This window comes from Choloepus didactylus, chromosome 7 (genome assembly GCF_015220235.1).
Source record: "Choloepus didactylus isolate mChoDid1 chromosome 7, mChoDid1.pri, whole genome shotgun sequence".
NCBI lineage: Eukaryota > Metazoa > Chordata > Mammalia > Pilosa > Megalonychidae > Choloepus > Choloepus didactylus.
The window spans coordinates 80448884-81431414 of NC_051313.1; the positions used below are offsets into that span (position 1 = coordinate 80448884).

The 982531-nt window shown below is 37.7% G+C and overlaps 2 protein-coding genes and 2 pseudogenes across 7 annotated transcripts; 2 read left to right on the forward strand and 2 right to left on the reverse strand.

The window, feature by feature from the left end:
• Nucleotides 1–125442: 125442 nt before the first annotated feature.
• Nucleotides 125443–133715, forward strand: KHDC1L (KH domain containing 1 like). 5 transcript variants are annotated; one of them, XM_037844187.1, is made up of 4 exons: nucleotides 125443–125555; nucleotides 132597–132711; nucleotides 132873–133055; nucleotides 133346–133715. In XM_037844187.1, the coding sequence occupies exons 2-4, from the start codon at nucleotides 132615–132617 to the stop codon at nucleotides 133510–133512; spliced, it is 447 nt and encodes a 148-aa protein (XP_037700115.1). In that variant the 5' UTR covers nucleotides 125443–125555; nucleotides 132597–132614; the 3' UTR covers nucleotides 133513–133715. The 5 variants fall into 5 exon arrangements, with proteins under 5 accessions (XP_037700115.1, XP_037700114.1, XP_037700117.1 ...); XM_037844186.1 differs by lacking the exon at nucleotides 125443–125555 and adding an exon at nucleotides 125776–126127; XM_037844189.1 differs by lacking the exon at nucleotides 125443–125555 and adding an exon at nucleotides 125776–126118.
• A 2642-nt stretch (nucleotides 133716–136357) lies between these two features.
• On the reverse strand, nucleotides 136358–733037 carry KCNQ5 (potassium voltage-gated channel subfamily Q member 5). 2 transcript variants are annotated; one of them, XM_037844184.1, is made up of 14 exons: nucleotides 731334–733037; nucleotides 373636–373726; nucleotides 324688–324814; nucleotides 258797–258972; nucleotides 258398–258523; nucleotides 232538–232648; nucleotides 226861–226956; nucleotides 218887–218981; nucleotides 214332–214358; nucleotides 205076–205296; nucleotides 160601–160709; nucleotides 143303–143434; nucleotides 141590–141716; nucleotides 136358–140665 (listed from the first exon to the last, which is right to left on the reverse strand). In XM_037844184.1, exons 1-14 carry the CDS (start codon nucleotides 731723–731725, stop codon nucleotides 139703–139705), a joined length of 2793 nt encoding a protein of 930 aa, XP_037700112.1. In that variant the 5' UTR covers nucleotides 731726–733037; the 3' UTR covers nucleotides 136358–139702. The 2 variants fall into 2 exon arrangements, with proteins under 2 accessions (XP_037700112.1, XP_037700113.1); XM_037844185.1 differs by lacking the exon at nucleotides 214332–214358 and having other exon boundaries at nucleotides 731334–733036.
• Nucleotides 201030–202762, reverse strand: LOC119540137 (annotated as a pseudogene).
• On the forward strand, nucleotides 529027–529717 carry LOC119540138 (annotated as a pseudogene).
• Nucleotides 733038–982531: the final 249494 nt, after the last annotated feature.

Consider the following 982531-nt stretch of genomic DNA (forward strand, 5'->3'; position numbering starts at 1 on the left):
AGCAGCCCACATGCATGGAAAGGGTGAGTTTGCCCTGGAGGTCGAGGGCAGGCCTTCTGCCTCGACGCTCAGGAAATGTTCTGCCACCCCAGGCCCCAAAGAGGGTGGAACACATTTCCAGGGAATTGGAGACAGCCTGGCTGCCACACCACTGTTCTGAAAGGGTTAAGCATGTGCCCTGGAGATCAAAGGGAATTCAGGTGCTGCCCCGATGTTTGAGGAGGGTGGGGCTGAGAAGGTGGTCTCCCTGATGTGTGGATATGTTGAAGCACTCACCCAAATGTTTGGAGAGGAAAGGGCTGCCACAAAGGCCCTTAGGAAGAGTTAGACTCCCACTCTCTCAGGCCCCAAGAATGCAATGTCATTCTGTAAATGACCCTCAGACTTTGAAATCTAATGGAGTTTGTCTTGCAGGTTTTAGGAACTGTTTTGGTCCTGTTAACCCTGTTTTCCTCACTGTTTCTCCTATGGCAATGGGAATGTTTATCCTATGAATGTCCCTCTTTTGTATATTGGAACCACATAACTTGTTCTAAGTTCACAGATCCACAGCTAATGGAAAATTATGCCTTAGGACTAACCATGCCTATAATTGATTTTGATGGGATCTTGTACTTAACTATTGTTACTGGAATGATTTAAGTTTCTGTGATATTGTTGTGGGATGAATGTATTTTGTATATGGAAAGATAATGTCATTTTGGGGTTCAGGGGGTGGAATGTGCCAGTTTGAAAGTATTATGTCCCCCCCCCAATGCCATTATCTTTGATGTAATCTTGTGTAGGCAGATCTATCAGTGTTAATTAGATTGTAATTCTTTGAGTGTTTCCATGGAGATGCACACCACCCAACTGTGGGTGATGACTCTGATTGGATAATTTCCATGGAGGTGTTGGCCCGCCCATTCAGGGTGGGTCTAAATTAAATTACTGGAGCACTATATAAGATCAGACAGAAGGAGCAAGCTGCTACAGCCAAGAGGGACACTTGGAAGAAAGCACAGGAGCTGCAGATGAGAGACAGTTTGAAGACGGCCATTGAAAGCAGATTCTTGCTCCAGAGAAGCTAAGAGAGGAGAAATACCCCAAGTGCAACTACAAGTGACATTTTTCAGTAACTGCAGCCTAGAGAGGAACGTCCTGGGAGAAAGCCATTTTGAAACCAGAACTTGGAGCAGACACTGGCCATATGCCTTCCCAGCTAACAGAGGTTTTCTGGACACCATTGGCCATCCTCCAGTGAAGGTACCCGATTGTTGATGCATTACCTTGGACACTTTATGGCCTTAAGACTGTAACTGTGTAACCAAATAACCCCCCTTTTATAAAAGCCAGTCCATTTCTGGTGTTCTGCATTCTGGCAGCATTAGCAAACTAGAACATCTATTGAGATTATTTTATTTTTCCCTTTGGTTTGTTAATGTGTTGTATTACATTGATTGATTTTCTTATGTTGAACTACACCTGCATGCCTGGAATGAACTCCACTTGGTCATGGGTATGATTCTTTTATTGTGTCTCTGGATTCAATTTGCAAGTATTTTGTTGAGAATTTTTGCATCTGTATTCATTAGGGAGATTGGCCTGTAGTTTTCCTATCTTATAGTATCTTTATCTGGTTTTGGTATTAGAGTGATGTTAGCTTCATAAAATGAGTTATGTAGTGTTTTTTCTTCAATTTTTAAAATGAGTTTCAGCAGTAATGGTGTCAGTTCATTCTGGAAAGTTTGGTGAAATTCCCCTGTGAAGCCATCTGGCCTTGAGCTTTTATTTGTAGGAAGTTTTTTGATGACTGATTTGATCTCTTTACTTGTGATTGGTTTATTGAGGTCCTCTGTTTCTTCTCAGGTCAGTCTAGGATGTTCATGTGTTTCCAGGAAATTATCCATTTCCTTTAAATTGTCTGGTTTGTGGCATACAGTTGTTCATAATATCCTCTTATGATTTTTTAAATTTCTTTGGGTTTTACAGTAATGTCCCCCTTCTCATTTCTGGTTTTTATTTGGGTCTTCTCCCTTTTTGACTCTTTGTCTAGCTAAGGGCCAGTCAATCTTGTTGATCTTCTCAAAGGTCCAACTTTTAGTTTTACTTATTCTGTTGTGTGTGTGTATGTGTGTGTGTGTTCTCCATATCATTATTTCTGTTTTAATCCTTGTTATTTCTTTTCTTCTAGTGTTAGTTTGTGGACTATGGTCTAGCTTCTTCAGTTGATCCATTAGGTGTTTAATTTTAGCTCTTTCTTCCTTTTTATTTTTATTTTTTTCCACTTTAAATGGAAAGTTTATTACATGTCAATAATATTCCTTAAAACTCCTCTACTGAGCCACTGTCAACCTCTTTTCAACAAAGGCCCCTCTATCAAAATCAGAGATAAAGAAGTGCCAAAACATGCATATATAAAAGAGTCTTGTACTCAGCAAGCACAGGTTTTTGAGACCTGTGAGTTTTCTGTGGAGGGAGACACATCAGGTGAACACGGTGAGAGTGTGGAGAACAGCAGGTCTGGTTGGTGTGTCTAAGGAAAAGGCTTAACTCCTTATCCTTGAGCTTAGTTTCCTCATCTATAAAGGACTGAGTTGCACAGGTTAATCTTCAATATTCGAGGCTCCACATGAGGTGGAAATACCTGGTGATTTTCCAGCAGACAAATCTGCTGTGATCATTGGCCTGTGTGAACCTGAGGGTTCTCAGTGTCAACACAGGGAGATTAATCCCTCAAAGAGCTGTGGTGGGCATGTGGTTTATTGATGTTGAAGAGTACCTGGCAGACAGTGGGCCTTGAACATGTGCTTTTCTGCCTTTTTCTTATTACAGTAGGTCTGAACCTCAGTCCACCAATGCAGGTAAGCAAGAAATAGAGTTACTCCTTTACTTTTCTGATACGGCACTTAATTTCTACTTTGAGCAGTCAATCCACTGGAGAGTAGAACTCAATCAATTTCTTGATGCCATTCCTCAGAGTAACTTTTAAGCTCAGGAAGGATGGGTGGGAAGTGGGTGGTCTGGGCATCAGTGCTCAATATCTCATCATTGCTGGGGTCTGCTGAGATGCCCATGTTTCTGACTGACCTTTGGTGGATGAGCCCTATCTTGTGCCCGTTTCAGGTCCAGCTCTCTCCAGCTTCTCCAGTGTCCCATCCAGAGAGGCAGACTGGCACAGAAGATAAAGGCATGGGCTCTGGAGCAAACTGCTCAGATGGGAAGCCTGGTTCTGCTGTTTCCTAGCTAGGGTGGAAACTTAAGTCTGTCTTTGGAAAGATCAGGGTTCAGCAGAGAGCAGAATCAGCTCCAATTCCATTTTCCTTTGGGGATGGATGGTGTGTTCTAAGGGCAGGTTGATGGGTATCTCAAGATATCTTTTTTTTTTTTTTTTTTTTTTTACATTATAAACCATTTATTTTACATTTTCCAATGTTCACATTAATGGTAGCATATGGTATTTCTCTTTTTGTGCCTGGCTTATTTCACTCAGCATTATGTCTTCAAGGTTCATCCATGTTGTCATATGTTTCACGACATTGTTCCTTCTTACTGCTGCGTAGTATTCCATTGTGTGTATATACCACATTTTATTTATCCACTCATCTGTTGAAGGACATTTGGGTTGTTTCCATCTTTTGGAAATTGTGAATAACACTGCTATGAACTTTGGCGTGCAGATATCTGTTCATGTCACTGCTTTCAGATCTTCTGGGTGTATACCGAGAAGTGCAATTGCTGGATTGAAGGGTAACCGAGAAGTGCAATTGCTGGATTGAAGGGTAACTCTATATTTAATTTTCTAAGGAAGTGCCAGACTGTCTTCCAGGGTGGCTGAACGATTATACAGTCCCACCAAAAATGAATGAGTCCTCATTTCTCCACATCATCTCCAGCATTTGTAGTTTCCTGTTTGTTTGATGACAGCCATTCTAATAGGTCTGAGATGGTATCTCATTGTGGTCTTAATTTGCATCTCTCTAATAGCTAGTGAAGCTGAACATTTTTTTCATGTTTTTTTTTTTCTTTGCCATTTGTTTTTCCTCTTCAGAGAACTGTCTTTTCATATCTTTTGCCCATTTTATAATTGGGCTGTCTGTATTGTTGTCATTGAGTTGTAGGATTTCTTCATATATGCAAGATATCAGTCTTTTGTCAGATACATGTTTCCCCAAAAGTTTTTCCCATTGAGTTGGCTGCCTGTTTACCTTTTTGACAAATTCCTTTGAGGTACAGAAACTTCTAAGTTTGAGGAGTTCCCGTATATGTATTCTTTCTTTTGTTGCTTGTACTTTGGGTGTAAGGTCTAGGAAGTGACCGCCTAATACAAGGTTTTGAAGATGTTTCCCTACATTATCTTCTAGGAAATTTATGGTACTGTCTCTTTTATTGAGATCTTTGATCCACTTTGAGTTAATTTTTGTGTAGGGTGTGAAGTAGGGGTCTTCTTTTATTATTTTGGAAATGGATATCCAACTCCTGAAGCCCCATTTGTTGAAAAGACCGTTAGGTCCCAGTTCAGTGGCTTTGGGGGCCTTATCAAAGATCAGTCAGCCATAGATCTGGGGGTCTATCTCTGAATTCTCAATTTGATTCTGTTGACTAATATGTCTATCTTTGTGCCAGTATCATGCTGTTTTGACTATGTAGCTGTATAATAAGCATCACAGTCAGGGAGTGTAAGTCTTCCCATTTTGTTTTTCTTTTTTAGGGTGTTTTTACCAATTCAAGGCATTTTCCCTTTCCAAATAAATTTGATAACTAGCTTTTCCAAGTCTGCAAAGTAGGTTGTTGGAATTTTGATTGGGTTTGCATTGAATCTGTAGATGAGTTTGGGTAGAATTGACATCTTAATGACATTTAGCCATCCTATCCGTGAGCATGGAATAGTTTTCCATCTTTTAAGGTCCCTTTCTATTTCTTTTAGTAGAGTTATGTAGTTTTCTTTGTATAGGTCTTTTACACCTTTGGTTAAGTTTATTCCTAGGTGCTTGATTTTTTTAGTTGCTAATGAAAATGGTATCTTTTTCTTGAGTGTCTCTTCACTTTGTTCATTTCTAGTACATAGAAACATTACTGACTTATGTGCATTAATCTTGTATCCCAGTACTTTGCTAAATTTGTTTATTAGCTCTAGTAGCTGTATCATCAATTTCTCAGGGTTTTCCAGATATAAGATCATATCATTTGCAAATAATGAGTTTTACTTCTTTCTTTCCAATTTGGATGCCTTTTATTTCTTTGTCTTGCTGAATTGCGCTGGCTAGCACTTCTAGCAAAATGTTGAATAAGAGTGGTGAGAGCAGGCATCCTTGTCTAATTCCTGGTCTTAGAGGGAAGACTTTCAGCCTCTTGCCATTGAGTACTATGCAGGCTGTGGGTTTTTCATATATGATATTTATCATATTGAGGAAGTTTCCTTCAATTCCTACCTTTCAAAGTGTTTTTATCAAAAACGGACGTTGGATTTTGTCAAATCCTTCTTCAGCATCTATTGAGAGGATCATTTGATTTTTCTCTTTTGATTTGTTAATGTGTTGTAATACATAAATTGATTTCTTATGTTTAACCATCCTTGCCCGCCTGGAATGAACCCCACTTGGTCATGGTGTATGATTTTTTTTAATGTGTCTTTGGATTCAATTTGCAAGTATTTTGTTAACATTTTTTGCATCTGTATTCATTAGGGAGATTGGCCTGCAGTTTTCCTTTTTCTGTAGCATCTTTGCCTGGTTTTGGTATTAGATTGATGTTAGCTTCATAAAATGTCTTAGGTAGTGTTCCATTTTCTTCGGTGTTTTGGAAAGAGTTTAAGTAAGATTGGTGTCAGTTCTTTTTGGAAAGTTTGGTAGAATTCCCCTGTGAGGCCATCTGGCCCTGGGCATTTATTTGTGGGAAGTTTTTTGATGACATATTGGATCTCTTTGCTTGTGATTGGTTGGTTGAGGTCTCCTATTTCTTCTCTGGTCAGTCTAGGTTGTTCATATGTTCCCAGGAAATTGTCCATTTCCTCTACATTATCCAGTTTGTTGGCATACAGTTGTTCATAGTATCCTCTTATATATTTTTTTAAATATCTTCAGGATCTGCAGTAATGTTGCCTTTCTCATTCATTATTTTGTTTATTTGGGTCTTCTCTCTCTTTGATTTTGTCAGTCTAGCTAGGGGCTTGTTAATCTTGTTGATATTCTCAAAGAACCAACTTTTGGTGTTATTTATCCTCTCTCTTTTTTTCCTTCTCTGTGTCATTTATTTTTGCTTTAATCCTTGTTATTTTTCTTTTACTTGCTTTAGAATTAGTTTGCTGCTCATATTCTAGCTTCTGCAGTTGCTCCATTAATTTTTTTATTTTAGCTTTCTTCCTGCTTGATGTATGCATTTAGCACTATAAATTCCCCCCCCCAGTACCACTTTTCCTGCATCCCATAGGTTTTAATATGTTGTGTTCTCATTTTCATTCATCTGTATATATTTAGCAATTTCTCTTGGTATTTCTTCTTTAATCCACTGATTGATTACGAGTGTGTTGTTTAACCTACAGGTATTTGTGAATTTTCTAAGTCTCTGATGGTTACTGACTTCTAATTGTATTCCATTGTGGTCAGAGAATGTGCTTTGAATAATTTTAATTTTTTAAAAATTTTTGAGGCTTGTTTTATGTCCCAGCATATGATCTATTCTGGAGAAAGTTCTATGAGCACTAGAGAAGAATGTGTATCCTGGTGATTTGGGATGTAATGTTCTATATATGTTAGATCAAATTCATTTATCAGGTTTTTAGGTTTTCAGTTTCCTCATTGGTCCTCTGGTTGATCTATCTATAGGAAAGAGTGATGTGTTGAAGTCTCCCAATTATTGTGGAAACATCTGTTGCTTCCTTTAGTTTTGCCAGTGTTTGTCTCATGTATTTTGTGGCACATTGATTGGGTGCATAAACATTTATGATTGTTATTTCTTCTTGTTGAATTGCCCCTTTTATTAGTATGTAGTGGCCTTCTTTGTCTCTCATAATATCCTTGCATTTAAAGTCTATTTTATCTGAGATTAATATTGCTACTCCTGCTTTCTTTTGGCTGTAGCTTGCATGGAATATTTTTTTCCATCCTTTCACTTTCAATCCTTTGTGTTGCTGGGTCTAAGATGAGTCTCTTGGAAACAGCATATTGTTGGATCATACTTTTCAAATCTATTCTACCAGTCTGTATCTTTGGATTGAAGAGTTTAATCCATTCACATTCAATGTTATTACTCTGAAGGCAATTCTTGAGTCAACCATTTTATCCCTTGGTATTTTTTTTAAATTGTATTTTATTGAGGTATATTCACATACTGTACAATCATCCACAGCGTACAATCAGTTGTTCACAGTACCATTATATAGTTGTGCTTTCATGACTACAATTTTTGAACATTTCCATTACCACACACAAAAAAGAATCAAAGCTAAAGTAAAAAAGAACATCCAAAACATCCCATACCCCCCATCTCTCCCTATTATTAATTTACTTTTTGTCTTCATTTTTCTATTCATCTGTCCATGCACAGTGTAAAGGGAGCAGGAGCCCAAAGCTTTCAAAATCACATGGCCACACAGTGTAAGCTCTATAGTTACAGAGTCATCCTCAAGAATAGAGGCTACTGGTTTGCAGTTCAACAGTTCCAGGTATTTCCCTCTAGAGCTATTCCAATACACTGAAAACTGAAAAGGGGCAGCTATATAATGCATAAGAATAACCTCCAGTATCTTAAGTATATCATACCTCTGCCTTCTCACCTCTATGGTTTCCTCTGAGAAATCCATATATAGTCTTAGCAAGCTTCCCTTTTATGTGATGGATCACTCTTCTCTTGCAGCTTTCAGAATTATTCCTTTGTCTTTGACATTTGATAATCTGATTATTAAGTATCTTGGTGTAGGTCTATTTGGATCTGTTCTGTTTGGGGTATGCTGTGCTTCTTGGTTATGCAATTTTATGTCTTTCATAAGAAATGGGAAATTATTAGTGATTATTTCCTCCATTATTGTTTCTGCCCCTGTTCTAGTTTTCTAATGCTGCCCGTCATGCAAAATACCAGAACTGGATTGGCTTTTATAAAGGGGTTTTATTTGGTTACAAAGTTACAGTCTTAAGGCTATAAAATGTCCAAGGTAAGGCATCAACAAAGGGTACCTTCACTGGAGAAAGGTCATTGGCATCCAGAAAACCTCTGTTAGCTGGGAAGGCATGTGGCTGGTGTCTGCTTGCTCCCGGGTTGTGTTTCAAAATGGCATTCTCTGAAGTGTTACTCTTGGAGCGTTTTGTCCTCTCATAGCTGAAGCTCCTGTTCAGAGTGTCAGTGTCAGCTTCCAATGGCTGTCTTCAAAATGTGTCTCTCAGTTGCTTTCCAAAATGTCACTCACAGCTGCTCTGAGTTCCTTCTGTTTGTCAGCTTTTTATATGGCTGCAGTGATTTAATTCAGACCCACACTGAACGGGTGGGGTAACACCTCCATGAAAATTATCCAAAAAAAGATTTTGCCCACAGTTGATTGAGTCTTATCTCCATGGAAACAATCAATAGGTTCCAACCTAATCAACATACTCTTGTCTGCCCCCACAAGATTGCATCAAAGAGCATGGTGTTTTGGGGGACATAATACACCCAAACTGGCAAATTTCATCCCCTGGAACCCAAAATGACTTGATCTTTCCATATACAAAACACATTCATCCCATCACAATATCACAGAAACTTAAATCATTTCAGTAACAAGAGGTAAGTGCAAGATCTTATCAAAATGAGTTACAGGCATGGTCTGTCCTAATACAAAATTCCCCTCTGGCTGTGGACCTTTGAAACTTAGAACAAGTTATCTGCTGCCAATATTACAAAGGAGGGACAGTCACAGTATAAACATTCCCATTGCCACAAAGAGAAACTGAAAGAAAAACAGGATTTAAGGAACCAAAACAATTCCTAAAACCCACAGGGCAAACTCCATTAGAGCTCAAAGTCTGAGAGTCAGTTACCAAACATTGTATCCTTGGGGCTTGAGAGAGCAGGAGTCCAACCCTTTCCAAGGGCCTGTGTGGCAGCCCTTTTCTCTCCAAATGCTGGGGTGAGTGCTCCAACATATCCACACACTGGGGAGACCACCTTCTTGGTCACACCTTCCTCAAATATTGATGTGCCACCTGGACTCCGCCTCTCTGGGGCAAAGGCTCTCCCCTCTCTGAACAGTGGGGTGGCAGCCAGGCTCTCCCCAATCCCCAGGGAATGTGCTCCACTCTCTCTGTCATCTGGGGTGGAATGACTCTTCCAGAGCATCAAGGTGGATGGCCCACCCTCAACCTCTGGGGCAAACTGACCTTTCCGTGTGCATGGGTTGCTCCGCTCTGCTTGCCCAAGATTTCTTGACAACAGACTTCAACCTCCATGGTTCTGTCTTTGAAGAAATTTTTCCTTTACTTTGTTCCTCTGTCCCCTCCAGTCTGGACTGGCCATGGCTCTGGCTACTTAGTTCTTTCAAAAATCTCGTTGGCTTGGCATGAAACACACAGGGGTCAAAACCATCAGAATAGGACTTTCCAGATACCCTTTCTGGATAACTCCATCTCCAATCCAGGCTTGTACTGAAATGGCAGCCAGGTTCCATGTTTGGTTAAATCCTCACATGGGGCTGTAGCCTCTTTGGTCTTACTTTTTAGAAGCCTGGAATTTTCCAACCTATCAGTTTCTGGTTTCTTTGAATCCAAGAGTTCATTTCTCAGCTTATCTCTGTCCTGTCACATTTTACTATAAGCTGCAAGGAGAAGCCACACTGCCATTTGCTATATTTACCTTGGAGATCTCTTGAGCTAAGTATTCCAGCTCATCACTTTCAAATTCTGCCTTCTATCTGACACCAGGACTCAGTTTTGTCAAATTATCTGCCATTTTAAAACAAGGATTGCTTTTCTTCCAGTTTGCAGTGATGTATTCATCATTGCTGTTGAAGACCTCATCAGAAGTATCATTAGAGCCCATATTTCTACCAACAATCTCTTCAAAGCAGTTGAGGCCTTTTCTATCAAGCTCCTCAGAATTCTTCTGGAATTTTCCCCTATCCATTTAAAAAGCTGTTCCAACATGTTTGGTATTTGCAAATCAGCAGCACCAGCACCCCACTTCTCTGGTACCAAAATCTGTTCCAGTTTGCTAATGCTTCACTGAAGGATGGCCAATGGCATCCAGAAAACCTCTGTTAGCTGGGAAGGCATGTGGCTGGCATCTGCTTGCTCCCAGGTTGCATTTCAAAATGGCATGCTCTGAAGTGTTACTCTTGGGGAGTTTTGTTCTCTCATAGCTGCAGCTCCTGTTCAAAATGTCAGTGTCAGCTTCCAATGGCTGTCTTCAAAATGTGTCTCAGTTGCTTTCCAAAATGTCACTCACAGCTGCTCCGAGTTCCTTCTGTTTGTCAGCTTTTTATATGGCTGCAGTGATTTAATTCAGACCCACACTGAATGAGTGGGGTATCACCTCCATGGACATTATCTAATCAAAGATTTTGTCCACAGTTGATTGAGTCTTATCTCCATGGAAACAATCAATAGGTTCCAACCTAATCAACATACTCTTGTCTGCCCCCACAAGATTTCATCAAAGAATATGGCATTTTAGGGGACATAAGACATCCAAACTGGCGCAGACCCTTTTCCCTTGTCTTCTCCTTCTTGGACACCCATGACATGAACATTTATGTACTTCATGTCATCATTCAGTTCTCTGAGATGCTGCTCATATTTTTTCATTGTTTTCCCTATCCGTTCTTTTGTGTGTGGGATTTCAGTTGGTCTGTCTTCCAGTTCATGAATCTCTTCTTCCGCCACTTCAAATCTGCTGTTGTAGAACTCCATTGTGTTTTTCATCTCTTGTGTGTGCCTTTCATTCCCATAAGTTCTGCCAATTGTTTTTTCAAACTTTCAAGTTCTTCCTTATGTTCATCCAAGGTCTCCTTTATATCCCTCATCTCTTTTGCCATATCTTCCCTCAACTTTTTGATTTGATTTTGGATTGATTTAGGAGATTTGTTTGATTAATAATTACTTTGATTTCCTGTATCTTAGTTGAAGTGTAAGTTTGTTCCTTTGACTGGGCCATATCTTCATTTTTCCTAATGTGACTCATAATGTTGTCTAGGCATCTGGTTTCCTTGATTACCCCAGATTTTCCCAGACCAGACAAGCCCAGGAGGAAGGTGTAATCAAAATCAAATTTCCTGCAGGAACAGGTTGTCAGGCTTTCCTGTGAGGCCTCTAGACTCTATGCCTTTCCTATCCTTTCCAACAGGTGGTGCTTGTCAGCCCACAGCTCCCCACTGGTGTAAAGAGATGCAGTCCCTTTAATTCTCAGTGGACCCTGTCCTGGCCAGTGGCTGAGTGTGTCAGAAGGCAAGCTTAAGTTGTTCTGTTTTTTTTTTCCACCCTCCACCCCCCAGGTCCTGGGGTCTCAATTCTCTGAGGGATGGCAGCCACTTCAGGTAGGCCCCATCCCCCTTATCTTAGGGAAGATACCCCTTTAGGGAGTTATCTTCTACTCTTGAATTCCTCCTTTGTCTCTCTGACTCTATTAACTCCACCCTTGCCTAGGTGAGGGCTGAGGATTGAAAATTCCAGGGTTTTCTCAATAAGCTACTTAAAATGAGAGAAGAAAAGGAAAAAGAGCAAAAACCCCTTTTCACAGCCAGTCCCCAGCCCCCCAGGTTCACCAGTTGACTGGTGTTGGTATCCGTTCTCTGTGCCCCTTTTTGTGGGACACAGCCATTTTCAAGTATTCTGAGCTCTGCCATCTCCAAAACTCTGTTCTTATTTACATGTGTAGTTTTTCCTGTTGTCAGCCTTACCTCCTACTGGGAGGAACCTCAGGTTCCTTTCTTGTTTGCTCTGTTTATCTGTGCTTGTAGCTTATATTCAATAGTCCAAGTTTGTTAATTAAAACTGTAGTTGGTGCTTGAGTTACTTTCCCTTGTTCCAGGTAATCAGCTTCTTTTTTCCAGAGGAAAGTTTTCCAACCCAGCCTGCCATGCCTGTAGGGGAGGGGCACCAGAGCCACAGTTTGGGGAGGTTTACTTACAGTTCTATGCTGTGATCTCAGCCTTGCCTCCCATTCCAGGCTGGTGTATGTTGTGTGTCCAGTCATGGATGTACCCCAACAGTTGTTCCAGACTATTTACTAGTTGTTTCTGGCTATTCACTAGTTGCTCTAAAGGACTAACTAAATTCCACACCTATCTATGCCACCATCTTGCACCACCTATCTCATCCTTTGGTTTTTATTTGTTGGCTCTGTTTCATGCCCACATCTTTTTTTCCTTTAAGTTATCTTTACTAATAATCTTCATTTCTTTGCCCTTCTTTGCTTTCTTTTGACTTTAGCTTGTGTAGAATATTTTTTTGCCATCCTTTCACTTTCAATCCCTTTTTGTCACTGAGTCTAAGATGAGCCTTTTGTAAACAGCATATTGATGATTCTTACCTTTTAATCTTTTCTGCCAATCTGTATCTTTTAATTAGGGAGTTTATTCCATTCATATGCAGTGTTATTACTGTGAAGGCAGTTCTTGAATCAACCATCTTATCCTTTGGTTGTTATTTTTCAGATCTGTCCCCATTCCCCTTTTTTTCCCCTTTAGGTTACCCTTAGTAATACTCTTCAGTTCTGTACTCTTCTCTGGAGCTCTCTCTCTTTTTCTCTCAGCTGATAGAATTCACGTTAATATTTCTTGCTGAGCAGGTCTCTCATTCACAGATTCTTTCAGCATTTGAGAGAATTTTCAGCTCTCCCTCAGTTTTGAAGGAGAGCTTTGCTGGAAAAGGATTCCTGGCTGGCAATTTTTCTCTTTTAGAATCTTAAATATATCATAACACTACCTTTTCACCTCCATGGTGCCTGCTGAATAGTCAGTAATTAGTCTTATGTCGATTCCCTTGTATGTGGTGAACTGCTTCTCTCTTGCTGTTTCAGGAGTTTGTTCTTTTCAGCATTTGACACTCTGAGTAGTATATGGTTCAGAGTGGCTTTATTTGGATTTATTCTATTTGGAGTTTGTTGGGCATCTTTAATTTGCATATTTATGTTGTTTAAAAGGGTTAGGGAAGTTTTCTCCAACTATGTCTTCAAATACTCTTCCTAGCCCTTTACTCTTCTCTTCACCTTCTGGGACACCAGTGATTCCTATAATTGTATGCTTCATGTTTTCATCATTTCTCTGAGACCCATTTCAATTTTTAAAATTTTTTTCACTATTTGTTCTTTTGTACATTTGTATTCAATTGCTATGTCTTCTAGTTCACTTATTGTTTCTTTTGCCTCTTCAAATCTGTCATTAGTGTCTAGTACATTTTAATTTTGATCCACAGTATATTTTATTTCCATAAGATCTGCTATTTATAAAATTTACTTTCATATTCTTCTTTATGTTCTTCTAGTCTGCCTTTTTAAAAATTCAATTTTATTGAGATATATTCACATACCATACAATCATCCACTGTGTACAACTGTTCACAGCACCATTATATAGTTGTGTATTCATCACCACAGTCAATTGTTGAACATTTTCATTACCACACACAAAAAAGAATATCAATTAAAGTAAAAAGAGTACCCAAAACATCCCACCCCGCCCCTCTCTATTATACATTTACTTTTTGTCCTCATTTTTCTATTCATCTGTCCATACACTATATAAAGGGAGTGGGAGCCACAAAGTGTTTACAATCACACACACAGTTTAAGCTATATAGTTATACAGTCATCTTCAATAATGGTTACTTGGTTGCAGTTGGACAGTTTCAGATATTTCCCTCCAGCTATTCCAATACATTAAAAAGTACAAAGGGATATCTGTATAATGCAAGAGAATAACCTCCAGAATTACCTCTAGACTCTGAGATCTCTCAGCCACTGAAGCTTTATGTTGTTTCATTTCTCTTTCCTCTTTTGGTCCAGAAGGCTTTCTCAATCCTACAATGCCAGGGCTAAGCTCATTCCCACAAATCATATCCCATATTGCCAAGGAGACCTAAGCACCTGGGAGTCATGTTCCATGTAGGGGGAAAGGCAGTGGGTTTACCTGCAGAGTTGGCTTAGAGAGGACACATCTGGGTCAAAAAAAAAAAAAAAAAAAAAAAAGATTCTCTGGGGTGACTCTTAGGCACCATTTTAAGTAGGCTTAGCCTCTCCTTTGCAGCAACAGAGTTCATCTGGGCAAGCCCCAAGATCAAGGGCTCGGTCTTCTAAATTGGTAGTCCCCAATACTTGTGAGAATATCATTAATTCCTCAGGGGAGAAATTTAATATTTCTACATTTTCCCCCAGTCCCTCAAGGGGGCTTTGCAAATACATCTTTATTCTCTGCCCAAATTACTCTGGGATGTATTGGGGCTTCATACTAACCTGTACAAACCAACCAGATTTCACTCCCTATTCAATGTTCCATGTAATTATGTTGTTTGAATAAACTGACCATACAAGTTAAATCATATAATGTGTTACAAACAATACAGATTTTGCACCTAACAAACATCTCCTTTGGTCCCACACCAAAACTGAAGTTTTCAAAACACTGTCAATATCATCCTCTACCCTTTAGTCTGACTTACCTTAGTCCTAACCAAGTCTATTTCATTCATATCTCTAATGGAAGTCCGATCTCTTTTTTCAGCCTCCTCAACATTTGCTGTATGGGGTAATGCTGACATTCATAGCTGCCAGACTCTGGCTCTGAATGTCAGGTGTCACAGATACCCAATGTTCCAGGTTATACACAAAGAGCTCAGCATCTCAGAATTTAGAAATAACCATTACAACTCAGGAATAAATGTAACTGCTATAAGAGGTTACAGTCTAGGAACCTTTATAGTAAGCCTTCCCTGATACCTATGCTCTCAGTCTCGGGTCTCAGAGTTTGCACATTATAGATAGTCCATATTAATGAGGCATTATAATGTTTTTCTTTTCATTTCTGGTTTATTTCACCCAACACACTATCCTCAGTGTCCATTCACCTCAAAACATTACTCCTTTTTGTAGCAGCTTGATACTCCATTGTATGTTTACACCACAGTTCGCCATTCTGTTCATCAGCCAATGTACTCTAAGGCCACCTCCATTCACTGCAAATTGTGAATACTGACACCATAAACCCCACTGTGCAAATGTCCATTCAAGACTTTCTTTTCTGTTCTTCCAAGTAAATACCCAGTAACCAAGTTGCAGGATGATATGGAAAACCCATGCTTAGCTTCCTGTGGAACTACCACACTGCCCTCCACGTGGGCTGTACCATTCTACTTCCCCATCAATGGTGATCAGTTGCATCCCTTTCTCTACATTTTCTCCAGCACTTATATCCTTCTGTTTATTTTTTAGATGGTTTTATGCATGCACCATACATTCCATCCTAAGTAATACAATCAGTGGTTCCCTGTATAATCACGTAGTTATGCATTCACCGCCACTATCTATATAAGAACATTTCCATTTCTTCCACAAAGAAAGAGGAAGAGGTGAAAAAAGTAAAAACAAAAAAGAAAAAGAAAGAGCTAAAAAGCAACAAAAGGTAAAATTAAAATAAAATATAATAAATAGACAACACCACCAATGCCAAGAATCCCATACTTCTTCCTTATATCACCCTCTTATAGGCATTTAGCTTTGATATATTGCCTTTGTTACATCAAAGCAAGCATAATACAATGTTATTAACTATAGACTCTAGTTTGCATTGAACATATTTTTCCCCAATACCACCCCATTTTTAACACCTTGCAATGTTGACATTCATTTGTTCTCCCTCATGTCAAAACATACTTATACATTTATCACAATTATTGATCACTCTAGGTTTCACTAAGTTACTCAGTCCCAGTCTTTGTCTTCTATCTTTCCTTTTGGTTTCCCATGTGCCCCAACCTTCCTCTTTCAACCATACTCACAGTCATCTTTGTTCAGTGTACTTATATTTTTGTGCTACCATCACCCAAAATTGTGCTTGCAATCTCTCACTCCTGTCTTTTTCTGTCTGTCTGTAGTGGTCCCTTTAGTATTTCCTGTAGAGCAGGTATCTTGTTCACAAACTCTGTCATTGTTTGTGTGAGAACACTTTAAATTCTCCCTCATATTTGAAGGAGAATTTTGCCAGATATAAAATTCTTGGTTGGCGGTTTTTCTCTTTCAGTATTTTAAATATATTCTACTACTGCCTTCTCGCCTCCATGATTACTACTGAGAAAACTGCCAGTAGTCTTATCAAGCTTCCCTTGTATTTGAGGGATCACTTTTCTCTTGCTGCTTTTGGGATTCTGTTTGTTTTTGACATTTGATAATCTGAATATTAAGTGTCTTACTGTAGGTCTATTTAGATCTATGCTGTTTGTGGTACTCTGCGCTTCTTGGATGTGCAATTTTGTCTTTCGTAAGAGATGGGAAATTTTCAGTGATTATTTCCTCTATTACTTTTTCTGCCTTTTTTCCTTCTCTTCTCCTCCTGGGACACCTATGACATGTACATTCATGCACTTCATGTTGTCATTCACTTCCCTTAGATATTTTTCCATTCCTTTCCCTATTTTTTCTTTAGTGTGTAGGATTTCAGATGTTCTCTCCTTCAGTTCATGAATATTTTCTTCTGCATATTCAAATCTGTTGTATGTCTCCATTGTGTTTTTCATCTCTTGTATTGTGCCTTTCATTCCCATCAATTCTGCCAATTGTGTTTTCAAACTTTCACGTTCTTCCTTATGTTTGCTCAATGTCTTCTTTATATCCTTCATCTCTTTTGCCATATCTTCCTCCAACTTGTTGATTTGATTTTTGGATAGACTTAGATTTGTGTGATTAATAATTAGTTTGAATTCCTGTGTCTTAGTTGAAGTGTAAGTTTGTTCCTTTGACTAGGCCATATCTTCATTTTTCTTAATGTGACTTGTAATAATATTTTGTTGTCTAGGCATCTGGTTTCCCTGATTTCCCCAGTCAGATTTTCCCACACCTGATGTGCCCATGTGTCAGGAGAAGGGTGTAATCAGTATCATATTTTCCTGAGGATGACATGCAGCAGGTTGTCCGACTTTCCTGTGAGGCCTGTAGACTTGGTTTCTTTCCTATCCTTTCCAGCAGGTGGCATTTGTCAGCCTGCAGCTCCATATTGGTGTAAAGAGTTGTGGTCCCTTTAATTCTCAGTGTACCTTGTCCTGCCCAGGGGCCGAGGGTGTCAGAAGCCAAGCTTAAGTTGTTCCTGGTTTTTTTTTTTTCCTCCCAGGCCCTGGGATCTGAATTCTCTGATGAAGGGCCTCCACTTGAGCTGGGCCCCACTCCCCTTTTCTTTGGGAAGATACACCCTTTACGGAGGTATCTACTACACTTCAATTCCTCCTTTGTCTCTCTGACTTTAACTCCTCCCTTGCCTGGGTCAGTGCTGAGAATTGAAAATGCCTGCGGCTTTCTCTAATCAGCTGCTTAGATTGAGAGGAAAAAAAAAGGAGAAAGAAAGCCCTTTTTCAGAACCAGTCCCAGCCCCCCAGTTTTGCCAGAGAACCAGAGTTAGTACCCCATCATCTGTGCTCCTTTTCTTGGGACACAGCCATTTTCCAGTATTCTAAGCTCAGCCATCTCCAAAATCCTCTGCATTTTTTCCCATCAGCCCCACCTCCTCTCTGCTAGGAGCAACCTCAGGGTATTTTCTTGCTTCTTATGGGTTTATCTGTGCTTGTAGCTTGTATTCAGCAGTCCAAATTTGTTAATTAAAATTACAATTGTAGCTTGGTTGAGCTACATTCCCATGCTCCTGGCAGGGACTGCTTCTTTCTCCCACAGCAAAGTTTTTCAGCCCAGCCTGCCTTGCTGGTGGGGGATGGGTGCCAACCACAGTTTGTGGAGCTTTACTTACAGGTTTTATGCTGCAATCTCAGCCATTCCACCCATTCCAGGCTGGTGTATGATGTGTGAACAGTCACGGATATCCCCCAATAGTTGTTCCAGACTGTTTATTAGTTGTTTCTATTTACTAGTTGCTCTAAAGGACTAACTAAATTCCACACCTCTCTATGCAGCCATCTTCCTCTGCTGCCTCTAGAGTCTTCTTGATGTCCTTTATGTCTTTAGCAAACTCACTGAAGTTGTTTTTGTCTCATGTATTTTGATGTTGTTGTGTGTTGTCTCTTCCGGCTTCCATGTCTTCTCATTTCTTCATGTGCTTTATGATTTTCTGTTGTGCTCAGGGCATTTGCTTTTCTTGATAAGGTTATTTCAGGATATGCAGGATTATTTGAACATTGATCTATAAGTTGGCAGAGCTATAGCTTGATGGAGTGCACTTTTCCTTTCTTACCAGCTGATGGTACCACTGTATGGTGTAATGCTGACTTTCATAGCTCCAGAACTCCAGTTCAGAGTCTCAGGTGTCACACAGATACCCAAAGTTCCAGAGAACAACCAGATTATACACAAAAAACTCAGCATCTCAGAATTTAGAAATAACCATAACAATTCAGCAACAGATGTGACTGCTGTTAAGAACTTACAATCTAGGAACCTTTACAATAAGCCTTTCCCTGGTAACCTATGCTCTCGAATTCAGTTCTCAGACTTTGCACATATTTAGTCCGTATTAGTGAAGTGTTACAGTATTTGTCTGTTCATTTCTGACATTTCATTCAACATACTGTCCTCAAGGTTCATTCACCTAGTTAAATGCCTCACAATTTCATTTCTTCTTGCAGCCACTCAATATTCCATTGTATGTATACACTACAGTTCACCTTCTGTTCATCTGAGGATGTACCCTTAGGCTACCTCATCCATTGCAAATCATGAATACTGCCGCCATAAACACCAGAGTGCAAATGTCCATTTGTGTCCCTGCTTTTAGTCCTTCCAAGTATTTACTTAATACAGTTTCCCTCATTTTTGAAGGACAGTTTTGCTAGATGTAGAATTCTTGGTTGGCAGTTTTTCTCTTTCAGTATTTTAAATGTTGTATCATTATATTCTTGCTTCCATGGTTCCTGATGAGAAATTGGCACTTAAGTCTTATTGAGGCTCCCTTGTGTGTGATGAGTCTTTTCCCTTGCCATTTTCAGAGTTATCTCTTTATTTTGGGCATTTGACATTTTGATTAGTATGTTTTGGAGTAGGTTTATTAGGGGTTGGATTACATTGCATTTCTTGGACATGTATATTCATGTTTTCTGTCAGGTTTGGGAAGTTTTTGGAGTTTTCCTGAGAATATTCCTGAAATATTCTTTCTGTACCTTTTTTCCTTCTTTCCTTCTGGGATTCCCATAATGTGTAGTTTTGTACTCTTCATGTTGTCACACAGGTCCCTTAGGCTGCTTAATTTTTTTTCATTCTTTTCTCTGTCTGCTTTTCAGACTATATGATTTCTAGTTTGCTGATTCTTTCGTCGCCTGTTCAAACCTGCTGTTGAATGTCCATAGTGTACTTTTAATCTCCATGATTTTTCATCCCCATAAATTTTTTTTAAGTAATTTTGTTGAAATATATTCACATACCATACAATCATCCAAAGCGTACAACTGTTCAGTTTCATCATATGGCTGTGCATTCAACACCACAATCAATTTTTGAACATTTTCATCATTCCAAAAAATAAAAATGAAAAGAATAAAAATAAAAGAGAACACTCAAAGCATCCCATACCCCTCCTCTTCCCCATTTTTTAATTTGAAATATATTTGCATACCATACAATCATCCAAAGTTTAAAACAATTGTTCACAGTATCATCATATAGTTGAGAATTCATCACAATTTCTGAACATTTTCATTACTCCAAAAAATAAAAATAAGAATAAAAGTAAAAAGAACATTCTAAACATCCCATATCCCCCTCATCCATATTATTCCTTTACTTTTTGTCCCCATTTTTTCTAGTCATTTGTCCATACACTGGGTAAAGGGAGTGTGATCCATAAGGTTTGCATAATCACACGGTCACACCATATAAGCTATATAGTTATATGGTTGCCTTCAAGAATCAAGGATACTGGGTTGCAATTCAGAATTTCAGATATTTGCATCTAACAACTCTAATAAACTAAAAACTAATAAGAGTTACCTCCAGAATGACCTCTCGACTCCGTTTGAAATCTCTCAGCCATTGAAACTCTGTTTCAATTCTCCTCCCCCTTTTGGTCCAAAAGGCTTTCTCAATTGCATGATGCAGGGTCCAGGCTCCAACTGGGAGTCATGTTCCACATTGCCAGGGAGAATTTATATTCCTGGGAGTCATGTCCCACTTATGGAGGAGGGCGCTAAGTTTACCTGCCAGGTTGACTTAGAGAGAGGCTACATCTGAGCAACAAAAGAGGCTCTCGCGGGGTGACCCCTAGCTGCAATTATGAGTAGGATTAGCCTCTCCTTTTCAGTATCAAGCTTTGTGAGGGCAAGCCCCACAATTGAGGACTTGGCCTACTAAGCTTGTGGTCCCCAATGCTTGTGAGAATATCAGGAATTCCCCAGCTGGGGAAGTTTAATATTTCTACGTTTTTCCACAGTCCCTCAAGGGAGTTTTGTAAATACTTTTTCTTCTCAGCCCAAATTACTCTGGGTTGTACTGGGGCTTCATGCTAACCCATACAAACAACAAAGTCTCACTCCCTAGTCAAGGTTCCATGTAATTATGGCATTTGAATAAACTGACCATACAAGTTAAATTATATAGTATGCTACAGAAAATACAGACTTTGCACCATGTAACCATCTCTCCCTTTGGTCCCACAAATAAGTCAAAGTTTTAAAACACGGCTATTATCATCCTGTACCCTCTAGTTGGATCTACTCCCATCTCAACCAAGTCCATTTTGTTTATATCTCCAATCAACGTCTGACTTCCTCTTCAGCCTCTTGAGCAGTTGGTTCATGGGGCAATGCCAACACTCACAGCTGCCAAACTCTGGCTCTGAGTCCCAGGTGCCACACAGACACCCAAAGTTCCAGGGACTGACAACATCACAAAGAGCTCAGAATCTCAAAATTTAGAAATAATTTACAACTAACTCATGAATAAATGAGTACTGTAAGAGCTTACAGTCTAGGAACCTTTATATAAGCCTTCCCTTTATAGCCTATGCTCCCAGATTCAATTACCAGGGTTTACACATTGTTATTAGTCATTATTAGTGAGGTATTATAATGTTTGTCTTTGCATTTCTGATTTATTTCACTCAGCCTACTGTCCTCATGGTCCATTCTTTTTGTTGCATACCTCATAACTTTATTGTTTCTTGCTGTTCCCTCATGCAAAAACATTCTTATATTTGTACATTTAGTCACACACATTGATCACTCAAAATGTCACTAAGTTATACAGTCCTGGTCTTTATCTTCTATCTTTCCTTCTGGTGTCATACAGACCCCAACCTTCCTCTTTCAACCGTATTCACAGTCATCTTTTTTCAGTGTATTTACAATATTGTGCTACCATCACACAGTATTATGCTATCCATTTCTAGAGCTACACAATCAGTCCTCTAGAACATTCTATACTCCTTCAACATCAAATGCCTGATCCCTACTCTCTATCTCCTGATATCTTCATTTCTACACTCTTCTCCAATCCTCTCTCTCCTGTCTTTTCCTATCTGTAGCACTCCCTTTAGTATTTCCTGTAGAGGAGGTCTCCTGTTCACAAACTCTCTCAGTGTCTGTTTATCTGTAAATATTTTAAACTCTCCCTTATTTCTGAAGGACAGTTTTACTGGATATAGTATTCTTGGTTGGCAGTTTTTCTCCTTCAGTATCTTGAATATGTCATACCACTACCTTCTTGCCTCCATGGTTTCTGCTGAGAGATCCACACTTAGTCTTATCAAGCTTCCCTTGTAGGTGATGTATTGCTTTTCTCTTGCTGCTTTCAGAATTCTTTGTCTTTGATATTTGAAAATCTGATTAGTGTCTTGGAGTAGGTCTATTAGGATCAATTCTGTTGGGGATATGCTGTGCTTCTTGGATGTGTAATTTTATGTCTTTCATAAGAGTTGGGAAATTTACATTGATTATTTCCTCTATCATTCCTTCTGCTGCTTTTTCCTTCTCCTTCTGGGACACCTGTAACATGTATATTCATGCACTTCATGTTGTCCTTCAGTTCTCTGAGACCCTGCTCATTTTTTTCCCCATTCTTCTCCCTATCTGTTGCTTTGTGTGCAGGATTTCAGATGTCCTGTCCTCCATTTCACTGATCTTTTCTTCTGCCTCTCCAAGCCTGCTGTTGTATGTCTCCATTGTGTTTTTCATCTCTTCAATTGTGCCTTTCATTCCCATTAAGTTCTGCCATTTTTTTTTTTAACCTAACAGATTTTTCCTTATGGTCACCAAGTGTCTTCTTTATGTCCTTTATCTCTTTCGTCACATTCTCTCTTACCTTATTGGTTTGTTTGAAAATATTCTTTGAACATCTATAATTGTTTCAGCTCCTGAATCTCAGTTGAAATATTAGTTTCTTCCTTTGACTGGGCCATATCTTGCCATCTCCTGATGAGGCTCCTGATTTTGTGCTGTCTTGGCATGTGGTTTTCTTGATTGGTTTGCTCTGGAGGTTGTTTTCTCTCTTTTGCATAAGGTTTTCTTGTTGGTTGACTTCGATCTCTATCTTTTCTTTGTTTTTCTCCCTTGCCAGTTGTCAGATTGGCTCTGACCCCAGTCTTCTCCCCCAAATCAGGTGCCCACCATGGCCTGCCACAGTGGATGGGAGGTAGGCCTGGGCACCCTAGCAAGTTCACTGTGTGTTGTAATACAAATCTGCTGGCTTCCAGTGGTGCTGTTTTCCACCGGCTAGAGACCAACTTCTGTGTTCCTAAGAAAGGGTCCTTGCAGTTTCTGGACTGTCCAGCAGATGGTGCTGTTTGGTAACTTAATTGTCCTTGGAGGTTGTTTTGTTTCAGAGCAAAGCCAGGCCCAAACTACAGGATTCCTATGCCCTCACTCTGCTGGCCAAAATCCGGCTTGAAGTGAAACTCAAGTGGCACAGCACTTCCCCCTAGCTGAGCCAGCACTCCAGCTGTCCCCAAGGAACTGGTCAGTGCCTGCTGTCTCTCTGTGGCAAAGTATGCCTTTAGCTGCTCCAGCACTCCAGCTGTCTCCAAGGCAAGGTAATGGCCACCAGCTCTGCTTCCCTCAAGGGTGCTGGTAGGGCTTTCAGACCTAGAGCTGGAAACGCATCTCTGTCCACGTTTTCTCAGACTCTTTGTCCCTCACTGATCTGGGCCTTGAAATGTCCTCCCCTGTCCACTGAATCTTCAAACAATGAGGGAGTTTTTCACTGTTGTGAGATTTTAAAATCTGTGCACCTGGAGAGAGGGTTCCTGTCTGTTGTTTCTGAGCCTTTCCCACATGGAGACTGAGTGAGGGGGAGGGGAGACAACCAGCTGGTCTGGGATGGAAAATTCCTACCTGATTATTTTTTCTCTTTATTTGGCATTTGCAGGGTTTTACACCAGTCTGTATCCTCCTGCAGAGTTTCAAACAGTTCAGAATTGTCCTTTTTTTGTTGAATTGCTGGAGAGAAGTTTTCAGTAGCTGTTTACATTGCCAAGTTGATGATGTCAACTCTGTCATGTTCTTTTGAAAACTTTCTAATTTTTTTTTCACATGTGGTCTTGATACCATTTAGTTCTATATCCATGTTTGCCTTTAGCTCATTGAACTAGTTCAGGAGATTTGACTGAACATCTTTGATTACTTGTTCCAATGTCTGTGCCTCTGTTGTTTCAGTTTGTTCCCTTGAATAGGCAATCTTTTCCTCTTTTTTTTTTTTTTTTGTATGACTTGTGATCATTTTGACATGCTAACTCTGGAAGTTTCTCTCTTTAGTGTAGATTGGCTGTGTGTCAAGACTCTTCTTCAGTGCTCAGTCTAGTTTATACTCAATCATTAGAGAAGCCTGTGGTTATCACCTCAGTTTTACTCTTACTGTGCCTGCATTTTCCCCTGGGCATGTGCAGTTACTTGCTAGATTATCCTAGTATGTGCAACTACTTCCCTTCCAGGAGAGGATTTCCTTTCTTCTGTTCTTCCTCTGGGAGTGCTAGGCTATTCTCCTTGTTTTTATAGAAATCTTCCTCCCTGGTGTCTGTGATTTGCTCAATTCCTTTCCCCTGTACTCTGGACTGCCCTGTCACATCAACTTTCGGCACTGGTTCTGCATTGTTGTACAGTGGCCCACCTTCCCCTTTCCCTGTGGCTTTTCTTCCTCCAGTGACTCCTGGGTTAGAGAATCCTATCCCATGAAGCCAGATGAGATCAATGTTCAGAGACACCCATGAAAATGTGTTCTTAAACTTAACCCATTCCTGTGGGTAAGAGGACCTTTTAATGAGGTTACTTCAGTTAAACTGTGGCCCAACTCAGGATGGGTCTTAACCTTATTACTGGAGTCCTTTATAAGCAGAATGAAATTCAGATACAGAAATCCATGGGAAGCAAGAAGCTGAAGGTCAACATAACCTGGAAGAGAAGGGAGAGGCTGCCATGTGCATTGCCATGTGACAGAGGAGCCAAAGACCAAAGATTGTCAGCAGCCAGCCCCAGAATGCCAGTCTTGGGGAAGAAAGTACCTTCTTGAGGAGGACTTGATTTGAACTTCTCCTACTCTCAAAATCATAAGCTGATAAATCCCCATTGTTTAAGCCAACCCCTTGTATTTACTTGAGCTTCCAAGGAAACTAAAACACATGGCATCCCAATTCCCAGCAGAATTCTACCTTTGCTTTACTCTCCCCAGAGACTAAACTTCCAGTCTTCTGCCAGGGTGAAAAAGGGGCAGTTGCCTAGTGGCATGGAGTTGGAGTGGGGATCTAGAGATATTAACTACTCTCAAACGTCTTTCCCCAACTCTCCATCTAGCTCACTAGTACCTCCGTCCCACCAGTAACCTCCAGTTTCAGAGGTCTCTGGGGCATTTAGGATTCTGAGAATTCTGCAGCACAAGTTGGACTGGCTTAACTATCTGAGAAAGTGAAGTCCTAAATCAGTTCCCCAGCTTTCAAAATGTTATAGTTTTCTTCTATCCTATTCTCACTGCTTCTTGGTTTTTAATTTTTAAAAATTTTCTAGTGGGATTTTGAGATGGAATGCAGATACATCTGTACAATCTGGCATTTTCCCTGGAACCCCCCCACTTCTAGTATCATTTTTCTTCTTCCTAAAGTATATCCTTTAAAGTTCCATTCATCAAGATGGTGGCAAAAAGACATCCCCTGGGAACATTTCTCCTTAGAAACAGCTAAATGGTATTCAACTCTTTTGGAATTCTGGAGGACAAATGAGTTTGGAGAATGACTTTACATCCTGAACTGAGAAGTCTTTTAGTTTCCTTGTTGTTAAAGCAAATACCATGCAGTGGGTTGGATTAAACAATGGGAATTTATTGGCTTATCGTTTTGAGGCTAGAAATTCAAATCAAGCCCTCATCAAGGTGGTGCTCCAAACCACCACATCCTGTAAATAAAAGGATTAAGTGATCAAATGCCCACTGAATGTTTAAAGTTGCGATACCTAGCCATCTTCTCCTATTTGGCTCTCAGAATACTGGAGCCAAACCTTTATGGTCCAGGAAGGAAAGTGTAAGGGTCCTCTCCAGGGAATCTAATCACCTCAGAATACTGACATCAGGGTTCCTAATCCCCAGGACCACTCTGCAGTGGAGCGCAATGTTAACAAAAGCTGTACTCATGGGCTAATAGCTTCCAATCATCTTTTTAGTCTCCCACTGTTAATCATGACTGAAGTGGTATTAATGTAAAAAACTTAAAAGGTAACTGTAATTCACAAATAGGAAACATAATAAGGTATCTAAAGCCTTTACTAATTTTAGAGAGTACTCTCTAAGTATAGGTTTGTTATCAAGTGTTTCTCATTAACCTATTCTATATAAGTAGGGAAGGGTGGATTTAGTAAACTGTAAATAGGCCAAAGAAATCTGGAAAAACTGGTAACTATACCAAGAACAGGAAGGACTGAGAAACAATGAGGATGACAGGTCAATCAAATGCACTGAGAAAATAGCCACCATGCAAATTTGATCCCTCATCTTCTGGGGGCAATCTTTAGTTGACCTTTCTGGCTTAAATAAAATGCAAATAAGACATTTTAGAAGTTTTCAATTATGATTATAGACCAGGCCAACACATACAATGACACAGACAATATAATGACAAGAATGCTGATCAAGCAAAACTTAAGTTTTTAATGAGAAAGACAAGAAATCCAAAATCCCATGGATGAAATGTGAATATTGACTATGAAAGGGCTCTTTCCAGGGTCTCTGATGCCTGCCCCCTCTCCCTACCTCCCCCCACCCCCGAGCACTCCCTGAGTCTGGGATCCAGGAAATCCTGAAGCAGGCTCGCAGCTATAGCAAGAGATGAAGTGCTGTCACTCCAAGTGCCAGTGGGGCTAGGTCTCTGGGGTGGTCACTGCAGGCCACACTGTGGAGCAGAAAGAACACCCCCTGTGGCAGGGGCCTGTCCCAGAGGCCCGAAGTTTCTGCGAAGTGAGGTCCACAAGCATTCCATTGCTGCTCTGGACAGAGAGAAACCTCAAGTCAGAATTCCTATGAGAAACCACTCTGATCATGTCCAGTGTGAATGATGTGAAAGATTATAAAGATGTTCTCTTCACTGATGCCAAATGACAGGGTGAGCTGCAATGGCTCACTGCTGAGTGTCCATCCCACCTCCATCTTGCACTGAGGGCTTTCTCCCCTTGGAGGAGTTCTCCATGTCACCTGAGTTGGACCCTGTGGAGCTTCCCTCTAGCTCATTTACCCTGTGCTGTTCTCTGGTGACTAATATCAGTAACTCCCCACACGTTCACCCAGATAGGCTCAGACACACACTATCTGAAGTAATTTCAAGCCTAGCAGCATTTATTTTCTCAGAGCTTTAGTTCTTCAGCCTGAAGGGTCTGGGGCCCCATCTCATCACTGAGAGAAATGAAGGAAAAACATTTCATAAGTTTTCTTTATAATTATATACAAGGAAGTGGAGGAACATATGGTCAAATGCCATGTGATCCACCAAGTTTTAATTCATCTGCATTAATTAAGGCTGATTCACATACATGGCAATCATCGTAACAGCCAATCATCCAATATTTATGTGCCTAAAGCTTGGGTGGATATAATCTCTACTGCCATAAAATGATTTATAATCTAGTGAGAAAATGTATTCACATGAAAAGAAAAATGACAGAGGACACTAATTTGTTCTCACACTGTTGGCTCATCTATAAAAAGGGCAATAGTCACATCTGCTTCATAGGATTATTATAAAGTCAGATAATGAAAGTGTGCCAGTTTGAATGTATTATGTCTCCCAAAATGCCATTATCTTTGATGCAGTCTTGTGTGGGCAGACTTATTAGTGTTGATTAGATTGTAATTCTTTGAGTATGTCCATGGAGCTGCGACCTACCCAACTGTAGGTGATAACTGTGATTAGATAATTTCCATGGAGGTGTGGCCCCGTCCATTCAGCTGAGCACTATATAAGCTCTACAGAAGGAGCAAGCTTGCTACAGCCAAGAGGTACATTTTGAAGAATGCACAGGAGCTGAGAGAGGAGCTGCAGCTTACAGAGACATTTTGGAGTAAGCCTTTGAAAGCAGACTTCTGCTCTGGAGAAGCTAAGAGAGGACAAATACCCCAAGAGCAACTAAGAGTGACATTTTTGAGGAGCTGCAGCCTAGAGAGGAACATCTTGGGAGAAAGCCATTTTGAAACCAGAACTCTGAAGCATATATCAGCCATGTGCCTTCACAGTTAACAGAGGTTTTCTGGATGTCACTGGCCAGCCTTCAGTGAAGGTACCCCCTTACCTTGGACACTTTATGGCCTTAAGACTGTAACTTTGTAACCAAATAAACCCCCTTTATAGAAGCCAATCCATCTCTGGTATTTTGCATTCTGGCAGCATTAGCAAACTGGAACAGTAAGTTAAAGCACTTAACCCAGAATATAAAACAGAATATAAAACCTCCATTGGTCTGAGATGGAATCCTTAAAGTGTGGAAATAACTACTAAAGCCATGTAATCCAGGAAAGCTATTCTTTATAGAATAATTATAGAAATAATGAAGAAACACATACTGATGCTTTTGCTATAGTTGTCTAATACGGTTTTTACTCCCTGATAGCTTAAATGGCAAAACGCAGGCTATTAAAAAGGACATGCTGAGGAGGATGGAATCGGTGCTTGGCATTTCTGATGTCAAGAATTTAACTTATAAAAACTTGTTTAGTATCACTGAAAACAATTTTTCTAAATTAGCATTGATGAAAGAATAAACAAGAATTTTCTCCTCACCCACAAATGACCCCCCCCCCGATATTAAAGATCCTAGCCACACCAGCCTAGTAAAAGAAAAACAAAAATTATGAAAAGTAGAAGAACCAACCTTTTGTAATTCTTAGGTTTTTTTTTTTTTATTTTGGAGCAAGCAAGGAAGCATTTCTAGCCAATCCATAATAATATGTTTGAATCTTTAAAGGAGAAGGGAAGGAAGGTAGAACACCGAAAACACATCCTCAGCCATAGGAGCAAAACCGCATTCAGACAAGGCCTCTAAAGCTAAGGCTCCTGCTACAGCCCCAATCCCCCAGCACTAAGATCCTTATTGTTAACAGGGTCCTGTACAGTTTCTCAGCCTATTTCCAGTGACTGTAGGGCTTCCTCCAGTCTGTGCATCACTGTGGCACTGGACTGAACAGCCTTTGTTTCAAGCAACTTCATAGTTTCCAAGTTGAGCATCACTGTACCTGGAAGGAACACATGGAATTTGATTATCCTGTATGTTCTCCTGGCACTGGAGGTATACAGGTAATGTGACTGCATAGAAAACACTGCTAAGGCTACCCTATTGGTCACCCTATAGCACATCCCTACATTAGAATCACCTAGGACACTCAATAAAATTATGATAGAGAACATAAATAGATTAGCTAACTTAATCCTTGGCAAAAACCTATTAACAAGTTAGCTGTCATTAGCCCCATTTTACAGATGAGGAAATGGAGGAACAGAGAGGTTAGTTTGCCAGTAAGAAGGTTGTGCTGGACAATCTGCATTTTTACGGAGCTCCCTTGTTTATTCTAAGTCAGGCCAATACCAAGTACAGGATGTCCAAGTTTGCAGTTGTATCCCAGAAAGCAGGATCCAGTTAAGACTCTTTTTGGGCAGACAGATGGAGAAGGGGCTGAGAGTCAGGAGTTCCTCAAATCTTTTCCTTCCTTGGATTTCCCAGCTGCCTCCCATAGTGCCTCAGTCCTGGGTTTCCATTATTACTCTGGATCTGGAAACCCAGGAATTCTAGCATCCCAGGATCTGAAAGAGTCCCTGTTCTTGTGGGAGGGGAGTGCAAGAGAGTGAAAGAGGATTCCTTGCCATGGTCTAGGTTTGCACTGCCTAGAGCCGAAGCACATGAGATTCCATACCTTCAAGACTGTTTCCTTTGGGACCTCCTTGCCAAGATGTAAATTAGCTGTTTTGCCTGCTGCTGGTACTAGTGCCTTCCAGAGATGAGGATCTCAACCTTTCCCTCAGAATCAGTCTCTCCCACATGGAGCTGGACTTGGAACCCCTGCTTAAGCCCCGGAAGGAGGACTCTGCTTGGACCTGTGTAGAAAGGAGAGTTCCTGTGGGATTAGCAATACTAGAGAAGGGGGATAGGAAGGTCACGGGAATCTTGGGAGTGTGCCCCGGAATACCATGGTGGGGAGGGGTGGTAAAGACACCAAGTAACTTCCCAACAGACATTCCTCAATGTGAAACACGGATGGTTTTAGAAAATGCTTAAACCTTTGCTGGTGAGCAAAGGAAGGCCCTCCCAGGAATGGAAACATTTGCCATTAGGCCAAGCACCACTGCTCTGACCCAGGATGAGATCTGGAAGTGAAGCCCCCATGAGGCCTAGAGACCGCCACAAGACTGCACATTAGACCTACACAGTTCCTTTCCTAAGCCCCTTCCACACAAGGGGTGCCTGCTCATTAGCTCCCAGAGACCCACGCCAGCTAATGAAGGGTTTTAGCAGCACCTAGCACCAACCTCCAGCCAGCCCCGTTGGTGCATATAAAAGTAAGGATGGCAGAACATGAATTGGAATACAGGCCTATCTTGAGCGCCACTGTTTACCCAATAATAAATGTTACAACATTATAGTCAGTCCAGAGATTCATATCTCCAAGTGCTGGATGCACTAGTATGAGTATCATTTATAAGAGCTAACATTTGTTGTGGGTCAAGTGCTTTATAACAGCTCTGTGAAGAAGACAATTATTTCCATTGTTACAGGTTAAGAAGTAGAAGTGGTAGAACTGAGATGAGAATCCAGGAAGTAGGCTACCAAGCTGATGCTACCAGAGCTTAGCTTTCCCACAAAGTATCAATTACCAAACAAAATTCGCAGTGATTGCAAACCCCTTTCTGTTATTATGGAATCCAAAACCTAATATCTACTTCAATGGCCATGCCTTTATAATGCACATTGATTATAAGCCTCTTTTCTAAAGATATCATTTCTGGAGTAGTTTTAGTATTACTCAGAACTTATTATTTCATAATCATTTAGCTCATGCTCTGATACATCAGTTCTTAAAGTGTGTGGTCTAAGGGACCCATGTGAGTCTCTAAAAACTTTGCAGGGGGTCTGTGAAGTCAAAACTATTTTTATAACAATATTAAGACTTTATTTCTTGAACGTAAAGGGCAAATCTAAGAATTGTACAAGTGAATCTTCTGGCCATTTCACTCAATGAATGTGAAATGGGGAGCAGACTCAGTTGTTCTCTTGGTCAATCTTGGTTTCTGAGGCCACTCAGTGTGTGAACATCTCAGTATGATGAGAGTGACTATAATAGTTCAACGTATCAATTCACCTCTTGCTTAACCACAAAACTTTCAAGGGTTCACCTTAGAATGGCATCTTTTGTGGGGCATTAGGTTCTATCTTTTACTTTATACAATAGCAGCACACAGTAGCATTATTAAACAGCAATCAAGGTTAGAAATTTTTTCTCCATTTTGAGCCAGAATTTAACTCTCAAAATTCTGACCATCTTGAAAACAAGAAGATAAGTGGCTGGAGAATCACAATTAAGAAAGAAGAAAATGAAACCTCCCCATTTTATAGTTATTTCTTAATTATTGTTTCAGGTGTGCTGTTTTAATAATGAAAAAGTCTGCAATTTTTTCTTTCAAGAATAAACATTTGCATGAAAGAACTAAATATTCTGCCTTGTCAAGGATGGTCAGTATAATCAATCCATCATGCAAGCCCAGGAGTGGGCAGAGACTTCTGACCACATATCTGAGTTCTTAGCAAAGTGGTATTAAGGTTTTGACCTGGGAAACCCAAGTTCCAGGTATCAAAGTATTCAGCATCAGAGCAGCATAGGTATTAGGCCCACAAATCAAAGATTCCTGGGATAAGGCTCCAGACTGCTAACTCTTGAGGTGATGGGAAAATGGGAGGAGTGGGAAGAATGGTGGAGCAGAAATGCAATCAAATAGGATTCACACCAAAGAGGCCAGACAAAAGGGGCTGAACATGCCTTTTTTTCTAATCTTCTCTTGAGAGTTTGCAGGAAAGCCTAAGAAAATGGAGTCAAAGCCAAGTGCCTGATGAAGGAGCAGAATATTAAGTAGAGCCTGGAGCCAGAGGGGGTCTCTGATGTTCAAGATGGCAATCTGATGATGGTGGACGAAGGAGGCTTACACCTAGTTGTGGGGCTGCTCAACAAGACACTCTTTCCAGTTATTTCCTAAATATTAGTTATTTAGGATAAGTTAATCAATTCCTCCCTAGATTTCTCTGATAAAACAAAACCTTGGGAGAAGAAACAGATGAAATGAAATTTCTGTATTTGGAGGTGGCTGTGGTTGAAAGCTGCACTGAAGGGAAGAAAATCTTTGTATTATACAAACATTTAAAAAATAATGTGGTCCCTGACTTTAAAGAGCTCATAGTCTGGGAAATGAAGTGCAGAAATCAAAACAGGCAATTAAAATAGAGCTAAGGGTTATGATAGCATGACATAAAGAGATTAAACTCAACCATTCTTTGCTTCAAAAGAATCCAATAGTGGCTTAGGGAAATTGAGCAGGAATAGAGATGAAACAAGACCTGGCCATGTGTTAATTGTTGAAGGTGAATGATAGGAATGAAGGAGTTTATTATACTCTTCTACTTTTTAAAATGTTTAAAATGTTTAAAATGTTTATTTCCAAAATAAAAAGTTAAATAGTCATCCCAATCCATTTTCTCCAGAGTTGCATCTATATATCTGAGCCCAAGATAAAGCAACCGTAGAGACAAGTTCAAGTTACCAACCTCAAAGGGTGGGGGGGACCTTAGCCCAGCTAGGTTTTCAAGTGTGCTTGCTCACTCATTCTTTCTCCAGTCTCTTCACACCAGCCAATGACTGCTTCATCCTTACTGTGGGAAAAAAAGAAAGAAAAGAAAGAAGCCCTCAGACAGGCATGTCTGGATTACCCTATAATAAAATATAAAAATTTCCTGACTGCACAGATCTTTACCCCACTTCTTACTGCATTGAAGAAAGTATTCCTCACCCTATAAATGCTAATGATTTCACCTGTAGATCCCATCTCCTCTCTCCTTTTTAAGGGCTTTTAGGGCCCACCCTAAATAATCATCCAACGAAATGAACAGGAAACCCTGATACTTAACAGATGTTGAAATCACCATCATCGGAAACTCTGTACACAATCACGACACATGAAAGAGCAGTACAGATCTGAAATGAGCATGTCTCCCAGTTTATCCTCCAGCTTAGGCTAAATAATGACAAAAAGAGGGTTTTAAAAATTGAAACACTATTAGATTCTTTTGAATCAACTGTCCTGTTGCTATGCTGAACAATACTAGGTCCAGACATATTCAATTAGCTATTTGCTCCAAATTAACAGCTTGCCAGGTAAGACTGGTTTCAAGAGTCCCACTTTGCTGGGCCTTTCAATCCAAAGATATTATGTTATAAATTCTGCCCAGTCTCAACCAGTTCTCCATTATGCATGCAAGACCCAACTTAAAAGCAGCCAGTTCATGCCATAAAATCTTATAAAGATTTTTGCCTGGCTTTCCCCTTTTGAGACCGTACTAAGATTCTGTCAAGGTAGTGTGGGAATTACAATAAACTTAGCTTTGCATGATCAGAGGTTTTTCTGGTAGACTGTTTGGGAGTTGAAAGTCAACACTACATATAAAAAAGCATATTCTGTAACTGCTTTTTCTTTTTAATGGGATCATACTATAAAGACTGTAGTGCTACTTGCTTTTGTCCGTCCACATGTATCCCCACGTCAGTACATAACAGATCTACTTCAGTCTTAATTGTTGCTTCTTATTACAAGGTATGAATGTCCCATACATGTTTCTTAAGCTTGTATGACTTGGACTCACAGAAAAAAAAAAAATACATTTTACATCACAAGTGTGTATCTGAAAAAAACTAATATACTTTTTTCCATGCTATTTCATGTTATCAAGGATACTGTGACCAACTAAATTGATTTCACCACCCTCTAAGGGTCGTAACCTGCAGTTTGAAAAATACTATCATTATTTGTTAACTGGCTGTTTCCCTATTGTTTTCCTCATTTCAATTGCAAATAATATTACTTCATTATTGCAAACTGATCCTTCTGTAAATATTTTAATGGGACAGACTCTACAGGATGCTGAGAGTGGTCACTATAGTGCAAGATCCTTTAGGGCCTAGGAGAGAACAGGGGCAGTCTTTGGTTCCATTCCAAGTGGTCAGGTTCCCTGGGCTCCTGTCCCTTTTCTTTCCACCTGATTCCGGGAAAAGGAGCACAAGAAGATGGGAATTCCTAGGAATGCCCAGCTCCTCTGGCTCCAGGCTGGAGTCCTGCCTTTGAGATCCCATGCTGGGGAGTGATTCATGGTAACCAGCAAAAGCTGGGGGCTGGAGACCATGAAATGAAGGCTCACAATTTCTAGCCCAAGTGGGCTTAAACCCGAGCTCCCCAGTGAAGCCCCTCTGCTGTAAGCATTTGAACACTATGATCACTAAGGTTATGCACCCACTCTTGAACTACCAGGCTACAGATTTAGTTAAGACTTCTTACCTGCTGCTAAACGAGTATTTTAAAACCTATAAGCTATACTGGGGCTTTAGCAGTATAATTGTGCTTAATATTGGTTATGTTCTTTTACTTCCTTAGGTTTTTACTGTTTTATTATGCAAGTCAGGCAGGCTTTCCTGGTATTGTTCTCTAATTACATCTTGTTTTTAAATCTCCTCAGCCACATATCTGATTGTTTCTTAAGGAGCTCACATCTCCCTGATACTACAAAGTATTTTTCATAATAACTGCAGCCTATGCTCTATGCAGAAAATGTGGTAAATCTTTCCATTGCAAAATAGAAAAATCACTTGGTTCCAACATCAGAATACTACCATTCTTAACCTAATGACATACTTCTTACCAGTATATTTATATATATAAATATACCTAAGAATATAGATACTTATTTTTACTATTTAATGGTTGTGGTGGTGAGCTAAGTACCCCAGAAAAAAAGTGCTCTTAAACTTAATCCATTCCTGTGGGTGTGAAACCACTGTAAATAGGACCTTTTGATGAGATTACTTCAGTTAAGGTGTGGCCCAGCTGAATCAGGATGGGTCTTAATCCTATTACTGGAGTCCTTATAGGGAAGGCCACAGGGAGAGAAACCTGAGAGAACAGCCAAAAGCTGGAAGTCAAAGGAGCCTGAAAGAGAATGGAGAAGCCAGGAGACTGCCAAGCGTACATAGACCCAGACCCCAAACTTGGAAACCAGGAACAAGCAGGCCCAGATGCTAATCAAGGCAGGAACTCTCAGTGGCAGGGCCCCTTTCCACCCAGGATGGATAAATACCACTCAGTAGAGATTTGTCTCTCTTCTCCTATGCAAAGTTGGAGTGTGTGGAACTGCCATATACCAACCCCAAACTGAGCAGTTTTGGCCAGCCTGGGAGATAGGCCATGGTGGGATTTCTTCCTCTGTTCTTTTGGACCATTTGTGCTGGGCAGTAAAGTGGTCATTTGCTGAAAGTTTTGGTTGTGCTCAGAGCCTGTGTTCCAATGAGGCTTGCTCCCAATTTTGGAGTGGGTTGATTTCTTGGTGGCTTCTTTTTATTGCTCTTACATTTCTTTTGTGCAGGAAATGTCATGGGCAACACAGGATTCATGGCTTTGTAAGGCTAAATTGAGGGTTGCCCCTACTATACCAGCCGGAGTAGAGGCACTGACTCACTGCTGAAAAACCTAGGGCATGCTGTCTCTGCTCTCTGGGGGAGAGGTGGTGATAAATGGAACTCTGAAAATCACCCCATGAATGGCAGGGAGTTGGCAAGCTGGTTCTATGCTGGATCAGTGAGGTTAGGGCTTTCACCACCTGGGGTACACTTCTCTGGCTCATGGCTTCTTATATTTGTTCTCACTCTGGAACCAGGCACAAACAGTGCATTCAGACTGATCACGCCACCCAGACTAATCTTGAGGTTAGTATGAAGCCAGTTATTATTCAGGAGACTAGTAAAACTGAAGAAGGGGAACTGGAGATGAAAACAAAAGTGTGAGCTTTTATGGAGGAGGGAGGAGATACAGGAGATGAAAGGTAGATATGGGCAGAAGCCAGGAGAGGATTTCCTTTTGTGGCTGTCCTGACTTTACAGAATGGAAAAATCTTGAATGCCTTGTATCCAATCCTGTAACCCCAACAGATTCTCAATCAAAGCTTGGAGAGGAGGAAGGAGCCACAGTGTGCTACGACCTTTGTTTGACTGGGTCCTAAAGTGAGTCAGGCAAGTATATACCACTTTAGGTGACCTCCCCAAATTCCAACTGAGCCTTAGAGTAAGGAGCAGGAAGCCATGGTCATGCTGCAACAGTTGTGTGTTGGTGCCTGGATATTCTAGCCCTGCTGGAGGGATTCAGCACTCATCCGATTCCCATGTCCCAACAGGACATTGATGATTTTATTAGAAAGTGTCCCTCCTTGGTGAAGGACAAGCTGATTTTCCTCCTTCCCCTGGGTGATACAATTGAGTAGGTTTAATGTAGCTTCCTTGATTGGTGGAAGGCTCTCATGCTAGGGGTGTGGCCACCCTAGTAGCTTGCAGGGGAGCCAGGCCTGCTAGGCATATGCCTACTAACCAGGTGGCCTATAGGGCCCAGGGGTTGGGCTGGTGGCTGCCCATTCCTCCCAGGGGCCTAACTCGCTAAGCTATTGTGGTTACCATAGTAAGAGGTCCCAAAGGACACCACAGACAGGATCTCCACTGGAGAACTTTGGGAAAAACAAACCAGAAGGAGGCCATGGGCTCAACAGACATTTGCCCATGCCTGACCACTTTCCTATAATCTGCAGATCTCCTGCCTGTCCCTTCAGCCCTGACTGAGGAGGCCTGAGGAGGCCTGCCTGGGAAGGGCCTCTTGGCCCAGACTTCACTGAATTAAAAATGACCTACAGGTAGGGCCAAAGGCCAGTCCACTACCCACCCCACCCACCCCTGGCACAGGAGGCCTTCTGCCCCAGTGTGATTTGGGGATAGTGAGCAATATTTTATAGTGCTTTTAGATACAGGCACCCAGGCTACCATTATTCCAGGAAACACAGAGAGGAGGGGACAGCATATAGTGTTGGGAGGTTCTGAGCATTCCACACAGGTATGGGGATGGGACGTTACTGCTACACTGTGGGGTTGGTCCCCATGGCCCTCTGGCTATCTCTTTACTTGTGTTTCCCTCTGGGAAAAGCATTGTAGTAACTGATATCCTGAACAGCTGTACCTCCCAGCGGATATGAGGATATGCTCCCCTATTTCAACAAATTCAGGCCATCAAGATTGGATGAGTGACAGACTGGGCACTGCTAGTGCTCCTGTCTCCTTGCTGCATTGTCCAGCAGCAGCAATATAGCCTCCCTGGTTGAGAGGAGGACATCACTGAACTCATAAAGGACCTTCTATCTGCAGGTATCCTCTGCTCCACTATCTCTGCCTGTAATAGCCCCACTGTAGCCAGTGAAAAAGGAGAGTGGAGTGTGGCAGCTGAAGATACACTATTGGGCTTGAAAGCAGAAGAGCCCCTTTGGCATACCCCCTGTCCCAGACATTGTGACTCTTAACAGAAGCCATTATGGTCTCCATTCATTTTTGGTATATAATTATTGACTTGCCCAATGTCTTTGTCATGATCCCACTCTGGGAGCAGGACAAGGATCATTTTGCCTTTCAGTGGCAAGGCCTACACTATACCTCCACTGTACTGCTGCAGGGTTATTTAAACTCCCCTAACATCTGCCACCAGTGAATAGGAAAGGATTTGAGTAAGCTACCCTTGCCCAAGGGACACTAAGTGTTCCATTATATTGCTGACATCATGCTGGTGGGCCAGAGTGAGGAACAAACTGTCTAGGGATTGCACATGTTGGTAACTGGCTTCAACAATCTGGCTATGTTGTAAATTTGACAAAACATAAGGCCAAGGAGACATGGCAATGCAGGACATCTACTGAAACCTTTCCCCAGAAATTCAGCAAAAGAAAGAACTCTCACTTGCTCAGAACTCTGGGGAAAAGGCACGACGAACTAAAGGATCCAACAAACACTGATTCGAAGAAAGAGAAAAATACCAGCTGGGAAGCTTTTGCCCCAGACCAGCTGTCCCCACCCCCCCCCACTCCTCCTCACTCAGTTCCACACAGCTTAGGAAGCACCCAGGGGCAGTGGTTAAGATCCCTCCCACATCCCACTGGGGACACAGTGAGTTAGATCCCCAGGCATATCCAGACACAGATGCAAGTCTGATGCCCACGGCAGCTCACAAGCTGCAGAGGAGGACTGATTACAAAAGGGTACCAAAGAGGAGCTTCCAAAATGGAGGATTAGGGAGGGAATGGCAGAACCTACTTCTAGCCCCAAAGCAGCAAGTAGCCAGACAGAAACTGTTTGAATCAACTTTTTGGGTACCTGGGGCACAGGGGAGGACATCTTAATAGCCAGATCAGTGTGAGATAAAGAGACTGAGATAATGTGGACAGAGACTGGTGTCCATCCCCCACCACTGAAGGAAGCAGCAGGAGGAACCCTGATCCTTGCCCAGGAGAAGGCTGCAGACTGGGGTGGCTGTGGGAGTCCTCTGCCCCAAGTACGGGGGGGGGGGGGGCAGGGATACAGCCCAACACTGAGCTAGATACTAGCTAGCAAGGTGAGAAAATGGTATCTCTGGAGTTACAGCCCTGCCTGGTTAGACACTGATGGGCACCATGATTTAAACATTTTGAGGACAAATAGGAAACTGAAGAGTGCCATCTGCTGGGCAGGCTGTAAAGTGCAGGGGAAAAAAGCAGGGGTTTTTGGAACTTCCCCAAACCCTACCTATCCCAGGCTCATCAGAGCTGTCTACACTTCCTTCTCAGATACCAGCACTGTTTTGCCTGGAAATACAATCCAACTGTCAAAGCAATGCCCCTGATACAAACTGAAGCAACAACCAAATTACAGGCAAGAGAGAGAAACCAACTGTGCCGGTTTGAATGAATTATGTCCCCCAAAATGCCAGGTTCTTTTTTCTGGTATTTTGCAAAATGGCAGCGTTATCAAACCAGAACACCAACCTTCAGAATAGACCCATCAAGATAATCATATGACCAGATATCAGCAAAAAGAGCAGTGTCTCATGGAAATGACCGACAGCATGAAGCACACAAACATATACATCCTGGATGTCCTGAAAGGAAAAAAGGGAAAAGAACCATGAAAGATATTTGAGCGAAGCCTGTGGGGTACACAGCCCAAGAGGCAGGGGAACTGCATGGAAGTGACAGAACCCATGTCAAGCCCAGGGACTTGTGGGTACATGGCTGAGAGGGACTGAGGGGAGTCTGAGCTGAAGGAGTGGACACTTGCCACAGCCCCAGCGTATCATAAACAACCCCAGGAATGGCTAGGAATATTGTGTCTTAAAGCCCCCTTCCCTGCCAAACAGCACAGGGCACAACCCTCACCCACAGGCAGGGTTGGCAGTCCACAGTGCACATGGAAAATTGGTGCACTGATTGGACATCCACATGGTTTGGACCCCCACCTGATGTATAAATGAAGTTGGAGAGAACTGGATTGAGGATAAGAGGTGGCTCAGGAGTGCCATCTGCTGGTATGTCAGGGAGACTGCACTGCATCAAGCTGTAGCTCTTGTCAAAGTACAGATAATTTTTAAAATAATCTTGCATATTCTAAAAGGACCCTATCAAGATAGACAAATGCCAAGAAGCCCTAAACAACAGAAAATTCTAAAGCATATGAAGAAACCAGAAGATATGGATAACCCAAATGCCCAAATTAAAAAAATCAGAGGAGATACAGAACTTGGAGAAATTACAGAAGTAAACACAAACAACAATACCGTGGCTCAGGATATAATGGACATCAAGAAGACCCTAGAAGAGCATAAAGAAGAATTTGCAAGAGTAAATAAAAAAATAGAGGATCTTATGGAAAAAAAGAAACTGTTGCTCAAAATAAAAAGATCCTTGATACACATAGTACTAGATTAGAGGGAGCTAAGGAAAGAATAAGTGAACTAGAAGAGTCTAGATTGGAAAGTGAAAGCACAAAAGGAAGAATGGTGAAAAATATTGGAAAACTCAATGGATCTCAGGGATATGAAGGAGAACATAAAGCGCACAAATATAAGAATCACTGGTGTTCCAGAAGGGGAAGAGAAGGGTAAAGGACTAGGAAGAGTTTTCAAAGACATTGTTTGAGAGAACTTCCCAACCCTTCCAAATGACATGAGTACACAAATCATAGATGCCTAACAAACTCCAAACAGAATAAATCCAAATAAACCCACTCAGAGACATTCTTTTCAGATTGTCAAATGCTGAAGAGAAGGAACAAGTTCTGAAAGCAGCAAGAGAGAAGTAATTCACCACATACAAGGGAAATAGTATAAAACTAAGTAGTGACTACTCAGCAGCAATCATGGAGGCAAGAAGGCAGTGGAATGACATATTTAAAATTCTGAAAGAGAAAAATTGCAAACCAAGAATTCTTTGTCCAGCAAAGCTCTCCTTCAAATTGGAGGGAGAGCTTAAAATCTTCACAAACAAATGCTGAGAGAATTTGCTAACAAAATACCTGCCCTACAAGAAATACTAAAGGGAGCCCTACTAGCTGAGAAAAAAAGAAAGACGAGAAAGGTCTGGAGAGGACACAGAACTAAAGGGTTTTAGTAAGGGTACATTAAAGGAAATAAAGAGAGAAGGGAAAAAAATATATCTGACAAACAAAAACCAAGGATATGATGGCTGATTCAAGAACTGCCTTCAGAGTAATAAAATTGAATGTGAATGGATTAAACTCCCCAATTGTTCTAGTTTGCTAATGCTGCCAGAATGCGAAACACCAGACATGGATTGGCTTTTATAAAAGGGGGTTTATTTGGTTACACAGTTACAGTCTTAAGGCCATAAAGTGTCCATCAACAAATGGTACCTACACTGGAGAAAGGCCATTGGCATCCCTGGGAAGGCATGTGGCTGGTGTCTGCTTGCTTCCAGATTGTGTTTCAAAGTGGTGTTCTCCAAAATGTCTGCATCAGCTTCCAACAGCTGTCTTCAAAATGTCTCTCAGCTCCAGCTCCTCTCTCAGATTCCCTGCATTCTTCAAAGCATCCCTCTTTGAAGCAGGCTCGTTCCTTCTGTCTGAGCCTACATAGTGCTCCAGTAAACTAATGAAGGCCCAGGCTGAATGGGCAGGGCCACACCTCCATGGAAATTATCCAATCAGAGTTATCACCCAAAGTTAGGTGGGGCACATTTCCATGCAAACATCCTAATCCAAACATTCCAACTTAATCCCTGCTAACTTGTCTGCCCCCACAAGACAGCATCAAAGAACATGGCTTTATCTGGGGGACATAATATATACAAACCAGTACACAAATTAAAATATATAGGTTGGCAGAATGGATTAAAAAATATGAACCATCAATACATTGCTTCTAAGAAACTCATCTTAGACCCAGAGACAAAAAGAAATTGAAAGTGAAAGGATGGAAAAAAATATTCCATGCAAGCTACAGCCAAAAAGCAGGAATAGCAATATTAATCTCAGATAAAATAGACTTTAAACGTAAGGATGTCATAAGAGAAAAAGGACACTATATAGTAATAAAAGGGACAAATCAACAAGAAGAAATAACAATCATAAATGCCTATGTGCCCAAAGTACCCCAAAGTACATGGGACAAACACTGGCAAAACTGAAGGAAGCAATAGATGTTTCCAAAATTGTGGGAGACTTTAATACATCACTCTCTCCTATAGACAGACCAACCAGAGAGAGGAACAGTAAGGAAACTGAAAAACTAAACAATGTGATAAATGATTTTAACTTAAAAGACATATATAGAGCATTACATCCCAAATCACCAGGATACACATTCTTCTCTAGTGCCCACGGAACTTTTTCCAGAAAAGATCATATACTGGGCCACAAAACAAGCCTAACTAAATTTAAAAAGATTGAAATTATACAAAGCACATTCTTTCTTCACAATGGAATACAACTAAAAGTCAATAGCCATCAAAGATTTAGAACATTCACAAACATCTGGAGGATAAAACAACACAGTCCTAAACAATCAGTGGGTTAAAGAAGACAGCAAGAGAAATTGCTAAATATCTAGAGATGAATGAAAATGAGAGCAAAACATATCAAAACTTAAGGGAAGCAGCGAAGGCAGTATTGAGAGGGAAATTAATAGCTCTAAATACATACACTAAAAGGGAAGAAAGAGCTAAAACCAAAGAACTAATGGAACAACTGAAGAAGCTAGAAAATGAACAAACTAATCCTAAACCAAGAAGAAAATAACAAGGATTAAAGCAGAAATAAATGACACGGAGAACAAAGCAAGAGAGAGAATAAATACACCAAAAGTCAGTTCTCTGATCAGATCAACAAGATTGACGAGCCCCTAGCTAGACTAACAAAATCAGAAAGAAGGAATACCCAAATAAACAAAATAATGAATGAGAGAGGGGACGTTACCATGGATCCTGAAGAAATTAAAAAGATCATATGAAGATACCATGAACTGTATGCCAACAAACTAGATAATGCAGAGGAAATGGACAAGTTCCTGGAAACACATGAACAACGTAGACTGTTCAGAGAAGAAACAGAAGACCTCAACAACCAATCACAAGCAAAGAAATCCAATCAGTCATCAAAAAGCTTCCCACAAATAAATGCCCAGGGCCAGATGGCTTCACAGAGGAATTCTACCGATCTTACTTAAACGCTTTCAAAACATTGAAGAAAATGGAACACTACCTAACTCATTTTATGAAGCTAACATTAATCTAATACCACAACCAGGTAAAGATGCTACAAGAAAGGAAAACTACAGTCCAATCTCCCTCATGAATATACATGCAAAATTTCTCAACAAAACACATGGAAATCTAACCCAAAGTCACATGAAAAAAATCATACACCATAACCAAGTGGGGTTCATTCCAGGCATGCAAGGATGGTTCAACATAATACCAATTGATGTAATTGATGTAATACAACACCAATGAACTGGAACAGAACAGTGTATTCCATGAGCAGGGCTTGCAGAACTCCTAGAAAATTATCTAGGAATCATCTTCAAGACCTTGTATTAGGAAGTCACTTCTTAGACCTTACACTCAAAACACAAGCAACAAAAGAAAAAACAGATAAATGGGAACTCCTCAAACTTAAAATCTTCTGTACCTCAAAGGAATTTGTCAGAAAAATGAAGAGACAGCCAACTCAATGGGAAAAACTATTTGGAAACTATGTATCTGACAAGAGCCTGGTATCTTGCATATATAAAGAAATCCTACAACTCAATGACAACAGTACAGACAGCCCAATTATAAAATGGGCAAAAGATATGAGAAGACACTTCTCTGAAGAGGAAATACAAATGCCTAAAAAAACACATGAAAAAACGTCCATCTTCACTAACTATTAAGGGGATGCAAATTAAGGCCACGAGATACCATCTGACACCAATTAGAATGGCTGCCATTAAACAATGAGGAAACAACAAATGCTGGAGAGGATGTAGAGAAGCTAGAATTCTTATTCATCGTTGGTGGGACTGTATAATGGTACAGCTACTGTGGAAGATAGTTTGGTGGTTCGTTAGAAAACTAGATATCGAGTTACCCTTCGAACCAGCAATTTCACTTCTCAGTATATACTCAGAAGATCTGAAAGCAGTGACACGAACATGTATTTGTACACAGATGTTCACAGCAGCATTATTCACAAATGCCAAGAAATGGAAACAATCCAAATGCCCTTTAACAGATAAGTGGATAAACAAAATGTGGCGTATACACACGATGGAATACTACGTGGCAATAAGAAGGAATGAGGTCATGAAACATATGACAATGTGGATGAAACCTGAAGACATAATGCCAACTGAAATAAGCCAGGCTTGACACAAAAAGATACTGTATGTTACCACTAATGTGAACTCTGAAAAATGTAAAATATTTTATACTGTAGAATGTAGGAGACCTACATGGGGCAGCACCTGCAGGTCTAAATCAGGGAGGGGGTGTCCTGTCCATCCTGGCCTCGTGAGATGGGTTTCTGTCTACCTTGCTGTGAATAGCACAATGCACACAGTAACCTCGTTTCACACTCACCTTAGGAAGCACACAGGGTCAAAGACACTTGCTTTGGAACTATCCCTGACAGCTGAGGCCTCTAGTATACTTCGAACGACTCACTTCTTAATGGCCTCATCCTTGGGCACACAGCGGGTACAGTTCCTGCAGCGAAGAGGCTGCACGTGGCGGCCCTTTCTGTCACCACTGTTGTTCCTTTTTTTGTCATCTTAGAAGTGAGCACCCAAGAGAGTATGCTGTTTTTATCATCATTCAGTTGGAAACATTTTATAATTTTGTTCATGTTTTCTTTCTTGATTCCTTAGTGTGCCGGTTTGAATGTATTATGTCCCCCAGAAAAAGCCATATTCTTTGATGCAATCTTGTGGGGCAGACAGAATAGTGGGGATTAAGTTGGAATGTTTGAATTAGGTTGTTTGCATGGAGATGCGCCCCACCCAACTGTAGATGATAGGATATTTCCATTGAGGCATGGCCCCACCCATTCAGGGTGGGCCTTGATCAGTGGAGCCATATAAATGTGCTGACTCAAAGAGATGGAACTCAGTGCAGCTGTGAGTGACGTTTTGAAGAAGAGCAAGCTTGCTAGAGAGGAACGTCCTGGGAGGAAGCCATTTTGAAACCAGAACTTTGGAGCAGATGCCAGCCACGTGCCTTCCCAGCTAACAGAGGTTTTCCGGACGCCATTAGCCATCCTCCAGTGAAGGTACCTGATTACTGATGTGTTATCTTGGACACTTTATAGCCTTAAGACTGTAACTGTATAGCCAAATAAACCCCCTTTTTATAAAAGCCAGTCCATCTCTGGTGTTTTGCATTCTGCAGCATTAGCAAACTAGGACACTTAGTTATTTAGAAATATATTTTTAATTTCCAAATATTTAGGGATTTTCAAGTTATTTATTTCTAATTTAAATCCATAGTGATTATAGAGCATGCTCTGTAAGATTTTAATCTTTTGAAGTATATTATTTTATGCCCCAGGATATATTCTAACTTGGTGAGTGTTCTATGTGTGTTTGGAAAAAAAAAAAAAAAAAAGAGCATTCTGTAGTTATTTGGTAGAGTTTCTTTAATGTCAATTATATCAAATTGGTTGATAGTATTGTTAATTAAAAAAAGAAAAAAAAAGAATGTAAGGGACCTAGAGATAGACAGCAAGTAGAGAAGGGGGAAGGGTGAATAATCTAATAAGAACAGATAAGCTATTGAGGGTAATCTCAACTTTATGGGAATGCTCAGGAATGATTATGGCTTGCAGACTTTCTTGGGTATGGTAGGATCATGTTGAAAGCAATGTAGTTGTTATAGGTATTTTTCTTAATACTTTGTTTGAATTGTTTTTTAATCTGATACAGTAAAACAAAAGCTATTGCATTAAAAAATTAGCTTCAATGCAGTTATTTTAGGTTATTTGGTTTTTCTTATGCCTTTGTTTGATTATGGTTTGTTAATTTGCTTGTAGGAACACGTTGGAAGGAAAGTAGTTTTTTTAGGTTATTTGTTTTTCTTAATTCTTGGTTTTGTTTGAAATGTTATGGTTTTTTTGGTCTTTTTAATTTTTTGATAAAGTTAAAAAAATATTTGAGGAAAAAATGGCTGAAATTTTCCCAACCCTTATGAAAGACATGCATAGACAAATTCAAGAGGCCAGATACACTCCAAAGAGAATAAATCCTAACAGACCCATTCCAAGACACATACTAATCAGACTGTCAAATGCCAAACAGAAGGAGAAAATTCTGAAAGGAGCAAGAGAAAAGCAATTCACCACAAACAAAGGAAGACAAATAAGACTAAGGGCTGATTTGTCATCAGACACCATGGAGGTGAGAAAGTAATGGTATGATATATTTAAGATACTGAAAGAGAAAAACCACCAGACTAGGATTCTCTACCCAGCATAGCTGTCCTTTAAAAAATAAGGCAGAGTTTAAAATATTCACAGATAAACAGAAGTTGAAAGAGTCTGTTAACAAGAGACCCGCCTTACAAGAAATACTAAAGGGAATTCTGTTGGCTGAAAAGGAAAAACGGGACAGAGAGGATTAGAGGACAGTACAGAAATGAAGATTATTAGTAAGGGTAACTAAAAGGATAAAAAGAGAAAATAGATCTGACAAACAAAAACCAAGAGATAAAATGGTTGAGGTAATTACTGCCTTTAAATAATAACATTGAATGTTAATGGATAATCTTTCCAATCAAAAGACAGACTGGCAGAATGGCTAAAAAATACAGTACATCAATATGCAGTTAAAAGACTCATTTTACACCCACAGATACAAATAAGGGGAAAGTGAAAGAATAGAAAAAGATATATTCCACGCAAGCATTAACCAAAAAACCAAAAACCAAAAACCTGGGGTAGCTATACCAATATCAGACAAAATAGCCCTTAAAAGCAAAAATGGTACCAGAGAAAAAGGACATGTTATATTAATAAAAGGGACAATTCACCAAGAAGAAATAACAAGCATAAATATTTATGCATCCCATCAAGGTGCCCCAAAGTACATGAGGCATACACTGGCTAAATTGAAGGGAATAACAGACATCTCTAAAATAAAATTGGGCGACATAAACACACCACTCTCTTCAACAGAACACCTAAACAAAGGATCAGTGAGGAAACAGAGAACCTAAGTAATATGGTAAATGAACTAGATCTAACAGACATGTATATATAGAACACTGTACCCCAAAATAGCAGGATATGCATTCTTCTCAAGTGCCCATGGGACATTCTCCAGTATAGACCACATGCTGGGGCACAAAACAGGTCTTTTAGTAAAGTTTAAAGATTGAAATTATACAAAATACTTTCGCAGATCATAATGGAATGAAGTTGAAAATCAAGAACAACCAGAGAATTGGAAATTTCACAAGTATATGAAGGTTAATGACATGCTCTTACACAATCAGTGGATCAAGGATGAAACTGCAAGAGAAATCAGTAAATATCTTGAGATGAATGAAAATGAGAACATTAAATAGCAAAACTTATGGGAAACAACAGCAGCAATGTGGAGAAGGAAATTCATAGCCCTAAATGCTTACATTAAAAAGGTTTCTGGGAGAAACTAGAGAAAGAACAGCAAACTAATCCTAAATCAAGCAGAAGGAAAGAAATAACAAAGATTAGAGTGAAAATAAGGGAAATTGAGAACAACAACAAAATAGAATCAATTAAACCAAAAGTTGGTGCTGCAAGGACAATAAAGTTGACAAACCTTTAGCTAGACTGACAAAAACAAAGAAAAAAGTGAGGATGCAAATAAAATCAGAAATGAGAGGATGGTCATTGCCATGGACCCCAAAGAAATAAAAAGATCATAAGACGATACTATGAACAACTGTATGCCAACAAACTATACAACTCAGATATGTTTCTAGATTTTCTAGAAACACACAGCCCACACTGATGTGGGAAAAAAACAGAAGACCCCAACAAACTAATCACAAATAAACAGATTTAATCAGTCATCAAAACCTTCCCAACAAAGTAAAGCCCAGGACCAGATGGCTTCAAGGGCAAATTTTACCAAGCATTCCAAGAATTAATACCAATTCTGCTCAAGCTCTTCCAAAAATTGAAATGGGAACCCTACCTAGAGATTCTTTGAAGCCAACATCACCCTAATGCCAAAACCTGACAGACACTATAAGAAAAGAAAACTATAGACCAATATCTCTAATGAATATAGATGTAAAAATCCTCAAGAAAATACTTGCAAATTTAATCCAAAAAGCACATAAAAGAATTATAGACCATGACCAAGTGGGTTTTATCCCAGGTAGGCAAGGCTGGTTCAACATTAGAAAAATTGATTAATGTAATACACCACATGAACAAATTGAAAGGGAAATACCACATGATCATCTCGATTGATGAAGAAGAGGCAATTTGACAAAATCCAGCATGCATTCTTGATAAAAACACTTTGAAAGGTAGGAATTGAAGGAAACTTCCTCAACATGATAAAGGGCATATGTAAAAAACCTACAGGTAACATTGTACTCAATGGTGAAAGACTGAAAGCTTTCCCTCTAAGACCAAGAATAAGATAAGGATGCCCACTTTCACTACTGTTATTCAACATTGTGCCAGAAGTTCTAGCTAGAGCCATTAGGCAACAAAAAGAAATGAAGGGCCTCAAATTGGAAAGAAGTAAAACACTCACCATCTGCAGACGACATGATCCCATATTAGGAAAGTCCCCAAAAAATCTACGACAGGGAGAAACTAAGATGGTGGCTAGGTGAGACAGGGCAAAAAAACATCTCTGTGAAAAACACTAGATAAAAACCAGAAAGTGATGCAGAATACCAGTTACAGCGATGCGCCAGCTGGACGAGGTCTGCTAGTATCACAGGGGCCGTATACTTGGTGAAACCGAGAGTCTGCATTCTGAAGTGAGTGACTAAGCTGGCTGGAAGACCCACAGCCGCGCAGCGGTGAGGGGAAGCCAGTGCTTGGCATTTGGAGACCGACTGGCTCTTTAAAAAAAAAAATGGAAAAACCCAGGAGCAGCTGCAGTTGCAGGAGTGGGACTCCTGCGGTGGCCTTGGATCTCCGGGAACCTGGGGGATTTGAATATTAAAGCTGCCCTTCCTCCCTGGCCACCTGTACACATGCTCCACATTCAGGGCGGACAGCTCTAGCAACAGACCCAATCTGAGTTCTCCAGCTGAACCCCACAAGAATCATTTCCCCACACACTGCGGGAACAAGGTTGAGAACCGACTTGAGGGGTATAGGTGACTCACAGACGCCATCTGCTGGTTAAAGTGTACGTCACCAAACTGTGTTTCTGAAAAATCAGATTGGTATCTTCTTTTTTACAACTTGAAAGAACCCTATCAAGCAAACCAAATGCCAAGAGGCCAAAAACAACAGAAAATCTTAATGCATATGATAAAACCAGATGATATGGAGAATCCAACTCCAAACACACAAATCAAGATGTCAGAAGAGACTCAGTACTTGGCAGAATTAATCAAAGAACTACAATTGAGGAATGAAAACATGGCAAAGGATTTAAAGGACATCAAGAAGACCATGGCCCAGGATATAAGCGACATAAAGAAGACCATAGAAGAGCATAAAGACGACGTTGCAAGAGTAAATAAAAAAATAGAAGATCTTATGGAAATAAAAGAAACTGTTGGCTAAATTAAAAGGACTCTGGATATTCACAATACAAGATTAGAGGAAGTTGAACAACGACTCAGTGTCCTAGAAGTCCACAGAACAGAAAATGAAAGAACAAAAGAAAGAATGGAGAAAAAAATCGAAATGGATCTCAGGGATATGATAGATAAAATAAAACGTCCAAACTTAAGATTCATTGGTGTCCCAGAAGGGGAAGAGAAGGGTAAAGGTCTAGAAAGAGTATTCAAAGAAATTGTTGGGGAAAACTTCCCAAACCTTCTACACAATATAAATACACAAAGCATAAATGCCCAGCGAACTCCAAATAGAATAAATCCAAATAAACCCACTCCGAGACATATTCTGATCAGACTGTCAAATACTGAAGAGAAGGAGCAAGTTCTGAAAGCAGCAAGAGAAAAGCAATTCACTACATACAAAGGAAACAACGTAAGACTAAGTTGTGACTACTCGGCGGCCACCATGGAGGCGAGAAGGCAGTGGAATGACATATTTAAAATTCTGAGAGAGAAAAATTTCCAACCAAGAATTCTTTATCCAGCAAAACTCTCCTTCAAATTTGAGGGACAGCTTAAATTTTTCACAAACAAATGCTGAGAGACTTTGCTAATAAAAGACCTGCCCTACTTCAGATTCTAAAGGGAGCCCTACAAACAGAGAAACAAAAGAGAACGAGATATAGAGAATTTTAAGAGACATATATAGTACCTTACATCCCAAATCACCACGACACTCATTTTTCTCTAGTGATCACAGATCTTTCTCCAGAAGGGACCATAAGCTGGGACATAAAACAAGCCTCAATAAATTAAAAAAAAAATTGAATATACTCAAAGCACATTCTCCAACCACAATGGAATACAAATAGAAGTCAATAAGTTTTGAACTGTAATGCCACTATTTACTTCCTACACGATATAAAATACACAAACTCTAATGACAAATCAGTGGTTTTGAACTCAATGTAAAATATGTAATTTTAGAGAACTATATAAAGGTGGGGGAATGGAGGAGTATAGGAACATAGTTTATGTGTCCTATTGAAATGAAGGTGGTATCAAAGAAAAACAAGATTGTTATGGATTTAAGGGGTTAATTTTAAGCCCCACAGTAAACACAAAGAAATTATCAGAGAATATAACCATAGAGATGAAAAGTAGAGTATGGGTTAAGAGAAATGGGGGAAGGGGCAGTGGGGAGTTAAGAAATGAGTGTAGGGTTGCTGTTTGAAGTGAAGGGAAATTTCTAGTAATGGATGGTGGGAAAGAGCATTACAACATTCTAAATGTGATTAATCCCACTAATGGAAGGCTAGGGAGGGGGTGGAATGGGAAGATTTAGGCTGTATATATGTTTCCACAATTGAAAAAAAAAGACAGTCTAAATAGATGACAACTGAATGCCAAGGATGAGCCTGGATGGGACTGGAGGATGGAGGACAGGAGGCTCAAAGGGACACAGTTGAGACATGAGGAAAAGGAAATATAGAATGTAAGCTGTGTATCATTGTTGAATCTCTTGTACTTCTTTCCATTCTGTCATCTTCCAGGTCACTGATTCGTTGTTCAACTTCCTCTAGTCTTGTACTATGAGTGTCCAGAATCTTTTTAATTTGGTCAACAGTTTCTTTAATTTCCATAAGATCATCCATTTTTTTATTTAGTCTTGCAATGTCTTCTTTGTGCTCTTCTAGGGTCTTCTTGATTTCCTTCATATCCCGTACTAGGGTCTCATTGTTCATCTTTAGTTCTTTGAGTAGCTGCTCTAGGTGTGTCTCTTCTGGTCTTTTGATTTGGGTGCTTGGGCTTGGGTTATCCATATCGTCTGGTTTTTTCATATGCTTTATAATTTTCTGTTGTTTTTGGCCTCGTGGCATTTGCTGACCTTGATAGGGTTCTTTTAGGGTTTGTAGACCAGTTGAAGTCCTTATCTCTAATTTATCAGATCTACAGCTTCGTGGAGTACACTTTCTCTAACTAACCAGCAGGTGGCGTCCACGAGCCACCTGTTCTCCACAAGCCAGATCTCCCCTGCTTAGCCTTTTTGGTGAGTGGGGGAGTGAGTCTTGTGGGGCCCAATTGGTGTCCCAAGCTTGCGTGTGTAGTTGGTGTTGCCTGCCCTGTATGTGGGGCGTGTTTCTGGGCAGTCGGGGAGGGGGGGTGGCCCTAACAATCAAATCTCCCTGATGATCCTAGAGTTTTAAAGCTACTGCAATAGTCTAATCCTTCAGTTCAGTCCTGCCACAGTTTGTCTCTGCCACTGACCCACAAGTCTTTGGTATTGGCGTATGGCTCCTGAGACTTGCAAGTGGGCCCCTCTTCCAGGCTGTGCACCCCGGGTCCTCTGTTGAGGGATGACTGTGCTATGTCGCAGGTGAGTGCCGTCCCCCCAGGGCAGTTCTGGGCTGCTGGGCTGTGTTGGGAGGCTCCCAGTCTGCTCAAATGATGGCTGAATGGGGCTCTGTTAATTCACACTGCTCCCCCTTCCCAGCTCTGGGACATTCAGCTGAGGTTGCAGGGAAGGCTAATGTCCACGCCCAGTTTTGTGGTGTGTGCCTGTTATTTGAAGCACTTCCGTCACACTGGGTTGTCTGGGGCAGCTCTGGGCTATGTGGCTGGCGATGGGCAGGAGTGTTCCCTGTCCACCAGGATGGTGGCTGTGAGCGGACACCCCCCTTTTCTTGGGAAGTTGTGTTGTTTAGTGAATTTTCTCAGCCACTGGATTATTGCCTTTTGTCTCAGAGCTCTCTTAGTTCTGCTCTTGACTTGACGTGCCCAAATTTCAATTCTTTGAAGCTTTCTGTATTGAGCTTCTTAGAGTAATTGTTTTAGAAAAAGCAAAAAGGATTAAAAAAAAAAAAAAAAAAAACGGCCCTCCTCAGAGATCTAATGGGTTATTGAAATGCTAATAGACAAAGCAACCAGGGCCATTAAGGAAAAGTGCCCAGGGCAGAGAGATCAGCCTTGCTTCGGGATTTGCATATGCGCCTCAAGGCCTGATCTCCGCCCTTCCCCTTTCTGTGTTCACCAGAACTCCAAAAATCCTCTGCTTTTATTTTGGAGTTTTTGTGTTGTTTTTTTTCTATGCCTGTCTCCTCTCTGCTGGGCTGGCTGCTCTCAGAGTCTCTGGTGTCTGGCCTCAGTCTATCTATGGTTGGAGTTTGAATCAGTAGAATGAGTTTCCGGTAAGAGCAGCCACTGCAATTCTCCCTTCTCCTTCCTGGAGCTGACAGCCCCTCCTCCCCCGGGACTGAGCCTGGCAGGGAGGGGCGCGGGTCCCCTGGCCGCAAAAACTTACAGATTTCGCTGATCTCAGCAGTTCCACGTTTTCATGAGTGTTGTATGAAGTATGCCCAGACAGATTGCTCTGTGGTGTCCAGTCCACGCAGTTCCTGCCTTTTTACCTACTTTCCTGGAGGAGTAACTAAAACATACAGCTCACCAGTCTGCCATCTTGCCCCGCCTCCCTCTTGTACTTCTTAGCTGCGCTTAATGGAATTGCATAAAAGAATGTTCTTATTGATAGGAAGCGTATATGTGAATTATAGTGTTTGTTCAAGGGTGTGTGCAGCTAGCTGTCATATGTTCAGAAGACAGCAACAGATGATGGATGATAGGGAGTGAGGGAGGGAGGGAAAGAAATAGTGATGTGACAGCATGTTAAAGTTGGTGGATTGGGCTATTGGGGGAGGGGGTTCAGGGTATGATGGAATTCTGTGTATGGGGTTAGTATTGTTTTTGCAACCATTCCTATAACTTTGAATTTATTTCAAAATAAAAAAAAACCTACAAGAAAGCTACTAGAGCTAATAAATGAGTTCAGCAAAGTGGAGGGATACAAGATCAACATGCAAAAATCAGTGGTGTTTCTATACACTAGTGTTCTGGTTTGCTAATGCTGCCGTTACGCAAAGCACCAGAAATGGATTGGCTTTAATAAAAGGGGTTTATTTGGTTGCAAAGTTATAGGCCTAAGGCCATAAAAGTGTCCAAACAAAGGCATCAACAATAGGCTACCTTCACTGAAGAACACTGATGGCATCCGGAAAACCTATATTAGCTGGGAAGGCATAGGCAGGTGGCTAGCATCTGTTCCAGGGTTCTGGTTTCAAAGTGACTTTCTCCCTGGATGTTTCTCTCTAGGCATCTGGGGGTATTCTCTTGGTTTTTTCCAGGCAAACTCCAGACTAGCAAAAGTCTACTTTCAATGGCCATCTCCAAAATAACTCTCTTGGCTGCAAGCAGCACTGAGTTCCTTCTGTCTGAGCTCCTGTAGGGCTCAGGTAAACTAATCAAGACCCACGCTGAATGGGCGGGGCCACACCTCCATGGAAATAATCTACTCAAGAGTTATCACCCACAGTTGGGTGGGTCACTTCTCCATGGAAACAACCTGATCCAAAGATTCCAACCTAATCAACACTGATACATCTGCCTTTCAACATTGCATTAAAGAACATGGTGTTTTGGGGGACTTAATACATCCAAACCAGCACAACTAGTAAGGAGTTATCCAAGGAGGTAATCAAGAAAAAGCTCCATTTACAACAGCAACTAAAAGACTCAAGTATCTAAGAATAAACCTAACCAAGAAACCAAGGAAGTGAAGAACTTGTACACAGAAAACTACCAAAACATTGTTAAAAGAAATCATAGAAGACTTAAATAAATGGAAAGACATTCCATGTTCATGGATTGAAAGGCTGAATTTTGTTAAGATGTCAATCCACCCAAATTGATCTACAGATTCAATGCAATACCAACAAAATTCCAAAAGCCTACTTTGCAGAAATGGAAAAGCTAATTATCAAATATATTTGGAAGGGTAAGAGGCCCTTGAATAGCCAAAAACACCTTGAAAAAGAAGAATGAAATGGAAGACAGACACTTCCAGACTTTAAAGCGTATTATAAAGCCACAGTGGTCAAAACAGCATTGTATTGGCATAAACATAGACATATTAATCAATGGAATTGAACTGAGAGTCCAGAAATAGATCCTCAGATCTATGTTCAATTGATTTTTGACAAATTCCCAAGCCCACTCATCTGGACAGAAAGTCTATTCCATAAATGGTGTGGGGGAGAACTAGATATCAATATCCAAAAGAATGAGAGAGGACTCCTATTACACACCCCATACAAAAATTATCAAAGACTTAAATATAAGACAGTACCAAAAATTCTTAAAAGAAAATGTAGGAAAGCATCTTCAAGATCGAGTGATATGTGTAATTTCTTAGACCTTACACCGAAAGCACAAAGAAAGAAAAAATTAGATAAATGGACTGACTCGAAATTGAAACTGTGCTTCAAAGGACTTTGTCAAAAGGGTGAAAAGGCAGCCAACTCAATGGGAGAAAATATCTGGAAACTGCACATATTACAGGGATTTGATATTCCAAATATATAAAGAATCCTACAACTAAACAGTAAAAAGACTAACAACCCAATTTAAAAATGGGCAAAAGACATGAATAGACATTTTCCCAAAGAGAAAATACAAATGGCTATAAAGTACATGAAAAGATGTTCATCTTCACTAGCTATTAGGTAAATGCAAATCAAAACCACAATGTGATACCATTTCATACCTACTAGAATGACCACTGTTACAAGGAAACTACAAGCGTTGGAGAGGATGTTGAGACACAGGAAAACTTATTCACTGTTGGGAATGTAAAATGGTACAGCTGCTATGGAGGATGGTTTGGTGGTTCCTCAGATAGCTTAGTATAGAGTTGCCTTATGATCTGGCAATCTCGCGACATGGTATATACCCAGAACTGAAAGTAGGGACGTGAATCAAAATTTGCATACTGATGTTCACAGCAACATTAGTCACAATTGCCAAAAGTGTCCATCCACTGAAGAATGGATAAATAAAATGTGATATGTATACAATGGAGTATTACTTCAGCAGTCAGAAGGAATAAAGTCCTGAGGCATGTGATAACATGGACAAACCTTGAGGACATTATATGGAGTGAAATAAGTCAGACAAAAAGGACAAATATTGTATGCTCTCAATAATATGAACAAATTATAATATGTAAACTCATAGACATAAAATCTAGAATATAGGTAACCAGGAGCCAGAAGGAGGCTAGCAAATGGGGAGTTGTTGCTTAATATGTGCAGAATATTTAACTAGGCTGAATTTAAATGGATAGAGGTGATGTGCTAGCATGTTATTTTGAGTATAATTAACAGTGTTTAATGGTGTATGAATGTGGCTGAAAGGGGAAGTTTAGAGTCATGTATGTCACCAGAAGGAAAGCTGGAGGTTAAAACATGGGAATGTATAACACAGTGAACCCTGTGGTGGACGATAACTGAAATTAACGGTACAAATATAAAAAGGTTCTTTAATCAACTAGAACAAATGTATGATATTATTACAAGGACTTAGTAATAGAGTAGTATATGGGAAACAATGTACCTACTGCAAATTATGGATCATCGTTAACAGTAATACCTTAATATCTTGCATCAATAGTAACTAATGCATCACACCAGTAGTAGGGGCCAATAACAGGGGAAGTGGGGTATGCAATGTTTTGGGTTTTCTTTTTTATTATTATTTTTTTTTTGGAGTAATGAAAATGTTCAAAATTGATTGTGGAGATGAATGTACAACTATGTGATCCTGTGATTATATACTTTGGATGGACAGTATGGTTTTTGAATATATCTCAACAAATGTGCATTAAAAGAAAAAAAAGATACAGGCTCAGCCAGCAGGTCACCTTCTTGGGTAGCATGTGGGCCAGAGCTCAGTGCTGGATTCTGACCTGATATGGGACAATATTGTCCCCAAAGTTACCCTCTCCCAAAAAAGGAGGCCAAGTGGTTGATCAGACGTATTGGCGCCAGCATATTCCTCATCTTGGTATCCTCCTGGCACCCCTATATCAGGTGACATGGCATCTAGGTACTTTCCACTGGGGAGCAGAGGAGGAGCAGGCCCTTCAGGAGGTAAAAGTGGCTGTTGCAGCCATTCTGCCTCTTGGACCTTTAGAGCCTGAATCTCTATTTGAGTTATACCTTTCTGCCACCTGGGCTCACAATGACTGGTTTCTGGCAGAAGGAAGGAGGAACAGGAATTCTCAGATCCTTGGGCTCCTAGACCAAGAAGTTTCCAGATGTATTCCCAACACTTCTCTTTCTTCAAGAGGCAACTTTTGGTATGCTATTGGACTTTGGTAGAAACAGAAAGGATCACCGAAAGCTCTCAGGTCCTCCTACGGCCAGAACTCACCATCATATCCTGGATCTTGGTAATCAGAACACTCACCCAAGCAGTGCCCAACAATAGAGCATCATCAAATGGAAGTGGTATATTCAGGATTGTGTCCTGCCCATGCCCCCAGGGAGTGACACTTTTGCATGAGCAGGTAGCAGGTACCAAAAGCCCCCCTCAACAGTGAACCTGTTCCAACACCAGATTAGGGCCCTTCTCTGCCTTATTGGCATCTTGGGGACCCTGAGTCAAGGGAAGCCCCACCAGAGGCTCAGTGCTTGTTCACTGATCCCATCAGCAAAGGTGATGCCATCTGGCATCCACTGGGCAGCGCTTTTTCTCTTGCCTCAGGCAGACTATATACCACCTCTGGCATTGGAAAAGTGCCTAATGGGCTAAACTGTGAGCAGTCCTCTTAGCCCTGGAACACTTGGACCCAAGCACCCCATGTACCTGTTTACTGACTCATGGGCCATTGCCAATGGCTTAGCAGTCTGGATAGGTTCACGGAGGGAGCACAATGGGAGAATTCAAGGCTCCCCAATGTGGTGAAGAGACCTTTGGAAACATTTGGTGGCTTGGAAAGGCACCATCTGTATTACCCATGTTGATGCACATAGCAAGGGCTGTATCATGATGAATATCATTGGAATGACCTAGCTAATAAAGGGTGCACTGAATTGCTTTCTGCATCTGACAAGGCTGAAGATCCTCCTGGGAAAGAGGCAGAGGATGATCCCTGTCCAGGGGATGGGGACAAGGAACTTTCCCTTGGTAACATCTATGAAATAGCTGAATTTCCCAAGGACGTTTCCACCAAACCGGACATGGAAACTCTGATACCATGAAATTATGGGCGTAGGAACATGGAGTACCTCTTTCATTAAAGAAGGCCCAATCCTCCATTTACTGATGTGAGAGATGTCAACTACAAGACAGAGCCCAAAAAGGGCATTCAATAAAGCTATTCCCAGAGAGGTAACATTGGGCTGCTTATAGCAAGTGGACTACATTGGCCCTTTCCCATCATTTCAAGGTATGTCCTATGCCTTGGTTGCAGTAGACACCTACTCAGGGTATGGCCTTGCCTTTCTAGTTCACCATGCAGGTGCAGTACACACATGGGATACTTCGCAAAAGCAGCTTCGCCACCCCTTCAGGTACCCAGATGACATCTCTGACCAAGGACCCCACTTTATTGTACAATCCACTCAATGATGGGCCCAGACACAGAATTAGATGGATCTTCCATGTCACCACCACCCACAGGCAGCTGGCATTGTAAAGAACTTTAATGGCAGTCTGAAAAAGGAGCTTCAATGTCTATGCTCTGACAACTCTCTTACTGGATGGACTGTTGAACTCAGCAGTTCCATGGAATGGAAAAATGGCCTTATCCTGCTTCCTAGCCTGGGGAGGGGTTGAGGATGGGGCAAGAACACAGGCTTTGCTGTGTGTCCACCCTTAAACCCATCAAAAACACACCATTGGGGACTCTATTTTCCAGCCACTTGTCATGGGATCATCCTGCTTTTTACCCCATTATACCCTCCACACATTTCTCATGATGGTGGGAAGTTAAGTGCCAGATGGAGGGGTGGGATAGCAGAAGCAGGTCTATAAGTCCTTAACCTATTAGGGGTGACAATCCACTTGGCAGGACCCATGGGACCTGACTCTCACATATTGGAGGTTAGTGGGTGGCACCTATCCCTGGTTGATCCACCAGTACCCTTGGGAACAGTCATGGGATACCTTCAAGGAGTCCTGACAATTCCCATCTATGAGGAAGGGGTGGAAGGGGCCAGAAGATATGGATAAAGCACTCAGATCAATGGGAAAGGGGTGAAGTTACAGCTCAGGGAAAGGAACAGACAGACTGGGTGACTAGAAGGAACAAAGAAGTTACTGCAAATAAGCCAAGTGAAGTATCTCACACAGGAAGTTGTTGCATGACTACCCTATCAGTTCTGGTTATTGTTCCCTTCTCCTATATCCTACAGATGTGACCCAGTGGCAACCTGGAAGGAAGACACCTTTGTCCAGCTGATCTCAGCCATCGGTGGCAGCAGAGAACCTGACTGATGGCTGGGATTTGCCATCTGACCTCTTTCTCCTCTTTCCCAAGTCTGGCTGACAATCCAGGAGGTGATCTTCCTTGCTTCGCATTTAAACTAACACTAGGAAGTTTTTCATTTATGCTCTGTAACAAAGATAATGACACAACTACTCTTCTTCACACCCCTGGACAACCTGTCGGGATGCAAGAGTTCTGATGCAATGAAACTGGCAAATGGCTCAGCCATCTTTCCAATTTATTAACCAATGAATACTGATACACAATCTGTCAGCCACCTTGGCTGACATTAATGAGTTCATAGCATGAACCCTTCAGGTTCAGCAGAAATCATTAGACTCCCTAATCAAAGTAATCTCTGATAATCACATTGCCTTAGACTTCCTCTGAGCCCAACAATGAGGCCTATGTGCTATTGCTAACACCTCCTGCTATATACATGGGTTAATACAGAGGAGGTGGAAAAGGAGACTAAAATCCAAGGGCAAGGCCACTGGCTACAAAATGTACAAAAAGATTCTCTGTGAAAACACTTTAGCTCTCTGGGTTGGGTTGGGGTGGGGTTGGGGGTGGGGGCAGGAAAGTATGAGTGCTAACATTACTTTAGTTAGGCTTGATCACACTGGATTGAGTAAAGGTATGCATAGATGAAGCCCTCCTTATGTGCTAAAGCTGCTAGTGTTTTCAAACCTTTACTGCCAAAATTGTTGAGAGCTATGGGCTGGCAGGCCCCAACTTTCTCTGCCTTTGTGTCTGAGTGGGAGGTGAGCTTATATTGTGTAAGAAATAGGGAGGAATAGGCTAGGCCTGGTTGAGAGGCTGAAGGGTGGACTGCTGGGGAAGTCAAAGACACATGCTAAGCAGCCACTGCCTGGTCCTTGCCTACCCCTGCCTCCTCTCCTATTGTACTGTTTCCATTCCACAACTTGGGATAGATGTTAAGTCTAATAAAAAGTCCTGACCAGACCCTAAACTTGGAAACTGGGAACAAGCAGCTCCAGATGCTGATAAAGGCAAGTATTCTCAGTGGCAGGACCCCTCCACACAGCATGGATAAATACCACATTGAAACAGTATGGATTTGTCTCTCTTCTCCAATGCAAAGTGGGGCATGTGGAGCTGCCATCTACTGACCCCAACCTGAGAAGCAGTTTTGGTCACCCTGGGAGGCCGGCCATGGTAGGATTTCTTCTCCTGCTCTTATGGACCCTTTGTGCTGTGTATGGAATAAAGCGGTCATTTGCTGCAAGTTTCTGTTTTGCCCTGAGCCTGTGTTCCCATGACACACAGTGTAGCAACTCCCTCCACACCATGGACTGCCAGCAGCCAGCTCCAGACCACCACAGTCTTCTGGGAGAAAGCACTGCTTTGATTTAGGACTTCTTGTCTCAAAACCATGAGCCAATAAATTCCTGTTATTGAAGCCAACCTACCGCATGGTACTTGTTTTAGCAGCTCAGAAAACAAAAACAATGGTTTAATTATGTTTAATCCAATGGATTTTAGTCAATATCTAATTTTTTTATAAATAGAACAGAGATGAATATCTTTGCCCCTAAAACTGTTTTCCTCCTCTAGGATCATTTCCTTTAGGATACAAAGTGAAGAAATTCTTGATACATATTGTCAAACTGGGATTCAAAAACCTTCCAAGTTACAATCTGAACAAGAATCAGTCATTTGAGTCTGATTTTTCCTGAGTTCACTCTCAGAAGGCATTCGTCTCTTAATTTTGAGGGTACAACACTACTGGCTGCTAGAGTGGAGATAAGTGTGAAAGCAAGAAGGTGAGACACCTGGAAACATGCTGATTCAACCAACTCCTAGGAACAAGAACATAATCCAAGCACATGGCTCCCTAACACCAGCCTGTTTTGCCTCACTTTGAACAACTGCTGCCTTTCAGACTTCCAATCCTCCTACAATTATCTCACCCCCTCTCCAGTCTGATGCCTCATTAAAGGCTCATCAGTCTTCTCTGATTTTGCCCAATGACAGTTGTTTAAGGTCCCATTCCCCCAGGAAGAACAGGGTCTCTAAAGTAAGGTTTGCCATTCTTAGCTGGATGCTGAGAACAAGGATGCCTTTTCCAGGGTCAAGTCCAACTACAGGGGGACTTTTAAATCAACTTGATTTTTTGGGTTATGTCTCCCTCAATAAATGGCACTTATATTCATGCAATGGTATTTATTATTTGATAAGGCAAGGATTGAGTTACTGATAGTTAAGAGCTTAGAAGAGTAGCTGGCACATATGTAGTAAGTGCTCAATAAATGTTGGTTATTTCATCATTGTAAGTGACATTCAGATACAATGTTTGACTTAATGTTTAGTAGGGTCTTTTATGTAAGCAAATCAGGCTTTTTAGTTCATGATCACAGCTGATCTTTAAATTTTTCCTAGGGCAGATCCTTAGATCCTTTCCCTTCCTTCAAAGTTTATTTTTCTTCCCATAACAAGGGTTGCACCCAACACCTGATCCTAACATAGGCATACTGTTTATCACTACTTTTTCTATGGATTCTTCAGAAGGCTGATTAATAGTCCAAAGGAGATGAGTATCAACTTTGATCAAGATGGCAGAGTAAGAAGCTTCAGGGCTCTGTCCCTCCACAAAAACTTTGAACAACCAGCAAGAACTGGCAGAAACATTCCAAAAACTCCAGAAAACAGTTAAAGGATTGCAGTAACAGGACGAGTGCCAAATCAAGAAAAAGCTAACTTAAAAGCAACAGATAGGCAATGCACTGGCTGCCCTGTGGCTTGTGTGGAAGCCAGCACTCTAGCCTGCAGGGTTGGCCAGCTCTTCTCCCAGGAAAGATACCAAACCAGTTGGTGCCAATGTGGGCTGGGAAGGCTGGTAGCTTAGGCTCACTTGCTGCCGAAACAGGAGATGTGCACAGGAGGAGGGCTTGAGTTATTTATGCCTAGATCCTGGAACAGGATAGAAAGGACCTGAATGGTGAGGTGGGTTTTAAAAAAAACCCTCTTTTAATAAATTTTTCATCCCCTTAACAACCCTCGACCACCTGCCCATCATGAACCTTACCAAGACCTTCCAGTCTGCTTTCAGTAGGACCTAGATTTCTGCCCAGACTACCGCTAGGTTCTACCTCTGCCTGGGACACAGGATACTGTCATCTGTACTCACTATGGCTTCTCCATCAACGTGCAGGGCTTCAAAGGGAAGTTTGTGAAGACCTCACTTGTGTTCCACAAACCAGGAACAGCCGTGCTGAAGTCGGTGGAAGAAGGACCAGAGTTCCAGGGGCCTGTGGCTGACAGATGCTGCTCTCGATGTGGTCATGAAAGAATGGCATACCACACCAGACAGATGCGTTCAGCCGATACAGGGCAGACTGTCTCCTACACCTGTACCAACTGCAAGTTCCAAGAGAAGGAAGACTCTTGATTTTCTTTTTTGAGCTACTCAGCAGTGCCTCCCTCTTCTCTTCCTTGGAAGGTGAAGGATACTGGGTCTTTAGATCCCCTGTCCATCCCCTATACTTTTAATGGCTTGCTTCCAGAAGGATTATCAGATCCTCCTATGGAGATTGCCATTGTCCTCAGAGCGCTCCTATGCCTAGTTGAGTTTCCTTATTAAAGTTATATTTCTCTGTAAGTATGTTATTTAAAATCTGCTTTGCTGCCACAGGAATTTAAATGAGCTAATAGAGATATAGTTTTCCTTTCAGTAAATATATCAACTGTAAAAGATAATATAAATTAGTAGTACATGAGAAAGAAAAAGGGGGAGAAAAAATTGGAGCCAGAAATGATGCCGATATAAAAAAGCCATCAGACAGCATAATATTGTGTGATGGCAGCACAATATTCTAAGTATACTGAACAAAGATGTTCATGAGTAAAGCTGAAAGAGGTGGGCTAGAGACATGTATGACACCTGAGGTAAAGATAGAAGATAAAGACTGGGACTGTTTAACTTATCAAAAACTGGAGTAGTCAATGACTGTGATTAAAATGTATAAATATAAAAATGTTCTTGAATGTGGGAGAACAAATGAATGTCAACCATGTGGAGTGTTGGAAAGGGGATGTTATTGGGGAAAACATATAATCAAAGTAAACTGGAGTCTATGGTCAACAGTGACATTGTTTGACATTGTAAGATGCTTCCATTAAATGTAACACAGGCAATATACCAAAGCTAAATGTGTATGAGAGGGGGATATAAGGGAGGGATATGGGATTTTTGGTAGTGGTGTTGTTGTCTGACCCTACTATTACATTGTATTGTATGATATCTTATTTTTCTTTTTATTATATTATTCGTTAAAAAAAAAACAAAACTTTTTCTCATAGTAATCAATATGTTCAAGTGCTGACTGTGGTGATAAATGCACAACTATATGATGATACCATGAATGATGGATTATATACTGTGGATAATTATATGGTATGTGAATATAGCTCTATAAAATTGTAGGGAAAAATATGAACAAGGATAAAAGTGCTGGAGAAAACATGGAGGGGGGATGTATGTATTTACTGTAGGTTAGGAGGCAGAATGGTGTAGCCTTCCTGGAGGACAATGTGGTGGTTCCACAAGAAGCTAAGTATGTGGGTGCCATAAAGTCCTGCAACCTCATTAGGGGGCATCTACTTGGAGGATCTGAGAGCAGGGACATGAATGGACATTTGCACACAGGTGTTTATGGAGGCAGTATGCCTGATCTGCAACGGGTGGAGATGGCCTAAGGGCACACTGACTGAGGAACAGAATGGTGAACTGTTGTGTGTGCATATAATGGAATATTGAGCAACTGCGAGGAGTAAAGCTGTGAGACACACAACGAGGTGAACAGATCCCGTAGACAGCATTTTTAGTGAACTATGCCAGAAACAAACACTATGTGTCACCAATATGGACTAACTACAATGTGTAAATTCAGAATTGAATCTTAGAGCACAGCTCTAAGGGGAACACTTATTGTAATGGTCCCTAGATTATAAGCTCTTACAGCAGCCACATCTATTCCTGAATTGTAATGCCTATCTCCAGATTCTGAGATGCTGATTCCTTTGTGTATAACCTGATCTATCCCTGGAACTGTGTGACACCTGAATCTCAGAGCTAGAACTCAGCAGATATGAATGTCAGTATTAGTGCATACAGCAACTGTTAAAAAAGCTGAAAAAGTGTCCAGACTTCAATTAGAGATATTAATGAAGCAGATCTGGTTAGGACTAGGGCAAATCGGGTCAAAGGGTAAAGAACCATACTGACTGTGTTTTAAAACTTCAACTTCCATGTGAGACCAAAGGAAGAGATGCCCATTTGGAGCAGGATCTGTATTTCCTAAACAATTTAACTCATACAGTTTGTTCATATATCATAATTACATGGAACATTGAACAGGAAGCGAGACCTGGTAGATTTATATAGGTTATAGCGACACACCCCAAAATAATTTGGGAAGAGAACAAAAATACATATGCAGGGTCCCCCTGAGGAGCTGGGGAAAATGCGGAGGTATTGGGCTTCCTCACCTGGATTGTTGCTGATGTTCTCACAAACATTGAGGATTGGTGGTTTGGTATGCCGAACCGTCTATTTTGGGGCCTGCCCTTATGAAGCTCTTTACTGCAAAAGAGAGGCTAAACCTGCCTATAATTGTGCCTAAGAGTCTCCCCCTGAGTATCTCTTTGTTGCTCAGATGTGGCCCTCTCTCTCTAGCTAACCCAACTTGGCAGGTGAAATCACTGCCCTCCCCCCTACATGGGATCTGACTCCCAGGGGTGTAAATTTCCCTGGCAACACAAGATATGACTCCTGAGGATGAATCTAGACCTGATATTGTGGGATTGAGAACATCTTCCTGACCAAAAGGGGGATGAGGAAAGAAACGAAATAAAGTTTCAGTGGTGGAGAGATTCCAAACAGAGTGGAGAGGTCATTCTGGTGGGCATTCGTATGCACTGTATAGATAACACTTTTTAGGTTTTAATGCACTGGAATAGCTAGAAGTAAATACCTGAAACCATCAAACTGCAACCCAGTAGCCTTGACTCTTGAAGATGACTGTATAGCAGTGTAGCTTACAAGGGGTGACAGTGTGATTGTGAAAGCCTTGTGGATCACACTCTCTTCCTCCAGTGTATGGATGGATGAGTAGAAAAATGGGGAGAAAAACTAAATGAAAAATAGGGTGGGGGGATGATTTGGGTCTTCTTTTTTACTTTTATTTTTTATTCTTTTCCTTTTTCTGGTATAAGAAAAATGTTCAAAAAATAGATTGGGGTTACAAAACCACAACTGTATGAAGGTACTGTGAAAAGCTGATTGTACACCATGGATGACTGTATGGTATATGAATATCTCAATAAAACTGAATTTAAAAAAAGTTATTATAAGAATCCTTACTTTCCAAATTTATTTTATTACTGAGTTTAGAAAAACAAAAAGTAGTTTGGATAGTGAGAACTCAACTGAAAATCTAACCAAATCTGTTTGGTGTATAAGTTTGGACAACAAAAACTTCTGATACCAAATAACACCAGCGCGTACAACAGGTGAACAAGAAATTACTTAAATGGTAATTGTAGTCTTTCAATTGCTCTTGAGGTAAATGTAATATATATATTTTTTGTAATAGATTCACAGATAGAAAGGTAGAAAGAAAAAAGTAAAAAGCATGGGGAATCCCAAAGATACCCAAATGAGATATATATATATATATATATATATATATATATATATATGTGTGTGTGTGCGCGCGTGTGTGTGCGTGTGTGTGTGTGTGTGTGAAAATATATATATTTAACAGGTCTTACTATACATGCTGAACTGTATCCTGCTTTTTCAGTCTGAACCAAAAATTTGCAAGGGAAATAAATAGTCCAGAAACAATAAGCATATTAAAAAAAAAAAAAAAAGCAATAGGATCTCGTGGTGCCTTGGCTGGCCCCTCTCCCATCCCTTTACCAATTTTGCCCTGGAGCTGGCCTTTACCCAGTGTGGGTCCCTGGTCCTAGTTCCGGAGGGAGCAGAATAACCCTTGTGCACATACTGGGAGCATGAATTTCTGACCCAATCTGCCCCAAAAGACTGAACCAGGACACCTCTCACAGGCTTGCCATCCCAGAACTCTCCCTGTATGTAGAAGGCAGCTCACAGAGCTCTCCTACAGAATACTGTGGGAGAATAGTCAAGTCATGGCTGTACGGGGTAAGGAATTTTTGGCTATAAAACATAAAGTGCAGTGCCAGGAACCGTGAGGAAACTGTTGCCTGGGGAAGAAGGGACATTAGTCTGCATGTAATTGGGGGAAATCCTAGGACAACATGCATATGCCTAAAACAAGACATGTGTACAGAAAGAATCAGGGAGGTCCCTATGCTTTGACCTGGAGCTATTGTCTAAACTCATGATATGAATAAACTCTGAAGGAGAGTACTCCCACAGGTCAAAATTCTTCAAACACTAGAAAAGGTGTTTTCTTTTTTCCCTTCTTTTTATTTTTTTGTTAGCTCCTGGCATTCATAACATTACTTTAATAAAACCTTAAGGAACAGATATCTCAACATCTAAATTACAGTGATAATACATTAAAATATCAAAATGTCCAGGTTCTAGCACAAGGTAATAAAACATACAAATAATCCGGAAACAATGGCCCATCCAAATGAAAAGATTAAAGCATTAGAAACCACTCATGAGGAGGATCAGACCAAAGATATTCCAGATACGACTTGTAAAAAATGGTCCTAAAGATTCTCAAAGAGCTAAAGGAAAACATGGACAAGGAACTAAAGGAAATCAGGAAAATGATAAATGAACACAAAGAGAATATCAATAGAGAGATGGAAATTATGAAAACAAACTGATAGCGCTACAGATCACAGTAACAGAAATTAAAAATTCTCTAGAGGAGTCAATGGCAGATTGGGACTGGTGGAAGAAAGAATCAGTGAACCGGAAGATAAGACCACTGAAACCATCCAGCCTGAGATGTAGAAAGGGGGAAAGAATGAAAGAAAATGAACAAAGCAAAAGGAACCTGTGGGACACCATCAAGTGTACCACTATACCCACTGTGGGAGTCCCAAAAGGAGGAGAGAGAAAGAAAGGTGTAAAGGGAATATTCAAAGAAATAATGGCCGAAAACTTGCCAAATTTTAATGAAAGACATGAATGTAATCCAAGATACTCAAACTCCAAGAAGCATAAATTGAAATAGACCCACACCATAGTATATTAGAATTAAACTGTTAAATGGCAAAGATAAAGAGATTTCTGAAAGCTGCGAAAGAGAAACAATGTGTCACAAACAAGGGCACCTCAATAAAATTAAGTGCCAATTTTTAACTGGAAACCATGGTGGCAAGAAGGCAGTGGGAACACATAATTAAAGTGCTGAAAGCAAAAAACTGCCGACCAAGAATTCTGTATCTGGTAAAATTCACTTTTAAAAATGAAGGAGGAATTAAGACATTCCCAGATTAACAAAAGCTGAGGGACCTGTCACCACCAGACCAGCCCTACAAAACATGCTAAAAAGAGTTCCATATGCCAAGCAGGATGAACTCAAACAGATGTACTCTAAGACACATTATGATCAAACTGTCATATGCCAAGGACAAAGACAAAAATCTTAAAACCCTGGAGGAGACATAATTAAAGTGCTGAAAGAGAAAAAAAACTATTATCCAAGAAAAATATACCTAACAAAGGCATCCTTCAAAATTGAGGGAGACACGAAGACATTTCTGGAGAAACAAAAAGTGAATGAGTTCATTATCATTAGGTGTGCTAAGGGAGTCTTCCAAGTTGAAAGGAAAGGACAGCAGAAAGTATCTTGATGTACGATGAAGAAATAAAGGTGTCCAGTTTAAGTAACAAAATATAAATACCATCATTATTTCATTTTTCATTTGTAATGCTGTCTTTTCCTTTTTTTAAGGCTGAAAATGCAAATGCACAAACAAGTATAAATCTCTGTTACTGGAAACACAATACATGAAAATAACAATAACATAAAAGAGAAGAATAAAGAGATAGAGGTATGGTGTATGTGTATGCTATTGAAGTAAAGTTGGAATCAACACAAACTAAATTGTAATAGATTCAGAATGCTAAATGTAATCATCATGATAACCATAAAGAAAATGGTTATCTATACATAAGGAAAAAATTCTATACATAAGGAAAGAGTAAGTGACTGAAAACGGCACATTTAATCTAGACAAAAAGTCAGGCAATAATGAAGGAAAGGAGGGACAAAAAAGGTCTAAGACTTACAAAAAACAATTAGCCCAAAGCAACTGGGACAGAGAAGCCTCTTCAATAAATGGTGTTTGGCGAACTGGATATCCATTTCCGAAAGAATGAAAGAGGACTCCTATCTCACACCTTATACAAAAATTAACTTGAAATTGATCAAAGACCTGAACATTAATGCTAAGACCACAAGATTCTTAGAAGAAAATGTAGGGCAATATCTTAAAGATGTTGTGATTGGAGGTGGTTTTCTAGACCTCACACCCAAGGTGTGAGCAACCAAAGAACAAACAGACAAATGGGATCTCAAAATTAAACACTTTGGTACATCAAAGGACTTTGTCAGAAAAGTAAAAAGACAGCCTATGCAATGGGAGATGGTATTTGGAAATCACATATCAGATAAGGGTTTAATATCCTGAATATATAAAGGGATTCTACAACTCAACAACAGAAAGACAAACAATCCAATTAAGGAATGGGCAAAAGACATGGACAGACAGTTTTCTGAAGAGGAAATACAAACGGCTCAAAAACATATGAAAAAATGATCAACTTCACTGGCTACTAGGGAAATGCAAATCAAAACCACAATGAGATATCTCACACCTACTAGAATGGCCATTATCCAAAAAAACAAAAAACAAAAAACAAAAACAAAAACAAAAAACAAAACAGAAAATTACAAGTGCTGGAGAGGATGTGGAGAAAGAGACACACTTATTCATTGTTGGTGGGAATGTAGAATGGTGCAACCAGTCTGGACAACAGCGTGGAGGTTCCTCAGGAAGCTAAGTACAGATTTGCCATATGACCCAGCTATTCCACTGCTAGGGATATACTCAGAGGAACTGAAAGTTAAGACACCAAAAAACATTTGTAAACACATGTTTACTGTGGAATTATTCACGATTGCCAAGAGATGGTAACAGCCCAAATGTCCATCAATGGACAAGTGGATAAACTGTGGTATATATACAGGATGGAATATTATGCAGCTGTAAGACAAAACAAAGACATGGAACATATAATAATGTGGATGAACCTTGAGAACATTATGTTGAGTGAAGTTAGCCAGAACCAAAAGGACAAATACTGTATAGTCTCACTAATATGAACTAACATTAATGAGCAAACTTTGAAAGTTAAAAGCTGATAACAGGCTACCAGGAGATAGAGGGTAGAGATCGGGTATTTGATGCTGAAGGACTACAGAATGCTCACCAGGATTGACTGTATATTTCCAGAAGTAGATAGCATAATACTGTGTGATGGTAGCACAATATTGTAAGTACACTGAACAAAGATGTCTGTGAGTAAAGCTGAGGTGGGATAGGGGAATGTATGACACCAGAGGTAAAGAGAGATGATAAAGAATGGGACTGTATAGCTTGGCAAAAACTGGAGTGGCCAATGACTGTTACTAAATGTATAAATAGGAAAATGTTTTTTTTTTTTTTTTTTCATTTTTATTGAGATTGTTCAGATACCATACAATTATCCAAAGATCCAAAGTGTACAGTCACTTGCCCCTGGGTACCCTCATACAGCTGTGCATCCATCACACTGAATTTTTGTTCAATTTTTAGAAACTTTTCATTACTCCAGACAAGAAATAAAGTGAAAGATGAAAAAAGAAAAAAAGAAAAGGAAACTCTAATCCTCCCCTATCCCTAACCAATCCCCCTCAACTGTTGACTCGTAGTAGTGATATAGTACGTTTGTTACTGTTTATGAAAAAATGTTGAAATACTACTAACTGTAGTATATAGTTTGTAATAGGTATATAGTTCTTCCCTATATGCCCCTCTATTATTAACTTCTAATTGTATTGTCATACATTTGTTCTGGTTCATGAAGTGATTTCTAGTATTTGTACAGTTGATCATGGACATTGCCCACCATAGGATTCAGTTTTATACATTTCCATCTTTTGACCTCCAGCTTTCCTTCTGGTGACATATATGACTCTGAGCTTCCCCTTTCCACCTCATTCACACACCATTCGGCACTGTTAGTTATTCTCACATCTTGCTACCAACACCCCTGTTCATTTCCAAACATTTAAGTTCATCCTAATTGAACATTCTGCTCATACTAAGCAAGAGCATCTACATTTCTTCCACAAGGCAGGAGGGAGAGTCAAAGAAGGTAGAGAGGCAAAGGAAAGAGGAAACAAAAAAATGACAGCTAGGAAGCAGCAAAAGGAAAAATAACCTTAAATCAAAGTAGAATACAGAATCAGACAATACCACCAATGTCAAGTGTCTAACATGCCTCCCCTATCCCTCCCTCTTGCCTGCATTAACCTTGGTATATCACCTTTGTTACATTAAAGGAAGCATAATACAATGATTCTATTAGTTACAGTCTCTAGTTTATGCTGATTGCATCCCTCCCCCAATGCCTCCCCATTTTTAACACCTGGCAAAGTTGACATTTGCTTGCTCTCCCTCGTAAAAGAACATATTTGTACATTTTATCACAATTGTTGAATACTCTAGATTTCACCAAGTTACACAGTCCCAGTCGTTATCTTTCCTCCTTTCTTGTGGTGTCTCACATGCTCCCCATCTTCCTCTCTCAACCATATTCATAGTTACCTTTGTTCAGCGTACTTACATTGTTGTGCTACCATCTCCCAAAATTGTGTTCCAAACCACACACTCCTGTCTTCTATCACCCTTTAGTGCTCCCTTTAGTATTTCCTGTAGGGCAGGTGTCTTGTTCACAAAGTCTCTCATTGTCTGTTTGTCAGAAAATATTTTGAGCTCTCCCTTATATTTGAAGGACAGCTTTGCTGGATACAGGATTCTTGGTTGGTGGTTTTTCTCTTTCAGTATCTTAAATATATCACACCACTTCCTTCTTGCCTCCATGGTTTCTGCTGAGAGATCCGCACAAAGTCTTATTAAGCTTCCTTTGTATGTAATGGATTGCTTTTCTCTTGCTGCTTTCAGGATTCTCTCTTTGTCTTTGACATCTGATAATCTGATTATGAAGTGTCTTGGCGTAGGCCTCTTCATATCTCTTCTGTTTGGAGTACGCTGCGCTTCTTGGATCTGTAATTTTATGTCTTTCATAAGAGATGGGAAATTTTCATTAATTATTTCCTCTATTATTGCTTCTGCCCCCTTTCCCTTCTCTTCTCCTTCTGGGACACCAATGATACGTACATTATTGTACTTTGTTTCATCCTTGAGTTCCTGGAGACGTTGCTCATATTTTTTCATTCTTTTCTCCATCTGCTCTTTTGCGTGTAGGCTTTCAGGTGTTTTGTTCTCCAGTTCCTGAGTGTTTTCTTCTGCCTCTTGAGATCTGCTGTTGTATGTTTCCATTGTGTCTTTCATCTCTTGTGTTGTGCCTTTCATTTCCATAGATTCTACTAGTAGGTTTTTTGAACTTTTGATTTCTGCCGTATACATGTCCAGTGCTTCCTTTACAGCCTCTATCTCTTTTGCAATAGCTTCTCTAAACTTTGTGAATTGATTTAGCATTAGTTGTTTAAATTCCTGTATCTCAGTTGAAGTGTACGTTTGTTCCTTTGACTGGGCCATAACTTTGTTTTTCTTAGTGTAGGCTGTAATTTTCTGTTGTCTAGGCATGGTTTCCTTGGTTATCCAAATCAGGTTTTCCCAGACCAGAACAGGCTCAGGTCCCAGAGGGAAGAAATATTCAGTATCTGGTTTCCCTGAGGGTGTGTCTTAGAAAATTGCTCCACCCTTTGATGCCTCGGGTCACTGTGCTTTTCTGCCCAGCAGGTGACGCCTGTTAGCCTATAATTCTTGACTGGTATGAGGAGGTGTGGCCATGTTCCCCCAGGCTCTGGGTCTGGTTCTGAATGGAAAGGGCCCTACCCCTTTCCTCCTAGAGAAGACAGACCCCTCAGGTGGAGGTCGTTAGCATTTCAATGGTCTTGCTCTCTGCTTGTGGTGTCTCCACCCTTCCCAGAGTCACAGCCCTGGAAACTGAAAACAACTGGGGCTTTCTCCACTGAGTCAAAAAAGAAACAGATAGTCCCCTTCAGACCCAGTCCAAGGCGACCCTCCGGCTCTCCCAGGTCAGTTGTCACCCAAAGCCTCTGTCTGTTTTTTGGGGCTGCGTACCTGTAGTGAGCAGTTCACACTCGCTACTTAAACCCCAGCTGGAGCTCAGCTGAGCTGTATTCGCTTGCTGGGAGAGAGCTTCTCTGTGGCACCATGTGGCTCTGCAGCTCGGGCTATGGGGGAGGGGGTCTCCTGACCTGGTTCCGCAGGTTTTACTTACGGATTTTATGCTGTGTTCTCGGGCATTCCTCCCAATTCAGGTTGGTGTATGATGAATGGATGGTCTCGTTTGTCTCCCTGCAGTTATTCTGGATTATTTACTAGTTGTTTCTGTTTTTTTGTAGTCGTTCCAGGGGGACTACTTAGCTTCCACTCCTCTCTATGCCGCCATCTTGCCCGAGTCAATAGGAAAATGTTTGTAAATGTGGGAGAACAAATGAATGTCAACCATGCAGAGTGGTGAAAAATGGATGGTATTTGGGAAAAAACATAATCAAAGCAAACTAGAGTCTATGGTCAACAGTAACACTGTAATGTGCTTCCATTAAATTTAACAAAGTCAATATACCAAAGCTAAATGTGTATGAGAGGGAGATATAAGGGAGGGATATGGGATTCTTGGTAGTGGTGGTGTTTTATGTCCTTACTATTATATTGTATTTATGACATTTTATTTTTCTTTCTATTATTTTTATTCACTAAAAAAACAAAAAAAACAAAAAAACTTTTTTGTAGTAATCAATATGTTCAAGCGCTGATTGTGATGATAAATGCATAACTTTATGATGATAAACTGACTGACTACTGACTGCACACTGACTGCACACTGTGGATAAATGAATGGTATGTGAATATATATCTATAAAATTGTAGGGAAAAATATAAATGGGGTAAAAGTGCTGGAGAAAACATGGAGAGAGGGATGTACCTATCTACTGTTGATGATGAGGCAGAATGGTATAGCCTTTCTGGAGGTCAGTGTGGTGGTTCCACAAGAAGCTAAGTATGTGGGTGCCATAAGGTCCTGCAACCTCATTATGGGGTATGTACTTGGAAGATCTGAGAGCACAGACATGAATGGACATTTACACACTGTTATTTATAGATGCAGTATTCATGATTTACAATGGTTGTTAAGTGGCCTAAGGGTACACTGAGTGAGAAACAGAATGGTGCACTGTGATGTATGCATACAACAGAATATTGAGCAACTATAAAGAGTGAAGCTGTGAGAAATGCAATGAGGTGAATGGATCCTATAGACAGCATTTTGAGTGAAGTACACCAGAAACAAAGGCAAACACTATAAAGCCTCACAATATGGACTAACTACAATGTGTAAACTCAGAATTGAATCTTAGGGCACAGCCTAAAAGGGGAGTGATTATTGTAATGGTCCCTAGATTGTGAGCTCTTACAGCAGTCAAATTTATTCCTGAATTGTAATGGCTATCTCCAGATTCTGAGATGCTGATCCCTTTATGTATAACCTGATTGGTCTGTGGAACATTGGATATCTGTGTGAAACCTGATACTCAGAGCTAGAGCTCAGCAGATATGAATGTCAGTATTAGTGCATACAGCAACTGTTGAAAAAAAAAAAAAAAAGAAAAGCTGAAAGAGTCTAGACTTCAATTAGAGATATGAATGAAGCAGATCTGGTTAAGACTAGGGCAAATTGGGCCAAAGGGTGAAGGTTGAAACTAACTGTGGTTAAAACTTCAACTTCCATGTGAGACCAAGGGAAGAGATGTTCATTTGGTGCAGGATCTATATTTTCTAAACAGTATAACTTCTACAGTCAGCTTGTTCAAACACCACCGTTACATGGAACTTTGAATAGGAAGTGAGATATGGTAGGTTTTTATAGGTTAGAGTGAAATAGCGACATATCCCAAAGTAATTTGGGCAGAGAATAAATATACATACGCAGGATCCCCTGAGGAGCTGGGGGAAAATGCAGAGGTGTTGGGCTTCCTCACCTAGATTGTTGCTGATGTTCTCACAAACATTGAGGACTGGTGATTTGATGTGCCAAGCCCTCTATCATGGGACTTGCCCCTATGAAGCTCATTACTACAGCAGAGAGTCTAAACCTGCACATAATTGTGCCCAAGAGTCTCTCCCCGAGTATCTCTTTGTTGCTCAGATGTGGCCCTCTCTCACTAGCTAAGCCAACTCAGCAAGTGAAGTCACTGCCCACCCCCTACATGGGACCTGACTCCCATGGGTATAAATCTCCCTGGCAATGCAGGATATGACTCCTGGGGATGAATCCGGACCTGGCATCATGGGATTGAGAACATCTTCTTGACCAAAAGGGGGACGTGAAATGAAATGAAATAAAGTTTCAGTGACTGAGAGATTTCAAATGGAGTCGAGAAGTCACTCTGGTTGACATTCTTATGCACTATATGGATGACACTTTTTAGGTTTTAATGTATTGGAATAGCTAGAAGTAAATACCTGAAACTATCCAACTCCAACCCAGTAGCCTGCAGTCTTGAAGACGATTGCATAACAATGTAGCTTAGTGTGACTGTGAAAACCTTGTGGATCACACTCCCTTTATCCAGTGTATGGATGGATGAGTAGAAAACTGGGGACAAAAACTAAATGAAAAAATAGAGTGGGATCAGGGGAATGATTTGGGAGTTCTTTTTTACTTTTATTTTTAATTCTTATTCCGATTCTTTCTGGTGTAAGGAAAATGTTCAAAAATAGGTTGGGGTGATGAATGCATAACTTTATGATGGTACTGTGAACAGGTGATTGTACACCATGGATGACTGTAGGTGTGTGAATTATTTCAATAAAACTGAATTTAAAAACAAAACAAAACAAAACAGTTAGCAAAGTGGCAGATATCTTGCCATATCAGTAATTTCCCTAAATGTAGACAGATTAAATTCTCCAATCAAATGGCAGAGATTTGCAGAATGGATAGAGAAACGTGCTACTAACAAGGGACTCAACTTAGATCCATAAATAACAAAAGTCTGAAAGTAAAAGGAAGGAAAAAAATATTTTATGCAATTAGTAATTAAAAGTGAGTGAGGGTGGCTATATTAGTATCAGACAAAATAGACTAAAAAAAAACAGTTATAGGAGACATAGAAGGGCATTATATCTCCCTGGCAACGTGGAATATGACTCCCAGGGAGGAATGTAGACCTGGCATCGTGGGATGGAGAACATCTTCTTGACCAAAAGGGGGATGTGAAAGGAAATGAAATAAGCTTCAGTGGCAGAGAGACTCCAAAAGGAGCCGAGAGGTCACTCTGGTGGGCACTCTTATGCACACTTTAGACAACCCTTTTTAGGTTCTAATGAATTGGGGTAGCTGGTGGTGGATACCTGAAACTATCAAACTACAACCCAGAACCCATGAATCTCGAAGACAATTGTATAAAAATGTAGCTTATGAGGGGTGACAGTGGGATTGGGAAAGCCATAAGGACCACACTTCCCTTTGTCTAGTTTATGGATGGATGAGTAGAAAAATAGGGGAAGGAAACAGACAGACAAACAGACAAAGGTACCCAGTGTTCTTTTTTACTTTAATTGCTCTTTTTCACTTTAATTATTATTCTTGTTATTTTTGTGTGTGTGCTAATGAAGGTGTCAGGGATTGATTTAGGTGATGAATATACAACTATGTAATGGTACTGTGAACAATCGAATGTACGATTTGTTTTGTATGACTGCGTGGTATGTGAATATATCTCAATAAAATGAAGATTTAATTAAAAAAAATGAAAAAAAAGGGCATTATATATCGATAAAAGTATCAGTCAATTCAATAAAAAGATTCAACAATTATGGCTACATATGCATCTAACAGCAGAGTGCCAAATTTATATAATGCAAACATTAATGGAACTGAAGAAATACATGGTTCCACAATCATGGTTGGGGATTTCAATGCACAACTTTCAATACTGGACTGAACATCTAAACAGAAGATTAATAAGGAAACACAGACCTGAGCAACACTATAAACCAACTAGATCTAAATGACATATATAGAACACTTTATCCAACAACAGCAGAATAAACATTCTTTTTGACTTGAGGCCTGCTCTTCTGAAATTTATGGTTGTAAATAGAAGGCTGAGCCGTCCTATAATTTTGCCTAAGAGGCTCCCGCAGGGAACCTCTTTTGTTGCTCAGATGTGCCCTTCCTCTCTCTAAGCCCAAACTCGGCAAATAAATTCATGAACCTCCTCTGCCACGAGGGACATGACTCCCAGAAGTGAGCCTGGCCCTGGCAACGAGGGATTGAAAATACCTACTTGACCAAAAAGGGGAAAAAAGAAAGGTAATAAGCTAAAGTCACAGTGGTTGAGAGATTCCAAATTGAGTCGAGAGGCTATGCTGGATGTTTCTCATATGCAAGCTCCAGCTAGCCACTCCAAATGGCCACAGTATGCCATGCTTTTACCAAAAGCAGTCCCCAAATACCTAGGTCCCTACCTGAGATTCTATACAAGATTCACTCACTAAGTTTTGTCTTTCAGAAACTTAAATCCACCAGTGTTCCTATATCAGACAAGTCCTAAAACCCAGAGGCAATAGGCTCTTTAAGATCAACAATCAGATGCAGCCCCCTACCCCATACTGTTGACACCCTCTTTAATATGAACAAGTTAGGGAATGCACTGCCTAGACACCCCTGAAGATGGAGAAAGATTAAGTGAGAGGAAGGGTAGCAAAAAACAAGATAAGATTTAACAAAAGTCTATGAATACTGAAACTTTATATAATTATATATATATATATATATTTTTGGATGCTGGGGTGCTGGAATGACTAGAAGGAGGTAAAGGACATGGTGGTACTGAAGCCAATGGCATCCTTTGGGATATTCTCTATAGCTGCTAGCTGAGTTGTGCCCTGAAGGTCTTCATCTTTCTGCATATACCTTGTATTGCACAAGGGAAGGGACTGAGACTGTGGAACTGTAACCCATAACAATTTTTGAAATTACCTATATAACTGCTTGTTGAGCTGTACATCAAGACTGACACCTTTCAGTATGTATGTTATATTTTACAATAATGGAAATGGCTGAAGTTGTGGAACTGTGACCTATGACATTCTTTGAAACTTGCTCTCTACAACTGTGAAATCGTACTTTGAAAGTAACCTCCCTGACCATAATGGAATAAAATTACAAATCAATAACAGGAGAATGAAAATTTACAGATATGGAAATTAAATGGCATGCTCTTAAACAACCAATGGCTTAAAGAAGAAATTACAAGGGGAATCAGAAATACTTACAACAAATGAAAACAAAGACAATACCAAAATTAATGGGATACAGTGAAGGCGGTGCTTAGAGGGAAATTTATAGTTATGAATGCCTATATTAAAAAAGAAGAAAGCTCTTGTACAAGTTTGGATACATTATGTCCCCCAGTAAAGCCATGTTCTTTGATGGAATCTTGTGGCTGCAGACTGATTAGTCTGTTGATTATGGTGGAAACGTTTGGTTGGGTTGTTTCCATGGAGATGTGGATTCTGCCCATTTGGGGTGGCTCTTAACTGGATCACTGGAGTTTCTGTAAGAGAGCTCACAGACAGAAGGAGCTCAGAGCAGATGAGAGAGACATTTTTGGAGAGAAGTTAAGAGCTGACACTGATGCTGACCTTGCAGATGCCTGGAGACATTTGGAGATGCTAACCCATAGTTTGCTCTGGAGAAGCCAAGACAGACAAGCCCAGAGGCATTTTGGAGAAAGGCATTTTGAAACCAGGACCCAGGAGCAAAGTATCTGCAGATGCCAGCCATGCGCCTTCCCAGCTAACAGAGGTTTTCCAGACGCCATCTGTATTAGTTAGGGTTCTCTAGGGAAACAATCAATGAGAAGTATCTGACTATAAAATTTATAAAGGTGACTCATGCAACTGTGGGTATGCATGAGTCCAAATTCTGCAGGGCAGTCAGTAAACCATCAACTCCAAGGAAGATGTCCGATGAACTCCTCAGGAAACGAACCTGCAACTTCAACAAACTCCTCAGGAAATGAACTGGGATCTTCGACGAACATGTTCGGTGAACTCCTCAGGAAATGAACCGGCAACTTCGATGAACTCCTGAGGAAACGCTTTGCTGGGCAGCCGAAGAAGTGAAGGTCCTCTATCTGTCTCGCTTATAAATCTTCAACTGATTAATTGAATTAAATCCAGCCAATTGCATTCTCTCATTGTGGAAGACAAGCCCTTAGGTGAGTCATCAGTCACAGCTGCAGTCAATTGAGTGCTGATTTAATAAACCAGCCTGTTGGTTTATTAACCAGCCACAAATGTCCTCACAGCAATTGTTAGGCCAGTGCTTGCTTGACCAGACAGCTGGGTACTATCACCTGGCCAAGTTGACACATAAACCTAACCATCACACCATCGGCCTTTCTTCAGTGAAGGTATTCTTGTTGATGCCTTAGTTTGGACACTTTTATGGCCACAGAACTGTAAATTTGGAGCCTAATAAACCCCCTTTGTAAAAGCCAATCCATTTCTGGTATTTTGCGTAACGGCAGCATTAGCCACCCAGAACAGATCTCAATTTAGTAATCCAACTTTACATCTTGAGGAACTAGAAAAAGAGCAAAGTACATTCAAAGTTAGCAGAAGAAAAGTAATTAAGATTAGAATGGAGATAAGTGAAATAGAGAACAGAAAAACAATTGTGAGAAAAAAAAGTTGGTTCTTAGAAAAAAAAATCAGTAAAATTAACAAAGCTTTAGCTACGCTGATAAAAGGTGCAAGTAAAATGAAATCAGACAGGAAAATGGTGATCTCACCACTGACCTTACAGAAACAAAAGGATGATAAGAGAGTATTATGAACAACTGTACACCCAACTAGATAATCTAGAAAAAATGGCTACAATTCCTAAAAATAAACCAATACCCAAACTGACTCAAAAAGAAATTGAGGACTTTCTGAAAATGGCAGTTAGGAGAGGGCAAAAAAACACCTCTGTGAAAAATACTAGATAAAAGCCAGAAAGGGACCCAAAACACCAGTTCCAGCGATGCATCAGCTGGACAAGTCTGCTAAATCCACAGGGACCGTGCACTTGGTGAAACCGGGAGTCTGCGTTCTGAAACAAGTGAGTAAGCCTCCTGAATATCTGGCAGCTATGCTGTGGTGTGAGGAAACCATGGGCTGCCATTTGGAATTGGACTAGTCCTTTTTTGAAAAAAAACAAAAACCGGCTGCAGATATGGCAGCGAGAACCACACAGCGAAGCGCGGCAGGAACGGGCTGTTGGTACACCTCAATATCTGGCATGGACGACAGCCTTTCATGCACTCGATGATAATTATCTCGAAGTGAGGCAGGCAGAGGTTAGCCAAAAGGGGAAAATAACCACGGCCCTTGCAGCCATCTTATCGGTGGGCTGGGAACGCTCCGTCCTGGTGCTGGCGCCACAGCCCAGAGCTGTGCCAAAAAACTCACTGTGATGTGATGTGTTTCCAGCATCACGTGCACACACCACAACATCAGGCATGGACAAAAGCATTTTGCACACCCACAGCTAATTGTCCCGGAGCTAGGACGGCAGAGCTGTGCGAAAAGAGGGAAATTAACGCACCCCATACAGCCATCCTTTTAGCAGACTAGGAATGCCCCTACAAGGCCTGGCGGCCCAGAACTTCCCATGAGGGACAGCACGCACTTGTGACCCAGCACAACCTTCCCTCAGCAGAGGCCCTGGGAGGGCACAGCTTGGAAGAGGGACCCCTCGGAAAGCCCAGGGACAATACACCAACACCAAGGACTTGTGGGTCAGCGGCAGAGACAATCCGTGGCAAGGGTGAACTGAAGGTTTAGACTCTTGAAACAGCCTTAAATCTCCAGGAACACCTGGGAGGTTTGATTATTAAAGCTGCTATCCCTCCCTAACCACTCAGACACACACCCCACATTCACAGCGGACAGCACCAACAACATACCCAAACTTGGTGCACCAATTGGACCCCATAAGAATCAGACCCCCACACACCACAAAGACAAAGCTGGGGAGAACTGGCTTCAGGGGAATAGGTGGCTCACGGATGCTACCTGCTGGTTAGTTAGAGAAAGTGTACGCCACCAAGCTGTAGATCTGACAAATTAGAGATTAGACTTTGAATTAGCCTACATATCCTAAAAGAACCCTATCAAGTTAAAAAAATGCAAAGAGGCCAAAAACAGAAAATTTTAAAGCATATGAAAAAACCAGACGATATGAATAAACCCAAACCCAAACAGCCAAATCAAAAGATCAGAGGAGACACAGTAATTGGAGCAATTAATCAAAGAACTAAAGACAAACAATGAGAACATGGCACAGGATATAAAGGACATGAAGAACACCCTAGAGGAGCATAAAGAAGAAACTGCAAGAGTAAATAAGAAAATAGATGATCTTATGGAAATAAAAGAAACTGCTGACCAAATTGAAAACACTCTGGATACTCATAGTACAAGACTAGAGGAAGGTGAACAACGAATCAGCGACATAGAGGATGACAAAATGAAAATGAAAGAACAAAAGAAAAAATGGGGAAAAAATAAAAAAAAATTGAAACAGACCACAGGGATATAATAGATAAAATAAAATGTCCAAATATAAGATTCATTAGTCTTGGCATCTTCAAGTACTTGTATTAGGCAGTCACTTACTAGACTTTACAGCCAAAGTACAAGCAACAAAAGAAAAAATAGATAAATGGGAACTCCTCAAGTTTAGAAGTTTCTCTACCTCAAAAGAATTTGTCAAAAAGGTGAAGAGGCAGCCAACTCAATGGGAAAAATTTTTGGAAACCATGTAGCTCACAAAAGACTGATATCTTGCATATATAAAGAAATCCTACAACTCAATGACAATACTACAGACAGCCCAATTATAAAATGGGCAAAAGATGTGAAAAGACAGTTCTCTAAAGAGGAAATATAAATAGCCAAGAAACACATGAAAATATGTTCAGCTTCACTAGCTATTAGAGAGATGTAAATTAAGACCACAATGATACCATCTCACACCAATTAGAATGGCTGCCATTAAACAAACAGGAAACTACAAATGCTGGAGAGCATGTGGAGTAACTGGAACTCTTATTCATTGTTGGTGGGACTGTATAATGGTTCAGCCACTATGGAAGACAGTCTGGCAGTTGCTCAGAAAACTAGATATAGAGTTACCCTTCGATCCAGCGACTGCACTTCTTGGTATATACCAGGAAGATCTGAAAGCAGTGACACAAACAGATATCTGCACAACAATGTTCATAGCAGCATTATTCACAATTGCCAAGAGATGGAAACAACCCAAATGTCTTTCAACAGATGAGTGGATAAATATAGTATATACACATGATGGAATACTACACAGCTGTGAGAAGGAACAATGTCGTAAAACATATGACAACATGGATGAACCTGGAAGACATAATGCTGAGTGAAATAAGCCAGGAACAAAAAGAGAAGTATTCTATGCTACTACTAATGTGAACACTGAAAAATGTAGAACAAATGGTTTATAATTTAGAATGTAGGGGAACTAATGATAGAGAGCAATTAAGGAAGGGGGAATGATAACCCAATAAGAATGTATATAAGCTATCATGGGTAAATGTAACATTCTGGGAATGCCCAGGAATGACTATAGTCTGTTAATTTCTGATGGGTATGGTAGGAACAAGTTCACAAAAATGTTGTTGTATTAGATTATTTTCTTGGGGTAAAGAAGGAACATGTTGGAAGTAAAGTAGTTATCTTAGGTTAGTTGTCTTTTTCTTACTCCCCTGTTATGGTTTGTTTGAAATTGTTTGTTTGAAATGTTTTTTTTTTAATTGTAGGTTTTCTTTAATTTTATTTTTGATACAGTTGATTTAAAAAGTTACTTGAAAAAAAATTAAAAAAATATATGCAAAGCCCCCTTGAGGAGCTGGTGGAGAATGCAAGGGTATTGGGCTAACCCACCTCAAGGGTTGCTGATGTGCTCACAGACATAGGGGACTGGTGGTTTGATGGGTTGAGCCCTCTACCACAGGACTTGCCCTTGGGAAGACTGTTGCTGCAAAGGAGAGACTAGGCCTCCATAGAATTGTGCCTAACAGCCTCCTCCCAAATGCCTCTTTGTTGCTCAGATATGGCCTTCTCTCTCTAGCTAAGCAGGTGAAATCACTGCTCTCCCCCCATGTGGGATCTGACACCCAGGGGAGTGAATCTCCCTGGCAACGTGGAATACGACTACTGGGGAGGAATCTAGACCGGGCATTGTGGGATGGAGAACATCTTCTTGACCAAAAAGGGGATGTGAATGGAAATGAAATAAGCTTCAGTGGCAGAGAGATTCCAAAAGGAGCTGAGAGGACACTCTGGTGGGCATTCTTATGCACAATATAGACAACCCTTTTTAGGTTCTAATGAATTGGAATAGCTAGCAGTAAATACCTGAAACTATCAAACTACAACCCAGAACCCCTGCATGTTGAAGACGATTGTATAAAAATGTAGCTTATGAGGGGTGACAATGTGACTGGGAAAGCCATATGGACCATACTCCCCTTTGTCTAGTTTATGGATGGACAAGTAGAAAAATGGGGGAAGGAAAAAAACAAAACAAAACAAAAAAAGCACCCAGTTTTCTTTTTTTACTTTAGTTGCTCTTTTTCACTTTAATTTTTATTCTTATTATTTTGTGTGTGTGTAGTAATGAAAATGTCAAAAACTAATTCTGGTGATGAACGCACAACTATATAATGGTACTGTAAACAACTGAATGTATGCTTTGTTTTGCATGACTGCATGGTATGTGAATATATCTCAATAAAATGGAAAAAAAAAAAAATAAAGACTCATTGGTGTCCCAGAAGGGGAAGACAGGGGTAAAGGTCTAGAAAGCATATTCAAAGAAGTTGTTGAGGAAAGTGTCCCAAACCTTCTACACAACATAAATACACAAAGCATAAATGCCCAGCGAACTCCAAGAAGAATAAATCCAAATAAACCAACTCCAAGACATATTCTGATCACACTGTCAAATACTGAAGAGAAGGAGCAAGTTCTGAAAGCAGTAAGAGAAAACAACTCACCACATGCAAAGGAAACAACAGAAGACTAAGCAGTGACTATTCAGCAGCCACCATGGAGGCAAGAAGGCAGTGGCACGACAGTTAAAATTCTGAGAGAGAAAAACTGCCAACCAAGAATTCTTTATCCAGCAAAGCTCTCCTTCAAATTTGAGGGAGAGCTTAAATTTTTCACAGACAAACAAACATTGAGAGATTTTACTAATGAAAGACCTGCCCTACTTCAGATACTAAAGGAAGCCCTACCAAAAAAGAAACAAAGAAAGGAGAGAGAGATATGGAGAAAGGTTCAATACTAAAAGATTCAATATTGGTTCATTAAAGCACAATAGCAGAGAGAGGGAAAAAATATATCTGACAAACATAAACCAAAGGATAGGGTAGCTGATTCAAGAAATGACTTCACAGTAATAATGCTGAATGTAAATGGATTAAACTACCCAATTAAAAGATATAGATTGGCAGAATGGATCAAACAATATGAACCATCAATATGTTGCATACAAGAGACTCACCTTAGACACAGGGACACAAAGAAATTGAAAGGATGGAAAAAAATATTTCATGCAAGCTACAGCCAAAAGAAACCAGGAGTAGTAATCTTAATCCCAGATAAAATAGCCTTTAAATGCAAGGATGTTATGAGAGATAAAAAAGGTCACTACATACTAATAAAAGGGGCAATTCAACAAGAAGAAATAATAATCATAAATGTTTATGCACCCAATCAACGTGCCACAAAATACATGAGACAAACACTGGCAAAACTAAAGGAAGCAATAGATGTTTCTTTCTAAAATAATTGTGGGAGATTTCAACACATCACTCTCTCCTATAGATAGATCAACCAGACAGAAGACCAGAAAGGAAACTGAAAACCTAAACAATCTGATAAATGAATTGGATTTAACAGACATATATAGAACATTACATCCCAAAACACCAGGATACATATTCTTCTCCAGTGCTCATGGAACATTCTCCAGAATAGACCATTGCTGGGACATAAAACAAGCCTCAAAAAATTAAAAAAAATGAAATTATTCAAGGCACATTCTCTGACCACAATGGAATGCAATTAGAAGTCAATAACCATCAGAGACTTAGAAAATTCACAAATACCTGGAGGTTAAACAACATACTCCTAAACAATCAGTGAGTTAAAGAAGAAATAGCAAGAGAAATTGCTAAATATATAGAAACAAATGAAAATGAGAGCACAACATATCAAAACCTATGGGATGCTGAAAAAGCTGTACTGAGGGGGAAATTTATAGTGCTAAATGCATACATCAAGAAGGAAGAAAGAGCTAAAATCAAAGAACTAATGAAGCAACTGAAGAAGCTAGAAAATGAACAGCAAACTAATCCTAAACCAAGTAGAAGAAAAGAAATAACAAGGATTAAAACAGAAATAAATGACATAGAGAACAAAAAAACAACAGGGAGAAAAATAACACCAAAAGTTGGTTCTTTGATAAGATCAACAAGATTGACAAGCCCTAGCTAGACTGACAAAATCAAAAGGAGATAAGACCCATATAAACAAAATAATGAATGAGAAAGGTGACATTACTGCGGATCCCGAAGAAATTAAAAATATTATAAGAGGATACTATGAACAACTGTATGCCAACAAACTAGATAATATAGAGGAAACGGACAATTTCCTGGAAACATATGAACAACCTACACTGACCAGACAAAAAAACAGAAGACTTCAGCCAACCAATCACAAGCAAAGATATCTAATCAGTCATCAAAAAGCTTCCTATGAATAAATGCCCAGGGCCAGATGGCTTCACGGGAATTCTACCAAACTTTCCAAAAAGAACTTACACCAATCTTACTTATAAACTCTTTCAAAACATTGAAGAAAATGGGACACTACTTAACACATTTTATGAAGCTAATATCACTCTGATACCAAAACTAGGCAAAGATGCCACAAAAAAGAAAAAGTACAGGCCAATCTCCCTAATGAATAAAGATGCAAAAATTCTCGAAAAAATACTTGCAAATCGAATCCGAAGACACATTAAAAAAATCATACACCATGACCAAGTGGGGTTCATTCCAGGCATGCAGGGATGGTTCAACATAAGAAAATCAATCAATGTATTACAACACATTAACAAATCAAGAGAAAAATCAAATGATCATCTCAATAGATGCTGAAAAAGCGTTCGACAAAATCCAACATCCTTTTTGATAAAAATACTTCAAAAGGCAGGAATTGAAGGCAACTTCCTCAATATGATAAAGAGCATATATGAAAAACCTACAGCCAGCATAGTACTCAATGGTGAGACTGAAAGCCTTCCCTCTAAAATCAGGAACAAGACCAGGATGCCCACTGTCACCACTGTTATTCAACATTGTGCTGGAAGTGCAAGCCAGGGCAGTCCAGCAAGACAAAAGAAATAAAAGGCATCCAAATTGGAAAGGAAGAAGTAAAACTGTCATTGTTTGCAGATGATATGATCTTATATCTGGAAAACCCTGAGAAATCAACAATACAGCTACTAGAGCTAATAAATTTAGCAAAGTAGCGGGATACAAGATTAATGCACATAAGTCAGTAATGTTTCTATATGCTAGAAATGAACAAACTGAAGAGAAACTCAAGAAAAAGACACCATTTTCAACAGCAACTAAAAAAATCAAGTACCTAGGAATAAACTTAACCAAAGATGTAAAAGACCTATACAAAGAAAACTACATAACTCTACTAAAAGAAATAGAAAAGGATCTTAAAAGATGGAAAAATATTCCATGTTATGGATAGGAAGCCTAAATGTCATTAAGATGTCAATTCTACCCAAACTCATCTACAGATTCAATGCAATCCCAATCAAAATTCCAACAACCTCCTTTTCAGACTTGGAAAAGCTAGTAACCAAATTTATTTGGAAAGGGAAGATGCCTTGGATTGCTAAAAACACTCTAAAAAAGAAAAAGTGGGAGGACTTCCATTCCCTGACTTTGAAGCTTACTATAAAGCCACAGTAGTCAAAACAGCATGGTACTGGCACAAAGATAGATATATCAATCAATGGAATAGAATTAAGAATTCAGAGATAGACCCGCAGATCTACAGCCGACTGATCTTCGATAAGGCCCCCAAAGCCACTCAACTGGGACATAACAGTCTTCAACAAATGGGGCTGGGAGAGTTGGATACCCATATCCAAAAGAATGCAAGAGGACCCCTACCTCACACCCTAAACAAAAATTAACCTCAAAGTGGACCAAAGACGTCAATATAAAAGACAGTACCATAAAACTCCTAGAAGATAATGTAGGGAAACATCTTCAAGACCTTGTATTAGGAGGTCACTTCCTAGACCTTACACCCAAAGTGTAAGCAACAAAGGAAAAAATAGAGAAATGAGAACTCCTCAAGCTTAGAAGTTTCTGTACCTCAAAGGAATTTGTCAAAAAGGTGAAGAGGCAGCCAACTCAATGGGAAAAAAATTTTGGAAACCATGTAGCTCACAAAAGACTGATATCTTGCATATATAAAGAAATCCTACAACTCAATGACAATAGTACAGACAGCCCAGTTATCAAATGGGCAAAAGATATGAAAAGACAGTTCTCTGAAGGGGAAATATGAATGGCCAAGAAACACATGAAAAAATGTTCAGCTTCAGTAGCTATTACAGAGATGCAAATTAAGACCACAATGAGGTACCATCACACATCAATTAGAATGGCTGCCATTAAACAAACAGGAAACTACAAATGTTGGAGAGGATGTGGAGAAACTAGGAACTCTTATTCATTGTTGGCAGGACTGTATAATGATACAGCCACTCGGGAAGATAATCTGGCGGTTCGTCAGAAAACTAGATATTAAGTTACCCTTTGATACAGTGATGTCACTTCTTAGTATATACCCAGAAGATCTGTTAGCACTGACACGAACAGGTATTTGCACACCGATGTTCATAGTGGCATTACTCACAATTGCCAAGAAATGGAAACAATCCAAACGCCCTTCAACAGACGAGTGGATAAACAAATTGTGGCATATATTCACAATGGAATACTACATGGCAGTAAGAAGGAACGAGGTTGGGAAACATATAACATGGATGAACCCTGAAGAGATAATGCTGAGTGAAATAAGGCAGGCACAAAAAGAGACATTGTATGTTACCACTAATATGATCTCTGTGAAAAATGTAAAATGAATATTTTATATTGTAGAATGTAGGGGACCTAGAGATGGACAGCAAGTAGTGAAGGGGTAACATTAATTTAGTAAGAACAGATAAGATATTGAGTGTAATCTCAATGTTATGGGAATGCTCAGGAATGGTTATTAAGGTTTGCAAACTTTCTTTTGTAAGGTAGGATCATGTTGGAAGAAATGTAGTTATTTTAGGTTATTTGTTTTTCTTATTCCTTTGTTTTGTTAGGGTTTGTTAATTTTCTTGGGATAAGGTAGGGACATGTTGGAAGCAATACAGTTATTTTAGGTTATTTGTTTTTCTTATTCCTTTGTTTTGTTAGGGTTTGTTAATTTTCTTGGCATATGGTAGGGACATGTTAGAAGCAATACAGTCATTTTAGGTTATTTGTTTTTCTTATTCCTTTGTTTTGTTTTGTGTGAGTTGTTTTTTTAAATTTTTTGATAAAGTAAAAAAGGTTATTGCATTAAAAATTAGCTTCAATGTAGTTATTTTAGGTTATTTGTTTTTTCTTAAACCTTTGATTATGGTTTGTTAATTTTCTTGGGGTATGGGAGGAACATGTTGGAAGCAAAGTAGTTACTTTAGGTTATTTGTTTTTCTTATTCCTTTGGTTATGGATTATTAATTTTCTTGGGGTATAGGAGGAAGATGTTGGAAGCTAAGTAGTTATTTTAGGTTATTTGTTTTTCTTATTCCTTTGGTTATAGTTTATTAATTTTCTTGGGGTATGGGAGGAACATGTTGGAAGCAAAGTAGTTATTTTAGGTTATTTGTTTTTCTTAATCTTTTGCTTTGTTTTGTCTGAAATGTATTTTTTTGGTTTAATTTTTTGAAAAATAAAGCTAAAAAATTAAAAAAAGCTATTTTTAATTTAATTTTTTTGCATTAGCAAAGTGTCAGGGTACAAGATCAATACATAAAAAATAATTATATTCCTATACACTAGTAATGAACAACTTAAAGAGGAAATTAAGAAAACAATTCTATTTATAGTAAAAACTAAAAGAATAAAATACCTAGGAATAAATTTAACTAAAGATACAAAAGACCTGTACACTGACAACTACAAAATAGTGCTGAAATATTAAAGAAGACCCAAATAAATGGCAAGACATCCCAAGTTCACAGAGTGGAAAAGTTAACATTGTTAATATTTCAATATTACTCACAGCAACAAAAAACTCAACACAATTAGTATTAAAATCCCAGCAGCCTTTTTTTGCAGAAGTGGAAAAACTGAGCCTCAAACTTATATGAAACAGAGTGGTGATGAGTATCCAAACAATCTCGAAAAAAGAACAGAATTTGAGGACTTACACTTTCCGACTGCAAAGTGTATTACAGTATGGTATTGGTACAAAGACAGATAAATAGATAAGTGGAACAGAACTGAAGATCCAGAAACAGATCCATACATCTAGGGCCAACTGATGTTTTACAAAGTTGCTAAGTACATGCAGTGGGGAAAGAAAAGTCTCTTCAACAAATGGTGTTGGAAAAACTGGATATTCACATGCAGAAGAATTAAATTAGACACCTATCTCACACCATATACAAAACTCAACTCAAAATGGATCAAGGACCTAAATACAAAAGCTAAAATAATAAAACTCTTAAAATATAACATAGGGGAGAGTAACTAGCAAGGGGCCAGAGGACACCAGGGACTGCAGTTCTGGGCTGTGACCAGACAGCCATAGAGGGTCCTCCACAGTACGTAGAGAGGACACCTAACAAAAACGAGGGGGGTGGGAGACTGTGGCTGGAGGGGCACGGTGAGTGTGTTCCTGGTTGGACTGCCCCCCCTGACCCCCCCACATCCTCCCCACCCCAGGCCGGCAGTGGCAGGCTGCTGCTGGACAAGGGAGTGAGCAGCAGCTCTTCACTCCTATCCACCTAACTTGATGGTTTGCTGGGGGGTAATCCTTCACAGCATGAAAGTGGGGAGCTCCCGTGATGGAACCCTGAGGGTGGAGATTGCTCCCCCTACAACGGAATTGGGGGAGGTTGCAACAGTGAGAAGTGGGGAAGGGAGAGGCACCATACCAGTGATTGGGAGCCCATCCCACACCCCAGAGACTCACAGGTACCAGGCAGGCAGAGAACCGGCAGGCAGGGCCCATCCCACGTGTGGGATGCCCTTGATCAGGCTCCCTGCCTATCTGCTTGGGGCCTATCTTGCAGCCCTAGGGCAAGGATTCCCCAGAGCACATGGAGATCCAATGCACTGAATGGTTCCCCACTAGGTTTGGACTCTGCCCAATGCAAACGAAAAGTCTGGGGAAGACCTACTTGAGAGCGCTACCTGCTGGTAGGTTAGGGAAACCACACTTCAGCAAGGTGTACATCAAGAATGTCACCTTCTGGTAAGTTAGGGAATCTACACTTCAGCAAGCCATGCTGCAAGAGCGCCACCTGCTGGTAGGATTGGGAAACCACTCCAGCAAGCCAAATTATAAATCAATGCTCAATCAATTCTGCACTTCCCAAAATAACCCTATCAAGACAAACAATGCCCCAAAGCCAGCAAAAATTACAAAGCACTTGACAGATACAGAAGATATAGACAAGCCAAATGAACATTAAAAAGCCAGAAGAGAAGTCTCCTTTCTCTGGAGTTGCTGATAGGATGGGACACAAGACTTCTCTGCCTGGCTCCAATTCAACAGCTCAGCTCCGAGCCCCATTTGTGTCACCTGCCTGTCCTTGAAGCACTCTCTGTGGCCAGAGAAATGGACTGATTGGGCAGGAGTGGACGGGGAGGTCTGGGGTCAGTTCCCCGGGAAGCACCGGGGTAAGGGAAAAAAAAAAAAAAACTTCAAGTACAGCAAAATAGAACAGAAAAGCCACTGTGTGTTTTTGTTGACAAAATTAAAAGAAATATAATAAATAAATAAATAAATAAAGCCAGAAGACACACAAAACACGGAGCAATTAATCAGAGAAGTAAACACAAATATCAGTATTATGGCTCATGATATAAAGGACATGAAGACGACCCTAGAAGAGCATAAAGAAGAATTTGCAAGAGTAATTAAAAAAATAGCAGATATTATGGAAATAAAAGATACTGTTGATAAAATTAAAAAGATTCTTGAGACACATTAACACCAGATTTGAAGAAGCAGAGGAACAATTTAGCGACTTGAAGTTGGGTGATGGAAAGTGAAAGTACAAAAGAACAAATGGTGAAAAAATTGAAATCTGAAATGGATCTCAGGGAAGTGATGGACAACATGAAGTACACAAATATAAGAAATATTGGTGCTCCAGAATGGGAAGAGATGAGTAAAGGGCTAGGAAGAGTACCTGAAGAAATTGTTGGGGAAAACTTCCCAACCCTTCTAAATGACATAAATATGAAACTAAAGATGCCTGAAAAACTCCAAAAACAAAAATATCCAAATAAACCTACTCCAAGACAGATACTGATTAGATTGTCAAATGCTGAAGAGTAAGAGAGACTTCTGAAAGCAGCAAGAGAGAAGCGATTCATCACATATGAGGGAAACAACTTAAGTCTAAGCACTGACTACTCAGTAGGCACCACAGAAGCAAGAAGGCAGTGGTATGACATATTTCAGATTCTGAAAGAGAAAAACTGCCAGCCAAGAATTCTTTATCTGGCAAAGCTCTCCTTCAAAACTGAGGGAAAGTCTAAAATTTCCACAAACAAACAATGAGAGTATTTGTTAACAAGAGACCTGCCCTGGAACAAACACTAATGGGAGCACTACCAGATGAGAAAAAAAGAAGAGAGAGGTCTGGAGAAGAGCACAGAACTGAAGACTTATTAGTAAGGGTAACTTAAAGGAAGAAAAGAGAGAGGGAAGAAAAACTAGATCTAACAACTAAAAACCAAAGGATAAGATGGCTGGTTCAAGAACTCCCTTCACAGTAATAATCTTTAATGTTAAAGGATTAAACTCTCCAATTAAAAAATACAGACTAGAAGAATAGATTAAAAAATATAACCCATCAATATGCTGTTTACAAGAGACTCATGTTAGACCCCACGACACGCAGAAAGACTGAAAGTGAAAGGATGGAAAAAAATATTTCACGCAAACTGCAATCAAAAGAAAGCTGGGGTAGTGTTCTAGTTTGCCAATGCTGCCAGGATGCAAAACAACAGAAATGGATTGGCTTTTATAAAGGGGGTTTATTTGGTTACACAGTTACAGTTTTAAGGCCATAAAATGCCCAAGGTAATGCATCAACAATTGGGTACCTTCACGGGAGGATGGCCAATGGCATCCAGAAAACCTCAGTTAGCTGGGAAGGCGGGCATCTGCTCCAAGTTTTGATTTCAAAATGGCTTTCTCCCAGGATGTTCCTCTCTAGGCCGCAGCTCCTCTTCAAAATGTCACTCTCAGTTGCTCCTGGGGTGTTTGTCCTCTCTTAGCTTCTCTGGAGCAACAGTGTCTTAACGGCTGTCTTCAAAATGTGTCTCATCTGCAGCCACTCTCTCAGCTTCTGTGCGTTCTTCAAAGTGTCCCTCTTGGCTATAGCAAGCTCACTCCCTCTGTCTGAGTTTATATTGTGCTCTACTAAACGAATCGAGGCCCATACTGGATGGGCGGGGCCACAACTCCATGGAAAACATCCAATCAGAGTTATCAACTATAGTTGGGTGGGGCGCCTGTCCATGGAAACAACCTAATCCAAATGTTCCAACTTAATCAACACTAATATGTCTGCCCCCACAAGACTGCATCAAAGAACACGGCTTTTTCTGGGGGACATAATACATATAAACCGGCACAGGTAGCTATACAAATACTGCACGAAGTACTTTAAATGCAAAGACATCATAAGAGATAAAGAGGGAAACTATGTATTAATAAAAGGGACAATACACCAAGAAGAAATAACAATTATAAATGTTTATGCACCTGTGCCAGTTTGAATGTATTATGTCCCCCCAAAACGCCATTATCTTTGATGTGATCTTGTGTGGGCAGACGTATCAGTTGCCCACAGTTGATTAGATTGTAATTCTTTGAGTGTTTCCATGGAGATGCGCCTCACTCAGCTGTGGGTGATGACTCTGACTGGACAGTTTCCGTGGAGGTGTGGCCCTGCCCATTCAGCATGGACACTGATTAGCTTACTGGAGCACTATATAAGCTCTGACAGACAGAGCAAGCTTGCCACAACCAGGAGGGACACTTTGAAGAATGTACCAGAGCTGAGAGAGTAGCTGCGGATGAGAGACAGTTTGAAGACAGCCACTGAAAGCAGACTCTTGCTCCGGAGAAGCCAAGAGAGGACAAACACCTCAAGAGCAACTAAGAGTGACATTTTTGAAGAACTGCAGTCTAGAGAGGAATGTCCTGGGAGAAAGCCATTTTGAGACCAGAACTTTGGAGTAGACTCCAGCCACGAGCCTTCCAAGCTAACAGAGGTTTTAAGGATGCCATTGGCCATCCTCCAGTGAAGGTTTCCAATTGTTGATGATTTACCTTGGACACTTTATGGCCTTAAGACTGTAACTTTGTAACCAAATAAACCCCCTTTTATAAAAGCCAATCCATTTCTCATGTTTTGCATTCTGGCAGCACTGGCAAACACCCAATCAAGGAGCTCCCAAATATGTGAGACAAACATTGGCTAAACTGAAGGGAGCAATAGACATGTCTACAATAATACTAAGAGACTTCAATACACCTCTCTCTTCTGTAGATAGAACAACCAGACAGAGGACCAATAAGGAAACTGAGAACCTAAACAATATGATAAATGAATTAGACTTAATAAATGTATATAGATCATTACATCCCAAAGTACCAGGATATACACTCTTCTCTATTGCCCATGGAACGTTTTCCAGGACAGATCATATGCCGAGGCACAAAACAAGTCTTAATAAAATTAAAAAGATTGAAATTATTCAAAGCACATTCCCTGACCACAATGGAGTGCAACTAGAAATCAACAAACACCAAACATCCAGATCTTTCACAAATATATGGAGGTTAAACAACACATTCCTAAACAACCAGTGGGTCAAAGAAGAAATTGCAAGAGAAATTGGTAAATATCTAGAGACGAAAGAAAATGATAATACAACATATCAAAACCTATGTGGAAAATGAGAAGTGCTGGAGAGGATTTGGAGAAAGAGACACACTTATTCATTGTTGGTGGGAATGTAGAATAGTGCAACTACTCTGGAAAACAGTATGGAGGTTCCTCAGGAAGCTAAGTATAGATTTGCCATAGGACCCCAGCTATTCCATTGCTAGGTATATACTCAGAGGAACTGAAAGCTAAGACACAAATGGACATTTGTAAACTGATGTTTACTGAAGCATTATTCAGGATTGCCAAGAGATGGAAGCAGCCCACATGTCCGACAACAGACCAGTGGATAAACAAACTGTGGTATATACACATGATGGAATAGTATGCAGCTGTAAGACAAAGCAAAGACATGGAACATATAATAACGTGGATGAACCCTGAGGACATTATGTTGAGTGATGTTAGCCAGAAACAAAAGGATAAATACTGTATGGTCTCACTAATATGAACTAACATTAATGAGAAAACTTTGAGTTAAAAGCTGATAACACAGGCTACCAGGAGATAGAAAGAGGGTAGAGATCAGGCATTTGATGCTTAAGAACTAAAGAAATGTTCAGCAGGATTGATTGTATAGATCCAGAAATAGGTAGAATACTGTGTAATAGTAGCACAATATTTTAAGTACATGGAACAAAGATGTCTGTGAGTAAAGCTGAAAGAGGTGGGACAGAGGAATGTATGACACCAGAGATAAAGATAGATGATTAAGACTGGGACTGTATAACTTGGCAAAAACTGTAGTGGCCAATGACTGTTGCTAAATGTACAAAAAATGTCTTTACATGTGGGAGAACAAACGAATGTCAACCATGCAAAGTGTTAAAAAAGGGATGGTATTTGGGAAAAAAAACACAATCAAAGCAAACTGGAGTCTACAGTAAACAGTAACATTGTAATATGCTTCCATTAAATGTAATAAAAGCAATATACCAAAGTTAAATGTGTATAAGAGGGGATGTAAGGGAGGGATATGGGATTCTTGGTAGCGGCATTGTTTTTTGTCCTTACTATTATGTTGTATTGTATGACATTTTTATTTTTCTTTTTATTATCTTTTTTATTATCCACCAAAAAAAAAAAAAAACACTTTTTCATAATCAATATGTTCAAGTGCTGACTGTGGTGATAAATGTACCACTATGTGATGATGCCATAAACAACTGATTGTGATTGTACACTGAGGATGGCTGTATGTTATGTGAATATATCTCTATAAGACTGTAGGAAAAAATATAAATAGAGGTAAAAGTGCTGGAGAAAACATGGAGAGAGGGATGTACCTATCTACTGTTGATGAGGAGGCAGAATGGTGTAACCTTCCTGGAGGTCACTGTGGTGGCTCCACAAGAAGCTAAGTATGTGGGACCATTAGGTCCTACAACCTCACTATGGGGTATGTATTTGGAAGATCCAAGAGCAGAGATATGAATGGAGACTTGCACACTGGTGTTCATGGAGGCAATATTCATGGTTTGCAATGGGTGGAGGTGGCCTAAGGGTACACTGACTGAGGAACAGAATGGTGAACTGTGGTGTATGCATACAATGGAATATTGTAAAACTACAAGGAGTGAAGCTGTGAGACATGAAGCAAGGTGAACGGATCCTGTAGACAGCATGTTGAGTGAAGTATGCCAGAAACCAAGGCAAACACTATAATGCTCACCAATATGGACTAACCACAATGTGTAAACTCAGAATTGAATCTTAGAGCACAGCTCTAAGGGGAACACTCATTGTAATGGTCCCTAGATTATATGCTCTTACAGAAGCCACATCTATTCCTGAATTGTAATGCCTATCTCCAAACTCTGAGATGTTGATCCCTTAATGTATAATCTGATTAGTCTCTGGAACATTGGTTATCTGTGTTACACCTGAAACTCAGAGCTAGAGCTTGGCAGGTATAAATATCAATATTAATGCATACAGCAACTGTTTACAAAAAAAAAACAAAACAAAACGCTGAAATAGAGCCCAGACTTCAATTAGAGATATGAATAAAGTAGATCTGGTTAAGACTAGAGCAAATCGGGCCAAAGGGTAAAGGCTGAAACTGACTGTGTTCAAACTTCAACTTCCTTGTGAGACCAAGGGAAGAGATGTTTATTTGGTGTAGGATCTACATTTTCTAAACAATATAACTACTGCAGTCAGTTTGTTCAAACACTACAATTACATGGAACTTTGAGTAAGAAGTGAGCTACAGTAGGTCTGTATAGATTAGAATGAAATAGCAACACATCCTAAAGTAATCTGGGTAGAGAATAAAAATATATATTCGGGGCCTCCCTGAAGAGCTGGGGGAGAATGCAGAGGTGTTGGATTTCCTCACCTGGATTCTTGCTGATGTTCTCACAAACACTGGGGACTGACGCCTTGATGTTCTGGGCCGTCTGCCTCGGGGCTGGCCCCTATGAAGCTTGTTGCTGCAAAGGAGAGGCTAAACCTGCTTATAATTGTGCTGAAGAGTCTTCCCCGAGCACCTCTTTGTTGCTCAAATGTGGCCCTCTCTCCCTAACTAAGCCACCTTGGCAGGTGATCTCACTGCCCTCCCCACTACATGGGATCTGACTCCCAGGGGTGTAAATCTCCCTGGCAATGCAGGATATGACCCCCAGGGATGAATCTGGAGCTGCCATCATGGGATTGAGAACATATTCTTGACCAAAAGGGGGATGTGAAATGAAACGAAATAAAGCTTCAGTGGCTGAGAGATTTCAAATGGAGTCAAGAGGTTACTCTGGTGGACATTCTTACGCATTATATAGATAACACTTTTAAGGTTTTAATATATTGGAATAGCTAGAAGTAAATACCTGAAACTATCAAACTCCAACCCAGTAGCCTTGACTCTTGAAGAGGATTGTATAACAATGTAGCTTACAAGGGGTGACAGTGTGATTGTGAAAACCTGTGGATCTCACTCCCTTTATCCAGTGTATGGATGGACAAGTAGAATAATGGGGACAAAAACTAAATGAAAAATAGGGTGGGATGGGGGAGGGGTGATTTGGGTGTCTTTTTTTATTTTTATTTTTTATTCTGATTCTGATTCTTTCTGCTATAAGGAAAATGTTCAAAAATAGATTGGGGTGATGAATGCACAACTATAGGATGGTACTGTGAACAGATGATTGTACACCATAGATGACTGTATGGTATGTGAATGTATCTCAGTAAAACTGAACTAAAAAAAAAAAAGCCTGTGTGATGCAGCGAAGGCAGTGTTGAGAGGAAAATTTATAGCTCTAAATGCATATGTAAAAAAGGAAGAAAGAGCTAAAATCTGAACAACTGAAGAGACTACAGAGAATGATCAACAAACTAATACTAAAGCAAGTAGACAAAACAAAGATTAAAGCAGAAGTAAATGAGCTGGAGAACAAAAGGAAAAAAAAAAACAAAACAATAAATAAAACCAAAAGTTGTTTGTTTGAGAAGATCAACAATTTTGACAGACCCTTAGCTAGACTGACAAAATAAAAGAGAGAGAAGATTCAAATAAACAGAATCAGAAATGAGAAGGGGATAATAATTATTACAGATCCCAAAGAAATTAAAAAAAAAATTATAAGCGGATTCTATGAACGACTGTATGCCAACAAGCCAGACAACTTAGAGGAAATGGACAATTTCCTGGAAACACATGAACAACCTAGACTGAACCAAGAAGAAATAGAAAACATCAACAAACCAATCACAAGCAAAGAGATCCCATGAGTCATCAAAAACATACCTAGAAATAAAAGCCCAGGGCCAGATGATGTCATAGGGGAATTTTACCAAACTTTCCAAAAAGAATTGACACCATTCCTGCTCAAACCCTTTCAAAAAAACGGAAAAAAAAGGAACACTACCTAACTTACTTTATGAAGCTAATATCACTCTGATACCAAAACCAGATAAAGACACTACAAAAAAGGAAAACTATAGACCAATCTCCCTAATGAATATAGATGCAAAAATCCTAAACAAAATACTTGCATATCAAATCCAAAGGCACATCAAAAGAATTATACACCACCAGCCAAGTGGGGTTCATTCCTGGCATGCAAGGGTGGTTCGTCATAAGAAAGTCAATTAGTGTAATTCAATACATTAACAAATCAAAAGGGAAAAATCAAATGACCATCTCCATAGATGCTGAAAAAGCTTTTGACAAAATTCAACATCCCTTTTTGATAAAAATACTTCAAAAGGTAGGAACTGAAGGAAAGTTCCTCAACATGATAAAGGGCATATATGAAAAACCCACAGCCAGCATAGTACTCAACGATGAGTACTACAAAAGCCTTCCTGAAAAGATAGGGAATGAGACAAGGATGCCCACTGTCACCTCTATTATTCAGCATTGTGCTACAAGTTCTAGCCAGAGCAATTCACCAAGATAAAGATATAAAAGGTATCCAGATTGGAAAGGAAGAAGTAAAACTGTCAGTATTCACAAATGATATGATCTTATATTTGAAAAATCCTCAGAATTTGAGCACAGAGCTACCTGAGCTAATAAATATATTCAGTCGAGTGGTGGGATATAAGAATACTGCACTTAAGTCAGTAACTGTTTCTATATACTAGCAATGACCTAACTGAAGAGGAAATTATAAAAAAAATTCCATTCACAAAAGAATTAAAAAAATCAAGTACCTAGGAATAAACTTAACCAAGGATGTAAAAGACCTCCACACAGACAATTACAAAATTTTACTAAAAGGAAAAGGACCTAAATAGATGGGAAAATATCCCCTGCTCATGGATAGGAAGACTAACCGTTGTTAAGACGTCAGTTTTACCCAAACTGATCTAGAGTCAATGCAATTCCAATAAAAATTCCAACAACCTACTTTGCAGACTTCGAAAAGCTAGTTATCAAATTTATTTGGAAGGGAAAGGGGCCTCGATTTGCCAAAAACATATTAGAAATGAAGAACACAGTGGGAGGACTTAACACTTCCAACTTTGAAGACTACTATAAAGTTACAGTGGTCAAAACAGCATGGTACTGGCATACAGATAGACATATTGATCAATAGAACTGAATTGAGAGTTCAGAAAAAGACCCCTAGATATATGGCTAACTGATTTTTGATAATGCCCCCAAATCCACTGAACTGGGTTAGAACAGTCTCTTCAACAAATGGGGCTGGGAGAACTGGATAGCCATAACAAAAAGAATGCAAGAGGACCCCTACCTCATACACTATAAAAAAATTAATTCAAAGTGGATCAAACACCTCAATATAAGAGACAGTACCATAAAACTCCTGGAAGATAATGTAGAGAAACATCTTCAAGACCTAGTATTAGGAGGTTGCTTCTTAGATCTTAACACCCAAAGCACAAGCAATGAAAGAAAAAACAGATAAATGGGAACTCCTGAAAATCAAAAGCTTCTATACCCCAAAGCAGTTTGTCAAAAAGGTGAAGAGGCAGCCAATGAAATGGGAGAAAATATTTGGAAACCATGTATCTGAAAAGAGACTAATCATCTTGCATGCATAAAGAAATCCTACAACTCAATGACAATAGTACAAACAGCCCAATTATAAAATGAGCAAAAGGTATGAAAAGACATTTCTCTGAAGAGGAAATACAAACGGCTAAAAAACACATGAAAAAATGTTCATCTTCACTTGCTATTAGGGAAATGCAAATCAAGACCACAATGAGATATCATTTCACACCAGTAAGAATGGATGCCATCAAAGTAACAGGAAACTACTCTGTAGATCAGTTTGGGTAAAATTGACGTCTTAACAACGGTTAGTCTTCCTATCCATGAGCAGGGGATATTTTCCCACCTATTTAGGAAAACGTAGGAGAGGATGTGGAGAAATTTTAACTCGTGTTCATTGCTGGTGGGACTGTATAATGGTACAGCCACTGTGGAAGACAGTTTGGTAGTTTCTCAGAAAACTTGATACTGAATTACCTTATGACCTGGCAATTTTACTTCTCGGTATATACCCAGAAGATTTGAAAGCTGTGACATGAACAGACATTTGTACACCAATGTTCACAGCAGCAGTGTTCACAATTGCCAAGAGATGGAAACAATCCAAGTGTTCTTTAACAGATGAGTGGATAAACAAAATATGGTATATACATACGATGGAATACCGTGCAGCAGTAAGAAGCAACAAGGTCTTGAAACATACGGCAATATGATGAATCCTGAAGATATAATTTTGAGTGAAATAACTCAGACACAAAAGGAGAGACATTGTATGTTACCACTTCTATGAACTATCTGAACAATGTAAAATCAATGTCTTATAATGTAAGAATGTTGGAGACCTAGTGATAGACAGTAGCTAGTGAGGGAGAATGATAATCTAGTAAGTTCAGATATGTTAATGATGGTAAATTCAAAGGTATGGTAATAGATAGGTGTGATGATTGTTAATGGCACTATAAGCATCAGAGCTATACTGAAGGTGAATAAGAATGAAAGAGGTTGTTTAAAGGCACATTTCTCAAAGATCAGCACCATAAATACAGATAGATGCTTGCATGATATACTTCTAAGGTATGACACTAGCACAGAGTTGACAACAGAAGAGTACAGGTGAAAAATCTACACATTGCATACTGGGGACTATAATTAATAGGAATACCATACTAGTATTACACAAATACTAGGGACAAATAATTAAGGGCTGATAAGAGCAACGAGATGTTTTGGGTCATGAGAATTGCTTAAAATGGAGAGTGACAAGCATTGCACAACGAAGTGATGATAATGTGAGATATGGATGGAGGATCGTGGATACAACATATTCTATGTGAATTTAGGAACTTTCTACCTTATACATCAAGCCCTTGATATTGAGGCTTGCTCAGGTGAAACTTATGACTGTAAAGAGGCGGCTGACCCCACCTGTAATGAAGGCTAGGCTTCACCTCCAGAGAACCTCTTATGTTGCTCAAATGTGGACTTTCTCTAAGCCAAACTCAGCAAATAAATTCATCACCTTCCCCCCTGGCATGGGACAGGACCCTCAAGATGAATGAGCCTTCTTGGCAACATGGGGCATGGATTCTGGGAATGAGCCTGACCCTGGCATCAAGGGACTGAGAATGACTTCTTGACTAAAAGGGGGAAAGGAAAGGCAACAAAATAAGGTTTTAGTCACTAAGAGAATTCAAATAGAGTCAAGAGGTGTCCTTGAGGTTACTCCCATGCAAACTTCACCTCGATATGCCAAATGACCACAATATAGTAAGCCCAAGACAACAGTAGTCCCGAGAACCTTAAAGAATACCTGGATTCTATCTGAGACTCTATACAAGTTTCACTTACTAAGTTTATTCATCAGTTGCTGGTTTGGATGTATTATGTCTCCCAAAATGCCATTACCTTTGATACAGTCTTGTGTGGGCAGGAAACGTATTGGTGTTGATTGGGCTGGAGACTTTTGATTGGATGTTTCCATGGAGATGTTATCACTCAACTGAGGGCGAGATCTTTCATTGGATAATTTCCACAGAGGTGTGGCCCCACCGATTCAGCATGGGCCTTGACTGGTTTACTGGAGCACTATATAAGCTCAGACAGAAGGAATGAGATTGCTACAGCCAAGAGAGACACTTTGAAGAATGTACAGGAGATGAGAGAGGAACTGCAGTTTATGAGACATTTTGGAGATGGCTTTTGAAAGCAGACTTTTGCTCCGGAGAAGCTAAGAGAGGACAAACACCCCAAGAGCAACTGAGAGTGACATTTTGGACAGAAGCTGAAGCCTAGAGAGGAACATCCTGGGAGAAAGCCATTTTGAAACCAGAACTCTAGAGCCAACTCCAGCCACATGCCTTCCCAGCTAACAGAGGTTTTCCAGACACTATTGGCCATCCTCCAGCGAAGGTACCCGATTGTTGATGCATCACCTTGGACACTTTATGGCCTTAAGACTGTAACTGTGTAACCAAATAAACCCCCTTTTACAAAAGCCAATCCATTTCTGGTGTTTTGCATTCTGGCAGCATTAGCAAAAGAGAACAATCAGTAACTTAAATCCTTTACAGTGCTCCTATGCTAGCTAAGTCCCAAAACTCAGAGACAATAGCCTCTTCAAGAACATCAACTACATGTGTTTCCTTTTCTCATAAAGTTGACACCCCTTTTCAACATGAATAGGTTAGGGTGGTCACCGCCTAGATATCCCTGAAGATCAGAAAAGTGATTAAACTAGAGAAGGGTTAGCAACAAACAAGATGGAATTTAACTAAGAATTATGAATACTGAATCTTTCTGTAATTTCCTTTTTCTTTGTTGCTAGGGTATTAGAATAGTTAGAATGAAAGAATTGAAATGGTAGAACTATAATCCGCAGCATCCTTTGAAATTTGTTCTATAGCTATGTTAAATTTTAACCTGAAAGCTATACCTTTTTGTATATATATTTCACAAAAAGGAAATAAATGAAACTATGGTACTACAACTCATAACAACATTGGAAATTTCCTATGTATCTACTTGTTAAATCATACTTTGAAAGATACTACCTTTTTGTATACATGTTATATTTCATAATAAGAAAATAGCTGAAACTGGAATTGTAACCTATAATAATCTTTGAAATTTGCTCTCTACTTGTTAAATTGCACTTGGAAAGTTATTACTTTTTTTGTAAATATGTTATATTCTACAATAAAAAATAAGATATATATATATACACATACACATACATACATACACACACAAGGGCAAATCTTCATGACACCAAAAGGATATGATACCAAAAGCACAACTAACAAAAGAAACAACAGACAAATGTAATTTCATCAAAATTAAAAACTCATATGCATGAAGGAAACTATCACAAAAGTGAAGACAACCTACAGAATGGAATAAAATAGTTTTAAACCACATATTTTGAAATAAAACATGGAAAAAAAAAAGACATCAGCTATCACAGTATATGATACAGAGACTGACAATATTTAGTTAACTATTCCTCATCGGACAACAAGACTATGGGGTTACACCAGTTATTCAACTCTGGCTTAACCAAAAAAGAAAAAATAAGATAAGCTAGTAAGTTTTTCTCCATGCCAACTAGCCTTTTAGTGCAGTATCTGAAGAACAGGACACAAAATTGGATAAAGACGAAAGATCATATAGGGTATCAACTAAAATTAAATAGTCTCTAAATCAATCCCATGAGAGAAAAGTTAAAGGGGTTAGGGATTTTTAATCTAGGAAAAAAAAAAAAAAGATGACAACTGAGCAGCAACCTCATTTCTTTCTTTACATGAAGGAGGAAGAGGATTACTTTACATGCCAAGGGACACTGACCACCTGTTTAAAATAAATAAATAAATAAATGAAGAGTTAGGTAAACCCAAAAAGTCATTAGGAAAGCTACCAAGGGGGTGTCAAACTATGAGAAACAGGGAAATTAGCAAAAAGGAACTCTCCATGGTACCAGTATGAGTAAAAAACTGGATAAGGGCAAAGGCAGGGAGAATCTCAGGATATGATGCCAGAAGCAATCTAACATTTAATCTTATGCCACCCTTGTGCTACAATAAAACAAACAACCAAACAAAAACTTGACAGTTTCTTTCATGGAAACTAACAAGCTGATTCTAAAATTTAAATGGAGATATAAAAGGTCAAGAATCACTAAGATACTTCTGTAGAAGGAAAGGCTTTTTTTTTTTTAAACAAAAACAAAAACAAAAACAAAACTAGGTATCAAGACTCTTTTCAAAGCCGCAACAATTAAGGCACTGTGGTGTTGGCATAGGAACAGACAAGTAGAACAACCAAACAAAAAACAGAGAACCCAGAAATAGACTCAAGAATATAAGGAGATGGATTTACAAAGGTGATACTTTGGAGAAGGGGAAAAAAGAAGGTCTTTTCAATAAATGGTGCCAGGCAACTGAGTACATATAATTTTTAAAAAAGAAAGACGTGACCCTACCTCATACCATATACAAAACTCAATTGGTTATGTGAATACATTGCAATAAAATTGCATTAAAAAATAAAACAAAACTCAATTGGGGATGGGAGGAGGTGGGTGTGGTTATAAAAGGGCAAAACAAGGGATCCTTGTGGTATTGGAACTGTTCAATATCTTGACTGGGGTGGTGGATATAAGAACCTACCAGATGATGTATCTGCACAGAGCTTACACACACACACACACACACACACACGAGTACCAGTAAAATGCAGGAAAGCTAAATAATATCAATATCCTGGTTGTAACACATCATAAGTTTTAAAAATGTACCCATTGGATGAAATGGGAAAAAGTGTACAAGGGATCTCTCTGTATTCTTTCTTACAACTGCATGTGATTTGGCAATTTCTCAACAAAATTTTCAATTAAAAATAAATTCCAGGCTTCCGAAAGATGGCAGTTAGGAGAGACAGGGCAAAAAACAACTCCATGAAAAATACTAGATAAAAGACAGAAAGTGACCCAGAACACCAGTTCCAGGGATGCACCAGCTAGACAAGGTCTGCTAAATCCACAGGGACCCTGCACCTGATGAAACTGGGAGCCCGTGTTCTGAAATGAGTGAGTGAGTCTGCTGAATAACCGGCAGCCACACTGCGGTCTGAAGAAACCGTGGGTTGGCGTTTGGTGTCGGACTAGCTTAAAAAAACCCAAAAGCGGCTGCGGATATGGCAGCGAGAACCTCACAGTGAGGCGTGGTGGGAACTGCGTCCCCACAACATATGAGCACACCTCAATATCTGGTGTGGACAACAGCCTTTAGCGCACCTGCTGCTAACTGTCTTGGAGCTGGGAAGGCAGAGGTTTGCCAAAACGGGAAAATAACCATACCCCATAAAGCAATCTTCCCAGCGGACTGGGAACGCTCCTGCCCAGCACCCGTGCTGCAGCCCAGAGCTGCGCCAAACAACCCAGTGCAACAGGAAGTGCTTCTAGCAACACACGCACACGCCCAATATCTGATGGGGATGACAGCCTTTCGCACACCTGCAGCTAAATGTCCCAAAGCTAGGAAGGTGGAGAGGTGTGAAAAAAGGGGTGAATTAACATGCCCTATTCAGCCATCCTTTCAGCAGGCTGGGAATGCCCCAACTTGTCCCTGCAGCCCAGAATTTCCCTTGGGGGATGGTGCTCACTTGTGACATAGCAGTCTTCCCTCAGCAGAGGCCCTAGGAGGGCATGGCTTGGAAGAGGGACCCACATGGAAGTCCCAGGGACCATACACCAACACCAAGGACTTGTGGGTCAGCGGCAGAGACAATCTGTGGCGAGGCTGAACTGAAGGTTTAGACTCTTGCAACAACTTTAAATCTCCAGGAACACCTGGGAGGTTTGATTATTAGAGCCACCCTCCCTCCCTAACCAGGTGCTCAGACACATGCCTCACATTCAGGGCGGGCAGTACCAACTACACGTGCAAACTTGGTACATCAATTGGACCCACACAAGATTCAAACCCCCACTCACCACAAAGACAAAGCTGGGGAGAACTGGCTTAAAGGAAACAGGTGGCTCACGGACACCACATGCTGGTTACTTAGAGAAAGTGTACTCCACCAAGCTGTAGATCTGACAAATTAGAGATAAGTGTTTGAATAAGCCTACATATCCTAAAAGAACCCTATCAAGTTAAGCAAATGCCAAGAGGCCAAAAACAACAGAAAATTTTAAAGCATATGAAGAAACCAGATGATATGACTCCCCCAAACCCAAACACACAAATCACAAGATCACAGGAGGCACAGTACTTGGAGCAATTAGTCAAAGAACTAAAGACAAACAATGAGAGCACGGCACAGGATATAAAGGACAGGAACAAGACTCTAGAAGAGCATAAAGAAGAAACTGCAAGAGTAAATAAAAAAATAGACAATCTTATGGAAATAAAAGAAACTGTCGGCCAAATTAAAAAGATTATGGGTATTCACAGTACAAGACCAGAGGAAGCTGAACAGCAAATCAGTGACCTCAAAGATGACAGAACAGAAAATGAAAGAACAAAAGAAGGAATGGGGGAAAAAATTAAAAAAATCAAAACGGACCTCAGGGATATGATAGATAATGTGAAACACCCAAATATAAGAGTAATTGGTGTTCCAAAAGGGGAAGAGAAGGGTGTTCTAGTTTGCTAATGCTCCTGGAATGCAAAACACCAGAAACGGATTGGCTTTTATAAAAGGGGGTTTATTTGGTTACACGGTTACAGTTTTAAGGCCATAAAGTGTCCAAGGTGACGCATCAACAATCGGGAACCTTCACTGGAAGATGGCCACTGGCGTCTGGAAAACCTCTGTTAGCTGGGAAGACATGTGGCTGGCGTCTGCTCCAAGTTCTGGTTTCAAAATGGCTTTCTCCCAGGATGTTCCTCCCTAGGCTTCAGCTCCTCAAAAATGTCACTCTTAGTTGCTGTTGGAGCATTTGTCCTCTTTTAGCTTCTCCAGAGCAAGAGTCTACTTTCAACGGCAGTCTTCAAACTGTCTCTCATCTGCTCTCTCATCTTCTGTGTATTCTTCAAAGTGTCCCTCTTGGCTGTAGCTCCTCTTCAAAATGTCACTCTCAGCTTCACTGAGTTCCTTCTGTTTGGCAGCTCATTCATATGGCTCCAGTGATTTAATTGAGACCCACCCTGAATGGCTGGGGTAACACCTCCATGGAAATTATCCAATGAAAGTCATCACCCACAGTTGGGTGGGGTGCATCTCCATGGAAACACTTAAATTACAATCTAATCAACACTGATCCTTCTGCCCACACAAGATGGCATCAAAGATAATGGCATTTTGGGGGACATAATACATTCAAACCGGCACAAAGGGTAAAGGTCTAGCAAGAGTATTCAAAGAAATTCTTGGGGAAAACTTCCCAAACCTTCTAACAACATAAATACACAAATCATAAATGGCCAGTGAACTCCAAATAGAATAAATCCAAATAAACCCACTCCAAGACATATTTTGATCAGACTGCCAAACACTGAAGAGAAGGAGTAAGTTCTGAAAGCAGCAAGAGAAAACAATTCACCACTTCCAAAGGGAACAGCGTAAGACTAAGTAGAGACCACTCAGCGGTCACCATGGAGGCACGAAGGCAGTGGCATGACATATTTAAATTCTGAGAGAGAAAAATTGCCAACCAAGAATTCTTTATTCAGCAAAGCTCTCCTTCAAATTTGAGGGAGAGCTGAAATTTTTCATAGACAAATGCTGAGAGACTCTGCTAACAAGAAACCTGCCCTACTTGAGATACTAAAGGAGGCCTACCGACAGAGAAACAAAGAAAGGAGAGAGAGATATGGAGAAAGGTTCAGTACTAAAGAGATTCAGTATGGGTACATTAAAGGACATTGAGAGAAGGAAAAAATATATCTGACAAACATAAACCAAAGGATAGGATAGCTGATTCAAGAAATGCCTTCACAGCAATAATGCTGAATGTAAATAGATTAAACTCTCAAAAGATACAGATTGGCAGAATGGATCAAACAATATGAACCATCAATATGTTGCACACAAGAGACTCATCTTAGACACAAGGACACAAAGAAATTGAAAGTGAAAGATGGGAAAATATTTCATGCAAGCTACAGCCAAAAGAAAGCAGGAGTAGCAATATTAATCTCAGATAAAATAGACTTTAAATGCAAGGATGTTATGAGAGACATAGAAGGCCACTACATACTAACAAAAGGGACAATTCAACAAGAAGAAGTAACAATCCTACATGTTTATGCACCCAATCAAGGTGCCCCAAAATACATGAGACAAACTTGAAGCAATAGATGTTTCCACAGTAATTGTGGAAGACTTCAATATATTACTCTCTCCTATAGAGAGATCAACCAGACAGAAGACCAATAAGGAAACTGAAAACCTAAACAATCTGATAAATGAATTTGAATTAACAGACATATATAGACCATTACGTCCCAAGTCAGCAGGATACACATTCTTCTCTAGTGCCTATGGAACTTTCTCCAAAATAGATCATATGCTGGGCCATAAAATAAGTCTCAATAAATTAAAAAAAACTGAAATTATTCAAAGCACATTCTCTGACCACAATGGAATACCGTTGGAAGTCAATAACCACCAGAGACTTAGAAAATTCACAAATACCTGGAGGTTAAACAACACGCTCCTAAACAATCAGTGGGTTAAAGAAGAAATAGCAAGAGAAATTGCTAAATATATAAAGATGAATGAAAATGAGAACACAACATATCAAAACCCATGGAATGCAGCAAAAGTGGTAAGAGGGGAAAATGTATAGTGCTAAATGCATACATCAAAAAGGAAGAAAGAGCAAAAATCAAAGAACTAATGAAGCAACTGAAGAAGCTAGAAACTGAACAGCAAACTAATCCTAAACCAAGTAGAAGAAAAGAAATAGCAAGGATTAAAGCAGAAGTAAATGACACAGAGAACAAAAAAATCAATGGGGAGAATAAATAACATCAAAAGTTGGTTCTTTGAGAAGATCAACAAGATTGACAAAGCCCTAGCTAGACTGACAAAATCAAGAAAAGAGAAGACCCATATAAACAAAATAATGAATGAGAAAGGCGAGATTACTGCGGATCCCGAAGAAATTAAAAAAAAATTATAAGAGGATACTATGAACAACTGTATGCCAACAAACTGGATAATGTAGAGGAAATGGACAATTTCCTGGAAACATATGAACAACCTAGACTGACCAGAGAAGAAACAGAAGACCTCAACCAACCAATCACAAGCAAAGAGATCCAAGCAGTCATCAAAAAACTTCCCACAAATAAATGCCAGCTGGCTTCATAGAGAATTTTACCAAACTTTCCAAAAAGAACTGACACCAATCTTAAACGCTTTCAAAACACTGAAGAAAATGGAACACTACCTAACACATTTTATGAAGCTAACATCAATCTAATACCAAACCCAGGAAAGATGTCACAAGAAAGGAAAAGTACAGGCCAATCTCCCTAATGAATATAGATGCAAAAATTCTCAACAAAATGTTTGCAAATCAAATCCAAAGACACATTAAAAAAATCATACACCATGACCAAGTGGGGTTCATTCCAGGCATGCAAGGATGGTTCAACATAAGAAAATCAATCAATGTAATACAACATAGTAACAAATCAAAAGAGAAAAATCAAATGATCTCAATAGATGCTGAAAAAGCATTCGACAAAATCCAACATCCCTTTTTGATAAAAACACTTCAAAAGATAGGAATTGAAGGAAATTTCCTCAATATGACAAAGAGCATATCTCAAAAACCCACAGCTAGCACAGTATTCAATGGTGAGAGACTGAAAGCCTTCCCTCTATGATCAGGAAATAGACAAGGAGCCCGCGCTCACCACTGTTACTCAACATTGTGCTGGAAGTGCTAATCAGGGCAGTCCGGCAAGACAGAGAAACAAAAGGCAACCAAATTGGAAAGGAAGAAGTAAAACTGTCATTACTTGCAGATGATATGATCCTATATCTGGAAAACCCTGAGAAATTGACAATACAGCTACTAGAGCTAATAAACAAATTTAGCAAAGTAGCAGGATACAAGATTAATGCACTTAAGTCAGTAATGTTTCTATATGCTAGAAATGAACAAACTGAAGAGACACTCGAGAGAAAGGTACCATTTTCAACAGCAACTAAAAAAATCAAGTACCTAGGAATAAACTTAACCAAAGATGTAAAAGACCTATACAAAGAAAACTATATAACTCTACTAAAAGAAATAGAAAGGGACCTTAAAAGATGAAAAACTATTCCACGTTCATGGATAGGAAGGCTAAATGTCATTAAGATGTCAATTCTACCCAAACTCATCTACAGATTCAATGCAATCCCTATTAAAATGCCAACAACCTACTTTGCAGTCTTGGAAAAGCTAGTTATCAAATTCATTTGGAAAGGGAAGATGCCTCAAATTGCTAAAAACACTCTAAAAGGAAAAACGAAGTGGGAGGTCTTACACTCCCTGACTTTGAAGCTTATTATAAAGCCACAGTATTCAAAACACCATGGTACTGGCACAAAGACAGACATACTGACCAACGGAATCAAACTGAGAATTCAGAGATAAACCCCCAGATCTAGGGCTGACTGATCTTTGATAAGGCCCCCAAAGCCACTGAACTGGGACATAACAGTCTTTTCAACAAATGGGGCTGGGAGAGTTGGATATCTATATCCAAAAGAATGAAAGAGGACCCCTACCTCACACCCCACACAAAAATTAACTCAAAGTGGATCAAAGACCTCAATATAAAAGACTACCATAGGGAGTATCTAAGATGGCGGCATAGAGAGGAGTGGAAGCTAAGTAATCCCCTTGAACTACTAAAAAAAAAAAACAGAAACAACTAGTGAATAATCCAGGGTAACTGCAGGGGGACAAACGTGACCGTCCACTCACCATACACCAACCTGAATTGGGAGGAATGCCCAGGATCACAGCATAAAATCTGTAAGTAAAAACTGCAGATCCAAATCAGGAGACCCCACCCCCACAGCCCGAGCTACAAAGCCTTGTGGTGCCAGAGAGAAGCTTTCTCCCAGCAAGCGAATATAGCTCAGCTGAGCTCCAACTGGGGTTTCAATTAGCGAGTATGAACTGCTCACTATGAGGTACAAATCCCCAACAAGCAGATAGAGGCTTTGGGTGATGACTGACCTTGGAGAGCTGGAGGGTCATCTCAGACTAGCTCTGTTCCTTTTTCGACTCAGTGGAGAAATCCTCAGCCATTTTCAGTTCCCAGTTCTGTGACCCAGACAAGGGTATAGCACAGGTAGAGAGAGACCATTGAAATGCTAATAACCTCTCCTCAGGGCATTTATCTTCTCTAAGAGGAAAGGGGTGGGGCCTAGCTCTACTACCTGCCTTTCATTCAGAACTTACACCAGTCAAGAATTATAGGTTAACAGGCGCCACCTGCTGGGCAGAAAAACACAGTGACCAGAGGCATCAGAGGGTGTACCAATTTTCTAAGACACACCCTCAGGGAAACCAGAAACTGAATATTTCTTCCTTCTGGGACCTTAGCCCATTCTGGTCTGGGGAGGCCTGATTGGGGTAACCAAGGAAACCACGCCTAGACAACAGAAAACTACAACCTACACCAAGAAAAATGAGGTTATGGCCCGGTCATGGGAACAAACTTGCACTTCAACTGTGATGCAGGAATTGAAACAACTAATAATAAGTGAATTCAAAAAGTTTAGGGAATATATGGCAAAAGAGATGAACTGTATAATGAAAACACAGACGTACATAAGGTAGAAATTGAAAGTTCAAAAAACCAACTGGCGGAATCTATGGAAATGAAAGGCACAACACAAGAGATGAAAGACACAATGGAAACATACAACAGCAGATCTCAAGAGGTAGAAGAAAACACTCAGGAACTGGAGAACAAGGCACCTGAAAGCCTACACACAAAGAACAGATAGAGAAAAGAATGGAAAAATAGAGCAACGTCTCTGGGAACTTAAAACGCAAAGCAGGAATTTACATGTCATTGTTGTCCCAGAAGGGAAAAAGAGAAGCAATAGAGGAAATAATCAATGAAAATTTTCCATCTCTTATGAAAGACATAAAATTATGCATCCAAGAAGTGCAGCATACCCCAAACAGAATAGATCTGAATAGGCCTATGACAAGACACTTAACAATCAGATTATCAAACATCAAAGATAGAGAGAGAATCCTGAAAGCAGCAAGAGAGAAACGATCTATCACATACAAAGGAAGCTTGATAAGACTATGTGTGGATTTCTTAATAGAAACCATGGAGGCAAGAAGTAAGTGGGGTGATATATTTAAGATACTGAAAGAGAAAAACCACCAACCAAGAATCCTATATCCGGCAAAACTATCCTTCAGATATGAGGGAAAGCTTAAAATATTCTCTGACAAATAGACAATGACCGAGTTTGTGAGCAAGAAACCTGCTCTACAGGAAACACTAAAGGAAGCACTGCAGTCAGAAAGGAAAAGACAGGAGTGAGGGGTTTGGAAAACAATTTTGGGAGAGTAGCACAGCAATGAAGTACCCTGAACAAAGATAACTGTGAATATGGTTGAAAGAGGAAGGCAGGGATCATGTGGGACACCAGAACAAAAGACGAATGATAAAGAGTGGGACTGTGTAACTCAGGGAACCTAGGATGCTCAACAATTATAATAAAAGGTACAAATATGTTTTTACATGAGGAAGAACAAATGAATGTCAACATTGCAATGTGTTAAAAATAGGGTGGGATTGGGGGGAAAATACAATCAATGCAAACTAGAAGCTAGAATTAACAGAAACACTGTATTATGCTTCCTTTAAGGTAACAAAAGCAATATACCAAAGCTAAATGGGGGGGTGGGGAATAGGAAGAAGGGTATGGGACTCCAGGCATTGGTGATGTTGTCTGACTCTATTCTACTTTAAGTTAATGCTATCTTTCCTTTTGTCACCTTCTAGCTATCAAGTTTTTTTGTTTGTTTCTCTCTCTCTCTCTCTCTCTCGCCTTTTTTTTTTTTTTTTTTTTGCCTCTCTGCCTTCTTTGACTCTTCCTCTGTCTTTGTGGAAGAAATGTCCTTATATAGAGAGTGGCAATGGTGCTCAATACATAAATACGTGACTATACAGGGAACCAACGAGTGTTTACTTAGGACGGAATGTATGGTGTTTGAACAAAACCATCTTAAAAGAAAAGGGTTGATGAAGAAACCTTGAGGGCACTATATTGAATGAAATAAGACACATAAAGGCAAACATTGCAGGGTCTCACTGATATGAACTAATTATAATATGTAAACTCATAGACATGGAATATAAGTTACCAGAATATAGAATGAGGCTAAAGAATGGGGAGTGGTTGCTTATTATGAGCAGAATGTTCAACTAGGGTGAACTTTAATATTTGGAAATGGGCAGGGGTGATGGTAGTATGCAATGAGAACAACTAACAGTGCTAAAAGGTGTATGAAGGTGGTGGAAAGGGTAAGCTCAGAGTCAAGCATGTCACCAGAAGGAAAGTTGGAGGTTAAAAGATGGAAATGTATAAAACAGTGAATCTTGTGGTGGACAATGTCCATGATTAACTATACAAATATCAGAAATCTCTCTCAGGAACTAGAAGAAATGTATGTCACTATAACTAGAGGTTACTAATAGAGAGGTATATAGGGAAAAATACATACCTATTGCAAACTATATACTACAGTTAGTAGTATGTTAACATTCTTTCATCAACAGTAACAAATATACTACACGAAAACTATGACCCAATAATGGAGGGGGGGTGGGGCATGGTTAGGGGAATGGGAGGATGTGAGTTTCCTTTTTTTTGTCTTTGTTTCTTTTCTGGAGTAGTGAAAATGTTCTAAAAACTGAAAAAAAAAAAATAACTGTGTTGATGGATGCACAGCTGTATGGTGGTGCCATGGGCAATTCATTGTACACTTTGGATCTCTGGATAGTTGTATAGTATCTGAACAATCTCAATTAAAAAAAAAATGTACCATAAAACTCCTAGAAGATAATTTAGGGAAACATCTTCAAGACCTTGTATTAGGAGGTCACTTCCTAGACCTTACACCCAAAGCATAAGCAACAACAAAAAAATAGATAAATGGGAACTCCTCAAGCTTAGAAGTTTCTCTACCTCAAAGGAATTTGTCAAAAAGGTGAAGAGGCAGCCAACTCAATGGGAAAAAATTTTTGGAAACCATGTAGCTCACAAAAGACTGATATCTTGCATATGTAAAGAAATCCTACAACTCAATGACAATAGTACAGACAGCCCAATTATCAAATGGGCAAAAGATATGAGCAGACATTTCTCTAAAGAGGAAATACAAATGGCCAAAAAGCACATGAAAAAATGTTCAGCTTCACTAGCTATTAGAGAGATGCAAATTAAGACCACAATGAGATACTATCTCAGACCTATTAGAATGGCTGCCATTAAACAAACAGGAAATTACAAATGCTGGAGAGGATGTGGAGAAATGGGAACTCTTATTCATTGTTGGTGGGACTGTATAATCATTCAGCCACCCTGGAAGACAGTCTGGAACTTCCTTAGAAAATTAAATATAGAGTTACCCTTCGATCCAGCAATCGCACTTCTCGGTATACACCCGGGAGATCTGAAAGCAGTGGCATGAACAGATATCTGCACGCCAATGTTCACAGCAGCATTCTTCACAATTGCCAAGAAATGTCCTTCAACAGATGAGTGGATAAATAAAATGTGGTATATATACATGATGAAATACTACGTGGTAGTAAGAAGGTACAATGTCGTGAAACATGTGACATATGAAACATATGGATGAACCCTGAAGACATAATACTGAGTGAAATAAGCCAGACACAAAAAAGAGAAATATATGCTTCCACTTATGTGAACACTGAAAAATATAAATGGCTTATAATGTAGAATGTAGGGGACCTAGCATTAGAGAGCAATTAATGAAGGGGAAACGATAACCTAATAAGAACAGATAAGCTATCAAAGATAAATTTAATGTTCTGGGAATTCCAAGGAATGACTATAAGGTTTGTTAATTTCTGGTGGGTATGGTAGAAACAATTTCACAGAAATGTTGCTATATCAGGCTTATTTTCTTGGGGTAGAGCAGGAATACGTTGGAAGTAAAGTAGTTACTTCAGGCTACTTGTCTTTTTCTTATTCCATTGTTCTGGTTTGTTTGAAATTTTTTTTTAAGGTTAGGTTTTTTTTTTTTTTTAATAATTAAAAAAAAAAAAAAGCAATAAAAAATATGCTGAGCCCCGCTGAGGAGACGGGGGAGAATGCAGGGGTGTTGGGCTTCCCCATCTCGATGCTTGCTGAGGTGCTCTCAGACATAGGGGACTGGCGGTTTGATGGGCTGAGCTCTCTATCATGGGACTTGCCCTTGGGAAGACTGTTACTGCAAAGGAGAGGCTAGGCCTGCTTATAATTGTGCCTAAATGTCTCCTCCTGAGTGCCTCTTCATTGCTCAGATGTGGCCCTCTCTCTCTAGCTAAGCCAACTTAGCAGGTGAAATCACTGCCCTCCCCCCTATGTGGGATCTGACATCCAAGGGTGTAAATCTCCCTGGAAAGGTGGATTATGACTCCCGGGGAGGAATCTACACCAGGCATCGTGGGATAGAGAACATCTTCTTGACCAAAAGAGGGATGTAAAAGGAAACGAAATAAGTTTCAGTGGTTGAGAGACTCCAAAAGGAGCCAAGAAGTCTCTCTGGTGAGCACTCTTACACACAGTATAGATAACCCTTTTTAGGCTCTGATGAATTGGAATAGCTAGCAGTAAATACCTGAAACTATCAAACTACAACCCAGAACCCTTGAATCTTGAAGACAATTTTATAACAATGTAGCTTATGAGGGGTTACAATGTGATTGGAAAAGCCATGTGGATCACACTCCCCTTTGTCCAGTGTATGGATGGATGAGTAGAAAAACCAGGGCAACAAGCAAACAAACAACCAAAAACCTAAGGGAAGAATGGGGGGGGGGGGGATGACAATTTGGGTGTTCTGTTTTTACTCTTTTTTTTTTAATTCTTGCTTTCACTTTTTCTGGTACAAGGAAAATTAAAAAAAAATTGATCGGGGTGATGAGTGAACAACTATATGATGGTAATGTGATCAAAGGATTACATACTTTGGATGATTGTGTGGTATGTGAATAAATCTTAATTAAAAATAAATAAATAAATAAATAAATTCCAGATAAATTATGGATTTAAATGCAAAACAATAAAATTTCTAAAAGACAAATTGGACCTTAAGACTCAAGAAAAGTGAAAATTTTATTAGGCCAGTAGAAGCACCAATCAAAGGAAAAGATTAATAAATTGAAACACTTTAAATTTAAAAATATCTTCAAAGGATACTATTAAGAAAATAAACAGGCAAGCTACAGAGCAGAGATTTTTTATAACACATGATGAACAAAGGGCTCATATTCAGAATATATAAAAGAGCTCCAATAAATCAGTAAGAAAAAGATAGACAACAACCCAACTGAAAAGTGGGCAAGAGACAAATAGGCAGTTCACAAAAGAATAAAAAACATGAAATGGTGTTTGATTTTATCAAAAACAAACAAACAAAAAATACACACAAAAAAAATTTAAACCACTGTGAGATATTATTACTTGTTAACTAGAACAGCTGAATATAAGACCAAGTTTTTGGAAGGATGTTGACAATAGGAACTCTTATAAACTGTGTCAGAAAAACTGTAAATGGCAAATTAAATTTAGAAAATACTTTGGCATCATCCTTTAAGTTTGAAAAAAATATGTATACTCTATGGCTAAGCAATTCTACTCCTAGGAATATACTTCTAAATAATATGTACTTTACTCCTTGCAAATATATACCTCCAGCTCCCAAGAGATATGCACGTGCATGTACGCTAGTAGACATGTACAAGAATGTTCACTATGGCATTAGTTGTATTAGTCAAAAGCCCGTAAGTATTACAATGCATAGATGAATTGAGGTATATTTATACCATGGAATACTATATGAGGAAAACGAACAAAAATATAGTTACAGGCAACAAAATGAGTGAATCTCACAAACCATACCGAATGAATAAACTAGGCATGAAATATATAAAGTACGCATTATTTTACTTATAAAGCTCATGACTAAGGAAAGAAAATGTAACTATCCTGTTTAGGAATGTATATTTTTATGATAAAATTACAAAGAAAAGAAAGTGAGTACCATAAAAGAACTTTTGTCAAGGAAAGAAATGAAGTGACTAGCAAGACGTAAAGAGGGATTTCTGGGTTGTTTGTTAACAATGGTCTACTTTTGAAACCTAGATGGTTGTTACATGGGTGGTTGCAGTGTGCTAATTCATTGAGGGATACATTCACATTTTATGCACTTTCCAACCTGTGTATATTTCACAATAAATGTCTTAAATATATCATTTCTAAGAATGATCAAATATCAAAAAACAATCATTTGGTGTGAATTCATCCTACAAATTTCCTTTCATATGCATTATTTATAATAGCAAAAGATTAAAAATTACCTAAGTGCTCATCAATTGAGATCAGTAAAACAAGTCATACAACAGCTATACTAGAATACTATTTATAAAAAATGGTTCAGTTATATATGCACTAACATGTTGGAAACAATGTAGTTATTTTAGGCTATTTGTTTTTCTTATTTGTTTATTGTTTGAGAAGTTTTTTAAATTTTTTGATACAGTTAAAAAAATAAAAAATACATTAAAATATGCAGAACAATGTATAAAATATATTGCCACATATTAAAACAAATATATATATGCAGATACAAAATATGCATATACAGACACAGAATATCTCTGGATATTTTGGTATCTTGTGGTGCCAAAAGATAAGGAAGTACTTTAAAAAAAGAGAGAAAGAAAACAAAACATATTAAAAACACAAAAGCCAACCTGAAAGGGCTGTGTACCATTTTGTATATATTATGTCCCCCAGAAAATGCCATGTTCATTGATGCAATCTTGTGGGGGCAGATGTATTAGTGTTGATTAGATTGGAATTCTTTGATTTTCCATGGAGATGTGACTCTATCAACTGTGAGTGAAACGTTTGACTGGATAATTTCCATGGAGGTATTACCCCACCCATTCAGGGTGGGTGTTAATTAGACCACTGGAGTCTATTTATAAAGGAGTTCACAGACAGAAGGCCCTCACAGCAGCTCTGAGTGACATTCTGAAAAGGAGCTGCAGCTGAGAGAGGACAAAATGCCCCAAGAGCAACACTTTGGAGAACTCCGTTTTGAAACGCAACCTGGTAGCAAGCGGATGCCAGCCACGTGACTTCCGAGTTAACAGAGATTTTCTGGATGCCAGTGGCCTTTCTCCAGCGAAGGTACCTGTTGTTGACGCCCTACCTTGGACACTTTATGGCCTTACGACTGTAACTCTGTAACTAAATAAACCCCCTTTATAAAAGCCAATCCATTTCTGGTGTTTTGCATAACAGCAGCATGAGCAAATGGGAACAGGCTGCAAATCGGAAAGAAATGGCCAAAGTTGGAACAACTTTGAGCAAAAAAATGACAGTATTGGGTAATACCCCTCAGATTAAAAAAAAACAAAAACATACATATATATCCATGAGACCACAGTTGTATAAATAACTGAATAAATTTATATCTGTGCAGAAGTATTCCAATTAATAAACACCAAAGGAATATCAGAAATAGAAAAAAATCACTAGAACAATCACTGCTGCAAACGAGATTCACTAATTAACATAAAAATTAGTGGGTGAAGGCTTAAGCAGAAACAAGATATTTGCAGTCTCCGATTTCTCTCTCCCAAAATATTTAGTAATTCCTAATGGAAAAATAGTATGTTTACAGTGGGGAGTCCATGAAAGTGGTATATTAGCTATGTGACCAAGGTTAACATCACCAGTAGCAGATACTGGCATCATGTATCCCCTGAGATGATGCACTGAAAGGGCACATGATCATGTCATGTCTGTGGCATCCTTCCCAATAACTCAAAGCCTCATCTACTCATCAGAAAACATCTGACAAACCCAAACTGAGGGACACTTCAAAAGAACCTTCAGAAGCATCAAGGAAAGACTGAGGAACTGTCAGAGATGGAAGAGACTAAATAGATAAGACAACTAAATACGTGGGACCGCAAACTGGATCCTGGAACAGAAAAACTACATTAGTGGAAAATTTGTTGAAATCTAAATAATTTTCTAGTTTTGAGAAATGTTCTGTGGTTCTATAAGATGTTAACATAAATGGAAACTGAGTGAATGGTATGCTGGAACTCTTGTATTTATGCAATTCCTTTGATAAATCCAAATTACATAAAAATAACTACAAAAAATTACATAATTTATGAAATAGCCTGTCACATACTAAAATGCATACTTACAACTATATATAAAAGATATATATGCACATGTGTATCTCCCACATGCATATGTTATCCATTTAGAAAAATTTTAAGTAAAATCCATGTGAATGTTGAGAGAAACATAATGTGTGGGTCATTAGACTTTAAACCTGAAGTTGATCTAAAGATGACTAGCTCAAGTTTCACAGACCTGTACTGTGAAACCAGGTCTCATTTCCCTCTAGAATCCATAAGCTACCAATGTAGCTTAGTCTGGAATGTTTTTATTCTTTGGGGTCTTTTAAAATTATTGCAACCCAAAGAAAGTACAAAAATATTTCCTAATAATATTATTGCAACTCTGGGAACATATATATAACATATTGCAATGCATTCAGATACTCAAATAACCAAAAAGATAATGAAGCAACAAATTTAAAATCATGATATTCTCTCATTGGTTTCAATGGAAGTGTAATAGTCAGTTTTTTATTCAATACAAGAGACAAGACAGCATAAAAGTCCAGACTCCAATTCCAAATTTGCCACTCACTCACTAGCTATGTGACCATGATCAAGTCACTTAGCTTCTTTGTGTCTGAGTTTCAAGGGTATAATCAGAGGAACAATTCTTGGGGTTGTTTTGAATACTCAATAAAGCAATATATCTAAGCAGAACAGGACCTGGCACTTCAGTCAACTCGCAAAAGTTAGCAAATATTATCTTTTTAAGATGTTCTAGCTACTCTGGAAAGATTTTAGCATTTAAAGACTCCAATATAATAGATTTGTGAGTTAAACTTTAGGAGGTTCATTAAATATATCCAATGTTATTTAAATTTTTGAGCAAATTACATTTGTTAAATTCATAAGTTTTGGTTTATTAGTTCTGAAAGTATCAAGTACTTCCTTTTTTTTTTTGAGTATATGGTTTTTTTTTTAATTTTGGGAATGTTAGTCATAGATTAAGAAATTGGAGACTAACCATAAGGTATAGATAAGCGTGAGTACTCTTTCTCTACAGGCAGAATGAATCGCTCCACAAAGCTCCCTGTTACATATGCCCCTCCTCCTGGGCTCTGATTTATATCCTGTCTTGCTTTCACAAGGGCTTAAAGGGCTTAATTATCCTCATATGCCTCTAGATTGTCAGCCCCTCCCTCCCACTGCACTATACCTGCCCCAACCCAACATCATTCCCTTGTATGCAACAGTTAATAAGCTTGCTCCTGACTCACAGCCCCCTCTACTCTCAGCTATTTCTTTGTTGCCCATCTCAACAATAATTATTCAGGATTCTCCATCCAGGAGCATCAGTTCTGCTCACCTAAAAAAAAAAAAAAAAGCCCACTTAAGCATACTCACATTCACTTAAATTCTTTAATTCCTTTCAACCTGGCTTCCATAAACCTCACAGCAGCTGATGAACTGCTAAGCCTAACTGTGAGCCTGGGGTACAAAACCAAGGAGCTCTTTTTTTTTCCACTTCATCCAACTGGACTGCTGGGCACCTCCCCTACAACAGATAATTCCCTCCTTGAAAAGCTATGCTCTTGCTGATAGGAGCCCAGGCAACAAAATAGAGTGTAAATCTAGGGCAGGGGGAATTGTGAAAATGTTTTTTCTCTTCTAACCTTAACCCTGGAAGGAACGGTGATCAACACAAAACCAATAAAAATCATTTATTATAAAACCACTAATCCTTCCTTTAAATGCTGGAGATTACAATAATTTTCAACCATGACTGAATTAAGAACACTTCCTCCACCACATCCAATAGCATCCCCAACTTTCAGGGCATCAACAGAACTGGAGCCTCCTGATTCCCAGGTCAGCACTCACTTCCTTCCGCAAGCTATGCCATCCCCGTCCTGAGGTTCCACCAAACTGTCTGGATAACGGATTCCTGACCACGTCCCAGCCCTAAACCGAGCACCCTGAGAAGCATCCAGAGGCTCGTGCTGTGGCTAAAAAGAAAGCAGCTGGTTGGGCGCATGCTTCGCGGAGGTGGCACTAAACAGGTGTTTTTTTTCAAACTTAGGCACCCATTAGAATTACCTGGGGGACTGGCTGAAACACAGATCTCTGTGCCCCATCCCCAGAGTTTCCCATTCTGTGGGTCTGGAGAGGGCGTGAAAATTTGCATTTCTAACAAGTTCCCAGCTGAAACTGATTCTGCTCATCCAGAGACTACGCTTTGAGATCCACTATCCAGTGTAAGTCATGGAACAGGCCCACAAATATGGCCCCGGAGAGTTGCCCTAGCGTTTCCTGGGGACTTCTAAACCTGGAGAGCACAGATATGCTAGATTTTCACATTCAGGTGTAGTAACAGGTTCCCTTTCCACCCTCATCTCTCTCTTCCTATCAGGGGCCAGAACCCATGCCCAAGAAATTCTGGTTTAGTGATTTTTTTCAAAACCGTCCAAGGCTCTAAGATTAATGAGCTAGCAGAATGAAACAGAAAGAGGCGTGGAGGGAAACTTACCTTCCCAGATCCCTGGCGAATGAAGTTTTCTCTACTAGAGCCTCTGAATCCACTCACCTTGATTTTGGCAGCTCCGAAGCTGGAAAGACATTGTTATGATCAGAACCATCGCAAGATTACAGCACCGCCTCTAGGGCCGGCCACTAACACCACTAATCTCACTTGGCACTACCTCTGGACAATCAGGGGCATTTCACTAAAGCAACGAGCGAGAGCAGCTCCTAGGTTCTGCAGGGACGGCGGGAAGGAAAGGACCCGATAAGATGGGAGAACCGAGGCTCAGGTCGCGAAGGTAAGAAGCAAGGCACAGGATTCCAGGAAATGTCGAGGGGCACTGAATTTAACTCCTCCACCCTGCCACGAGAGGCAGGCACGAGAGAAGGCGGCCACGAGCTCTAAGCTCCCTCACCAAACAAGGCTGATACCATCTACACCCGGACGTAAACGATCACGGGTCGCGGATGGTTCTGCAATCAGAGAGGGAGATCCCTGCGCGGTGCGTGGACCCCAAGGCAGGTTTGTACGCCGCAGCACGAAGGGGGATTGCGTTCGGATTTCTCCCTAAGCCGTGTCGGACCCCGCTCCTTCCGCGGCTGGCTTTTTGGATCTGGGTTGGAAGGTTCTATCTGGCCGGCAACTGCCTCTCCATTTTTCCTAGTCCCAGAATCCGTAATAGTTTCAAACCATATTATCAGATAATAATTGAATACCCAGAATATATAAAAGAACTTTTACAACGCCAAAACAAAATGAGAATCCATTTTAAATATGGGCAAAGATCTTAGACATTTCTCCAAAGAAGATATACAAATGGCCAATAAACACATGAAAAGATTGTCAACACCCATAACCATTAGGGAAATGCAAATTTAAACCCCGACATACCACTTCATGCCCACAAGGGTGGTTATTATTAAAAACATGGAAAATAACAAGTGTTGGAGAGGATGAGTGACCTGGTGGTGGGACTGTGAAACGGTGCGGCCACTGTGGAAAGCAATATGCAGTTCCTCAAAAAGTAAATACAGAATTAACATTTGACCTGGCAATCCTACTTCTAGGTATTTACACAGAGAGAGTGAAAACAGGAGCACTAAAATAGATACTTGTACACCAATGTTTATAGCAGCAATATTTTCAATAGTCAAAAGCTGCAAACAACCTAAGGGTCCATTAACAAATGACTGGATAAACAAAATGTGGTACAAATACATGGTGGAATATTATCTGGCCATAAGAATAAATTGTGATATATGCTGCAACATGGAAGAATCTTGAAAACATCATGTTCAAAGAAATAAACCAGACACATAAGGACAAAAATTGTACGATATCCCTTTTAAGAGATAACTAGAAATAGCAAATTCACAGAGACAGAAAGCAGATTAGAGGTTACTGGGGGAAGGGGGTTAGAGGGGGGAGATGGAGAAGTGTTTGGGAGATTGTTGATGAGATATCCTTAAATCACACCACTATAAACTGCAATCTTCTAAAACCAGACTTTGCTTTGTTGCCTTTCTTTCAGGGTGGCAAAACTAAGTACCAAAAAATGGACCAATGAATCCTAAATTCATTTGGATGGATGGATGGCCTACAAATGGGTGTCAAGCAAGTTTATAAATGCAGTATTTGAATGCTGTTCTTTCTCCTTAGAAAATATTCTTCCCCACTTCTTTATTTGACTCATACTTAAGCTTCAAGACTTCTGTCTACCTTTTCACTACACTAAGGAAGCCTTCCCTTTTCTTCTCAGGAAGCATTCCTTGTTCATTGTCATATCACACACTGGGAGAGGTCACTTTCATTGTAATCACACCTGTGCCTTTACACTCCTATCCCTGCTGATGCACATGGTCCCACGCCCCACCCCCCTCCCCGGCTGTCTTCTACTCATCCTTCTACCCACTTCTTCAATGACCTAACCTCCTCCCCACACTGGCTGAATTCTCCTCATCAGTGCTCTGGTAACGTCCTGCACATATCACTTTCAGAATGTTCAACAGACTATATTAAACGATGTGAAAATTGGCTGCTTCAATCACTACATGATCTGAGAATAAAGGGGCCATATTTTATTCATCTTTTTATCCTCAAACCTAGATACACTGGTTGGAACAGAACAGGTAATCAAATATATTGGATAAACTGAACTTAAATGGCGATTCAATGCAGACAGAGCCTTACCTCATCCTAAAGAGAAGGCAGACATATCTTACATCTTGTTTGAGATCTTAAAACTAGATGATATACAAAGAAGCAACCCTTATACCTAACAAATATATGAGCACTGATAATGTTTCTATTAACTGTAAGTTATTTCTCATGAAGATGGATTTATTTTATGATACAAAACTAAAAGGGTTATAGATAAATCTCACTTGTAAATTAACTTTTTAAAATAAAAGTTTATTCAAACAGGAATTAGCATAGTATGCTGGCTGTTAAACCTTTCTCATTGGCGCTAAGGAAAAGAAAAGAGAATTCTGCAGGTTAAAACTAAAGGATGATTAGACAATAGATCAAAGCAGCATGAAGAAATAAAGATCTCTGGTAAGGTAACGACTGGGGTAAATAAAAATGCTGGTACTACTGTAATTTTCGTTTGTAACTCCATTTTTTACCTCCTACAGAATTAAAAAGCAAATACACAAAATGTAATGATAAATCAGTAGTTCCAGACTCATAGTGTATAAACCTGAAATTTGTGACAAGAACTACATAAATTGGGGGCGTAGAGGAGTATAGTATAGGAAAACAATTTGTGTATACTATTGAAGTTAAGTTGGCATCAAAGCAAATGAGATTGTTACAGATTTAAGGTTAAATTTAGGCCCAATGGCAATTACAATGAAAACACTGGAGAATATGCTAGCTCATAGAGCAGAAATTAGAGTACAGTGGCCAGGGATGGGGAGCAGGAGTAATAGGGAGTTAATGCATAATCTCTATCGGGTTTCTGGCTGGATACAAGGGCAAGTTTTAGTAATTGAAGTTGGTGAGGATACTGCAATATTGTAAATGTGATTAATCCCACTAAATGGTATCTATGTGAGTAGTTGAGATGGGGAAGTTTATGTTTTATATATATTCCCACAATTGAAAAAAAAAAAGAAAGCAACTAAAAAAACAGTGACAATTAAATGCAGTAAGAGATCCGGGGGATCTATTAAGGGAGGAGAAAAAGTTCAAAAGGACATCACTGGGACACATGGAAAAACTAGAATATAGACTCTAAGCTTTCTATCAGTGTTACATTTCTTGAACTTGATAACTACACATACATACATGAATATTCTTGTTCTTAGGAAATGTACCTGGCAGTATTAAGTGTTCAAGGAGCATGATGTACACAACCTGAACTCAACAGTTTAGAAAATGGACTGATAAATAGATAAGACAGATAGACAGATATATAGATTGATACGGCAAATGCAGAAAAATGTTAAAATTTGGTGGATCTGGGTATCTGGGAGGTTAGGGGTATGTTGGAGTTCTCTGTACGGGGTTTGTATTGTATTTGTAACTGTCCTGTAATTTTGAAAGTATTTCAAAATAAAAAGTTAAAAACAAAAAGAGAGAAATGAGTATCACTGTCCACAAAACTTCTACATTTATAAGTATTTTTCTTAGGACAAATATATTACTAGGTACTGAAGGCAAAATATTTTTAAATGCTCAATTCACATAGTGGCATTGCAGTAACAGATCTTCAATTTACATACTCTTCTACAAAGTATCATCCATTTTAGACTGATTCCCCAAGTGTACTCTTAGAGGATAACCAGTGCCTTTTAGTTGTGGCAGTGCCAATTGCCAGTTTACCTACTAAGTCCAGGAATTAAGCGCTAAAGACATGTGATACCTGCATAAAGCTTATTCAGTCAAATTCCTCTCAGCCCAACCCCTATTCTCCATTCCTACCTCTCCCAATCCCAGCTCCCAGTGACAATTACTTCTTTTCTGCCCACCCAACTACTTCTTTGGTGTGGCCAAAGTTCCTACTTCATTGCTTCTCAACATTATAATTGTTTTGGAGTTTCTAGGAAGGACTTATTTCTTTCTATAGCTTAAGGGCATTCAATACAGGGACCTAAACAGGCACTGATTAACAATATACTATTAGACAAATCTTAATACCTGCTCTGTCTTCAGGGGCTCAGAAATTTGTTTTGAGCCATTTTATTCAGTGTACACTGGAGTCCTGTACACACCCACCAACAGTAAAGGCTGAATGGGTCCTCTTGCCCCTTGTGTGGACCAGTCTCTGGAGTGCACAGAGATTCCCCCAACAGTTCTCAGAGGATGTGGCCTTAAGAGCAGAAGAAGCTAGAGGTAATCAAATTTTGATCTAGTTGAGGTGGTGAAGTCATTCGAAAATCCACCCTGCTTACTAGAGGCCAGAAACCACTGATATCTAGACTAGTAAACAGCTTTCAGTCTCTGAAAGGAACCATCACAATTTCTGACTCTGTTTCCCTGTCAATGTCAGCCAAGGAAGCTCTTCTCCCTGTTCTGGCCCTGGCTAGTCCTAGTTCCACTCTGGCTTATTTGCTTCCACCCCTGGATGTAGGAAACCTCCTGTTTAATCCCTTCCCACATGGTTCTGACTTGGGTTTGCCAAGGAAATGCCCCTAGGGTTGTCCTAGAGAATCCCTCAGGTCTTTGATTAAGCCCCAGCATCGCACACATCTATTCCACTGAATCTTCACACCTTTATTTAGGTCTCAGTCTATTCACAGGTCTTCGGTTTCTGCAGGAACTTTTTACCAGGATGGGAGCAGATTTGCCCCAAGAGGCCAATCTACCTCCTTGCACCTGCTCTGGCTTAAGACTATTAGGCTTTTGTCTGGACTGGCTCATAGTCAGAAGCCCTAGGTTGAAAAGAATAATACTAGAAAAGTCCCCGAAGTTTGAACTTTTGGAAATGCCTGTGTCCCCTCACTCTTGGCACCTATCTTGAGCCCTCCCCACTTACAAGTTATCTCACTGAACAAGACACAAAACTAGAAGCGGCTGCAGGGCCCCATGCCTTGGAGGCGGTAGTACTGACCTTTTGTAAATACTCCTAATTCACTGACCACCAGGGGCTGAATAAAAGTATCTTTTCCAATACTGACAAGGACGGGTGGGGGGGCAAGGGGGAGGCGGCGGAGCGAAGACAACTACACCTCCCCAACTCCCCCTTTCTCCAAATTCCTGTTTGAGACTATAAACCAAGAGGGATAAAATGGGGCCCAGAAGGAGGAATGGCAGAGGCTGGAGGACACGTATTTTCCCCTAGCCGGAGCCGCATTTGCGGTAGGTAGGACCCTACATACTCCGTGGTGTGATGCGTGAGAGGCTGTTCACTGGGAATGTGAAGTATTTCAAGTGCCCCCCTGGGGTGGGGGGTGGAGGTGGGGGTTTGGATCACTAACCCTTCGGAATGGGTTACACTCCCCCTCTGCAGGAGACATAGTGGGGGGCGCGGACCCGTTGGAGGCTCGACTTCCGAGTCTTGGAGTCCCCACAGAGCTCTGAGCGGGGGTGAGGGTGCCGGCGACTGGGCCTGGTCCCAGGACAAGACGCCGCCCGGAGGCCACTCACCGCGGGGTTCTGTCAGCTCGGCTTGAGGATCATCATCGCCGGCCCCTCCCTCGGCGCGTGCGGCCCTGGTCGCGAGCAGACAATCCGGCTTCCCAGGCTCAGGTGGGGCCGGACCCGCGGCGCGCAGGTGTGGGCCGCCCAGGATCGCCGGCAGAGGCCTTCGCCGAAATCGCGCTTCTGCGAAACCACCCATGTAAGACGCCGGAGAAGGGCAGAGGCTGCTCCCCGCGCCGTCCTCGTGCGTTTCCGGCGCGGTCACCGATACTTCCGCCCGGGTGCGCCGAGTGAGTCGGTACCGGTGTGAAGGGCCCGGCGGGTGGGTGGCACGCGAGCGGCGCCACCGCCGCCGAGACCCCGCTTAGAGGGCGGCGGGGGAAAAGCCCTCCACGTGCCGTCCTCAGTTCCTTCTTTCCTGCCCGCCGAGGCCGATCTTGGCGACCAGACCCGATGTGGTCTCGCAATGAGCCCGGTGATGGGGCGGAGAAGCCTGGTTCTCCGAAGGCATCATTGAGATGCTCGGTCCTGAATTCTGCCCTCAATTGGACTTCCTGCTTTGGGGATAATTTCCTTATTGGTTAAGTCAGTTTGAGTTACGGCTCCTGTTACTTTACTGTAGGAAGCATCCTATTTGGTGGGTCTTCATCTAGACCTCGCAGATTTCTTTTTAAATTCATTCTAAGGCTATCTTACAGATCCAAAGAGGTGAAGAAACAATTGAAATAAGAAAGAAAATAAGAAAGAAACAGAAGCATGGGTTTCTATTGACACATCGCAAAATAAAAGGGACCTAACACTTTTAAAATCTAAACCACTATGCTTGAATTATGATGACATTTAAAATAATGTCATGAAAGAAATGTTGGTGTCAAACCAACGGTTTAAGGTCCAATATTCAAGTAAAGGCATAGTGTACAGTAAGGAAAAAAGGGAGAATGAATAACAGGAGAAAGGGGAAAGGAGGAGCGGATGAATAGGGCAGTACGAATTACCAATTACATAGGATTTATGTACCAGCCAGTGCTCTAAGCTCTTTAAATGTATTAACTTATCTAATCCTCACCAACACCCTATAAAGTGGGTGTATTGTTACCACCCTTATTTTACAAAAAAGGCAAGTGAGGCTCAGAGAGGTTAAGCATTGGGCCCAAGTTTACACAGTAAGTGGCAAAACATTTTGCTTGAACACAAGCAATCTGGCTCCGGAGTCTATGCTTCTAATTACCACACTTTGTTGCCTCTGAAAGAGAGGTTAAACCTTGAATCAATTGGATTTGATCATTCTCAATGGGAGTATAAAAGAGAGGGTAGAAGAGTCATTATTTTCCCATCTCCATGCAGACATTGTGAAGGCATAGGGCAGGACATTGCGTCGGAACAAGGTACCATGAATACAGTTAAAAGAAGGACAAAGCATATATAATGGACAAAGGATTAACATCCAGAATAGACAGTGAAAGAATATAATGTATAAGACAAATAACCCCACAGAAAAATGGGTGAGTGTATAAAAAGGCAATACACAGATGAAGAAGTAAGAATGAAGGAAGACAGACCAACTAAAAATGACACTTGCGTGCACTAGTGATTGAAAGCAAACAAAACAAAACAAAGAGATGCCATTTTTCACCACACTGACCAAAAGTAAAGTTTGAAAATACCAATTTTGTGGTCAAGTGGATATTCTTGGTAAAATGTAAATCAGGATAACTACTTAGGGGGCAATTTGGCAGTATGAATTCAAGTTAAAAATATTAAAATGAATCTTTAAATATTATTGATTACAGTTAAAACCATTGCTTTAGACATTCTAATTTCACTTTTTGGTATCTACAGATAAAGAGGTGTTCCAAAAGGTATGCAAAATATTTAACTAGCTGCATTTTTTGCATAATAGTTTAAAATAGAAAAAACTTAAATGTTAACAGGAAATATTAGATAAACTATGGCAATCATTTACTCATTCACTAAAAAAAATATTGCTCGACTGCTTTCTAGTGTTACGTATTATCTTGACCATTGAGGAAAAATTGATAATTGTCTTTGTAAACGACAGGAAGATGAAACAGTGAGTCAAGGACTGACCATCCTCTCCCTAGTCCAGACCCTACCCTAGTTTTTCCCTAGATCTTTGCCAAAATCATTTAGACCTGTTCTGTAAATCACATTGGACTCCCTTATAATCACTACTGAAACACTTTGTGGATATGGAAGTTAAAGGCGTGAAGATTACAATGGCCTCAATTTGAAGGTTTCATTCTTGGGAATGCCTTTCCCATTCTGTGACTATAAAATATTGTCTTATGGCTTCTTCCGGTATAGTTTAGGCTTTATTTTTTACATTCAAATATTTGATCTGCCTGGGATGTAATTTGATTTAAGTTGTGAGGTATGGTTCAAATAGATTTTTTAACGGCTTACCTGGTTATCCCAAAATCACTGATTTAATCTAATTTACCATACCAATCTGAAATGCCTCCTTTATTAAATACAAAATATAAATATATGTTTGAGTATATTTTTTATTTTTGTTTAATCCATTGATATGTCTTCCTATTTATGCACCAACAAACACACACTTTTATTTATTAAAGGCTTGTAATATTTAATACCTGGATAGGACTAATCCCTTTGCACGTCAGATTTTACATTTATAAATGATTAAAAAAAAATAAAAAGACTAATAGTGCATTACATGTGAAAATTATACTTACTTCAATTTCAGTGTTTATAAATAAAGCTTTATCAGAACAGGGCCATATCCATTCATTTATGTATTGTCTTTGGCTGCTTTCAGAGCTGTGTTGAGCATTTTTGACAGAGATTGCATGGACACACAAAGCCTAAAGTGTTTACTACCTGGTCTTTTATAGACTATTTCTCTGAATCGTCAAGAAAAGCTAAGTTAGTTTGAATAAATCTGACATCTGTAAAAATTTTCCAACAAATTAATTACTTAAGAATATAACTTAATTTAAAAATGTTTGTCATTGAACTATGTGGTTCTTTGAATGCATCCTTCTATGGGACTTAAATATCTGAATCTATGGCTTCAATATAGTTATAATTGATTAAAAGTGAGTTTTGTCATGTTTACAATAGGATGAAAGGACACTGAAACATTTCTCATTGATTATGTTTATATAGCATTTCTCCAGTCTATATTCAGTGACTCTAATAAATTGAGATGGGACTAAAATCTTTCCCATGATTATACTTAAAGGATTTTTTTCTGGTACATATTTAGGTCAGAGAACAACAATTGGCTTTCCATATTGATTACCTATAGTATTTTTTTTCCACTCTAGGTTCTCTGATTAAACAATAAGTATAGTGTGATTGAGAAAGAATTTTTCATTTTAGGTGCACTTATTAGACTTATCCCCCAGGTATTTTCTCAGGTGTGATAGATATATCACTGCATACTTTCTCATATTTGTTGCATTAATAGGGTTTCTTGCCAGCAAGATGCATAGTTAAGGGATTCTAACTTTATAAGGGCTTTTGATAATTAATGTATAAAGAGGATTGATCCTTTTTTTTCGATACTCAATAGGATTAGAGTATCCTTGTATATACAGTTCTGGTTATAGCTCCTCTGATCCTTAATATTATATTATTTGAAAATGGCTCATAAATGAAATATAATCAAGAAATAATTTGGACTTTGCATTAAGATATGATGTGATAAAGTATTGGTTATTTCTAGCTTATTTTCCTTCCCCCAAGAGCAGAACACTGGTGAGCCCAATCAGTCAAAATCACATAGGATACATTGCATTGCAAGTCAGGAAACCTTGGTCAAGTTGGATGTCAAGAAAATATTATTGCCAACAAGAGGAAGTCTAGTATGTCAGGGCTCAGATTCAGTTTCTCTGTGATTCCTCCCTCCAACTTTAGGTGGGCTTCATCCTCAGGCTGGAAGCAAGATTGTTGTAGCTGTTCCCAAAATTATACCAGCAGTAGCAGAAGAGGAGGGATTAGCTCTTGTTTTGTGTCTCTTTACAGAAGTGATGCAACCTATCTTAGAAGCCACATTTAGGCTTTACCTCACTTCAAAACTGGGACATCTGCCAGCTCCTAAACCAATCAAAGGCTAAGAGAATGGGATTATCATGACTAGACTAAATTAATCATCGGAGGTTGAATTGGTATTAAGAGTTACTTGCCATCACCACTACAGGATTCTATTTTTTCTATATTTTGAAGTCGTCTAGGAGTTGAAATTTTCTGTTTTCAGCCAGAGATTGACAGACTGATAGAGATTCTGAGTAAGAAGTGGACTTCCCTGAATGACCTGGTAACCTGAGAAGGCATATTAAATGAAACATACAAATTTAAAGCTATCTAATCTCACAGATTGCTCAAAGTATAAGGAACCCCCAGAATCTCACATGAGATGTGATAGAAACTATATTTCAACTGAATGCATGTTTAACATATTTTCCTGTTTTTAAAAAGTCTTTGCAATCAGAAAAATATTGACATTTCTGGTTTCTGAGGTGGCTGCCTTGCTGTAAATCCACATCCATCAGCAGATAGATAAACCCAAGAGCATTAGGGATCCTGTCCTTCTCATGTGTTCATGCTCACACAAATACGCTAAATACAAAAGTTGACTTATTCCATATGTTATACTTGCAATCCTTGCCTTTTTTATTATTCTAAAATATGAGGTTGACAAAGATTGTGCATATTTAGCATGAGATATTCCATTCCATACTGTTTCTGACTCTGTTTCTTTTTTACAATTTTTTTTTTATTTTGGTAACATATATACAACGTAATATTTCCCATTTTAAGCATTTTCAAGTATACAATTCAGTGGTATTAATTACATTCACAATGTGGTGCTACCATCACCATCATCCATTGCCAAAACACTTCCATCACTCCAAACAGAAACTATGTACCCATTAAGTATTAACTCCTCCCTCCCCCCTTTCCTTGTAACCTATAATCTATTTTTGTCTTTATGAATTTGCATATTCTGGGTATTTCATGTAAGTGAAGTCATACAACATTTGTCCTTGTGTGTCTGGTTTATTTCACTCAAACTGATGTCTTCAAGTTTCATTCATATTGTTGCAAGTATCAGAACTTCATTCCTTTTTGCAACCGAGTAGTATTCCACTATCTGTGTATACCACATTTTGTTTATTCATTCATCTGTTGATGGACACTTGGGTTGCTCTCACCTTTTGGCTATTGTGAATATTGCATGTGTGAATATATTATATATACTGGTGTATAAATATCTGTTCCAGTCCCTATTTTCAATTCTGTGGGATATACCTAGAAGTTGAATTGCTGGGTCATATAGAAATTCTATATTAACTGTATGTGCCATTCCACTTAAGGAATTTTTACATCTAAAGGGACAAATAATTGTCCTGTTTTCATTGTGATAAATAATACTTATACTGTCCATATAGTGTGTGCAATTCTAAGGTTCTACTTTTTATGTAGACCTCAGGCTTTCACCTGATTATTGCACAAACCTACCTTCTGCATATGGAATAACTTTTAGAGACTTTCTAATATTTCTAACATTTAAAACACCTACTCCTACAGGGAGTTATGTTTCTCTGAGAATTATACTCATAATCCAGAATGAGGCAAGCATGGACTATTCATGAGAGCTCCTGGGAGAGTAAATTACTCCCTGTACATATGAACCCTGAGAACTCCAATCCTAATATTAGGAATAATACAACTAGAAAAGTGGTCCAAAATTTGTCTCTGCCCCTAGCAAATGTCATAAATGGTATTACATTTGCTCTAGAGGTGCAATACACTAAATTGGTGGTTTGCTTTTGGCTAGTTAAGAAGAACTTTATTTTATAGGAAGCACTATATATGGCACCTATAAAAATCACTATTGCTCAGGTATAACATAGTGGATAGGTTAAAAGAGAAGACTAACTGGGTCTCTAGAAAAGATTCAGATGCATTTTGGGACTTGATTTTGTGCCAGTGTTTGAAATCTAGGTCCTTGCCTTTTTAGCCTATTATTAGGACTAATAATCATTTTTTTTTTTTTTTTTGGTAATTACCTGCATTGCAGTTGACCATTGCATCCTGTCCAATTTTAAATGCTACTGTGCAGTTATTGTCATTTCAGATGATTGAACAGCTCATCTTACAATGAAAGGAACATGAAAGACTAACTGTAGTGTAGATGCACACAGTGTTTTCTGAATCACCTCTGATCAATGAATTCTGACAATGGTTTGATATGAATCCCACAGATTAATGTTCTGGGGGGTGACTTGTCTGCCTCTGGTCAAAAGGGAAGGCTGAGAAAGTGAAAAAAACAGACCCAGGTGCTTGCATTTAGAAGCTGACAGGTAGATTATACTGTTCGCTACCAAGCATAAATACCTCTTGCAAAATTATTTAATCAGTCAAGACCACTCAGTGACTGTGATAGAATAAGATATAGAAAAGGCCACTCAGTAAATGTGTTTGAGACCAGACAGAGACAAGGACACTGCAATCAAGGCAACATTAATCTCCCCACCTCCTAGATAAAAATTGCCAAGATAATCATCAAACGTCCCACTATGGAGAACGGGACTCTGCTTCCCTAAACACTACTTAGAATCACCCAGCACAATCAAACTCTTTAGTAAATTCCCTACATCTCCCTCCTATAAAGGGGCTCTATGGTTTCTTTGTTGTTTGCTCTCCCAAGTCCCTTTTACGTAGATTGCTCTGGGTTTGGGGCTTGAATTTGCCCCTATTCTTATTCAGGTGGAAGCAGTGCACAAAATGGCAACGACAGAGAAGACGTGGTGGACTGTGCCTGAAAACTTTAAGGCTCCATTGGTATTTTACATGGAAGAGGACCAGGAGGAACGCATCTTCGGTGGGTGTCCTTGCCCATGCCCTCTCCCCCTGCCTCTCTCTTACTTTCCAGCCTTGCACCCTGTTTGTCCCAGGTCCTTATTCCCCGGAGCCTCCCTTCTCCACTACCCAGAGATGCTCAGGGTTTATGCACGTCCCTCCTCTCACCTCTTGTGTGCACAGGCCTCTCGGATGCTGACCTCCACCTCATCGAGGTAAACAGCTGCACCCTCATTCAGCTGGAAGGGTGGTTCACTGCCACTGGCCAGACACGCGTCACCTTAGTCGGGCCGCCCAAGGCAAGGCGGTGGTTGATGCAGATGGTCCGGAATGTGGAGAGCCAGGACTATCATCGTCAGGCCCAAGGTAGGTGTCCGTGGCTGAGCTGTGGGTTGAGGGCTTAATGGCGGGTCCTGGGCTGAGTTGCGTGGCATCTCGGTACTCCCAGGAGCTCGGGAGCTCTCTGCTGAGGGAGGCGCCTGAGCCAGAGGCATTTTGACGACCTGTCGCAAAACGGACAGGGAGGTAGCAGGGAGGTGTGGATTGTGCACTCCCATCCCCACCCCCACCTTGCAGAGCACTCTTTGGGGTCCTGGCTTGTCCTGGGGCAGTCTTGGGGGTCCCTTTTTGCCAGCTGTGTACCCTCTTCTCTGCAGGCCTCCAAATGCTGCGACTTGTCCGGAGCCAGCCCCTGACGGAGGAAGACCTGGGCGTCTTCCCCGACCTGCAGATGGACTTTGGAGACATAGCATTGGCGGCCAGGATCTGTGGGAACCTCTCTCTTGGGGGGTTCTCCCTTCTGCCATTCGGTTGGTTCTTCTAGAATCCTTGGATGGGTAATAAAGGACTGATCTTTATTACTACATGGTCAAGAAGGGGAAGGAAAATCTTGACAGCCTTCCTTGGAGAAGATGTGAAGGACATCAAGGGAAGTTTGGATTCGTGCCTTCCAATTCTGTCTCAGGCCTTCTGGGCTCGCGTCTGGGGATGGGGGTGGGGGAGGTCTTCTAAATGTGAGAAAGTATTTTACCGGCAGAGATAACAATAAAATAAGAGATTTTAATGTGCTATGCGAGTGTTGCCCTCTTTCTTTTGGAAGAGCTTATGCATCCCAGGTGGTACTCCTGGGCAAGCGGTCACTAAGGTCTGGGGATGCAGCCATGGAAGCCCCTGTTCAGTGAAGGAGCCCAGGAGAGACTGCTTTTTCAAGCCCTGCTTCTCTCAGAAAGAGAGTCTGGTCAGGTTGCTCTCGGTTGAGTAAAAAACAGGAGCTTCCAGAAAAGAGGGGATCTTTCCAGGAGCCCCAGAATCCTCCTGGACCTTAAAATGCAGGCAAGTAGGGAGGGAAGATAGAGTTGGGGAGTGCAAATGGGGTCAGAAAATGGTTCAAGGCCTTTGTGATGGTTTGAAGGTATCTGTACCTCAGAAAAATGTTCTTAAACCTAACCCATTTTTGTGGGTTTAAACCCATTGTAAGACCTTTTGATGAGGCTAACATAATTTAAAGACTAAAGGCTTGTAGAATAAAACTAACTTTTTTTTTTTTTGGTAAAAGATACTTGCAAAAGGAGTTTCTCCCTTAATTCATTTTCAAACCCAGGAATTATCAACTTAACATTCTGTTTTCTCAAGGCTGTAATCCTGATTTCTATATTCCTGACACAAAATATTTCTGCATGGGCACAGCTCAGGAAAAATAACGTAATAATGTAATGTATAAGTGAAACTACATGCATTTGAATCCTTCCTCTACCACTCTAACATAGCTTTATGATTTTAGGCAAGTTACTAATTCTCTGTTCCTTGGCTATCTCATCCATAAAAGATGACTACCTTAGGTGGATAATGTGGTCCCCGTGCCGCATTGATTCTTTGCCTTCTAACAGGTGAATCTGACTTGTCAAAGCCCATCAGGATGTACATATCCATGGTAACTGGTACTGATCTAGGAAAGAGCATTTGACCTGTGTTAGTCTAATCAAAAGGCAGAAAGGATTTATGTTCCACACTTGTGGCTCTGTTGCTCTTTATTCCTTTAAATAATTCCACTAGAATTAGTCATGGACACAGCACAATTTGCTGGTGCATACCCAATTGCCTATTAAATGTAATCAAAATGGTGTGTGGCATCAAGTGGTGTTTGATCTCCAGTGTGCTACATAAATCTATAGTTTACACATAATGTATCTGAAAACTGTGCTCTTTAGAAGTCTTGTTGAAATTAGTGAAAATTTTGAATTTTCTTAAACAGTTTTTATTGTTTCAGAATCTTGAAGAGTTGAAAGCTGGCTCATTAAAGTTGCCCATTCAAGGTTATCAATGGTTAGGGCAGCATAATTGTTGTACATATATTTATTATTGGCTTTTAAATGGGGTTGGGGAGGTTCCAAAAGTGTTTTGGAAGCAGTTTATAAGTTGGTCAAGTAAGCATTTTTATTTTCACTCATCTTTAAAAGTTGACAGATGAGGCAAATATTAGATACCTGTTTGATCTCATTAGAACCGTGGTAGGAAGCCCCCTTGTAACTGAGAAGTTAGGATTTAGCAAAGATTATGATTATTGAATCATTATATAGATATTTCTTTTTTACTTTCTATTAGAACATCCAGAGGGAAATACCTGAAATTACTATACTGTAACCCAGCTGCCTTGATCTTTGATAACGATTGTTTAACTGTATAGTCTTTAACATGTGACTATAAAACCCTTGTGACTTGCCCTCATTTGTACCCCTTAATCCTGTTTTTCAGCTTTAGAGTCTAAAGACACCCCCTAAAGTTTATTAATGAAGGAACTTGTCAGCCCAGAACTAACCCATCCCAATTCCTAAACTGTCTTGGCTAAGCATGTAATCTATCTGTGCATGAACAATAATTAGATCACCTACAAATTACATTAGAGTCATTGTACTCCTTATCCTAAAACCTGCCTATCTTTTGATACTATAAAACTATCAGTTACTGCAGTTTGGGGAGACAGATTTTTCTGTCAATAGGCTGTCTGATCTGCTTCGTGCTTGACAATCAACTGTCTGTCTTTGAAACCCAGGTGTCTCAGGAATTGGTCATTTGAGTGCATCAGGCAGAGACCTCAACACTTTTGACTGATATCACCCTTCTCCCACTGGGATAACACTTCCTCATTCTTCCCCTCCTCTTAAATGCCTGTTTGGGCTTTGTTGCTCTGTACTCCAGAGTTCTAATATTCTGACCTTCCTTTAAATAATTCCACTAGAATTAGTCATGGACACAGCACAATTTTCTGGTGCTGTGGAAGGAATGGGATTTTTTTAGGAAAGATGGGGAAAAGATTTCTTTCGGAGAAGTCCTCCCCTGGTAAGGCAGAGCTGGGTAGAGGCTAAAAATGGTAGCCAGGGGCACAGCACTTTTTATCACTTGTTTAGCAAATGCTTTTATTATATTTAACACAAACTTCACATGAGCTGGGATGAGTTATGATCAATATTGAATTAATCTCTTATGATAGCCTTAATTATTTGCAAATCCTTCCACTACCCAGATTTCCAATGATTTCTTCAGCAATGCTGCAAAAAAAAGATAATTTTTATATTTCAGACCCAAATCTGTATACAGTCAGTTTGGTTGACTTGGACCAATCAGTTCAGAAATAAACAGTTAGTTCCAGATAAAAATAGCCACACTAGCTGTTTATAGACATCTTTTTAATGTTTTACTTTAAAACAAATAATCCCAGTAAAAGAGAGCAAAGGAAATTACATTTTAATGGTAGCTTGAAATGGATATAATCCTGATTCATTTGTTTTCAGGAAATGGACAATTGCATTGTCATACATGACTTTTATAACTGCTCACTTAAATGCATATAATTATATTAAATTTCTCTTACAAAAACACAACCAGGTCTTCTAAGACAAAAAAAAAAAAATCAACTTCTGGGGAGATGTTAATTATATTTTCTCAGTTTGATTGAATTATGTGATCCCTTAATTTAATTGCCCAGGTTTCAGCATTCCTTATAGCTTTGCTTTACAAATGGACATGAGAATTAGTCACTTTGTGCCCGATTTCCTCCCCTCTCAAGCTTGTTTTACTTGCAAATGAAGAATTTTCAGATTCACTGAGTCAATGGGAGGTGAGAAAGGCACCTTAGAACAGGAGATAGACTTAAAAACTTAGTAAAGTGGCTTCCTTTAAACAAAACTTGCAATCTATAGATACTGATTCAGTTGAACAAAATGCAAACATTTAGATTAGATATAGCATTTTTTTTTTTTAGTTAACCTCATACAATGGATTTTTCAATTAAACATTAGCTTCATCAACCCTACATATTGAAGAAGGCAGACAAACTTGAACTGAGAAAGCATATGGCTACTCAGTGATCAACTAAATTGTGCTTCAAGACAACCATTTGGGATTGACTGACAGGATTTTGCCAAGTGTAAACAGGAGACCCTTCTCATCTCCATAGACGGTAACACGTAGACAGAACCCTCAGTTTGCACACAATACAACTACCTCTTAATATCCAAGAATTTCTGTGCTAGAGAAAGATAAGACACAAAATGGTCATGGCTTCAATATATTAAAGTTTTTCACAACATGGTTTATCACATTTTGCTATGATTAAGACTGCAGTGATGTGTTTAGGTTTTTTCTGAATCTTTAGTCCTCAGCTTGCTAGATGAATTGTACTGTGTGTGAAGTCTACTGAGGCCTAAGGAGGGGTCCCTAATACATTCAGAATTCCTGCTGCCAGTGGGGTTTGACCCATCCAAGAGTCAGTGCTACCCGAAAGGTACCTCCTCATCCTCCATTAATATTTCAAAAGAGCCTGCTCAGTGCATGGCAGATATCTGGTTTTAGTGTGTGTGTTTATGTATGCAACCTCCTTGGGAGGGTGTATCTCACTTCAGAGTGAGTAGAGATATGGGTAGATAAAGAATTGTGTTTAATAATTTACTAAAATGATATACTTGGAAAATGAAAATCATTGTTTTAAAAGCTTGAAGAAATCTTTTTAACTGGAGTGTAAAATTTAGATTTTATCTCCTGTGTCTCTCCAGCAGCCAAGAAGATTCTGAATGACACATTCCAGGAGAGTGTGTTAGAATCCAGGTAGGGTGAGGAAAGGAAGCTTTTAAAATTTCAGTGTTTATCAAAAGGGGCAAGGAGGTTAAAAGGTTAAGAAGCACATTTTGGTAGAATGGAGAAGTGGTTTTACTTGGGAATGGAGGCTGGTTAAGGCCTGGTGAAGTTCAGAAGCAAAATTGTGGCAGAAAATCAATAAAGTAGTTACTGAAGAAGAAAAGTAGGGGGCGAGTCAATGATGGAAAAGATTTGGATTTCAGGGCCTCCTTCCTTCTTTGGACAGTTTATCCCTGCTCCATTCTCCCTGGCTGTTGAAGTGTTTTTCGAGGCAGCACTAATGTCTGCCAAGGAAACGTTTCTTCTTGGAGTCCTCCTATGGCTGGAGTTTGGATGAATTGAGATGATCTCTTTTCTCTTTGCCTTTGAATGCCATTACTTTGGCTGAAGTTCTGGTGGTCTGATATAGCTATATTGGTTTCCGACAAGCAGTTAGCAGCACTCCTTGCTTTCTGGTAAATACAATTTTCATTCTGTTTTCCCTAGTTTTTTTTTGGTGCCCTGCTATATTAAATATTTTGATTTGCAGACCCTGCCAGTGTTACCTGACTTATGAATGCTTATAGGAGGCAAATGAACCAGTGATTTCAGCTTTGGGGCAACATTCTTGAGGAAAATAGGAAATATTCACTATAGTATGAAAAGTAAAGAAAATCCGTTTTAGCCTTTCATATGGAAAATGCAATACATAATAGCAAAAGACATTTGGGGCATATTAAAAATACCTTTCAAAATTCTGTTTATATATGAGAATAGGGGGTGTTTTAGGTAGTTGAATTTCCTAGCAATACTCATTTAAAAAAAAAAAAAACCTAGTTTCTTTATTTGGTTTGTTTCTCTCCCTCTCATTGCTCTTTGAGAAGGAAGTCATTTTCTTTAACTTCGCGTACTTCCCAGTGTTGTTTCTTGGATTCTTTTCAAGCCTTTTCCCATTTCAGTCCCCACTCAAATGTCCCATTCCCCAACATCCTGCCTCTATGTGAGCTTACCGAGACTAGTGTCTCACACTTCCCCTTTACATGGGCAGCATCAGCAAGTCTGGGGTTGGTGCCACTGCAGAGAGATGAGCCCAGTCACACTGGCTGTTCTACCTGTCAGTGGTTCATCGGTTTGTGTAGCAGCTGACCACTTACAAAGTTGATCCAGCCATCACGGAATATGTCTCCACAAAGTCAGATATGTCAAATAGTTTATTTGCCCCCCTGGCCCTGAATTTTGTTATTTGCACATTTTCTAATTGAACATTCTTATCATAAAGAACAACATGAAAATGATGTGCAAAATTGCTTGCCACAGCGCTAAATCACCAAAAGCACACAAATTGACATTCAAATTACATTAATAATAAAATGACTGAATAGGAATGGATTGGCAAATATATCTTGAAATAAGCATCCATTTCTATTATTCCCGAATTCTGTTGTACTTGATACCTTGCTAGCAGCTGTTGGTAGCCATTGTGTTTAAATATACATTACCACCTAATTTTGAAATGTATTTTGTATTTAATCACGAAGCAGAAATGCCTGAAATTTGAAGGTGTTTACTTCCATAATTTCAAAACATAGTGTTAAATCTTCTAAATGACCGAATCTTGGCATTCATAAACACTCCATAGCATTGGCAGTGTTCGGTTTCTCAGAATTTTTAACTCAAGGTACGTAACTAAATGAATGGGTTAATGCTGATGTACCTTGGAGTTTCAACCATCCCTAAACATGCATTTTCATGCAATGAAAATTAACAGGCTTATAAACTGCCTTTCATATGTTCTTCCTGATTTTTTGCAATTTTGACTTTTTAGAAGGGCTTTCAAAATAGTTCATGCAATGACATGTATGTATGGCTAAAGGAATTGCTATGCCTAGAAAGAAATGAAGAACCTATTTCAGTTTGACATGAGGCAAGCTGAGGGCATCTGTACTTTCTCCCGCCTTACAAATGCTCTGAGATGATCGTGATCTTCCAGTCCTTAGAGATTCTGATGCAAAAGCAGCTTCCTTGGCAGGTGGTGGCATAGCATCAAAAGTGTCTGTCTCTGTCTCTTCAGGGCCTACCTCTTCATCAGTTATAAACAATTTGGATTCCCTCCATTTGGGGTAGAAATCTTGGCTGCCTCTGGAGCCACTTGACTCACTCCCTGAAAGCTGTATACTCAGTTCCTCTGTTGACCTGATCAGGTTTTGTACAGACAAAGATTTGCCCAAGTCCTTCGGCAACATGGGGCGCACAGATAATAGAGTTTCTCCTCCCATGTCAAAGCTTTTCCTCAGGGAATGGTCCTTGGTCAGAATTGATTGTGCAACCTGAACATTTTCCTTGGAGGCAACAAGGCAGGTGGTGACATCAGAAATACTTTCCTGTAAGCCTGCGGGGTTTGACTGCAGGGTCTCTGGCCTGGGCAGATGTTTGATGGCTGGGAGAGGAGGTGGGATCTGTAAAGTTGTTGGGGCTGCTGGCTTGGGTGCCACATTTATATGGTTTGCAATGTTGTTGGTGGCCGCCAATGTGGAGCCATCGCTTTGACTCATTGGCACCTGTGTTGCTTGACTGTGCATAGTGGGGCTAAGCGCGTAGAAAGTCTGAGTGCTGAACTCATTTGGCGTCAGAATAAACTGCAGGCCTCGCGAGATGTTGGCACTAGCTGATCTGGATAAGCAGCCACTGTTTTGTGCCGAAGTGGACAGGTCTTTGCTATCCACGGGGCTTTGATAGTCAGATGTCTGTTCACATTCAAAAGGTGGGATCTGGAAAGAAGCCAAAGTGAGGGCTGAGGCAGAGCCTTTCCGGAGGACCTGTTGATAGATGTCTAGTAGGCAGTCCAGTTTGGACTCGATGGACTGTACCTGAAAGTGGGGAAAAGGGTTACATGTGGGTATACTCTGTTAATAAGAATGAGCTTCACTTCTGGAATTAAAAAAATGAAACCAGAATATGTTAATACAGTTAAATAAATATTGAGAGTATAAAGTACAATGCCGTTGTGACCCTCTGTGAATGTACAATCTAGCCGTGTGGGGCCAAAGGAGGATTTACGGGGTAGGGATACTTTGCCTCCTACATATTCTCCATCAGAATTCCCTTTCCCTATTTCTTTAAAACAGATAATTGATATTATAAAAAAATCATATAAGCACTATACTAATGCAACTTCAAGACTCCCCTTCACAATCTGATTGCCTTTCCTAAACCTCTTCAATGAAGATACTCTGGAACTTTACTGCAATCAAGTAAAGAACTTATTCTATAATGAAATTAAGATGTTAAAATCAACCTAGGTGTTTCTGAATTTCAAAACAAAAGGTTCAAAATGCTTCAGAATTACTATGTAGAATATTTATGATTAAATTGGGGGAGAAATTTGATTTCTAGAAATTTTCTTTGTGAAGATATAGCTTCAGGGTTAACAAACATCAAATGTGTAATCATAATTACAATGAGGTTTTGTTTTATTTTAAAAAAGAGAGATAATGAAAATAACCAAAACACAAATGAAAATCTACAGTTGCTTCCAGTTCAAGTTTTAATTGATGAGATGAGATTTTCTATCATCTATATGGAAATTGAAAAATATTTTAGAGAATACTGTCTACACACAAAGAAAATTTAAAATTTAATTTCATTAAGTCTTTTTGATCTTATTCCTTTAAAAATATACTTATCGCTATAATACATACAATTGCCTATAATTTTGATTTTCAAAAAATCTGGCTAAAAAGTAACCAATATAAAAAAACAAAAAACAGTTAACCTTTATAGTTGAGTTGTACCTGTTTTTCAACTTTGACTACCCGGCCGAGCATACTGAGGTCATCAGTGGTCTCATGTTCGGCCGTTATTTTCTCTCGGCTCTTCTTATCTGATGTGATTTGCCCTTTTCCAAGAATTTGATCAACGCTATCAGAGAAAGAGGAGATCTGATTATGAGTGCTGAAGATGGAGATTGCTGTAGGCCAGATATTTGTCTGTTTCCACCTCTGATCAGGCAGTTCTTGAATTCAACCACTTCAAAATATGAGAAAATCATAATTATGCTTATTTTGTGGTTTTCACAGAACAGTTTATGCAATGAGCATTTACTGCACATCTGACATTTTGGAGATAAGCAGATAAGAAACTTATAGTCTCCATGTTTTGGAATTTACAATCTAGTTGGAGAATATATACTACATGAGCTAGAAAGTCAAGATTAGTTCTACAAATTCTGTAACAGTTCAACTTTATAAAAACCCTGGGCACCATACATAGTACTCTATTAAAGAACTTGGAAGATGGTAGCCACCTAGGCAGAGGCTGTAAAATAATCTCCAAGCAGACTTGATCAGCCTAAAGGTGAATTACTTTATTTTTTGTGTGTTTTTGAGTTTAAAAATTATCAGGATTATTGACCCAACTTTCTAGTCCATTTTGTTTGCATAGAAATATAGGAAGTGTCTATTATCTGTCATGACTTCCGATTTATTAAACGGCAAGCTCTATGGGGAATGGCACACACATTGGGCTTAATAATTACTTGTTGAATGAAAGAATGAGTAAATGAATGAAAGAACAAATGGTGATTTCTAAAAGCGAACCACAGATGTTTTATTAAATGCCTACCCAGGCCATGTTTCACATGGGACTAAGTGACCTGTAGTGAAATAAATTGTTTTAAGATTCGATTCTTACCTTTTAAGAACTATTCAATCACAAATGCAAGGGCCTTTTAAGAGACTCTTAAAAAACGGAATTGACTAAATATCTTGGCTTTGAGATAACACATATTGTTGGGGTTAACATACTGAGCTTATTTCTTCTAATCACTCACTAAGATGCTTATGGAAGGAAGTGTATATCTAGCACTGCATTGGATATGAATGAAGAGCAGGGCCTTGTCTTAGACAAGATGAAGATCACATTTGAAACCAGGAAATAATACAAAATCCAATGACTTGTTCTTGAGCCTGGACTCTTTGGTTTAGCATACCAAGATTATGAGTGGTTTCATGTTCTATAGTAGACTCAAAATGCTGTAGGAGGCCGGAGAAGGAAAACGTATATCTTGTGGGTAGGATAGTTCAGTAAAGTCTAATGAAGGAGAAAGACTAGCTTATTCCTGAAGAATGGTTAAAATTTAGATAATAACAAAAACAACAGCAACACCAATAATTCAAATGACATTAGCAACAACCGTTAACATTATTGCACAAGCAGTGCCAGATACATCATGTATTATGAATTAGGCATATTTAGTCATTTAATCCTCATGACAACCCTGTGAGGCAAGCACCAACATTACCACCATTTTTACAGATGAGGAAACCAGAGGCTTTCAAAGACTGATTTACATCCATATATAAAATCTGTGTTAAAACCAAAGTCTGGTTGTCCTCTAAGAATGAATTTGAAATATGGAATTTAGAAGTTTTCTCTACTAGAGAGAAGTTCTTCCTGGATAGTTTCCATGCCCATCTTTTACAAAGAATAGCATGTTTATTGCTTACCGTGTTTGAAGACTTTTGATTCTACACAACATGTCCAGGTGACCAGCAGAATATTGTTCAATGACATCTTTTACATCATATGGGCGTAATGTTTCTTTAAACTTTCGTTTTGCAACATGAAATTTCATAATTCTGTAGAGCAACACATTACACATTAATCTTCATAACTTTTGCTATAAGGAGTCACCTAAATAGTGTATCAGTGAATAGAAGAAACTGGTGGGGGGCGGGGGAGGCATCTGTCCAACTGTTTTATGCTCTTATAGAAATGCAACATAAAAACCTGAGATTACAGTGGACGATTTAAGAACATCTCATATGAGGCACACTTTGAGAGTAGAAAAACACACACAAAAAAAACACTAAATGCTGTACCTTTTTAAAGGAATTAAACTTGAAGTCAAAATTCAATTTTGCCTTTCCATGTGATCCCCAGAAGTACAAGATATAACTTCTAGTGATTGCATCCCTTAAAAAATACGTTGTTAAAATGATCTTTTATGTAACTACATATATTGCAGAGATGCAGATGTGTCTGAGAAACTCTATTATTCTCTACTGAGAAATATACCCTTGTATAGAAATGCATGAATTTTTTTTCATAAATTATTTCCGCAGAATACTGCTTGCTTAAGCTAGCCAAGTTCCTTTTTGTTTTAAACATAACACACTGAGCTAAGCTTGGGTGTCCTATCTTCTCAGAATCAGAGCTCTTTTTTTATTACAATACCTCCCTCAACATGGATCTCATGTTTTAAAACAGTATTTCACTAACAAATTCCATGATGTCATTGATAGTCAGTCTGCCTGAGATAAACCATATGCTGCAATAACTTGATATAATTCTTGATGAAAGCAAAAAAAAAACATAACATTTTAATTAGTCTGTGCAGCTTTATTGCAGGTAAATGCTAAACCTGTTGTTTTTTCAGTGATTAAATGGCACATAAACTCCTATTGCTACACTCATGGATCCAGGCTGGGAATCAGTCACTGGGGCTCTGGATACCAAGATTTATCGTCCCTTGGTGTAATAGGGAATATTGGGAACAACTGCAGAGTTTAAAAAGAAAATACCCATTACCCACCCTAAGTGATAGCCAATTACAAGGAATCCAAATTACTTCATTGGTAAAAAAAGCCTCAAACACCATCTCCTAATTATATTATTTACTTCAAATAATTGTATCCCAATCATTCCTGAATAACTTTTATCAATAATTTTTTACTTCTACTCTCTACCACTTTTTCCCACCAATCTCTTCTTGAATCAGGATACTTTTTTCCCCCTTCTTTTTTGTTTGCAAAGACAGTTAAGCAAAGCTATTCAGCAAAAGCTAAAGGAAACTAATGTTTCCGTTTAACCTCTTACTATCTGCCTTTGGTTCCAAAGTTGTTTACCAGCATTTAGGCTTGGCTAGAGCTCAGTCTCCCACAAGGAAAAACTGAGAATAATAGTGAAATATATTTTCTGTGAAATTTCTGGTCCTGAGTGATTATTATTATTTTTTTTATTAAATTCAGTTTTATTGAAATACATTCACACACCATACAATCATCCATGATATACAATCCACTGTCCACAGTATGATAACATAGTTATGCGTTCATCACCACAATCTATCTCTGAACATTTTCCTTACATCAGAAAGAACCAGAACAAGAATAAAAAATAAAAGTGAAAAAAGAACACCCAAATCATCCCCCTATCCCACCCCATTTGTCCTTTAGTTTTTATCCCCATTCCTCCACTCATCCATACACTAGATAAAGGGGGTGTGATCCACAAGGTCTTCACAATCACACTGTCACCCCTTGTAATCTACATTATATAATTGTCTTCAGGAGTTCAGACTGCTGGGTTGGAGTTTGGTAGTTTCAGGTATTTACTTCTAGTTATTCCAATACATTAAAGCCTAAGAGGTGTTATCTATATAGTGCATAAGAATGTCCACCAGAGTGACCTCTCGACTCCATTTGGAATCTCTCAGCCACTGAAACTATTTCGTCTCATTTTGCATCCCCCTTTTGGTCAAGAAGATACTCTCAGTCCCATGATGCCGGGTCCACATTCATCCCCGGGAGTCATACTCTGCGTTGCCAGGGAGATTTACACCCCTGGGATTCAGGTCCCACGTAGGGGGGAGGGCAGCGAGTTCACCTGTCGAGATGGCTCAGTTAGAGAGAGAGAGGGCCACATCTGAGCAACGAAGAGGTACTCAGGGGGAGACTCTTAGGCACCATTACATACAACTTTAGACTCTCCTTTGTGGTAATGAGCTTCATAAGGGCAAGTCCCATGCTTGAGGGCTCAGGACATCAAACCGCCAGTCCCAATGTTTGTGACAACATCAACACCAGTCATTATGTGAAATACTTTATTTGCCTTATCTCTAATCCCCTCCCACCCCCAACAGCTCTTGATGAGCTATTATTCTCTCCTTTTTATATTTAGGGAAACTGAGGTTCAGAGAAGTGACTTGTCCCAAGGCAAGCAACAGGTATGAAGCAAAGCCAGGATCTCACCCAGCTCTATCTGGTTCTCACCCCACACCACCTCTTGGTTTCTAGTGGTGTTGAGAAGGCTGACTGGCATCTTTGGCAGTTCTTTCTTGCCCCTGGTGATAGAAGCCACCCTACATGAGAGGGAAGCTTCAGCATAAGTGATTGTGGTCCCACTGGTTGTAGCTCGGGCATTTGGGGATCCTACCATGTCTGAGCAGGGTGGACCCACATACCTCCAAACTGAATTATCTTTACTGCCCTAATAAAGGCCTGCCCTTTTTCCTTGTTAGGGAGTTCTCTTTTCCTTTCATAAATTTTCTAACGGAAGGTACAGTTTGAAGCATTCAACAGACAATACTGGCACTCTAGTCTTCACTCAGTTATCATATTGTATGTAGAACTTCCTTAAGTAATTTCATTTTTACTTACATAATTTACTACTTATGAGCTAGTCAAATTAAAGAAAATCCATATTTTATAATTTTGATAAATGTTTAAGGAAACTGATCATTGTCTTCTATGTTTTTTCAGTTTGATCATATGATAGGTAAGCAAAGTTGATTTTGAAATTCTTAATATTTTTACACATCATACCACTCCTCAGGTGGAATTGCGTTTTTGCTAGTGCTTCACTTACCGATTTTTCCACTTTCATGCACCAGATGTAAGCATTGAATATTGGATTAATAAATATTATTTAGATTATTTAGAAAAGAGAAGTATAGGCTGTGGTAGGCTGGCACCAGCTTACACTGACTCCTGAGGGCCAACGCTTAAATGTTTTGGAGTTTTGCTGGTTATTAAGCACATCGATTATTAAAAATTAAGTTAATGCACAATCAAATAAATTATATTTTAAAAAGTAATACATACTCAAAATTCATCTCCTAATTATTTTACTACATTACTCTCTATGCTCTTGCTTTCTCATATCAATTTTATCTGTATGTTCAAAATACTATGTAATGATATACTACTGCACATCTCTTCCTGTCTTCTTGTTCAGTGACATCATGTGATAGCTTGTAATCAGCTATGGTAGGAGTATTTGCACCGCAGAAATTGACAGATGCTACAGATAAGGCAGTCTTTTCCTGGAGAGCTGGTTAAACAGTTATTTACCAGTGTACTACAGAGTGCACGAAACCATCTTACTTACTAAGGACTAACTTTTTTAAGATGGAGATCAAATACATTTACCTAATGGGTTTTGTTGTGGGTTGAAAAAGAAAACATTAAAAAGGTCTGAGGGGAGGTATGAAAATTCTAAATCAGGTAATATATTTTATGAATGTCAAGGAAATGTTCAAAAGCTTAAGCATTTTGAAATCAATTTATAGAAAGGATGGTAAGCAGTCATTTTATATGGGCAGACCAAGCATGTCCTAACAGCTCTCAAAGCTCCTTTCCATTTGTGCTGCTATACCCTTAAGAAGAATAAACCTTTCAAAATGCAAATAAGACCATTATTATCCCATTGGCTTTCCATGGCCTATCAGGTAAACATTAAACTCCTTAGCACATTCTATAAAGCTGTTAATGGGCTGGCCTCTGTGTACCTCTCTTGCCTCATCCCCTTTTACTTACTCCTTGGAATTTTAGGCAAAAATAAATATTTGCAGGTCCACAAAAATGCAAATCAAAGCCTATGCTGTTTCCTCTTCCTGAAATACTACTAAATCTTCAAGACTCACCTCTAAAGTCAGTTCTTTTATGGAAATGTCTATGATTCCTCCAAAGCAGTTAATCACTTTCTATTAACTTCTATTTTAATACCTAACACCTTACATTGTCATTATTTGCTTATATATCAGCTTCCTCTGCCAGACTGTGTGAGGAGGTCCTTGGGCAGGGTCTCTTTTCCTCTTGATATTCCAACACCGGGCACAGAGTTGAATGAATGAGAGAAGTTTGTTTGTTCAGAAGTTCAACCAGGGAGACTGGGGTTGGTAACTGGAGAGAGAAAAATGTGATGGATGGGCAGAGCTTCTGCCCTTCTTCCTCCAAATGTGCATCTCCATTCATTGCTCTGCATGCAGCCCACACTCTCTTCTCTGGATTTTCTTGGTACCAAAGTGCTCATTCCACAGGATTCTGCCTTTGCACTCTACTAAAATGTTAACTGTTCCAGATTCAGTTCAAACATCAACTTCTCTAGGAAATCATCCCTGACCACCTCCATGGAAGTAGATGTAATTTCTCTGTGCTCTTAACTGTTGTCACATAACCATACCTGTGGCAGTGTATCTCACTCACTGGGATTTATTGGCATTAGGGGTCATGGTTTTTACCCTAGCATCTCACTCAAACTCTGGCAAGTATTAGGGGTTCAATAAATGCTAGTTGAAGAAATGAATAGGATTGGCTGCTCTATACTTATTCAAAGTTGTTTGTGTTTTTTGTGATAAAGTAGGCTCTTGTAGAGATCTTCTTAAAAGAATGCCTTAGAATAGGTCCACATTCTCTAGGCACATTTCAGGGAGAGTATAAGCCTTTGACTCTGCTCCATGAATACAAAATAACTTTTTAAAATCAAAGAAATGTTCATTCATTAATAGTCAGGGTCCAGCCTGGTTCAGAAAAGAGTCATTTAAATAGAACTGCTTCTGAAAATCATGAAAATATATGTAATTGGGACCTCACAAAGCAACTGAATCACCAACAATAAGGTTTCAGTATGAGGAAGTAAGAGGAAAGGTAAATACATTGCAAGTGGAAGGAATAAATGCTACTCTAACTTAGTAAGTACCAAATGGGGAGAGAGAGAGAGAGAGAAAGAAGAAGGAGCAGGAGGGGGGGAGGAGGAAGAAGAGAGTGCAAAAGGAAATCGCAGAGAGGAGGGAGAAGAAAGAGTTCATTGTAATGGTAATTATGTTGACTGAATGACTTTTAGACTACTATAGGGCCATCAAAGAAAATATGTGGTTAAAGTCTGAAATAATGAAACCTTGGTTTTCTGCTTCTAGGGGACTGCTGGAAGTGCTTCCAAAACCATGCATACCAGGCTTGCTCTGGGGAAGGTTGGGTGTGAGGGCTGCTCCCTGGGATCCTGACTTGTAGCCATCACACAACGACCTTTGTGACTGAAGATCCCTGGTCATTAGGATCAAGTGATTCGAGATGTCTGTATCATTAAATTCTCCCAGCCTCCCTCCTCCTACTCCAGCCCCTCTCTGCCCCTCTCACTTCTCCAGAGAATGGACATGATTGTCAAGGTCAAAATCAGAAGGCAGAAAATGGTAAACTTGACAGGCTAAACTAAATATCTAGCCCTGTCATCCTTGTCCCTGGCAGCATTTCATCATTTCTCTGCTTGTCGCTGGGATGTCAAACTGCCTTAGGTCTCTACAAGTCAGTGAACTTGACCTGAGCACCGAGTATCTACCTGCTAGATGCAGAGCTGGAGGCTGGGGATATAAACATGAGCGAGACAGAGAACCTGCCTTCCTCAACTTCCTGTTGAGTAGGCCTCCAGTAGTGGTGTCCTTGCTGGATGGCTGGTGTTATGCAGAGCACTTTATCTGCATTATGTCACTTAACTACAAGAATTTTCTACATTTGATTTGGATCCAATGAAAGCTCAGAAGGTTGAGTAACTTGTCCAGGGTTACACAGCTAGTAAGAGGCAGGTCATTGTAGATGCCAAGGCCCCCCCTTTTTTTAAAAAAAAAACCACGCCACTAAGCTAGCATCACAGAGTGAATCACAGGCAGGAAGCCTTGTAGACTGACAAGAGAATGTCTAGGCTGTCTTATGGTCTCACCAACACCTGCTCCCTGTACGCTCTGACACACTCACACTTTCTAATCTTCCCAAAGGATCCCATGCTTTTAATGTACTCCTCCCTTTAACCTGGCCAGGCTCCTTTCATTATCTCCAAGAGTCTTTTTCAGGAATCAGTCCAAGTCTTATGTGGGTTTCCCACCCTTAGGAATCAGAATGTTCGTTTTCTCTCTCTTTCTCTCTCTCTCTCTCTCCCCAGATTCTCAGGGCCCGCTTACTTTTCCCCAGTAGTAGGATATGCACATTAGTCTCATTGTATTTAGTAGTAGTAGTATATATTAGGATATACACAGATAGTCTCATTGCCAGTTTTGCTTTAAATGCATTTTTCCCAGATAATATCCGGAGCAAAAAACTACAAAATTAGCTTTCTAGAACAGGGGAGAGTAGACCATCTTCTGATTATTTTGGGGGGGGAGAAACTAAGTAAAATAATTTTATATTTCGGGAGAGATATAAAGATACGAGGGTGCTGAAAATTTAGGAAAATGGCTAAAAGTAGCTGTCAGACTATGATTTTGAAAGGTCCTTCGCTTTTTCACTTTTTTTTTCCTCTCCAACACCATTGCATTTCAGATACTAAATCTTTTAACTACAAGGTGAAGGAGAGGAGAGCTGGGGCTTAGCAGAGTCCTGGGTTGGTAGGTGAAAGAGTGGAAGCTGATTTCACATCTTAGTTCTCACATAGGCTAGCCTGAAATTTATGTGTCTCAACTGTCTAAACACAGCTGGGCATAGATCCAGTGTGACCCAAAGTCTAAACAAGGGTTGGCAAATTTTTTCTGTAAAGGGCCAGATAGTAAATATTTTGTTTTGCGGGTCATATGGTCTCTGCTGAAGCCACTCAGCTCTGCTGTTGTAGCATGAAAGAAGTCATAGACAATATGCAAACAAATAAGCATAGAGATGTGCCAATAAACCTTTATTTACAAAAACAGGCACTGAGTTGGATTTTGACCCCTGGGTAATAGTTTCTTGACTAGATTAGATGGATGAGGCACTGCTCTGAGCCCAGAAATAAATGAAAGTCTACGAGCTGGCCTGGGGAAGAGAGGCAGAAGGCTTTGGTGACCTCTAATCTGTTTACAAAAGAAGTTTAGTATAATCTAACATATTGCCTGGTAGAAAGGATGTTTGAGCAAGTCATTCTGGAATTAAATTAGAAACTTTAAAATACATTTAATGATTACGATGATAACACTAGGCAACGCTTTATAATATAACCCCATTAGAAGGGTATAGTTATCATCCCCATTTTGCAGATGAGGAAACCAAGGCCCTGAGAGTTTAAGCAACTTGCCTGAGGTTAAAGATCCAGGAAGTGTGGAACTGGGATTTGAACCAGCCTGGTTGCAGTGCTGGGCTCTTAATCACAACGTTCTACCATTGTCTTAATATTTTAACACAACATGATGACAAAAAAAGATACTTTGATATGATATGGCTTTTTTCACTCACACGTGCTTGGCACATAGTAGGTATTCGATAAAAATTTGCTAAGTGAATGACATGTTCTTACTGGCATGGTTGGACAGTCCTTCAAAAGTCCAGAGGAGTAAGTTTTACTCTCATTGGTTTCTTAACTTTTTGAGGGTAAATTATACCACTGAGGGCAAGTATAGCAGCAAAGAGTAAAAGACCGCTAAAACCAGTCTTTGATGTGGTTGGTAACTCAGAGGCAGAGAGCCTAAGGGAAGTAAATCTACTGCACAAAACTGACATGCCCCAGAAGTACCACTAGAGGGTGGAAGAGACTCATTATTATAAACCTAAATTGGAGCCTTGCCTTGAAACTGAAGATGTCTGCACTCCAATTTTCTAAGCATGAAGAAATAACCAATGCAAAGTTAAACTATGGGTAGAATATATCTATATATACACACAAACACATATGCACTTAAAAGGAAATGTAGGTGCATTTGTTGTGCTGCCATGAGTTATAAAATCTTGCAAAAGTCTTGTTCCAGTCCTCTAAATCAGGGTAAAAACATTGCATATGAATATGCAGAGATAAGAACGATTAGAAAACAGAAGCTGCAGTGGCTGCTGCTGCCACCAAACAGATGGATGGAGCCGGCCAGCAGCCAAACTGTGTGCAGGGTGGAAAGGGCTCAGCAGACTGTGAACTGAAGAGGCAGTTTGATTGACTGTAGAGACAGCAGTGCTTCTCAAGCTTGGCTGCTTACTGCAATCACCTTGGGAGCTTTAAAAAATACTGATGCCTGAGGTCCCAACTCCAGAAAGTCTGATTTAATTGGTCCAGGGCATGGTCCAGAGATTTCATAAAATTCTTCAGGCGATTCTGACATGCATCCAAAGTCGAGAACCGTTGAAACAGAGGTGGGAGTGCAGTGCTGGTGGTGGTGGGAGGGGTGGTAGTGGAGGAAAATCTCCATCCTCCCTTGTTTCCAACTGAAGAAATGATGGTGGGGTTTGCATAAATCTTCTGATTCACACATGTCATACCCATAAGGCGGACTGTTAGTGCACCTGGTGTTAAGCCTCCAGTCAGACTCCAAATGTTTCATGCCTCCCCTTCCCTGGTGAGACCCGACATTTCATACAAGTAGTAGTTAAGAAGTTCCATTATTTTTTCAAAGGACTACCATGGAAGCGAAAGGGAGTGGTAGGTTGATTGACTCATTTGTTCTTTCAATAAATATTCACTGGACACTCCCACATTGTGCTGGGCACTTTGCTAGGCTCCAAGGAGCACTAACTCTTCCGGAAGAGAGGCTGGCAGAGTTGAAAGCCTACTACATGATGACAATGATTACTAGGTCTCCAATGTCTTCCCTCTGCAGTCATGGTGGAAGACAACAGTTGCTGGGACCATGAGCTCTGACAGGATTCAAGAGCCTCAGGTACCCAGTGCTGGGAACTCTCTAGATTAGGTCAATCTGGCTACTCCCCAAGTGATGCTACAGACATGCCTGATGAATGGGGCTAGAGTCCGTCCATTCATTCATTCACTCACCCATCAGGCATTTATTGAGTGCCTCATGTGCCAGGCTCTGTGCTAGATGCCAGGGATACAACAATAAAGAGATATCCTGTTGCTGGAGTGTTTCCAGATAAGTAGGTAGGTAAAGTTATAATCCACTTTGTTAAGTATAAGATGCTGAGAAGCACAGTTGATAGGGGAGTGAGAGTGAGAAGAGAGGTGTTTAACCTCGACCAGTAGAGGTGATAGGAAGTGATTTCTGGAGATAACAGCTCCTTATCCACCCTGCACCCCCATCTCTGGGCATATTACTAAGTTCCTCAAGGCTGCTGAAATGGCCCCCTTATGTTCTCAGACATGTTTCTCCCCTTGACCCCTCTCCTTACTTTAGGTGGTTAGTTGGGTTGATTTACTCTAGTGATACGCATTTCTTGTCTCCTTATTCCTGGTTTGGAAAATTCTATTCCCTGGTTTCTGACTCTCTGAAGAAACACAGCATCTATGTGGCTTAAAAGCAAGGGTCCTAATGCTCATCCTTGAGGTGACCCAGAGCCTTTTGATCACTGAGTCTCCCCCCAAGGCAGCCTTCCCATGCCTTTTAGAGATTGGTCAGGATTAATTGGCTCACTATTAAAAGTGTTTATGTTACTTGTTTGGAAGTTTTATGAATGTTATTTTCCTGTTAATACATAAACCTGATTCAATAATATAGATTGGCCTTTGTGTATACTTTATTTAGACTCTGAAAGCTTTGCAAAGTAAATTATAGAATTAAATATCTAAGAGTTCTCCACTCTTCTTTCATCTCAGTTTGGGCTACTAGCCAAGGGCTAAGGACCCCCAGGAGTTCCTGGATACACTGACCAGTCTCACTTTCTTGCCTTCAAGTCCTGATCGGGTTGTTAATCAGCTCCGCTTGTATACAGTCTGTCTGGAGATGTCCTCACCGCAGGGGCAAGCAGATGCCCACCCAGGCTGACTTAAGGCATCAGGACAGGTTCTGTGGCCTCACTGATCCACCACTAGGAGTGGTGGTTTTGTCTTCATACTCAGGATCTGGTAGTTTCACTTACAGATGGTGAGGGGTTTTCTTTTAAGGGGATAAGAGTAGTAAAGCCCAAACAAGAACTTCTGGATAAGAGCAAGTCTGTAAATGGTTAACTCCCTTCCTAGGATTTTGTGAGCCCTGATATGGTAACTTTAAATTTGGGAAGTTTGTCTTCCTGGGAGTAAAAAATCTTGCATAAACTTTAAAGTTTGAAACGAATAACTATACAAAGTGTCAATAAATGTTGACTGCTCTTGAGCACTTTTTAGTCATGGCAATGAATAGGAGATTTAGTTTAAATGATAATCCAATAAAAGGTTAAAAATCAGATGCTGCAAAGTAAGTGCGTCTTCAGTGCAACTGCTTGTTTAAAGCAGCCTCAGGGTAAAATGTGACCATTTTATTTATTTGAAGTAATTTGTCTTCAAAACAAAAATAAACAAGAAGATTATTGCAGGGAATATATTAGCTGATTTGTAAAATATGTGATAAATGATCCATAAAATGTTCTTCTAGCAGCGTCCTTTACTTTAACATGTCATAGACTTGGCTGTCAAGAATGTCTTTAGTGACTTGTAAACAAAGACTCATCACCTCTTCTAAAATAGCAGAGATGCCATCAGCAAATTTAAGAACTGGCGATGATTAAACAGCTTGTAGTTTTAACAAAAGCCCACAATGGCAAACATGTGCCTCTTCTTCTCTATTTGTGGAGTGTTCTTCTCTGAAGTATGAAGTGAGATTTAAGAAAGATTCAGAGTTGAAATTGCATTTTAGGTGACGGTTGAGTATGGTCTCATGCTTACCTTTTCAGAATAGGAAGAACCCAAGGGCAAGAAAATTGTAAAACCTTATCCCCTAGTCCAGGGTTACAGTAAGGTCTGATCTGCATATCCATCTCAAGAACTATGAAATGTCATGAGTGGTTCTTTACTTTCCTGATCAGAGCTGAGCTATTTTAGAAGAGTTGATGAGCCTTTGCCAGTCATAAAGAAATTCTTGACACCTCATCTATGCTCATATTAGAGTGAAAGATTTTGATAATTTAAAAGTGTTCTCTTTACAATTCGGCTTCAAATTCTTTCCCCTCTACTGGATTTCTCCCTAAAGTCACTGATGATTTCCTTGTTCTCACATTCAAAGGACCTTTTTAAAATCAGGTTCTCCTGGTTCTCCTTCTGTCTAGCTGCTCTGAATCTGTCTTATTCAGAGCCTTCTTCCATTTCTGTGTTGGCCATCTTCTCTTTTTACTCCCACATTCCATCTTGGGAGGGACTTCTGTAAACCAATTATATATATGCTGATGACTACCAAAAGTTTTGTCCCCATTCCAGATTATTCTCCAGGGCTTCAGAGCAAGTGAATCCTCCTGCTTACTGGGCTGCACTGTGACCCCTCAAATTCAACACTCCCAACAACATACGATCTCGCCCCAAGCTGGCTCCTGACTGCCTAGGCACCCAGATGTATCATCCCTGACTGATTCCTCTTGATCTTTGACTCTATCCTCTCCAACCAGTAAATATCCAAATCCTATCAGTTTTTATGTACCAAGATCTCTGAAATCCATCCTTCATGACTCCATCAAGACTCTGTATTCAGGCCCCCAGCAGATTCTGTAATTATAACAATAGTAGTCTCCTCTTTCCAATCCATTCTTCACACTGCAATCAGAATCATCTTTCTAGATTTCGGAATCTAAAGCACCAATCTGATAAATTTACTTCTGTGTTTAAAATCCTTCAGGTTCTCACTCCTCTCTCTAGCCTAACCTCTACTCCCTTCATCCTCCATCCACTACCAATAGACATGCTTTCTTATTCTACCTTCACCTCTGATTCTCTGCAATTGCAGTTGCCTCTGCCTAAACATCCTAACCCCCACCCCACCTTAACACCTACTTATCTACCAGATCTGAGCTTGGCTACTCCTTCTTCCAGGAAGCCTTCCTGAATGCTGCTTCCCAAGTAAGTGCTGATCTTGTGTCTGCCCAAACCATCCTGGACTTCTGTTATTTAAGATGCACTGCTCTGCACTGCAATTGACTTTTTACTTTTCTGAAAGCCCTTCATTAAGGATCCATCTTTCTTGTTAACTTTTATCCCTGTGTCTGGTGCAGAGAAGAAGCTCAATAAATATTTTCTGAGTGCATGAGCTGATCCCTTGGGAGGAACTTTTAAAGAGTCTGTGATCAGGCTTCTGCACTGCATGGGGGTGGGGAGGGAGAGAAGAGAGAGGAGAGGTAACTCTGCTTCTCACTGTCCTCTAACTTCATGAGAAGATGCCTGGGAAGGCAGCAAGCTCACTCCAAGGAGGAAGGGAGAGATCTACTTTGAGTACTGCCTCTTGGTTGGAGGAAAATACTGCCGTTCCAGCCCCACGTGGTGCTACCCTAAGTAATTTCTTTGCCTGGGTGGTGAGGAAGTAACTTCAAGAGATAACATCATGTGCTTTTTGGGGAGGGGTACAGGCAGGAAAGGTTGCAAAGATTTGGAAGTTGGGAGCACCCCTCAGAAGAAGGAAAGGAGTGTTCCTCTCACATCACTTGCCACGGCAGCCGGTGAAGCAAAAAGAGGAGAGGATCTAACCTGAGCAGAGGATGGGCAGTGGAGGGCATTACAGAGCCTGGACTACTTGAGGGTAATAATAGCTAGCATTTTATAGCCTCACCACAACTCTATGAGGTAAATACTATTACTATCCCCACTTCACCAATGAGGAAACAGACACAAAGAGGTTACACGAGCTGCCCAAGGACACACAGAGGTGGTCATGTTTCTTGGACCTACCTTTCCTGAGCTGCTCTGGGGAAAGTGGGAGTTGGGGGTAGATTTAGTCAATGGTCCAGGGTAAAGTTGGGCCACAGCTTCAACTAAAGAATTCTTTGGGTTTTAACCTCAGATCTTATTTATTTATTTGCTTTTCTAGAAGGCTGGTTTGGTCTGGGAAATAAAAAGTTGTATACAGTGAAACATAGAAGGCATGATGATTATTACATGGAGCTATTAAGAGAAGTTAAGAACATGATATAATCAATAGTTTCTCAATTACTTCTCTTCCAAATAATAAGTAATCTCCATTGAGTAATGTTTTGGTTATCTTCACAAGAAGAATATGTTGTATGGTATTCTGATTCATGTCTTGATGACTGATAGAAAACATGGTTGCATAAAACAACCTGATGAAAGAACAATTGTTGAACATCTTGTTAAGAGTAGCCTTGATCCTGGACATAGTAGTTCCATAAAAAAAAAAAAATACTGGTAAGAAGCACGTAAGCTTCACATTGCACTGTCTTAATAGACAAAGCTCTTTCCTGAAAGACTCATCTTTTATACAGTACTTATACATTGCCTTGATGTGCATATCTGAGAAATTAGGCATTTCAGTAAGGAAAATAAATTACAAACTTTCTTTTGTATTTTTAAAAAATTTTATTCTGAGACCCTTTTCTAAATATATGGTTGTTTTCCAAAAATTCATTTATTTCAAATAAATAAACATATACTAATTTTTGCATGAAATTTTGCCCAAGATTCATATTCATGTAGTGGCTGCATGATGTCAAGTAGTAGGATGAAGGGTAGCAGTCAGTAAACCCCTTCAGATATTCCCAAATATCCATATGCTTGATATTTTGAAGGAAATTATTCCAGGTAATTGATGGCTTATTTTTAATCTGAACATTTTGATGTTGTGCCTGAGAAAACATTTTTTCAAATCATAATAGGAAAATTGACTTATTACCATGATATAGGGAAAAGTAAACATGTAGAATGTTCTAGAGTTTATCAATTTGTTTATCAATCAGTTTATTTCCCTGCTAATTTCATCCTTCCATTTAGAAACTAATTTCTGTCAGACCAAAGAGAGATAAAAGTTATTTTGATTGAACCATTAAGAAGATACAGAGTTTTTGTTAAAAATAAGTGCAGTCTCCACTCCCAGAGAGGAGTTTTGAAAACACATTTCCAGCAGCTTTGTGCATTCCCACAAAATGATATTTTGAGAGAAATTTGTGGTAATCCTTGAGGAAATATACAAAATTTAGTTTTCTTTTGAGTAAAAGACATATTTTGGAATCAGTCCAAGAACAGTCATTGGACTATACTATAAAAAGTGACATCAGTCACTTTAAAAAAAATGTTTCAAAGTGCATTTGGCTAATAAAATCCAGACAAGTTTGGAGAGTGGCCTAAATTGTCTCATTGTTTGAGAGATCTTTACCCTCAAAAGTAACTTGAAAATCTCAGCAGCTTCATAAATATTAATAACTGAAAATAAGACGGTCTACTTTGTTCCTTGTGAATGTAATATTATTATTTTCCATACTGTCATCCTTGCAATGGAATACATATTTTCTAGGATGCATTTTAATTTTAATTTGGCTCCTAGGAAAAACTATTACTGTAAGAGCTGCTGGAATACCTAAGGCATATTCAAGTATTCATGTTAAATAATCAAACAATAAAAAAATATGTAAAATGCTAAAATTAAGCTGCTGTTTCAGAGATGAATAATAGATGGTTCATACTTGCAATCAGCAATAGACATATAAAATACTATTTCAGGAGCACTGCAAGAGGTGGGCATGTTCTGGCAAAAATATTCCAGTCAACTGATGTTGAACTTACTTATATAATTAAATTCCTGAGGGAAAGGACACTTTTGCATAAAATTTAAGGACTTACTATACCCGTAAACTCCTTTTCAGATGTGCTAATTCTATCAGTTGGTCTTTTAATCCTGTTTCTTTAGAAATTAAGTACTATCAATAGTCAAAGATTTCCAATTAAGTTATTAAACGATTGAGTGTAGTTATTATGTTCTATAGTAGCCATTAGTTTTTAGTGGAACTTGAAAAAAAACACTAAACAAATTCAGGATATGGGGGGAGATAAACATCCTCCTTAAGTGTCATAAGGCTGCAAGCAGAAAGCTTCAGAAATCCACAGAAAGGATAGACATGTAAATAATAAATGTCATTTAAAAATCAGAACCAAGAAAGGATTCTGAGAAGCAAAGGCATTCTGCAAAAGACTTTACAAAAATCAGTCAAGTTTCAAGAGGAACATATAAAAAGTAAATCTTAAACTGCTGCTAAAGCGCTTAGCTAGCGGAATAAACCTATTTCATTTTATTTCTTGCAACTCAAAATTCTTTTTATAAGTTATGAAGCCAAAGCCAAAAGCTTCAGAAGGTATTGGGAAATGACATACAACTGGGTTAAATATGACTTTTAGGAAACCTAATCTGCTCCCACTAGATAATATTTTACAGAATTTGTTGCATGTCAGACTAATCTGTGGTCTGAATTGCCCACCTTCACTTTAGGGTCTTTGATGGATATAATTAATATATGTAAAGAACTTCAAGGTGACTTCTAGACCAGCAATGTCCAGGAAATTTTCTGTGATGATGGAAATGTTCTATATCTTCCCTGTCCAATATTGCAGCCACTAATCACTTGTAGCTATTAAGCACACTTGAAAGTGGATAGTGTGACTGATGAACTGAATTTTAAATTTTACTTAATTTTAATGAATTCAAATCTAAATAGCCTCATGTGCAGTTCTAGTTCCTTTCTCTCCTTTTAACTGAGGGCTTCAGGTTTCATTTTACTACGTATCTTTTGGTTTTCTAACCTTAAATATTACTCAAGGTTTCTAGGTTTCCCAGGGGTGGAGTGACCATATAATTTGTTGTCCAAATAGGAACACTTTGAGAAAGACAAGGAGTGTCATTAAAAATTATGATGGGATAAGAGGCATAATTGGGACTTGTCCAGGGAAAATAGGAAGGTGTGGTCTCCCCACTGATAGGGTTGGTTGCTTGAGGATTCCAGTGGCAACTAACTGCAATATATATATATATATATATATATATATATATATATATATATATATGTAATGGAGAAATTATAGATTTACAGAAAAATCAGGCAGAAAACCAGAGTCTCCATACTTTCTGCTCCCCCCCCCCAGTTTACCTTATTTTTAATACTTTCCATTAGTGTGGTACCTTTGTTACAATCGATGAAACAATATATTGTAATTACACTATTAACTATAGTTCACAGTTTACATTAGAGTTCACTGTATTGTCTAATCTTGTGGTTTTTTTAAACTTTTATTCTATAACATATATGCAACCTAAAATTTCCCCTTTTACAGATAATTTTTAAGCATCTTCTGGAGTACTCATATTTTCATCATACTTTGATTTTCTTTGCCCTCACAAACATTTGCCAAAATCTTTGTAACTCCTGCTATTCTACTGACTCCCAATCATAGAGTAAAGCAAAAGAGCCAAAAGGATTAGTTATTTCTAAGCAATAGTCACTCAGCATTTACTGACAGATACAATTTCTCCTGAAGGATTAAACTGGGCAGGCTGAGGATGCAGCAGTTTATTTAGTCTAGATCCTGAATTTTTTTTTTTTTTGGGGGGGGGGGGCTGTCCCGGGAATATAAATGTAAGCTACTTTGGGTGACTCTCTTAGTCCTTTGTCTCAGTAGAGGAAGCATATCAAGATCAGCCTTTAACAATTACATTTCAGTAAGATAGAAGCAAATCACTTCAAAGTACTTGAGGTTTCTCATTTCAGAACTCAACCTGTTTTAAAATATCCTAGAAGGTTTTCTTTTCTTTTTGATACACAATACAGACACGGATTGGCACATCAAGATATAAAAATAATAAAAGAAGAAAATCCAATTGCATCTCTAAACTAAATGTCCTTAAAGCAACAAATTCACATGACAAGCCAATTCTCATGTAAGCTCTCTTGCAGGGCTTGCCTTTTCAAATCCCACACACCTTTTATAACATACTTTGTGTTGAACAGAGTAGAGCTTTGTATTAAGGAAATCAGAATTTAATAGGCATGTGGATGAATAAGAAAAGGGAAAGTTATTATTTCAGGAGATTTACCGGCAGGAAAAAGAACTTAGCAACACAGTAATTCAAATAATCAGTAGTAGGTCTCTGAATCACTTTGTCAAAAGTTTTCACCAACCTGATGGCTCGAATGACAGTTTTAAGTGGTGGAGTGAGATCTTCTACTGAAACATCACACTGGCATCCTTTCTCATCATATACATCATCAGTACCAAGAGCTGTGTCAGCTGCAAGAGAAAATTGCCAGTTAAGTAAGAGCAATGCTAACAATTGTAAACATGTTGCTGCATTCGTCTCATGTAGGAATTGTCAAGACCTGATGGATCAAGCTTACAAACCAAGAGATATATAAGGTCTGAGTCCAGCCAATTGTTTTTATCAATATTATTCTTTCTCTCTTTTCTACAATCTCCAAATATTATGTTGTTTGACATGAATACTTTTCTGAGCTGTTTTCCATGGGGAAGGTGGAGCTGTTGACACGCTGTCTTCCCAGTAGTGGTGATGGATTGTGTTGATCCACCCATGCTCTTTTGCCCAGTTCTTTTGAAACTAACAGCGAGTGTTTAAATGACAGCTTTTTGGAGTTAGCGAACCAGTCTTTGGACCCTTAAGTAACTGGCCTGAATATATGAAGATGGAATCCCATGACCGTGGCCCCATTAGCCTGATGCTCTGAAAAAGTGAGCTAAGCAACTAGATCCAAGAAAGCTGACTAATTTTCAGTTACTGGATACTGGAGGCCCAGGAGAGAGCTTGCTTAAGATAAAGCCAAAGATGAGAGCAGAGTTTCAGACTGGGTACGAAAATAATTTCCTTATAAACCAAGTAAATTTACTTTTGGGTTAATTGCAAAGTTTGGGAAAGGAGGCAGGGTTACAATAAATACCAAATTATTAAGGGTTTATAAAATTAATAAGGAATAAACTCATATTACTGCAGCTTTGTTCTCAATAACAAAAATACTGAACACAAGTTGAGATTCCTGTAATAGGGGATGGGTTAAATAAATATTGGTAGGTCTATATAATGGAATAGTGGGAAGTTGTTAAAATGATGTTGAAGGCTAATGACTGGAAAATGTCACAACACAGTGTGGGATTAAGAATGACTCCCGGGGAGGAATGTAGACCCGGCATCATGGGACGGAGAACATCTTCTTGACCAAAAGGGGGATGTGAAAGGAAATGAAATAAGCTTCAGTGGCAGAGAGATTCCAAAACGAGCCGAGAGGTCACTCTGGTGGGCACTCTTACGCACACTTTAGACAACCCTTTTTAGGTTCTAAAGAATTGGGGTAGCTGGTGGTGGATACCTGAAACTATCAAACTACAACCCAGAACCCATGAATCTCGAAGACAGTTGTATAAAAATGTAGCTTATGAGGGGTGTCAATGGCATTGGGAAAGCCATAAGGACCACACTCCACTTTGTCTAGTTTATGGATGGATGAGTAGAAAAATAGGGGAAGGAAACAAACAGACAAAGGTACCCAGTGTTCTTTTTTACTTCAATTGCTCTTTTTCACTCTAATTATTATTCTTGTTATTTTTGTGTGTGTGCTAATGAAGGTGTCAGGGATTGATTTAGGTGATGAATGTACAACTATGTAATGTAAACAATCGAAAGTACGATTTGTTTTGTATGACTGCGTGGTATGTGAATATATCTCAATAAAAAAAAATTTCAATAAAGTACATTACCCTTTTGGAAAAAAAAAAAAAAAGAATGATTTAATTGTTTTTGCTTAGCTGCATTTTCTAAAATTTCTACAATGAACATAGACTACTTTTATAATAGAAGAGTCAATAAAGTAACAAAAACACACCCCTGACAGATGAGTTATTTGGTCTCCAAGTATTTTTTTTTTTATTTTAAATTCAGTTTTATTGCGATATATTCACATACCATACAATCATCCATAGTGTATAATCAGCTGTTCACAGTGCCATCATATAATTGTGCATCATCACCCCAATCTATTTTTGAACATTTTCCTTATACCAGAAAGAATCAGAATAAGAATAAAAAATAAAAATAAAAAAGAACACCCAAATCATCCCCCTCCATCTCACCCTATTTTTCATTTAGTTTTTGGCCTCATTTATCTACTCATCCATCCATACACTGGATAAAGGGAGTGTGATCCACAAGGTTTTCACAATCACACTGTCACCCCTTGTAAGCTACATCGTTATACAATCGTCTTCAAAAGTCAAGGCTACTGGGTTGGAGTTTGGTAGTTTCAGGTATTTACTTCTAGCTATTCTAATACAATAAAACCTAAAAAGTGTTATCTATATAGTGCATAAGAATGTCCACCAGAGTGACCTCTTGACTCCATTTGAAATCTCTCAGCCACTGAAGCTTTATTTTGTTTCGTTTTGCATCCCCCTTTTGGTCAAGAAGATGTTCTCAATCCCATGATGCCAGGTCCAGATTCCTCTCCGGGAGTCAAATCCTGCATTGCCAGGGAGATTTACACCCCTGGGAGTCAGGTCCCATGTAGGGGGGAGGGCAGTGAGATCACCTGCTAAGGTGGCTTAGTTAGAGAGAGAGGACCACATCTGAGCAACAAAGAGGCACTCAGGAGGAGACCCTTAGGCACAATTATAAGCAGGTTTAGCCTCTTCTTGCAGCAAAAAGCTTCATAGGGGCCAGCCCCAAGACAGAGGGCTCAGCACATCAAGGCATCAGTCCCCAGTGTTTGTGAGAACATCAGCAACAATCCAGGTGAGGAAGTCCAACACCTCCGCATCCTCCCCCAGCTCCTCAGGTGGCCTCCATGTATTTTTATATGGCCTAAGTCTCTTTAAATGCTGACATACACTAAAGGATTAATACTGCTTTGTATTGCCCTTGTCCCCCACTCACCCCCTAGTGTTCATTCGCTAAGTCACAAAAAAGAGAGACTTTGCCACGGGTTGTCCTGGTTGGGTCAAAATCCTGAACGGCCACTGGAGGTCCATCCATTGAGGTAGTGCTTATATTTTGAATGCAGTTGGTACATCATTTAATTAAACTAATATTTACTGAGCATTTAGTTTACTCTGTGCTGGGAATGGAGGTGGTGGTGGTGCAGGTAAGAGATGATGGGTTACATGTGGATGCATCTTCATGGCTCTTCTTCATGGTCCCTCTTGTCTTCTTGTCTTCTAGCTTAGTTAGGATAAGAGATATAACCATGGCCTCACAAAAAATGATAATAATAGCAGCCACTCATTGAAATTTATCCCAGGTACTTAGGTGAAGCTCCTGCATATAATAGTTTTCATACTTAAGAGTAACTTTACAATGTAGGTGATGATATTATGCCTGGTTTTCAGACATGGTAACTGAGGCTCAGAGAGAGCAAGTAGTTTGACCAAGGCCACAGAGCTGGTAAGTGGAGCTGGTAAGTCATAGAGCCTGCTTTTCAAATCCAGTTCTCTGAGGCTCCAAAGTCCTTTACACTGCATTACCCAGTGTCAGAAAGAGTTCAGGTTTGAGTTAAATAGTGGCACACAATGTGTCAGGAAAGAGCAGAGGAAAGAGCTCACCAATCACGTTGCCTGATGGGTACAGTCTGACCCTGCTGGCTACTTCAACTTTTCTCCAGAGAAGTTGGCCATGGTTTAAATAAGAGTGAACTGATTAACTCTTGACAACTGGTTCTGACTCAGTGATGACCTCCACAGTAGCTGGACCATTTAGCTTGATTGGCCACCCACATAACATAGCCTGTTAGCCCATATACATTGTGCCCAAGGTTATTCCAGGAATTGTTCATGTTTTCTTCCTCCCATTTGATCCCAACTTACCTTCAGTTGGGAAAACTTTTCTTCATGGTTTCTAGTTCTTCTAACAGGGATAATGATGATGATGATGATAACAGTAATGAGAGATTTTCAGGGACATCTAATTCTGTGTAAGGACTCCAAATAATTGTTAAAAAATCCCCATGAAGTATGTATTATTATTACCCCCTGTTTACAGATTATGAAAGGGAGGCACAGAGAGGCTAAGTAACTTGCTCAAGGACACACAGAGAATAAGTGACAGATCTAGAATTCAAACCCAGGCAGTCGGGTTTGGGACCTCACTGTTGAACATTACCTGACCCACAGCCTCACCTCCATCACTTCTAAATTTGCCCTTCTTGCTTCTCTGGGCATCTGAAATCCCTTTTCTTGCATAACATTTTCCTTCACTTGGCTGTCTGCCCCTGGCACATCATGGGTCTCAGGTGAAGTGACCTCACATCACTGAGAGAGGATCAGATTCAGAGCAGTGTGAGTACTACAGCCATGGCTAAGCCAGTCTACACCCCAAAGGAGCCCTGGAAATACACATACTCCTAAATAGAGAGAAGGGTCTGTACATGGGGGAGGAGGACAGCAGGCAGGTGGGAGGGCTCACCTACAGGCTGAGCTGCTGACAGAGCCTGAGGTCACTGACCACCATTAAGGAGTTCTGTGAGATGCCCAGATGTTAGCTCCCCAAAAGAAACATCGAATAATGCACATTATCTGGATTCTCAGAACAGAGTTCCTAAGAGTTTATGTCACCCTTCAAAACAGAAGCACATAACTCTTTACCTCATATGAGTTCTAGTGAGAGATGATTCTAACATGGTCCCATCTTATACACCACAGAACACTGGCGAACACTGGAGAGGTTATGGGGAAGGCAGTCTCTGCAATCCCTGAATTTAAATATTACAAGCCATAACACGATGATGCAGGTCCAAACAATTAAACAGCACCAAGTACAGAGTCCTGTCATTGTGATGTTAATGGGAAAGTGTTTTTCAGCAGGTCTTATACTGTCATGATTAGCACAGAAGTAAACATAGTGAAACTATAATGTTCACAACTGACTGTAAAAGGAACTGGGAAAGCCCCAAATGATTACAAGACAGTTACCTCCCAGCCTAATCCTGCACCACTCCACCCCCAGTCCCTCATTCCAATAAGAGCTTTAGTCCATCCACCCTTTTCAGGAACAGGGCTAGGCAGAGACTGGCAGTCACTCATTTATTGCATTATAGCCTACGCATCTTATTGTGGAATTTTATGGTACCATTTTATAACGACTGTTCAAGGCATAAATTAAACAACTCCTCAGTCCTGCTGTTTTTTTTTATTTTTTTATTTTTGTGAGGGGACATTTGGGTCAAAGCAAATGAATAGGAAATATCCTTGCTGGCATGTGCTGAGGCAAAGGCTGAGCTAGGGAATTTCTTTCCTTATTCCAAAGCAATGAAAATGGGGAAAATGCCATCTTTCCACTTCATAAGTACCTTGGGAAGTCAGTTTTCTTTCTAGTGAGTTTAATAACACATTAAATTTCCTTTTCATGATTTCTAGGGGATTAAGACTGTCAGTGAACTCTAAGACATTTGTCTTCTCCAACCTTCTTCTATTTCCTATTAATTAGCAGTATTCAGTTTTTTTTTTTTTGGAGGGGGGATAGAACAAAGTTTATTTACTGAACGCAAGAAAAGTAAGAAATACATGTGAACGTAGAAAGAAGAATTGGAGAAGGGGTTGTTTTTGAACATGAATTTATCTGCATCTTTCAAAATTAAGTGATTAATACCTTCTATTAATATAATCGAGATTTGTTTTCAAGTACTTTTCCTGCTACACTTTGTAAAATCTAATCAGAATTGTGAAAAACCAGGAGTTAAAATTATTACTTTTCATAGTGATTGAAAAGGACCACATGGGCCTTGACCTTAAATGTTGAAGAAAGAGGGAGTGAAGAACATTCTGGAAACTTCTGCTATGTCCAAAGACCACTTGTTTCCAGTATGAAACTTTGCCAACAAGATCCAGATATTTATGAAAGAAGGACAGGAAGTTTCTAGTTCTTTCTCTTAGCCATCTCCTCTTTCAGATTCGATTCCTTTTTATATTTGTTGATGAAATTATTACAGTGGTTTTCAACCTTAGCTATACATTGGAATCACCTGAGGAATTTTTAAAAATCCCAGTTCCCAGGATACACCCAACATTAGAAACTTGAGTTTTTTTTTTGTTTGTTTGTTTGTTTTTTAAAGAGGAATCCAATGTGCAGCCAAGAGCAAGGATCACTGATTGTGTGATTGTGGATGAAATGTGATATCCCCTGGTTCACCTCAGCCAGAGCTGAAGAGTGTGTTTGACTAACCCACCTTTCTCCATGTTTCCCCTGGCTTATTTTCCACAGGAACTCTTTCTCTTTAAAGGAGTCACTACTGTTTTTACACACAACAAGCTTACATCTTCCTAAAATCAAATAATTTAAAACCCAGCAGAAAACACTGTAGTCTGAAGAGGAATAATAATGTTCCCAGGTTTGGGGCAAGTGAAGAAATTATAAAAGAACAAGCTGACAGCTTTGACCATGAAGACAGAAAACACTGCTACCTGAAATGACAAATTACAAAGAAAGAAAATACTTGATAGGTAAAAAATTGTAACATAGAAACAAGTTTGATATTTATAATATATAAGGAGCTTATTTGAATGGATCACAATCCAAAATAAAAATGTACAAATAAATTGGCCAGGAAAGACTAGTAGTAGCAAATAATCCTGAGAAGTATTCAACTTTACTAGAAATAAATATAAGTTAAAATTATATGAAATTATGGACTCATTACTAATTAGCAAAATAAAAATAACTAATTTGGACAAAATTTGGGTGAATCTAGTCTATTTTGACATTGCAGGTGGCAATGTAGACTGGCACAAATTTTTTATGCCAGTGAAAAATTAAAAATACATTTTTAATCCATAACCTTCAATCTTACTCCAGGAAAGTTTTCTTTGGGAAATAATTTCAAAACTAAAAGAAAGAATGCTTAATGCAATAATGTTTATTGCACTATTGTGCAATAACTTACATAACTAGAGAAATAGTTGTATAAATTTCAATGCCCTATAGGAGACTGTAAATTATAGAAGATTATAATATTTGACCATGATGGTGTACTTCACAGCTATGAAAAAGATAACTATGAATAGCATGTAATATTATGAAAGTATTTAAAAATGTTAAATACAATTAAAATATGAAACTACTCATGTTGATTACAACTACGTACAATGATACGTGAAAAGAAAAAGCAGCTGGAAAGAATATGTAAAAATGAAATTAGCTCTACAGGGGCATGAAATTATAAGTGATTTGTATTTCTTTAAAAATTCCTTAAGAAATTTAAGGATGCTTTTTCAATACAAAAATAATATATGCTTTTAGAAATAGAATAATTGAAAACTAGGAAGATAATTAGAATGAAAAAAAAACCTTCCCAAGTTCTACAACTTAATGGCAACCACTGTAATATGCTCTTACAGTTCAAGTGTGAGGGCCAGAAGTCCACAATACATTTTTTATTTTATGAATTTATATGATCCATGTAATGACTATTCTATTATAATTTGGGGAACACATGTAAGAATGGCCATTATTAATAGTGGTGACAATTAATTGATTACATCATGTTATGAATTATACTTTATTTTCCAAAGTTTTCTTCCCTCTGCTACTGGTTGTGTTTCAATTACCTTTCCTCTGCTATCATTTCCTAACGCTTTAAATATCATCATAAATTTAGAGATTGCATTTTAGCCATGTGCTAGTCTGAAGGCAATTCCTTTAATCCAACTAGAGCTTAGACTAACTGCTTGGACCCTGATGCAGGAGCACAATTTCATTTCACCATGTCCTTAGCTAAGGCTTTTTTTTCTGTTGCATGCTAGATGCTGCGAAGTCACCGACAGACTTACTGGGTCTCCAAATCACTAATAAGAAACTAACAAGAAACCCAGATAATATATTTTTTTTCTAGAGTTTTCTCCTTTCAAATATTTTTTATTTTAACTTTTCTCTCATTATAATAGTAATATGTGCTCATTGTAGGAGCTTTGAAAATTAAATCGTAAATAAGAAAAATATTGCCTGCGGTTCTAATACCTGAGGCAAATATGATTAAATTTTGGCATATTCCCTGCCAGTCTCTTTTCCTTTGCATCAAATGATGTTTAATGTCAAAGTCAATTTCTCAACAAAGACTGGAAGTTTCAAAACTCTGATTCCCAAGTGAGAGAACTTTATTCTGATAGCTTGGACAACCTAGTTCAGCCTCATCTTAATATGCCCTTTATATCCCATGCTCCAGTAACACTGAACCTCTTGACGGTTTCTTGAGATTCTGTTTAAGTATCATCACCCTAGTTTTGGATAGTCTTCCAAGGAGTTTTGTCTGCATACCCCCATCCACTCTCCTTTCTTTTCCTTTTTGTTTGGCTGGCAATCTCTGGGTGCTGAATTTGCAATGGACAGATTCTGATATGCACAGGACATCAGCATGGCAAGGGGCACCGCAAAATGGGGAGAAAATCAGAATATCTGGAACAAATCATTTAAGTTTCACCATACATGTAACTTCTGTGTCATTTCAAAAACTGTAATTTTATTTTGCAGTTTAGAAATTACTTTTGATTTATCCAAAGGAAAGAGGATGCAAGGTATGGGGCAGCATGACAGGAGGGTTTAGTGCCTCAGATCCAGCATGGAAATTGTTTACAATCCTTTCAAGAATCTACCACCTCCATGCAACAATTTCCGATCCTTCATGACAGACTCAGAGCTTCCTTTACTGTGAATATGTATCTAATATAACAGTTATCATCCAGTATTATATTAGATCTGTTTACAAGCCCATTTCCTTGCTAGACAGTAAGCTCTATGAGTAAGACCATGTCTTCTTATCCATGTATCTTCTGCACCTAGAACAGCGTGTAGTGCAAAGATGCACCAATGCACGTTTGCTTAATGGATGTTGACGCATTCTCGTGGCACCATGACAGAGTTCCCTCGACTTCAATAATGCCTTGAGTTGGGATTTTAAAAGTATTTTAACTTTAAGTTTGGGAAGAAGATGCTTCATTATGTTCCTGTTCACTTAGCAAATCATACAACTTGTTCACTGAAGAAGTTGTTGGCTGAGAGGTCACGATAGTTCCAGTTTCTCAACTTCCCATGCAAGTTTGGCAGAATTCAAGACCTTTGCCTTGAGCACTTTGCAGGATGAAGGCCCTTTATTTTATTAACGATGCTACAACTTATTTAGCTGTCATATGTAAGATGGTTTACAAATATGAACTGTAATTTAAATTATAATTCTGCCAGACTGAAAATATTATGATCATTTTAGAGACGAAGAAACTGCAGTTCAGCAAGGTTAAATGGTCTGCCCAAGGCTATGGAGCTATTAAGGACAAAGCATCATTTTAAAGCTGAGATTATGTCCCTCTGATCACAATCCCCCAATGGCTCCCCATTTCTTCCAGATTAAAAGCCCAGCTCCTTAAAAAGGTCTTCAAAATCCTGCATGTCTCCCCTCTTCCACTTACCTGTCTGACCTCATCTCCTGCCACTTGCTCCCTTACTCTTTTCCAGCTACCCAGCCATCCACGTCAGCTTTTCCCAACCATGCAGTCCTCCTAGTTGCTCCTTGAAAGGGCCAGTCGCTCCTCTCCTTAGGGCTTCTTCTCTGGAATGCTCCTCTTTGGAGAGCATCAAGGCTACTTCCTTAGTGCCTTTAAGTCTCTGCTCAATATCAGCTCTCTAGGAGGGACAATTTGGATCACCTTATTTCAGGTTGCAACAGTCCCCCAAACCACACCCTTCACACACTTATCTCTTTACCCTGATCTCCTTTTCCTTTTTTTCCATAGCACTTACCACCTTCTAACTAAGTCACTTGTTTGTTGCTTATTATTAGTTTTCCCTACCAGAATGTAAGCTCCACAAAGGCCAAAATCTTGGTCTGTGTTTCTTCTCTGACATACCTTGAACATCTAGAACAGTATGCCTGGCACATGGTAAGCAAGCTAAAATTTACTGAGGGAACCAGTCCAGGATGAGATGATACTTCACCATTTTACCCTATATTATTGACTACAAAGTACAGCTGACTAATGAACCTCCAGATTTTGGCTGCATTGCTTTTTCTTGTACTGTGACATTTCTTTTTCTTTTTTTAGGGTGATCATTCACTACTGGATATAGTTTGAAATCCTACTGTGAAAAAGAAAGCATTGTTTCTCATAAGGTTTAATTTTTATATGATTTTTAAAAGGATTCCCCTCTGCCTCACCCATGTCACATTAAAGTATTTAAGCGGCAAAAGAAGATTAAAGTAAAAGAAGGAATAACTTCTACAGTACAGCCCAGGAAATATTTGTTGAATTGTGACAAATATTGTACTCCACACTTTTCTTTCATTACATTGAAATGTAATCCACAGGCTCACTTTAAATTCTTGAGTCATAAGTTTATAATCAGTAAATAATAGAAGAATTTAAACATCTGTGCAACATGCAAGAGGGCTCTCTCCTCTTTCCATATAGACATATATGTATCTATCATCCATATTAATATATCAAAGAAGGTAATAAAAACTTATTTTTCCCCTCAGAAACAACATAATATTAATGGAAATATAAGTATTACAGTGAGATACAGTGTCACTGTTGTGGACTGAATCATATCCCACACAAAGACATGTTCAAGTCCTAACCCCAGATCTGTGAACATGAACTCATTTACAAGTAGGATCTTTGAAGATCCTGTGAAGATGAGGCCAAATGAATCAGGGCGGTCCTTAATACAATGCAAATGGTGCCTTGTAAGTAGTAGGAGTGAGGATGAGACAGAAGGCAGACATTGAGTTATGGATGGTCAGTAAGCCACCACCAGAATGTTACAGACTGGAGAAAACATGGTCTGCCAATACATTGATTGGTCAGACAATAAATTCCCATTGTTTAAGCTAACCAGTCTGTGGTATTTGTTACAGCATTCCTGACAAATTAAGACAATAACTTTTGAATTTTTCACTCCTGTGTACTTTTCAAATGTGATAAAGATCCCAGTAGCATATATTGCTGATACTACAGGCATGCATTGTGGAATTTGAGTCATGTGACTATTATTTCCTCCATTCTAACTCTTAGGAGATTTGGAGTAAACAGCTTATAAACAAATTCTTATTAGGAATTAAGAAATAATATCAATGAATTCCCATAAAAATAAAATATAATGCTATAAGGAAATGATTGATGCATTTGTGAATACATTCCCGTTTAATTTTCTCTAGTCTGTAGAATTAAAGTGATACAGTATTTGAAAAAAAATTCTGAAAAATAGAAAAAACTTATTTTAAAAAGTCTCAATATTTATATCTACAACATATATTGGTTTCAAAGTAAAATATCCTTTTGTACTTTTAAACCAGTATTCTAATTAAAGAGCTAATTCTAATATTTTTAACAGGTAATTTCATTTTCCTGCATCTTTTTGCCAAAGTAGTTGCAATTTATATAGCAAATATTGTTATCACAATTGAGGTTTACAGAAGATAGAAAGGGAATGTGTAATTTAGCTGGGATTACTTCTTATTTTAATATTTAGTATTATAATATCTTTGACATGAAAGAGAAAATTTGGGATCAGAATAAATAGTCCTAGCACCCCAAACTGACATAAAAAGGCACACTGAAATACACTATCAGAGGAAATTCAGTTTATCTTTTTTCCCAGAAAGAGATCTAGGGCTTCCTATGAATTCTGGAAAAAAAAAAAAGGCTCCATATACCTTTAAAACTCTCTGAGCTTTAAGGGAGTCTTTCAGAGTAGAGAGAAAATATAATTAGCCTTTCATTGGACTTGACTAGTTTGCTGTTGGCATGGCCTTGCAATGTTTTTCAAACTTTTTTGACTTCCATCCACAATTAGAAATGTATTTTATATTGTGACCCAGCTCACAAACACACAAGAATGCAAACACACATACAACTAAAACATATAATTGCTTTTAGGTTAAGATGGTAGATTGAACATACATATCTGATTCTGTTCCCTCTGAAAAATCTGCTAAAACTGTAGTATTAAGACACTTTTAAACAAGACATAAACCCGCAAGGAAGGAGAGAACAGTAGAGGAGGCAGCATCAACATAATTTTGGAAATAAGAAAACAGATGGACAAGTTGGGTAACTGACTGGTTAATACCAGAGAGAAAACCCGATGCCAAGAAGAGGAAAGCTGAGAAACAGGAAGATTCATACTTCAGAAAACTACAAAGTTTCAAGAACTGGAAACTTGGGTCCTTTTCGATCCAGGATGAGGGGGGATAATCAAGACAATGAAGATTGTGTGCAATCTGCCCACACACTTGAGAATAAGCCCATCCTTCTTTCCAGAAGAAGACTGGAAATCTTTGGACTAGGGCTTATCAGGCAAACTTGAAGGATGAGTATAGTCTTTAAAATTGGGGGATTAAGTGACTGCTAGAGTTAGGCCAACTGTGAAGTTAGAGGGAGCACAGTTTCTACCCAAGACCACTCTCACTTCTGACACCAACTGCAAATTTGGGGGTTCCCCAAGCCATCCTCAGTTTTGATAATTTGGAAGCAAGACTCACAGAACTCACTGAAAGGTGTTATCCTCTCAGTTAGAGTTTATCACAGGAAAGGATACAGATTAAAATCAGCCAAAGGAAGCAGCCTATGGACAGGAGTCCAGGGTGGTACCAACAAAGAGCTTCTGTTGTCCTCTTTCATAGAGTCAGGATGTTTTCCTTTTCTGGTATCAATGTGTGACAATACACATGGAGTACTGCCATCCAGGGAAGCTTACCTGAGCCTTGGTGTTCAGAGTTTTTACTGGCTTCATCATATAAGCATGATTAATTGATGGCCCCACGGTTAATCTCAGTTTCCAGGTCCGCTGATACTGCATGACACAAAAACCCCACCCTAAATCACATTGTTGATCTTTCTGGCATGGCCAGGGTGGTAGTTTAAAGCTGTATGTATCCCAGAAAAATGTGTTCTTACATCTGATCAATTTCTGTGGGTGTGAAGTAGGACCTTTTGATGAGGTTGCTTCAGTAAAGGTGTGGTTCAGCCCAATCAGGATGGGTCTTAATCCTATTACTGGAGTCCTTTGTAAATGGAATGAAATCAAACATACCAAGAGAAAGTCAGAGGGAGTAGCTAAAAGCTGAAATGAAGGGAACCTGGAAGGAAAGGGAGAGATTAGGAGATGCTGCCATGTGCCTTGCCTTGTGACAAACTAAGGACCAAATACAGCTTGCAGCCAGCCCCAGAATGCCACAGTCTTTGGGCAGAAAGCATTGCCTTGATGATGCTTTGATTTGGATGTTCTCTTAGCCTCAAAACTGTGAGCAAATAAATTCCCACTGTTTAAGCTGAACCACTGCATTGGTATTTGCTTGAGCATCCAAGAAAACTAAAACAGCCAGCCCCCACAATCATATTGTGAGACTTTCCAGTATGACCAAAAACCCTAAGCAAACAAAGACATTCCTATCAGGTATTACATTACAAGGGCTTAGAGATGACCTCTCAGAAGGCAAGGTCAAGCACCAGATTCTTTTTGGGTTAGATTAAAAACTTTACTACACAATGATCACATACAGCCTGAACATTGAGAACCCACTGCCACCTCCTCACCATCCTAACAATGGCAGCAAGACCTTTACCCCCCCCCCCCCCCCCCCAGGTAGGAGTTTGGATAAATACTCTCTGGGGAATCTGATCAGCCCAAGAAAATAACCTAAAGGTACTGACACCAGGATGCCCCCAACAAATGGCTGACCCACAGCAGCCTTTGATAAAGATCAAAGTAGATCAGTCCTAACCCTAAACAAAGATTCATCTCTGTAGTCTGTGCCGGTTTGGATATATTATGTCCTCCCACCCCCCACCCCCCCAAAAAAAGCCATGTTCTTTTAATCCAATCTTGTAGGGGCAGACTTAGTAATTTTTTTATTAGGGTGTGACCTCTTGATTGAATGTTTCCATGGAGATTTGACCTCGTCTATTCAGAGTAAGTCTTGATTAGTTCACTGGAGTATTTAAGAGAGAAGTTAAGTGCCGACACAGACCCAGATGCTTGCTGATGCTTAAAAAGGCCTGGAGATGCGGACAGAAGGACATTCAGAGATACTAAGCTGAGATATGTAGCCCAGAGTTTGCCCTGGAGAAGCTAAGAGAGGACTCCCAGACATGTAGGGAGAAAGCCACTGAAGTCAGAAGCTGAAAGCAATGCAACCTGGGGGCAAACGACCAGCAGATGCTTGCCACGTGCCTTCCCAAATAACAGAGGTGCTTGGGATGCCACCAGCCATTCTTCAGTGAAGGTATCCTCTTGTTGATGCCTTAGTTTGGACACTTTTATGGCCATTGGACTGTAAATCTGTAACCAAATAAACCCCCTTTATAAAAGCCAATCCATTTCTGGTATTTTGCATAACAGCTGCATTAGCAAACTGGAACAACAGTCTTCAACACTTAATTATGAAGTGACAGTCAAGGTTTACTAAATATCTGAGTAAATCTTGTAATATAAAGATAAGAGATCAAACGCAACTAAAAGGAAACAGAAATTGTGCAAGGAAAAGAAAATTTTAAAAAACTGTCACTACAATGGGATTGGGAAAGCCATAAGGACCACACTCCACTTTGTCTAGTTTATGGATGGATGAGTAGAAAAATAGGGGAAGGAAACAAACAGACAAAGGTACCCAGTGTTCTTTTTTACTTCAATTGCTCTTTTTCACTCTAATTATTATTCTTGTTATTTTTGTGTGTGTGCTAATGAAGGTGTCAGGGATCGATTAAGGTGATGAATGTACAACTATGTAATGGTACTGTGAACAATCGAAAGTGCGATTTGTTTTGTATGACTGCGTGGTATGTGAATATATCTCAATAAAAGGAAGATAAAAAAAACTGTCACTAATATCTTCACAGAGATAGGGTAAGATACTATAATCATGAAACAAAAAATAGGTTGCTAAAATAAAGGAACATTTAAGAATATATAGCAACAATAAAAAAAAACCCTTAGAAATGATAGCAGAAATGAAAATCTCAATGAGAGTTGGAAGATAAAGAAAAAAAAAAAGAGGTGGAAAATGGGAAAGAAAATCTGAGAGCCAGTCTAAGGAGTCCAAATAACAGATTTCCATAAAGAGAGAACATAGAAATTGAAGGGAGGAAATCATTCAAAACAAATCAATAAAATGTTCCACAACTGAAGGTCATGAATTACCAGTTTGAAACAGCCCATAGAGTATCTAGTACAATGGATAAAAATACATCCATGTGAAGGAATATCATTACGAAATTTCAGAACCCTGGGGACAAAGAGAACCCTGGCCACAAGCAAAGACAGGGAAGGCTTTGGACTTCTCAGCAGTTATACTAAAAATAAGGAAATAAGGGTGCAATGTATTCAAAACTCTGAAGACACATTTAAATCCAGCTTAAAATTCTATACCAAGTCAACCTATCCATCAGTGTGAAGAGGGAGTAAAGCCATTTTCAGACCTGCAAGGTCTCAAAAATTTTGCTTTCTATGCACTGTTTCTCAGGTATGTACTAGAGGATGTACTTTACCAAAATGGGAAAGTAAACCAAGAGTGAGCAAGACACAGGTACAGATATCAGGAGAGACACAACGGAAATCACCAGGACGGTGGTGCAGGAAAATCCCTGTGTGGCCGTAGTGCACCAGGAAAGAGTCCTATGGTTCAGAGAGGATGGGTGTGAATCCAAGGGACAGGCACTGGACAGCTGCCATCATCATGCCTCTGTCATCATACCATCCTTTTACCTAAAGAAAATACTTGATTTTACTCCCTGAAATAAGAAGAAAATCAAGAAAGAAAAAAAGATGATATCCAGGAAACTGGGAATCCACTTTAGAAGAAAATCAAAAGGAATTCAGAGGATAATGGCTGTGTAGCAGGTTTAGAGAGCAGCCAGCTTTCATTAAAGGAGAATTGAGGCTTCTAGGATGAATCCTCCAAGAAAAACTGCAATGGAACTGATTACCTGATGCAATTGACCTTGTAGAAAATTTTAATGGGAAGATGTTGGAAGATGTGGGAAGAATCGCAAACCAAGAGCAATAAGACAATTATTTACTATAGGAAAATAAGTAAGAAACAATCATGGTACAACATAATAAGCAGGTATAATATAGACACTGCATTTTGACTTATCACAGAATTATAACAACATGTATAGGAAGGACAGAGGAGGGTATGCAGAAAAGAAGACAGTGAAAAAGAACTAAATCCTTATTTATCAGAATAAGAAGTAGTAGATAATGTCCCAAACTGACCAATGAGCAGTTAGCAGTACATATATATTATTTTAAAATATGGAGATATGTAAATATCAGAAGAAAGGGCTAAAAAAATAGAAAGGGGTTCATTCTGGAAAGGAAATGGGTTGGGGTGAGCAAAGTTGAGGCAGGGAACCATCATATTCTGTTTCTTTTTAATTTTTATTGGGATTGTTCAGATACCATACAATTATCCCAAGATCCAAAGTGTACAATCAGTTGCCCCTGGTACCCTCATACTGCTGTGCATCCATCATCACACTTAATTTTTGTTCAATTTTTAGAATGTTTTCATTACTTCAGACAAGAAATAAAGTGAAAGATGAAGAAAACAAACAAACAAAAAAAAAAAAAAAAAGAAAAGGAAACTTGAATCCTCCCATATCCCTAACCAACCCCCCTCAATTGTTGACTCGTAGTGTTGGTATAGAACATTTGTTACTGTTTATGAAAGAATGTTGAAATACTAACTGTAGTATATAGTTTGCAACAAGTATATATTTCTTCCCTATATGCCCCTCTATTATTAACTTTTAGTTGTATTGTCATACATTTATTCTGGTTCATGGAAGAGTTTTCTAATATTTGTACAGTTAATCATGGACATTGCCCACCAAAGGATTCAGTTTTATACATTCCCATCTTTTGACCTCCAACTTTCCTTCTGGTGACATATATGATTCTGAGCTTCCCCTTTCTACCTCATTCACACACCATTCAGCACTGTTAGTTATTCTCACATCTTGCTACCAACACCCCTGTTCATTTCCAAACATTTAAGTTCATCCTAATTGAATATTCTGTTCATACTAAGCAACCACTCCCCATTCTTAAGCCTCGTCCTATATCTTGGTACCTTATATTTCATGTCTATAAGTTTACATATTATAATTAATTCCTATCAGTGAGACCCTGCAATAATTGTCCTTATGTGTCTGGCTTATTTCACTCAGTATATTGCCCTCAAGGTTTTGTCATCAACTCATTTTTTTTTAATATGGTTTTGTTCACTCACCATACATTCCATCCCAAGTAAATAATCGATGGTTCTCTGCATGGTCATACATTTATGTGTTCACCACCTTCACCACTATCTATATAAGGGCATCTACATTTCTTCCACAAGGCAGAAGGGAGAGTCAAAGAAGGCAGAGAGGCAAAACAAAGAGGAAAAAAAAATGACAGCTAGGAAGCAGCAAAAGGAAAAATAACCTTAAATCAAAGTAGAATAAAGAATCAGACAATACCACCAATGTCAAGTGTCTAACAAGCCTCCCCTATCCCCCCCTCTTATCTGCATTTACCTTGGTATATCACCTTTGTTACATTAAAGGAAGCATAATACAATGATTCTATTAGTTACAGTCTCTAGTTTATGTTGATTGCATCCCTCCCCCAATGCCTCCCCATTTTTAACACCTTGCAAGGTTGACATTTGCTTGTTCTCCCTCGTAAAAGAACATATTTGTACATTTTATCACAATTGTTGAATACTCTAGATTTCACCAAGTTACACGGTCCCAGTCTTTATCTTTCCTCCTTTCTTGTGGTGTCTCACATGCTCCCCATCTTCCTCTCTCAACCGTATTCATAGTTACCTTTGTTCAGTGTACTTACATTGTTGTGCTACCATCTCCCAAAATTGTGTTCCAAACCACACACTCCTGTCTTCTATCACCCTGTAGTGCTCCCTTTAGTATTTCCTGTAGGGCAGGTGTCTTGTTCATAAAGTCTCTCATTGTCTGTTTGTCAGAAAATATTTTGAGCTCTCCCTCATACTTGAAGGACAGCTTTGCTGGATATAGGATTCTTGGTTGGTGGTTTTTCTCTTTCAGTATCTTAAATATATCACACCACTTCCTTCTTGCCTCCATGGTTTCTGCTGAGAGATCCGCACATAGTCTTATTAAGCTTCCTTTGTATGTGATGGATCGCTTTTCTCTTGCTGCTTTCAGGATTCTCTCTTTGTCTTTGACATTTCATAATCTGATTATTAAGTGTCTTGGTGTACGCCTATTCACATCTATTCTGTTTGGAGTATGCTGCGCTTCTTGGATCTGTAATTTTATGTCTTTCATAAGAGATGGGAAATTTTCATTGATTATTTCCTCTATTATTGCCTCTGCCCCTTTTCCCTTCTCTTCTGCTTCTGGGACACCAATGATACGTACATTATTGTACTCTGTTTCATCCTTGAGTTCCCGGAGACGTTGCTCATATTTTTTCATTCTTTTCTCCGTCTGCTCCTTTGCGTGTAGGCTTTCAGGTGTTTTGTTCTCCAGTTCCTGAGTGTTTTCTTCTGCCTCTCGAGATCTGCTGTTGCATGTTTCCATTGTGTCTTTCATCTCTTGTGTTGTGCCTTTCATTTCCATAGATTCTACTAGTTGTTTTTTTGAACTTTTGATTTCTGCCTTACATATGCCCAGTGTTTTCTTTATAGCCTTTATCTCTTTTGCCATATCTTCTCTAAACTTTTTGAATTGATTTAGCATTAGTTGTTTAAATTCCTGTATCTCAGTTGAAGTGTACATTTGTTCCTTTGACTGGGTCATAGCTTCGTTTTTCTTACTGTAGGTTGTAGTTGCCTGTTGTGTAGGCATCTGACCTCCTAGGCCACCCCAGTCAGGTTTTCCCAGACGAGAAAAGGCTCAAGTCACAGAAGGAGGAAATATTCAGTATGTGGTTTCCCTGATTGGTGTTCTTAGAGGATTGATACACCTGTGCTTTTCTGCCCAGCAGGTGCACCTGTCAGCCTGTCACTGGCTGGTGTAAGAGGGTATGGCCTGTGGCTCTCCTCCCCAAGGCTTTGGGGTCTGGTTCTGGAAAGGCAGACAGTAGAGCTGGGCCCCTCCCTTTCCTCTTGGGAAGCTGTGCCCCCTCCAGAGAGGTCATCTGCATATCAATAAGTTCTTTGTTTCTCTGAGTCTGCTGATCAAAGTGTTTTGATTTTAAAATGGCTGAGGCTTTCTTTACTGCAAAGTGCTGCAGGCTGAAAACGGCTGAGGTTTTCTCCACAGAGAGAAAAAGGGACAGAAAAGCTCCCAGGTTCACCTGTCAGCCAGAGATAGCATCCGATCCTCTGGGCTCCCCGTCCTGAGACAGATATGTCCCCCAACTCTCTCAAGGTCAGTTGTCACCAAAAGCCTCTGTCTGCTTGTTGAGGATTTGCTGTCTGTATTGAACAGTTAACATTAAAACCCTAGTTGGAGCTGGGCTGAGAGAGTGCTGCTCTCTAGCACCGCGAGGCTTCCGTGAGGGAGGGGCTCTTGGCTCTCGGCTCTCAGCGCGGGTCCACAGTTTACTTACAGATTTTATGCTGCAATCTCGGGCTGCGATCTCAGGTTGGTGGATGATGAGTAGACAGTCACGTTTGTCTCCCTGCAGTTATTCCAGGTTATTTACTAGTTTTTTTGTCATTTATGAATTGTTCTGGGGGGGACTAATGGTCTACCACTCCTCTCTATGCCGCCATCTTAGCTCCTCTATATTCTGTTTTAAAGGGCTTATATGATTTGATGTTTAATTTTTATACTATTTTATTTTCAAAAATTAAACATTCAACTTTGAGATAATTGTAGATTCAGGTGCAGTTGTAAGAAATAATACAGAGAGTACATGTATCCTTTACCTGGTTTCCTCTAATGATTAAATCTTGCAAAACTATAGCACAATATGACAACCGGTTTCCTCTAACAGTTACATCTTACACAACTATAGTACAATATGACAACCAGGATACAGTCAAGCTACAGAGCATTTTCTTCATGACATGGAGTCCTCATGTGGCCCTTTCCCTCCCTCCTATCTCTTACTCCCACCCCTGCTTCTGACTCCTGGCAACCACTAATCTGATCTCCATTTCTATAATTTTGTAATTTCAAGAATGTTACATAAATGGATTCATATAGTATGTGACCTTTTGGGGTTGACATTTTCCCCCCACTCAGCATAATTTCCTTAAGATTCATTCAAGTTGTGTATATGTATCAATAGTTCATTCCTCTTTAATGTTGAACAGCATTCCTTGGTGCATTTGTACCACAGTTTAATTACTCACCTGTGGAAGCACATCTGGGTTGTTTCTAGTTTTTGGTTATTACTATTGTGGATAAAGCTGCTACATATATTCATGTTCAAGTTTTTGTTTGAGCATTAAGTTTTCATTTCTCTGGAAAAATGCCCAAGAGTACAATTACTGGCTTGTATGGTAGTTGCATGTTTAGTTTTATAAGAAACTGCTAGAGTGTTTTCCAGAGTGGCTGTACCATTTTATATTTCCACCAGCAATGTATGAGTAATTCAGTTTCTTTGCATCCTCACCAGCACTTTATATTGTCACTATTTTTTATTTTAGCCATTCTGATAGGAATGTAGTGATATCTTGTGGTTTTAATTTGCATTTCGCTGATGGCTAATGATGTTAAACATCTTTTCATGTGCTTCTCTGCCTACTGTATATCCTCCTTGGTGAAATATGTGTTCATGTCTTTTGCACATTTTCCAATTGAATTGTTTGTTTTTTATTGTTGAGTTTTGAGTTACTAGTCTTTTGTCAAATACATGGTTTGCAAATATTTTGTCCTAGTCTGTACCTTGCTTTTATCCTCTTAACAAGGTCTTTCATAGAGCGTAAGTTTTAAGTTTTGATGAAGTCCAATTTCTCAATATTCCTTTTATGGATTGTGATATTAGATCAAGTCTTTGCTTAGTTCTAGATCTTGAAGATTTTCTCTTACGTTTTTTCCTAAAAACTTTATAGTTTTAAGTTTTACATTTAAGTCCAAGACCCATTTTGAGTTATGTTTTTATTATTTGAATTTAACAACTAGGTATATGTATTACTTTGGTAAAATAAATTATTGGGAAAAAAATTCTAAACAGTTCATGATATAATACTGGCTCTTACTACTTGTGACACTTCTATTTCCTATCCTTACCTACCCCATCCTATTTCATTTCATTAAAAATATGCTTATCATAACCCATTATTTTGATTTCATGAAATTTTAACATAATTTGAAAAGCATCTCAGGCACAGTCTTCTCTGACTGGTTCACATCCCTCAGTTTTACTTCTCTCGAATCTTTCTTATTTTCTATCTTCTCTATCACCAAAGATAAATTTTTTTTTTTTCTTTTTGTGCTGAAATTTCTTACCTGAAGCCTTCTCACATGCTTCCCTAGAAGGTGACCAGAAATGCACAAAATCTGCATTTAAAGCCTGGGAAAATGAGAGGTACTTAGGTCACTTTTTCCTTCTTAAAATTCTGTACCTTTCTACAATCACCTTAGAAATAGAATATCATTTCCTTATTCTTCACAAAACCACATTCTTGGGTAACCTACTAAAATCTTGTGATTAATCTCACCTTTCAGTATGAACTTTTAGTACATGGTTAATTATTTCTATGACTGGTAAAGATAGTGTCCATAGTGACTGCCAAGCACAGCAAACTAGGTTGCTGGAGGACTCAATCAAAAACTCTAAATGTGTTAACCTAAGGTATTAACCCGTACTCTTCTGTGACTTGTCAAGCTTGGTTTTTATTGTGTTTGTTCTCGGTCTTGCTAATTAGCATCATTCAGAAATACTAATTCACTCTAATCAGGGGATCTATTATGTAAGATATTACTGCACTAGAGCATTTTCTCTTTAAGATCAAAGACCCCATTTACATTGATTGAGTAGATAATTCATGCATTATCAGCATCTGAATTTATGTTAATTATGATATGAATTTCTCTAAGATTCTCTATTAAGAATTGCCTATGAACCTTACTGGCCAGCAGAAATGCTGACAAAATTTCAGGGACTAGTTCCTGGCACTTAATTAAAAGAGTCTTTCCATTTTGAGTGATGATATGAAGCACTAGGGAGTTTTCAAAAACAATTAATTTGGTTCCTACTGCTAAAATTGCTGATCACACCATAATAATGATTTAGTAACTGCTCATAAGATAAAAAGGAAAAATATGAAAGAAATTTGTTTCTTTTTTGTTCTTTTTAATTGCATATGTTGCTTTATTCACTATATTTATTCCAATGGGAATACTAGGGTATGTTTTCATATGTTCTTTCTAAATTATTGCAGCTATAAAGCAATACAGGGGTTTCGTTATCTTCTTAAAAATCACTCAAATACCAATGTTATTGAATACCTAGGATTCAGTAATTCAGCAATAACATTTTAAATAATATCACACCCTGTGCCTCACTGATGCATCTCATTTGCGTGGGAGCCTTTTACAATCCCTAAGAAATTTTTATCAATAAGGTTTAATTAATTGACTCTTGAATAACTACACATTAAATCACTGACTTTTTAATTATCCTTTCATTATTCATTCATTTATAATAAATATTTTCTAAGCAACTAGTATCTGTCACATATGTGCCATCAATACTACACTGATGCCCACTCTCCCATCTCTAATAAAGTCTGTGATCCCTGATAAATAGAAGTAGCATGGAGTATAATAAAAATAACTTCATTTTTCTATGAGTGTATGAATTATTCCACATGGAGACTCCTAAAACTCACCCTAAGGAATAATGGAGTAAAATTTGTATAAGCATATAACTTATAATCTGTTAATATTGAGCTTCCATTTACTCTAGATAGGAATTGTCATGAAGTCCTGGAAGAAGGGAAGATGAAAACATGCACATTAATCAGGTCAAAGGCTTCAATCAATTAAAATTAAGATGGAAATTAGCATTAATTAATCAATAATAAATCCAATTTATTGAGCACCTATTCTGTGCTGGGCATTGTACAAGCATTTTGCACATATTACATTTCATTATTACTCACACAACCCTATTTGGTAGGTATTACTCCTGCTACTTCAAAGAGAGACAGCGAGAGCGAGAGAGAGAGAGAAAGGGAGAGAGAAAGAGAAAGGAAGAGAGAAAGATTAAGAGAGAGAGTGAGGTTAAGTCACTTGTCCTCTCTTATGCAGTCAGTAAGTGGGGGGACTAGGATTTGTACCAAAGTCTGTTTTACTCCCAAACTATGTTCCTCAACATTGTTTCTAATTATTCAAATTTCATAAAAAATCACTGAGAACTCAACATATTCAAGGCACTGAGAGTCTTCCCAAATGAAAACAGACATAAAACTCATAGCTCTGTGAAAACATTTTTTGTTTACTCACACACACACAATTCATTTTTTGTAGATTTTTATAGTCCCAGTAGTAAATCATCTAGGTGTTTGCAATAAAAGAAAGATAAATTCATAGTCTGAAAAGGCTGCCTTTATTAGAACAAATGTTTGAGTAATCCTAGCAGAGCAAAGAGGCTTTCACATTGAAATACTTGAGATAGTCCTTGCTTCACACATGATAGCTTCATCTCAGACAGCCTCTGCACTATACTATAATGAAGTAGGTCAAAATAGAAGAAATTGATGGAGTTTCTCTTACCATTCCAAGGTAAGACAGACAGTGCTTCACCTCGAGAAGAAACATTTTGAATCAAAGGCAAAATGACTTGGAGTTATTTAACCATATCTGTACAAGAATGAGATCTGTTTTCTATACAAGAATGATATCTGTTTCCTCTGAACCATATTCAAAAGCATCCAACTCCAATTGAAGCAGCTATGGCTTGCAAAGGCCTGACAAACTGCAGAATCACAAATCTGCATTATTCATTAATCACATCTGTTGGGAATTATAAATAGATCTTGTAAATTTTTTCTCAACTTTCACCTCTTATTAAGCTAGCAGTGATACTGCCAGGAAATGCTACGCCAAAATGTCACCCCAGAGACAGTTTGGACTGATTTTGCCAGAGATGGCAACACAAGCGTTGTGTTAAAAAAATAATGGGGACAAACTAGAAAAAGAAAAGCAAACTAAACTGAAAGCAAGCAGAAGGAAAGGAATAACAAAGATTAGAGCAGAGACAAATAGAAAACAACAACAAAAAAAACAATAGAATCAACCAAAAGTTTGTTCTTCGAAAAAACAAAACTTTAGTTAGACTGATGAAGAAAGAAAGAGTATACAAATAACTAAAATCAGAAATGAAAAGGGGGACAGGACTATTGACCCTTTGAAATAAAAAGGACTGTAAGAGGATACTATGAGCAACTGTATGCCAATAAATTAGATAATCTATACGAAATGGACAAATTCTTAGAAACACACAAACTACCTATATTGACTCAAGAAGAAACAGAAGATCTCAACACACCAATTACTAGTAAAGAGATTGAATCAGTTACCAAAAATCTTCTCAATAAAGAAAAGCCCAGGACCAGATGGCTTCACATAGGAATTCTACAAAAACATTCTAAGAAGACTTAACTCCAATTGTGCTCAAACTCTTCCAAAAAATTGAAGAGGAGAGAACACTAATTCATTCTATAAGGCCATCGTCACCCTCATACCAAAGCCAGATAAAGACACAAGAAAAGAGAACTACAGACAAATTTCTCTTATGAATATAGATGAAAATATCCTCAACAAAATATTAGCAAACTGAATCCAACAGCATATTACAAGAATTATACACCACAACTAAGTGGGATTTATCCTTGGTATGCAAGGTTGGCTCAACATAAAAACTATTAATGTAATACACCATATTAACACAGTGAATGAAAAAAAAAACACGTGATCATCTCAATTGATGCAAAAATGGCACTTGACAAAATCCAGTACCACTTCTTGATAAAAACACTTAGAACACTAGTGATAGAAAGAAACTTCTTCCTCAATATGATAAAGAGCATATATGAAAAGACTACAGCTAACATCCTATTTAACGGTGTAGGACTGAACACTTTCCCTCTAAGATCGGGAAAAGGCAGGGATGCCCACTGTCATCACTGTTACTCATCACTGTACTAGAAGTTCTTGTGAGAGCAATTAGTCAAGAAAAAGAAATAAAAGGCATTCAAATTGGAAAGGAAGAATTAAAATTTCCCGTTTGCAGATTATATGATCCTATATACAGAAAATCCTGAAAAATTCAAAACAAAGCTCCTAGAGATAATGAATGAATTAAGCAAAGTGGTGGGGTGCAAGATCAACACCTCTAAATCAGTGGTATTTCTATACACAAGCAATGGACAATCAGAAGAAATCAAGAAAAAACATTCCATTCACAACAGCAACTAAAAGAATCAAGTATCTAGGAATAAATCTAACCAAGAACATAAAGGACTTGTATATAGAAAACTAAAAAACATTGCTAAAAGGAATCAAAGAAGGCCTAAATGAAAGGACATTTCATGTTCAATGACTGGAAGATGAAATATTATTAAGATGTCAATACTAAATACCAAATACCAAAGCAATTTATAGATTTAATGCAATCCCAAATCAAAATGCTGACAACTTTCTTTCCAGAAATGGAAAAGGCAATCATTAAATTTATCTGGAAGGATAAGAGGCCCTGAAGAGCTAAAGCCATCTTGAAACAGAAGTATGAAATTGGAAGACTCCCACTTCCCAATATTAAAACTTATTACAAAGCCACAGTAATCAAAACAGCATGGTATGGGCAAAAGGACAGACATATAGGCCAAAAGAATCAAATTGAAATAAACCCTCACATTTATGGCTAACTGATTTTTGACAAGGTGGCAAAGACCACTCAATTGTTCTCTTCAACAAATGGCGTTGGGGAAATTGGAACTCCATTCACAAAAAAACAAAACAAAACAAAACAAACAAATAAAAAACCAACAACAAAAAAACCCCCACAAAACCCCTACCTCACACCATATGCAAAAATCAACTCAAAATGGATCAAGGACCTAAATATAATAGCTAGATCTATAAAACTCCTAGAAGAAAATGTAGGGAAGCAACTTCAGGTCTTTATGTTAGGCAATGGTTTCTTAAATTTCACACCAAAACACAAACAATGAAAGAAAAAAAACAGATAAGTGGGACCTCCTCAAAACTAAAAATGTTTTTTTCTTCAAAGGACTTGGTCAAGAAAGTGAAAAGGCAACCTACTCAACAGAAAATATTTGGAAACCACATACCTGATAAGGGTTTAATATCCAGAATATATAAAGAAATCCTACAACTCAACAATAAAAAGACAATCAACCTAATTAGAAAATGGGCAAAAGACTTGAATAGACATTTCTACAAAGGGCCAATGAGCACATGAAAAGATGCTCATCATAATTAGTCATAAGGGAAATACAAATCAAAACCACAATGAGATACCATTTCACACCCATTAGAATGGCTGCTATTAAAAAAATGGCAAATAATAAGTTAGAGGATGTAGAGAAATAGGAACATTCATTCATTGCTGGTGGCAATGTGAAATGGTACAGCTTCTGTGGAAGACAGTTGGGCAGTTCCTCAGGAAGGTAAGTATGGAACTACCACATGACCTGGGAAACCCACTACTCCATATATGCCCTGAAAAATTGAAAGCCGGAACTCGAACAAATATTTGCACACTGATGTTCACAGCAGCATTATCCACAACTGCCAAAAGATGGAAGCAACTCAAGTGTCCATCATCCAGTGAATGGATAAACAAAATGTGGTATATACATACAATGGCATATTATTCAGCCATAAAAAGGAATGAAATCCTGATACATGTGACAATATTGATGAACCTTGATGACACCATGTTGAGTGAAATAAGGCAGACACAAAAGGAAAAATATTGTATGAACTCACAGATTTGAAACAATTAGAATAAACAAACTTGTAAGTCAGAATCTAGAATATAGGTTACCAGCAGATGGGGTGGGTTTGAAAATGGGAAGTCGAGGCTTAAAATGTACAGCGTTCCTATTTTGAATGATGTGAATGTTTTGGTGATGGATGGTGGTAATGGTAGCACAACATTGTGAACATAATTAACTACACTGAAATATATATCTGAATGTGATTAAAAGGGAAATGTTAGATTGTATACATGGTAATAGAATTAAAATTTTTAAAAAAATCCATGGAACTCCACTACACAAACAGTGAACCCTAAGTTAAAACATGGACTCTAGTTAATAGTACAATTATAAAACGTGCAATCATCAATTGCAACAAATGTTCCACACTAACGCAATATGTTAATAATAGGGGGGTATATGGGAATCCTGTATTTTATGCATGATTGTTCTGTAAATCCAGAACTTCTCTAATAAAGAAAAAAAACAGGGAGGATTACTGGTGCACTACCTTAATTGACACTTGAAGAGGCAGGGGGAGAATATCTATAATGTATACCATGACAAGAGGCCACGGACTGAGTGGGTTTGCCATTTCAATTGACAAAGAAGACAACAGACCGCTGAACATACGTAACATATGTAACACTAAATGTATAACTCATTTACATCAAGTTTCATTTAATCATTCATTAGTGATGTGAATTATAAAAAAGAAAACATGTTTTGTATGGTAGAGCTAAAAGAGTTTTGAGTTAGCTCTACATGAATTTCAAACCCCAACTCCAGCATTTAGATTGAGCTACATGGGCAAGTTCTTTACATTTTTTGGTTCTCAATTTCCTCACTTGCAAAACAACTATGTTTTGATGTAGACATAGAAATAAAATGCCTAATCAATGCCTGCCATGTATTAGTTGCCAAAAATGCTGTATTTCTTCCCTTTCATTCTTAGGCTCTGGAAGTGTAGAAAGGTTTACGGAGGTATACAAAATGAATCCTACACTAAACCCTGCCTTCATGGCACCAGTAAGATGTTGAAAACAATAAAAGTGAGTAAGTTACAAATGACTGTGGTGGTAGACTGTGATAATGGCCCCAATACTTGCAGCTCCTTACATTCAGAAGTGAAGTCTCTTTTCCCGCCCCTTGCACCTGGTTTGTCCTTGTGTTTTGCTTTGACGAACAGAATTCAGTGGATGTGACACTGTGACAGTACGAGCCTAGGCTTCAAGAGGCCTTGCAGGTTCCACTCTTACTGCTCTTTGGAACCCAGCTGCCACTGTGTAAAGGAGCCCACTGTGTAAAGGAGCAGAATTGTGGGCTAAATAAATGGTTTCTATTTTAAGCCACTAAATTTAGGGGGTAGGGTTAGTTATGCAGCAACAGATAACTGACACAAATTCAAGAAGACATGGGGCCATGATATTTTTTAATCAAAACACAAAATCATGGCAACACATGCTCAAAACAATCTTGGGAATAATTAGTCACCAACTCTGACAGAATGATGTGGTACACCAGTTGCTACTGTATTAGACTAATGAAAATGCAAATCACTCACCAGTGGGAATTAAGGGTTTCATATGCAAATGAGTATTTGTAACTGAAGTACAGAGATTAATCTTCCCGAAGCAATGTTCTTCTGAGGTTTATATAGTTTTGCAGTCCAGGAACTGTTATTATGCATTGTACATAGCAATGGAGAAAAAAGATGTCAAGAGAAGAAAAGGTGGAAAAATTAGATGATGAAAATGAAATAAAAAGAATTAGGGACAATGTAAGTGAGTTTCATAGAGCAGAAATCAGAAATCAAAGCCTGGGTAGCTTGTATTTTTCCTGTGTCAGCCGTGCATTGCAGAAAAAGGATCCTGGTCTTGACCAACCATTTTTTCTTCTTTACCAAGTATAGTACACCATGAAAGTGATTAAATATAATTTTAAAAGTGTGTCATATTGGTTTCTCTTTGTGACGCAGACAACTAAGTGTGCCTTTGGAAGAAAAAATTTGCCATGTATGAATGAAAAATCACCTTGCAACTGGAAAGTGCTGCTTTTAAATATGGGCTAAATTCTGTGATTTGTGTAATGGGTAACTTTGTGCTTATTTGGTATGAAATTCGGAAGTCACCCATGGATTATTTCTGAAAAGCTTGAAGTCTGAAGGTTGAGGAAGATATTTTTTGTTCCCCCCAGTGCCATTCAATACTGTGAATGGGGTGAGGGTGAGAGTGGGGCAGTAAAACTTACCAACAAATTGTGGCAGCCCTTATGTCTACTCACTGTGCCCTCTTCGTGCTCAGGAACATTCTAGTCCTGATCAGTTGCCCCCAAACCCTCGCTGATTTGAATTGAAATCCGCCAGTTGAGGACTTATACAAATTCCATGTGTGCTCCACTATGGAGCATACACATATACCTACTGATAGATGGAACACAATGCACATCTCAGGAAATTAAGGGCTGTATCTAACAGTGTAAAGGGAAGAGAATGAGTGCGCCAGTGAGAGGTAGGAAACAATGGAAAGCACTTTTCTTTGAGTCAGCTAGTTGTGAGGCCAGGGTCATGACAGAAAACTTGCCCTTGGCACTCCTCAACCATTCCTTCCTTCCCTCTTCCATTCTTCATTTTGGAATTGCAAGGGAGAAGAAGAGGAAATGGCTAAGGAAGTTAATTCCCATCAGGACAAATAAGCAGGTTACAGAAACTCAGGTTTGGAAGGAAATTTCTTAGGGGTTGTCTAGTGTGGTCTCCAGAGGATCCAGAAATCCCTGACTGTTGATCATCCAATTTTGGTTTGAATACTTCGAACGATGAAATCCGTTCTTCTGGTGTGTGTGTGTGTGTGTGGTCTCTGCTAGACTGACATTATATTGAGCTAAAAATTGGTATTATGCAACTTTTGGTTCTGTTCTGGTTCTGCCCTTTAAAGTGACCAAGAACATAACTTCAACCTCTAGAAATAGCTGATGATGGGCCACACATTGTGAAAGGAAGAATGCTGGATTAGAGGTAAGAACACTTTGGTTTTGCCACGATAAGGCTGTTTCCTGTTCCCTCTTTTTTTTTTTCCTCACACTGATCATATGCTCACTACTTTGTTAATATTTCTTCTGAAAGGCTGCACCAAGAATGGAATATAATAGTTTAGCCATAATATAATTAAAGTTGAAGGCCAGGATGTGATTCTCTTCTTCAAATGTTATAAATAGGATGCTGGACATGAAATGGCTAGAGAGGTTACAAAGGGGCAGGGAGGTAATGCGAATGTTCGAAAGGGATGGATAAATTAGTGTTTGGGTTCCTGCAACTACAATAGGGAATGGTGGAAATCTGTCTACTTGAGAAACATACCCAATTTAAAGGTATTTGTGGTAGCCAAGCTCTAAGATGGTTTCCAATGATACTCACCCCACCCCCTTATGTAGTCCCCTCCTATGTTGTTCCAGGATTGGTCTATGTGGCCATTAAGATATGGATGACATGTCACTTCTGAGGTTAGGTTATAAAAGAATGTGGTGACTGTCTTGGGTGCTTTCTCCCTCTCTCATGTGTGCACTCTCTCTTTCTTGAGTTGCTAGTTCTGGGGAAAGCAGGTTCTAAGGATGTTCAGGCAAGCTATGGGGAAGTCCATGTGGTGAAGAATTGAGGTCTACCAGCAACTGTATGAGTGAGTTTAGAAGCCAGTCCTCCCCAGTTGGCCTTGAGATGACTGCAGCCCATGCTGACAGCTTGACTGCAACCTCATGTGAGACTTTGAGCCAACTCACTCCTGGATTCCTGACCACAGAAACTGTGAGATTATGTGTCTGTTGTTTTAAGCTATTAAACTTGGAGTAATATATTATGCAGCAATTGATAGCTAATATAGCATTTTAGTGCATTTTCAAACACTATTGTACACATGTACACATACTTCGCTGGTGAAATAAAATTCACAGCTTCAGTTTACAACCCTGCGTTACTCACTAAAACCTTGATCTGTAGAAGCCAGAGAGGTATGATATTAGTTTGTATTCATAGGACATGTGGCAGCCTAGTTTTTGCTGGAAGGGAGAGGGTGGAATCCTTTCATAGTTCATATCTCAACCAGGAACCTATTTTTCCTTCCAAAAGGAACAGTATAATCTTCCCTGGCTCTCTAGGGTGACCACAAATGTTGGGTCAGAATCTAGAGACATCCAAACAGAAATCCTGTTCTATAATATGAAGATCACTTGGATTAGAGTAGAGATCCAGGAGGAACTCCAGTCCAATCAAAATAGAAGTCATTTCCCCAGTAATTAAAAACTAGGAGCAGGTGTTTCAAAAAAGTATTGGAAGAAGCAACCCTTCTCAGAAATATACAATAAATACTTAGTCACTCAGAGTCTATAATCAGGGATTGAGAGGTTATCCTCCCTTACCCACCCCCTCCCCACCCCCATAGTAATAAAAACCTTGGAACACAGAGGCAGATCTCAGGGAGACAGAACAGCATAGGACACACAAGAGAAGATGAGAATACATCTTTGAATGAAGAAATGAAAGAAAGAATGAATGAAGAAACTGGACAACTAAAGAATCTATGGATCAGAATCAAGAGGATTCCTTCAAATAAGGGTTTTCACCAATTCCTTAATGATGAAGAACTGCAAGTGTGCTTCAGAATCCTACTGAATAGCCTTTATAGGCTTTTGCATAGAAATAATGTTAACAATTAAGTTGAATATTGAGTGAAAAGTGGAGTGTAAATTTCCGAAGTTTAGATTCAGTCAGTCTCAATAAATCTGTTTGTACTCATCATTAAAGAAGGCCCTCATATTTTGTTACAGATAGAGCTGACAGGAATGGGTGTACTCTTCAGCCAGGAATCCCAGGCCAGGAATGTGTAGAAGCAGATTAAGTAGAAGCCCTAATAGAAAACTGCTTTAACAAGAATTATTCCTGTCAGCACAATGCGGAATCACTACCACACAATTTCAGAAAGTGCCAGCAAGCTTCTAATACAGTGGAAAATTATAATCAAGGACTGTTTGGAGCTAGGTGATCAATATGGAATGTCAGGAAAAATTTTAAGTCCAGTACAACTGCTTGGCATTCTGTGGAAACACCAGAAAATCAACAAAGGATACTGAGAAAAACATGAGGGAAGAAGATGCCATTGAAAAATATGTGTAAAGGAGGATTAGTATAAGATAAAAGGTTCATGTGCATAAGTTAATCAAATATAAAATACTGACAGCTTATGATTTAGCCTGCTTGGAAGAAAATATCCCACTGTTGATATAGGAGATTATTCAGGACAGTCATCAAAATCACTTCATTAAAATGCTATCTCTTTGTCAGTGTTTTCAATAATCTTAAATTGATGGTCTCAAACAAGGATTTTAGACTGGTGGGCCTGTGATCTATAAAACAGAGATTAAATAAGAGAGGAAGGGATGAACCAGCTATCTTCTAGAGAAGTCTAGATTTCTTGCCACATCCACACACTGTGCATCTCTATAATCTTTTGCACTTTTTAGGTGAGAGGGGTTAAAGTTATCATTAGCCCCAAAGAGAAGGCATCACCAAAGGAAACAGCTTGAAGAGTGGGGCTGATGATGAGGTGGAGAGGAAGACAACTGTACAGTTTTCCTTGGTGGTAGTGATGACAGGAAATGTAGGGGTTGATTGTATGTGAGGTGGGGTTATATTATTGAAATACTAGTATATTTTTTTCCTCCAGTTTTTCCTTTGTTCCTTTTTTTTTTTTTGCCATTTAAAAAGTTAGGCCTTATTTTATGCCTGATTGTTCTGTAAACCCACAAGTTCTCTAATAAAAATATAAATAAATGGAATGGATGCCCCACCCTGGCCCCCCACCCAATTAGAACACAGTCTGTGTTCAATGCCTCATTGTCCCATGGGAGTGATTTGACAAAAGAAAGCAGAAAAAAAGTTCTAAAGTTGGTTTTTGTTTAACAAGTCTAGACACTTAGAGGAACAGAAATGACATGTAGACAAAATATTTGGGAGAAGACATCATGTTTAAGGCCATGCATCTGCCTCACTGCCACCCCCAAAATAGAAAAGATTTCCTGGCTGTATCAAACAGTACTAGAGGCTGCTTTCCTGATATCTCATCCCTGGACCCTCATCCTCAAATTTATCCACGTATCTCTCCCCACACTTGATCTGTGCACTTCATGGGACTCTGGTACCAGCTCTAGGCGCTGGGTCCTAACTGTGACTTCCAATGTTGATGGTCCCCTTCTCTTTGCTAGTGATCATTTCAGGAATGGGCATGAAACCAATTCTAGAAAAACAGATGGGAACAGACAGGTTTCTTCACTTTTAAGAAGAGATACAAGACTAAGATGACTCATTTTCTGCCTCTGGAAATGTGGTATCTGGATAAGATGCTTGGAACTGCTGCAGCCATTTTGCTCTCAGCCTAAGGAGGAGGCGGACACACAGATGGGGTAGAGTCAAGAGAAGAGCCAAGAGAATCGTATAGAAGCAAGCCAGAGCCCTGATGTTCCTTGCACAGTGGCTGTCCTATTTCTGAACTTCTTTACATGTGGTATTACACATTCCATTGTTTAAGATTATTTGAATCTGCTGCTTTCCTGCCCTGCTGCCAAAGGCAGCATCCTGATATACTGGCTGAGGGGAGAGAGAAGCACAGAAGAGAACTGAAGAAAGAAGAGATATCAGTGGTGCCTGGAACACGAGGACTGGCCTTAACAGACCCCCAAGACTGGAAGGCATTCAGGGTCTTCAGCTCATTCAGTCTCCACACATCCACTGCATCCAGGGCTGTGCCACTCTTTCCCATAAAGATCTGGTGAGGATGTACCTTCTCCAGCAGCCAGCAAGAGACCTGGGGATGGCTCAGTAGGCACGATACCTTCCCTCTAGGCAGAAACAATGTTAAATGTTAAAATATGCACAGTTACACATGTGTGTGATACACAGATTTTAAGTACTGAGGATGGTGCTACCTTGAGTTCCTTCTTGTCCTTTCCTGTCAACATTATTGTACTCTCTGAGTGTGATTCTGAAAGGCAATCCTAAGTGCATTAGGGTACAGGAAGCACAGCCCTGCTTGAAAGCAAACTAGTTACTGGAAACCTGACGGCTTCTCCTGCTCTACCTTACTTTTATTCTTGTGGATTTTGGCTGCTTCGTATTCCTCTTACTTGCCATGTGTCACCTTCCATTTCTGTCTGTTGTTGACAGTTGTCCATCTCCCGACACTACCTTTTTCCTTCTTGAAACAGGCCCCAAATGACCCCACCACCTGCCTCCCTCCCTGTGTAAACAGGCACGAACCAGCACTGCCACCATCGAGTCTCTTCCCAGATACATGATCAAAACAAAGAAGGGCTGTCTAAAGGCCATTTCCCCAATTTGCTTGATCTTCTAGCTCTGGCAGCCTTTGAAGACAATGTAATTGAAAGGCTTGGCAGCTGAGGCTGGGAGGAATACGGGATGGTATAGTGGCCAGGTCAAACAGTTTGTATCTGACAGATGCAGGATGGAAGAGCAGATGCTGGGAGAGAAGAAATGAAAGACGCTTAAAAGGAAATTGAAATGGCATCTAGGAACACATCTTAGAGTGTGCCCTGGAGGCGGATTGCCACGGTGTGCAGCGTGACTCCCTTACTTATATCTGTTAGACCTTGGGTAAGCCACGTTGCTTCAAGACTCAGTTTTCTCATCTATAAAATGGGGGATAATAATGTACCTACTTCACAGGGGGATTGGGAGAATTGAATGAGATACAAGAGGTAAAGCATTTAGAATGATGTTTGCCACAGAATAGGATTCAACAAATGTTATTATTATTAAGTCTTATATACTTGAAATAAAATGTCATTTCTATCCTATCTAATTTCTAAAATTATATGAAGAGGCTTAAATACTACTTAATTGGCGAATGGAACATTTCTGTCTCTTAATATAGGGTTTATATACCATAAATATTATTCATATCCTATCAGTCAAAATAAATTTCCTATGACAATAACACATCTGCCCCTTACAGTTCACTTTTTTCCCTCTGCCAACTGTAAATTTCTGGCTTCCACATCTGCCTGTTACTTTCCACTTCCTGGAATACCTAAGTATGGAATATCAGGAGACAACTGTGACCTCTAAGTGTGACATGTTAATTTCATTAAAAAATTACAGTCAAGACAAACAATATAAGATACTTAACATTTTGTAAAAGTCATTATATTATAAAAACAATGCCATCTGTAGCAAAGGGGATGAGATTTGGAAGCAATTAATGGAATTTACAGATTAACCCTAAATTTCTTCTGTTTTTCTACAGTCTCCTGGTAACAAGTCCATTTTTTTCCAAATGTGATTTTTAATTATTAACCAAAAGATTGATCTGAATTTCCCTTTTTTCTTTCTGCTACTCCCTGGGCATGCTAATGGGCAATGAAATGCCTAAAATATGTAAAGGAAAGAGAGGAGAAGAAAAGAGACCCAGAAGTGAACAAGCAAATAGATCTGGAACAATTGGGAGTTGGCTATAATGTTATACATTATTTTTTATGGGTGGTAAAGTGGTTTTTAGAAACACTTAAGACCTGGAGAGGCACTTTAAATAAAAGCGTATAACTGAAGTCTACATTTATTTTACAGCTACTTCAGTTTTTTTTTCCTATAAAAATAGAACTTCCATTTTCCCAAGACCTAACATCACGTTAAATCAGAGGTAAAGACTCTAGACTATGTCATGCAATGAGGAGTCAGGAGCCGTGATGTCCTGTGGGTGGGCAGCCACCAAAGCAGCTTAAGCAGAACAGCAATCAGGCCTCCTGTCACTTGGGGAGCTCCAAATCAGGTGAGACGGCATCAACCAGGGAAGCAGCTCCCTTCTAAACAAACAGAATCATGCTTATATGAAATAATGTAGAAAATGGATGATGGGTGACATTTCCAATTTGCGATTTGGTAGAGGACAGGACTTCGGTTTCTAGTCATCTGACCCTTACCAAAGGGTACCCTTGCAGGTACCAAAAATACTGTGATGCATAGGGCCAACTCCAGTGAGTCTTTGACAAACTCTCTCCTTCTGGCCGAACAGTACAAGTACAATTCGTTTTCTGTATTCTGAATCCAGAATCTATGAATTTTATAATTAGAAGTGTTCCGTCAACCCCAAGGACCTCCCAGCATGAAGTTGAATGCCTTCTGTAGCCCACTTTAGATTAGAACCCACTGTCGTGTAATGTATGCCTTTCTAGTACAGGGGGAAGACAAGGATCCCACCCCAGCTTTCCCGGAAATGCTGTGATGTGGGTGAGCAGCGCTATTTGTAGTAGAAGTAAACGTCATTAGAGAGTTGACGTCTACACGCACTTCCCAGCACTAAAACTAGGTTCTTTTCCAGCGGCTAGAGGAAATTAGCTTAAGTAGAGAGGTTTGGCAAGTACAAGTTATGTCAAGGGCTCCTAAAGTGGGGAGGGCACAAAGGGGAGAGTGTGAAAGGAAGGGTTAATTTTTTTGATAAAAAATTCTCTTTTGCATTCTTATTACAAAAACATTATATATTCTTTGTAGAAATATTAGGAAATGTGGATGAACAAAATGAAGAAACAAAATCTACCTATCCTACCAGTGGAGGAAGCAGTTAATGTATTTTTTTAAATCTTTTCAGACCCTTTCTACACAGAATTTTTTTTAATACACACACACACACACACACACACACATTAAAAAAAACCACACAAATAGAATGTGTTATTTTTTTTGTGATCCTCTTTCCATGTCAATAGTTTTTTTTTTTTAAGAAAATGGTTTTATTCCTAAGTTTTAGTTCCCAGTTTACAAATACACTTTTATTCTGATAACAAAGCTTTGCAACTAGCAAAGCAGTTGAACTAACACCCATAAATACAACAGGTGGGGAGACAACTAACATCCACTAGTGTTTCTCCACATAAACTATTCTTTTAATGTCATTTTTTAAAAACAACCATAAATAGACTACATAATATATGTGGGCAAAGAGGCAATTAAGTGAATCTCTTGCAAACTAAATGTATAATAAATAGTGCATATTATCAACATTTACCTGATTCACATCAAAATGATGGCATCCTAAAATGTATTCCTTTTAAAGGATAGATTCATCAATAAAATATTACATATCTTTTAAAACTCTGGTACAATACTTCTTCACATACTGCAGGAAAAGTAAAGGTAGGCCTAGTAATCAGCTTAGGATTCTTGTTCATTAACTTTTATTAATAAAAGAATCACAACTAGGTCATAAATAAAGAAGCAAATTATTAATTACATGCTTTGAGGTTTAAAAGGAAAACTTGTCAGAATTAGTTCTGATATATAGCAAAGTTATACAACATACTAAAACCAACTATTTCTATTTTTGCCTTATTTGAACTGCCAGTGGTGAAAAAGGAACAAACTTTTTAGTGATGGAAGATAATAAACTATATTTTGGAACCCATTACTCAAGAGGAAGAGGGAAAAAGATTTCATCAAAATTAATCAAGGGATTACAGATCCTAATAAATAGGTATCTTGAAGTCAGGGAAGCCAGTGCTTGCTATAAAAAACTTTATTTCCCCTACAACATTCAGAAAACAAAAACCACATCAGGTTTGTACTAATTCTACAGTCCAAGTTTCCCTTATGAATTAATAATCTACAACAAAACACTCCACAACTACATCCCTTTCCACATTCCCCCGAACTAGAAATAACCTAGTAAAATTCTCAGCAAAATAACCTCTAAGAATAATCTTAACAATTTTCTTGGCTGAACCAAAGCAACTGAACCCTGTAGGAATGCAGAGACACCAAGAGAGTCACATATTTATTTTCTCATTCCCAATTAGTCACAATTGAAGTCATTGATTTCAGTGGGAGAGATGACCATAATTTTCAAGAGGGCCATACATTAGATATGAGGTATCTTTTTATTTTCTTTAAAAAAATCTTATCAGATCATTTCCTCACCAAATACTTAGCCAGCTATGGGATACTGTGCAAATGTAGAGTCTGCCAAAAGCCCAGAGGTGCTCCCTGGCTGCAAACTGCATTCATTTATCTATTACACTTATTTTCCAGGTAACCTGTTTTGCCTATTACTGACTGCTCTGGCTCTGGACCCTTTTACTTCCTCATAAATCACCTCCTTAGAACTTTCATTTTCATGATTTTTTAAAATCCTTCCCTGGAGCCACCCCCTTCCCCATTATCACAGCCCCTCTGTCTAATCCCTTCTCATGCAAAGTCACCTCATCTGACTTGCAATCACCTTTACCAAACATACTGGACAAACTTTAGAAAACTGGGGATTATTATAAATCCTGTTTTGGCATAAGTTTACATAACAACATGATCATTTGCTTACTTAGTGGAGGGAACTCTAAATTATATCAATGGCCTATAATAAACAAAGTTCGCTAAGATAAGGCATTTGAGTTGTAAGTGCAAAAACAGCTGACCTTAAGCTACAGGGCAGAGATGTTAATGCAGCAGATATATCTGTACAATCAAACCCTTCCATGCTGGTGAAAGACTTTGCCCTCAAAGTCTAGAGTCCAAACTTTACAAAAATCAAGGCAAAGTGGAGAACTACTCAATGCGACAATGCAATAAAAAGAACAGGATTTCACAAGACCCTTGTTGCAAACACTGAAGTGGAATCTCTATACAAGTTTGACAAGAAGACAGTAGTCGTTTACATTCCCTCAAGTCACACCTGGGTTCCAAAGCAACTCTAAATTCAGCGGATGTTGGTGGTGTGCGGATGGAAAGAAGAGATCAATGTACATTTTGTCTGTGAAAATGGCAGCCATGGCTCTGCCCAAACTATTTCAGGGTTTCAAGAGAGTTCAGGAAGGAATTACTATACTATCAGGGCTGGACCGAGTCCTTCCTTTCAGGAGTGGAAGCAAGAAGAATCAGAGTAAGGAGACCATGACTTAAGGGCAAAGTTGCCATAGCATTTTATTATCTTTACAAAGAAAACCAATAATACTTTAATTGAAATACACTCACTGAATGATGACTCAACTCACAAGGCAAAGAGAGATGTCTTTGGGAAGGGCACTTAAGGTAGAATGTTAGCAGATATGACTGCTTGTTTAAAACAAAAATGAGCTACTGTTAATTAAAGGTTAGAGGCTTTGTTAGGACTGCTGCTTTTCATCCTTTCCACTCCAGCCTACTGGAAATCAGTGGCAATTAAGAAACCATCACATTCACCACACTCATCAGATGCCACAGCAACGGGGTAGTTCCATTTTCAAATGTTCTGTCCCCCTAAAACATCCATCCTTATGACACCAGTTTTCCCAAGCAAAGGTTCAGAAAATATGTTAAGAGCTGGCATAACTGATTCAGGAAACTTCTTAAAAGCCCTCATTTCTCAGTCTGACTTCCAGCTTACACCAGCTTACTTGAGCTTCCCAACGTCACCAGCAGCTTCTACTTCTGCTAATGATAGGTGTTTTTCCATGATACTGGTTGTGGCAGTCCCAAATGAGCTATGCCTCCCGATACTCATGCCTATGTGTAATGTCCTTCTTGAACCTGGGCTGGGTCTGTGACTTCCTTTCGTCAGTAGAGTGAAGCAAAAGTGATGTGACAGTTCTGAGCCTAAGTCTTAAGAAGGCCTAGCCACTTCTGCTTTTGTGTTCTTGGGAGCTCTGAGCTGCCAGGTAACAGGTGCAGCTCCCTTGCTGGAGAAGCCACTTGGAAAGCCCACATGTAGGACAGACCCTGAGTACTACTGAGAGAGAGACAAGCCTAGCCATCCTAAGGTCTCAGTCGACTAGCCAACTCCATGAGTGACTATCAGCAAGACAAGCAGAAGACCAACTCAGTTGAGCCCAGCCCAGAATGAAGAATAATGAGCAAAAAAAGAGATGTTGTTTTAAGCTACTATTTTTTGGGGTGATTTTCCAGCAACAACTGACAACCAAAACACTGGTCATCTATAGATGCCGTTTTTCAAAATGCAAGACAATTACTCCAATGCAAAGAAAATGTGACCCATTTTCCCACCACAACATTTTCAGTGAAAAGTCTGAATGGTAATTGGTTATCTGCTAAGAAGAAAAAAACACCTCTTATCCTAATTCATAAATTTCCATGATTTTTTACAATGTCATCTTCTGACATCTGGGGCACTGGCTTAATTATCTTTTAGCTAAAAAAAGGCCATCAAAATGAATTATCCACTGCTAGATAAGTGATGATAAATGAAATTGTTTTCCCTTCTATAGATATTGTTACTTATTTTTCCCAAATCATTTCTCGTCTTACAAGTGCTCTATCATCTCCTACAAAGATAAAAAAAACTTGTTAAGGTTATATAAAGAATAAAAAACAACTGCTGATAACTAGAATTTGAGTTACCATCTTCTGCAAAATATGGAGGACAATTTAAATGCTTCCTCAATTTAAAACAAAATTCTATAAAATATTACATTGTCTGCATTGTAGAGATGATTTCTCTTATCTGAGAAAATGAGTAACTGGAAATCAGGTTCTGTTGAGTTAGTATGCAGTGGTTTTTAAATGGTTTCAAATTTTGCTCATCAAAAGGTAGTCATCCACAATTCAAACCTTTCAAATCGAAATTTATTCTTCACATAACCTTCCTTGCATCTTTTCTTGATCTTTCCAGGGAAAGGGTGAAAAGTCCATATCTAATTCTGTGCTGAAGTTTTGGTGAGTCTTCTCATCTGAAATTTTTCTGCTGCTGCATCAGCCCCACATTTCCATAGACTCAAGCATTACCTTCTCTCATTTCTGCACAGGATGGTGTTGGGGTACAAGGTGGGAGGGGACTCTGATCTTCACTTCTCTGGTTCACTAGAGAATACTTAATATTTGTATATTCATGCCCTTTCCTCTTACTTTTCTGCTCTTTTTCATCCTGTACTGTTGTGTTTCAATGTAATGCTGGATGGCCATATAGATAAATTGGTGCTGTGCTTCTGTCTGAGCCATCACTGACTTCTGAGACTGCACCATCTGAATGGTCTTGGGCACATCAATGTCACAGTCGACACCTTTTTCTCTGATGATGTCAATAAGGATATCAGTCACAATGAATGCTCCCATCTGGCCAGTTCCACCACTGCAGTGAACCACCACAGGCCCAGCAACCACTTCGCTGCTCTCTTGTGTATGGTGCACTTTCTCCAAGAAGCCAGCTCGACCCAAGGTCACTGGGCACTCCATGGTGCAGCCAGGTCTGAAAATGGTATTGCCAGACCCTTCTCTCTGTATTCCCCTGGAGTAAAGCTTGCCCAACCTTTGAGAGTTCAAGTTCTCTTAACGTATAGTCATGAGCAGCTCTTTCTTTGATATTCCTAACATGCATGATGCCATATTCTTTTAGAGCATTCTTTTCTTCAGGTCAGTAGTTGACACATTTACTCTTTTCTCTTTCCACTTCTTTCGTTGTCATGACAATCACTCACGAGTTCTCCTGGAACACTATCCGCCAGAAGTTGTTCACTGTGTTTAGCAGGCAGCCTTGGGTGGCAATGCAACTCTTTTTGGATGCTGAATTGTTGCGCTTGGTTTCAAATTCAGGCATTACAATATTTGCATTGATATAATCTGAAACAGGCTCACTGGGATCACCATTGTGAAGATCAACCCTGGTATGATCAAAGGGCAGGATGTTTTTATATTTATTTTTGTTTTTATTTTCTTGCCTCCTACCCTCTTTTTGACTGTAGAACCGAAAGCCTTGTTTGACTTCATATGTGTTTCCAGCTATTTGCTTAAGTCTTGACACCAACTTTCTAGTTCAGCAGCATTGATACGAATTGTGTTGAGGGGCTGCCTGAACTGTAGTCCTTTGCCCAGCACTTTCACTGCAGGATTCTTCTTGTAGTACTCATGAGACCTGTCAAAGAATAAAACCGTTCTCTTCCACCAACATCATATATTTCAGTTCCTGGCAGTGAATCATGACGTAGATTACTTCTCCCCTCTGTCATCACCAGCGTGGACAGAGAGAACAAACTCTCCAGGGAGGCTCTGGTTCTCTCGTACAAGAAAACTACTATGTTTCCTTTCTCAGTTAATAATTTCTCTGCTTCTTTCTCAGAAGGGTGTTCATGAAACACCTTTCAGAGATAGGATCTGCACAGTTCCGAGAATATTTGAGCTCAATAATGTCTCCATTCTTCTCTTTTAACTGCCTGTGATGTTCCATGTAACACTGGACTAACTCAGCCAAAGTGGCAAACTTCTCCCCTCCACACGGCATAGTGATCACCAGTGTTCTGAATCTTGATGTATGTGATGGCTCCATTTAAGGAAAGCATTAAGTCTCCAGGGTTACTTTTACTGGGCCTTGCCAAAAAACTGCCATCAACTCCTCTTGTCAACAGTAGGTTTTCTGCTTCCACGCCAGTGAGATGAAACCATCTCCAAGATGTCATGTTCCTTCCATCCTCTGGTTCCGGATGGACCTGCTCCTGCTCAGGCTTCGCTAGACCCAATCACATTGGGGTGGCCCAAGAGAGGCCTGCTTGGGACTAGACAAGGAGGGGCAAAGCCAGCTGCTGTGCGCAGACCCCATGCAGGCCTGGGGATCCTGAAGACAGTGCCAATACTTTGTGAGGGTTTTTTTTTTTTTTTAGAGAAGTTGTGGGTTTACAGAACAATCAAGCATCAAATACAGGATTCCCATACATCACCCCACCCCCAACACCTTGCATTGAACTGGAACATTTGTCACAATGTTAGCAATTTTAATAATTGTACTATGAATTAAAGTCCATGGTTTGATTTAGGGTTCCCTGTTTGTGTAGTGTTAATTCTATGGATTTTAAAAAAAATTTGTATTCTGTTACCGTGTATACAATCTAATATTTCCCCTTTTAATCACATTCAGATATATATTTCAGTGCTATTAATTGTTTACAATGTTGTACTACCTTCACCATCATCTATTATATAAACATTTCCCTCATTCAAAATAGGAACCCTGTAGATTTTAAGCCTTAACTTCCTATTTCCTATCCCCATCTGGTCTCCTGGAAACCTATATTCTAGATTCTGCCATGTCAATAGTTTTTAATTTATAATATCAATTCTAATGGTTTAATATATTTCATTGTTTTAATGCACTCTTATTTGTTTAGCCAAATCTCCACTGATTATACAACTTTCCAAAACTCTATTGGAAATTCAAGTTATTCACTATTTTTCACTAATAAACACAACATTTGGATTAATTTCCTTGCAATTAAGTCCTTTGTTATTTCATTAAGATAAATTCCTAGAAATGGAATTGGTGGGTGATATGTGTCCAAGCATAGGCATATTTAAAAACTTTTGATATATATTGCCAAATTACCCTCCAAAAAAGGATGTACCCATTTACATGCAGAGAGTCTATTTCGAGTGCAACAGAAAGCTCTGGGACTGGTAACTCTCGACTCAGCTGCTCATGGGCTTTCAGCCAAATTCCTAGGGAGAAGAGTGTGGAAACCAGAGTACACTGAAAAGCTGTGCTGCTAGTGACTCAGGACACTGCGAGTGGCTTGGTGGGGGAAGTTCCAGTGCTGGAGGAGGAAGCATCTCCCACCTTAGCAGAGCAATAGGTGGGGGGGACGTGTGGCAGGAGCAGCAGGTCCTGAGTCTGAGATGGGAGCAGCAAGCTCCCCCAAGAGGGGCCACACCAGTCTACATGAGAGTATCACCTGGTTTTTGGAAAATGAAGAGATGTGAAGAGGGGGCTCTTGTTGATTACTTGAGAGTGGGAGAGATATCCCCAAGGATCCCTGAATGAGTTGGGAGGGACCTGTGGGCTGGGGTTCCAGGGATTTCATTGGAGGGAGCCTGAGATCACTATGATTATGACCCATGCTTGTGAATTATCTCCCTCAGGCTTTCAGGGCCTGGGAAAATACAGGTTATGCTAGGGAATGAGAACAGAAGGACTGATAGCCTTTGCAAATTTTATGCACTAATAGAAGATGCTATTTGATTTTGGTTCTTTGCCCAGTATAAGAGATCCCAGGAGGCATACTTAAAAGGAAAGCTAGGCTGATCTTCAATGAAAAATAAAATTATTTATTTTATAAACATGAAAGTTATGGGACACTCAATAATATGTGTTGGCAAGTGAACTTCTGCAATGTAATATGATAAATAAAAGAAGTTAATTCGTCTCGGGGGAAGAACCTGAATTTCACTTATCATTGGAAGACTTTGAAAGAACTTTCAGCAGGAATCTTTCTAAGGAAGATAAGCAGTGGTCTCTGATTTAGTGGTGGATCAGGCATCTCTGAAAGGGGAATAGCACTTCACTGTGGATCAGACAGACAGTTGCTGTTACTGTGCTTATTTGTATTTCAAGATATTCACAGAGCACTTGGTCGTCTTTGGGCCTTGGGCTTTGCTGGTCAGACACAACCCATAGGATCAAGAGATTCAAATGATCTTGATATGGACCTCATGTGAGAAATAAATAATGTCTTGTAGATACAAAGTGAAGAATAAACAAAATTTTGTTTGGCTTCTTTGAAATGTAGATTTAGCTGCCAAAGTTGCTTCCAATGGTAAACGTATGTTCTGTACATTTGCCCAGGGCAATGAATAAATTTCCAATAAAACAAATGAAACAATTCTTTCCCTGGGGTTGTTTCCTCCTATCTTCAAGTGGTATCCGTGAGAATTAATTACTTCATAAAGTCTCTCATTCTAGCCTAACAAATTAAAAATGGTCATGGAAAAACAAGGCTTACCGTCCATCACCGGTTTGGGCTGAGAACTTTTGAGGCGCAGCGAGGGCCGGAAGCGGGTGCGGTCGTTGAAGCTCCAGCTCTTCTGCACTTTGGTGGGGCTGCCCTCGGCGGTGATGTCAGTGCTCGGGGACCTCCGGTCACCCACCGAGGCTTGTCTGCTCTTAATACTCTGGCCCCTCGGGCTAGCCATGCGCACTCGCTCCTTAAAACTTAGCTTCTGACTGTGGAGAACAGAGGCATGATTATTCCATTTCAAGCAAATTCTTCCACTCCACTTGAGTAAATAATTTGATGAAATAATTTGATGTATATGGTTATCTATTTTGACAGAGAAATGTTTTCAGCAAGTAGGAGCACAGCAATGCATTTTTCCCTTATTGAAAATTTGAGATCCATTTAATTTCTAAATTTGTTTTCATTTGAAATCAGTCTCATTCTATAGGTATACACATTCATTCTTGGATTCATCATAGAAAGGGTTGAGACAAAATAAAGCGGTTTGTACACAATTACACTGGAAATAACCAAGAACTGGCTGGGTAATTACTTTAGAAATAGTTGGAAGATTTTAGTTTAAATGTTAACTTTAGAGATGAAAAAGAAAATTCTTTCTTATTTGGGAGCATATCTCTTTGTCATTTCTAACATTTTTACAGGAAAACAGGGATGACAGTTACATACATATCTACATTCTGCATGCATTTTATATTCCAGGCACGATTATGATATCCATAAATTCATGCAGTTTCATAGCAGTTGGTATCACTGCATACATAATATAAAGCACACAACATTTAACATCACATTTCTTTTATGCTTATAGTCATTCTGTGAGACAAAAAACAGGCAGGGTAGAACAGCCCCAACACATAATGAATGCAATGACTGATTAGCGGAATGAGATGTTATGTTCACTAACATGATTACCTGCTATTAAACAGGTTATTGATTTGCTGTGGCAGCTACTGGTAAATTATATTTGTCCAGACATTCAGCTCTCAGATGCCAGCTTGGATTGAATTGTAGGCTGATAAAGGAAGTAGTAAGAACAACAACAAAATCCAAAGTGCATCTCCACGCTTTCCTGATCAAGAGATGTGGTGCAATGTGGTGGGAAGAGCACAGCCCGTGGGAGTCAGACAGACTTGGATTAATCCCTGCCTTATCAGCCAGTGACATCACCTCTCTGGGGTTGGAGTTCTCATCTGTCACAGGGGGATGAAAATAGCAACACGGCCAAGGGACTTTGTGGGAATCAAATGAACTGTAGTGTGTATGGGAAGTACCTGGTGCATCATAGATGGTTTGATATAATATTCGGTTCCCTGTATACGCTGTTAAGACTAACCCCACAGTTCGCTTATGCATGGGGATTACTTTCTTTTCCACAGGAATGTTGTCATGCATGAGAAGCTTTGTGAACCCATTTTCATTTTTTTTTTTTTTATCCATCAGCTACCTGTGTTATTCATTAGAAGGGGACATTGTTATTGATGGGAGAGGCCCGAACTCTGTGGAACCTGAAGAAATGATGTTGTTTTGGGCCTGAGTATGTGCACTGGGTACTCTGACTCTGAGATGCCGAGACCCGCAGTCCTGCTGCAGTGCTGCAGCCTTTGGAGGGCATGAAGGCAGGGTTCTCATGGACAAGGATTATCTGATACCAAGTGGAGGCCTTTTCTTTTCCACTTACCGCAGTGTCCACTGTCCCAAACTGCAGCATGCCAACAGCAAATTTGTTTAGTGGATATGTGTTTCATAGCTAACAAGAAACAGTAACATTTATTTTTTCCATGCCTAGTTGCTTAACAAATGATATTCTAAAAGACACCACATTTTATGTGTTTACATGAAAACAAATCAAATCATGAACTATGGTGGTCAGAGAGTCCTGGGAACAATAAACAAATTGACCATGCAACTGACAGCTCCTCCTCTGAAATGCAAACACAGCTAAGTCTAGCAGGACTAGCTGAAGGCAACATGCAAAGAACAGGCAAGGCAGTTTTGTGATGGGGTCAGGTGGCTTCAAGAATTCTTTAAAACCAGCCCACTGGTTAAAGGATTTATCTGCACTTGACAAATGTGTGATTAAGTGATAGATTATATTAAACAACAGCAACATTAACATCATAAAACTGCATCTTTTTATTCTCAGGCTAGGTTCTCCATGTCATCCAAAAGTCTTCAATTATTTAAACAAATCATCAAAGGGATAGTGCCCAAAATGTCTACTTTTCCTGAGCCATTTTTTTTTAATTGTAAAAATTTCAAACATCATCTTAGTTTCAGCACATCTGTTCCATCATTTAAATTTATGATGATCTGGTTCAGGAAGCATATCCTCATTCCTGCACCTTTAATTAGATTAATGAAAGGCTCAAGTCAACATAGCTATCATTACAAGTATTCTCACTGTACTTTAGCCAATCCTATTACCATTTCTGCAAATAACAGATGATAATTACTATGAGAGGTTGAGTTTAGTTAATATCACATTATTGTCTCAAGATATTTTCAAGATATGTCTCTTTTCTGTACCAACTAAATGCACAGGGAACTGATAAAAGCATCATGACACCATCTAATATGAACCTTATTTTTTCCTTTCTTAAAATATCAGCTACTGAAAAGAAAAAAATCTAAAATGAAAATATCAGCATCAAATTCACCATGATTTATATACAACTACAAAATATTAAAACATTGCTCTTTTGAAAATGCTTTAAAAAATTTCCTCTATGAAACATTTTGATATTAACTCTAAGCATTAATGAAAAGTGGGGGTAATATTATTTGCTGAAGCCAAGTAGCATTTAAAGCATTGAAAAGATGTAATGCTTTTGTACTAAACTACATGATATATTGCCAATGTTTAATATTAAAAATAATTTTTATGGACAATTTAAAAATGAACTCAATATTTTACACACTAAATTAGAAAACAATGGAATGGGTTTTTTTTTTAGCCATAACTGTATGAAAATTAAGAGTAAGCCTCTAGTTCAGAATTTTTCAACCAGGTAATATTTTCATTCCAAGACAAAGATCTGTTCTTGCGTCTTCTTGCAAAAAGTTCTTTTTTATTAGGTTTTCTACTTCATTTCCCTTTGGAAATCAACAGAGCATCTTGATTAGATGGCTATTAAACTGATTAGGTGGCTGTTACTAAAAACACACACTGATGAAAAATATAGACTCTCCACTGGTACATAAAAGTTTTCATTGTTTCATTATTTCCTTGTTTTTTTGTGACCTCCGTACAGATTATTTTGGAGGAAGATTTAGGAAGAAAGCCAGGGATAACCTCCAGGAGTCCAGCAAGGTCTCTCTTTGGAGGATGTAACCAAAAGGTCAATGATTGCAGCATCTTTCTTACCATGCAGTCCCACAGTCCCAGCTGAGGACCATATTCAGAGGAGCCTGCATAAAAACTGCTCTGCTCTGCGAGGTAATTCTTCCCTCTCTAGGAACCAGATGTACAAGTTCAAATGGCCCAGCATGCAGTCTGCTACTGGATATTTCCTGCCAACAAACTTTGTGGCATCTTCATAACCCCACAGAAATCCTCTTGGACTTAGAATGCTGTAGTAATTGTTAAATTTTATTAGGGGCTTTAGCCCTTCATAGGATAAGCAGTCTACTAATTCTCGCCTCAGGCACAATATGGCAACGGAGCCATAACAATCCAGTGCGTGCAGCAGCTCAGCAGTTGTCCAACCACGAGGAGTAGCCAAGGGGCTAGCTGCCAGTCCTATGCCCGACCCTGCCTAGTGCTCCTGTGGTTTCCAAGCAGGCAACAGGCAACAAGAAAAATTACAAGCAGTTGAAAACCTCATTCAAGAAGTCCCTAGGAAAAGTGAGTCTCTGGACAGGGCTCAGGTGGGGGTGGCGGTGTAACCATGCACCTGAGATTAGTTGGCATTCTCAAATCTCATGTCAATAGCCAGGATGCTGGGTACCTCTGCTTCCATGAGGTGTACACTCTGGAGAACTTCTGCTTATTACTACAGAACTTACTAGAGTGAGGGAAATAGAGCAGCACATTACTAAGCATTTCACCACCAGGAAAGCACTTGGGGATTTCTTTTTTCCTTTTCCAAAAACAAAGCCATTTGGCTTCATTGCTTTACATATATTAGCAAATGGATTATGTATGCAGTAAGCACTAACTAGTTTACTTGTGCTGCTCAAAATATATCCAAAGGTTAGACTGAAATAATTAGATTTGAAATAGGCATTACAAATAATGGTAGTCTATGTCAGCATCAGTTTCATATGAACGTAAGGATATAAATATTTTAGAATATATCAATGTGTAATAAATATCACTACAGCATAGCATACATGATTGAGGAATAAAATATTTCAGAACTTTAAAAAATAAATATTTATAGAAATCAGTGTAGTAGATAACATTAATTGCTTTGAAATAAAAAAGTTCTTGATTTTTATGAAACACCTGAAATTACAGTTAATAGAGGTAATCAATTGTCAGATAGAATATAGATAGAAAAAAAGGTAGGTTTCTTATTTTAAGTCCTATGATATGTTTCTGAAAGATGAAATCCTCTATCAATTTATGTGAACAGAAGGAGAGACTATTTTGAAAATATTGTTTTTGAAACAATCTAACACTCTGCCAATAAGGACACGAGCTGACTATGCTAAAAAAAATCAAATCTAGTTTTACTGACTTTAGTTTAACAACACATGCAGATCATTCACTGCACACAGAAGAAAGAAATATAAATGCTAGAAAATAAATGCAGGAGAAATTGAAAAAGAATGCACAGCCTTTCCCACAAGTGTTCTAGAGTTCTTTCCCAAGAACCACACACCTTATCAGAACCTAATAAAACCAACTACGAAGGAGAGTTCAGATTAAGCACTCAGTGACTCAAAGCACAAGCAAGTAATGCAATAAAAGAATATAATTTTGGCTTTAACCCTTAAGACATGCACCTTTTTAACAGTCTCACAGGTAACTGTTAAAGCATCTTTAGGTAGTCTTTTGTCTAAGAAGTCTGAAAAGTTCTAGTAATGCCTTATAAACTGTGATTAAGAGCCAAAGTACAAAGGAGGCATACAGCCAACCATTGTTGATTAAGGAGACAGTGAGACTTATCAGTATCTCTAAACCTCATATCTATTCTTATAGCAGGAAGAAGTAAAATTCTTCTTGTGCCAAACTAGCTATTGTGACAAACTAGCTATTTGATTACTAACTGACCTTGTGGAAAAGCCAGGAAGAAGGGAGGAGGACATAGGACCTCAAGGTGAGGATACTGGGTTATTTGCCCAAATGTGTTTATAAGGAAATTCTATTTCTTGCACATGACAATTTGTACCAAAATAGCGAAAAATTGTCCAATTTAAAAAATGAGTTGGAAAAATTACTTAATGGGATGATTAATAAAAGTAAAATCAATAAACACACTCACTACCACTTTCATGAGTTTAGAACAGTTTTAGAGGGAAGACAGAGGAAAACAAATGAGTAACTGTCACTCAAGTATTTGTGGTCTCAGTAGGGGAAGAACAGAGCAAGCTCTGTTGAGACTAACAGCAATTTGTACCTGACCCTGTACCAAAGAGAGCCAAGGAACCACTATTTTCATTTTTCAATTGAGCTATATTAAAAGCTATTCTTGAGACTGATGGTTTGCATTTTTAAAGAAAATTTTTGGACTTGTCATAAACAGTGGAAAATTGTCATGGAATTGGATGTCCTTTCTTACCCATGACATTGTAGATGAATTTTGTTTAAACATACCCTGACCTCAGTGCAAAAAACAGCATAGTTTCTTCTTTTCAACAACAATATTTGAAAGCAGGGAACATATTTAACTAAGGGTACATATGAATGTGTGTGATGCCTCAGTCCATTCTGCAGAGAGAAAAGCCTCTGTGTATGGCCCAGTGTATAAGGCCCTCTCATTCTGTTCAATGCAGTTGCTGTAAGATGAATTTTTCAGTACTTGGGTTGATATGATAAAAACTTTGAGGAAGGACTTAGGAAATTCCAGGCTCCTAAGTATCTGAAAGATAACAGGGTTGGCTCCTACTTGGGCTGAAGCTTGTCTATTCTGTTTATCTGAATTGCCATCAATACCTAATTGCTCCAAACACAGTATAAGGTTCTCCACTTGGGTGGTTGTTAAATAGCTCATTTTCAACTGCAGTAGGCATTTATCAACAATATTCTGGACCTTGATCTGCTCTCACTTAAGAAGGCACCCTCAGCATAAATGCATTTGCTTTTGTGCATGCTTTGTTTGGGTAAGGACAAATTTGTTATTTCCTCACATGGTATTGTTGCTATTATTATCAAGATAGTCATTTCTGCATTCATTATACAGTATTATAAATTCCCTTGTATATGGAACACAACAAGGTAATATTAAAATGGGACCTTCAGCTTATTGTAACAATTTTAATTTTTCATTTTCTCCCTTTTTATATTTCTCCTCTTTTCCCATTTTGTTTGTGTTTTATCTCTCATTACACTGTAAACTATTTGAGGTTAGGGACATTTTATTAGTCTATCCAAGAATTATTTATTGAATACATTCTTTATCAATAGCTTTACACAGGGTGATGTGACAGAGAGTTGAAAGATAAAAGACTTCAGTGTATGAAGCATTAAGTAAGGCATATGGACTAAGCAATAATACAGGAAGTGTTCCAAGGTCCCCCCTCCCCCAAATGTCCAGTGACCACAGAGAAGCAAGAAATCTCTGTGTGTGATTCTCTAAATAACTAACCTAGTTCATTGGCTCTGTGCATATTCAAAACTACAGGTGAGTTACCACTGACCACCCCAGTCATGAGCATGCAGAATAGATTTTAATGTTTTAGATATAATATGAACATCGTGAAATTCAGAAAACTTGGTTGGTATTCTTTTGCATTGGGACAGGTGACTATGAGGCTCATTTTTGGACTGCGGAGCAAAAGCTTGATGATTACACTTCAATTTTGTCTTTGTCTTCTGACTTGCTAACATTTAAAAAGATGCAACATCACTGTGTTGACACAGGCTGACCCCTCACTCAGAATTGCTATAGAAACTATGCTTATCCAATCACCTCTCCATGACTTAGAAACTTCTCATTTAGATGTTCACAGCCTCATTTTGATGTTGTTTTCAGGTAGCTATGGAGCTCATGACAAAGGTGGCCTCTGCCCTTAGAATTTGGAGACAAATCATCCTTTGAGATAATTTCTGAATGGGTAGCTCATTATAATAGGAAGCTGTACAAATATCAAAGAGACCAAATCATAGGTAATAATGATTACGATTTATTCTGTAGTAACTTTTTTTTCAGGTAAAGTCACAACAGAAAGATAGTGGGGTCTGCATAGAGTCTAGATAAAGAATGACTAAAGGGGCAGAATCCAGTATTAATGCAAAGAATGTCCCAAGTCTAATGACCAGAGCCTCTCTTTGGGCAAAAATATCTCTGAAGTAAAGAAGAGAAACTCTTCAGGATACTAAAACTTTCAGGAAATATCACCCAGAAACATCTAATGTCATCTGCTGTAACCCTGTAACCCAGTGCCTAACAGATGAGAGACTACCCAGCAGTGGTGCCTGACTACTAGCATGTCCCACCATATCTATCTCCCATCATAAATGAAGACATTTATGTTTAGGTTTGTGAATCTTACTAACAGAAATGAAATACACAAAGCCTCATCATGTCAAATGAGCTTTCAAAAGTAGTTTCAGAATGGTGTGCTACCATCATCACCATCCATTACCAAAACATTTCCATCATGCCAAATAGGAAACCGGAACATTTTAAGCCTTACCTTCCCATTCCCTATCCCCACCCCATGCCCTAGTAATTTGTATTCTAGATCCTGAGTCTATGAGTTTGCTTATTCTTGAAATATATCTGAATGAGTTTAAAAGGGGGGAAGTTAGATTGTATATATGGTAACAGAATAAAATTTTTAAAAAAATCCATGGAAATACACTACACAAACAGTGAACCCTAAGTTAAATCATGAACTACAGTTAATAATACAATTATAAAAATATGCTTTCATCAATTGTAATAAATGTTCCATTCAAATGCAAGGTGTTAATTATTGGGTGGTATATGGGAATCCTGTATTTTATGCATGATTATTCTGTAAACCCACAAATTCTCTAATAAAGGGGAAAAGAAAGAAATAAGGTAAGATAATCAGGATCAAGAGATATCCACCCAAACCATTACTATGATAGATAAAGTACTTTATTAAAAAAGGTCATTTCAGTACTGTATAATTGTATTATTAATGTCATTATTACAACAGTACAAATATAAGGGACCAATTTTTGACCAACATTGACCTCCACCCAGGGGCCAACTCAGGGTAGGGTGGTGCCTTCATTTCCTCTTTACTGAAACAAGTGACAGTAACAGGAAAAACATGTCCCTTCTTCTCTTCCAGGTGCGTGGGATTCTCCCGCTGGTTCTGCCTCCACCATTCCTTACACAGTCATTGCTGGGATCCGTCTGGCACTTTCCTATAGGGCTTTGCTCCCATATTCAGACCCTTCTTGATACTCCCTAATACAGATCAAAATTTTTTATTTCACCTCCTATTTCACCTCTCTGCTATTTCATCTGATAAACTATCCCCTTCGCAGTCATTAAAGAGTGACAAAGTTAAGTTTCTGGGAAGACTATCTTCTTCCTAAAAGATGGGGATTCTTCTTTTGAATCAGATCACCTGAGCAAACCTTAGCACTCAGTGGGCTGGAGATTTAACAGCCAGATCGTTCTCATTTCCTGGATGCAGTGTTCCTCTTGCCAGAAAAACAATTTCTCACCCCAGAAAAAGGACACTAATGAAGGGGAATATATCTTATACTGCTGCCTGGGTCCATACATCCAGGAAAAAATTCCTTTCTTTACTCCTTAGACTATTGTATTTGAACACTGAGATAAGACTTCTGTCCGCGAAAAGGGCAGAAAGGAAAAAGCAAAGACAATCTCTCCCAGCTCCCAACCCCCAAAGAATGTTCCTTGCCCTGTAGATTGTAAAGAGCAGTGAGTGAGTTAGAAGAAGACACTTCTCTCCCCAAGTAAAAAAAATAAAAAAACCAATAAAATAGCAACCTTTACAGGCAATCTTGTGAAAGGTCATTGCTAATCATCTTGTATTTGTTGATCGATTTTACTTACATGAGACATTTAAAACATCTGTTAGGCATCAGATTTACAAACAAACATGTAGCAGAAGAGAAATCACAAACCTGCTTGATGTTTCCCCTTGTTCTTTCCTTGAGGTGCGTGCAGACAGAAGAGAAATGACGATAAACCGGTGAATACATTTACAGCATTCGGTAATGGGCAAGTTGGAGGTTGGGTAATCAAGTACCTTAAACAACCTTTTTCAAGCAAGAGCCACAGAAGCAATACTCTGCATAATAAATGTACCCAACTTTCTAACACATTCTTTGAGGCACAGACTTGAGACAGCACGTTTACTTTGCAAAGCCAGCACTGCCCACGTGTAGCTCCAAATCATAGACTCTTTTTTAAAAAAATCATTGCACCAATTCATAGACTCTACATTAGACAAAGTTATCTGTGGTTAAGAAGTGGTTTCAGATTATTAACTTTTCAGGAATTTATGTAAATGATATTAAAAACAAAAGTAATAAATACTTACAATTCACCTCTCTAAGCATTACTATGTTTTACTATTACATATGCCCTTGGGTTACTTAAGTGTATTTTATGCATATGGTGGGAATACAACATAATGGTGTGCTACTGCTAGTGCTGAAGTGGAAAGGGGTTTCACGTGAATAGAATTTGAATGAAGGTAAGAAACAGTTTAACAGGAGACCACATTCCATAGTTAATACAAAAATTTATAGAGAAAAGAGTTAGTGAATTGGTATGCAACTCCATTTATCAAGTCAGGTTGAATTGCAACCATAGGTTTGCTATGGATACAAGAATTTACCAAAATTTAATGAAAGCTTTCTGTAAAAAATCAATTGGATATATGAAATTTATAAGACAGAGTATTGTACATTGCGTTATCATTTTAAAATTCTGTGCTACACATCCTTGATATCAATAAAATTTATATGTTTGTATTTTTAAAAAAGGAAAATGTGGTTCTGATCTAGCAGGCATTTAGCAAAGGCACTGAGAACACTGCTGGTTACACTATAGCTGTAGTCCCTGTGCTTTTGGTTGACTTTTGGGTTTCTTAATCTGGACTTAATCTGGTGGCCTTGTTTCTCTAGTCGCCAGTTGAGGCATATATTTTTTTTTCGTATTGTATAAAGTATGAATCCCTTTGGAGTAAATCAGGCACACAGAAAATCTATCAAAACTCTTCCAGCCTACTGTTAGGTGGCATTTTTAATAACTCACTTTAGCAAATTCAGGTCCAGGCAACATGATATAGCAGGAACATCTGAGTCCCTACTTTTAGTAAATGAGTTGTGTATGCTTGGACAGGCACTTCACTTTCTGTGGGTCTTGGTTTTCTCATGAACAAATTGAGGGCATTGGACTATATAAGCTCCCCTTTTTTAAGGTACTTTTTAAGGTACCATGTGGTATACTTGGAGCTTGTTTCCCACAGCTTCATAAAATATCTGATGCATTCCCTGAAATAGGACATTTACCTGTGTTTCAACTTTGGCACAGCCTTCACTCCCTTGGTGAAGAAAATCAAGAAAAATATTTCCTTCTATAAATCCTCCTGTTATTAAAACAAAACTTCAGAGCTGAAACTGCAAAGATCTCAAAAGTGTTTGTAAGAGACAAGCCAGACCAGAAAAGAGACAGGACAGTTGGGTCCTGTCCCTGGCAGGTCTGAATGGGTAGGACAAGCCCTTGGCCGTCCTCCTTCTCTCCACATAGAGAAGTTTCTCAGACCTCTTTCCCATCCTACTCCCTGGGATGAAGAAGTGGAATCAAAGAAACCCACTGCATCTTTAATACTGTGGAAGGCGAGACCACGGGATTGGTGTTTTTTAATAATAGTATTAACCATAATGATGATGCTAGTATGATCACTTCCCTGGTCACTTATTTAAAATTGCAGCTTCTGGTGTTCTCTAAATTCCTTCAGTACTTTACTTTATTGTTAGCACTTACCACCAACTAACATATTCATATATCTTACTTATTGATTTAGGATTTATTGTGTATTCCAAGTACCCATTGAATATCCCACATGAGGGCTGAGATTTTAGTCTGTCTGTTTTTATCCCCCCACTACTGCATTCCTACTGCCTGGAAAGTACCTGGCACGTCACAGGTGCTCAGTGAGTACCTGTTGAATGAATGCATGCAGGAATGAATGATCTTTCTTTCCAGAAGTTCTTTTTCCTTAGCACTTATCCAAATGTTAAAGAGAAATACAACTATGCACATAAAAAGAAGTTTTGATCTCTTTCTTATGGCATCACTCTGCACTCAGTAAGCCAGTTAGTTAAAAATGTAAAAATATCCCTCTAAGTGATGTAAATTATTCTTCTCACAAACCCACAGACTTGATTAAAGCAGTTTGCTTTCTAAAGCAAAGGTTCTGAACTTGGCTTCAGGGAATCTGTGAATACATTAAAATTGCATGCAAGGTTTTGATTTTTTGTGCATTGAATATTTTTCTTGGGAAAGAGTTACAGAATTTCTATCATATTCTCAATGGCTTAACAAGGAAAAACAACAATAACAACAAAGATTAAGAACCACTGCAATTTGAAACAATGAAGTATTGCTGGAGGGAGAGATGCTAGGACATCCAGGTTCACACGAACATTGCCAGTAACTGCTGTGTCATTCTCGAGAAATAACTGGTATTAAGTAAATGGGGCTGAGTCTCAGAGGTTAATGAGAGGTGCAAGGAAAGGAGAGTGAGGGGAATGGTTGACAGTGATTGTGGAACAGGATGTGTGCAGGTATTTGCATAAATCCTCCCAATCCCGACCCCACTTAAAGCTGGGAAAATATCATAGGAAAAGAGAGAAATTATGTGCATAAATATAGTTTATGTACTTGGAGAGTCTGACTCACTGTGTAAATAGTTTTTTCCAGGCTTCAGAATGACTTTTAACCCAAAAACTGCATTAAGTGGGAAGCCGAATAATCACATATGGTAATAGACCACTGTCTTCTGTCACTTGAAAACATGTCGATTTTCCAACTAACATTCTTCTTTTACATTTATCTAGCAATCTTCATGAAGGCAACAAATACAGTATCTACATAATTCCCATTTTTGATTCACACCGCCAAGGAATAAATAGCACAAGAGTTATGTTCCATTTTTTAAAATACTGCAACTTTGAAAGGGTCAAATACTCAATAAAAGAAATTCAACTAAATTTTCAGATCTAAATAAACAGGATTCTCATCCATACATTCACTCAACAAACATCCACACTTCTATCCTTGCTAAGGTTCCATCCAGCTCTAAAATCCAGAGGTTCCATGCATAGCTCTGTCCCAGGTGCTGATAAGGTTTTTGATGCCAACCTCTAGGAGACATTCCCATAAGTGCTCAGAGATTTCCTTGCCCAGTCCTTTGCCTCACTTTGTGGATGGGAAAACTGAGGTGCAAGGCAGTGCAAGGAAACAACACAATAAATCCCTAGTCAATGACAGATCTGCTGCTTTTCAAGCCCTAGTGTGTGTTCTGTTGCACCACAAATTTCCTGAAAGACCATGATTCCATCAAACAAGTAATGTGGGTTTTCCCAGACAATTGCTCTTCCAGATCAGCAAGAAAGAGGAAGTTTTCTTGACTGAGTCACCATAGTTAGGTGCCTTGAATCCCATGAAGCCAGTAGGACTAAGGTTTTGTTGGGCTATGAAGGGAAGCAACAGGTACTCTAAAACACTAAATCAGATAAGCAATTAAAAAACTTTGGAAGAATCCAAGGAACTGACTATTCCAACCAAGCTTGGTGACTCACAGAAAGCCTTTCCCTTCACTTGCTTTGGTAGTTTCAACTGTGGGTTTCTTTAATTATGTGGTGATTATGATTTGACAGGTGCTCTGCTACTTGAACTGGATTCTAGAATTCCATTACTAAAGATTTTTTTAAAATTTAAGGTCATTCTAATAATCATCTGCACTGTTCATAATTTTCTGGTTCTCCTCTCCTTCCAGGCACATGACAGGATTTCACTTTCTATCTGCTTTGAGCTCAGGCATGGCCATGAGTTTAGGATTTGCTTTGGCCAATGAAATAGGAAAGGAAGTAATCATACTACTTTTAAATTTTGAAGACTAATTCCAACTTCTAATCTTATTAGTACCATTGTCTCACTGTAAACTATAACCTTAAAAAGACCCCAATTCTTCTCTTCTCTTGCCACAGGTATCTTTGCTGTGCAACTGAAAACTTAAGGACCATATTAAAAGGGAATCAAGGTGAGAAATGACTTAAGAGACCTAAATGTGCAAAGATATATTGCTCTGAAAGCACTCACCACTTGGGGTGGAGGATAATCTTTTTTTTTTTTTTTTTCAAGAGCCATGGTGCTTACCTTTAGAATTCTGTTGGGCTTTATGAGACAAGATATTAGAAAATAAGCATGAAATAGCAGAAATAAATCTCTATAAAATCTTGAGTTGCCTTAATCTTTAAGATCAGTCTGTGGATGGTGAGGAATGGAAGTGATTCCATTTAGTTTTGTGTCTAAGTTGCTCCTAGACATGCTTAAATCTCCAACAGTGAATAAGACAAGCCAAAAATCGACACCTTTTTTTGTGTGGTTTGTTTTACAAACTTGAAAAGACTTGACTATAGCACAAGCTGTCACACTGATACCTACTTGGTAGGGCTGCAGGTGTGCAAGGCCTTCAAGTGTGGCTTCCAGGTTGCAATGGAAACAGATTTCTCATCAGCTGCATAACTACGCCAAACGCACTGCATGCAGCAAACATGGCAACATTAAAAGGAAAACAAAAGAGAGCAGGTGATAAGATGAAAATGAAAAAGGAGATTATCAAGTTCCTACACAATGAAAATCTTTTCCTTCTCATACTAAGCCCTGATACATGCCCAAGGGATGAAGGAGACTATTCAAGATATCTTTGGCTGGCTGTTAAACATTTTCTACTACATCGGTCAAGCTGCTTTTCAAAACAACTCATATCAAAAAGCAAGAGTACCAAAAAGTATATCTTAAAGTAGCTCATGAATTGGTTAGCAAAAGGTATGATATTATCTGAAACAAAAAAGTAGTGAACGACTTTTTCAAAAATATTGATATCCAAAATACTAGTTAAATAAACTACTTGAGCCTCAGCAGGCATTCCAGCAACCAACTGCATATCCTAAATCAATATTTGATAACACAGAGGCAAAAGACTATTGAAAATCCCCAGTGCAACTGGTAAACTAACTAGTAAACTAATGAACAGTTGGGTATGTTACTGGTTTAATTAGGGAAATTCTCTGAAGTTGAGCCATGCAATACTTCCAGTGCTAAAAAATGAAGATAAATAGCGATGACAAGAAGCAGAGCTAAAACAATATAGGGGAATATTTTTCTCTAGGAAATATAACTGGAAAATCCTTAAGAATTTAGGGTCAGGATCTAAGAATATGATTATAGTGCTTTAATATAAAACAAGCTCTTTCTACTTCATGTAATTATACTGGACATACATAATGCAAAGTATTTTCATTTGATCCTCACAATCTAGGTGGAGATCAAGACCCCTATTTTGTAGACAAGATTATAAAGGCTCAGATAAATTAAGGGGTTTACACAAGGTTGATAGAATTGAGACAGTATCTCAGATTGCCTGGATCTCTGTCCGTGAATTCCTCCATTGTCTTTTGCTGACTGCTTGATGACTGTTGTTAAAAATGCTTTCAAGTGAACTTGAGAGCTGCTGGAAATTACTTTCCCTTATAGATTTTGATTGACTTCTTCCTTTGTAATGAGTCTACAAAGATTTCTAATGGCTATGTGTTTACCCCAATCTCTTGAGAGAAAACTTCTCTTATAATTCATGAATCATAGCATTCTACTTTATAGGTCACATTCATTTAAATGAGTCAATCTTCATTATATAACCATCAGCCATGATTTTGAAACCTACAGAAGAAAAAAGTGATCTGATAATATTCCTTCTCCTAGGAATATCACTGAATAAATGTGTGTGGAATAAAAGAGTAAAAAATTGGTACAATTACTTTGGAGAACTGTTTGGCAGTATCTATTAAAGCTGAACATATACGTATCCTATGATACAGCCACATAGTTCTAGGTATAGAGTCAACATAAATGCATGTATATATCTATACAGTACTATTACAAAACAGTACTATCATTAATAAGCCAAAACAGAAAATGCCCAAACATGTATTAATAGTAGGATTGATAGATAAATTGTGGTACATTCACATAATGGAAGATACACAGCAATAGTACGCTAGTTATCTACTAGTACTACAACTATTATCGACAATATGAATGAATGTCACACAAATAATGATGAGTGCGAGAAGCCAGACACAAGAGAATACAAACTGCTTAATTTCATTTCCATAAAGTACAAAAATCAAGGAAAATAAATCTATGCTGTTGGAAGGCAGCATAGTGGTTACTCTTGGGGGGTAGTGATTGAGAAAGGGCACTTAGGAGGCTTCTGGGGTGCTGACCATGTTCTTTTTTAATCAGTGTGCTGATTACACAGGGATGCTCGGGTCTCTTAGGATATGTGCTTGTCTTCTCTATATACATTATATTTCAATAAAATGTTCAAGGAAAAAATTGGAAAAATATATTGTAGGACTTGAGGGATTTTTTTTGCTTATTAAGGAAGGTTTAAATAATTGAAACAGGGAATTGTGCCTGGACCCTTGCTCACAGGGCTACTGTTGATTTAACTCACAAATCTGTGAAAACTTAGGCTAAGCATCTTGGCATCTTACAGAGAATAATGTAATCATTGTATTATCTCTAAAATGCTGGTTTTCGCAAATTATTACACACACGCAATTTACGGAGCAATACAGAGTAACTGTTAAAATACAGGGACTTATTATTGTGGCTTCGTCTGTGGCGAGGCCCAGAGATCTTCTAGTGCTCTAATGGCTTAGAGAGCTGCTTAAGGAAACACTTTCCATAGCCATCATTATATATATGTGAACTCAGATACTTTGAAAGACTCATGTGAAATGGATGCATATAGCAGGTCTGTATATTATTATTAGCTATCAGCAAAAAAATCCCAAACAACAATTCAACAACAAAAAAATGGCACCAAGACATTACATTCCCATATTAAAAAGAATTGAGGGCAAAAGAGGTCACTCTGAGAAAATTGAAAAATTTCTTTACAATGAGACTTGCTTCTTGCTCTTTTTCTATCAGATTGATTTCAACAACTACACTCTATTCCTTTTATAACTATTCTCCTAAAAAATGTCTTCTAAATGACAGGTTACAGAAGGGGCAAGTGGCATGTATCTTAGGGCTGATAACAGTTAACAGTCAAAATGGAAGTAGAATGTGTAAGTCCATTACTCTTATACACTTATAACTTTGTCCCATCTTTAGCTCCTTCTCAGCTAATTGCTTCTAGAAGTTGAACCTCAAACCTACAATCATATGATCTAGTAGCTGATGTTCCTCTACTTAAAGCTAAGGTCACATAATGGTTGGAAAGAAAATTCTAACACTCTGGAGGGATTTCTAACAGTTAATTTACATGTCATATATATTCCAAAACATAAGTCAACAAGGTAAGTCAAATTTGAAAGCCAAATTTACCATTTATTCAGTGAACCTGGATGGTCTAAGCAGCCAAATTAATTCAAACTTTGGTCTATAATTATACGTACAATGGCAGCATAATTAAGTTTTTAGGGAGCTTTTAGTTTGTCTAGATTATTATAGCTACTGGCCCCACATTCAACTGGTCCAACCTCTCCAGACTACTTCTAAAATGGGACTTTTGAAGTATCTTCAAATGCTGATCTGAAAGCTTCAATTCTGTGTCTATGGGGATGTGATCATTGTTTAGTGAAAGGAGTAATGGAGCCAGATTCAGACAACAGGGATTGAGCCCTAGCTCTGTCACATTTTAGTTGCATAAACTCAAGTCAGTAACTTTTCTAGGCTTCAGCTTTCTCTCAATATGGGTAATACAACCCTCTCAGGCTTGCCCTGAGGATTGAGTGACATAATGTATTAGTAGCACTCTGCAAACTGAAAAGCACTTCATATGTCTTAGGCATTATTAATAAATTTTTGACATTTGGGCAGGTCTTCAAAATGTTATAGAGAGCTGCCTTCTTTTTCCTGACTGCTCTACTTGAAATGAAAAGTTAATTTAAATGATTCATACAAACATATTGACACAGCTAAATTTGCTGCAAGCTCCTGGGATTTAAACCTTTTCCCTAAAACCTGGAGTGTTGGTTAATTTAGTTGTCTTGCTAACTGAATCAGAGAGTGATTTGGGCATCTCAGTTGCCCTTTCAGAAAGAGCACTTTTTGGTGTTCATACTTTGTGTGTTCAGCAAACTGAGGCAAGTTTATTGGGTAAGAAAATGAATGGATCAGTAAATGAGGCTTGCTTTTCACCTTAGTGCATCCTTAAAAATAAATTTATACATAAAAAAAATCTAGACTTAAAACAATTCTGGTTAAAGGCTATAGCAAGAAAGAACAATGAACAAATTCAATTTTATATTATTATTTTTAGGTCTAGTAAATAAATTAACTGCATTTGGATGGGGGAGCAATTGCTTTTTAAATTAGTAGATTCTACTTTGATAATTAAACAGTAATTAGATTCAAAGGTGCTCCTCAATTTTTAAAGCCTTGTATCTCATACTTTGTTTCTTAAGAATATTTAAGTTGGAGTTTTAAGTACAAGAAAAATTCATGGTTTTACTTCCCTGTTAGCTACATATGTACAAGTTCAACTACTCATCACAATAGATGTTGCAAAACCCAGTGCCATAAGATAAAATTCTTGACCTCCAAGCAAAACTGTTCAATCAGCCTTGAATCCACTTCTTATGGGTTACCTGTGAGGGAGGCCTAGCCTTGCTTTGTCCCTGGACATATAAATGCCTCTGCTCCAGTGATCTGCTGCAGGAGGAGCTATTTATTTTCAAGTTTGATTGGAAATTTTGTGTGTGCAATTCAGTAGTTGGGCAGGATAAGTCAGAAAAGAAAATTTCCTTCCATTATTCACTATAACTGTCTTGTGCAATATGGTAGCCAGTAGCCACATGTGGCTATTGAACAATTGAAATGAGGCTAGTGCCACTGAGGTAATGAATTCTCTTTTTTTCTTTTTTTTGAATTCTTACTTTTATTTAATTTTAATTAATTAAAATTTAAATAGCTATATGTGACTAATGGCTATTGTACTGGACAGTGCAATTCTACAGTGTCACAACTAACACATGCACAAGAAATTCCTCAAAGGGATAATTTTAGAACAGATGATATTCTAGGATGTTGTTTGATATAAGTTCTTCTTTTCAATGTTTAGAAGTATCAAGGATCTGTATATAGAAGTGGTGTTTTGAGCATGTGTTGATAGAAAAAAATGCACAATAAAAAAGCTAATAAATATTACTAAGAATTTTTAAAAAGTTTGAACTTTATTAATTACAAGAGTTATCTCCATTCTCTTGAAAGCAAATAGCCTAGATATGTGTAAGATGTATTACCTGTTCCATATATACTCAGGGCTTCATGCATAGATGGATGCAAGGAACCTTTGTCATAATTTCTGCCCTGACAGGTTGGGGAGCACTGCCCTGGAGGGAAGTGAAATTAAAGGATAAAAATAGGAAGGAGAATAATTCACTAAAAATCTGGAAACACCTCATGGCCACTTAAGAAGTTCCAAAGGATGAATAGCCTCAGGGATTTTGGAAACACACCTTTGGAAGTGTGTAATTCCTCTTTTCATTTTGCCAATTGTAGTTTGGCTTCAGAAAAATAGAGACTCTCAGTGGTTTGCCACGGAAGTCATGTCCAATGGTCCATTTCCTTTCAAAAGTTACAGAACGGCTTGATTTAAAAATCAATATCTTCATTTAGTCATTAGCCACGAACATAGCTTCTTCATGATATATGGAATCCCCAACCCCCTTTCTTTCCCTATCTCTGTTTCTTTTGGAGGTACTGCACAGTGCAGCCATGGGTAAAGGCTAGGGTTAGGGTGGTATGTTGGTCATCATTCCAAACTACCCATATAAACCGGCAATCTAAATTAAAACAATGTGCTTGTTACTACAGCCTGAGGACAAGTCTACTACCCCTCAATTTCTACCCCAAGACCCTTCTGTTTACAAGTTTTGAAGCTTTCACTGGCTGGCAGGAAAGGGAGACTCTTTAGATTATATAATCATCTTGCCCATAATAAATACTGACTTCACATTATGGATCTCGAGAAAAATATGTTTTGTGATTCTTAGACAATCTGGTTCTAGGATGACTCTAAACTTCAGAGATATGGATGGCAAAAGGGGAAGTGTTCCTTTTATTGCTGAAGCAAACCCTGAGTTACTGAAAAGAAAATGAGATGATAAACAAAAAATAATGTTAAGAAAATAAAAAAGTATTTGCAAGGCCCCCTTGAGGGACTGGAGAAAAATGTGGAAATATTAAACTTCCCCACCTGGGGAATTCCTGACATTCTTGCAAGCATTATGGACTCCCAATTTAATATGTCAAGCCCTCGATATTGGGGCTTGCCCTTATGAAACTTATTCTTGCAAAAGAGAAGCCAAGCCTACTTATAATTATGCCTGAGAGTCACCCCCAGAGAACCTCTTGTGTTGCTCAGATGTGGTCTCTTTCTCTCTGCCAACTCCACAATGTGGGACATGACTCCCAGGGGTGTAAGTCTCCCTGGCAATGTGGGATATGACTCCCAGGGATGAGCCTGGGCCTCACATCATGGGATTGAGAATGCCTTCTTGACCAAAAGGTGAAAAGAAAGGAAACAAAATAAAGTTTCAGTAGCTAAGAGATTTCAAATAGAATTGAGAAATCATTCTGGAGGTTATTCTTATGTATTACATAGATATCCCTTTTTAGTTTTTAGTGTATTAGAATAGCTAGAAGGAAATACCTGAATTTGTTGAACTGTAATTCAGTAGACTTGATTCTTGATGATAACTGTATAATAACTTTACAGATTTTATTGTATGACCTTTTCACAAGATTGTGAAAACCTTGTGACTGACACTCCCTTTACCCAGTATATGGCAGATGAGTAATAAAATAATGACTACATATATACATATACATATGTGTGTGTGTGTGTAGTAGGGGGGATAAGGGGTATGGGATGATTTGAGTGTTCTTTTTATTTTTACTTTTTTTCTTTATTTTGGAGTAATGGAAATATTTTAAAATTGATTGTGGTGATGAATGCACAACTATATGATGATACTGGGAGTCACTGATTATATATTGTAGATGGATTATCTGGTGTGTGAATATATCTCAATAAAATTGCATTAAAAACTAATGCTAAACCTATATATTATGAGCTAACTTCAAATAACATGCTGATTTCTTCATATTCTCAAGCACTGATGTATGCAATAATCCTACTGTGCTGGTTTGAATGTATTATGCCCCCCATTCTTTGATGTAATCTTGTGGGGCAGAAATATTCGTGGGAATTAAGTTTGAAAGTTTGGAAAGTTTGGAAAGGGTTGTCTGCATGGAAATGTGCCCCACCCAACTGTAGGTGATAACTCTGATGAGATATTTCCATGGAAGCATGGCCCCACCCATTCAGGATGGGCCTTGATCAGTGGAGCCATATAAATGAGCTGACAAACAGAAAGAACTCAGTGCAGCTGTGAGTGACATTTTGAAGAAGAGCTACAGCCAAGAGGGACACTTTGAAGAAAGCAGAGGAGCTGCAGATGAGAGACAGTTTGAAGATGGCCATTGAAAGCAGACTCTTGCTCCGGAGAAGCTAAGAGAGGACAAATATCCCAAGTGCAACTAAGAGTAACATTTTTGAAGAACTGCAGCTTAGAGAGGAATGTCTTGGGAGAAAGCCATTTTGAAACCAGAACTTTGGAGCAGACACCAGCCATGTGCCTTCCCAGCTAACAGAGGTTTTCCGGACACCATTGGCCACCCTCCAGTGAAGGTACCTGATTGCTGATGTGTTACCTTGGATACTTTATGGCCTTAAGACTGTAACTGTGTAAACAAATAAACCCCCTTTTATAAAAGCCAATCCATCTCTGGTGTTTTGCATTCCAGCAGCATTAGCAAACTATAATACCTACCAATTCTTAAAATAGGACAACTATTTCAACTTATTGCCCCAGGGGACTTAAAAGCAATTCCCTCAAGTACTAAACTTTGACATTCTAAACAAATATGTTGCTCTTCACAACAGTGTCATATATCTGGCTGGAGAATGTATTTGTAACACAGGAAACAGTGCTGTGCTCTGCTCCATCACTTAATAATCAATTATGTTTCACCCAGTGATTCATAAGACATATTAGATCACTTCAGAAGCCAGACAACTGCTAACCTGTGCTTGGCTTTGCTGGCACTATTAATTAATTCAATCAATGCATGGATCATTTGCTGAAAATTTATATTTTTCTGTCTTGGTGGAGAACTCTTGCCCAAGTCCAAGATGAACATTTAGTTCTGGCTTCATTTTTTTTTTTAAAAAAAAACAGTAGTTCTACAAAGCAATGAAGCACAGACCTTGGAAAATAACCCAGCAAGCATTTATGGAGACAAATGTTGCCATCTACTTATCACATTGACATTTACCTGAATGAGGTTGGCAGCTGGGTTCCTTCTTTTCTCAAAGTGTTTCTGGCGGTGCTGTTCTTGTACTTTTAATGCAAAACCTGAGCCAAGAATGCCCTGGAACAAAATACAAAAATTGTACTTTAAAAAATTCTCAAAAGCATTGTTAAATAGTATGAATATTAAAAAAAAACCTTAAAATGAGATAACACTAGCAGTACGCAATCTGGCCACGAACATGTTACTTATGAAAATGAATGCTATTTTTCTCTTTTATAATGCAATCGGTCAATGGCAATTTATTGGACAATACTGCCAAGAAATCTAACAATTTCTACTCTTCATTAAATCAACTAGGCATTGTAACTTATTTTCTTTTCTGGTGTATTAAGAGTCACCATGATCACAAATAAGAATTACAATATTTTAAATGCTTTTGTGTGTGCGTGTGTGTGTGTGCTTTTCTGTGACATTTCTTTATATCTAAGTTAGAATGAATGGTCTTATCCACTGATTGAATGTAGAGGACACAAATTCTGGTTTTGGACAGAGCTGAATTTTAAATATGGGACAGTTAAAGCCTGGCTGCTATGGATATAGGAGTATTTGGAGTATTTCTAGCACTTTGATGACACTGAAATTTTATATTCTCCATCTATGAAATTGGAAGGGGGGATGTTTGGAACCTTCCATGATGCTATAATTCTGTACCTACCAAAGTAAAGTTAAAGGGAGAGTAGCAGGCAGTTATCCAGAAGAGACAAATAGACACTCAGTTTAGAATTTTGCATTTTGCCTGCTTACACAAAAAAGATAAGAGCATGGGTTATTGTAAAGCACATTCCTATTTTTTCTCACTTTTACGCTCATATCCTCCGCATACCTTAACCTTTTGGTTTTGGTTTACCTATTCAGATTTTAGGGTTAGTAAAATTAGTCTTTCCCTCCTGTGTCTACATTAGGTGCTTTTGTGTGTGTGTGTGGTTGATTTGCTTTCCTTCTGCTTATCATCTTGCTCTGCCCAAATTCTGCTTCTCTGATATTCCTAACTCTTTTCAGTTTTCTTTGGTCCAATGTTTGTGAAACCTAGATGCTTCATTCCAGCCTTGTGTTGTCTTTCAGAGCCTGCTAGATTCAGTCTCTGGGCTTTGTCTATAACTTTCTATTTTATTGTTGTGGGACTTGGAGTTCTACTGCTTTTGAGCTTTACTGGAATTTACTTGCTAGCTACAAATTATTAGCTTTTTATTAAACTTCAAGGAGTCTAACCCATAAGTTAGAGATGGGTGCCTTATAAGCACTAATGCAGTACTTGCCATAGGTAAGAAATGGTTGTTTTCTTTTCTTGTCCTTATTTTTTTTTTTCAGTAGTAGCTCAGAGATAGTACAGGCTGCTGGGGATGTGGTGGGCTTCTCATTTCTAGGGGGTGTTAAGATGTGGCTGGATATAAACTTTGCTGATATATTTTAGGGATCTAGATGACCTTTAAGTTTCTTCTTATCTTGCAAGCTCAAAGTTTTAAGTATATATGTGCCAATAACCAGAAAATAATAATGCAATCCTGTTTGAAATACAGAATTACACATTAATACTATTTGCTATTAATGAGCAATAATCTATTCCATTATTAATTAGGACATATAACAGTACCTTGAAATTAGAAATTACATCATAGGTTCTGTTTTCCATCTCTCTTTTTCAATGACTGACTCATACTGTCTTAGATCTTCACTGCATGCAGATAGTGATTGTACAAACTAAGGTTCATAAAAACCAGGTCTCTATGATTTTGTTTGTAGACTTAAACATTTATCTCCATTTCAAGGTTATAAAAATGGTACTCCATTTCCAAATCAAGATCAAACCTAGTCAGTCATAACTTCTAACTTTTTTTTTGTTATAAAGATCATTTAGGAAAAATTGATCTATTTTCATTTTAATGTCATTTTTCATGAAGTATAAACATGACAGAATAGAAAACATCAGAATTTATATATTTTATAATATGCATTATATGCATATACATCACATATATATTATCTACCCATATGGAATATTATTCAGATCTTGGACAAATTGAATTAACAGCAATACCTACCATCTTTGAGCACTTACTATGTGGATATGAGGTTCAGAGTTAAACCTCTTTTGGAAAATGAAGACAGGCCCTACATAGCACAAATCTAGCATCTGCCTAACAAATTAAAATGTGCTGAAAATCACATTGGCATTGCTTAGAAACATATATTAGTAGATGGCAAATGTTTGCAACATATCACTTGCACCAGACTGTACATTACAACAGTTTTTAAACCAGGTCTGCTTATCATCTCATTATGGCTTCATTCCAATTTTCTTCCACCACTCTTAGTACTCAGTTCAGTGCACCTAAATAGAAGTCTGTTAAAAAAAAATGAAGTCTATTATACACACACACACACACACATGCACGCACACACACACACAGAATATGGCTTAATCTTGCAACATACGTGCTGTGCTATCCCATCAAATATCAACACCAACAGACAAGATTCTTAGAAATTGAATTTAGTTTTAATTCATATTCTAGGATAACAAGACTTAAGTTTTGAGATTTTAAGTTTTAGTGCTATGGTAACCAGTTTTACATAAACACCAAGTTGAAAGAGACATTTTGGTAAACATTTGAAATACTTACCCCTCCGTTATCTTCCAGATTAAATGACCTAATTTGTACCCCACATATGGAGAACAGGCCTTGCTGAAAGGCAGTCTTCCTTGCAGCAGGAGGGTAGGGAGCATCTTAAAGTGGAGAAAGACCTGCTCTCCAGGGCAACGCGGAGGAGCTGGAGCTACCTGTTCAAGCTCACTGGCCCCGGGATGGAGCCGCCTTGGGGGAAGTAAACCCCTACCAGTGGTGCGCCGGAAGAGAAGCCCATATGGCTCTAAGATGTCCAGAAGAGACCTTTTGCTTTGAGGGAAAGATGGGGAAAGCCTCTTCCTGTGTTCTCAAGCTTTCTGTGTGGGAGGAAACCCACTTCTAACTTTCTTAAAAGGCCAATGTGCTTTGTGACTTCTCAATCAGACAACACTGTGGGTTGATGGGGCCCACAGGGCACAATGGCAATTCCAGCCACCTTGTTTTTTTTTTTTTATTGTTGTTGTTGGTTTGTTTGTTTTTAAGATACATATAGACCATTCAGTCTTCCATTCAATAAATAAGAACTCAGCACTTATTGTGAGGCTGCAGTCAAAAAGATCCGTAGTAAAAACTACTTTCCCTGGGATTGTCAGGGAATGTTCTTTGCAAGCAAAATTTTCAGATTTCCAATATGTGTTAATTTAATTCACATATTAAGAAAATATAATCCCTTTGTTGAAAATTTTTCCAGGATTTCCTATTTAGTCTCTGACCTTTAACCCAATATTAGGATCCAGTTTAACCTCCTTGTGATGGCCCAGAGTTTCATTATGGTTGTGGGTAGTTTGCAGTGCCGGCTGCAGCCAGGCTTTCAGAGGTTGGTTTATCCTTACACATTTGAGCACTATTGTCTGCTTGTTTTTTAAAGCTTTTCTTTTCTTTTCCTTGCTGTTGGTCTTTCATCATCTCTGGCTGCTCCTGTTGCAATGATTGTTCTAATAGCCTCCCTCTACATTTGCTGTTTCTAAACTTCAGAGAATTGTGACTCTATGTAACCCAGCTTATCAGAATGTTCTCTAAATTAAGAATACCCTACAGATTCGTTTTCAAGAGGCTCTCCTACGAGGATAGCACATACACCGTTATCTATTTTAATGGCTCAGAGGTTGCCAATTCCCTTGTTTTAAATTTTTCTCTGGATCACTGTGGCCTCAGGAAAAGTATTTTGTGCCATTAGTTTTGGGGGTAAAAACCTCAGGACTGCATTTTATTGCTTCTAAAGATACTTTACTGCAGGGAATCTGATTATTGATTGAGTCTCTGCTCTGTTCTAGATTGTTGAGAATGCTAGAGAGTTGACTCTGAATAAGTGAGGTGCTTTCATTATTCTCCTTGATTTTGTCACTGCAGCAGGAAACACATTTGCAGCCTCAGACAGGTAAAGGGCTGTTTTAGTTTGCCAGACTGCTGAAAGCAGATGCCATAAAATGGGTTGTAGTTTAACAGTGGGAATTTGTTAGCCCACAGTTTTGAGGCTGAGTAAAATGTCCAAATCAAGTCATCATCAAGGTGGTGCTTTCTTCCTGAAGATTGGCTGTCAGTGATTCTCGAGTTCTCTGCCACATGAGAAGGAAGGCACATGGTGGCATCTGCTGGTCTCTCCCTTCTCTTCTGGGTTTCGTTGATGTCAGCTTCTGGTTTCCATGCCTTTCTCTCTCTGTATTCATCCCATTTATAAAGGACTCCAGTAAGAAGATTAAGGCTCACCCTGGGCCATGCCTTAACTGAAGTAATTTCAGGCAAACCTACTTCCAATAGGTTTACACTCACAGAACGGATTAGCTTTAAGAACATGATCTTCTGGGGTACATACAGTTCTAAACCACCACAAGGGAAGTCGCATTTTTTGAAAGTTTACTTCATGACAGGCAAATGACTTATATTATCACACTGGTCTTCACAAAATTTCCCGGGGCTCAATATTTCTTCATTTTATTGATGAAAAAATGTACCCAAGGTAACATAGGTAATACATGACAAAGAATTCAAACTGAGGTTGAATGTTCAAGCTTTTGCAGGGTGTTTTCAGTCTCTTCTCTGCAATTTTGTGTGGTCTGGGGTGGAACCAGCTAGCCAATCCAGAGTTGGTTGTTGGCCATGGGAAGGACAAAAGCCTCCTCTGTGTTCATTAACAGGGCAGAGGAGAAGCCTTGTGAGCTAAAGCCTGTAGTGTTAAAAATCTCCATCTGACCTCCCCACTCCCCTGGCTTCCTTCTGAGGGGTGCCCTTGGATCTCTGCTTGGCAGAGGCTGTGCTATAGCTTGTGTTTGGGACAAAAGAGGGACCACTGTTCATTAAGCATGCCAGCTGTCACTGCCTGAGCATTCCTTTTTGTTGGCTCTCATCTTCTTGGTGGAATGAACAAGAGTGAGAGCTTGAGGATGGGAGCAAATCTTAATATTTTGACCAACTGAACAAGAAATAAGAGAATAAAACGATCAGAAAGACAAGCTACATCCATTAAGGAGAAAATAATCAGAAGCTTGGGGGAAGATAAATGTGCTCTTCATTCTGATAAGATGCAGAAACTGCTCGTTAAGAAAAGTCAATGATGATGATGACACAAAGAATAAATCAAACGCCACCTTAAAAACACTTTAAGGTCATATGCTTTTCACTCAAATGAATCTGAAGAGGTAAATATTCCACTTGTGCACATCCATCTCCTTAGCAGTACAAGTTATAAACCAAATTGGAGCTATTAGTTTAAGAAGAAAATATCTTTAAAGCTTTACAAATATTTTAAGTGTATTAGTAGCATGCTAGGAGGTGATGCCATCTGAATTATTATTTGGTCATAAAGACCTGGTTGGTATTAAAAGCTCAGGCTGTCTCCAAGAAAAGTCAAATATTTTATAAATTATCCACCATGTATTATTTAGAAAAGTCAACATCATAACAGAAAAATTATATTTGTAAATGATATAGATATGTTCACAGGATACCAATTTATGGAGAGCTATTAAGCCTTTAAGACCTAATTTAAATGGCTATATTTTTACAAAGATACTCACGGCAGGTAGTGCAAAGAAAGAAATGCCAAGGAGTGCAAAGCCTGCAGAAAGCAATCTTCCCAGCCAAGTTAGGGGAGTTTTGTCTCCATAGCCAATTGTTGTCAATGTAATCTAAAAACAAAACAAATAGAACGTGCAACTGAATTACTTGAGAGGAAAGTCAGGACCTATGAACAGGAGGTAAAGCAATGTTTCCAATAAATCATCTTTCAACAACCCTTGTTGGTGCATTTTATTACTGTGTTTTAATTTTCCATGACGCATAACAGAACTTCTCTTTGTTTAAGGAAGGGAATAACTGACATACTTTTTCCTCTCTTTTAACACAATTTTCCATCTTTTCTAAGTGTAGTCAAAGAAAGGTTATCTAAGTGGATAACTATCAGTGATACAGAAATGATAGCACCATGGATTTAGGATCGGATCAGTACACAAAACAATAATTTATGTTAATTAAAGCTGTCCATTTATTACTTTGTCAGGCATTTCCTGAAAAGTCTGGTGTGTGAAAGTATGTGTTATGATTTGGGTTGGAATAAAAATGAGAGGTACATAGTTCCTTCCTGTCCTATGATATTTACAGCATGGTAGGGTAGACATGCCAAACACAAATAATTAAAAAATAAAATAGGGTGAGACAGGTAGTATGATGGATGCATAAACAATCTGCTAAGAAAATTCAAGAAAGAGACTGATTATTACCAAGATTTATAGGGGAAGATGTCATCTTAACTGGGTTCTGGAGGAGGGGTGATATTTTGAGAGGCAGAAATGATTAAGAGGGTGATCTAGGGAGGGGAAACAGTGGGACCAACTGCACAGCAGTAGGAACAAATAGGGTAGGTTCTGGAAAGCATAAGTTGTTCGGTTGGGCTGGAGCTTACTGGGCTTGACGGGCACTTGCGGAAGAAGAAGCTGAACAGATGTGCTAACAGTAGATCAGAGAGCGTCTTTGAAAAATGATAATGGTATCAGGTCATTCCCATGCTCAACTATCTCCAGGGGCTTCCCTCCCACTTAGACTGAGGTCCTAGCTCCTCTCCATGGCCCATGTGGTTCTACATAACCAGGACTTCGTCTATTCTTCTGATATTGTCTTCTGCCACTCTCTGTCTCATTTTCTTCCAGCACATCTGCCTTGTTGTTCATCAGTGTATCAAGCTCTTTCTCACCTCAGGTCTTGGCATTTGCTGTTCTTTCTTCCTGGATTTCACTTACCTCCCAGATTTCCATTCAGTTACTTGCATATTTGATCATCTTATTTTAGCTAGTTCCCTGCCAACTGCTCTATAAACCCTCCCTGTTCATTTTTATTCATGGAAGTTATCAATATTTGAAATAATATTATAGATTTATTACATTACTTGTTTATTGTTTGACTTCCCCACTAGCACAGTGCTTGGGATACAATAGTCACTCAATAAATATGTACTGAATAAATGAATGAAAGCCTTATTTGTCTGGATTTGAATTTTGCTTTCTGTTTTGAAGCCAGAAATACTTAAGAAAGATTATTTTGAGCAGCATTCATTATGTGATGAGAGTGGTGCTTTTAGAAGCTGAAATATATCAGATGGATTGGAAGAGGGAGAAATGAGAGGTGGGAGACCAGCTAAGGGTATATGGAATTGGAACAGTTGCAGTGGGAGTATATGGAAGTGGAGAGTAAAGAGAGATCTTTAGGAAGTTCAATAGAAGTAAATTTATTAGGGTGAAGGGAAAGACTGATGATTTGAAAATTTCAAGTAGGAAGATGGTTGTACCATAAATAAAAACAGGATAATGAGATAGAGAAGATTTTGGAACAGAGACGAAGAGTTTGGTTTTGCAAATATTGTTTTTTAAATAGCAGTTTGACAATGATGTAGAAATGTCCAGCAGGAAATTGAGAACAAGAGTTTGAGTCTTGAGAGAGAGAAACTGGGGTATGAGATTTGGAGTTCAGAATCACAGGCACAACGTGATTGCTGACAATTTTTGAATGAATGAAAGTGCAAGGGATGAAAAGACAGGGCTCAAGGTCACTTCAGGGGACAAAGACATTTAGGAGAAGGAAGAGAAAGGAAAGTCAGAGAAGAGTAAATATTTTTAAGAAATAGGAGATCTAAGGAAGGGCTATATAAATGAAAACCAGTGGAGAGGTGTTTCACAAAGGACCAGGTTAATAAAGAGAAAACAAGGAGAGTGAGGCTTGAGAAAAGACATTGCTTACGGAAATAAGCGGTCACTGGTAATCCTGATTACATGGTTTAAGTAGAGTTGGAGATCGGTAGAAGCTCTATTGCAAGAGGATAGGGAACAAGACAGATGGTAAGTAAATGGATTCAGCAAATGTGGCCTTACTTAGCTAAAGCTTTCAAAATAACCATCTGCACATGCTGTGTCGTCTTTACCTTATTCATGAATTTAACCCAGGAACCCATGCCCCTGAGTCTGCTCTGATCAAAGCCACCAATAAGCTCTATGATCCCAGACCTTTCAGAAGCTTCCAGCTCAGCTGACCACCACTGCCTAGAAGCACCCTTCTCTCTCTAATTCCATGATTTTCCATTTACATCTCTGGCTGCTCCTTTTATGTCTATTTTGCTGGCTCCTCCTTTTCTAGTCAACCTTTGAAAATTGGGTTCTGGGTCTGCTTGGGTTCTGGGTCTTATTATCTTTTTTTAAAAAAATTATTCTTCTCTGAGTTTCCTTTCTCTTTTAATTTCCTCTTTTTCTTCTCTCCCTAGGTGGTCTCAAAGGTTCTCATGGATTTAAATGCCATTTTTATGCTGAACACACCAAATTTATACTTCCAGGCCAGACCACTCTTCTGATCTCAGTCAAGCTCACCAACATCCAGCCAGTTGCTTGTGCCAAAAGTCTCTGGGTCACCCTAGATTACTCCCCTTCTCTCACTGCCCACAGTAGCAAGTCCTACTGATTCTGTCTCTCCAAAATATATCAAATGCATCCCCTTCTCTCTGTCTTCACTGCTACTATCGTAGAACAGGCTGCTATGACAGCCTCTTAATTGCTCTCTCTGCTTTTGTTCTTGCTTCCCTCCAGTTCCTTCTCTACACACCAGCAAGTGGGTATCATTTTTAAATCTCCTTTAAAAATCCTTCAATGGTTACTCATTGGATTCAGAATGAATTCTAAACTAATGACAGCCTACACAATCTGGTCTCTGCCTGTCACTTCAAGATCACCCCGAGTTCCCCTCACTCACTGCACTTTAACCACTGTGGCCCTTCAGTGTCTCAGACAAGCCAACATTGCTCTTGCTTCAGGGACTTGTACATCCTGTTTCCTCTGCTGGGATTGCTCCTTTCCCCATTCTTCCCAGGGCTCCTTCTCATCCTTCAGTCTTAGCATCATCAGAGAGACCTCTCTTCAGAGAGGTCATCAGAGAAACCTTTCCTACCCAGTTTGTCTACACTAGAGCTTCTGCTCATTCCATTTCAGCCCTTTGTTTTTAAAAAAAGCACTTATAGTAAGTGGCAATTTGCTGTATATTTCTTTGGGGGCAGGGAGTCTCTGTTACCTTTAGTTGAAAAGGAACCATGTCTTATTCTAGCTCACTAATATCCAGTCTGATGCTTGCCACAAAGTAGGATGAGCTCAATAAATATTTAGTAAATCAATAATAAATCTTTCCAAGGTTGGCAGCAAATGGAGTGACAAATATAGGACAGGAACTCCCAGAAATCTCTGGCTTGAAGGGAGGCTTTCTAGGATGTATGTGTGCATGTTCGCAGGGAGGGTAGCAATGAAGAAGCAAGGGGTGGTGGCTTTAACTGATGGGGTAAGGCATTCAAGGAAGCAAAGGAATAGGGTCAAGGGCAAAGCTGAAGTTTTATCCTTGCCACTGGAAAAGATATCCCTTCCTGTTAGGGGAAGTGTCAGATGGAGGGGAGGATTGGGAATACTTGTGTCAATTCCCTTCAATTCTCTTTTTTTTTTTTTTTTTTTTTTTAACTTTTTATAACCTTTAATTAAGAGCCAACAAAAATCTGCATTATTTTAACAGAGAGAAAACTAAACTCCAGTTTTGTTTGAATACACAGTTTGACACAAAAAGCTCTTACAAAATATTATCAACAAGCATATCAAAATTTTTTTGTCAGCATTGACTATGACAAACAATTCACTTTCACAAACTTTCACAACTTTCCATATTCACCCAGGCTTTGCCCTGGGTGTATAGAATGACACTCGAGTATAGAATAACATTCTGAAGTAGAGAATAACACTCCTTTCTTTAACAAAGCACATCCTGTACATTTTACATGCCTGCACACCTTAAGTTACCAAAAAGATCTTCAGTACGGTCTTTAAACCTGCTACAAAGCATAATTATTTTTAAAATAGTTTGTCAAACTAATAATTTCATTAAACACAAACTTACATTTTTCACCATCTTAAAGATCTAATAGATATAATGCTCCTTTTTCTATTGGATGTTAAAAAAATCTCCTTGTTTTCATAATATTTCAAAATTATGAATAACTTCAAAAGCGTCAAACTCTGGAAAATATACGATTGTTTAATTTGTCCCAAGCATAAATCCACAAAAACTTTTCCATAGCTCTCAAGAACATTTTCTCTTACTTACTGAAATTTGGCAATAAGATCTTATTCAATTACCGCATCCCAAAGCTATTTATATTTTAATAATGATTTGTTTATTGCAGTTACCCTGGCAAAGATACGAGAAAAAAATTTTTTTAATTGGGGAATTCTCTCAGAACAAACATGGCCTATTCTACAACATTTCCTCTGTGCCCACTGTTTCTGATCTCCAGACCCAGTAGAAAGAGTTCTAAACCAAGCTCACTCCCCACCCCTTCATCTTGCTACACCCAACCCTTCTCCCATGGCTGCCTTAGCTGGTTAGGCCCTGGGGGCAGGGATAGGTAAGACAGAAAGAGTGAGGCCTGGTTTTTTTTTTTGTTTGTTTTTTTTTTTAATCATCATTTTATTGAGATATATTCACATACCACGCAGTCATACAAAACAAATTGTACTTTCGATTGTTTACAGTACCATTACATAGTTGTACATTCATCACCTAAATCAATCCCTGACACCTTCATTAGCACACACACAAAAATAACAAGAATAATAATTAGAGTGAAAAAGAGCAATTGAAGTAAAAAAGAACACTAGGTACCTTTGTCTGTTTGTTTGCTTCCCCTACTTTTCTACACATCCATCCATAAACTAGACAAAGTGGAGTTTGGTCCTTATGGCATTCCCAATCCCACTGTCACCCCTCATAAGCTACATTTTTATACAACTGTCTTCGAGATTCATGGGTTCTGGGTTGTAGTTTGATAGTTTCAGGTATCCACCACCAGCTACCCCAATTCTTTAGAACCTAAAAAAGGTTGCCTAAAGTGTGTGTAAGAGTGCCCACCAGAGTGATCTCTCGGCTCGTTTTGGAATCTCTCTGCCACTGAAGCTTATTTCATTTCCTTTCACATCCCCCTTTTGGTCAAGAAGATGTTCTCCATCCCACGATGCCGGGTCTACATTCCTCCCCGGGAGTCATATTCCACGTTGCCAGGGAGATTCACTTCCCTGGTTGTCTGATCCCACGTAGGGGGGAGGGCAGTGATTTCACCTTTCAAGTTGGCTTAGCCAGAGAGAGAGGGCCACATCTGAGCAACAAAGAGGCATTCAGGAGGAGACTCTTAGGCACAAATACAGGGAGGCCTAGCCTCTCCTTTGCAGCAACCGTCTTCCCAAGGGTAAAACTTATGGTAGAGGGCTCAACCCATCAAACCACCAGTCCCCTATGTCTGTGGTCATGTTAGCAACTATGGAGGTGGGGTAGGCGAATACCCCTGCATTCTCCACAGAGGCCTGGTTTTAAAAATGTTAAACGAGGGTGTGGGATTTAATACCCCTAAGAAGTCCTTAGTGTTGATGAGAGTTCCTATTCCCTTCTTTTTTTTTTAAATTAAATTCAGTTTTATTGAGATATACTCACATACCATACAATCATCCATGGTGTACAATCAACTGTTCACAGTGCCATCTTATAGTTGTGCATTCATCACCACAATCTTGCCCTTCTTTTTTTTTTTATATATATATATTTTTATCTTCATTTTATTGAGATATATTCACATACCACGCAGTCATAGAAAACAAATCGTACTTTCGATTGTTTACAGTACCATTACATAGTTGTACATTCATCACCTAAATCAATCCCTGACACCTTCATTAGCACACACACAAAAATAACAAGAATAATAATTAGAGTGAAAAAGAGCAATTGAAGTAAAAAAGAACACTGGGTACCTTTGTCTGTTTGTTTCCTTCCCCTATTTTTCTACTCATCCATCCATAAACTAGACAAAGTGGAGTGTGGTCCTTATTGCTTTCCCAATCCCATTGTCACCCCTCATAAGCTACATTTTTATACAACTGTCTTCAAGATTCATGGGTTCTGGGTTGTAGTTTGATAGTTTCAGTTATCCACCACCATCTACCCCAATTCTTTAGAACCTAAAAAGGGTTATCTAAAGTGTGCGTAAGAGTGCCCACCAGAGTGACCTCTCGGCTCCTTTTGGAATCTCTCTGCCACTGAAGCTTATTTCATTTCCTTTCACATCCCCCTTTTGGTCAAGAAGATGTTCTCCGTCCCACGATGCCGGGTCTACATTCCTCCCCGGGAGTCATATTCCACATTGCCAGGGAGATTCACTCCCCTGGGTGTCTGATCCCACGTAGGGGGGAGGGCAGTGATTTCACCTTTCAAGTTGGCTTAGCCAGAGAGAGAGGGCCACATCTGAGCAACAAAGAGGCATTCAGGAGGAGGCTCTTAGGCACAACCATAGGGAGGCCTAGCCTCTCCTTTGCAGCAACCGTCTTCCCAAGGGTAAAACTTATGGTAGGGGGCTCAACCCATCAAACCACCAGTCCCCTATGTCTGTGGTCATGTCAGCAACCATGGAGGTGGGGTAGGCCAATACCTCTACATTCTCCACAGGCTCCTCAAGGGGGCACTACATCTTTTTTTTTCCTTGTTTTTCTTTTTTTTTTTTTTTAACTTTCCCCTCTTTTTTTTTTTTTTTTTTTTAATCATCATTTTATTGAGATATATTCACATACCACGCAGTCATACAAAACAAATTGTACTTTCGATTGTTTACAGTACCATTACATAGTTGTACATTCATCACCTAAATCAATCCCTGACACCTTCATTAGCACACACACAAAAATAACAAGAATAATAATTAGAGTGAAAAAGAGCAATTGAAGTAAAAAAGAACACTGGGTACCTTTGTCTGTTTGTTTCCTTCCCCTACTTTTCTACACATCCATCCATAAACTAGACAAAGTGGTGTTTGGTCCTTATGGCTTTCCCAATCCCATTGTCACCCCTCATAAGCTACATTTTTATACAACTGTCTTCGAGATTCATGGGTTCTGGGTTGTAGTTTGATAGTTTCAGGTATCCACCACCAGCTACCCCAATTCTTTAGAACCTAAAAAGGGTTGTCTAAAGTGTGCATAAGAGTGCCCACCAGAGTGACCTCTCGGCTCCTTTTGGAATCTCTCTGCCACTGAAGCTTATTTCATTTCATTTCACATCCCCCTTTTGGTCAAGAAGATGTTCTCCGTCCCACGGTGCCAGGTCTACATTCCTCCCTGGGAGTCATATTCCACGTTGCCAGGGAGATTCACTTCCCTGGGTGTCTGATCCCACGTAGGGGGGAGGGCAGTGATTTCACCTTTCAAGTTGGCTTAGCCAGAGAGAGAGGGCCACATCTGAGCAACAAAGAGGCATTCAGGAGGAGACTCTTAGGCACAAATACAGGGAGGCCTAGCCTCTCCTTTGCAGCAACCGTCTTCCCAAGGGTAAAACTTATGGTAGAGGGCTCAAGCCATCAAACCACCAGTCCCCTATGTCTGTGGTCATGTTAGCAACCATGGAGGTGGGGTAGGCGAATACCCCTGCATTCTCCACAGGCTCCTCAAGGGGGCACTACATCTTTTTTTTTTTTTTTTTTTTCCCTTGTTTGTCTTTTTTCTTTTTTCTTTTTTTTTTTTTTTTTAACTTTCCCTTCTTTTTTCAAATCACCTGTATGAAAAAAAAAGTTAAAAAGAAAACAAACATACAATAAAAGAGCATTTCAAAGAGACCATAGCAAGGGAGTAAGAAAAAGACAACTAACCTAAGATAACTGCTTAACTTCCAACCTGTTCCTACTTTACCCCAAGAAAGTTACATAATATAGCAACATTTCTGTGAACTTGTTCCTACTATATCCATCAGAAATTAACAGACCATAGTCATTCCTGGGCATCCCCAGAACGTTAAATAGCTTATCTGTTCTTCTTGGATTATTGTTCCCCCTTCCTTAATTGCTCTCTACTGCTAGTTCCCCTACATTCTACATTATAAACCATTTGTTTTACATTTTTCAAAGTTCACATTAGTGGTAGCATATAATATTTCTCTTTTTGTGCCTGGCTTATTTCGCTCAGCATTATGTCTTCAAGGTTCATCCATGTTGTCATATGTTTCACGAGATCGTTCCTTCTTACTGCCGCGTAGTATTCCATCGTGTGTATATACCACATTTTACTTATCCACTCATCTGTTGAAGGACACTTGGGTTGTTTCCATCTCTTGGCAATTGTGAATAATGCTGCTATGAACATTGGCGTGCAGATATCTGTTCGTGTCACTGCTTTCCGATCTTCCGGGTTTATACCGAGAAGTGCAATCGCTGGATCGAATGGTAACTCTATATCTAGTTTTCTAAGGAACTGCAAGACTGACTTCCAGAGTGGCTGAACCATTATACAGTCCCACCAACAATGAATAAGAGTTCCAATTTCTCCACATCCCCTCCAGCATTTGTAGTTTCCTGTTTGTTTAATGGCAGCCATTCTAACCGGTGTTAGATGGTATCTCATTGTGGTTTTAATTTGCATCTCTCTAATAGCTAGTGAAGCTGAACATTTTTTCATGTGTTTCTTGGCCATTTGTATTTCATCTTCAGAGAACTGTCTTTTCATATCTTTTGCCCATTTTATAATTGGGCTGGCTGTACTAATGTCATTGAGTTGTAGGATTTCTTTGTATATGCAAGATATCAGTCTTTTGTCAGATACATGGTTTCCAAAAATTTTTTCCCATTGAGTTGGCTGCCTCTTTACCTTTTTGAGAAATTCCTTTGAGGTGCAGAAACTTCTAAGCTTGAGGAGTTCCCAATTATCTATTTTTTCTTTTGTTGCTTGTGCTTTGGGTGTTAAGTCTAGGAAGTGGCCGCATAATACAAGGTCTTGAAGATGTTTTCCTACATTATCTTCTAGGAGTTTTATGGTACTTTCTTTTATATTGAGATCTTTGGTCCATTTTGAGTTAATTTTTGTGTAGGGGGTGAGGTAGGGGTCCTCTTTCATTCTTTTGGATATGGATATCCAACTCTCCCAGCCCCATTTGTTGAAAAGACCATTATGACTCAGTTCAGTGACTTTGGGGGCCTTATCAAAGATCAGTCGGCCATAGATCTGAGGGTCTATCTCTGAATTCTCAATTCAATTCCATTGATCTATATGTCTATCTCTGTGCCAGTACCATGCTGTTTTGGCAACTGTGGCTTTATAATAAGCTTCAAAGTCAGGGAGTGTAAGTCCTCCCACTTCGTTTTTCTTTTTTAGAGTGTCTTTAGCAATTCGAGGCATCTTCCCTTTCCAAATAAATTTGATAACTAGCTTTTCCAAGTCCGCAAAGTAGGTTGTTGGAATTTTGATTGGGATTGCATTGAATCTGTAGATGAGTTTGGGTAGAACTGACATCTTAATGACATTTAGCCTTCCTATCCATGAACATGGAATATTTTTCCATCTTTTAAGGTCCCCTTCTATTTCTTTTAGTAGAGTTATGTAGTTTTCTTTGTATAGGTCTTTTACATCTTTGGTTAAGTTGATTCCTAGGTACTTGATTTTTTTAGTTGCTATTGAAAATGGTATCTTTTTCTTGAGTGTCTCTTCAGTTTGTTCATTTCTAGCATATAGAAACATTACTGACTTATGTGCATTAATCTTGTATCCCGCTACTTTGCTAAATTTGTTTATTAGCTCTAGTAGCTGTATCGTCGATTTCTCAGGGTTTTCTAGATATAAGATCATATCATCTGCAAACAATGACAGTTTTACTTCTTCATTTCCAATTTGGATGCCTTTTATTTCTTTGTCTTGCCGGATTGCCCTGGCTAGCACTTCCAGCACAATGTTGAATAACAGTGGTGACAGCGGGCATCCTTGTCTTGTTCCTGATCTTAGAGGGAAGGCTTTCAGTCTCTCACCATTGAGTACTATGCTAACTGTAGGTTTTTCATATATGCTCTTTATCATGTTGAGGAAGTTTCCTTCAATTCCTACCTTTTGAAGTGTTTTTATCAAAAACGGATGTTGGATTTTGTCAAATGCTTTTTCAGCATCTATTGAGATGATGAATTGATTTTTCCCTTTTGACTTGTTAACGTGTTGTAATACATTGATTGATTTTCTTATGTTGAACCATCCTTGCATGCCTGGAATGAACCCCACTTGGTCATGGTGTATGATTTTTTTAATGTGTCTTTGGATTCGATTTGCAAGTATTTTGTTGAGGATTTTTGCATCTATATTCATTAGGGAGATTGGCCGGTAGTTTTCCTTTTTTGTAGCATCTTTGCCTGGTTTTGGTATTAGATTGATGTTAGCTTCATAAAATGAGTTAGGTAGTGTTCCATTTTCTTCAATGTTTTGAAAGAGTTTGAGTAAGATTGGTGTCAGTTCTTTCTGGAAAGTTTGGTAGAATTTCCCTGTGAAGCCATCTGGCCCTGGGCATTTATTTGTGGGAAGATTTTTGATGACTGATTGGATCTCTTTGCTTGTGATGGCTTGGTTGAAGTCTTCTATTTCTTCTCTGGTCAGTCTAGGTTGTTCATATGTTTCCAGGAAATTGTCCATTTCCTCTACATTATCCAGTTTGTTGCCATACAGTTGTTCATAGTATCCTCTTATAATTTTTTTAATTTCTTCAGGATCTGCAGTTATGTCACCTTTTTCATTCATTATTTTGTTTATATGGGTCTTCTCTCTTTTTGATTTTGTCAGTGTAGCTAGGGGCTTGTCAATCTTGTTGATCTTCTCAAAGAACCAACTTTTGGTGATATTTATCCTCTCTATTGTTTTTTGTTCTCTATGTCATTTATTTCTGCTTTAATCCTTGTTATTTCTTTTCTTGTACTTGGTTTAGGATTGGTTTGCTGTTCATTTTCTAGCTTCTTCAGTTGATCCATTAGTTCTTTGATTTTGGCTCTTTCTTCCTTTTTAACATATGCGTTTAGTGCTATAAATTTCCCCCTTAGCACTGCTTTTGCTGCATCCCATAGGTTTTGGTATGTTGTGTTCTCATTTTCATTCGTCTCTATATATTTAGCAATTTCTCTTGCTATTTCTTCTTTAACCCACTGATTGTTTAGGAGTGTGTTGTTTAACCTTCAGGTATTTTTGAATTTTCTAAGTCTCTGATGGTTATTGACTTCTAATTGTATTCCATTGTGGTCAGAGAATGTGCTTTGAATAATTTCAATCTTTTTACATTTATTGAGGCTTGTTTTATGTCCCAGCATATGATCTATTCTGGAGAAAGTTCCGTGAGCACTAGAAAAGTATGTGTATCCTGGTGATTTGGGATGTAATTATCAGATTGTTTAGGTTTTCAATTTCCTTATTGGTCTTCTGTCTGGTTGATCTATGTATAGGAGAAAGTGATGTGTTGAAGTCTCCCACAATTATTGTGGAAATATCAATTGCTTCCTTTAGTTTTGCCAGTGTTTCTCTCATGTATTTTGTGGCACCTTGATTGGGTGCATAGACATTTACGATTGTTATTTCTTCTTGCTGAATTGCTCCTTTTATTAGTATGTAGTGGCCTTCTTTGTCTCTCAAAACATCCCTGCATTTGAAGTCTATTTTATCTGAAATTAATATTGCTACACCTGCTTTCTTTTGGCTGTAGCTTGCATGAAATATTTTTTTCCATCCTTTCACTTTCAGTTTCTTTGTGGCCCTGTGTCTAAGATGAGTGTCTTGTAGGCAACATATTGATGGTTCATTTGTTTTGATCCATTCTGTGAATCTATATCTTTTAATTGGGGAGTTTAATCCATTTACATTCAACGTTATAACCGTGAAGGCATTTCTTGAATCAGCCATCTTATCCTTTGGTTTATGTTTGTCATATTTTTCCCCTCTCTATTAATATCCTTAATTGTACCCATACCGAATCTCTTTAGTACTGAACCTTTCTCCAAGTCTCTCTGTCCTTTCTTTGTTTCTCTGTCTGTAGGGCTCCCTTTAGTATCTCCAGTAGGGCAGGTCTCTTGTTAGCAAATTCTCTCAGCATTTGTTTGTCTGTGAAAAATTTAAGCTCTCCCTCAAATTTGAAGGAGAGCTTTGCTGCATAAAGTATTCTTGGCTGGAAATTTTTCTCCCTCAGAATTTTAAATATATCGTGCCACTGCCTTCTCGCCTCCATGGTGGCTGCTGAGTAGTCACTACTTAGTCTTATGCTGTTTCCTTTGTATGTGGTGAATTGCTTTTCTCTTGCTGCTTTCAGAACTTGCTCCTTCTCTTCTGTGTTTGACAGTGTGATCAGCATATGTCTCGGAGTGGGTTTATTTGGATTTATTCTATTTGGAGTTCGCTAAGCATTTATGATTTGTGCATTTATGGTGTTTAGAAGATTTGGGAAGTTTTCCCCAACAATTTCTTTGAATACTCTTCCTAGACCTTTACCCTTCTCTTCCCCTTCTGGGACACCAATGAGTCTTATATTCGGATGTTTCATATTATCTATCATATCCCTGAGGTCCATTTCGATTTTTTCAATTTTTTTCCCCATTCTTTCTTTTATGCTTTCATTTTCCATTCTGTCATCTTCCAGGTCACTGATTCGTTGTTCAGCTTCCTCTAGTCTTGTACTATGAGGGTTCAGAATCTTTTTAATTTGGTCAACAGTTTCTTTAATTTCCATAAGATCATCCATTTTTTTATTTAGTCTTGCAATGTCTTCTTTATGCTCTTCTATGGTCTTCTTGATTTCCTTTGTATCCCATACTATGGTCTCATTGTTCATCTTTAGTTCTTTGAGTAGCTGCTCTAGGTGCTGTGTCTGTTCTGATCTTTTGATTTGGGTGCTTGGGCTTGGGTTATCCATATCGTCTGGTTTTTTCATATGCTTTATAATTTTCTGTTGTTTTTGGCCTCATGGCATTTGCTGAACTTGATAGGGTTCTTTTAGGATTTGTAGACCAATTGAAGTCCTTATCTCTAATTTATCAGATCTACAGCTTCGTGGAGTACACTTTCTCTAACTAACCGGCAGGTGGCGTCCACTAGCCACCTGTTCTCCAGAAGCCGGTTCTCCCCTGCTTAGCCTTTTTGGTGAGTGGGGGAGTGAGTCTTGTGGGGCCCAATTGGTGTACAAAGCTTGCGTGTGTAGTTGGTGTTGCCTGCCCTGTATGTGGGGCGTGTTTCTGGGCAGTCGGGGAGGGGGAGTGGCTCTAACAATCAAATCTCCCTGATGATCCTAGAGTTTTAAAGCTGCTGAAATAGTCTAATCCTTCAGTTCAGTCCTGCCACAGTTTGTCTCTGCCACTGACCCACAAGTCCTTGGTATTGGCGTATGGCTCCTGAGACTTGCAAGTGGGCCCCTCTTCCAGGCTGTGCACCCCGGGTCCTCTGTTGAGGGATGACTGTGCTATGTCACAGGTGAGTGCCGTCCCCCCAGGGCAGTTCTGGGCTGCTGGGCTGTGTAGGGAGGCATCCAGTCTGCTGAAATGATGGCTGAATGGGGCTTTGTTAATTCACACTGCTCCACCTTCCCAACTCTGGGACAATCAGCTGAGGTTGCAGGGAAGGCTAATGTCCACGCCCAGTTTTGTGGTGTGTGCCTGTTATTTGAAGCACTTCCGTCACACTGGGTTGTCTGGGACAGCTCTGGGCTATGGGGCTAGCGATGGGCAGGAGTGTTTCCTGTCCACCAGGATGATGGCTGTGAGCAGACACCCCCCTTTTCTTGGGAGGTTGTGGTGTTTAGTGAATTTTCTCAGCCACTGGATTATTGCCTTTTGTCTCAGAGCTCTCTTAGTTCTGCTCTTGTCTTGACCTGCCCAAATTGCAAGTCTTTGAAGCTTTCTGTATTGGGCTTCTTAGAGTAATTGTTTTAGAAATAGAAAAAAGGATTAAAAAAAAAAAAAAAAAGGGCCCTCCTCAGAGATCTAATGGGTTATGGAAATGCTAAGAGACAAAGCAACCAGGGCCATTAAGGAAAGGTCCACAGGGAAGAGAGATCAGCTTTTCTAAAGGATTTGCATATGCACCTCAGGGCCTGAGCTCTGCCATTCCCCTTTCTATGTTCACCAGAACTCCAAAAATCCTCTGCTTTTATTTTGGAGTTTTTCGTGTTTTTTTTTTTCTATGCCTGTCTCCTCTCTGCTGGGCTGGCTGCTCTCAGATTCTCTGGTGTCTGGTCTCAGTCTATCTATGGTTAGAGTTTGGATCAGTAGAATGAGTTTCCAATAAGGGCTGCCACTGCAGTTCTCCCTTCTCCTTCCTGGAGCTGACAGCCCCTCCTCCCACGGGACTGCGCCTGGCAGGGAGGGGCGCGGGTCCCCTGGCCGCAAAACCTTACAGATTTCTCTGTTCTCAGCAGTTCCACGTTTTCATGAGTGTTGTATGAAGTATGCCCAAAGTCAGATTGCTCTGTGGTGTCCAGTCCACACAGTTCCTGGCTTTCTACCTACTTTCCTGGAGGAGTAACTAAAACATACAGCTCAGCAGTCCGCCATCTTGCCCCGCCTCCCCTTCAATTCTCTTTTGAAGAAAGTGGAATCATCTGTGGGGAATGAGGGAAAAGGTTTGGTGCTGTGAAGGTGGGAGAGGGTGTCAAGCAGATGACAACCAAAAGCCTACTGAGCAGATGAGGCTCTCCAAGGTCAGAGGGTAGGAATTTGCAGGAGAACATAGCAGCCAAGTTATTCAAATGCCACTAGTAGCATCAGTACCAGACTCACAAAGGAAATCCTTGAGAATGCAGAAAGAATTTCAGGTTCAATGTTATTACAGGTTCATAATCTTAAATATGTGGGGGAAATTTTAACTACAATACTTTTTCTGCCAAATAGCTTAATCCTTTTATTAATAAAAATAAACCAAAGGAGAAATTGCATGGTTTGGTCACAGCAAAAATGTTACATTTCATGGTTTGCTTTATCTTCCAACAATGCATTAGAGTTATTCTACTTGGCACAGTTCCTAGAGAGTGGATTTTGAGCCATTGCCTCTGATTCTGAAGAAAGAGACACGAAGTGCTGACGTGCTCAGTGCTTTACCCTCAACAAAAAAGACTGCCTGCTTCCTTTCCTTCTGAATTTAAAGATGCCCCTTTCTCTTATGGTGTGTCACGTGGACTCTTGTCACCCTCTCTCTGCATTCCGGTTCAGAGTTCTGTGACGTCTACATTTTGCAGAGTGCAGGAGACATGACTAACCAGTAACTGAGGCCCTGGCCAACAACTTTCTGCATTCTGATTTCAAAGGTGCTCTGGGGAGTTGCTTCCCACAAAGCTGAGGAGTCTTCTGTTGACAGGGTAGGCCTGCGATGGATCTCCCAAAAGGGTGACAGTTTCATCTCCCTCCATGTCCGGGAGAGGGTGGGTGGAGTTTCTTTCTCTGCATTCCTTGGAGGAGGTTGGTGAGGTCTCCCTTTGCCTCATGCCTGGAGGGTGCATCATTTTATTTCTTGTGGATGTAAGGGGGCAACTGGGCTTCATGGATCTGAACATGGGAGACGGCCCCTGAGATGAAATTATTAAGTCTATAAGATGCACCTAAAATAAAAAGATGAGAATCTTCTCCAGGAATTCTCACCAACCCATCTGCTTGTTCTAGCTGTTGCCTTTCTAAGGCAATGACCAGATGCATTCCACAAAATCATGAGGTGACTTCTCCTTATGTAGATGAACCATATGTAAATATTCACTGAATTTTGGACTTTTCAAGCCTCCTTGATGCACCTGGGATTCTCCTTGGAACTGTACAACTACATTAAGTTTCTTTTCTTTTCCTAGCATGTGGAAGGTCCTGCTAGTGTTCATCAGCTGCTTCTTTGCAACTGAATGGAGTAGCAGAAGCCCTCTTGACATTTATTCTCTCACTCTTGTGCTAAACAATGAATTCATTTCTGTCTTCCAGAAATCTGGTGAATCTTTCAGTGCCTGAACCTAGTAACGGTTAGTTTCATTTGGGTTGAGAATCAGAGAAAGGCAGGATCACATGGAATCCCATGAAACCAACTCTCCAGGAATCCTTGGGGAGCTCTGGGAACAGCAGCTTGTTTTGGAGAACTTTGAGAGTTTGCATATATGGTCTTCAGGGGATTGTAGGAAATTACACCTGGACTTCAGTGTTGGATTGTTTGATAGGGCAATTGATTTGTTTTCTGGAAAAACTCTTCACAGATCTCCAAATGTCAGTAGCACTCTGATAGCACAGCATGGCAAGATGGCTTATTCTATTGTATGTTGTCATATCTGTATTGCCTTCAGAGTATAAAGTAAGATTGTGAGCTGGGCCTGTGTCTAGTGAAGCAATACTGCATGCAACAAATACTTGGGAACAGGTATGATTCTTCCCTGGAGAACTCCTGGGAACACTTTGTCACTGGAGCTGAAATGAGTGGTGGCAGCTGCTTCTACACTGAGTGCCTCAGTAACACCTAATCAGAAGGTCAGGTGAATTATAGTACACAGTTAACATAGTGTCGTCAGCTGGCATGAACCTAAAGAGCCAGAGTGGATTTTGGAAAAATTAACTGTAGCAATTGTACCAGTTTGGACATATTATGTCCCCCAAAACGCCATTATCTTTGATGCAATCTTGTGGGGCAGATATATTGGTATTGATTAGGTTGGAACCTTGTAATTGAGTGTTTCCATTGAGATGTGAACCACCCAACTGTGAGTGACACTTTTGATTAAGTCAAGGGTGACCTCTTGATTGAATGTTTCATGGAGTTGTGGCTCCACCCATTCAATGCGTATCATTATTGGATCACTGGAGTACTTTAAAAAGAGCCACACAGGCCCAGATGCTGCTGCAGCCTAGAGAGCATCCTGGGAGAAAGCCATTTTAAGACCAGAACTTCTGCACAGATGCCAGCCTGTGCCTTCCCAGCTAAGAGAGGTTTTCTAGATGCCACTGGCCATCCTCCAGTGAAGGTACCCGATTGTTGATAACTTACCTTGGACACTTGGTGGCCTTAAGACTGTAAATGTGTAACTAAATAAACCCCCTTTTATAAAAGCCAATCCATTTCTGGTATTTTGCATGATGGCAGCATTAGCAAACCAGAACAGCAATGGAGTATTGTTATAGGGAAACCAAGTAAACAGATAATGAACCTCCCCTGAAATACCAATCTCCTTAGATTCAGGAATCCAACATTAAATAAATAATTATAAATAATATATACATAATATATTCTTCCTTTGATGAAACCTCCATCATACCTGTGTTTTGTAACCCCTTGCCAGTTCTATATGTGCACATGGCATTAGGGTGCAAGGGGTGAATCCAGTGGGTGATAGTGCTGCAATGAAACCCACTGATTCTTTTTATCTTGCATGAGCTCTGATGATGCTTCATGACCTCATGCAGGCCAGGGGTGGGGATACTGGGGGTGGGAGGTGTGTGTTCAGGATGACACAAAGAACTGAAGTGTGTTGCTTAATGGGTTCTGCTCATACAAATACATTTTTGATAATTTCTGAGACACAGCATTTAATTCTCTTCTAATATACATAGTGTTAAAAGTGAATCACATGTATACAACCTACTCTCAAAGGTTTAGATAATAGATAAACAAATAGAAATAATGATTTAATAAATGTTGCAAAACGCTAAAAGTTGGTAAGTCTGGGTGAGGGGGTACATTGCAGTTCTATGTATCATTTTTGTATTAGTTTTGCAACTTTCCTGTATGTTTGAATTATTTAAAAAAAAGTTAAAAAAATAAAATATACATTGGACTTTTATTCTGTATATAGCAAATATATTTCAAGGGAATGTGTTGAAGCATGCTATAGCTGAATTAATGTAAAAATTAATAATAGGGAGTCTTATTCTTAGTAAGAGAGATGATTTTCTGGTATCATATTAATGCATGGGAATATACAAAGAAGGCTTCTTAATTGAAAATACTGTGATGGCTTTTTGGTTGGTTAGAAAATTTGATTAAAGCAGATAATCACAAAAGATATATATTTAAAATACGTAATTTTAACCTAAATAGATAAATGTACATTCATTTCCTAATACAGGATAATCTTGCAATTGGGGTTCTGCTTCATTATTCTTGGGGTTCTGCTTCATCTTTTCTCCATATTGTATTATTCATTATTCTTAATTTCAGTGCATTTAAATTAATTTTTTTTTAGTAGAGCATGAACTTGACTTTTGTAAAGCTGAGTACAGAATCTTATATATTTGGAATTTTCCCTCCACAGAGTTGTGTGGCCTCCCTGCACCCAATTCTATGGCAACAATTTTTAAATATTTTTCATTTATTGAGTTTTTCTAAAGCAGTCAATTCCATTTTCTTAAACTATCCATTATTATTTCTGCAATATATTTCATCAATTTACACAATAATATTAAATTAAACCATGCCATTATAATTTCAAATACAATTGGGTTAAGAAGGCTTGAGAACAAACACACTGGCTCTTTGCAGCTTAAAAAAAACTGATGGGAGCAGAATTCTGAGGATACTAATGAGCATTCCTTGTGCCACAGGTCTTAACTGGTAAGGAATGGAATGGGGAGTGTTGGTCTTTCTGTCCAGTCAGTAAAGAGGAAGTAAGTCATGAGATCCTCTCTATTATTCTAAAACAAATAACTAACACATTCAACTAGTGAATAAATTAAGAGTATACTGTAGTTTTCCACAGCACATGATTTCCCCATAAGGAGTCCTTTAAGGGAAGATTATTCCTTTTGGTACTTTGTGAAAAATTTTTCTATTTTTTTTCTTTTCTTGTCTTCTCTTTTGTTCTATCCTAGAGGTGATGGTTCAAAATCCACTCTCTGAGCACTGGACTAAGTATCTAATGTAATGTTAGAAAGTAAAGTAAACCAAAAAATGCAACATTCTGAAGAATGAGACACAAAAGTGATGCCGTGATCAGAAGGTAGCCTAGAGAGAACAGGATAGAACCGTGATGGTTGCATCATGTAATTTGGGTTCTGCTGTGGGAGGTGGCTCAGGGCATTTAGCATTCCATATTGTTTTTCCATGCTTGTGGTCACACAACAATCCTGTACTTGGGTAATATCATCTTCATTTTACAGAGATGTTAAGTGATTGTTTGATTCCACACTTCACTAAATCATTAGGTTGGGGCTGGAATCCAGATCTCCTGACTTTAATTCTTCTGTTCTTTTCAATTTAGCATGTGATCAGTGCTTACGAAATAATACTCAGTGAATAAAAGTGTCCACAGCTGCATGTGAGACGACATTATTAAAGGAACAGACTTCTCCTTAGGAAAGAATTCTCCAGAGAGGCTTAGGACCAATATACTAAATAAAGGCATGCCATCAAAGTAGGTATGTGACTTACAGAGATTCACAGCAGCTAGGATTTTTGGTGAGTAGGGCTGGAGTATGTAGGTGTCAATTTTTGCTTGGTAGCTGATAATGTTCTTGAATAGTTAGGAACTGGTGTGTAGACCATCTATGGCCAGGTAAAGTTTTGATAGCATCAGCTAATGCATTGGTGGTGAGAAACAATTTTTAACTTTCATCTAATGTATCAGCACAAAGCTGGAAAACTAAAGCTTATAAGATATTGCAGAAAACATTTTGTAGTGGTGAGCCCAACAGAAGAAGAGTACATTCTATGAACAGTAACTGATATTATCAAGGACAAGGGTATCCTCTTCCGGCAAATTGACATAATTTCTTATTTAGTTGTTTGCATGGTGATGAGAGTCATGGCATAAATTTAGGCTGCACAACTTGAGTATAGAACACTACCTTCAGAGCCTTCATATTGTTTGCTCTGAGAAAGACTGCAAGATGTTCAGCATAAATTCCAGGACTAACTCTGGCTGATATTAAATTCTTCCACATCTGAAGTAATCATTGCAAACACATGGTTTCAGGTGGATTCCACATTGCGATGCTTCCTCAAGAGATTTATACCATCTGCTGTTGTATGCATCTTTTAAAAAACCCATAACACTATCTTCATCTTAGGAATATCAGTAAATAGAGAGAGGACAAGCCGTCTTTCCAGAACAGGTCATTATCAGAACAAATTACTTCAGGAAAACTTGATCTTAAGTTATTTCAGTGTAAGTCTAAAGAAAATCAAAAGGAGAAAATAATAACAGAAGAGGAGATGATAGAAAATAACTCTAAGGAAACCCAATCTTAAGTCATTTCAGAATAAATGTAAAGCAACTCAAAAGGAGGAAAATAAGAATTAGAAATAACATTAAAAGGAGTTCTGTCTGACAATCAGATCTCCTTTTCCAGCTGTCAGTGACTCAGCTGTTACTGCCTTGTTTCCTTCTTCCATTTGCTTTCTCACCAACACCTCTTTAGCTGCTACTTCAGAACCCAGAACCTCTTTTCATCATAACCCTCAATTCCCAAGACCCTTCTGTGCTTGAGCTGTGGGTCTGCCAGGAAGTATATTGCTCCTTATAAAGGGGCTTCTAGCCAATGCCTACAACAGCGATAGCTATACAAACAATAGCCACCATCTTTGATTGGGTACTTTCTATGATCTTACTATATTTTTTTTTTTTTTAAATCTACTATTTCACATACCCAAATGAGCTCAGTATTGTTATTAAGTATTAATAGTATTGTTTCCAGGGATCACAGTTTTTTGAATTGTTATTGTCTTTGAATAGTGCTGGTCACACCACCGTACCCCTTCAAAAATTGGTGTTGGGCAAAAATTAACTCAAAATGGATCAAAGATCTCAATATAAAAGAAAGTACCATAAAACTCCTAGAAGATAACATAGGGAAACATCTTCAAGACCTTGTATTAGGCAGCCACTTCCTAGACTTTACACCCAAAGTACAAGCAACAAAAGAAAAAATAGATAAACGGGAACCCCTCAAGCTTAGAAGTTTCTGTACCTCAAAGGAATTTGTCAAAAAGGTAAAGAAGCAGCCAACTCAATGGGAAAAAATTTTGGGGAACCATGTATCTGACAAAAGACTGATATCTTGCATATATAAAGAAATCCTACAACTCAATGACGATAGTACAGACAGCCCAATTATAAAACGGGCAAAAGACATGAAAAGACAGTTCTCTGAAGAGGAAATACAAATGGCCAAGAAACACATGAAAAAATGTTCAGCTTCACTAGCTATTAGAGAGATGCAAATTAAGACCACAATGAGATACTATCTCACACCAATTAGAATGGCTGCCATTAAACAAGCAGGAAACTACAAATGCTGGAGGGAAGGTAGAGAAATTGGAACTCTTATTCATTGTTGGTGGGGCTGTATAATGGTTCAGCCACTCTGGAAGTCAGTCTGGCAGTTCCTTAGAAAACTAGATATATAGTCACCCTTCGATCCAGTGATTGCACTTCTCAGTATATACCCGAAGATCTGAAAGCAGTGACATGAACAGATATCTGCACGCCAATGTTAATAGCAGCATTATTTACAATTACCAAGAGATGGAAACAACCCAAATGTCCTTCAACAGATGAGTGGATAAATAAAATGTGGTATATACACATGATGGAATACTACATGGCAGTAAGAAGGAACGATCTCGTGAAACATATGACAACATGGATGAACCTTGAAGACATAATGCCGAGCAAAATAAGCCAGGAACAAAAAGAGAAATATTATATGCTACCACTCATGTGAACTTTGAAAAATGTAAAACAAAGGGTTTATAATGCAGAATGTAGGGGAACTAGCAATAGAGAGCAATTAAGGAAGGGGGAATGATAATCCAATAAGAACAGATAAGCTATCGTGGGTAAATTTAATGTTCTGGGGATGCCCAGGAATGACTATGGTCTGTTAATTTCTGATGGGTATAGTAGGAACAAGTTCATAGAAATGTTGCTATATTAGGTTACTTTCTTGGGGTAGAGTAGGAACATGCTGGAAGTAAAGTAGTTATCTTAGGTTAGTTGTCTTTAGGAACATGCTGGAAGTAAAGTAGTGATCTTAGGTTAGTTGTCTTTTTCTTACTCCCTGGTTATGGTCTGTTTGAAATGTACTTTTATTGTATGTTTTTTTTAAGTTTGTTTAATTTTTTTATTTTTTACACAGTTGATTTAAAAAAAAAAGTTAATTTAAAAAAAAAAAAAACAAGGAAAAAAATATGCAGAGCCCCCTTGAGGAGCTGGTGGAGAACACAGGGGTATTGGCCTGCCCCACCTCGATGGTTGCTAATGTGCTCACAGACATAGGGACTGGTGGTTTGATGGGTTGAGCCCTCTACCACAGGACTTGCCCTTGGGAAGACTGTTGCTGCAAAGGAGAGGCTAGGTCTCCCTATAATTGTGCCTAAGAGCCTCCTCCTGAATGGCTCTTTGTTGCTCAGATGTGGCCCTCTTTCTCTAGCTAAGCCAACTTGGCAGGTGAAATCACTGCCCTCCCCACTATGTGGGATCAGACACCCAGGGGAGTGAATCTCCCTGGCAACGTGGAATATGACTCCCGGGGAGGAATGTAGACCTGGCATCGTAGGACGGAGAACATCTTCTTGACCAAAAGGGGGAAATGAAAGGAAATGAAATAAGCTTCAGTGGCAGAGAGATTCCAAAGGGAGCCAAGAGGTCACTCTGGTGGGCACTCTTACGCACAATATAGACAACCCTTTTTAGGTTCTAATGAACTGGTGTAGCTGGCGGTAGATACCTGAAACTATCAAACTACAACCCAGAACCCATGAATCTTGAAGACGATTGTATAAAAATGTAGCTTATGAGGGGTGACAATGGGATTGGGAAAGCCATAAGGACCACACTCCACTTTGTCTAGTTTATGGATGGATGAGTAGAAAAATGGGGGAAGGAAGAAAACAAACAAACAAAGGCACCCAGTGTTCTTTTTTACTTTAGTTGCTCTTTTTCACTTTAATTATTATTCTTGTTATTTTTGTGTGTGTGATAATGAAGGTGGCGGGGATTGATTTTGGTGATGAATGTACAACTATGTAATGGTACTGTGAACAATCGAATGTACGATTTGTTTTGTATGACTGCGTGGTATGTGAATATATCTCAGTAAAATGAATATTAAAAAAAAGTTGGTGTTGGGGACAGCAAGCAGCATCTTCTTAATGGAAGGAATTGAGGGTTTATTATCTGGAACTTACTGGGATACTGTAACCATAGGACACAAATTGTATTTTGATATTTAGGGCTTTTACAATAAAGGGTATTTCTTTTTTTTACCAAAGCCTAGCAGAATGCTTTCATTTCGCTATTTATTATGGGCACTTTCATAGTTATTAAGGCTTCCAGTATGTGCAACCTGGACAATTTTAACCCAAAAATATCCAGCTGCATAATCATTAAGGTTTTGATTAATGTATAATAAAACGTATAATGTTTTAAATTTATTACACACTGGAGACTTACTATATGCTCTTCATATAATTAATTGTAGTACTAAGCCCTCTTGTTTGCTTTTTGTGTCTTTTTTAGGCTTCCAGTAGTTTCATTAATGAGTCAGTTAATATAAACAAACACACTGTGGACCAACAAGACCTTTTTTATTCCTAGAAGCTTGACATATCAGAATATTTTTACTTTCATATTGAATTTTTTTTAAATAGAGGCCTCATCAGGCCATTCAGGAACCTGTTAAGCACAGGTTAAATCAGTTAAAATAGCACTACTGAAATAAAGAAATCAATGAAAATATGTTGCTTCCCCCTGAAAATCACAGATATGACCTTTGAAAACCTGCTACGTGGGTTATTCTGGCAAAAGAAACAAGCTTGTGACTAAGTGAGAGGTATATTAAGAGTTTCCCACACACTGTTTAACACACAATACAGCAATTCCTATTAGTAACAAGAAGAAAAGGAAGAGAAATGGAAAGAAGGACAAAGACCTGCCAGGCTGAACCAAGCAACTGCACTCCAATGGGAAAAGGAGCACCGGAGTGCCTCATTAATTTAAATATGCTAGAATAATCCAAAAGTGGGGGGCGGGGAACTAAACTTGAATTCAAATGTTGCTTTCAAGGCTAGGATGAAAAATGGTCTTCCCCTTGCTGACAAGAAAAGCCACCTGTTTTCTCAGTTAACACAACTGATCCAACCCAGAGTCACAGATCTTCATTTGCCCTACATATACAAAAAGTATTTTAAGAATGTCAGATGACTGCTCTCTTTCAGATTTTCCACTTTCCTCCTTTAAAATACCCATTAATGCTTATGGGTGGGGAAGAGGAGTTGGAAACCAAATTATTAAACCAACAAAAGGCTTTTTTCCTAATAGAACAATCTTGACATTTACTCTGATGGTTAACAAAAACAAAGAAACAAACAAAAACCCACATCAATCTTTCGATGAACATATTTCCTATTCTTCACTTTATTATTGCTGTGCAATCAACAAATATACCAAGGTCTTCTTTGTCAAGCCCTGACAAATTTCCCTTCTCCCTAACAAGAGTTCTAGTCCTCACTGATGATGAGTGGCAGGCCAATGCAAGTTAACAATTAATAACGTAAATATGGGCTCCACAAAATGAAAAAAAACAAAACCAAAAAAAAAATCTATGTAATTTTTAATCACAGTTAAAAAAAAAGATATATTTTTACTTTTTTGCAAGAATCTAGCAATCAAGAAATAGTACTGATGATTTACAAGAGAACTTTGTTGGACCAAAGAGATGTGGAAACTCTTCAGTCAATTATAAATGTATATTTTTGCATAAATCCCTTTTGGAATGTCTTAAAGCAATAAAAAATATATTTTATAAATTGCATAAAGCTTTTCCATATCCTGTGATATTCTTATTAGGCACATGTTCCACTGATTGTTTTGTAAATATTTTACAAAGTCGGGAATAATTTGTGCTTCAGTGAAAACTATGCATTGATTAGAGCATACCCATCATTCCAGTTATTGCATTCTGATTTTATGAGGTTCTATACCTTTCATGGTCTTTGAGCTATTTTACAACTCTGTAAGTTGTAGACAACTGTTAGCAACGCAAAGGAATTGTTTACAGACAAGCAAATAAATTCTGGCTGGTGAAGGTTCAGTTGACTTCCCACCTACACAGTTAAAGAAGCCAGTTTTATCTCTATTTTGCGGATTTATTTCAATATTCCTGACGTTTAAATAGTCCTTTGAATTGGTTGAAACATCTTACCAATTCCCTCATTATAACGACTTAAAAAAAGGTAAAAATAAAATCTTTAGTATACGTTTATTTTACATCTGTAAAAAAGTTATGATTTTACCTTTTTTTTTGAAAATTATCCTTTAACAACAATAGAATGGAAAAGTAGGTTTCTGAGCAGAGAGTTTTAATGTTAGGTCTCTATATCTCTGATCTCACAGATGGTTATCAGTCTTCTTTATTTCACTTTTTGTGCAGTGATTTTGCTCTTCTACTTATTTTCATTCAGCTACCATTCCTTTTTTACCGCAGATAAACTTGCTACTCTAAAGTTATTTTTATTGAGATCCATTCATAGGAACCATTACATTGTATTCAAAGGAAACATTTCACAATATCAAATTAAGAAACAATGGATTTTTATACTTACTGTGCCCCACCAGAGAGCATCTGCATATGTAGAAAACTCTTTATTGGCATCCTTTTCCACCAGATAGACAAGGAAAGATGAAAAAATAAGAACCAGAAATCCTATGTACCAAGCTGTGATTAATTCCTAGATATAAAAAGAATGAAAGATTTTTAGAGGTGAAAAATCTTCAAAAACAAACAAACAAACAAACAAAATCTATACAGATTCCACTCATTCTCCTACCTCTAGGATGTTTACAATGAGTTTTAAATAAACCATTACACACCATGTCCCCAAACTGCTGTAACCAACTTCTGAAATGACCAAGTTGGCCTGGGATAGGTTTATTAAATACTACAGAAATCAATGAAAAATTTTAAAAAATTCACATTCTATACCTCGGAAAGGAACTCTTACCTTGCTATGAGCATAAACCACAGAGCCTAGCAATTTCCATGTGCCTCCCCTTCGGTCCATGCGCACCATACGGAGGATCTGTAGGAAACGGAGACTTCTCAGTGCAGATGTGGCAAAAATATTACCCTGAGTTTTTGCAGAAACAACTGCTATTGAAGCGATAAGAACAATGGTATCTGGAAGAAACAGGGTAAAACAGCCATTAAGTAGCATGACTAGGGATTTTTGTTTCCCAAAACAATACTTCAGAAAGGTTCACTTTGGCCTATTTGAAGCACAAAATAAACAGAATCTGAACCCCAGCTCAGAGCAGGGCTACTTGGGCCTATGATGTGCAAAGGCAGAGAACAGGGCCTACCTATGGCCTTCCCTCTGACCCTTTGGCCATTGTGAGCTTCATATGCAATCGTGAACCATTTAATTTTTAACCTCAGTGAACTGGACAATGATCTTCAGGAAGTGCAGCGTTCAAGGAGCCTTAGGGCTGAGGACAGCCTTCCATAAATGTTTCCGGTTTCGTTAGAACTCCTGTCCAAGGACCTCCTGCCTCAGTGCCAGCAGCAGGGCTTCTGGGATGATCCGACAGAATCACTGGGGCAGGTCTGGCTGTGACGGGGCCACTTGGTATAATCATGTCTCCTGCTTTCTCTCCAAACAAGCTGCAGCTGCTTTCTGCAAAAAATTCCCTTTTGTTGTGGAGTCTCCAACTTCACATACAATTTAACAAAGGTGTCAACTATGACGAATGCTCCATGCTCTCTGCATAGGGTACTCTTTATACCAGATCAGTTAACTATGTGTAAGTTTACTGCACAAATTGAATAATATTACTTTTTTTACAACAGAGTATGTAGTTATACACACTATGCATTGCATGAAAATGGATATTTAATATTTAAATATTGATATTTTGGTTTATAAAACTGTTCTTTTGTAAGCAAAAAAGAGAAAAAGGGCAGGTAATGGAAACATTGAAAAGATAAAAGAGGACTAAGGGTAAAAATTTTAGTGAAGGAAAGTAGTTTTGAAGTAGAAGAAGTGAAATGGAGATGAATGGCCTCCCATGGAAATTTTAGCATGTTAGCTTGACCTTAACACCCTCAAATAAAATTTCCTCTGTATTCCAAGTGGACTGTGCATGACTGGGCTTCCATACTCCAAAGAGGTGTTACACTTCAATGATGTTACATTTATAGTGTTTCTGTGGTCCTCACATTTATCTATTACATGAATGTGTTTTCCTCATTCAGTTTAGCCCTCCTCCTCACCCTGAGAAAGGTCTCCTCGTGTGGACTGAGAAGGTCACATTCCTGGTGGTTTTTTTGAGTCAATGCTCGGAGAGGGCCAGTGGTTCATAGGGCAAAGGTCAGCTTTAGGGGTATTTCAGATCTGAAAGCTGTGTGGGTTTGTGAGTAGGTACAGAGAGAGCCTCAAATGCATCCTTTAGTTTCAGCTCTCTGCGATGGTTGGAAATGAGAAATAACTAAATGTACTGACATGGGCACCTAATATATATTTTAAGTGAAAACAAAGCAAGTTGCAAACAGTCTGTAAAATGTGATCTTATTTAATAAAAAATGGATATTAGTAAATGTGCTGGTTTGAATCTATTATGTCCCCCACAAAAGCCATGCTCTTTAATGCAATCTTCTGGGGACAAATTTATTAGTCTTTTGATTAGGGTGAGGCGTTTTGATTAGGTTGTTTCTCCCATCTGTAGGTGAGACTTTGATTCGATCATTTCCATGAATGTGTGACCGTCCCCATTCTGGGTGTGTCTTAATTAGATCACTGGAGTCCTTTAAGAGAGCTTACGGAGAGAAGAAGCTCAGAGAAGCTGAGAGGGACATTTTGGAGAGAAGCTAAAATATGTAATCCAGAGTTTGCCCCTGGGAGAAGCTAAGAGCCAACACAGACCCAGATGCTTGGAGATGCAGACAGGAAGATGTTTGGAGATGCTAAGTTAAGAGATGAAGCCCAAAGTTTGCCCTCGAGAAACAAAGAGAGGATCCCCAGATAATTAGAAAGAAACACCCTGGGAGAACAAGCAAGGATGCACAGGAGCTGAGAGAGAGAAGCTATGAGAGATAGAACCCCAAATTTTGGAGAAATCCCATTTTGAAACCAGAACCTGGAAGCAAAGGACCACCAGATGCCAGCCATGTGCCTTCCCAGCTGACAGACGTGTTCCCTGATGCCACTGGCCTTTCTTCAGTGAAGGTATCCTCTTGTTAATGCCTTAGTTTGGACACGTCTATGACCTTAAAACTGTAAATTTGTAACCTAATAAATCCCCTGTATAAAAGCCAATCCATTTCTGGTATTTTGCATAATGACAGCTTTAGCAAACCAGAAAAGTAAATGAATAAGAAAAACACATAAGAATATACACAGATTCTAAGCATTAATTATCTCTAGGGTCAGAGAGTTGGATTGGTATGTAAATAAAGAGGCTTCTCAGTTTCTAAGTTATTCATTCCTGTAATGTTTGAATTATTTTTTAAAAGCAGTTTTTTTGAGATATCTCCACAGGCAATATAATCCATCCAAAGTGTACAATCAACGGCTTTTAGTACAATCACAGAGTTGTGCATTCGTTACCACAATCAATTCTAGAACATTTTCATTAATCCAAAAAGAAAAACCTCATACCACTTAGCAGTCACTTCTCAATCCCTCTATCCTTCCCTAGCCTTACATAACCACCAATCTAATACTGTCTGTATAGATTTATTTATATTTACATTTTATATAAAAGGAACAATACAATATGCAGCACTTGTATCTGGTTTCTTTCATTCAACATTAACATTTAAAAAAAATTTTGTTTTAATTAGAGAAGTTTTAGGTTTATAGAAAAGTAATGTAAAAAATACAACGTTCCCATAAACCCCCTATTGTTGACATTTTGCATTGGCGTGGTACCTTTGTTACAATTGATGAAAGAATATTAAAATAATACTGTTAAATATAGTCCATAGTTTACATTAGGTAAACTATACACCACATATACCACACTATTCTTAACACTTTGTAATAATGTTGCAATTTATTATAATTCATGAAAATAACATTCTTATATTTGTGTTATTAACCACATTCCATTGCCCACAACCGGGTTCACTGTGTTTGTTATACAGTCCCGTGTTTTAGCTTCTAAATTTCCTTCTGGTAACATACATGACCCAAAACTTCCCCCATAACCACATTCACAAACATAATTCTGCGCTGTTAATTATACACACAATAATGTGCCACCATCACCACTATCTGCTTCCATTTACAATCAACCTAAATAGAAATTCTGCACAAATTAAGCAGCAGCTCCCTATTCTCTACTTCATTCTTTTCCCTTGTAACTTATATTCTAGATGCTAACTCTGTGAGTTTGCCTAATTAGTTCATACCAGTAAGATCATATAATATTAGTCCTTTTGTGTCTCATTTATTTTACTTAACATAATGTCCTCAAGTTTCATCCATGTTGTCGCATGCATCAGGACTACATTCCTTCTTACAGCTGAATAATATACCTGTGTGTGTGTGTGTGTGTGTGTGTGTGTGTGTGTATACACACACACATACATACATTTTGTTTATCCATTCATCAATTGATTGGACACTTGGGTTGCTTCCATTTTTGGCAATTGTGAATAATGCCACCATGAATATCGGTGTGTAAATGTTCCCTGCTTTCAGTTCTTCTGGGTATATACCTAGCAGTGGGATTGCTGGATCATATGGCAATTACATACTTAGCTTCCTGAGGAGCCACCAAACTGTCTTCCACAGAGGCCGCCACACCATTTTACATTCTCACCAGCAGTGAATGAGTATTCTTATTTCTCCACATTCTCTCCAACACTTGTGGTTTTCTGTTTGGTTAACAGTGTCCATTCTTGTAGGTGTGAAATGGTTACCTCGTAGTTTTGATTTGCATTTCCCTAATAGTTAGTGATGTTGAGCATCTTTTCATGTGCATTTTAGCCATTTGTATTTCCTCTTTTTAAAAATGTCTATTCAAGTCTTTTGTCCATTGTTGAGTTGTAGGGCTTCTTTATATATATTCTGGACATTAAACCCTTATCGGATACGTGATTTCCAAATATTTTCTCCAAGTAGGTTGCCTTTTCACTTTCTTGACAAAGTCTTTTGAAGAAAAAATGTTTTAGTTTTGAGGAGGTCCCATTTATCTATTTTTTCTTTTGTTGCTTGAGCTTTGGGTGTAAAGTTTAAGAAAACATTCTCTACCACTAGATCCTGAAGATGCATCCCTACATTTTCTATCAGAGTTTTATAGTTTTTGATCCATTTTGAGTAGAGTTTTATAGTTTTTGATCCATTTTGAGTAGAGTTTTATAGTTTTTGATCCATTTTGAGTTAACTTTTGTATAAGGTGTGAGGTATGGGTCCTCATTCATTCTTTTGCATGTGGATATCCAGTTTTCCCAGCACCATTTGTTGAATAGACTATTCTGTTGCAGTTGAGTGGGCTTGGCAGCCTCGTCAATTATTGTTAATTGACCATAGATGTGAGGGTGCATTTCTGAACTCTCAATTTGATTCCATTGGTCAATATATCAATCTTTATGCCAGTACCATGATGTTTTGACCAATGTAGCTTTTTAATGTGATTAAAGTCAGGAAGTGTGAGTCTTCCAATTTCGTTCTTCTTTTTCAAGATGTTTTTCACTATTTGGGGCCCCTGAGCCTTCCAAATAAATTTGATAATTAGCTTTTCCATTTCTGCAAAGTAGGCTGTTGGAATTTTGATTTGGAGTGCTTTGAATCTGTAAATCATTTTGCATATAACAGACACCTTAATGATATTTAGTCATTCCATAAACATGGAATGTCCATCCATTTATTTAGGTCTTCTTTGATTTCTTTTAGCAATGTTTTGTAGTTTTCTATGTATGGGTCCTCTGCATCCTTGGTTAAGTTTATTCCTAGATATTTAATTCTTTTAGTTCTATTGTAAATGGCATAATTTTCTTGATTTCCTCCTCAGAGTGCACATTACTCTGCACTCTGTTTCCAGTAGTGGAAACACTACTGATTTTTGCTTGTTGATTCTGTATCCTGCCTCTTTGCTGAGCTTATTTATTAGCTCTAGTAGTTTCGTTGTAGATTTTCTGGAACTTTTCTATATACAGGAACATGTCATCTACACATAGTGAAAGTTTTACTTCTTCCTTTGCAATTTAGATGCCTTTTATTTCTTTTTGGTGCCCAACTGTTCTAGCTAAAACTTCTAGTACACTGTTGAATAACAGTGTTTTCATATATGCCCTTTATCATGTTGAGGAAGTTTCCTTCTACTCTTATCTTTCGAAGCGTTTGTACCAAAAAAAGATGCTAAATTTTGGCAAATGCCTTTTCTGCATTAATTGAGATGATCATGTGTGTTTTTTCCTTTTGTTTTGTAAATGTGGTGTATTACATTAGTTGATTTTCTTGTGTTGAACCACCCTTGCATACCTGGGATAAAACCCACTTGATCATGGCTTATAATTCTATTAATGTGTTGTTGGATTCAATCTGCTGGTCTTTTGTTGAGGATTTTTACATCTGTATTCATTAGAGAGATTGGTTTGTACTTTTCTTGTGATATCTTTATCTGGCTTTGGTATTAGGGTGATGTTGGCCTTGTAGAATGAATTAGGGAGTGTTCCCTCCTCTTAAATTTTTTGGAAGATTTTGAGCAGGATTGGTACTATTCTTCTTGGAATGATTGGTAGAATTCACCTGTGAAGCCATCTGGTCATGGGTTTTTCTTTTAAGGGAGGTTTCTGATGACTGATTCAATCTCTTTACTTGTAATTGGTCTTTTGAGGTCTTCTGTTTCTTCTGGAGTCAGTGTAGGTTGTTTGCATGTTTCTAGGAATTTGTCCATTTCATCTAAGTTGTCTAATTTGTTGGCATACAGATGTTCATAGTATCCTGTTATGATTCTTTTTATTTCTGTAGGGTCATTAGTAATGCCCCCCCCCATTATGATTTTATTTATTTAATTCTCTCTGTCTTTGTCAGTCTGGCTAAGGGTTTGTCAGTTTTGTTGATCTCAAAGAAACTACTTTTGGTTTTGTTGATTCTCATTATTACTTTTTATTCTCAATTTCATTTATTTCTGTGCTAATCCTTGTTATTTCTTTCCTTCTGCTTGCTTTGGGATTAGTCTGCTGTTCTTTTGCTAGTTCCTCCAGGTGTGCAGTTTGGACATTGATTTTAGTTCTTCTTTTTTAATGTAGGAATTAGGGCTATAAATTTCCCTCTCAGCACTGCCTTTGTTGCATCCCAGAAATTTTGATATGTTGTGTTCTCATTTTCATTTATCTAAAGATACTTACTGATTTCTCTTGCAAATTCTTCATTGACCCACTGAATGTTTAGGAGTTTGTTGTATACCTTCCAAATATTTTGTGAATTTCTACTCCTCCATCTGTTACTGACTTGCATATTCATTCCATTATGGTCAGAGAAACTGCCTTGTATAATTTCAATATTTTTAAATTTATTGAGACTTTTTTTTATGACCCAATGTGTGTTCTATCCTGGAGGATGATCATGAGCACTTGAGAAGAACCTATATCCTGCTGTTTTGGGGTACAATGTTCTGTATATGTCTGTTGGGTCTAGTTCATTTATCATACTATTCATGTTCTCTGTTTCCTTATCGATCCTCTGTCTAGATGTTTTATCTGTTGATGGGAGTGGTGTATTGAAATCTCCAACAATTATTGTAGAGATGTCTCCTATCAGTTTTTCCAGTGTATTTTGGGGCACCATAGTTGGGTGCATCAATATTTATGATTGTTATTTCTTCTTGGTGGATTGCCACTTTTAATAATATATAGGGTCCTTTTTGGTCTCTTATAACAGTTTTACATTTAAAGTCTATTTTGTCTCACATTAGTATAGCTATCCCAGCCCTTTTTTGGCTACTGTTACCATGGAATATGTTTTTCCAACTTTTCACTTTCAACCTATTTGTGTTCTTGTGTTTAAGGCAGATCTCTGATAAACAGTATATACATGGAGCATACTTTTTTATCCATTCTCCCAATCTGTGTCTTTTGGTTGGGGAGTTTAATCCACTAACATTCTATGATTTTATTTTATAGGCAGTACTTACTTCAACCATTTTATTCTTTAGTTTTTTATGTCATATCTTATTTTTGTCTCCCTTTTTACACTTTTTGTTACCTTTATTGATAATCTTCATTTTTACACTCTTCTCCAAATCTCTCTTCCTGTCTTTCCCTTTCCGCCTGCAGAATTCTCTTTAGTATTTCTTGTAGGGCAGATCTCGTTCACGAACTCTCTCACTTTCTGTTTATCTGAATATTTAAAACTGTCATTTTTGAAGGACCGTTTTGCTGGATAAAGAATTTTTAGCTGGCAGTTTTTCTCTTTCAGGACTTTAAATATGTCATACCACTGCATTCTAGCCCCTGTGGTATCTGATGAGAAATCAGATGTATGTGACACATCACTTCTTGCTGCTTTCAGGATTCTCTCTTCATCTATGGCATTTGACATTCTGATTAGGGGGTGTGTTGGAGCAGGAATATCAGGATTTATTCTGTTTGGTGTATGCTGCACTTCTCAGATGTGTGTATTTACGTCTGTCACAAGAGTTGAGGAATTTTGAGCCATTAATTCTTCAAATATCCTTTCTGCCCCTTTTCCCTTCTCTTCTTTTCTGGGACTCCTATGATGCATATGTTTGTGCACTTCTTGCTGTTATTCAAATCCTTGCTACCCTGCTCATTTTTTCCCATTCTTTTCCCTATCTGTTCTTCTGTCTGTAAGATTTCAGTTGTCCTGTCTTCTAGTTCACTGATTCTTTCTTCTGCCTATTCCAATGCTCTATTGCATGCCTCTAGTATATTTTTAATCTCTTCTATTTTGCCTTTCATCCCCATCATTTCTGTTATGTTTCTTGTGTTCTAAATGCAATTTTATTGGGATATATTCACACACCATACAATCCATCCAAAGTATACAATCAATGGCTCCCAGTAACATCACATAGCTGTGCAATCATCATTGCAATCAATTTTAGTATATTTTCTTTGCTCCAAAAAAAAAGATAAAATAAAAATATAAAATAAAACCCAAAATATCCCATACTTCTTATTCCCCCCTATTTGTGACCCCTAGTATTGGTGTGGTACATTTGTTGATGAAAGAATACTAAGATATTGTTAATTATAGTCCATGGTGTGCAATAGGTACATTTCCTCCCATACACCATTCTATTATTAACTCCTTGTAGTAGTGCTGTACATTCATTCTAGTTCATGAAAGAACTTTTTTTTATATTTTTACTGTTAATCACAGCCATCCGTGTCTGGGGTGGGCTGAAACTGCAGCTTGGCACTGGAACCTAGAAATCTGAATTCTCCAATCAGAAGTCATAATTATTGCTTTCCACTCCCTCCCCCATTCTTGGGGAAGAGGACTTTCATATTCCTCTCTGTCCACAGGAGCCAACTAGGGACTGGACCCCTAGATGGTTGCCTCCAGAGTGGGGCATGGGTGCTGAAAGCCACTGCAGAGTGAACTACTCTCTGTTCTTTACCACAGTTTCTCAGCGTCTTCCTCCCCTTGTCTCTGGATGCTCTAAGTGTTCCCCTGCCCCCAGAGCCCCAAAAGAGTTGTTTTAGACAGTTTCTGCCTGTCCACTAGCTGTCTTGGAGGAGGAGTGAGTCCTGGAGCTCCTTACTTCATCATCTTCCCCAGAAGTCACTCCTGTAATGTTTGAATTTTATCACAGGGAGTATATCCTTTGTAATCAAAAAAGCTGTTAAATAAAAAGTTATGTGTAGACAGATCTGTTAGTTTTTATCTTTTGGAAGGATTTACTCCTGAAATTAGTGAAATGGCCCTACTGGATATTTCTTATTTCTCATTGTAAGCCTCCTGCTTCTTCCCAAGTATATAAAGGAAAGAAAAAGATATAATAACTGTGCCAGTTTGAATACATTGTGTCCCCCAAATGCCATTATCTTTTATGTAATCTTGTGTGGGCAGATGTTATCAGTGTTGATTAGACTGTAATTCTTTGAGCGTTTCTTTGGAATGCACCCCACCCAGCTGTGGGTGATGACTCTGACTGGATAATTTCCATGGAGGTGTTGCTCCGTCCATTCGGGGTGGGTCTAAATTGATCAGTAGAGCCATATAAATGAGCTGACATAACAGAAGGAACTCAGTGCAGCTGTGAGTGATGTTTTGAAGAGGAGCTATAGCCAAGAGGGACACTTTGAAGAAAGCACAGGAGCTACAGATGAGAGACATTTTGAAGATGGCCACTGAAAGCAGACTCTTGCTCCGGAGCAGGTAAGAGAGGACAAATACCCCAAGTGCAACTAAGAGTAACATTTTTGAGGAACTGCAGCCTAGAGACTAATGTCCTGGAGGAAAGCCATTTTGAAACCAGAACTTTGGAGCAGACGCCAACCACGTGCCTTTCTAGCTAACAGAGGTTTTCCGGACGCCATTGGCCATCCTCCAGTGAAGGTACCCGATTGCTGATGTGTTACCTTGGACACTTTATGGCTTTAAGACTGTAACTATGTAACCAAATAAACCCCCTTTTATAAAAGCCAATCCATCTCTGGTGTTTTGCAATCTGGCAGCATTAGCAAACAAGAACAATACCCCATTTACTATGTTAACCTATTAGAAATAACAGAAATAAGTAAATGGCTAGTAGGGGCTTAGAAACTCTAGAAAGAAGGCTAAGTACAGCACTAAAAATTTACTATGCACCTGGAACCTTTCTTAGTCCTAAATCTTTTACAAAAATTATCTTATTTGATCTTCATAACAACCTTAAGAATTAGGTGCAGTATAGATTTCATTTTAAAGGTGAGAAATGTGAGGTGAAAAAAGATTGTACTAGTAAAAAAAATAAGCTATAGATTCGTTAGACTATAGCACAAAAAGTATGCTATGAAGTTAGCTCATTACAGAAAACTTAGAAAAGTAAAAGGAATACTGTTGGTTTGAGACAATTTTAAACATTATGCAAACAGTGACTCATAATCTAAATGTTTGAAATGACAAAATATGCAAAGGTAACCCCTGATTTAATTTAATACCCTCATTGTAATTCAGATTAGTTGAGAAAGGCAGAGTTCAGTAAAATGAAATCACAGTTGAGCAACGAAATGGCAAAGAGCAAATGCAGTCACAAAAATTTTTCTGGTTAGGGTACAGTGATCCACTGGAATTTTCCTGTCAGTACTACCTAGAATATTTTCAAGGTTAATATTTTAGAAGTTATAAGTAATCTTTACTTTTATTCTTATTTAAGTATTTATTATTTTTGTGGTCCATTACTTACTACTTCATGAGCACTTTAGCAGTCTCAGTGGTGTGGCTTCAATTTCAATATCCTTGTTTTTCAGGGACTATAACACTAGAACAGAGGTTCACAGGGTTGGATCTTTGTTTTGTTCTCTAACGTAACCCAACTACTTAGAACAGTGGCTGAAACATGATAGGCACTCAACAAATATTTATAAAATGAACTCAGAACAAACACTTAAAAGTAACTTGTACTTCATTCTCTTACCACGTCAATGACTTAATAACTGCGATAATAATCTAAAATACTCCAAAAGTTAAGCAGAGTCACTTTGATATTCAGCACTAAATTCTACTGCAACATAATAGTTCATTGCTACCATCCATTAAAGTTTAGAAAAATAAATCTCACTGAGATTTGGAATATCTATCTACATCTATCTATAATTGGGAGGGTAGTTTAATCTGTGCAATTTGATAATCATTTAAAATTTTTTTTCAAACCAAGGATCCTTGCCTTAAGTGAAGATAAGACATTTTGGTAAAAGGAAACCAGACAGCCTTTGAAGCTCACTGGTTTCAGAATCATTTGTTTATTCACCCATTCATTAAGCAGTTATTTCATTGTTGACCTTATATTAGACACTTGGATGAAAAATGAATATTCATTCATTCATTTTATCATCCAACCACCATCCATCCATCCATTCATTCCACAAATATATATCAATTATCTACTATGCACCAGACACTGTACTAAATGCCTTATGTACATCAGTGGTTTTCAATGGGGGCGATTTTGCCTCTCAGGGGACAATTGGCCATGTCTGGAGACATATTTGCTTGTTACAACTGGTGTGTGAATGTATGGGAAGTGGTGTGCCACTGGCATGTAGTGAGTCGAGGCCAGGGTTGCTGTTAAACTTTCTACAATATACAGGACAGCCCCCCACAAGAAAGAATGATCTGGTCAAAAATGGCAATAGTGCTGAGGTTGAGAAACCTTGATACACATTATTTTATTTAACCTCTAAACAACCCTATGAGGCAGATAGTATTATTACCATCTCCTTATAAATGAAGAAAACCGAGGCTTATTTTCGTCAAAGAAGCACTTAAGATCCAACATTCAAAATGGCAGAGCTGGCCCTTATTTGACTCTAAAGCTGTGTCCTTCACAGTTATGAAACACCAATCCTTGGTTAAAGAAAATCCGGGGTGAAGACTGGTGAGGGGTGGCGGTGTGGGAGCAAGGAGGAGAAGGGAGAAGACTGTGAAAGCTGGGGGTGAGGTAATAAAGCAAGAATAAATTGTTGTCACGTAAAGCATTTGGGGAAGAGAGAAGCACAGGGAGGATAAAGCAGAAATATGATGCTAAAAACAGATGGTACTTTTATGGATGCAACAAGAGAAAATGGGGCTGGAGAAAGAAACAGAACAGCTAATATACAAGGAGGCACTCTAAATTTCATGAAAAAGAGTAAATAATCCTGAGTCTTAAAATCTACCTCTCCCAAAGGAAACAGATGTAAGTTGGGAAATAAGTAAAGAAATTATTATTGATTAAAAGCAGCCCAGTAGGAGTAATATGGGATTCTTGGTAGTGGTGTTATTTGTTGTCCTTAGTAGTATATTGTATTGTATGACATGTTATTTTTCTTTTTATCATTTTTTCTTATTGCTAAAAAAACAAAACAAAACAAAACAATTTTTCTTGTAGTAATCAGTATGTTCAAGTGCTGATTGTGGTGATAAATGTACAACTTTATGGTAATACCATGAACAACTGATTGTACGCTGTGGATAAATGTATGGTATGTGAACATAACTCTATAAAATTGTAGGAAAATATATATATAGGAGTAAAAGTGTTGGAGAAAACATGGTGAGAGGGATGATGCCTCACCAATATGGACTAAATACAATGTGTAAACTCAGAACTGAATCTTAGAACATAGCCTAACGTGGACACAATAATTGTAATAGTCCCTAGATTGTAAGCTCTTACAGCAGTTAACTCTATCCCTGAATTGTAAGGCCTATCTCTAAACTTTGAGATGCTGATCCCCTAGCGTATAACCTGATTGGTCTCTGGAACAATGCATATCTCTGAGACACCTGAAACTCAGAGCTAGAGCTCGGCAGATATGAATGTCAGTATTAGTGCATACAGCCACTGTCAAAAAAAAAAAAAAAAAAAAAAAAAAGCTGAAAAAGAGCCCAGACTTCAATTAGTGATATGAATGAAGCAGGTCTGGTTAAGACCAGGGCAAGCCAGGCCAAAGGGTAAAGGTTGAAACTGATTGTGTTTTAAAACTTCAACTTTCATATGAGACCAAGGGAATAGACATCTATTTGGTACAGGATCTAAATTTTCTAAACGGTACAAATCTACAGTTGATTTGTTCAAACACCACAACTGCATGGAACTTTGAATAGGAAGTGAGATACGGTAGGTTAGTATAGGCTGGAGTGAAATAGTGACACATCCTAGAGTAATTTGGGCAGACAATTAAAAATATATTTACAGCCTCCCCCTCCCCAGCCTCAAGGATCTGGGGGAAGGTGCAGATGTGTTGGACATCCTCACCTGGACTGGTGTTGATGTTGTCACAAACATTGAGACTGGCGGTTTGATGTGCTGAGCCCTCAAGCATGGGACTTGCCCTTATGAAGCTCATTACCACAAAGGAGAGTCTAAAGTTGTATGTAATGGTGCCTAAGAGTCTCCCCCTGAGTACCTCTTCATTGCTCAGATGTGGCCCTCTCTCTCTCTAACTGAGCCATCTCGACAGGTGAACTCGCTGCCCTCCCCCCTACGTGGGACCCGACTCCCAGGGTGTAAATCTCCCTGGCAGCGCAGAGTATGACTCCCGGGGATGAATGTGGACCCGGCATCGTGGGACTGAGAGTATCTTCTTGACCAAAAGGGGGATGCAAAATGAGACGAAATAGTTTCAGTGGCTGAGAGATTCCAAATGGAGTCGAGAGGTCACTCTGGTGGACATTCTTATGCACTATATAGATAACACCTCTTAGGCTTTAATGTATTGGAATAGCTAGAAGCAAATACCTGAAACTACCAAACTCCAACCCAGCAGTCTGGACTCCTGAAGACAATTATATAATAATGTAGATTACAAGGGGTGACAGTGTGATTGTGAAGACCTTGTGGATCACACCCCCTTTATCTAGTGTATGGATGAGTGGAGGAATGGGGATAAAAACTAAAGGACTAATGGGGTGGGATGGGGGGATGATTTGGATGTTCTTTTTTCACTTTTATTTTTTATTCTTGTTCTGGTTCTTTCTGATGTAAGGAAAATGTTCAGAGATAGATTGTGGTGATGAACGCATAACTATGTTATCATACTGTGGACAGTGGATTGTATATCATGGATGATTGTATGGTGTGTGAATGTATTTCAATAAAACTGAATTTAATAAAAAAAAAAAGCAGCCCAGTAGAAATGAGAAATATAGCTTATAAGATATTAGGAACTAGGCTCATATACTTACTGAATCACTTACAATGATTTATGGACAAATTCTTGAGATTTGAGGGGACTGCAAAAATTTGAATGAAGTAAATACTATACAATGATATTTAAGATATCTAGTGACTATAAATGAGTTTATTATTAGACTCCACTGGAATTTTGCTTCAGTATCATTTGATCATCAAAATCAATATGTATTGATCACCAAGGACCCTGTCTAAAAGGGATTAGTACCTGAAATACTAAAACACCCTTGTTATAAGGTAGATACACATCCAAGGCTTCCCTATCACCGACCTAAGGCCTGGGTTAAAGCAAAGCCATTTGTACATCGGAACTTGAAAGGCTGTGTTGTGTTACTACTGTTATATGGCATAATTCATCTATCAGAAAGGTAATTTTAATACACTTGGCTCAATTTAAATCACAGTGGGGGAAACAAAGTCATATAGATTTAAAAACTCATGGTTGAATGCTTTTAAATTTGGAGTTGTATGGAGAGATAAATTCTTTAGAGGTAAACCACAGAGAGGGTACATCTTGACTCCTAGAAGCTGTCTAGAGATCAGGTTTTATAAATTTTTATAAATTATTCTAGAGTCTTAGAAAGTTTCCCTAAAGTCTAAAATAAACTTCCCTCTTGCCCTTTAAACTCATTGCGTCTTGTCCTTCCTGGGAAAAACAGAAATGTGACAAACACAGCATGCCTAAGGATTATAGCCTTCTTCCTTACCACCCCTGACCTTTTTGTTCCAATTCCTTGAGCTATCTTCAGGGGCTTCATTATAAGATAAACTTTGGGTAATTTTAATGAAATACATGTTTTAAAACTATATAAGTAATAGCTACTTGTTATAAAATATCAAAACAATACAAATGTGTATGAGGTACAAAATGGATTTAATTAACCAATTACTTGTTAATGGATTTTTAGGTTACTTTCATTTTTGCTGTTTAAATGGTACTGAAATGAAGAGCCCTGTACATCTATTTGTAGGTATTATTTTTTAAGGTATAAATTCTTGGAGGTTGGATTGCTGAATTGTTATATCAAAACACCCTCCAAATGATGGTACCAATTCTCACTAACAGTAATTAAAGTACCTATTTCTCCTCCTTGCTAATAAAAAAATGATAATAATGATAGGAACATGAATAGTAACAGCTAAAATTTACTATTTACTATGTGATAAACACTGTTCTAAGCATTTTCATGTATTACATGGAATATTATAAGTTTTTCATCTTTGCCAACATGATATGCATAAACATCACACTTTTCTTATTTTATTTTTAATTTTATTTATTTTGTTTCTTTACAGATTTTGGATTTCATATCCTGTAGCACTAAGAAGTCAATTCACTCCCCAAAACAAAAGTCCAGAACCAGATGGCTTCACATGTGAATTCTACCAAGCATTCAAGAAAAAATTAATACCAATCTTCCTCAAACTCTTCGAAAAACTTGAAGAGGAGGGAAAGTGACCTAACTCATTCTATGAAGCCAACATCACCCTAACACCAAAGCCAGACAAAGATACCACAAGAAAAGAAAATTACAGACCAATCTCTTTAATGAATATAGATGCAAAAATCCTCAACAAAATACTTGCAAATCAAATTCAGCAGCACATTAAAGAATTATACACCATGACCATGTGGGTTTTATTCCAGGTATGCAACCCTGCTTCAACACAAGAAAATCAATTAATGTAATAGACCATCTCAATAAATCAAAGTGGAAAAGCCACATGTTCATCTTGATTGATGCAGAAAAGACTTTTGACAAAATTCAATATTCTTTCTTGATGAAAACACTTCAAAAGATAAGAATAGAAGGGAACTTCCACAACATGATAAAAGGATATATGAAAAACCAGCAGCTGGCAACATACTCAATGGGGAAAGGCTGAAAGATTTCAGTCTTTCCCTCTAAGATCAGGAACAAGATAAGGATGCCCACTGTCTCCATTGTTATTCAACATTGTGCTGAAAGTTCTAGATAGAGCAATTAGGCAAGACAAAGAAATAAAAAGCATCCAAATTGGAAAGGAAGAAGTAAAATCTATACTGTTTGCAGATGACATGATTCTATAAACAGAAAATCCCCAAAAATCTACAGCAAAGCTACTAGAGCTAATAAATGAATAAAGCAAAGTGGGAGGGTACAAGATCAATGCACAAAAATCAGTAGTGTTTCTATACACTAGTAAGGAGCAATCTGAGGAGGAAATCAAGAAAAAAATTCCATTTACAATAGCAACCAAAAGGATCAAATATTTAGGAATAAATTCAACCAAGGCCACAAAAGACCTATAAGCAGAAAACTACAAAAAATTGAAAAAAGAAATTGAAGAAGATCTAAATAAATGGAAGGACATACTGTGTTCATGGACTGGAGACTAAATATAGTTAAATGGTAATTCTACCCAAATTGATTTATAGATTCAATGCAATACCAATTAAAATCTCAACAACTTACTTTGCAGAAATAGAAACACCAATAACCAAATTTATTTGGAAGGGCAGGGTGATAGGACTAGCTAAAAATTTCATGAGAAAGAGGAATGAAGTGGGAAGTCTCCTGCTACCTGACTTTAAAGCATATTACTAAGCTACAGTGGTGAAAACAGCATGGTACTGCCATAAAGATAGATACACTGACCAATGAAATTGAATTGAGTGTTCAGAAATAGGCCCTCTCATATATGGACAACTGATATTTGACAAAGTGGTGATGTTGTCTCAACTGGGACAGAGCAGCCTCTTCAATAAATGGTACTTTGAGAACTGGAAATCCATATCCAAAAGAATGAAAGAGGACCCCTATCTCACACCTTATACAAAAATTAACTCAAAGTGGATCAAAAACCTAAACATCAGAGCTAAGACCATAAAACTTTTAGAAGAAAATGTAGGGAACTATCTTAGAGATCTTATGATAGAAGGTGGTTTCCCAGACCTTAAACCCAAAGAACAAGCAATGAAAGAAGAAAAAAATAAAGAGGATTTTCTCAAATTAGAATACTTTCCCACATCAAAGGACTTTGTCAGGAAAGTAGAATGGCAGCTTATGCAATAGGGACAATATTTGGAAAACACATATCAGATGAGGGTTTAAAATCCAGAATATATAAAGAGATATTACAACTCAACAACAAAAAGACAAACAACCCAATTAAAAAATGGGCAAAAGAGACTGACAGACACTTTGCTGAAGAGGAAATACAAATGTCTCAAAAACATATGAAAAGATGCTCAACTTCACTGGCTATTAGGGAAATGCAGATCAAAACCACAATGAGATATCATCTCACAGCTACTAGAGTGGCCATTATCAAAGACAAAACAAAGCAAAAGAGAAAACTACAAGTTCTGGAGAGGATGTGGAGAAAGAGGCACACTTATTCACTGTTGGAGGGAAGGTAGAATGGTGCAACCACTTTGAAAGGCAGTGTGGCGGTTCCTCAAGAAGCTAAGTATAGAATTGCCTTATGAACCAGCAACCCCATTGTTAGGTATATATTTGGAGGAAGTGAAGGCAGGGACACAAAAGGATATTTGCACACTGATGTTTATAGCAGCATTATTCATAATTGTAAAGAGATGGAAAGAGCTCAAATGTCCATCAACAGATAAATGGATAAAAAACTGTGGTATATACATACGATGGAATATTACATACCTGTAAGACAGAATAAAGTCATGAAGCATATAACAATGTGGATGAACCTTGAGGATAGTATGTTGAGTGAAATTAGCCTGAAAAAAGGACAAATACCATATGTTCTCACTAATATAAACTAACTACAATGAGCAAACTTTGAGAGTTAAAGTTGAGAACACAGGTTATCAGGAGATAGAGAGTAGAAATTGAGCATTTCATGCTGAAGGAGTATAGAATGTTCAACAGGATTGATTGTAAAGATCCAGAAATGGATAGCACAACACTACCTTATTGTAAGTACACTAATATTGTAAGTACACTGAACAAAGCTGAGTGTGAGTATGGTTGAAAGAAGTTTAAGGGCATGTATGACAACAGAAGGAAAGATGAAAGATAAGGACTAGGACTGTATAACATACTGAAACCTAGAGTGGACAATGGTGATGATTAAATGTACAAATATAGGAATGTTTTTATATGAAGGAGAAAAAAAGACTGTCAACATTGCAAGGTGTTGAAAAGGGGAGGGTATATGGAAAAATAAAATCAATGCAAATTAGAAACTATAGTTAATGGTGACTTTGTAATATACCTACAAGAAATGTAACAAAGGCAATATATAAAAGCTAAATATCAATAAATGGGGGATATAAGGGAGGGGTATGGGATTCTTGGTGGTGATGTAGTTTCTCCTTTTTATTTTATTTTTATTCTTCATTTTTTCCCCTCTCTTCTTTCTTTGCAGAAGAAATGGAAATGTCCTCATATAGATTGTGGTGGTAAATGCATAACTATGTGATCATACCAGGGAACCACTGATTATTTACTTAGTATTGATTGTATGGTATGTTAATAAAACTGTTTAAAAAATAAACAGAAAGATACAAGTGCTGGAGAATATGTGGAGAGAGATATACCTATTCACTGTTGGTGGTGAAGCAGAATGGTGCAGCCCCTCTAGGGGGCAGTGTGATGGTTCTACAGGAGGCTAAGTATAGGATTGCGATAGATCCTGCAACCCCATTATTAGATATATATGTGGAGGAACTGAAAGCAGGGACATGAATGGACATTTGCACACTGGTGTTTATGGCAGCAGTATCTCCATTTGCAATGGATGGAGGTGGGGCACATCAATTGATGACTGGAAGGGCAAACTGTGGTGAATACATACAATGGAATATTGAGTGGCTGCAAGAAGGAATGAAGTTGTGAGGCACGTAACTAGGTAAGTGAACCTAGAGGACATTATGAGAAATGAATAGATAAATATTATAACGTCTCACTAATATGAACTAAGTATAATGTGCAAACTCTGAGAACTGAATTTGAGAGTGTGTATTATCAGGAGAAGGCTTATTGTAAAGGTTCCTAGAGTGTAAGCTCTTACAGCACTCACATCTATTCCTGTGTTGTTACAGTGATTTCTAAATTTTGAGATGCTGAGTTCTTTGTTTATAACCTGGTCCCTCCCTGGAACTTTGGGTATCTGTATGACACCTGAGACTCAGAGGAAGAGTTCTGCAAATATGAAAGTCAGCATTACCCCATACAGCAACTGTTAAAACAGCTGAAAAAGAAACCAGAATTTAATTAGAGATATGAATGAAACTGATCTGGTTAGGACTAAGGCAAACTAGACTAAAGGGTAAAGGATGATATTGACTGTGTTTTAAAACTTCGACTTCTATGTGAGACCAAAGGACTAGATGTTTATTTGGTGCAAAATTTATATTTTCTGTAGCACACTACCTAATTTAATTTGTATGGTCGGTTTATTCAAACACCATAATTCCATGGATACTTGAGTAGGGAGTGTGATCTTGTTGGTTTGTACAGATTAATGTGGAGCCCTGATACATCCCAGAGTAATCTGGGCAGAGAATAAAAAAGTATGTGCAAAGCCCCCTTGAGGGACTGCAGAAAAATATGGAAATATTAAACTGCCCCACCTGGGGAATTCCTGATATTCTCACAAGCATTGGGGACTACCAATTTAATGAGTCAAGCCCTTGATCTTGGGGCTTGCCCTTATGAAACATATTCCTGCAAAGGAGAAGCCAAGCCTACTTATAATTATGCCTAAGAGTCACCCCTAGAGAACCTCTTTGGTTGCTCAGATGTGGCCTCTCTCTCTCTAAGCCAACTCTGCAGGTAAACTCACTGCCCTCCCCCCATGTGGGACATGACTCCCAAGGGGAATAAATCTCCTGACAACAAGGGACATGACCTCCGGGGATAAGCCTGGCCCTGGCATTGTGGGAGTGAGAAAGCCTTCTTGGGGAAGATAAATGAAACAAAATAAAGTTTCAGTGGCTGAGAGATTTCAAATGGAGTTGGGGGTCATTCTCGAGGTTATTCTTATGCATTATATAGATATCCCTTTTTAGTTTTTAGTGTATTAGAATAGCTAGAAGGAAATACCTGAATCTGTTGAACTGTAATCCAGTAGCCTTAATTCTTGAAGATGAGTGTATAACTATATAGCTTACATGGTGTGACTGTGTGATTGTGAAAACCTTGTGGCTCTTACTCCCCTTATCCAGTGTGTGGACAGTTGAGTAAGAAAGTAAAGACAAAAAAGAAATAATAGGGGGGTGATAAGGGGTATGGAATGTTTTGAGAGTTCTTTTTAATTTTATTTTTATTTTTAATTTTTTTGGAGTAATGAGAATGTTCAAAAATTGTGGTGCTGAATGTACAACTATATGATGATACTGTGAATCACTGTACACTTTGGATGATTATCTAGTATTTGAATATATCTCAATAAATTGCATTAAAAAAGAAGTCAAATCAGTAGAAAAACTTTTCCCATCCCATGATTATAAAAATATAAAAATATAATTTTATAAGTAAAATATTAATTTTGCTTATGTGCATATTAGTTCATGTATATATTTTTACCATTTCAAATGCTCTTTGTAGCAATGGTAGCTAACTATCAACCACAGATACATGTTTCCTTTCCAAGTTGTAGAACTCTCCCTTGGATGTGACTGCCCATCTAGAGACTTCTTTTCCCTGATCCATTTGACTCTGACTGGGGTGATGTGACAATTTCTGGCTAATAGAAGGTGAATGGAAATGACGTATGTCACTTCCAGCCTGAGGGGAAGCACATGTGCCTTATCACTCTCTCTTTTCCTATCTACCAGCTGGAGGTTGGTACTAAGGATGTCCTTAAAAGTCATACACTAAAGATGGCAGTGTCTCTGTTAGTCTGGGTACCAGAATGACTGCACGGAGCAGAGCCTTCACCACACACCCCAACCCTCAACAAGGAATACCTTCATTGGACTTTTATATAAGTAAGAAACTTTTAAGTTACTAGAATTTAGGGGTTTGTACCTTGTAACAATTGGCATTATCCTAAGTTATACAATCTTTAGCTTTATGGACTTTATTTTTCTTTTTGTGGTAGAGAACTATCCTCATTTTTTACCCCATATGATAGCCAATTTTTCTAATAGAATTTCAATAGAGTCTTTTTCCAAATGTTTCCATATATTAACATTCCCTAGAGGCCTGTTTCTGGATTGTATTCTATTCATTGTCTATGACACTAGACAATAATAGGGTAAGATCCCCTTCAATATTATTCTTTTTCAAAAAATTTCTTGATTATTCTAAACCATGTGTTTTATAATAAACTTATAAAGTTAGAGAACATAATTTTGATAGATTTTGGCATATGAGATTTATAGACATCTTCTTTATTGTCTCTCTCTTCTCCTACTCACTGAGTTGTTAAGTTCTGTTGCTTATGTCTCCATATCTGTCACATCTATTTTCCTCTTTCCACTTATCCTGTCTCTTCCTTAGTTCAGGCCTATGTCACCTCTCTCTCAGCTACCTCTACAACTTGGTCTCCACTCTCCTGCTTTTCCTTTCTCCAAACCATACTATAGCCAGAATAAAATGTTAAACTGATTATATTACTTTTCTGATCAAAAAAAGCTTTTAGTATCGAGAACAAGGATGAAATTCTGATGCCAGGCATTCAAAGTACTCTACAAAACTCAGTTTTGTAAATTTACAGAAAGTAAAGAAATTTACTTTCAAGCTCTGCCTGAAAAGCCCTTCCTCCTTAACTTCCTGGCTAATACCTATTTGCTTTTAGACTCCAGCACAGGCATCAACTTGTTGAAGAACCCTACCTACACACCGCTAGCATCCCAGGGCTCTGAGGCAACTCAGATGTTGATAACTAATACCCCCTATTATAGTATTCTGTTTACTTGCTGGTCTTTCTCAGATGACTATAGAATATTGAAGACATTGAGTTCCTAGCTCAGGATCTGCCACACTATAGAAGTTCAATACTTATTTGATGGATGAGTGACTAGTGATAGCAAGGGAAATAGAATAAAATTTTAAATTTTAAATTTCAAGGCTCTTAAAAATGATAGAGTTAAATCTCTCTCACTTTGCAGTTGAGAAACTGAGGCACTAATATAAAAAAATTAAATATTCTATTTTTGGATATGAGATATTTGTGCTGTTTGAATCAGTTATGTTCCTCAGAAAAGACTATGTTCTTTTGATCCATTCTTGTGGGGGCAGACTTATTGTTGGGTGGGACTTTTTGATTAGGTTGTTTCCATGGAGATGTGATCCAGCTTACTCAAGGTGGGTCTTAATCCCCTTGCTGGAGTCTTTTATGAGGGGAGAAAAGGCAGAACATCTTGGAGACAGCTCAGAGATGCTTAGAGAGAAATGGCCAGGGACATTTTGGAGACAGCCATTGAAACCAGAACCCAGGACAGAAGGACCAGCAGACATCACCATGCGCCTTCCTGTGTGACAGAGAAACCCTGGATGCCAGCAGCCTTTCCTCAGAGAAGGTTTCTGCTTCTTGATGCCTTAATTTGGACATTTTCATGGCCTTAGAACTGTAAATTTACAAACTGAAAAATCCTCACTGGAAAAGCCACCTATTTGGCTTCAGCAAACTGAAACAACATCCCCTGAAAAAGTCTCCACTCAGAATCAACTAATAAAAGGACAGATTCCATTTGCCTGGAACTCTGGAGGCCAACAGAGTCTGGAGAAGGACTCCACAAATGCTGAATCAAAGATAAAGAAAATAATCGGCAACATCAGGTAGGAGAATTTTGAGCAGAACCTGCCAGTCTGGACTTCTCCCCATCATTCTGTCCCACACAACATAGGAGTTACACAATCTACACTGACTCCAGAAGAAATAGAAGACCTCAAAAAACCAATAACAAGTAAAGAGATTGAATCAGTCATCACAAAACTCTTAACAAAAAAAAAGCCTAGGACCAGGTTGCTTCACAGGTGAATTCCACCAATCATTCCAAGAAGAATGAATACCAATTCTGTTAAAAAAAAATTGGAGAGGAGGAAACACCACCTAACTCATTCCGTGAGACTACATCGCCTTAATACCAAAGCCAGATAAAGATATCACAAGAAAAGGAAATTAAGGGTCCATTTCTCTAATCAACATAGATGCAAAAATCCTCTACAAAATACTAGGAAACCAAATCCAACAGCATATTAAGAGAATTATACACCCTGATTAAGTGGGTTTTATCCCAGATATGCAGGGGTGTTTCAACATAAGGAAATCAATTAATGTAATATACCACATTAACAAAATGAAGGGAAAAAAACACATGATCCTCTCAATTGATGCAGAAAAGACATTTGACAAAATCTAGCATCCTTCCTTTATATAAACATTTAGAAAAATAGAAATAGAAGGAAACATCCTCAACATGATAAATGGCATTTATGAAAAACCCAAAGCTAACATCATACTCAATGAAGAAAGACGAAAAGTTTTCCCTCTAAGGTCAAGAACAAGACAAGGATCCCCACTGTCACCACTGTTATTCAACGTTGTATTGAAAGTTCTAGCTAGAGCAGTTACACAAGAAAAAGAAATAAAAGGCATCCAAAGCAGAAAGAATGAAGTAAAACTTTCACTTTTTTGCAGATGACATAATCGTATATTAAAGAAAGTCCTGAAAAATCTACAGCAAAGCTGCTAGAGCTAATAAACGAATTCAGCAAGGTGGCAGGGTACAAGATCAACATACAAACATCAGTATTTCTTTTTTTAAAAAATTAAATGCAATTTTACTGAGATATATTCACAAAACATACAGTCAGTTTTTCATAGTGTCATCGTATAAGTATTTCTTAACACTAGTAGTGAACAATCTGAGGAGGAAATCAAGAAAAATTTATTCATTTACAATAGCAACTAAAAGAACAAAATGTCTAGGAATAAATTTAACCAAGGATGTAAAGAACTTACACACAGAAAGCAACAAAACTTTGTTAAATGAAAGCAAAGAAGATCTGTATAAATGGAAGGATATTCCACGTTCATGGATTTGGAAGACTAAATATTAAGATGTCAATTCTTCCCAAAATGATTTACTAAGTCAATGCAATCTCAATCAGAATTCTAAAACCTACTTTGCAGAAATGGAAAAGCCTGTTATCAAGTTTATTTGGAAGGGTAAGGGCCCCAAACAGTCAAAATGATCTTGAAAAAGAATAATGAATTTGGAGGACTCACGCTTCCTAACTCAAAAGCTTATTATAAAGCTACCGTGGTCAAAACAGAATGGTACCGGCACAAAGATGGATATATTGACCAATGGATCGAACTGAGAGTTCAGAAATAGACCCTCACATCTATGGTCAACTGGTTTCTGACAAGGCTGCCAAGTCCACTCAATTGGAAAAGAATAGTTTCTTCAACAAATGGTGCTGGGAAAACTGGATATCCATATGCAAATAATGAAGGAGGGCTCTATACCACACTGTACACAAAAATTAACTCAAAATGGGTCAAAGACCTAATATAAGATTCAGAAATAGAAAACTCCTACAAGAAAATAAAAGGAAGAATCCTCAGAACTTGTGTTAGGTAATGATTACATCCAAAGCAAAAGTAATAAAAGAAAAAAAAAATGATTAATGGGAACTCATCAAAATTAAAAATTTTTGTGCATCAAAGGACTTTAGCATGATAGTAAAATGATAACCTATACAAAAGGAGAAAATATTTGGAAACCACATATCTGATAAGGGTTTAATATCCAGAGTATATAAAGAAATCCTTCAACTCAACAACAAGGAGTCAAACAACCAAATTAAAAAGTGGGCAAATGATTTGAATAGACTTTTCTCCAAAGGAGACATACAAATGGTTAATGAACATGTGAAAAGATGCTCAACATCATTAGCCATCAGGGAAATGCAAATAAAAACCATAATGAGATACCATGTCACAACTATTAGAATGGCTACTATGAAAAAACAGAAAATTACAAGTGTTGGAGAGGACATGGAGAAATAGGAACACTCATTTGTTGCTAGTGGGAATTCAAAATGCGGCAGCCACTGTGTAAGACAGTTTGGCAGCTCCTCAGAAAATTAAGTATAGGATTACCACATGACCCATCAATTCCATTGTTAGGTATATACTGCAAAGAATTGAAAGCTGGGACTCAAACAGGCATTTATATACCAATGTTCATTGCAGCATTATTCATAATTGCCAAAAGATGGAAGCAACCCAAGTGCCCATCAACCAATGAATTGATAAACAGAATGTGGCATACAAACACAAGGAATATTATTCATCCGTAAAAAGGAATAAAGTTCTGATACATGTGACAATATGGATGAACCTTGAAGGTATCATGTTGAGTAAAATAACTCGGACACAAAAGGACAAATATCATATCTATCACTGATATGAATTAGAATAAGGAAATTTATAGTGTCAGAAACTAGAATAATGTTTTAGGGGCCGAGGTGAGGGTAGGGAATGGGCTGTTATTGCATCATTAGTACGAAATATCTGTTTGGGGTGATAAAAATGCTTTGACAATGGATGATGGTGATTGTAGCACAAAATTGTGCATGTAATTAGCAGCCCTGGGTTATAGATTTGAATGTAATCAACAGGAGAAATTTTAGGTTGTATATATGTTACTATAAAGAAAATGAAAGAAAAAATCCATAGACTGCACAACAAAAACAGTGAACCCTAAGTTAAATCATGGACCACAGTTAACAGTATAATTATAAAAATGTGCTTTCATCAATTTTAACAACTGCACCACACCAATGCAAGATGTTAATAATAGGCAGGTATATGGGAACTCTGTATTTTATACATGACTGTTCTGTAAATCCACAGCTTCTCTAATAAAAAAATATTTAGCCTAGGAAGAAGTAGAAACAGTCAAAAAATATACAGAGAGATGTTCCTCTTTATAATTTCTATTTTTGAAATTTAAAATAGCAATGAGGTACCATTTTAATGTATCAAACTGACAAAGTAAAAAATTTGAAAAACCAATATTGGCAAGGAGACAGAGAAAAGGTTCTTTCATGAAGATTTCATGTAAGGATAAAGTGGTATAATTTGGTGGTGGTGGTGTTGCAATCTGGCATTATTTACTGAAAGCATTAAACTGAGAATGCTTTTTATTTCAGTAGTTTTCCTTCTAGGAATTTATGCTAAAGAAAAAATTGGAGATGTCCACAAAGGTTTATATAAGAGTGCTTATTACATGATTACTAATAATATAAAAAATTAGAAACAAACCAAATAAATAACAAAAATGAATTGATCAAATACAGCATGGCATATCCATTCTAATGCATAGACTCAGGAGCCCATGTGCTGAGATCCAAACCTGGCTCTGCCTCTGATTATCTGGATTCCATCTCTATGCCTTAATTTCTTCATTTGTAAAATGAAGATAGTTATGTACCTATGTCATAGGGCTGTTTTGAGTATTAAATAAATTGACATATGTGAAAATTCTCAGAACAAGTGCCAACATATATTAAATTTTAGCTAATTCATTATTATTACTATTATTACAATGGATAACCATGCAACTATAAAGCATCATGTCTTAGAAGAATACTGATGACATAAGAAAATGTTTCTAATATTTCATTATGTAAAGAACTGATTACATAGTAGGATTCAAGGGATGTTTACAATTTTGTCCCCAAAAGGAGTATGTATTCTTACAGTTTATATAAAAATAAATACCAGCATGTTAACAGTGATTATCTCTCGGTGGTGGGATTATGGATAACCTTTAGTTTCTTTATACATAGCTCTTTTGTCAAAATGATCTATAATAAGCATGCATTCCTTTTGTAATGAAAAAAAATGGAGAACTATCATTTATTTAAGATAAGAAGTTATGGCCCAGGAAAGGTTTTATATATAGGCCAAGGTCATTTATCTAGTCTGTGGTGAGGAAAAGTGTATTGAGTGCCTCTATATGCAGGTTTATCCAAGGGGTTCAGTTCACAGATTTTATTTCATTATTTCCCTCTGTAACGGCCCTCCGAGGAGGCACAGTGGTTTGCGGAATTCATGTGAGACAGCCTAGGGATCAATTCCTAGTTCTGCCCTTAGTTGTTGTTTCAGGTCTATTAATCTTGTTGACCCTTGGAGTCCTTACCTGTAAAAGGGGATAGATCCATTTTTCTCCCAGGCCTGTTGTGAAGATTAAATGAGACGATACACACAAAGCCCTGAGTCTGCTTTAGTGTGCCTGGAACCAAATTAATGTCTTAATTAAAAAAAATTATTGTGTACACTTTCTCTCTCACACATATACATACTCAACTTTTATAGATCAGTAAATGGACACTAGAGTTCAAGAATCTTGTCCCAGGTCATTCAGCCAGTAACTGGAGCCAAGAATCAAACTCACATCTGTCCAATTCTAAAGCCCTTACTTTTTATTCTGTGCTTCTGTTTTGATAACTTTTATCTAGTAAAAGACCTGGTAAACCAAGATGTGGGTAGTCAGTGAAGCCTTAAATGGAAACTCCAAGCAGTAAAGTATTATTTAAGAATTGAGAATATAATTACTTGCAAATGGTTGGCATTCAGATAAAATTTAGCAAAAATCTTATAATTAACAAATTTTTATATTTTATATTGTCCCAATGGGACAGCAGAATGTAGCAGACTGGTCAGCCTATCCTGTCTATATGGAACCATTTCTGCATGATTTTGCAGTTTTTTAGTTTCCCACATATATCATGTGCCTGATGTTTTAATGCTGACAGAGTAGCAAAACAAGAAGGAATTGAAAATTTTTTAGTTCCATTATATTTTCCTATGCATACAAAATTCTAACTTCTCAAAAGGAACAATGATGTAACCTAAGGAAGTATAAAGAACATTGAACTATGCCTGATTTAACTATCAATTCTGCCGTTAACTAGCTTTGCCACCACTTATCTCTCAGAACCTGTTTCCTTAACTGTAAAATGAGGTGAATTGGAGTAGAAAGTGTGTAGGATGTTTTCTAACTCCTCTGAAGGTCTAGAATTCTAAGCGGTATGTTCTTTTTTTTTTTTTTTTGGACACTAAATGTTTGAATTACATAGCATCAGCAGGAGGTTTTGTGAAACTGTTTTTCTCAAATTAAGTGATAAGGCAGTTGATCCATTCATTCACTAGTTCATTCAACAACTAGTTTCTATTGCATGACTGCTATTAGCCAAACACTGGGGATAGAGCAGTGAATAAAACAGAAAATTTTTCTGCCCCCCTGGAGCGTATGTTCTGTTGGGGTAGGTTGACATTAAACAAATAAATAAATACAGAATATAATATCAGGTAGTGATAAGGGCCCTGGAGAAATAAAAAGCAGGGTGAGGGGTGGAGTCAGAGAGGAGCACGGGATGCCTAAATGGATGGTCAGGAAAAGCATCTCTAAAACATTTGAGCTAAGACTTGATGAGGTGAAGGAGGGGCCTTGACCATCTCTAGGGGGGATGTTCCAGGCAGAAAATCAGAAGCATGATCAGTGTATTCATGGGGAGGCAAGGAGGTGAATTTAGCTTGAGAGGAGTGAGAAGGGGAAAGTGGGTTTCATCAGGATCCTGCAGAGCCCTGGAGGCTCTGGTAATGGCCTTAGATGCCATTCTAAGAGTGATGGGCAGCAATGGAAGGGTTTTAGGTAGCGGAGTGCAGGATCAGATTGACATTTTACAAGATTATTTTGGTTTCTTTGTGGGCAACACTGGGAGGGAGCTGAATGGTGAAACAGGAAGACCAGTTAAGGAAGCCACTGCCTTGGTTAGAAGAGCCAGTTTCAAGTGAGAGACCTGAGAAGGGGCTGGATTTGGGACATGTGAACAAAGAGCAGTAACATTTGATGAAGGATTAGTTGTGGAGTGTGAGACAAAGAAAGGAAGAAAGGGTAACTTCAATGTTTTTGGCCTGAGCAATTGTGTGAATGAAATGCTATTTGCTGAGATGGGGGAACACTGTGGACACAGGGAGAGGGCTATTTGAGGAGCAAAATCAGGAGCTGGATTTGGCTGTGTTAATTTTCAGATGCCTACTAGATATCCAGTAGACAGTGGGCAAGGCTGCGTTTTGGGGTGACGTTAGGGCTCAGGCAATAGTTTTTTTGTTGTTTTGTTTTGCTTTTCTTTAATGTTACAGGACTAGATGGGTTTAAATACCAAGTTAGTTAGATCATCTCCAGTTACCACCAGTATCTAGAGAAATTATTGCTTCAAATGTGATCACAAACATTTAATTTCAGATGTGAGTTACAGATTGGAGGATATAAGGAAGCTGTGTTTCTGATTTATAAAATGGGAAAGAAGCATTTGTCCCCCAAGTGTCATTGTGAATGAGTAGGAGGCAAACACATCCTATTTAAGGCACACTACGGTATCTTGAGTAAATTATCTAGGTGTCATTCCAACAATCCTTAACAAATCAAGGGGATGGAAAGTCACATGCATTTTAGATGAATCAGAACATGATTTAGGCCAATGACATGGCAGCTGTATGTTATTTTCTTTTATATAGAAAAGTACATAAATGTAAATTGGAGAGGCAAAAAAGAAGTCCCTTAGTTTTTTTGAAACTTGTAGAATGTGGTATTGTTCAAGACAGGCTTTTAGAAGCAGCAATTTTGTACTCTGAGGTTCTCAGATGTTTACACTGATCTTCTAACACCTATTTTCATACATACTAAATGGCAAAACTGCAGTCAGTTTCATTTCCTAAACAGAGCCACATAGCAGTATTTGACTACAGATCTAAAAAAAGATTTGGATTCCCACCAATGAATGATCAGAGTTGAAACTTCTACAGGAAATCCCTGAATATCCTATGATGAAATCCAATGCTTAGATATGTCATTCAGGATCATGATCTGAATGTTTAAAGTACTTTACAGGTCTAAGTTTACAGAAGAGAAACAAAATACCTAACTTTCAGTATTCCCTTTTTGCACTTCCTCTAAGTGGTTGAATGGGTAACTATGAATCCTGGCAGCCAGTTTTGTTTACTAGTACTAGGATGCGTAATTTTTCTCTGAGAAACTTGATACTTCTTTTCAGATGTCAAACAGGTTATGGTTAATCATTACCTACTTCTAAAAATTTTTGAAAGGATATCTTCAGGAAGTTCCTGTGCTATTTGGATTTTGCAGATGGAGGTGTCTGCCACTTCAGCTAAAATGTCTCCAAGCAAAGGACACCTATGGATGTTGTCCAAGTGTTATCTGGGGAAATTGAGAATTACCCTGGTTCACTTGGCTCTCAATCTTTTTCCCTGCACAATTTCTTATATTTAGAAATAAGAAATGGATATAATTTAGGCTCCCTGATAATCCTTAGGGATGAACACTGGGGTGTGAAAAAGGACTTGTTCTTCAATGAAGAATGAAAAGATAGTGCTTTAAAGGAGCGAATTTGAGTAAATACAAGCCACAAATAAATATCTGAGAGTCTAATTTTGAAAATCCTACTTGCTTCCATGTATAGATCTATTGTATCTATTTGTATTTTTGGGGGGAGGTGGTGGTGGTTATCATCAAAATAGGCCATATTTAATTACATATGAAGTCCCATCTTTACCTATAAATCCCCTGCCAAAATTTGCCCTCATTGAACTAGATAGATGGCAGCTCTCAGAACTTTGTAATTTCCTACTTGCTTTTATGTGTTACTATTTATGATCCCTACAAAGTGTACTGCTGTTCTTATCTGTGCTTAAATGGAAATAAATAGTGTCCCAGAGAGGTTTGCAGAAGATAATGCAATAAGTTACTTCCAGAGACAGGATTAGAATTCACGTTAACTGGCTCCTGAAGCTGCAGTTCAGACTGTGAAACATATTGTCTTACAACAAATCCTAAAGCTACAGGGAAAAATCCGGCTTTGGACTCACTTTTCTTTTCAGTATCAATTCCTTTCCTACTGTTAGGAGCTTTTTGAATAAGACACGCTCTGTTTAAGGGAGAACAAAAAACAAGGTTTATTGAAAACATGTGATGATACAACCTAGGGATCCCTTATAAAGAGGCTGGAGATGGCCTGGTGGATGGAGTTCACTATCATTCAGGAGCTGGATATTTTCCCATAAACTAAATACGGAAAAATATCAAGACAACATAATTCAAAAATAGTTTCAGATGTGCACATTTTAACATTATGACCAGTAAATACTGAAGAAAACCACAGAAACTTGATAAGAAATGGATTTTTGAATCACACTATGGCAAATGTCCTAAGGATTAGTTACAGTACTTTGATCTCCAAATTCCAAACACAGATTTGGAGTCTGTGGTAGAGGCTAAAATCAAATATTTAGAACAGTTTGTCAAAACCAGAAGTAAAAAATAAATGCAGTCTGGAAGTAGAAGAGCCTCCTTTCTGTAAGGGAGCCATAAATTCCTTAAAATTACAAGTATGCAAACTAGGCACTTTATCAAAAAATATAATCCTATTCATACGATCAGGCTAGAGAATTGTAGCAATTAGACAAATAATGCAGGCAGAAATTATTTTTCTGAAAACTTTTGATAACTGAGGTAAAGGTGCTATTTTTTTTGTCTTATATTGCTTGGATAATTGCCTCAATATTTTTCTTCATTTGCTCGTGTCGAATGTGTTGTTTTTACAGTGTATGTGTAGGGGGTGCTGTTGGGGGAGGTGATCACCATGTGAATGTTTACTCGCTTGCAATTTTCTGAATTTTTATTCATTCGAAACATACTTATTATGGCCAGACATTGTGGTAGAATTGGGTACACACTGGTAAAGGGCTTGGCTGGGGCATGTATGGGGTGGACAAGACAGATGCCCTCTGCCCTCACAGGGGTGACAGGACAGTGGGCATAGAAGACACTGCATCAATAACCATAATAACGGGTGGTGAATGTTATGATAGGAAAAATACAAGGAGCATATTGCAGGGACCACTAACCTAGTAAGAAGCCAGAAAAGTCCTCCTAGGGAAAATGTATGTTAAGTCATAATTAAAGACCAGTCAAAACCAAGGCAACAAAATAAACTCTAATTAATCCAACAATCATTAGGTACCTTAACACAACCATTCCTGAAATTATTTATTACTTAAAAAGAACTCTAGACTCATAAAGTGCCTTGCTTTATTCATTCCCCCTTGCACCCCTGACTTTTAAAACAAATTTTATTCTTATTAAGATACATATATACTCTCAAATTCCAGGAATGCAGTATTGAAAAGTTATTTTGAGGAAAAATTATTTTTAAAAATATACAGAGATCTTACTAACTTGGTAATTTTTTTTCTGATTGTATTTACTATTCTAGTGTTGATCAGAGATGACACTGAACCCATCCACTTTTACGATTCAGTTTACTATTACCAAGAGTTATGAAGTATTTATTATATTCCAGGCCCTGAGCTAAGCACTTTACATGCATTATCTTGTTTAATCTTCTTGGGTAATCATTTGAGAAGGTACGACTAAAATTCCAAGTTTAAAATTCAAGAAATATCTGGAGGGTAAATTAAGGCAAATCAGAAAATACATTTTAGTATTTTAGAACAGGGTTTTGTTAAGAGTTAAAAATGCTATTCTGTGTTACTTTATCACAGAACTGAGAGCATTCATATGAAAATCCTATGGTAAGTTACCTTTGGCATTGTCTTTCTTTGCAAGGACAAAGATGTCTTGAGATTCTGCACAATGTACATCATGTTTTTATGACTAGGAATGAACTGATCAACCTATCCCAATATTAAATATGCCAAGATAATAAGACAATACTTAAACTGTACTTACTTTTTGCCAGTCAGCAGTTCTTTTTATTTAGATTTTGAATAGCTGATATATTTATATGGTGCAAATATCAAAATGATATAAAAACGTAAATGGTGAGAAGGCTTGCTCTCTCCACTTTCCCCAATCACTTTGTCCCCAACTCACCATCTTCAGGTGAACATATTTATTCATTTCTCTTTTTTATCCTTCCAATGTTTTTTTATACAAATACAAGCAATATGGATATAAACTCTTATTTTTTCCTTTCTTACACAAAAACACAAAAAGTAGCCCACTATATACACAGCATACAACTTAGGGCTTTTTAAAATACTCGCTATATCTTGGGATCCCTCTATAGCTATACAGAGGGATTTTTTTTTTTTTTTTTGCATTTTTTTTTTATTTTATTAATTTTAAAAAAGTTTTATTCAGACACCATACAATCCATCTTAAGTGTACAATCAATGGCTCTTATTATAATCTCATAGTTAGACATTAACCACCACAGTCAATATGAGAACATTCTCATTTCTTCCGGAAAAAAAAGTCCTAGATCCCGTATGTCCCCCCTATGGGTTGACATTTAACTTTGGTATGGTGCCTTTGTTACAATTAATGCAAGAATATTACACTGTTACTTTTAACCATACACTTTATTTTGCATTAATTGTATTTTTTCCCCATATGCCACCATATTAACACCTTGTAATAGTGACATACGTTTGTTGTAGTTCATGTAAGAACTTTCTTATATTTGTACAATTAACCACCATCATTGTTCAGTCTAGGTTTCACTAAGTTATACAGTTCCGGTTTTTATCCTCTAGCTTTCTTTTTGCACAGAGAGATCTTCCCCATTCTATGTGACTGTTTGGATGTGCCTTAGATTATTCAGCTATTCTGAATACTTATAAATTTATGGAAGTATTAGGAAGTAGAATTTCTGGGTTAAAGAGTAAATACCAGAAACTGGAAAATCCGTTTAAGGACACAGCACTTCAGCGATGCACTTGGGAGCCATTAGACAGCAAAATCACAACAGAGGAGGCGGGGCAAGATGGCAGAGTGGTGAGGAGCAGAATTTCGTCTCTCCCCTAGAGCAGCTGGCAGTTACCCAAGAACTATATGAAACAGCGTTTTCGGGGTCTCCAGTAACCAGTCACACATTGGACTCAAGTTTGGAATTGGAGGAAAAGCTGAGATCGCAGCGAACATTGTAAGTTCCCCGGACCAGGGGTCTGGCGCCCCTCCCCACCCAGACCTCACAGACTGTCTTGCTGCTGGCTTCCTGAAAGGGGGGGAAAAAAGAACCAAAAAACAGCAATCTGCTGAGGGCAAGAAGGGAGGCTCAACCCAGCCTCAACTGCAGAATTAACAAATTAATTAACTAACTTTGGGAGCTGGGGTGCTAAAGAAGGGCTGGGCTCCAAGAAGTGGGGGCACGTAAAAGCGGGCACCCATTCCCAGACTCCAAAAAAGCCATTTTTTTTTTCCCTTACATTTTGTCCCTTCTGGCTTCTCACTGATCCCTTATCTCTTTGCATTTCAATAGCCCCTGGCAGGGGTGGAACTGAAGCGGTTGGAGAGTAATTATCAGACAATAGCCCAAAGCTTATCTTTAAATGCTCTATACTGACACTGACAAAACTTCCAGGCTGGGAAAAGACGTTTAAAAGAGACTCTTATTTTTTCCTTTTTTTCTTTTTCTTGATTTCTTTTCTACTTTTTTTTTTTTTTTTTTTTTTTAATCTAAAAGTAATATATGTGGTTATTTTCTATCAGAAAGCCCAGGTTGAGGGACTAGGCTGGGCTTGAGGGGAGACAGAGTACCCACAGTGTCTTTGAATTCCGTATTCACTACTGAAGGCCTCCAGCCCCATCTTTAATTGGTAACTCAGGCTGACCAAGGAATCTACCTTGAGAGGCCCCAAAGAGGAGAGAGGAGAAGGGAATAGTGCCCCTGAGAGACAACTGGAGGTCTGCGGATTGGGAGAGTGGAGGGAGGCCCAGCTCAACTGGCAGTCCTCCTTCTGGGAATTCAGACCCCAGGGGCTGGAATTCAGATTCCAGCTTCAGTCAGCCACGCCCCTGACAGGCTCAGAGTCACCAGGAGAACTAAAGGCTCCATACCTCCTTACACTGGTGGGGGAGCTGCGGGCTGGCCAGCGCCACCTGCTGGACAGGAGAGGAAAAGCACCAATTCTAAAGGCCTCATAGGAGGGTCTCATTCTCAGAAAAACTCCATACCCTCCCAATGATACCTGGGCCTCACTAGACTGGGAAAATCTGACTAGGGTCGACCATATCCGAGGAGACCCACTCACAAAAAGGTTACATAGAGGCAGAGCAAGAAACAGAAAAAACAAGAGGGGAAAAATTCTGATCAACTAAATAGAACCTAAGTTAGAGGTCTAGAATAAGTTGAACTGAATAACAGAGGCCAGAGAACAAAGCCAACCAACAAGAAAACCACTAGGTAAAAGACAGAAAACAAGCTCCAAAATAAACTAATCAAGAGAATCAGATGCCTAGACAACTTAAGATAACAAGCCATACCAGGAAACACGAAAACATGTACCAGCCAAAGGAACAAACTAATAGCTCAGCTGAGACACAGGAGTGGAGGCAACTAATGCTAAATAAATTTGATGAAATGAAGGAAGATATAGCAAAAGAGCTGAAGGATATAAAGAAGACACTGGCTGACTATAAAGAAGAATTCATAAATTTAAAAAAACAAATGGCAGAACTCATGGGAATGAAGGCCACAATGGAGGAGATGAAAAACACAATGGAGGGACACAACAGTAGATTTGAACAGGCAGAAGAAAGGATCAGTGAACTGGAAGACAGGTCATTCGAATTCATACACACAAAAGAACAGCTGGTGAAAAAAATGGAAAAATATGAGCAGGGTCTTAGGGAGCTGAGTGACAACATGAAACGCACGAATATACGTGTTATGGGTATCCCAGAAGGAGAAGAGAAGGGAAAAGGGGCAGAAAGAGTAATAGAAGATATATTCACTGAAAATTTCCCAACTCTTATAAAAGACAGAAAATTAGAGATTCAAGAAGTACAACGTACCCCAAATAGAATAGATCCCAATAGACCTACTCCAAGACACTTACTGGTCAGATTGTCCAATGTCAAAGACAAAGAGAGGATTCTGAAAGCAGCAAGAGAAAAGCAATCCATCACATACAAGGGAAGGTCAATAAGACTATGTACAGATTTCTCTGCAGAAACCATGGAGGCAAGAAGACAGTGGCATGATATATTTAAGATACTGAAAGAGAAAAACTGCCAACCAAGAATTCTATATCCAGCAAAACTTTCCTTCAAAAATGAGGGAGAGATTAAAACATTTTCAGACAAACAGACACTGAGAGAGTTTGTGAATAAGAGACCGGCACTACAAGAAATACTAAAGGGAGTGCTACAGGCTGATAGGAAAAGACAGGAGAGAGAGAGTTGGAGAAGAGTGCAGAAATGAAGATTATCAGGAAAGGTAAAAGGAGAGGGGAAAAAATAAGATATGACATATAAATTCCAAAAAACAAAATGGTAGTACAAAGTACTGCCCTTACAGTAATAACACTAAATGTAAATGGATTAAACTCCCCAATAAAAAGACACAGACTGGCAGAATGGATTAAAAAACAGGACCCATCTATATGCTGTCTACAAGAAACTCACTTTAGACACAAGGACAAACATAGACTGAAAGTGAAAGGTTGGAAAAAGATATTTCATGCAAACAACAACCAGAAAAAAGCGGGAGTAGCCATATTAATATCAGACAAGTTAGACTTCAAAAGTGAAACAATTAAAAGAGACAAAGAAGGATACTATATATTAATAAAAGGGTCAATTCATCAAGAAAACATAACAGTCATAAATATTTATGCACCAAACCAGAATGCCCCAAAATTCATGAGGCAAACACTGCGATCACTGAAAGGAGAAATAGATAGCTCTACAATAATAGTTGGAGACTTCAATACACCACTCTCATCAATGGATAGAACATCTAGACAGAGGATCACTAAAGAAACAGAGATGTTGAATTGTATGATAAATGAACTAGACTTGACAGACATTTATAGAACACTACATCCAACAACAGCAGGATACACTTTTTTCTCAAGTGCTCATGGAACATTCTCTAGGATAGACCACATGTTGGGTCACAAAGCAAGTCTCAACAAATTTAAAAATATTGATATTATACAAAACACTTTCTCAGACCACAATGGAATGAAGTTGGAAATAAATAAAAGGCAGAAGGTCATAAAATTCACAAACATATGGAGGCTAAACAACACCCTCTTAGAAAACCAGTGGGTAAAGGAAGAAATTACAAGAGAAATTAGTAAATACCTCGAGGCAAATGACAATGAAAACACAACTTATCAAAACTTATGGGATGCAGCAAAGGCGGTGCTGAGAGGGAAATTTATTGCCCTAAATGCCTATATTAAAAGAGAAGAGAGAGCAAAAATTGAAGAGTTAACTGCTCACCTGGAGGAATTAGAGAAAGAACAGCAAACTAAACCCAAAGCAAGCAGAAGGGAAGAAATAACAAAGATTAGAGCAGAAATAATGCAATTGAGAACAGGAAAACAATAGAGAGAATCAACAAAACCAGAAGTTGGTTCTTTGAGAAAATCAATAAAATCGATGGACCACTGGCTAGGCTAACAAAAAAAAAGAGAGAGCAGATGCAAATAAATGCAATCAGAAATGGGAAAGGAAATATAACTACCGACCCTGCAGAAATTAAGGAGATAATGAGAAGATACTATGAGCAACTATATGCTAATAAACTAGACAACTTAGATGAAATGGACAACTTCCTAGAAAAGCATAAACAACCAACATTAACTCAAGAAGAAATAGATGACCTCAACAAACCAATCACAAGTAAAGAGATTGAGTCAGTCATCAAAAAGCTCCCAAAAAGGAAAAGCCCAGGACCAGATGGTTTCACATGTGAATTCTACCAAGCATTCAAGAACGAATTAGTACCAATCCTGCTCAATCTCTTCAAAAAAATTGAAGAAGAGGGAAAGCTACCTAACTCTTTCTATGAAGCCAACATCACCCTAATACCAAAACCAGGCAAAGATACTACAAAAAAAGAAAATTATAGACCAATTTCTTTAATGAATATAGATGCAAAAATCCTCAACAAAATACTCGCAAATCGAATCCAGCAGCACATTAAAAGAATTATACACCACGACCAGGTGGGATTTATTCCAGGTATGCAAGGCTGGTTCAACACAAGAAAATCAATTAATGTAATACACCACATCAATAAATCAAAGCAGAAGAACCACATGATCATCTCGATTGATGCAGAAAAGGCATTTGACAAAATTCAACATCCTTTCCTGATGAAAACACTTCAAAGGATAGGAATAGAAGGGAACTTTTTCAACATGATAAAGGCAATATATGAAAAACCCACAGCTAACATCACACTCAATGGGGAGAGACTGAAAGCTTTTCCTCTAAGAACAGGAACAAGACAGGGATGCCCACTATCACCATTGCTATTCAACATTGTGCTGGAAGTTCTAGCTAGAGCAATTAGGCAAGAAAAAGAAATAAAAGGCATCCAAATTGGAGAGGAAGAAGTAAAACTTTCACTATTTGCAGATGACATGATTCTATATGTAGGAAATCCGGAAAAATCTACAGCAAAGCTACTACAACTAGTCAATGAATACAGCAAAGTAGCAGGCTACAAGATCAACACGCAAAAATCTGTAGTGTTCCTATACACAAGTAATGTGCAACAAGAGGAGGAAATCAAGAAAAAAATCCCATTTACAATAGCAACCAAAAGAATCAAGTATTTAGGAATAAACTTAACCAAGGACACAAAAGACCTTTACATCGAAAACTATAAGAAACTGCTAAAAAGAAATTGAACAAGACCTGAAAAAATGGAAGAACATACCATGTTCATGGATTGGAAGACTAAATATAGTTAAGATGGCAATTTTACCTAAACTGATTTACAGATTCAATGCAATACCAATTCAAATCCCAACAACTTACTTTACAGAAATAGAAAAACCAGTAACTAAATTTATTTGGAAGGGTAAGGTGCCCCGAATAGCCAAAAATGTCTTGAGAAAGAGGAGTGAAATGGGAGGTCTCACACTACCTGACTTTGAAGCATATTACAAAGCTACAGTGCTCAAAACAGCATGGTACTGGCATAAGGACAGATATACTGATCAATGGAATCGAATTGAGTGTTCAGAAGTAGACCCTCACATCTATGGACAACTGATCTTTGATAAGGCAGTGAAGCCGAAGCAACTGGGAAAGAGCAGCCTGTTCAATAAATGGTGTTTGGAGAACTGGATATCCATTTCCAAAAGAATGAAAGAGGATGTCCATCTCACACCTTATTCCAAAATTAACTCAAAGTGGATCAAAGACCTAAACATTAGCACCAAGACCATAAAACTCTTAGAAGAAAATGTAGGGCAGTATCTTAGAGATCTTGTGAAAGGAGGTGGTTTCTTAGACCTCACACCCAAGGCACGAGCAACCAAAGAACAAATAGACAAATGGGATCTCCTCAAAATTAAACACTTTTGTACATCAAAGGACTTTGTCAGAAAAGTCAAAAGGCAACCTACACAATGGGAGATGATATTTGGAAACCACATATCAGATAAGGGTTTAATATCCCGAATATATAAAGCAATCCTGCATCTCAATAACAGAAAAGCAAACAATCCAATTAAAAAATGGGCAAAAGACATGAACAGACATTTTTCTGAAGAGGAAATACAAATGGCTCAAAAGCATATGAAAAAATGCTCAACTTCACTGGCTATTAAGGAAATGCAAATCAAAACCACAATGAGATATCATCTCACACCTACCAGAATGGCCATTATCCAAAAAACAGAAAATGACAAGTGCTGGAGAGGATGTGGAGAAAGAGGCACACTTATTCATTGTTGGTGGGAATGTAGAATGGTGCAACCACTCTGGAAGACAGTATGGAGGTTCCTCAGGAAGCTAAATATAGATTTGCCATATGACCCAGCTATTCCATTGCTGGGTATATATTCAGAGGAACTGAAACTTAAGACACAGACAGACATTTGTAAACCAATGTTTATTGCAGCATTATTCACAATTGCCAAGAGATGGAAACAGCCCAAATGTCCATCAAAGGACGAGTGGATAAACAAACTGTGGTATATACACATGATGGAATATTATGCAGCTGTAAGACAGAACAAAGACATGGATCAAGTAATAATGTGGCTGAACCTTGAGGACATTATGTTGAGTGAAGTTAGCCAGAAACAAAAGGACAGATTCTGTATGGTCTCACTAATATGAACAGATATTAATGAACAAACTTTGGGAGTTAAAAGCTGACAAACAGGCGACCAGGAGATAGAAAGAGGGCAGAGATCAGCCATTTGATGCTGAAGGACTACAGAATGTTTAGGATTGATCGCATAGATCCAGAAATAGATAGCATAATGCTGTGTGATGGTAGCACGGTATTGTAAGTACACTGAACAAAGATGTCTGTGAGTAAAGCTGAAAGAGGTGGAATAGGAGAATGTATGACACCAGAGGTAACGATAGATGATAAAGACTGGGGCTGTATAACGTGGCAAAAACTGGAGTGGCCAATGACTGTTACTAAATATACAAATATAAAAATGTTTTTGCATGTGGGAAAGCAAATGAATGTCAACCATGTAGAAATTTGAAAAAGGGATGGTATTCAGGAAAAAACATAATCAAAGCAAACTGGAGTCTATGGTCAACAGTAACATTGTAATATACCTCCATTAAATGTAACAAAGGCAATATGCCATTGCTAAATTTATATGAGAAAGGGATATAGGGGAGTAATATGGGGTTCTTGGTAGTGGTGTTATTTGCTGTCCTTAGTAGTATATTGTATTGTATGACACGTACTTTTTTTTTTTTAACATTTTTTCTTATTGCTAAAAAAAAAAAAAAGAAACAATTTTTCTTGTAGTAATCAGTATGTTCAAATGCTGATTGTAGTGATAAATGTACAACTTTATGATAATACCATGAACAACTGATTGTACACTGTGGATAAATGTATGGTATGTGAATATAAGTCTATAAAATTGTAGGAAAATATATATATAGGAGTAAAAGTGTTGGAGAAAACATGGTGAGAGCAATGATGCCTCACCAATATGGACTAACTACAATGTGTAAACTCAGAATTGAATCTTAGAACATAGCCTAACGTGGACACAATAATTGTAATAGTACCTAGATTGTAAGCTCTTACAGCAGTTAACTGTATCCCTGAATTGTAAGGCCTATCTCTAAACTTTGAGATGCTGATCCCCTAGCGTATGTTGTCACAAACATTGGGACTGGTGGTTTGATGTGCTGAGCCCTTGAGCATGGGACCTTGCCCTTATGAAGCTCATTACCACAAAGGAGAGTCTAAAGTTGTATGTAATGGTGCCTAAGAGTCTCCCCGAGTACCTCTTTGTTGCTCAGATGTGGCCCTCTCTCTCTATAACTGAGCCATCTCGACAGGTGAACTCGCTGCCCTCCCCCCTACGTGGGACCCGACTCCCAGGGGTGTAAATCTCCCTGGCAACGCAGAGTATGACTCCCGGGGATGAATGTAGACCCGGCATCGTGGGACTGAGAGTATCTTCTTGACCAAAAGGGGGATGCAAAATGAGACAAAATGGTTTCAGTGGCTGAGAGATTCCAAATGGAGTCGAGAGGTCACTCTGGTGGACATTCTTATGCACTATATAGATAACACCTCTTAGGCTTTAATGTATTGGAATAGCTAGAAGTAAATACCTGACACTACCAAACTCCAACCCAGCAGCCTGGACTCCTGAAGACAATTATATAATAATGTAGATTACAAGGGGTGACAGTGTGATTTTGAGGACCTTGTGGATCACACCCCCTTTATCTAGTGTATGGATGAATGGAGGAATGGGGATAAAAACTAAAGGACAAATGGGGTGGGATGGGGGGATGATTTGGGTGTTTTTTTTTTCACTTTTATTTTTTATTCTTGTTCTGGTTCTTTCTGATGTAAGGAAAATGTTCAGAGATAGATTGTGGTGATGAACGCATAACTATGTTATCATACTGTGGACAGTGGATTGCATATCATGGATGATTGTATGATGTGTGAATGTATTTCAATAAAACTGAATTAAAAAAAAAAAAAAAAAAAAAAAAAAAAAAAAGAGTAAATACCCATGTCATTTTGGTAGATATTGACAAATTCTCTCCCGTAAAGTCTTACTACTTTGCAATCCTGCCGGCAGAGTATTAATGTCTGTTTCCTCATAGTCTCACTGAAAGAGTATGTGGTCACATTTTGGATTTTTGCCAGTCTTATAGGTGAGAAAATGCTAACATTTGCATTTCTTTTTTATGAGTGAGGTTGAGTATGTTTAAGAGGTATATAATAGATATCTTTTACCATGAGCTGTTCATAACCGTTTCCCATCTTTTATTTTCTTTTGTTGTTAAGACTTTTCTTTTTTACTTCTAGAGCTCTTTAAATTATAAGGTAATTTGCTCTTTGTCTCTCATATTAGTTCCAAATATTCTTCCACATTTGGTCTTTTGACTTTGTTTTGTTTTGTCATGCAGTACTCCGATTTTCTGTAGCCTAATTTATCAATATTTTCTTCTATGGCTTCTACATATTAAGTTATAGCTAGGAAGCCTTCCTAATTCCAGGGTTACAAGAGAATTTACACATCTCTGCCTCCCAGTATTTCATGTTTTCATTTAATTTAAATCTTTGACTTATTTGGAGTTTATCCTGGAATATGGTAAGGGATGTGGATCCAACTTGACCTTTTTCCAAATGTGTAATTAGTTGTTCCATTACTGCTTATAACCAGAGTGAGGATGAAGCTGAAACTCATGAATTTGGCCACGCAAAGTTATTACTGTTGAGAAAATGACTTTTCTGTTAGTTATGAATGGAAGACACACTGGGAGATAGTAAGGAGAGTTCTGGAGGAAAAGCAGAGTCTTAGAGAATAGCTTTGCAAATAGGAAGATTGCTGAGAGGTGTGGGATTGGAGAGAACAAATGATCTCTCTCTTTTTAATTTACTGTGGTGACACATATAACACAAAATGCACCATTTTAACCACTTTCATATGTACAATTCAGTAATATTAATTACATTTGTAATACTGTGCTACCATCACCATCATCTGATAATCAAACTTTTTTTTTATCACCTCAAACAGCGATAATTCCCCCATTTCTTCTCACCCCCTTCCAGTCCCTGGTAACCTGTGTTCTACTTTTTGTCTCTATGAATTTGCTTAGTCTAGGTCCTTCATGTAAGTAAAATTATAAAATATTTGTTCTTTTGCATCCGGCTTACTTCACTCAACATGGTATCTCTAAGGTTCATCCATGTTGTAGCCTATATCAGATCTTCAATCGTTTTTTTTGCTGAATGATACTCCACTGTATGTAAATACCACATTTTGCTTATCCATTTATCTACTGAGGGACACTCAGGTTGTTTCCATCTTTTGGCTATTGTGAATAATGCTGCTATGAACATGGGTTTGATTCTCTGTTTTCTATTCTTTCAGATATACACCTTGAGCAAACCACCTCTTTTTAGTCATACTAGAACCATGATGGTAAATGTTGGGTCCAACTTGTTATAACCATTGGGCCTTGGTGGCGATTTTAAACATTTTATTCTGTTGAAATTGTGCTTTGAGGTTCTAACTAAACTAATTATATGTATTCATCATCAGTCAAGCATCATTAATATTGGTCTCAGTAAAGTTTGCTTGAATAAGGACTTTCTACAAAGTAAAGTTAGATTTAAGTAATGGTCCTTCAGGAATTTGTACAATATGGGTTTTTTACATTAATTGGTCTCTAAACACTTCATTGACGTAAACATCAAATTTACATTCATTAGAGCATGAAGAACTGCTCCTTAATGTGATACTTTTTAATTTCTTGACCTAAGTGGTGAAATATGGATTTCAGCAACTTCAGCTTATTAAAATAGTTTTCATGGAAAATCAGAGAAAGCAGTAACATACATTTTCTTTGAAAATAAAAAAATGTCATTTAAATCGGCATAGTTGTAATTTATTACCATGAAATAGTCTAGCTATTTTTATATTTTAGAAAGAATGGCCACATTCTGGAAAACAGTTTGGCAGTTTCTTATAAAGGTAAACCAACAATTACCATATGACCCAGTAATCTCACTCCTGGAGAAATAAAAACTTAACGTTCATAAAAAAGCCTGAAAACAAATGTTCATAGTAGCTTTATTTGTAATAGGCAAAGTCTAGAAACAACCCCAAAGACTTTTAAAAGGTTAATGGCTAAACAAACTGCAGTGCATGTATACCATCAAATACTATTCAGCAATGAAAAGGAATGAACTATTGATAAACAATGGCTTGGATGGATCTCAAAAGCATGATGCAGAGTAACAAAAAGTCAATCTCAAAAGGTTACCTACTATATGATTCTATTTGTTTTACATTATCAAAACGACAAGTTATAGTCAGGGAGATTAGTGGTTCCCAAGAATTAAGGTTGTGGGAAGGTGACTATAAAGAGATAACATGAGGAAGTTTCTTTAAGGTGAAGGAAAGTACCGTATCCTGATTGTGGTGGTGGGTAAATAAATCTGTACATGTGAAAAAATTTCATAGATTTTTATATAACAAAATTGAGTGGATGTAAAAACTGGTGAAATCCAAATAAGGTCTGTAGTTAGTTAATAGTATCGCATACACGTCACTCCCCTAGTTTTGATAATTGCACTATGGCCATGTAAGAGTTTATCTTTGGTGGAAGCTGGATGAAGGGTACATGTGTACTCTCTGTCCTGTTTTTTTGTAATTTCTAAGTCTAAAGTTGTTTCAAAATATACAGCTAAAAAAATAAGTGAGATCTTAGATCTAATGGATAAGAAAGATAACTTTGGAAAAGGAATTGCATTGTACCTTTTATGATATTGACATCTCTTTTATTGTAGACTTCACATTAAATGCTTCATGCCAAGATAAGAGTTTGAGGATAGGAATCAAACCTCATAGTATAGCTTATTAATTTGTTCCTGTAACATTCATAATGGTACAGAGGAGATAATGTGGCATGATGGAAGGAACTAAGGACTTGAAGTGAACAAACCTCTTTTTGTGTGTTCTAGCTCTTGATTATCTGCTATGCGACCCTTGACAAGACTCTTTTACAAAGTCTCAGTTTTTAATTTATCAAGTGAAGATCATAACCTCTTCCAACTTCAAGAAGATTATTATGAAGGTATATAAATATGGTTTACAATTTAAACTATGAAATGTATAACCATTGATGCTGTAACACCAGGTAGCCCAACTCCTGACCTCCTATTTTTCTCTACATCAAAAGATTTCCTACCTAAATTGAGTTCTTATATTCTTGTCCCTTTTCTAATATGTATGTAGGAGACAGACAATGGACAAGTGAGCATGTACATGGCTACTGTGAATTACTGAAAAAGTAATGAAAAGCTAAAATATGAAGCACACTCATTGTTTCAGGGAAGTCTGTAAACTGAGCATTTAACCCAACATGGTTCTTTAATTTTTTCATCTCCAAAGGGGTGTGGAGGGGAATTGTGCACTCTTTTCTCTCATAGATTTTTTTTTTTAATTGGTAAATTTTATCCTTGACCAAAAAAAAGATGGTCCTGCAGCTCTTCCAACTGGAAATTTTCCTTATGTTCCAAAGTGAGAAAAATCAAGAATGCTTTACCAATTGTGGACAGGAGAATTACGGTAATCTCTATCACAGTATCAGACACCACTTAGAACATGTGAAATCTGAATCCTCAGAAGAAAGTTTCTCATCTACTTTACATGGTCTCCTAACCACTTGTTAATAAATTCATTTTTTCCCTGCCTCCCTCATTATTCTTCCACATGAAGATTAAATGGATTACACTGTAATTAAATTTGATTGTAACAAGAGGCAGTGCTTCAGAGCAACGAGCTATCGGGAGGCTGGCATTCTATTCCTAGCTTTGCTGCTGATTTATGGGCTGATGACAAAGCATCCCTACTTCATCGTGCCTCAGTTCTTCTGTCTATAGAGTGAGATAATGTCTCAGAGGGGATAGTGCTGCTTTATGAGCTCTGTATTCTAATTATGCTCCAAATTCCTTTATAGAATGGTACTCTTCGAAGAATTAAAGATGTATTTATATTGTTGTGACTTTTAATAGTGAGGAAACTTTAAAAAATCTGATTTTAAAAGCCTCCTATTGCACATTAACCATGTTCTTAAATACTGCAATCAGCTGTGCACTGAGTTGCTCTGTGATATTTACTGAAAATAATAATTAAAAAAAAGCACCACCAGGACATACTGTAGAATATTTTCAAAGCCACATGTGCAGTGGTTTAACTGCAGGACTTCCACTGAAGTTAATGGGACTCATACTGACAAATTCCAAGCACCACTTTGAAAATTTATCTCATAGTGACAGTTAATGCTTCTTATTGATCATAAGTCTTCAGATAACATCTCAAGGCAAAAAGGGACAATTTCTCAAAGGAAATAAATAACCTTCAATGAAATAAATCTGCACTGCAACCGTCATAACTAAGAGCATGGAGAAGAGCTCTTTGGTAAGAAGGCGTTTGGGAATCGCCTATTGGGGAAAGCTACCAATGGGGTTGTAAAAGAGTTCCCATATTTCTAATTTCAGTTGCTCTTAGAAAATAGCACATTTTCTTTTTTTTTTTTTAATAAATTTTATTTTGAAATAAATTCAATCTTACAGGAACAGTTGCAAAAACAGTACAACCCCATACATAGAACTCCATCATACTCCAAACCCCCTCCCCCGACACCCCAATCCACCACCTTTAACATCCTGTCACGCCACCGTTTCTTTCTTTCCCTCCCTCTCTCCCTCCCTCCCTCCCATCTATCATCCATCATCTATTGCTCTGTCCTCTGAACATACGAGAGCAAGCTGCACATATCTTTGAATAAACAATATAATTCACATGTACCTTTCCCATGGACAAGAACATTCTTTTATGCAATCTCATTAAGTGCAGCTAAGAAGTTCAAGAAATTCAACATTGATATAAAGCTTACATTCTATATTTCCTTTTTTTTTCCTTGTGTCCCATCTGTGTCCCTTTGAGCCTCCTCTCCTCCATCCTCAGATCCCATCCAGGATCATCCTTGGCATTTAATTGTCATCTATTTAGACTTTTTTTTTTTTTTCCCCAATTGTGGAAACATATGCATAGCCTGAATCTTCCCATTCCACGCCCTCCCTAGCATTACATTACTGGGATTAATCACATTTAGAATGTTGCAATTGCTATCACCTTCCCACCATCCATTTCTAGAAGTTTCCCTTCACCCCAAACAGAAACCCTACTCTCATTTCTTAACTCCCCATTGCCCCTTCCCCCACTTCTCAGAACCCTTGCTCTACTTTTCATCTCTATGGTCATATTCTCTGATACTGACTTTGTGTTTACCATGGGGCTTAAATTTAACATCTTAAATCTATAACAATCTTGTTTTTCTTTGATACCAACTTAACTTCAATAGGGCACATAAACTATGTTCCTATACTCCATCGTTCCCCCACCTTTATGTAGTTCTTGTCAAAAATTACATATTTTACATTGAGTCCAAAACCACTGATTTATCATTACAGTTTATGTATTTTAGATCCTGTAGGAAGTAAACAGTGGAATTATAAGTAAAAAATACAGTAGTATTGGTATTTATATTTACCATGTGATCTTTAATGGAAATCTTTATTTCTTCATTTAGTTTAAGTCAATTGTTTAGTGTCCCTTCCTTTCAGCCTGCTCAACTCCCTTTAGCATTTCTTATAGGACTGATTACTGGTGATGAAGTCCCTCAGCTTTTGATTATCCATGAATGTTTTCATCTCCCCCTCATTTTTATCCTTCAGGTGTTTGTGAATTCTCCAAGTCTCTGATGGTTATTGACTTCTATTTGTATTCCACTGTGGTCAGAGAATGTGCTTTGAACAATTCATTTTTTTTTTTAATTTTATTGAGGTTTGTTTTTATGTCCCAGCATATGGTCCATTCTGGAGAAAGATCCATGATCACTAGAGAAGAATGTGTGTCCCGGTGACATATATATTATATTATTCTATATATGTCTGTTAAAATTCTCTCTCTCGTGAGCGTGCCTTTCTTTGTTTCTCTGTCAGTAGGGCTCCCTTTAGTATCTGAAGTAGGGCAGGTCTTTTATTAGCAAAATCTCTCAGCATTTGTTTGTCTGTGAAAAATTTAAACTCTCCCTCAAATTTGAGGGAGAGTTTTGCTGGATAAAGTATTCTTGGTAGGAAATTTTTCTCTCTCAAGAGTTTTAAATATGTCATGCCACTGCCTTCTCGCCTCCATGGTGGCCACTGAGTAGTCACTACTTAGTCTTATGTTGTTTCCTTTGTATGTGGTGAATTGCTTTTCTCTTGCTGCTTTCAGAACTTGCTCCTTCTCTTCAGTATTTGAGAGTCTGATCAGAATATGTCTCAGAGTGGGTTTATTTGGATTTATTCTATTTGGAGTTCGCTGGGCATTTATGCTTTGTGTAGTTATACTGTGTATAAGGTTTGGGAAGTTTTCCCCAACAATTTCTTTGAATACTCTTTCTAGACCTTTACCCTTCTCTTCCCCTTCTGGGGCACAAATGAGTCTTAAATTTGGATGTTTTATTTATCTATCATATCCCTGAGATCCATTTTGATTTTTTCAATTTTTTCCCCATTCTTTCTTTTGTTCTTTCATTTTCTGCTCTGTGGTCCTCAAGGAGGGTGAGTTGTTGTTCACTTTCCTCTAATCTTGTATTATGAGTATCCAGAGTCTTTTTAATTTAGCCAACAGTTTCTTTAATTTCCATAAGATCTTCTATTTTTTTATTTACTCTTGCAATATCTTCTTTATGCTCTTCTAGGGTCTTCTTTATGTCTTTTATATCCTGTGCCATGCTCTACTTCATGTCCTTTATATCCTGTGCCATGCTCTCATTGCCTGTCTGTAGTTCTCTGATTGACTGCACCAAGTACTGTGTGTCTTCTGATCTTTTGATTTGGGTGTTTGGGTTTGGGTTCTCCATATCATCTGGTTTTATCATATGCTTTAAGATTTTCTATTGTTTTTGGCCTCTTGGCATTTGCTTTACTTGATCTTTAATTTGTCAGAACTGCAGCTTGGTGGCGTACACTTTCTCTAACTAACTAGCAGATGGCATCCATGAGTCACCTATTCCCCTCAAGTCAGTTCTCCCCAACTTTGTCTTTGTGGTGTGTGGGGATCTGATTCTTGTGGGGTCCAACTGGTGCACTTAATTTGGGTGTGTTGTTGGTGCTGTCCTCCCTGAATGAGGGGCATGTGTCTGAATGGTTAGGGAGGAAGGGCAGCTTTAATAATCAAACCTAACAGGTGTTCCCAGAGATTTAAGGCTGTTCTCTGCCACTGATCCAAAAGTCCTTGGTATTGGCGTATGTTCCCTGGGATTTCCGAGTGTTTCCCCCTTCCCTGCTGTGCTCTTCCAGGACCTCTGCTGCAGGGGGACTGTGCCATGTCACAAGTGTGCGCCGGCCTCCAGGGAAGCCCTGGGACACCGGGCTGTGCAGGGGCATTCCCAGCCCGCTTCAAAGATGGTTGAATGGGACATGTTAACTTCCCCCTTCCTGCACAGCTCCGCCCTCCCAGCTCTGGGACAATCAGCCATGGGTGTATTATAGGCCACTGTCCACAGCGGATATTGTGGCGTGTGTGTGGTGCTGCAGGAAAGACTCCCTATCACACTGGGTTTCTTGGTGCGGCTGTGTGCTGTGGGTTCAGCCCCGGGCAGGAGTGCCCCCACCCACCAGGGAGATGGCTGCAAGGAATGCAACCCTGTCTCCTTTTGGCTCCCCTTTGCTCCCCTGGTCTTGAGACAATCAGCAGTGGGTGTGGGAAGGGGTATCCCTCCATCCTCCAAGCCAGTCACCAAGGCTAGCCCAGCCTACTCCCGTCATATCTGCAGCTGCTCCCAGACATTTTTTTTTTTTTAAAGAACTAGTCCATCTCCAAATGCCAACCCACCATTTCCCCACACCGCAGCATGGCTGAGGGACTTTCAGCCAACTCACTCACTCGTTTTCAGAATTCAAACTCCTGGTTTCACCAAATGGACGGTCTCTGTAGATTTAGCAGACCTTGTCTGGCTGGTGCTACTCTGGAAGTGGTGTTCTGGGTCACTTTCTGGTTTCTATCCAGTATTTTTCATGGAGGTGTTTTTTTTGCTCTGTCTCACCTAGCTGCCATCTTAGGTTCTCTCTCTAGCACATCTTCTTTTTAGTCTTAAATTTCATGTTTCCAAGGGCAGAAACATAGTTATGTGGAAAAGTCAGAAGAATAATTTCATATTCTTCTGAGTGGGTAATAATTTCTATACTGCTGATATAAAGTTGAAACAGGCCTATATATGACCAAAAAATCCCATACTTTGTGTTGCCTCATCAAATTGTTGTTTTTTTAAACCAAATATTCAGGCCTGCCAGCAACCAAGTGGACCTTCACTAGGTGGCCCTTCTTTGAAAGCTGCCTTGTATCAGGGTAACCTGTATGCCGTGCCATGGTCTACAAGGCCCTCAGAGTGTGACTTCAGCCTGCCTCCCCCATCACTTCCTACTACTCTCCCCACTGCTCAATGAGTTCCAGTCAGAATGATCTTAGGTCTCCTTCTTGTAGAAGTTAGGCTCATCACATCTGAAGAACCTTCACAATTACTATTCCCCTGGTCTGGAAAGATCTGTGCCTAAATCTTTTTCATGGTTGGTGCCTTTTAAATATTCAGATCAACTCAAGTGTCCACTATTTAGAAAGACTCTTTTTGACCCCACCTCCCCCAATCTAAGGTAGTCTCCAACTCTTTGTTTGATCTTCCTCATTGCACTTATTTCTAGTTGAAATTATTTTGTTTTTTAAAAATACGTCTGTATATTGTCTTTCTCTGCTGGAATATTCCAGGTGAAGGAGGATCTTGTCCATCTGGTGAAACAGAGCCTTCTCAGCTTCTGGAACCACACTTGGTCAGGGTGGACACCATATAAATATTTGTTGAATGACTAAACTCAAAACTTGGTGTGATGGTTGGGTTCATGTGTCAACTTGGCCAGGTAATGATGCCCAGTTGTCTGGTCAAGCAAGCACTGGCCTGTTACTGGGAGGACTTCAATCATGACTAAGTTGATTGCATCTGTGACTGATTACATCTACAATCAACTAAGGAGAGTGTCTTCAGCAATGAGAGACATTTAATCCAATCAGTTGAAGGCTTTAAAAGGATAAGTGATGACTTCAGCAGTCAGAAGAGTGAATTTTCATCTCTACTTCAGCCAGCCAGCTCCTTCTGGGGGAATTCATCAAAAACCTTCATTGGAGTTGCCAGCTTGTAGCCTCCTCTACAGAATTTGGAGTTGTGTGTCTCCAAAATTGTGTGAGACACTTTTATAAAATCTCAGGTTTACAGATTATCTCCTGTTGGATCGGTTTCCCTAGAGAAACCTGACTAATACACTTGGGATTGATCTTTCATTCTTTTGCCTCATCTAATCAGTAAAAAAAAAAATATTCTGTAATCTTCTTTCTACGACTACTACCTCCATCACCTTTTCTTGGTATCAACCTAATTATTCTACCCCCTTCCAGGTTTGCCTTTCTCTAAGCCAATCTTCATATTGCTGTGCCAGCAACCTCTATAAAAGACAAACCAGATAAAATCATTCAGGGATTTATTGTAGTTCACAATAAATCCAATCTCCTATGTGGTTAAAAAGGGAAATTTTTGGTTGTAAGTATGTCACTAAAATAAAAGTTAATTAAAAAAACATTAGACTGTATAACATGGTGAACCCTAATATAAACTATGGATTATAGTTAATAGTGTAATTATAATAATATTGCTTCATCAATTCCAACAAAGGTACCATACTAATGCAAAGTGTTAATAAAAAATTTCAATCTTCTCACATTTGCAAGATCTCTTTGTGATCTGATCCCTGCCTGTTCTCATAGCTTCAATTTTTAGCTATTTTCCTCCAGCCACCATCAATACTTGCAGATGACTTAATACACCATGCCTTCTCTTGTCTCCAAGCTTCTCCACATACTGCCCTCTCTGCCTGGAACGCCTTGCCTCTCCTCATCTCTCCATCTCTCACTGACTGACTAATTCCTACTTGTGCCGGTTTGAATGTATTGTGTCCCCCAAATGCCATTATCTTTGTGGTCTTGTGGGACAGACGTTTTGGTGCTGGTTAGATTTGCTTGGAATGTGCCCCACCCAGCTGTGGGTGGTGACTTTGGTGGGATACTCCCATGGAGGTGTGACCCCACCCATTCAGGGTGGGCCTTGATCAGTGGAGCCATATAAAACATGCTGACTCAAAGAGACTGAACGGAGTGCAGCTGTGAGTCACGTTTTGAAGAGGAGCAAGCTTGCTAGAGAGGAACATCCCGGGAGAAAGCCATTTTGAAACCAGAACTCTGGAGCAGACACCAGCCATGTGCCTTCCCAGCTAACAGAGGTTTTCTGGACGCCATTGGCCATCCTCCAGTGAAGGTACTCGATTACTGATGTGTTACCTTGGACACTTTATGGCCTTATGACTGTAACTGTATAGCCAAATAAACCCCCTTTCTATAAAAGCCAATCCATCTCTGGTGTTTTGCATTCTGCAGCATTAGCAAACTAGAACACTACTCATTCTTCAAGGAAGCTCATTCAAGTGTAATGTCTTCTGGGAAGCCCTCTCAGCCTCCCCATATCTATCTCTATCATAGCAATCACCATACTGCTCTGTTGATGCTTTACAGTTCACCTCTTAGTCTCTATCATGAGGCTGTACACTCTTATGGGCAGGGACCATGCTTTATTTCTCTTCATATACTCTGCCCCTAGGATCATGTTTGGTACATAGTAATTCCTCTATGAATAAATATTCTTATATAATACATGATACTACAGAACGTTAGTACAACATATTATGGTAATGTACGGAAATTTATAGAAAGAATAAGACATAATCTTTAGTTACTCACTTCCCTCTAAGGGCATTCTCTATATGGTCAAGTCATATCAGCTAAACAAGCTACTTCATAAGTTCGAGTTGATGAACTAGGTCAACAATTACCTAAAAATGTCTACCAATAGACGTTTTATCACTTATCCAGAAGATATTTCCAATTGGGAAAATCCAGGGACCCTCATGGTAACATTATTCAAGAGTGTATACAATTTGATAAAAGGCAAGTAAGTTTGTTCTAGATCCCAGCTTCTCCTACAGTTTAGAGAGCAGCAATAGATAACCTGATTTAGGAGATAAACTTAAGGCTGATTCTGCAATTAATGTTCTGTAAAGTCTGGCTTCTTATTTAAATATCTTGAATTACTGATGATGAACACAAACATAATACAATTTTTGTTTCTAAGTTAAGGGCAATGAAAAAAGTTCAATTACATTTAATTGAGAATACTAATTAACAATAAGGACTTTTTTTCATAGTTGGGTAGTTTTATTTTTCTAGCACGAAATCATCTAGTGGTAAATCCTGGTTTTTCCACCTTCCATCTTTCTTACCTAGGGTAAGTTTCTTAAATTCTGTCTTATTTACTCACCTATAAAATAGTATATTACAGTACTTATACAAGACTAACTAAGATGATATTTATCAAGTGCTTAGAGCAGTACCTAGAGCACACAGTAGGTCTCAATACGTATTAGCTATTATTAATTTAAGGTACTGAAATAGTTTTAATATTCTATGACCAATCAATTACACAGGGTATAATTGTCCTCAGGTGACCAAGCTAATTATATGGAAGGAATCTATATGAACTGAAGGAGTGTGAACACTTAGAAGTAAAGAGAAGTAGCACAAGAGTGTATGGCTAACAGGAAATAACTTGAGAAAATATTACTGCTCCTAAAAGAGAGAATTGATTAGAAGGAGTAGTAGTTGATATAATTTGAGGGAGGGTATGTCTCTTAGAACAAAAGATAGAGAAGGCAGAGAAGCAGAAAAATGATGTCTCAAATCACTAGTTCAGAAGTCAGTGGCAGTTCTGGGAACCTCTGATCTACCTTTTGAACACATTAGCAGTGTAAGTTGCCTTTTAATAAGATGAACTCACAGATCTATGTGAGTAGCCTCAGCCATGTGGCTGATATTAACACAGATTTCAATTTTGTTTTAGCCAAGTAAGAAACTGGTTATATTTTTCTCTCATATAAAATACACTTGTTGTTTTCCTGAGGCATTGTTATCTAATGTCAAAGGTGTATATGCTAGATTCCTGGGGGAAATATCTGTGCTGTGGTTTGCCTCCTATTTCTCTTATGGAAATATTACATTGAAGGAAAACTGTTAAAATATTGATAAGAAATCAACTTATATTTAGCACCAAATACAGACCCAAGATTAATATCAGGCTGGTACTTTCTCCTCTGATATCACTGCAAGACTGAAAAATATGGCCCTATTACAACTGTCTTTGGAAGGAGTCACCAAGGAATCCAAAAAAGACACTATTTGAAGTAATTTGTTGGCTTCCTGATACATCAGGCTCATTACTGCAATCTAAGTACCAGTCTTTGGTACTATTTGCAATATTCAGATAGGTCATTAATGAAAGCTAGAAAAAGGAATGGCTAGGAAACTTGTCTTGAGGTTATTTCACACATTCTCAATGTGAGCCCATTGGGTGAGTGATCTGTGTTTCAATGCAGATAATTCATAAAGCACTGGCAGTGCAGTGAAGCAGCCAGCCCAGGTAAATGAAGGACAGTTCAGGTATATCCCAAGACATACTTGACTCTATATTGGTATTACAGTGATTATTGTCTACAGCTGTAGAAATGTGATTATTACAGAGTTTTAGGGCAGAGATATAAATTGAACACACACACACACACAAATATATATGGAAGAGATTTTTGTAACTCAAGATAAGAGCTTACCAAATTTAAAAAAAACTCCCAAAGTCAAGCAGACATAAATTATATAAGTAATGAAAAGAAGCACCTAATTAAAAAATTAAATAGATTCATTCTTCTCTTGATTATCTCGTTTACAATACGTTTTCCAAGCACAAGTATACAATGATTTTATGATTTCTTAAATCAATGGGTTTTTGAAGTGTTCCTGGTTCTGGCTAGAGTACAGGGGTAAGGAAGGTGGGCAGTTTGTGAGGGGGAGGTCCTAAAGTCTTTGGGTATTTGCCCTTGGTTCTTCTCTCAAACTGTGTCCGAATACTGCCAATTGTTCCATAGGGCTCAATAATATATGAGGTTTACTAGCTGACCACTCTAGCAACATAAGTCTGTTGCCAATCGGAAAGAGTAAGGTTGGTGGGTTTACAGAATGCATTTCCATGTTGAAGGCATAGCCAGGCTACCACAATCTTTGCTGTACTCTTCTGTTGAATGCTAGAGACTTTTAAAAATATTTGGGTGTGTATTTGGCATGTTCAGTGTGCCAGTGTGGATGTATTATGTTCCCCAGAAAAAGCCATGTTCTTTAATGCAATCTTGTGGTGGCAGATGTATTAGTGTTGATTAGGTTGGAATCTTTGGATTAGGTTGTTTCCATGGAGATGTGACCCACCCAACTGTGGATAATACATTTGATTAGATTATTTCCATGGAGGTGTGACCCTGCCCATTCAGTGTGGGTCTTAATTAGTTTACTGGAGCCCTATAAGAGCTCAGACAGAAGGAGCTCAGTGCTGCAGCTAAGAGAGGAGAAAGCCACTTTGAAACCAGAACCCCAGAGCAGACACCAGCCATGTGCCTGTGCTTTGCCAGCTAACAGCAGTTTTCCGGACATCAACAATAGGTATCCTATTGTGGATGCCTTAGTTTGGACAGTTTTATGGCCTTAAGACTGTAACTTTGTAACCAAATAAACCCCCTTTATAAAAGCCAATCCATTTCTGGTATTTTGTATAATGGCAGCATTAGCAAACTGAAACACTCAGATTGAACAAATCTTATAAATTCATGGAGTCTTGAGAGGTCTTAGCTACATTTCCAAACTCCCACTCAAAACAGTTATCATGGGCAGAAGACAGAGATGTTATTCCTTTTTTCATTTTGCCACAGTAAATAAGGTTGAACAAAGGAATTACAGGGTTCACTTTGCACTTCACTTTATCATTTTACCTGTGACATGAACCATTTTCATGAACCTATTAAACAGGCCTAGAAGTCATGTGGTACAGCTTGCTGCCTTCAGACAAGTGATGTCTGGCTCCTTTGTGTAGGTTAAATTTTACTGACCTCATACTGAAAAGCCACATTTGAACACATTTCATTATTACATTAGTTCAGCTGGACCATGGACCAAATTGTTACATGTACTTAAATAAAAGACTAAAAGAAAATACATGGTTGTCCTAAATGTAAGTACAAATTTTGTCCTTGTTCTAATGGGGATTCACTATATAATTATACTTCTTCCAAAGCAATTTACTAGAGGTAAAATATCCAAATGAAGAAAAGGCTTGAAGAGTTGACTAAACTCCAATTATGTCTGAACCATGTGCTACTACATTTGTCAGTTCACTGTCAATAGGTCTAAAGGCAAGTAAGATTACAGACAACATAATATCATTTTTAGAACCACATGTCATTATTGTCATGACCTGGAAGGATCTGAGACAGGAAGAGAAAGATTAAAGCACCAAAACTGGCTGATGTACAGATAGTTGAAAACAGCTATCAAAAGGCACCAGGCATCTAGGAAAGAACTTTCTTTTCAGATGGAGTTCAGGATTATGTTGGCATTGCTTCTTAAATTGGAATAAAACCAACTTTTAATTGGTTTTAAAATCTGGAATGGAACATTCCTGCAGTCATCCATGAACCAGCCTTATTCTGCAGAAGCTGAGTGACTCTTGGCTAACCATCTACTTGTAAATTGTTTTGTTTGGGCCCCTTAAGGGGCAGAAAGTACCTCCTGTACAATAGTCTCACATCAAGTTAGAGACCTTCACAATATTGCTTTGGCAGATAATTCAGAGAGAAAAGAAAATCTCCAAGGAATAAAATCAATTGCCTTCCCTAATATGCTTTGGGGATGGATGGCCCTTAAGGATGGCAGTTTAGCAGCTACCTTCCTCTGTACCTCAGCATAATGGCTTCCAAAAGGAAGTCAAACCTATTCTTGGAGAAAAGAGGTATCCAGACAAATAGATTGTATTAGTGAAGGCCAGATAAGGTAGTTTAGGATTGAATTAACTTAGATTTTTCACTGGCTTCATTATTGTAAATCCAGTGCCGCACACACAACCAAATTCCCATACATTTTTGTGGAATGAATGGTGACCCTTTTCAGGTGTGCATTCCATGAAACTACCTCCTGGCAGAGAGAATGTGGGGAGCCCACAAATTCTTCCATTCCCCAGGATTGGGCTCCCTGCTCGGCAAGTATGGAAAAAAGGATTCTCCTTAATAGTGCCCAAGTCTAGAGAACATTCCAGTTACTCCTTAAACCACTCTTCCCCACCACCACAGGGAACGGGGTAAAGGGAGAAAATAAGAGGACCAGTCAACAATTCCTGGCTCCTCAAACAAAAGGGAAAACCTGTTGCAGACTAAGAAGATAGTCTAAACTACCTTATTAATTATAAAACACCCATTCTCAGCTGAGACATAGTTGAAATAAGTAAGCCTCCACTAAGAACTTTCAGCATTTGGGCTTTAATGGCTTCCTGAGAACTGAAAAGGAAAAAAAAATCTCTAAAGAATCAAATTTAGCTAATAATAATATTAATAACAGCTTATATACATGATTTTCAATTTTATGATGTGCTTTTTTTTATTCTTCATTTTATTGAGATATATTCACATACCACGCAGTCATACAAAACAAATCGTACATTCAATTGCTCACAGTACCATTACATAGTTGTACATTCATCACCTAAATCAATCCCTGACACTTTCATTAGCACACACACAAAAATAACAAGAATAATAATTAAAGTGAAAAAGAGCAATTGAAGTAAAAAAGAACACTGGTTACCTTTGTCTGTTTGTTTGTTTGTTTCCTTCCCCTATTTTTCTACTCATCCATCCATAAACTAGACAAAGTGGAGTGTGGTCCTTAAGGCTTTCCCAATCTCATTGTCACCCCTCATAAGCTACATTTCTATACAATTGTCTTCGAGATTCATGGGTTCTGCGTTGTAGTTTGATAGTTTCAGGTATCCAACCAGCTACCCCAATTCTTTACAACCTAAAAAGGGTTGTCTAAAGTGTGTGTAAGAGTGCCCACCAGAGTGACCTCTCGGCTCCTTTTGGAATCTCTCTGCCACTGAAGCTTATTTCATTTCCTTTCACATCCCCCTTTTGGTCAAGAAGATGTTCTCCGACCCACGATGCCAGGTCTACATTCTTCCCTGGGAGTCTTATTTCACATTGCCAGGGAGATTCACTCCCCTGGGTGTCACATCCCACGTAGGGGGGAGGGCAGTGATTTCACCTTTCAAGTTGGCTTAGCTAGAGAGAGAGGGCCACATCTGAGCAACAAAGAGGCATTCGGGAGGAGGCTCTTAGGCACAATTCTAGGGAGGCCTAGCCTCTCCTTTGCAGCAACCGTCTTCCCAAGGGTAAAACCTATGGTAGAGGGCTCAACCCATCAAACCACTAGTCCCCTATGTCTGTGGTCATGTTAGCAACCATCGACGTGGGGTAGGCCAATACCCCTGCATTCTCCACAGGCCCCTCAAGGAGGCACTACATATTTTTTTCCTTGTTTTTCTTTTTTTTTTTTTTAACTTTCCTTTCTTTTTTAAATCAACTGTATGAAAAAAAAATTAAAAAAAAAAACCAAACATACAATAAAAGAACATTTCAAAGAGACCATAACAAGGGAGTAAGAAAAAGACAACTAACCTAAGATAACTGCTTTCCTTACAACCTGTTCCTACTTTACCCCAAGAAAGTTACCTAATATAGCAACATTTCTGTGAACTTGTTCCTACTATATCCATCAGAAATTAACAGACCATAGTCATTCCTGGGCATCCCCAGAACGTTAAATAGCTTATCTGTTCTTCTTGGATTATTGTTCCCCCTTCCTTAATTGCTCTCTATTGCTAGTTCCCCTACATTCTACATTATAAACCATTCGTTTTATATTTTTCAAAGTTCACATTAGTGGTAGCATATAATATTTCTCTTTTTGTGCCTGGCTTATTTCGCTCAGCATTATGTCTTCAAGGTTCATCCATGTTGTCATATGTTTCACGAGATCGTTCCTTCTTACTGCCATGTAGTATTCCATCGTGTGTATATACCACATTTTATTTATCCACTCATCTGTTGAAGGACATTTCGGTTGTTTCCATTTCTTGGCAATTGTGAATAATGCTGCTATGAACAATGGTTTGCAGACATCTGTTCGTGTCACTGCTTTCTGATCTTCTGGGTATATACCGAGAAGTGCAATCGCTGGATCGAACGGTAACTTTATATCCAGGTTTCTAAGGAACTGCCAGACGGACTTCCAGAGTGGCTGAACCATTATACAGTCCCACCAACAATGAATAAGAGTTCCAATTTCTCCACATCCCCTCCAGCATTTGTAGTTTCCTGTTTGTTTAATCGCAGCCATTCTAATCGGTGTTAGATGGTATCTCATTGTGGTCTTAATTTGCATCTCTCTAATAGCTAGTGAAGCTGAACATTTTTTCATGTGTTTCTTGGCCATTTGTATTTCCTCTTCAGAGAACTGTCTGCTCATATCTTTTGCCCATTTTATAATTGGGCTGTCTGTACTATTGTCATTGAGTTGTAGGATTTCTTTATATATGCAAGATATCAGTCTTTTGTCAGATACACGGTTTCCAAAAATTTTTTCCCATTGAGTTGGCTGCCTCTTTACCTTTTTGAGAAATTCCTTTGAGGTGCAGAAACTTCTAAGCTTGAGGAGTCCCCATCTATCTATTTTTTCTTTTGTTGCTTGTGCTTTGGGTGTAAAGTCTAGGAAGTAGCCGCCTAATACAAGGTCTTGAAGATGTTTTCCTACATTATCTTCTAGGAGTTTTATGGTACTTTCTTTTATATTGAGATCTTTGGTCCATTTTGAGTTAATTTTTGTGTAGGGTGCGAGGTAGGGGTCCTCTTTCATTCTTTTGGATATGGATATCCAACTCTCCCAGCCCCATTTGTTGAAAAGACCATTATGATTCAGTTCAGTGACTTTGGGGGCCTTATCAAAGATCAGTCAGCCATAGATCTGAGGGTCTATCTCTGAATTCTCAATTCGATTCCACTGATCTATATGTCTATCTTTGTGCCAGTACCATGCTGTTTTGACAACTGTGGCTTTATAATAATCTTCAAAGTCAGGGAGTGTAAGTCCTCCCACTTCGTTTTTCTTTTTTAGAGTGTCTTTAGCCATTCGAGTCATCTTCCCTTTCCAAATAAATTTGATAACTAGCTTTTCCAAGTCTGCAAAGTAGGTTGCTGGAATTTTGATTGGGATTGCATTGAATGTGTAGATGAGTTTGGGTAGAATTGACATCTTAATGACATTTAGCCTTCCTATCCATGAACATGGAATATTTTTCCATCTTTTAAGATCCCCTTCTATTTCTTTTAGTAGAGTTGTGTAGTTTTCTTTGTATAGGTCTTTTTTTTTTTTTTTTTTTTAATCATTTCATTGAGATATATTCACATACCACGCAGTCATACAAAACAAATCGTACTTTCGATTGTTTACAGTACCATTACATAGTTGTACATTCATCACCTAAATCAATCCCTGACACCTTCATTAGCACACACACAAAAATAACAAGAATAATAATTAGAGTGAAAAAGAGCAATTGAAGTAAAAAAGAACACTGGGTAGCTTTGTCTGTTTGTTTCCTTCCCCTATTTTTCTACTCATCCATCCATAAACTAGACAAAGTGGAGTGTGGTCCTTATGGCTTTCCCAATCCCACTGTCACCCCTCATAAGCTACATTTTTATACATCTGTCTTCGAGATTCATGGGTTCTGGGTTGTAGTTTGATAGTTTCAGGTATCCACCACCAGCTACCCCAATTCTTTAGAACCTAAAAAGGGTTGTCTAAAGTGTGCGTAAGAGTGCCCACCAGAGTGACCTCTCGGCTCGTTTTGGAATCTCTCTGCCACTGAAGCTTATTTCATTTCTTTTCACATCCCCCTTTTGGTCAAGAAGATGTTCTCCGTCCCACGATGCCGGGTCTACATTCCTCCCCGGGAGTCATATTCCACGTTGCCAGGGAGATTCACTCCCCTGGGTGTCTGATCCCACGTAGGGGGGAGGGCAGTGATTTCACCTTTCAAGTTGGCTTAGCCAGAGAGAGAGGGCCACATCTGAGCAACAAAGAGGCATTCAGGAGGAGACTCTTAGGCACAAATATAGGGAGGCCTAGCCTCTCCTTTGCAGCAACCGTCTTCCCAAGGGTAAAACTTATGGTAGAGGGCTTATAGGTCTTTTACATCTCTGGTTAAGTTTATTCCTAGGTAACTTGATTTTTTTAGTTGCTATTGAAAATGGTATCTTTTTCTTGAGTGTCTCTTCAGTTTGTTCATTTCTAGCATATAGAAACATTACTGACTTATGTGCATTAATCTTGTATCCCGCTACTTGGCTAAATTTGTTTATTAGCTCTAGTAGCTGTATCGTCGATTTCTCAGGGTTTTCCAGATATAAGATCATATCATCTGCAAACAATGACAGTTTTACTTCTTCTTTTCCAATCTGGATGCCTTTTATTTCTTTGTCTTGCCGGATTGCCCTGGCTAGCACTTCCAGCACAATGTTGAATAACAGTGGTGACAGCGGGCATCCTTGTCTTGTTCCTGATCTTAGAGGGAAGGCTTTCAGTCTCTCACCATTGAGTACTATGCTGGCTGTGGGTTTTTCATATATGCTCTTTATCATATTGAGGAAGTTTCCTTCAATTCCTACCTTTTGAAGTGTTTTTATCAAAAACGGATGTTGGATTTTGTCAAATGCTTTTTCAGCATCTATTGAGATGATCATTTGATTTTTCCCTTTCTAATTTTTAATGTGTTGTAATACATTGATTGATTTTCTTATGTTGAACCATCCTTGCATGCGTTGAATGAACCCCACTTGGTCATGGTGTATGATTTTTTTAATGTGTCTTTGGATTCGATTTGCAAGTATTTTGTTAAGGATTTTTGCATCTATATTCATTAGGGAGATTGGCTGGTAGTTTTCCTTTTTTGTAGCATCTTTGCCTGGTTTTGGTATTAGATTGATGTTAGCGTCATAAAATGAGTTAGGTAGTGTTCCATGTTCTTCAGTGTTTTGAAAGAGTTTGAGTAAGATTGGTGTCAGTTCTTTCTGGAAAGTTTGGTAGAATTCCCCTGTGAAGCCATCTGGCCCTGGGCATTTATTTGTGGGAAGATTTTTGATGACTGGATCTCTTTGCTTGTGATGGGTTGGTTGAGGTCTTCTATTTGTTCTCTGGTCAGTCTAGGTTGTTCATATGTTTCCAGGAAATTGTCCATTTCCTCTACATTATCCAGTTTGTTGCCATACAGTTGTTCATAGTATCCTCTTATAATTTTTTTAATTTCTTCAGGATCTGCAGTTATGTCACCTTTTTCATTCATTATTTTGTTTATATGGGTCTTATCTCTTTTTGATTTTGTCAGTCTAGCTAGAGGCTTGTCAAGCTTGTTGATCTTCTCAAAGAACCAACTTTTGATGATATTTATCCTCTCTATTGTTTTTTTGTTCTCTATGTCATTTATTTCTGCTTTAATCCTTGTTATTTCTTTTCTTCTACTTGGTTTAGGATTGGTTTGCTGTTCATTTTCTAGCTTCTTCAGTTGATCCATTAGTTCTTTGATTTTGGCTCTTTCTTCCTTTTTAATATATGCGTTCAGTGCTATAAATTTCCCCCTTAGGACTGCTTTTGCTGCATCCCATAGGTTTTGGTATGTTGTGTTCTCATTTTCATTCGTCTCTATATATTTAGCAATTTCTCTTGCTATTTCTTCTTTAACCCACTGATTGTTTAGGAGTGCGTTGTTTAACCTCCAGGTATTTGTGAATTTTTAAAGTCTCTGATGGTTATTGACTTCTAATTGTATTCCATTGTGGTCAGAGAATGTGCTTTGAATAATTTCAATCTTTTTAAATATATTGAGGCTTGTTTTATGTCCCAGCATATGATCTATTCTGGAGAAAGTTCCGTGAGCACTAGAAAAGTATGTGTATCCTGGTGATTTGGGATGTAATGTCCTGTATATGTCTGTTAAATCTAATTCATTTATCAGATTGTTTAGGTTTTCAATTTCCTTATTGGTCTTCTGTCTGGTTGATCTATCTATAGGAGAGAGTGATGTGTTGAAGTCTCCCACAATTATTGTGGAAACATCAATTGCTTCCTTTAGTTTTGCCAGTGTTTCTCTCATGTATTTTGTGGCACCTTGATTGGGTGCATAGACATTTACGATTGTTATTTCTTCTTGCTGAATTGCCCCTTTTATTAGTACGTAGTGGCCTTCTTTGTCTCTCAAAACATCCCTGTATTTGAAGTCTATTTTATCTGAGATTAATATTGCTACACCTGCTTTCTTTTGGCTGTAGCTTGCATGAAATATTTTTTTCCATCCTTTCACTTTCAGTTTCTTTGTGTCCCTGTGTCTAAGATGAGTCTCTTGTATGCAACATATTGATGGTTCATTTTTTTTGATCCATTCTGCGAATCTATATCTTTTAATTGGGGAGTTTAATCCATTTACATTCAACGTTATAACCGTGAAGGCATTTCTTGAATCAGCCATCTTATCCTTTGGTTTATGTTTGTCATACTTTTCCCCTCTCTATCAATATCCTTAATTGTACCCATACTGAATCTCTTTAGTACTGAACCTTTCTCCAAGTCTCTCTGTCCTTTCTTTGTTTCTCTGTCTGTAGGGCTCCCTTTAGTATCTCCAGTAGGGCAGGTCTCTTGTTAGCAAATTCTCTCAGCATTTGTTTGTCTGTGAAAAATTTAAGCTCTCCCTCAAATTTGAAGGAGAGCTTTGCTGGATAAAGTATTCTTGGCTGGAAATTTTTCTCACTCAGAATTTTAAATATATCTTGCCACTGCCTTCTAGCCTCCATGGTGGCTGCTGAGTAGTCACTACTTAGTCTTATGCTGTTTCCTTTGTATGTGGTGAATTGCTTTTCTCTTGCTGCTTTCAGAACTTGCTCCTTCTCTTCCGTGTTTGACAGTGTGATCAGAATATGTCTCGGAGTGGGTTTATTTGGATTTATTCTATTTGGAGTTTGCTGAGCATTTATGATTTGTGTATTTATGTTGTTTAGAAGATTTGGGAAGTTTTTCCCAACAATTTCTTTGAATACTCTTCCTAGACCTTTACCCTTTTCTTCCCCTTCTGGAACACCAATGAGTCTTATATTCGGACGTTTCATATTATCTATCATATCCCTGAGGTCCATTTCGATTTTTTCAATTTTTTCCCCATTCTTTCTTTGATGCTTTCATTTTCCATTCTGTCATCTTCCAGGTCACTGATTCGTTGTTCAACTTCCTCTAGTCTTGTACTATGAGTGTCCAGAATCTTTTTAATTTGGTCAACAGTTTCTTTAATTTCCATAAGATCATCTATTTTTTTATTTAGTCTTGCAATGTCTTCTTTATGCTCTTCTAGGGTCTTCTTGATATCCTTTGTATCCCATACTATGGTCTCATTGTTCATCTTTACTTCTTTGAGTAGCTGCTCTAGGTGCTGTGTCTCTTCTGATCTTTTGATTTGGGTGCTTGGGCTTGGGTTGTCCATATCGTCTGGTTTTTTCATATGCTTTATAATTTTCTGTTGTTTTTGGCCTCGTGGCATTTGCTGAACTTGACAGGGTTCTTTTAGGATTTGTAGACCAATTGAAGTCCTTATGTCTAATTTATCAGATCTACAGCTTTGTGGAGTACACTTTCTCTAACTAACCAGCAGGTGGCGTCCACAAGCCACCTGTTCTCCACAAGCCAGTTCTCCCCTGCTTTGCCTTTGTGGTGAGTGGGGGAGTGAGTCTTGTGGGGTCCAATTGGTGTACCAAGGTTGCGTGTGTAGTTGGTGTTGCCTGCCCTGTATATGGGGCGTGTTTCTGGGCAGTCAGGGAGGGGGTGTGGCTCTAACAATCAAATCTCCCTGGTGACCCTGGAGTTTTAAAGCTGCTGCAATAGTCTAATCCTTCAGTTCAGTTCTGCCACAGTTTGTCTCTGCCACTGACCCACAAGTCCTTGGTATTGGCGTATGGCTCCTGAGACTTGCAAGTGGGCCCCTCTTCCAGGCTGTGCACCCCCTGGTCCTCTGTTGAGGGATGACTGTGCTATGTCACAGGTGAGTACTGTCCCCCCAGCGCAGTTCTGGGCTGCTGGGCTGTGTAGGGTGGCTCCCAGTCTCTATGATGTGCTTTTAAATATATTACTGGAAGATACCAGATCTGAACTCCAGACTGTTGTATGGTACCTTCATGAAGAAGTGCCATTTCAAGCTTGTACCCAGGTGAATGGGGTCCCTCTGAAACCACAGCAGGCAGAGGTTTGCTATTTATTTGGGGGATATGGGGGTGGGGGGGTGTTCATATTTCAGAGTGCAAACACTTCACCAAGTCCAAAGTTACTATTGGATAAAGTAAACTACACATGTAACAATTATCGAAGCATGCTAATTGACGTGTGATACCAAGACTAATGTGTTGCTATCCTTTCCAGCGGATCAAGAGTATACCCTGGTGTCATATCATAGAGCAAAAAGGGGATTTTATTCTTCCTGAAATTAATGTTTTCCTACTTCAGGGCAACACTGAAGAGCCATATATTTCAGTATAACTTAATTCATACAAGTGGATGTTCTAGAGTCAGATTACTTGAGTTCAAATCCCAGCTACACCACTTAATACCTGTATGACTTTTAGCAACTTCACCTCTCTTTGCCTCAGTTTCTTCATCTGTAAATGGGGATTATAAAAACACCTGCCTCATAATGCTATGAGGGGATTAAATGAGTCACAACTTTTAAAACAAAAGACTGCCTGGCTTATGATAAGTACCCAATGAATGTTAGCTTTTAATGTTAATCAAATGTCTCAATATAGGAGACAGAAGAAAAGGATGTGGTACTGCAAATCCAGGTCTATCCTGGGATTTTGATACTCACCTATAACACAGAAGGGCTTTCGGGCAAACCTCAGTCTTCCCTGCCATCCTCTATATCGACAGCAGCAACCTGCAGACCAGATTCGAATGATGAACTCCAAACCAAAGACGACAATCATCACGAACTCCTAAGATATCAAATAAGACACTTCAGAGGGAAGCATTATGGAGTAAACCACAGCAAGAAGATCTACCAGATATTTCTGGACATTTATGTACTTCGTCTAAAATGTCTATTTGTTAATGACTAAGAACACGTCTTCTCCAAATCAAACTAAACCCGAAGAACATCAGAAATCCGTATCATCTGCATCATTTCCTATCATGGAATACTATTGCTTTTCAATCCTCTAACACTTTGCAAATTCAGGAGTTTCAATACTAAATGTGTAGGCTGACTAACCTGTCTATCTTGTCTGGAACATACAGTGTAGCTGACTTTAGCTATCTGGTAACATATGAAATGTCTGAAATGAAAGAGAGGGCCCTGAAAAATAATGGCATGTTTTACAGAAAAAAGAGCCTCATTTTGCTGCAAGGAGTGACATAATCCCTGAGCCCCTAAGAGTTGCTCTCAGAGAAGAAGTAAATATTTAGAAGTATACTGAGTTCTTTTGTTACAGTGTCAAAATCTTCATATAAAATCGCAGATTTCAAAAGCTAACCCGTGTGTGTGGCATAGATATCCTTTGCCACAATGAGACCCTGAGTCCTCAGGATCTGAAACTTGTTAATTATTATGCAGCCCTTTGGCAAGAGTTGCCTAGAAAATAACACCTGCTCTGGTAAAAAGCCTATAAGATTATTTAGGAAGAGTTGTGAGTTCACCCTGGGGAAAGGCCAACTAAAGTGGTTCATTAAGCAGTCAGTCACAGAAGGAAAAACCAAATGGAGTTTGAAAGAGGAAAGCATCTCTGGGGCAACCTTAGTATAGTTACCTTGTGGGCCTTATGAGGAGAGGTACTGAGTTTATAAAAATTGGTTTACCTTTTAAAAATAATTTCTTCTCTTGTTTTTAAACAGGGTTGATTAAAATGTGATAACCTGGTCTTCACTCAAATGTTCAAACATTACCCAAATACACAGCATAGAAAGTAAAGGTCCTAATTCACTCTCTAGTGTCCCACCCCGCATTTCAAGATAAAGACTCTTAACAAATTTAGAAAAATGGCATTTCGCTTCAAGTTTTAGGCAAATGTCTGCTTCTTTAGTTAGAGCATGTAATGATGTGCTGCTCTTTTGAAATGCCTGGTAGAGATATATCGTTCTATCCTTCTGTTATTTGACACTATAGTAAACTACAAATATTATCATGATGAGAAATAAATCTCTGATATGGTCAATGATTACTTACAGTGACTTAAAGCTACTTACAGGATAAATCTCTGAAATGACTTTATGGACAGATAACCAGAACTATAGTCAATACATACACATTGACGAGATGATGGTATTGTTTTGTTTTGACTTTGTTTTGGTTTTGAGTGCATAGCTTGCTAGCTGATTCTGTTCATTCATTAAGATGTCTAAAGTGCCAGATCATTTACTTTTAACCCAGCACATTTTTCCACATATAGAAGGCATGCCAAGGCCCAAGATGGCCGTGTACCTTTATGTTTAGTCCTTGTCATGGTGGCTTTGGCTGTGACTGTGCACCAATCTAGGTTTAATTGTAGGCCCATCATTTTGGTGCCTGTCCCTACCTCCTACTTGTATCAGGAATTTTGGCTCTTTAGGGTGAGAGGTCATATTATGGGGTATAACCAAGAAAAATCTCAAATGTGGCTTGAGTCCCTCATCACCAGCATATGACAATTCTTCTTTTCATGGGAACAGATATCACTAATGAATGTATGATCATTGTTCCCAAGTAAGGTAGGCCAAGGCCACTGCATTATTTCTATGTGCACACTGAGGCAGGATAAATTACATTTACAAATCACTTCTCAGAGGCCATTGTTCAGGTATACTGCTTGCTTAGGAAAAAACAAGGCTTCTTTGACTTCCAAATAAAATAAGAGGAAGTTGTAAGGGGGACACAATTTCTGCCTTGGAGAGAAATAATACCAGGATTAGAATATATCTCTCCTTACTAGAGTATTAATTACTTGGTATTCCCTATGAGGGCCTGGTTTTAGACTGTGTGAAAAATAATCTCAGAAATCTCTAGTTACTGAGTAATCAGTAATGAGAGACGAGAACTAGGTAGATGATTGTCAGTCTTTGCCTTCAAAAGGCCAAGAGCGACAAGCTGTGGGAATGTTCTCTCTATAGGATGTTTTATCTCCCTTAATTAAAAAAATTATGTATTTATAATTTATTTATGTGGTAATAATAATGTAAGAATAATAATAACTTGTGAGGGAGCAAGTGTGCGAAATCCATTTTGACTAGATTCTATCTCTTGGTTCCTGAAATTTAAATCTTATTTCAATTAAAAGGAATAAAGTGGTTATTGAGCCAGAGAAAGGCAAGCACCCCCAATTTGAGTAACCTTAAAACAGACAGGTAATAGAAATGTGAGAAGACCCCTTTTTTACAATTTCATTTTTTACTGATTTTATTTCACTCATATGAGGCCTAAAAGCATCTTCAGGACCTTGTATTAGGCTATGGTTTCTTAGACCTCATCAGAATTAAAACTTTTGTGCATCAAAGAACTTCATCATAAAAGTAAAAAGACAACCTACAGAAAGGAGAAAATATTTGGAAATCACATATTCAGTAAGGGTTTAATACCTAACATATAAATATATCCTACAACTCAACAACAAAAATACAAACAACTCAATTAAAAAATTGGGAAAAGACTTTATAAGCACATAAAAAGATGCATAACATCATTGGCCATTAGGGAAATGCAAATCGAAACCACAAAGGGATAGCATTTTACACCCATTAGAATGACTACTACTTTAAAAATGAACAGTAAGTGTTAGAGAGGATGTGAAGAAATAGGAACACTCATTCATTGTTGGTGGGAATGTAAAATGGTGCAGCCACTGTGGAAGACAGTTTGGTGGTTCCTCAGGAAGTTAAGTATAGAATTACCATATGACCTGCCAATCCCATTACTAGGTATATACCCAAAAGGATTGAAAGCAGGGATTTGAACAGATATTCACATTCACACACAGATGTTCATAGTAACATCATTCACAATTGCCAAAAAGTGGAAGCAACCCAGTGTCCATCAACAGATGAATGGATAAACAAAATGTATATACACATGAAGCAATATTATTCATCTGTAAAAAAGAATGAAATTCTGATAGATGAGACAACATGGATGAACCTTGAGGACATCATGTTGAGTGAAATAAGCCAGACACAAGAGGACAAATATTGTATGATCTCATTTATTTGAAATAACTAGAGTATGCAAATTTATAGAGATGAAAAGTAGAGAACAATTGCCGGTGGTGGGGGAGGAGGGGGCAAGGAATGGGGAGTTAATACATAATGGGTGCAGGGTTTCTGTTTGGGAAGACGGAAAAATTTTGGTAATGGATGGTAATGAGGGTAGCACAACATTGTGAATGTGATTAGTGCCACCAAATTGTATGCTTGAGAGTGGTTGTGATGGGAAGATTTATTTTGTATATATGTTTCCACAATTAAAAAAAAGAGAGAGACTAAAGAGACAGCAACAATTAAATGTGCTATACAATTCTGGACTGGATTTAAAAATGGAGGATAAAATTTCCAAAAGCATATTATTGGGACAAATGAAAAAATTGGAATGCAGAATTTATGCTTTCCTTGTTCTTAGGAAATGTACATGGAATTAACAAGTGTTCAAGTGGAATGTTGTATACACTTATTCTCAAATAGAATATAAAGATAGATAGATAGTAATGATATAACAAATGTGGCAAAATTTTAAAAGTTGGTAAATTTGGGTATGTGGATAGGGGGTATATTGGAGTTCTCTGTATTGGTTTTGTTTTATTTTACCAACTGTCCTGTAAGTTTTAAATTATTTCAAAATAAAAAGTTAAAAAAAGAAACTAGGAAAAGAATAGTAAAATGAACCCAAAGAAATCAGAAAAAGAAAATGATAGAGATAAGAACAGAAATCAAAGAAATTGAAAATGAAATAGGAGAACAATAGAGAAAATCAGTAAGAAAAAAAATTTGTTCCTTGAACAAATAAACAAAATTGATAAACCTCCTTCAAGGCTGACAAAAACAGAGAAGACAAAAATCACCAATATCAGGAATGAAATAGGGAATATCACCACTGATTCTGCTGCCCTAAAAAAGATAATAAAGGTATACTATGGATAAGTTCAAGCTCATAAATCTGAAAACTGAGAAGAAAAGGAACAAATCTTCAAAACCACAAACTACCCAAACTCAACCAAGAATAAATAGGCAATTTGAATAGCTCCACAACATCAAAGAAACTGAATTCATAATTTAAAAACCTCCCCAAAAAGAAATCTCCAGACTCCGGCAGTTTCACTGGAGAAGTCTACTGAACATTCAAATTAGAATCAATACCAATTTTACAGTTTCTTACAGAAAACAGAAGAGGAGAGAGCCTTTTCTGACTCATTTTGAGGCTGGTATTACCCTGATATCAAAATGAGACAAAGAACAGTACAAAATTAAAACAAAACAAACAACAAATCAGTATCTCTCGTGAATAAAGATGCAAAAATCCTCAACAAAATACTGGCAAATTGAATCCAACAATGTATAAAAAGAATTTTACACCATGACAGGGTAGAATTTATTCAGGTATTCAAGGCTGGTTCAACATGTGAACATTAATTAATTTAATATATGAACAAGGTAAGGAAGAAAAATCATATAATCCTATTAGCACAGAAAGAGTGTGTGACAAAAATCCAATACCGATTCATGATAAAATGGCAACAGAGGGGAATTACTATCTTGACTCACTAAAGAGTATCTACAAAAAACCTCAGCTAACATCATACCTAATGGTGAGAGGCTGAATATTTCCCCTTAAGATCAAGAACAAGATGAGAGCTGAACTTTAATCACTCTTACTCAACAGAGAATTGGAAGTTCTGGCCACTGCACTAAGGCAAGTAAGAGAAAAAAGTCATACAGATTGGAAATAAATAAATAAAACCATACCTATTTGCAAATGACATGACTGTCTACAGAGAAAATCCCAAGGAATCCACAAAAAAAATCCGTTAGAACTAATTAATGAGTTCAACAAGGCTACAGGATATAGGACCAACAAACGAAAATCAATCACATTTCTGTATACCAACAATGCACATGAAGAAAATGAAACTAAAAGACAAATCTATTCCAGAGAAAATGAAATACTTAGCACATACTTAACAAAACATGTATGTTCAAAAGTACAGAATTCTGAAAAAATCAGAGAACTAAATAAATGGAGAGAAAGACCATGTTCATGAACTGGTAAACCCAACACAGTAAATATGTCATTTCTTCTCAAATTAGTCTACAGTTTTAATGAAATTCCTCACAGAATCTCAGCTATTTTTTTTTTAGACATAAACAAACTTACTCTAAATTTATATGGAAAGACACAGGTCCTAGAATAGCTAAAACAATTGTAACAAGGAAGAATAAAGTGGGAGGAATCACTGTACCTGATATTAAGGCTTACTCTGTTGTTTCAGTAATCAAGTTAACAAGGTATTGGCAGATGGATAGGCACATAGATCAATGGAATAGAACAGAGAAATAGATCCAAACAAACATGCTCAACTGATTTTGATAAAGGTGCGAAAGCAATTCAATGAAGAAAGAATGGTCTTTTCAACAAATGATGCTGGAGCAACTGGATATTCACAACTCACACCTTATGCAAAAATTAATTAAAAATGGATCATGGGCTTAAGTGTAAACATAAAATTATAAAACTTTTAGGAAAAAAAAGAAGAAAATCTTTGGGAACTATGCCTAAGTAAAGAGTTCTTGGTCTTGACACCAAAATCAGAACTTAGAAAAGGAAAATTTATAGACTTCATTTCATCAAAATGAAAAACTTCTGCTCTGTGAAAGCCCATGTAGAGAAGATGAAAAGACAAACAATAGACAGGGAGATAATATTTTCAGATCACATATCTGACAAAGAACTGGTATCTAGAATACACAAAGAACTCTCAAAACTCAACAGTAAAAAAATCAATTCAATTAGCAAAAGGGCAAAACTCATGTACAGATATTTCACTGAAGAGGATATACTGATGGCAAATAACCACATGAAAAGATATTCAACATCATTAGCCATCAGGGAAATACAAATTGAAACCCCAAGATACCACCACACATCTTATCAGAAAAGCTAAGATAAAAAAGTCACATCCCCAAATCCTGAAGAATACCCTGGTCCCTATCTGATACTCTATAAAAGTTTCACTCACTAAGTTTATTTTTCTAAAACTTAAATCCTCCATAGTGCTCCTATGCCAGATAAGTCCCCAAACCCAGAGGCAACAGCATCTGCAAGAACATCAACCAGATGCGTTCCCCTTTCCCATAAAGTCGACACCTCTTTTCAACATGAACAAGTTAGGGTGGTCGCTGCCTGGACATCCCCTGAATATTGGGAAAGTGATTAAACTAGAGGAAGGGATAGCAACAGATAAGATAGAATTTAACGAAGGATTACAAATACTGAATAGTTATATAATATATTTTTTCCTAGTTGCTAGGGCATTAGAATAGGAAGGAAAGAACTAAAGTGATGGGACTGTAACCCATAACATTCTTTGAAATTTGCTCTATAACTACTTGTTAAATTGTACTTTGAAAGCTATCACCTTTCTGCAAATATATATTTCACAATCAGAAAACAACTGAAACTGTGTAACTGTAACCCATAACATTTTTTGAAATTTGCTCTATAGCTACCCATTAAATTGTATGTTGAAAGTTATCCCCTCTCTGTATATGTTATATTTAATAATAAGGGAATAACTGAAACTGTGGAACTGTAACTCATAACAATCTTTGAAATCTGATCTCTAACTACTTGCTAAATCACACTTTCAAAGTTACCACTTTTATGTATATGTTATGTTCCACAATAAAAAAATGATAAGAAAAAAATAGCAACAACAACAAATGTTGGCAAGGATATGGAGGAACTGGATCATTCACACATTGTTGGTGGAAATGTAAATGGTACAGCTACTCTGGAAAATTTGGCAGTTTCTTATAAAACTAAACATGCAGTTACCATATAATTCAGCAATTGTGCTCTTGGGGATTTATCCCAGAGGCTAAAAGTTTATGTTTATATAAAAACCTGTACACAAATGTTTCTCGTAGATTTATTTGCAATAGTCCAAAACCAGAAACAGCCCAGATACCCTTCAACATGTGAATGGTTCAACTGTGGTACATCCATACTATGGGATACCAGTTAGCAATAGAGTTGCAAACTATTGACAAGTGCGAACAATTTGGAAGAATCTCTAGGGAATTATGCTAAGTCAAAAAAGCCAATCCCAAAAGTTTAGCACTGTATTTATTTCATTTACATAACACTTTTGAATGACAAAGTTTAAGAAAAGGAGAAAAGATAAGTGGTTTCTAGCAGTTAGGGATGTGGGGGTAGATGGGCAGGTGGGAGGAAGGAGTGGGTGTGGTTAAGGACAACCTAAGAGATCCTTGCAGTGATGGAACTGTTCAGTATCTTTACTGTTGTGCCAGATACTTGATTATATAGAACTAAATATGCACTCACACAAATGTATGCAGTAATTCTGCATAACATCTGTCAATTTTATAAATATTATTTTCCTGGTTGTGATACTAAACTGGAGTTTTACAAATGTTATCATTTGTGGGAAACAGGTGAAGTGTACCCAGGATCTTTCTGCATTATTTCTTTACATGAGAATCTACAATTATCTCAATAAAAATTTCAATTAAAAAAACGAAGTCATTGCCAGCATTATAGCCAATGGGTTAGACTTATAAGAGGAAATGCGTTCCTCTTCAAGTCCAGATGCTAGATCTGATCTCATGCTTTGGGTTAATAATGCTCTCTAAATCACTCTTTGGATAGGGTCTACTTATTTTGCTTTCCAAAGGAGACAGCAATATCATGAGATTTATTATAGGAATTGTTCACATGACTGTAGGGATGGGCAAGTCCGAATTCCATAGGGCAGGTTGATGAAGGTTTTGACAAATTCCCCGTCTTTTTGACTGCTGAAATCATCAGTTCTCCCTTCAAGACTTTCAACCGATTGGATGAGACTTCTCTCATTGCTGAAGGCAATCTCCGCTGTAGATTGTAGATGTAATCGGCCATAAATCCAATCAACTGACTAATGATTTAAATTCATGAAATCTCTTTGCAGTAACAATCAGGCCAAGGCTTGCTTGATCAAACAACTAGAAACCACAAGCTGAGTCGACACATGAACTTAACCATTATATTTGTCTTCACAGAATTTTGGAAAAAGAGAGAGCACCTTTCCTACTCTTCTTAAAGACTAAGGAAATGCATAAAGAAATTTAAAAACTTGAGAGGCATTGGTAGAGCTATTCCTAGAGTCTATCTAGGATATCTATCTAGAATACTAACTTAGCATTTACCTCCTTTTCTAGAAATCTTCATATGTCACATCAGAGAGCAGTGATATTATTTCATTGATGTACAGGGCTTTGCTGTATAACTTGAGATTTTAAAATCTGTTATTATAGTTTTGTTTTTGAGTTGCTTAAAGTGGTTTCATGCAAAGATTGATTTTTTTTGTACAAATCCTCAATGCCTAACAGCTCATGTTCTAGTTATTTTCTCATTTTTAACAGCACTGTTCATTAAAACAGAGTGACCTTTGTCTAATCTACGTTTTTTTTCCTCCTGGTTTTATGCCATCAAATAGCACTTTTGTGAAGATGGAATGCCAACATTATAAACCCTGTGACATTTGCACCAATTGTTGAAGAATTATGGCTAATTAGACATACAAAATTGGAGCTATTGCTTCTATTCAGAATATTAACCTAACCAATTTCCAGCTATTTTTTGCCCCTTTTTGTTGAATGTGTACACTTAAAGTAACCTAGGGCTAGCAGGACAGCATGTCTCCTCACATAATCGCTTCAGGGAAAGAATTTGTGACGTAAACTGCGTCTTAAATCACAAAGAAAGGCATTGGTCAGAAGACCTGCAGTTATAATTCTTTGTAATTTGGAAAATTATGCTAGTACAAATAAAGACTAAGGAAATGAAATTAAGATCTAGAGATGGCTCTCACTTAAATCAGAATGTGGAAATAAATATACAAAAGTAAATCATCTTTTGGAATTTTGTCTCTTTGAAGAAGAGAAAAAATATCCTGAACACATGCTTACTAGTCATTATATATAGGAATTCCTGTGCCATCATCAGTCTGGCTATCTTTCAAACTTCTCCTTACTTTTTGGAAGGTATATACATTAATAGTTATACATTAATGCAGACACAAATGCATGATTAATATATTGGAAAAGAACTTGATGGAATGAGTGTTTTTATCCAAAGGCACTCTCTATTTTACCCCTGGAATAGAAGATATATTAATGCTTTAAGAATCATACCTGCAATGGGGAGTGGTGATGGTAAAAGTATGACAGAACTTTACAGTTCTAAGCTGCTTAGTAGACACTAAGTAGAGGTACAGGGAGAAGGGGACATTGAATGGTATGTGATGTCGGGGACAGGGGAGATCAGAACAGGTGTGAAGGGCAACCATGCATCATAGCTTGGGGACAAGAGACTGAGACAGTTCTGGAAAACCGAGGTAACAGGGGTTGCCCTCATTGGCAGGAAGGCTTAGGAAGACATTGACAGAAGAGTTCATTTTAGGAGTTCCAGGAAAATCCAGTACCTCCATAGGGTCTCTCCCTTCTTTGGTTGTTGGTTGATCCCTGAGATTTCTCTAGAAATGATTTATCCCTTTGTATTAAGTTTTTCACATCTGTGAAATCTCCCTCTGAAAAGTAATTCACTAAACCACACTTATATGGCAATGTTCCTTTATTCTTTAGGTTCTTCAGAGGGACCCAGGGAAGGGAACAGTTTGAAAATGCCCTGCTTCAAATGACTGATTTACACTTCGTACCAGAGAAGGGTCAAGGATAGGTTTTCATCAGGTGTCAGAGTCACAGGTTGAGAGCATCATGGGTTGGGGGCATGGAGAGGGTATCTTCTTACTGGGGAGAACAGCAGCACTAAAGCAGTCAGATATAGCGGGAGATTATTGGTGTATTTCATAGTTCAGCCTAGGAGTGGTCCAATGCATTCTAGTTGTCAGTTTGCATACTGGGATGAGGACTTCTGCCTTCTTGTACTGATTTTAGACCCTTAGGCATGTGTTGGCTGCTGTAGGGTACTGTAATGCCCACCAAGTATGACCCAAGTGACCTATTCTGTGTTCATGTTTGTGTTCTTTGAGTTATATCTGTATCAAGGCAAAGGATGTCTGAAGCCCCGCCCCCCACCTGCCATAGGACAGGACTTCAGTTGTGCCTTTGCTGAGGAGCTTGTGCTAACAACACAATGGGAATTCACTCAGATTCTCCTCTCCCCTCCACATGGCACAGCAAACAGCTTAATGAGTTCTTTCCAGTTGTCTCCCTCCCCCACTTCAAGCCTAATTATAGCTTCATCTTTTTGAGGTTTATATATGTGAATGTCTGCAGGCAGTCACATGTGCATATAGCAGGGATCAGAATTAAACCTCTGAATCATGAACTCCAAGCTAGAAGGACTGTAAACACTTTGCTGCACCTGGAACTGAACCCAGATATTCATTCTGCTACAATTTTGCCAAATAATCTCAAATGAATCAGTTTAATTTGCAGTTGAGGTGAAAATCTCAAATCTGATCAAAATGGGAACATCAAGATTGTTTCCAAAATTAATTAAATCAAACCAATTTTTCACTGGATTCAAATAGCTAATGTGTCATTTTCTCATCAACCTATAGGCTTTGCTTTGTTTTAAGAATTTTATTTTCAGAACTCATCCCTGGCCTGAAGAAATTGGTACACTCCAGCCAAGTTAACTACAAAGAAAATTTTATATTGTCAGTGATATTTATCATAAGTGGGAAAAGCTCAGTGGATTGAGGTGGACATCTGTGACAAGTCAAGATTAGGATGGTTTCTGAGTATTGAGTCAGGCCAGGATTAGTTCTTGGAGAACTTTCTGAATTTTTAACTATTTTTTACTTGTGAGTTATGTCTCTACCCTAATAGTTGTCCTTCTCCCCCTGACCAACAAAACCGCTCTTACATTGGAAGATCCCTTGACTTCCAGAAAATTTGCCCCTTCCTTCTTCCTTTCATAGGATGTGCTGGCCTGAATGTATTATGCCCCCCAAAATGCCATTTTCTTTGATGTAATCTTGTGTGGGCAGATGTATCAGTATTAATCAGATTGTAATTCTTTGAGTGTTTCCATGGAGATGCGCCCCCCCCAACTGTGGGTGATGACTTTGGTTGAATAATTTCCATGGAGGTGTTGCCCCACCCATTCAGGGTGGGTCTGAATTAAGTTACTGGAGCACTGTATAAGCTCAGACAGAAGGAGCAAGCTTGCTACAGCCAAGAGGGACACTTTGAAGAATGCACAGAAGCTACAGATGAGAGACAGTTTGAAGACAGGTGTTGAAAGCAGAGTCTTCTTTCAGAGAAGCTAAGAGAGGACAAATGCCCCAAAAGCAACTGAGAGTGACATTTTGAAGAGGAGCTGTGGCCTAGAGAGGAACGTCCTGAGAGAAAGCTATTTGAAACCAGAACTTGGAGCAGACGCCAGCCACACGCCTTCCCAGCTAACAGGTTTTCTGGATGCCATTGGCCATCCTCCAGTGAAGGTACCCGACTGTTGATGCCTTACCTTGGACACTTTATGGCCTTAAGACTGTAACTGTGTAACCAAATAAACCCCCTTTATAAAAGTAGATACATTTCTGGTGTTTTGCATTCCAGCGGCATCAGCAAACTAGAACATAGGGCATTTACAATATGTAGTCAATCTAACTGCTCTGCAATGTTTACTTCATTTACAGGTGCTCTGCTTTTCATGAATTCACTTTACAGATGTATACTGAATACCACAGACATGCAAGATAAAAAGATGAACAATGTCTTCTCTACCACCCTTAAGGAGTTTATAATCTATTTGGAGAAGATAAGACACACACACACACTAGAAATCACACAAAATAGTGTGCTGTCTGGGTGGTAGTTCCTCGAGAAATGACTTATACATTGTAGTAACTCCTCCACTTAGGGCAGGCCCTCACTAAATGCTGGTTGAAGATTCCCTCAGTTCAAGGCTTCAGGTTCAGTAAAAAACAATTAACGTATTGTTTTATCAAGGCATTAGATCAAAATTCTGAAAAAGAGTTATGTAAAGGAGAAAACATTGGAGTAAGTTAGTTGGCCTATAATTTTTTTTTTTTTTAACTAATCTGCCTATTCAGCTTTGTTGACACTAAGTGCAATGAGAGGAAGAATGTCTTCCTACCATATCTTCTTGTCAGTATGGGCTTGTTTTGATTAATCTAAGCTATAGAGTAGTAACAGTAATTATCTAACTTCACTCCCAAGATTTACAGTACAAGCAATTTTGTTTTCATTTTGTGCCATCTGATGATATTGTTTCTCTTTTTACTTTCTTACTAGAACCATAAGACATTTTGCCATAGGTTAAGAAAGGGTCTTAGTATTTTAGGCAGAATCCCCAAATATCTTGGTTTTGGGGGGAAATGGAACTTCAGGATGGAGGCAAAGAGGCTTTTGAAGTCTAAAAGGAAAGCAGCAAGTGTTTTATTTACTTAGTAATGAGAAAGGCAGAGGTTGTGTTGGTGGAGGGATCAAGCCTCCAGAAATTCAACTGGTGAGCTATCCAACAAAACGTTCCACTTAGTGGTAGAATGTGTAGCACAAACTCGTGTCAAAATGGTGGACATAACCTGAAGAAACAGAAACCTTTGCAACCATAGCTTTCAGAGGAGAAGAACTATGGTCAGGGTGGTGTTGAAGTCCAGCAGAAATCAAATACTATCTTGCTTTCTTTTCATGCTCATAAACTATAAGCTAAACTGCAGATCTCCATATGCCACCGGGAGAAATCGCTGATCTTCCTTGGGTCATCTGATCCACCTCCATTCTAGACCTCCTGGCAGAACAGGAGCCAATTTGATTCAAAATTTAGTCTTGGTTTCCTCATCTCTGACCCATGATGACTGTCTTCTCTCATAAACACCAAAGGGCATTCTTTGCGCAATATTGTGTACTTTCCTCATTACAACAGTAGGTGTTATTGGTGTCAAGGTACTCTGTGGCAAAATATGCAATATCCTTTGGTGAGCTTCAAGAGGTAGAAAAACATATATTCCTCATGTATGTTGTACACATACTAGCACATACATTTGTATGCACACTAGCACATACACTTATATACACACTAGCACATGCACTTGCACTCAAACTTTTATGCATACTTACACTGGTGTTGGGGCTCAGTCAACTAGACTCATGGAGAAGAAAAGGAGAAGTTTAAATCGAAGAATGAAAATCTATGAGAGATTATTAATAGAATATAATACCATAAACAAAAAGTGCATATCAGCTCTCAGTGCAATCTCTGATAAACATTTAAAAAATTAAGTATCCCCAAAGCATGTAAATCAATGGAATTGTAACACTATTCCATTAATAACACTTTCTAAATTGAAGGAAAATTAGAAGTTTTCTGCCTTTTTGAACATCCAGATCACAAAGAAAAATCAAATATATGCAAGATAATTTATTTTAATAGATTCAACTTTATTAACCATGTGAGTCTTCACAGAGTATCCTTTATGAAATCTGTCATGATTCTGGGACATTTATTTATGTCTCTAATTGTTTCTAGTCATCTGTCAAAATCATTCAAGACCAGTCTTGCCATAAATCAAATATACTCTTAAATTGAGTAAGATGGAGGACCTGTTTATAGATAACATTTAACTAATTTAATAAGCTTCTCTGCCTGTTGTTCATTTTGAGTCATTAGAAAAATACATTAAGAACTAATATGTTTTCTATGCCTACTGGCTTAAGAAAAACTAAGATGAAGATTAAAAAAAAGAAAACTACCTGGGAAATTTCCAAGTGTTTTAGAACACTAATTTTTATGATCCCTATATAGTCAGAGGTCTCAAGGAAACAGAAACAACAGAATATAGATATAGATATAGATATAGATAGATAATATAAATATGAGATTTTTTTAAATGGGAATTGGCTCATGTGATTGTGGGGATGGGCAAGTCCAAATTCCATAGTATAGGTGGCAAGCTGGGAACTCCAATAAAAGTTTTCCATGAATTCTTTAGGAGAAGCTAGCTGGCTGAAGTGGAAATGGAAATTCTATCTTCTGACTGCTGAAATCAGCACTTCTTTTAAAGCCTTTAATTGATTGGATGAGACTTCTCTCATTGTTGAAGGCAATCTCCTCATTTGATTGTAACTGTAATCAGCCATAGATGCAATCAAGTTACCGATGATTTAAATCCACTAAATAGCCTTACAGTAGCAACCAACCAGTGCTTGCTTCAAACGACTGAACACTATAACCTGGCCAAGTTGACACATGAACCTAAACATCACAGTCCACACCCTGTCAACTTGGTACCCATATACATCTCCTTAAACCATACTTAATTGCTAAAAAAAAAACAGTAACAGTCATAATTTCACCTAACAATACTCAATTGTCCTGCATATGAATGGAAATGCACCAACTTTTCCAAGAACAGGGTACAAATCTGTGCCGGTATGGATGTATTATGTCCCTTAAAACGCCATGTTCTGTAATGCAATCTTGTGGGGGCAGACATACTAGTGCTGATTAGGTTGGAATTCTTTGATTGAGTGTTTCCATGGAGATGTGCCTCAATCAACTGAGAGTGAAATGTTTACTGGATTATTTTCACAGAGATATGGATCCCGCTCATTCACAGCGGGTCTTGATTTAATCACTGGAGTTCTATAAAAGAGCTCACAAGCAGAAGGACTCAGAGTAGCTGAGAGTGACATGTTGGAAAGCAGCTGAGAGAGGAGCTGGAATACAACCTGGGATCAGCAGACACCATCCATGTGCCTTCCCAGCTAAAAGAGGTTTTCTGGACGTCATTGGCCTTCCTTCGGTGAAGGTAAACTCGTGTTGATGCCTTAATTTGGACATTTTGATGGCCTTCAGACTGTAAATTTGTAAGCAAATAAACCCCCTTTAAAAAAGCCAATCCATTTCTGGTATTTTGCACAATGGCAGCGTTAGCAAACCGGAACAAAATCCTTGGGTAATATTCATTCTTAAACTTCATATCTTATAACTTAAATACTATGAAATGAAGTTAATATGACTTATGTCATATGGTAAGGGGATAAAATAGGGAAGAAAATAAAGATATTTGCTTTATGTATTTATACAAACATACTCAAAACAAGAAAGAAATATTCATAACCACTACAGCCCTCATTTCTGTAACTGCTCACATGGTTGTAGCTCATATTTTTAACTACCTTCTTCCACTACCCATTTCATATTCCCTTTACCTGCAGAAGCATGTCAGCTGGCTGTGTTCTTTGCCTGGTGGGGTGACCCAAACCTTCATTCCTGAAGTTTCTGGGCCATTTATAGTCCTGTCTGGATTGGGTTGCTGAATTTTCCATTGATTTTAATCACAGTGCATGGTAGTACTAAGAGCTGCCCTAGGGGATCTCCTGTATTCCAGGAAAACTCTTCTTTACCTCCATTGTGTAGTTGCAGGCCTATTTGCCATTGATAGTCGGGATCAATCACTCCAGCCAGTCCAGTAATTTCCTTCTTTGCCTGTTGATTCAGAGGCATGAAGAGCCCAAAGTGGCTGGGTGGCAGTCTTAACTTCCAGTTCAATGGAATTGTTGTGTGTCCTGGCAGAAGCACTCCTCCTTTTGGAACTTAGACCTGCAGACCAGCAGAGGTTAAGGTTGCAGGGTCAGGAAGCAAACATTTTTCTAGTGGGTCACTAAGAGTAATAGTGAGTGGTGCCACTCTCATTTCCACCTCTTGCTTTCTGGATCCATGAATCCTGTCTATTGGAGAAACAGCACCATGGAGTGCACGTCAACTTAGAGCATATATAGCTTCCTGGAGAACACTGCCCCAGCCTTGCATGGTATTGCCATTCAGGTGGCAATTAACTGAGTCTTCAAAAGGCCACTCCAGCTTTTTATCAATTCAGCTGCTTCAGCAACATGGGAAGACCAGTGAGTTCCATGAGTACATGCCAATTCTCACACTTCATTTGCTGCTAAGTGAGTTTCTTGATCAGAAGCAGTGCTGTGTGGAATACCATGATGGTGGATAAGGCATTCTGTAAGTCCAGAGATGGTATTTTTGGCAGAAGCAATGCATGCAGGGAAGGCAAACCCATATCCGGAATGTGTCTGTTCCAGTTAGAACAAATCACTGCCCCTTCCATGATGGAAGTGGTCAAATGTAATCAGCCTGCCATCATGTAGCAGGCTGATCACCTTGGTGAATGGTGCCATATCAGGAACAGAGTGTTGGTCTCTGCTACTGACAGATTGGGCATTCAGCAGTGGCTGTGGCCAGGTTAGCCTTGGTGAGTGGAAGTCCATGTTGCTGAGACCAAACATAACCTCCATCCCTACCACCATGGCCACTTTGTTCATAAGCCCATTGGTCAATGACAGGAGTGGCTGGGGAAACAGGCTGACTGTTGTCCACAGAATAGGTATCTTATCTACTTTATTATTAAAATCTCCCTCTGCTGCAGTTACCCTCCGGTGAGCATTCACATGGGACACAAATATCTTAATGTTTTTTGCCCACTCAGAAAGGTCTACCCACATACCTATCCCCCAGACCTTTTTTGTCACTAATTTTCCAATCATATTCCTTTCAAGCCCCTGACCATCCAGCCAAACCAATGGTGATAGCCTACGAATCAGTATACCAATGCACCGCTGGCCATTTCTTCTTCAAAGCAACATAAACAACTAGGTGCACTAATCAAAATTTTGCCACTGGGAGGATTTCCCTTCACCATGGACATTCAGGGATGTCCCAGAAAGGGGCTGTAGTGCTACAGCTGTCCATTTTTAGGTGATACTTATATATCATGCAAACCCATCTGCCAACCAGGCCTGAGTTTTCTCGTCCTCAGTCAACTGATCATAAAGAACTTCCCAGGAGGCCATAGCAATGACCCAGGAGAGAGAATGTATTGTGGCAGGAGTGGTGGTCATGGGCATTTAGGCCATTCTATCATACCTGTGCCTTCAGGACCTACTTGAATCCTACCTTGTATATAATACTTCCATTTTTTGATGGCTTGCTGCTGCACACACCCAACTTTTTAGCTTGGTGGGTCAGACAATACCCAGTTCATGATGGGCAACTCAGGTCTCATGGTAACTTGGTGGCCCATGGTTAAGCTTTTGGTCTCTACTAAGGCCCAGTAGCAGGCCAAAGCTGTTTCTCGAAAGGAGAGTAGTTTTCTGCGTAGGATGGCATGGCTTTGCTCCAAAGTCCTAAGGGTCTGCACTGTGACTCTCCTACAGGGGCCTGCCAAAGGCTCTAAACAGCATCTCTATTTGTACCATTGGATCTGCTGGATTATATGATCCAAGTGGCAAAGAAGCTTGTGCAGCGGCCTGGACCTGTTTCAGAGCCTCTTCTTGTTCCAGCCTTCACCCAAACTAGTAGTTTTTCTGGTCACTCAGTAAACGGGCAGAATAGCACACCCAAATGAGGAATATATTGTCTACAAAATCCAAAGAGGCCAACTATGTGTTGTGCCTCTATTTTGACTATAAGTGGGGACAGATGCAACAACTTATCGTTCACCTTCAAAGGGATATCTTGACATACCCCATACCTCTGGACTCCAAGAAATTTCACTAAGGTGAAAGGACCCTGATTTTTTTTTTTTTTATTTATCTTTCACCCTCTGACATGCAAATGCCTTACCAATAAGCTAGAGTAGATGGTATTTCTTGCTCATTAGGTCCAACCATCATGGTATCATCAGTATAATGAGCCAGTCTTATGGGCGGGAGAGATGATCAAGGGCCCTGCGTATTAAATAATGACATAAGGCACTGAGGTAGGATGGTGAAGTTGTATTGCTGGGCTTACCAGCTGAAAGCAAACTGTTTTGCGTGGTCCTTACTAACAGGAATTGAGAAAAAGTATTTGCCAGATCAATAGTTGCATACCACATACGAGGGGATGTGTTGATTTGCTCAAGCAATGATCCTGCATCTGAAACAGCAGCTACAATTGGAGTCACCTTCTGGTTAAGTTTATGATAATCCATTGTCATCCTTCAAGATCCATCTGTTTTCTGCCCAGGCCAAATAGGAGAGTTGAATGAGTATGTGGTGAGAATTACCATTCCTGCATCCTTCAAGTTCTTGATAGCACTAATCTCTGCAATCCCTCCAGGAATGACGTATTGCTTTTGATTTCCTATTTTGCTGCATAGAGGCAGTTATAGTGGCTTCCACTTGCCCTTTCCTACCATAATAGACCTCACTACACAGTCAGGAACCAATATGGGAATTCTGCCAGTTGCTGAGTATATCTATTCCAATTATGCATTCTGGACCTAGGGAAATAACCACAGAATGTTTCCTGTTACCCACTGGACCCACTGTGAAATGGACTGAGCTAAAACTCTATTGATCACTTAACCTCCATAAGCCCCTACTCTGACTGGTGGGCCACCGTGATGTTTCGGTTTCCCTGGAATTAATGTCACTTCTGAGCCAGTATCTAAAAATCCCTGAAATGTCTGATCATTTCCTTTACCCCAATTCACCATTACTCTGTTGAAAGGCTGGTCTTTGGGGAAGGCTGGGAGGAAGAATAACAGCATAATTTTTTGGCAGTGTAGCAGGATCCTTTCCCGAGGGGACCCAGCCTTCCCTGCATTCAAGGGCTCTGGGCCTGCAAACTGTCTCAAGTTAGGGAATTGATTAAAGGGCCATAACTCTCTGTTTATGTAATTCAAATTGGACTTCTGTTCAGTTGATCTAGAACTCTTCTGTTTATACAGATCAAGTAAGTATTTAGTAAACTGCCCATCTATTTTACTTCTAGGTACCCCATGATCTACTAGCCAATGCCATAGGTCTCTTCAAGTCAGACCATTTTGAATACTGCTTTGAGTCTGCTGTCCATTATGGAAGCCATGCCCACCTTGTCTTTGGCAGTTAAGTGCTGCCAGTTGGACCTGATCATCCCCATTGTGTTTAAGGGTTCAAGTTCAGTGACAGCTCTTCCCATGGTAATATCTGACCTAAGAGAAGAGGAACCACAGAGCTCTTCAGGATGATAGATTTAGTCTCCCAAACTTATTCCTCACAGTCCTGGTAAAAGATGTATTCTATGAACATTCCTGGGATGGGTGAGCAGGTCTTATGTGATATATCCACTCTAACATTCCAATCTCTCTAAACTTTTGGATACCCTAATCTAAATTATAGCAGGGAAGTTCTGGCATTTTGACCTTGGGCAATGTAGGCCATCTTTTGGTTCATGCTTTAGTCAACCACCCAAACAAATGGTTAGAGCCCTTTCTAACCCCTTGAGCTACAACACTAAATCCAGAATCTCTGCTTAGTAGGTCCATATCAATAAATTTAGCCCAATCCAATTTTATGTTTCTTCCGCCATTATCCCACACCCTTAATATCCTTTCCAACACATATCCCCTGATTTCCATCCACATAAACTGGAAAAATCATGCAGTTCTTAGAGTGTAGCCGACCTTCTCATGGCTCATACTTTGTACCTTAGCTTTTGGGTCCTTTTCTGGTTTGCTAAAGCTGATGGAATGCAAAATACCAGTAACAGATTGGCTTTTATAAAGGGGGTTTATTTGGTTACACAGTTACAGTCTTAAGGCCATAAAGTGTCCAAGATAAGTCATCAACAATCAGGTACCCTCACTGGAGGATGGTCAATGGCATCCGGAAAACCTCTGTTCACTGGGAAGGCACATGGCTGGCATCTACTCTGGAGTTCTGATTTCAAAATGGCTTTCTCCCAGGATGTTCCTCTCTAGGCTGCAGCTCCTCTTCAAAATGTCACTCTCAGCTGCTCTTGGGGTGCTTGTCCTCTCTTAGCTACTCAGGAGCAAAAGACTGCTTTCAAAGGCCGCCTCCAAAATGTCTCTGTAAGCTGCAGCTCCTCTCTCAGCTCCTGTGCGTTCTTCAAAATGTCCCTCTTAGCTCTAGCAAGCTCACTCCTTCTGTCTGAGCTTGTATGGTGCTTTAGTAAACTAATTAAGGCCCAAGCTAAATGGGCAGGGCCGCACCTCCATGGAAATTATCTAATCAGTGTTATCACCTACAGTTGGGTGGGTCACATCTCCACAGAAACACTCAACCAAAGAATTACAATCTAATGAACATTAATATGTCTGCCCACACAAGATTGCATCAAAGATAATGGTGTTTGGGGGTGTCCCGGCCCACGGGACGATCAACCGAGGCTCTGACTCCTGCGAGGGAAGAATGGTATGGGACAAGAGACATGAGGAATGACAGCAAGACAGGTTTCTGATCAAGCTGCAAAACTTTATTGAAGAGGCAGGGTATATATGCTCTGGAGGGAGAGGGGGTGGCTAATAAGGACAGGTAGCGGTCTGGGATTGGTGATTGCTGTTGCTAGGGTGGATGGCCAATGGGTGGCTACTGTTTAGGCGCGAACTAGCTACTGCTTAGGCGGGAACTACTGTTACTTCCTTGAAGAAGGCTAATTATAGCTTAAGCTGTTCTTGCATCAGCCCTGGCGGCCATGTTGCATGTTACCGGTATCGCTGAAGGTGAATATTATATATGCTACCTTAATTGTCCCCAACATGGGGGAACATAATCCATTTAAACTGACACAGGTCCTATTGGAATTTCACTTCAGTTATAGGTCAGGAAGAAAAGAGGTACTGTGGCGGTGGGTCATGAAAAGAATTAGAAGTGTCTTGCAAGCCAACTCCTCAGGACAGACCACTGCAGTTTCATCTGGTGTAAAAGGATTAATCTCTTCAGACAGAGGTGTCAGGGCTTTTCTTCAAGGGAGGTGGTTAAAGGTTTATCAGACACAGTAGGGTTAATTTCTTCAGGTGGAGGCTGGATGGCAGATTCCTCAGGGCAGGCTGGAGGTCTGGGGGCTGTTTCCTTGGGGCAGACCATTACAAGTTTATCTAGCAAGAGTCAGCAGAATCTAGGGTTTCAGTGTTCCCACCATCATCATTATCAACCAATATGTCCCCATTCTAATTTTTCAGGATCCTAATTCTTTTCCAGTCAATGCCCTCACTTTAATAGCCCATACCCTGCAAGGTTGGGAATTCAGTTTACATTGTAATTCATCCACTCACACAATGATAGTCTGGGTCTAGTTTTCAGAAATTTCAAGTCTGTGGCTACATGAAATAAGATTTTCACATAGAAACTTTCATGTCCTTCATGTGGCACTTAAGTTGGGAATTTGAAGCCTTGAGCTCATCCTTTTCTTTTACAACTGTATCCACCATATTTAGGAACAACCAGTCAACATCATTATACTTTTTAACTCCAAAAAACTCTGTTAAGGGATGAAGAACACTTTCACCCAGAGTCTTGAGTCTTATAAGCATTTGAGTAGTCATATCCAGCGGTGATATTTTATTTTGTGCATATCTATTGCCAACTCATGCCATGGACTATCAGTGCCACCTTGATTGTTGGAAACAGAGTCATTAATGCCTTTGAATCTAATCAGACTGGAGAAACAATTTCAAAAACCCAGAACTAATTCAGAAATCACATCCTTAAGACTCTGTTTTTCAAGAACCACTCCTCATACAAAATCTGTTTTAGGGTTCTCTAGAGAAACAGAACCAACAGGAATTATATGAATTTTTTTTGGGAATTGGCTCATGTGATTGTGAAAATCAGCAAGTCCAAATTCCAAGGGCAGGCTGCAAGCTGGGGACCTGATAAAGTTTTGATGAATTCCCCAGGAGAAGCTGGCTCACTGAAGTAGAGATGGAAAGTTTCCTTTCTGACTGCTGAAATCATCACTTCTCCTTTTAAGTCCCTTAACTGATTGGATGAGACTTCTTTTATTGTTGAAGGCAAGCTCCTCAGTTGATTGTAACCATGGACGCAATCAACTTACTGATGATTTAAATCCACAGAATCTCCTCAGGGTAACAATATGGATACCATAACATGGCCAAGTTGACAGATGAACTTAACCATCACCATCCCTAAGCATAAGACATAGCACATAGTAAATATTTACAGATCTGATATAATGGCAAAATTTCCTGACAGTTGAATCCAAGGGATGGGGTGTCCCCAGTATTTATCACAAGCCATTTTTCTGTTGTGTTACTAATCAACTCAGGTTCTGATACCAGTTGATCTTCTGAAGTCCTCCCACTGGAGACAAAATGCCCTATCTTGCTAAGTCTAGCCTTTCAGAAAGAGATGACTCCTATTGAACATGAATTATCACCCTTACTTGCCCATAATAGTATTTGGAATGTTATCGCGGACAAACACCTCTACTGAAATCATCAACCTATCTTAATTAATACACACTGCCTGTTTGTCATCCATTATGCATACGTGTCAAACAACCTCTGATTGGGCAAGGGCTCCATTAGCAGGGTGCGTTGCCATTCTTGGACTGATTTGGAAAAATCACTTAGTGTAGGAGGGAACTCATCTGTCACAGTAACTAGAAACCATGCTCTGCCCTCCTGCTCTTTTATTTGGTTGTAGGTTTTTCCTAACCAGGCAACTTGACACTTGATTTGGAGACCATGGTAGAGGTAAAACTATATATATAAGAGGATTGATTCACAATTTTAACTAATAAAAGCTTCCTGTGCACAATTAGCAACAAAAGCCAAGGAAATATAGACCCATGCACTGACTTCACAGGACATTAACAAGAAGTACACTAGAAGCAAAAATAACTGTTCAGAAACAAGGCTCTGATCCAGAGAAGAATGCATTTGAGAGGAGAAGTATACTCCTAACCATTTCCTATGCAGCATGATGCAGATGTAAAGCGATACAGAAGTGTCAAGTTGACCTTTTATAAAACCTAGACAAAAAAAGTCTTGGAGCAAGGTACACTGAAAAGCAGGTGTAGTGCCTGGCTCAGGGTGAACAAGGGTGTCTGAGCTGGAAGAAAAAGGAACAAGGAACTCACAGAAGTGGGCTCTCTTCTTGAAACAAGGAGGGCCCTGGGAAAGTTTCCTTGGCTGGAAGGAAACAGCTCTCTCCTCTCCTCTCCCTTGTCTACTTCCTTCCTTTTTCATCATTTCCTACCTTGCAGGCCAGTCTATGAAGCCTCCAGGGAGGAAATGGGCTTGACTGTGCGGCCACATCCATCACAGCCTCTTTTCTTGTCTGAAGTTCCTTCCGTAAGTCTCCATGTAGGTGCGGGAGTGGGGGAGACTTGTCCCTGTTGATCCCCACCCCAGCCTTATGTCTTGGCAGGTAGGGAACAGAACTGTATTAAAGCAAGAATTTGTTGTTGTTTCATAATAGAGAGTATCTAAGTCACTGAAGGTTAACTTTTCAAAGACTAGCTGTATATATCTGAGGCGTGCATCTTATCAGAAAGTGTACATTGTTTATATTGTTGAAAATTCCCAGTTTTACCATCTCTTCCATTATTTTACTCTGTTTGCTTGCATAATAAATGTAGGCTCAGTGGCATCTTATCTTTTTCAAGAGCACAAATACAATTCATCATATCCATTCAGCCTCCACTAATTCAGAATTTGTGATAATTCCACTAGAGTTTGGTTGGTCCTTATTTTTATACCATTTATTAAAAGAGGATTTACTAGGCAAATTCAGAATAGAAAGGAGAGGACAAGGGGGAAGGTTTAACCTATTTAAGAGGAAACACTTTTCAAGATCCTTAATAGCACACATTTGCATTTAAACAATTAATTAAAGCACACCCAACAGGATCCTTATTTGGCAACAGTTAGCAGAGATCCCCTAAGTATGGACTCAATGGAAAACTGGTAAGAAATATGCGTCCTCCAAAATTCTAATTACCCCTTTCAAACATTTCAATCATTTCAAATGTTTCCCAAACACAGAGCTAGCTGTATAAATTAGTATGCAAACATGTGTCAGCCTCTCCCACAGTAGCCCTAGGCCTGGTGATGCTGGGGGGCAGCCTCCAGCCTAGTAGAAGCATGACAAACTGGACCTGAGGAAAAGTCTATAGTTGATCCAACCAGCTTGAAATCCATTTCCATGGCTCTGTCTTTACTAGTCCCTTGCTCTAAATCAGCAGGTTTTAATTTTGATCCTCTTTGTATCTCTCTTGTGACCTGCCTACTTGCCTCTTTCTCCCTGATACTGCTCCAGAGGGCTGGCCCCTGGACACCTAATACACGACGAGTTCCCCTCCTAGGGAAAGCAGCACAGTCACTTGATTAGGTCAGTGTCAAACACTTGGATCATTAATTTGGTCATAGTGGGACGCTCAGGACAAAATACACAAAACAGAGATTCCACTTTGGAGATTTACTCACTGGGCAGATTGTAGAGGGGCTTTCTCATCAGTTGTGTGACTTCAGGCAATTTATGCTAACCTTTCTGTGTCTTGGTTTTCTTTTCTATAAAATGGGGATAATAACTTCTTCTTTATATGGTTGCACCAGGGTTTAAATGAGTTAATATTTGTAAAGTGCTTAGAACAGAGCCTGATACATAGAAATCACTTTATTACTGTTAAGTAAGATGAATCCATTCATTCAATATTTATCGAATGCTCACTATGTGCCAGGTACACTTCTAGATGCTCAGGCTACAGAAGTGAACAGAGTCAAAATTCCCTGCCCTCTTGATGCTTCTAGCAGAGGGAGGCAGACAATAAACATGATTGCTAAGTACATTTTAGAGAACAGAAGATGAGTGCAACAAATAATGACAAAGGAAGGTAAAGTGACTGGGAGAGCTGGCAGGTTTACAGGAGTCAGTGTAGGTTTTTTTGAGCAGAGCCAAAGGAGTCAAGAGAGTGAGTGCAAGCAGATATCTGATGCAAGAACCATCCAGGCAGAGGGATCAGTTGGTGCCAAGCCCTGAGGTGTGAATGAGGAAGAAGAGAGCAGGGTGGCTGAGGTAGACTGAGTGGAGGGTGGGTGGGTGGATGGACAGCTATTGTGGTAGGAAGTATGGCCAGATGGGAATGGACGACCAGACTGTGTAGGGTCTTTTGTGTGTAAGGACTTTGGCTTTTATTCTGAGAGAAATGGGAGTGGCTTGGATTCTGTCTCCTCACCACAGCTGCTCTGGTAGTTCACCAGGTTTTGGAAAAGTGAGAGGAGCTGGGCACTCACAGATGATGCAATGAGCAGGGCATGGAATCTGGGCAGGACTCACCTCTATGTCTATTCTAGGCAAAGGAATAAGAATGGGAATCTAAGCCAAGAACAAGCCCTGACATATGCTAAAGCCAGGAGCTTGAAAATGCGAAGGTAACATGATGTATCTTCGTTAGACAGTTTATCATTATTATCAGAACATTCCAGCAGGTGCTAGTCTGTTCATTGCCAAGTGCCAACCCACAGTTCCCAACTCCTAGGACTGCCCTGAACTGACAAGCTTCCAAGAGTGGCTTTGAGGAGAGGGGAAACAATGTTAGGTTTGATGTCATTTATCTGCAGTAAAGGAAACAAGAGATCAGCAGATATGGAACAAGAGAGCAGGTCTCTTTCTATACTTTCCAAGATAAATTTAGAACACTTAGGATGTTTTTATTTATAAGTTTGTAGGATATAAAACCCTGCAATGCTTGCTTATCTAGTTCTTCTGCTCAAATTTTTCTTGCTGATAATCGAGAGTACTAATTATGCTGCAAAAGTTTTAGTAAAATTATCCTGTTTTTCTTGAAATTTGATAAATGTTTGGCTCAGAAGTATCTGGAATAGTATGAAGACAGTGAGAATCAGATCACTTTCACTTTTTCCTGGCAGTTAAGCCAAAGTTGGGGAGAAGAGACTTCAAATTTCTCTTTGCCTTTTTCTGAGTTTTGGACTGCGTGTAAAGGAGTGACTGTAAAGTGAGGGACAAAAGAATACTATCTTCCCCTGTCTTTCAACCAAATGTTGAGTGTTCAAGATGTTAAGACAAGCATATGGCTTATAACTGATACTGTTACTTAAATGTCAAAATCCTTGAGTGTTAGGGAGAGAGGCTGAAACAGTGGTGCTGAGCTATGGGAAGGAAAGTGGTAGGGATGGCTGTTATGCATACAACGTGCACCTAGAATCTTAGACTAGGACCTGATTCATAGAAGTTAAGTGTGGCTATTTGCTTTGGTGAATTTTTTCACCAAAAAATGTTGGAAAGAGATCTACTCGAGTAAAATTTTTGTTCATCTGAAATGTCAGCCTCCTAAAAAGTGGCTAGTCACCACGGTTGTTAGCAATTTCCATCTCATAATTAAAAAAAAGTTGTTGGCAGTCGACAGAAACATAAAAATGAAGTCTGGCTTTGGCTAGGGTCAAATTATGTTGAGATTTTATTTCATCTCTCTATATTTCTGAATATTATGAGTCAAGAGAAAGAGCAATCCCTCATTTCCGAGGGATTTTTTCTTGGAGATTTTCCTGAGCAATGAACTCCCCTCTTCTTTTGCCTTCCTGCCCTCATTTCGTGCAAATACCAGACTTTGATATTTTTGTCTCCAGCTATCATTTGATAATATCTCAAGGTAAGTTCACATGTGTAGTTCACCTAAAGCTTTTTATTTTTTAAAATAGTACCTGTCCTTTTGAATGATGTAGACGTTTATGCCAGTGATTGAACACCCATATTGATATTTGCAGCTCAGGTAACTGACCAGGATTATTTAAACTGGGTTTAAGCCTAAGGAGTGACTGCTTATGGCACACAAGAGTGAGCTTATGTCAGTGGTTCTCTAGGGGTCAGACAATCCCTAGGATTCCTGGGAGACAATTTTGACTGACCCAATAATTGTTGGAAAGAGAACTAACATTTTGGGGGAGGGTATGCTAGACATTCTGCAAAGCTCTGATCCCACTCAACATTGGACATTTATGAAGAATGAAAGAAACTAAGTTCTTCTTGATGCTCCATTGTTTTGGAGAACTCTATCCCTCTGTCCTGCATGAACATGAGCAGCAGCAGGTGACTATAATCACCCTAAAGCTTCTTGGCTTTTTGCCATAGACTTAGGATTAAGAATGGTCCTTAGTGAACCTTTTTCTAAAATCTTGATTTTTTTTATACTAATTAACTGTGCTGTGTCTGTTATGGGTTGAATTATGTTCCCCAAAAGACATATTCAAGTTCTAATCCCCAGCTCCATTAATGTGACCTTATTTGGAAATAGGGTCTTTGAAGATGTGATTAGTTATGATGAAACCAAAGAGAACTAGCTAGGAGTAGGGTGGGTCCTAATCTGACTGATGACCTTGTAAGGAGAGAATTGGACACAGACAGACACTAGGGAGAAGGCTATATGAAAACAGAGGGGCAGAGTGATGCATCTACAAGCCAAGGAATAGCTGACAAACACCAGAAGCTTCGAAGAGGCAAGAAAGGATTCTCTTCTACAGTTTTCAGATGGAGCCTGGTCCTGGTGACACCTTGATTTTGGACTTCTAGTCTCCAGAATTGTAAGACAAAAAAAATATTTTGTTGTTCAAGGCCATCCAGTTTGTGATACCTTGTTAAAACAGTCCTCGGAAACTAAGACAGGGTCCTTAGTCCTTTGATCTATATCTCCTTCAAAGGAAGAAGACTCCATCCCCAATTTTGCTTCCATACACCCAGGACCACTAAGACCTTGGATGAAGATTGCTGTAAGGTCATACTCTAACCAGTTCAATGCCAGGGTTGAGGATGATGCAGGTGGACATGCCCTGTGAAGGCACCTAATGAAATGCCTCAATTCTACATTTTCATATAGGCATGCTTGATATTAAGTTTTCTTCAGCCACAACACAAAAGAGAAGAGTGTTAATATTGAGCTTGTTCTCAGAGGGATCTGCTCACATGACGGTGGCTACTATTTCCTTGTATGGTTTTCTCACTCTCCATTATATCTCAGGGTTATTTCATTTCTCCTATATACCTGTGATCCCCAAATTGAGACTCCCACATTTACTGGACTACAGATAAATATTTTCAATATCCCCTGAGGGGTATGAATCAACTGTCGTATCTTTAAATCCAGTCAGTCATTACTCTGGACCTGTTGAACATCCTGTCTTCTGACTTGGCTGAAGGCATCACCATCTGACCAGCCCCAAAGCCAGAAAGCATCAGCATCCTCACCTCTAGTCTCAATCACCCTTTGTTGGGTTGGCCTCAGAAACTGCCCCTGAGTTCAGCCTTTCTTCTCTATTCCCAATGCTTCTGCTCTGGTCCAGATGCTCACTGTCACCTTGGCAATGCAGCAGCCTCTGTTCTGACCTGTCCTCCACCACTCCATCTCCATTCCAGTTGTTCTCCAAAGAATAGCCACAATTATCTTTCTCAAATAGTCCTACTTAAAGATATCCTTTCGACATCCATCACTTACAGAATAAAATCCAAATGATTTTACTTAGAAAACTAGGTCCCTCTGTCTGGTTCCAATTTTCCTTTAAGCTTCTGCTCATCTACCCCTAAATTCCAGCCAGGCTGAACCCAGACCTTTGTGATGCTAGACCCAGTTCAAATATCCCCACCTCTGGAAGCCCTCCTCAACAACCAGCGAAGAATTAGGCATTCTCTCTGTTGTAACCAATTGTGCATTTTACACATTTCTATTTTACCATCATATTTATGAATCACATAACACTCTAACTCTATACTTTTGTTTCTCTCATTTAAGTGTGAATGAGATCAGGAATTAGGTCATATAATAGAGCCTAGAACATATTAGGTACTCAATAAATGTTCATTTAATGCACATAAAAAGCAAAATATGAGTTGAAAATAAAATATAAATAAAGTATTATATGAGATCTGAGGAGGAAGTGACAAACATGTCTTAGTTTGACTAGACTCAGTTGATCTAAAATGTTATCATAGGAAGCTGGAGACAGTTTCTATTTCTTTTGCCTCTAGAGATCATTAGTGAATGACTCAGTCACTACTAAATGACTTTTTAATTAAAATATGTTAGTGTTGAATAACTGGCTAGGCCATAGCAGTAATTCTCCCTTATTATATGATCCTATTCATTTTTAAAAATTTTTAATTTTTTATTGAGATTGTTCACATACCATACAACTATCCAAACATCCAAAGTGTACAATCAATTGCCCATGGTACCATCATACATCTGTGCATCCATCACCACAATTTTTTTTTTCAATTTTTGGAACATTTTCATTACTCCAGAAAAGAAATAAAGACAAAAAAAGGACACTCCAATCCTCCCATACCCCTAACCAACCCCAACATCCCATTACTGATTCATAGTTTTGGTAGAGTACATTTGTTACTATTGATGAAAGAATGTTAAAATACTACTAACTGTAGTATATAGTTTGCAATAGCTATATATAATTTTTCCTATATGTCCCTCTATTATTAACTTCTTGTTATAGTGTCATACATTTGTTCTGGTTTATGAGAGAGATTTCTAATATTTGTACAGTTAATCATGGACATTGTCTACCACAAGAGTCACTGTTTTATACATTCCCATCTTTTAACCTCCAACTTTCCTTCTGGTGGCATATGTGACTCTGAGCTTACCCTTTCCACCACCTTCACACACCATTCAGCACTGTTAGTTATTCTCACAACGTGCCACCATCACCTTTGTCCATTTCCAAACATTTAAGTTCACCCTAGTTGAATATTCTGCCAGAATAAGCAACTGCTCCCCATTCTTTAGCCTTGTTCTATATCCTGGTAACTTATATTTCATGTCTATAAGTTTACATATTATAATTAGTTCATATCAGTGAGACCCTGCAACATTTGTCCTTATGTGTCTGTCTTATTTCATTCAATATAGTGCCCTCAAGGTTTCTTAATCAACCCATTTTCTTGAGACAGTTTTGGTCACACACCATACTTTCCATCCTAAGTAAACAATTGTTGGTTTCCTGTATAGTCATGTATTTATGTATTCAGCACCATCGCCACTATCTATATAAGGACATTTACATTTCTTCCACAAAGGAGGAGGAAGAGTAAAAGAAGGGAGACAAAAGAAAAAGGAAAAAGAAAGAGAGAAAAAAAAATGACAGCTAGAAAGCAACAAAAGGAAAGACAACATTGAACTAAAGTAGAATAAAGAGTCAGACAACATCACCAATGCCAGGAGTCCCATACCCTTCCCCTGCATCCCACACCCTCGCCCCATATGCATTTAGCTTTGGGATATTGCCTTTGTTATATTAAAGGAAGCATAATGCAATGTTTCTGTTAATTATAGTCTCTAGTTGGCATTGATGGTATTTTCCCCCCAATCCCACCCTATTTTTAACAACTTGCAATGTTGACATTCATTTGTTCTACCTCAATGAAAAACATATTTGTACCTTTTATTACAATCATTGAGCACCCTAGGTTTCACTGAGTTATATGGTCCCAGTCTTTATCTTTCATCTTTTGTTCTGGTGTCCCACATGATCCTAACCTTCCTCTTTCAACCATGCTCACAGTCATCTTTCTTCAGTGTACTTACATTGCTGTGCTACTATCACCCAAAATTGTTTTCCAAACCTCTCACTCCTGTCTTTTCCTTTCTGTCTGCAGTGCTTCCTTTAGTGTTTCCTGTAGAGCAGGTTCTCTGCTTCACAAACTCTGTCATTGTCTGTTTGTCAGCAAATATTTTAAGGTCTTCCTCATATTTGAAGGACAGTTTTGCCAGATATAGGATTATTGGTTGGTGGTTTTTCTTTTTCAGTACCTTAAATATATCACACCACTTCCTTCTTGCCTCTATGGTTTCTATTGAGAAATCCACACATAGTCTTATCAAGCTTCCTTTGTATGTGATGGATCACTTTTCTCTTGCTGCTTTCAGGAATCTCTCTTTATCTTTGATATTTGATAATCTGATTATTATGTGTCTTGGCATAGGCCTATTCAGATCTGTTTGGGGTATGCTGCACTTCTTGGATCCATAATTTTATGTCTATCAGAAGAGATGGGAAATTTTCATTGATTATTTCCTCTATTATTGCTTCTGCCCCTTTTCCCTTCTCTTCTCCTTCTGGGACATCAGTGACACATACATTCCTTCATTTTATTTTGTCCTTAAGTTCCTGGAGACGTTGCTCATATTTTTCCATTCTTTTCTCTATCTGTTCTTTTGTGTGTAGGCTTTCAGGTGCATTGTTCTCTAGTTACTGAGTGTTTTCTTCTGCCTCTTGAGATCTGCTGTTGTATGTTTCCATTGTGTCTTTTATCTCTTGTGCTGTGCCTTTCATTGCATAGATTCTACCAGTTGTTTTTTTGAACTTCCAATTTGTACCTTATGTACGCCCAGTGTTTTCATCACACACTTCATCTCTTTCACCATATCTTCCCTAAACTTTTTTAATTGATTTAGTATTAGTTGTTTAAATTCCTGTATCTCAGTTGAAGTGTAAGTCTGTTCCTCTGACTGGACCATAACTTCATTTTTCTTAGCGTCGGTTGTAGTTTTCTGTTTTTTAGGCATCTGATTTCCTTGGTTACCCCAATCAGGTTTTCCCAGACCAGAATGGGCTCAGGTCTCAGAAGGAGACAATAGTATCACGTCTCCTGGAAGGTGTGTCTTAGAAGATTGATACACCCTGTAAGGCCTCAAGCCACTTTGCTTTTCCACCCAGCAGGTGGTGTTTGTCAGACTGGTGTAAGGAGGTGTGGCCCATGGCTGTTTTCCCCCAGGTTCTGGGGTCTGGTTCTGAATGGAAGGTGACTAGTAGAGCTTGGCACCACCTTCTTCCTCTTAGAGTAAATACACCCCCTAGGGAAAGGTCATTAGCATTTGAATAGATGCTCTGCCTGTGCTATCCCCACCCTTGTCTGGGTCAGAGTGCTGGGAACTGAAAATGGGTGAGGCTTTCTCCACTGAGCTGAAAAAGGGACAGAAAGCCCCCTTCAAGGCCAGTCTGTGGCAACCCTCCGGGTCTCCAAGGTCAGTCATCAACAAATCTGTCTGCTTGTTGGGGATTCATATCTTATATTGAGCAGTCCACATTTGTTAATTAAAACCCCATTTGGAGCTCAGCTGAGCTATATTTGCTTGCTTGGAGAGTGCTGCTCTGTAGCACTACGAGGCTTTGCACTTTGGATCATGGAGGGGGGGAGGGGGCTCCTGGCTCGGATCCACAGTTTTTACTTACAGATTTTATGCTGCAATCTTGGGCATTCCTCCCAATTCAGGCTTGTGTATGATGAGTGGTCAGTCATGTTTGTCCCCTGCAGTTATTCCAGATTATTTACTAGTTGTTCCTGGTTGTTTGTTAGTTGTTCCAGGGGGACAAACTAGCTATCACGCCTCTCTATGCCACCATCTTCTTCCATCTCCCATCCTATCCATTTTTTTTTTTAACCGTCCTATTCATTTTTAATGTTGGCTACAGACTCATGTTATTCTACTATTCTTTAATGTTAATGAGCAATCTGCTGTGATACTAGTTAGGTAAGAGTATTTGCTTTAATAACATAAATACTTGATTAGCCCAGATTCAGAAGGGTAAATGAAACTCTGCAGAAAATGAGAATAAGAAGAAAAAAGTACCTAAAATTTAGCAACAATCACCTCATTTTAGATTTTGAAACGTGTGTTCCACATTATTTAGACTTGCCTTTATAGTTCTTCCAAATGAGTGAAAAATTGTTTTTGGAATTTAATACTGCTAAAATTAAAAGATGATTTGAAAGCAGAGTGTTTTAATACCTCCCTGGAGGCCCTAGGCCTATACACTAATTTATTAAAAAGCTTGCTATTACTAGAGCAGAACCAAATCTGGTTCTGGTCTTCATTTACTTCACTTGATATTTTTACCAGGGACTTGTTTCCTTCTAGTCATTAAGGCTAGAGTGAAGAATAGGACAACAAGAGCCCAATTCTTAGGGAGCTCACATTCTGGTGACAGAGATCAGTAATGAAAAACAACAAGTAATAAGCAAGAAAATATCAAATAGTGATAGATGCTATGAAGGCAAAAAAAAGGGTTACATGATGGAAAATTACTGGTAGCCTCTTTAGATTGGATGGTTAGATCATTTCATTTTCACACATTTATCGAGCACCTCCTGCATGCTAGGAACTGTGACAGATCCTAGGGACTACAAAGATTGATAAGATGTTGTCCCTACTCTTACATAGTTTTCAGTCTAGCGGAGATCAAAACACAAGTATGGAAATCAACAACTATACCACAGCGTGATGAATGCTGTTAAAGACCATCGGCTATTACAGACAATTCCCTCCAAGCTGTGCTGGCTGCAAGAACACAGAGGGAGGGAATCTAATAACTTCTAGAGAGTCAGGGAAAGCTCTGGGGAAGAGGAGACATGAGCTGAAGCTTAAAAAATGGGATTTTCAAATGGGAGGAACTTCATTTGTAAAGGCACGGAGGCAACATGCATGGAAAACATAAATGGTTCAGTATTGCTGGGGTGATCATGGATATATGTGTGTGCGTGCCTGTATGTGCCTGCATGTATGCACTGGTGCATGGGTGGGCACTTGTCAGGGAAGTTAGTGCACAAATTAACCTAAAGCTGTAGGAAAGAACAGGATGTGAGAAGCTATAGGTGGCAAGGTAAGAAGTTGGATCTTTGAATTTTTAGATCTGGAAATTATTTAAAATTTTATATAGGGTTAAAAACAGAGAAAGATAGAATAATTCAAATACTACAGGTTTATATATAGAGAAGATGTCAAAATACTAAGAGTTAAATAAGTGATAAATGAAGTTTATAATTATTAAATCAAATTATCTTATCTTTCAATAAAAATATTCTCAATTTGCTCTGTTGTTATAGTCTTAACATCAGCAACTTATAATATATTTTCTCAATCTTAAAAAAAGTTGATTGGATGAAAGTCTTCTTTCTTAAAGTTTAGGCTAATTTAAAAAAAACTGAACTTCTGATGAATATGTTTGTAAAGCTTAAAGATTTAACATAGCTTGATAAAGAGTAGTGTAGAATAGAAGCTTAGAACCATGATCTGGTATAGTTTTTTATCCCTTTGATGTATTTGACCTAAAGATAACACCCTCCCAGCTTTGTTTGCATTGCTGATGTTCACTTGAAAAGAACATATTATCAAGCAGAATGCAATGTGCTTTTAATAGGTAGAATGGGTAAATAAATAAAATAATGGCTTTCCTGTCACAACGCAATATATGAATTGCTGGAAACCTGGCTTTAGGTAAGAGTGCAGTCTTAAAAGAACAGGGATTATGGAAAAATAGAGTTAAGGCAAACCACTCTAAACCTAAGATACTTTATAAACAGAGTACTAACAAAAATAACAATCTCTATAAATTATTAGTACACTTAAAAAGATATGTCAAATTCTAATAAGGAAATATTGCAGTAATACTAGCCTTCACTTAAAAAAAGGTAAAGACAGCTTGATGAAAGGGGACGTAGGAAAGGTGTGTGGGCTACTGAGTTATGGGGACAAGGAAACCATATCACATGTGATAGGTACAGGGAGATTTGCAGGCTTTGCACAAAAATGTAGTGATGCTAGATATAGTTCAGTATGGTTTATCATTTTACATTTGTGTCTTTTACACAGAGATACGGAGAATTGCTTTAGAAGCTCTTCCGAGACAGCAAGTAACCAAAAAGAAGTGGGCATGGGCTGAATTACTCTTTTTCAAGCTTGCTGTTGACAGCTAGGCCAATGTGCTTTACACCTGCCTGCTGTTATTTGGGAAGAATCATCTCTAACTTCCATGTTAGCTGACATCATTATCCTATTTATAATTGTGTCCAAGGTCATTCACATTATAGATACATGTGAAACAACAGAAGAGACTGTATGTACAAAACTCCCCCAATTTTTCCACCTGATTTAACTAGAAAAACAGTTTTGAAGAACTATCATAGACAGGGATTGGGACCATATCTCAGTGAACATGAATATCTCAGTGAACAGCTGGTGTATAAAGTGTGGTGCCTCTGACTCACAGCAAAACTGGTAGGTACTTAGTGGATATTTAATGAATGAATAAATAAATGGACAAATGAATAATCAGCTCAGGATAGAAAAAAATACCCTTCAGTTTCTGGAGGTGACTCAAGGAAGTGCTTCCTCACTGTGTTGGGCTCTGAAGGACCTGGCTGGATGTTTCCTAGGAACTCCTGCCAGGTTGCCCATCTCTGATTTCCAGGCTGGAACTCTCTGTAGCTCTTTACTGGAGTCTACAAACAGACAAGCTTTCCCATGTGGTCACACGTCCCACTTGCCTGAGCCTATCTCTTACCAAGCCTTGCCCAACTACTGTGACCTTGAGCATCCAACCCCCGACTGCTGTGGACTGCAAGTCACGACCAGAAAGTGACTCAGGAAGGAGCTTGCTGGGGAGAAGTAGATGGGTTGATCAACTGGGGCAAAAAAATCTCCAGATTCCTATACTCAGCTCACAAATTTCCCAGTCATTATATCATTAAGACAAAGAAGAAGGGAAGCTCTCCCTGCCTCTCTCCTTTCTGCATAACACCTCTCCATTTTATTGGGATTTCTCTTTATTTTAAGACCGCATTTGCTGTTGACTTGTACTTGATTTCACCTGAATTAAAAAATGATGTTTGGGAGAGTAAGTGGGGGTGGGGTGGGGAGTGAAAAAACAGTGAGTCCTATATTGCACGCCTAGGGGTGGTGCCCCTTCATTCTCCATCCACCTGGTCTAGAGTTTTCATTTCTTTGTTAAGGCTGTTCTGCAGTGTTCATCTATGAGGACTTTTCAGGTTTTCCCATGATGTGGAGATCTTGCAACATTGAATCTTCCTCAATCAGTCCTCAGTGAGCCAAGGCCGGAGGCCCTGAAACCTTCACACAGTCTCTTTTCTGTTCTCCATTCTCCAGTAACGGTCTGTGGATTCACTGTGATTTATAGCCCTGGAGAAAGCCAGGTCTGCAGCATTTTTGTTAAATCTAGCCTGAAACGTTGTTTGTCAAGCTGCCATTTACAGCTTGGAAGATTTTTCTCTACTTTGCAGAAATATGATGCGTCTCTTCACCTTAATTGTGACCCCAGACGTATACCTGCATGGGGAACAGAGCGACCCACCCCACTGCTTCCAGATTTTGCCTTTGTACAGCACCAAATCAATAACAGATGAACACGATTAGTAGTAACCTATTCTTTTTTTTTTTAATTGCTTTTTTTTTCATTTTTATTGAGATTGTTCAGATACCATACAATTATCCAAAGATCCAAAGTGTACAATCACTTGCCCCTGGGTACCCTTATACAGCTGTGCATCCATCACACTTAATTTTTGTTCAATTTTTAGAAACTTTTCATTACTCCAGACAAGAAATTAAGTGAAAGATAAAAAAAAAAAAAGGAAACTCTAATCCTCCCCTATCCCTAACCAACCCCCCTCCATTGTTGACTCGTAGTATTGATATAGTACATTTGTTACTGTTCATGAAAAAATGTTGAAATACTACTAACTGTAGTATATAGTTTGTAATAGGTATATAGTTCTTCCCTATATGCCCCTCTATTATTAACTTCTAATTGTATTGTCATACATTTGTTCTGGTTCATGGAAGTGATTTCTAGTATTTGTACAGTTGATCATGGACATTGCCCACCATAGGATTCAGTTTTATACATTCCCGTCTTTTGACCTCCAACTTTCCTTCTGGTGACATATATGACTCTGAGCTTCCCCTTTCCACCTCATTCACACACCATTCGGCGCTGTTAGTTATTCTCACATCTTGCTACCAACACCCCTGTTCATTTCCAAACATTTAAGTTCATCCTAATTGAACATTCTGCTCATACTAAGCAACCACTCCCCATTCTTAAGCCTCGTCCTATATCTTGGTACCTTATATTTCATGTCTATGAGTTTACATATTATAATTAGTTCCTATCAGTGAGACCCTGCAATAATTGTCCTAATGTGTCTGGCTTATTTCACTCAGTATTTTGCCCTCGAGGCTTTGTCATCAACCCATTTTTTTTTTTTAATATGGTTTTGTTCATTCACCATACATTCTATCCCAAGTAAATAATCGACGGTTTTCAGCATGGTCATACATTTATGTGTTCACCACCTTCACCATTATCTATATAAGAGCATCTACATTTCTTCCACAAGGCAGGAAGGAGAGTCAAAGAAGGTAGAGAGGCAAAAGAAAGAGAAAAAAAAAGACAGCTAGGAAGCAGCAAAAGGAAATATAACCTTAAATCAAAGTAGAATAAAGAATCAGACAATACCACCAATGTCAAGTGTCTAACAAGCCTCCCCTATCCCCCCCTCTTATCTGCATTCACCTTGGTATATCACCTTTGTTACATTAAAGGAAGCATAATACAATGATTCTATTAGTTACAGTCTCTAGTTCATGCTGATTGCATCCCTCCCCCAATGCCTCCCCATTTTTAACACCTTGCAAGGTTGACATTTGCTTGTTCTCCCTCGTAAAAGAACATATTTGTACATTTTATCACAATTGTTGAATACTCTAGATTTCACCAAGTTACACGGTCCCAGTCTTTATCTTTCCTCCTTTCTTGTGGTGTCTCACATGCTCCCCACCTTCCTCTCTCAACCGTATTCATAGTTACCTTTGTTCAGTGTACTTACATTGTTGTGCTACCATCTCCCAAAATTGTGTTCCAAACCACGCACTCCTGTCTTCTATCACCCTGTAGTGCTCCCTTTAGTATTTCCTGTAGGACAGGTGTCTTGTTCACAAAGTCTCTCATTGTCTGTTTGTCAGAAAATATTTTGCGCTCTCCCTCATATTTGTAGGACAGCTTTGCTGGATACAGGATTCTTGGTTGGCGGTTTTTCTCTTTCAGTATCTTAAATATATCACACCACTTCCTTCTTGCCTCCATGGTTTCTGCTGAGAGATCCGCACATAGTCTTATTAAGCTTCCTTTGTATGTAATGGATTGCTTTTCTCTTGCTGCTTTCAGGATTCTCTCTTTGTCTTTGACATTTGATAATCTGATTATTAAGTGTCTTGGCGTAGGTCTATTCATATCTCTTCTGTTTGGAGTACGCTGTGCTTCTTGGATCTGTAATTTTATGTCTTTCATAAGAGATGGGAAATTTTCATTAATTATTTCCTCTATTATTGCTTCTGCCCCCTTTCCCTTCTCTTCTCCTTCTGGGACACCAATGATACGTACATTATTGTACTTTGTTTCATCCTTGAGTTCCCGGAGACGTTGCTCATATTTTTTCATTCTTTTCTCCATCTGCTCCTTTGCGTGTAGGCTTTCGGGTGTTTTGTTCTCCAGTTCCTGAGTGTTTTCTTCTGCCTCTTGAGATCTGCTGTTGTATGTTTCCATTGTGTCTTTCATCTCTTGTGTTGTGTCTTTCATTTCCATAGATTCTACTAGCTGTTTTTTTGAACTTTTGATTTCTGCTGTATACATGCCCAGTGCTTCCTTTACAGCCTCTATCTCTTTTGCAATATCTTCTCTAAACTTTTTGAATTGATTTAGCATTAGTTGTTTAAATTCCTGTATCTCAGTTGAAGTGTATGTTTGTTCCGTTGACTGGACCATAACTTTGTTTTTCTTAGTGTAGGTTGTAATTTTCTGTTGTCTAGGAATGGTTTCCTTGGTTATCCAAATCAGGTTTTCCCAGACCAGAACAGGCTCAGGTCCCAGAGGGAAGAAATATTCAGTATCTGGTTTCCCTGCAGGTGTGTCTTAGAAAATTGCTCCACCCTTTGATGCCTCAGGTCACTGTGCTTTTCTGCCCAGCAGGTGATGCCTGTTAGCCTATAATTCTTGACTGGTGTGAGGAGGTATGGCCGTCTTCCCCCAGGCTCTGGGGTCTGGTTCTGAATGGAAAGGGCCCCACCCCTTTCCTCCTAGAGAAGACAGAGCCCCCAGGTGGAGGTCATTAGTATTTCAATGGTCTCACTCTCTGCTTGTGGTGTCTCCACCCTTCCCAGAGTCACAGCCCTGGAAACTGAAAATGACTGGGTCTTTCTCCACTGAGCCAAAAAAGAAACAGATAGTCCCCTTCAGACCCAGTCCAAGGCGACCCTCCGGCTCTCCCAGGTCAGTCGTCACCCAAAGCCTCTGTCTGTTTTTTGGGGCTGCGTACCTGTAGTGAGCAGTTCACACTCGTTACTTAAAACCACAGTTGGAGCTCAGCTGAGCTATATTCGCTTGCTGGGAGAGAGCTTCTCTCTGGCACCACGAGGCTTTGCAGCTCAGGCTATGGGGGAGGGGGTCTCATGACTTGGTTCCGCAGGTTTTACTTACAGATTTTATGCTGCGTTCTCGGGCATTCCTTCCAATTCAGGTTGGTGTATGATGAGTGGATGGTCTTGTTTGTCCCCCCGCAGTTATTCTGGTTTATTTACTAGTTGTTTCTGTTTTTCTGTATTTGTTCCAGGGGGACTACTTAGCTTCCACTCCTCTCTATGCCGCCATCTTGCCCCTCCTCCAGTAGTAACCTATTCTTAAAAAGTTTTTAATAATATTATTTGGAATTTTCATGAGAAACAGATGATATGAGATAGGTCTGTTTTCATGTGTAGATATATCTTAAAGTGAGAATTAAAAAAATGAATTAATTTTCCTAATCTCATCACTTAACTGTATAAACTCATGAATTTGAAATTCTTTATTTTTACAAGAGTCAGTCAGAGGTTGTAGATAGTAACGAGCTTTGGAAAGTGAATTCTTCCAGGGCAGAGCAATGTCTTACTCATATTCAGGACTCCAGTCCCCGGCACAGAAGCTGGAAGGTAGGAAGCACTCAAAATTTACTTGAGTTAAAGCTGCAGTGAGTTAAGGGACTGGACCTGAGAAAATAGAAGAGGGAATGGGCAGGACTCAGGGAAATATCTGGAAATCTATGGAAAACCACAGAATAAGAGACCAGCTCTGGGAAATCCAAAGTCAGAGCAAATGGTGGGATCTAAACCAGAGAGGCTGTGAGGAGACAGAGAGCAAATAGGAACCACAGATACAACAAAAAGAAAATGAAACAGCATGAGGCAAGCCACTTGTAGCTGTGTAGTAACTGGAGGGGCAAAATACTTCAGTTGTGAGGGAAAAATCCCTCCCCAGACTTTCTGTAAGGAAGAGACCAATTATACAGAATTTAGTTTTGATTTAACTCCAAAATATCTACATTGTTCAAGTTCATTCCTGCTTCCAGTTTGCGCGACCACTGTTTGACTCAGTGCCTCATCATGTGGACGTAGAAGACTTCAATTCCTCCCTCAGTGGCTTTAATCCCATAACGTCCCTATTCCAGTCCATTCTCAACACTGTTGTTGGTCTGTTTTGTCTGAAACGTAAATTTCACCTTTTTTTCTCTTTTTGTTCAAAATCCTTCAATTCAATTCAGTGGAATAAGCAGTAAAAGGCAGGTATTACATACCAAGCATGATGAATAAAACACTGTCTCTGACACATGGAATGTTGAGTCTAGTTCCTTATGCTGTTTCAAATCTATCTGTGGTCCCAATGTCCTCCGACTATTAAGTGTTTAGTCAATAGCTCCCTATTTATTTTAGAACAGACTTTGGCATAACATACAAAGCCCAGTATGATTTGGTCTCTCTCTTTTCTCTCTCTCTCTTTTTAAAAAAACAACTTTAAGTCCTGCCATTTTTCCCATGCCAGCTTGTTTTATTTTGCTAGGTTTCTGAAAGCAGATACCATGAAATGAGTTGGCTTAACAATGGGAATTTATTAGCTTACAGTTTTGAAGCTGAGAAAACCATCCATATCAAGGCATCATCAAGGTGGTGCTTTCTTCCCAAAGACTGGCAGCTGGTGATCCTTGGTTCCTCTGCCACATGCAAGGCATTTGGCAGTGTCTTCTCATCTCTCCCCTTTCTTCTGGGTTTCATTGTTTTCAGCTTCTTGCTTCTATTGTTGTCTTTTCTCTCCCTCTCTCTCTCCCTCTCTCTCTCCCCCGCTCCCTCTCTCTCTCTCCCTCCCTCCCACTGTCTCTCTCCATTCAGTTCATAAACTACTCCAATAAGAGGATTAAGACCCATCCTGAATGAGGTGGGTCACACCTTAAGTGAAGTAGCCTTATCAAAAGTTCCTACTTATAATGGGTCCACACCCAAAGGAATGGATTAAATTAAAGCAAACAATTTTCTGGTGGTACAAACAGCTTCATATCACCATGCAGCCCTTTAATTTCCAGTAATAAACACATGTGATCTTGACTGTATCTTTGCACCTGCTCTATTTTATGCAGGTATTGCCCTTTCTCTGACTCCTCCTGGTAAATCCTAGCTGTTCTTCAAGAGGCACATCAGATGTCATCTACTCCAGCAGGTTAGACATCTTTCCCTCCAGGCTCCCACATATTCCTAGCTGATTTCTATTGTAGCTTAGATCATACCATATTAAGGTGTTTATATTCTGCCTCCCCAACTAGATGAGGGGGCTCCTAGAGGGGAGGGACTGTGAGTATTGAGGACAGGCTTGATTCCTAGTTGGTACACAGAGACAGCGAGCTGTCCACCAAATTCCATGGCATAGACTGGTTACGTGGCTGCTCAGCCAGGACTACAGTCAGAGCCTTGTTGCAAAAAGGTAAGGTCATGTAATTAGTTCTTGCTAACAGAATGTGAGCAGAAGTGTCTCTCTCCTGGGTCAAAGTCTTTATAAATGAGTGTTTCTTTGACATGCTGTCTCTTTCCCCTCCACTACCTGAGTACAATGGATGACAGGGCCCTAAGGGATATGGAGTCACATGATGGGAGCAGCACAGCACCTGAGTTACTGCATGAAGAAAAACCATCCACCAGCTGGGATCATCTGCACTAGACTACTAGGTGAACTATAACTTATGTTAAGCCACTGAAATTTTGGTGTTTATTTGCTATATAGCAGCTTGCCTTACACTAATTGACACCATAGGTAGTCAATAAATGTTGGAGGACAGAAAGGAAGAGAAAGAGGATGGAAATACAAGGGGGAAAAGAAATAGAAGAAAGAATCAAGGTTGTGGTTAAGTATAGTGGAAAAAATACATGGCTAGAAAATAAAGTCAGGTACTGCATCTTGTTCTAATTTTGGTCCCACACACGATACTATGGACTTTTCAATCTTAATGTGCAATTAAAAAAATTGGTCTTCTTTCATCAAATATTTGTTGATAATTTGCCATGGGTATACCATTGCATTAAGTTGTTTGGCTGAATCAGCCTTGGATTCTTATTCTGAAGCCATTTACAGATCAACTGGTGCCTCATTTTTCTCCCCCTCCACCTGCTTCCTGGCTCATTCTCCTCCATTCTGGCCTTCCTGCCCTTCCTTGGCAAGTGTGCTCCTGCCTCAGGGTTTTTGTCCTCCATGCTCCATGTGTCTGGAATGTTTTTCCCCTCATTTCTGCATGACTTGTTGCCTCACTTCATTCAGGTGTCTGCTTAAATGCTACCCTTTGAAGTGGACTTCTTTAAACATCTGATGTACACATCCCTTCTTTAACTGTTACTTTTTCCTTCTTTATTTTATTCTTAGCACTTAACATATCTATTTGCTGATTTGTTTTTACTGTCTGTCTTCCTCACAAAAAATGTGAGGTTCATTAGGAGAGAGGTTTTGCTTCTTTTGTTCATTGCTATATATGCCCTCAGCTCCTAAAAGAATGCCTTCCCCAAATTGGGCCCTGCATAAATACTGATGAAGAAACAAATATTGGGGGAGATATAAAGTCAAGTCAATAATGCTGAGAGATGGCAGAAAAAAGAGACAGCTTGTTCCAGGAAGGAGGAGGTGTTTGACCCATGTGTCAAAGGATAAAAGAGATTTATACACGGAAAGACAGTAAGGGAAGGGTACTCTACCTTCCATTGCCAAACACTACCTAATTGGAGTTTGTGATTTTCTAGCATTCCTATATGTTTCTCATACCACTATTTTCTCTCCTTCTCTCAGTTGACATAATTTTTTGGAGCTGGAAAGGACATAGGTGATCAGCATCAATGTGGACCTGGTTGGGTGTGGTTCAGGGACAGCTCTAAAGATATTTGCTGTGCTATCTGTCAAGTCTTGAAACAAAACTGTAGAGAGATTCTCTGGTATAGACTCGGTTAGACGCCAATGCTTGTATCAGAAATGTAGAAAATTCTTTCCTTCCTCAGTGGTAGGAAATGACACAATTTCATTGTCTTTAACTTGAACAACTCCTTCCTCTAATATCTGAAATAATTTTCACAGGGCAAACTTACTTACTATATTATTATCTCTTATTTAAGGTTCAGCGTAGGTGTTAAACTACTCCTGCTTTTTCTTTTCAGTCTTTAGCAGATTGATGAGGGTCATTAGTCTCCATGAATCATTTTAAAGTCTATTTGCATTTTCCTTGATGAAAGAAAAGCAAAGGGAAATAATTGCAGTTTTCAATGTTTGTTGGGATATTCTGAGAGATTTCTGCAGTAAATTGCAGAGATGTGATAATCCTAAAGAAGCATCACTCAGTCCTCATATCCCATTGCTCAATATCTCATATTCAGTCCCTTACATGACAGACATAGATTTAATATCCTTGAATGGATCCTTATTCTTACACTCTATTATCCTTTCTTACAAATTTTAATACCGGGAGCTTTAGATGTAAAGAAATGATAAACTTCAACTTCAAATCTTTATAATTCTATGTGCCAATCTTTCCGCTTTGAAAATAATGGTAACTATGCCAGGGGCTGATTTTTCACCCCCCCTTTACTAATACTGGAGATGGGAAATGGCAACAAAATCTCCTCTGATTCTTCAATACCATATTACATAGTGGATATTTATATAGCAGTTAAAAAGAACTACATAAATGCACATTAAAAAAAGAATACAAACATGTAACAGATTAATTATGTAGTTGTTATTAGCTCTTCAAGGGGACTCTTCATTTACAAAGAGATTCACTACAGATTTTCTTTAAATAGTAAGCTTTACTAGTACATTTAAGACATAATTAGATCTACCTAAATTGGATTTGTACAAATTTCAGGAACTTAATCACTGTGCAAAGAAAAAACAAACACGTTTGCTTTGCTTCACAAAGCATAAGCAGCAAATATGCATATGCTCTATCTATAAGGTGCCAAACACCCAGATGTTTGGGAAAGCCTGAATATTTGACCATGTGTTTGAATACTCATCCAGATACTGAGCATACTCCATTTGTGGTTTGGAGTTTCTAACTCAGCAAACAGGCAAAGGAGCACGTACACCTAGACACTGTCTATCTTATTAAAATTGATAATGGCAGGCCTTTAACTGCTTGTGGGTGGTGGGGGAGTCCTGCCATTTTACATGGGCAATTTTTCAAATGACCAGCTTTAATGGAAATTTTGTAAATAATATACATAATTTTCATTAAATGGAGAGGTTTTCTGTTTTTAATGTGATGAGATTACTCTGGAGGCAAGAAGTTATCCAAAGGAGAGTAAATGCACTCCAAACAGCATTCTTCTCAAGAAGATGTCATATGAAATGCTAAAACATGAAACTTCAGCCAAATGATATCAAAACAAACTCAAAAAAAGCTTCCCACAACGGTTAGATCTGGAAACAGGAGAGTTTAACAGCATCATGCTCACCTGAACTAACTGAACTGGGACTGTAAGACGTAACTTTACACTTGACTATTTATCCCATGAAGCCAATTTTGGATCACTTACAACAGGTCTTCACCAAATAGAATTTAGAATTATTGAAACAAAGAATGTTTAATGTTCTAAAATGATATAAGCAACTTTCGATAACTGTAAGTGGACTCGTTACGAGAAAAGAAACTAATTTATCCAAATAAAAGAGTCGTAACATTTGCCATATATAGAAGCAAAAGGAAGCTTTAGACATCAGTGCTTCATCAGGTGGTGGCAAATGCACTTTGGTAGACCTGTCAGCCTTGATTAAGATGTAAGCAAATTTGAGGCAGCTGGAAGCATTGGAGATAGCCCAGGTTTCTGAGTCTAGGTTGGAATCTTGGTAAAGTCAGGAGAATAATACATACCTCGCAAGTTCATTTTTGTTTTTATAATAAATCAATGAACTTGGTAAATGAAAGGTATTTAAAAATGCTAGCTCCATTTCAGTTTTGAGGAATTTACAAAACATAGGAAAGTAGCACAGCCTTTTAATTGTCCTTGGAATTTGGATACACAGCTTCATATCGTGTTCTTGAGTTCCAGAGTGAGGACAGAAGCAGCAATACCATGGCACCACTCAGCAGATGCAGACTTTGATAGAAGGGCTGATAAATCTATGAGCATTGTCATCAGACACAGTTACCATAAAATGATGACAATTAAAATCTGTTTCGTTAGTCACCACAAATAAGGAATTCTTGTGAATACAGGCTGCTCGCTGAATGCCTGCCATTGAGTCACTTTTAGTTAGATGAACATGTTTGTTCAGAAAGCTGCCACAGTTGACAGTGTTTGACTGTGGTGAGACAACTCTTGCAGAAATACTTGTTTTCTATTAGAAAAATATATTTTCTAGAATGTAGCATTTTTGAATATTGCACGGGTCACATGTATTTGAATTCCTATTAGGCCCCCAAAATATGTGGAAGACCCAGTGACTGTAATATTAGTTAGCTTTCCAAGAGCTTTCTCTGTCCTAGGCCTGGTTCTAAGCATTTGACCTCAAGAAATCCTCACAACAACCTTATGAGGTGGGGTCTATTATTATCCAGTTTTACAAATGAGAAAACTAAGGCTCAGATGAGCTAAAAGATTTCCCAAAGTTAGCAGCTAGAAGGTGGTAGACGTGGAATTTGTACCCAGGATGCCTGGCTACAGAGTCCATATTCTTAAGTCTACTCTCCACTGCTTCAGTGGAGAGAAATAAGGGAACTTGGTGTTAGCATGAAACCTGAGTTCAGAGAAATGAAAAGAATAAACAAGCAAACACAAGTATATATTTGGCTTGCAACCTAGACAAGTTTATGAAGTTACAAGTTTATAAGTAGCATAAAGAGTGCAATTCTTCATGTAAATAATGGGAGCCTCCTCTTCGGGATTGTGGGATGGGGAGCTGTAGACGCCATGAGGATCACAGGAGGTGAGCAAGTTAAAGGCCAAAGCAAGGGAATGTACTTAATTAGGTGAAGAACAGTGAGTGTCAAAGGGCATTCTGGGAAGTTTGTCCAGAGGCCAAGTTTGCCTATAGTGTGCTTTCTGTCAGAAGTGTGGGTGTCTTTTTTACTTGCATAGAAATAGAATTAGCGTTATAATAGTAAGAGAATACAGGTAAATCACTGAACATATTTTAAAATGTTAAAAAAAAAACAAATTGGACCGAGTTATAAAAAATAAACAATTTTGATTTATTATTTACACAAGATTCTTCAAAATTTACTCCATTTGTGTTGTTTTTGTGACTAAAAGTATAAAAAAGTGATCGTTATAAATTTTTGCCAACATTTTTAGTCATTCCTATTACTATTTAGATGATAATTCTTTAGATATGGTCCATCTTGGAAACAAAAACCCTGCTAGTCAGAATTGTGTTCTATGAATTCTGTTTGATTAGATATTCAGAGGATAGACTTTGAAATCAGACTAGATGGCCCAAACATACATGCTAAAAGATAATAAAAAAGAGATCCTTTAAATCATTAAGCATGCCAAGATTTTTCATAGCTTTTTCCAATATTCTAAAATTGATTGAACACTTATGATATTAATGCATCATGAAAAAGAATTAAAATATGTATGTCAACTAAAGAAAAAGAAGGAAAACCATACATTTGATTTTTTTTTTGTCCAAATAAAACACTATTTTTGGAGGAAACATATTGATGAAGAAGAATAATATCAGTAAATCATAGACATGCAACATACTCTGCATATTTCTAGGTAGGTTTTAAGTGCACACCTGGGGTTAAAACACATATCTTGATAACTTTTCACTATAACAAAAAAATAGGAGGGATTAACAAATCTTCTCCCTAAGGAAATACACGTAGCAACACCCTTCTGAGAGCATTTATCTGCAGCACTAACCACAATGCTCAAAACAAAGATCTTCTTTGCACAGAGGAACTTGTTTCTATTTTGCTAAATCCAAAGGCATTCAAGACCAAGGGATGTGTGAAAATGTCTACATTTTTATCCGCTAAAATGCATTCTAGCTACTAAATTCTGACCAACTGTTCACAGCTTAACAGGTTATAAAAATCAAGATACCAATCAGGTTATAAAAATCAAGATACTAATCAGCTTTGGACTCTCTGGAAACATATTAGCAATGACTGAATTTATATTACAGAGATTTGGAGGATGTAAATCTAACATTCTGGATTCTAGTTATGAAGAAACCATTTTACTGGATTCCTAATGGTTAATTTATTAAGAATGTATGTCATTGGACACATAGTAGATCCAGTGTTTCATGTTCCCAAGTCTAAAAGTCAGATTTATATTTTCAATCTAAAATTCCTGATTATAATTCCGTATGTGAGTCTAAAAGTCAGCTGTGCCTTGGACCTTAGGCTCAGTTCATTTCTTAAGGAATGGATGAGGCTAACAGCCCACTTGCGACCCAGATGGAAACATTGTAAATGGCATAAATCCTTGATGTGCTCCTGGGTCTATCTGTTCTCTATCTTGGGTTTTGAAACAGTAATCTTAACATGAGGAATATACTGCTGAACACAACTGACATGGCATCAAATTCGGATATATTTGTTCCAGGCTCAAAAATTATTTCTCCTAATACTGGACTGGAAGACTTGATGTCTTGACAACCTCAAGCACAAACTAGCCATCTGAAACCACAGTAGGAAAAGCATCTGACCCTTTCTTCTGATGTCTTTTAGTTTCCACTTTCATGATAAGAATAATCTTGTAAATTAAATGCTTATTGCTGTATGTAACCAGTCTCTGTTTATCAGGACACATAAGCCATATTACCCACCCCCCGCCCCCTGTAATCATTGGGCTTTACAGAAGGACTGACTGGTTACAATTTATAGGTCATTGAGACAGTCCTAAGACTGTCAAATCTGATATTTTTCGACTTTGTGAGTGGGTCAAAAAGGATGTAAATGAACCAAGTTTCAATCAGATGTGATTTAAGATGCATGGTGCCATAGTTTAGTTGTAATAGAGAGTATAAGAGCTTAAAAGGTCCAGAGTAATTCAGACTAAAATACTTGGGGTTTTTTTCCATTTTAAAGTGAATTGAGCAATTCTGTGTAGTTGAGATTGACAGTATAATGGAAACAGAGCAAATTGCAGAATCTCTCACCAGGTAACTGCATTAGCAGCAAAACTCCTAATGCAGTCTGTTGGTTGAAAAAGAGTATGAAGGAGCTTTCTGTTTTCCAATGAAGTGCCATTTTTCATAGTTCTTGGTCAGTTATACTTAGCTACTGCAAAATTACAGTTATTAGAAAATGTTCTATACCCTATAAACTTCATCAATATAATGAGAGACCTCATGACCACTGATTCTTCTTATAATTTGGTTATTAGCATAGATAAACATTAATTGAAACTGATTCCACATTTTGCCTTCTATTTATGATGTATGTGTAATACAAGCTATCTACTATGTAACAGCAATCCTGAGTATATTCCTATATATTCCTGAGGATTGACTAATGGTTAAAATAGTGGGCAATGTTTTAATGATTCTGAAACTTTCATATTTCAAAGCAACTCTTTTTTCTACACAGAACTTCTTGTGGGTTAAAATACACAGCAAAAATATTACCACCAGTTCTTATATATACTTTATGTAGATTCTTTTCCATGTGTTTCACTTACCAGAATCAAGAGACAACTTGAGGCCAATTTTGTGTGCTCAGGAATGGTAGAAAACACTGACAAAATCAAGCAACCAAAGACAAGGAGAAAACTGTAAAACAAAACAAAACAAAAAAAGAGAAATCTTATTAGAATCTTGATTTATCATTACAGACTTAATTTCTTGTTTCTAATAAATAAAGCACCAGACGCATTTGAATAAGCACAGGTTAAATCCTAAAAGTACTGAGAGGGACCAGACATTTTGAATATCAACATACATACGATGTAGAATGCAAATGAAACTCTTTTGCAAATTTATTTATGAAGTAGAGATGGCACTTGTGGGTTTATGTGTATGTGTTTCTTGGGTGCTGTATGTTAACGTCCAAGTCTAAGTATCTGTGAATTTCCAATACAGTTTCTTTCTTGAACAGGGATTCTGTAAAAGATCTGGAATTGTATTTGCTGCTCTGTCTGGAGAGCACACGCTACTTTCAAAGAATCAGAATCTGCCTCATGTTTGGCAGCTTTGGTAAACTGTTAAGTGTTCTAAGTGGTTGTTACTAAGCCACTGGCTCATTTTCAGAGTCTGATATTCCTCATGGATTCTGAATAGTCATTCCTTTAAATAATAATAGGGATAGAAAAAGAAAGGAATGATTTCCTCTGCTACCCATACTGCTTTCCATTTCCTTAAAGACAAGCTGTTGGAGAAATGATGCCCACCCATTCCCTAGCTGTTGGTCTATTCAAACTATAATGACAGGGAGCAGAAGCTGGGAATAGGCCTTTTCTACCAATTAATCTGACAATATTTTTATTCCTAGAAATACGGAACTTCCAAGATTCAGAGGGAGAATTGAGCTTTTGAGGAAAACACCTAATAAAAGGGAAACATGTTTCAAAATTGAAGATACTTGTTCTGAAAAGCAAGATTAAAAACAAAACTAAACTAAACTAAACTAAAACAGACAAACAAAAAAACAAACCCAACAGAACTTGGGCTACTCGCTTTAGGCTATATTTTTCACTTTTACCCATCTCTGGGAAGCCCATTCAATAAGCGCCCTTAAAATACCAGCTTCCATGTTCTTCAGTGTTCCCATGTTCTTCAACGTCTCTGTTTCCTTTTTATTTGTCCTGACTAAAATCTTACAAGTCTTTCCACAACACTTGACTGCGAGTTCCCAGGAGGCTTATAGACAGGGATTAGCTAATTACAACAGCCCCCAGTGCCTATTTTTTGTAAATAAAGTTTTACTGAAACACAGCCATGCTGTATTGTCTATGGCTGCTTTCATGCTGTAACTGCAGAATTGAGTAGCTGCCATAACAGTATGGCCTGCAAAGCCAAAAATATTTACAATGTGGCCCTTCAGAGAAAAAGTTTGCTGACCCCTGATTGGCACCAAGTATTTCTTATTTTTTTTATATCTATCCCAGTGGAAGTTCATAATTGCTCATATACTGTATACTGATAATTATTAATATTCATGGAGGCTTCCTATATGCTGGACACTGTGCTAAGCTTCTTTCACTTGTGTTATTCCACATCATCCTTACAAATTTATGGAGTAGAAATAACACTATTCCCATTTTAAAGATGTGGAAACTGAGAAATAGAAACATTTAGAAACTCGCCCAAGGATATGTAGCAGAAAGAGGTTCAAGGACTGTCTGTGGAGTCAAGTCCCCTCAGGGTGTTGCTGAACGAGCATGCGTGGCAGTAACATTCTTGACTCAGCCAGGCTTTTTGGGGATTTGGCTCTACCTCCTGATACTGAGAGGGAAGTAGTTCCCATTCTAAACAGAAGTCTCCAAGGAGAAGGAGTCTAAGTTGTGAAAAAAATCTTATACATGATGTTAAGAACCACTCCTCACACTTTTGACTCATGCATCTAGTGATTTGGGATATTTGGGATTAAATTTAAATCAGCCTTGATAGGAAATCATAAACTAGAAATTAGATTTCAGTGCACCTACATGACCCCCAAACTACCAATTAAAAAATGAAATTCAGGGCTCAATAAGATAGGGGTGAGGATAATGTGGCATCAAATAAGGACATGACAGATGTTTCATCTCTGGTGAATGGCCATTATCTAGATATGCTCCCTGATTCCAGGCTTAGCAGTAAACATTAGGGAATGCCAGCAGGGGATTATTTGATGACTAAGACACCTTCTTCCTCCAGGAGAATCCCAGTGGGAGTTTCATGATGTCTGTTTGTGTTCAAAACAGTTAGAGCTACATCACATGCACTTTTCCTATCTCCTTCTTCATTAATATTTGAATGTTGCTTAATCTTTTTCCTTCATGTCATCATTATGACCATTTTCTCTAATCTCACTCCCTTTTCTTACAAAAGTAGTTTCTGTACCAGCATTCTGTCATTGCTACAGGGGTCTGTCTGAAGAGTGCAAACCAAAGACCCAGGTGCAGGAGAGCCTCCCTTGCTCAGATTGTCCAAGGGGCTATGGATAGGCAGACACATTCATTAACTCCTTCCTTCTTCCCTCCCTCCCTCCCTTCCATCCATCCTTCTTTCCTTCCTTCCTTCCTTTCATCCATCCTTCAACTGTTCATCCATTTATCCAATCAGCAAATACTGATATTGGCTGAGCCACAGGAGAGCAACAGTAAGCAAGATCAATTCTTTTCATTTTTTGCCCTCATAGAATTTAAGATCTTTTGAGGCAAACTGAGAAGGAAACAGTTGTTAACAGAAAATTAAAATTCTGTGTGGGAATATAGGGAAAATACAGGGGATGACAGGAGCACACAGAAGAAAAGAGGCTGGGCAGGACTGGCTACTTAGATTTTGGGGTCCAGAGCAAAAAGGAAATGCAGAGCACCTTGTTAAAAAATTATTAAGATTTCAAGATGGTGGCAATAGCAAATGAACCCAAGTGTGGAGCCCTTCTAAGTGCAGGCCCTGTGCAACTGCACAGATTTCATGCCCATGAAACCAGCCCTGATGGTGGGGAGGGTTTCTTGGAGGCAGTGTTGACCAAACTGAGACCTGAAGTCCTAGCAGGACTTAGTTTGATCAGTGGCTGGGGAGAAGGACCATGTTAGTTCATGAGATTGCATGGGCAAAGGCCATATGCAAACACAGCTTCACTAGAATTTACTAATTAAATTAATTAGAGTTTGTGAACACCTACGAGCCAGCTCATCATTCTGCAATACTTGAGAAGTGTAAGGCAGGTCATTCCTGCAAATTCATTTTATGCTTAGAAATTATTTCAATTCAATTGAAAACATGTAATGAGTATCAGTTGTGAAATATACTATGCCAAGCACTACAGGAGACACAAGGATAAATTAAAGAAGTCCCTACCATTAAGGAATTTAAACAGTGAGGTGGACAAGGTGAACAAATTAGACCATAATGAAATGTAGAGGCAGATAAGCACTAAGAAAAGTGCTTTAGGGGATGAATGCAGGGAGGAGGTCATTCTGTTTAGCTGGGGAAGGTGGGAGCAGATCAAGACAGTGACAGTCTTCAAAAAAGATGAGATGGGCTTGAAGGAAGGGGATTTCAACAAGAGAAGTTTACGGAGAAACACATTCCAGAAGGAAGATTCAATATGAGAAAGGCAGGAAGCTAGAAAACAAAGGAGAAAAAACATTTCACCCTGTTTTCATGCAACATAAAGCTCTTAAATTTGACTGCGGCAAAGGTTGAGACAAATGGCTGAATTGGGAGTCGGGGGCCATGTTGGGGAGAAGCTTGAACGGCAGGTTCTATATTTAGTTCAGTAGACAATGGGGAGCCATTGAAGAATTTTGAACAGGGTACTAATATCATCAGAGTTGCCCTCTGGGAAAATTAAGTTAGTGGCAGCAACAAACCATGATGGTATTAGCAGCTGTGATGGTTGGGTTCATGTGTCAACTTGGCTAGGTGACCCAGCTGTCTGGTCAAGCGGGCACTGGCCTGACGATTGCTGTGAGGATATCTGAGGCTGGTTAATAAACCAACCGGCTGGTTTGTCGGATCATCAGTCAATTGACTGCGGCTGACTGATGACTCATCAAGGGGCGTGCCTTCCACAATGAGAGAATGCAATTGGCTGGATTTGGTTTGGGTGATCAGCTGAAGGCTTATAAGCCGGACGGTTAGAGAACCTTCACTTCTTCTTCGGCTGCCCAGTGAAGCATTTCCTGGGGAGCTCGTCGAAGTTGTCGGTTTGTTTCCTGAGGAGTTCATCGAGCACGTTCGTCGAAGATCCCAGTTCATTTCCTGAGGAGTTCGTCGAAGTTGCCGGTTCGTTTCCTGAGGAGTTTGTTGAAGTTGTAGGTTCATTTCCTGAGGAGTTCATCGGACATGTTCCTTGCAGTTGACAGTTTGTTGACGGCTCTGCAGAATTTGGACTCATGCATACCCACAGTTGTGTGAGTCACTTTTACAATTTGATAATCAGAGACATCTCTCATTGATTCTGTTTCCCGAGAACCCTAACTAATACAGCAGCACAAGTGATTTTATCAGTAATAGAAATCACAGATATTTTCATATCCTGTTTTATAGTTGTAGATGAAATTATAATAGTTTCATTTTGAATATCATTTTGCTCATTAGTACTTTAAAATTATCGTAGTTCTTACACCTAATGCTATATGTTGTTTTCTAATGCATTAATAAAGCAATATTTGTATTATTACATCATGAATTTGTTTAATATTTTAATAACATCATTTAAATATAATTATTTTCTTTTGTAGCCAGAAATATTTTATTTTATGCATTTTAAAAACATTATTCAGAGGAACAATTCATAGGTTTTACCAGACTGTTGGAGGGTCTGTGGCACAAAAAAGAATCAAATGTTCATGGCAGGAAAGTGGCCCATTTTGGCACAGATCGCTAATTTACACTGGTAAATTTTATGATCAGTTTGGAAAATGTGGTTTTTTTTTTCCTTTTATACATTAATCCTGAGGTATCTCAGCCTGCATGTTCCTTCAACATTATTCTGTAAAAGTGATTACCCTTATTTTGCCTGAAGCAATCATTTATATTTCGTTCCTGAGGAAATTGACTTTGATTCAGACCTTTAATCCCAAACTTCTTCTTTGGAAGTCACTGATTATTGTAAAAGGAGAAGGGCAGCATTTATGAAATAAAATATTATCAGTTCAAAGTTCTCTATGCTTATTCAAGGAAACTACCATCAACTTTTCTGGTCAGTTAATTGGAATCAATTTGCCAGATTTAATGTGACAAAAAGTTTTACTTGGGGATATCATGGGGTGGTTATGAAACAAATGATGCCCAACTTCCAAAGCGCGTACATCAAACCTTAGGGATGTGATGCTATCAATAGGATGCCATCTTCCAAAAACACTTTAAAAAGCTATTTACAAGATTCATTTAGCAAGAATCAAAATGATGTAAAAATAAAGCATTCAGAAAAGCTCTGCTGCCTCATCAAATAAACCATGGCAAGCTACACTATTGTCATTCATATAAACACAAACCCCCCAGACACTCACAAACAGTATGAGTAATGCACATCTGATAAACATGAAGAAAGGAGAAATGGCGCTGATGTTTAAAGAAGACATCACTCCGAGCTTAGCCCAATGCAGCAGGAAAATTAACAGCACAGACTTTATCACTGATTGAAGCAGCTACACAATTCTACCTAAAAGGTGCTCTCCATGAGCATTTTGTTGGTATAGAGGCTTTCTATGGTGTAACTTTCCCTGTAAGTCAATTATACTCATTAAGAAAGCATTTGGGAGGGATGATCTCAATGGAATCATGGGATTAAAATAAAGGATGCTAATAGGAAGTAGATACAGACTTTTTAAGAAAAAAGAACAATTCTTCAGAAATGATCACCAAAGGATATTTAACCCTGCCTCTGACTTTTCATAAATTTTTAAGTGTTGCTTTGATAAAATTATGCACTTCAGTATATTTGACGGGAGACCTTGTGACTGCCTCATGAATTATAATGACTAGAGTTCACCTGCTGGCATCAGTGGCCACAGAGGACCTGCTGGCTGACACAGTGCTTGCCCGGAGGACATGCAGCCTAATGAAATCAAAACCTCATCATCAGATGGAATGACTGGGGCCCATTTATTGTCCAGCATCCTAAATTTACCTTTCTTTCTCAACTTGGTACTTGCAAAATGTCCTTTCTGCATAATTTTTCCATAAAGGGATTGCATTTTACAAATGAAATGTATCCCCAAACACTGCAGCTTCCATTGCAAAGCAGTAAAAACTAAATATGACATTTTTGGTTGATTTGGAATATTTGATTTAAAAACTGCATGATTCTGCTTTTCAAATGAAAATATTAAAAATGAACTGAATTGATAAATACTATCATTATCTCTGTGAAATGATAAATATAAGATTATTAATGAACAGTTTTAAAAAATGAAATGTTTTTTACATGTGTATGTTGTTAAGAAGAAATTCCAACATATGGGAAATAGTGGTTTCTGCTTACGAAGTGTTTCTTTAGGGGAGTAAGGCTAATGTAAACCAGCCAGGACAAAGGCAAGAGAACTCCTTGGCAGTTAGGGAGCCTTCCCTAAGAGAAGTCTTTGGACAGACGTAGAACATGCTAAGACTGATTTTCTATCCCAGGATCAGGGAATTCTGGTGGCTAGAGGATTTCTGATTGAGTTTCCCTCTCCAGGCAGCGGGTGTTATTAAAACATCACTGATAGATGGTTGTGTGATGTCTATTTGAACTCTTCCAGCATCCGGAATCTTCCAAGTATTTTAAGGCAGTATAGTCTTCTTACAATTTTATTGTTAGAAAACTATTTCCCCCGAGTCAAGTCTTTTTATCTATGACCTTGACTCGGATGCTAGTTCAGATTTAAGAACACCATAGAATACATAAACTTCCTTCATATGAAGTTTTTCAGATATTTGAAGTTGGTTTTATCATGACTTTCCTGACAGTCTTCCAAGTAAATATGCTAAGCCCAGTTCACATATCACTCTCCTTGTCAATGTCCTTTCACAATACCCAGTTTGTTATTGCATATCTCAAATGTGGGGATCCATCATAATCTTCCAGTGTAAGCAAAATAAATGGTGTTTAATCAGAAACACAAAATATCTGTGCTGTAGATTCTTGCTAGGGAATCCAAGTTTAAACTTTCCACTGCCCAGATATTAGTAAAAGTTTGGTTTCAAAAAATAATATTCATGGAGGATCGTCTTGAGGATATGCAGTCACCACACCACAGGATGTGGAGCAAACTCAACAAGGGACCTTGTTATGTTGGTCCCTCATATAATTACTTTTTCTAATATATGTTTGATTTTCTGCTATTTTTTTGAGAGGGAATAAAAAGCATTTGACTAACTATATTTAAGAGTTTCTTACTAACTTACATTGTATTCACTCAATGAGGATCATGTGAGAAATTTTTCCAAGAATTTTATTGCAAGAAAAATTTGTTACTTCTGGAAAAATGATGGGGTTTTGGTTTATGGAGACAGTGACCTCAAAAAATATTTATGTCTTTGCCTTGGCTGCTAGGAAGCTGAAAAGTGAATCTATGACCCATCATTAATATTGGTGCAGATCCATCTGGTATAGATGCCAATGGATTAACTGCAGTCTGGATTTCTTTATACTATTCTATCCTTATCTTTTAACATATTATTTCAGTCACAAATATTTATGGGCACTGTACTAGGCACTGTGACTCAAGTATGGTCTGTGTCTTAGCAGAGCTTTCAGTTTAGTGGGAAGACAGACCCCTTGCCTATTTTTATCCACTTATTCTCTACAGATTTTGTTAGGAGCCTCAAATCCTTCTTGAGTGATGCAGAGTATATAGGGAATATTTGACTAAATGATTAAATATCAAAGTGATAAAAAAATTTTTTTTAATCACACTTTCCTTTAAAGGCGACTATTAATGTTGTCTTAAGTTGCATTCTTCTTAAAGAACCAAATGAAAACTGGCTCGAATTTAGCTTAAAGTAAACCAAAACACATGGATTTCTCTCCCTTGGATTTCCAATACATCTGGACATTTGTCACTTTTACATGTTATTATACTAATCTTCATTCATTTATTCCTATCATGAGGTACCAACTCTACTCCATAAACCTCCAAATGTCCTACACTTATCTTCAGGGTTTTCTTATGAACTCTGTGGCTTCTATTTGTTATTTCTCTGGAAAATTCTTTCCAACTACAAATCATCCCAAGTGTACTATCAGCCATTTATCCTTCTTTTCCTCAGGAATATTATAAAACACTTTCCAATGCTTTGCTGAAATCAAGACATTTTATTCACTCTATTCCCTTGACATAGCAAATTGGTAAACCTATCAAAATAGGAAATAAGCATAGTTTAATGTTTGCTCTTTTGAACTTGTATTATGTTCTAGTAATCATAGTTGTTTCTTGAATTCCTCATAAATCATTTGCTTAATATTCTATCTGGAATATTTCTAGGAGTTGTTATCAAGCTAATCAATATACAAGTCCAGGGCCCCCTATTTTACTCCTTTTTGACTCATATTTTCTTCAGTCTGATCTTTTGATACCTATTACATTTTTCCAAGATTTAATAAAATTTTTAATAAGTTTTCCAATTTCATCACAAATACTTTGATGTCTTATAATCTGATTAATCTGAATCCTGCAACATGAACGCACTAAAAATGGCCATTTTGCTCATTTTATATTTTCATTTTCTCTTAATCACATTTTTTTATACCTAGGAATTTTAAAATCATTGTTTGATGGAAAAGATGGAGTAGGATAGGATTTGAATGGCTCTGATTTCTCTGTGTTATCTTAGCACTATTGGGCCCCAAAAGTAGGACTATTCTCTCATCCTCATTTTTTCTTTCAAGAAAAAAGACTTTCTGTTTAGCATGGACCGGTTTATTTGGCTTTTAGCTCATCTGAAATTATTCTTAAAGATCATAGTCCTCTTTTTTTCTTTTTTAATGTGGCCTTACTTACATGCCTTTCATTTTCTCTAAGTTTAAAAATACAGAGTAAAAATCTGAGCTCTTTGGAGAATTTCTGGGTGAACAAGATTGGTTTCTTTTGATGCCACCATTCCCCCCCTTTTTTTTACTGGGTTTATTTCTTCATTTTGAGCCTCAAATCCATTCTGAGCTATCTTCATGGAACATAAGAGTCTCAAGTTTGGAAAGTCACCCATTTTGGCTCCTCTCACAGGTTTAAAATATCTTTTAAAAAATATTTATTTTTCTAACTTCTAATTATGCTTCTTTATCTTTACACCTATTATGTCTGTGTCAGCCTTTGTTTTCTATGAGGATTGCAACTTCCTTGAGAAGTGGCCTTGTGATGGGAATGTCCAGACTCTTCTCAAGTGCTACCCTATCTCCAGGTGCTATCACAAGTTTGAATTGCTTGAAGACACTCACTTGGCCTGGAATGAACCGAATTGATTCTGGCCAATAAAAATGAAACTGAAAACCTCTATTTCCAATAGCAGTCTGAAAGCACGTTTTTCATCTTAGTAGATGGGCTAGCAGTCACTGGCTGAATGGAATGGCTGGGAATGGCCTCGCTGAATCGATCAAGGGAACAGAACACAATTTCTTAAAGGGCCTGAGGTCTGCAATTTAGAAATCCATCACAGCCAGGTTTTTGCCTCTCCAAGCCCTGTTTCCGTGTCCATTTCAGGAAAAGTAACTGAGATTGAAAACCTCAGAGACAATGAATTAAAAATGAAAAAGTCTTTCCCACTGTCATACATCTATGCATGCAACAGGAGAGCATTATTGACGAATTCTATTTTGTATTCTTGTAACCTATTATACTTTGCTCTGAGAAAACAGAGCCATCTGCGATTATCTTATATGTTTATTTACTTGTTTTGTTTATTTGAATATAAACTCATGATGGTAGGAACTTGTTTCTCTTCACTGCTTTACCACCAGTATCCAGAACAGGGCCTGGTACAGGTACTAATAACTTCATTCATTCAGCAGTATGCATTACTCAGGGCCTACTGGGCACCAGGCAGTGTTCTAGGTTCTGGAAGTACAGTAGTGAATAAAAGAGACGAAAGCTCCCCTTTTATGGAGCTTACATTCTAGTATGAGAGATGGACAACATTCAGTGTAAATAAGTAAAATGTATACTGTGTTAGGTAGTGAAAACTGCTAAGGAGAAAGAACACAGCACAGAAGGAGGATAGGATGCAAAATGGGGGAGTTGAAATTTTGGGCAGAGGGATCAGGGGAGGTCTCACTGAAAAGGTGACATTTATTGAATTCCCATGCTCCATCAAGCCAAAACAGTGGTGTGTTTGGCATTCAGTCTGCCTTAGTCTTCCAGACCCTTTGCCCTAAACAACTGCTTTTCTTCTGCCAATTCCTCTTTTTAAAACTTATGGTTCCCCTCATTTGTTATCACATCCAAACATCTTTGTCTGGCTTTTAAGATTCTGCACCAGAACATTAATTCCTCTGTATTTCCAGTGACGATCCTCTGGGCTAGCCCGTCTCCTTTCTGTTTTCTGCACAATAGCATGTGGTAATATAATAATGTGATATAATAACAGAACTTCATCCTTCTGTACCTGCTGACAGCCACAGTTGAGAAGTCGAACGTCTAGTTGATGCCCAAGTTTGTGTTCTTTCCATCCCATGCTGCCTCCTTTTCTACACACTTCAGTGCCTCTCTCCTAGAACTGTTTTAAAGATTAAATGAGGCAGTGTCAAACTGAGAATTTGTGTTTTAATATAATAAGTAAATGCCAAATTAAGTTAAAAATACCTGTTGAATATCACCTTAACACGTGATTGCTACATAGTTTCTGCATGTTTTCATGATCATGTCTAACAAACATGACAAAGATTTAAACTGATTTCTCATATAAAACCCCTCTCATAAAGCCAGGCACTTGAAAATTTAAGACATGAAACAATGCCCAGCAAGGTGTGAGGCACTCAAGTAATATGAGTATGTCTAAGCAAATCCACTTGAAAAATAATGTAATAATTAAGTTTTAACGTGTACATCATTAGAATAATGTAATAGCTAGGTTTGACTTTGTACATCCATGTTCTCAAGACTGACTAGACACAGTATCTTCTCAACATACAGTTGCGATGAGGTGGACCTTGGCATTCTAGCCCTTATTATTCTAATTGATGGGAAATCACTTATAGCTGTCCTGAATGAACGGACAGCAGCAATGTGAAGCTGCTTGGCTGAAGCCAGAACACAGGAATGGGCCTCAGTTACACTGACTGGGCAGCGAGTCTAATTCATCATTAAAATGACCACTAATGACTCTGCTGACGGAGGCTGCCATGCTAACATACAGGCAATCTGCCCTTCCACAGCTGAGCAAAGGGCTGCATCAGAGTAACATGCTAATTATAGACATGAATGAAATAGAAGTTATCCATAAGGGTGAGGGAGTGACGGCATTTATAAAATTTTTGTGAGTCTTCCCTTTCAAGACATCTTTTCAAGAGATAATTTCAATGATGACACCATGGAAAATGATTCAGTCTAATGGTTTTGATACTATGAGCTCATGTGGATTAAATTTTCCATGTTTCATTTCAAAGGGTCCGTTTATGCAAGAAAGTGAGCTATGGCAATGGTTGAAAACATATGTTAAAAGATGTTTGACAATATTGTCTAGCCCGCATAATTTCTCCATAAAAAGACTGTAAATTTATTAGGTCAACAGAGCTTCATCATTGCCTTTTTTCTATGACTATATGTTGATAACCATCACAGTGTCTGAAAATGAAAAACAGAAATTCTGAAATACATTTATATAAATATTATTATTGGGAACAAAGGAAAGGGGATAAATATAGACAACATTTTTCTTCCTGCAAACAAAAACAGAAGGGGTTTTAAAGTACTATATTTGATAATAAAAACTAATTATGAATTTGGTTCCTTTCAACTGATTTGACCCATACAGTCCACTTGTTTACAGATTATCCTTGAAAGGCTTTCTGACAGCATTTATACTTCATGGGAAATAGTGCAGCTCTTTGTTACACATATGTCCAAGGGGACATGTCACTTCCTATGCAATGAGAAAGTTTTAAAGCCACCACAGAATAAAACTTGCAACTAGATAGAGTCAGGTTATACTATGGGGGCCTGTGGAGGTGGGACTTGCTAGTGATTTTCTCGACTCTATTTGGCCCACGGAAATAAAGTAGTAAAGTGATGAAAACAGCAGAAAATGAAAATCTTTTGAGTAAAGTACTCATGGTAGTGGACTTTATGATGTGATACAATATCAGGAAAAAATAAACCCAGCAGATTCACACAGATGCATCCAGAGAATAATAACCATAAACTTTGAAATTACCACACAGGTAACCACAAGGTCCAAGAAATACAGAAGATACACATTTCTCTTGGGATTGGCCTGTGGTGGATCTTGGTTACCACAGTTGAAAGGGAGTGGAAAACCAGCATCACAGTGTGTGGAGACACTGAAGTATTTTATAGATTCCAAAGCTGGCAAGCAGTGGAGAGACACTAAACAACATGCATTTCCTGCCTCCAAAAATATATTCACAGTCAGCTTTAAAAAATGTAGACACCCTCCAGGGTCCGGTTAGTAAGTAAAGGGTATGTTTTACCTTGGTGATGCTCGATAAATAGGCATCAAGAATTATTTTTTGGCCAAAACATTAAAGTTAGAGATTCCATGTAGATATAAACATCACCGAAAAAGAAAATGAGACAAACTGCGGATGTATCTAATTTAATAATTTACTCTGCCTTGAAAATTCTAGAGATGTTTGCTTAACTTTTGTTGTTCTTGTTTCCAGTATATAATTGAAACTGAAACATATTAAGTGGTGATGTGAGGTGTAAACTTAGAAAGCGGTATTAGTATGGATATTTTGGCTCAAATCCTCAGTTCTCATGGGCACCCATTCTTCTATCTTTAAATGGAAACACACGATGGTTTTCTCATTGCTACAGTGACAAGGATGCACTAAATGAACCCTAACGTCCCCATCAGTTAAAAATAAAGTTGTTCTGGGTAACTCTGATGTCTCCACTTCTGTTCAGAGAGGAACAGCAGGAAGGCCATACTGTCAAAGAGCCAGAAATGGCTTCTGATTCCCGGGCACTTCAAAACGCATGAGGCTGGCAGGGACCCAGAAGTATTAAGTGCACAATCCAGGCCAAATAAATCATTACTTTCCTCTTCTTGCCATAAGAGACTCAAGCTATGTATGTCTTTTCCCACTAGTTTTTGCCATCTGCAGGAGAGGATGGGAAAGCAGAAAGGTTTAGGTTTAGAGCAGGGGTGGGCAAACTTTTTCTTGTAGAAAACCAGATAGCAAATACTTTAGGCTTTGTGAGCCATATGGCCTCTGTCACAACTACTCACCTACTTTGCAGTTGTAGTGCAAAAGCATACATACAGAAGTGAATGGGCATGGCTGTGTTCCAATAAAACTTTATTTATAAAAAACAGATGGTGGGCTGGCTTGACAATTCTTGGTTTAAAGTATTATGAGGGGCTTTCCAGGGGTTTTTATGGTTTCCAGTCCCATCAGAGAATGATAATTCTCCTACTCTATAGTTTATCCACCAGAAAAGTTTTCAGTGTGTGTCCCCTCCTACTCAAGTCCTTACAATAAAGTTCAGAATTTATTGTGGATTTAAAAATGTTCACTCAAAAATAGATTTAAAACATATGAAAACATTTACGTATAGCACTGCGTATTTATTGTCACATATTTTGTCATGTATTTTTGAAATTTCTTCGGCAGAACTAAGTTCTACTGTAAGCACCTCAATACTATTTTGAGATTGACAGATATACAAGAAAAGCATTTTCCTATTATTCCCATTTTGTCATGTGTAGTCAATAAAATGAGTATCAGTGGTCAGAAGAATACTTGATCTTTGGCTTCTGTGCTTAATGTTTCTTGGTGGAAAACCATATTTGAAAGAAAAGCAATAGGGAATTAACCAGGTACTATTATCTGTAACTGGGTTTCAAGAAACTTTTACATCACTATAAAATTCTAAGTGCTTGACAAGTTTTCTAGAGCATCTTTCTTTTGCATTGAAGCTTTGGGAAACAGAAAGCAATCTGATGTTCTCAAATTTCAAAATGATTTTCTATAATCATTCAGTCTTTTAACAGATTTCTACAAAGCCACTGTCCTCCAATGAAAAAAATGCAAATGCAATAATGCACACACATGCATACATGCTTTTAAAAATGCTTCTGAGAATAAATCTCCAACATTCAATGCTCAGAAAAAAATCAAAGGCATCTATGCAAAGTACTGTTGACTCCAGGATTTGAAAACTTTCTTTACTCTGAGTAAAATAAAAGTTTTAAAGAGATATCTCTTTTAAAGAGAATTTTGTTTTACTGATTAAAAAATATTGATCATATTGATAGGGCTGTGGTAGCAATAACCTATGACCTATAAATTATGAAGTGTTGAACACATATTATAGAAGATGGGACAAACTTTTTACCCATTTGGAGCAAAAGGGAATGAAAAGCTATTGTATCTTCTGTTAGCCAAGGTGGTTCCTTTTCCGTTTGCTTACCGAAACCAAAGTTAAGAAACTCAAGTTGGCTTCTTTTCACTTGCTCCTCAACTCCTCAGTTTGAGGTAGGAAGCCATCACATACTGATTGGATGACTAATAAAAGGGGAAATTTAGTAACATACCACATTGTTTATTCTCATCCTTGAAGTCAACCACACTTGAGAGTTGAATAAACAACAGGTGCTGCCCAAGTTTACAATGCAAGTTGACCTTGGTGCTTCAACTTGTTTTTGGCCAAGATATTTTTTGCATATTCGTTTGATGGTAAATACTGCATATATGAGTACATATATATCATTAAATAATTATGGAAGTAAAGAGCTATACACATCCTTAGAGAGTCCGGTAAGTGAGCTTTGGGAAAATATCTCCTGATTAGAATAAGCTACACATAGTAAAAACAAGCACGCAAACAATAGAGAAATGTACAAATTAGAAAGTCAAAGTCCCAAGTAATCATTGTCTGCACCTTTGTCCCCAAACTAATAATCACTTCCAACAATCTGGGAGATCTATGTTTTGCTCTCCTCCTCCCAGTGTTATGCTTATAACTATATTTTTTATTTCTTTTAAAGTCCCACCTCCTCTAAGACTCTTCTTTACAAGCTTAGGTGGTATGATGTTTCTCTTCTCTATACTTTCAGCACCTTGAATTTACACTCAAACCTTAGTAAAAAAAATATCTCATATGGATCTCTAATTCAGTGTGTCCCAACCTGTTTTTCATAGAACATCAGTATCCAAAAAGATTTTCATAGGCCTGCCTCAAAAAGATAAAGTTTTTCTGTTAAATAAATTTAGGGATTGCTGGGTTCAGTGCCAGTTACTAGGCTTCTTTATCAGAAGACTTCTGAGAACTAACATCTTATCTGATGGTGAAGGGGGAGATTTTAGCATGCTTTGCTTCTAAAATTTGGATCAATAAACACCATTCCTACCTACCCTCTTAATTATACATTAAGTGACACCTATATTCCTTAGACCCTAGAGTGGAAAACACAATATCTTTACAGTAGAGACCAAGTTCTTTACTCCTTCGAGACCCTTCTAGCACATAACACAGTTCTGACAACATCAAAATACCCAATAAGTATTTGTTGACCACTTCATATGGTTGAAGCAAAATAAGAAGAAAGGAATGAAAAATATACTGAAAGGTAAATATGCACCAGAGGCTTTCACTATACATTTTCTCTCTGATTTATTCATCTCTAATTAAAAGGAAGCCTCTTGTTTTATGTATACATCTTAAAATTACATAATGTCATTATCTTTCACTGTGTTGTTCAAAAATTATCACAGAGGAGGGGTATGGGGACTGATTATCAAGTCACTGAGAAAACCTGAAAAACTTACTAACTAAAAAATTTATAGGGCAAGTAATGTGTTTCTGTTTTAAAGGTGGTTATAAAATTGGGAAATAGAACCCAATGATTAATACCATTAGGTTTATAGCAGTTCATTTCCTATGTGTGAATGGAGTCTAATGGCAAACTTCATAACTGCTGACATTCTCCTTTGTCTTGGCCGAAGGGAGTCAGTGCTGAAAGTTTGTTCCATAGAATAAAATGTACTGTAGAGGAAATACAGTGTACCTTAAATATACCTGTTCTTGTCTACCTTCCTCTGACTCCACAAAATATCAAAAGAAAGAATCAATTCTCAGTCCCTAACTTCTCCAACTCCCTCCAAAAACAATAGTCTTCAAAGTGTAATTGAGTGGGTTTTATATGAAATCAGCTGTTAGCTCCCGCTAATCACCTGTGCCAGTGATTGAGCCATGGAGGAAGTGCTAGGTTCCCCAAGATAGTCTGTATGGAGCAAATTATTCTCCAAGCATTTGCTTTGCAATGTTACCATATTCCACAATGCTTCTCACCTTGACCTGTTCACATCCAGTCTTAGTTTTCACACTGAACACAGGCAAGTTTCTGTTTTCCCAATGAAAGTTCAGCTTTAATACAAATTTTTGATTGTCACCACAAATTTAAGGGAAGGGTATCTTTCAAATATTAACCCTCTTTTTTAAAATGAAAAGGCAAAGTAAGATTTCTGATCCTAAGTTAATTGGAAATATTTGACTTCCTATTCAAAAATGTGCTTAAATGAATGAAGGAGAAAAGTAATATGTTCATGAGATAATAAGAAATTCCTGTTGGGTTTGGAATGACATCTCAAAGTAGTAAAAATGTATTCTCTTTCCTATAATCGGCTTCAGAACTTCACAGGAAAGGTGGTGTGATGGGGGGATGGAGGGTACACTCACAGGACTGGAAGGCAGCCCCTACCCAGCTCTGCCCTCAACACTTGGCCTTGGGCAAATGCCTTCATTTCCATGGAATTGGCACATCTCTTCTGTAAAAACAAGAGGTTGATCCGTAAAAGCTTAAACATCCCTTTTAGCTGAATATGAAACCTCGACATTATTAGTCTATGTAAAATGTGCTCTAGACTCTTTCCTACATAGAAAAAGTGGGTTACTCTCTATTTTACACAAAGCACTTTGTTAGGCACTGCTACCCCTAAAGCAGTATGATTCTGTTATACTTAAACAACTCAGGTATGAGTCTTTCCTAAAAATTTAAATAATGCCTAAATGTAAGTTAAACCTTAATAGCAACCTGATTGTTGAAGATTGGATTTAAAAATTTATAGACAAACAACAGTTTACAACTTTAGAAACTACTAGGCCACTTTTTGCCTGCAAATTGTTTAATGCTCTAGGTCAGTGGATAGTAATACAAAAATGGGCATAAGAACTTCTGCTCAACTGACACATTTGACATTCTCAGTCAGGCTATAATAGTTCATGATGAAATGTTGGGAAAATGGCTTCTAGGGGAAAAAAAGAGAAGGTATGTTGTACAAACTGCATGTAAATTTCAAAACATGCAATTATTTAAATATCATAAATTCTTTTATTTAACAAGCCAAGAATTGTAATTACTACTATGGATTCATGTAAAACGTGAGCTTAAAAGAATACTTTCTTATAAACACATAGTATGTGCAATCAATAAAGTTTTACACTGCACATAAAAAACAGTGTCTCTGTGTGCCCTGATACATAATTTCACTGTGAAAGATGGTTTGGTTTAGAATCAACAAAAAAGCAAGAGGTACAATATGAAAATCCCAGAGAACTTTAGAGTAATAGGGTCTGTTTCTACTACTGATTCCCACAAATGATTTGACCGCATCCTTATATTAATTCATATAATCGTAAGTTATTAGAGAAAGGAATAAAGTTATAGAGAGGAATTAAATGAGCAACATAGACGAGGCCATGATTCTTAATATTTTATAGATTATGTTAAAAAATCTACCAGGGCACAACTACAATTACTGGGCACACTGATTGAATACATACAAAGCTGCCAACTCACTCACTTTGTGACTTGAGAATTAATGTAAAAGTGGCCAAGAGAACACTGTTATGATCCATCCGAGTAACTATCCATTCCTTTCATTTTCCCAATTAATGGGTTATTGTGGGAACTTAAGGCACTGAAATTTATCATGACCAACTTGACAAGAAATATACTTAGCCTACCATCTTAAAAATAAAAGCCATGATTAACAGTTGGAGCATTCTAAATGAAGGTTTCAAACCCACTTTTTAACATGACTGTTTTCTACTACTGTGTCTATTTGCTAAACTATTCTTTTTGATTTTAGGTCTTTTCATGCTCTTAAAAATACAGATGTCAATTGATTTTCTATGGCAGTTAGTAAGAAAGGATAGTCATAAATTAAAATGAATAATAAATTTAATTCCAGTAAGACTTAAGTTTGTTCTGTGAAAATACATTAGCTAGATTATATTTTCACTCAAGCTTTAAATAGATCCTTCACAATATGAATCTTATATATGTATTTCATGTATTGCATAGTGCTCAAAGAGGGTGTTTTTCCTCCTCTGTTGGATCATTTTCTGCTTTTTAATAAACAAAGGTAAGGAACCCTTCCAAAACATTTTTCTTTAGATCTCCAGTTTAAACTAATCACTGCCTCCAAAGAAAAGAGACTATAAAATGTATGAAAATATCTTTGGTCACTTAAACTCAACCAGTTCCAGAATGTTTTTTCTTTTGTAAAATGTTAATTGCCCTAGGTACCTAGGAATTTTTTTTAATAATAAGCATAATGTTTTAGTTCATAAATATTAAAACTTGGATGAAACTCTTTGTCTCAGAAAGGTTTAAGATATAAATCTCATTATTTTAGAAGGAAAAAAGAATATCTTTAAAATGAATCCAAATCCTCACATAACAAAATTTCTGAATGTGAGACAGTTGTTGGTTGTAGTTGGGCCTTACATAATAATAAAGTCCTTTTCAGAGGGAGAGTGCTTGGCCCTGATAGGCAAAAAAATTGCCTTCCATCCAGTCCCGCTGCCACAGCCTCACACTTAGATCCTGTGACTGGCTCCTTATTGGATTCCCGGCTCCACGTTTTCTCTGTTGTCAGGTAGTCTACAAACTGCTGTCAGATTAGTGCTCCTGAATCCTCTTTTGATCAGTCTGCTTTCCCCTGCCAACAATTCAGGGTCTGCCTCTTGCCTCCTGAACTGAACAAGGGTTCTGCTTTCCAAGGCCAACACGCATGACCCAGACCTCACTGTTCTTCACACGCATAATTTATTCGGTGGGTCTCATCATTTTCATGCCCATTTCGGCATCCTTCCTCAAGCTCACCCCTGAAACACCTTTTCCTCTCACCTCTGTCCATCAAAATCCCACCAGTTCTGCCTTCTCCAGTCCACTCCACTTTATCCTGGGCTCATCTCCTAAAATTCCTAGAGTCTTGCATAATTTTGCATGTGATTTTATAGTGTTGTGTATTGTTATCTAACTTTTCATTTATTTCATTCTTGTCCACAAGTAGGTGGTGAGGGTCAGCCTCATAGTTCACCCTTCTTTGGTTTATTACACAGTGACAGCTTCAGAGGTGAATTGATTAAATTATTAACCATTAAGAATAGCCACTTCTTTGTTTTGTATAATATTTCTACCTAAAAATAACTTATTTGGGGGCACTTAAATAGAATAGAGGGAAACATTTACATAGTTATTTAAAAGGAAAGACAATAAGGGACTAGAAGTCCATTTTATAAATAAATATTTTTATAAATCGACATTATGGGTTGTTCAGTGGTTGTCTTTATTGTCTAATGTTAGATCTTGGACATTTGTGCTAGTGCTATTATGGTTGACTGCTATTCTATAGGACCTTGTGGGTATTTTTCCCCTGTTCTCAGTCTTGTGTTGGTAGTTCTTGTTATTTGACAGGATCAGATATCACAGCTATGCCTCTAGAAGGACTGTGTTGTCAAGCTTCTTTCATTGTGACCCCAGCCTATTGCATCTGAAGACTTAAGCACACAGAAAATTGTGTGCATCAAAGCACTCCTTACTCATTCTGGTGTATGGCTGGCATGTTTTCAAAAATCCTTAACAGCATAAAATCACTCCAGATTGTATTTATTTGTCTTAGAGTATTAGATGAAAAAGTTACTGCTGAAAGTTTAGTTAAAAAATGAAATACACAGAAGACACTTCCCACACTTTTGTGCTCTGGGATGTCTTTCCTGGAATTAGATTTGAACTGTATTGTGAATCTTCTAGATCCTCAAGTTTATAAATAAACTTTTATTCACCAACAATTTCAGTCTGAGTTTTCCCCAAAGCAACTTTTTTTTTTTTTTTAAATATTCAAACTATCATTTTGGATAGTTCTCTGAAATAAGAAAGTGTGATTTTTTCATCCTCCCCATTTATGGGGAAGAATTCTTGTTTTTCTTAACATTTCTAAATCTCAGGGCTGCCAGTATTAAAAAAACAAAACAATATTGCATGTTTTTCCTTTGATTCATATATGCTATACTAACCCATGTCTCCTAAAACATTTTCATGGCATCCTTAACTGGTAGCACAATTTCTGGAATTAAGGATGTGTGTTGAATATCTTTGTAGATAATCCATATATATGCATGTTTCCTAAAAATGTGGAAATTGGAGACCTGGATTAGGAGCTATGTTCCTTGGAGAGCTTAACTCCAGCAACTTGTAAGAGTCTTCCTTTTCTTTCTCAAATATGCAAGTTAGTGTTGGTTTGCAGCATACAAATGAAATAACAAATATGAAACAGCAAAAAATGAGAGCCAAAAAGGCCCTGGGCAGGATTCCCAGGCAGAGCATCTAGAAGTGTAGCTCTGATTTGCAGGATCGTTATTGTCCAGGCTTAGCCTCAAAGCTAAATGCATTTTATTCTACTTATTGATGCATGCTCTGCCTCATAACGAGACTGGAGATTACTAAATTCATTTTCTCCTGTAAAAAATCTGATTTAAAGTTCACATTTTCAGAAATTAAAGCTAAGAGTACTGGGTGACTGATTATGTCTCCGGTATTGAAATAATAACCAAAACTATGTAGGAGAAAAGAGATGGATAAACACTTTCGAAACTCTCCCCTTTGTCACTTTTACTGCAGTAAAAAGGTAGCACATATACAGGCTTCCATGAAGTTTGGTATTAGCTGGTATTAGTAAAATGAGTCCTAGTTGTGGCACAGGAATATTGACATTTCTATCTACTGTGGTACCAGTGGATGGTTACCACATGTTTTCCTCTTTTCAGATGATGTATTTCACTGTGAAAATGTAAAAAATGATGCTCCATGGTGTTCAATTCTATACTGCCAATTAAGGTAATTATCCCATTAATCTCAAGGGAATTGTTGCCTGAATCTTGACCTTAGTGTAAGTCCTGTTGACAACCTCAGTTCAACACCCTCTTATTGTGCACCTCATGTGTGAAGTCACATACGGCTTTCATATTTTATTGTACCCAATATATTTGTGTAAAAACATCTAAATTTACAATATTGTTCAAAACAGAGGCAATGTTTGACTCAGCTTACCTAGGACAGAAACTTAATTTAAAGTGAGAACTACAAAGGTGAGCATGTTTATGATAAGAGTCTAGTGCTTCATTTGTGCCCATGGGTATGTTGAGAGGGACTGCAGAGTGGATTTCTGGGGCTAGACAGACAGGATATTGTACCTCACATAGAAAACAACTGTGAGAAACAATGTTTTTAAATTGAACACAACATTTTTGTGCTTCTAACAACTATGTTATGAATCGGTTGTTTGAAACAATCTTTATCCTCGGTGCTGTAGTTTTATCAAATCACTCACTCATCTTTCCAACCTGTAAACTTGGTTTGTGGGTGGGAGGGACTACAGCACTGAGTACCTCAACTGCCCATTTGTTTTCTATTATGTTGAAACTGTTCTCTTTTAATGGGTAGATTGGGGCTTCACGAGGAAACCATATTCATATAACACTATTCAGCTTTCAAAAGTCCATTGGCTAAAGTTGGATATTTTTCATTCATTTAAAAAAATATATGGAGCACCTATTATAGTCAAGACATTCATTATATTGGGCACTGGGGAGACATTAGAGCATAAGGCACAGTGCCTGCCCAAAGAACTCCAGTAAAATAATGGAGTCATTATCAAAGAGATTTGGTATTATTCTTTTTCACAATGAATCCTAGTTATGGCAGAAGAACATTAACATTTCTATGTACCGTGGTACCAGTGGATGGTTACCACGTTTTCCTATTTTCAGACAATATATTTCACTGTGTAAATGGAAGAATGATTGACAAAAAACACTGGAACACTGGAAAAGGAAGATAAGGACAATAAATTCTTTTCCTGGGGAACCCCTTAAGCTATCAGCTTTTCTCTGGTCTCCTGTGGAAAAGGCAAATCATATGATTAAATCCAGTCCATGAAATATGTGGGCACTAGGAGAGTGAAATTTATAAGAATGAACCTTCCTTAATCTCCTGGAGCAGGATGGCTGAGGCATTTAAGACTGTCTTTAGCATTTCAGTGACAACAATCAGTTTTAGAAAGGAAACAGGATAATCATCCAGACCAGTGGTTGTTAGTTCTGGTTGCACATTAGAATCATCTGCAGAGCATTAAAAAAATACTCATGTCCAGGCCTCATCCAAAGACAAAGTAAAGGGGAATCTCAAGGGGTGGGGCTTAGCTATTGACATTTTTAAAAAGCTTCCTCCACAATGTTAATGTGCAGTTAGGGTTGAGATCTACTGCTCAAGGCCAATCTTCACTCATTGCAAAGCTTAGAAAGCCCAGATCCACATGGTTCAGTGACACACTCAAGGTCATAGTCTACCAACAGTATTGCTATTACACATTCATACATTCTAAAGTCTGAGATCATTTAAAGCAGTAGTTCATCTGAAATGTCTCTCTTGAAATGCTAAAAGGCCATCTGGTTGGGAAAAGGGGAAAAGTCAGAGTTTCCGAAGTTCAGCCTGCCTTGTGCCCTCCCCTCCTTCAACTAGATTACCTCAGTCTTTAATGCATTATAAATTGGTTTTCCATGTAAGATTTCCTGTCAAGAAAAAAGCAAAAAAAAAAAAAAAAAGCTAAAAAATACTTACAAAGTCTTCTGCCACCCTCAAAGAATATACAGGTAAACCTTGTTCTATTGCACTTTGCTTTATCATGCTTTGCAGATATTGCTTTTTTTTTTTTTTTTTTTTTTTTTTAATAATTTTAAGGTTTGTGGCAACCCTGTGAGGAGCAAATCTATAGGTGCCATTTTTTCCAACATCATGTGCTCACTTCATGTCTGTCACATTTTGGTGATTCTCACCATATTTCAAACTTTTTCATTATTATTATATCTGTTATGGTCACCTGGGATCAATGATCCTTGATGTTGCTATTATAATTGTTGTGGGCACTACGAACTGCACTCATATAAGATGGTGAACCTAATCAATAAATGTGGGTGCATTCTCACTGCTCCACTGACCGTTTGTTCCCCGTCTCTCTCCTTCTCCTCAGTCCTCTCTGTTCCCTGAGACATAACATTGAAATTAGGCCAGTTAATTAATAATAATCCTACAATGGCCTCTTAGTGTTCAATGAAAGGAAGAGTCACATGTCTCACTTTAAATCAAAAGCTAGAAATGATGACGCTTAGTGAGGAAGGCAAGATGAAAGCTGAGATAGGCCAAAAGTTATGCCACTTGTGCCAAATAGTTAGCCAAGTGGTGAATGCAAAGGAAAAGTTCTTCAAGGAAATTAAAAGTGCTACTCCAGGGAACACACAAATGAAAAGAAAGCAAAATAGCCCTATTGCTGATATGGAGAATGTTTTAGAGGTCTGGAAAGATCAAACCAGCCACAACATTCCCTTAAGCCAAAGCCTAATCCAGAGTAAGGCTCTAACTCTCTTCAATTCTATGAAGCCTAAGAGAAGTGAGGAAGCTGCAGAAGAAATGTTTGAAGCTAGCAGAGGCTGGTTCATGAGGTTTAAGGAAAGAAGCTGTCTCCAAAAAATAAAAGTGCAAGGTGAAGCAGCAAGTGCTGATGTAGAAACTGCCCCAAATTATCCAAATGATCTAGTTAAGGTAATTGATGAAGGTGGCTACACCAAACAATAGATTTTCAATGTAGATGAAACAGCCTTATATCGGAAGAATATGCCATTTAGAACTTTCAGGGATAGAGAGGAGAAGTCAATGCTTGGCTTCAAAGCCCCTCTCTTGTTAGGGGCTAATGAAGATGGTGACTTGAATTTGAAGCCAATGCCCATGTACCATTCTGAAAGTCCTAGGGCTCTTAAGAGTTATGCTAAATCTGCTCTCCTGTGCTCTATAAATGGAACAGCAAAGCCTGAATGACAGCACATCTATTTACAACATGGTTTACTGAATACTTTAAGTCCATTGTTGAGAACGTCTGTTCAGAAAAAAAGATTCCTTTCAAGATATTTCTGCTCATTGATAATGTACCTGGCCACCCAAGAACTCTGATGGAGATGTACAATGAGATTAACGTTGTTTTCATGACTGCTAACACAACATCCATTCTGTATTGCATGGATCAAGGAGTAATTTTGACTTTCCAGTCTTATTATTCAAGAAATACATTTTGTAAGGCCATACCTGCCATAAATAGTGATTCCTCTGATGGATCTGGGCAACGTCAATGGAAAATCTTCTGGAAAAGATTCACCATTCTAGATGCCATTAAGAACATTTGTGATTCATGGAAGCATTAACATGAGTTTGGAAGACATTGATTCCAGTTCTCATGGATGACTTTGAGGGGTTCAAGACATTAGTGAAGAATGTTGTGGAATGTTGCAAATGTTGTGGAAATAACAAGAGAACTAGAATTAGAAGTGGAGCCTGAAAACAGGACCAATGGCTGAAATTTCACAATGAAACTTTCACAGATGAGGAGTTGCATCTTATGGAGAGCAAAGAAAGTGGCTTCTTGAGAAGAAATCTTCCTGATAAAGATGGTATGAACATTGTTGAAATGACAACAAAGGATTTAGAATGTTACATAAACCTAGTTGATAAAGCAGTAGCAGGGTTTGAGAGGACTGACTCCAATTTTGAAACGAGTTCTACCGTGGGTAAAATGCTACTCAACAGTATTGCACACTACAGAGAAGTCCTTCATGAAAGGAAGAGTCAATTGATGTGGCAAACTTCATTGTTTTATTTTAAGAAATTGCAACAGCCACCCTAACTTTCAACAACCACCACCCTGATCAGTCAGCAGCCACCAAAATCGAGGCAAGACCCTCCACCACCATAAAATATGACTTGTTCAAGGCTCAGATGATGGTTAGCAATTTTTAGCAAAAATGTATTTTTAAATTAAGGTATGTACATTGTGGTTTTTAGACACAATGTTATTGCACACTTAACAGACCACAGTACAGTGTAAACATAACTTTTACATGTAGTGGGAAAACAAAAAATTGGTGTGACTTTCTTTATCACAATATTCACTTTATTGCAGTGGTCTGGAACCAAACCTGCAATATCTCCAAGGTATGCCTATAATGAAGAGAATTCTTGTTTTAGATATTATTTAAATTACAACTGCTATCCTTGAGAGAGTATTTTATGTATGAAGGAGGAGTAGACATCGAAAGCAATATAATTGTAATGTTGCTAAACAATTTTGACCTTGGTTTGGATCTCTATCATGATAATTGACTTCCTGTCTGGCTTTCAGAAACCTCTCTGAAACTCATGATTTTTCATACCTAAAATAAAGATACTGTCACTGGGATGTTGCAAGTATTACATGAAATGATAAATGTAGTGAAGCATTTAGTACAAAAGAGCATATGCAAAGCACTGGATGTAGCATCTGACATGAAGCATGTGCTCAAAATTTATTAGTCCTGTTCCCTTCTCCACTTTTAGTTGATAGCAATGAAAGGGTTGCTATTATGTGGCAACACAGGAAAATAGGCTAAAGAATTTTGCACTTAAAATTTTTTAAGGTTGGCTTTAATTTGAGAACTTTGTTTTTATACAGTACCTTTAGAAAATATAACCTTAGAAGATCCATTTTTATATTACTTTCATGCATCACAATAATTCCAAAGTAAAAATATAAAATAATTCAGTTTCAAGATTGTTAATATCTGAGACACTATTTAAGGACCAGGTCCCAACTCTTTCTATATCAATCTATACCATTCCTCAAAAACCCAATTGGCATACGGTAGATTAAATTAACTAGAATATACATACATCCTCTTCTTTTTATTAGAAGCACAAAGTTCCTACTTGTAGTTATAATAGATTAGAGTGAGTACGCATTTTGGCAACACTGAAAGCAATTAAAATGATTTAAAAGGCAAAAAGACAAAATTACCAGATATGAAATAAATCAAAATAATCCAGTTCAATTTTTATTTAATCAAAGGCTTCAATTTGGCTTTTTGTATTGAGTTTAAAGAGGTGTAAACTGAACAACTGAGAATTCCTTTGGATGATATATTCATGTTCTACAATAATGTTTATATATCCAACTTAAATTTAAATTTCACAGTTACTCAGACTACACAATGATAAGAATAGACAAGCCAAGGTTGTTAGTGATTACGCTAACTGCTAAAATAAAGGGATGAAAAATTGTGGAACAATTGCCGGTGAAAATAACCTAAACTAATGTTTATATCTTCCCTAGTACTCCACTTGCTGCCAAATTTCCATGATGCTACCGACTTAACTGCCTTTGAAGAACTCTGCCAAGAGACTTCTATCTGTAGGAAGAAAACAAAGGGAGACCTTTTCCATGAGCTAAGAACAAATCTCAAGCTAACAGGATCCAGATAAAAAGGTAGTAACAGCTGACAAGACTTGTAAACCGTGTGAGCTTGTGAGTTTGCACATACACACGCAGTCCAGTGGCCTCCAGATTCCATCACGTTCCATACTGAGGCTTTCCCTTCTTTTTCGGCATCTTGTACTCATTAAACAGATGTCAGACACAATTTTACCACACAGATGGAGCCAACCATTTAAACCAACTTATTGTGCTAGGTCTGTCTGGGGAAGGGCTGCATATCTAGAAAAACAGATTGTACAGCCATGCTTTCAACTTAAATTCTTGCTACACCTTACTGTAAGAGGCATTTTCCATAATCATTGAGATAAATTAACAACAAAAAGGCTATTCTATGTTTGCTAGAAGTACAACTTTAGCAACATATACATACATGGCAAGTGTGCACACACACACACCCGAACACACACAAAGAACAATCTTGAAAAATCTTCCCAGAATACAATTACACACTAAGCTAATACCTGTCCTTCCGCTGTATGGTATAAGTATACATACATATATATTTATAGATATATATGCATTATTTAATAGCCCTTCCTTAAGTGGGTACATGGAAATGCTGCCTTAGTTATCTCTGCCTTCCTGCCAGCATTATTTTGTACTTATTTTTACTCACTATTTTCCATCTACCTTCACCAGCACCAAACTTTCCAAACCGCACCCCTGCCTTCCTCTTTAACACAGCACAGAAGTCACAAAGGTCTCTAGATGTGACACCCCTGATTTTTTAGGTGAGCCTCTCTAATGCAGACCTATAACTGGAACCAGTAGCTTGGCATGTTCTTAGTGACTTTCGTACCATGTCACAGATCAAGGAAGGTGGATAAAGTACCTGAAGATGAACTTGGTCATACTGAAGTCTGCCAAAGAAAAAACCTGAAAGATTGTCCAGGAATTTGAGCTTCAATGTCAAGGGCCTTCTGCTGACTCAGTTTTGCTAACACTCTTTGTTGGTGGATGGTTAAATTAGGGGTCTCATAAATCACCCCAGGGAAAGGTCTGGGTCCAGAAAGACGATGTAGAGTAACGATTGAGGGTGAAATATTGTCTGTGCTGCCTTCTTCAACATTTTGCATTTCCTTACCAATTGCCTCTATTCATTTTTCTTACATTTTTTCCTTTAAAATTTTGCTTTTGTTTTGAATAGATAATGTATTCTCATCCCTCAGAAATCAAAACTCTGTAACAAGTATATGCTGAAGTGGTCTCGTGCCACCCATCTACCTGCTCCACACCTCACGAGCAACCATGGAAGTGACAGTCCTCTCTGTTTCTTGAAGCAAGTACAAATAATCAAGATTTCTTAGTGACAAGAAGGGATGAACATGGAGAGTCGCTAAAGGGGGACACAAGGGGTAGGGTGACAGACCACCCTAAGAGACAAACTCTCACTCTGTGGGGTGTGGCAGGTGGGAAGCAGAGCTAACAAGTTAGTATGACTCATGGGACTTGAAGGTAGACTTAAGTGTAATTGTAGTTTCAGTGATGTTTAAACAGTTCACAATTTGTTGATGACATTTTCTATAATGTGAGAAAGATAGTCAATGACTAAAACACACAGGGGTCCAATATGAATGGCCTTGGGAATATTCAGTTAATAATCTCCCCTTTGAGAAACAAAGGATGGATCACCAGGTCTTCTGAAGGCACAAAAGGTGATTCACAATTTTGCCCATTGAAACTATCATTCATAAGAAGAAAATCTTGGTTCATAGCTAGTAAACTGCAAGTCAGTCTGAACACCATCTGGGAAAATGTTAATCAAATCATTTATATAAACGTATATGTCCTCATTGGATAATGAATGTGTCAGCAGTTCTCTCTATGTAAGCTTCATCAATGCATTGTAGCTTCTGCGAGGACAGGGATTAAATCTGTTTCACTCACTTGGTTTATCTAGAGCCTAGCACTGTGCCTGGTATAGTCAAAGTACTCAACAAATGAACCTGAAGGGATGAATGACAGAATCATATGGAACTAGGCTATTGGAAAGTTGTCAGTAAGTGTTTATTACATTTAGGAGCACAACAGGTCCTCAGAAAAAACACAAAAAGCAGGAAAGAGAAAAGTTCCCTATTTCAGGACTTTACAATCTAGTCATAACATGAGTAATGCAAGGTCCTAAACCGGATCTAGCATCACATTTAATAAAATTGCTTTTCAATGATGCAAATAATGAAGCTTCTCAAAAAAAAAAAAAAAAAAAAAAAATCTAGGCCAAATAGTTTGGAGAAGCTGTTCGCATGAGCAAAGGTGTGTGAGTTCTGGGTGTTTGTGTTTGTTTTGTGTATCTATGTATATGAGAATATGTGGATCTTCTTGGAAATGTTTGTTGTTGCGGCTTGCCTCCTTCTTGTGATATAGCAACTAACTTTATTTAACAATACTTTACAGTCTCTGAATCTTTCCTCTTTGCTTCCCATTTCACCAGTCACCCTTCTTACCTTCAACTTTGCAAACTTACAATGGCCATTTTGTCCACATGAACAAGTTGTTCTTAAGCAGGTACCTCAGTGTATGAGGCACAAACACTACCCTTTCATATCTAACCAGAGTTGTATAGGCCAAACTATTTAATTTCAGAAAGATGACACCCAATTGTCTGTTGAAATGTTAACTACTTTTCCACCCTGTCCCTTCAATCTCTGTTTCAATTTGGTGGATTTAGATAGAATACAAAGTTCTAAAACTACATTCGTTGGCACCCTTTAGGAGTGAGATCAGCTTATTTCTTTGCCATATAGTAAGAATTAAACTTTGCTCTTTGTTCTACATGTATAATCCTTATCCCTTAAAAGTATGTGTTCTCTGGGATGCTCTGTGGAAAAATGGGTAAGAATAAGATAAAAATGCTATTTCCAAATAAAAAGTGAGTAGAGGTTTATATTTTCATGATTACTGACAGATTACATATCTTAGGAGAGGCTATAGCTTTCTATATTAGAAGGCTAAAGGGTTAAATCAAGGAAGGATAAGTTATGGGAAAAGAGGATTTGGGAAGAGTGAAAGAATTAAAAATTCACATCAAGGCACAAGTACCTACTTTTGCTCTATGTTCAAATACTTCCTGTGCATTTAAATTATTTAAAAGTTCTCAACACTGGTTTTTCAGGATCTGGGGAGCAACAAAAAGAATAAGACATCAAGCTCAAAGTTTTGAGAAAAACAATCTATATTCTTAGATCAGGCAATTTATCTCAGATCCAAGAAACAGCAAGAGAAAAGGCTAGAGAAGACTTTTTTAAAGGCTTGCATCAGATTCTAATCCAACCATTAATAGAAACTTGATTTCACATGACCTTTTGTAAAGCTCAACATCAGAAAATTACATTTGGATAATTAATCTTCATGACATCTTCATCAGCAAATAAAGTCAATATTTGGGTTTCCCTTCTCCATGATCTGGCTCTCCTCCAAGTTCTGAAAACGTATGTTTAGAATTCAAGATGGACCATGCTAGAACGGAACTGTTCTACTGCTCCAGTCCTTGGAATTCACCCTCCCCAAACCCATCAGATACACACAGCTGTGGAACTACTGCCCACAACATCGCTGTGGTCACTGCTGCAGCTGGCATGAGCGTCTTAGTCATCAGGGTCACCAGGTAAATACAGGGCACAGCAGCTGGTTCCTATCACATGAGGCAATGGGACAGCTGGGGAGTGTGTGTGTGTATGTGTGTGTGCGCGCGCGCGCGAGCTTGTGTGTGTATAAGTTGTGGTGCAACCTGTGGCTTCTGTGACTCATGAATGGAAACCATAAAGTTAGAGTCTTACCACCCACTTTGGGCTTTCCTTCCAATCATCACACAAGTTGGCAATAATCAGTGAGGATTTTCTGACTGAGCTTTAGACAACGATTTTAATTTTCTATTTTGTGAAGCCTCATCATCTCCATTCAGTGACCTCAGACTGCCTTGACTCCAAACAAGTGAATCAGCATAGAGGATGATGAAACCTTGGGTGACAGATAATCTTTTAATCAGCTTGTTTACCAAGATTGGCTGCTAGTAGCATATAATGAAGAAATGATATTGGATGCCTTACCAGTTTTTAATATAAATGACTATCAGCACAACAAAAAGGCAGTAAGGGATCAAATTTCTAGAGGATCTTTAGAGTACTATACTTGGTTTTTCTTAGCTATTCTTGATTTCTAATGACCTGACTCACCAGGATGATTGTTGAAAAATACATTCAAGAGAAATTTCTGTGATATTCTTATACTAATTCTGCTTCTGAAAGAACAAAAGCTAATTTCCTGCATCTCTTTTGGGATTTGAGAAGGGTAGAGAGTTTCAAATAAAAAGGTTATGCAAGAGAGTTTGGAATAAAAATGATTTGAGAGGGTAGAGAATTTTGATTTTAAAAAAAAGGAGAACTCTTGTTCTTCCCTCATAATTAAACATGGAATTAACTTGATAACCATTTTTCAAAGTAAATTTAGTTTTAATTTGTGGGCCGGGGCAAAGTGAATATTATTACTCTTGCTTCCCAGTGTAACTTTGGTGGGAGTAGCAGCAAAACTTATTCCTAACATGATTTATATAAAAGAATGGCAAGAATGATTAACTAGTCATCAAAGGAATGTCCATTTATATTCCACCAAGCAAAAATGCCAAAAATTAAATATGATCAAATATCGACTTGAGGTATACATGGAAATGAGTACAATATGAATACTTCTAAAGAATTAAAATTTTTCTGTACAGTTTGTAATACTGATACTATAATATGCATACGGTACCTAGACTCAGGAAAACCTCATGTTAATGTTTCGGTAATTTATTTTAAAGAAACTGGAGAGACACAGTAAAGGTATTTGCAGCTGTCCTTGCCCATCACTACAGCAGGGGAGGCTCTGTTCCAACATGGTGGATCCAAGCTTCCTGTTCTACTTTGCAGGGTTGGCAATGCTATTTGCCACATGTAATTTTATACTGCACCCTTTGGCTCCAGACCATGAAAGCCAAGTGCCACAATATCTTCAGGACAGTAAACATTATGTCCATGATTCATATTTCATATGAGACAGCACAGACAGATTATTTGTATAATGTTGTAGAGAATTAATATTATTTGCAAATCAGGGCTCAAATTTCCAACCTTGGGCAAACATTTGAGAGAGCTCAAGATCTTGTGTCTGAGTTTTGTTTTAATTTTAATAAGTTAGAAATAAAAATGTTCCTTTCTGCTTTTCCCTGAATCAATATAAGTAAATATGAATACTGCCAATCAAGGGACACTGCTTTGATTTTTTCATCCAGGAACAACACTAATGAGAAGTGAATGAAAAAAAAAAAATAGTAAAAAAAGAAAAGGGGGTGGGGTGGGGAGGTAGTGGGTAGAAAGAGGATCTGAAGAGATATCATTTCTCTCTTCATTTGTTGTTTAAAACTTCCTTTGGGCCCACAGATCTGTTAGCACCCTCCCTATGGAACTTCAAGAATATAATGTTTTTTACTTGATTATCACAGCTGTATGTTTAAAGTCTTCATCTTCTCTTGATAAAACTCAAGCTCTTTCAGGCTTCCCTTTCTAAAACTATTTAAAGAAAATGAAAGTGAACTGCTGACATATGGCTATCTATTAGTAAGGAGGACAAGTGACCTAAATACTAAAATACAGACAATAACTTAAGGGAATACTTTTCATAAATAAAAAATCACACATTACTTAGGAGTAGATTAATCCTAAAGATGTAGGTACTAAAAAGAGTATAAAAACAGTATAAAATCAATCTCCAATTTCTCTTTTGTCTTACACATACTTTGAGCCGAAAAATTCATATTGATGATAAATCTATCAAAAAGAGAAAAGAATTATCTGCTCTATGGGAGAAAAGAAAGCCCAAACCCAATAAAATGTTATTTATATGTTAATCACAAAGATACTCAATACTCACTCTGCATGGGGAGGCAGCCAGAAGATTCAGAACAAGTTGTTCTCATGATTCTTAACTGTGGAGTACAGTAACAACAAGTCAGTTGAACTTGAAGCCAGCTGGTTTTAAAAAGGTCCTGGCCCTCTGTGAAGTCAATGTGTTTTTTTTTTTTTAATCTCATAAGAATGACCTCAAGGAACCTTAACAAATTTCCTTCAGATTTGTGGTCTTGTTAATCAAAGTTCAACTTGGCAATTATTTTTAAATTAAGTATGTGACCGCCATGAAATCTGACCCTGAGTTGGGAGAGAAAGTTGATAATTGCTTTTTAAATTGATGTGATGCTACCCTAATCGATTTTTTTTTTTTTTTTTTTTTTTTTTGGTGTTCTGAGAAAACCCCAGCATGTTGGCACCTCTTCATAACATTGAATAATTGGATCCCTAAGACTTTCACAAAGTTTTTTTTTTAAATGGTTGTTTATATATTTACCATATCCAAATTGTGCAGAAGCCAAAGGAGTCTAGTTAAAGCATTATGTTGTAAGACAAAGTGAACTACATAATATATCCATGTAACCTATCTGTACAACTTTACAAGTTGATATACCCTCTGTGACTATAATAATAACCCTCATTATTTAATATCTTCCAGAATAAATATGGCCATGACAGACAGATTCATAGACTGACAGATACATGTCATAGGGTCTCTTTATAAGGTAAATCACATTTTTAAGTACACAGAGGTAAACATAATGATCTGGATATGGCTCAGTCAGTTATATCTATTAGGATTTTATGCTAAGAGTGAGATACCCTTTAACACTTCCATGGGTGTTTCATTAGTGAGACTCTCCTCACTCACTCTTAGATATTCCAAATCAGTACATAAGAACATACCACCTCTACAGAAGTTAAAATGGCTCATGGCCTATTAAATAAGAAATAAGTCTTGCTTATATCTCAGTTATGTTTACTAATCCAAATTCTGCCCTTTTTCTATGAAATACAATGTATAATAAGTATTATTTATGAAGATGATTTAAATACTCCAAGATGAAAGAGTAAATTGAAAAACTTCCAGACCTTAGGTTTGCAGTGTGGAACAATGCGTATTTCATGTTTAAAGCTCAGGAAAAATTGGGACAGCATGCTGAATGAAGTATACATACTAATTTCAATGTTAGAACACAATTTTAGTTTTTTTCCCTCCAAACATCATTATTATTATTCACAAAAGCTCATTACAAGGCCCTGTCAGCTCACTAATAGAAACTGCAATTAATTTTGAGGTTCAAAGGCTATTATAAATGTTAGTCATATAGGGATATAGTTAAAATGATCACTGATGGAAAACTAAAAGTGTGGAACCTATTGGTCTATGAAGACTTGTAAAACTTTGACCACTTGGAAGTCTATTAGACTCAAAGTCTGGGGTCTGGGCATGGTTGCAGAACTCATTATTGGAACTCTGGGTTCAGCACCTTGCTGTGCTTCATTTTCATATGAAGAAGATGAGAGTAAAGAATCTTCTTCCCCCATATACGGTAAAATGAGATTTCTGTATACAAGTTGTTCCATGGCCATTATATTAATAGCAAGATCAAAGCTTTACCAATAAACAGGTCTTTATTTCCTTTCCTCCTTGCCTTTCCAATTAGACTTAACAGACACTTGGAAAGGGAAGAAACAAATGTGATTTCTTAGAAGGAATAAAATCAAAGTCATACAAAATACTTGCAGGCCTTTGATTTTTTTCCCATTCTGTATCAATGAATATAAAGATTTTCCAAATCAGTACATAAGAACATATTTTTAACACCTCTATGGTAGTTAAAATAGCTCATGACCTTTTTTTTTAAAAAAAGATTTTTTAAAAATAAAAAAGTGAAAGTCTCCCATTCCCTCATTCTCACCCCCTACCCAGGAAAACCACTTTTTAACAGTTATTCTCTTCAGTGGCTCATGACCTCTTAACTACTCAATAAGTCTTGCTTGCATCTTTGCTATGTTTTCCAATCCAAATCCTACCCTTCTTCTATGAAGTACAGTGTGTAATAAATATTATTTGATGATGATGATGATGACTGTAAAAGGTCTATCACAAAACGAATGGGTGCTAATCTCATTATGCCAATTACATTATTTTTATTCCTTTTAATGGAATTATCAAGCAATTTGTTTAAAATATAGCAGTTCATCAAGCAATTTGTTTAAATTATCAAACAAATTTAATGGTTTTTGATGAATTACATGAAAGCATATAGAGATGATTCTTCATGTGAATATTAATGCAATAGCTATAACAACAGGAACTATAAAAAGTGTTCAGAACTGCTTTCTCTGTTGAACAGCTTTGGTTTTGAGATCACCTTCATGACCTCTGCTGAAATGAAAAGCTGGTTTTATGGGAAGGATATGGTTTTTGAACAGAACTGGTCTACTCCTGGCTCCGCTATCTCAGTGAATTTAGGCTATCTACACGGCTTTTCTGAATCTCTATTTTCACTTGATTAAATGGAGGTTAAGTATGCTTACTTCCAGCATAGTCATGAGGATTAAATAAGATTATGCGTGTTAAATTTGTGAGTGTCAATAAATGTAAGTTTTCTTTCTCCTTCAGTAATTTGTTAAGAGATCACCAGAATTTTAGAATAAAGAAACACACATGCTCTTCCCTAAATGTTTAGAAAATTAAACTCATTGGTTTCCCCTCAAATAATGAAATTACTGAAAAATATAATAATATTGTTATAATAATGAGTTATTTTTCCTTGTATAGTCAAAGGGCATAATCTGATATGAAAAGCCTTCAGGATTATAATTGATCATTTTACATGGTATTGATAGTAGCAGTATATGGAACAATTTTCTAAGGAAGAAGTGTAAGAGAAAACAACATAAGGGAACAGAATGGAAAGTAAAATTTGTTCTCAGGAATTTGAATCCTAAGTTTGTTTTCTGGAACTCTGATGCCTTTTCTCCATGCAATAATGAGGAGGATGAGTTGACCTGTGAGACATCTACTCTTGTGCCAGTGGAGAAAAACATGGCCAAGCATAATTTTTCAGAATGAGATTTGTGTCTGGACTCAGTTCTCAGAGATCCTCAAACACCTTTGTTCTGTCCGGCAGCTGCTGGTGGAAGGCAGGTTGGAACAGGTGGGTGGCAGGCTCATCAGATGTTTGCTCTGAAGCAGTTTCCTGAAGTGCATTGGGAAAAGCCAGTGCACAGAGAGCAGTGGTCTGTGTAAAGCATCTCCCTGCTAGTGTCCCAAGTGTTTAACAACCAAAGATTATTTTAGTAGTGGCACTGTTTCCCAGGATTAAAGGCTCAAGATTGAATAGAGTCAATGACAAAACAATTTGCTAGGAGGTAAGCTCTGTAAGAACCATCACTTTGACTGTTATTCTCTGTGGGATGTCCTGGAGTAGATCCCTGAAATATCACCAGATGTATATTAGATGAGCAATAAATATTTGTAGAATAAGTGAGTGTATTATTGTTTTAAAAAATTGATCTTGACTCTTTCATACTCTGGTGTAGAAATTACAGAAACCAAAAATGTATTGTATGACTCCAAGATACCAAATTCCACAAAATGAAGCAAGAGATGGTGTGAAAGAAAAAACTTTTAGTGGAAAGTTTAATGTTTAATGCAATAAAAGAGACAAGATATAGTAAAATATGTAAGTAACTTATAGTTGTAACTCATATTTATTATTTATAAGAATCATGTGATGGTTTAAGTGGTATATATATAATTAAATATACAAATATACTTGCATTAAATAATATCCCTATATTAACGTGTGCATCAGGCATTGCAGGGTGGTAGCTGAGGACAGACTTTGAATGAGATAGCCTGGCTCTAAATTCAAGCTCTGGACAAGCTGTTTAACTTCTTGATTCCTCAGTTTTCTTAACTGTGGAAGAGGGAAAATAATAGTTCCTGCCTCATATGGTTGTTGTGAAGATTAAATATATGAAATATACATGGAAGTATTAAGTATTCAAGGAACATGATGCATGCAACCTATTCTCAAATGCTTATAAAATAGAGATAGACAATCAGGAAGGAAGGAAGGGAGGGAGGGAGGGAGGAGATAAGTAGAATGATACAACAAATGTGGCAAAACATTAAAAGTTGGTACATCTGGGTATCTGGGTAGGGGTATTCTGGAGTTCTCTGTTTTGGTTTTGTATTATTTTTACAACTGTCCTGTAAGTTTGAAATTACTTCAAAATAGAAAGTTTAAATGAGAAAAAAGGATTAAGTGTATAATTGATCCTAGAGCAGTACGAGGCATGTAATTAGCTCTCTATCATCTCTCTCTCTCTCTCTAGCTTAAAAATGTGCCTCGTGTAGAGTTGGACTAAGTAAATGCTAGCAATCATTATGTATTACTATTATCATTCCCATCTCCATTTCACAGATGAGGAAACCAAGGCACAGAGAAGTTAAGTAACTTGCTTCAGGGCACACAACTAGTAGGAATTGAAACCCAAATCTAACTCTAGAGCATGTGCCCTTGACTTCTAAGCCACTGTTTCTCCCCAAATGAATGTATTGAAAATGGAGTTAATTCACTTTTAATAATAAATTGCTCTTAGAATTTATTTAATGATTTTCAAATGATAATTTGATACCCCTTGACTAGCATATCATTTTGAAGATTTCTGATGAATACGTACAGGTGTTTCTGTAGGTTATTAATAAAAATACACTATTATTAACACAGTTGTCTGATTAATTTTGAGAGCCAACATACTAGAAAATGATAGCTATTTTCTGTAATTTGTTAGTAACTAAAAACAAACCTCATCTCAGTGAAACCAGCTTTGCATTCATTTCATAATAACCAATTTGTTATGTTCAATTCCCCATCCTAGGTGACAGGTTCTCAACAATAGCTGTAGTTTAGGATGTACTCATTCAGATTCTATAAACCACAAGAAGGGGCAAGATGGGCTTTTAATGACTGTATAACAGGCTGGTGCTTTTGAAAAATGGTTGGACCACACATGTAATTAAAAACAATAATGTGGGACATCACAGGTATTATTAAGCAGTGAGGGCTGGATTTAATAGTAAATGGGAAAAACTGTCTTTGTTGTAATGTTGAAATTACTCTTTAGTTGCATCAATGATACAATCATGAAAAGGAGGGAAAAAAAGAATTGATTATTAATTTCCAAATGTCCCCTCAGAGAAGTTTAACTTCATAAGTTTAAACAGCTTGTAAAACCTGGCCAAGTGTGCCAAATACACTATTTATGCAGTGGAAAATTGAAACTTAAAAAAGTTATTTTCCATTAAAAATTACAAGCATTTTCCTTCCTGAAATCAGCTACATAGGTTTATACACATAGATACAGTCCAAGGCTGACGTAGTCAGCATTTTGGCTAATTTAGCTGGTCATTTTAGCTTGACACACTCTCAGCCACAGTCTGTCCATGTCACTGTAGAATCCCAGCACCAAAGTGAACACTGAGGAAAAATGATTTAAAAGTTTGCTATTGTTGTTATTTTGTTTGCTTGTTTTTGAAAATTATTAACGAGAAAGACATCTATCTTTGTATTTAGAATGCTCAGTTATACTATTGAAGCTTCAATTCTGTATTCAATTTCCCCCCAAATAATCTGAAAAGTTAAGAGGCAATTAGTATACTGGAAGAAGAATCTCTCCACGACTTAGGTTATGCTTTCTCTAACTCTTTTATCTGTCAATCCCTTTGATTTTTAATATGTAAAATATATTTTTGAGCCTATTTCAGATGTCTACATGACAGCTACAAAGCTGATATGTCAAGAATGACTGTTTTTTTCAATTTTTATACGGAAAATCATAAAACCCTCAATGAACATTTGCCTATGTATGATTATTGATAATTATATTAACACAAATGCATATACAATCAGAGAAATAGGTTGAATTTTAGTACTCCAGGTCAATCAGTGAATAATCTTTTATGTATTTTTAAAATGCATAGTTCTATGAATAAAGGGAAAGAAATTTTTTATTTAGAAATATTTCATAAGATACTGTTTGGTTATCTGTAAAACAAAACTTTTTTTTTTTGCCAAATATTAGGATATTTCTTCTAAATCTCTCTATTGCACCCCCCCTTTCTGTCCTAGTACCACGGATCCCTCCCTTCCTGAGGTCCAGCCACATCCTCCAAGGGCTGCCTGGCCCCTGGCCCTCTGTATGGACAATTGCTTTGGCAGAGAACTCACTTCCCCTACTTTGGGGCTGATAAACTCTCTCACAGCCTTCAAACCTAGCAAATGCTCCTCTCACTCTCTTACAGGTCAGGTTCACCTGACACATGCCAATTAGCGATATAATTTGATTAATACCTCTCTCCTCCATTAGTCTATAGAAGAGTCAGAACCATGCTTGTTTTGTTCCCTGGTTTTATCCCCAGAATCTGCAGAGTGCTTGGCATGGAAAAGGCAACCAATAATCATGAGTTGAAAGAAAGAAAGGAAAGGAAAGAAAGTCAGAGGGAGGCAGGGGAAGAGAGAGAGAGAGAGGGAGGGAGATGGAGAGAGAGAAATGGAGGGTTGGAGGAAGAGAGGGAAGGGAAGCGAAGGGAAGGGAATTCAGGATTTAGGAGAAAGAAACTAATGCTTATTGAGGCCTGCTTTAGTCTAGGCACTTTATAAATATCTCCTTTAATTCTCAGGATGATCTTACGGGACAGGAGTCCAAACTTAACATCAACCCAAAGCCAGTGCTTTTCCAGCGCCTTTCATATTATAACCACACTTTCTTCATTATTTAACTGTTCTCTGCTTTGCAGGCTTAATTTTATTTCTTCCACATGGAGGTACAACATAATTAACACTGAAACCATATTTATTGTGTGCCAGGCACTTTTCTGAATAGTTTACATATATCATCTAATTTAATCCTTAAAACAATCCTGTTATTTTCCCCATTTTACAACAGGGAACAGTAAGGCTAAGAGCCTCTGCTTCTCTCTGTGATGCTAAGGGCTGAGTCTGGGTTTGATTCAGGGTATCAAAGACTGTTCAAGCTAAAAGAGGCCTTGGAGGTCATGGATCTACCCCCCTCATTTTATAAAAGAGAAAACTAAGGCCCAGAGAGACAGTTTAAGAACAATGAATATTTTTTCAGACTTTGAAATGACTCAAAGAAAAAGACACTATGGAGAGTAAACATTTTTTATGTATTACCCTCACATTTGGTTATAAAATCAAGAAAAACAGTAAGTAAATCAGTGCTGCTATTGATATTTTTTACTCATTTTGTTTCATTGTACTCAAATTCCACAGACACCAACATCTCTGTGAAGGGAAGATATGCTTGAGGGTAGCCAAGAGCTGACGGCAGTAGTTCCAGTTGGGAGATGCACTTACGTGGTTTAGCACCAAAACTAACATAAGATTTTATAGCCTTGGATCAACTTTTAATAGATAATAAAAACCTGATAAATATTTGTTGAGTGACTGAAAGAATGCATGGATTTGTCTGTGAGTGTATGTGGGATTTCTGTCATCTGAAGTGTATGGCTCAGGCTGGAGAAAATAAAATCCAATACCTATTCAGGGAGACACATGTATTGTGGCGAGATCTCTCTCCAAGGAGGATCTGTCCATAAATTGAAAAAGGAGCTTGGGAACTAAGGATTTAAACTAGGACAACTACTAGAAATACAAGAAAACTTGGAAGAGTTGAGATCAAACTTCAAACCAGAGCAACTTTCCTAAAGCAGAAAAGTGTACACAGATAGAAAGCACAGACTGGGCTCTTGGTCACAGTACGTGCCTGAGTGGACAGCTCGCAGAGCTACAGTCACTGCTCTGCCCGCCCCCTCCATGATGCTTGCTCTGTGATGATCTGGGAGCCCCGCCAGCCGGTGTCCCCAAGGGGCTGTGTTCAAGTAAATGTGTGTGCCAGGGCTCGGCTGTTCCTTCTCAGCCCAGCTGCCACCCACTCTCAGAACTGCGCTAAGATTTCTGCTATGCTCAGTGAACACCAAATTGACAACACCAGCAACACATTTCCAGACATGTCAAGGTCTTGTTCCTTAAAACACTGTCTTATCCATGCCAAATTTGTTACAAGGGTTAATGGGATTTTGCAAATTTTAGTTCGTGTATGTCTCTCAACAGAGCATGAAATTTGTTCTGGGTTAGAAACAGTATGGCTAAAGTTAGTAGCGCGTTTAATGTTTATTTTTTAATACTTAAAACATTTAAAGCTATGACTTTTGACAACATATCTAGTATTCATTCCATCAGATAAAGGTGACACAGTATGGAGAAAGCTTGTGATCTGCAGAAATATATTTGGAGTTTCATGCAGAGTTTAAAACAAAAACTCCCACTATCTTTAAATCTGAATTTATCTGATGGTAGTATAATACAAATTATTTTTAAATTTAAAATAAGGTTTATCCATGCAAAATAAAGTTGAGAACTGAAGAAATTATTTAGGGGTTCTAAACACACGTATTTTCTCCTGGAATTTTCTAATTCAGGGACATGCAGCTTTTGGAGGGACCCCTTTGTGTGGATGGTGGTTCAACTTTCCACTTCATTTTGGGTGAATACATATGACTCACCCATTTTTACATATTAAAATAATATGGGAAAGAATTACTAGAAGGTGTACAATAGAAAAGGAAATTACTTTTTATTAAAATATACTTAAGTTGATAAAAATGATCTTAATTTGGTAATATGTGCTTTATCTTACAGATGTATGACTCTGGAGCGGAAGGAGCATAACCTTCCTTTTGAAATGGTTCTGGTCAGCACATGCCTATGGAGGTTTGTTATCCCTCATCCCATCCCTCAGGGCAGATTCTTGCTACTTGAAATGAAGGAGGACATTGTTCCTTGCTGGAAATGATTTGGGCTTCAGCTGGTGGCTGAATTTGTTCTGGATTTACAGAACAGCACACAGGACTGTCAAGTCTGCTGTATTTGAATATCCAGGAAATTGAGGGGCTGGCACTGTTAAAGAATTTAAAGTTTCTCTGGGTATCCAATGCTATAATACCTTTTTAGGGAGCCTTATTTATAAATTGATGCAATAAATATTTTACTTTATTTCTTTAAAAACCCAATGTACATGTATGCTTTTCAATATAAATAGTTGTTTTTATGAGTTAACTTGTTTGTACTCTCAGCTCCCTGGGGACTCTGGGGAAAATTACTGACACAAGCAAATACATGAACAAGAACACACTGGTATGACAGTAATGTTAAAATTTGAAAATTGGAAGTCACCAACTCCAAGGATGAGGAAACCAATGTTTAGAAAGATTAAATAACTTGTGGAAATTTAAGTTAAGAAAGAGACAGGTGAGGAGGCAGAGCAAGACAGCAGCATAGAGAGATGTGGAATTTGGTTAGGTCTCCAGAGCAACTAGTAAATAGCCAGGAACAACTAGTAAATAGTCTGAAACAACTGTTGGGGAACATCCTTGACTGGACACACATCATACACCAGCCTGGAATGGGTGGAATGGCTGAGATCGCAGCATAGAACTGTAAGTAAAGCTCCCCAAACTGTGGAGCTGGAGCCCCTCCCCCACCGACATGGCAGGCTGAACTGAAACATTTCCCTGTGGAAAAAAGAAGCAGGTTACCTTGAGCAAGGCAAAGTAACTCAACAAAGCTCCAACTGTGGTTTTAATTAACAAATCTGGACTACTGAATACAAGCTACAAGCACAGATAAACCCAGAGCAAGCAGGAAAGGAAGCTGAGGTTCCTCCTGGCAGAGAGGAGGCAGGGCTGAAGGAAAAAAAAATACATAAATAAATAAAAACAGAGGCTTTTGGAGACAGCTAAGATCAGAATACTGGGAAACGGCTGTGTCCCAAGGAAAGGGGCACAGAGAACTGGATACCAACACCGGTTGACCAGCAAAACTGAGGAGCCAGGGTCTGGCTCTGAAAAGGGGCTTTCTCTCTTTTTCCTTCTTTTTTTTTCCCTCTCTCACTGTAAGTAGCTCATTAGAGAAAGCCTCAGGTATTTTCAACTGTCAGTGCTGACCCAGGCAAGGGTGGGGTTAACAGAGTCAGAGAGACAAAGGAGGCATTCAAGTGTAGAAGATAACTCCCTAAAGGCGTATCTTCCCTAAGAAAACGGGGGTGTGGGGCCCAGCTAAGTGGCTGCCCTCCATCAGAGAATTCAGACCCCAGGACCTGGGGAGGAGGGGAAACAGAAACAAAGCAAGCTTGGCTTCTGACACCCTCAGCCCCTGGCCAGGACAGGGTCCACTAAGAAATAAAGGAACCACACCTCTTCACATCAGTGGGGAGCTTCACGCTGACAAGCGCCACCTGCTGGGAAGGACAGGAAAAGCACAGAGTCTGGAGGCCTCACAGAAAAGTCTGTCAATGTTCTAGGACTCACCCTCAGGGAAACCTGATACTGAATACAGCCTCCTCCTGAGACCTGAGCCCATCTGATCTGGGAATATCCGAATGGGGTAATCAAGGAAACCAGATGCTTAGACAACAGAAAACCACAAATCACACTAGGAAAAATGAAGATATGGCCCAGTCAAAGGAACAACTTACATTTCAACTGAGATACAGGAATTGAAACTAATTAAAGATCTTCAGACAAATATGCTAAATCAATTCAAAAATCAAATCAATGAGTTGAGGGAAGATACGGCAAAAGAGATGAAGGATATAAAGAAGACATTGGGTGATCACAAGTAATAACTTGAAAGCTTGAAAAAACAATTGGCAGAACTTATGGAATGAAAGTCAAAATACAAGAGATGAAAAACACAATGGAGACATACAACAGCAGATTTCAAGAGGCAGAAGAAAACATTCAGGAAGTGGAGGACAAGACATGAAATTCTACGCACAAAAGAACAAATAGGGAAAAGAATAGAATGAGCAGCATCTCAGGGAATTGAATGAAACATGAAGCACATGAATGTACGTGTCATGGCTGTCCCAGAAGGAGAAGACAAGGGAAAGGGGCAGAAGCAATAATGGAGGAAATAATCAATAAAAATTTTCCATCTCTTATGAAAGACATAAAATTACAGATCCAAAAAGTGCAGCATACACCAAACAGAATAGATTCAAATAGACCTACACCAAGACACTTAATAATCTGATTATCAAATGTCAAAGACAAAGAGAGACTCTTGAAAGCGGCAAGAGAAAAGAGATCCATCACATACAAGGGAAGCTCAAAAAGACTATGTGTGGATTTTTCAGTAGAAACCATGGAGGTGAGAATGCAGTGGTATGATATATATTTAAGATATTGAAAGAGAAAAACTGCCAACCGAGAATTCTATATCTGGCAAAACTGTCCTTCAAATATGAGGGAGAGTTTAAAATATTCTCAGACAAACAGACACTGAGAGAGTTTGTGAAAGACACCTGCTCTACAGGAAACACTAAAAGGAGCACTACAGACAGAAAGGAAAAGACAGGAAAGAGAGGTTTGGAGCACAATATTGGGTGATGGTAGCACAATAATGTAAGTACACTGAACAAAGATGACTGTGAGTATGGTTGAAAGACAAAGGTTAGGGGCATGTAGGACACCAGAATGAAAGATAGAAAATAAAGATTGGGCCTGCATAACTTAGTGAAACTTAGAGTGGTCAATGATTGTGATTAAATGTACAAATATGTTTTTACATGAGAGAGAACAAATGAATGTCAACTTTGCAAGGTATTAAAAATGGGGTAATATTAGGGAAAAAAGACAATCAATGCAAACTAGAATCTATAGTTAATAGTAACATTGTAATATGTTTCCATTAATTATAACAAAGGCAATATACCAAAGTTAAATGTCTATAAGAGGGGGATATAATGGAGGAGTATGGGATTCTTGGCATTGTTGTTGTCTGACTTTTTAATTGTATTTTATTTTTTTCTTTTGTTGCTTTTTAGTTGTCATTTTTTTTCCTTTCTCTTTCTTCTTTCTTTTTATTTTTTCACCTCTTCCTCTGTCTTCATGGAAGAAATGGAAATATCCTTATATAGATAGTGGGGGTGAATGCATAACTATGTGCATATACAGGGAACCACTGACTGTTTACTTAGGATAGAATGTACAGTGTGTGAATAAAACTGCCTAAAAAATAAACAGAGGGATACAAGTGCTGGAGAAAATGTGGTGAAAGGGAGGTACCTAATCACCATTGGTAGGGAAGTAGAATGGTGCAGCCCATCTGGAGGACAGTGTGGTGGTTCCACAGCAAGCTAAGCATGGGGTTGCCATATGGTCCTGCAACTCAATTACTGGTAGATACTTGGAAGAACTGAAAAGAGGGACATGAATGGACATTTGCACAGTGGGGTTTATGGTGTCAGTATTAATGATTTGTAATGGATGAAAGTAGCCTAAGGGTACATCAACTAATGAAAGGAATGGTGAACTGTGGTGTATACATACAATGGAATATTGAGCTGCTACAAGAAGGATCGAAGTTGTGAGATGAATGGACATTGAGGACAGAGTGTTGAGTGAAATAAACCAGAAATGAAAAAAAATTATAATGTCTCACTAATATGGACTAACTATTATGTGCAAACTCTGAGAATTGAGTCTGCAAGCACAGGTTATCAGAGGAAGGCTTATTGTAAAGGTTCCTAGATTGTAAGCTCTTGTAGCAGTTATATCTATTTCTGAGTTGTAATGGTTATTTCTAAATTCTGAGATCCTCAGCCCTTTGTGTATAATCTGGTAGGTCCCTGGAACTTTGGGTATCTGTGTGACACCTAAGACTAAGAACCAGAGTCCAGCATCTATGAATGTCAGCACTTCCCATACGGCAAATAGTAAGGAGTCTGAAAAGAGAGATCAGACTTCAATTAGAGATATGAACAAAATGGACTTGGTTAGGACTAAAGAGTTAGACTAAAGAGTAAAGGATGATACTGATAGTGTTTTTAAAACTTCAACTTCTGTGTGAGACCAAAGGAAGAGCTGTATACTAAGTGCAAAATCTGTATTTTTTGTAACACTATATAATTTAACTTGTATGGTCAGTTTATTCAAACAACATAATTACAAGGAATGTTGAATAGGGAGTGAAATCTGGTTGGTTTGTACAGGTTAGTGTGAAGCCTCAATACATCCCCAGAATAATTTGGGAAGAGAATAAAAATGTATTTGCAAAGCCCCCTTGAGCAACTGGGGGAAGATTTGGAAATATTAAATTTTCTCACCTGTGGAATTAATGACATTCTCATAAGCATCGGGGGCTACCAATTTAAAAAGTTGAGCCCTCAATCTTGGGGCTTGCTCTTATGAAGATTGTTACTGCAAAGGAGAGGCTAAGCCTGCTTAAAATGGTGCCTGAGTCACCCCCAGAGAACCTCTTTTATTGCTGAGTTGTGCTCTCTCTCTAAGTCAACTCTGCAGGTAAACTCACCGCCCTCGCCACCATGTGGGACATGACTCCCAGGGGTGTAAATTTCCCTGGCAACATGGGACAAGATTCATGGGGATGAGGTTGGCCCTGGATTGCAGGATCGAGAAAGCCTTCTTGGACCAAAAGGGGGAAGAGAAATGAAACAAAATAAAGTTTCAGTGGCTGAGAGATCTCAGACTCAAGAGGTCATTATGGTGGTTATTCTTATGCATTATAGAGATAGCCCTTTTTAGTTTTTAGTGTATTGAAATAGCTAGAAGGAAATACCTGAAACCATTGGACTGCAACCCAGTAGCCTTATTCTTGAAGAAAATTGTGTAACTATGTAGCTAATGCTGTGTGATCATGTGAAAACTTTGTGGCTCCCACTCCCTTTATCCAGTGTATGGACAGATGAATAGAAAAATGAGGACAAAAAGTAAATGAATAATAAGGATGGATGGGGGTTATGGGATGTTTTGGGTGTTCTTTTTCACCTTAGCTTTTATTCTTATTCTTTTTTTGTCTGTGGTAATGAAAATGTTCAAAAATTGATTGTGGTGATGAATGCACAACTATATAATGGTACTGTGAACAACTGATTGTACACTGTGGATGACTGTATGGTATGTGACTATATCTCAATAAAATTGAATTTAAAAAAAAAAAGAAAGAGAGGCAAGAAGGTGGGTTTGACAAAAGCCAAGAATTTGCTATAAAATTTATATTTAATGAGCTAGGTAGATTTTTTAATTAAAAAATCAGATGATTATATATATTTATTAATTTTGGACTGAATACAGCATACCAAATCTTATATTTGTTATGTTTGAAATTTCTGTTGTAAGAAGTTGGAAAAATGATAAATTTATCAATTCAAAATTTGCATATGACATTTTAATAAATGTCTACATCTATACTGTCTTCCCTCATTTAGGAAAACCCCTCACATAAATTTTTGAGTTAAATATAAGGTTAAAATTAAAGTGCCTAATGTATCTCAGTCTTTCACTCATTCAGTCTCTCATCAATCCAACAGTAAATATTGAGAGCCTGCTATAAGCCAGGTGCTGTTCTATGCTCTGGGACTAATGCTGGAAAAAGTCAGATGAGCTCCTTACTCTTGTGGACCTTACATTCTAGTTGGAAAGGTAGACCATACACAAGAAAATCAATAAAATAAAAAGAATTTCTGATAGTGACATATGCAATGAAGAAAACAAAGAAGAGTAATGCGATAGGTGACATGGTCAGGGAGATCTTTTCTACGAAGGGGACTTTTGAGTTGAGACCAGAGTGGAGGAGACAGTTGTAAGCAAAGCAGAACACCATGGGCCCTATTTGAGGAGTGATCCACAAGTAGTACAAAGACCCAGAGGCAAAAACAAGCCTATTGCATTTGAAGAATAGAAAGGCCAGGGTGGCTGGAAATTAGTCAGAGCTGACGGAAAGCGTGAGAAGAATATGAAGAAAGAGTCAGGGACCAGATCATGTATGTTCTTGCAGGCCATAATATGGAATTGGGATTTTATTTCAAGGGCAATAGAAAGTCAAGAGGATTTTAAGCAAGGCAGAGCCATAATCTGGTTTGCATTTTTGTGAAGTTATTTTGGCTGCTGTTTGGGGAATGGACTCTTAAGAAGCAACAGTGGAAGCAGAAGTGGTTAGTATGCTATGGTAGTAATCCACCTGAAATGATGGGGGCTTTTATAGGGGAGTAGTAGAACTAAAAAAGTGGACAGATTAGAAATACTTTAGAAGTAGAATTGACAGAATTTGCTGGTGGACTGCATGTGGAGCAAGGAAGAAGAGAAGAATCAAGAATGATTCCTAGATTTTCAGTATAAACAATTAAGAGGAAGGTGGTAATTACTGAGTATGGCTCAGTGGAAGAGAATGTTAATTTTGGGATGATATTAAGAGTCGTTTGGGAGGTGCTAAATTTGAGATGACCCTCAGACAAAAAAGTAGAAATGTCGAGAAAGCTTTTACTTGTGTCAGCCTGGAGTTCAGGAGAGAGGCCAGGGCAGTAGATTGAAAACAGGGCAGTAGATTGAAAATGGGGCATTATTTGCATGTAGATGGGATTTAAGGACATAGCATCAAGTGAGAGCATCTAGGGAGAATATAAAAATAAAGAAGAAAAGAAGACCAGTGCTGGGTCCTGACCATCCCAAGTGTGCCGGTTTGAATGTATTATGTCCCCCAGAAAAAGCCATATTCTTTGATGCAATCTTGTGGGGCAGACATAATAGTGGGGATTAAGTTGGAACGTTTGGATTAGGTTGTTTGCATGGAGATGTGCCCCACCCAACTGTAGACGATAACTGACGGGATATTTCCATGGAGGCGTGGCCCCACCCATTCGGGGTGGGCCTTGATCAGTGGAGCCATATAAATGAGCTGGCTCAAGGAGAGGAAACTGAGTGCAGCTGGGAGTGATGTTTTGAAGAGGAGCAAGCTTGCTAGAGAGGAACATCCTGGGATGTTTTGAGGCCGGAGCTTTGGAGCAGACGCCAGCTGCCTTCCCAGCTAACAGAGGTTTTCCAGACGCCATTGGCCATCCTCTGGTGAAGGTACCCAATTGCTGAGGTGCTACCTTGGACGCTTTGTGGCCTTAATACTGTAACTGTGTAACCAAATAAACCCCCGTTTTATAAAAGCCTATCCATCTCTGGTGTTTTGCATTCTGCAGCATTAGCAAACTAGAATACCAAGTATAGAAGGAGGTCACAGAAGAGAAGCCACCAAGGACTCTGAGAGAAGGAGAGAATGGAGTCTTAGCATGCAAGAGAGCAAAGTTTGACAGAGGCTGGTTATCCACATGGAATAGTGCTGTCAGGTAGAGTGAGTGGAGGACAGAGGAGAACCATTGACTGATATCGTGAGGATTTTGAATTTGGCGAAAGCAGTTTCATTGTAGAGGTAGGAACAGAAACTCAACTGGAATGAGTTAGTCTTAAGGAGAGGCTAAGAAAATGGAGTCATCAAGCACAGACTGTTCGCTTGAGAAGTTTTATAGTGAAGAGGTACAGAGGAACAGGCAAAACTCCCTAAATCAGAATGTGAGATCTAGGGTGCTTGCTTTGCTTTATATATATATATATATATATATATATATTTTTTTTTTTTTTCTTGCTTTTAGTGGGAATTATTAGATCATGTTTAAATGCTGATAAGAAAGATATGGTCAAAAGGAAGCAACTAATAATGCAAAGGAAAGAAAGCTTGATGCAGATGTTTCTGGGTGTTGGAAAGCACAGTTAGTAGAAGAGTGAGGATCCACCTGGATATATGGTCCTGAATTTAAAGTGAGATCAGTCAGCATGGTTGTATGATTTTCTCAATTGCAGTTTAGCTGCTAAGGCCTCAGTTAGGTTAAGGTTGATATTTGGGTTTAGTCAAGGTTGGAGTTTTATTTCGAGAGGGGATTGCAAGGGAGTGTCATAGGGAAGGTCCATGAAATTGATACTGGTTAAAAAAGGAATTGAGCACATGAGGCGGGGGGGGGGGGGTCATGGGCAGTGAAAAGTGTTAGGGCCACTGGATTGGAGGCTCCGGTAGACTGAAGATTTACTGGCAGTGGGGAAATCAGTATTAAAAGGGTAGTAAGTGAGATGCTCAAAATCAAATTTTTAGAGTTGTAACATTGTTGATTGGTGAAGTGAAACTATGGAGCTGACATATGCAGAACATGACAACCCACAGAAAAGGAGAAGAGTGAAGGTGGACTTGTTACCAAGCTGGAGTACTATGACTCTTAGGCACAGGATAAGCTCCTGCCATTTGGGAAGGGCTTAAGGAGGAATTTTGAAGCTAAGGGATTCCTTTAAAAATATGCCAATTCTCTAAGAGCATTCCTTTTACAACAGCAAAAAAGCCAAAGTTCAGGTAGCCTTTTAAATTTCATCATCATTAAATATTTTGCTTTGGGAGCTGTATCATTTACTAATCACATGACCACTGAGTTCCATTAAGCTTCATTTGTAAAAGACCAGTATCAACCCCACCATAGTTACCACTGTGGCTACCACTGTTACCATCACCACATCACCTCTGCCTTCATCACTACCGTCATCACCACCCTCTCTATCATCATCATCATCACCATCATCCTCCCCACCACTACAGATAGGCTGCTATAATTAATTTAGGGGCTTTCCACTAGCTCTGCATGGAACACTGTCCTCAGATCTTTGCTCAGCAGTCTGCTGCTGGCTATTCAGTCTTCATTTCAATTATCACCTCCATAGAGCATCCTCATCACCCAAACTAAAGGAGGATCCCTGCCTTCTAACATACTCTATTACTAACACAACTAGTTTTATTCCTTACAGCACTTGAGAATATCTGGATTATATATTTAAATGGGAGATATTACACACTTGTTTGCTTGTTGACTTACATTTATTTGTTTACTTGTTTACTGTTTGTGTTGTCTATCTCACAAGAAGTTCTATGAGATCACAGATGTTGCCGAAATATTACAACAATGACTGACATATTGTAGTGACGAATCAATACTTATGAATGAAAAGGTAAACTGTAAATTCCTCTACAAATAGTAATCATTATTAGTGGTAGTAGATTATCACCTCAATACAATGTAAACAAAGAAAATAATAGTTTATAATTTGAGAAGCATGCAATTAATTTATACATTGAGAATATTTTTGAAACATGATTGCTTTCTGTGTTTTTTTTTTTTTTTTTAATTAACTCATGTTCCTAATGGAAGTTATTTTTAAAAAATCTCAAGACTTTGGCCTATGGAGTGGAAAATACTGGTCAACTTATCAGAGCTAATTTGAAACATCAAATAGAATTAATTACCTGTGACAGCTGATGGAAAATAATTGGTACTCACAACAGAGAATGAGCTAACATATCTTGGTCAGAGGTGAGATGGCAAATCTTGAAAGGATAAGGGATGCTCATCCTATAAGTATTAAGGATGTGATCTGAACAGAAACAAAGGTGTAATCCTTCAACAGATCATAGTTAACTAACCTAATGCAGAAAGACCAAACATTATAACCAGGTGAGGGATAATCGCATAACTCCTTTTCACTCTCACCTATAATTTTCATAATATCTACCAAGGTAAAAATTTTCATCTAATTAAAATTTTAACAAAGTCTTGAAACTCTTAGCATAGTAAATTCTCCATAATTCCTTCTAATCTGAACATCTGAAGGTGATTTTTATTTAATATGTTCTAAAATACACTGGTTTATAAAAATTCAGATTTTTCCCTTAGTGCAGCTTTTTTGAAGACTGTTAAGAATTGTAACCTGTTTTAAAGCAATAGAATTAATTTGTTTCATATAGACCATAGTCAGTTGACACATTTTTAGTTAAGAAAGGCAACAGTATACATTAGTTCATGGGAATTTTAAACAAACATTTTCTGGGCATTTTCCAAAGTAGTTATAGTTTGAAATAAAGCAAGGGATAGAAAAGCTAAAAATGCTAATAAATAATTCATAAAAGAAATGAGCTCCTTGGAGCAATAATAGTTTAAAAGGCAAAATTATAAAAATGCTTTAAAGTTTCATATCCTATAAAATTTACATTCAATGCAAGATATAGAAGCAATTGAAGCTATTTGATATCATGTACAGGGAGCCTCCAAAAATTATAATCCTAGGGCTATTCAGGTCTTAAAATGGCAGGCAATAAGTATTATCTTAGTTTTCCAGGCTGCCTTGACAAATACCACACAACAGTTTGGCTTAAACAACAGGAATTTATTGGCTCACAGTTTCAGAGACCAAAAGTCCAAATCAAGGTGTGCGCTAGAAAGCTGCTTCCTCCCGTGGTTGGTAGAGTTCTGGTTGTCCTGATAACCCTGGGGTTCCTTGACTTGTATCTCTGCTTCCCCTAATACTCACATGGGATGTCCTCTCTTTTCCAGCATTTGGTTGTCTTATGAATTCCAGCTCCCCCTGTGGCTTTTTCTGACTCTGGCTCCTGATTTCCTTCTCTTCAAAAGGCCTCCAGTATTCCAGATGAAGACAACCTCATTCATTTGGGCCACACCTAAATTTAAAGTAACATCTTCAAGAGATTCTATTTACAATGGGTTCACACCTGAAGGAATGAGGATTAAGATAAAGAAAACGTCTAAATTGGTGTATATAATTCAATCTACCACAAGGATAAACATGAAAATGAGTTACAAAGTCTTGGAAATTGATAAAGAAAGAATAACAGCTTTCTCTTACTCTCTTTAAGGTTCACTTTTTAAAAACAAGAACCATGTAAGCAAATATAATTTTAAATTTAGTTTTAACTTTTGCCTAAGTGATACAAGTACACAGTTGAGAGCGTCAAATAGTTTCCTGCTACCAAGTCAACTGCTTTCACATCTTTTGACTAATTTTTTAAAAATCTAAATAAGATGCCTATTTGCTGCTTTTTGGATATTCAGGTTTAGGCATTTTCCATTGACATCCAACTAGGAAGATGAGGAATGAGCTCTCTTTCTCACCATGCTCCCCTCTACATGCGCACAGGCACACACACACTCTTCCCATACCCCAACTCTCACCCTCCCAACAGAGTTATAACTTATTTTCAGTAGAATCCATATTTGATGTTTCCACTATTAAGACCATACAAATCCTCTCCTCAGATGAGCCATGTAGCATACTCTTTGTTTTTGCTCTCCTGCACAACTTTTTGTTTACTTTGCAGTTAATACTTGTCTTGTTTTAAAAATTTGGTTAGTGATTCATGTACTTACCACTAACTTATCCTCAAACTCTCCCCCACTTGTGTGAATCTCGTCCTTATGTGTTCCAACTCATTATAAAGTTTTTTTCAATTTCATCTTCTTGAAGAAGTCTCTCCTAGAATCTTGTGACCTGCTCTAACTAGACTGATCTCTAGATTTCCACAGCTGCCATTTTGGTATCTTCATCAGCATGCCAGGATTATCTTCACCTCCCTGTTGTGCTAGGTCCCATCTCCTGGATCACATGTCTTCTACTCCCTGTATTTGGTGGAGGGTGTAATTGTCCTCTTAAAGTATCCTAAGAAAGGATGTATGGGAGATTAATTTCTTGACATATCACCTATCCAAACATGTTTTTATTTTATATTCTGTTTAATTTTCCCCAAGAACTTGAAGGCATTTGTGGAAGACTGAATTATGTAGCCCAAAAACTATGTTCTTAATCTTAATCCATTCCTGTGTGTATGAACCGATTGTAAATAAGGTTTTTAAAGATGATATTTTTGATTAACGTGTGGCCAGTTGAAGCAGGTTTAATCTGGATTACTAGAGTTCTTTATAAGCAGAATAAAATTCAGACATAGGGAGAGAAAAGTCATGTGAAGGACCTGAAAGTCAACAGAATGGGAAGAGAAAGGAGAAGAAGCCACCATGTGTATTGCCATGTGATGAAAAGGCCAAGACCCAAGGATGGCTGGCAGCCAGCACCAGAATGCCACAGTCTTCAGAGAGAAAGTATCCCCTTGCTGATACCTGGATTTTAGATTTTCTCCTAGCCTTGAAACTGTGACCAATAAGTTCCTGCTGTTAAGCCAACCCACTGTATGGTATTTCTATCAGCAGCTAGGAAACTAAAACAGCATTGCTTCATTGTCTTCCAGTCTCAAGTGTTGCTAATGAAAAATCTGATGTCATTTCATTTCTTGATCCTTTGCGTGAAATCTGTACATTCTGTCTAGAAGCTTATAGGACTTTTCTCCTTATCCCCAGTGTCCTGAAATTTGATGATTATTGGTCTTTGTTGTATGGCTGAATTCACCCCTTGTAGTAAGCACTTGGTGGACCCTGAAAATCACATCTGCCAGTTCTGGAAAAATTCTTGAATTATTTCTTTAAAGATCTTGTCCTTGGTCTTCTTTTTTTTTTTTTTTCCTGAAATTCTTATTATTTGGATGTTGGACCTTTTGGACTGGTCCTCCAATATTCTTATTCTCTTTTACTTATTTTCATTTCTTTGCCTTTTCCCCCTTTGCCTTTGAAGATACTTGCTCAATTTTATCTTTTCACCATTTAATTAACTTTCGCATTTCAGTTATGACATTTTAAATTTCCAATTCCCCCTAGTTATTTTATAAACAATTATTTTATATAGAGATTATTTATCTTGTTTCATGAATGCTTGTTTTTATCTTTCTGAAAACATGAAAGCTAATGCTTTTTTGTATTGTCTTTTTCTTGCACAATCTGCTTCTCCAAGTGGTAATTTAGTGTTTTTTTTTTTTTTTGTTTTGTTTTTTTGTCAGCTTGTTTTCTGTCTTTTAAAGTGTATGCTCTCCTTGGCTAACTACTTACGAGAGTGAAGAGGTAAAAAGCTGATTAGAAACTCTGTGAACTAGACAGGTTTCAGTGTTGAGTAATGCGGCTGGGCATTTTTATGGGGAACTCCCCATTTCTATGAAGTCAGGGCCTTTGGCCAAGACATTCCCCAGGGAAGGCTCTTTTAGTGCCTGGGGTGTGTAATCCTCTTTTCCCTTGTTCTGGAAGTCAGGTGAGAGAGACTACCCATAATATGTCAACTTTCATTTTGCCTCCCTCTTTTTAGAACAGTATTCTTCCCCAACTGTGGAGGGGATCCCAGTCTGGAAGTTTTCAGTTGCAACCTCTCCAGAGAGCACACATTCAATTTCTGCCAAGATGTGAGATGGACAGTCTCTTGGTTGTGTGGATTTGAGAGGGGGCCTGGGGTCAACTGCCTCTTAAATATACTTACAAGAAACCTTCTGTTTAAGCTCCCCTTCACGCCCACTTCCAGGGGACCTGGTGCCAGCAATTCTGAGTCTGCAATATATATTGGGTTGTTTCTTGACCTTCCCAGCAGCTAATTTAGGATTTAATTTTGTAGGTTCTGCTATGTCAGATGCCACTTGTCTTTATGCTTTCCAGGTTTATTGTTTGGTTCTCTCTTTTATTTTCTGTGTCCTAGTGATTTAGGAACTTAAAAAAAACCTCATATTCATTTATTGGGATTTCAGAAGGGGATCAGAGGCTAATGTATGTGTTCAATTCTCCATCTTTAACCAGACATCCTGAAATTTGATTCTTAACAAAAGTGATTCAAATAATATTTAAGAAAAATAAAGGCTTTATATGAGATTTTCTAGTAGTCATTTATTATAACACTTACATTGGCCAACATGCTATGGATTCAGCGAAACAAACAGATATATTAAAATAAAAATCCATAAACTTTGTTTTAATAAAATACAAGTTCCATTATTTTAAAAATGTCATTGGTCTATGTAACTCATCTCTCTAAACACAAACTTTAGTATCCAATTAAAAGTGCGCCATAAAAGACATCAGGTATGACACAGTATTTCAGTACAAGGACCAGGAGTATATCTTACTGTATGAAAGTATAGGTTAATTCCGCTACAATAAAAGTAGACCACAGTCAATGATGAGCCAATTAACTACAAAGAGCAGAGGTTAGCAAACAAACATAAGGGTTCAATGACTCTATTATTTAAACAAGTATGAACTAAACTGTGATTAAAATTGTAATTACATGATCACCAATTCCCAAGTGTCTTTTTTTAATGTAGGAAGACACAGGACAGCTTGAGTCAGCAGATTTAATTTAAACAAGTAAACCAATGGTTTACTCCTTCATTTATTGCCTTCAATCACTTCCACAGCTGGTGTGAACATTTGTTACATTTCAAATGAACAGAAGCCTACATGTATTGCAGTAATTGACTTACAAAAGCAATTAATGTAAGCAACATATGCACGAACCAATATCACATAGTAGTGCATATGGTTAATTAAAGTTTAGCATAAATTAGAACTATTTAACCTTATTTCAAAGACCGCTGACACAGTTCTTCCGCAAAATGCCCATATATATACACTAAGGGTATTACCTGCATTATATAAAAATGACCTAAAAAATTAGCTAAAACCTTATAGTCTATTACTTAGTTAACAGAAACATGGCTCTCTCAAATGCTCTGTTTGTTTCCAAGATGATTTAGAAAGCAAAGCCAAGATTGGCTAAAATACACAAAAGCAAAATCAAGGATCAGTCTTTCTGGAATTAACTGATTTGTTTTACATTTAAAGAAAAATTTCCATTTGTCAATTGTAAGTTTATAAAATATATTGTAGCTTCTTTTCCAAACGAACTTGAATTGTTTTTAATAAATTGGTTGAAGAGTTTTTCTCTGTATTTATTTATGACTGGCTCCACCACTTAATTAATACGTAATACAGCAAATGTGTGTTTGACTCCTACTCTATATAAGGAAGTCTGTTAAAACTCTTGAGATATAATGATACTTTTTTTATTTTATACCATCTCCTTGCAAAGATGATTTAGGAAAGCTTATAAAAATAGCCATTCATACAATAATGAGATCAATATAGAACAAGAAAGTCAAATCTAAGAAAAGGTGGAGAAAGCAAATAATTACCACAACTGAGCATCAAATCATAAGCTAAACTTCCTAACAGTCATGGCAAAAGAAAACAAGTTAAATTACACAGATTTTTATCTAAATTAAAAAAAATGAATAAAAGGTACTCCCCACTCTTGGTATTATTCCCTGTTACAAGGCTATGCCTAATATTAACATCTACCATATTATTTTCTTGATATTCTTTATTAATTTTATAAACAATGATATTTTACAAATTTTACACATTTTAACACGTCCTGGATAAAACAAACATTTTTACATTCTGGATTTTGCATATTTTTACTCTGGGCTATTTTCCTCTATCCTACTAAATTTCTGATTTAACCTAATGTATTCTAGGTATTCCATTAAGCACAACTGAAGGTTTATAAATTGACGGCTTTGATTGGACACAAGTTTGGAATTGGAGGAAAAGCTGAGATCACAGCGAACATTGTAAGTTCCCCGGACCAGGGGTCTGGCGCCCCTCCCCACCCAGACCTCACAGACTGTCTTGCTGCCGGCTCCCTGAAAGGGGGTAAAAAAAAACCAAAAAACAGCAATCTGCTGAGGGCAAGAAGGGAGGCTCAACCCAGCCTCAACTGCAGAATTAATTAACAAATTAATTAACTAACTTTGGGAGCTGGGGTGCTAAAGAAGGGCTGGGCTCCGAGAAGTGGGGGCACGTAAAAGCGGGCACCCATTCCCAGACTCCAAAAAAGCCATTTTTTTTCCCCTACATTTTGTTCCTTCTGGCTTCTCACTGATCCCTTATCTTTTTGCATTTCAATAGCCTCCGGCAGGGGTGGAACTGAAGCGGTTGGAGAGTAATTATCAGACAATAGCCCAAAGCATATCTTTAAATGCTCTATTCTGACACTGACAAAACTTCCAGGCTGGGGAAAGACATTTAAAAGAGACTTTTTTTTTTTTTTTCCTTTTTTCTTTTTCTTGATTTCTTTTCTATTTTTTTTTTTTTTTGTTTAAATCTAAAAGTAATATATGTGGTTATTTTCTATCGGAAAGCCCAGGTTGAGGGACTAGGCTGGGCTTGGGGGAGACAGAGTACCCACAGTGTCTTTGAATTCTGTATTCACTACTGAAGGCCTCCACCCCTGTCTTTAATTGGCAACTCAGGCTGACCAAGGAATCTACATGGAGAGGCCCTAAAGAGGAGAGGGGAGAAGGGAATAGTGCCCCTGAGAGACAACTGGAGTTCTGAGGATTGGGAGAGTGGAGGGAGGTCCAGCTCAACTGGCAGTCCTCCTTCTGGGAATGCAGACCCCAGGGGCTGGAATTCAGATTCCGGCTTCAGTCAGCCACGCCCCCGACAGGATCAGAGTCACCAGAACTGAAGTCTCCATACCTCCTTACACTGGTGGGGGAGCTGTGGGCTGGCCAGCGCCACCTGCTGGACAGGAGAGGAAAAGCACCAATTCTAAAGGCCTCATAGGAGGGTCTCATACTCAGGAAAACTTCATATCCTCCTAATGAGACCTGGGCCTCACTAGACTGGGAAAATCTGACTAGGGTCGACCATATCTGAGGAGACCCACTCACAAGAAGGTTACATAGAGGCAGAGCAAGAAACAGAAAAAACAAGAGGGGAAAAATTCTGATCAACTAAATAGAACCTAAGTTAGAGGTCTAGAATAAGTTGAACTGAATAACAGAGGCCAGAGAACAAAGCCAACCAACAAGAAAACCACTAGGTAAAAGACAGAAAACAAGCTCCAAAATAAACTAATCAAGAAAATCAGATGCCTAGACAACTTAAGATAACAAGCCATACCAGGAAACACGAAAACATGGACCAGCCAAAGGAACAAACTAATAGCTCAGCTGAGACACAGGAGTGGAGGCAACTAATGCTAAATAAATTTGATGAAATGAAGGAAGATATAGCAAAAGAGCTGAAGGATATAAAGACGACACTGGCTGACCATAAAGAAGAATTCATAAACTTAAAAGAACAAATGGCAGAACTCATGGGAATGAAGGCCACAATGGAGGAGATGAAAAACAACAGCAGATTTGAACAGGGAGAAGAAAGGATCAGTGAACTGGAAGACAGGTCATTCGAATTCATACACACAAAAGAACAGATGGTGAAAAAAATGGAAAAATATGAGCAGGGTCTTAGGGAGCTGAGTGAGAACATGAAATGCACGAATGTACGTGTTATGGGTATCCCAGAAGGAGAAGAGAGGGGAAAAGGGGCAGAAAGAGTAATAGAAGACATATTCACTGAAAATTTCCCAACTCTTATAAAAGACAGAAAATTAGAGATTCAAGAAGTACAACGTACCCCAAAAAGAATAGATCCCAATAGACCTACTCCAAGACACTTACTGGTCAGATTGTCCAATGTCAAAGACAAGGAGAGGATTCTGAAAGCAGCAAGAGAAAAGCAATCCATCACATACAAGGGAAGGTCAATAAGACTGTGTACAGATTTCTCTGCAGAAACCATGGAGGCAAGAAGACAGTGGCATGATATATTTAAGATACTGAAAGAGAAAAACTGCCAACCAAGAATTCTATATCCAGCAAAACTTTCCTTCAAAAATGAGGGAGAGATTAAAACATTTTCAGACAAACAGACACTGAGAGAGTTTGTGAATAAGAGACCGGCACTACAAGAAATACTAAAGGGAGTGCTACAGGCTGATAGGAAAAGACAGGAGAGAGAGAGTTGGAGAAGAGTGCAGAAATGAAGATTATCAGGAAAGGTAAAAGGAGAGAAAAAAATAAGATATGACATATAAATTCCAAAAAACAAAATGGTAGTAGAAAGTACTGCCCTTACAGTAATAACACTAAATGTAAATGGATTAAACTCCCCAATAAAAAGATACAGACTGGCAGAATGGATTAAAAAACAGGACCCATCTATATGCTGTCTACAAGAAACTCACTTTAGACACAAGGATAAATTGATGGCTTTGCCATTTAAAACCACATGGAGCTGGTTTTGTAATTCCAGAAGATAAAGTTCTTAATTAATATATTTAGGATTTTAATGAATAAGAGTTTATGCCAGATATTTCCTTGCACCCAGCCAACTGAAAGTGCATTTTCTGGCTATCACTTTATGTGCCTGTGTGAAGTTGTAGGAGGGATGGGCAGTTAGCAAGGTCCATTTGGTCTTATCAAACTGAACTTCATTTTCTCTCTCCTTTGATTAACTGGCACAAGCCTTCATCTCTCCAGGCGTTTGGTCAGTGATCACTCTGTCAATCCTGTAAATTGCAGAAGGGTCTTAGTTTATAATTTAAACTAATTCGCTGAGAGGTTGAAGGACTTGTTTATGGCTTTACAACTAGTTAAGGGGCCTCAGTTATGAGTCAGCATTTATGAGGTTAAGGTTTGAAGGTATTATTTATATAATGGAATAATTACATAATCATAATGATCCTCCTGTCATACCACTGAATGTTTGGGCATATTTTGGAACATTCTCTTTCCTAATTCACTGAAGCACCCAATAAAATATTTCCCCAAGATAACTGGATAAAAGCAACATTGTATCTCTGATTTAGTCAGTTAAATTAGAGTAACACATACCAAGAACTTTACAAACTGTTGTGTGTTTAAGGACTTGGGACTAACAAGATAAACATGAAGGCATCAAATTCTCGTTAGCTACCCTTATGTGTCTGCTTATAATAGAAAGAACATTTTGTTGTTTAAAGAGCTCTCAAGTGGTACACGTTTTTAAAAAAATGTAACTTTTCTGTTCCCATTCCTTATCATATATTTAATCCATGAACTAGGTTTTTCAAGGGTCATATATTTTTCTTTCCCCGGTGTTCTGAAGAAATCAGGTACAGGAATGGGAACCAGTATTTGCTGAATTCCTCCTGTGACCAGAAACAGTGCCTAGGGGTCTCTGAGTCCAGAATTACCATTTTTTTAAAATAAGCAGGGAAAAAAAAAACAAAAAAAACTTGTATTGGTCACTTATGAATGACTGCAAATTAATATCAATATGCTTAATTAAGACAATGCAAAACGATAAATGTAATGCAATCTTAGAAAATTCAATGCAAGCAATAAAGTATACAATGTTAAAGATCTTTAAAATACAGAGTATTGTTGAGTCGGCATTCATACTATTTACATCAGAATTTTTAATTTTTTTTTCTGATAAGAAAAAATTCACCAGATTATCATCCTTCCTACCTACCATTTTCTCATTTCTCTAGACTGAAATAATTCTATGTTTTGAGACATTGAATTTATTTGAAATTCTTTTTTTGTTAGTCTCATTGTATACACATTGAACTGTAAGTGTTTGGGGAATTCTCTAGGATCTTCAAAGTCATAGGAGAACACATGACAAAAACAATTCATCATAAAATAAGAGACTATGTGTTAGTATAAACAAGTCAATTTTCCCTAGTGAGATATGAACAAACCATATTTTCTGAAAAAAATATTTTGAGCTTGTCATAGTTGAAATATTTGAGAAGCTCAGTGGGACTTAGTCCAGAGATATCTGCCACATATTAAAACTACAGAATTCTGGTTGTAAAAGTTTTTGCATTTCCACATGGCTAATAAAGAACCACTAAGAACTGACCACTAAGAACTTTGGTCCCCATTGGATCAAAGTTAGCCAGGTCTATAAAATTTAATTCTTGTGTCAATGTCACTTTTTATTTTTTAAATTAAGTCTCTGAATCCTGAATATCCAAACATTTATCAAGTAGTAAAAATGATTTGTTGAACTTAAAAGATAAGAAGTCCCATGGTAATGAGAACCTTGTGGGAGACATCATTTGCCCCTACATGCTTTTAATGAAAGTACAAGTCTTATCTTTTCCTGAAAAATGTTATATGAATAGGATTTTAAACTTTTAAAATTAGAAGTATTTTTTTCCCCAAAGAATTCAGTTGAAAATTCTAGGGAACACTAGGGTTGTTGGCAAACCTTAGATGGTGCTCATTGTCTTTTAATATTATTTGAGGTATAGGCAATCATTAAGTATCACTGTTTACATAACTAACTACATGATCAAAAGTCCTGATTAAAGTTAAAAATACATCAACTTCTAGATAATGAAGAACAAAACAGAGAGAAAGGAGTGAAGTGGGAAGACATGATGCCTCAGCAGACACTGTGGACAGATGCTTCCCATAAACAATGTAAGCATGTTGGTTTTTAATACAGGGTAGCTTTTCATGAGCTGATAATTTCTCACAGCTGTAATATTAATTAATCTCTTCTGTGTCCCAAACCAATAAAATTCTGTGAGGCAGAGCAGTTTATCATCTTTCCTGGCAGTCAATGGGATGAATGAGGGTGGATCCCAGAAGGCAAAAGAACAATCAGACACTCAATCACTGCTCTCACCTCCCAACTCAACTCCCTACTGCAGAGTTGGGAACCCTTCCTAGATTCACCACATTGCTGAGATGCAGCCTTTTCTGGCTCCCTGCTATACCCCCTGCCTGCTCCTGTCTGTTTTCACCAAGACAGACAGATTACCACTTTTATAGAACCTCAACTGGACCACATATTTAACCATCTAAAAATAAAACCCTTAGATGGCTCCTTATTACGTTTCATATAAAATGAAAAACTTTGCCTCAGTGGACAATGTTCTATGCAATGGCTGCAGTATTCCCGCTTTGCCCACAAGGCTCCATTTGCAGTGCCCCCTCAGGTTCCTTGAACTGCCAAACAAACTTCTTCCTCAGACAAACTGTTCTCTCCACCAAGGATCCTCCTTCACACCTGCCTGGGTGACACCAATCTTCAGATTGCAACAAAGTCTACCCCACCCCTCCTGCCATTGTTGTACCTATTTGTTTTCCTCCAAAGCACTCATCATCAAAGTTCTAATTATGGATTATTTATTTTTCATTGCATAATCACACTATATTATAAACTCCATCAGGTCAGACACTGAGGCTATTTTCTAGAATATGCTTAGAAAAGCAACTGGAACAAACAGGTGCTCAATTTAAAAAATGGTTGAATGCATAAATGTACATCTATTTTGATGATATTGACTTCTTAGAGATATAATTCCAAGATTCAAAAGCAACTAGTCAAGATATAAAGCATTTAATTTATTGCTTCAGATGCTAGACAGATATTTTGACCGATTTTTATAAACATCCTTGCTGCATTGATTTGGATTGAAGAGGCCCATTTGGGGACTCATTTAGATTTCCAAAGATTCACATACTCTGATATCCTGCCACTGTTCTCTTCTCACTTGTTCACAGGGAGCTACATGAGAAACCTTATTCCAAATGTTGGGCAGATTTATACAACTTTCAGACAAAAAAATAATAATTAAAATTATTGTCTTTATCAAGAGATGCTAACATTTTACTGAAAGATAATTTCTAGCAACAAGGTAATCTATTTCTTCTACATATTATCAAATAAAAATAAATATATGTTTATGGCTTATACATTTTAGGAAGTTTATCAGAAAACGGTTGATAGATCTCAGAGATGCATGCCCTAAAATAATAAATTATGAGAAGAAATAATTGAACAACAAAAGCAATCTCTCCTTTTTATATGAATAATTTTTTAGGGCACACAAAGAATTAAAAATTGTCTCAGAGTATAAGCATAGGCTTGGGTAAACCTGGAAGCAAAAATAGAAGGAAGAAGAGGGACTGTCAGGAGCCCCCTCATTACCTCCTCCCCACCACCCACTGCTCCTCACTTACGTTACCAACAGTCCAGATTTTAGCACTGAAAAATTTCCATGTCCCAGGAAACCCTTTAGTGGTGCATGCTGGGGCAGCTGTTGACCCTCAGAGGGAGGAAGGTGTGTTTGTGAGGAGGGAGGGATGGGGGTGAAAGAAGTAAAGGATCCTGCACAGCTCTAGGAAAGGAAGGGAGGGATCTGCTACCTGAGGGAAGGCTTTGATCTTGAAGAGCAGATTTCAGAATAATGTGCTGAGCTAAGCACAGAGCTAGAGATGTGCTTTCGGTGATAATTAGGCTGTGCAATCTGGAAGGGCAGGCAGGATCATGTCTATAACCAAGGTGGAGATGGATACCTACTCAAGAAGGCTCACTAGTTAAAGAAAATGGTGGATCCATCCATATTTTAGGGTGCCACAAAAAGACGGACTGGATTTGGGCAAGGGTCTGGGACCACTAGGATTATTTTAAGCAAAAATGTAGAACATAGAAAAAGAAAGAGCAATTGGGCTTTTTCTTCAGTGAGGTAAATGTCAGGAAAACGGTAAAGGTTAGAGTTTCCAGATTCTGAAATAACACCCAAAGTCTTCAGGAAGTAGCTCTAATGGCCACACTACTAATAACAGAAGAAGCTGTGGGAAGGCTAAGTGACTGTACAAGGTCACATATTATCTTAGGTGTACAATCCAACACCCTGGTTTAGAACACACTATTATATCAAAAGGGATCAAACCGTTCTTTTGATTAACCAGTGAAGAAGTAAGAGGCCAGTCAGAACAGAGGCAGGCAGACAGGAAGGGCACAGGAAGGCAGGATCCCCTCTCCCATCAGTGAGCAGCCGCAACTTGGACCTGGACTGGAAGACAGTCGCTGGGCTGAAGGTTCTTGGGCTTCAAGCAACAGGCAGACTCTGAGCACTGAAAATTACTAGGGAGCTCTCAGAAAGTACACCCAGCCTGGGCATGGATATTCAGACTCAAAATCCATGACTGATCTACAGCCACAGGCAGGTTTCCCTTAATATTGGCTGATACTTTCTCTGAAATACCAGCCCACCCCGGACAGTTTGTCAAAATGCAGGCATCTCATTGCCCCAAGTTATATGGTTACTCTCTGATATTTTTTTTAAGTGTATTTTCTTTTAGTTTACATACATTAAAATCCATTTTTTTTTTTTTTTTGCATGTCCTGTTCTGTGAGTTGGCGGATATATCAAGTTGTCACAATCAAGATACAGAAAAATTCCCTCATTACAACCCTCCCCAAAAAGTTTCCCTTACGCTATCCCTTTGTAAACAATTGTTTATATTTGTATGGATCTGTTTCTTGACTCTCTTCTCTTTCATTCTTCTTACTGCCAATACCACATTGTCTTGTTTACCCTACTATATAAAACTCAAAATGAAGTAGTGTGAGTTCTCCAATATCATTGATTTTTAAAATATATATTAGTTTTCTGTTTGTTCCCACTCTTTTGTTTTCTGCTTTATTCACCTTTATTTCCCATTTCTTACCTTCTTTTGAATTGTTTCAAAATTTTAAACTTATCTATTGTTTTTTTTATTTCTCTTTTTCCATTTTCTTAATTGTGAACTTTAACTTACATACATAACAATGGTAACTTTCATTGTTCAATTTCACAAGTAGTTACAGAGCAAATCTCAAAGAATGTCATGGGTCCAAGTTCCACAACTTCAGCCATTTCCATTATTGTAAATATAACATACATACAGAAAGGTGTTATCTCTCAATGTATGGCTCAACAAGCAGTCATATAGGTAATTTCAAAAATTGTTATGGGTTACAGTTCCACAATTCCAGTTTCTCTCTTATTATGCAATACAAGGTATATACAGAAAGGTGAAGACCTTCAAGGCACAATTCTCTGATTATATTTCAGAAGGAGTTCAGCAGAGTAACTAAGAGCATGGACTTAGAGGCAGACTGTCTAGATTTAAATACTGGCTCCATCATTTATCAGCTGCTTGATCTTGGAAACTTTACTTTACTTCTCTGGTCTTCTCTTTCCTTGACGATAAAATGGGGAAATAATTGTATCTACCTCATAGGTTTATTGTGAGAATAAAATGAATGAATGCCCCAAAAACATTTAGAACAGTGCCTGACATATTGTTAGCACTTAACCATTCAACAAATGCCAGTCACTATTATTATCATTATTATTATTATGCTTATGTCTGTTGTAAACTAAACATAGAAGTAGGTTGTAATAACATATTTTGGGGTTTCTGTCTCACCCACAACCTCTTTAAGAGCTGCCTTAACCCTTAGAGTCCACTGAATGGGCAGGTTTTGGTGCCCCTATCCATCTTATTTGCCTGTGTCCTCTCTTCCCCTGGCTAGAGCTGACTGAACTAGAGGCAAACACCCACCCCAAGCCAACCAGTCCATTGACTGGCCATGGCCATGCAAGTCATTTGGAGTCAGGTTGCACAGAATCAAGGCCAAACTCAACCCCAGGAGAAAACAAGTCATGTGCCAACCGAAGTTATGAGAACTGAAACCATGAGGATGCAGAAGCCTACCTATGGAGGGAATAAAGCTCCCATTCTTAGAAAAGAAGAGATGAGAAAATGAGGGGTGGGGGGAGTAGAGAAGAGAAGAGAAGAGAAGAGAAGAGAAGAGAAGAGAAGAGAAGAGCTCTTGGGCCTTTGAAGTGCTCCTGGTTCCCAGGTCTAGTCTCTGTGAAACCTTTCTGGACAGTTTTTGTGCAACTTTTCAATGCTTGCCTCTTGTTTACTTGAGCTTGTTGGCATGTAGTTTCATTCTTCCACTAAAACATACTATTATTATCATAGAAGTGTATAGAGCATAGAAGTCCTGAATTAGTAAATAGGACCTTAAAGTTTTTTACTTAATAGCTATCTCTGCCAGATATTGTCACTTATCTCTCTTTCATTGTTTTGATTCCTTTGGTTTGGTTTGATATTGTGGAGGAATATCAGCTTTTGACTTCCTCTGAAGTTTTGATTAGAGACTTACTCTCAGCTCCATCTTTTTCTTCTCTTTTGCTCTACCTCTCCCTCAAATTCTCAAGGTTCTGGGAGGAATAAACATTTGACTTTCCTTGTAAAAACACCCCCCCCTTTCATGACTTGGAAACATGTTCACAAAAATAATCAATTTCACCCTCAGAGATTTTTGAGAACACAAACCATTAAAATAATAAAATAAATTGTCCACTAGTAGTAGGCACTACCAGTGGAAGCCCATGAAAAGGGTGTTTCAAGGACAAACAGCTCCCCAAAATCCTGACAGTTGTTAGTGGAAAACAGGGGTAGGTCCCTTGGTTAAACAAATGTGGGATATATTGGTGTAATCAAAGTCAAGAAAGTTTGTTTACTCCAGAATTTCTAAGAGACTTTAATATGCTAATACATAGTAGGAATCTTTAAGAAGATACAGTGTTTCATGGTGGATGCCCAAGATGCCACTTTTTCATGGAGGACAGTGACATAGGGAACACACTTGGTAAGATTAATCTAGATCACTGGTTCTCAACCACAGGCAATTTGGCCCCCCTTCCCCAAGAACATGTGGCAATATGTGAACACGTTTTGGTTGTCACACCTCCGGGGGTGGTGGGCAGTGCTGTTGCACCTAGTGAGCAGAAGCCAGGGGTGCTGCTAAACCTTCTACAATGCACAAGACAGCCCGCACGATCAAGAATCATTCTGCCGAAAATGTCAACAGTGCTGAGGTTGAGAAACCCTGATCCAGATTGCAGCACCTTAATCCAGTAATAGGAATTTGAATGGAGGGTGATGGGTAGAGAAGGAGTGGGCCGCAGGCTTCCCTCCCAGAGCAAAACACCTTTTGGAAAGAGAGTTCTTTTAAATCTCCCAGAATCTGTACCAGAATGAGTTCTACGCAAGTCTCTTATGTTCCCAGTTTAACAAAAAGCTTTTTCATGTCTCTCAGTCCTATTATATTCATTCGTTTAAAAATATTTCAAATTTATAACACAGAAGGATAAGTAGGGGTGAGATAAGTATTGGTATTTTTTTCCCAGCTTTATGTTTTCTAAGATTTACTAGGTCTAATTTATTTCTACTACTTGGGAAATTTATTTCTCTGTGGGGGATAAGAAACAGCAGAGGTGGGCCGTGGACACAACTGAAAGGCAATTTTGAGAACTGTCACTTCCTTTCCATCTTTTTGTATCAATTCTTCCTTTAGTGCCCTGGGCTCCTCTTGAGTTGTCCAGCCTTTCTTCCTAGATTGAGAACTCATGCCTATGTATTCATCAGAACACTAAAGCCTTATTTCTCCACTGTCAGGGAATCTGTTCAAGGTGCGGGAAGAGGACAAAGGAATGAACATGCACACAGAAGTATGAGTCTGCATCTGTGGGAGAGTACTTCAGTGGAAGGTCTGTTAAGCCTCTGAAATACGCTCTGTAAGTGACTGTAGAACTTGAAACTTCTGACATTTGAACATGCATCTTGGAGATGTGCTTCTTCAATGGAAGACATCATTACTAGAGGCAAAAATGGCCCGGGAAACATAGGGGAATGGATTCTGTCTAAGCTAAGCCACAACGGGACACTTCCACCCATCCCTTCCTCTAGATAGGTGGGTTGTGGATTACCATTATTCCCAATTCCCATGGGCATTACCCAATTTGTCTTGGGATAGTCACACTCACTCTCAGATGCCTGGGGGAGGCCCCTGCCCAATATAATAGAGCTGCCCATTTCTCCTGGTCCTTTGCAGCCACTGGTTGACCACAGGAGCTGGCCAACTCTATAGAAAAAAAGCTATGCTCCTACAGATTAGGCAACTAAGGTAGTTAAAGGTTATTTATTTCTCCCTTTTTTTTTCAAATTTAAATGAAATTAACCTAGAACATTTTTATAGTCTGCTCCTTAATATGTCACTGTCAAAATAATTAGTTTGTCGAGTATAAAGGCAAACCATTTTCTTTTGGTAAATAAAAGCAAAATTGTTCCATCAAATACTGCAGAAGACTGTGGTTATGTAGGAAAACTTTTTAGATTTGTTTAAGGGTGGGGTATGAAGGGGAAGAATTCACTTCCACCTTGGTGGGACCGAAAACTATGGCAAATGTCTTCTCTTTCAGATTTGAGTTTTACTGCTAAGATGTGCAGTTGGAATGATCAAGTTCAATATAAACATGCTCTTTCTCTCTGATAGTGCTTAGGAAGCAGTGGTATCCTCACAAATGTTTTAAAGAGAAGTATACATACTGGGCTCTCATTATAGTAATCCTCCTCCCCCTCATCTTTAGCATAACCACTATTTAAAAAAATGTTATTTCCTTTTGGCTCACTTAGATTTACTCCTGATCTATTCCTCTGAAAGGTCTAAGTGAGTATAAGCTAGAACCACCTGCATCTTAAATATTTCAAGACAAGCACAACATCAGAGAGTTATTGGGTTATGGCCATGCAATGCTTAGGGTGAAACCTGAATTGTTTCTTCTTGGCTTTGTATTAGGAATTAATACCCATTATTCATCCTGTGTACATAATGAAGTGGCTGGGAAGAAGACATAAAATGAGAAATTGCTGCCATAGAAACTACCAATGATTTTGCATTGTCACCATAATTTTTAGAGTTATGCAATAGAGTTCAGTTTTAATAATTTAACATTTTTAAAAAGTTACTTTTCTTCAAAAGACCAACTCTATAGTTCTGGCTCAATTCCACAAGATTATTTATCAGGAATAAATCCAAAGCCATCTAACATCCATAGTCTAGGGAAGGAGCCAATTTGCAAATTCACATGTGGAGCTCTGCACTCGCATTTCCAGGCAAATATTCTTTAGGTGAGAACTTTGGTACTGATTATAATTTTTAGTAGGCTCTATGCATTTCATAGGTCTTAAATTTCAAGGAGATTCATTTCATGTTAATATTCAAACAGGACCTTACATAAACGATTACACAAGGTTAGACGTGAAAACAGAAGTAAAATGAATAAATTTGTCTTTTTTCCTAATGATTGAAGATTTTTCACAGCATTAAAATTTAGTGTGCCTGTGTAGGAATGTGTATGTGAAAGTGTGTGTGTGTGTGTGTGTGTAGAGGTAAAACACATATTACACAGGAAAAGGTCTGCTATCATTAATTCTTCAAGCCTTTAGCTTAGATATGTATATATTTTCTTACTCTAAAAGAATAATGTTTACTAAAATTTAATTACTTAAGATAGAATCCGCTATCTTCTGGGAGATTTAAGGAATGTTTCTTTTGGGGGACTTCAGAAAAATTACTCAATATGGAAATCACTTGATCAATTTTCCTGATGCCTTGTGGTCATTTTTTTTTTTTAAACTAGCAAAAATTGCAGACCTTTTTATTTGGGAGTGAAGAATCAATAATTATTTAATCTTTTTAATATAGAGGCAAAACATCCTTGATGCCAGTCTGTATATTAAGCAGCCAAGCTATACATCCCTTATAATTAGAATAGTCCTTCCTCATGTCTAACCTAAATATATCTTGTTACCAACTCAGGCTACTTCTTATTTTGCCTCAGTGAGAAAAAAAATACAGAATCACGTTTTCACTGCAACATATTTTTTGCTGAAAGCCATTATTAAGTTGTTCCTTTGGCATTTCTTCTCTTGACTAAATAATCTCAACTCCTTTTACCTTTTTTTTTTTAATTAATAGGTTCTATTTTCTTGTTCATGTATCATTCTTGTAACTTTTCTCCTGCATCATTTTTGAAAGCGCAGAGCCATAGAAAAGATAGTATCCTCTTTTGAGAGGGGAGAGAGAGCACCAGATTGCAGCCAGGAGTGTTTATCTGCTCTGGGTTTTACATGTCCCTTTGACTAGGAGACCTGCTGAGCTTGCACTTTTGCAAAGGCTTTTCCCCAGTATATAAATATATAACTGCCCCAGTCCCTGGCTTGAAACCTGAGTGCAGAGACACAGCCAATGGCCTTCCCTGGGCCACTGCTGGCTGGTTGGAAAGCCCTGCCTGCATTTGAGCCTCGGAGAACACTCTCTTTGATAAAGAAACAGACTGAGCCTTCAGCAAACAGCTAAAGCATTTTGGACCTTGCTGCTTCTTTTATCAAAGCTACAGGAATTTTCCTGCTTTATGTTACTTTTACTATACCTACTGTAAATGTGCTTTATAGCTATATTTTCACAATTAAAATGGGGAAGAGAGACCTCTGGGGCATCACTCTCATGATGATCTAGAGGGCCAAAAGGTCTATTTTAGGTCTGAATTTCTATAGTTTTGCCCAAGGGGCTAACTTGGTAGTGTCCTAGGCTTGTTTAGCATCAACAATACTTTTGATTAAAATCTAACTGAAATCTACTGGTGCTGAGAAAATAAAAAAGTGGAAAAACACATCTGGAATTTCAGATTGCAGCTAAATACTCCAAACAGTTCAAGCCAGTATTTTTACCTAAATTAAATTAAGCTTAATATATATCTCATGAAAGAAGAATGCAGAAGTATGGTCATTTTTAAAGAATTTAATAAAGTCTTCCAAGTAGTAATATAATTCAAATAACACCAGTTTGGTGATCCTTGGGCAGTTAACTATTTTTAGCCCATCTAATATTTTAAAATATGACAAAGACAAACTTTTAGAGAATTTTTACATTTGCTATAATGGTCATGAAAGTATTTATTACATAACTTTTTTGAAAAACAAACAATCTCATTAAACCCCTTAAGTACTCCTCTGAGATCCTGATTATTACTTATAAGATAGGAGAATATCCGAATCAATAGAGTTTAAAAACTCACACAGCAGAATTGTCTCATGACTTGAATTTAAACCCAAATCAGTATGACAATGAAGCCAGAGCATTTTGTGTTACATGAGGCTATAAATGTCTCTGATAAATCCAGCAATAAGGAAGGCGGTTGCTGCCAGTGCTGGAAAATCACAAACAGCTCTGAAACCAAGCAAGAAGGAGCATGTATAAACAAGGAAAAGGAAAGCTTTATTCTCTAGTGGAAGTATCTATAACTTTATTAAACAGATCGAATCCATTAATGCTTATTATGAAAAAGTTATGAAGTAATAAACCCTTTAAGTCTTTCTCATGTACCTTTTGTGTGCATAGCCCTGTGTTGACAGCAACACATAAATCCCCCCCAAGTAATTAACTGTTTTCAATGACGGCGAGTATTTTGGATCCTATCCTGTCAACCTTTGAGATGATAATACCATCAATTAATAAAATACTCTGCAATAACTCACCAGTTGTACATCTGCTTACTCTTGTATGTTTGATCTCCAATCTTTTCCTCTCCTAGATGTTTGTAATTAGGAAGCTTATGTATTTGAAACTTGCTGTGAAGAATGAGGGTAGAAATGTACACTGCCAAATGGGAAAGAAGAAAATGTATGGGCAATCCTTACAAAGCATAGGAGACACCAATAAAACTGCTAGTTTACTGCAACTTTAGTGGTAAAAGAGTGCAACATTTTTAAGGAAAGGAAACTGCTAAGAAGTTAGATGCTATCTTGTTAAACAAAAATTGAGTACTTTTCCTTTACTTTGGATTCAGCATATGATGTAAGTACATAGAATATTCTTGTTTCTGACACTGAATCCTAATTTATACTCAATGACAGCTACCCTGCTGACCCAATAACCCCTTCTCCTGCTCAGATTTCTGCAGTAGCATCTTAAGTGGTTCCTTTGCTGCCATTTCAACTCAGCAACTATATACTGATCACCTCCTATTTTCCAGGCACCATTCTAGGCATTGGTCTTACAACCTACCTCCTGCCCATTCCTCACATTAAAGCAAGGAGTTTTCCAAAACATAAATCCAGTCATGTCATTTTCCTGCTGTAAACCCTTCATGGGCTTTCCATTCCCCTCAGGATAAAGTTCAAATTCCTCAGTTAGTTTTACAGTTACTAAGGCTGTGTACAACCTGACCATGGTCTCCCTTTCCACTTCATCAGGATTCACAGGCCACTGGCCCTGTGTGTGAGCTTCTCTACCCATGCCTCACTCATCCATTCTCCCTTGAAAGTGTCTAAGACAATGCGTCTCCCATCTATGGCTTCCTTAGGTGATCAGCAGATGTGAAGCTGACAAATCGCTATGCCTGTTAAAGTACAGGTCCTAGGGTGAGTACTAAGTCACGTTCATGTTCGCCACTTCATGTATTATTACTTGTGTACATTTTATCTCGTTTCAGGTTTTCATTTAGGAGGCTGTCCAGAGATTCTGAGCAACTGAATTTAGAGTCCAAGGAGATTTGTGTAGGAGGTCCAGGCAAGATTGTGAAGAATGATGGGTAGGAGAAAAGTAAACAGGGAACAAAAATTTATCAGCCTCACATACACATGAAGTCCTTTCCATTCTATAAGAGCTATTATAAATGAGTGGTTTTAATTTTATGAAGGTCTACACACTAATCAGCTAATCGGGTGAAGAATGATAGGTAGGAGAATGGTTTACAGGTGGCAGTAATAAAAATGTCATTCTTACAATATTCAATATAAGCATTACAAGCACCGACAGATGGTTCCTTTCCTCTCTGTCACTGTGTACATTGAACAGATTTAACCACTTACAGTTTTCTTTCCTCAACTGTAAGATGAGAAGGTTAAAAGACATCAACTTTAAGATCCCGTCCAGTTCTAAATTCAAAATTTGACTGACTTTTTTCTAGAAGAGTGTGAGAAATGAAAGCATAATGATTTCTAGAGCTTAACGTCATAAAATAATGATCAGGTTAGCTATATATATATCATTAAATATTGTACCTGCAATTTAGGTGTATCATATCCAGGCAGTAGTCATGCTGGTTCCATGCAATCCAAGTGAAAAAAATTAGTTTTATTTTATGACAGAATTACTATTTTCTCACATTTTATCACTGACACTATATATTAAAGGAATTCAGTAACAGAAAACAGTAAGGAACAATATAGGACCCTTCTCACTGATGATCATCTTCTACTTCATCTATACACCCTAAATATGAGCTTGATGTCTATCTAAAGTCTTTCTGATGGGATTTTATTTTACAGATTGTAAAATGCCTAGGATTATCAGTTAAAAACATTTTTTTCTGCATCATTCACAGTCAATTCATTTAGAAATCTCCCAGATGTCCCATTAATATTTTTGTGCTAAATTGTCTATCTTCTATATTGAGAACGCCAAGCAACCTCCAAATAGGAACATGATGAACCTAATTGGTTTACTTTTGGACAATGCTGCTTACATTCTTTGGATTTCTCCATTAGGGTAAAAAGAGTGCTGGGCAGACTGGAAAATATCCTCTCAAACCTGGCTCTCATCATGGTTCCTAATGAACCTAGTTCTGGACCAGAGCCACAGTCCAAGTGTTGCCCCCAATAAGCCATGACTGTCACCTTGCCTAAGCCCCCATTGTGGAAACAATCTGATTTTGGCCAAAGATCATCATTTGTACTTTAGAAAAATTTATACTTAGTGCTTTAATTTTCCATCAGATTGATCAAGGCAAAAGTTTTGGGATTCCTTATATACTACGCTCTGATTTAATCTTCTCTTTTCTTCTTGTTCTTTCTCTGCTATTAATTTTTCTGTTTTCTTTATTTTTAAAACTTCATTCAGTATCACACCTCATTTCTCTTCTTTTACTGTTGTGCCCAAAAGCTATTTTTTTAGAAATTGTAATCAGTTTTTATCTGATATTTCTCACAACCGTTAAAAATTATTACCTGTAACTTTTTTCCTTACATCTAGGTTTTTCTTTCAAGTGATTTAAGATCTGACTATCTTATGCTGTGATAGCTCTTATTTTTGTTTGAAAACTTCACCATTGAAATTTTGTTACAATTTTAAATATCTAAGAATACAAACATGGCCAGAAAGTAGGCTCTGTGTTAGGATCTTCCTATATTATATATCCACTATCATAAGAATATTAAATTACATGTATATATTTAATTGCAGGGAGCAAGGAATATTTGTGAAACTAGATACATTTTTCTCAATTTATAAAAGGAAATTGTTGAACATTGCAATAAAGCACAGGTGGCATATTCCAATTAACAGATATCTTTAATTTTAGAAAATAAGATAGAAAGACTTGTAAGAATTTCTTCAATTCATTTGATTCTCTTTCATGCCACCAAATTAAATGATCCCGAATATCATCATGTATTAATTTACAGAGGTTTGGTTCCACAGCAGAAAAATTGTTTCTTCCACTCCTTTGATCTGTTTTTGAATAATTCACTACAGCTTGTTGCATCAGCCCTATTCAAAAGTCTCTTCAAGTTCCGAAAAGGTTTTCTTAAATTTAAAAAGTTCATATGTTTAGTTTCTGTTGATAAATGCTCTCAAGAGACATATTAGATGGATATAGAAAATCTGCCCATGGATAAAGTATATTCTTTTACATTTTTTAAATACCTAGGGAAAAAATAAAGATTAAAATGGCAAATTCTTGATAGTAGAAACATTGAACTAATGTGCTTATATGGTAAAGACACGAATGGAAGAAAAATTCTTTGCTCACCAACACATTTCTGTTAATATTACTGGTTCAGATTGGGCTGTGCACTATTTTTGTTTTCCAAAACTAGAAGATTCTCATATTTATAGTGAATGATGATGAACTACTATGACTCTACCCTAAAGAGGCAACCAAACAATGGCATGGAAAATTAGGAAAGTTGTGAGGGGCAAGGTGGGAAATATTGACGTGGTAGTCAGGAGACCTGGACTCAAGCTCTGCCTTAGCCACTCGTGTCTTTGTAAATTTAAGCCTGTCTCTTCATCTGTGCAAATGGAGGAGATGAAGTAGATGACCTCTTCCTCCAGCAGTCAGATGTCATGCGGGCACTCAGGCAGGTTTAAACCTATCTTGAAGGCTAAGAATTTTCAGAATATATATCACTGAAAAGATTAAGCAGAAAGCAGTTTAAGAGATCTGTCTAAAAATAACATTGTGGCAATGTTCCTATATATTAAAAAATGCAAGGGTCATGATAATTACTGGTCATTCACTGTATGTATTAATCACTTAGGAAAAGAAAAAGCCTACATCTCCATTGGTGTCACGGTGTGAAAGGTGGTGAGAAATAATTAACAGAAAATAAGTAGTGCTAAGCCTTGATTCTCTTAATGATGTGGGTTTGGAACATTCTATCTTTTAAGTGAGCTCTTTCTCTTTTACAAAAAAAAAAAAACAAACAAACAAAACCCAAGAACTTAGAAGCCAGTTTTTATAGGAAGTCTTTTCTGGATTGCCTAGAACCTGAACTAATCTATTTTTCAGATGAAGGTTGAAGGTCAGAATTTCTTCTCCAGATCAGGTATCTTGACTTGCTATAAACTGTTTTAAAATTTTAGTCATGATTGTTCTCTAAATCCACAACTCCTCTAATAAAGGAAAAAAAAAGTTTATTACTTTATCAAAATATAAAGTATAAGTTCAGATAGTATGCAGCTGTCATAAGGATAGATAGACATATCAAGGAAGTAAAAGAGATGGCCTAGAACAAAACATACCCAGAGGCTTATTTTACCTATAATGAAGGAAATTTCAGAATTCATGGAGAAGGGAAGATTAATAATTGGTTGTAGGATAAATAGCTAAACAGAAGAAAAAATTATCTCAAGTGTTTGTCTCACACCATTTACGAACAAGAAATTCCAGATATACTGAGGTTAGCTGTAAATAATAAAGCCCCCAAATTTTAAAATAAAAATTTGAATGATTATTTACAGAAAATCAATGAGGGCAGACTTTTAAAAGCATGCTTGAAATAACACAGTAAAAGTAACAAAAATTTAAATTTCTATGTGATCCAAAAGAATACACTGATATCTAAAAGATAGACTACAATCTGGCTGGAAAAGCATAACACAGTCAATAATAAGTTGTCAGGCACAGACTATAAAACGCTTTCAAATCTTTAAGAAAAGCATTATGGTCCCAATTAGCATATAGGCAGTAACACAAATGGAAAATTTACAATAAAAGGGAAAATTATGTTTGACTCAACCAGTAATCAAAGCACTGTACATTAAAATGTGATGAATAAGCAATTTATACAATATAGTAATATGTATAGAGTACAAATCCATTTCCAAAGTCATTTGAAAATATGTATCATGAGCAGTCTCAAAAATATTCATACTGCTTGACTCAGTAATCTTATTATTATAAATCTACTCTTAGTAAACGATCATAAATAAGGAAAAACCTTGTGCACAATGATATTTAGTTCAACATTATGTGTAAGAGAAAAAAAAATCTTAAATGTACCAAAGAAGAATGATGTCTGATGGTCGCTGGGGAATTTCAGTACATGTGCAAGTTGGAATAGCATATGGCTATTAAAATTGACTGTTGAGAACATGTAATATCAGGAGAAAACGCTTTTGTTAAAATATAAGTGGAAAATCAGGACACACAATTACCTGCACAGTAATGTCTCAATACATAAATATACAGACATTTCCCCTTCCATAATCTTCTAAATGTTTAATGGCAATCATGAGCAATACAGTTTCCTGAGAGATAATCTACATAGGTTGCCTTTAGGATACAGTACACAGAGAAAAGTTAAAACTTGTTTTTTGTGTGTGACATTTCCAGAAATGCATCTATATCCACTACAGGTATTCAACTTAAAGACTTGATTTAAATACTGTAATTACAGAAGTATTGTTCCCTACTATTTTTTCCTGGGGAAATATATAACATTTCAATTACATTGTGGGTTCCTTTAAAAACCTTCATTGGGAACTCTATCATAGCTTACAAATAACATCATAATTTAATACAACTTGCTGCAAAAACATTTGGAACACAATCCTTGTGAATATTGAGACTAAGTTTTGTTACTCAAGCAAATTGTTTTAAAATAAAATAATTCTTTCAATGTTCAACTCTCTGGAGATTAAAATTTTTCTAACCTACCTAGTAAGATTCCACTGAATTTTTTAGTATCTAGATTTTCTGGAATAGAGACAAAGACTTTTCGAGCTCTAATAATTTAAAAATCCTTTGAGAATCAACTTAGATTGTTTGGGAATTAAGAGAAAAGGCTCCAAAGTTCTTTTTCCATTCTTTAAAGACACAATTAGTTTCAACATAAATCGTTAAGCATTAAATAAATGGCTTAGGCCTTTTATGGATAGACCATAAATATATCATAAGTGGTTGAGTAACATGTAAATAACACTGTACGTGGTAATAAATAATTCAAACTATCAGGTTAATGTTCCTCCGAACCCTGATTCTCTTTGGTTTAGTATTCTGTTAAACAACCCACATAACTCATGCTGCCTTTTTCATTTTCTAAAGGCCCTGTTTGCAAAAAAATGGTATACTTCTGAATTATTCATCAGATGTTTTGGTCCCATTCTTATTTCACAGCCCAGCTGAATTAAAATTCAGATTTTAATTGCCTGGTGGTTCTCACTTGACGATGAGTATCCAAATCACCTGTGGCCTGCCTTAAATCTACGGAATCAGCAAGTGTTGAGCGGAGGCGTGTGTGTGTGTGTGTGTGTGTCTGTGTGTGTGTGTGTGTCTGTGTGTGTGTGTGTGTGTGTGTGTGTCTGTGTGTGTGTGTGTGTGTGTGTGTGTGTGTGTCTCCTCTCATGGACATCCCCAGGGGATAACCACTGCATTTCCCTCTTCATTAAAAAGGGAATCCCTAAGAGACTATGTCTTATTGCTTTAGAGTTTGGGCTTTAGTTTTGGCAGAAGATATAATTCAAAACCCTGTCTGACCACACATCTATCTAACCCTATGTGCCCATGTTATTTACTTTCTCTGAGGTGAACTGCTCCTCTGAAATATATGATTCCAAATTCAAAATATTATTTTTGATAATCAAAATAAGACAGAGTAACATGCCCAAACTTCTCTGTCAGATAAATTTTCTTCTTTGGGCTCTAAAAGTGAATGATTTTATATAAATAACTTTATATAATCTCCTTATCTTAGTTTTCTCTTAATCAGACAGATCTGACAGTATCCATGAGGAATCATAAAATAATCAAATGTCAACCAAGACAAAACTAGAGGGAAATTCGTTTTCACCTATATTTGGTTTTCAAAGACATTTGACTTGTAGCATTTCTTGCTTTCAGAATGAAAACTTGAGACACAACCTCTTGGAACAATTTGCACATCATATCTAACAAAAGCGTTACAAAATTCTATCAAAGCTCAGTGCTACTCAAGTTGCAGCACAAGAATAAATTTACTATTGAAACAAAAGTGACAGTGGTTGGGTTGAATGCCAGAAGATAAATGGGAAACCTTAAGGCGCTGGGTAGCTGTGTGATCACGGCTGTTTTCCAAATCACTTCTTCTTTAATTGTAATATATGTCCCTGTGGAAGGTGAAGAGGTGATGAAAAGCTATGTTTCCTAGGAAACATTAGAAGTAAAATTTCAAGTGTCAGAATAATTGCTTTGACTTATGTGAGTCAAAGAGATGACAACAGAGATGACAAATTTTAAAGGGACCCTGAAGAGACACGCTGCAGAATGATTATTTGGATTTTAGTAATCTAGAATGTCTTCCATTATCCTGAAGGCTACTGTAAAGTGCTAAACCAAATTATTTTCAATTTACTTTAATTTACAGGACAAACCCTTACAATACTTAAAAGTGGAGGTGGCTCACACTATCTAATAATTGCATAGGATTGGAACCTCAGAGAGGATGAAGAATTGCTACTTTAGTAATTCAAGTAGAAAGAAAAGATTATGTGAAAAAAATCTATTGATACTTGCAGGAAAGTCCTAGTTATAGGAGCTGTGGATTAGGGCTTTGAAATGACGTGGGAAGGCTAGGCCACCTTGGTGCAGTTTAGAACTTGGAGTAGCGGCAACAATTTTATTGTGAAGGTGCCAAATACTGTGCCTGGCACATAGTAGATGCTTAATTAAAATTTATTAAATGAATGAATGGCTATGGGGTGTATACTTAACCCTAGAGAGGTGCCTTGAAAACGATCTGCACCAAAACTGGTACAGAGAAATACCTATAAATACATGATTATAACCAGAATTTTAAAGATCCCCCAAAGAACATTCTTACTGAGAGGAGCCAATAGAAGAAATTCATTTACAGAGAATACCAATTTTCTCACAAGACACAAAGTCAATGTTTACCAAGTAAAACAGTACAGTATTTCATCTAATGGGACTTAAAAATGGCAGTTGGCCATCCTAAAGCATAGCATCAAATGGGACTGGAGAGGGTATGTGCCAAAATTTTCTCTCTATCTCCTTGCAATCTCCTGGTGATTCATATTCCCCTTCTCCTGAAAACAGCCATGTTTCTTGTCTACAGCCATCACAAGCACTCAAAAACTGGAAGAAACATTCTGCCACTCTTCTTTTTGATAGTCTCATTAAACAAGGGGGAAAATGTCTCAATTTGGCATTTAAAAAACAAACAAACACTATTGCAACCTGTTTCATTCACCTCAAGGCAGCTGAGGACAAAGTCTCCCAAGTGCACATGTGCTCTGCTGGCCCCACACTGCTTCCTGGCAATCCTTGCATCCCAGGGGTTGAATATGTCATCCAGCCCTACCCTGCTTTGCTTACACCATGCTCAGAAAGCTGTTTTACCATTTTTATTTTCACTTTTGGAGATAAATAAGGATGAAAATTTTACTCAAGATGGAAAGTTCTGGGGTGGGCAAATGGAGAAACCAATCTCCCTAGGAAGTCCATATGTCTATTCCTCCCATTATAACTTTACAAGGACTATATTCATATGGCTCTATTTTATGGACTAAGCAATCCTGATTGATAATCAGTAGAATTTTATTAAAAGCACTATATATTTTTCTTGCTTATACAAAAACCTCTGATATTTTAATTTAGAACAGATGAGGTTCAAAAAAGAAGTATTTTCTGCTATTGATATTCTGTTTCAAAATCTAGAAAAGCCATGAAATAAGATAATCGGCCTTTTTCTGTAAAGACAGGTTACATACAACATACAAATTCATGATTAAAAATTGCTGTAACATGAGCGTCAGTGTGGAAACTGCTTTTTAGCTGGAGGAACTTTGCTTCCTATTGAATAACAGCTTCCAGGCATTTCCACTCATGATTGGTAAAGGAAATTCTCCTGTCATAGCACATTACAGCTCAATACATTTACTGGAATCCTCTAAATCTGCCAGAGAGGTAGCCTCTGAAGCTACCTAGTTGTTTGCTAGAGGCATATGGGTGAACTTCCATCACAGGTGAGAGTTGGCAATGCCCTTCCTCAAAACTAGAGAAACCCTATGCATGTGTCCAGGGACTTTCCTTTAGAGCCCAAGGGCTCACCAAGTGAGACACTGCAAATTACCTGACTACACTTGGCCTATATAAGATCTACTAGACCAGTCTGTGACTGCAATGTCAGTGGTCCTGGCTCCCCACAGGATAACTTAGAGCAGCAAGAGCTGAAAAAAGTGTTTCCAGATGCACATCATGGGAAGATGCTGACAGAGATGGGTTCTGACTTCCTTAAAGGAAGGTTCTGCATTTCAGTCAAAGACCTAGAGATCATAAAAAGAGTGCTCCTCATATAGCAAGCACCCAGAAAATGTTAACTGGTTTCCTTTTTTCAGGGAGGAGATTTTTGTTCATTATTCTGTGATAGTGCATTTATAGCTGAAGTCAACAGATTAGGATCTAAATCTAATGAAAAAGACAAGAAATTATACATGGTAAAAATGACTCTTAATCTCCTTTAAAGTGAACATGAAGTATAGTTTTCATGATATCGTTAACATAGCAATACTTATATTAACCCAGATCTGAGAACCTCTGAAAACCTGTATGCATATGCATGCACATTCAAACCATTGTGTATTCAAGATTACTATCAGATCTCTAGGAGAATGGGGGATGGATGGTAAAAGAATTCTAGAGTGACCTTGCTATATATAGGGATTACATTATTCTGTTTTAAAAATAAGCCTTTAGAACTTTAGTATGTGTTGATATGTTTCTTCATTGTGGTAAGGATTAAAGAAGATGATGGGACTGCATCTTAGGTGGGTGTTGGATTCTAACATCAGTGGGTAAATTATACAACTCCATATTTTTAGGCATTCTTACATAACTGTAGCTTATATAACCATGTTGGGGGTCATACAGAGCAGGCAATTTCAGTTCCATGGTGCTTTGTTAAAATCACTTTAATTGTAACCTTTTTTTCTAGACTTTTTTAGCCATGATTAATGGTGACAGCATAGTCATCAGGTTTGAGTCTTGGAATCATAGATTATCTGGGTATGAAGGATCCTTTGTCCTGATATCCTCATTCAAACTTTGATAATTCTCTACATCATATGAATTGACACTTTTTGAACAAGTTCATCCAACTATTTACACAAACTCTTAACTATGGTATAAGACAATCTACATTTTTCTAAGACGTTCATGTCTGATTTCATCAACTGCTTTACTAAAAGAGTATTGACTGTAGCAATATTCTTGAGTTATGAGTCTAGTAAAACTATCAAACCAGGAAATAAAGTAAGGCTGATGTGACATTTTCTTGCTGAGCCCATAGAGGATCTCATGGACACTTTTCAAAATACTCATAGCCCATCTATTAAATAACCCATTCTAGAATAATGCTTTGATAAATATGAAACTCCCTGGCTATTGGCATTTCCTAAAATAACAATAAATCACCAATAGCATGTGTCTCTAGTCTTCTAGCACTTTTGCCATTTTCCAAAATTCTTCCATAGCTGTGGATGACAGTTTGTTCATCTCAGGAGTCTTTTCAAATACCTGGGATAGGTATTTGAGGCCACTCCAAAGACTCAGATTCTCTTAGCTGAGCAACATGTTCTTTTACAAGGGCCAGATGTTTGGCATCAATCTTGATGTTCAACATTCTTTCTACAGCCTCCTGATGCAACATGCTTATATGGTGTGATAGGTTTGCAATGCTTGTCATTGAGACCCCAGACATGAAAGTTTCTACTTGATGATTTCCAAAATACACAGCTATTTATAACCCGACTGCTGTTTTTAACACCACCTCATCAACCTCATCCACCCCACCCCTGACCGTCAGGCAGAAGAGACAGGAACAGGGAATTGCCACAAAAATGGCCCATCCTGATACAGAGGGGGTAGAACACTAGGACACATTACCACAATCAAAGCCATCTTCCCTAGATTCTCAGTCTTGATATAAATAGCTGAATGACCTCAGTGCTCTCTGCCCATGCTTTGCTCACAGAGATTTTGCAGTACTGGGATGCGAACAGCCACAAGTGCCTTATGAAATCTCTGAGAGGGTATGGGGACTTTATTTCTTAAATCTCCAGATTACAGTTTGGTAATTGTCCTTAAACGTTTTCACTAAAGTGTGCAGGGCTCCTTTCTTTATGCCACTGGAAGTTTCTCAAGCCAAAAATGTAGGAATTATCCTTGGTTTCTTTCTTTCTCTCACACTCCATATCTGTTAGTAAATACAGGCTCTGCCTTCAAAATATATCCAAAATCCAACCACTTCTCCCCAATTCCAGTGCAGTCACCTAGGGGATCTCTTGCCTGCATTGGTGCAACAGCCTCCTAACTGGGATGTTTGTGCCCCCCATCCCCACCCCACTGCCCCATGTCAGCCATCCAAAATGCAGTACTATAAGTATGTAAAGTAGATTATTTCAGACCTCTGCTCAAAGCTTTCCAGAGGCTTTGCACTTTCCTTAGAGTAAAGGGCAAACACCCACAAGGTCCTATCTGATCTGATCCCCACAGAGTTACATCTCTGATTTCCTCCCCACCTTCTCTCCCTCTGGCTCATCTGTTCCAGGCAGTGTGGCTTTTTGATATTTCTTCAACATACCAGGCACAAAAGCATACCAGATCTCTGCCTTTGTTATGACTTTGCCTGGAATTCTTTTACTTCATATATTTGCACGGCACACTTCCTCACCACCTGAAGGTCCCAACTCAAATACTTCCTTCCCCTTGAGGCCTCCAGGACCCCTTACTTAAAATTGCAATCCTTTCCTTCTTTAGGCACTCTCTAACTCCTTTACCCTCTTTTATTTTTACATAGTACTTATCCCTCTCTAATGCATTATATAATTGACTTACATATTATGCTTATTGTTTGTAACTTTCTCCACACACACACAGAACTTGGGCTCAAGAGGACAGGGATCTCTGATTTGATGATTTCCAAAATACCCAGCTATTTATAACCCGACTGCTGTTTTTAACTGTTGTATCCTCAGTGCTTACAAAAGGGTGCTTGGCAGGAGTACTTTACTCAATAAATATTTAATGAAAAAATGAATAAGTAGACGGATAATAAAGTTCCATTCAGGAATGCAATGTGCCTGGAAAGTAGAACATCCCTATATTTGGAAAAGTGATGGATATTCACTAAGGCTAGGTTGAGCAGGGAACTATCATTATCTGGGCACTCCAGAAAGAGGAAGTAAAGATCACATCATGTGGACTGACATAATTTGATCTTGTAGTTGCTCTCATTACTTCATCATCCCCATTACTCTGAGACCAGAAGCATTTACGGTTCATCATAGATTCAGTCTGGACACTTCTAAGCCATTATACTCAATGCCATCAGAATTATTGAGCTAAGATTAAAATTTGATCATGACTGTCATCTGTTTAACATTCTTCTGTGATCCTCCACTTTTTTCTAGATAAAGTCTAACAAAGTGTACAAAACCCTACCTTAGCTGTTCCTTATTTTCTCCTCATTATCACCCAACATCTGTGTACTGAGTCATATCAAAGTACTTGCAGTTTTTCCAAAATTTTTGTGTTCTCTGGGACTTTGTGCTTGTTTTTCCTGTATCAGTCCTACCCTAGTTATTTGACCAATTCCAGGATCCTTTGGATACCAGAACAAGTATCATCTCTTCTGAGAAGGTCTCCTTGAACTGCTTATGATGCATTAAGAATACTCTCTATTCTTAACATTACAGATTTGTTAACTACTTTAATTCTACCAATTATAACTTTCTACCAATTTCAATGTTTTATTTTATGTATTGATCCTCTGTATCTCTAACAGTGTTTTTGTCTTACAATTTATTTTGTCTGTTTTTAATATAGCTATACCAACTTCCTTCTGGTTAATTGCTTTGGTGCATCTTTTCCCACAATTTTATTTTCAATATTACTGTGTTGTAGTTTTAAGTGGATCTCTTATAGTATAATTAGTTGTGAAACTCTATTTTCTGTCAGTTTTTGTATTTTAATTGAACCATTTAGGACATTTTCACTTATTAGGTTAGCAGTATATTTTGTTATTTTCCAAATTTTCTTCCAGTCTTCTTGAGTTAATTGGCTTTTTTTCTCATTTTATTCTTCCTGTCTGCTAGTTTTGAAATTAAACTCTTGAATTCTATTATTGTAGTGCTTACCCTGATCATCACCACCAACTGATATGCTATTGTCCAGGTTTTCAGTTGTTTTATTTAATCCAAAAAATTAAATATTATTTTCAACCATTGTATATAGCCAATACTTGTTTAGATTTATCTATGTTTTTACTGTCTCCTTTATCTACCATTCTTCCTTGTATCTCACATATTCCTTTTAGAACTATTTTCCTTCTTTCTTGGGGAACGTCTATTCTGATAATCCCTAAAAATTTATTTGCTATTACTGTTCAGTAGTTTTCAATATTATTTTTAATACTGGCAGATTTTTTCATTTATTTGTTTACATTTACCTAATTATGTTCACTATTCCTTCTTGTCTCTCATACTTTCCAGCAGGGATAATTTGTCTTTTTCTTGATGTACATCTTTTAGAAAAAAATATTTATTATAATCTCTTGGTAATAAATACTTTTAGGTTTTAATTTATTTTGCAGAGACTGAAAATGAATTTATTTTGTCCTTATTCCTGAAAGATATACAATTTTACTTGTCAATAATTTATCTCTTAGAACTTTAAAACCATTATTCCACTCTCTCCTGTCTTCCATTGTTGCTGTTGAGAAGTCAGTTATAAGTCCAATTGTCATTCCTTTTTGTATCCCTGGCTTATCTTCTGTTTTCTACAGTTTATCTATGATTTGTATGGGTTTCTTTTTATTTATCCAGTTGGGGAAAAGTTCAGCTGCTTGAATATAATAATTAGTGCCTTTCATCAGTACTGGAAATTTCTCAATAATCATGTTCTGGAATATTGCCACTTCCCTATATACTTTATTCCTTCTGAAATTCTGATCAAATGTACCTCTTAACTCCTCTTTCACACTTTTCATCCTTTCCTTCTCTATGTTTCATTCTGCGTAATTTCTTTACATCCACATTCTACTTCACACATTCTTTCTTCAGCTGTGTGTAAAATGTTCTTTTTAATTACATATATATACACACAACTATATAAATGTAATTATGTATATACCATGTAATTTCTAGCAGTTCTGTTCTTTCTCCTTTCAAATGTGTTATCTAGTTCTCTCTAATGTTCCCTGTTCCTTAATCATATATATGAAATCCTCTTTTATTTCTTTAAACAAATTTTTCATGTCTGATGCTCTGAAATTGAAAAATGCAATATCTGAACTCTTTTAAGAGTCTGTTTCTGGCATTTTGTTTCTTTGGCTGATACTCACTCATGTTAGCTCATATTCATTGGATATTTATACATGAGAATTCTCTGAGTCCTGGGTTAAAGGTGCATTCCTCCAGAGAGAATTTACATATTTACTTTATTTATGCCAGGTTTGCACTTTAGGTTTTAGGGGAACACACAAGTAATGTAAACTGGTGCAAACTCATTAAGGGCTGGCTTGTGGTTGTCAGTGGAAACTCTTTTCCTCCCTTCAGTGAGAGCCAAGGTAATGCAGACTAATTTCATTGGTCTCCCTGCTGCCCCCATTTACTATTTCTCTGTGGGAGTTTTCTTCAACAGTTTTTGCTCTATGTGGGAGTCTCTGATCAGCCTTTATGTTTTGTCTCCTTTCCCTTGTGCATATGTGATCTGAGCTCTAGGTCACTAGGCACTGGCAGAAACATATGGCACTTGCCCACTGCTTATCTCTCTGAATTTGGGTCTTTGAGGAGCTCCTTTATTTTCTTGCTAGCTTAGAAATTTTCAAGTTATCTATTCCATCATACAGCCAGAAAAGAAATCCTTATTTCAGTGTTTTGAATTTCCAACTTTTTTTTTTTTTTTAGCATTTAGTACATTCTCTGTAAATGTCAATTAAATGTCCTGTGCCTCCCAGGTTATTATGTTAATTTACTAATTTATTATTCAGTTAAGAAATAGTATTCAGTTTCTATTGTTTTTCATGCACTGTTGTGCTGAGTTAGTTGCTATGCACACAAAGGTAGTCTAAATTAAAATAGTGTCTGAACTTAAGAAGCTGACAAATTAAAAATTACAAAGGTAACATTTGTTGAATCATTATTAATTCAATTAATGTAATAGCTGTTCTGATAAATGCTTTATATTTGTTGTTTTATATTAATCGTCATGATTATCCCATGAAGTTACCATTATTATTTCATCTTGAAGATGAAGAAACTGAGGCTGAGAGAAGTGATTGATAAGTAGGATAAGAGAAGTGTAATAATTATTATAAATAGTCAAGACTTGAAATGTTTTTTCTTTAATCTCTCTCTGTTGAATTCTCTAAATGGTTTCCTGTTGCTATAAAGTCAACATTATGCATAGTTTCAGAGATTCACTTGAACATTTCTAAAAAAAATAGAGAGGAGGTATCCGGAGGATGGACCCAGTTTTAGGCTCTAGGTTATATCCTGGAGTAAGGGGTAAGAATCTTCAGGCAACATTACACCATTGCAATCATAATCTGAAACCTCTGGCTGAAAGAATTCAATCCTTGGTTCTTTTACATGTATCAGAATTTTTAAATGAGTCATATCATCTTCCAACATCTACTTGATGCGACAGATATTTATCTTATCACATAAATTCTAAGAAAATGAAGAACCCATATTGTATATGCCCCTAACAGTACAGACTCTTAATATGCATCAAGCAATGACATGACAATAATATAGCTATGCATTGTAGTCACATTTAATTTTACTAATGACATCGTTCAGCAGCAACCTGTACTTCATTTAACCTCACTTGTGTTTGCTTGACATTTTAAATCCCCTCTCTGCCTTAATCTGCCTTATTTTAGGTTCCAGCCTCCTGCACTCTTTGTTCTCTTCACTTCCTTATCTTTTATGACAGCCCCAGTGGCTCCTTGATCTCTTCTTATTCTCACTCATTGCCTGCTGTGTGATGAGTTACAGCATGAGAATTTCCTGCAGGTAGCAATGGGAACTTTTCTGTTCAATCCTCCAGCACCCCTGGTTTCTATGCCAATACAATGTTCTCCTTCTGACATTATCTTTCCCCTTTGCTTGCAAATGCTGTATTCTGATGACTTCCTTTTTCTTTTTGAGTCAGCTCCATCCCAGGTGTATTTGTTTCATATTGGATTCGTCTTTCTTTTTTCTTTTTCTTTCTTTTCCTAATCCCTTTACACAGTTTTGGCTTTGATTTTTCAAGTGGAGTCTATAAAATCCAACAATGGATGCTCCAGGTATTTTTAATAGAGCATGAGCTCAGCAGGAAAAGTCGTCTTATCGAGCTTTTTCATGTTATAATTTCCCACTTTGTTTTACAGACAGTACGCCCAATAAAAAACACATTGTTCATTTGGGAACAGGAGGCTTCAACTATTCTAGAAAGAAATGGTGGTATAAGTAAATAGATTAAAACGGTGTAAGATGAAAAACCATCTTTTTAACATTCCGAGAACTGCAGAGCATAGGTGCTTTTCTTATTTTCTGCAGCTCTAACCAGAAACCTGATAAACCTTCAGGTTTGAGAAGGGAGATAGGTAACCTTAAGGCTTCCAACTGCTGGAAATCATAGAAAAGAGTGGGTTTTTGATGGATATTAGGCCTGTGATTAATTACAGACTAACAACTACATGAGTCATAACTTGTTAGTCACATTAAAACTCTATCTAAATCAAGTTGAAAATAAAATGGGATATAGACCTAATTTTCCCACATGATAAAAACAAAGTTGCCTTCAACATTAAAGACCACAAAGCTCCTAAAATGGTGGATACACAGTTGTCACACTTCCCTTGATTCTTTTGAAAAAAAAACATCCCACAAACACAAATCCAGTCGAATGCAGAGGAATCAGTTAAACTACCCCTAGAATGTATGCCCATATGCGCTAGGAAGAGAAGAAAACAGTAGCAATTCACCTATACATGTGCATAATTACTTCAAAACCCTCAGAAGTGTATTAAAAGGTGCAGATTTTTAAAAAAGTGAATACTTCGAAGTTAAAGGCAAGCCAAGTAAAAACATCAAAATTTTCTAAGCATTTAAATCTGATTTTCTTCAGAAGTTTGTACAATAAGCTTTCCCTGAAGACATCACCTACTGAAGGATTCTTTCATTTCAGGCCACTGCATTTTATTTGTTTAGAAGAAATTCACCCAAGATTTTCTGGTGCAAGTTCAGGCCTTTTAAAGAGTATTTCCAGTTGATGCCTGTACCCTGCTCTGCATTACTAACAATTATGCAAATAAATCTTAGAACCACCCACGTCAACTTGTAACATGAAGCTTTCTTTCTACAGGACTAAACTTCAGAGCTTAAATATATCTGTAACAGTACTTGTCTTTTAAAATTTAAATTGGGACACTGTGGTTTTTGAAGTAGCAATCGTATTTTATAAAATTATTACTTAATGGGATGATATACTGTCTTTTGTTCCTATTCTGTTCATTAAAAAAAAAAAAAAAAATACAAGTGCATGGGCAACCCTCCAAAGAAATTCACCTATGTCTATCCATTCGCTTCTTCTGTTATCAATGAGTACACAATCACAATGTCAAAAAGTAAAGACTGAATTGCAAAATCACCAGCTAGAGCTAGAAAGAGTCTCAAAGATTATCTAGTCTATTTCCTGGCATTCATCCCAAGTAGAATTTTGTTTATACTTTTATTTATAGCACTTCTTTGATTTTGTCTGAAATTATGGTTAGTCACATCTTTAGTATACTGAAAATCTCTTTGAGGAAAAGGTGCTTAACTATCTTGGAACGTTCTATCATGCTTAGCACGTAATGGATGCTTAATAATATTTTGTTAAATGAAATCCAAGAAACATAAGTTTCTATCCTGTTTTTAAAAACCTAAAGAGAAATCAATCAGAGACATACTTTAGAAAAAGTAAAAATGGGCTAAGAATCATCTATGGTGGAGTTGAATTCCACTAACTCTATTTCTTTCTTCACAGAACTGAAGAAGTAGCTGATGATCTAAGGTTGAAGATTCTAAGGGAGACAGCCTGGATTTGTAGCCTGTATCCATCATTCACCAGCTGTGTGACTATAAGCAAGTCACTAACCTTCTCTAGTACTCATTTCTCAGCCCTAAGATAGTAACAATAAGAGTTAGCTTCCTCTTATAGTTTTCCTGCAGATTAAATACAATATAAATGTGAAATATTTAGCACAGTTTTTGAAATGTAGTAACACTCAGCAGCAGCAGCATCCTGATCATTATCTTCATCTTAATCACCCACTGCCAGTTTATCATAATCAGTAGTTTCAAACATAATCTTTATCAACACCCTTAATTATTTTCTGCTTTATTAACCTTGGAGAAATATATCCAACTCTCCATTCTTTTTTTGCATTTGCCATTTGAATATTATCATTCCTACCATTTTGTTTCTGGAGGTTCTAGCCAAAGTACTAAGACATGAACCTTAGTTTTCAAAGTTAGAGAAACAACTTGACTGACTTGATGGATTTGATTATCTATGTAGAAAATCCAAAATAATGTAAAACTATCTATTAAAACTAAGGCAATTGAACAAAGTTGTGGAATGTAAGAACAGTATATAAAAGTCAGTAGTGTTTCTACACAGCGACAATAGCCACATAGAAAATGAAATAGAAAAAAGCACTACTCACAATGGCAACAAAAATTCTAAGGCATCCAGACATAAATACAAAGATGAGTATGTGCCTGTGACCTTCACTGTTATTATAGAAGACCAGAATGAATGGCAAGATAGGAAAAACTCATCACAGGAAGACACAATATTATTCAACTATCAGTTTTACCAAATTAATCTATAAATTCTGTCAATTTCCAAGCAAACCACGAAGGGGTTTCATGAGGGGGGTGGACCTGGCAAAGTGATGTAATTAACATAAAGAAGAGTAAAGGTCCAAGATTAGACAAGGCAGTTATATAAAAGAAACACAAGGAGGAAAAGTTGCCCTACTAGATGCTATAAATACATAGTAATTTAAGAGTATAGGCACAGAGATAGACAAATAATAGAGTACACAATAGACTCGAGAGCCCAGAAGTAAAGCATATATGGAACTTGGTATATGATGAGGAGGTATGACATATCAGCAGGGAAAATATACACTATCAGTGATACTGGGATAAATGCCTTTGGAAATGAAAATGAAATGAATTAAACCTTTTTTTTTTTGGTATCTATAACTCCAAATGATTTAAAGACCCAAATGTGAAAAATGAACTTGGAGACTTTTGAAAATGTAAGAGAACATCCTTATTACATCAGGCAGGAAAGGATTTATTATATACAGTAACAAACACAGGATCATAAAAAATTGATATATTGGCTATATAGAAATATAAAACTTCTCTACAATAAGACAACCACAAACAATGTTAAAAGTAAAGTGCCAGCAATAAGGTATATATCAACATATATAACAAATGATAAATACGTATAATATGTAATGTCATGTAGAAAAGGAAAAAAGAGACAAAAGATAAATGGGCAAAGATGTAGACAGGAAATATTCACTACATGGGAACTCTGAGTTGCAAATAAACATAGGAAAAAATGCTCAACCTCACTTGTAAACAAGGCAGTGAAAAGTAAAACAATGATGAGGAACTGTTCTAGTTTGCTAATGCTGCTGGAATGCAAAACACAAGAAATAGATCAGCTTTTATAAAGGGGGTTTATTTGGTTACAAAGTTAGTCTTAAGACCATAAAGTGTCCAAGGTAAGTAATCAACAATCAGGTACCTTCAATGGAGGATGGTCAATGGTGTCCGGTAAACCTCTGTCACCTGGGAAGGCATGTGGCTGGCATCTGCTCCAAAGTTCTGGTTTCAAAATGGCTTTCTCCCAGGACATTCCTCTCTAGGCTGCAGTTCCTCAAAAATGTCACTCTTAGTTCGCTCTTGGGGTGTTTGTCCTCTCTTAGCTTTCCATGGCCATCTTCAAACTGTCTCTCATCTGCAGCTAGTCTCTCAGCTTCTGTGCATTCTTCCAAGTGTCCCTCTGGGCTGTGGCTCCTCTTCAAAATGTCACTCTCAGCTGCACCGAGTTCCTTCTGTTTGTCAGCTCATTTATATGGCTCCAGTGATTTAATTTAGACCCACCTTGAATGGATGGGGTAACACCTCCATGGAAATTATCCAATCAGAGTTATCACCCACAGTTGGGAGGGGTGCATCTCCACGGAAACACTCAAAGAATTACAGTCTAATCAACACTGATACCTCTGCCCACACAAGATTACATCAACGACAACGGCGTTTGGGGGGACATAATACATTCAAACTGGCACAGGAACCATTTCATGTTATCAGATTGGCAAAAATTTAAAACATCTGACAATATAAAGTATTGGTGAGAATGAGGGAAAACAGGAAATCTCATTTGCAACTGGTGGGAATACAAATTGTTCACCCAGTTTGAAGAGCAATTTATCAATATCTAGTAAAGCTGAAAGTGAACAGAACTTATAACTTAACAATTACACTTTTAGTTATAGACACTAGAGAAACTCTAGTACAGCACATATGACAGAGACATATACAGGATATTTACAGCATTGACTATAATAGTAAAAAAAATTAGAAACACCCCAAATATCATAGATAAATTAATTATGGTATAATTACATGAGAGAGTACTATACACAAGTTAAAACAATATACATATCTATCTATCTATCCACATGCACACACACATATATATAAAATGAATATATACATATGTGTGCATCTATATGCCTTTATGTGTGTGTAATGCATAACACTGAAAGGTCTTGAAAACATAATATTTATCCCAAATTTGACTACAGAATTATGATTTACATAGAGAAAGAGATGACTCAGATGCAGCCCAAAGGAATAGAGGATCTAAGAAAGTCATATCTAAAAAGGTTAGACTGTCTCATTATTTAATCATATAATTTGATGTAATCACTTATTACATGGCATATTAACACTGGTGAAAGAATGGGAGTCTGGAAGGGAAATAAATGAGATAAAATTTTTTTATTAAAACAAAACTTTTTAATAGACCTTAATAGAACTGGATTTAAAGTTAAAATATCAGTAGTACCATATAAAAGTAGAAAAATATGTCTCATAGTTCTGTCATTAAAGTAGCCTAGAAAATTGCCACTGTGTCTATCTCTAGTTCTCATGGGCAACAATCTGACATGGTGCCCAGATTTTGGCTTCTGTGTTCCATAAAAGGAGCCAGGACTCCTTAAATAGTAGTGGATTCTCTGTTACAGGGTAGGGAAAATAAAGTTGTACTTGAAATAAACAGTTGTTACCACAAAGTGAGAATACTTTCAAGGATGTCTGGGGACAGTCTTTAAGAGGGGAAAATGTCTCCAGAGATCAAGTTGTGACAATCAGACACCTAAAAAGAAAACAATAAATCTGTCAAAAGTTATGAGTTTATAATATTTCTCAAAATAGGTAAATCATATGAGATATATGGAAGCAAAGGCATCCATGAATTTCCAATAGTGTCTACAGAAGATACACATATCAAACAAAATGGTATAGGAACTGTATTTTATTTTCATCAGTCCCATTAGAAAAAATAAGGTAGTAATAATTTAAGAAAGAGGTTATGGTAAAAAGTTGTTTAAAAAGTGCTAAAAAATTGGTAGGAGCGACAATTAAGGGATGCCCACTAGAAAGGCTGTAAGAAACCATTTCTAAGCAATAGACCAACTGAAACCATCCCAGTAATTGCTGGCTTTATGGGGCCATAAAGCACAATCAGTTTCCTGTACTTTGGTCTCAATTCTCTTGGAAATAATCTAAACCCATAAATATATTAAGGTTCTTAATTTTGTAATTTGGAAACTTAATTTTTAAGTTTTCTTGAGATTGTCATTCTGTGTCCATGGTGAATGACTTTTGATATTTGATGATACAATATGATGGAGATAATAAAGAAACAAAATGAATCCTTAGCATTAGTATTTTTATAAGTGTAAGTTTAGTAATGATAGGTCATAATTTTGTTTATTTGTGCACTCTGATTTTTAAGGAGAGGCAGTTAAAGAAATCTGACATAAAGGACTTGAGATTTTAATTAAAATACTTAGAAGATTTTAACAAGTTTGCAATCAACGTTTAGGTGCTCAAGGCAATTTGATTTATTAGAACTATCCATTGAGATTTACGTATTTATGAGTGTTTGGGTACTTAAGAAGATTTTGTTGTTGTTCTTGTGAGTATCTGAAAATCTGTCTTCCTGAGTGTTCTAAGTGCTAGAAAGAATCAGATATATCAAATTTGTGGTTTTAATTAAAAATGTGTAAGACTGCTTGTTAAAATTTTCTTTAAATATTTGCAAATGTTTAAAGGATTTTAATCTACCAAATGCACAAATGAGTTGAATATTGATTGAAGAAAATATAAAAGCTAATGTTTTTAATTTAATCACAAAATTGCCTGTTTTAGAAAATAAGATTTGTAAGTTTAACTTGAAATGTGAAAATCTGGGCTTTAAAATGAAAACTCTATTGAACAGAATATTAATTTAAAGGCAAATAATTAGCAATAGATATTCTTTTCTTTATACAAAAGCCAACTCCACCAAGACATCAAAAAGGCTAGTGACTAGACTGAAAGAAAAAAGCAAGTTACAGAAAATTACATAATATGATATAATCTTTACAAATGAAGAAAAATAACATGAATCTATATATTTTATATGGATTACCATATAAATAATAATAAAATATTAAATTGTGGACTGAAGAGGGGAATATAGTAGATATCAAATTTTATCTGAAATATATTTGTCAAAAAAACTAAAACAATTATAAGGTATTTATATTTATTTTTAGTGGACTGTACATTTGTGATTATTACATTATTCATTGTATTTTTAGTTTTTCTCAAAAGTATCTCTAAGATAAAGTTTCAAATAATAATACATAGAGCACGTAAGGGACTAATAGAATAACTGATTTGGGCAGATATTTGGGCTATTTAAATAACTGTGAGAATAATGGCTGAGTAATTACAATTATACAACAAAACATATTCACTAAACACAAAAGAAAAGAAAAAGCCACTTAAGAATGAAGGAAGGTTCTGCCAAGAAGTCTCACACATTATGACTGACGCACAAACAGTGACAACTTGACATTTGTTATTTTCTTCCAAGCAAAGTGGACAAAATAATGTGTATTTGAGGAAAATAGCAACCGATGATGAAATATGTTGTTTCCAGTAGAATCTGGAAATAAACCATAAAAGCCTGTTTTGGAAACTCCAAATGGAGAAAAGTTTACTTGCCAAAATCTAAGTAAAATAAATGTTGATTTATCCCTGCAATATCAGTGACATTATTCATGGAGAATTCATAGTATTGGGTAAAATATTTAACCAAGTTTATTTTGATGAAGGCATTAGGATGCATCTGAGAGATTTTGTATAAAACAAAACCAAGGGATTGTTGTGGCATGGTTACTTCAGTGTGATAATGTCGTCACTCATATTTTCCAGCAAATATTGTATTAACTTCCCTAATTACCCACCTTATGCACAAAACAAGGTTCAAAATGCCTTCAGGCTTTTTTTAATAAACAAAATCCATCTCTAAAGGATAAAGATTTTCTACTAGTGAAGGTAATCAAAGGAATGGTTGCAGGATTTGTAGGCAATTCCAGAATCAGATTCCAAAATTATTTTCATTGATTGCAACATTGTTGGAGGAACTGAATACAAACTTATTTAAGAGAATAATATTGACTCTAAGCCCTGTTATTCTTATTTGAGAAATCTGTCTTTCTATTTTGCACAAATGTCATCATTCTATGCTACTCTTGAACTTGTAAAGGTAAAGAGTTGGTGGGAGTATATCACTTATTGAAGCACATGGATCATGGATTCAGCTACGGATTGAATTCTTATTCTGCCCTTTAACTAGGGTGTGAGACTCAGTGTCTGCATCCATAAAATGGGGGTGAGAAAACTTACATTTCAGCAGGCTGTGAGCAATGAGAACGATGTGAAGCATCTAACGCAAAGCCTGGTGTGTGGCAAGCATTCAAGAAGAGGTAGCTATTATGATTTAAAATGTTATTATTTATGCTATAATTATTCATTTGATAAAAGGGCTGTTGACTTTTTTCCTCTTATTAAGTTATTGCCATTCGACTTGAGACAGAAGAGAATTTTCTATTTTGATTTTAGTTATTTCAATGGTCAAAATGAAAATGAATCTCCCTGAAAAACTCACAGTACTATTGTTAAATCATTTGTAATAAATATTTATGCTGATAGATTTTCTAGGTCCCAGAACTGTATTTCCCACCATTTTTACAACTTTACTGCCTTATTTTCTCTAAGAAATTCAGTTCATATTCATTTCTTCCACGTAGATGGAGGCATTCACTTTACAAAATTTTCCTTAAAAAAAAAAATCCTGTATTTAGCTTATCTAACTCATTGGTTAATATGTTTTTCAGAAAACTTAAATTGATATTTCTTTATTTTCCCACTCTAAATATAGCAAAGATGAATGAGTATTAATTTTATTAAGATATTTGTATTTTCAGGTTGAGAGAAGCATCTTCATTTGGATTAAATAAATATCATTTTTAATGTTTAAAGGACATCACAATTAAAATAGTAAATACAACATCAGTTGGATTTAGGTCTACTCGTGTAAAATGAGGAACCCTAATCCAAAGATACATTTGATCTCTTACATTCTCCGAGTCTATATATTACTGGGTATCATGTTTGATAGTCTTTTGTTAAACCTGTACTAACAGTATAATATTTACTGCCACTAAAATGTTGTAAAAGACATTTACATATGTATATCTGAGAACCACTTTAAAATATAAATAAGTACCTACAAAAAAAGGTTATCTTACAATGTTTTTAGTCTGACTGACCTTAGCTCATCTCACTTTCCAGAAAAAAATGAGTTTTTCTAGATTATTTTTAATGTACTATAAAAACATTGTACGCCTTTTGAGATGCTCTGGAAATGTAATTAAATACCAAGATGGCTACTAACTTGATTAAGAAGAAAGTACAGCTAGGCTTTTATAAGCCAGTTGAAACTACTGTGCCCACTGCCTTATTCAGTAATAAATCACATCTGATATCTGGAAACAGAAATACCCATGTCAGCTTTTCTGTTCTTTCTCTGCCCATAAAAGGTTGAAGGATTGTATGAGAAAAAGATTTCTGATGGGGTCAAATAAAATCTCACCCATACTGTATTGGTACTTACAGAACTGCTTTAGTTAGTGGAGTTTGAGGCTATTTTGTCAAATAGCTGATGTACTGCAGGAAGGGCATGTCATATTTGTGGTAGATATAACACAGTACCAAAAATTACAACAATTGTTCTTAAGTTTCCTGAGGTAAGTAGGAAATCTAAAAAGTTCTAATAATTAAATATAAAAGAAAAATATTTTGAATATCATTTTCAATTGGTATTTTACTTTTAGCTTTTGCAATATTAATACCAGAGAGAAAAAGGTGAATAGAAAAATAATCTGAATATAAAATATCTATACAGAACGAAAAATCTGATCTCAATTGAAAAGACAGTATTATATTAATTTTAAGAGGATTTAGATTAAAAGGAAAAGAAATTCTTCCTTTAAGTGTGTAAGATGCTAGAGTAGATCTTTAGGAAAAAAATGAGCACTTTCAGTTTTGGAGATTTTAGAGCATAAAAAACATGCAGACCTTTCTGAATTTTAGTTGAAGAGTGGCCTGGTCAGTCTTTATGCAATATATGTTTTCCAGTATCTCTATGAATGAATAATTCTATGTAAAAATAATTTATAATAAGATATAAACACAAACCTATGATGGATGTCCTGGGTTCGAATTCTGGCTCTACCAATCACCAGCTGTGTGACCCTGTCCCAGTTATTTAACCATACCAGGCTATAAAATAGGGATAACAATACCTGCCTTAAGTGTTCTTGAGAGGATTAAGTTAATTAACACGTGTAAAGTTCTTGGGGAAAATGTCTGGCACACAAAAATTATTCAATAAATATCAACTATTATTACTATTTCAGAGCAGTAGTTCCCAACATTTGTTTTTGCTGAGACTTAACAAGACAATGCCTACATGGGCAACAAACACTGTTGGTCCATTTTCTATGGTGTAGCCCTCCTGACTCTCATGACAAACATTGTATTGGAATTCAAATTAGCAAGAGTGACTTTATTACTGTGATAATTTTGAATCTGTTTTAACATAAAATAAGAAATTAAATAATTTTAAAATGTACTTATTTTTAGTAGCAGGTTAATAACAGTACATATCACAGAAGCTCATGACACAGTTGTGTGTTGAGAACACTTCTTTAAGGAAGAAAAGGGAAGGCAAAGAGGTACAAGGTGAAACAGAGGCTACATTCTTGCATAAGGCTATTAAATTAAAAGTAGTTCCTCTTTTGTCATCCATCCATCTTTATAGCCATCAAATATTTATTGAAAATCGATATGGGGATGCAAAGATTGAAGAAACTGTCAGGAGCCTGCATGCTTCCTGAGGTCCTGTGTTTGTTTATTTTGCTGTTGTTCTTTATTTGTTACTGTTTTTGTTTTCTGCTCTCTAAGGGAACTTCTCATTCTAGCATGACGGAAGAGTCAAGTTAGCTTCAGAATGAACATTCAGCTCTTCAGTGCTCTTCTTGAGATTATATATATATATATATACACACACACACACATATATACACATACTTATAGGGGTTGCAGGTGAATGACTTGCCCAATCCCATGTCATAATAAAAATCCAGGTATCTATATAATATAATAATTATACCATAATTTCAAATCTTAACATGTTTTTAAAAAGCAGTCAAATGCACGCAAGGAGAATGGCTCCTGTAGACAGCATTTTGAGTGACGTGTGCCAGAAACAAAGGCAAGCACTATAATGCCTCACCCATATAGATGAACTACAAATGTGTAAACTCAAAATTGAATCTTAGAGCACAGCCTAACAGGGAAATGATTATTGTAATGTCCCAGATTGTAAGCTCTTACAGCAGTCAAATCTATTCCTGAATTGTAATGGCTATCTCCAAACTCTGAGATGTTGCTCCCTTGGTGTATAACTTGATTGGTTTCTGGAATATTGGATATCTGTGTGACACCTGAAATTCAGAGCCAGAGCTCAGCAGATATGAATGTCAATATTAATGCATACAGCAACTGCTAAAAAAAAAAAAAAAAAAAAAAGGCTGAAAAAGAGCCCAGACTTCAATTAGAGATATGAATGAAGCAGATCTGGTTAAGACTAGGGCAAATCGGGCCAAAGGGTAAAGGCTGAAACTGACTGCGTGTTAAAACTTCAACTTCCATGTGAGACCAAGGGAAGAGATGTTTATTTGGTGTAGGATCTATATTTCCTACACAGTATAACTTCTACAGTCAGTTTGTTCAAACACCACAATTACATGGAACTTTGAATAGGAAATGAGATATGGTAGGTCTGTATAGGTTAGAGTGAAACAGCAACACATTTCAAAGTAATTTGGGAGGAGAATAAAAATATATATTCGGGGCCCCCCTGAAGAGCTGGGGGAGGATGCGGAGGTGTTGGACTTCCTCACCTTGACTGTTGCTGATGTTCTCACAAACATTGGGGACTGACAGCTTGACATGCTGAGCCCTCTGTCTTGGGGCTTGCCCCTATGAAGCTTGTTACTGCAAAGGAGAGGCTAAATCTGCTTATAATTGTGCCTAAGAGTCTCCCCCTGAGTGCCTCTTTGTTGCTCAGATATGGCCCTCTCTCTCTCTAGCTAAGCCACCCTGGCGGGTGATCTCGCTGCCCTCCCCCCTACATGGGACCTGACTCCCTTGGGTGTAAATCTCCCTGGCAACAGGATATGACTCCCACGGATGACTCTGGACCCAGCATTGTGGGATTGAGAACATCTTCTTGACCAAAAGGGGGATGTGAAATGGAACGAAATAACACTTCAGTGGCTGAGAGATTGCAAATGGAGTCAAGAGGTCACTCTGATGGACTTTCTTATGCACTATATAGAGAATACTTTTTAGGTTTTAATGTATTGGAGTAGCTAGAAGTAAATACCTGAAACCACCAAACTCCAACCCAGTAGCCTTGACTCTTGGAGACTACTGTATAACAATGTAGCTTACAAGGGGTGACAGTGTGATTGTGAAAACTTTGTGGATCACACTTGCTTTATCCAGAGTATGGATGGATGAGTAGAAAAATGGAGACAAAAACTAAATGAAAAATAGGGTGGGATGGGGGGATGATTTGGGTATTCTTTTTTATTTTCATTTTTTATTCTTATTTTGATTCTTTCTGGTATAAGGAAAATGTTCAAAGGTAGACTGGGGTGATGAATGCACAACTATATGATGGTACTGTGAACAGTTGATTGTATACCACGGCTGCTTGTATGATATGTGAACGTATCTCAATAAAACTGAATTTTAAAAAAGTAGTCAAATGCAATAATACTCAAAATGCTGACAATTCAGAAATAGTTATATTTTACGGTATAAGCATGGGCAAGTGAAATGTCAAAATGGCCATTTTGATGCTGTAGACTTTTAGACTTTTTGATGCAGCTGTTTGGGCATCAAAAGAGCAAATCACTAAACTCTCAACTTCTTGAAATACCAAGTTATTTGCACAAAATTCAACCCCATTTTATCTCTGACCCTCATCACATTCCTGGCTTTCTGACTGCCCCCAAATCGGGCAGCAATCCATGTCCAGCCTTAACCTCACACTGGGCCTCGCTCACCCAATGGATAACACCATGAGGATACTTCTTATGCTCATGTACCACTCCCTTTATTATTATTTTTTAAATTTACACCTTGAAGTGATTGAACATCGAAAAAGCTGTGTCAAAATGTTCTGTCTTTACAAGAGCTATACTTGCAAAAGATGAGCAAGAGAACAAACCTACAGAAGAAAAGGTACTCATATATTTGTCTAAAGTAAATGTAAAAATTCAAAAACTAAGTGCTCTGATTTGCTCTGATTTTATTATTACAGAATCATAATATTTAAGGATTGGAAAATACCTAAAAGATCTTATATTTTAGACACCCATGAAAAACTTGACTTTTGCACAGGTTGCTATGTTCCCTGTACTCACAAGTCTTCTCTCTTCAGGTAAGAGACACTTGACCCTCACCTGTATGTCAATCTGCCCCAGGTGGTGAGGAGAGAAGGAACTCCGGTTCAACACTCGGAGGACTTGACCTCATCTCAAATCCTACTCCAAAGGTGAGTTATCAGAAACTGGCTCTCAACATTGTTTCCTGTGCTTATATCTCCATTTTCATTACCTCCCTTAGGAAGTGGGGGCTGCCTTGCTGCCCTTAGGACTCTGAGAACACCACCTTTTATGGGAGCTCTGCTACCTCCAGACATTATCTTTGTGATGTAGACTGCCATACATTCCGGCTGTATCTCTAGATCTCTCTGGCTCCTATATTTCCCATGTCCACGATCCATCTGTCTGTTACCTTCTGCTGGTTCTCCTTGGGGCTAGTCGCAATTGCAGCCACCTGTTGCCTGCACAATACTCGCTGAATGCAATGTGACACTGCTTAAATCCACTTCCTCCCATCCCAGCTAGGCCCACTTGTCCAACTCCTGCTGCCAGTGTCTGAATCTAGGTTTAGGTTTTGTCTTTCCCAGATTGACTTTGGTTAATATACTTCTTGGTACTCAAGTTAAGATGATATTTCTATTGAGTGGTCATCCAAGTTCTTGTGCTTTCAAAGTCCAAGAACCCACTAATTTTGAAGAAGCCCATTTTATCTTATGAAAACTAATGATTAATAAAAATGTTTTTATTATGTGAAATTGAAATACCATCCTATGTAAACACATGCAGTTCTTTTGTGCAAATTAGAAAAGCCCCGCCATCCCCCACCCCCAGAAGACTAATTAAAAAAAAAATGGCCTCTGTATCCCACAGCCTACACCAGGTCTAAGTCTTGGCCACAGGGGCATGGGCGGAATCTGGGTCCCATTTACACCCTCGGCTGGATGCTCTTGTGCAGGACACAGCCTGCACAATGCTGTATAGTGGTTCATGGATTGGTCCTGGTTCTGCTCCTTGGGGGTCTCAAATAACATGTAGAAATTTCTTTCACTCAAGCATTCTCCAATTATTTGGTATCAGTTACTCTATTCCTTCCGCAACTTCTTTAGATTAAATATCTCAGGTTCCTTCAATTATTCCTCTTCAGGAGTGTGTTCAAACCCCATCACCTTCCTGTTGGCAGTGCTCAGAATGTGTTTCTGTGTATCTATATTTTTCTTCAGTTATGCCCTAAGACAAACATTGCAATAGTCCAGGTTGGTGTCACCAAAGTGCAAAAGAGTGGGTTATAATTTCCCTTGTTCTACAACATTCTGTGCTTCTTTTAAAGCAGCCTCAGACTGCAGAGAATTGGAACAGGGTGACAAGAGAGACTTTGAGATTTAAAGATCAACCGTTCTAAGTTAAAAAATTATCAAACAGATCAAAACCAAGGATATATTTTCTTAAGACCATTTTTTTTATACAAGCTTTGAGTTATTCTGAGGAAGTAAATGCTAAGCCAATTTTGTGTGATAAATTTAATTAGATTAAGGTTTTGTATCGTATTTCCTTCAATAAAACAAATGCTGATTCACACATGTAATTTCAAACTATCTTCCTTCAAATCTATGTATAAACATACATTTATCATTCACTTATTAAAGTTATATGTTGTCTGTGCCTAATATTACTTGTAGCTGTGTTAGAGCTTAAGGCAGTAGAATAATTTCATAAAGGCTAGACAAAAAATTTAAACACATTTTCGGAGCAAATAATTTAAGCACATGCAGAGAGAGGGAAGGTAGTAAAAATGAAGAGATTTATGTAGTTTTCCATGTTTAAGAAGAATCTTATTATTATATTTTGAGTGCTATCGAGAATGCTGATGATGGAGGTCATGAAATTTAAGGTTCTTACGCAATGTAGTTAGATCATGGTTCAGTACCAATTTCCAAATGGCTTCCATGCTTCTAAAACAATCAACTGTTTGATGATATGGCAAGGATTGAACCAAATTAAAGGGTTTGACTAAAGTGGGGTTTGGAAACAGACCTGTGTCTAACAGCTTTATCATCTCTGTCTTGTTTTCCTGCTTTTATTTTTTGGCAGATCAGACCAGGATCTTTGTACAGGAGGACCAAGCGGTAGACAGCTGACATGAAGTGGGCAGAGGGAACAAGAACCAGTGTGATAGGGAACGCTGAGGTAGCATAAGAGAGCTGTAAATATGGAGGCTTCATAGTCAGACACACATGGTTTGAATCCTGACTCTCTCACTTTATGCTGTGCGACATCTGGCTGAGTTATCTAAGTTATCTGAGGCTTAGTATTCCTGTTTATAAAATGGGGTTAATAATAGCCATTTTGAACACTGTTGGAAGAATTAAGACTATATTATGTAAAGATCCTAGGATATAGTAAATGTTCAATAAAATGCTTCTTATTGATTATCTATAGGAAAGTTGACACAGGCAACATGGATCCTTTTACCACCTATCATCTTTTTCCAGAAAGTGATGAAAGGAATGGGTAGTTAGGTTTAGATTTTTAATTCACAATTCATAATTTTTATTTGGTTTAAACATTGGTTACAAATACAGTTTTAGTTATTTTATTTAAAATTGATGTGCTCAGCAGTTCCCATTGACACACAGAGATACGAATAGTAGCCCTTTCTGCAAATAAAAAGTATTTCTCTTCCCATTTCCCTACATTAAAGATTTTGGGAATTTAAAAGTACCCCTTAGAAAGTTGAAATGACTGCTACAACACTGATATGATGATTTGCAGTGCTCCTGGATGAGGGGTACAAACACATAGAGGACGTTATTAGTAATCTCCAGTTGTTAGTAGTAAAGTATGTGGTCAGGAACTAAGTAAATGATATGCCCTAATTTCAACACACTGTTGGCTTTGGAATTGGGGCCAAATTTTCATGACATGTCTCCAGCTGGCATCACAGAAGTGCTGGTTTTCTGGATGCAAAACATCCTGTTCAGGATCCCTTAGGATCAAAAGAACTCAGCATGGGGATTAGCCTGCCAAAGAGATAATGCATTGACTTACAGAGAATAGGATGGTGACAAGACCATTATATGACCCTGAAACAGGTTCAATATGCTGTAGTGAATACACTAATTCTACTTACTTTCTTTAATTATCGTGGATGATGGATATTTTATGCATGAGATGCTTTACTTCTTAATTTTCTCTCTTTTGGCGAAAACTGTCTTTCAATATTCATTTTCATTATGAGTTTTAGATATAGCCACACTTGAGTGACAACCTGGTCTACATGTAAAATATCAGAAATGAGAGTAACCACCCAATGGGGTGGAAAGATCTTGAGATTGAGATCTGGAGGATTTGGGGTTCTGGTCCAGTTTCCTACATATAACTTTTTTGAGCAGAATAGTAAAGTCACCCCAGGTCCTCATATTTAAAGTGAGGTGCCAATATCAATCTCCAGAGATGCTGTGAGGATTAAATGAGGTAAGGTAAGCATGTAGTTCAGGCCCAAAAGGTAGAAGGTTCTCAACAATTGTTTACTTAGTACAAGACATGAAATATTACTCATGGGGTAATTCTCAGAATAGCAGAAAGTTTATTATCTGCTGTGCTGGCTTGAAGCTGTTATGTACCCCAGAAAAGGCCATGTTCCTGTGGGTGCAGACCTATTGTGGGTGGGACCTTTTGGTTAGGTTGTTTCAATTGAGATGTGACCCACCCCATTCAAGGGGGTTCTTGATCCTTTTCTGTCCTTTATGGACAGAAAAAGCCAAAAGAGCTAAGACAGAAAAGCCCCACAGGAGCTAAGAGAGGACCCACAGAGGAAGCCACTGGAATCAGAGCCGAAAGCAATGAAACCCGGGAGAAAAGAACAGCAGACACCGGCCATGTGCCTTGCTATCTGACAGAGGAACACCAGATGCCAGCAGCCTTTCTTCAGAGAAGGTATCTTCCTCTTGATGCCTTAATTTGGACATTTTCACAGCCTTAGAACTGTAAATTTGTAATCTATTAAATCCTCATTGTTAAAAGCCAGGCCATTTCTGGTATATTGCAATTTCGGCAGCTCTAGAAAACCAAAACATCTGGTAATTGAAACAATGTTCAAATATTAACTCAGATATGAAAATCTCTGTATAATTCTTAGAACATTAGTTTTTTTTTCCATTTCCATGGAAGCCACATCAGTCCCTCTGACTGAAGGTAATAAACACCTGAAACAAAAATTTAAAACTAAAATTTTATTATTCAAAATTCACAGAAGTCATCAATTAGTGATATGAATGAAACAGGTCTGGTTAAGACCAGGGCAAGCCAGGCTAAAGGATAAAGGTTCAGACTGATTGTGTTTTAAAACTTCAACTTTCATATGAGACCAAGGGAATAGATATCTATTTGGTACAGGATCTAAATTCTCTAAACGGTACAACTCTACAGTCGATTTGTTCAGAAACCACAATTGCATGGAACTTTGAATAGGAAGTGAGATACGGTAGGTTAGTATAGGCTGGAGTGAAATAGTGACACACCCTACAGTAATTTGGGCAGACAATAAAAAATATATTTACAGCCTCCCCCTCCCCAGCCCCGAGGATCTGGGGAAAGGTGCGGATGTGTTGGACATCCTCACCTGGACTGGTGTTGATGTTGTCACAAGCATCGGGACTGGCGGTTTGATGTGCTGAGCCCTCGAGCATGGGACTTGCCCTTATGAGGCTCCTTACCACAAAGGAGAGTCTAAAGTTGTATGTAATGGTGCCTAAGAGTCTCCCCCTGAGTACCTCTTTGTTGCTCAGATGTGGCCCTCTCTCTCTCTAACTGAGCCATCTCGACAGCTGCCCTCCCCCCTACGTGGGACCCAACCCCCAGGGGTGTACATCTCCCTGGCAACGCAGAGTATGACTCCCGGGGATGAATGTGGACCCGGCATCGTGGGACTGAGAGTATCTTCTTGACCAAAAGGGGGATGCAAAATGAGACGAAATAGTTTCAGTGGCTGAGAGATTCCAAATGGAGTCGAGAGGTCACTCTGGTGGACATTCTTATGCACTATATAGATAACACCTCTTAGGCTTTAATGTATTGGAATAGCTAGAAGTAAATACCTGAAGCTACCAAACTCCAACCCAGCAGTCTGGACTCCTGAAGACAATTATATAATAATGTAGATTACAAGGGGTGACAGTGTGATTGTGAAGACCTTGTGGATCACACCCCCTTTAGCTAGTGTATGGATGAGTGGAGGAATGGGGATAAAAACTAAAGGACAAATGGGGTGGGATGGGGGGATGATTTGGGTGTTCTTTTTTCACTTTTATTTTTTATTCTTGTTCTGGTTCTTTCTGATGTAAGGAAAATGTTCAGAGATAGATTGTGGTGATGAACGCATAACTATGTTATCATACTGTGGACAGTGGATTGTATATCATGGATGGTTGTATGGTGCGTGAATGTATTTCAATAAAACTGAATTTAATAAAAAAAAAAAAGCAAAAAAAAAAATTCACAGAAGTCAATAAAAAAATTACTTGTTAGTAACTAAACTTTCAATTTTTTTGTTAAGTTTGTAGTATATATATTTGTAAATTAGTAAAGCCTAAAACTGCACAAAGACTTTTGGGACACTGTGTGTGTGTGTGTGTGTGTGTGTACACACACATGAAATTAAATTATGTATTGATGTTATTATTGATGTATAATAGCATTTTCAAATAATCCCACATGACTTCATAAAATCAAATTCACCCACGCTTTGGCTACTGCTAACATTTTAATGTTTAATAAATGTTACTTTATAAGACTATCAGATTATTTTGCAAATAAGAAGCCTAATACCATAGGGAAAAAAACTTAAAGAGTTTAGTATTTCAGAACTGGCATTAAGTAAGGTTGCTAGGATAGTACTTAGTAATTTATTATATATGCATACTAAGTAGCACTGTGCCCTTATTATTACTGATGGTCTGTTACTTCACTGATTATAAAAAGAAAAGTTGGCATAGAGAGTAAGGTAGCATTGGATGTAGCATTCACTAGATATAAAAGAACCCAACATATGTACTGCATTTCAGCCAGATATGGAGTACAAAGTAAAGGGCATAATAGAAAAAAGTAAAGTGTATAAGAGAATGATATATTGAGAAACAAGAACTTATGACATAGGCAGCAGGATCTTGGCATAATTTTTATACTTGGACGTTTAGTTTCTTGCAGAGGCAGACTGCAATCCCTCTGAAATGTAAGTAAGAAGAGGACAAATATGGACTGGGACACCAACCACTCGTGGGAGGAGTGGTGGTGTCAAAATAAAATTCATCCTTTCATTGTTATTTACAATACAAAATGCTAAATAATTATTTGTGTAACACAAATTTAAATACTGGATATTTTCAGCTGCAATTTTTTGTTACCCATATTTAAGCATACTTTTAAAGAGACTTATTTTTTTGAATAAATAGAACACCCTAACCAATTTTTCAGAAACAATTAAAACATACCTGCATCTGGAGGAAACTAAGGACCTTCTTTGAGGTCCAAGTAGACGTTGACCACTCTTGATTGGATCTGTCTATCCCCCCTTACCTAATGGGCAGAGAGGAACAGTTGGAGGATTAATGTGCACAGAGATCCTTTCACAGGATTCTCACCATTACCATCACTGTTGATATCAGTGACTGCCTTGAACCAACTCTAGGTGCTACCACTGCAACTACTGAAGGCACTAAGAAGCCTTACATAAATCAGGGTATGTGTTTAGCCCATTTTTGACAGCTTATCCGGACCGTCACTTGAGTTATTTTTTAAAATAGTTTTTGTTATTTTTCAGAATGGTTGTATACCAGGCTCTCCTTTGGCAGCTAATTTTGCCTTTCCCTAAGCCCTTTAGAGTCTTTGCAATAAAATGCATTGCTTTTAATGAGAAAAAAAAAATGTGCAACCTAAAAATGAAAGTCTTAGAAATGCATTATTTAAAAGGCAGTTAGATAAAAGAAATACTTATTTCTAAAGAGGGTATGATTTATGGTAATTGGATGATGCACCTTGCCTTCTGAGAAAGGGACTTGTTTGACTATGCCTGTGTTGGGCTATCTGGTAACTTGCTCATAAGAATGAACATTTAAGGGTTTGGAAAAATTTTAAAGTCTCTATATAGCTATACAGTAAGGATACACAAACAAGAAGATTAGAAAAAGGCTGATTTTTCCTAGAAGTCTGGGATCATGCCTTTCCTATATTCCAATATTACACATTTAAGGCATACCTGCCTGCTAAATTAACATTAAAGACTATGTTTACACATACAAAATCAATTAAGTCAATTAGCCTGCCATAAGCTGCTTCCAGTTTTTAGGCTATGCTATCCAGATAATACTATTTCTCCTTGCTTTCTATGTTCCTATGAATAACAGTGCAAGGGCACTTAGCCTAGAGAAAAACAAACAAGTGTTACTATCTTTAGATACAAAAAAAGAGGTTGGCTAGGTTTATAAAAAAAGTCCTTGGCTAGGTTTTTTTCCTAGCTCAACCCAATCACTGGAAGAACTTGATTATAAGGGTGCTAAAACACTAGAATGAGCTCATGAAATACTCTGCAAATTAGTAAACATGTCTTTCAAAAGCTATTTGCTGAGAGATTTGGAAATCATTAAAAAATAAAAAGAAAAAAACTGTAGGAAAGGAATTCTGAGCACTCTGTGAATCATAGTGAGAAAGCAGTCATTTGTTATTGCCCCTCCTTGTTCAGTTATTAGAATATCTTAAGTAGATTGAAAACACTGAGTCAATTTCCTTTTTAAATACAGTAGGCATGATATTCATTGCCTCCACACTCACTCCTCCTTAGAGAATTTATCCTCCCACTCCCCAAGAAACAGCTCTATTAGCCCATGAGAGTATTCTCATCAACCAGCCCAGTCACAGTTGATTGGATCAGGGTGACAATTAACTTGGGCTGGGCAGTCAGGTCTCTTTCCTAGGGATGTAAAATCAGGGCTTCCAGGACAGGAGTCAGTTACTTGCCTCAGGGGGTTTGGTTTGAAAGTTCATGCAGAGTTTGAGCTAGAGTTGGCACCACTGCCAGCCAGAACAACATGCAAGCCCAAGATTTAATAGCCAGGAAACCATGAGTAGGCAGAGAAATCTGGTTTGCTGTGAAGGCCGGAAAATGGAGCAGACACACTGAAAAGAATCAAAACGAGAAGCTAGAAACCCATGAGATATGAGTTATTTGAGTTGGTTTAAATGAGTTTTTATACTTTTCAACTGGGGGTGGAGTCCGGTTTTGTGAGGCCTGTAAGGTAGACTTTTTAGGGCCCTAACTTCAGAAGAAGTAGTCAAAACTTGGAACAAGGACTCATGTAAGTCAGGGGTCCTGAAGCAAGCTCCATTAGCTTTCCATTCACCTCTGCTTAAAACCAAGTGATTCCTGATAAAGGCATGTGTTTTAGTTTCCTAGCAGCTAAAACAAATAGCATATAATGGTTTGGCTTAACAAACGGAATTTATCGGCTCACTACTTCAAAGGCTAGAAGGCTTGTTTCCTCCTGGGGTTGGTATCTTCTGGCTGGCCGGCAATTTTTAGCGTTCCTCGCTTTCCAGTTACATGGCAATGGTGGCGCACATGGCGAAGTCTTCCTCCTTTCTCCTCCAGTTTCCATTGACTTCTGGCTTCTGGCTGCTCTCTGTGGCTTCTCTGCATCTGATTTTCACTCTGCTTATAAAGAACTCTAGCCACACCTTAAGTGAAGTACATCTTGAAGACATCTTACTTACAATTGGTCCACACTCACCAGCATGCAAAGCAAGACCAAGAACGTGTCCAAACTGGGTACACAATTCAGTGCAACACAACATCCAAAGACACACCAAGAGAAGCCTTTTGCAATAGTTCAGGAGGAAACAGGATTGCTTTTTTAAGGAATGTTTTTCTGGTCACCCCCTAATTAGGGGAATTCTGGAGACTCCTTTCTTTTGGCCATTCCTTTTTCTCAGGAAGCCTTATGTGCTCCTGGTATTCTGGGGACAACATTCACCAAGTCATTCTCTAACTCTTCTTACACCTTACTAGTCCTCCTATTATTTCAGTTTTGCTACTTGCCCTCTGGGTATGTACTTGTGTTTTAAATTATCATTTAAAGAAATCTCAGATGTTAATGTTCTGTATTTGGAATTCTGCTGGTTGGTCTGCATAGTTACAACCACCTGCTTTCTTCTTGAGTCATTATTAATAAAAAAGAAAATTCATGAGGCACATGCTGTTTCCCTGGCTGGCTGGCTTCTCCATTCTGGTCACGTCCTAGGAGGGTTTCAAACTGCCTGGCAGTCACTTTTTAAATCCTACTGGCCTGGGAATACTTTAGAAGACTGGATAGCAAGTACTCATGTTGCTGTCTGAAAATGTGAGCTCTCAGCCCCAGTACACGGCGGATACTTCAGACAAAGCTTCTAATATTGTGTACTTCAGTACTAATCTCCATGAAATGGACAAAAAATATGATCAAAGGGAAAACTACTCAGGGTGGAGGGTGATCTCTCTTCCCTCCCTCCACCCCGAGCACCTCACCACACCAACACACCAGCACACACAGATGAGAGAGCCACAAAAGGGCTGCCGTGAGCCAGAAATACATAAACGTCAAGATAAAAAGAACTAAGATCACAGAAATTCAAATTCATATCCCAAAGTGTGTGAACTACAATAATGGTTTTGAAGAGGAAACTATACGTAGAACAAATGGATTTTTACAGAGAAAGTGGATACTGCTTGATTAAAGTTCTGGCACTAGGAAATGAAGAAATTGACTCCTAAAAGTCACTGACCGTAAATAAGAAAGAGAAAAAACATACACAGTGATGTGTTGACTAATGTTTTAGTATTGTGCCAAGTTGTTTCTGTGATTTGCCTCACATCATCTTCAGAACATCTCTCTATTATTATTTTCATTATTTTATAGATCAGGAAATCAGAGCTTAGGAAGATTACATAAGTAAGCCCGAGTCACACACTTAGCGAAGGGTGAATTCAGGGCTCCAACTCCTGTGTGCCAGGGCTTGTGTGTGCACTTAGCCTTTATAACGTAGGCATGGAAACCCTGTCGATCAGTTGTTACTGTTGAAAAAATTAAATAATGGAAGGCTCAAGTCATAAGCAGCAAGATCAAAAGAGAAACCACTGGAGATTTTAGTCACAAACTAGATGAACCTTTGAAGAGTGAAGGAGTAAGCTGAGAAGAGTCTTTAGTGTGCTGGGATCAAAAGATGGCCTTAAAGAATGTATAAAAAATAGACTTTTAGAAATGCTGCCTGGGAGCTGCTACACACGAATATGTCTATGCCAAGTAGTTCAGATGTAAAAAGAGTGGAGTGAGGTTAGACTGCTTTTACAGGTAACTACTTCAGTTCAGTTCAATTCAACAGAAATTTACTGAGTATCTAGTATATGCTGTTTTCTTGCCTTGTGGACTGAGAGAAAAACTTACATGGAAATACAAGATTGATCCCCTTTTCTTATTCACCTCCCAATCATGTATATTCTTTCTGTCCCCCAAACCTCGTTCATTAAACAACTATTATTGATTATCCTGTAAGTATCAGATAATGTCTGAGCTGCTAAGGATACAGCCATGAACAAGATAGGTAGGGTAGGGTCCCTTCTCTTGTGATCAAGAAGGTTCCTGAGTTTTTGCTTTCATGGGGTGAACTTGGTTTGCATAGGAAGTTCAGGATGCCTGGTCAGCGGGGGCTGCGACCAAATGGGAATCACAGTGCATCTGAGAGAGACTTGACGTGAGCAAGAACTGAGGGGAGGCTGAGGTAGCAGGGTGCTCACCAGGCCAGGAGAGGCCAGAGCCAAGTTCCACCCACCTCAGACTTCACAAGAATGCAAGTGGGCCAGCATCAACTAGGTGGATAAGGAAGTCAGGAAGGACCCCAGGGTGCTGCCCAGGGGCCCCCAACTCCTCTCCTCTGCCACCGTTATGTAATCACATCTCCCCTTCCTCCATGCCTGGACACCAGGAAACACAGAAGCAGGGGCTACTGAAGAGACTAAGCACTTTTAAAAAACTTTTCCCCCGAGAAAGACTGAGCAATTTTAAAGGTCTTGTGGAAACTATCTAATTGGACTAAAGTTTAAACGGAATTGGAGGTTCAGATTTTTGTTATGTTCTGCTTCCTTCCAGATGGGGCTCCAGAAGAAGCCTGGATTAGTCAGACAGAAAGTGAGAATAAGGGTTGGGTGGAGAAGTATCACCCTGAAAACATGGGGGTAGGGTGGGGAAGTATCACCATGCTGTGACCCTTAGCATTATTTGCTCATATCATATGCAATGGAGTGCTTTTCTTCTCTCTCCCACTGGGGTCTTGGCTTTTCAGTCAAGGGTACGTTTTCCCTCTGGTGTCCTGCCCAGTGTCTTGCACAGAGAAGAAGGTTAGTAGTTACTTCTTCAGCATAGAGACAACAAAAGGAGAAAAAGATTTTTAATCAACATGATTACAGAATTATAAAGAAATAACATAAGAGAGTACAAACAGCTATAAAAAAGCAGGAATAGATGAGGGAGGCAGGGGTAAAGATAGCTAAATAATGAGTACACAGCTTAAGTATGAGAAAAATAGAGGGATACTAGCATTTTAGGGGAAGCAAAGATAAGATCATATATTGGAAGAAGTGATGTATGACATAAGCAAATTGAAAGGAAAAATGAATAATGTGGGGGGAAACAAGTAAATTATTCATCAGCCACTTCCACCCAATGGGGTAAGATTAGTTAAATAACTTTTGTTACCTATGTTTACAAAAAAAACAACAGTCATTGTTATTTCTACCGATACTTATTTTTAATGCCATTGATGGGACTCTTTTCTCATAGCATTATGGAATAGTAGGGCATATGCAGTTAAAAGGTAAACTTTATTCTTATGATATGACTCTATTGGAATAGAACTTTATTATTATAGGAATGAGCCTTTGGATTTGTTAATGAAGTTTAAACACTCTTTGAATATATAAACCTTTTAAATTTATTTGGCATAAACAGGCCTAATCTGAAGAAAGGTGCGAACTAGAGAACACTTTTTTTTCTTAAGCTGTTAATATTAAAATTATAGATCCATAGACGTTGCAAAAATAGTATTGAGAACTGCCATGTATGCTTCATCCAGTTTCCCTCATTGGTAGCATCTTACATAACTATACTACCTTATCAAAACCTGGAAATTGGCAGTGGTGCAATACAATTAACTAAACTGTAGACATTATTCCGATTTCACCAGTTGTACTCAGTTGTATGTGCGTGTGTATCACTGAAATTTTATTACATGAATAGAGTCATGTAAACACCACCAAATCAAAATTCAGAACTGGAGAATACCTTTAAAAGGAAGGATCAGATAATAAAGAGGTGCCATTTATAAGAAAGCTATCCTAAGAAAAACACATGAATGAGATATAAGACCAGAAAATTTGATAGAAAAAACTGAAAAATTAAATATAAAGGAAAGAAATGTAATAAACTGAAAATATAAAAGTTGGAGGGCAATGATGTAAAAATCACATTTTGAGGGTTATTACTTTCAGAAGTCTTGGGAAAATATAAATACATGTGTGACATATGGCACAATGAGGGAATGCTCGGATCTAATAAAAATTTATGTGTCAGAAAATCAGTTTTTCTTCTTGAGAAAAAGGTATGAAGTGACAGAAATAAAGGAACATCTGATCTCATTGTGTAATTGCAAATGAATTTTTGAAACAAATTTCTATGTATGTGGAGATATAGATATTAAGAAAAAAAGTAAATGTATGTATAAATAAGGTCATTACTCAATTCAAAACAAATGAGTAATACAGTCATTTTAAAAGGATTAAAGGGATTTTTAAAAGCCTCGTGACTTTTTCATAGTTGGTTAAAATGTTTGCCAATGTTGCCAACAGACAGTACCTGTCTCTTCACGCTTCTTTCCTCTAGCAGAGCCCACCACCCACTACACAGGTTGTGCATGCTTTCTCAACCTCCTTTGCAGAGGCTATATGAGTATGCAACCCAATTCTGGTTGATAAAACTCGGGGGAAAGCATTCTAGAGAGCTTTTTGGGAAAGATTTCCTCATGGATTAAAAATGGAGAAAGAGGGAATGAGAGGGAAAGAGAGAGAGAGGGAAAGGAAGAGGTTGAGAGAGAGAGAGAGAATAAGCCTCTGTGTCCCTTCTTCTGTTGACTTCTGCCTGGGGACAACATGCTTGGATCAGCTGCAGACATCTAACAACCATGAGGAGAGGCCAAGAAAATCACAGAAAAGCCAACTCACAGCTCTGGCTACTGAAACAATATTGCATTTGCCCTGTGTGTGGACCTCTTGTTATGTGAAAAAATAACTTACTGTTTTAGTCAAGTATGGCCAGATGCTCTGTTACCTGGGCCAAAGCACCCTAAATGATTCAGTGGGCTAAGAACCATGCAGTAATGCAAAAATCATTTACTAAATACCTACTATGTGCCAAGCATTACACTATGTCCTTTATGCCAATATCTCTTCCAATGAATTATCTCTGAATGCATGACTAGAAACGACCAAAAGCCAAGAATGGGCCAAAAAATGCCAATTTTATCTTGGTGATAGACAAAAGTCTGTAAGGTAGATATTTTTTACACAAAGGAATTTGTGATTTGGGGGGAGGGTTGGTGTTGATGCATGTGTGAAAAGGAAACTGAAGTGATTAAAAAAGAAAAGTGTAAATGTACATTTTAGAACTGCTCCTTTGTAATTATATTTTAGACTAAATACATTTTTTTTTACCTTTAGAAATTGGAAATCTAGGAGATTAGCTTTTGGGGGAGTAGGCAAGAGAAAGGCTATTTTCTGGCTTTATGATTATGAATGATTCTATGTGTGTGCCACATATATACCTATGCATACCCATAATGTGGGTCTGTGATGTCTTCCCTCCCCTGAAAAGAGAAAAAGAAGACAGAAAGTTCTATAAATATGGGGAAATCACTGTCTAGATGATCAAGTTCTCTCCAGCAATGCCATTTTCTCAGTTTTACTGAAAATTTGCACTCATTTGGAGAAAGAAATTCAGTGTCCCTACAGAGAAAGGATGATTTACCTTCAACCTTAAGCATGAAAACATGCAAAGTGATCTTAATAATGAATGAAGAAAATTACAATTGCTCTGTGACCTTTAAACATTTTTGTCAAAACATTAAAACTTCCTTACAGTTGCTTCTAAATAAATAGGGAAATGAAAAAAAGAGTAAAATTACTATTTATTTAGCACACTGTAATTTAAAACATTAGAAACACTGAGAATTAAATTGTTTTATTCATAAAAAAACTTATTAAGAGTGGTTTGAACAGTGCTTGCCTTCTACTCATCATATAATCTACCATATGGAGCAAACATCTTTTCTATGGGTTGAAAAACTGTCATAGTCCTTCTACGTTTGGATCAACTTCCAAACATTTAATCCTTTGCACTTTCAATGTCATGAAATATCTCTGAGGTTTCCTTTAATGTGAAGTTCTTTGCTGGTGTTACTTCCTCTGCGGTATCTTCATGCTTTTCATCACAACCACTCATGTGTGTTGATAAATTTCACCATCATGATGTTCCTCTGGCTATATATCCAGAATCTGTTGCATGGTGGCAATGTCAACATTCCCACGGTCAGCTATTTCTTCCATAATTCCATATACGTTTGATTTAAATTCTACTTTCAGCATTATCATTTTTTTTCATTGCTACATTTTAATTTTTGTTGGCTAGTTCCCTCTTTGAATTATCTATTTTTGTAAAACGTTGCATGGTTTATTGCTGGGAGACAAGAAGGCAATACAACTATACTCTTTTCTGTCTGTGCATTAACTGAATAACAAACATACAGTGACCAATAACTGGCGGCCTTTGAATGCAGTAATTTGATTGGTCACTGATCATGATGTGCATCTGTTAAGTAGTGGTTACTGGGCTAAAGAGCTCGCAGTGAAGTGCTTTATGTAAGTACTCACAGCTAATGTAATTATGACTGATATTTGAGTCATGTTGTTGGGGGATTGGAGCTATTTAACGGAAATGCAGTAACTGAAATTTGTGAATATTGAAACCATGCAAAGTGAGCACAGCCTGTAGTTTGGCACATTAATGTTAAGAGTTACTATAGGAAATCTTTGGAAAGTCAGTTTATCTCAAGAAAGGCATGAATTAGACCCCAAAGAAGAATATTTATCAATCAAATTTAATTAATTAATTTACAAGGATTCCTATGTTATTAGATGAGTTTTAAAAGGATTACTTATTGATCATATTGTATATCAAATATTCAAATTTAATGTATTTTCCTGTTCTGTAACTGTTAGCAAATTTCCATCACTAGGATAATATTTTTATGAGGGTTCAATGAGGGTCATAAAGAAAAACAGCTCATACCATGTTTCCTTTTCCTAAGTTCTCTATCATGCTGAAAGTTTCTTCATTTAAGGATATAGAGAGAGAGCAATCAAGGTGTTGGTAAAATTACAATTCGCCTAGTTTTATTAAATTCTTCTTAAATTATACATTTCCCAACTAAATAAAAAACCCTTATCCAAACGGCTAAAATTCACATAGGGAATCTCTGAACCTTTTACGGGAGGAGGCTCCCCCAGATGACGTCACTGTCAATTCAAGCATTATTGCAGTTAAAAATTCAGCAAGTAAATACATGCCAGGCAGTCTGTAACTGAAATCAAAGTTTCATGTGTGGTGACTTCTTGAAAGACTTCTTTTCCAAATGTCTGAAGAAGATTGGGAAAAACAACAGAATCTTTAACAGACTAGAGCCAAAATAGAAACACCATTTATATGTAGCTGTGTCTAATAAACAAATTTTAAAATGCTCATTGAAAAGTTAAACAGTAAGAGTGTATACTTTCCCCAATTCCAAGGGAACAAAACCTCTCATTTTTGTTTCCGTTGAGAGGTATGGCTATGAATTACAATGGCTTTATACAATATCCTATACTCAACTTCTCGGTTAATTAAGTCTCAATGTAAACTCAGATACAGCAACAAATTCAAAGCAGCATTTTTAGTTAAGGAAAGATTTTCAAAAGATAGGCCTGTAACCAGAAGTTAATTTAAAATCTCATCTGTATCAGAGGGTGAAATCTGCATGGTGAATTTTGTATCTCAACTGGTAGCATTCTTATTTCTATAGCTTAATATGCTTCTGACTCATAAACCACTTATCCCTAAGCCCTTAATTTCCATAATAATACTTTTTTCCCAGACTAAAATTAGCCAAACTTTTACCAGAGTCCCTTTCTAAACTATGTTAAGAGCTATGACTATCTTTTTCTTGGTGTCTAGCTACAATAATTAAAAATACTGGACCAAATTGAATGAAATATTTGTACTCTTGTTTACAAATACAGTGGAGTGTGGAGTATAAAATGAAAAGTTACTTAATTTTGCTTAAATTATTTGTGCATGTATATGTGTGTGTGTGTGATATATTCACCCTATCATCTGAAACAGATTACCTTTCCTCATTTGTATTGGTATTTATTTTAATAATTACCTTTTTAATCCAGCATCTTAGTAAAATAATTCATTGAATGTAACTAAAACTTGATGAGCATTTTCCCCCCTAATTTCTAATTAATTTTGATCAGAATTTCATGTTCCATGACAATACATTTTTAAATTTCAAATGGCTTAAACTATACCTCGTTTAAAATTCTACAACTAAGGTAATATTTCAGTTTACTGTAGCATACTTTCTTATCCTCTTATCAAAAATGTGAACTTAATTTGAATATTTAATAGCGGTGAGGCTTGGTGAGAACATAATAATTTTCACTGGGTGAGGCTTGGTGCTGTTTCTTTTCTAATGTGTAACAATTGATAATAAAACAATGGCCATTGATGAGTGAGTACTTGTATAGCACTTCTCGTTCCTCTGAAGGAACACTATCATTATCCATGGTACAAAATGTCAATATCAAGAGCCATTTGCTCAATGAGGCCAGGGACATAGAAAATGATAATTATGTCTTTTCTTCCACAAGGCCATGTAATTACAAGAGGAAAATTGTGAATCCATAAATGATACTTCTCAAACAGTCTGATAAAATTAATCCACTTGCTTTGTTCACCCATGTAACATGGTTTGTATATACATGGGTGTTGTCTGTTATCAATTGCTTGCAAGTCATCTAGATACTATTTCTTCATGTTTTGACATTGTAAAAAAGATGCATAGTAAATACAACTTCTCAAGGGATTAAAGTGTAACGAAAGAATCTGTTACCCTTTACTCACACTTATTCTCTCTTTCAAGATTGAATAATGGCATTAAAAATGTTTATTTATTGATTAATTGAGATTCATATACCTTTTCTTTCTCCTTTTCTAATTTTCTAGTGGGACAAGCATGTATTTCTATTGAGTTGTAAAGAACTGTATTATATTTTAGGAGGACTCATTTAAGAACCCATTTAAATCCTGAATGTAATGCTGCATGCAGATTTTTAAAGCATTCTAATATTATTTCCATTGGTTAGGTCATTGTAAGCTCATTGCACAGACACTTCACTACAAAGCAGTCATAGGCATGATCTTACCTGCCATGGTCCCTGTTGGATGTGGTTTAAACAAAAAAGGCAAATTGATTCCATTCAGGTGTGGAATAAATCATAAATGTAGTGTTAATTTACGGTTCCAGTATATGTGTATATATTAGTAATACAATGCCACATTTCTCTCTAAATGTTTTTAAAAACATGATAAAATGCTACAAAATAAAAATGAAGAGGCAGAGAAATCACTTCCTAACTCATTCTATGAGCTCAGCATTACCCTAGTACCAAAATAAAAGACATTACAAGAAAGGAAAATTACAGACCAATATCACCCATGAACACAGATGCAAAAATCCTCAACAAAATACTAGCAAATTGAATCCAACAATGTATAAGAAGAATTACATACCATGACCAAGCGGGATTTATTCCAGATATGCAAGGCTGGCTCAACATTCAAAAATCAATTAATGTAATCCATCACATCAACAGGTGAAGAAGAAAAGTCATATGATCTTATCAATAGATGCAGAAAAAATATTTGACAAAATCCAACACACGTTCGTGATAAAACTCTCAGCAAACTAAGAATAGAGGGAAATTTCCTCAACTTGATAAAAAACATCTACAAAAAACCTTCATCTAACATGATACTTAAAGGATGAGGAACTAGATGCTTTCCCTCTAAAGACTGGGGAAAAGAAAGACTGTCCCCTCTCACCACTCCTATTCAACATTGTACTAGATATCCTAGCTAATGCAGTAAGACAAGAAAGAGAAATAAAAGCTATACAGATTGGGAAGGAAGAAATTAAACTACTTATATTCACAAATGGCATGATTGTGTGTAAAATCCCAAGGAATCAACAAAAATCTCCTGGAATAATAAGCAGTTATAGAAAGGTTGCAAGAGACAAGGTTAATAAACAAAAATCAATTGCTTTTCTATGTTCCAGCAATGAACAAATGGAATTTTTAATTAAAAACATCACATTTGTTAGCACCAAAAAATGATACACATAGGCATAAATCTAACAAAATGTGTATAAAATCTATATGAAAAAAACTAGAAAATTCTGATGGAAGAAATCAAAGATGATGTTAATAAATGTGGCGACATTACATGTTCATAGATAGGAAAATTTGATTTTGTTAGGATGCCAGTTCTTCCCAACTTGAACTACAGACTCAACTCAATCCCAATCAAAATCCTAGCAAGTTACTTTGTGGATATTTACAAGATGATTCTGAAGTTCATATGGAAAGGTAAATGATACAGAATAGCCAACACAATATTGAAGAACAAAGTTGGGGACGGACAGTACATGACTTCAAGACCTACTATAAAGCTACAGTAATCAAGACTGTGTGGTATTGGTGAAAGAATAGATAAAGAGATCAATGGAACAGAATATAATGCCAGAAATGGACCCACACAAATACAGGCAACTGAACTTTGAAAAAGGAGTAAATGTAATTCAATGGAGAAAGAACAGTCTCTTCAACAAATGGAAATGGGACAATTAGACATCCACCAGCAAAAACTGAATTTAGACACTGACATTACACCTTTTATAAAAATAAACTCAAAATGAATCAAAGACCTAAATGTAAAATGCAAAACTATAAAATATTTAGACGACAACACAGAAGAAAATATAGCTGACCGTGGGCTGAATGATCACTTTTTAGATGATTCACAAAAGAAAAAGTTGGTAAGTGGGACTTCATTTAAAAAAAAAAAAATCTTTTGCTCTGAGAAAGACACTGTAAAGAGAATGAAAAGACAAGCTACAGACTGGGAGAAAATATTTGCAAAACACATTATCTGACCAAGGACTTACATTTAAACTATACAGAGAACTCTTTTAACTCAAAAATAAGAAAAACAACCGAACTAAAAAGTATGCGAAATATCTGAACAGACACCCCACCAAAAAGATACACAGATGGCAAATAAGCATAGGAAAAGATGCTCACATCACGTCATTAGAGAACTGCAAAATAAAACCACAGTGAGATACCACTACACACCAATTAGAATGACTAAAATCCAACACACTGACAAAACCAAATGTTAGCAAGGGTATGGAATCACAGGAACTCTCATTCAGTGCTGTGCTGTGATGGCTTGGAGTCTTTGTGGATCCCATAAATTCATGTTAATGATTCCGATAGGTATAAATCTTTGTAAGTAGGAACTTTTGGTGAGGAAGATCTTAAGATGTAACCCACCTCATTCAAAATGGGTCTTAATCCTCCTACTACAGTTCTTTATAAAAGGATGAAATTCACACAGAGAGAAAGTCACAGAAACAGAGAGGAAGCCACTGAAGGCTGAAGCTGGAAGCAACGTGGAAGAGAGGGGTGGGGAAGCAGATGCAGCAATCTCTTGCCATCTGACAGAGGGGTCCAGGATCGATGGCAGCCTATCTTCCAGAAGAAGGTATCATCTTGATGATGCCTTGCTTCGGACATTTTCATGGCCTCAGAACTGTAAGCTTGTAAACTAATATGATTATAAAACTAATCATAAACTAATTCCCATTGTTAAAAGCCAGCCCATTTCTGGAATATTGCATTCGACAGCCTAGCAGACTAAAAGACTGGTAGAAATGTAAATGTACTTTGGAAGTCAACTTGGCAATTCCTTACAAAACTAAACATAGGCTTACCATACCATCCAGCAATCACACTCCTAGGTATTTACTGAAATGACTTGTAAACTTATATCCACACAAAAACCTGCACATGAATTTTTATAGCAGCTTCATACATAATTGCCAAAAATCAGAAAGCAACCAAGATGTCCTTCAATAGATGAATGGATAAACAAACTGTGGTACAGCCAAACAATGGGATGTTATTCAGTGATAAAAAGAATTAAACTAACAAGCCATGAAAAGACATGCAGGAAGCCAGAGTAACAAGGTTGCATATGTATGATTCCAGCTATATGACATTCAGGAGAAGAAAAAACTATAGAGACTATAAAAAGATCAGTGGTTACCAGGGATTTGGGGGTGGGGTGGGGTGACTGATGAATAGGTCAGGGAGCATAAGGAATATTTAGAGCAGTGAAACTAAACTGAATGATACTATAATAGTTTTTACATGACTTCAGGTATCTGTAAAAACCCACAGAACTATACAACATAAAGAGTGATCCCTAATATAAACTATGGACTTTAGTTAATAATAATGTATGAATATTTAGTTCACCAGTTGTAGCAAATATACCCCAGTAATCCAAGATTATAATAATAGGTGAAACTATGTGTAGGTTGGGGTAGGGGAGAAGAAGAATATAGGAACTCTGTACTTTCTGTTAAATTTTTCTATAAACCTAAAACTGTTCTAAAAAACAGACAATTAAATATACTGGATACAAGGGCAAGATGTTCAACCTGGCTGTATATTACCAGAGTGGCTCTACAGAGGGTGCAAAAATTATTTGTCAACTTACATTTGAAGTGAATTTTTCAATGTTGTCCCAGATCTCACCTGAATTACAAGCTTAGAATCACAAAATCTCAAAACACTTATGATGGAAAGTAAAAGATGTGCATAGAGGAAATGGGAGAAGATGGCAGCATAGAGAAGAGTGGAAGTTAATTAGTCCCCCCAGAACAACTAATAAACAACCAGGAACAACTAGTAAATGATGTGGAATAACTGCTGGGGGACAAGAGTGACTGTCCACACATCATACACCAACCTGGATTGGGAGGAATGCCTGAGATCACAGCATGGAATCTGTGAGTAGAAACTGCGGACCCAAGCTCGGAGCCCTCCCCCACAGCTGCACGAACTGCAAAGCCTCACTGTAATAGAGAGCAGCACTCTCTGAACAAGCGAATATACTTCAGCCCATCTCCAACTAGGGTTTTAATTGGCAAATGTGGACTGATCAATGCAAGCTGCAAATCTCCAACAAGCAGACAGAGGCTTTTAGTGACGACTCACCTTGAAGAGCCAGGGGACTTCTCTGTCTCGGGAGGGGGAGCCCAGAGGACCAGGTGCTGTCTCTGGCCAATGGGTGAAACTGGGGGTCATGGACTGACCCTAAAAAAGGGCTATCTGTCCTTTTTTTTTCTCTCTCAACCTGAGTGGCTCAGTGGAGAAAGCCTCAGCCATTTTCAGCTTGCAGTACTCTGCAGTAGAGAAAGCCTCAGCTATTCTCCACTCACAGCACTCTGACTCAGACAAGGGTGGAGATAGCAGAGTCAGAGAGACAAAGAACCTATTTGTATGCAAACAAAAACTCCATAGGGCGATATCTTCCCTAAGAGGAAAGAGGTGTTGCCCAGATCTACTACCTGCCTTCCATTCAGAACCAGACCCCAGACCCTGGGGAAAAACAGCCATGGGCCACACCTCCTTACACCAGTCTGGAGTGACAGGCTGGCAGGCACCACCTGCTGGGCATAAAAGCACAGTGACTTGAGGCTTCACAGGGTGTACCAGTCTTCTAAGACACCTCAGGGAAACCGGATACTATTCCCTCCTCCCAAGACCTGAGCCCGTTTTGGTCTGGGAAAACCTGATTGGGGTAACCAAGGAAACCAGATGCCTAGACAGCAGAAAACTATAACCTACACTAAGAAAAATGAAGCTATGGCCCAAAGGAAAAAACTTACACTTCAACTGAGATAAAGGAATTTAAACAACTAATGCTAAATCAATTCAAAAAGTTTAGGAAAGACATGGTAAAAGAGGTGAAGGCTATAAAGAAAACACTGTGCATACGTAAGACAGAAATCGAAAGTTTGAAAAAATAGCAGGCAGAATCTATGGAAATGAAAGGCACAACACAAGAGATGAAAGATACAATGGAGACATATAACAGCAGATCTCAAGAGGCAGAAGAAAATACTCAGGAACTGGAGAACAAGAAACCTGAAAGCTTACACACAAAAGAACAGATAGGGAAAAGAATGGAAAAACATGAGCAATGTCTCAGGGAACTGAATGACAACATGAAATGCAGGAATGTACATGTCATGGGTGTCCCAGAAGGAAAAGAGAAGAGAAAAGGGGTAGAAGCAATAATAGAGGAAATAATCAATGAAAATTTCCCATCTGTTATGAAAGACATAAAATTACAGATCCAAAAAGCGCAGCATACCCCAAACAGAGTAGATATGAATAGGCCGATTCCAAGACACTTAATAATCAGATTATCAAATGTCAAAGACAAAGAGAGAATCCTGAAAGCGGCAAGAGAAATGCAATCCATCACATACAAAGGAAGCTTGATAAGACTATGTGTGCATTTCTCAGCAAAAATCATGGAGGCAAGAAAGAAGTGGCGTGATATATTTAAGATACTGAAACAGAAAATCCACCAGCCAAGAATCCTATATCCAGCAAAACTGCCCTTCAAATATGAGGGAGAGTTCAAAATATTTTCTGACAAACTGACAATAACAGAGTTTGTGAATAAGATACCTGCTCTACAGGAAATACTAAAGGGAACACTACAGACAGATAGGAAAAGACAGGAGTGAAAGGTTTGGAACACAATTTTGGGTGATGGTAGCAATGTAAGTACACTGAACAAAGATAACTATGAATATGTAAGTACACTGAACAAAGAGAACTATGAATATGGTTGAAAGAGGAAGGTTAGGAGCATGTGGGACACCAGAAGGAAAGAGAAAAGATAAAGACTGAGACTGTATACTTCAGTGAAACCTAGAGTGTTCAACAACTGTGATAAAATGTACAAAATACGCTTCTTCATGAGGGAGAATAAATGAATGTCAACACTGCAAGGTATTAAAAATAGAAAGGTATTGGGGGGGAACAATCAATATAAACTAGAGGCTATAATTAACAGAAACAGTGTATTATGCTCCCTTTAATGTAACAAAGACAATACACCAAGGCTAAATGCATATAAGAGGGGGGCACAAGGGAAGGGTATGGGACTCTTGGCATTGGGAATGTTGTCTGACTATTCTACTTTAGTTGAACGTTATCTTTCCTTTTGTTGCTTCCTAGCTGTCATGTTTTTTTCTTTTTTCTCTTCCTTTTTTCTTTTTCTTTTGTCTCTCTACCTTGACTCTTCCTCCTGCTTTGTAGAAGAAATGGAGATGTCCTCATATAGAAAGTTGGAGGGTGGTGAATACATAAACATATGACTATACAGGGAACCATCGACTGTTTACTTAGGACGGAATGTATGGTGTGTGAACAAAACTGTCTTAAAAAAAATGGGTTGATGAAGAAACCTTGAGGGCACTATATTGAGTGAAATAAGTCAGACACATAGGACAGATATTGCAGGGTCTCACTGATATGAACTAATTATAATATGTAAACTCATAGACATGAAATATAAGTTACTAGGATATAGAATGTGGCTAAAGAATGGGGAGCAGTTGCTTATTATGAGTAGAATGTTCAACTAGGGTGAACTTAAATGTTTGGAAATGAACAGAGGTGACAGTAGCACATTGTGAGAACAACTAACAGTGCTGAATGGTGCATGAATGGGGTGGCAAGGGGATGCTCAGAGTCATATATGTCACCAGAAGGAAAGTTGGAGGGAATGTATAAAACAGTGAACCTTGTGGTGGGCTACGTCCGTGATTAACTGTAAAATATTAGAAATCTCTTTGATAACCTAGAACAAATGTATGACACTATAACTAGAAGTTAATAATAGAGGGTCATATAGGGAAAAAATATACCTATTGCAGACTATAGACTACAGTTAGTAGTATTTTGACATTCTTTCATCAACAGTAACCAAACATGCTATACCAATACTATGAGTCAACAATGGAGGGGGTGTGGTTAGAGATATGGGAGGATTTGAGTTTCCTTTTTCAGTCTTTCTCTTCTGGAGTAATAAAGATGTTCTAAAAATTGAAAAAAAAATTATTGTGGTGTTGGGTGCACAGCTGTATGATGGTACTGGGGACTATTGACTGTACACTTCGGATCTATTGATAATTGTGTGGTACGTGAACAATCACAGTTAAAAAAAAGTGCATAATTGATTGGAATATACAATATTGTCCTTTCTCACACTAATGTCTATGAGAGGGAGAAGGATAAATGGACAGAAAGAATCAAAAGAATTAGATAAGTACCCAGTACTTCAGTTAGGATAGGTCAGTGGTGCACTGGTAAATGTTTAACAAACAGCTCCCTGGGAGCTGGGGTGAGGACACTAATCTACAGCATTTGCTGATTTCCGTGGTGTAAATACTCCCACCATGGCCTATTTCAAGCTGTCAAGATGATGTTACTGAACGTGGAGTTGGGAGGAAATGCACAGCAGCTCGCCATTGTGATATTCCCAACATACAGATATAATAAACATGAATATATTGATTCGGCAGGGAAATAAATGTATCAGCAAGGAAAATAATTAGGGAACGATGAGTTTTGAGTATTATTTTTTGTTTTTAATCCAATTTATTTAAACATAAATTTATATAATTAAAATTTTAATAATGTGTGTGTTTAACAACTGCCTCACAAAATTCCTGAAAATTTAACATTCTAGTGTGAGCCTCTTCTGGCACACCACTTAGATAGGTAGATCTTTATTTTTCTACAAACGTAATGAAGTAAGTCCTTCTTACTTATGCTAAAATTATGGTTGTGTTCTTTCTAATATTATTAAAGTGTTCATATTTAATTTTATTAGGAAGCCCACAAAGAAACTTAATGTTTAATAGTTTTTCAGGGAAAAAAAAATGAGAAATAAAAGGGATAGTTTGTTATTCACTAATTCTAAGTTTATGTGTATATATAAATGTAGTGAACTACCTCCATCACTATCTTTCTGTATTTATATGTACATAATGTATCTATCTATGTATGTAGGCACATAAATTAATATGGTAAAATCTATCTATATCTATCCACATACAAATATAAACTATGTTCTGGAAAAAAATCTCAATTATTTTCATGAAAATAACTCTGCAAAATATAAATTTATAAAATTAATCATAAATATTCTTAACTTTATTAACAAGTATAGGTAATTTTTAGAAGTATTAATTTTCTGCTGTAGTATTTATGGAATAACTTGGATTATATGCAAACAATTGTAGAGGATGGAGAGAAGTTGGTGGGACTCAGATAGATTGAATATATATATATAAATCTAAATAATCTGTAATCTACTCTAGTTATGATTTTATATTTTGTCATCTACATGCTGATTTCTTCAAAAAGTGACGCTTTCGGTAAAGTGCAAGCAATGGCAATAATGATTGCGATATTAAAGAACAAATGGGAATAAAGGAAAACATGCCAGGAAAGTATGGCATGTTATGATGGTCCCCAATCATTGAAGGACCAGTAGCCAGACTTGTTTAGATCATAGGAGTCTTTGCTGAGTTGGTCCCAGATTAACAGCTGGAAATGAGCTCAGTTCCCGACTGCTGAGTGCTAATTAATGCTTCTAACTGTTGACACACATTATAAGAGGCAAAAAATTGTATTTTGCAGGAAGTGTCATTGAACTAATAATTTTAGATGTATGTTGACAAGTTCAAATATTAGAAGTTTTCTGCAACTTACAAAATAAATCCTCAAGATGTTCAGGAGGTCCAATAAAAAAACCTTCATATGGATTGTTTTCTCATGTTTGAACTACCTGAAAAGTGATAACAATACCATCCTTAAGCTGATCATACATCATTTTAATACAGTGACTTCTTAAATTGCTTTCAAATTCAATAGGACTTAAAAATTATTCACTTTGATTATTTATGAACCAACTTCTAAGCAATCAACTACTTTTGGGTTTGAATATCTTTGAAAGAATCTTTGTGAACACAAGGGATACTTGTTAGTCAAGAAGCAAGTTCTTTTTTTCATGTATAATGAATCATGAAGATTTGAGGCTCTCATTCAAAAGGAATGGAAAAGATTAGGAAACATTTAGTGCATGTAAAATATAATTTGATTTTTATATCCTTGTCTTCCACTGGGCCATGAATCAGGGATACAGATTAATAAGAGGTAATAAGAGGCACCCAGCTATCTCAGAAAAACACAGCCCTAGGCAAGTAGCACCCAACCAGGAAAACCTGGCTCATTAGAGAAGCTCCAGGCTCTGGCTCTGGCCTGGAAAGGCAGAATTCTTCCGTGTTTATATAACACTTTCATCTGAGGATTTCACGTACTTTGCAAACATTCACTTGTCAATTTTCACAACATCTCCAGGAACTAGACAAGTGTGAAAGATTATTATTCCCACAGGAGAGTTGGGGGCAAGAGTCATACAGAAGACATCTTTGTCAGGAGACACAGCAAAACTGACAGAGCACTTCTGCTGTGCATGTAGTAGGCTCTCAATAAATAGCATTTACTGCATCTGAGTCAGAAATGGAGCCAAGAAGCCACAACTCCTTTGCTTAGAAAGCAGACCCCAAGCAACTATGAAATAAACGTCATTGTAGATCACGCAAACTGTGCATATCATTTCAGATAACTAAACCACTTTAGATCCAAACTAAAGGCCAGGCATTAAACCACCTCCACTGGGCTTGGTAGTGATTCTGTTCTACCTGCAAAGGGCTGAACCAAGACTGAACCAGACTTCAGTGAAGCAATAAATAAGATTATATAGAGAAAGCCCTGAGGACCCTCAGAGACCAAAACTCATGCCTTACTAACCTCTTTGAACTCCCTCTTGATTTCTTTAGAAGTTTGAAATCCCCATGAAGGCAGCTAACCCAGACAGCCAGTCAAGCCCCTGGTTCATTACGTTTTGACCCAATATAAAATAAAGCCCACCTGCCTTAAACCCACCCCTAAGAAAGCAGAAAAACCTTTGCCCGATCAGCAGGAGTCAAGCTAGCTTTCTATTTCTACAAAAATTATTTACACCCCTTAGAACCCTGAAGCTACTTCCATTCTTCCAAGTGATCTGGTTTCCTTTGCTGTAGCAAAACTTTGTTGTCCTGAATAAAATGCTGTACTCTGCAAACTCAACTCTGATTTGTCTTTTGACAAGTTTGGAGGCCCCAGTAAGATACAGAAGGTGCCCTCTGGGGCTGAGGGCTCCGGCGACCAACTAGGTGAGGCATCTATGACACACCGCTTTGCAACTGCTGTCCCATCACCAAGACTCCAATCCCCTAGGTAACTGTTTCCTATATCTAAACTCTGCAATTTGTGTACAGTTCAATTGCCTTTCATTTGGGACTTTGGTTTAGGTGCCTTTAGTTAGGGTTTGGTTTTGGATCTGTCGTCAGATCTTCCATTTGGTTTTGTTTCATTTCTCCCTCCAGGTCTCTAATTGTGTCTCTCTCAGAAACATAGGTTTGGGAATTGATGAGGCCCTCTAAGCCGACTCTGATCCTGGGTCACATGGCAAGTGGTTTGCCAGTCCTCTGGTGCCTCTGTTATGAGTCTCCTTTCTACCTATTATACACCCATTTGGAACTTCCACTCACCCAGGGATCTTGCTAAAGTCAGAGGGATATCCGTGTGGCTGAGCTTAAAGGCCTGGGCCTGAGAACCATTTTGTCTGAGCACAGGATAATGGTGTCTTCCTGCCCTCAAAGTCTCATCCTCCTGTGGCTTTCTGTTCATGGGTGGATCTGATGAAGGACGATTTGTCTTTGATGTGGCCACTTTGAGAAACTTTATAGGAACAAAGCAGTGCACTTGAGAGGTGCCTCAGAAAAGGCAGGCGGAATCCAAGATCTACACTTGGGCTGCTAGAGGCAATCTACCTCCATAATAGCTTCACTTAAAGGTTCATTATAAAGAGGAAAGGCCAAAAATAGAACAAAGGGGAATAGCTCCCCCAGGTTCCTCTACCCAGCCCTTCCCCCATAGCTGCCCTAACAGGTTCCGCTTGACCCCCTGAGGGAAAATTATATAGTCCTGGCTCCCTTAAAGATTATGCCTTCTATTGAATCTGGCTTCCCACTAGAGCAAAATTTGAACCATGGACCTGAACTGAATTAAAAGCTATAATTAAAGATTTCTCCAAATAAGACCAGCAAATATTCATAGGAGAATTCAGAATTCTTTTGGGTACATATGATTCAGGGTCACCTGACTTATACCAACTTGTACACATCTGAGGTCAGAACCTCAGATGCTAAATCCTGGATGGCAAAAGCCGGACCCAGAGAGGAATCTACAAGGTACAATCCATCTCACAATCTGAGAGTCAAATAGGCCTGAGATGTAGGACAAAGTTTCTGTAAGATTACATGTCATGGCAAAGAAAATCTTAAAGGATTCCTCCACAAATTATGATTGAAACGCTTTAGCCCTCACAGTAAGTAAATAACCTCAACTTGTTGCATCTACCAAGAACAAAAATTCTGATAAAAATATGAGTGGAGCAAGGAGAGAAAGCCGTCTCTTTTACATAAACTAGCGAGTTTTGTATTTCTGTGTTTCCGTGTTTTTATGTCTAACTCATGGCTGAAAAAAATTTAACTGAATTATAAGCTCTCTATTGGTGTCTGTCAATATGTTTAATGTATATTTTCCTACCTCTGAATGGTAATACCAAATTAACATATAAAAACCCTTAAAAGAGATCTATTCAAATTGCATTTATATTTAAATTTATACTCCTAAAGACCCAGAAATTAAGGAACCGAACTCCTAATATTTCCAATGTATTATAAGGAGAACTAAATCCAAATGTTTTTAAAAATTCAAGTGTACTTAATCTATGTAAACCTTTGGTAAACAGGACAAGTTTAATATTGTTAGTTAAGTATAACATTTGTCTTCTGAGTTACTAATTTTAAATACAATACAGGCATATAATTTTACTCTACTTGGGTATGTTATTCCTAAATTTATACAGGTTTACTAATCAAATAAGCTAGCATTATATCTACTAGACATTTAAAAGATGAAAAATGTGAATTTGTATTTAAAACAAATTGAGTTATTGTTCTGACAAACTTTATTTCAAGAGTTCTTGTGTTCTGTAGGATGGTGGCTTGAAGACAATTTTCAGGATCTTTTTGGGAACTTAAGTACGTAAGGTATGCGGGATGTATTAGTTTTGTCCTAAAGTAAATTGACTGGGTGTTGGAAAATGAGAGACAGGAAAGTGTAGGTCAAAACCTAAATGGATATAGAAAGTTGTAGAAGGTTTGTGGAAATGCATTTTATTTGTCATGGTCAATGCTAAAATTTCATAGTCTTAATTATAAGGTATTTTTGAAGAGCTTTCAAATCAGACGGAGCTTTCATATCACTCACTCCAAATGGGAATTTGTTTTCTTTTGGTTATATGATGAAATTTTGGGGGGATTATTGGTCTACTCTTGGTGAGAGATTATAGAAGATTTTTTTAAACCATCTGAGTAATCTGCTTAGAAGGCAAAGATCCTATGTCTTATCAGAATAATAGCCTCAATAACCTCATTAATATTTATATTGACCTTATCATTCTTTATTGTTTAAGAGAAAAAGTCTTCTCACTTTTAAAATAATTTTTTTCTTTTTTTTTTTCCCCACAATCGTGTTACCTCTCAAATTTACTTTTAAAATCTTTTATTGTCACTTTGGTTAAGTAGGTTTATCAATGACCTATCTTCTTATTAAGCCAACTGTTCAAACCTCCTGACAACTTTTGAAATCTTTCCTTCTCAAAATCAAACTCTAAGGATATCATTCTGATTTCAAAACTGTCTTCGGGATTTTCCAGAGGGTCCCTGGAAAATCACAAAGAATTTGTTCTTTCACTTTATAAAAGGGGGGGGGGGGGGGGCTAGAAAAAGTTAGGTTCATTTGATACATTATGAATTACATGGGAAGCACTGTCAAATTAAAAAGAAATTTTTAACATTCTATTGGTTAAATTTGTATGGTTAAAAGGTTATTCATATGAATATTTAAAGAACATATAAAATTCCTAGAGATTTGACAGTGTTCTCACTGTCTGTGATATGTCCTGATGCTGATTTGCATAATAGACAACAGATAGTGTTATTGATCATAATTTTAGTTATTTTTTTTTAAATGCTACATGCCACAAAAACAATCAAATTTCCTTGTTAGTTACATTGTTTTACTCTGATGCTTCTTTTAAAGTGCTTGTAGTCAGCTACAGGTCAGAGCTTCATCTTCAGCAAAAAACAAAGCAAAACAAAACAAAATGGGTGGGTACTTTAAATAAGAAGCAAGGTGAGTATATAAATCATGCTCTACCTGTCAATTAACATAACCCTGGTAAACTGAAGAAGTGGGACAGGGTCAAATACCTTGACCAACAGGATCCTTTTGGACATCTTCAAATGGACTTTATACAGCTACCCTCTTCTATGGGATATGAATATATCTTTGTTATCATATGTCTATTTTCTGGATGGATAGAAGCTTTGTCTTGTCACAAGGCTACAGCCCTCACAGTAACCTAAAAAGCTAATAGACTTTGTTTTCCCACCTGGGGAATTCCTGCTATTCTCTCAAGTGATAGAGGCTCCCAATTTACTGGAACTGTAATCACTGAACTTTGCAGTAGGTCTTACCTCTCAATCAAGAGCTTCACTGTCCCTACTACCCTCAATTGTCAGGAAAGGGAGAAAGAATAAATAAGTTAGCTAAATTACTTGAATCCCTCTCTCTACCTTGGCCTAGGGTTCTTCCCTTAGCCTTGATGGCCATAAGATCTAGCCTATAGGGAAAACACTGACTAACCCTCTATGAAATCATAATGGGAAGATCCATGAGCCTTATTATTTCTCCTGCTTTACTGGATTCCAACCTATCACAATGTGCAAACTGTTAATTACTGTTAAGGGACTAATTGCATAGACACAGTTCCACCATTCACAGATTTAGGCTGTCTTTCCTGAGATTCTCTACAGTGAACTCTACATGACCTTCAACCAGGAGACCTGATATACTGGAAAAGGCATCAGTGAAAGATTGCTTTAGAACCTAGATGGAAAGGACCTTATCAAGTCTTATTGACCACCACTACTGCAGTAAAACTGCAGGGAATTGACGCCAGGGTCCACATGTCACAACTAAAATGTGCTCCAAGTCCTTAAGAGGTTACTCCCATTTTGTATCTCAAGCTAAAATTGACAGAAGGATTCAAGAAGGAGGCGGCATCTGATGCAGACAGCTTCTGCCCAAGACACTGGAACAAACAGATGATACCTGAGATCACAGATAAAGGCACACCTGAATTTCCTAATCTTATTCTCTGGCTCTTCCTTTTCACTATCTGTCTAAACATTCTCTCCTTTATCTTATACCTCTTACAATGCCCAATCTCCATCCTCAATAATACCTTACCTTCACTATGATTTTCTTTTATCTCCTCTTTACCCTATTTCTGCCCAATGCACCCCTACCTTGAACAAAATTCCTTTGTCCTTCTAGCACACCATATAGCAAATAAAACTAATCAGAGTAACTGTTGGGTCTGTGCACATTTCCCACTTAGTCCCAAAACAGGTTTTCCTCTAATAACCATCCCCCTTACACCTGTAGTCTTGGGCCTGAGAGTAAACATCGAATATACCCAATCAGATAGATCTCCTTTTTGGGATGACTCTGGGCTGTGATGTAGCCTCTCTAACTCAAGGAATGTGATATTTTTACCAGAAACCAGACAGATATAAATGGCCACGCTACAGGGAATAGTAAATGTTCAGTTTCTATATGGCAAGACTCCTTTTCCTTTCATGAGCACACTGTAGGGGCCAGACCCCCTTTAAAGACACCATTTTTCTCCAAGCACCTCAAACTCAATGCACAAATTTCTGGTCGGCTGGAACGTCAGGCAAAGGAAATCATTGGTTCATCAGATCACTGACATCAGATAACAATGAAAATGATGATGGTTATGACTCTCCTTTTGGAGTCTATACACAATTAGCTCTACACACCTATATCCTATTTCTTAAAGGCAATAAGTAACACTTATCAAGCTCTTCAAGGACAATATTTTGCATGTGGACATAAGACATACAAAGCACTATACATAAATTGGGTTAGTTCCTGTTATATACCTAATGCTGTTCCCCAAAAGGCTTTTTATGATAAGCTTTCACAAGAGAAAATTACAAATATGAGGGCTCTTAAGACCTCTTCCCATACAATAGAAATTCATACAGAGACTATTGCCAGATTAGAGACAGCTCTAAACGGATCATGACAAAATCCATAACCCAGGCTAAACTTAAGGGGTTTTCTATTCTTGGTATTGTTCCCCCTTTTCACTGGGGCAGATATCTCCTGTGTTGGAAGATGTACTATAAGATTATAGATGGTATTAGAAAAGGTAACTTTACAGTTAGAGAAATCTGTTTTCCACCTAGGGCAGGGCGTCGGCTCATTAACTGATGAAGTACTGGAACTTTGCAAATAACCCTACAAAACTGATTAGCATTAGACTATATTTTGGTTTTCCAAGGAGATGTGTGTGCACTAGTGGGTACCCAGTGCTGTGTATTTGTAAATGACAGTCAAGAGGATGTTTACCAAGAAGTAAAGATAAGAGAAGCCCATCCTAGAGAAGCAGCCGAATTAGCTTACCTCCCAAATCTAATTGGCCTGAGACTCTTTTTGGTTAGCGTCTAGGCTAATGGGGACTGTGGTTCAGTTCAAAGATGTCCTAATAGGGGTACTTGTTATCCTCTTAATAATATTCATGTTTATAATATCTGTCATTGGATCTCTCTTCTCTAATATGCAACTATGCAGCCACTAACTCAACAAACGATACAACTGAGGATACAAAACCAGCATGAATGGAGCAATGAAAATCTTAAACTTCAGGTAATCCATGAAATCAGAGATGAAACACCAGAGACTTTTAGTGGTGAATGACATCTTGGTCAAGCCTCCTTAACCCAGGGAATAACCAAAAGGGGATAAATTGATAAAATTACATAAAGAAAGGGAAAAGCCCTAGGAACCCCTCAGAGCCAAAAACCCATGTCCGACTATCTCTTTGAACTCCCTCTTGATATCTTTTGAAGTCTGAAATCCCCACCAAGGCAGCTGACCCAAATAGCCAATCAAGCCTCTGGTTCATTACGTTTGACCAATACAAAATGAAGTCCAACTACATTAAACCCTCCCCTAAAAGGCAGAAAGCCCTTGTCCAATCAGTAGGAGCCAAGTTTTCTTCCCTCTTATGTCTACAAAAATCATTTGCCATCCCTAGAACCCCGAAGTTTCCATTCTTGCAAGTGATCTGCCTTCCCTTGCTGCAGCAGAACTTTGATGGCCCAAATAAAATGCTGTAGTCTGCGAACTCAACTCTGATTTATCTTTTCATACACTTAAATCTCTCACCTGACAATAAGCCTCCCTATAAATCATAAATGCTTCCGATTTTTTTTTCCTGTGGGGGAGTGAGATGTTGTAAAATCTCCAGTCTTTACAAATCATAAATTGATTATGCTTACAAGAAGGAAACCAACAAAAGTTGATATCCTCAAAAAAGGTAATCAGTGTATCAATATAGATAAGGAATATATTTGATGCAGATAAATATTTTAAGCATTGAAGTGCCTAAAAGATATTTCTGAGTTTTTATTTTAAATTCAAAGAAGTTGGAGACTTTCAGGTATTTGTGAATTACTAGAACTAAATCTATTTTGGAGTGGAGAGGGGGAAGGCTCATGAGTGGGGATTAAAGATATGAAAGGATCAATAGTTCATGGAATCTCCCATTAAAAGGCCAATTTTCAGAAGCTACTCAAAATCATTTATACTTCCACTTCAGGTAAACTGCTGTAGAACACCCTTCAATCATCATCATCACCATTAAAAAACTTCTGGGATTTTCCCAAGAGACATCAACCTTATAACATTCTATGAAAAAATCAGTAGCTATCGTTCTTTAGTCTCTACTCCATTCCTTATTCTCTAGCACAGAACATAAAGCAAGGCACATGGTTTTCCCACGTGGGGAATTTAAAAGAATGAAGCCCATTTCAGGTCTTCTGAATAACTTTTTTTATCTAAAGGAATACATTCCTCATTAGAGCTTCCAACTTGGTGAACTGTACATTTATAATAATGCCTTTATTACTCAAAACATCTTTGGAACTAATTAAAATAAATTGCAACATCCTTTTGAATGACAGTCGGCACTTTTCACCCTTTGAGGGTGACCTTGACTCTAATAATCAAACATCATTCAGAGCCAAGTTTGGTAAGGAAGGTGCATAATCAGGCAGGGTAATCCCCTTTAATTAAAAAAAAAAAAAAAAGGGGGACTATTGGGCCATTAAGCTAACTTGTGTATGTTCGTGGTTTATAAATTGGCTTTAATGTCAATTCCCAAGGATAGCTCCACAACTATTTTGAGAAATGGTGATGCCATTAGTATAAGATGAGAGTGTCCCAAGGGACCTATTCTGAAACTCTATACTATATACATACAAAACTGATGGGATGTGTTTGTTTAAAAATAAGCCTCATTATTTTACAGTCCTATTCCGTCATAGTTTGATGTCTTCCTCTAAGCTAGAGTATTATTCATTCATGCCCTTGTTCACTCAACAAGGATTCACCTGTCATCATGGTGCTGATGATAAGATGAAGGGCTCTGGAGTCTGATTGGCACTTTCTACTGTGTAACTCCGGACAGATTACCCAGCCTCTCTGACCCTCAGTCTCCTCTTCTGAGTAGAATGGTACAATATCAGTACGTTTTCTTAGTGCTGTTGAGGGATTCAGTGAGTAATTGCACGTGCTGCCTCGTGCCCATGGCAAAGTTCTCCACAAATGTCAGCCTTCAACAAAGTTTTACTGACAGCCTACATTTTGCCACTCACTGTGCTCTCAAAATTCATAGGTGGGGATTAAAGCAAATCATAAAAATAAGTAATAAACTAATTATAAAAATAATAATGAAATAAACTGTATCAATTTCATATTATTATTATTTATTTAAAAACATAAGAATATAAAAATCTCCCAAAATATTCATTGAAGATTTATCTAGGTAACTGCTCCTGTGCCCATAACATGACTTATTGTGACAACAGACACTAGACAACTATTAGAGAATTCATATATGCTAATAGCCCTGAAAATCCTCATTAAAGCAACTGAAGTTTTAATCCGAAAGTTCTTAACATTTAAACTATAAAAAGAATAGTACCTTCATATAATAATATTTGAAGTCTGAGCTGTATAGAAATATTCTGCGTAAAACTTTGTTACTATTCTTTTGGAAGTGTGACATATCTATGGGAATTAAACAGTTTCTGGATCAAATTATAGGTGAGACAGTATTCTAAAGAGATTTCTGGTGTTTCTGATGGCTGGACTCGCACAGCAGGGATCTGCGACTGACCCACGTACACGTGAAGCTCTGCTTAGAGGCCCACTAGGATAAGACTTTGCTGTCACAAAGTCATTCTTTTCCCTTACATGTGCTTACACATTCTCTATATCTACTCTCTGCATATAAACAATGCCCCTGAATTTCTCATTAAGTGGGCAATGTTAGAAATGCCCTTCTGTTTAAGAGGATGCTTAAGAATAATAAAGCTTTTCCATAAGGTTTTCCAAACAATAGTTTTAGCTTAAGAATGATCCCACTAAAGGTATGATTTCCCAGTTATTTTGGCAGTTGCAATTATAGATTCTTGGGCTTAAATGCTTAATTAGGAGCCTTTGGAAAGTTCCATGTCAAGCTAAAAATATTTCTAATGTACACTTTCTGCTTACTAAAAGCTGCATGGAGCTGTAATTTACAAAGGAAACTTGTTTCCTTAATTGTTGTGTCAGTCAGCAAAAGCACAGGGAGCAGGCACAGAATAATCTGTTTATATTTAGCTATTCCAGTGGCCATGAAATGTCACAAACTTCATGTAATTTAGGGAAAGGTTAGGGATGTCATTTCTATAGGACTGAATGCTTTACAATTTGTTTTACACCTTTTAAAATTACATGCTTCACAGGATTTTTATGTATGACTTTTATTTCCATTATTATAATTTTACCTTTATGCAATACTCCAAAGTGAAGTAAACAATATTGGTTAGTTGAGTCCTATTTTAGATTAACAAAAAAATAATATATTGACATATAGAGTTTGAATTATAAAAGTTTATTTTATCCCAATTCTACTATTTTTACATTGTCTTTAGTTTTTGAAGAAAATGTTTAATTATCAGATAGATCTAGAGATGAATAAATGGGAGAGAAATGCACACTTTCAGAATGACTCATCTATTTACCAAATGTGAAGAAAGAAAAGGGGAAAGACTAAAAATGAGCAAGCAAAGAGGAACAATGCCTTTTGTACTATGGCACTCTCTGTTTTTCACATTTATGACTTGAACCTTTCCAAAGAGAGCTTGCAAGGTTTGTTTTTAGTGGACGGGCTCATCCCCCAAAAAAGCATAGGGGCCTGTATCATACGTGGTTACAAACTCAAGCTGTAGACTCACACAAATTTTGGTTATAATCCCATTTCTGCCACTTGCCCTCAGTGTGACCTTGGATAGATTACATAATGTCTCTGAGCTTCAGGTTCTCTGAAATATGGGGATTACGGTAACTGCTCTCCAGGTTGTCTGGTGACAGGCATGAGCTAATTGATGTAGTGCTTATCACGGTCTATACACACAGTATGCACTCAATGAATCACAATTAATTCTATTATCACTGCTATTGCTGACTAGCCACAATTCTAGTTTAGGCCTAAGGGCAGAGAAGACAGGAGCCAAAGTAGAACTGACGGTGGAGATTTGACAGTAGACTTAAGAAGAAGACTTTCTGGAAGTAAATTCAGCAAATATCAATATACTGCCATGCTCATCTCCAACTTCGATTAATTTCCGAAAGGTTACATCCCAGAGTAACCCTCCCCAACCTGAAAACTTTTCAGCCTGATCTCTCATGAACCCTTACTTTGTGATGTGTGGGAATCTCCAGTTAACAGAATTTACTAATCCTATTATATTTCTCATTTATTTTATTCTTGAGTTTAGTTTTGATTAAAAAGTACTGTATTGGTTTGTATATATTATGTCCCCCAGAAAAGCCATGTTACTTGATGCAATCTTGTGGGGGCAGACGTATTAGTGTTAAGTTGGAACGTTTGTGTTAGGTTGTTTCCATGGAGATGTGACCCACCCAACTATAGGTGATAACTCTGATTAGGTAATTTCTATGGAGGCATGGTCCCACCCATTCAGTGTGGGCCTTGATTAGTTTACTAGAGCCCTATATAAGAGCTCAGACAGAACGAGCTTGTTGCTGCAGCTTACAGAGACATTTTGAAGACGGTCATTGAAAGCTGACACTTTGGAGAATGCCATTTTGAAACACAACCTGGGAGCAAACAGATGCCAGGGGTTTTTCAGACGCCAACGGCCTTTCTCCAGTGAAGGTACCCTATTGTTGATGCCTTACCTTGAACACTTTATGGCCTTAAGACTGTAACTTTGTAACCAAATAAACCCCCTTTATAAAAGCCAATCCATTTCTGCCATTTTGCAAAATGGCAGCATTAGCAAACCGGAACAAGTATTATACACTTCACGTGCATTAATCAAGAGGCTATATGAAAGCAATTAGGGACCGCTTGGCAACCAAGATCCACAAACAATCTATTAAAAGTTATTTAACATCATCATCCTTTAGATACATCTGTTTTATGCTATATTTGATTTGAATATCAACAGCCCTTAAATGTTTCATAATGATTATAATAATATATAGAATTAATGTTATTGATTAAAGTGGACATATGAATTCCAGATCTTTTAAGAAATATCTGTACTTAGTATTCAATTAGCATTTTATATCTAAATGAGAGGAAGAACATTTTGATGCATATATGATTTTTTTTGGTAATGACTTTATTAGGTAAGTTGATGGTTTACAGACAATCATGCGTAAAATACAGGGTTCCCATATATCACCCAATTTTTAACAACTTGCATTGGTATGGTACCTTTGTTATAATTGATTAAAGCACGCATTTTCATAATTGTACCATTAACTACAGACCAAGGTTTAACTTAGGGTTCACTGTGTTGTACAGTTTCACAGATTTTTAAAAATTTTTAATTCTAGTAACATATATACAACCTAAAATTTCCCCTTTTAACTACATTCAAATATATAATTCCTTGCTATTAATTACGTTCACAATGTTGTGTTACTATCACAACCACCTAATACCAAAACTTTCCATCATCCCAAATAAACTTTTATTGGATAGGAGGTCTCCAAAAATTTTCTCCCATGTATAGGGTTGGCATTACTTTAAGGATAAAGTCCTTTGAGGAACCCAAGTTTTTAATTTTGATGAGGTCCCATTTATCTGGTTTTCTTTTGTGGCTTGTGCTTTGGGAGTAAAATGTAAGAAACCATTGCTTAACACAAGGTCCTGAAGAGACTTCCCTATGTTTTCTTCTAGGAATTTCATAATTCTGGCTCTTATATTTAGGTCTTTGATCCATTTTGAGTTAAGTTTTTATATGATGGGAGGTAGGGATCCACCTGCATTCTTTTGCAAATGGAGATCCAATTTTCACAGTACCTTTTGTTGAAGATACTATTCTTTCCAAATTGGAGTGGTCTTAGCACCGATGTCACAAATCAGTTGGCTATAAATGTGAAGGTTGATTTCTGAGCTCTCAATTAGAATCTGTTGTTCTATATGTCGGTCCTTTTGCCAGTACCATGCTGTTTTGAGTACTGAGGCTTTCTAATAAGGTTTAAGGTCTGGGAGTGTGATTCCTCCAATGTCGTTCTTTTTTTCAAGATGGCTGTCACTTGTCCTGGGCTTGTATTTGCTAGTGGCCTTAGGAATTCCCCTGTTTACAGGAGTTTGAACGCCCCCTCTACTTGCCAGGAAACAGAACTTCTCCCTCTCCAGGGTGTAGCACTGCAGGACTTAAAGCAGGTAAGCCTTTGCCCCAGGCAGTAGACTTCATTGTCTCCAGTGGCTTTTGTCTGGAGGCAAATTCTGGGGGGAGGGATAGGGCACACTAGAATGGAGTTTCTGCAGTCAGTCTTTCCCAGTTGGAAGAAGGCCAGGGACCAATGGAGAAGTGCTGGCCAACTCCATACTGCTCTGGGGAGGGAAGGAGGGAGCATCCTGGAAGAGCACCAAGAGCTACTTTCATGGCTCCCCAAAGCTGCACTTTCTTGACTCAGCCAGTGCCCAGCAAATGCATCCCTACAAGTATTCAGTTGGTAACATAATTTGAGTCTCATGTACTGATCGCCTTTTACAGAGTACTATTTTGTTTTTTCCTTCAGAGAACACAGAGATCTATTTTATAAATTACTTTGATGCACCCTTTCTAGAAGGCTGCATAAGTAGCAAAGGAATTATTCAATCAATAGTGGTTGCCAAGGAAAGAGTTACTGAGATATTAGATTATATTACCCTATTCTGAGAGTAGATGATACAGAGTGGTGTCTGAAGATGTCTATGATGTATAGAAATCTGCTGTGACAAATATCATCAGGTTTTTATTTAGCTACATTAATTCAATCTGTAGGGTATTCTCAAAATATTAAGGGTGGCAATTCATATACGTGATGACTACTCAAATCTACTTTTCAAGGACTGATAATATGATTTTTTTTTTACATTGGCAAAAGAAAATTGTGTAACAAAGGAAACACAGTATTACAAACAATGAATCAAGCACTTCATTTCTGCCTTTTGTATTTGGGTATTTTTTTTTTAATTGTGTGTGGTTCAATAGATAGAAACTCATCTTTTTAACGTAACCATTCCCAAGTCTGTTTTCTCCAGTGAGGTTGAAAGTTTTACAGTATTCATAAGTTTTCTCCTGTTTCTCTGACATTCCACACAGCACAGTAAAGAGGTAGGGAACTAAGTGATTAAGAGCTCAGGATTAATCTGAGTTTAGATCTGAAGTAAGTTGAACTCTCCAATCCACAGTTTCTTCATAGTTTAAATGAGAATGAAAATTACAGATACCTCATAGAATTGTGCATTTCACATAAGATAAAGCAAGTAAAGTGCTTATATTAGAATCTGGCACATAATAAATGCTCAATAAATAGTAGTTATATATATTTTTATTATTGTACCTTCTCAAAAATTTATTGAATGTATGAACAAATTTATAAATAATAACATAATTTTATTAAGTTGACAATTTTATCTCACATCAATCTTTGTAAGAAGCTATCAGCACCTACAAACTGTAATGCATTATCCAAAGACAAAGAGTGGGAAGGGGGAATGGAAATATAAAGATAAAAAGAAATGCCCTCTTCTCAAAAACAATAAATTATCTGGTATGGATAGTAGTAGTTCAGACATTGTAGGTAGCTGGAGACTACTATACTAAAATAAATCATCATGCTTGTACAAAAATGAATCGATACATATACTATCAAATTTGCAAAATTCTACTCTAGTTTTGCTCTACTAAATATAATTCAAATTTCAGATATTTACCTGAGGGTCACATAATCACCAGTTATTCTCAGAACCCCGTTTTCTACATTCCTATTGCCATCTAATAAATATTCCTGTTCTTAAAATGCTGAGTGTCATTTAATGGTTAAAGGTATGATACATGGATTTGAAGTCGGACTCTGCCACTTTCTGTGATTATGGTCAAATTACTTAATCTCTCTAAACCTCAGTGTTCCCATCTGTATAATAATAAAACCTACTTGGTAGAATTGTTGCAAAGATAAAATGAGGCATATTTGACACTTAGTATGTCTGAAACATAATAATAATTCACACAATATATTATTAGAAATTGTTACTATCACCATACATTGTTGATAAAATTACTCTGTTCATTCTGATAAAAATGAGTGAAATTTTATTGATGGAAAAATGTATTTATTTCTTATTTTGTAATCTAAGAAGAGAAAATATTGCTTCCTACACAGCTGATGGTAATCTACTCCTACAAAGTGAAAGAGGAAAAAGTGGTCTCAACCAATATGATTACTGCAATGTTTAATTAGCTGGATTTTAAAGCAGAAAAGGGATTCCATACATTCTGGAATACATCTGCAACAAGAGTAAATGAGTTTCACCTCAGGTATTAATTCTGATGAATTGATAGCATCACACTGAAGTTTCTTGTCGAGAGGATTCTAAGGCTGTTTCTAGGCTTTGCAAGAGGAAGCATTTTAATGTATAAGCAATGGCCTCTATGGTTAAGGACAGGGGTAGGAGAAGGAAACCATTATGTGCATTCAACATCCTTGATCTAAATCTATGCTTACAATGTCTGAAGAAAATTTATGTTGTACCCTGGTTGTAAAGAAAAGTAAAAAAAAAATCACCCTTTGAACACATTCCTCAGTTTGAGGGTATCACATATTTGAAATGGGGGTTGACTAAATTATGATCGTGAATTTATAAACATTTGTATAACTTATGGCCAGAGTTAGAGCAAGAAAACTTTATTTAGCAGCTTTTTGAAGGCAGTTGGAAAATGAAATAAAGCAAAAGGGACTTGGAATCAAAAGAAAATATCAATATCAATCAAATATCATTTCCCAGCTATTTTTTCACCTTTCATTTGAGAACCATACAACAAAAATAATGATGCTAGAATATTAGTTGGGATGTATTTTAATAGAGGCTACATATGCATGTTAAAAAAAGACTGTAAGACTTTTTGGCTTTTCAAGCAGTATAAAAATCCCATTTCCACGTAGAAGAAGCAAGGCTAGCAGGGGATTCCAAAATTTCCTCATTTAAGTCAGGTAGAATTTAACTGTGTTTTGGTCTTCTTACCAAGGGGACTATTTTGTGTACAACCTTTGATAGTTATCAGATTACCTACAATCTGGTTTCATAAATTATAAAAGTTAAAACCTAGATTATCCAAGCATCTTTCAAGTGTATTCTCTTTATTTGTCTTACTGAGGTGCATACTTCAGAGTCAAATGAGCATCCATAATATTCAATATGAACTTCTTACAAGGAAAGGGAACAAGAGTTACTTCTTTTGAGCAGTACGGGTCTTGGTAAATTATCCTAATTTAAGGTCAGTTATTTTGCAGTCAAGTCAATTCCTTTTTTCTAACTCAAGCCCCATTTAATGAAATACTCTTTTCTTTTGTTTTCAAGGCTTAAAAATAAAGAAAATTACAAAGAATAATATAACAATTATCCATGCATCCACCCCCCACCAAACTAACAAATGTTCATTTGTCATTTTGCTTTTTACAGATTCATTTGGTTTTATAAGAGTAGAAAACTTTTGATAAAGTTGAGGTTCCTCGTTCTTCCCCAGCCTATTAACCTACCTCCCTCACCAAATATAACTACTGCCACAAGGGGTGCATGTTTTCCAGCCTATAGTTTCATACTTTACTACATATATAAGCAAGAATCCATATATAGTACTGTTAATGTTTCTTATTAAATTTACACATGTAGCACAATTTTACAAATTAGTTTGTAATGATTCAATTTTATGCTTTTGAGATCTATTTATGGGATATATAGATATAGGTATAGATCTAGGTCATTTCTTTTAATTGCTGTATAGTTCATCCAATACAGAAATATGCCACAACTTATTTTCTACTTTACTATGGATGGATATTTAGGTATTTCTAAAAGAAATCCTAAAAAATTACAATTTGCAGTCTGTTCAAATGTATTATTTTCTAATTTCTAATTAAAAATTTTAATTCCAATGCAGACAATTTAGAAACCAATCAAGTTAAAAAGCAAACAAAATCTCTTGTAACCTCACCATCTACAAAGTGTGCTGAATATGACTATTTTATCAATATTTTCAGTATGTGGGTGGTCTCTGTAATGATGCTTACACATATTTACAAAATGACATCCGAGTATGCATGGTGCTTTTAGCATGTGAAGCAATATTTAGTGATCACTTTTTATGTTTTTCATAGGGGAAGAAATCACTGTAACCCTGCTGGTGATACACTCTAGTTTGATGCATGAAATATGATAAAACATGGAGAGTTTGGTTTAGTGAAATGTAAACAATGCTCAATAGTGTTATGATGATTGTTTCAGACCTTTTGTTGTGTGGCTGATCATTTATAAATTAGGGCATGAGGAATATATTCTCTTAAGAGTTATAGCTGATAATTTACTGACAATCACATGCTAGAATCATGCAATTTCAAGGTCTTTAAATTCCTAAAAAAGGAGCCTAGATGATACTTTTTATTGAGTGCACACTATGTTCCAGAAGTTGTTCTTATTTAATTCTTACAAACAGTTTATTAGTCATAATCATTATGATAACTCTCAAAGACAACAATTACCATGTGATTTCTGGCAGGCCAGGCACTTCACTCACTCTGGCCTCACAATAGCCCTCTGAGATGGGCAGAGTATTGCCCCCACTTTACAGATGCAGAAAACAAGGCAAACAGATGCTAGGTAATTCACACTGAAAACAAGTGTGGCTGGGGTTGGGACCTGGACCAACTGCCTGGCAAGGAGTTTCTTGCCATTAGCACTACGCTGAGCTGCTTTCACACAGAGAAGTTAAGTGGCTTGTAAAAGAGTTTGTGAATATTTTGACTCTTTCACATATACTTTTCGTTCTAATTTTGTTACAGTGCAAGTAGGCATCTATTAAGGAAGGTTAAAAAAACAAAAGCTCATTTCCAGGCACAGTAACATGAAGAACCTGGCCAAGGAAACATGACGTGTGGGCAGAAGCTGCCTTGGCAAGCAGGCAGGAGGGCTCCAGGGCAGGCTGGGGCGGCTCATGCACAAGAACAAGTTTTTAAGTTTATCACGCGTATCTGTGAACACCCTGAACAAACATGACCAAGTGTGAACTCGTTTCTGGTTTTCCTTTCCATGGTTTTACTGTACATGGGTTAAGTCAGAATTACTTGGAAAGGAGGAAGAGTGTTTGCTGGCTTTTGAGAAAATAATTTGGTCCCAAAGGCATTTTGATGTTGAGGATTTGGATTTTCTTTTATAGGGAAATGTGAGGAAAGAGTTTGAGATCTTTGCCTCAGCACTGATTTGCTTCTGAAAGGATAATTTTATCAGTTCGTAAAGGAGATGAGAGTATTTGGGAGATGATGTTTGTTTGTCTGAACAAGATGTTGAGGGGATTTTCTTTTGGCAATCACAGGGCAGAGTTTCTCTACCTTGGCACTAGTGACATTCTGGACCAGATACTTCTTTGCTATGAGGGCTTTCCTGTTCATTGTAGGATGTCGAGTAGGATCCTGGCCTTTGCCCACTGGATGCCACCTCCCTCCCCCAGTAACAAAATGCCTCCAGACATTGCCAGATGTCCCCAAGGGTCACAGTCACACTCAGCTGAGAACCACAGATGTGGATAGTCATCAAAAACCTGGAGAACAATAAAAGCCAGCCAGAGCTGGTCATTAAAATCTGGCCCTAAATGAGTAATATTCTGTCCTCAGTTCTTTTTCATTTTTTTTTTTTTTGTCATTCTTTTAAGGATTTCATCCACTGTCTTCTCGTCTTTGTATGAGTGACTCCCAATACCTTCAGTCCAGACTGCTCTCCCAAATTTCACTACTGTATTTCCTGCTGTCTGCTGGCTATTTCTCCAAGGACTATCTATTATTACCTATAAGAAACTGAGCTTGTCATCGCCCTTTTCCTGATTATACCGATTCCAATAAAGGCCAATTATCCCAAAAGACATCTGGATCAACACCTTGGTTCCCTCTGACTTCTTCCTTTCTATTAGGTGCTCAGTCCTCCCTCACAACTGCTTCAGCATTGTCTGCTTTTAAACCGACCCTGAAATCCAGCCCACATCACTTCACTAAAGCCTCACTCCAATCTTTTTAAGATTTGCCCAACTGAAGGAGACCTATAATCATGTCACTCTCCTAGAAGCATCTCTAGTGGCTTTCCTTAGTATCAATAAAGAAATCCAAACTCCCTCAGCTCGCATTCTGGATTTAGGATTATCCACAATCTGTCCACAACAAAGCTTTGTTTCCCACCACACTCTCAAACCTCTATTCGCTCTTCTATCTATATGCATTTTAATCCTGCTTTTCCCTTTGCCTGGAATTCCTATGCCTTCTCCTCCACTTACTGAACTTCTACTCACATTTAACAACCTCACTGGTAGTTCAGATGCCACCTCCTTCCTGAATGTCCCCCTGATCTGCTGGGCCAGAGCATCCTTTGTCCTGGAATCCTTAAGGCACCTCTAGACTGTCTAAAGTATTGGTGTGGCAAATTCATACTGTTCAACTTGGGGTGTGTGTCTTATGAGCCTGAAATCTCTCCTATAGTTCCTAGCACTTTGCTTTGTACATTTGTACTCCGTGAGTATGTTTTGAGTGGACGGATGAACGAGTTAAAGGAGAGTGAGAGGCCTTTAATATTATCATAATATCATTTGTAAATAGAACCAGGAAGGCTCCTTTACAATGGTGTGAGCTATAAAAATGCCTTGGGCAAAAGAAAAATTCTCATTTACCTTAATTGCTTCATGAAATTTCACTTTTAAAACTAAATTGTTTTATCATTTTGAGGTTTTTCAGATTTCAGGAATGTACTGAAATAAGCAGTCACTGGTTGATAAGAGCCTCTCTGTGAGAGGTCCTCTTACAGAATGGGATCTCTGACAGCCTGTCTTGGCGGCCACAGTACACTGAGAGAAGGAACGGGCAAGCAGTGAGCAGAAGTGGGTGTCTCAGTTGGATATATTAGGTCCCCCAGAAAAGCCATATTCTTTAATGCAATCTCATGCAGGCAGACTGATTAGTCTGTTGATTAGGGTGGAGCCTTTGACTGAATTATTTCCATGGAGGTGTGGACCCTGCCCATTCAGGGTGGGTCTTTATTGGTTCACTGGAGTACTTAAGAAAACTCAAGACCTGACAGAGATGCTTGCTGATGCTTGGAGATGCTTGGAGATGTTTGGACATGCTAAGATAAGAGATGAAGCCCAGAGTCTACTTCAGACAAGCTAAAAGAGGACCCCCAGATGCTTAGATGCACAGGAGCTGAAGAAGCTAAGACAAGTCCAAAGACGTTTTGGAGAAAGCCATTTTGAAACCAGAACCCAGGAGCAAAGGACCAGCAGACGCCAGCCACATGCCTTCCCAGCTGACAGAGGTTTTCCGGATGCTTTTGGCCTTTCCTTACTGAAGGTATCCTCTTGTTGATGCCTTAGTTTGGACAATTTTATGGCCACAGAACTGTAAATTTGTAACCTAATAAATCACCCTTATAAAAGTCAATCCATTTCTGATACTTTGCATAACAGCAGTTCTAGCAAACCAGAATAGCAGGCCATACCACAGATGAACTAGTTTACCACTAATATATCATATACACACACATTTATATATGCAAATTCATATACACACACACATACATACACATGCATACACACATATATACATATATTGCATGTGTATGTGTGTGTGTTAATTTGATGGGTTGCGTTAAACCCAGGAGTACTATTAACAAAATTTTAAGACCATAGTAGGAGCATTTAGGAGTTAATATGAAACATAATCATGCATATATTTAAGAAGATAGACATACGTGGGAGCTGAAATAAAAGCCAGCTTTTCAGTTAGATACACATTTCTTTCTATTCATTATTTCTTATAGTTTTCTTGCAGCTTCTGAGGTGAAAAGACTGATGGAGAGATAATAACTTTCACTATTTCTAATCCACAAAAAAATGACTCTTCTTTCTAAATTTAGCTCATTATAATTATCTGGTTTTTCCTAAGGCATTAACAAGGCTAATCAGGAGATCAAATAACTAATCTCAGAGGAAGAATGATTGGTGACAAAAGTATTTCCTAATGTCATATATATGTATTTATATCTTCTTATGGTTAGAGCAGCTTGAACTGGTATGCTTATCTTGTAATCTTGTATTTTTACTCTTAAGCCTTGAATTGGTAAGTGTAAGTAGCAGTCTCCTGAGTCAAAGCTCCTTGCTGTGGATCTATAAAGGGAAGCGGTGGAAGAGGAGCCCCAGAATCAGAGTGGTTCTTCAAGCAGGGAAGTGAGACTGCTGGCTGGTACAGCAACTAAGAAAGCTGTGACTGGGCAACTGAACTGGCCTCCCAGACCCCAATATCCCTCCTGTTTTTGCTGACTTTTGTCTGATAGAAGCTTTCTCTGTACAATTAAAAACAAAGTATTCCATAACACTGATTTACTTTAATATACAAATAATTCATTCCATCCATTCAATATTCATTCATTCATTCAATAGGGTGCTTCCCTTGGGCCACTGTGGATAGACAAAAGGAATTTACCCTAGCAACTATTTCTGGGTTTCCTAGTAATGACCTATCAGGACTGAGGGACTCTTCTCCCACAAGCAGCAGGGCCTGCTCCCAAACTCAGCTTAGGAAGCGTTCTCACTGCTCCACATGCTGCACCGTGGGGTTCCCACAAACTTCTACAAAGGGCAGGTGCCCAAGACCAGACTGTTTGTTACTCAAATTCAAGCAGTATTTATTTGTTTTGCCTGTAAATCTGTTCTCACCCTGTCCACGAAGTGGAGAATACTCCCCCACTGGAGCATCTGCTGACTGTTCTTACCCTGAGTTCTGGTCTACACACAGTGACTCAAGCTGGCGTTTGCTTGTGTCTTTGCTGGTCAGCCAGGCACTGTTCTAGGATTTGGAGAGATCACATAAAACAGACAAAAGTCCCCACTTCAAAGAGCTTGCATTCCAGTAGGGGAGCCGGACAACAAATTCATTAAGTAAATACATGAAATATATAGTAGGTCCAACAGTAATATGGGGGGGGGGCACAGGGAAAGGGGGCAGAGAGTTTTGGGGATGGTGGGCAGGTATCCTATTCTCTCTTCAGAGCATATTTTGAGGGGAGCTGGGGAACAAGACAGGCTGAAGGGACTGAACATTTGAAGGTGCAGGAGAACAGTACCCCAGGAGAGAAAGGAAGGAGGGATCTAGCAAAGGTGCGGCAGGCAAAACTTGGTCTTGCTTTTGGTTTCTCCTCAGCTTGCCCTTACAGCAAAATTCACCTGGCATGGTTACAGGCTTGGTGTGGACAGATGACAACACTGCCCAGACATCCTTAAAGATGATGGAGCTTGAAGAAGTCTCTTCATGTGTCCATATGGAAATATGAATGCCCCTCCTGCCCACCTCACAAGGGTTATTGTGAGAATTAAAGAAGAGAATGGCTATAAAAGTGCTTTGAAAACAATAAAAGCTCTACACACTTGCAAGGCATCACTATGGTAGAACTGTGTTAGAAATAAGTAGGGTCACTATTTCTGTATCCAAACATCATTAACTGTAGTATAAAGACAAGAGAGAGGGGGGCAGAGAGGGAGATGGAGAGAGTGAGAGAGAAAGAGGCTGACTGAAGGGCTTGGCTTTCAAACATATATATCAAACTGTTTTAGCTGACCATATCCAGGTGAAGGGACATCTAGCATTCCCCTCCTGCAGGCTCTGCAGTTGGCCAGCACAGCTTTGTTCTTCCAAGGTTATTTTGCTCCATACCATTGGAATGCAAAGCACACACTCAATTCTGGGGTAAAAGTATTGATTTTACTCTATATCTTAGTTTCCTCGGGTTGCCATAACAAAGTACCACAAATTGGGGGGCTTAACAACAGAAATTTATTGCCTCACAGTTCTGGAGTCTTGACATCCTAAAATCAAGATGTCAGCAGAGCCAGTCTCCCTCAGTCTGTAAGGGAGCAACTATTCTGTCTCTCTCCTGTCTTCTGACAGTGGCTTGCTGGCAATCCAGGTGTTCTCTGCCTCAGCTGTCACATGACTTCTCCCCTCTGTCTATCTGTCTGTCTGTGTTCAAGTTTCTTCTTATAAGGACACCGTCATACTGCATTAAGGGCCCACCCTACTTCACTACAACCTCATTTTAATTTGCTTAATTCTATCTGTAATATCCTTATTTCCAAATAAGTTCACATCCTGAGATACTGGGAGTAGGATTTCAATATCTTTTGGTATAAAACAATTCAATCCATATCACCTTAATAAGTAAACGCATAAATTAAAGGCCAGGTTAATTTTTAGCCTCTTGAATTACTCAAGTAATAGAAAATAATAATAATAATTGCCAAGTGGAAAAAGAGAAAAACTGATTAGAAAAATATTTAAGAACACATTACAAATGTCAAAATTAATGAATATTTCAATACAAGAAATAAAACTAAATCCCCTAATTTACTTACAATTTTTGTTCTCTTAAAAAAAAAACAAAAAATTTTTTCTTTATTTCAGTCTCCCCTTCTAAATTTACTAGGAAACAAGAATTGAGAAATCTGAAGACCATTTCTATTGCTCAAATGAATAGTATGTAAAGAGCTTGCAATTAGTTTATGATTCCTAATCTGCAAATATTAGTAATTATTTTAAAACAGAATTTAATTTTCTGACACACTATGGGAGCCAAACCTCTAATGTTTAATTTTCTTCTCACCAGAATACAGTGATCCTGATGAAAACAAGAATTTTAGGAGAGAACATTCAAAATGGTGCTTATTAATAGAAATAGTTTGCAAAAGTTAAAATTAATCTAACAAAAAACACATTAAAATAGTTCACATATTGCACACTATGAAGATAAAAGTAATCTTAGACAAATGAGGCTTCACCATATAAAATGTATTTGAATGTGTTGTCCTCACAATCCATACAAACAACCACTGCATATTCGATCTGCAAAGTTAATCAGAATTTTTTCATCCCAATTTTCCCTATTTTTGAGCTAGCATATGGTTTGGCCCACAAAGTGCAACCTCAGTGGTATCGCAGAAGCAGGACATGCAGGGAACAGGGAAGAATCTGGTAGACTCAGAGAATGCTTGGGTCAGGGACTCAAGCAAGCCCCAATGCCTGCCAAGGACAGGTGGGGTCCCTTCTGTAGTTGTTGTCAGCTCATATATTATTATAGGGGAAAGTTTTTGTGTCCAAATTCAATTGCTGACAGAAACAGAGCCACAGTAAAAAAAAAGTGCCAATAGGTAGAATTTTTCAGAAATTTGACATACTCTTACATGTGAAAATTCTAGGAGATTCCTTCACATCCTTGTATTGAACAGGCTATGACACTTTTTTAAATGTCTTATCCATTTCTGAAGCTACATACTATGATGCAAAGTAATCAACAAACAGCAATTTCATGTGTAACTAGGGTGTATTAAGAATATGTGATGAAAATTATACAACATAACGCTCTATCAATCATTCATCACCTGTTTGCTGTGATATTAAAAGACAACTTTCTACTCTTCATTTGAATATTAAAGTGTTTGTTTTCAATTCAGTATGTGAAAAGTTTTATACACAGATTCAAATTCACATTTAAGTAGAGTGTGTAGGAAGAATAATGCTGCCTGCCCCAAGATGTCCAAGTCCTGATCTGCAGAACCTTTGAATATGTTACTTTACACGGTAAAAGGAACTTTTCAGATTGGATTTATTGAAGATCTTAATGCAGGGAGAACATCCTGGATTTTCTGGGTGGGTCCAATGTAATTATAAGGGTCCTTACTACAAGGAGGAGGGAGCTCAGAGTCAGGGGAGAGCTGACAGTAGAAGCAGAAGTTAGTGATGCAGCGTCATGAGCCAAGGAATGAAGTGGTTGCTAGACGCTGGACAAGGCAAGGACAGATTTTCCGCCAGAGCCTCTATAGAAGAAATGCAGCCCGGCAAAAACCTTGATATTAGTCCAGTGAGGTAGAGGCACACTTTGGACTTCTGATCTCCAGAACTGTAAGATACTAAATTTGTGTTGTTTTAAGATGAAATGTTTGTGGTAACTTGTAGCAGCAGCAATAGGAAACAAATACATAGAGCTTATAAATTGATTCATCAGCCAATTCTCTATAAATGCTAGATGTCCAGTAAAAAAATATCAACATGATCAAGGGCGTATGTGAAAAAACCACAGCTAATATTAAACTCAATGCTGAAAGACTGAAAGCTTTCCCTCTAAGAACTGGAACAAGACAAGGATGCCCACTGTCACCACTGTTATTCAACATTGTCCTGTAAGTTCTAACCAGTTAGGCAGTTAGGCAAGAAAAGGCATCCAAATTGGAAAGAAAGAAGTAAAACTTTCATTACTTGCAGATGACATGATCTTATATAGAGAAAGTCCTGAAAAATCTACAACATAGCAACTAGAGCTAATAAATGAATTCAGCAAAGAGGTAGGGTACAAGGTCAACATGCAAAAACAAAAGTGTTTTTACACACCAGTAATGAGCAATCGGAGAAGGAAATCAAGAAAAAAATCCTATTTATAATAGCAACTAAAAGAATCAAATATCTAGGAATAAATTTGACCAAGGATGTAAAGGACTTATACACAGAAAACTACAAAATTTTGCTACGAGAAATCAAAGATCTAAATAAGTGGAAGGAAATTCCATGATCATGGATTAGAAGACCAAATATTGTTAAGAAGTCAAAATTATGCCCAAAATAGATTTACAGATTCAAACGCAATCCTAATAAAAATTCCAACAGTCTACTTTGCAGAAACAGGAAAGCCTATTGTCAACTTAGTTTGGAGGGGTAATGGGCAATAGCCAAAAACATCTGAAAAAAATAAAAGAAGAACAAAGTTGGAGGACACACTTCCTGACTTTAAAGCTTATTACAAAGTTACAATCATCGAAACAGTCTGGTACTGGCACAAGGACAGAAATATAGACCAAAGGAATCAAATCAAGAGTTCAGAAATAGACCCTTCACATCTATGGCCAACAGATTTTTGACAAGGCTGCCAACTTCACTCAATTGGGAAAGAACAGTCTCTTAAACAAATGGTGCTGGGATAACTAGATATCCATATGCAAAATAATGAAGGAGAATCCCTATTTCACACCACATACAAAAATTAACTCAAAATGGTTCAAACAACTAAATGTAAGAACCAGAAATATAAAACTCCTGGAAGAAAACGTAGGGAAGCACCTTCAGGATCTTGTATTAGACAAATGTTTCTTGTACTTAACACCCAAAGCACAAATGACAAAAGAAAAAAATAGGTAAATCGACCTCATCAAACTCAAAAACTTTTGCGCATCACAGGACTTTACAATGAAAATGAAAAGACAACCTACTCAATGGGAGAAAATATTTGGAAACCACATCTCTAATAAGGGTTTAATATCCAGAATATATAAAGAAATCCTATAACCCAACAATAAAAAGACAACTCAATTAAAAAATGGGTAAAAGAAATGGCTAGACACCTGTCCAAAGAGGAAATACAAATGACTATAAAGCATATGAAAAGATGCTCAACTTCACTAGCTATTAGGACAATGCAAATCAAACCACAATGTGATAACATTTCACACCTACTAGCATGGCCATTATCAAAAAAACAGAAAACTACAAGTTCTGGAAAGGATGTAGAGAAAGAGGAAAGCTATTCATTGCTGGTGAGAATGTACTATGGTGCAGTTGCTGTTGAAGACAGTTTGGAGGCTCCTCAGAAAGCTCTACCAGGTATATAACCCCAAAGAATTGAAAGTAAGGACTTGAAGAGATACTTTCCCACTGATATTCATAGTGGCATTATTCACAATTGGCAAAATTGGAATCCACATGCCCATCAACTGATGAATGGATAAACAAAATGTGGTATATATATACAATGGAATATTATTCAGCCGAAAAAAGGAATGAGGTTCTGATTCATGTAACAAACATGGATGAAACTTGAGGACATTACGTGGAGTGAAATAAGCCAGACACAAAAGGACAAATAATGTATGATCTCACTGACATGAAATAATCAGAATAAGCAAACTAATAGAATTAGAATATACAATATAGGTTACCAAGGTTTGGGATGAGGATAGGGAATGGGAAGTTAATGCTTTAATTGTACAGAATTTCCATTTTGGTTGATTGCAAAGTTTTGGGAATGGATAGTGGTGATAGTAGCAAAACATTGTGAGTATAATTAACAGCACTGAATTATATATGTGTATGGGGTTAAAAGGGGAAATTTTAGGTCATAGATATGTTACTAGAATAAAATTTAAAATATAAAACATAGGTCTGTACAACACAGTGAACTCTACTATAAATGATGGACTGTAGTTAGTAATACAATTATAAAAATATTCTTTCATGAATTATCACAAATGTACCACACTAATGCAAGGTGTCAATAATAAGGTGATGTATGGGGGAAAAAATACACCCTAATGTAAACTATGGACTACAGTTTGTAGTACAATTATATTCTTTCATAAATTGTAACAAAGGTATAATACTAGTGCAAAGTGTTAATAATGACAGGGTGGGGTATATGGGAACACTGTATTTGCTACATGATTTTTCTGTAAACCTACAACTTTTTTAATTAAAAAAATTCAGGAAAAGAAACAAAAGAAAGATGGAAGATAAAAATTATTTTTAAAAACCCAAAGAAACAGAAGCGCCCCACCACCCCCCACACCCCCGAGGTTTTGAGATACACAGATTACAAAGGGATTCTCAGTGCAAGCATCTTGTGGACATCTATCCTCTAGCAATATTTGTCATTTTAACCCCAGTCATCATGGCGCAGGCCATCATCATGAACACACAAAGAAGGATGATTGGAAAAAGTTCTCTTAGGAAAACATAGCACATCATTCTATGAATTTATCAATCAGTGAATCCTTAAGTGTCTATTATAAACATACTGTGTGCCTAGTGAGAGTTTGCAGAAATGCACAGTCATCTAAATGACCACACACACACATAGAAGCTTACCTGGTGATAAAAATGTTTCATATGAGGAAAGTTCAAATTGGTGTTGCAGGTGGGGAGGCCTGGGAGTGCCATCCTTCATTAGTCACTTCATGGATTTGATGGTCTCCCTAGTTGGTCAAGGAAGGGTGGATGCAGGAGACAGATTTTCAAAGGTTCCTTGAGAGAAAAAGGAGAGAGCTGTGTGGAGACATGGGTCCTCGGGAAAAGGTTGATCAAGAATTAACCTTTTTGAGAGCAGCAGAGAGGATGCATAGGAGTGAGATGGGGTCATGTGATGAGAGCCATGAGAAACTGAATTCCTTGATCCTGGTCTATTAGACAGTCAGAAGCACTGCAAGAGGCCTGGGAAGAAAATCTAGGACACAAGTTTGAGGGCAGTTTCGGCAGCAACATTGTCTCTGCAGTAAGGGGATACTTGAGACCCGCACCCCAAGAAACTCAACAAAAGAAGGGTAAAATAGCTCAGATAAGAAATAATCAGTTTTTAATAAAAGTAGAAGCAAGAGAGATAGAGTGATTATTTGAGAGAAGGGTAATGTCATAAGTTATCAACAGACTGGATATGTGGAGAAAACTGTAACACATTTTTAAAAATTTCCCTGAGAACTGGAGAGGGGCGGGACTGAGCGGCCATGGAAGGTCAGCGCTGGCTGCCGCTGGACGCTAATCCCGAGGTCACTAACCATTTTCTCAAACAATTAGGTCTACATCCTAACTGGCAATTTGTTGATGTATATGAAATGGATCCTGAACTCTTTAGCATGGTTCCAAAACCAGTGTGTGCAGTGTTACTTCTCTTCCCCATTACAGAAAAGTACAAAGTCTTCAGAACAGAAGAGGAATAAAAATTGAATCTCAGGGACAGGATGTTACCTCATCAGTGTATTTCATGAAGCAAACCATCAGCAATGCTTGTGGAACAACTGGACTGGTCCATGTTATTGCTAACGATAAGGACAAGATGCACTTTGAATCGGGTTCAACCTTGAAAAAATTCCTGGAAGAATCTGTATCAATGAGCCCTGAAGAAAGAGCCAGATACCTGGAGAACTATGATGCTATTCAAGTTACCCATGAGTCCAGTGCCCATGAAGGTCAGACTGAGGCGCCAAGTATAGATGAAAAAGTAGATCTTCATTTTACTGCATTAATTCATGTAGATGGGCATCTCTATGAATTAGATGGACGGAAACCACTTCCAATTAACCATGGGGAAACTAGTGATGAAACTTTATTAGACGATGCCACAGAAGTTGCAAGAAGTTTATGGAACGTTACCCTGATGAACTAAGATTTAATGCAATTGCTCTTTCTGCAGCATAGCTTGTCAATAATGGAAATGCCAAATACTGTATTATTTGCAACAGAAGTTAAATTTCTGCTGCCATACACTAACTCAAAATTTTTTATATTTTCATTAACCTGACTGATTAAACTTTATGTGCATTAAACTTTGACTTAAAAAAAAACAAAAATTCCCCTGAAACTTCCCAAGAAACCACTCCATAGTAAACACTACTCGGGAGAGATAAATGGTCATGGCATGGAATATTCAGCTCAAAATTTCTTCCACAGTGACAGGATATAACATATAAAACTCAATGAAAGGTAATTTGGGAGGTAGACAAGTAAAATTTGTGTCTCATTTATACACAAGCTTCAGTTGAGCTCAAGGAAAAGGATAATGTCTGAAGTGCCCAAATGTTAGAGAGAAGAGAATTAGAACCCAGGACTGATCTTTGGTATTCCTTCCTTAGAGTGGCTCTTTGGAGGGTTGCTAAAACAAGAGTTTTAGTAGCAAGCACTTTTTGTGAAAGATTTCAAATTGCTTACAACACTAATGTGAAATGACTATGTTGAATAGTCCACCACTATTTTCAAAATATAGCTGGACAGCCTGTCAAACCTCTAGCACCTGTCTCTCACTGTTTCTAGAAGTTTTATTAGTCTCTTTTTCCCAGTATCTCCACATTATCTCCACTGTTCCATCAGCCTTTGAAGCCACACAATGGTGGTTCCTGTCACTTTTCTTTCTTTGCCCTTCCAGTCATGTCTCAAATGCATAATCGTTATCTACATACCAGTTCCTTTTCCCCAGAAGTCCAGCTAAAAATCCTGTGAGAAACCGTTGATTGTACACCATGGATGACAGATAGGTATGTGAATATATCTCAATAAAACAGAATTTAATTTAAAAAAAAAACCCTATGAGATAATTTAATGCAGCTTTTTCCTCCACATTTATAAATGTACTCAGAAAATATGTCAGCAATCACAAGATGGGTGTGCAAGACACAATTTGGAAAACAAATAATTCTTACACTACTGTTATAAAAAACCCTAAGTTCATGAATACTACATGTGTTAAAGCTCTAAGGCTCAACTGGTGCTCTGGTGTGTAAGTTAAAGATAGATACGGAGGTCAGAGGATCCTCATTATTGAGGGAAATGATACATTTTATTGATATCTCCAGCACTGCCTATCTCTTTTTTGTTAGTTTTCTCTTTGATTTGAGGCCAGGGAGAGCAAAAGAAGCTGACATCTCCTCTGACCTTTCCCCCAAGGTCTACTCTGTTTTGTCTTGTTTTTAATGCATTTTACTCTCCTTCCTATAAGAAAGGTGTGTTAAAGACCACACCTACTTTTTGGAAGTTTTACCTACATCCACAAGGTATTACATCTACTAACAACAAGAAGAAAAGGACCTGCTGATGACTTTTAATGAATGGATCAGTAGATATGTTAGTGGACTCCTCAATATTCCACCCCTCTCATTTACTCTCTTCTTGTCAAGGTTAGTGTTTAAGAGCACAGACGGGCATTTTGACTTCCTAGGTTTGAATCCCCGGCTCCAATACACACCAGTTTGGTGGTTTGTCCAAGTGACTTAAGTGAAGTGACTCAACTGACAAAAATAGTATTTGGGCCCTCAAATGGGAATGATATGGTCCTCTACTTGGTCAGCTGAACTTCCACACACTATAACAAGATGAGTGGACAGGTGTTTCTAAAGAAAAAATACACACTGAGATAGGATGACTGTGGCAGAAAGTAGAGACATTTGCTCTTAACAGAGATGGTATTACAAGGCAGATAGGCCCCAAGGACTCAGACGTGGAGAGTGAGGAAAGTGGAGGGGTAGTATAATGCCCAGCTGGAAGGGCCCTAATAATAAAAGGGATCCATATAGCATTGAGCAAGGGAAGGAATGGGAGCAGAGGAGACCAACAAGGAAACAGGGAAATAGACCAGGAGCAGAAACCAAATGTGGACTCTACTCTGGAGTCAACAGGCTGTACAGGGAGTAGAAAACAGGTGTTCCTGCAATAGGCAGACAAAAGGGAAACTCAGATCATCTTCGAGAAGCCTGAGAGACACAGGGCCAAAGCTGAGCCAAACCTGAGCTGGCAAAACATAATAGATGAGAAGTTACTCCACTGAGTGAACAGAGCTAGTAGGTTTGATATTTCTTACTTTTGAACACTCTTGGAAGAAACGTGAAACAGCTTTGATCTTAGTAGTGCTTCTGTAAAAAGAGCAGCAAGTTATGAAGAAATATGAACCAAGTTATGTGATGTCAAGATTTCATTTTAGATTTGTTATTTTTATTTACATAGTATCTGTTTTTTTAGTAGCTCTATTGGTGAATGAACATTAACTCTCTATATATATTACCCATCTTACTAACTTTTCAACTTGTCATGAAATAATGGACATTAATAGTAGTAGTAAGACCTTTCTATTTCAGAATGAATGCATGTGCAAACATTAACACCGTTTTTGGAGGACATGCCACATCTAACAAAGCATATACGTGTTCAACTGAAGTATTAATGTGAAATAAGGCACTATATGGGTCAATCAATTTAAAAACTTCTAAAATATCTCTGAAGTAATTGTTAGCACATAGGGTCATGAGTATTATCCATATAGGGTAAGATTTGCACCTCTGTAAAATATAAGTTAAATGTAACACATCTACTTTAAGTAGTGCAAAAATTTTAGTTAAATATTAATGGTCATGTTTATGTGAATTTCAAATTAGCTGAGCTTAGTTTTCAGAAAATCAACAATTAAAATAGTCACATATGCACTATGAACAAAACTAAAATATATAACACTCAGAAAAATCCCCCTCATAGCTGTTCTTCCCTTGCAATATGCTTATTTTGTGTAATACACAAGTACTGTTTCTTAAAATTATAAGTTTCTAATAGTATCTACAGCAATGCAGTCTATATTAATAAATGCCCACAAAAGTTATGACATTAAGAGTTTCATAGTTCTAATCAACAAAGAAAGCAAATTAATTTTTTTAAAACATGCTGAAATTAACAGATGACTTCACCATGGGATTTTTAAAAATTAATCAGCATTTCTTCACACTCAATAAAAGTTTACATAAGTATGTGTGAATGCTTTTTCACAAATTTTCCTAACTCCTATGATACAAAAGGGCTAATTCTAGTGCTTACAACTTATGGTTCATCCAAACTGAGTTTTAATATTTAAAAAAAAATTAGTATCTTTATTTTAGTCATAGTTTAATGTGCCCTTTCCAATTCAATGAAGGGATTTCACTCTTGACTTAATTGTGAATATTCATTGGGTAGGATTCTTATATACCTTGGGCCTCAGTTTCCTCAATTATAAAACCAGGAAGCTATCAAAGTTCCCCCCAAGGTCCTTCCCAGCTTTAATTCTGTTCCCATGATTGTTCTGAGTAGTACTTTCTTTCTTTATCTTGTGCTCTATTTTAAAGCATTCTTCTGAAGTATTATCTCTATTTTTATATTCAATTTTTAACAGCCTTTGTACTTGTGCTGGAGTAACATGTTTATTTCATTTTTTTAGAATCTAATTTTGAGTAATGTATGTTCAAATAAATATTGGATTTAAAATACTAAAATGAACATACCATGATTAATTTTCTAATATGAATTGAATCATTGTTAAATTAGGATAAAGTCTCAATTAGATATGTAGTAGCAAGTGGAAAGATAGTAGTCATAAGAACCAAAATAATTTGTAGCACTTGAATGTGATCTTATTTCCCAGATTGAGTCTTCCATATATCCTTTCTTGGTTTGTAGAGGCATGCGAATTCTTATCCTATCTTTCCCAATCCTTACTCAGCACCGACAATGAATGCACCTTCACAGTCCCTGAATAATATTCTAAATATCTGTTCTTTGGATTTCTCAGGCAACTGAAACAGTTAAGCATGACTCTGGGCAAAATGATGTGCAATATATACCAGGTATGTGTTAGGTTCTAGGGATGTCAAGTCCTCATGTACATGTCATATGTCCCCTACCTGAAATTATTAGTTCCTCAAGAGTAAAAACTATGTCTAATTCATCTTTGCGCCTTTTAAAATACCAAATACTGGGAACTCCATACACAATTTAAAATGAATGATCCCATACTGAATCCCATTCTTCTTGACCACTGTCCACTCCTCTACCCCCATCCCATGCTCTTCTCTGCTTAGCATCTGTTCTTTGATTCTGAATTCAGCTGACAAGATTCTAAGTGAAAGTTCATGCAAAATTATGAATATAATACCAACTTTTTTTAAACTAAAAACTCTAAGCAATGATTTTATTCTGTTTTAAAAGAAATGCCTACAATAACAACCAGGAAACAATTACTCTTCTCACTGTCACTAGGGACTGGATAGGTACTTTCCTCAGAGCTTCTGTCAATTAACAAGAAGCTTTTAAAAAGGAAAGGTGGGGATTATACCTCCTTGCGTAGGAGGTAAAGCGTGTTAGTCCATGTGAGCGAACTGCTGTTTTTAAATTTTAAAATTAATTTACTGCAAAGGATTTGATAAGGAAACAAAGACCCTGGCAAACAACATTGGTGGAAGAGAGCCATACTGAAATTAAAGAGTTTAATGGCATGCACTTGCAGTTGCAACAGACTAATGCAATACAAAAATACTTAACTTCCAGTATCAGATCTTGTTGTTTCCAGGAGTGAGCTAGAGCATTTTATATTCTCTAAGTAATCTTCACAGGAATCTATGAGGTTGGTAATGGTTTCATAACCCTTATTTTACAGATAAAGAAAAAAGGACACGGAGAGCTTAAGTAACCTACTCTGGAGGTCGCACAATTAGCAAGCAACAGAGTTGAGTAGCCAGGCACTGGTGTCTGAAATCAAGCAGCCTGGCTGCAGAGTCGTGGAGTGAACTGCTATGATACACTACAGTGAAAGGTTACAAAGGAACGCACCTAACTGAGCCTATTCTCAGAGGGGCCACATTCTCAGTAGGCACGTTCTTTCCAGCTGACAGGACCATCTCTTGGGGACACGATGACTCTGCCATCCTCCGCTGGGAGCCTGGCTCTTCTGCTCTTTTGTTGTTCTCTCACACCAAAATCATTCTTTGTCTCTTGCCCCCATCCTGCACTTTCCTTCCAGCCTGGTTCCCTCTCCAGCCTGCTCTGTATCAATGGCTCTGGGCCTGGCACAGTGCAGGACCCTGCTCTCGTTCTGGCAGCAGCCCTGCCTGTCCTCTTTCCTGCTAGGATCCTGCCTGGGCTGTCCACGGAAGCCTGAGCTGGCTCCATATGGTCAGCAAGCCCAGAACAACCCATCAGTATCCCAATGCCGGATCCATGGAGTACAGCAAAGTAATTTAAATTAAATTTTAAATTTGGAAGGTTGGTACATGAGGGACAGTGAGGTGGGCAGGAGATAAAGTCATGTCTATTAATTGTGGGAAACTGAAGAAGAAGAGCCTCCTTTGGATTAAAATAGTTATATCTCTATTCCCAGATATGTGCAGCATGCTAACAGACCTCTGAAAAACTTTGTGAACTCATATTACTGTTACCAAGCAATAAACTGTGCCTAAGAATGCTTCAGAAATAAATGTTTCCCCAGTTGGCCTAACATTCTCAGGGTGAGATGTTCACACTGGGAGAATCCTGGAAACAAGCCTCTGAAAAGAAGGCTATTTTAAAAGTTTTGTTTGGTTTAAATATATATTTCTCCGACTGTTCATGTTAGTCATAGGTAGCTGATAAAACAAATACAATAAACTGCAAAAATCAAGTGGCTGAAACACCACTGTTCCTCACGAGTGAATAAATACCATCTCTAGGTAAGGAATAAAATGGAAAAAAACTTAACGCTTAAAGTGATTTCACCAGGAAAGCAATTACATTTGGAATGATTCCCAAACAGTGTGCACTACATTGTAACACTATCTTATAAATAAATTCTCAGTAGATTATAAATCACCTTGGGAAATACACATTTTAGTCCATTTAAATTTTTTTTTTTTTTTAAAAAAAGAACTCTTCTCCTTTAAAAAGCCTGTCCCTCAACTTAGTAATCCTCATGGCAATCTAGAGTAGGTACTGACTGGCATAAACCTTGGCTGGTTGCTAACTTTATTTGCTCTCACTTGTTCCTAAAACCTTTGCAATGTTTTCTCAGAACTAGAAATTAAGCTTATATGCCTTTATTGTGCCACTCATTGTGGTTTCTAAGCAGTTCTCCCCTGCAAAGTCAATCCAATCAACTTAGCTCCATTCTATGCAAAGCTAATAAGCCCCTGGGCCTCTGTGCCTGGTCAAGAATGGCAGTACTCATATAGAGTGGCTCTGAAGCTCTTTCTAACCCATTTTTATCACGACAGTTGGTTCCAAGTTTTAGCAATTTTAGCATTAAGTCCGTGACAAAGTACACAATATAAACAGGTTTTGTCATTAAATGAATTCTGACATCAAATGATTTTCAGCATAGTATCAATGATATTTCACTGTGAGTTCTATGTTCAATATGATTTCATTCAAGAAAGAGGATTTTAGTACTGATAATGAGTAAAGTGCTGGCACTTGCACTGTAGGAGTCCAAGGGTGCGTGAGACTTGAGACTTAGCTCAAAATCCAGTGGGGCAGAAAGAATCATCCCTAAACTCTAATACGTGCCAACCATGAGATGTGTTGTAACTGCTACAGAGCTAGGGAGTACGGAATATTAAACCTAAGAGAAGCCTGTTTTAAGAAAACTGCTGGTGGAATGCGATAAGCTTTTTTAGCAAGGAAGAGATGCCTGCACCTATCATTTATGGTACATTTAATTATAAACACAGGAGAAATAAATTATAATCTTCTCCAAAGAGGGGATGAAGAGTTCTTGAATAGCTGATGACATTCAAATGAGCTTTCATAATTTATTCCCCAGAATTTGGCTTTTATTAGACCTCCTTGGGTTCAGGAAGCACAAACAAAATATTATCTTGGGAAAAAGAGGGAGAAAAAAATCTCCCTCCACAATTTTTCCTTTCTACCTGAAGTATGCTTTTCAGAACTGACTGTCAACAAAATTTTCCTTTGTTTCAAACCCAGCGTAGGGAATTCCTGTGGAAGTTCAATGCCAACCGTGGTCTAATCGGACGGCAGCTTATTTTGCACACAGGCTCTGACCCTGGTGACTGCATTTTAAAGTCACCTGGCGAGGTCTGGGCTTGAGCAATACCATGTGCGAGGATGCCATGCCTGAGCTGTAGGCAAGAAGACATTTTCCTGCCTTTGTATAAACACATGGAAATGAACCTCATATACAAGTGAAGACTCTGTACCAAGGAGAAACAGACACAGAACATTATTAGCACCTCCAGGTTCACCAACAAAAAAAGGTTATCATGTTGTTTGTTTTAGAAAGTGGATGGATTAAAAGATACTAGCCCTTCATAATTATAGCTGTGGAAATACTGTTAACTCTATATGTCAGAATGAAAAACACATGTTTATGTTTCAGACGTTTTTTTCTATCTTCATTCTTAACCCCAGAGTAATGACTAAGCAGTCCCAAAGAGGCACTTTACTTTTATAGCCATGTTTACAGAAAGCCAAAATGGTACCTGAATGACTTCTCCCCTTTAATTGCTCACCATCATAATTTCTAGCATTAACATTTTAGTGGCTGGGAGTGTTTTCAACAGCAAACACTTCCTTTTTCATTTCCAAACACAGCAGAAGAAACAGAAAGGTTCCCTGAAGAGCTGGATGGTGAGAAGATTTGATACTCTCTCTACTCCTACAACATGAAAGGAAAATAGATTTCTTCTCTGGGCAGATATCAGAAATCATAATTCTCCAATCTTCAGAGGAAAGCTACTCCCACCAGTGCACCAGAATATCATAGTCTATGCCTTCTGTACAATAAATGTCATACCAGTTCTTCTGTTTAGATCCATGTAATGTGTGTTGTTCACCTCCTATTTCTTTGAAAAAGATTTCTTTACTCATCAGGCCAGAGAATATTATTGGAAGCAGGAATAGTCTCCTAGAGTTAGTGGCAAAGTTTACCAAAGAATTCAAAACTAAAATAATTCCCACGGGAAGCATGCATCAATGATACGACATCACTGTTAAGGGGCATTTAGCTGAAGGAACCCAAAAGGAATGATCTGCCATTTCAGACACAGGGAAAAGACAACTGTGTTCAAGTAACAGCTATGCCCTGGAAGTTTATTTAACTGGAATAGAGTTTAATGGCATGTTAGCTTGAGCCCAATGTGTAGTAAACATTTACTGCCCATAGTGTATAATGGAGCAGTGGGGTAATGCCTTTTATCAGAGGCTGTTTCTTAATCATTCAGGGCCCATTAACAGTCACAACAGAGGCAAACAGAAACTGTGACATGTGCCTCTAAAAATACTGCTTATTGGCAGCTGCTCTCTGGAAGAGGTATTTTGTGTTCATTGGAACCATTAGTGCGTGAGTGAAATTTTCCAGCACTACACAAAAATACCCAGATCACATCAGGGCACATCTGCGAATTTTAGAAAAAAGCATAAGTAAGGGGCAAGTATTAGAAAGTGGCATTATCTCTGTTATCAAGGTAGATTGACTGTCACTAAACGCTCCTTTGTCTTGGTATTATTAGGATTACAATGCAGGGAAGGGCTCTACGTGCAGATTTCCATCAAACACGGTCAGCATCCAGCCTGCATGGATTATTGCTTTTACATGTGTTCTTCAGGTTTTGCCTAGTCAACATGGAAGTGACTCAGAAAACGAGAAGCTGCTTTTACAGTCATTTTTCATTCACCACCTGGCTTGGGAAAAGCTCCTGGAAAGTGCCAGGGTACAAGATTTAAAAATAACAAATAAAAAGGGCCTTTCATTTTTCTTGCCTTTAATCAATTTATTTTAAATAGATACAATGGATCATCAGAAAGACTAACATAAGAAATAGGAACAAATTTCTGGCTCGTTAAAAGGTAACACTGCTTTGGTGATGGTTGCACCTCACATGGTGAAATGGAGATACGTTTTTGAGTTTGTTAATGTCAATGCCTTAACTGAATATTTCAGACCAAACAAAATGTAATTGACTCAGTTGCTCCTTTTTCATGTTGCCTCTCCCTGCTTTCCCCCTTCCAACAGTGGATGTTCTTCCTGTGTTTCCTGTTTTAAGGAATGACTTAACCGTGCATTCTGTTGTCAGTAGCAGAAAATTCAAAGTCATCCTTAAAAACCTCCTCCTCCTCAGACATTCCTAAATATCCTTCACATCAGCTCATTTCTCTCTATTTCCTTTGCCACTGGCCCAGATAAGGCCACCATTGACTCTCTCCTCCAATTTCCACTCCCCACCCGACTCACAGTCAACTCTCCACACTGCTGCCAGAATAATGATCTTGGAAAACATACATTTGATCTCATCTATCTCCTTGTTAAAATTCTCCTTTCACAACTTATTACTCTCAGGATAAAGTCTAAATTATTTAACACTACTTACTTTCCATTCCCTGCTTCTTTTCCTACTTCCTTTTCTACACAACAGCCATTCCGAACAACTTCCAGTTACTGCCAAAGACCATAGTCTCGTACCCTGTAGGCCTTTGCCCTAGCAGTCTCCTCTGCCTGGGAACCTTCCTGCATCCTGTTCCAGCCTCCTACTCAAGCTAATTCCGTATTATTCTTCCAGTCTTAGCTTAGATGTCACTTCTAGGAAGTTGGTGTTGTTGGGGCCAAAAAATAGCTAACGGGCAGTTGGATGCTTATCCCGCTAATCCATATAAGAATGTTAGACAATAATGATTTTCCCCAGTGGTTTGTAAACTCTTGTGAGCCTCACAATCACCTGAGCCCCAGTAATCAATAGATTTTGGGTAAAGTTCTGAACTCATTTGTCATGCTTCCCAAGGTGGTTATGATGCACTCCAGACTTGGAGAACCAGTGCTTCACCTCAGAATTAATCAGGACAGGAGATACTAAGCAAAGCAGAGAAATAATTTCAAGTAGATAAAAGGTGTAGATTTGAAATGAAAAGAGACCTAGAGTACCCTCCTTGAGAATAAAGATGGCTACTACATAAATCAAATATACCCCTGAAACATCTAATTACACTGCTGAACACAAAGTAAACACTAAATAAACATGATGAGGTAAAAATAAAAATGTGATTGAGTGCTTACTATGAACCAAGCCCTTTGTAAGGATTTTATAGGTATTAACAAGAGGCAGCTGGTACTTGAACCCAGAAATTCTGACATCAAAACTTGTACTGTTTCAACACTACCCTGCTGACTGAATTAAATAATTCAAATGATAAAAATAGTACTGTAGAATTTACTGACATCAAAAATAATTTGTAAAAATATTTAAATAAATTATTGGAATAAAGCAACTTACTACACAGATTAAGAGAACGTTCTTGTTTACAAACGTCCATGAGAAATAAGACACACAGATAATAAATAAGGAGAAAGACATAGACTGATTACAGTACTGAGTATTTACTATGTATAGAAAAGAGATTTTCAAACTGTAAATCCCTCTGTAGATTTTATCCATATAATAATGGAAAACTAAAACTGAAAATTAACCAATGAAATTCAGAAGAAGAAAATGATTAATCTTCAAAAAGATAAGATAAGGAGTTAGGCTCTCAGGGGTGTAAATCTCCCTGGCAACGCAGAGTATAACTCCCGGGGATGAATGTGGACCCGGCATCGTGGGACTGAGAGTATCTTCTAGACCAAAAGGGGGATGCAAAATGAGACAAAATGGTTTCAGTGGCTGAGAGATTCCAAATGGAGTCGAGAGGTCACTCTGGTGGACATTCTTATGCACTATATAGATAACACCTCTTAGGCTTTAATGTATTGGAATAGCTAGAAGTAAATACCTGAAACTACCAAACTCCAACCCAGCAGTCTGCACTCCTGAAGACAATTATATAATAATGTAGATTACAAGGGGTGACAGTGTGATTGTGAAGACCTTGTGGATCACACCCCCTTTATCTAGTGTATGGATGAGTGGAGGAATGGGGATAAAAACTAAAGGACAAATAGGGTGGGATGGGGGGATGATTTGGGTGTTTTTTTTCACTTTTGTTTTTTATTCTTGTTCTGGTTCTTTCTGGTGTAAGGAAAATGTTCAGAGATAGATTGTGGTGATGAACGCATAACTGTTATCATACTGTGGACAGTGGATTGTATATCATGGATGATTGTATGGTGTGTGAATGTATTTCAATAAAACTGAATTTAATAAAAAAAAAAAAAAAAGATAAGGAGTTAGGGTCCATTCAGCAAAAGCCCTAAAGACCAAAACTGGAGAAAAAGAATTTAATAACAGATAAGGTAAGGCAATAAGCATAGAATAACGTGGCTTACACATCTTGAGATGGCCTGCATGAGAAATAAAACTTTGTCTGAACATTCCAGGACTCCAAAGAACATGCCCAATGTATGCATAATTAGGAAATTAAACATCTGTCCTACATCTCTTACACGTTTGATTTGGCCTGTAAATTTAGTACTGGGCTCCCACTCCCATTTCTTCAAGCCAGCCCCATATTTTTTTCCTTGTCCTATGAACCACAGGACAGCAGTTTACAAAGTGTTCCTCAAGGAGCATCAGAAGCACTTAAGGGGTAAGAGCAGTGTGTAAGAAAAATGATTAATAGCTGTGGATGAACATAAAAGAAAGAAAAGACACACACTCTGTCTTGCTCTTTCAGACTCTTACATAAGCCATACAACCAGTAAGATGAAACGAAGACACAACCAGCAGTGATAAGAAACAGGATAGAAGATAGCCATTACTCATTAGCCCGTACTAAATTCTTTTCACGTTCTGAGTGCTTATTTCCATAGATATGATGTAATTTAGTAACGACAATCAGCATTACTTGGCAATAAATTAGTGCTCCTTTTAATATTAACATTTCCATATTTAATATTATATCACTCTGAAAGGGTACACCAGTTAAGTTTCACATTACCAAACAGTTCCTTTGTAAATTCTTTTTATTTCTAAAATTCACATTTATAGTTGTACTTAAAAATCTATCCCTATACAGATAGATTTGGTAATTAAGATATCAGTAAAAGGTATGGTGAAGGTGAAAATTATAAACTGCCACAACCCTCTGACAAATGACCTGGACAATATGTAGGGAGATATCCTTAGGAACGAATAATTCCACTTCTGGAAATGTAACCCAAGGAAATAACCTGAGACATACACACAAAAAATGTTTGTGTGTGTGTGCACGCTCACCATTCTGGAATTCATTATAGTGAAAAAAATCGGAAATAACCAGTATATTAATCAATAGAGAAATTAAAGATGATGGATTATTAAGAAAAAGTTAAGAAACAGTTCTATGGAGAATTTTCAGTAACAGATAAACGATTATGTTGCAAAGTTTAGTGAATGTAAGCAGAAAAATAGTTATTACCAAAAATGGACAAAACATATTCTAAAAAGATTGGAAGGAAATACAGCAACATATCAAGAATGGTGGTACTCAGTGGGATTAAAACAATTTTAGTTTAAATTTTTGAAATTAAATTCTATATAAAAAGAAAGTCAATCTTTCTACGAATAATGTCCCTGTGACATGAACTGAGGACTTCCTCCATCCAATTCTGTCTCCCCAAGAATATCTATATTAATAAATTGTAATGTATTAAAATGTGCTTAATTGAAACCTCATGCCTGTTTCAAAGATGTAGATTGGTTACATCTACTGAAATGTCAGGATAAAAAGTATCTCGACATACTTGTGAACCTTCAAACACATTCCACCAAAATGAATTATATGCATCTTTCAAGACCTAGCTTAGTTCTCACAACGATTTTGCTCTGCTTTTGAATTATCAGAGCATTCACCCTACAAATCACATACTGGGAATCACAGAATGCTTTATACTGTTGTTATTTTTAAGTATTTTACATCTTGCATCCCAACTAGGCTGTAAATTCCTTAAGAAGATCAATGATCTTTAACTTTATTTGTTTCCCCGTAGTGACTGGCATAATGCCTTGTAAATGGTGATAATCATATTTTAGGAACTCAAGAATTGTTTAATGGTGACTAATTATGAGATAGAAGGTATAATTCTAAAGAAGATAATGGGAGTTTTAAAAACTGTGGCTAGGATTCTATGAAATAATATGCTGATTTTTATCAACCAAAAATAGTAGGCAAAATTTTATCCTTATATATTCTATTTATTCATACCATAAATCTATGTTGTAGCTATTGGAACTCTTCTTTAAAAAAATCTAATAAAATTTCTTAATAAGCAATGTATCCTATTCACACAACTGAAACCTCAACTGAATTAAGTAACATCACAATAACAGCCTATTAAATGTACCACTTACTTAACTGGCTGAGCTATGATCACATATTAGGGGTACCAATGTAACTGTAACAAACACTGTTTATGCTTAAGATTTCGATCAATTAAAAAATGACAGTTCAAAATTATTACAAGTTTTTATTTGATATGATGTTTTAACAGTAATACTTAACAAATTGGTTAAAATAGGCAAAGCTAGGATTAAATAAAATTTTAGTTACCTCCATGAAGCTTCATTGAGACTCTAAGACATTTTGTTTTCCAAAGAAAAATCAGGATTCATGTATTCAACAGAACACGCAAAAAAAGCCGTGGGAGTCATAGAGATTGCAATATTATATCTCTGTTCTGTATATCGCTGCTTCCGTTTAAGCTAAGGACTCATCTACTGAGAATAATCTCATTATATTCAATGAATAGATTCACAATTGGCTCTTCTTGCCCTTTAATCCTATTACTGTATCTATTTGTATTTCAATTTTTTGACCTTTGGAATTTTTAAAGTCAGTTTTTCCCGTGAAATTTAATAATATTACTGTCATAATATGACAAAGATATCTAATTATGCTAAAATCTTAAACTTTTGTGGGTCAGCAAAATCAGTTTGACACCTTCCTCATCATCTTTCAATTCTCATTTATGATGTAAATGCATCTGGATTGAAGATTCTGTTTCTAGCACAAAACAGCATGACATGCAGATGTCCTTACACAGCTGGGGGACTGTAGGGAGTCTGCATTATCCTGTCCATATCCTACAAGTCTTATTCTCTCTGAGCACATTGATAGTGCTCCGGTCAGTGGCCTAAGATCCTGGGAGCTTTGGGCAGACCCAGAGATTAATACTTAATACTACCATGCACCTTAGTCTCGCTATCACCAGCTCTAATGAACTGAGGTTGCAGACCCAATTGAATTCCTTTGGTCCCCTGTAGTCCTGGCTCACTTTAAAATATGATACCTGCTTTACATCATCAGAGCTGGGGAGTGGGATAACAGTCAGTCACATAATTTTCAAATATAGAGAGTCAAAAGTGACAATGATAAAATCTCAAATAATGTAAGATTATTAAAATTTCTCTTCCTCTGTACAGGGCACTCAGCAATTTCATTAATATGCACTTAATACTTTTTATATCTGCTTCTGTAAGTTAGATTTAATAATGACTTGTTTGTAATAAATAAATATGAATATTTATATACTCATTGGTGATTATAATCATAAATACTTCTCTACTTCACAAATATCTCTCTACTTAGATCTATTGGAACTTGTATGCTTTAAGTTTCTGACTGAGAAAAATGTCAGTCGGGATTGGGGGGAAGGGTTTGGATTCCTTTTAAATGTGCTCATTTTCTGAAATTAGCACATACACATTTATGGAATGATTTTTTTCGAACTTTTTATTTTAAAATACTTCCAAACTTGCAGGATGGTTTCAAAAATAATACAAACCCTATACAGAGAATTCTGACATACTTCTATCACCACAGAAACACAGACTGACAAATTTTAACATTGTGCTACATTTGCTAAATTATTCTAGCAAACTATCAATCATTCTATCAATCAGTCTATCTATCTTCCATCTATCTGTACTATTTATCTATCAATCCATTTTCTGAACACTTGAGTGTAGGTTGTATATATAATGCTCCTTCAACACTTAATACTACCATGCACATTCCCTAAAAACAAGGATATTCACTTATGTAATCACCTTAAGTACAATTATCAAGTTCAAGAACACTTCTATAAAGCTTACAGTCTATATTCCAATTTTTCATATGTTCCAATAATGTCCTTTTGGGCCTTTTCTCCTCCCTTGTTAGATCCCATCCAGGGAGACATGTTGCATTTAATTGTCATTGTCTCTTTAGTTGCTTCTCCTTTCTTTTTCTTTTTTTTTTAAATCATGGGAGCATATATACAATATAAACTTTCCCATCTCAACTACTCACAAACATACTACTTAGTGAGATGAATCACATTCACGATACTGTGGTACCTTCACAACCTTCCATTACTAAAACTCGCCTATCTCAGCAAACAGAAATGCTACACTCACTATGCATTAACTCCCCATTCTCCCTGCCCTCTACCCTTAGCAACCTGTACTCTAATTTCTGTCTCTATGAGCTTGTATATTCCTCGGTATTTTCTTTGTAGTTACCGTGTGGCTTAAATTTAACATCATAAATCAATAATAATCTTGTTTTTTGATACTAATTTAACTTCAATATTATACACAAACTATGTTCCCATACACCTCCATCCCCCCACCTTTATGTAGTTCTTGTCACAAACTACATGTTTAAACATTATGAGTTCAAAAACACTGATATATCATTACATTTTACGCATTTGGCTTTTACATTCTACAGGAAGTAAAAAGTGGAGTTACAAACCAAAAATACAATAGTACCTGACATTTAGATACATCCATGTCTTTACCCCCACTGGAGATCTTTATTTCTTCAAGTGGCTTCGATCTATTGTCTACTGTCCTTTCTTTTCAATCTGCAGAATTCTCTTTAGCATATCTAGCAGGGCTGGTCTAGTGGTAACAAACTCCCATAGCATTTTTTTATCTGGAAATGTCTTAATTCCTCCCTCATTTTTTAAAGACAGTTTTGCCGGATATAGAATTCTTTGCCTTCTTGCCACCATGGTTTCTAATTAAAAATCAGCACTTAATCTTATTGAGGTTCCCTTGTACGTGACATGTTGCTTCACTCATGCAACTTTCAGAATTCTTTCTTTATCTTTGGCATTTGACAATTTGATTATAATGTGTCATGGTATAGTTCTATTTGGATTTATTCTATTTAGAGTTCGTTGATCATCTTGGATGTGAATATTCATGTCCTTAAATTTCAGAGGTTGCCAACTACTATTTATTTGAATATTCTTTCTGTCTTCCTCTCTCCTTCTGGTATGCTTGATGATGTCCCACAGATTCCTCAGGCTCTGTTCACTTTTCCTCATTCTTTCTGCTTCTCAGACTGGATGATTTCAATTATCTTATATTCAAGTTCACCAATTCTTCCTTCTACCAGCTCCAATATGCAATTGAACTCCTCTGGGGAATTTTTAATTTCTGTTACTGTGGCTTTCAGCTCTGTTTGATTCCTTTTCATAATTTTCTTCTCTCCATTGACATTCTTTTTTTGTTCATCTATCATTTTCCTGATTTCCTTTAAATTCTTTGTCCATGTTTTCTTTTAGCTCTTTGAGCATAATTAAGAACCTTTTTTAAAAAGACTTTGTCTGGAATGTCCTAGGTCTGGTATTGTTTCTTTGTATATTTCATAACCTTTTGTTGAAACCTGGACGTTTTGATATCTTAATTAATCACTGGAATTTAGACTCTGTGGTGTCTGTTCCTTAAGCTTGTATACAGCTAGTGTTATGACAGAACTTTCCTTGAATCCAGGAGTTGATACAGAAAAACTAAGGAAAAGAAAGCAAGAAAGAAAACACCATTTTCAGTTATTGCAGATTGACCTGTGCAACTGTTCTCCTTCAGGGCTTATCCTTACAATGAGTTTGGAGAATAGCTCCAGGCCAAAGTGTAGGGACCTCTCTGGGACTTTCTGCCTATACATCTTGACTTAGGCATGATGTGCATGAGGCTCCAAGAACTGCTCTGTTTAAGTGATTCCAAATGTGCCTGTTCCCTAGGAAATGATTTCCTCATGGTCCTGGGTACTGCACTGTATGTCCTAAAGCCAGAAATCCCTGGCCCCAGGCAGCACAACTTGACTGCTCACCCTCAGTGTTGTAGAAGAGCACAGTGAGCTGCCTTCTACACACAGGGCAAGTTCTGGGATCGTGAGTCCCTCTGGCCACCACCAGATTGTTTCAGACATATATGATCCTGGTATGTGCATTAAGGCTCTAGTCCCTCCAGGACCAGGACCAAGGTTCTGAACACTGGGAGTGCAAGCCAACAACAAGCTGAGCTGGTTGGGGCTGGGGGAGGGGCCAGTCAGGGCACCAGGAGATCCTACTACTTTTCAGTAGCCTTTTTCTTGGCTCACCACTGGCCCAGCTGCTGCAGTCCTTTAACTGTTTTCTGGAGCTTTGAGAAAGAGGCTTCTGCCAGTTCTTGTTGGTTGTGCAAAGTTTCTGTCTGGAGACAGAGCCCTGAAGCATGTCACTCTGCTATCTTGTTTGGGGGAGGACAGAATGATATTTTCTGCTAGCAAAGAAGGCATATCAACTATGCTTATCTACAATAATTAGAGAAAGAGTGAGTGGAGGAATCAAGAATTTAAAGAAAAAAACAGAAACTAGAATTATTTTCCAGTAAACAACTTAGACTTTTAGTACAATTTACTATAATAATGGAAACTTTAGAAATGATAACATAGCTGAAAGGGAAAAGATAGGATTTTGTTTTTAATTTCACATAAACTCTTAGTAATCGCCCCTGTAGTCCAAGCCTAGGAGCAATTCCTAAAATATCTTTGGAGTATACACTGAATGCTTTTAATAAAATTCTTATTCATATTTTATATTATTCCTCTCAAGTATTCTGTACTGCTGCAAGGAACCAGCTCTTGCAATTAGGAAGACTCAACTTAAAGATGAGAGAAGAATTCTAAACAATTACTTAAATTGATGGTGTTCAAGTAGATAATCTACAAAGTCTCTTTCAGTCCTACAATTCTGTCATTTCCTAACTATGCATTCTTGCATCTGGAGAAGTAGATGAATCAAATTAGGATTTATGTGACTGTAAAATCTGTAAAACAGATTTTCTCAATGTCTGGCTGCTTCCTCCTGGAGTAGGCCACCAGCAGTTAGAGGGTATAGGATTTCATTTTCTCCAATCACAATGCATTTGGTTAAGTTCAGGTCGGGGTGATAGCTTTCGTGGGCAAGAAACCCAGATTGGTTCAACAAGATATCCATGTACTTTTTTTTATATCTAGCTATTCCTGAATCAAGTGGTACCCATCGACTTTTCAGTTTAGAAGGGAGAACATATTCTCTCTTTTGCTTAAATCAGGTTTTTTTTTTAATTCATTTTTACTGAGATATATTCACATACCATGCAGTTATACAAAGCATACATTCAGTTGTTCACAGTACCATTATATAGTTGGGCATTCATCAACAAAATTAATTTTTGAACATTTTCATTACCACACACACACAAATAATAAGAATAAAAATTAAAGTGAAAAAAACAATTAAAGTAAAGAAGAACACTGGGTGTTTGTCTGTCTGTCTGCCCCCATTTTTCTACTCATCCATCCATACACTGGACAAAGGGGAGTGTGGTCCATATGGCTTTCCTAATCACATTGTCACCCTTTCTAAGGTACATTTTTATACAATTGTCTTCAAGATTCATGGGTTCTGGGTTGTAGTTTGATAGTTTCAGGTATTTACTGCTGGCTATTCCAGTTCATTAGAACCTAATAAGGGTTGTCTATATTGTGCATAAGAGTGCCCACCAGAGTGACCTCTTGGCTCCTTTTGGAATCTCTCTGCCACTGAAGCTTATTTCATTTCCTTTCATTTCCCCCTTTTGGTCAAGAAGATGTTCTCCATCCCACAATGCCAGGTCTACATTCCTCCCCAGGAGTCATATTTCACATTGCCAGGGAGATTCACTCCCCTGGGTGTCTGATCCCACATAGGGAGGAGGGTAGTGATTTCACCTGCCAAGTTGGCTTAGCTAGAGAGAGAGGGCCACATCTGAGCAACAAAGAGGCATTCGGGAGGAGGCTCTTAGGCATAATTATAGGCAGGCCTAGCCTCTCCTTTGCAGCAACAGTCTTGCCAAGGGTGAGTCCCATGGTAGAGGGCTCAGCCCATCAAACCACCAGTCCCCTATGTCTGTGAGCACATCAGCAACCATCAAGGTGGGGAAGCCCAACACCCCTGCATTCTTCACCAGCTCCTCAAGGGTTAAACCAGTTTTATTCTGATTTCTGCAACTTTCAACCAAAAGAATCCTATGATAGAGGAGTGTATAAAGATTGATCTGGCCATCTTCAATTTTACTGCAGAAGTTGCAAAAATGCCACCTTTGCAGCTCATACCCTTTGTCCTGAACTTAGCCTCTCCCACCTTGCTTTTTTCTCTCTCACAGCAATATTCTAGTAAGTAAAATGTGTGATGCACAGATACTCACTCCTCTTTAAATATTAAACTCTAGCCTTAACTGAGCATTTAAAAAAAAGCAATCTATCACCCATCCAAAATGATACGTTTAAATTGACAACTTTGAAATGCTATGCAGTAAAATTATGCTCAATATTTAAAAGTAGCTAGACAATATCTATTTATCAGAAAGGCCAACTTTTGTCGATCTTTAAAACTGCAATCAACCAACAAACACAGATTAGAAATGAATGCTGGTACGTTGTATTTTTCTCACAATACTTTTTAAAAGTAATTTTGCATAAGATTTAGGACTGCATCTCTCAGTCTTTGTTTCTCTTCTTCATGGATCATTTCAGTTATTTTTAATTTTTCTTACTTTCTAAATGTCTGGGATTTGGCTCAGTAGAGATACTACTTTTTTAAACAACCCAAAAGCTAAAAGTGGATATAAACATATGTGTAGCATTTCAATGTTCATTTATCACTTGCCGATGTGTCTCAAAAGCTATAAATAGAAACCATGAGTACACCAACATGCACCTATGTTCATATGCATATGAACGCATGTGTGCCCCTATGATAATTTTTTTTCAATTTCATGTTAATACTTCTTAGTGAAAATTTCATTAACTTCCATAAATCAGGCGCCCAAACTGCCACATATTTAATAGTACTTTTAAATAGTTTTAACATTACAGCAATGTCAAGAATATTCATTGACTCATTTCCTCTCATTCTAGTGCTCTCCAAATGTCAAGCAGTCAACTTAGAATGTGGCACTCGGCGGCCAGGAGATTCAAAGCACACATGGCATTTTTCAGCCCTGTGCTCAAAAATGAGATGACACATTGGAAGGGCTGGGCACAGAGCCTGACACACAGTAGGAGCTCAAATCAAGGCCAATTCTTCCAGCCCCCTTTCCTGCCTTTTCTTCATTTGTACTAAAACACACACATATACACACACATTATCATTCCCCTTCTCCTTGAGGGAGTGATATATTTTAGAAAGATTATATTTAACCTTATCAATCTAACCTTCCTGTAAAAATGTAATCATTTTGTAGTACCACTTCAATATCCCAAAATGAAATTTGTAGATAGAATAATTTGTCTAACACTTAATTCCTCCCACCCGCAAACAAACACACATCTACTGTAATATAAAGAAAAAAACATAAGAAAAGTAATTCATAATAAAAGAATATATATTTCTATAGGCAAATGTTTGGGCATGACACATTTGAACAGAAGATATAATTAAGTCATTGGATAGTGGACCTAAATACAGAATCCTTGCCACTGCAACTGCTGCAAATGTACAATAATAAAGGCATGTTTTATTGGCAACTCGAATACCGCAAGTTGTGCTGGAATCAATAGTAAGGTTTTTTGTTTTTTTGTTTTTTGTTAAATGGCATCTAATTTTTGGTAAAGTTCCAAGCAAAACTAACTATGATTGTCTCTTGATTTATATGGTAGGTCCTTTCCTGCAAAATTCATGAATATTAAAATTCTGCAAAAATACTTTGTGTTCATTTGTAAAATGGAATTACATTTAAGTTCAGATGATTGCAAGTAGACTTTTCATCTATATAAATGTCTAGCAGGATATTTAAAGTGTGATTGCCCCATGCATTGCAGAAGTTTAGCATTTCTGACCTCTGCTCCATCAGAATAACAACCTGAAAATAATTCCAACCATTTTAAAAACTCTCTCTAGGTAGGCAAATCTATCCCCATTGAGCTATTTTTGAGTGGCACATGCTTTATTTTAATCCATATCTTTAGCTATAATGAAATATTTATGATGCATGATAAATTATTCATATTTTTCCAAAAATTTCTCTAGTATTTCTGCCCACTGTAGTGAAAATATCACAAGTATTCCTGTGCATCCCTAAATATGCATTGATAGTCTCTGGGTTTTGAATTTGCTGAAATGGCCTTGAAATAAAGACGTTAATTACATGCTTAGCCAGAGACAATGTAATAAGGTTCCTTTGCCAGAGTAATTGGAACCCTGCAGTTATGCTCTCCCAGTTATTAAACAGTAGCAACAAGTTCTAGGGCACCTAAAACACCAAAAGCAGGTTGAATATTATAGCAATGTAAAAATCAATTTTTTAAAAAAAGCTAAATTAAGATAAAAACACACAACCTGTCATTGAACTGCTCTGATTAGTGACTTCATGATTATCAGAATATAACCATTTTAAGAGCCATATTTATTTAAAGATCTGATTTCATTTAACAGCTGATTTACTTGTAAAATGCCAAATAAAACATTGATTCCAAAATACCGGTACAAGATTTCAAAACACTTCTATTAGAGGATATCACTAATATTTGCTTAATTGTGCCTCAAAAGGCAAAAGAATGACATGGCAATATCTTCCTCATCCCAAGCAGAAACAATGTGAAGCCTGAATTTAAAATGGGACTTTAGAAAAGTTTCATGAATATTGATCTGAAGAAATAAATGGGCATGGTAAAAGAAAAAGACTACAAGATATGATACTGTAAAAAGAACAAAGGAAACAAACATTTTTAAATGTTTGGAATATAAAACAAGAACTTTCTCCACATTTTCAAAGCCACAATGTATTCATTAGTTTGACTTGCCACTATCACTAAGAAATAAAGCTCATTCACAAAAGTTTATTTTCTGGGAGTCTCAATTTACACACAGTTTATTATATTAGTTTTCTTTCCATGTAAAGATCGCAACCTCCTTTTCCTGCATACCAGTCCTCTGGCTTCTGAATAACTGAATTTATAAAAACCATCCACCAACCAAAGAATAGGCAGGAGTCATTTGATATGAGATTTTGAACTAAAGATAAAGACACACCTTTCTGGAAGTTGGTATTTCTAATCTTTTCCAAAGTGATATGTGCATATTTGGGATGGGGAGAGGACATGCGGCAGAATGGGGGATTTAGGACATTTCAAAATATGGCTCAAGGAATATATCAATCTTGATTTCCAGATACTAGTCTAGCTGAAATTGGTACTTTGTCATCATTCAAGGTGTGTGTGTGTGTGTGTGTTGCATAAGGTTGTGTGTGTTTGTGCATGTGTGCCACACTGCTATGCACTCCACTACCCTTTTTCTTCCTCTCATTCACAAAGCTATCATCTTGGGCATTTGCACAAGCTGCACCCTCAGGCTGACATGCTTCCCCACCCCACCCCAGCTTGAACTGTGGCTGAATCTCTTAGCCTTCAGGCGTCACCTCAAAAATCACCTCTTCAGAGAAGCCCTCCCTGACTCCTTATCCAAGGCACCATCCTCACCCACCCACTGGATCACTCTCCAAGACCACAAACTGTTGATTTCCTTCAGAGCGCTTCAACAGCTGTAATGATCTTGCTTACTGACTTACCCACTGTTTACGGATGATTTCCCTCCACAAGAATGCAAGCCACTGGAAGGCAAGATCCTTGTCTGTCTTGTTTACTACTCTTATCTCCAGATGGAGAACCATTCCTAGAACACAGATACTAAGAACAAAATCTTTGTTGAATAAATAAACACTGAATAAAATTCTTTGGTACAAAAAATTCTGTTCCCTTTCTTGGTGTTTAATATTTTGTCACTTATTCTTTTTCATTTCCTTAACTTTCTAAATTATGCTAGTTTTCCCAACCCCCTGCAGAAAGAAACATTTACATAAATTTATTTTTCTATATTTAATCTGTAGCTCAAGTTTACGTCAAATTGCCTCAGCTGCTCAATTCACTTTCACTGCATTCTAATCCGGGTGACAATGACTGAGTCTTTGTGGGGCTTCACTGGCCTTTCATTTACAGAGAAACTTTCACTACTTTGGAGGCCTACTGTGTGATTACTCTCATTTTATAAAGAGTAAAATATCTAGACTTAGAGGAAGAATTAAAAAACTTGTTAGTATAACTGTTTAAGCACTAAGAGTATTGCTTTGATAGTGTTTCTTTGTTTAAAAAAATTGTTAATGCTTAAATCAACATTTTGATGAATTCTGAAGAGACATGAAAAGTTACGTAAAGCATTAATCCTGACGAGTCGAGTCTAGTTCTGATTCCATTTAAACACTGCAGGATCCCATCATCTCAACACTATTCATGTATTCTCTTGCACTGGGACTGAGCCAAGTTCATTGTAAAGTGGCCCTTTGTGAAACATAACTACCTTCTGCTCACAGCTTTCCAAAAAAAAAAAAAAAAAGACCAAACAAACAAACAAACAAAAAAACAAAGCATAACAACAACAAAACTCTATGAAATTTATCAGGGAAATACACCTACAAAATGTTACTGAGATGCCTTGGGTGATAATTAACTATTAGGCACAGCTTGTAAAATCTATAAATCCACCTTTTCATGTATTTACCTCCAGCTTTCTAAATAAAGACAATTTTGCCATTGAATTTAACTACTGACCAAATCATTGAGATAATAATATCTGCAGGAGGACAAAAAATTACAAAAGGCAAAACATTATTCAAATGTAAGATTCTCTTTTTAAGACGGCAAAAAAAAAAACAGGACTAAATGCCTGGTGATTTGTCATTTCCTGACTCTGCCATTTACTGGCTGTGTGACTTACTGTGAGTCTGATCTTTTGGGGCATCAATTTGCTCATTTGTAAAATGGGAATAATATCTACTTCACAAAACAGACCCAATGATTAAAGAGTCACAACACCTAAAATGTGCTCGACTGAATATGAAAAAAAAGAATTGAACATATATAATTTAATTCTTCTATCACTGCAACTATCTATTTATAGATTTAAAATAAGTTAAACAATAGCCCATATAGTAAAATGTATGCATAAAGAAAAATATGCACCCTAAAATTCTTGGTTTAGGATTAGCCTGGAACATTGGCCAGGATGGGGGTGGGGGGTAGAAGAGCAGAAGGGCTGGGTTTCGTTCCAGCTTAGCTGAGGGGCACGGGGTCAATCATTTTACCTCTTTGGATTTCATTTCCACTCATATGTTAGACATGGAGGGTAGTATATATTAATGTCTCCCAGCCATGATTGCACACTGGAATCATCTGGAAGCTTAAAAACATATGGGGCCCTGGCTCCTCTCTCAGAGATTCTGGTTAGGGTGCGGCTGGCACTGATGTTTTAAAATTGTCTCCTGAAGCCATGGTTGAGAAATTTTGATCCTTCAATACCTTATGATTATTCTGGAGCCAAAAAATGGGAAAAGGCAATATTTTTCAGGGTAGTCTATGTTTTCCCTAAAGATATAAAATATGAGAAATTGGTTCGAATGAGTAATTTCCCATCTCAAAATTTAAGAAGACTTCGAAGAAAAATAAAATTTAATCCCTGTGCTGGTTTGAATGTATTACATCCCCCAAAACGCCATTACCTTTGATGTACTCTTATGTGGGCAGATGGATTAGTGTTGATTAGATTGTAATTCTTTGACTGAGTGCTTCCATGGAGATGCGCCCCACCCAACTGTGGGTGATAACTCTGATTGGATAATTTCCACAGAGGTATGGCCCCGTCCATTCAGCATGGGCCTTGATTAGTTCACTGGAGCACTATATAAGCTCAAATAGAAGGAGGAAGCTTGCTACAGCCAAGAGGTGCACTTTGAAGAATGCACAGAAGCTGAGCGAGTAGTTGCAGATGAGAGACACTTTGAAGACAGCCGTTGAAAGCAGACTCTTGCTCTGGAGAAGCTAAGAGAGGACAAACACCCCAAGAGCAACTAAGAGTGACATGTTTGAGGAACTGCAGTCTAGAGAGGAACGTCCTGGGAGAAAGCCATTTTGAAACCAGAACTTTGGAACAGATGCCAGCCACACGCTTTCCCAACTAACAGAGGTTTTCCGGACGCCACTGGCCATCCTCCAGTGAAGTACCCAACTGTTGATGATGCATTACCTTGGACATTTTATGGCCTTAAGACTATAACTGTGTAACCAAATAAACCCTCTTTATAAAAGCCAGTCCATTTCTGGTGTTTTGCATTCCAGTAGCATTAGCAAACTAGAACAATCCTGTACAAAAAGGAATAGGGCCTACAAAGTGAATAGGTTTCTGTGATGCTTTTATTATGGACAAAGTCAAATATTAGAGCATGATACTGAACTGTAAGGTTTGTTATAGAACTTTATTATACAGAATTATTTGAAAATTTGCATTATAAATTATGTCTTCAAACAATGAAAGATTTTTTAGGAAGTCATCAATAATGACTGCTACCAACTGTATAATAATAAATAAATCTGCAAAGTATTTACAACTAAAAACAATCCTGGAATTTTTAAGTGCAAATGGATGCCTTAGTCCAGCAGGAGGAAGGTGCAGGAAACTTCCTATTACGGAGCTTCTGTGGGTCAGACATGATACAAGGTGCACTTGTATTTGATAAGTCATCCTCACACAGGCCTGCAAAGTAGATGTTCTCTTTATCTTATAAAGTCTTGTTCTCAGAGAGGCAAAGTGATTTTCATGTGGAAAGTAATGCACAGGAAGTAAGAGAGCCAGAATTTGAATCTGAACATTCTTATTTTAAACTCAATATACCCACAGCACATAGTCTACAATATTCCTCTGAATTTTTTCTACCTTTTCTTCCTCATTCATTCACTCATTCATTAAATACCAATGGAACATCCACTGAACATTTAAATGCTAGTGTAGGTCAGACAGGAGACTCAAAGATACCCAAGGGTAGCAACAAATAGAACATAGTCTAAGGCACAGGCACCGAGGCAACCAAGAAATACTTACAAAAAAAGAAAAAAAAAAGTTAAATTAGATTGGTCTTGAGAAATCTATAAAAACAGCACTAGTGAATCAGAACAGACACAAACAAAATCATGTTACAGAGACACAACGGCTCCCTGGCTGATAAAGCTGGATTCACTGTTGAATGCACAGGAAGAATGTGTCAATCACCAGAGGAGCTGGTCAAGTGTGGAAGCCTAGGAATATCAAGGTCACAGAGGTGAGCACTGACAGGGTCTGTCTGAGCAGTGACTCAGAAGAATACACTTGGCATGCTGACTCAAGAGGCCTGAATGCTGACAAGCACAGACTGTGGAGATGGACACTCAATAACTTTCTTGATGCCCTTTGCGAGTCCATGCTCTCCACACAACTTAACTGGTTGTAAGGAACCTACTGGTTGAATGAGGAAGAAAATTGGCTTCCTACATAGACTGCCTATATAATTATAATTAATTCCATTAAAAATACTAATGCTCAGGCATTAGAAACTAATTAAAGCAGAGTTACTTAGGGAAGGGCACTAGACATCTGTACCTCTTTGAGGCTCCTCAAGTGATTCACATACACAACAAGGTGGAGAACCACTGGTCTATGGCAGGGTTGGCAAACTTTTTCTGCAATGGGCCAGATCGTAAATATTTTAGACTTTGTTAGCCATATGGTCTCTGTTGCAGCGATTACACTCTGCTGTTGTAGCATGAAAGTAGCTATAGATAAATACTTAAATGAATTAATGTGGCTGTGTTCCAATAAAACTTTATTTATAGACACTGAAATGTAAATTTCACAAGTTTTCATGTTTCACAAAGTATTATTCTTCTTTTGATTCCTTTCCAAACACTGAAAAATGTAAAAACCATTCTTAGTTCATGGATCTATGGAAACAGGTCATGAGCTAGATTTGTAACATAGGCCAGGACTGTCAACCATTGGTTTATAGAGATGACAAAATACACAGTACACCTGATACATTTCCTTACAAATGGATTGGAATTCCAGTTTTTATATACCAGTTTCTCAGGAGCTCTGTGACCAGGTGCCAGGATTCTGAAGTAAATCAACTCCAGGACTCTGAATAAATCAAGTATTCCTCTGGACTCTGGGCAATAGTGAAGTCACTAAGATAAGATAAATGTCTTCCTTTGGGTACTGACTAGGGAAGCAGCTGGCTTTCCTTATATGCCATTGCTACTCTCATGACCACGTTCCACACCCCCTATATGTTAGACAATTATTAGGCATAATTAATAACACACTTTATCATTATTTAAGGTCTGTAAGCTCTAGAGCAGCACTGTCCAATACGGTAGCCATGTGTCAGAAGTGGCTATTGATCACTTGACATGTGCTAGTCTGAACTGAGATGCGCTGTAAGTATAAAATACACATGAGATTTTGAGGACAGTATAAAACAAAGAATATAAAATATTTCAGTAATTTTTGCATGTAGTAATATCAAAATGATAATATTTTAGATATATTGGTCTAAATAAAATATATGATCAAAATTAATTTCATCTTTTTCTTTTTATCTCTTTTTAATGTGGATAATAGAAAATTAAAATTACCTATGTGGCTTGTATTGTATTTCTATTGGAGAGCCCTGCTCTAGAGGGCAGGGGCTGAAATGCTTTATCCCCAGGGCTTATGAGATAGTTTGGAACATGGTGGGGTCTAAGTAATTTTCTGTTGAGCCAATGGATGTTACTCTAATAGAGGCACACACCAGCTGCCATGTGTGAACACAAAGGGGCAATTGTGGCAAACTACTGGAAAGGGTATGAGGTGTGAGACAACTCCAAGGAGGGAGGGTGGTCAAGCATGGACTTGAAGGCTAAGAGTTAATCAGGTGCCAACAAGGAAGGAAAAAATACATACATACATACATACATACATACACACATATACATATATATATACACACACACACACATATACATATGTATATATATATAAATTCTGCCCTGCTTTGGTTTCTTTACTCACTCCCTAACCCTGTCATTCTTGCAGTCACTATCTCAGTTCCACGTTGTCTCCAACCTTTGCTGCTAGAATCTTTGCCCCAGGCCAAAGGAGCATAGGTATGGTATGGGGAAGACTCAGAGTGGGCACACATCCCTCCAACTTCCTGGGGGAGATAATTGCCTAAGATTTATTCTTTTCCTCTGATTATTTGATAATTTGACTTGAATCCATTGTTGTTCATTCAAAATTCATTACCATTACTTTTCTCTCTCCTGTGCGTCTTCTACCATAGAAGCTGGACAAGTAATCCCCAAACTCTCTGTCTCTCTGGCAGGTAAGTATTGCCAAGTGACTTCATTTTGGCCAAAAGGAACAGAAATCCCTGGGAGGAGACTGTTTCCCATAAAAAAGGCAAAGCCTCATTATGAACCCCTTGGACCTTTGCTACTTGACTGGAATGCAGCTGTGAGGCTAGAGGGGGCGCAGCCATCTTGTGACAAACATAAGGATGACACACTGAGGAGGGTGGTGCAGACAGCCCCCTCCTTCATGGAGGCCTGGCTTCCTCCAGATTTCTTGTTGTGCGAGAAAAATAAATCCTGAACACATGAAGCCACTGTTAGTCCAATTTTCTGTTACCTGCAGTGAAAACAATCTTAACTAAAAAAGTTAACTATTATTAACACTGATTTCACAATAAAAGTTTGTTGGTTTTTTTTTAACTTTCTGGGAAATCTTTCTTACATTTTTTGTCCAGATATCTCTTTCCCTCTGCTCTCTCTTTTTTCTCTTCCCCACCAGGTCTTGCCTCATTAGATTCAGAATTCCCAGGGAAGGTTAGATTTAGGGAAAACACAAGGCTGGTTTAGAGCCATGGCCAATAACACATGCAGCCCCAATCCCGCTTCCCCAACCCCTCTCCTGACATCTTGCGTGTGCCCTCTCCAATCAAAGAAGTACTTCGCTGAATGTATGTACAGGCCCTCAGCCACACCAACTCAATTTTGGAGGAAGGGGAAAATCGCCACCTGTGCTGTAGAGACAGGGAAGGTGTTGGTGGCATCCCCTCATGTCAGAATGTTGATCACATTTCCCTATTTGGTGAGCCCTTGAGCACAGGCTACACAGGCTTTAGTGTTCTGCAGTAAACCCACACAAGCCTTGCTATCACAACGCAATCATCGAGCCCTCTTAGAGAAGCATTCCACCCCACAGATAAGGAAAAGAAGACTCCTATCCAAAACCAGCAAAGTCAACAAAGGAAAAATTGAAAAGATGCCCAGGAAACAGTCCAGAGACATATTAACTCAGAAGATGAAAATGTTTTTTTCTCCTCAAGCTGTTTATTCAGAACTTTTTAATGTAACTAGGTGACGTTGGATAATGTTGACATAGCTACAGTTCTCTACTTTTCTACTAACACAGTGATATTCTCTGCTTTCTTTCTATAACGCCTTCATCTAGAAGCAAATATCAATGATGTTTTGGGTGAAATAAGCCTCCCTTGCTTCCAATATAAAGTCACGTGAGATCATTTGTAGAGAGAACAGGCAAAGGCACTTCCCACATCCAGGTACTTTCACCTGAACATGTGCTTGAATATATTTTGTATATTTTAATTTAGTTATTTCATTTTGAAGTAAAAAATAAGTCCTTTCATCATGTTACTGCACTGCACACCACTGCTACATTAAAGTGTCATTTTCCTTGGGGAATATGTATCTATGTATTAGTATAGGATTTCAAAATACATATTCTTATCATAAAGCCCCTAGCATTGGTATTTTAGAGCAGGAATTCCCTTTCTGAGAGTCTGATTTACTTGCCACATTTTATAGGCAAACCTCAGAAATGTTGAACTTACATACCCCCATCTCCTCTCTATACACCTGCCCGAAAGACATACTTACAGGAATTGTCTTCCTGTTTCCCACCCATAGCTGCTTTGTGCCTCCCCTCTGAATGCTTCCCTCCTTTGTCTGGGCAGACCCTCAAGCCAGTCCTTTCCCACTGTCACCCAAGATTTAACCCTAGGTTTCCACCAAAGTCCCTGCTTCTCATCTGCTGAAGAACCCCTGCCTTTAACTACTGGTGGCTTCTATGACTGCTTCTTTCTCTCTATCTCCACTCCTTCTGGCTACTGGGCTACCTCTTCTGCACTCACTTGTTCATTCATTGAACAAACATTTGTTTAGAACCCTGTACATGCCAGGCATTGTTCTAGGCTCTCTAGATAATGCAGTGCATAATACAGATGAGAGCCTACTAGTCAGGGCAGACAATGTACCAATGAATAGATTAATAAACAAGAAAACTCAGGTAAGGGTTATGTTAAAATAAAGTGCAGTAATGTGATATACACGGGTGCAAATCAAGGAGAAGAAATTTAAGCTGAGGCCTGGATGTCAAGAACTTCTTCATCACTGACCCTAAGTCTGGCATCCCGTGTCCTTGTATTATTAATTTGTTGAAATAACCACCACAGAAATCTTGCAGTAGTTACTTTTTAAGAGAAAAATGGAGCATGCTTTATTACAGCATATTTTGATCCTGGAGAAAAGTAGTGTAGGCATTTGCCTCCTTACACATGCCCAGCTTACCAAAGCCTTGTTCACTTGTTCATGGGAAAGCATGAAATGAACTGAATTCTATGAAATCAGGTAGTAGGTGTGGAGAAGATGCTCTGAGCACAACTGCTCGGATCACCCAGTCCCCCTCTTTACCATCAGCTTGCACTCTAAAGCCCTTTAGGGAGTGTGTGTGTGTGTGTACGTGTGCATGTGTGTGTGTTTCTGAGACTGATGAGTCTGAGTGGGCAGCCTCAGAAACCTTAAATACCTTAAATACATCTATGCCCAGATTTTCTCTGTGGAAAAATGAATGGTAACCAGAACTAATCTCAAAAGCATTTGTGAAGTAGGCAGCAAACATAAATGACATGTCAACAAGAAACGGTTTGCAGCAAAAAGAACAAATTGTGTAAAGTTAACATTAAATCAATACCACTCTATTGATGAAATTAAAATTATTTAATTCCTATTATTGCATGTCAACTTTATCTGCTCAGTTCTAAAAATTCTACAATTCTGTGTTTTGGAAATTCAAGATTCCAAATAAAATGTGAACAGACTCCCTTTGTGTTTCGTGTTTGATTGCTTAGCTCACTTATGTACTCTGCAAATGCTCCTGATGTTTTCAGTCTTGAATATGAACAGACTCTGTCAACTCCTGGATTAGTGCAAAAGTCAGCCCAAAGCAGGCTTGAGCACTCTTTTATACTTTCTCTCAAGCACGCAGGCTGGGGTTTGGGTTATAAAGTAAGTCTTAACTTCAAGTTACTCCAAGGCTAGAGTAAAAACAAAAAATTCTTATTAAACCGTGGGTTAAAATTTCAATATGAAGGTGAAAGCAAGATTTTCCCCAGAGAACCCAAATGTGGTTAATCTATTGGGCAAATGGCAAAGAAATGCAACAAATATAAATAGGCAGACACATGAGATCATCGACCTTAAGTGGTTTTCCCTCAAAAACCACGCTCTTATTTGTATGCAAGTATAAATATACGGCAATTTAACTTGAATAAAGAAGGTGTCACAATATCTATGCTCATATATAAAGGACACTACAAAAAATACGAAATGGAAAGACCACTGGCCTCAGAGGTAGGAACCTGGGGCTAGTTTTTTCTTCAATAGCTCCACTGCTATTGCCTTAGGCTTTCTCCTCAACATCTTTTACCCAAGGCCATTGCAAGAGCCTCCAACCACAAGCCCTTCCCCAGACTGTCTGCCTGGGTTCAAGGAATGCCTTTGACACTTATTAGCTTTGAGACCTTTGGTAAGTTACTTAACCTGCCATTGCTTTGGTTTCCTCACCTGTAAAATGGGGATAATTATATTTCCCTCTTAGGGTTCCTGTATGATGATTAAATCAGCAAATCTATGTAAATCACTTACATAGTGCCTGTCACTTATGTAGAGTGACAGTTTATAATTATTAGTCTCCCTGTTATATAACCCATCCTTCCTATTACTGACAAGGTCATGTTTCTAAGACTCAAATCAATGTAATTTTCTTGTATAAAACCTTACATTGCATCCAAGTGATTACTAGATAAATTCTACATTCTCAGTAGACACAATGACCTTTTTATTATCTAGTCTCATATCTTCCCAATTCTCCTCCACGTCCCTCAACAGGCACCCTCTGCCCCTGGCACATTAAGCAAAAACGTGATGCCTTCTCATGCCTCCCTGTCTTTGCGCATACAGTCGAGTCCAGAGTGCTCCTTGTCCAAGTGGTGAATATGAACTCAGATCTGCTCGGGTGCTCCGGTCTGGAAAATCAGTTAGAGTGATGGGCAACTTCTCTGCTCTCAAAGCAGATCCATGACTGATCCTTTACATTTGCTTGTGATTACTTATTGGCATACTTCTCTTTGTGTATTAAGAGCTCCCTGAGGCTAAGCAACATGTATTATCAATCCTTAAAGCTTTAACTTCTTGGAAGGAAATATAACATATTGATTAAGAATGTATAGTTTGGGGTCAGATAAACATGGGCTCTGCCTTTTTACAAGTTGCACAACCTTGGAGAAGCCACTTAAACTGTAAATTGGGATAATAAATGTATACACTTCCTGGGATTGAGGTAATGCTTACAAAATACAATGTCAGGAATATAGCAAGCACTATTCAATAAATGCCTTTTAAAAGAATTCTGGTACCCGAGCACAACTGGAAAAATAATATAAGCTTGAGGATTGTTGCTGCTGAAAAATAAGGAAATCTCCCATTCAGTTGCAATTTATTAGTTTAATCTTTTATTTTATCCCAAGTAAATCCCTCGCCAACTCTCTTCAGCCTTCATCCAAATCCTCACTTCTCTTCCCAAGGACTCTACTTAACTTCCTCATTCTCAGATGACTGTATCTCATATCACAGAAAAATAAATGATTAGAAGTCAGAGTATTCAAGCATGATCTCCCTCAACTCCCTGCTGTCCCCCACCCCACCCCCCAGGGCACACATACACCCTCCTACATACTTGTCTACCTATTGGTTTATGCTGGCTTCCATCCTTCCTGTGTTAGAAAGGAAATATTCCTCTACCTGTTGAATGCCTGTCCCCCCATCTGTGTCCTTGACACCAGGCTCTCTGCCTCCTCCAGGACTCTGCCTCATCATGCCCTCTCGAGGCAACACCTCTCTTTCTAGTGGACAGCTTCCCTTGCGGCCTACAAATATTTTAAACATCTCATCCCAAATAAAACAGAGAACATAAGAGTTTCCCTTGGCTCTCCCTCTAGATGTTTGCTTGCCTTTCTCCTTCCAATTTCATCCAAACCTTCAAAGAATAGTCTAGAAAAACAGTGTCCACTTCTTCATCACCCATATACCTGTCAATCCACTTCACTGCAATTAAGAAAAGTCACTCCATTGAAATCACTCTCACTAATGTCACCCATGTCCTCCTCATTGCCAAATTTAATGGACCATTTTAGGCCCTGCCTACAATGGTTCCTCTTCTACATTCAATATCATTGATCACTCTTTCCCGTAAACTCTAAACTTCTATGCTACCTCTCTCCTAATTTTCTTGGTAGATTTCTATTTCACTTAACTTTCTATTAAAGGTTTTTCTTTCGCCTGCTATTCTTTCCACTGCCCTTGTTATCCTAGAGGTTGTCCTTGAGAAACCACATCCACTTTCACATTTGTTTTTTGTTTTTCTTTTTATATTACTATAACCTATGACTCTCAAATTTGTGTATCTTCTCTAAGTTTCAGGGTTGATTATACTACCGCCTTTTGAATTTCTCTACCTGAATATTCTACAGGTAACTTAAATTGGGCTTGTTTAAACATGAACTCATTATCTTTTCTCTAATCTGATCCTCTTCCCATATTCTGTCTCTGTATAGACATCCACCCAGTCACCAAAGTCTAACACAGGGAGCATTAAGGCAGAGATTAAAGGTGGTATCTCCTAAGGAGTACACTCAAAATTTTGAGCAGGCTCTGTGGAATCTAGGAGGGAAGACTAAAGTCTTGGAAGCAAATCCTCTTGGTTCTTCAAAGAATCACCTTGGTGGTCTCTCATGATTATGTGAACATTAGGATAAGAAGGTCTTTTTCAAACTAGGACAAGAATTTTATTATTATTAATTGTTTTATTTTGAATGCGTATCAAAAACTGCTCTATTTGCTGGCGTATTCAGAGCTGCTTTGGAATGGAGATAGACAAATGCATAAATGGAGCCCCGAGCTAGTGTGTGCTCCTTGATATCTAAAGTTCTGAAGACCTACAGAATAGACTAAAGACTTCTTGGCTAGCACCTTAACCCACCCACCCCACTCACCCCATCCCCACTCAATTAATCCCTAATCATTTTTCTTAAATGTTTCTCGAACCCATTCCATTCTCCATATTTACAACCACTGTCTTAAACCAGACCTTTACCATCCATCTCTTGAGTACTACTCAATAACCTCTTCGATAGGGCTCCCAGCAACTAGCTCTGTCTTTCTCAAATCTGTCCTCAACAAACCCATCTGAGTGACTTACCTAAAATTCAGAACCATTCAATAACTTTACACTTCTTACAGGATAAAACCCCAGCTCATGAAATAGCACAAAACCCTCTCCATGATCTGGCACTGTCAGCTTAACTTGTCCCTGCTCCCTCTTACACTATTCTGCTGTTATGGCAGACAGCTTACAGTCTCCCGTACAACACATTATTTCACTTCTTCTACCTTTGACTCATGTAATCAGCTTTGCTCCGAATATCTGTCCCCGGCCTCCTCACCGGTATAAATCTTGCCCCTCTTCCAAAGACTCAGGTGAGGCCTGAGCCACACTGTGTCAGAGGACTTGCTCCTTCATTTTCATGACATCCTTCACTCTTGTTTCTTGGCTCACTTCCACACTCTACTGTATTCATTTTTCCATTTTCCTGCCCCCTGCCCCCGCCTCCTCTTCCTGAAGGATAAAGTCAATCATTTTTATATCTTTAGCATCTAAATCTACAAAACATAATAAATACTCAGTAAATGTCCTTTCAACTGAATAGCTCAATTCCAGTTCTCCCCTGGATTTATTATGACCCTGGGCAAGTCCCAAGCTCTCTGGTAGTCAGTTATTTCATATAAAGTTAAGGAGCTGAACTAATCACTTAAATGTCCCTTTTAGTTCCAACATTCTATGATGCTTCTATTATATTTGTTGAAAGAGTGCAATGGAGTGAAAATGTACTTTTAATAGTCTATAATTACCAACAGAAACATTCCCCATCTCACAACTCAGCTCTTCTGCATGACGTTTAATATGTAAAGAATTTAACTTAAAATATCTCTGAATAAGTCACATTGCATAAAGTTCTCACCTTAATGTGTTGAAGCAAACGTAATTAATTCACCATTACAATGTTTAATCACTAGAAATGTATTTAGACTAGCAGGGAGGCTAATAATAATTACTGCATTATAACTGGCTATCGAATTACAGAACAAGTCTTTGTTTCCTGTCCTAGTATTTTCTTACTGTTGATAACCTGATGTCATAGCTCATGTTTCACAGTTGAACCCAGTGCTTATTATGCTATTTTTTATTTTAAATAAACTTTTAAAAATTTGGAATAACTTTAAATATACAGAAAAGTTGTAAAAATAGTGAGAGAGTTTTAGTATAGCTAACCTGCACCTAGTCCCCCTCTTGTTAACACCTTATGGTACAGTGCATTTGTCACAAATAATGATCCAATATTGACACGTTATTATTAACTGAAATCCATATTCTATTCAGATTTCCTTAGGTTTTACTTAATATCCTTTTTCTGTACCAGGATCTCATCCAGGATATCACATTACATTTAGATATCATGTCTTCTTAGGCTCCTCTTGGATGTGAAAGTGTCTCAGACTTAGCTTGTGTTTGATGGCTTTGACAGTTTGAGAAGTACCCATCAGCTATTTTGTGGAATAGTCCTCAATTTGAGCTTTCCTGATTTTTTCAAGATTAGACTGGGATTATATGTTTCAAAAGGAAGACTGCACAGGAAAAGAGCCATTTCATCACATCATATCAAGGGTGCATATCAATATGACCTTTCACTGATGACGATAACAGTGCTTACCTACCTGAAGTCATGTTTGTCAGGTTTCTCCCCTGTAAAGTTACTCCCCCCCCCCCCTTTCCATACTGTACTCTTTGGAAAGAAGTCACTATGTGAAGCCCACCTTTAAGAGAGGGTGGGAGTGAAGAGGTGTTGAAGTTTTACCTCCTTGAGGGTGGATTATCTATGTAAGTATTTGGAATTCTTCTGCATGGGAGATTTGTTACTTCTCCCCCATTTATTAGTTTATTCAATCATTTATTTATATCAGTATGGACTCATGGATTGTGGGTTATTTTTGAAACATCAAATTTACATTACAAAGAAGTAAAAGGAGAACAAAACTAATGAAGCAGGGAAGGGGAGTGAGAGCAAGAGCATCATTTTCATTTACCGTGATGCTCATCGAATTTCATTAACTGATTTGAAACCCTGCAAAGTACAGCAAAGTATAACGTACATAGAAAAGTGCCTTAAATGTACAGCACAGTGAATTTCCACAAATGGAATAAACCCATGTAACCAGCACCCAGTTCAAGAAACAGAGAATCACTGGCACCCCAGATATGCTTGCTCTCTTCCAGTTATCTCCTCCCCATGCCAGTGTAATAACTATCCTCAATTCCAATAGAATAGATGAGTTTTGCCCATTTTGAACTTCATAAATATGAAATCATATTGTATGTATTCTTCTGTTCTAGCTTTTTCACTCATTATTTGGGAGGGTGACATGGGGTAAGATTCGTCCATACTCTTGTTTGCACTTACAGATAACTCTCATTGCTGCACAGGAGTCCAAAATAGGACTCCACATGTGTAGCTGATCATTCTCACTGCTGTATAGAGTTTCACTGTGTGATTATACCACAATGCATTTATGCTTTCTGCTCTTTGCGGACACTGACTAGTTCCCAGTTTGGGGCAATTACGAATAGTGCCACTATGGATATTCAAGTACATACATGTCTTTTAGTGAACTTAGGGACACATTTATGTTGTGTTTATGCCTAAGAATTCAAATCTTGGATCATAGGATATACAAATAATCATCTCTAGATTTTTCAGTTTTCCAAAGTTCTAACTGTGCTACCTTCTTGACAACACTTAGAACTGCCTATCTTTTTCAATTGTGGGTTTGTAGTATGTCATGGAGGTCTTATTTTTCATTTTTCTGATGACAAATGAATCTGAGAATGTTTCTATATGTTTATTGGCCAAAATTTGGTATTATCTCTTATGCGGTTTCCTTTGTGGAACTTACGTTCAAATTTTTTTCCCATTTCTCTATTGAATGCCTTTCTTTTTCTTATCAAATACATATATGCTGGTTTTGAGCCCTCTGTTAGACATATGTATTTCCAGTATCTTCTTCCACTCTGTGGGCTGCATTTTCACAATCTTAATAGTGTCTTTTAATGAACAGAGGTTTTAAATTTTAATGTGAACTAATTTATCAATTTTTTATTTTTTTTGGTTACCACCCTTTGTGTCTGTTTAAGAAACCTTTGCCTATTCCACACCAGGAAGATGCTCTACAATAGATTTTTGCAAACTATGCCCTGCAGACCAAATTCAGATTACCAACAGCTTTCCAAAAAAGCTTTTTTCCTTTTTTAACCCTTTGAAATTTAGATTTGCAAACCATCTGGAATGTATTTTTTTGATTAAGGGGGTCAAGATTCAATTTTTTTTTCTGAAAGCCTATCCAATTGGCCATGCACCACTTATTGGAAATAAAAGATCCTTTTTCTGCCACACCCCAATGTCATTGTCATCTTAAATCAGGTAACCTACATGTGTAGGTCTGTTTCTGTGTCACTGATCTATAACTCTCTATGCTTGCAAAAATGCTGATTCCCTTAAATGCTACAGCTCTGTAACAGAACTTATATTTGGTAGTATAAGTCTACCAGATGGCCTGGGCTATTCTTGGCCTTTTGCATTTTCATATGCAGTTTAGAAAGTTTGATATCAATTTTGACAAATATTTTGACTGTTGGAAAAGTAAAAAAAAAAAGGTTTCCCTTTTAAAAATACATATACTTTTCACATATGCAAAGAAAGCTTCAAACAAATTTGAGTTTGAAATTGAAAAACATTGAGACTAATGAATAGTTTCTATACATTATTAATTTCGTTTACTGATATATTCAATATTTGCGCTTAATAAATTAAAAAATTGATAAGCTAAAATCTAGATTATCTGTGGCACTGAAATAAATGATGCTCTTGCAAATTTAGTTCTATTTAAAAATTTCCTGTTTGATAGCCACAAGGCTACCATCACAAATGAGGTATGGTGGGAATGCAGACATTATCTTTTCAGTACGCTTCAGGGTTCTTAGGAAAGAGCTATAAACAAATACTTCTCAGTGTTTTCAAGTCAAAGGAGCCACACTCTTGTTATCTTTGCTGATGCTGCAGTTCACTGACGCCAGTTTTAAAAGATAATATTGCCTTATTATCCAACAAGCAACAATAGATTGAGTAGGATTCTACATACCCCCTTCAATCTATACACTGGGATTTAGTGGAGTTTTGAGTTAGCCTTGGATAACATGTGGAAGATGCACAGATAATTCACTCAGTAATTCTCATTAGATAATTTCTCATTACATAATTCTCACAAGCAGGGAAAAGGCAGGTGAGGGACGCTCATCTGACAAAGTTAATACATGCTAATACTGTCAAAAATACCCATGACTTCACTGAAATTACTTTTACATCTATGAAGCCCATTTATTTCACCAAGGTAATAAAGCGAACTTCCCTATGTAGTATATAGAGCCAACTGACATTTACAATGAACTCTGAGTAAGTGTTATAAACGTTCTCAATTTTGTCAATTATTTATTCTTTTCAGTAACTTAGTTTTAAGTCTTTCCTCACTGCACTCCGTACTAAGGTAGGCTATTTCAGACTGTAGCAATGACTGATTCAGTCTGTAGCAGTGAATGATTATAAACTCAGGTCTAAGAATTTTGTATAAGATCTTTCACATCAGTGTATTCTCTACAGTGAACACTTCCAAATATATACAGTATTAGATATACATGTATCAGAGATAAAATATCTTGAGATACATAGATCACTCATTTAGAGCCAAATTTCATAGTGCAATATATTTCAGAATATATTATTCAGAATAATAAGTACAGTGAATCAGTGAAAAGTCCAAATCATAAAATATGTAAAATAAGTTCTTATTTTAAAGCAAAAGATCTTAACCTTTTTGGAGTCATGAATCATTTTAGAATTTGTTGGAAGCTTTATAGACTACCTCCCCAGACAAATCCACATACACTCACATACACAGTTTTGCATATAATAGTTCAGCGCTTCTCAGAGTCCTTCTTCCTTATCTACACTCTGTCCGTGGATCCCACGTTGCGTGCTCGCCTCTCCTTCCCTGCAATTCCCCACACCCCAGCTCCTCAGCTTTCAAAACTATGAAACAAATCTGTTATCACAATTATAGAAGTCCTGTTTTAATGAGGCCTGAAATAAAGTTCCTATTTATAAATCACATCGCCATCTGCATTCATTTTTAAATTCCTGAAGAACACTTTGGTGACCTACTGGGTTAAGTTAGCAAGCCCTTTCCTCAAGGGTAATGGAAAGGTAAGTTTTATTCAAGTCAAAATATGATTTTCTTGGGTTAGAATGAATGAACACTCTCCCCATCTTGTGTGACCCATGATTGCCTATTCACCTTTCGAGAGCCACTCTCCCACCACCCCCGACACCCCTCCCTGGGCACCACCCTGGACACACAGAAATGCACTTGTGTGCAGAAAAGCCTTTCTTACTCTTTCATCCCCACCCCTCTTTTCGGGGAGGTTGCCCACTCCTTCCTTTGCATCTTCCTCTAGACTTGCATGAACTTCTTCCAGTGCACCTGATTTACTGCTGGTATTTGATTACAAGCCCCATCTGCTCCCATCCCTCGCTTCTAGACTGAGGGCCCCTTGAGGGCTGAGAGGGTTTCATATTAATCTTAGTGTCTAAATGCCTGATACAGTCTTTAGCACATTACCAAACAATAAAACTTTGTGGATAAATAAATGAATAAAGGAATCTTTTCAGTAGTTGTCCATTTCATTTTGATACAGCCCCTATAGGGGCTACTATTATTAATTTATGATTTTATATACAAAGGGGTCCTTAAGTACCTATTTTTAGTTTTTCAGTCTTAATCTACGAAAGTCACATGTAAATACAGAATGAATCTTAATCAACATACAAAGAATTGTAATATTTAAATCCGCATGCAACAGATAGCCCTGAAGAGTGCTGAAAATGAGATTAACTCATATATATAAATAATGGTTCCTTTCTACTTGAGATAAGTATCGATTTCATACTGAATATTATTATGTATAAATAATTCAGGTCCTCTTATAGACTCTGTTTTTAAAATAAAAGTGATTGTTCTGCAGATATTTAGTTGTCATATTTTATTCCTTTGAAAGATTATATTTAGTTTCGTAATATCTTATTTATTTCAAATCCCCGAAGTAAATCTATTTGTCATTCTTCCTTCTCGGATATCAAGTCATCATTGAACCATCTCACACTCATCTTCTGGCACTTCAGGAGAAGAGAAAAGAGAAGGTGAGAACTCTCGCAGTGTCTTCTGAGGTAACAATGTCACTCACTGCCAGAACTAGACTTATCTATTCTTCTGCCTCTTTCTTTTCCCATTGTTTCTATTTTTGGACTACTGACAACAGAATGATTTCATCTGACAGAACTACTAACATTTTCTAGAGTTTCTTTCTCCATAAAAGAAGTTTAAGTCACATGAGCAATTAAACTCCATATGTCACATTTAACCTTTTTTAACCTGTTCCTTGACATAGTATTGGGAGAACTTCCTTGTTGTTCTCTCTGTTCACAGGTTTACAGGTTTCTGTTTTTCTTCTGCTTTTTTTTAGATTGAAAGCAGTTTTAAAATTTGTATGCACTCTAGGCAAGCCCTCTCCAGGAAGAGTGTGATAGAAGGTATAACACCTCTCAGGGCACTAACCTAAAAATAGTTCTTAAATAGTCTGGCTGACTGGACAGTTCAATCAAATTAACAGCTGTTGAATCCTTTGTATCTCCAAAGTCTACTGAACTTTTTATTCTGAGATTTCTCTATTTTGCAAAAAACCAAGAGAAAAGCCTATCATTTTAAATTTTTGTTTTTTATACAAACTGTTTTCAGTCAAGGCTCTGAAGTAAAAAAGTTTCTAAAGGTGTAGAATTATATTTTAGTGATTTTTTTTTTCCTTTTCACATGTTAGTGGTAGGCAGTTTGCAATGTCCAGAACATGGGCTCATGATACAGTTCTGTTCATTTCCAAAGGAAATTTTCAGTGAAATTCCCAATGATTCTTGACCCTGACTGCACTTACCTAGAGAGCTTTTAAAAAATTGATGCTTAGGTCCCCCTTCCAGAGATTCTTATTTAACTGATCTGAAGTGAAGCTTAGGCATTGATATATCAATATATATTAAATGATTCTAAGGATTGAAAAATACAGTTAGCCCTTTACATTTTATGATGTATCTGTGATTTTTTAGTTGATCATTGGTAGATTTGTTTTGATACTTCATAATTTTATCAAATAATCCCAAACACTTTTACCTTACCAACTGTATTTTCTGTGTGTACATACAATTAAAAGTTATATTGCTGCATACCATGCTACTTTCAAAACCTCAAAATTACTTTTGCAAAGATGAACAAAGTTGAGAATATATACTTTTGTTCTCTATGCATGTGCTGGAAAGAAAGAGTATTTCTGTTTTACTTTAAAATAATTTTACTCTAGTCTGCTCTTCTACTGGTGGCTCTTCCTTTTCTTGTCACTGTATGAGTAGAAAAAGGAAAAGACAAGTATGGGGGGGAGGGGGAGTGCTTGGGAAGTACCGGGCTAGGTCTCGGGAGACTGGCTATTTGGGGAGTGGTTCTTTCCCACATCATGAGATGCTCCTCCCCACTGCAAGAATTGTTGGCTGAAGCCCAACACATAGCTCCAACTGTGAAGTGAGAAGTGAAATATTTATAAATGTAAACTATGTGGGATGGTCCCAGATTGGGACATGATGAAAGGGAAGCAAGGACTGTGTTTTACAACTGAAAGAAATTTCACACACATGCGCACACACACACACACACACACACACACACACACACAAACACATACACAGAAACAAATCCAGAAGTAACATTTTTTTTAAAACAAAGCAGTTATAAAGAAACTACTAATTCTCATGAACAAGCTGGGATCACTCATTTGTACCCACTCGATCTGCCTTCCTTCTACTTATGTCAGATAAAGGCTCCATATCCTATCCAAGAGCCATCCTTTTCCACATGGTCTAGGGAGCCCGCTACTTCTCAGAGACTTTGCTCTGGTAAATATCCTCTATCTCCCTCTAGTAGCATCAATTTCTTCTTCTGTACTAGAACAATCTCATCAAGGAACAAAGCTGTTATGAAATAAAATGAAACAAAAGAAAACAAAAAGCAAATAAAAACAACAAAAACACCCTACCTTAACCTAGCTACCATCCCATCCCTCTACTCACCTTCACAGCAAAATTTCTTAAAGAAGCTATCAGTAGTTATTTTTCATTTCTCACTTCCTTTTCTCTCCTCCATTCATCCCAGTATGACTTCCCTTTCAGCCCCACTGAGAAGGTTCTCCACAATTGCTGCCATGTTGCCAAACTCAATAGTCAATCCTATAGTCTCTACATTCACCCTGTCTGCAGTATTCAGCCCCATTGACCATTCCCTGGTTTTAGAAATCTGCTCTTCTCAGCTCTTGGGACACTGTACTTCTCTAGTTCTCCTTCCCATCTCATTGGCTCCTTCTTTACTTCTTTATTTTCCTCCCCCTCCTCTTACTTTTTCTTCTTTTTGGTAACAGCTTAATGGAGATATAATTCATATATAGTAAAATTCATCCATTTAAAGTGCTCAATGGTTTAAACTATATTCACAGTAAAGCAACCATCATCAAAACCAACTTTAGAATATTTTCATCACCCCAAAAAGAAATCCCATATTCTTTAGCAGTCACTTTCATTTTTCAGCAACCTCCTAACCCTAGGCAAATGCTAATCTATATTGGTCTCTATAGAGTTGCCTAGTCTGGACCTTTCATATAAATGGAATCACACAATACGTGACTGGTTTCTTTCACTTAGCATAATGTCGTCAAGATTCATTCATGTTGTAACATGTATCGGTACTTCATTCTTTTTTATGGCTGAAAAAATATTCCATTGTGTGGACATACCACATATTGTTTATCCTCCCATCAGCTGACGGACATTTGTGTTCTTTCCACTTTTTGGTTATTACAAATAATGCTGCTATGAACATTCATGAACAAGTTTTTGCATGAACATTTCAACTTTCCTGAGTATACACTTAAGAATGGAATTGCTGGCCATATGGTCATTCTATGTTTAACCTACTAAGGAAATAGGCTGTTTTCCAAACGGCTACACAATAACACTAGCAGTGTATGAGTGTTCCAGTTTCTCCACATCCTTGTCAACACTTGTTATTATCTGTCACTTATATTATAGTCATCCTAGTTGTTGTAAAGTGGTATCTCACTGTGATTTTGATTTGCATGTCCTTGATGGCTAAAACAGTTGACCATCTTTTTTCATGTGCTTATTGGCCATTCGTATAACTCCTCTGGAGCAATGTCTATTCAAATCCTTTGCCCGTTTTTAAATTGGGTTTTCTTTTTATTACTGAGTTGTAAAAAATTATTGAGGCATTTCTTCCTGATAAAGCAAACATTATTGTGGCCCTGAATTAGAGGTGAAGGGCTCTGTGTCTCCCAACACCTCCATCTTATTCGGACTCAAAGATGGAGGGGATCTAGGGTGGCGGAGGCACCCACTGTCTGAAGCTCACCCTGAGGAAGGCCCACCCTTGCATGGCTGTCTTGCAAGCCTTTCTTCTGTCACTGCTGCCAGTCAATTCTTGGCTCCTCATCTTGTGGATCCAGGCTTTTTAGATCTTGGTATGGATGTAGCCTTTTTCACAGGGCTTTAAGACTATATCTCACTGCCCTCCTTATCTCAGTTTATTTTTTCTTAGCAACACTATACCACTTCTGGGGTGTCAGCCTCTTAGCTGGTTTAGCAGGAGTCTCCCCCTCCAGGGACAGATATGCATCAGCAGCAGCTGTATCATCTTTTTTCCTTCTTCCTCCTCTTCAACTTCTCTTTTCCAGGGTAGGTTTGAGGTTTCATTACATTCCTGACCAATGAGAAACATAGATCCAGAGCAGGTCCGAAGCTAAAAACTGACTGGGGGAAGAAGCTCCATTCCAATGATGATGACCATGGGTAGGATTGAGGCATGAAATGAGGCAATGGTAATGGGTAGCATCATCTTATCCACCTTATTCTAGATACAATTCACTTAAGAGATATAATATTTGTGAATATTTTCTCCCCTTATGTGGATTTTCCTTTTGCTTTCTTTTTGGTGTCCTTTGAAATGAAAAATTTGATGAAGTTCAATTTATCTTTTTTTTTCCCCTTTGGTTGCTGGTACTTTAGATGTTATATCTAAGAAATTGGTGCCTAACCCAAGGACATGAAAATTTATGCCTATGTTTTCTTCTAAGAGTTTTATAATTCTTGCTCTTACATTTTGGTCTTGATCCATTTTGAGTTAATTTTTGTAGATGGTATGAGAGGTAGGGGTCCAACTCCATTCTTTCGCATGTGGATATCCAGTTGTCCCTGAAACATTTGTTGAAAAAGATTTATTCTCTCTGGGCTCCAAAAGGTCAGAGACCACTCTTTTGGGCTTGGTCCTGAGCCTCCTTCTCTATCTTCTATCTAGACACTCCTCCTAGCTGATGCCAACTCCCCCACCCCAGTTTTAAATCCCTGTTGCCTATCAGCTAGTTCCTTTGGATGTCCAACAGGCATCTCAAATTTAACGTGCTGTAAGAGAACTCTTGATTCCTCTTCTACAAACTGATTGCTTCTCCTTCTCCAGTCTTCACCATCTCAGTGAATGATACCACCATCCACACATCTGTTCAAGACAATACGTATCTTTGTTTTCTTTCCCTGACCAATGAGCAAGTCTCTTATCTCTATCTTTAAACCCCATCCCCAAATCCATTCTTCTCATCACCTCTTCTCTTTTCCACCTACCTTCATGTGGTGATTTAATCTGGTCCCACTGCTTAAATACTATCTATACGTTGTGAGAACACCAATTGATATCACTTGTTTCATCTACTATGAACTCTAGACTTATAGATATATAACTCTCTGCTAGATAACTCCCCTTGGATATTTAATAGTATCTCAAACTTAAAATGTCCCAAGGCAAACACCTGGTCCTCTAATGAGGGTCCTCCACTCACCCCACTCTCAACATTCCACATTCATCTCCCATCCCCCATCTCAGCAAACAGGACCACCTTTCACCTAACTGCTCAGGACAAAAGCCTTAGGGTTTTCTCAGCTCCTCAATCTTGCATCCAATATCCGATATCCTTAGCAATCCTGTGGGCTCTACCTTCAAATGATATCCAGAACATGACCACTTCCCCCTACTTCTACTGACAACAATCTAGCCAAGCCACCATCATCTCTCATCTGAATATTCCAACCATTTCCAAATAGGTATCTCTGCTTTTTTTCTACCACTCTGCACAAACATTGTCTATTCTTCATATAGAAGCCAGAGCAAATCTTTTAAAATACAGATCAGGTCAAGTCACTTCTTCTTTCTCAAACCTTTCAATGGCTTTTCATAAAATTTAGAGTGAAGTCCTCACTATGGCTTACCTGGCGCTGCGTGATCTGGCCCATAACTGTCCCCTAGAACTCAACTCTTGCCACTTGCCTCCTACCCAATTGTGCTCCAGTCATATTATTGTTATTCCAATTCTCCAACCAGATTTCCAATCCAGGGTTTTCTGGCTATTCCCTCTGCCCGAGACCTCCTTTCTCCAGACAACTGCATTGCTCGCTCTCTCACTTTATTTAGGTCTGATTGGAGACCTTCTCTGACCAGCGTATTTAAAAGCAGCCCCACCTCTCTTTTTTCCCTTTTATTGTCTATATTCTCCAATAGAATATAAGCCACCAGGGCAGTTTCTTGGCTTTTGATTGCTGCCACCCTAATGCCTAGTATAGGACATTGAACATAGGAGGCCATGAGGAAATATTTGTTGAATGAATGAATGGAGGAATGAATAAACAAATAAATCTTTATGTCAAGGCACTAGGGTCTCTTGCCTGGATCATTGTAATAATCTCCTAACAGGTCTCCAAGCTTCCACTCTTGCCTCCTAAACTGCAATCTGCATAGGAGCAAACAGCATTGTTTTAACTGTGTTAATCAGATCATGTCATTCCCTTGCTTACAGCTCCCCAAAGGCAATTCAACACGCTGATAATATAATCCAGACTCCTTACTTCTAATATATGAAGGTCTATCTGAACAACCTTTGGCCTATCTCTCAGTATCTTACTCTGCTCTTCCACCTTGAACAAAAACTCCAGCGATACTGAGCACTCCTGGCTCATTCCCATTTTAGGACCTTTTTGCACTAGCTGATCCATCTGCATGGAACCCTCCTACCCCAATCTTCACAGGGCTGGCTTTGGTCATTCAGACTTGAGCTTAACCATCACCTCATCAGAACGAACTTCTCTGATCACCCACTATAGAATAGGCACCAGTCATTGTGACTCATCACTCTGGTTTACCCCTTACTTTAATCTGATACTGTTCTTATTTACTGATGATTGTTTGCCTTCTCCCACAAGAATAGAGGCTCCAAGATATCAGGGATCATGCCTGCCTTGTTCAACACAGTATCCTTAGCACCTAGAAGAGTAGTTGTCACATATTCATTAGTTGCATGAAATGGCTTGCCTTCTTTACCATGTCTGAGACCAAACAACAATTTTTAGTCAGAGGAATATACTCTGATACAATCCCATGTAATTTTGTTTTATTTTGTTTTGTTTTTGACATTCCAGATGAGTGCTATTTTTAATTGGGTCAAAAATTTTAATTAAACTAGCAGAGTGTTTCCTCATGATTAGAAATCACATATTAACAACTTTTGTTGAGTCTTCTAAGTACAGCCTGAGCAAATTCAGCCTTTCTAGAGACATGGCTTGCTAAGTCATCCTTTCCCTCTTTTAGGTGACTACTGTCAAAGCAATGATCATAAGATCTTACATTTGCATGGTAACCTAGAATTTACAGAAGCATTTTACAAAAAAGAAATCTTTTTCTGTCCAAAAAAACCCTGTTTTTATTTTTGTTGTATTTTGAGATTAAGACTAAAGTGCAGAGAGATTAAGTGACTTGGCCAAGGATACAGGACAAGGAAACAATGGAGCCAGAACTCAGTTCAGGTTTTGTTCTTCCCAAAATGTCCTGTTCTTTCCACAATAGCACATGATTACCCCCAAGGGACTACTTGGAAAACATGGAACATCAAAACTTTTCCTCGTATATCTTCCTTTCTTTTAGGTTTTGTCTTACCTACCTTGCCAAACCTTAACTAGAATACTGTGGGATTCATAGAGATAGCCCAACCTAGAGCTTTTCTTTTGTGATAGAAATAATAGAATGTCAGAGTCAAAATGAACACCTTTCCTATCATAACATAATTTGTTCTGGTGCTACTGTATTGGAATTGTAAGAATTTATATTTTCAGCATTCAGATATGAAGATTCCTGACACAAGACAATAAAGGACACCAAGGATGACTTGTAATTGACACCTTGTGCATTTATTTTTAAAAAGGATTTATTGAGAAACATTGGAAATTTGCAAACTTTTGGGAAAGAATATGACAGGAGATGAGTATATGTGTGGGAGAAAGACGAAAAATAGGCTCATGAACCTGTAATTTGAACTCCCACGCTGTTTCTTTCAAATGTCTACACACATAGTGTTTATAATAACTCATCCCTTTAAGGCCAACACATCCTGTCTGTGGAGCTATTAAGCCCTTTGAAGAAATAACTAATGTGAGGTTTGTTAATGCTATTCAATATACTGTGGAATGACACGTCCAGGCACTAGCACTTTTTCAGAAAAATAAATAAGATATATCTGCATACAAAGGTGAATTTGTGTATCACATTGTTAGCAGCTCATATGTGAACTAAAACTACCATTTAGGGTGGTCATATTTATGGAACCAACTTTTTTTATTGTTACATAAAAACAGATCTGATTTTGAACAACATATCCCATAATTGTGTAGTTTTTTTTTTGCATGTTTACTTCAAATATTACTAAAATGGTTCACTGCTACCCAGTTAGCTTTATATCGTAGGAAGATCAGACTGAATGTTTAAATTAGATTCAAATGAGAATGATAGGCCAATTTAGCAGAAATCACAAAAAGAAAAATTTAGCTAAAATGGATGAATGTAATACACTTACTTAAGTAATTTGTGAGACACAGCAGTAAATGGCAGTTATTCAATAATAGCACACAATGCTTAGTATTACTCATTTAATCACAACACAGTGCCATCGTCTTCTTATTTGGACAATAAGTTGTGTTTATTCCATTACTGTGAAACACCACTCAACTTTGGGATGTTAATATAAATTAGTTTTCTGGTAGATTCAAGTAGCATAAAATTTCTGACTATACAATACTGCCTTTTGGTCCGAATATTTTTAAATATCCTTCAGAACCAAAAATGACCACTGAGGAAACTGATGCCTGAATAAAATGATAAGTGATCTGATCTCATATCATTAAACATGTTATAACCTCAAAAAGTGTTGAGAGTCTAAATTAAAAACATTTTTTAAAATATATAATATCCTAAGGATACACAGCTAGTTGGTGGCAAAGCTGTGTTTCAAACCTAGGCCTGAGGAATTACAAGGCCTAGGCTTTTTACATGTGCTTCCCTTCTCACCGCCCTATGCTTTCTCACAGAACTAATACAATGCATCAATTGTTCTAAATATGTAAAGTTACCAAAAAAAAAAAAAAAAAATGCTTCTGTCCTGATGGTGATGCCATGTCTTCTATTTCTTCCCCCAAATTCTAATGTGATTTTACAAATTTTTCATATAGGAAGTACTAGCAGATATTTCAGATTCTACTGTGGTTCTCATGGGTAACAAAGAATGCTACCTACAGGTGGGGTTAGGGAGGAGAAAAATATTCCTGGGCATCCCCCAAACCCATCTCTAGCAAGGCAGAGAAGTATGCGTGCGACCCACAGCTTCCTTGCACAGGCCCCTGGACATGGTGACTGTGGAGGAAAACCAGACCTTTCGGCAACTAGGCAATGGAGACTTCTGCTTATCAATGTGTTTTTTTTTTTCCAGCTGCTACTATCACTATTTGGGGAGAAGAATATTCTAAAATGCAACTCCAAGATATATTTAGGGATAATAAGCCATAATATTTAGGGTATCACATCCCCTTAAATAAGCCATAATATTTAGGGTATTACATCCCCTTAAATAAGGGCATCCCCTTATTTAAAGATATAAATACTAAGCAAGGAAATAAGCACAATGCAGTTGCTACAAAAATGTCTTTTTACAACTATAGGCTAAATGAAGGTAACCACATAAGGAAATGAAATGATATGAAGGATATACCTATTATACTATAATTTAATATTCCTGGAAGAATTATGAAAAATTATGACTTTTAATACCTTTTCAGTTTATATTTGTGATATTAAATCTAATTTACATGGTAGTATTTTGTGGGCTATTAAGAACTAAAAACATATGTTAATTATTAGTTCCAATGTGGCTTACGAAATATACATTATTAGAAAGAAGATTTAAGGGAGAAAGAATAAAATGAAAGGTTGAAGCTACAGAATTATTTTTAAGTGACTGTCAATTAGTCATGAATTTTATATATTTATTTGTCTATTGAAACTTATGTGAAGAATAATTTTATCAATTTTACTTTACTCTTACTTTCTGTAATCTTGGAAACTAAGTCCTTATCTCACTATCTCTAAAATAACGGTAACAGGTAGTTATTTTGTTAAAGCTTTTTTCTCAGAGGTGCTATAATTACAAGAGACAAGACACAAATAAACTGATTGTTCACGGATCTTATATTTTTTGAAATTTTTATCTTACATATGAAAGAAAATGATATTGTCCCAAGGTTTAACTTCATAATATCAATTCCCAGCCTTACCTTATACACTTTAATTCTTCTTAGTTCCTCAGAATTGATAAGTATGTCCAAAAAGACACATTCCAAAATAAGAAAAATGTAGAGAAGGGTGAGATCATCAACAGATATATAGGACAATACTATAAAATCTGGCTATGAACACAGATGCAAAAGGAAATAGAAAATAGTTACAAAAACTAAAAAGCACAAGCATAGAAAGTAAAATGAGGTGGAGCATGTTTCTTCCTTTTTTTTTAGTAAAGCTCTCTGTGTAAATTTTTTAATTAAGCTTAGATTTTGTGGTGCTTCATTTCCCCTTTAGATATGTAAACCAGATAATCAGGTGCCTTTGGGGTTTGGTTCATCAGTTTTGACAATAAATAGTCCTATCTTATGAAGAAGGGTAACGTGTTATAGGAGAAAATGAGCAGGAGTCATTTAACCAATAACTGGTGAAAAAATAATACCCACCCCTTCTAGCCCAGAGGGTTTCCATGGGAATCCTGTCTATATTAGCTTTGGCAGAGACTTGTGGCTATTTTTAGAGAATCTGAAAGCAACTAAGAATGCCTTTCACTTTTATTCCAAAGTGAACTAGTATCTACGTTTATGAACTCACTCACCCCTGATACACACACACACACAAACACACTCCTGAAAAACCAACTGTGTTCAGCTTTAATTTGGGTGCATGTCAAAATCAAAGGCCAAGTCACTGGCTCTTTTTTTTTTTCATATTGTTCAGGTGCTGACAAGCCTGTCCTTTTAATTAACTCTAATTGCTCTTAAAACTTCACCAAAGACACCTTGCTACACTATTAGACCAAAATCTGGAACGCTAATTCTGTCCTTCCAACAAGGGCCTTTCTCAGTCCAGTATGAATTACTGGGCTTGGTTTATTAATAAAAATTACCAAGTACAGATTAAGTCCACCAATAGCAGCACAGTCTCATTGTGAAATGAAAGTCTGTCATCTGGAAAGGGGCTTCTTGTCTCAGGAAACGATTTGTTCAGTGGAGCTCTGTGTCATTACTGGAGAGAAATGCTGAAGGTTTCAGTATGCTCTGTTCAATAAGAGCTGTGGTACTCCCTGTCTTTTCACTTTTCTGTAAGGATTGTCTCATATGACATCTTTTCTACTTTTAACCCTCTTCTTACCATACTTGTAAGCCACACAGGCACTTCAGTGTTAATTTGAAAAAAAGACTGGAGTGAGTGAGCAAGTGTGTGTGTGTGTGAAGCTTTATCCCTTTATTTATACTGTATGTCTTCTACTTTAGTTCTTTTAATGTGGCTATACATTTATTAAGTTTACCTTTCAGTAGTATTTAATACTATCTATGGGTTCATTTAGCTAGCTAGTTTTCCTCTAGAGATAAGCTGTCTCTGAAGAAGGGGCTCATTAGCAGACTGGCCATTTACACTGTCACCTAAACTGTGATATTTTGAGAACAGAAGGGACATTAATTGGAGCTGTACCAGGCATGCTAGGAGAAATGGTTATATACCCATTGGGAAGCAGACCTCCAGATGTTTACAGGTAATAAACACGAATGCTTTTATTAGGAATAATTTTTCCAAAATGTTCAAATGCACGGTCGTTATTTTATTGAGGTATTAAATAAAAATGGAAAGAGGCAAACTGTTATTTCATGAAGCTGAACTTCGAGATGCTTCTCCTTTAACCTTAGTCACAATCTGCTTAAATTAATCATTCTTTCTTATGCCATGATTATTTTTTGCTTATAACTGGAGTGGGGAAAAGTTGGAAAGTTTTTGTGCTGTTTTGGATCTGTTATGTAACCCAAAAAGCCTATGTTCTTTTAATCCAATCTTCTGGGGTGGACCTATTGTGGGACCTTTTGATCAGGTTGTTTCCACAGAGAGGTGACCCAACCCATTCAAGGTGGGTCTTAATCCCCTTGCTGGAGTCCTCTTTGAGGGGATAAGAGGCAGAGGGCTCAGAAAAGCTGAGACAGAAGCCAAGAGACATTTTGGAGAAAGCCACTGAAACCAGAAGCTAAACGTGGGAGAAAAGGATCAGCGGAGCCAGCCATTCGCCTTCCCATGTGACAGAGGAACCCTGGATGCCATCAGCCTTTCCTCAGAGAAGGTATCTACCTCTTGATGTCTTAATTTGGACATTTTCATGGCCTTAGAATTGTAAATTTGCAACCTAATAAATCCCCATTTAAAAAAAAATCCATTTCTGGTATATTGCATTCTGGCAGCCTTAGCAAACCAAAACAGCCTTGAAGAAAAGGAAATCTGTCTGCAAAGACTGTATCTCTTTGGTCCACAAACATAACTCCAAAAGTTTATGGATCAGAATTTTTGCATTGAGACCCCATCTCATCAAATTCCTGGAAAAGAATCCTAATGAGGTGGTCATTTAGCTCCTAAGGTATTGGTTTTTGTGCAACTCTGATTGTGGCTCAGTGACAGTTCTGTGCTAGAGAGCCAAGTTCATCTGACATATGAAGCATCACATGGTGCCTATGTCTTTCCTTTGGCTGTAACTTTAGTCCAATACAAATTTCTTGATAGTCGAAGATCCTCTTTCCCGACTCACAAAACATCTAATTTCAACTGACTTTTTGTATAATTATGTTAAATTTTCTGGACAGTCCAAGTGATGTTAATAACCACTTTTTCTAACATAATTTCATTTCTTTAATTGTATCTTCAGGTCAACTAATTATTAAGAGCTCTGGACAGGGCCTAACCCTGAGATGCCTCTTTATTATAGATACGTAACCTACGATACATATTTTTAATGGCAAACTAACAGAAATATTAAAAACAAATAAATATGCAACAAAAATACACAATATAAATAAGTGAATGCATTCAAAGACAATTATATACACTGAATAAATATATTACAACTGTTCTAAGTTTAATTTCTACTCCTTTGCTTGTTTGTGTGTCTCTTCTCACACTTTCCCTGGCCTGATAGTATCAAAGGCTTCCTGCTATATCCCGGTTCTCAGCCCAGACTTTAACTGTCAACTCTGCCTTGAATTTTGGTTTTACTTAAGCTCTTTGTATATAGTTAGCTACCTTTTGGAGAAAGAAGAAATTTACCACTCTTCCTTCAATTCTAACATGTACCTTCCCCTCGGTTATCTATGGATCCAGATTCTGTAAAGTCATTCTTTTTCACACAAATTACTAAAACCTTCTCATAAAAATGTCCTAAAATCCTGAAAATAGTATAAAACAAAAACCCAGAAAACTATATAAAGAAATCCTACAACTCAACAATAAAAAGACAAACAGCTGAATTTTAAAAATGGGCAAAAGACTTGAATACACATTTCTCCAAAGGGGATACACCAATGGCTAAAAAACACATGAAAAGATGATCAACATCATTAGCTATCGGGGAAATACAAATGAAAACCACAATGGAAAACTACATCACACCAACTAGAATGGCTTCTATTAAAAAAAAAAAAAACAGGAAATTACAAGCGTTAGAGAGGATGTGGAGAAATGGGAACATTCATTCATTGCTGGTGGGAATGTAAATGGTACAGCCACTATGGAGAACAGTTTGGCAGTTCCTCAGGAAATTAAATATAGAATTACCATATGTCTATTTGCACACCAATGTTCTCCAGCAGCATTATTCACAATTGCCAAAAGATGGAAGTAACCCAGGTGTCCATCAACCAATACACAGATAATCAAAACGTGATGTATACATACAATGGAATATTATTCAGCTATAAGAAGGAATGAAGTCCTGATGCATGCAACAACATGGATGATCCTTGAGGACATTATGCTGAGTGAAACAAGCCAGACACAAAGGGACATATATTGTATGATCTCACTGATAGGAACTAATCAGAATAAGCAAACTCATAGTGTTAGAATCTAGAATATAGGTTACCAAGGGGTAGAATGGGGGTAGAGAATGGGAGCTGATGCTTAATTTGTACAGAATTTCTATTTAGGTTGTTTGTAAGGGTTTGGAAATGGATGGTGGTAATGGTAGCACATTAGTGTGAGTGTAATTACATTGCTGAATTAGGTATGTGAATGTGGTTGACGGGAAATTTGGGGTTGTGTATTACTAGAATGAAACTTAGAAGATAAAACATGGGACTGTATAAGGCAGTGAACCCTGTTGTGGACTTTGGACTGCGGTTAATAATACAAGTAAAAGAATGTTCTTTTATGAATTATAATAAATGTAGGACACTAATACAAAGTGTAAATAATAGACTGGTTTATGGGAAAATATATACCTAATGTAAACTATGGACAATAGTTATATTATTTTAATATTCTTTCGATTGTAACAAAGGTACCACACTAATGCAAAGTGTCAAAAATAGGGGGGTATTTGGGAATGCTGTAGTTTTACATGATTTTTCTGTAAACTTACAACCTTTCTAATTAAAAAGAAATAATAATAATAACATTAAGTGAAAGAAACCAGACACAAAGTACTACATATTTTATGATTCCATGTATATAATAATGTAAATATAAATAATCTATAGAGACAGAAATAGATTAGTGGTTATGTAGGGCTGGGGAAGGATAGAGGGATTGAGAGGTGACTGCTAAGGGGTGTGGGGGTTTTCTTTTTGAAGTGAAGAAAATGTTCTAAAAGTGCAGTGATGAATGCACAACTCTGTGAATATACTAAAAGCCACTGACCATATGTTTTGGATGGATTGTATGATATGTGAATATATCTCAATGACACTGCTTCTTTTTAGAAAGAAAAAAACCCAGAAAATGAAATAATAGCTCTAAAATAGCATAGCATTAAAGTGAATCTATATGAACAATAAAATAGATAACTTCTGATGAGAGAAATTAAATCTGGGAAGATGTAAGAAGTGAACTGCATGTGGAACTACGTGTTCTTAAAGAAAATAGGAAAAGCTCTGCTTCAAGGCAGTGCTATGGGGGTGAACAGAAGGAATTCTTTTAACCCTCTGATTGAAACCCTGCCCTCCTATATGAGCTCCATCCTCAGCGTTCCCTTGTTCCCTGCTGCATGGGAGACTTTTTGTCAGTCTGAATCCTGTGCATGCATCTTGCAGCACTCGACTAGTGGCTGTTTTCTCACACTTGAGCTGCGATCACCTCATGCCCTTACTAGACTGGAAACCTCTTGAAAGAAAGGATTATGCTTTTGTAGCAGCTGAAGTACTGGGTCCATGCCTGGCAAACAAACATTTCTTCAGTCATGCTGACACAAATACTGAACTCCTCAAATTCTAAAAAGCTATTTGGAATATGGCTTATAACTTTATAATTAGCTTCTTTTTAAAATATTCTTTTGTTCTTAGAAATGGATTTAAATCAAGTGTTAATTTCTTAATTATATTAATTTCCTCATGATAGAACATTCCAAGAAGTAAAGCAATAAGGGCCTGTATAGGAAGAACACATATATTTTCCATAAAAGATTCCTTAAATACTGAGTAGGCAAGGTCATATTAAATAGCAATTTCTTAGGGAGTCTTTTTTAGCAAACCATGAGACATCACTCACTGCTGCTATAATGCAGTTTGCTTTACATTTTTTTAAAGTCTAATGTATGAGCACGCTATGTGAAAAGCTCAATTTGAATGCTCTATTATAGCCCGTTCAATTTCTTCTTATACTAATCCATATATAATGTTTGTCCCTAACACCTGTGCTCTAAACCACTCTGGTATCCTGCCCCCTTATATATAATGTTAAAACTACTCAACAATACTTGATCCCAGAAATGAAGGTGCAATTATTTCATGGTATCAACATCATTATTTACATTTGAATTGCCATATGTACATCCCATACGTCTGGAATATAGTTAACAATATACAGTAAAATTCCAATATGCAAAAATCATAAGAATTTTAAAAGAATTCTGAAACTTTGTTTTACGCAGTTCAGATTCAAAGAAATTTAAAATAACCATTTTAAAGGATTTAATTAATCAAGCATGCATATTTAAATTATTTGAGTACATGTTATAAGGGAACGATGAATATGTTCCAGAGATGAGTTGACTATTAATCTTATGTAAACATTTACAGGAATTTCAAAAAGCAAATGTAATAAATAGGAATTCAGGCATATCACAAAGATTAATCTCATGGTATGCCATCATCTCCAACCAACCACCAACCTTGACCATTAGAAATTATACCATTCTTTTAGTTACTGTTTTTGGAAATGCATCTATTCCTAATTTGCTGAGGGTCTGTATCATGACTGAATGTTGGATTTTGTCAAATGCTGCTTCCATATATATTGAGATAATTATATTTAAAAGATTAGAAATTCTGTGAAGCAGGATTTCTCAACCTTGGCACTACTGGCATTTGGGGCCAGATAATTCTTTGTAATGGGAAGCTGTCCTGTGCAATTTAAGATGCTTGGCACCATCCCTGGCCTGTATCCACTAGACATTCTCCCTGACCTCCACCCCACCCCACCCCGCCCCCAGTTATGACAACTAAACATGTCTCCAGACATTGCAAAATGACCTGAGGGGGTAAAATATGCCCCTAGCAGAGAACCACTATCATAAAGTATGTTCTTGAACCACAACAACATTTTAGCAAATCAAATCCAACGGTGTAGAAAAAATATAATACATCATGAACAAGTTAAGTTGATCCAGATATGCAAGGTTGGTTCAATACTCAGTAGACCAAAAACAACTACAATATTAAAAATATAATCATTTCAATAGATACGGAGGCAGCGTTTTCAAAATCCAACATCCATTCATGATAAAAGTCCTCAGCAAACTAGGAATAGGAAGAAACTTCATCAACCTGATAAAGAGCATCTATGACAAACCTACAACCAACATCATACTCCATGGTGAAAGAATGAATGCTTTCAATAAGATCAGGAGCAAGGAATGAATGCCCGTTCTCATGACTCCTGTTCAGCACTGTAGTGGAGGTCTTAGCTAGTGCAATAAGGCACAAAAAAGAGCTAAGAAGCATACAGACTAGAAAGGAAGAAATAAAACTGCCTTTTATTTACAGACCACATGATCATCTATGTAGAAAACCTGAAAGAATCCTTAAAGTGGTTGGCAGAACTAACAAATGAACTTAGGAAAGTTGTAGAATACAAGGTCAATGTATGAAATCCCATTTTTTTCTATCTACTAGCAATGAAAAACTGGAAATTTAAAAAAAAAGAACTATTTCAAAGTAACATTCAAAACATGAAATACTGATGGATAAATCTAACAAAATATGTACATGACTTGTGTGCTGAAAATTTCAAATTGTTGATGTGAGAAATCAAAGAAGAGCTAAGTAATTGGAAAGATATCATGTTCATGGATCAACAGACTCAATATTTTTAAGTAACCAGTTCTCCCCAAACTTTTCTATAAATTCACTACTATCCCAAACGAAATCCAAGCAGGCTATTTTATATTTTATTTTCTTATAAAGGTAAATATATAGTTACAACACAACACAGTAAACCCTCTCTCATATATTTATCCAAGTAAAATATCCACACAAAGACCTATATGTGAATGTTTATGCTGGTTTTATTCACAATAACTAAAAACTGGAAATAAATCCAACATCCATTAGTTGATGAAAGTATAAACAAATTTTGCATATCCATACAGTGGAATTCAACTCAAAAATACATAAAAAAAATAAATTACTCTTACATACAATAAAATGAATTAATCCCAAAATCCTATTATGCCAAGTGAAAAAAACCTCATGGTTCCATTTATGCGACATTTTGGAAAAGGCAAAACTATAGGGCCAGAAATCAGATCAGTGATTTCCATGGACATGGAAGAATTTTTTGAGGTGACAGAAATATTCTATAGTTTGTTTGTGGTGTTTTTACACAATTGTATAGGCTTCTCAAAACTCATCAAAATGGTGAATTTTACTGCTTGTAAATTAGACCTCAATAGACCTGAATTAAAACAAAAATTATATTAGAAAAGTGGCATCTTTAGAAACATGGTAGTATTTGACATGTTTCTTTGTAAAACACTCAGAGGGGAAATATCCCTTAATGAAGCTAACTGCATATAGAGAGCTGAAATATGAATTCTGCTTTATTCAAGAATTCTGTACCAGAAAAAGAAAGAGGTGAAAGTAGCCAAAAATCAGACTGGCAACACTATTTCTCTCCTCAAACCTCTATGTTTTTTCTCCTATTAACCTACATATTTAAAATTAATATTTAGCATCCTTTATCTGTTTAAAAAAATAAATTAAAATCTTTCTTACATGGAAATAATTTTTTCTGTCTTCTCAGCAAGTAAGAAATTGCATTACATTTTATTTACTAATCTATTAATAACATTCAAACACTGACAATGGATACAGTTTTTCCTGCTTCTTCTGGAAGTGTTCTCCAAGAACCAAGAAGAATCTAGATCAAATGAACCTTCACTTCCTGCCCTTTGTCACTGCACACCCGTTTCTGATAAAGCCATGTATTCAGCTGACCCTGGTATAAATATTGCACAGAAACCAGAAATTCAATGATTAGGTTATTAAGACAGAAACAGAGCTTCAGAATGATCTAGTCTATGCCTATTTCAACTGGGCAGACTTTTGAGTTTAGGCGATTCAGGAGGGTGTGGGGAGCCTCTTTGTGTAATAGACCTTGGTTGTGAACATATGAGATACAACCTGGAGACTTACAGAAATAAGTGGCATTAATTTTGAAGATGTGTGCCCAGACTAGTGAGTTGGGGCAGAACCAGAGTGAAACTAACATGTTCATTAGGATTCCAGTTTTTATTTCTAAGCTCATTTGCCTTGAAAAACATTTATTACTTAAAGAAAATGAAAATCTTTACCTAGGCTATTTTTCTTGCCTGAAGTCCTCTCATCTCCTTTACCTGGTTAACTCCTACTCATCTTCAGGCCTTAGCTTTATGCCTGAGTCCATCTCTCCTGCCTTCCAAGAGTGGATCAATTTCCTCCCCTTATACACTCTTGCCTCACTGTACTTCATCTTCATAGCACAGGGAACTGGTATATGACACAATTACTTTATAATTAGTGTTTTTAAATCTGTCTCTTAACTCAAATGTAAATTCCGTAAGAAAAAGGGGGTGTTTGTTTTGGTGACCTCTGTACACCTATCGTCTGCTTCTGTGTCTCATTCAGGGTAGGTACCCTACGGATGTCTGATTTTTCACCATCACCAAAACCCAAATCAAAACCAATGAATATGGATATGAACCCCAACACCATCATTTACTTGTTAATGATTTGGGCACATTTATATAAACATTCTTGGCATCCTTTTCCTATCTTTAAAATGAGTCTGGTAACACTTCCTCCCAAAGTTACTGTGTGGATTAGTGGAGAAAGGTATGCACTGGGCCTCACAGTGAGCCTAGCACATAATAGCGGGTCAAAAAAACTGAAGACTCGATCCATTGCTTTTTGCACTAAATCACAGCAATGTCTTTCTCAGTCTTCATTACATCTTAATAATGTCCTTTCATAAAACAAGTCAAAGTTGAAAAAATACACATTTCAGATTCAAAGATCAGTTTATTAAGATGAACCATATGAAACTGTCAATACTTGACTATCAAAAATGGCACTTTTTCAAGTGATTCAAACTAGTATTTGATGAATTTTGTATTATACACAAACACACAAACTTACATTCCTCCTTTTATGACCAATGTGAATATGATTCAATTACAGAACTCACCAAAAATTCTATCTTGGTCCCCCATTACTTAGTCTTAACTCTAGTGCACACCACTTGGGTCTTCCCAAATCTGACCTCAACTTGCATTTTTGTCCATATTCTCTAATACTTTCTCCACTCTGAGCCCAAATCATGCCACATGACTCATTACCTAAAGGCACGCTGTGCTTTTCTGAGTCTGTGCCTTGGCTCACACTGTGCTTTCTTCATTTCTATAAGAAGCATCGCTTACCTCCCTAAGACCCAGTTCATATGCTATTTCTTAATTTCCCTCCACCTCCTCCCTCCCTTGACCCCTACCACTTCGAATGACCCTTCTTATATTAAAGTTCATTTTGGACATATTTTTCTCTTCAGCCAAATTGTAGACTTCTTAATGATAGGAACGATACCTTAGCTGTTCTTTTGCAACCTACACCTACCAACTCTATCTAAACAAACATCTAAAATAACATATTTGATCCGCTGATACATTCTGAAGATGTATCTTTTTGACTAATAAATTGATGGCATTCATTAAATGTATGTTGAGGGAATGGAATTTAAGGAACGAATGGCCAAAGTCTGTTTTTAGGATACTGTAATCTGAAAGTAGTAATTTTAGCCCAGGATCCTCCAGTGTTACCTGGTATAGGTTTTGTTTTGTTTTGTTTTGCTTTCCCCTGTACCTTTCTAAATTGATTTTCCCTCTGTATTTCTTTTGGGTTTAAAATGATAATCTTCTTCCAAATAAGTTCTACTTCCCCTCCATTTCACTTGCTGATACGGTAAAGTGATTTTTATTTAAATCTAAAAAAAAAAAAATTACACTCCTTCAGAATCATTGTATTTCAATTGTAAGACATAAAATATGTGTATGACCATGTAAATAAGGTCTTTTTATTATATATTTGTGTGTGACCAATAAATGGGGTCTTTTAATTATGTATTTGCTTGATTCAAAACATTTTAACTTCAAATTCAGAGATTTTAATATATCAAAGAGACCATATTTGATCATTCAGAGTAATTTACATCCTGAAATAGTGTCCTGACTTTTTTAATCTAATGGACTTAAAAAGCATCATACTGTGGCCATGTGAAACCTCACTTGAACTGTCTCAAAACACGTTTTTACTTTTTATAGCTCAATCTCTGAATAAAATTTACAATCCTCAGCTCTTATGGTTTATAAAATTAATAAATTCCAAAGCAGATTGATAATTCAGTTGAGGGTGATCTGACCTGGGTAAAATTTAAGTTAGTACTGAGTTTCCAAACCTATTGCTTTAAAATAGAATATTTTATTTTCTGAAAACTAAATCTTAAAATAACATTGAATTGGCTTCTAATAAATCTTTAATACTAAATAATTAATACTTAATTGTATCAGATTGTGCATATTGTCTGCTTCTAGGGCACTCTTGCACTCTGGAAGTAGAGCATTTGAACCCACAAAACCCTCTTTTAGAAAATGCAGTTTGGGAGTTCCCTTCCAAGGTTTGCAAATGACTCATATTGTGGCCAGGTTATTTGTTTCTTTGTCTCTTAAACTTCCCCACTTATAAAAAGAACATAAAATTTGCCCATATGCTATTCTAAATGGCATTTTGATAATAAGATCTACTTACCAAGGTTTTATGGAATATAACTTCTATGTTATTTCTATCTCAATTTAAAAATTATAAACGAAGTAATTGTGGGTGTACGGGTTTGTATACATTATGTCCCCCAGAAAAAGCCATGTTCTTTGATGCAATTTTGTGGGGGCAGACATATTAGTGGGGATTAAGTTGGAACATTTGGATTAGGCTGTTTCCATGGAAATGTGCCCCACCCAACTGTGCGTGATAACTCTGATTGGATAGTTTCCATGGAGGTGAGGCCCCACCCATTCAGCATCAGCCTTGATTAGTTTACTAGAGCACTATATAAACTCAGACAGAAGGACAAGCTTGCTACAGCCAAGATGGACACTTTGAAGAATGCATGGAACCTGAGACAGTAGCTGCAGATGAGAGACAGTTTGAAGACTGCCGTTGAAAGCAGACTCTTGCTCCAGAGAAACTAAGAGAGGACAAATGCCCCAAGAGCAACTGAGAGTGACATTCTGAAGAGGAGCTGTGGCCTAGAGAGGAAAGTCCTGGGAGAAAGCCATTTTGAAACCAGAAGTTGAAGCAGATGCAAGCCACGTGCCTTCCCAGCTAAGAGAAGTTTTCCGGATGCCATTGGCCATCCTCCAGGGAAGGTACCTGATTGTCGATGTGTTACCTTGGACATTTTATGGCCTTAAGACTGTAACTTTGTAATCAAATAAACCCCCTTTATAAAAGCCAATCCACTTATGGTGTTTTGCATTCCAGCAGCATTTCCAAACTAGAACAGTGGGTTTTTAAAAAGATTTTACTTTGTTTTTGACAGTGTTGTCATTGTGATTATAATATGACAAATGAAATGGTGACTATTTCCTTGTTGGGCTACATTAATTTATATCTTTGCTTTTAATTAGATAAAGCTTTCTGAAGAACCAAATAAAAAAAGATTCCATGAAAACACACACACAAAATATCTGTGTTAAGTCAAATAACCCTAAGTTAATTGCATAAATGGAAATCAAAATATTTTTTAAAAATATTGTCAGAGACTGTTCAAAGCATGATTATTCACTATGTGGACTATTTGTGCCTTGTATTTTTCCATCCACCTACCTATGTTTGGACCATTTCCCTGCTCATTTGCTGTGGAAGGGAAAGCAGAGCATGGCAGGAGAAATAAAATGTAATATAGTTCAAATCTCTCTTTTTGGCTATTTGTGAGCAATTGGAGGAAGAAGTTCAGAGAGATTTAACAGCAGGTATTGATAGACGTGAACGTTGAGGAATATTAATGATTTAATTTGTCCACATTACTCCATGATCTTAGGTGGCTGACAATTTAAGTGGCTGACAAATGACATCTGAAAGCATATTTCTGAATGAGAATAATTCCTTCCCTCAACCAAAAAATAAGCAGAAAGAAAAAACACCTATAACCAAGTGACTTTAAAGTATAAACAAAAACCACTCTTTCTAATTGGCTTAATAAGTTGGTATTCTGTCTAAACTTTAAATAGAACCTCAATCTCAATATGGAGCAAGGATTTGCCTTTAAATGAAAATTCCATGAAGTATTGAGAATTCCTTTTGACAATTCTTCAAATTTCACTGGATTGTAAATTTCTATCATGGCAATGAGCAGTGAAGAGAAATATGAGGAGGAAGAAAATAAATACGTAATTTAGAATTTGTTCAGGATCCAAGAGTTAACTCCCTTTATTCAAGAAAGTTGAGTCATGGGCAAACCACAGGTGGTCAGGGAGTGGGTGAACCATGACACATCTGTTTCTCATAAAACCAGATTATGCCATTCTACAGCCTTGACTTTTTCTGAATGAAATACATTCATGTGTGAACATGTCAGAGTTGGTGCGGGAAAAACATTAGTTTTCCCTGGCACACTATGCACTTATGATTTGCCTAACTGCAATACTTTGGCCTTCCTTACTTCCTTTAAACATTTACTACTTACATTCCCTGAGCTCCCCTGGCAAGTCTTTGGTGCCAACAGGGGCTGGTTTATCTAATTCACTGTGCTCTATACTATGAAAACCTACTTACAACCACTTTAGAAACAACTGCCTGATCTAATGAGATTTTCACCCAAAGTAATCATGATAATCTCTGATGAAGGAAAGATAAAGGTGTAAGAATAGTCATCTTTCAGTTATTATGGTTGAACTTAAAGTCCTTATCAGTGCTTCTCAAATTTTAATGTGCGTTCAAATCACTTGGGGATCTTGTTAAAATGCAGATTCTGATTCTGGGATGGGGCTCGAGATTCTCACTTTTAACAGGCTCCCTGGCAAGCTGTTGGTCTTTGAAATACTTCTGAGTATCAGGGACCTAGGTCACAATTTCTTGACAGGAACATTACAACCAAGCTGTTGACTGTAAAGCCAGTCTGGATTTACTTCGGCTTGACTCCATCTCTTTCCCTAGTTTTTGTGAGTATTGCATTTAGGAAAAGGTTGGAATAAAAAATGTTTGCACATCAACTTTATCAAAGTTCATGGGTAACAACTCCTCTCCCCTCCCCCCACCAACACTTAGACCTTTCTGAGGTCTTCAATGTCCTACACAATCAACCCACTTTAATCCTAACAAGCCACCTTATACTTTTTTGGAAATGTATAAAGTAGATTACACACTGAAATGTTCCTTTGTAGAATTTTTCTAAGGAAACAACATTGTGAAATGAAAGTCTACTGAACTACAATTTGGAACAGGCTGTTTTCTTTCTCTACCTCTCATGGCCTGAGGGCATGTTGTGAAAATCACTTTACTATAAACCCGGTATGATCTTGCTCTACCAATATAATAACCTGTTGATGTTATACAATGAGTTCTTTGTATAGGATGGCATTTGGAAAACATTTTAAAAAGTATTCTACGAATACAAATAGTTTATTAAAATATAATATAAAAATGACTAATACACTATTTAATTAACTAGACTGTAGCTTCACTGAGGGCAGGAATTATATGTTATAACTTTATGTTTAAAACCCTGTATCTTCAGCCATTTAGTGTAATGTTGGGGGTGACAGTATCCTAAAAAAAATGAACTCAGATGACTAATACACTGGTTGACTGGAAAAGAAATAAAATGCGGTACCCACATTGAGCCTGTCTTTTAGACTGCCATAATGAAATAGAAGGTACTGTGAGTGGCACAGAGGTTCTTATCTTGTTTTGTGTCATGGGCCATTTTTGCAGTCCCATGAAGCCTGTGGAACCATTTTTTAAATAACTGTTTTAAGACGCATAAAACAAAAATATTGCAATGAAAAACATATACAAATAGCAAAACATTAAAGGATTCTTTATTAATGTATTAAATAACAAGTCTAGCAGCAGGTCTAATAGCTAACAATTTTGAAGGTGTCATAAATATAAATGATATTTAAGATAGTTATATAATTGTGATGTGATTAAAAAAAATTTATTAGAAAGTTGTGGGTTTACAGAACAAACATGCATAAAGTACAGGATTCCCATACACTGCTACACTACCAACATCTTGCACTGGTGTGGAGCATTTGTTACAATTGATGATAGCACTTTTTTTGATAAGTGTACTATTTTCTTTTCTAACAGTAGTAGCCAGCATTTATTGAGAGAGTCTATGCTCTAGGCATTGTGTGAAGCAAGTTATATGGATTTCCTCATTTAAAACACCCAATACACAGACCTGTGAAATATGTCCCATTATTATTACACTAATTAAAGAAGTTCTAGGTTTACAGAAAACTCATGTACAAAATACAGCATTCCCAAATACCCCCCTATTTCTGACACTTTGCATTAGTGTGTCGCCTTTGTTAAAATTGAAAGAATATTAAAATAATAATATTAACTATAGTCCATAGTTTATATTAAGTGTATTTTCCCCATAAACCACTCTATTATTAACACCTTGTATTAATGGCATACATTTGTTATAATTCATGAAAGAACATTCTTATACTTGTATTATTAACCCCGGTCCAAAGTCCACAACAGGGTTCACTGTATTTTACAGTCCCATGTTTTATCTTCTAACGTTCATTCTAGTAGCATACATGACCCCAAATTCCCCCTTTCAACCACATTCACATACATAATTCAGCAATGTAATTACACTCACACTACGATCCATTTCCACCATCCATTTCCAAACCCTTACAAACAACCTAAATAGAAATTCTGTACAAATTAAGCATCAGCTCCCCATTCTCTACCCCCATTCTACCCCTTGGAAACCTATATTCTAGATTCTAACTCCATGAGTTTGCTTATTCTACTTAGTTCATATCAGTGAGATCATACAAATGTATGTCCTTTTGTGTCTGGCTTATTTCACCCAGCATAATGTTCTAAAGGTTCACCCATGTTGTTGCATGCATCAGGACTTCATTCCTTCTTAAAGCTAAATAATAATCCATCCTATGTATATACCACCTTTCATTTATCCATTCATTGGTTGATGGACACTTGGGTTGCTTCCATCTTTTGGCAACTTTAAACATCATCACAATGAACATCAGTTTGCAAATATCTGTTAGAGTCCCTGCTTTCAATTCTTCAGGGTATATACCTAGTAGTGGGATTGCCGGGTCATATGGTAATTCTATATTTAGCTTCCTGAGTGGCTGACAAACTGTCTTCCACAGTGGCTGCACCATTTTACATTCCCACCATCAATGAATGAGTGTTCCCATTTCTCCACATACTTTCCAACACTTGCAATTTTCTGGTTTTTTTTTTTTAATGGTAGCCATTCTCATGGGTGTGAGATGATATCTCATTGTGGTTTTCGTATTCATTTCCCTGATAGCTAATGATGTTGAACATCTTTTCTTGTGCTTTTTAGCCATTTTCATATACCCTTTGGAGAAAGGTCTTTTCAAGTCTCTTGCCCATTTTTCAATTGGATCCTTTGTCTTTATATTGTTGAATTGTAGAATTTCTTTTTATACTCCAGATATTAAACCCTTACTAGATATGTGGTTTCCAAATATTTTCTCCCTTTGAATAGACTGTTTTCTCACTTTCATGACAAAGTCCTCTGATGCACAAAAGATTTTAATTTTGAGGTGGTCCCATTTATCTATTTTGTCTTTCATTGCTTGTGCTTTGGGTGTAAAATCTGAGAAACTATTGCCTAACACAAGATCCTGAAGACACTTCCCTACATTTTCTTCTAGGAGTTTTATAGTCCTGGCTCTTATATTTAGGTCTTTGATCCATTTTGAGTTAATTTTTTTATGTGGTGTGAGATAGCAGTCCTCTTTTATTCTTTTACATGTGGATATCCAGTTCTCCCAGCACCAAGGCTTGGCAGCCTTGTGATGTGATTTTTAAAAATTTATAATTTCTATTGCTGCAACTGTTATTTGTTGCTTGCATTAATAAATGAAAGAGATATCAAATTTCAGGGAGAATTAGTAAAAATAAAGATGAATTTTTCTTCTATCCAAGTTCTGAACCTTAAGTTATGAATCCCTGAACTAGAGACAGCTAAGATGAGAGTTATAAAATAATATGATCTTTAAGGGACCTAAAACTCATACCCTTGTATCCTTCTAGGCAAGGTTTCACTATAGCATATCATGTTTTAATATTATAAATTAAAAGTGTTTTCATTCTGCTAGATAGAATCAAGTAGTTTCATTACTATAGGCAACCTACTACATTACTATAATACAGCATATATTAGTTTAACAAAGTAATGTAGTATAATATAAAAGGACACTTGTTGAGCCCTAAGTTATTATTCTTAGTAGAAATTTTCTAACTATTTTCTTTATTCCAATCATCAAAATTATATTAATATTACTTTGAAAGAGAAGATGGTAGTCCAAGACTTTGCTAAGATTATATATATGTATCTAAATGTACCCAAAGGAGTTGTTGAAAAAGGAAGAGAAAAAAAAAAACTAAACATCTTCCTTAAAAACAGTGCAAATCTTTTTTTCTTTTGCCACAGCTTCAGATTTAGTTCAATGATAGCTACCATTAATATCTGTCAGGAGATCCCTGACATTGGCTACAAATAGGGACCCACACTTGATCACTGATATGTCTAATCTGGTACATCCAAACTGCCTACGTTCAGTTTTTGAAAGAAGGTAAAAGTTTGACAAATCCCAACAAGCAAGTCAAGAGAAAGAGGGGAGTTGATATCAAGGAAAGAGGCCTTAAGGTAAGTAAACAATGGTGCCAAACTTTAATAAAGTGGTAACAATCAGAAACATAGCAAATGATCCCGATGAAATAAATATCTTTCAAATTTTGGGGCTGGAAATGGAGGGATTCTGCAGGATCCTGCGTATAGAATTTCAGGGAATTTCAGAAAAGTTTCAATAACTACAGCTCTTTTAAGAAGAGTTAGAAATTCACTATGGACTACAATGGAGGAAGCACCTTAATTTCTGTCTCAAAAACCTGCTTTAATTCCAAACCAAAATATAAACTCGATTTAAAGAGAACATGACCTCAATATTCCCATAAATGAAGGCTGAAGTTTAGGGAAAAGAAAAGTTTGCAAGTATCCTAACTGATCCTAGCTTTAAGTGCTGCCACTACTGAATGACAATGCTGAACAATATGGGGTGGTTCCTAGAAACTGCAAGAAGTGTGACTTACACACAATCATTTGACTTAAACATCTAATCCGTTATTGATCTGATATAATAAACAGATAAGTCTAGAGAGCTCAATCTAAGTCATAAATAATTAGATGTAACAAAATAAGAACAAAAGAGCCAATAACTTCCTAATTGATCTTCTCAGTTTTAAGGAGTTGTGCACATAGAAATGGACAGAATTTCCAAAATTCTTCTTATTTTTGGACTTTGAAATGGCAAAGCAATATGACAAAACTATAAGAGAAATAGAAACATAGAAAAGCTGAGTCATTGGATTAAAAGGTCCTGATATTTTAGCAAAACATCATGAATGTGCTCATTAAGAACAGCCTGGGAATCAGAATTCCTGTGTTGGATTCTACTTCTCTGTATTTTATAGTTCATCCTTTTCTCTCCATAAATTCATGTCCCTCACATCCTTCATTATCCAGTCCTTAAATCATGTTTCCCAAGAAACCTTCCCCAGTTTAGCTGAAGGACTCCACAGCAAGCCTGGTGTTCCTCCCCCTTTCTGACCATTTTCTCTATTTCATATATGTGGATTTTACATTCTTTATAACAACATATGTGCTTTGAAGACAGTTTCCCAGTTCTTATTTATTTTATATCAAAACACCTCCTTTTCGCGAATCTTGACTGCACATACCCATAACATAGTAGAAAGTTACATGATTGCTGCTCCCCTCACCCCGATCACAAACAAAATTTTGGTATTGAATTTGTCTCAGGGTAACTAATTTACAGATCCACATTTAAATACCTGTGATAGTCACAAGAGCTCTTCACAGCTATGTCTGCCTTCCTCTCCCAGCATGTGACAAGACTACAATTCCCCACTCCCTCTTAAGATAGCTGAAGCATAAGATTTGCTTTGGGGGATGAAATGTGATAATTTTCCAGCATCTTTCTCCCTGGCCTGGTGATTAGGGAAGCACATGTCAAGATGGAGCTTCCACTAACCTGGGTCTCAAAAGCACTACAATGAACGGAGCTCTGGACCACAGCATGAAGGAGAAATAATCTGCTTTGTCAGCCACTGAGAATAGGGTTTTGATTTTCATTTGTTATTGCAGCAAAACCTACCCTACGATACCAGCTACAATAAAAAAAATTCAAGTCACATCCAATACTTTATTTTCACCTCAGTTAAAACCATTCCATTAGATAGTAAGGCATTGATTAGAATCACCAATTCACAGAAGAGAAAGCTAAGGCTCAATGTCACCGGTGCGGTAAGAATACAAGGCAGAATTTGAATCCAGATCCAGCACTGCTTCCTTTATAGGTTATCTATACTAGATACAAAATGAAAATAAACATAATCCTAAAATTAAGGACAAGATTTGGATTTAAAAGGGTTCATTTATTGCAGCATAATATTGGTATGGTCACCACAAGTGAAGTTGGTAAACTGAATTTGTAAAAATTGTTATTACCTTCTTGTGTCACCCCTTATATTGTATAATGAACAATGAAAACAAAATGGGTTTGTATTTACTCTTCAAATTATGATTGCATAGTAATATTAGATTAAATTCCATTAAAATTCTATTAACATAATTAAATTAAACTCTAATGACTAAAATCAAGAAAATATTTAATAAAATGCATTATTTATATTATAAATCCAAATTTAAATACCTGTGTCAGTCATTAATTAGATTTAATAATCTTTGTAATTACCAGTAGAGAAAAGCCTATGTATTTATTAATCTTTTATTTACATAGTTCTATTCCATACTTTGATCTTTAAATCTTCTGAGTGTTTAATGACTGCTGCTACATTTCCCAAAGTCAACAGTATATTTTAGATCAAGATACACCTAAAATGTTTAAGAAGATCAAAGGTTTTAAACGCAGCTAGACTGAGTTTAACATGGACAATTTCAAGCTAAAAATGTCATTGGTTCATTTCACCCCAAAATGTAGAGTTTTGTATTCTGGTCTTTATTGACTGATATTTGCCTCAAAGTAGGAACATTTCCATTTTCTTTCAGTTACAGTATAAGGGGCATGAAAATAAGCAGAAGCCCACACTCCCTAGTCTGAAAGATATCATAGCAGACTTGGGGCAAATTGGACAGCTGCACTCGACTGAGTACATTATGTTCAATGTCTCAGGGAAATTCCAACTCAAGGGCATGGCCTCAGAAAGGCCACCACCGCTGCTTGTTTCTAAATGTTCCTGCAGTGCCAAAAGTCAGCTTACCTGCTCATTAAGAAGAGCAGTTTTTGATAAAACATCATTGAGGTCAAGTACAACTTTTACTGCATTAAACATGAAAAATACTAATTTGTATCAGTAACAAAATCACATCACTGCTAAATCATGATATAAATAACTAGATATCCATTCATGAACTACCTGGAAATCTTGAGCAGATCATACTTAGAGGACTGTGGTTATTTATATCAGATACTGAGAAGAAACCTGATCTCCTGCAGGACAGTTGGTATAAATAGCAGTAGAAAGAGGAGCAGGGGAAGGTACATTTGTATATGTGAGCAGATTAAGTAGAACTTTTGCAACCCTGATAAACTTTGAAAACTGTTTCCAAGATTGCATTACCATAACATCTACTTACCATATAAGGGAAGTCTCATTACATTAAATTCTAAGAGACATGCAAAAATTTTTGGTGATCGTTGAATTGCAATTGCATTTAATATCCAAATGGCAGTTTACAAGAAAGGATACTGAAGCTATCTTCTAAAAGCCTCCACCACCTCTGCATTCCCTTTAACACCCCAGAAAAAATAAAATCATGCTAGAGTATTGACAACCAAATCTAGAATTCATCCTGAAGCCATGAAACCATCAGTTACTTCTTTGTTGCATGAAAGCACTTGAGAGACAGTATGGGCTCAATGGCAGGGAACTGCAGCTAACACAGTTCTTTAACCAGTTGGTGTTAATTGGCCTCTAAACCTTAAAACAGAGGATCATATCCTTCAGAGTTAGGGGATGATGGAGTTAGGCTTGTCTGCTTCTCTAGCAACCGCCAGATTTCCTGTTCTTCCTTGGCACATGTTTTACAGAAGACAGATTAACTTTAACAAATGTATTTATTTGTTTGGGTTTTGTATTTTCCTTGTAGATCAGTAGATATTCCTGAAGAGTTCTTTAATTTCCTACTGCAGTTGTATGGGCTAAGCCAAGTTCCCTCTTATTTCATGGTTTTATAGTATGAAGATCATAATTACAGCATGAAGACCATAATCACACTCTCTAGGATATGTCTTCCCAATTCTAATGCTCCTAAGTTTTGCTACCGAAAATGAGGTCTGTAGACCAAAGCACCAGCATCACTTGTCGACACCCCTTTTCAATATGAACAAATAGGGTGGTCACTGCCTAGACATCCCTGAAGATCGAGAAAGTGATTAAACAAGAGGAAGGGGTAGTCACAGACAAGATAGAATCTAACAAAGAATTACAAACACTGAACCTGTATGTAAATGTTTTTTTATTTTTTCATTTTGTTTTTTAGTTGCTAGGTATTAGAATACTAGTATGAAACAGCTGAAATGGTAGAACTGTAACGCCATAACACTCTTTGAAATTACTCGATAGCTACTTGTTGAATTGTGCTTTGAAAGTTGTCCACCTTTCTATAATATTTTGTATTTCACAATAGGGAAATGGTTTGAAACTGTGGAACTATAGCCCATAACTTCTTTGAAATTACCTACATACCTACTTGTTGAATCATACGTTGAAAGTTGTCACCTTTCTGTATGAGGTTATATATCACAAGAAGGCAATAACTGAATTGTGGAACTGTAACCCATACATTCTTTGAAATTTGCTCTCTAACTACTTCTGTGTGCATGTTGAATTACACATTTAAAAAATTTATTAAAATAAAAAGATCACCAGATTATTCATATGCTCACGTAAGTTTGGAAAAGCACTGCTCTAAGAGGCATTTGGACCTTTATTCCTCCAGGGAAGAGACTGAGGATTCACCCTCACCCTGACTGAGAGTCACCCTGGGGACTCTGTTACCGACTGGGTTCCTGAAGTAGTAAAAAGTCGCAGGGGCACCATCCCTTCAATTAAATCACAAGTCTTCCTGGTTGTCCATTATGATTAGAAATGCCACCAAAAAAGTTAGCATTGTGTGATCTGATGTGACACTTGAGACCTTAACCATGGAGCTTCTTTTGAGAACCAGTTTACTGGTAATTTGACATCAAAGCTCACACCAACCAAGTTTTAACTTGCTGCCTATTCAACTTTCCTGAACTTTTGACTCCTGCCGCCCACCCTCAGGCAAGCACATCAAGAATTCAATCTGAACTCCCATAGGGGACTCTCATCCCTAATTTACAGATGAGCAATGTCATCCTCACACTTTTAAAACACTTCCCCAGGAGACAGAATTCTGCTTGGGTTACTTCAGCTACAAGGTTCATTATACTGTAAGCACTGGAACAAGACCTCCATAATCAACAAATATCTTAGAATGATTTCTAGGTCTCTCCCCCAAAAATATCCAATTCCTGTATCAATCAAGGCGTAATTAGGGGAGGCAGTTTGTGGGAAAGGTGAAGAAATGGACAAGAAAACAAGAACTGGCCAAGAATTAGCAGCCAAGGTCCCTAAATTAGAGACCATTTTTAGGTTCGATGTAGAGACCAAGGCATAAGATGGCACCAGCCAGATGATGAGGCTTTTAGAAGACAATCCTGCTTTCTAGAATATTTTCTCTCTATTTGCATAACTATGCTGGAGGAATTTTCATCCACCCCCTCCATCCTCTACTCAGAATTTCATCTCCTTTAGGAGCCAGGCAAGCATGGCTACATCTCCAGACTATTTTCCCTGCCTGAGATCTCTCCCCAGCATTCTCTCCAAACTGTCATAAAACTGCTGCTTGGACTTGAGAATCTCATTATAGCCTTACAGTCCTGTAATGGCCCTTGTCAACTCGGATGAGCTCTGCAGATCGCTTTGTAGTCTCGCAATACAACAGCTGCCCATGGCAAATCTATCATTTTCAGAGATTTCCAGTTACTCACTATCAGGGCAGTTTCTCTCAGACAAATTGATCCTGGCAGCTACTCTGAGTTTTCTTCCTCCTCTCAAAGTGATTCAGGCTTGATCTCCCTTAATATCCCCCCCAATCTGCTTCAATACTAGATCATAAGTTCCCTGAGAGAAGGTTCTCTTGTCTTATCATCTTTTTGAACTGAAGAGAGTTGGGAAAACTAGAGCAGCTCTCTGCAGATGTCACGATCCAGGCAAGACGTCAAACACTTACTAAGAGGGCCATGGGATTACCAAAAGTTAATAAAATTTTAGAAAATCCATTTATCTGATAAGTACCTGGGATTTTTGGTGGCTTGACAACCAGGTAAGCCATCCCTAGGCTTCTGACTGACAGATACCGTGAGAGAATAAATTTGTGTTTGTCTGAGCCGCTAAGTTTGTAATTTGTTGTGCAGCAGTAGATAACTAATACAATAGCCTAAGCTTACGATGCTATAAATATTCTTAAAATACTAGAGTTAAAATTTTTCTCTCATTTTATAGACTTATGGTGTGTGAAGCAGACTCTGAATGACATCAACTCCTGGGAGCATAAAATAAGTCAGCAGAAGAGCTGCTGTGAGAATTAATAGCTCCTCAGCCCTAAGTCTCGGCTCACTGAACATACCATCTGCAGCTCTGTTGCCTACTCTGATAGAGAAACAAATTATTAGGGGACTATGATTTCTTTAAATGTTGTGTTTGTAAAAGTGATGGTCTGTATTATCATTTCTAAGAAGGAATAGGTTTTTAAAATGAAATTAGTGAAGCGGCAAAGCCTGAGTTTCTGTTATGAAATAAAATAAGTTCAGAAGCAATAGACTAAACAGAAATAAAACCCAAAGTTAGCAGTTAGTGGAAGGGTCATTGATAGAACAGAATGTGGCAAAACCCAAGGTTTTTAAATTTTATTCACTTTTTTGGTCCTCATACAACAATCACAAATATGACTTCAGCCCAGATGTGGCATTATTGTCAGATCTTTTCAGCAGAGTTATTCCATGGAATGACCCAATGGAGAACTGATTTCTACACTTTTCATAATTCTATCATTTTCACAATTATCGTATTAATCCCTAATTCCCTTATAAAACATATTTTCTATACTACCATGGAAGTTCTTGTGGTCAATCATTGAAAATAATGTAACGTACAAAATCAAAAAGAAGAAAAATAAGATATTTCAAGGACATATGATTTGAAAGCCTTGCCAATTTACCTGCATACAGTTTTTGGATATACTGAAAAATATTGAATGGATTCAATTGATAACCTAAAATGTCATGTAATATTTTAATACAGCCATATTCACTGAAAAGAATATAATTATTATTTTACACACCAGAGTAGCTGAATTCTATAATGAAGTTGCTGAGAACTGAAAAAAGTCCCAAATCTCCTTCTTCAAGTGAGTGAGGCAGCAGGAACCCGAGGCTGTTTTGACTCTTAGGGATTTGGAAAGTCATGGTCTTTGTTCCTCTGTTAACAGATTGTTTTTTGCCTTCTAAGGTAGTATTTTGCAATTTTTTTTCATGCAGACCCAGAATAAGTAATACCTATTCTTAAAGAGTAAGTAATGATTTTACATCATCCCTCCCCAGCCAAACACACAAACACACACACATGCAAATAAAACTAAGACAAGTTTCATGAAACAATATTTACTGATAAGTATTGTGATAAAGTAAAAATTTAACAAAGCCAATACTGAATGTGATTTTCTTAATATTTAAATACAATCAGAAAAATTCTCAAAAAAAAGAAATACAAAAACAAACAAACAAAAGAAAATATATGATACTCTTTGCATTAAATTAATATCAGTCCCTACTAATAAACCCACTAATCAGGACTCACAGGGTAAAAAAGTCCCCAAGCCTTCTCTCAAGCGCCCTCATGAAGCTGCTTATAACAGCCCAGTCTATTGATTTCCAAAGAGAAAAACAGAAAAATACACAAACCCTCATCTACATTTCCTAGAACCTTTGGATCCAAAAACAGTTTAAAGTGGGTTTTTGTTAACTCTTTGTGAATTAGAATGTGGTATTGGCAGAGTGGTAACCTTTTAAATTTGCGTCATGGAATGGAGTCCCACACCTTTATACTTTGTATATTGCTGCCCTGTCAGAGGCAGTGCTAGGCTTATTAGATAGCGGACTAGCCCTATAGTGGCAATTCTTATTTTTTTCCTAAGTGCCCTTTAAAAAGAACTGATTAAATATATTATGGTATATTTATTTAAATAAATGGAATAATCCACAGCTCTAAAAATAATGAGGGAGCACTTTATGCATTGAAATGGAAAAATCTATGATAGGTTAAGTGAATAAAATAACAATGCAGAATATTTATAGTATACTACTACTTTATGTAAAAAAAGAAAAAGAAGAAAAATAGAAATATGTTGGGAGGTAGACTGTATACTTTATATCTTTTAATACTTCTTGATGTTTGGGCCATTAAAATGTATTACATAGACAAAAATTAAGTAAGTAATTTTTAATAAAAATAAAGAAATGAATGCATGTACATAAAATTGAGAACTTTACAAATCTGGAGACCTATGTGATTCTATCCTATGAGATGTCTTCTTAAGATAGCACATTAAATGCCAAAAATAATTTACAAGGAATGTTTTTTCTTTGCTTCTTTCAAAACATCTGATGGCTTCTTGAATGCATTCTCCAGAGAAAGAGTTGATATCACCCATTTTCCTCTCTAGATAATTCCCAGGGAGAAGAATAAGGACCTAAACAAGGAATATTCCTGTCCCCCAGGGTAGGGAGATCTGGTCACATTTGCCCAGGAGGACTTCAGAATTGCTAAGGACTAGTAAATGCTATGTGCCTCTCGTCCTCCTCTTTTCTGAGTTCTCACTGTGATAATTCTGTCCCTAATTTATATTATACATTGAGAGTACATGTTGGAGGAGGACAGAGCGGGGGTGGGGAGTGGAGTGGGTGTAGATAACTTATCTTTTAAATTCATAGGTCTTCAGATGAAGAGGAACTGCATTTGGACCTGATTATCAATCACCAGATCCTGATACCATAAATGAATGGGAATTCTGAAAGGCTTGGGGTTAGGGGATTGTTAGGATTAAGGTGTATGGAAGGCATGTCTATAACTGGGATCTGGAAGGTAAGCATGTCATAATGAATTACTGGTCCTGATTTCCCACCCCTTCCCATTTTGATGCCGTTTGCAGTGTGACTTTGCAGAACCTTCTACTAGAGAAAAAAAATATTTTCTTTCCTCATTGATGTTAGACCTGGCCATGTGACTTGCTTTGGACAGTGGAATGTTAGTAGAAATGACATGAGCAGAGAATTAAAATGTTCTTGCTGGGTTGGAATTTTATAAATTTACTCTGCCATGAAAACAATACACCTCAGAGAGCTTCTGGCCCAAGAGAGAGGAAAGAAAAGATACAGCAGACCCAACCTGCAACTTGGAGCCAAGCCCAACTGAGTGGCAGCCTAGATTAGCCAAACCCCAACCGATGGAAGAACTAAGGCTTCCTCAATGGCACTGACGTTTAGGTCATCTTTAATGCAGTATTATTATGGCAATAGCTAACTAAGATACCAATCCAGGAGTCTGAAGAATTATTAAAGGAATACCAATTGATAGATACAGATTCCAACTTATTTCAGAGACAACTGTTTGGAAATCATTGCTGTTTAGCACATGTCTGCAGAAGTCCAGAAAGACCCAGGAAAATTGTGAGATCAAGTGGCTACCCTTCAGAAAATAACAGGGATATTTTTGAGAGGAAAGAACACTGAATACATAAATACCATAATTGAACTTTAATATGAATATATTTTATTCAATATTCAGAATACTTTTTGGATATCATGAAGTTTAAAATATTAAACAAAACGAAATCATTATGTCAGAGATGAGTTTGATTTTTTTTCTTTACTTTGTTTCCCCATAAATCTTGATCACAACGTAACTTCAACCCACAGGCTAAACTGACTCTAGGTGAGATGCTACCGCTCAGAGCATGGCTAACAATTCATGACCCCATGTCCCCAGAGCAGTTAGACAGGGAATGTGGTTCCATCACAGTTAAGCATTAATTGTTACATTTGTTCTATTTTGAGAAGAAGTTTTCCATGCAAAGGCTCTAAATTATAGTAGTTAACTAGCTGATTAATATTTCAAAAACAAATGACTTGTCCGGCAGGCCCAACTATGAGTGATATGAACACCTTACATTTATCAAACATGCTTCCAAACTTAAGGCTTTCATTCTGTTTTCCACTCCCTTTTTCTGTATCTCTTCTTCTTATTGTATTCCTCACTGTTCTAACCTTTCCTTTAACCACAAAACAGAATTAAAGAGATGGTTATACATATTTTTGTATTTATTCAATAATACTTCTTAAACTATTCTCCATTTATGAGTTTTGTAATCACCCAACCACCAACAACAACCTGATTTGCCATCTGTGTTGGCTGGTCACTTTTGACAGAATTAAAAAAGGTGCCCCATTTATTTTGAAACATAGAAATTATGAAAGAAGTCATTTATTACGAAAAGTTGAAAATATTGAAAATCTGATTTGTTTACAGTTTGTAAAGCCTGGGCTTCTCTGATGACAAACTTAAGGGACCCATGCTATTGTAACTAGTAAAAATTTTACCAAACCACATGATTTATCTTGAGTTATGTGAGATGTGAATTTTATATACAATTAATCCATGTATTCTGCATGTAATTACTTTAGAAGTAAGGCATTTGAGGAAACTGTACTAAGGAAACTATGAAGGTGATACTTCCATTTTTTGGTTATATAATAAACTACCTGATAAATTCATGTTTATTTTAAAAATTATTTTAAATGTAAAAAACACAAATATTCTAATCCAAAATGGGATTCTTATTATGAATAAAAATAACTAGACTATGAATCTTTGGTGATTACAAAATAAATTCTTATGGAATTATTTTTTCCTACATACTTTTCCAGAAAAATCATTGCCAAACACATATAGTACTTTTAAATTAATCAGTGAAATACCCTAACAAACAGCAATCAATATGGTCAGCCACTTTTTGGGAACATGCATAAGCATAGGAAAAATGATGTTACTTAATGTTAATTAAACATTTTAAGCGTTTACACACTTTGGAGTATATATTAAGAATTGAATATAACTCAATGTCATTATGTCACTAGATTACAATGTAATTTGATACTGCACTAAAAAGTCTATTTGAAAAGATACCAGAGCTCCTTCTATTAGCTAATTTTTTAAATAAGCCATGTTTGGGGTGAAAAATACAATTTTTAAGTAAAAAATGCATCCTTACTTTAGTAGATTAATTTTTAAAATACTCTTTGAAGACAGGGTTTTAATTCCACCATACATGAACTAATACCTTATTAAGATTAAATTGAGATTTTTAAATTTTCTGTTTCCTTCTCTAATACACCAGAGAGTTTAAAATTTTCACAGACAAACAATGCTGAGAGAATCTGTTAATAAGAGACCTGCCTTGCAAGAAATATTAAAGGGAGCTCTACCAGCTGAAAAAAAGAAAGGAGAGAGGTCTGGAGAAGAGCATAGAACTGAAGAGTTTTAGTAAGGTTAACTTAAAGGAAAAAAAAAAAGAGAGCGGAAAAAAAAAATAGATAACTAAAAACCAAAGGATAAGATGGCTGATTCAAGAACTCCCTTCACAGTAGTAACTTTGAATATAAATGGGAATAACTCTCCATTAAAAGATACAGAGTGGTAGAATGGACTAAAAAGTATGACCCATCAATATACTGTTTACAAGAGACTCATTTTAGACCCGACATAAAGAGACTGAAAGTGAAAGGATGGAAAAAAATATTCTAAACAAACTGCAACCAAAAGAAACCTGGGGTGGCTATACCAATTTCGGACAAAATAGACTTTAAATGCAAAGATATCATAAGAGACAAACAAGGACACTATATATTAATAAAAGGGACAATTCACCAATAAGAAATAACAATTATAAATGTTTATGCACCCAATCAAAGAGCTCCAAAATACACGAGACAAATATTTGCTAAACTGACAGGAGCAACAGACACATCTACAATAATAGTGGGAGACTTCAATACATCACTCTCTTCTATAGCTAGAACAACTAGACAGAGGACCAATAAGGAAATTGAGAATCTACACAACATGATGAATGCAGTAGACTTAACAGACACTTATAGATTGTTAATCCCAAAATACCAGGATATACATTCTTCTCTAGTATTCATGGAATGTTCTCCAGGATAGATCATATGCTGGGGCACAAAACAAGTCTTAATAAATTTAAAAAGACTGAAATTATTCAAAGCACATTCTATGACCATAATGGAATGCAACTAGAAATCAATAACCACCAAAGAAACAAATCTTTCACAAATATATGAAGGTTAAACAATGCACTCCTAAACGAGTGGGTTAAAGAAGAAATTGCAAGATAAATTGATAAATATGTAGAAACAAATGAAAATGAACACACGACATATCAAGACCTGTGGGATGCAGCGAAGGCAGTGCTGAACGGAAAATTTACCATTCTAAATGCATATATCAAAAAGCAAGACAGAGCTAAAACCAAAGACCTAAATGAACAACTGAAAAGGCTAGAGAACGATTAGCAAACTAACCCCAAAGCAAGTAGAAGAAAAGAAATAACAAAGATTAAGGCAAAAATAAATGAGCTGGGGAACAAAAAAAGAAAGAGAGAATAAATAAAACCAAAAGTTGGTTCTTTGAGAAGATAAACAGGATTGACAGACCCTTAGCTAGACTGACAAAGTCAAAAAGAGAGAAGACCCAAATAAACAGAATCAGAACTGAGAAGGGACAATTACTATGGACCCCAAGGAAAAAAAAAAAAAAGTCGTAAGAGGATACTGTGAACAACTGTATGCCAACAAGTTAGAAAATTTAGAGGAAATGGACAATTCCTGGAAACACAAGACTAATTCAAGAAGAAATAGAAGACCTCAAAAAACCAATCACAAGTAAGAGAACCAATCTATCATCAAAATTTGCCTACAATAAAAGCCCAGGACCAGATGGCTTCACAGCAGAATTTTATCAAACTTTCCAAAGGAATTGACAACCATTCCTGCTCAAACTCTTCCAAAAATTTAAGTAAAAGGAACGTAACCTAACTCACTTTATGAAGCTAATATGACACTGATACCAAAACCAGATAAAGATACTACAAAAAAGGTAAACTATAGGCCAATCTCCCTGATGACTGTAGATGCAAAACTCCTAAACAAAATACTTACAAACTGAATCCAAAGACACCTTAAAAGAATTATACACCATTACCAAGTGGGGTTCATTCCTGGCATGCAAGGGTGGTTCAATATAAGAAAATCAATTAATGCAATTCAACACATTAACAAATCAAAGAGGAAAAATCAAATGACCATCTTGATAGACATTGAAAAAGCATTTGATAAAATTCAACATCCCTTTTTGATAAAAATACTTCAAAAGGTAGGAATAGAGGGAACCTTCCTTAATATGATAAAGGGCATATATGAAAAACCCACAGGTACCACAGTACTCAACAGTAAGAGGCTGAAAGCCTTCTCCCTAAGATTGGGAACGAGACAGGGATGTCTACTGTCACCTCCATTATTCAACATTGTGCAAAAAATTCTAGCTAGAGCCAATTCACCAAGACATAAAAGACATCCAAATTAGAAAGGAAGAAGTAAAACTGTCATTATTTGCAGATGATGTGATCTCATATTTGGAAAATGCTGAGAATTTGACCACAAAGCTACCTGAGCCAATAAATTCAGTAAAGTGGCGGGAGGGACATAAGGTTAATGCACATAAGTCACTAATGTTCCTGTACACTAGTAATGACCTAATGAACAGGCAATCAAATAAAAAATTCCACTCACAATAGCAACTAAAGGAATCAAGTACCTAAGAATAAACTTAACCAAGGACATAAAAGACCTCCACATAGAAAATTTTAAAAAAATTTACTAAAAGAAATAAAAAAAGACATAAATAGGGGGAAAATATTCCATGTTCATGGATAGGAAGACTAAACATTGTCAACATGTCAATTCTACCCAAACCAATCTACTGATTCAATGAAACTCCAATCAAAATTCCAAAAGCTACTTTGCAGACTTGGAAAAGCTAGTTATCATATTTAATGGGAAGGGAAGAGGAACTCGAATTGCCAAAAACATCTTAAAAAAGAAGAACAGAGTGAGAGGACTTACACTTCCAGAATTTGAAGCCTACTATAAAGCTACAGCGGTCAAAACAGCATGGTATTGGTGTAAAGATAGACATATTGATCAATGGAATCAAACTGACAGTTCAGCAATAGACCCCCAGATACATGGTCAACTGATGTTTGATAAGGCCCCCAAAGCTACTGAACTGGGACAGAACAGTCTCTTCAACAAATGGGGCTGGGAGAACTGGATAGCCATAACAAAAAAGAATGAGAGACGACCCTTACACATCACACCCTATACAAAAATTAACTCAAAGTGGATCAAAGACCTCAATATAAGAAACAGTGCCATAAAACTCCTAGAAGATAATGTAGGGAAACATCTTCAAGGCCTTGTGTTAGGAGGTCACTTCTTAGACCTTACACCCAAAGCACAAGCAACAAAAGAAAAAATAGATAAATGGGAACTCCTCAAATTCAAAGCTTCTGTACCTCAAAGGAATTTATCAAAAAGGTGAAGAGGCAGCCAACTCAATGGGAAAAAATATTTGAAAGCCATGTATCTGATAAGAGACTAATATCTTGCATATGTAAAGAAATCCTAAAACTCAACAACAATAGTACAAATAGCCCAATTATAAAAATGGGCAAAAGGTATGAAAAGACATTTCTCTGAAGCGGAAATACAAATGGCTAAAAAACACATGAAAAAATATTCATCTTCTCTAGCTATTAGGGAGATGAAATTCAAGACCACAATGAGATATCATCTCACACCAATAAGAATGGCTGCCATCAAACAAACAGGAAAGAACAAATGCTGGAGAGGATGTGGAAAAATTGGAACTCTTATTCATTGCTGGTGGGACTGTATAATGGTACAGCCACTCTGGAAGACAGTTCAGCAGTTTCTCAGAAAACTACATATTGAATTACCCTATGATCTGGCAATTCCATTTCTTAGTATATACCTAGAACATCTGAAGGCAGTGACATGAACAGACATTTGTACACTGATGTTCATAGCAGCACTGTTCACAATTGCCAGAAGATGGAAACAATCCAAGCGTCCTTCAACCGACAAATGGATAAACAAAATGTGGTACATACATATGGCGGAATACTATGCAGCAATAAGAAGCAACAAGTTCCTGAAACGTATGGCAATATGGATGAATCTTGAAGATATAGTCCTGAGTGAAATAAGTCCTAAACAAAAGGAGAGATGTTGTGTGTTACCACTTCTATGAACTCTCTGAAAAATGTAAAATCATTGTCTTACAATATAGAATATTTGGGACCTAGTGATAGAAGCTACTGAGAGGGAATGATAATCTAATACATTCATATATGTTAATGATGGTGAATTCAAAGGTATGGGAATGGAGAGTGGTGATGATTATTTGTTAATGGGATTATAAGTATCAGAACTGTATTGCAGTTGAACAGGATTGAAAGGGGTTGTTGAAAGGCATGTTTCCCACAGACTAGCACCACAAATACAGATAGGTGCCTGCATAATACACTTCTAAGGTATGACACTAGTACAGAGAGTTGAAAACAGAAGGGTATATGGGAAAAAATCTAACTATTGCATACTAGAGACTATAATTAATAGGAATACCTTACTGGTACCACACAAAAACTAGCAACAAATAATTAAGGGCTAACAAGAACTAAGAGGTGTGGATCATAAGAACTGTTTAAAATCAAGAGTGATGAGGATTGTACAACTAAATAATGATCATATGAGATCTGGATGGATTATCGTGGCTATAGCTTATGCTATGTGAACTTAAGAAGCTTTATAAGTCAAGCCCTTGATCTTGAAGCTTGCTTGGGTGAAACTTATGGTTGTAAAAAGGATGCTAAGCCCACCTACAATTATGCCTAGGAGTCACCTCCAGAGAACCTCTTTTGTTGCTCTAATGTGGACTTTCTCTCTCTAAGCCTAATTCTGCAAATAAATTCATCACCCTCCCCCTGACATGAGACAGGACCCCCCAGATTAATGAGACATGCTGGTGACATGGAACATGGATTCCGGGAATGAACCTGACCCTGGCATCAAAGGATAGAGAATGCCTTTTTGACCAAAAGGGGAAAAGAAAGGCAACAAAATAAGGTTTCAGTGGCTAAGAGAATTCAAAGAATCAAGAGGTTGTCTTGGAAGTTACTCCTGTGCAAGCTTCAACTAGATATGCCAAATGGCCACAGTATGATAAGCCTAAGTCAACAGTAGTCCCGAAAACCCTAAAGAATACCTGGATCCTTATCTGAGACTCTATAAAAGTCTCACTCACTAAGTTTATTCTTCAGAAACTTAGATTCTTCAGAGAACTCCTATCCCAGCTAAGTCCCCAAACTCAGAGGCACTACTTCTTCAAGAACATCAACCAGATATGTCCCCTTTTCCCATAATGTTGACACCCCTTTGCTACATGAACAAGTTAGGGTGGTCACTGCCTAGACATCCGAGAAGATTGGGAAAGTGATTAAACTAGAGAAATGGGTAGCAACGGAAAAGATGAAATTTAACAAAGAATTATGAATACTGAATCTCTGTATAATTTTCTTTCTCTTAGTTGATAAGGTACTAGAATAGCTATAAGGAGAGAATTAAAATGGTGGAACTGTAACTCATAACATCCTTTGAAATTTGTTCTATAGCTACTTGTTAAATTGTAATTTGAAAGCTATCATCTTTTTGTATCTATTTCTCAATAAGGAAATAACTGAAACTATTTACTATAACTCGTAACAACTTTGGAAATTTCCTATATAACTATTTGTCAAATCATACTTTGAAAGATATTATTTTTTTGTATACATGTTGTATTTCACAATAAGGAAATAACTGAAACTATGAATGGAACTCTAAAACAAAAAACACAACCATAACTTGTGTTCTGCAGTAAATCCTATGTTAAGTTAAACAGTATATTTTCTACTTGACTTCATATGCTTCTTTTTAACTAAAAGAGACCCACAGTGAGAGAGCACAGAGAGACATTTTGTACAAGCATGAACTGTTGCTTATTCATGAGTAAAACCACAGGTCACCAAGACTATAAAGTAGTATTGGTTTCATTCAGCCCTAACTCTCATTTCTCAGCCATGACACCCATGCATAGTAGCCAAGAAATAATACAAGGCACATAAATCCTCTCAACAGATCACTGTTTTATACTTTCCTAAATGAATTCTCCATTCCTCACATTAAATCTACGTGTATGTGTGTGTGTTTGTGTGTGTGTGTTTATGTCCAGAGTCAGAATATCTCCTCAAAGCAAAATAGGAAATTTTCATAGGCATGGGCTACTAGGCAAATTTTCCAGGGAGAGCCTGAAACCGCTGTGATTGTCCCTTTTGTATTCTAGGAAGAATACACAAAGAACAGACTGTCCCACGGTTTGCAGGAGAAATTTCCAGTAGCCTTTCAGGTAAGTTTAATCTCTAGGTATTTTACAAAGCTATGTCATTCTCTGAATAAAAAGGCAAAAGGAAAAAGAAGAAGAGGTAATGTCTTTTTGCTTTAAAAATAATAAATTACAAGAGTTGAGCTCTGAGATATCTATTTGGTTCATTCAAATGTCTATTTTTTTTCTTATAGGAATTACTTTCATTTTCTCTTCCTTGCTTCTAGTGACAAAAATAGACATATTATCATTTTTCCTAGCATTTTTGTGTCATATTTCCTTGCTGACATGGTACTATTTTATATGATTTAAATAAAGATGAGTAATTCTAAGTCTCTCTAAAATAATTATGGGCAACAAGGGAGAAAATATCTATCTAAAATATATAAAAACCTATAGAGACAAAAGACCTATAAATAAGCTGAGTTTCTAAATAAGAAATCATCTCGAAAGAAACTCAATTACTTAAAAATCACATTAGACCATTAGCAGACAAAGGAAGTACAGAAGATGTAATAGACCTTAATTTTAGCATAGTAGCTCATGAACTCTCATTTGAAAAATGAATTCAGATTTACTGGGCTAGGAGAACTCTCATGTGCAAAAATAGCATGAAGGGTTGGTTGTAAAGGAAACATAATGATGAATGGCAAAGTACTGAATCACAGATTTTAATTTTTGGCAAAAATTGATCAAAATCCAATGTATTGAAAGTACTTAAAATACCAAACTATTCCTACAATCACCTAAGAGAGATAAATAAAGGGTGGGAGGCAAGGAGGGAAGGATGGAGGGATGGAGGGAGAATTTTATGTGTTTCCTTAACACTTTTATAGTTTGAACATTGGTTCAACAGCAAGCCCTAAAAAGCTGTGTAATAGAAAGATATGATAGATAGATAGATAGATAGATAGATAGATAGATAATTTTCTTCTTCTTTCTCTTGATTATTGCCATATATCAAGCAACAGGCATATCCAGAATCACAGTACAGAATAAGAACAAGTAAAAAGAAAATTTACGCTGACTGCCATTAATGACGATAAACGTACTGAATCCTTACTATGCATTCGGTGGTGTTTTAAGATCTTTAAATTTATCATCTTGATTGTCACATCATTTTTAAAATTATTATTATTATTCCCATTTTACAGATGAGAACATTCTTTTCTATTTCTTTTCTATATAGACAGGCAGTAAATGGTAAAGCCAGAACTAAAATGAGAGTCTGCCAAAATCCCATACTCTTTTCATTATACCACTACGCTGCTACTACTAGTACCATTATTGATTTAACAGGGAATTAAAAACATGAACACATTAAAATTTAAACAACATGGCTTAAAAGCTGTTCAAGACAATAATCAAAGATTTGCTACAATATAATTCATATGCTTGCCAACACATACGGGGTCTTTACTCTGATTTAGCCACTAGGCCAATTCACTTTTATTTGGAGTGTTTAGACACTCTTTGACATCCATACAGATGACATTGAGACTTAGAGAGTTTAAGAAGTTTTACAAGGTAGTTGTGGCAGAATCAGGATTTAAACCCAAGGGTTCTGATTTAGGAGATTTTGTGCATAACCACTTTCAGGACGCAGCTTCTCTTGGATGCGTGATAAATTGCACAGATCCTGATTGCCTAACTACTTCAGAGAAGGGAAAATCACACTTGGCTGGAGGGGTCAAGGAAGGCTTTTATACAAATAAGAGAAAGGATTTATTCAGAGCTTTGAAAAATGCATAGAACTGACAGAAGGAGAGTGGAGAGTGGGAAGGCAAGTATTCCTAGTAGACAGAAAATGAGCACAGCCCAGAGATGAGAAAGTACAAGGCTAGTTCAGGGAAGGTGCAAGAACCAGTGAGATAGCCATCAAGGAACTGGAAAGATGAGTACTTGGAGAAAAGAGAGGTATTGGTTTCCCATTGTTGCTGCAACAAATTACTGCAAATTTTGTGGCTTAAAACAACGAAAGTGTATCCTTCAGTTCTGGAGATCTGAAGTCTAAAATCAGTCTCCCTAGGCTAGAGTCAGGGTGTCACCAGGGCTTGTTCCTTCAGCAGGCTCTCAGGGGAGAATCATTTCCTTCCATTTTTCAGCTTCTACAGGCTGCCTGCATCGTGACCTTTTCCCCACATCACTCCAACCTCTTGCTTCTGTTGCTATATCTCCTACTATGAACTGACCCTCCTGCCTCCCTCTTATAAGGATCCCTGTGATTATACTGAGCCTATTTAAATAATCCAGGATAATCTTCCAAACTCAAGATTTACATTTAACCCCATTTTCAAATTCTCTTTTGCTATATAAATTACCATATTCACAGACTCCGGTATTAGGGCATGGACATCTTGGAGTGGGGGAGCAGTTTTAGCCTCCCACAAGAAACGACAGGAAGGAGCACACAACACGATAGAGAACAATCTTGCTTGCAAACTAAAGATTAGAGAGCTACTGAAGTTTATTTAAATAAGGATATTGCATGATTAAAGTAATATTTAAGGTCGAGCAATCTGAAATCTGACCTTTAGAATGACTCATCTACAGCACTGGTTCTCAAAATCAGAATGTATAAAGTCATATCTTGAGTTTGTTATAAAATACAGATTCCTGAGTCTCTTAATCACTAGAGATTCTTATTCATTGGGTCTATGGTTTTGGGGCCCAGGAATCTTCCTTTTGAAAAAAAGCCCCAGAAATGATTCTAATGTAGGAACCTAAGATCATATTTTGAGAAATGCTGGTCTATGGCACTTAAAAGCCTTCATAAATCTACACTCACTCCTGCAGGGAATCAGATCAGGATTACAAAAGAAAATGAAAATCAAGTGCATATTTTTAACTTATTTACAGACTAATTTGTTTGCAAGGTTTATCATAAGCTTAAAGTAATAGTAATATAACAACAAAAAAGGCACCGCTTTAGCATAAAGGAAAAAAGCTACTTGTTTCTGATAATGAGGAAGAAGGTATCTTAGGATTGTCATATATACCATTTATTGAGTGCTTAATATGTACCAGGCACCCTCTGAAGACTTTTTAGTACTAATTCATTTACTCCTCTCAATAACCCTGCATGTTTATCATTATCTCCTTTTTGTGGATAAGAAAACAGAAGTCTAGGGGGATTGAATAGCTTGTCCAGTGTCACACAACCAGAAAATGACAGAACTAGTATTTGGTCATTGTCTGGCTGGTTGCTAAATTCATCAGCTTTCTACTTTGTCCTCTACAGGATGTTTACCCATAGGAGGATTAAGTCCTCTATTCATAAAATTTTAATAAAGAGTCTACAATCATTTAATATATATTTCTGATTCTTTTTAAGATGAAGAAGAAATAAATGAGTGATCAGAGAGGGAAAAGCAATGGACTAAGAAGCAAGAGGCTGGGTTTTTATCCTGGATCTGAGCCCACTAAAAAACTATGGGGCCTTGAAAAAAATCTCATAATCCTCATGGTTTGTATTTCCCAATCTGAAAATAAGATGGCTAAATGAAATAAATCTCTAAGATTTCTTATCATTCTACACTTCTGGGAATTTTATAAGTATAGCAGTTATGAATCACATCAAACATTACATATGATCATGGTTTCACTGAAGAAGGAACTTCTAGATAACAGCAGAAACCTTTGGCTGAAAAATGGCTAGATTAAATTTTAAAAAAAAGAAATAGAAGAAAATCATATGCTGAAACCCAGTCTAGAATCAGTGGGAACAAAATAAAAATAAAAAGAACCCTTACCACTCACTTATTCCAAGGATACAGCAACACAAAAAACATCATGCAGTTAAGAACCATGGAGTAACAAAAAACTTCCTTGGAACAGGTCACACTTAATTTAGTAGATTCAGAAACTCAAGCTAATGCACTTATTCATAGAGAAGTTCTTCCCTGGGAGTATAGTAGACTCTCATTGTAGATAAAGTATGAAAAAGCATTGTTAAAGCCAATTATCCATTCCGTGGCAGATTAGAAGATGCAAACCTTCTAGGAGATTAAGTGAGCTGGGCACTTGTAGCAGTAAAAAGCAATGGAGAAGTTAGTACAAAAAGCAAATACAGTGAATCGATCGTAGTGTCTGAAACTCCCTGGTATGGGACAAAAGACACTCCAGAAGCCTAATGGTAGAATGACGATAGGCGCTGTCCCAGGTGCCAGACAGATACAGGTTTGAATCATGTCTCTAACACTGACTCATCATTCACTGTGTCATCACCAGGGTCTGGCATGGGAAGGATGAGGATGAAGAGTAAATGAGATTCTTGCTAAATCCTTTAGTTGTCTGGGACACTGGTATCAAGTCAGGAAGGCCCAAGTGAGGATATCAGTCCTTGAGTAAGTGCCTTTGGAGAAATCTAGAGAACTGCTGCCTGCACTAGGTGTTCTGCAGATGACACTGAGAGAGTAACTCATTGCTGACCAATCCATGAGGAGTGGAGAGTTGCAGAGAGAAAAGAGAGAACTTTGAGTGCTACTCATACAGGGCCAACTGAGCAACCATGGCCAAGAGAAAATGCCACCTCCACAGAGAAGGACCTGTAAGCAGGAGGCCACAAAGTTATCACTTCAAAAATGCATGGCTTTGAAGTCACACAGACCTGGCTTTGAATCCTAGCTTGGCTTAGACATTTAGTACCCTGGTTTTTCACCAGTAAAACTGGAAATGATATCTACATGAGAGGGTTGCTGTGAGAGTTGTATGAAATATTGCTGGTATATAGTTGGTCCTAGATTAATTTTTTAAAATCCTGTTGTTTTTATCATTACTAAGAGTTTTGGTACACATGCAGAGGAACCTGTGATAGCAGGACTTCTGAGTGGAATTACCTTTGGAAGTATCAGGTAGAACAGAATGGCAAGGGACGCCTAATTTTGGAAAGATCTCTGGCTCTTCCATTCTGATTCTTTTTCCTTGGGGGGAAAAGAGACAGTGTTGGTCTTTCAAAATACTTTTCACAGCAAAGACTTTCCATCAGAAAATCTGGCATAGTAGAGGTCTAAAAAAATCTGTGTGGGAGTTCAGACTCCTGCTGCTTCACTGTAAGATTACAATTTTTCCATCTAGATTGCACAGTTTAAGGGGACAGAATAATGTTTTGTTCATCTTTGTATGTCCCAAGAATTCTAATACTAGATGCTCAATAAATAGTTGTCGAATTAATGAAAAACTAAACGCTGAATGAAATCTCTGTTCCCTGATTGCAGTAGTATCTTTTGTTCATTGACTGCATTTTTAAACTATTACTTAAAAGCTATTTTCAGAAAACCTACAATCTTTTTACATTTCAATACAAAAAAAAAAAGAGCAACTTATAAAATACAAGCACAGACAACAGCAGTCCTAAAATGGGATTTATACTTGAGAGAAGGAAAAACAGCCTTTTTTTTTTTTTTTTTTTTTGGTTCCTCCTTGTCTGGGTACCCCAAATATATGAAAGGATTTCAAATGAGACCATAAGAAGGAGCAGAAGGGAGGAGTCTCAAGACCTGGCCTAGCTCCCAAATCTCCAATTGAAAAGCTCGATAAAGAGAAGGCAGCTGCTGCTTAATGCCACCAACTGCTGATGGAAAACTGGCAAGCTGAGCACACAGACCAGCAAAGGACTAGGCATACATTTGTAACATAATTAACTATTCAAACCCTCTTAGAAATCATTTTGGAGGAACTCTTTTAAGTTCATGGATATCTAAAGTAACTTAAAAAAGTAAATGCTGGCTGCCAGGGCAACTTCAGTTTCTCAGGAAAGTCACTCAAGGCAAACTTTTAGCAATAAAGGGCAAGGAAGAGAGGGCTCTTTGTCTTGACACCTCTTCCCCAATGTCAAATACATATATATATATAGTGTGTGTGTGTGTGTGTGTTTTCTATGCATTCATGAGTACATAAAGTATTCACTCACTTTTCATGTCTATGACTTAGATGTATGGTAAAAAATCTAGAAGAATCCTCATGGAGAAGGATTCTAAACTGATGCCGTAACTGATGCTGGGCCTATTTCATAATGCTAAGTTCAAGAGCCCCAGAGCCCCAGAGCCTTTATTAAAGATTGTACCAAAATTAAGTGTTCCTCCACTGACACTTCACGTGTGTTATTTTCTAAAAGCATATGTCATCCAAGAACATTCTCTCAATACCCGTTTACTTGTTAACTCCTCAGAAATCTAGGGTGGTCAAAAATTCCTCTTAAACAGGTCATTTACAGCATCGGTGAAAGTCCACAAGGTGTAAGGCATTGAAATTGTCTAGATTTGCTCTAACTAGATAACTAGCACTCCCTGCTATGGCATAGTTTAATAATCTCAAATTATGTCAGTGCGATCCCAACAAACATCGATCATTATTCACATTTTGTCAATAATCAGAAATGGTGCTCACAAATAAATTTGGAAATCATTATTACTCCCTCACTAGCATGCAAGCTCCATGGGGGCTTTGTTTGTTATAGCTATTTTCACAGTCCCCAGAACACTCTTTGGCATGTAGTTGTTGTTTAATAAATATTTTGTTGATTGAATGAATAAATGAATTTAAATTGTTGCTTTGAGATGGTGCTGAGAAATACTAGCTAAAATGGAACAAGAGGTTAATATGTCTCTTTATGAATAAGTCTCTCTTTAATCTGTTCTCTAAATATTGCATTTATTAAAACAATTTTCTCTTTTGTCTCACCAAAGTTAAAAACTTCTCTCAAATGTCAGGAAACCTGAACATGATAAGGTGAGTGTCTGACATCCACTCAACAGTTAGTAATTGAGCATCTACTATATATGGGAATTATGAAGGCCATACACCAGTGAACCCAACAGATGAAGTCTTATCCATGTGATAAAAATGTGAAAATATATTTATATGGTGGCTATAAGTCCAGCCTTTATAAAATGTGTTGCTCAGGATTCAGTTATAAAAAATAAAGCTTCTGTTGAGATTAACAATTTAAGATCACAGAGAAGGCTCTAAAGCAGTTTCACCAACTGCCTGTGGTACTGAAAAAGACAAATTAATAGTCAACTAAAGTAATATCCTTAAAACAACAACAAAAATTTTTCAAATGTCTCATTGATGTTAGGGATATTTTTTCATGCAATTATGGCAGATCATTTATGAGTAAATATGACTGAATATACCATAGTTTACAGATTCTAATAATTACTTTCCTGTATGAAAGTTATTTTGTGAGGTTACACACTTATTCTCAGGAACAACAGTTTGATTATTTATAAGTAACTTTTTAATTACTTTCAGAACCTGTGTTCCATTCTTTTAAATACATTCAAACACTGAGTTAGATGTTGGACAAAAATGGAGAAGTCATTTGGAGTCCCTTATGATCAATAATATAAATAATCAAGGTAGGTAATGCCATTTAGGTTAAAAACAAGATGCAGTTATAACATATTAGGAATTTTTAAGTGATTCATAACATGGTTATGGAGGCAAATCCAAAAGAGGAGCTCTAAAGTCATTGTGAATAATAGCAACACCATTGGAATAAATGTAAAGCCTAATAGGGTGACTACTGTTAAAGTCAACTTTCATCTTACTTAAGTATACCCATTTATGGGTCTCAATATTTGACATTTACCCTTTAAATAAAGATGCATTCCTGTAACTTTAGTTATATTATGACATCCTTTAACTGACATAACTTTTTTTTCCTATTGATTTCTGTTATAAATACAATTCCACATAAGGACCTTGCTACAAGCTTTTTAAAATTATATATTTAGAAGTGAAATCTAATTTAAAATAATAGCACTAAAAATAATTCACAAGCAGATACAATATATTAAAACATAAAATATACTAGAAACTACATCCCGTACAGAGACTAAGGGAAAGGAAGATTTCACTGATCTGGTTCTTTACATTCAAGTTACAATTTTTTCCCCACAGCCAGTTCTTTATATATTTCCCTTATGCTTTAGGTCTTTCTTCCAGAAAGACATATGTAGTTTGTTATGTGAGTTGTTTATGTCAAATTCCAGATATTAGGGATTCTTGATGTTTTAATATCCTTTAGAAATTCTTTAGAGAAAAACAGTTTCTTTTATTAGATGACATTCAGAGAGTTATTGCCTAAGTTATTGCAATCATGGTAATGTATTTCTTTAAATGTAGATCTGTTGGATAAAGTGTTTGCATTAAATAAAATATCAAAAAGGATATGGAAAGTTTAAGAGAAGAAATGTTTCAGCAAGAGAACTAATGTGTGTGAACATTTAAATGAGCTTATCAGCTATCTTTCAATCTGTTGTAAATCCTGTAACATAAAGAGTTCTATGCGAAGGTTATCAATTTGTAAGGAAAAGAAAAACATGAGATCCATTGCATATTTTGTCTATGCTACACATAAATAACAGGTTTCTGGATATGGACTCTAGTTTTCTTTTCTCTTACACTTACCATCTTAACAAACACTACAAGAGTTATCTCCTTAAGAAGATATTCAATTAACATCTCAAATATATTTCCACAATTTGACTTATAACAAAAAAAGTAACTATACCATAAACATCAGTAAGTAAATTCTGAATTGTGACAAACCATATGTAGGAAAAATATCTTTTAAGATATAATATTTCTCAATAAAGATGAAAATGGAGAACTACATTAGAATATTCAGATTTTGTGAAACAATTATTCTTTTAAGAACCAGATTAGCATTAAAATATAATTAGAATATCATAGTATTATTATATTATACAATTATCATTAAAATATAGCACAAAGTCAAATATTATTTTTTAAATATTTTATTAATGGCATTTTATAAATGATTTCCTTTTTCTATTATGTGGGTCTGTATTTCAAAGTAAATTAGATGCTATTAAATTGGTGCATGGCCTCTAGCCAGGAAAAAGGTTGATCTTCTTTATATTTTAGTGAGAGACCATGGAAGTTCATTATTACGTGAAGGCAGGAGCTAACTTCAGTGAAGTTTACAATTGGCTCCTTCTGCTCTTTCCTATGTTTTCATTCTATGCTTCAGGATCTTTTCTGAATCTCTGTACCAAGAAAGCCTTTGTAATAATCATCGGGCAAATATTTATTGTAAGCACACAATGTACAGGGCTCTGCAACTGCATTTAACAGCCAAAGTTAGCAAGGTAGAAGCCAGAGCCCCAAGGGATTTGCCCTGGGGACTTGAGACAGGTTGAGATCCTTGCTTTTACATCTCTATGAATGCTCCCAGGAGTTGTGCTACAAACACTGTTGAGAGTTCTTCAATTATTTCACCTGCATGTAGAAAGACTGGAGTTATCCTCCACCCCATCTGCAACCACCTGCCTGAAATTGGCTGCTTTAGGGATGAATCACATGCTCTCACTTACCTCAGTCGAATTAAAGAAATGCTCACTAGTAAATAATTTGGCTAGCGCTTCTTTGCAATAAAACATATTTAAACATCAATTTTGTTCTCCATAGAAAGACAACCATTTAATGATAGGAGCAAATGCAATGTTATTTAGCTAAATCATATAATTTTAAAACTCTTGCCTACATTTTAAAATCTCCACCAATTTACAAAAAAGCAATTAATCTGCTCACAGAGACTGTATTTTTCCTCTTGGTAACATTCATTTTCACTTGTCCATTTCCTTTATTATCTCCTATTGGAAAACTGTTTCTAGCATTAATTTTGTTTACTCTAAATATGGTGGTAAAAATCCATCAGATTTATTGCCCAGACTCTCTGGTGCCCATGAATATGATCCTCAGGATATTAAGGGGAAATCAAGTTTTTGTTATTTTTTAACTGCCTTGACATTAGCAGTTATCCTTTAGAAACTGACGGAAATTAGCCAGTACATGAAGGAGATCTGACATATATCAGTTGACAATTAAGCTCTAAGGCTGATGGTCATTAGTGAAAAGCACAGTAGCTATCAAACAATACCCAAGGCAATGACTATCCACAGTTATGATAAAAAAGATATTTTCATCTCCATTTGCAACACACAAAATATTATGCATTAGGAAGACAAACAACTACTCCTGAGTTACATCAGAGTGAGAAGCAAAACATTTAATGGTATTGCATAAGATGTGTTATGAAGGCTCTTTTTCAGTTTAGCTGAGGATCCATTTCCATTTTGAACTCCAAGGAAGGTGTGGAACTTCCTGCCAAAGGGGTTATAAATAGCGCCTTCCATTGCTACAGCTTGGAGACAGAGAACTTGAGAGAAAAAGAGCACAGTAGTTGTTGCAGCATTGCACAGCCATAGTTAGCATTTTTCTGTGCATGTTGGAGGCAATATAGGAACTTCTGAGAAATACATTAGCTGATAAAAACTTGTTACTTCAAGTAGGTAATTAAGTAAAAATTTTAGACTTAGTTAATAAGAGAGCAAAAAAAAAACAACAAAAAAAAAAGGATTCGACTGGAACATATGACATGTCTTAAGTGCACAGAATGTGGTAGGAGAGAAACATACCCAAGCCACCCCCTCCACAGCAGATATAAGTGCTCTTCTAGAGAAAATAAATAAAGTCTGTGAGCACACAAAAAGGCTTAATGCTGCCCAGGGTAGTAGATGAGGGCTCACAGTGAGCTGCCATTTGAGTTGGGCTTCTAAGAATGAATGGGATTTTAACACATGTGAAAGATGAAAGGGAAAGGGGAATTCATTCCAGCTAGGGGAATGAGGTGAGAAAAGGTACAACCCAGGATGGAAGTGTATGCCCCTCTGGAAACAACACAGGAGCCATATAAGAGTTGCTCATGTTTAGAGTCATGGGAATGGACTGGGGGTATCTAAAAAGGCAAGAGAGCCTGCACGTAAAAGCTTGGGAATATCACTCTAAGGGGTAACATTTTAGTTTACCGTAAATGAGAAGCCCTTGAATATTTCTGAGAAGGGCAGTGTCAGGAACATGTACGGTCTCTTTGCCCCTCTATGAGACAGGGCGCCCCTTGTGGACTTGGACTATTCCTTGAACCTATAATAGACACACACAATAGGCACCTAACTAATGCTGGTTTATCAATTAATAGATATCCTCATCAATTAATTATTATTTTACTTTAGCAGCTCTTGGCTGATAGTATGGAATATGGACTGGACAAGAGAGAGACTAGAGGCACCAGAACTTCTTAGAAGGCTACTGCAACTATCCAGAAGAGGGAAGTTATCCCACGAACCAGGACAGGGGCCAGATGGTTCAGAAGGAGGGTGTGAACATAAAATTCAGTAGAAGCAAAATTAATAGAATTTCTTGGTGTCTGAATGAGGTGAGAGAGAGTAGGGTCTTGTCTTGAATGAACAGGTAGACGGCAATTCTCTGAGAGATAAGAAAGAGGTGGCGGTTGTGTGGGTTGGGGTGAGAAGCAGAAAAAGAATAAAAGAAGAATTGTGTTTGGGATACCTTGCATTCAAAGTGCACATTCAACCTTCATGTGTAAACATCCACTATGGGCTGCAGCTTTTGGAGCTCTAGCTCCTAAACTAGCTAGGTATATTAGCAAGTCAGCCTTTGTTTGGATTTCAAATGTGTGACTTGGTATCAGGAATTCAATCTCATACTAAGTACCAAAGTCAACCAACATATTTATATCCTAATACTTGCCCTCAGGCTTTATGCATTTATTCATTCTGTAAATATTTACTGAGCACCTACAATATGTCAGGCCTAGTTTTGGGTCTGGGGATGTAGCAAACCAGAAACTCTGTTCACACCCTCATTTAGTTTACAATCCAGGAGAAGACTTATCAAATAAAGTAAGAAGCATATAGTAAAATTTCAGGGAGGATAAGCATGTTGAAGAAAAATAAAGCAGGGAGAGAGAGAAATATTCCTAAAACTAAATATTTACTGTCTGCAGTTAAGATTTAAACTCAAAGACTAATTAATGACTTTTCTCATTATTCTTTCACAGCACATGATGATATGTAAAAGTCAAGTGGATTATCATTCTCAAAGAAGAGGCCATCCAGAGGAGATGGAGAAGCAGGATTTACTGCTGAATATCCCTGATCTCCAGGTTTAGAGATGTGACCCCAATTTAATTCTAAGAAAACCATGCTAATGAGTGTCAGGAATAGTCCCCAGAGTGGGCCCTATCCTGTGATGCAGAGAATCTGTACGATAATAACTAGAATTAGACAAATTATACACATAACCTTGGAAATTCATTAAAATCTTTACCAGAATATCAATTTTTATTTTATTCAGCCTATCTTAAAAAAAAAAAAAAGTACACATACAGGTGGTGAAATGAAATTATTCTTTACTGCTTATCCAAATCTTAATTATGACTCATCCTGTGGTTATGCATGAAGCTAATAAAACCTTTGTTATGCAGAGTGCAAGGAGTACAGAGTGAAATGAAAGCAGGGAGGGGTCGCGATAGTAAGGCAAACAATGGGTGAGTTTTTATCCAGAGAGGCGACTCCAAGTGAACTTGTCAAGAGCATCTACTGGTGTTCTATTACTTGAATACATTTTTTTCTCCCAACTGTCATTGTGGTCATAACTTGATGGCAAGAATCCTGATGTAATAGTTATACACACACGCACCCCTGTTGGGAATGTGTCAGAAGTGTTTTGTTTTTTTTTTTTAAACTTCTTTCAAATTATTCAAAATAAAAATATACATAGAATTATGAAAATATAGGTCTACTATTTCCACCACATAAGTGGACGCTGCTTTTGAAAGGCTTGCACCTTTATGCTTCTAAAGGTGATTCCAAGAGGTATCTGAGGTAAATTTACACACTAGAAATCAGTCTTCCTTAGTTTCAAAGATTGACAACAGTGATAAATAGATACCTGTATTTTAAAGCCTGTTCTAAGTTGTCATGATTCAGCAGTGCTCACTCACAAGCTAGGCTTGTTGCTGCATGCCACTCATTCCAGAGGATGGCCTCTCCTTCATTCCTGCAGCACTCTCTTCCTGGCTTCCAAAACATCAGACTGTACTGATGTCCTTCCTCTCTCTGCCTGTTCCTTTGTAAACTCATTCTCTTCTATCCAATCTCAAGGTTTCATTCTAGACCTATTATTCTTTGCATGTTAAGTTTTGTCCCTAGGTTACCCATTTATTCTGCAACACGTATTTACTGAACGCTGACTATATGTCAGCACTGTTCCATGCACTTGGGATACATCCCTGGAACAAAACGGTATTTACATTGTAACAGGTCTCTCTCTCTCTCTTTCTCTCTCAATGTCTCCCCAAATTTATATCTCCAGTCTACAACTCTTCTCTGATTTCTAGATTCATCCACCTACTGATTCTCCACTTAGATGTTTCAGAAGCATCTCAAATTCAACATGTCCAAAATTCAAGTTTGGGGGTAAAATCTTGAGTCCAGGGCTTTCTACATGAAAAACAGCACCAACTTCCTTCTATATGAAAAACACAGAAACTGAGTAATCTTTTATATTTCCTTCTTCTTCCCACTTCCAATCCAAACTCAAGTTTTAACTTTACCCCCCTAAATATCAACTGGCTTTCCTCCACCTCCACTGCCACCATCCCAATCCAGGATGCTTTATCTCTCTGGGACCTTTGGAGTGGGTCTCTCTGCACCCAATCTTTCCCGACTCCAATTCTCCATAGAGTGATGTTTTAAAACTACAAATCTTTTCATGTTAACTCCTTTGGGTTAAAGACCAAACTCCTTCACAGAGCCTACCAGGCCTTGAATGATAGGCTCCCCCTCTCTTCCATCTCTCCATGTACCCTTCTTATCTTTGTTCTCTGAGCTTCAGCCAGTGGGCCTTCTTTCAGATTCGCAAACATAGCATATGTTCTCTGTGCCAGTTTGAATGTATTATGCCCCCCAGACACCATTATCTTTGATGTAATCTTGTGTGAGCAGACCTATCAGTGTTAATTAGGTTGTAATTCTCTGAATGTTTCCATGGAGATGCGCTCCACCCTAGTGTGGATGATGACTCTGATTAGATAACTTCCATGGCGGTGTTGGCCCACACATTCAGGGTGGGTCGGAATTAAATTCCTGGAGCACTATATAAGCTCAGACAGAAGGAGCAAGCTTGCTATAGCCAGGAGGGACACTTTGAAGAAAGCATGGGAGCTGCAGATGAGAGAGAGTTTGTAGATGGCCATTGAAAGCAGACTCTTGCTCCAGAGAAGCTAAGAGAGGACAGATACCCCAAGTGCAACTAAAAGTGACATTTCTGAGGAACTGCAGCCTAGAGAGGAACATCCTGGGAGAAAGCCATTTTGAAACCAGAACTTTGGAGCAGACGCCAGCCATGTGCCTTCCCAGCTAACAGAGGTTTTCCAAACACCATTGGCCATCCTCCAGTGCAGGTACCTGATTGCTGATGTGTTACCTTGGACACTTTATGGCCTTAAGACTGTAACTGTGTAACCAAATAAACCCCCTTTTATAAAAGCCAATCCATTTCTGGTGGTTTGCATTCTGGCAGCATTAGCAAACGAGAACACTCTCCAAATGAAGAAGCTTTTCTGTTCCTTTATGTGTCTCTTTAATGGTTAACTCCCATTCTTTCTTTAGTTTTCAATCCAAAGGTCACCTCCTCAGGGAAGCCTCCTCTGATTTCCCAAGTTAAGACAGGGCAACCAGTTACCTGTTCTCTTACCACTTTGTACTTAAGTATTTCCCTTAGTTATTAATGACCAAAACTATTTGCCATGTACAATACCTGTCCCTTCCTGTCTCTGACTTCATTTCATACTACTCTCCCCCTCATTCAATCTATTCTTGCTGATCCTCTAATATGCCAGGCACTTCCTGCCTAGAATTTGCTTCTCCTGTCTTACTCCTTCTCCATTCAGGTCTCTGATCAAATAGCATCCCCTCAGTGATCCCTTTCTGACCATTGTCCAGATTCTAACATTTTTCCCCAACCCCCGAACTTTTATACCCTCGCATAGCTTATTTTCTTCCTGCCATAGTAACATCTATGTGTTTGTTTAACTCTTTGCCCAGCAGAATGTAAGCTACATGAGTTCAGATACCACATTCCTCAAGCCTGGAAGTCTGAAACACAGGAGTCATACAATGCATATTTTTTGAATGATTAAATGAGTGTGTTTATTTTTATTGTTATCTCATTTGTATCTGTCTGTGCTCCACCAGACTGCAATCTCTATAGTGCAAAAAGAATACTATGCTCTTCATTGATTCACACTTAAAATCTAGTGGCTAGAGGCGGGGCAAGATGGCAGACTGGTGAGCTGTATGTTTTAGTTACTCCTCCAGGAAAGTAGGTAGAAAGCCAGGAACTGCGTGGACTGGACACCACAGAGCAATCTGACTTTGGGCATACTTCATACAACACTCATGAAAATGTGGAACTGCTGAGATCAGCGAAATCTGTAAGTTTTTGCGGCCAGGGGACCCGTGCCCCTCCCTGCCAGGCTCAGTCCCGGGGGAGGAGGGGCCGTCAGCTCCGGGAAAGAGAAGGGAGAACTGCAGTGGCAGCCCTTATCGGAAACTCATTCTACTGATTCAAACTCCAACCATAGATAGACTGAGACCAGACACCAGAGAATCTGAGAGCAGCCAGCCCATCAGAGAGGAGACAGGCATAGAAAAAAAACAACATGAAAAACTCCAAAATAAAAGCGGAGGATTTTTGGAGTTCTGGTGAACATAGAAAGGGGAAGGGCCCTGAGGCGCATATGCAAATCCCGAAGAAAAGCTGATCTCTCTGCCCTGTGGACCTTTCCTTAATGGCCCTGGTTGCTTTGTCTCTTAGCATTTCAATAACCCATTAGATCTCTGAGGAGGGCCCGTTTTTTTTGTTTGTTTGTTTGTTTTGTTTTTTTTTTTAATCCTTTTTTCTTTTTCTAAAACAATTACTCTAAGAAGCCCAATACAGAAAGCTTCAAAGACTTGCTATTTGGGCAGGTCAAGTCAACAACAGAACTAGGAGAGCTCTGAGACAAAACGCAATAATCCAGTGGCTGAGAAAATTCACTGAACACCACAACTTCCCAAGAAAAGGGGGGTGTCCGCTCACAGCCATCATCCTGGTGGACAGGAAACACTCCTGCCCATCCCCAGCCCCATAGCCCAGAACTGCCCCAGACAACCCAGTGTGACGGAAGTGCTTCAAATAACAGGCACACACCACAAAACTGGGCGTGGACATTAGCCTTCCCTGCAACCTCAGCTGATTGTCCCAGAGTTGGGAAGGTAGAGCAGTGTGAATTAACAAAGCCCCATTCAGCCATCATTTCAGCAGACTGGGAGCCTCCCTACACAGCCCAGCAGCCCAGAACTGCCCTGGGGGGACGGCACTCACCTGTGACATAGCACAGTCATCCCTCAACAGAGGACCCGGGGTGCACGGCCTGGAAGAGGGGCCCACTTGCAAGTCTCAGGAGCCATACGCCAATACCAAGGACTTGTGGGTCAGTGGCAGAGACAAACTGTGGCAGGACTGAACTGAAGGATTAGACTATTGCAGCAGCTTTAAAACTCTAGGATCACCAGGGAGATTTGATTGTTAGAGCCACCCCCCCCCCTCCCTGACTGCCCAGAAACATGCCCCATATACAGGGCAGGCAACACCAACTACACACGCAAGCTTGGTACACCAATTGGACCCCACAAGACTCACTCCCCCACTCACCAAAAAGGCTAAGCAGGGGAGAACTGGCTTCTGGAGAACAGGTGGCTCGTGGACGCCACCTGCTGGTTAGTTAGAGAAAGTGTACTCCACGAAGCTGTAGATCTGATAAATTAGAGATAAGGACTTCAATTGGTCTACAAATCCTAAAAGAACCCTATCAAGTTCAGCAAATGCCACGAGGCCAAAAACAACAGAAAATTATAAAGCATATGAAAAAACCAGACGATATGGATAACCCAAGCCCAAGAACCCAAATCAAAAGACCAGAAGAGACACAGCACCTAGAGCAGCTACTCAAAGAACTAAAGATGAACAATGAGACCATAGTACGGGAGACAAAGGAAATCAAGAAGACCCTAGAAGAGCATAAAGAAGACATTGCAAGACTAAATAAAAAAAATGGATGATCTTATGGAAATTAAAGAAACTGTTGACCAAATTAAAAAGATTCTGGACACTCACAGTACAAGACTAGAGGAAGTTGAACAACGAATCAGTGACCTCGAAGATGACAGAATGGAAAACGAAAGCATAAAAGAAAGAATGGGGAAAAAAACTGAAAAAATCGAAATGGACCTCAGGGATATGATAGATAATATGAAACTTCCAAATATAAGACTCATTGGTGTTCCAGAAGGGGAAGAAAAGGGTAAAGGTCTAGGAAGAGTATTCAAAGAAATTGTTGGGGAAAACTTCCCAAATCTTCTAAACAACATAAATACACAAATCATAAATGCTCAGCGAACCCCAAATAGAATAAATCCAAATAAACCCACTCCGAGACATATACTGATCACACTATCAAACACAGAAGAGAAGGAGCAAGTTCTGAAAGCAGCAAGAGAAAAGCAATTCACCACATACAAAGGAAACAGCATAAGACTAAGTAGTGACTACTCAGCAGCCACCACGGAGGCAAGAAGGCAGTGGCATGATATATTTAAAATTCTGAGTGAGAAAAATTTCCAGCCAAGAATACTTTATCCAGCAAAGCTCTCCTTCAAATTTGAGGGAGAGCTTAAATTTTTCACAGACAAACAAATGCTGAGAGAATTTGCTAACAAGAGACCTGTCCTACTGGAGATACTCAAGGGAGCCCTACAGACAGAGAAACAAAGAAAGGACAGAGAGACTTGGAGAAAGGTTCAGTATTAAAGAGATTCGGTATGGGTACAATAAAGGATATTAATAGACAGAGGGGAAAAATATGACAAACATAAACCAAAGGATAAAATGGCTGATTCAAGAAATGCCTTCACGGTTATAACGTTGAATGTAAATGGATTAAACTCCCCAATTAAAAGATATAGATTCGCAGAATGGATCAAAAAAAATGAACCATCAATATGTTGCATACAAGAGACTCATCTTAGACACAGGGACACAAAGAAACTGAAAGTGAAAGGATGGAAAAAAATATTTCATGCAAGCTACAGCCAAAAGAAAGCAGGTATAGCAATATTAATCTCAGATAAAATAGACTTCAAATGCAGGGATGTTTTGAGAGACAAAGAAGGCCACTACGTACTAATAAAAGGGGCAATTCAGCAAGAAGAAATAACAATCGTAAATGTCTATGCACCCAACCAAGGTGCCACAAAATACATGAGAGAAACACTGGCAAAACTAAAGGAAGCAATTGATGTTTCCACAATAATTGTGGGAGACTTCAACACATCACTCTCTCCTATAGATAGATCAACCAGACAGAAGACCAATAAGGAAATTGAAAACCTAAACAATCTGATAAATGAATTAGATTTAACAGACATATACAAGACATTACATCCCAAATCACCAGGATACACATACTTTTCTAGTGCTCATGGAACTTTCTCCAGAATAGATCATATGCTGGGACATAAAACAAGCCTCAATAAATTTAAAAAGATTGAAATTATTCAAAGCACATTCTCTGACCACAATGGAATACAATTAGAAGTCAATAACCATCAGAGACTTAGAAAATTCACAAATACCTGGAGGTTAAACAACACACTCCTAAACAATCAGTGGGTTAAAGAAGAAATAGCAAGAGAAATTGCTAAATATATAGAGACGAATGAAAATGAGAACACAACATACCAAAACCTATGGGATGCAGCAAAAGCAGTGCTAAGGGGGAAATTTATAGCACTAAACGCATATATTAAAAAGGAAGAAAGAGCCAAAATCAAAGAACTAATGGATCAACTGAAGAAGTAGAAAATGAACAGCAAACCAATCCTAAACCAAGTACAAGAAAAGAAATAACAAGGATTAAAACAGAAATAAATGACATAGAGAACAAAGAAACAATAGAGAGGATAAGTATCACCAAAAGTTGGTTCTTTGAGAAGATCAACAAGATTGACAAGCCCCTCGCTAGACTGACAAAATAAAAAAGAGAGAAGACCCATATAAACAAAATAATGAATGAAAAAGGTGACATAACTTCAGATCCTGAAGAAATTAAAAAAATTATAAGAGGATACTATGAACAACTGTATGGCAACAAACTGGATAATGTAGAGGAAATGGACAATTTCCTGGAAACATATGAACAACCTAGACTGACCAGAGAACAAATAGAAGACCTCAACCAACCCATCACAAGCAAAGAGATCCAGTCATCAAAAATCTTCCCACAAATAAATGCCCAGGGCCAGATGGCTTCACAGGGGAATTCTACCAAACTTTCCAGAAAGAACTGACACCAATCTTACTCAAACTCTTTCAAAACATTGAAGAAAATGGAACACTACCTAACTCATTTTATGAAGCTAACATCAATCTAATACCAAAACTAGGCAAAGATGTTACAAAAAAGGAAAACTACCGGCCAATCTCCCTAATGAATATACATGTAAAAATCCTCAACAAAATACTTGCAAATAGAATCCAAAGACACATTAAAAAAATCATACACCATGACCAAGTGGGGTTTATTCCAGGCATGCAAGGATGGTTCAACATAAGAAAATCAATCAATGTATTACAACATATTAACAAGTCAAAAGGGAAAAATCAATTGATCATCTCAATAGATGCTGAAAAAGCATTTGACAAAATCCAACATCCCTTTTTGATAAAAACACTTCAAAAGGTAGGAATTGAAGGAAACTTCCTCAACATGATAAAGAGCATATATGAAAAACCCACAGCCAGCATAGTACTCAATGGAGAGAGACTGAAAGCCTTTCCTCTAAGATCAGGAACAAGACAAGGATGCCCGCTGTCACCACTGTTATTCAACATTGTGCTGGAAGTGCTAGCCACGGCAATCCGGCAAGACAAAGAAATAAAAGGCATCCAAATTGGAAAAGAAGAAGTAAAACTGTCATTGTTTGCAGATGATATGATCTTATATCTAGAAAACCCTGAGAAATCGATGATACAGCTACTAGAGCTAATAAACAAATTTAGCAAAGTAGCGGGATACAAGGTTAATGCACATAAGTCAGTAATGTTTCTATATGCTAGAAATGAACAAACTGAAGAGACACTCAAGAAAAGATACCATTTTCAATAGCAACTAAAAAAATCAAGTACCTAGGAATCAACTTAACCAAAGATGTAAAAGACCTATACAAAGAAAACTACATAACTCTACTAAAAGAAATAGAAGGGGACCTTAAAAGATGGAAAAATATTCCATGTTCATGGACAGGAAGACTAAATGTCATTAAGATGTCAATTCTACCCAAACTCATCTACAGATTCAATGCAATCCCAATCAAAATTCCAACAACCTACTTTGCAGACTTGGAAAAGCTAGTTATCAAATTTATTTGGAAAGGGAAGATGCCTCGAATTGCTAAAGACACTCTAAAAAAGAAAAACGAAGTGGGAGGACTTACACTCCCTGACTTTGAAGCTTATTATAAAGCCACAGTTGCCAAAACAGCATGGTACTGGCACAAAGATAGACATATAGATCAATGGAATCGAATTGAGAATTCGGAGATAGACCCTCAGATCTATGGCCAACTGATCTTTGATAAGGCCCCCAAAGTCACTGAACTGAGTCATAATGGTCTTTTCAACAAATGGGGCTGGGAGAGTTGGATATCCATATCCAAAAGAATGAAAGAGGACCCCTACCTCACCCCCTACACAAAAATTAACTCAAAATGGACCAAAGATCTCAATATAAAAGAAAGTACCATAAAACTCCTAGAAGATAATGTAGGAAAACATCTTCAAGACCTTGTATTAGGCGGCCACTTCCTAGACTTGACACCCAAAGCACAAGCAACAAAAGAGAAAATAGATAAATGGGAACTCCTCAAGCTTAGAAGTTTCTGCACCTCAAAGGAATTTCTCAAAAAGGTAAAGAGGCAGCCAACTCAATGGGAAAAAATTTTTGGAAACCATGTATCTGACAAAAGACTGATATCTTGCATATATAAAGAAATCCTACAACTCAATGACAATAGTACAGACGGCCCAATTATAAAATGGGCAAAAGATATGAAAAGACAGTTCTCTGAAGAGGAAATATAAATGGCCAAGAAACACATGAAAAAATGTTCAGCTTCACTAGCTATTAGAGAGATGCAAATTAAGACCACAATGAGATACCATCTAACACCGGTTAGAATGGCTGCCATTAAACAAACAGGAAACTACAAATGCTGGAGGGGATGTGGAGAAATTGGAACTCTTATTCACTGTTGGTGGGACTGTATAATGGTTCAGCCACTCTGGAAGTCAGTCTGGCAGTTCCTTAGAAAACTAGATATAGAGTTACCATTCGACCCAGCGATTGCACTTCTCGGTATATACCCGGAAGATCGGAAAGCAGTGACACGAACAGATATCTGCACGCCAATGTTCATAGCAGCATTATTCACAATTGCCAAGAGATGGAAACAACCCAAATGTCCTTCAACAGATGAGTGGATAAATAAAATGTGGTATATACACACGATGGAATACTACGCAGCAGTAAGAAGGAACGATCTCGTGAAACATATGACAACATGGATGAACCTTGAAGACATAATGCTGAGCGAAATAAGCCAGGCACAAAAAGAGAAATATTATATGCTACCACTAATGTGAACTTTGAAAAATGTATAACAAATGGTTTATAATGTAGAATGTAGGGGAACTAGCAATAGAGAGCAATTAAGGAAGGGGGAACAATAATCCAAGAAGAACAGATAAGCTATTTAACGTTCTGGGGATGCCCAGGAATGACTATGGTCTGTTAATTTCTGATGGATATAGTAGGAGCAAGTTCACAGAAATGTTGCTATATTAGGTAACTTTCTTGGGGTAAAGTAGGAACATGTTGGAAGTTAAGCAGTTATCTTAGGTTAGTTGTCTTTTTCTTACTCCCTTGTTATGGTCTCTTTAAAATGTTCTTTTATTGTATGTTTGTTTTCTTTTTAACTTTTTTTTCATACAGTTGATTTAAAAAAGAAGGGAAAGTAAAAAAAAAAAAAAAAAAAAACAAGGAAAAAAAAAAGATGCAGTGCCCCCTTGAGGAGCCTGTGGAGAGTGCGGGGGTGTTCGCCTACCCCACCTCCATGGTTGCTGGCATGACCACAGACATGGGGGGCTGGTGGTTTGGTGGGTTGAGCCCTCTACCACGGGTTTTACCCTTGGGAGGACGGTTGCTGCAGGGGAGAGGCTGGGCCTCCCTATGGTTGTGCCTAGGAGCCTCCTCCCGAATGCCTCTTTGTTGCTCAGATGTGGCCCTGTCTCTCTAGCTAAGCCAACTTGAAAGGTGAAATCACTGCCCTCCCCCCTACGTGGGATCAGACACCCAGGGGAGTGAATCTCCCTGGCAACGTGGAATATGACTCCCGGGGAGGAATGTAGACCTGGCATCGTGGGACGGAGAACATCTTCTTGACCAAAAGGGGGATGTGAAAGGAAATGAAATAAGCTTCAGTGGCAGAGAGAATCCAAAAGGAGCCGAGAGGTCACTCTGGTGGGCACTCTTACGCACACTTTAGACAACCCTTTTTAGGTTCCAAAGAATTGGGGTAGCTGGTGGTGGATACCTGAAACTATCAAACTACAACCCAGAACCCATGAATCTCGAAGACAGTTGTATAAAAATGTAGCTTATGAGGGGTGACAATGGGATTGGGAAAGCCATAAGGACCACACTCCACTTTGTCTAGTTTATGGATGGATGAGTAGAAAAACAGGGGAAGGAAACAAACAGACAAAGGTACCCAGTGTTCTTTTTTACTTCAATTGCTCTTTTTCACTCTAATTATTATTCTTGTTATTCTTGTGTGTGTGCTAATGAAGGTGTCAGGGATTGATTTGGGTGATGAATGTACAACTATGTAATGGTACCGTGAACAATCGAAAGTACGATTTGTTTTGTATGACTGCGTGGTATATGAATATATCTCAATAAAATGAAGATTAAAAAAAAAAAAAAAAAAAAAGAGACATAATGCTGAGCAAAATAAGCCAGGCACAAAAAGAGAGATATTGTATGTTACCACTAATGTGAATTCTGTGAAAAATGTACAATGTTTTATACTGTAGAATGTAGGGGACCTAGAGATACCAATTAGTGGAGGGGGAATGATAATCTAATAAGAACAGATAAACTATGGAGGGTAATCTCAATGTTATGGGAATGCTCAGGAATGATTATGGTTTCTAAACTTTCTTGGATATAGTAAGATCATGTTGGAACCAATAGAGTTATTTTAGGTTTCTTTTTTCTCTTATTCCTTTGTTTTCTTAGGGGTTGTTAATTTTCTTGGGGTATGGTAGGAACATGTTGGAAGCAATGTAGTTATTTTAGATTATTTGTTTTTCTTACTCCTCTGTTTGGACATGGTTTATTAATTTTCTTGGGGTATGGTAGGAACATATTGGAAGCAAAGTAGTTATTTTAGGTTATTTGTTTTCCTTAATCCATTGCTTTGTTTGAAATGTTGTGGGGTTTTTTTGGTTGTTGTTTGCCTGTTTGTTTTTAATTTTTTGATAAAGTTAAAAAATTGAAAAAAAGTAGAAAAATGGGAGTAAAAACTAAATGACAAATAGGGTGGGATGGGGGGATGGTTTGGGTATTCTCTTTTCACTTTTATTTTTTATTCTTATTCTGATTCTTTCTGATGTAAGGAAAATGTTCAGAAATAGATTGTGGTGATGAACGCATAACTATATGATCATACTGTGAACAGTTGATTGTATACCATGGATGACTGTATGGTTTGTGAATACATTTCAATAAAACTGAATTAAAAAAAAAAAAAATCTAGTGGCTGGTACATGTATGTCTTAATAAATATATGCTGAATGAATAAATACAAAAATAAAAGCAAAAACAATGAAAGTTTATAGAAGACCTCTTGAAACTATTTGCAGAGCATGAAGAGAACTTGTAGCATTTCTAGCTATCTAACAATTCATTTTGATTTAGCAGGGTATACCCTCGTTAAGGATGGCTTTTCTGTTAGGGGTCATAAAACTGCCATCAGAATGCTATGAAAATTACAGGAGAAAGAGAGTAACAATATTTTTATTTATAGAAATATTTCCTTTCCAAGGACCAAATGTAATCCCAGATTATTATTCACTTGGAGGGTCTTTTAGTTCACCAGTGAATGGGATTCCAAGACCAAATTATTTGGATGTTTTGTATGGATTGAAATAAATAAACTGAAATTAATTGAAATAAAAAAACAAGACCAAAAAAGCACACATCTCAAATGACTCTTACTCCAAACCAAGTATTTCTAAGAAAGTGGATATGTACTCTATGCCTGTTTATTTTTAGATAATCTTAAAAGGAAGGAAATTGAACAATATTATATTTAGATAATTTATTTTTTAGGAATTTGTCAAAAATGGGTATAAGAATAAAACTAAATATTTGATATTTGCAGATTCTTAAAATGTTGAGTTATTTCTCCTCCAAAACATTCTGATCACCTGTTGAAAAGTACATGAGCCCAAAGAGTAACTACACATACTGTCATTTTGATTTTGTCTCTCTACAGAGAATATATGAAAGAAAGCATTTGTTTAATAAGGCCATATGTAACTTTTTTCTCTTTGCAATGGGAACAAATTCCAAATAATCTCATGGCTTTAAGAACATCTAAAAGAATTACCACTTTCATACTTCAATTTTTTTCCAAAACATCCTTTCTATCCTAACTTCCTTCTATTTCTCTTCTTAATACACATAAATTACATCTTGATGTGAGCAATGAAATGGAGAAAATATATAATTCGTGAATACTTTGCCATTTAGTTGTAATTAAAAGTTAAATATCAATAAAAATATTGACCAAAAATCTTATTGCAGGAGGTAACATGCATAAGACAGGGTAAAGACTGTTGAATAGCACAGATCAAACAATAAATTTAGGAAGAGTAAAGATAGCTGCTATGAAAGGATCAATGTGGTTCCTACTACGTTTTTTATAAATACAGTGTAGACTAAGTTTATCTTTGTTTTTACAGTGTGGTAGTCATGTGAGGGTGATTTACAAATCACCTCTGGCTATACCTGGAGCTTTTCTCTGACCCTCCATAACAGTGAGAAGAACGCAAGAACTTGCAGATAACTGGGTCCCACGATTGAATCTCTAGAAGTTCTTTCTTTTGGGGGAAATATAAGATGTTTTATTGTTTATAGTAAAATATAACATCCATTTAAATAAAGGTTTCTCAACCTCTGCACTACTGACATTTTGGGCCCAGACAATTCTTCGTTGGGAGGTTGGAGGGTGGGCTTTCTTGTGCACTGCAGGATGTTTAGCAGCATCCCTGGCCTCTACCCACTAGATGATAGTAGCAAACCTAAGTTGTGGTAACCAAAAATGTCTCCAGATATTGCCAAATGTCCCCTGGGGGTAAAATATCACAGAATTGAAAACCACTGATTTAAAATTTTCATAATGATCTTTCTAATCTACTTAATAAATGAGTATTTACTGAGTACCCACTATGTCACTTTGTATTCTAGGTGGGGATCAGAGGAAGAATAAGACATGGCTCCTTTTCTTAAAAAGCTGTGATGATGTTACAGAGATGACTCACCAGAGTATAACACAAGACGTATGTCATCGAGTCCTAGATATCCTGTATTGCTAATAAGTATTTGGGTAATTTACAGAGTTGCTAGAGCAGAGGAGAGCCCCGGGATAACTTCATGAAAAGCTCAAACTTGGCTTTGAAGGCTGGTGGGATTTTTAAAGGCAAACTGAAAAGGAAAGCACACTTCATATGGCATGGAGAACATATTTGCAAAGGCCCCAAGAAGACTGGGTGAAGTGTGAGAGAAATCAATGAAATAGAAGATGAAGAGAATTCTTTAAGGTTTTACAGAGGGCAGTTACTTTGGAAATATGAGAAGATATCAATGGGGGGGGGGGCAAATAAAAGTTATGGCTAAGCAGGAAGTGGATTTCTTAAAAACTATGCCTGGAATTTGAAGAGGTGATATGACTTTCCTCAAAAGTGGTCTAACGCTCTGGAACAACAGGTTTGAAAGATGACAATGGGAATGATCCAGGGAGGGGACTGAAGCTTTAGGACTGGTGAAAGAGAAATGGAGGGAATAAGAAGGTCTAAATCTTAAACGGGAAAGAACTACTGTTTTAGAGGTAAACTTGGGTTAAAGGCCAGGTCAGGGTCCAGCGTTTGACTGTGCTGGCTGATTGGATAAATGCCTGAATGTCATCTGTGGACCCTGAATGTTTGACACTTGTTCATCTGCTATGGATAGCTAATAAAAAAAAAAAAGCAAACTTTTTGATACTGATTTTATTAAGAAGTTCTGTGGCTGCTGAATGATTAAACATGTACATGTAAAACTCTATTCTATTCTAAATTAAATATTATCAAGTTAATGTATAATTTAAATCTCAGAAATTCAAGGATCATGGAATAAATTGCTCATTCTTACGTATTTTATGTATTTTGTATTTTATGTATTTTATCTTAGCTATAACTTATCTCAAGAGCTATTTTCAGATGGTTTTCAATATTATTATTTCACCTAATAAATAAAAACTTTAATTTCCTATTGAATCTGGATGTAAAGCATCATAATATCATTTTTTAAACTTCTGACACAAGTGCACATACACAAGCAAAACCAAAAGCTGGATAATGCCCACTGGTGAGACAACAATGATCACTGCCAAAACATTTCTAATATCAAGACAAACTGATATTGATTTACATTAATTAAATTAGGGCCTTTTGCCTTACTATTTAAAAGAATACTTAGCAACATTAACTCTCTAATAGGATAGGCAACACTTGTGAAATTCAAAATTTCAGTTAATGGAAATGGCCAATACTTCTAAAAAACAACTGGCTTTATGAATGTCCTTGTAAATCAAAAAACCATTTATGAAGTCGCTATCTAGCATTCCCAACAGGAAACCCTGGTTGGCGCAAATGTCTAAATGGTGCACACACACATGGTTTGTATAGCCATGTTAGTTAGACCTCTCTGTCCCTGATATGGAAACGAAGAAGCAATTAAGTTAATAAATTTTCCCTAAAACTATCTTAAGAATAATACAGATACAATGATTATGTTGGTGTGGGTGTCTTCATGTTTATGAATATGAATGAGCACAGAAAATTATTACATGTGGTTGTAAGTATTGTTCTTTTGACAAGAAAGGAACAGATAAAGACGACACTTTATAATCTCTAATGGTGTGGATTGCTACAGAAAAACTGTTCAGTACATTTCTTTTTATGAACATTTGCAGTTAGTCACATTCTCCTTTATGCTTGAATTATGCCTTCATTTTAATTTAGATACTTAAGATGGCACTTTGATGCTTTCAAAGCCATGATAACACAAATTTCATGTGCCACCTTAGAAATGGACTAAAATAAAGAAGGTATTGCTTACAGGAGTTAATGTGTTTTCCCATTTACTTCATCTAATATCAAGAGGTGATTTGGGCATGGGAAGAATCTGAAACAAATTACTACAGACTGTTATTCATGCACTTGATCAAAAACATAAATAGTATTTATGTATATATACACATTTGCATATAAACTCAGATTTTTGCAATTACAATGATATGCATTTATATGCATTTATTATAATATACAATATAAATACTTTAGAACCCACCACAAAGCCATGGGCAAAGTAAGCAGTCATTTACTGTGTGCTTCCACTATATACCATCCTCACAACCAAACAACATATACTATTTGTACTGTACTCATTTGGTTGCAGGTCTGTTCACCTCACTTGACTAAAAATCTCTGAGAACTAATATATAACTCATCTCCCATCCTGAGTGTCTACAACAGTATCTGTCACAGAGAAAGTGCCACTAATTATGGAATAAATGAATGAATACATCTTTTTATGCATTTTACCTTAAAATAGATATCTGCTAAATTTCTATTGTAACAGGATATTTTATAAAATATTAAACTTATCAGATTCTCCCAACTTAACCAGAAAACATCCTTTACACTTCAGAGTTCACACTCCAAGAGTATCTTAATACTCCTGCTTTAATAAAAGAAGAAATAACATCTTATTTAAAAGGGTCAATAAGGGCTGTTTCTTTTCTGAATTGCTCAATAACTCATCATAAAAGAGAAAATACAACGATATTTTGAGTGATGTTTTAACCAAATTTGATTTTTATAGTTTTTAATATTCTGATTTCTGCAACCTCATTTAGCCAAAGTGCCAAAGTAAATTAACAAGCTCTTCAAGCAGCAAAACTTTGTTAAATACTTACTGCAAAATCAATTTATGCAAGTGTAAGACTTCATTTCAATGGTTGGTTTACAATTCTTGAACTTATCATACAAAAAAACTGTTGTTTTTAATTTAACAAGAGAGCAGTACCAAAAAGAATAAATATTTTTATCTTACATTAGACTTCATATTGTAATCATTTACTTCAGGGGACACAAACCTGTCAACATTGTAACAATACAACAAATTACCTCCCCACTTAAAGTAATTAAGGAATAAAATCTGACAGTTCTTTTAAAAATTAAGACAGATAATTGCTTTGAAATTTTTTCATCTATCTTATGTTCTAAAGGGACAACAAAATTGTACAGAAGAAGACATTACATTTTACGAATTTTCATTTATCTTACTGGTTTGTGTTTTATCTAAAAAATACTTTGACAGTAAAACCCTCCAGGCATATTTTTAAGAACAGTTACATAATTAAAAATTCTTCAACATTTCAACCTACACCTACCTTAACTTTCTTACTCTTATGAAAACACAAAGCCTCCATAAAGAAGCAACTAGTGTTTCTCTTACTTTACAAAAGTGATCCTACCATCTATATGCTGGCAAAATATGACTGTCCTATTCATACTAATTAAACTCTGAGAAAAAGTAAATGGACTCAACATAAAAGCATATGCTGGTTTTAACTTCTGTTTAAGCCAGATGAGGACTAATAGAAATACAGTGAATTCTAATGACTGACCCAGGACATCTGTTCTCACAACTTGACCATGTAAGCTGAAGTGAATAAGTAATACCACCACCTCACTATGTGGCTAAGGGAATTGATATGGATGGGTTATGGACCTGAAAACGGAGAGAAATTATAAAAATGTGCCATCATCAATTGTAACAAATATTCCACACCAATGCAAGGTATTGGTGGTGCAGTAGTGTATGGGAAACCTGTATTTTATGTATGATTATTTTGTAAACCTACAACTTCTCTAATAAAATAATTACATTTTTTTTTAAATGGAGGGAAAGAGGAAGCAGAGCTTCTAGTCAGTGAAGAATCTTTTAACAACTAGCAAAAACTGACAGAGTTACTTCCTCAGAACTCCAGGAAACATTTAAAGGGTTGCAGTCACTGGCCAAGTGTCAAATCAAGAGAACACAGCTTTAAGCAACGGTAGGAGAAGGTAGAGATACACTTCACGGCCCCTCACCACCCTCTCTTCTGCACAACGTAGAGCCAGCCTGTGCTGCCATTGTGGGTCCCTGTCCCTGTTCTGGGGGGAACAGAGTAACCTCTATTCACATACTGCAGTGCCTATATGTCCATGCAAATCTACTGGGTGGCAGCCTGCAAGAATGAATCAGGAAAGTCATATCTGGCTCACCCTCACAGCACTTGCTCTGCAGGCACAAGCAGCTTGTGGACAGCTATATCAGTGGAAGAAAGAATTAAGTCAAAGCAGCCCGGGACAAAAGATTACCAGGTTTAAGAAATACAATTGAACACCAAGGAGGGTGGAAGTTGGACGAGTCTATTCCACAGGCATTCAAATTCTTGTAAATGTGGGGATTTCCAAGGCCCAAGAAAGCAGAAGACCAGGACAAGACACAGGCTCAGAAAAGAAAAGAGAGGATCCTTCACTTTGCATTTGTTGAGGGCTGATCTTCTTGATAGGAGGGCTAAACTCTGAAGGAAAGCACCAGCCAAGGTGCAGTCAATTTGCAAAGGCTGTGAAAGGAGTGTTTTTTTTTTTTGCATTGGTTTGCTTGTTTTTATTAGCTCCTGGCACTCAAGGAAAATTGTGGTACATCACTGGCTGCATACAAATTAAAGAAATAAACAAATCAGGGAGACAGAATCATAGAGTCAACACTTTAAAATATTAAAATGTACACTGGGCAACAAAAGAACAAGTACAAGGAACAGGAGATGATGGTACATCCCAATGAAAAAGCTAAAAATCCAGAAATCATCAATGAAGATCACACTTTGGACATACATGAGAAAGACTTTTTTTCTCAGTATGCTCAAGGAGACAAAGGAAAACACATTGAAAGAACTAGAGGATATCAGGAAAACAATGAATGAACTATATGAGAATCTCAATAAAGAAACAAATTTTAAAAAGAAACAACAGAAATACTGGTGTACAAGACCACAATAACAGAAACGAAAAATTCCCTAGAAGGTTTCAAGAGTAGATTGAACCTGGCAGAAGAAAGAATCACTGAGCTCAAAGATGAGACAATTGAAATGATTCAGGCTGAGGAACAGAAAGAAAAAAGAATGAAAAAAAACAAAAAACAAAAAACTGAACAGAGCCTAACAGAACTATGGGCCACCATCGAAATACCAATATATATGCATTATGGGAATACCAGAAGGAGAAGGAAGAGAGAAAGGAGCAGAAGAATATTCAAGGAAATAATGGAGAAAACTTCCCAAATTTACTGAAAGAAATTAATATGCACATTCAAGAAGCCCATCAAACCAAAACAGGATAAACTCAAAGAGAATCACACCCAGACACATAACAGTAAAACTGGGTGAATGCCAAGGACAAGAGAGAGTTCTGAAAGCTGCAACAGAAAAGCAATGTGTTATATACAAGGGAGTACCAATAAGATTAAATGCTGATTTCTAATTAGAAACCATGGAGGCAAGAAGCTAATGGGACAAAATGATTAAAGTGCTGAGAGAAAATAATTGCTAATCAAGAATTTTATATTTGCAATACGCTCTTTCAAAAATTAGGGAGAGATTGACATTCCAGATAAATAGAAGCTGAGGGAGTTCATCACCACTAATCTGCCCTATGAACTATGCTAAAGCAAGTTCTTCAGACCAAAAGGAAAGGACACTAGACAGACAACTGACATGATATGAAGAAATAAAGACTACAAGTAAAGGTAACCATACGGGTAGTTATAAATGCTAGTAGTATTGTATTATATTGCTTTTACTTCTTAAGAGCTCTAAATTGCAAATACATAAAAATGAATGATAAATCTATGGTTTTAGCTATACAATGTATAAATACATAATTTGTAATTACAACAAAAGGTAGAGGGATGGATAGGCATAGGAACAATGTATGTATATGTTACTGAAGTTAAGTTGGTATCAAGTTAAATGTGAATGTTATAAACTTCACAAGTTAAACTTAAGCCCCATGATAACCATAAAGAAAATATCTGAAAAAGATTTATAGATGGAAAAATGTGAAGGGACTCAAAATATATACTATAAAAAAACTCAAATAAAAATGAAAGTAAGCATTAGTGGAAGAATTGAGGGACAAAAAATATATAAGACTTACAAAGACAAAATAGCAAAATGGCAAAAGAAAGTCCTGCATTATTTGTAGTTACTTTAAATGTAAATTGACTAAACTCTCTAGTCAAAAGGAAGAGATTGGCAGACTGGATAAAAACACATGACTTAACTATATGCTTTTTATGAGTATGTTACACAATTAAACTGAAAGTATGGAAAAAATACCAAGCAAATAGTAGCAAAAGGAGAGCTGAGATTGCCATACTAATGTCAAGCAAAATAGACACTAAGTTATAACCAGTTAAAAGGGACAAAGAAGGTCACTATATACCAATAAAGGAGTCCATTTAACAAGAAGACACTTATAAATATATATGAACCTAATGGCAGAGCCACAAAATACATACATTGACAGATTTCAACAGAGAAATAAACAATTCTACATTAATAGTAGGAGATTTCAATACACCACCAAGTTTCACAGTAACAGCAAATGTATCAAATGTCCTTATCTTGGGTAATGACTTCCTTTGCAGTGCCACATAAATTCTTACAATTTAGTAGAAAATGAAAGCACACATTACAAACATAATTGGATAAATGGAAGAATGCTGTAAAAGATCAGATGAAGGAGTAACTAAAAATGCTGATATACATCTAAACCCCACCTGAACTTGTTAATTTTTAGATCAAGCTGGCTTTTTTGTAAGTGCTTCTTTGTAGGAATTTAAGTGTGTGTACCTTGGTTCTGGCCAAATATAATATTTTTTTAAGAGATGGTTTAACTAGATAATTTTCAGCTCGTCTCATTTTGTTGGATTGATATGACACTGCTCCTATCCCCCAAAAGATCACAATGCACTTTGCTAAGAATTACAAACTTAGCAAAGAATTACAAACTTAGCAAAGAATTACAAACAACATGGAAGTGCAGTAATTGAGATGGCCTAGGATATGTGCTCACCGACAAGGGACACTGAACTCACCTTGAGGAGGCAACATGGAAACTGAGTCTAACAGAAGAAATAAGAGCAGAAGGAAAGAGGAAGGGCCTTAGCGTGCAGCATGGGCAAGGGCAGAGGCTGGGAAGGGCAGGAAACTGTGAGCATTCAGGGTTGCTAAAATCAGGGTCTCCTGGGACAGTGAATAGACAGACACAGGTCCTGCCCACAAGCAGTGTGATCTGCCCTGATTAGAGCTTGCTGGGTCTTGGGGGCTACTGCAGGGCTCCGTTGAGGGCGGGAGAGACACCATCAACACATCTGCATCCTAAATAGACTACTTTTTTGGCTGTGCAGAAGATGGAGTGAGGAAGGAACAATCCAGTTTGGAGGCTGTTTGAATGGGAGAGAATTAAATAGGGATAGAGAGGAGCCAGGTTAGTCATGGCAGAGATGGAGAGGAGATTAGTGAAGAAGTTTTTAAAGAAATCAAGACTGTTTCTTTCTTTCTTTTTTTTTTTTTTTTTTTTTTTCAGTTGCATAGCACTTATTTTGGAAATTTCCACCATATTCCAGTACCATCTTATACAAAGAAGTCATATTCCATGTTACCAGGGAGATTCACTCCCCTGGGTGCCTGATCACACGTAGGGGGGAGGGCAGTGCTTTCACCTTTCAAGTTGGCTTAGGTAGAGAGAGAGGGCCACATCTGAGCAACAAAGAGGCATTCGGGAGGAGGCTCTCAAATATGCATACTCTTGATGGCCTGAGCAGTTTCTCAGATGTTCTTAAAATGAACATGAAGATTTGAACCTGTTAATTTGCATAATTTTGTGGGATTTTTTGGGTCAAGTGAATAACAAACCCTTTTCAGAGATTACCTCGAGCCACCTATGGAAAAGAGAAGACTGTTTTTAAGGAGGTAAAAGGCTGAAAAGTTGGATCGATAAGTATGAATGATTTTTTTCATGTGGATCTGCCAAAAGAGTAGATTTAGGAAGTGAAATTATACTGTAAAGTCACAATTTCTTTTCCCATTGCAATGAAGTCTACATGACAATTAGAAACTACGTTTGTTTACAACTGCTCTGACTATCTGAAGGGGCCCCATGCTGAGGATATAGGAGAGCAACATGAGAACTTATCTGATGCTGCACACAGTCCTCAGGGCTAAGTTTTAAAAGTATTTCTCCAGAGAGTGGGATAAAACAAAGAAAGTTTTGTTCCTTGAAATTTGAAAACACATCTTTCTGTACTTGAACTATAGCTATTTATTGCAGCATTCCAAAAATTTAATACTCTTTTTATCACTTACAAAAAAAAAATTGCCTGTTTCCTAAACCTTTTTATATACTCCTTTTAAAAAATGGACAAAAATAACTGTATTTCCTCAAGGTTGCCAATAATTCAGGAATTCCCACCTCTATTTCTCTTGAGCCACATGAATTGCTGATTGCATTTTGCTCCTACCTTTCATCTAAGCAGCCCTGCACACTGTTACATAAATTTTAATATTTTATCTTTGCTTAATCTCACCCTAATAATGTATCTTCATTGAAAAGCTATTCATTAGTGAATATTAACTTTCCTGTGAAAGGGTGTTTTAGGACAGTATGTACAAATTAAGAAGAACAGTCAGGAAAATTATATTGTATTTGCTTTGACTTATTTCATAATTCTAAGGTGTTAAGGAAAGAATTTAACAGTTTAGTTGAACATTCACGTCAACAGTGATGTATAGTGATGTAATAAGCTGAACAGAGTTTATTGACTACATAAAAACCAGTACACAGTATTCTGTTCTTTTCCCCCATACGCATGCAGCACAAAATAATTCTTAGCTGCATATTTTATAATACTGCCTATTTATAAAACTACAGAATTTGTTCTTAAATCTTTAACAGTACTATATTTGCATAACTGATATCACAATATTTGGTACTTGCCTTTGCAGAAGCAAAAAAAAAAAAAAAAAGTCATAAAGCAAAATTTTTGAGGTTAAATCAAGAGGAGTTTGTTTCAGAGGGTCTGAAGTTACATTAAAAAAAGCCATAAACATTATGTAGGATTTTAGTTAAGCTTTGCCATTGCATATGACTTTAACCAAAACAATAAAAATAAAAATAAAAACTTGGCTGATTATCTAGATTTCATGGTTAAATTTTCATGAATATAAAGGTTTAAATCAACATCCTTTTTCCTTGAGCTGGTATTTAACAAAAAGTCTCCTACACATATTGCACCAAAATACAATTCATCAATCTTCTCAGGGTGTCATTTTTTATAACTCAAGCAACTACAACCTGCCACCACCCTATCTGTGGTCTTAAAGGCCCATCTGGAGCTCCATTGCCATTGCTGCCACTATATCTCTAAAATGAGCTGAAACCATCAATGAACTTAGTAAACAGCAATGAAAGGGTGGTGTTCTGGTCCTGAATTCACAGGGTATCTGATGATTCTAGATATATAAAATAAGGAAGAAAGCCACTAGAGTTTTAGCTGTGCGGTGGGTGTGCTCAGGCATTCTGGATCTTTCAGCATGGCGATCACAATGAGTAGAATGGAAGACCCTCTCCTGGGTATGTGCAGATTGTTGGTCTACGGTTCATGTTAAGATTCCCAAAGGACTTGTTACAACTCCACCCTTGCTTTCTCTCTCAAGAGAGCATACAGGGTTGCACAGGAGTGAATAGGACATGGTTTTAAGAATAATCATGTGTCTGTTACAATTTTTGCTTAAAAGTCATTTGTAGGGAAGAGATGTCATCAACATAGCGACATAAACAGCTACTGAAAACCTCTCTCCAGAGATTCAGTGAAAAAAAGGACAATTCTCACTTGTTCAGAACTCTGTAGGATGGTATAGACTGGAGAAGGATCCCACAAATGCAGAATCAAAGAAAAATAAAAATATCAGGTAGGGAACTTCCATCCTGGACCGGCCGGTCCTCTCCCCTCCACATCATTAGGTCTCACACAGCTCGGGAAGTGCCCAGAGGCAGCAGCCGGGATCCCTCCTAACTGCAACCAAGGACACAGACTATAAAATCTCTGAAAGCAGTGAGACAGAACTCCCATTTATGTCTGGACACAGAGACCCAAGCCCCACAGGGACCATCTGCAGAACTTAAGCTGCTGGGGAGGGTGTAATATAAAAGGACAACAGGGAGAAGTTTCCAAAATGGAGGCTTAGAGAGGGAATGGCAAAATTTTTTCCAAAAGCAGCAGGTAGTCAGGCAAAAGCTATCTGAATCAACTTTTTGGGGACCTGGGGGACAGGGGAGGACATTTCAAGGCCCAGGTGAGTGAGGGACAAAGAGTCTGAGAAAACATGGACAGAGACTATACTTCCAGCCATGGGTCCCTCACCCTGGAGGGAAAAAGCAGTGGGTGGCCTGATTCTTTCCTGGTGGAAGGCTGCAGACCGGGGCGGCTGGGGGAATCCTCTGCTACAAAAACAGTGGGGACACAGCCCCACATTGAAACAGATACTGGCTGGTGAAGTGAGGAAACATTAACCCTGCAGTTTCAGCCCCGCCCAATCAGATGCTGCAGGGCTCCAGGAAATAGAAAGCTTCTGAGGATGATTATGTGACTGAACAACACTATCTGCTGGGCAGGTTGGAAATTGCAGAGGAAAACTGCAGGGCTTTTCAGAGCCTCTCTAGATCCTATCACAGGCCCTTTGGAGCTAGACAACACCCCCTGCATGGGTACCTGGCCCTGATTTGGCTGAGAAATACTGATGACCCAACTGGCAAAGCAGTACCCTAATACAAACCCAGGCAACACTAAATAATAGACAAGGGAGAGAAACTTACCTTCAGAATAGACCCAACAAGATAATCAGATAACCAGATATCAGAGAAAAACACAAGGCATACAAAAACTCAAGAAGAAATGGCCCAGTCAAAGAAACAAATCAAAAAGTCAGAGGAGACACAGAATCTGGAATAACTAATCAAAGATGTGCAAACAAATCTCCTGAATCAATTCAAAGAAATGAAGGAAAATGTGTATAAAGAGATAAAGACTATTAAGATGCTAGAAGAACAGAAAGGAGAATTTGAAAGAACACGTAGAAAAACTGCAGACATTATGGAAATAAAAGACACTGTAGATGAAATTTAAAATGTACTGGAGACACATAACAGCAGATTAGAAGAGGCAGAAGAAAGAATCAGCAGGCTAGAAGACAGATCAAACAAATTCAAACAGACAAAAGAATAAATGGAGAAAAAAATGGAAAAATTTGAGCAGGATCTAGGGTTACTGATTGATAACACAAAGTTCACAAACATATGCATCATGAATGTCCCAGAAGAAGAGAAGGGAAAAGGGCCAGGAAGAATATTAAAAGAAATAATGGCTGAAAATTTCCCAACCCTTATAAATGACAAAAATATGCAAATCCAAGAAGCCCAACATACTCCAAACAGAATAGATCAGAATAGACCCATTCTAAGATACATGGAAATCAGACTGTCGAATGCTGAAGAGAAGGAGAAAATTCTGAAAGCAACAAAAGAAAAGTTGATTCACCACATACAAGGAAAGCCAAATAAATAAGACTAAGTACTGATTTCTCCTCAGACACCATGGAGATGACAAGGCAATGGTATGGTATATTTAAGATACTGAAAGAAAAATCACCAGCCAAGAATTCTCTATCCAGCAAGGCTGTCCTTCATAAATGAGGGAAAGTTTAAAATACTCCCAGAAAAAAATAAGCTAAGAGGGTGCATTAATAAAAGACCAGCGCTACAAGAACTACTAAAGGGAGTGCTGCTAGCTGAAAAGAAAAAACAGGAGAGAGAAATCCTAGGAGGAGGATACAGAATTGAAGAGGATTAGTAAGGATAACTTAAAGGATAAAAAGAGAGAGAAAACAGATCTGACAAACAAAAACCAAATGATAAGATGGCTGAAATAAGAACTGCCATTAGAGTAATAACTTGGAATGTTATTGGGTTAAACTCCGCAGTCAAAAGACACAGATTAGCAGAATGGATTTAAAAATATGATCAATATACTGTTTAGAAGATAGGCCCAAAGATACAACACGTTGAAAGTGAAAGCATAGAAAAGATACTCTCTGCAAGTAAAGAAAGAAAAAAAAAAGCCAGGGCAGCTATATTAATATCAGACAAAGTAGACTTTAAATGAAAAAATGTTATCTGAGATTAAAAAAAAAAAAACACTATATATTAGCAAAAGGGGCAATTTACCAAGAAGAAATAGCAATCATAAATATCTATGCTCCTAATCAAGGAGTCCCAAAGTTCATGAGGCAAACACTGGCAACACTGAAGGGAATAATAGATGACTCAAGAAATTAAGTTGGTTCTTTGAGAATATCGATAAAATCAACAAACCCTTAGCTAAACTGACAAAGACAAAAAGAGAGAAGCTGCAAATAAATAAAATCAGAAACAAGAGGGGGTCATAACCACAAACCCTGAAGAAATAAAAAAGATCATAAGAGGTTACTATGAAAAACTGTATGCCAACAAACCAGACAACTTGGATGAAATGAAAAACTTTCTAGAAACATGTGAAACCTATACTGATTTGAGAAGAAATAGAAGACCCCAACAGACCAATTAAAAGTACAGAGATTGAGTCAGTCATCAAAAATCTCCTAACAGAGAAAAGCCCAGGAGCAGATGCCTTCACCAGCAAATTTTACCAAGCAATCCCAAGGATAATTAATAACATTCCTGCTCAAACTCTTCCAAGAAATTGAAGAAGAGGGAATGCTACCTCATTCTATGAAGCCAACATTACCCGAACACCAAAGCCAGATAAAGATACCACAAGAAAAGAAAACTCCAGACCATTATCTCTAATGAAAATAGATGCAAAAATCCTCAACAAAATACTAGCAAATCAAATTCAACACCATATTCAAAGAATTATATAACATGACCAAGTGGGTTTTATCCCAGATATGCAAGGATGGTTCAACACAAGAAAATCAATTGATTAATACACAGCATTAACAAATTAATAAGGAAAAACCACATCATCATCTCAATTGATGCAGAAAAGGCATTCGACAAAGGGCAGCACACTTTCACGATAAAAACGCTTCATAAAGTAGGAACTGAATGAAACTTCCTCAACATGATAAAGGGCATATATGAAAAGCCCACAGCTAACATCATACTCAATAGTGATAGACTGAAAGCTTTCCCTCTAAGATCAGGAACAAGACAAGAATGCCCTTTGTCACCACTGTTATTCAACATTGCACTAGAAGTTCCAGTGAGAGCAATTAGGTAAGAAAAAGAAATAAACGGCATCCAAATTGGAAAGGAAGAAGTCACTAACTGCAGATGACATGATCCTATATTTAGAAAATCCTGTGGGAAAAAAAACTGACAGTAAAGCTACTTGAGCTAATAAATGAGTTCAGGGAAGTGGCAGGATACAAGATCAACATGCAAAAATCAGTGGTGTTTCTAACTTCCATTTATAATAGCAACTAAAAGAATCAAATATCTAGGAATAAACTTAACCAAGGATGTAACACAGAAAACTACAAAGCACTGCTAAAAGAAATCAAAGACCTGAATAAATGGAAAGACATTCTGTGTTCATGGATTGGAAAGCTCAATGTCATTACGATGTCAGTTCTACTCAAATTTATCTATGGATTCAATGCAATACCATCAAAATTCCAACACACTATTTTGCAGAACTGGAAAAGCTAATTTGAAAGGGGAAAGAACCGCAAATAGCTAAAAACATCTTGAAAAAGAAGAATGAAGTAGGAGATATCACACTTCCTGACTTTAAAGCTTTAGCCACAGTTGTCAAAACAGCATGGTACTGGCATAAAGATAGACATATTGATCAACGAAATCAAACTGAGAGTTCATAAGTAGACCCTCAGAACTATGGTCGATTGATTTTTGACAAGGCTCCAAATCCACTCAACTGGGGACAGAGCAGTCTCTTCAATAAAGGATGTTGGGAGAACTGGATATCCATAACCAAAAGAATGAAAAAGGACCCCATCTCATACCATATACAAAAATTAATTCAAAATGGATCAAATACCTAAATATAAGAACCAGTACCATAAAACTCCTAGAAGAAAATGTAGGGAGACATCTCCAAGATCTAGTGATAAGCGGTTGTGTCTTAGACTTTACACCCAAAGCACAAGCAATGAAAAACCATTGATAAATAGGAACTCCCCAAAACTGAATACTTCAGTGCTTCAAAGGACTTTGCCAAAGTCCTGACTCAACTGGAGAAAATATTTGGAAACCACATATCTGGTAAGGGTTTGAGATCTAGAATATATAAAGAAATCCTACAACTCAACAATAAAAAGACAAACAACCCAATTAAAAAATGGGCAAAAGACATGAGTAGACATTTTTCTGAAGAGGAAATACAGATGGCTAGAAAGCACATGAAAACATGCTCAACTTCATTAGCTTTTAGGGAAATGCAAATCAAGACCACAATGACCTATCATCTCACACCTCTCAGAACGGCCACTATTAAACAAACAGGAAACAATTGTTACTGAAGATGTGGAGACAGAAACACTCTTTCACTGTTGGTGGGAACGTAAAATGGTTCAGCCACTGAGGACGACAGTTTGACAATTCCTTAGGAAGCTAAGTAGAGAGTCACCTTATAACCTGGCAATGCTGCTACTCGGGACATACCCAGAAGTTCCAAAAGCAGGGATGCTAACAGACATCTGCACACTGAAGGTCATAGCGGCATTATTCATAATTGCCAAAAGATGGAAATGACCCAACTGTCCATCAACAGAAGAATGGATAAACAAAATGTGGTATATACATAAATGGAGTATTATTCAGCAGTAAGAAGGAATGAAGTCTTTTTTTTATTATTCATTTTACTGAGATATATTCACATACCACGCAGTCATACAAAACAAGTCGTACATTCGATTGTTTACAGTACCATTACGTAGCTGTACATTCATTACCAAAATCAATCCCCGACACCCTCATTACCACAAACACAAAAATAACCAGAATAATAATTAAAGTGAAAAGGAGCAACTAAAGTAAAAAAGAACACTGGGCGCCCTTGTCTGTTTGTTTGTTTGTTTCCTTCCCCCACCTTTCTACTCATCCATCCGCAAACTAGACAAACGGGAGTGTGATCCCTATGGCCCCCCCAATCCCACTGTCCCCCCTCATAAGCCACATTTTTATACAATTGTCTTCAAGATTCATGGGTTCTGGGTTGTAGTTTGATAGTTTCAGGTATCCACCACCAGCTACCCCAATTCATTAGAACCTAAAAAGGGTTGTCTATATTGTGCGTAAGAGTGCCCACCAGAGTGACCTCTCAGCAACTTTTGGAATCTCTCTGCCACTGAAGCTTATTTCATTTCCTTTCACATCCCCCTTTTGGTCAAGAAGATGTTCTCCATCCCACGATGCTGGGTCTACATTCCTCCCTGGGAGTCTTATTTCACATTGCCAGGGAGATTCACTACCCTGGGTGTCTGATCCCACGTAGCGGGGAGGGCAGTGATTTCACCTTTCAAGTTGGCTTAGCTAGAGAGAGAGGGCCACATCTGAGCAACAAAGAGGCATTCGGGAGGAGGCTCTTAGGCACAATTATAGGGAGGCCTAGCCTCTCCTTTGCAGCAACAGTCCTCCCAAGGGCAAATTCTGTGGTAGAGGGCTCAATCCAAGGAATGAAGTCTTAAAGCACATGACAATATCAATGAACCTTGAGGACATTATGTTAAAGTGAAATAACTCAGACACAAAAGGACAAATATTCTCTGATCTCACTGACATGAACTAATATAAACTCATAGACATAAAACATAGAATAAAGGTTAAGAGGATATAGAATAAGGCTAAAGAATGGGGAGTGGCTGATATTGAGTGCAGAATGTTTAACTAGGTTGAACTTACAAGTTTGGAAATGGAAAGAGAATGATTAACAGGGCTGAATGGTGTGTGAATGTGGTGGAAAGGGGAAGTTTAGGGTCATGTATGTCACCAGAAGGAAAGTTAGAGGTTAAAACATGGGAATGTATAACACGGTGAACCTTGTAGTGGACAATGTCCATGATTAACTGTACAAATATAAAAAACTTCTTTCATGAACTAGAACAAAAGCATAACTCTATTATAAGGAATAATAATAGAGGGGTATATGGGGAAAAATGCACCTATTGCAAACTATGGACTATAGTTAACAGTAATATTTTAATACTCTTTAATCAATAGTAACAAATGTACTACAGCAATACTTCAGGCCAATAATAGTGGGGGAAAGAGATATGGGAGGATTTGGGTTTCCTTTTTTATTTTATTTCTTTTCTGGAGTAATGAAAATATTCTAAAATTGATCGTAGGGTTGTATGCACAACTGTGACAATACTGTGAACCAGTGATTGTATATTTCTGATGGTTTGTATAATATGTGAATATATCTCAATAAAACTACATCTTTAAAAAACACATTTGTAAACTTGTAAAACCACAAAATTGGTATTGTGTTCTAAAAGTAGGAACTCCATCTAAATCCGATAAATATGCTTTAAAAAAAAACTTAGTAGGAGAGAGTCAAATAGGACTGAGCCAGGGCTGTGATGGTAGGCAATTAATGGTATTTGGAAGATATTAAACCAAAAATTTTCATTACTATATAGCTCTTTGAATGCACACAAGGGACTGGATTCAGGAACCAAAAAGCTCTGCTAGTTACTAGCTGTGTGAGCTAGCTGCTCATTTGAAAATGGGGTAATAATAATGTCTTCCTCATCTATATGTTCTGATTATCAAAATACCTGTTTTTAACTTTGTATATTAACTGTTTACTCTATGCTGTTCTAAGTCTTCATATAAATCATCTCATTTAATCCTCAAACAAGTCTTGGAGATAGGTCTAATTATTAACTCCATTTTACAGATAATGGACCAGAAATAAAGAGCTTTTAACTATGCATGAAAAGTAAGGCTCAATGCATGGGAAGTGTGATACATAAAACATAGATTCAACAAATGTTAACAACCTTGTCAGAAGTTTAATCTAACAGTTACTCTAACTGTTAATCTAACAATTTAATCTAAATAATTGTGGTACTCAAACAAGAGTACTTAAACCTAGACTATCTTATGCTAATTTTTCAGATCCACCCAAGTTCAAATTAGTCAATATAAATTAAAATAAGTTACTATGGATCAAAATTACGAGGTTAAAGGATTCTTATATTAAATGAAATTCAACTCATCAAATTATAAATTATTAAAATTAATAGACCATCATTGTCTTTAATTGTAATATTTATGTGGCTCATAAGAAGTGGGGATTTTGCAGTCTTTTAACTAATTTGATGATATAAGCAGCCACAGTGGCTAATTTAACTTTCATAGTAAAAAATTTTCTTGACCTAAATCATTAATTTTAGAGGTCAAGAGGAGAGCTAAATAAGGTCTTACTCAGCTAACATGAATAAAGGAATTGTTTAAATCCCTTTTTGGCTATTAGAGCATCTATGAATTTCTAAACGAGTTTGTCAGCATGTAGCCACTGATCTCATCTTTAGTCATGGTTACTTTGAACCTAGGCACTATCATCTGATAAACAGTATTTCATACCACAAGGAAGTCTAGGGCAAAACTTTATTTCTCTTCTACAAAGGCTACTCCTTAAGAGTTCTACAACATGGCGGAACCTTGAAAACTTCATGCTAAGTGAAATAACCTAAATATAAAAGGACAAATATCGCTTGATTTCATTTCCACGAAATATCTAGAATAAGCAAATGCATAGAGACAGAAAATAGATTAGAGTTTACTGAGCCTTGGGGGAGGGCAGGCAAGGAAGTTATTAGTTAATGGGTACAAAGTTTCTCTTTGGGATGATGAAGAAGTTTTAGTAATGAATGGTAGTGAAAGTAACACATTGTCAATGTAACTAATGCCACTGAACTGGCTTAAATGGCAAATTTTATGTTATATATGCTACCACAATAAATTTTCTTTTAAAAAGTGAAACTGAACCTATGATCTCAAAGTTTTCACCTGATTTTAGCCCTAACAGCTGATCTGTATTTTTGACCATTTATGCACCATCCTACCTCAAGCCATCCTTATCTACAAACTTAAACCAATCACTGTTAAAATCAATGCCTTCCGGCACTTCCAATAAGAAATAGATCCACCCCCTAACTGTGACATTGAATTATTATAAACCTTATTCTCTTTTTAACCATAATAAATCCTTAAGGAATTAAGTCTATTTCCAAAATGTCATGGAATATTTATTCTCAATTCCTGTTTTTGACACCTGTCAAGTTGTTCATATATGCTATTGTGCCAGTTTGAATATATTGTGTCCCCCAAACGCCATTATCCTTGATGTAATCTTGTGTGGGCAGATGCTATCAGTGTTGATTAGATTGTAATTCTTTGAGTGTTTCTTTGGAATGTGCCCCACCCAGCTGTGGGTGATGACTCTGATTGGATAATTTCCATGGAGGTATTGCTCCACCCATTCAGGGTGGGTCTAAATTGAGTCACTGGAGCCATAAAAATGAGCTGATGGACAGGGGGAACTCAGTGCAGCTCCGAGTGAACTTTTGAAGAGGAGCTACAACCAAGACGGACATGTTGAAGACAGCACAGGAGCTGCAGATGAGAGAGAGAAGACGGCCGCTGAAAGCAGACTCTTGCTCCAGAGAAGCTAAGAGAGGACAAATAACCCAAGTGCAACTAAGAGTGACATTTTTGAGGAACTGCAGCCTAGAGAGGAACATCCTGGGAGAAAGGCATTTTGAAGCCTTTGGAGCAGACGCCAGCCACGTGTCTTCCCAGCTAACAGAGGTTTTCCGGACACCATTGGCCATCCTCCAGTGAAGGTACCTGATTGCTGATGTGTTACCTTGGACACTTTATGGCCTTAAGACTGTAACTGTGTAGCCAAATAAAACCCCTTTTATAAAAGCCAATCCATCTCTGGTGTTTTGCATTCCAGCAGCATTAGCAAACTAGAACAGCTATTATAGGACAAATAAATATTTAATCTTGGTTGATCAGTTGACATACACACTGGAGATTTTCTTCCAAGTTTTTTGGAAGTGGCAGTTTTAACTTCTGCAAAAACTACCTCTCAGTAATCTCTATTCAACAATCTGACATTCCCCCATCTCTTCTTTTAATAATGCCTGGAGAATTCTCTAATACTTGCAACATAAACAATAACAGAAATAAGGAAATACATTTATTTTAGTGGCATTTTACATACTTCGGTTTTCAAACAAAAATACCTTAAACTGAAAATACTGACTTGATTAAATGTTGAGTGGAAATCGACTGCACACATCAATGGACACAGTTTTAAAACACATTTTGTCTAGAACCTTTTCAGTTATAACATAGCAGGTGAGAGCCATGATTAACTTAATGGTCCAAAATGTAGACACCAATGTATCTGCAACTTGATTTATGCATTAAAAACTTCATTTTTATCTTGTTTTGATTCCCTTGCCTTTCAACATCAAATATTTCATCACTCTTGCCTTGTTTATTTTTCACACAAGCCTGAGGAATTTTTGTCTTAATTTCTTCTAAGTTTTCTAATTTTGAAATTCATTTTGAATTACAGTTGGTTTTACCATCCTCACCTGCTTTCTTTGCACATTGTTTAGAGAAAAGTGTTTTCTCAAGAATAAACCTAGATTTTGTGTTACAAATTTCAGCAAAAGAAGCACTGAAATAAACACAGTTGTGAATCGCCATAAGTTATTCTAGTCTATTACTATTCTACGAGACCCTTCCTCCACCCCACTCCCCCATCCCATTTGTTCCTCCACATTTCAAATGGTATCCAACAATGCATAATTTGTAAGATCTAGGACATAAGTGAGGAGTCTAAATAACTGGTAAAAACAACTATCCTAATATTGCTGCAGAATCAATATCTTTTGAAACACTGTTTCACAGGGAAATAGTCATATGCAGGTTTGAAGCTGTTATGTACCCCAGAAAAGGCCATGTTCTTTTGATCCATTCCTGTGAGTACAGACCTATTGTGGGTGGGACCTTTGGATTAGGTTGTTTCCATTGAAATGTGACCCACCCCATTCAAGATGGGTCTTAATCTTTTTACTGGGGTCCTTTATGAGAGGACAAAGGACAGAAAAAGCCGAGAGAGTTTAGAGAGAAAAACCCCAGAGAAGCTAAGAGAGGACCCATAGAAGCTCAGAGAAGGCCACTGGAACCAGGAGCTGAAAGCAATGAAACCCAGGAGCACAGGACCAGCAGGTGCCAGCCATGTGCCTTGCTATCTGACAGAGGAACCCTGGATGCCAGCAGCCTTTCTTCAGTGAAGGTATCATCCTGTTGATGCCTTATTTGAGACATTTTCATGGTCTCAGAACTGTAAACTTGTAAACTAATAAATCCCCATTTGTAAACTAATAAAAACCAACCCATTTCTGGTATATTGCATTCCAGCAGCTTTAGCAAACTGAAACAGGTCACTAAAAGAATTCTGGAGTAGAATGACATTATGAAACTAAACACTGCTAACTTTAAAGATCACCTGATTTATATGATATCAGTTTAAAGAATGAGTTAAAAGAACATTACATCAGCTTACCAGTGATAAACAAAATGAGATAGGAAATGAAGAATGAAACCATGATTCACTGCAAATATCACTCTTTGGAAGGGTGAGCAGTAACCTGGTTATCCTCATCATCAATAGCAGTTATCACTACTATTCCTAATATGTTATTGAAGCGTCAATCATTGTTTAGTATTTAAAACTACTGCCTTTCAAAGAATGTGTGCACCTTTCCTCTTTATGCAATAGAGGTCTTCCTGAAGCACTGCAAAAATGAATTCTGTATATTGAATCATATTTAAGATTGTATGGAACGTCCCTGTGAAAAGTCATTTCTAATTTTAAGCTCAAGAATACTTATGTTCTGGGAAATGTCCAATTTAGTAAGTTTTTAACACTAATTTAACATGAATTTTAAGGACCTCTTTAATTGTGATCAGCTAAGAGAGAGTACAAAGAGTTGCCACCTAGCATTGCGTAAGACACTGAAGTATAAACTGCTAAGTAGATCTCTGCTATTTAATAACTTGTATCTCTTTTGAGGATGCCATGTGTTCTTCTTGTATTTATCTCGTGCAAGTCCAAAACAATGGTTTAAAACCAAAATAGATTATGAAAAGGGAAGGTGAAATGGGATATAAGAGAATACACCAAGCTTTATATAGCGTTTAATCTTTACAGTTTTTTCACATCTAGATTTTACCAAGTATTGTCTATGTTGTATGTAAAGTTTGATAATTTTTCTAAGACTACCATAATTTGTCTTAATTAAAGTGTTATCTTAAATGTTAACTATTCCACTGTTTGTCCATTTCACTAAAGGACACTTTGATTACGTCCATGTTTGCCCTATTAAAATCATGGCTATGCACAACCCTGCAGGCATCTTGTGCATAACACAAAGAAATTGTGTAACAGTTTCTCAAGATTATACCAGAAGTTGAACCGCTGGGTCCTAGGATACACATTCCCTCAGATTTACTCAGTATTGACAAACTGCTCTTCCAAATATTTGTAGGATTTACCCTCCTATCCAAATGAGCTAAAGTTACACTTATCAACATGGAGAGATCTCTCAAAACATTTCTGGGTTGAAAGGACAGACACAAAGAAAGGATGCACCTGTTACTATGTCAAGCACTCAGACCAAAATAACCACTACCATCAGTCCTCCCTACCCAGGCACAGAGGCACAATCCCATGCAAGTTCTCTTTGAGTTCCCCAGCATGGGCACCCAAGCTAAAGGGACACATGTGTTGCATATTTACTATGTACTATTTCTCATGAAATATGGAAGAAGTTAATTATCAGGAAGAAAACTGTCCATATTTTACACAATCAAAAATGTATAATATATCACACAACCCCAGCAATTCTGTCCCTTAAAAAACAGTTCTAAACACCTACCCACAGACTAAGAAGGAGACTGGAATAAGACTGTTCTAGTTTTTGCTGGGCAGAACACAGCTGCCATTCATATATAAGAGCCCAAAGGAAGAAATTAAAGCTACAAATTCAAGTTAAATGTTCTCTAAAAACATGGGAGTGCAACACCTTCAGAAATTAAAACATCTGAAGCTGTATTTGTTTCTTCACTACAGAAGTTCTACTTTTAAAACTGAAAACCAATTAGTTTTGAGAGGTTGAAAGAAAATTCTTAGAAACAGCTAATACAAATGTCTCTCCAAATTAAATCAGCAGGGTGCTAGTTTTAATACCTAGGCTTATTAGCTCATAAACAGGATTCAATATAACCAATTAAAATAGTCACCTCTTGGAACAGTTTAGTCTTGGGATATTGTGGTATGACTTAATCAGTGATAGTCCTATAATTCTGTGATTGGGGCTTCCTCTAGTGCCATGAGATTAGTTTCACTATCCTGTAATTTTTCCCTTTCTTCTCTCCAAAGAAAAGCTTTTACTCCATTAGTTTCCTTCTCCAACTCCCAGAAAAACCTTTACCCCTTAACCAACAGCTTTTTCCCCTAACAAAGAAGACCTTAAAAGTGAACCCAAACAGCACTAAGGTTCAAATGACCTTCAAGTGCCAAAGCCAACAATACCTTTTCCATTTTCATCCTAGCTGACCTCTTGGCAGCATTTGCCACCTATATTAACTCCTCCATGTTAAAATGTTCTCTTTTCTTGGCTCTTAACACAATCATGATTTCTATTCTAATTCCATAAACTTTCCTTCAACGTCTCCTTTGCTGGCTCCTCATTTTTTTATCTTTAACTACAGATGCTTCTAGTTATCCTCCCTTCTTCTTGCTTGTCTTCTTTCTCAACCTGTTTTCCTTAGGTCCTTCCATCCATTCCCCTGGCTTTAATTATTATCTATAAACTAATGATTCACAGATTTTTAAAGTTTAGTTTCTTTTCTGAAAACTCTAACAATTTTATCTCCATATTGATACCAAAATTATTCTCTCTTTAAAAAATGATCACACCTCCTCCTTCATTGAAAAATTTGATGGCTCCTCTCCCAGAGAACCTAGACAAATTTCTTAGTGTTGCATACAAAACCTTGTAGAGTACATCCTTTTATATCTTTCCAGCCTCAACTCCTATTGCTCTTTGTCATAAACCCTGCACCATATCACTGCAACTCCTCACCAGCCCCCCTTCACTCTGCTGTATACTTGCTCCATTGACCCAATTTCTAGGATCAAGAGTATCGGAACAGAAAGTCTGACAAGCAGCTCTTACCACAGTAAAATGACTTCTGTTGTCAGGACTGTCTGGGAAGTCTGGAATGTAGTCGATGCTTTCCTGCACAGACCACTCCTTACTGTGCCTACAGAGCTCTCTCTCCCCTTTGTCTTCTTAGAAAATGCCAAAAACACTCATGCTCATATTTAGAGATTTGGAAAACCTTGCATAGAGGAACCCATATTTTAGAAGCCCCATATAGCAGGAAGAATCATCCTCTAGCTGAGTTTTCTTCTTTAATCAAATATTTAGCTTTCAAAGTGGATAGGAGGACAGAAACATGTGATGAAATAAACAGATCATTTGGCTTAGCACTGATAATCAAGGGAGGGACACTGCTGCAGGCAGATGTTTCTCACTCTCATCCTGCAAACTGCTACTTGCCCCTCAAGATTCAGGTCAAATAGCACTTCCTCTGTGAAGCTAAACCTGACTTATCAGTACACATATTTCTTCCTCTGTGTTCCCATAAAATCTAGTTTATGTCCCAATTATAGCTCATGGTATACTAAACTCTAATTTCTTGATTTTATGTCTATCTTTCTAATCAGTTTGTGAACTCTTTGCAGACAGGCATAGCACCTGGCACAGAAGAGATGCCAATAAAGGAGTAAAGGACTCACCCTTCAAAAGCAATGCCTAGGATACAACCAAGAAGAATTTTCCTTAGGATTTTTGCAATCATTGCAATGGCTATACAAAAACAGCATACCTTGGTAAAAGAAATTAAGAATGCTGCTATGAGTACATTCTAAATGCTCTGGAGTCTCTCTCATTAAACCAATTTATTTATAAAACAATCTATTATCAAACTGCTGCTAGAGATAACTGACTCCTATCCATTTCAAAGTTTCCAGATAGCACATATTCTGCCAATAAAACACTTGTGCTGGCACAAGATATTTATGCTTGAAGATCCAAGATTAAAAAGTTTACAAACACTTCCCTATGCAATCCCATCAGAATCTCACTTCCATTTTTTAAAATCCAATGACATAAATTTGTGTTACAAAAGAAAGTCTTGGTCCATTGAATGATGTTAATTTTCTAGGTGGAAGATCAGAGTGCCTAAGAGATTAGGACATCTATCTGAAATGCCAGGCAGTTCCCCCAAAAGTGCTAAAAGTAATCATTTTTCTGATTTCCACACCTCTAATATTCCTGCTTCTATTCCTCTCCTGATATTTCCCATTTATACGATTTCCTTCTCTGCAATTTAGCTCTTTATTTAGCTCACAAAGTAGGCATTATACTAAAGAGGTAGAGTATTCCTCTTTTGGCGTCAGTGCCAGTTGCCCTTAGCAACCACCACTTGAAGGAAAACCTTATTTTCATCTGGTAATTCAAAAATAGGACTAAAGGGTCAACTGCAGAGCAATTGTAAAAGACAAGTCTTAGATTGGCAAATGGTTCAATACAAGACCCTTTTTCATTTGGATCATTCAAAAGACATTGGGAGTTTTGTTCACAAATACTTCATAAATCACGGGGTTTTTTTAAATTGGTTTCTAAACAATGTTTACAAAAATAGAACTATATACTCCAACTTGAAATTTCTTTATTAATGAGGTTTTGGAGAGGAACCATGTAACTGATACAAGTCTAACGCAAACAGAGAAATTGATGAAGAGAGAAGATATCCATTTCAAGTACATTATACCAAGCACACCGAGACTACAACTCCTTTTGAATTTAGTGATCTTTGAGTTCAAACTTCCAAGAACATATGCTAAGAAGTAAAGCCAATTTGCCATCTGTTATTAGTCTAATCTAATAAATGCATGATTAAAAAACTAATGATTGAGAGAACTTAAGATGGCGGCTAGGTGAGACAAGGCAAAAAAACACCTCTGTGAAAAATACTAGATAAAAGCCAGAAAGTGACCCAGAACACCAGTTCCAGCGATGCATCAGCCAGACAAGGTCTGCTAAATCCACAGTGACCGTGCATTTGGTGAAACCGGGAGTCTGCATTCTGAAACGAGTGAGTGAGCCAGCTGAAAGTCTGGAAGCCGCTCTGCAGTATGGGGAAATCGTGGGTTGGCGTTTGGAGACGGACTAGTTATTTTTAAAAAAAAAGAAAAACCCGGGAGTGGCTGCGGATATGGCTGTGAGGACTGTGCACTGAAGCACGGCAGGAATGGGCTGTGCCAACACCTCAGTATCGGGCGTGAAAGACATCCTTTCCCACAGCCGATGCTAATTGTCTCAGAGTCAGGAGGGCAGAGGGGAGCCAAAAGGAGAAAGAAACCACGTCCCTTGCAGCCATCTTCCCAGTGGGCTGGGGAGACTCCTGCCCGGGGCCAGAGCCACAACCCAGAGCCGCACCAAGGGTCCCAGTGTGACGGGGAGTGTTTCCCACAGCACCGCACACATGCCACAATATCGGCTGTGGAAAGTGGCCTTTAATGTACCCACAGCTAACTGTCCCAGAGCTGGGGAGGCAGAGCTGTGCGAAAAGGGGGAAATTAACACGCCCCATTCAGCCATCTTTACAGCAGGCTGGGAACACCCTGCACAGCCCAGAGGCCCAGGGCTTCCCTGGAGGGCTGGCGTGCACTTGTGACGTGGCACAGCCTTCCCTCAGCAGAGGTTCTGGAAGAGCACGTCTGAGAAGAGGGACCCGCTCGGAAATTCCAGACATCTACGCCAATACCAAGGACTTGTGGGTCACCAGCAGAGACAATCTGTGGCAAGACTGAAATGAACGTTTAGACTCTTGCAACAGCCTTAAATCTTCGGGAACACCTGGGAGGATTGATTATTAAAGCTGCCCTGCCTCCCTAACCTCTCAGACACACGCCCCTCATTCAGGGCAGACAGCACCAACAACACACCCAAACTTGGTGCACCAATTGAATCCCACAAGAATCAGACCCCCACACATCAAAAAGACAAAGTTGGGGAGAACTGACTTGAGGGGAATAGGTGACTCGCGGACACCATCTGCTGGTTAGTTAGAGAAAGTCTAGGCCACCAAGCTGCAGATCTGACAAATTAGAGATTGGTGTTTTTCATATTCTGAAGGAACCCTATCAAGTAAAGCAAATGCCAAGAGGCCAAAAACAACAGAAAATTTTAAAGCATATGATAAAAACAGACGATATGGAGAACCCAAACCCAAACACCCAAATCAAAAGATCAGAAGAGACACAGTACTTGGAGCAATTAATCAAAGAACTAAAGACAAACAATGAGAGCATGGCACAGGATATAAAGGACATGAAGAAAAGCATGGCACAGGATATAAAGGACATGAAGAAGACCCTAGAAGAACATAAAGAAGAACTTGCAAGAGTAAATAAAAAAATAGACGATCTTATGGAAATAAAAGAAACTGTTGACCAAATTAAAAAGATTCTGGATACTCATAGTACAAGATTAGAGGAAGGTGAACAACGCCTCAGTGTCCTCAAGGACTACAGAACAGAAAATGAAAGAACAAAAGAAACAATGGGGGAAAAAATTGAAAAAACCAAAACAGATCTCAGGGATGTGACAGATAAAATAAAACATCCAAATTTAAGACTCATTGGTGTCCCGGAAGGGGAAGAGAAGGACAAATGTCTAGAAAGAGTATTCAAAGAAATTTTGGGGGAAAACTTCCCAAATCTTCTACACAATATAAATACACAAAGCATAAATGCCCAGCGAACTCCAAATAGAATAAATCCAAATAAACCCACTCCAAGACATATTCTGATCAGACCATCAAACACTGAAGAGAAGGAGCACATTCTGAAAGCAGCAAGAGAAAAGCAATTCACCACATACAAAGGAAATAACATAAGACAAAGTAGTGACTACTCAGCGGCCACCATGGAGGCAAGAAGGTAGTGGCATGACATATTTAAAATTCTGAGAGAGAAAAACTTCCAACCAAGAATACTTTATCCAGCAAAACTCTCCTTCAAATTTGAAGGAGAGCTTAAATTTTTCACAGACAAACAAATGCTGAGAGAGTTTGCCAATAAAAGACCTGCCCTACTTCAGATACTAAAGGGAGCCCTACCAACAGAGAAACAAAGAAAGGAGAGAGAGATATAGAGAAATTTAGCAGACATATATAGAACATTACATCCCATGGATCTTTCTCCAGAATAGACCATATGCTGGGACATAAAACAAGCCTCAATAAATTTAAAAAAATTGAATTCATTCAAAGCACATTCTCTGACCACAACTGAATACAAATAGAAGTCTTATAATAGCCATCAGAGACTTAGAAAATTGACGAACAACTGGAGGTTAAAAATGAGGGGGAGATAAAAACATTCCTGGGTAATCAAAAGCTGAGGGACTTCATCACCAGTAGATCAGTCCTATAAGAAATGCTAAAGGGAACTGTGCAGGCTGAAAGGAAGGGACACTAAACAACTGACTGAAATCATATGAAGAAATAAAGATTTCCAGTAAAGATCACATGGTAAATATAAATACCAAGACTACTATATTTTTGATTTGTAAATACACTATTTACTTCCTACAGGATCTAAAATACATAAACTATAACGATAAATCAGTGGTTTTGGACTCAATGTAACATATGTAATTTTTGACAAGAACTCCATAAAGGTGGGGAAATGGAGAAGTATAGGAACATAGTTTAGGTGTCCTATTGAAGTTAAGTTGGTATCAAAGAAAAACAAGAGTGTTATAGATTTAAGATGTTAAATTTAAGCCCCACGGTAAACACAAAGAAAGTATCAGAGAATATGACCATAGAGATGAAAAGTAGAGTATGGGTTATGAGAAGTGGGGGAAGGAGCAACGGGGAGTTAAGGAATGAGTGCAGGGTTTCTGTTTGAGGTGAAGGGAAATTTCTAGTAATGGATGGTGGGAAGGTGATGGCATTGCAATATTCTAAATGTGATTAATCCCACTAATGGAATGCTAGGAAGGGGTTAGAATGGGAAGATTTAGGCTGTATATATGTTTCCACAATTGAAAAAAAAAGACAGTCTAAATAGATAATGACAATTCAATGCCAAGGATGATCCTGGATGGGATCTGAGGATGGAGGAGAGGAGGCTCAAAGGGAGACAGTTGGGACATAAGAAAAGAAAAAAAAAGGAAATATAGAACGTAAGCTTTGTATCAATGTTGAATTTCTTGAACTTCTTAGCTGCGCTTAATGGGAATACATAAAAGAATGTTCTTGTTCATGGAAATGTATATGTGAATTATATTGTTTGTTCAAGGATGTGTGCAGCCTGCTCTCATACGTTCAGAAGACAGAGCAATAGATGATGGATGATAAATAGGGAGAGAAGGGGGGGGAGGGAGGGAGGAAGGGAAAGAAAGAAATGGTGGTGTGACAGGATGTTAAAGTTGGTGGATCGGGGTATCGGGGGAGGGGGGTCAGGGTATGCTGGAGTTCTGTGCATAGGGTTTGTATTGTTTTTGCAACTGTTCCTGTAAGTTTGAATTTATTTCAAAATAAAATTTAAAAAAATAATAATAATGATTCTCCATTTTTTGAATTATCTCATACAAAACAGTTTGTTAAGTCTATTAAGGAAAAATAAGAAATAGATGTAATTCACTCTGTGCTCTTTGAAGTCCATTTATATACAATTTAGGTATTGTACTCTAAGTAATATTTAATATGTTAGCCTCTTTCCTATGAATGAAGGAATGAAAAAACAAAAGAAAATCACACATTCAATTCCACTATTTTTGCAGTTTAAGAAATCTAAAACATGAGGCTATTGGGTTTTTTAGGTATGAGATTCCGGGAATCATATGTTGCCCATATTAGAGTGCTTGTGTGCTTGGTGAAATGGAGGTTGACATCAGCATCACTAGCATCCTCGGTAATGTTGACACCACACAGGCTCTACCTCTTCCCTGGTAAGTCTTTTGTAGGAGGATGCCTAGTAATTGGCAACATCCTTTTGTATTATTTAAATCCATTCAGTTCAACAACATATGACAAGTACACATTTTACCAGTGCTGGGTTCACAAAGCTAAACAGGATACAGCCTTACTTCTAAGAAACAAAATTCAGTGAGGGAGATAAGGCAAAGGGAAAAGTGGAAACGAAAACACATAAAATGGGAAGCAAGCTGAAAATTCAGGGATAAAACTTGTAAATAAATATGATGATGATGATTCAATTATATTAATAAACATGGGAAAGTGACTATATAAGACTGGATGATAAAAGGACTCCGGAAACAGCATGTTTTCATGCTTCTGCAAACTATTCCAGCTAAATTTTGAAATTCACATGCCATAAATTTAATCTTGTACCCTTTAAATTACTCTGCTGAAATAAAAGAGAAATCAGAGTTACTAAATCAGATTACTGTCAATTTATCATGGGCTTGTTTTGTTTTACCTTTTATTTTTTCATTTTTCCTTCAGAATTGAGATTGCATCAAAAATTAATTGTTCTCAAATGAACTAAATATAATTAAACTACTTTAAAACTCCGTGTAATGTCATTGAACTGTAGTGCATTTCATGTATGTAAATTTTACTTCAACAACAATAACAAAGAAACTTAGTGTAATGGACACCGAGTAAACTACAGTTTGCTTAATAGTTTATAAGCATGGGTCTGTATGGTCTTTCAATTTGGATACAAATTTTCAGCTATTTTAAAGTCTGCCACTTGTGAAATTTATCTTTCCAGGGGGACTGACATCTTCTGGTGTGGATCTATCACAAATGCATTCTATGTTTTAAGCAAGAATGCTTGCTTCGAACTCTCCACTGGGTTCCCTGGAGTCATTTCTGGGTTGATCCTCAGTGCTCTCTCACCCAGTCCCCCTTGCAACAAATGCCCCCCTCTGACAGAAGGCTGGAGGAGCTTAGGGGTGTGGCCTGCAACTGTGGAGTATCTCTCTTTGTTGGAGACTTTCTGTTCTGTGTTTCCTGTATGAAGGTCGACTCGTCCATAAGGGAATTAGATCCTGATCTCAAGTGACCATTAGTCACTGCCCTTACTCATTCTGTTCTTAATACTGATGTTAAAAATCTCCACAAATTTGGAGAGTGACGGTAGTACTAGCACGATTTCTCTATTTTACCCAGAGGACTCTAGAGGACTATCTCTGTGACGTTTATTTTAAACCTCACAATTGTTGATGGACAATCGATAAATTAAGTTCCCAACAGTGATAATCTTGAATGAGGGCAAAGAACGCTTAATAATGACTTCATGCGACTTTTTAAAGTGTCAAAACTCTTCAATTATTTTTATGGCTACCACGTTTTTTTTATTCTAAAGAATTGTCTTTGTTCTTCCATGTGGTCTATTTTGACATCAGATATTTCTGGAGATAATAGGTGTTTACTCAGCTTATATATTTTGGCAACTTGGAAAAAATGAAAAAACAACACATCAAAAGACCAAAAGATTAAAAAAAATTTATTTTTTTGCAATCAAAGATTTTACACTATTATAGACATTGAAAACAAGTTAGATGGATAAAGATAAAAAGGAAATATTTTCTGTAGAAAATATGAGGAAATTTTAACTAGGGATATGAAGAATGACATCAAAGTTTGTTGAAAATTTTTAATATTTTAATTTTTATGTCATGACCACCCCTCACCTATCCACAGATAATTTATCTAGAAATGTCAACTGTATTAAACATAGCTGAGAAATAAACAATAATCGTAAAAGATCTGATGACAGACAAAATTCACTGCACATTTTCTGGCACTAAATTTCATGCACTTGCTTTGCAAGAGGAACCCCCATGATTTTACAGGGATCCTGTAAATTCTTCGATTAGGTATAATTCTGACTTGGGTCTTCACTTGTTCCCAAACTATACACAAGAAGCAGCAGCAAATGAGAAAGGGGTAGAGACAGGAAACCTGGGAATGGACATGGATACAAGTCTAAACTCTACAAACAATGGAGGAGACAGCAGAGTGAAGTTCAAGAATCTTGTCATCTAGGGGGTCCTGAGTAGCCCCAGAAGGTGCAGTGCTATATAAAAGACATTCTGGATGGTGTTTCTAAAACCTCAAGAAAAGTGTAAATGCTACTGAGTATAGTTAAAGAAAGCTAGGTAACATATTACATTTTAGAATGTGATCAATAAAAGGCCTAATATTTTGTAAACTGGAGTTTATAGCAGTTCTTTTCAATTTTCAGGAAAATTTCTTTCATTTCTCATTCCTGGAAAAGTCAAATAAATGAAGCATTACTCTACTATTTTGAGATGCATGGCTATAATACAAACAGAAGTAAATGTTGCTCAGGACTTTCCTAAATTCACACCAGCTTTCATGACATTTTACTATTCTTAAATACATGTATTAAAACTAAGTTCTGGAATCCATAAAATAATTTTTATTGTTCTATATTAGAAGATATTGCAGAAAATAATTTTTTATTAAAACATACTAACTATATTCAGTTTACTTTCATAAGTACTGACTTTATATCCATCATTTGTTTAGATTATATTTATCTATAAATAGAGCTTAAATTATAAAAATAAGTATTAGAAGATGCTTGTTAACATCGTATCTTTTTGTCTCCCATAATGTTCCTTACGGTCCAACTCGGATGGCCTACCTCTGAACTTCTTAGAACCCTGCAAATATGGCTGGCACATGCCCTGTCATTATTGATGTAGCAGTTTGTGTCCCCACTAGGCTGCGTCCTTCTCAAAGCCTTGGCCTGAGCCTCTCTCCTTTGCATCTCTTGCCATCAGCATGGTGCTAGGAAGACAGCAGACACTCAACATATGTCTGCTGAATGAATTAAATGGAAGTTATCAGGCATGCTCCCTCTGCTCAAGGAGTTCATAGTCACCCTGAGTTAGGCAGATAACACATGCACAATAGAAATAACACCAGGAGAAAGCTGGCTTCACACCCAAGTATGTGGTACAGGCAATACATGTCAGTGTAACCACAGGCACAGAGCAATGCTGGTTTAAATATTGAGGTGAAGCTTCACACACAGAATCAGAGGTTCAGTAGAATCTTAGGTGTGGGTGCTACTCCTGGCTGCTCAAGATAATTCATCTTTACTGTATAAAATCAGTTTATAGATTGTGTAAACCACATAGAAGATTTACAATTAACTGATCAATTGAGGACAGTCCAAAAATCTGTGACTTATTGCAATAATATATATACACACACACATTTTAAACCTGAATTATCCAGATGTTTTTACAGTGACTAAAATCAACATCATCATATATATATTCATATTATTTTAGCACTGTTAGGACTTTGTGAGTTTTTTCCTTATTTGATAAAACAAATCCTTTTTTTTAAGAAATGGGTATAGAACAATAAAATCAGTTAAAAAAAATACACAAAAAATTGGGTCCTTATACCTTATACCTTAACAGTCCCAGTTGTATCAAAAAGTTAAAAGTGAAAAATAGAGTAATAAAAGTTATAACACTAAAGATGGGAGAAATATTTTGTAATATTAGCATGGAGACACAATGCAAGAAAATTTTTAAATTTCGGTATGCAAACACATCATGTACAAAACTAAAAGACTTAAGACAAGCTGAGAAAAGTATTTACAGTTTATATTAGAGACAAAGGGCTAATTTTTAGGATTTATGAATTTCCTACACCCAACAGAAAAATGGGCAAAGGTATGAACAGCTGAAAAAGAAAATACTAATAGCCCCTAAACATAAGAAATGTTCTTCAACCTCGCATGTAACAAGAGAAGTGTAAATAACAACTACGTTGAGCTACCACTTCGATCTATCAGCTTCAGGAAGATCAAAAAGTTTGCTAACATTTTGTTGGCAAAGGTTCAAAGGGTTACTCATATTGGGAATGGGTAGGACCTGATGTGGAGCAATTTGGCAGCATCTTTCAAAATTAGATAATTGTGTACAGACTGACCGAACCATACCACTTCTAGGAATAACCTCTGAATATACTCACACATAAATAAAATGACATGTATATGAGTATTTCTTTAAAACATTATAGGTAATATTGGAAACAACAGAAGCTTAGCTAAATAAATTATTATACATCCAGAGAATGGAAATCTATATAGTCTTAAAAAGAATAAGGCATATTATATGAGCTGATATATATAGTATGTATGATATGCTAACATTTAGGAAAGGAAGAAAATCTTACATATTTACATGTAATGCATACAACATCTTTGGAAGGACACCTTATCTTTAGAGAAGGCAGCTGGCTGCCTGGGGGCACAGGAATGGGTGGAAGACTTTTCACTGTTAGACACTGTATACCTTTTTTGTACCTATGTGTATATATATCCAGTTCAAAATTTAAAACACTATATATTGGAATGAGTACTATTTTGTCAACTAAAAATTCAGCTTCAACTTAAACAGTGAGTTTTTGCTCAACTGAGGGATTTATTCTACACAAACTATTTGGTGACTAGCTAGAAATTTTCTGTATCACAGGTAGAAACCACTGGATTAGGCCTCCAGCTCTTTGAGCCCAGGCCCTCAATACAGATTACTAAATAAATGAGTTTACACTGTGAGCTCCAAAGGATATAAATCTGAACATTCTGACCATCACTCAGCTCATCATAACTAGACCCAGTCAGTGCTATACAAATGGCTGAGTTGGCATTCTCCCCAGATGACTAAAATTGTGTAGTTAAGATCAGCTGGGAAAGAGAAAAGGTGTTATGTATTTAACAAGACCTTGCTTCAAAATCCCTCTGAGGTCCAGAGTTAGGAAAAGTGTGGGATTATGCATGTGTATTTCTCTCTCCTCCCACGGGATTCTGAGCATCCAAGAAAGTCTGGAGGCAAAGGCTTGGCTTTGCAGTTCAGGCACAGTTAGTTTGAGGACTAGTTTCAGATTTACCATCCATATGACCTTGGATTAAGTACCCTTACTCTTCCCACTTATAAAACTGGGATAAAGACCCCCTGCACAACTCGTGGTAAAATTAGAAACAAATAAATTGAACATGAGAAGTACCAATCACATGACATCTTCCATCCACTGCATCTTGGCCAATGTAGACACTGTGGGGTACCACATCACATGTGGCTTAGAGAGTGACGGCACACTCCAGAGAGGAAGCAAGTGGGAAGTAGAGCAGCAATCAGAAACTCATTTCAACGCAGGAAGAGAAGACAAGCTGGTAGCCACAGCCTCTCCTTTCCCTATCCCTCTCTTAGAGAAATGTTACATGATACGCAGAATGTCTTTGCCTCCAGCATCCCTTCACCCTCACCACCCTGGTCTTTAGCCAATTAAAGAATCATTGGAGTTCACAAACATTTCCGCATGCGCACTCCACCACTTTCTAAGACACAGAGGCACCAAGAGTCATACATTATGAGTGCAAATCAGTTTAAACAGCTAACCTTCCCGATTTCTCATACACTGATGATACAGACAATTTATAAATGGAGTAGAGGAGGTGTGTGAGGAGTTCTTTGAGGCTGGGAATCGAGGGGGGGCCAGGTGCCCATAAGAGACTGTGGCAGAGAATTCTAACAGACAAAAGTGGGTCGAGGGTACTGGATGTCTCAGCACTGAAGGAAAAATAAAAGAAATGGGATGGGAAGGATGCAAGGAGGGCCAAAGTGGAAAACAAAGCAAAACAAAACATAAACGTGCAAGTTCTGTTTGTAAAGTAGAAATAATCAGAGAGTCAGAGAATAGTAGCATGGAAAAAAACTTAGAAGATTACCTTTTCCAGGAATTTCAGATGCAAACGCCCTCAATGTTCAGGAAGGGAGTTAATAAGGAAGTAGGCTGGATGTGCTAGAACCAGATACTAGAGGGAGCTATGGAGAACTTGAACCAAATACCTCATTCCTAAAGACAAGGTAATTTAAAAACAAAACAAACAAACAAAAACCACTGTGCTAGGCAAAGAACATGATTGTGGAATGAATTCCTCTAATCCCTTCACATGATAGACGGCATTGCTAAACATTAAAATTTACATATAAGGGAATATTTTCTGATGTGGTCTTGTACAGAGATAATTCATGTGGCTCTTTCCTCCAAGCTTTGGAAAGCTGGGTCAGTGGATTTGACAGACATCACAAGAAGAGGATTAGCTCCTGAAGCTCCAGGAAGTCCTCAAATCCTGCAGAACTCCAATAGTTTCCCAATTCTCCCTCAGGTGATAAGAACTCTTCCACCCCACAGGAGAACTGGGAAGTAAGTCCAGGGTACACCTAGAAACGCTTCAAGTGAAAATTAAATCACCGTAAAGTGATCGCAGATTATGTAAGTTTGAAATGGGTACTGGAAGTATTGAAAAGGGATGGTTACAAGTTGATGCCATTAAAACTCTGCTACATCTTCTCCTGAGTATTCTAAGATCACAGCATGAAGAATGAAGACAGGCCATACAAGGATAAGCTTAAAGGGACAGCTGTAAAGGTGCAAGATCCAGAACAAAAGCAAGTGACACAGATTTTCTTGGGGCATGTATGCAATGTCCGCATTCTTTGAAAATCATAAACCATATTATCATCAATATTATGGATCGTTAACAGCTACAGTTTTGATGTCAAATACTAATTACGCATTTTTGACTAGCACAAAGAGAGGGACTTAGGATTTGTGTTTGAATTCCTTCAATACTGTGCTTTTGCCATCTGTAAAATGGGGATAATAAAACTTATCTTGGAGGGCTATGAAGTTAAGAGTCAAAGTATAGATGCCAAGTGTCCAAGAGATAATAGGTATTCAATGAATAATAGCTGCTTTTATCTATGATCATCATTGCTATTGTTACTATTATTATTATTATAGTGCTAGTTTCAGACAAGCATCATCACAGAACAAGTCTTGATGCCCGCTTCTCACATCCTCAATACTGTGATTTCCCAAACACGCAGGATGTGTGTTCTCCTGATGAGAGCATTTGATAACCCCACAGGTCATTCAATGTGCATCACGGTTTACAAAAGCTAGTAACAAGATGAGCAAAGCTTTCATTTCCAGTCCACACTTTTTTACTCAGGCTCTCTGGTACACAATTAGTAAGCAGAATTTCTAGCATCTTGTGATTTGCAGTAGGTAATTGCAGTCTAGTGCTCTTCTATTGCCACTTGTTAAACACCCACTTAAAGTATCAGATCACAAAACTCACTGTAAATTGAAATTTATGTTTCCTTTTGGGTTATCTGGGAATAATCCAACAAAGACAATGAGGAAAGCATAATGCTAATTTCTACTCTTGGGTTTCATAATACTATTTTGATTATTTTCAGACCTAATTTGGTACACAACAGTGAAAAGAGATATTTCCTGTTATGTTTTTGTTAATGTGGTTGTTTTTGGGTTCTAGCCAATGAATTTATACTACCAAATGTCAGGCAAAGTAAGGAAAAGCAAAATTAACTTGCCGAGGCATTTTAGTGAGGAAAAAAATCCTCGTGACTCTTTATTGCCTGAATAATGGAAGTCAGGGTTTTTCTTTGAAAAAGTATCTTTTTTTTCATTGGCTGAGGTTCTGCTTACTATAAGAGAGAAGGCAAGAGTATAAATTATTGTCCTCCACCTGGTAACTAGCATGGACTACATTCCTGTTCCTGCTTTTCAGAATTTTAGTATGAAAGAAATATACTGATGCAAATATCCATCAACTGATGAGAAGATAAATAAAATATGGTATATCTATACAGCGGAATATTATTGGGCAATATAACGGAAGACCGATACATGCTACAATGTCATTGAAGCTTGAAAACATTATGATAAGTGGAAGAAGCCAGTCACCAACAATCACATATTACATGATTCCATTTATATGAAATGTCCAGAATAGGCAAAACTAGAAAGACAGAGTGTTTCTAGTAGATTAGGGGTTGCCTAGGACGGGGGTGGTGGTGTGGAATGAGGAGTGACGTTAGTGGATATGGGGTTTCTTTCTGGGGTGATGAAAATGTTCTCAAATTATATAGTTTTAATGGTCACACCACTCTGAATATACTAAAAATCACTGAATTTTACACTTTAAAAAGGTGAATTATATAGTATGTAAATTATATATCTCAATTTTCTACAGAGAAAATTCTTGTGTGCCATCATCATCAACCTCCAAAACAAACATTCACTGAGAGCTTACATTGGGAGGTTCAGTGCATTCCTGAGTGGCGCTGTATTTGCAAAATAAGTTTTGAAATTCTTGTATGTAAATCCCAACTTCGTTTCCATAGTCTTATCATCAAAATTTCTTGCCAGTTCAAAATTATGGAAAAAAATTGTCTTGGATGATTCATTCACTTTATTGGCTTTTCTAATAGGATTAAAGAAGTGCTTCAATTTCTTTTTTTAAGGAAGAAATTGGACTCTAAAATGGGATTAAGTAAAAACTATATTGTATGGCTTCTTGAAAGCAGTAGAATATCAAATATGGAACATTCCCAAAGGTATGACAGAAAAAAATTACTTAATTGAGCACAACAGTAAAAAAGAGCTTGCAAATTATATGTTGTTCCAAAATACCTCTTAAACACTTACTAAACCATCATACACATTTGCAGAGGAAATGCCAAGTTTTATATTTTGGTTTTTTAGCAACTTAATCAATGAAAATTTCCAGAAAAACAAAAAGAATAATGTAACTTTTACAATAAATGCAAAAACACACATGACCAGTGTTATTTTTCTTCTTGTTTTTTAATGTTATGCATGTGAAAGTGCCGTTAATGCAAGATTTTATTCAATAATTGAAAAAGAAAGCATGGCAACATGGTGGTTAAGAGCATAAGTCCAGGGGTCAGACTGCCTGACTTGAATCCTGATTCCTCTATTTGTGCCCTTGAGAAATCTCTTAATCTCTCTAGGTCTCAGTTTCTCCATCTGTAAAATGAGGATAATAATATAGGACAGAATTTAATGTGAGAATGCATTTGAAGAGCTTAATATGATAGTGGCCACACAGTGAGTTGAAATTATGATCATCATCATTTTTGCCTTGGCATTGTTTAATGCCTTTTAACAGGATCATTTCTTATCCCAGTAATACTTCTGACAGAGGCCATGGATTTCAGCTAAAGAAACAAGATCACAAACCAATTCAGCCCTAGAGTGAGACACTTTTCATCTGTTTTTCTAAAAAATTTCAAATTATAATTCCAAGAAACCATTCATCCTTTTTTGCTAACAGGCCTCTAACCACAATTTCATAAAATGTCTTTTTTCCGTAAACAAAGCCAAACACAATATCTTGTTCATCTGATTATAAGCCGAATAGCTGCTATCTGAGCACTGCCATATCACACACAATAATGGCAGTAATTACTAGCCACCCCCCAAAAAAAATCACATAAGAAAAACATGTGGTATCTATCAATATAACAGAAAATGAAAAGAGGCAAACAAGGCTTCTCCTTCAGCTTTGTGTGTTGAATCAAAGTAATTCCTAGGTACTATGTTTTGAACATGGTAGCTGCCCAGAAAAAATTTCTTGTTCAGTTAATTCCCCAGTATTGTGCTAAGTGTGACATATAAAATAAATTTAGAACATGGTTGTGCTGGTTTGAATCTGGTACGCAGCCCACAAATGACTATGTTCTTTTAATCCAATCTTGTGGGTGGGACATTTGATTAGATTATTTCCATGGAGATGTGAGCCCCCTCATTCAAGGTGGGTCTTAATTAGTTTACTGGAGTCCTTAAGAGAGCTCAGAGAGAGAGAGAGAACTCAGAGCTAACACAGACACAGACGCTTTAAGAGAGAAGCCAAGATATGTAATCCAGAGTTTGCCCCCAGGAATTGCTTAAGAGAGAAACTAAGAGAGACATTTTGGAGAAAGCCATTTTGAAACCAGAGCCTGGAAGAGAAGGCCAGCAGACATTGCCATGTGCCTTCTCATGTGACAGAGGAACCCCAGACGCCATTGGCCTTTCTTAAATAAAGGTATCCTCCTACTGATGCCTTAGTTTGGACACTTTTATGGCCTTAGAACTGTAAACGTGCAACCTAATAAATCCCCCCTGAAAAAGTCAATCCATTTCTGGTATATTGAATTTTGGAAGCTTTAGGAAACAGGAAAATTGTCTCTAACCTAAACTTTAAAACCTTAATCTGAGGCTACTGCATTTAGAATAAAATATAGCAAGTTCTACTAGAAATTAAGGCTTAGGAAAGGTGATAGCAAGGCAAGCATCATTAAAATTTTATGTCAGTTACATTTATTCTCTGAGATATTCAACACTGATCACATTTCAAGATAAATTTTAGTTTGGAAAATTTCATGGTATAGTAAATGGTGATGGTAATCTTTACCACAAGACAAAAAAAAAGTTATTTTATGACATCAAAATATAAATATGCCCATCCCAATTTGTCTAGGAAATATCCCACCTGTACCATTCCTGGAGATAATCTTAAACCTAACAACTGGCACATGTGTTTCTGGAGAGCCTGGAGCTGCTCACCAGCTCCTGAAGTGTCTGACATGAGTAATCTCTGGCTTGTCTGACCACAGGTAACACTGGCAGAACAATGAAATGGAAGCTTCAAAGACTTGACTAGTGTGGCACGATGTGCATTTAATCCTGCCAAGCAGTTTTGGCTGACCTGTTGTTAGGGAGACAAAATGGACTGGGACCACAATCACTGTACTAATTTGATTTGGTAGCTCAAGGAGATAAGCCTCAAAATTCAAAGCTCGTTATGGAAACAACCCCAAATCATACCAAAAACAAAGCCAAAAAGAAAAATACTAACCAGAAAAGTAATTATACCAAATCCCAAACACTCTCTATTATCTAAAAACATTGTTTTCGATTTAGGCCAGCAAGGACCTCTAATATTTAGTCCTATGTTATTCTGTATCTTACTTTTGAATGAAAACAAAAGATCTAGACACATTAATATCACCTCCACAGTGAGATTTTCTAAAAATCAGCATCTTACAAGGAACCAGGATAAAATTAGTATAAAAAAGATTATTCCCAGATTTTAAAGAAAATGTCAAAGCCATGGGAAGAACCAAAAATAAGATACCAATGAAAAGCTAACTGATAGCATTTTCAAAAAGTAATTTTGGTCAATTAATGTTAGAACTGTAACATAAAAAAAATAAATAGATTTTTTTTCCAATTACCAAAGCCTCATTTTCTATCATTTCCACATGCAGATTTTTATATTCCTTCTTAATTAGGAAAGTTTGAGATGCTTACTCCAGAAATTTACTTCCAAAACTAGAATTGAGGGACTCATATTTTAACCTGCTGCTTTTCAAACTTACCAAACCACTGAAACATGCTGTCCCTCCTGTGTCATCCCTGAGCATACTCTGACTCTATATAATTGAGTCAATTATAGAGTGAAGTACTTTATAATGGGATTTTATTCTATTACTTCATGACAGAGAAAAACAATATTTAAACATTCCAGACAACAAGAGATAAAATTTCCCATTCTTTTGGATGACTGGCATTCCCACACGCGTCTATTCCTAGCTCACACGCTAAGAGGTGTGTCTGTGCTCAAGGTAGGAGAATAACTGGTCCTTTTCATAGAACTTAGCTAAATAGGATCACAGTGGAGCAGGTAGGTTAGTAGCCTCCCATTAGTAACCTCAAAAGTCAGAAAGTCTTTGTAAGAGTTAATGAAACTGGATCATATAATAGTAACTCCAAAGATATCATGATCTGAATATATTTAACCAGTTATATGAGGAGCAACTAAGAGTTTCAAAATCATTAAGAGGCTCAGTTTGGATATATGTTAAAACAAAAGTAAGACTGTCCTACTAAAATGGGTTAAAATATCCAAGATTTATCCTCCAATTCTAAAATGGATCAATTATTCTAAAGCTACTGCTCCTACCTCATTAAGCCACTCTCATAAAAATTAATCGTATAAGGACAGCCCAGGAACACAAAAACCTAAAGCTCAGTCAAAAAGAATCGATCGTAAATTAAGGAAGATAATGAATTCCATTAAGGCAAAGTTTCACTTGGGATCCTTGTGGAAAACTGACACATACCTTCAGAAAGCTGTTATGAGAGCAGGCCAAAAAAGTCCACAGTCATTGGTCTCCCTGGCATTTCTCGCTCTTGTCCAATCCCTCAATCTTTTTTTTTTTTTTAATGCATTTTTTATTGTGAACTTTAAAATATATACATGACAGTGTGATAACTTTCAAAATATGATTTAACAAGTAGTTAGAAAGCAAATTTCAAAGGATGTCATGGGTCACAGTTCCACAACTTCAGCTATTTCCATCACTGTAAAATATAACATATGTACAGAAAGCTGTTAACTTTTGATGTGCAGCTCAACAAGCAGTTATATATATAACTTCAAAAATTATTATGGGTTTCAGTTCCACAGTCTCAGTTCTTTCCCCATTATGCAATAAAAGCTATATACAGAAAGATGAAAGCTTTCAAAGCACCCCTCAACAAGTAGCTATAGAGGAAATTTCAAAGGATGTTATAGGTTACAGTTCCACCATGTCATTTACCTCCTTCCATCCATTCCAACACCGCAGCATCTTTGTTAAATCTTAATCTTGTGTTAAATTTAAGCCCCACAGTAAACACAAAGAAAGTATCAGAGAATATGATCACAGAGATGAAAAGTAGAGTATGGGTTACGAGAAGTGGGGGAAGGGACAATGGGGAGTTAATAAGAAATGAGTGTAGGGTTTCTGTTTGGGGTGAAGGGAAGTTGCTAGTAATGGATGGTGGGAAGGTGATGGCATTGCAGCATTGTGAATGTGATTAATCCCATTAAATGGAATGTTTGGGAGGGGTTGGAATGGGAAGATTTATGCTGTATATATGTTTCCACAATGGAAAAAAAAGACAGTCTAAATAGATAAAGACAATTAAGTGCCACAGATGATCCTGGATGAGATTTAAGAATAGAGGAGAAAAGGCTCAAAAGGACACAGTTGGGACATAAGAAAAAATGAAATATAGAATGTAAGCTTTACATCAATGTTAAATTTCTTGAACTTCTTAACTACACTTAATGTGATTATATAAATGAATACTCTTGTTCATAGGAAATGTATATGTGAATTATATTATTTGTTCAAGGATGTGTGAAACTTGCTCTCATATGTTCAGAAGGCAGAGCAAAAGATGATGGATGAAAGACAGGGAGGGAAAGAAAGAAATGGTAAAGTGACAAAATATTAAAGTTGGTAAATCAGGGTATCGGTGGAGGGGGGTTGGGGTATGCTGGAGTTCTGTGTATGGGGTTTGTATTATTTTTGCAACTGTTACTGTAAGTTTGAATTTATTTCAAAATAAAAATTAAAAAAAAATTTAATCTTGTTTATTACTACCCCTTCCTCTCATTTACTCTCTTTCTCTATCTTCAGGGGTATCTAGGCAGTGAACACCCTAACTTGTTCATATTGAAAGGGGGTTTTGACAGTATGGGGAAGGAGGCTTAATCTGATTGTTGTTCTTACAGAGGCTGTTTACTCTGAGTTTTGGGACTTGTCTGGCATAAGAACACTCTGGTGGATTTAAGTTTCTGAGAGATAAAACTTAGTGAGTGAATCTTTTATAAAATCCCAGGTAGGGACCTAAGTATCTAGGGACTACTTCTGGTAAGGACATGGCATATCGTGGCCATCTGGGATGTCTAGCTGGAGCTTGCATAAGAGAAACCTCTAGGATAGCCTCTAGACTCTATTTGGGATCTCTTAGCCACTGTGACTTCAGCTTGTTACCTTTCTTTTTTCCCCCTTTTGGTCAAGTAGGCATTTTCAATTCCTCACTGCCAGGGCCAGGCGCATTCCTGGGAGTCATGTCTCACATCACATACCTCACAGGGAGTAGTTTAATGAATTTATTTGCCAAGTTGGGCTTAGAGAGAGAAAGGCCACATCTGAGCAACAAAAGAGGTTCCCTGGAGGTGCCTACCACATATAATTATAGGAGGGCTCAGACTCCCATTTACAACCCTAAATTTCACAAGAGCAAGCCTCAAGTCAAGGACATGATTTATTAAGTAGTGGGTTCCTAATTCACTTAATATACATTCTGTCCCAAGATAAACAGTTAGTTTCTCAATCCCTCATTCTTAGTCACTGATGGTAAATCTCAAATAGCTGTTGTTTGTCAGCATTAGAAGCAAGACTGCAAGACAAAGCAGGAGCAGACACCTGGGCCAGGATTGAAAATTGAAGTCAGTGGTACATACTCAAAGACTGGCTTTTCACAACAGAATTCAAAAGCACAATGCTTTAATTTAAATTTTACTTCAATTCCAAGATAAATTAATATAATTTAGGCCTATTTAGCTAATTCGCCCTGGGAATTTAACTTTCATTTACAACAGATGACAATTTTGTAAGTTCTTGGAAAGCTCTTGGATGGAAAGTATAATTAACTTGATAATTTAACAAATAAGTTCATGACTAAGCCTTTATGTATCCTTAAGAGTATTCTGGATTCTCAATTTTAAAAATCAAGCAGTTTGCAAATACCGATACATATTGTCTTCTGGGAAATGTAAACAGAAAAGGTCTTTTTTTTGTTTTTTGTTTTCGTCTCAGAAAGACCCGAGCAAAGTTTAAAATAACTACTGGTATTTTTTAAAGACTGAACTACAGTGCCTTACATAATGAAAAGTCTAAAGTGCAACTCAGCAAAACATGTTCTACAAAATAGACTTTATATAATTATATTACTTTAAGAGTTTTGGTAGCATCTATGCAGCTATGCTCACCCTTACTTACTGAGCAATAAAACATATAGAGTCACTCTATGAAGCAGGGGATCAACATTAGTTGACAGCAAAGCCTTTCTAAGATTATCAAAAGACAACTTGCCATACCTACTCCCAATCTTCTTAAGGATCCCTATTTAGCATTTCTTGCATCCATCCTCCAATCCATGTAGTTCTGAAATTAACCTGAACTCTAATCATTACCAAAGCTTTGGGAAAGGAGGAAAAAAAAAAAATCTCTCCTCAAGATAAAAACAAAAACAAAAAAAACACTGGATGATAGATGATAAAGATGATACACTGACAGACAGATAAATTTCCTTCCTCTATTTCCAAAAAGGATCTGCAGTAACATTTATTATTCGTTGGAGAGTTTCAATCTTTGTGTTTTCAATGTAGTTTAGAAGATAATGTTTCATTAATGTGTCAAGGCTTCTAATGTAATATATTGTACTAAGATTGGTTGAAATAAAAAGCTGATTCCTGTTATCCTCTTCATACTGCTGAAACGGAGAACTCCTGGTTTAAGAACAGTTGGTTTGATTTAATCTGGATGAAACTGCTTTGTCACTGCTATCGCCGTCTAGAAAATAACTTCCATGTCCACTCTGGTGGCCTTCTCATTTCAGCACCAGCAGAAAAGGGAAAGAATAAAGGGTTGAAGATCTAGGTATCATGCTTTACACCAGTTAGTCACCTTTCAGAGGCAGACTAAAAGGAGAACAAAACTAATTTCCTCAGCCTAAATGAACAGTAAGGTGTGCCCTTTACTAAACCTAAAATATCCTCCTCCCTAGCCCCTCCTCTCCACCTCCACCTCCCCCACTCAGTGTAACCCATGGTCCATGGGTTACATACCTCACATCCAGTCTCCCTTCCTTCCTCCCCTTTCTTTCTACTCCACCTCCTTTCTCGTCTTCTCCGTCAACTCAATCACTTTAAATGGACATAATGAAAAGAAGTATGTTTTACTACTTACTATACTCATTAAATCCTAAATAAACATTGTTTCTAATATTTTATAATAAAAATTGAACATCTTCTTTTTCAAGGGGAAATACACTTTATGAATTTTGCTCTGTGTGTGGCTTTCCTTTTGTTTCTTTTGCTGTGGATAAACAAATCATTTCCAGGAAAATAAAAAGTTCCTTCATCCACTATCACAGCACACTAGATTCATATGTGAACACAGAGAGCACAAAGCTGATAAAGGGAGTCCTGGGTCCCTGGAGTTCCCACCCCTAACTCCATGCAAGGCTAGGGGTGAATTATCCCCAGCCAGTGGGACAGCTGTCTGTCCAGAATGGAATTCCACAACCTCACCACAAGCCAATTCTACTTTGCAGCGACTCTCACAATTGGGAAGTTATTTTGTTCAATAAGCCTAAATTTCTTATGCTGAACTTTCCCATTCTGCTCATTATTGTTAACTCTTTAGAATGCCTTTCTTGTGCCTGAAAATAATTATTGAATAACCTGTCAGCCTTCTCTATCTCGTGCATAATCTCTACAAATCATTTAACCTTTTCACAAACACTTTTTTCTCATGCCTATCATTTTTTACTATGAACTGGTATCTCTAGACTTGTAATATCACCTTTAATTATGAAACTTGAAAGTGAGAAGTATTAGAAAATAATCATTACACAAGTTATGAAATAATGAGTGAAATCAATATAATACTTTACAAGTCCTTTCTTAGGAATTATATGTTCTGCTTCTGATGACAACTCTGTAAGGCAGACAGGGCAGGGAATATGGCCTCCATTTTTCTCAGAGGAGGAAACTGAAGCCCCAAAATGCCACTTTTCACAGCATTTACAGCTAGAAATTGCCAATAGAATTTGATACCTCCGACACCAAAACTTTTATATTTCTACATATACTAGGTTGCCTGTTCTGAAGCAAGAGTCTGTGAAACAATTTTTGTGGATCTTTTTGTCTTTTTTCTGTTAAATAATATATATATTATATATATATATATACACACACACACACATTTTACTGGTGAGATACACACACACATATACTATATATTTACATGATATATACATACATATTTCACCAGATACAAATATGTCCACAAGCACTTTAAAAACATGATTTCTTGCCAAGAATTTGCATGTCCCATGTGCTCTGGCATTGTGACTGAGTTGCAAGGAAGCCTGTTGTCATGGTTACTTTTTGCTAATCCTAATATCCTTTATTATATACGAAGGTGAAATTACTACATTCTGCACAAAATTGATGCTATTTCTTGAATAAATAATATTAGAAAATGTGAGCCCAAGAGGCAGCACAATTGTAAAGTGATGACTTAAAATGTACTCACTCTCATTATCTTGCCTCTCTAGAAGACAAAACCCAAAAATGCAAAGGTGTATGGTTTGGTATATGATTCACATAACCTGAGCATTCCTAACTACTACAACTTTATCTAAATGCTGGTAACATGACTATGAGAAACCCTAATATTCTGACAATAAACATATCTCAGCTCTCAACCCAGCCCTGCAAGCTCTCACTGTAGATTCCCCATGAAACTGCTCAGCACTGAAAGTAACCCTATTCCTCCCTTCCTCTGCAAGCAACTGACTCAGCTTTCCCAAGGTAACCATTATCCACTAATCAATCCCCCAGAGTAACCCATAGGTAACACTCTACCCTTTGGCAAACTGGGTCACCTATTATTCCCCACAGATCCTCAGTTTCTCACTTTCTTGCCTTTCCTTATGCTATTCTCTCTGCCTGGAATGCTTCTCTGCTTAGTCAAAAATCTATCTACTGTTCTAGTTCTACCTTGTGTTAAGCCCACAGAAAGCTTTTCTAAATCTACTATCCCTTCCCAACACACACACATATACACCTCCTACAGGAGGTCATCTCTGCCTCCTTTGTGTCAAGTTGTAGCTTTCACACAGCTAGGACAAGTTAATTTATTGCTCTCACAAAACTGCAAATTCCCTGAAGGCAAAATCTTTGTTTACTCATCATTGTATTCCCTGCAGGTCTAGCACACAGTAGGTGTTCAGTAAATATGTTTCGTCGATACAACTGAATGGGATTAAATTGTCAAATTTCAAATTTTCCTTCATTAAAATAACTTTTTGCTTTGAATTAATTCTAGACTCACAGAAAAGAGGCAAAAATAGTACAGTGACTTCCTCTGCACTCTTCACTCAGCTTCCCCTAATGGCAACATCTTATATAACCATAGCACAATTATCAAAAACAAGAAATAAATATTATTACAATATTACTAACTAAGCTTGAAAGTTTATTTGAATTTCACCAGTTTTTCCACTAATTTCCTTATTTTGTGGCAGGATCCAAACAAGATCCCATGTTGCAATTAGTAGTCATATCTCCTTAGTCTCCACCAATCTGTGGCAGTTCCTTACTCTTTCCATACTTTTCATGAAACTGACACTTTTGAAGGTTACTGGTCTGTTATTTTGTAGAATGTCCTCAATTTGGGTTTGTCTGATATTCCATCATGATTATACTGAGGTTATGCCTTATGAACATGAACACCATCATACAGATTTACATGATTTCATATGTCCTATTACCATCACATCAGGAAGCATGACATACGTAAGTCTTAATACTGGTGATTTTAACCTTGGTCATTTGGTTAAAGCAGTGCCTGCTGAGTTTCCTCACTATAAAGTCTACTGTTTTTCCCTCTGTAATTAATAAATGTCTTGGTGAATAATATCCTACTTCTCCTAAAACTTTCATCCATTCATTTTAGCATCTATCAGCAGATTTTTCCAGCAACAATTATTCCTGTGGTTTTGCCGTATGATGGTTTTCAGTTTTCCTTAATCCCCGAACTGTCAAATTTCAAAACAAACTGATCAATTGCAGTACCCTGTGGAGGAAGAAAAGACAAAGTCCTGGATTTCCCCAGATATTGAGGTGAGGGGTGAAGTTGGGATGAGAGTCTGAAGGATCAACACAAGTATATTAGGAGGCTTTTTTAGGGTGTCCAAATCCAGAGCAGAGATAGATGTGTTCTGGTCAGCTTTGCTGGCTGCCTTAATTTATTTGATAGATCAAGCCCATCCCACTCCTTCTCTCCTCCTTTTACTCTGCAGGATCCAATGTTTGAGCCAAGTAAGCCTGAAGGCTTCTGTTGTAAAGGTAACTACAAACAGATGTGGGGAAGGTAGTGGTGAGAGGGTGGCAGCAGACACCAGAAACATTTCTTATCAGGGGCTGTTTCTGACATCTTTGAAAAGAAATAGTTCATTAATTTCATAACGAATATTTCCTAATGTTATAGTAGTTTAAACTTTTATTAATAGATTTATTTGGTGACTGACCACTGTCAATAATCTAGAAATGTTTATTGCAATATATCTATAAACAATGCAACATATAATTGTGGGAGTCGGAAGCAATAGCCTATTAATTGTGCACTTAGTTGGAATCCTAGGAATTAGTTCGCCATTATATCATGAGTATACCTAATAATTTTCTTATCGGACTTTCCTCTACACTTATGTTTATTGTAAACTTTACAATAATGCACTTAAAATGTTTTTACGTATGAATGTTCATAATGGAATGATTATGAGGCAGTTATTTTAGTGCATTATTAAAAATCTTCTCATTTTTTCATGTTAACATTGAATAAATCTGCATTTTGGATCACCTAGTAAATTTTGCAGATGTTTTGATCTTTTCATTACATGCAAGGTATTATATATAACTCCAACATTTTAAGTGATTCAAAAGAAAATTAAAGACTTTTTTTAAAAGCACAAATGAGATTTAAACTTATGGAGCTAAATTGATTCAAAATGGGGAAATCACTTATCAATCTATAAATGTGGTGAAGAAATATGAAATCCTCTTATTTTTTAATGGTTCTGTTTTATGACTTTGATATTGATGAGTTAGTAGTATCAAGAAATTGGGATAAGTCTTGACTTCCTCAGAAATCATTATGCAAATTTATCCTATTTGTTATTTTCTTCTCAGACTGCTAAAATAAGTACTTTACAAATTATAGTTGGAATTTTTTACAATGATATTAAAGACCTTTTTAAATCAAGATGCTTATTTCTTTTTTCTTTATTGTTACTTCTGTAAAATGAATGACATTTAATTTTTTTTTTTCAAGTGTGGAAATAAGCTCATCAAACCCTTAAAGATTCAAGTCTTCTACACTCATAGATAAAGTGCAATTATATGAGGGAAGTTATAAAATTATTCCTATTGTACTCCCATAGCTGAAGCAATTTATGGAACTCCTGATTCGGAATTGTTTCCTTTTATATTGATTATGGAAACAAATATGAAGTCATTAAGAACCAAGAGCAGTGAGTGAGATAGATGACAGGCTTGGGGTAATTTTATTAATGTCCGGAAACCAAACAATGACCGAAATTCTTAGCTGGTTCATTAAGTGACTCCGAAGGCAATTCCAACAAGGCTGAGAAACAGTCCCCCTGAAATACACCGACCATGATGCAGGCCCCAGGGGATATCAAACCAAGGACAACAGAGTGTGGTTTACTTATCCTCTGGTATGTTGTAATCACCTCACAGGAGCAGCCCTTGGTGATTCATGCTGTGAGGGGTAAACACAGAGAAATCTGATAAGGCAGACTATCCGTAAAAGATAAAGCTGCATGGAAAGGGGGCGGAGTTATCCTGCTTCTAATGACCTCACACTAGTACTGATTGTGGAAGTGGTTTCTTATATAATGGCCAATCTACAATTTGAATACTCCACACAGAGCTAATTAGAGGTATACAAAGATGTTACTGATTCCCTTTCCAGAAATTCATTGCAATTCTTGGGTGTATCTAAATGATGACAGAAAAGCTTTAGATTCTGGTAATTTTAAAATACCACACTACACAAACAGATTCTGTCCCTAAATTACAGTCTTGGAATGCAAATTCTTAATTGTGGCATCAGGTAGCAGTATGTAAATACCATCTAGTGAAAATGGGAACGTTTTTATTTATAAGCAGAACTTGGTTGCATAGTTTAAAAAGACTGTTTTCTTCTCAAAACAACACTTTTATCTTAAAATATATTTGCACATAGTAAACCATAGTCTGTCTACCTATTAGATAAAACATCTATGCAGCTAACCACTTTATGTTTTCAGCAATTCAGTAGAAGAAATTAATGACAAATAGATTTAATAGAAATAGTGATAGTAACCACTTTCAGTAATAATCCTTATTTCTCTTTTATTTATTTCACATTATTCCAGTAAAGTTCCTTTGAGCCATGGCTTTAAAGCATTTGATCACATTATTTTATCAATCTCTCTTTTCATGAGTTCAGTTTATTCTCTTGTCTCTCTCATATAGCTTTCCAAATAATATTTACTACAGTTGTATTTCATTAACATGAACTGCATTTTTATAGTAAACATGTGCATATTTCACACCATAAAATTTGATAAAGATAGGCCCTTGAAAGAAAATCTTATTTTAAAGCTGAAGTATGCATTTTAAAAGCACAATACTTTAGTAGGAAAAGTCCTAGACTTAGGTCACTTCTCTAAACCTTAATTTCCTCATCTAAGAACTTGTATTGGGGATTTTTTTGACACAATATGCCAATTTCACATTTATTCTTCACTTACATCCTTCTACTTGTAACCAAAATGTGAACATTACTTTTTAAAAATTCCACTTAATTTTAGAGAATGTGGCATTCTAAGAACTTAATGCTAGGCAGCATTTAAGGTAACAGGGAGTGTATATTCAGAGTGCTCACTCCTGGGAATCCTAGTTTAGTCTCAGTCAGCATCACAGGAGGCCAAAGATACTGGAGGAGGAAGTTATAGTGCTCAATCTACTAGGAAGTAGCTATGAGGCAACACTGGTTGGTTTAGGTCATCTCAGCTTTCACCAAATAGCAGTACAATAATTATCAACATTGTAGATGTAATTACACTATTCAGCGAATGTGCCGGTTTGAATGTATTATGTCCCCCAAACGCCACTATCTTTGATGTAATCTTGTGTGGGCAGACCTATCAGTGTTAATTAGATTGCAATTCTTTGAGTGTTTCCATGGAGATGCGCCCCACCCAACTGTGAGTGATGACTCTGATTGGATAATTTCCATGGAGGTGTTGGCCCACCCATTCAGGGTGGGTCTGAATTAAATTACTGGAGCACTATATAAGATCAGACAGAAGGAGCAAGCTGCTACAGCCAAGCAGGACACTTTGAAGAAAGCACGGGAGCTGCAGATGAGAGACAGTTTGAAGATGGCTAATGAAAGCAGACTCTTGCTCCAGAGAAGCTAAGAGAGGACAAATACCCCAACTGCAACTAAGAGTGACATTTTTGAGGAACCACAGCTTAGAGGGGAATGTCCTGGGAGAAAGCCATTTTGAAACGAGAACTTTGGAGCAGACACCAGCCACGTGCCTTCCCAGCTAACAGAAGTTTTCTGGACACCACTGGCCATCCTCCAGTGAAGGTACCCGATTGTTGATGCCTTACCTTGGACACTTTATGGCCTTAAGACTGTAACTGTGTAACCAAATAAACCCCCTTTTATAAAAGCGAATCCATTTCTGGTGTTTTGCATTCCAGCAGCATTAGCAAACTGGAACAGCAAACTATAAGAGTTTACTCTCAAGAGTACCTCCACGTTGTACTGGGTTTACATTAAAACTAGACAGAATTTACCACAGAATCATAAGGTAGATACAAAGGTAAATCCCTCTTTGAGGAAAAAGACTGCAAAATGACAAATATAAAATTGGGAAATTAAGAGCCTTGGAAGGGGCCATACAAGTGAGGGACCATGAAACTTAAGGCTCATTGTGCTAAATTTGCCTCTAGAACTGTTGGAGAATGTAAACATTCTGTCATTTTTCCCAGCTCGGAAATGGTCCTCCATGAACCACACTACATCCAGTATAATATAAGGAAAAGTTTAAAATTAATTATCACATGTTTTTTAAGGCTTCCTCTTCCAGACCTCATACAATTCCTTGAAAGAAGGCTGCTACCTATAAACCCATGATGATATTTTCCACAGGGCCTTTCCTTATTAGACCAGTCCCTAACTTGACCTTCTCAGACCCACGTCAGGGATGGTGATAACCCATGAGGCTTTCTTCTCATTCCACTTCTGGTGAGTGATGAACATAACTTAGGGCAGACTGCCAATGAGGTAGCTCTCAGTTCTTATGAAACCAGGAGAGGTAGCCAAAGAGTAGATTCTGGATAAACTGTGATATTTCTTAGAGAAACCACACCTTTTGTGTTGGTATTGGCAGACTCCAATTACCTGAATGTAGAATACTTGCAGGGAAGGTCAGACCACTACTAAAGAGAAGTGGGCAGGAGAACCTAAGATGGCTGCTAGGTGAGACAGGACAAAAAAACACCTCCGTGAAAAATACTAGATAAAAACCAGAAGGTGACCCAGAATACCAGTTTCAGTGATGCACCAGCTGGACAAGGTCTGCTAGAACCACAGGGGCCGTACACTTGGTGAAACCGGGAGTCTGCATTCTGAAACGAGTGAGTAAGCTGGATGAAAGACTTGCAGCCGCGCTGTGGTGTGGGGAAGCCAAGGGCTGGTGTTGGAGACGGACTGGTTCTTTTTGAAAAAAAAAAAAAAAGGGAAAAACCCAGGAGCGGCTGCAGTTGTGATAGTGGGAACCGCACACTGAAGCACGGCAGGAGCGGGCTGAGCCGGACTCTTGGTGTCTGGCCTGGAGGATAGCCTGCTGCAGATTCCCTCAGGGCCAGGGGAGCAGAGGGGAGAGCCGGAAGGAGAAAGAAACCCTGCTGCTTGCAGCTGGCTCCCCAGTGGGCTGGAGACACTCCTGCCCGGGGCCATGCCCAAAGCCCAGAGCCGTGCCAAGTGTCCCAGAGCTGGAAAGGAGGAACTGTGCGAGGAGAGGGGGTGGGGGGTTGAGACACCCCATTCAGCCATCTTTGCATCAGGCTGAGAGCGCCCCTGCATGGCCCAGTGGCCCTGGGCTTCCCTTGAGGGATGGCGTGCACTTGTGACGTAGCACAGCCTTCCCTCAGCAGTGGTCCTGGAAGATCACAGCTGAGAAGGGGAGCCTGCTCAGAAAACCCAGGGACGCTACGTCAATGCCTATGGTTTGTGGGTCAGCGACAGAGAGGGTCTCAGGCAGAACTGAAATGAAGGCTTAGACTCTTGCAGGAGCCTTGAACTTCCGGGAACATCAGAGGGGTTTGAATATTAAAGCTGCCCTGCCTCCCTAGCCACCCGGACAAACACCTCATATTCAGGGCGGAGGCCTCCAGCAACACACCCAAACTGAGTTTACCAACTGAACCCCACAAGAATCATTTACCCACACACCACAAAGACAAAGTTGAGGAGAACTGACTTCAGGGGTATAGGTGACTCGCAGATGCCATCTGCTGGTTAGTTAGAGAAAGTGTACATCACCAACTTGTATTTCTGAAAAATTAGATTGGTATTTTTTTTCACAACTTGAAAGAACCCTATCAAGCAAAGCAAATGCCAAGAGGCCAAAAACAACAGAAAATCTTAATGCATATGATACAACCAGACAATATGGAGAACCCAATCCCAAACACCCAAATCGAAATATCAGAAAAGACACAATACTTGGCACAATTAATCAAAGAAATACAATTGAGGAACGAAAACATGGTAAAGGATATAAAGGACATGAAGAAGACCATGGCACAGGATATAAGGGACATAAAGAAGACCCTAGAAGAGCATAAAGAAGACACCGCAAGAGTAAATAAAAAAATAGAAGATCTTATGGAAATAAAAGAAACTGTTGGCCAAATTAAAAAGACTCTGGATACTCATAATACAAGATTAGAGGAAGCTGAACAACGACTCAGTGCCCTAGAAGTCCACAGAACAGAAAACGAAAGAAAAAAAGAAAGAATGGAGAAAAAAATCGAAAAAATCCAAATGGATCTCAGGGATATGATACATAAAATAAAACGTCCAAATTTAAGACTCATCGGTGTCCCAGAAGGGGAAGAGAAGGGCAAAGGTCTAGAAAGAGTATTCAAAGAAATTGTTGGGGAAAACTTCCCCAACCATCTACACAATATAAATACACAAAGCAAAGCATAAATGCCCAGTGAACTCCAAATAGAATAAATCCAAATAAAACCACTCCAAGACATATTCTGATCAGACTCTCAAATACTGAAGAGAAGGAGCAAGTTTTGAAAGCAGCAAGAGAAATTCACCACATACAAAGGAAACAACATAAGACTAAGTTGTGACTACTCAGCGGCCACCATGGAGGTGAGAAGGCAGTAGCATGACATATTTAAAACTCTGAGAGAGAAAAATTTCCAACCAAGAATACTTTATCCAGCAAAACTCTCCTTCAGATTTGAGGGAGAGCTTAAATTTTTCACAGACAAATAAATGCTGAGAGTTTGCCAATAAAAGACCTGCCCTACTTCAGATACTGAAGAGAGCCCTACCAACAGAGAAACAAAGTAAGGAGAAAGAGATACAGGGAATTTAACAGACATATATAGAACCTTACATCCCAAATCACCAGGACACTCATTTTTCCCTAGTGATCACGGATCTTTCTCCAGAATGGACCATATGCTGGGACATAAAACAAGCCTCAATAAATTAAAAAAAAAAAAATTGAATATATTCAAAGCACTTTCTCCAACCACAATGGAATACAAATAGAAGTCAATAATTTTTTAATTGTAACCCCACTATTTACTTCCTACATGATATAAAATACACAAACTCTAATGATAAAACAGTGGTTTTGAACTCATTGTAAAATATGTAGTTTTTGACAAGAACTATATAAAAGTGGAGGAATGGAGGAGTATAGGACATAGTTTATGTGTCCTATTGAAGTTAAGTTGGTATCAAAGAAAAACAAGATTGTTATGGATTTAAGAGGTTAATTTTAAGCCCCACAGTAAACACAAAGAAATTATCAGAGAATATGACCATAGAGATGAAAAGTAGAGTATGGGTTAAGAGAAATGGGGGAAGGGGCAATGGGGAGTAAGAAATGAGTGTAGGGTTGCTGTCTGCAGTGAAGGGAAATTTCTAGTAATGGATAGTGGGAAACAGATAGCATTACAACATTCTAAATGTAATTAATCCCACTAATGGAATGCTAGGGAGAGGGTGGAATGGGAAGATTTAGGCTGTATATATGTTTCCACAATTGAGGAAAAAAAATAAAAAAAGACAGTCTAAATAGACGACAATTGAATGCCAAGGATGATCCTGAATGGGATCTGAGGATGGAGGACAGGAGGCTCAAAGGGACACAGTTGAGACATAAGGGGAAAAAAAAAAAAAAAGAAAGGAAATATAGAATGCAAGCTTTGTATCAATGTTGAATCTCTTGTACTTCTTAGCTGCATTTAATGGGATTGCATAAAAGAATGTTCTTGTTCACGGGAATTGTATATGTGAATTATAGTGTTTGTTCAAGGATGTGTGCAGCTAGCTCTCATATGTTCAGAAGACAGAGCAACAGATGATGAATGACAGATACGGAGGGAGGGAGGGAGGGAAAGAAATAGTGGTGTAACAGCATGTTAAAGTTGGTGGATTGGGGTATCAGGGGAGGGGGGTCAGGGTATGCTGGAGTTCTGTGTATGGGGTTTGTATCATTTTTGCAACTGTTCCTATAAGTTTGAATTTATTTCAAAATAAAATTAAAAAAAAAAAAAAAAGAAACTAGAGAAGTGGGCAGGGACATGTGGAGCTTGAACTAAAGTCAGCAATGCTGTCTGTCCCTGATGTACCACAGACTTGTCACCCTGAAGGCTGTCCCCGCTCCCCTGTCCTGTACTTTCTGTGTAGGGGTCAATGTCACCTCCAGCTTGAAGCAACTACCATTGATGGGGGACAGCCACAGGAGGGCAGATTGGAAGCCATGGCTCAGAGCTCTCATTTATATGCAGAAGACAAAAATATTTTGAAGCTACTGACCTAAAAGTATATCACTCAAGAAGTGAATTATGCTAAATACCAAGTATGATTATAATTGCAGTATGTGATGCTTCACATCCTTGGCAAATCTTAATGAAACTTTAGTCTCCCTTGGAGACATGACTATTTTAATGATCTGACAACTACTATTGCACCATGCATGAGTTTTCCAGAAAAATTTTAGAATATTTCACCTTTAAGGTTTTTTAAAAAGCAACAAAAAACTAACTGACATTACTCTTTATGCCTTTTTTAAGTTCAGAGAAAGTCTGACAATTATTCTAGATCATATTTATAGATTTTAGCTATAAAAATTGCCTTCCTTATTTTTCTCTTTTGCCAATATATTAAGGTAGTTAAAACAAAAGAAAAATAGAACACAAAAATAATTTTTGAAAAGTATTCTCTAAAAAGATAAAGAATGAGTCAGTTCTTGAGTTGCCTCAGATATTGTAGTTGCTGACTGACATCAGAGCCTTTTGTAAAGGTAAAAGAAAAATATTCCTTGAGAATATAAAAAGCTTTCTTTCTCAGGAGGTAACTGGAGTTTTTGATCTCCTACTTGCTTGAGTTTGATTATTTGTGAACATTTTAAAATTTTTAATTTCTTTATTGTCTCTCATGGGCACAGTGTAATGTTATCTATCTTGTAGCTGCTCCAAACCTGCTTGTCAATGAATAAAAATGTGGCCTTTATTCCAGACAAAAGTTATTTATGTCATCACATCACCACTGCACTTTTGAGTAGCTAAACAGAATAAAATAGAAACTAACTACAGATGTATTACTCTACAAGGAAAATTTAAAAAAAAATGTATTTACTTTTCCTCTTATTCCTAAAATATAAACATCAATTTTTCATGCCCAGTACTTTTAATCATTAGCAAATAATATTAAACATTGTGAAAAAAGTAAATGTGCTTATATGGCAATAGTATTTATTCTTCACAGCTGCACCAAAAAATACGGATCAGGATGTAAATGTACTAAAAGGGAAAGAAGTAAAGAATATCGCTGTCTAAATAGATGAACAATTATGCACAATATCAGGAACGAAAGTGGTAGATGATCATGCCAAACAGAGGTTTAGGAGAAAGAAGAAAAAGATTAAAAAAGCACTGAATGGAAAAAGATCAGATGTGTGGTAATTCCATCTCTATCACATCCGTTCATTTTGAATGTGACACTCTCTCTACTATGTTAGGTGCTGTGATCGATTAAAAAAATAATTAAATTGGAAACAGTCCAATCCATCATCTCAAAGAGCTTACTCTAGATTTTATAAATCCAGAAAAAGCACTGATTGTGCCAGGCAGTGTGCTAAATGCTATATATGTATGAACCTATGAAGAACAAACTTAAATAACTTGACCAAATAAAAAAGTCAACAAAACTGGTTAAGCAGCAGGCCAGCCTTTAAATCCAAGCCTTTAGGTCTCTGAAGTTCACCTAATTATGATACTCTCCCAATCCATACTGGTATGTGAGGTACTGAAAATACAGGACAATATTAAAAATATGTCCAAGCCTGAGTCAATACAGAAAAATAAAGTCAAATGAATGGAAAACACATGGAAAGAAACCAATTCCTAAGGAAAAAAAATTAGCTTTGTGCTTTTAACTATGTTAAAGTAATTTGATAATATAATGGATTGTGGGTAAACTTGTATTTTTTCCAAGAGTAACTTTCAACTTAAGAACAGTACCTTCAGTCAAGCATTTACTTTTTATTATTTTGCTTACATAATTCTGCAACAGTGATCATGCTAAATAAATTGATAAGCCTGCACAGAAAGATGAAAGAAAGATAAATTAACAAAGTTTTAGAGGTACGTTAGGATGGAAAAATCATGTTGTACCCCATTCATTAAATTCACAATGTGTGATTAGTATAATTTAAATAGAAATAATAATTACATAGAATTTTTTATTTCTAAAAAAGTAAGGACTAAAGAATACAGTGGCTTAGCTTAGCAAAAAAAAAGTTTAAATCTGACTATACTTAAGTTTCTTAACAAATATTGGAAAAGAAGAAATTTAATAGAACTGGGTAGTAGATGAAATTTATACTTGCCTAAACTTCATGAAAACATTCAAATGTGATTTAAAAATTTTGTTACCCACAAAAAAAATCTCCTATAGTACATATTTTAGCAGTGCTTTTAAATATATACCAATATTAAGGTTATAATAATTTTGGTTTTAGTCATCATTATAAATCTGATAAAATACAGTAACACTTCCCAATTATACTAAAATTCCTCCGCAGCTACAATACCTTTTAGTTCTTGCTAGTTCTCGTGAAGAACAGAATTTATTAACGCAATTTTCTGAATGTAGCAAACACTTATACTCACTTACCACCTTAATGAAAAATTGTTTAAAAAATACGATGGCAAAAAAGTCAAAAAAGTCAAAAAAGTCAAAAAACATTGATAGCAAAATTCCACTGGGGACTAAAGTGCAAGATAAACGTTAAAACTTAGCAGCGGTAGCTCCAGCAAGACTAAGACACCACTGGGATTGCCAGTGTTAAGAGCAATATTTGGTATTTACTCCCTGTAATGTTCACTGCTTCTTATATGAACAGGATGCTAACAAATTTCATCACAAATTTACCCTTCATATCATATTACATATTATTGGGTTTTTTTCATTGATGAAAATGGATTATCAGGTAAACTCTGTTTAAACAATATGTCATGTTAAGAGGTTAAACAATTACAAGGAAAAGAGAGAACATGTCGTCTAGTTTTTAGTGTCCATGCTCTGGGTTCTGAATGCTGAAGTTCAAAGCCTAGCTCTGCCACCTCACTATTCAAGTGACCTTGAGAATGCTATTTAATCTCTGTGTAGCTCAGTTTTCTCATGTGTATGTGAGGAATGAAAAATAAGAGGTTGTGGTGAGGATAAAATGAGAACAGGCTTGAATGCTTTTAGCACAAGTTATGCTACAAAGTAAGTGACAAACACAAATTAGCTAAAAATACTACTAATAATGTTCATAACATTTCAGTGATGCCGCTAGATGGTTCTCAACAGAGGAAATATATGATCTGACTCTGCTTTTAAAAGGTTCACTCCAGTTTCAGTGTTGAGAACAGACAGTACGGGATTAGAGCGGAAGCAGGAAAACTATGTAAGTGGCTACTACAGTGACCACCAAGAAATGGGAGTAGGAAAGTGGGAAGATTACAGATATACCCATGAAGGATTTCCTTGTGGACTGCACATGCGATGTGAGAGGAAGACAAGAGTCAAGATGATTCAAAATAGCTGATTTTTGTCTTGTTTTGACTGTTGGATTTTTTATTGCTTTTGTCTGAGCAACTGAAAGGATGGAGTTTGGAGTAGCCAGCACCAAGATGGGTATGATTATACAGGTCCAGGTGTGTAGGGAAAGAGATGAGGATGACCAAAAATTTGTCTCTGGACATCCATGGGGAAATGTCAAGTGGGCAGTTGGATAAACAAGGGAATAGATCCGGCCTGGAGATGTGAAAGTGGGAATCACCAGTGGTTAAATTCTATGGTAAGGAATGGGACTCAAATGTGAAATGGCACGTTGAAGGAAGGCAATCCCAAGTGGACAGTTAGCCACAGGTTAAACTCATTTTCCCCTCGATAGGGATTTTTTTTTTTAATCCTTAAATTATCTGAATAATTCTAAACTGTGCATATGGCACACTTTGGCATTGTCTGGATGTTGTAAATACATCTAGAAATCTCTCACTTTTTAAAGCCACAGACCACTGCAAAAAAAAAAAAAAAAAAAATTCATGATTCCAAGAAATGTCTATCAAGAAATATGCACATCTGGGTAAGAACACAAGAAGTGACCAATACTCAGGAAGGAAAGAAGTTTAGTAAACAGATCTCAATGGTTGATGCAAGGCACACTAATCATTGCTTAGAAGCAAAATTCAAACATTAAAATAACTCCTCCAGAATTCAAATTGGCACTGACTAATATCTAATAACTTAGCATTTATTCATTCAGCCAGCCAGTCACTTGGCAATGGAAATAAAGATGAAAAATAAAGCCTGGGCCTAGAGGAGCCTACTAAGGGAGACAGGATCATTGAGGGAGAAATTTACATGCATCCTACTAACTGCTCCCCCAAGGGGCTGGGGTAGGACAGTCACTGGATGAGAGTAGTCTCAGGATGGGCTTCAGAGAGGAGGTGACTTTTGAGATGGATCTAAGGAACCATTAGAAATTTGCTAGATTGAGAATACAGAACAGCAGAAGCCTACTAGAAGAGGGAGTTGTACAATGAAAGACATTTTAAGATATTTTAACAGAAAATTATTCAACCAAAATACCCAGATAAAAATGCTAATGTTATTTTATAGGCTTCATTAAATGATAAGTGAATAAACTGTCTCATAACAATTACAAAAATAGTTTGACAACTACAAAAATAGTAAGCTGTGACTGTATCAAAATGCTGTTTGCAAATAAAATATGAATTTCTACTTAAAAAGGACATAATCTGAGAAAAGAGCTTTTATAGTCTTGCCACATTCAACGACTCTGAGTAAACTAATTGAGCAGCTCCTAAAAACCACCATGGGTTCATAAGACTCTGCCACCTCCCTTAGGAGCTTATAGTCTCATGAAGCAAACTCCAAAAGCTTCAAAATTAAAGCAGACAACCTCTCTTGCTCTGACCCATACACTATAATACTTAAATCTATGTCATTGAAAAACTCTCTAACAATTGGGTGGGTTAATCAGGGTATAGATTTTGAAAGAAAACAGAAAGAATTATAAGTTGCTCTCTTAAATACTGAAAATAGTATTAAACTACATTTCTAAGACCTCCCTCAATTAAAAAAAAAAATCTGACTTGACTACTGGCTGAAATAAATTTGTGGAATGGGATTAAAAGCAGGGTATTTTTTTTTTTTTTTTTGCCCCATCACAAGGCTTTAAAATGTACCTGATTCACAGGATTTGTTTACAAAACTAAAAACAAAATAATGTTTTGTAACAATGTCCTGAAGCACCTAATGACAGAGCCAAATTGTATCCCAGATACACTGGTCAAGAGTGTGATTAGGTCCAGACCAAAAGTGTCAGAGATAATCGGGTTGCAGCAGACATACACATATGGTGGAGGAACCCTTGGGGAGCATAAATTTCAGGAAATTGAGTCTTTGATGCTTATTCAATTCTTAAATAAAGGAAACTAAATTAATTTTCATTAGATGAAAGGCTAGATTAAAGCAAGGCCAAGAATGATTGACAGACAAAGATGCTTGTCTTATAGATATTTCTGTTAAATGTTTTATTATTATGAAATACATTTTAATATGGAAAAGATGTAATATATGAATAAATAATATATCAATAACTGAAATGTTATTTGCTCAGACAGTATTCTCTTTATTGAGTGGGAAACTGAGAATCATGAAAAATAAATAAAGCAATAATTTTCAAACGTGTCATGAATTGAGTACTGATAGAATAGCAGGTAGAGATGCCTTTGAGGACTGAACTCAGTGGGCGTATGTGCATTGTCCAAGTCATTGTGGGTGAGGAGAGCAGCTGCCTTACTAAATTAATTAAGAAGCATCAATCAAACTCCGGGGGGCAACAAGTTCATAACACCATATTGTTTTGTGGTCCAGAATTTGGCTGGGTGAGCATCCAGGACAATTAGACTTGAAGCAGCAATTAACCTTACTCACATATCAGCTTTGGGGACCCTGTAAAGGGGAGAAGATACCATTAATACAGAACAAAAGCAGTACTCTGCAGCTGAGATTTGCCTGTGCCAAATCAGAGCATGGCTCAGTTTGTGCCAAATATCTGAGGGCAAAGTGGAAAATTAAACAACTATCCAGACAGGTGCTGTGTGGAATTCCACGTGAAACGTTACCAAATATTTTCAGCTTGGAAAGCCCATATATATAGATTCTTTTTTTTTTCTTTCCAGTCTGGTTTAAATTTCCATTAACTGTTGGACTTTAACAATAGTTTCCCAGCAGCTACCCCAGCACTCATCTGTCTTCATTCCAGATCATACCATGCACTGCTGTCATATCAATATTCCTAAATTGCTGCTCCAGTAATGTCATTTCCCTACTCAAAAACCATTAGTGGCTCTCCCTTGACTACCAAATCAGTCATAATTCCTCATGCTAGCACTCACACTATGACCCCATACCTCCCTCTCCATCCTAATCTCCTACTTCTGCTGCACAATCTTGGTCTTTAACCTCCAGCCAACAGGGTGATCATGCCCCAGGAGCACCATGCGCCAAGTCTCTATGCTGCTCCTGCTGCTTGGAACATAGCATCACACTCTCTTCCTACTCCATATTGCTAATGCCACCTTTTCCACGAACTTTTTCTTATTCTCACTGAATGGCTCTCTCTCCTTGGAATCATGAGTCCTTTGGAAATATCTCATGGTGATTAACACCTTCATATCACAGTTATTTGTGTAACTGTCTCTTTACACTTGAGGAGCTATTGAATTCAATTTGTTGAATCGAACTTAATCTAGTAGTATACAAGATCTCCGTTGGTGATTCTTAGTGCTGGGTTTTAATCATTATGAGTCCATCACTGTTGATTCCTAAGGTCTTTTCCTACTTGTTCCCCTTTTAGTTTGCACATAGCCACTGAACCCAAATAGTCCGATGTTTTTTGTTTGTTTGTTTTTGTTTTTATTCCTTGCTGCTAAACATAACAAAAGAAGGTAAGCACTGTTTATCAGAACAATGTCTGGTTTATTACATATCATGCAGAAAATTACAGAACTAAACATTTTCAAATATTCCAGCATACTTACTTTGGACTTAAGCAAAAGCAACATTTTTTATTATTCACTGAACAACTGCTCCAATACTTTTATTTTTATGAAAACAATGATTTCACACCAGGATAAATATATTTAGTAACCATTTTCATATTTAAATCCAGTAAATATAAGTCAAGAATAATCTATTTATCTTGATCTTCATTTTCTATCCCTATAAGAATGATCCTAAACTCTAAAAATATATATATATATTCAATTCCTATTAATTCTGCTGAACATCCGCAATTTCTTGAGGCTCGTTTTCCCTAATACAGCACCCTCTTGTGATGCTTTTAGTCTCTTGTGTTGGTTCCTTGCAAATTTCCTCCTCCTCTCTCTCTTATTTATAATCATTAACCAAGTCTTCATACGTAGCAAATTATCCCTCTCTCCTAACTCTCCCTCAGAAAACTGACTGACAAATTTACGTGTTTCTTTGAAGTTTCCCCCATAAGCACCATATCTAGGACACAGGTGCCCACAATAAATATCTTTTGAATAAATACATAATAACCTAAAAGTTCTAGTCCAATTCATGAGATGGCTACAACACATCTTCACGATGATGAACTTCTACCACTTTAAATACAATGTACCCAATCACAACTTACTATTACCCTTCATTCCCCAAGTCTCCCAAACCCTCCCAGTTCCCTCTCCCTGGGCCCCAATTTCCTTCTAGTCTTGTTCTCACATCACATGGATTCAAAACAAGGATGGCATTTGTTTATTTCTTTTCTGTTTTCTCTTCTCTAAAATGTTGATTATTATTCTTATGTCCCTAGGTTCTTATTCTGACACAGTCTATAGCATGTGCTTAATAATAACATATGTGCATAGTCTATAGCATGTGCTTAATAATAACATATACCACACATTAAGTGCTTACCACATGCCAGGCATTGTGTTAAGTTCTATATATATTATTTTTCTTAATTTTTAAAATAAGCTCATAAGAAGATGCTACTGGTATTTCTATTTTACAGATGAGAAAATAGAGTCTTTCAAATATTTATGGAGTTCAAAGACATGCAATTGTATATAAAACTTTCTGATGGCCAAGTTTCCATCACATAGTCAAATAGTAGACCTATCATTTAATTTTCTTCTGAGAAGAGTTTCCCTGATAAATTTTTGGCAAGATAATATTGAGATAATCTTACATTATTTGATATAACAAGTATCCTTAACAAGATAATTAACTGTTTTTGTATCCACATTTAGCAATGGGAATTGTTATTTAACACATATTTTCACTGGCAGAATAAAATACTATATTTGCAAATATATTTAGAGATTGACATTAATGCAATAATTTCAAATATCTATCTTTAATAAGCAGCATAATGATCAAAACTATAAAATAATGTAGCTTAAAAAAACTGCCAAAATACAGTAAAAATACAGAACAGTATTTTTTAGCTTCTTTTTTTTGGGGGGTGCCAAACATTATCTTCTCCTCTCTGAACAGTACTAAAAGAAAATTAACATACATGAAACAAATTTCACGAGAAATGGAAATAAAATTTCCCAAGCACACACTGATGAAAAATGTACTTAAACAAAAGCAGATCCTTAAAGCAAAATTCGAAGCACTAAGAGAAGAGAGAATCATTCAGTGTGTCAAAGACAAGCAGTAAAGGTTTGCATCACGGATTCTGACAACCTGAAGATTGGTTACTAAATACCAGCACAAAGGCTTCAAGACGGGGAAGACTCAGAAAATGTGGCAGCTGAAACATCTGGTAGTGAAAACCCAAAGGAAATGTCTGTCTTTTAAAATAAATTAATACCACTCCTGTGGAATAAACAAAGCACAGTAAGCAATTGCTACTACAGGTCTTTATATAATCTGTGAATACCTGTGATTGTCTGTGAATAAATGGTACAAACTGAAATGGGGAACACATCCAGAATGCTGTAAACAGTACAGAGCGAAGGAAAGATAATACTATGCACTAGTTGAGTGCCTGGCTTTTTACATATATCACTTCACATAATCCTCATGACACTTCAGGGAGGTAGACAGACCATTCTCATTTTATAGATGAGGAAACTGGGATCCAGAGGTTTCCCTGCATAAGATCATACTCAGAGTAACCTGTGAAGCAGGATTGAGGGTTCTTTCCTCCATATCTCAGTTCCTCTCATCAGGGCTAAAACAGTATAAAACTATTCTGACATTAAAAATATACCTTCAATATTTTTGAAGGGTCCCAGAGCAATCCCATTGGCCAGGATGAGGGCAAAAGCTGGTTATTATATGGATCAGAAAAGCTCTAAGGTTATACAGGTCCTTTTCTTGTCCCAAAAGATGCTTAAGATAAGGTAGGGAAAAGTAAGAAGCTGGAAACACGCTCAGTTCAATTCTGCTCAAATCTAGAAAATCAACACCAAGCTCTTTTGGATTTTTGTGGGATGTCGGGATGTCGGGAAGGGGAGAGGGACAGGAGGAGAGAGTGGAGGAGGGCAGGGAAAAAGAAGAGAAGAGAGTGGAAGGGGCAGTTTGAAGGAAAAAAAAAAAGAGGGAGAGAAAAATGGAGGACTTGAAGTTGGAGAGAATGATTCAGAGGAATTAATATCCCACTCTGCTAAGGAAGCACATAATTAAAACTTCATCTTCTGAAACATCTAACTAAAAAAGACACAAGATTAGCAAGATTAGCAAGCCTCTCTCAATTTTTTTTTTTTTTTTTTTTTTTTTTTGCTTCTGTCTCAAGCACTTTTAAATTGCCTACACATTACAGAATGTTTTATGTTTGATTCTCTTTTAATACCCTGGTGAATATTGGGAGTGTTTCTTAATTTATGTATGGTGTGGTTCTGTTTACACATAGATTCCATTAAAATAAAAATAAAAAGATATGTGTGTCTGTGAGCGAGTGTGTGCAGTATGACAGGAGGAGCAGGCAGTAATTAAGGGAGAAGGAAGAAGCTGATAAAAACCTATTTCTTCCCTTAGCCACCCCCATCAAAAAAGAAAACTGTAAGTCATGAGCAAAATATAATCTGAGTTTTACATGAACATTATAAAGATTCTTATTGAATGTAAGTTTTAAAAATGTTATTGTGTTATAAAATTTAATGGAAAATTTTTCTTTCACTTAAAAATAAACCCAAATACCACAGACATTTCCCAAAAATTCCAGCTGTCTGCTTGCTCTCCTTGAGTATCCAGTGCTATTTTATTTTTTCTCCATTGGTAGTTTAAAGGTGTGCTGTTTGATAGGTAATAATATTTTAAAGAGTTTAACAGAACTAAGATTTTCCAATGTACTAAACAGTTTACTTTCACATAATTGAGGTACACATTGCAAAAGGAGAGTGTTTTAGCTGGAAAATTTTCTCTACTGGTAAAAAATTATCATCTCAATGAAAGAATATACTCTAAATCAAAGAAGATTTCAGTCCAACAATTTAACAAGTACACTAGGTGTAAGCGTGAGTGTGAAATTATGGAAGGGCCAAGCACAGGAGAAAATAATCTCTAATTTGTAACAAAGTCCAAGAGTATTTCTAGTAAAAATATTTTTACATACTACCACACCCAATACATTGCATTTTTTTCTCCTATGTTCTTTTTTTCCACTGAAGCAGTTATGGCCCACTTACATTCCTTTCCAAATACAGAGTCTCCATCCATCCATCATCCATCCATCCATCCTTTCATTCATTCCGTTCAACTAAAAAAGCATTCATTTTGTCCCAACCAGGTGCCTGGCTTATGCTAGCACCGGGGAACAGAGATGAATAAGGTACTGTCCCTGCTCCTGAGGACTTTATAGAGGAGACTTAAGTGTATTCAGGTAATTATAGTGCCGTGAGGGAGGAGCTACATTAAACATAGGAACAAAGGGTATGATATCAAGACTCTAAGAAAACAGAAATCTCACCCTCACCTCTTACCTCACCTCCACACACAAGGTTCAATTTACAGTTCCTAAAAGCAGTTTTCTCCCATGTTTGCCCTCTGTTTGTTTTTTCGCACTTCGTCCCTCGAACATGCTGACCCTTTGTAATCTTCCGCTGTTCATCCTCTCCTCCTTCCCCAACAGGATTAGGGATTAGTCAATTGACTCTCACAGCATCTCTAAGGTGATACCACACTATTGTTTCCTGAGTTTATTCCCTCAAGACTATAAACTACTTGAGGACAGGGACCATATCTTTCATCTTCTCATGTAACGAATGAAGGGAGAAAGGAAATCGTTACAAGTAAACAAAACCTGACACTAAATTTCCCTGTGCCTTCCCATACACATATACTCCTCATCACCACCACTATCAAGGACTGTGTTTGGTTTTTGAGTTTTTGTTTTGTTTAGTTTTACCTTCTATGAAGGTATTTAGAATGTTTCTCTTTTAAAGGATTTTTCTCCTCAGAGGCAGACCATTCATTTACTGTATTGGCAAAGAAAAATAGCGAAGTGTCAAGATATCTGAACTGAAAATATTCTGGAATTTTTGGTTTCTTTTCATTGCTTTTTACACAGCTATATAAATGTGGACTTATTCTGAAAATCAACTTGAAACACACATTTCATGGTATTTACAGGTTTTATTTTCTTTTTGCATTTCATTTCACTGGATAGTTGTTGAAAATGTGGTATAAATCAACTACATTTATACTGGCTATTTCAAAACAGATGTCCATGAGACACTGATTTTATATACTTTAGCTAGTCAGCCAGTTTGGAGGAAATAAAAGATGAGGGTAAATTATTAGAAAAACAATTACTAGTTGAATGATCTGATACATATTAAATTAAAAGAAAGAAGACCAGAAAAAGAAATTCAATTTTCTATCTCACATAAATTCATTTTAATTGTCCAAACAATGATATAAATATCATTTCAGAGCTGTTGAAAAGGGAGTTTAATATTATGAGGCATAAGTGTTTAAATCATGAATAAAAATATATAACAGACAAAAAAATAGCACTTGCAAATGAGAGACTGTCTGTGTTAAATATATTTGGATATGTCAGTCACTGCTGTATTTATTCAATTAACCAAATTTCTGGGATTTCATTTCTATTTTGCCACCTGGTGAATAAAACATGTTAAGTTCATGTTGTCTGTGACCTTTAACTAAAAATTTCATTCCCCAGTCATATTCTGCCTTGGTGATCAGTATTTTATGCCAAGAATTTACTTGTCATCTGACTAAGTTTCCTTTTCACATGTAATGTTTCTGCTGGATTACACCATCCTAAATGACTGCACATGAGGTGACAGAACTAGCTGAAGGATTTGCTATGCCCAGTAGTTCTTTTAAAAAACCATTGAAAAGCCATTACAAAACAATGAGAGCAAGCACAGGTTCTGTTTAGTTTGGTCATTTGTGCTCCACGACTGATGGTGGCTAACAGGGCATCTAAGTACATGCACCTATGAAGTGTCACTGAATTGCACAAACATTTTTACTGAATCTGGAGCTCCATCCCCAGAATCCAGGGTTTATTTACAGAAACTGCACCATTAGTTGTCTTCCCTGGAGGTTTTGACCAAACTTCTCTAAGGCAATGTGTCTTTACCAGAGGTCCTTAACCAGGGTTCTTAGAAAATGGTCTATGAACTTCCAGAAACAATCATGTATGTAAGTGTACAAACAGATATGCATGTTTGTTTCAGGAGATAGTTCATAGCTTTCTTCATATTCTGAAAGGGGCTGTGACCCAAAGATGACTGGAACCTTAGCCTTTGCCAGGGATTCTGACATATAGTTGGTGGCTCAGGTTCTCAGAATCCATCTGCTGCTGTCCATATATGCACAGCTGCACACCTGTGAGCAGCACAAAGCCTGAACCCAAACACAGCCATCTCTGGGGTTCAATGATTAGTTTGACCACTTGAAGTGACACCTAGACCCTATCAAAAGTAAACTTCACTCAGTTGCCTAATTAAGCACACAATAAAACTGGGGAGCTCAAAACTAAAAGTGTGTCCTCATGTGTATCCTCTACCTTTTTCTTCTTCAAGACGTGTCTCCATAAAAACAAACTTAGGCTTTTCGTTTTCCTCTTCTGAGATATTTCAAACAAAAAATGTCAGAGAATAAGGCAATGCATGTCCACAAACCCATCACCCATTTTGCCTTATTTACTTCAGGCTTAGGTATTTGATTTTTTTTTAAATAATTATACTATTCAGGTAGAACTGAAATCCTGCATACCCTCAATTCATTCCCCTCTCTTTCTCCAGATTTAAAAGCTATCTTTGTATCTATCAATTTAAAATACTTTTTAAAATATTTGTACTATACAGGTATGCTGGTCTAAACAATATAAAAGTGTGGGTTTCTGTGTTTTCAAATTTTATATATCTGGTCTCATACTACAAGAATGCTTTTGCAACTTTATTTTTGGCACAACATTAGCTTTGAGATTTATTGATACCTAATTCTTGTAGCTCTAGTGCACTCCTTTCAACTACCGGATGGTATTTTGTTGAACAATAACACTATCACCCATTTACACATATTCTCCTTATGGACATTTCTTTGTAGATTAACAATGATGCTGCAGTGAGCATTCTAAGCACATTTCATGCGCCCATCGGCATGACACCTCCCTGGATACCCTCCCTGGACTCCATGGCAGGAAGTGGTCCTTCCTTCTACTCGTGCAGAGCACTATTCTTTAAGGGCAAAGGCTCACTGTCAGCCAATTCAGTATCCATGGCCCCTGACATTATGCTTTGATACTTAATGAGTCTGCTATAATATGTATTAGATGGAATCGTGCCTCAGGTTTCTCTCTATGGTAACTGTTGTTGTGCCTCTCTTAACTTTCCTACAAGTTTGCCCATGTTCCCTGGGAGTGGGTCTTCCATTGAGCTGTCTTGTACAAGTGCTTTATTTTTAGTATATCTTCAATATTTACTGAGTGACTGAACAAAAGTAATAAAGGAGAAATGTCGCTTCATTTCATTAAGTGTGAGAGAGTTTAACTGCTGCCAATATTACATTTTGGTTTTCTATCAACATGGTCCTTATCCACTTCATCAAGTGCCCTTTCTTCACAAACTAATTTATTAGTGCTTACTGTCAATACTGAGATCTAAAAAGGGAGTTAATTCCATAGAAACTTAGAAATAAAGGAAATTAATTTGCCCCATGATGGCCAAACACATAGTGGCCTCATTTAGTCCCTTTGTTTTGATTACAAGGAGAAGACTGCTTTACATTATGTGGACAAAAGAGGGTTTATGTAAGTGTACCTATAGACTGGACAGCTATCAGAAACCGAGGGAGCTTGAGAAACAAGCTAAGCTCTGTCACAGGCCCAGATGGTCTCCCTCTCATCTTAGGGCAACTCTGCTTTGCTCTGGGTCTGCTCTGCTCCCTTCTGTATTCTGTTCAGGTTCCTCTGATCATTCCTGGTTTCTGTTCCCTCCTAACTTCACCTTGCACTCTCCTTCATGCACCATCACCCGGACTCCAACTAATGGCATCCTTTCAATTTTAACCCTGCTGATAGTTGACTCACCATTATCGTCTTTTCAGCCCATCTCTGTAACTCCCCAGGGCAGGGATATTTGACAGATAATATAGTTGCCTAGATCAGAGTTTAAGCAGTTTCAGCTTTGTGGGCCATAAAATTTCTGTTGAAACTACTCAACTCTTGCTGTAGAACAACAACAGCCAGAGAATGTGCATGACTGTATTCCAATAAAACTTTATTTATAAAAACAGGTGGTGGGTGGATGTGGCCCATGAGCCAATTTAATCACCCCTGGCCTTGGCAATGGAGGTCTCAGAAAGGAGTGGGAGTGGGAGGCATCTGCCAACATCCTCATACAGAATCAGCACAAACATAGGCAACAGCCTCAGATCTATACAACTTGACCAGAAACTGACCGTTCTATGCTTATGTTTACCAAGGAAACTTCCAATGATGGCATGGTTTTGTTTGTGGCTCTGCCTATAGAAAAAGAATAGGCTCCTTCCCTAGGCTCTAGGTGGATTTGAGAATTCTAATTCATCTGAGAGTTTTATAGGTTTAGTAAGCAAGAACCCCTTCAAATATTTTGAAAGTGTGCAAAGTAACAGTGACTTCTATCTCAGTGCTCAAAGGCATGGATGGTGATCTGTCAATGGGACAATACCTCTGGCCTATGCCAACGATGTTCACAAGGGCATAGGCCGGACATATTGTCCCACTGACAGATCACCATCCATGTCTCTGAGCACTGAGATAGTGAGTATCATCTTTCAGTATATGCTCATGGAACTCTGACACTAAACCAGTCACAGAAGAACTTGCCCCCAGGTAGTTTCCAATCAGAAGGCTCTTCCACAATTCAAGGAGGCCTGAACTGGTGGAATACACCTGCTGCACATGGATTCTGATCAGAAAATGGCCCTTTAGTTTTACTGAAGGCCTCTGTGTACACATGCAACAGTGAACTATGCAGACCAGTAGGTACCTGTATTTTTTTTCTCCATACACTTGTGGGTTTTGCAGACATAGGCCCAGTAATAACTAAAATCTGTTCCACTTATGGATAATTGTCATATTTGGTAAGGAAAATGAATGTTTGAGAAATTTACTATTTTTATTTTTAGAGGCCCATACAGCAAAGTTTATTCTTAAAATAAACTTACCATTTGTTGCTGAAGTTATTCTTTTCAAGCGAATGAAGGGGTGTTTTCACACATTTTGATTATATATGTGAGCATGCATATAAACATATTTAAAAGACAATATTCTCAATACTGAGATACAGCATCTGAGAAGAGATACAGTGATAGATGGAATCCTGCTGGCAAAAATCCAATTATACCAGAATTTGAATTATTTTATTATACAAACTAACAATGGGCATAAGGTGACATCCACTGGAGACCATTAATACTAATGTAATCTAGCTACATTAGATATGGATATGCCTCATACATCTTTTCCTTAACCTACTACCAGCTTAGCTTCCAGCTTGCCCTTAACCAGGGGTACAGTACATCACAAGAAGTACCTTAAGGGAAGTGGAAATCTGTAGATTAATTAGGAAGAAAAACTTTCAGGAGGCTAGAAGTCACTTTCTGTTCAGATTTTTTCACAGGTGATAAAAACACCATAACATAGGCAGAAAAAGGAAAATTCATGCCAAAATTAAAGCTTTTTCCCTTTTTCCCCTTTTTAAAGGTTATAATGGCTAGATTGCAAAATAATCCAAGAAACCAAGCATACAAACTGAGAACAAGCCAGAAATAGATACTCGAGTTCTGGATATCCTGGAAAAGATGGACTCAGGAAATTTGTCTGGGCATAGCATGAAGCCACTGGGGTCCAAACCCAAGGCACTCACCATCTCTGCTGCTCCCACGAAGCAGATGAGAGGAAACCAGGAACTGGAATCCCACCTGAAGGGAATTTCCATACCATATGTCATATACTGGCAATAACTGTTATACAGCTAATGTTATTTAAGTTATTTCCTACTTATTAAACTTCCATTCTGACAACCCCATTGTAAGAATTTAAGCAAAAGTATTTGGCAGACCTACAGTGCCCCGAAAGTCATGTCTTCCCAGGGATGCTTCCCAGGGGTGCTGAGAGAGGGTAATATTTTGTGACACAAATTACCTGGAGAACTCATGTTCCAAGCATCATACATAGCATTTGTAAAACACTCTTCATTTGCAAAACTGTTTTGGCAGGCATTCCCAAGAGCCTGATTCAGTGGGTACTCACTATGATAAATCAGGTTCAAACAAAACCTTGTTACCCTAGAGCTCTTCAGAAAATGCACATGGTTTGTTGAGAGGATGGTGGTGGTGGAGGAGGAAGGGGACAGAGAAGAAAGTAGGCATACACAGTAAAAAAAATACCATATGGGACACAGAAGGTTACAGTAAGAGGTGCATCTTGTCTCACTCTAGCTTTCCTGTCCTGTTCTTAAGTGATAATTTCCATCAAGCAGTTTCCTTTAATCCTTTTCAGAAAGTATCCATTAATATGCATGCATATATGGGGTGTTTGTGTATGTGTATACATGCATGCATATATAGATAGTATTTTACAAAAATAGATACTTGTGTATACTATATACATTATTTTGAACCCTGATTTTTTTTCACCTAACAACTCATTTTAGAACCATGCCACATTGTGGCATGCATATCTACTTCATTCTTTGAAAGGATGCATAATTTTCCCTTGGACAGGTTTGCCGTCATTGATTTAACTAGTTGCTAATGATAGAATTTTATGTTGCTATTGTTGTCTTTAATGACAAAACAATGCTTCAGGGAAAAGTCTTATGTTTACATCTCTGCAAACTACATGGATCACTGATGCCTGTAACAAATATGTAACAGGTGGGGCTATCTTTAGGAGCCATCAAAAATTTTAATAGATTGATACTGCTACATGGGATGCAGATTTGGTCTGTGTGTTTGAGGTGGCTGAGCAGTGGCTACCACAATGAGTATGTTTAACAGATGACACAAAATTAGACCTTCTTTGGTAGGTGGGTCAGGGTTTAACAACTGTAGGTCCCTTTACTTGAGAGTCAGTGATAAGCACCCTGCATTTGTGTATAAATCTGTTCCATGAAGGAGTTTGTAGAGTTCTCACTGTCTGAATGGTGACACGTCAACACTGTTCCATATGGAAGCAAGCAATAGCCACATGTTAAAGAGAACTGAGACTCTCCTTTACCTGCCCTCCATCCCCAGGCTGTGTATGGGTAATTAGTGAAGTGGCTTAGAATCAGAACCATCAGTGAGGACATTATGACAACTGAAAAAGAATATTTTAGATATTCATAAAGTCACTGGAGTTAAGTAGAGCAAAAAGAATTGTTCATAAAGAAAAACTGGAGTCTAACATTCCCCACCCATTTCTTCTCTGCCTCAAAACTTTTCTAGCTAAAAGGAAGGAAGACGACTGAAGAAGCACATATAGTGCACATTAACCTCTCATGCATATACATGGCCCATGAAGAAAATAGTTATTTACAGGCCAACAATCTTAAACAACCAGAATTCTTTTCTTCCACCTAATTGCCAAATGATTAATGAACCCATTACCTTTGTAAAGATAATATTAACCATAAAAAGTATATTACATATAGACAAAGAAATACCAGGAGGTATTTCAGTTCAAATAAATTTTGACCATTTTGATATCAAAAAGGATATTGTACTTGCACAGCTGGAGATGTGCCTCACCCCAAGCAGGGCAAGGATTTCAGGGTTCAGGGTCATCACATCTGGCTGTTTCTGCCTGTGTCTGACTGTTGTGGCACAGTCTGTCTTGGGCAAGGGAATGGGGTACGAGCCCTGTTTAACATGGCAGATTTAAATACAGATGCTTGAGATCATTTGAATTTCTGCATGAACACATTTGCCCTGCCCTAAAGAATTTACCACGTGATGAAATAGTGTGTGCTAGTGCACATGCATGTGAGAAGAGTGCAAGAGTGTGTGAGAGAAAGAGAGAAAGATGCTTTTGGAGTCCTTACATAATGTTTATAATTACTCTTCCCTGCCACTACTTCTTGAATTCTGGAGATATTTCTCAAAAAATGTTCACATCTGGAAAGAAACCAGTGCTGCAACCAAATGAACACTATTTTTTTATTTGATCTCTTTAGTTACTGGAGCCTTTAAAGATTAAGTCAATATATAAAGATTGATTTTAGCCCCAAATAAAACTCTCTCTTTAGGATTTATCTTTCATGGAAAAAAAATAGAAGAAAAAGAAAAATGATAGAAATTAATATATTTTGCTGTCAATTAAGTAGCTCCAAAGGGGGAAATATTTAGCTCTTTATTATGCAGAGTAAAAAGGTACTAAAATTTTTTTTAATAAAGAATATTCTTCAGGTAATGATTGAATAAATAATAGTATTTTAAATTAACGTCACTATTCATTCTTTTGAAACCATAGAGTACCTTCGGTGGACAAAGGTTGGGACAGATCACATGATCTAAAATTGAAGTAATTTCTGTATCAGGCAGCAGGAAGGCTTGGACACCAATACTGACTCTGACATACCCGATCCTGGACAAGTTACTTAACACTGTTGCAATCTCAGTTTTCCCATCTAAAAAAGGACAGTGTTAAAGGACATCACCAAAGGTTCTTCCAGCTTTATAATATTATTATTTATATGTTCAAAGCAGTAGTCCCTGGCATTTTTTTCAAACTTAAATTTTAAAAATGCTTTTATCCATGCATTCAAAAATGTAAAGATTATAAAATATTTCCTGACATCTGAGAAAAATCTTTTTGTTCATTCTCAAAGAGATTACATATACAACAAGAAATATCTGGCTATACAATCTTGACACCAAATACAATGCTGTTGTAAAAAATATTATATTGCAATTCATTTACTCATTTATTCATTAAACACATGTTTATTAAGTGTGCCTATTATTGCAGTATTTCCTCCTCTAAAGAGGCTCAACAATTATATTTGGCGAGCAAGCAGAAAAAGTACCATTATTGTGCCAAGAATTATATAAAGAGTTTTCACATTTTATCTCATTATTTCCACATTTATCACATGGTGGGTCTTAAGAGAGGTTAGTGATTTGCCCAAGGTCACACATGTTCAGTGTGTCTGATTTCTGGAGACTTCTTTATCCCCCTTACCTTGGCTACACAGTTGCCAGCCCCGGACTGTGGCTCCATCTGCTTTTTATTTCCCTTGCATACCACTGTTAGAAAAATTCTCGGAATCGCAGAGACTGAGTCATCTACCTGGTTATATCAAAACTCCATCAATCAGGGCCATTGCTATTGTCAAGAAACCATGTTATTCATCCTCTGCTGCTGCCTTATCACACGGCCCAAACTCTCCATCCCAAACTTCCATTTTCTCTAAGTCCTGATCTCTTTTCCTCCAGGATCTTGATCATCTCAATTACTTTAATCATTCCTCTTTATGGGCACACTTTCCATATGCATTTATATCTGTACAGACCTCAAGCGCTTGGAGAAATAAAGGTTTAGCTTTACTCTGTTGCTCCCTAAACTACCATTCTCTCCACCCCCCTTCACCCATTCATTGCTAAAATTCTCAGTTCTGCAGCCTAATCTGTCTCCTCCTTTTCTCCACCACGCACAGTTCCCTGCCTTATCTCAAACTTTTTAGAACTGCTTTGTACTTATCAGCATCTCTCTTAGGAACTAGAAGATTACTTTCAAAACCATGCTTTCTAAATTTCTCTCCTGGAATCCCTTTCCAGTTACACCTGCTGGGACACTCCCCTCACCATGCATATGGCTGATTGCTGTGCCTACACACTACCCAATTACTGGGGTCTGGGGCCCTTTTTTATAGGACATGTTGTGTGTGTTTTTTCCTTGTGAAACTGGATGCCGTTCTAACACATGGTGCTGTAGATGGAATCCATTCCTGGAGGCTGTTTTCTTCTAGGTTCTATCACCTCCTACTTTTCTTAATTCACATCTTCACTGCTCCTCTTTGCAACTCTCTTGCCCGTCACAATGCTTGTTTGAGACTCCTTCCTCCTGTGTATGCAAGATTGCCCTCTTTTTCTTCTCTACTTCACAAACCCCTCTTTCTCCTCTCATCTCCCAAATGCCAGGATTCCCTAAACTTCTCTCCCTACCTTCTTCTCTTGGGCACCTTTATTATTTCTTCACCCATCACCTCTACATTGGTAATGGACAACCCTCTGTCTTCATCTCTCTCTCAGTATCTAACCAGGTTACAGGTCCACTTGTGTATCCCATCTCTCCCTGTAACAGAATTAATCAACTCCTGCTTAGTCACAGTCACACTTGTTTGAAACCTTGAAAACTTCGACCCTTTTCATCTACCGCCCCCCAGTTTGCTTTCCAAAAGCTAATCAGGGACCAAGAACTCCAGCTCTCCCTTGGAGAACTCTCTCCTACTTCCCTTCCCTTCATATCCCCAGATCTAGCACTTCATGCTAACTGTCATGTTACACTTCTCCCAAAAACCCATTCTGGAGCAACCACTAGCTTAAATGTGGCCTTTGAAGGAAGTATAAAAAAATACATCATACGTTTATTGGGAAAGGTCCTTTAAATATGTTATCATGTACTTTAGAAACCTATGACAATATTACAATGTGGAAAGGGACTTTGAACCAACAAGAAACAAATTTAAAAAAATCCAGGTATTTGCTTTTAGTCTTTTTTTTGGAGGAAGAAAGTATGATCTCTTCTTGACAGCAATTGTGAATTATGGTATCTACCCTTGAATTAGAGTATTCCATTTTCTCCAGCACAATGTGATAGCTTCTTAACTGTTCTTGTTTATGGTTGTCTAGGCTACCTCACTTAGAGCCATCTATAAACTTATTTTTATTCTTCACTTCCTGCCCTGAAGGCTGGAATAAAACTCCATACCTATGAACTCTGGAAAACAGCTCTCCGCAGCATGACCCAGCTAGTTTAGGAAAAGTAATTTGTAAAGCAACTCGTCAAGTCCAACACTGGAAGCAAAAGCTCTAGAACCATGTAAGGGAATCTTTCCTGCTAGGAATACTGTGAAATTCTAACTTCCATTTTCAGGGGTATGACTTGGGTCTTTCTACTGAGAGAAAGGAATAACAAGGTACTTTAGCATGGTCAAACCAAACTGATGGCCTAAATGACTCTCTAAAAGTCAACAAGACTCATACAAATATGGTAACTAGATACTTTTGTTTCCTTGTGTTTTATTTCCTACCTTTGGAAGGATAATCTCAGTGGAAGACTGAAGAAAGACTATGTGACTAAGGTGGTTGGTTCCTTTGGGCTGATTCTAATCACCTCATTCTATTTATCCTTGATGGACTGCTCAAGATTTGATCTAAATCTAAAAGAACTTATCTTCTAGGGAAAAATACTTGGATGCCAATTTGAATGTTCAAGCTTGATAAAACTGCTGCCCCTTAACAAAGTGATTGTCATTTCTTCTAGTTGTCAAGGACTGCATGAGTAAGAGCAGACACCCCTTGGTTGCAGAGGTTCACCAAAATTCATTTGTATTGCCATTCAACTTCTCTGTCTTTCCATTTGATAGAGCAAAACAGAACTATGGGATTTAATCATCCCAGATGATAAATTTAAAATGAATTTAATATCACCTCATAATTCCTTAACCTGATTATCAATTTAGTTCAGAAGTCCATTTGAAGTTGAAGGATATAATCTTAAGGAGATGGATCAAGAGCATCTTAGGGTCACAGTAAACACACATTCTTACATTTACTGAGCTTAACCGTCACCATCGAGCACCACACTCTAATTGAAGAAAAGAGCCAAATTATTTTTGAATCTCTGGAAAAAGTCAGTCAAATGGGAAGAAGTGTTTCCAAAGCGTTCCAAGGACATGTTATATGGTGGACAGTGAATAACACTGAATGAATGAATGAATAAATGAATGAACAAATGGAGGAACATTCTAGGCCCCATAGAAGCCTGGGTACAAGGTTCTCCTTCCATGTACTAGAATTAAAAAGTTAATGATATTAGAAACTTAAAGCATGTACTGAAAATAAATAGGCATCTCATTTGATTAAAAAAAAACTTTTGGTTCACATTATTACTCCTCAATTATTTGGGAGGGGAAGTAAAATCCCCAAACAAAGTATTATGAAGCAGAATTGGTTTCTTTTCTATTTTTAAAAATACTTTGGAGCAAATTAAACATACTCAGAATGTTTTATTAACTAGAACATTTGGTTTAACTAGTTTAATTGCTACTCTTCAGAAATTACTATGATCAGTGGGAACTCCTGTGTTCGGTCTCTGTGTGCGAATGCCCTGAGCGGAACACTCACCTGTACAGGCAGCTGAACACCCAGTACCAAGTTTTCCAAGGGGCCAAGAGAACTGGCAATCAGCTGCTCTCTAAATGGTGATACTAGAGTTTACCTTGTAAATTCCTTCAAAAGGAAAAGCAGCCAAATGCTGTTGGACAAAGGCCAACCTTTGTTTTTAATCAAACTAGAGAAATGGTTTGTAGCTCAGTAAATAGTAAACTAATAGCCTTCTAGACTAAAAATTCCTTAAGGGAATAGGCTGTGTATTATTTAGTTCCTATAGTTCCTACGTCAGGGCCTTATACATAGCTAGAGGTTAAGTTATTGAACCAGTATTAACAAATTATTATGCCCTCATTTTACAAACCAGAAACCAGGAAATATATCCAGGGGCTCAAAATAAGTGGAGAGCAACCTACATTCTTTACCTCATCCAGCCCTCTAGATTCATTCAGGTGTGAGAGAGAACAGGTTTAGAGAAATGGAAGCCCTAATCATCATTCCAATACTATAAAAAGTCATGGGAAGAGTTTTCACAAGGTCTATGTTTGGAAAAATTTTATAGCTAGGGGAAAAAAAGTACTTTTCTATCTCATATGTACCTCTATGATACCTTGCATTTTGAAGTTATGCTTTAACTTCCTAATTAAACATGAGAACTGTAGTTTTCTGCACCAAATTATAGAACCATAGATCTGAGTAAGGAAACCCCTAACGACTATAAGAGTCTATGTGGTAAATATTTTTATGTTAACTACTATTAAACTACATATTACAAACATATTTTGACTTCTTTGATGTGCCTTTTTCTATAATTCTATATGGAATAAAGTTTAATTTCTGATTTATTTCTCAATGAGATACAGTAGTCTACTTCCAAAATGAAAAGCATGATATTTTTAAAAATTATGCACTGAATATCTGAGCATTCCCACATTTTAGAAATAGTAGGTAAACAGGTATTAGAAAACCTCAGCAATTTTAAGGCTTAACCTCACCACTTCCTAAGAAACTTGAGCCTAACTAAAACTCCAAGAAAAACAGAGTTCTCCTCCTGTATTTTTAACCTGGGCATCCTTTTGGAGATCTCTATTAATTATTGCAGAGTGATATGCAAATTACTTATGCATGCATGACACTCTTGGAACGGGTGGACAATTACATCTCTTGATTAAGACCAGACAGCTTTAAAAGGAAGAGAATCAAATTATATAACATGGTAAAAGAGAAATGAGGAGAAACACCACTCCAGAAAGGATATGGGGGGGGGGGGGAATAAGAGTAATATAATCGGGGGGATGAGGGAGATGGGACAGATGGAAAAAGAAAGCAAAAAATGTACAGGAAAAATGTATATGTAGGAGGGGAGAGAGAACCATAGAAGGTAAATGGTATGTATTTATACTAGTATGATGAAAACAAAGAGTATTGTATTCATTATTTTAAAAAGAGAAAGAAAACCCTGTAAAATCAGTTTCAAGCAAATACATTCTATACTCAGATTTTATGAGACTTAAATAAAGCAACCACCGCTATTTGTTTAAATGAATCTTAAGTATTCTAAATAGGGAATTCAATGGTCATAAGAAATGTATAGTATCAACAAGTCACTATAGAAATTTGGGTCCTCAATACAAATTGGCATACAATTTAAATTAGGAGAACTTCAGGAAATAACTGTCTGGAAAAAAAGTTGTAACATTCAAATAATCCCACTGGTGGCAATAATCTAGGTGAAATTTGATTTTAAAAAAAAGAATGAAAATCTGGGCTTGATGCTATAGATGATACAAAAGAAGAAGGTACTTCCATTTCTTTTGTGAAGAATTACATAAACAATTAGAGGACAATTTAAGAATGTAATTAAGGGCTAAAACACAGAGTGCAAGTAACAAAAACAATGGGAGGTAAACAAAGGTAGGGGAATAAGCTTTAACTATCAGGTAAACCTTATGGAAAAATTAGAACTTGAGATGATTAGAACTTGAAGATAGAGGAACAAACATTTCTGATACTACTAAGTTACAAAGAATTTCCTAATACTAGGTTATAAAGGAATTTAACTACTGTTCGTTTATTCAATAAATATTTATTGACCATCTACTATATTACTAAGGGCTCAACTAGAATACAAACTAATTTAATTATTCCATTCATCTGATAATGACGAGTCTTGGCACCATCCAGGATCAAGACCCAGTGGCTAAGAACGTGAACTTTGCAGCCTGACTGCTTTGGTTCAAAATCCTGCTCTGTGATTAACTCACTGGGTGACCTTGAACAGGTAATTCAACCTCTCCTATCTCAGTTTCCCGGTCTGGTGAAGGGACGTACAATACTAATAGTACTGATAGAGCTATTCTGAGAATTAAAAGAGTTAATGCGTGTAAAACATTTAGAACAATGTCTAACATATAGTCGAAAATTTAAATGACTAATATTGGTGACAAATGATTTTTCCTACAACTTTATCCTGTCTTGCTTTTCCCCCTTAGTCTTGTATTTCCTTATAGCTACCATCACTCTCTCTTCTTTTCTTTTTGCCAAACTAACTAAATATAATCTGTGTTCCATTTCCTCTCTTCACTTGATTCACTGCAATCTGGCTTCTACCCTCACTACCTCAATGAAGGTGAACACTGATGAAGTCTCAAAATCACTGACGACTTGCACATTAGGACTCAATGCAATAAGAACTCCTCAATCCTTATCTTCCTAAAACACTCTACATTTCATAGTTGACTGTCTATTTTTTAAACTCTTCATTTCCACAACCACCTTTTTGTTTAATATTTCTTCAAATCCCTATGACTACTCCATGTCATTCTCCTTTCCCTCTGCTCACCCCTTAAATATTGGTGCTCCCCAGGTTTCCAACCTTGACCTAGAGCCCTCTCTCTTTACATACTCTCCTGTGGTTTTAACTCCTGTCTGTACTCATGACTTTCAAAAACTTCATCCACAAGCTGCTAGACCTACACAGTTGGAAGCCCCACATACACTGACTGAAGGATCAGCTTTTCCAAAGCTAAACACATCTTTTTACCCCTACACTCCCACAATCTGTGGCTCCACCTATATTCTTGGTTTCAGTTATAGCTTCACTCTCTCTCCAGCCGCTCAAGCGAGGAAGCTGGAAATAACAATCATATTCCTCTTCCTCATCTTCTACTTTCAATCATTCATTAATACATTTTGACCACATAGCCATATTTTTTTCTCCATTCTTACTAATAATGTCCCAGTCCAAATCCCACTTATCTCATCTGAATTGGAACAACAGTTTCAAAACTGATCTCCTTATCTCTAGTTTTTTTCACCTTGAATTCATCATGCACAGAGTGATCATTCTAAAATGGAAATGCAATGACATTATTACCTGCCTGAACCCCATCCCCCTTAAAGACTAACCATCACCTACAGGATAAAATCCTAGACCTTTAACATAGCAACTATGGCCCTCTTTCACATCATTTCTAATTTTTGTTCCAGTTTCAATAATGGCTATAGTTATCACATATTAAGTCCTTAATATTAAGTCCCACTGTGCTCAGAGTGTCACAAACACATACATACACACACACACACACACACTTAAACATCATAACCCCTTAATAGAGCATTATCATTCCTATTTTACAGATTAAGAAGCGAGTATTGGAAGCAACTTGCTCATAGTCATCAAATCAGTAAAAGTAGAGTTGATACTTGAATCCAAAACTAATTATGCTTCCTAGTGGAATCTCCTTAAGGTCAAGGTTTACACAATCCCCTTTTTTGAACCACCAGCATCGAGCACATTACCTGGTATATTTAATGGCTGTTAATTAAATGTTAAACTGAATTGACTGTTAAAAAAAGATTATAAAATTGTAATTATGAAAGGTCATCCTGAAGAAGGAACAGAGATGGTAGAATTACCTTACAGGTATTATAAATGGAAACAAAGACCACTATGACTGAGTGCGGAAAAAGTTGATCTCATCTTTTCACACAGGCTTCAGTTTAAAGATCTTTCAAAATATGACACAATCTCCATATTATCAACAGTAACTTTAAGAAGTTTTAAATTGTGTTTTATTCAAGTGTCTTATTTTACTTTTAGAGGAACAAAAATAAGAGAAAGATAAATATTTGCACCAACACAACTTCTCTGATAAAGGATACAGTGTATTTATATGTTTGTGTATGGAATATATATGTACCTATAATATCCATATATATAAATGGAAAGTTTAAACTATTTAAGTTTATAAATCAACAACTTCAATAATACTGCATGAATCTCATTCTTCAGACAAGCTGATAGAAAAGGACTAACGTATCACCTGAAATTCAGAGACTCATGAAAGTATATCACCAATTATGAAAAACTGCAGTTGTACAGCCAATCTATCTCCCAGGTTGCTATCAAATAAACAGGATATTTGTATATGGTTGAAGAAAAGAGAAATTAAAATGGAAATATCTACAAGTCACAGAACATAACTGAGCTATGGCTATTCTACAATTGGATTTCAAGTAGTTACACACCACTGGGCTAGGATAAAACATGCTCTGCTGGCATTTTCATCTGCCAAAACAACCATCTGCAATTAAAAATTAAAAGTGGCACTACTGGCACTACTTCTTTGCAAGCAATTATCAAAAGGCTGCTGGCTATCTTCCTTGTTTATAGTGTTTCTTTTATCAAGACTTCATTTCATTTTGTTTTGAAATATCTTTTCCTATGTGCTATTTCTTTTAGGCTATAATATTCCCAACACTATTATTTTAATACTTTTCAACATTTCTGATTGCATGATGAACCTGAAATACCGTAGCATATTTGTAGTTCTGAAAACAGATTGATACGAAGGGTATGGAATACTTTATGTTCCTATATTAGCACAGCATAACTTGCGGAAGTTCTCTCTGTATTTAATGGAAACTGGGGATCTTTAAAGAATCCAGAAACAAATCTTTTTAAATGCAATCATCAATTTTTACAGACATCAAATTCAGAAGAGAGCATATATTTATATAATAAAGTAATTTATTGGGTATGAGTCCTGACACAGGGAGGGGCCAATAGAGTAAAAATCCATCTTCCACAGGGAACCAATAATATATTTTGTAGAAATGGGGTGTCAATAAATTGATCAACATGTTTGCTGGAGCATCTTCTATCCTGCAGACACATCCGGTTACTGGGGAAATATAAGAATGAGCAAGACAAAGAGAGCTCTTGCCTTCAAGGAACTGGGGAGAGACAGGCAATAAACAGATTCCTCCTCCAAGCAGAGGAGGGATGTGCTCTGTTTAGTTCTTTAGAAAAATCACTTTGTGCTACTATGTGGCACACAGACCACAAGGGTTGAGTGAAGTTCAAGAAATCAGTTAGGAGCCAGCCTTCCTGCTCAGGATGAGGAAGGGAAATGAAAAAGAATTGGTTCACTAATTATTCCAAATAGTCATTCACTTTATTATGGTATTTTCGAGTCTCCACAGTATCCTCCAGCATCTCTGGTGGATCACAGACAACAGATGAAGAATTAGAGACCAGAAAGGTGAAATGACTTACTCCAAGTCACAAAGCTAATTAGTAGCAGAGGTAGGAGCAAAGCACTAGTCTCCTGCCTCTAGTCCCACACCTTTCTTCTCTAAAAGAATTATCATTATCTTGATTTCTAAGAAAACCAAAATGATTTGAGAGTTCCTTCATCTTTGACTTGCTCTGAAACTCCTCTATGAAAGGCTTCCAAGAAAAAGTATTTACTTACTCATTAAGAAAGCACTTACTGAGGGTCTACTAGATACCACGCACTGTGCTAAGTGCTTGGGATTCAGAGACTTTCTGTATGGGAATTTCACCCTCTTGTGGAAGAGACAAAGAAGTAGCCCACAATTATAACACAGAGGGACAAGCTCTATTATCACAACATTCCCAGAGTGTCACGGAACCAGAGACCCGTGACACCTAACTTATTCTGACAAGGGGAGGGAACCATCCAGAAAGTGTGCCAATGGGGAAGCAATTCTTTAATTGTGTTTTGAATAAACAGTAGGAGTTGACAGGCAGAGTGTGACGAGTGTGGAGAATCCAAGAAAACAGCCTGAGCAAAGCTATAGCAGGTACAGAATGGAGAAGTTCAGCAGGCTGGGGGTCAGGGTGCATATTAGAGAGGAGTGGTGACTGTACCTGAGGAAATAAAGATGGCCATGTCATAAGGGGTCTTGTGAGCCCTTCCAAAGAGTTTTGTGTTTAATTTACACTATTTTCTCAACTCTTAACCGCCCCTCAGTTACTTAAGTCAAATAACACTCACCTCACCACTGAATCTGCTATAGCAAAGGCCATCAGTGAGTTCCTTCTTGTCGTATCCTATGCACGCCCAACTTTTCTAGTCCTTTCTGCAGCACTGGAATCTGCTGTCCATAATCTTCCTGCACACACTTCCTTCCTTTGCTTTCATGAAAATGGGTCTCCTAGCTTTTTCCTTGGCATTTTGGCTGATCTGTCATGGTTTTCCCAGGTTTCTCTTTGGGCTTTTAGTCTTCCATCTATGGCTTGATGCTTGTGTTCCCCAGGCTCTGATTTCTACCATGTCCCCATCTCATTCTGTGAATTCTCTGGGCTATCGCATTCACTCCATTCATTGCTTTACTACAAATTGGCTAGAGCCTTCCAAAATCTAAAACTCTAATCCAGACATCTAGACTAAGTCCCAGATTTATAAATGTATTCCTGTATTCAAAATATTTTGAGTCCTCTCTATGTGCCAGGAATGACCCGGTACGGATCTAAGACCCACTGGAAAGAGACTTAATATGTCTTGTTCACTTCTATGTTCCACTTACAATGTCCACTGAAGTGATTCACAAACATCTGAAGCTCAACATTTCCAAATCTGAACTCATTATTTGCCCTGAAAGTCTGACTCTCCCTTAGTCCCATATATTAGTGAACTGCACTATCACTTCCCAAATTACCCAAATCAGAATCATCCTCCTGGTATCACATATCAGGCTGGTGAAAACAACTTCCCAATTCTACCTCCTTAACATTTCTCTAATTAAACTCTTCCTTCTCTTTCCCAAAGTCACTACCTTAGCTCCTGAGGTAATCATCTCTCAGCTTTCTAGAACATTTCAGGTCACATAGTAGATGATCAACAAACATTTGCAGAATGAATTCATGAATAAAAGAATAGAAGAATGAATAAATATTTTGGACAATTGCTATTGTCTCCTTACCGTCCATACTGACTCCATTTTCGCACTCTCCAATCCATTTATCAAACTGCTGAAAGACAGACCTTTCCAAAATTCACATCTGATCATGTCATTCCTCTGATTATCATCATTCAATGACCACCACTGCCTACAGGATAAAGACCAGAGTCACATCCAGCATTTGAGGCCATCCACGATCAGATACATATGTGCTTTTTGTTCTACCCTCTTCTCTTGCTGCTCTCTTCAATCTGCAAACACTTTACAGTGCCTGGAATTACTGTGCTGATTTGCAATTCCACAGCTTTGCCCAAGTTGTTTTCTCTATGAAGACTGATATTCTCCCCTCCTTTGCTCACCTGAAAATTAACTGCTCATGCCTAACTTCCTCTTTAAAGGCTATGCTGACCCTTCTGCCTTCATCTCACCTATTTCCTTCTCTTTTTTCTCATGCAACTTTGTAGCTAATTCTATATTTGCACACATAACATTGTTTCACACTTACTGGTTCATACACTTGTAGTCATCACATGCTGGGATCTTTTCCCTCTGTGAGAGTGGAGCCCTTTTTATTATTAATTTGGAAATTAGCGCTTACATGTTTACAGATGGAAGGGTATATGTAAGGATGGATGTTTGCATGGATAAACAGATGATGATAAGGAGTCATAGAGAGATTTCAGACACAGGAATGAGTGATATAAGTTTTACATTTTAGAAAAAACACTATGGTGTCAGAATGGAAAACTGGAAGGCTGAAAACAGAAGCCATATGATCAGGCAAGAGAATATTACAAATCATTCAACAGAGATATTGAGAAACAGAGTGAGATAGTGGCAGTAGCAAAGGAAATGAGAGAATAGATTTGACCAGCATTTAGAAGGCGAACAGAATCTGTATATGAGCTACGACCATGTGCTAGTTACAAAATCGTGGTCTGTGATAGCATGAATATTCCCTCCTTGTTTTGAGTATGTTTGTACATAGAGCAAATATCTTTGTTTTCTTCTCTATCTTATCCCCTCTTCATATGACATAAGCTGTATTGTTCATATCATAGTATTTAAGTCACAGGATATCAAGTTTAAGGGTCAATGTTCTATAGCTGCTCACTGAACTGTGCCCTGAAGGTCTTCACCTTTCTGTATATACCTTGTATTACATAATAAGGAAAGAACTGAAATTGTGGAACTGTAGAACATAACAGTTTTTGTAATTACCTATATGACTGCTTGTTGAGCTGTACATCAAGAGTTGATACCTTTCTGTATGTATGTTATATTTTACATGCATGGAAATGGCTGAAGTTGTGGAACTGTGACCCATGGCATTCTTTGAGATTTGCTAACTACTTGTGAAATTACACATTAAAAGTTATCACTGTTATGTATATATGTTAAAGTTCACAATTTAAAAAAAATGGAAAAAAAAAAAAAAGAGTGAATGTTACCCAAGGACTGCTTGCACCCTATTCTGGAGAGATTTAGTGCATTTCCGGTCGTACGCAGGACAGCTGAGTATTGTTAAGCGAAACACATCTGTTATTGTGTTCTATTTAGAGATTAAGTATAGTTTAAGGTGATGTGTATAGCTGCCAAGTTGACAAGGGGTGGACTGTGATGGTTATAAGTTCATGTGTCAATCTGGCCAGTTGATGGTGTCCAGTTGTCTGATTAAACAAGCACTGGCCTAGCCATTACTTCAAGGACATTTTGTGGCTGGTTAATAAACCAAAAGGCTGATTTATTAAATCATCAGTCAATTGATTGCATCTGTGGCTGATTATATCTATGATCAATTAAGGGAGCATCTTCCACAACGAGAGAATCCAATCAGTTGGATTTAATCCAATCAGTTGAGGACATTTAAGGAAGAAGAGAGAACTTTCACTTATCTTCTGCCAGCCAGCTTTTCCTGGGGAGTTCATCGAAGACCTTCATTGCAGTTGCCAGCTCACAGCCTGCGCTATGGAATTTGGTCTTGTGCATCCTGCCCTACAGAATTTGGACTCATGCATCCCCAGTTGCATGAGATACTTTTATAAAATCTCATATTTACAGATATCGCCTTTTGGTTCTGTTTCCCTAGAGAACCCTGACTAATACAGCCGATGGCAGCAGGTTTGAGAAAAATGAAGGCATCAAGGAAGACTTCCAGGTTCCTAGTTCAGGTAACTGGACAATGTTCTCATTTTTCTGTTTAATAGCAAATAATTTTTCAAAAAGCACAGATTTAAGAATGATAGTCCAATCCTTCTCTAGTTTAAAATATCTATAAATTCCAATCCATGGCATTAAACCAGGCAAAGATACACAGGACAAAGTGAAGAGTTACTTATATCTGCAACACTGTTTCCTGTGTACTTTCTCAAAACCGCATTTGTTGTGCCAATGCAAATTTATATATGGAGCCCTGTCATGCATTCCCCTAATACCACATTATTTTCTATAAAAGAAGAGGAATTTAAAAGGGAGAGACCATATTCAGAGAAATAAGTAGTCTCATATTTGAATAGTTCATACAATCAACCGAAGGAACAGCTGAAGACAGAACACACAGCTTTTTGATAAATCCTTAAAGAACCACAATAAGGGAACAGTCTCTTAAACTCAAATAATTAATGAATATTGGAGGAAAACATCTGAAATAGGCCACCTTTTGTTCTTGCCAGCAATCCACTGCTAGGCTACGCTATGTTCTCCTGAAACCACATTTCATACCATTAAAATACTACTATAATAATGATTTTCACATATTTAAGAGAAAATTTTCCTTACATGAAATATAACTTTAAGCATACTTTTCTTGTTTCTTGGCAGTGAAAACACTGGTCGACAAAGTAAATCCATCCCTGAAGTACCTCATTAATCACAGTGCACTTGTTCTTGGCAAGAACCTTAATGCGCTACAAAAACTGTTATTAAAGTAAGATCTGGGGATTCCCAGGCTGGCAGGGAATTAGTTAGTTATACCTCTCTAGAAATTGTTTTCTTATAATTTCATTTATTATTAATAAGCTTGTTAGACCTACAGCTCGAAGCAACTTTGCTTTTATTAATTTCATGTATAAAGTCCAGCTATTCTAAAGCTCATTTAAAAATCTTAAGCAGCAATTGCCAGAGATGGCCTCTTTCCCCAGGGTTGTAGATGTGCCCGACCGTCCCAGAAGATGATACTATCCATTCCCTCTTTGCTCTAATGTGGATTTAGCACCCTATCTAATTGCATCACAGTTTCAGACTCCAGAAACATATAACACAATCTTTAACATTAGCAATATTGCATTGACAAGTACATATTAATTACGTCCTTTCCACCACTAAGGACACAGCTCAAGTGACAACACCTGGTAAACAGTGGGTTATCCAAACTTGAACCTTTGAGAAAATCATGTATCAAAACTTAAAAATTCTGTAAAGTCATCAAGACCTGCTTATACACCATTTTGAAAAGAAACTGTTGTATTGCAAGAAGTCCTCATTTTTGTTCAAAGGCAGCAATTGGGAGATACAGAGTATATGAACCAACCAAAGTTGTCTATCCCTCTAGGAATATACAATGCATACTTTACCAAAAACAAAAGACCATAAAAGGCATGCTATTATAAATTCAACTCTGTAGAATATTCTTAGCATACTCCTGCAAACGAATCATTATATGTACAGTATATATTTCTGCCAAATTGAGCACAGATCATTATTGTTCAGTTTTCAGTAGATTCTGACAAGTCAAAATAATTTTCAGCTCATAAAATAGGACTAATTATATATCAAATCAGAGGGGATGAACATGAAAAGTATCAGTACTGTTTCTTCGCATCTATCAATACAGTAACAACATGTAAATCGATATGAATCTCACATAACTGAAAAGTTAAAACTTTTGATGCAATCATGATGGAACACAACATTCTCTTTGTGTACACTGTAAAATGGAAATTGGCTGGAATATTCTACCTAATGCTACATGTGCACATCATTCTGAGACTGTAAAATTTTCCAGACACCAGAGCCCCTCAGAATGTAGACTCCACCAATTTCCTGACTCCTACATGGTCAAATTCCAGCTTTCACCTATTACAAACCCAGCTCCTTCTTCCATGTTTGTGTGTGTGTGTGTGTGTGTGTGTGTGTGTCTGGTGTGGACGCCAACCATCAATGGTGGGAGCTATGTTTGGATGACGAACCTCATTTCAAAAACAAACCAGGTTCATGTGTTCAAAACCCATTTTACTAGGAAACAAGAAACATTAGTGAGTGCTTGCAACTTTCTCCATTGGCCTTCTAAGGCCGACATCTTAATATTTCATTTTAGCATAAAGAAGCAGTAACAACATATGAGAAGAGAAGAAGAAAGAAAAAAAAAGTGTGTAACGGCATAAAAACAACCTTAAAAAAAACCTAACTCTAGCAGGAGACTGAATGAATGGACCTTGTGGGAAAAACAGTAGTAAACTTTAAAGCCACTGAAAGGTTTTAAATGCCTCAGGGAAAAATAAACATTTGCTTCCAATCATTTTCTCATTAAGCATTCTCTGCTAGATGGCCAGGGTTTACTTAAACACACACACTTTGACTCCGTGCCACAAATGCCTACTTCACTCACTGCCTGATCGCTGTCCGAGGCGGCCCAATTGCGCGTCCACAAGGGCACCTCAGCCCGCGCTCTTGCGCCCCAGGCTCTCCTCTAGCCATCGCCTCGCCCGGCCCTGCTCGCCTCTTCCAGACCTTGGCCACTTTCTCCGTGACAAAAAGGGCTACAAGCACTGACAGATTTTCCGTTGGTGGCGGCTGGGGTGGTGGCGAAGCGTGTTTCCGGGCGCACTTGAAACCCAGCAGCTCTCCCCACCTACTAGCAGTTGCCCCAGCTCCTCCCCCAGGACTGAAGACACAGACCTCCTTTTTTTCCTCTCACCACTCGCCCGTACCCCTTCATCTCCTCTCACCCTCTCTAATACAGTTTCACAAACCTCACACCGACGCACGCCTCCCTTTGCAATTCCTAGCTCCCTGGCGCCCCGCTCATTTGAACTTTACGTATCTCGCGAACTAATCGCTCCCCATTATCCGCACAGCCTAAGTCCAAGTCTTCCCGGCTCACTACGCCCTTGGTGCCTGAAGCTGCCCGGTGGCTGATTAAGTGTCTTGGGGGAGAAGGTTCAAGCTGCTAAGGTCGGAGAGGTGGGACTGGGGGAAGTGGAGGGTTCTAAGAGGAAGATCACAAACACGTGCAAAGAAATAAAAGCCACCACGTGTGCGCGCGCGAGTGTGTGTGTGTGTGTGTGTGTGTGTGTGTGTGTGTGTGTGTGTGTACGCCGGGCAGGGGCGCGGACGAGAGCGCACCCAGTGGGGCTAGGCGCACGTGCCCCTGCCGGCGTGGCGGGGGGGCGCACGGAGGGAGCGGGTACTCACACAAACGCGTGGTAGATGAACGCCCAGCCGCGGGGTCTCTCCAGCACGTTGTACAGATAGTTCTGCACCCGCCGGTACTTGACGTTGCGCCGGCAGCTCTGGCTACTTGTGTACGAGAGCGGCTTCCCCAACAGGCTCATTCGGGCCCCTTGCTTGCCCCGGCGGCTCTCCCTCAGGCCGCCGCCGCCTCCACCGAGCGCGGCCGTGCGGGTGCCCAGCAGCAGCAGGCCGTCGCCCCTGGCGGCCGCCGAGTTCAGCAGCACCCTGCCCCGACCCGACTCCACATCCTTCATGCCGCTGCCCAAGCGCCCCCCACCCGCCGCCGCCGCACCGCTCTTCACCCAGAGCCCGGCGGCGCCGCCCTCCTCTCCTCCCGCGTGGTGGCGGGGCATGGCATCACCACGGGCACCGCGAGGGGGGCGCAAGCGCCTGCGGCGGGGGTAGCGGCCTCATGCGCGCCGGCGGGTTACCAGAAGGAAGCCGGTGGCCGACGGGACGTCCGCCGGCCCGCGACCTCCCAAACCGGGGGCGTGGAAGCAGGCAGCCAGCAAACCGCCCCGGGCTTCGGGGCGGGGGCGGGGGGAGTTGTGCAGAGGAGGCTGAGGACTTCCAATTTCTAACAGTCTTTAGCTTGAATACGAAATCCGGATCTGTTTGGGGCGTCACTTTGAGAGGTTTTCTCTTGCTCCCTTCGATTCCCCGCGGCTACCACTCTCTCTTCCAAGCGCCCCCAGGACTGAAGAGTGCGGGGCGCTCCGAGGCGCGCTCCCACGCGCGCACACCCAGCCCCAGGCTTCCCCTTTCTTCTCTTCCCACACTCCCGACACCCTGACTGCGTCTAGGTCCCGCTGGGGACGTCGCTCCGAAGCTCCTCTCCGAAGAGCGAGTCTGATTTGGTTCTCCCAGGGCCTCTCGGGCCGCCCGGGAGATAAGGTCTGCCCGAACAGTGACTGGAAACGCAGGTCTCGCGCTCTTCCCGCCGCTATGCCGCAGCACCGGATCCTTCCATCCTACCGCAAGGGGTGTGAGCAGGGACGGCCCGGCCCTGCCCTGCCCTCCAGGTAGCAGCCGGCCCCAAAGCGGGTGCACTAGGCTACGCTCCGGGTAGTGGCACGCCGGTTCCGGAACAGCTGGAGAGTCCTCTGCACCTCAATGTGCAGACCCGCAGGCCGAGGCTGCCGAGTGTGCGAGGCGGGGACCAGGCATCTCCCCTTGGGTCACTCCAGCCGGTGAGCTGTGACTTTCCATCCCTGCATCAGATAGCAAGCCCGCGAGTAACGGGACGGCCTTCCCAGCCCGGAGTGGGGTGCAGGGTGCGGGGGCATGCGGGGGGGTGGGGCGCGTAAAACTCTGAAGTGGTTCTTCTGCGGTGGACGAGCTGCTCTGAGGTTTCGCCTGACAGGGCGCGAAGTCGGGGGTTGAATCCCTGCCTTGGAGAAGGAACACAGTTCCCTCCGTCAAGACATGTCCATTTAAGTCCGAGAAAGTAAAAAACGAAACAGAACAAAAAACTGCGAAGTATTGGCAGTGGCGGTCGTGGCCCCGAGTCTGGGAGAAAAATCCTGGAAAATGGGAAGACCGGGACGCGGGTTCCTCGGGTTCCCCCCACGCCCCAGTATCGTGTAACTTACACGGTTAGAGCCCTGTTGCGAGGACCAAGTGGCTGGGTCTCCCTCTACTTCTGACACCCGGCGGCCCCAAACGTGAGCCCTTAACGGGGAGGGAGGGCACAGTGCCTCTGGCTGCGGCCTCTGCGGCCTTCAGATACAATGTATTATAAATAATAAACAGTTAAACATCACAATCAGCGTGGGGAAACTGAAAGCAAGCCAGATTTGGGAACTTGATCCAACAGAGCGGACCCTTCGCTCCCTCCCCTCACCCACCAAGATCATCAAACTGAAGGGAGAACTAAGCCTCCACAAAGCGACAGCGGATAGTTGCAATGTGTTGATTCTGTGTGTCTTTTTCCTTCTCGAAGCCTAAATCTGAGACAAGACTAAGGCAAAAGTCTTATTTCAGATTTCTCAGTGCCTCTGAAAGATAGATATTCTCGTACTTCCCTGCTGTACACACACCCACACCCGCGGCGGCCGCTTTCTGCTTCAGGCAGTAGCTCCACTTAAAATGATTCATTTTTACTTTTTGCTGTTCATGCTGTGATCTGTGTGAAACCCCTCTTGCCGGCTCCTGGACACCAGCGGGACCCTCCTTTCCCCCAAGCCTCTCTGAGGAGGGCACTAGCTCAGAGCTGTTGGGTGCAGCTGGCAGCGATGCCACGTGACTGTGTGCTGAGCACCAATACCCAGAGTCACTCTTGCTTTCCCCTAATACACTTCACACCCACGCACTGTGGAGGTGCGGGAGAGACTGCTCGGTGCCCTGCTATTCAAGGCAGCTGCGGAGAGCGCCCTGGAGCAAACTCTCCAATCCTAGAGCTGGCTGCACGGGGACCCCGGTTGGAGCTGGAGGGGGTGGGGGGAGTTTGCTGTTGCTATATTTAGGCTCTCCGCGGAGTATCGGTGCCCGGACTTTTCAGGGTGAAAGATCTAGAGACTGAAAATGACTCGTGTGCATGCCTTAAACTTGAAAAACTTGGTCTTTCTGCAGGCAGTAAAATGAAAACCACTTCCTCTTTACCAAGCTGTTTTCCTTCTTGCAGACTGCAACCACCGCTGGGTAGGTCAAGTCACTTCAAGCTCTGTGGTGCGCCAGAGCCCTGAGTGCAGGCAGGCAGTCTAGAGAAGGCAGTAGACGGGAACACGTTTCCCTGAAAGAAAACCCTGATTTCCAATTGATGCACTCCTGGAGTGCAGCAATAATATTACTGAAATTGTAATGTTGATTAACCAAACGCCATTAAATTATTAAAAAAAAAAAATCGGGTCCAGTGATTTGTAGCGGTTTAGTTGGGAAAGACCTTTCAGATCATCTATTCCAGGGTAACCACCATTGGAGATGAAGCCCAGAGAAGGGCACCCACCCAAGTGTGCACAATTATGAGGGTTTCTAGGAACCCAAGAACCTAGCCTCCCAGTTCAGCATGCTTTCCATGGCGCCATCTCCAACAGAGCATAAACGAACAGCACAGAGTTTTGTTTCAATGTCTCTGTCTTACTTTTCTTCAGAAAGACAGGTTTAGGAGCAGGCCCTAACCATTCTGCACTCGCCTGCACGGGAAGGAAAGGCCCAGTGAGGCTGCATGGACCTTTTCTATGAGTTTGTATGTACCTTGCTTCATTTACTACTTGCTAACCTACCTCAAAAAGCAGGAATTAACTTTGGGGGAAGTTAAGTGCATTGTGATTAAGCCCCTCAACCCCCCCCCCCTTTGAATATAGATGTTGCTAGGAAATTGCCTATTAGTTCTTTTCGTTGAAAAATGAAGACCCAGTATCAGAAAAGGGGGTAGGTATATTGAGTAAAATATAAAACAATATAGTGTGGATTCTGTGAAGAATAATTACACCAGAGCATTATAAAGAGTTAACAATAAACAATGGCCCTTTTCAAAGGTAAAGGTTTATTGCTAGTGTAGAGGATTTGAGTTGATTTGCCCTCCCCATTCTTTGGGGATGGAATTGCTTTCAACCATTCATTCTCTGCATATGTTGTAAGAAAACTGCCTGAAATGTATAACCTTGGAAGCTTTTCTTCTCTGAAATCTACATGGAGATGGTTTCTATAGAAAATAGTTGCTAGAAATATTTTATTTCAGTGTGTTTTCTATCCCATTATATATTTTCTTCTGAAAGATGGTTTGAAATAGTAATATTGACAAATTCCATATATAAAACTATAGATAGTTATTTCTATAGTTTTTCTATAGTTATTTCTAGAATAAACAGATCTGTACTGGTTTCACAAAATGTCAGTGACCCCATCACCCTCCCCACTTCCTCATTCTCCATACTCCCCATCTTCCCACTTGACCAAAGCCTCCCACCCAGCACACCCTCCCTTCAAGCCATGTTCATGGTTCTAATCAACTAGTGAGTGACAGAAGTGCCATTTAAATAATTATTTTAAATAGTATTATTAAATATAATATGGATGCCCTTTCATCCATTGGAAGATTCCTGAGCTGACCAGAGCAGTAATGATAAATAGAATCCTCAAATATTAGAGTAAAAAGGAAATTTACTGATAAAATTTCAGTATGGCTGCTGTTCAGTGACTTACCCCAGGCTCAGCTTGTAGGCCTAGAGGTAGAACTGAAGTTTCCTAATCCCTAAATAGAATGTTCTTTAAACTACACCACACTTCTTAGCTCCCCCTACCCCACCCCCCATCAGGTCATAACCAAGCTAATAATTATAACAACTTATATTGCATTTCATGGCTGTCTCATAACTATTGGTTCAATAAACATTTTTTACCTCCTCTCATTGTTTAAATGTATCAGTACAGTACACCACAAAATTTTTTTGTCAGTCAAGAAATTTTTATCTCTAAGATAAGTTTTTTGCCAAACTTCTTAAGATGTTTTGCCAAGAATCAGCAATTAACCAGAACCCAGGGCAATGCCAGAGATTATCTGAGCCTGGTCAGACTACAGGAAGGTTCTAGCACGGTGGGGAGCCCAGGCCTGCCCCATGCAGCAGGTGAGGCAGGGCCGCTTCAGAATGGCCTCTGGCAGGGGAAATGCAGAGAGGATGCAGGTGTGAGTACATGTGGCCGCAAGGAGAGACTAGGAGGGGAAGAGAGAAGAGGTGAAGAGGGGGATAGCAGGCTCCAAAAGGTCTCAAAATTTTCATTCCAGCAACTAGTACCAGGCTACAAATCAACATTTATTTTCCTAGAAATTACTAAAATAATGTGCTGATCGGCATTTTCAAAGCAAAATAATAGCAAATATTTAGCATGTGTTTACTATGTGCAAGGCACTGTGATTTATAAGAATTATTTTACATGATCTTGACAATAGCCTTAAGAAGTGGGAATTACAATCACCTCCATTTTGTTGCTGAAGATATTGAGGTGTAGGCAAGTAACTACTCTTTCCAAAACTCATAAGTAGCTGAGAAGGACTCAGACTTGGGGCTATAATAGCTACACCACACTCTCCTCAAAAGCAAAGCAAAAATAAAAAAGGGATTTTTTTAACTACTAAACCATATCCACCGTTGAAATAAAAAACTTATCCTATTATGTGTTAATCTTGAGAGTTTCTGTTTCCTAAGGAGAAGTATTGACATGTTTTCATCAGTTGTTTTAAAGCAAAATTCTGATCTTTATTCTAAACAAAGAAATAGCTTCCATATTCTTCACTTTATTCCTCTTCAGTTTTCCTGCAGAAGGGTTTCACTGCTTAGATACTTTTTGTATTGAAAGTTTTAAAATAGTCCCAAGTCTTCTAGTATGAATTTCTTGAAATTTTACTTACATTTTGGTCTTTTTCTTATCAGTATCTTCACTTATATTTGTAAAACCCTGTTTACTGTATTTTGCTGTGCCTGATTTACTTATTCTTTTATGTTTTTATTTTTTACATCTTATTATGGCAACAATGCGTTCTTTGTTTTAGCCAACTATTTATGCACTTCTTTTGGGAATTAATTTGAATAAAGTTATTTAGAATCTGTATGAAAAATATCTTCTGTATGATACAGAAGCAAAACAGCTCCTTTGAGCTAGTGTACTGGAAAATTCTGTTATAATTCTGTGCCCCCTAGTGGTACTGACATTTGACCATTAATTTTTCACAGGGGAATTAAAGCATCCTTTATGAAACTCCCCCAAATTATTTATCCTTTCAACAAACAATTATTAAGCATCAGGTATGTGTGAGCCCAAGAGGTGTAGAGGTGAAAAACAGTCCTGATTCTTATCGTGTTCATGGATTTGTAGAGGAGATGGATAAATAGGCACGTAATTTTCATGCAGTGATGAGTTCTCAGAGTTTTGCACAGGATGTAATAGGAAACACCAGAGGGTTTCCTGAAGAATGTAATAGCGGAGATAAATTTTGAAGAGTAACTAGACTCTGGCGAAGACAGAAGGGCAAGTTATTCAGAGGGAAAACGCTGGAGAAAATGTGAAGTCTTGAGAGCTTATCCTGCTTTAGGAATGACAAATAACTGGATCCTTCTAGCGCCCAGGGTGCCTTTGAGGATGTGGCTGAGAGAAGGAGGCAGAAAGCAGGGGCCTCATAACCAAGGGCCTTGTTCACAACTTTGGATACTATCCTGTCTAGAGTAGAGAGCCACTGAAGAATGTTTAGCAAAAAACTCTACATGTTCATACTTCCATTTTCAGAAAAGCACTTGGTATCAGATCAGTTTAATGAAAGAAACATGAATTGAGCACCCACATATGATATAGTTTGTTGTAAGCCAGAAGACTCAAAGATGAAAATGATACAATGTCTGTGTTGGAGGAACCTCCAAGTTAGTGAAAGCCATGGGCAGGTGTTAAGCCTAACTTCCAGTTTTGTGGCGTGAGTGTCTGCGTGGATGGTGATGTCATCCACTGAACTCAGAAAGACTAAAGAAGAGAGAGCCTTCAAGTTCAATTTTGTATTGAGTTTGACATGCCTCTTGAGTCAGCCCAGTAGACATGTCCAATTAATTGGCAGTTGGATATATGGCTCTGGGGCTCAGGGGAGAGCTAGGAATAGAGATTTGTGAGTCATCAGCCTAGATTTATCAGGGATGAAAATGACAGGTTGGGATTAGATTATCTGGGAAGGCAAACAGTTAAAAAAGGAAAAGGATTGGGGACCCAATCCTGGTGAGCATTAGCATTTAGGGTGTGAGAAGAGGAAGAAGAAGGGAAGGATATTGAAATAAAGAAAACTGAGAAACAGGAGAAGTACTGATGAGGATCATTATCACAACAACCAAAAAAGGAGCTTCAACAGGAATAATAAGATAAGGAGTTGGGATTTGACATCCAGGAGGTCCTTTGGAGAGGAAGCCTTTGTTTTTCCTGCAAAACTGTAGAAATAAAAATCAGGTCAGAGTGAGCAGAGAATTTGAAGACGAGGGAGTTTAGATAATGGAAGACAAGGGAGTTTAAATAATGATTATGAAAGGTAGGAGAGAGGAAGTAGTGAGCAGGATTGGGGCTCTAAATGAAACCCAGCATTGACTCACAGAAGACTCTCCAGTGGACCTCACAGCCACTCTTGCAGATCCGAAGGCTGAGCATGTGGACAACTGAGCTGCTATTGCGACTGACCATATTTCACTTTCAGTTGTGTGGTCTGAAGGAACTTGAACAATTTCCATTGATTCTATTCAGTACTTTTCTAGCATTTTAAATAAAAGCCATCATTTTTTTTTATTTCTAACATTTCTGAAAAAAATTCTGTTTAATTACTATGCATTTTTCATGTTTAGTTTTAACTGGTAGGAAGATGTGTGTTGGATAAATAATATTTTTTGTTTAATTTTATTTATAACGAAAGCCTGGGGAACTGAATAGATCATCTGGAAAAAACATTTGAAAAAAAATCACTTATCTGCTAAATATTCAACACAGTTTTCAAGTGGTGCTGCTGAGAGCTAGAGGAGACACCTGGAGTGGGGGCATCCAAGCTTATGAAGTTTTGACCAGAGATTTGTTTTTCTCTTGTATTAGGCACTGGGAGACAATTATAACAGAAAGCCTGTTAAAATTATTTTGGGAACCACTGATCTAAAGGATAGTCCTGTTGTTGGAGTACTTAGAGTAATGCTTTCTGCTTTTTTTTTTTTTTTCCCAAAGAAAGTGTTTAATGCTATGCATGAAGCAGGAAAGTAGATGGCCTATTGGTCCAAAAATTTATCTCCCCAAGTCTAAGGAGTTCAGGGTTTTTATGGATTCAAACAAGGAGGAATGGAGTTGTAACCATTACAATAGAAAGTATAAACAGAGCTGAGACCTGGCTATAATAACCATTACAATAGTAAATATACAGAGGCTGAAACTAGGCTAGAATAACCATTACAATAGGAAGTATAAACAAGGGTGAGACTAGTTGAATTTCAGTAGTTTCAGGTATTGCCTTTTGCCCAATCTAACAGTATAGAAGGAAAAATATCTATACAATGATTTGTTAATCACAATCATTTGTTAACTCTTAAATTCTCAGTTACAATTTCTCCCTTTGGTTTTTGTTCAGGAGTACTGGGTGATGACTGCTTTGTCTTCTGCCTGCTGTAAAGGGATTGGGGGAATGAAAGTTCTTAGATTGTAGTTGTACGTATTCCTTAACTTTAGGTTTTGGTTAGAGTAGTAATGCTTTTTCTGTAATTCTGTTGCAGCAAGGGTTTATAAGTTTCGTATATACTTAATGGTACTCACATAAAAATAAATGCTCTAATAGTTATAATTTCTTATCTGTTTTCCTGAAGATGTATTTTAAATCTTCTAGGGGTTCACAGTGATATCTGCCTTCTGGAAGTTTGTCAGTTTCCTCTCCTTCTTCAGGGTTCTCAGCAGTTTGTTTTTCAGTATTTGTCCTGTGAGGGAGTCTGCATCAAAGCCACCAGGAGTACCTTGTTCCATAAGAGGTTAGTCTCTTGGCAGAGTTTGGCTACCATTTTCTTCAAGGTATGATTCATTTTTCCCATTTTCCCTCTAGATTGTGGCCTCCAAGATGCACATAATCACCAATGTATGTGAGTTCCTCCTGAGGCTCGCTCTGTCCTGCATGGAAAGGCTTCCATCCATCCAGTGAATGTATCCAGTCAGATGTCCGGACTTGGAACTGGAAACTGCTTCTCTAGGAGTTATGCTTCCACGGCGGCGGCTGGCCAGGAAAGATCGAAGTTAGCTCTCCGCCACTTTCTGCCTTTTGAGTCATGACTCAGCAATGAAATGACAGGACTCATGCCTCACTGGGGCAAAAGGAGGAAGCTGATAGCAGCCAGAGGTGACAGACCTGAGTTTCTGGCCATTCCTGGGTCTGTGGCTCCCCAGTAATTACTCTGGAACACACTGGCTAGAATACTTGGATTATGGAGAGAATTAGGATCAAAATGCTACAAAGGGACTCTGGCCCTTGTGCAGGAATCTTGAAAGTAAAAAGTTAATTTGTGTGAGAGCAAGTGCCTTGAAAAGCAGACACAGGGAAAGCTGGGTTGGAAATGAGCTCATTTATGGAATTTGGTGTAAAATTTTAATGAGATACAATATACAGTAAATGTCTTTAGGGTTTGGGGCCTTGTTTTTGCATGTTATTGTGTATGTTAGACTGATGTATATTGAAAAAAGAAGAGAAAGTAAAAAAAAATAAACAAACGTGTTTTATGGAAGAAGTTATTTCCTGATGTGAATAGGAAAATTAAGAATGAGGAAGAAGCTGGGGGCCAGAATCTAAAGTGGACCAATAAATATCAGTAAACTTTTTAAACATGCTCAGGTTTTGGAGCCAGGAAAAATACTCATAAGGTATTGGATCCTCATTCCTTGGTGAGATACAGAATCTCTCTAAGTTTTCATTTCTTTCATGTTTAAAGTGGGGATTATAATACCCTTATTAGAGGGCTTTTATGAGGATTAAATTAAATAGTTCATGTAAGGACATTAGCACAGTGCTGGTACATAGTAAGTGCTCAGCAAATATTAACTAAGAACAATAGTGTTATTCATGCAGGGCTGGTCGCTATCCTGTACATGGAAAACTTTGTCATATTGTTCTCTTACCTGGAATATCCTTCTCTCCCTACATTTATCCAAACTTGTTTTTCCATCAGGACCTAACTCATGCCCCTCCTCTTTCCTGAACTTTCTTTGTAAGGATAAAGAAGTCCACATCAGACTCTTTCTTCTCTGAACTCGAATTGCATATATAATAATTAACACATAGTTTAGCACAAATTCTCTGAAGGTTATATGTCAATTCTAAGCAGCTTAATTAGATTGAAAACTCCTCCAGGGCAGGGTCCAAAAATAATATGTGGACATTTTACATGGAAGTACATTCTTTTGTTTTGTTTTGTTTTGAATGTGATTTTATATACAATCCATCCAAAGTATACAATCAATGGCTCGCGGTATCATCACATCGTTGTACATTCATCACCACAATGAATTTTAGAACATTTTCATTACTCCAAAAAATAATAAATAAATAAATAGTTATTAACTCTGTGTAATAGTGTCATACATTTGCTCTAGTTCATAAAAGAACTTTTTTAAATTTATACTGTTAATCACAGTCATCATCCACCACAAGATTCACTGAGTTACACAGTCCCATGTTTTAACCACTAGTTTTCCTTCTGATGACATACATGACTCTAAACTTCCTCTTTCAACCAAATTCACACATAATTCAGCAGTTAATTATACTCAAAATACCATGCTGCCATCACCTCTATCCATTGCCATACATTTAAATTCAACCTAAACAAAAATTCTGCACATCTGAAGCAACTGCTCCCCATTTTCTAGCCTCATTCTATTTTGTCAGGTTTTTTTAATGCATTTTTTACTGTGAACTTTAACACATATACATTAGAGTGATACTTTCAAAGTATGATTGAAGAAGTAGTTAGAAAGCAAACTGTAAAGAATATCATGGATCACAGTCCCACAACTTAAACTATTTCCATTATTGTAAAATATACATACAGAAAGGTGTCAACTTTCAATGTACTACTCAACAAGCAGTTATATAGGTAATTTCAAAAATTGTTATGGATTACAGGTCCACAGTTTAATTTTTTTTTCCTTATTATGCAATAGAGGGTATACACAGAAAGGTGAAGACCCTCAAAGCACAATTCAATAAGTAGCTATAGGAAATACATTCTTGAATGGATTATTTTTCAATTTAATTACTTAGCATTTCTCATTTGGCCAACTGCTTGTTTATTTCATGATAAATTTAGAATTAGTTGACTAACACTGGCCAAAGATAATTCAACATAAAATGGCATTTACATTTACCTTAGATCCGATTTGTCATTTGGCCTGCAATATAAAAAATAGTAGCTGATTCATTTTCTAAAAACTTTACCTTCTTGTTCCAGTTTGCTAATGCTGCCATTTTGCAAAACACCAGAAATGGATTGGCTTTTATAAAGGGGGTTTATTTGGTTACAAAGTTACAGTTTTAAGACCATGAAAGTGTCCAAGCTAAGGCATCAACAGGGTACCTTCACAGAAGAATGGCCAGTGGCGTCTGGGGCACCTCAGTCACATGACTGGCATCTTCTTCCTTTGCTCCCAGGTTGTTTCAAAATGGCTTTCTCCCATGATGTTTCTCTCTAGGCGGCTGGGGGTATTCTCTTAGTTTCTCCCAGTCAAACTCTGGAGTAGCAAAAGTCTACTTTCAATGGCTGTCTTCAAAATGACTCTCACAGCTACATGGGACATGACTCCCAAGGGTGTAAGTCTCCCTGGCAACGTGGGACATGACTCATAGGCATGAGCTTGGCCCTGGCATCATGGGATTGAGAAAGCTTTCTTCGACCAAAAGGGAGAAGAGAAATGAAACAAAATAAAGTTTCAGTGGCTGAGAGATCTCAAATACAGTTGAGAGGTCATTCTGGTGATTATTCTTATGCATTATATAGATATCCCTTTTTAGTTTTTACTGTATTGGAATAGCTAGAAGGAAATACCTGAAACTGTTGAATTACAACCCAGTAGCTTTAATTCTTGAAGACGATTGTATAACTATATAGCTTACACTATGTGACCATGTGATTGTGAAAACTTTGTGGCTCCCACTCCCTTTATCCAGCGTATGGACAGATGAATAGAAAAATGAGAACAAAAAGTAAATGAATAATAGGGATGGGGGATGGGATGTTTTAGGTATTCTTTTTTGCTTTAACTTTTATTCTTGTTCTTTTTTGTGTGTGATAATGAAAAGGTTCAAAAATTGATTGTGGTGATGAATGCACAACTATATAATGGTACTGTAAACGATTGTATGCTATGGATGATGGTATGGTATGTGAATATGTATCAATAAAATTGAATTTAAAAAATAAAATCTTTCAATGTATACAAAACCAAGGAAGGTCAACAGGTAAGTAAGCATGGCTATCTCATTAATGTTCTAGAAGGTTTAAGTAATATCATTAATTTTTAAGCCTGAAAATTAACGTATCTCCTTGCTTTATAGAAATGAAGGACATAGCAAGGGAGCCAGGGAACAAATGCATGGCCAATTGGTTCAGAGATTTGAGGGCTCTCTAAGACATTATTTTTTTTTATTTCATTGAAATATAGATACTTCAAATGCCACCATAGCTTTATTCAAGCCTTATCTAATTCCATGTAAATTTATACAGGAGTTCTTTAGAGGATGATGATAATAAAATGCCAGTCACCAAGTTTAAATAACTATGGTTTATAGCTGCCTATTAACCATTTCACTATAAGTATTCTATGAGAAATTCAAGTCTGAGCATTTGGTCTGATTATCATTTTTTTAATGCAATTTTAGAACATTCTTATTATTCCAAAATAAAGAAAAAATAAAAATAAAAAAGAACATCCAAAACATCCCATACCTCTTATCCCCCCTATTATTTATATACTTTTTGTCTTTTATTTTATTACTCATCTGCCATACACTTGATAAAGGGAGTGTCAGTCACAAGATTTTCACAATCACACTGTCCCACAATAAAAGCTACTTAGTTATACAATCATCAACAAGAATCAAGTCTACTGGTTTACAGTTCAACAGATTCAGGTATTATCTTCTAGCTATTCGAATACACTAGAAACTAAAAAGGAATACCTATATAAAGCATAAGAATAATCTCCAGAATGACCTCCTTACCCTATTTGAAATCTCTTAGCCACTGCAACTTTATTTTGTTTCATTTATTTTTCCCCTTTTGGTCAAGAAGGCATTCTCAATCCCAAGATGCCAGGGCCAGGTTCATCCCTGGGAGTCATGTCCCATGTAGCAGGGAGGGTAGTAAGTTTATTTGCAGATTGGCTGAGAGAGAGAGGCCACATCTGAGCAACAGAAGAGGTTCTCCTGGGGTGACCCTTAGTGATAATTATATGAGACTTAGCTTCTCCTTTGCAGGAATAAGTTTCGTAAGGGCAAACCCCAAGATTGAGGGCTTGACTTACTAAATTGGGAACCAATAATACTTCAGAGAATATCAGGAATTCCCCAGTGTGGCAGCCTGTGGCCTGAGCAAAACAGGCCTGCAAGATCTTTGGTGCACAGCAGTCTGCATGAGCTAGGCAGCTAATGTTTAACCTATTGTCTTTGTAAGCCAGTAAAGAGAAAAAGGGTAAATTGATCTTAAAATGTAACTTTATGGGAAGCATGCAGGAGGTGAGAGGCTCTTTAGTCTCAAAAAAAGAGCAAAATGTAATCATTAAAGTGTTATTCTAGACCTTCCTGCACCAGCCCTCAGGTCCAAGTGACCTGTTCCCTGGTCTAGGCTCCCCCCACCCTCAGGAGGGCCTTTGTCTTAAACCCTTATAAAAGGCTTTCTGTCCTCTTTGCATTGCATGGTCAACTTCCCTGCAAATGCGATGCTCACCTGGCCTGAGAGAGCTGTCATGATCTCTCCACGACTTCTCACCCTGTAAGTAAGCCCTGAATAAAAGTTCATGGATCAGAAAATGCTCATTGTCTTCTTTGGTCTCTGGACTGGCATGGCCCTCATGGGATGCGACAATTGGCAGAGCCATCCACAAGAATCAAATAGCCGCCAGCCAGAGACTAAGGGGATCCCGGGCACTGATGACATGAAGTTGGGGAGAGGAAAGGAGAAGGCCCTCGGTGGGATACCATGGTGGCCTGTGATGTCTATATGGGGAGGGGTGCCCACTCTTCCAGATAAATGGATGTCCACATGGAAAGGGGTGGCTACCTCCTAGATGAGTGGAATCTGCCAAGGGAGTATGGAAATGTTTATAACTCTCTGGCTGGACTAATAGCTGTCCTGTATCAGGACCACTGGGGATTCAGAAAGAAATAAAGGGCTGCCAGATTGCAGCTGCATTGGGCTGGCCATTGTTAGAGGCTGTATGAGCCACTACTGAGGAAGCTTTAGCACCTGGGAGGTGAATTAAAGCTAGAAAAAGATATAAGGCTAACACAAACAGAATTGAAAGATGCTCTGGATAAAAGTTTAGAAATATTGGCATACCAGCACACTAGAGTAAGAGGGTATAAGGTGCCCAAAGGGCAAGTTAGGTGCATCCTGGCTTCCTCTGACTGGGACCCTAAAGTGTGGGGCCCTGATGATTCCTCATCAAAAGATGATGATCCCCTGACAGACTGGGAAATTGATACTAAGGAAAGTAGGCATACTCAACCTCTGGTCCAACAAAGGATTAAAGCAGAGGAAGTTCAGTACCCTGATCCCCCATGGAGGGAAGAAGTTGGGGCACTAGCAGCAGCTTCTAATCAAAAGGTGCTCATTTCATTCTGGGAGTTTTCCCCAGTTGAATTAAGAGATATTAGTAACCAAGACTGATAAAAACCTGGAGAGCCATTAGCGAACTGGTTGCTCCTGCTTAACTTTGTGTTAAACCTTGCTAATATGTTATTTAGAATACTTTTAGACTTTTTCCAGTCAACCTGTGTTAGCCTTCACATGGGGAAGAAAACAATAGACATTTGCTGTGCTTCCACAAGGATACTTTCAAATGTGGAAACCTCCAGAAGAGCCTGACTACTCTATCAAGTTCTTGGGTATTGTCTGGTTGGGTAAAACTAAGGCTATTCCTTCAGCTTTGTTGTTAAAATGCAAAGTTATCTCACATTGCTCACTTCTGAACAGTTGATGGCTTTTCTTGGCTTGTTAAGTTGTTGGAAAGTGTTTATACTCTATTTAGCACGAATTTTAAAACCTTTGTATACCCTAATTAGAAAAGGAGAAGCATGGGAATGGGATTTTCCATGGCAGGCATGTTCAAAAAGACTAAACAAACTATTTTGCAAGCACAGGTTTTAAGGGGGGTGGACCCCAATATACCCTATGATTTGGATGTAGCCAGTGCCAATATTGGCTTTGGGTGGGGTTTGCGGAAAAGGCAACAAGCTAAATGTGCAACTATTAGATTCTGGTCCCAACTATGGAAGGGCACAGGACTCAGATATAGCCCTTTAAAAGAGGAATTGTGCACAGTTTGTAATTCTCTGTTGCGAGCATTGAAGGTCTAACTCAGGTGCCCAGTGACCTTACAGAAGACCATACCCATACAGGTATGCAGATATGGGACACTATAAATAAGCCCCACTTGGGGAGTGCTCAGGTGAGCACACTGACAAAATAGAAAGTCTACCTCCTACGATGTGGCATTTTTAACAACAGCTCTTTACCAGCCTCCTATGTGAAAGAGCAGCATGCCCTGCTTCCTGTCAATTCCTCCCAGGGTGGATCCTCCCATGTCCACCGTTGACAGATAAGGAAATACACCTGACTCTGCATGGATTGGCACATGAGCAACCTGCTACCTGGACAGCCATGACTGTCCAGCCCAGTACTGACACCATCTGATGGGAAGACATCTGGACTGCCTGCCACAAATGCAAGGTAACCATTTTTCATGTCTCTGCCCACAACACGAATTCATTACCAGGTAACATAGAAGTGGATGCCCTAGCAAAATTCCACAGACGCCAACGACACATAAAGTGGCTGAATGGCTGTGCCAGAAGACTAGGCACCAAGGACACCAGATTCCTGTCACCTAGTGGCAAGTAGACTATATTGGCCACCTTCCTCTGTCCAAAGGGACAAAATATGCCTTCACCACTGTGGATATGGCTAAACACTTATAGGATGATAGAACCAATGGACTCAAGGACTGTATCAGCATTAACTTCAGATAAAGGGGCTGGCTGCCTTCAAGCCACAATGGGGCAATGATAATAACTTTCTCTTGCCTGTGCCACAAACACTAGAAATTGGGGAAAATAAGGTCAATTGGCTCTCATTCTGGCCCATGCAGCCACGCCCATGGGTATTAGAATTACATAGGAAACTAACTGTAGATCTGACACTGAAGGGCCCCCTGCAGGGGGAGTAAACATAGTATTTAGAACCCCCTCACCTGGAACGCCTCTATCTACTCTGGAGACTCAGTTTATATATTGTTAAACCACTCAGCTGTCCAATTTAATCCTTACATGTATTGTTAATTCTTGTTAAAGAAAATGTGTGTTACTATTTCAATAACACATTAACTAAAATGTTTTGAGTATTTAGCATTCTAACACATCTAATGTTAATGGTAATAAAACGTTGCGAAATGTTTGCTTAAGAACAAATTCCAGAATTATTTTGATGAAACCTCACAATGGTCAAGGTTGGAAAATGGTAAAAACTAGATACAGAATAAAGCAGACTGCCTGGTAGTTTTATCCTTTAACTATTTTAGCCCAGGCAGTACTTGTGCTGAATAGTAGAACTCATTAACCTGGCCATAGCACCACTTGCTAGTAGGTTTATTATATTATTACTATATTATTTATTGCATTGTGTTATGAATTATGGATGTAAAGTCTGTCCTATGATCAACACAAACTGTTATGCAGGGGTGGACTGTGGCAGCCCATGGCCTGAGCAAAACAGGCCTGCAAGATCTTTGGTGCACAGCAGTCTGCATGACCTAGGCAGCTAATATTTAACCTAATGTCTTTGTAAGCCAGTAAAGAAAAAAGGGGTAAATTGATCTTAAAATGCAACTTTATGGGAAGCATGCAGGAGGTGAGGGGCTCTTAGTCTCACAAAAAGAGCAAAATGTAATTGTTTGAGTGTTATTCTAGACCTTCCTGCACCAGCCCTCAGGTCTGAGTGATCTGTTCCCTGACCTAGGCTCCCCCCACCCTTAGGAATGCGTTTGTCTTAAACCCTTATAAATGACTTGCTGTCCTTTTTGCATTGTGTGGTTGACTTCCCTGTGAATGCAATGCCCACTCGGCCTGAGAGAGCCATCATGATCTCTCCACAACTTCTCGCCTGTAAGTAAGCCCTGAATAAAAGTTCATGTATCAGAAAATGCTCATTGTCTTCTTTGGCGTCTGGACTGGCGTGGACCTCATGGGCTGCAACACCCAGGTGGGGAAGTTTAATATTTCCACATTTTCCCCTAGTCTCCCAAGGGCACTTTGCAAATACTTTTTTATTTGCTGCCCAAAATACTCTGTAACATATTAGGGTATTACATTAATCTATACAGAATAGAAAGATCTCATTCCCTACTCTAGGTTCCATGCAATTAAGTTGTTTAAATAAACTGACCATACAGGTTAAATTAGACAGTGTGATAGAATATTGTGATAGAGAGAATATTAAGTTTGTACCAAATAAACTTCTCTTAATAGATGTGACTGCTGTAAGAGCTTACAATCTAGGAACCTTTACAATAAACCTTATTGACCATTCTGTACTCCTGCATTGTTGACTGCCCAATCTCTGGCCACATTCTATCCCCTGATAACCTATGCTCTAGAATTCAATATTCAGCATTTGCTCATTATAGTTAGTTTATATTAGTGAGGCCTTACAATATTTGTCCTTTTGTTTCTAGCTTATTTCACTCAACATAATGTCTTCAAGGTTCATTCACCTAGTTGCATGCCTCACAACTTCATTCCTTCTTGCAGCCGCTCAATATTCCATTGTATGTAAACACCACAGTTTTCTGTTAACCTATCCATGCACCCTTAGGCCACCTCCATCTATCGCAAATCATGAATACTACCACCATAAACACCAGTGTGCAAATGCCTATTCATGTCTCTGCTTTCAGTTCTTCTAAGTATATACCAAATAATGGGGTAGCAGGATCATATGGCAACCCTATACTTAGCCTCCCATGAAACAACCACATTGCCCTCCAGAAGGGCCACACCATTCTACTTCCCTACCAACAGTGAATAGGTATGTCTTTCTCTCCTCATCTTCTCCAGCAGTTGTATCTTTCTGTTTATTTTTTAGACTGTTTTATTCATATACCATACAGTCCATCCTAAGGGAACAATCAATAGCTCCCAGTACAATTACACAGTTATGCATTCACCACAATCTATATGAGAACATTTCCATTTCTTCCACAAAGAAAGAAGGGGAAAAAATAAAAGAATAGAGAATAAAAAAAATTAAAAAGGTGAAACACCACCACCAACAACAAAAATCCCATAACCCTCCCTTATATCCCCTTCTATTGACATTTACCTTTGGTATATTGCCTTTGTTAAAATTAATGGAAGAATATTATAATATTACTGTTAACTGTAGACCCTAGTTTGCATTGATTGTATTTTTCCCCATATATCATCCCATTTTCAATACCTTGCAATGTTGACATTCACTTGTTCTCCCTCATGTAAAAACTTTGTAACATGCCTACAATTAATCACTATCATTCTCCACTCTAGGATTTGCTAAGTTACACAGTCCCAGTGTTTATCCCCGATCTTTCCTTGGTGTCATATATGCCCCTAGCCTTACTCTTTCCAGCATACTCATACTCAGCTTTGTTCATTATACTTACAATATTGTGCTACCATCACATAGCATTGTGCTAATCATTTATGGTTCTTTACATTCAATCCTGTTGAACATTCTGTACTCCTTCAGCATTAAATTCCTAATCTCTACCCTCTTTCTACCTCCTGATAACCTATGTGCTTAACTTTAACTCTCAGAGTTTACTCATTCTAGTTAGTTCATATTAGTGAGACCATACATTGTCCCTTCGTTTCTGGCTAATTTCACTTAACATAATGTCCTCAAGTTTCATCCATGTTGTTGCAAGCATCATGACTTTATTCTGTCTTACAGCTGCATAATATTCCGTCACAATATTCCATAATGTGGTACATATACACCACAGTTTGTTTATCCACTCATCTGTTGATGGACATTTGGGCTGTTTCCTTTTATTGGCAATCGTGAATAATGCTGCCATAAGCATCGGTGTACAAATGTCCATTTGTGTCATAGCCTTCAGTTCCTCCAAGTATATATGTACTAATGGGATTGCTGGATCATATGGCTATTCTACACTTAGCTTCCTGAGGAACCACTAAACTGCTTTCCAGAGTGGTTGCACAATTCTACATTTCCACCAATAGTGAATAAGTTGTACCTCTTTCTCCACATCCACTCCAAATTTGTAGTTTTCTGGTTTTTTTTTTTTTTTTTTTTTGATAATGGCCATTCTACTGGGTGTGAAATGATATCTCATTGCGGTTTTGATTTGAATTTACCTAATAGCTAGTGAGGTTGAGCATCTTTTCACATGTTTTTGAGGCATTTGTATTTCCTCTTTAGAAAAGTGTCTGTCCATGTCTTTTGACCATTTTTTTTAATGAAAGTCTAATTGCTTTTTTGAATTTTCAGCTACATGTTTCATAGCAGTGATTTTTTGTGGTACATGACATCAAAATAAAGTATTTTAAGGATTTGATTCCATCAAATAAATTGTCTCAAAAATTTTCTTTCTGGAAAAATTAGAATTCCCATCTATAGAAGAGTGATTTTAATCCTGATTAGAAAATCACAGTAATGAGAATACTAGGCTGCCTTATTATTTTCATTTTGCTCTAACCACAAATTAGATACAGACATAGACATGGACATAGATGAAGGACATTTAGAAAGAGCCAAAAAACTCTTAATAAGAAGTGCATTCCTTACAGGGAAACAGAGTTGTTAGGATGTATTATACTATAGGCTCTTTAAGAGAACTACCAAGGTGAAATGGCACTTAAATCTGCAAAGGAAACCAAACATACTGCCATCATTTGGAAGGCCTTCTTGATTACCAGACTCAAGATATGGAGTAAGTTTATATTCCAATACTTCGTTAAGTGATATAATTATTTGAATTTAAATAATGGCACTGACACTTGAACAGAGGTTTGCTGAGTGATTGCCCTGTTATCTTTATATACATATTTTATTGAGACTGTTCACATACCATACAACTATCCAAAGATTCAAAATGTACAATCAGTTGCCCATGGTACCATCATACAGCTATGCATCCATCAACACAATTTTTTTCCAATTTTCAGAACATTTTCATTACTCTAGAAAAGAAATAAAGACACAAAAAGGGAACTCAGATCCTCCCATACCCCTAACCACACCCCCCTCAATTATTGATTCATAGTTTTGGTATAGTACATTTGTTACTGTTGATTAAAGAATGTTAAAATACTACTAACTGTAGTATATCATTTTCCTATATGCCTCTCTATTATTAACTTCTAATTATAGTGTTATACATTTGTTCTAGTTTGTGAGAGAGATTTCTAATATTTGTATAGTTAATCACAGACATTGTCCACCACAAGATTCACTGTTTTATACATTCTCATCTTTTAACCTCCAACTTTCCTTCTGGTGACATATGTGACTCTGAGCTTACCTTTTCCACCACCTTCACACACCTTTCAGCACTGTTAGTTATTCTCACAACATGCTACCATCACCCCTGTCCGTTTCCAAATGTTTGAGTTCACCCTAGTTGAACATTCTGCTCATAGTAAGCAACTGCTCCCCATTCTTTAGCCTAATTCTATATCCTGGTAACTTATATTTCATGTCTACGAGCTTACATATTATAATTAGTTCATATCAGTGAGACCCTATTTGCCTTTATGTGTCTGTCTTATTTCACTCAATATAGTGCCCTCAGGGTTTCTCCATCAACTCATTTCTTTTAAGATGATTTTCTTCACACACCATACATTCCATCCTAAGTAAACAAACTTTGGTTCCCTGTATAGTCACGTATTTATGTATTCAGCACCATCGCCACTATCTATATAAGGACATCTCCATTTCTTCCACAAAGGAGGAGGAAGAGTCAAAGAAAGCAGAGAGACAAAAGAAAAAGAGAGAGTGAGAAAACAACAAAAAAAACTTGACAGCTAGAAAGCAACAAAAGGAAAGACAGCATTAACCTAAAGTAGAAAAAAGAGTCAGACAACATCATAAATGCCAAGAGTCCCATACCGTTCCCCTATTCCCCACCCCCAATATGCATTTATCTTTGGTATATTACCTCTGTTATATTAAAGGAAGCATAATACAATGTATCCATAAATTATAGTCTCTAGTTTGCATTGATTGTATTTTCCCCCCAATCCCACCCTATTTTTAACACCTTACAATGTTGACATTCATTTGTTCTACCTCATGTAAAAACATATTTGTACCTTTTATTACAATTGTTGAGCACCCTAGGTTTCCCCAAGTTACACAGTTCCAGTCTTTATCCTTTGTCTTCTGTTCTGGTGTCCCACATGGTTCCAACTTTCCTCTTTCAATCATACTCACAGTCATCTTTGTTCAGTGTACTTACATTGCTGTGCTACTATCTCCCAAAATTGTTTTCCAAACCTCTCACTCCTGTCTTTTCCTTTCTGACTGCAGTGCTTCCTTTAGTGTTTCCTGTAGAGCAGGTATTTTGTTCACAAACTGTCATTTGTCTGTTTGTCAGAGAATATTTTAAGCTTTCCCTCATATTTGAAGGATAGTTTTTCTGGATATAGGATTCTTGGTTGGTGGTTTTTCTCTTTCAGTATCTTAAATATATCACACCACTTCCTTATTGCCTCCATGGTTTCTACCGAGAAATCCACACATAGTCTTACCAAGCTTCCTTTGTATGTGATGGATTGCTTTTCTCTTGCCGCTTTCAGGATTCTCTCTTATCTTCGATGTTTGATAATCTGATTATTAAGTGTCTTGGTGTAGGCCTATTCAGATCTATTGTGTTTGGGGTATGCTGCACTTCTTGGATCCGTAATTTTATGTGTTTCATAAGAGATGGGACATTTTCATTGATTATTTCCTCTATTATTGCTTCTGCTCCTTTTCCCTTCTCTTCTCCTTCTGGCACACCAATGATATGTACATTCTTGCTTTTTGTTTTGTCCGTAAGTTCCCAGAGATGTTGCTCATATTTTTCCATTCTTTTCTCTATCTGTTCTTTTGTGTGTAGGCTTTCAGGTGCCTTGTTCTCCAGTTCCTGAGTGTTTTCTTCTACCTTTTGAAATCTGCTGTTGTATGTTCCCATTGTGTCTTTCATCTCTTGTGTTGTGCCTTTCATTTCCATAGATTCTACCAGTTGGTTTTTTTGAAGTTTTGATTTTTATCTTATGTACACCCAGTGTTTCCATTATATGCTTCATCTCTTTTGCCATATCTTCCCTAAACTTTTTGAATTGACTTCTTATTAGTTGTTTCAATTCCGGTATCTCAATTGAAGTGTAAGTTTGTTCCTTTGACTGGGCCATAACTTCATTTTTCTTAGTGTAGGTTGTCATTTTCTGTAGTCTAGGCATGGTTTCCTTGGTTACCCCAATCAGGTTTTCCCAGAGCAAAACAGGCTCAGGTCCCAGAAGGAAGAAATATTCAGTGTTTGGTTTCCCTGAGGGTGTGTCTTAGAAAATTGTTTCACCCTGTGAGGCCTCAGGTCACTGTGCTCTTCTGCCTAGCAGGTGATGCCTGTCAGCCTGTAACTCCAGACTGGTGTAAGGAGGTGTGGCCTGGGGCTATTTTCACCTAGTCTCTGGAGTCTGGTTCTGAATAGAAGGCGGGTAGTAGAGCTGGGCCCCACCCCTTTCCTCTTAGGGAAAATAAGCCCCTAGGGAGAGGTCATTAGCATTTGAATAGACTCTGCCTGTGCTGTCTCCACCCTTGTCTGGGTTGGAGCACTGGGAACTGAAGATGGCTGAGGCTTTCTCCACTGAGCCCAAACAGGGACAGAAAGCCCCCTCCAGCTCTCCAAGGTTAATCATCACCCAAAGCCTCTGTCTGCTTGTTGGGGATTTATAGCTCATAGTGAGCAGTCCATGCTTGTTAATTAAAACCCCAGTTGGCGCTTAGCTGAGCTATATTCACTTGCTGAGAGAGAGCTTCTCTCTAGCACCATGAGGCTTTGCAGCTCAGGCTGTGGGTGGGGGGGGGGGGCTCCCAGCTTGCATCTGCAGTTTTTACTTACAGATTTTATACTGCGATCTTGGGCATTCCACTCAATTCAGGTTGGTGTATGATAGTGGATGGTCATGATTGTCTCCCTGCAGTTATTCCAGATTATTTACTAGTTGTTTCTGGTTGTTTATTAGTTACTCCAGGGGGACTAACTAGCTTCCACTCCTCTCTATGCTACCATCTTAGATCCTTTCACTGTTGTCTTTTGTGCCGTGTTGCCATTCCATTTGTAACACCTACACTTGTGCTTTCCAATCTTTTTCACATCACGGTTTATGTAGAAAATGGTGGCATTTATTCTGCACACTGGAGTAAGTAGATGAGCCTTCTCCTTGCCCACAGTGACCAGCTGTGGTTCTGGAAACCTCTGGCCCTGTCTAACTTCCCAACAGTGATTCACCTGTCTTAAGCATACCAATTGAGAAACTCTGGGCTCAACAGTTGTTTTGTATGGTTAAATAGAATAATTTCATTTTATGTAAAGTACTTAACCCAGGGTTTATTAACTCATCATTCATCCAACATGTGGGATCATCAATTTTATGCATATATACTATTGTAAATGCTGAGGATCTGACAGTGAGTTTTCTGTTCTATCCTATTGGAGCCAATAAACTGACCTACTGTAGAAAAACTGTCTTAAAATCATGAAACATTTCCTCTCCTTATTTATATGGATATAGCATGCAGATACACAGCCTATACATCTTATATTTGCAAAATGGAAGTATTACTATTGAAATATAGAGAAGGTATAGCATGATGTAGCAGAGGGATTCTCCATTACATGGAGAATTAAGAGACCTATATTCTAACTCCAAATCTGCCACTGGTCTTCCTCTCTGTGCCTTAGTTTCTCAAGTAAGTATTTGAATTAGAATCACGATTTTCAAACTGCAATGTGAATCCCCCACAGGCGCTGTCTTTTTACACTCTTATCCAGAAGTGGTTGTTCGTTCTTTTGGATCTGCTTCCTTGATAAATCACTTCCCTAAACAAGGGATTATTGGAGAGGGAAGGAAATGAGGGAGTTAGAAACACCTGGACTAAGGTAATCTTTAAGGACTTTTCAAGATTTTATATTTTCTAACTCCCCTTTGTTTCCTTTTATTCTTGTCCCAACAAGAGTTGATAGTTTACCCTTTTAGCTTGAATGGATCAAACCCCTAGAGAAGAAGAAAAGGCCAGAGTAATAATAAAATATTGGCCTGTTGGGAAGTACCAAAACTGTATCTAAAAGTTGAGATGTCACCTCTTATCTTTCCAAGAGTCCTTCCTGTTTCAACAATAGTTTCATACACCTGAAGCTCCATCCTATCACTTCCATGTTGCCTGTGATCATAAAATTTAGGTATTCTTTTTCTGCTTAATGCCAAGTATATCTGTATATCTTTTCATTGCTACAAAACAGCCATGTCCCTTAATGAGTATATCCTATTTTCTTTTGATGTGTTGTCTTTACTGTTATCACTTAAATACATAAATAGTAGAATAGAATATCATCAATAGAGCCATTGTTGCTTGCCAATTGACATTTCACCCTCTGAACTCCTGCTTTAGCTTCTCTCCAGTCATCCTTGGCTTCCTTATCATGAAGTCTGATGAATGTAACCTTCTTTCCATGCCACTTCATTAGAATCATGGAATCAGCATTCTACCCCCAACCCATTTGCTCTCTCTTACTCCATTGACACAGGCTGTTGTCTAAAGTCTTTAAGGTTTGTATTATTGAAGCGACATAGAACAGGAAACAACTTAAAACTGAATATCAGACATTACTGATGCTGAACACTACCCAAGGGACACCATTCTTGACCATTGTTTAATTGGGTTGTTTGTCTTTCTTGTTGTTGAGTTTAGGATCTCTTTATATATTCTAGATTTTAAATACTCATCTGATATGTAGTTTCCAAATATTGTCTCCCATTGTGTAGGGTGCCTTTTTACTTTCCTGACAAAGTGCTTTGATGTGTACAAGTTTTCAATTTTGAGGAGATCCATTTATCTATTTATTCTTTCATTGCTCACACTTTGCATGTAAGGTCTAGGAAACCACTTCTTATATCAAGATCTTTAAGATACTTCCCTACATTTTCTTCTAAAACTTGTATTATCTTAGCTCTAACATTTAGGTCTTCTATCCATTTTGAGATAATTTTTGTATAAAGTGTGAGATAGGGGTCCTCTTTCATTCTTCTGGATATGGATATCCAGTTCTCCATGCACCATTTGTTGAAGAGGCTGCTCTGTCCTAGTTGAGTCAACTTGACCACCTTATCAAAGATCAATTGTTCATCAATGAGAGGGTCTATTTCTGAACACTCAATTCCATTCCATTTCTCAGTATACCTATCTTTATGCCAGTACCATGCTCTTTTGACCACTGTAACTTTGTAATATGCCTTAAAGTCAGGTAGTGTGAGATCTCCCACTTCATTATTCTTTTGCAAGATATTTTTAGCTGTTCAAGGTGCCCTACCCTTCCTAATATATTTGATTATGGGCTTTTCTATTTCTGCAAAGTAAGTTGTTGGAATATTAATTGGTATTGCATTGAATCTATAAATCAATTTGTGTAGAATTGACATCTTAACTTTATTTAGTCTTTCAATCCATGAGCATGGTATGTCCTTCCATTTATTTAGGTCTTCCTTGATTTCTTCTAGAAATTTTTTGTAGCTTTCTGTGTATCAATCTTTTATGTCCTTGGTTAAATTTATTCCTAAATATTTGATTATTTTGGTTGCTATTGTAATTGGATTTTTAAAAATTTACTTCCTCCTCAGATTACTCCTTACTAATGTATGGAATCACTGCTGATTTGTGCATGTTGATCTTGTATCCTGTACTCTTTCTGTTTGCCACTTCCACCTTTTTAGCATGTTTCTTTCATTTTTGTGATCACAATGATGACTGCTCCAGGCACTATGTCTTCTCTTCAGGTGGGAATAGGGGAAAGGTTCAAGGCAAAATGGGCTTTGCCATTTTTTGGAAAGGGTCTCCTCTTAAGGAATTTCTACCTGTGTTTCACTGGTCAGAACTATGACATGGCCAAGCATAGCTGCAAGCAATGTAGAAAAGACGGATTTTTTTTTAAGTCCAATGCATTAAAGAGAATTAAGATCCACTTAAAAAAAAAAATAAAAGAAATGGGGAATGGAGAGTGTTGGGGACTGAATCATGCCCCCCACAAAGGCATGTTTGGGTCCCAACCTCTGGTCCTGTTGGCATGAACCCATTTGTAAATAGGACCTTTGAAGATGTTATTAGTTCAGGTATGCCTAAATTGAATGACAATGGATCTTAATCCAATGTGGTGAAATTCTTCTAAGCAAAGGATATTGGAGACAGAAGGAGAAGCCATGGGAAGCAACCAGTAGCTGGAAGTCAACATAATCCACAAGAGAAAAGAGAAGATGCCACCATATTTATTGTCCTGTGACAGAAAATCCAAGGAATCCCAAAGATTGCTTGCCAACCAGAAGATACTGACCCCAAGAGGAAGCAAGCCTTCTAGACTCTGAAACTGGAGCCAATAAATTCCTGTTGTTAAACCAACCTATTGTATGGTATTTGTTTTAGCAACCAAGAAACCGAAACAGGCAACAAGCAATGTCTACAATAGTTCACTGCCTTGACTATACAACATCTCTTCTTCATGTACATAGAAGATACTCACTACTCAAAATCCCTTCAAATATGACTCAAAGTTGAGGCTCCCTGGATGAAATATGCTCTGTGCCATCAGATGTGTCTCCTTATTGTCCAGTGACTTTATACAATTAAAAGAAAGTTAACTTCCCTTACATCAGACAGAAGTGTGGAGAGAAGAAATAGAAGAAAAACTCCCATTCAGAAATGGAGAGAAAGAAAAACACAGAAATGACAGAATGGTCGAACTAGAATTGATCAAACCCTGTTGGACCAGAAGAGCAAAAATTACCAGTTCTATCAGTCAAGTATTTTCCAGGGTCAGCCCTTACCCTGCTCCCTGGAAAGATCTTACTTCCCTATTAGTTAGCATGGCCATATATAGGGTATGTCACTCCTACAGAAGGATGTTTATCTGGGAGGCTGCTTTGCTTTAGCAGCCCAATTCTTGTTGACACAAACTTGGAAACTGGGATTTCATTAAGGATTGAACAATCACAGGCTGTTGTCAGCTACAATTCCTGTGACCAATCTATCAGCTTTTAATCCATTTTATGTGCCAGTAACCAGAGGCAAAAATCTTGTCTAGACCTTTCAACTTCAGGCCAGGGACATGACGTGACCCTTTGGCTAATGGTCAGTCCTTGAGGCAGTTCAAAATATTGAGCACTCTTAATGTGCTTTGCTAATGGGCAACTGCTGTTATTTGGCTGAGAATTCCTATTAAAATTGTTTGAGAAAGATATGCAGGTCTGATTTGTCTAGTCTTAAAGATACTGATTGGCAGCTGCTTCTTTCATCAGCATTCTTTTGAGAAACTAAAGACAATGAGAAAGCTCTGATTATGAGACTTCCAGTTGCAGAGAGAATGCTCTTCAGGGCAGCTGGCTCTAGTCTGTATTCATCCCTGTATTGTAGGAATTTTCTGAAAGCAGAAAATTGGGTCTATCACTCACAAATATTCTGAATTTTTGCTAGTAGTTTCCTTAACATTCCAACCTTAGTTGGTACATTATCTGCACCCCAAGGCCTAGCATATAACCATTGGACTATTACCTCTCAAAAGCCAACAGCTTTCCCAGCTGTAAGTGGTTGGGTCCTCTGTGACTCATAAGCAGTCCTGGTGGCAACTTCTGTTTCAGTCCTGGTTCTCAGGTGCAAACAGTAGCTGGCTCTCACTAATTAAATTAAAAGGAATTTATCTGGAAAATACTGAGTGGACATACTATTGAGGGGAGTGCTGGTAACCATGCCCAAGGATAAGGTTTTAGAAACAATGCTCCAAACCACGTAAACTTGGTCTGATGAAGACACAAACACCATGACCAAGGCCTCTGGTGAATTCTGATGCTATAGTTAGCATGTGTTTGATGGAACTTGTCTTTACAGCACATTTGCTAACACCATGTTGTCTCATTTAGCCAGTAGCTGGTCTTGTAACCAACACCATTCCATGAAGCCAGCTGTCTCAGCTACTATCTATCCTCAGCAGCAAAATGCAGACTGAGCATGGTGTCCCCCCTTAAGTTGTTCAGTTATGAATCAAAGTCTCAAATGGGAAAACTCTGTTGTTTTCCACCCTTATCTTGGTTATGCAGGACTTTTACAACAGGGAATTAGGGAATTCCCCATAGAAAGCAAGAACACACAAAAGGGACTGGCAAGTCAGAAAACATAGCCAATGTCTACTACAAATAGTTACAAATATTCCTTTAATTGTCTTCTTGAGAGATATCAATTCTCATGGATTGTGAAATCCAAGGTACAAGGGCAGAATCATATCCACTGTCATCATTCTCTTCAAACTGTGATCACAAAATGATTATTTATAAAAAATTGATAAATGAAACACTTATACTTTTTATTTCTGGGGTTATTTGCAGATAACAATGGAATAGAATGTGTTGCTGTTATAGTTCAATGATCGTGGTTTGCATGAGCCACCTCCAACAACTTGAATAGTCACTAATGTCTCACAGATATTATTAGTAACCAAAGTCCTAAACACTGAACTCTTTACCATGATTTTAAATGTACTACACCTATGTAGAAAATACAATTCAGAGCAAAGACAATAATAAATTTACCTGGGGGCTTATTTTGTCTAAAATGGCTCATTTTGCAACTTAAAAATTAAGATAATGGGTGAAGTATATTTGACAAATATAACTGGCATTATTTAAAGAAAATTTACATTTCATCTATCTATGGTTTGATTATCTATCTTAAGCTCAGGCATAGCACCAGAAAGTGTCTTGCTCAAGATTCCTACTTGTGGCCCTGAACACTAGCTTTTCTTTCAGAAATAATGACTGTAACCCTCGTTTTCATATCTTTTCTTTGCTCATAAACAACTGGTGGAGAATAATATCGATAATATATTTAAGGACTTATTATTATTTATTTGTTTAAATAAAGGCTAGTCAAAGGGAGCAAAACTTCAATAGCATGGCGTAAAAGTTGACCAGCAAAATGCTCATTACTCAGGGAATATTTTAGTTTATTTTAAAGATGTAGATGATAGCTGAATATTCTAAAAGTTTAGGATTGATTATAAGTATGAGATTATAAAATTTGAGATGTGTTCAATAATTACTCTGGTTAGTGAAATAAATGCCTTCCTCAGTGTTACTGAGACCACACCTCCTAAGATGTTATTCTAAGCTTTACTACAGTTCTTTATAATACATTTTTCAAAGACAATTAAAAATACAGTTTAAATACACAAATAATCTTTAAGGGTTTTACCAATGGAAATTCGTGGAAAAATATGAATGGATGGTCATATTATTTTCCCCTAATGGTTTACAACAATGCCACAGCATCTTCCAAAGAAAATAAAATGTAATCAAACGTAATAAATTTTTACTTTGTGCTGGGCCTATGGATGTAAAAGTGAGTAGCTCATCAGTTCTTGCCCTTGAGGAGCATTTAACTAAAGTATATAACAAACAACTAAACCACAAACTCTGACAGAATGCACAAAGTGCAGGGGGAGAAGAGAAAAAAGCCATTCTTTCTGAGTTTGAAGGATCAGAGAAGAACTCATAAAAGAGATGACCTTCCAAAGCAGTGTGGAATTTTGTCTGGGGAATGGAAGCAGAGCATTGAAGGGAGAGGGACAGTATGTAAATGGTAGGGGATGGCATGGAATAGAATTATGTGGAAGTGCTTCGCACACTGGGGACAGGGGATAAAGGTTCAAGTCACTTTCTAACACATCAATGAGTATTTCTTTATGATACTTATCAAGGTAAGATGACACTCACATCCACTCCCAGAATTATTAGTTTGCTGACTTATAGTCTATTTCCTTTTACAGGATGGTGGGTTGCCTAAAACTACCTACTACCATCTTTCTTGTTAAGTAAACAATAACTGCTATTGTTTAAGGCACTTTTCTTTGGGCATTTGGATATTTGCAGCCAGATTCATCCTAAATTATATTTCTACTGAATCTGAATTTTGTGGGGAGGGCAGGGGGGACTGGTGGGAGGGCCTGGGGTTGGGTATTATTCACAAGCTCTTCCTGTTGATTCTGATCCACCTCCAGGTTTGAAGACCACTGTTCCAAGTGATGTCCTTCATTTTTATTCTCCAACTCGTACCTCATGATTCTGTGATATTAGGTAATTCCTAAATATCTATGTCTAGAAGCAACTTCACTTAAATTTATATGTAAATATTCAACTTCATGTGTACCGGTTTGAATGTATTATGTCCCCCAGAAAAAGCCATGTTCTTTGATGCAATCTTGTGGGGCAGACATATTAGTGGGGATTAAGTTGGAACATTTGGATTAGGCTGTTTCCATGGAAATTTGCCCCACCCACCTGTGGGTGATAACTGATTGGATAATTTCCGTGGAGGTATGGCCCCACCCATTCAGCATGGCCTTTGATTAGTTTACTGGAGCACTATATAAGCTCAGACAGAAGGAGTGAGCTTTGCTACAGCCAAGAGGGACACTTTGAAGAATGTACAGAAGCTGAGAGAGTAGCTGTAGATGAGAGACAGTTTGAAGATGGCCATTGAAAGCAGACTTTTGCTTTGGAGAAGTTAAGAGAGGACAAACACCCCATGAGCAACTGAGAGTGACATTTTGGAGAGAAGCTGAAGCCTAGAGAGGAATGTCCTGGGAGAAAGGCATTTTGAAACCAGAACTTTGGAGCAGACACCAGCCACGTGCCTTCCCAGCTAACAGAGGTTTTCCAGACACCATTGGCCATCCTCCAGTGAAGGTACCCAATTGCTGATGTGTTACCTTGGACACTTTATGTCCTTAAGACTGTAACTGTGTAACCAAATAAACCCCCTTTTATAAAAGCCAGTCCATCTCTGGTGTTTTGCATTCGGCAGCATTAGCAAACTAGAACACCATGTGAACAACTTAAACTGGATTTCTCACTCTTCTGGAGTTTGCCAACCATGGGGTTGCTTGCCTTCTTTGGCAACAGTTTAGTTTTAAATTTAAAAAATAAAAGTATCATGGTGATTAATTTCAGGATATTGAGACAGGGACTTGCCAAATATATCCCATAAATGCAATGACCATTGACATCTAAATATTATATTCTTTGCTCCCAGCTCTCTATCTGAAGTGGAATTTTCCAAATGTACAAATGCTCTGGGGTCCAGAGCAGACATTGGTCTTTGGAGTTTAGGGGTAAGCCCTATCTCCATAGGCCAGAATGAGCTACAGGCCCGAGATGGTGGATGTTCAGATACCCTTTACACTTTTCCTAGAGCAGAAAGTGCAGGCTCTTAGTGCTATCTAAACACTTTTCTTACCTCAGCAGAATACTGAGGTTCTTGTTTGTCTCTATTATTTTATAGAAAAATAAACTGCAAGTGAATATAACTTTAAAAGATAAACAAACAAAGGAAAAGTTGTAACAGAAAATTTGATGACATCATATAGGCTCTGTCTTCTGAGAAGGGTCACAAGAATCTGGGTTTTATTTCATCTCTTTTCCAGGAGAAGGAAAGATCATTACATGGTGCTGTCAAGAGTCACAGACAATCTGTAGAGGATTTTCCCAAAGGGCTGCTGTTCCGGTTTGCTAATGCTGCCAGTTTGCAAAATACCAGAAATGGATTGGCTTTTATAAAGGGGGTTTATTTGGTTACACAGTTACAATCTTAAAGCTATAAAGTGTCCAAGGTAAGGCATCAACAATAGGGTACCTTCACTGAAGGATGGCCATTGGTGTCTGGAAAACCTCTGTTAGCTCAGAAGACACGTGGCTGGTGTCCATTCGCTCCCAGGTTGTGTTTCAAAATGGCATTCTCCAAAATGTTGCTCTCGGGGCATTTTGTCCTCTCTTAGCTGCAGCTCCTCTTCAAAATGTCACTCTCAGTTGCTCTGAGCACCTTCTGACTGTGAACTCTTTATATGGCTCCAGTGATTTAATTCAGACCCACCCTGAATGGGTGGGGTAACAACTCCATGGAAATTATCCAACCAATGGTCTTGCCCACAGTTGATTGAGTCACATCTCCATGGAAACACTCAATCAATAGGTTCCAACCTAATCAACACTAATATGTCTGCCCCCACAAGATTGCATTAAAGAATATGGCGTTTTCTGGGGGACATAATGTATACAAACCAGTACAACTGCCATGACATTCAAATGCATCTAAAACCAAAACAACCCAAACTGAAAATGTTAGTTGATCAAAAGTACTTATTAAATAAGCACCTGCATCTTAATGTCATTGTCAGGTATAGGCATTAATACAATTCAACAATTACTGACTTTGTAATGCATGGTAGAGAACAGATGTTTTATATACTTTTTTAAAAAAAAAACTAACTGAAGTAATAAGGAAATAAACTATTGGTATTCAGTTTCTGGTATCATAAAAGATACATAGAGAAGATACACTCTGACACAGCCTCCCTCAGAGGCCAAAAAACTAATGAAAATGAAAATCCTGACAGGTAAGTGGAGATATCCCTTGAAGATATTTGCCAAACTCAGGTGAATTTGAGATTCAGTTTTCACAGAGTTTTGGGAAGGGAGGGACAAATATTGACAAGAGACAAAAGCACTCAAGGTATAGAGGTCTAGTAGATGATTCTCTCTGCCTAGAACATTAAAAGGCTACATCCTTAACTGGAGCTTAATTAGAAATAAACCCCCTTCCCTCCCCACAGAAGACTGCAAGAAAAATTTCCTGTCTTAAGACTTGGCATTGAGTTTTTGGGAGAGGTGGCTTTCTTGATAATTCATAGCCAGCCAGCACATAAGCATTTGCAGACTGACTTCATATCACCTGGATAATTCAAAAAGGCTATTGCTAATACTTGGTTTAAAAGTTTCCCAGTTTAATAGCATCCACAGGACATGTGGCAGAAGCAAATTAAAACATTCTCTGTAAACATCCACTATCAAGTCAGGCCTCAAGGAATACATATGAAGTTCAATTTCCAATGAATGAGAGCTCATGGTCAAAATCACAAACATACAAGGAAACAAGGCATCATAAATCAGTGGCAGTAGAATAAACCAACAACCAGTTTAAATCTGCAAATCTTTTAGATACTGGATTTATCAGTCAGTCTATAAATTGAGTGTGCTTAGTATTTAAAAACATTTGCTTTTAAAAAGAGCTCATTGAAAATACAAATAAGGTGCTGTAAAATTAAACAAGCAGACATAAAAATAATAAAATACATTTGGATACAAAAAAAAGTATTGACATTAAAACAATGGTCAGGTTTAATGGATGATTAGATACTTCATGAGAAGATTAGTGAACTAGATGATGGATCTGAAGAATTTAGCAAGAATGTAGCACAGTGAGAAAAATAGAAAATATGACAGATAAGAGACAAAATAGAGTGAAAAATTCTAATAAAATTCAAATAACTGGTGTGCTAGAAAGATAAGAGAAAGAATGAGGTAGAAGCAATATTTAAAGAGAAAATAATTGAGAAATTTGCCTGCATGATTAAAAACAACAATCTATAGTCAGGAATCCTAAGCAAAATAAACAAAAAAGAATGCAGATTATGTAGGTGAAACCATAAACTAGCAGAAAAATCTTTAAAACTTCCAGAGAGAAAGGAAGTAGAATTAGATTGATAATTGACTTATCAGTAATAGCAAAGAAAGCCAGAAAACAGTGGAATATTTCCAATGTGAGGAGAGAAAATACTTGTCAATCAAGAATTATATACTTACAAAAATAACTTTGAAGAATGAAAGAGAATTAAGGATATTGTCAGATGAGAAAAAAAGTAAGAGACTTTGTAACCAAAAGGCACTCTGTAAAAAAAATCAAATAAGTATCAGATACTTAAAAGAATATTGAAGGTGAATAGGAATGAAAAGGGTTGTTAAAGGCATGCTCCTATACCAGCTAAGTCCCAAAACCCAGAGGCAATAGCTTTGTCAAGAACATCAACTAGATGTGTCCCCTTTGCTCATAAAATTGACATCCCTTTTCAACATGAACAGGTTAGGCTGGTCACTGCCTAGACATCCCTGAAGATTGGGAAAGTGATTAAACTAGAGGAAGGGGTAGCAAGACAAGATGGAATTTAACAAAGGGTTATGAATACTGAATCTTTATATAATTTTCTTTTTCTTAGACACTAGGTATTAGAATAATTAGAAGGAAAGAACTGAAATGGTGGAACTGTAACCCATAGCATTCTTTGAAATGTGTTCTATAGCTATAATTTGAAAGCTATATCTTTTTTTTATGTATGTTATATTTCACAATAAGGAAATAACTGAAACTATGGTACTATAACTCCTAATAACTTTGAAATTTCCTAAATATCTACTTGTTAAAACATTCTTTGAAAGATATTACCTTTTTGTATATATTTATATTTCATAATAAGAAATAACTGAAACTGTGGAATTGTAACTACAATATTCTTTAAGTTTGCTCTCTACCTATTTGTTAAATTGCACTTGGAAAGCTATCACTCTTATGTATAAATGTTATATTCTACAATAAAAAAAAAGATAAAAAAAAAAGTCAAAAGATGTTCCGGTTTGCTAGAGCTGCCGTTATGCAAAATGCCAGAAATGGATTGGCTTTTATAAAGGGTATTTATTATGTCACAAATTTACAGTTACAAGGACATAAAAATGTCCAAACTAAGGCATCAACAAGATGATACCTTTACTGAAAAATGGCCAATGGAGTCTGGAACACCTCTGTCAGCTAGGAAGGCATATGTCTGGATTCTACTGGTCCTTTGCTCCCAGGCTGCATTTCGCAATAAAGCTTTCCCCAAAGTGTCTCTGGTCTTTTGTCTCTCTTAGCTTCTCTCAGCTATCTGCTTGGTTCTCCTGGGCATCTCTCTCTAACATCTGGGAGTCCTTTCTTAGCTTCTCCCAGGGGCAAACTCTGGATTACATGTCTTAGCTTCTCTCCAAAATGTCTCACTAAGCTTCTCCAGGGCAAACTCTGGGCCTCATCTCTTAGCTTAGCTTCTCAAAACATCTTTCTTTCTGTATCTCCAAGCATCTTGGTCTGTGTGATCCCCTTCAGTTTCTGTGGTTTCTGGCTTAGCATATTCCAGGGTGCTCTGTCTTCTTTGCTCTCTATGTGAGCTCTCTTTAAAAGACTCCAGTCATCCAATTAAGACCCACCTGGAATGGGCAGGGTTCATACCTCCATGGAAATAATTTAATCAGAATTCTCACCCACAGTTGGGTGAGACACATCTCCATGGAAACACTCAATCAAAAGGTTCTACCCAGAAAGATTGGATTAAAAGATCATGGCTCTTCTTGGGTCCATAACAGTTTCAAACTGGCACAGATGTGTTCCAATAAGAAGAAAAATGATCTCATACGGAAGATGCAAAACTCGGTAAAGAACAAAGAAAATGATAAATCTGTAGGTAAATATAAACAAAATTGACTGCATAAACCAAGACACATTTTTGAGAGTTAAAAATGTGTAAAATTATAACATCTAACAACAATTATATCTAAGTCTGGAAAGGGGTGATAATACTTAAAAGTTTTAATAAGGTAATTGTTTAGAAAGAGGGAAAAGTGTAACTTTAGATTTTGATAAGCTAATTAGGCATGTTAAAATGTTAAAGTAACCAATAGAAAAATAGAAATAATTTATTTAAATTTCAAACCTATCGAAATCAAAATGGAACAAGAAACATCCAATTAGTATTTTTAAAAGGTACAAAAGCAAAGAAAAATTAAAAGACAAAGTGGGACAAATAGAAAGCACAAAAATTAGGATAGTAGAAATAAATCCAAAGAGAGATAGTCATCATTTCTGAATATCGTTGTAATAATGACTGTAAATGTTTTACCAAAAATATACTCTCTGAAATGAAAATCAACTATGATCTATATACATATAGATCACCAAAAATGTTAAGTTGTGCATATGTTTAGGAAGGAAATTTCACAGTTCTTGCAGAAATATCTCAACTGTTTTCCTAATAATGTCTTGTCTCTTGCTAACATTATTTTCCTAAGGGTTTAGCTTTTATATTTGCTTCTTCTAGTTACCTGGGGGTTCCAGCACCTAGAAACAATTTAGATAGTATCTACCATAGTTTATACATACGATTTTTTTTGTTTAGATATATAACAATACATGTTTATCATATCGTGTATAAAGTCAAGGTAATTAGCACCCAATACTGCACAGACTATATATATATTAGACCAATATACTCAACTCAATGAAGTATCCATTAAGCATTAAATTATTTGATAAACCATATTTTAAATGTTTTATATAATGCAGAAACCTCTGGTGGCTTGTTATATGAGTTTTAGATAGCTTTAATGATGTTTGGTGAAATTAACTTGAGTTTTTGTGTTATTAACACTATTATTTTTTATTTGTAGGAATGGAAAGCATAAAAATATAGCTAAGGATCCAGTTTAAAAAACAAGAATTTTCAGCCTTGATTAAAAAAACAAAACATTATATCTAAAACTTCAGGACACAAGTTGAAAATGGAAGGATGGAACAAAGAAACACTGGGCTAATGGCAATCCAAAGAAGAATGGTATAACTACATAAATATCATACAAAATATATTTTAATACAGAAAGCATTAGTAGAGGTAAAAATGTAATTACAAGATAGAGAAAACATTTAATATACTAGGAAGATTTAAGAATTCTAACTTGTATCCATCTACTTAATAACTCAGTCTTTATATTAATATACATATATACATATATATAAAACAAAAAGAATGACAAGGCAAATACACCATCTGAGTGGGAGGTTTTAACACATTTGTCTCAGTAATTGAGAGATCAGCTACATAAAATCAGTGAAAAAAATAAAAGATTAATAAAACACAATTAACACTTTAAACCTAATGAATCAACTGCACAATGCTCATTCCATTCAAGAAACATAGAACTTTCAAAATTAACCACATATCCTGCCAGAAAGTAGGGCTTACCAAACTTCAAGTGACTGGTATCATTTAGAATGTGTTCTCTGGCCAAAATGAAATTAAGTTAGAAATAATTAACAAAATGATAGCATAACAAGACCCATACTTTTGTAAATTAAACACTCCTAAAAAGCACATAGGTCAAAGAAGAAATCATAATGAAAATTAGAACATATGGAGCACTGAATGATAATGAATATACTTACCAAACTCATGTAATGTAGCTAAAGTGGTTCTTAGATGGAAGTATAGGACTTTAAATACATACTTAGAAAACAGCCTAAAACAATGAAAGCCTCAAAATGAACGAGCTTAAGGAATTAGATAAACAAAATATTGAATTCACCCCCAAAACAGAGAAGGAAGGAAATAATAGAGAACCAATGAAAAGAAAACAGACATAAAATAGGAAGGATTAACAAAATCAAAAGTTGACTGTTTGAAATGAATAGCAAAGTTGAAAAACCTCTGGTAAGACAGAGGATGGAAAAATAAAAGGACTGAAAAAATAAATAATATTCGCAGTGAGAAGGGAGGGAGCAGGACTAGGCATTCTGTGTAGCTTAAAATGATAAGAAGTTATAATTTAAAACTTTATGCCAATAAATTTTAAATGTTAGATGAAATGGACAAATTCATAGAAAAATATAAATTAAACTAACATAAGGAGAAATAGAGAAAGAAAACCTAATAGGATTTCACTGTTAAGGAGACCAAACCAGTAACTGGAAGTTTTCCCTCAAACCCCTACCCCCTAAAAAGGCTCAAATACTTTACTTGTGAATTCTGCCAAACATACAAGAATTCAATAAATGAATTAATTCCTACCCTACACATGCTACTCTGGAATATATAAATAGAGGAAATAGTCCCAGCTCGTTTTACCTGCCTCTCATTACCATGATTCCAAGATCTGAAAGGATATTATAAGAAAATCACTGTCCAAACTAACTTGTGAAAGATAGCCATTTAAATCTTAAACAAAATATTGGCATTGTTTAAAAGAGAGAAAACATTTTGAAAAATGTGTGATCATTTAGGAATGTAAAGTGGTTTAACATAAAATACATTAGTTCAATATACCATATTAACAAATTAAGGAGAAACATATAATCATCTAAATTGATGCAGAAAAAGGATTTGACAAAATTGAACTTTCATTTGCATTAAAACTCTAACCAAACTAAGAATTGAAGGTTAAAAACTTCCCTAATTAAAAATATCATCAAAACCTCCAGAATATATCTAATGATTTGAAAGTATTCCTTTTAAAATAAGACAGAAGACAAGGACACTATTTAACACTACTTCTATTGGACAGTTCATCAAGGAAGAAAGGGAAGAATAAAAGAATGTATACATTTTTAAAAGTAAAAATGAACCTCTTTTTTAATGGATAGTATGATTTTCTATGTGGAAACTTCTAAAGATTGATTAAGTAAATTAAAAAATGCTACTAGGTACCCAAAATAATGAAAAAAAAAAATAAATCGCATTTCTATACATTAGCAACAAAGACTCAGAAAATGGAAGCAAACGAATATAACCTTCAGTATGACATTAAGAAATTAAGTACTTAATAAATTACCAGAATATATGTAAGACATTCAGGGAGAAAATTATAAAATTTGATTGAATCATATTAACTGTATGTAAATTAATGGAGATATAAAGCATATTCATGAATTAGAAGATACAAGAGCATCAAGATTTCAACTCTCTTTTCAGTTAATATGTTAATTCTAGGCAATTATAATGAAAGCTCCAACTAATTTTGTTTGTTTTTTATTCTGTTATGAAACTTGACAAACTGCTTCTAAAATTTATATTAAAGAGCAAAGAGTCTAAAATAGCCAAAATGTTGATAAAAGGACGTTTAAAGAAAATGTATTAGGGCAATTATGGAAAAAATCTGTATGCCCATAGCACAGAGAAGGCTTTCTAAAACAAGACCCAAAAAAGGTATTAATGAATATATTAAAATAAAGAATTTCTCCTCAAAAGTAAATGAAAGACAAAAACAAATTTGGAAGAAGGTATTTGCAATGCATATAACAAAGAATTAGAGTCTAGCTCATATGAAGAAATCATGAAAATCAACAAGGAAAAGACAAACAACCTAATAGAAACCCAATAGAATTGACCTAAAGGGAAAAAAAATAAAAGAAAACCTGAAGAATTCTTTCACATGAAAGAAAACAGAAAGCCAGAAAATACATACAATGTTCAAACTCATTGTGAACCAGGGGAATGGAAATTACAATCACAAAAAGAAACTAATTCATACTCACTAGATTGACAAAAATTTAAAAATCTGAGAACATCAATCATATTTTGGCTAGATATATAGAGCCACCGGACCACTGTGCTCTCTTGGAGGAAGCATAAATTGGAATCATCACATCAGAATATTTGATTTTTTCCCACTGAGTTGAAAGTGCACCAGTCCTGTGACTTCATTTCACTCCTGTCTGTATTCCCAAAGATCACAAGCACACGAACACCAGGAAATATGTGAAAGAATGTTTTATAAGCACTCTGTTAACAACAACAAACTGGAAACAACCCAATAGTAGACTGAATAATTAAATTGTGAAATATTCTGGAATGGAATAGTAAAGAGCAGTAAAATGAAAGAATTACAACCACATACAACCTTGATGAATCTCAGGAGCCAAAAAGCTAAGTTGAAGAAGATACATCTATACTTGATAATTCCAGATGTATAAAGTATTAAATATGCAAAGTAAACAATATGTTGTTTTCATATACAATCATATTGGGAAACTATTTTTAAAAACAAAGCAAAGGAATGATACAGAAAATATGATTATGCTTACCTGGGATGGGAGGGAGGGTCAAGAACTGATGGGATAGGATTGGAGAAGGGTGTTTAGGCATTTACAAAGAGTTAGTAATGCTCTGCTTTTTCAGACAGGATTGTGGGTGAGCATGTGATTGTTCAAGTTTTGCATTGTTATGCTTGTATTTTATACATACCTTGTATGTATTCTACTCAATATTTAATAATACCAATTGAAAATCACTATCAATAAATGCTGTGGAGTAAATTCATATTCTCAGCGTGATAATTGGAAAAAGTTCCTTTAATAGTTTATTTCCTGTGAAAAATTAGCATTACCTGAGAACATCCCAGTGGCTGTCAGAGAGTAGATCTGATTGTGAATAAGTCAACCCAGTATAATTTAAAATATCTTAAAACAAAAGATAACTTAAATATCTTTTTTCAATGTAGGGCATGTCTGACCTTACTACACCATCTTTGGTAGGGAGGAGGGGCAAACTACAGGTTAATGACAGTACAGGGATCTTTACTATTCTTGACATTCTTGAGTTTGTTTTAAGTGGAGGTTAAGCTCCACTTAAAGAAACAGCACAGCTTGATTTCTGAGTGAATTTGTTGTTCACGGGATTCTTTAACTAAACAGATGGGAATTACTTAAAGATTTACCCTTGGGAAGACGGTTGCCGTAAAGAAGAGGCTAGGCCTCCCTATATTTGTGCCTAAGAGCCTCCTCCTGAATGCCTCTTTGTTGCTCAGATGTGGCCCTCTCTCTCTAGCTAAGCCAACTTGAAAGGTGAAAGCACTGCCCTCCCCCCTACATGGGATCAGACACCCAGGGGAGTGAATCTCCCTGGCAACGTGGGATATGACTCCTGGGGAGGAATGTAGACCTGGCATCGTGGGACGGAGAACATCTTCTTGACCAAAAGGGGGATGTGAAAGGAAATGAAATAAGCTTGAGTGGCAGAGAGATTCCAAAAGGAGCCGAGAGGTCACTCTGGTGGGCACTCTTATGCACAATTTAGACAATCCCTTTTAGGTTCTAAAGAAATGGGGTAGCTGGTGGTGGATACCTGAAACTATCAAACTACAACCCAGAACCCATGAATCTCGAAGACAATTGTATAAAAATGTAGCTTATGAGGGGTGACAATGGGATTGGGAAAGCCATAAGGACCACACTCCCCTTTGTCTAGTTTATGGATGGATGAGTAGAAAAATAGGGGAAGGAAACAAACAAACAGACAAAGGTACCCAGCGTTCTTTTTTACTTTAATTGTTTTCATTTTAATTATTATTCTTGTTATTTTTGTGTGTGTGCTAATGAAGGTGTCAGGGATTGATTTAGGTGATGAATGTACAACTATGTAATGGTACTGTGAACAATCGAATGTACGATTTGTTTTGTATGACTGCTTGGTATGTGAATATATCTCAATAAAATAAAGATTAAAAAAAGACAATATGGGATTTGTTTGTAAGACATTCTGCATTGACTGTGGTCTTAATTTAATTAAGTTATACTTCTTTTTATTTGAAAATATTGTTTCACAGTCAACAATAGAAACTAACATTGCTGCTTCATGTAACAGGATATTAAATAAGAACTTCTTTGTCAAGTATACACTCGTGCTTTTTGTTTTCCTGTTTTATAATTAGTTATATCTTAGTTTTATAATTCGTGTTATATTAGTTGTTCCCCTCTTTGAGGAGCTTATAATCATAACTCTTGGCATAATGGCTGACTAAGGAACCACATTTAGCATTTAGCTACTGCTTTTTGAAATTGCTGCTACCGTGTAGAGATGTACCTTCAATTAATTTTAGATCAAGGCATGAGCTTTCTTGTGTAGGACTCCCTGCTTTGTCTTATCTTCAAAGACCTTGGTTAGTGACTTTCCAGAGCTCAGCAGGATTCTGAAAATATACTGAATGTAATGGTACCAGTTATCATCTTTCCTTTTATTTAATTTGAAGGCACAGTTTTTAAAACCAAAGAAAAAGTAACCAATAAATTATTTATAACCCAACTGCCTTAGAAACTTTCAGTAGTAAATGAACTAACGTGATTAATATGGAAAATAAGCTGGCTCTCTGTCACCCCCACACCTCATTCTGTGTTTTAGTTGTATTTGTGCCAAGAAGTTTTGGCAATCTACACAACTTTTTTTTAAACCTCAAAAGTAAATAACAAAACACAGACTGCATGATTGTGTGGTTGATTTTACAGAGTATTATGGCATGAATAGCTGGGATAAAATTCTCCCAAATTTTCCTACTCCCACAAGTGCATCTTTGGAATCCTTCCACACCATTTGTATGTGTGTGTGTGTGTGTGTGTGTGTGTGTGTGTGTATGTGTGTATAATTTCTAAATTATTTACTAAATTATAAACTATATTTACATGATTCAAAATTTTTTAATTAAAAAAGATATTTATTAGGTCTTCTGTAACCAGAAACAACAACTAATAAAAAAGCTGGATAAAATATTTTTAAAATTTTTTAAAAAACATAACTGAGCTTACAACATAGTGAAGAATTACCTGGTCAAAATCTAGGATAAAGTGAAAAACTAGAGGGTTAATTCCAGAACCAAAAGGCCCTTTTGCCCAGAGGCTATTTCTCTATTAAAAGAAACAGCTGTAGAATTGAGCTGTGGTTTTGGCAGCCTCCTAGGTCTAGGGGGACAGACTACAAAAATCAATTCCTACCAAACTGCAGAGTATGAAGAGTTATACTCTCAGAGTAAGGGTGAACCAGAAGTAACTAAGCCCTTGCTTGAATTGGCAGCCTTAGTAGAACATATTTTGATAGTGCCCCAGATCCCTGGCAGAACTAAATGAAAATTCTTTTAGGAATCTTCAAAATATTCCTGTAATTAAATCTTTTGCAAATGCAATCGCAAGATATATAAGAAAAGAAGATATCATAAATTAGATCCAGCAGGAAAAAATAATAAAAAGAGATCCATAAAAATTCTGATATTGAAATTAACAGGGATATATTATAAAACAACTTATCTTTACAAGTTAAAAAAATACATAAACACAAGCTTAAGAAACAGAGAATCATAAAAAGTGATACTGATTTGAAAAAGAAAGCCAAATCAATCTTCCACATCTTAAAATATAACTCTAAAATTAAGTTCTAAAATTAAGAACTCTGTGAAAAGGTTTAAAAGTTGACTAGAACTAGCTGAAAAGAAAATTAGTGAGATAGAAGATGGGTAAGAATAAATTTTCCAAAATGCAGCAGAAGGGAAAAAAAGGTGGAGAATGCAGAAGCAGTGGTAAGAGACATAGAACATAGACAGAAGATCTAAAAGACCACAGCTAGAAATTGGGTTTTGTAATATGTTCCCCTAGACCTAGGAGGCTCCTAAAACCACAGCTGAGTTCCACAGCTGTTTCTTTTAATAGGAAAATACCCTAGGGTTAAAAGGCTTAACTTTATGAATTCCAAATCTAATTTGAGGCCAACAGGCTTAACTTTATGAATTCCAAATGTAATTTGAGGCCTAAAGGAATAAAAGAGAGAGTAAATAGTGCAGAAGAGATATTTGAGGAAACAATGTAAATTTCCCATAATTGAAAAAAGACATCATTGCACAGATTCAAGAAGTCCAACATATCCTAAGAAAGATAAATAAAAATAAATACACCAGCATGGTATTTCTGTAGACTCAGTAAAGCTTATCCTATAACTTATATGGGAAGATGCAGACTCTAGAATAGCTAAAACAATCTTGACAAAAAAGAATAAAGTGGCAGGAATCACTCTACTAAATATTAAGGGTTACTAAATATATACAGTAATCAAGACAGTATACTGGTGCAATGGTAAATACATGGATTAATGGAACAGAAGCCAGAAATAGTCCCAAATAATTATGCTCAATATATTTTTGCAAAGTGCATGAAGCGTTTGGAAGAAGGGATAGCCTTTTCAATAAATGGTGCTGGAGCAACTGGATATCCATAGGCAAAAAATAAACCTCAGCCTAAACCTCACATCTTATACAAAAAAACTCAAAATAGTCACAGAATGGAATACAAAACTATAAAACATTTAGGACAACAACAACAACAAAAAGAAAAGGGAAAATGTTCTGGATCTAGGGTTACATAATGAGTCCTTAAATTTGACATAAAAATTATGATACATAAAAGAAAAAAATTAATAAATTGGATTTCATCAAAATTTAAAACTTCTGTTCTGCAAAAGCTCCTGTGAAAAGGATGAAAAGATAAACAACAGAATAGAAGAAAATATTTGAAAACTACATATCTGGCAAAGGACTGTATCTAAAAAATATAAAGTACTCTCAAAACTCAAAAGTAGAAAAAAACATTAGAAAATGGTCAGAAGAAATTAACAGACATTTCATCAAAGAAGATATACAGAGAACAAATAAGCATATGAAAAGATGTTCATCATCATTAGCTATTATGGAAATTCACATTAAAGCCACCATAGAGATATCACCTCAAATCTATCAGAAGGGCTAAAATAAAAAATAGTGATGACAACAAATAATGACAAGAACACAGTAATACTGGATCACTCATACATTTCTCATGGGAATATAAAATGGACAGCCACTATGAAAAACAGTTTGGCTGTTTCTTATAAAACTAAACATAAAATAACCATATGATCTAGCAATTGCACTCTTGAGGATTTATCCCATAGAACTAAAAGCTTAGTTTACACAAAAAGCTGTACATGAATGTGCATAGTGGCTTTATTCATTATAGTCCCAAGCTGGATATAGCCCAGATATCATCTACAGATGAATGGCTAAGAAGACTGTAACATATCCATTGTTATGGTACACTACTCATCAGTAGAAAGGGGCAAACTATTGATACATGTAACAAATTGGATGAATCTCTAGGGAATTATGCTGAGTGGAAAAAAAAAAACAACAACCCCAAAGGGTTACATATTATATCATCCATTTATATAACATTTTTGAATTGACAAAATTTTAGAAATGGATAATAGATTAGTGGATGCCATGGTTTAGGAATGGAGGGCAGGAGGGAAGTGAGCGTGGCTATGGAAGGGAAGTAGGAGGGATCCTTGTGGTATTGGAACTTTCACACACACAAATAAGTACAAATAAAACGGAGCAATCTGAATAAGATCGGTAGATTGTATAAATGCAATTTCCTGGTTGTGATATTATACTATAGTTTTCTAAAATGTTACCATTGGGGAAAACTAGGTAAAATGTCCATAGGATTTCTTTGTATTAATTCTTACAACTGCATGTGAATCTACAATTATATCAATAAAAATTTGAATTAAAAAAGGAAATACACAACTAGACTAACAATAGTGAAGGTGACGAATACCTAAAGCAAAAAGAAAATCTTAAATACAACAGAAGAAAAACAGGTAGATTGCCTCCAAAGGAATAGCAGCTTGACTGAAAGCTAACTCCTTATCAGAAGCCAAAGTTGCCAGGACTTAGTGGAATAATATCTTCCAAGTTAAAAAATATATATAGCCAGTGAAATTATCCTCCAAAATGAATGTAAAATAAAGACATATTTAGATAAACAAAAACTGAGAGTGTTCCCCACCCACAGAACTGCACGAAAGAAAGATTCTAAAGGATGCATTCAATAAGAATAAAAATGACCCCAAATTTGAGATGATAGGCAAATAAAGAACAAAGTAGTAAATAAATTGTGTTTGTGTAACATGACAAATTATCAGCTATCTCTATCAAGTAACAAGGCAGCAGAGTTAAGACCCAATGGTACAGAAGAGGGAGCCCAGGAATAGTCACGCATATATGGATATCAATTTAGACAGTGGAATGCAGTGTAAAAGGACATCTTTTAAATAAATGGTGCAATAATAGTTGAGTGTTTATGTGGGAAAAATTAAAATTGAACTTTTTCTCACATAATTCATAGGTGGAATACACACCTAAATGAGAAAGGCAAAATGTCTTTTAGATTGGATAATATATCCATTATATCTGGGAAGGGAAATACTTCGCCAATAGATGAAAAAAGGACTAATCATAAAAGGAAATATCAATGACTGTGTCTATGTTGAAATTAAGAATATTTCTTCAGCAAAAGCTACTATAAAATGATTAAAAGACAAGTCATAAAGTGGGAGAAGATATTTGCTAACAGATATACTAATAAAGAACTCATACCCATAACATACATGAACTCCTACAGATGAATAATAAGAGAGAACATCCAATAGGAAAAAAAGGAGAAAAAAATACATGAATAGGTACTTCCCAGAAAGAGGAGTCCAAAAGGCCAAAATATTTTTTAAAGGTGTTCAAATTTGTTTATAATCACAGAAACTCCAATTAAAAGCACAATGAGATAACAGCACTATGCTTCACTGACCACCATCATCATTGGAAAAATCTGAATTTTTGAAATACAGTAATAAAGTGAGTAACTTTGGCAAGATTCAGGCAGAGTAGGCAGCCCAGAGATCCCATACTCTGCCACAAACATTGAAAAACAAGCAAAAACTATCAGAACCAACTTTGCCAGAACTCTGGAAGATAGTCAAAGTTTATAGCAACAAAGAGAGTGCTGAATCAAGAAAAAGGCAACATGAAAAACAGTAGGAAAGATCTGTGATGTTTTTACTTGCTCTTACCCCAACACTTTCCCAGTTCTGAAATGGTCTTGAAGACAGTAGCACACATTCCAAGTATGAAAACCCTGGTTCCTGGTTCTGGAGAAAGAACAGAGAAGACCTTATTCACAAATTAGTATGCATGTCTATTCTAATCTGTCTGATGGCTAACTGAAGGATTGATGCAAGTTGTTTGTCCCTGTTTCACCAATTGCAGCATTGAAAAGTGGTGAGCGTTGCTTGAAATTACTGTAAGGTGAGGGGTCAACCTGCAGAAGCTTGGAAGAAAATTATGGTTGACATAAAGAATTTACAACCTAAAAGCTAGGGAGAGTTACTTGGGGAAATTATGGCACCCCAAAGCACCCATACACAGAGGAATTTAGAAAGTCATATGCATACCCAGAGCAGGATTCATTCTCAGAAAAGATCTGAAAAGACCCTAACCTTTCATTTTGGGTGCATCTCTAGGCTCATTGCATAGCCCAGCTAAGTGTTGAAGGACTGCCCCAGTCCAGGAGCCAATGTGCAAAGACTGGAGATGGGTTCTGTTTTTTCTCTGGTTGCTTGCTTGTTTGTTTTTGTTTGTTTATTTGTTTTTGGATCCTTGTATTCAAAGAAATCTCTGTCAAAACACTAGCTGAACAGAAGCTGAAGGAACAGATACTTCAGTGACCACACACAACAAGGAATACAGTCTTTGCAGAAAAAAAAAATCTGGAAAAATCACTGAACAAATGGAGAGGGTAGCCTTCATTCTTTCTTCTTCTATTTCTCAGACTGGATATTCTCAATTGTCCTATCATCAAGTTTACTCATTCTTTATTCTGCCTGTCACATCTGCTGTTCAACTCTTCTAGTAAATTTTTCATACCAGTTATATTTTTAGCTCTGGAATTTGTTCTCATTTGGTTCATACATCACTTTCTTGATTTCATTTAGTTCTTTTTCAGTGTTTTCCTTTAGCTTTTTGAGCCTATTAAAGACTGCTGTTTTAAAGTCTTTGTGTAATAAGTACAATGTCTGAGTTTCCTTGGGGATGGTTTCTGTAACTTTATTTTGCTCCTGTAAATGGACCATCTTTCCTGTTTGTTTGTATACCTTGTGATGTTTTGTTGAAATCTGTATATCCAAATGTTATAATGTGGCAACTCTGAAAATCATATTTTCCCCCTCTTTAGGGTTTTCTGATTTTGCCTCTCCCCCTGACAGGTGAGTTCTACCAAACATTTTTTTTTTTTTTTTTTTGGCTTTTATAAAGGGGATTTATTAGGTTACAAGTTTACAGTTCTAAAGCCATAAAAGTGTCCAAACTAAGGCATGAACAAGAGGATACCTTCAATGAAGGGAGGCTGATGGTGTCTGTTAGCTGGGAAGGCACGTGGCTGGCATCTGCTGGTCCTTTGCTCCCAGGTTGTGTTCCTTTCAGCTTCTGATTCCAGCGGTTTTCTCTTTTTTTTTTTTTTTTTTTTTCCATTTTTATTGAGATTGTTCAGATACCATACAATTATCCAAAGATCCAAAGTGTACAATCACTTGCCCCTGGGTACCCGCATACAGCTGTGCATCCATCACACTTAATTTTTGTTCAATTTTTAGAAACTTTTCATTACTCCAGACAAGAAATAAAGTGAAAGATGAAAAAAGAAAAAAAGAAAAGGAAACTCTAAACCTCTCCTGTCCCTAACCAACCCCCTCAATTGTTGACTCCTAGTATTGATATAGTACGTTTGTTACTGTTTATGAAAAAATGTTGAAATACTACTAACTGTAGTATATAGTTTGTAATAGGTATATACTTCTTCCCTATATGCCCCTCTATTATTAACTTCTAATTGTATTGTCATACATTTGTTCTGGTTCATGAAGTGATTTCCAGTATTTGTACAGTTGATCATGGACATTGCCCACCATAGGATTCAGTTTTATACATTTCCATCTTTTGACCTCCAACTTTCCTTCTGGTGACATATATGACTCTGAGCTTCCCCTTTCCACCTCGTTCGCACACCATTCGTTATGTTAGTTATTCTCACATCTTGCTACCAACACCCCTATTCATTTCCAAACATTTAAGTTCATCCTAATTGAACATTCTGCTCATACTAAGCAAGAGCATCTACATTTCTTCCACAAGGCAGGAGGGAGAGTCATAGAAGGTAGAGAGGCAAAAGAAAGAGGAAACAAACAAACAAAAAAATAACAGCTAGGAAGCAGCAAAAGGAAAAATAACCTTAAATCAAAGTAGAATAAAGAATCAGACAATACCACCAATCTCAAGTGTCTAACATGCCTCCCCTATCCCCCCCTCTTATCTGCATTCACCTTGGTATATCACCTTTGTTACATTAAAGGAAGCATAATACAATGATTCTATTAGTTACAGTCTCTAGTTTATGCTGATTGCATCCCTCCCCCAATGCCTCCCCATTTTTAACACCTTGCAAGGTTGACATTTGCTTGTTCTCCCTCGCAAAAGAACATATTTGTACATTTTATCACAATTGTTGAATACTCTAGATTTCACCAAGTTACACAGTCCCAGTCTTTATCTTTCCTCCATTCTTGTGGTGTCTCACATACTCCCCATCTTCCTCTCTCAACCGCATTCTTAGTTACCTTTATTCAGTGTACTTCCATTGTTGTGCTACCATCTCCCAAAATTGTGTTCCAAACCACACACTCCTGTCTTCTATCACCCTGTAGTGCTCCCTTTAGTATTTCCTGTAGGGCAGGTGTCTTGTTCACAAAGTCTCTCATTGTCTGTTTGTCAGAAAATATTTTGAGCTCTCCCTCATATTTGAAGGACAGCTTTGCTGGATACAGGATTCTTGGTTGGTGGTTTTTCTCTTTCAGTATCTTAAATATATCACACCACTTCCTTCTTGCCTCCATGGTTTCTGCTGAGAGATCCGCACATAGTCTTATTAAGCTTCCTTTGTGTGTAATGGATTGCTTTTCTCTTGCTGCTTTCAGGATTCTCTCTTTGTCTTTGACATTTGATAATCTGATTATTAAGTGTCTTGGCGTAGGCCTCTTCATATCTCTTCTGTTTGGAGTACGCTGCGCTTCTTGGATCTGTAATTTTATGTCTTTCATAAGAGATGGGAAATTTTCATTAATTATTTCCTCTATTATTGCTTCTGCCTGCTTTCCCTTCTCTTCTCCTTCTGGGACACCAATGATATGTATATTATTGTACCTTGTTTCATCCTTGAGTTCCCGGAGACGTTGCTCATATTTTTTCATTCTTTTCTCCATCTGCTCCTTTGCATGTAGGCTTTCAGGTGTTTTGTTCTCCAGTTCCTGAGTGTTTTCTTCTGCCTCTTGAGATCTGCTGTTGTATGTTTCCATTGTGTCTTTCATCTCTTGTGTTGTGCCTTTCATTTCCATAGATTCTACTAGTAGGTTTTTTGAACTTTTGATTTCTGCCATATACATGTCCAGTTCTTCCTTTACAGCCTCTATCTCTTTTGCAATAGCTTCTCTAAACTTTGTGAATTGATTTAGCATTAGTTGTTTAAATTCCTGTATCTCAGTTGAAGTGTACGTTTGTTCCTTTGACTGGGCCATAACTTTGTTTTTCGTAGTGTAGGTTGTAATTTTCTGTTGTCTAGGCATGGTTTCCTTGGTTATCCAAATCAGGTTTTCCCAGACCAGAACAGGCTCAGGTCCCAGAGGGAAGAAATATTCAGTATCTGGTTTCCCTGTGGGTGTGTCTTAGAAAATTGCTCCACCCTTTGATGCCTCGGGTCACTGTGCTTTTCTGCCCAGCAGGTGACGCCTGATAGCCTATAATTCTTGACTGGTGTGAGGAGGTGTGGCCATGTTCCCCCAGGCTCTGGGGTCTGGTTCTGAAGGGAAAGGGTCCCACCCCTTTCCTCCTAGAGAAGACAGACCCCTCAGGTGGAGGTCATTAGCATTTCAATGGTCTCGCTCTCTGCTTGTGCTGTCTCCACCCTTCTCCGCTTCACAGCCCTGGAAACTGAAAATGACTGGGGCTTTCTCCACTGAGCCAAAAAAGAATCAGATAACCCCCTTCAGACCCAGTCCAAGGCTCTCCCAGGTCAGTCATCACCCAAAGCCTCTGTCTGTTTTTTGGGGATGCGTACCTGTAGTGAGCAGTTCACACTCACTACTTAAAACCCCAGTTGGAGCTCAGCTGAGCTATATTCACTTGCTGGGAGAGAGCTTCTCTGTGGCACCATGAGGCTTTGCAGCTCGGGCTATGGGGGAGGGGATCTCCCGACCTGGTTCCGCAGGTTTTACTTACAGATTTTATGCTGTGTTCTCGGGCATTCCTCCCAATTCAGGTTGGTGTATGATGAATGGATGGTCTCGTTTGTCCCCCCGCAGTTATTCTGGATTATTTACTAGTTGTTTCTGGTTTTTTGTAGTTGTTCCAGGGGGACTACTTAGCTTCCACTCCTCTCTATGCCGCCATCTTCTACCAAACATTTAAAGAAGAATTAACAACATTCCTTCTCAAAATTTCCAAAAAAAAAAAAAAAGAAAATGAGTGAACACTTTCTAACTTATTCTATGAAGCCATCATTGCCATAATACCAAAGTCAGATAGAACCATCACACGAAACAAAAATTAGAGATGAGTATCTCTTATGACTATTGATGCAAAAATCCTCAGCAAAAGTCTAGAAAACCAAATCCAACAGAATATTTCAATGATTATATACCATGACCAACTTGGATTTATCCCAGGAATGTAAGGGTGGTTTAACATAAGAAAATCAAGCAATGTAATATACCATATTAATAGATGAATTTTAAAAATGACATGATCTCTCAGTTGAGGCAGAAAAGGCATTTGACAGAATTCAACACCCATTCATGATTAAGAAAACATTCAGAAAACTACAAATAGAGGGCACTTTCTCAGCATAACAAATGGCATTTATGAAAAACTCACAGCTAACAGCATAATCAATAGTAAATGACAGGAAGCATTCTTCTAAGATCAGGAATAAGACAAGGATGCCTGTTTTCACCTCTGCTATTCAACTATTGTACTGGAAGTCCTAACCAGAGAAATTAGTTAAGGAAAAGATATATAAAGCATCCAAAATGTAAAGGAAGAAATAAAATGATATGTGTTCACAGATGGTATGATTCTATACATAGAAAATTCCAAAGGATCTACAAAAAAAGCAACTAGAGAAAATAAACAAATTCATCAAACTTGTAGGCTACAGATCAATACACAGAATCAGTTTTATTTCTATATACCAACAATGATCAATCTGAAAATGAAATTAAGAAAACAATTACATATGCAACAGCATCTAAAATAATAATATAGTGCCCAGGAATACATTTAACAAAAGAGATGAAAGAGTTGTACTATGAACACTCAAAATCATTGATAAAAGAAATTAAAGAAATCATAAATAAATGGAATGATTTCCTTTTTTTCATGAATTGGAAAGGAACTAATGTTGGTAAAATGTCAATACTACCCAAAGGGATCTACAGAGTCAATACAATCCCCATCAAAATTCCAACAGCATTTTTTCAGAAATGGAAAAGCTGATGCTCAAATTCACATGAATTTGCAGGGTACTCTGAACAATTTGAAAATGAAGAAAAAAGTTGGAGGGCTCACACTTCCTGATATAAAAATGTACTACAACACTACAATAATATAAACAGTGCAGTACTGGCATAATGATAGAAATAGAGACCAATGGAATAGGATTTAGAGTCTGGAAATAAACTCATACACCTATGACCAATTGACTTTTTAATGCAATTTTATTGAGATATATTCACATACAATAAAATCATTCAGAGTGTACAGTTATTCATAGTATCATCATATAGTTGTGCATTCATCAGCACAATTAGTTTTTTGAAAATTTTCATTATTCCAAGAAATAAAAATAAAAATAAGAACAAAAATAAAATAAAAAAGAACGCCCAAAACATCTCATACTCCTTTTCCCCCCATATTATTCATTTACTTTTTGTCCCCCTTTTTTCTACTCATCTGTCCATACACCAGATAAAAGGAGTATGGGCCACAAGGTTTTCACAATCACAGAGTCATCCCATATAAGCTATATAGTTACATGCTCGTCTTCAAGAATCAAGTATACTGGATTGCAGTTGAACAGTTTCAGGTATTTCCTTTTAGCTATTATAATATACTGAAAAGTAAAAAGGGATATCTATATAATGCATAAGAATAACCACCAGAACAACCTCTCGACTCCATTTGAAATCTCTCAGCCACTGAAACTTTATTTTGTTTCATTTCTCTTCCCCCTTTTGGTCAAGAAAGCTTTCTCAGTCCCAGGATGCCAGGTCCAGGCTCATCCTTGGGAGTCATCTCCCATGTTGCCAGGGAGATTTACACCCCTGGGAGTCATGTCCCATGTAAGGGGGAGGGCAGTGAGTTTACCTGCAGTGTTGGCTTAGAGAGAGAGGCCATATCTGAGCAATGAAAGAGGTTCTCTGGAGGTGACTGTTAGGCACAATTATAAGTATGCTTAGCTTCTCCTTTGCAATAACAAGCTCATAAGGGCAAGCCCCAGGATCAAAGGATTGGCCTACTACAATGGTAGTCCCCAATGCGTGTGAGATTATCAGGAATCCAGGTGGGGAAGTTTAATATTTCCAATTTTCCCCCAGTCCCTCAAGGGGGCTTCGCAAATACTTTTTATTCTCTGCCCAAATTACTCATGGATGTATCAGGGTTTCATGCTAACCTGTACAAACCAACCAGATCTCACATCCTATTCAAGGTTCCCTGTAATTATGCTGTTTGAGTAAACTGACCATACAAGTTACATTATATAGCATGCTACAGAAAATAGATTTTCCACCAAATAAACATCTCATCCTTTGGACTCACACAGAAATCAAAGTTTTAAAACACAGTCAGTATCACCCTTTTCCCTTTAGTCTGGGTTACCTTAGTCCTAACCAAGTCCATTTTGTTTATATCTATAATTAAAGTTTGATCTCTTTTTTAGCTTCTTTAACACTTTCTGTATGGGGTAATGCTGACATTCATAGCTGACAGACTCTGGCTCTGAGTCTCAGGTGTCACACAGATACCCAAAGTTCCAAGGAATGACCAGATTATATACAAACAGCTCATTATCTCAGAATTTAGAAATTACCATTACAACTCATGAATAGATGCGATTGCTGTAAGAGCCTTTACCATAAGCCTTCTCCTGATAAACTGTGCTCTCAGATTCAATTCTTAGAGTTTGCACATTATATTACTCCATATTAGTGAGGTGTTGTAATATTTGTCTTTCTGATTCTGGCTTATTTCACTCAACACACTGTCCTCAAGGTCCATTCACCTAATTGTATACTCACAACTTCATTTCTTCTTGCTGCTGCTCAAAATTCCATTGTATGTATATACCACAGTTCACCATTGCATTTATAAGTTGATGTACTCTTAGGTCACCTCCATCAATTGCGAATCATGAATACTGCCACCATAAACACCTGTGTGCAATGTTCATTCAAGTCCCTGCTCTCAGTTCTTACAAGTATATATCCAATAAAGGGTTGCAGGACCATAGGGCAACCACATAGTTAGCTTCCTGTGGAACCACCAAACTGCTGTCCAGATGGGCTGCCCCATTCTACTTGCTTACCAACAATGAATCGGTACATCCCTTTCTCCACATTTTCTCCAGCACTTGTATCCCTCTGTTTATTTTTTAAACAGTTTTATTTACACACCATACAATCAACTCTAACTAAACAATCAATGATTCTGGTATAATCACATAATTATGCATTCACCCATAATTATGCAAAGCCCCTTGTGGGACTGGGGGAAAATTGGAAATATTAAACCTCCCCACCTGGAGAATTCCTGATATTCTTGCAATCTATATTAGGACATTTCCATTTCTTCTGCAAAGAAAGAGGAAAAGGAGAAAAAAAAAATGAAGAATAAAAATATAAAAGAAGAAAAAATAAAAATAAAATAAAATAAAATACAATGAAAAGGTCAGACAACACCACCACCACCAAGAATCCCATATCACTCTCTTATATCCCCCTCTTACATACATTTAGCTTTGGTATATCACTTTTGTTACAATTAATCAAAACATCTTTCAATGTTACCATTAACTAAAGCCTCTAGTTTGCATTGATTGTTTTTTCCCCCATGCCATCCAATTTTCAACACCTTGCAATGTTGACATTCATTTATTATCCCTCTTTTAAAAACATTCTTATATTTGTACATTTAATCACCATCATTGACCACTCTATGTTTCACTAAGTTATACGATCCCAGTCTTTATCTTCTGTCTTTTCTTCTGGTGTCATATATGCCCCTAGCCTTCCACTTTCAACCATATTCACACTCATCTTTGTCCAGAGTACTTACAATATTGTGCTACCATCATACAGTATTATGTATCCATTTCTGGATCAATACAATCAATCCAGTTAACCCTATGTACTCCTTCAGCATCAAATGCCCATATTCTAACTTTTTCCTATCTCCTGACAACCTGTGTTCTCAACTTTAGCTCTCAAATTTCACTCATCAATATTAGTTCATATTAGTAAGTCCAGAGAGTATCTGAGTATCTGTCCTTTTGTTTCTGGCTGATTTCACTCAATGTAATGTCTACTCTCTACCATTTTGTCTTTTGGATTTTATATGTCATCTTATTCTCTCTCTCTCTCTCTCTCTCTCTCCTCTTACTGATATTTCTTCTCTCTTCTCCAAACTTCTCTCTCCTGTTCTCCTGTATTTTCTTATCTGCTTTTAGTGCTCCCTTTAGTATTTCTTGTAGAGCAAGTATGTTGTTCACAAACTCTCTCAGTGTCTGTCTGAAAATATTTTAAATTCTCCCTCATTTTTGAATGACAGTTTTGATGGATATAGAATTCTTGGTTGGCAGTTTTTTTCTTTCAGTACCTTAAATATATCATGCCACTGCCTTCTCATCTTCATGGTTTTTACTGAAAAATTTGCACATCATCTTATCAAGCTTCCTTTTTATGTGATGGATTGCTTTTCTCTTGCTGCATTCATAATTCTCTCTTTGTCTTTGACATTTGAGAATCTGATTAGTGTGTGTCCTGGAGTAGATCTATTCAGATCTATTCTGTTTGGGGTATGCTGCACTTCTTGGATCTGCAACTTTATGTCTTTCATAAGAGTTGGGAAATTTTCAGTGATTATTTCCTCCATTATTCTTTCTGCCCCTTTTCCCTTCTCTTCTCCTTTTGGGACCCCCCTGACACATATATTCATGTGCTTCATGTTGTCATTCAGTTCCCCGAGACTCTGCTCATATTTTTCCATTCTTTTCCCTATCTGTCCTTTTTTTTTTGCATAGGATTTCAGATGTTTTGTCTTCAAATTCCTGAATCCTTTCTTCTGCCTCTTCAAATCTGCTATGGAATGTCTCTATTGTGTTTTTCATCTCTTCTATTGTGCCTTTCATTCCCATAAGTTCTGCCAATTGTTTTTTCAAACTTTCAAGTTCTTCCTTATGTTCACCAGTGTCTTCTTTATATCTTTCATCTCTTTTGCCATATCTTTCCTCAACTCATTGATTTTATTTTTGAATTGATTTAGCATATTTGTGTGAAGATCTTTAATTAGTTGTTTCAACTCCTGTATCTCATTTGAAGTGCACATTTTTTCCTTTTACTGGGCCATATCTTAATTTTTTTCTAGTGTGATCTGTAATTTTTTGTTGTCTAGCCACTTGGTTTCCTTGATTACCCCAATCAGATTTTCCCAGACCAGACTTGCCCAAGTCACAGGAAGAGGGTGTAATCAGTATCAGGTTTCCCTGAGGATGAACTGACCAACTGATTTTTGACACGAGTGCTGTTTTAGTTTCTTGGCTGTTAAAACAAATACCACGCATTGGGCAAATCCATTGGCCCATGGCTTTGAGGGTATGAGAAGTCAAAAATTGAGGTGTCAGCAAGGTGATGCTTTCTCCCTGAAGACCAGGTGGACCTCTAGTTGGCTGCCAGAGATCCCTGGACCTTTGTTTTTCAATCACGTGGTGGTGCAAGTGGTGCCATCTTCTCCTTTTTCAGATTTCATTGACTTCCAGGTTCTGGTTTCTCCAGTGCTTTCTCTCCTTCAGGTCCAATTTCCTTTTCTTATGAGGACTTCAGCCATATTGGATTGGATTAAAACCCATCCTCATTCAATACAGGCACACCTTAACTAACAACATCTTCACATGTCCTGTTTACAAATGGATTTATACCCATGGGACCAGGGATTGGAACATGGGCATGCCTTTTGTGGGGGCATGATCCAATCCCTAGCAGGTGCCTAGTCCTATCAGTGTGGAAAACACAATCTTTTCAATAAATGGTGCTGGGACAACTCAATTTCCACATGCAAAAGAATGAAGTTTGACCCCTACATCTCCCATTATACAAAAATTAACTTAAAATGGATCAATGATGTAAATATAAGAGTTAGAAACCATAAAACACTTAGAAGAAAACATAGGGTTTAATCTTTAAGACCTTGGATGTGATGATCAAGTCTTAGGTATGACACAAAAAGCACTAGAAACAAAGGGATAAAAGATAAATTGGACTTACTAAAATTGGAAACTTTTGTGTTTTTAAGGGTATCATGAAGAAAGTGAAGAGACAACCCAAAGAGTGGGATAAAATATTTTCAAACCTTGTGTCTGATAAAGATGTACTGTTCAGAATATATAAAGAAATTCTATAACTCAACAACAAAAAGACAAACAATATGTTTTTAAAATGGGCAAAGGACTTGAATAGACATTTCTCCAAAGAAGATATACAAATGGCAAAAAGGCAATTGAAAATATGTTCAGCATCATCAGTCATTAGGAAAACACAAGTTAAATCCAAAATGAGATACCACCTCATACTCACTAGGATGGCTATTATTAAAAAAAGAGGGAGAAAATAATAAGTGTTTGCAAGGATGTGGAAAAACTGGAACTCTCAAGCATTGCTGGTGGGAATGTAAAATAGGGCAGCTGGTACGGAAAATAGTTTGGCAGTTCCTCAAAAAACTAAACATAGAATTACCATATGACCAGCAATTCTACTCCTGGATATAGACCCAAAAGAATCAAAACAGGAACACAAACAGATACACGTACTCCAATGTTCATAGCAGCATAATTCACAGCAGCCAAGAGGTTGAAAAAAAAAACAAGTGTCATCAACACAAGAATTGATTAACAAAATGTGGTATATTTATTCAATGGCTACTATTTAGCCATAAAAAGGAATGAAGTTCAGATACATGCTACAACATGGATGATCCTTGTAACCATTATGCTAAGTCAAATAAGCCAGACACAAAAGGAAAAATATTGTATGATTCCATTTATATAAAACATATAGAATAGGGAAATTCATAGAGACATAAAATAGATTAGAAGTTATCAGGGGCTGGGACTGGGAGGAGGGGAAATGGAAAGTTATTTCCTAATAGGTACAGAGTTTCTGTTTGGGGTGCTGAAAAAATTTTGGAAATGGATATGTGGTAACAGTTGCACAACATTATGAATGTAATTAATGCCACTGAATTAAACACTTAAATATTATTAAAATGGCAAATTATATGTTATATATATATAATATATATTTGACTACAATAAATATTTTAAAAAATTTAAATTCCACCATAAGAAAAGACAACCCAATTTAAAAACGAGCAGAATCTTCTAACAGACACTTCACTAAAGAAGATATTCAGATGGCAAATAAGCACATGAAAAGGAATTCAACATCATTGGTCATTAGGTAAATACAAATTAAAATTGCAGCAAAATACCAACTCACACCTATTTAGAATAGTTAAAATTTAAAAGACTGACAATACCAAGTGTTGGTGAGGATGCAGAGGAATTGGAACTCTCATACACAGCTGTTGGGAATGCAATGGCTGCTTTTGGCAGCTTTTACATGTATTTTGAGTCTGGACTATATCTGACTCCTAGTTTCATTAAATATGTAGATTTCATGGTTTTTGTGTTTATTCTTCTGATGCTTTTCTACGTTTTCCAGTAGAAGGAGGTGACAAATGCCAACTTTCATATCTATATTCATGTTGGAAGCATTCCTTCTATTTTTTGGCACAGCGGTTTATAATTTTAAAGGCTGATTATAGATGCCCTTTTAATACTAACCTTTAAGTGGTTATATTGGATTAAATAGTGCTTATAACATACCAAAACAATTTTCTTATACTATATTACATTTCATTCATTGAAAAGTAATTGGATCCTATTTATTCAGCAAAATAGAGTGTGAATATTGCAAGCAGAAAAGTGAACCATAAAATCAAGGTAATGAAGTCATCCTAAAGTAAGAGTCTGTATAAGTAAATAGATGAAAATGAAAATATGCAGACGGTCTCACTCCATGGCACAAGAGTGTTTTCGATCTTTCATTGGGCTGAGAGCATTTATCCTGCCACAGGAATGGAAGAGTTTGGGATTACCCAGCTTTCTCCTTAGGGCTGAAATCTCATTTCTGCAAATCCCCAGGGCATAGCTGAGTGTATTTTTTTGTTGTGGGACAGAACTGGAGTTTAATTTTTAAGTTTGGAACAAAGCATGAATCCAAAAGAGCCTTAGGAATGACTTTTCACTTTTCTGTTGAAAGATATTTGACATTTTATGCTTGGTAAAACACTAAAATAAGGGTCCCTCAGAAGCAGTTTATTCCTATATACCTGGTGTTTACTTTCAAGAGGCTTTTTGATTTGTTGAACCACTATTATTTAGAAGTGCCCAACTCCATTTTTACAGCACAGTAAATCCTGAATTTCTTTTGTTTTAATTTCCCAACTTATTTCTGAGGATTTTATGTTCACCTTACTTCTTTGATAGAATTTATTTCTAGACCTTTTCTGTCCTTGCTAGTCGGAGAGTTTTAAGAAATCCTTCTGAAAAGTAGAAATGAAATATGAAAGAGGAGATACCAGGGTGAAAGAAGTGGGTTGGTCAGAAAGGGAAAGCAAATGGAGAAGCAGCAGGAAAGAAAGATAGAACTAAATGTTAAAATGGGGCCTAGGAAAGGAGAACCAACTTTTTTTTGGTCAACCATATATTGTGATTTAGACTAGATGTTAAACATGCCAGGATAAGGAGGCAGATGGTTGAGTTCAGGGATAGCTTTAAAGAATCAAATCAAATCACAGGTGCAAAAATAAGCCTAAATTTTGACTTTCTCTTCTTGACCAAGTCTCTGAACATAATAATCTAGGACACTGGCAGATACCTGTAAGATGTCCTAGGTCTAGCCCTGATTTTTATATAGCTCTCTTCATATGTATATGTATAGTTTTCTGAAAGAGGAATATATTTTAGAGCCAGATGAAGTTGGAGTCAAACATCAGTTTCAATATTGCATATACCTTCTCTTGAGTATATGTCGGTTAACCGTCAAGTGAAAAAAAACTGCATGGTGTGTGCAGCACAAATGTATGACATATATATAGGCAAGGATAAGAAAACGGGTCTATCAGACAACTATGGCCAGGCTTACTCTGAACATGCTGGTGTTTGGAAGACATTACTCTTTCCACATGGTTGTTTGTTATAATGTATACTTGCCCATGAAAGGAAACACATCAAGTCACCACACTTTTGAGGGAACAGATTTATCAGATTACTTGACTCTATGATCAGAGGGGCCAAAAAGCATAAAACTTGGGCACGGATGGAATGGAAAAGGGAGACCTAGGAAAGAATACAGTAGCTATCTCATAGTTTTATTTACTAATTCTAAGGAGAATTCTAAAAATTTCTTGGAAAGAAATAGACCAAATATTCTAGGAATTCTAGGAAAGAAATGCTCTTTTCCTAAACATCTTAGGGTATATGTGAAAAGAAACCCTTGGAATAATTTTATACTTGCATTTAACAGTGTAAACTTCTATCTCCATTGTATACAAGATAATATTTATTTTTAGTGACTAAAAATGAAATCTAAATATTATTTTGTTTACATACTGATTCAGAAAAACTTTAATCAACTCTAACCAATTGCTTTTTGAAATAATGACTGATACTTTCTTTCAAGAGTTCTGACAGTCTTTTGCAATATATTTGTTATTAGCTTGCAGGATTTTTCATTACATTTTTTTCCTGTAGTCTTTTACCTTAATGCTTCACATTTCTTTATCGTTTGGGGTTTTATACATAATTAAACACCTTTTGCATTACCACATAGTCTGCTTCATTTCCAATATTCAGGAAATGATTTTTGTACTTTTAGGAGACTATTATCTTAAAACACTACAGGGAATCAGATTCTTGAATATTTTAATTGTCTAAAAGATGAGGAAAGTCTATACAGAGTAGAAAAAAAGCATAATTCTCTGGAACCAAAAGAAAAACTAGCTCAAGGGATTGTTACATAATAATTGCTGTTAGTAGCCAGTTTAAGCGATAGACTGTGGCAATCTTCTTTGGGGATATAATACCCACATATTTTAGGTAATAAACCTGATTATAAAGCATTAAACTATATCATTACCTTAGCAGAACATGTGTCTTCATGGTTCTTACATAAAATGAGACAATCTAGTTGAAATTTAGCACTTTGAGTCCCTTGCAAGTGATCTAAAGAATGAAATACCAGGTGAGGTGAGAGGTCGAAACCATCCATCCAACACGGAGTTACTCTAGGAACACCCTTGAGTCTTAAGGAAGATTCAGGACCCCAGAATTAGGTGAAGGGGACCGGTTAGAACCAGAACAGACACAAGAGCCTGATCTTAACTGGCAGCCACACTAACTCACAGCAGATATTACAGTAGTGAATTTTATATGAGGAAATGACAACCTAAGTAAGGAAGTAATCAGAGGAATATAGTTAGATGTTATGCAACAGTCTTCACAAGAGTTACAGACCATGGCTCTAAATGGTGTTATTGGTTAAGGAGTCATAGAGTTGTGTAATGAATACAAGTGCCATTGTTCTTCAAAATAATCTAATCAAAAGCAGATTTTCTCTTCATTTAGATCATGGTTTATGTCAGAATAATGGGCCCAACTGTTTTTTTATGGCTTTCTATGTCTACCCTACTTATTTTTTAGCTTTTTTTTTTGTAATAAAAAAGAAGGTTGTTAATTAAAAAATCAATATGAATGTCTCTCCATAAGCTTTGTTATTAGTGATGTTAAATTACTTTTGCTGCTTTCAAATAGCTTTGCTATTCTTCTAGGGAACAAACTGAAAGACAATAATACCTTCACTTTAGAAGAGCTGAGCTGACGCTAAATCACTTAGACGAAATTATTACACATAGGCTTTAAAACTAGAGTAAATAGAGTATATTAAAGAAATATTTTTAGTGTAAGAAATGCAAAACTAAATCATGATTGTTAACTATTTCTAGGACAGTTGCAAAAGAGTTTTCTATGTCAGAATGATACTCTAGTGTTACTTCTTTCCACACACAGATTGCAAACTGACAAATATGATGTCATTTCTTTCTAGTTTCATAAACTCCTATTAGCTAGAATAGTCCTCCCTACAGTAGCGGGAAGCATGCAGCAGATGGCACTAAGAACACTTAGCAAAACAGCCAAGAAGAGGTCTTCCTTAATTGCTCTACAAGGTTAAGAAATTGCCTGAAAAATGAGATACACTAACTGATTACAATCTTCCTAAGATAAGTTACACATTGGAAACTGCAAGTTCCACACACTGTACTTTCTACTCAGAAGAAGAACTTACAATATTAAAAATAAACATAGATAATACCATATTAAGCCTCTTGCAGATACAAGGGTATTGTGATAGTTTCTGAAATGTGAGCTATCCAGCTATTATTTTTTATTCTTAGATTAAAGGCATTCAGTTGTTTAAACCTCAGAAGCATAAAATACAATGTGTACAATTTTTATATTCTAAGGAAAAGTGATTCATACAAAGCAATATCCAATTGTTTCCACACATGCTTTCATCATGTTACTTTCCTCTCATGTTACTTTTCCACTGGAGCAGTGCTGTAGAATTATTTGTCACAAATATGCTCTTATTCTCTACCTTGTACTCTTCTTTAGCAAACCGATTTTTGTTGCAGGATTGCATTATTAAATTCTGATATCTTTAGGTATCTAATAATATATGTCTGCAATCAGAACATAAAAGTCAACCAATTTCTGAAACAGTGGTTCACTTTTAAATATAATCTCTATTATACATTAATTTCTTTTGTATCCACAATGAAATTTTATATTGTTTTTTTGTTCACAAGTCATATGAACTTTTTTGATCAGTGGTAAGCATTTATATAAAAACCATAGCTGCAAAGAGTATTGGAATGCATTTACTTTACAATGGAAAAATAGCTTATGTTGTCTTTCTATTTTGGTAACTGAAACTTTCTTTAAAAAATCAATTCATCAGAGGCTATGGATATAAAAGCATGGAAGGTTTTGGTGAGCTGGCATCATGCATGATAGTCTGTCTCTGTAAATAGTGTGAAACCAGGACTAGTTGGCATTCCACTTGGCGTCTTGTTACTAGTCATCCATACATTCTAAAAACTAACAGTTATGAAACATTTACCTGTTCTGTTGCTGTGATTAATTGAACACTTTTAATCCAATTAATTCTACATACACAACAGATGAAAATACATGACACTCCATTATAAAGTGGAGAAATAAAATAGCTCTCGTCCACTATTCTTTATGTGGATAATATTCACTCAAGGATGATTGTGTAGAGGAAGGAAGGAAACCATTAGAGGGAGGAGGCAGATACAAGTCCTGTGAACCCATATCAAGCATTCATAAATTAATGAGTTTCTGCTGGGACTCTGTCAATACAATATAATTTAAAGTTGGGGATTAAATAAATTGAGATATGCAAGTCCTCAATCAATAGCACAAATATAAATTGACTTTTAAATACAATGTTCATCATTTCTTGATACATCCTCATCTTCAATAACAGGTTTTAATAATTTCTGCTAGCCCTAACATGCTCAGCTTGCATATGTATATCAGGAGACCAGCTGGTGCTAAAAGGAAGAGAAGAAATGACACTATGGCCTAGCAAACTTCCCTGCTGACATTCTTGTCACTGTGTGCCAGGACAAGAGAAGATACTGTTTGTTCACTTAGAGTCTCACAATAGAACATTCTCCTTGATTCTGAAGGGGCTTAATTATCTAGAGCAGTCTTTTCTCAAATCCAGTTCTATTGAGTACTAGAGCTTCTCAATGTGTTCTATTCAAACATATTAAAGCCACTTTTCTTACTAGTTGTGATTTTTAAAATATAAGAAAAAGTTTTAAATATTTATAGATTTGTTTTTATTATTTTACTAGAATATCTCTTTAAGAAAAATTCCCAGGAATATTAGGAAGCCAAAAAAGATAGCAAATGATGCATAAACACAGTGTTTTAAAGTGGAGGCAGTGTACACGAACACTCAGGCACTGGAGATTGGCATTGACCATCAAGTTAAGTTGTATCTTCCGGTTTTATATCTTCAGCACATACTGGTGATATTTTCAATGTTTAAGACATATCAAGCATTCATAAATTAATGAGTTTCTGCTGGGGCTCTGTCAACACAATATAATTTAAAATTGTTTGGGGATTAAATAAATTTGAGATATGCAAGTCCTCAATCAATTTTAAAGTTGTTAATGATCCATGAATAACAAAATGTGCAAACCATTAGAGGAAAAGAAGCATGAATGAAAAATTGCACATCTTACTTGATAGTTTTGTATATATATAACAAAGCCATTATTTCAATTTTGCTGTAGTTGGTTTGATAACAATTCCAGTTCTTTTAAGCACTAATCTACAGAGAATAAACAGCATTGTTACTTAAAGATTTTTGTGTTGCCAAACAGCACTTTTATCATCATCTGTAACTGTTATTCTTTTGAGAAGCTGTTGGAAAGCATTACACTATAGGTTTGTTTGGAATATATCTTCATGGCTAAATATTAGATACCATGGGAATATTTAGGTTTAATGGTGTTTTTAAATTTTCCCAAAGTCAGTCTTTCTTTTCATGAAGAAAAACTAGACTGATAAATATGTAATTACCCATAATAAACCTGACAGAAATCACAGTTACAGGAATTGCTGCAAGGATATTTCCTCTGAAATGGGTATCAATTTCCTCTCTAGATATTTTGGCAAATAGACTATTTTGGAATTTTTTTGAAAAGTAAAATGAAGTTACCCTTCAAGTTCCAGCTTTTAGCATTTCTCCCTAAGGAACAGAGTTAAAATGAAAAAAAACTAATTTTTATCTGTTATAAACATGAGGCTTAGTTAAGTCTTTCCAAAAGAACAATAAGATTTTATGATAATTAAATTTCAGACATTTTATTTCTATTAAAATATATTTATCAGAAATCATTATCTACCTGGAAGTCATTAGTCTTCAGAATGATGGTAGTAAGGTTATATTTTAGTTAAATTCAAACCCAATTTATATTTCAATTTGGAATATGCTTTGTACATTCTACTTAAATTTTATCACAAAAGATGGAATTAGAGAGGATAGAGGAATTTAAGGTTTACCTAATTTCCCCCACTTTTGCTCAATTATTAACCTGTTCTATTATTCTCCAGTCTGATTACACTATTTTGTATAGACATGATGTTGCATTTGAGAGTAGGGTGATCTTTTCTTTCTCAACCTGAAAAGATATTCCTTTCTTGAAATACTTATTTGACTTGGTTTTTGGACCTTCTTTTTAACCAACAGTAGTCCAAAAGGATACCATTTATTTAAACAAAGTATTTATTATAGTAAATGGGAAGATCAATAATTTTTCAAAAGCAAGTTTTACAAAAAATAATTGAAGGCTGTTACATTTTTACATGCACAGCAAGTATAAATTAATACTCAGATTGCTATCTCTAATGGTATTGTCTTCACATGACTACAATGGTTATGAATTATTCAGTTTTCACCTTTCTTATATTTTAGAAATACAAGCTGAATTTTGAATTAACTTATTTCTGAATTATGAGAATTTTAGAAGTGGAACTAAAACCACATTATCATTGCCAAAGTGTTGAATAGTTAATGGTCTTTAAAGACTAAAGATATTTTTCTCTTATTTTTTAGGAGAATAAAAAGAAAGGATGCACTGAATATAAAGACTATTTACAGCTATTTTATAACCTGCTGTGCACAGTTTTGAACAACAAAATATCAAGAGCAGAGATAGGTCCTTAAATATCACTAAAAGCTGCTGCTTCGAAATGTGATACTCCGGGAGCTCTCAAAAGCCCAGTCACTTTTCACTGTGGTATTTACTATAGAAAATCAAACAGAACCAACCACATTTATCCATCCCTAGTGGTTCTCTAAATGCCAACTGGCATCACTGGCCAGAGAGATTCTCAGTATTTGCTTTCCCAAAGCATGTATTTTAAAGCAATTTTCACATTAAGTTCAATAAAGACAAATCAGTCATGGTCTCTACCCTCAAGGAGCTTACATACTGTCCAGGGAGAAAGATAGATGTACAACGAATCCAGATAATACAGTAAACACAAGGGAAGTAATTCTTCGGTTTGGGTCAAAAAAACCTTTCCAGATAAGGTGAGATTAGAGTTTGCCTTGACCATTGAATTTATTCCACAGACACAATATCAGAGGGAAATGGGGTAAAATTAAAGAAGCAAGCTCACAAACCTTTGAACTTACATATATTTGGAATGGAAGAGACCCTCTCATATGGCTATTAGAAAATCAAGAAAGATGCTCAGCACTGGTAGGAAGGAAGCTATAATTTAGAATATTAAGGTGGAAGGACCCATTCTCTTCTCCCCCAAATCCTTTACCTTTTAAAGCATATAAAAATAATCAGAGTATAAAAATGTTTGCAATTTAGCCACCATTTGAATATTTACTATATGTAAGGCATAGTGCTAATTCAATTGGTATCTCAATTGATACTTTCAACAACTGTTAGTTAGGTATTACTATTTCTGTTTTACACATGGAAAAATTAAAATCACCCTAAGATTAGTAAAGTTTAAATAAACTAACTGAGGTCAGTCATTCTGCTAGGAGATGGTATTCTGTAATAGGGATTAAGATCCATGCTGTGTGACTCCAAAGTTCACTCATGCTTTTAGTCACTACCTTACACTATCTCCATCGTACAAGATGCATGTTGAAAAGAACATCAAGAAACCTAGACAGACTTAGTCCCTCACTTCAGGGAGGCTACACTCAGGCCATAGGCTCAGCCTGTAGGGCACCTGAAGTGACTGGGTTCAGAGTACTTACTTACTTTTACAGTGTTTTAAAATACTGATCGAGGCCTTTAAATATCTCTTGTCTCACAAAAAAAAACAATGGCCTTAGCAATCCCATTATCTGATTTCATAAACCGGGGGTATATCACCCCTCACATCTTTTGGTTAGAGCCATGGGATACTCTTTTGACATTCAATATCCTTGGCATAGAAGGTAGGTTGAATTATGTACGTGTATGAATTATACACGTTCTCAATTTGCATTCCTGTGGATGTGAACCCATTGTAAATAGAACCTCTTGAAGATGTTATTTTTAGTTAAGATATGGCCCAAGGAAATGAGGGAGGGTCTTAATCAGATTACTGGCTTTCTTTTATAATCAGACACAATTCAGACATAGTAGAGATAAAGTGACTGGGAAAGAGCTGGAAGCTGGAAATCAGGAGCAACCTGGAAGAAAAAGGAGAGGACATCACCGTGTGCATTGCCAAGGAACCCAAGGAACCCAAAGGTCACTGGTAGCCAGCCCCAGAACACCACAGTCTTCCGGGAGAAATTATTTGCCTTGATGACACCTTGATTTTGGACTTTTCCTCACTTCAAAATTGTAAATGAATAAATTCTTGTTATTTAAGCCAATGCATTGTGTGGTATTTGAGTAGCAGTTGGGAAATTAAGGCAGCACTTGACTGTAAAATCCTAATCTACACACATGGAAACCCACACCCCTAGTCTTTACCTCTAAAAACCTCTATTCGTTTAATTGCTTTCTTCTGTTTTCAATATTTGGACTCTATATCAAACTAGAAATCATCCATGTTGGTAATTGAGGGCTGCACTTATACAGAAATGTGAGATGGAGGAATGGAAATGGGAGACTGTTTATTTTGGCTGAGTATTCCTTCTAGAAAACCAAAGAGAGAAGTTATATTGGCAATTAAAGGGATTTCCATCTACACTGAGTTTTCCTTGGCCCACAGAAAAGTGTCCGGAAGACTTCTTGGTAGCCAGTGCAAATGTGCATGCATCATAGAAGGTTAGGTGGACATTGGCCAAATGCCTGACTCCTGAGATTAACCAAGATTGGCCAATCAACCAAATTGATGATCAGCTAATTCTGATTCCTTTCTATGGTGGTTTGAGGCCACGTGAACCCCAGAAAAATTTGCTCTTAAATTTAGTCCATTCCTGGGGTGTGAACCCTTTTGTAAGTAGGATCTTTTGATGAGGTTAATTCAGTTAAGGTGTGTCCCACCTCAATCAGGATGGGTCTTTATCCTATTACTGGAGTCCTTTATAAAAGAATGAAATTCAGAAGAGAGAAAGCCACAGGAAGCAAGAAGCTACATCAATGGACCAAGAAGAGAAGGCAAAAACCAACCGACACCACCATGTGCCCTGCCATGTGTCAGAGAAGCCAAGGATCACTAGCAGCCAGACCCAGAACGACAGACTTTGGGAAGAAAGCATTGCCTTGATGATGCCTTGATTTGGATTTTCTTTTAGCCTCAAATTCATAAGCTAATAAGTTTCCATTGTTTAAGTCAACCCATTTGATGGTATTTGCTTGAGCAGCCTAGGAAACTAAAACACTTCCTTTAACAATTCCTCAGGAATACAGCTGGAACTCATTAGTCAGTCATCTACCTGTTGAGGCTTCTCATTTACATATTGAATAGTACTTCCATTTTGGAAGAAAAAGTGAAATCCATCCCTGTTCTGGTTTGCTAATGCTGCCAGAATGCAAAATACCAGAAATGGATTGGCTTTTATAAAGGAGGTTTATTTGATTATACAGTTACAGTTTTAAGGCCATGAAGTGTCCAAGGTAAGGCATCTACAGTAGTGTACCTTGAATGGAGAAAAGCCACTGGTGTCTGGAAAACCTCTGTTAGCTCAGAAGGCATGTGGCTGGTGTCCGCTTGCTCCCAGGTTGTGTTTCAAAATGGCATTCTCCAAAATGTTGCTTTTGGGGCATTTTGTCTTCTCTTAGCTGCAGCTCCTCTTCAAAATGTCACTCTCAGTTGCTCTCTAAAATGTCACTCACAGCTTCCAATGGCCGTCTTCAAAATGTATCTCTCAGCTGCAGCTAGCACTGAGCTCCTTCTGTCTGAGCTTTTCATATGGCTCCAGTGATTTAATTCAGACCCGCCTTGAATGGGTGGGGTAACACCTCCATGGAAATTATCCAATCAAGGTCTTGCTCACAGTTGATTGAGTCACATCTCCATGGAAACACTCAATCAATAGGCTCCAACCTAATCAACACAAATAACGTCTGCCCACACAAGACTGCATCAAAGAACATGGCATTTTGTGGGACATAATACATCCAAACCGGCAGAATCCCTAACTTACCCATTTTATATCTAATTGAAGACCAAAAAGAACATTCTTACGGGTGAATTATCAATGAAAACTGCTTACTTGAGTTTTCCTTCCTGTTAATTTTCTATAAAAAGATTTGTATTAAAAAAAAGCAATAGATTCCAACTCTTGACTCAATTTTTTTCTATCACAAATTAGACAATAAACTATCTTATCTAAAATTTTCAGTTTAGGGATAGACTTGATTTGGGAAGTGAAAAATTAAATTTTCTTGGAGAATCACTGTGTTCTTATGCAAGTTTCAGCAAGTCTTACATGTAGCACGGTGAAAATGAGGTTTTTTATATTAAATTCATGAATAAGATTTACTGAAGCAAAAAGGGAGATTTCATTTAATGCTTTTGTATCCAGTATGCATATAAACTTGTAAGCAAAGGGAAATTATGCTAAAAATTTAACACTGGGGAAATGATTTCAATATGACAAATTAATATATTTGTGGAATACACAAGATATAGTAATGGAATGACTACATTTGCAAACCTCCTAATAAGATTTTTGTCTTTATTTAAATTGTAAAGCACTTGCACTTTATTATAAATGAAATGGTGCACCAACCTAGATAATTATTACTTAATATTTAGCGTTACCTCGTGGGCTTATAATTCATTTAAATTAGGACTTCAATTACTGAGCAAGGTGCTTAACTTATATACCTTTAAGTTATTATTAATTCATAACTCCAGTAAAAATAAAGAATGGGATGCAATAATATTCTTCTGTTCTAGTATGTTAGGAATAAAAATTTTAAGATACTCTAGTAATAGGCAATATAAACTATAAAAAAGTTTCACTAAAGAAAATAACTTAACTATTATTATTTCTATTTTTACCAATATCCTATTAAGAATAGTGGTATCGGATTTGAAAATAACTAATAACAAAGTGATTTATTTTAGAGTACTGTTACCTTAATAGTAAAATCAAAGAACATTATCATAAAATTGAAACATATAGTTGACAATTTGTCTTTGTTGGAGGTAGTGTGTTTTAACAAATGTCAATTCAGAAATGAGAAAAAAGCAGAAAAATATATCAACCACAACTAACCAATTAGGAAGGAAAACACATTTCTTAAATATTTTGTGATAAAAGGGAAGAAACTGAATATAATAGCTTTAGTTAGCTGCATAAAGAGTCAGAATAAGGAAATTAGAGATACAGTGAATCAATTGTGACTTGAAGTAGTTTCTCCTTTGGCTTGTGCCCTTGTAGAATAATTGTGTATAGCAGGAGAATCTGAAAACAGGCAAAGGACTTACAGAATGCACTTCTCCTTGATGTTCCTTAAAATTCTCCTAACATTCCATTAAAGTAATATTCTTAGCAAACTTTTTGCTTTGACAATAGGCTATAAAAATGCCTTCTGAAGCTTATGAGGTAAGCGTGGCAGGCTTGGTGGGTTTACTTCACCCTCGGGAGTGGAGTCAGTGAGCCCCTTGCCCCACACACAAGGCTTAGAACAGGTCCTCCGTAAAATGAGGAGATCCCTGGCTCCTGGGCAATAAGTCCTGCAAGGCCCAGGCACCCTTGGTCTGCACCGAACCAGGTGAAAACATTCCGAATAGGCAGCTGGGTATGTGGGGCTGGGGCCCAGGAGAGATTGGGCTGGTGATAGAAATAAGGGGTTTAGTTTTCCACAGGTGGTAGCTCATAATGTGGGAATGCAAATGTGTTAAATGAGAAACATAGATGGTGAAGTTGAAACACAAAATTACAGGATGGACCAAGGAAGAAAGTCCACTGGGAATTGAGAAGGAAAAATTAGATATATAGGATACTTTACAAAGCGGACAAGAGGTATAGTTTCAAGAATGATATCATAATTATAGTGTCGATGCAGGAAGCTCGAAGATTAAAAAGATTGTGAATTTGTTAGGTAGAAGTTCATTGGTAGTCTTTAGCAGGAGCAGTTTGATTGAATGGAGAGTGTGGAAGCCAGCTTACCATGTTCTGAGGTGAACTAGAGGTGAGGAAATGGTGAAAAGCCAGCTTTGTCTCTGCTGGTATTGATTTATACTTTCATTTCTACCACAGAAATTTTAGGCAGAGAAACAGAATAGCCTAATGCAATAGTTCACAGCACTGGATGCATATTGAAGTCACCTTGAGGAGGACTGACTGCCTTTAATTTTTAAATTATTTTTATAGTAATGCCTGGGCTGCACCCCAAACCAATTAATCTGTAAATTTCTGAGGATGGAATGCAGATGTTGATATTTGAAAATAGCAATCTAGATGATTCTAATGTTTAGCTGGAATTGAGGACCCCTGAGTGAGGCAGATAAGAATATGGGTTCTGGAATCAGTATTAAAATGTCTGCCTCACTACCTGGTGGCTGTGTAGGTTTTCTGAGCCTCAATTTCCTTATGTGACAAAGAAAAATAATCATAGTATCTTCCTCATTGTATCATAGGATTAAAATGACATAAGGTGTGTAAAACCCCTTAATAGATATGTATAACCCCTTAATATTATTACCTAACTAATAATAGACATGGCACTATCTATTATTAGTTGTTGGCATTACTGTTTGGTTCTCACTGGTTCTCCTAGTTCTTTGGAATATATCTCTGTAGATACAGGGACCCGTGGACCTAATGAAAAGAGGAAGAGAGTCAGGCTCTGCCACTCTTTCTACTCCTTATCCTCCATGTCACCTACTCAACAACTCTCCTACTAGTTATGTCCTAGTAATTGGCTCCTGCCCCAGTATATTAACTGTATCAGAAGTTTCTTGCTTGAGTTTCATAGTCATATTGTTGCAAGTTTATATATGCTTCTTGGGCCTTTAGTTTCCGACATCTACCATAAAACATTACGGAATTTTTGAGCCACTGCTCATTTTCTACTGTGCATTCAATTCATTTGTGGCCATGCCTTACTGTATCCACTAGTCTATAAATACTTTAGTCCTTGCTATTATAGAGGGTTGATAGGCACTCAGAAATGTTCATTGGGTGGTTTCTTGCCTGGATTTCTACCACAGGGGCTCGCTTTTGTTGCCATACCTGAATTTCTTTGGTTTAATCCTTTTCTAACATCAGTTTATCTAAACTCTCTTGATCCTGGTTTTTGCTTTACCTTCATGGTCTGGCTTCAAAGTCAGAATTTTATTAAGCTAATAAAAGTTTTAAAATCTTAATAAATTTGTATTAATTGGGAAAAGTGCAAAAATTGAAAATTGCATACATACACATAAATACACATTTAGATTTGGAAGTAATCTTAAAATTAATCTAACATAACCTTGCATCAAATATTTGGGTTTCCTTTACAGCATTCTGCCTCAGTTTAATTATCTCTAGGGAAGAATAATTGTTAGGTAATTTTTCCTTCCTCAAAGATAGCAAAGTGCAAATCTAATTAATTACTGACTCATTTAAGAGTTCCTGAGGTAATTGTACATACTGTTGAACTTCGCTCTTCATTACTCTTCTCTTCTTCAGGTTAGATATCCACTATTCCACATATGATGTAGAGTCAAGGCAGCACATGATCCAGGCTGTTTGCTTCAACATCTCTTTTAAAGATGGGCTCTCAAAAATGAATGCAAAATTTCCTGAGTGAAGACTCAACAGTTCAGAGTAGAATAATTGTGCCCTGGTAGAATAATTGTGTATAGAAGGAGAATCTGGAAATAGGCAAAGGACTTACAGAATGCACTGCTTCTGGACATTCTACTTCTATTAATGCAGACAGAGGTCAAATTCACTTTTTGGTAACTTTTTTTTTCCCCACATATGCTACTTTATTTTTTTTAACCTTTTGTTTTAAAATATATTCAGATTTACGGGACAGTTACAAAGACAATACACACCCCATACAGAGAACTCCAGTGTATCCCTATCCCCAGATACCCAGATCGCCAATTTTAACTTTTTGCTACATTTGCCATATCATTCTTTTTATCTATCATCTATCTATCATCTTTTTATCATCTATCTATCTCTCATCTATACTTATCTTGCTATCTGCCTACCTAACTACCAATCCATTTACTGAACACAAGTTACATTGAATACATCCTGCTCCTTGAAAATTAGTATTGCCATGTACATTTCCTAAGAACAAAGATATTCACTTACATAACTACCTTAACTGCAGTTATCAAGTTCAAGTAATTTAACATTGATATCATGCTTACAGTCCATATTCCAATTTTTTCAAATGGCCTAATAACGTCCCTTTGAGCATTTTCTCCTCCTTTGCAAGATCCCATTTGGGATCATATCTTGCATTTAATTGTCATTGTCTCTTTAGCTCCTCTTTCATTTTTTTAAAATTGTGGGAACATATATACAATATAAACTTTCTCATCTCAACCACTCCCAAGCATACCATTCAATGGGATTAATCACATTCACAATATTGCTGTACCCTCACACCTTCCATTACTGAAACTTGCCCATTTTCCCAAAAAGAAACCCTATACCCATTATGCATTATCTCCCCATTTCCCTTGCCCCCTACCCCAGCAACCTGTGCTCTAATTTCTGCCTCCATGAACTTGCATATTCCCCAATATTTTCTTTGTAGTTACCTTGGAGCTTAAATTTAACATCTAAATCTATAACAATCCTGTTTGCTTTGATACCAAACTAACATCAATACTATACATAAACTATGTTTCTATAACCCTCTATCCCCCCACCTTTGTGTAGTTCCTATCACAAATTACATATATACATATCATTAGTCCAAACCCACTGATTCATCACTATATTTTATGCATTTGCCTTTTAGATTCTGTTGGAAATAAAAAAGAGAAGTAGCAAACCAAAAATACAATAGTAACAGCATTTAGATTTATCCGTCAGAGATCTTTATTTCTGCAGCTTCAATCTATTGTCTGTTGTCCCTCCCTTTTAACCTGCAGAACTCTCTTTAGCAACTCTTATAGGGCCAGTCTAGAGGCGACTGGCTTTTGTCTATCTGGGAATGTCTTAATTTCTCTCTATTTTTGAAAGACAGTTTTACTGGATATAGAATACTTGGTTGGCAATTTTTTTTGCTTTCAGCACATTAAATATGTCATTCCATTGCTTTCTTGCCTCCATGGTTTCTCACAAGTAATCATAATTTAATCTTATTGAGGCTACCTTGTATGTGGCACATTGTTTCATTCTTATATTTTTCAGAATTCTCTATCTTTGGCATTTGAAAATTCTGATTATAGTATACCATAGCATGGGTCTATTTGGGGTTTATCCTGGTTGGAGTTCACTGAGCATTTTGGATATGTATATACATATCTTTCATTAGATTTAGGAAGTTCTCAGCCATTTCTTTGAATATTCTCTCTGCCCCTTTCTTTCTGCTCCTCCTAGGACTTCCACAATGTTTACATTGGTAGGCTTGATAGTGTTTCACAGGCTCCTCAGGCTCTGTTCACTTTTCTTTATTCTTTCTTCTTTCTCCTCTTCAGACTGATTTCAACTGTGTTATCTTCAAATTCACTTATTCTTTCTTCTGCCAGCTCCAATCTGCTGTTGAACCCTCTGGGGAATTTTAAATTTCTGTTACTGTGGTCTTCAGTTCTATTTGATTCCTTTCATGATTTCCATCTCTCTATTGGTATTATGTTTGTGTTCATCTATCGTTTTCCTGAGTCCCTGTAGTTCTTTGTATATGATTCGCTTAGTTCTTTGGCCACTTTTTAAAAGTCTTTTGTGTGGTATGTCCCAGGCTCGTTCCTCTTCATTGATGGTTTCTAATGCTTTAATCTTCTCCTTTGCCTGGATGATCACTTCTTCTTTCTTTGTATGTTTTGTAACCTTTTGTTGAAACCTGGATATTTTGATATTTTAATGTATTACTGCTGAAATAAAGACTCTGCAGCATCTATTCCTTAAGCTTGTAGGCAGGTAGTATTATGACCAAGTTTTCTTTGGATGCCAAGAGCTAAGAACAAAAAAAAAAAAAAAAAGAAAGCAAAAAGGAGAACATATTTCCCAGTCTCTTTGCATATTGATCTGGGCAAGAGCTCTCCTTCAGGGCTAATTCATACAATGGGTTGAACAAGAACAGCTCCAGGCCAAGATGTAGGAGCCACCCTGATCCTTTCAGCACATATGTCTTGTCTGAGGCATGTGCATGTGGCTCTAGGAATTTCCCTGTTTACTTGGTTCCAAATGTCCCTTCATCCCAAGGAAAGTTTCCTCACAGTCCTGGGCCCTGCACTGTTCTCCTAACAGCCAGCAATCCCTTGCCCCAGGCAGCACAACGTGACTGTTCTCCACAGTGTTCTGTAGGGGCGTTCCAAGAGCTGTCCTCTACTTGCTGGGTAAATTCCAGGATAGAAAGCTCCCTCAGGCTTCCACCAGAAAGACTGAGTCAGAGGTACATACTCCCAGCATGTTTATAAGGGCCACTCTACTCCCTCTGTAAGTGAAACCAGGGGGTCCACACTGGGGGTGGGTCAGCTCCTATGACAGGGTGGGGATGTGGCCAGCCAGGGTGTCACAAGGCTCTACTGCTTTTGAGAAGGCTTTTTATTGATTTGGCACTCACCCTTCTAACTGCAGTCCTTTAATGGTTTTCCAGAGCCCTGAGAAAGACACAACTGCAGTTTTTGCTGGTTGTTCAAAGTTCCTGAGGAGGGATGGTGTTCTGAAGCATCTCACTCGGCCATTTTGATTGGGGCAGGGCCTCTTGCCTTTTTTATAATCATATATGCTACTTCGTTACCACATTTTAAAAACCTAATTGTAGGCCTTTACTTTTGCACCTATTACATATATTTTATTGGATTTAGTCTACCATTCTAGCTTACACAAGACCATTTTTGATATTGGTTATATCCTACATTTTATTAGCTGTCTATCCCATTTTCATGGAATCTACTACACTGGTAAAATTGCTTCTACTTCATTACTTGACTCACTGGTAAACATGCTAACCTGGGAAACTTCGAGTAGAACCCTGTAGCCCAACAGCCACCCACCAATTCAACCAGCTGTAAATTTACCCCCTTATTTTCCAATCTCCATTTTCCATCTTATTCAGATCCATATCCTAAGACACTTTCAAGTGTTCTGGTAAAGCACAGATTCAACAAGTGTTTATTATTTCCTGATTGTTCTAATAAACCCAGCTTTTAAAAACCAAAATATTTTTTAAAAATTATGGATCTCTTTATTCTTTCCCTCCTCGAAACCCCTTGTGACATTTAAAGACATTTATCCCAACTAAAATGCCTGGTTCCTTAATGTTTAAGAAAAACATTCAACTTAAAAATACATCCCTGTGTATCTACAAAACTAATTTCTCTAGGAAAAAATATTATTTATAATTATAATTGGTTATGAATTATTTTTGGAAAAAGGCAAAACTGTCACTCTTCCATTCATAAACAAGCATGAAACAGAAGGGCCTGGTGTCCTTTGCCTGATTTCTTTGGCAGCATGATGTCTTCTCTGCTTTCATCTCAATTAGAAAAATATTTCAAGGCATAAGCCTTTTTTAATCCTCAATATAATTAGTGTTCAAAATGTGACTTTTCATAACTTTTATTTTCTGAATTGGCATTCTACAGATTTGGCAATATAATAAAATTTGGGGATGATTTGTTTAGGTTTTCATTATGTGATATTTGATTCATGTAAAATATGTAACATAATAAGTCATGATGGATAGTAATAAAACAATCACCTATTACCCAATTTAAGAACTAGAAAATCACCAATACCGTTACACACAAGCATGTGTTTTTCCTTACTGCATTTCACTGTGTTTCCTCTGGGAGGTAACTTTTATCCCAGATTTTATATTTCATCTCCCCTTCCTTTTAAAACAATTAGTATTATCACAAATACAAGTACCCATAAATAACATATTTAGTCATGTTTGCTTGTATAATTTATTTTTCAAATGTGAAGTAAATATCAGAAACATTTACCTTGTACTCAGATGATAGTAGATGCCCCAAAAGGGAGATTTACGTGGCTAGTTCCTGTCAGCAGACAACTGGCTGCACTCTTGACAGTCTGCTTCAGTTTGGATCTATCATTAGATTAGTGGATGCTTTTGAAAACTGCTCTTGAAAACTGCACTATGCATCCTACCTACCCTGTCTGCTTGCCTAAGTCCTCCTTTATTTATTTATTTTTTTTGCAATAATTAGCTTGATGTTAATAGAATATTAGAAAACAAAAACTAACTGAAATTCTTATAGAACAATGACTTCACCTGAAGTCAAGTACATTCACAATGGAAGAATAATTATACTGTTTAATTTATGGAGTGATTATGTCAACTGTAAATATAGGTGATGAATTTCAGATAACTCAAGCATGATTAGGTTGAGGGTCTTTCGTCTGGTTCATGTAAAGTCCGTTCTCAGGGCTTTTACTCTCCCTGAGCAGCTAGCCTGCTATTTGTGTATTTATTGATTCATTTCTTGCCTGCATGAATTTTGTCCCCTCTTGGCACCTGTATTTCCTTAGCCCACGTCATGTCTGTCTTTACAATTCTCTCATTCCAGTTTTGCTCAGGGCACAGAATGAATTTAAATTCTGAGTGTTAGGAGTCCAGATTGAAACCCTCTGAAGAAACTCTGGCCAGATCTAAAATAAGTTGTGTGATCAAAAGGAGAGAGATGCAAAAACAACAACAACAACAAAAAACCAAAAAACCAAAAAACCATCAAAGATAGGGTGACAGATACAGAGATAGACAAGGAGGCAGTGAAATGTGGAGATAGGTGGGGACAAATCTTTAGTATAGGATGAAAAATAGGAAGAAAATTAATTTTAAAATTAAAGGAACTCTCCACTCTCCACTAACCACTTTTGAAACATCAGGATTTCAGTTGTGTGATTGGTTTGCAATCTGCTATGAAGATCCCTGATTCTCTTGAGTTTGATTAAGCTCAAGTTTAACTTCCTTATTTTATCATGGATTGTTTGCCAGAGATTGCTTGTAAATAAAGCAACCAGGTTCTGTTTGGATAGAGCTTCCATTGAGCTTGTAATATAAATAATTGGAGATTTTGCTTGCAACTTCTTGTTTTGTTTGTATTATCCTTGTCTAATTTACGTATTCACAGTATTGCTTCAAGTAGTCTAAATACTCCTTGTTTGGCAGGATAGGACTCTGGCACCTGGCACTCAATCAAAATTAATCTCTTGAAAATTAAATAAAAGTTCAGGAAAAAGTGATTGCTGAGGCAGCCAGGAAGAAAATGAAGGAATGGGAGACAAAAGTGATATTTCTCTACCACAAATCTGTCACTTTTAGCTGCCATAATTGCCACTCTATTACATCGTACTGAACTCTATGTGGTCTGTCTCAGGTTTGATCTTTTTTTTTGCAATGACATACGAAAAAGCCAAGGAGTAACTAACTGGGAGCTGTGATCAGTCTGCTCCCAAGCTGAAGCTTCTTGTGTTTTTTATTTCTTTGGGAATCTGATGAGAACTATGCCTGCCCCAAAACATACAATTTACAATTCTGTGAAGAAGAGACATTTTCAAGTGTGGCTCCTGCTGACATTACTTTCTCTGGCTAGGGAAATCTCTAGCCATCGTGGTTGGGGGTGGCTTCCCTGGGCTCCCCTGAGAAATGACTGTAGGTCCTGGAAGGCTCCCCAAGATTCAGAGCCAGGGATCTTCTAAACATGAGGAAAAGTGACAGCCATGGGGAGTCCCCTAGGTTGGTGTTTCTCAAACTTTAATGTGCTTAGAAATCACCCAGGGTTTTTGGTAAAATGCAGATTCCTGGGTCTCCACTACAAAGATACTGACATAAGTCTGGGACAGGTCTGCAGAAGCTGCCTTTCTAGCAAGTTCCTGGTTATTACTGGTCTGCCATTTTGAGGACCATACTTTGAATAGAATGGCTCAAGCAGTCACAGCACCAGGATGAATTCAATCAGGGAAATCAAATGGCTTCTATGAACATCCACAACCAAAGAATGGGTCTCTGTAGGGCTCCTACAGATTGTGAGGAAGGACAAACCTGCCTAGCCAGTCAAATCAGCAGCATCTACTCTGGAAATCAGTGGAGTGGTAGAAGACACAGCTGGATCACCTTCCTAGTCGGAAACTGCTACCACGAGTGAAAAGATGGACCAGGCCTGTGACCTTGAATGGGGAACCTTACCCATAGGACCCAATGCCCATTAATGAGGGTTATGTTGGTGACTGCCTGTGGTGGCGATTGGCCAAATGTTTTAATCTGGGTATGCAGAAAACCCTTTAGTGTAGAGGAGTGATTAAGACCCAGGCTTTCAATTAGTCCAGCTGCTGAGGAATCCCTACTTGGCCACTTATCTGTGTTCCTTAACAAGTTACTTATCTTTTCCAGTCCTCATTTTTTTCCCTCTATGCAAATGAATCAATAATACCTCCTTCCTAAGGTTGTTATAATACTTATTTAAAGGCACTTAACACTGTGCGTGACACTTTAAAAGTACTCAATAAAGGTTGGTTATTATACTTTCAGGAAGATACAGTTTAACTTTAATGGCATCTAGTGACTTTGTCCAATTAAAGACTTTCTTATTTATTTTACTGTGACATATGGACAGGAGCTGGAGATTTTGTTTTTAAAAGTTAATTTGGTCTGAGTGTCTAAATTCTCTTGTTAAGATTAGTTTAGTTACCCTTTTAGGCAGTAGTTGATGCTATTCTGTGTGTATTTCCTCTAAATTTGCATTCTAACTTGGGTAGAATGTTATCTCACTTTATTGCAAAGCTTGAAAGTTGGTCATTTCTGAAATCATGACTGCTGTATATCTTTTCTGACATCCTCACAACCATTAGCTTGATTCCACGTTCTCTTAGAATATGTATTGTGTTTATTCATTATTCATTCATTCTTTCCACTCTTTAGTGTACACAATCTATTCCTATTGCCATGGGTAACCTTTTTTACTTCATTTCAGTCATTTCTACAGTTACTGTCATGTCAGGTTTATTCTGGCTTTGGTGTTGATAAAAAGGAAAAAGAAACTTATTTAATAATGTGATTTTTTTCTGCTCAATTTGCTTTTGCATATCTTTATCTGCTTCTCAAATTTAGCAAGTGAAACACTTTTTTTCCAATGGATTATTTGAAATTCACTGTTAGCTGTCACATGCATGATTGATTTTAAACGTATGCCTGAATCTTTCCTACCAGACTAAACCCTTATGTCAGGCAAACCACGCTTACTGTAGAAAAGACTTCCCTGTCATCAGCAGGTACAGCTGTCATCTTTTACTTAACTCTCATATTGTAAACAAGCAGTTGCTGGCAAGAGATCATAAACAAAACCAATCTCTGTGCCTCTGTTTTCCACATGTCTCGCCAGGAAAGGTATCTCTCCAGACATCTCTCCATTTCATCCTCTCTTGGTCCTTGGCTCTTTTTATCCTCTTCCTTTTTTGCCATATTCACTTTTCCTGTATCCATTTTGAATCAGTCTCTAAGCGTCTCTAGTTACTTCAGCTCAGCAATGAGTCATGGAAACTACTTAAGACTTGTCTCTGTCTATTTATCCTACCAGCCATATCCTGTTATTTGTCTGCCTTTCGGCTGCCCTTGTGTAACAAGATGCTTTTTACTTGCCTTCTTTGGTGTTATTTTTCTTGCTTAAATTTTCCATCTTCTTTGAATTGCCTGCCCTCACCCCCCATTTTTAAATTTTAAATACTTCCATTAATTTCCTTTTTAAAAAGTGGTGCTTTGGTTAAATTACAGGCAGTGTCTCTCTGTATCATAAAGTGTGTAAAAATACAAAGTGCAAAATTTAATTAGTTCCAACTAGTGTTTCGAACTAAAATGATCATTTGATCATTCTCATCTCCTTTAGCAGAATACAATACCGTTTTCAGAATATGTCTGAAAAAGCCTGATTTTCATTTCTCTTAAAACTATCTTGCTATTTTTATGATTTGGGGGAGTTCAGCTATATCCATTGGTCAGACTGCTTTTCCTATAAGTTAGATTTAATATTAGTGGAATATCAAATAAGTTCCAGTTCAATTGGGACCCAGATTAGAAAACTATAGCTGATAGGCCAAATCTGGCTTGACACCTGTTTTTGTAAATAAAATTTCATTGGAACACAGCCACATCTATTTATTTATGAATTATCTATGGCAGCTTTCACACTACAAAGGTAGAGTTGAGTAGTTGCCACAGAGAGACTACATGACACACAAAGATAGTATCTGGCCCTTTAAGAAAAAACTTTCCTGGACTATTCAATCTACAAAGTCTGGCAAATTCCCATGGTCAAGCCTTGAGACAAAGTTTAAAGGGATGGCAGCACACTCATTAAAAATCTTTCACCTCCAAATTTGTGAAAATCATGTTATCCCATAGGAAAGTCTTGATTATTTTCAGAGATAGCTCAAGGATATTTGCATACAAAGGATTGCCAGATAAAATACAGGCACCCAGTTAAATTTGGGTTTCAGGTAAACAAATAATTTTTTAGTATATTATGTCTCATGCATATAAATTCATTGTTTATGTGAAATTCAAATTTAACTGGACATCTTGTGCTTTTATTTGGAAATTGGTAACCCTACATATAAAGAAAAAATGAAAAGAAATTGAAGCATCATCTGCAGGGCACTGTGTGATATTTTTAGTTTATTAGTACCTTCAGATTTATGGTGTGGAAATATTCCAAAGCTCTGCAATTTATTTTCATGTTTTGTATCGATAATAATAGGCTTCTTTCTTTATACCCAGGTATTTGGTACACAGATGGTCTCCTTTCCAACCCAGTAATCCATGCTGTTTATTACTAGTTTGAGTTTTTCAATTATACATCAGGTTACCAGAGGAAGGACACTTTTCAACACAAGATGAAGGGGAATTCGGCAGTAGAACTCTATAGGTTTGATTTTGTCACAGGAGCAGGGCAAAAATTAGAAAGTTTACAAAACCAGTGATGGGGGAATTGGCAAGAGTTCACTTTTTGTAACACTCCTCTAACTGTAAGGAACAGTGTTAGGAATTTAATTGTAATTTGGACACAGAAACATTGGGCAATGTTAGATATTAACTAAGGGAAAACCAGGTTTATTAAACAGGAAATTACAAAATGAAAAAAAAGTCTGTATTAGAGGACAGTTTTTGTTCCTGCTCATCTTGGACTACTTAATGAACTCTTTTTGATAGCTATATTTCTCACATCCGTTTTGCTTTTCTAATTTGGTTGCAAATGAGAAAACACATTTATATATGTTGAACATACATTTATATATGTTGATTAGTTCATTTGTCCCAACTCAAATCATTACTAATTTGCTGAGTGATTGTAAGAAAATAATTTCACTTTTTACTTCTCACTTCTCATCTGAAGAAGATGCATTAGACTTCTAAGTTTCTTTCCTTAAAACTCTACTTATATTAAATGCCTATAAACATTAAATTAGAATGTGATACCCAGGAATAATGGTAATAGAATTTTTCAAATGAAGAAATAAAGTTAGTGAATTACAAATGACACTTTAGTAGCATTTTCTGTTCTTTCTTACATTAGGAAAGTTATTTACAATGTGGCAGTATCTCAAAATTATCAAAATGTAAAAGTGAATACTAGCCCCACATTTGGTAATCATGGCAGTATCAGAATCTGGCTGTAATAGTTGATACTGATTCCCATCAAATTATCACAGACCTGTTTACATTAGGTGGAGTACTGCTTTAATATCCTAGGCTTATCTATTTCTTGCACATTTCCATGATGTGTTTGTATATCTGAAATTACATTACTTTCTTTCTTAATGAAGAGTTTGGTTCCCTAGTATTTTGTAAACTTTTCAAGGAAAACTTTAAATGATAGTGATGGTACCATTACATGGTGCCTGGTTTAGTAACAGAAAGAAAACTTGTTTTCTTTTTTTGTGGGGTTGCAATGTAGTAATCTATCAGATGGACAAAGTACATGTGAGGTTATGGTAGTAAACCAATGGGGAAAGAACTAACCCTTGCTATGATTAATCAGAAAATGTCATCTGATAGATCTTGAAATAATACACTAGAATATGGAGGATGATAACACTGTGTTCTCTGTTTTAAGCATTTTTGCAAAGTATATCTGAGAAAGCAAAAAGTGTGTAAATATGCTAATGTTAGCTCTTACATTTACTAAAACACTGTATTTTTAATATATGTACCTTGGTTCAAAATCCTTCTCCTATTGGATATGGAGTCCTTTGCTCAAAGGAGATCCAACTCTTTCTTAGTTCCCACATAGCAGGGGGGAGGATCAGGTAGAGTCAGCCATCCTTTCACAGCCTCACAAGGCTATTTCTTATGTTTTATCCAACTCACTTGGAGTTTATTCCTATTAAATTCAGCTCTCACAATTGTTTTGGGTATCACTGTAATTCCTCCATCACACAAAATTTGGTGCAGCAATACTGATGGCTCTTACATGACACCTTGAAACCTCTTATTTTGGAACTGCAAGTTAAGCTTACTTAGCTTCCATACTTCTTTCTCTGATATCTCCCTCCCTCCTTCTCAAATTCACTGCTACCCTTACTAAAGTAGCAGAAAGTAGGTTTTTCTTAACTCTTTGAAATTTTTGATTTCTTTATTTGTGTGAAGGCAAATTTTCATCAGCTACCTTCCTTTCTCTATTACATAGACTACTATGAAGCTGTCTGGGCTACTGGTGTACATTTACATTTATAACCTCTGCATCCTGGTCCTGAATCTACAGCATTAAGATTTTGTCATCATTGTGGTTATTTTCTTAACATTCTCTAAGTGCCCCCTTCTCAGCCAGAATTGCCACTACTCTCTGCATCAAATGAGCCAAAGCCTGAAAGTAATTATGAAAGAGGACAGGTGGAGGGAAGGGAAGAACTTGAACAAAGGATTGAATGCAGAGAAACAAAGCCCTAGGAGTTGTTTCCAAAGCCGTGGGATCAATAGAAAGACAAATAAAAAATAAACTCCATGAAAATATATAAATCTGTAATTTCAGAGTCCAAAAGAAAAATTCCTGCAGATTTGTAACCCCTTTAAAACTGTCTTCATTATTAACAATTCTGAGTGGTTTGACTGCCATTTAATCTGAGGTTTTCAAAATAGATATGATTAATGTTCAACTGTAAAAATGACATTCATATAAAAGTTGCCGTTTTCAGTTGCCACTTAGTTAAGGTAGTTGTTTCAAATTTTACAAGTATTTTACTTGCTTCAGAGAGCTTTTCTGCTGGTCTTGTCACCTGTGAATTTCAGTGAAAGCTTTATCACACTCAGATGATTGGAAAGCAATATAGACATGTGCAGAAAAGATTCAACTTGAGGCACAAACATTCTTTAATAATTACCAGAAAAATCTCTATGAAGGAACATGTTCAAAAACTTCTAATTAAATGTCTCAGGCCAATGAGAATGTAACATGTCTACCTTGGATTTAGTTTGCCATTAACTGTCATTCTTATGGTGTTTTAAAAGACAAAGATAATATGGTATCCTTAGGGGTCGTCAAATATATTGCTTTCCATAGATAATTTGAGTCTTGCTCTCAAAAAGGTTTTGTTTTAATTGAATCAGCAATTCCTTCAAGATTAAGAAAGACAATAAAAAGCATCTTAGTTTATGTCTTTTTATGAGCCAGCAATGCTCCTAGAAATTCTTTTTGGCAATACATAGCTCAGATATTTTTATGGTAATTGCTTTCAGACTTCAAGTAAGTGAGTTCAAGCACTTTCCAGAGGACCGTTTAGTGCAGGTCTTAGTTCTCTAGGGTGCAAAGAAATGATGTTTGTCTCTAATCTCTGTGCCTAGAGGCAAAAATACTGTGTTTAGAGGTGTGCTGAAGAGAGTTGCAGTAAAATGATTTTTATAGTACTAATTTTCTCAGTTTCTGAGATCCCACATCTGCACCAGTACTGTTATGTTGATGTCTTCTTTCTGATAAGGGAAACTGTTTTCTCCCTGCAGTACATTGTGTTAGGGACAAATACACATGCAATTCTGCAATTCTTGTCTTTTCTGAAGTCAGGAAGGTAATCTCACTATTTCCCTTGTCTCTATGGGTGGACTTACTTGCTTTTAAGATTGAGTACATTGGTCAATGTCTAATCAGATGTCTAGTGACAATACTTCTAAAGTACTCTTCATGAAATGTATCACATAATTCTTTGTTTTAATACATACATATCTTCTTCACTTTTAGCTAAGCCTGTTCTGCAAATTTGGAATACATCTTCTTTGATACTGCATAATTTTAGACCCATGCTATTGTGCAATTTTCAATGCAGAGTTGTATGAAAAGTTTAACAATATAGGGATGTGCAAATTATATTAAAAAATCTCAGACTCATACACAAAGGCTAAACTGTAGACATAGTTAATTGGAAAGTAGATTTTAAAACCTTTCACTTACCAGATCCACATATTCAGACTTCTGACACTATGGCATGTTTGTGGATGTTCAATCAATTTTTTTGAATGGATAAATTTATCAAAAGCCAAGAAAAATTGTTCAATTAATATGCTAATTTATGACAATAATTTTTCTTGAATTATATTTTTAATAGCATTCATTATTACACAAGTAATGCATATTCATTGTAGACAACATGATTATATAGAAAGAAGAAATGATAATTACCATTCAGAAATGACCACTATGAAATTTTGTAGTTTATCCCTTTATGCTTTTTCGTATGTATAAGACACACACACACACACACACACACACACACACACACACACACACATATCCTGGAACCATGCTTTACACCTTCTTTTAGTGTGATTTTGTCACCTAACATTGTATTCTGAACATGGTTATGTGTCATTAAGTATCCTTCTACAAAACCAATTTAATTGTTGCATAGCATTCCATCTTATGGTCATGGTACAGAAACTAGCCAGTTAAAGGTGAAGTGGTTTCTAATTGTCATTGCCATAAACAATGCCCAGTTGAACACTCTTATAGGTAAATTTTGTGCACATCTCTAACTAATATGTATTTCCATGTATGGATTTATGCACCTCTGAAAATGGAAAAAAAAAAAAATTAAGCTTGTTTTAGTTTCCTGGCTGCTAAAACAAATATCATGCAATAGTTGGGTTAAACAATGAAAATTTATTGGCTCATGATTTTGAAGTTAGGAGAAGTCCAAAATCAAGATGTCATCAAGGTGATGCTTTCTCCCCAAAGTCTCTGGCATTCTGGGACCAGCTGCAACAGATTGTTGGTCTTTGTTTTTCTGTCACGTTGCAATGCACATGGTGGATTATACTGGCTTCTCTCTTCTGTCCCAGATTCTGTTAACTTTCAGCTTCTGGCTGCTACTTCTGGCTTTCTCTCTCTCTCTATGACCCTCCTATGAGGACTTCAGTAATACAATTAGGATCCATCCTGCTTCAGCTAGGCCACATCATAAATGAAGTAACCTTATGAAAAGTTCTATTTATAAGATTCCACACCCACAGGGATGGATTAAATTTAAGAACATGTATGTATTTCTGGGTACTTATCTCCATACCACCACACACAACATACTAAAACTCATAATATGCAGCAAACACAGTGCTGAGAGAGAAATTTCTAGTTCTAAATGCTTACATTAAAAAAAGAAGAAAGATCTCAAAGCAGAGACATAACCTTACAACTGGAGGATCTAGAAAAAGAAGAACAAACTAAACTAAGTGAGCGGAGGAAGAAAATAACAAAGATTAGAGTAGAGATAAATGCAATAGAGAATTAGAAAACAATAGAGTATCAGCAAAATGAAAATTTGGTTCTTTGAAAAGATCAGTAAATTGACAAATTTTTAACTACAATGACAAAAATTGAGAGGTGGCAAATAACTAAATTCAGAAATGAAAGCAGGTTATTACTACTACAGAGAAATAAATTAGGTTTATATATAAACAACTCTATGCCAACATACTAAAAAACCTAAATGAAATGGACAAATTCATAGAAACACTTAAACTACCTATACTGACCAAGAAGAAATAGAATATTTCAACAGTAAAGAGATTGAATCAGTAATCAAAAACCTTCCCAAAAGGTAAAGTCCAGAAACAGATGGCTATACTAGTGGATTTTAAAAAACATTCCAAGAAGAATTAATACCAATAATGCTCAAAGTATTAAAAAAAAAAAAATTGAAGAGTAGAGAACATTTCCAAACTCATTCTATGAGGCCAACATCACCCTCATATAAAGCCAGATAAAGACACCACAAGAAAAGAAAATTAGAGAGTATTATCACCTATAAATATAGATGCAAAAAACCTCAACAAAACACTAGGAAACTGAGCCTGATAGCATATTAAAAGAATTATATATCATGATAAAGTGATATTTATTTTTCATCATTTAAAAAACCAATAAATGTAATTCACTACATTAATAGAGTGAATAAATAAACAACATGATGATCTCAATGGATGAGAAAATGCATTTGAAAAAATCCAACACCATTCTTGATAAAAACACTCAGAAAATGACAAATAGAAGGAAACTACTTCAATATGATACAGGACATATGAAACACCCACAGCTATATCATATTCAATGTAAGAAACTGAAAGCTTTCCCACTAAAGATCTGGAACTAGACAAGGATGCCCACTGTGACCACTGTTATTCAACATTTAACTGAAAGATCTAGCCAGAGCAATTAGACAAGAAAAAGAAATAAAAGGCATATAATTGGAAAGGAGGAAGTGGAACATTCACTATTTGCAGATGGCATTATCCTATAAATAGAACATCCTGAAAAATCCACAACAAAGCTACTAGAACTAATAAATGAATTCAGCAAAGTCACCAGGTACAAGATCAATATGCAATTCTCAGTAGTGTTTCCATACACTATTTATGAACAATCTGAAGAAGAAATCAAGAAAAACTCCACTTACAGTAGCAACTAAAAGAATCAAATATCTAGGAATAAGTTTACCAAAGACATAAAGGACTTGTACACAGAAAACTACAAAATATTGCTGAAAGAAGTCAAAGAAGAGCTATTTAAATAGAAGGAAATTCTGTGTTCATGAATTGGAAGAGTAAATACTGTTAAGATGACAATTCTACTCAAAGGACTTTACAGTTTCAATGTAATCTGAATCAATATTCCAATAGTCTTCTTTGTAGAAATGGAAAAACCAAGCATCAAATTTATATGGAAGACTAACGGGCCCCTAATAGCCAAAGCCATCTTGAAAAAGAAGAATGAAGTTGGATGGCTCACATTTCCCAATTTTAAATTATATTATGAACTACAGTAAGTAAAACAACATGGCACTGGCACAAAAAGAGACATACAGATCAATGAAATCAAATTGAGAATTCAGAAATAAACCTTCACATCTATGGCTGTGCTAGTTTGAAAATACTATGTCCCCCAAAATACCATTATCTTTGATGTAATCTTGTGTGGGCAGACATTTTAGTATTGATTAGATTGTAATTCTTTGAGTGTTTCCATGGAGATGTGACCCGCCTAACTGTAGGTGTTAACTCTGATTGGATAATTTCCTTGGCGATGTAGCCATGCTCATTCAGCATGGGCCTTGTTTAGTTTACTGCAGCACTATATAAGCTCAGACAGAAGGAGCTCACAGCAAGCTGGAGCTGAGAGATATTTTGAAGATGGCCATCGGAAGCTGATGCAGACATTTTGGAGAATGCCATTTTGAAACACAACCTAAAACCAAGCAGACTCCAGCCACATGCCTTCCCAGCTAACAGAAGTTTTCTGGATGCCAATGGCCTTTCCCCAGTGAAGGTACCCTTTGTTGATGGACACTTTATGGCCTTAAGACTGTAACTGTGTAACCAAATAAACCCGTTTTTATAAAAGTGAATCCATTTCTGGTGTTTTGCATTCCAGCAGCATTAGCTAACTAGAACAATGGCCTAATGATTTTTTGACAAAGTTGCCATGTCCACTCAATTGGGGAAAAATAGTCTCTTCAACAAATGGTGCTGGAAAAACTGGATATCTGTATGCAAAAGAATGATGGTAGACCCCTACCCCACACCATTTAAAATGGTACTCAATGGATCAAAGACCTAAATATAAGGATAAGAACTATAAAACCCCAGAAGAAAACATAGGGAAGCATCTCAAGGGCCTTGTGCTAGGCAATGGTTTCTTAGACTTTACACCAAAAGCCCAAGCAACAAAAGAAAAAATAGATAAAAGGCACAAGATGAAAATTAAAAACTTTTGTGCATCAAAGGATTTTATCATGAAAATAAAAAAAAACCTATATAATGGAAGAAAACACTTGCAAACCACATATTTGAAAAGGGTTTAATTTCCAGAATATATTAAGAAATCCTACAACTCAGCAATGAAAAGATAAACAACCCAATTAAAAAACAGGCAAATGACTTGAATAGACATTTATCCAAGGAAGGTATACAAATGACCAACAGCCACATGAAAAGATGCTCAATATTGTTAGTCACTAGGGAAGTGCAAATCCAAAACACAATGAGATACCATTTTACACCCACTAGAATGGCTACTATTAAAAATGGAAAATAATAACTAATGGAAAGCATTTGGAAAAATTGGAACACTCATTCATTGTTGGTGGAAATGTAGAATGTTGCAGCTGCTGTGGAAGAGAGTTTAACAGCTCCTCAGAAAGTTATAGAATTGCCATATAGACCCAGCCATCCCACTTCTAAGTATATACCTCAAAAAATTGAAAGCAGAGACTCAAACAGATATCTATTTACATGCCATATCCATAGTGGCATTATTCACAATTGCCAAAAGATAGAATTAGCCCAAGTGTCCATCAAAAGATGTATGGATAAACAAAATGTGGTGTATACATACAATGGAACATTATTTAGCCATTAAAAGGAATGATGTTCTGATACAAGTGACATTAATTTTGAATACATCATATTAAGTGCAATTAGCCACATACAAAGGGCCTAATGTTGTATGATCTCACTGATATGAATAATGAGATTAAGCAAATTTATAGAGTCAGAAACTAGAATACAGTTTCCCAGGGCCTGAGGAAGTAGAAGGAAATGGGGATTTAATGCTTAGTTGTTACACAGCTTATCTTTGGGGTGATGAAAATATTTTAGTAATTGATGGTGGTGATGGAAGTACAACATTGTGTGTGTAATTAACACCACTGAATTATATATTTGAATGTGGTTAAAAGTGGAAACTTTAGGTTGTATGTATTTTACTAGAATACATTTTTTAAAAATGACTTACAACACAATCAGCCAAGGGAATTTATCACAAGTTCTTCTACCCCACAAGAATGCTACAGGACATCCATCAGGCTGAAAAGAAAGTACACTATACAGTGACCTGAAGTCATATGAAGAAATAAAGAATACTGGTAAAGGTAAATATGTGGGTATATAAGAAAGTCAGTATTATTGTATTTTTGGTTTGTGACTCCTCTTTTTCTCCTATATGATTTTTTTCTTCTTTTTTATTCATATTTATTGAGATATATTCACATACCATGCAGTCATACAAAAAAAGTGTACATTCAGTTGTTTACAGTACCATTATATAGTTGTGCATTCATCACCAAAATTAATTTTTGACATTTTCATTACCACACACACACACAAATAATAAGAATAAAAATTAAAGTGAAAAAGAACAAAATTAAAGTAAAAAAGAATACTGGGCATTTTTTTTTCCTTCCCCCGTTTTTCTACTCATCCATCCCTAAACGAGACAAAGGGGAGTGTGGTCCATATAGCTTTCCCAATCACATTTTCACCCCTCATAAGCTATATTTTTATGCAATTGTCTTCAAGATTCATGGGTTCTGGGTTGCAGTTTGATAGTTTCAGGCATTTACTGCTTGCTATTCCAATTCATTAGAACCTAAAAAGGGTTGTCTGTATTGATCTCTCGGCTCCTTTTGGAATCTCTCTGCCACTGAAGCTTACTTCATTTCCTTTCACATCCCCCTTTTGGTCAAGATGATGTTTTCCATCCCATGATGCCAGGTCTAGATTCCTCCCCGGGAGTCATATTCCATGCTGCCAGGGGGATTCACTCCCCTGGGTGTCACATCCCATATAGGGGGGAGAGCAGTGATTTCACCTGCCAAGTTGGCTTAGCTGGAGAGAGAGGGCCATATCTCAGCAACAAAGAAGCATTTGGGAGGAGGCTCTTAGGCACAATTATAGGGAGGCCTAGCCTCTCCTTTGCAGCAACAGTCTTCCCAAGGGCAAGTCCCATGGTAGAGGGCTCAGCCCATCAAACCACCAGCCCCCTATGTCAGTGAGCACATCAGCATCCATCGAAGTGGGGGAGCCCAACACCCTTGCATTCTCCATCAGCTCCTCAAGGGGGCTCTGCATATTTTTTCATTTTTTTAAATTAACTCTTCTTTTTCTAAATCAATGATATCAAAAAAAGTTTTTTAAAATACAATAAAAAAAACCTTTCAAACAAATCATAACAATGGAGTCCAACATGTTCCTATTCTACCCCAAGAAAATAACCTAATATAGCAACATTACTGTGAACTTCTTCCTACCGTACCCATCAGAAATTAACAAACCATAGTCATTCCTGGGCATTCCCAGAATGTTAAATTTACCCATGATAGCTTATCTTTTCTTATTGGGTTATCATTCCCCCTTTATTAATTGCTCTCTGTCACTAGTTCCCCTACATTCTACATTCTACACCATTTATTTTAGGAGTGTGTTGTTTAACCTCCAGGTGTTTGTGAATTTTCTAAGTCTCTGATGGTTATTGACTTCTAACTGTATTCCATTGTGCTCAGAGAATGTGCTTTGAATAATTTCAATTTTTTTTTAATTTATTGAGGCTTGTTTTATGTCCCAGCATATGGTCTATTCTGGAGAAAGTTCCGTGATCACTAGAGAAGAGTGTGTATCCTGGTGATTTGGGATGTAATGTTCTATATATGTCTGTTAAATCAAATTCATTTATCAGATTGTTTAGGTTTTCAATTTCCTTATTGGTCCTCTGTCTGGTTGATCTATCTATAGGAGAGAGTGATGTGTTGAAGTCTCCCACAATTATTGTGGAAACATCCATTGCTTCCTTTAGTTTTGCCAGTGTTTGTCTCATGTAATTTGTAACACCTTGATTGGGTGCATAAACATTTATGATTGTTATTTCTTCTTGTTGAATTGCCCCTTTTATTAGTATGTAGTAGCCTTCTTTGTCTCTCATAACATCCTTGCATTTAAAGTCTATTTTATCTGAGATTAATATTGCTACTCCTGCTTTCTTTTGGCTGTTGCTTGCATGAAATATTTTTTCCATCCTTACACTTTCAATTTCTTTGTGTCCCTGTGTCTAAGATGAGTCTCTTGTATGCAATGTATTGATGGTTCATATTTTTTGATCCATTCTACCAATCTATATCTTTTAATTGGGGAGTTTACTCCATTTATATTCAATGTTATTACTGTGAAGGCATTTCTTGAATCAGCCATCCTATCCTTTGGTTTATGTTTGTCAGATATATTTTTTCCCTCTCTGTCTTATTGTCCTTTAATGAACCAATACTGAATCACTGCCTTCTTGCCTCCATGGTGGCCACTGAGTAGTCACTACTTAGTCTTATGTTGTTTCCTTTGTGTGGTGAATTGCTTTTCTCTTGCTGCTTTCAGAACTTGCTCCTTCTCTTCAGTATTTGACAGTCTGATCAGACTATGTCTTGGAGTGGGTTTGTTTGGATTTATTCTATTTGGAGTTTGCTGGGCATTTATGCTTTGTGTATTTATATTGTGTAGAAGGTTTGGGAAGTTTTCCCCAACAATTTCTTTGAATACTCTTTCTAGACCTTTGTCCTTCTCTTCCCCTTCTGAGATACCAATGAGTCTTATATTTGGATGTTTTATTTTATCTATTGTATCCCTGAGGTCCATTTTGATTTTTTCAGTTTTTTCCCCCATTCTTTCATTTGTTCTTTCATTTTCTGTTCTGTGGCCCTCGAGGTCACTGATTCATTGTTCAGCTTCCTCTAGTCTTGTACTATGAGTATCTAGATTCGTTTTAATTTGGTCAACAGTTTCTTTTATTTTCATAAGATCATCTATTTTTTTATTTACTCTTGCAATTTCTTCTTTATGCTCTTCTAGGGTCTTCTTCATGTCCTTTACATCCTGTGCCATGCTCTTCTTCATGTCCTTTTTTATCCTGTGCCATGCTCTCATTGTTTGTCTTTAGTTTTTTGATTAATTGCTCCAAGTACTGTGTCTCCTCTGATCTTTTGATTTGGGCGTTTGGGTGTGGGTTATCCATATTGTCTGGTTTTTTCATATGCTTTAAAATTTTCTGCTATTTTTGGCCTCTTGGCATTTGCTTTACTTGATAGCGTTCTTTTAGGATATGTAGGATTATTCAAAGACTAATCTCTAATTTGTCAGATCTACAGCTTGGTGGCATACACTTTCTCTAACTAACCAGCAGATGGCATCTGCAAGTCACCTATTCCCCTCAAGTCAGTTCTCCCCAACTTTGTCTTTGTGGTTTGTGGGGGTCTGACCCTTGTGGGGTCCAACTGGTGCACCAACTTTGGGTGTGTTGTTGGTGCTGTCCGCCCTGAATGTGGGGTTTGTGTCTGAGCAGTTAGGGAGGGAGGTCAGCTTTAATAATCAAACCTCCAAGGTGTTCCTGGAGATTTAAGGCTGTTGCAAGTGTGTAAACCTTCATTTCAGTCTCACCACAGATTGCTTCTGCTGCTGACCCACAAGTCCTTGGTATTGGCTTATGGTCCCTGGGATTTCTGAGTGGGTCCCTCTTCCAAGCCGTGCCCTTCTAGGGCTTCTGCTGAGGGAAGGTTGTGCTATGTCACAAGTGTGCGCCATCCCTCAGGGGAAGTTCTGGGCCGCCAGGCCATGTAGGTGCATTCCCAGCCTGCTGTAAGGATGGCTGTATAGGGTGTGTTAATTTCCCCCTTTTTGCACAGCTCTGCCTTCCCAGCTCTGGGACAATTAGCTGTGGGTGTGCAAAAGGCTATTGTCCATGCCTGATATTGTGGCATGTGCGTGTGTTGCTGGAAACACTTCCCATTGCACTGGGTTGTTTGGTGCAGCTCTGGGCTGTGGCACTGGTGCCAGGCAGGAGCATTCCCAGCCCACTGGGAAGAGGGCTGCAAGGGGCATGGTTATTTTCCCCTTTTGGCTCACCTCTGCCTGCCTCGCTCCAAGACAATTAGCAGTAGGTGTGCGAAAGGCGATCTTCCATGCCAGATATTGAGGCGTTTGCGCAGCCCATTCCTGCCACACTTCCCTGTGCAGTTCTCACTGCCATATCTGCAGCCGCTTTTGTTTTTTTTAAAAAAGAACTAGTCCACCTCCAAATGCCAGCCTATGGTTTCCCCACACTGCAGCATGACTGCTGGATATTCAGCGGCTTACTCACTCATTTCAGAACGCAGACTCCCAGTTTCACCAAGTGCACGGTCCCTGTGGATTTAGCAGACTTTTTCCAGCTCATGCATTACTGGACCTGGTGTTCTAGGTGACTTTCTGGCTTTTATCTAGTATTTTTCACGGAGGTGTTTTTTGCCCATCTCTCCTAGCTGCCATCTTAGGTTCTCCCCCTCTCCTATATGATTTAAAGTCAAATCAAAACCCAATTATAATTCTATATTAATGGGCACTCAATGTATAAACATGTAAATTGTGACAATTAAATTCTAAAATATACATGACAGAGTGGTATAGGAGCAAAATACTGTATACTATTAAAGCTAAGTTGGTATTAACTCAAGAAAGTTTGTCATAAATTTAAAATGTTAACTTAAATCCTAGGTAATCACTAAGAAAATATCTAAAAATATATACTAAAGAAAATGACAGGCAAATCATAATATCACAGTAGGAAAAAATCAATTAAACACAAAAGAAGACAGTAATGGAGTAATTAAAGAACAAATACAAATATGTAAACAAATAAGAAAACAAAGAGCAAAATGGCAGAAGTCCTTCCCTATCATTAATTAATTTAAATGTAAATGGATTAAACTTGGCAATCAAAAGGCTGAGATAGGTAGAATGGATAAAGAAAATATGATACAACTATGTTTTAACTATAAGAGACTCCCTTTAGCTCCAAAGATACAAATAGGTTGAAACTAAAAGTACAAAAAAGATATTCTTTGCAAATAGTAACCAAATAAGACTTTAAGTTCAACATTGTTGTTAACAAAGAAAGACATTCTATGTTTATAAAATGGTCACTACATGAAGAATGTATATCAATATATTGCCTAGCATATGTATGCCTAACAACAGAGTCCAAAACTTATGCAACAAAAATTGACAGAATTGAAGAAAGAAATAGAATGTTCTACAACAATAGTTGGAGACTTCAATACCCAACTTTCCATAGTGGATATAACTAGGTAGAATATCCTCTAGAGAAATACAGGAATTGAACAACACTGTACACCAAGTAGACTTAGCAACACTATACACCAAGTAGACTTAGAGAACACTTCACTGAACAAAAGTATACATAAAATTCTCAAGTGCATATGGAACTTTTGCTAGGCTAGACCTTATGTCAGGCCATAAAACAAGTCTCAAATTAAAACAGTTTGAAATTGTACAAATTTTACAAATCTTCTCTACAATGGAATGAAGATAGAAATCAATACCAGAAGGAAAAGTGGAAAATTCACACAAATGTAGAAATTAAACAGCATACTTTATATAAAACAGTAGGAGAAACCACAGTGACAAAAGAAAATACTTAGAAATGAAAGAAAATGAAAACACAACATACCAAATTTATGGGATGCAGGGAAAGCAGTTCTCAGTAGGAAATTTTTAACTATGAATGCCTACATTAAAAAAGAAAGATCTCAAATCAATAACCTAACTTTACACCTTAAAGCACTAGAAAAAGAAGAGCAAACTAAATCCAAAACTAGCAGGAGAGAAATAATAAAGCATTGAATGGAGTAAATGAAATAAAGCCTAGACAAACTATAGAGAGACACAATGTAACCAAAAGTTAGTTGTTTGAAAAGATCAAAATAAATGACAAACTGTAGCTAAACAGAGAAAAAGAAGACTAAATTAAAATCAGAAATAAAAGTGGGGGCATTACTACTGACCTTACATAAACAAAAAGGATTAGAAGAATTTAATATGAACAATTTTATTCCAACAAAGTAGGTAACTTCAGATGAAATAGAAAAACCATCACAGCTGATACAAGAAGACATAGCAAATTTGAAGTGACTTCTGACAAGATAAGAGAGGGAATGACAAATAAGAAAATCTCCTACTAACATAAAGTCAAGGACCAGATGGCTTCACTGGTGAATTCTTGAAAACATTTAAAGAGCAGTCAACACCAATCTATCTCAAACTCTTTCAAAAAATTGGAGAGTATGTAATACTTCCTAACTCATTCTATGAAGCTATTATTACATTGATACTAAAGCCAGACAAAGACATCACAAGAAAATAATTCTATAGACCAATGTACCTTATGAACATAGATAGAAGAATTCTCAACAAAATACAAGCAACTTGAATTCAGCAACATGATAAAAGTATTATACATCATTACCAAGAGGAATTTATCCCAGGAATGTAAGGGTGGTACAACATATAAAAATGAATCAATATCAGGAACTGCGTGGACTGGACACCACAGAGCAATCTGTCTTTGGGCATACTTCATACAACACTCATGAAAATGTCGAACTGCTGAGATCAGCGAAATCTGTAAGTTTTTGTGGCCAGGGGACCCGCGCCCCTCCCTGCCAGGCTCAGTCCCGTGGGAGGAGGGGCTGTCAGCTCCGGGAAGGAGAAGGGAGAACAGCAGTGGCTGCTCTTATCGGAAACTCATTCTACTGATCCAGACTCCAACCATAGATAGACAGAGACCAGACACCAGAGAATCTGTGAGCAGCCAGCCCAGCAGAGAGGAGACAGGCATAGAAAAAAAAAAACAACACGAAAAACTCCAAAATAAAAGCAGAGGATTTTTAGAGTTCTGGTGAACACAGAAAGGGGAAGGGTGGAGCTCAGGCCCTAAGGTGCATATGCAAATCCCGAAGAAAAGCTGATCTCTCTGCCCTGTGGACCTTTCCTTAATGGCCCTGGTTGCTTTGTCTCTTAGCATTTCAATAACCCATTAGATCTCTGAGGAGGACCCTTTATTTATTTTTTTTTTTTTAATCCTTTTTTCTTTTTCTAAAACAATTACTCTAAGAAGCCCAATACAGAAAGCTTCAAAGACTTTCAATTTGGGTACGTCAAGTCAAGAGCAGAACTAAGAGAGCTCTGAGACAAAAGGCAATAATTCAGTGGCTGAGAAAATTCACTAAACACCACAACTTCCCAAGAAAACGGGGGTGTCCGCTCACAGCCACCATCCTGGTGGACAGGAAACACTCCTGCCCATCGCCAGCCCCATAGCCCAGAGCTGCCCCAGACAACCCAGTGTGACGGAAGGGCTTCAAATAACAGGCATACACCACAAAACTGGGCGTGGACATTAGCCTTCCCTGCAACCTCAGCTGATTGTCCCAGAGTTGGGAAGGTGGAGCAGTGTGAATTAACAAAGCCCCATTCAGCCATCATTTGAGCAGACTGGGAGCCTCCCTACACAGCCCAGCAGCCCAGAACTGCCCTGAGGGGACGGCACTCACCTGTGACATAGCACAGTCATCCCTCAACAGAGGACCCGGGGTGCACAGCCTGGAAGAGGGGCCCACTTGCAAGTCTCAGGAGCCATACGCCAATACCAAGGACTTGTGGGTCAGTGGCAGAGACAAACTGTGGCAGGATTGAACTGAAGGATTAGACTATTGCACCAGCTTTAAAACTCTAGGATCACCAGGGAGATTTGATTGTTAGGGCCACCCCCCCTCCCCGACTGCCCAGAAACACGCCCCACATACAGGGCAGGCAACACCAACTACACACGCAAGCTTGGTACACCAATTGGGCCCCACAAGACTCACTCCCCCACTCACCAAAAAGGCTAAGCAGGGGAGAACTGGCTTGTGGAGAACAGGTGGCTCGTGGACGCCACCTGCTGGTTAGTTAGAGAAAGTGTACTCCACGAAGCTGTAGATCTGATAAATTAGAGATAAGGACTTCAATAGGTCTACAAACCCTAAAAGAACCCTATCAAGTTCAGCAAATGCCACGAGGCCAAAAACAACAGAAAATTATAAAGCATATGAAAAAACCAGACGATATGGATAACCCAAGCCCAAGCACCCAAATCAAAAGACCAGAAGAGACACAGCACCTAGAGCAGCTACTCAAAGAACTAAAGATGAACAATGAGACCATAGTACGGGATATGAAGGAAATCAAGAAGACTCTAGAAGAGCATAAAGAAGACATTGCAAGACTAAATAAAAAAATGGATGATCTTATGGAAATTAAAGAAACTGTTGACCAAATTAAAAAGATTCTGGACACTCATAGTACAAGACTAGAGGAAGTTGAACAACGAATCAGTGACCTGGAAGATGACAGAATGGAAAATGAAAGCATAAAAGAAAGAATGGGGAAAAAAATTGAAAAAATCGAAATGGACCTCAGGGATATGATAGATAATATGAAACGTCCAAATATAAGACTCATTGGTGTCCCAGAAGGGGAAGAAAAGGGTAAAGGTCTAGGAAGAGTATTCAAAGAAATTGTTGGGGAAAACTTCCCAAATCTTCTAAACAACATAAATACACAAATCATAAATGCTCAGCGAACTCCAAATAGAATAAATCCAAATAAACCCACTCCAAGAAATATACTGATCACACTGTCAAACACAGAAGAGAAGGAGCAAGTTCTGAAAGCAGCAAGAGAAAAGCAATTCACCACATACAAAGGAAACAGCATAAGACTAAGTAGTGACTACTCAGCAGCCACCATGGAGGCAAGAAGGCAGTGGCACGATATATTTAAAATTCTGAGTGAGAAAAATTTCCAGCCAAGAATACTTTATCCAGCAAAGCTCTCCTTCAAATTTGAGGGAGAGCTTAAATTTTTCACAGACAAACAAACGCTGAGAGAATTTGCTAACAAGAGACCAGCCCTACTGGAGATACTAAAGGGAGCCCTACAGACAGAGAAATAAAGACAGGACAGAGAGACTTGGAGAAAGGTTCAGTACTAAAGAGATTCGGTATGGGTACAATAAAGGATATTAATAGAGAGAGGGGAAAAATATGGCAAACATAAACCAAAGGATAAGATGGCTGATTCAAGAAATGCCTTCACGGTTATAACGTTGAATGTAAATGGATTAAACTCCCCAATTAAAAGATATAGATTCGCAGAATGGATCAAAAAAAATGAACCATCAATATGTTGCATACAAGAGACTCATCTTAGACATAGGGACACAAAGAAACTGAAAGTGAAAGGATGGAAAAAAATATTTCATGCAAGCTACAGCCAAAAGAAAGCAGGTGTAGCAATATTAATCTCAGATAAAATAGACTTCAAATGCAGGGATGTTTTGAGAGACAAAGAAGGCCACTACATACTAATAAAAGGGGCAATTCAGCAAGAAGAAATAACAATCGTAAATGTCTATGCACCCAATCAAGGTGCCACAAAATACATGAGAGAAACACTGGCAAAACTAAAGGAAGCAATTGATGTTTCCACAATAATTGTGGGAGACTTCAACACATCACTCTCTCCTATAGATAGATCAACCAGACAGAACACCAATAAGGAAATTGAAAACCTAAACAATCTGATAAATGAATTAGATTTAACAGACATCTACAGGACATTACATCCCAAATCACCAGTATACACATACTTTTCTAGTGCTCACGGAACTTTCTCCAGAATAGATCATATGCTGGGACATAAAACAAGCCTCAATAAATTTAAAAAGATTGAAATTATTCAAAGCACATTCTCTGACCACAATGGAATACAATTAGAAGTCAATAACCATCAGAGACTTAGAAACTTCACAAATACCTGGAGGTTAAACAACACACTCCTAAACAATCAGTGGGTTAAACAAGAAATAGCAAGAGAAATTGCTAAATATATAGAGACGAATGAAAATGAGAACACAACATACCAAAACCTATGGGATGCAGCAAAAGCAGTGCTAAGGGGGAAATTTATAGCACTAAACGCATATATCAAAAAGGAAGAAAGAGCCAAAATCAAAGAACTAATGGATCAACTGAAGAAGCTAGAAAATGAACAGCAAACCAATCCTAAACCAAGTACAAGAAAAGAAATAACAAGGATTAAAGCAGAAATAAATGACATAGAGAACAAAAAAACAATAGAGAGGATAAATATCACCAAAAGTTGGTTCTTTCAGAAGATCAACAAGATTGACAAGCCCCTAGCTAGACTGACAAAATCAAAAAGAGAGAAGACCCATATAAACAAAATAATGAATGAAAAAGGTGACATAACTGCAGATCCTGAAGAAATTAAAAAAATTAGAAGAGGATATTATGAACAACTGTATGGCAATAAACTGGACAATGTAGAAGAAATGGACAATTTCCTGGAAACATATGAACAACCTATACTGACCAGAGAAGAAATAGAAGACCTCAACCAACCCATCACAAGCAAAGAGATCCAATCAGTCATCAAAAATCTTCCCACAAATAAATGCCCAGGGCCAGATGGCTTCACAGGGGAATTCTACCAAACTTTCCAGAAAGAACTGACACCAATCTTACTCAAACTCTTTCAAAACATTGAAGAAAATGGAACACTACCTAACTCATTTTATGAAGCTAACATCAATCTAATACCAAAACCAGGCAAAGATGCTACAAAAAAGGAAAACTACCGGCCAATCTCCCTAATGAACGTAGATGCAAAAATCCTCAACAAAATACTTGCAATTCGAATCCAAAGACACATTAAAAAAATCATACACCATGACCAAGTGGGGTTCATTCCAGGCATGCAAGGATGGTTCAACATAAGAAAAACAATCAATGTATTACAACACATTAAAAACTCGAAAGGGAAAAATCGATTGATCATCTCAATAGATGCTGAAAAAGCATTTGACAAAATCCAACATCCCTTTTTGATAAAAACACTTCAAAAGGTAGGAATTGAAGGAAACTTCCTCAACATCATAAAGAGCATATATGAAAAACCCACAGCCAGCATAGTACTCAATGGTGAGAGACTGAAAGCCTTCCCTCTAAGATCAGGAACAAGACAAGGATGCCCGCTGTCACCACTGTTATTCAACATTGTGCTGGAAGTGCTAGCCAGGGCAATCCGGCAAGACAAAGAAATAAAAGGCATCCAAATTGGAAAAGAAGAAGTAAAACTGTCATTGTTTGCAGACGATATGATCTTATATCTAGAAAACCCTGAGAAATCGACGATACAGCTACTAGAGCTAATAAACAAATTTAGCAAAGTAGCGGGATACAAGATTAATGCACATAAGTCAGTAATGTTTCTATATGCTAGAAATGAACAAACTGAAGAGACACTCAAGAAAAAGATACCATTTTCAATAGCAACTAAAAAAATCAAGTACCTAGGAATCAACTTAACCAAAGATGTAAAAGACCTATACAAAGAAAACTACATAACTCTACTAAAAGAAATAGAAGGGGACCTTAAAAGATGGAAAAATATTCCATGTTCATGGATAGGAAGGCTAAATGTCATTAAGATGTCAATTCTACCCAAACTCATCTACAGATTCAATGCAATCCCAATCAAAATTCCAACAACCTACTTTGCAGACTTGGAAAAGCTAGTTATCAAATTTATTTGGAAAGGGAAGATGCCTCGAATTGCTAAAGACACTCTAAAAAAGAAAAACGAAGTGGGAGGACTTACACTCCCTGACTTTGAAGCTTATTATAAAGCCACAGTTGCCAAAACAGCATGGTACTGGCACAAAGATAGACATATAGATCAATGGAATCGAATTGAGAATTCAGAGATAGACCCTCAGATCTATGGCCGACTGATCTTTGATAAGGCCCCCAAAGTCACCGAACTGAGCCATAATGGTCTTTTCAACAAATGGGGCTGGGAGAGTTGGATATCCATATCCAAAAGAATGAAAGAGGACCCCTACCTCACCCCCTACACAAAAATTAACTCAAAATGGACCAAAGATCTCAATATAAAAGAAAGTACCATAAAACTCCTAGAAGATAATGTAGGAAAACATCTTCAAGACCTTGTATTAGGCTGCCACTTCCTAGACTTTACACCCAAAGCATAAGCAACAAAAGAGAAAATAGATAAATGGGAACTCCTCAAGCTTAGAAGTTTCTGAACCTCAAAAGAATTTCTCAAAAAGGTAAAGAGGCAGCCAACTCAATGGGAAAAATTTTTTGGAAACCATGTATCTGACAAAAGACTGATATCTTGCATATACAAAGAAATCCTACAACTCAATGACAATAGTACAGAAAGCCCAATTATAAAATGGGCAAAAGATATGAAAAGACAGTTCTCTGAAGAGGAAATACAAATGGCCAAGAAACACATGAAAAAATGTTCAGCTTCACTAGCTATTAGAGAGATGCAAATTAAAACCACAATGAGATACCATCTAACACCGGTTAGAATGGCTGCCATTAAACAAACAGGAAACTACAAATGCTGGAGGGGATGTGGAGAAATTGGAACTCTTATTCACTGTTGGTGGGACTGTATAATGGTTCAGCCACTCTGGAAGTCAGTCTGGCAGTTCCTTAGAAAACTAGATATAGAGCTACCATTCGATCCGGCGATTGCACTTCTCGGTATATACCTGGAAGATTGGAAAGCAGTGACACGAACAGATATCTGCACGCCAATGTTCATAGCAGCATTATTCACAATTGCCAAGAGATGGAAACAACCCAAATGTCCTTCAACAGATGAGTGGATAAATAAAATGTGGTATATACACACGATGGAATACTACGCGTCAGTAAGAAGGAACGATCTCGTGAAACATATGACAACATGGATGAACCTTGAAGACATAATGCTGAGTGAAATAAGCCAGGCACAAAAAGAGAAATATTATATGCTACCACTAATGTGAACTTTCAAAAATGTAAAACGAATGGTTTATAATGTAGAATGTAGGGGAACTAGCAGTAGAGAGTAATTAAGGAAGGGGGAACAATAATCCAAGAAGAACAGATATGCTTTTTAACGTTCTGGGGATGCCCAGAAATGACTATGGTCTGTGAATTTCTGTTGGATATAGTAGGAACAAGTTCACAGAAAGGTTGCTATATTATTTAACTTTCTTGGGGTAAAGTAGGAACATGTTGGAAGTTAAGCAGTTATCTTAGGTTAGTTGTCTTTTTCTTACTCCCTTGTTATGGTCTCTTTGAAATGTTCTTTTATTGTATGTTTGTTTTCTTTTTAACTTTTTTTTTCATACAGTTGATTTAAAAAAGAAGGGAAAGTTAAAAAAAAAAAAAGAAAGAAAGAAAGAAAAACAAGGAAAAAAAAATGATGTAGTGCCCCCTTGAGGAGCCTGTGGAGAATGCAGGGGTATTCGCCTACCCCACCTCCATGGTTGCTAACATGACCACAGACATAGGGGACTGGTGGTTTGATGGGTTGAGCCCTCTACCATAAGTTTTACCCTTGGGAAGACGGTTGCTGCAAAGGAGAGGCTAGGCCTCCCTATATTTGTGCCTAAGAGTCTCCTCCTGAATGCCTCTTTGTTGCTCAGATGTGGCCCTCTCTCTCTGGCTAAGCCAACTTGAAAGGCGAAATCACTGCCCTCCCCCCTACTTGGGATCAGACACCCAGGGGAGTGAATCTCCCTGGCAACGTGGAATACGACTCCCGGGGAGGAATGTTGACCCGGCATCGTGGGACGGAGAACATCTTCTTGACCAAAAGGGGGATGTGAAAGGAAATGAAATAAGCTTCAGTGGCAGAGAGATTCCAAAACGAGCCGAGAGGTCACTCTGGTGGGCACTCTTACGCACACTTTAGACAACCCTTTTTAGGTTCTAAAGAATTGGGGTAGCTGGTGGTGGATACCTGAAACTATCAAACTACAAACCAGAACCCATGAATCTCGAAGACAGATGTATAAAAATGTAGCTTATGAGGGGTGACAATGGGATTGGGAAAGCCATAAGGACCACACTCCACTTTGTCTAGTTTATGGATGGATGAGTAGAAAAATAGGGGAAGGAAACAAACAGACAAAGGTACCCAGTGTTCTTTTTTACTTCAATTGCTCCTTTTCACTCTAATTATTATTCTTGTTATTTTTGTGTGTGTGCTAATGAAGGTGTCAGTGATTGATTTAGGTGATGAATGTACAACTATGTAATGGTACTGTAAACAATCGAAAGTACGATTTGTTTTGTATGACTGCGTGGTATGTGAATATATCTCAATAAAATGATTAAAAAAAAATGAATCAATATAATATACCACATTAATAGAATAAAGGAAAAACCCCACATGATCAGCTTACTTGATTCTGAAAAAGAATTTGACAAAATCCAGTGCCCTATTAGGAATAGAAGGGAACTTACACAAAATTATGAAAGGCACTTATGAAAAACTAACAACTGACATCACACTTTATGGTGAAAGAGTAAAATGTCCCCCTCTATGATCAGGATCAAGACAAGGATGCCTACATCTTGATTGAAAAGAAGTGAAACAATTTCTACTTGCAGGTGGCATGATCTCATATAAGAAAATCCTAAGGAATTCACAACAAACTATTTTGTCTAATGAAAAAGTGCATCAAAATTTCAGGATAAAATATTACCCAAAATCAGTTTAATTTCTATCTACTAGCAATGAAGAATCAAAAAAAAGGAAATGAAAAACAATTCCTTTTACAAAGGTATCAAAAAGAATAAAATACTTAGGAATAAATTTAGCAAAGAAACACAAGACATCTACACTGGGAAGTGCAAAATAATGCTGAAATATTAAAGAAGAAAGAAATAAATAGAAAGACATCTCATGTTCATGGATTAAAAAATTGAATACTGTTAAGATTGTAGCTCTCCCCAAAGTGATCTATAGGTTCAGTGCAACCCCTATCAAAATCTTAGTGGCATTTTTTGCAGGAATGGAAAAGCTAACCCTAAATTTCATATGGAATTGCAAAGGATCTCCAGATAGCCAAAACAATCTTTAAAAAGAACATAGTTGGGTAATTCACACTTCCTGATTTCAAAAGATACTACAAAGCTACAGTAATAGAAAGAATGTGGTACTGGCATAAATATAGACATATAGATCAATGGAACCAAATTGAGAATTCAGATATAAACCAATAATCTATGGTCAATTGATTTTACATAAGTGTGCCAAGACCATTCAGTGGGGGAAGACTAGTGTTCAATAAATGATGTTTGGATAACGGAATATGTACATGCAAGAGAATGAAGTTGGACCCCTATCTCACGTCATATACAAAACTAACTCAAAATGGTTCAAAGCTCTCTATACAAGAGCCAAATCCATAAAACTCTTAGAAGAAAACAGGGGTAAATCTTCATGGCCTTGTATGTGACAACGTTTTCTTAAATATGACATCAAAAGCACAAGCAACCTAAAAAATAAATTGGACTTCATCAAAATTAAAATATTTCATGCATCAAAGGACACTATCAAAAGAGTAGGAAGAAAACCCACAGATAAGAAGAATATTTGCAAATAATATATCTGATAAGAGTCTAGTATCTAGAATACATAACAAACTCTTATAATTCAACAACAAAAAGTCAAACAGCCCAATTAAAAAATGGGTCAGGGATTTGAATAGACATGTTTTCAAAGAAGATATATACCAATTTGGAACTGTTATGTACCCCAGGAAAGACTATGTTCTTTAATGCAATTTTGTGGGGGCAGGCTTATTATGGGTGGGATATTTTGATTAGGTTGTTATCATGGAGATGAGACCCACACAACCATGGGTGAGACCTTTGACTGAATATTTCCATGGAAATGTGACCTTGGTCATTCAGGGTAGGTCTTAATTAGATCACTGGAGTCCTTAGGAGAGCTGAGAGCCCACACAGACTCAGACACTTGGAGACATGGGGAGATGCAAATAGATGGGCGTCTGGGGATGTTAAGCTAAGAGATGAAGCCCAGAGTTTGCCCTGGAGAAACTAAGAGAGGACCCCCAGATGCTTAGAGAGAAACACCCTGGGAGAACAAGCAAGGATGCACAGAGGCTGAGAGAGAGAAGCTAAGAGAGACAAAAGCCCAGAGACATTTAGGAGAAAGCCATTTTGAAACCAGAACCCTGGAGCAAAGTAGACACCAGCCACGTGACTTCACAGCTGACAGGTGTTCCAGATGCCATCAGCCTTACTTCAGTGAAGGTATCCTCTTGCTGATGCCTTAGTTTGGACACTTTTACAGCCTTAGAATTGTAAATTTGTAAGCTAATAAATCCCCTTTATAAAAGCCAATCCATATCTGGTATTTTGAATAACGGCAACTTTAGCAAACAAGAACAGTACCAAAAGCACATAAGAAGATGCTCACATCATTACGCATTAGAGGAATGCAAATCAAAACTTCAGTGACACCATGCACACCCACCAAGATGGCTATAATTAAAAAAAATAGAAACTATCAAGTGTTGATAAGGTTGTAGAGAAATTGGAACTTCATTCATTGCTGGTAAAAATGTAAAATTGGTGCAACTGCTGTGGAAGATAGTTTGGCAGTTCCTGAAAAAGTTAAGCATAAAATTACCATATGACCCAGCAATTCTACTCCTAGGTATATACTTGAAAAAATTGAAAAGATTTTTTATTCAAACAAAAAATCGTACATAGCAAAATTCAAAACTGCCAACGAAAGACGGAGACAACCTAAATGTCTACCAGCTGAGGAATAGATAGACAAAATATGGCATAGCCATAAAATGAAATATTATTTAGCCATAAAAAGAATGAATTACTGATACATGTTACAACATGAACCTGGAAAACATTATGCTGAGTGAAAAATGCCAGACACAAATATATTGCATGATTCCATTTACCATTATGCTGAGTGAAAAATGCCAGACACAAATATATTGCATGATTCCATTTACATGAAATATCCAGAAAAAGCAAATTCATAAGAGAGAATGCAGATGGTGGTAGCCAGGGGTTGAGGGGAGTGGGGAATAGACAGTGACTGATTCATGGGTATGGAGTTTCCCTTTGGGATGATGAAAGTATTCAGGAATTAGATAACAGTAATGGTTGCACAAAATTGTGAACGTACTAAATGCCACTGAATTCTACACTTTAAAATGGTTAAAGTGGTAAGAATTATGGTATGTGTATTTTACCACAAAAAAGTATATGGCAGGATTTAGAAAAATCACATATCTTTCTATCAACTCTAAAATTCTGTGATTGAACCTATCACTCTAATTTCATTTCACTGATGTCATAGATGACAATCCTTTGAGTATCAGAAACTTGTTTATTGCTCCCAATACTTAGCAACATTTATAAATCTATGTGTGAAAGAATTCTAGAATTAAAAGGTTTAGAAACATCAATCTATATAAACTAGAATCTTTCTATATAAGGGTATGTGATTGATATATATATATATATATATATATTTCTTGATGGTGGAAAGGATAATGATGATGACTCATGTTGAGAGGAACAATCTTGAAGAGATTTCAGAAAAAAGCCACTAACGTATTAATGGATAAGAAAATTGGATTTTTTAAAGCAGATGAAAATAATAGGGATCATGTTGCCTAGTGGAGAATAAATTGAAAACTGTATAAATCATAACAACTTGAGGAAATAAAACAACTTTCTAGTATTTTGTGAATAGAGAAAATTCTGGATTTTGTATTAAGCTACTTCAACAACATGGAAGGCCAGGTAAAGCTGGTGTGATGATGTTGCCATAGGAACCTCCGTGAGAGGGGCAGATAGCTTAAGAGTCTTTCCAATCACTTAAAGTTACAATGATTTTGATTGCTTGTTGGCCAAAGATAGAAAAGGGAATTATTTTCACTTTTTCCTGGATATTTATGAATACTTTTTGCATTTCTCTTCAGGTGGGTCATAAGAAGGCATAACTAAGATGAAATAGACATAGGGTAGGGCAGATGGGATCAATGCTAGGTGTGAAAAAAGCTCCTTTAGAGTCAGAGATGATAAATAGTACAGTCACATTTTTTAAAGTGTAGCTTTCTTTGGAAACCTTTAAATAGAATACATTCTCATCTATAAAATATGATTTCATTTCCATATTGTCTGAGAGGAATAGAATGGATTTGGTGACCACTCAATTATTCTTTCAGATAACGAAAGTAGTAGGATGATGATTTTCTGATCATAACTCTATCTCTGAATTCATAAGTTCTTAGAAACAGAAGGGTTCTTAATCCTTTCACAGTTGTACTTAATTTTATCCATTTTCGTAAAGAGGTAATATAAATAAAATAGTTCCAAGAAAGTCAGACGCGTAAGTATAAGAGACAAACACATCTTATCACTTCAGATAGGAACATAAAAACCAGCATCAGCCTGAGAGATTATGGAAATGTATCTTCTATAGTGATAAATTTTGAGGAATTTCTGCTATATATAGTGTACAAGACACTAGATCTAAGAAAGTACCCAAATTCCTTTTCTACTTAAGCACAGTAAATTGTTTTCCCACAAGACTGTCAACATTTGGATTAAATGTAAATGTGAATAGAATGAATTTAAATGAAGAACTCAACTCAAAGGTAACATTTACTTAATGTTAGAATAAAGAGCTTCTGTTTCTGGCAACACTGTATTTTAGATATGAAAAACTCTTCAGCTACCAAACACTTAAAATATTGGATAAGATATATCTTTCTAAATATCCAGTTGAGCTTTACAAAGTATAAGGAAAAAATTCAAAAGCCAACCATTTTGGTAAAGCAGAAGTCTAGTAAGGTAAGCAATCATTGAAGCCACAGATACTTTGAACACCTTTCAATCGTTGATGACCTAGAAATGAGCCCCACAAATGGTGTTGGTGACTGGGGGGACTGAATGCAGGAGACCATGCTTAGGGCCATTGTGCTGGTTTGGGTGTATTATGTCCCCCCAAACACCATTATCACTGAAGCAGTCTTGTGTGGGTAGGAAATGTATTGGTGTTGATTGGGTTGGAGACTTCTGATTGGATATTTCTTTGGAGATGTGACCCACCCAACTGTAGGTGATAATTCTGACTGGATAATTTCCATGGAGGTGTGGCCCCGTCCATTCAGCATTGGCCTTGATTAGTTTACTGTAGCACTATGTAAGCTCAGACAGAAGGAGCGAGCTTGCCAAGAGGGACACTTTGAAGAAAGCACAGGAGTGAGAGAGGAGATTTATCTTATAGAGTCATTTTGGAGATGGCCTTTGAAAGCAGACTTTTGCTCCAGAGAAGCTAAGAGAGGACAAATGCCCCAAGAGCAACTAAGAGTGACATTTTTGAAGAGCTGAAGCCTAGAGAGGAAAATCCTGGGAGAAAGCCATTTTGAAACCAGAACTCCTGGAGCAGATGCCAACCACATGCCTTCCCAGCTATCAGAGGTTTTCAGGATGCCATTGGCCATCCTCCAGTGAAGGTACCCAATTGTTGGTGTGTTACCTTGGACACTTTATGGCCTTAAGACTGTAACTGTGTAACCAAATAACCCCCCTTTTATAAAAGCCAATCCATTTCTGGTGTTTTGCATTCTGGCAGCATTAGCAAACTAGAACAGCCATACAAAAAAGGAACTTGGATTACATGTCCCATTTTAAAGTCAGGACAATTGAAGAGCAACATCCATGATTAAAGGGTGAACTACATAAAGAAAATTCTACCCACAGATTTGACTCTAAATGGAGAAGGGGCGGGGGAAGACTCCCAGTGTGGGTCTGAGGCCAGAATTCTCCCTATTAAGTTCTTTAAAAAAACGTTAAGAATTTAAAGTGACCTTTAGTTGGAGGATCCCTTTCAATGTCTAACAAAAACAAACAAAAAACTGAAAACAATACAAAGCAAACCAAACGTTTCCCAGAAAGAACATCATATGCAGACCGAAAAGTATAAAAGATACAGCAACAAATATGAGCCCATAATAAAAAAGATACTTTCAAAATAAAAAAGTCAACATAAGAGAAGGAAGAAATTATTGAACTTTAATATTCAAGAATTAGAATGATCAGGTGCAAAATAAAAAATAAGTTTGATATGTTTACAGAAATAAAAGAGAAAAAGGTCATTAAGAGATCATCAAAAATGAATGGTTGCGGTACTGCTTCTGGTAATGATGGGTTAGCTTGATATGAGCAACTCTAATGAAGATCAAAATTATAACAGAATATTTGTTAAAAAAGCAACTCTTTGAAGACATGGGAGTAGGGTAAAAGTGGGCAGAAAATTGAGAAGAATCATGTTTATGAAAAGAGAACTGGAGGTATTTTATTTTTCTTGTCTGCGGTGCCTGGCAGCTAGAACACAAGCAGAAAACCACTGTCTTACTGGATAGAGGAGTCAAAGGATAGAATCTGGTACTGCCAAAATGACTGCAAAGTTAGGGGAATGTCCTGAAAAGTAGGGATTTACAGATGGGGAGTCCCAAAATCAATGAATAGACTCAATCCAAATCTTTGGCTGAACCATGAATTATGCAACCATGAAAGAGAGTCCAAGGATCCCAGAAAAAGGAAAAACTGGAAGACTGAAAGTACTGAGCTGAGATTTTAGCTGCTGCCAACTGCAAGAAAAGCAGAGCTTGTAGTTTGAGTCTAGCTGAATGAACTCACTGCTAAAACAAAAATCAACACTCATTAGCTTTATGCACACACACACACAAAACACAAAATTCAGTTTTTACAAGGGATTATGCACAAATTTCAGTATAAAATTAGAAATAGGAAAATGTGGCCCATAGTTATTGGAGAAAACAATCAATAAAATAGACTCCAATATGACCCAGATGTTAGAATTCATAGAAAAGGACTTTAAAGAAGTTATAATAAACATATTCGAGGACTAAAAGGAAAATAAATTCAAAATGAATGAGCAGCTACAGAATCTTAACAGAGAAATGGAAAAAACAACAGTAAAAACCAAATGGAAAGTCTGGTAATAAAAAGTAATGTACCTGAAATAAAAAAAAAAAAATCACTTGATGGGTTTAATAACAAATTGGAAAGAGCAGAAGAAATGGTTAGTAAACTCGAAGTTAGAATAGTAGAAATGATAAAATCTGAAAAATAGAGAGGAAATGATAGGATAAAAAAAAAGCCTCCATCTTAATGTATGCAGAATTAGAATCCTAAAAGAAGGGGGAATTTTTTTTTTTTTAAAGCAGAAAAAAAATTGAAAATGTAATGGATAAAGTGTTACATCTTTGGTGAATATACAGCACAATGTGTGTTTATGGGCTGCTAGTGGGCCTGTAAATTGGTATAATTATTGTAATAAACAATTTGGCATTACCTAGTAAATTTGAGGACATAATCTGTTATCCGGTGATTCTACCCCCAGATAAACACCCTGGAGAAGATTTTGTTGTAATTAGAGAAGCTGTGGGTTTATGGAGCAATCATGCATAAAATACAGCTTTCCCATATAACACCCTATTACTAACACTGTGCTTTGGTGTGGAAAATGTTACAGTTGATGACAGCACATTTTAATAATTGTACTGTTAACTATAGCCCATGGTTTAAGGGTCACTGTTTGTGTAACATAGTTCCATGGATTTGTTTTTAGTATTTATTCTAATACCATTTATAAAACCTAAGATTTACCTATTCAACCACATTCAGATATGTATTTCAGTGCTGTTAATTACATTCACAATGCTGTGCTGCCATTACCCACCATCCATTACCATAACTTTACAATCAACCCAAATAGAAACTCCATACAATGCAAGCATAAATTCCCCCTTCTCTAACCCAAACCCAGCCTCTGGTGACCTATATTCTACATTCTGACTCAATGAATGACTTATTCTAATTATTTCCTATTGGTGTGATCATACCATATTTGTCCTTTAGTATCTGGCTTTTTCACTCAACATGATGTTATCAAGGTTCATCCATGTTGTCACATGTATCATAACTTCACTCCTGAATAATATTCCATTGCATGAAAATAAATTTTGCTTATCCATTTATCTGTTAATGTACAGTTGGCTTCCTTCCATCTTTTAACAACTGTGAATAATGCCACCATGAACATTGGTGTGCCAATATCCATTTAAGTCCCTGCATTCAATTCTTTTGGGTATATATCTAGTAGTGGGATTGCCAGGTCATATGGTAGTTCTGTACTTAGCTTTCTGAGGAACTGCCAAACTCTTCCACAGCAGTTCACCATTTTTAAATTGTCACCAGCAATGAATTGAGTGTTCCTGTTTCTCCATATCCTCTCCAACACTTGTAATTTTCCATTATTTTAATAGTAGCTATTCTATGGGTGTAAAATGCTATCATATTATGGGTTTGATTTTTATTTCCCTAATACCTAATAGCTAATGGGCATCTTTTCATGTGCTTTTTAGCCATTTGTATTTTTTCTTTAGAAAAGTTGCTATTCAAGTCTTTTTTCCATTTCTTAAAATATATTTTTATTGAACTTGTTCACATACCATACAACTATCCAAAGATCCAAAGTGTACAATCAATTCCCCATGGTACCATCATACAGCTGTGCATCCATCAATACAATTAATTTTTTTCCAATTTTCAGAACATTTTCATTACTCCAGAAAAGAAATAAAGACAAAAAAAGGAAACTCAGATCTTCCCATACCCCTAACCATGCCCTCCTCCATTGATTCATAGTTTTGGTATAGTACATTTGTTACTGTTGATGAAAGAATGTTAAAATACTACTAACTATAGTATATAGTCTGCAATAGGTATATATTTTTTCCCTATATGCCTCTCTATTAACTTCTAGTTATAGAGTCATACATTTGTTCTAGTTCATGAGAGAGATTTCTAATATTTGTCTAGTTAATCATGGACATTGTCCACCACAAGATTCACTGTTTTATACATTCCCATCTTTAAACCTCCAACTTTCCTTCCAGTGACACACATGACTATGAGCTTACTCTTTCCACCACCTTCACACACCTTTCAGCACTGTTAGTTATTCTCACAACATGCTACCATCACCCCTGTCCATTTCCAAACATTGAAGTTCACCCTAGTTGAACATTCTGCTCATAATAAGCAACTGCTCCTCATTCTTTAGCCTCGTTCTATATCCTGGTAACCTATATTTCATGTCTATGAATTTACATATTATAAATAGTTCATATCACTAAGACCCTGAAATATTTGTCCCTATGTGTCTGTCTTATTTCACTCAATATGGTGCCCTCAAGCTTTCTTCATCAACCCATTTTTTTTAAAGATAGTTTTGTTCACGCACCACACATTCCATCCTAAATAAACAATAAATGGCTCCCTGTATAGTCACGTATTTATGTATTCAGCACCATCACCTGTATTTATATAATGACATCTCCATTTCTGCCACAAAGAAGGAGGAAGAGTCAAAGAAGGCAGAGAGACAAAAGAAAAAGAAAAAAGAGAGAAACAAAACAAAACAAAACAAAATATGACAGCTAGGAAGCAACAAAAGGAAAGATAGCATTAAATTAAAGTAGAATTAAGAGTCAGACAGCATCACCAATGACAAGAGTCCCATACCCTTCCCCTATGCCCTCCCCGCATATGCATTTATCTTTGGTATATTGCCTTTGTTACATTAAAGGAACATAACACAATGTTTCAGCTAATTATAGTCTCTAGCTTGCATTGATTGTAGTTCCCCCCAATCCCACCTTATTTTTAACACTTTGCAATGTTGACATTCATTTGTTCTACCTCATGTTAAAACATATTTGTACCTTTTATTATAATCGTTGAGCACCCTAGATTTCCCTGAGTTACACAGTCCCAGTCTTTATCTTTCCTCTTTCATTTTGGTGTCTCACATGGTCCTAACCTTCCTCTTTCAACCATGTTCACAGTCATCTTTGTTCAGTGTACTTACATTGCTGTGCTACTATCTCCCCAAATTGTGTTCCAAACCTCTCACTCCTGTCTTTTCCTTTCTGTTTATAGTGCTCTCTTTAGGGTTTCCTGTAGAGCAGGTATCTTGTTCACAAACTCTGTCATTGTCTGTTTGTCAGAGAATATTTTAAGCTCTCCCTCACATTTGAAGGACAGTTTTGCTGGATATAGGATTCTTGGTTAGTGGTTTTTCTCTTTCAGTATCTTAAATATATCACACCACTTCCTTCTTGCCTCCATAGTTTCTATTGAGAAATCCACACATAGTCTTATCAAGCTTCCTTTGTATGTGATGGATCGCTTTTCTCTTGCTGATTTCAGGATTCTCTCTTTATCTTTGATATTTGATAATCTGATTATTAAGTGTTTTGGTGTAGGCCTATTCAGCTCTATTCTGTTTGGGGTACACTGCACTTCTTGAATCCATAATTTTATGTCTTTCATAAGAGATGGGAAATTTTCATTGATTATTTCCTTTATTATTACTTCTGCCCCCTTTCCCTTCTTTTTTCCTTCTGGGACACCAATGATATGTAAATTCTTGCTTTTCATTTTGTCCTTAAGTGCCCGGAGATGTTGCTTATATTTTTCCATTCTTTTCTCTATCTGTTCTTTTGTGTGTAGGCTTTCAGGTGCCTTGTTCTCCATTTCCTGAGTGTTTTCTTCTGCCTCTCAAGATCTGCTTTTGTGTTTCCATTGTGTCTTTCATCTTTTGTGTTGTGCCTTTCATTTCCATAGATTCTGCCAGTTGGTTTTTTGAACTTTTGATTTCTACCTTATGTATGCTCAGTGTTCTCATTATATGGTTCATCTCTTTTGCCATATCTTCCCTAAACTTTTTGAATTGATTTAGCATTAGTTGTTTCAATTCCTGTATCTCAGTTGAAGTGTAAGTTTGTTCCTTTGACTGGGCCATAACTTCATTTTTCTTAGTGTAGGTTGTAGTTTTCTTTTGTCTAGGCATGGTTTCCTTGGTTACCCCAATCAGGTTTTCCCAGACCAGAATGGGCTCAGGTCTTGGAAGGAGGCAATAGTATCCAGTTTCCCTGAGAGTGTCTTAGATTGATACACCCGGTGAGGCCTCAAGTCACTGTGCTTTTTTGGCCCAGCAGGTGGCACCTGTCAGCCTGTAGCTCCAGACTGGTGTAAGGAGGTGTGGCCTGTGGCTGTTTTCCCCCAGGCTCTGGGGTCTGGTGCTGAATGAAAGGCAGGTTGTAGAGCTTGGCACCAACTCCTTCCTCTTAGGAAGATGCACCCCCTGGGGAGTTATCATTTGCATTTGAATAGGCTCTCTGACTGCTATCTCCATCCTTCTCTGGGTCAAAGCACTGGAAACTGAAAATGGCTGAGGATTTCTCCACCGAGCCAAAAAAGGGACATAAAGCCACCCTTCAGAACCAGTCTGCGGCCACCCTCAGTTTCACCTGTCAGCCAGAGATAGCACCTGGTCCTTTGGGCCCCCCTCCCTCCCGGAGAGGTCCTCCAGCTCTCCAAGGCTAATCATCACCAAAAGCTTCTGCTTGTTGGGGATTCATAGCTTGTATTGAGCAGTCCACATTTGTTAATTAAAATGTCAGTTGGAGCTGAGCTGAGCTATAGTTACTCACCTGGAGAGTGCTGCTCTCTATCACAGTGAGGCTTTGCAGTTTGGGCTGTGGGGGAGGGGCTCCCAGCTCAGGTCCACAGGTTTTCCTTACACATTTTATGCTGTGATCTTGGGCATTCCTCCCAATTCACACTGATGTATGATGAGTGGACAGTCACGTTTGTTCCCCGCAGTTATTACAGATTATTTATTAGTTGTTCCTGGTTGTTTATTAGTTGTTCCAGGGGGACTAACTAGTTTCCACTCCTCTCTATGCTGCCGTCTTCTTCCTGTCTCATGCTGTTTTGACCACTGTAGCTTTGTAATAGGCTTTAAAGTTAGGAAATGTGAGTCCTCCAACTCTTGTTCTTCTTTTTCAAGATAGTTTTGGCTATTTGGAGTCCCTTAACCTTTCAAATAAATTTGATGACTTGCTTTTCCATTTCTGCAAAGTACGATGTTGGAATTTTGATTGGGATTGTATTGAATCTGTAAATTATTTGAGGTTGAACTGACATCTTAATATTTAGTCTTCCAATCCATGAGTATGGAATGTTCTTCCATTTATTTGTGTCTTTGATTTCATTTAGGAAAACTTGTCTTTTTCTGTGTATAGTCTTTTACATCCTTGGTTACATTTATTCCTAGATATCTCATTCTTTAGTTGCTATTGTAAATGGCATTTTTTTCTTGATTCCTCTGGAGATTGCTCACAAAACATATATAGAAACAGAACTGACTTTTGTTTGTCAATCTTGTACCCTGCCACTTTGCTGAATTCATTTATTATCTCTAGTAGCTCTCTTGTAGATTTTTCAGGATGTTCTATATATAGAATCATGTTATCTGCAAATAGTAAAAGTTTTATTTCTTCCTTCCCAATTTAGATGTCTTTTATTTCTTTCTTGTTCCTAATTTCTCTGGCTAGAATGTGCAGTACAACCTTGAATAACAGTGGTGACAGTGGGCATCCTTGTCTTGTTACAGATCTTAGTGGGAAAGCTTTAAGTCTTTCAACATTGAGTAGGATGTTAACTGTGGGTTTTTAAATATGACCTTTATTTTGTTGATGATGTTTCCTTGTGTTCCTGTTTTCTAAGTGTTTTTATCAAGAAAGGATGCTGGATTTTGTCCAATGCCTTTTCTGGGTTAATTGAGATATCATGTGTTTTTCCCTTCCTTTTGTTAATGTGGTGTATTACATTAACTTATTATCTTATGTGGAACCACCCTTACATACCTGGGATTAATCCCACTTGATCATGGTATATAATTCTTTTAATATGTTGCTGGAATCAATTTGCTAGTATTTTGTTGAGGATTTTTGCATCTATATTCATAATGGTAGTTGGTCTATAATTTTCTTTTCTTATGGTATCTTTATCTGGCTTTGATATTAGATGATGTTGAATGTGTAGATTGAGCTAGGAAGTGTTCCCTCCTTTTCAACAGTTTGGAAAAAAGTTTGAGCAGGATTGATGTTAGTTCTTTGAATATGCTTGTTAAAATTCACCAGTGAAGCCATCTAATCCTGGGCTTATTTTTGTTGGAGGTTTGTGATTACTGATTCAATCTCTTTAGTTGTCATTTATCTGTGAGATCTTCTATTTCTTCTTGAGTCACATGGGTAGTTTGCGTGTTTCTGTGAATTTGTGCATTTCATCTAAGTTATCTAACTTGTTGAAGTACAATTGTTCATAGCATCCTCATAAACCTTTTCATGTCCATAAGGTCAGAGGTAATGTCTCCCCTTTCATTTCTAATTTTAGTTTTCATCCTCTCTTTTGCTTTACCAGTCTACCTAGAGGTTTTTCTATTTTGTGGATCTTTACAAAGAACCAATTTTTGGTTTTGTTGATTCTCTCTATTGTTTTTGTGTTCTCTATTTCATTTATCTTTGATCTAATATTTATAATTTACTTTCTTCTACTCCATTTGTGTTTAGTTTCTTCTTTTTTTCCTCATTTCTCCAGGTATGAGGTTAGGTCTCTGATTTGAGATCTTCTTCTTTTTTAATGTAAGCATTTAGAACTACAAATTTCCTTGTGAGCACCACCTTTTCTGCATTCCATAAGATTTTTTATGTAGTATTCTGATTTACTAAATTTACCTTATAATTTCTATGACCTACTGGTTGCTTAAGTGTGTTTTGCTTAATTTCTGCATATTTGTGGATATTTCAAGTCTCCCTCTGTCATTGATATCTAGCTTCATTCCATTGTGGCCAGGGAAGAAATTTTTGTATGTTTTCAATATTTATAAATTTATTGAGACTTGTATTTTGACCTATCACATGGCCTACCCTAGAGAATGAACCTTCTGCACTTGAAAAGAATGTGCATTCTGTTTTTGTTGGATGACATGTCATTTGAGTCTAGTTGGTTTATAGTATTGCTCAAGTCCTCTATTTCTTTATTGATCTTCTACCTACCTATCCATTATTTAAATGTGGTATTGAATTCTCTTACTATTAAATCAGAACACTCTATTTCTCCCTTCATATCTATCTATATTTGCTTCAAAAATTTGGGCTCTGCTGTTGGATGCATAATATGTTTATAATTGTTTTAACTTTGTGCTGAATTGATCCTTTTTATTAATCTATAGTTTCCGTCTATGTCTCTTTTAACAGTTTTTAATTTAAACTCTGTTTTGCCTGATATTAATTAAGCCACACCTGCTCTCTTTTGGTTAGGATTTGCATGAAATACTTTTATCCAAACTTTCACTTTCAGCCTACTTGCATATTTGGATTTAAGGTGAGTCTCTTGTAAACAGCACATAGTTGTGTCATGCTTTTTATCCATTTTGTCAATCTCTGCCTTTTGACTGTGGAATTTAACCCATTTACATTTGAAGTATCAAGTGATAACGTAGGGCCAGATTTTGTTTCTGTAAGTCTTATACTTTTTGTCCCTCTATTCTTCCTTTGCTGCTTATTTTTGTATTTAGTTGATCTTTTGTAATAAACCATTTAGAATCCCTTCTCATTAACATTCTGTACATGTTTTTCAGATATTTTCCTATGTGGTTACCATGGAACTTAAATGTAGCATACTAACATTACAAATCTTGTTTGATTTGTTACCAACTTCAATATCATACACTTACACTTTTACTATACCCCTCCATCCACCCACATATTTGTTGCACTTACTACAAATAATCTTTATTCATTTTATGTACAAAACCATAGATTTATCATTACTTGTTTTTGCATTTTGGAACACAAAAAGTGGAGTTATATACCCAAAAATACAGCACAATAGTACTAGCACTTATAATTAACCATGTAGTTACCTTTACTGGACGTCATTATTTCTTTATGTTGCTTCAAACCACTGTCAAGTGTCGTTTCCTTTCAGTCCCTTTAGCATTGCTTGTAGGGCTGGTCTAGTGCTAATGAACTTCTCATCTTTTATCAGGGAATTCTTAATCTTGCCCTCATTTTTGAAAGGCAATTTTGCTGGATATAGGAGTCTTCTTTGGAAAATTTCTCCTTTCAGCACTTCAAATATGTCATCCCATTACCTTCTTGCTTCCATAGTTTCTGATGAGATTTTGGAAGTTAATCTTATTGGGTCTCCCTTGAACATAACATGTTACTTTTCTCTTACAGCTTTCAGAACTCTCTCCTTGTCTTTGTCATTTGACAGTTTGACTTCTACATTTCTCGCCATAGTTCTCCTTGAATTTTTCCTATTTGGGGTTCATTGGGCTTCTTGAATGTGTATAATCATGTCTTTTGTTTAATTTGTTTGTTTTTTTTCCATTGTTCAATTGAATATTTTTTCTACCCCTTTCTTTCTTTCTCCTCCTTCTGGGACCCACAATGAAATATTGGTACATTTGACAGTATTTCACAAATCTCTCAGGCTCTGTTCACTTTTCTTCAACTTTTTCTTTCTGCTCCTTAGGCTGAATGATTTCAATGGCCTTATCTTAAAGTTAACTGATTCTTCCTTCTGTCTCCTCCAATCCGCTGTTGGACCCTCTAGGGAATTTTAAATTTCTGTTACTGTGTTCCTTAATTCTGTTTGGTTCCTTTCCAAAATTTCCATCTCTCTATTGATATTCTGTTTGTGTTCATGTATCACTTTCCTGAGTTCATTTTTTCCTTGTTCATGTTTTCCTTTAGCTCATTGAGCATATTTAGGACCATTTTAAAAAAGTTTTGTGTTTTTGTGTGTTATATCCCAGATGTGATCTTCCTCTTTGAAGGCTTCTAATGCTTTAATCTACAACCTTGCCTGGACCATCACTTCCTGTTTTTTTGCATGCTTTGTAAAAAATAAATCCTGGACATTTGATATTTTATTGATATTTTGAGGTATTATCTCTGAAATTTAGAAACTGATATGTCTGCTCCTTAAACTTGTATCCAACTAGTGTTATGACAGAGAATTTTTAAGGCCAGGAGCTGTTAAATAAAGGAAAAAACCCACCTTTCCCAGTCTTTACAGATTGGCTTGTGTAAATGTCCTCCTTCAGAATTTATCATACAAAGAGTTTAAATTTTAGCCCAAGGCAAAATTGTAGGAACTCCTGTTCTTTTTTGCACATGCATCTTGTCCTGGGTGTGCACATGCGACTCTAGGAATTCCCTTATTTACCCTGATCTTAATGTCCCTTTTTCCCCAGGATACTGTGTTTCTTCATGATACAGGGTGCCACACTGTATGTCCCATAGCCAGCAATCCTTCACTTCAGGCAATTGCAATTTGACTGTTCTACAGCATTCTCTAGGAGAGTTGCGTGAGCCCTCTCTCCATGCATGGGAAGTTCTGGAATGGCAAACCTGCAATGAGTGTCCTTGTTCAGTTCCTTAGGCCATCACCAGACAGACTGGCTCATACATACGTGCACTCAGACACACACGCATACTCTGGAACCAGGACCAGGGACCCTCACTAGGAACACGGGTCTGCTCCATGCTGAGCCAGTGTGGGGATAGGGAGGTCAGCAAGGGCATCATGAGGAGGTTTATATACTGTTTTTAAGTTTCCATTTTCTTGGTTCAGTACTTGTCCTGTTACTGCAACCCTTCAACTGTTTCCTGGAACTTTGAGAAAGATGTTTCCGCCAGTTCTTGCTGGTTGTTTAAAGTTTCTGTGGGAGGACAGAGCCCTGGAATGTCTTGCACCACCATCTTGATGGGGGTGGGACTTGATATGGTTTGGACTCATCTCCCAGAAAATGAAACCTAATAAGAACATGAAAACAAAATGGGGACTATAATCTTGAAAGCCTTCAGGTCAACCAGTCATTCATGTAGTCACACAGATATTAATTGAGAACCTACTAGGTGTCAGACATTTAGCTGGGTGCTGCAGCTATAGATATATATAAGACATAACCTATTCTCTCAAGTAGGGTATGGAGTAGTGAAGGATTTAGATAAGTTAAGAAGTGGTTATAGTATGTATGTTTTATTTTAAGCTTTAAGAACAGGGTACTAAGTGATTATAAGAAGAGACACTTAAAAGAGCTGGAATGGGGAAATATGATATTCAGGGAAGCATGAGGAGACCCAGCCACTTCAAACTTTGAGGGAGTTGTTGATAAGGAGTTCCTCCTAGCTCCTTCCAATAAAAACGAGCTATACCCCTGTCTTAGTTTGGTAGGCTTCTATGACAAATGCCACAGATGAGTTGGCTTAAATAATGGGAACTTACTGGGTCACAATTTTGAGTCTAGAAGTACAAAACCAAGATCTCAGCAAGGTGATGCTTTCTCCCCAAAGTCTGTAACATTCTGGTACTGGCTGCTGGCGATCTTTGTTGTTCCTTGGCTTGCACACCTGCCTCACGTCACATGGAGATGTCCTTTCTTTTCTCTTTAAGGTTCCATTGACTTTTGGCTTCTGGTTCCTCCCTGTGGCTTTCTCTAAATCTGACTTCATTTTGTTTCGCTTTCCTCTTTATAAAGCTTCCAATAATCTGGATTAAGACCCAACCTCATTCAGTTGAACTACATCTTGAATAAAAATAATATCTTCAAGGGATTCTGTTTACATGGGTTAACATTCACTATAATATCGATTAACAACATGTCTAAAGTGGGGCAAATAAATCAATCTACCACAACCCCTAAAACATGAGAGGAAGAATTATGTGTAAATCTCTGAAAGGTTTAAACCCACTTGGAGCAATTCCAAAGAGAAGCAGCTCCTCAACAAAGGCATCCCCAGGACAAAGCCCAAGACTTGTCTCACAGCCCAGACAGTGAGACATGAACAGGATGACCATTACCCCAAGAAGACAGTCCAATGGCTGTGAGGACACATGTCAGCAATGTGGAGACGTGGAGTTGGGAAGCTGCAGAGAAGTGGCTGAGCTCTGGGTGGGAGCTCGGGATGGCTCCCCCATGCTGCTCCTCTTGGCCACTGTGAGAGGCAGAAACGGTACTGGTAGAGAGGAAAGTATCTACAGCACTAGATGCAGAGGTGGGGAGATTTCCTAGCTGATGGTAAAGGATGAGTGGGAGGGATGGCAGCTGGCTCTGGCCTGCTCATATTGTATCACCTGCCTCCTCTTAGTTAGCGGCTGTAATTTGCGAATGGTTGTTTACATATGCTTGGCCTTCTCTGAAAACTCCTATCAGAAAGACAAAACCAGTAGTAACAATTAGAGAGTGAGTACTTTTCTCCACTTTTAGAATCCTCTGGAAACTTTTCTATTCCTTGATATCAGAGTAGCATTACCCAGCCTGGGCATGTAGTCCCCACTCCATCTGGTAGTGATAGATTTCCAGCTGCTTCCCACTTGTGAAAAGGAAAGTGCCAATAAAGGTTTTAATGGGTAATTGCTTTAATAGAGCATCTTGAAAAGTAGCCACATATTCTATTAGAATAATTACAATACATTTGCACAATAAAACTACTTTAGTTGAATACATAAAGCTTAAAATCGACTAACCATTCTATACAGTATTGCCAAAAAGTGCAGATTTCTAAAAATATCTGGGCATAAAGTGAAATTTTATATAACAATGCTTTGGGAGATGGGCTTGTTTTGTGTGTGTTTATGTTTGAATTTCAAAACCAAACCTGTAGGCAGCTTATAATCAGGATGCAGACTTTCAAGGGACACAGATTCCTCATGCCAATTATAATATCCGAACTTTGTTAAGTAAAGGTGATATTAAATTAACACAAGTCTACTTTTCTTGTCCCAATAAAAGCCTGCAATAGCTCTTTAACCTTTGCTTCCAAATCTTGTTCATTCTGCTTCTAATAAACTCTATAGCTTTTTCAGTTTCTTGATGAAACTGATCACACTGCGTAATGTATTTGGAGACTAGTGTCAAAATTCATCAAGAGGGATATTTCTTAAAGGAATGATATCATATATCCCTTATGCCCTTGTTGCAAATTCTAAAGTGTTGACTAAAACAATTTATATCCAGTGTTCTTTTCTTCCATGGCTGAATACAGGAACTATAAACTGCCTTGGGAACATCTTTCTTCATACATTTTAATAGTCTCTGTTATTGGATACTAACTTACTCTGCTCTATTGTGCTTCTTCTCTTAGCAGATCCCCCAGATTTAACACTTACAAGTTGAGTAATTACCCAGTATATATATTGACAGATCAACAGTCTCAAACAAGCAGTGAACAAACTTGCTACATATGTTCCTCTCACCACAGATGCTTTACTCCCTCATTCTGGTTTTTTAAGTGCATCAAATATTAATAAAAGCACTTGTGAACGCTCTTACATATGTCTCTAAGATAATCAGATTTTGTACCCAAATCCCGCTTTACTAAGTTTACAGAATCTTTATATAGGCAAATCTTTTGTAATGAAAAATTCCTGAGGGTGGCATAGTACTGTAAGCACAGATTGCTTAAGGCAGCAAAGCAAAAAGATTGATCAGCATAGTTTAGACTCATCCAAATATACTGAAAGGCATATAGCCAAATAATGGCTATTTAGGAAATTCACAATCGGCCTAGATTGCAGTAGTACATGATGCTGTCTAATATGATTCTGGGGCTGCATGTCTGGTAAGTTATCAGCAAAATCCATTATGATCACATTAAGACCAATTTTATTAGAGTCAATGTAAGACTTGCTAAATACCTATAGAAAACATAAAAATCAAAAGGCTTTCCATCATTTGGAATAGGGAAATGATTTTTGACCAATAATGTTCCATGTACATGCTGGGTTCTTGTGAAAACTGTGATGAGCCCTTCCCACTGAGTGGCACCACTATGTGCGGAACCCTGGGGACACAATAAAAGCAAGGTATGGCTTCAAGCAAATTGATATTTGGCAAGAGCTGGAAATATTAGGTGGTTGTTAAAGTGCCAAGCTTGGAAGCTGTAGACCTGAGTTGTGTCCCAGCTTTGTATTTACTTGTTCAGTGATTTGGGTGGACATTTGACTTCTCTGAACCCATGTTCAGGAATAGTCCTGCCAGCCCTGTTTGAAATAGAGGTTATTGTGCAGTCAGATAAGAAGCTACCCTACAGGAGGTTTCTGGTTCTCCTTCTGTGTGTTGACAAAATGACCCACTGGCATACTAAAATAACTAGACTATGTTGGTTCTTTTTATCTATGGTGCTTTTCACTTGTTGGCTAAAGGGATCTTCAGTGGTGCCTGATTTATTTTATCTTCTGTCCTTTCCCCATGCAGTTCTAGTTTATGTGTAATGGAAGCATGATTGTATGGGAGAAAGCCAGGTATTTAGAGACAGAAGGTGTAGTTCAAACTCTTACTCAAGACCCAGAGTAAGTCACTTAATTAAAGATGAAGGTGCTAATGACAGTGATGATAAACAATAACCACAACATGCCAAAGAATAAAGTAACCTTTTTGAAGTACTTACACATGCGCAACACTGGGCTGTCTCATATATGTATCTATAATTCCTCTCATCAACCATATTATATCCCAATTTTATGGCTGAGGAAATGGAAGCTTAAAAAGTTTATATGAGTTGCCAAATTAACCATTATTGAAAACAGTTAATAATATTAACCTACATAGTCTAATTCCAAAATCCTTGTTAAAACCTACTGCACTCCCGCAAAATGGTGATTTAGGGTGACTATGAAGGTGAAAGTGAGAACTGGCTATGTCTGAATTACTGGAGGCTAACTTAGCCTTAATAAACAAACTCCTTTGAGGATAAAATTTTGACAAATTTTTTCTCTACTGTTCTCTGCATTAGCAAAATTTTTGTTGAAACTTCTTTTGACAATCCAAAAATGTACATATATGTTTAGATACATATGAATGAGTTTATTTCTATTAAATTGGGTGAAAATTATCAAAAATTAAAGATTTTATAAATTTTTAGTTGGAAACAGGTGTGGTAAGACAAGTTAAAAGAACTTGATTATGTTTTAATGTGAAGATGGGATACAGCTCCAGTGACAGTATTTGATATCTTTTACATTGAAAGTTGACTTTCAGAACTGGTTGTTACAATGGCTTGTTGATTTGATGGTTGTGATGGTTGGGTTCATGTGTCAACTCGGCTAGGTGACCCAGCTGTCTGGTCAAGTGGGCACTGGCCTGACCATTGCTGTGAGGATATTTGAGGCTGGTTAAGAAACCAACGGGCTGGTTTGTTGGATCATCAGTCAATTGACTGCGGCCGACTGATGACTCATCAAGGGGCGTGCTTCCACAGTGAGAGAATGCAATTGGCTGGATTTGGTCCGGGTGATCAGTTGAAGACTTATAAGCGGGACGGTTAGAGAACCTTCAGTTCTTCTTCGGCTGCCCAGTGAAGCATTTCCTGGGGAGCTCGTCGAAGTTGCCAGTTCGTTTCCTGAGGAGTTCATCGAGCACGTTCGTCGAAAATCCCAGTTCATTTCCTGAGGAGTTCGTCGAATTTGCCGGTTCGTTTCCTGAGGAGTTCATCGGACATCTTCCTTGGAGTCGACAGTTTGTTACATCTCTCATTGATTCTGTCTCCCTAGAGAACCCTATTGTTTTGTGTATATTTTTGGGAAGAGCTATTGCTTTTGAAATCTTCCTTATATTTTGCTCCCTATCAGGATGTTTTAAGTACATATGAAAACTGAATTTTGGAGTAGAAGACCTTTATTAAATAGGTAGGCTTTAAAATAAAATCATCTATTTAATGTTAACTAGGGAAGGTTAAAATGGCAACGAAAGTTTTTAACATGGTTTGTCACTAATACGTAAAATAAGAATAAAGAAAGTAATTAATTCTACTTGGAAGGAGTCAGATCTGCTTTCCCGGCCTCTTTGCGGATGGCTAGTTTTGCATGTGAGTGGAATACAGCTGCCTTCTTGATAAAATGTAAAGGATGCTGGCATGCTTAAACTTGCAAACCCTCCTTTGTTTCAGGACATTGATAGCCTTTGTCAAAATGCAAATATTAATTGAGATCTTGGTATTTTAATTATTGTCAACACTAATACTTTAACTCAATGCATTTATACATTTAGCCTAACAAAACGCTCCTTTTTAAAGAACATCAAACATGGTCTGTATGCTTTTGGTTTGGATAAAGAAAAGTTCTGGAGTATGTGGTAGTTCCTGGTGTTGAGGGATTTAGGTTGGTCACCACAGAAGATGGATTATATTTCTTCTGTGTGTCCCAGATGAGGACACTAACTAAGTGACATCTTCCTAAGTCAAATAGCACCTAGCTCAGTTCTCCAGAGAGAAAGATATTGGCTCTCTGAGGAATGAGTATAGATAATATGGAGGCTGCGTCTTGGGTAGGGGCTGCAGTTATTTGAAATGTTTATACTTAAAGGCACTGAGTTATTCCAGGGAAAGCCAGAAATCCAAGGAAAAAGACAGTCTTTGAAAATGGTGTTTTCCATTGCTAGAGGTGTTAGGAATAGGCCAAAATATCATTTTTTTAGGGATGTGGTTATATCTATGGCCATTTAAGCCCTTCTATCCTGAGTTTCTGTTTGAAAAAACAGGTTATTTCTAGATTTCTTTTAAGGAGAAAGGAAATGTCCATTTCATGTAATTTATTCATTTGATTATTCTTTCCCCAAATGTTCTATTTAGTGATAATAATTCCTCCTGGTAAAAATAAACTTTTAGTTAGCATTTGAATGTGCCATTTTATATCTGTAAATACATGTAGATATTTTAGCATTTGAAAATATCCTGGAGTTCTCTGTGCCACAGTGTTGGGCCCTTCCCCCACCATCCAAACATTATCTAACTCTGTAGCTATGCTCACAATGGAACCGAGTTTTGAAAGGTGCATCTTAAGAATAAAGCTAACTTTCCAAATGAGGGAAGAGTCTGGATACTATGTATTTTATGACAATGGCTTAATTTATACAAACAGCACTTCATTAGAGGTTGAAAAGATCTCACCACATGGCATAATGAAACAATTTTAGGTATCTTTACACTAGTAGAAAAAATGAAACGGACAGGGTGATATTTATTTCTGACAAGGGAAGAAAAACCAAAAGACGAAATAAAAACACTTCTTGGGAATTAAGAGGACTGAATGCATGAGAAATACTCAGAGGCACGAAATGAAATAATAGGAAATCATTCCAGGAGTCGAAAAGCACTTGAAAAAGGTGATAGAGCTTTCTCATCATAGCTTTTTAAGGTTCCCTTCCAAGAGGGATATATTTTGAACCTGAAACTTCTCTGGTTATTGTGAAGTATTATTGCTCAGGCGAGCCAACTGATTTTAAGATCTCTTATATGTAAAGAGGAAGAGAAGTTTTGGTTTTAGGAATCTTATCTGAAAGGTACTGAATGTCATTCTAACTTAAAGGCTATTAGTAGTCAATTCCTCTGAGAATTCATATTTCAGAATGTTCCTTTCTCAAATATCCTGGTTACTAATAGTTTCCTCTTCATAATTGTCATTATAACTTTCTCAAGGAGCTAAAGGAGTGCAAGGAAAAGTATATGGGAACCCTATATTCTTCTTCATAAGTATTTTCTAACTGACATCTTCCTAAGTCAAATAGCACCTAGTTCAGTTCTCCATGTACATAGACACTCAGAAAATGTTTTTGTTCACCAACTCTCATGATGACAAAAGCTTGTTTTTCAGGACAACTTGTTCACACTTACAGTTTTTCTTCAAAATAAAGTCTTTGATTAAACTCATTGGGCAACATATGTATAGCAGGCAGTCCAGCCAAAGAAAAAAGTAACTTATTACCTGCTAAAGATGGAAGATGCCCTTGTTTTAAATGTCTTTAGCATGAGTTCCTTTGCTGAAACTCGTTTAGAACTATTGCTTAGGTATGAAATGGTTCCCCCTTCTTGACCCAGAGAAGATGAACACACCTTCTCATTGACAGTCAACTTCAATTTTCTAAGAGACAAGGAAAGTGAAAGGGGAGGGGGGAGAAAAGAGAAGAATGCATGTTTTAGGTTCTAGGGATTTGCACCTTGTGTGACAGCAGGAGAGAATGGGGGATAGCAGACTGGTAGTTGGCAGGGCTCTTGTCCTCTGTTAAGAGTTAGAACTGGACATTGGGCAGACTTCTTTTGGGGAACTGCATAAGCCCCTGTGATTCTGGACAATCCAGAGAGTAGAGACATGTTGCTTAGATTGGGGAGATCCTAGGCATCCTGTAAAATTTAGCAGGGATGCAATTGAGATAGTTTAAATTTACTTTGGAGCTAACCAAGATGTTTGATGTTACTGGCATCCCAAATGCTATTGAACTTTTGACCCTGCATACATTTCTTGTGCCAGATGGATAAGATTTCAACAAAAATTATTAACTGAGGGCAATACGCTACTTTATTCTCCCCTGCTAGGTAGGATATAGAGATGAAGTGAGTTGGGTAGGGAGAGCATTCTCTCTTAGTTGGTTCCATGTTCTCTTACCTGGACCCTATGCTCAAACATCATCCAGAAAAGGTTTGTTGTTCCTGACTTCTGACCTCAACACTTTTTTCTGCTCCAATGTGTTGTTTTAACCTGTCTTCAGGGGGGCTCTTGGATGTGCTAAGTGACTAAAAGCACCTCCATGTTGCTGTCACATACCACTGGGATAGAAGGGTGATCCTGGGTTGGGCTTTTTGGGTGATCTAGAGGCATGTTTCTGCATTGGCTTTGGGATAAGTAATGTGTTTATACTTGAAAGTATAAATCAGGGAAAACCAGAAATGTGAAATAAAAGAAGAGAATATGATGGGTACCCAAGTATGTAGTCCTGATTCACACCTAAATATAGCTGGACAGATTTTCAAAGATATATATTATAAGCACTTTGGCAGAAACAAATCATGTTTCTAATAAGGCTTGCCTAATTTCTTCATAACACTGAGAACAGTGCAATATATCTAGAATTAGGTTTTTATACTCAGTTAAATTGTCATAGCAGATTAAAGGCAATAAAAAGACATTCTGGAATATGCATGGTCTTTAAAAATTTTGTCCCCAGGGATCAGCATGGTGCCTGACACATACTCTTACTCCAGAGCCTATGAATTTGATACAGCACCACATTCCACAGGGCAAACAGAACGTGGAATGCTCTCAGGCGTGATGGGAAAGCCTGCCTGCCTTTGATAATATTGCTTGCTTTTGTTCATTGAAGCCTACCCTTTCTATGTAAACAGTGAGACCTTTCAATTTCTGATTATAAATGGGGCTGATCCCATGATGGAAGGGAAAGGAGAACCATGGAAAGAAAGGAGAAGGCAAAGATGTGAGCTACCTGCGACAATTTGGATGAATTTGTTTTTGTTCAAGAAATGTTCTAATGTCACCTAAAGGCTAGGGATTTCATGAAGACAAACCTTGCCTACTGGGAAATTTCTCCTACGGTTGGCCTTGATCATAAAACTTAAAATTGGAGTACAGTGAATTTGATCAAAATCAGTCAACCCATTTGGATGTTACTAGGAAATAAACAGAATTAAAGCACTAAAAGTTCCAATTGATTTCACTATATTCCATCAATATTTGTTCCATTCCCAATTCAGCAGGTAACCTTTTTTTAAACATTCATCCAAGCCAAGAATGAGTGAAAAAGTGATTGATTTTACTACATACTGTTAACTGAAAATTAACCACAGAGAGGCAGAAGACAGAATATCCAATAATAAATATTTCTCCCATGTGAAAAAAGTTCTCTTCATGTAGATCATGTAGAAAAGCACCTTATAATTTATATTTTAAGAGCTCAAGGGCATTTTGTCTGATTTTTAATGTGTACCATATTCTAACTAATGATTTCTTTCTTGGGTTAGAGGGATTTTGTGATTGATATTAAAAGCAATAGTATTGCAGGAATTATTAATTTAGCTTAATATACATCACTGACTTAAGGGCTGACAGTTTAATTTCTGATCTTAAAATACTAATGATCTTGTACCATAATAAGCAAGCCTGTATTATTATTCCTAAGTTGTACAGATAACTCTTAGAACCAGATGTCAAAAGTAATTTCTCCTCATTTTTGGTAAAGTCTATCCAATATTCATCAAGTTCTAGGTATTGCGTTAAGGGCTGGAATATGTTAAGTTAAATTACATGAAATTGTTTATATATGGTCACACTTTTTGCATGCAGACAATTTTATACTATTCAATCTAGCAAAAATGAAAAAATGCAGTCCCTTCCATTAAGACTTCACAACCTAGTAGAGAAAATTTATAAATAGAAAAATTACAGTTGGAGGGATTCTAGAAGACTTTCTTGAGGAGTGCTTGAGCTCCTTCCAGAAGGATGAGTAAGAGAAGTCAGACAGAGACCGTGCCTGGGAAACAAAGTCTTTTCTGGCAGCAAAGAAGGGTATGTGGAGAGGTCTAGATTCTATTCCTAGAAAATTATGAGTCCTGACTGGAGAGATAGGTAGGCTTAAACCACAAAGATTCTCATGTAATGGTATTTTTTTTCCTCTTCCTTTTTAAAAAATTTTATTTAAGAACCCTTTGGTACAATATTAAAAAGCAATACAGCCAGCTGGAGTGACCGTGGACAGAGAGAAAGGGGAGGTGGGGAAGACCCAGGGACCCCCACTCCCTGAGCTGCTCCCAGGGCCTGGAGGCCAAGGGCAGACTAAGCAGGGGCATGGGTGGTGGGGAGAGAGGAAAGACCACCCACCAAAATGAACAGGCAGAAAAATTGGGAAACATTAAACGATTTTGAGCAGGAGAATGAAAGGTAAGATTTGCATTTTAGGAGGATTGTTCTAATAGCAGTGTGAGTTTGGGAATGGAGGTCTACTGGATTTGGACTGGTCTGGAGGCTGGGAGATCATTTAGAAGTTATTGATCAAAGTGGGTGGGAGGTGATGGAAGGATTGCAAGGAATGAGCCAGCCCAAGGGAAATGAGTTATAGACTGACCTCATGTGGAACAAATCAAAGGGAGAAATCTAGATCAAGATTTCTGGCTTGGGAAATGGGGTAGAGCCAACTGATATAGGAAATATGGAATAACTAGGTCTGGATGGGGACAAAGAGGAAGATATAAATCCGGTTTTATGCACCCAGTTTAACATTAGGCTGTTGAGTCCACAAGGAAAATCTGAATTGGAAAAATAGATAAGGGAGTCAACAGTATATAGATAGCAGTTAAACTCATGGGAATAGATGGATTTTCCCAGGATATGAGCAGAGAGAATAGCCAAGGACCAAGGACACAGTGTTGGCAACACGAACATCAAAGGGGTGGTACCGAGGAGGAGTGTCACAAAAACAGCCCAATAAAGGTTTCAGAGTGGTAGGACGGAAGCTAGGAGTATGTGGGTGAAGGAAGCCAAAGGAACAGAGGATTGAAAGAATAGGAAAGTAGTTTATAGTATAACAACAGCAATGCATCCACTGGCATTTGCTATTAGGTAGCTATTTGTGATCTTGGTGGAAGCAATTTTTATGAAGACTTAGGGATAGAAGGTAAATTACCGAGACAATAGGAGTAAATGAAAAATGAGAAAGCAGAAACAGAATGTGTAGGCTACTTAAAAACAAAAATCAGACAACCCTTATTTCTTTATATCTTTATCATAAAGATAATATTCAGTCCTTATTGGGGAGGGGAAGAATTCAGGTGTTTGAGAAAGCACTTGTAATCCAGAGATGACCACTATTAATCTTTAAATTTTAGTGTACAATCTTCCACAATTTACATGTGAAAAGGTAAATATATTCAAATATATACACACATCATATATACATAAGTATATTCACTACACTTATTGTCAAATTATTATCTTATAACCTGTTTTTATTATTCAAGATATGAACATGTCAATAAATAGCCTTGTATGACACTTATTTTAAAAGGTTGTATGGATGGGCCATGTTTATTTAACTATTCTATATGATAGGAGATTTTAATAGTTATCATCATACAAAGCTACCGGCTTATCCTCCATCCTTGTGCTCCAATCTGCATTTGTTCTCTGCACAGCTGGTACCCAGAGAACTCCTTTCACCTGCCAGTGTTGGAAAGTAATTTCTCTCATTCCTTGCATGTCTGAAATTATCTTTTTTACTTTATTGCCTCACTTGACACAACTTTTGGTTGTATACAGAGCTCTAGGCTGAAAATAATTCTCTCCCAGAACTCCCATGATATTGCTTTATTATCTCCCAGTATCGGCTGCTGTCAATAAAAAACAAAAACAAAACTCATGCCCTTATGGCTTTTCTCTCCTTTGTACATGTTTATCACTTTTCCTCTATGAAAGATTTTAAAACCTTATCTATGTATTTGATGCTTCAAAATTTCAGTGGCCTCTTTCAAATTGGAGACTTGATTTTTTAAAATCTGAAGATTTATCTTCAACTATTTATTTGGTAATTTCTCTCATGTATTTTATCTACTCCTTATTTCTATAAATTCTATTCTATTAATCAGATGTGTTACTAGTTAATATATTGTCTCTTTATGCATCTAATATTTTCTCTCATGTCTTCAGCCCCCCCCCCCTTTTTTTTAGGTATGTTCTGGGAGAACACCTCATCTTTTGTTTTTATCTGTCTGGACCTTTTTGACAGCGATATATTTAGTGTGCAAGAGCTCCTTATAATTCTTTGATTGTTGCTTATGTATCTTCCTGTTCTTGTTTGTGGATGTAATTTCTTCATGGGTCTCTGAGGACTAATTCAAGCATAACTTGAAGACTGCTTGGATTATTAACTGTGTGTTTTCAGCTAGCAATGCAGAATGATATGACAGCTCAAACCAGAGTTGACAGAGCAAAACTTTGACAAAGACATCTCTATAAGTTAAACTCCTCTTCACATTTTGGGGCCTGAAATAGATGAGGCATGTGAGAAGCCTAGAGTGCAAACTTTAAGAAGGCACTCATTCTCAGAGTTGTGCAAATGCTACATTGCTTTTTTTTATTGTGAGATTTCTTTTTTAAAAAAAGTTTTTATATTTTTACAATCACTATCCTTTTCCTTCTTTCCTCATCCTGTTTCCCCCAGTAATCTCTCTTAGTCATCTCTTGTAAGTGACATCAATTTTTGTCCTTATGTATTTTGCTTGTTTCTCTGAGTATAATGTTTTCAAGATTCTTCCATGCTGCAGCATGTCTCATAACTTCATTTTTTCTTATGGCCAAATAATATTCCATTGTGTGTATGTACTATAATTTTGTTTTTCCATTCATTTTCTGATGGATAGTTGGGTTGTTTCCAGCTTTTGGCTCTTGTGAATAATGCTGCTATCAACACTGGTGTACACATATCTATTTACATTCCTGTTTTCACTATCTTTGGGTACATACCTAGAAGTGGGATTGCCAGGTCAAATGGTAATTCTGTTTAACTTTTTGAGGAACTGCCATATTACTTTCCACAATGATTGTGCCATTGTGCATACCCAATAATGCACTATGGTTCCAATTTCTCCACTTCCTCTCCAACACTAGTTCTTTTCTGTTTAGTTTAGTTTAGTTTTTTTTTAAGTAATAGTCCTCTTTGTGGATGTGAAGTGGGATCTCATTGTGGTTTTAATTTGCATTCCTCTAATGGCTAATGATGTTGAACATCTTTTCTTGTGTTTATTGGCCATTTGTATATCTTCTTTGTGAAATGTATTTTGAAGTCCTTTGCCTATTTTTGAATTGGGTTGTCTTTTGGTTGTTGAGCCATAAGAGTTCTTTACATATTCTTGATATTAAACCCTTATCTGATATTTAGTTTGAAAGTATTTTCTCCCATTCCATAGTTTGCAGTTTCACTTTCTTGGTAATTTTCTTTGATGCACAAAAGTTTTACCTTTGAAGAAATAAAATTTATCAACTGCTTCTTTTGTTATTTGAGCTTTTCTTGTCATATCTAAGAATCCATTACCAAATCCCAGGTCATGAAGATTTGCCCCTATTTTACCTTCTAAGAGTTTTCTAGGTTTAACTTTTATATTTAGCTCCTTGATCAATTTTGAGTTGATTTTTATATATGGTTTGAGGTAGGGGTCTAACTTCATTCTTCTGCATGTGGATATCCACTTTTTCCAATACCGTTTGTTGAAAACATAATTCTTTCCTTACTGCATTTTCTTAGCACCCTTGTCAAAAATCAATTGTCCATAGATTGATCTATTTCTGGACTTTCAATTCTATTCCATTCATCTATTTGTCTATTTTTATGTCATTACCACACTGTTTTGATTACTGTCAATTGACTTTTCATGGCCCCTTGCTGTTTCATATACATTTGAGGATTGTTTTTTTTCCAATTCTACAAAAAGGTTTCTGGAATTTTAATAGGGATCACTTTGAATTCGTATATTGCTTTGGGTAATATTGACACATTAACAGTGCTAACTCTTCCAATCCATGCACATAGGAAGTCTTGCCACTTATTTAGGTCCTCTTTAATCTTTCAGCAATGTTTTGTAGTTTTCAGTATACAACTTTCGTATTAAATTTGTCCCTAGATATTTTATTCTTTTAGATGCTATTGTAAATGGAATTGTTTTCTTAATTTCCTCTTTGGATTTTTCATTGCTAGTGTTTAACAATAAAATTGTTTTCTCGTGTTTTGCTCTTGTACCCCGTCACTTTGCTGAAATCATTTACTAGCTCTAATAGTTTTCCTGTGTATTCCTTTGGGTTGTGTATATATATGAGTGCTGGTTTGAATCTGTTATGTACCCTGTAAAAGGCCATGTTATCTTAATCCATCCCTGTGGGTGCAGGCCTATTGTTGGTAGGGAATTTTGGTTGAGTTGTTTCCATGGAGATGTGATCTGGCCCATTCAAGGGGGGTCTTAACTCCCTGCTGGAATCTTCTATGAGAGGATAAAAGACAGATGAACGCAGAGAGCTTAGAGAAGCTAAGAGAAAAAGAAAACACCCCAGGAGAAGCAAGAAGGACCCACAGAAACTTAGAGAGCCATTTTGAAACTAGGACCCAGGAGAGAAGGACCAGCAGACATCACCGTGCCATGTGACAGAGGGACCCTGGATGCCATCGGCCTTTCTTCAGAGAAGGTATCATTCCATTGATGCCTTAATTGGGACATATTCATGGCCCTAGAACTGTAAATTTGTAACTAATAAATTCCTATTGTAAAAGCCAACCCATTTCTGGTATGTTGCATTCTGGCAGCTTTAGCAAACCAAAACAATAAGATTGAATTGTCTGTAAATAGAGATAGTTTTACTTCTTCCTTTGCAATGTGGATAACTTTTATTTCTTTTTCTGGCCTAATTTCTCTGAAAAGAACTTACTTCTAGTACAATATTGAATAACAGTGGTGAAAGCAGGCATTCTTGTCTTGTTCCCAAGTGCAGGGAGAAAGATTTAAGTCTTCACCATTGAATATTGTTACCCATGGGTTTTTTTACACATGGCTTTTATCATGTTCAGAAAGTTTCCTTCTATCACACGTTTCTGAGTGATTTTATCAAGAAAGAGTACTGCATTTTGTGGAACGCCTTTGTACATCTATTGAGATAATCATGTTTTATTTTCCCTTCATTCTATTTGTGTAGTACATTACACTGATTGATTTTCATATGTTGAATCACCCTTGCATTCCTGGATGAATCCCACTTCATTACAGTGTATAATCTTTTTTAGTATGCCCTTGGATTTGGTTTGCTTGAATTTTGCTAATGATTTTTGCATCTGTATTCATAGGGAAAATTGGTCTGGAATTTTCTTTCCTTGTTATGCCTTTACCAGGCTTTGGTAACAGGGTAATGATGGCCTCATAAAATGAATTAAGAATGGTTCCCATATCTTGGATTCTTTGGAATAGTTTGAGAATCATTGGCATTAATTCTTTAAGTGTTTGGAAGAATTCACCAGTGGGTTCCTTGATCAGAAGCAATGCTGTGTGGAATACCATGACAGTGGATAAGATATTCTGTAAATCCACGGATGGTAGTTTTGGCAGAAGCATTTTGTGCAGGGAAGACAAACCCATATCTGGAGTATGTGTCTATTCCAGTAAGAACAAATTGCTGCCCCTTCCATGATGGAAGTGTTCCAATGTAATCAACCTGCCACAAGGTAGCAGGCTGATCACCTCAGGGAATGGTGTCATACTGGGGACTGAGTGTGGGTCTCTGCTGTTGGCAGATTGGGCAATCAGCAGTGGCTGTGGCCAGGTCAGCCTTGATGAATCGAACTCCATATGGCTGAGCCCATGTATAACCTCCATCCCTACCACCATGACCACTTTGTTCATGAGCCCATTCGGCAATGCAGTAGTGGCTGGGAAAGAGGCTGATTGGTATTCATCAAATGGATCATTTTATCCACTTGGTTATTAAAATCTTCTCCTGAAGTCCCCTTCTGGTGAGCTTTCACATGGGACAAAATATCTTCATGTGTTTTGCCCACTTAGAAAGATCTATCTACATACCTCTTCTCCAGACTTCTCTGTCAACCAATCTTCCAATCATGTTCCATTGAAGTCCCTGACCATCCAGCCAAACCCTTAGCAACAGCCCATGAATCAGTATACAAATGCACCTCAGGCCAATTCTCCTTCCAAGCCAAGTGAACAACCATGTGCACTGCTCAAAGTTCTGCCCACTGGGAGGATTTCTCCTCACCATTGTCCTTCAGGGACATCCCAGAATGGGTCTGCAGTGCTGCAGCTGTCCACTTTTGGGTGGTACCTACATATCATGTAGGACCACCTATAAACCAGGCCTGAGTTTCCTCTTCCTTGGTCAACTGACTGTAAGGAACTCCCCAAGATGCCATACCTGTGGGCTGGGAAAGAGAAGGTAAGGTGGCAGGATTGGGGACCATAGGCATTTGGGCCACTTCCTCATGTAACTTACTTATGCCTTCAGGACCCACTCAAGCTCTATCTCATATATACCATTTCCATTTTATGATGGAGTGCTGCTGTGCATGCCCAACTTTATTGGCTTCGTGGGTCAGACAACACCTAGCTCATGACAGGTAACTCAGGTCTCATGGTAACTTGGTGGCCCATGGTTAAGCATTCTGTCCCTACTAAGGTCCAGAAGCAGGCCAGCAGCTATTTCTCAAATGCAGAGTAGTTATCTGCAGAGGATGGTAAAGGTTTACTCCAAAATCCTAAGGGTCTGCATTGTGATTCTCCTGTAGGAGCCTGCCAAAGGCTCCAAATGGCATCTCTATTTGCCACTGACACTTCCAACACCATTGGCTCAGCTAGATCATATGGTCCAAGTGGCAGAGCAGCTTGCACAGCAGACTGGACTTGTCACAGGGCATCATCTTGTTCCAGTCCCCACACAAAACTAGAAGCTTTTCTGGTCACTCGGTAAATGGGCTGGAGTAGCATACCCAAATGAGGAATATGTTGTCTCCAAAATCCAAAGAGGCCAACTAGCATTGTTCCTCTTTTTTAGTCATAGAAGAGTCCATATGTAAGAGCTTATCCTTCACCTTAGAAGGGATATCTTGACATGCCCCACATCACTGGACACCTAGAAATTTTACTGAGGTGGAAGGCCCCTGTATTTTTATTGGATTTATCTCCCATCCTCTGCCACGCAAATACCTTACCAACAAATCTAGAGTAGTTGCTACTTCTTGCTCACTAGGTCCAATCAACATATCATCAATTTAATGGACCAGTGTGATGTCTTGTGGGAGGGAGAAATGATCAAGATCCTTGTAGACAATATTATGATATAGCGCTGGAGAGTTGACACACACCTGAGGTAGCACAGTGAATGTAAACTGCTGTTCTTGCCAGCTGAATGCAAACTATTTCTGGTGGTCCTTACTAACAGCTATCGAGTAAAAAGCATTTGCCAGCTCAATAGCTGCATACCAGATACCAGGCGATGTGTTGATTGGCTCAAGCAATGATACCACAACTGGAACAGCAGCTGCAATTGGAGTCACCACCTGGTTAAGCTTATGATAATCCACTGTCATTCTCCAAGACCCATTTGTTTTCTGCACAGGCCAAATAGCAAATTGAATGGGCATGTGGTGGAAATCACCACCCTGCATCCTTCGAGTCCTTAAGAGTAGCAATAATCTCTGCAATCCCTCCAGGAATCCAGTATTGTTTCTGCTTTACTATTTTGCTAGGCAGGGGCAGTTCTAATGGCTTCCCACTTCGCCTTTCCCACTATACTAGCCCTCACTCCATGAGTCAGGGAACCAATGTGAGAATTCTGCCAGTTGCTGAGTATGTCTACTCCAATTATGCCTTCCAGAACTGGGGAAATAAGCACAGAACAGGTCCAGAGACCCACTGGACCCACTGTGAGATGGACCTGAGCTAAACTCCATTGATCACCTGACCTCCATAAGCCCCAACTCTGGTGGACCAGAGAGATATCTTGGGTCTTGTGCCGATTTGAATGTATTGTGTCCCCCAAATGCTATTATCTTTGTGGTCTTGTGGGGCAGAGATTTGCTTGGAGTGTGCCCCACCCAGCTGTGGGTAATGATTCTGATGAGATGTTCCCATGGAGGTGTGGCCCCGCTCATTCAGGGTGGGCCTTGATTGGTGGAGCTATATAAATGAGCTGACTCAGGGGGAGGAAACTGAGTGCAGCTGGGAGTGATGTTTTGAAGAGGAGCAAGCTTGCTAGAGAGGAACGTCCTGGGAGAAAGCCGTTTTGAGGCCGGAGCTTTGGAGCAGACGCCAGCTGCCTTCCCAGCTAACAGAGGTTTTCTGGACGCCATTGGCCATCCTCTGGTGAAGGTACTTGATTGCTGAGGTGTTACCTTGGACGCTTTGTGGCCTTAAGACTGTAACTGTGTAGTGAAATAAACCCCCATTTTATAAAAGCCTATCCATCTCTGGTGTTTTGCATTCTGCAGCATTAGCAAACTAGAACAGGTCTCCTGGAATTAATGTCCCTTCTGAACCAGAGTCTAATAATCCCTGAAATATCTGATCATTTCCTTTTTCCCAGTGCACAGTTACCCTGATAAAAGGCCATAGGTCCCCCTTGGGAAAGCTGGGAGGAAGTTTAACAGTATAAATTTTTGGCAGTGTAACAGGGTCCTTCCTCAAGGGTACCCAGCCTTCCCCTCATTCAAGGGGCTCTGGGTCTGTAAACTGTCTCAAGTCTTGGAATTGATTAAGGGACCATGACTCTCTGTTTTTGTAATTCAGGAGAGACTTTTGTTCACTTGCCCTAGAATTCTTCTGCTTATACAGCTCAAACAAGAATTTAGTAGACTGCCCACCAATTTTACTGCTAGGTACTCCATGATCTACTAGCCAATACCATAAGTCTCTGCAAGTCAGATTATTTTGACTGCTGCTTTGAGCCTGTTTTCCATTATGGTAGCCACTCCCACCTTATCTTTGATGATTAACTGCTGCCACATGGCTTCTGCTGACTCAGGATCCAATTATCCCCATTGTGTTTAAGGATTACAGCTCAGTGATAGCAAATAAAAATTTATTCCTCACAGTCTTGGTAAGAGGTGTGTCTTCTGGACATTCCAGGGGTGTGTGAGCAGGTCTTCCATGATAAATCCACTCTAACAATGCAATCTCTCTAAGCCTTTGAATCCCCTCCTCTACATTATACCAGGGCAGTTCTAGCATTTCAACCTCAGGTAATGCCAGCACCTTTTGGTCCATGTTTCAGCCAACCATCCAAAGAACTGTTAACACCTTTTCTAACCCCTTGAGCTACAATATTGAATGCAGAATCTCTACTTAGTGGGCCCATATCAGTAAATTCAGCCTGATCCAACTTTATATTCCTTCCACCATTATCCTTCACCCTTAATATCCATTCCCACACATATTCCCCTGATTTCTGTCTGTATAAGTTGGAAAACTTATACAGTTCTTTTGGAGTATAGCATATTTCCTAATGGGTCACATTTTTTACTTCACCCTTCAGGGCCTGTTGGGACTTTAGTCTAGTTACAGATCTTGAAGCAAAGACTGGTGGTGGTGATGGGTCATTAAAAGAATTAGAAGTATCCCTCAAGCTATTTACCTCAGGACATTCTGTTGCAGTTTCATCTGGTGAAAGAACATTAATCTCTCCAGACAGAGGAGTGAGGGCTGCTTCCTCAAGGGAGGTGATTACAGATTTAGCAGGCACTGAAGGGTAAATCTCTTTAGGTGGAGGTTGGATGGCAGGCTCCTTAGGGCAGACTGGAGGTGGGGAAGCTGTTTCCTCTGGGCAGACTGGAGGTAGGGGGGATGTTTCCTCAGGAAAGATCACTACAGGTGTATCTAACAAAGACTCAGCAGAATCCAGGGTTTCAATGTTCTCACTACCATTATTATCAATCCATACATCCCAACCCCAAGTTTCAGGATCTCATTCTTTTCCAATAAATGCCTGCAAGGGTGAGATTTTAGTTTACATTGTAAATCTGGTACTCACACAATGAGACTCTGGGTCTGGTCTTCAAAACTCTCAAGTGTGCGGCCACAGGAAATAGTATTTTCTTTCAAGGCACACATAGAAACCTTTACATCCCACCTGTCATATGATGCTTAAGTTTTAAATTTGAAGCCTTTAGCTTGTCCTTTTCTCTTATAATTTTATCCAGAGTATCTAAGAACAACCATCCAAACATCATTATACTGCTTAACTCTGTAAAACTCTGTTAAGGTGTCAAAAACACTGTCACCCAGAGCCTTGCTTCGTACAAGAGTATGTTTAGGAGAATCAAATGGTGCTATTTTGCATATCTCCATTGCCAACTCATGCCATGGACTGTTAGTGCTATCTTGATTATTGGAAATGGAGTCATCAGTGCCTTTGAATCTGATCAGAGTAGAAAACAAATTGTAAAAGCCCATTTTAAGATTCTGTTTCTCAAGAACCACTCCCAGTACCAAGTTGTATAAGTAAGGGTTCTCTAGGCAAACAGAATCAACAAGAGATATCTACAAACATAAGATTTATAAAAGTGTCTCACACGACTGTGGGTATGCACAAGTCCAAATTCTGTAGGGCATGCAGCAGACTGGCAACTCCAATGAAGATGTTTGATGGACTCCTCAGGCAGCAAACTGGTAACTCCGATGAAAGTGTTCAATAAACTCCTTAGGCAATGAACTGGCAACTTTGATGAACTCCTCAGGAAATGCTTCACTCTCCAGCTGAAGAAGAAGTAAAGGTCCTCTATCTGTCTCACTTAAATGTCTTTAATTGATTGGATTAAGCCAGATGATTACATTCTCTCATTGTGGAAGACATGCTCTTGTAATCAGTTACAGCTGCAGTCAATTGACTGATGATTTAATAAACTAGCCTTCTGGTTTATTAACCAGCCACAAATGTCTTTGCAGTAATGGTTAGGCCAGTGCTTGCATGACCAGATACCTCGGTACCATCACCTGGCTAAGTTGACACATGAACCTAACCATCACACCATCTGACCTAGGATTTTCTTTGGAGGAAGTTTCTGTTTTGTTTTGTTTAATGATTGATTCCATCTCTTTACCTGCTATACGTTTGTTGATGTTTTCTATTTCATCTTGAGTCATTTTCTTTTTTTTTTGTAATTTATATATTTCTAGGATTTTTTTCCATTTATTCTAGATTAATTATCTGGTTTGTTGGCTTACAATTGTTCATAGTAATCTCTTACAATCCTTTTTATTTTTGTGAGGTCACTAGTTATATCACCATTTTCCTTTAGGATTTTAGTTACTCACATTTTTTTTTTTTGTCAATCTAGCTAAATTTTGTGAATTTTATTGATTTTTTTCAAAGAACTAACTTTTTGTTTCTTTTTCTATCATTTGTTTTTCTGTTATCTATTTCATTTATCTCTTTTCTAATCTTAATTATTTCCTTTCTTCTGCTAACTTTGAATTTACTTTCTCTTGTTTTTCTAGATACTCAGATGTAAAGTTGAGCTATTAATTTGAGATCTCTCTTCTTTTTTAATATAGGCATTGATAGCTATAAATTTCCCTCTGTATACTGCCTTGCCTGCCATCTATAAGTTTTGGTGTGTTGCGTCTTTGATTTCATTTTGTCTCCAATAGTTTCTAATTTGCCATGTAATTTCTTCTTTAAGCCATTGGTCCTTTAAGTATGTGCTGTTTAATTTCCACGTATTTGTACATTTTCCAGTTTTCCTTCTGTTATTGATTTCTAACTTCATTCATTGTTGTTGATTTCAATAGTTAAAAATTAATTTAGACTTGTCTTGTTCCCTAACATATGGTCTATCCTACAGAATGATATGTGTGCATCTGAAAAGAATGTGTATTCTGCTGTTGTTGGATGAAGTGTTCTATATATGCTGGTTACAAGTAGTGGGTTGACAGTGTTTTTCAGGTTCTTTCTTTCCTTAATATTCTTCTATTTAGATGTTCTATCCAGTGCTAAAAGTGGTGTATTGAAACCTCCAACTATTATTGTTGAACTCTATTTTTCTCTTCCATTCTGTCAATGTTTCCTTCTTATATTTTGGCACTCTGCTGTTAGGTGCATAGATGTTTATAATTGTTAAATCTTCTTGTTGAATTGATCCTTTCATCAATATATAATATAATGCCCTTCTTTGTCTCTTGTAACAGTTTTTTACTTATGGTATATTTTATATGACATTAATAGCCACAGCAGATCACTTTTGATTGTTATTTGCATTATTTATATATATATATATATTCATCCTTTGATTTTTAACCTATTTGTGTCTATGGATCTTAAATGGGTCTCTTGTAAACAGCATTTACTTGGGTCATGTTTCTTTATCCATCTGCCAATCTCTGCCTTTTGACTAGAGAGTTTAATCCATTAACATTTAGCAAAATTACTGATAAGGCAAGATTTCTTTCTTCCATTTTGCTAATTGATTTTGGTAAGTCATATACGTATTTTTCCTCCTCTCCTTCATTATTGCCTTCCCTTTTGTTTAGATGATCTTTTATAATCAGCCATTTTAAATCACTTGTCCTTTCCTTTTGTGTAGAATTTTTATATATTTCCTTTATGGTTACAATGTGGATTGTGTTTGACATACTAAATGAGTTACAATTTAATTTGTGTTGACTCCAACTTGATTTCAATAGCCTACACATACATAGGACTTATATCCCTCCATACTTCACTTTATATATTGTTCAAGTCATAAATTACATCTTTATGCATTATGTGCTCAGTAACGAAGATTCACACTTGTTTTTTAAGCATTTGAATTTACAGCTTCTTAAGACATAAAAGAAAGCATTAAAAATGAAAAATAAAATAATACCACTGTGCTTTTGCAAAACCCTGAGAATGAGTGTCTCTTTAACTGTTGTGCCTTTGGCCTCTCACTTATCTTACCCTAGCCCTGGCCCTACCACATTACAACATTTTTAAAGTACCCACCCAGTTCAGGTTCCATTCCTTCAGCAGAACAACCCATACCTCAAAATAATAGTGGAAGGATTATAAGAGACAGATGGGAGGCACATGCCTGAACATGAGACCTTCACTCTCAATCTGAAGATATTTGTGCTTAGATATCTCAGTTGGTGATTTTATCTTCTTTTTAGCACTTGAAATCCTTTAACAAAACAGCACATGCCTATTAGCCATTTTTGGTGGCTTTTATGAGGATAGAGAACATACTTAAGCAAGATGCCTTTGACATGAAGTTGGCAGGGATTGTGAATATTCTGCATGCCAGAATCAAGATTCAAAAAGATCTTGACAGGCTGAAATGATGGGCCAAATAGAATAAGATGAAATTTAACAGAGAAAAATGTCTGTACTCTGGTCAAAATTCCAAATGAACAAGTACAGAATGAGAGAGATGCAGTTGAAAGGCAACTCTTCCAGAAGCCTTAAAAGTTTCAGTCAAAGCAGTATTCAATAAGTCAATTGTGCAGTATGGATAACCTAAAGCTAAATGTAATTTTAAGCATTGTTGATAGAAGTCAGTTATCGAAAATGAGGGAAATGATATCTTGCTCTGTTAATATAGGGTCACTCTCTGTTCCAGTTTGCTAATGCTGCCGGAATGCAAAACACCAGAAATTGATTGGCTTTTATAAAAGAGGGTTTATTTGTTTTCACAATTAGAGTCTTAAGGCCATAAAGTGTCCAAGGTAATGCATCAACAATTGGGTACCTTCACTGGAGGATGGCCAATGGTGTCCAGAAAACTTCTGTTAGCTGAGAAGGCATGTGGCTGGTGTGTGCTCCAGAGTTCTGGTTTCAAAATGGCTTTCTCCCGGGGTGTACCTCTCTAGGCTTCAGCTTCTCTCCAAAATGTCACTCTGAGTTGCTCTTGGGGCAATTGTCCTCTCTTAGCTTCTCCTGAGCAAAAGTCTGCTTTCAAAGGCCGTCTCCAAAATGTCTCTGTAAACTGCAGATCCTCTCTCAGCTCCTGTGCATTCTTCAAAGTGTCCCTCTTGGCTATAGCAAGCTCACTCTTTCTGTCTGAGCTTTTATAGGGCTCCAGTGAACTAATCAAGGCCCATGCTGAATGGGTGGGGCCACACCTCCATGGAAATTATCCAATGAAAGATCTGCCACATTTGAGTGCTCACATCTCCATGGAAACATCCAATCAAAACTCTCCAACCTGATCAACACCAATATGTTTCCTGCCCACACAAGACTGCATCAAAGATAATGGCATTTTGAGGGACATAATACATCCAAACCAGCACACTCTCCAATCAAGGGAGTATATAGCACTTTTTTAAGGAAACATATTAGTGGCCCTTTTGTGAAGAAAATATGTGGATCTAGTTAGGAGAGAGAGTATGAAACAAGGGAAGCAAAAGTTTTTGGATAACCAAGTAATGGGAATTTTCTGGGAGAAAGATCTCTGTAGATGGAGGTGGTAGGCTGGAGCTGAAGGAGAGAAAAGCTAGAGTTCTTATTGGGAAAATTCTGTGAGGATTAGGAACTGCTATTTACTAGTAAGTTGTTTTCTGATCTGAATTATAATTTCCCTCCAAATCCCAAAATCCTCATTATAGGTCAGTTACACAAAACAGGTTCGTATTTGGTAGTATAGAAGAGGGAAAATTCTCTTGTGGTGGGACAATGGACACAACCCATACTTAAAAAGACAGCAAAAAGAGATCAAGAATGGAGCTGAGGGTGGGAATTTGGAGCAAAAGGTGACAAATGGCTTCTGGACCTGATACTCCTGTCCTCTGATGAATTCTTAGCAATATTAGCAAAGGTGTTTGATTCTATGTTCGGGTTTTAGGATTATTTTATATTAAGTGGTGAAAGTAAAGGGTGATTCTGGAACTCTGGACAACTTGAGAAGGTTGGTTGCAATTGTATAATGGAGATCTTTCCTGGTGAACTGTGGGTTTTCATACTGCACCATTTTTCTCATGATTGTATCCCTAGCACCGTGCTTAGAAACACTGTGAACACATAGCACCACAACAAGGAACAGATGAACAAATGTGTATTGAAAGAATTAGTAGGATTAGTGCTTTCAATATGTGTGCCAGTTTGAATATATTGTGTCCCCCAAATGCCATTATCTTTGATGTAATCTTGCGTGGGCAGATGTTATCAATGTTGATTAGACTGTAATTCTTTGAGTGTTTCTTTGAAATGCACCCCACCCAGCTGTGGGTGATGACTCTGATTGGATAATTTCCATGGAGGTGTTGCTCTGCTCATTCAGGGTGGGTCTAAGTTGATCAGTGGAGCCATATAAATGAGCTGACATAACAGAAGGAACTCAGTGCAGCTGAGAGTGAACTTTTGAAGAGAAGCTACAGCCAAGAGGGACACTTTGAAGAAAGCACAGGAGCTGCAGATGAGAGACATTTTGAAGATGGCCATTGGAAGTAGACTCTTGCTCCGGAGAAGCTAAGAGAGTATAAATACCCCTAGTGCAACTAAGAGTAACATTTTTGAGGTCCTGAGAGAAAGCCATTTTTAAACCAGAACTTTGGAGCAGACGTCAGTCACATGCCTTCCCAGCTAACAGAGGTTTTCTAGACACAATTGCCCATCCTCCTGTGAAGGTACCCGATTGCTGATGTGTTACCTTGGACACTTTATGGCCTTAAGACTGTAACTGTGTAACCAAATGAACCCCCTTTTATAAAAGCCAATCATTTCTGGTGTTTTGCATTCTGGCAGCATTAGCAAAATGGAACAATATGCCAAGGATGATTTCACAAAGCAGATGTTAACAGGATAGTGTATGTTCATAAGAATTCCAGTCTTATGGGGAGCAATTCATTCAACAACTTATTTATTGAGGTACTTTTCTTGGCACTCTAGATACAGTGAAGAAAAAAGAAGACAAGATCTGTGCTATCATGAAGTTTACCATCTCACTGGGGATACACAGATAGTAAATAAACAAATTAAGAATTAAGAAAAATATTTGATAGTGATGAGTATGATGGGAGAATTGAAATGGTGTGGGGTAACAGAGATTGAGGGGCTCCAGTAGATAGGATGTCAGAGAACCCTTTGTCCTGAGATGATATTTAAGTAAGATTTGAAGGATAGGAAATAGCTATGTGAAGACCAGGGGTTGCAGTCAAGGAGAATGGCTTCTACCAGATCCAAAAAACATTGTGAACTTAAATTAATGGCACTGAAATATATATCTAAATGTGATTAAAAGAGGGAAATGTTAGATTGTATTTATGGTAACGGAATAATGATTTACAAAAAACGAAAAAACAAAAAACAAAAACCACCTGAAACTACACTACACAAATCAGGAACCCTAAGTTAAAGCATGGGCTATAGTTAATAGTACAATTATAAAGATGTTCTTTCATCAATTATAACAAATATTCCACACCAATGCAAGCTGTTAATAATAGGATGGTATATGGGAAACCTGAATTTTATGCATGATTGTTCTGTAAACCCTCAACTTCTCTAATAAAGAAAAAAAATAACATGCCACTTCAGAGGACCAAAAAGAGGGCCAGCAACACTTGAGAACACTGGGAGAGGTAGAGTAGTATTAGATGATGTGGGAGAGCTGAAGAGGAACCAAATAATATAAGGTTTTCTGGACCAGAGTAATGGATTGGTATTTTATTCTGAGAGTTATTCAAAGTTTTTGAAAGAGGTTAAGTTTGGATATGGTTGTGAAGGTGGTGTAAAGAGACAGAATATGGTAATACAAAATAAGTGCTCTTACAGAAGTAAGAAGCAAGCACAGGATTCTTAGCGTACAACCAGTGGCTGAGGGCTGTTGGGGAAGGCTCCTTGGAAGACATGATGACTCTTAATTACCCTGACAGTTAACCAGGTGAAGAAAGGGAAAGGAAGTGGAACATGAAGTGTGTTCCACTCTGGAAGCTGGATAAAATATGACTTTGTCACGGAACTGCAAGGAACTCAGTATTGGTAAGAGAATCAGTAGAGATGAAGCTGGAGAGTTGAGCAGGGGCTGGACTGTGAAAAGTCATGCACATCTTGCTAAGAAACTTGGATTTTTACCTTGAAGGCAATGGGAAGACAATGCAGAATTACTATCAGAGGATTTTTGTTGCTAGATCTGTGCTCTATCATGCTTGCCCTGGCATCATAATAGAAGATAAATTGGAGAGGGGCAAAACTCATGACCAACCATGAGGACATAATCCAGAGAAGAGATAATGGTGGCTGAACAGTGGAAAAGGAAATACATATATGAAATTGATAAATAATGAGCAAGTTAAAAATATCTTATTGATTGGTTGGAATCTAGGTAGACGGTGGTGCAATTCACTGAGAAATAAAAAATGAACATCAAAGCTGGTGGGGGAGAATGTAAGGGGAGGAAGGAAATGGTAATGAATTCAATTTTGTACTTACAGAGTTGAGATACCCAAGAGACAGAAACATGGAAGTGTTTACAGGCATACCTTGGAGATATTGCAATAAAGCAAGTCACATGATTTTTTTGGTTTCTCAGTGCATGTAAAAGTTATTTTTACACTATATTGTAGGCTAAGTGTGTAATATCATTATGTCTAAAATGTACATACCTTAATTTTAAAATATTTTATTGCTAAAAAATGCTAACCATCAACTGAACCTTCAGAGAGTTGTAATCTTTTTGCTGGTGGAGGGTCTTGCCTCGATGTTGATGGATGTTGACTTATCGGAGTTGTGGTTGCTAAAGGTTGGGGTGGTTGTGACAATTTCTTAAAATAAGAAACAATGAAATTTGCTGCATTGATGGATTCTTCCTTTCATGAAAGATTTCTCTGTAGCATGTGATACTGTTTGACAGCATTTTACACACAGTAGAACTTCTTTCAAAATTGGAGTCAATTCTCTCAAACCCTTCCACTGCTGTATCTAAATCCTTTGTTGTCATTTCAACAATGTTCACATCATCTTTGCCAGTAGTAGTTTCCATCTCAAGAAAGCACTTTCTTTGCTCATCAATAAGAAGCAACTCATCATCCATTAAAGTTTTATCATGAGATTGCAGTCATTCAGTCACATTTTCAGGCTACACTTCTAATTATAGTTCTCTTGCTATTCTACCACATCTATAGTTACTTCCTTCACTAAAGTCTTGAACTCCTCAAAGTCATCCATGAAGATTGAAATCAACTTCTTCCTAACTCCTGTTAATGTTGATATTTTGACCTGCTCCCAGGAATCATAAATGTTCTTAATGGCATCTAAAATGGTGAATACTTTCCAGAGGTTTTCAATTTATTTTGCCCAGATCTATCAGAGGAATCACTACCCATGGTAGCTATAGCCTTACAAAGACTCTTCCTTTCACTTGAACATTTAGAGGCCACTGTAGTGATATTAATTGACTTAATTTCAAGATTGTTGTATCTCAGAGAACAGGGAGGCCAGAGGAGAGTGAGAGAGATGGGGAAACAGCTGGTACGGCTGGTTGGTGGAGCAGTTAGAACACACACAACATTTATTGATTAAGTTTGCTGTCTTATATGGGCATGGTTTGTGATGCCTAAAAGCAAGTACAATAGTAACATCAAAGCTCACCGATCACAGATCATCACATAGATATAATACTAATGAAAAAGTTGGAAATATTGTGAGAATTACCAAAATATGACACAGATACATGATGTAAGCACATGCTTTTGGAAAATCTTGGGCCAGTAGATCTGTTCGACATAGGGTTGCCACACACTTTCAATTTGTTAAAAGTGCAGTGTCTGCAAAGCACAATAAAGCAAATGCAATGAAATGAGGTATGCCTGTATTAGGCAGTGGGAAGTTCAGTTCTGTTCTCAGGAGTGACAAAGATTTGGGACCATCAGCACATGGGTGCTGGTCAACACTTTGAAGAGATGACACAGAAGACTGTGCTGTGAGAGAAGAGATGAGACAAGAGAACAGAACCTGGAGGAATGACAATATTTTAGGAACTATCAGAGGAAAAGGAGCCTATGAATAACACTAAGATGGAAGTCCTGGTGAGGCAGGAAGAAAGCAAAGAGAACTTGTCATAAGAGTCAAGTGAGATAAGAGTTTCAAGGAGACAGTGGCCAAGAGTATCAAATGTTTCAGAGATCAAGAAAGAACTGTTGTGTTCCTGGGTTTAATAAAGAAAACAGAAGTAAGTGATAACAATTGTTAAAGCAGTTTCATTGATTTTGTGGGGAGGGTTTATCATATGGGGAAACTTTCTTTAAAAATGAGGAGGAAATATGGAATGCGCTAGATGTATTCAAGGACTTCTACTTGATAAGGTTTTACATAATGAAAATCCAAACCCGAGAACATTTTTAGGATTTAAAAAATCATAACTAGTAGAAATAAAGATGGGGGTGTAGTAATTATTCCCATTTCAAACCAAAATAAATGGATATAAGAGTTAAGGGAAAATAGCAAAATAGCTGCATTCTCAAGGAAACAAATGATATTTCTGATCACCAATGCAACAAAATACCCCACCATTGCAACAAAATACCTCACTTAATCTATTGTTTTAATTTTTTTTAAATTTTGGAACAATTTCAAACTTGGAGAAAAGTTGCAAGAACAGAAAAAAAGAACTATTCCCCCCTAAATTTACTTGAGGGTCAGTTGACAACATGATGTCCCATCACATCCAAGTATTTTAATGAATATTTCTTAAATATAATGAATATTTCTTAAAACTACAATATAACCATCAACCTCAGGAAATATTACTCCCATCTAGTCTCAGACTACATTAACATTTAGCCATTATTCCATTCCATTTATGTTCTTTATAACAAAAGATTCAGTTCTGAATTGCATGTTGCATTTAGTTGCCACATCTCTTCATTCTCCTGCCATTTGGAACAGATAATTAGTCTTTCTTCAACTTGCATGATCTTGACACTTTTTAAGATAAAGGCCAGTTGTTTTGTATAATGTCCCTCAATTTGGGTTTTTCTTGCGTTTCCTCATAATTAGATTCAGGATATGTGTTTTACTGTATTTTTGGGGGGGTGAGGGGGAGGGAATACCACAGAAGTGGTAATTTCTAGCCAGTAAATTATTTGATTTCATCCATCACTGTTAATGTTAAGATTGACCACTTGATTAAATTAATGTTTCCAGGATTCTCCATGAGAAATTACTTTTCCCCCATGATTGGGTCATATGTACTTTGAGATTATGTAAATTCCCATATCTCATCATACTTTCAATTAATTAAGTATGGGCTCACAGGTTTTTATTTTATTTGTATAATATCTATTATGATTATTATTTCTTTCAATGTTCAAACTGTCCTGAGTTTGGCCAGTGGGAGCCACTTTGAGCTAGTTCCTCTGTCCTTTTGACATGTCCTCAACATTCTTTGAGCAGTTCCTTACTTTAAAGCACAACACGGTGTTCCAGGCTCATCTTGTACTTTCCCTGTCCCAAACCTGGATTCAGCCATTTCTTAGGAGCCCTGACTCCTTTTAGTTGACAACAGTATTTAGTAACCAAGAGCTGGGGCTAGATATTTTATACACAGACACAAAAACACATATACTTTAAATCTATATTTATTTCTGTGTCTCTCTAAATATGTTGAAAAATATGATTTTACACTATTTCCAATCCAACACAATACCACAGATTAATCCTAGCTTTCTCCCTTTCCATATTTGTAGCTACCTTCTCTGGTTGTGAGAAACCTGGCTCCCTTCACCCTTAATATATTTTCTTATTTGATCAGGCCCCCTGTGTATAACTCATCATCAGTCGCTCCTGCCACCCTGTCTCACTACACCGATGTCCTCATTAGCTGACTCAGGCTCCAACACCTCTTGTTGGGACCCTGTCACTATTGTCTTCTGGGCAGGTCCCTTCTTACCCCATTGAAGCTGCTGCACTCCATGTCAACCTCCCCTTCAGGTGCTCTCCTCGCTCCATTTGGGCACTGACACCCCATGTTGGACAGCTGCCACTGCAGATCCCTGCCTCCACCATGCAGACACCCTGCTCACCCCTCCTTGTTCTCCTATACCTTGTATGGGGCTGCCCTCCCATGCAAAAAACATACTCTCCTATTTTTTTTAACTCCATCAAACAATATGCAAAATTTGCAACAAATGGTTTTGACATTTCATGGTTTAAACAGTTCTCCTTCAATTCATCAAATACATTTTTTTGGAAAACACCTATATAAATACTGATATCACATAGCCTCCCTCCTCTACATGCCACTCTCCAGCCTTCAGTTCTAGTATAACCACCAAATGTAGCAACGGAACTCATGGCTTTGAAACATGTCAAGAGGACCCCATATCCTATTTGAGAAATGGCATTCCATGTCCCACTTATACAAGCTGTATATTCAAATTTAGGATTCATGGCAGCTGTGCTAACTATACTTAGCAGGAGAGTAGGGGTAGGAATTTAATTTTGACAAATTTCTCTACAAGGCTTAAATCTTATTTCAAAAAATAAATTATTTAAAAATGACATTTATTTATATACATTATGCTTTTAAAAATCTCCATTTAAAATATTCAGAAACTGTAGTGGTGAAGGCATTTATCATGATGATAAAATGGTTTAGTTCCTGTAAAAGAGTTCTTTTTCAGAGAGAAAAAAAAGATTTCTATAGCAAAACACTGGCAAAATCTCTTTATCTTTCTGAATTTTTTACTCTTTTATTTAGAAAAACAATGAATATTCCCTCCTTTACTGGGCACTGAAACGGCAACATATGAAGTACAGGATTTATTGCTTTTCATGAAGCAACATTAAACTTGGCAGATATGTGCTGCTTAAGATTAAAGAAGAGACATTGTGTATTTCCTTGCCAAACATCCATGGTGATAGGAGAGCTATCTGTGATTTATTCATAGTAACAGGGTTGCCTAGGGATGAAAAAGTAAAGAAATAATATTCTGGAATGATTCTTCATATATATATTAAGCTGATTCCTATCACCAGCCTTGTTTCAAGAGAGTTATGCCATAATCATATTTTAGACAAAAGTATTTTTTAAATAGAAGAAAGCAAGCACACCTAAATAGAAAAAGAATGCCATCAGAGAGTATTAACTTGTTTACACCAGGAAATATGGATTTAATGTTTAGACTCAACATAGAAGACTGAAAATGGTAACTGGCCAACACAGGGATTCCAAATCCTGCTTTGGGTTCACTCAGTCTGTTTCCAATTATCTCAAGTGTCGGAAATATGTTTCAAAAATTCCCACAGCAAGCTATTTGTTGTCACTTAAAAATAGTGGAGCCACTGGTGGTGAAGATCACATGTTTAGGAAATCAAGGAGTTTTGAGTAGTCCTAAAAATTAAGAAATTGCTGATTTATTTTTTACATGCAGGCCTAATTATTTGCAGAAGTTGTATTACTGTAAACTGGTATAAAACAAATATTTAAAAATTCTAAATCAGGGTTTTTCAAAATGAGTCAGAATATAATAAATTGAAGGGAAACCCAACATGAACTTACTATACTAGAGTTGACAGCGATACAAATTGAAGCCCTGAAAGTGAAAGTAGAAAAACGGATAGATTTGAAAGAGGTCCAAGAGGAAGAGCAAAAAAGAGCAAAAACTTGTGACTGGATGTTAAGGTCAGGGAGGGATTGAGGCAGGCACGGAGTAAAGCAATGGGTTGTCCAACTAAAGCTGGTGGATTATATTAACCTTGGCTGAGATAATGAATACAAGTAAATGGTGGTTTTTGGGAGTCTGATGATCAATTTCATTTTAGAAATGAAATTTAGAAATTAGGACATGCCATGGAGGTACTTTATAGGGGTGGACAGAATATTCTTTTCAAAATATTTAGTAACTGAACGAACATAAGAGCAGTTGGGCACGAAGTTCAAGGCCTTAGAATAGGCAACAGTGATTTGGGAATCACTGGTTTGGAATAGGAGAAAATACCTATGATGGGACTCTAGGGAACACCAATATGGAAGGTGCTGGAGAAGGAAACGGGAAAGTAGGGTCAGAACGGAAGACCTGCAATGCTTCTAATCAATCCAACAGCATTTTTGCATAAATGTGAATTTTTAATTCAGAACATAGTATTTGCTTAAGGAACAATATCTGCATAATGGACATGTCATGCCTGCTGGCTTTACTGACTAGTAAAATACTTCATATCACATAATTGTAAGGATTTTATAAATGGATAAATGATTAAAAAAATTTTTAGGCACCCAAGTATCCTGGATTATTGCATCTTTTCTGCACTTTGAAGGTGACTGTGAGTTCAGTCAGGAACAAAGAGACTTGAATTTACAAGGTCAGAAATTCAGACCAACCATCAAAAGGCATTTGCACTTACTGGAAAGTTATAGGGTTTGGGCATCATTGTTCCAATAGGTATTTATATATCATTTATAAAATAAAGCAAGGTGGCTGTTATAGAATGGCCATCTTTATTGAGTCTCATTAGGAAAACTAAGGCAGTTTATTGGACCTCTCAGAAAGTGCAATGAAAAAAAAAAAAACTGGCTGGCATTTGTCTTTTTTATTTTCAAGATCTCAAATATGTAAAATCTTTCCTCTCCAATAGTACCACTGTAGTCCTCTCTTACCTGCACTACTTTATTAGCTTTCTAACTTGTCTCCTCACATAATTTTCATATCAACCTCCATATCTGTTCTCTAAACATCAACCAGAGTGATTTTTTAAATGCAAATCTGATCAAGTCACACTTTGCTTAAACCATTAGGATAAAGACTAAAATCTTTACAGTCTGCAAGGTTCTGTGTGACCTGGCCAGAAAGTTCTCTGAGTTCCAGCTGGGGGGTGGGGTGGGGTGGGGAGCTCTAGGGATACAGTCTAGATTTCCATCTGCCTCATTCTCAGCTGGAAGGCAACTGACTTCCTTAGGCAAACCTTCCACAAGCTTCCAAATTGAGCCAGCTGGGCTCTGAGGCCATAGAGCAGGGACACTGAAAATTTTCTTATAAAACTAAAGTTTGTACTTATGAATGTGTTTGTGTAATGACTGGGTTAATGTCTGTCTCCCTCCCTGGGCTGGAAACAAACACCACAAGGTCAGGGACCACATTCGTCTTATTTGTAGTTGAATCCCCAGCACCCAGCACAGTGCCAGGAACACAAAGGAGGAGCTCAAAGACACATGAATGAATGAAGGGCCTGTGAAGGAAGCAGCTGAGGTGAGATACAGTTGTGTCTGCTTAGAGAGACCTTTATCAAGCCAGAGAGAAAATGGTGAAAAATAGCTTACAGAGAAAAATTTTTTGGAGAAAATTTAGGAATAAATGATCTGTACTGTCCCTTAGAGTTATAAAATATTAATGTTCAATATGAGACTATTTTATAAACCACAATGATGGTTTATTTTTTCTTTATATGCTACTTAGGAGAGTTTGAACCTAGTAATATGCTTTTTCCTTTATTCTCCATTATTTGTAGCTCACATTGGTTTTAGTTGATCCTTGCTTTTTCTACTTTACTGATATTTAATAGAAAAATTAAATATGCATCATATAATGCTTTTATGGCAGGGACAGAAGAGTTTAACATCTGCTTACATGAATGAAGTTGTGAATTATCCCAATATTATGCTTTGCACAAAATAGAATAAATGAGAATATGCATTCTGCATTCTGGGTTAAAATTGCAAGTATTTGTGCATGTAAATATGAACAATCCACTTAAGGAGTAGCTAATACTGATTCCAATATAGTTAATCATTTTATTGATGACTTGAATATTAGACACTAAAATTTATTAGATCAATAAAATTATACTTCCATCTATAACTTTAAATGTCCTTGACATATAAGGAAAAATATGATTTAAGATTGTGTCTGATAGTGGATGACAAAGGATTCCAGGAGGGTGGGGCAGTGGACATTGGTGGTTTGTGTCCCCAGCAACCACCCCTCTTTTGGTAAAGGCCCCAGTTTTAGTTTAGGATTCCATTTTTTTCCTTCTCACTCTTCTGTCTTTAGTCTGGATGGGGATGGAGCCCTAGCTTTAGGGAGTGGATCATGTGACTAAGGCCCAGGCTGAACAGCACAGGACGGAAATATATTCTGGTCATAGGAATTGATTGACGAATGGGCTGGTGAAGCAATCAGAGCAAGACATAATGCAACTTTCAACTGGGAATACTGGAACAGAAGCAGGTCCATTAGACTTGAGGTGGGGAAGACGCAAGGCTGCAAGTGCTGTGCCCATTTTGCTACCATGAAAGAAGAATCCACATGAGGCAGCAACCCAGAGGAAGAGTCTTTATGACTTCTTCAGAGCCTCTGCACCAAGCCATGCCTGAAGCCATCCCAGCTCCCCCAACTTTTTCAATTATCTGAACCACTGATTTCCCTTTACTTTTTGAATTATCCTATTTGGGTTGGTTCTCTGTCATGTGTAATTCAGGGACCTAATATGAGTGCTCTCAAGAATTTCTAGAAGGAACTGCATTTATACCATGAAAACATGAAAATATTTATTGATTCAGTTGACATTTATAAGAATGTTCACATTCTCAGTTTAGAGAATCCTGTAATAACATTAAGCATGGCTTCTTTGAGGAATCATTTTGCACCAAGAAACAAGTTTTATCACTCCATGAGAGGGTATAACATGAGTTACTTTTAAAAAGAGAATTCTATTCCCCAGGGCATCCTATTCCCACATATTAACCTTGAAGATGGCACAATTCAACATTGTATTTAGACAAATCCCAAATTACAATGCCATGAATGTGCATGATTGCTTCTTTAATATCTTTCTGAAAACATAATTAATGCATTATCATTATTGGTATTCATTATGCCTAATTACATTTATGAATAAGTTGATGATATATTTTAAAAGCATAAACAAAGTTTGAACCTGTAACAAGACGCACCCTCTTGTTTGGGGGAAGAAAACAAATTTAATCTAGTGGATGGAATACTCTGAAGTTACCACTAGGTAGCTATCTGGTAGCTAAGGGGATCTTGTTGCAATGTGGAACGAGCCAAGTGTCAGGAGGGAAAGGTGACTTTCCACTGTCCTCTCAGAATGGGAAAAACTTACTGTCTGGGAACTGACTGCTCTGGAGGAAATTGTACGTTTCTGAGGTGAATGCCTTTGGAGGATTACTGCTAAGATTCAAGGTCTAGGTCCTTACAAGGAGTCTGGCCTTATAGAAGTCTCCTGCTTGTCAGCAGATAGGGCTCAGGGACTCCAAACACTTCCACTGAGTGGCCACCCTGATCCTCAAGGCAGGGAGAGGCACAGGTTAACTCTCATTAGGCTGCTCTTTGCATTGCAAACTTTTGTTTTCGTAAAGGAAGAAAAAAGTTTCTATTGATGAAGCAAGGAGGAATTGTGTTAAAAGGGTCACAGACTGAAATGTTCTCAAATGGCTGCTCAGCTGTTTGTATCGGGCAGTATCTATCTATATTTTCACACTGATAAACACAGTAGATACAAAGGACAAACTGTCCTACACATGATATCTTGTGGGTCAGCTAACATCAAGGCACTGTTCATTCAGAGAGGTGGCCAGGACCTATTCCAGAAGTTAGTTTTAATCATACTTTTTTCTGATGCCAAGACACTGTTTACATGAACTCTTTCAAGCATGTTACTTATTGAATGACCCATGGAAAAAACCAAGAGTGAAAAACTCCTGGATCATCTAACTAAGAATTTTTCTTAAATTCATCATTTTCCTTGGTATATTTGCTTCACTTTATTTTTATTCTTCAATTTAACCCTCTCTGTTACGCATCACTTGGGGAGAAGATACAACCCCACACAGGACATTAGACCCCAAATGTTTCATAAATTTAAACAAAAATTCTGTTTCAGTGATCAGCATGTGTTTTATTATTTTTTTGTGTCCTCTACTTTAAAAAATTCAGTCAAGCTCTCATTTTGTATTTTTCCAAAGTGTAAACATTTAGACACTAAATATTTTCATTATTAGCAGTAATGAAAATACTGTCATTTATATTTTGTCTTATATATGAAAACACTGTCAGAAGCCAGTTTAGTTATTTTCCATAACAGTTCTCTGACAGGGGTTAGCAAGAGCAATCCTTATGCTAAGACTTAGCCATGTGAAGAGTCATTCTTGTTATTTTTATTTTCATTTGATGAGTTTAACTATAAAAATGAGTTGTACGGGGGTGTGATTTTTATGCTATTTGGGAAAGATCCGTCTCTTACACTCAATGAAATTTTGCTCAAATGAAGTGAAAGAATAAATGCACCCACACATATATTCAGGGTTGTTCATAATTCCTTTGTGGTCTGGAAGAAATTGTGTTTTTGAGCAATAGTTCTGAATTGGCAAAATAAAAGCAAAATAATAATGCATCTTAATTTTTTAAAACCTGAACAATTAACAAACGGAGCTACTTATTATTATTAAAATTTTGCTTCATATTAATTTCTGATTTGTATTTAAGCAATTGGGCTTTTTAATTCTCTTCCTCTTAAGTATTTAGTAATTTATACTTAATGTTTAAGAAGCAGCAGCTAAAAGGGACCCTATGTTCCTTTTGTAATGAGAAATCCTGTTGAATAATGGTGCTCGGTAATTTATCTGTTTACAAATGAGATGTTTGAGAACGAATGTTAAGTATTCTGTTTAATAATTTAAAATGCTGCCTCTGAGAGAGATGGAAGGTACATCTCCACAGAAAATTTTTTTCTTCATATCCTCCCCTAACTCTGGTGATGTGGATTTTTACAGCACACACAATATGTATGTGTGAGAATAATGCAAATGTTAAAGGTGCAAATATTTTTCTGCAGCAGAGATTCCCAATCTTTCAGAGTTCAAAGACTCTATTTTCATACAAAAAATTTCCTTTCACCTCTATGATTATTATTGAAATTTATATATTAAGATAAAAAACAACTATGAAGTAAGCAATGATGTAAAATGGGTTTGTCCTTTACTAATCACAACATTATCTCCATACGTTTCAATAATATATGTAGTAGGTGTGTGAGAGGCACTGCATCCTTTTTCCAGCCCACTGACACTGTCATTTGTACACACGCAGTCACTGCCTATGCTGGATTAGCTCTCAGTGACCAGGAAGGTTCATGGACCTCAGGCTGGCACAGTTACTGAAAAGGGACATTTATCCATTTCTCTCTGAGGGCCATTTGTAATGACTCTAAAAGATTCTATAATGGAAAAAGTATAAACTCTTAAAACAAATGCGGTTTGCATTCTCTTTTATATTTTCAAGAATATATTCCTTAGGATATCCATTACATGGAAACTTCTGAGCTTTTTCCCCCTTCTTCACTGTGACTTCCATAGAGTTTCAACAAGAGCATGAGTAGAGACTTATTCTTGGAATTGATAATGCCTGAACTGGAATAGATGGAAATGGAGGGGATATAATGCGGAGAAAGAGGCATTAGGCAAATTCAATGCAGATTGCTTATTTGGTTTCTCGGTTTGCAAGCTTACATTCATTGGTACAGAATTCACAGGAAGCTGGTCATGTTCAGGGAGCTGAAGGAACATAAATATCTCATTATTAATAGAAAGGAAAAAAAATATTTTTCTAGGAACAGAATGGCCTCCAGCTGCCACTTTCTGCTTTCTTCATTTGTCTGTTCCTAGGCAGATTTTCATACTGTTCTTATGAGCCAATCATTTGCCCTGATTCCCATGGCCCAGCTCGGGGCAATGATCTGCTGCCCTGGTGGACTTTAATATTTTCATCAAAGCCATTTGTGATTAAGTGGGCACAGTATTTTTTTATGATGCTTAGCGTACAGTCAGGAAGCCTGCTTTTACAACTGAGCAGGATTATGCCTTCTTCCATGCTCCAGAATGTTAAGTATTTATAACAGATTAATTTTTAAAAATCTAATAAAACTATCAATTCAACCAGTCTGGCCTAGGGTACAACATGTGCATACTCTAAGATCCAGCAATCCCTCTGCCATGCATACACACTAGAGAAACTTTTGAAACTCTTGAATGTATGTACCCGGAAACAAAACAGAAATTAACTATAGGTCCTGTAACAATAGAATGGATAAATGACCTGTAGTATATTAACCAAATAAGCCAGTGACAACTTAAAAACAACAATCACATTATTTGTTTAATATCCTTAAAGGAATAATGTAGAACAAAACAGCAAGTAATAGAAGAATGCATACAGTATAATCATTCCACTCACATAAAGTTAAAAATAGGTAAAACTTAACATTACATCGTTAGAATATACACAAATGGCAAAACTATAAAGAAAAGGAAGAGAAAAATTAATACAAAGTTAGGTTAGAGGTCAACTTTAGAAGTATGACTGGGGGATGTGATTTGAGAGGAGCACACGAGGGAATTCAAAGGTGTTGGTAATATTCTATTTTGTAAGCTAGATGGTGTGTACACACTGCACATACATGTAAAATACTCTTGGGTATATATATTTCACAATTTGTAAAAAGAATGTACAAGAGGAAACACTCAAAAGTACAGTTGGTGATTTTTCCATCACCAACCAACCACTGTAATGATTAAAATAGACAGTGACTCTTCCCCTTCCTATGCAAATTTTCACATATGGAAGAAAAGTCTATGAGTTTTATGTAAGTTCTGCTGCTTTTGCTCTGGTTTTTTAAGAACTGATAATTTTAAAAGATCCCTCTTCTTGAAAACCATTGTACTCTCTCATACTATTTCCTAATTTTGTACAGGAGGTCAACTTGTATGGAGTGAGTCACGATATCTATCAATATTTATATCACAGGCAGTGTGAAACCAATAATACGTCCCAAAACTCAACATGGGGCTCAGGTTTAGTGATGGTAGGTCACATCTTAATTTTTTTCATTCTGAGTCAAGGAGGAAGAAGTCCAGAGAGTTTGGTCCTTGTATATTTAAGCATTATCTCAGACCTTGGAAACTCCTGTTATGTAATAAAGAGGAAGGACTCTTAATTATGTTCTACTTCTACCCCTTAATTTTTCAGAGGAGAGTACTGAGGCCAAGAGATGATCAATTAGTTGCCAGGGTTTCTCACTAGAAGGCCATGGAACCCGACTCTCCCTTAATCAAGTGCTCTTTACATGCAGCTTTTCATGCTAGTACCTAGTGCTTAAGCCTGAACCCTTGAGCCAGGGAGAGCGGTGTTCAAATCCCAGCTCTGCCACTTACTAACTGTGCACCTTTGGAAAAACTTACCTTCCCACAGACTTAAATTACAATTTTGCAAAATGGGGATAATAATCATTCTTATTCCACAGGGTTTGTGTGAGGTTTAAATGAGTTTATACACATATAGTACTTTATACACATATATATATACATACATACTCAGTATGTAATAAATAAGAAATAAATGGTAGCTATTGTTGCTATTACTATTAAAAAATAATCACCGTACCAAAAATTGATTTGTAATCAATTTTTGAAACTGGTATTGACCCTTACGTATTTCATAAAGCATATATCACACTGATAATGCTTTCCCAATTGCTAGAAAAGGACCTTTCAACATTTCCTTCTAGAATATTCTTATATGTTACATACAACAATATGTGACACACCTGGGTTAATTCTTGCTCTAACATTTACTACCTTGTTAAATTAATTTTTCTGAGCTCCAGTTTCTTTCATTATACAATAGTACATATAGAAGATTGTGTGAAAATTAAATTAAGATGATTTGTAGGAGAATCCTTGGGATATCATACATGCACAAACATCTTATTTTATATCTTTCTTAATAAATAACTCTTCAAAAGAAGGAAGAGAATAAAATTCTGGTTCCAGAACTAGGAGTAATTCTTAGGAGACAGTTATAAAATTAACAGTAGAGAGTGGATCTTGAAATCTACAAAGCATAATAAAAACATTCACAATATTATGATATCTAGTCTGATGTGTGCATTGCCCACCATTTTAACCCTGTATTTGCTAAAAGTGTTCTTGTCAATTTATTGAGTGGTATTTTCCTTGAGGCCAAATTCTCAAGGTTTCTTTTAGAGTCAATATTGCTTTATTACACTGTACAAAGTAATTATTCTTAGCCATTCAAACATTTTTAATTTCACTCAAAATATGAAAGTTAAACCACAACAGAAGTGTTCAACCTATTTATAGTTATCTATCTTTATGCCTGTAAATGTATCTTAGCTATACTATTTGCAATACAGAAATTACACTCTATCTTTACACTGCATGTTGACAGAGTGTGGGCTGTATGTTTTAAGATGAAATATCATTATCAATCTATATTTGGAAATACAAGGGATACTGCAGTCCTTTAGTTGACACACAGAAAAAAAGGGCCAAATTCATTTGGATGAAACATCTCTGATTCCAAAGATTCGTGAGCTCATAGCATGCCATAGATGGAAGAAATCTTAGAAATTGCCTGAAAAAGAACCTCACTTGACACATGAGGGAATTGAAAAGCCCCAAAAGCAAAATGACCTGTTCAGGTCTCACAGCAAGTGAATAAGGCTCAGAACTGAACCTGGAAACTGACACTCGGCATATGTGACTTCTGACAGCCTCTGAGGCCTATGACAGAAAAATTTACTGCCTGAAACAGCTTTCCAAAAGTTTCCCTCTATACTGGAACACCACTTACTCTTTTAGAGTTGGGGGTTAAGCAGGGGATGGATGAAAAGAACAACAGTTAGATATCAGACATTAGACAGGTGGCAAATCTTGAAGTGGCCCCAGACATACGATTTTCCCCCTAATTTAATCTCTGTAAATTTGTACAGCACTAAACTTGGTAGGAGAACAATACCAACATGTGCCACACTTCCAGCAGTGACTCCAAATATTTGTAGTTTGTGAATATAGGGGAAAATAAAGGAAAATGGAGCAATTGTTTAATGCAGGAGATTTGAGACTGGAAAGACATATACAACTACCAAGAAGCAGCCAGGAGATAAACATAATATGTGTCTCTCTACTGTTGTTAGTTCACTAATGGGAGGTAAGGAGACTTGTAGACAAACATACGTATGGAAGTCTTTGAATATCTTTTTTAGTGCCAGTTAATAATACCCAGTCCTCCCTCACTGTTGCCCACATGTGGGTATCCATGTTGATTTTCAGATGACCACAGTTTTGAAATACAAGTAAAGAGGGCAAAATGATACAGTCGAATATGTTCAATTCCAAAGAACCAACAAGACAGGATTGTAAGTTTTCTTAGGATAGGGATCCTGTCCTCATCTTCATCAGTGTGGTCCCAGATCTTTACCCAGGACTGGCAGTTGGTAGAGGATCCATGAATATTTATCTAATGAGTGAATGAGTGTCATTACTACCTCTTTAGAGATACTTGCTTTCCATAATCATATTAGACTTTAGCTTATTAAGACCAAATGCTTTAGCACGTAGATTTTAGCTTAAGTTTCAAGTGCGTTTGTTATTTGGTAAGATGTTGGTCAGTTCTAGAAGTAGACATTTTTCTTACTTCCAAGACCCTGTTATAACTAGGGTGGGGGTGGGGGTGGGGTCACTTAGAAGAATATGTTCAAAAAGTATAATTGATTTGATCTCTATAAGGAATTTTGATACAGGTTTTGTCCAATAATTAATTTTAACAAATGCTTCTTTGTTATGCGCAAGCCAGAAACTACACTAAGTTCTTGTAATAGAAAAATGATAAGAAAATAATGGCTTTAACTAGCATAATACTGTATTTATTTAATAACTCATGTGATATTGGTAAAAAAAAGATGGAGAGCTGGCTCTGTGCATTACTCTTTCTTTAGGAACTTAAATGATACTTTCAGAACTCTTTCTCTTTTTCTTTTTCTTTTCTTTCTCTCATCTAAGCTTCTCTTGGTAAACTGCCTTATTATCTCAGGCCTTTTTTTTTTTTTTAATAAACATTGACCATCTAAATCTCATCCTTCTAGCATCTGAGGAAAGAAAGGGCTTCTTTCTCAAAAACCATATATAAAAATACCAGCAAAGGATTCTGATAGGCTCTGATTGGGTCACATGGCCAAAGTTTGAAACACTTAATAGACCCAGGAGAATAGAGCATTCTGATTTATGCATATCCAGGCATGAACAGACATGAAGTGCTGTGAAGACCAGCCCCGACAGAGGCAAATAATTTGAATGGGACAAGTATTTTTCCAAGGGAGTCAAAGGAAAACATTGTTAATGTGAGAGTGGATGCTGGGAATATAAAAATTCCAAATCAAACAAATTGTTCCTACATTTTAAGTGTATATTCAGAAAACTATTCATTGAGTGGGTCCAATAGACACACAGATGGTGGCAACACAAAATTGTAAGTATCATGTAGCTATGCATAAAAAATGCCATGCATGCCAGGATGAAGCAGCGTTACTTTTCCTGGTAGAGAGGAAATGTTAGTAAGATCTAATAGAGATCTTAAAAGTCAGGTATAATTTTCTCCCAGAGGAAATGTGGAAGAGAAAGTAGTTAGTTCACTAATGGGAGGTAAGGAGACTTGTAGACAAACATATGTATGGAAGTCTTTGAATATCTTTTTTAGTGCCAGTTAATAATACCCAATCCTCCCTAGGTGAAGGCAGAAGGCAATGATAAACTTACCTACCTTAAGAACAACTGTTCAACAGACAAATCCATGAGAGATTGAGAGTAGATTATTGGTTGTCTGGGATTAGAGGTAAGGGAATAGGTAGTGATTAATGAGCATGGAGTTTCTTTTGGAATAATGAGAATGTTCTGGAATTAGAAGTGGTAATAGTTGCAGAACTTTGTGAATATACTAAAAATCATTGAATATACTTAAAAAGGATAAATTTTATGATATGTGAATTATATCTAAATACAAAATAAATTTTATAAAGGAATAACTTCAGCTTCAGTGAAATTTTGAAAGCTTAAGGAACAGTCATAAAAACAAATTCAAGGAAGATAAACTTGGGCCACCTTTGAAAAGCCTAGTAACTTAAGCCAGGGATTTTGGATTTTACCCAATTGGCCAAGACCAGGACTAGGGGGTGCAAAACTTAAGGGGCACCAAAAAAATTCAGTCGTCAAGATCAATAACATTTTAATGCAGTGTTTTAAAAAATAAAAATTAATGTAAAAAATGCATGGTGAATGGAACATTAAAGTTTAAAATAAAGATAGGATCATTGATAATGTGGAATCAAGGAATTTGGCAGAGACATCAAAGCTTTGGAACAATAACTTTGTGAAGGTTAGATGTAGAGGGAAAGACTGAGGCAGAGCAAGTCTTAGGAGGCTATTAGAATGTACCAGTAAGACATAACGAGGTTCTAAGTAGCCATGGTTGTATGGAAGAGAGAAAACCCTTCATCGGATACTTTGAGCTCATCTGCACCAGACACCTCCTGCCCTGCCTCAGATGGGTCTTTATGACTTCTCCACCATTGTTGCTGGCTTCTTTGTTTACCACAGTGCCTATTTGTCTGAAGAACTGACCTGAGTTCAAGAATTTTAGGAGTCATCAGGAAAATGATTTGACTGTGAGACAGCAACAGCATACAACCAGCTTTATTTGGGTGACCATGGACAGGTTTGCTTGAGAGGCATACCCAGAAGGAGAGCAGAGCAAGAGAATGCCCAGCAGAGGGGAATCAGAGAGGGAGCTTATAAGTCCAAGCGATGTTGTTCAGCAGCACAGCATGGAGTCTCTGGGTCAGAGAGTTCCCAAGGGCAGCAGCAGGTTGGGGTCTTTTATAGCCCTGGAATTTGTCTTATCTATGACTAGCAGATATTGGGGTGCAGTTTCATGAAATATTCAAAGCAGGCAGGCTCCAAATGTCTAAACAAATGTTTATTGGGGCTATATTTAAATAATTGGCTGTATAAAAGTTTGAACTGGTGCCAACAGTTTTTGAGGTAATGATCCCAACCTCCTGTGGAGAAGTAAACAATGTAGGGACCAATGCACAAGAACCATCTTTGGCCCATTTATAGAACAAGAGCATATTCAGATTTGCTAGGAACCAGAAAGAGCACCCATGATCTCTCCTTGACAAAAAAGAAAACAACACCAAAAAAACAGGTGGAGATTTGCTCCAACCAACCAAGATATAATACCAAGTGTATGTTCAAGAATAGGGAATTCATAGACCATACAAATGGGCTGTGAACATCCTCTTCTTCACAAAAAGTTACAGAAAAAAATAGAAAAAAGAAAATCTCTTATAAAATGAAATGTGTTAAAGAGATTTTTTGTTGTGCAAATGGTAGTAAAAAATCGCAGTAAACTGTATTTGAAATACTCAATTGTATTAATAGACTGAAAATTCAAGATGTAGGGAGGAGAAAGTGTTTTAAACATCTTTGTTTTAGGTATAGAGAATTCAAAAGATATTTCATTCTTGTGTCTATCAATTAGAGAAAAAGATTAAAGCTACTTTTACAAAATGCAAGGTTAAATATCAGTAAAATGAAAAATAGGGTAGATAGCTTTCAAAATTGGAGAAAACACTAAAACAAATGAACACAAAAGAACAGTCTATTTATCAGAAGAACAAAGATAAAGAATTATCAAGACAGCAAAAATAAAGATAGCTTAGAACAAAATGACAGAAAAAGGATTCAATATGTATTTTAAGAAAAATGTAAGTGGCTAATAAAAAACAAACACAAGAAACCATTTATAATCAGTAGAAAACAGTATCCACTGATATGCTACCCATATGAAATATGAAATATATCAGAAAAGTGTTACCAACAAATAAAGTGTAAAGATAGTAATAAAGAAAAAATAAGAAAGCAAGAGTTAACACCAGATGAAGAAAACTGCAGAATAAAAAATTTAAACCTGAGAATGAAGTGACTGTGTTATCTTGATGCAGAATACAAAATTAAGCAGGTATAATTTTAATGAACCATTAATGAACTGAGGACCTCACATCAAGTTACACAAAGGACAAAAGACGAAGTGATAAAGGAAACATTTCAAAAATATAGTGTAGGGGGCTTTTGAATGCATCTCCCTTAATTTTTGTCTTATTAAATGTGACCAAAAATAAACAAATTATACTGGATCTGAATAGTGCAATTAATAAAGTAGATTTAAAAGATCTATATTGAACTTTTACCATACAGAGAATGCATTTTATTTTCCAATATCGTTAGAACATTTTGAAACTATTAGCCCAAAAAAGAAAATCTTAGCATATTGCAAAGCAGAAACTGTATATACTGTATTTTTTAGCATGATGAAATGAAAATAGAAATTTTTTAAGAGGTTTAACATTTTTTTAAAAGAATTATCCTAAATAATTGTGTTAAGAGGAAATTAAAATGACATGGTATTTGAAAATCACCAAAGAAAATACTACATATAAAACTTATAGCATGTAGCCAAAGCTATAAACAGAAAAAGCATATCATTTCAGTTATTTCATTACTAAATTATAAAGAGTGACAATAATTGAATGAAGCATTTACCCCAAGGAGCTCTTTTTATAAAAGTAAAGGGAAGTGGGAAGAAAGGGTTAGTAAAGTAAAAGCAGAAATAAAAAACTAGGAGAAAACATAAAGATAGAAATGATCAATAAATCGCAAGATTCTTAAAGGATGATTAAAACAGCCAATATCTGGCACAACAAGTCAAAAAAGAAAAAGACAACCAACTGAGCATTAAGTAAAAAGAATATAAGACAACCACAGATTCAAAGTGGATAAACACTTCAGGCTACATATGTAATATATGAATCCTGGCTAATAAATGTAATGAAACTGATAAAAATGGATAACCTTTCTAGCAAAATAGACTTGTGTAGAAGAAGAAAAATGGACTAGAGTAGTAACCAAAAAAGAAATGAAAAAAAAAAAAGTTGCTCAAGAACTCCTCTTTCTTCCTCTTTCCCATTAAAAGTGGGGCTGGGCTCAAACAATTTTATAGATGGGCTTTTATTCATAGAAGGATGATTCCTACAACATTTAATAGGTTCCTAAACATGGAAAAAGAAGGATAATTCCTTGTTCTTTTCATCAGTTTAGCATAACCCTGATATCAAAATGGGACAAAAGCAGTTTCATTTTTTAAAAAATCTGGAGACCAGTCTTATCTATGAACTTAGTTCCGGAAATTCATCATTTAAAAAGTATATTACGTTGGGAACCAACTTATCCATTAAGCACAGGAGGCACCCTGCCTAGGGCCCTGTAATATAGTTTGTGAAATGATGTTTGACTCAGTTGTGAGGGCTTGACGAGAGGCGTGTAGGTTCCCTTTCTTGCAGAGGTAAGTTCATACCGCAAATGGTCCTCATTGCCCCAGGGTCAGTGTTACCTAATAGTTGGGGACAGCCGCTATGCCCCAAAGCCATGAAATTATTCAATTTAGCCAATCCACAGGGAGCCCCTGAAACCTAGCTAACTCACCCACTTGTCACAATAAGTCACCACTTACAGTTCCAGCTCACTGTTACCCTGTCCTTGGTGCAACACCCCGTGTGACCTTGGGTGGCAGCCTTCTCTCATTTGAAGCTATAAGTAATGACGACTTGCCTTTTACCATTCGAGTGCTTTGTGTCCTGCTATTCAAAGAACCCACAACCATAATTAATATCATACAATTATAAAACAGGTCCGTAATACTTTTAGGGGCTCATAAAAATGCTATAATTTCTTTTAAATTCAGAAGGAGAAAAAGTGAACTTTTAGGCCAAATAACATGTTTTATTATTAAACTATTAATAATTTGTCTTTATGCCACTACAGTAGTAAAATATGATTTTTTGTATCTTTTTTATTGCTTAAGGCAGACTTGCCTAAAGACCACAAAAGTCGTAATGGGTCCTGCTTTTAAATGGTGGCTTGACAACAGTTTGCAGGAGCATTTAGGTTTAACAGGACTGTGCCAGAGAAATTCCTGTGTATTTGATCACTGTAAGAATAAGAGCACCAGCTCTGGGATTCATTTTCTCATTCACAAATATACTATTTTCCAAATACATTTCATGGTGTCTCTTTGCAGAATGGTAATTTATAATGCCAAAAACAACAACAACAACAAAACAAACAAACTAACCGAAAAAACAAGGGCTTTAGCCTACAGCAAATATGTGTCTGCTTCCTTCCATAGCAAAAATCTGCAGCTTGAGGTAAGGAGGCAGACTGCCACCCCAGAGCCAGTATCAAATCAGTTCAAGTGAGCAAAACAAGGCTGGGGAACTGTTTTCTTAACTCAGCTTCACACCCTCACAGAAAGACAAGACCAACAGGGGCATCTCACTCCCGTGGTTCTATATGCCTCCACTGTCACTCATCACTGTGTCCCTCCCACCTAAAAAATCATAGAATTGATTAAGTCTGCAAAGCTTTGAGGGTAGCACATTCTCCACAATTCTGAAATGAATAGAAAATACAGTCGTAGAGATAAGTTTTTAAAAGATGGGGAGAAGGGAGTGTATGTGTTTGTAAGAAAAAAAAGGATAATGACTCATGGGGAGAAAAAAAGACAACTTTTTCTTAACAATAAGCTTCTTTAACATCTTTCATCCTGAACCCACAATTCTAATTTCATTGTTTTATTCCTTTCTCCCATATCAGTTCTTTTTTGAACTGTCAAGTCAGATCTCCCCTTTCTCCCTGCCTACCTAAAGCCTTTATGTACATTCCTTATTTATCTGTGATACTGACTTAACATTCATAGAAGATAAGGATCACCACTAAAGAAGCTAAAAGGATGGGTCCTTGTTCCAGCTTGGGGGTGGCAGCAGGGTAGTATTTAGGGAAGGTCCAGTCCAGGGGAAGTGGGCGACACTGAAGCCAGTCCTTGAAGTAAGAGATAGTCCAATATTTAGCCTCCATTTAAAACACAGGGGGCAATAAATAGAAACTAAGTTCCCTGAAAGTGTGTGTTGTAGTCAGAGCAGTAATAAAAATACCTAACTCCAGAGTTATCATGAAGATTAGAGAAAATGTACTATGAGCCCTTTGCAGAGGGCCTCATACATATAATAGGTGCTAAAAATGAGAATTGTTACTAGTATCAGTAGTATTGGCATCAGTCTGCCTAACAAAAGTCACTTTTATGTGGTTATTCCCCAATTTACAAATTTATCTCATTTAAATACATCTATTTATCTCATTTCCTCAGACTCTACAGGGGCAAGTACCTACATTCCTGCCTTTAAAGCCAAGAAAACTAAGATTTTAGAAATCTAAGCGACTTGACCCAAAACAGACCACTAATAAGAATAGAACCTGAAATTAAATGCAGGTCCTTTCATTCCAAATCCTGTGCTCTCTTTATTACATGTTGACTGTGATAATGTCAACTTGCTTAATATGCACGGCACGTTGTTTCTAAATTTGTCAGAACATTCATCCAGCCTCACTGTCTGCCATGTACAATTGATTGAAGAGATTTTCTAATGCTCCCTTTGAATATCTTTATTTCCTCTTCCCACAAATACATAATTTAATTCCTAGCCATCAGTACAATGTTGAACATTTGCTAAAAAAGTAGATTCAAGATGAGGTGTTATTTTAGAGTATACAATGCACAGAATAAGGGGTAGTTTTTAAAAATCCCTACGCTATATGTTAAGTGTTTCTAAAATGAAATTGATGCACTTCCTAACATTTTATACTTTTATATTTCTTATAATGCTACCAATGGTTATGGAATCTTCCTTTCTATTCACTAGATTTATTACTTTATTTTTGTTAAGTCTTAGTCACAAATGATGTTCTCAGTGATCATCATTGATTGCCAACCTCTAGCCCTTATTTTGTCTCCTATTATTGCTTTCTTTCTCATCTTCATTGTATTCTAGGTGGTGACTGCCAATTTTCTAACATTGCACGCAAAGAAATCCTGACTTTAAGTGAAGGCTCTAGCTGAGCATGTGAGTGAGAAATTAAGACTTTGAGGGGTTACACTCAGAGAAAAGCTAACCAGCAGCTAAAAGCAAATTGCTAAATTATAGTGTGCTGGTTGTTCAATTACTGGAAACTGCTGCAAAAACCAGAGCAAGACCTCAGAATAGTGGTAGAATCAATCCAGGGAAAGTACAGACGTGAGACTCAGATCTATCAGATTGAACTCATCCAGTGACGAACAATTTTCTTGTTTTAGTAAAAGGAGAATACTTTTTTTTTTTCTTTCTCCAATACTTGGGAAATAAGGAGCTGCATGCAAGGATGGGAGAGAACAAGAAAAGTCTGAGTGAATCTTGAAGCAATTGCTCAAACTCCAAGAAATGAAGGAATAAATTAGAACAATCAAATAAAAAGCAGAGAGAGCCACAAGGCTATTAGTGACTGTATCAAGGAAGGAAAGCATTAATATGATGCTGGCCCCACAGCAACAATTGTCCCTGAAGGCAGCTGTTTCAATTCTCTAATGCCCGCAGTACTGCATACAGGCATTGTTCAGATATGTGGGGTTCTGCTTCCTGGTTTATGGAACGGGTCCTCTGGCTTAAAAAGGAACAGATGAATCCTAGTGATGTAGATTAAAATATGCTCAAGTTGCTATGTCCAGAGGGTTCTGGAAACCAAGTGAGATGCTCTGTGTCATGCTGGAGGACTGGAAATGGCTCTCTTGGAGCTCCTTGTCTCTCTTCACAGCAGTGGCAGCTTTATTTGCTCAGTTGTACTGTGTTGCCAGCACACACCGCATGCTGCTATGGAGGCCTAAAACCCTGTAGATTGACTTTGTTTTCTTCATCTTGGGGAACACCAAAAAACCCCAGAAACCTCTAAGGTTGTTTCTGCCTCCTCTTCTGTTTTATACCATTGGAGGGCTGTAAATGGAGTTATGATTGTTAACTGGCCATTATCTGAATGGGAAATTACAATTCTGTCAGAAAAATGCCTTTAAAGAGGCAGTGAAAACACTAGTTAAGTGTATTGGAATGCATGTAAGGTACAAGATCAAAGTACTGAATCTGTAAATATGCTGTGGCCAGTTGTACCCTGAAAAGGGCATTAAGGACACCAATGCTGGTTACAGAAAGGGGAGTTTTCAAGTCAGGGGTGAACACTGTCATGAGTGTTTTCCAATATGTATTACATTCTTTTTTCCTTTTATTATTTTTTCTATTCTGGTTCATTTAAGGTAGCTTCCCACCACCCACCCCTTGGCCAAAGAACTGTCTCCATTATTTTATAAGGTAGTTCTTTAACTAACATGCATTTATCCATTGCCTGACTCACTATAAATAGTTCAGTTTTACATGCCTGCCAAAAAGAAATGCAAACAGGCACACATTTAGTAGCTCAGTATATTTTCTCAAGCCTTGCAGGGATTTCAGGCCTACACTATTTTCTTTCATGTATTATTTTACTTGTTCTCCCATATTTTTCTGCATCGTTCAAAAATCACATACTTTCAGCTACCATGTGAGAATTCTGGCTGCGTGGTTACACAAACCAAAGTCTTATTACAGGAAACTTTTGTCTCTTGTTTGATAAATTGAATTTTTTTAAAACTCCTTGACTTACAAAAAAAAAAAAAGTGACTCTTGGTTTCTTCTAAGATTTCTTGTCCTAGTAATGCTGTAAATCGGCTGTAAATCAGGGATCTGCAAATTTTTTCTGTCAAGGGACAGATAGCAAATATTTTTGGCTCTATAGGCCGTATGGTCTCTGTTGCAGCTACTCAGTTCTGCTCTTGCAGTTCAAAAGTAGTCACATAAATGAATGAATGTGGTGTGTTCTAAAAAAATGCCTTATTTATGGACATTGAAATTTGAATTTCATATAATTTTTATGTGTCATGAAATATTCTTCTTTTCATTTTTTCCCAACCATTTCAAAGTGTAAAAAACATTCTTAGCTCACAGGTCTCGAAAAACAGGAAGGGGCTGAATTTGGTTTGTGGGCTGTAGTTGGCTGATCCTTGCTATAAATTTAATTTTTTTTTCCAATTAGAGGAAGCCTGTGCTGTACTAAGGTATTAGTAATCGGGTACTGTAGCTACATTGAAAAAGTATTCATTTGCTATGAAAAAAATGTAAGCTGACTAATAAAACTCTGAGAATGAAAAGCAGAATATTGAGAAACTACTTTTAATATTTTCAGTCTCGTGAGTTACATGAATAAAGTGTTGCATTGTTTGACTCAATCTTTAAGCAACATTTATGGATTACAGCCAGTGCCTTTATTATGGTGAAGAGGTTTTGGAATTAAATTTTCTGAACTTATACACAGATTTTATAATTCAGTGAAGAGGAAAAACTTGCCCTATCAATAAATCAGCTACTTCCACCTTACTATATCTCCATTTCCAGTGGTTTTGTTTTTAGGGAAAGGGATTCTTTGTTTTACTGGATTACCCATACAATGAAGCTATCAGAAGAGTGAGTAGCCTAATATAAGATTTACATCTTGATTACAGTGTGGTTAACTCAATTGTTCCTTCAAATGACATGTATTTCATTTGCTATTTTTTCAGCTGGTTTCACAGTTCATGGCCATCAGGCATATTTCTAGATTCCAAGGGATAACATTTTGAAAGTATTTCCAAACTGCCACAATACAGTCCAAGATAATAGTATTTAAAGACATGTCCATACTGGATCACACGAACACAATTCATTATTATTATTATATAAACAATGAGACCATTTGGAGAAAGCAGACTCTTTAAAACCAGGCAGTTTATTTCTAAATAGAGCTTATTTAATCTTATATAATCACACAACATTCCTCTTTGCTCTTTTCCCAAGAAACAAAGAAATTAACATTTGAACTTTAGATAAACAGGAACAGAATATATAATTCTTATTAACAATCATTGTTTTTGGGTGTCACGTGGCAATTCCGGATGGGCTGTGTGCCCATAGTTTGTATTACCTGCTTTTTAAGTAGAATGACGGATTATGCATTTCTCTCCTCCCATATTTCTCTACTTCAGGGTTATCAATAATTTTTAAAGCTCATATGTTTCATATTCTTCTTAAATCTCAAATCTGATCATATTATTCCTCTGCTCCAAAACATACAACATCTAATCACTTAAACAAAGATAAAGTTCAAACATTTTTGCCAGTTGCTCAAGTGTCTCAATAATTTGATTATTTCAATTGGCCACCTTGAATTTTCACAATATTCCTTTTTCATCACACATCCATCCTTTCATTCTTATTCTCCCACAGACTCACCTTCCACCTCATTCTCTCCATGCCTTTGATCTGGCTGTTTCCTCAGGGCTATCTACAAAGCCTTCCCTACTTATAGCAGCCTGTCAACACACCCTTCACCTTTCAAGGCCCAGGTCAAAACTCAACTGTTCCCAAGATACTTCTAAAAAACTCAAATCAAAATTATGCTCTACAACTCTCAGATAATCATGGTCATTCACAGTCCTTGGAATTGAAGTGTTTATATATGGGTCTCTCCTTTATTCCAGGCTATAAGACCATGAAGGACAGGCATGTTTTTAACCTCTGAGTGTTCCAAGGCATCTGGCATGATGCTTAGCAGACATAAAAGCAAAGGGCAGACTTCCAGGAAGATGGCAGAATACATCTAGTTGTCCACCAGCAAACAACTAGAGAACAGGCAGAATGACCAAAGCAGCAGTTCTGGAGTCTGAGTGACCAGAGAAGAACCTCTGCATTATATAAGGAAGACCTGGATGGACAAGCAGAGAAACTACAACTGAGAAATTGGGGTGAGTGTACTCTTCATGGCCATCCTTAAGGCCCGCCACTGTGTGATGGGCAGATCAGGCAGCCAAAAAGCAGCACATGTCTGCTTCTGAGAGGTGGGGAAGGCAATCCTCTCAGCCCCGCAGCCTAGCATTACTGTGTGGGAACTCGGGAGCCAGTAGACTCATTTTATCCACATACAGAGACTCTGCTGTGGTATCCAGTGCCTACCTCAACCCTGAGGCAGGCCACTGTGGGCGCCTGGACTTGGGGGAGTCTGGGAAGCCCTCCCCTTGGGAGAAGAAGGGGATGCAGAGTAGAGCCGATCTAACAAATGGCTTGTGAGAGACATTTTGTGTCCCACTACCTTGAGCCTATCTACACAGGGGCTCAAGGTGCTCACTGTGTACATGAGCAGAGAGGCAAGGGCGAGGGATTGCATTGCACCTCTCCCCCACTCCTGAGGTGGTCTTGCTGCTCGATGAAAAACAGCACTCCTGGGCCAGCCTCTGGCTGGTGAAGTTGAGACTCTCTGTCCTGCAGCAGAGTCTTTCCACTCAGGAGTCTGGGAATCAGCAAACCCCTTGCACCTACAAACTGGAGTCTTTGCAGTAGTGCACAGTGCCCATACCCTACCCCCCAGAGCCAGTGGCTTGCAGCATGCCCCGGGGCCTGCAGCCTTGACTGGATTTTCACCTGGTCTGGACCCTGCCCAGTGGGCTGCTGCAGTCAGGGAGAGGCAGGGTTGTGGGGAAGAGGTGGCCTAAGACTGTGGAAAGTGCAGTTGGGCAAGCTGCTTCTCTGCCCAGCCTCCAACAGACTTCTGAAAAGGGCTGCAATCCCTGAATTAGGCCCTGATCTTGGTTTGGCTGGGAATTACTGACCAAACAAGAGCCAAAGAAGTCCTTCAATGTAAACCCAAACAAAAACAAAATACTAGACAAGTGAGGAAAATCAACTTTCAAAATAACCTTATCAAGATAATCAAATGCCAAGAAACTACCAAAAAACAAAACAAAACAAAACACAAACCATATGAAAAAGCAAGAAGATACAGCCAAGTCAAATGATCAAAATAAAAAGCTGAACAGGCACAGAATTTGGAACAACTAATCAGAGATGTTCAAATGACTCTCCTAAATAACTTCAGTGAGTTGGGTAATGAAATAAAGGATATCAAGAAGACACTAGAAGAACATAAAGAAGAATTTCAAAGAATGGATAGAAAAACAGCAGATCTTTTGGAAATGAAAGATATTGTAGATCAAATTAAAAATATATTAGAGATACACAACAGCATATTTGAGGAGGTAGAAGAAAGAATAAACAAACCAGAGGACAGACAACTGAATACAAATGCACAAAAGAACAAATGGTGAAAAAGACAGAAAAATTCTAATTGTATCTCAGGAAAGTGATGGACAACAGAAAGCACACAAATATAAGAATCATTGGTGTCCCAGAAGGAGAAGAGTAAAGGGTTAGGAAGATTATTTGAGGAGATAATTGGGGAAAACTTCCCAACCCTTAAAAATATATAAATATGCAAATTGAAGAAGGCTAATGAACTCCAAATAGAATAAATTCAAATAGACCCACTTCAAGACACATTCTAATTACACTATCAAATGCTGAAGAGAAAGAGAGCTTCCTGAGAGCAGCAAGAGAAAATTAATAAACCACAAAAAGGGAAGTTACATAAAACTAAGTGCTGACTACTCATCGGGCACCATGGAGGTGAGAAGGCAGTGGTATGATATATTTAAGATTCTGAAAGAGAAAAATTGCCAGCCAAGAATTCTTTATCCAGCAAAGCTGTCCTTCAAAAGTGAGGGAGAGTTTAAAATATTCACAGATAAACAAATGCTGACAGAATTTTTAAACAAGAGACCTGACTTTTAAGAAATACTAAAGGGAGTTCTGCAAACTGGAAAAAAAAAAAAAAAAAAAACAGAACAGAAAAAGCAGGAGAGAGAGACTTGGGAGAGAGAATAGAAATGATAATCAGTTAGGGTAACTAAAAGTAAGGATAAAAAGAGATTAAAATACTAGATCTGACAAAAGTCAAGGAATAAATGGTTGAAGTAAGGAAAGTTTCTACAGTATTAACATTGAATGCTAATGGATTCAACTCCCCGATAAAAAGACACAGGTTGGATGAATGGATAAAAAATATGATCCACCTATATGCTGTTTACAAGAGACTCACTTTAGACCCAAAGATACAAATAGATTGAAAGTGAATGGATGGAAAAAGTTATTCCATGTAAGCAATCACTAAAAAAAAAAAAAAAATGGGAGTAGCTATACTAATATCAGATAAATAGACTTTAAATGCAAATATGTTATAATAGACAATGAAGGACACTATATATTAATAAAAGGGGTAATTCACCAAGAAGAAATAACAATCATAAATGTTTATGCACCCAATCAAGTTTTCAAAAGTACATAAGGGAAACACTGGCAAAACTGAAAGAGGCAATAGAAGTTTCTACATTAATAGTGGGAGTCTTCAACACATCACTCTCTCCAACAGACAGAACAACTAGGCAGAGGATCAATAAGGAAATAGTGAACCTAAATAATATGATAAATGAATTAGACCTAACAGACATATATAGATCGTTGCATCCCCAAACAGGATATACATTCTTCTCAAGTGCTCATGGAACATTCTCCAGGATAGATCATATGCTGGGGCATAAAACAGGTATTAACTTTAAAAAGATTGAAATTATTAGAAGCATGTTTTCTGATCACAATGGTATTAAGTTGGAAATCAACACCACTGAAGAATTAGATCTTTCACAAACATATGGAGGCTAAACAACACACTCCTAAACAATCAGTGGTTCAAAGAAGAAACTGCAAGAGAAATCTGTAAGTATCTGGAGATAAATGAAAATGAGAATACAATATATCAAAACTTATGGGATGCAGCGAAGGCAGTGCTGAGAGGAAGATTCATAGCTCTAAATGCCTACATGAAAAAAGAAGAAAGAGCTAAACCAATGACTTAAGTGAACAACTGGAGAAACTGAAAAGAACAGCAAACTAATCCCCAAGCAAGCAGAAGGCAAGAAATAGCAAAGATTAAAGTGGAAATAAATGAAGTGGAGAACAGCAAACTAATCCCCAAGCAAGCAGAAGGCAAGAAATAGCAAAGATTAAAGTGGAAATAAATGAATTGGAGAACAACAACAACAACAACAAAAAACAATAGAGAAAATCAATAAAACCAAAAGTTGGTTCCTTGAGAAGACCAACAAGATTGACAAACCCTTAGCTAGACTGACAAAGTAAAAAAAAAAAAAAAAAAAAAACTAAAATCAGAAAAGAGAGGTGGATCATTATCAGGGATCCCAAAGAAATAAAAAAGATCTTAAGAAGATACTATGTACAACTGTATGCCAACAGACCAGACAACTTAGATGAAATCGACAACCTCTTAGAAACACATGAACATCCTATACTGACTTGAGAAAAAATAGAAGACTTCAACAAACTAATCACAAGTAAAGGGATTCAATCAGTCATCAAAAATCTCCTACTAAGAAAAGCTCAGGGCCTCACAGGGGAAGAAGTTACAGATGGCTTCACAGGGGAATTTTATCACACATTCCAAGAATTAAAACCCTTTCTGCTCAAGAAAGCCCGGAACTGCGTGGACTGGACACCACAGAGCAATCTGTCTTTGGGCATACTTCATACAACACTCATGAAAATGTCGAACTGCTGAGATCAGAGAAATCTGTAAGTTTTTGCGGCCAGGGGACCCGCGCCCCTCCCTGCCAGGCTCAGTCCCGTGGGAGGAGGGGCTGTCAGCTCCGGGAAGGAGAAGGGAGAACTGCAGTGGCAGCCCTTATCGGAAACTCATTCTACTGATCCAAACTCCAACCATAGATAGACTGAGACCAGACACCAGAGAATCTGAGAGCAGCCAGCCCAGCAGAGAGGAGACAGGCACAGAGGAAAAAAAACAACACGAAAAAGTCCAAAATAAAAGCAGAGGATTTTTGGAGTTCTGGTGAACACAGAAAGGGGAAGGGCGGAGCTCAGGCCTTGAGGCGCATATGCAAATCCCGAAGAAAAGCTGATCTCTCTGCCCTGTGGACCTTTCCTTAATGGCCCTGGTTGCTTTGTCTATTAGCATTTCAATAACCCATTAGATCTCTGAGGAGGGCGCTTTTTTTTTTTTTTTTTTTTTAATCCTTTTTTCTTTTTCTAAAACAATTACTCTAAGAAGCCCAATACAGAAAGCTTCAAAGACTTTCAATTTGGGCACGTCAAGTCAAGAGCAGAACTAAGAGAGCTCTGAGACAAAAGGCAATAATCCAGTGGCTGAGAAAATTCACTAAACACCACAACTTCCCAAGAAAAGGGGGGTGTCCGCTCACAGCCACCATCCTGGTGGACAGGAAACACTCCTGCCCATCGCCAGCCCCATAGCCCAGAGCTGTCCCAGACAACCCAGTGTGATGGAAGTGCTTCAAATAACAGGCACACACCACAAAACTGGGTGTGGACATTAGCCTTCCCTGCAACCTCAGCTGATTGTCCCAGAGTTGGGAAGGTGGAGCAGTGTGAATTAACAAAGCCCCATTCAGCCATCATTTGAGCAGACTGGGAGCCTCCCTACACAGCCCAGCAGCCCAGAACTGCCCTGGGGGGACGGCACTCACCTGTGACATAGCACAGTCATCCCTCAACAGAGGACCCGGGGTGCACAGCCTGGAAGAGGGGCCCACTTGCAAGTCTCAGGAGCCATACACCAATACCAAGGACTTGTGGGTCAGTGGCAGAGACAAACTGTGGCAGGACTGAACTTAAGGATTAGACTATTGCAGCAGCTTTAAAACTCTAGGATCACCAGGGAGATTTGATTGTTAGGGCCACCGCCCCTCCCCGACTGCCCAGAAACACGCCCCACATACAGGGCAGGCAACACCAACTACACACGCAAGCCTGGTACACCAATTGGGCCCCACAAGACTCACTCCCCCACTCACCAAAAAGGCTAAGCAGGGGAGAACTGGCTTGTGGAGAACAGGTGGCTCGTGGACGTCACCTGCTGGTTAGTTAGAGAAAGTGTACTCCACGAAGCTGTAGATCTGATAAATTAGAGATAAGGACTTCAATAGGTCTACAAACCCTAAAAGAACCCTATCAAGTTCAGTAAATGCCACGAGGCCAAAAACAAGAGAAAATTATAAAGCATATGAAAAAACCAGACGATATGGAAAACCCAAGCCCAAGCACCCAAATCAAAAGACCAGAAGAGACACAGCACCTAGAGCAGCTACTCAAAGAACTAAAGATGAACAATGAGACCATAGTACGGGATATAAAGGAAATCAAGAAGACTCTAGAAGAGCATAAAGAAGACATTGCAAGACTAAATAAAAAAATGGATGATCTTATGGAAATTAAAGAAACTGCTGACCAAATTAAAAAGACTCTGGACACTCATAGTACAAGACTAGAGGAAGTTGAACAACGAATCAGTGATCTGGAAGATGACAGAATGGAAAATGAAAGCATAAAAGAAAGAATGGGGAAAAAAATTGAAAAAATCGAAATGGACCTCAGGGATATGATAGATAATATGAAACGTCCAAATATAAGACTCATTGGTGTCCCAGAAGGGGAAGAAAAGGGTAAAGGTCTAGGAAGAGTATTCAAAGAAATTGTTGGGGAAAACTTCCCAAATCTTCTAAACAACATAAATACACAAATCATAAATGCTCAGCGAACTCCAAATAGAATAAATCCAAATAAACCCACTCCAAGAAATATACTGATCACACTGTCAAACACAGAAGAGAAGGAGCAAGTTCTGAAAGCAGCAAGAGAAAAGCAATTCACCACATACAAAGGAAACAGCATAAGACTAAGTAGTGACTACTCAGCAGCCACCATGGAGGCAAGAAGGCAGTGGCACGATATATTTAAAATTCTGAGTGAGAAAAATTTCCAGCCAAGAATACTTTATCCAGCAAAGCTCTCCTTCAAATTTGAGGGAGAGCTTAAATTTTTCACAGACAAACAAATGCTGAGAGAATTTGCTAACAAGAGACCTGCCCTACTGGAGATACTAAAGGGAGCCCTACAGACAGAGAAACAAAGACAGGACAGAGAGACTTGGAAAAAGGTTCAGTGCTAAAGAGATTCGGTATGGGTACAATAAAGGATATTAATAGAGAGAGGGAAAAATATGGCAAACATAAACCAAAGGATAAGATGGCCGATTCAAGAAATGCCTTCACGGTTATAACGTTGAATGTAAATGGATTAAACTCCCCAATTAAAAGATATAGATTCGCAGAATGGATCAAAAAAAATGAACCATCAATATGTTGCATACAAGAGACTCATCTTAGACACAGGGACACAAAGAAACTGAAAGTGAAAGGATGGAAAAAAATATTTCATGCAAGCTACAGCCAAAAGAAAGCAGGTGTAGCAATATTAATCTCAGATAAAATAGACTTCAAATGCAGGGATGTTTTGAAAGAAAAAGAAGGCCACTACATACTAATAAAAGGGGCAATTCAGCAAGAAGAAATAACAATCGTAAATGTCTATGCACCCAATCAAGGTGCCACAAAATACATGAGAGAAACACTGGCAAAACTAAAGGAAGCAATTGATGTTTCCACAATAATTGTGGGAGACTTCAACACATCACTCTCTCCTATAGATAGATCAACCAGACAGAAGACCAATAAGGAAATTGAAAACCTAAACAATCTGATGAATGAATTAGATTTAACAGACATATACAGGACATCACATCCCAAATCACCAGGATACACATACTTTTCTAGTGCTCATGGAACTTTCTCCAGAATAGATCATATGCTGGGACATAAAACAAGCCTCAATAAATTTAAAAAGATTGAAATTATTCAAAGCACATTCTCTGACCACAATGGAATACAATTAGAAGTCAATAACCATCAGAGACTTAGAAAATTCACAAATACCTGGAGGTTAAACAACAGACTCCTAAACAATCAGTGGGTTAAAGAAGAAATAGCAAGAGAAATTGCTAAATATATAAAGACGAATGAAAATGAGAACACAACATACCAAAATCTATGGGATGCAGCAAAAGCAGTGCTAAGGGGGAAATTTATAGCACTAAACGCATATATTAAAAAGGAAGAAAGAGCCAAAATCAAAGAACTAATGGATCAACTGAAGAAGCTAGAAAATGAACAGCAAACCAATCCTAAACCAAGTACAAGAAAAGAAATAACAAGGATTAAAGCAGAAATAAATGACATAGAGAACAAAAAAACAATAGAGAGGATAAATATCACCAAAAGTTGGTTCTTTGAGAAGATCAACAAGATTGACAAGCCCCTAGCTAGACTGACAAAATCAAAAAGAGAGAAGACCCATATAAACAAAATAATGAATGAAAAAGGTGACATAACTGCAGATCCTGAAGAAATTAAAAAAATTATAAGAGGATATTATGAACAACTGTATGGCAACAAACTGACAATGTAGAAGAAATGGACAATTTCCTGGAAACATATGAACAACCTAGACTGACCAGAGAAGATATAGAAGACCTCAACCAACCCATCACAAGCAAAGAGATCCAATCAGTCATCAAAAATCTTCCCACAAATAAATGCGAGGGCCAGATGGCTTCACAGGGGAATTCTACCAAACTTTCCAGAAAGAACTGACACCAATATTACTCAAACTCTTTCAAAACATTGAAGAAATTGGAACACTACCTAACTCATTTTATGAAGCTAACATCAATCTAATACCAAAACCAGGCAAAGATGCTACAAAAAAGGAAAACTACCGGCCAATCTCCCTAATGAATATAGATGCAAAAATCCTCAACAAAATACTTGCAAATCGAATCCAAAGACATATTAAAAAAATCATACACCATGACCAAGTGGGGTTCATTCCAGGCATGCAAGGATGGTTCAACATAAGAAAAACAATCAATGTATTACAACACATTAAAAACTCGAAAGGGAAAAATCAATTGATCATCTCAATAGATGCTGAAAAAGCATTTGACAAAATCCAACATCCCTTTTTGATAAAAACACTTCAAAAGGTAGGCATTGAAGGAAACTTCCTGAACATGATAAAGAGCATATATGAAAAACCCACAGCCAGCATAGTACTCAATGGTGAGAGACTGAAAGCCTTCCCTCTAAGATCAGGTACAAGACAAGGATGCCCGCTGTCACCACTGTTATTCAACATTGTGCTGGAAGTGCTAGCCAGGGCAATCCGGCAAGACAAAGAAATAAAAGGCATCCAAATTGGAAAAGAAGAAGTAAAACTGTCATTGTTTGCAGATGATATGATCTTATATCTGGAAAACCCTGAGAAATCGACGATACAGCTACTAGAGCTAATAAACAAATTTAGCAAAGTAGCGGGATACAAGATTAATGCACATAAGTCAGTCATGTTTCTATATGCTAGAAATGAACAAACTGAAGAGACACTCAAGAAAAAGATACCATTTTCAATAGCAACTAAAAAAATCAAGTACCTAGGAATAAACTTAACCAGAGATGTAAAAGACCTATACAAAGAAAACTGCACAACTCTACTAAAAGGAATAGAAGGGGACCTTAAAAGATGGAAAAATATTCCATGTTCATGGATAGGAAGGCTAAATGTCATTAAGATGTCAATTCTACCCAAACTCATCTACAGATTCAATGCAATCCCAATCAAAATTCCAACAACCTACTTTGCAGACTTGGAAAAGCTAGTTATCAAATTTATTTGGAAAGGGAAGATGCCTCGAATTGCTAAAGACACTCTAAAAAAGAAAAACGAAGTGGGAGGACTTACACTCCCTGACTTTGAAGCTTATTATAAAGCCACAGTTGCCAAAACAGCATGGTACTGGCACAAAGATAGACATATAGATCAATGGAATCGAATTGAGAATTCATAGATAGACCCTCAGATCTATGGCCGACTGATCTTTGATAAGGCCCCCAAAGTCACTGAACTGAGCCATAATGGTCTTTTCAACAAATGGGGCTGGGAGAGTTGGATATCCATATCCAAAAGAATGAAAGAGGACCCCTACCTCACCCCCTACACAAAAATTAACTCAAAATGGACCAAAGATCTCAGTATAAAAGAAAGTACCATAAAACTCCTAGAAGATAATGTAGGAAAACATCTTCAAGACCTTGTATTAGGCGGCCACTTCCTAGACTTTACACCCAAAGCACAAGCAACAAAAGAGAAAATAGATAAATGGGAACTCCTCAAGCTTAGAAGTTTCTGCACCTCAAAGGAATTTCTCAAAAAGGTAAAGAGGCAGCCAACTCAATGGGAAAAAATTTTTGGAAACCATGTATCTGACAAAAGACTGATATCTTGCATATACAAAGAAATCCTACAACTCAATGACAATAGTACAGACAGCCCAATTATAAAATGGGCAAAAGATATGAAAAGACAGTTCTCTGAAGAGGAAATACAAATGGCCAAGAAACACATGAAAAAATGTTCAGCTTCACTAGCTATTAGAGAGATGCAAATTAAGACCACAATGAGATACCATCTAACACCGGTTAGAATGGCTGCCATTAAACAAACAGGAAACTACAAATGCTGGAGGGGATGTGGAGAAATTGGAACTCTTATTCATTGTTGGTGGGACTGTATAATGGTTCAGCCACTCTGGAAGTCAGTCTGGCAGTTCCTTAGAAAACTAGATATAGAGCTACCATTCGATCCAGCGATTGCACTTCTCGGTATATACCCGGAAGATCGGAAAGCAGTGACACGAACAGATATCTGCACGCCAATGTTCATAGCAGCATTATTCACAATTGCCAAGAGATGGAAACAACCCATATGTCCTTCAACAGATGAGTGGATAAATAAAATGTGGTATATACACACGATGGAATACTACGCGGCAGTAAGAAGGAACGATCTCGTGAAACATGACAACATGGATGAACCTTGAAGACATAATGCTGAGCGAAATAAGCCAGGCACAAAAAGAGAAGTATTATATGCTACCACTAATGTGAACTTTGAAAAATGTAAAACAAATGGTTTATAATGTAGAATGTAGGGGAACTAGCAGTAGAGAGCAATTAAGGAAGGGGGAACAATAATCCAAGAAGAACAGATAAGCTATTTAACGTTCTGGGGATGCCCAGAAATGACTATGGTCTGTTAAATTCTGATGGATATAGTAGGAACAAGTTCACAGAAATGTTGCTATATTATGTAACTTTCTTGGGGTAAAGTAGGAACATGTTGGAAGTTAAGCAGTTATCTTAGGTTAGTTGTCTTTTTCTTACTCCCTCGTTATGGTCTCTTTGAAATGTTCTTTTATTGTATGTTTGTTTTCTTTTTAACTTTTTTTTTCATGCAGTTGATTTAAAAAAGAAGGGAAAGTTAAAAAAAAAAAAAGAAAGAAAGAAAAACAAACAAACAAAAAAAGATGTAGTGCCCCCTTGAGGAGCCTGTGGAGAGTGCAGGGGTATTCGCCTAACCCACCTCCATGGTTGCTAACATGACCACAGACATAGGGGACTAGTGGTTTGATGGGTTGAGCCCTCTACCATAAGTTTTACCCTTGGGAAGACGGTTGCTGCAAAGGAGAGGCTAGGCCTCCCTATTTTTGTGCCTAAGAGTCTCCTCCTGAATGCCTCTTTGTTGCTCAGATGTGGCCCTCTCTCTCTGGCTAAGCCAACTTGAAAGGTGAAATCACTGCCCTCCCCCCTACGTGGGATCAGACACCCAGTGGAGTGAATCTCCCTGGCAACGTAGAATATGACTCCCGGGGAGGAATGTAGACCCGGCATCGTGGGACGGAGAACATCTTCTTGACCAAAAGGGGCATGTGAAAGGAAATGAAATAAGCTTCAGTGGCAGAGAGATTCCAAAAGGAGCCGAGAGGTCACTCTGGAGGGCACTCTTATGCACACTTTAGACAACCCTTTTTAGGTTCTAAAGAATTGGGGTAGCTGGTGGTGGATACCTGAAACTATCAAACTACAACCCAGAACCCATGAATCTCGAAGACAGTTGTATAAAAATGTAGCTTATGAGGGGTGACAATGGGATTGGGAAAGCCATAAGGACCACACTCCACTTTGTCTAGTTTATGGATGGATGAGTAGAAAAATAGGGGAAGGAAACAAACAGACAAAGGTACCCAGTGTTCTTTTTTACTTCAATTGCTCTTTTTCACTCTAATTATTATTCTTGTTATTTTTGTGTGTGTGCTAATGAAGGTGTCAGGGATTGATTTAGGTGATGAATGTACAACTATGTAATGGTACTGTAAACAATCGAAAGTACGATTTGTTTTGTATGACTGCGTGGTATGTGAATATATCTCAATAAAATAATGATTAAAAAATAATAATAAAAAAAAATAAAAAAATAAAACCCTTTCTGCTCAAACTCTTTCAAAAAAGTGAAGGAAATGAAACACTATCTAACTCATTCTTTGAAGCTAATATCACTCGAATACCAAAACCTGATGAAGATACAAGAGACGAAAGCTACCTACCAATCTCCGTAATGAATATAGATGCAAAAATTCTCAACAAAATATTTGTAAATCAAATCCAATGGCACATTAAAAGAGTTATATACCACAGCCAAATGAGGTTTATTCCAGGCATGCAAGGGTGATTCAACACAAGAATATCAGTTAATGTAATACAATACATTAACAAATTGAAAGGGGAAAATCACGTGATCATCTTGATTGATGCTGAAAAGGTATTCAACAAAATTCAACATCTTTTCTTTATAAAAACACTTCACAAGGTAGGAATCAAAGAAACTTCCTCCCTGTGATAAAGGGCACATACGAAAAACCCACAGCCAGCATCATACTCAATGGTGACAGACTGAAAGCCTTTCCTCTGAGATTGAAAACAAGACAAGGATGCCACTGTCACCCCTGTTATTCAACATTGTGCTATAGGTTCTAGAGAGAGCCATTAGGCAAGAAAAAGAAATAAAAGGCATTCAAATAGGAAAGGAAGAATTAAAACTCTCATTATTTGCAGACAACAAGATCCTGTATTTGGAAAATTCTAAGAAATCTACAACAAAGCTACTTGAGCTAATAAACAAATTCAGCAAAATGGCAGGATACAAGATTGATGTGCAAAAACCAGCAGTGTTTCTATATACTAGGAATGAGCTAACCGAGGAGGCAATTAAGAAAACAAAAATTCCATTCAGATTAGCAACTAAAAGAATCAAGTACCTAGGAATAAATTTAACCAAGGATGAAAATGTTCTGTAATCAAAAATCTATAAAACATTGCTTAAAGAAATCAAAGAAGACCTAAATAGGTGGAAAGACATTCCATGTTCATGGATAGAAAGGTGAAATGTCATTAAGATTCAACTCAACACAAATTGATCTATATATTCAACACAATACTAGTCAAAATTCCAACAACCTACTTTGCAGAATTGGAAAAGTTATTTATCAAATTTATTTGGAAGGGAAAGGGGTCTTGAATAGCCAAAAACTTCCTGAAAAAGAAGAATGAAGTGGGAGGACTTACACATCCTGACTTTAAAGTTTATTATACTTTGGAAATTTCCTGTATAACTACTTGTTGAATCATACTTTGAAATATAAAGTTTACTATAAAGCCACAATGCAGTGGTTAGAACAGCATGGTACTGGCACAAATATAGACATATTGATCACTGGAACTGAATTGAGAGTTCAGAAATAGACCCTCAGCTCTGTGGTCATTTGATCTTTTTTTTTTTTAATTTTACTTTTTATTGAACTCTAACAAATGTGCAGAAAAGTACATATTTATGTACATTTGAGATTTCACAAGATGAAAAAAAAATCATTTAACAAACCCAATCTAATGCCATTTTATCAAAAAGATATAGAAGCCAAACATTATCAGAATTCCTCCTGCCCCCTCCCAGACTTTATGTCCCCAAAGGTAATAACTGTCCTGATTACACACACACTGTGAATTAATTTTGCCTTTTCTTATTATAAATGAAGTACAGCATAATTCTATTTATCTTAACATTAACATTGTAAAATTTAACCACAGTGTTGCATTTGGTTTTTCATTTCACTGGATATTATTCTGCAGGCAGGGGCCAGTATTTATTCATTCAACTGTTCACAGAGCCTATATATCCATTAAAAACAGGAAGTGAACACATAATATTAAACCTCAACATCAGAGACAAATGAACCCTAAGGTCCAGCAAACATGAATATTTAACTAGAAGGATTGATTTGTATTCCAGAAAGGCTCTAGTATTGAAGACATTGGCACCCTCAAAAGTAGAGTTGAGAAGTGAGGCTGAACATAGAAATAGAATGACTGAAACATCCCAAAGGAGAACTGAGAAAACCTGCATGGTAGGTGAGTGTCTATCCCCTTGTCTCTCCTAGCTTTTGCACAAGATAAGAAAAAGTCTGTGAACTTGTAGACAGGGGTGTAGGTGAAGAGGTAGTTGGAAGCCCACTGAAAGCAGAAGGAGCCCCATTGAATGCCTGTAGACTGAGACCACCTCCCTTTCCCCCTCCTCAGCAAACAGAATGCTGGGGGCCAGGCTTACTACACCCAAATAGGAGTCTGAAGGGTGCTTTCATGGAGATCTGAAGCTACTCAAGGCAATGACATGAGAACCATGTGGGTCCACACCCGGTAACACCCCAATGCCAAAGATAAAGGACAAGCGGGAGCTAGAGCTGAAGAAGATGGAAGACATTGAATATGGACTACAGCTGACAGACAGGTTTGGTTTTCATACTGAGCCTCCTTTTGGAGACTCTAAAAATTACCTCTTAGACCCTCTGAGGAGGCTGACATTGTGCTATCAAGAGAGAAGACACTGGGTCTTAAAAATTATTGTGATGACATTTCATAGACATAGGCCAGAACATACAATTATTTAATAAGTTTTATTTAATAATTTTGTCAAATTTAATTTGAATTCTGAGCGAGCAGAATCCTCATTTTAGTGTAATTACCTCATATGAGACGCCCTCTACCCTACATCCTTTTAGCTTTAAAATAAAAATACGCAGATCCATTTAAGAATATAAAATTGGCAATTTTGACATTTGAAAAGTAAACATTATACCCTACTTAAACTTCACACAAAGTGTTCTTCCATCAGGAATAGAACTGCTGTAGTGATTATTTACAATATGTGAATGTATGCATTCCCCCAGTCTACAGTAAATATTACTGGGTTTCGTGTGCATGAGTCTATGAGTGACTGAGCAAGTGTGTGTGTTTAGTCATCAGCACAGCTGGCCGTCACATGCCACCTCGAGTCCAGACTTACAGGTCTGCGGAACAAGGCATAGCTCACAGCATAAGTTAGACCAAGTGGGGAGCACAGCACACTCCTTCCACCACAGAAGCACCCCAGAGTTGACAAGGAGATCATGCCAACAGCCCTGTTGCCCACCTTCAATGCCATATTTGCTGTTTTGAAATTCTGGTCACATCAAATACATTAGAATTTCAACTGATTTCAATTACTTTAAAATACAAATGCAACTATGCTTTTTTTTTTTTTTTTTAATCCTGAAACAACATGTTAGCAGTGCAGTGTTTTGTTTTCTATGAGAAGAGACAATTATTGGAAACATAGCTAATTCCCAGGGCTCCTAAATGCCTCTTCGCTTGCATTTCCCTGCCACTAGGCATCTAATGGCAGGAAAAGAAAATCTATCAACCAGACCTATTAGTCTGCTCCAATATGCTTTTTATTTTAACTTGTAATTAGAGTCAGTGTAGACTGTGTGTATGCCTTTCTGGTAATTTTCTTTCCTTGTTTTTTTTCTTTTAAATTATGATTCTTAGAGAAAACATGTTTGTTTCTTTCTGTCAGAATATGCTTACATTATGAGTAGTCTCTTCTCATTTTAAGAACACATTTTTAATCTAGTTAGATTTATGTATTCTCATTGACCATTAAAGGAAAAATAGAAAACAGAGTAGTTTTGGGGTGGTAGAGAAGAAGCATAAGAACAATGTGGATTTTTATGAATTTCCAGTGTCATTTTATGGTATGTTGAAATGAGCATTTTTGCTTTTAGGCGTAAGGGAGGAAGAGAAGAAACCCTGTGTTTTCTCTAATGGACTGCTTAATAATTACTCTTTTCCATTAATGGAAAAGGCAGTTTTCAGGCTGCAGTGGTGGGTAAGGACCATCTATATTTCCCTCGGTTGTAAGGACTCTGGGCACAACTGGTGCTCAGGTAGGGAGCCTCTCTAGACTGTACCCCACGTGTTGCTAGTGTTAGGCAGACTTGTTCCTTCTCCTCCTCTCCTTGGCTGGATATTTCTGGATGAGATCATTAAGCAAATGGGATTCACTGATAGGGGGTGGGGTCCAACCACTTTCTAAATGCTAATTTGGACCACAGGCTGTGATGAGCACAGTGGCATTTTCACTGTGGGTCACTTTTGTCCCCTAAGTCTTAAACTGCCTTCAGAAGTGTTGTGCTCACAAGGCGTGCTGACACATGAGCCATGGAGAGAAATGCCAACAATTCCTTTGGCTTTCTCCCTCAGGAGCCTGAGTCATGGCGGTTCAAAGGAGGAGAAACTTTATAGCTTATGTTCGCATTGTCTTCTCGTGGCACTCCTGCAGTGTTGTTGGCAACTTCCTGAGACCCAGGGCTGAAGAACTCAGCCAGGCTTGGCTTGGGTCTCACAAGTCAGTTTGAAGTTATGGTCAAGACTGGTACGAAAACTACAAAAAGAAAATGAATAAAGATAGGAAAAAGAAGCAGTACTTCCCCAATGTCTTGTTATGTGTCAGTACATGTGCTGACACACATTTTACAGAGTTATTTCCAGAGAATATGATCTAAGTTTGTAATGTGGGTTTAGACATGGGGTAAAGTAAAATCAGAAAATCATTTTTATTGTTTAAACGGACACACTGACGTCAAGGTCAGAAATGGGAGAGGGAAAATTGCGGAGCAGAGAAAAATCATCTTGTTTATAACAGCAAGGCAGGGTTAATCAATTGATTGGGAAGATAGAGAAAAGCTCTTAGGAGATGCAGCAAAATGTGAATTATACTCTCCAAATCATAAATAATAGAAGAAGGAAATATCTGCTTTATACTTAACCAAATATTTTACACCAAATGAAGGAACCAAATAATAAAAGATTACTGATGAATTGCCATGGCAGTCGGGGCCAAGGTTAACCAAACCTTTGCCACCTCTGCCCAACACTGGTTAAGACAGCTCCAGCTGCTGTTGTGGAGATTTGGGTTTCATGCTTATTTATAAAGTCACAGGGTGAGTGCTGTGTTGTGAAAGACCCACACGCTAATAACTAGTTTCCCAAGTTAGTTTCAGGCTTCTGAAAGAATTCAGATTTTTCATTTCAGCATGTTACCACAGATTCACGTTCGATAGAGAAAGACGTTATCAAAAAGCCTACGGAGGACACATTGTCTGAACAGTATTATTATTTTCATGGGAAAACTTCTGAGGCTGGTGGACTATTTTAGGATGAAAGGGAGAGGACAGGTAATGTGTAATTTAGATAAACGCAATTCCAAGTAGAAACAATCCTTTTATCTGGGAAGACAGAGCATGTGATAGGAATTGATTGGGGTTCAAAATAGAAAAACGTGCACATTCATTAGGATAATTTTCTGGGGTATTGGTAATGATGTGTATTTAGCAGATGAAAATAGAGTTTGCAACCTGCAAAGATAAGAGTAACAGAATTCTAGAGCATTAGACCTAGAAGAGAGCTTGGGGATGATGTAACCACACCAAAGCCCACAGAAGTCAACCAACTCTTGAGGCCACACAGCTGGTAGAAAAGTAGCCAGGGCTCATTGAAGGATTTGATAGAGTCAGTTGTTCAAAGGTAGGGTTATAGATGGTGAATTAGCAAGACTTTCTCTTCCCCTTCCTTTCTCACTGATTGCATTTAATTTAAAGGGAATGGGCAGGAAGTATTACGGCAAAATAAGTAAAGTGAAGATCTGTGTGTTTTGCTACATCTATTAGTTGTGCTTATATATAGTTTGGTGTGAAAAGTGGTTGCCACTGATATCTAAATTGAAATCTTTCATTCCCTATTCATTGGCAAATAATAAGTAGTTGACTATATGACTTCTCGTGGAAGGTTGTATTTTCCAAAGATGACAATACTGTAATAGTATCACTAATGTTCTCCTTACAATGTAATCTTATCATACTCCTCATCCAGAGGTGGGGTACGTCCCTACATCCCCTACCCCTCACTTTCAACTCCATCCCTACCATACTTAACCCTGGGTAGTCCTTTACAACTCTTTGGTGAAAGTGATGCCATCCAACTCCCAAGGACAGGTTATCCAGGATAATAGAGCTCCCACCTCCCCACTTCGCTCTTGAGATATTTGCCCTTGGGCTGGGAGGGAAGCCCAGGCCACATGGAGAGGCCACTTGTAGGTGCTCTGGCTGGCATCCCATCTCACCAGCCAGCAAACAGCCATGTGTGTGCGGGAGCCTTTAGGGTGACTCCAGCTGCCGCTGTGCCTGACTCTAGCTGCAGGAGAGACCCTGAGCAAGAATTGCCTAGCTGAGCTCAGTTTCCCCACAGAACAGAGAAATACCAATAAATGATGGCTGTTGTTTTAAGTTATTATAGTTTCAAGGTGGTTTGTTGTGAAGCAATAGATAAGAATAACACTGCTCCTAAAAATAGAAAAAAAGGATAGATAAAAAGAAAATTTTTATTCTCCTTTAAAAGGCAAAATAAATTTAGAACCAGACTTCCACATTCTATAACAGGAACACAAAGAAATGTGTACTGATAGCAAAGCTCATTAGGTTCTAACAAAATCCATAGATAAAATAACATATAATGGAAGCCTACAACATTATCTAAGCTTAGAAAGAGAAGATATGGAAACTCTCGAACACCATTGCACATACATCTTTGTATTTGCTAAAGAAACAGGCAAGGTGACCCTAGGCATCTTTTCCACCTCTACCTTCTGTCATTCTGTCTTCATCGTGTGAGTGTTCAGTTTGCTGAAAAAGCCAGATTTCAGAACAGCTTTCTTTCGGAAATGATGTTTTTAAAGTTAAGAAAAAAAAACAAAAACAAAAACAAAAAACACACTTGCCACCCTGTAGAAGTGGCAGTTGCAAAAACGATATAAAAATAAATTGAAAATTCATGACAATTGTGCTGCAAAAGATGCACTGAGAACTGAATTACAAAGTAAAATTAACAAAGTGGGATTTTCATTAAATGAGGAAAGTGCTTATGGTATGATAACATGTAAATGGCTGGAGATATTGCAAAGCAAATGAAAAAAAAAAAAAAAAACAAAAACCACTGCGGTACAGTGCTAGGATTGAGCTAGCACAAAATGAGAATTTTAGAAAGTATGGTCATTCAGTATAAGGCAGAGGTCAGAGAGCTGGGTTAATTCCTAGCTCTAATAGAAAGAACACTGAAAACTGTGCTTAAAAAAATGTGGTGAAGTGGGAACAATGATATGTTAAAAAAAGGTTTTGTACTAATGACAAGTTACTAAGGTAGAAAACTAAGGGATTTGGACCGGGTTGTGTAAGATGAAAGTATGTTCCTTCTCTCTCCCTGCAGCCCACCCCCGCTGTCCTCAGACATAAATCAACACCGTACGTTTTTAAAGAGCAAAAGTGACTCCATGTTCCTCACTTACATCTGCACAGATGGCAGCAATAATTCATCAGTTTCCTAACAATTCATCACCACTTTCTAAGCAAAGGTTGTTGAGTTTAGTTGGATTGAAGTTCTAATAAGGCTAAAGGTTTCATTGAAGTTCCTATATTACTAAGTATTTTTTATCTCTTAGCATCTACTCAGCACAATGCCAGGCCCTTTGAAAAGATCCAGAGGTCTAAAGCCTATCAGCAGCTATTATATAATTGAGGAGACAGAAGTAAATTAATATAAAATAATGACCCTGGAGAAGATCAAGAAGTGTTAATGGGAGGAGTGGAATGAGATGAGCGCAGGTTTGAGGTATGGGTAAGAATTAACAGGACGTGAGAGGGAAGGTCATTACTGACAAGCACCTTGCTCTATAACCGGCATAGGCGGGGCTCAAAAACATTTATTAAAAAACTGAACAAGCAAGGCAACACATCTGAAAGGGGTCGCTAAAACTGTGTTGGGTAGTAGTCCAGTTTGACGGGAGATGAGAGGGCAGAGGTGGATGGCAGGGTACAACCAGATCAAGGGGACCTGGGAAGGAAGGTGATGCATTCAGTTTCTGTGGTGGAAAAATGGAAATCAATAAAGCTGCCGGATACTCAAGGGACATTACTCTGACAGCAATACGCTGGACAGAGCAGGAAGAGAAACTCAAGTGAGGTAGCATCAATTTCAATTCCTCCTTGCCTTGGCAGGCTTGTTGTGTTTGCACTTTGTGCTCAGCTGAAGTAAAGCAACCCTGAGTAAGATATGTGTGTTGTGGGGAGGGGAGGGTGCTGATGCACAGCTGGAACTAGTGGAGATTCTGACTATGCAGGTAGGGAATGATGAGATGTGGGAAATCCAGTCTGAACCAAGACTTCATGAAGAAAAGCTTACATGAAGTCATGCAAAGTAGAGCCTTAGAACTGAAAGGATGGACTGAAGTTATTGTACAACAATATTAAGACATACACCCTCCATATGTCAAGATGATTATAAAGAAATGAATTTTCTCATCGGATCAGAAAGGCAATCATATGCCTATTTTTATCTGAGGCATGGGGAACATATATTAACTTTAAAAAGTACTTTGTAGAGGAATGCCTACAGTAAGAGTTTTGCCTCTCTGTCAACCCACTAAATGTCTGGGGTTGGGAATGAGAACTTAAATCTGTCATTTCACTGGAAAAGCAATAAGGTATACTCATGTGGACTTTGGAGAGAGACTGCTTGGGTTGATCATGCAACTTTCTAGTCCTCTGACTTTAGGTAAATTATTTAAATTCTTTGTGCCTCCATTTTTTTCATCTGAAAAATGGGGATTATTCTAGAAGCTTCCATACAGGGTGATTATGAGGATTAAACTTATTAATAACTTGTGAAATGCTTTAAATAGTTATCTGACTCATAGATAGTGATCAATAAATATCCACTGCTATTGTTTCTGTATTGCCTTTGCCTTTTTCTGTCTCTTTTTGCCAAAGGGAAAAACAAATTATTGCTGTCCATTTTTTTTATGGTAGAATGTCTGGAAGGGACAACTTAAGTGGCTTATCCAAAGTAGCACAAATAATTATTTGATGGCATTTAAAAAGTGCTCTTTTCTCAAATCCTTCAGTAAAGAGAGACATATTTTTATTTTTCTGGAAAAAAGCTAAAAAAGTACACTCACTGAGATGAACAAAACAGAATCATAAATTAGTTGCATTTTGCTTTCCCTGCCTGAGAAAGCCTGAAAAATCATTTTCCTTTCTATCTGAAAGGACATCTAAAAGGAACCAGACCACACAATGACACTGAGATGTCTGTACCTGAAGTAAAATGAATCACAGTGGAAAAGGATAATGCCTGACAAGGGGCTTTGGATATTGTTTTGATTATCCACTTACTTTCTATGTAAAAGCCACTTGTGTCTTGGAGAGGACCTTGTCATCTGAAAAGCACTCCATCTTGTGTTTCCAAAGATTTAAATGGCAATCATCGCTTTCGGGAAACAGCCACAAGGAGAGGCTTGGCTGTATTTAAAAACCTTGATCCGTTTACCTCCTAATACCAGTAAGCCTCTCCCTATGTGTTACAGGTGTGGCTTCCTCCAAGTCTCCAGAAACTCATATTCATCTAATTACCATAGACATAATCAAATCTTCAAAGTATTGTACACATAATGTGCCATCTATATTGTGTAGTGACATATAGAAATATTCACGTGCAACCTTCAACAGCAACCTTGCAATGTAGGTATGAATTTCTATTTTTACAGATGAAAAGGCCAAGGCTACTGGAATTAACCCCTTGTTCAAGTTCACACAACCACCAATGTAAGCACGGAGCACTCATCTCCACTCAGCCTCTTTGTTCTCCACCTCTCGATTATGACCACTATCCCTAGTGGATATTATTCAAGCCCTTTCATTCAGAATAACAAAACAATTAAAAAATATAGTTGCAGCCTTCAGGGACTCTACATGAACTTGGGCAACTTACAAGATTTGAAAGAAAATGTGTTATTTCACTATACTTTGTGACATGTGGCGATCAATCAGTGGCATGTGAATTGGCCATATACACTTCTGGGGTGGGGACCCAGGGCCTGGGCTCCCCCTTTCTAATGAGGAATGAAGCCCCACAGCATGTCCCACAGCATGTGATTGGGACAGAAGTTGAAGGTCAAAAGATCTCCTCAAGGAGGAAAGAATGTACAGATGGTGTCGTAAACCACTTATCTTGTAAACCATTGAAACTCCACTCCCGTGATCACTCTGTAACAAATCTCCAGACCCCTGTTTCATAAGACCTTGCTAAAACTCTGTACTCATACCTATAAGAACCTGCTAAAACTCTGTACTCATACCCTGTGGAATGTCTTCATCCTAAACCCTTATAAGCTGCCTCTTGCACTCTCACCTTGGTGGAGCACTACTTCCATTTTCCAGATGGCCGTCACTGGGAAAAATCTCCTGTTCATAAGTCCTAATAAAACTCATATCTGACTCTGTGCCTAGTGTGTTCTTTGGTCTTGCAGCTGTGCTGACCCAAGCCCTTCAGAAGCTGGGTTGGGACATCTAGTTACATAAATTCGGGGAAATTGAGTGTTTAGGGGATCCCATTGTCTTGATTTTTTCTTTCATACAGCAGCCCCACTATTTTGACACCATTGTGTTCTAGGTTATGTTATTAACACAAAATGAAATCTTTCCTGTGAAAGATCCTTTAGAATGTAAACCAGGAAAGTAAACCTGGCTATATTTACAATAATATTAAACTAGTTACACATGCCCAGGTTAAAAAAAGAATTGTGATCTCAAATGTTACTATTTTAGATTCCTTTCTAAGGAATGTCATCAAATTTATAGTTATTCCTTATAGATAAGTTGGTGTGAGTTACTAACTGCGAACTTTTCTTTCACAGATGTGCTATTTATTATGTTTCAAATTCTAAAAATATGCTGTCCCATGGCTCACTGGAAAAAAATAAAATAAAAATTGGACATAACCACAGTGCTGTGGGCCTCTTAGCTGAGCAAAGCTGAAAAAAACTGTGTACAACTAGTAACTACAGGCACATCTGGCCCTTACTTTTCCATCTCGTTTATCAACTACTTTAAAAAATTTTAGAAGCATGTATAGCATAGGAAGAATGACAGAGATTTCCAGTCCTGTTTGGGTAACTTAATTTCTTTGCTATGAAAGTATTACATGGCATTTGGGATCTATTTATTCTTCTATTCTTTCATTAAACATACACCACTACTTAGAAAAATTGACCACATGTAAGACATAAAGCATAGCTCAAAACATCTAAAGAACTGAAGTATTACAGGCTTTGTTTTCTAACCACAAAACAATTATATTATAAATGAAAAACAGCAATAAGACTAGAAAAATCCCATATATTTGGAAATAAAGAAAAGATCATCTAAATAACATGATTCAAGGAAGAAATCATAATAATTAGACAATATTTCAAATGAAGTGATGAAAATATTACATTTCTTAAGTTGTGAGATGCTGCTAAATCTTCACTTAGAGGAAATACATTTTAAACACATTTGTTATAAAAGAAGAAACATTGAAAATGGGTAAAGCAAGCAACCATCTCAAGAAGTTATAGAAAGAGGAGTAAAAGAAGGCAAGGAAAGTAAAAGGAAGAAAAAAGTAAAGATGGAAATTCATGAAATAGAAATAACTCATTTGAGAGAATAGGAAGAACAAAAGTTAGACCTTTTAAAAGAGAATAATATTGCTATAACTTGCCAAAACTGATACAAGAAGACAAAACAAAACAAAACAAAACAAAAACCTGAGTAATTCATGTGTAACTATTAAAGAAAGAGTAATCAAAAATCTTCCCACAAAGAAAACTCAAAACCCAATAGTTATATCAGAGAGGTCTCTCAAACATTTAAAGAAGAAATAACTCTAATCTTACAAAAACACTTCTAAATAGTAAAAAAAAGAGGATTGATGCCCTAAGTCATTTTATGAGGATAGTGTAAAATTGATATGAAAACTAGAGAAGCAAATCACAATCTCACTGATGAACATAGATGCAAAAATACTTTAAAAATTATGTATAATATATATATGTATATTTCATGATATATGTATCTTATTAAGTTTTAGTCAATCCCAGGAAATCAAGATTGATTTGACATTCAAAAATTAGTCAATATGATTTCCGTATTAACACATTAGAGAAGAAAATTATAACCATTCCAATAATTGCAGAAAAATAGTTGACAAAATTCAACATTTGTTAATAATTACAAACTTTAAAAATAAGAATAAAAGAAAAATTCCATTCATTGTAAAAGAGTATCTACATAAAATCTATAGGAAACATCATATTTAATGGCATACTTTGAGACAGAAACTAAGGATGCCACTATCAATTCATCTGGTACTTAGGTTCTTAGCAAGTACAATAAGGCAAGAAAAAAGAAATAAACCATGAGAATTGTCAAGGAAATGTCATTTTTTGTAAATTATATAACTTTGAAAGAAAATATTCAAAAGAAAGTAAATTTTCAGCTTTGATAATTTAGCAAAGTTACTAAATAAAAAATTACTATACAAAAATTGATTATATATCTCTATACCAAAAACAAATTTTAGAAAATGAAATTTATAAAAAGATACACTTTATACTAACAAAAACATCAAAACTTATATCAAAATTAAGAGATGTGTAAGACCTTTTTGTAGGAATTCATACACATTTAATGAGAGAAATTTTTAAAGACTGAAATGATGGTGGTATATACTATATACATGGATTTCAGGACTTACCATTGTAAATATGTCAGTTCTTCCAACATTGATTTTTTTTTTTAATTTTTGAACATTTTCATAACCACACACACAAGAATATTAAGAATAAAAGTTAAAGTGAAAAAGAGCAATTAAAGTAAAAAAGAACACTGGGTGCCTTTTTTTTTTTTTGCCCCCATTTTTCTGCTCATCCATCCATACACTGGACAAAGGGGAATGCAGCTTTCCCAAACACATTGTCACCCCTCATAAGCTACATTTTTATACAGTCATCTTCAAGATTCAAGGGTTCTGGGTTGTAGTTTGATAGTTTCAGGTATTTACTGCTAGCTATTCCAATTCATTAGAACCTGAAAAGGGTTGTCCATATTATGCGTAAAAGTGCCCACCAGAGTGACCTCTTGGCTCCTTTTGGAGTCTCTCTGCCTCTGAAGCTTATTTCACTTCATTTCACGTCCCCCTTTTGGTCAAGAAGATGTTCTCCATCCCACAATACCGGGTCCAGATTCCTACCCAGGAGTCATATTCCACTTTGCCAGGGAGATTCACTCCCCTGGGTGTCTGATCCCAAGTAGGGGGGAGGGCAGTGATTTCACCTTTCAAGTTGGCTTAGCTAGAGAGAGAGGGCCACATCTGAGCAACAAAGAGGCATTCAGGAGGAGACTCTTAGGTACAATTATAGGCAGGCCTAGTCTCTCCTTTGTAGCAGCAGCCTTCCCAAGGGCAAGTCCCGTGGTAGAGGGCTCAGCCCAACAAACCACCAGTCCCCAGTGTCTGTAAGCACATCAGCAACCATTGAGGTGGGGAAGCCCAACACCCCTGCATTCTCCACCAGCTCCTCAGGGGGACTTGGTATATTTTTTTCATTTTTTTTTAAATTAACTCTTTTTTTTTTTAAATTAACTATTAACTATATCAAAAAATTAAAAACAAAACATACAATTAAAAAACATTTCAAACAAACCATAACAAGAGAGTAAGAAAAAGACAACTAACCTGAAATAACTACTTTACTTCCAACATGTTCCTACTCTATCCCAAGAGAATAACCTAATATAGCAACATTTCTGTGAACTTGTTCCTACCACACCCACCAGAAATTAACAAACCATAGTTATTCCTGGGCATTTCCAGAATGTTAAATTTACCCACAATATCTTATCTGTTCTTATTGGGTTATTGTTCTCCCTTCATTAATTGCTCTCTATCGCTAGTTCTCCTACATTCTACACTATAAACAATATTTTACATTTTTCAATGTTCACATTAGTGGTAGCATATAATATTTCTCTTTTTGTTCCTGGCTTATTTCGCTCAGCATTATGTCTTCAAGTTTCATCCATGTTGTCATGTTTCACAACATCATTCCTTCTTACTGCTGCAGAGTATTCCATCATGTGTATGTACCACATTTTATTTATCCACTCATCTCCTACATTGATTTATAGATTCAATGCAGTCTCAAATCTAAATCCCTACATGTATCTGTCCCTCATTATAGCAATTAAGAAGTAAGCAACTTACAGTAATTAAGAATGTGTGGAATTGGCACAAGGATAAATAGAGCAATGGAGTAAAATTAAGAGCCTAGAAACAGACCCATGCTTATATATGATCAACTGATTTTTATGCTAATTGTGACACTTCAGAGCAGTCTTGAAATAACATTTTCATTAAATAGTGTTGGAACAATTGGGTCTATGTATTGGAACAAAAATGAACCCCTTCATGTCATTCACAACAATTAATTGTAGATACGTCATATACCTAAATGCGAAACAATAGAAAATGAAAAAGCAAACAATAAAGATTTTAGAAAATAATATAGGACAATATCTTAATGGCCTCTGGGAAGGACATCATTTCTTAAATAGGACACAAAAGCCATTAATTATAAAGAAAAAGATTGATAAATTTAACCTCATAAAAATTAAGAACAACTGCTTATTAAATGACACCACTGGAAGGCAATCTAGAGAAAGAAAATACATATGAAACACATATTATTGACTAAAGTTTCACATCTAGAACACATTGACTGAGAGTTAATTAGGGACAAAGAAAGAAAAATGGGCAGAAGTTACTTCACATAAGAGAAAATCTGAATGTCCAATAAACACATGAAAAGGTACATGCCCTTATTAGCCTTTAGGGAAAAGTAAATTAAAACCACAATGAGATACTGCTACATACCTAGTATATGAAATTTCAGAAGTTTCATAATCCTAAGGGTTGATGAAGAGATAGAGCAAACATGAACACCAGTCTGCTGCGCTTGAAAGTACAAAGTGGTACAACCACTTTTGAAAAATGTGAGTATCTAATAATTGTACTACCTGTTATTACCATACTTATGTATATATATTAAGATACAGAAAGGCATACTTATGTATATGTATTAAGATAACCTGGTCAAGAATATTTGCAGCAGCATTGTTGGCCATAGACCCAAACTGGAAACAATCCAAATAGACATCAACAGTAGAATGCTGTATATTTTCCATTGTCTGAATACAGATTCAATTCCTGACCCACACAATAACATTGATGAATCTTAAAGGGTATAATGTTGAGCAAAGAGTACAGCAGAATACATACTATAAGATTTAATTTATACAATTCAAAAACAGGTCAAATAAAATCACATTGTTTAGGAATAGACAATTTGATAGTAAAACTTTTTTAAAAAATCAAGGAAGTGAATATAATAAAATTCAGCATAGTGGCTCCCACTAGAGGTGGGGAGGACTAGGCAGGGGGAAGAGGAAATTTCTGGGAAACTGGTAATATTCTATTTTTTAAAAGATTTTAGAGGAAGTTGCAGAGATTGTTTTATCTTTCAATAAGCTAATTTATTTCTTATATACTCTTAGGTATAGTTATTCTATTTCACTTTAAATTATTTTTAAAATGTGTGATTAATATAGTTTAATAAAATTAAACTTCATCCTAAATAAATATTGACCAAGGAAAAGATGTTCATTACAGATTTTAAAATAAGAATCAGAGGTCCTACCTTGGAAGTTCTTAATAGAACTTTGCATTTTACAAAAATGTTGTTTGCTGTCCTATGGGAAAGATTTCATTGCACAATCACAGACTAGCTCTGCTAAGCATCTTCTTTTGGTGATGGATTTCCTATCTCTGCTAAGCAGTTGAATGGAATAAAATTTTTTTCTAGTTGAATTTACATTTTGATATTAAGGATTCAGATCTTTCAGTCAGTGTTCAGACAAATAATTAGGCAAAAAACAATGCAAAGCAAAGCACTATCAAACATTTAACAAGATATTTTAAATAGGAAGAAAAAAACTTTTAAGTTATCTTTAGCATTTACTTAATATCCCAGGCTCCCATTAAAACTGAGTTACTTCAGCTAATACTTTGATTCCTCTTAGACACATAATAAAGCTAAATATAAGACAACACTCCAGTGGAATTTTCCAAAATTTATTTATCCATTTTTTTCAAAGAATAGTTTTGTTTTCTGCACTTTACTGGCTGCTGGGGTTATAGCAAAAGATAAAACAATAATAAATCCCTGCCCTCCTGGAGTTTACAATCCCATTATTACAGACAGTTGATCATGTAAGGCAGTGATACATATTATGAAGATAAAGAAGGATGGAAAACAGGGGGTGAGCATACAAACTCAAGTGAGATGGAATGTCATCCATGGGATGTATGGGAGAAATTGTCTTGGAAAGCAAATGTGTTTCCCAACACCAGGGATGTCCCCTACAGTATAGAAGATTGGGAACTTCTCTGGTATGGGATAGCTACAGAACTATATTTGGGGAACATTTCAATGAAAACCTCAACTGTACATCAGGAAATAATACAGTGCTCCATCTGCCTTTACCAATTCAGGTTTTCCATAAAATAGGTTTAATTCAGGGGTCTTGGGTCTCACTTACGTATATACATAAAATCATGAAATTTTTATTTTCTAAGGAAAAGTAAGTGTATAACTTACGGGTCAGCCCAAAACTTTGTTGTAACTCTTACTATTGAGAGTCTGTCTGAATCCTATACTTCTCATATTCTTGCCTGAAAACAAATGATAAACCAATTAAATGATTTGTGAGTGTCATGTCATTGTTTTAATCACAGTGATGGTTAAGTTCATGTGTCCAGTTCTTGGATTTTAGAGACAACATATTCCTCATTTGAGTGTACTACTCTGGCCCAATTACTGAGTGACCAGAAAAGCTGCTAGTTTTAAGTGGGGACTGAAATAAGAGGAGGCTCTGTGACAGGACCAGGCTGCTTTGCCACTTGAGCCATATGATCCAGCAGATTCAATGGTGCTGGAAGTGTCAGTGGCAAATAGAGATATCTGCTGTCTGTAGCCATGGCCTCTATAGGAGAATCACAGCACAGACCCTTAGGATTTTGGAGCAAAGCCTTGCCATTCTCTGCAGGTAACTACCCTCCTTTTGAGAAACAGCTTTTGCCCTGCTACTGGGCCTTAGGAGAGACAGAATGCTTAACCTTGGGCTACCAAGTTACCATGAGAACTGAGTTGCCTATATGAACTGGGTGTTGTCTGACAAGTCAAGCCATAAAGTTAGGTGTGCACAGCAGCACTCCATCATAAAATGGAAGTAGAACAAAGGAGATTAGACTCATTGGGTCCTGAAGGTAAGTTACACGATGAAGTGGATAAGATTACCTGTTCTGTGGATACCAGTTGGCCTCTTTCTCTTGCCACTCCTGTCATTGCCCAATGGGCTCATGAATAAAGTGGTCATGGTGGTAGGGATGAAGATGCATGGGCTAAGCAACATGCTTACATTTGTACAGGTTGTACACTGCACATCTTTCGGGCACCATTAACCTTGTACATGACTTCTTTGACTCACTGGGAAAATACCATAATTCTTGGACCCAGGAAGAAGGACTTTGAGATAGAAAGGAACCAAGTATCTCCTGGTGTCTGCATAAAAACATATATCCCAGCACTGGAGATGGTCTCTGTGGTATAGAAGATTGGAAATTCTGCAGGGCTGGAAAGCTAGAGGGCATGTTTATGTAGAGGAGTTCCGTTAGAGCATAGGTGAGCATGTACTCCATTCCCTCAAAAATCTTCATCCTCTGACAGATATGCTTACAGGAATGAATATATCTTTACCCACTGACTTTACTCACAGACTTCTGCCAACAGATTGGGAGGCAAATAATTATATGTGAGTGGATTGATTTGTACCAAGAACCTGAAAATTTATCAGCATAGAATCCAAGAGTGCACTATGAATTGAATTTGTCTTGCATTCTGCTCACACCTACAAATTAAAATTCTCCAAGTACAGCATTTGAGGATAGGAGAGAACAAAATCTGTCCGAAAGGAAATAGATGCTTTCCTCAGCCAAAGCATTCATCATATTACAACGTTTGGGCAATGAATTTGGCTCTAAGATTTCTATAGCCAGGAAATGCACTAAGGTTCTAGAGTTTTGGGTTTCTGACAACAAAAACATATAAAATTATCTGTAATGAAAAAATATTCTTTAATCTAAATGGCGCATGAATCCATCGCATGTATAGCAATATTATGCAATTTTAGATCTTAAAGGGGTCTGAGAAAGCATGTCATTGTACAGATGTGAAAACTGTTGCTTAGAGAAATAAACTGATAATGAATCACAATGTTATCATATATTCTTGGTTAATTCTCTATGGGGGAATTCTGAAGATGTTTGTAGCAAGGAAAAACTGCTGCATCACTAACAAAGCAACAAGGATTTTGGAACTAGATGAGAGAGTATTAAATATTTAGTCAAATATCCTTGAATTCTCATATGAAGAAATTGAGACCCAGAGAAGTTAAGGAGGAGTAAATAGAAGAGGTAAGAAGAGTGACAGCATTGTGAATAGGGTTTGAACCCAAATCTTTCTGGCATCCCTCCAAAATCCTTTAAAATATTGAATCAAAATGTTAGGATGTTAGTTATTTTTTTAAAACTGTGTGTATCTAAGATAGAAAATAATCAAAGGTTACATAACCACCACATCTAAGTAGTCTAAGACTCTGAAAAGAAACTATTACACAGAGGAATAACATATAAAGGACTAGAGATCTGGGAAGTGACCCCTTTGTAGAAGAAGAAAGTTAGAAATCTATAATCAGTTTCAAATAGAATGAGATTGACAGCAAACATCAGTATCCAATTAAATACTGCATTATAATAAAGGTGACTAACAGGTACTTAACTAACTTCTTGAAGTTGAAGGTCTGCAAGTAGAAGGGAGAGGAAGCATCACGAAAGACTGAAAAGGAGAGATAAATGCAACAATTGTTTTAAGTAAGATCAGCCAGGTGAGAGGAAAGAGAAGGGAGGAAAAGAGAGGGGAAGGAAGAGAGAGAGAAAGGAGAAGGAACAGAGAGAGAGACAAAGAAAGAAAGAAAGAGAAAAAAGTGAGAGACGCGCAAGATGAAAACAAGATGGGAGCCATAGAAACAGGCTAGATTTTAGGGATTCACATAAAGACCCATAGAGAAAATAAGAATCTCTTTGTTCTTAGCTGACGAATATTTCATGCTATCAAAAACAAAGTCCAAGGAAGAAGTAAAATTTTCTGTATTTGCAGATAACATCATCTCTCTATATAGAAAATCCTGAAAAATCCACCACAAAGCCACTAGAGCTAATAAACAAATTCAGAAAAGTGGCAGGGTACAAAATCAGCATGCGAAAATCAGTAATGTTTCTCCACAGAGGTAATGGATGGACAATCTAAAGAGGAAATAGAGAAAAATCCTATATACAATAGCAACTAAAAGAATAAGAATTGAGGCATAAATCTAACCAAGGATGTAAAGGACTTTTACATGAAATATTATGAAACATTGCTAAAGGAAATCAAAGAAGAACCAAATAAATGGAAAGACATCATGTTCATGGATAGGATGACTAAATATTGTAAAAATTTCCTTCTACCCAAAGCAATTTACAGCTACAACACAATTCCAATCAAAATTGCAACAACCTTATTTGTAGAAATGGAAAAGACAATCATTAAATTTATATGGAAGAGAAAGGGGCCCTGAATATTCACAAATGTCTTGAAAAAGAAGAAGAAAGTTGGAGGATCACACTTCCCAATTTTAAAACATATTATAAGGCTATGGTAATTAAAATAACATGGTACTGGCACAACGACACAGACTACTGCAGTCTTTAGGGCTTCAATCTAGAAGTTGGACAACTGTTTGACAGATGTTCCTGAGCCTCCAGATGTACACTTCCGAAGGGAAGGTTCTGAAACGAGGCCATATGGCTATGGCAACCAGTGTTCTTTCCTCTCACAACACCATTCGACTCATTTGCCACATAATGGACGTCACTGCTGAAGACAGTCATGAAGCGAATGGGTGGACCATGGCAACAGTATTTGAGAAGGATATTGTGCCTCTGGTTCACTACAAGGAAAGTACTGACATTCTTGCAACTACCCAAATTAAACTCCACTAAATCTGGAACAAATGTGATAAGGTATTCAAACCACTGCCTGATTGTTGAGTCACAAATAACACACCACTTTTCTTTGTAAGCATTCTGTAATGTTGTCAGGGTCATCATACTGGTGCATCTTAAACTTTCTTGGCCTCCTCTGGTCATTGTAATAATACCCAGAAGGAAGAGTTCCTGAGCCTTGAGATAGTCCTGGGTTGTTAGTGTCTCCACCTGAGTAACATTAATGATCAGCACCACCACCATCAATTTGAAGAAATTGGTCCACATTGTCTAGCTGTGTCTTGATCACCCATGGCCAATACCATGCTACTTTCACTTTTCAAACTCCCAGTCTTTGTTTTTTCTGAACTACAGTAAGCTTTCAGTTTAATTTGCTTCTTTCCTGCTAGTATCCTTAAGAGTTCTTTGTAAAGAGAGACTGGGGTTGATTTAAGAAGCACATTTTTCTTCAAAGAACTCCTTTTTGGAAATTTCTAGTTCCAAGAAGAAATGTTCATTCTAACTAAGACATTGGAGTTTACATCTAACTTTGCTTCCAGTATAAAATCCTGAACCCAGGCAATCATGACAGAAGCCCTTATCTTTTTCTTGCCACATTTGAAGCACAGGTTGACTTTTCTTTTTCTTACCATTCTTCTGTTCAAGGCCCTTCTTCATACTCTCCCACGGCAGGGACTCTGGACATCCAGGTTCATTGTTGCTGTCCTTTAATTCTTAATCAAAATTCCAGTTCTTGTGGAAAACAAATTTAAACACCATGATTTCTTGAACAGGACCAAATGGGGAAAACTGGGAAAATTAGTATGAACTGATTACATCAAAGGAATTTTGCAACCTTACCAGACCATGAGACCATTTTGTAAGGCTGATTAAAAGCTACTTATGATGGTTAACACACTTTTCCTTTTTTCAAGGTTTTTTTCTTTGTTAGAGAAGTTGTGGGTTTAAGGAATAATCATGCATAATATAGATGTTCCCCATATATCACCATATTAACACCTTCCACAGGTGTGGAACATTTGTTACCATAGGTGGTAGAACATTTTTATAATTGTTCTATTAACTATAGTCCATGGTTTAACTTAGGGTTCACTATAAAACGTTTATTCTGTTGCCATATACTCAACCTAACATTTCCCCTTTTAACCACATTCAGATATATATTTCAGTGCTGTTAATTACATTCACAATGTTGTGCTGCCATCACCATCATCCATTACCAAAACAGTTCCATCGTTGCAAATAGGAACTCTGTACATTTTAAGCCTGACCTCCCATTCCCTATCCCTGGTAACCTACATTCTAAATTCTGATTCTGTGAGCTTGCTTATTTTAGTTATTTCAAATCAGTGAGATCATACATTTGTCCTTTTGTGTCTGTGGCTTATTTCACTTAATATGAAGTCTTCAAGATGCATCCATGTTGTCACATGTTCCAGAACTTCATTCCTTTTACAGCTTGCTAATCAAAAGCCATGATCAGAAATTGGCCACATGTCTTTCTGTCACCAATGAGTTAGCCAGGGGCTGGCCCCACAGTGGCCTGTCATGAGAGGGGGTCTTGGGTGCTGCTAATCACCAGTGGCAGAAAAATCAATTTACTGGTCTTTACCATAATTTACCAGCCTCTTCCTCCTGCTTTGCCCTGGATGCTATACAGTGTTCTACTGATCTCTAGAGTTTCAAAAGAGTTATTTCAGAAGGTCCTGCCTGTTTAATAGTGGTTCTGGTGGAAGGACTGAATCCTAGAGTTGCCTACTCTGCCATCTTCCCACAATCTTCAGCACCACTCTTTTCCTAAGATCGTGATGACCCTCATTCCTACACTGACACAGTAACATCTTAAGGTTGGGAACCATCAGAGAGGCTGGGAAACAGCAGAGGGGCTGCTTCAGCTTCCTGATGGGGCCCTGTCCTCAGCCTACCTGGGAACTTCACTTCAGCCTAGCCCCACAACTCACAGCTCTCTCCCCAAGGTTCCTCAGCCACAAGGGGGTTCACTGAAAATTTGGAGTAAGAAAGGAGCAGAGAACTTTACTGAATAAAATGGAGGTAGAAAAGGGGAGAAAATATTTTTGACCAAGGGAGTTTGGCTATGATTTAAAGTCATGAGACTGATGTTCTTTTTAACCATTAGATGCAACTTTGGAATCATTGTAAATGTACTTCCTATGTCATCACTTAGAAGGACAATATTTATCTGGACAGGCAAGTTGGGTAAAGAAAAATATGCCCAGTGCTTTAGAATTGTATAACAGAATTGGTCCTGAAAATGAGTTTAAAAAATATTGCTCTTCTAACAATTGTGGTCCTTTATAAATGTGGGCTCAAGAAGGAAGATGTCTGGTGTTGCGGTTTCAGTATCAAAATAAGTAATTTGGGTTTGGCTATCATTCAAGCAAAAGTGTTGGGGTTTTTTATTGTGATCCAAAATTGGTTAACAGCCAGCAGATGAAGAATCTGGTACAGGTCAGACTAGCTCATGCATTTTAAAGTCTGGTAAGTCTTGCATAGAGTCAGGGTGTAAGGAGAAAGGTGAGGCTATTATGCTGTATGAGATGAAAATGTAAGAAGGCAGAAGCCAGAAAAAGCCTCAAGCCTATGATTGTAACACAAAAGTCTTTCCTAGTAAAACATGAGAGCAAAGGACTCTGTACTAATTGCTCAACACATAAATTTAAGGCCCTAAGTCATGTGTAGCAAATAATTGATATCTGAATTGTATGAGCCTAATGAAGATTTTCCTTTACCCCCCGGTTGCAGAAGCAAGAAATTTGGAATGAAATAACAATGAACAGTTGTCCTAGGACCATTTGCAAATAACAGAAACCCACTTTAACTTACTAAACAAAACATGAAGATAATTAATCATGAGGATCAAAGGAGTACAAGTAGACTTCGGGAGGACTGGAACCAAGAACAGGAAAACCCTCAGGATGCATACAGTGCCTTCCCAGTGAATCTCCCTCTCTAGAGCCACATGGTTTCTCATCTCTGCTTCTATCTGCCAGTCACCTTTATTCTCGCCTCTTTGCTGACTGAATTTTTTCTCCGTATGCACATGGCTCACACAGCTGCCCTAGCCCACACATTATTTCCTGGTGAAAAGCCCAGCAGAAGCTAACTAGTTTTTGTCTCCAAAACCCAAATTAAAAAAAAAAAAAAAGCATTTCATTGGGCCAGGTTTTTCAGGTTTATCAAGGCAGTGGGCAAGAGGTTGGGTTATGAAATGTAAACATGGCTGCCAGAGCTCATCCCCTTGGGTGGGTGACTTACTATCAGAGTAGGCTGAGAGGCAACTAGATAATACGTCTATAACAACAATAAGTTAGGTTACTGCATCATATTACATTGGTACTAGTTACCATGTTACCCTGTTTTCTCAAGTTAACTATCCTTTACAAAGTGTTATAACATCAATTGTCATTCACAATTTGCTAGGTAAGGCATTTCACTTATGTCTATAAAAAGATGTATTTAAAGTTAATGGTCATAATTATAATCCCCTACTTTAGCAATGCTTAGATAGGAGAAGCATACTTGATTTCTATTCTCTTGCATTTCATACTGGAACAGGTAATACAGATTGCTGTAAACAGATAACCAAAAGATTCCTTTTCTCATTCCACAGTGTGAAGTTGTTTCCAGGAAGGAACTGTCTAGCCAGGACAACATATCCCAGTCACCACTTCCGTCTCAGTGGGACTGATCCTAGTTCTTGTCAATATATTCTCTTTTTTACCCATCTGCTCTTTGAATGTTGACATACAAACCTATCCTAAAAGCCCCTGGTTAAAGACAGAAGAGCCTCTGTCAGCCTGGGTCCCAGTATTTGTGGACCATGGTCACTAATAAAAGAATACAGCCCAAGAAAATACCTTAACCATAAGCCTGAAAGTTATTATCCTCCAATGCAGGGAAAGAGCCATAACATATAAGTACACTGGGGAAAGTTGAGAAGTTGTCCTAAAATCATACTGAAGTGTAAATCATTGTTATTCACAGTGTGGTCTGAAAACCACTTTGTTGTTTCTGGCCAGTGAGGAATAAGAAGCTTGTGCTAGAATGTGGAGCAACTACATCACTAAGCACACTGTTTAGTTCAGCTGACATTATTTTTGCATAGGAAGATTTTCTTGCTTAGGGAAGCAATATGCTGATTTGCATTCCGATATAAGCACCTGAATTTGTCATGGATCAGTACTTTGAATAGCCCTTGTATAAATGACTCATATTAGAACTGTTACTGAAAGCAGGTTTATTTTGTTCTTTAAGCCAAAGCAATATATGCTTATATGAAAAAAACAACAGTATGCAAAGGAGGCATTAAATGGAAAAAAAAAAAAAAAGCTTCCTTTCTCCTCTATCTCATAGTTGACTCAAGTCCTTCTCCCCAAAGGTAAATCACTGTAAGCAATTTCTTATGCATGCATTCAGAAAAATCTTATGTGTATATTTTCATATATATGTATACACTTTAAAATGTACACAAATGGAATTATAATATACACACTATTTGGTGCCATGCTTTCTCAATCAATAATATTTCTTAGAAATATTTGCATATCAGCAAATATAGATCTACCTTCAAGGACCATAGAGTAAGAGTATTACATTGTATATATGTATCAAAATGTAACCAGTCTTCCTCTTGTGGACATGTAGCACCTTTCCAATTTTATTTTTTGCAATTACATACAATACAGCAAAGGATAGCATTATACATAAAGAAAATTGTATATAGATTTGAGAGTATTTAAGAAAGATGGAATCTCTGGATCAAAAGGACTGCACACATGAAATGTTTACAAATGTTGCTAAATTAACTTTAGAAAAGACGGTGTCCACATTTATTCCTTTCCAAATGAGCATCAGGGTACTTTTTATCTTCATTCTCACCAAAGCTATTATTGAATGGCAACATTTCAGCCAATCTAAGTGAATAATGTTATTTGAATTCGAAATGCTTAATATATGAGGGTAGATGAACATTTTATTATAAGGAATTATTTCATACAGGACTAGTCCAGGAAAACCAATTATAGGAAAAACATCCAAGGAAATGGACAGAACTGGAAAGCTAATGGGAAAAAATAGGGTGTTCTTCTCTCTTGTGGATATAAGGATTCCCATTTCTCTTTCTCTTTGCTTGTTTGCTCTCTCTCTCTGTCTCTGTCTTTCTCGATAAGTTTTCTTGGCTGAACGAGGCACCTGGCAAAGATGATGATGGTCTACATCACATGAGTTCAAGCACAACAGTAACAGATGTTCTGATTTCAGATCCTCAGCAGTAAGACACTGATTGGTCCAGATTGGTCTCGGGTGCCACATAGTATCATCAATATGAACACAGGACCCACCTTTCTGGGCATTGTGGTTTAGAGGTTAAGAGGAAGGGTATGAAGAGTGGGATACAAGGTACCCTCAAATGTTTTTATTGTAGGGATTTCCTATCATGGTCACACAAGGTACTGATTCATCACTGAGGACTGTGCTGTATGTTGCACTCTGTCACAACCTCTCTAAGGTTACTTCCTCATTGCCACTACAAACATGCTCTTCAAATTCATTATGGCTTCATATTATCTGATCCTATTCCTTCCTCCCTGTCATCTTCCACCACATCTCTTGTTCAGACCCACAAATTATCAACCCTTTGACCTAAAAAATTATACATGACAACTGTGAATTGATTCAACTATCACCTTTCTCTACTATACAATTGGACTTCTGAGCACTGACAGAAAAAGTGTCCTATGCAAGCGGATTATTTGAAGTATAAAAGTTTCAGAACTGCAGCAAGATGTTCTACACAGCCTTATCCTTGTTCATGCTCTTTCCTCATGCCAAGCTTTCAGTCTTCTGCTCAAGTCTCTTATTCCAGGAAACTTTCTCTTTGCTACATGATGATTGCCCTAAAACATAAACTAGCTCATGCCATTTCCTTTGCTTATAATCATAAGGACTCAGCTCTACACTGATTCACAAAGTCCTAATTCCTCAGCATTTTGTACAAGACTATTTATGGAGTAGATCCTGCTTAACACCCATCTTATCCTCATGTGTACACTCTATACTAGCCAGGCCAGTAACTGAGAAGTCTCTAGAGGCTCTCTCCCACCATGTTGTCTTTGCACAGCCCATTTCATTTTCTTAGAACGGCATCTCTTCCTTGTTCTGCTTAGTGAGATCCTCTTTACTCTCTTGTTTCAGTTTAGGTTTAACTCCTTTAAGAAGCCTTGCCTGCCTCCCCTCTATTCTCATACCACCCCTTACTTTACTGGAGTTAGGATTTTTCTCCTCTTTTCACCAAGAGAACTCTTTGCTTACTTCTTTCACCCAGCATGAGCCCCAGTCCACCAACTCTGAGCACCAGAGCAGAGATTTCTTTTAATCTACCCAACTTTATGTCTCAAAACTTAAAATGACAGCTGCCCCATAATAAACACTAAATAAATGTTTCTAGAATGAATGGAAAGATGGGTTTTTAATATGAAGAACAGGACATTTAGCTTAGTGATTGGGCAATTGGTGAGAGAAGTGGGGATGCCTATTACTTAGCATGTACAATTCTGCTTGTTTTAGATAATTTCACTAAAATCAGCAGCATAGGGAACTTCTGGGGATGATGGCACAGTAAGAAGCTTGAGGACTCACTCCTCCTCCCAAACAGCTATGGTTAGGCAGAAACTATCTGAAACAGCTGTTTTGGGATTCCAATGGCCAGGAGAGCACTGAACAGCAGCCAAAGAAGAGTGAGAGGAAAAGGCTGAGAAACTGCACTAAAGGACCATGAGTAGCTTGTGCCGCAGTGGCTGCCAGCACCCATCCCTCACTCTCATGGTGGGCCGTCTCAGGATGCATTACTTGATTGGTTGCTGTGGATGGAGAGGGAGGTGGAAGTCCTCTTCCCCAAGAAAGGGGGGCAGGCATGGGCATGGCTGAGCACTGATCACAGTTTTTGATTGGCAAATTTGGATTGCTGGGTCCCAGCTCTGAGCTACTGATTCAGCCCACCTTGCACAGGGACAGCCATGGCAATTGTTTTGACTTCACCCCTGATGGGGAAATAGGCAGTGGAGGTTTAAAGACACAGTTCCTCCCCAGGGCTGCAGGGAACAGTTTGCTGAAGGGCTCCATCTGCTGAGCAGCCCCAGAAAGTGCAGTGTCGGGGACTTGTCAAAAAGCCTTTTGGCATTTTTCCTGACTCTCTCCCCAGGGCTCTTATGAGCTTGTCTGCACCCTCTTCATGGGTCCCTGGCCCTGTTTTGGCTGGGAAACACTGACTTGGGTAAGTCCTGTCTGGGGTGACCCTCCTCTCAGAAAGGAGTGAAAAAATATAGAGAGGCAAAACAAAAACAAACAGAACAGATCAAGATTCCAAGAGAAGGAACTAAGGAAAGGAAGCTTTCTTCTACAAGTGAAACAATTGTGCAAATGCTACAATCTCAAAAATTGACTGTATATCCAGGGCAAGTATCAGATGAAGAAGAGCTGAAAAAAATATCAAACACAGCTATTCTAAAGGTCTGTAATAAGTTGAAACAAATGTCAAAGAAGTGCCTTAGCACAAAGCCAACGAACAAGAAAATCCTGGGCAAGAGGGAGAAACTGACCTCCAAAGTAAACAAAGAGTGTAGAAATGAAGGCTTTCAGTAAGGGTAACTAAAAGGGTAAAAAGAGAGGCAAAAATGAGACATGACATATAAAAACCAAAGGATAAAATGGTTGAAGTAATAACAGTAATATCATCAAATGTTAATGGATTAAAACTCTCCAATCAAAATAACAGATTGGCAGAAGGGATAAAATGTATGATCCAACTATATGCTGCCTACAAGAGACTCACCTTAGACCCAAAGACACAAATAGGTTGAAAGTGAAAGGTTGGAAAAATATATTCTGCACAAATGGTGACCAAAAATAAGCTGGGGTAGCTATACTAACATGAGACAAAATAGACTTTAAATGCAAAACTGTTATAAGCAACAAAGAAGGAACTATATATTAATAAAAGGGGCAATCTATCAAGAAGAAATAAGTCAAAAATATTTAGGCACCTAACAATTATGCTCCAAAAGACGTGAGGCAAACACTGGTAAACTGAAGGGAGAAATAGACATTTCTACAACAATAGTTGGAGACTTCAGTTCACCACCTTAACAATAGATAGAACATCTAGAAAGAGTACCAAAAAGGAAACAGAGAACTTGAATAGTATAATAGATGAACTAGATCTAACAGACATATATGAACACAGCACCCTCAAACAGCAGGATATACATTCTTATCAAGTGCTCATGGTTCATTCTCCAGGATAGATCATGTTTTTGTTTCTAAAGCTTCTGGAATGCAATATACTAAAATGCATTGGCTTTTTCAATGGGGATTTATTACGTTACAAATTTATAGTTCTAAGGCTGTGAAAATTCCAAATTAAGGCATCAAGTGAAGACATCTTCTCAGAGGAACTGCTGCTGGCATCCGGGGTTCCTCTGTCACATGGGAAGGCCCATGGTGGTATCTACTGGTCCTTCTCTCCTGGGCTCTGGTTTCAGTGGCTTTCTCTCTCAGTTCCCCCAGGGGCTTTTCCTCTCTTAGCTTCACCAGGGCAAATTCTGGATTTCATCTTTTCATGTCTTAGCTTTTCTCCTGGTTCTGGTTTCAATGGCCATCTCCAAAATGTCTCTCCAAAATGTCTCTCTGTGCACTCTGAGTTTCTTTTATCCTCTCAAAAAGGACTCTAGAAAGGGGATTAAGACTCACCTTGATTGGGCTGGGTCACATCTGCACGGAAACAACCTAATCAGAAGGTCCCATCCACAATAGGTTTGCACCCACAAGAATGGATTAAAACAACATTGCTTTTCTGGGGGTACATAAGAGCTTCAAACCAGCAAAGGTCACAAAACAAGTCTTAATACATTCAAAAGTTTAAAATTATACAAAGCACTTTCTCTGGAAATCAGTAACAGGCAGAGATCTGGAAAATACACAAATATACTGAAGTCAAATAACACCCTCTTAAACAACCAAAGGAACAAAGAAGAAATTACAAGGTCAATAAGTAAATATCTTGAGATGAATGAAAAGTAGAACACAGCATATCAAAACTTATGGGATGCAGGGGTGGCAGTGCTGAGAAGGAAATTTATAGCCCTAAATGCCTACATTAAAAAAGAATAAAAAGCTAAAATTAAAGACCTAACTGCACACTTGGAGGAACTAGAAACAGAACAGCAAACTAATCCCAAAACAAGCAGAAGGAAAAAAAATAACAAAGATTAGAGAAGAAATACATTAAATGATTATAAAAAACAATAGAGATAACAAAATCATAAGTTTGTTCTTTGAGAAGATCAATGAAATTGAGAAACCCTTGGCTAGACTGATAAAGCAGAGAAGATTCAAATAAATAAAACCAGAAATGAGAGGGGGAACATTACTAGTATCCCCACAGAAATAAAAATGATCATAAGAAGATACTATGAACAACTGTATGCCAACAAATTAGACAATTTAGATGAAATGGACAAATTCCTAGAAACACAAACAACCTACAGTGACTACAAGAAATAGAAGATCTCAACAGACCAATTGCAAGTAAAGAGATTGAATAAGTCATCAAAACACTTCCCAATAAAGAAAAGTCTAAGACCAGAGGGCTTCACAAGTGAATTCTACCAATCAATCCAAGAAGAATTAATACCAATTTTGCTCAAGCCCTTCCAAAAATTGAAGAGGAGGGAACACTACTTAACTCGTTCTATGGAGTCAACATCACCCTTGTAGCAGAGCCAGAGAAAGATACTACAAGAAAAGAAAATTAAATACCAATTTCTCTATAGAATATGGATGCAAAATCCTCAACAAAATACTTGCTAATCAAATCCTACAGCACATTAAAAGTATTGTACACCATGATCAATTGGGTTTTATTCCGGGAACACAAAGGAAGCTCAACATAAGAAAACTGATTAATGTAATAAACCATATTAACAAATCAAAGGGGAAAATCTTCTTGATTGATGCAGAAAACGCATTTGGCAAAATCCAGCATCCTTTCTTGATAAAAACACTTTGAAAGTTGGAATAGAAGGAAACTTCATCAACCTGATAAAAGGGATGTATGAAAAATTCAAATATATGGAAGTGAAAACTTTCCCTCTAAGATCAGGAAGAAGACAAGGATGTCTGCTGCTAGTGCTGCTATTCAACATTGTGCTTGAAGTTCTAGCAAGAGCAGTTAGGAAAGAAAAAGAAATAAAAGAGATCCAAATTGGAAAGGAAGAAGTAAAACTTTCACTATTTGCCAAAGACATGATCCTATATATAAAAAGTCCTGAAAAATCTACAACAAAAATCTACAACAACTAGAGCTAATAAATGTGTTCAGCAAGGTTGCAGGATACAAGATCAACATGCATTTCTATACACTAGTAATGAGTAATATGAAGGGGAAATCAAGACAAAATTCCATTTACAATAGCAACTAAAAGTATTAAATATTTAGGAATGAATTTAGCCAAGTATGTAAAGGACTTTACACAGAAAACTAAAAAACATTGTTAAAGGAAATCAAAAAAGAGCTAAATAAATAGCAGGACATTTGTGTTCATGGATTGGAAGATTAAATATAATTATGATGTTAATTCTACCCAAATTGACTTCCAGACTCAATGCAATCCCAATCAAAATTCCAACAGCCTGCTCTGCAGAAATGGAGATGCCAATCATAAAATTTATTTGAAAGGTTAAGGGGCCCCAAATAGCCAAAGCATCTTAAAAAAGATTGAAGTGGGAGGACTCATGCTCCCTGACTTTAAATCATATTATAAAGCCACAGTGGTAAAAACAACATGGTACTGTCATGAAGATAGATATATTGACTATTGACCAATGGAATCAAATTGAGATTTCAGAAATAGATCCTCTATGACCAACTGATATCTGACAAGGCTGCCAAGTCCATTCAACTGGGACAGAATAGCCTCTTCAATAAATGGTGCTGTGAGAACTGTATATCTATATGGAAAAAATGAAACAGGACCCCTATCTCACACCTTAAATAAAAATTAACTAAAAATGAATCAAAGACCTAAATAAAAGAACCAGGGCCATAAAACTCCTAGAAGAAAATGTAGGGAAGCATCTTCAGGATCTTGAGTTAGGCAATAGTTTCTTAGATTTTACACTCAAATCACAAACAATGAAAGAAAAAAAACATAAATGGACCTCCTACAGCTTTAAAATGTTTGCACTTCAAAGGACTTTCTCAAGAAAGTGAAAAGGCAACCTACTCAATGGGAGAAAATATTTGGAAATCATATATCTGATAAGGGTTTAATGTCCAGAACATATAAAGAAATCCTACAACTCAACAATAAAAACAAACAACCCGATTAAAAAACAGGCAAAAGATTTGAATAGACATTTTTCCAGAAAGTATATAAAAATGGCTAAAAAGTACATGAAAAGATATTCAACATCACTATCATTAGGTAAATGCAAGTCAAAACCACAATGTGATATTATTTTATACCAAGTAGAATGACCACTATTTAAAAAAAAACAGAAAACAACAAGTGTTGGAGAGGATGTGGAGAAATAGGAATACTCATTCACTGTTGGTGGGAATGTAAAATGGTACAGCTGCTGTGGAAGATGGTTTGGTGGCTCCTCAGGAGACGAAGTATAGAATAGCCATATGAACTGTCAATCATGCTGCTATGTATATACCCTGAAAAACTGAAAGCAGAGACTTGAACAGACACTTCCACATATAAGTTTATAGTGGCATTATTCACAATTTCCAAAAGATGGAAGCAACCCAACTCTAGCAAGCAAACTCATTGAGTTAGAATCTAGAATATATGTTACCAGGGGATAGAAAGGGGGTATAGAATGCTGAGCTGATGCTCAATTTGTGCAGAATTTCTATTTAGGTTGATTGTAAATGTTTGGAAAGGGATAGTGGTAATGGTAGCAAATTATTGTTAAGTGTAATTAATAGTGCTGAATTATGTTTGTAAATGTGGTTGAAAGGGGAAATTTTGGGTCATGTGTGTTACTAAAATGAAAGTTAGATGATAAAACATGGGACTGTATAATGCAATGAACCCTGTTGTGGATGATGGACTATGGTTAATAGTACAAGTAGAAGAATGTTCTTTCATGAATTAAAACAAATGTACAGCACTATTACAAGGTGTTAATAATAGGATGGTGTGTTAGTCTGAAGCTGTTATGTGCCCCAGGAGAAGCCATGTTCTTTTGATCCATTTCTGTGGGTGTGGACCTATTATGGGTGGGACCTTTTGATTAGGTTATTTCAATTGAGATGTGACCCAGCCCATTCAAGGTGGGTCTTAACCCTTCTCTTGGAGTCCTTTTGAGAGGATAAAAGATAGAAACCTTGGAGAGTTCAGAGAGAAACACCCAGAGGAGCTCAGAGAGCAGAGAAAAAGCTCCTGGAGGAGCTGAGAAAGGAAGCCACTGAATCCAGAAGCTGAGAGCAATGAAACCCTGGGGAGAAGGACCAGCAGATGTCAGCCTCGTGCCTTCCCATGTGCCAGAGGGGTCCCAGATACCTGCCGCCTTCCTTCAGAGAGGTTATTGTCCTGTTGATGCCTTAATTTGGATATTTTCACAGCCTTAGAACTGTAAATTTGTAAACTAATAAATCCCCATTGTAAAAGCCAATCCATTTCTGGTACATTGCATTTTGGCAGCTTTAGAAAACAAACAGGTGGTATATGGGAACAAATACACCTAATGTAAACTGTGCACTATAGTTAACAGTAATATTTTATATTCTTTCATCAATTGTAACAAAGGTACCACACTAATGCAAAGTGTCGGTAATAGAGCTGTATATGGGAACATTGTATTTTTTACCTGACTTTTCTGTAAACCTGCAACTTCTCTAATTTAAAAAATAGCAATAATTTTTAAAAAACATTAGGCTGGCTGAATGAAACCAGACACAAAGTACTAACGATTCCATTTATATAAAATGCAAACATAAATAAACCTGTAGAGACGAATTATATTAGTGGTTACGTAGGGCTGGGGAAGGATAGAGGGATTGAGAGGTGACTGCTAAGGGGTGTGGGGTTTTTCTTTATGGAATGATGAAAATGCTCTAGAATTGATTGTGGTGATGAATACACAACTCTGTGATTATACTAAAAGCCATTGATTGTTCACTTTGGATGGACTGTGTGGTATGTGAACATATCTCAATAAAACTGCTTAAAAAAAAAAAAAAGAACTAACCTGGAAGTAAATAAATAGCTACCCAAAGAAATCAACAACACAAAAGGTATAAATCTGTTGAAAAAAGAGGCATATCCTCTCCTCAAGTTAATTATCTTGAATAATCTTTTATGGAAAGCATTTTTTTTTTTTAGTACTTGTAGATGTTACATGGAATTGAAATTGTGTTATCCCTCCCTTTGGCCCTTTGTTCCCAACAAGGTGATAAGGGAGCTATGTTTACATTTAGATCAAGTGGAAATCAATCCACATATATTCGAGGTCGCCTTACAGAGACAGAATTTTCCAGGCTCGCAGTTGTTACTGCACCCTCCAAAGATGTTGCCATATCAAGAGAGAGGCGGTTTTGACCAAGCAGGATTGGTTAGAAACCCACAGAAGCAGATGGGAAAAGGCAATTACAACAGAGACCAGGCCTGTGTTTCACACAGTACCTGGGATGCTTGTTTAAAATGCTGATGGATGGACCCATCTCAGTTCTACTAAATCAGGATCTGTGGAAGTAGAGCTGCACACAGAAGGAGGGGCCTGATTGCTGAGATGAGCCTAAGCCAACCCTGATGCCATTTAGACAGTCAGACCAAGTCCTACTTCCATTGCTTTGGTTCCCTGCTCACAGAACACCCTACACCATTTAGTTTCCCAGTGTAGCTAATCTACTTGAGGAGACTGCAAATAAAGCTAACATGGATTTTGGTTCTTCTCACAATGAAACTTCCCATAGTAAGGTACATTGTCATGGTTTTTCCATTTAATAACTTCTTGTGAGCTTTGTTTCTGTGAACTGAAATCTTTAAATCTGATCAATTCTTCAATATATGTATTTTTTAAATAAATTGGGCTTTTGGACCTATGAGGCTACAGAAAGACTGTGGCTTACCACCATGTGAAAAGTCTTTATTAAGGAATATCTCTGACTTCCTCCCACAATCCCTCTGTTTCCCCCAACCCAACTGTTTTCTCTTTCTCAAAAAAGTATAATGATAACAATGTAGATTACAAGGGGTGACAGTGTGATTGTGAAGACCTTGTGGATCACACCTCCCTTATCTAGTGTATGGATGAGTAGAAAAATGGGGATAAAAACTAAAGGACAAATGGGGTGGGATGGGGGGATGATTTGGGTGTTCTTTTTTCACTTTTATTTTTTATTCTTGTTCTGGTTCTTTCTGATGTAAGGAAAATGTTCAGAGATAGATTGTGGTGATGAACACATAACTATGTTATCATACTGTGGACAGTGGATTGTATACCATGGATGATTGTATGGTGTGTGAATGTATTTCAATAAAACTGAATTTAATAAAAAAAAAGTATAATGAGTTTATAGTGTTTTTTTATAGTGGTTTAAATCTTTTATAGAGATTAAATACTTATAAAACATCCTGCCAGGTTCTGCTGTTTTATTCAAGCAGGGTTCAAAGATGATATCTATTAAGAAACTACATGACAGAATCACCTCCTAGTTTCCTTTCCTAGGGGTAAGGCCAAGCTCTGAAACAGCAGTTTTCAACTGGGGGCAATTTTCCCCACCAGGGGACAATAGGCAATGTCTGGAGACATTTTAGATTATCATAACTGGGGGTGCTTACGCACTTAACATCCAGTGCGTAGAGTCCTGGGATTCTGCTAAACATCCTGTGATGCACAGGACAGCCCTGGGACAACAACGAATTATCTAGCCCAAAATGCCTGTAGTGCTGAGGTTGAGAAACCCTGCCCTGAAGGGAGCCACAAGAATTATTGCCTACTTCTGAGCCCACTTTCAACTTTTATGGCAATGATAAATACTGTAAAGGATAGTAAGTTTGTATGTATATGCCTCCAAAGTGAGCTTGGATGTACATCTCTTTTTTTCAAATCAGAAAATTATGTTATAATTGAGTAGCAGACGTTCCATGACATCACCCTTAAGAGGAAGCCATTTAGCTATACCGCGAATATGAACCATGCTGAGGTGAGAATTGAATTCACTTTTAAAAGATACACTTATGTCGACAGAGAAAAACTAAATTAGAAGTAAGAGATGTTAACACAACAGAAATTTGGTCTTAGAATATGGCTATGAGGAACGACCTACTTTGAGAGGGGTTTTCATATTTGATTTCCAGAATCTGTGTGTTTCCCTCAGCATACAAGCTTTTCATATCCACACATCTCGTGGGCCATATGGTGCTCTTTTGGAATGACTTTCATTTGCTTTTCTCTCTTCTTTAGAAATATTTCTTTTATTTTTCACTGTCAGAAAGTGTTCAGGTCCTTGAGGAAGGGTCTTTTGTCCAAATGCTCTTCTTACTAGTAGAAATCTTTGATAATTCCACCAGGATGCTTATCAGATCAGTCTTCTGGGAAAAAATAGAAGCTTAAACCTATTGGTGAAGTTTAGTAAAGCATTTTTATATAACTTATTTGGATGGAGAGAATTTAAAGAACCCATTCTTCATTTGGGATTAGGACATCAATAGATATCTTATGTGAAAAATTTAGATTTCTTTTGGGTGGTGGCAGACATGGACAAGAAGAGAGGTGAGGATGAGTTAGGGATGGGATAATATACATGCATTATTCCATATACATGTATTCCTACGAAGTTATTGAACTACACACCTCAAAGCCATGGAAAAAGGGCACTGTTGATTGTGACTTAACTAGTTCAACAGTAAGCAAGATGAGAAAAAATGGCTAACTACTTTTTATAAGGGCAAAGCCAAACGAATGGTGGAAATTACTGTCAGTACTGCAAGATGCTAACAGGACAGCAGGAGAGAATCATGATTAATTAAACACAATGAAGAGTGGAACTCACTGTACTAAAATGGAACTTGGTCATTTCCAAGGAAGGCTGCACCTCCCCTTGACTTTTATTTTCCATCAGTTTTCTGTTTCAGCTGTAGTTCTTTAGCTTGCATGTTATTCTCATTTGCCAGTAAGGCTGGGCTGAGGCACTCTGATCTGTTTCCTCCTTGTAGGATGACTGCTTCTGTGCCATCTGTTGTATATGCTTAGGACTCATCCACCACTGGATCTGCCCCTGAAATCCACACCCGATTAACACTCCTGGTTGGAAAGTGGCTCCTCAACAGAAATGCATTCATAGTCATTATCTGAAGGATAACACACTTTCTGATGTTTACTACTTAGAATTAGTGGAAGAGCTTCAGTAGTTGATGGTTTGGTATAAGCCACATGAAGCTAGGCAGCCTTTAAGTCAGTTTCAACATGCTATTGCAGTCAGAGAAACATGAGTCTGAAATCCAGAAAAAAAAAATTGAAAAACAATTTAAATATTTACTGCAATGGCTCAACCCAGTGCCAAAAGAGGTTTTCATTCAATATCACACAGAAAATATCTTCAAAGCCTCTTTCCTCATCTCTCTTTGGCTATCATCAACAGGCACACAGCTGTTGGGAAATTTCTTTTCCCTATACTCCAAAACTGTCTCCCAAATCAGTCCACGTTAGGTTGAATGCCTCCCACAATCTTTCTTAATCTTTTATGCTTTCCCTCAAATGCTGTTTCATACATTTGAATCTAAATTAATCTAGATTTTCAAATCTTTTTTCAATTCTCCTCTCTATACATTACATGGATCAACAATATAAAATGCCTGACCACCTTCCAGGCAATGAGGGTTGGTTGCTTTTGAAAGTGATCTTTAACAATAGAGGGTTAAAACAAATCTATGTTTTCCTTTACAAAACACACATGCGTGTGCACACAGTGACAAGGGCACTCTGCTCTTCTTGAAGAAAAACAGACCATTGATTCTCCTGTCAAATCGTTAAAAGTATAGGTCTATGCAGGATGAGTGTTACGGTGGCCCAGCTCAGAGAAAAGCATTTCAGCAAATCCCCTAGATGAAGTGATTCTATCCTATAAACAGCAGGCTACTTTCTGAGCAAACTTTTGAAATGCTCTGATTGGGGCTGAATATCAAAGAGACAGGGCTTATCTCTTCCTTTATATCTTAATGACATCAATCTCTAGGCAGAAAAAGTAACGTATCTTCATGGTTTCCTCTAAAAGGATTGTCTTCCTAATTCATCAGTGAGCTAACCCTGGGGAGGCTCCTTGGGGAAAGGAGTTCAATTGAACCTTTGGAAGACACAGACATCTTCCAAGAAGAACAGAGCATCTTGTGACTTTGTATACATGCATGTGTGTTTTGTAAGGCAAAATGTGGATTTGTTAGCACTTTCTCTTTAAAATCACAAAATTCTTAAATGTTAACTTAAGTGACACATACACTACTGTAGAAGTTCAGTTAGCTGGAAGATGAGAGCAAATTGTGTTAGTCCAGGAGAGGAAGATTAATAAGCCTTGAATAATGAACTAGTAGAGAACCAAAGACCTAACCACAAGTGGTAAAAAACTCTTATTTCCCTACTTTCAATTTTTTCATTGTGAAGAAAATATACCAGATATTAACATTTTTTCTTTTTTCTGCATTTTCCAAATTTTCTATGATGAGATATGTCTGGGCATGATTTTCTTTGAGTTCATCCTATTTGGGGTTTGTTGGGATTCTTGAATATGTGTATTCATGTCTTATTAAATTTGAGAAGTTTTCTGTCATTATTTCTTTGAATATTCCTTCTGCCCTCTTCTCTCTTTTTTTCCCTACTGGGACCCCCACAATTTGTATATTGGTATGCTGGATGGTATCCTAAAGGCGCTTAGGCCAAGCTCACTCTTTAAGTTTTTTTTTCTTTCGGCTTCTCAGCCTGAATCCTTTCAACTTCCATCCTTTGAGATCAATGATTCTTTCTGCTGCCATCTCCAATCTGCTGTTGAAACCCTCTGGGGAATTTTTCATTTCTGTTATTGTGGTCTTCAACTTCAGTAATCCTGTTTGGTTCCTTTTGAATATTTCTCTTTACTGAGATTCTCATATTATTTATTCATTGTTTTCCTGCTATCAATTAGTTATGTCTCTATTTTCCTTTACCACCATGAGCATACTGAGGATTTTTTTTTTTTTTTTTTTTTTGTCTAGTTGGCCCAAATTCTGATTGTTTTTGTTGATATTTCTGGATTTTTAACTTGCTCATTAGGATGGACCATCATTTCCTGTTTCTTTGTCTTCTAATCTGTTGTACACTGCACATTTTAATATTAACTCTGGGATTTAGTCCCTGAGCTGTCTGTTCTTAAGTTTGCATTCAGCTAGTGTTTTGACAGAGATTTCCCTGAGTGCCAGGAGCTAATAAAAACAAACAAACCAAAAGCAAAAGGCACCTTCATAGCCTAAAAATTAGCTCTACTGTTTGGTGGTCTCCTTCAAAGTTTAGCCCTCCTATCTAGACAACCAGCCTGAGGTAACAGGAAACTCAGGGTCCTCCTTGTCTTACCTGAGCCTGCGTAGAGCTGTGGAGCCTGCCTCTTTCCCTGGGATTGTGCTTGTCCCTGACCTTAGAAATTCCCCTGTTTACAGTTTACAGAAGTTTCAATTTCCCCTCTACTCCTTGAAATAGTCTTTCAACCCCTTCTGGATGCTCTATTGTATAGCTTAATGCTGGTAGTCCTTTGCCCAGTCTGCTTCAACTAATCATTTCTTACACTTTTAACTGTTTGAAAGCTACTTCTCTGCCTTCAGGACAGATTCTGAGAGGATGAGCCTGATCTGGCATTTCAGACTTCCACCAGATAGATTACCAATGACATACAGGCACTCAGTATGCACATAGGGTTTTCTTGCCTCCCTCTGGAACAGAGTCAGGGACCCATACTGGGAGCTGCAAGCTGGCTTCACATAGCACTGGGGAGAGAGGGGGAGAGGGGCCAGGAAGGGCTCCAGGAGCTTCTCTTATGGCTTTTGAAGCTGCTTTTTCTTGATTTGGCACTCATTCAGTTACTGCATCCCTTAATTTTTTCTGTATATTTGAGGAAGGGTATTTTCTTTCGGATTCCTCTGCCACTTTTGCGTGAGTGGGTTGGAAAAATGGCAGCCCCCAGCAATCTGAAGTAGCTGATTCAAAACAGTGATTGGTGATCAGAGCTCATAGCCCTGGAGTTTGGAAGACTAGGTCTTATATGCCACTCTGGCACCAGCAAGCTGCATCAGGAGCCCAGGTTGCAGCCTCCACTGCTGTCTGTCATTATGCTGGGGCATGGGGGTGGGAACTGTTGCAGAAAGGATGAAGTTTACCAGTAATTACCACAATTTAACAACCTCTTCCTTGGATGCTGCACAGTGTTCCTCTAAACTGTGGCATTTCGAAATAATTGATTCAGACAGTTACTGTCAGTTCAATAGGTGTTTAGGTGGAGGGACTGGTTCCTGGAGCTTCCTATTCCATCATCTTTTCACAATCAACTCAATAACTTATTTTTGACAAGGGTGCCAAGTCCGTTCAGTGGCAAAAGAAAAGTCTCTTCAACCAAAGTTCTGGGATAACTGGATATCCATGTCAAAAGAATGAAGGTGGACCTCTACCTTATACCACAAAGAAAAATTAACTCAAAATGGATCAAGAATCTAACCATTAGAGCTAAAACCACAAAACCCTTGGAAGAAAACATAGGGGAAATCGTCCATGATCTTAGATTTGGCAGTGATTTCTTAGATATGACAACAACAAAAAAAGATTAAATGGACTTCATCAATATTAAAAACTTTTGTATATGAAAGGACATTATCAAGAAAGTGAACAGACTTTAGGAGACAATATTGGGAAATCATATATCTGATAAGGGTTTAATATTCAGAATATATAAGGAATTGAACAATGAAAACCAAACAACCCATTTACAAAAATGGGCAAAAGACTTGAATAGACTTTTCTCCAAAGAAGATATACAAATGGCCAACAAGCATATGGAAAGATGCTCAACATCTTCAGTCATCAGAGAAATGCAAATCAAAACCACAATGAGCTATCACTGCACACCCACAGGGATGGCTATTATTAAAATGCAAAAAATACCAAGTGTCAGTGAGGATGTGGAGAAATCATACACTGTTGGTGGGAATGTAAAATATTCACTGTGGGAAAGAGTTTGGCAGTTCCTCAGGAAAGTCAAAGAATTACCATGTGAGTGTGTAATCCCACTTCTGTACACCAAAAATAATTGAAAACAGGGACTCAAACTGTTATTTGTCCACCAATGTTCATAACAGCATTGTTATGAACAGCATATATTATTCACCATAGCCCAAAAATGGAAGCAACTCAACTGCCAACTAACAGAGGAATGGAATATTATACAAAACGTGGTATATACATACAACAGTATATTATTCAGCTGAAAAGGAATGATGTGCTGATACATGCTACAACTTGGATGAACCTTGAAGACATCAGTTGAGTGAAATAAGCCAGATACAAAAGAACAAATATTATATGATTCTACTTATACATAATACCTAGAAATGCAAATTCATAGAGACAGAAAGTAGATTATAGATTACCAGGGATATGGGGAGAAGGGTTCTCCAGAGAACCAGAACCAAGGGGACATGTATGTATGTGTGTGTGTGTGCATATGTGAGTGAGTGTGTGTGTGTGTGTATAGAGATTTATTAAAAGGGATTGGTTCACGTGACCCTAGGGGCTGGCAAGTTCAAATTCTGTTGAGCTAGCCACAAGCTGGCTAGACCTGATAAAGGTGATGTTAAATTCTTTAATCTGTATTCTCCAGAGTAAACTGACTGCTGGAAATTCCAGAAAGTACAAATGCTAATTTGAGACAGAACTTTTTCTTCTGACCACTGAAATCCTTGGTTCTGGCTTTTCAGACATCCAACGATTGGATGAGACCCCTCACATTGCTGAGAGCAATCCACTTTGTTGAATGTAGATGGAAGTAACTGATTATAGATGTAATCATCTAATTATAAAAGCAAATCCTATCTATGAAATACCTTCATAGTACCAAGTAAGCCAGTGCTTGGACACTTGGACACCAAAATCTAACCAAGTTGACACACGAAATTAACCATCACCGGGGAGAATGTACAGAGTTTCTGTTTGTGGTGATGGAAAAGTTTTAGTAGTGGATGGTGGTGATGGTAGCACAACATTGTGAATGTAATTAATGCCACTGAATTGTGCACATGAAAAGAGATTTAAAGGAGGTATATTTGAGTTGTATATGTGCTACCACAATAAAAAGTAAAAAAAAAAAAAAAAAGTACCCAATTAAATTTTTAAAAATTTTTTAAAAAGAAAAGCTGTACATTTCACATTAGACTAGACATTGTCAATAATCAAAAGTAATAAAGAAATGGCCTTCAGAAACTATTCACAGAGGTTCATTATAGAAAATTTGGAAGCTACAGAAAAGATCGCTTGTGATCCCACCACTCAGAGATAATCTCTTTAACATTTTGGGTTATTTCTTTGTTTTTTAATTTTCAATTTTTCTAAACTCTTTCTTTCTTGAAATGAAATTTCCCTAATGTTTTGATAACTTTTCAAGAGGTTTCCTAATATTTTGAATACTTTATTATAAAACATAACTATCCATAAATATAAATAGCAGTTAATCCTTCTCTGATTGGAAACATATGCCTGAACAATCCTTTTGTTGAGCTACAGGCATTCAAAAGCTGTGGTCTTGATATCCTAGCATTTTATTCTTTCCCCCACCTTCAATAGCATCTCCCAAATACTTCAAACAAAATAACAACTAGAATTAAAAGGAGGTAAACAACTTCCTACTTTTTTGAATACTTTTTGGAAGGCATTCCTTTACTCTTTTTCATAACATCTTACCCCAGGTCATTTGGAAATGTACAGTTCTCTCAGATGGAAACCCTTCTGGAGTTTGCAAAAATATTTTTCTCTTGCTAATATAATGAGCAGATATCTTTTACTGTCATCAAATACAATGATTCCCTATTTTAGCACCAAACAAGTCTGTTTCCTTACAAGATAGTATGCTTTCCATTAGCCCATATTTAAGTTGAAGAACTTGTTTTGTTTACTTATATTTTCCACATATTAAACCTAACTTAAAATTGAAACAATCTTTCTCAAAAAACTGAAGGCAGAACTATGATATGACCTGGAGATCCCAATGGTATCAATGTAAAATGGTGCAGCCACTCTGGAAGATGGTGGCAGGTCCTCAGAAAGCTAAGAACAGAACCACCATATGACCCAGCAAACCCACTGCTAGGTATATACCCAAAAGAATTGAAAGCAGGTACTCAAATAGATATTTGCACACCAATGCCCACAGCAGCATTATTCACAATTGGCAAAAGATGGAAGCAACCCAAGTGTCCAACAACCAATGAATGGATAAACAATATGTAGGGTGTGTGTGTGTGTGTGTGTGTTTATGCTTATATTTACATTTATATATATGCACACACAATGGAACATTATTCAGCCATAAAAAGGAATGGAGTCATGATAACCTGTGACAACATGGATGAACCTTGAAGATGTTCCGTTGAGTAAAATGAACTAGACACAAAAGGACAAATATTGTATGATCTCACTGATTTGAAATAATTAGAATAAGCAAACTCAGAGCCAGAATCTAGAATATAGGTTGCCAAGGAACAGTGTGGGAATAGGGAATGGGAAGTTAAGTCTTAAAATGTGCACGGTTCCTATTTGGAATGATGGAAATGTTTTGGTAATGGATGGTGGTGATCATAGCATGATATTGTGAACATAATTAACAGCACTGAAATATATATCTGAATGTGGTTAAAAGGGGGAAATGTTGGATCGTATGTAAAGTAAAAGAATAAAATTTTTTTTTTAAATCCAAGGAACTATGCTATACAGTGAACCCTAAGTTGAATCATGGACTCCAGTTAATAGCACAATTATAAAAATGTGCTATCATCAATTGTAACAAATGTTCCACAACAATACAAGGTGTTAATAATACAGTGGTATATGGGAATCCTGAATTTTATGCATGATTTTTCTGTAAATCTAGAACTTCTCTAATAAAGAAAAAAATGGAATGAAGTTCTGTAGCATGCTGCAACAGAGATGAACCTTGAGGACATCATGTTGAGCAAAATAAGTCAGACACAAGAAGACAAAAATTGTGTGATCTCACTTGTATGAAATATTTAGAAGAACCAAACTTCATAGAGACAGATGGTAGTTTATAGATTGCCAGGATCAGAGGGTGTCGGGGAAGGAAGAGGGAATTGCAGCTTAATGGGTGAGTAGTCTCTGTCTGAGGAGATGAAAAAGGAGGGGTAATAGATGTCAGAGTTGGTAGCACAATATTCTGAATATAATTAAATATAATTAATACTACTGAATTGTGTACTTGAATGTGGTTAAAATGGGGAATGTTGTGTTCTATATAGGTTATTTCAGTAAAAAGCTTTTTTTAAAAAATTGCATACACCTTGACAAAGTAGACTCAACAAAAATTTAAAACAATTGTGTTATAAAAACTAGCATATTTAACAGTCTTATGTTTATTAATAGGGGATTTCAATTTATCAGCATTCTTCCTGCCCCTCACCTAAACATCTAAAAGCATTCTGAAGACATTCATTTTATTTTCCACTGCCACTTTCAGACCATTGCTTTCCCATATTTCTGTAAAAATCAAAGAATTATTTCTAGACTCATGTCATCCTGCTCTACCTTTCTTTGGTCATAAACAATGCGGCCACACTCAGTTCTTCATGTCTCTGATAAGCACACTTTGAGGACTTAAATATCTGGTTAAACCATCCTCTTTTCCTCAACTCCTGCCATAACACTGAAAGAATTTAATTTGCAAAGGAAACAAACAATCCCATACGTAATTTCATGACCATTTTAAATCAAGTGTTATTAATCAGTATTATTTCCTCTGAAATCTTAAATAAAAAAACTTTGATATTCTCCTCAACAACCACACCCTCCTATTTGGCTTTTCTCATTTCCTTTCATTAACTGTGCTCTTTAATTAACTGAGACCCCTTAGTTCTTTGATTGTTCTCTTTAATTTCGACTCTTCAATTCCCTATTGACTTCCCTTCTTCCCTTACCTTGCTGAAATACTATGGTCAAACCACTTCAGCTGGTCTTTCCTAATGACATTAAGCCTTAATAACAAGTACATCCCTTCTTCTGCTATGTGAATGCGCAGTCGTGCATCAATCATCCATCTATCTTTTGTCTCCCTGCATGAAGACTTGGGAAGTCAGCTAAAGATAAAAAAATTAAAAAAATAAAAATAAAAAATAACAACTCAACATGTTCAGATTGGAGTTTGTACAAAAGCAAGATTTCCAATGTCAGATGAGCCTTTTATGTAGCTGTAGATTTTTTTTTCTTGGAAACATCACTTTCCCACTTCCCACCACTTTCTTCAACACAACACCTCACTTTAACTCTTCAACTCCCCTCCCCAATCCTTCTTGGCTAATGGTCTTGCCTCCTACTTCCTAGTGAAAAGAAACTAACATGTTCTCTCAGCTTCCTTCTTCCTAACTTCCAATTTCACAGGAAGAGGTGTTCTCTTTCTATCTAAAATTAATCCTTCCCAATCACTACTGGTTTCTCCAAAGATTTGGCCATCAGTTACTTTCTTTTATCCTCTTATAAATGTCTTTCTCCACTTGTAGGTATGTTCACATGCATTGCTTCTGAAGAATTATTAAAGTTTCGAATCTATGTTTTAAATACTTTTCTGTATTTTCCAAACTTTTTATGTATTGCTTTTATCACCAAATGCAAAAACAAGCCAATGTAATAAAGAAAATCCATTCTATCTCTCTCCTTCATGAAAATCTTCTTGAAAGAAACTCATTCTATACTTACCGTCTCTACTTTCTCATCTCTAATTTATGATTCAGTCCCATGCCATCATGTCTCTGCCATATTGTGCTATTCCTTTGCTCAAAAAAGTCACCTAGAATTTTCTAAATCACCGATACAATAGCACCTCTCTGCTTAGTCTTACTTACCCTCCCTATGTCAAGAGTTCATTGTTTACTATTCCCAGGTTCTCTCCTCCTCCGACTCTATAAGGTCTCCTGGCCAACTGCATCCATATCCATGGCTTCCAGTTGATATGATCACACTGTTGTCACCCAGGGTTCAGATTTCTCTTGAGCTCCCAAACCAGGTTCTCACCTCTCCATTGAGCATTTCCTCCTGGGTACGTCTCACAGACATCTTAAATTCAATAGATCCAGAATGGAACCATCATCTCCCCCTTCAAATGTTCTTCTTTGTTTCCTATATTCAAGACTAGTAATGCCATTCTTCCATCTTATAAGGTAGAAGAGCCATTCTAGTTTACTTTATTTGTTCCCATATACAATTATTTATTAAATTATGTTGTTTCTGACCAATGAATACAGAGAGCATATGTTCTATACGTTTTCCTCTCAGTTGCTATTGCCCATCTTAGTTTAGATCAATTGCTTTCTAACTCTCTTTGGTGGCAGGCGGCTACTTTCAACTCACCAATGAGTCACCAATGGCTCCAGTAGACAGGACATCTAATGACCATGTCTCTGTTATATAGCCCCACCTCCTGAACATGAATGCTTGGTTCAAGCTAGGCCAATTAGATTCTTTCCCCCTGAAGTCTGAATCTTCTCCTCTTGGAATAGAGGGACAGAGTGAATAAAAGTTGGTGAAATTGACATGCATTAATGATATCACTCTAGGTAACGACATACTCCTGTCACTCTCTGGTTCTGTCATAGTTTTAGTTGTTTAATAATTTCTTCATTGAAGTGAGGTAACTTGTCTCTTTGCAATAAATTTTCTTTTTTGATAAGTTTGGCCCATTTGCTTGTGCTTTTGAAACCAAAACATCCTCAAATCCTCTCTGAAGTTCCTAAGCACTGCCACTGGAGTTATCTTTCTGAAATATAATTTGGTCCTACTGTCTTCTTAAATTATTCCAGAGGTAGCCCATTGACTGTTATGTAAAACCCAAATTTCATAGCCAAGCAGGAAAAAACCTTCCAAATTCTGGGTATATCCAGTACTTCCCTGTATATAGTATATAATTACACCAGTAGTAATTCTGGGAAGCCTTTATATTCTTCTTGCTGCAGAGACTGGTCCGTGCCTCTTCTCCTGGTGGCGGGCAGCCTCCCTCACCTCTTCAGACACCCTTAGGTGTCATCAGCACCTCCTTCCCCTCTTCTCCTACAGCAAGTTGTATTTACTTCTATAAGTGTAGTATTGGTTTACGTGCCTATTTTCCTATTAAACTGGGGTCTCCTGGATGGCAGAGACCACCAGCGCAGTTCTGGCCAAAGCAGGCCACATGGGCCTCGAGGCAGCGTCAACCTCCTGCAAGGGAGGATGACAAAGCACAAGAGACCCTCAGAAATGTTGGTGGCTTCTGATGCCTCTCGGGCATTTTCTAAGATGAGACACACCCTGACAGGAAAGTGGATCCTGACCCCATAAACTGAAGTAAAACAAATGGTAGGAATTACAACACCAGGGTTGTTCTCGAAAGTGAAAAGCAATGATTCCCTTATTTGGAGCTACAGGGTTAACAACACAGATGGATAGAAAATCTCTGTCCATCTTAGCCTTGAAGTGGCAAGAAAACAAGAGCTTGTGGCATAGCATGAAGGACATGAAGAGGGCTGGGATGGCAGCTTAGGGATTTATGAGGACACCCTGGGGTTAGATGAATAAAAATGAAAGGGCCTTTGGAGCTGAGTCCCACTGACAGAGCTCCTGGACACCAGAAGGATTTTATTGCTTGTTTGCAACCATCGCTGAGACGACTAAAGACAGGATCCAAATATCTAACAAGGGATTTAAAAAATAACAATAGCTGGTGGACTCAGGACATCTGGTGTTTAGGAGTTGTGAGATACTGGTCAAGGATATTGAATGGATGAGTTGAGGGAGTCAGTCTGAGTGCCCTGTGTGTGGGTTTGTGACTAAGAAGCCAAGAAATAAAATATGTTGAAGAAAGGTTAATTAAAATGCAAATTTGGTAAGCTGTGAAATTTTGGACAGCCTGAAAACTTTTTAAATGTTGCCACGTTTAATATGCCGTAGGTTCCTACTTATTTCTTTAATTACCATCTGTTAAGCAAAGAGTAATGATGGAATAAAATGAAGTTTTACCAAACCCTTTGGCCATTAAATCTGCTTTAAAAACTCACTCATCTGTGAAAAATATATATTTTTTTCCTTTTGGGTAATGCTTATCTGTCCAGGCCAACCATTCTTGGTTTTGGCTTAAGCCAATATTCTCAGCTTTATTAAGGTCACGATAACCACCATTTAAATGTTTCTCTGTGATGTTGCAAATGAAAACCCCAAGTCACTCTAACTTGTGAAATCATGTGCTATATTTGATAATGAAAAGAAAAAGTGCTTATAAGAGTCCAGTATAGTGGCTTAATGGCTATGTGATTTGACATTACATTCTCTACTATTGTATTTATTTGAAATAAATATAAAAATAAGGCAATTATAATGTTTACCACCACTCTATTATCTAAAAGGTAAAAGGAGTTTTCTGATAACTTATTTTTCTAAAACCTGGGTTGTAAGTAGAGAAGCATGGGTATATTTTGCTACAGCAAATTTTCTGGAGCAGATTTCCCACTCATCCTTTGCTTACTGAAAACCTGCACTTGGCAGAAGTAAAAATGATTTAATTTCAATATAACCAGTTTGTATTAAGTGCATAGAACACATCTGAAAAATCAACAATTTGGGTTTCCAATATAGTGTAAAACAGATCAGCTGAGGAAATGAGACACACATCCCATAAAGCCAAGGAGCTATCCTGTAGAATATTCCCACCCTAAGGACAGATTTAGATCAAATAGCCTCTCCTTAGCACCTTCCACCAGCCTTTCCAGATTTCCCATTGACGGACATTTTTAACCCAACTCCTAAATCCTCCATTTCTCCTGAATATCCAAATACCATCGTTTACTGGCATTCCCATTCAAACTTATCTCAACTCAAATGGCCTCAAGTCTCAATGATTTCTCTCAACATCTAAATTATTTCACTAATTGGTGAATTGTGTAAAACTAGCACTTAAGTATATACAGTGCTATGTTGTTTAGTATTGTGGCATGCAGCCAAGTCTTTATTCCCTGTGTAGATAGTAAACTCTGGGGGGTAGGCACCAGGTTTCACACTTTTGCAGTGTCTACCCTAAGAAAATGCTGAGCATATGTTCAGCACATACTTAACTACTTGAACTACACTTTGTCACAGGTCTACTAAACAGGAGGGAGGAAAACTGTGAGAAGGAGATAACCTGGATTAACTAATTGAAATCTCATTGCAGAATGGCTGCTCATGCAATTCATTTGCTGACATTTGAATTTGTACTAATTTTCAGGAATAGAAAAGATAGAGGAAGCAGAGGTGGTAGTGGAGACTCAACAGGAAGAATTCTGTATAGGCCCCCATTAATTCTGGTTATTTTTCCTTATGAAAGTTCTCTCTATTCTAAATATGATTTACAAGCTGCTGTATACCCACTGCTATATGAAAGCACAGCTCTTTCCAACAGCTGGCTACCAGTGCATTAAATTGGCAATTTGTTTCTATTTTTCCTACTTTTTAGCCAAAACAAAGAGTTTTATTTTCTCTATGTCCTGTAATAGTTATTGCTCTCATTAATCTCTCCACTGAATCTTTCAGAGAGGCATAAATCTATCTCCAATACCAAATAAGACAGACACTCAGAGAAGCATATGTTCCCTAAATTTAAAACAATGCAATTTCAAGCTGAGTTATTTTCTTTAAATATTCAAAAAAAGATAAGTGAACATTATGAGTTAAAGGGGTTTGTTGAGATAAATTTAAAAGTTAATACATAAAAATAAATGTTACAATGAACATGTTCAAAGGTCATGTTTCCAAAATATATAAAGCAGTAGGCACAGAAGGATGGTTGATAAATATTCTTTGTGGATATGCTATAGCACGCCCAGGAGCTGCAACCTGTCATGTGTGGGTGAACCCACTCGGGCCTGCCATCTTCAATCTAGCCTCTCCTTCTTCTCCAGCTTGCTTGAACAGTGCATGGACTTTTGTTTGAGCAAAAACATATATTCTTTCATCTGAGAACCATCAATCCAAATTTTCAAAAACAGATCCTGACTTATACCGTTTTGCAAGATTGGTGTTTATGTGGAAAGGATTAAAAATGGGGAATAGTTTAACACCTGGATGTAATTCTAGGGTACTGAAATTATTTTTTAAAATTATTTAACATTTACCAAACTCTTGGCTTACGACAAGCATTGACAGAATGCTTTTATAGGCATTCATGCCACATTCACTTAACATGTATCTATTGGATGCCCATCATATGTCAGGCATCATCTTATTTATTTCTCATCGTAACTCCAGAAGAAGAGAACTCTTATTATCTCCATTGTCTGATGAGGAAAATAATTAGAAAAAAGTGGCAGGCCCAGGATTCTGACCTCAGAACCCAAGCTCTTAACTCAGAGACAATACTGCCTCATCAAATGAATCAACCTAGAATTAGAAGATAAGTGTCAATGCATGTCTTTGTTCTCACACATGAAAAGAGCAAGGAGATAAGCCAAATGAGAACTAAGGAAAGAGAGATGAGAAGCCACTGCTCTTCAAAAGTTATACATTTTTTCCATATTTATGTAACATTTCTCCCCCTCCTACCAGTTGCATATTAATTGGTGTACTGGTAACTATTTAACAGCTGGCTCCATGAAATAAAACCCCTGATTCTTCACCTAGGCCAATTGCTGTGGTATAAATACCATGGCTGATTTCAAGCTCCTGAGACATAACTCAACGTGGAATTGGGAAGAGATATGCAGAGACGTTTCTTGCGTGCTGGCTCCAGCACACCAGCATTTATCCAGCATTTATCCAGTGCCAAAATGGGCACTTGGTAGTTCAGAAGTGATAAACCCCAGAAGAAAACAGTTCTGAGAGTTGAGATTTAGGCTCTATGATATTTTGGGTAAACTGGGATCACTCCTGAAGAAATCTGGAGAGAAGAAGCAATTTTCAATGGTAGATTTTACAGTATTCCATTTTTAAACTTAGTTTCTCAGGATATGAGTCGGTCCCAAAGTTCTGGGGTTGAAACAAGTTTATCCAGTTAGGGAAACCAGAGGTGGCTCTCAGACATCATTGCTGGGTGATTTGCCAAATCAAGTCTCCAATGGGCCATTTAACACCTATCAGTAGATAGGAATACGTGATGTGAGCAGGGAAAAAAAATATTCCTAGACACTCATCTGAAGTTATGAAGGGCTATCATTTAGCATTCCCAGTGCGAAGTGATACCGGGGAAAGTGCCACTCAGCCGCGGGCCGCGGAGTCCGGGCGCAAGATTTCTGGGTTGGGGGGAACCGCTCACTGCTGCGACGCTGGGCTCTCTGCAGCATCCTGCCTCGGGCGCCGTCATTGTGGATGGGACTTAGGCCCAGGAAGCAAGGGCACGCTCACCCAGGCCCCATCCCTCAACCACAATAAACCCAAACCACTCGTTCCTCAGCAGAGGGTCAGGGGTTTCTTCTCTTCAGTGCCATCTGGATGGAATGTTCCCCTTGACCTGGGGGATCACAGGTTATGAGCTGGGTTCCCTTCACCTTCCTGGCTCAGCCGTTCCACCGTGGCTTGAGGTCTGCCCTGCTCTCCCCAGAAGGCCCCACAAGATGAGGAGTTAACCATTTCATGCCTCCGGGGTATGTGTGCCATTATCAGCCCCAGGGCCCATACCAATATTGAGTGGGGGGTTGATGGCCTCAATGGGCGAATACAAAACACTACAAATAAGACAACTCATCAATAGCTAAAAATAAGACCTGAAAATCTACCTCTCACTATGTCTAAAATTCTCTTTATAAAGACTTCAGGGATCAGACTAGGGTCCACTCTCATTGACTTGGACCACACCATAGCTAAAATAACATCTCCAAGGGATGCTATTTAAAATGCATTCACACCCACAGGAATGAGGATGAAGTTTAAGAACATGACTAAATTGGGATGCATAATTCAGTCTTCCACAGAAGCCCTTTAGAGCAGAGTCTTTCTCAAGATAATTTTTTTTGTATCCACCCAGCTCAAGAGAGACTCCTGATGGGGATGAAGCTTACTCACATTATAAGCCCTTTCTGTTTGCCAAGAAGGAAACTCCAGACTGCTGCCAACCCTCAGACTTCCCCAGGTGAGAGTCAGCCAGGAGTCCTTATGTCCCCACACTCTAACTGCTCCAAACAGTATCTAGAAGAGCTGGGAGGCAGCGGGACCTGCAGATTGCTGCAGCTGCCCTCATCCTGAGGGAAAGGGTGGCCTGTTTCCCGGTCAGTCCGTGCCTTCTTCCCCACCACCCCCGCCAGCAGTGGCTCTCCTCACCTAGCTCGCCATGGGTGAAAACCAGCCCTCTTTTTTTTTTTTTTTTTTTTACCCAAGTACAGTGATACTCTGCACTCCAGCAACTCTTCCCATCTTCCCACAGTCTTTCTCCCCTTTTTCTAAATGTAAATCCCTTGGTGGGGGCAGGTTGTGTTAAGGGTGGCCAAACTGAGTTTTGGATTATTCCTTTAGCAAGTTTGCATAGATGCTCTGGCATCTCTCTTTAGAATGTGTGGACAATTAACACCCTTCCTTATCAGTTGGAGCCTCAGCACATATTCTAAAACAACAGGGAATTCTCACTTAGCATTCTCTTGCATATATAATCATTTTCAGGCAATGTTACTCATGGCATTGAAAGGGAAAAATGCAAATTTATTACAAAGTGTGGTTGATGGTTGTTTTGTAAAATCTATTAGGAAACAATAAAATGCCTATTGCATATTTTGGGTATTAAACAAGCATTATAGGTACACAACACTGAGCTAGAGATGTGAGTATACAAAGTACTAGATTCAAGTGATTTTAAAGACTGAGAGCCAAAGAAACCAATGGGAACTGGGAAAAGGCTACCTATTACTACTTAGGAAACTCTTGTGTTAAATCAGGTTATTGAACCCCAATTTTTCACACCAGATATAGAAAACAAAGACAAAGTAAAAGGATGGGAGAGAAAGATGCCAGTGCCCAGCACTTAATGTTCTTGTCCAAATGAAAAATGCTGAACCGAAAAGAGGTCTAGGTCCTCAATTTTTATATGTGGCTCATATCTTGTATACACTAAGAGAAATAGTCTTTTACCAAAGAGTTGTTTAGAAATATCAAGGCATTTTACACATGCTCCCCTACCCCCCAAAAAATCCTTCTTAAGTTCTATTCAGCCATGAGTCTTAAAACACTTTAAAAACTCAGCAGAGGGCAGGTGTTTCTTCTCTTCAGTGCCATCTGGATAGAATGTTCACCTTGACTTGGGGGATCACAGGTTATGAGCTGAACCATCTGGGTTCCCTTCACCCTCCTGGCGATATGTTAGAAGGTACTGGGTGCAGAGGACATATTAAAATGGAAGCAGAAATAATAAGGTGAGCCGGTGAACCCCTTCGAGACCAGCCTTTGGCTTTCATCAGTTCAACAGAGTGTGTAGGGGGTGATCCAGGGGCCTGGGCAGAAAAGGGCCTGAAATAGGAGCATTTCACCCACCAGGACCACCAAAGTCACTCCACTAAAAAAAAAAAAAATCCCTTTTAGAGGTCAGGTGCTTTTTTTCCTCTGATGAAGACCTGCAGCTACTGCTAATCATTACCATCATAGGGGCAGTAATCATAAAAATAAGTTTAAATACCACTGATGTGGTTCAACTATCCCATATCGGGTGAGGAAGTGTTCAGAGGGAGTGAATGACTTGCCCCAGCTTGTGGCTGGGCCAGGGGGACCCCAGGCCTCCTGATCACCATCAGTCCAGGCCCCTGCACTTCTGCTGGCCCGGCTCCCTCCCGGGATGATGCAGGGACCCGTGGGAACTGTGCCCTTTGAGGTGACAGGCTGTTCTGTTAGTCATTCTTCCTTTCTTCTGTCTTAATCCCTCTGAATGCCAGCAAAAGCCAGGAATGAGCAAAAGAGTCTCTTCCAAAACAAATCTCTCTTATGTGCTGTCTTTTTTGACTTGTTCCCTTTGTGTCTGTGTCACTGGGTAATTCTTCCTGAGCCTGCTCGGATTACTCTGAATCCCTGAGCCTGTAATTAAGGGAAAAGAAGGGAGCAAAGCTAATTTCCTTGCACATGGATATGTGACACTTGGCATTTTGACATTTCAGGAATGGATCCAAACTGAGACCTTTCCAGATGAGGAGTGAACTCCAGCGGCACAAGAGGGGGACGTGTAAATCAGTTCAGGATGCTTGCATCTTCACTTGATAGACTGCATAGAAATCAGTACAAAGTGCCAGCCAATCAAATGAGATAATGTCTGTGAATAGTTTTTTAACTTTAAATTACAAACAAAAACAAGAGACTGTGAGACACTAGTCAAGTGGTACTGGGAATATTCTAGTCCTGGCTCTGCCACCGATTAGGAGCCTGAGAAGGTCACTTTACCTAACTCATTTATAAAATGAATAGTTCCTTCCAGCTGTAGCACTAATAGGATTCGATCACATTAAGGGAGTTAAACCAGCACTTCTATTTTGTAAAGCTGATTTTGACAAGAGCACATGAAATTCTAAATATAATGCTTTAACTTTATTCCTGTCTCTGTTTATGGCTTTTTTTTTGAAGCCAGGATGAGCCTGTTTGGGTCAAAGCTAGACTGCTTGGGTGTGTCATGCACATTCAAACTGTTTAACAGCCCGTTAACTACTGAAGCCTTTCTAGAATTGTCCACTTCAGAGCAGCAGGAGTCCCAAGCAATCCTAAGGCAAAGGTTGTACTAACTGAGTGAAATGAATGAACATTTGGGTTGGAATATTTCTGTTTACACAGATCCCATCAACTGGAGAACATTTTGGAGCAAAGCAAACTCAATTGCATGAACACGATAGGATGAAAGTGAGCAATCTCTGGAACTGTGGCTACCAAGGAGCTATTAGGAGGCCCTCACTGTTACCAGGTATGTCCAGTTAAAATGAACACTGATCTGGCACACACAGCACCATGGTCTGAAGACAGGCAGAAGAACATAGAAATGGGAGAACTGTTCTCAGCCACTTACCCTTGTCAGGCAAGAAGATCCAAAGCAGCTGGAGCGAAGAGGGAGCCCAGGTGGTGACTCCAAACTGGCTGCTTGGTGTGCCTGGGAACTGGTTCTACCCAGGGCCTCCAGCAATTGCAGAGCCTGCTTCCGGGCTATCAAATTACTCGTGGAGAGCTTCTCCAGGCCACTGAGAGTCTTCTACTTAGGGGAGCAGGAATTAGTGTGATAGTGAATTTACAAGAAGAGCCACTAAGAAACATCAAGCAAAGACCACATCCCTTAAAAAATGTGATTCAATCATGCATTTCATGGAAAGAAAATGCATTTCTCTCCTGTCTTGGCACCTGACAAGCTAGTGGAAGGTGGAAAGGGGAGAACTTTTCCACCAGGCCCACATTTAATAGGAAAGAAAAACTGAAATGTTTCTGTTAATTTTAGTTGATGAAGAGGGAATAAGAGCCTGTGTGTGGAGCTTTATAGTTTTCAAAGCACTTCCACAAATTATACTTGGTTTTTACTACCCTCTATCACAGATGCAGAGAAGGTGTCAAATGACTTATGCAAATCCCACAATGATTTTTTTTCGCAGGTTGTGATGAGAATGTCAGCTGATCAGAGGACAATTTCTTCTCTTTTGAGTACCACCTCTCTAGCTTCTCTAAGCTTTTAAGAGAAGAGTGGTTTTGAAATGATTCTCAGTTGATGCCCAAATTTGAACAGCTCCTTAAGCCTTTAAAACAAACACTTTTTATAATAAAAACAATGCAGGCTATTATCATGATGGATAATGTAGACAAAAAATTACCTGAACACTTAACTCTGTGCTGGGAATGTACTAAGCACCTTTGCATATATTGTCTAACTTAACTCTCATAACAATCCTTTTGGGAAGGTAATATTATTTGCCTCAATTTGGAGAGGAGGGATCTAAAGCCCAGAGTGCTTAAATTACTTGCAAAAGGCTACACAGCTAGGGACGACTGGAGTTTGGATTTGACCCCAGTGTGTCTCATCTCAGCCATGCTGCTGTTACTATCATCCCAGGTGAACCCCACCCAGCCTGATATTTTACCTCATGTCTTTTCACCGAGAATTGTTTCATCACCACAAGAGGTTTGCATCCTTCACACTCTGGAGAATGCCATATGGGAGGTTCTAGCTGATACATTTCAAGGCCATGAGATTATCTGGCATGATGGCTACAAACATGGGCGTTGCTTCGGATAAACCTGGGTGCAAACACTGACTCAGCAATTGGCTAGTTGTGACACCTGTTAAGCTACTTAGCATAGCTGAGGTTCACTTTCCTTTTCTATAAGTGTGGGCAACCCCATCTACCTACCTTATAGGGTGCTTGTAAATGTGAAAATTAAATGCAGTAACTATATAAAATGTTGGCATCCAGTAAGTCCTCAATATGAAGATTATATTGTCTGTACTTCAGTGAGGCTTTCTAAAAGGCTCATCCTTGCTTGGCTGTATCTGCCCCACCCTCTCTTGGCCCTCTAATTCGTTCAAATAATTATTGAGGACCTACTATGTCAGACACTGCCTTAGGTATTAGGAGCAGAGAAATAAATGCTATCTTGGATTTCAAGGAACTTACTTGACTGGTAAAGGAAGTAGACACCCCCAAATAATTGCAGTAGAATGTGATAATAAAGACTTGAATCTTGTACTATGGAAGCTCAGAGAAACAATGAATTCTGTCTGGAGGCAGTCAGGAAAAGGTCACAAACGTGCAGTGAGCAGGATCAAACAAATGGCACATCCAAACCCGGCATCCCTTCAAGAGGAGAAGATGGCAAGAAAAATTTCTCTGTCATCTTCAGTGGGCATTGTGCCAAGATGGGGCAAGGATGCTATGTGAGGCTGATCTAGTCCTTGCATTCCCTCGGTTTGCCTGCAAGGTAAAGGATAAGACCTCCACGCTGGGCTAAGACAGTGACTCCCCACAGAGCCCACAGGTTGGGCTTAGGGTTCCTAAACTCTTTTTGTTGATCTTGAAAAGGGTACTTCCCTGGGTCCTAACAGTTTCCATCTGAATGATCTCTGCTGGAGGAGAAGGTAGGTATTATCCTCTCCTGTGGCCATTGCCTGCTTTTTCTTTGGTCACTGAAAATGCTGGTCTTTCTTGTGAAATTCTGCTTTCAGCTCCACTAATCAGCCAAGAACCTTGGCAGCCCCAGTCTCTCCTGCAGCAGTTTCCTTGGCAACCAGGGCCCAACCAGAGAGCTCATCAAACCACAGTGAAACCCAGTGAATCCCTGCAGCACAGCCACCAACCTCTCTGCTTTTAAAAAGTAAGAAGACTCTCACCTGCATGAATGCCAACTCAGCTGCCATCATTTTGCATTTGTAGAGCACTTTTCATGTGGACTCCTCAAAGCAGGAATGTTTTCACAACATAGGACTTTACTCTCTTGACTTTTGAGATGAACATCACCGTTTTCACATTGTTTCTGTAAGAGGATCAAGGATTCTCCAATGGGCCATTGGGCTCTTTTTGGTCCTTTTATCTTGTTTTGTTTTTTTTTTTTAACCAACCTCTCTGACTTTTCCTTGCAGTTATTCTTCAGTTGGCTGTGAAATGCCGCAATAAAAATGCCAGAATCAAGATCACAGGATAGTGTACGTGTCCCCGTCAGTACAGTCACGTTCATCAAATTGATCTCCCACATTGGTCAAAGCTAAACCCAACTGTGTGCCAGGTGTTGTGAATACAGTTCAGAATCTAGCTTACTGGGATTGTCAGTTAAAAGAGACCACACAGAGGGTAAAAATGCTTTCCCTCCACAACCGCTGCTCATACATCAAGTATTTTTTAAGGAGTTCCTAATGACCAGAAATATATTGGAGATCCCCATTTAGTATATAAAACTTGGCAACAAGGCATCATTTATAGCAGGGTTTCTCAAATGTTAGTGTGGACATGAATCACCTAGGGATCTTGTTGAAGTGCAGATTCTTATTCAGTAGGTCCAGGATGGGACCTGAAGGTCTGCAGTTCTGACAGCTCCCAGCTGATGCTTATCCAGCCAGCCTTGAGTAGCAAGGGCTGAGGCTGTGTGTCTGTGCGCACGTTCACACAAAGGCCTGTACACGCTGCCGACGTGGAAAAGAAAAAAAAGCAACCTTTCTTTCTTATAGGGTTTTATATTATCTTAAAGCATTTTCATATGCATTCCTCTTAGGCAAGCAGGGCAGTATTCTTATCCCATTTTCAAATGAAAAAATGAATACATTATCCAATGACACACAGCTGATGAGGCTTCAGATCCCATTCTTCATACTTCTTCACCACAAAAGCCTAACCGAATCAGAATAGTTTTATCATTACTATAGTATTTGTATATGAATTAGAATATCATTATGACTGTTACTAACCACGCACACACAATCACAGACACACTATTGAAATACTCTAAACTGCAGTGGTTTTAGGTTACTAGGAAATTATTTCATAGAATCACAGAAGGGCTCACAGAGACATCTCTGGGGCAAGGGGTTGCTTTACCAGTGGTTCCTCTCCAGATACTCACACGTTCACAGTGAAGCGAACTCGGCTGCTTTGGCCTGATATTTACAGGTCTCTGTCCAGATTTATTGAAAGTCTGTGTTGCTGGTGACAGTATTGAGAAGCCTTGCTCGGGGCTGCTGCCCCCAGGCTCTCCCTGTGTCCCGGGCCCCCAGCCTCAGCTTGGCAGATCCACATGGTGGCTGGAGTTAAACCTGGTGGCATTTGTCCTGGGGATTTGGGCAATGTACTATTAGAAAAACAGAAGCGACAGAGATTCTTTGACCAGATGCTTTTGGGGACCACAGATGAACTTGCTATTATCTTAACTTACTAAATCCAGGAAGATGAGTCACAGCACATTTCATTTAACATCAAAAAAAGACCTCTCATCTTTTTTTTCCCGAGGGAGGTAAAGATGGAAGTTTTTTGTGCATGTTTATAATGATATATATTTTATACCCTAAAACAGATTTTTTTTGCCTTGAAAAAGAAGGCTGTTTCCCCAGAAGTTCTGTCCTTAACCTGAAGGAGTTGGGTTAGTTCTAGTCATAATCTTCCTCATTTAAAAGACTTCCACAGAATAGTGTTGCCTCCTTGGAAAGGTCTGTCTGCCTTTACCGGCTTCTTCAAGCAGCTTGAAGCACTACTGCCATCCTGTGGCCAAGGTGCAGCATCACACCCGTTTGTTTTACAAGGGTCCAGCTTTCACCAGTAGAGGGCAGAGTGAGCCCCTGACTGGAGACTGAAACCCTTGTTTATAATTTTGAGCTGTTGCCATTTAGCTAGTGTGGCAGTGAGATTTCTTTTGAAATTGAATAGTGAGAAGAACCATATAATACAACTGCTGTTTGCTGTCATTAAAGCAGTGGAAATCCACAAATATTGCACAGCTTTCCTGGAGGTAGAAACATGTCATTTGATGAACTAGAGTTTCCAATTCTTTTTTTAATCTGCACCTAATCTATGCTTTGTGTTATCAAACAGGCAGGCACTGGGGGTTTGGGAGGGTGAGGAAGGTTGGAATTTCAGCAGACTAAGACCCAGTTGGCTCCTGGGCTTCCTGTTACTCTTGCAAATTGAAACTGACAGATCACCCCACACTAAAAGCTTTTTTGTTTGTGTGTTTAACTCTCTAACAACTAGGGCTTTGATGGCCTGATTTCCTACAAAAGAGGATTTACATAACTAAGCATCTTAGATTGCCAGGGCTGCTCTGACAAATACACAGACTGGTTGGTTTAAACAACAGAAATTTATTGCCTTACCGTTTTGGAGGCTTGAAATCTAAAATCAAGGTGTTAGCAGGATTATGCTTTCTCTGAAGTCTGTAGCGTTAGGCGGTGCCTTGCTGGCGTCCGTAACTCAGGCCCTACCCCTGCCTCACGGCCATCTGTCTCCTTCTGCTTCTACTGCCGAGCTCCAAGTTTCCTCTGCTCATAAGGACTTCAGTCATAATCCTGAAGACACACCCTGATTCAGTTTAACTAGTAGGATTTTCAAAGATCGTATTTACAGCTGAGTTCATTCACAGGACCAGGGTTTAGGACTTGAACATGTCTTTGTGGGAGACATGATTCAATCCATAACACCCAGGGTCATATTTGGTGTGTGGTTGTTATAAGATTAAACAAAACACTCCCTTTTAGCCTCCATCTGGAGTACTTTTTTTTTTTTTTTTTTTAAATAGTGGAACTTTCCCTCCTGACTTGCACCAACACTCCCCTCTCCAATCCCCAAAAATTGCCACGCGGGTTAAAGCTCAGAGCTATGGCTAAAGAAAGCTTGAAGATTCTGAAGATTTTCTGCTTGTCCTTCCTTTTACCTCTTTCACCACTGCCTAGACACAGGCTCAATGATTGCCACTTGTTTCTCTAGAACATAATTTGGAAATCACTTGTCAAGAGAAGTCAAGAGAAACAACCCCTCCCTCCAACAAATAAATGAATGAATTCTGAGAACAGTGTTCAATTTACTAATTTCAATCAAATGAATCAGAAATAAAAAATGGCAAAAATATCACGGCCAGTTTTACCTGGGCACTAGTCTTAATAGGGAGAAAGCCCCTGTAAAGGATGACTAACCACAGAGTTCTGCTCCCTAGAGCTGGGTGCTCACCTTTCTACTCAAAATGGGAAACACTAACCCCTTCCTCACCTGGGAACAGGGCCAGCTCCGTGGGCCCTGTAGTAACTCAGGCCCTTGCTCTTAGAAGGACTTGGATGATTGGCAGCGGGTGAGTCCTTGGCTGGGAATATCTGTGTTCTCTGCATTTAGACTAGAGGGTCTGGGGGTGGGGGCACCAGGCAGAGGATTAAATTGGGGATAGAGAAGGAGAATAAGGGAAAATTATTTTCCAATGAGGGGTAGTCTATTCAAAACCATTTCTTTTTTCCCTTGTGTCCTGTCAAAAAACTTTTTAAAACTCAATTCATACTAGAGTATGAAAGAAAAGTTGAATAATGAGTGACTATTGATTTTGACTTGGGGATATAGTCTGGCCACTGATGAGCTATTGCTCTGCCATGGAATATGGCAGGAATCCCCAGGGATCAGATGCAATTTGCTCTTTCTCTCTTCATTGCTTTTTAGGAATCCCTCCTCTGCTTTCCTTCTAGCCTTCAAAGCCCCTTCCACTCCCTCACTTTTTCCCAACATGCTCACTTCACTTTACCTCATCAAGAGATTTACAGTTTTATCAAAGAGCAGATTGGAGAGCCTTGGACGTCAGGCTGTAGCCACTTTCAGAAGAAAAGAAATCCCTGAGGTAAAGAAGCCACAGGACAGTTGCAAGAAATGACGGTAGTGGATTTATAGAGTTTAAATCAATTTATAATATAAAAATTATGCTGTTGCAATACTTTATTAAAAAAAAAAAAGACTTTTTTTTGGATCTTGGTATCTTGGAGCACTTCTATTGTTTATACTTGCAAGTTTAATGATTGTTACATTTCCAGTGTAGAAATGTCCACATTGGAGTCCATAGGTGGAGAAATCAGAGCATCATTTTTCCCAAGACTACTGACCCCAGCTGCGAGGAGGTAGGGTCCAATTACAAATTTAGAGGGAAGTTCCTCAAACTACCCTCAAGTTTGATAATTCTCTAAAAGGCTCACAGAACACCTTCACAGATATGGTTTATTACAGGGAAAAGATACAGGAAAATCAACCTAAAGAAGAGACACAGCTGGTAGAGTCTAGAAGGATTCCAAATGTGAAGCTTCCATTGTCCTCAGGGAGCATCACCCTTCTACAATCCATGTGTGATAATCCACATGGAATATTGCTCACCCGAAAAGCTCACCTGAGCTCCGGTGTCCAGAGTTTTTATTGGGGCTTATTGATTGACTCCCAAATGGGCAAACCAATTTCCAGCTCTCTCACCCACTCCAAGGAAGTTGGGTTGACACCATGTGGTCTGAGGGGCCCAACACGAATAACAAACACACTCATATTACTCGGGAAATTAAAAGGGGTTAGAGATCACTCCCAAGAAGCCACAAAGGCCCAACCTCTTTTTGGACAAGACCAAATTCTTTATCTTGCAGGAATGCAAACTAGAGAATAGCATGCAAGAAAATCTTGGCTAAAGGTAACAAAAAATATAGACTTTTCCTTGATTTTCAACTGAAGGAATAGCTGTGGAGTCCTTGAGCATATACCTAAAACCCTGTTGGGAGAGCGGATGAAATTTTTAAGTTTGTAAAAAGGAGATCAAGTTTTAATAGACTGAGAAACCTTCATTAGGAGAACACAGAGTCCCAAATCTTCCCACTATTTATTCGTTCTACTGTCACGTATTTTTGCGTACATTTCTTGTGCCAGGCATTGACGTATGAGTTCATGTCTTTGTTTTATAGTTGAATCAGTTAAAAAGGATTGACAAAGTTTTTTATAAAGCTACTATATAATGACATTATTGAACTAAGGCATAAAAAGAAAAAGAATGCACTAGCTGTGAGCTCTACTAGGAGTATTGTGGTAGATAGAAATATATACTGAAATTTACACATATCCTTAATCTTAATTCCTGTGGCTGTGAACCCATTATAAAAAGGATCTCTTGAAGATGTTACTTTAGCTAAGGTGTGGCCCAACTGAGTGAGGGTGGGCTTTAATCTGGATTACTGGGGTCCTTTATAAGCAGAGGAAATTCAGGCATAGTCAGAGAATACCACAGGGAGGAGCCAGAAGCTGGAAGTCAGTGGGGACCTGGGAGAGATAGGAGAAGGCATCACCCTGTGACAGGAAAACCAAGAAACCCCAAGGATTGCCAGCCAGCCAGGACTACAACATCCCAGTCTTTGGAAAGAAAGAAAGCCTTGCTGATATTTAGATTTTGGCCGCCTTTTAGCCTCAAAACCATAAGTGAATAAATTCCTTGTTGTTTAAAGCAAAACCAGCTTGTGGTATTTGTTATAGCAGCTCATAAGGACTAAGACAGTTGTGATAGTATAGTTGCTGTATAGTGCTCTGGATAACCAGGGTAGATCAAGACTTCATAATAGATGATACTATTCCTACAGTGGTCTAGGGAGGAACTTAAGCAATTATTTGAATCTGGATGAGAAAAATTACATCTTTATTTTTTTCTAAACTCTAATTGAAATTTAGCTTTTTTTTTGGTTGTCACTGTAGCATATCAGTACCTGTGATCGTGTTGCCAGTAGTAATCACAGATATTTTTATCTCATATTACAGTTATTGAAGATATTTTGAAATATCATTTATGCTCATTACTACTTCAAAAATCCAGTAGTTTTGGACCTGCCACTAGATTTAATCTAATGCATTAATAAAGAAGCCACATATATTGCTAGAGCACAAATTTGTTTTTAAAATGTATAACTATTTTTATGTAATTAGTTTCATTTTAATGAATTTAAAATCATTATTTTGAGAAGGGGTCCATAGGCTTTGCCAAAGGCAAAAGGGCCCAAAGTATACAAAAATTTAAGAACCTGTGGTAGAAGAATGAGTAAAAAGTACATAGGAAATACGTCTTTTTCCTGATAGAAAATACTAATTTTAAAACAAACAAACAAACAAATGAAAACATCATATGCCACTATTTGTAAAATGAAAGATATTGAGTGACATATTGGAAAGTATCCTTGCCAAAAATATATGGGCAATACAGAGAGAATCTTTTATTAATACTCAATGAAAGTCAAAAGCAAAACATTAGAGAAAAACTTAGTGAATTTATGGTGGAGGAAAGTTGGTGGCAGAAGACAAGCTAGAGTCTTCTAGGTTGTGGTTTCTGGTGATGTTACTTCATGTATTGGTAGACGTGGAAAATGCAGAGGAAAAAATAAATACCATAACACATAATAATCATAGTCATCAGAAAATCCAGGGCCATGTCTTTGGGGGGTATAATAAGTAAAAGAGTCTGCTGGAATGACAGAGATTGAAACAGATGTTCTAGCATCTAAAAGAAAAGGTCAAGACTGGGCATCCAGAGAGGGTGAGAGAAAAAGGTGCGGATCTCAGTGAAAAGGTTAAGTCCCCTCCCCCTGGAGAAACTGATGAGGATTCAATGATATGGGAACAGAATTGCAGGTAGAGAGTAGGCTGTTAACCTTGCATAGCAGAAGATAGAGAACCCTGAGAGGTCGAGAATTTCTGGAACAGGAAAACTGCAGGGATCACTGACTAAATAATTTAGGGAGCAGGGCTGAAAATGATGGTGAAAGAACAAACAGCTCTGCTGGGCAGGGTTGGAGAGGGTGTTCTCTGCCTGCTTCCAAGATACAGTGTTGACAAAATACAAGGGTTGGGCCTAGAAAAGGAGTAAGCAATCAGTCCTACTGAAGATGCAGGAGTAATTTTCAATACGGTATGGCCCAGGAAAACCAGCCCTTCTTCAGCCTGAACAGAAAAGAAATCTTCCTCTGGTCTTATCTGCCAGGATAGAAAAGGAACATTCCATCAGCGATGAGGGGTTAGAAAAATAAGCAGGTGCTATAAGGCTAGATTTGCGCAAGAATTCTGTGTTCATATAGAGTCTTCACACTTTTATCTTTGATGAATTATTGTAATGTTTGATGCATAATAGTTATTGTTGCTAATACTTATTGAGTGCTTGAGTTCAGATTTTGTCCTAGGAGTTTAATATTACTTACTTTAATTCTCAAGATAACTCTGTGAGGTAGGTACTATCATTATCCCACTTCAGAGATACGTCATGCAGTATTTTATATTAATTCAGCTCTTATTATAACTGTGTGATAAAAACAGTTGTCCCCAATTTCAGATTTTCCCAGAAGGGTGAGCAAAGGTAGATTTCAACTTGGCCTTAGAAATTCTTATAATGGTATAAATCAAAACAAATAAATTGCTGTGGGTGTTACAATGGCATATCCCTCAAGATGCCAAACCAGGGCCTTAGAAGCATTCAAGGTACCAACCAAGTAGCTCCCTAATTTGGAAGACAGGGAAAGATGAGTGTCATCACAGAGAGGGGTGGGTGTGGTTGGGCATGACCAGCCTTGAGAACTCATGTCCCACCTGCCCTAGGTTTTAAGAGAGGAGGAAAAAGGAAGCTAGAGTAGGCAGACGTTGGACCAGCATCATTCTTTTTCTTCTAATAGCATCTAGAGTTGCCTTGGGAGATCCACCCCCACTTTTATTCCATGTGGTTTGAATGAGATTGTCTCAACTCCCTGGATCCAGGACTGGACACTAGACAAAAGTCTGCCCATCAGTGTGCATCATTTCTGTGGCCGGTGATGCTGGCTCAGCATTTGGCAATGACCCTAGATGGTCCAAGATCGTCAGGGCTGGTATTTTGCTGGGATGATTGGGAGGCTTGTCAACTTTTTCCCCTGAAGTTGCTAAACTGCAAGTTGTGAGTCTGGGACTGCCAGCAACTATTTCGCTATGTCTCAGGAATACCTACCTAACCATGAAGTCAACAGAGCAGACATCAAAACCAAGATAGGGAGAGACAGATTCCTGGTGATATCTCTGATCCACTAGCCCATTACTGAGACCAGATCTAGGTATAGTATTTGTAGATATGTGAATCTGTAAATTCCCTTTTCAGGTTTATGCCCTTTCAGCTCCGTTTAAAAGCATTCAGACACAAGATCTTAGTCAGTGCTATATATCTTGGCTAGGAGCTAACCAGGAGAGTGCTAATTTGAAGGGTAGTGAACAGATGATTGGTTCTGTGGGGGCATGCAGTGCGTCTATATAGTTGGTTAGATCATGCCCCACAGCTGCTAGGTGGTTGGCATAGCACACAGTGAGTCTACAGAAAACTGCTTCTGCTCAAGACAGCATATCCCTAAAGAACAGAACTTATCTACAGCAGGTGGAAATATTGCCCATCTAGTTGAATACTGATTCTATTTCTGGGATCCTGTTGAGGGGGAAAGAGAACTTTTTGGGACCAGTCATTTGGAGAGCCTCGTAAAATTGTTCTTAACAATATGTCATCCCAAAGCTGAGTGTTTTAAAAGGAACTGGTGTATATGTCATCAGATTGTCATCCTATCTGCAATACTGTCCTCTTAATTGTCTTAAGTGTGTTGTGTTACTGAAACCAAAAGGGAAATATTCAAACCAAAACTACTAGTACAAAGAAGATGCTTTGACCTCTATTCATTCATTCACAGGGACAGAGACTGCTAATTGCTCATCAAAATCCATGTTCTCTTATTTCTGGGCCTTCACATGCTTCCTTACGGTTAGATGAGGACACGTGACTGAATTCTAGCCATTGGAATGTGAGTGGAAGTGATATGTCCCACGTTAGATCTGGCCCATAAAGATGTCCTGCATGTGCTCCTCCATGTTTTTTTCCCATTCTAGATTGCTGGGATGGAGCCAGTTTCCCATGTTGAGGATTCTAGGGCCTTATCAACCATGGTTCCTGAATGATTGTGTAGAGGAGGGTTATCCCTTCAACATTTTTACCTTCCCAATACTGTTAGCCAGTAGGAAGTAAATTTCTATTGTGCTTGAGTCATTATATATTTTGGGGTCCACTTTTTACAGTGTTTACCCTCCCCAGTAATACATTTATCATGAACACTAAATATGTTGTAATATAGGTATGTATTCTTAATTAAAGGACTTCTGTGGTATGAGCAATAGAGGGTTCTAAGGCACT

What these genes read in the sequence shown, in the direction of transcription:
- KHDC1L (XM_037844187.1), top strand. Translation starts at nt 132,615, where the DNA reads ATGGCAACGACAGAGAAGACGTGGTGGACTGTGCCTGAAAACTTTAAG. An exon ending in CCAGGAGGAACGCATCTTCG is followed by an intron (nt 132,712 to 132,872) that starts GTGGGTGTCCTT and finishes TTGTGTGCACAG; the next exon opens with GCCTCTCGGATGCTGACCTC. An exon ending in CTATCATCGTCAGGCCCAAG is followed by an intron (nt 133,056 to 133,345) that starts GTAGGTGTCCGT and finishes TCTTCTCTGCAG; the next exon opens with GCCTCCAAATGCTGCGACTT.
- KCNQ5 (XM_037844184.1), bottom strand. Translation starts at nt 731,725, where the DNA reads ATGCCCCGCCACCACGCGGGAGGAGAGGAGGGCGGCGCCGCCGGGCTC. An exon ending in CAGCTGCCAACCTCATTCAG is followed by an intron (nt 218,982 to 226,860) that starts GTAAATGTCAAT and finishes TGCTGCATGCAG; the next exon opens with TGCGTTTGGCGTAGTTATGC. An exon ending in ACTGTCATTCGAGCCATCAG is followed by an intron (nt 143,435 to 160,600) that starts GTTGGTGAAAAC and finishes GTTGCTCTACAG; the next exon opens with AATTATGAAATTTCATGTTG.